The sequence below is a fragment of the Trachypithecus francoisi genome, unplaced genomic scaffold (genome assembly GCF_009764315.1).
Source record: "Trachypithecus francoisi isolate TF-2019V2 unplaced genomic scaffold, Tfra_2.0 Lachesis_group2, whole genome shotgun sequence".
Classification (NCBI taxonomy): domain Eukaryota; kingdom Metazoa; phylum Chordata; class Mammalia; order Primates; family Cercopithecidae; genus Trachypithecus; species Trachypithecus francoisi.
In genome coordinates, this window is record NW_022681465.1 from 40,602,048 (window position 1) to 41,546,221 (window position 944,174).

The 944,174-nt window shown below is 37.7% G+C and overlaps 3 protein-coding genes, 2 long non-coding RNA genes and 2 pseudogenes across 21 annotated transcripts; 3 read left to right on the top strand and 4 right to left on the bottom strand.

Annotated features, from left to right (window-relative positions):
• Window positions 1-6,095: 6,095 nt before the first annotated feature.
• Window positions 6,096-59,532, bottom strand: FAM81B (family with sequence similarity 81 member B). Of its 2 annotated transcripts, XM_033179101.1 has the most exons (11): window positions 59,362-59,532; window positions 57,980-58,083; window positions 54,774-54,838; window positions 35,967-36,210; window positions 29,741-29,859; window positions 21,915-22,044; window positions 20,768-20,833; window positions 19,411-19,517; window positions 9,825-9,960; window positions 8,077-8,272; window positions 6,096-6,388 (listed from the first exon to the last, which is right to left on the bottom strand). In XM_033179101.1, the coding sequence occupies exons 1-11, from the start codon at window positions 59,369-59,371 to the stop codon at window positions 6,255-6,257; spliced, it is 1,311 nt and encodes a 436-aa protein (XP_033034992.1). In that variant the 5' UTR covers window positions 59,372-59,532; the 3' UTR covers window positions 6,096-6,254. The 2 variants fall into 2 exon arrangements, with proteins under 2 accessions (XP_033034992.1, XP_033034993.1); XM_033179102.1 differs by lacking the exon at window positions 20,768-20,833.
• Window positions 59,533-59,647: 115 nt separating this feature from the next.
• On the top strand, window positions 59,648-101,881 carry LOC117064430. The gene is made up of 6 exons (XR_004429451.1): window positions 59,648-59,828; window positions 82,315-82,393; window positions 85,488-85,585; window positions 85,799-85,947; window positions 96,879-96,995; window positions 100,741-101,881. It is a non-coding gene; the product is annotated as an uncharacterized LOC117064430 (long non-coding RNA).
• A 62,320-nt stretch (window positions 101,882-164,201) lies between these two features.
• MCTP1 (multiple C2 and transmembrane domain containing 1) lies at window positions 164,202-776,923 on the top strand. Of its 11 annotated transcripts, none has more exons than XM_033179110.1 (24): window positions 164,202-164,951; window positions 452,743-452,857; window positions 526,931-527,073; window positions 536,453-536,532; window positions 539,547-539,658; window positions 548,077-548,115; window positions 551,377-551,541; window positions 555,737-555,796; window positions 561,759-561,836; window positions 567,287-567,457; window positions 571,045-571,175; window positions 586,524-586,710; window positions 592,381-592,474; window positions 608,512-608,614; window positions 610,358-610,460; window positions 610,818-610,919; window positions 611,300-611,374; window positions 613,357-613,476; window positions 683,050-683,169; window positions 702,736-702,789; window positions 767,638-767,747; window positions 771,556-771,665; window positions 773,895-773,992; window positions 774,938-776,923. In XM_033179110.1, the coding sequence occupies exons 1-24, from the start codon at window positions 164,232-164,234 to the stop codon at window positions 775,007-775,009; spliced, it is 3,162 nt and encodes a 1,053-aa protein (XP_033035001.1). In that variant the 5' UTR covers window positions 164,202-164,231; the 3' UTR covers window positions 775,010-776,923. The 11 variants fall into 11 exon arrangements, with proteins under 11 accessions (XP_033035001.1, XP_033035002.1, XP_033035003.1 ...); XM_033179118.1 differs by lacking the exon at window positions 164,202-164,951 and adding an exon at window positions 385,014-385,502; XM_033179111.1 differs by lacking the exon at window positions 551,377-551,541.
• LOC117064912 lies at window positions 654,964-655,944 on the top strand (annotated as a pseudogene).
• Window positions 767,891-781,486, bottom strand: LOC117064913. Its single transcript, XR_004429733.1, has 3 exons — window positions 780,818-781,486; window positions 774,206-774,272; window positions 767,891-767,931 (listed from the first exon to the last, which is right to left on the bottom strand). It is a non-coding gene; the product is annotated as an uncharacterized LOC117064913 (long non-coding RNA).
• Window positions 781,487-785,720: 4,234 nt separating this feature from the next.
• On the bottom strand, window positions 785,721-864,964 carry SLF1 (SMC5-SMC6 complex localization factor 1). 6 transcript variants are annotated; one of them, XM_033179107.1, is made up of 22 exons: window positions 864,847-864,944; window positions 856,289-856,436; window positions 854,279-854,392; window positions 854,036-854,111; window positions 852,439-852,679; window positions 839,666-839,828; window positions 833,194-833,337; window positions 831,244-831,390; window positions 829,667-829,816; window positions 828,390-828,512; window positions 821,100-821,153; window positions 819,315-819,473; window positions 816,906-817,069; window positions 812,803-812,931; window positions 812,074-812,239; window positions 803,804-803,951; window positions 796,131-796,204; window positions 793,937-794,100; window positions 793,004-793,137; window positions 790,953-791,045; window positions 790,358-790,540; window positions 785,721-787,765 (listed from the first exon to the last, which is right to left on the bottom strand). In XM_033179107.1, exons 2-22 carry the CDS (start codon window positions 856,292-856,294, stop codon window positions 787,284-787,286), a joined length of 3,114 nt encoding a protein of 1,037 aa, XP_033034998.1. In that variant the 5' UTR covers window positions 856,295-856,436; window positions 864,847-864,944; the 3' UTR covers window positions 785,721-787,283. The 6 variants fall into 6 exon arrangements, with proteins under 6 accessions (XP_033034998.1, XP_033034995.1, XP_033034996.1 ...); XM_033179104.1 differs by having other exon boundaries at window positions 796,131-796,276; XM_033179105.1 differs by lacking the exon at window positions 856,289-856,436 and having other exon boundaries at window positions 796,131-796,276; window positions 864,847-864,964.
• A 26,090-nt stretch (window positions 864,965-891,054) lies between these two features.
• LOC117066034 lies at window positions 891,055-893,244 on the bottom strand (annotated as a pseudogene).
• Between the last annotated feature and the right edge of the window lie 50,930 nt (window positions 893,245-944,174).

Genomic DNA, 944,174 nt, shown 5'->3' on the forward strand with positions numbered 1-944,174 from the left:
TGATAATATTCTATAGTTGTACTTCAGAGGTTAATAACTGAACTGAACTTTGATCTGGTATTTCCCAAATCTGTCTGAACATTATAATCATTCATACCTATGCAATCAGAATCTTTAAGGATGGGGACAGCCCTAGGACTCTGCATTTTAAAGGTATGCCAAAGAAATCCTAATGTTTATTCAGATTTTCAAACTACTATATCATTCCAATGATGATTCTTCCCTTTATTTTTTCAGCAAGTTTCAACACATGCCATTCTCTGCTCATTTCTTCCTTATCTTCATAACTGTCAATCTGATTCAGTGATTTTAACAACCTGGTCCACAGACTTAGCCACAGATGCACTTCAAAAGGCTGCCTGCGTAGCCCTTGTCTCCATGCTCGCATTTCCTCAGGAGAACACTTCAGCTTTTTCTTCCAGAATGAATTGGCTCCATCCACCTAAATGCTTTGTATTCAGTTCTTGCTCTCCATCTGTTTTCTGGAGTGTCACTTGCTTCACAAGATTACCCTTTGCTTCAGGACCATAATCAAAGGGTTTTTGACTTCCTTGCCAAATTCTGCCTTCCAGGGACCTCAAACACAGGTTTTTCTAGACTGGAGGGTTGGAAAAACACCTGAGTTGATACTGTCTCAGGTCATTCTTTTTTGCATTTATGTGCACACATTCTCTCTTAACTTTCGTTGCCTTCTTGTCAAATTACTGCCCAGTTACCGTGAGCCTCAGATCATTTCTACTTACATAATTTTTATAGAGCTTACTTTGTGCCAGAGCTAAGCTAAGTGTTCTTAACATTGTCATTTAATACTAATTAATAAAGGTGAATGGTGTTAAACAATATGCCTAAAGCAAAGGAAATTCAAGATGAATCAGTGTTATAAGATTCCAGAAACTCTAAAACAATGGCCAGAATTTCTTTTGGAAGTTTAAAGGTTTTTTTTTGTTTTTTTGTTTTATTTTATTATTATTATTTTTAAGACGGAGTTTCACTCCTGTTGCTCAGGCTGGAGTGCAATCACGCACTCTCGGCTCACCACAATCTCCGCCTCCTGGGTTCAAGTGATTCTCCTGCCTCAGCCTCCTGAGTAGCTAGGATTACAGCCACGCACCACCACACCCAGCTAATTTTTTTGTATTTTTAGTAGAGACGAGGTTTCTCCATGTTGGTCAGGCTGGTCACTCCCCAGTGAGATGACCCCAGTACCTCAGTTGAAAATGCAGAAATCACCGGTCTTCTGTGTCGCTCATGCTGGGAGTTGGAGACTGGAGCTGTTCCTATTCGGCCATCTTGCTCCGTCCCGACAGTACATTATTAAGTATGATCACCATGCTGTACATTAGATCTCCAGAATTTATTCATTTTAACTTTAGAGTTTGTATCCTGTGACTGAAATCTTCCATTTGCCTCAGCTCCCAGCCCCTGGCAACTACTGTTCTATTCTCTGTTTATTTCTGTGAGTTCTGGCAACTACTATTCTATTCTCCATTTATTCCACATGTAAGTGAGATTGTGTAGTATTTGGCTTTCTGTAACTAGTTTATTTCACTTAGAATAATACCCTCTAAATTCACTCATGTTGTCACAAATGGCAAGATTTCCTTCTTTTGTAAGCTTGAATATAGATACATAGATGACAGTTTCCTTTTCCATTCTTCTGTCAGTTAGGTGGTTTCCACATCTTGGCTATTTGAATAATGCTACAGTGAACATAGGGTGCAAATATCTCTTGGACATACTGTTTTCACTTTATTTTCCAGAAGTGGGATTGCAGGATCATGTGATAGTTTTATTTTTAGTTTTTTGAACAGCTTCCGTATTGTTTTCCCTAATGGCTGTAAGAATTTACAGTCCCGGGCCAGGCACAGTGGCTCACACCTGTAATCCCAACTTTGGGAGGCCGAGGCAGGCGGATCACGAGGTCAGGAGATCGAGTCCATCCTGGCTAACATGGTGAAACCCCATCTCCACTAAAAATACAAAAAATAAGCCAGGCTTGGTGGCGGGCACCTGTAGTCCCAGCTACTCAGGGAGGCTGAGGCAGGAGAATGGCGTGAACCCAGGAGGTGGAGCTTGCAGTGAGCCGAGATTGTTCCACTGCACTCCAGCCTGGGCAACAGAGTGAAACTCCGTCTCAAAAAAAAAAAAAAAAAAAAAGAATTTACACTCCCGCATACAGTGCACGAGGGTTCCCTTTTCTCTACAGCCTCACCAACACCTGTTGTCATTTGAGTTTTTATATATCTGTTGGCTATTTGTATATCTTCTTGGAAAAATGTCTATTCAGGTCCTTTGCCCATTTTTTAATCAGGTTATTTGTGCTTTTGGCTATTGAGTTGTTGAGTTCCTTATATGCTTTTGGATACTAGTTCCCCATCAGATATTCGGTTTGCAAATATTTTCTCCCATTTCATAGGTTCCTTCATTTTGCTGATTGTTTCCTTTGCTGTGCAGAAACTTTTTAATGTGATGTAATCCCACTTGTTTACTTTTGTTGCCTGTGCTTTTGGTGTTATATCCAAAAAGTCATTGTCAAAACTAATGTCAAGGGGCTTTTCCTCTATGTTTTCTAAGAGCAAGTGTTGATAATAGGAAGGAAACAACAGGAAATTTAAGGGCAGCAGAACCCTTAACTATCCAAGACTGTTTAAATTGTGTTTGTACTTAAAGTAAAAACTACCTGAGAATATTTTAACGTATGCCTCAAGTCTGTAGTGTGGATCTGGATTGCAGATTCTCCAGTGCTCAATCATCCTATATTTCTAGGAAAAGAAGTCTGACGTTTCTCAAAGGATTAAGTAATATTGTTTGATATGGAATAAAGTGCCATGTATATTGAGCTTCTTTAGGAGGATAGTTTTATTTATCTTTTTGGATTTCTGTCAAAATAAATGCAAGGGAAGGGAGGCCCAGTGCTCCACTGGTCCCTTGAATAGAGGTGAAACCCTTGAATATACTGTGAAACAATGGCCTTTAAGTTTCAGGGGCTCCTGCTTGCATTAGCCCTAGCCATGTATTTACAAGATCATTGTCAAATTTACAGAAGTAAGACATTTTAAACATAATTGATGAATACTGCTTATTAAGACCACTGCCTCTTTTCACTCCCACTTCCCTTGATGTCAGGTGGTGCTGGAGTGGCTGTGGACAAAGAGAAGTTGAGTTGGGGATACATTTGGATTGCAGGGATATATTCATGTTGTTCACAGTCACTTCTGTATGGAGTTACTACTGGCTGTCCTGATGTAGCAGGGGCTTCCAGGAATATTCTTATAGACTTGTGTGCTAACTCATCTGGCATCAAGACAGTACGTCAATAACAAACTGAAACATCATAAGCTTTAGACTCTGAGAACCCTGGGTCCACCTGCTCAATGAGCATAGTTCTTTGACTGTAGTCTGTGCAAACCTGTGAACACCTCAATTTGGCATCCCAAGTAGGAGAGTGGTGGTAGAGGATTCTTTGATCCTTTGATCTACTGCCCCACGTGTTACTGTCCTGGCCAATAACAATGAAAGGTCTATTCTGGGAAAACTTTTTGGCCTGATTTTACACTATTATATGAACTACAATCTAATTTAGAACATTTTAGAACATTAATTAATTAATTTAGAACATTTAGAACAAGGAGAAAATATATATACTTTTTTCAGTTGCTATGTGTCCTCTGCTTTTGTAGCCATGTCTGTAGAGCAAAAAGGGAGATGACTTGACTGTTAGTCTGTATTAATTCCTAATTTAACACTCCCTAAAATCATTTATTTAGTTCATTACAAAGACTCAGCCTATTATATTTGTTGTTTTTATAAAATATTTTTAGTAGAAACAAAAATATTATATAAAAATATAAAAGCTTTCATAAATCCTTAATGTAGACAACAGAAGTTTTTTTAAAAAATAGAATCCAGTAAGTTTGTTGTAAATTCTTACCTTTTTTGGCAGACAGTATATGCATATTATGTTTAACTTAGTTAAAACATTTTATGACAAAAGTGGATCATATCCATATTGCTTTTAAACTTGTCTTTTTCACATAACAGTGTATCTTGGACATCTTTCTGTGTTCTTTTTAAAGGGCTATCCAGCATTGTGTGGTGGAGGGAGTGGTCTGGTTAATACCATTTAGTCAATCAATTCCTTATATTTGGGTGTTTTCTGGTTTTAGTGTTTCTTTTCCTTTTTTTTTTTTTTCTAAACTGTAACAAATGATGCTGTAATGAGCCTTCTTGTTCATATATCTTTGCACACTTGGGGAGTATTTTTCCCCCTGTAATATAAATTTCTAGCCATGAATTGCAGGATCAAAAGATATTTACATTTAAAAATGTTAACAGATGTTTTCAAATTGCCATCTAAATCATTGTACCAATTTATAGACTCACCAATAATGTGTAAGAGTGCACTTTTTCTCCACCCTTGCCAGCCCAATATTATCAATCACTTTACTCTTTGCCAATCTTGAAAACAGTAGCTAAGGGTTTCTTTAATTTTTATTTATTTAACAGTAAAGTTGGACATCTTCTCATACCTTCATATTATCATATTCTTCTGTGGCTTGCCTGTTCATATCCTTTGCCCATTTTGAAAAAAAAAATTGATTATTTTCTTATTTATTTGTAAGAGTTATTTGGGATTACTTGGGATATTAGCCTTTTGTCTTAGCATGATACTTGGTTACAAAGGATACTTACTATTGCATTACTTTAATATTTCTTACTTTTTCATTGGATACCATATCATCACTAAACATACTGCATTTTAAGCTCTTAAGTGAAATTCTGCTATGAAAATCCCTTCAATTATAGACTCAATGATGCTGCATGTGGGTTATTAATAGCAATAAAAGGAGATGTTTCATACAGTAAAAAAATTATAGAAGTGACCATTAATCAAAAATTTACTTAGAAGGTAAACTTGTTCTGTATTAGGGGAGAAGTTGTCACTTTTCTTCCCTAAGCCAAGGAAGGAGCCTAAGTTGGAAGCAAAGGTCCTATTGCCAAGCTTACAAAAGTTCTGTGATTAGAAATTAGTCCTTGTTGTAGTAGAGTGCATATCATGAATAGTTCGTTTTTATTTTTCATAAATTTACTGCTCAATATTAGGCTCTACATTTAATATTTATATCTAGAAAAGTAAAACAATTTTTTTTTTGAGATGGAGTTTCACTCTTGTCGCCCAGGCTGGAGTGAAATGGCGTGATCTCAGCTCACTGCAACCTCTGGCTCCCGGGTTCAAGTGATTCTCCTGCCTCAGCCTCCCGAGTAGCTGGGATTACAGGCGCACGCAACCACACCTGGCTAATTTTTGTGTTATTAGTAGAGAAGGGGTTTCACCATGTTGGCCAAGCTGGTCTCAAACTCCTGACCTCAGGTGATCCACTCACCTCAGCCTCCCAAAATGCTGGGATTACAGGTGTGAGCCACCGCACCTGGCCGACAATTTTTAATTGTATAGGAAACTAGCATTTATGAAGTACTTCTGAATTTAGCGCCTAGGTCAAATTACGTTGGATATGTTTTCATGGAAGCTGTTGTATTCTCTTATTTTGCATGGTTTGGCTCTTAATTGCTTATAATTCTGGTACATAATGAGCACAAGGGAAATATATTTTAAATATGCATAAGTTAAACTTTCTACAAACATTGAGATTAGAAGTTGCAAACTGACCACTAGGTCATATCTGCTCCACAGGCATCTCACATAGTTTGAGAACTATTTTGAACTAGTTGCTAAAGCTTAAAAATAGAGGCATTTCTCTTGAAAAATGGAATTTTTGATAATAATGGATTATATATATATGTTAGTCATGAACATATTATATATATATGCTAGTCACCTGAACATACATAGTAGCTATTATTTTTAGACAGAGTAAGTGCTCTCCAACTTGCTAGAGTTCCTGTCATTCTTTAATATATTGCAACTGGCCTACTTCACTCATGTACCTTATGTAGATTCCTCTTTCGTTATTTGTAGATTTATATATATATACACACACATATATATACACACATACATATATATATATATAGAGAGAGAGAGAGGCAGATATATAAAGAAATTTCTTCACTTTTTCATTAATAAATGCAAGACATCCAAAGCTTCTGTGCTTTATTATTTTTCTGGTACATTCATCTCCTTAAAAGGAGACATTAGAAGCAGTAAACATCCCAGAGATAGTAACTTTCTTCTTCAGAACTTTTCCCAACAAATCACTCCATTGGCTGGTGAAAAAGAAGATGACTGAAAAGGTTTATACTTCCTGGAGTTCCACTATCTTACGCTGTAATTTCTTCAGGTCTTTCTGTACTTTACATTTCTCTAAATCCATCTTTGTTTTCTGTATTTGTTGGAGGGAGCTGAGACAGTCATGGATTGATTTAAATCCTGTAAGAGGGTAAAAGAATAGGTACACTTAAACAATGCATTAGAACATTTTTTTAAAATGTTGCTAATTGGCAGTCCTGCCATAATTGATTATCATTTAATTCAAAGGGCATTAAATTCTCTTAAGACCAGCCAAAAATTGTACATAATCTATTTCTTGTATGTCATGAAGATCCATTCACAATAGTGTTTCAACTTATATCTGGTTATCTGGTTTCATTGTGAAATTTAATTATTTTTCTCCTCCTCTCCCCAAATATATTGCATAATTCTATATTGCAAGAGAGAAATTTAAAATATTTTATTCTTTCCATATGCTTTGACAAGAGATTTGTGTGATTTTTTTTTCAGTCTTGTTACCAAATTGAAGGTAAAGATCTCAGATGAGATTTTAAAACTTCTCTGAAAGTAGCCTATTTGAGGGACCTCAGAGTGGCCCCCTGCTGCCCTCCTCCCTCCCAGCACTTTGTATCTCTCTTAAGTCTAGTCACTCATGACCACAGACCTATCAAACCTCAAGGTCTTAGGGCACAATCCATTTGTTATTCACTGGGGCCTTTCACATAGTCGTTTCTCAACACATTTTTATTAAAGGCATAAAGCAGCAAACCATTAATTTGAAGTTCCCACTTTCTAGAACTCCTCCTCGTTAGTAAAATGAAAGAACTTGCAGATGGTAAATTCCTTTTCAGTTCACTAATGGAATGAAGTTTTACTATTGGAATAAGTACAATTAAACCTCTGATAGTTAAACAGAAAGCAGGGCCTTTAAAAGAAGGGCAAGTTAAGTTTGGGACATGATTCCTGGCCAGATAATTCATTATTTTGATATGATGGTGGGAGGGGTGTATTGTGAGGGTTGAACCTCCAGGCAGCAAATTCTACTTATATGCCAGAAACATCTGGCAGATTGAGACCATCATGTCCTCCCAAAGCACCTCCAACGTATCTCTATACAGGACCAAATTTGGTAGAATTTACACATGAATTTTTCTGAGATCTAGAAGAAGAAAGAAAAAAAATTACTTGGGACTTTCTCTAGTAAAGAAACTCTTCTGAGCCCTGGTAATTCCCTCAGAATTATGACTCAAGGCAGATGGCTGCTCCACAGCACCTATCCCGTGTCCTTCCCTTTGACAAATTAGATGAGCCTTTCAAATTAATCCTCTTTGATGTTAGCTCAGCTTGACACTGCTGCCATTAGCCTCTTTAAAAGAAAAGCAGTCATTATACTGGACTCTACTAATTCATCCCTCTTTCTCACTTCTAAAGGTCAGGTCTCCAGTCTGACATCTGTCCAAGCTCATTACTTGTAGTTGAATGAGAAGGGCATTTGATTTAGGCTCTTAGTTTCATAACATACCCACAAGTCACGTCTTGGGTATCTCCGAGGATTTTCCAAGTCTGACAATTCCATGATTCTATGATCTTAGTTAAAAAAAAAAAAAAAAAATCTCACGCCAATGGCAGGCCTGTGACATTCCAAGTATGAGTGAAGAAAGTTAATTTATTTATATGCCTTCCAGTATAATACTCATATTCTATAGGATATTTAGAAAAGTGGATTAAATACATAAGGATGTCACTGATGACAAGATTGATCCCTGGCCATTAGCTCAAAGTGGAAGACTGAGGGATTGAACAGGAAAGGACAGATATTCTTTACTTAATAAAAGGTGTCTGCTCACCTGATTGATATTCATTCTGCATTGTCTCTAATTCACCCCAGATCTGCTTTTCCATTTGTTCCATCTTTTTGGACAATTTATTTTCCATAGGCTTTACTTTACTTAGTTGTGTTTCCTGTTTCGCCGTGTTAATGAAATTCTCTACTTTGCTTGAAAGCTGCAGCAGTTTTTCTTCCATTTTATTTTCAGACTTTTCCTGTCAAAGAGATTATGGGATAGAACTTCCGAAACATATATGGATTTATCCTTCAGCTTAGAGAAAATGTTTTTAACATTCATTTTTCCATGCTGAGCATGAAAATTCAAACCAAATTCCTTTGTATCTAAAACTGTGTTCATAAGTATAAGAGTTAATCCCTTTGGCCCTGTTCATTTGTAGTTTCTGGAATTCAACATGTTATGGAATAAAAGAAAAGGGCTGTAGCGTGGCCCAAGTTCCTTGAGAATTTGGCATTTTAGTCTAATATTCAAAGATATTTTAGATACTGCTTTTCCTGAGCTCCTTAGACATCCTCCTTCGAATTTTATACCTCCATGTGGACAGACTTCAGCTAGAATAGTGATTCGTCATTCCAGTCATTTATTAGAATCACCTGGACCATACCCCACCCCCAGAAATTCTGATTTAATTGGTCTGTGATGAAGCTCAAGAATGATAGGATTTAAGCACTCTCCAGGTGATTCTAATGTGCAACCAAGGTAGGGACTGCAGAGGCAGCCTTAGGATAATCAGCTGCTTTTCTCCTCACTTCTCCACAGGGAATCTGGGAGCAGGAGCTGGGCATAGCAGGTATGACTCCTTTGATTCTCCTCTCTTTGGCCCCATCTACCTCAGGAATAAGAGTTGGTGGATTCCAGTCTCTGTGTTCCTTATGGTGGGAAGTTGCTTCCTGCACGATGACCCCATGGTTACCTAGTGCCAACTATAACTGGTAAAGGAATCTGCCTAATTCAGGAGTGAAGAACTAGCAGCCCCACTTGGCAGCTGTGATCTCACCACACATACTTCAATAGCCTTACCAGTGATAAAGCTTTGTTTATCTCCAACTCTTGGACTCCTTTGTAACTCTATCAGCTATTTACAAACTCGGGTTGGAGCTGGGGACATTATTTCCTGAGCTGCCTCTGCCTAAAGTCTCTCTACCTAAGTTCTCAAAACATCTTTAGTCAACTGCAGGACTGGCAGCCATTGACCACAGTGATGGCACAGTGCTGCCCTTCCTGTTGGGAAAGATGTGATGGTTGCAGTGGAAGAGGAGACTCTTGAAATAAGTATATTTCTCATATACCTTGGTAGCCTCACCCCAAAGCTTGGGGCTGTCTTTACATGGTCTGATCTGAAAAAGGAGTTTTGGAAACCTTTAATCTACTAACAAATCTCCAGAAAAGTCAAATGCTTTGTCTGCACATCACCCGGGGAGTGTGCCTATAACCACTGTTTCCCAGGGGAGGCCCCTAGAGAGTCAGATTCCTTAGGGCTGGGGTGGCAATCTGTATTTTTTTTTTAAACCTCTTCAGATTCTTTTGGTACGGGTAGAGCACACTCAGAAAGACAGGTTTGCAGAGTTGGGGAGTAGCAAACAGGACCAGAAGACAGGCCTCTGGGCTTCTATTGTGGTGCTTTAAAAAAAAAGTGACTGAAGCAGTGAAGATTACCATGAATGTAGAAGTGCAACCTCCCAGACCTTTACTCCCTGCTAACAAGGACCATGCAGGTGTTTACTTCACAAAATAACAGAACTCCTCACCAGTTTTTCCTGTAGGACCTTCAGACATTCATTTATATGGCCCAGGTGGTCTTTTCTATATTTGAGAAATTGGTTTTCTGTCCATTTTTTATTATTCTCAACTTCTTCATACAGATTACTTGAAAGTGAATTAAATCTAAGGGAAAAAATGTTTTGTTTCATTTTAATAAGTGAATTTAAACATAAAAAATTAGTGTTGAAAAAGTCTGCAGTTTTTTGAGGTGATGAGACTCAATGTGCCTAGCAAGTATTTGTGGGGTGATATGGGAGGTGCAGAGGCAAGGTAAGTACACTGTGGATTCCTGTCTTGAGCTTGAGTTCAGTCCAGCTACTGTTAACACCTCTACGTACCCTAAAATACATACACACATGACAGGAGCACTGTCGGCTAGGAGCTAACCACAGCCACACTGAAATGTAGTGTTAACCATACAGAATTGCTCTCATGGCCTGGGGCTCACTGGTTGTATGTGGAGGAAATACTTTGATAAGTTCACTTGGGGTGGGGACTATTACTCATGCTAGGAGTTGTCTGTCAAAGGCCAGATAGTAAATATTTTAGGCATTGTGGGCCATATATTTTCTGTTGCAACCACTCAATGCTCCATTGCAGTGGGAAAGCAGCCACAGATAGTATGTAAAGAAATGAGTATGGTTACAGTCTAATCAAACTTTATGTAATATTCACATGTCATGAAATATAGTTCTTTAATTATTAGAATGCATAGAAACCATTCGTAGCTGTGGGTAGATGTGGCTAAGGGTGACAGTTTGCTGACTCCCGCTAAGTGCCAGTATGTGACTGGGAGAGGAGCAGGGGCAGAGAGGACCTGCATTGTCTAGCAGAGGAGAGAAAGGTCAGAGGCAGGAAAGTGGAGGGAGAAAGCCCCCAAAGAACCTGGGAAATGTGCCAAGGGGGACTTTATGTTGCCTTTGTCTCAGGCAAAATCTTCCATAAAGTCCCCATTGCTACCAGTGAGTCTGTGTGAGTGGATTTTTTAGAGGGGGCATTTAAAGACGCCCTGAATTACTCAGGTGGGGCAAAAACAGAAGTAATAGAAGTACAGGAAGGGATCTATGGGACCTGTCAAGATGCTGCACCATAGAAGTATTAAATAACAGAGAATGAAGGATTTTTAAAAATGGAAGTGGATAAAAGGGTTGGAATCATATATCATCAGTTGAAAAGTCACTGTAGAGTGGCTGCAGGTTTGAGGAGAGAGGGGTTTCCAATCTGAATTAAATCAGGTATGGGACTGGGAAGAGGTAGGATGAGGGATGGGGACTTGTGAGTGGTTTCTGTGTGTGTTTTCTGCATATGACTTGCTCGTGATAAGATGTCGGCTTCACATTCCCTTTTAGAATAGGTAAAACTTTTAGACTGGCAAGAACAATGTTTGTTATTGAAAGTAGTCAGACTGTTTTACAATGTATGGTACAGACTGTTAAATTAATAATTGCTCTGATGTTTTCAGACAAAATTATATGCATATAATTTAGTTTGTGATGTTTATCATTGGAAATTAATGATTAAATCATCCTGGACATACACTGCATGTACATGCCTCTCTTTCTCTTTGGAAAAATTGTTTGGGCTAATTATTAGAAAATACAAGTTCTGTGAAATCATTACTTTTAGGCTAATGGCTCTCAGCTGGAGGCAATTGCCCCCTCCCACCTTCTCGCCCCCAGGGAACATTTGGTAATGTCTGGAGACAATTTTGGTTGTCACAACTGAGAGATGTTACTGGCATCTAGTGGGTAGACACTAGGGATGCTGAGAAACATCTTAATGCATAGGAGAGGCCCACAACAAAGAATGATCCAGCCAAAATACCAATAGTGCCAAGGTTGAGAAAACCTGACTCAGATGATGAAACCGAGGAATGGGAAATGTAAGTTCATTTTCCAGTAGTTGTATTAGTTACAGTCTAACAGCTAAATTCTGATCTTCGTCCTCTGAATTCTCTCATTATTTTTGACACAGAGTGATATTTTTCACATAGATATGAGGCATATCTTGATTGACTGTTGAGTACCTCAACGCTGCAGACGACGGAGTTGGCTTCTATTTGTGTTCTTAGTCTACTCATGATTCCCAATCATCTGTGCTATTGGTTAACAGCTATTGGATCTCAGACAAATAAACCCATCTACTGAATATGTAGACTCCCTTATTTTAGCCAATTGTTTTCTCCATCTGGAATACTCTTCCTCAGAATATCTATTGGCTCCTGCCCTCATTTCATTCAGATTTACATTCATACACCACCTTAAAAAATAGAACTCTTTCTCCTTATTTGAAACTTCCTATTCTCTTACCCTACTTAATTTTTCTCCAAAATTCTCATCACCATCTGACATACACTAATTTGTGTTCTATCTCCTCCACTGAAACTTAAGCTCCATGAAAGCAAGAATTTTGCATTGTTTATGGCTGAGAACAATGCGTGGAATATAATGAGTATTCAATAAATAGTTGGCTAAATGAACAAATGAATCATTCTTTCTCATTAAGTATCCTTTATTAGCATTGCTGACAAATAACAAATCATAGATTTGTGAATTTATTTAGAAATCTAATCTGCTTTGGTTTTCATCTTCCTTTCCCTGCCTCTGGTGGAAGTATTAATTAATAGTCATAGTTTAGGGGGCCAGTAAATCCCCAGATAATCAAGAGATAGCTTTACAATTGAGAATCCAGCCTCAGTGCTCACCTTTACTGTATAACAAATAAATGAGAGCATTTACTCTTTTATCACGATACAATATTAACATCCCTCTGAAAACCAAGAAACCATTAAATATGCCCATGTAATATCTCTGGAAGGGCATATTAGTAATTAAAATTCTGAAATTAAAGCCATAAAGAATGAATTACTACTTATGATCCTTTTATTATGAGATTTGCTTGCAATTGACTATTAATTTTCCTGGTAACACTCAGAAGTTGGACTCTGTTGGTAGTTATTAAAATTTGAAAGCATTTTTGAAACAGCAATCTCCTTGAGAGATGAAAAGAATAAGTAAAATAAAGGTTTGTATAACTCTTTTTCTTTGCATAGGATTTTCCCAGACATAATGGACATGATTTGCCATAATCCATTAATTACAGAACTTACAATTAAAATCTCAACAGTATGAATCTATCTTAGATGACATTCACATTTTAGATCCCAAATCTTCTATTTCAATAGGTATAAGAGCATTTCTATTAAATGTAGATAGATAGGTGATTAGATAGAGCTTTTTCTTTCCTTTTCCTTAAAACACAAAAGTCAGACATTTAAATTATAGCTAGAGACCTCACTAGGATGATGAGGGCTATTGGTTGTTTTTATGTTTTTGTTTTTAAGTGTTTATGCTGATTTAATCAAATTAAAATATACACCAAGAGCAATTGCAAGGGAGAAAGTTGCAAAAGAGTGAAGGAAAGCTGAGTGAAGATCTACAGACACAAGGAAGAGGGCTGCAGTGAGGGATTAGTGGTGAAGGCAGCCAGGGTCTGCCTTCCTTGGTCATGGATGACGTACAGAAATGAGGATGTAGCTCTATCCTAGGCCAGTTTTGCCAGTGCACTTATGTCCCAAAACCAGTGTCTTGTGTTAAAAAAAAATCTATTGAATGAACTTTTCCAAGATTTTGAATTCTTGGAAACTATTACTGCTGGCAGCCTCTCAAGAACTTAGATAGGGCTTTGACCAAGTGTGAATGTAAAAAGAATTAGTGGCCTTTCATTTGCTGATAAACAGAAGATATTTTCAGTTTTTTGTAATCATATTTGAAAAAGAGCTTAAGACAGACCATATGCTATTTTATTTTAGAGATTGAGTCTAAGATTCTAAGTTTCACATCAGAAACCAAAAATTAGTTCCAAGAAATACTGTTTTTCTACTAATTTTACACCTACAGATAGAACTCTCAAACTAATTTCTTCTTAATGTTTTATGATTTCTAATTAGTGACACTAAAAATCAATTCTGCCTCTACTCTGATAGAAAGACTTTTGTTTCTTGGATATTCCAAATTGTTCAAATCCCAATAGGTTCATAGGCTGTTTCCCAGTCACCCAAGTCAATGTGGTCTTTCCATTTTTAAAATTTCTGTGGTAGAATTAGTTTTCAATAGACAGAATTGTGAGATGGAGACATCATGAATTGATCAAAACAATTTGAGCTTTAGAATCAGACACTTTCTAGCTGTGTGATTTTGGGCAAATTAATCTCCATGATTATAGATATCCTAATCTTTAAGATAGGGATAAATAAGACCTACCCTGCAGAGCTGGGTGCATCGAGTATCTTCAGCGCTAGTGGTTGGTAGGCATTCATAAATGACAATTACTATATTTATTATTTCTCCCTATTGATATATCATCTCATTTAACATTGTCTTAACTTTTACTTTTCCTATGTTTAGCTTTTCACTTACGTTTTTTCTTCCCAACTGTAAGTGGCAAGGATTATGTTTGGATATTCTAAAACACAATGTACATAATATAGGTGCTCAAAAATCATTCATTCATTCATTGGCTTCTACTTCTGTTTCAATGTGCTGGGTGCTAAAGATACAAAGGTGAATGTGACGTATCTCTGCACTGGGTAATTTTTAACTTTCTATTGTGGTAGTGTTTTCAAAGTTGGATGATATTATTTGAGTCTATGCATTTGCTTCGTTGACCAAATACTTTTTCTTTTCTTATAAATCACTGTCTACTAAACAAGCATCAGCATTAAGAGCTATCTAGGGAGTGACTGTTGAGTGCTGCCCCTGCCAAACCCTTGTTAAAAGACAGCTTTATTTCCTGATGGCCAAGACTCTTGCTATGTAAGCACTAAGTAGTTGGCTTAGGACATTACTTAGCAGAAGCTCTGAGGATAATCCTTCTGAGGAGGAGGAACAGTGGAGGGGTTCAATGTATGTCTTTGTCGGATCCAGTGATCAGTGCCCAAATCCCAGCAATTCACTAGAAAACCGTCAGAAAACATTGCAGCTTTTAAGTTCAATATAAGTTTAGTTGACCATTAAACTTGAATTTGTAAATGTTTCTAAATGGGAAGATTGCCTATCTAACCCCCTTTTTTAAAATTTGCAGACATAGTTTTATTATTTATTTATTTAGATACAGAGTCTCACTCTGTCGCAAGGCTGGAGTGCAGTGGCATGATCTCTGCTCACTGCAACCTCCACCTCCCAGGTTCAAATGATTCTCTGCCTCAGCTTCCTGAGTAGGTGAGACTACATCCGCGCGCCACCGCACCCGGCTAATTTTTGTATTTTTAGGAGAGGCGGGGCTTCACCATGTTGGCCAGGATGCTCTCCATCTCTTGACCTCATGATCTGCCCGCCTTGACCTCCCAAAGTGCTGGGATTACAGGCGTGAGCCATCAAGCCCGGCCGGATGCATAGTTTTAATTTTGAAAAATGCGCATGTCAAGTTTGAGGCGTCTCAGCTGCTGTTTCTTGTGCTTGGCCGCCAGGAATGGTGGCTATGGAAGCCGAGGCTCTTTGTATGTTTTGGCCACTGGTATCATTTTGACAACCTGCCTTAACACGTTTTAATTGTATCTTGGCAAGTGAGGTGACATGAAAGCCATCGTCTTGGATTTCAGTTTACTAATGAGGATGGTGGTGGAGATGGAATTACCTTGGCGTTTTGAAGGCATTTGCTCCTGGATTCCTTGCCAAGACACCTGCGAGTAGGTGTGGCACGGGGAAACCTTTTCAGTATTGCTCTTCTCTTCTTTCCCACCCTCAAGGTACCTGGGTCATTTTCCATGATTGACATCTGGTAACCACAGAGGTACCCTGAGTGAAGGTGGACCCGGCCTGCAGTAGCTCTGCTCTTTTTTTTCCTACTTTCCTAAACTTTATTAGAGAAAAAAGCACGAGAACATAGTCACTTTTCTGGGATTCCTCCCCCAAAAATGTGACGTTTGATTTCCAAACATGCCAGAAGTGTACATGGTTCCCAGTTGTACTAAATAGGTGAGAAGCTGAAGTCCTAAAGTGTTCATCTTCCAACTTCTCCCAATCTGTGGTCTGTCCTTGGATCAGCAATAATTGTCTGAACAGCTACTATGGCTTCATTAATTTTTGTCTGTAGCTCTCTGAGCTCTTCTATATGCAAGAATTGCAGAATTTGAGCAGCTGCATTAAGAACTGCATCTCCTGCATCAAAACCAATAATATTTTGGTTATTAGCAAATATTTGCAAATAATATTTGCCTGGTTAAAGCAACAGGCAAACCCTCTTTTGTTTGATTTGCCTTAGCAACTGCACCCTGTGTCAGGTGCTCCTGAGCCAAAATTCAAATTGCCTTAAGCATTACCAGGTAATCGTCATGCCATTGAATCTGAAGCAGGTTAGCCTTCACACCAGCCTTAACATCAGGATTATTTACGTCCAAATTGATCAACGGTTCTGCATTTTTAGTTGCGTTGTCAGCAGTTTTTACATAATCAGGTAGTAAGTCCTTGTATTTTTCAGCATTATCTCCATATTCAAGCCTAACAGCTAAAGAAGCCAGTCAATAGCTTCTTGTTGATCTTGAATCTTGAAAGGACAGTCAACATCTCTGAGACACTTTTCAAAGAACTTGGGCCAGTCACTGCTGTGGATGTTTCTTAAATTACCTGTCTTCAATCTTGTAGTGTCTAATTTTCTGGTCTTCAAGCCAAACAAAGGTTAACCTTAACCTTGCTAAAAGACTTTTTTAGAGACCGGGTCTTGCTCTGTCATCCAGACTGGCATGCAGTGGTGCAATGATAGCTCATCGTGACCCAAACTCCTGGGCTTAAGTGATCCTCCTTGCTTCAGCCTCCTGGGTAGCTGGGACTACAGGTGTGTGCCACCATGCCTGACTAAACTTAACCTTTAATGTTATTAAAACACTTTTAAAAAGTTAATCTCTTTATTCAGAGAAATTTATTTCTTAAAAAAAAAGCAAATCCTATACATTATCTACTTTATTTTTAAATTTATATGTACCTCAAAATCCTAACATTAGCAACAATTTACTTTTTTATTTAAGTAGTAGAACTACTTATTCTTATTTTTGTTCAAATTTAACCTTGTTAAAAACTAAATCCAATATACTAGATTGAAACAGAAGTCTTCTGGAAAAAAAAAACAAAAACAAAAAAACCCTGTCTTACTTTCTCTTTGAGCAAAATACATTTTCAATACATATCTCAGTCAAATGGTTAATATCTCTAATGTGAAAGAATCCTACACATTGATAAGAAAATGACAAAAATCCCAATACAAAATTTGATAAATAGTAATGGGCAATTCACAGAGAATTCAAATGGTAAAAGGGAATGCAAATTAAAACAGATGCTTTTTTCATCCTTTGGCCAGTATTAAAAAGAGAACACATTCATCATTGGTTAAAATGTAGAGAAAGGTCTTCTCATACATTGCTGGTGGAAGTGTAAAACCCTACAACATTTTTAAAAAGAAATTTATATCAAAAAAAAAAAAAAAGCTTGCTCTTTAACCGAGCAAGCTTGCCTATAGAAATAAAAGTGCCAGTATTTAAGGATATCTAAGGATATACACATAATACATTTTTTGTTTTTTGTGGTGATCATAAACTAAAAATAATCCATTCAGCACTAAGATAAATGGTTGAATTAATTATGGCACATTGTTAAGTTAAAAGATTGTACAGCTATAAAAATGTTAGAATATTTACTGATCTGGAGAGATATCCAGTATGTACTAGAGAAATCAAAGAATTGAGTAATATGTATAGAAATTATTTTTAAAACCCATGCTTCCTCTATACATATAATACATACATATCCTTTCTGTTATATATTTATATTAACAAGGAGGAAATTGAGGACAACTACATCCCTGGTATTAATATTAATTACAACAGAAGGCTGATATGCTGACCTCTTTTTTCACTGTTGTTGTTGTTGTTGTTACAATTAATGCATATTTTTAATTTTTAAAACTGGAGAAAATTTAAATATAAAAGTTAGTTGTGTAAAAATGAATTATTAGAATTATTTGCCTGAGGAAAAGCGTGCTTTATAGATTCACTGTCACCTACTGTAATACTACTGAAATGTTAAGACTTCATTACTTAAAGTCAGAAAAAGATTCAAGTTTACACTGTTATAAAAGTATCCAGATTCAGATTTAACTACTCAGATGACTTTCCATAAGCCAAATTCCCACAGTACCAAACAGAAAAAATAAGCATCAACAGTAATGAAGCAGTTAGCCCTGGATCTCAAACAGTTCATTTTTCTCTCTTTTCCACTTGTTAATATACCTCATCCCTTTAAGTCAGCCTCCCATTTCAGTTTATAAATCCCATCCCTTCCCTATACAATCAATTCTTAATCTGTATATCTAGAAACAGATTACTTTTCTACTTTTCCTTTGGACAGTTTTCTTTGTCTTAATTCCAAGCTAAAGGTATTAGATCTAGTATCACACAGCTATTCACTGAATACCCTCATTGTGCTAGAATTTAAGAAAGTAGAAATGCTTTCTTAGAATATGAAGAACATGGGTATTTTCTGTTTACTCGACAACTACTTCTCCAAGTTTTAGTGAGGACAATTGTTTTACATCAACTTGTAAGACACACATATGTCACATTTTAGCATCTCCAAAATCAAGAGATATCTTAAAATGATGATATGCTATGGTTTATTTGTTAGCTTCATGTCTTACAGGTACAAAATTATAATGGTGCATATTATATTCAATGGCACTTAGATTTAATAAAATATAGTAGAGATGGGAAAAAATGGAGAAAGTAGAGTATCATCAGGATACTGGATTTGACCAAGGCATTAAACCCAAATGACGTGAGACATAGAGGAAAAAGAATAAGAGCGTAAGGGACGGTAGATAGTATCCAAGTGACTAGAATTTCCTCTGCCTGCACTACGACCCTGGGAAATGATTTATTTATTTATTTATTTTAAAAAGAGAGATTTGATAATAAGGAAGCCAGTAATTTGAACATTTGTAGAGCCGTGTCTCCTTTACTGCTTTCTCCTTTGAGTGGAGGAAAAAATTCAGTTTAAGATGGGGTAGAGACCAGTCTTAAAAAGAAATAATGTAAAGGAGTAAATAGAGGATCTTAGAAAGAATCTTAAAGGAAAAGCTTGTGTATCAAAATCATTTTAAAAAATATTTGATAATCTTGAGGAATGAAATTATTTTCCATAGTGCTTTACTTTGAGATAGTGGCTCAAGCCTGTAATCCCAGCACTTTGGGAGGCCGAGACGGGCGGATCACGAGGTCAGGAGATCGAGATATTTTAATATAAAATCGATAATAAGTAAAAATTACAGGAAGGGCCAAAATGATTGTGTCAATTCAGTTGAGACATTGTACAATCAAAGTGAATGACAAGATTAATCTTCATAATTGTTTTATTATAAATAATGTATAAATTACTTTAGTGTAGAATATTCTCTGTGTTAGTTCACTGCTTATTTCTTGGCCAGGTTCAAATTCCTGGGATAGGTTTTTATTTCATGCCAATGCTTTCATTAGTCGAAACTCTTTGGAATGCACTTAACAGAATTAAAAATCTTTTATTCACTTACTTGAATTCCAAAAGGTTCATTTCGTGGCGATAATCCCCCTGGACCGTCTTTAACTTTGAGGTTTGCTCAGAGCTGGCAGTCTCTATCTTTCCTAAGAGCTGCATCACCTAGTCAAAGTACAAGAGGGTTTTTTGTGTGCATGTGAACAAAACCACCAGCATTCACATTAATATACTTTATTCCTTTCAGGAGCCGGGAAACAGATTTGAACGTAAAGCATGATTGCACTTGAAAATGCCTCGTGTTCAAATGAGTATTATAGTTACGTTATCTTCAAGGAAAGAATAATAGGGAGTGTTCCATTCTGTTGTGTAGAATATTCTTTTTGATCATAGGCCGTCTAATGATACAACAAAAACATGCTATTTCCATTAGTTTGTTTATTAATCTGTTAATTTGATTATATCTCTACTTCTCTATTGTCTCTCCAGTTACAACACAAGATATGGTATGCTACTGCCACCACATCCTCAGTGCACATTAGGTGATCAATGGTAAATGATCAACAAATACTTACTGAATAAATGTTTAAATACACAATCAGGCTCTGAGGAAAACACACATGACTGGCCCAAGATTTCCAGATAGTATTCTGATATGAACACAAGTGAATCCCAAGTGAAATGACTTAGGGCTTTTAAGGATAGGAAAAAAACAAATTCTAGTTTTAGAATTTAAGATTAGCGCACCTTCCAAATTGCCAGAAACATTGAGAAAGTTCCTTTACATAAAAGAACTGGATTAAAAAATAGATGCAGAATTGCAATCCATAATCATGCCTAAAGTAGTCACTTCTAAGGAGAATGAAACTACATGATTGGTTTTGGTCAAACAGAATTCAGCTGCTAATAAAGGTGGTCATATGGAGGAGGATGGGCATTTAATAAAATGAGTTCTTATGAAAGAAAGAGGGGAGTAATGGAAGGATTTGAATAGTTAAGTGTTGGGTGGGCAACCAACAGTCCTTGAGTGGCTATTTACAGGAGAAAGATACACTTAAAACAGGCTAAAGATAGAAATGTTTGAAATAAAATAATAGGCAATTTATTATAAAGAGAAATTATAGGTAAAGGCAAAGGAAAAGAAAGCAGCAGAGCAATATTAATTGTTAGGTAAAATACCACTTAAAGCAAAACACATTTAAAAATGGGACAAAGATGGTCATCTTTATAAATGAAGAGTAAAACTCATTGTGAAAATAGAGAGCTGTGAATATTTATATATTGAGCAAAAAAGTAACAATACATTAGTGATTTTAAATGACTTTTCTTGACTCTTTACTGGTCAAGTAAGTAAAATATAAATAACAATACAGGAAAATATAAAAACTATAAATGTATTTAATAGATTTATACACCAAACCATGTAACTTGGAAACAGCATTCTTTTTTTTTTCCAATATGTTGTTGATATGATTGAGTACCTTGAAAAACAAAGAGAGTTTAAAAATTATTGGGCCTAGTAAGATGGGTGAGTAAGAGGTAGATAAGGAAAGCCAGATGGCAGATGGGACTAGAGGAAACTATGTGCTCAGTAACACCTGCTCTGGACTAACTGGCTCCCACCAAAAAATAATCAAATGCCAAACTCTCATATTCCCAATTTCCAGAGGATTTCTACTTTGTTCTGCCTGGATGACTTCAGAGGAGAAGAGAAGTGATTGAGGTGGCGGGCGCCTGTAGTCCCAGCTACTCGGGAGGCTGAGGCAGGAGAATGGCGTAAACCCGGGAGGCGGAGCTTGCAGTGAGCTGAGATCTGGCCACTGCACTCCAGTCCGGGCGACAGAGCGAGACTCCGCCTCAAAAAAAAAAAAAAAAAGATATGTGACAAAGTGGAGCACAGAAAACTTGGCATTGGGCTCCACTTTAGTGAAACCATTGACTGGGAAGATGAAAAAGAGACACTTCAGGCAGAAAAGAGCATGAACTAGGGGATGATGTGTAATATCTTGGTGTGAGTGGGGACCTACCTACAGGGAGCTCAGCATCACTGGACATAAAGGGTGAGTTAAGGAGCACAGCCAGTCTAGAGATGGCCTTTAAAATCCAGACCAACCAAAGGACTTACATGTTATTTTGTAAGAGATACAACCCATTGCAGGGCTTTAAGCAGGGATGTAACATGAACAATTCACATTTATGTTGGACTTTTAATAATAATAGCTTCCATGGGAAATTCATTCATTTATATTCCTTGGTTCCATAGTCTTTGAGTAAAAATCATTTTACTACTTCCAGAGAGTAAAAAAATAACAGCAATGGTGGACTCAAGCAGTGTATGCTTAGAGTAGATGACTGTGTTGGAACACAGCAGACAATTCATTAAACATTTGTTAATTGAATTGACTGTTCCCACAGTGTACATGAGTGAGCTGTCAGAATTACACCCTTTGGAAGAAAAGAGTTCTCTTAAAAAATTACCACCTGATTGGGCATTTTGATAAGCTATAATGATCTTACTACTGGCAGTAACACATAATATGAGTCCCATCTATTTTCAGTTACCTTCATGTCCAAGTTCTTGGAAAGAGTTTCCAGGGCAGGCATGAATTCTTGAATGGCTTTCTCTATTTGCCGGTACTCTTGCCTGAAGAAGTGAATGTCTCCAGAAAGCTTCACGATGCTTGAATCACATCTAATGGCAAGATGGAAATTGGTGTGAGATCAATATCTTTATAACATTTTTAATACTAGAGTAGATACCTGCACATTCATTTGATGGCCAACGTTCTAAAGTCATTTGAAGAATGAGTTGGTAGATACGGGAGTGTATTCAGAATCTCTTCATTTTTCTCTTCTCTTTCTGATGAGAGAGAAACCCGGTTGAATGCATTGACTCAAACTAGAGCACCAACTTGAAACAGTTTAGATGGGGATATTGTGGTAAATTGAGGGAAATTTTACATTTTCAGCTTGATATTAACTTAGTCGTAGGGAGTTATAGCAAATTTTGATGTTTTGGAAATACAGGCTGCTGCCTATGGTTAGGCAAAATTAAAATTTGTTCCTCTTTTATATCATGTTCTAAATCCATTTTCCTCTCTTTATCTGCTTTTCTTGGCCCCCGGACTATCAATTCTCCTTTGGCAAGAAAAGGTGCCCCAGCAACCCAAAATCTTCCAATCCATCTTCTCCAATTTCTCACCCTTTTAGCCTCAAACAAAACTCCTGTTCCTTGAATGGTCTCAGTCAGGCATTGCCATGTTAAGACAAAACCAATTCACACTAACATATGAATGAAGCTTTGGTCCATAAAGTTGCATGTGATAATTTAGGGAAGGAATTCTGGTCAGAAGGAGCTAGTGAGGTGAGTTGAAGATTATCTTCCCAGTATATTAGGGAAGATAACACACAGAACCACACCCTCACAACCATTACCCTTGACTCTCTTGGGAGAGAGCAGGTTGCACAGTGTATTAATGGTCAGTTTCTGTATACTTTCACATATGCATGAAGGATAGGTTGAAGAGCACTGAATGACTTTATCTTTTGTATATCTGAGTTATCAGGGATTATTTTGATATTTGTCATTTTATAAAATAACTGTTTTGACTGTCATCAAATAATACTAATTAGGAAATACATTTTCATATTATTACGCTAAGTGATATAAATATGTTTGCTTTATGACTTCAACATTTTTAGGATCCCAGAATGAATCTTTTTTCCTTAAAGTTTTTGGTGCAAAAGATTTGAGGCAAAGGTGAGTTAAGACGGCAATTTTGCCTGAGCATTTCTTTAAAAAGATCCTAAAGGTATCCCTTTAGTATCACCCTTAAAGATGACTGTAGTGGAGGTGAAGAGGCTGCTGGGAGAAAAAACTAGGAATTAGTCTGATCAAGAATGGGAGCAGGATGGCAGGCACAACATTCCTGATCAAAAGATGTTTTACACCTTTGCATATACAAACTGTCATTGTCAGAATGGCACCTCTATTGTTGGTTAGTTAGAATGTCCTGATTTGAGTCCGTATTAAGAGCCCCAAAGACTACTCAGGAGTGGCTGCTGCTGCCACTACTTCCTGCCATCTCCCTTCCATCCTTCTCTTGTTTCCCACCTTCAGGGACAGCACGGTCTGTGCAGTGGAGGCCACTGGTTAAAAATGTGGTTTCTGGTGTCAGATACACCATGCTTCTGCTACTTCCTAGGTTTATGATCTGGGACAAGCTTCTTAATGCCTACAGGTTTCAGTTTTCCTCATCTGAAAACAGGGGGTAATGATGCCACGGTCACTGCATACAGTTGTACAACTTGTCTACCACACAACTCCGGGGGTGCCAGAAACACATGGTTGACAATGCAGATAGTGTCTCCTGGAGTGCTCAGCCTTCAAAACTGTAAGTGGCTGTCCTGAATAGTGTTACTTTGTAGGTTATTTAGGGATGGAAGGAGGCGATGCATGCAAAGCATGTAGCCAGTGCCTGACACAGGGGGAGCACCCACATAAGATTAGCAGCTAGGATTTATTTACTCATCTTGAGAGTTGCCGCCTATCCATTCTCACCTCCTCTAACCACCACCCACTAGCCTAATCCCACATGTTGAAGTCAAGGATTGATTCATGGCTTTTGAAAGCTGCACTCTATATTCCAAAAGGAGTTCCTCTGCCTCCTCCTTCTTTAGAGTGATTTTATTGTTTCTGTTAAAACAGTACATGACCATTACAAAAAATTTCATATCATGCCTAAAAAACAAAGGTTAACATCTTCCCAAATCCCACTTAAAAAGTAACATTATGAATATTTGATTATCATTCTGTTCATCATTATACATATATACTTAAAATATATGTGTCCTTATAGATATATATACACACATAGAGATAGGAAGGAAGAAACATAATTTAGAATACTGGGATTATATTACATGCATCAACTTTAAAATATTACATTTAATTTTACTTTAACCTAAGAAAAGGTAATTGTAGTGAGAAATGAAGAAACTGCTGAGTTTCAGATATGTATTTCTTCACTGTGAGAGAGATTTCTTATCTAAAAAAAGAAGCTATAAAAAGCTATCATAGATTGGAATTGTTATACTTGTCACAGCTACCATCTCAATACCAACTTTAGATATTACTAACTTTAGATATTATCATTGACCATATGCCAAAAAATGAGAAAATAAATAAATTTATATACTTGTGCCTTCAACATTAAAAAAAAACTTGCTAATTTAAAAATGTTAAATTTTATGACATTTGCACTGTGTTCTGTCACTAGAATGCCTATGGTTATTTAATGTTCACTTTATATGTAGATTAGACGTTCATTGATCATCCTTTCAAACCATGATTTCTTTTCTAAGATCCTTATTTTTGATTTATTCCATGGTTGGCCAGAGTTTGTCATCCAGATTTTAAAATCAGGGCTCAGGAGTGCTAGAATTCTCAAGTTCTTGAGTGCTTGAGAATGCCTGACTTCTCTTGTGATTGAAAGGTAACTTAGTTGAGATAACGTATTTTTCTTTCTTTCAGAACATGACAAACATCAATCCATTCTTTTCTAGCATTGGTTGAGGTGGAGAAGTCTGAGGTGATGACATTTCTTTCCTTTTTTCTGAGACTTGCTTTGTCTACCTGGATGCTCTGTGAGTCTTTATCCTTGCTGTTCAGCAACTTCAACCAGGATATCTTGGTTTCACTGTTCTTATATCATTTTTTCCATGGTCACAGTGTTTCCTTTTAATCTATAGATTCAAATCTGTATTTCAAGAATGCTTTCTTCTCTTAAATGCAGGATTTTTTTGAAGAATTTGTTCTGTTTCTTCTTTAGGACCTTCTATTAGTTCTATGTTGGATGAGTTTTCCTTGCCTGTCATATGACAATTTTTCTACAATAATTTTTATATTGAAAAGTATCTCTTTTCATTTAGTGTGGTTTACTCTGTTTTTACTTTTTATAACTCATTATTTTTGGTTGCATTTGTTCTATTTTAGGAGTTTCTAAGGTAGATTAATCTTCATAATATCTTGACTTTTTCTTTTACCTATCCTTGAGCAATCCAGTTTATCTATCTCCTTTTGTTATCTGATAGTCTCTTTTGGAGGGAAACCTTTTTATACCTTACTTTGAAAATTATTATCTATTTTATCAAAGTAAAAGATGCCTGTAATTTGAAAGTTAATAATAACAAGTTGGTAATAAACTACAGTGGTTTCTGACCCTTCCTCTCGCTGCCTCTCTCAGTTCCTCTCCCTAGTGGCAAGGGCCTGAAGCCCTTTGAGAATTCTGTTGCATAGAGTTAGGTTGTTCTCAGCTTATCCTACAACTTTAAAATTGGCCTTCATTCTGCTAAGGCAGTTTTCATGTTTCCATCTGCTTTCTAAGTTCCAAGACTTCTATGCTGATATCCCCAGTCCTTATGGGTTCATATTTTAAAGAGAAAATCTTTTTACTGTAGATTCAGTGGGGCTTTTGGAAGGGCCAAATTACATGTGACTGTTCACAAGTAACCTTTTTTTAAAAAAGTAAAATTCTTTTTCTTTTGTTCTTAATTTCTTTGAAACTGGGAGAACTTTTGATTTGAATTCTTCCTATACTTCTCTGGGTAATTCCTTCATGAAGTATATTCACTAGTCTTTTGCTTATGTTTTTATGTATCTATTATCTGTCTGTCTATCATGTATCTATCTGTCTTCTGTCTATCTGGGGATGATAGTGGAGGTGATTCATATGCATGACTGCATTCTAACAATCACTATTATGTCTTTGAATGTTTCTGCTACCTGCAGAGGATCAGTGAGTGTGTTTGGTGGCAGGTAGATGGCATCCTCTATTCAGGCTTGCAGTATCAAATCTCTCTCCTTCCTCAGCCTGTTGCACTTCAGCCAGTTTCTCTCAGGTATAAGTGGGCAAGGAGGGAGGTCCTAGATGATAGAAATGATAAAGAACATGGTTGCAACTTTGGCTATACCTCCCAGCTGTTCGGTGTTGCTGACCTGAATTTCTAAGGGGACATGTCGTCTTCCTCCGATGACCCACCCGAGCCTCTAAGTAATGCTGCTGATTCCATTTTGCCAACGTCTCTCAAAATTATGATTGTTGACTAGTGGGAAATCATTATGTTTAAAATCTGAGAAGGACTGTATCAGTCCAAATGTCACAATATTTGGTAAGTGTGTTCTGTTTGTGGTTACTAGCTACAGCAACTTCCATATTATATTAAAGATGGAGTTTTTGTTTTCCTCCTTTTTCATTTTCACTGGCATTGAGTTGTCTCAAGTAAGAGGAGTGGAATAAAAGGTCTTTATTCTGCCCTCTGTAACCAAGACTGTTTCCTCTTAAGTGGTCAAAAGTTGATAATATCCACACTATATGTTTCTTTAAAGAACATGATTTTGCATTTAATCACAAATCAACAAAATTTATCTTATTTTTCCCCCCACATGTAGGTTTGTTCTGGAGTCCTAAAGAGCCAAATGGGGCTAGAAAGTTGACCTCAGACTGCTGCTATGGATTGTAAGTCGTATGCATCCCTAGGGTGCCCTTCGCATGCTCGCCTTTTCCATTTTTGCACTTCATCTGAATCTCTAAGGGATATGTCCTCTCTCTGATGACACTCCCAAGCCTCTAGTCTATTAAATAAAGGACAGGGTGTCAAAAGCAGGCTGGCAACTTTGAGAACCTCGTCTCATTGGGAGGACTTACTTTTAAATGACAATGTATTGCCATGGGAAATAAAGTGTAAAATTCAAATCTCATTGTAGTTATTAAATATTGAGACTGATTTATGAAGCAGTAAAATGTTGGCTAGCAATTATGTTAAAACAACTAACTTAATTTTACTTATGCCAAAATGCTAATTGGAATAGAGGTCCCTCTATGTGGAAAGACAGTAATCAATCTGCCTTAGCTGGTCCATTAGTCATTTGCCTGGCAAAGGCACAGAAAAGGAACAGGAGAAGGAGGGTGAATTTAAGTCTCATGGCTCTTAGCCAAATTCTGTCTCAGATTGCCAAAGAGATTTTAGAAATTTTCCATAAAAGGGAGACATTTCAAGGAAAAATAAGACCTTGTCCTAAAATTACTGCTTATGATTGAAGGGGAAGGTAAGCAAAAAGCTAGCAGAGCAAAAAGAATTGCACATCTTGATGTAATTTCATTGATCTCTTAGTTTCTTTGAGATCCATTTGCTATTTTGTCTTGTAAATAGAACAGGGTTTACAAAAATAAAATAATTGGTTTGTAAGTGGTTTGCAGAAAGAAATAGTTGGTAGGAGCGTCATCAGCATACCACCAAATTTAACCAAATTATATTTCATTTTAAACATGTTTGAAATTAGCCAGTCATGGTGGCATGCATGTGTAATCCCAGGTACTCAGGAGGCTGAGGCATGATAATTGTTTGAACCTGGGAGGCAGAGGTTGCAGTGAGCCAAGACTGTGCCACTGGACTCCAGCCTGGGTGACAGAGCGAGACTCTGTCTCAAAAAAGAAACAAAGAAACCATGTTTGGTTTTATCTTCTTTGTAAAATCTTGGCACACCTAAATAGGGTTGCGGGTTTGCTGATATTTGTTATCTTGTTTTGTAACTTACCCAAATATTATAAAACTTCTTTGGTATTGATCAAATATTAAATAATGAAATAAATATTTCTATATATATATTATTTATATATTAATATACAATATAAATTCACCTCTTTATTCTGTGGACGGGCCAACAGTAATTTTTTTCTTTGATTAGAGGTTTTCAAACATACGTATTATTTCCTAGACAGCATCTTTTATTTTTAACAGGAATGAAGCCACACTCCAGAACTACAAAGTCTTTCCCAAAGCTACTAAGTCATTTATGTTGTGGGCCAATCAGACACCTGGGCATCCTTGACACCTCCTCCCTTCCTCCCCTTTGAGCTCCATGCCCGTTTCAGTTAATATCCTGATGGCGTCTCATACACAACATGGTGGAAACCAAACACTTTATTACTTCCTGTTTCTGTTTCCACTTCCTTGTTATAATTGCTCCTTATTTCATATTTCTTTCTCTGTGGAATAACAAGAGTATTCAACCAGTCTCCAAGCCCAGAAACTTTGGTTATTATCCTTGACCTCCCTCTGCTTAATTCATCCTCCATGTTTATTCATGCTCTAATCCTGTAGATTCTATTTCCCTAATGTCTGTGTTGTCTGTCCCCTGCTGTGGACTTTCATGGCTAGTTCGTTGGTTTAGCCTTGCCACTTCTCACCTGGATTGGTACAATAGCCTTCCTCTGATCTCCACGCCCTCTTTTGTATCCTACCAATTCAACTACAACTAGAATGTCACAAAACATGATATGCCACCCCCTACTTAAAATTCCCCCGTGGTCATTTATAACCTTCTACATAAAGTTCGAACTCTTTACCTTAGCCTACAAGACCCCTCATCTTCCAGGTCTGGACTGCTTCTCTGGCTTCATGTCCCAGCTTTCTCAAAATGCCATAACCAAAATGCCGTTCTCCCAGGTAGGCCCATGAACATGTCACAGGATCCTTCCCTCAGTTCTTTTGCACATATTATTCTTCCAGGTAAAGTGTCTTTCATTAGTTATTGATACAGCTTGTTTTCCCTGGTAGACTGTGAACAGCTATAGAAAGGAGAACATGTTGCTGAATTCTATCACACGGCCTGGCATAAGATGAGTGCTTAATACATTTTTGTTGAATTAAATGGGTAAATACTCTAGGAGAGCTTTGTCTTAGGTAGTAATTATCTAATTCCAAGAGGATTAACCAGACGGAGACAGGAGTGTTACATGAGAGAGGAATGAGGTACTGGCAAAAGATGTAGAGATGGAAAGGTGTCCACAGTCACCCATTCACAAGTCATCTTTGACGTGTCCACCAGAGTGGTCCTGCCATTCTCAATACCTACAACATATTTGCTGAACTGCATACCATCAATTCTTTTGATTTAGAAATCCTGTACAAAAGATGTTATTCAAAACTTTATCCATTTGGCAGTAAATCCCATCAGACTATTATAATTCTTGTATATTTTAAAAGTTTTACTCATTAGCATTTGACATATATGGGGATTTCATACATGGTTATGAAGGTGTGTCTATATATAGATGTTGGCATTTGGACAGTTGAGGCTGTAAAGACAGAACTCTGGTCACTTCCATTGGAACCAAACTATGTAAGGGGTCTTTACAGAAACTTTGCATCTCACAGGTAGCGTGAGGCATTCAAAGTTCTGTGGTACACTTTCTCAACTGCCATCTCATTAGTTTAGCTTAATGTGTAGACAATATCTTTTTTCTACAGCATGGAGCTTGTTTGGGAATGAGAATTCACTGGCCAAGAATTGACTGTTAAACATTAGTCAATATGCGTCTTCTCACCTGGCTACTCTTCCTCGAAGATCTCCAACTCCTTGTAGGTGTTTCATGTTTATCTCCTGTACTGCAAAGTTAGTTCCTGTGGCCGCCTGATCTCGAGCTCTTATTTGGTCTTCTAAAATCTGTAATTTTGAGTCAAATTTCCCATTAATTTCCCATCACACATGATAAGGAAACATCATTTAAAGCAGGGGTTACCTAATTGGATGTGTTTTGTAGTTAGGCTGATGGTGTAAATGAGTGAAAGAGTCCTAGCTCAGAAAGAATTGATCTCTGCTAATTTATCTGAGGGACAGCAGTGGTTTGATTCTAGCTGATTATTGCCAGGTGGGCAAGATATCTCAATAGTGTTTTAAAGAAAGCTAGAAATCCAGATTTTATATGAAATTGCTCAAATTAACAATATTGGCATATTATTCAAGATCTTTTATTAAACCATGTATGGACCAAACAGAACATATTTATTGTGTTGATATGGTCATGGGTTGCCATTGGCCATCACCAACATAAAAGCTTTTCACAAAAATGCGTTTCACAATTGGTGCCATTAGTTTGGAAAAGGATTTTTTTCAATATGGCATCAGGCAAGATTTTTTATGGATTGAACCAGAACCACAGTGAAGTTAACATAGTGCAAGCAAATCTGAATCAACCTGTTTAATACACAATGCAAAAGAGTTTATCTAGATTTCTTAGAGAATATGAGAGATTTCTAGCTCATTTGTGTCCAGATTTTGTCCATGAATATTGTTAGTCATGTCTTTATTGTGTTTTGGTGTTCTGGAAATAGAACTGACTTTCTTGTACCACCAGACTATTGGTCCCAAGAACCACAGTTTTTAATTTTTTGTACCCATTTATAAGCATTGATTTAAAAAAATAAAAAAAATTCTGCTTGTCCATAGAAAAAAATTGTATTATACTTGACATTCAAATAAATTCCAATGTAAAGTGAAGACATATAAGAAATTGGTATTTACTAAGGAAAAATGTGAGAGTTCTGTGTAGGCCTTTGGAAAACACAGATCTGTTACTTGGGGAGACATTTCGGTTTAAGTATTATATTTGACAAAGTCCTAAATTATGTTTAAACTATGGCTATGAATTTTACTAGGAAAGGAAGAATTTTTATAGCAAATAAATTATAGGAATTTCAAAGACCACAGACAGACTCTTGCTCATTTTTTAACTGTGATTGAGACAACCCAAGGGCAAATAAAGCCTTAATTGAAGATGTAAAAGTGTCAACAACACGAACCAGAGTTTGGTTTTTGTCTTTTTGCATGTATGCAGGTATTTTGTTTTCTGTTTGGTAAAGTTAGTGATGAAAGGAAACTTACTCTACTATATACTAAAATATTTTCTAAAATAAGGATAAGTAAATCAGTGTAGTAAAGGTACATAGCTACCTGTGATGTCATGAAGACCTTGGTAAGTGTAAGAAAGGAATATACTCTATATGCAACACACAGATCAATAGGGGAGTAATTTTACAAGTGGGTTGGGGTCTCTAATTACTCAGAAAATAATTAATTTAGATCCTTACTTCATGTCATATATCATTATAGATTTCAGAAAAAAAATGGATCTAAAATATTTTAAAAATTAAGCCATAAAAGTCACAGATAATAGAGGAGATTATTTTGGAACTTTCTAGTCTGAGAAGTGTAGTAGTCCCCTCTTATCCAAGGGGGATACGTTCTGAGACCCTCAGTGGATGCCCGAAACCTCAGATAGTACTGAACTCTATATATATTGTTTCTCCCTATACATACATACCTATGATAAAGTTATTTATCAGTAAGAGATTAACAATATCTAAAAATAGAACAATTATAGCAATGTACTATAACATCATACACACTGGGGCTGTAACTCTTGTAGCTTGAAGTGCGACAGCAAAACTAGCATGAATTTCTTTTTTCTTTGTCACAATTTCATGGATAGAAGATTTGTTCTTACCGTAGATTTTAGCAAACTCAGCATACAATTTTTTTTTCCTTATTAAGTTGAGAACTTCAACCTTCTCACTTAAAGAAAGCTCTTTACAGCTTCTCCTTGCTGTAGTGGAATTGCCAGCATCACTACTTTTGTGCTTTGGGGCATTATTAAGTAAAATAAGGGTTACCTGAACATGAGCACTGTGATACCTCATCTCAACAGTTGATCTGATAACCAACAGGCTACTGAGTGACTAATGGGCAGGGAGTGTTGACAGTGTGAATGTGCTGGACAAAGGGATGATTCACACCATGGGTGGGATGAAACAGGATGTGCAAGATTTCATCCCACTACTCAGAACAGCACACAGTTGAAAACTTATGAATTACTCGTTTCTGGAATCTTCCATTTAATATTTTTGGAAATTTTTGAAATCACAGAAAGTGAAACCACAGATGAAGGTGGGATGACTACAGTAATGAGAGAAATTACAAAGCTAAATATTTGAATATTTACCTTTGTGTAAAACTTGTAAAATCATTGTAAATACAATTAAGATAGAAAAAGCAAACTGAAAAAAATTTATATCATATACTATTGCCAATGGTTTCAGTGATATACTGCAAGCAGCCTGGATCTGTCTGTGAAGGTGGATTGTATACATCTCTTCTGATCTTTGTGTACAGTGTCATCTTGCTGGTTGTTTGAAATCACAGTAGGAGTATTTACACCATAGAAATAAGCAAATACTACAAACCAGGCTTTCTTTTATCCTAGAAAAGGACTGATTGCTGATTGTTAAACACTTACTATCATTTACCAGTTATTATTTCTAATATGTAAAATAAAAGAGCTCATCAAATCAACAAAAATTTAAAAGTACTAAAACCCAAAAGATAAATTTACAAAATACATAAATCATTAGCAGAATAAATGAAGCTGTAACTTTATTATTATTAATTTTGTTGTTGTTGTTGTTGTTGTAGAGACAGAGTCTGCTGTGTTGCCCAGGCTTGTCTCAAACTCTTGGCCTCAAGCAATCCTCCCAAGTCAGCCCTGCAAACCGCTGGGGTCACAGGTGTGAGCCACAGAACTCAGCCAAAATTGTTACTTTAAATAGTCACTTTAAAAAAGTGGATTCAACACTTTCACTAAGAAAAAAGTCTTATTTCTGTACTATGAAGTTAGCAAAAATTAAAGTAATAGATTTCAACTCTGGCATAGGTAAAGTGAAAAAAAGCACTCAAATAATGCTAATGGAAGTGTAAATTAGTATAAACTTTCTGGAAAACAATTTGGCAACATGTGTCAAGCGCTTTCACAGTATTCATACTTTAGTAATTCCACTTCTAAGAATAGATACTATGGAAATAATCCAAATGCAGATACATATTTATGCACAAAGGTATTTCTTTTTAGAATTATTTTTATTTTGAGACAGGGCCCAGACTGGAGTGCAGTGGCATGATCATGGCTCACTGCAACCTTCACCTCTTGGGCTCAGGTAATCCTCCCACCTCAGCCTCCCAAGGAGCTGTGTCTACAGGCGTGCACTACCCTACCTAGCTAATTATTTATTTTTTTCTTGTAAAGGCAGTGTGTCACTATGTTACCCAGACTGTTCTCAAACACCTGGGCTCAATTGGCCCTACTGCCTCAGCACCCTCAAAGTGATATTTCGACATCAGGAGAATAACTAAGAAAATCATGGTGTATGCACCATGCAAAGAGAGATTTTAATGAGATATAATAGAGTTTAGGATGAATGTTAGAATAAAAATCATGCTTACAAACATAGTCTTAGCCTCCTAAATGGAATACTTGGAAGGACTAGAGGGAGATTCATCTGGGTGTTTGTAGAGATCACCATTTGGTGGTAGAATTGTGAGATATTATTTCCCCAAGTTTAAAAATTTTTTTTCCTAAACTTTCAAAATAATTATGATGAACAAGTATAGCTTTTGTAAGTTGAGGAGAAAACCCACAATACAATAATGCTATATATAAAATTTTCTTTGAGTTAAAAATAAATTAATTCTAAAAATTGTATCAACTGCCTCCTTAAAAAAAGGAATCATTTGATTTTTAAAAAGAAACAAGCACTTTGATGCAATTGTGGTAGATTAAAAAAATTTTTTTTCATTTCATTTAAAGACCTGTGTCAAGCTTTAGCTCACACTTGAATTGATCTTGTTAGCCAACTTGCAAATGGGCTGACCTGGTTAATAGGTGAATTTCTTTTAAAATACTTGAATAACATCCATTTCTCTATAAAGTGCTTATAGTTATTTACTAAAGGTAGCCGAATAGTTTCTTCATAATGTTTTAACTATGTTATCTACAGCCTTTAAAATATTTTCTAGTCCAATTTTCCACAAACTCAGTCCAGTCCTTTTCATTTTCCTACATATGCCAAACCCTTAACAGGATCGTAGGTATTTTGAGGTTTTTGTCCTTGTCTTTTGGAAAATGTTTTGGATTTGTCTTTTTTTTTCAGAGAGCTAATCTAAGATAGTCAATTATCATAGGAAAATAAACTGTTAAGATTTCTAGAGATTTGAAAGAAAGACTTTCTCCTTGTTGCTAATAGCATTTTACTGGGGTATAATTAATATGTATTGAATGCACAAGTCAAAGTGTACATCTGGGTGGATCTTGACTCAATGTAATGTAATCAACCATGTAACAATCCAGATCAAAATATAGAATATTCTTAGAAACAGTTCGATGTTTCTAAGAATGTCGTTGGCTTTTTCAATTACCAAGAAGTTTTGACTCCTAAATTGGAATCTTATTTTAGCACTATGCTATACTTACTTGATTTTCTAGTCATTCAAAAGGCACAGGGCTGCTTGCCTCTTGTCACTTTCATGATACTTCATTATGCATGGAAATACCTTTAATCACGTTGAGACTGGCATTGACCTTTGAGGTTTTGAGGTCAATTCAAAATGTGCTAAATACCAATAAAGTGCCTTTTAAAAGTTCAGTGAGAGTTTTTAACTTTTCACAGTGACCCAGATATATTATGGGGTCTGCTAAACCCTGCAGATGAAAAATAAATTAATAAACATCCTTGCCCTTAAGTACAAATTCATAAAGAAGTAATTGCTGGGTCAATCCCATAATTTTAATAAAATCCAGTATTCTCTCTGATAGTAGAAAAGGACAAGTATCGTGAGAGTACATTGTTGTCAATTCTCATGATAACTCCACAAGTTTTGGGCCAGTTTCCTAAAGTGCATTCTCTTGCATGGAAGTTGTTAACCCAGATTCATCACGTACATTTGTACCCTAACAACTCTCAAAGACCTCTTATACAAGTATGTTTATCTTGATTTAGACAAATAATTTTCTTTTTTTGATAAGAAACTCTATTTTTACTTTAATGCCTTCAAATTCATTTATTTATTCACTCATCAATTTAAGGATTATTTAGAGTGCTGTCTACAACACCAGTGTTGTCTGGTATGGGATGTGGGATTTAGCATGAAGAAAACAAACTCTTTGCCTTTACAGAGATTATATCTTAGAAAGACCTAGAAAGAGAAAACAAACAGGAATCAAATATAGACCATGGTAGTTTGCAATGAGTGCTATGTGACAAAAAAATAAAGTAGGCTTTAAGGGAGATTGAAACCATGTGGGTAGAGGTGCTATTTTATAAAATGTCATGCAAATCCTCTCTTATGAGGTTATATTTGAACAGAGACCTGAAGGAATGAGGAACATTGCATAGAAATATCCAGGGGAAGATGATCCAGCCAGAGTGAATTATGAGTGCAAAGGCCCCGAGGCTAACAAGTGTTTGGAATGTCATAGGAACAGCTGGGAGGCCAGTGTGGCCAGAGTGAAGGAAAGAAGGGTAGAAGATGGGGCCAGAGAAATTGCTGGCATCAGATTGCAATGGCTATACAATGGAGCATTACTGATGTGCATTATGAAAACCTCTATTTGAAATTATTGCATTAATAGAATCTTGGAGATTTAGGCTAACATAAGCATCTTAGCACAATGTCTGACATAATGTCTTTATTGTTACAAAATAAATACACAGTAAATATTTTTTGAATCGAAATTCCTTCTACTTTTTGGCATAAATGAGCAGCTGAAAAATTGCACTGTTTCCCTCTTAGACCACTAAAATGTAATCATCTGAACTTAAGGAATAGTGATATATTTCTGCACTTGAAAAATGACACTGATGGTTGATAATCTTTATCAAGTAATGCTGCCAAAATACAAAACAAAAACAAAAACAAAATAAAAAAAAAAAAAAAAGAACTACCTCAATGTTTTGGCTGAGTTTTCTGACGATGCTGGTGATGGTCTGGATGTGGCTTTCCAGTAACTTCCTGGCGAGTGATTCCTCTTTTCGAAAGCCATGGGTCCCCTGCAGACAAGCAGAGATATCCTCCTTGATGCGGAAGGCTTGTTCAAGGAGGAAAGCTATGGTACGCTCCTGGTTATTCAGTCTGTCTTCTAGCTGACCTCTCTGGGTGTTTGGAATGATAGGGAGAAAAGGATGACTCCTGATCAGAAAAAGGAAAAGGAAACACCAGGGGCATTACAAGAATGAGCTGGAGGAGCCAGGAACCAGAACTAGAATCTTCACTTCTGATCCTTTATTTTTCACCCTGTGAGAAGTTTGATAGGATTTTAAGCACCTGCCATGGTTAGAGTTTGGTGACGGTCTCATCTAAGAAGCGGATCCACTTTTTCATGCTTCAAGCCAATTGGTGGTAGTTAGGAGTGGGTAGAGGGCTTCATGAAAGAAGATATTAGAAGCCTTCTTCCAAGACTGATGCCTTTATATACCCCTCATTAAAATTCTACTTTAATGTAGAAAAAATTAAGTTTTTATAACTATAAAGATGCAAAAGTGACTATGTTAGAGAGTTTTCCAAGGTGTGAGTCCTGGAATAGCAGTCAGGAGGATAGGCCACCACAAAAGAATTCTATGATCAAATATACTTAGAAAACCTCGCATATGATGTCTCTCCCTTAGAGATTCCCATTGTGCATTTTCATATTGTCTAACAGAATTATTCTAATTTCATAGATAGAGAAAATAGTTCATGAATGATACCAATCATAATCCCAAAAGGCATAATCCCAAACATTGAAATTCCTAAAGTTTAAAATGTCTTGACTGGATTAAGGGGTACCTAGAACCTGGTGAAGCAGTGTATCTGTGAGGGTGTTTTCAAAGGAGATTAGTGTGTGAGTCGGAGTGCACTACACGAGAAAGATGTATCCTCAATGTTTTGAATGTTTTGAAAATCACAGAAGTAAAAACAGGCGAAAAATACAACAAATTTCCCCTGCCAAATGATTCAATCATGTATGACTTCTGCCACTTCACACATAGTGCCATGTTTGCCTTCAAAAAACACTCTTCATCAGAGAATAAAAAGAATTCCACAAACCGAGCAACACTCTGAACCAAAGACGCTTGCTGATACAGAGGTTCCTCCAGTGATCTGAATTTCATCATTGAATGATGAAATATTCTTAGTTGGAGATTTGACTGTCAAAGAAGATAGACTTCCTAAATTTGCCACTAAATCTAACATAGACAAACTAGTGCATGCTTCACTTTGGCTGGAATGGCACTTTCAAAATCATCCCCATCTTTCTTATCAACTATATGCCATCATGCCCCAGTGGGATCCCAACATTCTTGAACTTACCTGCTTCTTTATATATTAATGACTGGAAAAAGTGAAGTACTTTATAAACATTTATTTGAAGATTTGATGGACTTTCCAGAAAAAAATGGATTTTAGTAGAATCCCCAAACCATGACAGATTTGGAATTAACTCCCATCAATTAATTCCCAAAAGTGAATCTCAAGGTGTCATCAATAAAATTTGTTTTTGTCATTCAGCCCAATGCATTTGGTGAAAAATCCAGACAAGTGGATTGACCACCCCATATGGTTTAAAAATATTTCATTTGTTTGCAGTGACATTCCTCCCAGCTAATGACATTTTAGGAAATTTTAATGAATTAAAGTCACATTTGCCTGAAGAGAAGCCAGCAAAGTTACCAACTGTTTCAAATACAATTATGCACACAGTAAGATAAGAAGACACACAATGTGTGACTATTTGATTATCAGTATTGCTTCTGCATATGAGTGCATGTGGAATGAATTTCTGTGTACCCAAAACAGCACAGAAAAATTATGTAAAGATGGAAATAGTTAATAGGGAGTGCTCATGTTGGTGTATGTTGAATCGTAGAATTTCAAAAAGAACAGTGCTATGTGGAAAATCAATGAAATGTGAACATATTCTCTGAGGAGAGCCATGTCTTAAAAGAAAAAGAAAGCAGCAATTCATTGCCATGCAAGACTTCAAAATATGATTGTGAAAGTTGGCCAGCTCTAATGGACTACCTCCATGCAACTGCCCATAATGTAGCCCTGGAATATACTTTTTCAAATGTTGAATTTTCTTTCTAGTTTTTTCCTACTATCTTAAATTGTCAGCATTGTTATTATTACTCTTCACAATTTGCTGTACTTTGTATTTCATCTTCACATCATTTGCAATACTGGAGTACAAATTGTATAAAGACTTGCAGGAAGTTCTAATTTGTTTTATGCATATTTTATAAATTTCTCCACAAAAGTGCATTATCACAACATTGACTTTGCGTGTAAGCATTGTGTATGTAAAGATGTTTAAACTTCCCCAGTAAATGAAGAGATGTCCCTTTTTGTACAACTGCATTTGTGAAAGATAAAATTTCTCCAAGATCTCAGCTCTTTGTGCAATTGCATATGCTGCAGTGACTCATTGAAGTTTTGGATCAATCTTATCAAAAGACTTAGGTTATCTGTCATGGTATTTCAGATGACTACAGTTATAAAGCTGGGTTGCACAAAACTACCATCCATAGTATTATGCATTTATACATTTTGAATTTTGACTTATTTATGAATATGGTTCATCCACTTATAACATTATACCCATATGACTGTTGTTAGTGTATCTATATGTTTATGCTTCTAAAAATGCACCGTACTATTGCCTATTTTATTATGTAAAGTGCCCTGTGAAATGCTCTGTCATGTTTTCATATGCTTCTAAAATAAATCTCCTTTTATAAATGTGAAGAAATGTCTTTTAAATTAGTTTTTCCAGAATTATATTTTGGGGATTTTGATCTTTTCGGGATGTCCACACTTGGTATTATGACGTTCAGGACTGTGTTTTTTGGGATTGCCAAACCCATTAATGGACTAGTTAACTGGTCCTCGGTAATCCAAAGCTCATGCACTAAAACACTCGGTTGTATAGTCCCCAAGTACAGGTTATTTCCAAAGCCCTTATGTGTACTGATTTCTGACCCTACACCAAGTCATATTTTTAATACATGAACATGACAACCATCCTTCAAATCTGTATAGCTGAGTTAGAAGTTTACGTTAAATTTGTCTTTAGTGCTATTAAATTTCTTGGGGATTTCTTATTATCCTATCACCCAGTAGAAGGGGCTGTGAGTTTTCTCTCTTTAATCTTACCTGCTTAGTACACTGAATTTCTGCACGAGTTTTTATTTGAAGAAATATTTCAATGTCCCAGAACTATTTATTTAGTAGGGCCAGGATTACCTCTCGGTCACCTGTAACCTAGCCTAGGATGTTTTCCATGTTGCCACCTCTGAATGGTAGCAAATTATGTTGTGAATGTCACTGGAAAGAGAAGTCAGCCTTAAGGAAAAGGGGATTTGGCCTTTGTTAGACCTGGGAATAAAATTATGAATAAGACAGATAAAGCCCCTGCCTTCTTGGAAAGATATATTTGTATCTATATACTTACATAGATGTATAGATATATAGCATATATATTTTTAAAATGACTATTATATGTGCTGGATCATAAAAAGCCAAGGCCAAATAATTCATGCTTATTCCATTGCATGAGCCAAAATAACTATTTGCTTTAGGCCAATAGTGACAATTTTCTTGGAAGTGAAAATGTCCTCAGGACAGCAGATTTTAGGGCCAGATTGTGAACATTAGCATTTTCTGGACTGCAAGTTTCAGCTGGGGTTGTGTTTAGCTGTGTTTTTGAAAAACCAAAGAGAGTGATTTAAGCAAGTAGGATTTATTTGGTTCATGTAACAAGAAGTGGAGAGGTAGAGCAGCTGACCGAGGAAGTCACCAGGTACCCAGCTCCTTCTGGCTTCCTTGCCCACTCATAGTGTGTGACCTTTACCCTCAGGTCTCAAGGTTGTTGTTCCACCTTGAAGTGTCCTGTCCCCATTCCAGATAGAAAAGACAGAAGGCAAAAACTAAGATAAAATGTGTGCATCTGTTGAGTTTGTCAACACCCGTCCTTTTTTAAATCGAGACAGCCTTTCGAAAAGACTCACCATGACACTTTTGTGTGTATTTCACTGACTGAAGCTATGGCATACAGCCACCTCTTACACTTTCTTTTGTTTTGTTTTTTTGAACTGGGTACATTGTAGCCTTAAACAAAACTGGGACTTTTATTAGCAAAGAGGAAGGAGAAAATGTCTCCTGGATTGACTACTGGTGGTATTTGCCATATGCAATTTTCTCCTTTTTACCTCTAATTTGACATCAAGTATCTCTGCCAAAGGAATTTAAAAAATAAGAAGTTTGTGTCTTCCCTGTTGGTTGTTTGCTGTCTTAGGATTAATCTGCAGCTGAATTTTTTTGGGCTGTGCCAGAAGCTGGCTAAATGTTGGCCACAGATATCATTATTATTACCCTAGTGATGGATGGTTGCTCACAAGGACCAATGTGGGCAGACGGCAAGGTTTCAACTGCCCAGTGAAGGTCAGCAGAAACTGGTTGGTTCATAAAGGAAGAAGAGGGACTCATGCTCTGCAGATAAAGAAAATATAGAAATATTACTTCTTTCTAATTTAGTAGCTCTGTAATTTCATCTTTATAAAACTGCTCAAAAGACATATAATGTAAACCTTATAGACAATTTTAAGCTTTCTAATAGCCACATTAAGAACAATTTTTTAAAAGCTGATGACAGGCCAGGCGTGGTGGCTCACACCTGTAATCCCAGCTCTTTGGGAGGCTGAGGTGGGCAGATTACTTGAGGTCAGGAATTCGAGACCAGCCTGGCCAACATGGTGAAACCCCATCTCTACTAAAAAATACAAAAGTTAGCTGGACGTGGTGGCGCACGCCTGTAGTCCTAGCCACTCAGGAGGCAGAGGCACAAGAATCGCTTGAACCTGCGAGGTAGAGGCTGTGGTGAGCCAAGATTGAGGTACTGTACTCCAGCCTGGGCGACAGAGCAGGACTCCATCTCAAAAAACAAAATAAAACAAAACAAAAACTGATGACATTAATTTTAACAATATATTTTATTTAACCCATTATATCTAAAATGTCATTGTAACATGTAATCAATGTGAACTTTTTAATGGAATATTTTACATTCTTTTTAAAAATAAATCTTTGAAGTCCAGTGTGTATTTTACACTTAGGGCACAACTCCTCAATTTGGACTAGCCACATTTCAAGTGCTCTACAGGCACATGTAGCCAGTGGCTACTGTTTGGGATAATTCTAGAACCTGAGAATCAGAAAGCGGGAGGAAAACATCACTGAGCAGTCAAAAGCATTACCACCATGTCCATACACTACTCCTGCATTTTATAAATAGTTACAGCTAATAGCTTTGAGCATTTAATATAAGCCAGACCTTGTGGCTAGCACTTTAAATTATTCTTCTATTGAATCTTCATGATAACACCATGAAGGATCTATTAATATTACCCCATTTTTAACGATAATGAAACTGAGGCTTAGAAAGATTGAATAACTTGTCCAACTTTATTCAGCTAACAATGGTGGACCAGTATTCAAGCTAAGCAGTCTGGAGTTCATACTACATTACATGCGGAGAAGAGGTCCCCTTCAAACTTTGCCTCCAAATCACCCCTGGAATGTGCTTCCTCCTCAATTTACCCACTATTCTAACAAACCAAGTTGGATGATTTCTGGATCCATATAAATGTAATACCTGATAATTCTATGCTGAGGAGAGGGTTGCCTAGTAATAGATGGAAGAAATCACAGATTAAAGGCAAAGATGAGCAAAAGAGTCAGAAGTTCAACGAAAAGTAAACAAAGTAAATGAGAAATGGGAAAAGACAAAGGCCAGGGCTCTTTCATGTACGAGCAAAGAAACTTAAAAATCCTGATAACCTCTCTTGGCATTAATCTATTACTCCTTCCCTTCACAGATCAGCTTCTTGAAGAAGCAAGCTAGTTTTGTTGCGCCTTTCAATATGTGTGGTTTACTCCTCACCCTATGATAATCAGATACCTCTCTCTCTTTCTCTCTCTCCCTCTCCACTTCCCTCCTTTCTCTCTCTCTCTCTACCTTCAGGCATTTTGGGGGAAGCCAACTGCCATATTGAATAGCCCTAGGGAGAGGGCCACCTGACGAGGAACTGAAAACTCCTGACAATAGCCAGCAAGGGTCTGGGGTGTCCTATCAAGAGCTATATAAGTGAACCATCCTAGAATTCCTGATCCTGAGAAACTGTGAGGTAAATATTTGCTGTTTTATGCCGCTGAGTTTTGGGATACTTTGCTACACAGCAATAGATAACTAACATGGACAGTAATCTACATGAAAAAATGAGGAAGGTCTGAGACTCAGATGGTGATCTTGGACATAAAGGAGGAGGATAGATGCTACAAATATTATAAACCTAGAAGCTGTAGAACTTTGAGATAGATTGGAAATGAGCCTGAAAGCGGGAGAGATTCTGATGTTTTGGATTTGAGCTTAATGTATGATGTCACTTTTCATCAAGACTGAAAATTCAAACAAAAAACAGTTAGGTTTAGGGGGAAGAAAACAAATTTGAGATTTTGTATATGGCATCTATATGGAGATGCCCCTTGAACAGTCTGAAATGTGTCTGAAGATAGAGATATCGATGTTACCAGAGAAGTAAATGGTGGCTGAAGACTTGGGTGAAGAAAATGAGATTGCCTGAGCTGGTAGGTGGGTGTGTGTGTGTGTGTGTGTGTGTGTGTGTGTGTTTAAAAGAGGACAGGCATTTTTGGAATCACTTAGGTAGCTTTCAAAAGGAGGAGTTGCACCATCACTGCTCGCCTTGGCTCCTACCCCATCCCACATACTGCAACTGTCTGGTGGGGTGGGGGTCTAGGACCTGAGAAATGATGGGGGGTTCTGTGGGACTCACAGAGCAGACTTTGGTCTCATGGAAAATATTGCCATCCCCCATGCCCAGGGGTCCTGTTGTCTCTGCAGAGCCAGCACACCTCTGCTCAGCTCTGGCTGAGTCTTCAGAAGACTCACTCAGCTTCAGCCTCCTGGGAAAATAAAGCTTTCAGCAAGCAATACAGAACTGAGGGTTAGCAAGAATATGGGAGCTAAAGTAAATCAGCCCCAGAGGGATGTGACAGCTCATGTGAGACAAAGTGCAGAAAGAAAGGAAATGAGTTACACAGTTATTCAGAGGTTAAAAAACTCCTGGACTGACTATGATTTTGACAAAAAGGTTGAATTAATGTGGCTTTCCATCCTCTCTCCCTCACAAAATCCTGAAGGACTTGGAGAAGGTGAAAAGCCCCTGGGGTAGTGGGGGCTATTTTAAACTGGTGCGTGTGTGGATGATGCTGTGGATGCCACGATGTGCCCCCCAGCTCCCTGTTCAGGAAGGAAGGACTTATACCCCTCAACTGTTGGGAGTGCTGCCAGCTGGCAGACCTCAGCTGTTAGCTTTCTCTGAGAACTGCCTTGTCAAGGTCATGCCCACTTTCTGGGGCAGCTTCATTCAGTGATTGGACAGTGTGTGGGTATAAAGGCCTGGCATGCTTGGTCTAACTCTGGACAACTTTGAAGGGCTGTCCCAGCTCCAGAGCTTCCTGTGAAGTTGGCTGCAGTCTTCTTTGGTTCAACTATTGGAGCCATGGTACCTAATGTATATAAAATCCATATATAACTAATTGAAGTTAGTTGGTTCAACTCACTTTATATAGTTCAACTATTCCTTCTGTTCAGTTCCATTCCTTTCCCTCCCCTTCCACAGGTGTTGATCCCAGTGTGGTCTATAATAAGCCTTCTATTCACCAGTCTCCATCTCAGAGTCTGTTCCCTGGGTAACCCAACCTGAGTCAGATGGCTGCATTGGCCTGGGACAGGGGACAGCTTGGGAGGGCTGTGGGAAGATAAAATGGGGCAAGGGAACAACGTAAGTCTGCTCTTCTTCTCTGTTGCCTTGGGACCAGTTGCTCTGACTCATGTGAAATGTCAAACTGTTCTAGGTGTCCTCTAAAGAAAGATTAGACAGGGCAGAGAGACTGTGTTGGTAAGGAGTTGGAGCAGTAACAATAACAACAAACTTGGGGAACAATTGACTTTGGGGAGTTGCTGCCACCTTGCTCCACTTCTAAATGTCCCCAGGGTGGGAAAGCAACTGCCCTCCTAAACCTGCTTCTTCCTGGGAGCAAAAGGTGAAGACCTGACAGGAGAAGTTATTCTGTGGAATAGGGAGTGGTTTTCTGGTGCCTGGGGCTCATCCACACCCCACCCCTGGACTCACTGGAGCTGACAAGGCTGCATTGGAGACCAGGATCTGGCTGAAATGCCCAGGGGAAGTGAGTTCAAAGGCCAAATTAACAGGATTTTTGAGGAGCACAGCCTTTTTAAAAGTAATTAACCTACAAATTAACAACCTACTAGATTACAGATTCCCACAAAAGAGAGATATTAAAATGTACACAATAAATTTTTAAAACGCTAATAAACATATTAAGAGAGAAGATAATAGAAAGTATTAATAAAATAAGAAAAACTAGAAAATGTAAAAAGTAAACAAGTAGAACCATTAGGTATGGAAAATACAATTGAAATAAAAAATAAAAGGTAGGATAAATATGACAGAAAAAATAGCTAAGGAATGAATTAGTGATTTGGAAGACCAGACTGAGGAAATTTACGAGGCAGAACAAGGAATGGTCCACAAGTTGGAGATGTCAGGGTCACGATATGAAAGTTATGGATTCCAAAATCAAATATTAACATTAACTCCCACATTTTCTCTTCATTCCAACAATAAGCAGGGGACCTTAATGCTACTCATGTGCCCTAATAGGGTAGCTGCAGAAATAACACCCAGAAGTATTCTTAGACTCCAAACCCAGTTTGTTTAGTTCTTTCTTCCTTTCTTGATCCTGGCTACCATTATCTTTTCCACTTTTCCTCCTAACAAATAACACATCCTCCATACGGCAGCTAGAGTGGTCTTTCTAAAGTGTAAATGGTAGCCCTCGACTACTTAAAACCTTCCTATAGCTTATCCATTCTTTCAGAATAAAATCCTATCTCTCCTTTCTAACCTCATCTCCTCCCATTCTTCCCTCCATTTATCTCATTCAACCAATAGGCCTTCTCTCATAATACCCCATTTTATCTTCTCCAAAGCATTTGTCATTACCTAAAATTATCTTATTTACTTGTTTCTGTTTATTGTCTATCCTCCATCACTAGAATGAGAGCTCCCTATGTGAGGCACTTTTCTAATGTGTTCTGCACGGTCCCCTAACATTGAGAAGAATGCATGGCACATAGTAGGCAGTCAATAAATATTTGTTGATTGACGGACTGATTTCTCTACCTGGACTGTTCCCTTAAGACTCAGTCGTTGAAAAACTAGACAAAAAAAAAAAAAAATGGTTCCATAAAGTCACAGTTTGTTGGAGCCTCAAGACATAGTTTATTCTCTTGAGCAATATAAAATAGTCTCAGCATAGGTGAGATTCTTCTTTTCTTTTTTTTCAAATTGAATATTTCATTAACATGGTAGTTGTTTTTGTAACACGTGTACACACACTTGCACACTCAGAGAGATTCTTCTTTTCTATCACCTGTAAATCTGAGGTGCAAAGAAAACTTTGCCAAGGGGTTTTGTGAGTCAGATTGCATTTACCACTCATTTGGTTCAAAAATGTTCTTTTGGAAAATCACCAAATGGTACCTACCATATATAAAATCCATTCCCCTAAAACCCCCACCATGCCGACAGTGCTACCCTGGATTGGATGTATGAGTCAGAGGCAGAAGGGAAGAAGATGCCAGGCTCTGCTGAAGGTGACACATAGCCTCGCGGTGGACTGCAGATTTGCTCATTATTTTCTTTGAACCAGTGTTGCTTTGTGGCCTCTAGACAATCTATAGCCCAGATTTGCCAGCAAAGGTACTTGATCTCCTGGTTTTCAGTCCTGTATAGACACTTATAAATTATGCTTCATTTCCCCCCAAATTTAGAAATTGTTTTCTCCTAGATGTTCTCAGTATGGCAGATACCATTGGTTACCCTCCCACCAGCCACCCCCACTTCTGCCTGACTTGATTCATCCTTCCTGTCCCCCATAGCCTTCTGGGGGGCAAACTAATCATAAGGATTCCATTCTTCTGGGTTGAGATGCAATTGATCATGATAAGAGCATGTGAAGCAATTCTGGCCCATGAGATGCAAAGAGAAACCTGCTATGGGGCTTCTGGGTAAAGTGTCTTTGCCTTCAAGAAGGAATACACAAGGAGAAACTTCCCTCTTCTTTGCTGAATGTTGTCCTGTCTGTGCATGATGCTTGGAACTACCAAAGCCATCTTGTGATCATGAGGAAAAAGGATATGGTGGAGAGAAAGGATAAAAAAACACCTGGCTGCTTAATGATGTTCTGAAGCTACTAAATTTACCAAACTCTGAATTTTTTTTTTTTTTTGTTATATGAGCTAAGCAGTATTCCTACATTTAAACCATTTTTGGCTAGTGCTTCTATTATGTGCAGCTGAAAGTATTGTGTGTGTATCTAGTCACTTACCAATAAAAAATGTCATTTCAAATAAAGATATATTAAGTACTTACTAAATATTTACTCTAGTTCATATACACTATTTACTCTAGTCCATACACACGTTTACTCTAGTCCATGCCTGTGATACTACATATTTAAATATAATTGCTCTGTTCCTCAAAGAACTTAGATTAATTCTGATTTCTCATACTTCAATTGGTATCACAGGGGAGGGTGAGGGAGGGAAGTTGTTAAAATATAGATTACTCCACTCCAACACAGACCTACTGAATCATAATTTTAGGGTAGGCAGGGAGAGTAAGAATATGCATTTTAAGCAAGTGCATAGGTGATTCTAAAGTATCCTAAAGACTACACACCACTCATTTGTTTAAGATTGGTCATGTGAATCAGCAAATAATATAAGGCAGGATATATAATGAAGTGCTAAAGTAGTGAACTGTGGAATATGAGCTCTCAAGTTCTGTAGACATCCAGAAGCAGCTTGGCAGGTTGGAAAGCAAGGTAGACTGAGGGTAGAATACAGGCTCCACCACTTACCAACCAAGTGTTCTAATTGCTTCATCTGTAAACAGGGTCAACAAGGCCTGTTTTGCTGTGTGGTTATAAGTTATGAGATAATAAGTGAGAAGCATGCAGTAGAGAGGGTGGTGAAACCAATGCCATACAGCTGTATGTCTGGGGTTAGGAGGGTCCCAGTGCCTCACTCTTGGGGGTGAGGTGCTGTTGGGTAATGTCAAGATTATATCCAGAAAGAGCAATGAAGGGGCAGACCCAAGCCAGCAGGTCTGTGGTCCTGTCTGTCAGGTCTGATTTCAATGCTGTGGCTATTTGGCCCATTGAAGGAAGCCTTTTAGGAGGGTATCACCTACTGCTATGCAAAGCTATTTGTCTGCAACCATGGAGACATTAAGTGGGATGCAAATGCTAGACTGTAGTTATTTCTTTTCCTTAATTTTTAAAGTTTATTTAAAAAATTTATTTTATGTTTAAGTGGAGAACTTTCCTTTTTGAAATTTCTTTTCAGGCCTGGGATTTACTATTAACTGCAGTCTTATTATTATTGATAATTCTTAAGGTTTAATGAAGCCCCAAATCATGGCTCTGTTTGGTTTTATTTACATGGTTCCTGCAAGATAATAGACAACTTATATTTTTTCCCTTTTTGCATTGCCACAAGGACAGAGAATATTGTTTTCCAATTGACCTTTCTAAATCAACCGTGGAAGAACAAACACATGAGTATGTCTCAATTTTCTAAGAGAGGTTCCTGACGAGGCCATTATTCAAATCATTATGTATTCCTAAAGATATAAACTGAGGGCTTTCCCTAGTAGTAAGATGTAAACTTAAGAACCTCACTGCTTTCTTAGTATGTTATGTATGTCAGTGGAACCTAGATCTAAATTTAACTATGAAAGGAAAGAAAGAACTGAATATTCCAGATGAGTGCAGATGGAGTCACCAGCCACAGGAGGAAAAATTCCTAGGGGGCCTTTTCAGAGAGATATTTGGGCTTCACATAGATCATTGATTATGTAGCTGACAACTGAATCCGAACAGATTTTCCACAAACTCTGAGTTCTATTTTTCTGTAATTCGGTGTGACTTGCACCAGCTGTGCTGTAGCTGGCAGATCAGCCGGTACATGGAGCCTCTCACTTCCCTGCCTGTTCTGTTCTTGTGAATAGAGTCCTAAATTTACTGAGGAGATTCTGATAACCATTTTGGCAACCTGTAATACTCAGAGAATCAAACTTGAAAATTTAACCTTTTTCTAGAACACAAAAAGGCATACTGAAGAAAGATTTCTACATTTTTATGAGATCTAATGTATGACTAGTTACGGTCTGAGTGCAGAGAGTCCTACAAAAAAAAAATCTAAAGTGAAATCTCAGGGAATATTTTGATGCCTCACAAAAATAATCTATGAGTGTGTATGTGGGGAGTGATGAAATAGAAAAAAACATTTTCTGTAGTTTCTGTGTTGCTTGTTTATAACCACCCTGGCAAGTGGATGTTTGTAGCTGGAGAAGCTTCCACTGCTGAGTTTTAGGTAGGGCTGAATGCTGTGGGGGCTGAGGCAGGCAATTTGAGTTCGGGTGGCCTCTGTCCAGGAGGAAGTACACCAGGCCAACAGGGCTAGGCCATCACAGAGCACCAGGAAGGGCCCAAAAAGGAGAACTCCATATAGTGGCACGGTCCAGAAGAGACTGGAGAGAGAACTGGTCATGATTCTTTTCCAGTGAAAAGTGATGCGCTCTATACGGCAGACTCCTCATGTTCAGTAGAATTTTTAATAAGATTGCAAAATGAGTGATGTGCCTGGTACAACTGGTTTTCCTTTATGTGGAGGCGTCAAGGTTGACAAAGGTTCCAAACAGAGTCCCTGTATCAGTGAGGACAGGGTGGATGTCTGGGTCATATTTACAGGTAAAGCATATGCAAACTGCAGTGCAAATTGTTTTGATGACGTTGGGAGTTCTTGTAGCATTTGTGGCCCTCTTGAGATACCATATTACCTTGCTCTTTGGGGGTAGGGGTGGGGGTGGGGGAGTGTTTAATGTGAGTCTCCAGGGGAAAGAACGCTGTACTTGGAGTCAGAAAACCTGGGTTCAAGTTCTATCTCTGTCACAAACTACCTTCAACCTCTCTGAGGTTGCCCAGAAGAGGGCTCCCTCTCTGTCCCGTGGAGAGAGGGACTCCTGACCCTCCCACTCGGCTGTTGAGATCAAGTTAAAGGATGTATACTTGAAATACTTTGCAATGTCTTGTAACCAAGTCTTGTACAATGTTGTATATATGTGTTCTAACAATTATTTATAATTATTAAATGGTGTTGTGGGTTGAATTGTGTCCCCCCAAAAGAAATGGTGAAATCTTAAGCTTAATACCTCAGTATGTGACCTTATTTGGAAATTGGGTCTTGCAGATATAAATAGTTAAGGTGAGGTCCTACTGGAGTAGAGTGGGCCCCTAATCCAGCATGGCTGGTGTCGATGTGAAGATGGCTGTATGTATGTATGTATGTATGTGAAGGTGGTTGTATGAAGACAGAAACACAGGGAGACACCATGTAAAGATGGAGGCAGAGATTGGAGTGACACATCTATAAGCCAAAGAGTACCAGGGATTCCCAAAAATCACCAAAAGCTAGGTGGGAGACAAGGAACAGATTCCCCTCAGAGCCCTCGGAAGGAACCAATCCTACTGGCACTTTGATTTTGGACTTCCAACCTCCAGAACTGTGAGGTAATAAATTTGTATTGTTTAAAGCCACCCAGTTTGTGGTAGGGAGTTCCCAGCCCAGGAGAAGTATAAGGAATTTATTATAACACTATCTTATTTCTATTTAGTGCTTATAGTCAATGTATCATTTTCATTGCATTCCCATCACTACCCTGTGGCATAAGTAAAATTTGTCTCTACTCAGGAGGAAACTGAGGCTTGGAGGCTGTGAGTCACTCAGCAGGGAAACATTCCAGTTAGCCTTTCCTCTTTCTCCTACATCACAGCAGCTTTGCTTGGGCCAGTTAGTGGCTCTTCCTGTTACATTCACACTTTTCTCAGAGGAGAAAGGTGTGTCTTTCTCTCTGCTTCTTAATATATAACTTGCTGCCAACATCATGTAATTTTTCACCAAGTCACCTTTCCTGTCTGGCTCACATCTCTCCTTGGAGTCCTAAGGGTCTTCTCAGAGACCCAGAGGTTGAAGGGGGCTCCCTCTCTGCTCTAGAGAACTGAGATCAGCATCAGCCTGACCTCAGTGGAGTTCTCACGCTTGAGCAGAAGGTCTTAAATGTGACAAGAATCCAGACAGCCTCCTGGGAGGGACTGAGCATCATTTGGGCAGCCCCTTCCCTTACTAATTGGGGGTCCCTATGGGTAATGTCCAGTCCCTGCAACTGTGCCCACTCTTAGCAGAGCCTTGCCCATCACAGGTGGCAGGAGGCATGAAAAGAAGAAAGAGAAAGAGCAAAAGACTGCACTGTGGCTGATAGCAGCACCATCCAACCTAATATCATCTATCCATAGAAAGTTCAACCAACAGAGTTTTGTCTTCCTTTCTCATGCATTGTAGTGTGAAATATCTGTGTGCATCATATAGTAACAAAAGCAATGCATCGCGGAATAATAGTGTCTGCCATAGTGCTAAGAAAAACCTTGAAAATGAATACTTTCAGACCCTGAACTCCATATTCCACTCATGAAGGGAAGTCATTAATCATTTATTATTTTGCCCATTTGACTTGCTGAAAGTTTTATGTATCCAGATTTTAAACATCATTCTTTGGTTGTCAGCCAGACCCTCATCTTCACAAAATGTACTCTTGAGAGAATGCCTGAGATACATGTTGGCTATAGCCCAGCCTGGAAAACTCCTCAGTATAAAACATCATTTCCTTGGCCTCCTTTTTGTTCAGGAAAGTTGGAACTTGCCTCATGGACAGCAGAAACCTGGGATTCATTCTCTCCAGAGACTACTAAATAGAATCCCAGATGCTATCATAGTTCCAATTTGTATTTCCCTCCTTTTCACCGCAGTCATCCTTGCCCACATTCTGTTGCTGCTACACCATAAGAATGTTCTTGCCTTAGAAACTTTGCTCTTTCCCCAGATGTCCACATGGCCAAATCCCTCACTTCCTGGTCTTTTCTCAAATGTCAACTTCTTAATGAGGCCTACCCCAGCCAGCTATCTAATAATTCGTTTCTCTGTTTCCTGCTAGAATGACTCCAAATGCATTATTAGATAGCTCCCTGAAGGAGCTTCTTGTCAAATTCTTATCACATTTGAAGGATTTTTGTCTGACTTGTTCACAGGTGTCTCTTCAAGTGCCTAGCATGTGCCTGGCACATAGCACATGCTTAATTAATAGATATTAAGTGAGTAAATGGTAACAACCAGTTTTTGAAGATCAAAGAATCGTAAGGATGAAAGAGACCTTAGAACGTATTTGATTCCACGGGGAAAAACTTCCCCCACCCCCAGGAGAGTCAGTTAAAGAAAAAAAGAGAAATTTATGGGCAGAATTGATTTTACATTAAAAATTAAATCCCATGGGAAAATAATATACATTCCTAAAGCTTAACCGCCTACTTTATTTCACAGGACAATGTTGATGAGAAATTGTGGGCAGAGTTGAGAAGTAGCAGGCACTCCTCACTGATCACTTGAAATCCCCACCCCATTTTATAGCATAGGCAGATATTGCTAGAGAAGAAATTTTCTTTTTCTCAGGGTCATATAGCTGATTAGAGGCAGATGCAAGAGTAGACCTGAGGTGTCCTGGCCTCCTTTTAGTGCTCTTTCCACCACCATCAGCAGCAGAAGAATCAGGAAAAAAAGGCTCTGGTACTTTTCTGCTCAGTTAAGCTTAAATGAGCATTGAATACACTATTGTAAAATTAGTGGATATCTGTTCATTGTGAATCAATGAACAAATGTGGAAATCCGAATTGTTACCTTTAATAGAATGTCACCATAATTGTTCTGTCAAAGATTGAAAGCATCCCTCCTTACCCTGCCCCATGGTTTCTTATGACCTAGCATTTATCAAGTACTAATAATGCTTGGATGCTGCTCCAACTGCCTGAGGCAGGAAGGGCTTTGTAAACACACCCCATCTGCCTGTCTCTTGAATGTGCATATGCCTGGCCCTAGAGATATTCCCTCATTGGCCGAGAATTACCCCTTTTGTCCCTGAATGTTTACTTTTTGAGTTGCTATTCTTTGCTGATAGTATTACCTGTAAATATACCCATATAGGTTTTAAGGTCAAACCTCTGAAGACCTGTAATAGATATTCAGGCCATTTAATGAGTTGATAATGACTTTTACTTAAGTACTCTGTTTGCCTGTCAAACCATTTGTTGTCACCCAACAAAAACTAGGAGTTGAAGGGTGAAGTCCGTCCTTCCTTCTTCCCTCCCTTCCTTCCTTCCTTCCTTCCTTCCTTGTATGTATGTATGTATGTATGTATGTATTATTTAGAGATGGAGTTTCAGTCTGTGACCCAGGCAGGAGTGCAGTGGTGCAATCTCTGTTCACTGCAACCTCCACCTCCCGAGTTCAAGCGATTCTCCTGCCTCAACCTCCCAAGTAACTGGGATTACAGGTGTGCACCACCATGCCTGGCTGATTTTTGTATATTTAGTGGAGATGGGGTTTCACCATGTTGGCTATGCTGGTGTCAAACTCCTGACCTCAGGTGATCCACTCACCTCCACCTCCCAAAGTGCTGGGATTATAGATGTGAGCCACTGTGCCTGGCCAGTGAAGTTATTTTAAAAACCATTGTTCTTTATTTCTATTTTTTTGGATTAAATATGTCAATTCAAAATGTCTGCACTGATTACTGAAATGCTCAAATGCTATTTTGCTTTTCCAGTTAATCAGCTGCTTTAAGCAGAGCTGTAACAATTTAATTGTTCTACTGTTACTTTCCATTTAATCTGTCAACTACTGTTTATCAAGTATATTCAGTGCACCATGATAGGCCACTGGAGGGGTATCAAAAATCATAAGGCCATAGAGTGCCTGCCTTTAGGGAGTTTGCAGCCCATTCTGAGAGATAAGAGAGAGACCAAAAGACAATTAACAATGTGAAGTCATAAATAGAAAGTTCTAGATATATGGTTTACATAGTAAGAGAAGGGATAAGGGAGAGATTAAGGTAGAAATAAATGTTGGAGTCAAGTAATCTTTATCATGCTTTTGCTTTGCATTATAGACAGTTTGTTCCTCTTTGTCTTCATTTTAATTTATCTGAAAGCCAGGAAATCCAAAAAGTTTATCTTGGACTGCTTAAGTTTGTTACCATTTTTCAGGAGTTTGTTTTCTCATCTCCTGAGATGTAGGTCACCAGCTTGAGCTAAGAAATCCACGCGGGTTCGTAATAGAATTTGACAGATCAGAAGAATGATTTTTATTTTCCATTTGTCATGTAGAGAGTCAGGTTGGGACAAGTTTCCCTTTTCTCCTTGGAAGATAAGCTAATATATTTATTTATAATAATTATTTTTGTGCATACTACATTCATTGTCCTTAACTCAGAAAAAAAGTCATCTATCCAAATATTGCATTTTTTAAACATTTAAAAATATTTTTCCCATGCTTGGTTTCATTTTGTTCTAAATCATAGACTTATAGTCAGATAAACAAATACAAGTTATGGGGAACATGAAAAAAGGGGCTAAAATACTGTGATTGAACTATTTGGAATGTATTAAATTTAACTGGCCAAAGGACAGGGGAATTTTTCTGAAAAAAACCGCAGTAAAAATTATGAAGAAATTTTATCATCTTAATTGTTCAAGATATTTTTTAAAAATCTAAGTTCAATGTGTATTTAGATTTTTCTCTTCACATGAACTCATTTCATTCATTTGGCCATTTTTTCTTCTGTGGTCATTATTATTAAAATCAGAATTATTTTAAAGCTGCAGTGAATTCTACGGAGTTTCTAGTCCAAACTGTTTGTTTTTCAGATGAAAAAACTAAAGCCCAGAGACATTATGGAACTGACTGATGTCACACAGCAAAGTAGTAGAAGGACTGAGACTAAATCCCCAGTGCCCTGAAAACATGAATGACAGCATTAGACCAAATCCTGCTTTGACATATGGAATAGAAAACAACTCAAATTAATATGCATTGTCTCTGCAATGCCACCTTCATCACTGGCATTCTCAGGTAACTTGGACAATGTGCATGTGTTAATAGTGTGTTACTCTGTTTCCAGGTGCCCAGAGTTGTCCCTCTGTGGTACACCTTTCCTGGGGGAGCTCCAGGTATGGCACTGTAAATAGCAGAAACAACAGTTTCTAGTGATTAGTGAAATATATTTCAAAATTTCCTGAGTTTTTATCATGAAATGTTAACAGATTTACTTGGTTTATTTTGAAGTCATGGTTAGCTATATCTGATATTGTCGCAATATGTAATATGTTGTGTTGCTTTTCACATAAATCTACGGGAACCTATGGAGGTCATTTAAAGAAAAGATAGTTAAATCTGCTTGTTCTGTCAATCAGAAAGGAACAGGATCAGGTTTGTCTTTCTGACATGATTTAGTGTCTCCTGAAGGCAGAGAGCTTAAGGTCTCATTCAGGCACATTCATTTCTGACTTAATAATTAAATACAGGATTTTTTCTTTCTTGCATGTGAGATTTGTCACAATAAATGCAGTTAATAGTTAAAACTAGTTGTAATTTACACACTTACTTGTCAACATATTCAACTAGATCTGTAGAATTCTTGGTTGACATTTTGGCTGGAGATAATCTTACCTAAAACAAAGGTTACAGATTCAGAATATATCATCTGCTTGTTTACAGATTACTTTTATGCAGTTTATCTTTAAAGTGTTTTAATTTTAAACAAAATATATACCATAGACCAGATAATCAGCCCAGTTAATCTTATACATGCCCCCTTTGTACTGCTAATGACTAAAAACAAAATTAAATTCTGTGGAGATACGAGAGAGCTGTATTTCATAGATTAGGTATCACAGTCAAGAAAACGTTTTTGGAAAAGTCAAAGCCATAGATTATTCTTAGATATTTTAAAAATGAAATATCTAATGATTATTGACTGAATTACTAAAGAAGTCTTTACAGAGTGAATGATTCCTGACATGCTGATTTCTAAGGAGAAACAGCTAATTTTCAAACACAACGCCCCGAACTAGAAAACTAGACTATCCAAGTACCTGGATGTCAGGTTATTATAGCCAGAGCACAGTCATATACATAATTTACTAACACTAAGTATAGCTGGCCATATGTACACTTAACTGGCAACTTCTAATTCAACAAAATGGTACTACTAGAAAGTTCTATTTTCATGAAAGTTGATAATTTGCAGCATTTTTATGACAGGAAAGAAGATGCCCAATGTACTCACTGTTTTTCATATCCCGAAAATGCCTTAAATTCTTTTAAGTTTAAAAAACAAGACAGATTTATCCTAATGTTAATAGCCTATTGCTGAACTGGATTCAATATGGAGAATATGAGTGGTATTCCACCTCAGTTAAAAACTTTAACAAAATATATTCCTAGGATATTTTTACTTGCTTTACGTTACTGTGTACTGTAATGGTGGGCAGAATATGTTAAGACTCACATACAGAAAGCATTCCTTTTTCAAATGCCCAAGGAATTACTACTTCTTAAGTTTTAAGAAACTTAATCGGATACCTCCCTCCTCTAAAAAACTTAAAGAAAAAAAATGTTAAGTCCATTATCAAGGATGCTAATAAAGAACGCATGACAAAGTCTCTCCTGACCCAGCCCTGTTGGTGGTGGGCGGGCAGAACAGGCTCAAGGCTGCTCATGAAGGAGCCCGTGAGCCCCCAGGAGAGAGCTTTTCCCCTCCCCGCATTGCTGAATGGGGTCTGCAATGGGTCTAATGCTGTTAAGCCATGTCTTCCCTTACAGAGTGTGGAAACTGTCCTAAGTCCCAGAGGACCTGGTACCTTTTAGCGTGGAGCGTGTTTTCATTCCTGTTTCCCACTGAAACAGTACTGAGTCCTGAGACTTCACCTACTTCATTGTCAGTTCTTTCCTCGTCACCTTTCCACCGCTCCGTCTGGTCTGTGGGGGGATCTATTTTTGGTATTTCCTCAGCAACCCATTGGTCCCTCCTTATGTGTTTGCAAACAGTAGTCCTCTCCCGTATTTGTAGAATGAAAGTGTACGATGAACACAGTGTCCAAGAGCACTAACTTCTCCTTTCTCCTTCTGAAGTGTAACAATTAGATCTATGTTTTATTTTTATTTTATTAATGTTTAAGCCTTAGTTGAAAGACCATAAGTAGTATCTTCTTAAAAACACACCTACAACACACACTTTTTTAGTGACAAATGTTAAGCACAACGATGGAGGAATATTTGGAAAAGTATAGAAAAGTTAAAATACAGAATAAAAATTCTCGCTTGTAATTTTGCTACCTAGAACAAAAGCCATTGATGTTGGCTTTTGGTGCAATTTTTTAAATGTAATTTTTAGGTATCTAAGACAGTATTTAAATTTTTTTTTTTTTTTTTTTGAGACGGCTCTGCCGCCCAGGCTGGAGTGCAGTGGCCGGATCTCAGCTCACTGCAAGCTCCGCCACCCGGGTTCACGCCATTCTCCTGTCTCAGCCTCCCGAGTAGCTGGGACTACAGGCGCCCGCCTCGTCGCCCGGCTAGTTTTTTGTATTTTTTAGTAGAGACGGGGTTTCACCATATTAGCCAGGATGGTCTCCATCTCCTGACCTCGTGATCCGCCCGTCTCGGCCTCCCAAAGTGCTGGGATTACAGGCTTGAGCCACTGCGCCCGGCCGACAGTATTTAAATTTTTATATCTTTGCTAATTGAACATAAGAGTCAGTTCTGTTTTATCCTCATTCCTATAAGCTAGGATGTTATTATATATAAAAATTGTCTCACAAACAACTTGATGGCTACTATGGGAATTTATCAGTTTTTATCCATTTCATAATGATACTTTAAAATATTATAGCTTTTTGGTTTTACGGGCTATGAAATACTTTCTTGTATGTGACATACTTTTATTTGACATGATGCCCTATAAAGTGGATATCATTACCTTTACATTAGTGTAAGGATGACATTAGTTACCTTATTATTAGAAACCCTTATTATGGAAAGAAATTAAGATGATTATTTTTATAGGTGAGGAGCTTCAGGATCAGAGAAGTACTAGACTTGCCCAAGATCATGTAGATGATGATGATAATCATACTATAGCCCTTCCTACTTGCTAAGCACTTACTTAGGTGACTCATTCAAACCCACAATAACTTTGTATGATAAGCCTAATTCACCCATTTTACAGAAGAAGAAACAGACAGGTTAAGTAATCATTTCACAGTCCCACAGCTAGTATGTGGTACAGCCAATATAATATATGCCAAAAATCAGTGTTTGATATTGTGCTAGTTCTTTATGTAACAAGTGACTGCATCTGCCTCTTGTTATGTAAATTACGAGGTGTTAAAGAAGTACAAAAAAAAAATCTAAAAACACTGCTTTAAAAAAATGTTATTTTTAACAGAGAAGATATGACAAGTTCTAATAAAGGAAACATTCTATTTAGCTATACTGTTTTTCATGTTAGAGATAAAGTCTGCACCTTGAGTTTATCATGGTTCCTTTTGAATCATCATAAAACATACATCATGATCAACTTAAAACAATATTAGCCCCATATATTAAAAATCAGTCTAATTAATAAAATTGTAAATCGAGGCCATTTTTCTTTTCAGCTTATGTTGTCAGCAGTCATTTTGCCAAGACAGAACAAACAGGAAATGTGGGAAAACTATTCTTCCAGGACTCTTAAACTCTCTAAGCACTCTAAGCTTTAAAAAAGCTGAGCAAAGTATTCTAATTTTAATGTAAATATTGAAAAGTACTTGCTTTCTTTTCTTGGTTATTGGCTGAGCCAGGAAGGGGGCCATCAGGTTCATCTGGCTGTTCCTCTGCAGTCGCAGTTGGAGAGGCACTTTTGTTTACATCCGTATCTAGGTAACCAGAATGCTGAATCAGGTGAGGAACTATGGCAAGTGAATTTTTGCAGTGTGGCTAATTTTTTTTTTTTTTAATTGAGGAAAATTTCTGTACATATAGCTTAGCTTAAAGGGAGGCTTTCAATTTGTTTTACATTTCCCCTTTCCTCACTTATCCCAATTCTCCCCCATACCCCTATAACATCTATAGTTAGCTAGAAGGGCATTTCTTTACAGATACTTCTATAAGACTTTTAGAAACTTTCTTAGGATCAGACAGCTCTAAAATAATCGGGAATATATTTTTTTAAAATTATACTTTAAGTTCTGGGATACACGTGCAGAACATGCAGGTTTGTTACGTAGGTATACACATGCCATGGTGGTTTGCTGCACCCATCAACCCATCATCTACATTAGGTATTTCTTCTAATACTATCCCTCCCCTAGCCCCCCAACCCCCAACCCCCAACAGGCCCCAGTGTGTGATGTTCCCCTCCCTGTGTCCATGTGTTCTCATTGTTCAGCTCCCACTTGTGAGTGAGAACATGCGGTGTTTGGTTTTCTGTTCCTGTGTTAGTTTGCTGAGAATGATGGTTTCCAACTTCATTCATGTCCCTACAAAGGACATGAACTCACCCTTTTTTATGGCTGCATAGTATTCCATGGAGTATATATGCCACATTTTCTTTATCCAGTCTATCATTGATGGGCATTTGGGTTGGTTCCAAGTCTTTACTATTGTGAACAGTGCTGTAATAAACATACATGTGAACGTGTCTTTATAGTAGAATGATTTATAATCCTTTGGGTATATACCCAGTAATGGGATTGCTGGGTCAAATGGTATTTCTAGTTCTAGAATCACCTCACTGTCTTCCACAATGGTTAAACTAATTTATACTCCCACCAACAGTGTCAAAGCATTCCTATTTCTCCATATCCTCTCCAGCATCTGTTGTTTCCTAACTTTTTAATGGTCACTATTCTAACTGGCGTGAGATGGTATCTCATTGTGGTTTTGATTTGCATTTCTCTAATGACAAGTGATGATGAGCTTTTTTTCATATGTTTGTTGGCTGCATAAATGTCTTCTTTTGGGAAGTGTCTGTTCATATCCTTTGCCCACTTTTTGATGGGGTTGTTTTTTTTCTTGTAAATTTGTTTAAGTTATTACCCTGCTGTGCCCAAGCCTTCTGAGGGTCTTCATTGGGATTCATTGGGATTCATCAAAAAGAAATATAAGATAGTGAAGTAGGAGAAATTTAGAGACCTCGAGTAGTCCATAAGTACCTGAACTCATGATGCTTGGATTTTCCAGCTTTATTTTTTGTTGATTTGATATTTTTGAAAAAAAATCTCCGGGATTTTTTTCTTTTTTCTCAGGACGCCAGAGTGCCAAGGAATTGTAATTGCATCCTAACTAAGGTCTTGCTGTTTCTGGGGCCTCTTCCCAAGGGTGACTTAGTAGCATTGTGACTGCAGGAAGGATCTGTGATGTCAATGTGGCTGGCCCTCACAATTGAAGTCAGGAAGTCCCTGGGATTTAGAAGCTTTTAGCGTTTTCTGTAGTGCTCATCGTCACACAAATCACTAAGCCCTTCACTTCTTTGTCTCATGGGGTAGGAAGTGGCTATTGTTAAACTGATATTTCACACTCTTCTCCTGATTTCATCTTCACAGTTTGAAAAGAGACCAGTTATCATCAAGTTGGACAAAGAGGAAATGAAATGCTGCGGTATTCCCAAATCTTTCTCCAAGTATGTTGGGGGGAAGCTAACTCTTCTAGGTTACAAGGAGACTTCACAGATAGTGCAGCAGTAACGAAACGTGACATGGGTCAGAGTTTTACAGAAATAAAAATATTGAACTTTGCCTTTGTAGGGGAAATTTTGTTCAGTTATTTAGCCAAAAAGGGGTGGATTGTTTTAGCTGTAAAATGTTTGTCCGAGTTTTAAAATTAGAATTTGCATGTTTGTTAATACTACTTGGCCTCCATATATGGAAATGATGCTTTGGCTAAGTTGTTATCCAAATTATGGTATCAGATTTGCCTTGTTTAAAGGCACACAATGTTCAGGATGCTGAGTGACAAACTTTGATCCCACAGATAAAGGACACCTATGATTTGGGCTTCCATACATATCCCCTAGTCCTAAGCTAAGCCCTTAAAACTCAAAGATGCAGTAGTTCATGGTTTGCAAGCAGTCCAAAAGGCTCATTATGCTACCCTAATCATCATTTTATGTAGTGCCAAGGGACACTGATGCACAGCAGTGATTAAGAGCAGGTGGCTATAGATTCCGAGAGAGTGTGTTGGAACCCTGACTCCTCAACCTACCAGTTATTTACTTTGGACAAAAGTACATCACCTCTTTAAGCCTCAGCTTTCTCCTCTGTGAAATGAGCTAATAATATTGATCCCATAAGGTGGTTGAGAGGGTTAAATGTAATAATATACTTACTGTGCTCAGCTGAGAGCGATGCCAGGAATCCACTAAAAGATAACTATTATTAGTGATTATTTTACAAGGTGCCAATTATCCAAGAAATAGACACAAGCAGAGTCTGTGTAAGAAAGAAAAACTAGATTTAACCTTGCTTAACGAGAAAAACTAGATTTAACCTTGCTTAACGACTTTTTGAGATTCTTTCTCTTCTTAAATTCAGCTTTTAATCCATGGTATTTGGTTAGAAAAATTGGCCCTACTAAATTGGACAACTTTAGTAGGTTTGTTCTCTAAACATAAATGGCTATTCAATTTTAACATAACAATGCACATAATATATATGTATATTATTCATGTCTGCCCTGCTTTGAATCTCTCCACCAAAATTCATGTTGAAATGCAATTGCCATTCTTTTTTTTTTTTTCTTTTCAAGACGGAGTCTCACACTGTCGCCCAGGCTGGAGTGCAGTAGCGTGATCTTGGCTCACTGAAAGCTCGGCCTCCCAGATTCACGCCATTCTCTTGCCTCAGCCTCCCAGGTAGCTGGGACTACAGGTGCCTGCCACCATGCCTGGCTAATTTTTGTATTTTTAGTAGAGATGGGGTTTCACCATGTTAGCCAGGATGGTCTCGATCTCCTGACCTCGTGATCTGCCCACCTCAGCCTCCCAAAGACTTGGATTACAGGTGTGAGCCACCGCGCCAGGCCTATTGCCATTCTAATAGTATTAGGAGGTAGAGGCTTTAAGAAGCGTTTAGGTCATAAGGGCTCTCTCCTCATGAATGAATTAAAGCCCTTATTGTGGAAATGAGTTAGTTATCATAGGAGTGGACTCCTGATAAAAAGGATGAGTTTGGCTTAGTTTCTCTTTCTCTGTCTTGCATGCTTATTTCTCTTCTTTTTATGTTATGATGTAATACAAAGATGTATCCTCTCTATCTTGGACTTCCCAGCCTCCGGAACCATGAGCCAAATAAATACCCAGACTTTGGTATTCTTTTTTTGGACAGAGTCTTGCTCTGTTACCCAGGCTGGAGTGCAGTGGTGCGATCTTGGCTCACTGCAACCTCTGCCTCCAAAGTTCAAGCAATTCTCATGCCTTAGCCTCCTGAGTAGCTGGAACTACAGGCGTGCACCATCACATCTGGCTAATTTTTGTATTTTTAGTAGAGACGGGGTTTTACCATGTTGGCCAGGCTGGTCTCAAACTCCTGACCTCAAGTAATCCCACCACCTCAGTCTCCCAAAGTGCTGGGATTACAGGTGTGAGCCACCATGCCAGGCCCCAGACTATGGTATTCTGTTATAGCAGAAGAAAATGGACTAAGACAGCTTCCCACTTGTCTAAAATGTGTATGCAAAATCCTTCCCAGAAGTCAGTAATCTTCGTATATCTTTCCTAATCTAGGGCTAATAAAAGCACAAAAATTAAAAATGTTCCATTTCAATCTTAAAAGTGGCCTTATACTATAACGTATTTAATATAGATCTAAAGACATAATCCTGACATGGTGGTCAGTGATGGGTGATAGTCAGTGCTGAGGGTCATCAGACAGAAACACTATGTGTTGTGCACTACACAACTCTCTGGAGCACTCATGGTAACACTGTAGATTTTCATATTTGTTACAATAATTTTTCAGGCATATATCATGAAAATATTTCATTTTAACAAAGAAAGAGGATAATTTTCCGACATGGAAGTAAAGGGTCTTGAGAAAGGGGCACCTATTTTTAACTTGCACAAGGAGTGTACAGTGAGGCACTGTCAATGACAGACTGCATATATGATGGTGGTCCCATAAGATTTTAGTGGAGGAGAAAAATTCCTATTACCTAGTGATGTTGTAGCCATCATAACATTGTAGTGCAATGCATTACTCATGTGTTTGTAGTGATACTGGTGTAAACAAACTTGCTGCACTGCCAGTTGTATAAAAGTATAGCACATGCAATTATGTACAGTACATAGTAGTTGCTAATGATAATAAACAACTATGTTACTGGTTTATGTATTTACTATGCTATACTTTTTATCTTTTTTATTTTTAGTTGACACATAACTGTACATATTTATGGGATACAGAATGATATTTAGATACATGTATACATTATGTATCGACCAAATTAGGGTAATTAGTATATCATCACCTCAATCATTTATCATTTTTTCGTGTTGTGAATATTTAAAATCCTCTCTTCCAGCTTTTTGAAAATACACAGTAAATTACAGTTAACCATTTTTACCCTGTAGTGCAGCAGAACATCAGAACTCATTTCTCCTATCTAGTTGTAATTTTGTTTTCATTAACATACTGCCTTCATTCTCTCCTCCCACTACCCTTCCCAGATTCACAATTCTATTTTTTATTTCCGTGAACTCAATTTGTTTTCTGCCGCATGTAAGTAACAACATGCAGTATTTATCTTTCTGTTCTTGGCTTATTTTGCTTGATGTAATGCCCTCCAGTCTCATCCACATTGCTGCAAATGACAGGATTTTATTTCTTTGTATAGCTAAATAGTATTCCATTGGTTATATAAACCACATTTTCTTTATCCATTCATCTATTGATGGACATTTAGGTTGAATCCGTTTCTTTGCTGTTGTGAATAGCACTGCAACAACCATGGGAATCCAGGTGTCCCTTTCATGTACTGATTTGCTTTCCAGTAGTGGGACTACTGGATCATATGTTAGTTCTATGTTTATTTTTTTCAGAAGCCTCTGCAGTGATTTCCATATTGCCTGTACTCGTTCACGTGCCCACCAACAGTGCATAAGTGCTCTCTTTTCTCTGCATCCTCAGCAGCATTTGTTAACTTTTGTCTTTTTGATAATAAGCATCCTAACTGGGGTGAGGTGGTATCTCATTGTGGTTTTAATTTGTATTTCCCTTATGATTAGTGGTGGTGAGCAGTTGAGCTTTTTTTCCACATTCCTATTGGCCATTTGTATGTCCTTTTTTGATAAATGTCTATTTAGAAAATTTGCCTTTTTTTTTTTTTTTTTTTTTTTGGCATGGAGTCTCATTCTGTTGCCTAGGCTGGAGTGCAGTGGTTCACTGTAACCTCTGCCTCCTGCGTTCAAGTGATTCTCCTGCCTCAGCCTCCCTAGTAGCTAGAGGTACAGGTGTGTACCACCACGCCTGGCTAGCTTTTGTATTTTTGATAGAGATGGGCTTTCACCATGTTGGCCAGGCTAGTCTTGAACTCTTGACCTCAGGTGATCTGCCTGCCTCGGCCTCCCAAAGTACTGAGATTACAGGTATGAGCCACTGCACCTGGCCCTTTGCCCACTTTTTAATCAGATGATTTGCTGCTGTTGAGCTGTTTGAGTTCCTTATATATTCTGGATGTTAATCCTGTGTCAGATGAATAGTTTGCCAATATATTTTCTCATTCTAATCGTTGTCTTTTAACCCTTTGATAGTTTTCTTAGCTGTGAAGAAGCTTTTGAGTTTAATATAATCCTGTTTGTCTCTTTTTGTTTTCATTGCCTGTGCTTTTGAAGTCTTTAAAATCTTTGCCTAATGTCCTAAAGTGTTTCCCCTATGTTTTCTTCTAGTAGTTTTATACTTTCAAGTCTTACATTTAAGTTCTTGATTCATTTTGAGTTGATTTTTTTAATATAGTGATGGATAGTATTCTAGTTTCATTCTTCTGCATATGGATATTCCATTTTCCCAGCACCATTTATTGAAGAGAGTACTCTTTTACCATTACATTGTTCTTGGCACCTTTGTCAATAATCAGTTGACTGTAAACATGTGAATTTATTTTTGTTCCATTGGCCTATGCATCTGTTTTTATACCAATACCATGTTATTTTAGCTATTATAGCTTTGTAGTATATTTTGAAGCCAGATAGCATAGTGTCTCCAGCTTTGTTCTTTTTGCTCAGGGTTGCTTTGGCTATTCAGAGTCGTTTGTGGTTCCAAATTTTAGGAGTTTTTTTTTTTTTTTTTTTTTCCTATTTCTGTGAAGAATGTCATTAGTAATTTGACAGAGAATGCATTGAATCTGTAGATTGCTTTGGGGAGTGTGGTCATTTTAAGAACATTAATTATTCCAAGCCATGAGCATTGGTCTTTTCATTTGTTTGTATCCTCTTCAATTTCTTTCATCAGTGTTTTATGGTTTTCAGTGTAGAGGTCTTTCACCTTTCTGGTTAAATTTATTCCTAGACATTTTATTTTGTTGTTAGTTATTTGATTTCTTTTTCAGCTAGTTCGTATATATATAAAATGCTATTGATTTTTGTATGTTAATTTTGTATTCTGCAAATTTACTGAATGTATTTATTAAGTCTAAGAGTTTTTTTGTGGAGTCTAGGTTTTTCTAAACATAAGATCATGTCATCCTCAAAGAGGGACAATTTGACTTCCTCTTTGCCAATTTGGATACACTTTAATTCTTTCTCTTGCCTAATTGCTGTGGCTAAAACTTTCAGTATTATGTTGAACAGGAGTAGTGGAAGTGGGCATCCTTGTCTTGTTCCAGTTCTTAGAAAACGACTTTCAACTTTACCCCATTTTTTCTAATTTTTAAACATTTCTGTTAAAAACTAAGACAAACACACACATTAGTCTAGGCCTACACAAGGCCAGTATCATCAATAGTACTGTCTTCCATCTCTTGTCCCACTGGAAGATCTTCAGGGGCAATAGCGTATAATGTTAGCTGTGAGTTTGTCATATGTGGTCTTTATAGTATGGAGGTACGTTCCTTCTATGCCTAGTTTGTTGACAGTTTCTATTATGAAGCAATGTTGAATTTTGTCAAAAGTTTTTTCGAATATATTGTGATGACCATATCATATTTTTCTGCATTCTTTTGATATGATGTATTACATGCATTGACTTGCATATGCTGAACCATCCGTATATCCCTAGGATACATCCCACTTGATCATGGCGTATGAGCTTTTTGACATGTCATTGTATTTGGCTGTTGTATGCCTGATGTGCATAGATGCAAAAATTCTCAACAAACTATTTTGGAACAAGAAATGGAAGACAGTATAGGCCTAGGCTAACATGTGTGTGTCTTAGCTTTTAACAAAAATGTTTAAAAATTAGAAAACATAAAGTTTTAAAAATAGAAAAAAGCTTATAAATAAGGATATAAAGAATGAACATTTTTTTGTACAGCTGTGTGATGTGTTTGTGTTTTAAGCTATGTGTTATTACAAAAGAGTTAAAAATTAAAATGTGAAGTAAAAAATTATAGTAAGCTAAGGTTAATTTATTAAAGAAAGCAAAGGTTTTAAATAAATACAGTATAGCCTAAGTGTACAGTGTTTATAAAGCCTACGGTAGTGTACAGTAAAGTCCTAGGCCTTCACATTCACTCATCATTCATGCACGGACTCACCCAGAGCAACTTCCAGTCCTGCAAGCTCCATTCATGGTATGTGCCCTACACAGGTGTGTCATTTTTTATCTTTTATACCATATTTTTACTCTACCTTTTCTATCTTTAGATACATACATACTTACCATTGTGTTGCAAGTGCCTTCAGTATTCAGTACTGTCACATGCTGTGCAGGTTTGTAGCCTAGGAGCAAGAGGCTATACCATCTAGCCTCGGTGTTTGGTAGACTACACCATGTAGGTTTGTGTAAGTGCACTCTATGACGTTCACACAATGATGAAATCGCTTGACACATTTCTCAGAACCTGTCCATTGTTTGATCATTGTAAAGCAATACATAACTGTACTTGGACTACTGACAGCCAGTATCCTGGGTATCCTCTGTTGTGCTGGCCTTAACTAGTCATGGGCCAAAGCAGCCAGTCATCATTGGCAGGCTGTGTCCTCCTTAACTCTCTTTCCTTCCTTCCTTCCTTCCTTCTTCCTTCCTTCCTTCCTTCCTTCCTTTCTTTCTTTCTTTCTTTCTTTTTCTTTCTTTCTTTCTTTTTTTCCCTCCCTCCCTCCCTTCCTTCCTTCCTTCCTTCCTTCCTTCCTTCCTTCCTTCCTTTTTTACTTTTGCCTTACCTCCTACCTGTTGTCTCAAGAGCTCTTAGGGTGTCCTTTGGGTCTGCCTTAGGGCTCCTCATCTTTCCTTGTGCTATTCTGATTTTATCTGCTCTGGCCTTCTAGTAATCTCTAATGTGTTTAGCACTTAATATTTAGGAGATATTCTTCATGTTTCACCTCATCATTTTTACAAGTGAGGCTGCACAGGTATGAATATCCTGATTTTACAGATAACATTTCAAGGAGGTTCAGAGAAGTCAAGTGACTCACTGAAGAAACTGGTGAAACTCTGACTGAGTAGACCTCAGGCCTGCTGACCCTTAGTCTTGTGTACCATTCCTCCCAGGATGCATCACACTGAATTCCACTCAAGTGTGGGGCTTTGACTTCCATTCTCTTCCATTCTGTGTTTAAACCCAGTGGAGAGACTAGGGTTGCTATTTCAGTGAATGGGGCATTTTTGAGGCAGGGTATATTTTCATTCCCCTCAAGCTGAGTGACTGACCTCTCTAGTCTTGAGGGAGATGACATGGATCATCTGGTAAAGTAGTTAGAAACATTTTTTCTGGCAACAGACTACCAAATTCAACTCTCCTCTCTGCTGCTTACCAGCTGGATAGTCTTGCAAAATGATATAATCCTGTTTTCCATCTATAGAATGGGATGATGATAATAGCACAATATTAATAATTCCATAACAGTGTAATATTATAGAAAGTAATCAGATGTATAAAGCTGTTAAAACATGGGCTAGAGCACAGTAAGCACTCAATACATCTTAGCTCATGTTCTCTTAGGTCTAACCATGTCTGTTTTATTGAATTTTCTAGGTGGGTTTCTTAGTAGGAACTCAATAGCTGTTAAACGAATAAATGTAAGACTGTACTTTAGCCATGAAAGACCCAGCCTGTGGAAGGAGCCAGAGGCCAGTTTCCATGCACTATTTCTGAATGGCCCCAGTCTCCCTCCTAGTGCGTGGATCTGACCCGTCTCCCATTACCACAAATCTCATTCTAGGAACCTCTACCACTGACTCAGCATCAAAGGAATTCTCTAAGATTTCTAGAACCATTTATTTAAGAACAACTCTCAGCACCTCCTAATTTAAGGAAACGATTGTTCTGGGAACATTAAGAAAATGTTGAAAGTCTCCTTTTCTCAAGGAGAGAGGGGTGAGCCCACAGCTGACTTGTAAATCAGGGCAGCCAGGGCTACTTTATATGGTCATACAGTTCCACCATCCTGGCTTCTCACGCTTCCTCAAACTTGCTTGGCTAAACCAAACCTAGGCGAAATCCATCTCTCTGCTCACTCTGCCTGTATTTTTGCAGCAGAACATGGCTGGGAGAAAACATGCAACTGTGTTGACTGGCCTCCAAATTTATGACTACAAACCTTAAGTGGGTCCTTAATGCTTCCTGGCAATTATAGTATCAGATTTCCTTAGTTCATCACTCTCCTACTCGCCTAGATGACTCTCATGCCTTTCCCTCTGACCTCAAACTACCATCAGCTCCCCTGTCACCTGCTGACCTTTCCATTTTACTTCCCCAAGAAAACAAATAATCAGAAGGAAAATTTGACAACCTCCACCCCCACCCCTATGTCTATCTGTGACCTACATGCACCCGTGTCCATATATTCTGCCTGCTCCTGTTTCAGCAGATGAACGATCTGTGCTCCTTGTTAGGGCCAATGCCCAGTGGTCCTCAGATCTCACTCTCTCTCAACTACTCAAGGACATTGCTCCAGGGATTTTCCCCTCTTCCCTCTTTATTGGATCATTTTCATTGGCATGCAAGCATACATTTATTTCTCCCACTGACCTTAAAATAAATAAACAACCTTCTCTTGATCCTATAATATATCCCCTTCCAGCTACCACTCAATTTGTTCCTTTTCTGCACAAGAACGTTCCCTGAAGTGTTGTTTATATTTTTCTCTTCATAGTTTCTCTCTTTGCTATGGCCTGAATTGTGTCCTGCCCCCTCTGATTCTTACGTGGAAGCCCTAACCACCAGTGTGGAGATAGAGTCTTTTGGAGGTAATTGCATGTAAATGAGGTCATGGGGTGGGGTCCCAGTCTGACAGAGTTGTGGCCTGAAGAGAAGGAGGAAGAGGAAGAGGTTGAGCATCGTGGCTCACCCTCATGCCTATAATCCTAGCACTTTAGGAGGCTGAGGCAGGAGGATCACTTGAGCCCAGGAGTTCAAGACCAGCCTGGACAACCTAGTGAGACCTCATCTCTACAAAAAAATTTAAGAAGTTAGCTGGGCATGGTGGCAGCGAGTGCCTATAGTCCCAGCTGAGACTGAGGCGGAAGGATTGCTTGAGCCTGGGAGGTCAAAGCTGCAGTGAGCTATGATTGTGCCACTACACTCTCTCCTAACAACAGAGCAAGACCCTGTCTCAAATATATAATAAAAATAAAAAAGAAGGAGGGAGAAAGAGAGATCACTATCCCTCTGCCATATGAAGACACAGGGTCTGCAAGCCAGGAAGAAGGCCTCACCAGGAAACAAATCTGCCAGTGCTTTGATTTTTGACTTCTAAGCCTCCAGAACTGTGAGAAAATTAATTTTTGTTGTTTGAGCCAGCCAGTTTGGTATTTTGTTAAGGTAACCCAAGTAGACAAAGATACTCTTGAACTTTCCCCAGCCATGTTCTACTGTACAGATATGGGCAGGAGTACACAGAGAGATGGATTTAATTAGGGTTTGGTTTAGTCAAGAAAGTCTGAGGAAGTGGAAGACGCACAGGATGATGACATGGTTTGACCATGTAATGTAGCCCTTGCTGCCTTGATTTCGAGTCAGCTGTGGGCTCACCCCCTCCCCCACAGAGAGATTAAGTTTCTTGACGACAGGGGCTTTTTTTTTTTCTTCCTTATATTTCTCCTTACATTTCTCAATGACCTCAACACAATGATGCCTTAAATTAAGAGGTGCTCGGAATACTTCTTAAAGAACTCCTAGAGAATCTCCTGATGCTGAGTCACTAGGTAGAGGATTTCTATCTATCCCTTATAACTTCTATTGATGCTGCTCTTGTCAAGGTCCCCAATGATCTGTTTATCAGTAAATCCAGTGGTTAATTCTCAGCCCTCATCTTACTTGCCCGCTTATCAGCATTTGACAGAGTTGACAGCTGTCTCCTCCCTGATACTTTTCCTTTACTTCTCTCCCACTTTTCTGCTACTCCTTTTCATGGATTTCTCATTCGTCTTCCTGACTTCTGAGTGGTTGATCCATCATCTCAGTTGCCTAGACCTTTCCTGAAAATCCTGCATCCTTGGAAACCCCTCCCCTACCTCTGAATGTTGACGTACCCTAGAGCTCGGTCCTTGGACTTCTGCACTCGCTGCCTTGATGATCTCCCCTAACCTAATGGCTGTAAGGTGATGTTGCCTCAAATCCCCTTCCCTGAAAATCTGCTCCCCTCATAGTGTTTTCCACTGCAGTAAATGGCAATAGCCTTTTTTCTAGTTTGCTCAAGCCCCAAACCGTGGAATCCTGCGTCACCCCTCTCCTTCTCTCATATCCTACTTATTTACCCCACCTTTAAAATATATTCAGAATTGGGAATTTTCTAGCTGCTTCCTCTGCTAGTCCAAGCCACCATTATGCTAGCCCAAGGCATCATTCTTTCTCCCCTGGATGATTGCAATGGCTTTCTAATGCATTTCTTACTGCAATGGATTTCTAAAACCAATCTTGCCCCCTCTCATAAGTTATTCTCAACAAAATAGTCAATGAGGTCAAAGTTAAGGCTGAACATGAAACTCTATTCAAAATCCTTCAAGATTTTCCATCTTGCTCAGAGTAAAGGACCAAACTTTTCTAAGATCTGCAAAACCTTCTGAGGCAATGTGACAGGGTCCTCCCATTGCTGCTGACCCCATCTCCTGCTACTCTTTCCCTTGCTTACTCTCCTCCAGCCATGGTGGCCCCCTTATGATTCTTTGAGCACACAGGCAGGCCCTTGCCTCAGGGCCTTTGACTTTGCTGTGGCCTCTATTTAAATGCAATTTCCCTAGATCTTCCCTCTTTACCCCCTTACTTGCTTCTCAACTTTACTCAAATGTCACTTTCTCAGACAATCCTTCCCTGACCATCTAAAACCACTGTTTCCTTTCATATGACACATACTTCCTGTTACTATTTACCTATCTAATATATGTAAGAGTTAAAGAAAGAGGAAAGAAACATGAAGAACAGTTCAACAGTCAAAGACAGGTTTATTTTGGAGGATAAACATAAGAGGGGCTTCTGGCCGATTTCAGTTAGGAGCACTCTCTCTTACAGACTAAGAGTGTTTAAGAGTTCAGGGTGGGAGAATTTATCACAGGCTTGGAATGTTTCTGTGTGAAGGAGAAGTTTATTGCAGGGTTGGAATGTCTCTGGTTGGAGGGGATGTTATCCTGGGGCTGACATCTCTCTGGTAGTAGGGGAGGTTATCTTGGGGCTAGCATGTTTCTGGTCAGGGAGGGGTTCATCTTAGGGTTGGAATGTTTCTGGTTGGAGATGTCATTTGTTGTTTATGGTTATGCGGACATTAGCCATTAGGCTGATGCCCTTTGGGTTGGATTTAGGCAGTTTTTGATCAATGGGAAATTTTAAAATTGCGGCACTTGTCCAAAATGGTGATGCTCTTGCTCTGTCAATATACATTTTAGTTTTCTTTTTAATTCTTTCCTCTGCTAGAATCTAAGCTCCATAAGAGCAAAAATTTTTGTCTTTTTATTTCACTGCTCTGCCTCAATGCCTAGAGTGGTGTCTGGCACATTGTACGTGCTCAATAAATATTTTAACAGACTGAATACATGAAAACCTTAAAAGGTATAGACAAATTATACAGGGGAGTTCAGAAGCACAGGTGACTTCTCTCTGAGGTCAGGTGGATGAATGTGGCATGAATTGTGGAGGATTTGGCATTTTACCTGGACTTTGAAAAACGTGCAGGCTGGAGATCTACAAAGTTTGAATGGCACTCATGGTTGCTTGACTCTTCCCTTCCCCCAAAATCAATCCTAAAGATACTTCCGGTAGCTCTTACTGCCTAGGACCCTCTACTGACACTTGGAGAGAGGCAAGCCCTCTCTCCTCACCACCAAAAATTCCTTGTCGTATTCTCTCTCCTGTCTGATTTTCAGCCAGCTGTCTATTAGAAAGAATCCGATAAATTCAGTATGGACTTTACACCTGGCAAGGGACATTACCTTCATCCAGGCATTTCAAACATTAGTGTACATAAAACTCACCTGGAGAACTGCTTACACAGTAGATTTGTAGGCTCCACCCCACGGGTTTCTAAACAAGCTCATGTTGATCCAGAGATCCAGGGATCATACACTGGAAAACTCAAAGAAAAGGATTTCTAAAATGGCATCCCTGAGGGCCTATAGAGAAGATAATTTTGGCCAGAGGGCATCTTTGATGTCCTTAAAATTGCTACTATATTCTTATAACTCTATCATTATCTATCTATCTCTTTGTCTGTTTATCCACCCATCCATCCGTCATCTGTTTCAGATTCTGTGTTTGAATGAATTGTTGTATAATGTAGCAATGCTGGAGATCTCTCCTTTCAACACAATTTCCCTGGTCTTGATTACCATCTGCATCTTTCCCAAGGCCAAACCACATCCTATGGGAAGTCCCACTCCTATGCCAACTAGCAATTTGCTTTCATTCCTTCTTTCTGTTTATACCTGGCTACTACCCCTTCTTCCAACTGTCAGTGAGGTACTCATTTTCATTTCTTTTGTTTCCTATTATCACTTCTGTTTTCCCAGCTCCTGAACAAAAAGCTTCTCCCCAGACACATAATCGTAGCTAAGATACTATGTTAAATCCCACCTCCCTTAGCTCTCATTTCATTTCCTGCCTTCAACTCCCATTGCCCTTTATCTGGCTTTGGCTAATAACAGCCAGATGAGTTGAATAACCAAATTAAGATGTGCATTGCATTAAGATACAGTGACCTTGATAATTTTCAGTGGAATAAAATGCAAGGGAAAAATATACTCTGGAGAAATGTATTTGTCTTTGGCACAGTCTGTCACACATATTCACATGTGCAGAGTAAAACAAACCAAAAATGACTAAAAAATAGACAAAATCTTATGTGATGGCAAATGCAGTACAAAGATAGGTAAGCTAACAATTCAAAGCTCCTGTAGCTGTTTATTTATTATGTTGCTACCAGGTATAGGACTAATAGGCCTTTGTGGGGCCAATAAAAGCTGTGCTCATTGTTAAATTAGTTTACAGAATCTATATGTAGCAGATCTATATGTAGTAGATCTATACATCTATACTATATGGCAGTAGGAATATTTATTCTAGCTGCAAAAATCTTTTTTCCTATGGAGAAGTTTCTTGTTCTGCCAGAGAGGCTCTGAGCAAGCCTTTGTGGACCCAGCAGTCTGCTCTGAAAAACCCTTAGTCAGCATCCCTGAGACATTAGCCCACCAGGACCAGGCTGGTGGTGGGCAGCCATCCTAGATTGCTGCTCTAATGATGAAGATCCTATTTTTGTTGTGGAGCAAGACTGGTGTCCCCAACTCTCCAGCCTGACAAAAGCAACCTGTGCTTCAAGGTGACCAGAAATATCAGTTTAAAATGCATATAAATAGATTCTAATTCCAAAATCAATGGATGTATTTTTGGCCCTAGACATCTACACACTTAAAATGGCTCTAGGACAGAAGTTAATATTGTATCTGTTTTGTCTCATCAATTTAAAGAATAATGAAAGCCATGAGAGAGAAGTTTTCACGTGTTCTGGGAATACCTTTTTATCCCACCATTAAAATAGATGATCCTATTCTGTACAAAACTTACTCCCGAGGAACCCTCTCTTCTGAAGAAAGGCCCATTTCAGTAGAGGCTACATACCCACATCTCCCTATGGCCACGATTACTTACCTTGTAAGAGTTTGGGCATCTTCCATTCATTATTGTTGCTGTCTAGCATGCCTTATCTTTTTAAAAATCAAAGTAAAAATAATTTATCTGATGCATTTCTTTCCCTAGAAATGTGTGATTGGTTTTCATAGGTATAGAAACACCTAGGCCAAATTGTAGAGTAAGGAGATAGGAGCAAGCCAAACATTTTACTGAATGCCTACTATGTGCAAGGCATTCTATGTGTATATTTTCAGGTATTTATAATTCAACCATTCTCATAACAACCCAATGAGTATATTATCCCGTTTTACAGGTGCAAGCTGAAGAACTTTCTCAAAATATGACAAATCCATGCTCTTCCCACCTTACCAAGCACCTTATCACTGAAGTCTCTCTGTATCTTCTTTGTCTTCTCCTGTCCCCTTCTTTCTGGCATCACTTCTGCCCTTTGCCAGGCACCTTGTGATTAGATACTCAAGTTCCCCACTGAAGACATCCAATCGTTCATTCTGTCATTCATTCAGGCATACGAGCATTCAAACACTTATTGGGTATCTTCTATGCACTTTTCTAGGTCTTGGAAATACACCAATACCAAACAAAAAACATTTCTGCCCTTGCCAACATTCTGGAAGGGAATGGTCAATAAGTACACAGACAGCTAAGAGGCAGTGTGGTGAGTGCAATTATAGAGGAAAGTCCTGTAGCTACAGGGGTGGAGAGGCAGAGCACAGAGAGGCCTGCAGGGGAGAGGGAGGGAAGAAGACTTCTTGGAGACTTTGACATGTGAGGGGAGTTGTGTGGCCCTGTGAGAATTAGCCTCATGCGGTGGACAAAGCATTTCTGCTCAGTGAATGCCCGTTCCCATAACAGGTAGTGCAGGGTGGCAGGACCAGAAGGTTGACAATCAGAGATGAGGCTGTACAACTGAGTAGAGGCAAGACTCTGAAAAGCCTTCTATCTTTGTAGGCATGATAAAGAGTTTGGAATCTATCCTGCTGGTGATGGGGAACTGAGTTGTCAAGTAGTGTTCACTGAGTCCTTGAGTCCTGTGGATGCCCTTACGTGCTAGAACAAAGCCTAAAAAGATGCGAATGAAATGCAAACATGGGCAAATATATGAACTCTGATTCTACTTTGGTGTAAAGGTAAACTTAAGACCTCACGTCAATAATGTGATATGTGATAAAAACGTAAGTCCTTGTGGAAAATTCTGTTGTACTTCTTCCTTGTGTCTAAAACTGCTGTTTTTTTTTTAACCCATTCAAACTATTTGGAAACTTGGGACCTTGAGGCCACATTACTGCTAAGGAGTTTCACAGTACTTTGTCAGAGAAATACCTATTAATCACAAAGCATTTTCATTTTTGTGACATGAAAAAATATACATATGAATTTGAAAAGACTCTGTGCAAAATAAAGAGACAAAAAAATAAACTTTGAAAAATTATTTCCCAGAATTGGGGTGTCTCTAATTATTTTTATGTTTTAAATGTTATATTCGGTTTTCACACATATATAATTTTACATAAAAGCATAAATGTCCTATAGCATAGAAATACCAGAAAGGAATAGTATTCTGAATATATAAAAAATATTCCAAAGTATACAGGAATGGACACCTGTAGTTATCCCCTTTGAAATAATCACTGTATATATTTTTATGTGTTTTTTTCTATTTCTATGAGATCTATTGAGATCATATTATATATAATTTTATATCTTGACCTTTTTCAGTTAACCTTAATGATAGGCTGTATTTTGACTTCTCACCTGTTATTACATATTTTTGAAAGTGTGATAAAGTATATTATATGGAAAATGTGATTTTGTGTATCTGCTTTTTTATTTCAGGGCCTTTGAATTGTGGTCTTTTTTTGTGGAAATAGTACTCCAATAATATTGTAAACAAAATCTTTTCATATATTTCTTATTGTTTTCTAAGGGAATAGTGGACTGATATGGTTTGGCTATGTCCCCACACAAATCTCATCTTGAATTGTAGTTCCTATAATCCCCACATGTGGGGAGAACCCAGTGGGAAGTTACTGAATCATGGGGATGATGGTTTTATAAGAGGCTTTTCTCTCTTTGCTCGGCTCTCACTCTCACTCCTGCCACCCTGTGACAGGTGCCTTCTGCCATGACTGTAAGATTCCTGAGACCTCCTCAGCCTTGTGGAAGTGTGAGTCAATTAAAATCTTTTCTTTATAAATCACCAGTCTTCACAGCAGCATGAGAATGGACTCATACATAGACCTAAGGGTAGAAATATTTGTGAGGATATTGATACATACTGCTAAATTGCTCCAAAAGAGATTATTATATTTTTTGCAAAGCAAATTAAAAATATGCAACAAGAAACAAATTTTCATCCCCAATTGCAGTAATTACAGGTCTGAAAATATGTCCTTGGGAAATAACCCAAAATACAGAAGAAGACATATATCAATGTGCTCATCACAGTGTTAAAATTCCGAAAAGTGGAATTTGCATAATTGAACACTAGGAAATCTGAAAAATATTACTTTTGTAGGACTTAATTATAATATGACAACCATGAAAAAATATTTATTAATAATTACTTATAGTAGGAAAATGTATATGTTATAATGCTAAGTGGAAACTCGGGATACAAAATATTATATACAGTTTATCGTATTTTTATTACTATGATTTTTTTAGATTTTAAAAAGTGACTAAATGACAACTCTTCCTTGATTGTACAATTATACTTTTTTATTCCAGTTTCCTTACCATTGTCACTTTTTGTGTAAAACTTCAGTCATCTTTTCTTTTTCTAATAGTGTACTCCAGTTTTTACATTTTGCTAAGTCATGATAGAAATCACAAGAACTTTCTAACTGCAGCCTGCCTTGAAGTAAACAAACAGCCTGAAGATTTCTACTAGTTCCAGAATGCTTTCACAGATTCTAGCTGATAGAGATAGATGTTTAGAATCAGGAATTCCGATTTGATTACTGACTTGCCCAGTCCTCTGCATCTATTAGAAAGCAGCAGCCGGGGAAGTTTTGTCTGGTCTATGATTGATCTGTGAAGCATGCAGGAAAGCACTTTCAGAAGAGAATGTTCAGCTTCAGACTGAGAAAGCACTTTTCACTCCAAATCTCAGCCTTGATTTTCATCAGTCAATAATATATTTTAGATTTCAGTTTGTTTTTATTTTTTAAGATGGAAGAGAAAATTATTTGATGTGGCATAAAACAAGAACTGTTTTGAAGGCTATTCAGCAGGAGAGCTCTAAAATTTTTGTAAGAATTGGGAGGTTGCTATAATTATTTTTATGTTTTAAATGTTACATTCAATTTCCATATATAAGCATATAATTTCACATAAATAGTTGAATGTGATTTTTTTTTAGTAGAGTCTTTTTTTCTCTTACTATTTTTACTTCCTTTATCTTCCAGCCCTCTTACCCATGTAGCCTTGGTAGGAGACCTTTCTAACTTCAGAACATGTCAAGTAGGTTAAAACACCCCTATTTGACTCAGATTGCACTTCAAATGTTAGCCAGGTTTGGAAGCTCTGTAGCAATGGATTGTCATTAGTAGCTAGTCTGCTAAATCTATACTTAGAGAAGTGTTATGTGATTTTACACAAAGAATTGAAGACCTAAAATTGCTGGCAGGTAAACAGGTTCTTTTTTTTTTTTTTTTTATGGTATTCCAGTTTAAAAATGCAGAAATAGGCCAGGTGCGGTGGCTCACACCCGTAATCCCAGCAGTTTGGGAGGCCAAGGTGGGTGGATCACCTGAGGTCAGGAGTCCGAGACCAACCTGACCAACACAGGGAAATTCTGTCTCTACTAAAAATACAAAAATTAGCTGGGCATAGTGGCACATGCCTGTAATCCCAGTTACTCAGGAGGCTGAAGCAGGAGAATTGCTTGAACCCAGGAGGCAGAGATTGCACTGAGCCGAGATTATACCATTGCACCCTAGACTGGTCAACAAGAGTGAAACTCTGTCTCAGAATGAATGAATGAATGAGTGAATGAATGAATGAATGAATGAATAAATAAGTAGAAAATAAAAATGCAGAAATAAACTTTATGTGACTTAAAAGATCATCCTGTGGGCATTGACAGGGAAGGGCACCAGGAGACTTTTTGGACTGACGGAGATGTTCTAGAGCTTGAACTAGTGGTGGATACCTGAGCATAGAGGATTTATCCAATCCGGCCCAACTATGTGCTTAAAATAGATGCAGTTTTTTGTAGGCAAATTATACACAAATGAAGTTTATGAGAGAAAAGCATTTCTATTCATTTACACTCTGGGTTTTAGAATTTGCCATAAATCCTTTCAAAATAGCTCCAGAGTCTTGATAATAATGTTAAGGATATACCTACGTATTTATTTGCACTACAGTCCTCATGCCTCCTCCACTGGTAGTAACATGTGAGTTTCAGATGATTTATTCTGTGGAGTCAGTTAAGGATTAGGAATGGAGGGTGTGGCAAAAAAAGTGGCTCTGCGGGTGACCAGGCGCTACTCAAGGAAATGTCAGCAGCTGTGTGCATTGCACCCTCATTCTGCTACAGAAGCGGCTTGGCTCTCTGTTCTTCCACAAACATCTCTCAGGTGGTAGCAAAACATGTAGAAGGAGGCAGTTCTTGATGTGGTATCGTGGATACAGAGTCCAATTCTCTTTCACTTTCTTTCTCTCTTTCTCTTCCATTACTATATCAAATATAGGTCAGGCGGAACAATTGGTACAAATTAATAAGACTTCATTGTTTCTGATGCAAGCCAATCTCCAACTGCTTGTTACCATTTTGCTTAAGGTGGTTTTGGGCTAAACTTAATTGTGCTTTTTGTTCTGTTGTTTACTTTAATCATGATAACCAATAAGTTATGATGATTCAAGGAATCAAGGAATGATTTCATAGTATGTCCACCCTAAAGTCCCCTTGGTTAGAAACAGTGAAATTTAGACCATAAAATGGGCAAAGCAGATAATGTCATTTCCCCTAACCTCCCAACATTTAGACTTTCATTAAACACTGTGCTCCCTGTATGTTATCAGGGAGACCCTGCCTTACATCTCAATTTTTGTTAAATCAACAATGTCTATGTTCATGTATGCTCTTCATTTGCTATTACTAAGTCCCAGAGAGGGTCCAGTAGTAATTCTGGCTTCAGCCAAAGCAAAGGAGCACACTAGAGTCAGGGAGATCTGGTAAGGCTGGAAAAATGCAGAAGGTGGAGTAAAGTGTGGCAGTGAGTGAATCCGATGGGGATCTGGGCTGGGAATTGTAAGAGAGGTGGGGGATCTGGGTGAGCATGTGGCTGGCATGGGAAAGCACATTGTCTACCCAAATGTCTCCACTGCCTCCGATGACACCTCTAAACCATGTTTCCCAATTACTTTTTAATATTCACAACTACAGTTCACAAATGTAAAGTTTGAAGATAATGCAAATTTGTAATCTAATATTGGATGTGTAACACTGAATCAATGATTTTTTTTATGCTCATAACACAGAGAAAAACTTAACTAGTTCAAATTGGTTGTGTAGAATCTGTGATAGTTTATGCAGTTTAGGCTGAAGTTTTTGACAGTATTGTCAACCCTTTTAAGAAAAGCTCTAGAATCGAGACCCTCCTGGCTAACACGGTGAAACCCCGTCTCTACTAAAAATACAAAAAACTAGCCGGGCGCGGTGGCGGGCGCCTGTAGTCCCAGCTACTCGGAGGCTGAGGCGGGAGAATGGCGGGAACCCGGGAGGCGGAGCTTGCAGTGAGCCGAGATCGCGCCACTGCACTCCAGCCTGGGCGACACAGCGAGACTCCGTCTCAAAAAAAAAGAAAAGCTCTAGAATCTTGATAATAATGTTAAGGATATAGACAAAACTGAAAAAAGATACTACAGATACTCATGAGGAAAATCTTCAGCTACTTTCAAGAAAGTCAGAAAAATGAATTTATGGGTATATGTCTGGTATGTATGTATTTTAAAATATCTCAACAAAGTCCCTGGGAATTCCATTGATCATTTATTAGCCTACTTTAAGTAATAAATAACAAAATTATATATTTAAGTAATGAAACTATTCAATAATGAAGTTTTCATTTTATCCAAATTGAGAGAAAGAGGCCAACAGACATTTACATTATAACACTTAATAGATACAATAATGGCACTGACCAAATGAAAGCTGTAGGAAGTCAATCAGTTGTCCATTAAGATTCTGTTCTTTAACATTTCTCCAGGTGGCATACCCACAGTAGGAAGGACCTGGAGCTGCTACCACACTTGGTGGGAGGGGTGGACCAGAGTGGAAAATATTGCCACTCTCTAGGCCTTTAATCCCTCAGGATATCTTCCTCATCAGATTGGATATGACTATGACTCAGATGAAGGTAACCACTTTTTAAAGGAAAATGCCAGGGAGTGCTGCCAACAAGAAGAGAAAATAAGACTTCCCACTCTTGCCCTCTTGCAAAAGCATCAATTTGAATAACTATCCATGCACGAAAATACCTCCACAAGAGTTAAGGGATCCAGGTGAGAGATTATAGCACCTGAGTGTGGCACAGAAATAAGAAGCTGTATTGAAGAGGGTAGGAAAGATAGTTTCACATTATCCTCGTCACCCTTCACCCAAGCTCACACAGTACAGTGCAAAAATACCATCTACGTGATTCAGTTTTGGGCAAAACTAAACTTCTGTCAGCTTTAGGATGACTTCAGTTTTACGATGACACAAAATGTGAGAGACACAGCAAAAGATGAAAATAATACAGGATCCTGGGTGACTTCAATGAGCTACTAAGTCAAATATTTCTTGTAAACTTTATTACTTTAGACTTTCAAGTTTTATAGAATATATAATCCCTTTATTGTATAAATCAGCTGGAATAGGATTGGACCTGTGGTGCTTAAGGGTATTAGGGTTTTCTAGAGGGACAGGACTAATAGGATAGACATATATATATATAAAGGGAAGTGTATTAAGGAGTATTGACTCACATGATCACAAGGTAAAGTCCTACAATAGGCTGTCTGCACACTGAGGAGCAAGGAGGCCAGTCCAAGTCCCAAAACCTCAAAAGTAGGGAAACTGACAGTGTAGCCTTCAGTCTGAGACAGAAGGCCCAAGAGCCCCTGGCAAATCCCTGGTGTAGATCCAAGAGTCCAAAATCTGAAGAACTTAAGAGTCTGATGTTCAAGGGCAGGAAGCATCCAGCACAGGAGAAAGATGTAGGCCAGAAGACTAACCAGTCTAATCCTTCCACGTTATTCTGCCTGCTTTTATTCTAGCTGCACTGGCAGCTGATTAGATGGTGCCCACCCAGAGTGGGGGCGGGTCTCCCTCTCCCAGTCCACTGACTCAAACGTTACTCTCCTTTGGAAATACCGTCACAGACACACCCAGGAACAATAGTTTGCATCCTTCATTCCAATCAAGTTGACAATAGTAACCATCAGCGATGTGGAACAATTTCTCCAAAGTACAAACTTAAGCTATTGTTCCTCCCTGTACCTTTTATAATAACTCAGGTTTTTCAAGTTTCAGGAATGAAAATATTTCAACTAACCCAAGAGTTATTAAGCTGAGAACATAGATAAAATCTTACTATTTCAAGTAGAGCAATTTAATCATAAACCACTTGAACATTAGCCAGGTTGTAATATTATTATATACGGCTGAAAGAGCATGCCACAAGTTGTCATGAAAGAAGAAGTTCAGAATATCAGTTCTTTTCATGTAAACTCATCTTTCTTGTCCCTTTGATGTTTTCACCTCCAAACAGGAGAAGCAGTCTTGGGAATCTGAGTCATTTCCCCTCCAGCAACTTTCATTAACCTTTGAGATTCTTTTTCTTGTTTACTGAAGAGCTGTGACTTGTCCTATTGAAATCTTGCTCTTGACTCAAGTCTCTGTTACTGCCCCTCGTCTGAGAGACTTGCTACAGCAAGAGAGAAAAAAGTGGATAGAGAGAAGTTGATATAGATGTGCATTGTGTTTTCTCTGCACAGTAAGCATCTGTTGATAGAACATAGCTAAGTATTTCTCTGTGTAAATGTGAAAGGGTGGGTTCAGGAAGCTGTGAGACAGCAAGACGATTCTGGAAGGAACTGTATCAGACCAGGAGGACTTGTTAGCCACATTGGTCACAAGCAATAACTAGATGGAAAGAGGACCCACAGGGGTTACTGTAAGAAGATGGATGTATCAACTATGGATGTATCACCCTAGGGAGCATCTGACTGTGCTGCCTTATGTCCCAACTGCAGGGAGATAAGGTCTTTAGGTGACTCTCCTCATTATAATGAGATACTAATAAGGCATAACGAAGGAAATAGTAAACCACAGTGGGATGTTGTGACCAAGACTTGGAGGGGCATAGAGATGGAAAGAGGAAGCTTTAGTGGGGAGCTTGGAGGTACTGACGGGGAGGAGGCAGGAAGGGGAGGAGCAAGACTCCTCACCATGTCACTGGAGTCTTTGTCAGGCTCCAGCTGGTTACTAGGACCGCTTGAGGCAAATGCTTTCAAGGGGGAATCACAGGAAAGGAGATTCTGCTACTCTGGGAATCACAGGAAAGGAGGTTCTGCTACCCTGTCTCTGTGCTTTTACTAGAAAGACTGCTGCCAAAGGCTATTTGGCTGAGAACAGGCAGACCAATCCCAGTTTGTATAGGACTTTCTCAGTTTTAGTACTAAAAATCTTGGGAAACTTTTCAGTGGTTGGCCACCCTAGAACCCTGTGAAGTTGGGACTGGTGTTTAGTGACCTTGCAGGAAGTGGTGCTCTCTTGGATGCCATATTACTGACCAACACATGTCAAAGGAGAATCAGTGGAAGAAATTTTCAAAAGTATAGTTTATATAGGAGATTTACTTTTCTCTGCATTTTAATTTGGATTCCAGGTGCCTTTGATCCAGGGAAAGAGGGACAGTCATTACTATTGACGTTCCAGATCATACTTCCAATCTTCCTCCAGGCTGGGTAAGGCATCAGTGATCAACAGACCTGGGTTCTAAGTTCAGGGGACAGAGAAAAGGTTTAGGACTATGAGGTGGAGGAGGGTGGGAGTAGATGCCTGGCTATGGAGTAGGTTTCTTCTTTCCCTCACCTCCTCCCCAGCAAGAAGCTGGCTATTCATTCAATTTTACTCTTTCTACTGATGGAAAACAAAGTGTATGCCACAGTTCTTATTGGAAGAAGCCATTATTATTTGAAAATATGGAAGAGGGAATCAAATTATAAAAAAAATCCACTGATTTCAACTAAAAATATGTTTGTGTGTGAGAAAAACTGCTGGGGGAAACATATAAGAAGATAAAATAGTGCCATGGAACAAAGAAGAGTCATATTAACCTGTAGCAGCAGCTACCTGTCCTTTGTAGAAATTAGAAAACAGAACAGTAACACTCTTTCACTCTAGAAAAGGCTGTCCAGCACGTGGATGAGCCCCTGCTGATGTGAATACATGATGGATACAGAGCTGAAGAGCCCTAGGGGGATGGAGTGGGACATAGAAGAATGGGTAATTTACCTTTGAAGCCTTTGAAGCTGCTTCAGTGGCTTCAAATTATTCATTGAGATATAATACTTTTTCTTTGATGGAAGACTTCATGGTCAAATAAGTTTGGAAAACACTTTTGCCTTAGCTGTCTTTTCAGTATGTACTTTAGCATGTCAAATTTGTTAGCTTACATTTGTTTAGCTATTTTCAAAAGTAACGTTATTTTATTTTAAATTGGGAAACAGTTATCATCTCAGAGATATAGTGACCTATAGAACACAGTTGCAGAAATACAGCCTCAGAAGGTTTGTTTCTAGAATAATACCAGTGAAAATCTTAGAAAGGAATGTCCTTGAAATTCTTTTAGAGGTCAATGGCATCTTCACTGGTAAATTTCCAAAATGGAACCTTCTTCTGCAGTCAGAGGTATAGGACCAGTGTCAATACCAACTACCCAGAAAATTCAGTCCTTCCACTTAAACCCAAGTTTGACACTGGAATACCTGAATTTTCAGGAAAGAATCATTATCTTATTTCATTGGAGCTCTGAATCATCGAATCTTTGTGAATTCTCTTGTTGAATAAATATTTTAAATCCAAGATCTAAAATGAGACATCTTTCAGTAATGTTGTAAACAAGGAAAGGGTTTAAAGGCAAATATGATAATTGAAGTGGCCATTTCAAGGTCCAAGTGATAATTTAAAAAGAAGCTTTATCACTTAAGACAATTGTTGTCTTAAGTGTCTAAAATCTAGATGGAAGAAAAAATAAAAATTATGTTGAATAAGGGCCCACTGGGAAAAGATTGCTATTTACTTGGGGAAATAGTTGAACTAGTTAAATATAAATATAATTTCCACTCAAACACTACCCTTACAATTGCAAATTTGTTGAAAGGGCAAAACATAGGAAAATTACTCTATAAATATTTTATAACTAGAGAACATTTTAGCTGAGCAGCCTAAACATAGCCTTTTAGGTTAGAGACAATGTACTCTCATTTTCATATGATGCAAATAGGTCATCCATCAGTATCTGAGATAATTCTTTTGCATTTAACTAAAAAAAATTGGCTTTGTTCTGATGAAACAGTAGGCACTGATTAATAATATTTAGAAACAAGATATATTATCTTTCAAGAATTCTTCTGAAGATCTGTCTTTATTAAGTTTTCCTAAGATGTATGAAGCTTTGTACAGATTTATTATACTTGACTAAAGTCTTCTTGAAAAGCAGTTTCTCTCTGAGAGTCATGAGACACAGGGAGAAGAGTAGATATGTGGGCCTTGGATGACCTTGTGTGTTCTTTCTGGAACTGTCATGTTCATACACTGAGCCATGCCTGGGAAAATTTGTGAATGGTGTTTTTCTTGGGGACTTCCACACCCTCCAAGAATATTTCCCCTCCCCATTTTATAAACTCCATGGGATCCAGCCCTTTAGTTCCCTGACTGCCCAGAGATCCTTCTTAGGTACTCCACCCTGGCCTGCTTAATAGTGCACCTTTTCTGTATGTCACTGAAACTTCAAATCTTACCCTCCTACCTTATCCACAAGAGCAAAACATTGGAAACAAATGTGAAATGGTAAGAAAATTTTAAAAATGGATTCTTATGAAATACTAATAAATAATTAAATGGATATTTTGATAACTAAAGAAATGTTAAGCAAAACAACTCAGACACATGAAGACAAACGCCACATGTTCTCACTTATAAGTGGGAGCTAAATAACATGTACACTTGGATGCAGACTGTGGAATGATAGACACTGGAGACTAGGAAGGTGGCGGGGGACAGAAGGTGGGTAGATGATGATAAATTACTTAACGGGTACAATGTGCATTGTTCTACAAGGGATACACTAAAAACTCCAACTCCACCACTATGCAATCTATACAGGTAACTAAATTACCTTTGTACCCCATAAATGTGTACAAAAATATTAAGGAAAAAACAAGATATAAATTCTGTGTATCATATAATCTATATATTAAAATTATTTTAATGTATTCTACATATGTGTGTGTATATGCACACAAAATATATAAATTCTATCTAAATACTCTCCCTATACACATATATCCATACATACATGCACACACACTGTTTATAGCACTTATCTCTTTAATTATGGTTGATTTTTATCTTCTTTGTATGTTTTATTAATTCCAATTTCCTACAATTAATGTGTATTACTTTCCTAGAAAGAAAAAATGAAAATGGTTAAAAATAATAGAACTATATTCTCTGCGGTTCATGTATTTGAATCCTTGGTTTTTGCTAGAAGAACTGAATTTATTTCTGTTCCTCCAGCAAACTGATGTTATGCTAACATCTATCATACAGACTTGAAATTTTGTGTCAAGAAAGCTGGAGAATAGACTTGGCTCTCTGCTGATTGACTCTGTGACTTTGGACAAATTCCCTGGCCTCTCTGAGCCTCAGTTTTTTCACCAATAGTAGAAAAGGTCTAGGAAGATCATGGTGGACAGGAGGCAGTACTAGATTGCAGCTCTCACTTGGACAGACAGAGTGGTGTGTGGAGGCTCACATCATGAACTTTTGCTCCAGAATGATTGCAGGAATAAATCAGGAAAGCCAAGAGAACCCACAGACCTTCTGAAGGAAGTGAATTTCTCCTGCAGGACCCAGGGGACACCCCAAATACTGTGAGTGCACCCCAAAAACTGTGGAAGTGGGAAAGAGGGATCATCCGTCCCTGAACACACACTCTCACTGGGGAACCTGAACGTCTAGATCATGGGAGAAGATTCTGACCTTACCTGGAGCTAAATCAATCTAGAGAGTCAAGCAAAATACAGGGGTAAAGCTCTGCGGGCTCACTGGGTCCCCTAGCAAGCCATTTCTGCCTTGCCTCACAGGGATCCTTGAGGAAAGCTGCCAGAGGCACTGGGAAAAGGCCACTGGAGAAGAAAACCTCCAGCTGAAGTTTGTAACAATTTGAACCAATAGAGAAGTCTCCTGGCCAGAACTCGGGGGAGGACATGAATCCAGTGTGCAGACTCCACAGGTGAGGGAAACACGAAAGCCCTATTTATTTTCACAACTGAGAGGCAGGTAGCCTGGGGCAAGTTCTCGGCCCTGCTCACCCACTGCCTGGAAATAGACTTGGTACTGTTAGGTGGGGCATGGTGGGAGTGAGATCGGCCCTTTGGGCTCCGTGGGAGCTGGGAAAGGCCTGTGACTGCTGGCTTTCCTTCACTTCCCTGACAACCTGCATGACACAGTAGAGGCAGTCATCATAATCCTCCTAGGAACACAGCTCCATTGACCTGGGAACCATACCCCCATCCCCAAGAGCAACTGCAGCAAGACCTGGCCAAGGAGAGTCTGAGCTCAGACATGACTAACCCTGCCCCCATCTGATGGTCCTTCCCTACCCACCCTGGTAGCTGAAACAAAGGGGCATATACTTGTGGGAGTTCTAGGGCCCTGCCCACTGCCCCATACTACCACATCTGATGCTCTCTTGAAAGCACCACCTCCTGGCAGGAGGCCAACCAGCACAAAAATAGTGCATTAAACAACCAAAGCTAAGGACCCTCACAGAATCCATTTCACTCCCCTGCCATTTCCACCAGAGCAGTGCTGGTACCCCAGCTGAGAAACCCACAGACAGTTCACATCACAGGACTCTGTGCAGACACCCCCCACTACTAACCCAGAGCTTGGTAGACTTGCTGGGTGGCTAGATCCAGAAGAGAGATAACAGTTACTACAGCTTTGCTCTTAGGAAGCCACATCCCTAGGAAAAAGGGAGAGTACTACATCAAGGGAACACCTTGTGGGACGAACGAATCTGGGCAACAGCCTTCAGCTCTAGACCTTCCCTCTGACAAAGCCTACCCAAATGAGAAGGAACCAGAAAACCAACTCTGGTAATAAACAAAGTTCTTTAACACCCCCAAAATCACACTAGCTCACCAGCAGTGGATCCAAACCAAGAAGAAATCCCTGATTTACCTGAAAAAGAATTCAGGTAAGTTAATAAGCTAATCAGAGAGGCACCAGAGAAAAGCAAAGCCCAATTTAAGGAAGTCAAAAATTGATACAAGAAATGAGGGAAGAAATTTTCAATGAAATAGATAGCATAAGTAAAAAAACAATCAAAACTTTAGGAAACAATGAGCACATTTATAGAAATGCAAAATGCTCTAGAAAGTCTAGCAATGAAATCAAACAATCAGAAGAAAGAACTTCAGAGCTTGAAGACAAGGTTTTCGAATTAATTCAATAAAGACAGAAAAAAGGATAAGAAAATACAAACAAGGTCTCAAAGAAGTCTGGAATTATGTTAAACAACCAAACCTAAGAATAATTGGCATTCCTGAGGAAGAAGAGAAATCTGAAAGTTTAGAAAATATATTTGGGGGAATAATTGAGGAAAACTTCCCCAGCCTTGCTAGAGACCTAGACATCCAAATATAAGAAGCTCAAAGAACACCTGGAAAATTCACTGCAAAAAGATCATCGCCTAGGCACATTGTCATTAGGTTATCCAAAGTTAAGACGAAGGAAAGAATCTTAACAACTGTGAGGCAAAAGCAACAGGTAACCTATAAAGGAAAACCTATCAGATTAACAGCAGATTTCTCAGCAGAAACCCTACAAGCTGGAAGGGCTTGGGTTCCTATCTTCAGCCCTTAAACAAAACAATTATCAGCCAAGAATTTTGTATTCAGCAAAATGAAGCCTCATAAATAAAGGAAAGATAGTCATTTTCAGACAAACAAATGCTGAGAGAATTCGCCACTACCAAGCCACCACTACAAGAACTGCTAAAAGGAGCTCTAAATCTTGAAACAAATCCTGGAAACATATCAATACAGAACCTCTTTAAAGCATAAATAAACAGGACCTATAAAATAAAATGCAATTCAAACGAAACAAAACAAAACAAAAAACAAGGTATACAGGCAACAAACAGCACGATGAATGGAATAATACCTCATACCTCAATACTAATGTTGAATGTAAATGGCCCAAATGCTCCACTTAAAAGATACAGAACGGCAGAATGGATAAGAATTCACCAATGAACCATCTGCTGCCTTCAAGAGACTCACCTAACACATAAGGACTCACATAAACTTAAGGTAGAGGGGTGAAAAAAGACATTCCATACAAATGCACACCAAAAGCAAGCAGGAGTAGCTATTCTTACATGAGACAAAACAAACTTTAAAGCAATGGCAGTTACAAAAGACAAAGAGGGACATTATATAATGATAAAATACCTTGCCGAATAGGAAAATATCACAATCCTAAATATATATGCACCTAACACTGGACCTCCCAAATTTATAAAGCAATTACTAATAGACCTAAGAGATAGACAGCAACACAGTAATAGTGAGGGACTTCAATACTTCACTGACAGCACTAATCAGGTCACCAAGACAGTCAACAAAGTAACAATGGATTTAAACTATACCCTGGAACAAATGAACTTAACAGATATTTACAGAACATTCTACTTAATAACTGCAGAATGTACATTTTATTCATCAGCACATGCAACTTTCTCCAACATAGATCATATGATAGGCCACAAAAACGAGCCTCAATAAATTTAAGAAAATTGAAATTATATCACGCACTCTCTCAGACTACAGTGGAATAAAACTGGAAATCAGCTCCAAAAGGAACCTTCAAAACCATGCAAATACATGGAAATTAATCTGCTCCTGAATGAGCGTTGGGTCTAAATGAAATCAAGGTTGAAATTAAAAAATTATTTAAACTGAATGACGGTAGTGACACAACCTATCAAAACCTCTGAGATACAGCAAAGGTGGTGCTAAGAGGAAAGTCCATAGCCCTAAATGCCTACATCAAAAAGTCTGAAAGAGCACAAACAGACCATCTAAGGTCATACCTCAAGAAACTAGAGAAACAAGAACAAACCAAACCCAAACCCAGCAGAAGAAAGGAAATGAGATCAGAGCGGAACTAAATGAAACTGAAACAAACAAACAAAAAATACAAAAGATAAATGAAACAAAAAGCTGGTTCTTTGAAAAGATAAATAAAATTGATAGACCATCAGCAAGCTTAACCAAGAAAAGAAGAGAGAAAATCCAAATAAGTTCAATTAGAAATGAAATGGGAGATATTACAAGTGACACCACAGAAATATAAAAGATTATTGAAGGCTACTATGAACACCTTTACATGCATAAACTAGAAAACCTAGACAAGGGGCATAAGTTCCCAGAAAAATACAGCCCTCCTAGCTTAAATCAGGAAGAATTAAATACCCTGAATAGACCAACAACAAGCAGTGAGATTGAAATGGTAATTAAAAAATTATCAACAAAAAAAGTCCAGGGTCAGACAGATTCATAGCAGAATTCTACCAGATATTGAAAGAAGAATTGGTACCAATCCTATTGACACCATTCCACAAGATAGAGAAAGAGGGATTCTTCCCTAAATCTTCTATGAAGCCAGTATCACCCGAATACCAAAACCAGGAAAGAACATAATCAAAAAAGAAGACTACAGACCATTATCTCTGCTGAACATAGATGCAAAAATCCTTAACAAAATACTAGCTAACCAACTCCAACAACATATCAAAAAGATAACCCACCATGATCAAGTGGGTTTCATACCAGGGACGCAGGGATAGTTTAACATATGCAAGTCAATAAATGTGATATACCACATAAACAGAATTAAAAACAAAAATCTCATGGTCATCTCAGTAGATGCAGAAAAAGCATTTGACAATATCCAGCATCCCTTTATGATTAAAACTCTCAGCAAAATCAGCATACAAGGGATATACCTTAATGTAATGAAAACCATCTATGACAAACCCACAACCAACATGCTGAATGGGGAAAAGTTGAAAGCATTCTCTCCGAAAACTGGAACAAGACAAGGGTGCCCACTCTCACTACTTCTCTTCAACATAGTCCTGGAAGTCCTGGCCAGAGCAATCAGACAAGAGAAGGAAATAAAGGGTATCCAAAACGGTAAAGAAAAAGTCAAACTGTCGCTGTTTGCTGATGATATGATTGTTTACCTAGAAAACCCTAAAGACTCCTCAAGAAAGCTTCTAGAACTGAGAAGATAATTCAGCAAAGTTTCTGGATACAAAAAGGTACACAAATCAGTGTAGCTATTCTATACCCCAACAGCAACCAAGCTAAGAATCAAATCAAGAACTCAATTACTTTTCAATAGCTGCAAAAAGATTAAAATACTTGGGAATATACATAACCAAGGAGGTGAAAGACCTCTACAAGGAAAACAACAAAACATTGTTGAAAGAAATCATAGATGACACAAACAAATGGAAACACATTCTATGCTCACTAATGGATAGAATCAATATTGTGAAAATGACCTTACTGCCAAAAGCAATCTACAAATTCAACACAATTCCCATTAAAATACTACCAAAATTCTTCACAGAACTTGAAAAAACAATCCTAAAATTCATATGGAAACAAAAAAGAGCCCACATAGCCAAAGCAAGACTAAGCAAAAAGAACAAATCTGGAGGCATCAGATTACCTGATTTCAAACTATACTACAAGGCAATAGTCACCAAAATAGCATGGTACTGGTATAAACACGGGCACATGTGGAACAGAATACAGAGCCTAGAAATAAATCCAAATACTTACAACCAGTTATCTTTGACAAAGCAAACAAAAACATAAAGTGGGGAAAGGACACCCTTTTCAACAAATGGTGCTGGGATTATCGGCAAGCCACATATGGGAGAATGAAACTGGATCCTCATCTCTCACCTTATATAAAAATCAACTCAAGATGGATCAAGGTCTTAATTCTAATACCTGAAACTATAAAAATTCTAGAAGATAGCATTGGAAAAGCCCTTTTAGACATTGGCTTAGGCAAGGATTTCATGATCAAGAACTGAAAAACAAATGCAGCAAAAACAAAGATAAATAGCTGGGACTTAATTAAACTAAGTAGTTTTTGCATGGCAAAAGGAACAGTCACAGAGTAAACAGACAACCCACAGACTGGAAGAAAACCTTCACAATCTATACATCTTATAAAGGACTAGTATCCAGAACCTACAACAAACTCAAACAAATTAGCAAGAAAAAGCAATCCCATCAAAAAGTGGGCTAAGGACATGAATAGACAATTCTCAAAAGAGGATATATAAATGGCCAACATACATATGAAAAAATGCTCAACATTGCTAATGATCAGGGAAATGCAAATCAAAACCACAATGCAATACCACCTTACTCCTGCAAGAATGGCTGTAATCAAAAAATAAATTATAGATGTTGTTGTGGATGAGGTGAACAGGGACCACTGCTACACTGCTGGTGGGAATGTGAACTAGCACGACCACTATGGAAAACAGTGTGGAGATTCCTTAAAGAACTAAAAACAAAACTACGGTTTGGTCCAGCAATCCCACTACTGGGTATCTACCCACAGGAAAAGAAGTCATTATATGAAAAAGATACTTGCACACACATGTTTATAGCAGCACAATTGCAAAAACATGGAACCAACCCAAATGCTCACCAATCAATGAGTGGATAAAGAAACCGTGATATATACACACACACACACACACACACACACACACACACACATACATATACACAAACACATATACACACATATACACACACATACGTACATACATATGTGTATATATATTATAGAATACTACTTAGCCATAAAAAGGAATGAATTAACAGCATTTGTAGTGAACTGGATGATATTAGAGACTATTATTCTCAGTGAAGTAACTCAGGAATGGAAAACCAAACATTGTATGTTCTTACTCATAAGTGGGAGCTAAGCTATGAGGATGCAAAGGCATAAGAATGACACAATGGATTTTGGGGACTCAGGGGTAAAAGGTGGGAAGGGGATGAGGGATAAAAGACTACAAATTGTGTGCAGTGTATACTGCTCCAGGTGATGGGTTCACCATAATCTTACAAATCACCATTAAATAACTTACTTGTGTAACCAAACACCACCTGTTCCCCAATAACCTATGGAAATAAAAGATGGAAAAAAAGAAGTTTGGAGGAGACAACCCTTAAGGTGCCTTCTAGGTCTGTGAGTCCGTGGCTATAACTCCCCTAGTAAGATATGGCTACTGAAGAGGCTTGTGCTTTGGTGCCAAGGAATAAATGTAAATGAATAAACATTTTTGTAACATAAATGGAAGTTTTTTTTTTTTTCCTGAGAAGTATTTGTGGCCATGTAGGCTGTCTGGGGCCCGTATTTATTACTTTAGGATAATAGTTCTCAAACATATGTGTTTATCAGAATCACCTGGAAGCTTCTTTGAATGCAGATGGCTGGGTTCTAACCCAAGAGTTTCTGGTTCCATGGGTCTGGGTGGGGCTGGAGCAACAGCATTTTTACAAGTTACCGGGTGATGTTGATGGTCTGGAAGAACCTACCTAAAGAGAATATCCTGCTTAGGGAAAGACATTTCTAAAATCTCCCTCTCCCCTCTCCCCTCTCCCCTTTCCCCTCTCCCCTCTTCCTCTTCCCTCTCCCTTCTCCCCTCTCCCCTCTCCCCTCTCCCCTCTCCCCTCTCCCCTCTCCCTCCCTTCCTTCCTAGAATTGTTAGAAAAGTGTTCTGAGAATTATTCAAGGATACCTTCAAGGACCTTTTTGTTTTAAAATAAATGTATTTGAAAACATTATTCCTCTGAGTGCTCTAAGTAGGAACAAAGGAAGGAATTAATGAGAGGCTGGGGTCTGAGGGTGGAATATGGAAGAGGAAGTTGTTGCAGTTGACTCCAGTCTACTGTAGGTAACTGTCACATAATTTCTTTGACTAAGGAATTAAACAAGAAAGTGAAATGGCTTTCTCAAAGGTGCATGTTTAAGCTAAACACCAGGATGGTTTCAAGATGTCACAGTTACTTGATCAGCACCTGGGTAATCCTTCATGCATATTTCCTCTTTCTTGTTATTTGACTTACAAAATCCATGGCAGTCTAGAGGTGTGTGCATCAGAGTCAGCAAACTCACACAGGGATGCTGACAAGGCAGCCTCCTTTGCCTATGGAACTAGTTCCCATTCCAGAAATAAATCATGTATTGTCACTTCCTATATTGTTGCACACACCACTCCCTTTTCCTGGAGTGCCTAAGACTAAGCAACTTCTTTTTCTTCATTTTGTTCTAACAGCTCTTTGTAAATCATTTTATTATAGTACTTACCATACCTTACTGCCATTGCTCAGTGATGAACTGCAAATATCATAAGTGCAGGGATGGTCTCTGTTTCTCCAGAACCTAATAGAGTATGTGGGAAACATTTGGTATTGAAAATAGGGCCGTGGATATTCATTCACAGACACAATTTTATCTATAATGTAAGTAAAATGATCAATAAACAAGACCATAACTCAAGAACGAGCAAAGTGTAAGAGATCAAATACCATTGTACTATCTTCCTGTTCAAATGAAGCATAACCACAAACTTCCTCTGGTCCCCAGGCACTCTCAGCTCTCAGCCTCTCACAGTCTGTCTCTGCTCTAGTATCTACCAGTGCTTTTGTGGAAATTGCAGGAATCTGCCTTGGCTTTCTCATCTAACTTTTCCCCAGACATCGCTGAAGGGGATTCCCTTTTTGGTTTTTTTCTTAGAGACAGAACAGAGCCCTGATATTTTAAATGAATGAAATGCAGTATAATGTAATTAATGCTCAGAAAGAAGCTTGGATGTATTTGATACTATTTTCAATTTTATTCTTGCTTTTAAAAGAAGGAGGTATTTCTCTCCATTTATCTATCTAGCTATTTAAACTAGCTATCTATCATATATTTGTTTGTATGGATAGAACCGTGTCCGAAATGACATTTTTCTCCTTTTAATCATGGATATTTTAGATGGTAGAATTCAAGTATTTATTTAAGATGCTGTTCTTTATCCTGGTCAGCATTGTACTTAATTAGTGAGCATGTATTATTTTTATAATTGCTATTCCAAAATAATTAAAGAACCTACTGCTTCTGTAAATATTTAGAAGACTCCATGCCTCATCTAATGTTGAACTATGGATTTATTTGCCCTATTATTTAGAGGGCCCCCAACACAAAGATGCATAGTCTTGAATTACCAAACTTCAGAGTGGAAAGATATCTTGTATTTATTTATAGCAGTTTTGACTTTTGAAATGCTGCTGAGCTGAACTTGGGTTCCTTTTTAATCTGCAGTACACATGGAGAATGAATCTGACACTGTTTACCAGATAGATTAAGGGGAGAGGTATGTCAGGCAGCCAAGGTGGTTTGTGTTTAAAATGAGTCAAAGCAATGGTGTTCATCAAGCTTTCTCCCCAAAAGATATGTAGCCTCAGAGACTAAAACATAGTGTACAAGGTGGTCATGAAGTGGTTGTTCTCCAGGTGAGATATTATGAAGGGTTGTTGTCTTAAATGTAGTTGGTAAAGGATCTTTTTTATCTTGCAGACTTTATGGGGTTTTGGTGCTGCTATAAGCTAGCTATTAGTTCTTACTGGGAACTGAAAGTTAAAATGGAAGTTTTGGCTGAATCCTCAGGTGATAAGTATCACATCAAAATATGAGCTGTGAGAGCATCCTATAGGAATTTCCAAGCAAATAACCCAAAAGTAGTTATATGTGTAGTTATATGATTCTAACACATCTCATTTACCTCAAGAATAAAGAAGGGTCAGTTGTTGAAGATCAGGGAGAATTTGTGAAAAGGATTTCATTGGACACCTAGTCCTCAAGGAGGAAAGGTTTATATGTGTGGGGGTACTTCCCTTGCAGGCTGAGCTGAGAGAGAGAGGCTTTGATGGGATCTCTTGGAGAAGATGACATGTGTCCCCTTAAGTTAGGAGGACACACTGAATTGGTGTCTGACTCCTTCATGGGAAATATTCAGGGTGAGAGATGGGCTGAGGACCTGCTGTGGCCTCATTGAGCCTGTAGGATGGAGAAAAAGACATATATTAGAATGACAGGGAATGAAGATGTTCCAGGGACAGAGCTCTTTGGCTCTCTTTGGGATAGTGGCAGAATGCACTGCAGAGAGTGAAGTCCCAGAGAAAATAAACTTTTGAGTTATGGCCCAGGGACAATAGCTACCCTTGTACTGAGATTCAATCTATGCAATGGCCAGCTCCAAAAGGATGACAGGTCAAAGGCGGGGTAAGAAAACATGTCAGTGGAGTCACTAGTTTATAAGCCATGTTAAGATAGACTTAGGATAGAAACCATAACAATCCTAGAAGAAAACCTAGGCAATGCCATTCAGGACATATGCATGGGCAAGGACTACATGACTAAAACACCAAAAGCAATGGCAACAAAAGCCAAAGTTGACAAATGGGATCTAATTAAACTAACAAGCTTGTACACAGCAAAAGAAACTACCATCAGAGTGAACAGGCAACCTACAGAGTGGGAGAAAATTTTTACAATCTACCCATCTGACAAAGGGCTAATATCCAGAATCTACAAAGAACTTAAATAAATCTACAAGAAAAAATCAAACAACCCCATCAAAAAGTGGCAAAGGATATGAACAGACACTTCTCAAAAGAAGACATTTATGCAGCCAACAGACACATGAAAAAATGCTCATCATCACTGGTCATCTGAGAAATGCAAATCAAAACCACAATGAGATACCATCTCACACCAGTTAGAATGGCAATCATTAAAAAGTCAGGAAACAACAGGTGCTGGAGAGGATGTGGAGAAATAGGAACACTTTTACACTGTTGGTGGGAGTGTAAACTAGTTCAACCATTATGGAAAACAGTATGGCGATTCCTCAAGGATCTAGAACTAGAAATACCATTTGACCCAGCAATCCCATTACTGGGTATATACCCAAAGGATTATAAATCATGAGGCTATAAAGACACATGCACGTGTATGTTTATTGCGGCACTATTCACAATAGCAAAAACTTGGAACCAACCCAAATGTCCATCAATGATAGACTGGATTAAGAAAATGTGGCACATATACACCATGGAATACTATGCAGCCATAAAAAGGATGAGTTCATGTCCTTTGTAGGGACATAGATGAAGCTGGAAATCATAATTCTGAGCAAGCTATCGCAAGGACAGAAAACCAAACACCGCATATTCTCACTCATAGGTGGGAATTGAACAATGAGAACACTTGGACACAGGGTGGGGAACATCACACACAGGGGCCTGTTGTGGGGTGGGAGGAGGGGGGAGGGATAGCATTAGGAGATATACCTAATGTAAATGACAAGTTAATGGGTGTAGCACACCAACATGGCACATGTACACATATGTAACAAACCTACATGTTGTGCACATGTACCCTAGAATTTAAAGTATAAAAAATAAAGAAATAAAGGAAATACTATGTGTGTTAGACTTGTTTAAAAGTAAGAATAAAACATTCTCAGCAACAATAAAAGTAAAGAATGACAAAAATATATATATTTGGGATAAGTCAGAATTATGGCATCAGTTACTTTGGGTTTCCATAGGCAACCTCTTTCATAATTCCTGAAAGATTAATTGGTCCCATACCTGCTGAAGAAATCAATACCCTCAAGTGTAAATTAACAACAATTACAACATGAAACCAAGCAACCAATAACCAAAAACCGCTTGCTGGTAGTTCACACATCACTAAATATTGAACAAATTTAAGGAGTATCAGTTAGAAAGGGCACCAGATGATTAGTTTGACCTGGGACGCCCACATGTCATGGTTTAGCCTTGTATTTGGGATTTGGGTGACTCATAGCTTGGTCCTAAGCTCATTCCTTCACTCTTTAGCACATGTCTTGCCCCTAACACCATATCCCACACTATCAGCTTCACAGAGAAAACACAAGATTGGGGTATTTTGAGTATAAACCTGTAAAATCAGAAAATTTTAAGCCTTATTTTATTTAAATCAACTTTAGTTAAAGAGTATAACTGAATTTCACAGATTATCAGTTCCAAACAGCAATTGTTCATAAAGAACCAGGAAAGAATGGGAGTCTGCTGACGCATGAAATTTGTGAGGATAAGTCTTGAATTGACCATTACACCTTAGATAAATAAGGTAAGGCAACAAATATTATCATAATGGTTACTATAAAATTATAGTTAAAGATAAACTTATTCTGTGTCTTGTCATCATAAAATCGAATATTTGTCTCTGTTTACTATGGAGGACATTCAGCTTTCTTAAAATATTGAGATGCTGATTTGAGTAATTTCAAGGAATGTTGACTTATAAGTTCCAGACTAGACTGTGATATGTATAGCAACCCAATTTATTAGAGTATTTGTTGCAGAAACCTATGTTTTTACTTAAATTTGTAAACTACGTTTTTCATGAGAGGTTGATTTACCATAGAAGGTTAAGTGTTGGTGATTATTAAATAATGGTATTACTAATGTAGCTCAGATTAACTCAATAAGAAAAAAAGGACTGTGGATTTTTTAAAATTAGGAGCATACCTAAATGCATAACTATAACTCTTCTTTGTGATATTTATTTACAATTAAAATGAAGAGTCTAACATATTAACTTGGAAACACAAGAGAATTTTGAGTTCTTTTCTGTGTCTTATAGTAAACTTTACCCCTGTCTAACCAACCAAGTCTACCTCCAGGGTAGAGGTTGTAACAAGATCTGATGCTGAAATCTAGACAATTTCCTTGACTAATTTTTGCCTGTCCACTTGTCTATTATTTAGAATTTTTGTTACAATTTTTCAATAATTTAACTCAAAATGATGACTCAAGCAAAAGAGCTTAATTCACACAACTGTAAAGTCTAGGCAATATGTTAGGTCCAGTATCACTGGGATTGGCTGTCTCAGTTCCGGCTCTGCTTCCTCATGTTGACTTTGTTCTCAGGCAACTTCTTTTTTTTCTCTATTATTATTATTATTATACTTTAAGTTCTAGGGTACATGTGCACAATGTGCAGGTTTGTTACATATGTATACATGTGTCATGTTGGTGTGCTGCACCCATTAACTCGTCGTTTACATTATACCTAATGTAGGTATATCTCCTAATGCTATCCTTCCCCCCCCCCACAATAGGCCCTAGTGTGTGATGTTCCCCTTCCTGTGTCCAAGTGTTCTTATTGTTCAGTTCCCACCTATGAGTGAGAACGTGCGGTGTTTAGTTTTCTGTTCTTGTGATAGTTTGCTGAGAATGATGGTTTCCAGCTGGGTCCATGTCCCTACAAAGGACACAAACTCATCCTTTTTTATGACTGCATAGTATTCCATGGTGTATATGTGCCACATTTTCTTAATCCAGTCTATCATTGATGGACATTTGGGTTGATTCCAAGTCTTTGCTATTGTGAATAGTGCTGCAGTAAACATACATGTGCATGTGTCTTTATAGCAGCATGATTTATAATCCTTTGATATATACCCAGTAAGGGATGGCTGGGTCAAATGGTATTTCTAGTTCTAGATCCTTGAGGAATCGCCACACTGTTTTCCACAATGGTTGAACTAGTTTACAGTCCCACCAACAGTGTAAAAGTGTTCCTATTTCTCCACATCCTCCCCAGCACCTGTTGTTTCCTGACTTTTTAATAATTGCCATTCTAACTGGTATGAGATGGTGTCTCATTTTGGTTTTGATTTGCATTTCTCTGATGGCAAGTGATGATGAGCATTTTTTCATGTGTCTGTTGGCTGTATGAATATCTTCTTTTGAGAAGTGTCTGTTCATATATTTGCCCACTTTTTGATGGGGTTGTCTTTTTCTTGTAAATTTGCTTGAGTTCTTTGTAGGTTCTGGATATTAGCCCTTTGTCAGATGAGTAGATTGCAAAAATTTTCTCCCATTCTGTAGGTTGCCTGTTCATGCTGATGGTAGTTTCTTTTGCTGTGCAGAAGCTCTTTAGTTTAATTAGATCCCATTTGTCAATTTTGGCTTTTGTTGCCGTTGCTTTTGGTGTTTTAGACTTGAAGTCCTTGCCCATGCCTATGTCCTGAAAGGTATTCCCTAGGTTTTCTTCTAGGGTTTTTATGGTTTTAGGTCTAACATTTAAGTCTCTAATCATCTTGAATTAATTTTCATATAAGGAGTAAGGAAAGGATCCAGTTTCAGCTTTCTACTTATGGCTAGTCAATTTTCCCAGCACCATTTATTAAATAGGGAATCCTTTCCCCATTTCTTGTTTCTCTCAGGTTTGTCAAAGATCAGATGGCTGTAGATGTGTGGTATTATTTCTGAGGGCTCTGTTCTATTCCATTGGTCTATGTCTCTGTTTTGGTACCAGTACCATGCTGTTTTGGTTACTGTAGCCTTGTAGTATAGTTTGAAGTCAGGTAGCGTGATGCCTCCAGCTTTGTTCTTTTGGCTTAGGATTGTCTTGACAATGCGGGTTCTTTTTTGGTTCCATATGAACTTTAAAGCCGTTTTTTCCAATTCTGTGAAGAAAGTCATTGGTAGCTTAATGGGGATGGCATTGAATCTATAAATTACCTTGGGCAGTATGGCCATTTTCACAATATTGATTCTTCCTATCCATGAGCATGGTATGTTCTTCCATTTGTTTGTGTCCTCTTTTATTTCACTGAGCAGTGGTTTGTAGTTCTCCTTGAAGAGGTCCTTTACATCCCTTGTAAGTTGGATTCCTAGGTATTTTATTCTCTTTGAAGCTATTGTGAATGGGAGTTCATTCATGATTTGGCTCTCTGTTACTGGTGTATAAGAATGCTTGTGATTTTTGCACATTGATTTTGCATCGTTCTCAGGCAACTTCTTCCCTCAGTATGGTCAGATGGCCACTAGCAGCTCGTGCTTCCATTTGAACAACTTAGTGGGAAAAGAACTTCTTTCTTAACACTTCCAATAAAAGCCCTGGAACTGATGGCTCTTGGTTCTGATTGGCCCAGTTTGGGTCCACCCCAAACCAATCACTATTTTAGAGAGATGCAGCACTCCAGTGGGCAAGATCAGGGTCACAACTCCCCTCCCTGTGAACAAGAGGAGGACCTACCTATTAGATAAACCCAGAGAGCAGTGTGAGGGGGATATTTTGAGTAAGAAACAGGTCTCTCTGGTTTATGTACAGCGTTATCAGGCCTGGTTCACTGTTCTTCCTTCTTTCCTGACAAACTGGTGGAGTTTGTCGTTGTGCATACACTGTACTCTCACACTATGCCTGGCCTCTATCTGCTCCATTTTTTCCTCATCTCTAAGCCCTCATTACCTCAGCCTCACATTAGAAGCTACATAGGATGCTTTAACTTTAAAAGATAATGGTACCCAAGCCCACCTGAGAGATTCTAATTCAACTAGTCTATGGTAGAGACCTCTTGGCTGGGTTTTGTAAAAACTTCCTAGGTGATTTTTATGAGCAGGATTGAGAACAGCTTCCTCAAGCTAAACTTGATGCTGGCAAGAACTTGTCCACCATTCACACAGAGGAAAGTAGTTGTCCTAGAAATTCAACCAGACCCAATCCTTCAGCTGAAGGAATGAAGCACTAATGGTGACTTTACAGTTATTTACTAGGACAGAGAAAGGATTTGGAGAAGTATGAGCCCTTCTTATTACTCTTGAAATGACACCAGAAGCTGTCCCTTATTTTGCCTTTGCATATAGCTTACCCACTCTATAACAATCTGGTCACAATGAGTTACCTAATAGATGTTCATTGATTTTTAGAACGAGAGACTTTTTAAAGTGCTGGCTTTGTGTGTATGTGTGTGTGTTTCCTTCACCAAAAAAAAAAAAAAAAAATTCACTTAAAGAGGAATAAATAATAAATCTAATGTATCCTTGTTTTTTTATACTGATTCTTTTTTCATTTCCCATCCCAGGATTGAATTGTCATTGCTTGGCTCTCAAGAACCACGTTGTATATTTTCTGCTGCATGAATCATTATAAACAACAGCTTTGGGAAGGCATTCTAGGGCCAGTAATTATACTGATGAAACAGAGAGACTGTATTCCAAGTGAGGTTAATTTTAGCAGAAGTCAGATAAAAATGTTGTCAACTAACAGCAAACATGCTGGCAATGGAGCCAAAAGCACTGGTAGCAGAATCTGCTTGTTTGGGCTGAGCAATTCCCAGGGTCACCAGAGAGAGCCAGACCGGACCTCCTGGCAGCCCCAAGTTGCTTAAAAGTTTGAAGTAGACATAATTAGCTGATTATGTCATAATCCTGAGAAATTACAAATGGAAAGTTTTCTGAATTAGAAATGTAACCAAGAGTATATAATGCTGACCATTTTAAATTATGGGTGTGAAGTGGGGTTGTGAGGGGGTGGCGAGGCTCATAGATCTCTAGTTGAGAACTGATCCAAACTTAAAACATTTATTTCTCCATGGAATAAGCTATTCTGTGAAGAAAATCCCTGAATAGAGAAAAAGAATGTTGCATCTTATTAGGAAAGACATTTAGAGGTCTTTTTTTAAACATCCATGCTTAAACTTTGTTCAAAATTATGTTTTCTGCAAGGAATACAGTTTCTTTAAGAAATCACACAGGCTTCTTGTAGCGAGTATCTATCTCAGTTCAGCTTACAGAAACGAGTTACTGGATAATTAAGCAAATGAGTCTTTCCAGAAAAGAAAAAATTAAGGCTAAAATTGCAAAGGCAATTGGTGAAGAAGTCTGCCACTGAAGAGAATTTTGGCATAAGGAGTTCAAAGCATGACTTTAAAAAAGCCTTCAGCAAACTCAGAGATTGCCTTTGGATGATAAAAGAATACCAACTCATTTTAAATATAATAAATACAGGGAAAGAATACAAGAAAGCATCTACCTTAATTTTCCTGTAAGAACTGTACCTGAGGGTAAGCAAGTACTAGATAAAGAGTAGTTCTTCTTAGAAAATGTTTTATCTAATGAAGAAGGAATTTTAGAATCAGAAGATCACCATTTTACAAGCCTCAGTGAATTAACGGATCTGTGAACTGACCATCAACAGCTCCTGACGTTACATCTAAAAAATGCAAACAGAAATCATGTGCCTCCTAATGGATGTATGCAGCACCACCAATCAAGTAGTCTTGCCAATAAAAAAAGAAAAATATATTTATCTATCTATCATCTGCATATTTATCTCTATCTATTTATCTATCCTATTGTCTATCTATCCATCCATCCATCCATCCATCCATCCATTCATCCATCCATCCTATCAATCTATTATTTAGCTAGCTAGCTAGCTATCAAACTTGAATGTGATCAAACCTCTAAATATTCCTATCAACTTATAGGAAACAAAAGAGACAGGGGAACATGTTCAAAGACACCTTGAGGATGCAAACAGCAGAAGTTAAACAGATGGAAACTCCATGAGACAAACAATTTGGCTTCTTCAGGAATAAAGTTGTAAGGAAAAAATATTAGATATAGGAGAAATCTGTTGATTATTAGAGGCATAAGAATCATGTTAACTAACTGTAATTATGTTCCTTGGTTAAATCCTAATTTTAGCAAAGAAAATACTTAAAAATATTTATAAGCCAATTGTAAAAATGTGAGCACAAAATGAATATGTGATAATATTAAATAATTATTGTTACTTATTAAAAGTAAAGTCTATATTTTAGATATATGGTGAAATATTTACAGATGAAATACTCGAATACTTAGGAGTTACCTCAAAGTAATCTGATGTGAGTGGGGAAGTGGTAAGGAGTTTAGAAGAAACAAAAAATTATATTAAAGCATTTGAAGCTTTGTGATGGTTACATGGGGGCTAATGACAGATTAAAGATACATTCATCTGCTTTAATATGTGTGATGAGGAATCCAATTTCATTTTTTGATATTTGACTGCTGAAAGCTTTTAAGCCTCACCTTTCCCTCATCCCCTTGGACCTCACATCTGGGCAAACTGATAAGAAAGCCTGGTATTCCCTTCCTTATCATAGGTGGGAGAGTCAAATCTTGCAGGCCCCTTCCCAAACAGGCAAACCCTCCTCCTCTCCCCACCCAGGCCAATCTCCTTTCCTGGCTTTGTCAAGCCATTTCAAACCTGCTTAAGAGACCTGCCCCACTCTCCCCAGAGAACTCAATTATGTAGCCAGTTGGTCAAACATGTGGGTGGCCAGGGCACCCCACTTGCAGCTGGTGTCTGAAGTAGGGGCAGTCTTGTTGGAGATGCTGCTCTTTAACTTGTGCGGTCTGCACTAAATCTGGGTGGCTAAGATCAGAGTTGTGCTGCAGTCCACAGTACACCAGTTGGTGTCAGATAACTCTTCATTTACTCCTCTCTCAGAAACATCTAGGAAGAAGTCATAAAACTCATCTTCTTTTCTAAATACACCTCACTGAGCCACTGGGATGTCTCCTTTATACAACAACAACAAAAATGAAGGTTTGGGTAGATTGAAACTCATAAAAGCAATTAAACGATTCTAGAAAGCAAGCTGTATCTGAGGAAACACGAAGCAATTTCTCAGCTAGGAGAGAATACCATTACACTGGTTCCACTCAAGCACAGATTACTCTTATTGGGCCCTGCTTTATTTCTGACAAGCCTAGAGTTATTTTTTGAACACACTAAAGACTTCAATATTAAAAATAACTTCAAGCTGAAGGCAGAGGAACATAAATTAATCCATTCATGCAACATATATATTTATTGAATGTCTACATATGCCAGGCATAGTTCTAGACTTTGGGCATCTATGGCCAAAGTAGATACAGTCTCTGCCCTTATAGAGCTTACAGTCTAAAAAGGGCTTGGATGGGGGAGATAGACTAGAAAAGTAAGCAAATAAATAAGTTAATTTTTAGAATTTTGATAAGTGCTTTAAAGAGAAATTTAAAAGTTAGCTGGAGGAGAATAGCTGGAAACAATGATCTCAGTGATGATGGGCAGCTATGTGAAAAGCAGAAATGAAAGGGGGTCTAGGTCTCTCAGGTGTAAAACCCAGGCATTGCACAGGGCCCTGTGCTTAGCAGGGTGTCATGCTTGCTGTAAAGCTCAACTGGCACCACCCTGAAATTCTTAATAATGAGAAAGAACATCCACATTTCAATTGTGCACTGAGACCTGCAAAGTATGTAGCTAGTTCTAGGGAAAAGCATTACGATTAGAAAGAATAGAATTTTCTCAGACTGAGACAAGGAAGAATTGGTTGTATGAGAAAAAATGAAAGACAACCAAGAAGTTTGAGGGGAAAGAGTGAGGAGCTGAGTGGCAGGAGATGAGGCCAGAGGGAGGCAGAAGCTCTGGCAGTTGTGGGAGTGTCCTCTCCATTGTGGCCATAGATTCAAGTAAGTTCAGTGACACCTTATTAGTCTATTTTCATGCTGCTGATAAAGACATACCTGAGACTGAGCAATCTACAAAAGAAAGAGGTTTAATTGGACTTACAATTCCATATGGCTGGAGAAGCCTCACAATCATGGCAGAAGGCAAGGAGGAGCAAGACACATCTTACATGGATGGCAGCAGGCAAAGGGAGAGCTTGTGCAGAGAAACTCCCATTTTTAAAACTGTCAGATGTGTGAGACTTACTCACTATCAGGACAACAGCACAGGAAAGACTTGCCCTCGTGATTCAGTTACCTCCCACCGGGTCCCTCCCACAACACATGGGAATTCAAGATGAGATTTTGGTGGGGACACAGTCAAACCATATCAGGCACAAAGACCATGCCCTCCTGGGGAGCCCTTTCTGACAATCCATCCCTAAACTGGGGCTGAAACCTTACATCACAGGCCCAAGAGGCAATAAGCGGCTGGAAGAGAGCCAGCTGACTGGAGGATTCCTGTTGGTGCTCTCACCTGGAGGCAGAGGGCAGTTGGATCTGGAGGTGGGGACCACTGAAGCCATTGCTGGGATGATGGGGCTTCTGTCAACCATCATCAGGGATCCAGGAAGGTAGAAGCGCCAAGGAGAGGAATCTTCAAATGCCTAGGAGTTATTTTTCTCTATATTCTCACTTTAAAGTAATATTTCAAATCCTGTATTCTTTCTTCAAAGAAAATCTGGCATTTTAAATAGAGTCTATTTTGATTTGATGAAACAAAGTCAATTTATAAATCTAGTCGGCTGTTACTAAGTTAGGAATAGCAAATAACGCCATCAAGTGGTGAGTAAAACTTAAATCATTTGTAAGTTTCAGGTATTTTCTGCTATGTGTAAGGTAGGACATTCTAGACTTTTTTATTGTGTGAGGAAAGCATCTATTTTTATTTCTCTCAAACCTTGAGATCACTAGATACTCAGGAGACAGGGGTTTAACAGAGCTATCTTCAAACTGATTGGAGACAGGAAATTGCTACCAGCTACTTTTCTCTCCCATCTGAAAATCCAGGAGACCTTCGGAGAGAAGGCATAGCACAGTACAAAGGTCATGTTGGAACTGTTATTTAAAGTATCTAAAGTGTCTACATCTTTTCCTCACCAGTGGGGGCCCTGAGGCCAACAGGTCCTCCTGACCAGGCCGTAGTCTTAGACAATGGTGCCAGGGTGGGATGTAGTGTCTGAACTGGTACAAGATGGCCTTGGTAGGTAGCTGATTTTATAGACCCTCAACACCCGCTATGTCTGTTTGGGGATGAGAAGATGCTTAAGAGGTAGACCTTCCTCTACTCACCTGAGAAATGGAGCTTATGAATTAGAATAAAGAAAGCGGTATCTACAGTTGTTGAACAGCTATGATGTGCCACACACTTTACGTGCATTCTCACCACAAATCAAATAAGTAGTTCTTCTACAGTTGCTAAAAGTGAAGCTTGAAGCAGTTATGTAAGTTACCTAAGGACTGGGGTCTTAATGCCCGTGAGTGGAACCCTGGAATTTGTGCTTAAAGTCTCCCTGAAGTCAAAGTCCATTCTCTCAATGTTTACCCCATTCCTCCCCAAGGAAGCCTCTTTGCCCACTTGCCACAGAACTGGAGCAGAGCTGGGTCTGCAGTCAGCACTGTGTCCATCTCAGACTGGCTGATTCCTGATTGGCCCAGTGCCTGCAAGAAACAGATGGAACAGACACTAGGATGCTGCTGTGCTCAAAAGAGACAATCAAGCCTTGCTCCATAAGACTTTTCTACATGACATTTTGTTAGATAGTTTGAAATGTTACTGAAATCAGGGCACTAAAAAGCAAACAGCACAGCTTGGTTCACTGGATGTATGCTGAGATTGGTTGTTATGTTAAAACAGATTCATTGTTATTATGTTTTTAAAATACTGTCCAGTTCAGCACAGTGGGTTTTGCTTTAAATACCAGATGGCTCCGAATATCCAGCCAGATTCTCTCAGGGTATAAGAAATTTCTTGGCAGTAAACTGGGCATTTGGGGAGATGTATTAACTCTTTCTGACTTGTAATATGTTGACTATTGAAGTGCATCTGTAGTGTTCTCAAAGTGTTAAAGAGACTCATTCGGAGAATTAAAAACTACCTAATGCATATGAAAAACCAGACATTATTAAAGAGAAATTACTACCAAGAAACTAAAAATGATGGATTAGATACAAGCAATACTGTCGCTAAATTGGGTTTAACTATGACCACCGAGATGAGTGAAAAGAATGATCTAGCCACACTGTCCTCCTTTCCCCCTGAATTGGTGAACCCTCTCCAGCCTTTGGACCTTTGCAAATGTGTTCCCTCTGCCTGGAGGGCTTTCCCAACCCAGCTCCATAATGTGGTTGTCTTTTTCTTATCTTCTTGGCCTCAGCTTAGACGTTACATCCTCAGAGAGCACTTCCTTAGCGGTTCTCTGTCACTTTGTACCCAGTTTATTCCTGTGGCAGCATTTCTCACAACGTGGCATTTTTTCGGTCGTCTATGTGTTTATTTCCTACCTCCTCCTCTGGAATATAATCTCCATGAGGGAAGGATCTAGCATATTTGCTTTAGTGATGTGTCACCAGCTCCGAGATCCCAATGCCTGGCACTTTCAGAGAATCAGTAAGTATTTGTTAAAAGAATTCATGATTAAGTATCCCTTGACATTTGACAATAATTTTGAACGCCAAATTTCTCTAGTAAAAACAAAATCTAAATTTTGTCTTTATAATTGATCTTCCTCTTAATAATTGTGAATACTTTATTCCCAAACAGAATACAGAAGTTGATACTCACGTAATATATTAGAAATAGGAAGATACTATGCATTTTTTTTTCTCTTTTTGAAGGAAAAAAAATGATAGTACACTGTTATGTGGAGATTCAGAGCAGAGATAGTCTTGAAGCAATCAAGATATTGACTGGCCTTCACGTTTGCCTGGGAGAGAAAAGTATGAGTGGAAAGATCAGAAACAAACTTAACCTATTACTATATTAAGAATTCATATTGAAGGAATTTTGACTGAATTAATAATAGCAGAGAGGAAAAAGAAAAATAGACTAACAAACATGATGAAGCAAAGAGTAATATTGTGGTTTTTATCTAAACTAGGTTTGAAAATTCTTCTTTGTCTAATTATTTCTGGAAGATGTATGCTGGGTTACATGTTATGAGACTTTAGCTAGATTGTTAGAAACAGTGAAGTAAATGTATCATTCTGGTATAATTAGAAAAAAAAGAGAAAAAAATGATGGCACAAGACTTTCAAAAGATTTGGAAAGATAGTATGTTCTATAGGACTTGGATTGAAAGCCTAAAATTTTGTACTAAGAGAGGTAAAGTAAAAGCAAATTTAATTACCTAAAAACCACCAGTTAAGAAGGAGGAAGGGCACTAATTTCATGAGGGAAAAAATGATGTGGCCTTGATAATACTAGATACTAGATGTTTTTATTGATAATACTAGTACTAGATGTCTTTATTTTAAGTCTTTTCTCACAGATGGAATGATACTAATAGCATATGAAAATATTATGATAGATGGAGAAACTGAGTTTTTAATTATCCCAAATTTATATCATTTGTTCTCATGCTCCTAATAAAAAACAAAGCTCGCATTTTAAATTAATAAGCCTGCCTAACCCCCAGAATTTGGCATCTGCATCTATCTTGGTATGGATGAGAACATATTTTATTTGCAATATGTTGCTTGTTTGATTATTATTCATTTTCCTTTTGACTGTCAAAGTGCTTCAGTGCAAACCAATTCCTCTCTCACACTTTTTAAATCCCACTGCAAGTCTGGGCAGAATCCTCGTTTAGGTCTTCTGCCGCATTATGGTGCCTAAGCTATGGCATTACCCTAGGCTACTACAATGTTCTCCACTACTCTGGCCTCATGGAGCGCATTCTCCTTTCTTTGGGTAACAGAACTCTCATATTTTCCTTGGGGACCCAGCTGTGACTGTGACTCCAACCTGCCCATATGGCACATCCTGCCCTCCTGGCTGCAGTGTTTGTTTGGGGGTAGGCACTTGACCCAAGCTGATCCAATCAGAACTGATCCTGGGACTTCTACAGGAGCCAAAGGAAGAAGGCTTTTCCTCCCCTGGACTTTCAGCTATGACTCTGTTAACCTGGAGAAAGGAAGCCTACCATAAGGATTGAGCTTGCTGGAAATAAAGCCATACAGAGGATGATGACATAGCCCTGAGATGGAGAGAGGCTCCTACCTGACAACCATTCTGAGCAGGTGGATTCAGCTTGTGACTTGCCCTCTGACTGGATGGAGAGTCATCTGTCCTAGAGGTTCATTGTCAGTTCGTGGGCCAGTGACTATCTATTATAAAGTTATCACTCATTCATGGTGAAAAGAGAAAAATCAGATTAAGGCCAAGAGTTTTCAAAGAAGTTAGCTTTTCAAGTTGAAGAACTGCTCCTGTTTCTAAGACTGTAGACCTTGTACATCTTTTAATGTTAAATAGTCCTTCATTTGTGATAGTAGATGATATTTTTTAATGTCTGTATTTGGAATATAGGTATGTGATGACACCTGCTGTAACCCCAGATATTAATAGATTAACTCAATAAATTAATGACTTCCTCAGGTAAAATCTGAATATAGGGACTATCCCCCATGTTCACTCAGGGACCCGAGTTGGCTTCCATATTTTGGGTCTGCCCTTACCTAGATTCCCCAAGGTCTCCTCTGTCCAGCTGGCAATGTAGGGAGAGAAGGAAGATTGCTAGAGGGAAATTTTTATTGGTCAAGCCTGGAAATGTGATATACAATTACTGCTATTCCTATTCCATTGCTAGAACTCACCATGTGGCCAAACCTAACAGCAAATACGGCTGGGATTTACAGTTTAGCTGTCCGCCCAGGAGGAAGAGGAAGCAGGATTAGTGACAACTTAGCCAATCCCTCCCACATTTGGCAAAATTAAGTTTCAAGCCTTCTGTTATATATCTTCTTTTGTTCTTTGAAAGCTTAGTAGTCTACAAAATCCAAAAAAACCTGGTAACAACTGATCTAACTTCAATTCCTTCATTCTATAAATGCAAAAACTTAATTCTGAAAGGTAAAATGACTTGCCTAAGATAGCATAGCTGTAAGATGACACATCTGTACTTAGATGAACTGAAGCCAGGGTGGACAGCTTCCGTTAAGCCAGGGTTACCCAAACTTCAGTCATTCAAGTCATTCCTTTGTTATCAGTTTAACTGCACCACCCCTACAAAAGAAATGTTAAAGTCCCCCAGTATTTCAGAAATGTGACCTTATGTGGAAACAGAGTTCTTACAAGAGTAATACAATTAAAATGAGGTCATTAAGGTGGGCTCTGATCCATTATGACTGGTGTCTTAATAAAAGGGGGGAATTCAGACACAGACCCACAAAGAGGAATATGACAAGACATAGACAGAACATTATTTACAAGCCAGGCATGTCTGAGGCTACCAGAAACTAGGAGACCTGGAACAGATTCTCCCTCACAGGCCTCAGAAGGAATCACCCTGCTGGCACCTTGATTTCAGGCTTACCAACTTCTGAAACTATGAGACAACAAATTTCTGTTGTCCAATCCACTTGGTTTGTGGCATTTCGTTACAGTGGACCTAAGCAATTAACATAACCTTAATGATTTTTGCCATATTTGTGAACCTCTTGTGGTTATAAATTTTGAGTAATAGGGTTTTGTTCTAAGATGACTCACCATTCAAATTTAAATAAATTTACTACCCTGAGTCCCTTGGCATACAGCTGGGCCTGTCCACATCTTCATACCCCCATGTCTTCTGCATGGGTTGAGAGCCCTCAGCTGGCCTCTTTCCAAGGCAGTGGGGTAGGAGCTGGGAGGGACCTCCAGTAATAAGAGAAATGCAGTACAGTGGTTGTTCTAATCGTGAGATGGTTTCGTTGCTGTACTCCATGAGAATGTCTTTGGTCTCTGAACTTACTTGGGTGCTGACAGCCCTACGTGCTGTCCGAGCTAGAGATCACCGCAGAAGGCAGGAGCTGGGGAACGGGATTCCTTATTCCTCCCTGTTTGAGATAAGTCTAGCCTAGCCTCTCCTTACCTGTGTGATTTTAGACTATTAAAATCTAAAATGATTGTCCTTGTATTAACTGAAATCATATTACATGGTCCACACTTTGGGAAATACTGCCCCAAGCTGACAGCTCTGGCTGCCTTTACTCATACTGACTCTTGTACCTGGGGTGTCCTCACCTCTTTATTCCATTACCCAAATATTTTAATGCCCAATAATATCTCTTCCTTCATGAAACCTTTTCAGGTCCCCATGATCAGAGTACTTCTTCCTCCTGTTGGCCCACAGCATCAATTTTTCTCTTCACTCATTGACTCTGACGCCTGGACTGCACTGCTTCACATGGAGTTGGATGGCCTTGTCTTGCATTATTATTTACTTTTTCATTGACCCTTGTCATATACATCTCTGTATCCTTATGAACGTTTTCATGATTAAACTTTATTGAGCAAGAGCATGATAGATATGGTAAATGAAGTCAAAAGAAAAAGAGCTATGATATTTCAACCTCAATCTATTTTTTTTTAAAGAAGCAACACTCATAAAGATGAAAGGTACTATGGAGGTAAGTACTCTAAGAACTGAAATAAGTAAATGCCAAATGGATCAAAACTATTCCAATATCTTAAGACTCTGAAAAGAATTCCAAAATGCTCCAAGAGACAGAGAAGTCAAAGATAGCTGGTAGTAGGTTAAGAAAGATTGCATTCATTGTATAGAAAAATTGGAATAAAATTAGAAATATAATAAAGTCAAATGATTCTGTTCATCTTCCCAAATGTGTGGATTATTCAGTTCGTAGCTTTGTTGGCCTCATCCTTTTTCTGGAGCACTTCCTTGCTCATTGGCAGCTCAATCAGGGAATTTATCTTTGTTTCTCAAAGGTGGCTCTAAAGGTCAGGTGGAGAGAGGAGGCTAAAGTGAAGCAATGACGTGGCTCAGGATCTGCAGGAAGACATTTCACCTTGTTCCCTTTCATGAGGTACAGAGGTGTCTCTGGCTTATTCTCTCATTACTAATGTCCTTTAGTTCACTTTGCTTTGAAATGGGTCATTTTTTTTTAGAACCAGAATCTGCTGAAAGATACAGTATTTTATTTCATCCCAATTGATGCCATTGGAAAATATGGATTTTTAAAAAACAGGCAGATTTACTGTTCATTTTATTTCATGTAAGGAACTGAATACTTAAAATGATTGGGAAAATTAGTAAAGGGTTAAAAGATCTATACATTTAGTTTTAAAAATAATTTAGGTGGGGGGGGTCAAGAAAGAGAGCTAAGCACTTTTGAGCACACATTTTATGCCAGATACTGTGATTTATGCATTTATTTTTCAAATAGGCAATACATTTGATAGTCCACAATTTGAAAGACACAGAATGGTACAGAGAGTTTCCCTCCCATCTTTTTTCTTCAGCACCCCCAATTTTCCTCTTCAGAGTTCACCAAAGTGAAATGATCCTTGTGAGTCCTTACAGATACATTTCATTCATATTGAACCTAGTATTTTCTTTAAAAAATGCACAAATTGTGGTATATTACATACTCTTTTTTTTTTTTTTTTTTTTTTTTGAGATGGAATCTCGCTCTGTTTCCAGGCTGGAAGGCAATGGCACGATCTTAGCTTACTGCAAACTCTGCCTCCTGGGTTCAAATGATTCTCCTGTCTCAGCCTCCTGAGTAGCTGGGATTACAGGCACATGCCACCATGCCCAGCTAATTTTTGTATTTTTAGTAGAGACGGGGTTTCACCATGTTGGTCAGGCTAGTCTCAAACTTCTGACCTCAGGTGATCCACCCGCCTTGGCCTCCCAAAGTGCTGGGATTACAGGCGTGAGCCACTGCACCCGCTTTACATACTCTGATTTTATACCTTGCTTTTTCACTGAACAATTTTGAAGATCATTCCATATAAGTATGCAAAGAATTCCTCATTTATTTTATAGCTTTATAGATTTTTGTTGTATAGATGTGAATTTTTTGAACCAGTTTCCTATTTTTGTTTATTTAAGGTTATTTCTAAGCCCCTGTAATTACAATCTTATAATGAAAAACCATGCACAGGTTATTTCTTGACTGTGTGAAACTGTACGTGTGATAAATTTTTTTGATGCGGAATTGCTTGTTCAAAATATATATCCTTTTTATGTGATAGGTGTTGCCACATATCCTTCCACAGATACTTACCAGTTTTAATTCCCACTAGCAGAGAGTTATTAGGACTGTAATAAAGTAATTTAATTAATCTTTCCACAACCCCATGAGCCTAGTATGATTATTCTGTTTTGCAGATGAAGAAACTGAGGTTCCAATGAATAAACATACTTGACAAAGATGGCCTAGCTAATAACAAGCAGTGCCAAGCTTTGAACCCAAGCTTATCTGAACACAGATGGATAAATCTACCTTCTTTCTGCCATGCCATCCTCTTTTACCTTATTATTTATATTGGATTATAGGCACAAATTTTTCTAGAAATATTTGTTTTCAAATTCACATGATTGTAACAAAAATGCTTACAGCAGTATGCATCTTTAGTATAGCACTTACCTTTTAAAAACGCTCTCATGTTTGTAAGTATATACCTATAAAAAGACTCGGGAAGGCAGGTTATATATGTGAGCATTCTGATACTGATAAATAAATGTTTCAAAAACCTGAACATTTAGTTACTTGCACAAGGTCACACAATGAGTGAGTGGTAAAAGAGGGTCTAGAAACTTGCCTTTCTACTATTTAGCACCATGTTATACACGAGGTATAACATGCCTCAAGGAAAAAAGGAAAAAGACAGGAAAACAGGCACGTGCACCCACCTCTCTCATTAGACAGTAATGATCCCTGGTTCTCTGAACCAGGATAGGCAATCAGATGTGAGTTCAAAATGCTCCTTCATCACTCCTTTCTTTTTTTAATTTAGGACTATATAGTTTGACATTTTTCCTAAAAAGAAGTGACAGACTTGTAAAAATGGAGGGGGTGGGAGAAAATGGTTACAGTGTGAGATACAAGAAATAGTGAAGTTCTAGAGACCACACAAGACTACAAGCTCAGTAAAGCAGAGATTGGTTGTTCTTTTATAAAATAAATATCTGATATACCAAAAAAAAATTTCCATCATAGTACATTATAAAGCATAACAATAGAACAATCACCTGGGGAAATATCACCCAACCCAGAACTCTGACACTACCCATAGCACTGGGGCCACCTGGATGTTCTTCACCCATCCTGTCTCCCTACTTCCTCCAAAGGTGGCACTATTCTGAATTTTGTGGGTTTTAAAATCAATTCTATCACAAGTGTATATAGTCCTAAATAATATATAATTTAGCTTTTGATAGAGTTTCATAAATCCTGGGACAAGAAAGAAAGAAAGAGAGAGAGAGAGAGAGAAGAAAGAAAGAGGAGAGAAAAAGAAAGAAAAGAAAAGAGAGAAAAGGGAAAGGAAAAGGAAAAGGAAAGAGAAAGAAGGAGAAAGAGAGAAGAAAGAAAAAGAAAGACAAATAAGGAAAGAAAGAAAAAGAGAAATGAAGGAAAGGAAGGAAGGGAGGGAAGGAAGGAAGGAAGGAAGGAAGGAAGGAAGGGAAAGAAAGAAAAAAGAAGAGAGAAAGAAAGGCAAATAAGGAAGCTTAGTCCATTGTGTTTCACCAGCCATTGAAACAAGCAAAGATGTGGTACATTACTAAAACCTCTTTTCCAAATAATGCTCTTTGGTATTTAATTATGTATATTGCTGTCAGTTATTATAAAAGAAATTCTTATTAATAACCATTAGGAGAGTGGGACTGTTCAGACTAATGCAAGACCAGCTCTTTTTCATACTTTGAGGCGTGAAGATGGATGCTATTTACATTTGTGATCTCCGAGAGGAGCCCAGAACCTATTAAAAATAAAGGAACTTTAGGCCAGGCGTGGTGGCTCACGCCTATAATCCCAGCACTTTGGGAGGCCGAGGCAGGCAAATCACAAGGTCAAGAGATCAAGACCATCCTGGCCAATATGGTGAAACCCCATCTCTACTAAAAATACAAAAATTGGCTGGGCATGGTGGCACGCACCTATAGTCCCAGCTACTTGGGAGGCTGAGGCAGGAGAATCACTTGAACCCAGGAGGCGGAAGTTGCTGTAAGCCAAGATCACACCACTGCACTCCAGCCTGGAGACAGAGTGAGACTCCATCTCAAAAAATAATAATGATAAAGATAATAACGATAATAATAAAATAAAAAGACTTATGTATGTTTTATGTATCTAACAAAAATCCTCTTTTGTGACACATTTTGGAAAAAGTAGATTATTTAGGTTAATTAAGTATTGCAACATCAGTACATTTCCCAAATAAAATAACTAGATGTCCTGCAAACATACTGAATATATCAAACACAATAAACTTCAAAAAGAATAAAAGTTTAGGAACTACCAAAATCTCTAATGAATATCAGGTCATTGCAAGTGTAGTTAATTTTATTCCATTACCATGGTGCACTCTTAAGCCAACAAGTTAATCAGAGAATGCTCTTTCATTCAGTTGTATCAAGAACTGAAATGACTGTGTTTATTTCAAGGTCTTGGTTTCAAATGCAAAGTCATCAACCAGTGGCACTATAATTAAGTCGTCAAGAAGTGAGACAGTTCTTTTGAAAAATGGTGTTAGCATGGCTTGTTCTAGCAAGTTAGAAACAAGATGAGTTCGCTGTTCAAGGCTAAAAACAAAGCATTCTAAGAAGGTACTCCAGGCAAGTCAAACTTTGACATCAAGGCTATTAAACATTTCATAGGCATTTTTCTTATGCTGTTTAAATGGAAAGGGAAAACATATATTTGAAGCATATTCTTAGGTAAAATCTGAAGACAAAATCAAAGAGGAATGTAAGTAAAGAACAGAAATGAAAAATAATGACATTTAACATTTGCTGAACACTTACTAGGTATCCGGCATTATTCTAAGTATTCTGTGTATTATGTCGTTCAATCCTCAAGAGGATAGTGTTGCTAGTCTCATTGTACGGATTAATACATAGGAATAAAAAAAGTTAAGTAACTTTCCCAAAGTCCCATGGGTAGTAAATGATGGTCAAGATTGGAACCATGTAGTCTGTGTTAGTTTTTGCTGCTACGACAAATGGCTACAAATTCAGTGGTATAAACGACATAATTTTTTTAATCTCACGTTTCTGTGTTCTGCAGGACACAAGTCTGACACAGGTTTCATTGAACTAAAATCAGGATTCATCAGGGCTGCATTCATTTCTGGAGGCTCTAGGAGAAAATCAGTTTTCTTTCCTTTTCCAGTTTCTAGAGCTGCCCACATTCTTTGGTTCATGGCCCCTTCCTCCATCTGTAGAGCCAACAAAGGAGAATTGAGTTCTTCTCCTGCTGCATTACTCTGACCTTCACTTTACCTCCCTTGCTTACTTTTAAGGACCCTTGTGATTACTATTAATGCATTGCCTACACATATCATCTAGAACAATCTCCTTATCTGAAGGGCAGCCAACTAGCAATCTTCATTCCATCTGCAACTTTAATCCCCCTTTGCCATATAAGTTAACACTTTCACTTTTAGGACATCTTTTAGAGGCCTGGGGGTTACAGTTCTGCATAACACACAGTCTTATTCCAAAGCCCATGCTTTTAATTTCACCTACTGGCACTGCAGAAATGTTAACATTTATTATTTTGAAAAACCTAGTTTGCAGATTTTTTGTTATGTATGATCCAAAGTGAATTAAGAAAAAAGCGTTTGACATAATGAATTTGGTAATGTTACCTCAATATTATTTTTTTCAGAAATGTTGATTTGTTGTAGGCATCTATGCATTAACTATTTTCTGAGGGTTGTTTATGAAGTATAGGGATGGAGCCCTCACCACTGGATAGAAAGCCTGGGGCAGCCAGGTTCTTCTGTGGGAGAGGGTCCTGTTTGTCCATCTGAGCAAAAGCAATTGTGTGCAACTGAGTTAGGGAGGATCTAACTCTATACCTCTCCTTGTTGGGCTGAACTGAACCCACCCTTGCCCTGTGGCCCCTTACTGCCCCCTGCTTTGGACTTTTCTTATATGGTAGATCCTGCTTACATGGTAGATTTACTCCTGCAGATTTGCCCTCTCCTTGACTCTTCAGTAACTTCTTGGCAATCACCCATCTTCACTTGTCAGTTTTGGCAACTAGACCCTATTTAAATAGGGATCTCCTTCCCCAGTACTCCCTGCTCCATTCCCATAGCCTTGAAACCATGGTGATGAGGTCCTTTTCACCTGGGTCAGTCTGTTACCTGGCTGAGCACTGAATATGGACATGACATGTGTAGACTATTCCCAGGAAGTATGAGTTTCACAAGGAAAGAATTAGGACAATAACTTGAAGCTAAAAGGAAAGGAATTGAAATGAATCTGTTTATCGGCTACAGAAAGGAGCCAGGGGAGAATGCCAGTGACTGAGGATACAGAAGATCAAAATCTCAAAAGAAGCAAAAAGGGATTAGATTAAGAAGGGTAATGCTAAGAAAGACCAGTGGGTCAACATAGCTATCTATATCACAGGGGAAGTTGAGGTTGACGCCAATGGAAAAAAATGCTGGAGGTTCGAGTTTCTCTGACGTAGGATACAAGATCACCTGCAAAGAGAGATAAGTAAAGAAATGGGAGAATAAGTTGAATAGTGCCAAGTAGAAAGTACTTTTGTTTCAGTCCTCTAGTGCTTCGTAACCAATCACCCAAAATTTTGTGGCTTAAAATTCAGCCACTATTATTCATGATTCTGCAATCTGGGCTAGATTCACCTGGGCAGTTCTTCTACAAATGGTGTCCACGGTGGTTCCTGCACTTACGTGTCTGGTGCCTCAGCAGGGATGTGTGGAACAACTTGGGCTCCCTCAGATCCTAATGGTCTCAGGATAGTTAGACTTCTTACATGGTGGCTGGATTCCAACAGGGAGGAAGCAGAAACTGTCTCAGGCCTAGAACTGGCATGATGTCACTTCCAAATCATTCCTTTGGTCGCAGCAAGTGATGAGGCCAACCCAGAGTTAAGAAGAAGGAAAATAGGTTCCACCTGTTAAAGGAAAGAGCAGCATGCACATAGAGGGAGGGAAGGATTGATAGGAGCCATCTTTGGAGTCGATCACCACAATCTGAATACTCCTCTGAGCCTGGAAAACGTCTAGTTTCCTATTGCTGCTGTAATGAATTACCACAATCTTAGTGCTCACAACAACACAAATGTATTATCTTACAGTTCTGAAGGATGGAAGTCTGAAATGACTTTTACAGGACTAAAATCAAGGTGTCGGCAGTGCTATGTTCTTTCTGGAGATCCAGGGAGAGAATTTGTTCCTTGCCTTTTCCAGCTTCTAGAGGCCATCTGCTTCACTTGACTCATGGCCCCTTCCTTCATCCTCAAACTACATCACTCCAAACTCTGCTTCTGTTGTGACTTTCTTTTTTCTCGTCTTGACCCTTTTGATTACATTGGACCCACCTGAATATGAGGATAATCTCCTCATTTAAGAGTGTTAACCTAATCACATCTACAAAGTCCCTTTTTCCATGTAAGGTCACGTATTCACAGATTCTGGGAATTAGGGTGTGGGTACATTTTGCAGGGCATTCTGTTTACGCAAACTTTAATTTGTGATACTGTCAATATATAAGGTTCTGAGAGTATCTCCAATGGTACTCAACTCCCAGCAGTAAGGGTAGAGAAAATAAATTACTGAATTAATCCAGGTTTAGGGGTTAGTAGAGTAGGATTAAGGTATAAAGGAAGAGAGGTAAGTAAATTAAGGAAGCTGAGAGAGGTCATTGAGTTGGTTGTCCCTAGGGCCGGGTAAGAACAGAAGAAAACTCAGGAGGTCCTGATAGCCTGTGAGAAGACTGAGGGTCAGTAGATCTTGGTGAAGTCCGTTAAGATTTTTTTGGACAAAGACAAAGGAGATGTAGAAGGATAAAAGAGTGGTAGTGACTCTTTCTCTTCATTTTGTACCTACCCACTTTCCTCTCTCCTTTCATTCCTTCCTTTTTTCCCCTCCCTCTCTTCCTCCCTGTCTTTATTCTTTCTTTCCTTCTTTCTTCTCTTCTTCCTTCAAAACAAATAAGGATATCTTAGTCTACTTTTAAGAAAATTCAACACCACTAAAAACAAAACTGTATTCGTCCATTTTCACACTGTTATAAAGATACTACCTGAGACTGGGTGATTTATAAAGGAAAGAGGTTTAACTGACTCACAGTTCAGCATGACTGGGGAGGCCTCAGAAAACTTACAATCACGGTGGAAGATGAAGGAGAAGCAAGTACCCTCTTCGCAAGGCAGCAGGAAAAAGAGCAAAGGGGGAACTATCAAACACTTTTTAAACCATCAGCTCTCATGAGAACTCATTCACTCTCATGAGAAGAGCATGGGGAAACTGTCCCCATGAACAAATCACCTTCCACCAGGTCCCTTCCTTGACACCTGGGGATTATAATCTGAGATGAGATTGGGTGGGGACACAGAGCCAAACCATATCAAATACTTTTAGACAGAAAGAACATTTTTTTTCTTTCTAAAATGTAAGCTAATGCATACCTTTGAGTAGGCAGCTCCAGTTGTGTCAGCAAACTGATCTGTAACATTGATACCACCAGACAAATGTTTCAATAGGAAACCTAATGAAAGAGATCAATGGGTCTAAAAATAATGGCATTACTGATTTGGCAATCAAAAAAAAAATGCCAAAATTTATTAGTATTGAGCAAACAGAACAGTTTATGACTAGATGAATGTATTTTTAGCAATATTCCATTTTGACAATATTTTGATTCCTTTTGATTTTCTAGAACTGTAGGTTTCAAGGATTTAAGGTGGGATCATCATCATCCCAGAATAGCATTTTAATCTACTGCTTTGATAGAGGCAGAGCTTCTACATTTACGATTTCAGAGAAGTAGTTCTGGGGGATGATCTGGGTAAGATGTGACCATGAGATTGGATAGCTGATGTAGATTGGAGTGGGGAGGTCATTGGAATGAAGGGGACCAAAGAGAGGGAGCCATTCACGTGGGACTCAGGAGGAGGCAGAAGCTCAGAAAGCAGCAGGCAGTGAGTGCAGGAGCCAAACCCTTACTGACTGTCGAGGTTGTTAGAAGGAAACAATGAGGGGAGACTGGGAATGGAACACTGCCTCAAACAGTAGTTTGGAGAGACTAATAAATGATAAATTTAAAAAAATGTTTTCTAAAAAAAACAAAAACAAGGGTTCTGTAGTCCAGTCCATTTGAAAACACTGAGGAAACCCATTTAAGTTGGCCTCTGCCACATGATCTCTCTGAGCCTTTGGTACAGTCATATGTATTCTGTACTCCAAGTTAGGGGAGTGGGGAACCCACCCACAGTCTTCAGAATTTATCAAAATGATTTGACAAAAGAACAGCTGCAGAATGTCTTGAGGAATTTGTGCTTCCTGGGAAAATGCTACTGTAGAAATTCTGGATGAATCCAGAGAGAAACACCATCTCTCTTCTGTGCTGGCCCACACACTGTGCTGTACCCATCTGCTGTGTATCTTCCCCATAATTTTTGGAAGATTCTTCTTCAACTTTTCTTCTTCTTTTTTTTTTCTTTGAGACTGGGTATCGCTCAATTGTTCAGGCTGGAGTGCAGTGGCATGATTGCGGCTCACTGTGGCCTCGACCTCCTGGGCTCAAGCAATCCTCCCACCTCAGCTTCCACTCCAGCCATGCGCCACCACTGCCCAGCTAATTTTTGGTTTTTGGTTTGCTTTTTTTTTTTGATAGAGACAGGATTTTACCATGTTGCCCAGGCTAGTCTTGAACTCCTGGGCTCAAGTGATCTGCCTGCTTTGGCCTCCCAAAGTACTGGGATAATCCCGACTGAGATTCTCAGCCACTGACTGAGCCCAACTCCTTCAACTTCTTCACTCTATTATATCTTTGATAAGACTTTTAAATTCATTAGTCTCCCACTTCGGAGAGTTGCTAAACTGCTGCAGTGAAAGGGCTTTGATTGCCATCATACAGTCTTTTCTTCTTTATTGGTATCTTAGATGGCTCTGGCTGCTACAACAAAATACCATGAACTAGGTAGCTTATAAACAACAGCAATGTATTTCTTATGGATCTGGAGGCAGGGAAATCTCCAGATCAAGGCATGAGCAGATTCAGTGCCTGGCGAGGGCCTGCATCCTGGTTCATAGATGGTGCTTTCTTGCTGTGTCCTCACATGGTGGAAGGGGTGAGTGGCCTCTATTGTAAAGGCACTAACCCCATTCACGTGACCCTCTTTTATAAAGGCACTAATTCCATTCGCAAGAGCTCCACCCTCATCACCTAATCACCTCCCAAAGGCTTCACCCCTGAAGACCATCTCATGGGTGATTAGGTTTCAGCATACAAAGTTCGGGGAGACACAAACTTTCAGACCATAGCAGTTGGTAACCGCTGCAAATCGTTGCACAGGTTATAGCAGGCTGTTTTTAAACTTTTGGGTAGTTTCTGTGGAAGACTGTCTAGGATGAGAGATTATATACTCTACCCAGCACAGATTTTACTGTGTCCTAAGAGGACTAATGACTATCAGACAGGGGAACATAAGCTATTTTGCTTGACATGATGTTAACTCTTTTCAGAAAGTTTTCCTGAAGTAAGTGTTTTTATTCCTCTTAGGAGGAACTCCAGTGAAGCCAGAACATTTTGACAGATGTATTACGAACCATAAAAGTTCAGTTTGCTGCCAGTTTCCAATAAATCTTGACTAAAGTGGCCCTTACTTTCCCCTCAGCTTGAATAGACTTCAGACAGGCTTCTTTCTGACTCTGGGCCCCAGACCTCCCTTCTCTTAGAGCATTTACTTTAGAAAACTTATCATTGCAAATCTTTCCTCAGCCCCTTTGAGATGTGAATTTTTTAAAAAGCCTCTTGCCAGTTTTATAACTCAGGAATGTCTTTTCAAGGACCAAGGAGCAAGCCATCCCCTTGAAATGTAATCATCAATCAAGGAAGACAGCGCCTCATCTCTCAGTGTCTGTGAGAGGGCTGGAGTCTAACTTTGGTGGGTTTCTTTTTCCAAGTTGTAAAATTACCTCCTTGCAGGAAGAAAGTTTATTTTCCTTTAGGGAAGGCAATTATCATACATGAGTGATCTGTAATCTGCTCACCCCAGCTCTTAGTAACTCTTCAGCCCTTTGTCTCTACGAGAGGGGTACAGTCTTGCCCTGTACTTTCTCCCTGATGACTGGCAATAGCATCAGAATAAAATCAACTTCTGTCTGCTCTTTTCTAATGGGAACATTTTCTTTAACAATCTGCAGAAATCCCAGGCACGGTGGCTCACGCCTGTAATCCCAGCACTTTGGGAGGCTGAGACGGGTGGATCACGAGGTCAGGAGTTCGAGACCAGCCCGGTCAACATAGTGACACTCCATGTCTACTAAAAGTACAAAAATTAGCTGGGTGTGATGGTGCATGGCTGTAGTCCCACCTATTCGGGAGGCTGAGGCAGGAGAATCGCTTGAACCCGGGAGGTGGAGGTTGCAGTGAGCCAAGATTATACTACTGCACTCCAGTTTGGGTGACAGAGACTTCATCTCAAAACAAACAAGCAAACAAAAAACAAAAACAATTTGCAGAGAAAGCTGATTCAACAACTGTAAGGGATGAGGGTATAAAGAGAGAAAATACAGAAGCTCTTTAGTTTAATTAGGTTGCATTTGTCAATATTTGTTTTTGTTGCATTTGCTTTTGGGGGTCTTCATCACAAAGTCTTTGCCTAACCCAATGTTCAAAAGAGTTTACCCTAGGTTTTCTTCTAGGACAAGCTTGTTCAACCCATAGCCCATGGGCGGCGTGAGGCCCAGGACAGCTTTGAATGCAGCCCAACACAAATTCATAAACTTTGCTAAAACAGTATGAGACTTTTTTTGCAATTTTAAAAAACTCATCAGCTATCATTAGTGTTAGTGTATTTTATGTGTGGCCCAAGACAATTCTTCTTTCAATGTGGCCCAGGGAAACCAAAAAGATTGGACACCCCTGTTCTAGGATTTTTTAGTTTCAGGTTTTACATTTACGTATTTGATGCATCTTGAGTTCATTTTTGTATATGGTGAGAACTAGGTGTCCAGTTTCATTCCTCTGCATGTGGCTAGCCAATTTTCCCAGCACCATCTATTGAATAGGATGTCCTTCCTCATTGTTTATTTTTGTCGACTTTGCCCAAGATCAGTAACTTAGTTGGATCTCTATGGAAAACAGCATGGACATTTCTCAAAGAGCTAAAAATAAAACTACTATTTCACCCAGCAATCCCTCTGCTGGGTATCTGCCCGAAAGAAAACAAATCATTATGTAAAAAAGAAACCTGTGCTCATATGTTCATGGCAGCACTATTCACACCAGCAGTCATAGAAACAACTTAAGTGTCCATCAGTGGTTGACTGGATAAAGAAAATATGGTACATATACACCATGGAATACTATGCAGCCATAAGAATGAGATTATGTCCTTTGCAGTAACATAGATGGAGCTGGAGGTCATTATCCTAAGTGAAATAACTTAGAAAATGAAATACTGCATGTTCTCATAAGTGGGAGCTCAACAATGGCGACCCATGGACATAAAGGGGAAAATAAAGGCATAGGGACTCCAAAAGGGGGTAGCGTGGAAGAGGGGTGAGGGTTGAAAAATTACCTAATGGATACAATGTTTATTATTTGGCTCATGGGAGCCCTAGAAGCCCAATCCCCACCAGTATGCAATACGCCCATGTAACAAACATGCATGTGCATCCTCTGAATCCAAAATAGAATATTTTTAAAATGGGAAAAAACATGTTCAAAAAATAAATAAATAGACCAAGTGGCTGGATGAGTTGTAAGTAGCAACTGGGCAAAGAAAGAGCTGTGATTTCTAATTCAAGTTGCAGACAACTGCACATTGATTTACTTTGCCCCTTAAAAGGGGAGGTGGAATATTGTGTAAATTGATGAGCATAGGCTTTGCTAGGGAGGGAGTAGCTATTTCGGGGGGATTTTTGAGAAGGGTGGATTTATTTAAAAGCATGGTAACACGGTTAGGACCTTGGTTGCCAGTGACAGAAACATGATTCCAAATATCTTAGCCATAAAAGGAAATTTACTGGTCTATGTAATTGGAAAGTCCAGGTATGATGTGTATCTGGGGATCAAATGATATGTTCAATAATATTTATCATGTGCCTCCTAGGTCTTAGACATTGTTATAGACACTGGTGATACAAATTTTTGCCAACCGAACTGATAGCCTTCTGTGCCCTCACAGAGCTTAAAGTCTAGTGTCGATGTCATCAGGACCTCATCTCTCTCCGTATCATTATGGCTTCATCCCTCTCCATTTGTTGAGTCAGTTCTGCTTCGTTTTCCTCTGTACTGTGGCTTTCACATCAGAACCCATGTGCTGGTAAGATGGCTACAAGAGTCTCAATCTCACATTACCATAGGTTCAAGTCTGGGCAAAAAGAGAGCAAGAAGCTTTGCCAATAGCCCCTGAAAAGTTTCTGAGAGTTGCTGTGATTGAACTAGCTTGGGTCATGAGTTTGTCCCTGAACCAATCACTGACCAATCACTGTATTTTGATGGACTAGGCCTGGGTTACTAGTTTACCTCCAGTTCTAGGATAGAACCCTACCTTAACCATCTGGACTGAGAGTAGGTAGAGGGTACAGGTCCCCCACATGAAAGTCTCGGCAGTGGTACTACCACCAGAGGGGATATGAATGTGTGAGAAGTAAAATACAAATAAGCCCTATAGGGGCAAAGTGGTTAAAAACACAGAACCTGAAATCAGACTGCCTGAGTTTGAATCCATCAGACATTAGTTACATATTCTGGGGTCAGTTACTTAACTTGTTTGTGTGGCAGTTAACTGATCTGTAAAATAATGCCAACCTTACTGGGTCTTTATGAGGACTAAATGAGTTAGAACAAGAGCAGTCAGTTCATAGTCTAAAAAGAAGGTGAGTAAAGATCTTCTCTCAAGAATTCTATTTAATAAATGGCAGAGAAGAATAGTGTATCCTGCCTTATTCGTGTGCTCATCCCTGTGGCTTGACTAGGGGAAGGGTTGTGTGTAATATTCTAGTTTGGCAGCCCTGATACATTTAGGTAGTGGGGAGAAGGGAGGATTAGTGCCACCTCAACACTGAAATGGGCTTGAGTTATCAGCAGAAGGAAGGAAGGGACTCTGGACAGGTAAAAACAGTAAATGCCTACTCTATTAGCAACTATGTCATGAACTTTAAAAAACTCATTGAATGGGGGACTGCATGGGGATGTATTGCAAATAGACTCGGACACCACACCTAAGTTCTGTCTACACCTGCCCCTCCACTAAACCTCTCTTGGTCGTGGTTTCCTTATGAATGAAATAATAAAGTCAGGCAAGGTGATATTTAAGGGAGCTTACTGCTCTAATATTCATTGAATATCCATATGCATTGTTTTAATTTTTAATTAAAATTTTAAAAATATTTTAGAAATCTAAGTTATGTGTGGATATAGTATAAGTGGTTAAAGAGTCCTACATAAATTGTTAGAAAAAATAGCCTCCTTCTTTCCACTTCCCATCATTTCTATTCACTAGCGGTAACCAATTTTAACACTTTTACCTAATTATTGTGGTATTTACCTCTATATTTCTAACTAAGCATGCTAATTTTGCTAATTTATGATATTATAGGTCTATTTGCTGTCCACTGATTTCCCACTATGGGAGATGAAGATTTATTCCTCTTTTAGCAATCCCCTCTTCTAAATCCCAAATTATATATGCTCAACCCACACATTATTGTTTCTGTTTTCCTGTCTTCCCAAGAGTTTATCATACTTTCAGTTAAATCAATATTCAGTGTTTATATTACTATGACTAAGTAAATTACATAGTATATTTTGTTTACTTGTCCTTTCTCAAACAACCTTTTGTTTTCTCTAGAATTAATTGTATTTTTTTGTGTTGTTTACTAGCTTAGTTTTCTACGTTCTTTATACTTATTCAAACCCAAACACTCCCCTAATTTTTAAAATATCCTCTTTTTTATGTTTTTGAGACAGGGTCTTGCTCTGTCACCCAGGCTAGAGTACAGTGGCACAATCATGGCTGACTGCAAGCCGGGGCCCAAGTGATCCTCCCACCTCAGCCTCCTGATAGCTGAGACTACAGGTGTGCAGCACCGTGCCCAGCTAAGGCACCTGGCTAATTTTTGTATTATTTGCAGAAATGGGATCTCCCTGTATTGCCCAAGCTTGTCTTGAACTCCTGGGCTCAAGCGATGCAACCACCTCGGCCTTCAAAGTGCGGTTGTAACAGGTTGTTACAGGCCATTGCGCCCGGCCTGAAATATCCTCTTCATGGCCAGATTCATTAGACATTTTCTCCTCACCGGTCTGAGTAGCTTGCTTTCTCAGCCTGGTTCAGGGCTAACATCCTGTACTTGTTTGCCTCCCTCTTGAGTTGAATTATCTTTTTCCTTTACTTGCAATTTTCCATTCTCTTGATTTACTCCCTAAGTTTGATGGAACACAACCTTAGCAACTTCCCGAGACAGGGTATATGAGAGGAAACTGTTTTAGATATTGCAGGCCTGAAAGTTTTACTTTGTTTTTTGTGTGTGATCTGCTTTTTATTTCTAGAACAAGAGTGCACAAACTTCTGTAAAGGGTGAGAGATGTATGTTTCAGGCTTTGGGGGCCACAGACTTTCCGTCAGGACTACCCAAATCAACTCGGCTGTTTTAGTGTGAAAAAAAGCCATCAGCAAGGCACAAACAAATGAGCATGACTGTGTTCCGATACAATGTTATTTACAAAAACAGATGGTGGGGGTGTGGCCCACTAACCATAGTTTACTGCCTCTAGCTCTAGAAGTATATAGGATTTTCTTTTGTGTCCATTGTCTGAGATGTCACTGAATATATCATAAGATGGGCATGTTGGGCTGGGCTTCAGTCGCCCCATCAGCCTAGTAAGTCATGCCCTTCAGTCCTGCAGAAATTTTTTTGAATTATTTCTTTGATAATTTATTTTTCTAACTTTCTTCCTCTGTAAATTTTATTATTCGGATGTTGGTTTCAGGACTATATTTTTTCTAATGTTCTTAGGTTTCTTTCTTCTATTTTCTATGTCTGTATCTATCTCTACTTTCTGAGACATTTCCTCAACTCGATCTTCTGCCTCCTCCATTGTACCTTCCATTTCTAAGGACTCTGTTTGTTCTCTAAATAGTTTCTTTGTATGTGTTTTAAATATCATCTTCTTGTTTAATGGATGCAACATTCTCTATTATCTCTCAGAGAATCTTAATAATAATTTAGTAATGATAGTTTAACAATAGCTTTTTTAAAACCTTTCTTTTTTAAAAATTTATTTTTATTTATTATTATTATTATTATTATGAGACAGAGTCTCACTCTGTTGTCCAGGTGCAGTGCAGTGGTGCAATCTTGGCTCACTGCAACCTCTGCCTCTCGAGTTCAAGCAATTCTCCTTTCTCAGCCTCCCATAGCTGGAATCACAGGCACATGCCACCATGACCAGCTAATTTTCATATTTTTAGTAGAGACAGGGTTTTGTCATGTTGGCCAGGCTGGTCTCGAACTCCTGACCTCAAGTGATCCACCTGCCTCGGCCTCCCTAAGTGCTGGGATGACAGGCATGAGCCACCGCACCCAGCCAGAAAACACCTTTCTTTACCTTTATGCCTTGGTTTCCTTCAAGCTGCTTCTTTTTTTCACTCTGGTTTCTACCTTTCACGTCAAAGGCTTCCCTCAGTTGTCTGTGTCTTTGGCTGTCTGCTCATATCTAGCACAAGAACACAAAAATCTAATTGGAACCCCTGGCAGTGCCACACTGTATGGTTCTGTTGCTGGGCTGTTACCTGGGAAAAATCCTAGCATCAGTAGTTCTTTCGTTTGGGCTGCTCAGAGTCCACAGAGAATTCTCTATGCTCCCAGCTGCCATTGTTCTGTGAGCGAAGTGGAAGAAGCCGGCTGGGGAGCTCCTGATGCCACTTCATTCATTCCCTGTTTGTTCAAATGTAGCCCTACTTTTACCTGTGCCTCTCTCTCCCAATCAAGAGACCTAGTTTTACCCTCTCTAGACAATTTGCTTCCAGCCGTCTGCTGGCATCAAGGAGAAGGGAAGCTGCACTGTGCAGAATGGGGAAGGAGAGGCTCAGGAGCCCCAACTTCCTAAACAGACTTTCAGGCAGTCTTTCTGTCATTAGGGCCCCCTTTGTCTGTTTCAGAGGTGCCTGGTGCATTTAATTCCTGAGACTTTGGGAGTCTCGGTGATGTATAGGTGTTTGCTGTTTGGCTTTCCTCACCGTCGGTTTAGGATTTGGCTTGATCCTGTTAGGTATGTTACCAATGACTCAGATGCTTTCCAGCTTCCAAAAGTTTGTGGCTCTTGTCACTTCCCCTTTTTTCCTTTGATTTTGTAGGCTTATGTGAAAAACACCCCCCTTTCTGTCATTTTAGTGGGGTCTCAGGAGGGAATGAAATAAAATGCATTTGATAAATTTATTACCGTAATCAGGATGACCACTGATTTATTTTAGTAAAATAAAATGTATGTATTGAACTGATAAAAATCAATAGCTGCTTACTGTAGAGAATATAGAAGGGTATGAAGAAAAAGAAAATGATCCCTCTTAGTCGCAGAAATGCCAAAGTTATCTGACCACTCACCTGTGAGCCTTAGGTTATTTTCAGTTTCTCATATTACTGACAACATGCATTGAACAGATTTATAGGGAAATCTTTGCAACATTCACAAATATTTCTTTAGAACCAATTTCTAGAAAAGAACCGCAGTGTAAAAGAGACTGCATAATTGTATTGCCTTTTATCCCTTTGCGGGAGAAAGATTGTACCACACATTAACTTCTAACGGTGGAATTTTCAAACCAACAGTGGATGGGGTAGCATCAAACAACATGTAAGATCAGTTTTTATTTTTGAACAGCTTTTATGAAACTTTTAATGTGGCTGGTATATTTAAAAATTATACTGAATAGTAAAGAGAAAATTTCAAATGATTATAATTAACTATAAGAAAGGAAAATATATATTTTAGTAGAAGCAGTTAAAATAGGAACATAAATGAATATTTCAGCGTTTCTATTTTAACTCTTTACTAATTATTCATATAGTATGAGTTAGGAACATTAAATGAATATGTTAGCTTTTTTTTTTTTTTTTTTTTTTTTTGAGATGGAGTCTCGCTCTGTCACCCAGGCTGGAGTGCAGTGGCGTGATCTCAGCTCACCACACATCTGCCTCCCAGGTTCAAGCCATTCTCCTGCTTCAGCCACCCAAGTATCTGGGATTACAGGTGCGTGCCACCATGCCCAGCTAATTTTTGTATTTTGAGTAGGGAAGAGGTTTCACCATGTTGGCCAGGCTGGTCTTGAACTCCTGACTTCGTGATCCAGCCGCTTTGGCCTCCCAAAGTGCTGGGATTACAGGCGTGAGCCACCGCACCCTGCCAGCTTTTATGTTTTAATTCTTTACTATTTAGTATTCATATAGTAAACTTTATCCTACTTTAGAAAGTTACCTTTTGTTTATTTGAGGAGCAAAACTTCTCAACCTAGACTAAGTACAGGATGGGTGGGATTTGTGCCCCTTGGTGGAATGTGAGTGTCATTTCTGAGAGAGCAGGGGCCGCAATGCTGCTTTCCTCATCAACCCCTCATTGTCATCATCACTACTTTCAGCATTGCCCCTTACCATTTACTTTCACAGTCACCATCACTTTTAATTTTCAGCACAACCTCATGACGGATTATTTTATAATTTCCATTTTATGAATGGGGACCAAGAGGGACAGAGGTTAAATGTTTCATTCTCCACCAAGAAAGAAACAGAGGAAAGGTTTTAATCTGAACCTTCCAGCTTCAAAACTCATTGCTATTTCTATTATACAGTGTGTGTTCTACTTTGTCTAGCACTGGGGCTTCAGATAATTATTTTAAATGAATACATTTGAAAGGTCCTATCGTCAGAACTGGTGTTCAAAAAGCAATAACCACCAGAAGACAAGTGAAAGAGGGCCAAACCATAAACTGTACAGTGCTTTTCCTGGCATCTCTGTTCCAATTGATTGTCTGTATTGGCTCCAGAAATCATATCATATTTCCTAATAAATGGCTAAAGCTGAAATTATTGCAAATTTTATGCAGAACACTATTCTTAATGGTGGGAGGAATGTATATTTTCTCTTTCAGTTACATTTGTCCTTTTAAATTGTCTGGAAGGAAAATCCATTTTTATAGAGACTAACTGCTGTATAGGAGTTAGTCTCTCCTATATTACCAGGTCTCTCCTAAATTACCAAGTGATTTTTCTAGTTGGTAACCAGTTACTAAAAAGTGAAAATATGCCAAGGATGCAATTCTCTTTGGGTTTGCACAGATTACAAAGGGTTTTTCATTCTTTACCACTGATTAATAGATTAATAGATTGGTGGCAAAGGATGAATATCTGAATTGCCACTGTTCACGGTAGGATTGGGTTCCACAATCAGTGTCATGAAGCTTCTCAAGGAACATAGATATTAATTGCCCATGTATTACCAGATGGCTGTTGTGCACATTATCAAATTAGTCAACATAGTGAACCGTTACTGCTTCAACAGGAATGCCACGCTGTCTTCAGTTTGGTAGAAATGTATGCAATTTGAAATATTTCAGACTGTGAGCAGTACCACACTGAAGACATGGTTAAGCAGGAGGACCTCTAGGGCTCCTTCCAACTCCAGAATTCTTTGAGTCTTAGTGGAAATCTTCCTTGAGCGGAGAGCCTCACACAGAAAGAAAGTATTTTGTGCTGAAAAACAAACAGACTTGATATAGGACAGACCTGAAATTGAATCCTGTCTATTCATTTACTGATTGTAGCCACACTCAAGTGCCTTCCTTTCTCTGAGCATCAGTTTTCTGTCTTTAAAATGGGTATAATATCCATCTCATTGTTTTGTTGGCAGAATAATTGAGATTATGCATGTAAAGTACATAGTACAGGGTCTGGCATTTGGTTGGTGCAGAGTATATGTACCTCAAAAACACGTAGGCCACCCCAATTTTCGGTGACTGCTTGGGTCATGGTTAGGGGAAGGTCTGAAAGACTAGGAGTGATCTTGGAACATCCAAAAAGGACACAGGACAGAAAAGAGAGAGAAAGAACAAGGGAGAAGGAGAAAGAGAGAAGAAGAGAGAAAAAGATGAGAGGAGAGGTGAGGGAAGAGAATAGGGAGGGGAGGGGAGGAAAAAGAAACCTTTGTCTAGAGATGCTTGGGTAGCTTTGATGAGAGGATACTTGGGAACATACTTGGGAATAGGCTGATGGGACTTGATTCAAGCTGACCTCCTAGTTTTTGCTTTAAAGTTGGCTCTTAGGAGATTTTTCATTAACATTAACTGATGTATCAGCTGAAATAATTTTCAGATGATCTGTAACCAACCTTTGTTTCACTGGGAAATAAAAATCCTTGTAAAACTGTGACTGCAGTTTATTCTCAGAGCAAATATATGATGGCAGGCAATGGATTAGAGAAGCGTGTGGCACATAGCTGGGCTCCTGTCCAGCTCTGTTCTCCTCCCTGAGAGAAAGAAGCAAACAACATAAGCGAGATAGAACACCATCCCTTACTGTTGGGGCGGGGGGAGGATATTTTCAGCTCTGGAATGTGAGAATTTGCCTAATATTTCTAACTATGTATTTGCCAGAAAACATGGCATCTAGGGAGATCAGGAAATGCAGTGACTGTGCCAGAATGTGGTGCCCTCAGCTTCAGTCTGGCATGTCAGCAACTGACTGTGGCTGTTGGCTAATACTACTCAGTGGTGCTCTTGTTAATTTCCCTTCCAGTAGAAATTCCTTGTGGTTAATATCAGCAGCTACCATGTAGGAAGCGTCATGCTGGCTTTTACATTTACTCTTCAAAACAACCATTGTGAGGTAGGTGAGGAAACCAGATAAATCCATTGGCTTGCAGACACATGGCTATTGTCATTGAAAAGATTAAATATTACTCAAAAGGATGACCACAGTCACTGCATTAACATTCCAAGACAGCAATATAAATCAATTTCATGAGAGGAAATCCTATTTTTGATTGTATAAAGGAACCAACAACCAGTCAAGGATGGAGTCTGAGAAACTAAATTGCTCTGCATAATAAAGTTAAAGCAATGTTTAGGTTGCCCGCTGGTGACTTGAGCAGAGGACAGGATTTCTGGAAGGCTGAGGAAGGAATAGAATGGAGAATCTTTTGCAGGCAGAGTAGGCTGGCCACCTGGTGGCAAGTCAGAGCCTGAGGAAGAAAAAGACCCTCCTTTGATTGCAAATGGTCTGTGTATTTCTAGGGACAGTGGAAGCAGTATTCAATTCAAAGCTGGTTTCTGCACTGTGTGGGATTACTCTTAGTTGTAGTCAAAACTTACAAACCTTGTTACATTTGAGAGTCTTTTGTTGTTAGCATTTGGTTGTGGCCCATGTTTGGGGTAAAGGGAAGAAGAGAAAGAACAGGAGTTACTTCAGAGAAGATACGAGTGGGGATTGAGCATCAATCTGGGAGCAAGAATTTAGAGAAAGGAGAAATGGGAAAATGTGTGTCCCTCCTCCTAGAATCCTCAGAAATATTGAGGAGGAGCTGGATTTCTCTCAGCACATGAGTCATTTCATTTAGATTATGAAAGAAAGGATAAGCCCAGAAACTGAGTGATATGGTTTGACTGTGTTCCCACCCAAATCTGATATTGAATTGTAGTTCCCATAATCCCCACATGTCATGGAAATGACCAGGTAGAGATAATTTAATCATGGGGGCAGGTTCCCCTATCCTGTTCTGGTGAGTGAGTTCTCAGGAGATCTGATGGTTTTATAAGAGGCTTTTCCCACTTTTGCCCCACACTTCTCTTTGCTGCTGCGATGTGAAGAAGCACATGTTTGCTTCCCTTTTAGCCACAATTGTAAGTTTCCTGAGGCCTCCCCAGTCCTGTGGAACTATGAGTTAATTAAACCTCTTTCCTTTATAAATTACCTAGTCTCTGGCCAGGCGTGGTGGCTCACACCTGTAATCTTAGCACTTTGGGAGGCTGAAGCAGGCAGGTTGCCTCAGCTCAGGAGTTTGAGACCAGCCTGGGCAACACAGTGAAACCCCATCTCTACTAAAAATACAAAACAATTAGCTGGTTGTGGTGATTCACGTCTGTAGTCCCAGGTACTTGGAAGGCTGGGGCATGAGAATTGCTTGAACCTGGGAGGCAGAGGTTGCAGTGAGCTGAGCTCGCACCACTGCACTCCAGCTTGGGCAACAGAGCAAGACTCTGTCTCAATAAATAAATAATAAAAATAAAAGAAAAACCAGTCTCAGGCATGTCCTTATAGCAGCCTGAGAACAGACTAATACAGTGAGAGTCTTGGGGCTTGCTGAGATTATTGAGTGACAGCGAAGATTTGGGGCCCAGATGTGCCTGAGTACAAAGCCCAGTTCCTTTTTGGTTGCTTACTGCTCTGTGCTGTGCTGACAGCACTAGCACTAGTTCAACTGCACTAGTCTCAGACACTCTGTGTTGATATGCCAGGCAGAGTGTACCCAACGGTGTGGCCTACCTTTTCCCTCTCAGCATATAAGCATTATTGGCCTTTTATCACCACTCCAGAGTCAGTTTTTATTAAAACAACTTCCTGTTGTCAAAGGAATTTTTAGTGGAGTGTCAGGAAAAACTGAAGAAATAGAGTCATAACTTAGTAGCCACAAACTTTTCAGATCATCTGAAAGTAGGTGTATTAGCCAAAAGTGCATTTATTGTCTGTAAGAAAAGCCCACTTTGCCATTGAGTTTGTTCCATCATATTTTTAGTAAAATCCCTACATCCCAGTCAAATATGAACTGACACTGTGCTGTATAAAGAGAATGGACCAAGAGGATGGCGATGACTTGACTGATGAGAGTATTGTGTGAATAACTAATAATTTCCCTAAGAGTAGGGTTGATAACAAATATGGGTTGGATACTATGAATTAATGTCACATCTTCATTTTCTTAATAAATAAATATCTCTTACATAGCAATGTTTCTAAGGCAATGTCATTATAACCCTTTCTTTAATTTTACAGATATATTTTAGAATACATGTTGTCCAAGTGACTATTATAGTTATCTCTCACTTATTTTACATTTATGTGGAAATAATACCTTTTACAGCCCAGTTGTGAGACAGAAAATAAATAAGCAAGGCATGTAAATAGTCAAAATAGATACAACTGAAGCTTTTTATTTATGTGACAGTTCAGAGGGAAACTCAAGTACATGTTGGTTGAATAAACAGATGAATGAGTGAATGAATAAGCTTACTTAAGAATTTATTTTAAAGATAATTCTAATAAGCTTGGATATTTATTTTTCCCAGTCAATAGGAAATTAGAAGAAACCCTTTACAAGGAATCAAAGAAATTAGTAAAGTAAGACTATTAGGGACAAATATACCGATAAATGGAGTGACAGGGTGGAGCAGTGAGCAGTTAGAATCCGATGGTCAAAAACTAGAAAACGCAACACAAGAACGAAGAAAGGTACAGCTATCTGTGATTACCGCTAAGTATAGTGCAGTGCTTCTCAAAGTGTGGTCCCTGGACCAGCAGTAGCAGCATCACTTCAGAATTTAGAAATACAGATACTCAGGCCCCATTCCATACCTACTGAATCAGGAACTCTGAGAGTGGGGCTCGTAAATCCATTTTAACAAGTCCTTCAGGTGATTCTGATGGCTACTACACTGTGAGGGCCACTGGTCCAGTGGTATAAAACCTTCTAGATCTGGGAGCATCACTGCATTTCAATAGGGTGAAATGAGTGTTCATGACTAGAATCAGAGTGGAAAAGTTACTTTGTATGGAACAGCCCATCTGAGAACACAGGAAAGTTACTGTCGAGTGACCAGACATTTTGTTTTCTGGGACAGTCCGGGTTTAGATACATTGCCCTGGCAATTATAAACAGCATCCCTTTTCTGTCTTGAAAGTGTTCCCTTTTGGTTGATAAATTATGTGGTCACTCTATTAGAAGTGTTAGAAAGATTATACTCAAAATTGTTAAAATCGTGAGATATATAGAAATTTGAATGAAATAGTTATTTGGTAAATTCCTACTCCTCACGCCTTGATAATGATAGAGCATGAGGTTTTAGTGTCTTCATACTTTTTTTGCCGAGAATTACAACCAATGTTGTTTAGCTAAAGGTGGATTTTCACCATTCTTCTACAAGCCAGGTTTTAGGCTATTCTTATCCTTTGCTGAACAGGACCTAGAAACCACCATGATACCCATGCTGTGTCCCAGTATTCAAACCTATTGTCAGCGATAGAGAAGGACTAATAATCAGAACATCTTGCCCATCTCAGTAAATTCCAGATCCCCACATAGGCATACTTTCTTGCAAATAAATACAGTCACTTAACTCTCTTGTCTTAGTTCTTCAATCTTTAATTTCCTTCTCAAATCTGATCAGATACATTCTTCCTAACATCAAAATAATAGATGGACTAGATTAAAATGGGGTTGTTTCACTTAGCTATTAAAAATTATTTATTTTAGTGCAATTTTTATAGATAGAAGGGTGGAAGTTTGCGAGGATCAAGTTCAATTCTTTCACTTTACAGATGTGGAAACTGAGGCATAGGAGGGTTAAGTGACTTGCCCATGGCCACACAGATGCTTATTTCAAGAAATGAGATAAGAACCCAGGTCTCCTGACAAGATTTCTTCTCTTACTGTTACCTGGATGCCCCAAAGGAGTGGGGGAGCAATGTTATGGTTACCTCAATTCTGGTTTAGAACATGAAATGGGGAGTAAAACGTTGAAAGTGGAGATTGAGGGACAGCTTTTATAGGTAAAGATATGGGAAGACTTTTCTGAAGCCTCTTTTGCAGTGATAAAAGTGCAAACACCATTATATAGAAACTTATTTTTAGTAAAAATTTTAAAAATCTGTGACTGTTTTAACAGAATATACTCTGTAGTGGAGTAGCCTTTCATATTCAAGTGAAACAAAAGAATAAATTTCTTTACACACATTTTTTACATCTCCCTTTATAGTAACAGGAATCCTATTTTAGTCAATTTTTTTTTTTTCATATGAATGAGCAGCTTTTCCCACTTCAGGTGAAAGGAAGGCTGCCCATTTCATAGTCAATGCTGCAAGGAGGCTCTGAGAAAGCAGGATGGTTTGGTACTTAACAATAGTGATGTCAAGTAGCAGAATTTCTGGGTTTTCTCTACCTGCTGCTGGGTCTGGGAGGAAGTGCAACTGTTCCTCAAGAGAGCTGTTACTTTGGGTATTTCTCTTCCCCAGAGGTAGGAATAGACAGTGCAAGGGCATCATTCTGCACTAATAGTAAACAAAGAACCAAGAGCAAGGATGAAGACAAACATATGGTTAAGGTGTGAAGTTCCTTTTTTAAAAGAATTCTTTTATTTTAGGATCAGGGGGTACATGTGCAGGTTTGTTACATGGGCATATTGGGTGATGCTGGGGTTTCGGCTTCCGGTGAACCTATCACACAAATGGTGAACATAGTACCCACTAGGAAGTTTGTCAATCCTTCCTCCACTTCCTCCCTCCCCTGCTTTTGGAGTCTCCAGTATCTATTTTTTCCATCTTTATGTCCATGAGTACTCATTGTTTAGCTCCCATTTATAAGTGAGAACATGTGGTATTTGGTTTTCTGTTTCTGCATTAATTCACTTAGGATAATGACCTCTAGCTGCATCCATGTTGCTGCAAAGGACACGATTTCATTCTTTTTTTGGTGGCTGTATAGTATTCCATGGTGTATATATATCACACTTCCTTATCTAGTCCACTGTTGATGGACACTTAGGTTGATTCCATGACTTTGCTATTATGAATAATGCTGTAATAAACATGTAAGTACAGATCTTTTTGATAAAATCATTTATTTTCCTTTGGATAGGTACCCAGTAGTAGGATTGCTAGGTTAATGTTAATTCTATTTTTAGGATTTATTTGTTCTAAAACTAGAATTAACATTCTATTTAACGTTAAATAGAGTGTTTAACATTCGTTCTTTGTGAAATCTCCATTCTGTTTTCCATAAGGGTTGAGCTAATTTCCATTCCCACTAACAGTCTATAAGCTTTCCCTTTTCTCCATGTCCTTGCCAACATCTGTTATTGTTTGGCTTTTTACTAATGGCCATTCTGACTGGTGTGAAATGGTATCTCTTTGTGGTTTTAATTTGCATTTCTCTGATAATTAATGATGTGTAAGTTTTTTTGTGTTTTTGGACACTTGTATGTCTTCTTTTGAGAAGTGCCTTTTCATGTTTCTTGCTCACTTTTTAATGGGGTTGAATTTTTTTCTTGTTGATTTGTTTAAGTTCCTTATGGATTTTAGATATTCATATTTTATCAGATGCATAGTTTGCAAATATTTCCTTAAAGTGTGGAGTTCTGTATAGCAACACTTTCTATTTAGTGATATGAGAAAATATAGGTGTTGGATTGAAATGTAATGTATTATAAAATTTATATCTCCATTAATGGATGAAAAGTATAATTATTAAAGTGCTAATACTTTATTAAGTCTTAAAACATCAACCACCTAACAAAGTATATTTAAATAATTATTTAATATTAAGAGAGAGAAATGTTTCTTTCAAGGAAGTACATTTTTCAACTGACTTTTTTCAATAGAGTGATCACCAGTTAAAGTGTATTCTGTTTTATTACTCTATGCTATTTTTATAACTTCTTATAAATACCACAGCAATATAATTGGTTATGTTTTTTTAGCATATGTTCAGTTGAAGACAAGTTTTGCATCTGCAAGGAAATTGAGAGTTCATTTATTCAACATCTTCTTACAGAAAACAAAACAATCACCAAGACACAAAAGGGTTGAGATTTACATGCCCAGTGTTGAAGAGATTAAGAGAGAACTGAGATACATCCTAAGTTTGTGGCATCCAAAGACATAAATGGAATTTTATTCCTAACCTGGATTGCTAGAGTTCCTTTTGTTCCTATTGTTTTCATTTCCAAAAATTAAGAATAAGAATTTATTTAACTATAATTTCTCTATTTAAAATACATTATAGAGAAGGATATGAAAACAAGAGTAATGACAAGAGGAAAGATAGTGAAAAGGCAGGAGAACCAAGAATTTCTCAGGATCTAGGTTACTGGCAACAATATAAACATTTCTTATTTCTCTCATAAAAATCTTTTAATTTTATCAAATATAGGGGAAAATAGTGAAGACTGGTTCTTGTAGTTACAAATGTTGAAGTAACTCAAAAAACATTTTTTAAAGATCAGCAAATAGTCAAAAAGAGGCCAGGATGGTACAAGCAGTAGGAGAAACAAATCAGTCCCTAATATCTAATCTGGTAAAGAAAAAGTCACAGGACAAGAAACTGTCTTTTCAAGGCATCACTTGCCATTGAAAGGTGAATAAACTTAAAAAGGAAAGGAAAGGAAAAGAAAAGAAAACCCTAAGATGTAATATGTATGGCTTTAATAATACACTAAAATGTGAATTTAATTTTACTCAAGATGAGAAAGGCAGTTTTTAGGAGAAATATTTGAAATAGTCCCAAAGTAATAGAAGATTACTCAAAATAATGATAACTTATGAATCAGTATCATGTGTATAAACTTTATCTTGGTGACATACCATATATTATGAAACTGTCATAAAAATAGCAAAATAGTAACCAAGGAAGAGTAGCCTATGTCAATGTTTTGTATTCTTCAGTTTGATGAAGATAAATGAACAGAGAGTTGAATTGTATATACCAAAAATCAATCTGAAGAAGACTTGGAAATATAATAAATCAATTAGTATGCTTTGAGATATATCTGCAATATCAACCACATTTATTTCCAACAAAGAAGATTGAATATCTGTTTTAAACCATTTAAAATACTTAGTGAATGGCTAATGTGTATTATTTATTATATATATTGGACATTTATGATGTATTTATCAAAGGCATTGTGATATATGTTTTGCATGGACTATCTCATTCAATCCTTCCAACAATTCTTTGAGACAGATAGTATTATCATTATTATCCCTATTTTGTTAATGAGGAAATTGAGCCCCAGAGAGCTTCCCTAACTTGTCCAAAGATGACACAACTCGTAGCAGTAAACCTGGAATTTCAACTAGGCAGGCTGACTCAAGAATCTAAATATTGAGCCATTGTTCTATCAACGTTTTGCTAAGTGATTCGTATACAGTGATGAATAAAACACACACGTGCCTTGGCCTCCTAAAGCTTAAAGTCTAATAGAATCTTTTTGAATTGTAAAGGTTAGAGCAGAAATATTGAATTAGATTTGCCCTTTAAGACAAAAGAGTAGAAATTAAAGCATGGCTCCCTTATAGGCATTTTTCGTATTAAGTAGAGTGGAGAGTATACCTCAAACTTCATGGAAAGGACAAGTATTAACCCTGATGTTAGTGGAAAAACAAAACCACCTGAAAAACAAGGAAAGAAAATCAATAGTCTACGATCTACAAAGTCCAGGGAACGCAAAGCAGCTATAAGTGGTCAACATGTTGGTATTCCAGGAGATGCCTGAGATTAATATCAGTGAATTACTTCTACTGTGGTGTACTGAACTGCGAGGGATGCTGACTGGAGATTACATTGTCAGGCAGGTACCCTAAGTGGGGCCAGTGGACCTCAGCTGAACTGGCTCAGACCTGCTGTGTGGAAAAAACCCAAACTTCTTTTCCTGTGCTCTTACACCACAGCAATCAACACAAAAGACATCTGTAACCAAATGTGTGTGGGTTTTCCCATACACACCAAGCAAGCAATTCTGCAGTAGACACCAGCTGAATGTCCTCCAACCCAGTTTAACTCAGTGACGCTATCTACCTGGAGCTGGTGTCAGATCCCATAGGTTGAGGGTTCAGTCCCATAAAACTATCCTCTCTGCACTTCCAATACCAATTGCAAGCCCAGGTTGTTTTACCTGTGCTTCTGACTGACCAGCTATAAATTGGGGTTCCTTCAATCCCTTTTGGGGTTCAATTAATTTGCTAGAATGGGTCATAGAACTCAGGAAAGCACTTATGTTTACCAGTTGGTTATAAAGGATACGACAAAGGATACAGGTGAAGAGATGCAGGGCAGAGCCTCCATGCCTTCCCTGGTTGTGCCAACATCCAGGAACTTCCAAGTGTTCAGCTATCTGGAAGCTCTCCTTACCTCATCCTCTTGGGCCTTTTCTGGAGACTTCATTGGATGGGCATGAGTGAAGTTTGGACGACCATGCAGCAATGTGACTGGACAAAAAGAGTCTGATCTAATCTAATAGGCTGAGTGGGGAAGCCCAGCAAGGGTCTGTTCAGATTCTTCTTGGCCTCTCTGTGTAGCATTCCTTTCTCCTGGGCACAGGGCAGGACCGTTTCCAGACTGGGAGTCTTATGAACTACTAACAGAAAAGAAAGGTTATGGCCAGCTCCAAGACAGAAAGGCAGGGGAAGATTCGACTGTATTTTTAGTGTCTGTGGCCTCCCTTGGGGAGAAAGGGAGCAGGCGAAAGGAGGACAGGAGAAGGTGAGAGAGTTTTGTTTTCTGAGGCTCGCTTCTGAGGCCTAATGCCCTCCAGCATTGTAACAAAAGACTGCCTCCCGCCTTTATCTCTGTGAAGCTGTTTTAAAGCTGCTTCAGGAACCAAGGACAGCAGGCTAAATACTTCAACAAAAGATATGCTTACTGTTTTAGTCACTGAGGAAATAACGAGGGCGATGGGAGTTATGAGGGGCCAGGAACTGTGGATGAAAACCAGTATACTGTAACTATGATAGTAGCGCACCTGCCCATCCTCTCTATCCTGCTGGGTTCCCTCTCTGAAGTCCCTGTCTTTACCTCCCAGGCACTGGCACTATCCTTTCTTTGTTGCCTTCCTGGTGTCAGAAAGACTTATTTGGAAGACGCTGAACTTTCTCATAGACCTTTGTCCTGTCTCCTCAGGCCTCCCACAAGCCAAACTGGCTTCTTAAAAGGAAAATGATACTAATTTATTAAAGGTAAGAAACAAACCTAAGGGAACTCAGTGATCTTGTAGACAGTCGAATATATTAGAAGCTTTGAGTCATTTTCTTCTCATACTTAATTTGACTAAAATGCAATTAGTGTGGAATAAATGCCAAGATTGTGGTGATATATATTTTAGCCTCACTTCTCTGAAGCACTTTCATTGGATTAAAATACTTTGCTGAAGTATTGAGAATCCTAGCTCTTAAGAGCTGGGAACATTTATTTTCTGTTAGTTGTTTTAGATTATCCAGATAAATTTAGCACTTAATGCTATTTGCTTGGGCAATTGTAACTTACCTCTAAATGTGCTGTGCTTTGTTGGAATCAGGAAAAGCAAAGGGGTGATAATTATCCTCAAAGTGTGAAGCAGACACTAATCATGATTAAGGACATTTTATTTTTAATTGAGAGGGAGATGGGGAACTGTGTCTTATATATAACGGGTTCTCATTTGTTGATTTAGATTGATGGAATTTACATGCCAAAAGAAGGGACTACAACTCAAAGAATTATGCTTACACCAATGCCCTTAAGTCTTCTGATATCCAATTAGTATGCCCCAGAAACATTGGTCTTATGAGCTCAGAGCACACCTTCAGTCTCAGAGAGACAATTTCCTTCATGAAGCTGTTTTGGCTGGTGATTTTCATGATCTATGGCTGGAAGATACCTTATTATCCATTCGCCTGTACAGAAACAACAATGAATATAAAACTTTATATTTTACTAAATTAACATGTGACCTTTATCAGCATCGATATAAATGTTTTACATAGCCGTCCTTGATTTCTTTTGGTTTTAAAATTTTTCCCTAATTTACATTATCTTGTTATGTGTTATATATCCTTCTGAAAAAAATGGCCAATTTATTTATATTATTTCGAGAAAGGGTCATGCTATGTTGCCCAGACTGGTCTCAAACTCCTGATCTCAAGTGATCCTCCTGCCTCAGTCTCCCAAGTAGCTGGGAATATAGGCACAAACTACCATGTCTAACTGAAGTAGTCAATATTTTTTTTGAGAAAATAGAGCTTAAATAAATTAATTACTAATTTTAAACAGCATGTACATTATATTTTGCAGTTCTTTTATGAACACCATTTTGTATACATATTGTCATTTACAATATTAGTATAGTTTACATATCTATCATTTTAATGAAAATGCTGTATTTGGCTGATTGATGTATTGTTACTTGTTTAACCATCTTCCTCCATCTCATGTTAAAGCACATCTGTGTTGTACAGATTTGGTGAAAAGAATGACCATCACCACTAAGAGTATTGTGTATCATATTTTATTTTGAATTATATACTTGAACATTTTCCCATTATGACCTAAAAAGTAGAGCCACTCTGTATAGATCTTTGGCAAGGGAAAATACAACGCTTCTATGTGCTCCTTTAGACAGGAAAGGTCCTGTTTCAAATTATAAAACATGGACATGAGTGGTATAATAGAATTGCAGACAAAAAGAAGTGAAGGATAAAAGTACAATAAAACTCCTGGGACTATTTCTCAAAAGGAAACCATCATAAACTTGTAAAATCACACTGGGGAACTTGAAGGTCTAAAAGTGAAAGTCTGTGGAATTTATACACTCCTGAGAGAAAGATATGGCGTATTTATCTTCTCTGAAATGCATTTGAAATTTCTTGATGATCTACGATAAGAAGAGAAAAGATCTCAAAGAAGATGAAAATTATTTGGAAATTTCTACCATTGAGAAATACTTCATTCAGTGCAAGCATGGACTTACATTTTAATTCCACATGGGTTTGTTGCATTGATTGTTTTTATTTTAGCACCCATCCACACTGTCTTTGTGTTGCTATATAGAACCAGAATATAGTTCCATTTTATATTAAGGGAAAAGTACTGTCCTGTGCTTAAATAAATGATATACCTCAGGGGCGGAAAGAAGATTTTTGCTGGTGAAAACAACAACTATTGCCAGGTCAGTTCTTAGCTGTGAAATCAACAAAGATGGTTGTCTCCCTTTGAACTGACATACTTACCGTGCTATCAATCAAAGGCTAAGATGTAATCAGAAGAAGACCCGGGAGAGAGATCTTTTTTATGCCCAGGAGAAAGGGAATATTTGCTTGTTCCCCATACCAACTGTTAGTTTTCATGCCTGGTCATTTTGGCATCAAGGACTGGGACAGGCTAACATTCTGATATAAAACAATACCATATTCCATTATATTAATTTGTTCATTAATGTTCAAAACCTCCTCCAATTTGAACTCATAAAATTATTTGGTATTAGTTACCCACTTTCTGACCAAACTCTTACTGTTAGAAAATAAATAAACAGCTTCTAGAACTTTCCTGTTTGGAGGAAAGACCATCCTTCTCCAGTAGGAGTTAAGAATGAGTGAGACCCAGGGGCCTTGAGGGCGAAGATGTTGGGGAGATGTTGGTCAAAGGACATAAAATTCCACTTATATAAGATGAATAAGTTCTGAAAACCCAATGTACGGCATGGTGACTGTAGTTAATAACAAAATATTGTATACTTGAAATTTGCTAAGAAGGTAGATCTTAAGTGTTTTCACCACATACACACAAAAAATAGCAACTGCAAAGGCGATAGAGGTGTTAATTAGCCTACCAGCCCCTGGTAAGTACCATTCTACCCTATTTCCATAAATTCAACTTTTAGGTTGACCCTGTCCTCCAGGGTCATCCATTTTGTTGCAAATGATGTGATTTCCTTCATTTTAAAGACTGAATAGTCTTTTCAACTGCAGTCATCATTTCACAATGCATGCATATATCAAAACATCAGTCTGTACCTGCTCAATATACATGATTTTCATTTATCCAGTATACCTGAAAAAATACAAGTGAGGCCTAGGGACTCAGAATAAGCCCATCCCTCCCCATACTTCCAGACCTCCATCTGCAGGAGTGAGGAAAAGACTCCATTTTCTTTTATCGCCTTTCTATGCTTATACTCTTGCAACACTCGCAGTCTCACCACTCTCTGCCTTATGACCTGTAGACTGCATGCAATAGAATCACCTTGGGGGGTTGTTCCAAACGGATGCCCAGGCCCTTCTCCAGACCACTGACAGAATTTCTGGGGAGGAGTCTCTGGCATCTACATTTTTACCGTGCTCCCCAGGTGATTCTTTGGCCCACTGTGGTTTCAGAACCATTATCCCAGAGCCTGAAACACAGATAATTTACAGTTTTCTCCTTGTAAGTGTATAGTACTTTACAGTTTGCAAACCACTTTTATACATCATCTCATTAGATCCCTAGGACCATCAAAGGAGATAAGGCAGGTATTGACATCTTTTAAAAGAATAAATGAGACAATGGGTATCTGGAATGCCTGATGCGCTGGTCAAGCCATAGCTGAAGGAAAGAACTAGGTTTTCTTAACACAGCATGCTGCCTCCAGATAATACTGACCCTAGAATGAAGAGATTTGTAGCTTATGCTTCTTACATTATTTCATTTATTCTCCCCAATAAGCCTGTGAGGTAGATAAGGCAAATGTTATTAAACCTATATCTGACAGAAGAGAAAACTGAGACTTAGGGAGTTGAAGTGCATTACCCAAAGTCATAAGCTAGAAAGTGGCAGAACCTGAAACTCCATGTTTTTCCAAGTACAGATGCTGCTGCCCTCTACATTTTACTGCTACTCAAGTGGCCAATAAATGAAGAATTTGCAATGAAGTATAAATATTTTAAGATTTTTTTATTGCTTAATATTTAATAAAGATTGCTTATATCATAAAATGTTTCTTATGCATGTTTGGCATTCTCACTTAGCAAATAAAATCTTTTCCTGAGTCCATCACACTATTTTTTTTACTAGGCATTGTAAAACTTTTTATGAGATAATTGCGTTAATAATTATTCTATTGAAGGTCATGGTAGCTTTTGAAATGTAATCACCAAATCTAGTTATCATTTCTCAGTTCTTATCCTCCTCTTTTCTTTACAGCATTTGACACTGTTGAATATCCCCTTTCTTCCTGAAAACCTTCCTTTCTGTGAAGTGGCATGCATGATTCTGAGCTCTCCAACAATCCTTTGCACCAACCTTTTTGATTTTCCTTCTACACCCAAGCTTTGTCTGTAGTTGCCTTCCTTGTGTCTTCATGGATTTCACCATGGCAGTACATACATATATATTCAGCTATTAGAATTATTCTGATGGCTTTCAAATATAACTTTAACTTTTCCTCCTAGCTCCAGATTGACTCAGAATCCTGAACATAACATACACTCATTAAATATTTCTTAAATTAAATTTCTAGCTGTTAAACATCTAATTTCTTCAGCAAATATTTATGGTGAATCTTCTATGTGCCAGGCAATGTTCTAGGAGCTTGGGGTACATCAGCTACCCAACAAAGTTACCACTCACATGAACCTTACTATTTATTTATTAATTTATACTTGATGAAAATTATATATATTTATTGTGTACATTGAGAGGTTTTGAAATATGTATATACATTATGAAATGGGAAATTGAGCTAACTGACATACGCTTTACCTCACATACTATTTTGTGTGGTGAGAACACTTAATATCTACTCTCTTAGTAATTTTCAGCAACACAATGTATTGCTATTAACTATAGTCACCATGTCGTACAATAGATCTCTTGAACTTAGTCCTCCTAATTGAAGTTTTGTATCCTTTGACCAATATCTCCCCAAACCCATGACCCTCCAGCCCCTACCAGCCCCTGGTAACTACCATTCTACTCTATTTCCATAAATTCAACTTTTAAGTTGACCCTGTCCTCCAGGGTCATCCATTTTGTTCCAAATGATGTGATTTCCTTCATTTTAAAGACTGAATAGTATTCTATTGTGTATATATGCTTCATTTTCTTCACCTATTAATCCATTGATGGACATATAGGCTGATTTCATATCTTGGCAATTGTGAATAATGCTGCAATGAACACGGGAGTGCAGATATCCCTTTGATACACTGATTTCATTTCCTTTGGATATATACCCAGACATGGGATTGCTGGAACTTACTTTTTAGTGGCAGAAGGCAGACAAGAAATCATAAACATAAAAAATGTAAGAATTACATTTTATGTGGGAAACAGTATGAAAAGGAAAAGGAACAGGATGAAGAAGATCAAGAGTGCAGTTAGCAGAGGTGGTGATGGGAGGGGAGTTCTAGTTGCTGTTTTTCATAGGGTAGTCATGGTTGGCCTTGCTGAGAAGAAAACACTTGTGAAAGTCTTAAAGGTTGTGAAGGAGTTGGGCCTGGAGATATCCTGAGGAAATGCATTTTAGATAGAGGAATGACCATCGCAAAGACCGTAAGGCACAGGTGTGCCTAGTGTATTCAAGGAATAGTGGTAAGGAAGAATCAGAGAAAAAAATGAGAGGTCAGATTATGTAGGTTCTTGTCAGCCCTTATAAGGACTTTGACTTTTACATTATGTGAAATAAGGAGCTATTGGGAGTTTTGGGCATAGGCATGACATGATGTATTTTACATCTGTAAAAGATCATTCTAGTTACTGTGCTGAGAATAGGCTCTAGGGTGATAAGAGTAGAACTGGAGAGAGCAATTCAAAAGCTATTGTAAGGCTGGCATGGTCAGTCACACCTGTAATCCCAGCACTTTGGGACGCTGATGCAGGAGGATTGCTTGAGCCCAGGAGTTCAAACCAGCTTGGGCAACATGATAAGACCCCCATCTCTACAAAACACTATTTTTTTCTAATTAGCCAGATGTGGTGACATGCACCTGTGGTCCCAGCTACCTGGGAGGCTGAGGTGGAAGGATCACATAGGCCCAGGAGTTGAAGGCTATCGTGAGCCATGATCACATCATTGCACTCCAGCACGGGTGAGCAGAATGAGACCACGTCTTTAAGAAACAAAGAAGGAAAAACCTATTGTAGTAATCTGGGCAAGACATAAGAGTGACTTGGACCAGAGTGGTAGTGATAGAGTTGATGAGAGTTGGGCAGGTTCTAAATATATTTTGAAGGTAGAGCTATTGTAATTTTCTTATGTATTAAATATGCTTAGTCTGAGAAACTAGAATGATGGAGTTGCCATCAACTGAGATTGGGAAAGCTGCAGATAAAAAGATCAGATGGGAAAGATCAGAAGGTCAGATTTGGACATGTTAAGAAGCAATTATTTTCCCTCTAGCCCTTAGAACATATATCATTTTTTAATTAAATACTTATTTATGCATGTGTCTTAGCTCCCTCTCTAGAATGTATACTCTGTGAGGGCAAATATCAGGTTTAATTCATGTCTATGTCTGCTTAGCCCCTAGGACAGTTCTCTGCATTTTGAAGCGCTCAGAATGTGTATGCTGAATTGAATTATTGGTTCTTTTTGTTGCATTTTTTTGCTTCAAAGTTGAAATTATTGCCTTAAAAGTCACTCTTTTTACTTTTGATCTTCTCAGTTGTTTGTTTACTTAGTTTGGATTATTCTTGTGATTTATTATTACAAGAGAGAACAAATCACAAGAATAATCCAAAAACTCTAAAACACAATGCCTTGGCTGAAATGAATGCAATCACTCTTTATCATGTCTACCACAGTAAAACAGAAGAGTCACCTCTAATTCAAGTTGACCACCTGGTTTCCAAACTGAAATGTTTTTCAGTCATTACATATACGAGTTATATTGATAGTTTTTTTCTGGACAAGGATCTGAAAGCACAGGCAAAAAGCAAAAATAGACAAATGGGATTTGATCAAACAAAAAGCTTCTGCACAGCAAAAAATAAAAAAACAAAAAACAGAGGAAATGGAAACCTACAGAACAGGAGAAAATATTTGCAAACAACACATCTCACAAGGAGTTATCCAGAATATATAAGGAACTCAACTCAATAGCAAAAAAAAAAAAAAAAATCTAATTTAAAAATGGGCCAAAGTCCTGAATGAATATCTCTCAAAAGAAGACATACAAATGGCCAACAGATATATGAAAAATACTCAGTATCATTAATCATTAGGGAGATGCCAATCAAAACCACAATAGCTATCACCTCACTCCAGTTAGAAAGGCTATCATCAAAAAGACAAAATATAACAAATGGTAGTGAGGATGAGGAGAAAGGGGAACTCTTATACACTGTTGGTGGGAATGCAAATTAGTACAATGACTATGGAAAACAGCATGAAGGTTTCTCAAAATATTAAAAAAATAACTATCATACGATCCAGTAATCCCACTACTGGGTATGTATACAAAAGGAACAAAATCAGTATGCCAAAGAGGTATCTGCCATCAACTCCCTTGTTTACTGCAGTACTGTTCACAGTAGCCAATCTATGGGATTAACCAAGTGTCTACCAACAGATGAATAGATAAAGAAAATGTGGACAATAGACAATGGAATACTATTCAGCCATAAAAAGAAGAAAATCCTGTCGTTAGCAGGAACATTGACGAAACTGGAGGACATTATGTCAAGTGAAGTGAGCCAGCCAGCCACAGAAAGACAAATACCACATGATTTCACTCATATGAAGAATCTTAAAAAGCTGATCTCATAGAAGTAGAGAGTAGAATAGAGATTACCGGAAACTGGGGAAGGCAGAGAGGAATAGGGATGGAGAAAGATTAGTTTAACAGGTACAGGGTCTAAGTTAGCTAGAAGGAACAAATTCTGTTGTGCTGCTGTGGAGAAGAATGATTATAGTTAATGAATGTCTGAGATGGTGGAAATACTAAATACTGTGATTTGGTCATTACACAAAGTATATATGTATGTAAACATCTCACTGTACCCCATTAATATGTACAATTATGATGTGTCAATTTAAAAGAGTTGTATTAATATAAAAGCAATTAACTTTACTGTTCTCAATGAGTTCAACATAAATATTAGCTGTTCTCTCTTCCCCTTTATATTCTTATTGATCTCTTTTCACTGTCAATTTAGTTGAGCAAGTCAATGAAAAATAGTTGCTTCAAAATCATTTGTAATCATATCATAAATAAAGATTGTTAGAATACATTTAAAATAAATATTTTAAAATCGAATCAGGTTAGTCAATATTTGAGCAAAATTATGGAATGCCAATTTTGTCATTTTGCATTTACAGATTCAAGCTGGGAATTTCAGGATGTGAGCCTGGCAAATAATGAGCAAATCCGATCACATCCCAAAAGCTTTCTTCTTGTGATGACATATGCCAATTTGACATATCAAAACTATCTTTTGTTCACCAGATCAGTGACAAATTCACTCAAATAAAGTAATATTTCTATCTTAGCTGACTCAAAACTGAGCAATATCCTCTTGGGAAATTAGTATATTAGTATTGGTATCTATCCATCATTTATTTTCAAACAAAAGTAGTTTTGTTATCTTTCAGTTTTCACCAAGAACCCAGACTAGTGAAGTCAACTGTGACTGTACATACTTCACATCCAGCAAATATATATTATATGCTTATGATATGCTGAGTAGTAGCTTGGTGCTTTCACACATGTTAACTCATTTGATTTTCACAATATTCTGGGAGGTGGTCGTTGCCATTTACATTTTTCAGATAGGGAAATTGCAGTCTAGATAGGTTAAGTGACATACTAGTAAATGGAATTGTGGGCTTCATGAGAGCAGTGTCTGTTCTGTCTCATTCACTGATAGAATTCCAGAGTTAGCATGGAGGTACTAGTGTCTCAGTAAATATGGATTTGATGAATGAAGGAGAGTAAGTAAGGGTAAAAGCTAAATTTGGACACAGCCCTTCTAATGCCAAGCCTGTGTTTATCCTGCTACATTATGCTGTACAATAAATTCATTCTATATATTAGCAATGTTAAAGCTTTTCCATATCATCTTAAAATACAAACAAAAAACCCCTCAGTTTTTAAGAGGTTTTTCTTATAAAGCTAACAAATGGCTATTATAAAAATCTGACAGCTCAATATAGTGTGATGTGAGAAGTCCTCTGTGCCCCATATCAGAGGAAGCCACTAACAAGCTGGTATGCTTTTTTCCAGATGCCTCAAAGACACACATGGGTTATGTATATATTTTATGTATGTATATAAATTTTATATTAGTGATGGTTTTCCAGAGAAATAGAGCCAGTGGTTTAAAAGTTTTTTAATTTTACAAATTTTAAAGTTTAAAACTTTTTGAAATTTTAAAAAGTTCCAAAAATTTCTAGCATTTTGATTGGAATCACATTGATTTAATAGATTCATTAAGTAGAAATGGCACTGATTCAATATGGGAATCTCCCCATCCAGGCATTTCTCATTTACTTGAATCTTTTTCCATGCCCTACAATAGAGTTTTAAACCTTTCCTCATAGAGCTCTTGGATTTATCTTAACCTTTTTCACTTGTTTTTTGTTTTTTGGTTATTTTTAATGGTTTTATTCTATTTTATTTTATAATCTTTTTTTTTTTGTAGGAAGGAAAACTGTTGATAAACTATTGATTGACGTTTGTAATTTTGTTGTTGACTCCCCTACTGGCTTTTCTTATTATATCTATATTTTTTTCTCTGGAGTTTTTCAAATACACATGATATCATCAATAAATCATGAAAAATTTGCCTCCTCTTTCCAACATTTATACATCTTACTTCATTTTCTTATGTAAATGCATTGGCTCACTCATGTAGACACTTTTAAGTAGCCATTTCCTTATTTGACATCTATGCCTTGTTCTTGACATGCACAGGATTGCTTCTGTTATTGCTTTGCTATGAAGGATATTACTGGCTTTGGGGCTTATGCATATATTATCATATCATGTTAAGGAATTATCCATCTCTATCTACAAAGATTTTTAAATTTTAAATTAGGAAATAATGTTGAATTTGTTCCATGTCTTCTGAGTATTACTGGATATAATTTGAGCAATTAATAGGGGACATTATTTTAATAAATTTCCTAATGTCAAACTATTATGCCACCATGGAGATGAATCTCAATATGTTCTGGTGTATTATTTTTTAAGGTACCAATAATTTCTAATTTGCAAATTTATGTATTTATTAATAACAATGGGCTATTACGATGTAAATATCAATTTGTAGCTTGCTTTTTTTGGCTCAACAATGTTTTAGTGAACATTTTTATATAAAAAATCAAACCGTCCCCTTCTTTTTGATTGCTACATAGAATTTTGTAAATAAATCTCAATTTATATCATTTCTGTCTTGAAGAGCATTCATAGTTCTCCCTTCACTTTTTTGTAATTATTCACCCTTGCTGCTATTTCTAACAATGCTGCAATAGAATCCTTATATATATATCTCCAGTGTTTGTGCAGTGTTACATGGAAAAGATAATCTAGAAGTAGAATTGCAGAGTCATAAATTATGTGCGTTTAAGGAGATGTTGCCAAATTGGCCTATTAAATGGTTGAACAACTCACACTTCCATAAGTAGTGACCGTGACATCCATTTCTCACCCCTATACCAACCCCGCTGATGTTAATCAAACTACTTTATATTTTGTTACTCCCTGTGAATAATTTTTTTAAACTATCTTTTAGTGGTGTTTAAATTCTCATTTTTTCTTTTTGCTAGTGAGATTTCACTTTTGCACATTTCTTGTTAATATCCTTTGCCTAATTTTCTATTGAGTTATTTGTCTTTTTCTTATCAATTTGAATAATTCTTTAGAATTTCTGTATTTAATCTGCCTGGTATATATTTTGCAAATATTTTTCACTGTTTTGTTTTTTACCTTTAACTTCATTTATGGTGCCCTTTGTTGTATATTATTTAAAATTTTGTGTAGTTACACTTACCAGTCTTTCATTTAATAGTTTTTTTCCTACATAATATTAGAAGTCTTCCCTATCTTTAAGGTAATAAACCTATTCTACCCTAGTAGCATCTTTTCTGAGTATCAATTTCTAATACAGTAAATATCAACAGATACAACAGACAGAAACAAAAGCACCCTGGAATCTTCGATAGTTTTTAAGTGTAAAAGGATTCTGTTGGAGAGAGGACATCTGCCAGGACAGACAGCTCTGAGACAAGGATGATCCTCTTTGGCAGATCCCAACCTGAAATTGGGGGGTAAGGGAGCTGTTGATAAGGTCCATGCAGGTCCCTCACCCCTGCCAAGCAGAGTCTGGACAAGGATGGGGAGTAAATCTTCCAGGGGCAGATGGAAGATACCTAAAGAGTCATCTTACCCCTAGTTGTAGCCATGTCTCTTAACTATTTGAAAAAACTCTATTTATGAACTAAGCCCTTTAGGCTCAGTTGTTGACATATTAAAGAGAAAATAAAAGCCTGTAAAATCTTCTTAAAATAAGTGGCCTGGCAAGCAAAACTATTTTTCTGGTATGTAATTCTGTTTTGCACATCAGCAGCTGAAAAGTAAACTGATCTTTTTCTTTCTATTTCTACTATAACAATTTCTAGTCTTCCCTGGCTCTCTAGGCAGTATAAAGAAAAATTTAAAATATTTATGTATTAATTCATTAGATATGTCAATAATAAAACCATTACATGTTAACATGAATACTATTTTTTTTTTTACAAAAACTCTATATTTCAAAACAAAAAAATAGAAGATTAGGATTGTTTTATAAGTTTACTTTACTGTCTGGCTTATAAAAGACAGCTAGGTTCTCATATCTGCTTCTGCATTCAATCTTTTGTGATATTACATGTGCTGTAGTCTCTGGAAAACTCCCCCGTACATTTATGAGAGACTAAAAATAAAAAACACAAATGACATCTTAGTATTATTATAAAAATGGTTTTCACCTTGCAGATCCCTGAAAGAGTCTCAGGTCGCCAGATGACATTCTGAGAGTTACTGCTCTAAACTTTGTCATACCCTTGAAAATATCGAATCTTCTTATTTCAATGTGTCTTGTATTTCCTGCTGTGGTCCTGACTGATAAACCCATCCTGTCTGGATACTAAGGCACAGTCTTAGGGGATGGAGGGAAGGCTAGGGATGGGGGATGGGGAATGAAGGGTGCACAGCATGGTGAGAGAGAGACACACACAGAGAGAGAGAGAGAGAGAGAGAGAGAGAGAGAGAGTGAGAGAGAGAGAACAAGGATTCCAATTATCTGTTCCACCAGAACAGAACACTTACAAATCAATTTAGGATGTAGCCACATGACCAAAAACTAGGTGGTGCTCTGTGGGTGACAGGAAGAGCCCCTGACATTGATTGTTTAGGTTTCCTGAGCCTACCTCATTTCTAGTGTTACGGATGCTGAACTGAGAGCCAGTAGGCCTGGGTGGCCTTGCAGCAGAGGTTCAGTTATAGGTAATTGTGGTGGGGGCAGGGGCAAAATAAGGCAAATGACAGATGTCTGGGGTGACAGACAGTTGGAGCCAAGGAAAGGTTGAAGCATCTGGAAGTCCCTGGGCTCTGATCAAGGTGAGAGACCAGATCATTCATAGGCAAGAGTGCAGACTTGCCTATGAATGTTACCAGTCAAACTGGGTGAGTGGACAAGGGACAAGGGACATCTCCTCTGGACCAGTAGAGGCAAATGGCATTGTCCTCCTCAGACTCAGGCTCTTTCTTGTTTCCATGAGCTTATGAAAGTCATGTCCTTTCTCCACCCACCCACATACCTTCTTAGAAAGGGAAAGCTATCTGAGAGACAAACGTTTTGTCCTGTAAACCAAAAGTATCTGAGATAGGTCTCAATCGACTTAAAAGTTTATTTTGCCAAGGTTAAGGACATGCCCATGACACAGCCTCAGCAGGTCCTGAAAACATATGCTCAAGGTGGTTGGGCCACAGCTTAGTTTTATATGTTTTAGGCAGACATAGACATCAATCAATACATATAACATGTATGTTGGTTTGGATTCTGGAAATGGGGACTTTCCAGGTCATAGGTGGATTCAAAGATTTTCTGATTGGCAATCGATTGAAAGAGTTTATCTAGAGAAGTGGAATCAATAGAAGGGAGTGTCTTGGTTAACATAAAGAGTTGTTGACCAGGCCCAGTGGCTGTCACCTATAATCCCAGCAATTTGGTGGGCAGGTGTATCACTTGAGGCCAGGAGTTCGAGACCAACCTGACCAACATAGTGAAACTCTGTCTCTAGTAAAAATACACAAATTAGCCAGGCGTGGTAGTGCACACCTGTGGTCCCGGCTACTCGGGAGGCTAAGGCACAAGAATTGCCTGAACCTGGGAGGCGGAGGTTGCAGTGAGCAGAGATGGTGCCACTGCACTCCAACCTGGGCAACAGAGTGAGACTCTGTCTCAAAAAAAAAAAAAAAGAAAAAAAAATATAAAGGGTCCTGGAGACCAAGGTTTTTATTATGCAGATGAAGCCTCTAGGTAACAGGCTTCAGAGAAATTAGATGGTCTTAAGGTCTCTGTTTCAATGTTAATGCTGGTCAATTGTGCCTGAATTACAACGGGAGGAGGGTATGATGAGGCATGTCTGACCACCCATTTCCATCATGGCCTGTACTTGTGCTTCAGGTTCACTTTGACATGCCCTAGCCAGTAAGAGGGATCCATTCAGTTGGTCGGGAAGCTTGGAATTTTATTTTTGGTTTACAGTCCCAAGAAGATACTAGGCGTTTCCTAAAGAGACTTTCTAAATGATTAAATCTTAATTGTTGTTAAAATTGGATTGGATATTTTGTTAATTTTCTCTGCTAACCTCTGGTTGAGTGGGGTTACTCTGAAGGAAAACCAGATTAGCAACAGAGAACCTAAAGGAGCTATATATTTTTTTGCACATCTGCACAAAAATTAGCAGGACTGATTTTTGATCCCAATACACTACTATTTCAATATGAAACTGTCCCCACAAGTCTTGCCATATATCCAGTATCATTAATGCTCAGAAGTCTTATTTATAGATAACAGTCCCCATAAACGGCAAGTATAATTTTGTTTGTTTATAGCAGCAACTTTATTGCCCAAAATTAGTTTCTTAACCAAAAGCGGAGAGAAAAGTGCAGAGCGCCCACATGCTCTGTCTAGCCAGAGCCAAGGATGTAAAACTCTAGACCTAATGTCTTTGGAGTTCAGGCTATCATCTGATGTAGCCTCACAGAGACTAGTAATTCTCTGTCTCGGAGTGTTTAAATCGCTGTTGGATCCAATCTGCCAAATTGTAGAACTGAATGGAAAACAGACCTGCAAACACTGAGAGTGGTGGGGACTAAGGATGGCTTAAGCCTAAGGTCCCCTAAAAGATGGTGCTACCTGTAAATACCTCACTGGTCCCACTACTAACTTCATATGGGCCAAGTCGCCTCATGTCTTGGTTTCCTAGTTGCTCTATCAATCAAAGGTGGAAAACAGTATCTGTAATGTCTACAAATCCTCATGGCCAAAATTTAGAGATTTAACTGTGGATGAAAGCAGAAGTTGAGATTGAGAATAAACCTGGGAGAGGGACTTACAGGCTAATCAGGATCCGAGAAAACTTTTTAGCCGATAACATTCTATCAAAGGTAATTTTCTGCAGAAAAGACATTTGCACTTCATTCTACTTTTCCAAGAATATTTGTACACATTCTGCTACTCTTTCTTTCATTTTCTCTTGTATTTTCTAGGCAAGTATTTTTAAAATAGGGTTTGCTAGAAGGCAGCTACATTTTTAGGCACTGGTTTGAAATCAATAACATATATATTTAAAATATGTATTTAACTAGTTTTATCCCTCTTAGAGAAAAAAATGTGTAAATTAGGGGATTGGATTTGAAATAAACAAAAAACCAATTGCAATCTGGACAGAAAGCATCAGGTTAGGAAAAAATGAAGGAGTAGCATGATTTTAAACAGTAAAATGGCCAGATTTTGCAAAATAACATAGCAAAGAAGAAAGGTCTCCCCCATTATTTGGGCCAGTTTCCCAGTGTCCTTATTATTTATTAATATTGGTCTGTACTAATTCTGTTACTGGCCACACTGAGCCAGTTCCTTTAAGTTCAATACCCCATTGTGAATGAGGCAACCTAGGCAGATATAGCCTTTCTCTTGGTCTCAATGAGAATGTGTTCTTCAGGATGTCTTGGGCTCTAAAAAACTTATGGTAAGCAGATTTCTAAAGCTGTCTCCTTAATATTCCTGTCCTCTAATTAATCAAATGCTAGTATAAAGAAAGCTGTGAAGGGACATTATGGATATAATTGTTTCCTAATCAACTGAACTCAGTGTAAAGACCCTGGCCTGGATTATTCAGGTGGGCCCAATATAATTCCATGAACCCCTAACTAGAAAAAGGCAGAAGAGCCAGTAAGAGAGAAGAGGCAGGTGGGGAGGCCTGAGAGATATGAATTGTGAGAAGGACTCCATCTGCAATTGCTGGCTTTGAAGATGAGGAAGCCATGAGCCAAGAAATGCGCGGGCAGTCTCTAGAAACGAAGTATGGAGCAAGGAAATACAGATTCAATCCTAAAAGGGCATAGAACAATTTGGCCAATAATCTGAACAAGCCTGGAAGTAGATTTGTCTCCAGAGCCTCCAGGAAGGAACACAGCCCTGCCAACACCTGGATTTCAGTCTTGTGAGACCTGAAGCCAAGGAACCAGCAGAGCCACACTGGGCCCAGACTTCTGACCTCTGACCCACAGACACTGTGAGAGAATACGTGTGTGTGTGTGTGTGTGTGTGTGTTTTAGTTGGATATTATATTTTAGAGCAGTTTTAGGTTCACAGCAAAATTAAGCAGAAGATACAGAGATTTCCTATATACCTCCTGCCTCCACACACGCATAGCCTCCCCAGTTAGCAACATTCCCAACCACAGTAGTACATTTGTTACAAATGATGAATCTATACTGACATATCACTATCACCCAGAGTCCCTAGTTTACATTGGGGTTTACTCTTTGTGTTGCACATTCTATGGGTTTAGACAAATGTATAATGACATGCATCCACCATTATAGTATCAAACAGAGTAGTTTCACTGCCTTGGGGGTTGTTTTAAGCAGCTAAATTTGTGACCATTTGTTTTAACAGCAATGGAAAACAAATATAAAGTCAACAGAAATTCACTAAAAAGCTAGATAAAGTAACTTTCTAATGAATAATTAATAAGTACATAATGGGATCTGAGTTCAGGAAAGCCTCAGGGTGGATTAATTCTGTAGCACAATGACATCGTCAAGAACTGCTATTGTTTTTATCTCTCTTCTCTGCCAACTGTGGTGTTTGCTTCATCCTCAGATTCCTAACAAGATGGCTGCAGTAGTTCGAGGCATTGCAGCAAACATGTAGATAAGGAAAAGAGATCATCTATTTTGTGCCTCTTCTTTATAAGTGAAGAACTCCCTCAAATGACTACTCTTCTGTGTCTGAGTTGATTCTTATCCCCCGATATTCCTCTTCCCTTTCTTCCTCAAAAACCCGCAATTCTTGGCTGGACGCATGACTGCCCAGGATAAAGATGTTGTTTCACTTAATTTTGAAATCATGGGTAGGCATGGCCATGTGTCTGAGTTCTAAGCCCTGAGACACAAGAAGACTTGCAGAGTAACTGTAAAGAAAGGGTCACTCTCTTATTCGCTTTTTCTTCCTTTTTGCTGGTTGGCTGGAGCTTCACTGATGATCTTGGAGCATGAGGTGACTTTGGGAATGTGTAGTGGGCCAACAAAACAGAAGGAATACTATATGAGGTCTGGGCAATGACCTTCAGACTTCTTTAACATGTTTAAGGTTTATGTGTTACTCACAGGGGGACCCAGTCCCAATTAATATACCCTCCAATTAATAGTTTCCTGATTGGTCACATGTCTGACAAAAAGGATGGAATGGCCATGATCAGTGGAGACTAACTTTCCAGGATATAATGGACGCTGAGGAGTCTACCCTATTGTCTATTCTAGGAAGTCAGTGGACTACATCAAGGAAGTAAATCATAGATTAATACTCTGGCTCTCAAGGGGCCTCACTTTTAGGGAATAGATTATAGGCTCAGATAAACTTTGTCTTTATAATGCCCTGTAAAGGCATTGTATGAGTCAAAGGACTCTTGCTGGAGAACACTACTTTTATCCTCATAGAGTGGTCAAGTTGGGAGCCTCACTAGCTAGGAATTAAAATGTCCATTTTAATATGTCTTAGTTTGGATTCCCCCAGAAGCTGACTTAGTGACAAGGACTCAAATGCCAAGCAATTTATTTGGGAATTGCAGAGACCAATTTTAGTGGAGTGGAGCAAGTGGGAGAGGGAAGGAAAGGAAGCTGATAGGGGGCATGTTACCAAGCCAGTGACCAGGAGGTGCTGGACTTGGGGGAAATACAGAATCCTTTCCTCTTTCTTATCACACCTGGTCCCCTCATTGGGCAGGCGGGAGCTAGAGATACCTCAGCTCTCATCAATGCCATCACTCATTGGTTGAAAGCTGTTCTAGACACTTGGGGGAAACGGTGCAGTTTGAAGCCAGCTCTGAGGAAGAAAAATGCAGATACTCACACTGGAGTGCTGGGGCCTGAGAGATAGGAGTAGAGGGTCCTGACGGCCTCCACCACATGGTATCATTCAAAGGGGATTATTACATGACCCTCTAGTGCTACTGGCCTTTTTGTACACTATTGAAAGTAGAAAATCAGAATAGTAATGAGTAGATGGATTTTATCACATATTGGAGAATTGTTTCAGAGGTTTACACAATTTTTAAGCTGAAAAAGACCTTAGAGGGTAACTAGTCATGTTTCTTTATTTTCCTAACAAGAAACTGAGGCCCCAAAAGCTTCTTGTAGATACAGAGCACTTGGGTGCAAAACCAAGGCAAACACCCATGCCTTCTGACTTTTCCAGCACAGAATTGTCATCAAGGCTTGGGTTGGAAGAAATTTTTGCTGTCTTCTGATCTTCACTTAACCCCTTTCTCTCTTTGACATGGACTATTGATTACAAAAAAAAGGTTTTTAAATGCAAATATAGTTTCAAGTCTCCTCCCTCTCTCCTTCTGGCCACATGAACACTCTTATGTCTCTCTTACATAGAAATAGAACTCTAGAATTTAAAAAAACACTTTGATTTAAAAGAAAATGTGGTATGGCTTAGGTTAAACAGAATAAATACAAATACCTCCTCTGAAGTTACTTAAACATTCAACTGAATTTGAGAGCTCTGCTGGGATATCTTTCAAGAAAGAAATGACAAAAACTAGTTTATAACCAGAACAGGAATTCATTCTCTTGAGTTAATCGTATAGCTGGCAGTCAACTCAATATGGTGAATTGTGATGACTGAGTTCTTGGTTTTGAATGGTTCAAAATGCTTCATTCCACACAGGCAGGATTTTTCCATGTACTGTGGAACAAATCAGTCTGGTAGGTTTTCTTGTTTTCGGTTACAAAGTGATGATAATGCCACTCTTTTGGACAGGTTTTACTCATTAAAAATGCTTTTTACATTTGTCTTTGAATTGGGTCTTTGTGAGATGGGTCAGGTGGACAGATATTATTATCCCATTTCAGAGACTGGGAGAGAACATGAGGGCCTGAAGATATCTGGCCTAGTGCTGGGAGCTGGGACAGCAGCCAGGACTGCACTGGCAATGGGGCTCCTAAAGTGCCATTTAATTGGCCTTTAACTCTGTTAGTTCCAGAAATGTTGTTTTTGTGCTTGCATTTACATCCTTGATCTCATTGAGTGGAAAGTTTGGTTCTGTCCAAGATCGTCTTATTGCTCATCTAAGGCAAGGGGATGGATCAGTTCATCTTTTGAGGCTTCTTTCCATTATTTATTCTATTTGTGCATATATTTTAAAATTAAAGAGGCCATGTGGCTTTGAAAGCCCATGGACCTGGCTTCTATTGTTGGATCTGCTAATTACTCAATGAGTGACCTTGCAAGGCACTTAATATGCCTCAGGGTTGGTTTCTTCATCTACGAAATGGGGTTGCAATGAGAACTGTGTATGATAAATAATGCAAACAGTTTAACATAATACTTGAGTACCCCATGTCCAAACTATGGTAAATCCTCTCAGCTCTATCTTTAATTTTATGTACTTATTTATTTCTGAGATGGGGTCTTGCTCTATCACCCCTGTGGAGTGCAATCACACAATCATAGGTCACTGCAGCCTCAAATTCCTGGGATCAAGTGATCATTCCTCCTCAGCCTCTCAAATAGCTGGGACTACAGGCAAGAGCCACCATACCCAGCTGTCAGTTCTATCTTCAAAATATCCTGTATCCACAATGTCACTATGGTCACCACTTCTCACCTACCACCTCAGTGCAAGCCACCGTTGTCCCTTTTGTATGACTCCTATCTAAACTCGGTTCCCAGAATGGGCTCCTATCTAAACTCTATTCTCATCCATGCCTCTCTACTCTATTGTCAACAAAGAGGCCAGAATGAGCCTTTTAAAATGCAATTTGATTATTAAAAAACTCTACTCAAATCACTCTAATGGCTTTCCATTTTACCCAAGTCCAAAGTCTTTACTGTCACCTACAGAATCCTGTATCATCTGGCCCTGAGCTTCCCTGCAATCTTTTCTCCTCTCCTTCCCCTCTTGCTCTCTTTCTTTCAGCTACTTTGCCCTCTTTGCCATTGTTGAAGCTGAGAATGTTCCTGCTCAGCCTCTTTGTGCTTCGTGTTTCCTGTTCCTGGAAAAATTTTTCCTCAGATTCACTATTTGGCTCCTTCTCTCACTTCCTTTGGGTTTCTGCTCAAATATTGACTTATACATCACTTCAACCTCTTGAATATCAATGTTTGAAGCATATTTAATATTGATCTAAGCAATAAATATCAATATTCGAGACAGTAAATTGTAATAATAAAAATAATAGCCAACATTTATATAAGTCTTGGTACATGGCATGAATTTTGCTCTTCCTTGCTGGTGGCAATCCATCTTCTTGTTATACCCTGCCACCTGCACAAGATCTTAGCTCAGATGCCTCCAACAAGAAGTCCTCCTTGATTAGTCAAACCAGAAGTAATTCTTCACTTCCTCAGTGATTAATTTGTACCATTCACTTTCCGCTTGTGTTGTAGAGTTTTTATAAGTATCTTCTCTTAAATATAAGAAGACATTTGACAGAAGAGACCTAATCTAGTGTAGCTTTATATGATATACAATCTTTGGACAGTCTCATTTTATAATCCACTTCAGAGATTTAGGAAAAGTTACATATGCTTTTTCAAGATATGTAAATGAATTCATATTGATGGATGTGTTATTTGGGATTATAGATTTCAGAACTCAAAATCTCAGAGTATTTTAAGACAGGTAGAAGAGAAAAATACTATTAAAAAGTCAATTAAATGCATTATTAAAGACTAAATGAATTTAAGGTTGAATTGTGTAGCATTATCTTCAGTCTACAATTATAACAGACTAGAAAAAATATTTTTCCTCTTGTTCTCTCTAGAGAATAAGATTTCTGGGTAGTGCGGTTTCTTTTTGTGCTTTCAGAGTAGCTTTATATTCAGGTAATTTTTTGTGGTCTTGGTGCTTTCAGTTTGATCGTCTGGTGTGGAAAAAACAGTTTGCCTTGGGCTTCTGATAATGATCTCCATATTGATTTAATAAGGGATTGATGCAGGTTTGGAGTGAAAGCCTCCGAAGACGGTTTGTAGCTTACTTTGTAAGACTAACACTACCTTGAATAGCCAAGTCCTTAATGAAGGTTTCTACTTATTTTGATGGAGATTTCCAGTTTTATAAAGCTCCCATATATAAAGCTCATAAATACTCTAGAGAGAGTTAACACTTAAGCCACCATCAGCTACACAGAGTTAGCTATGATAGTTATAATTCAGCTAAAGAGTTTTAACTGAAACTTTAAAAGGTTTACCTGAAACTTTTAAGTGAAAAGCAAGGACTAACTCACAGAAATAAAATACAGAGAAAGAAAACTGGAGTGAAGGGGAAGGAAAAGCCAGTGAAAAATGCTACCCTTTCTGGTTTAACTCAAGGGGAGGTACCTCCATAAATGCAAATGTGCTTGACTTTTCTTATTCTGTCTGGAGACAGCTTCACAGCCTCGGTGTTGACATTTGCAGTTGTGAGTTTGCCCTAATGTGGACTTGCCTCATCAGTCCTGGACTTTTCCTTCATTTGCTGGTGAGAACAGAGCTACAGAGAAAGGGTAGTCCATCGTAGATCTAAGACTGTTTAATTTTCGAACGATTAAGGTTCCAAAGGAAAACTTTCAGCAGCACACAATTTTTACAAAAATCATGCTTTATTATTACTGTTTTGCTTTTATTTATACTTTAAATTTTAAAATAATTATGGACTCACAGGAAGTTGCAAACATACTATATAGAGCTTCTGTGTGACTTCACCCTATTTCCCCCAATGATATTATCATACATAACTATAGTTCAATATTAAAACCCAGGAAATTGCCATTGGTACAACTCACTCACCTTATTCAGATGTCACTTTTTATGTGCATTCATGTACATATGTAGTTCTATGCAGTTTTATCCTGTGTATAACACAGATTCATGTAACCACCACCACAATCTAAATTTGTCTCATCATAACAAATAAACTTCTTTATTCTATTCCTTTATATTTGCCCCACCACTATCCCCTGGCAACCACTATCCATCTCTGTAATCTTGTCATTTCAATAGCGTTATTTAATTGAAGCCCAGTGTTTATCCACTCACGTTGCTCTTTTTCCAAAGCATAGTATTCGTACACTTGGGAAACACTGGGTCTGCTAAATAACAATAATATCAACTATATACAGGCACAGAACTAAGTCCTTTTTCCACTTAATCTTCGAAACAGCCCTGTGAGGCTATTTATTAATACCTGGCACTACTATTAGTAAATCACATCACATTACCCTCACAATTAAAAAAAAAACCTCTAATGTCTCCCCATTTCATTTAGAGGAACCATGAACTCTCACTCTGGCTATAGGACCCACTTCCTTAGCTGACCTTTTGTTTCACTGCATCTCTTACCAACCCCACCCACCTTGCTCTACTCTATTTGGAGTGGTATCCATCTGTCCTTGAACATGCTTAGCCAAGCTGCTTCCTGCTTCAGGACCTCTGTATCTGCTGTTCCTTCTACCTGACATTCTACAGTCAGATCCATCAAGAGCTGGTTCTCTGTCCTCATTAAGTCTTAACTCAAAATTTTATCTTCTCAGAGAGACTCTCCCTGTACACATAATGTAAAAAACCAAAAACATCTCCATATGGGGTTGCCAGATTTAGCAAACAAAAACACAAGACACCCAGCTAAATTTAAATTTCAGATAAATAACAGTATTTTAGTATAAGTATGTCCCATGCAATCAATATTTGGGACATACATATACTAATATTATTCATTGTTGATCTGAAAGTCAGTTTAATTGGGTGTCCTGCATTTTGTCTGGAAGCTCTTCCTCTATAGCCACTCTGTTATGTGGTACCCTGCTTAACTGTTTCCATGGGACTTTTCAATATTAGAAATTCTGTTTATCGTCTGACATGGCCTCCCAACCCTCCTCCTCACAATAAGCTCCATGTGGGTGGGACCCTGATGCCTTGTTCACAGCTGCATCCCCAGGGCCCATCACAGTGTCTGGTACATAGTAGGTGCTTAATAAATATTTGTTATAAAGGTAAGAAAAACAAAACAAAAAATTTAGGTTGATAACACCTCCAAAGCACACTGCTAGCCAGACAAGACTGTGCTGCTGCAGCTTAGGGAACTCTCCCGTTTTCCACATTGAGGAGGACGAAAGAGGCATCGTGTTGTTGGCTTTTCAGAAGTCTCTCCTAGTAGGATCAGAAGACCCTGACTGAGCAGCTTTGGGAGAAGGAAAGTCTGAATGAGCTAAAAAGCCTTTTCCATTTGCCTTGCAACAAGCAAATGAAGTAACCAAAGAAAAAATGCGCTTGAATGAAATGAACAAGATTCTCTGCGTGCCGAATCGGATGAAAGGCAGTGCGCATCACCCATCTTCGTCTACCGTAAACTCCCTGCAACTCAAGGGCTGGCTTTATCGTCAGACTCCGGAAATGCTAGATCCTGATCATAAGAGACCAGTGCAGAGGCAAATAAAGAGAAGGGAGGGGTGGATGGGGATGAAGTCAAGACAGAAGAAATTAAACTCTCTTCTTGGACCCAGGGCGCGCAACGGGGCGGGGGCAGACGTGTTCAGCCTTAGAACTCCGTCGGGTTCACAGCTCAGAGTGGACGTTCGGCACCCCCACGATACCCATCGAGGGCTCATAGTCTCCACTCCAGCTCGCTTCATCGGACCCAGACGATCGCCAGCGCGGCCAGCGGCCAGCGCACAGCGAGCTGCGTGGGCAACTGTGGCCCGATCCTAGGGAGCAAGCTGGCTTCGGGCCCTACCTAGCTCCACCCGGTTCCTACCGGCCCTCCCACCTAGGAGCTGGAGGATGGTCCCGGGGCGCCCCAGGGGGGCTGCTGGTCCCCGGAGTCTCCAGTCAGACGCGCCGTGTTGTTTGAGCCGCGTGCGCGCCCAGTTTGGAGGCAGCCGCCCTCGCCGCTGACAGGTGCTGCCCAGAGGGCGCCGGGTGCCGTCCCTGGCGCAGCTGGACGCGCACGCCCCGGTGCGTGCAGCTTCCCGAGCTCGGCCAGCGAGAAGAGGGAGCCAGGGCGCGGCCTGGGGGACGCCAGTGGACTGGAGCCGCGGAGCTTCCAGCGAGAAACTTTGCAGGCGCCGCGGCCGGGATTCGGTGACCGCTCCAGCCCACCCCAGCAGGTGCGGAAGGAAGAGGCGGCACCAGAGTCCCGAGGCCAGAAAGCCTCGGCGGCGGCGGTCGCTTCTTTCCCCCGAGCTGGCCTGAAGTCGCTGGGCACTCCCGGTTTCTGCTGCTGCGCCCGCCGCCGCCGCCACAACCGCCACCGCCGCGGGGACCCGGGAGGAGGCGCAGCCGGAGAGGGAGGAGGAAAAGCAGGAGGAGGAGGAGGAGGAGGAGGAGGGGAGAGGAGGAGCAGGGGGTGGAGGATGGAGCCCCGGGCTGCCGCGGCGGGCGAGCCGGAGCCGGCGGCGGCGTCCTCCTCCTTCCAGGCCCGGCTCTGGAAGAACCTGCAACTGGGGGTGGGCAGGAGCAAGGGCGGCGGGGGCGGGCGCGCGGGGGGTCCGGAGCGCCGCACTGCGGACACCCCTTCGCCCTCCCCGCCACCCCCGGTGGGCACACGGGACGCACCGGCCGGCGGGAGTGGTGCAGGCAGCAGGTGGAGCGGCTTCAAGAAGCGGAAGCAAGTGCTGGACCGAGTCTTCTCCTCCTCGCAGCCCAACCTGTGCTGCTCCTCGCCGGAGCCCCTAGAGCCCCGCGGCACCGGCAGAGCAGAGCAGGGGTCCACGCTACGCCGCCGGATCCGCGAGCATTTGCTCCCCGCCGGAAAGGGGCCCGCGGTGGCCACGGGAGCAGCTGGAGGGACGCCTCCTGGCGGACGCTCCCCAGACTCAGCTCCTTCCTCTTCCTCCGCCTCATCCTCCCTGTCCTCCTCGCCCCAGCCTCCCCCGAGGGGTGACCGCGCCCGAGATGAGGGTGAACGGCGTCAGGGCCCCGGGGCGCACTTGTGCCATCAGAAGAGCTCCTCTCTGCCGGGCACCGCCTGCCTGGAGCAGCTGCTGGAGCCGCCGCCTCCTTCCGCAGAGCCAGCGCGGAGTCCCGTGGAGTCTCGGGCCCCGGAGACGGGCGAGGAGCGCGGCAGCAGCCAGGTGAGTGCCAGTGGGCGCGGCCGGAGACAAGGTGCGCGGGGCCACGCCTCCAGCTTCAGGCGTTCCCCATCCGGGGAGCGGGGGGCGGGGGCCGGGAGGCGGGAGGGGAAATGCTGTTAATTCTAAGTACATGAAACAGTGGAAAGAAAACATCTCGCTGTAGTTTAGCAAAGATGAAAGAGTTCTGACTTGCACCCGGACTTTGCTTTTGATAGAAATGATACCTGTCACCAGAATCTTTCTGAGTAGTCAACGAAAAGTTAGATCTAAAGTGGGTACTCTTTAGAGGTCTCCTGGAAGGAGATGTCCAGCCAAGTCTCATCTTGGCAAAAGAAAAAAACTAACCCAATAACTTAAAAACAATTATAACCACGTGTGGTGGTGTGGAGGGGCACCATTTGAAGCAAATGGCTGGCAGGAAGAAGTAGAAACGTGGAGAGGTAAATTATGGCACTTGTGAGGTCCCTGTGCCAGGGAAAGCATCAGCGCAGGTCTGCTCATTTTCCGGCACCCCTTTCTTAAACCTTCCCGTGGCAAGTGGATCACTGCCTTTCAAGTGGACAGCGGGAGCGTCTCCTCCCAGTTAGTCAAATGCATATGTTCCTGTGAGCCTTCTGAAGTTTTAATAGTCACCTGAAGCACTTGCTTTTAAAGTATACTGCTTTATACATCATGGTGACTGCTCAGACAAGAGTCAAGGTTTTTTAAAGTGCTTTTACTAGAAATTTTATGTGTGGGGCCCACAACGTGTCCCACTGAATAGCTGTTTTTACTCCCTCAGTTTCAAAGAGGCACTGCTGTTTTTGTAAATGTCTATCAAATCATTTTAATTCTAGAAAACATTTTGGAAGTTTCACTCTGCCAGGCACCTAAAGAACATTTTTCTCCTAATACATCTTAGTTTATTTAAACTTTCTCATTGTTTTGACTCTGATTCATTATGTTAGATGAATGACACTTACATTAAAACTTTAGTTATTAGTAGATTAAAAGCTCAGCTACAAAGAACCATCAGGCTGTGTTTTGAAGGGTAAGATACAGGAATAGATAGGCTTTCCGTTGAAAGTTTTCATAGTTAATGGACTGATTTCTTAGTGTAGCTTCAGAAAATATACCAGAATATGAATATGTTTTGTTCCTTAATAAACAAAATTGCTTGCAGTAAGCAAACACCTGATGATCCAGAAAAAGATTTTATTCACAGAAGAGTAAGTAGAGATAATAGTGACAAAAAAGACTAAATACATTTACCTTTCCTGTCATCTTGAAAGTGTGAATAGAGCCCGTTTTTGGTTTTAAAAGTGAAGTGATCATTGTTTTTAGAAGAATGTTTTAAATTCAGTATAGATGAATACTATATGTTAAAGAAGTATTGATTTTTGAGTGTGTACATAACCCTAATGTATAAGAATTTCAGAGTTGGGGAACTTTATATTTTTTTCTTTCACTGTCAAGGATAATAGAACAACAAATAATAATTGAATTATTTTGGAAGGTATATATCATGTCACTGTGAATGTTAACTTATTAATCACATTGAAGTTCACTGACCCAAGACATTTTCAAAGCAAAAATAGATAACTGAATTTTTATGTTCCTTTTTGCAAAAAGTTTTCCAAAACTACCAATCTTTATTAAGAAAACACTACTATGTAAGTATGAATTTTGTATACAAAAGATATAAACTCATTCTGGAGAAGATACTAAACTAACACTATTATGTACACCTTCACCATATGCTGGGCATTTTATAGCCTGACATAGTTTAACGCCCACAGCAGACCTCTGTGATTGTCACTTTACAGATTAGTAAACCAATGCTCACATAGGTTAAATAAGCTTTCCAGGGTCACGTAGTTACTAGATGACAGAGAGAGGTTTTGTACTCAAGTCAGTCTCCAGAATCTTTTTCCGTTATGACAGCTACTTTTGACAACTTTTAGAACTTGTTCCATTTTTTAGACGATTTTGGTCTTACTGATGAAACTAGAGCCTTGCAAGTTTACGTGTATTCTGGAGATTTTTCCCCATCCCTATATACAATCAATTCTATGATGGATTACCTATCTTAATTTGTAATTTGTTCTGTGATGCATTGTTGCATATATATTTTGTCACATTTACAAATGAGATTATCTTGATCTGTAACTCTGAAAAAGCTTTTCATTACAGAGAATCAGCATTTTGGCATAGACATAAGAGAAATAAAAAAACTAAAATATCTTTCAGAAAATAAGAGAAAGAAGGGATATAGGCAGACAGAATGGTAAAACCTGAGGGACTTGCCTGATGCCAGACACGGTCCCAGAAAGAGATACCAGTTTTGGTCCCTAGTGTCTGCTGCTCATGGCGCCTTGTTCTCTGAGAAGTGGAGAGATTTCTCTGTAATAAGTCACAAATACGGCTTTCATCAGCACTCTATGACCAATGTAAAAGAGAGGACTTGGCTTACCTCTGAATGGGGAAGAGGAAGAAATGGAATTGGAACCTAGAACTGGAAGGGGACTCATTCAGCTGCCCAGAAGTCAGCTTAGCTTTGCAGCACTCTTCCAAGCTTCCTGAATATCTCAGAGATCTTTCCTTACTCTCTCAGCAGCTCATCTCCAAAGAGACCTGGGCATGGGGAAGGGGCATGTAGCACATACAGATATCAGCTTTATTCACAGTTCACAAGCACAGTACTCAAGAAAGAAACACAATAAAAGCATTTAATACATCTTTAGAGTGCCTAGATGAAAAGACTTTTCTTTCAAGGCAGAAATAAAATTTATTGCAAAAATAGGCAAATTGTTTAATTTTTTCTCTTGTTCTCTGCTTGATCCTGGCATAAGCCATGTTCTCCAACACACTCTTCACGTCTCCACCTCCCCAGCCCAGCACGAGGCCCCAACAACATATGTGCACGTACTCTGACAGTGGGTAGAGATGTTAAGCAAAAGCAAAGAAAACAAAATCGGTTTGGATGGCTGGGGAAAGAGATTTGGGAGTCACTGATATATATGAGTAAAAGTGAACAAACCAGGCTACTTTCCATGTGCCTGCTGGTCCTCTTGCTATTGTGTTTTCATTAGCCAAATATACGTTTGCAATATGTACTAACAGACTTAATAATGCCTTGCTGTTGGGGGATATGCATTATTTCAAATGTTCTGTTTTGAGAATAAGGAAAAAAAAAATCCCTTTTTCCCCACTGATTCTAGTTCACGTGTTGGGCCATATTGTCATACCAGATGCATTTCATTTTCTGCAACACAGTTGGAAAAGATGCTTTCTCAATTTGTGTGCATATCAAAAATATGCCAATTTTATGTATTCTGCCTTGACGAGTTACTAAAATTATGTTTTGCTAGGATCAGAAAGTCAGTATTTTAAGATAAAGAGTGAGGAATGAATACGTTGCATTTTTTTAGTATTTTAACAAAAGCATGTAGTGTTTATGAATGCTGAACTTTTAGTTTTTTCTCTTTAAATAAACTTTGTTAAAATTGCTTTCACAAAGGAGAAACTATTTTTGAAAAGAAGTAGGAAAATTATTCAGTGTATGTTAGATATGTTTTGAAACATAGCAAGAGGAATCTATTCATTGGGATAAGATTCCTAAAACATATCTGTAAGCTCTGATAAAAAGTGGAAAAAATATTTCCTACAATTAAGTCTATACATGAAGTATATCTTGCTTTATTATCTGAGCTTTTAAATAAAGCACATGTTTAACAAAATGATTCAAAAAAGTGACTTGGGTGGATTTTTGCAATTTTTCAGGTGTTTTTACGATATGACTTCAAAGAACACAACTCCATCTTAAAGAAGGCACAGATTTAAAAACATATTTTCTATTATAAATGACTAAAGTCACTGAAGAAAACTAGTATAAAAATCAAGCCCGTAAAACAATGTTTTTATCTTTATACTGGTCTAGCTTCAGAAATGACCCCTTTCAGATTGAAAGTGAGAGAGGGTGGATGAGACCTTAGGACATTTTGGAGCAGGGTGGAAAGTGGAGTTTGATGTGCGATAGCATTCATGGAAAGTGCTGCGATCATCAGCTTATTCCAAAGGAAGGGAGTAAAGAGGATGACATATTTCCCTTTAACCTTTACTTGCTATAATACATATCTGGCAAATTTGAGTTGAACTATGAATCTTGCATAAATGGAAGTGTTAACATGTAGATGTTATGAGAGATTGGCTTAAACTATAGCAAGTGTTCACTAAACATTAGCAATTGCTGTTGTGCTTGTTATTATTATTGGAGAGTATATTGAACTTTTGCAATTGCTGCTATTACAAATAAGTGTGTGGTTGAAAAAAATTAACAGGGTACTTTGCCAGTCCTTCTTATTTAATTTAGGATATGAACTATGTTACTTGCAGTGTTGGAAAAAGTAGCCCATGACTAATCAAGGTAGTAATGCTGATGTTACAATTTTATACAGCAATGAAAAAAAATCTTACATTATTTTTAGCAAGTATGTATGCATTATCATGAAGAATGAATATGTTATGTTGAGGGAAAAAAATGGGATTAGCAGATTCGTTTAAAAATAGAACATTCTTCTTCCTCTTTCTTTTACCTCACTGTTTGAAAATGATTTCACAAAATAAAGGTTAATAATATATTTTTGATACCTAAAGGAAACATGTAATATGATTTCTTTGATCATAATGCTTATTAAATCATTTACGAATCCTGGTTAATGGAGAGTGTAAATAATATGTCTGTATAACTTTATAAGTGTTGACAAAATCTGCAGTTTTAGAAGTTAGGTTATATATATTTTTTCTTTTTGGTCTATATCTATTTATAATATTGTAGCAGACATCTGCTTTAGGTAAGCAGAAAATATATATATATATATATATTTTTTTTTAGATGGAGTTTTGCTCTTATTGCCCAGGCTAGAGTGCAATGACGCAATCTTGGCTCACCATAACCTCTGCTTCTCAGGTTCAAGCAATTCTCCCGTCTCAGCCTGCCAAGTAGCTGGGATTACAGGCATGTGCCACCATGCCTGGCTAATTTTGTATTTTTAGTAGAGACGGGGTTTCTCCATGTTGGTCAGGCCGGTCTCGAACTCCCAACCTCAGGTGATTCACTCACCTTGGCCTCCCAAAGTGTTGAGATTACAGGCGTGAGCCACTGCGCCTGGCTTGAAAATAAGTTTTTGAAACATTTGCTTTAATTGCTTTTTGCTACTAGAAAACTTACTAAAAATCACATATTTCCCTGCCTCAGTAAGTCAAGCATCCTAAATAAGACCATTTCTTGGTAACTGAGGGTCATTATTTGCATACTGGGCTTTGCTTGTTTGTTTAATGTGAATGAGTAGATATTATCCTACAACTTCCTTTATATAAACATGCATGTTTTTATAAAACTAGAGTATAAACCATACCTGTTTATGACATGCTTACCTTTCTGTAAAGCTAATTATTGAATCAAAGAAGAGGCACCCTTTTCTCAAGTCATTTGTTCACTTAACAAATAGTCTTTACAGTTTTTGTAAATTTTGATTTGTTGGCACCACTGAAGATACAGCTTTTTTCTATATCATTAACTTTATGTGCCATTTTAATTTGCTTTTCACCATCAACCTTTTCTTCTAACTCATAGTGCTTTTTATGAATCAGAAGTGAGAAGTTTACTATCCCTAACAATTCAAGATTTTATCCAAATATATTTTCCCCTCTGATATGTAGCAGTTTGTTATCATTAGAAAGTTTTTTTTTTTTTTCTGGCAGAATATCAGGCCACAATGTCCCTAAAGTCTCCAAATATTTGTATTTAACTGAAGTATGGGTGCAGTATGGAAAACTATATTTGTAATATAATGAGATTTAAAAGTCCTGCCTAGTGTCTTCTTGAGAGAACAGTTTTCTTCTCTTCAGTGAAGTCTTTTCGAGATATTTTATACCAGCCTTATTTCCTGTTCTCTTGGGTGCTAGCCAGTTTGGAAAATTACAACAAATGTAGACAAGTGGACCTCTGGACAGCTTAGGATCTTTGTATCCTCCTAATCCCACTGGGTTCATTTAGAAAGGCCCCTTCAGCATTAACCATCAGAACCTATTTTGCTTAAGCCTGAACCACCTTCACTTGCCTTGCCAGCTCTGCTGGCATGGAATTTGGCAAGCTCTAGTACAACTGACCCAGTGAATCGGTATTGTAAAACAGTTCAGGGGAAGACTACTCAGTAAGTGGTGACAATGAATGAAGGGATGAATGGATGGGCTAGAACTGTTCAGAGATAAGGCCTCTGGAAAAGCTTCAAAATCGCTTTATGTTTGTGAAATGATATTATTGCCTTCTCGATTCCAAGTCCTTTTAAGCCTGGCAGATATATTTGATGTTCCCCTCTTCCCCCAGCTGGTAGCTTGGCTTTTGCCAGCCTAGACTTTAATTCTGATTCTTGGGCAGACAAGAACCAGAATTAAAGTCTGGTGAAGGGAGGATGTGGCACCTACTAAGTGACTGCCATATTGTGTTCCCACGGAGGATGGAAAATATCCTATTTCTGAGGTCTCCGGGTGAAGGATATAGTTCTTGGTATTGGACTCTGACTCTGGATATCCATTTTTTGCACCCAAGTCTCCCTTTCTGGCCTCTGACATTGCACCCACACATCTGGATTCCTGATTCCTGCCTACATATCCTCACTTAGCTATGCCTCTGAGTCTTGAATTCTGCCTGGATCTTGGCTCAAGATACCCTCCTTCCTTCTTCACTGCTACTTCTCCTTGACCCATCTCCTTGATCTGTTTTTTGTACCTACACTTCTCCTGCATCCCAAACCCATTATTTAAGAAAGTCTCTTATCTTCCCTTTACTCCCAGCCACGACTCAGATTAAAATCCCAATATTGGCTGGGCGTGGTGGCTCATGCCTGTAATCCCAGCACTTTGGGAGGCCGAGGCAGGTGGGTCACCTGAGGTCAGGAGTTCAAGATCAGCCTGGGCAACATGGTGAAACCCTGTCTCTACTAAAAATACTAAATTTAGCCGGGCGTGGTGGGAGGCACCTATAATCCCAGTTAGTCGGGAGGCTGAGATAGGAGACTCGCTTGAACCTGGGATGCAGAGGTTGCAGTGGGCTGAGATAGCGCCACTGCATTCCAGCCTAGGAGACAAAAGTGAAACTCTGTCAATAATAATAATAATAATAATAATATAATCCCAATATTGACCAAGAATCCTGTCCTCACTAGCCTGGTTCATTCTGCTGCCTCTTAAATACCAAGTGTGTGAAGTGGAGTTCAGACAGGTGGCCAGGTGATATTTACATTGACCCCTCCTATCTAATGCTGAGCCTAGTTAAAAAAACCCCAAATCCTCCCTCCAGAAAATTTGCATTGCCCATCAACTGCATTTGCTTATAAAGGGTGTTTTTCTCCCGTGGAGGACTAGACTAGAGCAGATTTTTCACTGAGCATGGTTCATTGTCTCTGTATCCTTGCCCCATCCCTTCTAATTTTAAACATCTCGCATGTCTACTCTTTAACATCCACACCCACTTTCTTAGTCCTTCCTGCCTGCTTTCTTCTTTCTCCTTAATATTGTTTCTCATCCTGACTTTCTCTGCCTGCAAGATCTGATTCTTGTAACTAACCATTTAGCATCCAGAGATGTGCTGTTCCATGTGACAACCGCTACCCACATTTTGCTATGGGACTCTGGAAGCATGGCTAGTTAGAATTGAGATGGGCTATAAGTGTAAAATGCATACATGCACACTGAATTTTGAAGACTTGTACAAAGAAAAGAATATGAAATATCCCATTATTAAACTTTTTATATTGATTGCATGTTGAGATAACATTTTGGATATATTAGGTTAAATTAAATAGATTAAAGCTCGTTTTACAAGTAAAATTACATATGTGTCTCATACTTGTATTTTTATGGGACGCAAATGATCTAAAGCAGGGATTTCAAACTCCAAACTTCAATGCCCACAGGGTTCACCAAAATAAAGACAAGAGGCCAAGAGGGTTTGGTGGGGCCATGGTGGACCAGGGATACCCTGCCTCCTTGAAGGAGCAGCTGCTTCTCAGCTGATTACTGGCACCCGGGGAAGAAACTGTATTGCCAGAGCTTCTAGATTCTTTAATAGAAGCCAAATCCCAGATTTTTGTGTGAAGTCTTTAGATTCCTGAATTTTTGTCAGATAAATCATATATTTTTAAAAGCGTCATAGGTTAAATAAAATATATCTCTGGCATGAATTTAGCTGTCAGTTTGAACTTCTGACTCAGAGAGGTCATATCGGGTTTCTCCCTTCCCCACTTCCCCTTCTCCCAAGTGCTGGGCAAGTGCTAAGCATGTGTTGTCTGGGGCAATACATGTAGGTACCAATACAACATGTAAGTGTCAATACATTTTACAAACTAATGGGATGAGTTCGCCAACCGGGAGAAATGAGTGGTGGGATGCAGGTAAGAATGCAGTGGGTTGGGGGGTATGTGGAAATTGTGGAGGTGGGGACAGGGAGAGTGGCCAAGCAGTTTGGCTCTATACAGACGATAAAAGAAAGCAGTAGTGGGAGAAGAAGAAAGTGTTAGAAACGGGCCATGGAAAGGTTTTTAAAAATGGAGATACCTTGAGTGAGTTGATGGAGCCTATGGAGAGGGAGAGGTCAAAGATAAAGGAGAAAGGGGGATAATTGATGGGATAAAGTTCCTAAGTACATGTGTTGGGGTGGGTCCCACAGGCCACGGGAGGAAGGTCTCCCTTAGCCTTCAGCCAGAAGAAGCACCCCTCTTTCATTGCAGATGGAAGGAGACAGTGTGGACATTGATACCGGGAGGTCTGTAGGCTTGGTGGCCACAGTTTGAGGGTGTTCTGTCTGGTGGCCACTTCCTAGTTTTGAAGTGTGATTAGGATTTGGGCATAGGGAGATGGTAAAAGACTGTTGACTAAGCACAAAGGCAAATAAGTGTCCTGTGTATGCAAAAAATAGGAAGTCAGTAGCGGGACTGAAATCTAGGGTGTGGGCATAGGGGTAATTCCAATAAAGATGAGAGTGAAGGGGTGGCCAGATATGAGGGCTGAGACATGTACTCTCCAACCCTAGAGGCAATTGAGCAGGGTAGTGAGCAACTGAGCAGGTAGTGGGTCAACCTGAGCCTTAGGAGGGAGATGCTGGCATGGAAACAGGAGACCATGCAGAGGCCACAGTAGTCTCAGTGAGAGCCTGCAGTTGGGCTGTGCTCTGACCTTGGTGACAGAAAGATGGAAAGATTTGTGGGATCAGGGGTTTGGCTGAATGTTCAGGGAAGGGGGAGTAGAAAGAGTTCATCACAGCATATTTTCCCCTTTCCTTATGTTTTTTTATTTTTCCTAGTTCTGTTCAGAGATGCTTTTGTTGAAACATTTTTTTTTCCCCCTGGGTGGGAGCTGAATTTTGGGTTTGCATTTCTGCAGAATGGCTGAGGGTGCCAGGCTCCTAAGTGTCAGATTGTCACCTGTTTACTGTAATAACTCCCATTCTTTAAGTTATTTTGAATTCTTCAGAATAAAATGGTTCTCTTTTTTGTACAGCATCAGGCACTGAAAGTAGTGAGTGTTAATAGAGCAAAAGAAAGGGTAAAACATGTTAATTTAAAAAATCAGGCAAAACAAGAACACCTCCTACATATACCTGTTAGCTGAATTTTTATGGTGCTTGATGCCAGAGTGGCTACATATTTGGAGAAAGAGTTATAATGAAGGAGGTTGGGATCCAAGGGCTCTGCTGGAAATTTTGATTCTTGATCAAGGTAGTGTGCTGCAAACATGTTAAAATGTGCATCCTCTCTCCTGTGCAAGGCTGATCTGTGCATGGCAAATGGTCCATTTCTGAAAACTGCCAAAAAATATTCTCTCAAAATAGAAATGATATTCTATCCATACCCTTAGGCCATATCTGATTCTTGTTCTTAAATTGAAATGTAAAGTTGATTTTGATATAAGAATAATTTAGCTATTTTTATAGTTGCTTTTGAATAGTATTTTCACCACACCACACTGGAACTCCAAGTGTTTTCCAAAATACCTTTTGGGATTGGAAGAGATTTTAGAGGCAAGCTCTGGGTCGCCACAGAACAGTTGCCTCCTGTGCCCTGCAGGGCCAAACCCCCAAATCAGCAGGGACCACATGTCTCTAGCTGAGAAGTAGACATGGGCTGCACCTTCTCTTTTCTTCTTTGCTTTCCTCTACTTTTACAGGGAGCTTCTGGTGAGGAACAGTAATGGGGTTTGGCTGTGATTGTGACTGCCTGGTCCTGTCTGGCCTTGCATATACACCAGTTGAACTCAACAGAGTTTCAAGTAAAAAAAAAAAATACTTGACCATTTGAGTCATCCCCTCAGCCTCTCTCTGCTCCCTTTGGCCCACTATGCAGCAAAATGTTCTACACTCAGGCTGATGCTTTTGTTATTTCCTTGCTTTCTCTGTGGGAATCAGCAGAATAAGACAGAAGGGAATAGTCAGAGATGGGAGGGAGACCTGCAGTTGGCAGAATTTCTCAGGCTGCATGCTCTCTGCCTGTGGGCTTTTCAAGGAAGACAAAGCATTTTGAAGTGTATTTATACCTATTATTTATCTGGCATTTTCACTTTCTTTGACTTCAAGTGTTTCCTACTGGGCATTTGCCAGGAATGAGGAAGAACTATATGCAATTTGCCATAAGAGAATCTTTGTATAACCTGGATGACTTGGATAACTTTGTATAACTTGGATGACTTGGATAACTTGGATGATTAGCCTATAGAACTGTGTTGTGGGACCATCCAGGCAGTATATTATTTAGGTCCTGGCTCTTCCTTCTGTGTCCTCTGGCTTACCTTTCAGCTATAATATCAGTTTTCTTTCTTTGCTTAGAAAATGAGCAGGGAAAATAAAGAAAGGACAGTCAGGCAATTTTTTTACTAGTAGCTTTTATAAAATATGTTTTTTATGGCAAAATTTTAATAATTGACTCCTTTGATGTTTGTGACATTTTGTGTTGCTTTGACATATGCCTTACACACATGTATGCACACACACAGAGAATACCTTTACCAGGCATGGTTTATGCATGTGCCTACTCTTTCATGCATATGATATTTTTCACTGGAGTCAAAGATAACCAGAAGAACACCAGTATTCTTCCACCTCTAAATTTAATCATCCACTTTAATAGTAATAAAGTAATAGATAGCGAGTGATCACTCGCCATCAGAGAAATGCAAATCAAAACCACAATGAGATACCATCTCACACCAGTTAGAATGGCAATCATTAAGAAGTCAGGAAACAATAGATGTTGGAGAGGATGTGGAGAAATAGGAACACTTTTACACTGTTGGTGGGATTGTAAACTAGTTCAACCATTATGGAAAACAGTATGGCGATTCCTCAAGGATCTAGAACTAGATGTACCATATGACCCAGCCATCCCACTACTGGGTATATACCCAAAGGATTATAAATTACTCTACTACAAAGACACATGCACACGTATGTTTATTGCGGCACTATTCACAATAGCAAAGACTTGGAATCAACCCAAATGTCCATCTGTGACAGACTGGATTAAGAAAATGTGGCACATATACACCATGGAATACTATGCAGCCATCAAAAAGGATGAGTTTGCGTCCTTTGTAGGGACATGGATGCAGCTGGAAACCATCATTCTTAGCAAACTATCACAAGAAGAGAAAACCAAACACCGCATGTTCTCACTCATAGGTGGGAACTGAACAATGAGATCACTTGGACTCGGGAAGGGGAACATCACACACTGGGGCCTATCATGGGGAGGGGGGAGGAGGGAGGGATTGCATTGGGGAGTTATACATGATATAAACGTTATGCACATGTACCCTAGAACTTAAAGTATAATAAAAAAAAAATAAAAAATAAAAAAAAAAAAAATAAAGTAATAGATAGTATTACATTTAAATGATGATATAATCTTTACAAATGGCTTTAGTTTATCTAGTCTGAATAGATGTACAAAAACTAGTTCAGCAAAAGAGAAAAAAAAATTGGAAGATGGCATTTGTGGTTAGTAAACCACTATCGTGTGTGTTCTACAAAGGAAATGAATAATCTTACTTTGAATTTAAAATATTATATATAAATATAAGGAGTGCCATACAAAAATATATATTATATAATGTTTTACATATAACATTATATATATAATATAATATATATTAAATCTATGATATATAAGGAATGCCTTTTCCTCAGTAGAATAGTCATTCTCCTGTAAGTGTATATCATATTTATAGCCACCATGGAGAGCACTCATTGAATTATTCCCTTAATCCTTTCAAACCCAGGTGTCACAATAACTAATATCAATCATTAGTGTTTTCAAGCATGGCCTGACTTAACTCACAAAATGATCCTTACAGGTAAAAAATAGGGAGGCATGTTGGTGAGTTTCTCTATTGATATAGTTCATTTTTTTTCTAATTTGAGGAAGGGAAATACTTTTACGATCATAAAAACATATTCCCATAATCACAAGAATCTCATTTTTTGAGATCACCTCAAAACGAGAGCTGGTAAATAACTGAATTAGGAACAAATCGATCTGAGACACCAGAGCCTTCCTGTGTGCTGGGTGGCTGCCTAGTGTAATGTCTTATTTTCTGTAAATGTTGCCATGCTAATGCCTCTCAGTGGCTCTATTTGAAAAACATTTCTTACACTATTTTATTACTTTCTTCATCCTCTTAATTATATCTGGATTATATCCTGAATGGTGTATTTACAAATGCCCATTTCATATTTTAAAATCTATTCTTTTTCTAGGAGTATATGCCTGATGTGAGTTTCAGACAATTTCATTTGTATTTGGTGCCAGAAATGTGTTGCGTGACTGCTTTTGCGTAAGCGTACATGAACATATTTATTGTGTTATCTATTGTGGTATGGCTTGCTTTTTACTACCCTGTCTTTGAATTAACTTTTGTTAAATCACAGTATGAATTTTTTTTTGAGAGAGAGAGTCTTGCTTTGTCACCCAGGCTGGAGTGCAGTGGTACAATCTTGGCTCACTGCAACCTTCACCTCCTGGGTTCAAGCGATTCTCCTGCCTCAGTCTCTGAAGTAGCTAGAATTACAGGCGCCTGCCATCACACCTGGCTAATTTTTGTATTTTTAGTAGAGATGGGGTTTCACCATGTTGGTCAGGTTGGTCTCGAACTCCTGACCTCAAGTGATCTGAGTGATCTGCCTGCCTCATCCTCCCAAAGTACTGGGATTACAGGCACGAGTCAATGCGCCCGGCCCGCAGTCCGTCTTCTAAAGCTGCATTAGGTGAGGTCTGACTTGCTGACGAGTTCCTCCCCAGTCCACCCTGAGCTGAGCTGTCTTTGCTCAGTTGTGCCATCTCACCTCTGGCCTGAGGCCAACCAATATGTGGAGCTTCTTACCCGGTGCTATTTTAAAATGACACTTCATAACTAATATTAATAATAGCTATACATATATAAAATTATGTATTAGGCATTATTCTAAGTATTGTATATATATTAACTGATTTATTTACTACAACACTTAGGTTGATGTATTCTTCATTTTCCAAATGAAGAAACTGAACCACAGGAGATTAACTGACTTGCCCAAGGTTATACATCTGTATGATGGACCCAGGTCTGTGTCATCAGAGTCTGTGCCTTTAAACACTACAGAATAGGCTGCCTAAAGTAGGTTGTGCCTGAGGAACCCAGTTTAGGAAAATATAATCCCAAGTAACTAGCAACTTTTAAATGACAGTTCTACTTTAAAAAAAAAAGTATTCCTTACCAGGCACCCCACTAAATCACCATCATTATTTTTGTTATTGATATTATTATTAGACATATGTTATACATTAAAAGTTCTATAATTTTTCATTTTCTATATTCTATAGCCTCATCTTGTTTCTATCATTCTACTTTCTTGTCCCCTGAAAGGCATGGTTTTAGGGGAAATAAATGAAATATATCTGTCTCTTAGGCATTCTATATACAGCATCTCAAAGAAACATTTATAGATTATGTACATTGTCTCACTTCACAGCAGTTTGGACAAATAGATATTGTTAGTTGCATTTTATGTATGGGAAATTCTTAGAGAGGCTAAGTAACTTTTTGGCAGTCCTGGTTTTGTCCATAGTTAGTAAGTGGCAAAGCTAGATATTGACAGACATCTGATTACTACCAATGCCATAATTTCCAGGCTACCCACTGCTTCACCATTGGTGAGGCCACATTGCCACACCAGTGCTAGATACATGCTTGGTACCCAAACCCGTGATTTGTGGTTGAGTCTGACTGTCCCTTAACACAAGCCTTGCTGGTAGGTCTCTCCACAGTTTTGGAGAGAAGGCTAGAGGAAGGTGCCACCATTAGTTGGAGAAAAGTTTCCAGTGAATGAGAATGGGTTAGTGTGTTTATTTTCTGGCTCAGTTCTGAGACCTCATAGTGAATATTTTCAGATCTTTCTTCTTGTGAGTTCTATACACGTATCATGACTTCAAATCATGTTGTTAAGCTCCTCTGAAAAATAATGCTGTATATTCTGTATTTAGTCTAGGAGTTATGATCTTTGGACAGGAAAACAAATTCTTTTCTGAACACCTAGTTGTTTTGTAAAGATGTCCATTTGGGGTATATTCCTTTAACAAGGAGAAAGCAAGATATGAGATAATGTCTTCTGAATTTGGCATAATTTCTAATGTTTCTTAATAATGGTAATACCAGCATGCAAATCTTAGTCTTATGCCAGTTGCTGTCTTAATTGATTTGCAGACATTACTTCATTTAATCTTTGTGACAACAGTAAAGCAGTGGGAATTCTTAGCCTCATTTTACAGATAAATCAGTGGAGGCTTAGAAAAAATGAGGACATTTCTCAAGGTCACACAGCTGGTAAACAGTAGAGCTCAGATTTTGTACCTAAGAACTGGCTCCAAAATTCATGAGTCTAACTGCTATGTTATAGATGGCTTTCTTCAACATTGAAAAGCTGCTAGGTCTGCTTGCTGGGTCTGACCTGCAGACCCTGACCCAGCGATGGATGAAAGACGTACACTGACACAGATATTTTGCCTGTCAGTGCAGCTAAGGGAATCTGCTGCCTGAGTCTGCAGGTTTGGCCCCAATAAGCTGGTGAAGTTCACATTTATTTAGTACAGATTAAATGACAAAGGTTTCCAGTAAACACTACCAGAGGGTGATTAACATCGCCGACCTCCCTAGTAGAGAGCAGTTATGTGTCCACAGATGATCAAAGGTTGGTCTTAGGACCACATGAGTAAACAAGCTATTTAAATAAACTCCTCTACATTCCTATGTATCTATGCCCTAAACTTTTAAGAGAATTCAGCTGCCTTCAGCCAAATCTTTTAATGAAGCTATGCAAACCTCCTGGACTTCCAAGAAGGTTTGTGACTATTTCCTATAACTTTATAATTTCTTCCACCACCTTGATTGATCCCCTAAATCTGCTCATGAGTGTTGTCTTGTAGCTGTTTTCCAGATGTCTTAGAATGGGAAGAATATTCAGTTAAAATGTTCTGTATAATAAACCAATCCCAGATATGTATGTGTAGCTGGAAGATCTCCTTCCAATTAAGTACCAATGATTTTAGTAACCATCTTTCTCTTTCTCCCTTCCTCAAATATTTATGAAATATCTATGTTGTGGTAGACGTAGTATCTTGTTAATACCTTGATAATAAGACAGTTCCTACTCACATAGAGCTTACGATCTTGTAGAAGAAACATCCATTACATTAAAATATATGCAAATTGTTATCAATTACAATTGTGATAACTGAATCAGAGAAGTACAGAGAATTATAGGAATGAATTGTATAATAAGTAGTCTCAACCCAATCTTGAGAGAGGGAGGATCAGATTGGGTTTCCCTGAAGAAGCATTTAGGATCAAATAAAAATAATGAATAGGAGTTAGTCAGATTTCTTCAGGGTGGAGGGAAGTCAGGGATGTGGCAGACAGTTCTGGGCAGAGGGAACCACAGCAGGAGGTACTTAGAGGAAGATTGCCTGGACAGTGGGGATTTGGTGATTAAGAGGGAAGGTGTGTGTGTGTTGGGGGAGATGGGTCTGGGATTAGTGGCAGGGGCCAGATTATGCAGAACCTTGCAGATCTTGGGGAGATTTTGGACTTTAGCAAGCACTGAAGCAATTTTGAGAGCCTGGATGCTCAGCCTTGAAAAGAGGAACCATCTTCAGGAGACTTCATGTCTTTGGTCTGGGAATAGCTTTCCTTTGCTTCTATGTGTGGAACCACATTGTACTCACAAAGTTGTCTTGTAAAGAGATAGGGAAGTAGGTTGGAGCTATGTTTTCCCTATTAGGATATGGTATTTTAAAAATGTTGACAAAAATAGAAATACCTAGAGGATGAAAGTATCTTTCCCCCTGGAAAAACATGCCATTTCATTCTTCCTATTGCTTTTTATTGAGTACTATTGGAAAGTAAATGAAGGCAAGAAATGCAATCTAATGTCTCATTATCAGTGCTCAGGGGAGAGATTTCTCCTAGACAGCACATTTCCGAGCCTAGGTAGAGATGAAAATTAGATAAAGCTCAGTGATCCAGATGTAACGACTGTAAATTATAAAAAATACATTTTCAGGAGCTTTCAACTTCTTACCTGAAGTTAGGGTGGGGAAAAAATGAAAAACTTTGGAAAGTGTTCTATAGGGAGTTGTACATTTAAAAATCTGTATTGTTTGTTAACATAAGCATAGGTTAATTAGGAAGACTTTCCGTTGAACAGATCTAAAGCATGGTAAAGTGGATTTAATTTGTTATGTATTTTCCTATATATTTTCTCAGATATAAAATCTAAATGTTATATTTCCATGTATAGCCAATATTCATATTTATGAAACAAATTTGCAGCAATGTTCTCAAGCAAGAAGGAAAAGTTAAAGTGTGTAAAAGCTCACCATTACATTTGTTATGCAATGTTATAGGAGGGAAAAGAAGGAAATGTCAAAATATTTCATGGAGACTGTAGTCTGTCACACAATCAAAATTGAAGTGGCAACATAAGTCAGCCTACTTGCTATTCTGTGAACGCTCAGGGTATAGATTCTAGCACATCTAGCAAATGTGAGTGATCAGAAATTGTACCAACCCCTGCCCGACTGAGGTTTGCCAGTCTCTGCATTGACCTCCCTAGCCAACTACTACAGTGACCAATATGAACATGGACTGCTTTAAGCACTCAAGCATTACTGCCATCTGGACTAGGAAATAGCATCTAGTAGAAATTTTCAATGACAGAAGTCATGCCAAAGTCAAAAGGGTATCAAGAACCTACATATTCTTTTATCTGCTATTATGGAAAAATGTGATGTAGTCTTTTTGTTGTTGTTCTTCATGTAGTATTTTACTGGAGTCATAACCAAGTAAACATTATGCTATTCAAAGAGTAAACAGATTTAAACAGTAATTCTAATTCTATTTTAGGTATCGTAAACCCTTTTCAGAAACTAACAAAGGTTGTGGTATTTTCCCCATAGAAATGTACACAAAACCAGAATTGTGCATTCTTCCTTAAGGAAGGAAACTCATGACTTTCAATCCATGGACTCCAGAACTCTCAGTTAATACTCTCGGGTAAAAGGAAGACTCAGTAACAATTCTTGTGAAAATTAGATGGCTTCATTAGCATTATAAAAGTTAAAACTTGAGTCTCTGAAATTTCAACCATGGCCTGCATATTTATTTATCCTAGAACCTTGCAGGACACTTGGACTGATTTTAGGAGGAAAAATCTGTAGACTGGCCTCATAAGAGTAGGTCTAGATGTATCCAGAAATAAAAAGGAAGCTGTAGCCTGCAGCATTTACCAAACAGACCAGGGTAAAAGGGGAACCCAAATTTGGAGTTTCTTGCTAATATGGGGTTCTGTTTCCTAGAATTTGATTCCTGTTTCCTCCTTATGTATTCTTATATGAGACTCTTCTTTGGGTCTGAGCCTTTGAGAAGCGAGATTCCTTTACCAGAGGTTGTGATATCTAATAGAAGCTCTCTCTGATTATCCTCCTCAGTGGTCAACATTTGCCGACTGCCACCTACACACGTAAGGAATTGAAAATCTGTTGTAGATTCTGGGAACCCAATACTCCTGCACTCCAGAGATTTTTTCTCTTAGATGGGGAGGTAGCATATATACGTAAAACATAAGTGTCACTATCAGTTAGCACAGACATTCCACTTTTAAGTAAATAAAACCATGGGGATCCCTGTGTCTTGGGAGATAAATACAGAGGCTTAATGACCTCATTTGTGACAACTACTTGAACAATTGGTCTGGTTTGCACCAGCAGTAGTGTACTCTCAGCTCTCTGTTTACTTCTTCTCATTGATTTCATGGCCATCTTATAAAAGTGCTGGAAAATGTAGAAGCCTGCAGTCTGAAATCACCATGAAGAAAGAGTTTTGTTAGAGGGCAGTTCTCAAACCTGACAGGTGGATGATTCACGGGGATATGGATCTGTGCTTGTACACTCTGGAGTTTGATAAATGGGTGCACAAATAATTGCTTCCTTTAAAATAAGCCAACCACAGGCCTAACTTATAGCTCCTTGCCTGGAAGCCCGATTCTCTGCTTGGGGCAGCAGCCTATGAAAAGGAAGCTGGGTAGAGCTGAGGGTGGAATGTGAGCACCTCTTGGACTGAAGCTTGGGCTTGGTGTAAGAAGGCCAAGGAGACTGAGCTGCTGCTGGGGCTGACTCCTCATGTCCTGCCATCTAGGCCATGCTTGGGAGCTAAAGAGGCACACAGTAGTTCCCCACATGATACTGGGAACATTTGGGGAGTGTTGGGTAGGAATGGAGATGTCTAATGGGATGGATGGAGCAGAGCCCAGGCATCAGGGATGGGCTGTTCACGAGCCTTTCATTGCAAGATATAGGAGCTCAACTCTTCCTTGATTAGGCTTCAAAGGAGAGTGTATTGGCCACAACTGAAAAGACCCAGGGCAGGCTGGATCCAGGCCTCAGTCATCAGGTCTCTGTCTTTACCCCACCACCCTCTGCCACTTTTCTTTCTTTCTTCTCCCAGAATTGCTTGGCTTTGGACATCTTCTCTCTTGGGCAGACTCTCTACTGGTGGCTCTCAGCATCTCTAGGCACACATCCTCCTCACAGCTGTGACCACCCATGGGAAAGACCATGCTTGGGAGTGAGTGACATTGGGAGTGATTTGGACCCTCACTGTGTCTACTGTGGCCAGGTGGTGCTTTGGGCAGGTTATGTGTGTATTTTGGAACCCAGAAGTGAGGGGCATTCAACCCAAACACTGTGGACTGAGAGTGGGAGAGAGGCAGGTCTTTAAAGGCAAATCAAATTGCTCTGGGCAGGCAGATATTTCCAGTGCCCACGTGGGGTCCAGTGCCCATGTGGGGTTTGGTCAATCAGCAGCAGTGGGGAAGATGAATAATCAGCCATCCAGAAAATCTATCTGTGAGCTACTGGACTCAGCTGCTGGTCTGAAGCACTGCCTTGGAGAGGGAGATGGTTTTTCTGTGTTTTCAATATAAAATGAGCATAGAGTATAGAATATTAAAGTGTATATCAACCAGATTTTTAATGCTTTTCTTCCTGAATGGGTTTTAGTATCTGAAAAGCCATACTAATGAGATGACTAGTTTTAAAGTTAGCTATGGTACAAATAACAGCACCTGAGTTAACCTAAAGGCTATCACATTGATGAAGGCCTAGAATTTTAGCAAAGAACTTAGAAAACATACTTTAGAGAGGTAAATACTGATGCTCAAGGGATAAATCCACTTACCATCCTCTTTTCCTCCTTTCAGAGCCTAGAATATAAGCAGTTCCTGATCCGCACTCCTCTTGCAAGCAGCTTCATTATACAAATATGCTTTAGTAGTGTTCACCCATTGCTGCCTCAGCTTCTTTTACTGTCCCTGTCATCACACTTTGCAAGAAGATGGTTTTTTAAGGGGATCTGTGGTTTCAATAAAAAGAAGAGAAGATAACAGTGCAAGAGAAGAATGGCTTAGGAGAGTTGCCTGCCCCTGGGTGGAGACCGGACTGGTTGACTTTGCCCATAGGGAAGAGAGGTGGAGGCAGACTGTCTTCCAGAACTCAAGTAAGTCTTAACCTCTCTAAACCTCACATTTCTTTTCTGTAAAACTGGGGGAATAACATACCAACCTGATGGTGCTGTTATGAGGGTACAATGTAAGTTCCTGGTACATAGCAATGCTCAATACACATTCTTTATTCTCCTCTACTCCATCACTTCTGATAGTCGTTCATCTCCACTTTTGAGGCAGCAGGTATCTTTAAACATTATACTGGTGTCTCTTGGAGCCTTCAGGAATGACCATTTATACTTTAGCATGAATTAACTCAGGTAGGTTCTTGTCTTCTAATTTCTGGATAGAACATTGTAAATTTTGAGCAGTGGGCGTGGGTGGGAGTGATTTAGCTCAATCTGTAGAATTTGTGGCGGCAACCTGGGCCTGGATGGGTGCCACAGGACTTAGTGTGGGGGAGGTGACAAGAGGCTGGAAACTAGTGGAGCTTTGAATGGAGGTGCATGGGAAGGGAGGCATGAGATGCTAACTACACACTTGCTTTGATCCATAGCTTAGCTGAAGAATGGCTCTGGGTCTGGCAAGGGAATGGGAAACTGCCATGTTCTCCTCTGCCACCCTCCTGTCCCTCATAATTTCTTGCTCCAAGAACTTGGGCTGGAGCCCAAGTTAAACAATAATTCTAATTCTATTTTAGGTATCGTAAACCCTTTTCAGAAACTAACAAAGGTTGTGGTATTTTCCCCATAGATGAGGAGATGAGGAGATCTCATCTGCAAACCAACTCCCATTAGTGACATTGCTTCTCTGGGCAAATGAAGACAGTAAACACAGCTTCCTAATGAACTCTGGACTTTCCCCAGTTCAGGAAGTCAGAGGCTGCTCGCACTGCATAGATAATGTTTTCATAAGGCTTAGCCTTCGTACACTTGCACAATTTTTCTGTCACATCTTAAAATGGAAGGTCTAAGCAGGAGTTACTTATAGTCACTTCCTTTGCTTTATATGCACTTTCCACATAGTAATGCCCCATAAATGTGAAATCAAATTGAATAATATATGATTTGTCTATTATTTGAAAAAAGCTTTTAATTTTTAGAGTAGTATACAGAATAATTAGGGATAGATGACATTGTTTGACATAAATGAACTTTATTTTTAATTTTTTTATATTTATTGAAGAGTTTTGATATTTTGTTAAAATAATGTCGCAAGGAGTTAATTAGCCACAATTTTTTGAGTTTTTAGGTTTTTAAATTAATCTACTTTTTAATCCTACTGAGAATTTCCCACATTGCTACAATTATGTTTACAGGGAATTTATTTTTCAAGGTTAAATAGAGATAATCACTATCTCAAATAGAGATATTCTAAACTGATTTCTAATCTTCTAAGCACACAGCTGTCCATGCAGTCCTGTCTCAGATTTTAGTTCTGAGAACCGATTTAGGCATCTTTATCTCATTATTGGTCCTTTTATATTATTTTTATGTCTGATTTCCTCTCATTTCCTAAAAATGGGTGTAATGTTTAAGAATAATGATACTTTTGGTATCCTTTTACAGTGTTTACAGAGTGTTTACCTTATGGGAGGTACTGTGCTTGGAGCTGTGAGGAGAAGGTGCTGGCTTGGTTAGCCATTTCACACTTGAAATGAACTGTGTGCTCTTAGAAATCACCTGTGATCCTGTGATCAAAAAATGTCTGTGGATTGTAGGATTGATTTTCAAGAGTTAGATTCCCTTAATTTCTGCTTGACTCATGAAGGTAAATGAATAGGCAAAGAGTTAGTGAAGGCTGACCTGTCTCTGCCCAGATCCCCTCATCTTGAGACGGGCCCATCCCCTGGCTGCTGGGGCATGGACTGTGATGGCTTCACAGCTGTGTCCCTACTAGGCATTGCCCTTGGCCTCAGGACACAGCCTCTCCCAAAGTTATGTCCCTCCAAGTGGCCAGTGGCTGGTTGATGAGGGGCTATAAAGGCCCAGCCCTCTTGCCTCTATTTGGGGCAACTCTGCAGTCCCAGCCCCAGAGCTCCCTGTAGGACCGAAGGAGGCCTCAGTTGAAACCACATTGTGGGTTACCTTCTCCTTCTGTCCAATCTTGATTCCTTGCTTCCTTATGGGTGTATCTCCCAGGGCAGTGCAACCCACCTTCAATAAATTGGCTAGATGTACATCTCCATTGCAGAGAACATTTACAAGGAACTCCATCTGACTGACATCATTGTTGAATTTCTTGAAGAGATCTGTAAGTTTTAGGAAGAAACAATCAGATGTCATAGAAACAGTGGCAACAAACTTTGAAGGGCTTGATGACAGATGAACATTTTGAAGCAATCAAGGGAAGTTTTTTTTTTTTTTGTGGTAGGGTTATACCCAGGCTTAAAATAACATTTATGGAAGGATGAAGAAATACAGATGTCCCAGAGAAGATGAGCGTTAGGTGGCACCAGAGTGCAACAAAATTAAATGGAGATTGCAAGTACTATGAAAAATCATTTATTACAGAAAAGAAATTAGATTTTTAAATAAGCATTTCAAAAAAATCACCAAATGCTAATGTGGGAGGAATCTTTTTTTTTTTTTCAGCTACAGAATCACACTGTAACTGGGAGATTCAAGTGCTGCAGAAAATTATTATAAAGCGCCCACTGCATACTATTCATATATGTATTGCTTCATTTCAAGGATCAGGAAATGGTCTTCAGCTGTGAAGACCATTTGGTGTTTATTATGGATCAGAGTACGAGGTCTCAAAGTGGTTAAATGGCTTTCCAACAGTACATTTGTCTAATGCATAGCAGCTACTCAGCTATTTATTGAATGGATACAGAAATCAATGAATAGGGCTGGGAACAAATTTAGGATATTTTCCTTACTACCTAGAGGAATGGAATTTACCTCGGAAAAGTTTCACAGTCTAATGGGACTTCAGCTTCTTTGGGTTAGCTACTGTGCATAATATGTGTTATTTTAACTTTTTAAAAAAGTCGAATGACTTCTAGGAATCTATTGCAAAGATGTAATCAAAGGATTGAACCAAAAATATATTTAGAATTGTTTATCGCTCTGTTAGTTTTAATAGAAAAATTGGAAATTGCTCACATTTCCAATAATAGAGGAATGCTTAAATAATTACAATAAACCCTCTGAGTTATTACCTGGTCATTTATTCTGTGCTGGAAATGTGCAAGGGGAGAAGAAAAGACACACACACAGTACCTTTAAGGGTAGACAGCCTTTATCCCAAGTATATGACAATACAGATATAATAAGCAAATGATATAAGCAAAAGCAAATTGCAATGGGAAGGAGAGAAGGGAAAAATACACACACACACACACACACACATACATATATTTATACACACACATATATATGTATATATATATTTACACTCACCAGACTATGGAGGATTCACCACCAGACCAGGAATCAACAGCCTGGGCTCCAGAGTCGGCCACTCATCCATGCACAGACAAGGAGAGGTCTCATGATGCTTTGGCGCGGTCTGGAACCCTCTTTTGTAACGAGTTCTTTGGCATGGGGCCCAGTCACGAGGGCCTTTTGTGACTGGGCTCAAGGAATACAAAAAGGTCAACTTGTTTTTGCGATTGTCTATTGTTTTTAATAACTAACATATAGGAATAGATTGAAATAGAGATTTCTCCGAAACATCGCCGGATGAACGCCTCAGGGGGCTCACACAACCTGTTCTGGGACTTGGTGATCATTGTTTGTGTCATGTTCAATTGAGTTCAGATTTAATATTTAACTTTTCCTCCAAACTTGGCCTCAATTTGATACTCAATTGTAGGAAAATACCCTTACAGATACGTGGGGAAGGCATAGTTGATATAGATTACAGATACAGGGTAAGCACAGGAGAATTAAAAGCACAATTAATAAAAACCACACCCACCATGGCTTTTCAAGGAGAGTAATAATGTGAGAATTGTCAGGGATAGGCACATAACATTCAGTATGAAGTCAGGCACAAACCCCTCCTTGGGCTGCAGTAAGCATATCTACTGCCATTCGATTTTGCAACACAACAGTACACAGCTGAGCAAATTCATCGGATAACAACGTAAGTCCAGTGCTACTGTCATTAAGAGCTTTTTCTACATGTCAGCTTAATATTTTAATTTGTTGCTGAAGCAGGATTGTACCAGTGGCAGAGGAGAATACTGTGATACGGTACCGCCACCAGGGAGTCCGGATTACTGGGAAGGGGAGTATTACCCCGGATGGTGAATGGAATTAATGGCCCCCTCAAAGTGCATCTCCCCATCCAATGTGGGGGCAGGTATTGCCACTCGTTGGATCTGCATACCCACAGGGTCCCCACCAGGGTACAGCCATGGTTTTGCTGTAATTATAGAGTATTAAGGTGTTATTAAAGTAGGAAAGAGATTGTGTTTCACTGGGGGCAATGTTGTTGATTTGGAGTATGTGTTGACAATTGTCTGGCAGGAGAAACCCCAGAGTAACATTAGAGGAGCCATTTAAGGCCGCCAGACAAAAGGGGGCTATATGGAATCTGGCCACTAGCACAGCAGTTTCCCAATATATACTGTTCCAGGCATATTGGGCAGGACACCAAAACTTTTGACACAAGGCGAGATTGGAGTTCACCTTTCGTCTCACTTGGGTAAAGATAGATTTCTTCCTTTGGTCAAAGGAAGTCCAGGCTGGGTTGCAAGTGTTGTTGTGTTGTTGTTGTGGCCCCATTGGCAGTGACACAGCCATTCAGAAATGTTGGCAGGGATGATTCTCCAAGGTAGTCTATTTCCTGTGGCCTCCGGCAACTCGATGCATAGTCAACATTGACTGCGGTTGGCTTCTTCTGCTGCGGTGGCTACCCAGTTGATGAATTTGTTCTTGGCCGCAGACACAAAGACACAGGTACTGATCATTAGTAGATAGATTATTCCCTGTAATAAAAAAAATGGAGGGGAGCATAATATTGTTTTGCATCTTTAGGAAATTGAACTATGCCTTCATTTTGTGCTCCCATAGCTACAAGGTCACCAGCCTTAGGGGTGGGATCTGGTGGACGCTGTACTCATATTTTGGCTCCAGGATTTAAGCTACCTGTACCAGTGGATCTGAATCCCCCAGTTCTGTATGTAGCCTCTGTTGGGACAGAGATTTCCTCAGGGGTTAATTGTTGACAAGGTACCACTACCAATTGAGCATCATTTTAAAATGTTTTTGAAATATTTTGATAAGCATTTTTAATGAACTTTTATATAGAACACTTTTATATTTAAAGAAAAATCGCAAATAGAGGTCAGAGAGTTCCCATGCACTTTGCACCCAGTTTCCCCTATTATTAATAACTTACATGGCTGTGGCATATTTATTACAATTAACCAACCAACATGGATTCATTATTATTAACTTAAAGTCCTTACTTTATTAAGATCCCTTAGTTTTTACCTAATGTTTCAGTATCCTATCTAAGATACTATATTACATTTAGTTATGTCTCCTTAAGCTCCTGTTGGCTGTGACAGTTTCTCAGACTTTTCTTGTTTTTGATGACCTTGATAGGTTTGATGAGTACTGGTCAGATGTTTTGTAGAATGTTTCTCAGTTGGGATTTATCTGATGTTTTTCTGATGATTAGACTGGAGTCATGGGTTTTTGAGAGGAAACCACAAAGGGAAAGTGCCATTCTCATCACATCACATCGAGGGTACCTACTATCAACATGACTTACCACTGTTAATGTTGACCTTGATGGCTTGGCTGAGGTAGCATTTGTCAGGTTTCTCCACTGTAAAGTTATTCAGCACTTTACCTGCCCTCACCCCACCCCCTTTTCCATACCGTAGTCTTTGGAGGGAAGTCACTTATGCACAGCTTATCCTTAAAAGGTGAGAAGTTAAGTCCCATCTCTTTGAAGGTTGAGTATTTACGTAAATTGTTTGTAATTCACCACAGACTTGTCTGTTCTCTCCCATTATTTATTCAATCATATATTTATATCAGTGTGGCCTAATGGATACTTATTTTATACTTTGGATTATAACGCAATATTACTTACTGTATTTCTTTGCTCAGATTGTGGCGCAGGCCATTCGGAACGCTTTCATTTTGCTCCAGTGCCCCTTTGATATACTCCCCTCTGTGTGTGTGTGTGTGTATGTGTTTTCTGGTGCACTTCCTTCCTTACTTCGTTATGGTCTCCATTAGACTGTGCAGGCTCTTTTTCTTCTTCTTTTTTTTTTTTTTTTGAGACAGAGTCTAGCTCAGTTGCCCAGGCTGGAGTGCAGTGGTGCGATATCAGCTCACTGCAAGCTCTGCCTCCTGGGTTCACGCCATTCTCCTGCCTCAGCCTCCTGAGTAGCTGGGACTACAGACGCCCGCCACTGCGCCCTGCTAATTTTTTTTTTTTTTTTGTATTTTGTATTAGAGATGGGGTTTCACCATGTTAGCCAGGATGGTCTCGATCTCCTGACCTCGTGATCCGCCTGCCTCTGCCTCCCAAAGTGCTGGGATTACAGGCGTGACCCACCGCACCCAGTCACAGGCTCTTCTTATATATTTCCTGCTCTAGTCCTAGAAATAGCCATGTTTTCAAGGATTCCTGTTTTCTTTTTTTTGAGAATAGTATTAGATGACAAGATCTGGGCACTAAGTGTGCTCATTGCTGTTAGAAGCATTTTTAATGGCATAGAACAATGTTCATTATAATCTGAAATTTTAAAAACACAAAATTGGACAAACCGTGATATGAATTGTATGTGTATGTAATCTATGAATATAAGTTCATCAAAAAATAAAAAAAATACCAATGTAAGCATTCATTTATCAAAGAGTTGTGGGATTTTTTAAAATAGTTTTCTGTTGTCTTCAAATTCTAGATCATGAATTATATATCTTATAATCAGAAAAAATAAATAGTAGCAAGTGGTTTTTTTAACATTAAAATTATTTTTTTAAAAGTAAAATGAGACAGATCTTGTTAATTTTACTCATTTCCTCTGACTACATTTTTAGTACTCATTAAGTGCCTATATCCCACAAGCTCTCATCATATACACGAGGAATTGAGCCAGAAACTGTTGTCAACATCTGTTTTGAGGAGAGTTTGAGGACAGTAATGTAATGATGGAAATTTCCTGGCAAACCACAGTATTGTTAAATGTCCTTACCAGTACTGAAATTATTTAAGAACATTATTATTTCTTATGCCAGGGTTTCCTAAATTCCAGCCATTCATAGTTTTGGCCACATGTATCCAACACCTGCACAAGATTTATTTAACAGTTTCTCTAAACTGACTTTAAAATTTTTATATATGTATTTCAGAAAAACTCTGTCACTACTCTAAGTAAAAATCCCATGTCATGAATAGAATGTAAACATAAAATACATTGGAACAAGACAGTGTCTTTAAAGTTAAAACAATAAAGTGAAGGGCATCCTGATGTAAAGTCAACATGTAAATGTGCCCTAAAATGTCCTGCTTGGGTTTGGATCCTACTTCACCACCTCGTCATGCTTTCTCTTACTCCCTGCAACTAACCCAGGTCTCTTTCCTCTCTCTCTGTCTTTTTAGCTGCATTTCTGAAAAGTTTATTAGGCAGAGTCTAGTCAGAAAAACATAATTCTGAATATTTAAAACAGAGAGAATATAATGTAGGGAATTGGTTACACAGCTGTGGAAGAGCTAAGAAGCCAAAAAGGGACTTCTAGGCAACCCAGTGTTTGGCAACAGCAGAACGTCACTATTACCCCTAGACTGGAGGGACAGAAGATACAATGTAGTTAGGAGTCCAGCTGTCAGGGTCACCCAATGAAGTAGGTACCAAGTACTCTGACTTCTCCCTTCCAGCTCTCTTCCCATTGCCGAGCCCAGTTGGATGCTTGCTGACAGCCAGCCAGCAGTCTGAGATGGGTAAGGAGAGGACAAGGATTGGATTTGCCAGCAGACATCTGCCAAGCAGCACAGGGATTGGGCCGTGCCCCGCTTCCAGGTGGGGGAAAACTTCCTTCCAGCACCTCTTCAGGATACTTTCTTAATACCTGCCAGAAAAGAAACCTTCATTTATTTTCTTTCCTTATTCTTCTTTCATTTTGTCCCTTCTTTCCTCCTTTGCTCTCATTCTTCTTTTCTTTCTTTCCCTAGAAATATCAAACAATAAATCAAGGAAGAAAGCAAAGGAGGAAATAATGTAAGATGCGTCAAGCTATGGTTCTCCCCATTTAAGTCCCACATGGCAGGACTTGGTGTGGATTTTTACCAACAGTTTCATGAAGTAAGATATTTAGCCCTTTATTTGAGAGCATTCAATGCTTCTGATTAGGCATGAATGCCCTGAGCTACAGAAGAACACCTTCTGTTGTGCTTGTTTATGATCGAACTTCTGCCTGGTGCAGTGCTGGGATGCACAGATTGCTTAGAGAGGGCAGTGACTTACTGATTTCTCTGGAAGAATCCCTGAGAAGTTCTGGGTCCCAATCCTTAAAGGCAGGATGTGCAGTTAGATGCTTGATTGGGGATTAGCTTAAGTCTTTAATTCCTGGTTCTCTGACACTCTGCTTCTCAAGTAATATCTGACTTTTGTTCTCTATATTCCTGTTTAAAATAGGAAATATGAATTACAATCTTCTAATTTTATATTTTCTAAGAAAATGGTTGACATCAGCCCTTCTCAGTTGTTCTCAGTGTATCTTTGCAGCTTCAGGTTTCAGGACCTGTAACCTTTGCGTGTTCACAGCAGTAGAGGTGGGATCAGTGCACCAGGGTACCATCCTGGCTCTGCAGTGCCCCTCAGTTTATTCTCTTCTTGTTCTAAGTAGAAAGCTTTTTATTTGGTTTCCTTCCCTGCTGTAGTATATGATTGGGAAATGAAAGAATGAATTCTAAAAACGCCTGCTACTCTCTTCTTTGAAGTATCCAAATTCTATCAATTATTTAAAATGTAGGTAAATTCTTATTTCTTAAACTATCTATTTCCATTTATCCATCATTTATTGAAAACTGGCTCTGTGTCAGGCACTGTGCTAGTGCTGGGGATACAAATATTAGTAAGGTAGGGTTGCTTCTCTTGAGGAGTTTGCATATAGAGAAAGATGTTTATTCATCTTTGGAAAGATCTTTACAGAAACAAGAGCTTCTAACCCATTATCTGCTGCAACTCTTATCAATTTGGAATAGAACAGTGACTTTCAGACTTTTATGACCATACTCAAATGTAGACATATATTTTATATCAGATTCTGTACACACATATACATACACCCATGTACAAGAAAACCCTGAAAGTTTTAAGAAACTGACTAAGATAACGATGGATATTTTCCATTCCATTAAAAAAAAAGTTGCTGGTTTTGACTCATTTTATTGATTTCTTGACTCACTAATGGGTTGTATCCCACAATTTGAAAAGAGCGATATCAATGGAATTTGTCATTGTTATACAAATTAATATAACAATGCTTCCAAAATCTAATTGTCTTGGCCAAATCACAGAACTGGTGAGTGGAAGTGTCAGGACAGGTTTTTACATCCGGAAGTTCTCTCTTCTGCCTCTAGTGTATCTATATAGTACATAGAGAGAATTAACTTGGCAATTAATATGTGTAGTAGTTTTTGAAATATTTATTTTATCATCTTAACCTTTTATTTTGAGCATCTTAACATAGTATCCATGTCTACATTTCATTATAGCCCCCACATGGCTCAACATAATGACATATAGAAGAGGGTCAATGTTAATTTTGAGATTAAGTACTGAAAGGCGTCATATGTAGATGATTAGAAAAGACAAAATGCCTTATTAACTGTTAAGCTTGTGGGTAAGATGTAGGTTCTGGAGCCAGGCTGCCTAGTCTAGAATTTTGCTTCATCACATTCTTGCTGTGTGACCTTAGTTAGATAGGGTATTTATCCACGGTGTTCCTGAGTTTTCTCATCTGGAAATGGGAGTAATTATACTAATTATCTCATTGGGTTACCGTGAGAATTAAACGCATGTAAAGACCTTAGAACCAGTGGTTGGTACATAGTGAACCCTCAAATGTTGGCCGTAACAAATGTTAGCTGTTTTAATTATCACTATCAATATAATCATTGTTTCTGGCTGACTTTTTAGGCAATTTATAGAAAAAAACATTGTCAGTGAAAAATTTCAGATCTTAAGTATAAGTTTGAAAGAAATACAAGAGGGAAGGGAAATATTTGAAGCTCTGTTAGTTCATTATGAATGAAATGCTTCTGTAGTTTGTGGTTTGGAAGACTAAGATATTGACATTTTTATTGACTAGATTTTTAGCAGTGGTAAAATTGCTTGACTTGAGTTTAAGAAATCTAGGAATTTATTGCTGGCTTAATAAAAAGTTAATATGATAATAGATATTTTGTGACCCAGGCTACAGTATATTCAGCAATCCTGAAAACTGCAAATATACAAGAGCAGTATACTGTCTGCTACTAGAATACTGGATTACGCTTTCAAAATTAGCAAACGCGCAGTCTCCTTTCCTCCCACACTCGTTCCCACCACTAGGATTCATATGTAATGAAATGAAACGTCTTATCAGAAACTTTAACAATCTAGTCTTTTTATACTAGTTTGGATTTGCATATTTATTGCTTTCTTACTTATATATGTACCTATACATTTTTTTATTCTAATGATGTGTTCTTTATTTATAAATGGTTATAAGTCAGTTTGGGCCTCTCTTTAGTAACTCTTTTCATACATTTTCATTGGGAAAGATCAAAGACAAAGATTCACTGTGGAAGTTTAATACAAGGGGGTACATAACATAGCTGTGTTTGCAGTACATTGTTTAATTGTGTCTTAATTTTCTATTAAATGTAAACTAATGTATGTCATGTGTTATACCTTCTTCTTGTTTTGAATGGAATTATTAAACTTCTTGTAATCAGAAATCAAATTATACCAGGTAAACGGTTGTCCCACCCCCTTGCAGTGTTCTTACAGAGTATGTGGATAAAAATTCTTGTATAGTTATGAATAAAAGGGATATTTTAGAAATGAAGTTTTGTTTCTAAAAAGAAATGGTAATTTTCACGCACATAAAACTAAGAAAATCCATCTTATGTGTTCTCACCTCCATCTTATCCTCTTACATATTCTGCTAGTGGCCATGTAAACTGCTGTAGTTATTTTATTAGTCGCTCATTTTCATTTTCCAACATACCAACTACTCTTCCCTTGAATGATTTATATGTCAGACAACATTGGCTTATGGCAACAGACAGTTTTAGAAAATCATCATCTGGAATGTATATAAAATGACCTTGTTTGTCAGTCTGCCTAGGTTGTTAATACCACATTAGATGGGCAGATTGCCAAGTTATTGTTAGAATTGAGCTATATTTGCTACAGTGCTTAATCCTTGGGAATTAAATCAGTTCCATTGACAGTATGCGGCCCAATATATATGATTTTAGCTTGCTCTGCCCCATCTAGTTACTTTTTTCTGCCAAAGCAAAGGCAGAAAAAATGAGAATTAAAAATGTGACTCTACACATTCTTAATAGGAAAAATAGGGGAAAATAAGGAAAATAGGAATGGAGTGCCTAAGAAATAGAAATGTTAAAGTATGAAAGTAGATCCTAGACCCAGACTGTGTAGGTTCAGATCTCAGCTCTGCTACTTATGTAAGGGCAAATGCAAATTAAAAATTGGAGGCTTAATTCTTCGTCTTAAAAATGAGGGAAAAGATTTCTACTCCTTCCCTTTTCTTAGAGCATTTACTTTAGAAAACTTGTAATTGCACATTCTTTATCTCTTTGAAATCTATATACATCTTTTTAAAAACTAAATAAGGCTCTTGTGAGTTCTATGACCCAGGAATGTCTTTCTCAAGGATCAGAGAACCAAGAACCATCTTTTTGAAATGCAATCAAGGAAGATAGTGTCCCTATCTTCCAGTTTTTGTGGGAGGGTAGCAGCCTAACTTCAGTGGGGGATTCTTAGTTCCTAAATTACCTTCTGTCACAGAGATAGGAGAAGTTAATTTTTAATTTTTCCTTTGGGTAAAGCCAGTTAGTAACACAGATGGTCACCCCAATACCACGCTAATTTAGGATGAACTGTGCATGAAAAATGGTGCTGTCGAGTCCCCTTCCTTGAGGACTAGTCATTGTTTATCTTAAGAACGTGTATGTATGGGTTGTATCTGCTTGGCTATATAAATATAAAAAGGGTACGATGTCTTTCTGTCTTTGTAATCTCTTAGCTGATTGCTTGTGATGTATGATATTCAGCTTTGATGCTTATTCAATAATAAAATTGTATTCTTTCTCTTCTACCTTTGTGGAGAAGTTTTCTGGGTTGGGAAGAGATGTTGTTTTTAATTATATGCACTCAACACTTACTAGATAGGTGATTTGGGGTAAGTTTCTGAATCTCTTTGCATCTCAGTTTCCTTATCTGTTAATTGTGGATAATAGTATCTATTATTACTGTTGTTTATTTCTATAAATAATATTGTGAAGATTGGATGACCAAATATATGTAAACTGCTTAGAACAGAGCCAAGTACTATAATAGTAAGCACCGTATATTACTATTATTACCATAAGAGAAATTTTGCTTGTTTTAAATTCCGGTTCCTTCTCAACTACAGTGTATTCCCAGAGATATTTCAAGAGCAAACATAAATAATATTAATATAGGGAATCCACCAGTAAGATAAGAAATCTCAACTTAAATTCCACCATCCACATGTATTTATGGAGTTAAATACTTTCCCTAAGTTTGAGAAATGTGTTTTAAAAAATTGCTCTTCTAGTGAGTAATTCTTTCTTAATTTCTTTCATTCTTTCATAATAACTCATGAGATCCAAATCCGTACCATGCTGTGAGTACCTGCATGATCTGGCCTCTGCCTACTTCTTCAACCTGAACCTCTTACCATTCTCCTCTCTCCCACCTTCTGTGAGAAGGTGGGCATACTGACATTCTTTAGGTTCCTCTAATGGTCAAGCTTGTTCTCACCTCGGGGTCTTTGCACTTGCTTTCCCTTCTGCTTGCAAAATGCTTCTTTCAGATATTTGCATTGCTGGCCCCTTTCTGTTGCCAGGTGGGAGGTAAAGTAAACCCTTCTCTTAGAAGCTTCTCCTAAACCTCACCAGCCAGCCATGCTCTTTCTTGCCTCTGCTGTTTTATAGCACTTGTCACTGTCTGAAGTCCTTGTCTGTGTTTGCTAAATCTGTGTTTACCAAAAGTAAGTTTCATGAGAGCCTGGGATTTCTTTGCTAAATCTCTGCTTCCTAGTTCGGTGCCTGGAGCATAATAATATGTCAATAAGGATTGCATGAATTAGTGAGTGAATAAAATAAGCTATTCTTATCAACTAGTCCTTGACTGATTTAGCAGGTATTTGTTGAGTAGCTCATACACTATATAGTGAGGAGATTCAGCATTTTCCATATAAGCCTACCTATTAGTGTTAAGACATATATATGAGCTTTAAAAATATAGTAATAAAACTATAAGGAAAAAGTAGAAAATGAAAATATCATTAAAGAGGAAAGCATTTTTGTGCTAAGTATTGTTCTAGGCATTTCACATAAATTATTTTGTTTAAATTGTACTCAAGAATGCTTCCATTTATATATCATTATATTCATTTTTATAGGAGGAAAAGAAACCCAAAAGTTAAATAACTGGCTTACAGTTGCCCAGTTAGGATGTGGATGGACCAAAATTCAAACTTACATCAGCCTGACTCTAAATCTTATTTTCTTTGCATTATACTAAAAATAAAAACCCTCTCCTCTCCTCTGTCAAAAACTGTGAAGGGTCTGGAATGTTATTATCCTTGCAAGCTAACCAGTTAGCCGCCACAGTTTCATGGATACTGACATGCAACACAAGGTGCCTGGATTAGAGACAAAGGACTTTATGAGTCATGACATAGCAATAACATGAGCTTCGCATTCATGTTCATTCCCTCAGCCCCCAAGTCCCATGGGGAGATGCAGAGTGGCTCAGGTAGTTGCTGTACACCTGAATTACACAGAAAACTTGAGCTTAGGGAACTCAACATTTCATAATAGGCTACAAATAAATGTGCTCTTTGCTTATCTTCATTACATTTGTTCTATCTTTTTTGTTATACTTTTAAGTTCTAGGGTACATGTGCACAATGTGCAGGTTTGTCACATAGGTAAACATGTGTCATGTTGGTTTGCTGCACCAATCAACTCATCATTTACATTAGGTATTTCTCTTAATGCTATCCTTCCCCCAGGTCCCCACTCCCCGACAGGCCCTGGTGTGTGACGTTCCCCGCCCTGTGTCCATGTGTTCTTGTTGTTCAACTCCCACATGTGAGTGAGAGCATGTGGTGTTTGTTTTTCTGTACTTGTGATAGTTTGCTTAGATTGATGGTTTCCAGCTTCATCCATTCCCCTGCAAAAGACATGAACTCATCCTTTTTTATGTATGGGAAAGAGTTGCTCTGTTTTTTGGAATTTTCAGCTTTTCTGCTCTGGTCTCCCCATCTTTGTGGTTTCATCTACCTTTGGTCTTTGATGCTGGTGACCTACAGATGGGGTTTTGGTGTGGATGTCCTTTTTGTTGATGTTGATGCTATTCCTTTCTGTTTGTTAGTTTTCCTTCTAACAGTTAGACCCCTCAGCTGTAGGTCTGTTGGAATTTGCTGGAGGTCCACTCTAGACCCTGTTTGCCTGGGTATCACCAGCAGAGGCTGCAGAACAGCAAATATTGCTGCCTGATCCTTCCTCTGGAAGCTTCATCCCAGAGGAGTACCCACCTGTTTATCAGCCCCTACTGGGAGGTGTTTCCCAGTCAGGCTACACAGCGGTCAGGGACCCACTTGAGGAGGCAGTCTGACTGTTCTCAGAGCTCAAATGCTGTGCTGAGAGAACCACTGCTCTCTTCAGAGCTGTCAGACAGGGACGTTTCTGCTATGCCCTGCCCCCAGAGGTGGAATCTATAGAGGCAGCAGGCCTTGCTGAGCTATGGTGTGCTCCACCCAGTTCATGCTTCCTGGCAGCTTGGTTTACAGTGTGAGCTACTCAAGCCTCAGCAATGGCGGATGCCCCTCCCCCTGTCAAGCTGCAGCATCGCAGGTTGATCTCAGACTGTTGCACTAGCAGTAAGCAAGGCTCCGTCGGCGTCGGATATGCTGAGTCAGGCACAGGAGGGTATCTCCTGGTCTGCTGGTTGCTAAGACCATGGGAAAAGTGCAGTATTTGGTCAGGAGTGTACCATTTCTCCAGGTACTGTCTGTCATGGCTTCCTTTGGCTGGGAAAGTGAAATCCCCCAACCCCTTGCACCTCTCGGGTGAGGTGATGCCCCGCCCTGCTTCAGCTCACCCTCCATGGGCTGCACTCACCGTCCAGCCAGTCCCAGTGAGATGAACCAGGTACCTCAGTTGGAAATGCAGAAATCACCCATCTTCTGTGTTGATCTTGCTGGGAGCTGCAGACCGAGGTACAGATGTACAGATACACTTCAGTTTGTTCATGCATTCACCTGTTAATGAACCTTTGGGCTGTTTCTACTTTTGTATTCCTATTCAGCCACCTTGGAAGTGACCCATTACGTTTAATAAAGGGAGGCATTATCTTTAGGAGACTGTACATTAAAAATATCTTCTCTCTACTCTGTAGGGATATACTCTTGTCTTTTAAGGTTGCACTGTATAAACATCCTAGAAATGATGTTCTAGAACACAGGCATCACAATCGTCCAATTAGTGCCAATATGCAGAAAGTCGAGGCACCAGTGGAGAATTGTCTTCTAATATTCTCTGTCTGTATTTCTGCTTACAGTAAATGGTATCACCATTGTCTTGTTGCCCAAGACAGAAAGCTAGTTATTTTGTTTAGTTCTCATTCTTTGTTCATTCATCTCTTTATTTAACTTAGTCTTAACTTTGCCTCCTTACCACTTCCAATGCATCACCAAATTCTTCCCATCTTACCTTTTGAGTACCTCTTGGACTCGTTCACATTTTTATCCAGCAGCAACCTTGGTTTTAAGTCCCTGTCATCTCTTGAGTGGATTACTAAATTGGTGTCTGTCTCTCCAGTTTTGTCTTATCTAACATGTTCTCCAACTACAGCCAGAATTTTCTTTTCTTCTGCTTTCTTAAAATGTCACTGATTCCTCATTGCTCTCAGGACAAAGTCTAAAGTCCCTATCATGACATATTAGAGTCTTTGTGGTCTGACTCCTACCTACCTCATTTCTCAACACTTCTTCCTCAGATTCTATGCTCCATTCCTACTGTGGTTTCCCAGGTTCCATGATGACTCTTTTCAGAGTGCTGAACGTCTCCCTCTGGGATGCACTTCCTCCTTTTCTTCATATGTCTACCTCTTTCTCCCCTTTAAGTCTTAGCGTAAATATCACCTCTTCTAACTGGACTCACCTCATTTGTTTTCCTTCTTTCTGAAACTACAGATGTATGCCATCTATTGTTCTGGGTCTGAAAACTTTTATATTTTTCCTATTTTATATTTCTCTCTTTTTTTCTATTTTAAATCAGTCTCATCTTTTCTTATCATTGTGACTTTTCTGTGAATTCTGCTTATCCATTACTTTCATAGTTTGTCATGATCACATCATCCATCAGAGATGAATGTCTAACAAAGCCAAATTTCCCTTGTATCACAGTCTTAAAAGGAAGTCATGGTCCTTATGTCTTGTCTCTGTGTCCCTCCTAGTGCTGGGATTCATCTTGCTTATGGATTCACGTGTCCTAAATAGTGGAAGTTCTCATTTTCACGGGACCTTTAGTGACTTTTTGTGGGGGTGGCATTTTATGAGCAGATAGTTTTTAAAAACAGGTTTATTGCAGCATAATTATCACACAATTTCACATATTAAAACTACACAGCTTGATAAATTGTGAAATGTGTACATCCATGTGAAATCATCACATCAAGATAACAAACATTTCAATGGCTCTAGAAAATTTCCTTGTGCTTCCCTTCATCCCTTTCCCTGTGCTACCACTGATCTGACTTATGTCACCTAGATTTAGGTTTCAATTTCTAGAATTTCATATAAGTAAGATGAAAAAGTATACATCTTTTTTATTAGGAAGTCTGGATTTTGGGCCGGGCGCGGTGGCTCAAGCCTGTAATCCCAGCACTTTGGGAGGCCGAGACGGGCGGATCACGAGGTCAGGAGATCGAGACCATCCTGGCTAACACAGTGAAACCCCGTCTCTACTAAAAATACAAAAACTAGCTGGGCGAGGTGGCGGGCGCCTGTAGTCCCAGCTACTCGGGAGGCTGAGGCAGGAGAATGGCGTAAACCCAGGAGGCGGAGCTTGCAGTGAGCTGAGATCTGGCCACTCACTGCACTCCAGTCCGGGCGACAGAGCGAGACTCCACCTCAAAAAAAAAAAAAAAAAAAAAAAAAAAAGGAAGTCTGGATTTTTATCACTCAGCGTAATAATTTTAAGATTTATTCATGGCATTTAATAGTTCATTATTTTTTCTTGCTGAGTAGTATTCCAGTGTAAAGATATACTTCAATTTGTTTATGCATTCATCTGTTAATTGACCTTTGGGCTGTTTCTACTTTTACATTATTACAAATAAGGCCAGAAATATGAAATTTATTATTACTTCCAATAGAACATTCTCTTGTTGCATCTCACAATTTTGTAATTGAGGGCTCTTATTCAAAAAGTGGTCTTTAAAAAGATGCCAACGATTAGAAAACTTTCAGAATCTCAATTAAATTTCCAAATGACTGAGTTCGGATAATAGTTTTCCTCTTTGTATTTTTACTTCCCTCTTTTTAGTAATGCCTCGCCAGAAATAAGTAGGAAACACAAAGGGGAAAAAAGGTAAAGAAAAACGTAACAAACTAGATACATCTAGTTTTTGTTGGTTAGAAGATAAATCTATTCATTTCTTAGTTAAAAATAGCTACAACGTTGTTAGTTTTAAATGAATAAGGAGGACTGCTTCATTTGAATGAAATGATGATAAGCATTTCTCTGAGGACTTTTTTTCTCACTAAGCCTTTGCATAGGCGTTTTGATTCATAAAGGTGTTGACGTTCATTAAACTTTATACTCATTTTATATTTTTATTTTCTTTGTCTATTTTCACTCCGTGAGAGACTGTGGTTCAGTGTTTCCTTTTTTGGATAGCATGTAACTTTCTAGCTTTTCAGACTATTTTGCTTTGCAGAGTTGTGCTTTAAATCTCCCCCAGAAGGGGAAGTGACTCATTTCTATACAGTAGCATGTAGGTGTTTGATGAATGTTGCTGCCAGGTAGAAATAGACTGTAATGCCAGTGTAAATGGAGTTTTACAGCTACTAAAATTTGAAGGATTTCAATTTTCTTAGGATTTTAATTGGGGAAAATTACTTGAGAAGTTTGCAGGAGCACTATGTTCTGAGGGAGAACTTTGAGCAAATAGAAATGTTGTATAAATGTTATGAAATTGCTAACAGCCTAATGGAAGAATAATGTGGTCTTTGAGATGCTTTCCTCCACTGAAATATTGGCTAAGCTGGAGCAGGATGAGGCTCCAGGTGTAGCCTGATATGTAAGATCACCTAGACCAATTTTTAAAACTTCTGGCCATTGTGAATTCAGAGGAACCTCCAAGTCTATGTGTTTTTCAGACTGCCGTAGTTTAAAGGAAATGAGTTGTACAGTTATCTTCCTATGCAGACAACTTAATGTTCTAAAAATAATGGCATTATCCTCATTTTAGAAACCATAAGTTGAGTTATAAATATCACATTGTCCTGCAAAGCAGCTGCCATACTGAGACATGAGAATGATCTTGACTTGTGTGGAAAGACTGATGTCAATGTTTTGGGTCACATATCCCACCTGGATAGGGTTTACTGAATATGAAGGATAATAATAGAGAAGATATTTGGCTAATTAAAAGTTTCTTTTCCTAATAAAGCTAGATTTCGATAGTTATATCAGTACCTAGAGCAGTACCTTATTATATAGTATGTACTTAATAAGGTTTCATAAAAATAAATGAATTTAAAACAAAGTACCCCCAAAATTAGAATATCTGGTTGGTTTAGAATAAAAGATGATAAATAATTTTATAGTATAAAATATCTTCATAGGATATTTTCTAATATGTAGTCTCTCTCAATTAAAATGAAGAAAGGAGGTAGGTAGAGAGAGAGAAAGAGAGAGACAGAGACAGAGACAGAGATGACAACAAAGAAGGAAATATGAGGATTTAACTAGTCAGAATTTAAGCTATAAGTACGAAAAGAATGTGGATGATAAAAAGAAGATGAGGGATTCTAAAGGTAGAGGAATGTTTAGATTAAGCCTAAAATGGCACACTGCTAAGACTTCAGTGTACATGACCAAGTTTTAAATCTGCCTGCCTATACACACCTAACAAAGATCTCACAAAAATAAGCCTGCACTGATTTGATAGATCTGTTTGCTGAATATTTTTCAAAGTCTGTTGAATATTCACTATTTGTCAAACACTATCCTAGACAAATAAGTAAAGCATCTACCCTCAAAAGGTCTATAGTGCAGTGAGTGGGACAGAAGCAGACCAGAAATTACTGTAGAGAGCTTAGTTCAGCCTTGGCCTCACTGTTCTGCCCAAACCTTAAGAAGTTCTCAGCCTTTGAAAGCTCAAGAGCAAATGCCCATCTTAACTTTGCTTCTGCCATCCCTGAACTTGTATGTGAACACCAGGTTAGCACCATACCTAATCTATACAACTATATCTCTTACGTGTGCAAGGCAGGATACTCAAACTTAAAGTTAGTATCTGAATGTCAAATTTTAAATGCAAGTACGCATTGTAGATATATCCTAAAATGAAAATAGGCTTATATTCTTTTTATGTTAAATGTTGAATTCTAAAAATTAAATAGAAATAGGCAAGTTGTACAAACACTAAGAGATACTGCTTTCACTAGATAACTTTATGAAGAACATTATATGTTTTCAATAAATATAGTTATAAAAATTATACAATTTGTATATAAATATATATGTTATAAAAGTTTAAATGCCAATACAAAGAATAATAATACAGATGAGATCATAGTATATTTCAAACCTTTGTAGAATTGTTAACCTATATAGAAAACTTTATGACTCAAAATTTCATGAGGAGGAAAAATTGCATAAAAATGTATAATACCATCTATAAGAAATCTTCTTCAATTTGACATAATAAAAACATATAAAATGTGAAGAAGAAAATGTTAGAAAAAGTGATAAGGAGAGAGATACAGTGGTGTAATAAAATGAAGAGCCTCATAGGAAGAGAGATCACCTGTCCTAACCCACCATTGAAAGCAAGTGACCTTCACCTCTTTCCACCCTCTCAAACCTTTAGAAATTAGAAAAGCAAAGAAGAGAATAGTAAACATGTAACCAGGAGTTTCTGTAACTTAATACAGGAAAACATCTATATCAAGAGAAAATAATTAGCAAAGTCATTGAACATCTTTAACCCAAGTCAGATAGTCTCTGAATTAAAACATGCAGTCTTCAATTACAGACCTCTAGGAATGACTCCTGTTTGTGTTTTGTTTGATTTTCACAAGTCTTATAATTCATCCCTAGAACTAGACTCATCAGATATGTCTGGTGGCAACATCTTTAATTAAATTCTTTATTAAAATCTACAGCTGTCAAAATAAACCTTAAAGTAGAGAAATAAACTGGAGAGGACTTTTCCATTAAGGCATTACCTGGAAGAGATTTTTCCAGAAAGCAGAGTGCTTGGACAATGGTCACTATCATAATTTGGACTAACTGTGGTCATAGAAAGTTTAGGAACTGGAAAACCCCCAAAGCCTAAACTGATTTAAGATTGTCTATTCCGTTTCTGTGCATCTTCAGGAGATTTCTCCAGGGTGCTTGGATGTGCATCATAACATTTTCATAATTTTGCCACTGGAGGGCTCAATGGCCTTTTTAATGTTTTTTTATGAGACACAGTGAGATTTGAGACCAAGTTTTTTCTCCCTTTTTTGAGAAAATCTGTTTTGGGGGGTACAGTTAGATGCATGATAGCCAAAAGCTTTTGTAAATGCCCTGAAAGATGGAAATCTGTCATAGCTACATGTATACTGAAATCAAAAAGGATGCCATTCATCTCTCCCCAGAGAATACGAGGGACTTGAGATTATACCGAGCAAGGCTTGTGCTGAGTTAGATCTGCTGCATATACGCGGTGTGCTTGTGTGTGTATTCTGGTGGCAGTATGGAAAGCAGTGGAATAGTGAGGGCTTAGGGGTCTGTAGTCATTCAGGAATTGTATGATTAATGTAGTTGGTATGGGAATGGGAATAATTTTAAGGACTAATTGGAAGAATATGAGGTGACTAGTATCAGGTGACTAGTGATCATGCAGTTGTTCCAGGATTCCTGCTGCACGTTCTGTTATACAGGTTGTGACAGCAGTTCTGCTTTTCCTGAATGTTCTATGTGTGCCTGTGGTCCAAACTCTGAGGCTGGTCCTAGAGCCTGGACTGAGCAAGTGAACTCTGATATGAGTGACACATTGATTTGGCATCTGCATAATTTTTTGTGATGTTTAGGAGTAACAATGAGGTGTTATGAAAAATGTTGAAAACAGTGTTAGCCCCCATGCAAAAGTAAAAAATCAACATAAAGCAGAGAGGTAGACGTATCAGAGTGCCTCTCCCAGAATGTAGCAGAAACCCAATTCTATGACATTTGGTTTATGATTAAGAGTTAACTATAAACTAACTGAAAGATTCACATATTTAATGATTAATAATAATATGCCAATCCGAGAGAGATGGTTGCTCAGACTGAAACCTCCTTACAGGTAGGGGAGAGTCAGAGAAAGATAACTGTGGAGATGCTGGCCTAAGAACTGCCCAAGGAGACTGGCATGGAAATGTCGATTCTTGTGACTTTCTCACATGGAGGTGGATGTTTGTTGCCTCTAAAATTTTGAATCACTAACACATTTCCCTTATTCTGATTTCGTGCTGCTTCTGCTACATTTGGTTTATGATTTGGCCTTACATAGATTTGCTACTGCAGAGATTTGCCTTACATTCTTTGCTACTGCAGAGAATGTACTGGTCATATCAAGGTGAATATTCAGATCCATATGTCAGTTATGGTTTTCAGACTGGCCCAGCATCTCGTGTGGCATGCTGAAGGAATCAGGCTCTGCCTTAGCAGAATCAAAAACAAGCCTCTAGATCATGGTGCATCACCCCAGGTGAATGCTATTTCTTAGGCTACTTGCAGCTTGCCAATTGCCCATTCCAAGCTCTACAAGTCCCACTAGATGTTTCGCAGAATAAAGCAAAAAAAAAAAAAAAAAAAAAGAGGCTGGGATCACGAAAATGAATTTTCAAAGGGAAATACCAAGTATTATACATTTTCTCATCATATTTTATTAATGAATCAAAGGGGTTAGTGAGCATTTATTTTCCTCTCTTGTGTTCCACTGCAATTTGCCAGGAAAATAAAACGGACTCTTTCTTTCCCTTTCAACTCTGGTTTTCTTGCTGTGAAAGAGCAGCCATAACTTCTAGCAAAGGCTCCTGAGGGAGGCAGCGAGTAGCCACCTAGGAACTTTATGATGGGGCTTCCTATCTCAGTTGTGCCTAGAGGAACTGAAGCAGTTCTTAACGCACTGGTTTGAGGTCTGTCTTACCAGAGTTCCAACCCATCCCATGTCCCTAGTGGTTTATTACTTACTCCATTACTTTTAATGGCAAAAACCACAGTTACTTTTGCACCAACCTGATATTTCACAGCCACTCTCCCGGATGTTTCTGGGGAACTTCAGTCTAGGCTCAGACATGGTGCCTGCTGGTTCTGGGAAAAGGTTAAGGGGCTGAGTGGTGGCAGACACGACTTCCTCCAGACTGTCTATGCCATGGCTATCTTTGGAAACCCTATAAATGGCAAATGGCCTGGCAGAGTCTCACCTTGCCAATCCTTAGAAGATTTTGGGGATTTCTGGCTTAGGAATAGGCTGAAAAGTGGGACTGGAGGTTACTGCCACATACCCGAGCATTCCTGGGAACTTTCTGGGAATGTTAACTGATATGAAAATGGCTTAGACTACAAGAATTATAGGGAAATATCAGAATACCCACCTAAGAATGGCTTACATAAGAGGCCATTTTAAAGCTTACTTCATGAGGAATTTTGAAATAGGCAGTTCCAGGGTCAGTTTGGCTGCTCGACAGAGTCTTCAAGGATCCAGGCACTCTTCATAAGTCTCTTCTGCCATCATCAGGATTCAGTGAAGTCTCCCTGTATGGTCACAGGATGACTCCAGCAGTTCTGATTATCCTGGGTTCCTGGATGTGTTATGTGCATCTTTATAAATGTTTTTGTGATTTTTCGGAGGGAGACAAATAGCAGACAACTCAGCCCATATCTAAAATTTGTGGAATGTTCCCATTATCACCCAACAGGCTTCATCTTAGGTATTTTTGGTCAGAACTAAATTGCATATTGACTTTTTATACAATAATCAGCAAAGACTATATATAACCTCTATCTAGACCAATCACAATTGACCTTCTGGGGATAAGCATATAGCTTCTAGATAGTCCTCACAAGAAATAAGGGAGAAGACATAAAGGAAGATGGCCAGCTATTAACTATGTTTTCCAAGATCTGAAAAGAAAACTGGGTTAAGTTACACTAAAGAATTTAGGATAGCTTTTCGGAAGAAAGTGCAAACAAGAAAGTGGTATTGTACACTGGATCACATTATTCAACTTGTACATAAATATATTCCCTATCTTCTAAAAACAGAATGAATAGATTTTGAGTAGGACATAATTCGGCCTTGCTTGGAGCTTGGAAGATGCAGTAAATTACCTTAAAGCATTTTCTTCATCATGTTGATAAGAGAATATCATCAGCAAGGAATTAATTAAGAATTGTATTAAAATTGTTGTAAAAATGGGCATGGCCTCTTCTTTGAAAGATCTTTAAGTTCAGAAGTCCCAATCTGTTCCATTTTTGTGACCATGTTCTCCCAGTTGAGTTAGTCTTAAACTTTACTGTGTTTAGAGTAAATTGGGAGCTTGTTAAACATACAGATTCTTGGGCACCACTTTCCATAAATGTTACTTCAGTAGGTGTATTAGTTTTCTGTATCTACATAATTAATTATTAAACTTAGTGGCATAAACAATACCTATTTATTATTTCACAGTACTGTCTGTAGTCAGAAGTAGTTCAGGGAGGCTCAACTAGGTTCTCTACTCCGGCTCTCACAAGGTTGACGTCAAGGCACCAGCTGCACTGACCTAGTAGCAATTTTGTAGATTTTCCACAACAATGACTATGTCATCTGTGAAGAGAGACAGTTTTACTTCTTCCTTTTTTGGTGAATAAGCAATAAGTATTTATTAAATGAGCAGATGAAAGAATTATCACAATGTGATACAGTTACACTTTCATTATTATTGCACAATACACTTTTAAAAAATTTCTAACTTTTAAGTTTAGGGGTACACATTCATGATATGCATTTTTCTGAAAGTTTAAGCCAGCATAGTAAGAAAAGAAAGAAAGTATTTCTTCTTCCTTTTTAAACTAGAGGCCTTTTATTTATTTTTCTTTCCTTACTCTTCTGGCTTAAACTTCCAGAAAAATACTCAATAGAAGTGATAAGAATGCACATCCTTTTCTTTTTGCTAATCTTAGGAAAAAAACATTTAGTTTTTCTTCATTATGATGTTAGCTGCTGGTTTTTATATTGCCCTTTATTAAATTGAGGGAGTTTCTTTTTATTATTTCTTTGGTGAGAGTTCTTATCAGGAATAAATGCTGATTTTTTTGTCAAGTGCTTTTTCTGCATCTATTGAAATTATTATGTGGATTTTATTTTTGAGTTTGTTAATATGGTGAATTACATTGATTTTTGAAATTAATGTTAAATCCACCTTGCTTTTCTGAGGGAAACACTGCCTGATATATTAATTTTTTGTATTGTTTATATATTGCTAAAATTTTGTTTTAAATTTTGAATCTATGCTCATGAGAGATATTGGTCTATAGTTTTCTTATAATGTGTTTATCAGGGAAATAATGGCTTCATAGAATTAGTTGGGATGTATTTCTTCCTCCTCAAATTTTTTGGAAGAGGTTGTGTAGAAATAATATATTTCACGTTTAATGTTTTGTAGAGTTTACTAATGAAGCTATTTGGGGCTTGAATTTTTTTGTGTGGGACAGTTTTTTGCCAGTTCAATTTATTTACTAGCTGTAAGGCTATTCAGGTTATCTATTTATTTTTGAAGTCAGTTTTGGGAGTTTGCATCTTTTAAGGAATTTGTCTATATCTTCTAAGTTGTCAATTTCGATTGAGAATGTCATTTGTATTCCCTTATTATCCTTTTAATATTTATAGAATGTATAATAATGTCACTGATAAGTTTTAAATATCTATGTTTATTCATGTTATTACAGAGGTAGACATGAGGTTTCAGGAGTAGGAATAGAATATTATTACTCACAGCAATAACTGTATTGGTTCCTGTTTCCTCAATCGTTCCCTCTTCTTGGAGGATGAGAGCCAGAAGTCACCCAACTTGTACTGGTATCTGAACTACAGGTGAGGAAGGATAAAAATTCGAATCAAGGGATTTATGTAAATCTTGACTATTCTACTCCTGAAAGAGAGAAATTTAAGCTTCTTAATGTAAACAAATTCACCCTGAGAGGAAAGGGAAAGATTACTGGGTTATTACCCTTTGGAATATAAAGAAATATCTCCAGGAGGAAGATAAGTCTTTGTGTTTACAACCTGTGAAATATCCCTATGGCTGTCTGTCTCAGCCCTCTTTGAAATGTAGACACATACCTTTGAAGAGGTAAATCTTTCTGGATGGTCTCTCATTATTGAATCACCCTTTAACTGCCAAGATTTGTTTGTTGACAAAAGTTTCAAATGTATTTGCTCAGAAAACCCTAACTGCAAAAATATAAAAATATTCTTTCCTTGGAAGTCATCTCTCTTACTCTGACATTAGAAATTTGTGTCTTCTCTCTTTTTTTTTTTTTTTTTTCCTGATCCGTCTGGTCTGGCTCGAGGTTTGTCAATTTTATTGATAGTCTCAAAAACCTAGCTTTTGGTTTCATTGATTTTCCCCGCTGTTTTTCAGTTTTCTGTTTTATTAATTTCCCATCTGTTCTTTGTTGTTTCCTTTTTTCTGCTTACTTTGGATTTAAGTTGCTCTTCTTTTTCAAATTTGCAATTCAAGCTGAGTGCATTTGAGATCCTTTTGCTTTTGTATTATAGACATTTAATGCTGTAAATTTCCCTCTAAACACTGCTTGAGTGGCATCTCTCAAATTTTTATATTTTCATTTTTATTCAGTTTAAAATCCTTCCTAATGCTGATTGTTTTATTCTTTGACATATGATTTATTTAGAAGTATGCCATAAAGGGCCAGGTGTGGTGGCTCATGCCTGTAATCCCAGCATTTCAGGAGGCCGAGGCGAGCAAATCACGAGGTCAGGAGATCGAGACCATCCTGGCTAATATGGTAAAACCCCGTCTCTACTAAAAATACAAAAAAATTAGCTGGGCGTGGTGGCGGGCACCTGTAGTCCCAGCTACTCAGGAGGCTGAGGCAGGAGAATGGTGTGAACCTGGGAGGCAGAGCTTGCAGTGAGCCGAGATCGTGTCACTGCACTCCAGCCTGGGTGACAGAGCGAGACTCCGTCTCAAAAAAAAAAAAAAAAGAAGTATGCTATTTAGTTTCTGAATATTCAGGATTTTCAAGAGATCTCTTTGTTCTTAATTTTTAATTTAGTTCTATTGTGATTAGACAGCATCTTTTGTACAATATGGATCCCTTTAAATATATTGACATTTGTTTTATGGCTCAGAGTATTGTCTGTTTTGGTAAATATTGTGTGTGCACTTGAAGTATTGGATATAATGTTCAACAAATGTCAGGTCAAGTGTGTTGTTTAAGCCTTCTATACTTTTACTGGATTTCTGTCTATTTATTCTACCAATTATTGGGAAAGAGTTGTTGAAATCTCTGGCTATAGTTGCGGTTTCTCTATTTCTCCTTACAATTCTATGAGGTTTGGCTTCATGTATGTTGAAGCTCTGTTATTAGGCTCATAATATTTAAGACTATAATGTCCTTTTGGTACATTGGCCACATTATTATTTTGAAATAACTTTCATTTTCCCTCATACTATTCACTATTCTGCAGTCTACTTTGTATAATATTAATATAGGCGCTTCAGCTTTCTTTTGATTAGTATTAGCGTGATGCATCTTTTTTTCATAATTTTATATTAACACATTATGTCTTTAGATTTAAATTTCTTGGGAGGCAGAGGTGGCTGGATCACAAGGTCAGGAGATTGAGACCATCCTGGTCAACATGGTGAAACCCCATCTCTACTAAAATACAAAAAAATTAGCTGGGTGTGGTGGCAAGTGCCTGTAGTCCCAGCTACTTGGGAGGCGGAGGCAGGGGAATCGCTTGAATCCAGGAGGCAGAGGTTGCAATGAGCCAAGATCGTGCCACTGCACTCCAGCCTGGTGACAGAGCAAGACTCTATCTAAAAAAAAAAAAATTTAAATTTCATTTTTTGTGGGCAACATATAATTGGAACCTTTTATTTTACCCAATCTGACAATTTCTACCTTTTAATTGAGAGTATTTAGGCCATTTATATTTAATGTAATTATTGATATGATTCAGTTAAAGTCTATTATCATTATTATCCTATTTGTTTCATTATGTTAGTCCTGTGTCTTCTTTCTTTCCCTTTTCCTTTGTATCTGCCTTCTTTTGAATTAATTTAGTATTTTTTTGATGGTATAATTATTTCATCTTTGTTTATCAGCTATGACTGTTTTTGTTTTTTTAGTGGTCACTTTAGTAATTCTTACCTAGGAGCAGTTTTATCCTCCAGTGATCATTTGGCAATGTCTGAGAACATTTTTAATTTTTGCAACTGGGGAGATGCTGCTGGCATCTAGTGAGTAGAGTCTAGGGATGCTACTAAAACTACAATGCACCAAGAGCAGAATAACAGCTCTCCATGACAAAGAATTATCTGGCTCAAAATGTCAAAAGAACTAAGGTCGAAAAACACTGCTTTAGGTTTTATACTCTACAGCTATCCTGTCAATATCCCTTCATGTGTAATATAAGAACCTTACAATAGTATATTTCCAATTTTCCCTTCTTGACATTTATAATACTGTTGTTATATACTTTATTTATGTCTCTGTTGTAAATTCCACAATATATTTTTATTTTTCTTAGACAACTATCTTTGAAAGATATATAAATAATAAGAAAATGATCTTACCTATTTACCAATATTGTTATCATTCTTGGTGCTCTTCATTCCTTTGTGGAGATCCATACTTCCATCTGGTATTACCACTGGCTCTGCTACAGCTAATCCACATTGTGCTGTGGTGTAGAATCACTCATGACAGTAAACTGAGTCAAATGTAGGGCCTACTTTGTATATTTCTTATTTTTTGGATATTACTGTCTTTTGTTGCCTGATGTCACTGCCTTAAAACTATAGATTCACGTCATAGATTTGGTCTGTTTTTGTTTTTGTGGCTGTTGTTGTTTCAAATGAGAAGGTAAATCTGATTCCTGTTACCCCAGTTTGTTGAGAAGCAAAAGTGTCTCTCTCTCTCTCTCTCTATATATATATCCTTATCTATCAGTTTCTTATGAGTGGATTTGGCTTCAAATTGCTATTAGTTACTTAGGCATTATACATAATATTCATGATCATTAAAATCATATTACTGTAAATGTCTGAAGATGTTATAAGTGTATAGAGCTGTTTATGCACTAAATGGCCCTATGTTACTCTACTTTTGAATTAGTTTTATTTAAAAATCTTCAGTCTTTGAGTGACATTTAGGAAATATTCCAGTGTTCGCTGTGTGCAAAGAGCAATTATATGATTACTGAACACAATATTGTCCCTTGCTATTGCTGAGACTTCTCTAACAGCAATGTCAATAGCCATTTCCATCTTCTACCTCTATTTGCATTCTCCATGAACGGTTTGAAATGTTCCTTCTGTTAAGAGCAACATTTCCAGATAAGATTAAAAATCTAAATGATGGGAAGTTTTTTTCAGTATGTGATAATAGGAAATTATGAACGAACTAAGTATAGAATTTCAGTTAAAAGAGAGGTGTGTGGGGATGTTCTTACAGCTGTCAGTGTCAATTGACATCAAATTCACTTCTTCATTGAAGTTTAAGTTTTTCAGAAAATGTATTTCTTTTGCATATACTGATTAAAACCCATATATGCCTAGGGTCCCATTATTGGAGTGCTAAACATGTAGGAGTTATTTATATCCTGCTGCTCAAGATCATTGCCAAGGTCTGATTGCAAAAATTCAAAAAATTGCAGCCTCAGGCAAACTGGGTTAAGAGTGAGATTTTGCTAGTCCTGTGGCCAGGGAGCCGGAGAGTCCCATATTGTGTCTTTCCATCTCCATTCCTTCCAGCCCTCCCACAGGGCTCACTAGAAGTCATGTTTTAAGGACCAAAAGCAGAATGGGAATAAAGATGCAGCACAAGGCAGTGTTTAAAAGTGGGGATTCTCGGACAGACTGCCTGGTTTCATCTCAGTCCTGAAACCTACATACCTTAGGCAAGTCACTTAACTTTCTATTGCCCCAGTTTCCTCATCTGTAAAATGGGGTTAATAGTAAGACCTATTTCACTGGGTTGTTATGAGGGTTAAATTATATATATAGTGTGTGTGTGTATATATAGATTTATACTATATATATAGATTTATACTATATACACACATATGTAGTATATATAGTAGTATATATAGTATAAATATATATAGTGTATAATATGAATATATATAGTATATATAGTATGTATATAGAGAGTATACATGTATATACACACACACACACGTGTATGTGTATATGTGTGTGTATTTGTGTGTGTTTCATTACCTGTCACATAGGGAATGGTTTATAAGAGTTTGTTAACTAAAGAAAGATACCTTCCTCTTTATTATATTCTGCAAGCCTACGAGAGCTTCTCTGTTAAGAGGAGCATGTGCCGTAGTTCTGGAAGCCTTCTTTTCTTCACTATTATACTAGGGGTATGGTGACTATTAAAGGGCTAGACAGAAATGAATAAAGGTGTGGGAGGAGAGCAGGAAGAAGATATGTGGGAGATCACTTTTCCAGTCCCCTCTTAAGAAAGGAAATCTTTCCCCAGGGACTTTTCTCATGAAGCTACTAAGTATGCAGACACAGGCTCTCAAACACTCTGACACATAATGTCTCTTAAGCATCAGTGGTCATCTCCCTCTTACTGTGTATCCAATATATATATATTTTTTTTTTTTTTGAGATGGACTCTCACTCTGTTGTCTGGGCTGGAGTGCAATGGCGCAATCTCAGCTCACTGCAACCTCCGCCTCCCAGGTTCAAGCGATTCTCCTGCCTCAGCCTCCCAAGTAGCTGGGATTACAGGCGCCCGCCACCGCGCCTGGCTAATTTTTGTATTTTTAGTAGAGATGGGGTTTCACCATGTTGGCCAGGCTGGTCTCAAACTCCGGACCTTGTGATCCACCCGCCTCGGCCTCCCAAAGTGCTGGGATTACAGGCGTAGTAACCAAACTTTTCTCTCATCAATGAGGCAGAATAAGACCCAAGGAAAGGAATGGTGGCAGTACTTGCAAATGCTTTGGGGTATCTCAGAGGAGAAATTGTAGCTATACTGTCCAAGATTTTAGTAGAAAACTGATCGAGTTGAGGTCACTATCTGGGATATACTTCATTCGTGTTTTAGGTCAACAGTTAGCCTGAAATTTTGTCAAGTCACCTCGTTGCTGAAAAATTTTCAGTGGCTCCACATTGCCTTTTGGATAAAACCTAGGTTCCTTAGTAAGAATCATGGATCTCTGCACCTCATCTAAATTGTATCCTTGAAAATATCTCTTGCCAGTGTCAGGTAAAGTTGCTTGTTCTGGCTTCAGTCAGCTATTGGTGTCCTCCAAACTTCCTGTGTTTTTTGGTTTTCGTTTTTTAAAGCACATCAGAGTGTGCTTTAAAAGCCCTCTTTTTCTTCTCTACTGTGACACCCTCTTTTTCTATGACACCCTCTTTTTCTTCTCCACTGTGTTAGTTCATTATTGCATTGCTACAAAGAAATACCTCAGACTGGGTAATTTATAAACAAAAGAGGTTTAATTGGCTCACAGTTCTTCACGCTGTACAGGAAGCATGAGGCTGGCATCTGCTCAGCTTTTGGGGAAGCCTCAGGAAACATAATCATAGCAGAAGGCGAAGGGGGAGCAGGAACTTCACATGGTGAAAGCAGGAGCAAGAGAGAGAGGTGCGAGGAGGTGCTACACACTTTTAACCAAGCAGATCTCACAAGGACTCGTTCACTATTGCGAGGACAATACCAAGGGGGATGGTGCTAAATCACTTACGAGAAATCTGCCCCATAATTTAATCACCTCCCACCAGGCCCTACCTCCAATGTTGGGGATTACAATCATGAGATTTGGTGAAGAAAGACACAGATCCAAATCATACTATCTACTAATTTGGGTTATCCTCACTCCTTCAGACTCAGCTAAAAAATTATATCTTTTGATGAACCTTCCCTGGTGACCCCATGGAACTGCCTCATTTCTTTCATTTCTCTCTCTCTCTCTTTCGGCTACATGGAAGGTTTTCTAAGGTTTTGGCCCAAACTCTCTTATCTTTCCCCTTGGATAACTCTTAGGTTTCTCTATCTCTTCCTCTATAAGATTGATTCTTAAATTACATCTCTAGTCCCATCTGGTATTGGCAGAATGTCCAGAACCTCATTTCAGAGTGTATAAAATTTAGCTTGTTACAAATGTCCTGGGCTGGACAAGCTGAACTACTTAATTCCTAAATATTCATTGTTTATTTTTGCTTTTGTTCTTGTTCTTTTGGATGTACCATTTCTTCAACTAAGGTCATATTCTCTTTGAATTCTCTTAAATCTTGCCTTTTCTTCAAAGTCTCAAACATCATTTTATTCCTGAGGTTATCTCTGATCAACTGATTGTAAATCTCTCCATTTTTTGGTGCCTTTTGTTTGAACTACTATAGTAGCATTTTTTATAAGCAAAAGTGCTTATCCTAGTGTCTGATATAGAGTATATTTTAAGTATTTTAATGTATAAAAACATGATCCCAACTTCTGTGCTCTTCAGGCATGCATTTTCTGAGCTATTTTAGTTTATGCACACTAAACTTTCCACCCAACTAGATAATAAGCTTTTCGAGGGTAGAGACATACTTTATACTTCTTTGTATTTTTTACAGTTTGATAAATGCTTTACATTCTATTTTTTAAAAGCAACAATTTGTTAATTCATAATGTTAATATAAGGGAGTGACCTAGTGCTAAAAAAGTAGTATGACGTGTATATTATAAAACATCCTTCCATTAAGCCCCCATCTTCAGAAAGCTATGTAGACACAGCCTGTCACTAGAAAGGAAATAATATTACTCTGAGACAATTGTACATGTGCCCTGATTCTAGAAGATGTTATAAACTATTTGTTATGATTACTATAAAGTTGCATTTTGTTAATACCAAGTCTGTCTCAGATGGAAATCTGATCTCTCTTTGACTACTCTCATTTCTCCCCTTTGTCTTTTCTGAATTCTGGAGGCTGTTTAGGTTCTGAGCTTTGTCTTGGGTTTAATCTTGAAGTGGGTGATGATTGATTCTATTAGGGCTAGAAAAATACTTTAAGCCTGCCATTTATACTGGAACAGAACATCTACACACATCCCAAGCTTTTCTTTCACTAATGTTAACCATGGTCTTTCAGAACATAACTTCAAGGTGTTGTGATTAAACAGTCAAGGTCTCTGTTCTGCATTATTTTGGGGGGATTGGGAATAAGGCAAAAAGGAAAGAGCTGAGAAGACACATGAAACATAGCCGAATCAAATCTTCTGAGCTTGAATTTACCAGTAGTAGCAGGATTTAAGGTGTCAGGTTCTTATTTTTTCTTAAAACTAAATCAATCAATCGAATTCTGCCTCAGTGGCCTCCAAGGCTTAATGGGCCTGCGTCTATTTGTCTAAGAGGCTTACAGAGGCTGGGAGAGGGGTCTGGAAGAGAGCTTTTCATCCAACAATCTCCTCTCCTCTCTCTAAGGGCATCTTCTCTTGAATTCTCTTAAATCTTGCCTTTTCTTCAAAGTCTCAAACATCATTTTATTCCTGAGGTTATCTCTGATTAACTGATTGGAAATCTCTCCATTTTTTGGTGCCTTTTGTTTGAACTACTATAATAGCATTTTTTATAAGCAAAAGTGCTTATCCTACTGTCTGATATGTAATATATTTTAAGTATTTTAATGTATAAAAACATGATCCTGACTTAAGGTGTCAGGTTCTTATTTTTTCTTAAAACTAAGTCAATCAATCGAATTCTGCCTCAGTGGCCTCCAAGGCTTAATGGGCCTGCGTCTATTTGTCTAAGAGGCTTACAGAGGCTGGGAGAGGGGTCTGGAAGAGAGCTTTTCATCCAACAATCTCCTCTCCTCTCTCTAAGGGCATCTTCTCTTTGAATTCTCTTAAATCTTGCCTTTTCTTCAAAGTCTCAAACATCATTTTATTCCTGAGGTTATCTCTGATTAACTGATTGGAAATCTCTCCATTTTTTGGTGCCTTTTGTTTGAACTACTATAATAGCATTTTTTATAAGCAAAAGTGCTTATCCTACTGTCTGATATGTAATATATTTTAAGTATTTTAATGTATAAAAACATGATCCTGACTTAAGGTGTCAGGTTCTTATTTTTTCTTTGAGTGGCCTAAAAATCTCATTGTATTTTGTAGTCTCCCCTTTGTCTGAAATTGCATAGCTGTTTTGTTAATCGGAAATGAAGGAAATGAAGGGTTCTTTCTTGACCTCTTGTGGAAAGTAACCTCAAATTAATTTTTTCTTTGCTTCACATCCATCTTGATATCAACATAGTTTAAAATGGGACTGTTCTTTTAATGCCAGTTATTAGATTTTGGTGAACATTTGGATTTTTTTCTTCAAAAAGTTGCATTTTTACTTAACAGTAAATATTTTCAAAAAGAGAAAAATCCCAAATCTATGAACTTAAATAAAATCCTCTCATAGAAAATAGAGAAAGGAGCCCTCCACAGTTGTCAAGTTAAAAAATAAAAAAAGGTGTTCTGAGAGAGCAGTAAATTGTGAGAGAGGGCTTAGTTGACTGGCAGAGGAATTGCAGAAAGCATTGGCAGTGGATGTGCGGTCACTTACCAAGATTGACTCCGAGGATGAAAAATCCTGCACCTGTCACATAGAGATTCTTCATACTATTTTTGCTCACTTAAATAGTTTTGCTCATTTAAATATTCTCTGGTATTGCTTAGTGGACTAGAATACATGTTCAAGGCACAGGGAGGTGAACTCAAAAGAGAAGAGGAGGTTCTCTTTCAATTAAATAATTAAAAAATTGGCATAGCTATGGTACTCTATTTAAATATATACGACATGCTTTCCCCAAAAGAACAAGAACAAACACATTAACAGTAAACATCCTTGGGCCCAGATTGTGACCAGATCAGAGAGGTGGGGTAAAGAAGGAGTGAAAATAGACTTTGGGGAAGGGTGGGAAGGGGGTGAGGGGTAATAAAAGGCTACAAATTGGGTTCAGTGTATACTGCTTGGGTGATGGGCACACCAAAATCTCACAAGTCACCACTGAAGAACTTACTTATGTAACCAAATATGACTTGTTCCCCCAAAACCTATGGAAATTAAAAAAAATAAAATTAGAGATGATATGCTTTCATCCATCTCTTAGGGAATAGGGTCACAAAAAAGACTCATGCATCAGAAAAAAATTAAGAGTAAATTATCTAATGATTCTGGGATCTCTGTCTCCTCATTTTAATGGAATACATATTTACATTAAAATCTCTTTTAAAGTCAAAAAAAAAAAGGAGGGGAGGGAGGAAGGGAGATGGAGAGAAGAGCGTATGGGGACAGACTCGGGGGAGGGAATGAAGAGGGGAATGCCCTTAGACACAAAGGAAAACCCAGAACGGAGCAAAAAGATGTAATGGAGAGAGATGAAACCCCGAGGAAAGATGGGAAGGCAGCAGCAAGCACTGTAACCTCTCAGTGGAATGTGAAGTGGAAGGGGAAGAGTAAAATGTTCTTTCCCACTGGAACTTGGGACATGGACCATTCTTGGAATCTTAAGGCCTAAATAATAGTATAGGACAATGGATATATATTCTTTATTTTCATTATTCATTTGCTTCTGGTTTGGGAAGAGTATGCATATTTGTTAGCATCTAATCTCTTTTGGAACTGGTATTGTAAAGTTCCTTGTATGTTCCCATAGCCTGGGTCAGAAGCCATTACTGTCTGGAGTTGGGAGATGTCCAATTTATTATGAAAATGTTAAGAGGGGAATCAGCTGAATTATTCTAACATCTCTAAGGCCTATACTGCTGACGCCTGTGTCAGTCAATGAATAAATGATTTTTTAACTGTCATGTTTTTAGAATATTCTTTTAAAATGGTAGCCAATAAGTGGGCTGTCAGGTATTATTAATAGTAGGCTGAGTCCATGGAGAATCCAGAGGAAACATTAACATGTAAGAGCTCATTATTCTACTGGTATGAGACACCTATGAGCTATTTTTGCATACTTATCTGAGAAATGATGAGAAATTTCTTCTTGTAAGATAAAAGAAAAAAAATCTCTGTAGTCGATTGGTTTAAATTTTAGGTTTTAGTTTATATTCTATTTCCAGCAAAAGCCTCTTGATATGTTCTTTACTACCCTTCAGGAACATGTTCTGGTGCATGTTGTCATTTACACATGGCAAAGAGGCTGAAAAAAGTAATTTATCAATTGACAAATTAAAGACTTGTACTTTGCTCTTTGAACATTTGAATTGAGTAGCTGTTCAGGAAGAAGACAAATGATTGGGGGTGTTAAAGAGGCAGTCTAGGCTGGGTACGGTGGCTTATGCTTGTAATCCCAGCACTTGGGGAGGCTGAAACAGGAAGATTGCTTTAGCCCAGGAGTTCAAGACCAGCCTGGGCAACATAGTGAAACCCCATTTCTACAAAAAAATAAAAAAATTAGCTGGGTGGTGCATTCCTATTCTTCCAGCTATTCAGGGGGCTGAGGTGGGAGGATCATTTGAGTCCTGGAAGTCAAGGCTTCAGTGAGCCGTGATCATATCGCTGCACTCTGATTCTTTGGGATGCTTTAGAGTACTATGTAATATTTGCTAATATTAAATATAAATATCCCCTTAGATATTGACAAGCCAAGAATGAATCTTGGAATTTCTTTTGGTTTTATCAGGCCCAACAGATGAAGGTGTGTGGAAGACTAATTCCCATGTCTAAGGGTGTATAAGAAGCTGCTGCATATCCTAGAAACCTTATTCCAGGCAGTGATGGCGTACCTCCCTTCAGGCCTGCCCAGTACCCAGTTATTCCAGGGCCCACTGTGATTGTGGAGTGAAATTCCGTAACATGCTCTTTATGGCAACTGGCACCACCAGAGCCATTGCATTTCCCATGTTGCTAGGGATTGGAGTTTCCCCTATTTGTATTGTATTTCCCAAAGTTGGCATGGGGTTTCCTGTTATTTAAGTACATTTCTTAGAAATGTTTTTCAAATAGCCTCATTGTTTACTATGAAAATAGTCTAGAAAAACAGAAAATGTTTCTGTTTGAGCTGATCATAAATGTTTTGTATCATCTTCTTTAAAAACATACAGATAAACAGTTTTAGGCATGATTCAGGTCACGGCTTAAAGACTTCAGAAATAACTTTTAGACTGAGGCTCAAGTTAACTGTGAAGAGGGAACCGTAATCCTCTTTGTTAGACCCGAGGAAAATCACTTCTGAATGTTACAGTGTTTGCTGTTCCTTCCCTTTGAGTCCTCTAGTTATTCTTTTTCTGAATTTAGATTTTCTAGTATTGCAATAATTTTTCCAGTTTCAAGAAATATTCAAAAGAGACTTGTGGAGTTATTGTTAGTAAGTAAATAATAATGATTAACACAATTAATTAATATTTAACAATTATAATGGCCGTGAGCCATTTGTTAAGCAAAACGTACCTGGTCCACTCCCCCTTAAAGAAGGGTGTGATGATTATTTTATTTTGTTTTATTTTTTTGAGACAGGGTCCCACTCTGATGCCCAGGCTAGACTGCAGAGGTGAGATCGTGGCTCACTGCAGCCTCAACTTCCCAGTTCCGGTGATTCTCCCTACTCAGCCTCCTGAGTAGCTGGGAATACAGGCATGCACCACCATGCCTGGCTAATTTTTGTATTTTTTGTAGAGACAGGGTTTTGCCTTGTTGCTCAGGCTAATCTCAAACTCCTGGGCTTAAGTGATCCACTCACCATGGCCTCCCAAAGTGTTGGGATTATAGGCGTGAGCCACCACACCCAGCCATGATTAATTTTACATGTCAGCTTGGAGGGTGTTTTGGGTTTTTGGATGAGATGAACATTTAAGTTGATGAACTGTAAGTAAATGGATTCTCCTCCGTAATGAGGGTGGGCCTCATCCAATCAGTTGAAGGACTGAATAGAACGAAAAGATGTCCTGAGCAAGAGAGAAATCTCCAAAGGACTCCCTTCAAACTTCATCCACACCATCGTCTCTCATGGGTCTCCAGCCTGCTGGTTCACACTGTAGACTCTGGACTTGCCAGCCTTTATGGTCAAGTGAGCCAATTCCTTACAATAAATTTCTTTCAATATATATGAAGCACAGTCTCTGTATATTAATTATGTACTTTTAAAATGTGAACAGATATACATAAAACTGTTTATATGACTAAAATGTTTAAAATATTCCTTACTAAAGTGATTATTTTAACTGGTCCTAAAATTCTATCTTTAAAAAAGTAAAGGTCCTGCATAGAAAAAGGGAAAGCCTTAAAGTTTACTTTTTATAATTTCATAAATGTTTTACATTTTGTGATAGCAGAAATGACATCCTTACAGGAAACAAACTGTAAAACCATGAAGCAGAATTCTTTAAAAGTTGAAGGAAAATTAGGAAATTTTGTTCAGATATCAAACTCAAGTAACTGTGTTGAACAAACAATTAAGTATCGATGTGTATTTTGTTAACCAAGGATAAATGCTGAAAGAATCTTTAAAATTAGCAAGCTTTGAATATTAAAATATGATTCTTAATTGAAGCAGAGACTGCTAATTGTCCTCCAGTATCTAGTCTCTCTTTTTAAATTCAGTATAGATATAAGAGAATCCCTAATTCTTACCTGGGCACATGGATTCCTAGAATAAAGACTTTGTTTTCTAGTTGGCTTGCCCCTAGACACAGCCATGTGATGAGGTTCTAGCCAATGGACTGCAGTGTGGCACAACAGAATGCAGGCAGCCATCTTGGACTGTTGGGTGGAGGCTGCGTGCTGAGGATAGCAAAACAACCAGGTAGATGGAACCTGAGTGCCTGACATCATGGAGTGCTAGCCCAGACCTGGGCTGATGACCTCCGGTCTTGTCCTTTGTTTGAAAGAGAAATAAATGATAATATTTAATCAGTTTATTTTCAGTTACTGGGTCTAGACCCATTTTTAAGGTCCAGGGTTACTCTGACAGATACATCAAAGTGTTTTTGATCACTTGTAAAGCAATTTTCTGTGTAAATAAATTCCTCAAGATAATAAAGTTTGATGGTATGTTCTCGGATCCACAATAGCATTGAAAGTCTGTTTTCCAGTAAGATTTCATTTGTTGGACTTCAGTGATTAGAGGATTTGGTTGGGTAAGAACAGGTGAGTACATATGTTTTGATATTAAAATGTTTTGATATTAAACATGAAGCTAAATTTTGCAAAAGGTACAGGTTAGAGCGTAAAAGAGAGAAGCATGGTAGTGGTGATGTCAATGTCTGCTTTATACTGTCACTACCATTACAGACTATATTTATAACCACATATCTCACATGTGCCCCATTTGTCACCATGGGAAGTAGAGGACAAACTCAAAGCCACTTGCAACCCCAAGCACAAGCCCTATAAGATGCCTTCTTTCTGTTTCGGTCCGTATGCTAAACCTGCCCAGACAGATGGCTCTGCCCAAGTGGGAGGCAAATTTAGGCTTAGGAAAATGCTTAGGATAAAACAGCTTCACTTGGAATACTCTTCCTAAATGGAACTCTGTTCTTTCGAAGTTACAGACATACCAATCAGAACTTTTCATTGGCACCTTTTAATGAAATTGCAGTGGTTTTTCTTTCCTATTTTTTATAAGTGTTATATTTATGTGACTCCCAATCCCTCTTCAGAGCACATTGGCATGTTAGTTGGTTTCAAAGAAATGAAAACAATTCTGGCTGGCATGTTTTTTACATGTTGGTTGTAGTATCTATGCTGGACAGCATATTTCAGACACTCTTTAAAAAAGTCATTTTCTTTTTCCCATAATGTTAGAAATGTTTTGTTCTTATTTTAAGCACTTTAGGTCCTTTTTGCATATTTTTTTCTGCCTTTACTGATGTTTGCAACACATCTCAATTTAGTACCATCTGCGATTCTATCAGCTTACTATTTACTGTGTTTTCTAAGTCATTAAGGGAGATGTTATGGCAATAATGCTTTATTTACATGTCACTTTACAGGAAGCTCAAAGTATATTTGTAGGAGTTTCTGTATTAAACAATGGCACCCATGTGAGGTAAAGAATTTTACAGTTAGCATTTCAACATTAGCGTGACTTACTTAAAATAGAAAAAAATATTGCCGTGACTCGAAGTTGAAGCATGTCTGTTATTAGGTATTCTTGTTGTTCTGAGCTATTAAGGAAGTTGTTGCAGTAGCTTCTGGTGGCTGTGTCATACATAATATGAGAGATGAGAGTTACTGAGTTAGACTGATGAATGAGTTTTACTTTTTGCCAGTTCCCACTTGGCCTCAACATCAAAGTCTTAATTATTGTGAATTGGCTAAAAGCCAACAAAATTAGAGGAAGAAGGAGAAACAAAAGATGCAGGTAAAGTGAATTATTAAGAATGAAAAAAAAGTTCTGTTAGCATCTCTCTTGCTTTTAAATTATGGTTATGTCAATGTTTGCACTTGCTTGTAGAGGCCAGTGGACTAAGGAATTCTTTGTTAAAAAAAAATAGAAGAAAATGAGGATCCTGGTTGATGACTTAATGTACAGATTTTATTTTATTATTTTATTTTTAAATATTGTACTATGAAAATCAAGTTGTGCTTGGTTAAACACACACAAGAAAACCTCTTGTGTACTTAATCAGTATTTTTAGTAACTCTTCAGTGACATAGGTTATTAGCAGCCACTTAAGGAACCTCAGCTCTATTTTAGCCCTTTTTTTATCTTGAGTTCTGAAGGTCAGAAATTAAATGTCATCTATTAGCAACTAATACTACCTTTGCAAGTTAGTTCAAGAACTTTGGGCTCCTAATTTGTATATTGCACGCTGTTGCTAAATTTAGTGTGAGATGTATCATTTGCCTATAACAGAATTAAAATTATCATCATCCAAAAGAATTTGTAGGACCTAACAGAACTTCTCATTGATTTTGGGTTTCTAAATTTATCATTTCTCTTACTTCCTACACCTATGAATTCATTACCCTAGTAGCTTAGTATTTATTTCTAAATTAGCTTAATAGTGGAGAGTCAGATGAAGGGAAGGTTACAGGCATCTTTCTTAAGAATATAAAATTGATGGCAGGTTTTGGAAAATGGAGTTTTTGCATTGGCATTTAAATTGCTCACCAGGATACTGAAGATTATGTTTACGTTTATTTGCCTGACTGTTGTCTCAGGTTGCTGTGTCTGCTGGGGATGGCTCCGTGCGGTCCACCCAAAGCTGAACAGCTGCTTTCGATCTTCATTGTTGGAGTAGCAGTGGAGACCTAAAGACCATAGGGAGTTCAAGGCGGTTAGAACACAGCTTGCCAAATTTAATTCATTTGAGTGTCATCATCTAATTAGTGCCATATATACACATGACTTTATTATTTACCTAATGTTTTTCTTTTAAGTCAACTGAATTTTGTGTTTTAAATAAATTATTTTAAAAGGATTTCTTTTTTTTTTTTGAGACTGAGTCTCGCTCTGTTGCCCAGGCTGGAGTGCAGTGGCGCGATCTCAGCTCACTGCAAGCTCCATCTCCCGGGTTCACACCATTCTCTTGCCTCAGCCTCCTGAGTAGCTGGGACTACAGGTGCGTGCCACCATGTCCGGCTAATTTTTTGTGTTTTTTAGTAGAGACGGGGTTTCACTGTGTTAGCCAGGATGGTCTTGACCTCATGATCCACCCTCCTCAGCCTCCAAAGTGCTGGGATTACAGGTGTGAGCCACTGTGCCTGGCCTTTAAAGGGAAATTTTTACATTAGTAGCCCAAATTAGAAAAATCATTTTTTCCTAAAATAGATGGTAACTATAAAAATGAATAGGATGAAAAAACAGTTGAAGTACAGTCATGCATTGCATAATGACATTTGGTTGGTGATGAAATGCATACACAATAGTGGTTCCAGAAGATTATAATACTGTGGTTTTACAGTACCTTTTCTATGTTTAGATATGTTTACATACACAAATGGTTACCATTGTGTTACATTTGCCTATAGTTTTCAGTATAGTAACATACTGTATAGATTTGTAGCCTCAAAGCAATAGGCTATACTATACAGCCTAGGTGTATAGTAAGATATACCATCTCAGTTTGTGTAAGTACATTCCATGAGGTTCATAGAACAACAAAATCACCCACAACACATTTCTCAGAATGTATCCTTATTGTTAAGTGACAAATGACTGTATATAGTTTTAGCTAAATAATGTTACCTAGAGCTCAATCCCTGAGAACATGTCTCCTGTTTAAACAAGAATAGAAAGATGTTAAAGGCCTACTAGTACCAAACTGAAACTTTTCTCCTTGATATTAGAAAATTAAAAGGGGAAAAACTTTGTCTCTACCTGATTTAGAGTATTTAATATACCATTACCACCTAAAATGATGTCCCACATTACCAACTGAAGCATTCCGCACATTGGGAAATACTAGATTAAAGAAACAAAGAAAAAGGATCAAATAGCCTCAGTCACTCTCCCATTCATTCATTTCTCTTGTTATGGGCCTGAACCTGGGTATGTAATGTTGAACAACACAAACCAAATTCCTGCCCCCATGGACTTAACACGGATCTTTTCCTGAACATTGAACACGGATCTTTTCTTCCTTGTAACCTGTTCTATCATGCATCTACTCTTACTCTGTCGAATTCTTTTCATCCCAGCTCTTATCTCATTGCTGTCCCAATATAGTGTAACTCATTTGGGGGACTACAAATTCCTTGGGGCTCTTGTTCTCCTCTGACATCAGACCAGTCCCTTTGTGTAAGGCCAAGCCTTGGAATGTGCCCGGAAGGCTCTGTCTCTGGTTCACAGGCTAAATCTCCAAGCCTCTAGCAAATTTGGACAATACATGTTTCTTATGTCTTTCCTGAAATTCCTGCTTGATCAGAGAAGTTGGGGAGGCAGTGGGGCATATCTAATAATAAGAGGTCCAGGATCATGATTATTCTTTCCTTTGTGCTACTATTTAGTGGCAAGTTAGCTTTTAATCCAAAAATATGCTCTGAGGCCTCAAGAACACAGTCAGGCTTCATCAGTTGTCTTAACATTGCCTGGTAGAATCCCTTAAATAAGGGGTGGTTAATACAAAAGATGTTTATTTTATTAATATTATTTGGTATATTAGTAAGTGCTTTTTTAGGTTTCCATATAAAATCTTGCCTCCAATGTTATTACCAAGCCTCAGAACTTCTTCAGAGTTAATGCCTGTGAACTCCTCATTTAATGCCCCATTATTCCCACAGAAATTAATCACAGCGAATGTTGTCTGACTTCATGGGAGTTTAATGACAGAGATTATGACCTCACATTCCATTTGCAGAAGGAAAGCAGGTGTGGCCAAGACCGGCTTTACTAAAAGCCTCCCACCACATCTTTATTCGAAGAAATATAGTTATCTGTAGTTAGAACACGGAACTCTTAAATTGTATTTGTTGTTCTGACTGAACTTTTGTCAAATTATATAAGTGCTTCGATAAGGAATTGTATCTCTCCTATTACCCTTCCAAATTTAGAAACGATGAATTTCGACATCCTCTAGGGGAAGAAAACTCTTGAAATCTCTGATAAAAGCAAATCCGTTAACAAATTTAAAAGGTAATGTCAATGTTAAATTCCAGGAAAGAAAGCTATTTACAGTATATGCTAGGAATATTTGAAAACAATACTAGGAAATATGAATGTGCATGATTAATAAGTACTTTTTAAAGTTTTCAAAGAGTATCAGTGATCATACATCTGTAATCTTACTTAGAAGTGAATCTGTCTTGTTGCTTTCTGAAATCTTTACTGTGCATTTTCAGTTGTGGATTCCACTAGTGCTGATATACACATTTGCTAGAGTGATATACCCTTTGGATAGTCAATAAAAATGCCAAGTGAAAAACATTGAAATCTTTTTATTTAGCAGTTTTCTTCCAGAGTTAGCGTCAGGAGAAATGATACTGGCTGCTCTCTTATACTTTAGTAATAATAGTAATTTAGAGATGAAGTATTTGAAAAGATTGGCATGTAAGTCAGGAGGGGACATTTGCATAGTTTAGATTGAAGAGAAAATAAGTATCTGTTTCCTTGTTGCCAGATTATCCATCAGCTTCATGCAACTGCCGTTTCTCACTTTGTATGACAATGCGTTTATAACAAGAGTTTATAATTTTGCCATTTCACTTCTCGGTTTGTGTGACCTTATGTCTCTTGTACATAGCTACTTCTTAAGAGTGTTGTGATATTGGATACCTTTGACGTCTGGTGGAATTTCCTCTGAACGTCTAAGGAGAAACTCATACCATTTCTGTAGAGCCATCCCAGCAGGTACCTTTCATGCTTGGGAGCTTGGGAAAACGCTAGTAGAACACAGTAGTAGAGGAATAAATGCCAAGAGAATATTCTTGCTATGGGTAGCTGTGGAAAATGGACAACCTACAGGATGGAGTAGTTTCTTAGTAATTCTCTGGAAACGTAGGGGATGACTTTTCCAGCTTTAGTTCCTTGGACCAAAGCCCAAGCTTCCTATGTATGTATCATAGCAAGAATTCCTGGCAATGTAACAGTGTCTCCAATTCTGCCAGCACAAGCTTGCTCACTGAGTTATCTATAAATAGGATGGTCATGACACAAGGGCATTTCCAAAGTCAGGATTGTTTTACGTAACATTTAGTGTATATTTTTATTCATTGGAAAAGGCAATGCTATTTATTATAGTCCCTCTTAGAGTACCATGAAGAATGGATATAACAAATGCCAAAGATAAGAGTTTATTTATTTATAATATATTTAACAAATATTTCAACATCAAAGAAAGTAAACTTTTAGTTTTTCAAATAAATATCTTAATTTCTGTTCACGGATGTTAAGCAAATATTGAATTGTTTCAAAATGTTATCCCTTTAGATAGAATAAAGGTTTTCTCATTTGTATATTTTTTGTTTTGAATTCTTTAGATACTAAAGGTGTGTACAGGCTAATGTTAGTCAAAGTGTCTGTGTTTAGAACTCCCTCCCACAAACTAGATATTTTATAAGTTTTGTTTACCTCCCTTAACTAGAGGTTGAGAGGTAGGTGGTTGCTGGCTCAAAGATTTCGGAGTTTAGTCCTTGCAATTTTTTTCCCCCTATTCTTTGTGGCCTTCTTATGATTACAAGATAGGTGCTCCATCTCTAACATTACATTCCTATTTCAGGCAGAAAAAAAGGAGAGAAAAAAGCAGAAAGGCTAAAAAGAAAAAATAGCAAGGCTAAAAGAGAAAAAATAGCATGGCTAACAAAGAAAAAAAAAGGAGGAAAAAAAAGCTGAGTTTGTTCCCTTTTTGAGTAATTGTTCAATCCACTTTTATGTCATTGGCCAGAATTGTATTGTTTGTCCTCTCCTCTCTGCCAGACAGGCTGTTTATTGTTTTTACATGATAACATGAAGATCTCCCAGCCCCTAAAATGACATTCTCTCATGAAAGAAGACAGAAAGGGAAGGAAGTCTATCACAAAAATTCATCTTTAATGCTACCTCTTAAATAATTTTCAAATCTATTCATATTTCTGTATTTTCATTTATATCATATTTTAACAAATGAGAAATAAATCAGTTGATTGAATTAATCAGGGAGGGTCTCAGGGAGGAGATGAGACTTGAAAATGGGTTTTGAGGTTTAGCTATTGCTTGGAGAAGAAGAGAAGGTAGGAATTCCAAGCAAAAGGGAAGAAGGGATAAAAGCTCCAAGATGGACGTGATCATGGTACATACATATGAGTGTAATTATGGTTATGGGCAGAGAGAAAATTAGGAGATTAGACTTCCTTGATCTGAGATGTTTGAGACAATCTTACAGCTATTTTTTTAAAAAGCAGAATGGGAGAGATGTTGAGCAAGATGGCCAGATAGAAGGCTCCACTGATTGTCTCCCCTGCAAGGACACCAATGTAACAACTATTTAAACAACAACAACAAAAAACATGTTCACGAGAACCAAAAATCAGGTGAGCACTCACAGTTCCTGGTTTTAACTTCATATCACCAAAAGAACCACTGAAAAGGGTAGGAGACAGTCTTGAATTGCTGATGCCACTCCTCCCACATCTCCTATGCCCCAAATGTGCAGCGTAGAGAGAGAATCTATATGCCTGGGAGAAGGAGAGCACAGCAATTGTGAGACATTGCATTGAATTCAGTGGTGCCCTATCACAACAGAAAGCTAAGCCAACTGAACTCAGTTGCCCCTGCACTCATGGAAGGAGTATTTTAACCAGTCCTAGCCAGAAGGGAATCACCCATCCCAGCTGTCAGAACTGAGTTCTGGCAAGCCTTGCCACCACAAGATAAAGTGCTTCTGAAACCCTGAATAAATTTATACTGTAACTCCTAGGCAAGTCCTAGCGCTGCACTGGGCTCAGAGCCAGTGGACTTGGGGGTCATATGACCTGCTGAGACACCAGCCAGGGAGGCTAAGGGAATCCTTGCACCACGCCTCTCCCCAATCCCAGGCTGAACAGCTCGCAGCTCCAAATGAGACCCCTTCCTTTCGCTTGAGGAGAGAGAAGATTAAAGAGGACTTTGTATTTCATCTAGGATACAGGCACAGCCGCAGTAGGAAAGGACACCAATCAGAGTCAGGAGGCCCCCTTTCCAGGCCCTAGCTCCTGAACAACATTTCTAGACACACCCTGGGCCGGAAGGGAACCCACTCCCTTGAAAGGAAGGGCCCAGTCCTGGCAGGCCTCATCCCCTGCTGACTAAAGAACACCTGAGCCCCGAATAACCAGCAGTGATATGAAGGTAGTATGCCACAGGCCTTGGGTGAGACCCTGAGACTTACTGGCTTCAAGTGAGATTCAGCATATTCCCAGCTCTGGTGGCTATGGGGAGAGACTCCTTCTTCTTGAGAAAAGCAGAGGGAAAAGTAAAGGGAACTTTGACTTGCACCTTGAAGAGCCCTTGGCCCTTAAGTGAACATCAGTGGGTACCAGTTTGGCCATGAGGGTACAGCACAAGTAGGCTCTTGGGGTTCCCAGTTCTAGGCCGTGGGCCTCGGATGGCGTTTCTGGACCTGCCCTGGGCCAGAGGGAAGTCCACTGCCCTGAAGGTGAGTCTCAGGGCAGTAGCATTCACCACAAGCTGACTGAAGAGCCCTTGGCCCGTCAGTGAACATCAGCGGTAGCCTAGCAGTACTCCCCATGGGTCTGTAATAGTGGCAATGGGGTGAGGCCCCTCTGCCTTTGGAGAAGGGAGGGAAGAATGGGAAGGACTGTGTTTTGTGGTTTGAGTGCCAGCTCAGCCAGAGTACAGTAGAACACTGAGTATACTTCTAAGGTTTTAAACTACAATCTCTGGCTCCTAGATGGTACCTGTGGACTTGCCTGGAGATTGGGGGAACTTGCCACCCTGAAGGGAAGGACACAAACCTGGCTGACTTTGCTATGTGCTGATTGTAGAGCCCCAGGTCCTTGAGCAAACATAGGCAGTAGCTAGCAGTGACCACTGGCCTTGGGTGAGACCCAGTGCTATGCTGGCTTCAGGTCTGACCCAGCACAGTCCGAGTTGTGGCCGCAGGGGTGCTTGTGTCACCCAATCCCTAGCTCTAGGCATCTCAGAACAGAGACAGACTCCATTTGTTTGGGAGAAAGAAAGGGATGAGAACAAGAGCATCTGTTGGTAATCCAGAGAATTCTTCTGGATCTTACCCAAGACCATCAAGGTGATACCTCTTTTAATTTGTAAGAACCATGGTATTACTGGACTTGGGGTGCCCCGTAATGCAGATAAGGCTTAGATCACAACACTCAAGCCCCTTCAAATACTGGAAAGCCTTCCCAAGAAAGATAGCTACAAACAAGCCCAGACTGTGAAGACAAAAATAAATATCTAATTCTTCAATGCCCAGGCACTGATGAACATCCACAGCATTGAGACCATCCAGGAAAACATGGTCTCACCAAAGGAACCGAATAAGGCAATAGAGACCAATCCTGGAGAAACAGAGATATGTAACCTTTCAGACAGATAATTCAAAATAGGTGTTTTGAGGAAACTCAGAGAATTTCAAGACAATACAGAGAAGGGATTCAGAATGCTGTTGGATTAACTGAACAAAGAGATTGACATGATTAGAAGGAATCAAGCAGGAATTCCAGAGTTGAAATGCAATTGACATACCAAAGAACGCATCAGAGTCTTTTAATGACAAAATTGATCAAACGGAAGAAAGAATAAGTGAGCTTGCAGACAAGCTATTTGAAAATACACAGAGGAGACAAAAGAAAAAATAATAAAAAACAACAAACCATGCCTACAGGATGTATAAAATAGCCTCAGAAGAGCAAATCAAAGAGATATTGGCATTAAAGAGGAGGTAGAGCAAGAGATAGAGGTAGAAAGTTTATTGAAAAGGATAATAACAGAGAAACTTCCCAAGCCCCAAGAAAGATATCAATATCCAAGTTCAAGAAGGTTATAGAACACCAAGCAGATTTAACTCAAAGAAGCCTACGTCAAGGCATTTAATAACCAAATTCCCCAAAGTCAAGGATAAAGAAAGGATCCTAAAAGCGACAAGAGAAAAAACAAACAAACAAATAACATACAATAGAGCACCAGTCCATCTGGCAGCAGACTTTTCAGTGGAAATCTTACAGGCCAGGAGAGAGTGGCATGACATATTTACAGCACTGAAAGAAAAAAAACCTTTTACCTTAGTAGTAGATCTGAAAAATATCCTTCAAACACAAAGGAGAAATAAGACTATCCCAGACAAACAAAGGCTGAAGGATTTCATCATCATCAGACCTATCCTACAAGAAGTGCTAAATGGAGTACTTCAATTTAAAAAAATAAAGGCTGTTAATGAGCAATAAGAAGTCATCTGAAGGTATAAAACTTACTGGTAATAGTAAGTATATAGAAAAACACAGAATATTATAATGCTGTAATGGTGATGTGTAATCTACTTCTATCCCAAGAAGAAAGACTAAATGAACCAATCAAAAATAACTACAACAGTTTTTCAAGACACAATCAGTACAATAAGATATAAATAGAAACAACAAGTTAAAAAGTGGAGGGATGCAGGACTTTGGGAGGCCAAGATGGGCAGATTACCTGAGGTCAGGAGTTCGAGACCAGCCTGGCCAACATGGTGAAACCCTGTCTCTACTAAAAATACAACATTTAGCCAGGTGTGGTGGCACAAGCCTATAATTCTGGCTACTCGGGAGGTTGAGGCAGGAGAATTGCTTGAGACTGGGAGACGGAGGTTGCGGTGAGTCGACATCATGCCACTGTACTTCAGTCTGGCTGTCAGAGCGAGACTCTGTCTCAAGTAATTAAATAAATAAATAAAAGTGGAGGGATGAAGTTAAGGTGTAGAATTTTTATCAGTTTTGGTTTTACTTTTTTATGCAAACAGTGTTAGGTTGTTATCAGCTTAAAATGATGGATTATAAGATAGTATTTGCAAGCCTTATGCTAACCTCAAATAAAAAAATACAATAGATATGCAAAACATAAGAATCAAGCAATTAAACCATATTACCAGAGAAAAATCACCTTCACTAAATAGAGGACAGGAAGAAAGGAAAAAAGGAACAGAAGACCACAAAACAACCAGAAAACAAATAACAAAATGGAAGGAGTAAGTCTTTATTTATCAATAATAACATTAATGCAAATGGACTAACCTCTCCAATCATAAGACACAGAGTGGCTGAATGGATTAAAAAAAACCAAGACCTAGTGATCTGTTACCTGCAATAAATGCACTTTTCTTGTAAAAATAAATATAGATTGAAACTAAGGGGATGGAAAAAGACATTCCATGCCAATGGAAACTGAAAAAGAGCAGGAGTAGCAATACTTACATCAGAAAAAATAGAATTCAAGACCAAACTTTAAGAAGAGACAAAGAAACTCACTGTATAATGATAAGGAGGTCAATTCAGCAGAAAGATATGAGTATTATAAATATATATGCACCCAACACTGGGGCACCCAGATATATAAAGCAAATATTATTAGAGCTAAAGAGAAATATAGATTCCAATACAATAATAGCTGGAGACTTCAACACCCCATGTTCAGCATTGGACAGATTTTCTAGAGAGAAAGTCAACCAAGAAACATTGGACTTAATCTGCACTATAGATCAAATGGATCTAACAGATCTTTACAGAACATTTCATCCAACAGCTACAGAAAACACATTCTTCAGTACATGGATCGTTCTCAAGGATGGATCATATGTTAGGTCACAAAACAAGCCTTAAAACATTCAAAAACTTGAAATAATATCAAACATCTTCTCTGACCACAATGGAATAAACTAGAAATCAATAACAAGAGGAATTTTGGAAACTATACAAACACATGGAAATTAAACAATATGCTCCAGTGGGCTAATGAAGAAATTAAGAAAGAAATTGAAAAATTTCTTTAAATAAATGATAATAGAAACACAACATACCAAAACCTATGGGATACAGTAAAAACAATACAAAGAGGGTAGTTGACAGCTCTAAGTCCCTACATCAAAAAAGAAGAAAAACTTCAAATAAATAACCTAATGGTGCATTTTAAGGAATTAGAAAAGCAAGAGCAAATTGAATCCAAAATTTGTGGAAGAAAAGCAATAATAAAAATCAAAGCAGAAATAAATAAATTTGAAATGAAGGAATTAATACAAAAGGTCAATGAAATAAAAGTTGGTTTTTTAAAAAAAGATGAAAACAGTTTGTAAAACTTTAGCCAGACTAGTAAGAAAAAAGAGAGAAGATCTGAACAGGTAAAATTAGAGTTGAAAAAGCAGACATTGCAACTGATACTGCAGAAATTGAAAGGATCATTAGTGGCTACTGTGAGCAACTATATGCCAGTAAATTGGAAAATCTAGAAGAAATTAGTAAATTCCTAGGTACATACAGTGTTCCAAGTTTGAAACATGAATAAATCCAAAATGTGAACAGACCAATTGAGGGATAACAAGTAGTGAGATCAAAGCTGTAATAAAAAGGCTGCCATCAACAATAAGCCCAGGACCTGAAGGCTTCACTGCTGAATCTACCAAATATATATATTTATTTTTTTTTATTTCCATAGGTTATTGGGGAACAGGTGGTGATTGGTTACATGAGTAAGTTGTTTAGTGGTGATTTGTGAGATTTTGGTGCACCCATCACCCGAGCAGTATTGAACTGGATTAAAGAATTTATATTGCTAAAATGTCCATATTATCTAAAGCAATAGACAAGTTTAATGCAATCTCTATCCAAATACCAAGTGTGCAAGTCTCATCCAGGTTGCTGTGAATGCCATTAATTCATTCCTTTCTATGGATGAGTAGTATTCCATTTTATATATATATATATATATATATATATATATATATATTTTTTTTTTTTATTTCCATAGGTTATTGGGGAACAGGTGGTGATTGGTTACATGAGTAAGTTGTTTAGTGGTGATTTGTGAGATTTTGGTGCACCCATCACCCGAGCAGTATTGAACTGGATTAAAGAATTTATATTGCTAAAATGTCCATATTATCTAAAGCAATAGACAAGTTTAATGCAATCTCTATCCAAATACCAAGTGTGCAAGTCTCATCCAGGTTGCTGTGAATGCCATTAATTCATTCCTTTCTATGGATGAGTAGTATTCCATTTTATATATATATATATATATTATATATATATATATATAATATTTTATATATTATATATAGCATTTTATATATAATAGTTTATATGTTATATATATTTTATATATTTTGTATACATAATATTTTATATGTTATATATAATTTATATATATCATTTTCTTTATCCACTCATTAAATGATGGGCTTTTGTTGGTTCCACATTTTTGCAGTTGAGAATTGTGGTGCTATAAGCATGCATGTGCAAGTATCTTTTTCGTATAATTACTTCTTTTACACTGCACTCAATTTGTAGTCTTTTATCCCTCACCCACTTTCCACCCTTTCCTCCTGAGTCCCCAAAGTCCATTGCATCATTCTTATGCCTTTGCATCCTCATAGCTTGGCTCCCACATATGAGTGAGAACATATGATGTTTGGTTTTCCATTCCTGAGTTACTTCACTTAGAATAATAGTCTCCAGTCTCATCCAGGTTGCTGTGAATGACATCAATTCATTCCTTTCTATGGATGAGTAGTATTCCATATATATATCCCAGAGGTGTGAAGATGGTTCTACATTCACACATCAGTCAATGTGATACATCAGAACAACAGAATGAAATACAAAAACCACCATATGATCATTTCAATGAATGCTGAAAAAGCATTTGATGAAACTCAACATCACTTCATGATAAAAACCCCAAAAAGTAACTGGGTATAGAAGGAACATACCTCAACAAAATCAAAGACGTGTATGACAGACCCATAGCTGGCATCATATTGAATGGGGAAAAGCTGAAAGCCTTTCCTCTAAGATCTTGAACATGACAAGGATGCCCTCTTTCACAACCGTTATTCAACATAGTACTGGAAGGCTTAGCTAGATAAATCAGATGAGTAAGAAATAAAGGCCATCCAAACTGGAAAGGAAGAAATCAAATTATCCTTGTTTGCAGATGATGTGATCTTATATTTCAAAAAACCTAAAGACTCTACCAAAAAAACTACTAGAACAGATAAGGAAATTCAGTAAAGTTGTAAGATACAAAATCAACATACAAAAATCAGTAGCATTTCCATGTGCCAATAGTGAACAATCTGAAAAAGAAATCAAGAAAGTAATCTTATTTACAGTAGTTACAAATAAAATAAAATATATTAGGAATTAAGCAAAGAAGTGAAAGATCTCTTTAATGAAAACTAAAAAATATTGATATAAGAAATTGAAGAGGACACACAAAAAATGGAAAGATATGCCATGTTCATAGATTGAAGAATTAATATTGCTAGAATGTCGATATTGCCTAAAGCAACAGACAAGTTTAATGCAATCCCTATCCAAATACCAACGACATTATTCACAGAAATAGAAAAAACAATTCTAAAATTTATATGAAACCACAAAATATCCTGAATAGGCAAAGCTATCCTGCGCAAAAAGAACAAAACTGGAAGAATCACATTACCTGACTTTAAACTACAAAGTTATAGTAACCAAAATGGCATGGTACTGGCATAAAAACAAGCACATAAATCAGTGGAACAGAATAGAGGACCCAGAGATAAATCCATACATATTCAGTGAAATTATTTTTGACAGAAGTGCCAGGAACATACATTGGGAAAAGGACCACCTCTTCAATAAACAGTGCTGGGAAAACTGGATATCCATATGCAAGAGAATGAAATTAGACCCTATCTCTCACCATACACAAAAATCAAATCAAAATGGATTAAAGACTTAAGTCTAAAACCTCAAATTATGAAACTATTAAGAGAACATTGGGGAAACTTTCTAGGACACTGGACCAGGTAAAGATTTCTTAAGTAATACCTCACAAACACAGGCAACCAAAGCAAAAATGGACAAACGGGATTACATCAAGTTAAAAAGCTTCTGAACAGCAAAGAAAACAATCAACAAAGTGAAGAGACAACCCACAGAATGGGAGAAAATATTTGCAAACTATCCATCTGGCAAGTGATTAATAACCAGAATATATAAGGAGCTCAAACTACTCTACAGGAAAAAGAATCTTATAACTTGAATTAAAAATAGACAAAAGATCTCAATAGACATTTCTCAAAAGAAGACATACAGATGGAAAACAGGTGCACAACATCATTGATCATCAGAGAAATGCAAATCAAAACTACAGTGAGATACTATCTCATGCCAGTTAGAGAGGCTTTTATCCCAAAGTCAGGCAATCACAAATGCTGGCAAGGATGTAGAGAAAAGGGAATTCTGGTACGCTGTTGATGGGAGCGTAAATTAGTAAAACCACTATGGAGAACAGTTTGGCGGTTCCTCATAAAAGTAAAAATAGACCTACCATATGCTCCAGCAATCCCACTGCTGGGTATGTACCCCCGCAAAAAGGAAAGCAGTATATTGAAGAGATGTGTGCACTTCCATGTTAATTGCAGCACTATTCAAAATAGCGAAGATTGGGAAGCAATCTAAGTGTCCATCAACAGACGAATGGATAAAGAAAATGTGGTACATACACAGAGTGGGGTACTAATCAACCATGAAAAAGAATGAGATCTTATCATTTGCAACACCATGAATGGAACTGGAGATCATTATGTTAAATGAAATAAACTGGACACAGAAGAACAAACTTCCTATCTTTTCACTTAATTGTGGGAGCTAAAAATGAAAATGATTGAACTCACAGGGAGTAGAAGGCTGGTTACCAGAGGCTGGAAAGGGTAGTTGGCGAGTGGGCAGGGCAGAAGTGGGGATGGTTAATGGGTACAAAAGATAGTTAGAAAGAATGAATAAGACCTGGTATTTGCTAGCACAACAGGGTGATTATAGTAAAATAATTTGTGTACATTTAAAAATAACTAAAAGAGTATAATTAGATTGTTTGTAACACAAAGGATAAATGGTTGAGGTGGTGGATGTTCTGTTTACCCAGATGTGATTATTATTCATTGCATGCTTATATCAAAATATTTTATGTAACCCGTAAATATAGACACCACTTTCTACCCACAAGTATTAACAATAAAATAATAAAATAAAGTAGAGCAGAACTAGCAGACAATGATTGAAGGCACAGATGGCAAAGGAGGAGCAGGGAAATGACTGTCTGCCTTCCTCCTATTTCTATTCCAGCTTCCCTGTTCCAGCTCTTGCCATCTTGTACCCAAATGACTCGTAGATCCCAGCACTGCATCCTTAGCTAATGGTTTGTTCCATTGTTTTCATATACACCAAAGCTCTGCTATATGACCTTCTTGTATTCTCAGCAGTCCAAAATGTTAGTGTCTTATTTAAAATTTAGAATAAATATCAGACTCAGTAGCTGTCCAAATATTCTAGAAGCAAATGAAAAAGATCTATACAAAAAAGATTTTTTTTTTTAAAAAAGTGGGGTGAATGGAGATAGCTATGTCAGATACTCAGATTTGCTTGTCATTATAGCACCACGGAGACACCTGAAACAATCTAAATCTGAGGAAAATTCTAATCCTTAAAGTCTGAAAAAGAGTAAAAATATCCCTTGTTCGAGGCCATCCTAGAATTTTCTAAGTTTTTAGGTGATTCATTGCCTTCCTGGAATAGGGGAAGTATTCATGTATTTGCAGAGTCAAATTCAATTGAATTTTTCCCACTTAGCAACACTATTGAGAATGGTGCCACCCCTTAGTGTTAGCTGAAAGGTCAGGCCTAAGCTGACACGTTGGTTTCTCCAGACATGTCTTTTTTCCCAAAGGAAAGCACATTCATAGCTGATGATCTGAGTCAAATACACGTTATCTTGAGAATTTAAGCTGATGGTTTCTGAGGGTCTTATTAATTTAGTTGTCAGGAACAAAAGGATCAGGTCAGGTGAAAATGGAGTCTCCGACAGCTAAAGCGATAGGCAGACCAAAGTGGTGAGGGGCAAGGGAGGCCATAATCCTGGAACAGTCAGAGGAAGCTGTATTGCATGGAGAAAAGGTGCAGGGAGGAGCAAATGGGAAGGCATCACTCTAGAGACATCAAAGTTTCCTGTTCTCGGAGGTTTGGCTTGACATCATCCTTCTTCCCAAGAAAATCTGCATTGTCCTTTCAGTAAATTTTCTTTTCTTAAACTGGTTTATATGGATTTCTGTTTCTTGCTATCAGACCTAATGAAAAGAGAAATGTATTTGAATAATATACCTATAATTCTTATCGGGAGGAATAAGATTACATTAAATGAGGGAGACACTATTGACATGTTATGGCTCTTTAAATGGCAATATAAAATCAGTGCAACCACATCCCAACTGTCTTATTCTTGCATTATTACTCATGTTTCAAAATAGAAAATTTGTAGGACTTATAGTAAAATATTTTTTAAAAAATAAAAGTCTGTATTATCTCTGAAGTTAGTACAAATTATCTTAAACTACTTTTATATACTTGCTAGTCCCATTACTCATCACAATTTTTCCAATCATGAAACCTCTAATAACATAATTAAGATAGGAAGGATATAAGTGGATTTTCTATATTTTTATCAGGAAAATCTGAATGTTCTATAGGGGTCCATCAGAAATGTGTTTGGTGAAAAGGCCCCAAAACTCTGATTATGTGACAGCTTCCTTGTTCTTATGAGCCTTTCAGGTTTACCACAGATACCATAATCACCTCCTTGATTTATTTGATGAAAATTACCTCATAAGCCAAACTCGACCTTAGATAGTTCATCAGAGTGGATCCAGGGATGCTGCAAAGTAAGAACTGATTACAAGAGAAGGTGTTGACACCACAGCTCAGGGTAAGCACTTGCCTGAGATGAAGAATGAAGGAGAGACCTCAATCAATGTGAAAAGAAATGCCATCATTAGGGTCATATAATTTTGTTTTGTTTGGTTTTGTATCATTAAAAAGTCCTCTCCATGATAGCAATAAGGATATTTAGAAGGAAAGGACTTGTATGGAACTCTGTGAGTTGACAGTGTCTTCCATGGGTTTGAGTCTTCCCTGTGCTGACCCACACCTCTATCTGAATCAGCGATCCTTGGAAAGGTGAGGTGGATAAGGTATAGGGTGAGTGGTACAAACCTCCAGTATCTTACCCCTTAAAATATTAGTGGAGCTTTATTTTGGGGAGAAGAGGGATTGAGACTGGATGATAGAAGTATCTAGGGCTACCCTTAGATTAGGAAAAGAATGTTTGGAGGTCACAGTTCACCAAGATGGGAATGTGTAGGGGCATGAGATGTATTGAGGAGATGGGAGTTGAAGGGACAAGAGAAATCCTCCTTTCTCATATAACCCTTCGTTCTCCCCTCCTCCTGCTCTCTTCTGCTTGTTTCACTAAATAACAATGAAGAATCATTGTTATCTCAGGCTCTGCTTTAGGCAATCATACCCAACTCCTGAGCAATTCACTCAACAGTCCTGAGAAGATTAGATGAGTCTGCCTGGAAAAATGGTCTAATTAGTGGGAACTTCCAGCATGTCAGTGAAAACCAGCCATGGTGATTGTGGGCTCAGAAAAAGAATATCCACTAGAAGGACTTAGAAATAACATATGGATAAGTTGTCATTTACCATGGCTGGGCACATATATTTTTTATAATTTATATTGAATTGATCATTTATTTTCCAAGTACTTTTTCGAAAGACAGGCAGAGATAGAATGAGTTTCTAAAAATCTGATTACTTGAAGAATTATTTCACTAATCCATACAAGCAAACATCAAATTTGGGAGCGTTACAAGAATCATCAATTATGTATTACAAGTGGTTCTCAGGGGCTGTAGTTCCAGCATGTTCTACATGAATCCAATTTGTTTTCTGCATTCTAGAGTGCTGTACTGTTGATAATTACTTTTATGTTAACTTTTCACCAAAAGATATATGTGGTATTCCTTTGCATATAGTACAAATACATTATTTGACTATAGGAGTTAGTTATCAATTCAGTCTATTTGCTTTGAGAAGAGGAGATTGTTATCTTTTCTTAAGAGGGATCAACTTTTGCCTCTATAGTATTACAAATTGTTTCTCTTGGATACATCTGGTATATTGAATTACTCAATTTGTTTTAAGATGTGCTTTTAGAACTTGAAAGAATTTTATTGGAGAGTTCTAGGTTTTTTATTAAAATTAAAATGTATTGTAACTTATTAGGCATAAATTACTGTGTGATAATTATTTCCTCTGTAAGTAATATACAAAATGAAATATTCCCAATGTTAGCTCATTATTTACACTCTGGTTTGTGGTTTTTATTTTCTTTAGTTTTATTTATTGTTCTGAAATAATCCTAGAGAAATTAATGTGCTTTGTTGAGAGAATTACACACCCAATAAAATTTACTTTTATGTTAGAGAACAGATATTCTAGTTGTTTATTTAGTGTTGAGATAAATTGATGAATGATGAGGTTAAATATGCTTGGATTTTTTTGAATAAGAAAATAAGATTAGTATTCCACACAAAGCCTTAAAATTTATTACACATAGAGAAAATTATTGTATAACAATGTGGTTTGCTATTTTATGGATTATATGTTATTTGGAAAGTGGACAGATAGATTAACATTATTAACAATAAATTTTTTATTTTTTATTAACAATAAAAAATTATTTATTTATTCACAATAAATAATATTATTTCTGTGTCAAAAATACTAAAACTAAAGATATTCACAAACGAATTAACTCTATGTAATTCAAAGGGAATTGCTGTGAAATTTACAATAGATATCCTAACTTGAATTGCTTCTTTGGGGAACAAATTTCCCCTCCCTCTGGTTGTGAGTTATGAGTAAATATAATTCAAATGATCACTGACTCAAAAAAATTTATAAAATTTATGTCAGTGATGTCTTGATATTCATAAATGTATATTTATTGATGAGAAAATTAACACACTTAAATAATTTTTTATTTTATATGGTATACTTTTAAACATTTTTTGATATAGCAGAGGGTTTTGATTTTTCCAAATGGCCTCAAATTAAGGGCAATTAGTGCTTATGATTAGCCTTTCCCCCATTTAGGTTGGTAAAGCTAAATTTATTACATTTGAAAGTCAAGCATTATAGAACAGGATGTTCTTGTTTAATATTTAGTATTCTTTTATTTTTATGTACTGTTGGGAAACTTTCTTGTGCTTTCTTTTTTTTTTTTTTTTTTTTTTTTTTGAGGCGGAGTCTCGCTCTGTCGCCGGACTGGAGTGCAGTGGCCAGATCTCAGCTCACTGCAAGCTCCGCCTCCCAGGTTTACGCCATTCTCCTGCCTCAGCCTCCCGAGTAGCTGGGACTACAGGCGCCCGCCACCTCGCCCGGCTAGTTTTTGTATTTTTAGTAGAGACGGGGTTTCACCGTGTTAACCAGGATGGTCTCGATCTCCTGACCTCGTGATCCGCCCGTCTCGGCCTCCCAAAGTGCTGGGATTACAGGCTTGAGCCACCGTGCCCGGCCTCTTGTGCTTTCTTGACAAAAGGAAGTTAGTTTGGCCAACTGTTTTTTTTTTCCGATCTCATTTTATTCTTTAAAAAATGCTTAGTGTTTTTGTAGCATCAAAGTGACAAAAACAGAATTTCAATTCATATTTATAGGGTCTGTGGCAGGTCTAGAAAACAACCCTAGCACACAAGTCAGAAACTGTAGGTCATTTAGGGAAATGGTGTTGAGGAAGTCAGGCTTCAAGGTCATTATACTGGTTGTATCTGAGAGTCAAAGCTAGGAATTTTATAGAGAGCATCATAGCTGATCTTCTTTTATACCCCTTCAAACCTCTGTATTTATAACAAACTCATTCTGATTATATGAGGATCTACAAGTAGAATACAAATAGTTACAACTTTTTTGTACTGTAATTAAAACTGAAAGCAATTAAACAATTTTGTTTGCTTTATTAACTACAAATTAGTGTTCAGAATTTTTATTAAGATATGCGTACTTCCTTATAACTTCTACCACACTAGACATTTTATCTAGAAATAAAGGTAAAAAGTACACTTTTCTTTTTTTTGCCAGAAGTCAATCTGATGTTGTAAAATGTCATGTTACCTGTCAGTATAGTGATTTTTATGTTTTAATTCAAATGCTTTTCAGCTGATGATGCCAAAGTTCAGTAAGAATTTGCACAGCATTTATATGCCAAGAACTGTATGGAATTAAAAAATGAGAGATTGTAATCTGGTGGGGAGATACCCATATATGTTGACTGTAGGATAAGTATGGGCGAAACAAGTAAGAGAGGTAAAACAAATTAGAACAATTAAGAAACGTAGCATTCGTTTTGACTGAGTCTTTGGAGTAGAGGCAGTATTCAAAAGAGCTTCTTAGAGTAATGTTCAAACAAGACCTTGAAAGATAATTGGGACCAGTGTGGGAACATTCCAGGAACAGGTATGTGATGGAGTGGCCTAACATGAATTAAAGTTTAGCCACTGGTGAGCCCCAGATATATTCAGAAACATCAAATAATCCAGTTTTAGGGGAAATGGACTTTTAGGGGAAATTACTCTTTACTAAAAGAGTAAATTAAGACCAGATCATGGATAGCATTGAAGGTTGTGCTATGGAATCTGGACTTCATTCTGTGGATTATGGGGATTCTCTGCAAGTTTTTGAGTACAGGAATTATCATTTTAAGAACAATAACTCTGCTAACAGTAGAAAAACTGTAGGTGTGACAAAAGGAGGGAGGGAGGAAAAGAGGGACCAGGCAAATGGAAATGTTTCTTAGGAAAATACAAGTAGTTCAGAGACCATGGACTAAGTTGAGGCTATTGATAAGAAAGAATTTCTGAGTGATGTAACTGGTATCTCATGGCTGATTGTCCAGGGAAGGGGAAAAGAGGAAAAGAGGAGGCGGCAAAACTTTCTCCCCTCAATGTTTTGACTTAGTTACTGGAAGGATAGTGATGCTATTAGCCAAAGTCAAGAATGTTGGAAGGCAATTGGGGATGATACAATTCTCTTTTGGTCATGTTATATGAGAATTAGTGGGATGTTCTTGTGGGGAAATCAAGCTCAAGAGTTGTGGTGGGGCCGGGCGCGGTGGCTCACGCCTGTAATCCCAGCACTTTGGGAGGCCGAGACTGGTGGATCACGAGGTCAGGAGATCGAGACCATCCTGGCGAACACGGTGAAACCCCGTCTCTACTAAAAATGCAAAAACTAGCCGGGTGCGGTGGCGGGCGCCTGTAGTCCCAGCTACTCGGGAGGCTGAGGCGGGAGAATGGCGTGAACCCGGGAGGCGGAGCTTGCAGTGAGCCGAGATTGCGCCACTGCATTCCAGCCTGGGCGACAGAGCGAGACTCCGTCTCAAAAAAAAAAAAAAAGAAAGAAAAGAAAAGAAAAGAGTTGTGGTGGAAGTAAGAGTGATAAAGGTCTATATATGTTGTGTCTTCATACATTTGAAGGAAACACATATGTGGAGCAATTGCAGGAGAAGAAAGGCAAAGAGATGACAGAACAGGGTCATGAGAAGAAACAGATTAAAGAAGGAAGGAATGGTAAACAGTGTTGGATGATATAGATTAGAGAAGTGGATTGAAAATTGAGAATTCTTTGGCTTTGCTGATTAGTGGATCATTGGTGACTTTCAAGAAAGTGATTTCTAGATAAGCAAGAATAGTCAATTGAAATAGCATCAAAACTAAGGATAATACATATGTGCTAGAACTCCCTTTTTTTTTCCTGAAAGGGTTGAAGATGAATAGGTTTGTCTTTTTTGTCCTACACTGTGGTTCTTGATTCCTAACACCCATTGTAGAGGCGTGGGTTCAGGGCTGGTTGAAGTTCCAGCTCCTCTACTTGTATGTTCCTGCTCATGTTATTTAAACCCTCAAAACCAAATTTTCTTCATCTGATAAATAAAAATAATATATTTACCTCTTAGACTGTCAGGAATTAGCTAAAACATGGGAAAATATTTCATAAATATAAAGTACTTCTGTACAGTGTTGCTGTTACAATATATGTATTGACATTTGATGAAGTGGTAAATATAGAATTATAAAAAATGGCAGTTGGCTGGGTATGATGGCTCCCGCCTGTAATCCCAGCTCTTTGGGTGGCTGAGGTGGATGGATTGCCTGAGGTCAGGAGTTCAAGACCAGCCTTGCCAACATAGTGAAACCCTACCTCTACTAAAAATACAAAAAATTAGCTGGACATGGTGGCAGGCACCTGTAATCCCAGCTACTAGAGAGGCTGAGGCAGGAGAATCTCTTGAACTCGGGAGGTGGAGGTTGAATTGAGCCGAGATCGCACCATTGCACTCCAGCCTGGGCAACAGGAGCAAAACTCCGTCTCAAACAAACAAACAAACAAAAAACCCGTAATCTGTTTCTTGTTATTGCTTCACTGAGTGACTCTCTCTCTCTCTTTCTCTCTCTCTCTCTCTCTCTCTCTCTCTCTCTCTCTCTCTCTCGCTTGCTCTCGCTCGCCTGCTCATTCTTTTTGTCATTTTGGATTTGTTACAAAGTGACTCCTGGTGGTGTGCTTCTTGTCCCTTCTTTCTCCCTAGGTCTCCTCATTTTTAATTTCTGTCCTTCATCTTTTAAACTTTCATTCCTATTTTCTCCTTCAGCTTCTGTCTCTTAATCACATTTTTATTCATATTCAGTAAATATTGAGAACCTACTATGTGCTAGGAACTCTTGGGATGTGGGGATATGCTAGTCTGTAGCCTTTGTATTTATGTGTGTTTACCAAGACAATTTTATGAGAGTTCGCACTTACCTCTCTGGATTAATGTATCTCACTCTGATAACACTCATTATGCATATTCTGGACCTCAATGTAATTCAGTTTTACTCTCCTCTGACCCACTTCATTTTGTCCAAACTCTGATCAATTTAATTAGAATTAGCAGAGCTATTTAAAAAACATTTTGAAGAGTATGCAGAAACTTTTGAATAGTTTGCATAGTGATTTTCACTGGATTGGGGTAAACACAGCTCCCTGTATGTGTTTTTCAGCATTTGAGGGGAGAAAATTTTTCCAAAATACATATATATTTCAACTTGCAGGTTATCAAACATTCATGTTCCTCCACTGTCCCAGAGATATGCCCCCTACTCACCACCCCTGCTGCTCTATATTGAAAGATGTTCTATATTTAAGATCATATCTCAATAGGAACTTGCCAGATTCTTCTATTAACATGTCATCTTCATTTCACTGGACTAGATAACTCATCGTCTCTTCTTTATTGCCAGGATACTCAATATTTATCATTTAATTCTGGTCATGTTCACAAAACATTTTTTCCTTTCACACCCTTAAGTGTGTTGGGATTAGTAAAAACAACAACAATAACAAAATCCCTAAAAATCATTGATCTCTTGGATGAATATAAAAGGACATACGTATGTCAGTGGGTATAAATATATCATCTGACTTCTATAATGAACACATTCCTGAAATCGTGTATATCAACATTTAATAAATGTTAAATTATAAGTGTAGTCTTCAAATTTTGTGACCTAATGCACCCATTAATATTTTTTAAAGTACCTTTAAAAAATATGTATAAAAAGGCAAGGCATGGTGGTGCTCACGCCTGTAATCCCAGCACTTTGGAAGGCCGAGGTGGGTGGATCACGAGGTCAAGAGATGGAGAACATCCTGGCCAACATGGTGAAACCCTGTCTGTACTGAAAATACAAAAATTAGCTGGGTGTGGTGGCACGCGACTGTAGTCCCAGCTACTCGGGAGGTTGACGCAGGAGAATTGCTTGAACCTGGGAGGCGGAGGTTGCAGTGAGCCGAGATCACACCACTGCACTCCAGCCTGGCGACAGAGTGAGTCTCCATTTCAAAAAACCAAACAAAATCTATAAAATGAGAGATAGAAATGTCCTTTCTCTAAAATTTCATGATTCTCAGTCTCCAGAGATTATTAATTTTTTTCTTGTAACAGCTTCATTGAGATATAATTCACATACTATACATTCACTCATAACCCCCAAAAGAAACCCTGTACCCATTACCACTCAGTCTCTATTATCTCTAGTCCCCTGAACCCTAGGCAACCACGAATCTATGTTCTGTCACTACTGTTTTTCTTTTATTGTGAATATTTAATATAAATGGAATTATACAATATGTAATCTTATGTGTCTGACTTTGTTAACTTAGCATAATGTTTTCAGGGTTCATCTATGTTATAACAAGTATTAGTACTTCATTAATTTTTATTGCCAAATAATATCCCTTATATGAATATACTGTTTTATTTATTCACTCATTGATTTATGAGCATTTGAATTGTTGTTACTTTTATGAATTATAGTATTGCTATGAACATTTGTGTTCATTTGTACATATATTTTTATTTCTCTTTTTTATGTCCATTTTTATATGGACATATAACCAGGAGTGGAATTGCTGGATCATATGGAAACTCTATGTTTAGTTTTTTAAATAACTTCCAGCCTATTTTCCAAAGTGGATATACTATTTTATATTCCCACCAGCAGTATATGAGTATCTCAGTTTTTCCACATCCTTGTTAACGCTTGTTATTTTCCGTTTTCTTGATTGTAGTCATGTTAGTGAGTGTGAAATATTATTTCATTGTGGTCTTGATTTGCATTTCCCCAGTGGATAATGATGTGGATCTTCTTTTCATGTGCTTATTGGCCATGTGTTTATCTTCTTTGGAGAAATGTCTGTTCATATCCTTTGCCCATTTTTAAATTGGCTCATTAGTTTTTACATTATTTAGCTTTTATTATTGAATTGTAAAAGTTCCTTGTATATTGTAGATACAAGTCCCTTGTCAAACATGATTTGCAAATAGTTTTTCCCATTCTGTGGGGTGCCTTTTCACTTTCTTGTTGGTATCCTTTGAAATGCAAATTATTTCACATACATTTTGATGAAGTACCATTATTTTTTCTTTTCTTGCTGTGCTTTCTGTGTCAGAAACCATTGTCTAATTCAAGTTCCTGGAGAATTACACCTGTGTTTTCTTCTAAGAGTTTTATAGCTTTAGCTTTTACCTTTAGTTCTTTGATGTATTTTGAGTTAATTTTTTATATAATGTGTGGTAGGAATCCAACTTTATTCTTGTTTATGAAGATATACAATTTTCCCAGGTGTCCCAACCATATGTTGAAAGACTATTTTTTCCTCATTTTATTTTCTTGGCACCTTTGTCAAAAATAAATTGACCATAAGTGTTAGGGTTTACTTATGGACTCAGTTCTATTCCATTTATCTGTATTTCTATTCTCAAGACAATACTACATTATCTTGTTTACTTAGCATTGTAGCAAGTTTTTATTAATAAATTATGAAGTGTGAGTACTTCAACATTGTTCTTTCTCAAAATTGTTTTTGGCTATTCTGGTTCCTTTGAATTTCCATGTGAATTTTAGGAATAGCTTGTCCATTTTTACCAAGAAGCTAACTGGGATTCTGATAGTGTTAAATCTGGGGAGCATTGCCATCTTAATGATACTAAATCTTCTGATCCATGAATATGGGATGTTTTTCTATTTATTTACATCTTAATAATTTCTTTCAAAATGTTATATGGTTTTCAGAGTGTAAATTTTGCTTATTTTAAAAAATTTATTTACAAGCAATTTATTGTTTTTCAAGCTATTGTAAATGAATTGTTTTTTTATTTGTTTTAAATTTCCTTATTGGTTCTAAATAGAAATTAATTTATATATTATTATTATTTTTTTTTTTTTTTGTATTTTTTTTTGTAGAGAGAGGGTTTTGCCATGTTGCCTAGGCTGGTCTTGAACTCCTGGGCTCAAGTGGTCTTCTTGCCTCAGCCTCTCAAAGTTCTGGGATTACAAGCATGAGCTACCATGCGTGGCCTTATGTATTTCTTTCTTTTTTTTTTTTTTTTTTTTGAGATGGAGTCTTGTCCTGTCACCCAGGCTGGAGTGCAATGGCATGATCTTGGCTCACTGCAACCTCCATCTGCCAGGTTCAAGCGATTCTCCTTCCTCAGCCTCACAAGTAGCTGGGATTACAGGTAGGTGCCACCACACCTGGCTAATTTTTGCATTTTTTATTTTTTTTATTTTTATTTTTATTTTTATTTTATTTTTTTTATTAATTTTTTTTTTTTTTTTTTTTTATTTTTTATTATACTTTAAGTTCTAGGGTACATGTGCATAACGTTTATATCATGTATAACTCCCCAATGCAATCCCTCCCTCCTCCCCCCTCCCCATGATAGGCCCCAGTGTGTGATGTTCCCCTTCCCGAGTCCAAGTGATCTCATTGTTCAGTTCCCACCTATGAGTGAGAACATGCGGTGTTTGGTTTTCTCTTCTTGTGATAGTTTGCTAAGAATGATGGTTTCCAGCTGCATCCATGTCCCTACAAAGGACGCAAACTCATCCTTTTTGATGGCTGCATAGTATTCCATGGTGTATATGTGCCACATTTTCTTAATCCAGTCTCTCACAGATGGACATTTGTGTTGATCCCAAGTCTTTGCTATTGTGAATAGTGCCGCAATAAACATACGTGTGCATGTGTCTTTGTAGTAGAGTAATTTATAATCCTTTGGGTATATACCCAGTAGTGGGATGGCTGGGTCATATGGTACATCTAGTTCTAGATCCTTGAGAATCGCCATACTGTTTTCCATAATGGTTGAACTAGTTTACAATCCCACCAACAGTGTAAAAGTGTTCCTATTTCTCCACATCCTCTCCAACATCTATTGTTTCCTGACTTCTTAATGATTGCCATTCTAACTGGTGTGAGATGGTATCTCATTGTGGTTTTGATTTGCATTTCTCTGATGGCGAGTGATGACGAGCATTTTTTCATGTGTCTGTTGGCTGTATGGATGTCTTCTTTTGAGAAATGTCTGTTCATATCCTTTCCCCACTTTTTGATGGGGTTGTTTGTTTTTTTCTTGTATATTTGTTTGAGTTCTTTGTAGATTCTGGATATTAGCCCTTTGTCAGATGAGTAGGTTGCAAAAATTTTCTCCCATTCTGTAGGTTGCCTGTTCACTCTGATGGTAGTTTCTTTTGCTGTGCAAAAGCTCTTTAGTTTAATGAGATCCCATTTGTCAATTTTGGCTTTTGCTGCCGTTGCTTTTGGTGTTTTAGACATGAAGTCCTTGCCCATGCCTATGTCCTGAATGGTACTACCTAGATTTTCTTCTAGGGTTTTTATGGTATTAGGTCTAACATTTAAGTCTCTAATCCATCTTGAATTAATTTTCGTATAAGGGGTAAGGAAAGGATCCAGTTTCAGCTTTCTACTTGTGGCTAGCCAATTTTCCCAGCACCATTTATTAAATAGGGAATCCTTTCCCCATTTCTTGTTTTTGTCAGGTTTGTCAAAGATCAGATGGCTGTAGATGTGTGGTATTATTTCTGAGGACTCTGTTCTGTTCCACTGGTCTATTTCTCTGTTGTGGTACCAGTACCATGCTGTTTTGGTTACTGTAGCCTTGTAGTATAGTTTGAAGTCAGGTAGCGTGACGCCTCCAGCTTTGTCCTTTTGACCTAGGATTGTCTTGGCAATGCGGGCTCTTTTTTGGTTCCATATGAACTTTAAAGCAGTTTTTTCCAATTCTGTGAAGAAACTCATTGGTAGCTTGATGGGGATGGCATTGAATCTATAAATAACCTTGGGCAGTATGGCCATTTTCACGATATTGATTCTTCCTATCCATGAGCATGGTATGTTCTTCCATTTGTTTGTGTCCTCTTTGATTTCACTGAGCAGTGGTTTGTAGTTCTCCTTGAAGAGGTCCTTTACATCCCTTGTAAGCTGGATTCCTAGGTATTTTATTCTCTTTGAAGCAATTGTGAATGGAAGTTCATTCCTGACTTGGCTCTCTGCTTGTCTGTTACTGGTGTATAAGAATGCTTGTGATTTTTGCACATTAATTTTGTATCCTGAGACTTTGCTGAAGTTGCTTATCAGCTTAAGGAGATTTTGGGCTGAGACGATGGGTTTTTCTAAATATACAATCATGTCATCTGCAAACAGGGACAATTTGACTTCTTCTTTTCCTAACTGGATACCCTTGATTTCTTTCTCTTGCCTGATTGCCCTAGCCAGAACTTCCAACACTATGTTGAATAGGAGTGGTGAGAGAGGGCATCCCTGTCTTGTGCCAGTTTTCAAAGGGAATTTTTCCAGTTTTTGCCCATTCAGTATGATATTAGCTGTGGGTTTGTCGTAAATAGCTCTTATTATTTTGAGGTACGTTCCATCAATACCGAATTTATTGAGCGTTTTTAGCATAAAGGGCTGTTGAATTTTGTCAAAAGCCTTTTCTGCATCTATTGAGATAATCATGTGGTTCTTGTCTTTGGTTCTGTTTATATGCTGGATTACGTTTATTGATTTGCGAATGTTGAACCAGCCTTGCATCCCAGGGATGAAGCCCACTTGATCATGGTGGATAAGCTTTTTGATGTGCTGCTGAATCCGGTTTGCCAGTATTTTATTGAGAATTTTTGCATCGATGTTCATCAGGGATATTGGTCTAAAATTCTCTTTTTTTGTTGTGTCTCTGCCAGGCTTTGGTATCAGGATGATGTTGGCCTCATAAAATGAGTTAGGGAGGATTCCCTCTTTTTCTATTGATTGGAATAATTTCAGAAGGAATGGTACCAGCTCCTCCTTGTACCTCTGGTAGAATTCAGCTGTGAATCCATCTGGTCCTGGACTTTTTTTCGTGGGTAGGCTATTAATTGTTGCCTCAATTTCAGAGCCTGTTATTGGTCTATTCAGGGATTCAACTTCTTCCTGGTTCAGTCTTGGGAGAGTGTAAGTGTCCAGGAAATTATCCATTTCTTCTAGATTTTCTAGTCGATTTGCGTAGAGGCATTTATAGTATTCTCTGATGGTTGTTTGTATTTCTGTGGGGTCGGTGGTGATATCCCCTTTATCATTTTTTATTGCGTCTATTTGATTCCTCTCTCTTTTCTTCTTTATTAGTCTTGCTAGCGGTCTGTCAATTTTGTTGATCTTTTCAAAAAACCAACTCCTGGATTCATTGATTTTTTGGAGGGTTTTTTGTGACTCTATCTCCTTCAGTTCTGCTCTGATCTTAGTTATTTCTTGCCTTCTGCTAGCTTTTGAATGTGTTTGCTCTTGCCTCTCTAGTTCTTTTAATTGTGATGTTAAAGTGTCAATTTTAGATCTTTCCTGCTTTCTCTTGTGGGCATTTAGTGCTATAAATTTCCCTCTACACACTGCTTTAAATGTGTCCCAGAGATTCTGGTATGTTGTATCTTTGTTCTCATTGGTTTCAAAGAACATCTTTATTTCTGCTTTCATTTCGTTATGTACCCAGTAGTCATTCAGGAGCAGGTTATTCAGTTTCCATGTAGTTGAGCGGTTTTGATTGAGTTTCTTAGTCCTGAGTTCTAGTTTGATTGCACTGTGGTCTGAGAGACAGTTTGTTATAATTTCTGTTCTTGTACATTTGCTGAGGAGTGCTTTACTTCCAATTATGTGGTCAATTTTGGAATAAGTGCGATGTGGTGCTGAGAAGAATGTATATTCTGTTGATTTGGGGTGGAGAGTTCTATAGATGTCTATTAGGTCCGCTTGGTGCAGAGATGAGTTCAATTCCTGGATATCCTTGTTAACTTTCTGTCTCGTTGATCTGTCTAATGTTGACAGTGGAGTGTTGAAATCTCCCATTATTATTGTATGGGAGTCTAAGTCTCTTTGTAGGTCTCTAAGGACTTGCTTTATGAATCTGGGTGCTCCTGTATTGGGTGCATATATGTTTAGGAGAGTTAGCTCTTCCTGTTGAATTGATCCCTTTACCATTATGTAATGGCCTTCTTTGTCTCTTTTGATCTTTGATGGTTTAAAGTCTGTTTTATCAGAGACTAGGATTGCAACCCCTGCTTTTTTTTGTTCTCCATTTGCTTGGTAGATCTTTCTCCATCCCTTTATTTTGAGCCTATGTATGTCTCTGCATGTGAGATGGGTCTCCTGAATACAGCAGACTGATGGGTCTTGACTCTTTATCCAGTTTGCCAGTCTGTGTCTTTTAATTGGAGCATTTAGTCCATTTACATTTAAGGTTAATATTGTTATGTGTGAACTTGATCCTGTCATTATGATATTAACTGGTTATTTTGCTCATTAGTTGATGCAGTTTCTTCCTAGCCTCGATGGTCTTTACATTTTGGCATGTTTTTGCAATGGCTGGTACCGGTTGTTCCTTTCCATGTTTAGGGCTTCCTTCAGGGTCTCTTGTAAGGCAGGCCTGGTGGTGACAAAATCTCTAAGCATTTGCTTATCTGTAAAGGATTTTATTTCTCCTTCACTGATGAAACTTAGTTTGGCTGGATATGAAATTCTGGGTTGAAAATTCTTTTCTTTAAGAACGTTGAATATTGGCCCCCACTCTCTTCTGGCTTGTAGAGTTTCTGCCGAGAGATCTGCTGTTAGTCTGATGGCTTCCCTTTGTGGGTAACCCGACCTTTCTCTCTGGCTGCCCTTAAGATTTTTTTCTTCATTTCAACTTTGGTGAATCTGGCAATTATGTGTCTTGGAGTTGCTCTTCTGGAGGAGTATCTTTGTGGCGTTCTCTGTATTTCCTGAATTTGAATGTTGGCCTGCCCTACTAGGTTGGGGAAGTTCTCCTGGATGATATCCTGAAGAGTGTTTTCCAACTTGGTTCCATTTTCCCCCTCACTTTCAGGCACCCCAATCAGACGTAGATTTGGTCTTTTTACATAATCCCATACTTCTTGCAGGCTTTGTTCATTTCTTTTTCTTCTTTTTTCTTTTGGTTTCTCTTCTCGCTTCATTTCATTCATTTGATCCTCAATCGCTGATACTCTTTCTTCCAGTTGATCGAGTCGGTTACTGAAGCTTGTGCATTTGTCACGTATTTCTCGTGTCATGGTTTTCATCTCTGTCATTTCGTTTATGATCTTCTCTGCATTAATTAGTCTAGCTGTCAATTCTTCCACTTTTTTTTCAAGATTTTTAGTTTCTTTGCGCTGGGTACGTAATTCCTCCTTTAGCTCTGAGAAGTTTGATGGACTGAAGCCTTCTTCTCTCATCTCATCAAAGTCATTCTCTGACCAGCTTTGATCCGTTGCTGGCGATGGGCTGCGCTCCTTTGCAGGGGGAGATGCGCTCTTATTTTTTGAATTTCCAGCTTTTCTGCCCTGCTTTTTCCCCATCTTTGTGGTTTTATCTGTCTCTGGTCTTTGATGATGGTGACGTACTGATGGGGTTTTGGTATAGGTGTCCTTCCTGTTTGATAGTTTTCCGTCTGACAGTCAGAAGGACTGTCTGTTGGTCTGTTGGAGATTGCTTGAGGTCCACTCCAGACCCTGTTTGCCTGGGTATCAGCAGCAGAGGTTGCCAAAGATAGAATATTGCTGAGCAGCGAGTGTACCTGTCTGATTCTTCCTTTGGAAGTTTCCTCTCAGGGATGACTCCACCCTGTGAGGTGTGGGGTGTCAGACTGCCCCTAGTGGGGGATGTCTCCCAGCTAGGCTACTCAGCGGTCAGGGACCCACCTGAGCAGGCAGTCTGTCCGTTCTCGGATCTCAACCTCTGCGTTGGGAGATCCACGGCTCTCCCCAAAGCTGTCAGACAGAGTCGTTCGCCTCTGCACCGCCCCCGCTGCTTTCCCTATTGGACCTCAGCTGTGGGCTGTCCCCAGAGGTGGAGTCTACAGAGACAGGCAGGTTTCCTTGAGCTGCTGTGAGCTCCACCCAGTTCGAGCTTCCCAGCGGCTTTGTTTACCTACTTAAGCCTCAGCAATGGCGGGCGCCCCTCCCCCAGCCTCGCTGCTGCCTTGCGGATAGATCGCCGCAGACGGCTGTGTTAGCAGTGAGGGAGGCTCCGTGGGCGTGGGACCCTCCCGGCCAGGTGTGGGATATATTCTCCTGGTGTGCCTGTTTCCTTAAAGCGCAGTATTGGGGTGGGAGTTACGCGATTTTCCAGGTGTTATGTGTCTCAGTTCCCCTGGCTAGGAAAACGGATTTCCTTCCCCCTTGCGCTTCCAGGTGAGGCGATGCCTCGCCCTGCTTCAGCTCACGCTGGTCAGGCTGCAGCAGCTGACCAGCACCGATTGTCCGGCACTCCCTAGAGAGATGACCCCAGTACCTCAGTTGAAAATGCAGAAATCACCGGTCTTCTGTGTTACTCGCGCTGGGAGTTGGAGACTGGAGCTGTTCCTATTCGGCCATCTTGCTCCGCCCCTCTAATTTATATATTAATCTTGTCCTGCAGTCCTGTAGAACTTATTAGTTTTAGTAGTTTTGTAGTGGATTCCTTAGGATTTTCTATATTCAAGACCATGTCATTAGCAAATAGAGATAAATTTATTTCTTCCTTTCCAATCTAGATGACTTTTATATTATTCTCTCGGTAATTGTCCTGGCAAGAATCCCTAGTGCAGTGTTGAATAGATGTGAAGAGAGCAAACATCCTTGTTTGTTCCTGATCTTAGGGTCAGGGGGAAGTATTCATCCTTCACCATTAAGTATGATGCTGGGTAGCTATGAGTTTTTATGAATGCCCTTTACCATGAGGAGGATGATCCCTTTTAATCTTAATTTGCTGGATGCGTCTTTGCTTCCTTTGCCTAGAATGCCCTTTGTCCTTTCTTCTACCTGGTGGATTCCCTCTTATTCCCTAAGACCAGCTTAAATGTCTCCACTTAATAAAGCTGATCCTCTCCTCTTTTCTGCTACGACTTGTAGGGTTAAAAGTTGTACAGGAATGAAATAAATTGACTTTGAGTCACTTTTTAAAAGCCTTTCTCAATTTGGAAAATGTCCAGTTTTGAAATTAAGACATTAAGATTATAGAGCCCCCACAGATTATTCCATTCAACTTGTTCTAGTTGATTTTCAAGCACAAAAACTCAGTGAATTTATACAAGCACAAATGCATTCGCCAAGTACAAATTGATACACATCTCTTTGCACAGTTAGTAATCTACACATTTGCAAAAATCTAATAGAAATGTTTCCTGAAGATGACTAGATCTAAAATGATAAATATTGAATATCCTGGCAATAAGGAAGAGAATGTGAGTTATCTGATCCAGTGAAATGAAATTTTGCATTAAGAGGCATGTTAATTGAAAGCTGAAGATTAATGATTTTTGCTCACATACATATTAAGTTACAATTCACTTCCGCCACTTTTCAAACAGCAAAAGTATTAGGTTTTTCCTTCACTTTGGCAGTTTAGCTTTTAACTTTGTTTTACTGACTTGCTTTCACTCACTCATGTACTTACTAACTTATGAATTCATTCATCTGATTAATTTTTATATGTGCATTTATGCTAATTTCTATAGGAGATATAAGTGAAGAAAGAAATCCCTATTCTGGAGGAATTTATAATTTATTAGAGAAGTTAAAATAATATAATATGAAACAGTAGATACAGACTTCTAGTTCAAGATGGCAGTCTGAGTAACCATGTCAGCTTCCCTTTGCCCAGCATAGACACACTCATACAGATGTGCACACATGTGCAAAAAGGAGAGTCAAGCTGAGAAGACAGACGTATATAAACTTACAAGAAATTTAAGTCTGTTGGCCTGGTGCGGTGGCTCACGCCTGTATTCCCAGCACTTTGGGAGGCCGAGACAGGCAGATAACGAGGTCAGGAGATCGACACCATCCTGGCTAACACGGTGAAACCCCGTCTGTACTAAAAACACAAAAAAATTAGCCGGGCATAGTGGTGGGTGCCTGTAGTCCCAGCTACTCGGGAGGCTGAGGCAGGATAATGGCATGAACCCAGGAGACAGAGTTTGCAGTGAGCCGAGATCATGCCACTGCACTCCAGCCTGGGCAACTGAGCGAGACTCTGTCTCAGAAAAAAAAAAAAAGAAATTTAAGCCTGTTATAGTAACTAACATAGTCTATGATTCATAAACATAAATGGGCTCAAAATAGAACCATATACTTGAGAAAAACTGGCAACATGAAAGACGAATCAGTAGACATAATTCCAGACCAAAAAGATAATTGTAGAAGCCACATATAAATTTATAATTTTTAATTAATATTTTCAGAAAGATTCTAAAGTTTATTGTAACCATATAATAAGATAAACATGATATGACCAAATATACCATCAAGAAAATAACCTGGGAAGTTAAATATACAGTTGCTGCAATAAAATTTTGAATGGGTCGAATTGCAAGATGTTTATATTTGGAATTAAGGTAAGAATCTAAAAGACAAAGCCAAGGAAAGTGTATTAATTTCCTAGGGCTACCATAACAAATTACCACAAAGTTGGTGGCTTAAAACAACATAATATTATTCTCTTACAGTTCTGGAGGCCAAAAGTATGAGTTCAAGGTGTCAATACAGCTGGTTCCTTTTGGAGGCTGAAGGGAGAATCCATTCCTTGCCCCTCTCTTAGCTTCAGGGGTCTGCTGGCAATCCTTTGTGTTCCTTGACTTGTAGACATGTCACTACAACCTCTGTATCAACCTTCACGTGGCCTTCCTCTATGTGTCTGGATACCTGTGTCTCTTCTTTTAAAAGGACTTTTCATTTAATATAGGGCTCAACCTAATTCATGAGGGTCTCATCTCAAGATGCTTACCTTAATTATATTTTCAAAGGCCTATTCCAAATAAGGTCACTCTGAGGTTCTGGATAGACATATCTTTTGGGGTCAACAATTCAATCCATTATAGAAACATAGCACAGAAATGGAAAACATGAGAGCAAAAGTGTTTAAGGACCCAAAGCATAAATCCAGTTGGAAGTAACATTCAAAGTATTTAGCTACTTGTATGACATAGGCACAGACTGATTAAAATGGAAGCCATCCAGTCAGAATTATTGTTCAGTCAGGTGAACGTTAGTTTAATATTCTAAAGCAGAGAATAGAAGTGGTGCAGCAGAGGAAATAATCAAAGAAAGAGTAGATGAAAATTTTTACAGGCTTAAGAAAGATTAATTCTTGGTCAGGAGTGGTGGCTCACGCCTGTAATCCCAGCACTTTGGGAGCCTGAGGTGGGTGGATCACCCGAGGTCAGGAGTTCAAGACCAGCCTGGCCAACATGGTAAAACCCTGTCTGTACTAAAAATACAAAAAATTCGCCAGGCCTGGTGGCACTCACTAGTCCCAGCCACTCAGGAGGCTGAGGCAGGAGAATCTCTTGAACCCAGGAGGCGGAGGTGGCAGTGAGCTGAGATCACACTCCTGCACTCCAGCCTGGGCAACAGAGCAAGGCTCTGTCTCAAAAAAAAAAAAAAAGAAAAGAAAAGAAAGATTAATTGTTGATTTTTAAAGAATTCAGTAAGTGCCAAGCAAGATAAATGAAAAAGACAAAACTTAGGATAAATTAATTTGGATACTTTGTAGGGGAAATTTCATCACTCCAAGAATAAGAGAAAATCTGAAAAGCTTACAGTAAAAAGAATATTGTTTACTTACAAGAAATTGTACTAGTCAGGGTTCTCCAAAGAGACAGAACCAATAGGAGACAGATCAATGAATCAATCAATGATAGATAAGGAGGATTTGTTAGGGAAATTGGTTCACATGATTTTGGAGGCTGGGAAGTCCCATGACAGACCACCTGCAAACTAGAGAACCAGGTAAGCCAGTAGTGTGGCACAGTTTAAGTCCAAAGGCCTTAGAACCAAGGAAGCTGATGGTGTGTAACTCTCAGCCCAAGGCCAAAGCCAGAGAACTTAAGGGGCAGCTTGTTTAAGTCTTACAGTTCAAAGGTCAGACAGCCTGGAGTTCTGATGTCCAACAATAGGGAAGAAGAGTGTTCCAGTGTTCAAGCTCTAGAAGAAAGAAGAAATGGCCTCTTCTGCCTTTTTTGTTCTACCTGAGCCCCCAGCCAGTTGGATGGTGCTACCCACATCGAGAGTGGTCTTCCCCACTCAGGCCACTGACCCATATACCAGTCTCCTCTGGAACCACCTTCACAGACAAACATATAAATAATGCTTTACCAGTTCTCCAGTTATTGTTAAATTCAGTCAAGTGGACACCTGAAGTTAATCATCACAGAAATGTTTGAAATGTGAATCAGATTTCTCATCCCCATACCAGATGTTAGAACACAGAGTATCAATATCTTTAACTATCAAGAAAACTAAAGAAAAATAAATAAGAAGAAACTTCCTATTTATGGTTTCTGAAGAGTGAAACTGAGATAGGTGGTGGAGAAAAAAAGTTTTGGCCAGGTGCAGTGGCTCACGCCTGTAATCCCAGCACTTTGGGAGGCCGAGGCAGGTGGATCCCTTGAGGTCAGGAGTTTGGGACCAGCCTGGCCAACATGGTGAAACCCCATCTCTACTAAAAATACAAAAATTAGCCAGGCATGATGGTGGGTGCCTATAATCCCAGCTACTCAGGAGACTGAGGCAGGAGAATTGCCTGAACCCGAGAGGCAGAGGCTGTAGTGAGCCAAGATAGCGCCAATGCACTCCAGCCTGGGCAACAAAGCGAAACTCTGTCTCAAAAAAAAAAAAAGAAAAAAAAAATTCCTTTACATTTTATCCCTTTTGTACTTAAAAAATGCACTCATTTTCCCTATAATTTTAAAATTTAAATAACAAAAGAGTAGTATATTGTATTATCATAATGCTTTTCAAACTTTAATATGCCTCTGAATCAGTGAAGGCTGTTGTTAAAATACATATTCTGATTCAGTGTTGAGTGTTATCTGAGACTGCATTTCTATTTTTTTTGAGACAGGAGTCTTGCTCTGTCGCCCAGGCTGGAGTGCGGTGATGCGATCTCGGCTCACTGCAAGCTCCGCCTCCTGGGTTCATGCCATTCTGCTGCCTCAGCCTCCCCAGCAGCTGGAACTACAGGCGCCAGCCACTACCCCCGGTTAATTTTCTTTGTATTTTTTATAGAGACGAGGTTTCACCATGTTAGCCAGGATGGTCTGGATCTCCTGACCTTGTGATCTGCCCACCTCGGCATCCCAAAGGGCTGGGATTACAGGTGTGAGCCACCGCGCCCGGCCCTGAGACTGCATTTCTAACAAGCTCCTAAGATATGCAGATGTTGCTTGTCCTAGGACCACAGTTTGAGTAGCAAAGGTGTACAAGTTCAAGGAAGGGTGCAGCATTCTGTCTCAGCAGTCCTAAAGTTTGGTGTGTAAAAAGATTCACCAGTGGAGTGTGTTAAAATACAATTTCCTCAGTCCCAGTGCAGGAGATTCCAATTCAGTAGACTTGGAATAAAGTTATAGCATCCACATTTTCAATGAACTCTACTCTTAATTCTTCTACATGCTTACATTTACATTATGTTATGCTGACAAATTTTTCATAGATAAAATTTTGGAGGATGTTGTTTATCTCGAATTGACAAAAATTTTATATGTTTATCATGTACAACATGATGTTTTGAAATATGTATAAATTGTGGAATGGCTAAATTGAGCTAATTAACATATGCATTACCTCACATATCCATCAGTTTTTGTGGTGAGAACACTTAAAATCTATCTTAGCAATTTTCTTTATTTTATTTTATTTTTTTAATTATACTTTAAGTTCTAGGGTACATGTGCATAACGTGCAGGTTTGTTACATATGTATACTTATGCCATGTTGGTGTGCTGCACCCATCAACTCGTCAGCACCCATCAATTCATCATTTATATCATGTATAACTCCCCAGTGCAATCCCTCCCTCCTCCCCCCTCCCCATGATAGGCCCCAGTGTGTGATGTTCCCCTTCCCGAGTCCAAGTGATCTCATTTTTCAGTTCCCACCTATGAGTGAGAACATGCGGTGTTTGGTTTTCTCTTCTTGTGATAGTTTGCTAAGAATGATGGTTTCCAGCTGCATCCATGTCCCTACAAAGGATGCAAACTCATCCTTTTTGATGGCTGCATAGTATTCCATGGTGTATATGTGCCACATTTTCTTAATCCAGTCTCTCACAGATGGACATTTGTGTTGATCCCAAGTCTTTGCTATTGTGAATAGTGCCGCAATAAACATACGTGTGCATGTGTCTTTGTAGTAGAGTAATTTATAATCCTTTGGGTATATACCCAGTAGTGGGATGGCTGGGTCATATGGTACATCTAGTTCTAGATCCTTGAGGAATCGCCATACTGTTTTCCATAATGGTTGAACTAGTTTACAATCCCACCAACAGTGTAAAAGTGTTCCTATTTCTCCACATCCTCTCCAACACCTGTTGTTTCCTGACTTCTTAATGATTGCCATTCTAACTGGTGTGAGATGGTATCTCATTGTGGTTTTGATTTGCATTTCTCTGATGGCGAGTGATGATGAGCATTTTTTCATGTGTCTGTTGGCTGTATGGATGTCTTCTTTTGAGAAATGTCTGTTCATATCCTTTCCCCACTTTTTGATGGGGTTGTTTGTTTTTTTCTTGTATATTTGTTTGAGTTCTTTGTAGATTCTGGATATTAGCCCTTTGTCAGATGAGTAGGTTGCAAAAATTTTCTCCCATTCTGTAGGTTGCCTGTTCACTCTGATGGTAGTTTCTTTTGCTGTGCAAAAGCTCTTTAGTTTAATGAGATCGCATTTGTCAATTTTGGCTTTTGCTGTCGTTGCTTTTGGTGTTTTAGACATGAAGTCCTTGCCCATGCCTATGTCCTGAATGGTACTACCTAGATTTTCTTCTAGGGTTTTTATGGTATTAGGTCTAACATTTAAGTCTCTAATCCATCTTGAATTAATCTTCGTATAAGGGGTAAGGAAAGGATCCAGTTTCAGCTTTCTACTTATGGCTAGCCAATTTTCCCAGCACCATTTATTAAATAGGGAATCCTTTCCCCATTTCTTGTTTCTCTCAGGTTTGTCAAAGATCAGATGGCTGTAGATGTGTGGTATTATTTCTGAGGACTCTGTTCTGTTCCATTGGTCTATATCTCTGTTGTGGTACCAGCAATTTTCAAAATACAATACATTGTTATTAACTATAGCCACCATGTTGTATAATAGATCCCTTAAACTTATTACCCTTATCTAACTGAAATTTTATATCCTTTGACCAACATCTCCCTAATCCATGAGTCCAACGTTTTAAGATTCCACATGTAAGTGAGATCATGTGGTATTTGTCTTTCTGTATCTGACTTATTTCACTTAATACAGTATTCTCCAACTTCATCCATGTTGTTGCAGCTAACACAAGTGTCCTTCATTTTTAAAGCTGAATAGTATTCCATTGTGTATTTATACCACATTTTCTTTATCCATTCATCTGTTGAAGGACACTTAGCTTGATTTCATGTCTTGTGTATTTTGAAAACTGTTGCAAGGGACATGAGAGTGTAGATATCTCTGCCATACACTGATTTTATTCCCTTTGAATATATACCCAGTATTGGGATTGCTGGATCATATGGCAGTTCTATTTTTAATGTTTTGAGGAATTCCCATACTGGTTTTCAAAATGGCTGCACTAATTTGCATTCCTACCAATAGTGCACAAGTGTTCCCTTTTCTTCACATCCTTGTCAATATTTGTTATTTTTTGTCTTTTTGTCTTTTTCTTTTTTTCTTTTCTTTTCTTTTCTTTTTTTTTTCTTTTTTTTGGAGATAGAGTCTCACTCTGTTTCCCAGGCTGGAGTGCACTGGCATGATCTCGGCTCACCACAATTTCCGCCTCCCAGGTTCAAGTGATTCTCCTGCCTCAGCCTCCCAAGTATCTGGGATTGCAGGCACGTGCCACCACCCTTGGATAATTTTTGTATTTTCAGTAGAGATGAGGTTTCACCATGTTGGCCAGGCTGATTTTGAAATCCCAACCTCAGGTGATCCACCTGCCTCAGCCTCCCAAAGTGCTGGTGCTGGGGTTAGAGTCATGAGACCCTGCGCCCGGCCTTCTTTTTTTTTTTTTTTTTAAGACAGAGTCCCTTGCTCTGTCGCCCAGACTGGAGTGCAGTGGCACTATCTTGGCTCACTGCAACCTCCACCTCCTGGGTTCATGCAATTCTCTTGTCCCAGCCTCCTGAGCTGGGATTACAGACGTGTGCCACTATGCCCGGCTAAGTTTTTGTATTTTTAGTAGAGATGGGATTTCACCATGTTGGCCAGGCTGGCTGGTCTCGACCTCCTAATCTCAAGTGATCCACCCACCTCAGCCTCCCAAAGTGCTGGGATCACAGGTGTGAGCCACTGTGCCCAACAGTCTTTCATTTTTTTGATAATAGCCATTCTAACAGGTATGCAGTGAAATCTCATTGTGGTATTAATTTGCTTTTTTCTGCTGATTGGTGATATTGAGCATTTTTTGTATACCGTTGGTCATTTGTATATATTCTTATTAGAAATGTCTATTCAGACCCTCTGCCTATTTTTTAATTGGGTTGTTTTCTTGCTATTGAGTTCGTTTATATATTTTGGATGTTAAGCCTTTATCAAATGTATTCTGGGGATGTTGTTTAATCTATACTCCCCTGTTAACTAATTAACTTTTATTAAAAATGTTGTAGAGTTTTTGGATTGCATTAAAATTAGGTAGATACCAAATCGAAATGCAGTTTGTGACTTTTAGCAAAATACTAAAATAAAGCATTTAATAATTGAAAGAATTAAAATGAAATGGCGGTTACATTTTAAAATTTGTATTTATGTTTAATGGCTAACGACAGCTTAGGAAGCTGCCCCTAAAATGCCACATTATGTTAATTATGTATTACCTATGTTCAAAAACTATAACAGAAAAATTAACAAATTAATGTCCTGGGCTAGAGAAGAAAATCTTAATATATACATCTTAATTTGCTTTTAGAGATTCAGTCCTTAGCACCATTGACAAATCAATACAGCATGTTGCCCAGAATAAAAGAGAGTGATTTTAGTTTTCACTTTGAATATCCTCTAATGTCTCCCTACAAATTGCCAGGCTTCAAACCTCAACCAATGCTGAGAAAGTAAGTATAATGTTTACTGAGACTGTCATTTATTCATTGGTTGGTTCATTCATTTTTTAATAGTTATTAAACACACGTTTTGTGGTACTCTGTAAAGTGTGTGTCCTGCTCCCACTGAGTTCTCAGCCATGTTTGGAGACCCATGAAATTAATTTGCATCAAAATGCAAAACATTGGTCTTTCTTTTAAAAGTGGGAAAAAAACGCTAAAAACTATAGGCTAATAAACATTAATTATTGGTTAAAAATGGAATGTAGTAGATTAGTTTCTAAATTGAAGGTGTTTTTTAAAATTTAAATTTAGGAAACTATTTTATTTTTAGTTATACAGATTCTCCTTGACATACAATGGGATTCTGACCTGATAAATCCTGATAAGCTGAAAATGCATTTAATCCACCTAACCTACTAAATGCCATAGCTTAACCTAGTCTACCTTAAACATGCTTAGAACACTTACATTAGTCTATAATTGGTCAAAATCATCTAACACAAAGCCTACTTTATAATAAAGTATGGAACATCTCATGTAATTTATTTAATTCTGTACTAAAAGTGAAAAACAGGATGGTTGTGTGGATACTTGCAGTATGGTTTCTACTGAATGTGTATCACTTTTACATCATTTTAAAGTCAAAAAATTGTAAATTAAAGCATTGTAAATTGGAGACCATCTGTATAAGTAATATAGAAATTCATTATTTTTACAGCAATAAAGTAATGAGAACAAAGAAAGTTTCCTTAAATGCTATCCTCAATCCCAATCTCTATGCATTTACATATATATTTATGTGTGTGTGCATATATGTATAGATACACACACACATATTATATGTATATAGGTATGTAAGTCAGCCCTCTGTATCCAAGGATTCCGCATCTGTGAATTCAAAGAGTCTTGGATCAAAAATACTCTTAAAAAACCTTGTGTCTGTGCTAAACACGTACAGACATATTTTTCTTGTCATTATTCTGGAAACAATAGAGTATAACAACTATTTACGTGTGTTTACATTATATTAGGTATTATATGTAATCTCGAGATGATTTCAAGTATGTAGGAGGACATACACAGATTATATGCAAATACTACACTGTTTTATATCAGGCACTTGAGCATCTGTAGATTTTGGTATCTGTGGGAGGTACTGGAACCAATCCCACATGGATACCAAGGGACAACTCTATATGCATGCATATATGGATAAAGAGAGCTATGTACATAATATAATATAGAGAGATATCTACAAAAACTTGTGTATATATGTATGTATCTCTCTTTTATATGTATGTGTGTATATATATGTGATTTGATGTGAGTGATGTTTCTACACAGTTGATGTTTTATCATACATTTTTAGCAATTTGATTTTTTTTCATTAATATGCCTTAGAGATCTTACTGTGTTAGTTCATACAGGTTGACCTCATTGTCAGTTCGTAGGCTAAGCAGGATACCTATTTAACTGTTGCTTAATTGATGATCATCTATGTTGCTTCCAGCGTTTGCTCTTACAACAATACTGCATTGAACATCCTTGTATGTGCTTCATTGTGCCCACCTAAGTGGATATTTCTATAGAATAAACACTGAATTGTCAGATTATTATGGGTTATACATGTTTAGGTTTTCTTAGATACTTCTAAACTGCTAAATTAATTTGTTTAGGTAGATAAAATCTTATCAGTATTACAGAGTATTAAATCTTAACAAGTGGGCTTTGTGAAAAATAACTTGTTCTTACTCAGTTTAATTTCCTCAGTGACAAACTGTAGCCCTGGAGAGAAGGAAGAAGAAAGAAGGGCAATATATTTGAAATGAAGCTTTGGATTTGAATTATAGAAGTTTCTTGCTAATGAACCTGGGAAAACTGCTTTGAAATATACGATGATCAGATACCCAATTAGCTAGAGTGCTAAAAACAAAAGCCAGTAATCAATAACTTAACATCAATCTGAGGGTCTTTATTGAAGCTCTTCTGGTTTAATACTCTTAATTTTTTTAAAAAATCAATCCATTGAATGTATTAAACAGCTGGCTTAATAAAATCTGAAGATAGCTTAAGAGTAATGAGAAACTTGGGCTTATTTTGAAAAGTGACCATTAAAACTAGAGTCTTCCTTATCGGTGATTCTATTCAGTGATTCAATCCACTGATGTTTAGAATAGATTCAATCAGCTGGTAAAAGGCACTCCTTCGGAATGGACACTTTCCCCCTGCAGCTATCCTCAGCCCTCATGCCAACCAAACTGCTCCTTTTAAGGCCCCGTGCAAATACTGACCCTCAGTGTTTATACTCAGGCTGTTAGTTGCTAGTCTGCATATACTTACAGGAGTTCTTCATACTCTTATGGATTATATCCACTCTTTCTCCTCTCTCTCTTTATTCCCATGTGGACTCCTGGAAGACTGAACTATGACTTATTCATTATTGTATTCCCAGCTGACAGCACTGTGCTTAGGAGTCTAGTGGTTAAGATATTAGCTTCAAGCAGATCTGCATTTAACCTTATGTCTGCCACTTTCCAGCTTCATGTATTCTTGAGGAAGTTGTTCCAATATGTAGGCCTCAGTTTCCTTTTCTGTAAATTGGGACCACCTACCTTAAAGGATCATTTGGAGAGGATTAATTTTAATATCTGCATGCTTAGTATAGTATAAACAGTGAAATGATACCTGCTTGTTAATGTTACCAATATAAGGAATGTATATGTATCTTTACTTTATTTTCTCCAGTATAAGCCATATCTCTGCATTTATTCAGCACAGACTTGGGGAGCTCAGCATAAAATATAGTCAGGTTTTCAAGATATTTGTCTGCTTAGACACTTAAAAATTTGGTGGAAGACACAGCATTTGCTCCTAGTAGCAATGAACATATCCAGGAATGAGCTGGCATACTAAGCTCAGTGGTCTCCTATTTGGCCCAGTGTAGAGAGTTTAGAAAGGTGAGGGTCCACATATAAAGAAAATAATTGAGCATCTTCAGAATGCAATCTAAAACCTAGCTTTATCACCTACCCAGGAATGTGTGCTTAATAAAATAAGTCTTGGAGAACATTTACACACTGCTACTATATTAGAGGAAGGTCTTTAATCCCTCTTTGGGAATTAACACACATATTATTTTTACTTCTATACATATAAAATATTTATTCTTCCCACCAAGAGCTATACTGCTGCTGTTGAAATCTGGGTCTAGGAATTATTGCTTACATCTCAGCTCAATCACTTTATACCCCTCTCTGCTGTGTTTATGTTGAAGATTCTAAGCTGCCTCAGTGCTCTATCAACTGGGCATTTGGATCCAAACCCATATCTTTTATAGTGTCTGGCTGTCAGATTGGTACTCAGTGTACTCTCTGCTCCTGAAAGCTTTTCAGCCTCCCCACTTTATTCTCTGATTTTATGTGTCCTTTAATTTCCTCTTCTGGAAAAATACAGGCCACCAATGGCAGTTCTTTCTGTGATCATGCTGCTTAGGGAGCTCCATTTCCTGTGCTACCCACCATTGCTGAACATCTCCTTCTCTGTCACAGTACCTGTGGTCTTCTCAGAAACAGACATGAAACACTATCTCACTCTTTTTGAACAGTGAGCTTTTACTTTCCCATCCCCTCTGAGCTTCTCTGGGTGGTATAAAATAGAAAGCAGATATGGCATATCAAAATTGTCTCCTTCAGTCAAGTTGCCACGGGGGAAAAACTCAAGATTCTGTGAGGCCACTTTGTCCCAGGTCTTTCCTGGAACCATCATAAGCAAAAGCCCATTCTCCATCATCCATCATTCTGAATCTCTGGAGCATATTCTAGGATGTGCTGTGTATGAGGACTCTCCTGGTGCCACCTTCTGCATTTGGTTTCCTACAATCTCCTGTCTCAGGATTCAAGGCCTCATAGACCTGGCTAGACTCCACACCATATTCCTCCTGGTGGTGCCAAATTAACCAACCTGCCTTTCTATTTCAAACCTTCTCTGTTTGAAAACTTCTAGCAGTTTCTTATTGCCAAGGTCTCTGCTCCCAATTTTAAAGCCTTGAAGGCTCGCCTTTTCTCTGTCATCCCTCTAACCTTGTGTGATCAATGACCACACCGGTGTCCAGGGCTCTGTTTTATTCTGTGGGTGCTATTCTGTGTGTTTGGAAGGTTCCATTGTATGTCATCCACTTCCTACCTGGTCCTCAGCCCACATTTGAAGCCAGCTATTTTGGTTTCCTTATTCTGTCAGTAAGGTTCAGGTCTGGGCACTGCCCTGGACGTGGGGTTTTATTTTCTTTCACGTGGGTGTCATGAGAGTCATTGTAATCCCCGTATATTAGTTGAAAACAAAGGTGTTACTGTACATATACATGAATACTGCATCAAATAGGGAATTTTGGTAAATAGATCCTATAAAGGAAACTCCTCATGGTGGAGAGTCAGTGAGATGAATATTTTTAAGTTATTTTACTTGTTTTTCCCTCAAATCATTTCTCGCAGGTACCACCTGATCATAATATAAGCTCTGCTCACCTCTTTCAGACGGTTTCAATTTCCTGTTCGCCATGGCAGGTAACTTTTCCGCGCAGTAGAGTGAGGGCAGGGTTAAGTTGTAGGGAGCCAAACTGCCTGGGTTTGAATCCCCCTTTGGGCACTTATTAGGTGTGTGATCTTGAGTGATGTTTACCCGTCCTTTCCCTTCCCTTCCCTCCCCTCCCCTCCCCTCTTTATTTTCTTGTCAGACAGTGTCTCACTCTTACTCTGTTGCCCAGGCACAATCAGCTCACTGCAGCCTCAAACTCCTGGGCTCAAGCTATCCTCCCACCTCAATCTCCAGAGGAGTTAGGACTGCAGGTGCAACTACCATGCTCGGCTAATTTTTTATGTTATTTTTTGTGGAGACAGGGTCTTGCTTTGTTGCCCAGGCTGGTCTTAAGCTCCTGATCTCAAGTGATCTACCCACCTCAGCCTCCTAAAGTGTTGAGGTTACAAGTGTGAAACACCATGCCTGGCTTTCAGTAATGTTTCTTAATCTTTGTTCCTCAGTTTCCCCAGGCATAAAATAGTTCTTACCTCACAGGGGGTTCTTGTAGGAATTACATAAGTTAAAATATTATTATCTTGAAATAAAAAAGTGATCAATTTTATCTACCTATCACCACTCCTATGATATCCATATGCATATTATTCTTATGCATCTGGACTTTGATAAAAGACTTTTTTTTGCTACTATTATGTACATTAATCTTGCTTTTATTCTCTACTTGTATGCACCTTGTATGTTTGTCCATGTTAATGGTTTGTAGTTTATCCCAGAGAACAGTGCTGTATACAAATGTTACCTAATAAAAGCTTTTCAGTGAGCTTGATGACAAATGACATTATCCTAGCTTTGCACAGCCTTCAAAATATTTAAATTCTGTATCTTAGTCAGGCTGTTTTAACTCTATTTGTTTATTTAGTTCATTTGTTAACCTCATCCCATGCTTTTTAATGTGATTATAATCTGTTTTCTCAGAATGATGAAGCTTGAATGAGATAATCTATAAATGAAAGTGTGTTGTAAATAGAAAAGTGCAATGCAAATGTAAAATATATTAGTAATAAATAACCTTACGGAGTCACAAAACAGTGTGTTATCTTTGGGTGAAAATAAGGCAGCTGTGATTCGATTTGTGCAGTAGAGAAAGCCTTGAAGTGGATGTAAATTGTATGAGAGGTGTGCTTCTAATTTGATGACTACAATTACTTATTTGCTTTCAATCTCTTTAGATGTTTATTAAACTTCTATCGTGCTTCAAAATTATTTTTTAAAAATTATTCAGTTTATTAAAGCATAATTTTGTTGCATACCAAAATGTGTCCTTATTAGGACACAACTTTACGTGATTTTGAGGAAAAGCAATGACCATTCGAGGTAAACCAACTATATGGCAGGTGCAATGTTACAAGCTTTACATTTGATAAGATTTTACTCTCTAGTTCCTCACCTGGGATCCTGCTTCGCCTACCTGTACTGTCAGAGATCTGATCAGCAAGTAGCAATCTATTCCCTCAAGAAATGTTCCTGCTGATATGGAAAAATAGGAAGGAAATGTCACTGGAACCATAATAGGCCTTTGTAAATCTTGGCGTAATATTGACACAGTCATCCTGCTGTTAAATCCTCTGATACTCTTTAATTAAAGCCTTTTCAGAGCCCTGAAAATTACCAATAGGTAAGATAAATAAAATCTATTTTATTTGATGAAATGTGGCTTTAAGTACTTTTTCAAGACATATAAAAGTATTTGTCAATTTCTGTTAATTTTTACTAAAATAAAAACACCTCCTTGATCTTAAATAAATATGTCTGCACTTTTGTTGTATTCTACCTGTTATCTAAAAGAGACTTGAAAAAGGTTATGATGTGTAACATATGTACCATAAAACTAATGAATTACTACTAGACAGTACTCTAGAAGTTGGCACAGAAAATAAAACAAATTTGTTCAAAAAGAGACTAATATAGTTACATAATGAGCAGCTGGTTTGTTTGACTCTCAGCTTTCTGGCAGCCAGGGGAAAAATGGAAATAGGCTAAATTATATATTCTCAGTATCATAAAGGAAAAAACATGTCAAATTCTTAATGTACTGTATTATGTACAGTATAACCATATTCATAAATACGGTTATACATACATGCCTCACCACATGTTGGAAAAATCTTACTCAAAAACATGTCTGTTTTACTAAATTTATATTTTTAATTACTTTGCTTAAGTTAAGTGAAAAACTTTTTTTATCCCTTGGGAATACTCTTTCTGTGCACACAATTTTAGGTAGCAGCAGGGTATGGATGATAAGGAAAATTTTGCCATAGAGAAGAAAGTAAAAATTGTGAATGTATCTAATTTAAAAAATATTGGCTATATAGTTAGGATTCTGACAAATTCCATAATGACTAGCTTTGTCAACAATTGTGAAGTAAGGAAGAACAAAAATAAATGCTTTCAAAATGTAGAATTTGTCAAAAGAATGAAGACCTCTATCTTCAGCATACCTACTTAGAGTTTGATTTCCAAAGCTCAAGTTTCTTTAAAAACTTAGCCTAGAAAAATATTTGTGTGCAATAGAAGAGGAAGGCAGATTGGTTACTGAACTACAATAATTCACTTGTAACAGGAGTGGGAGTCAGCTCAGGAAACATATATTCTTCATAGTTGAAATTCATTTGTTAGTAACATACTATTGACCACTTGAGAAAGAATAGTAGAGGAAATATTTTCAAGCAAACCAATATACTTAGTTTCACCTTTCTAGAAATTTTTGGAGAAATGAAACAAAGGAAAGTGACTCACTGGGACTTACAACTGAGAGTCATGAGAAGGATAAGAAGTTATAGTGATAGAAAATAAAAACAAATTGCTTCTTTGGGTGAAACTGTGAGGTCTGTGGCAGATGGTTTCTAAATCAATAACCTTTTCTTCAGATTCACATGTGGTAGAAGATAGTGTAACTATAGATTGTAATATACTGTTGTACTTTATTAGCATTACTAAACCTTTCTGTTTGAAACCTAGGGGCACTTCGAAGAAGTTTCTTTTTAAAAAATTTATTCTGCTTAAATTAAATTGTCTAAATACAAATGGGTATAAATATATAGTTAGATCAAAGGAATAGGATTTGATAGCACAGCAGGATGACTATAGTAAACACATATTTTTCATGTAAGCCCTTTGTACAGATACTTGAATAGAGTTCCCTGGCCTATTTTTATATATGATGGTGGGTAGATTTTATGTTTTCATTATTAAATTGGACAAAATAGAGAATAGTTAACAATTTATATTTGTTTTTATATATTATGTGCTTTGATCTTCAGCATCAAATAACTTTTAATAAGGTTGTAAGAATTCATAAACTAGCTTAAAATTATTCCATTGTACAAGTCTTTGTGTTTGACTGACTGGTTTCACATTATTATCATATTGCTTAAAACCAGACATATAGGTTAATTTTCAACTCTATTGGAATTTTGCAGATTTAAGATTTTAGTTCTATAGAATAGTTTTATTTTGGGTTGTTCATGTTGTTAAAAGTTAGTTTTTAAGCTGTATCGAATATCTGTATTGTAAATCTCTTCTATCAAGTGTCTTCTCAAATGTACATCAAATAGCTCTTATATAATGCATGAAATATACTTTATGTTTTAGGTGAATTCTTTATTTGCAAATAGCCTTGTCAGGAAGATACAAAAGGAATTATTTTTATTCCTGTTTTATTTTCTTAAGGAAACTTGGAAGCAGGTAGCTACTAAACGACATGGAATCCTGGTTTCAAAAACTCAGCTCTTTCCTGGGTTCAGACTGGTAGTTGACAATGAATTTGCTCCCAAGTTTGCATGGGAGGGACCTCAAAAAGCAATAGCTCTAGAATATAAATATCTAAAAAGAAGAGAGGTTTAGCAGAAAAAAAATTCATAAAGATATTGGTGCATTGTTTTTGATAGTGAAGAATTTATTATTTAGATAACTGACTCAGAATAATTAAATGCTGTCTTTATATTCAGCATCTCAGGCATCTTTTCCTCATGTTTTAATTTCTTTTTATTTCAAAATTAAAATGATGGTGCAATTTCCAAGAATTGGCTTCTCTGCAAGCTAGTTGGATATTCCCAGTGTCAGGACATCAGAATTCAATGGCAGTTCCACAAGGCATAGATAGTAGAGAGCTGTTTGTATCCTTACCAGATTTCCCTTTCAGGCTGTAATATGCTGCTGGAGTATTTGTGTTAGAAACACATTATTTTGCTTTAAAAACAGGGCAAGCTTGAGGCAGCTGAAGGCCATTAATAAAGAAGTTGGTAGCTTCATCTGCTAAGCTTTTCCCTGGAACATGCTTCAATCTCTTTGCATATATATGTGTCTCTTGCACCAAGTATGGATATTAAGCCCACTAATTAATATTTTCCATATCATTTAATCTCCTGCTGTATTTGTTAATTCTCTGGAAATGTTCAGTAATCAAAAGTGCATAGTCAAGGGAGGATATGATAAGTCAAGTGTGTTCTTGAACCAACAGACCCCTTTTGTTTACCTAGTAAATCTTGAAGATAACACTAATTAAGCACATCAAAAATATGCAAATTATAGCCTGTACAAATTATAAGTCATCATTAACAGTATCTCACTGAAATATAGACCTAAGGATTCTCATTCCCCACATGCTCTGTGGTGTAAAGAGGTGTTGTAATGGAGAAAAGAGGCTTTACTGCTCCCAGATTTCCTGGATTCCTATTTAATGTGCCCTATTTCCTTGACTGGTATACCCTTCCCTTGAAGGCCATCTGAGCAGGATCAAAGATGCCTGCACTAGAAACTCCCCAGACACTTCCTTGCCTCCGTCCTCAATATCCTAGACTCCTCTCTGTCTTACAACCACGCCGACACTTAAAAATAACTTGTTGAGGTATAATTTGCATCTACAATAAAAAGTACAGATTTAAAGGATACGCTTTGATAAGTTTTGATAAATGTGTGTCGTATGTAACCACCACTTCAATCAAGATGTCTTTATATTTCCATCATCCTAGAAAGGCCTGCAGATTCTTTTGCAGTCACTTCACTCCTCCCTTTCACCAACTCTAATTTTTTTCATCACCATTGATTAGTTGTATTTGTTCTAGAACTTCATATAAATGAAATACTGTCTTCTTTCATTCAGTATTGTCTGGGAAATTAACTATGGTGTTGCATGTATGAACAATTTGTTCATTTCTAATTCTGAGTAGGAAAATCTGCTTCTCCATTCACCGGTTGATGGACATTTGGGTTATTTCTGGTCTAGGACCGTTATGAAAATGCTGCTATGAGATTGTATTCAAATCTTTTTGTTTTAATACACCTTTTTATTTTGAGATATTTTTAGATTCACGTGTGGCTTTAAGACATAACACGGAGAGATTCCGTGTACCCTTTATTCAGTTTTCTCCAGTGGTAACATCTTACAGAATTATAGTACAGTATCATGACCAGGAATTGATGTTGATATCATCTACTGATGTTATTTAGATTTCCCAGTTTTACATGTACTCGTGTGTGTGTGTATATTTAGTTCTAGGCAATTTTATTTCATGCGTAGCTTTGCATATTCACCACCCCTGTCAGAACAGTGTTGTCACCACAAAGATCTCCTGCATTGCCCTTTAATAACCACATACATCGCCTCTATCCCCAACCCCTGGAAATGAGTAATATATTCTCCATCTCTATAATCTTGTTACTTCAAGAATGCTATATAAATGGAATCATATAATATGCAACTTTTAAGATTGACATTTTTCACTCAGCATCCTTCCCTTAAGAGTTATCTAAGTGATATGTTTATCAATGGGTTTTCCTTCCCATTGAAGGTTGTTTCTATAGTTTTTGGCTCTTACTAATAAAGCTGCTATGAACATTAGTGTACGTGTTTTTGTGTAAAGATAAGTTTTCATTGCTCTGGCATAAATGCCCAAGAGCACAATTGCTGAGTCATATGGTGATAGTATGTTTAGTGTTATATAAAACTGTTGAGCTGTTTTCCAGAATAACAGTACCATTTTACATTTCCAGCGTCATTGCTCCAGTGAGCCAGCTTCTCAGCATCATCAGCATTTGATGTTGTCCCTATATTTTATCTGAGCTATTCTTACAGGTGTGCAGTGATCTCTCACTGTAGTTTTCATTTGTTTCTTTAATGGTTAATGGTGTTGAACATCTTTTCGTGTACTCATTTGCCATCTATAGATCTGTCTTGGTAAAATATCTCTTCCATGTCTTTTGTCCATTTTCTGTTTGAATTGTCTTTCTTTACTGTTATGAGAATTCTTTTTAAAAATTTTTAATAATTTTTAATTTTGTGGGTACATAGTAGGTGTATATGTTTATGGGGTACATGAGATGTTTTGATACAGGCAGGCAATGTGTAATAATCACATCATGGAGAATGGGCTATCTGTCCTCTCAAGCATTTATCCTTTATGTTAGAAGCAATCCAGTTACACTCTTTTAGTTATTTTTAAATGTACTATTAAGTTAGTATTGACTATAGTCACCCTGTTGTGCTATCAAATAGTAGGTCTTATTCATTGTTTCTTTTTGTACCCATTAACTATCCTCACCTGCTTCTTACCCTGACCCCCAACCCCCACCCCTTACCAACTAACCTTCCCAGCCTCTGATAACCATCCTTTATGAGTTCAATTAGTTTGATTTGATTGTCAGGCGTAGTGGCTCACGCCTGTAATCCCAGCACTTTGGGAGACCAAGGTGGGTGGATCACGAGGTCAGGAGATCACGACCATCCTGACTAACACGGTGAAACCCCGTCTGTGCTAAATATACAAAAAAAAAAAATAGCTGGGCATGGTGGTGGGCACCTATAGTCCCAGCTACTTGGGAGGTTGAGGCAGGAGAATCGCTTGAACCCGGGAGGTGGAGGTTGCAGTGAGCTGAGATCGCACCACTGCACTCCAGTCTGGGTGACAGAGCAAGACTCGATCTCAAAAAAAAAAAAAAAAAAATATTTTTTTTTTAAATTTGAGCCCACAGATAAGTGAGAACGTGTGATGTTTGTCTTTCTGTGTCTGGCTTATTTCACTTAACATAATGATTTCCTTTTCCAAGCATGTTGTTGCAAATGACAGGATCTCATTCTTTTTATGGCTGAATAGTATTCCATTTTGTATATGTACCACATTTCCTTTATCCATTCACCTGTTGATGGACACTTATGTTGCTTCCAAATCTTAGCTATTGTGAACAGTGCAGCAATAAAGATGGGAGTGCAGATATATCTTTGATTTACTGCTTTCCTTTCTTTTGGGTGTATACCCAGCAGTGGGATTGCTGGATCATATGCTAACTTTATTTTTAGTTTTTTAAGCAACCTCCAAACTGTAATCCATGTGGTTGTACTCATTTGCATCCCCACCAACCGTGTACGAGGGTTCCCTTTTCTCCACATTCTTGCCAGCATTTATTGTTGCCTGTCTTTTGGCTATAAGCCATTTTATCTTTCATTGGCATCTTATTAAAAGCCACTGGGTGTATTTTGTGGGTCTATTTCTGGGTTCTGGGTTCTCTTCTGTGGATCTCTCTGGATGGATCTAGGAATAGATCTAGAGTCTGTTCCTAAAACACTACCATACTGTCTTGTAACAAACCTGCATGTTCTGCACATGTATCCCAGATCTTAAAGTATAATAATAATAATAATAATAATAATAATAATAAAGGAGTTTGGCACTTTTAAAATGACGTTTAACATCTGCTGACCCAAAGGTACAGAATCTCCAACTTCTGGATCTTTGTCCAAAAGGAAATATGTGTCCACAAAAAGGATTACACATTCAAATAAGAGTAAAGAAATTGAATTCATAATCAAAAAGTTCTCCAAAGAAAAATATTCAGGCCCAGATAGTTTCACTGGAGAACTCTACCAAACATTTAAAAGATTAACACTAATTTTGAAACCACCTTTACAAATTATAACTGAGGAAACTATGACAGTGAAATAAATCAGACCTAACCAACTCCATCTTGCTTCTAACATTTAAGCTGTCCTTGTTCATTCCTGGGTGTAGGCCAAACTAATTTTGGGAAGGATTTAGTTCACGATTTGACTCTGAAACAAAACTGGTAACAGCCCTTTCCTGAAAAGAGCCCCTTCTTGCCTGGGGACCAGTCTGCCTTTGCAGGACTAAAAAATTAGCTACATGTGTAGAACGTGCAGGTTTGTTACACAGGTATACACGTGCCATGGTGGTTTGCTGCACCCACCAACCCATCATCCACATTAGGTATTTCTTCTAATGCTATCCCTCCCCTAACCCCTCACCCCCAACAGGCCTCGGTGTGTGATGTTCCCCTCCCTGAGTCCATGTGTTCTCATTGTTCAACTCCCAATTATGAGTGAGAACATGTGGTGTTTGCCAAACTCTTTTTCAAAGTGGTTGTACCATATTATACTCCAAAGAACACTGTAAGCAAGTTTCACTTGCTCCTCACCCTTCTTTGGTATTGTCAGTCTGATTAATTTTAGCCATTCCAATAGGTCTGAAATAGTATCTAATTGTGATTTTTATTTTTATTTCCTTCATTAATGAAGGTGGACATCCTTTTATGTACTTATTTACAATTCTCTTACTTTTTTTGGTGAATATCTGTTCAGTCTTTGCCCAATTATTTTGGTTGTTTGCATGTTTATTTTTAATCAGTAGTTTGTCTTTTCCTTGAGTTGTAAGATCTCATTATATATTTTGGATACACAATTTGTCAGATACATGTATTTCAAATGTATGCTCCAAATTTCTGACTTTCCTTTGCATTTTCTTGATATCCTTTGAAAAGTAAAAGTTTTAATTTTGATCAATTGCAGTGTGTTGTTTTTCCTTCTATGTTTGTGCTTTCATGTTCTCATTAATAAATTTTTAATTCTAATACATATAAATTATATTTATTTTAAATTAATAAATGAACCTACTCCATGGCTGTAAAATTTTTCTCCTATGTTTTATTCTAGAAGTTTTAAGGTTTATGCTTAGATTTATGTTTTAGGCTATGATTCATTCTTTGTATGGTGCGAGGTTGAGAAATAAATTCTTTGTATGGTGTGAGGTTGAGGTTTATTATTTTTCATAAAGATGTCCAGTTGATTCAGCATAATTTTTTGAGACCGCTGTCCATTTCTCTTTGAATTACCTTGGCCCATTTGACAAATATCAATTAACCACATATGTATGGATCTATTTCTGGACTCTATTCTGGTCCACTGATATATTCATCTATCCTTTTACTGGTGCTACCCTGATTTGATTTTTGTAGCTTTATAATATTATTATTATTATTATTTTGAGATGGAATCTCACTCTATCACCCAGGCTGGAGTGCAATGGTGTAATCTCAACCCACTGCAACCTCTGTCTCTCAGGTTCAAGCAATTCTCCTGCCTCAGTCTCCCGAGTAGCTGGGATTACAGGCACCCGCCACCATGCCTGGCTAATTTTGTGTGTGTGTGTGTGTGTGTGTGTGTGTGTGTGTGTTTAGTAGAGATGGGGTTTTACCATGTTAGCCAGGATGGTCTTGATCTCCTGACTTTGTGATCCACCCACCTCGGCCTTGCAGCTTTGTAATATGCTTTAAATCAGTTAACATGAGTCCCCTCAATTTTTCATTCTTTTTAAAAATGATTCTCATTATTGTAGTTATTTTTATTTCTTTATACAATGTTTGCTTTCCACAGTAGTGTGGGACTGTAATAATGGCCATGCAAGCTGAAATGCAAAATGATTGTAAAAATCAATGAAAATGCTACTCTTGTTCCATAACCTATAAAACATTTTGATATTTAAAAATCTCTGACTACTTAAAGTTATGAATCTATAGGAAATTGAAAAAATAGTACAACTAATGGTAATTTAACATACTATAGTTTCAAACATTAGAAACATTCAAACTTAAAGTATTTTATATCCTGGGAAAAAAGTATCAGGAGTAGTTTGAACAGTGCTTGCCTTCTTGTCGTATAACCTACCATACAGAGTGAGTGCCTTCTCAATATCTGGTCAAATCGCCATACTCTTTTCTGAGTTTGAAGCACCTTCCAATGTTTTCTCCTTTGTGCCTTCAATATCACGATGTATCTTTGAGAATTCCTTTAAGGGGAAGTTTTTTTGGCAAGCATGACTTCTGGCACATCTTCATCCTTTTCATCACACCCACTTTTCCTCATGTGTGTTGATAGCTGTGCCTCACTGAGTTCCTTTGGTTATATATCTATAGTTTCTCAAATGATGCCAGTATTAATATTCCCATGGTCAGATATTTCTTTTGTAACTCTATTTACGTTTTATTTCTGTTTTATTTTGTGTTATCATTTGTTGTTTCTTTGCTGCTTTTTCATCTTTGTTGTCTAATTCTCTCTTTCAGTGACTCATTTTCATAAAACATCACATGGGTTTATCAGTGGGAGACAAAGAAGCATCCAAAGTCCATGCTTTGCTGTCTGTGATGAACTGAATAACAGAAACACAGTGAGCAATCACTAACGGATGTTGAAAGGAGTGATGCAGTCAGTTACTGATCATTATGCACATCTCTGTTTTTACATAGTGATTTGTGGACTGAAGGGTTGGTGGCAAATTTTGTACCTTATGGAATTCCTTACTATTAATCTATCATGAGAACTGAAATTTGAACCATATTGTTGAGGGACTAGTGTTTTTATTTAAAATGTTGTAACTGAACCCCATGCATATCAAAAGTGTGCTGAGGATTGCCTCTCTCTCTCTCTCTCGCTCACGCTCGCTCTCGCCTTTGCCCTGTGTATGTATGTGTGTGTGTATTTATAATGGAATGTCAAGAGGTATGATAATTTTTATGAAGTAAAATGAAGATGGAACAGGCATGTGAACAGGAAGTGCTCCTTTATATAAAGTCATCATGGAAGACATCCTGCTGAGCTGACCTTTAAGTAAATAAATAAATAAATAAATAAATAAAGCACTGCTAAGATTGAAGGAGGTAGGGAATATTATGTGGAAGGAATAGCAAATGCAAATCCTCCAAAACAGGAATGAGCTTGTAGTATAAAAAGAGCACAATGTAGACAGTGTAGCTAGAGTGAGCCAGAGGTAGAGAATTAGAAGATGAGTTTGAAGAAGCGTGGAGAGGACAGATCACAGAAGCCCTTGTAGATTGTGGTAAAGAGTTTGGATTTTATACTTGGTGTGATGAGAAGCCACCAGAAGGTTTTAATCAGAAAAGTGATGTGATTCCATTTGCCTTTTTAGAGGATCATTCTGGAAACTGAGCTAAAAGTTGACTATGGAATAGCTGTAGTAGAAACAAGAAAACCAGTTGGGAGGTTTTTGCAGCAGTTCAGGTGAGGAATAATGATGGTTTGGACCAGGGTTTTAGCAATGGAGTTTAAGAAGACGTCAGCCTCAGGATATATCCTGAAGACCAAACTGAGCAAACTGACTGATAGATTAGGTATGGGCTGTGAGGGAAAGAAAAGAATTAAAGATCATTCCTAAGATTTTGGCTAGGGCAAGTAAGGGTATAATGGTATCATATATAAAGATGGAGAAGATGGGAAGCAACAGCTGGGAAGCGAAAATTAAAAGTTTTCCTTTAGATATGATAAGTTGAAAGGAATATTATTACCTATTCTAAAGCTCAGGGAAGAGAGGGTGGCTAGTGATACAAATTTAGGAGTCATTGATATATAGATGCTATTTAAAACCTCAAACTGGTTGACAATCATAGAGGAAGTTACTAGATATAGAACAGTAAGAGGTTAAGGACTATACCTGGTAGTGCCCCAAACTGTAGACGTGAGATAGACAGGGAAAGTTTAGCAAAAGAGAAAGAGCAACCAGAGAGGTGGTGGAAAAGCCAAGAAAGCACAGTGCCCAGAAACCAAAGTTTAGTAGCATGTGAAGAAGGAGGAAGCTCTCAGATTTGGTCAAAATGCTCCTAAGAGGTCAAGTAGTGTGGACTAATTAACCGTTGAAACTGGCATATTAAGATCAATCTGGACCTAGACAGGGTTGTTTTAGTGGAGTAACAGGGCCTAATGCCCAGCTGGAATGTTTGGAGACAGACAGGGAGGTGGGAATGGAAAGGGAAAATAGTGACTGCCCCCTACATTGTTTCTTTGTTGACTTTCTGTCTTGATGAACTGTCTAGTGCTGACAGTGGAGTATTAAAGTCCCCCACTATTATTGTGTTGCCATCTATCTCATTTCTTAGGTCTAGTAGTAATTGTTTTATAAATTTGGGAGCTCCAGTGTTAGGTGCATATATATATTTAGGATTGTGATATTTTCCTGTTGGACTTGTCCTTTTATCGTTGTATAATGTCCCTCTTTGTCTTTCTTAACTGCTGTTGCTTTAAAGTTTGTTTTTTCTGATATAGGAATAGCTACTCCTGCTTGCTTTTGGTTTTTATTTGAATGGAATATCCTTTTCCACCCCTTTACCTTAAGCTTATATGAATTCTTATGTGTTAGGTGAGTCTCCTGAAGACAGCAGAAACTTGGTTGGTGAATTCTTATCCATTTGCCATTCTGTGTTTGTATTAAGATATGTGGTACTATTCTATTTATTGTGCTATTTGTTGCCTGAATACCTTGATTATTTTTTATTGTGTTATTGTTATATAGGTCCTGTGAGATTTATGCTTTAAGGAGGTTCTATTTTGGTGTGTTTTGAGGATTTGTTTCAAGATTTAGAGCTCCTTTTAGCAGTTCTTGTAGTGCCAGATTGGCAGTGTTGAATTCTCTCAGCATTTGTTATGTCTGGAAAAGACTGTATCTTTCCTAGTTTCTCTGGATAAAAAATTCTCGGTTGATAATTGTTTTGTTTAAGGAGGCTAAAATAGGACCCCAATTCCTCTAGCTTGTAGGGTTTCTGCTAAGAAATCTGTTAATCTGATAGGCTTTCCTTTATAGGTTACCTGATGCTTTTGCCTCACAGATTTTAGATTCTTTCCTTCATCTTGACTTTAGATAACATGAAGATGATGTGCCTAGATGATGATCTTTTTGTGATGAATTTCCCACATCTTCTTTGAGCTACTCGTATTTGGATATCTAGATCTCTTGCAAGGCCAGGGGAGATTTCCTTGATTATTCTCTCAAACATGTTTTCCAAACATTTAGATTTCTCTTCTTCCTCAGGAACACCAGTTAGTCTCAGGTTTGGATGCCTAACAGTCCCAAACTTCTTGGAGACTTTGTTCATTTTTAAAGTTTTTTTTCTTGTCTTTGTCAGATTGGGTTAATTCAAAAGCTTTGTCTTTGAGCTCTGAAGTTCTTTCTTTGGATCGTTTTATTCTACTGCTGAGACTTCGCAATGCATTTTGCATTTCTCTAAGTGTATCCTTGATTTCCAGAAGTTCTGATTGTTTTTTATTTATTCTATGTCACTGAAGATTTTTCCTCTCATATTGCGTATCATGTTTTTGATTTCTTTAAGCTGGAGTTCACCTTTCTCTAGTGCCTCCTTGATTAACTTAATAATCGACCTTCTGAATTCTTTTTCTGGTAATTCAGAGATTTTATCTTGGTTTGGATCCATTACTGGTGAGCTGGTGTGGTCTTCTGGGGGTATTAAAGAAACTTGTTTTGTTGTAATACCAGAATTATTTTTCTGGTTCCTTCTCATTTGGATAGACTATGTCTGAGGGAAGATCTGGAACTCAAGTGCTGCTGTTCAGATTCTTTTGCCCCATGGGGTGTTCCCTTGATGTGGTGTTCTCCCCCTTCCCCTAGGGATGGGGCTTCCTGAGAGGCAAACTGCAGTGATTGTTTTTGCTCTTTTGGGTCTAGTCACCCAGCAGAGCCTACCAGCCTCTGAACTGGTACAGGGGAATGTCTGCAAAGTGAAATAGACTCTGTGTGGGACCTTGCTTGTATTTTTCTTTAGTGTGCTGGTTTTGTGTTGATTGGCCTCCAGCCAGGAAATGGCATTTCCCAGAGTGTATCAGCTGCAGCTGTATAAGTAGGATCAGGCAGTGGGTGAGGCTATAGAGCTCCCAAGAGATTATGTCCTTTGTCTTCAGCAGCTGGGACAGGTAGAGAAAGACTACTAGGTGGAGATAAGGATAGGCCTATCTGATCTCAGAGTCTCCTTGGGTGGGCCTTGGTGCAGCTGCTGTGGGGGATGGGGGTGTGGTTCTCAGCCCAATGGAGGTATGTTCACAGAGGGATTATGGCTGCCTCTGCTGAGTCACACAGGTCACCAGGGAAGTGGGGCAAAGACGGTGGTCGCAGGCCTCACCCAGCTCCCACGCAGCCTGCAGTCCACTTAGGAGCATTCTGACCAAAGTCGAGAGTTTACTCATTCTCAAAACACTACAGAAATTTGATTTCTAGGCACTACATTTTCTTGCTTTCCCACCACCTCACTGGCTGCTTTATCATAATCTCTTTTACTAAATTTTTCCTATTTTACCTCTACAATTTGGGATCCCACCTGGTATAGTCCTTAACTTCCTCTTGTTTTCTATCTAGTAATTCCTTATATGATCTCAACCGGTTTGGATTTTAAATAGACACAAGCAAAATTTCAATTTTGGTTACCAGTGTACATCAGCTGTGGTAATTGCAATAAAGCACAGTTGCTACCTCTTCAGTCCACAAATCACTATGCAAATAACAAATATGCAACTTGATCAGTGACCAATCACATTACTCCTTTCACTGCATGTCTGTTATTCAGCTCATGCACAGATGGTAAAGCATGTAGTTATGTTTCTTGTCTCTCAGTGATATAACTGGATAATAGAGCTTTTAAGATACTACTCTATTGTTTTAATACTCCAGATCACCCTGATTCTCTTGGAGACTTAAATGAAAATGTGAACATTTGCTTTCCACCATTAAACATAGCTTCATTAATCCAGCCAATGGATCATAGAATTATTTCAACTTCTAAGTCTTAGATGGACTTTCAGACAGAGTATTGAACCGGAGATCATACAATTTATCTGAATTTTGTAAAAGCACATTGCCTTGGGAATCTTCCTTGCAGCTCTGCCTAGGGCCCAACTCATCAGATTTTAGACTCATAAAATCTCCACAATCACATAAGCCAATTCCTTAAAATAAATCTCTTTCTCTTTGTGTGTATGTGTGTACATATAAATATAAATATAGATATAAAAATAAATACATATTTCTGTGTATACATATCCTAATTCTGTTTCTCTGGATGACCCTAATATATACTATGTGTATGTATTATGTATATGTATTTCATCTCTGTGTGTGTGTGTGTATATATATATGTATTTTTTAATTTTTTTTTTAATTTTTGAGACAGAGTCTCACTCTGTTGCCCAATCTTGGCTTACTGCAGCCTCGACCTCCCAGGCTCAGGTGATTCTGCCCACCTCAGCCTCCTGAGTAGCTGGGACTACAGGCATTACAGGCATGTACCACCATTCCCAGCTAATTTTTTGTATTTTTAGTAGAGACAGGGTTTTGACATGTTGGCCAGGCAGTCTCAAACTCCTAGACTCACACAATCTGCCCTCCTTAGCCTCCCAAAGTATGTATATGTATTTTTAAATGAAAGCTGCTTGGAGAAAAAGACTTTATATTAATACTGCTGGTTTTTGTTGTTGTTATTGTTGTTGTTTAAAACAGAGTCTCACTCTGTTTCCCAGGCTGGAGTGCAGTAGCACAATCTCGGCTCACTCCAACCTCCAACTCCTGGGTTCAAGTGATTGTCTCGCCTCAGCCTCCTCAGTAGCTAGGATTACAGGTGTGCACCACCACACTTGGCTAATTTTTGTATTCTTTGTAGAGATGGGGCTTTACCATGGTGGCCAGGCCGGTCTCAAACTCCTGGCCTCAGATGATCTGCCCATCTTGGCCTCCCAAAGTTCTGGGATTACAGGCATGAGCCACCACTTCCAGCCTACTACTGCTCATTCTTATGTGCCCCAGACCTAGAATAGTGCTGGGCATACTAAACAAATATTTGTTAAAAAAAATAAATTTTATCAATTAAAATAACAAAGATAGTTTTTAAGTCCTTTCACATCAAGTAGCTCATCTGATTTTCTCAAGGAGGCAAGAAGGCCTATAAATAGGAATTGCCACTATTTTATAGGGAAGAAATGCGGACTCAGAACACTGGCATGAAGTTTTGGTGTTAGAGCCAGATTTCTTGCCTTTCAGCCTGCTTTTTGTCCATCTTATCCTGAGGTTCTGCTAGCACTCCTGGAAAACAAAAGGGTAATAGAAATGTTAGTTTTTTCTGTTTTGGTTTTGTTTGATTTTGAGAAAACCTTATTTAATTTTTCTTTCTTTTGGAGTGAACTAAATTTGCTGGGGGAAGCGTGTGCTGGAGGCCAGCAACATCCTGGCAGGTATGAGTGGGTGGGCCTCTGAGGGCCTTGCTGAGGACACCTTGTTTACATAGAGGAAACAGGGCTGCAGAAAGGCACTTCCCCTTACACTTAAAATCCAATTGTACTGAAAATCTGGACCTACCCGGAAGGTATTTCAAGCAGTCTTTACCAAAGCCATCCTTTAGAATGCTTTAGAATTTGATTTGAAAGTGGATTTTTCTGTTACGGGAGTCAGGGTTTATTGTGTGGTAGGAGGAGAATTTACCTTGGCTATTCTTTTAATTCCTTCCATGTGCCCCAAATGTTTTTCTAATTGTTCCTCAGCTGAGAAGATAGCTTCACGAAGGAATAGAGGGGAAGGGTACCAATGTTTGTTGAAGCAGGTGCCAGTCAGCCAGACTGAGTGAAAACCAAACTGAGTCTAGGAATGCGAGGAAAGCTTCTTGTGCCATTTCCTGCGTGTTTGCGTGCTAAAGGGCAGTGAGTGTTCAAAGCTATCCCTCTCAGTTGAAAACTCATCTGACAGTAATGAAGCATGTCAGCTCAGAAAGGCATTAGGAACTGGAGACATAGCCAGCTGCTTGTATTCAACATTGATTAATGAATTGGTTCTAATCTCAGAGGATAATTTTCACTTATAATTTTTAACTCAAAAAATTGATTTAAAAGTCTAACATGAGTTTAATTCTATTTTTCCCCACTGTGTCTGGAGACAAGTTTTTTTTCTTGCATTTTTTCCCTCAGTTTACTTAAGCATAGATTTTATGTCATTCTCTCATCACGTACCAGAAAACTCAGCAGTTGTGCTAATATAATAAATGTTGAAGTAAGAAAGACAGGGAGACAAATGGGGAAAAAAGAGAATACAAAAAGTATGGCTGACATTATGTATAAAGAAAAATACAAATGGCTTTCTAGTAACCAAATAAGATGTACACATGAACTTCATAAATATCCTATTGATTTGTAGAGACTTTCTTTTTATTTTACAATAATTAAAAACAGTAATTAACAATTTATTGAGTACTTACTTTATACCAGGCTCTGTTCTCAGGACTAATCATGCAATAACTCACAGAATCCATACAGCAACCTTATGAAGGAGGTCTGAGGGGAGTCGCCATTTTAAACGTGAATTACACGGTGAGGCAAGGAAGCTGAAGTAGTTTGCCAAAGGTCACACACCTAGTAAGTAGGGGAACAGAGTCAAACAAGAATGAGACAGACATTTTCTGTTATTTTTCACATGCAAAAATGTCTCTATTCTACCCCGCCATTTGATTAATAATTCTGGGCTAAGAAATAATTTCTCTTAGACTTTGAAGGCTTGTTCTTATAACTTTTAACTTCTAGGATTTCTTTGAGAAATCTAAGCCATTTTGATTTCTCATTCTTTGTATATGGCTAGTTTTTGTTCTTGGGTTTAGTATCTTTTCGTTTTCTCTGATTTTGAAATTTTATGGTAATGAGCATTAATAATTAATACGGGTTTTAAAAAAAATGTGCTGGAGAGTTGATGGGCCATTTTATCTGATACATGGTCTTCATTTTCGGGAAGGTTTATTTTCTTCTTCTTTTGGTCCCATCATTCTCTCTCTGTTTTCTCTTTGGAGTATTCATTTATTCATTCAACATAGTTATTATGCCCCTCCCCTAGCAAGGTATTGGAATTCTGTGCTAGAGGTAATAGCAGTGAACAAAACATTGCCCTCATAGAGCCAGTTTGATATTGGGCCTTCTTGATTGAGCCTTTAATTAGCTTATTTTTCCTGTAGTCCATCCTTTCAACTACTTTATATTATTTTCTGAAATATTTCCTTGGCTTTCTCTTCCATTTCTGTAACTGATTTAGTTTTAACTTCAGTTCTTTCATTTTTAATTTCCAATTACTCTTTCTTTTTCTCTGATTGTTTCTTATCTCTCTCTGAGAAAATTAATAGTTGCTTTTGTTTTTTTTTTAAGTATTCTCGTTCCCTTCATAGTCTCTATTAACTCCAGATTCCTCTGTGGTTGCTTATTTGGGTCTCTTTCATGTTGATGGCTTTCCCTGAATGTCTGATGATTCTGGTCTCTGAGCTCATACTTAAGAGTTAAGCACTAAAATACTGATTGAATTTGCTGCCTGCATGTGTGAATTTATACTCTGGTAAATTGCTCTAAAGGTCAATTATGTGGCCAGGAGGTAAAAGGAGGAGAAAGTGGAATTGAGACTGAATGTAATTGTTAGGATCAGAGTGTAGCATGCCTTGCCTACCAAGGTAAGCAGTTTAACCTTTACTTTATAAATACTGAGGAGCTGGATGATGGCTGTACTTGAGGTGAGTTATTAGGAGTCTCTCCCTGTAGTCCTAGGATGCAAATTTTCTATCTTTGTTTCATTCTCTCATAATTTTTTTTCTGATTATGATTATATTTTACTTGTAGTGACTAAATATTGTTTAGTCACTAAACAATATTTTAGTGTTTAGTTGCCATATGCATTCCCAATATAATTTAGTTCTTGCAATTTGAATAGAGGCATGAAGTAGTAACTCTAGTCAGATATTCTCCTGCTGCCTAGGGAATCACTGAATTATAATAGATTGAAATTGCTTGTAGCCTCATTGGTTCTAACATGAGTCAGTCAATAATGTGTATTTTCAAAGCATATGTTTTAGTAACTACTCTTTTGGTAAAGTAACATTGTGAGTCTTCAATCTCCATACAACAAAATAACCTTTATTTGTTCTAAATAATTCCAAGTAAATACATGGCTGTGTTCAGTTCAACAGAATATACAAAAAACATCAAAACACAATTTCTTTTCCTAAAAAAATGGCTAAAATTAATATGGTCTATAATCTCTGAAAATTATTATGTGTAAATGAAGAGGGACTATGTTCGTATTCAATGAATGCATATACTTATTGTTAAGCTCTAGGGTGTTTATTGTGTTCTCCCAGAGCCCTTTGCACTCCTAAGCTCTTGGAGATTTGCCCTATGGTAATACTGCCCCTAACATAAGCAATGGGGTAATTGGCTTTAAAGTAAGGAAATGGCACACAACAGAACAAGAGATACCAAAGTTCTCTCACTTACTTCCTTGATTTTTTCAGCAAATATGTATTGTGCATATATTATGAACCAGACACCACTGATAAAAGGCAAAATTCACATCTTGGTAGATCTCTGCAGTGCCTCATGTAGTGCTAGACATCATACAGGCACCAAAAACAAAGTTCGATATGAAGAAAATGATATTTCATCTATGCCTAAAAAGAAGTCCTGGGAGGACTTTTTAGCACTCTGATGGTTAAGCAGAGTGGAATTCTTAGCACAGAAATTACAGAAAGGAATCTTAAAAGTAATACAAATTATGGAGTGACTTTTGACAAGAAGGTAGGAATCTAGCTAAGTGACAGTGAGATGTTGCAAGAATCTTCTATCTCTTAAGTGTTTTCATGAAAGATACACTTACCTGCATTTTTATGACATTGCTATTGGAGAGGAATGTTTTGATGTGAAGCACTACATGCTTATAGACCAGGCTCCCCTGATTGGAGAATTCAAAGCTTTTAGGACAGAAGAAAAATGAGAAATTCCTTTGAGTGGTATAAAAGGAAACACACTAAGTTCATTGTGTCCATAGGTGAGAAAGTGCAAAAAACCAGGTCTCGAGCAGTTTTCACCTATACAACACTGGAACTCACTGTTGGTGGAATGGGAGCAAGAGATAACCTTCTATAATTTTGAAGAGGTCAGGAGAATGCATTTATAAAGACAATTTAGGCAATGCAGCTTATCAATAGTGGCCACAGATTTAATATCAAGTGCCCATGGAGACTGAAGCTGGTGAGAAATACGGTAATGGGGGGTTATGGAGACCTTGATCAGGAGCCCAGCCACAAAGAGAAGGAGCGTTACTGTGGTTATGACAAGCCCTGAAGGGGAGGCATATCAAACAGCAGGTCAGTGCAAAAGTCTGGACCAACTGGGAAGGTCAGAGTCAGTGGCTAGAGATCCAAGAAGGACAAGAACATAGGAAACAGCTAGGCAGAATCAGAATGTACTAAAGACATGACTAAGCAAGTAAGAAACCAAGTGCCTCTCAGAGTTGGAAAGACAGACTCGCAGATTAGGATAATGTACATTATTGTTGATCCTTCTGGTTAAGTTTCAAGCAGCCGTCAGGGCTCAGTGTTATACCCCAGATTGAGGGAGAATGTGGCTGCTGGTGGTCATTGTAGCAGACAGCTATATCCTCTGAGGAGTCCTCAGTTGTAACATGTGTTTTGATTTTATTAATGCAAGGCATTTGAATTCCCCAAAGCAATTCACACCTATTAACTTGTTGATTCTCATGATCTTTCACATAGATTGATATAGATGCATAATCACAGTTTTTCAGTATCAGGAAAAGAATTCCACACAAAACCATCAAACTAGGTCAGCTTGATTTCTACTGCATACTAAATACCACAGATTGTACACTGCTAATAAAATGAGGGGAGGGTCCCAAATAATTTCGGTGGTTTATCTCTCCAAAGTATTAGGTGGGCACGAAAGTAATTGCAGTTTTTGCCATTACTTTTGCTTCATCCTAATACAAAATGAAATTGTGTCAGATGCTTATTGTATTTATTTTCTTTGGTTCCATGCTGAGGCATAGACTTTTTACCAAAATGTTATTCCTCTTTTCCATTATTTAAAGGTGTCTCTGGGAAGTCACTACTCAGCAAGTGATTAAATTTCTCAGTTCCTGTTGAATCTAGGTGGGGCCATGTGACTACTTCTCACCAATGACTTGTGAGTGGAAATGGTGTCATTTCTGGGTTGACACAGTTAAGAAGTTGGTGTACCCTATTCCCCCTCCCTCCTTCTGTCTGCTGGATGCAGACTCCTTCCAAAGCCTATGGGATGATACAGCCAGAAAATGAGAGGAGTTTGGGTTCTTGAATGACCACTTAGAGAAAAACTGTCTTCCACTAGTAAGACTCACATTAGAAAATGAGAAACAGATTTCTTGTATTAGGTCACTTGGAGTTTACATTACCCAGCTAGCATCACTGTAATTCCTTCTATAAATAGAAATATTAAAAAGTCATCAAATTTAGCAAATAAAAATACAGTATACCCAGTTAAGTTTGAATTTCAGATGAATAGCAAATAATTTTTAACATGTATGTTATCATTTAGTATAAGAATATATTTTAGTATAAATCTGTTCCAAATATTGCTTACATTATTATACTAAAACATATTTATTGTGTATCTGAAATCCAAATATAACTGGTAAAATTTGGTTATTTTGTCTTATAACCTAAGAATTATAGTAAGCAAATTTAAAATTTGGTGACATAATTGTGTTTAGGTAATTAATTTGCTGTATGAAGCATTTTTTGGGGGGAGAGATTTGTTTCTGACCAAATGTTTTCTTTAATCTTGCCCTGTATGGTAAATTGCAGAGTTTAAGATTCCAAACCATTTATTGTTGCAGACATTCTAAAGCCAAAATTTGCTAAAGAACTGCTTGTAAACCTTTTTTGATGTGAATAAGAAAGGAAAGTGATTCACAGAAGAAATTAAAAATCAGTTAAGTGGTTTACATTAATGGATCATTTTCTTAACTAAGGCAAATAATGCTATCACTTCAATTTCACACTCTTTTGATGAAGATAAAGCAAAAAACTTCAATCTATTTTCAAAGAAAATTATGCAGAACCTAGGAACACCATCAGTGGATACCAGGACTGGTTCCCTTTCTGCCTAGCTATAAAGTAATGGAAAATAGAATATATGAACTCAGATGCAGAAGTAATAAATCATAGGTACAAAGAATTTCAAATAATTACCAATTAGAGAAAATAAAAGTTGATTGACATTACAGTATATTAATTAAAACCTCTTACCATAAACTAGGCTATAAAAGAAATACCTTTCTAAAATAAAAGCATGAGATAATTAATGAACTAGACTTAAAAGAAAATCAGTGATTTTCTACAATCATTTAAATTTTTTCTTTTACAGAAAGAGAACTGAGGCTCAGAAAAGTTATAAATATGTCCGGAGACCACACAGCTGATTAGTGTTACAGAGAATTCCTATATTGGAAGCTGAGTTACTAACTTCTTTCACTATTAGGAAAACAATACCTATATTTAGTTGCCTTGAAGAAAAAAGTAGAACCTTCCAGTGATATGACACATCTTTCTGATAGAGTAGCAAATCATAAAAATTTTTGAGACATTTAAAAATCGTATATACTATTGAATATGCACGGCTACCCAACACCTGTTAGGCAGTCTTACTGCTCTCTATATAGTAATGTCTTACAGGTTAATATGCATTTTCCCCCCTTTCATTTGAAACAGGGAGGGATTTTCTCAGCAAGAACGAACCAAAACAACATTTGGAATGCTTTCATAATAACGGCTGGATTTTTAATGTCAAGCTAATGCCAACCAGGAAACACCAATACATGGCAACTCTTATATTGGGACTATACAGAGCATTTAAAAAACATTATCTACCTAACCCAAAAGGTCACAGTATATATCTGTCACCTTGGGAACTGAGGCCTTGTCTGTTCAACAGTTATTGATCTCCTGCTGGGAGGCAGGCATTATGTCAAGCCCTGGCATAAACCCGGGCTTTTCTGACACCTTTCTTTCACTGTACTAGATCTTTAACTCCTAACTCCAAATAACAACAAGGCAAGATATTTTGGGTACGTTAATAATCAAAAGCATGTATTTTGGATAAGTTCATATACAAAGAAGACAAATTTTGATGTGTAATTTTTTATTTTTTAAGTTAATATTAATAAAATTATAATGTTGAAGGTCTGCATCACACAGACTTATTCAAAGAGTAAGGATGATATTTCCAATATTGCTTTCCAATTTAGGCTATCCTTTAGATGTGACAGAGTATTTAATCCTAGTTCCTGCCAGTATTGTGTCTTTGCTGAGAAGAGCCAGGAAATAGTGCCAAGAGCTGCTGTAAAGTTTATATGTAAATCCTGAGGGAAGAGCCCAAAGTTAAGTAGTGTTCATGGTTGACAGATTAATGGTGTTGGTGACATGGAATCTCATTGTTACAGAAGGAAGCAGGCTATTATTGAAGCTGGGAGGAATGAAAGTAATCTAACATTTTCCTTGCCATCAAAATGATACATGTGTAGCTTTTGCAGTTTCACATTGGATCATGGTATTCTGTTGATATTTTGGCTGAAATGTCTGATGGCAATATAATGAGTCTTTTTGGAATAATCCTTTTTAGAATGTCATTTGACGAAGTTGTGCAGACATGATATATTTTGTAGATTTAGCTACAGGTCTGGTAACTTGACTGTTTGCCTCACAGCCTGTAAATAGTCTAAAAGAGGAAGTCACATGGCTTTTTTCCATTTAACAATCTCCTTCCTTTCTATGGGTTTCCTCTCCTACAAGTTAAGGCCAACAAAGAAGTGAAAAATCTGGTCAGGTAATTGCTTCATTACTTTTTCAAAAATACAACTTTTGTTGTCTTCTGATAAGTGAAGAAGCACCCTTGTCTCTCAAAGAAGTGAAATTCTTTTTGTAATAAAATAGATGTAGATGTAGATGAGTAGATATAAATCTCTATGTAAACATAACAGTACATTATAAACATTCTGGGTTTGTCTCCGTCTAAAATATTATCAATGCCATTCTTAGCCTACTTATCATCTCAGTGCAGAAGTTCTTCCTGGTATCTTTTTCATACCAGCAGTGGCAAACTACCTACATACTAATGTTTTCCAATTCTAAATGCTTGGAGCAGACCATTCTCCTGAACTCTAGATCCACTTTCTTCACTGCCCACTGGATACTTTGACAGGCATCTCAAAGGTAACATCTCCCCAATTGATAAGAGTGTTTTTCTTACAAAGCTGACTCTGATTCCTGAAGTCCTCTAGGCTTCTCTGTATTTCTCTTTAAATAGAAGTATAGGAGAGTGATTAGCAGAGCACAGGCTGTGCAACCAGACAGCCTGGGTTCAAATCCTGACTTCTTTTGTCATTTTCTAATTGGTGAACTTGGACAAATTACTCACCCTTTCTGTGCCTCAGGTTCCTAGCCTTTTTTAAAATTTTCTTTTTAATTGTCAAATAATAATTGTTTATTTTTATGGGGTACAAAGTGATGTTTACATATATGTTTACAAAGTGGAATGATTGAATCAGACTGATTAACAAATTATTACCTCACATATTTTTTGTGGTGAAAACATTTAAAATCTCTTTTAGCAATTTTGAACTATACAATGCATTTTATTAATTATAGTCACCATTTTGTGCATTAGATCACTGAAGCTGATTTCTCCTAACCGAAACTTTATACCCTTTGATCAACATCTCCGCTTTCCCCCATAACCCCCTTCCCGCAGCCTCTGGTAACTACCATTCTATTCTCTATTTCTGTGAGTTCAACTTTTTAAAATTCTACGTATGAGTGAGATATGCAGTATCTGTCTCTCTATGGCTGGCTTATTTCACTTAACATAATGTCCTCCAGGTTCAGCCATGTTGTTGCAAATGATAGGATTTCCCCTCTTTATGAGGCTGAATACTATTCCATTGTGCATATAAGCCACATTTCCTTATCTGTGCATCTGATGATGAACACCTAGGTTGTTTCCATATCTTAGCTATTGTGAAGAATGGTGCAATGAACATGGAAGTACAGGTATCTCTTCAGCATACTGATTTCAGTCCCTTTGGATATATATCCAGAAGGAGGATTGCTGGATCATATGGTAATTCTATTTTTAGTTTTCTGAGGAATGTCCATACTGTTTTCCATAATGGCTGTGTTAGTTTATCATCCCACCAGCAGTGCACAAGAGTTCCCTTTTCTCCACACCCTTACTAACACTTGCTATCCTTCGTCTTTTTGATAATAGCCATATTAACAGGTGTGAGGTAATATTGCTTTAATTTGCATTACTCTGATTGTTAGTGATAGGCATTTTTTCATATAACTGTTGGCTATTGTATGTCTTCTTTTGAGAATTGTCTATTTAGGTTCTTTGCCCATTATTTGATTAGGTTATTTGTTTTCTTGATATTGAGTTATGTGAGTTACTTATGTATTTTGGGTATTAGCCCCTTATTAGACATATGGTTTGCAAACATTTTCTCCCACTCCGTGGATTGTCTCTTCACTCTGTTAAGTGTTTCCTTTGCTGTACAGAAGCCTTTTAGTTTAATGCAATTCCATTTGTTTATTTTTGCTTTTGTTGCTATACTTTTGGGGTTATATCCAAGAAATATTTGCCAGACCAATGTCTCAAAAAATAATAAATAAAAATTAAAAGAAATAAAATGCAACGCGCCTGTCTCTTCTTATGTAATGAGGATTGAGTGAATAAAGCTCCGAAATCAGTGCCTAGAACATATCTATTAATGTTAGCTATTGTTACTCTTTCCAGTAAATGCATAATATAGTTATTCCTCAAATTAGAAATTAGTAATTCTACTTCTTCTCTCTTTGTAAGCTGTTTATCACCTGGACAAGTCAACTTTACTCCCTAAAGATCTGTTTTATCTGCCTTTTCTTTCCTAACACCAGTATTTTTGTTCAAGTCTTCATTTCTCACCCAGGATAACGTATCTCCCTGCTGCCATCTGATTCTCCTTCACTATTTGCAATTTGTCTAATCATATCATTCCTTTGATTACAAAACTTTAGTAACATTCTATGGCTCACAAGAGGGTATCGAAATTTCTGTTGTTGTATACAAAGCACTTCATGATCTGGCTTCTTCTGCCTACCTTTCCAACTTCTTCTAGACTTTCTGCATCTGTGCCCCTCATCCTTACCTAGCTACTTGTAGTTCCCCAAACACAGCATGCTGTTCTCATGCCTTCATTTATTTTCAGGTGCATTGTCTCTTTTGCATATGGTTTACCTTTGCCTGCTTATCTGCTTGGTAAATTTCTTATCTGTTAAAACTCAGCTTCAAGGCTAACCTTTTTAGAGAAGATCTCTATGATCGCTCTAGGTAGAACTTGATGCTTTCCTCTTTGTGTTTCTGTTTTATTCATGCTACTTGCCTTATCTCTACACTGTATGGTATATCTTCCAGAGAAACGACTCTCAAACTTCAGTGTGCTTCAGAATCACAAGTGGAACTTGAAAAAAAAATCAAAGTTATACCTCAGAAATTCTGATACAATAGGTATGGATGGTGCCTAAGCTTCTATATAGTTATAAAATCCTAAGATATATCTGGTACATACTCACATTTTAGAACCATCGTTCTGTCTTAGTAATCTCTTTATCTTTACAACTTAATATATAGTACATGCATTATGGGCACTTCACAAATGATTTTTGAAAACAGAATATGACATTCTTTTGCTGGTGAACTGTATACATAGTGATAGTATAACTGATCTACTTGGCACACAGTAGTTATCAGAAAGTGTGTAATGTTTGGATGTAAGAATAAATGAATGAAAAGAGCTTAGGGAACCCAGAGAAACCAACTATTAACATAGCCTCTTGAATCTCTCAAATACTGCAAATTCCATATATGTTATCTGAGTTTTGGGTAATTAGGATTTGAAGTCAATCACTGATGTCTCCAAAAGCATATTTGCAGACATGATATTGTGGTTTGGAATTTTTATACTAAGTGAGTAGACACAGTCTTATAGATACAGTTGACAACCTTTTATAAAAATCAGATACTTTGACTTTAATTCTTTTGTAGACATGATGTCATTTTAATTCCACATGGTTGTAGTCTGGTATGACCACCTAAAGTCAACATCAAATAGTTTTTCAAAAACTAATTTTCTCAACATTACGGGTACATACTCAACAGAAACTAAAAAATTATGCACCATAAAGAAATAAATAAATTATATTAAATAAATTTGCTTTTTATTATTTTGAGACAAGGTCTGGGTCTGTCACCCAGGCTGGAGTACAGTGGCATGATCTCAGCTCACTGCAACCTCTGCCTCCCGGCTCAAGCCATCCTCCCATCTCAGCCTCCTGAATAGCTGGGACCATAGGCATGCACCACCATGCGTGGCTAATTTTTTTTTTTTTGTATTTTTTGTAGAGACAGGGTTTCACCATGCTGCCCAGGCTGGTCATGAACTTCTAAGGTCAAGTGATCCTCCTGCCTTAGCCTCCCAAAGTGCTGGAATTATAGGCATGAGCCATCGCACATGGCCCTAAATTTGCTTTTGAGTTTAACTATTTATCTAAAATTACAGATGCTATTTAAGTGAATTAAATGCCTTCTGGAAAATGTTGGGAATAGGCTTGATATTCCTTGTTGTTATTTTTAAAATCTGGCTTCCTAACAGCAGCATCCTTCTTCAAAAGTACTAGATTTACTATTTATTGCAATACATATCCTATAATTTAAAAAGCTATCACAGCCTTTTGTATTTCCATTTTTGTATTTTCCATCTCAGCCAGGCTTTCTAGTTAATTTGTACCCAGATGATTGTATAATTTTTGCAAAGCTGCAATGCACAAAGGCCTATAGAAAAGTGCAGTCCATCAAAAAATGTTTTGTGACTAAAATCTCGAGATTTGCAATAAATGAATTATATGTGATGATGAAAAATACCAGTGGAATGTGTTTACCATTTTAAGAATGTTTACAAAAAGAGCAAGATATTGTCACAGTCCATATTGTGTGGGCCTGTGTTTGTGGAATTGACTGCCAGGCTCAATATATAACATTTTGGTTGTATCCACTTAATATCAATCGTATTTATTTATTTAACTAACCAAGGGCTTTCTTTAGTGAGGTCATGTATGATTTGTTCTAGGTATTATAGGTATAATAGATGTAGACTTGGACTAAACACTGATTTTTAATGAACTAGAACAGAGGTTGGCAGATATTTTCTGTAAAGAACCAGTAAATATTTTAGCCTTTGTGGGTCATGCTGTTTCTGTCATGACAACTCAACATTGCCAGTATAATGGGAAAACAGCCATAAACAATAAATGAAGGAAAGGGTGTGATTGTGTTTCAATAAAACTTTATGTATAAAAACAGGCACCTGGCTGACTTGGCCCATGAGCCACAGTTTGCTAAACCCTGCTCCATGTAATCATATTTTAATTTCAAAATTGAGAAGCTCTTTTAGGTCATGATTGCATGGTGGCTTTGTTTGTACATTACTTTTCCATAAGGAGAAATCTTAAAATTTTTTCCTAGTATTTTTAATGATGTATTTAGTTTCTTATCCCTTGATTTGAGAAGAAGATTAAATATAAATCTCTTGCCTTCATCTATAGCCTTATTTATACCACCAACCATGGACAAGTTGCTAAAGTTTTGTTTCCTGGTTTTCTATATGGGTCTACAGGGCAGTCAAATTCATTTGATAGAATAATATAAACTAGAAAGCTAGCTTTCAATATCTTATCTGTATCTAGGGTCAGTGCAAGTGAATCCATAAAGTATTTGGTTTATCTTTAGGGTGCCCTGGGTTCCAGGCCCTTTATTCTGTCTCTTAGCTTTTCAGGGCCTTCTATAGCAGTACCCTCTTCCATCAAAGCTTGGCTATTCCATGTCCCATTCCCAAAGAAACCTTTTGCTGGCCAACTAGTTGATATATTCTAAGACCTAACAACTACTTTATAATATATTTGGATTTTCATAGTCTTTCTGAAGACTATTTTAACCCAAATGAGTTAATTTTCACTAATTTACATATATATTTGATTTTACCCATTTATAATTTTCATATAACTACTTCAAAAAAGTATTAGGGCCACAGAGTAAATTATAATGATAGGAATACCAGGCACCTTATTAAGATGATGTGAGCTTTGGGTTTAAGCTTGTAGTCCTACTCCTCAAATCACACTTCTCAGCAAGCTTGACTCTCTCTCTACTCATAAGACCAGCCATGAATGCATGAGAAAGTATGAATTAATAAAGTTTCATCAATATATCAGATGTTGAGGAGATTATATTTTACTGCCAAGTCTGTTTGCTGAAATATTTAGTTTTAAAATTGGTTTGTAACTTTAGCTGATCAGTGACAGGAATGCGAAAATACTTCCATGTTTTGTACAAATATTTATAATTAATTACAAGAGGAACCAAAAACACTTACAATAAATGTTCAGACTTTGACATAAGCCCAGTTTTCTTAAGTTGGCACCTGATTTGAAATGTGTTCTTCAGTGAGTCATTTCATCTACTTCTGTTGTTCTCTGTCTTCAGCATCATTATTGGGGTGGCTGTGAAGAAAGCAGATGAGAGCTTTTTAAAAACTACCATATATTCTGGCACTGGAAGGTTCTGCCTAGCTCTGGGCCTCACTGTGGTGGGCCCAGCACTGGGATCCAAGCTTTTTCCTTGTGAGAGATACCCGTTGCTACCCAGAACTCTATGATTGGAAAGCTTTAAATCTATCAAAAATCATTGGATGGGGGGGCGGAGCAAGATGGCCGAATAGGAACAGCTCCAGTCTCCACTCCCAGCGCGAGCGACACAGAAGACCGGTGATTTCTGCATTTTCAACTGAGGTACTGGGGTCATCTCACTAGGGAGTGCCAGACAATCGGTGCTGGTCAGCTGCTACAGCCTGACCAGCGAGAACTGAAGCAGGGCGAGGCATCGCCTCACCTGGGAAGCGCAAGGGGGAAGGGAATCCGTTTTCCTAGCCAGGGGAACTGAGACACACAACACCTGGAAAATTGGGTAACTCCCACCCCAATACTGCGCTTTAAGCAAACGGGCACACCAGGAGAATATATCCCACACCTGGCCAGGAGGGTCCCACGCCCACGGAGCCTCCCTCATTGCTAACACAGCAGTCTGTGGCGATCTAACCGCAAGGCAGCAGCGAGGCTTGGGGAGGGGCGCCCGCCATTGCTGAGGCTTAAGTAGGTAAACAAAGCCGCTGGGAAGCTCGAACTGGGTGGAGCTCACAGCAGCTCAAGGAAACCTGCCTGTCTCTGTAGACTCCACCTCTGGGGACAGGGCACAGCTAAAAAACAACAGGGGAAGCAGCAGAGGCCTGTGCAGACGCAAACGACTCTGTCTGACAGCTTTGAAGAGAGTAGTGGATCTCCCAACACGGAGGTTTAGATCTGAGAACGGACAGACTGCCTGCTAAAATGGGTCCCTGACCCCTGAGTAGCCTAACTGGGAGACATCCCCCACTAGGGGCAGTCTGACACCCCACACCTCACAGGGTGGAGTACACCCCTGAGAGGAAGCTTCCAAAGTAAGAATCAGACAGGTACACTCGCTGTTCAGCAATATTCTATCTTCTGCAACCTCTGCTGCTGATACCCAGGCAAACAAGGTCTGGAGTGGACCTCAAGCAATCTCCAACAGACCTATACCTGAGGGTCCTGACTGTCAGAAGGAAAACTATCAAACAGGAAGAACACCTATACCAAAACCCCATCAGTACATCACCATTATCAAAGACCAGAGACAGATAAAATCACAAAGATGGGGAAAAAGCAGGCAGAAAAGCTGGAAATTCAAAAAATAAGAGCACATCTCCCCTGCAAAGGAGCGCAGCCCATCTTCAGCAACGGATCAAAGCTGGTCAGAGAATGACTTTGACGAGATGAGAGAAGAAGGCGTCAGTCCATCAAACTTCTCAGAGCTAAGGGAGGAATTATGTACCCAGCGCAAAGAAACTAAAAATCTTGAAAAAAGAGTGGAAGAATTGACAGCTAGACTAATTAATGCAGAGAAGGTCATAAACGAAATGACAGAGATGAAAACCATGACACGAGAAATACGTGACAAACGCACAAGCTTCAGTAAATGACTCGATCAACTGGAAGAAAGAGTATCAGCGATTGAGGATCAAATGAATGAAAGGAAGCGAGAAGAGAAACCAAAAGAAAAAAGAAGAAAAAGAAATGAACAAAGCCTGCAAGAAGTATGGGATTATGTAAAAAGACCAAATCTACGTCTGATTGGGGTGCCTGAAAGTGAGGGGGAAAATGGAACCAAGTTGGAAAATACTCTTCAGGATATCATCCAGGAGAACTTCCCCAACCTAGTAGGGCAGGCCAACATTCAAATTCAGGAAATACAGAGAACGCCCAAAGATACTCCTCCAGAAGAACAACTCCAAGACACATAATTGCCAGATTCACCAAAGTTGAAATGAAGGAAAAATCTTAAGGGCAGCCAGAGAGAAAGGTCGGGTTACCCACAAAGGGAAGCCCGTCAGACTAACAGCAGATCTCTCGGCAGAAACTCTACAAGTCAGAAGAGAGTGGGGGCCGATATTCAACGTTCTTAAAGAAAAGAATTTTAAACCCAGAATTTCATATCCAGCCAAACTAAGTTTCATAAGTGAAGGAGAAATAAAATCCTTTACAGATAAGCAAATGCTTAGAGATTTTGTCACCACCAGGCCTGCCTTACAAGAGACCTTGAAGGAAGCCCTAAACATGGAAAGGAACAACCGGTACCAGCCATTGCAAAAACATGCCAAAATGTAAAGACCATCGAGGCTAGGAAGAAACTGCATCAACTAACGAGCAAAATAACCAGTTAATATCATAATGGCAGGATCAAGTTCACACATAACCATATTAACCTTAAATGTAAATGGACTAAATGCTCCAATTAAAAGACACAGACTGGCAACCTGGATAAAGAGTCAAGACCCATCAGTCTGCTGTATTCAGGAGACCCATCTCACATGCAGAGACATACATAGGCTCAAAATAAAGGGATGGAGGAAGATCTACCAAGCAAATGGAGAACAAAAAAAAGCAGGGGTTGCAATCCTAGTCTCTGATAAAACAGACTTTAAGCCATCAAAGATCAAAAGAGACAAAGAAGGCCATTACGTAATAGTAAAGGGATCAATTCAACAGGAAGAGCTAACTATCCTAAATATATATGCACCAATACAGGAGCACCCAGATTCATAAAGCAAGTCCTTAGAGACTTACAAAGAGACTTAGACTCCCATACAATAATAATGGGAGACTTCAACACTCCACTGTCAACATTAGACAGATCAACGAGACAGAAAGTTAACAAGGGTATCCAGGAATTGAACTCATCTCTGCACCAAGCGGACCTAATAGACATCTATAGAACTCTTGACCCCAAATCAACAGAATATACATTCTTCTCAGCACCACATCGCACTTATTCCAAAATTGACCACATAATTGGAAGTAAAGCACTCCTCAGCAATGTACAAGGACAGAAATTATAACAAACTGTCTCTCAGACCACAGTGCAATCAAACTAGAACTCAGGACTAAGAAACTCAATCAAAACCGCTCAACTACATGGAAACTGAACAACCTGCTCCTGAGAGACTACTGAGTACATAACGAAATGAAAGCAGAAATAAAGATGTTCTTTGAAACCAATGAGAACAAAGATACAACATACCAGAATCTCTGGACACATTTAAAGCAGTGTGTAGAGGGAAATTTATAGCACTAAATGCCCACAAGAGAAAGCAGGAGAGATCTAAAATTGACACTCTAACATCACAATTAAAAGAACTAGAGAGGCAAGAGCAAACACATTCAAAAGCTAGCAGAAGGCAAGAAATAACTAAGATCAGAGCAGAACTGAAGGAGATAGAGACACAAAAAACCCTCCAAAAAATCAATGAATCCAGGAGTTGGTTTTTGAAAAGATCAACAAAATTGACAGACGCTAGCAAGACTAATAAAGAAGAAAAGAGAGAGGAATCAAATAGACGCAATAAAAAATGATAAAGGGGATATCACCACCGACCCCACAGAAATACAAACTACCATCAGAGAATACTATAAACACTTCTACGCAAATCAACTAGAAAATCTAGAAGAAATGGATAATTTCCTGGACACTTACACTCTCCCAGGACTAAACCAGGAAGAAATTGAATCCCTGAATAGACCAATAGCAGGCTCTGAAATTGAGACAACAATTAATAGCCTACCAACCAAAAAAAGTCCAGGACCAGATGGATTCACAGCTGAATTCTACCAGAGGTACAAGGAGTAGCTGGTACCATTCCTTCTGAAACTATTCCAATCAATAGAAAAAGAGGGAATCCTCCCTAACTCATTTTATGAGGCCAACATCATCCTGATACGAAAGCCTGGCAGAGACACAACAAAAAAAGAGAATTTTAGACCAATATCCCTGATGAACATCGATGCAAAAATCCTCAATAAAATACTGGCAAACGGATTCAGCAGCACATCAAAAAACTTATCCACCATGATCAAGTGGGCTTCATCCCTAGGATGCAAGGCTGGTTTAACATTCGCAAATCAAGAAATGTAATCCAGCATATAAACAGAACCAAAGACAAGAACCACATGATTATCTCAATAGATGCAGAAAAGGCTTTTGACAAAATTCAACAGCCCTTCATGCTAAAAACGCTCAATAAATTCGGTAATGATGGAACGTACCTCAAAATAATAAGAGCTATTTATGACAAACCCACAGCCAATATCATACTGAATGGGCAAAAACTGGAAAAATTCCCTTTGAAAACTCGCACAAGACAGGGATGCCCTCTCTCACCACTCCTATTCAACATAGTGTTGGAAGTTCTGGCTAGGGCAATCAGGCAAGAGAAAGAAATCAAGGGTATTCAGTTAGGAAAAGAAGAAGTTAAATTGTCCCTGTTTGCAGATGACATGATTGTATATTTAGAAAACCCAATCGTCTCAGCCCAAAATCTCCTTAAGCTGATAAGCAACTTCAGCAAAGTCTCAGGATACAAAATTAATGTGCAAAAATCACAAGCATTCTTATACACCAGTAACAGACAAGCAGAGAGCCAAATCATGAATGAACTTCCATTCACAATTGCTTCAAAGAGAATAAAATACCTAGGAATCCAACTTACAAGGGATGTCAAGGACCTCTTCAAGGAGAACTGCAAACCACTGCTCAGTGAAATCAAAGAGGACACAAACAAATGGAAGAACATACCATGCTCATGGATAGGAAGAATCAATATCGTGAAAATGGCTATACTGCCCAAGGTTATTTATAGATTCAATGCCATCCCCATCAAGCTACCAATGAGTTTCTTCACAGAATTGGAAAAAACTGCTTTAAAGTTCATATGGAACCAAAAAAGAGCCCGCATTGCCAAGACAATCCTAAGTCAAAAGGACAAAGCTGGAGGCGTCACGCTACCTGGCTTCAAACTATACTACAAGGCTATAGTAACTAAAACAGCATGATACTGCTACCAAACCAGAGATATAGACCAGTGGAACAGAACAGAGTCCTCAGAAATAATACCACACATCTACAGCCATCTGATCTTTGACAAACCTGAGAGAAACAAGAAATGGGGAAAGGATTCCCTATTTAATAAATGGTGCTGGGAAAATTGGCTAGCCATAAGTAGAAAGCTGAAACTGGATCCTTTCCTTACTCCTTATACGAAGATTAATTCAAGATGGATTAGAGACTTAAATGTTAGACCTAATACCATAAAAACTCTAGAAGAAAATCTAGGTAGTACCATTCAGGACATAGGCATGGGCAAGGACTTCATGTCTAAAACACCAAAAGCAATGGCAGCAAAAGCCAAAATTGACAAATGGGATCTAATTAAACTAAAGAGCTTCTGCACAGCAAAAGAAACTACCATCAGAGTGAACAGGCAACCTACAGAATGGGAGAAAATTTTTGCAATCTACTCATCTGACAAAGGGCTAATATCCAGAACCTACAAAGAACTCAAACAAATATACAAGAAAAAAACAAACAACCCCATCAAAAAGTGGGGAAAGGATATGAACAGACATTTCTCAAAAGAAGACATTCATACAGCCAACAGACACATGAAAAAATGCTCATCATCACTCGCCATCAGAGAAATGCAAATCAAAACCACAATGAGATACCATCTCACACCAGTTAGAACGGCAATCATTAAAAAATCAGGAAACAACAGGTGTTGGAGAGGATGTGGAGAAATAGGAACACTTTTACACTGTTGGTGGGATTGTAAACTAGTTCAACCATTATGGAAAACAGTATGGCAATTCCTCAAGGATCTAGAACTACATGTACCATATGACCCAGCCATCCCATTACTCGGTATATACCCAAAGGATTATAAATTATTCTACTACAAAGACACATGCACACGTATGTTTATTGCGGCACTATTCACAATAGCAAAGACTTGGAATCAACCCAAATGTCCATCTGTGAGAGACTGGATTAAGAAAATGTGGCACATATACACCGTGGAATACTATGCAGCCATCAAAAAGGATGAGTTTGCGTCCTTTGTAGGGACATGGATGCAGCTGGAAACCATCATTCTTAGCAAACTCTCACAAGAAGAGAAAACCAAACACTGCATGTTCTCACTCATAGGTGGGAACTGAACAATGAGATCACTTGGACTCGGGAAGGGGAACATCACACACTGGGGCCTATCATGGGGAGGGGGGAGGAGGGAGGGATTGCATTGGGGAGTTATACATGTTATAAATGATGAATTGATGGGTGCTGACGAGTTGATGGGTGCAGCACACCAACATGGCAGAAGTATACATATGTAACAAACCTGCACGTTATAGACATGTACCCTAGAACTTAAAGTATAATAAAAATAAATAAATAAATAAATAAATAAATAAATAAACTACCATAGAACACATGTTAGGGAAGTAGTGCCTGTGAACAAGAATGATTTGAGTTAAGGTAACTAGAGAATGGGGATCACTGCTTAAACTGAAACTCACTTATCCAGGCAAGTCTGTAATTCATATTCAGTATAATTAAAACCTAAAGAGTTCCAAAATGGTTTGGGTATTGGATTCAGAATATCTTTAATTCACTTTGCAGTTCAGATCATGTGCCTAAGAATGTGTTTGTTGACCATTAAATGTATCATCCACAGATAAGTGCTGGTCATTAGTCTTCTCTTCCAGTGTAACAAATTATCACTTAGCAACTTAACACAAATTTCTTATCTCAGTTTCCGTAGGTCTGGAATCAGGCCTCCTTTTGTCTGAATCCTTTGTTTGGAATCTCCCCAGGCTGTTATCAAAGTGTCCACCACACTGCAGTTCTCATCTGGAGTTCAGGGTCCTCTTCCAAGCTCATTTAGGTCATTGGCAGGAATCAGGTCTTTGTGTTCCTAGTTCCTAGAAACTGAAGTCCCTTGTTTCTTGCTGACTGTTGGCCGGGGATTGCTCTCAGCTCCTAGAGGCCACCTCAGGTCCTAGCCATGTGGACACCTTACAGCCTTACAGTATGGGGGCTTATGTCTTCATAGCCAGTGGAAAAAACTCTCTCCAGGGTGCAGATCATGTAATGGAATCAAATGAGTGACCAACCCATCACCTTTGTCATTCAGTAGAACCTAACCAAGGAAATGACTCTATCATATTCACATCTCTCCCACACTTGGGAGAAAGCGGATATCAAGAGTGTGAACACTCTTGGGGAGGAATCCTAGGGGCCCTCTTAGAATTCTGACAACCACAGCTATTGTGCAGTTCAGGTACTTGAGGTCCGTGCAGTTTAATGGCTTCTAGCCATCTTGTGTATAGGTTACTATCTTGGAATACAATTAAAATCCTAAACTGGATTGTAACTCTTTACTTTTTTTTGTTACAGACTTCATTTTGGGGCTCAGAATGGAACATTTTTAAGGATTAGGTGGCAGGGTGTAAAAAATAACTTTTTTCACCCACCTTAGGGTTTCCTTTTTTATTAGCCATTATAAAGCAAAACAATCATGCATATACTAATTGTTGTCAAATGTTTAATGTATATTTGAAGGAATTTTAAACTCAAATAAATTAGGTAAGAGTCCAACAATCTTGCCTAAATCCTTTAATAGAATAAGGAATGTACCCAACCTGATGTCCATTAATTGTATACTTGATGTTTCCTGCCTCTCCTTCCTCATAATATCTACCTCTACTATATGCCTGTAACTTTCATTCAATATCTCCTCTCCTGTGTCTTTATATTTCTAGTCATGCAATTCTCCTTTATTTGCCTAATCATTCTTCTACATATATTGCATGATCTGAGTAGAGCTCTAAATAGCTAATATTTTTTTCTGTAAAGCAAAGGCTAAAAAGGCAAATTTGATTTCACTAATAATTATTGATGTGTTTATATTCTTAATGCCATCTATTTTGTTTTTGTTCATATTCATTATAAAATTATACAGGCTTATACTTAGCTACCAGCATAGTGTCTAAACCATGATCTTCATCATAAATTCAGTTCATCATATTTACTCCTTAATCAATTTTTCCTTATATATTGAAAAAACTCTAAATAGAATATCCATCAAGGCTAACCTTAAGAAATCATGAGGATGACAAAATTATCACAAAATTTATCCACCATTGTCTCAATTTTTATTTTATAAAAAAACTATTCTAATATTTAATATTTGAAAGTTATAAAAATATTTTTGATAGTCTAGTTGTTTTATTGGCTTTCTTCATTGTTTCACTTATTTTAAAAATCACTTCATGTAGGCATTTAGGCAATCTTCACACAATTTCAGTTATAAGATTGAAGAACTTGTTTGCCATAATTACACAAAGCCTCAGTTTTCTTGGTTTGCAGTTAGGATCCTGTATAATTTCAAAAGGAAGTTAACTTATTTAAGCTAAAAAATTCCTAATTAGTATGTAAATGTGGAGGCAGCTCTCTTGCTCATTATGTTGTATGTTAGAATTTTTATAGCTGAAATAAGCCTTATAGTTCATCTCATTCTATTCCTCTATTTCACAAATGAGGAAAGCAATACCAAGGGATTTAACATATAGTAGAAATATGTTCAAAGGTTAAGAATGGTTCCTTGGCCTCAGGTTTCTGTTGGCTTAGAGACTTCATATTGCTACATGAGCAAGCTGCATTTTTGATTGTGTTACTCATAACCCTACAGGCCTTCTATGAATGAGAAACAGCTAAGCCCCAGATATGTGCCTAGTTCACCATTGAGGGAGGAAACAGTGTGTCAAATATCTGTTCCTGGACAAGTGATACAGTGTGACAGGATGAGCACAAACACATCAATACAGCAAAACAACAGCATCACACCCACCACCAACTCAAAGGCTTCCTACTTATTGTTATACTATCAGATTGTAAGTAGATAAAATGGTAAAATGTATTTTGTCATAAAGGAATATTTCTTTCATTATTAAAATTTTTAAGCATTTCTTTCAGGCACAACTTTCAGAGAAGTGAGATAAAAATATAATTTTTACATTGTTTTAGAAATGCAATAAAGACCTTTGGTTTTAGAAAGACAAACACAGATCATTCAAAGGCCTCTAATTACTCATTCTCTTTGGAAAGAAGAAATAACCTTAAAAACAACGACTGCTCCTAATGAGGCTTCAGAATTCTGCAGACATTCCTGGCAAAGGAGCACTCCATTTCCTCTTAATGGGAAAGCATTCTGGCTCAGTACTTCTTGATCACTCCTCGGAGACAGCACCACAAAACAGATTTAAGGACATATTTTTCACTACTTTTAAGCTTTGTATATCTGTTGCTATTGTGCTGAGCTTTTTAAACTTCTATGCAAACTTTAATGTCTGGAAGCATTTTCTCTTTCTGTAATTTCATTCTCCACCTTTGTCAACACATGCAGATTTGAGGATCAGATGGAAAAATGTCAGGACCACGTTCTTTAAAGCTGCTTTCCTGGGCACAGTTTATTGTGTGTTTGGCCTGCGGGGCCCGCTAGTTGAACTGGTAAGGATTCAGTTTCGTTCATTGAACTTGTATGTATATAATTTATTAGTCCATTTTTACACTGTTACGAAGAACTGCCCAAGACTGAGTAATTTATAAAGGAAAGAGGTTTAATTGGGTCACAGTTTCACATGGCTTGGGAGGCCTCAGGAAACTTACAATCATGGAGGAGGGTGAAAGGGAAGCAACGCATATCTTACATGGTGGCAGGAGAGGTAGGAGGGAATGCCAAACATTTTTAAACCATCAGATCTTGTGAGAACTCACTATCATGAGAACAGCCTGGGGGAACCACCCCCATGATCCACTGACCTCCCAATAGGTCCCTCCCTCAATACATGGGGATCACAATTTGAGATGACATTCGGGTGGGGACACAAAGCCAAACCATATCAATAATGATTACTATAATGGCGTATTGTTGGCTAAGGAAATTAGCTGTGTTTTCTTTTCTCCCTGGTCAATGGAAGTGATGGTTTTACAGGACCACATGCCCATATCCTTACTCTGTACCCATCTCCCGTTTATGAGATGACTGGACAGAAATAGGGAAGTGTACATTCTGTCTGGAAGGGAAAGGAGAATGAGAGTCCCTGGGGAATCATTTGGGACCAAGTTTCTGCCTTTGGGATCCTTAGAAGGTATATTAAGCAGCTAAGCCAAGCAGACACAAAGCATATGCTGATGTTTGTTCCTGTATCTGATTAGTTACATGAATTTCTTTCCCTTCAGCAAACTCCACGCAAAGATAGGAATGTAAATAAAGAGTGAAACCAAAAGTTATTTTTCCTCCACTTCCCTGCCCTGCAGGAATATGTGCCAAAAGAACAAAACAAAGGAATCAAATTTAACGATAATCCTCACTAATGAAGCTAAACTGGTCTAGACTCACTTTCTGGGTCCAAACTTATCCAGTTTCTAGAATTAATTTTTTTCTCCATATCTGGTAACATTTTCTAGTTTCTAAATGGGAGAATTGCCCTGGATATTATATCCATATATCTGGTGATGAACCTGCAAAAAGAATAGCTGAGAATTAGGGCTCAGAATATAAGAAAGATATTGTCCCCTACACATGGAATGCATTTATTTGGCTATTGATTTTCAGTCTGACGTGCCTAAGGCTTCCTGCCCAAGCTCGTTTCCATTGCATGCCTAATTTGAAAATGCAAAAATAGTGGAAGAGAATCTGGAATGATCCTGGTGTTTTGATCAGATTTAAAGTAGGAATAAATCCAAATCATTTTCTCTCTCATTTCTGAATTTTCATTGAAACTTAATAGGGTGGTGGAGAGCAAGTGACATTATTTATGGGCTTTAGTTCATTTTCTTAAAGTTACTGTTTTGACTATATTAAATGACTTTAGATTTTAAACACTGGTTTTAATCGGACTCATAATCCAAAACTTTTTTTCCTTACTGTTTAGCTAGTTAAAAGGAAAGATAGATGGCAAAGTATTATCTTTGGCTATAACCTGGAATATTCATCAGTAAAGCTTTCAACAATGTTGCCATTTACCATTTCTGAGTGTTAAGGGGAGAGCCATACAGATGTTGCTAGGAGGAGTGTATGTGTGGAAGGGAGTGTGGTCAGGGACTGTTTTGGGAGTGCCGGCTTCTTTGACCAGGGGCAGTTAGTTAAAGGATGAAACAGAGAGGAAATGCCAAAGTAAGAGACCACTATTGGCCTGTGGAAAGAAGAATTTTGTTTCGAGTGAAAGCAAGTGGTAAGTGGTAGGATCTCCTAATCCTAATAGCCGAGTCAGAGAGGAATTCAGGTAAGTGGACAAATTAGTTGAAATGGAGATATAGCATTGCAGAGAGTCCAGCGTGGTAGGGGACTATAGTGGAATGTTTTAACTCTTAAGTCCTCCTTGGCCAAGCCATTTTTAATAATGGCCGTTCAGAAGCTATCACATAATAATAAGCTTACTGCAATATTTTAAAATACACAGTTGACCCTTGAAAACGGGTTTGAATTACATGGGTCCACTTATACATGGATTTTCTTCTGCCTCTGAAACTCTTGAGACAGCAAGACCAATCCCTCCTTTACCTCCTCCTTCTCAACCTACTCAACATGAAGATGATGAGGATGAAAACCTTTATGATGATCCACTTCTACTTAATGAATAGTAAATACATTCTCTTCCTTATGATTTTCTGGCCGGGTGTGGTGGCTCATGCCTGTAATCCTAGCACTTTGGAAGGCCAAGACCGGCAGATTGTCTGAGCTCAGGAGTTTGAGACCAGCCTGGGCAACATGGCGAAACCCCATCTCTACTAAAAATACAAAATGGTGATGTATACTATACCTGTAGCCCCAGCTACTTGCGAGGCTGAGCACAAGAATATCTTGAACTAGGGAGGTGGAGGTTGCAGTGAGCCATTGTACCATGTACAATGTATTGTACAATACATTACAATGTACAATATATTACAACATATGCGTTTATTGACTGTTTATGGATAAGGCTTCTAGTCAACAGTAGGCTACTAGTAATTAAGTTTTTGGGGTGTCAAAAGTTATGTGTGGATTTTCAACTGTGGACTTTGGTGCCTCTAACACTGTGTTGTTCAAGGGTCAACTGTATATTCTTTCTATGGTAACATTTTTAGATGTTAGAGCCTTTAGACATTAGAAATGGAAATTTAGTTGAACTTGAATGTTCTTTTCACTTTCTTTGAAAGAATGTCACATAATACTAATTCTAATACCTTTGTGGTATTAGAAAATGATATGATAACCACATTTCCTAGTAGAAAGATATGAAATTTATTCATAAATTGGATTTTTTGTTGTTAATTTTAACTTTTTTCATCCAAAAGTAACCAGATAAGACTGCTAATGAGAAAACCTCCCAGCTACAGCCGAAGTTTTTACTCCTACATCTCATATGTAGTTCATTGACTCTTACTTGGGATACCATACTATAAAATTTAACTATCTTTTTCCAAAATTATCAGAACCACTGGCTTAGAAAGAGATTTGTCCTGCTAAAGGTTGGCTCCATAACAGCAAAAGTTATAGTCCAATGTCAAGAGAGAAGGAAAGAAGGCAGCAGAGACATAATTATAGCATTCGTGAATAAAGTAAAGATGCTCATGATAGTCCAGCCATCAACAGAGGTTCAAATTATCATTATTAGGTTATGCAATTAAAACAAATATGGGGAAGAGATGCTGCACTTTGGAAAGCTTTCATCAAAAATCATTGAAAAATATAAAAACAAATGGGTTCAAGATGACTGACTAGAAGGGGCTGGTGTGTACCACCCTCATGGAAAGGAAACAAAGTGATGAGTAACAACTGACTGTCCAAGTGGATTGTCTACGAAACCATGTCAGGACTCATCAAGGCAGCAAAGAGATGCATGGAGAACAAAGAAGAGTAAAGCTGGGTAGCTGCCCACCCAGGACCAATGTGAAACCAGGAAAAGCTCCCTAACATGAGCAAAGGGTGAGAGAGTGAAGAGCCCTGGGGAATGCACACTTCCTACAGGGACCTGCACGATCCTGGGAATAGGACAACCCCATGAGTTTCCTGGACTTCTAGACTGATACAGAGAACCTCTGGGAGTTTTTGCAGTGGTACTGCTTAAGGCCACAGGAAGCCCCACAGTCCTTGGATCCCTGAGCAGCCCAGCAGTAGCTGCTGTAGCCCCAATGGAGGCCACAGTCATGGTGCTGGAGAACAGTCAGACTGTACCGCTTCTTGCCAGGCAAAGCTCAGTTTCTGCTTCCAGCACAGTGACCCTGTCCCTGTTTGAACTCTGTGGGTGGGCACAGCTCTGTGTTCCCCCAGGAAGCACCCATATGGCAGACTCCACCCAGCCCCACTGCTCCTAACCAGGCAAGACTTTCAAGGTTGGGCTCCCAGCACAGTGGCTCTGTCCTTACCTGAACTCTGTGGGTGGGCACAGCTCCGTGTTTTCCCAGGAAACACTCGAACAACAGACTATGTGTCCCCTTCTCCCTGCTGCTCCTAGCCAGACAAGACTCACCACCTTAGATGGTACCCAAGCAGGAGAGGAACCCCTACTCTTGTAATACTGAGAGGGGTGAGACGCCCAAGTTCATTGGTTGGTGGAGGAGCTGATCATGCTTCCTTCTACAGAGTCAGTCTGGGAAGGGTATGGCCTATCTGCCAGCTGTGGCCTCTGCCTGTGGGAGTCCTACAGCCTATAACACCTAACAAAGGAAATGCAGACAGGGTGCCAGTGATCAGAAGGGGCTCCTCCAGGACACAGGAGTGGACTTGGTGAGGGAGTCATCTCTCTCGTTCCAACCACAGAGCACTACAGCAAACACACTGAAATACAAAAGACCTGCATAGCTGAGTGAGAGCCCATCTGCTGGCCATTGCTGTTAAGTGTCATCTACTGGATCATAGTCCAAATTACAGCACCAAAAATATTTTGCCAGTATACAGTGCCTGTGAAAATTAAGGCAAAAATTCAGCCACAAATAAAGATCCTGAACAGATCTTTGGCCCCCTGAAAGCACCCAGAAATGAAGCCAACTCATTATACTCATCTTACATCACAGTTAAAGGATCACCAGCCCTCTCAGATGAGAAAGAATTGATGTAAGAATTCTGGAAATTAAAAAAACAGAGTCCCCTTATCTCCAAAGTAACATACTAGCCTCTCAGAAATGTTTTTAACCACATTATAGTTATAGAATTTAGAATCTGGATGGCATGGAAGCTCATTGAGATCCAAGAAAAAGTTGAAACCCAATCCAAGAAATCCAGTAAAATGATCCAAGAGCTGAAAAATGAAATAGCCATACCCTAGAGCATAAAGTACACTTACTAAATAAATAAATAAATAAAAAGAAAGAACCAAATTGAACTTCTGGAATTGGAGAATTCACTACAAGAATTTCACAATATAGTCAGAAGCATTAACAGAAGAGACCAAGCTGAAGAAAGAATGTCAGAGCTTGAAGACTGCTTTGATTCAAATCAGTCAGACAAAAATAAAGAAAAAATGTTTGAAGAACAAAACCTCCAATAAATATGGAATTATATAAAGAGACCAAATCTATGACTCATTGGCATTCCTGAGAAAGAAAGAGAGAGAGTAAGCAACTTGGAAAACATATTTGAGGATATAGTCCATGAAAATTACCCCAATCTTGCCAGAGAGGTGGACATGGACATGCAAATTCAGGGAATACAGAGACCCCTTATGCGATACTAATGAAGGCAATCATCCCCAAACACATAGTCATCAGGTTCACCAATGTCAGCACAAAACAAAAAATCTTAAAGGCAGCTAGAGAGAAAATCAGGCCACTTACAAAAGGAACTCCAACAGGCTAGCAGCAGACCTCTCAGCAAAAACCTTACAAGCTAGAAGAGATAGGGGACCTATTTTCAGTATCCTTGATGAAAAGAAATTCAACCAAGAATCTCATATCCCACCAAACTAAGCTTCATAAGCAAAGGAGAAATAAAATTCTTCTCAGACAAGCAAACACTATGGGAAGTTATTACCACCAGATCAACCTTACAAGAGGTCCTAAAGGGAGTGCTAAACACGGAAATGAAAGATTGGTACTTGCTGCCACAAAAACACACTTAAGCACATAGTTCATAGACAGTATAAGGTAATTAGACAATCAAGTCTACAAAACAACCAGTTAACAACACAATGAGAGGTTCAAAATCTTACATATCAACACTAACCATGAATATAAATGATCTAAGCCCCCCCACTTAAAAAGCATACAGTGGCAAACTGGTTAAAGAGATAAGACCCAACTGTCTGCTGTCTTTGAGAGACCCATCTTGCATGTAGCGACACCCACAAGCTGAAAGTAATGAGGTGGAAAAAGATCTATCTGCAAAAGGAAAACAAAAAAGAGCAGGTGTCACTATTCTTGTATCAGATAAGACAGATTTTTAAACCAACAACCATCAGGAAGGACAAAGAAAGGCATTACATAATGGTAAAGGGTTCAACTCAACAAGAAGATGTAACTATCATAAATAAATAAGCACCCAATGGCCAGAAGCAGTGGCTCACGCCTGTAATCCCAGCACTTTGGGAGGCTGAGGTGGGTGGATCACAAGGTCAGGAGATTGAGACCATCCTGGCTAGCACAGCGAAACCCTGTCTCTACTAAAAATGCAAAAAATCAACCAGGCGTGGTGGTAGGCGCCTGTAGTCCCAGCTGCTTGGAAGGCTGAGGAAGGAGAGTGGTGTGAACCTGGGAGGCGGAGCTGGCAGTGAGCCGAGATCGCTCCACTGCACTCCAGCCTGGGTGACAGAGCGAGACTCTGTCTCAAAAAATAAATAAAAATAAATAAATAAATAAATAAAATAAGCACCTAACATTGTAGCACTCAGATTCATAAAACAAGATCTTCTTGACCTATGAAAAGACTCAGACAGCCACACAATACTAGTGGGGGACTTCAATACCCCATTGACAGCGTTAGATCATTTAGGCATAAAACTAACAAAGAAATTCTGGACTTAAACTTGACATTTGACCAATTGGACTTAATAGATTTCTACAGAATATTGCACCCACCAACCACAGAATATACACCTTTTTTATCCAAACATGAAACATATTCTAAAGTAGTCCACAAGCCCAGCTATAAAACAAGTCTCAACAAGTTAAAAAAAAATAATAAGAAACACTCTCTTGGACAACAGTGCAATAAAAATAGAAATCAATACCAAGAACATCTCTCAAAACTACACAAAAACATGGAAATTAAAGTTGCTCTGGAGTAACTCTTGGGTGAACAACAAAATTAAGGCAAAAATAAAAAAATCTTTAAAATTAATGAAAATAGAGATACAACTTACCAAAATTTTGGGGATGCAGCTAAAGCGTATTGAGAAGAAAGTTTATAGTGCTAAATACTTTCATCAAGAAGTTAGAAAGATCTCAAATTAATTACCTACCATAGTACTTAGAGGAAGTAGAGGAGAAAAGAACAAACCAACTCAAAACTTAGCAAAAGAAAAGAAACAACTAAAATCTGAAAAGATCTGAATGAAATTGAGATGGAAAAGTTATCACAAAATGTCAATGAAAGCAAGAGCTAGTTCTTGGAAAGAATAAACAAGATTGATAGAACACTAGCTAGATTAACAAAGGAAAAAAAGATCCAAATAAGCACAATCAGAAATGACAAAGGTGGCATTACAACTGATCCTACAGAAATACAAAAGATCCAGAGACTATTATGAACACCTCTGTGCACACAAATTTTGAAAATCTTGAGGAAATAGATACATTTTTGGAAACACATAATCTCCCAAGATTCAAACAGGAAGAAAATGAAAATCTGAACAGATCAATAACAACCTCTGGAATTGAATCAGTAATAATAATAATAATAATAATAGTAATAATAAGCCATGGACCAGATGGATTAACAGCAGAGTTCTAACAGACATACAAAGAACTGGAACCACTCTTACTGAAACCATACCAGAAAATGAAACAGGAGAGGCTCCTCCCTAACTGATTTTATGAAGCTAGTATCATCCTGATATCAAAATCTGGCAGAGACACATGAAAAAAGAAAACTTCAGGAAAATATCCCCGATGAACATAGACACAAAAATTCCCAACAAAATACTAGCAAACTGAATTCAGCAGCACATCAAAAGTTAATTACTCATGATCAAGTATACTTTGTTCCCAGGATGCAAGGTTGGTTCAACATATGCAAATCAATAAACGTGATTCACCACATAAACAGAATCAAAAACAAAACCCATATGATTATCTCAATAGATGTGGAAAAAGTGTTTGATAAAGTCAAATATCCCCTCATGCTCAAAACCCTCAACAGGCTATGTATTGAAGGAACATTCCTCAAAATGATAAGTGCCATTCATGACAAACCCACAGTCAACATCATACTGAATAGGCAAAAGTTGGAATCATTCCTCTTGGGAACTGGAACAAGATAAGGATGCCCACTTTCACCACTCCTATTCAACATAGTATTGGAAGTCCTGGCCAGTGCAATCAGGCAAGAGAAAGAAATAAATAGACATCCAAATAGGAAAAGAAGTCAAAGTATCTCCCTTTGCTGAATATATAATTCTATACCTAGAAAACCCCCAAAGACTGCACCAAAAGGTTCTTGGAGCTGATAAATGACTTCAGTAAACTTTCAGTATACAAAATCAAGTACAAAAATCAGTAGCATTTCTATACACCAATAACATCCTATCTCTGAGCCAAATCAAAAACACAATCCCATTTAAAATAGCTACAAAAAAATTGAAGTACCTAAGAATGCATCTAAACAAGGAGATGATAGATCTCTATAAGGAGAACTACAAAACTGCTGAAAGAAATCATAGATGGCACAAATAAATGGAAAAGTATTCCATGCTCATGGATTAGAAGATGCAATATCATTAAAATGGCCATGCTTCCCAAAGCAATTTACAGATTCAATGCTGTCTCTATCAAAATATCAACATCATTTTTTTCCACAGAAGTAGGAAAATAACTATTCTAAAATTCATATGGAACCAAAATATCCAAAATAACCCTAAGTAAAAAGAACAATGTCAGAGGCATTATATTACCTAACTTCCCACTATACCACAAGGCTATAGTAACTAAAACAGCATGGGACTCTTATAAAAACAGATACACAGACCAATGGAACAGAGTAGAGAACGCAGAAATAAAGTCGCAGAGCTACAACCATCTGATCATTGATAAAGTTGACAAAAATAAGCAATGGTGAAATGATGCCCTATTTAATAAATGGTGTTGGGATAACTGGTTAGCCCTATGCAGAAGGATGAAACTAGATTCATAAAACCTCTACATTCCACCATATACAGTAACTAACTCAAGATGGATTAAACATTTAAATGTAAGACCTCACACTGTAAAAAGACAAAGCCAGAAATACTCTTCTCAACACTGCCTTTGGAAAATAATTGATGACTAAGTCTCCAAAAGCAACTGCAACAAAAACAAAAATTGACAAGTGGAAACTAAACAAACTAAAGAGCATTTGCACACCCAAAGAAATTATCAACAGAGTACGCAGACAGCCTATGGAATGGAAGAAAATACTCATAAACTATGTATCTGACAAAGATCTGATATCCAGAGTCTACAAGGAATTTAAATCCACAAACAAAAAACGAATAATTCAGTTAAAAAATGGGCAAAGGACATGAACAGATACTTTTCAAAAGAAGACATACGAGTGGCCAACAAATATATGAGAAAGTGCTTAACATTACTATCATTAGAGAAATGCAAGTCAAAATCACAGTGAGATACCAACTCACACCAGTCAGAATGACACTTATTAAAAAGTCAAAAAATAATAGATGCTGGTTAGGCTGCAGAGAAAAGGGAACTCTTAGACACTGTTCATAGGAATGCAAATTAGTTCAGCCACTGTGGAATGCAGTTTGGAGATTTCTCAAAGAACTTCAATCAGAACTGCCATTTGACCCAGCAATCCCATTACTAAATATATACCCAAAGAAAAATAAATTGTTCTACCAAAAAGACACATGCACTTGTATGTTCATCACTGTGCTAGTCACAAAAACAAAGACATGGAATCAACCTATGTGCCTAGCAACAGTGGACTGGATAAAGAAAATATGGTGCATACACTCCATGGAATAATATGCAGCCACAAAAAAAGAACAAGATCATGTCCTTTGCAGCAACATGGATGCAGCTGGAGGCCATTATTCTAAGTGAATTGATGTAGGAACAGAAAACCAAATGCCACATGCACTCACATGTAAGTGGGAGCTAAACATTGAATACAAATTGACATAAAGATGGGAATGGTAGAAACTGGGGACTACTAGAGGAGGAAGGGAGGGAGGGGAAGATGGGCTGAAAAACTACCTATTGGGTATTATGATCACTACCATCTGTAGCCCAAACCATAGAATCACACAATATACCCAGGTAAAAAACCTGCACATGTACTCTCTGAGTCAAAAAAATAAACTATTTAAACACTCCTTGCATCAGCTGAGGAGTTAAATTTCTGGCTCCTAAAATTTTATTTATGAATGTGAAACAGTATATTTTACAACTTTACAGCAAGATGTGTTGTTTGTAGCAAATTGGGTTAATTTGTGACCTGAAGAGTGGGAAAAATTTTTGTTAAAACCTATGAACCTAGTGGTGAGAATGAAGCCTGTTTCCCACAAATAATTCAATAAAGGTAAACTGAGCTGCATGTCATTCTTCTGTATTCTGCTACCAAGGATGAGCAGGGCTTCATGGTGGGCTGGTGTACTGTGGAAGGAGGAATGCCTGTGATATGTGGTAACTATCCTTAGTATAGTGAAAGGGGATGCTTCTTAGTAACCCATATTCTTGTTACTTTTTGGCCATTCTGTCTTTCCTTTTAGAATTTTAATTTTCATGTTACAAAAAAATACTATATTTTATTTGCACAGTGGTGTTTATAGTTTATAATTATCTTGCATGTCCATCATATTTAAAGCACTAGCTGTTTGTTCACCGGCTTGAGTTGCTCCAAGACTTTAGCTACATAGTTTATCTCCTACCATACCCTTACTCTGTTTCTTTTAAAAATATTATTGTATTTATTAATGGATAATCAAGGTTTCGTGCTATCTACCCTGTGTTGGAGGCAAAAGATCCAGGGCAATTGTTGGTCAGAGGCCAGTGAGCTCTTTTCATTCCCATTGATTCTTTACCCATAGATGATGAATTTTGACTTGGAAACCAGTTTTTATTAAGTGTTTTAAAATTCATTCAACAGGTTTAATTTAAAGGTTAGCTTTTCTTGACTTTTTTTATTCAAGTCCCTGCTTGTGTTGTATTTCCTTTCTTTATCCACAGTGACTATAATGATGGAAAAGACAATTGTGATTTTTGGTTTTATGGGAACTGAAGACTTTGATCACTTATGTCTGCAGGGAAATGTGACATAGGGCCTAAACTGAAAAGAAATTTCCAACCATGCTGGGGAGTTGTTCCTTATATAGAAATCTCATGTTTTATAATTATAATCTCATGTTCTATTGTAAAAAGTTGTTTCCTGTTAGCTTTATTTCTTGGCAGACAGCTCAAATTAGTAAAAACAATAGAGACACATCATAAACCACACTTCTTATGTGGATACTTGGCAGTTTGGAGAATTACATCGTGTTTTTTTCTGCAGACAATGGCCAAGCTAAAATCTGTGTTGTTAAAATCCCTAATAACTGAAGTTAACTTTACATACAGCCTTCATGAGACCTGCATTAGAAACATTGGACAATTCTATAATAAAAATAATTAATGGAGAAAATTCTTATGTCAAGTTTATCTGAGTCAATGATGAAGAAATAATTTTTAAATGTAATTTGAAAGAAATGAAGTTTTATTTCCTTTCATTCGTAGTAGCTCTTCTCCAAAAAACATTTTTAAGCATATAGTAGATGACTATTGTCATTGTTGAAAGTGGAAACTGGTAGTAAGTAAAGGCTTATTGTACTTATTCAGATCGTTTTTATTAAAGTCTTTACCAATAACTTTTCTAAGAAAATGATCAGCATGAAGTTTATTGCCTTTTTGCCTAACACAGATGTCTGAACTACATTAATAAAAACTCTGGTCTAAATATATTTTATATATTTTTATATGAAAACCAGCACTGGCACATCACAAAAAAAGAAAGAAAAATAGGATAGAGGAAAGGAAGAAAGGGAGGGAGGGAGAGAGAAAGATGGGGGAGGGAGAGAGAAAGATGGGGGAGGGAGAGAGAAAGAGAAAGAGAAATGAAATCAAGAAGACGATGAAGATGAGCAGAACAGTGATTATCAGATCTGGGACATGAAGGCATTCTTTTGACACTTTGTTATCAGGTAACAAGAAATAAAACACAATGAAACTATCTAGTCCTTTGCTTTCAAAAAATTGCCAGACTCTCATGTTGTTGCACACGTACAACAGTGACCTAAATTTAGCCAGAGTCAGAGAATTCCCCAGCTGTGTTCATAAGGGCTAGATGCTGAGAGGCAGATATTCCAGATATAATCTGCATAGTAACGGGAGGTATTTAGTGGATTACTAAAGTATTTTTAAAACAAACTGTGGTCTTGAGTAACCAGCATATGCCCGAGGCAGTAATTTTACACATTTTATTTGTTTCATCAAATTCTTTTAAATGTCTGTAACTAAAGCAAAGGTTAACTTTTGATAAGAGATTCCAAATTTATACAATCCAAATTAGTGAGGTTTTACTTGAATGTCAAAAGTTATGTATCTTACTCTTAGTTAATAAGCCTGAGTAAGCTGAAGTGAAAAAAGTTGCAAATCAGTACAACCCCGTCTTTTCGGTTTTCAGGAAAGAGAGATGGCATAGGTAAACTCTACTGTGAAGGTGAGCTGATGATATTCTTGATAAGGATAGATACACCAAGTTTCTTGGATTTGTGTTATGCCTCCTCCATTAGAAACCACCTCATTCTGAAACTGTGATCATAGAAGGGATGCACAATCTTTTCCAGTACATTCTCGTTAGTTTTTTGTTTGTTTGTTTGTTTGTTTTTTGAGACGGAGTCTCGCTCTGTCGCCCAGGCTGGAGTGCAGTGGCGCGATCTCGGCTCACTGCAAGCTCCGCCTCCCGAGTTCACGGCATTCTCCTGCCTCAGCCTCCCGAGTAGCTGGAACTACAGGCGCCCACCGCCACTCCCGGCTAATTTTGTCTTTTTGTATTTTTTAATAGAGACAGGGTTTCACCATGTTAGCCAGCATGGTCTCGATCTCCTGACCTCGAGATCCGCTCTCCTCTATCTCCCAAAGTGCTGAGATTACAGGCGTAACCCCAGCACCCGGCCATTAAATGGTTCTTAAAGCAAAAAAATAGCCCAAAAGTTTTTGTGACAGCCATTTTTCAGAGACTGAAAATGATATGCTTTTACCCTTTTAAAATTTCAAATCTTCAAAATACCAGTCTGTTTTCAAAGTTTCTGCTTAGAATAATTTGCTCTTTGATGAAAATGCCTTCTGTCCTCCTAAGATCTCTTCTGGACCATAGAGAAGTAACAAAAGTACCAGTTGTGTGCATTTTTTCCCCTGTTACTAATTGCCTTGAACACCTTCAATATCCTGCTGCAAAGTTTCGGGTTGCAGATGAGGACATGAATGATAGCTGGCACTGTGGAAAACAGGACCGGAATCAATGAAACAGATGGCAAAAAACACATTTTTGCAAATATAACTTTTTTTGAGGAGAGAGTGAATGATTACTCTCCTGGAGGCAAAAACCTATCCATCCTCTAGAAATGAGACACTTTTTCTGCAATTCCACATCTTGTCTGCATTGGGAGCATGAGTGTCATTGGAAGGTAGAAGATCAAGCTGAGATGAAAGTGGATTTAGCTTTGGATAAGGGGATTCCAGCATGGAAGAGCAGCTCAGGGAGACCATCAAGTTCTCTTTAAGCTACACTTTCTTTTTTTTTTTTTTTTGAGACGGAGTCTCGCTGTGTTGCCCAGGCTGGAGTGCAGTGGCGCGATCTCGGCTCACTACAAGCTGCGGCTCACTGCAAGCTCCGCCTCCCGGGTTCACGCCATTCTCCTGCCTCAGCCTCCCGAGTAGCTGGAACTACAGGCGCCTGTCACCGTGCCTGGCTAATTTTTTGTATTTTTAGTAGAGATGGGGTTTCACCGTGTTAGCCAGGATGGTCTCGATCTCCTGACCTCGTGGTCGGCCCGTCTCGGCCTCCCAAAGTGCTGGGATTACAGGCGTGAGCCACTGCACCCGGCCTAAGCTACACTTTTAAATTTAATGATTTTCCATTTTTTTCTGTTTCTTCTCTGGATCTTTTTTTTTTTTAAAGCAAAGCTTATAGATATTAAAGTTGATTACCATTCCCTTATTCATTTATTATTCAACGATTTATTAAGCCCCATGCATCAGGCTGTGTGCTAGATAATAAGACAAAAATTAAGGAAATTTTTCACTTTCAAGGAGCTCTCAGTTTAGTGGCAAATGGGGCCAATACCACTTAACATTGTTCATAAGGAAACAGCTTCTGTGGCTCTGCAGTTGTTTAGAGTTAGATGTGTTCTCGGATACGTAACTAAAAATAGAAATCTTTGATCTAGAAATTAACCTTTTGTGAGTAGCAAGAATTTATCTTTTCTAGTTTCAGGTTCAAACTATCTTTTAAAATTAACTTTTTAAAATAAGGTTGATTTTGAGACTCCTTTTAAAAATTCCTTTGGCTAAAATAGCTTTGGAATAAAAGGGGAAAAATGTAAAAAAAAAAAAAGAAGCTCTCTTGTTCCCTAAGTGAGAGCAAAGATATTGCAACAGGCAAATCTTTCTCTCACCTGCACTCATTTTCATTTGACATGGTGCAATTTTTAGATCTTATTATTTCCTTAAGAAATTCGCATTTGCCAGAAAGAAAAGCATGCAAATATCTGTAAATCTCTAACCCTGTTTCCTCAGGTTGGGTATATTCTCACAAAGCCTTCTAGATTACAAAGACATTAAGAATAATATAATTTAGTTCTATTTTCTTTGTTTTGAGCAGCAAATGTTTCTGGCAATTAGCATGCATCCATTAATGTTCTGTGCTTGGAATTTTTATTTTGGGCTTTAACATGAAGATCTAACTTTTTTGATGGATGTATTAAATCATAATTATGTTTCTTAGCTGATGTTAAACTAATACGACTATTTGAAAGAAAAAAACCCTAAATGTTTTATACAAGTTCTAAATATTTAAATATTTTGAACATATAAACTCTAATTTTAAGATCACACTGTCAACCTTATAAATAATGTGTGTGTATGTGTGTATAATACACAGATAGAGAAACAGACCTAAATGAAGACTGTGACAAATTCAACACATCAGAAAAAGAATTAATTGAAAATAACTGATAATGGGATTGTCCCCATACATTACAACTAGTTAAAAATTGCCTATCCAGCTAACGGGCAGGGTGTACTTTGCACACTAGAGGCAGTGACAACACCCTAAATGCACAAAGAAAAGATAAAAAAGATAATACTACATAGTGATAAGGAATCCAAAGAGGGATGTGAGAGGGAGCAGCCGGTGGAGTGAGGGCAGCTGGAGGGACAGCGGCTCACAGCGGCAGTCAGTGGTGGTCTCTGTGAGGGGGTCATTCCTTTGGTTAGCAGACTTATTCCTGGACTCTTGAGAGGCCCTTCCAGACCAATAATGCTAGTTCCAGGAAACCCGTCTTTAAATAGTTTGCTGTTTGTATAATAAGGCATTTTAGAAAGGAAACTGAAACGGAAAGAACAGATGATTCTTTGTGTATGCGACTAATTTAGTTTCTATCATTATGACACTTACTCTTCTAGAAAGTTACAGGAGAAGATAGCGAGAAAAACCTGGATGGAGATTGACAAGGCTGTGTTCTTATTCAGCTCCACTGCTGCCATCTTCATAAGCTCTCTGGGCCTCGTTTTCTCATCTAAAAAGTGGCACAGCTAGTCTCAATGTTCACACATTCCCGTCGAGCTCCAAAACACATTATTTTAATGTGGGGGGTTGCATCTAACAGGAAAGTCTATGAATGCTTCTTGGTACACAATCATGATGAGTTAACTAGCAGACATAGCGCAGTCCTTCTCCTGGGAGAATGAGAAAAGAGCATGACTTGAAATTACTGTAAAAGATGACCAGAAAAACACAAGGGGGAGAAAAAACACTCCCCATTGAAAAATAAATTTGAAGTAATCTGGAAACACACTTGCATGATTGTTATCTAGAACTGGAATTTCAGTGTTTTCTGTAGAACTTTCATTAAGTATCATATTTCCTGTAATTCAATATTCATGTATTCAGTAAATGTTTTCTAAGAACATGTTGCTTGCAAATCATCAAGTTTGGTTTTGGGGGGAATCAATATGTTCCCCACATTAGGGGAACAGCCTTTTCTGGTGATTGAGCAGACATAAAAAAACAAAATTATTAATTCATGTATGATGTTTGCTTTATTCCACAAATATTTGAAGTTGCTTACAATAATGTATATCCTAATACAAATAGACAATCAGAATAGGGAAAATATAGATGAAATGGAAAGCAATGTTAGACTAGAGATCCACAAGCAATAGAATTCCGAAAATGTGCCAAAGCTGAGGTGAAATTTTGTCTTTGATCTTAGCAGTGGCCAAAGCTAAAAGGGAAGTTGAATGTCCATGCAAATAAGAAGAGGTCAACTCTTTAAGAGAGGCAAAGTCTTTGCTAGAATCTAGACCTGAAAGATATTGCATGCAACTTTAGTTTTGGGGGATACTGTTTGATGATGATATGTATTGAGCACTTACTATGTGCTAGGCATGGTACAAAGTGTTTTACAAGTATTCTCTCATTAATCTTAACAGCAACTCTGTGAGCCAGGGACTATCATGTTATTGATGACAATGCTGAGGCTTGGAGAACCCAATAAACTTTACATAATACATAGTAACAACTGGAAGCAGTACTTGAACAATTGGGGAGTCTATCGTCTTCATCACTAGATTATACTCCTTCTGGAGCAAGCTTCCTGCCTCTTCTAGTGAGGCTGTAGGTCCTAAGCTACAAGCCAGCAACAAATACAGCACAAGATTTCATAAGGCTGTTGCTTATAACATCTCTGAAGGTAAGCAGGGGGCATCACACTGAAGGAATTCAGGAAAGAATTTCTGCTGTAAGCTGAAAATGAGTAAGTCAAATACTTACCTTAGTAATTCTTTTCATTGTTGAGGTTTTAAACCTGGGCTGCCTAGATGAGTGGGTGGGATATACTTCACAAATAACCTTTACAAAATATATTTTTTCTCCATTGTGGTCTTGATGAAATTGATCAGAAAATAGTTCCAGGCAAGGGTCTGAAGTTACTCTTTGTTGACTGAAAGGCAGATCAATGTGAGGCAGGAAGATGTAGTGACTATTGCTCTGCCTTGAAGGCATCTAGACCTCTGTTAGTGCTCTTGCTGTGCCTCTTCCTAATTGTGAGATTCTGGACCAGGTACACAAATCTCCTTGTCTCAGTTTCTTCATCTGTAAAATAGGGATACTAATAGTATTTACATATAAAATATTGTAAAGATTTAAAAAGATAACATAGAGTCGGACACATTGTAAACTCTATTGTGAGCTAGAGCCTCTTCTCTCACTCTTCTCTCTTCTTGACTTCCTTCCTCAAAGATTTCCTCCCTTCCCCATTTCCCTCCCCCTTGATTTTTCCCTGTCCTCAACTTTTTTCCTCGCCACTTCATCTCTGTCTCCAGCTTCCAATTTTTCATCTTCCTTCTCATCTCCCTCTTCATCCCAATTCGTCTTTTACGAAGTTGAGCAGATAGCTTAACTTAACATCTCATCACAAATCAGAGGTACCAAACCCGAACCCTTCCTGAATGGATAGAGCCACTTGCTTAAGATATCAGCCCAAAGGATAACAAGAATTGTCTGGGAAGACAAAGGAAGTAAAATGTTGTGGGCGAATACACAGGAGCAAGTTATTTCTTCTTGTGGATGTTAGGGAAGGATTCACAGAGGAGTGATATTTCATTGAGTCTTCAGAAATAAAACCAGTGGATAAGGTTGAGGAGAGGGAGAAGGGATACCAAGGCTTAGAAATAATGATTACCAAGACATGTACATGAGGAGGAAGCAAGTGCTTAAATGTTCTTGGAAGGTAGAAGACTGATGCTATGCAGGAGATGAGGATAATAGAGTAGTTCAGGGACAGATTTTAAAACTTACTTCAATTATATTGAAATCCACTCTAATTGTAAGCTTCCAAGTGGATGCCAGTTAGCTCTCAATACATTTACTTGTGATTCTCTGAAATGCGTAATGTTTAATGAAGTGATTTGAAACAATAAATTGGTTTTTACTATAGTTGTTTTCAGTTTATTGAACCAAAATACCATTATGCTTGCTGTATTAGTCAGGGTTCCCTAGAGCGACAGAACTAATAGGATAGATGCGTATATATAAAGGAGAGTGTATTAAGTGTTAACTTACACAAACACAATGTCCCACAGTAGGTTGTCTGCAAGCTTGAGGAGCATGGCGAGCCAGTCTGAGTCTCAAAACTGAAGAACTTGGAGTCTGATGTTTGAGGGGAGGAAGCATCGAGCGTGGGAGAAAGATGTAGGCTGGGAGGCTAGGCCAGTCTTGCTTTTTCACGTTTTTTCTGCCTGCTTTATATTCACCGGCAGCTGATTAGATTGTGCCCACCAGATAAAGGGTGGGTCTCCCTCCCCCAGCCCACTGACTCAAATGTTAATCTCCTTTGGCAATACCCTCACAGAAACATCTGGAAACAATACTTTGTATCCTTCAATCCAATCAAGTTGACACTCGGTATTAACCATCACACTAAAGCTAATGATATTTCATTCAACTTGAAAACTTGTTTATTTTATAGGGCTTTTTGGATTCAGGTTATAAATAATAAGTCATAGTTATTAATATTCTCAGTTCACCACCGTAGTGTATATTTTTCATTCTTTCTTTGTGATTTGTTGATATTTATGGTCCCTGACTGAAAAGTTGAGAATATGTATTCTTATTATCTACTATGTTTTTCCAGAGTTATAGAAACTGTCTCCATATTTGTTTTGCAAACATAATTTCTTTTCTTTCAGATTTGTTTCTTTATACTGGTATTGGAACTGTGCCTGATCTAGTGAAATACTGATTTTCACATACCTAAGTATCTGAATCTGACCTTTTTTTTTCTGATCTGGAGAAAGGAATTCTCTTTTTTTGTTTTTTGGCCATCAGTCAACAGTGAATCGAGATCCTTGAAGAGCAATGGAACTTAGAGGTTGTAATAAACCACAGTTGCTTTCCAGAGACTATTATTCGGTCAAAAGCAGTACCTTCAATTGTATTTTGAAAACTGAAAAGAAAGATTATTTTAATTAATTTATTATCCTCTGTAGTAAATTATTACAGTAATAGCTTCCAATTAATCAAACCTACCTGTATCATTGACCCACTCTGACTCTGAGCTTGGCCATGTGATTTCCTTTGACCAATAGGATATTAGCAAAGTGTTGCAAGCAGAGCCTTCAAGGGCACTTTAGCACAGGAGCTCTGTTTCTCTTGCTGCTTTTGGAACCCAGCTTTTGTGCAAAGAAGCTCTGGCTAGCCTGCTGGAGACCTGCTGCCAAGATGATAACCAGCACCAACATAAAGGAGTGAGGCCTTCCTAGGCCGTCCTGCCCCACCTGAAAAGCCAAAGGACTGCAGCTGCATGAGTGAGTGAATCAGCAGAAGAACTGACTGGCTGAATCCATCCCATAATGCCAACCCACTGAATTCTTGAGTTAAGAAGGTGATTGTTGTTTTAAACCGCTAAGCTGGAATGGTTACAGCAGTACTGATACATTGTATGCCATTCTTTTATATGTAATCTTGCCTCTATTGTGCGAACATTTGTATATATATCAGAATTTGGGCCAGATAAAATATTCAAATGCTTTTAGTGGAATCATATTTAATAACTCAATATATCATGAAAAATACAGTTTCAAAAAGCATAAACTGGCTGGGCGTGGTGGCTCATGGCTGTAATCCCAGCACTTTGGGAGGCCGAAGTGGGTGGATCACGAGGTCAGGCGATCAAGGCCATCCTGGCTAACACAATGAAACCCGGTCTCTACTAAAATACAAAAAATTAGCCGGGTGTGGTGACAGGTGCCTGTAGTCTACTTGGGAGGCTGAAGCAGGAGAATGGCATGAACCTGGGAGGCAGAGCTTGCAGTGAACCGAGATTGCACCACTGCACTCCAGCCTCAGCCTGGGTGACGGAGCAAGACTCCATCTCAAAACAAAAACAAAAACAAAAACAAAAACAAGCAAACAAACAAAAAAGCATAAACTTACTACACTGATTAAAACACAACACTGGAAAAATAATGATCTGATAAATATTTACTCATTGTTTCCAATCTCACCTATTTATAGAGTAGATTTGAAGCATCCTATGCTATTAAAACATGAAGATCCAAGGTAATTAAAAGTAGAACAAGAATCAGTTCAGAAGATCAGACACACAGATGAAAAGTACATGCCAAGGATACACTAATTATTAGGATAAAGAGGTCAATTTTGTCCAACCTTCTTGATAGCCAAGAAAAAGTGAAAATTTGGGGTTTTTACAGTTCTTATTCAAGTAGGAAGCAGAAAAGTTCTGCTGAAGAACAAACCTTTTTTCTTTCCATAGAAGAAACTTACTACATGGACCTTAATTCCGGACAATAGCTTTTTTATGACAGTGGTCCCTGCTTCTCTGTAGCTTCACTTTCCAGTTTCAGTCACCCATGCTTAACCAGAGTTTAAAAATACGTGAGTACAGTACAGTAAGATATTTTAGGAGAGACTACATTCACGTAATGTTTATTACAGTATATGGTTTTATTTATTTTTATTTATTTATTTTTTGAGATGGAGTCTTGCTCTGTTACCCAGGCTGGAGTGCAATGGCACGATCTCGTCTCACTGCAACCTCTGCCTCCTGGGTTCAAGAGATTCTTCTGCCTCAGCCTCCCGAGTAGCTGGGACTACAGGCACCTGCCACCACACCCAGCTAATTTTTTGTATTTTTAGTAGAGATGGGGTTTCACCATGTTGGCCAGGCTGGTCTCGAACTCCTGACCTCATGATCCGCCCACCTCTGCCTCCCATAGTGCTGGGATTACAGGCGTGAGCCACTGTGCCCGGCTTTATTACAGTTTATTGTTATAGCTCCATTTTATTAGTTACTGTTGATTTCTTAATTTATAAATTAAAGTTTATGATAGATATCTTTATATAAGAAAGAACATAATATATGTAGCATTCAGTGCGATCCATGGTTTCAGGCATCCAGTGGGGGTCTTGAAACATATCCCATGTAGATAAAGAGGAGCTACTATATGGTTTTACAAAAATTATACCAATATTTTTCTAATGGACATTTTTTATATTGTCTCCCGTAAAAAGCTTAAGAATGAACATACTTATGATCAAATCTTAAATCACCTTAGGGCTTTCTTAAAGGGACCAGGTACCTAGGTATGATGATTTTTGATGAGTTCTTCAGGTTAATGAAAGAGCTTGGTCAGAATCTAGCTCCTAACCTGGTTCTAACAAGTGATTAGCACTTGAGACATGAGTGCAGAATGGAGGAATGTACTTATTGAGCAAGGGGTCAGCATGAGGAACTTGAGGCACTATGGTGACCAAAACATCCATGATCCCTGCCCTCATTTTACATAGATTAGTAAAGAGACACGTATGAATGAAGTAGTCACCCAATATATAACCACCCACTGTGATACATACTACAAAGCCAAAACTCATGAAACTTCTTCCCAACAGTGAGAGAAGGCTCTCCCGAGGAAACGATGTAAACTGGGATCTCCTTGGTGAGATAGTGCTACCAGGTAAAAGGAGGGACAGTGTGGGGACAGCACACCTGGCAGAGGATAGAGCGATTTGCCAAAGTGCTGAGGTCGCAGGACTGCAGAGCCGACCAGTCAGGGATCTGTAAGAAGGCGACTGTGCCTGAGATGAAGCTGCAGCCATCTGGCCTTCCACACACTCATTTCTGCATATGGGAATTCTATCAGAATACTTCTCTGTTGTTTTATGCATTTTCCAGGTTTTCTCCATTTAGCACTTAATATTTCTGTATTGGGAAAAATATAGTTGTTTGTAAAAGATAGCCCTATGAAATACGAAGAAGTGTCACTTTGTTGATTTTTCATGGCTTTGCCTCCTGTTGTGCTGAGTGTCCTAACTATACCAGTGGCACTTCATTTTAAAAATTAATTAAATCAGCAAGTGCTGGCAAAACAAAACACCATCAAATGTGATTATCCAAATTCCTCTTGAGAAGCAAGAGATATTATAGCATGTTACTGGGGCTCCCTTCAATTCCGGTGACTGTGTAATGAGAGATTTTTGCTGTTGTTAATTCTCTACGGAATCGTCATAAATCTTCATCCTTTCAGGATAGGTTTGACTTGAGAGAACTAAAAGGACAAATTTCAATAAAGAAAACAGATAATCACATTGAAAAATGATGGTTATCATGAAAAGTAAACTATATAAGGTAATAAGACTAATTTCTTGTGTGGCTCATAAACTGGGGCTTTAAAGAGTCTAAATATTTTTGAGTAATAGCATCATTGGAATAAGCATAGAGTCCCCAAGGTGACAATTTCAAGGGACAACACACTTAAGTAATTAGAATTTTGGAATGCATGTTTTAAAAAATCAGTTTGCTTGATTTAATGAGATATATTTATTCATTAATTCAACCAGCCTTTATTCAATGACTTCTCTGGGACCAGTTCTATTTTAAGTGATTGGGATAGATCAAGGAATGAAACAGACAGAGATCCCTGTCCTAGAGGAATTTACATTTTAGTATGGTGTAGAAAGATAAAGAGTAAATGAAATAAGTAAAGAAATCATAAATTATGTTAGAAGTATAACTACAATGGTCTAGGCATGGTGGCTCACGCCTGTAATCCCAGCACTGTGGGAGGCTGAGGCAGGTGGATCATGAGGTCAGGAGATCGAGACCACGGTGAAACCCCGTCTCTACCAAAAATACAAAAAATTAGCCGGGCGCGGTGGTGGGTGCCTATAGTCCTAGCTACTTGGGAGGCTGAGGCAGGAGAATGGCGTGAACCCGGGAGGCAGAACTTGCAGTGAGCCGAGATTGGGCCACTGCACTCCAGCCTGGGCAACAGAGCAAGACTCCATCTCAAAAAAAAAAAAAAAAGAGTATAACTACAATGACAAAAAAGAAAAAAAACAATAGATCAGAGTAAAGATGATAAGGTATGTACCAGACTTATACACCTAACATCATGAAACCAAAACCTGGCCCCTCTTTTTCATTCATGATCACAGCCTTGTACACTAAATAGTTTTAACTCTTGAGTTATATTATTAACTCTCACAATCTTTTGATCCAGTGAGTAAAAGAAAAGTCCTCAGCAACAAAATCTAGCCACATGAACAGAATCAGGTCTATTAAAATCAAGCCCAGTCTCCTCGCTTTGCATTTTCAGAGGCTCAGCCTGGCTTTATTAACAATTGTGTTTCTCCCATGCTCAACCTTGATGTTTCTCTCTTGCTCCTGCTTGCAGTGCCTCAGAGTTGAGAGTTATGCACAAGTAGTGCAAGAAAGGCAAAGGTTTCCTTCCTTGTTGGCAAAGGCAACTCTGACAACATTGAGATCTGGAAAAGCACTCTATTTGTTCCTGTGTTACCATCAAAGAGCCTGAGAGTATCTCAGTGGGGCAAAGGGAAATGATTGACAGCAACATTGGCCACCAGCAGTTCTCAGAATGGATTGAATATTGTGAACCACCTAATTTTTAAGCATGGTTAGATTAACTTTGTTAAAACAAAACAACACTAAAACATGTCCTGGAATTTTCCTCAAACAAACGTAAAGACAGTAAAATAATTTATTGATTGACTAATTCTTACCCTGAAATTCTAATTCCTTGCACCTAGCCAATTGTGTCCCCATTCCTAAAAATTCATATGTTGAAGTCCTAACCCCCAACACTTCAGAATGTGACTATTTGAAAATAAGACCTTTAAAAGGGTAATTAAACTGAAATGAAGTCATTAGGGTGGGTGATAATCCCATATGACTGGGATCCTTCTAAGAGGAGGAAATTGGGCCACAGACACACAGAGGGGCACAGGGAGAAGACAGCCATCAACAAGCCAAGGAGAGAGGCCTCAGAAGAAGCCAACTCTGCCAACACTTTGATCTTGGACTTCTAGCTTCCAGGATTGTGAGAAAATGCATCTCTGTTTAAGCCACCCATGCTGTGACATTTTGTTACAGCAGCCTTAGCAAACCAATACACTGAAAACTAAGCTGGGTCTGGGATCCATATCTTACTGGTTGTTAGCTACCAAAATAATTTAAAACTTTCCCCCAGCATACATACAAGCCAGTTGTTGTTGCTACCTGTCTCTCTCACTCCCCATTTTGTGTCTCTTCTCAGTGCAAATGAAGCACTAGTGCTTTGCTTATGAACTTACCATCAGAACCCCATCCCACTTCATTTACCCCAAAGATTCCAGGAGGTGGGAGATCGGAGACACATTTTTCTTACTGTATTAACCAGGTTTCTTCAACAGAATCAATAGGATTTACATAGATATATAAGAGGAGTTTATTATGGGAATTGGTTCCTCATTATGGAAGCTGAGAAGTCCTGTGATCTGTTGTCTGCAAGCCAGAGAGCCAGGAAAGTCAGTAGTATAATTCAGTCCTAGTTCTAATGTCCGAGAAGCTGGGGGTCACGGGGGTGGTACTGGTGTAAATCTGGAGTTCAAAGGTCTGAAAAGCAGAAGTACTGACGTCCAAGGACAGGAGAAGATGGATGTTCCAATTCAAGGAGAGAGACAGAAAATCTCCCCATCCTCTGGCTGGGCCGGGTGGCTCACACCTGTAATCCCAGTACATTGGGAGGCTGAGGCAGGTGGATCACCTGCGGTCAGGAGTTTGAGACCAGCCTGGCCAACATGGTGAAACCCCACCTCTACTAAAAATACATAAATTAGCCAGGTGTGGTGGCAGGTGCCTGTAATCCCAGCTACTCGGGAAGCTGAGGCAGAGAGAATCGCTTGAACCCAGGAGCTGGAGGTTGTAGTGAGCCTAGATCGTGCCACTGTACTCTAGCCTGGGTGACAGAGCTAGACTGTCTCAAAAAAAGAAAAAAAAAAAGAAAGAAAGAAAAGGAAAGAAAGAAAATGTGCCCATCCTCTGCCTTTTTGTTGTCTCTGAGCCCTCAAGGATTGAATAAATCTGTCTACGCTGATCTTCTGTACTCAGTTTACTGATTTAAATCCTAATCTCTTCTAGAAATATACCCACAGACATACTCAGGAGTAATGTTTTACCATCTGTTAGGGCCTCCCTTAGCCCTGTCAAGTTGACACGGGAAATTAACCAACACACTCACAAAAATACTGTGGAGCCCTGCTCTGCTATGTGCCCTTTATTTCACAGGTTAGGTAACTACTCTTGACAGAGGCTAAATGAAGACCAAGTATGATGAACCATCTAGGAGAACGCACTTCAGTCAGATCGTTTTTTGAGTTACATTTATCCGGTGCACTTGATAAAATTGATAAAACTTGCTTCAGATAAAGAAGCACTGGAAAATAAAAATCCAATAACTTGATTTTTGCCCCCACTGCTATCCCTCTCCTGTGAGATGTTCTTGAGCTAGTATTTACTTTAACCTTGCATGAAGTTTAGTAAAGAGTCTTTCTTTGATCTTTTGAAGAAACTGGATACTTGGGTTTCCTTACTATTTCATAAGTATGGATATAATTTCATTTTCCCAATAAAACCTGAGACACTGTATATTTAGGCATCTTTTGCTCCCTTAGCTCTCTTCATTCCCAAACTTTTCCCGTTATTTTTCTCCTTTGTCTCTTTTGGGGCGTTTCTTATTCCTCTTGCTGCTTAAATGTTGGTATTCCCCAGGTTGCCACTGTAGGGCCACTTTACATTGTTGTTGTTTTTGTTTTTGTTGAAAGGGCTCTCATACACACGTCTTTGTAAACAGCTTTGTCAAGATATAATTCACATACTGTACAATTCACTCATTGGAAGGATATAATTCATTGCCTTTTGGTATATTCACAGAGTTGAGCATCGGTCACACAGTCCACATTAGAATGTTTTCATTCACCCGAAATAAATCCTGTGCCCCTTAGTTATCACTCCCCAATCTCTCCATCCTTCCTCCCCTCCCTCAGTCATAAGCAACCACTAATCCACTTTCTATCTCCATAGATTTGCCTGTTCTGAATATTTCATACAAATGAATTCATATAATACGTGGCCCTTTGTGACTGGCTTGTTTCACTTAGCACCATATTTTTAAGGTTCATTTATGTTGCAGCATGTATCAGTACTTCATTTCCTTTATGACTAAATATTCCCATGTACATGTATACCACATTCTGCTTACCCATTCATCAGTTGGTGGACATTTGAGTTGATACACTTTTTGACTGTTACACATAATGCTAAAGTGAATGTTCATGTACAGTTTTGTGTGTACATATTTTTTTATTTCTCTTGCGCATATACTTTAGAGTAAAATTGCTGGGCCATATGGTAATTCTACATCTAGTCATTGACAGAGACTTTGAAGAGCTGCTAGATTATTTTCCAAAGTTCTCATCTCTTCTTGTGGTTTGGGCCACCATAACTAGCTTTGATCATGGTCATGGACCTTGCCATGGAGCTGTAGAGAAGTGCAGTGTATTCACTACTGATTATACTTCCTCCTGTTTAGCCTTCCAGCCTTCACCATTTTGCTCCTCAAGCCAACCCCTGCATAGAAGCCAAAGTGAACTGTTGAAAATACTTATCTAGGCATGTCATTTTCCTGTTTTAAGCACTCCTATGGCTTTCTAGTATAACTTGTTGGAGCCCAAGCCCTCTGTAACAAGGTGCAGAAGAGCACCTACTGTCCGGTCACTGCCCAGCTCTCCAGCCTTGTCTTTCTCTCCTCCCTGCCTCCCATTCAGATTTCACCACTTTATAGCTCCAGTCCCCCTCAGACATTATGCCTCAATCTTTGCAGTTAAATCATACACATCTGCTTGTACGCCCAGTCTGGGTTATTTTCAATTTGAGGTTTTTGGAGATCGCTTTTGACTTTAAAGGTAAAAAGTTGAAGGATATTTACAGTAGCGGTTGGAGTCATCTGCTGACCACTCACTCTCATTGGATGTTTTAGGAGCTTCCTTCCGTGGTTCTTTTACCTGGACACTGACCCCTGCATTCACAAGCCCGCAGTCTGGGGTCAGTACACCTCCTCTGTGCTCCTTAATGACTCGATGGGTTGTTAGAATGTTGAAGTACTTCCTCACTCCTCAGCAAATAGATGCTCTTCCAAGTTGCCCAAGACTGCACCACCACCTCCACTGCCCTGAACCTACCCAGGGCTCCCCAGATTTCCTCATGCTCCAGCAGCAGAAGGACTAAATAACCTCCAGAATCTGCCCTGGCACTGTTGCAGGTCTGCCCTGTGTCAGTGTCCCTGTGCCTTAGTTGTAGAATGTCAACCCTGAGTATCCCACTGAAGAGCACTTTCTGCTTGTGATTCAATAGATACCCCCAAAATACTGGTGGAATGAACAGATGAATGAGTAAAAATCTTTTTTCTTTTCATTTGATGGGCTAGATATCTTTTCATTTGATGGCTAGATATCAAAGTAAAACCACTTTTTAGATCTAATACTAGTTTATCTGGTCACAGACCCTTCAAGAATATTTTATTCACCATCCAAATGGCATTAATATTTATTGAAGGCTAGATGAGGAATTTCCCTGCTATATTTCTAAAATCATCAAAAAGGATGATGTTCTTACTTGCGTTGCTCTCTGATGAAAAATCACTCCTAAAAAGGTAGCTCAACCTGCTGCTTTGACTTCCTTCAGTAACATGGAGAGCTCAAGGGAATCGTTAAAGAAAAATCATACATAATGAAACATGATTATTTTAAAATTTGTGGTTTCTACTGATTTATAAAGTAGAGAAAATAGATTTGCTTTTATATTACATATTTTTTCTCACTAGAGGTGTTTTCAAAAATTAAATGAGGTGGGCACATTGAATTTGTTAAAAGGATTTGCCATTTATTGAGAAAAAAAGCCCTTAGATGCTTCGCATACTGTATATTAACCAAAAGTGTAAACAGTCACCTCTATATATGAAAATGTACCTTGCAGATGTAGTATAGCATAATCCCAGAACTTACCGGCTTCAGCTTGTCGAAGTGCAATAAAACAATGACACACCAATATCAAAATTTAGAAGTTCTAGAGTATCAAGTCTGTCATTAAGTATAAGAAGATGCATATGTGTGCACGCAGAGGGTGTTTATACGTCTAAAAAACTGATTTTGGAAATTATATTTGGGAATGTTTGTGGACCTACGTTTTTCATTGAGGTAGAGTTTTCCTTTAAACAGACCATTAGGTACATGAAAGTTAAAAATAAATGCAGGTATGGTTTTCTGAATGTTCTTTAACTTCACCGTGGCTTTTATTTATGACTTGCCTTCATTTCTTTAATATGAACCAAGTTAAACACAAGTAGCTCTCAGATATAACTATTGTACCTTCATCATTATTGATACTAGTCAATAAGTGGGAGGAACACAGAAATTGTCTGCAGCTGAGGTCTTCAGCTTGCCTCTGATGTCATTAAACATAGAGGTAACTGATTTCTCTGTTGACCCTCTTATTCAACTGTGCAGGCCTGGTGGTGAGAGATTCTGTTAGTTTCATCTGAGTATCTTCTCACTCCCTTTTCTCCCCCGCTAGCTCTAGCATGTAGTAGAAATTTAAAGCAAAACAAAAAACCAATTTATTGCATAGATCAGCTCTGTTCTTTATGAAATTATGTTTTTAAAAAAAGGCACAAAAGAAAGTTTAATATGATGTTATCTTTCTGCATAGCTTTGTGTTAGATTTTTTATAAGGATTTTTTGTAGAATAACTCTGCATACAATGCTTGCAGTTTTGGAGTAATTTAAAGAGAAGTTGAAGAAGATTTTGTTGGATAATTAAACATTTGATATGTACAAATTAAGTCAATGAAAAACGAGTGAATTGAATTGGCTTTTTCAGACCTGATAAGTTGTATTTCAAAACATATAGTTTATGTATATGATTTCATTCATTTATTCCCTGATTGTGCATTTACTATGTTCCAAATGCCATTTCAAACACTTGGGATACACCAGTCAATAAGGCACAATTTCTGTACTCATAAGGTTTTCATTTCCTTAAAAAGAATACAACAAATAAATAAAATGAAAAAGAATCAGGTAGTAAAGAGTGTTAGGAGTAAAACAAGACACTTATTTCATAGAGTGTCTTTGTGTGGAGATGGAGAATACTTAGATTGGCCAGAGAAAGTTGCTAAATTGGCAACATTTGAGCTGACGTCTCAGCAACAAGGAGACTGCCAGGTGAAGGTTGGGGCTAGCAGATTCCAGGCAGAAGAGTCATCAGGAGAAAAGGCATGGAGATTCAGGTGGCACCTAAGGTCAATTAGCTAACAGCCGACATTAGATTGTGATCATATTATTGCTCTGTCCTCATTATAATAGATAATATGTTTAAAATTGTTCCACCAAAACTCAAACCAGACAAATGATCCACTTGGAAGTTAACAAATATATACTTGAATCACTTAAGCACCTTAAAAATGTAACTAACATCAATTAAACAAATGATTAGGTTGGGAGATACAACAGTCCAGAGTTGCACAATGGACTTTCTAATAATTGATGGGTATTACTCCTTTTCCTTCTGCACAAAACATAACACATCCAAATTTTTAGTGTGTGTAATATCAGTATTGAAAAAATCCTTGACCCTTAAAATGTTTTGCCGTTTAAGAATAAAAGTTAATTGCACTTTATTCTTGATCTCTGATCACTACTGAAGGATATTCGAAGAGAGATGTTGTGATTTAGCTATAACCTGTTCTAGGTGAAGTGATAGCTTTGATGTCCAGATAAAAGTACTTTTCAATTCTAACAAAACAAAATAAAAAGATGTGCAGGAGATGAAAGTCCTCAGGTAATATAAGAAGAGAAGGAAAATATTGAGATAAATATCTTTGAGGTCTCCAACCACTTTTTATATTCCTAGTGAATAATTTGGACTAAGTGGTTTAGCCATGACAAAACCCTACAGAGTGGGATCATATATTAGAGGGAAATAATATAGAGTATAAGTTCTACAAACATAGGAATTATGCTTTTGCTTTCCTGTAAAGGCTAGGATAGGACTTTACCCCCAGTATATGCTTCATAAATGCCAGTGATGAAAAGGAGAAGGACTACTGTACTTCAGGGTCATTTTAATGAGATAACAGATCAGAATGGAGTTCTGGAATCTTACTCGTATTCAAACAAGCAAGTACTACATTTCAGAACCTAACATCTAACAGACATCTGTATTAGTCAAGGTTCTCCAGAGAAACAAAACCAGTAGGAGATTTATATGTTTAATCCATATACTTTTTGAGCCAGATTTTCTCATTTATAAAGTGCCTTTTTCCATTTTATAAAGATAGTCTGACAGATAGCATGTGCTTTCCCACACAAATCTGTCAGCTCGCTCATCTTTATCCACCACACCCACCTATAGTTCAAATCTGAAAACTTTCCAAAGTAGAGTATGCCAGTCAGCTAGAGGCAGTTGGATGAAAATTGAGAAGTAAAAATTCATCTTAAACCTTCGTTTATCTAAGATCTAAGCTTCACCACGGTAGGTAACTGCTGGATGGATAAAGGTCTTAGTCCGCTGGGGCCTTTGTGGCATCTCTCAGGCTCCAGGTTGGGTATACAAATAGGATATTACTCTTAAATGTGTATATGTTACCCTTAAGAACCACTTCTTTATGCATTTAGACATCCAAGAATGTCTAAGAAAACCCTTATTTGTACATTGATACATGGGCTTGTTTTAAAAAATCAGAGCTTGTTACAATCCAAATACTTTCTTGGAAACCCAAAGTATATATCTTGTGCTGAATGATAAATTCTACCTCTCCTGTAGAAGCCCAGTAATATCTTCAGTGAAAGGAGGTGACAAACATTTCACATGGAAAGAGGTGGATGTTTTTCTTGGAAAACTCAGGGTGCATGTCATTTCTTAAAAGAAAAATATTTTCTTTTCTGAAGTACACATTATGGATCCTCAGCGACATTTATTTAAGGAAAGGCCTACAATGAGTCTAAGCTCATAAACCTTGTTTACTGTTCTTTTCCTAATCCAGTGGATAAGAAAAATCAGACTCTTTACATGTTATATTCTGTTCCCCCATTGTTTTTAGTTGTGCTAGCCAGATTTTATTTTTAATATTTGTGGGTACATAGTAGATATACATATTTATGGGTTACAAGAGATGTTTTGATACAGGCATGTAATGTGTATTAATCAGATCAGGGTAAATGGGGTATTCATCTCCTCAAGCATTTATCCTTTGTGTTAAAAACAATTTAATTATACTCCTTGAGTTATTTAAAAATGTACAACTAAAAATGTACTGTAGTCACCCTGTTGTGCTATCAAATACTAGGTTTTATGCTAACTGTATTTTTGAACCCATTAACCATCTGCACTTTCTTCTCATCTCCCCACTAACTTTCCCAGCCTCTGGTAACCATCCTTCTACTTATTTTAATTTTTAGTGCCCACAAATAAATGAGGACATGTGAAGTTTGTCTTTCTGTGCCTGGCTTATTTCACTTAACACAGTGACCTCCAGTTCCATTTATGTTGTTGCAAATCACAAGAACTCATTATTTTATAGCTGAATAGTACTCTATGTGTACATGTATCACATTTTCTTTATTCATCTGTTGATGGACACTTAGATTGATTCCAAAACTTGGCTATTGTGAATAGTGCTATAATCCACATGGAAAGACATATCTCTTCAATATACTGAATTCCGTTCTTTTGGGTGTATACCTAGGAGTGGAATTGTTGGATACTATGGTAGCTCCATTTCCAGTGTATCGAGGAACCTCCAGACTATTCTCCATAGTGGTTGTACTAATTTGCATTCCCGCCCAGAATGTGCGAGGGTTTCCTTTTCTCTATATCCTTGCCAGTATTTGTTATTGCCTGTCTTTTGGATATAAGCCATTTTAATTGGGATGAGATGATATCTCATTGTTTTGATTTGCATTTCTCTGATGATCAGTGATGTTGAGCACCATTTCATATACCTGTTTTCCATCTTTATGTCTTCTTTTGAGACATGTTTATTCAGATCTTTTGCCTATTTTCAATTCAGATCATAAGTTTTTTTCCTATAGAGTCATTTGAGCTCCTTATATATTCTGGTTATTAACCACTCGTCAGATGGATAGTTTACAAATGTTTTTTCCCATTTTGTGGGTTGTCTTTTCACTTTGTTGATTGCTTACTTTGCTGTTCAGAAGCTTTTCAGTTTGATGTGATCCAGTTTGTCCATTTATGGTTTGATTGCCTGAACTTGTAGGGTATTACTCAAGAAATCTTTGCGCAGTCCAGTGTCCTGGAGAGTTTTCTCAATGTTTTCTCTTAGTAATTTCGTATCTTGAGGACTTAGATTTAATTTTTAATTCATTTTGATTTTATTTTTATGTATGGTGAGAGATAGGAGTACAGTTTCTTTTCTTTTCTTTTTTTTGCATATGGATATCCAGTTTGACCCACACCATTTATTGAAGAGGCTGTCCTTTCTCCAGAATATCTTCTTGGCACCTTTGTCAAAAATGAATTCACTATAGATGTATGGATTAATCTCTGCGTTCTCTATTCTCTTTCACTGATCCATGTGTCTCTTTTTATGCCAGTACCATGTTACTGTAGTTCTGTAACATAAAGTCAGGTAACATGATTCTTCCAGTTTCGTTCTTTTTGTTTAGGATAACTTTGACTATTCTGGGTCTTTTCTGGTTCTATTTAAATTTTAGGATTTTTTTTCTATTTCTATGAAGAATGTCATTGATATTTTGATAAGGATTACATTAAATGTATAGATTGCTTTGGTTAGTATGGACATTTTAACAATATTAATTCTTCCAATCCATGACCATGGGATATCTTTCTCTTTTTCGTGTCTTCTTTTCTCTCTTGCATTCTATGCTTTATAGTTTTCACTGTAGAGATCTTTCACTGCTTCAAGTTAATTCCTAGGTATTTCATTTTACTTGTGGTTATTGTAAATGGAATTACATTCTTGATTTGTTTTTCAGATGTTTGCTTTTGGCATACAGAAATGCTACTGGTTTTTGTTTGTTGATTTTGTCTCCCGCAACTTTACCGAATTTGTTTATCAGTTCTAATAGTTTTTGGGGGAAGTCTTTAGGTTTTTCCAGATTTAAGATCATATCATCTGCAAACAGGGATAATTTCACTTCTTCCTTTCCAATTTGGATGCCCTTGTTTCTTTCTCTGGTCTGACTGCTCCAGCTAGGACTTCTAGTACTGTGTTGAATAACAGTGGTGAAAATGAGCATCCTTGTCATGTTCCCAATCTTAGAGAAGAGGCTTTCAGTTTTTCCCCATTCAGTATTATACTATTTATAGACCTGTTGTATATGGCTTTTATTATGTTGAGGTATGTTTCTTCTATATCCATTTTTTTGAGAGTTTTTGTGATGAAGGGATATTGAATTTTATCAAATGTTTTTTCAACATCAGTTGAAATGATTATATGGTTTTTGTTCTTCATTCTGTTGGTATGATGCATCCCATTGATTGATTTGCATATATAGTACCCTCCTTGCATCCATGGGATAAATCCCACTTGGTCATGATGAATGATCATCATAATGTACTGTTGAATTCAGTTTGCTGGTATTTTGTTGATAATTTCTGGATCAATATTTATAAGTGATATTGGCCTGTCGTTTTCTTCTTTTTTATGTGTCTTTGTCTGATTTTGGTATCAGGGTAATACTGGCCTTGCAGAATGACTTTGGAAGTATTCCCTCTACCTTTATTTTTCTGAATCATTTCAGTAGGATTGATATTTGTTCTTCTTTAAATGTTTAATGAAATTCAGCAGTGAAGCCACTGAGTCCTGGACTTTTCTTAGCTGGGAGATATTTTATTATGGCTTTCATCTCCTTACTTGTTGTTGGATTATTCAGATTTTGAATTTCTTCATGGTTCAGTCTTAATAGGTTTTATGCATGTAGGAATTTATCCATTTCTTCTGGATTTTCCAATTTATTGCAGATAGTTGCTTATAGTAGCCACTAATGATTCTTTGAATTTCTGCAGTATTAGTTATAATGTGTCCCTTTTCATTGTTGATTTCATTTATTTGAGTCTTCTCTATTTTTTTCTCAGTCTGGCTAAAAGTTTGTCCATTTTCTTTATCTTTTCAGAAAACAACTTTGCACTTTTTTTTTTTTTTTTTGAGACAGAGTCTCGCTCTGTCACCCAGGCTGGAGTGCAGTGGCGCGATCTCGACTTACTGCAAACTCCGTCTCCCGGGTTTATGCCATTCTCCTGCCTCAGCCTCCCGAGTAGCTGGGACTACAGGCGCCTGCCACCTTGCCCGGCTAGTTTTTTGTATTTTTTTTTTTTTTAGTAGAGACGGGGTTTCACCGTGTTCGCCAGGATGGTCTCCATCTCCTGACCTCGTGATCCGCCCGTCTCGGCCTCCCAAAGTGCTGGGATTACAGGCTTGAGCCACCGCGCCCGACCAGAAAACCAACTTTGCACTTTTTGATCTTTTGTTTTGTTTTCTTTGTTTCAAATTTATTTATTTATGCTCTGAACTTTATTATTTCTTTTCTTCTACTAATTTTGGGTTTGGTTTGCTCTTGCTTTTCTAACTTTTAAAGATGCATTGTTAGCTGGCTTAAAGTTTTTATTCTTTTTTGATGTAGCCACATATAACTATAAGCTTTCTTCTTAGTACTACTTTTGCTGTATCCCATAGGTTTTGGTAGGTTGCATTTCTATTATCATTTGTCTCAATATATTTTTCCATTTTATTTCTAATGTCTTCATTGACTCACTGATTATTCAGGAGTATATTTTTAAATTTCCATATGTCTGTATAGTTCCCCAAATCCCTCTTGTTATTGATTTCTAGTTTGATTCCATTGTGGTCCGGAAAGCTGCTTGATGTTATTTCAATTTTCTTGAATGTTTTAAGACTTGTTTTGTGACCTAACATATGGTCTGTCTTTGCAAATGATTCATGTGCTGTGGAAAAGAATGTGTATTCTTCAGCTGTTGGATAAAATGTTCTCCAAATACCTAGTAGGTCCATGTGTTCTGTAGTGCAGATTAAGTTCAATGTGTCTTTGTTGATTTTCTGTCTGGAAGATCTGTCCAATGACAAAAGTGGGATGTTGAAATCTCCAGCTATTATTTTATTGGAGTCTATGTCTGTCTTTCGTTCTAATAGCATTTGCTTTATATATCAGGATGCTGCACTGTTTGGTGCATGCGTATTTACAATTGTTATATCTTACAGTGAAGTGACCCTTTTATCATTATCTAGTGATTTTCTTTGTCTCTCCTTATGGTTTTTGTCTTGAAATCTACTTTGTCTGATATAGGTATAGCCACTTGTTCCCATTGGTATGGAATATCTTTCTCCATCCCTTTACTTTCAGTCTTTGTATAGGTGAAATGTGTTTCTTATAGGCAACAGATCATTAGGTCTTGTTTTTTAAAATCCATTCAGCCACTCTATGTCTTTTGATTGGAGAGTTTTGTCCATTTATATTCAATGTTATTATTAATAAGTAAGGACTTACTCCTGTCATTTTGTTACTTGTTTTCTGTTTGTTTTATGGTCTTCTCTTTCTTCTTTTCTTTCTGTATTCCTTTCAGTGAAGGTGATTTTTTTCTGGTGATTTGATTTAATTTTATACTTTTCGTTTTTGTGTATCCATTCTATGTTTTTTTATTTGAGGTTACCATAAGCCTGGCAAATACTGTCTTATAACCTTTTATTTTAAGCTGATAAGAACTTAATACTGCTTGCGTAAACAAACAAACAAGCAAAAAGAAAACTAATAAAAACTCTACACTTTAACCTCTTTATTTTTAAAATTTATTTTGTTATTTTAAGTTCTTGGACATACGTGCAGGATATACAGGTTTGTTACATAGGTAAATTGTGCAGGATATGCAGGTTTGTTACATAGGTAAATGTGTGCCACGGTGGTTTGGTGCATCTATCAATGCATCACCTAGTTATTAAGCCCAACATGCATTAGCTATTTTTCCTAATGCCCTCCCTCCCTCCACCCCACCCCCAACAGGCCCCTGTGTGTATTGTTCCCCTTTCTTCTCCCTGTGTCTATGTGTCATCATTGTTCAGCTCCCATTTATACATGAGAACATGTGGTGTTTGGTTTTCTACTCCTGTGTTAGTTTGCTAAGGATAATGGATTCCAGCTCCATCAATGTCTGTGCAAAAAACATGGTCTCATTCCTTTTTATGGCTGCATAGTATTGCATGATGTATAGGTACCACATTTTCTTTATCCAGTCTATCACTGATGGGCATTTGGGTTTATTCCATGTCTTTTCTATTGTGAATAGTGCTGCAATGAACATGTGTGTACATGTATCTTTATAATAGAATGATTTATATTCATTTGGGTATATACTCAGTAATGGGATTGCTGGGTCAATGGTATTTCTGGAGGAATTGCCACATGGTCTTCTACAATGGTTGAACTAATTTACATTCCCACCAACAATGTGAAAGCATTCCTATTTCTCTGCAACTTTGCCAACATGTTGTTTCGTGACTTTTTAATAATCACCATTCTGACTGGCATGAAATGGTATCTCATTGTGGTTTTGATTTGCATTTCTTTAATGATCAGTGATGTTGAGCCTTTTTTTTTTCCATATGTTTGTTGGCTGCGTGAATGTCTTCTTTTGAAAAATGGCTGTTCCTGTCTTTTGCCCACCTTTTAATAGGGTTGTTTGTTTTATCTTCTAAATTTGATTAAGTTTATTGTAGAATCTGAATATTAGACATTTGTCAGGTGGACAGATTGGAAAATTTTTCTCCATACTTTATCTAGAAAACACCATCATCTAAGCCCAAAAGATTATTAAGTTGATAAGTAACTTCAACACTTCAGTTGATAAGTAACTTCAACAACTTCAATTGATTTCACGGAGGATGGTGATCAAGGGACACCTAACTGACAAGAATATCCGTATTGGCGAGAATTGAATTGGGTATGCTCGACTGTAATGTGCTATGTCCGATCAATAGTGAAATGTACTATGTACGTTAATGGAGGCATTGGATCAGTCGATATTCCGGGGGGTGGAACTAGTGTTTTGGAGGTTTAGATGATATGTGTTACAGCTGAATTGTTCAGAGAAATATCCCTGCTTGTAAGCATGTTGGCGAGAATTGTTAGTAAATATGTAAATTTATGTTCTATGGACGGTTAAGCATTTATAGTACTATATAATATTCATGTGGACTAGCAGTAATGCACGAATTACATAACTTCAGTATACAAAATCAATGTGCAGAAATCACAAGCATTTGTATACAGCAACAACAGGCAACCAAGTTATGAATGAACTCCGATTCACAATTGTCACAATGAGAATAAAATTCCTAGAAGTACAGCTAACAAGGGAAGAGAATGACCTCTTCAAGGAGAACTACAAACCACTGCTCAAAAAAACCTGAGAGGACACAAACAAATGGAAAAACATTCCATGCTCATGGATAGGAAGAATCAATATTGTGAAAAAGACCATACCTGCCCAAAGTAATTTGTAGATTTAATGCTATTCCCATTAAACTACCATTGGCATTCTTCACAGAATTAAAAACTATTTTAAAACTTATATGAAACCAAAAAAGAGCTCGAATAGCCAAAGTAATCCTAAGCAAAAAGAACAAAAGTGGAGGCATCATGCTACCCAGTTTTAAACTATACCACAAGACTACAGTAACCAGAACAGTATGGTACTGGTTCCTCCAACTCTTAACCTTTTGTTGTTTCTCTGTATATCTTATTGTATTGTCTATCTCTTGAAAAGTTGTCATAGCTATTATTTTTGATTGGTTCATCATTTCATCTTTCTACTTCAGATAATTAGTTTACACACCACTGTTACAGTGTTATAATATTCTGTGTTTTTCAGTGCAATTACTGTTACCAATGAGTTTTATACCTTCAGATGATTTCTTACTGCTTTTTATTATCTTTTTCTTTCTGACTGAAGTACTCCCTTTAGCATTTTTTTTTTTTTTTTTTTTTTTGTAGGATAGATCTGGTGTGATGAAATCTCTCAGCTTATATTTGTCTGGGAAAGTGTTTATTTCTTCTTCATGTTCAAAGGACATTTTTCTAGAGCAGAAGTTTTTTACTCTAAACATATTCCTCTAGAGTAAAAGTTTTTTACTCTAGACATATTCTAGACTAAAAGTTTTTTTTTTTCCTTCAGCATTTTAAATATGTCATGCCACTATCTTCTGGTCTGTGAGGTTTGCACTGAAAAGTCTGATGCCAGATGTATTACAGCTCCATTTTATTTTATTTGTTTCTTTACTCTTGCTACTTTTAGAATCTTTACCCATGATCTTTGGGAGTTTGCTTATTAAATACCTTGAGATAGTATTCTTAAGGTTAAATGTGCTTGGTATTCTAAAATCTTGTACTCAGATATTATCTTTCTCTAACTTTGGGGATTTCTCTTATTATCTCTTTGAATAAACTTTCTACCTCTATCTCTTTCTCGACCTCATCTTTAAGGTCAATAACTCTTAGATTTGCCTTTTTGATGCCATTTTCTAGAAACTGTAGGCATGCTTTATTGTTTTTTATTCTTTTATCTTTTGTCTCCTCTGACTATTTTCAAATAGCCTGTCGGCACACTCATTTATTCTTTCTTCTGCTTGATGAATTCTGCTATTAAAAGACTCTGATGCATTCTTCAGTATGCCAATTGCATTTTTCAACTCCAGAAATTCTGCTTGATTCTTTTTAATTATTTTAATCTCTTTGTTCAGTTTATCTGATGGAATTCTGAATTCCTTCTTTGTATTATCTTGAAAAGCTTTGAGTTTCCTCAAGACACCTATTTTTAATTCTCTGTCTGAAAGGTCATATATCTCTGTTTCTCCAGGATTGGTCCCTGGTGCTGTATTTAGTTCATTTGGTGAGATTATGTTTTCCTGAATGGTCTTGATGCCTGTGAATGTTTACCTGTGTCTGGGCACTGAACAGTTAAGTATTTACTATAGTTTTCACAGTCTAGGCTTGTTTATACTCATGCTTCTTGGGAGGGCTTTTCAGTTATTTGAAAGGACTTGGGTGTTGTGATCTAAGCCATAGTTGCATAAGTGGGCACCCCAAGTCCAGTAATTCTGTGGTTCCTGAAGACTTGCAGAAATACCTCCTTGATGGTCTTGGATAAGATCCAGAAGTATTCTCGGGATTACCAGGCAAAGACTCTTGTTCTTTTTCCTTACTTTCTCCAAACAGTTTCTCCGTTCTGGGCCATTTGGAGCTGGGAGTGGGGTGACACAAGCACCCCTGTGGCCACCACCACTATGTCTGTGCTGGATCAGTCCTGAAGCCAGCACAGCACTTGATCTTGCCTAAAGCCCACTGTAATTACTACCTGGCTGCCACCTATGTTCGTGCAAGGCCCTGGGGCTCTACAATCAGGAGCTGGCAAAGCCAGCTAGGCTTGTGTTCTAGCAAGTACCCCCAGGCCTTGGACAGGTGCAGGAGCCAGGGACTAGAGTCAAAAACCTTAGATGTCTACAAGGTGTTCTATTGTACCGTGGTTGAGCTCACTCCTCATACTCAAACCACAACATGCAGTCCCTTCTGCTCTTCCCTCCCCTTTCCATAAACAGAGGAGCCTCACCTGCTGGCCACCACTACCACAGGCCCACATGGAGTATTGCCAGGTTACTGCCATGCTCTTTTAAGGCCTGAGGGCTCTTAAGTCAGCTTGTAGCTAATGCTACCTGGCCTGGTACTCACCCTTCAGGGCAGTGGTCTTCCCTCTGTGTCAAGGGCAGGTCCAAGGATGCCATCCAAGAGCCAAGGCCTGTAATTGGTGACCCCAATAGCCTGCTTGGTGCTCTGTTTCTATATGGCTGAACGAATACCTAAAGTGCAAGACGAAGTTCTCTTTAGACAAAGTGCTCTTTACTTTTCTTTCTGCTTTTCTCAGGCAGAAATTCTCCTCATAACACCATAGCTGAGAATGTGCTTACTCTCACCTGAACACAGCTAATAACGGAGTCTTACTCAAGGCCCATAGTGTACTTTCTGGGCATCATTATTGGTTATTCAGGACCCAAGGGCTCTTTATTTAGCCGTTGATGATCTTGCCGGGACTGGGTCCTTCCCTTCAAGGCTGTAGGTTCTCTTCTGGCCCAGGGTATGTCTAGAAATGTCATCCACAAGTAGGGCCTGGAAAGTGGGCCTCACAACTCTCACCGGTGCCCTATCCTGCTGTGACTGAGCTGGTATCCAGGTGAAAGACAAAGTCCTTTTTACTCTTCCCTCTTCTCTACTCAGGTAGAAGGAGGAAGTCTCTTTCGGAGTCATGATCTATGCAGCCTGGGGTTGCTGGAGAGGTGGAACAAGCACTCCCTTAGCCACCCTGGCTGGTGTCTCAGGAGGTCCTGTGCCCTTTAAGTCTACTGACTTAGAGCCTGATTCAGCACTTGGACTCAACTAGGAGTTATAGTTCTTGTGGCCTAGAACGCCTTTCAAGTTTATTTAGAGTCCCAGAGTACTTTAGCCTGTGATGGTAAGGCTTGCAGGAACTCAAATCCAACCACTGGGAGGGCAATTCCTTTCTGGCTAGGGCTGGTTTAAATACTCCGTGTGGGTGCGCATCAGCTGAGCTCAGTCCGGTTTTGCTTTCTACTGTGACCAGGCAGCACTGAGTTCAATATGCATTGTCTCACAATTCCTGTGTGCTCCCACTTCCAAGTGCACAGATTCTCTACCCATACCATGCAGCCACTGCTTGGGGATGGGGAAGGGGTGGTGTCAGCAATTCAAGACTGCTTTTCCTACCTCTCCCATGCCTCTTTTAGTAACATGAAGTTAAAACATGGTACTATAAGTGCTCACCTGGTTTTTGGTTCTTATGAAGGTGCTTTTTTGTTTAGAGACAGTTGTTATCTTGGTGTTCTTCCTGGGTGGGTGGATGATCGGTGGAGCCTTCTATTCGTCTTGCTTCATCCCCTCCTCCCCTAATTTTTTAGTTATAGAGGCTGCTTTAATGTTTTTTTTCAAAGCATTTGCATAATTAATGCATGTGCATGGTACTCAGTTCAAAAGGTACTAAATGACACAGTAAAAATTCCATTTCTTATGCTGTATTCCATTTCCTAGTTATCTCTCTGGAGGGAGCCAGGGTTACCAGCTGCTAGGCATATAAAATACTGTATTATTTCAACCATTAGGTTTACATAATAGTCAGTGTAAATTACTAAAAGTCTGAATATGCTTTATACTTTAAAAATTATATAACTATATAAGCAATTGATATCGAGACCAATAAGTGGATATCATAAATCTTCTGCTTTAGAATTTCTTTCATTTTCATTGTGTTACATTTCCGTAATATATTTGTTGCATGTTCCATGTTCTCTGTCAAGTAATTAATTTCATTGACTCTAAGATGAACTTTTTATTTCACATTTTTAACATTTCAAAAATTAAAATACTTCTTAAAATTTTTGGCATCTTACAATTTATTGGCAATGTTTTTATGTCTTAATGGTGTAATAAGTAATGGTGTGACATGAAATAATTGTGTTCTTAGATTAGACAAAATCTGATATTTTGTCCTCAAATTATTTCTTAAATGATGTTAGAAGTATAGTGAATTAAATAAATGAGGAAGAAGTTGCTAGATCTGTACCTAGACTTCAAATGGAAGTTAAAAACATTTTAAAGTTTGTTCCCAATCATTTATTTCTTTTAGATTTTAGGCTACAGTGTGATAGAAATAGCTAACATTAAAAAATATATAATATTCTGGCTTTCAAATGTCACTGCATGATGTAGATGAAGAAATACCGTGGAAAGGTTTAGTATTTAATAAAGTGATTAAATCCGTGTGCTTCTAAAATACTAGTGTTTGGGCATTTGTTCTAGATACAGTTCTGCTGAAGCTGACTTGAGAGCTGTCCTCTGGCATCACTCAAAGAAGAATTTAGTTATTGGGAAAGTATCCAGGAGCACTTCCATTGTAGCTACTTTGTTATACATGGTACAGAAATGGTATCCTCTTCTGTATTATCATCTAGACATGAACTTCTTTTCTGTAAGACATTACACATATGAGTCCAGTGGATAGTTGTATAGAGTGTGTACATGTCTTTTAAAATATTTGTTGTGTTCTTTCTATATTCATGGCACTGTATTATATACTGGAGTACAGGAAATAACAAGATAAGTTAAATGTGTATGTTTGCTCAGATTTTGGGCCTGTTAACATACATCGACAAGACATGAATAGAAAAACCAGCTAGAGAGTAATCAGTGCTATGAAACATACACAGACAAAGGGAGAGACATTACGTACATCAGAGGAAAATAAGGAAAGCTTCATAAAGAAAATATTCCTACAAAACTGATGAAAACTTAACTGCAGAAGAAACTGATTAGTTATTTTGTCTCAATATTTGGAAAAAATCTATTTCACTGACTTGTCATGTTCAATTCAGTTGAAATAGACCCTTCCCCAATATAATAATTGTATGTTTTGCATGCGTGGTTTCCAGTGAAAAGTTCTGTCTATACCAAAAATCTTTCTGGTTAATCTGACCCTGATATTTGATGAGCATCATGCAAATTTAAAAGGTGAAATTCCTTTTGGGTTTGAGAATGTGAGCTATGTAAACAACACTTGAGGTCAACCATAGGCTAATCTGGAAATAGATTTTTGGATTAAAAACGAGGGTCTAAACTTGGTCATTCCATCCACCAGAAGCTGTGATAAAAGCTTTGTGAAACTGTACTTATTCATTTCAAGTCTTTGTTCTTTAGTATACCACCACAGGGAACACACTTTGATGATGTCATTTCCCCCAATTTAGTCCTGAATCAACAACTAGCTCATTTATGCTTCTACTTGTTTTCTTTGGAGAAAGCACTGTCATCACTAGTTACGATAAACTACAAACAGATGCAACACACAATGAACATTTCCAATAGAAATTAACTCATCATTTAAAGATGTATTAGTCATGGGAGATTTATAACTTTTGCATTACTAACTTAAAAAGGAGGGACAACTTTATTGTTAGTCAGAACTTTAGACATCCGAACATGTTTCAGGATCTTGTGTATTGCAGATTGTGAAGTGTCTCCACATGAATCCTTCACATTATTAGTACCAGGAATTGACGCTTTCTTTTTCCCCCTTACAAAATAATAAGTCCTCTCACGTGGAGCCTAATACTGGGAAAGAGAGGTTGTTTTGCTGACATGATAACAAGTCCCAGGGAATTATCCTTGAATTTCATAGACTTACAGAGATGTAATGTACAGTAGAAATTTGAAGTCAGGTACAATTGCAGTAAACTTTATCATCCACAATATCGGTAGACTCAAAAGTCCTTTAGCATGCTTAGCTTGGCCATAAGAACTTCCAAATTTTAGCTGCAGTTGGTGTAGCCTAACCAGTGACTGGGATCTTGGGAACATGATAGAGGAAAAATGTAACAGTAAAATTGGTATACTCGATGCCACATTTATTAGTGGCTACTATCATCTGGATGGTACTACTTTGTCCATGGATATATCTAGCAAAAATCAATGTGCTAGTTAGGATTTTGCTAATGCCTATAAAAAATAAACCCAAAAATTACAAGAGCTTAACACAATAAAAGTTTATTTGTAATTCACATAACATCCAATCTAGATATTTTTGAGCTTTCCTGGAACCCAGGTTCCTTCCATATTGGAACTGTGCTACTTGCTAGAAGTCTTGGAGTCTTCAATGTTCAGGCAGAAAGAGAAAGACAGAATAGAGAACACAGTCTCCTCTTATCCACCTTTGCTGGCAAGTGACACACATCTCTAATACTTACACTCCACTGATGAGAACCAGTCACATGGCCCCACCTGGATCCAAGAGGAAGTGTCACTGGCTGGGCGGCTGCTTTCTAGCAAAAGACAAAAAAAAGAGTGGGTAAGTTGGTTGGATTTACATTATCTATATTATGGCAGAGAGTCCATAAATCTTGTTAGAGAGTAAGCTGTTTCTGCACAAAGTTGATCACACCAGATCAGAGAATGCGCTGTGAAAAATCTCATTGTAATTTGTTTTGCAAGGGTGTGTTGCTTTGGGGAAAATATTTTATGCCCACAAACTGGGTATTTATAAATTTCTTGAGATAACTATGAGATATTGGTAATAAACACTCACCAGTCTACCCCACACTAATTAGTTATTTTCTTGTTATAGGCATAGTCTAGGAATTGTTCTGTTGGGTAATTCCGTGAGTCCAGCAAATTACGCATTCTTTTTTTTTGAGATGGAGTCTCGCTCTGTCGCCAGGCTGGAGTGCAGTGGCGCGATCTTGGCTCACTGCAGCCTCCACCTCCTGGGTTCAAGCCATTCTCCTGCCTCCGCCTCCTGAGTAGCTGGGACTACAGGCCAGCGCCACCACGCCCAGCTAATTTTTGTACTTTTAGTAGAGACGGGGTTTCACCATGTTGGCCAGAATAGTCTCCATCTCTTGACCTCGTGATCTGTCCACCTCGGCCTCCCAAAGTGCTGGGATTACAGGCATGAGCCACCGCACCCGGCCTTACGCATTCTCTAAAAAAAAGTTTTGCATATCCCTTCTAAAAGGAAATGGGAATTTATGCAAAAGCACGTATGATTTGTTTTGCTTGTTTGCAAACATTTGAACTGATGAAGTATTGATATAAAGAAATTACCTCCTGACAAAGATATAACCTACAGCAGAATGTAATAACTAAGAACTGTTGGACTCAGAGACATAAGGTGGGTGTCTAAAAAATAGTTCCCTCATGAAAGGCAATAGATTTGTCTTCTATATTATTTTCTGCCTCTGTGTAACACCAAGCAAATCCTCATCATTCTTCATTATAAAATTAGACTTGAACTTGATGATCCAGCTCTGCCTCTTTCTGGTACTAAATTTTTTTTTCAATTTCTGGTTGGAAAACTCTGTAATCTAAAGGGACAGAAGTCATATTCTAAAGAGCTCAATATATAAGGAGTAGCCTGAAGGGTAGAGAGAAAATCGCCAGCATATCAAGCATTTCCTTGGTGAGCAACAAGTTTTCATCTTCTGAATTTAGATTCAGAGAAAGGATATTTAAAATCTAAATAAATCTGAGACTAGAACTTTTAGGATTGTATTGTGTGTCTCAGCATTTATATTCACTAGTGTGTACTGTTCTTATTTTTACATTGATGCTCTACCTTGCTTTTGCTTAAACGGTGCATCCTCCTGCAATGGGAAATATAGGAGGCTTTTTTTTGGTGTAAGGGAAAGATCTAAATGATCAAGTCTGTGTTGAATGTGAAATGCCTCAACTCCAGAAGGTCAATGGGAGCAATCAAACCTCCTGAAGGAAAAATGTCATTGACCTCAGCCTAACTGCATGATTAGTCCAGACTCTTGGTAAACTTGTAAAGGCAGGAATATGCCCTTATCAGGTAACCTTCATGTGCCAGGCATCTATCAGTCTTACAATGAAAACAATTTTACTTCTATTTAATACTACTTTTGTGATTTCTTTGAATGGCATAGTAAGCATTATTTTAATTTGAAAATGTAACATCTGGTATACAGTAGATACTGAAAAATAAGTAGCTACCTATTGTTACTACTTATTAATATTTTCCCTAGACCTTCATCCTTTTAAGGCTGTGTGGATTCTTTTGGATTTCTTTCAGCCCATTCTAAGACCTCTTTACAAATATTTATCAGCATCCACTAGGTATGATGCACCTTATTATGTGTGTTGGTGGATATTATGACACATAAGTGACAGTATCAGATGTTGCAAAAGGCAAAAGTGTCTAGCTAAGGGTGACTTACCAATTGTTAGCAAAGCCAGCTTTCCTTTATAATGGGTGGAATAAATGTTATGAAGTTGATTTGACTTGAAGGGTGCAGGGGTGCCTTATTGGTCTAACGACTTTGAGAGCTGCCTAGGTCTAACATTCCATTGGAATTTCCATCCCCTCGGCTTTGTAGTTACCGCTTTTAAAATATATCACTGGCTTGTGTTTGAGCCTGCAACACATTAAGCTGGTTATTAATCACTGACATCTTGCTGTTCATTACTTTGTGAGGTTGCTCTGTGACAGTGAGTAAGATGTGTCAAGGCCTAAGACCCAGCAGGAAGGAGCTGCCCTGACACAGCAAAAGTTCTTGGTTTCCATCTAGTCCTCCTCATGGGCTAGCCACTCTCGTAACTGCACCTGGAATGAAGAGCACTTGAAGGGAGAGTGACAAAATCCCTTTCCTTTAGGGCAGCTGAGGTAAGGCTTGGTCTCTTAGAGAAACTATTACTAGGAGAATGGGGAAACAGGAAAATAAACTCCAGTGTATGGAGGTAAAGAAGAATGCCGAGCACAGATTTTTAATCTTTCTTAACTGTAATCCATACTAAAATTGGCTTGACTGCTTCCTGCACCTTGATGTAACCACATATTGGAAACTAAACTCCAAGTTCACTTTTGATACAGCCATGTTGTAGTGCTTCAGAATGGTGAGACTGCTGGGCTTCATACCTAGGTAATGGGTTGATAGGTGCAGCAAACCACCATGGCACATGTTTACCTATGTAACAAACCTGCACATCCTGCACATGTATCCTGGAACTTAAAATAAAAAAATAAAAAGAAATCCAAACTTGAAAAACAATTGAAGTTTTCATAGCTTTATCCCACCTAAAGGAAATAGCTTTTCCCCTACACACCAGCGTATCATTCCACTCTGCTTCATGAGTATGAATGGCCAATACTTGGACAAAAAGAGAGGAATACTTCTAGAATTTGTAGAACTTTCTAGATTAATATTTGTGGACACATGGCACCTGAGGAATGGTATTTAAAAACTGAGAGACTCAGAAAAGTGGAGGCTGAGGCAGAACTTTATTTACTTTTTAGCTTTACTTAAGTTTGCTGTACCTCTTAACCTTGGCATTACTGTCAGATTTATTTCAGTAAGAGGTATATGCTAATTATTATTTTATCTTTGTAGTATGACCTGCTTTAAAAAAACTTTTATAATAAAGTGTTACTTTATTTATAAATGATGAATAATAATGATATGAAATCTTTGGGAAGTATCTCTTTTTTGACTCATCTAGTTTTATGAAGGGTGTTGCCATGCAACTTTTCATTTATTAAAAGCAAATGCCCTGAAGCATTTCAGTACTATGTCCCCCAGAGTACCTGATTCATTACATGAACTAAGTACATATATTTCCATTTGGAAAGGCAATCTGTTTCCTCGTATATTCTCGGATTGAAAATGAGTAGTGATTAATGGCATCAAAGTAAATTATTTAAAATACAAAACTATCTAAATGAACTCCTAAATTATTGTGTACCCAAGTTTCATGCTCTCTCTGGATTCATTTGTTCATGCCTATCATAATTAACACTCAACTAAATTTAGTATGAGTTTATTTTTCTACATTGTTATTTTCAGTACAGTAGGCTTTGAATTAAGCATTTATTATTGTGTTCTAGAATACTAATTTTAGAGAAGAAAGATTGTGATTCTTATTGAATAGCTTCTCAAAGATAATTTTATTCTTTTCACTTATTAGCTTGTAAAAATATACTTCCAGTTTTGTATGTTCTCTAAGCATGTTTACCAATTGGGTATTATTCCATTTCCTTGCCCTTTAAAATGACTGTTCTGGATCAGTTAGATGGAGTCAATGCAGACATCTGTGAGCCATGCTTTCAAAACAGCACATGGCCTGCTAACCTTTAGAGATCCTCTAAATTGCAGGTTTACTCCCAGGAGGTCAGCAACTATGCATTATTCATACATGCAGCCTCAGAACCTAGTGCAGTGCCTGGCGCTCAGTAGGTCTTCAATCCATGTTTGTTGAATTGAAGTGAATGGAAATACAGGCAAATCAGTCAGGATTATTTGGTTTTCAAGTGATAGAATGACCAGTACAAACCAGTCTGAACAAAACTGGAATTTATTGACTCAAGTATCTGAGATATTCCAGAGATAAACGTGGCTACAGACTCAACAGGATCCAAGGGTCTCCCCGGTGTCATCAGAACATTGTACTTCTCCTTTTCTCTTTCTGCCCTGGGGTCTGCTCTCCTCTGAGTTAGTGGGCACTCTGCATATGCCACCAAAGAAGACCATCAGCAGCTCCAGACTTCTGTTGTACAGGATATCATGGTAATGACCTTGGCCTCAATGGTAGTGAAGCACATGATGTTGTGGTTAAGAGCACAGACTCTGGAGCTAGACTGACTGGGTTCAATCCCAGCTCTACAATTTACTAACCGGCTCAGAGCTGCTGAAGTAGCTTTCCCTCATTGGTACTATCCTGAGTATGAGAATTACACAAAATATATACAGCATGCCATGGATTGTTATAGGTTTACTTTTAGGAAACTTTTCAGCACCTCTTGGAGTAGCATTAAATGAGGCACACAAACATGTAGAAATAAATAAGTTTTTACAGAATAGATAATGATAAAGGAGGAGCTTAGGGAATTTCAGTCATCCGAAGAAACATTATTTTATATCGATCTCACCTGCACATTTAAATGTGCAGTTGAGGGGAAAGGCTTTACAAACGTAAGGAAGGGTCACTCAGTGTTGAAGATGATGGCTTAGTAGTTCCCAGCCGAGTAAGAAATGTGATAAGTGCTGAAAACTGTCTTTTGTTATGAGAAATTTCATAATATTATTTAGTATCTATTAATATATGTTCTTGTAGTAGACTTTGGTATTGTAGCTAAATTTAAAACAGTAAAAATAATAACAATGCACATTGTGCTGTAGAAAAACACAAATATAAAGCTTTAAAATATGGATTCACAAGCAAGGGTCCCTGGCAAGAAGGGTCCTATGTGCCACCATCTATCGTTATTGCTTATGCCTGTTGGATTGGAGAGGTGGCCAGTAATCATACCTGCTAAACTAGGTATAGTAACCCATAAAGTAACAAAAGCATTACTTAGATATTTTTCATGTTGGCTTTTGCTTTTTTCAAATTTTCACTGTGGATTTCCATTTTTCCAAAAATTCAAATTTTATGGGGTAAATCATAACATAGTTTCTAATGTATGACCTGACATTGCATAAAACCTCAAACTTAGGAACATGAAAGCCACAAAGGTTCAAAATAACCAACTTAGATGATTACTGAGCTGTGTAGTTGGTTAACTGCATTTAGACAGCTATTTTAAGTTGAGGTCCCATTAGCAATACAGAAAAGTTGCTAAATTTCACTTCTGAAACTTGGGAATGGGGTAAGTCTAAATATGCAGTGCTTATGATTTAATTCTGTTGGGCTCAGGTTATATAAATTATAAGTAATTGTATTATTCCTTTCATAATTGATATGTAAGGCATTGCTATTGGCAATCACAGGCTGTAGATGCAGGGATAGTAATGGTATTGTGATATGATGGAGAGTTGTGAGAATGAGTAAGAGAGAGAGAAACTGGAAATCACCGGAATGGACAGGCACTGGGGTCATATTTTGTTCAGTACTTCCCCAAATCTTACCCATTTAACCTTTGTCCCCAACTTCCCTGCTTCTCCCCGTCTGCCACAATTTGAACGTCCAAGCCATTGTGCTCATAGAACTTCATTCTTTTCCCTGTTACAGTGTAGCATATTGAGTTGTTGCAATTTGCTTTCAAGGCCCATTTACCCACCAGCATGGAAACTGAGAGCACCTGGATTTTATTACTTGGAATCCCCTGCACTGGAGAAGTACTGATCTATAGAAGGCATTCGAAAATTGTTGAATAAAGTGCAATAGGTGAAATGATGTCATCTCACCCCTACTTAAAAAGCAACTGTATACTTTGATTGCTTTCCAAGAAAATTGCTACATACATTAATTCCAAATGAGAGGTAGCAATGGCTCCTCACTGACGTTTAGATAAACTCCAAACTCTTCGCTTGATGTCTGAGGTCCTTTATGACCTGGCTCTGCTGTTTTCTCTGCCTCATCTATCGCAGTCCTATCCCTTGCACGTTATATTTTGGTCAGAGTTGGCATTTGCAGTACCCCATATATGCCATACAGTTGTTCACTACCCTATCTTTATACTTGCTGTTTCTACCTGGAAACCTTTTTCTCCACTTTAAAAAATATATATAATTTCATTTATTACAGAAACACAGAATATAAAAATTCAGGTAAAGAATTTACATCTTTCTAAAGCTTATCTATATATTTGTGATTTGTGTTCATTGATTTCTGATTAGGCTTTATCTTCTACTTTGTTGAAATGCTTTTAAATTCAAATACATATGTGCTTATGGTAACAAGACAATACTAACAATAATACAATAATAAATATTAATAAAACAACAGTGTCTTTGTTAAATATATATTAAATGATGGCATTATGCTAACACTTTACATAGATTATTTTATTTATTCCTCAGAGCAACTCTCTGAGTTGAGTACTATTCCCATCCTATTTTGCTAAGGAAACAGACTTAGAGAAGTGATTTGCTGAGGTTTGCATAGCTGGTGAGTAGAGCAACCACTAAAATTAATCATCTTCCCCTCTCTTACTCCAGTCCCATTTTTCCCAAGCAGTTTGTTTGAAGTACACACTTACCTACACATTGCCACTTCATCTAGTTACTTTTGCCCATTTTTAAGAAGTCTTAGCTAATGTATCACCTCCTCAAGGGGCTTTCTCTGATCCCTACCCTTAATCTGGGTCCTGGGTATCCCCCACATTACTCTGAACGTACTGCAATCATGGATTGTTACGATACCTTATATAAATACCACCTAATTGTCTCTTCTGCTAGTCCCTGGGTTCTTTGATATCTCTGGATCCTAGTATTGAGCACAGAACTGGCCCACATTTGGGCATTATATGAGATGGGTTAGTTTATTCCTCAATATATTTATTCAACTTCCGATGTGCAATGTCTAAATGCCTGGTACTGTGGTAATCACTAGGGATAATGGTGTGTCTGTTAGCTTTTGCTGCATAACAAACTACCCTTCAACTTTGTGGTTTAAAACAACAGCCATTGATGTAGCTCATAATCCTGCAGGTTGGCATTGTGTCTGGAGTGAGCTAGGTTTTTCTTCTGGTGTTGGCTTGGCTCATTCATGCAGCTGCAGTAAGCTTTGGGTCAGCTGAGACTGACTGGACCAGAATGGCCTCAGCTGCTTGTCCTGATTGAAGTGACTTACCATCCTCCAGCTGGCTTGCTCGGCTGGTTCACATAGGCAAGTTTTCAAGAGCATGAACGGCCTCTTGAGGCCTCTGCTTGGAATTGGAACAGTATTACTTTTGATGAGTCCTGTCTTTCAAGGCAAGCCACAAGCCCAGCCTCCATTCAAGGGTAGGGAAAGTAAATTCCACCTCTTAATGGGAGGAGCTGCAAAGACACATTGCTTTATATGTAATACAAAAAATTAATGATAAATTGTGGCTACATTCACAATTTACCACAAGTGGTGAGAAAAAAAACACAGACCTTGCCCTAGGAGAGCTTCTGATCTAGTGGATAAAATACAATATTACTTGTAAGGTTACAAAGAACAGCTATGTTTTTCATCAATCACCTCGATATTGGAAAGCACTGAAGCTATTTATTTTGTCTTTGAAAGGATTTTCCTTAGTTTAACTCTTTAGCCTGTTTGTGAATAATTCAAGTTCTTCATTTCATCCTCTCCATTGAATCCGTGACCAGCAGAAGGCATTCCCCACAGGAACCCTGGAAACTGCAGAAAGAGTGGGATCACTAACTAATGCAGCTTCTGAGTGACTCTCTAGGTTCTTTCTCTCTGCCAGGTGAACATATGCCTGCAGCCCGCTTTGCCCTGGGCACACATACTGCCTGCCACACAGCGCCAGTCCCCACCTGACTGATTGACTGGAATTCTGGTGGGGCAGGCAGTGAATCACTCACACTTCTGGCTCTGCTTCAGAATCCACATTAGGTTGATTGCACCAACCACCAAAAGTAAATACATGAAAATTTTTACTTTGGCTAAGGGTAGAGGCTCTATGTACACACTCTGTATTGTTCTTCACTCAATGGACCCAACAAGAAACAAGATGTTTTCTTCTCTGTATGTTATTCTGTATCTCGACAGGAAATACCTATTTTGAAAAAAAGATGCTTTTGTTTCAGGATGTACAAATTTTGAGTTCTTTTCTGTTTATACAACTTTATTGGGTGGGAATCTTTTGTTTATATTTTAATTTTTCAAAAATGTGAATTCTGTCATTCCCTCTGTGCTTATTAGCTGAAATTCTTTTGCAAAAAAGAACTTTCCTGTAACTCCCCTTCTCTTATTCCATCAAACAGCAATATAGACTCATAGTTTTTTGTTTTTTTGTTTTTTTAAACTTTCTTACTAATTAGAACCTGCTAAGGCTGGATCTTATATTCTTACAGCATGACCTACTAAGTCATGACATTGTCACTGGCATAAAACATTCAAACTTGTCTTGTTTTTTCCCTGCGACAGACCTGGAGTCAGACATTTATTTAGGAATCCCTGGTTCCTTTTGGGGGAAATAATTGGGATAAATATTTTCTCTGTGTGAACTATTTGATAAACTGTTAGTTTGTTTTGTTTCAATTTGTATTCAATTTTAGTCCTCGGTCTTCTTATTACTTAGTTGGTTTTGTTGCTTTCACTCCTACTGAGTGGATTTGATGTTTTGAATTGACTTGATGATTTCATTTCTGGAATATGTAGCAATCAAATGACAACATCACTAGTTAAGGGGTGGCCTCTCAGGGATGTCAGCTGTGAAGATCCTGAGACAGAGCACTCAAAAACAAACGTGTCAGGGATAATGCAGTTATTCCTGAGTTTGGGGATTTTTAAAAAGATATACAGTATTCTTTATACAAATTCTTATATAGATGACTTATAAATATTTTCTTGTGGTTTGTGACTTGTATTTTCATTCCTTTAACAGTTAACTGTTTTTTTTATTGATTTTTGAGATTTTTAAAAATAATGCAGCTATAAGAAGAGGACCAAGTCTCTAGGATCCAAGCCCATGGAAACCTCGTTTTCTGAATGACTGATTTACTCTCAAATGAGTTGAAAAAGTACATGTAGGTAAATATTTAGCTGATATAGCACTAAAAGCACAACAAAATATTATGAAGGAAATATTGATAAGTTGTGTAAAAATTAAATACTTTATGTATATCAGAAAACACTAAAACAAAATGAAAGACAAATGATAAATCAAGATTGCATACAGATTAAGGGTTAATATTCTTTCTTTAAAAAGAAGTTTGTTTAAATCAATGGAAAAAACAGCTCACCCCTACCCCACAACATACACGCACTAAAAAATAGGCAAAGTATCCAACTCACCTGTAACAAGAGAAGAAATGAAGGTGACTAATATGTGTAAATATGGTTCAGTCTCAGGATCTAGGGTTGCTTGGTTGGAAATATATTTATCTTTATTTATAATATGTAACCTTATATTATTTTAAAAGTAAACTTACCATTGATATATGAAACAAGAACTTAAGTAAACAAAAACACGTTGAAAGATCAGAAATCTTTCTGGAGTTGGATGGAGAAAAATATGTCAGAAACCTCTGGTACTAATTATTATTATTCAAAGCTAATTGTGTCTCTGAGGTCCTTAGTAGCTAACCAAAAATGGAAAACATTTTAATAATGAATTCCTTATTGTGTGAAAAAAGGAACTTTAGGTATGACGTTTCATTACTCAGTAAATACAACTACCATGACCCCAATTGTTAGACCAAAAACGTAAGAATCATACTGGATTCTTTTTCTTTTCTTCATACTTTGATCTATCTATTAGTAGATCACCTTTACCCAAAATACATCCAGAATCTTACCACACCTTCATCCAGGCTACCTGGATTCCCGTAACAAGCTCTTGACAGGTGAACTCACATTCACTCTTCTCTCTGGTGATTTAAGCTGTATATGGAAGTTCTTCCTAGAAGAGATGAGAAACTTCCCACAATGGAAACCAACAAAATGAAATCCAAATTCTTTGCTATTGCAGTGCATTGAAGATGTGTTCACGACCCTAGGTGATTAAGCTCCTGCCCACCTCTCCGGCCTCCTTTCTCAGTGCTCTGGCCACACTGGCCTTCTTTCTGTCTCTTCTGTACCAGGTGTTTCCTATCCCAAGGCCCTTGCATGTGTTAGTTTATGTTCCTGAAGCAATTTTACAATCTTCCCCTGGTTCTCGCCACATCCGCTTCTTTCTCATCAATCAGGACACCTTGCGAAAGTGACCCGCTCTTCTATGCTAGCCCAAGCTATTCACTGTCCTCATGTGTCACTCCCTCATTATCACATTAACCTATTTTATTTTTTTCATAGTATTTTTAGTGCTTAATATTATTTATTTGTTTATAGGTTTGTTTTTGCTCATAAATATTTAAGAACATAAATACATTAACATTGGTTATTTTTAGAATTGATATCATAGGCAATATTATTTTCTTATCTATATTTTTTAAAATTTAATATATACAAATAGACATTGCTGATATAATCAGGGGAAAAAGTTATAAAAAATAATGATTCACTTTCATGGTAGAATACCATATCTCTGTGTTTGAACAATTATAGTGAGTAATGTTTTTAAACATCGTGAAAATGCAAAGACATATGGAATCACACAAAATTGTGTAGCTAGGGCTCCCATCTAAGCTATTTAGAACAATATGATATATAATATGTATTTCAGAATGATAGAATATTCATTGATGGTTTGGGAGCTATTTTGAAAATTTAACTTATTTCCTCTCTTGGCCCCATTTAATATTCATGAGAAAACTTCTCAGTTAAAATCCTGCCCTTTCAGGCATAAAAGGCATTTGAGGCCTTTTATGGTAGTTTTTGTTCATGAGGTTCAGCTCCCATTTATTTCATGTAGCTCTGTAAGATGCTAAAAGCTTTTGTGCTTTAAGAATACTGCACGAATTAGAGCTTCTTCCATTTATGGGACATCTTTTTAAACAGACCCATTTTCTCAAACAAATTTTGAAGCGACTCTTTGCTTTCCCCTTTTTCTTGCTTTTCTCTCTTGCTTAACATGCACTCCATCCTTTCCTTTTTTTTTCCGTACTTGTAAGACTCAGCCAAGTAGAAGGTAGGTAGCCCACAGTCACTCTTCCTTAGAGACTCTAAGGAAGTCTCTCTGTCCTTACCCACTGAAGCTATATTGGTTATAAGAGGTTTATTCCTTTTGTGAATATGTCAATGTTTGAAACTGAACAAACAATTAAAAACGGTTTTGTCTGCCTGAGGATGAAGTGGTTATGTAGAGTTTTGTGCACCAAATATAATGGGGTCATTAATATCCTCTTAAGGAAACTGTTGAAGTGCTTTTTATCTACCACCATCAAAAATTTCTCTCAAGAAGTCAGTCTCCACAATGGATATATTGAGCACTCTTATATAGCACAGATGGAATTGATGTGTGCTTTTCAAATATTGTTTGGCTGAATTTGGCATTTTTGAATGAGTCTATGCCTACAAAATTAGTTATGTGATTAGTATCACATTTTTTCATTGTCATTACATTAGCTTAGTTCTAACTCTGAGTCTCCATTCGGAGTGTCAAACTTTCACCTCCCTAATAATAGCATGCCAGCCATCTCCTTGGAGGTCTCATCACCCTTCAGGGCCAGGAAACCACTGGTCTTTCTTCACTGCCTTCTGGGCCTCCCCTCATTTCAAATACACGGTCACTCCCTGCTCCTTCACAGTACGTATCAATTCATTTCTTTGATGGGTTTAGACGTAGCGAAGGTCAAATTGAGTCATTTACTTCAGGCTGCTTCAGGCATTCACTTTGCCCAAATTCAACATAAGTACAAAGAGCAGGGACTACTATTCAATTTTTAATCAGTTATCTTGACACAAATATAAGTGACTGAAAGAATCAGTGTAGCCTGGAACCAGGGTTCCTGAAATCAACTTAAAAATGAAAAAACCAGGACACCTTCTTTTCCTAAAGGTAGCACCATAAACTTGAGTGTGGTTTTGATGCAGTTATTTTTGTAATCTCCTGAGTTCTTGCTGCTCTACAAATAAACCAGCCCCTATTGACTTCTGACCCTGCTGCTCAGTTCCTTACTCTGTGATCTCTTCCTTCCAACTTCGTTGTTGTTCTTCTTTGCTATTGCAGTGCATTGCAGATGTTCATTAAAGCAAACCACAAAAAATACCCTCTGTTTACTAAGCACCTTAAACTCCTTGGAGGAAATAGGTGTTATAAAAATCTAACATAACTAATAAAAAAAAAATAGCTTGCCTTGGGCAGAAGTAATCCACTTGGAAACAAAACAAAAAATGTCCAAATATCATGAATTTATTATAGGGGGCATTTAGGAGTGGTTGTGTACTACAGAGAGAATAAAGGAATATTCAGAAAAAAATCTGGTGTATTGTATTAACAGAAAATCTTGAAATTCTCAGAAATTATAAGAGCTGATAGTATACTCAGGATACATGAGAATTGCTTGTTATTTTATGCTTTCATGTGATAAAGCAGAACTATGTTTTTATTTATAGTTTGGTATTTGTCAAAATCAGATTATTAAAGTTTAGGCAAGATAGTATGTTATCTGCTTATGAAGAAATGTGTGGTGATTTTCACACCATATTTCCTTAGTCAAAGGTGTTCTCTTCAAGGACATCTCTCAATTTGTAAGTAAAAAAAAAAAAAAAAACCTTTTTAACATTTGAAAATTAATGAATTCTTTAAAATATTTTTCTCTTAGATTCCTAAAGGGAAAAAAGCAGTATTGTTAATTTGGTTATTCATTTTCACAGAATTTACATCTTATGAGTCAAGATTCCATTACAGATCCTATTACAGTTCCAGGAACAAAAAAGCAGTTGATTTATTCAATAAATTTTTAATGCTACTAAAATGTTTAGAAATCATTCATGACCTCAAGGTGCTTACAATTTAGTAATAGAGATCCAAATGGGAAAAAAGACAGATTTTTGGACATGACTTGATCAGTTTTATCTTCTAAAAAATTCAGAGGGAATGAGGAGAAATAGAAGATGGAAATAGAAGAAGGAAAGCATTAAAAAGGTACTCTAGTTATCTGTTGCTGCATAACATACTATCCAAAGCTTAGTGTCTTAAGTCACATCAGTCATTTATTTTGTTCCTCAATCTGCAGGTCAGGCAGGGCTTGGCAAGGGCAGCTAATCTCTGTTCCACACAGCATCACTCAATTGGGTGCATGAGTATCCATGCTCAAGATTTGTTCAAAAGCTTGAAAAGTGGTGATGGCCATTGGCCTGGAGCTCAGCTGGGCTGTAGCCTGGGGGCCTAGATTTTTCTCCACATGGATCTCTCCATGAGCTTGCTTGGGTTTCCTTGTGGTATGGCGGCTGGATTCTAAGTGCAAGCCCTCAAGGGAATGAGAGAAATGCTGTGCCAGCTTTTGTGACCTAGTCGCAGAAATCACATAGCCTCACTTTTGCTAAAGTCACAATCCTGTCTAGATTCAGAGGGAAGGCACTTAGTCCTCACCTGTTGATGGGAGGAATGTCACATTGTGAGAAGAGCATGTGGAACGAAAGAGATTTTGAGGGCCCCCTTTCTTTGGAAAAATGCAATCTTTTGTGAATTATCATGCAGCTATAACTCAAATTCTTCTCACATGCAAGATATATTTGTGCTCTCCCCCAAGACCCTCAAATCTAAACATCTGCTGGAAACATAGTATCATATAAGGTCCAAATGAAGTTTAGACTCCTCAAATGCAGTAATTTGGGTACAGCTCCTTAATCTGAGGAAGTGAAGTAAAGAAACAAGTTATCTGCTCCCTCGCCCCACATACCTAACTTTCAATGGCACAACAGGCAAACATAAACTGCTGTAGACCCACTTACTTAAAACGGGGAAAACAGGAGGCACCCAGCGATCACTGGCCCTTAGCAGTCATGAAATGCAAGAAGTTCATGTTGCCAGTTTCTTCATTCGGGTGTAACCCTACTGCTGGGAATTGTCATTTTTCAGCTCTTGATTCCATGCTCAGTGATTGGCTCTTTACTTTTGAGTCAGCCTTTGTTTTCCATTAAAAAACAACAATAATAACTAAAAAACGACCTTTGCAACCAAATAGCCTCATCAGCCTTTTTACTGCCCATAGAATGCTGTGTGTCCAAAGTCCACTTTTAATTTTGTAGTGTTCCTGTCAATTTTACTCCAAATTGGTGTTTCTTATAGCAAAACAGTTCTGTCAAATAGTTTGTGGGTTTTCTATGAATCCAAACCACAGATATTCTCAAGGTAAGCGCTTCTTTACTTTCAGCTCCCTATGAGGTGTCTTAATATAACATCCTGGGTGGCGGGGGTGCATGCCCAAGATGGCGGAATAGGAACCGCTCCAGCCTCCAGCTTCCAGTGTGAGTGACACAGAAGATGGGTGATTTCTGCATTTTCAACTGAGGTGCAGACCAACACCTCACACCTCACACGGCAGAGTACACCCCTGAGACGAAGCTTCCAGAGCAAGTATCAGACAGCAACACTTGCTATTCAGCAATATTCTATCTTCTGCAGCCTCCGCTGCTGATACTCAGGCGAACAGGGTCTGGAGTGGACCTCAAGCAAACTCCAACAGACCTGCAGCTGAGGGTCCTGACTGTTAGAAGTAAAACTAACAAGCAGAAAGGGCACCCACACCAAAACCCCATCAGTGCGTCACCATCATCAAAGACCAAAGTCAGATAAAACCCACAAAGATGGGGAAAAAGCAGTGCAGAAAAGCTGGAAATTCAAAAAATCAGAGCGCATCTTCCCCTCCAAAGGAACGCAGCTCATTGCCAGCAATGGAACAAAGCTGGATGGAGAATGACTTTGACGATTTGAGAGAAGAAGGCTTCAGTCGATCAAACTTCTCAGAGCTAAAGGAGGAACTATGTAACCAGCTCAAGGAAACTAAAAACCTTGAAAAAAGAATGGATGAATGGATAACTAGAATAATCAATGCAGAGAAGACCTTAAAAGAACTGATAGAGATGAAAACCATAATAAGAGAAATATGTTACAAATGCACAAGATTTAGTAATTGACTCAATCAACTGGAAGAAAGAGTATCAGTAATTGAAGATCAAAGGAATGAAATGAAGCGAGAAGAGAAGTGTGGAGAAAAAAGAGTAAAAAGAAATGAACAAAGCCTCCAAGAAGTATGGGATTATGTGAAAACACCAAATGTATGTCTGATTGTTGTGCCTGAAAGTGACGGGGAAAATGGAACCAAGTTGGAAAACACTCTGCAGGATATCATCCAGGAGAATTTCCCCAACCTAGTAAGGCAGGCCAACATTCAAATTCAGGAAATACAGAGAACAGCACAAAGATACTCCTTGAGAAGAGCAACTCCAAGACACATAATTGTCAGATTCACCAAAGTTGAAATGAAGGAAAAAATGGTAAGGGCAGCCAGAGAGAAAGGTCGGGTTACCCACAAAGGGAAGCCCATCAGACTAACAGCAGATCTCTCAGCAGAAACTCTCCAAGCCAGAAGAGAGTGGGGGCCAATATTCAACATTCTTAAAGAAAAGAATTTTCAACCCAGAATTTCATATCCAGCCAAACTAAGTTTCATAAGTGAAGGAGAAATAAAATCCTTTACAGACAAGCAAATGCTTAGAGATTTTGTCACCACCAGGCCTGCCCTACAAGAGATCCTGAAGGAAGCACTAAACATGGAAAGGAGCAACAGGTACCAGCCATTGCAAAAACATGTCAAAATGTAAAGTCCATCGATGCTAGGAAGAAACTGCATCAACTAGCGAGCAAAATAACCAGCTAATATAATAATGACAGGATGAAGTTCACACATAACAATATTAACCTTAAATGTAAATGGACTAAATGGTTCAATTAAAAGACACAGACTGGCAAATTGGATAAAGAGTCAAGACCCATCAGTTTGCTGTATTCAGGAGACCCATCTCACATGCAGAGACACACACAGGCTCAAAATAAAGGGATAAAGAAAGATCTACCAAGCAAATAGAAGACAAAAAAAGAGCAGGGGTTGCAATCCTAGTCTCTGATAAAACAGACTTTAAACCATCAAAGATCAAAAGAGACAAAGAAGGCCATTACATAGTGGTAAAGGGATCAATTAATCAGGAAGAGCTAACTATCCTAAATATATATGCACCCAATACAGGAGCACCCAGATTCATAAAGCAAGTCCTTAGAGACTTACAAAGAGACTTAGACTCCCATACAATAATAATGGGAGACTTTAACACCCCACTGTCAACATTAGACAGATCAACGAGACAGAAAGTTAACAAGAATATCCAGGAATTGAACTCAACTCTGCACCAAGTGGACCTAATAGACATCTACAGAACTCTCCACCCCAAATCAACAGAATATACATTCTTCTCAGCACCACATCGCACTTATTCCAAATTGACCACATTGTTAGAAGTAAAGCACTCTTCAGCAAATGTAAAAGAACAGAAATTATAACAAACTGTCTCTCAGACCACAGTGCAATCAAACTAGAACTCAGGACTAAGAAACTCAATCAAAACCACTCAACTACATGGAAACTGAACAACCTACTCCTGAATGACTACTGGGTACATAACAAAATGAAGGCAGAAATAAAGATGTTCTTTGAAACGAATGAGCAAAGATACAACATACCAGAATCTCTGGGACACATTTAAAGCAGTGTGTAGAGGGAAATTTGTAGCACTAGATGCCCACAAGAGAAAGCAGGAAAGATCTAAAATTGACACCCTAGCTTCACAAGTAAAAGAACTAGAGAAGCAAGAGCAAACACATTCAAAAGCTAGCAGAAGGCAAGAAATAACTAAGATCAGAGCAGAACTGAAGAAGATAGAGACACAAAAAACCCTCCAAAAAATCAATGAATCCAGGAGTTGGTTTTTTGAAATGATCAACAAAATTGATAGACCGCTAGCAAAGAAGAAAAGAGAGAAGAATCAAATAGATGCAATAAAAAAATGATAAAGGGGATATCACCACTGACCCCACAGAAATGCAAACTACCATCAGAGTATAAACACTTCTACGCAAATAAACTAGAAAACATAGAAGAAATGCATAATTTCCTGGACACTTACACTCTCCCAAGACTAAACCAGGAAGAAGTTGAATCCCTGAATAGACCAATAGCAGGCTCTGAAATTGAGGCAATTAATAGCCTACCAACCAAAATGTCCAGGACCAGACGGATTCACAGCCGAATTCTACCAGAGGTACAAGGAGGAGTTGGTACCATTCCTTCTGAAACTATTCCAATCAATAGAAAAAGAGGGAATCCTCCTTAACTCATTTTATGAGGCCAACATCGTCCTGATACCAAAGCCTGACAGAGATACAACCAAAAAAGAGAATTTTAGACCAATATCCCTGATGAACATCTATACCAAAATCCTCAACAAAATACTGGCAAAGTGAATCCAGCAGCACATCAAAAAGCTTATCCACCATGATCAAGTGGGCTTCATCCCTGGGATGCAAGGCTGGTTCAACATACGCAAATCAATAAACGTAATCCAGCATATAAACAGAACCAAAGACAAAAACCACATGATTATCTCAATAGAGGCAGAAAAGGCCTTTGACAAAATTCAACAGCCCTTCATGTTAAAAACTCTCAATAAATTTGGTATTGATGGAAGACATCTCAAAATAATAAGAGCTATTTATGACAAACCCACAGACAATATCATACTGAATGGGCAAAAACTGGAAGCATTCATTTTGAAAACCAGCACAAGACAGGGATGCCCTCTCTCACCACTCCTATTCAACATAGTGTTGGAAGTTTTGGCTAGGGTAATCAGGCAAGAGAAAGAAATCAAGGGTATTCAGTTAGGAAAAGAAGAAGTCAAATTGTCCCTGTTTGCAGATGACATCATTGTATATTTAGAAAACCCCACTGTCTCATCCCAAAATCTCCTTCAGCTGATAAGCTACTTCAGCAGTCTCAGGACACAAAATCAATGTGCAAATATCACAAGCATTCTTATACACTAGTAACAGAAAAAGAGAGAGCCAAATCATGAATGAACTCCCATTCACAATACCTTCAAAGAGAATAAAATACCTAGGAATCCAACTTACAAGGGATGCAAAGGACCTCTTCGAGGAGAACTACAAACCACTGCTCAGTGAAATAAAAGAGGACACAAACAAATGGAAGAACATACCATGCTCATGGATAGGAAGAATCAATATTGTGAAAATGGCCATAATCCTCAAAGTAATTTATAGATTCAATGCCATCCCCATTAAGCTACCAATGACTTTCTTCACAGAATTGGGAAAAACTGCTTTAAAGTTCATATGGAACCAAAAAAGAGCCCGCATTGCCAAGACAATCCTAAGCCAAAAGAAGAAAGCTGGAGGCATCACGCTACCTGACTTCAAACTATACTACAAGGCTACAGTAACCAAAACAGCATGGTACTGATACCAAAACAGAGATATAGACCAATGGAACAGAACAGAGCCCTTAGAAATAATACCACACATCTACAGCCATCTGATCTTTGACAAACCTGACAAAAAGAAGAAATGGGGAAAGGATTCCCTATTTAATAAATGGTGCTGGGAAAATTGACTAGCCATAAGTAGAAAGCTGAAACTGGATCCTTTCCTTACTCCTTATACGAAAATTAATTCAAGATGGATTCGAGACTTAAATGTTAGACCTAAAACCATAAAAACCCTAGAAGAAAACCTATGGAATACCATTCAGGACATAGGCATGGGCAAGGACTTCATGTCTCAAACACCAAAAGCAACGGCAACAAAAGCCATAATTGACAAATGGGATCTAATTAAACTAAAGAGCTTCTGCACAGCCAAAAAAAAAAAAAAAAAAAAAAAAAAACTACCATCAGAGTGAACAGGCAACCTACAGAATGGGAGAAAATTTTTGCAATCTTCTCATCTGACAAAGGGCTAATATCCAGAACCTATAAAGATCTCAATCAAATTTACAAGAAAAAAAAACCCCATAAAAAAGTGAGCAAAGGATATGAATAGACACTTATCAAAAGAAGACATTCATACAGCCAACAGACACATGAAAAAATGCTCATCATCACTCACCATCAGAGAAATGCAAATCAAAACCACAATGTGATACCATCTCACACCAGTTAGAATGGCAATTATTAAAAAGTCAAGAAACAACAGGTGCTGGAGAGGATGTGGAGAAATAGGAACACTTTTACACTGTTGGTGGGACTGTAAACTAGTTCAACCATTGTGCAAAACAGTGTGGCAATTCCTCAAGCATCTAGAACTAGAAATACCATTTGACCCAGCCATCCCATTACTGGGGATATACCCAAAGGATTATAAGTGATGCTGCTATAAAGACACATGCACACGTATGTTTATTGCGACACTATTCACAATAGCAAAGACTTGGAATCAACCCAGATGTCCATCAGTGACAGACTGGATTAAGAAAATGTGGCACATATACACCATGGAATATTATGCAGCCATAAAAAAGGATGAGTTCATGTCCTTTGTAGGGACATGGATGCAGCTAGAAACCATCATTCTCAGCAAACTATCACAAGAACAGAAAACCAAACACCACATGTTCTCACTCATAGGTGGGAATTGAACAATGAGATCACTTGGACACAGGAAGGGGGGCATCACACACCAGGTCCTATTGTGGGGAGGGATAGCATTAGGAATTATACCTAATGTAAATGATGAGTTAATGGGTGCAGCACACCAACATGGCACATGTATATATATGTAACAAACCTGCACATTGTGCACATGTACCCTAGAACTTAAAGTATAAAAATAAATTAAATAAATAAATAAATAAATAACATCCTTAAGATACCTGGAAGACCAATTGTCTTCCAGGTAATGGAGAGAATTTGTGAAGCATACTCCTAAGATTCTTGGGCCATTGTCTACCTCAAAAAGTTTGAGGAGCCACTGCCTTAGATCTTTCTGAAACTTTAATAAAGGATATTACTCAACCTGGATTGTTCTTTGGCCTAAAGCCTTTCTTTTTATTTATTATCTTTGAAAATGGTATATTCACAGTGTTCTTTCTTTCACCTTTTCTTTTTCTTTTTTCTTTTTGCTTTCATTATTAATTTTAATTGACTCATAATGATTGTATATATTTTTGGGGTACAGTGTGAGATTTTGATACATCTATACAATGTGTATTGATCAAATCAGGGCAATTAACATATACATCACCTCAAACATTAATCATTTCTTTGTGTCGGGAGCATTCAAAATCCATGCTTCTTGCTATTTGAAAATATACAATAAATTGTTGCTAATTTTAGTCACCCTATAGTACTACAGAATACTAGAACTTATTCCTCCTATCTAGCTGGACTTTGGTATCCGTTAACCAGCCTCTGGCTATATCCCAGAGTGTTTTCTTAAGTTGAGAATTACTTGCTGTTCAGAGAGGCTGAGAATAAGAAACAGTTTCTTTTAGTAGTTGTTTTTTAACGCAGCAAGTTCTAACTTATTTATATTTAACAGTTTTTTTCTTTAGCTCATCTCTTTCCTCTTGCATTTTATTATAGGCAACTAAACAAAACAAAACTAAAACAACAACAAAAAAACACAAAACCACGTATCTCTTTAGCTAGATCATCAAATTCATTAGGTATATTTCTAATTTCCACTTTATCCCAAATGATAGTTTTGCAAAATGTTCGTCTTCTACATAATAAGAGACCCCTTTCTTTTAACTTCCAGCACATTTTTCTCACTTCCCTTTGAGCCTTTGCTGACAGCTTCCTGGAAGCCTTTAACTAACTTCTACCAACTTCCTCATAAGACTTTCCTTGTGGGCCTTTCAACCTCCACTTACTGCCTGTCTCAGTCTTAATGAGGAGAGGTGACAATGTGCTAGCAGCCCTCACTCTCAGTGCCTGCTCAGCCTGGGAGCCCAGCGTGGGGCACTTGAGGAGTCCTTCAGCCCACCAGGCACCATGGGAGCCCCTCTCTGGGCTGGCTGAGGCTGGAGCTGCCTCCCTCTGCTTGCGGGGAGGTGTGGAGGGAGAGGCGCGCGTGGGAATGGGGGCTGCCTTGGCAGGCCAGTGTGAGTTCTGGCGGGCTCGGGAGCTGTCTTGGCAGGCCCGCACACGGAGTGGCAGGCGGTGCGGCCCAGGGCAGTGAGGGGCTTAGCACCCAGGGCAGCAGCTGCTGAGGTTGCGCTGGGTCCCCCAGCAGTGCCAGCCCGCAGGTGCACTCAAATTCTCGCGGGGCCTTAGCTGCGTCCCTGCGGAGCAGGGCTCGGGACCTGCAGCCCGCCATGTCTGAGCTCCTCCCCCTGTGGTGGGCTCCTGCACGGCATGAGGCTCCCCCATGGGTGCCACCCCCTGCTCCGTGGCGCCTGGTCCCCTTGGCAGCCCAAGGGCTGAGGAGTGCAGGCAAGGCTTGGGACTGGCAGGCAGCTCCACCTGTAGCCCTGGTGCAGGATCCACTGGGTGAAGCCAGCTGGGCTCCTGAACTGGATGGGGACTTGGAGAACTTTTATATCTAGCTGGAGGATCCTATGTGCACCAATCAGCCCTCTGTATCTAGCTAACCTAGTGGGGACTTGGAGAACTTTTCCCTCTAGCTCTCTGTGTCTAGCTCAAGGATTGTAAAAGCACCAATCAGCACTCTGTGGTCTAGCTCAGGGTTTGTAAATACACCAAACAGTACTCTTTGTCTAGCTCAAGGTTTGTAAATACACCAATTGGTACTCTGTATCTAGCTAACTTTGTATCTAGCTAACTAGCACTCTGTGACTCTGTGTCTAGCTCAAGGATTGTAAACCCACCAATCAGCACTCTGTCAACAAGGACCAATCAGCTCTCTGTAAAATGGACCAATCAGCTCTCTGTAAAATGGACCAATCAGCAGGATGTGGGTGGAGCCAGATAAGGGAATGAAAGCAGGCTGCTCCAACCAGCCAGTGGCAACCTGCTGGGGTCCCCTTCCGAAGTGTGGAAGCTTTGTTCTTTTGTTCTTTGCAATAAGTCTTGCTGCTGCCGGCTCTTTGGGTCCATGCATTATGAGCTCTAACACTCACGGGGAAAGTCTGCAGCTTCACTCCTGAAGCCAGCGAGACCACGAACGCCCCCCGCTCCCCCCCCCAACAAACAACTCCAGATGCTCTGCCTTTAAGAGCTGTAACACTCACCAGGAGGGTCTGAAGCTTCACTTCTGACAGCCAGACCATGAACCCACCAGAAGGAAGAAGCTCCAGACACATCTGAACGTCTGAAGGAACAAACTCCAGACACATCATCTTTAAGAACTGTAACACTCACTGCAAGGGTCCACGGCTTCATTCTTAAAGTCAGTGAGACCAAGAACCCACCAATTCTGGACACAATGACACACATTTTAGATTTGTGTTATGGTAAACCCCATTTCTGTATTGGCTACTATTGTTTTGTAACAAATTAGCTAAAACCTAGCAGCTTAAAACTATCATTTTATTTTATTCAAAATCTTGAGTCAGGAATGTGTGAAAGATTTGCCTGGAAGATTCTAGTCAATGTCCTTCATGTTGTTGCAGTGAGATAGATGCTAGAGTTGAAACAGTTGTGGGACAAACTGTGAAAGCTCAGGACTGTCTAGACTCCTCCCTCTCTTCTTGTGGTGTCAGGGCTAGTTGGGCTTCCTCACAGTAAGGCAGCCTCCAGATAGGGCATCTAAAGGCTTCAAGAGAGACTCTTCCACTGAGCAAGGGGGTAACTGTACAACCTTTTATGTTCTAGCCTCAGAAGTCACATGGCATCACCTCTGTCATACTTTTTTGGTCAAAACAATCACAAAAGCCATGTGAGTTTCAAGGGGAGAGAAGACATAGACCCCTCCTCTTGAGGAAAGGAATGTCATAAAAATTTCAAATATGTTTCAAAAATTGCCACAAAAGGTAATTGCAGTAGTTCCTACAAGGAATTATGAGTAGAGAAGTGTTATGAAGGATGGAAAGTCATGCCTGGGAATGAGAGGTGGACAGGGCATTGAAGGGGAAGGCCTCGGGGAGCAATTAGCTCTTAGCAGTAAGAGAGGGATTCTGGATGAATTTCCTGTCTCTGGTTTGGGCAACAGCCTTCCATAGAAATAAGGAAGGGGACACCAGGGTGAGTAGGTTTGGGGTTGGGGGAAAGGTGTGGAGTGGGATGGCAGTGTTAGTTTGAGGTGCCAGGAGCATCTCCGGTGGAGGTGTCTAGGAAGTAATTTGATTGATAGACTGTAAACCCCTTGTGGGCAGGGGCTGCATTTGTATTAGGTTGGTGCAAAAATAATTGCGGTTTTTGCTGTCACTTTTACACCAACGTAATATATCAGTCATCTTTGGTGTCCCAGTGCCTTGTGCAGAGGCCTCCCTGACTTTGTCAATATGTACAGGTGAGATCTCAGATCTGAGCTAAAGACAGAGATGTGGGAGCACTCTGACTAGGGATAGTGATGAGTGCCATGGACCTGGATAACATTACTTTGTGAGAATATAAAGCAGATGTCATCCTAGGTTGGGTTTTTCAGGTTGAATCTGGACAGCCAAAGCATTATGGCAATATTTTTTAAACTGTGTTTTACATGGTCTTGAAAATTAGAAAATCTGGTCCTACAATCCCACATAGCAGCGATGAGTAGAGTGGAGCCACGTCAGTGCCCTTCGAATGGGCATGTGATTGCCTGTGTGCCACACAACTCTGTGTGTGTCTGTGCACTGCGTACCTGGTCTGCCTCGTGAAGTCTGGGACCTCTGCTGTCTAGCAAAAAAACCAAGGGCCGAGGAGTGATTCCTCTGGAGCAGCAGCATTTAAGGAGTAGGAGAAGAAAATAAAGAAGATTGAGAAGGAACAGCCCACAGATATTCAAGAGTGTGCATAAAATATAATAGCTAATTGATTTGCTGACTGTATTAGCACCTATTTTTTTAATTGAAATATTGGCCAAAAAGAAAGCTAACTAATTTGTATTTACGAATTTTAAAAACTATTTCTCACCTCGACGTTAAGTGATTCAAAATTAAACATATAATGTTGATGGTAATAACACACACAGTAGGTAACTGGCAGAGACATAATTTATGCCTAGGTAGTCCGATTTTAAAACATACTCTCTTAACTGCCATGCAATATTGCCTCAGACATTTGCTTAAAAATCCCTAAAATTGTTTCATGATGTGGAGAGGAATGAAAGGAGCAGCAGGAAAGAATGAGAAGAGACCTGAAGATGGGACTAGATGGGGCCCTGGGGAGAGGCCTGAGTGTGGGGCTGTGTCGAGAATTCGATCAGCCATGAGACCAGGAAAGTCGCATCGCTAGAGGACTAAGCTACATTTTGATAACCAGACTATATAAATTGTGTTGAGCAAAAGCGATTGGACTGTTTGTGGAGAAGAGAGGCTGAAAGAAGGGAAGTATTATAGGTATTATTTCTTTTTCATGGTGACAGTTTATGAGCTGCAACATGCTGTATCTCTCAGGATGGCAGTTTCTGGAAAGAGTTCATGAACTACATTAAACAGGATGGGAACAAAACAGCAGATTAAGGACTTAAAGAGAGAGACCTTCTGGATTCAGGTTTAAGTTAATTTTTTAGACCCTGGCTGGAAGGGTCTACACTGGATTGTTTAAGTGGTATAGGAACCACTGAGGCCTTTCCTCACTATTTAAATAGAAAGCTTTCCTCCACATTTAAAATATGAGTCAGAAGGTGTTATTTTTACCCAATCAATTCCAAAGTATTATTCTTAATAAAAGTTGACAATTTATGGATCCAAAAGTTCCATTTTAACTGAAAGTTTGGTTCAAAGTAGGAGATATCCACATCTACTTCTTTATATTCAGTGCATTTTGATTCTGAAATTAAACTTGCTTTTTTTCTAGGAGAAAATGACTTTCAAATTAAACTCTGGAATATGTGCTTGACTTTAGATTTCTCAAAAGTATTCCAATGTTTACCTCCTAGGATTTATAAATGCAGAAACAAAAAATTCTCTTTTCATTTTCCCTGCAACAGTGAGGGGAAAAAAAGATGCAACCTAAAATTTGTTACCCTCCTCAGATGTATCGCCTAAGAATAACTATATCCAGGTTTATAGTATTTTATGGTGGTTACTTGCTCTGTAGTTCTTAAATTCTGAAGAATTGCAGTTTTTCTAATTGGTATATAATAAAGAGGAATGATATGACATAAATGATTTCTTTTCCTTGGTTTGCCATCCATCCTCCTGAAAAATTTTGCCTACAATAGCACTGAAATTATTTAAATTGCAATCTTTACCAGTTCTTCCTAGGGAACATTGTGTGGAGTTTCACGGGGACTGAGAATGAGTACTCTGGAGCCCAAATGATGGGGTTTGAATCCTGACTGTGTCCCCTCCTGGCTGTATAATCCTGGGCAAGTTGTTTAACCTTTCTTTGCCTCAGTTTCCTTATCAGAATGGGGTAAATTTTAGTGTTATTTCATAGGCTTATTATGAGGAATACATGGGTTAATGTTGGTAAAGTAGTTAGAACAGTATCTAGCAAATAGTAAATGCAAAATGCATGTTTGGTGTACAAATAGTGAAATAAAATACCATGTACAGAAAACAAGTTATAGTGTTTGAGGATGCAGGTTCTAATCCCAGCTCCGCTACTTGTTAGCTGTGTACATGTGGTCAAATTACTTCACCTCCATAAGCATCAGTCTGTAAGACAGAATAATTGCTCTGAGTAGTACCTGCTTCACAGAGTTTCTTTGAGGATTAAGTGGGATGGTCTATGGCAAGCACATAGCAGAGTGCCGGCTCCATGGTGCCAATGATTACAAACACATATTTTTTAGTTGCTGTGAGTTCTCTGCCCTTTTCATTAAGGCGTATCTTCAATTCTTAACTTCACATTTCAAATTCATTTCTGGACATCTAGAGACTCAGATAAGGATGCTTTGAAATGAATGGCCACGGGGTTAGAATGAGAGTAAGTGAGAAGTTAGATCAATTACTTAAGATCCCAACGGGCCTTGTAGGGTGGCGTTGTGTTAGGGAATTTCCCACTGTCTATGGTCTGGTCCAAAGCCCCACGAGCCCAGAAACCACACTTGTCAGCAGCTTCAGAACCCATCTGTCCTCCAAAACTGGACTCATATTAATGAAGCTCATACGACTAATGTGTGAAATCAGAATGCCAATGTTTCCATTTACAATGAGAAGTGAAACAGCTGAAGATGGGCGGCTCATCTTCCCACCCAGCGCATTTTGCTCCTGTAGGCAGACCACATGGGGAGCAAATCGCTAACCCGGCTGTCAGTTTATTAATTTATAAGGAGAGACCTAGCTGCTGAGTTGCTCCTCAATTCCCTCAAGTTTTAAACAAGGTCTCCCTAAAGACATGCCAGATAGGCTCCCATATTTGTATCAGAAAGCAGCTTGGTGAGCATGGAATCAGAAGGGCGACTGTTCTCAGACCCATAGGTGTAATGGAATGAGAGAGGCAGAGCCACAATAGGGAGGGGCATGCCTCTGGAACCCTACCCCAGTGTTTCCGTGGCGACTGCCTATGCTTACTTCCAAGGCTGCTTTTTGCCTACTTGCTGGTCTGAGACGGACTGTCCATGGGACACATCTGGCCTTTAAAAGCTTTTGTTTGTCTCAATCAGGAATATTCATGTAACAACCCAGAGCTGTAGCCTTTCTTGAAAAAATCAGAGAGCTAGCCCCTTCCCACATCTGGTCAACCATCTGGAGCTGAGCAGAGACTGTCTTCTTTAAAGGAAATTTGAGTGCTGCCTTCATTCAGTTCACCGTGGTCTCTGCCAGGTCCAAGACATTGATCTGCATTACCTACTGGTAATGTGTGTGCCTTCAGGCATTTGAGTTTGCATCCTTCTGACAACTGAAGTTGCCTTTATTTATCTATGTGCTGACCTGCTATATATTTATTTCAAAGTTTAATTCTTAGATGGCAGTCTTATTTTCTCATTTTCAAATTTACTGTCACCCCTAAGCAGGGGAACACATCTTAGTTTGCAAGTCCTAGAGGGTTACAGTGATATGAAGCCTGAAGTGTAAACTTCATAGCCTCAAGGAAGTGGGATACCCCTAATCTGCCTCAGGAAATCTGTGACATTGCTGGCCATGCTTCTCTATTTCTAGATGAAGAGCCCTTTCTTCCTCCTGGCTGAAGAATATTAAGCCCTCTCACTTTCTGAACTTTTTGTAGAGCTACAGATATAAACTTCGGTGAGAGAAACATCATGTGAACATCTCTATTTACAAAAGAGATACATTTGGATGCATTGTTTGCAAATGTACTTACCATGGGATTTCTTTAAGGAACAAGAGTTTATTTTAACTTTGATGTTATAAATTAATAATCAGATACAGGAAGATATATGCACCATTTGTTAGGATTCCTAAGAACTATAGGCTTTTAAATTTTCACCATCTCTAATAAATGGAAAAAATTTCATTATGTGATTGGATTACTGATTATAAAAAATGAACTTGTCTCTCAAGAAAGCATTTTTTTCTTCAAATGAATAACTTGTTCCCACTTTAATTCTTACCAATTTTCTAAATAAATGACAGTTAATCTCTGAGTTATTGGTTTGGGAAAATAGATTGACTTGAGAAGATAGAAATGTCATTTCAAGGTCTTACTATATCTCACAGGTTCATACTACCTCAAATTTGACCACTTTATATCTTGAATGATCTTTAGGATGCAAGGTTATAACATATTCTCTTGTCTCTGTATCCACAGCATCTTATTTGTATTTTTTTTTTTTTTTTTTTTGAGACGGAGTCTCACTCTGTCGCCCAGGCTGGAGTGCAGTGGCCAGATCTCAGCTCACTGCAAGCTCCGCCTCCCGGGTTTATGCCATTCTCCTGCCTCAGCCTCCTGAGTAGCTGGGACTACAGGTGCCTGCCGCCTCGCCCGTCTAGTTTTTTGTATTTTTTAATAGAGACGGGGTTTCACCGTGTATTTGTATTTCTTACACTAAAATTTACTCCATCTTATTTACACTACTGTAAAATTAAATAATGCATCAGCACAACCTCTGGCACATGGTTACTTCTCCATTTCATTATCATCATCATCATCATCATCATCAATCTGCCTGCAAGTCTTTTTCTTCAAGTAGTCTATAAATGTATGTATTGATTCTATGGTCTGCTTCATGTTTGAAACCTCTAATACTGTACGAGTTACATAGCAGGTACCCTGTAAGGATTAATTGAACTACTCAGAAGAAATAGAAATTTTTCTCAGTTCCCCTTTAGATACGCAATCTAATATTATTGTTGGTAATGCTTCATGAATAATGACCAAAGAACATTTAATTTTTATATTTTTGACTCAAGAATTATAGGTAAATAACTGAGAAAAAATAATATTTTTAATTAAACCACAAATTTAAAAACAACAGCAAAGGACATTATAAGCAATGGTAAAAAAAATACACAGAAGGGTGATATCTATAACTCATATAATTGACAAAGGAATAGAACTGTAATATTTAAAATATTACAAAGACCTCCTAAATATTTGTCAGGAAAAGGCAAATAACTCAATAGAAAAAAAGGCCAATAATAAGGTAAAATACTCAACTTTGGTAGTAATCGGGGAAATCCAAATTAAAACATTGAGACTTGATACCAATCTAAAACAAAAAACAGAAATATCAAGACCCTTGGTATTTCAGCATCTTGGATCATCAGTACTATGGAGATCGTTTACAAGAGTTTGGTGTGACAAAAATTCTTATACACTGTTGGTTGAATTGTAAACAGGCCTAGTTATGTTGGGATGCAGTTTGGAAATATCTAGTAAAGGTGAAGGTGTGCATATCGTATGACCCCACAATTCCATTTCTAGATATTCACCTTTAAACAAATACGTGCACATGTACAAGCGTTATAATAGTTTTATAACAGTAATAAATTAGAACCAACTTAAATGTCTATTAATAGGAGAATGGATACATAAATTGGAATGCTGTACACCAGTTAAAATGAATAAACTAAGCAGAACCACATGTAAATCTTAAGAAGATAATGCTAAGCAAAAAAAAAAAGAAGATTTAAACTATCTATACACTATTATATTTGTATAAAGAATAAAACATGCAAAATAATATCTTGTTTATGGATATACACATATCTAATAAAAAGTATTACAAAAGACATACAGTATTATAATAAAAAGTATTATAAAAGATATACAGTAATGATACAAGCAAACCCAGGAGGGCGTTTACTTTTGGAGAGAGAAGAAAGGATGAGATAGGTAAAGATACATGGAGGTTTTAGATGTGTCTAATAGTATAATGGTTTACTTCTTCCAGAAAATCGGAAGCAAATTTGGCATAATTTTAAGTAGAGGCAAGGAGAATGGAAGGAGGGTGTCAACAGACCATGTAGGAGGTTTAAGTTACTAGGCTTAGAGAATAAAATAGAGCCAAACAGGCATCAGTTTGTCAACACTGTATAAATTCAGATCCTCATTAGTCATACTAAAAGTCAAACAGCCCTTACTCTTGCTTCAGACTCTAAGCACCTTCAGCTGTGTCATTTTTAAAAAGGGGTTGAAACTGTGGAAATCTAAGGGAATACAAAAGCAGGAGATGTGATGAGCATGCCTAAGATAATGTGAAGATTTAAGACTAGAGCAAGCCAGAAAAAACAACAAAAGGTTTAGATTTTGAGTTAATTAGGAAAGCAACTGTTATACCCAATTCAGAAGCCTGAAATGTTTCAGTGAGCTGTTAATAAAAAAGTTTGTTTACTCTGATCCAAGACTAAATTAATATAAAGCATATTATTATAAACATTGGACTGTTGATATGTTTGCAGTTGAATAAATCCAAGCTGTATTTTATAAAGCCAATAAAATTGCTTGCAGGTGGCCAACAGGAGAAAACAAAAAAACAAAACAAAAAAAACACCCGAAGACCTTGGCCAGTTTTAGAAGGTACATTGGAGATTCTAATGCAGCTTCCTGTCTCTGTCTCTCTCTGCCCTTTCTTTTTCTCTTTTCTGTCTTTGGCATTCACTTTAACCAGACTGAAAAATTAGAGTATTCATAAATTGGGGCTGGTAAAGAATGGAGAGTGGGACAGAAAAGAGCACCATCATTTCTATTACATTGTTTTAAAAAATAGTAAAGGAGAGTAGTCCACTTAGAGTGAGTACAATGTACCAAAATATGGAAATAAAAAATATTGAAAATTTTTTAAAATGTAACATGTTCTTTTCAAATTACCTAAGGAATACATTAATTCATTTTTATTTTACAAGATTTACGCAGGAGGTAATAAACTGAGCAAAACGTTGGATCTCTCTTTGTCCCCCATCACTTCCTTACTTCAAATCTCTTTCCCAGACCTAACCACGTGTCCACAGTTGGTGTGCAGTTTTCTGGGCCCTTTTCTGTGAATATGCATATAAAAATATATATACTCATAACTGGGATAATATATTTTTCTACAATATATTATTTCTGCTTAAGATCTTTTAGGGAGCTATGCATCTCAGTGCATCTAGATAACCTGATTCTTTAAAAGAAAATAACTATGTAGTATTCCTTAGTATGATTAACCCATTATTTATTTAACTCTTCCACTGTTTAGGGCTCCTTACATGGTTTCCTGTTTTGACTACTGTAATTCTCCAGTGAACATTCCAGTATATTCATCATTGCAGTAAAGGGCAAATGTGACTTAATGCATAAGAATATCTGGTAATTACAGTAGTATTATCAGGAATCTGCCTTTCATGTATTTGGCTTTGTTTTTCTCTACATCAGCCTCATTTTTAGACAATGTGGTAACAGATACAATAACCAACAGTTCTACTCTTAATGTTCTACAAACTTAATCTCTTTCTCAGTGTTAGCAAAAGTGGAGAGGTTGGCATGCTTACTAGACCAGCGTGGGTCACATGCCCATCCTTGACCCCTGCGTTGTAGCTCTGTGCATAGTATGCAATGATTTTACATTTTTGTAAATAGGAGATAAATAGACATCCTAATGGTGTCCAGATTTACATCATTGGGATTAAAGTGTTCTAAGTATTTGCTAGAGTAATGAAACAAGTATGTTGTTTCATAGCATTGCATATGATAATGAAACATGTTATACATAGAAGATCATTAATATTCTAAAAAGGGGACAATTTCTCAATTCAAGAAAGTGTTGCTCAGTGTATTTGCTGAAAATTCAGTGATATGAGGAACGCATTTCTTAATTTTATATTATTTGCCAAAACATAGCAAAAAATCCATATTTTATTCATTTATTAAATAATTTTTTGATTAAATTCTGCTATGTATTGATGACTATGTCAATAGCCTATTGAAACAAAATTCCTGCCCTCAGGTTTCTTACATTCTTGTTAGGGACCACAGACTATAAGTAGGTAAACAAATGAATAAAGAAGGACATTTCAAACTGTGATGTACTATAAAGGAAATAAAAAAGATCATCTGATAGAAAGTAATTGGAAAAGGTTACTTCAGGGAAGGTAGTCAGGGAAGACCTTCCTAAATGTTCTGGAAAGAGAATATTTGAACCACCACCTGAAGACTGAAAATGAACCTTGAACCCCAGGCCTATGCTATTATGGTAGCCACTAGCCGTGTGTGGCTATTGAACACTTGCATATGGCTACCTCCAGTGGAAATGTAACACGAGTGTAAAATATACACCGGATCTCCAACACTAGTACAAAAATGATAAAACATTTAATAATTTTATAATTATTACATGTTGACATGATGATGTTTTAGACATACTAGGGTAACCATTATTAAAATTAATGTTTCTTTTTTAATGTGACTACTAAAATACTTTAAATTACATGTATGCTTCACTGTATATGTCTAACAGCCATGTTCTAGTTAGTTTCAGCCTACTTACTGTTATTAACATGGACTTTTTCAGCTTTTTCTCCTTGAAGAGGCTGATGGCAAGTGAATTTATGTAGTAGACTTTTCTCCAAGCATCTATGTCTGTAATATTTATTGACCGAGATATCCAAATATAATAACTCAATATTGATCAAACTTAATACAACTCAGGGTTAAGGGATAACATGTGCTGGAGAAAGCATGTAAAATTGCCACATTTACTAGAGGAGTTGTATCATTAGTCATGTTCCTTTAGAAGGGTTCACAAAACAAATAAAAAGGGACTCTGAGTTGGTGAGGTAGGCAGAGCTAGCAGCACAAGGTAATGACAGCATAGGAAAGGATTTCTCTGGGAAACAGCAACAGCAAAGCATGAAGATCTATTTCCATTCTCTACTTACTGAAGGAGATTCTATTGTGTTAGTAAAGCATGCCACTTCTTGCATGTTAAAATAGAATTTTCTTCTATAATTGTTTTCATACTGATGGGAATGTTAGTGACTTTAGTGTTCCTTTTTTTTTTTTACATATCTTTCTGGGAGATGTTGGCAAGTTCTCACACCCTTAATAACATTAAATTAATTCACTGCAGAGAACAAGCAGAATAGTTTTCTTTGTGCAGTGTTTTTATTCTCGTTTCCTGTTGTGGCTTTTGCCATGGGGAAGAGGTTGACTACTAAAACTGCACATTTGATTTAGCAGGTGAAGTTTTTAATATTTAATGTGAGTATTTTAGGACCCCAGATATGATGTTTGTTATGTAATCTGTACTAACAGTTTTGCAATGGGAAACTCTTCCCCTACTGGTTTGAGAGTTGAGTCATATCCTGTGAATCTAAAGCTACGTTATTTAAACATCACGGGTTCTTCTTACTTTCATTCCAAGTCGCTGCTGTGCAGAGCAGCAAGTGCTCCGTGCAGGGCTGTTGCTATCACTTGGAGGTGAACAGCCTCTTTTGCCAGTATTCAGTGAAGAAAGGCAAGTCTAAATATGCAGTTCTCTCACTGGAGTGAAAGATGTTTTGTTCATTTCTAATCAACTATGCTAGACAGCTGCAAGCTGAAAAGTGCGTGCAATTTGCCATTTATTTGTAATAAGGTAAGTAACATATTTTGGTTTACTCATTGGATTGTGGCAGCCTTAACGTGGCAGTTTAGGTATATGATTGTACCTTAGAAAAATGCCTTCTCACGGGGTATTGAAGGTTGCATTGGGATTCTAATACAGATAATTTTTAATTTACGGTATAATCTACTTGTGAGATACATAGTATAATACATTGATATTCCTTTTATGATCATTTTTAATGAAAAATATGGTGCCTGAGAAATGGAAACATTGTAGTAGCTTTATATTGGTTTAGTTTTTTTTTTTTTTTTTTAAGGATTCAGTAGTTGTCAGGTTCTTATTTTCTTATATTTCTTTTGCTACCCTATGATCTCAGTTAAAGGTGAAACATATATCAGATTTATATGATTATCTTTGAATAATTATAGCTCAATGATTCTATTTTTCTATTGAAAGAAAAAGTGGTCTTAGTAATTATTAGAAAGTTTAAAGTGGAAAATTAGTGAAAGCCTCTGGATCTTTCACATTTGGCTTTCCATTTAAGTGAAAGACAAGCATACTGAGAAACTTCTGATTATTCTGTTTGTTTCAAAATTGTATGAGCTTGTTTATCACTGCCTACTTTCTCAATTGCTGTTGGAGGCAGTCATACGAATTGTGTGGCTAGAGAAATCTGTGGATAGAGAATGAATGAGAGGTTTATTTTTCAAATTGTTTAAGCTTGCTTTTAAAGCTAATTCAAAGATTGGGGTGACACAGGAATATTGTCTTGGCTTTATATTGGTTGAAGAAATAACATCAAATCAGTGTTTAAAGTGGTATTTGGTATCCACATAACTTTGCATACTCATATTTAAGGCCTTTAAATTCCTTTCGGCTAGAAAAGGTGAATTTGGTTTCGAGAGCTATAACTGAATTAGCAAGATATTAATGACTTGAGGTTTTCAAAAATATGTCTGCTAATAGCTGGCATTATGAATACTTTGGTACTTCTTAATTGACTTACTATCATGCTTGGAGATTGTTTCATTTCTATTCAAAATTATAACCACTGCAAAGTTGCTAGCTTCTAACTAAAACATGGAAATTACTTTTCATTAGATATGTATTCAATAATTCATGTTTTTGCAAAGGTCAAGGGGTTAATGAGCTGATGGGAGGTATGTCATGATTCTCCACTTCTTTGGAGTGGAAATTGAAATTATTTCAACTTCCAAACATATTTGAAGGCAGTATTTTAAATTGGAGAATACAGTATTCCAAATTGGAGAATACTGCTTCCTTTGCAGGTTTTGCCTGCTAAGGATTCTCTGTTTGGTCTAGTTTGATGGAGCATGGATTTGTAGAATGATTATCAAAATGTAACATCTGACTTTTGCGATTTCTTAGCTATTGCCACAGTACAAGTGTCCAAATCCTTACTCTGGGAATTGAGCCATAAAAGTACAAATGCTTAAAGGACAGCGGTAGATTTTGTATCTTTCAAAACTGGAGGTGGTATGGTAGATTGTTTTGATACAATGTATTTGTTGAAAGTGATTAGCAAAAAGAGATTTCTCCAAAGCTTACCTTTGAAAAAGAGAAAAGAAAAATGTAAACAACCAATGAACTTCCAACCTTTCTGTTAGAATTGAACTGCTATTTTATATTTATATAACTCTATTCTTTTTCAGAGCTATGAGAAGAGAAAAAGATGACTTTTCACAATTAGAGAAGTTAATGACATATGTTCTGCTATACCAGTGAACATGATAGATTTGAAAATAAAACCTCGCTTTAAAATCTCTTAACTCTTAAGATTTAGAAGACAATTGAAAGTTTTCTTGTGTTGGTAATATTAGCAAAAGTTATTCTTTATGCCTAAAAATTCATAACATGATCACCATTTATTTTAATAAAAATATAACTCGTATGAAAAGTGTATGCTGTCTTCATATCCTGTGCTGCAATGTATAGTTTCAAGAGATAAGTGGAATTTATCATCATGCTATGTTATGAATAAATCCTAGCTCTGCTTTGTAATGAAGTTCATGTTTGCTTTGATTCCAAGAACTATAGAAATCTACTACATGACCATTAGGAGATGAAGGTAAACAGATGGAATTAATAGGCATGTATCTTTTACAATCTTTGCTAAATATAAATGCAATGAGAGAGCATGTGATCTATGTGACAAAACCCCGGGCTATAAGGAGTGCAGTGGGAAGAATCAACACTTCTTTGTAATATCAGAGAAAACCTCTAGTTTTGGAAGTGACAATGAAGCCCTTGTCTTCTTTTGATTTTGTTTTTCTATCTACAGAGTAAGGAAACACTGTAATGCTAGATGACAGTCCCATACTTCCCATATGTGCTTAGTAAATATTAGTGATACTGGGAACATCAAGGTAGATGAAGCATTTTGAACTCACCAGGAGAGTCTGTTGTTATAAGTGCTGAGATTTGTAATGCATATCCCCCTGAGATAAACCCAAGTAGGAAAGATATGGATATGGTTTGTTGGGCTTTAATTCCATCTTAATTTAGTTGAGATACTCAAATTAGTCACTTAGTCTCCCTTTGCTTGAGTCATTTCACTAGTGGGATAGGATTAGTAATATTTATTCACGGCAACTTACAGCATACTGAAATATACCAAATCAAGTTCCAAATCTCACTCCACAGGGATTTCTCTCCAAAATGAAAATAATAGTAATGCCTAGCATTTAAGTCAGACTATATAATAACTATTTATGAAGTATCTGTTTTACAGCAACTTTATGAGGTATAGGTTCTATTATTATTATTATTATTTCCTTTTTATGATGGAAAAACTGAAGTACAGGGAAATTAAGTGACTTATTCCTAACATCACACAATTAGTAGTAGAATAACCAGAATTGAACCTAGGTAGTCAGGATTCAGAGCCAAGATACTTAACTACATTCTATGCCACCTTCTGTTAGAATCCCTTGTTCTTAGTAATTTGAAATGACTGCTGTAATGTACTACAGAGAGGAAAATACATCTTTTTTTTTTTTTTTTTTGAGACGGAGTCTCCCTCTATCGCCCAGGCTGGAGTGCAGTGGCCGGATCTCAGCTCACTGCAAGCTCCGCCTCCCGGGTTTACGCCATTCTCCTGCCTCAGCCTCCCGAGGAGCTGGGACTACAGGCGCCCGCCACCTCGCCCGGCTAGTTTTTTGTATTTTTTAGTAGAGACAGGGTTTCACCGTGTTAGCCAGGATGGTCTCGATCTCCTGACCTCGTGATCCGCCCGTCTCGGCCTCCCAAAGTGCTGGGATTACAGGCTTGAGCCACCGCGCCCGGCCGAAAATACATCTTTTTAATGTTACTACATTTAATCATTTTAATGACTGCAACATTCTTATTCTTATTGAAACCCAGGCCTTTATGAGCCAGAAATATACTGAAGTTATTTGGAATTTACGTAAGATAGGGGCTTTTATTAACACAAATGTGTCTGGAATGAGCATACATAACTGAGAGCTCTCCTAGGTGATCATAGTCTGTGATGATACAAAAGATTTCCCTTTTTTGTTGTTGTTTTTGATGTGCAGGTGGGGCAGAAACAGTTTTCAGTCTATATTTAGTTATCTGATACAGTCCCAGGAAAGCTTTAGGGAATTTTGTGTTTTGATAGAAGATTAATGTCACGTCTGTCTTTTTTCTGTTCATTCCCTAAACATTTCCTGGTGAAAGTCATTATTTGGGAAGGAGCACACTAAACAAACTGTAGAATGGAGAAGTTTAGGTCTGTTATACAACTAGGTCCATTTTGATTTGCTTTCCCTAGAGACTCCACAAATTATCTTTGAAATTCTTCGGTGGCTTTCAAACCTTCATGTTTCCTCAGGTCTTGCAAACAAGATGGAGGGATGGATGTATTCATGGATGGATGGATGGATGGATGGATGGATGGATGGATGGATGGACAGATTCATGGATGGATAGATGGATAGACAGATGGATGCATGGATGGATGGATGGATGGATGGATTGTAGGGATAAATGAAGGTGTTCCCATATCTGTTCTGAGTCATGACTCATGTACCTGATACTGGATTGGGATGAGACTAGAAAATGTGGGCCCAGAGGAATGATGTATGAGATATGAAAGAGTTTTCCTTAGTTCATCTCATATTTTGTTGTCTGATAGTTTTCAATGTGGAATGAACATAGCTATAAGCCATTTCTTGCCACAAGCCTTTCTTCTATTTCATATTAGTTTTTAAAATTATATATAATGAACCATAATTGATTTACTTCATGGATTCAAAAGCTAAATGTATGCAGATATATACATATATATTTATACACATTATTCATATGCAGAGGAAAAGAGAGACAAATAGAGGTGCGATAAAATTAAAAGGTCAAAATAAACTTGAACACCTAAGTTAATGAGAATTGTTAAACTTTGACTATTTTATAATTAATTTATTATGAAGAAAATAACCAAGATGCAGAAGAAACAATTATGGCAAAATATCAAAAAAGAAAGGTATTTTTAAGATCATTTTTCAATGCTTGTTTACAAAAGTGCATAGTATTTCTTTCTATTTTAGAATGGCAGCTTTTTTCCCCACAATATTTTATCAGATAACTCAAATAAGAAGTCTGGGAATCAAAATTTATTTGGCACAATTAGTCAATTGTGAGTGATCATTTCCAAAATAAGGAAGGTGACTAAAGGCTTGAGTTAGTAAATTCTGCAAGTTTCAGAGATGGTATTAAGATGTTATTGTTTCAAGTTTACAAGGCGGGGAGGGAATACAGAGAATATTTTCCTGTAAAAATACTTGATCAAGCACAACTAAATAGGGTCAAAAGCTTTAGACAATGGAAACAACTCTACTGGGAAAATTATACATTTGGCTTTGACCCAAAGGAGTCATTAAAAACAAAAAGAAAAAAGAAAAAAACCCAATTATCATATAGATTTTCCCCCACTCCTAAATAAAATAGCATATTTTCACAGTTTGAGGACGTTCTATTCCTTTATATACAGAGGCCTTGTGTTATTTGAAATAGATTTGATTCCTGTGGCTCACTGTTTTCTGATGGTGATTTCCCTCACTTAGAAGTAGCATGTTCCAAGTCAACAATCAGTGGACAGCATTACCCTGGCCCACTGGAAACCTTAACTCCACATAACTACAGTCTGAGACTCAGGTTTAACATTCGACAGTGAAGGACTCATTCTCTAACCCCTCTCATATTTCCCAACAGTCTATGAACTATTTCAATATAGGAATTCCTTTCCTCTTTTTTCGTTTTTCAACTCAATGGTTCCTGTGAATCTTGAAATCAATTCTGAAACAATTACTTCTAAATTTAATCCACCTGGAAAATTTTCACTAAACTCATGTCTGGAGTTTGAAAAATGTTATGCTTAACGTAAACGAATGAATGTTTCATGGCAAGTGTGTACAGTACTCATTGCCCCTTTATCTGCAGTTTTGCTTTTCAAGGTTTCAGTTACCCATAGTACTGTATGATATTTTGAGAGACAGAGACAGAGGCCATATTCATATAACTTTTATTATAATATAACATTATAATTTTTCTATTTTATTATTGTTACTGTTATCTCTTACTGGGCCTAATTTATAAGTTAAACTTTATCATAGGTATATATGTATAGAACGAAATAGCATATATAGGATTCAGTACAATTCTCTGTTTCAGGCATCCACTGGGGGTGTTCTAACATATTTCCTGAAGATAAGGGGACCACTGTACTTTAAATGTGTAAATAGCTGCAAAGAATCATTAACACAACAGACAGAAGAAGTCTCTGTAGCCTTATTACTGGTTTTAAATTATTGAAAAATCACACAGCATATGAACATTCAAGAGTTTCTGAAAGTCATGCAACAATCCAAAAGTATCCACATTACCACTAGGAAGCCACTGATAATGGCAATAGTCACTTTTGACAGAAAGTGTTAAGAAAGTTATTGTTCAAAGTTTTCTAAGGGGAAGAAACAAAGATAAAATTTTTACATGAAATTATCTCATCAAATCTAACTAAATAAGGTAAAAATATACGCAGGTTTTAGACCACATGGCAGGAGCTTTAAAACAAAGGGCAGCGTCTCCATTTGGGTGTTTTTTTATATATCAGATATTAATTTTTTCAGAAATTAAGACTGAAAACTATATTTGCCACATTAAAATATTCTTCCCATTATATTGTTACCTCTTTCTCAGTGTATCTATTATTTGTGCAAGTTTTCATGAGAGATTATTTTTACATTTTACAATTTTAATTGAAGTTTTACAAACCAAAATTAAGGAGAAGGTTAACTAAAAACCAAACATCACTTTGATTTTAAAAGTTCAGTTCAATGAGTCAAAGCAGTCCAAAGTGTTGTACCAGCTGTAAAATGTCTATGATCTCTTTCTTTACCCTGAATAGTGTATAATTCATATGAATAATGTTTAATTGAATATGAATAGTGTATGAATATGAAATATTCATATGAATATTAATAATATTCATGCATCCATCCATCCATCCATCCATGTATCTGTCTATCCATCGATCCATCCATCCATCCATCCAGCAGCAAAGAGAAGTTGAGTCATTATCAATATGGGCTCATATAAAATATGAATAGTGTATAATTCATATTTACAAAATGTTGATAGTACAAGGTGCCTTAGAAATCAACTAACTCAGCCCTCTCATTTTGCAAATAAAAAATATTCTGCCACAGGCAAATTAAATGACTTGTCTAAAATTATATAGCCAGCTCCTGACAGAGCCAAACTGGGTGTGGGGTTGCTGTCATGTACCTCTGCAATCTTTTTAGAGCATCAGTCAACATGAGTATCCCTATCTAAATTTAGTATTTAAATTCTGCATTCATTTTTCCTGCTTATGAAAATGTTAATTGTGCACAGTATAAATCGATCTAAGCTTGACCTAATTTCCTTTTGGCCACGAACATTTTTTTAAGCCCTATTTTTTGGAAGGACATATTTTATGCCCTAGGTAGAACCACAGATTCTACCTAGAAGCTTTTCCTCATATCTGAAAGTTTGCCTTCATTTTTATTCACTTGGCACTGCAGATATACCTGTAATCACACAGATAGGTCCACATTTAACCGCTTGTGCGCATCTAAGATTGGTTATACCTCTCCACCTGCTCCAACTTTCCAGATCCTAAAAACAAACACATGTTCAAACTTCATAAATACAATTCATTGTATTACTAAAAATGTATACACCTATCCAAATCAGTTAGCAAAATAAATGGCAATCGATTACTAAACAGTATATTAATTATACCTTTGTCATCAAAGTAGTAATGCCCTAGGAGTTGCCAGCCCTCTCTCGGTAGCCCCTCCAGAAGTTGGGTGGCCACACCAAGCAGCAGCACTTCAAAGTGCTCAGTCCTCTACACCTTCAAGTGGACAGTGCTAAGGGGCTTGGTCTTCACCTTACAGGAGAGCGATTCTTCAGCTGCATGGTGAAGCAGATTCACCAGGGAATCTTGCTCAAACTACATGTACCCAGGCCTACGCCTGAGAGATTCTCAATCATTAGGTCATGGGTAGAGCCCAAAAATGTAATTTTATTTCTCTCTTTTTATTTTACTTTTTTAAGATGGAGTTTCACTCTGTCCCCAAGCTCCACCTCCCAGGTTCAAGCGATTCTCCTGCCTCAGCCTCCTCAGTAGCTGGGATTTCAGGCACCTGCCACCATGCCCGACTAATTTTTTTTTTTTTTTGTATTTTTAGTAGAGACGGGGTTTCACTATGTTGGCCAGCCTGGTCTTGAACTCCTGACCTCGTGATCCACCCGCCTCAGCCTCCCAAAGTACTGGGATAACAGGCGTGAGCAAGAATGTAAATTTTAAGAAAAGCCCAGGTAATTCTAACGCACACTTCAAGTTAAGAAAACCTGGGACAACAAGAAAAGACTTCAAGGAGAGGGTCTGATGATGCCAACAACCAGGGCATCAACGAGAAAACACTGAAGGGAGGCACCTGAGCTCCTGCGTGTTCCATATTCCTGCCATTCCCTTTCAACTTTACCTTTTTGTAGCATATCTAGTGTGCTCCCACATTCTAGCACTGTCTTCTTCTTCCATATCTTGGGGAAACCTTTTGAGTATGGGCATAACCACTTGGAAAGACATAGGTGAACTCACAGAACACCCTATGCTGGGAGTCTAGTCAGGGTGCAATCAGTCACTTCCCCACTCCACACTCAGTAAGGTTGAGGAGATGGTGGGGAACGGTGTGAAGGGAGAACAGTCACAAAATGCAGCAATGAATGGGTACCCTTAGTCCTAAGCCAGAGGCTTCCAGCCAAACCTCAGCAGCAAAGAGAAGTTGAACTTTGAGTCTGGATGAGAGAAGTCTAATGAGGTGAGGAAGCTGAGATTCTGCTAACCAAAGAATAGCTTTGGCAAGTGCCACATTGTGGACATGGTCCCACCTATGCCCGAGACTGAAAGAAAATTAAGACTAACTCCCTAAAAAAAGAGAACAATCAGCTGTACAGGATAGCTGGGCTGCTGAAAGAAGGCCCTGCAAGCTTCGTTGTGACCATGGGCTAGTGTGATGAGCTGTAACAAGGAGCAAAGTGGACCATGTGGCACAGGGCTTGAGAAAAACGTCCTCCATACGTCCTGTGAAAATAGTTGCTAAGCGCGCTTTGGAAGGCCAAGGCGGGCGGATCACGAGGTCAGGAGATCAAGACCATCCTGGCTAACACGGTGAAACCCCGTCTCTACTAAAAATGCAAAAAATTAGCCGGGCATGATGGCAGGTGACTGTAGTCCCAGCTAATCGGGAGGTTGAGGCAGGAGAATGGCATGAACCGGGAGGCGGAGCTTGCAGTGAGCCGAGATCGTGCCACTGCACTCCAGCCTGGCCAACAGAGTGAGACTCCATCTCAAAAAAAAAGAAAAAAAAAGAAGGTTGCTAAGCAGAGTCCAAATTTGGAGCTGGAACAGTTGAGGTTGAATCTAGCTTCAAACACATATTTTGACTTTGAGAATATTATTTGACCTCTGTGGGCTTTAGTTTCCTCCTCCTAAAATGAGAATGAAAACATCTTCTTTGGAACTAGTAACCATAGGTCTAGATGCAGAGTATAATATTGGCCCCTTTGTGCTGCCAATATTTTCACATGATCAATGCACAAGGCTTTTTCACATGATCATAATTCAAGCCAGCACTAGTCTAATGGTCTGTAGAACCATCAATGCATGTGAGACAGTCTTGGGCAAAAATTGAAAAAGCTTGTACTGTGTAGGGTGAATGTGACTAGTAGAGTGATTTATTGGAATCTTTACAAGCTCTTGTTTGCTCTTGTTTATATTCCCCCAGCCTTATGTAATTTTTTTTGTTTAGTGTTTATCCAATTAGGGTTAAGAGGATAGGACTTACCAGAGCCAATAGAATGCTTCTTGATCCTGGTTTTACTGAAACACAGATGCAACTTGTCAAACTCTCTAGATAGGAGATGGGGTACATTGGTTCTTCCAGAACCAAAGCCAAATATGCTTTAGCATCAATTTGCCAACAAACTCCCAACCACCCACCCACACACACACACAGGAAAATTGACATTGTTTCATATTAGAGTCTGAGAAATCTAATAGTTAAGAATCCTGTATATCAGTTAAACTTGTTTACTCTAAAGGAAAATTTATTTTTCTCATGCATCTATTAAAATTCCTCTAGATGGACTTTTACATGTATATATTTCTACCTATTTTTTTTCTTGGAAGCCTAGCAGAGAAGTAAAATATATCACTTATCCCTAGCGTGTGATTGCCAGATTTTAACAAAAATCTAGTCAGTGTTAAGTTGTATTTAAGACAGTCTCATTTACGTGAGTATGAATGCCATTCTGGTTCTTAGATACATTAGTCTGTGCAGTGGCCATAGTTTCACAGAGTGAAACTTTCAGTCTACAAGATCTCTGTGCTTACATGCAATGCACTAGTTATTTCAGATACAGAAATATTTTTAAGAGCTTGTGCCCCCAGAAACTATGGAGGAGAAATGGACCCAGTGTTTGTTAACAAATCATCATGAATATCACTCATGATATATCAAATTATAAGCTGTACTGAGGGACATCAGCAAAAGTAGAAAATGATATAGAGAATAAAAGGGGAAGTTAACTTATAGGCTCAGAGATGTCCTCTCTGAGAAAGTGACTTTTAAGCTGAGACCAAGGATATGTAGAGTTACTTTTGGTTTCCCTGCTGTTTGAAAGTTTGTGAGGATTAGAGAAAATGTATGTAAAGTACCCAGCACAGCATCTGGCAGCACCAAAAGTCTCCAGGAGATTCTGATCCAGCTTGTCTCCTAATCAACGACTACCAAGCCAGCTGGTACCTCAGACAGCAGTTCGTGGGCTGCACGTGCTGCCTCAAGCTCCATATCTGGTGTGGTAGGTATGCCCAGGTTAGCTGAGGATCCCCGTGGCCACGGCCTTCCTGGTTAGCCTTCACGAGTATGCTCTGTATGTGAATTGCTGCTCAGATCTGCTTTATTCAACATTTCTCTCCAGGGATAAGCACACTTCCTCTCGCTTCCCCTTTGTTCCAGTCCATTTGGCTTGGCTCTGATTTCCTGCTTCCTCATCTTGGGAATAGGTTCATCCCATGGTACCCTAATCCCACAGGACTTCCCTCGAACCAATACATTGCCACCTCCCCACTGAGAGGTGCCAGCCTCTTCTCCCAACTCTCCCAACCACCTTAACAAAGTCAGCCCCTCCCATATAGTCCCTAGTTAAGATCAGAATGAGCTTTATCTGCCTCTTAAACTTTGTGTTTCCTACTTCTGCATTCCCTCTTAGGGAATGGAACTACTTCGGGATGAATTCACCAAGCCGCAGCTGGCCCTGCCTTTGTAATCCTCTCTCTAGATAGTCTGCCCCAATCTCACATATGGTCAAAGCCTGGTAGGTAGTTGGTGAGTTCCTGAGTATTGCTCTCTGGGCCAAGGCAGTTCAGGGCAACTTCCCAAGGCAGAGGAGAAAGGAGTTGTGCTTGGATTTGGATCAGACCACACCGGGCTTTGCTGAGAGGAACCGGACCAGCATCCAGAATGGTTTTAAATGGACTGGGTTTGCAACAGTTCTCAGAGTGTTGAGAACAATTATGAAGGAATCACAGTGGCTGTGGTTGCTGAGAGGTTTGGAGCGCCCTAAAGGTATCCCCCAATCTGTACTGCAGAATTGGAACCCCATTGACAAAGAAGAAGAGAACTAGAGTAGGCTGGAGCAGGTGTAGCACTCAAGTTGCCACAGGGCCAGCCGTGCTGAGGCTGCAGAAAGCAGGGACACTGCCAGCAGCAACACTCCAGCTCCTGCTCCTTCCTCAGAGGGTGAGAGGCAATCTGGGCTCAGGGTAGCCTGACAGCAGATGTGGCCTGGGACTGTGGCCTGGTAGACCTTCCATGGACCTGGTGCTGGTAGATGGGTAAGAAGAGAACCTAGGTAACAACTGAGTGCCTTGACAAGGGCGTGAAAAAGCCAGACTCCACCACAGAGAACAGGCAGATAGTTCTTGCCCTATTATGGTTTCTAAAGTTTGTGATTTCCAAGCTGCTGTTAGCACCTACAGAAAGGGAGGGTCGGCCGGTCGCGATGATTGACGCCTGTAATCCCAGCACTTTGGGAGGCCGAGGCGGGCGGATCACGAGGTCAGGAGAGCGAGACCATCCTGGCTAACACAGTGAAACCCCGTCTCTACTAAAAATACAAAAAAAGAATTAGCCAGGCGAGGTGGCGGGCGCCTGTAGTCTCACGTACTCGGGAGGCTGAGGCAGGAGAATGGCGTGAACCCGGGAGGCGGAGCTTGCAGTGAGCCGAGATCGCGCCACTGCACTCCAGCCTGGGCGACAGAGTGAGACTCTGTCTCAAAAAAAAAAAAAAAAAAAGAAAGAAAGAAAAGAAAAAGAAAAAAAAAAGAAAGGGAGGGTCATTTGTTTTTGTGTCTGAAGCACTCCTACTTGACATCCCTGGGAGTCTAAGGACGAAAAGCTCAAAGAAGAGCGTACTCTGAGAAAGGGTGCCTTCGTTATACTTGTATGCTTTCTATTTTCACACACATACATCAACAAGCATATAAGACAGATTCTGTGCCCTTGCAGGTAAGTCACCTGGCCTGTGTCATCAAAATGTAGCATATTTCTGTACACTGTATGTTATTCTGCCAAAAAAACTATGCTCCCAAAGGCTGGGTTGACTAAGGAAATGTGCTTGTAAGCAATTACTTTATTATGTTTGATGTGCTAAACTTGGCTTCTATCATGAAAGACCCCAATGAAAAGTGTCATCTGCAAAGTTAGGAGTACATACAAATGTTTATGCTATGTAGACTTTAAAGTTAGTTGATGGTCAATTTCTCTCATCACTGTTTCCACTCCCCTACCTACCAATAATTTGACAGTCCTTGCAGCTGCATTGTAACTCACCATCACCCCACCCTTTGTTTCTGAGTAGTCATGGTGGGTGAGGAGAAAAATAGGGCAAATTTGAGAGAAAATATGTGACTATACAAAAGTCAAGCACATTTCTTTGGCTGTCAAAATTAGGTCTGAAAATTAAGATTGAGAACATCTGTTTTAATTATGTATGCAGCACAGGCTGTTCTGTTGTTTCACAGCTTCTCTCAGGAAAAAAAAAAAAAAATGATACCTGCTCACAATCTTCCCCTGGAGCTAAGCCTAATTTGCTTTTAGCTGTAAAAAACTACTATTGATATTAAATAATGTCCCTAGGTACAATATTATGTAAAATTTTTATAATTTCTTTGGCAGATCCTGTATGGTAAGATTGGAAAGGACAGACTAAATGCAGTAAACATAAATTTCAAAGTGGGAATGACTGACAAAGTGTGTTAGCTCGGTGTTTAATCAGGCATAAAAGCTTTATTTTTTGACCCAATCGTGAAAACCATAGTAATGCAAACCGACTTGGAGAAAGCTGCTGGGCACAGCAAAGGAAATGGAAGTGAACTAAGTAGAAAACAGATCCCGGCCAATCAGGTCCTTGACGGCTTGAAACATTTACTGTTCTCCAAGTGTCCCAGAGTGTTAGACACTATAGGAAATTAACCCATAAAGCTGCAAGGTATCTTCACATCTGTCATCTGCCTCTGAGGAAGTTGACGTATTAGACTAGACTGTCCCTGGGTTGTTGTTTTTGTTTTTTCATTTCCTTTTAAAACATAATTGTTATCAGATTCCTATATTTACTGTCTGTTGGAATTAAGTATTTTACTCTTTTATTAACATACCTTCATACCCCGCCATCTCTGTCTCTCTTTCTCTGTCTCCTGTCTTCTCTCTCTCTCTCTCTTCTCTTCTGTGAATCAGATCTATGTTCTCTCATTGGATATTTCTCAGAGAAAACCCTACCCAAGACATTATCTTGCCCTTGAGAAATTTGGAGTCAAATGTGCCTTGGTTCATTTTCTATTCTTGCCGAATATAGTATTAATTTTAACTTGATTTAAATAGGATAATGATAAATTTAATGGAATTGAATAATTGCCTCTTTTTCTCTATCAAAACAGAAAGCCCTTGTTGAAAGATCAAGTTAATTTAATGATTTATTTTTCAAATTTAGTTTAAGAAATAGACTATTTGACAGAAAGTAGAAAAGTGGTTACCAGAGACTGGGAGGAGGGTGCCAGAGGGATGAGGAAAGGGTCGATGTTGATGAAAAATACGAATTTTCAGTTAGGAGGAATAAGTTGTAGTGATCTATTGGACTGCACAGTGAGATTAATAATTATTGTATATTTCAAAATTGCCAAAGGCATAAATTTTTAATATTCTCACCACAAAAAAAGATAAGTTAGTAAGGTGATTGAAAGGTTAGTTTGACTGAATCTTTCCACAGTGTATATATAGATCAAAACTTCACAGTGTATCCCGTAAATATCCACAATTATTATTCATCAATTAAAATAAACTAATTTTAAAAACATTGAAGTATGTTCTAACAAAATTATATTTAAAATATTTAAAAATATATGTAAGCATATTTTATAGGTTAATAGTAAATGTATCTTAGTTTATTTCTGTTTAGAAATTGTATCTTTCAGTTAGTTATTCTTATATTAGTTGTAAATCCCTTTGGATTTTCTATAGAGACAATCTATGAATAATGCCAGTTTTTTTCCTTTCTAAATCATTTATTTTCATGTTGTATTATATTTTTGACACAATCGTTACACACATTTATGTGATACAATGTGAGGTTTCAATACATGTATACATTGTATAATAATCAAATCAGGGTAGATTAGCTAATGCATAACCCTAAACATTTATCACTTTTTTGTGGTGAGAGCATTCAAAATCCCCTCCTTTCGATATTTTGAAATATATGATACATTGTTAACTATACTCACCCTACTGTGCAATAGAATGCCAGAACTTATTCTGGCTGTTGATAACTTTGTACCCATTGACCAACCTCTTCCGATCCGCCCACTCCCACCCCTCCTCAGCGTGTGGTAACCACTGTTCTACTCTCTACTTCAAGGGTCCCCAGCCTTGGACTGGTACCGGTCCATGGTCTCTCACAAATGGGGCAGCACAGCAAGAGGTGAGTGGTGAATGAGCGAGCATTACCCCCTAAGCTCCACCTGCTGTCAGATCAGCAGTGGCATTAGATTCTCAAAGAAGTGCAAACCCTATTGTGAACTGTGCATGTGAGGGATCTAAGTTGCACACTATTTATGAGCATCTAATGCCTAATGAGCTGAGGTAGAACACTTTCATTTCAAAACCATCCCCGCCCCGCCCCTGGTCCTCCTTGCACTTTCTATGGGATCAACTTTTTAGATTCCACACATAAGTGAGATCACGCAATATTTGTTTTTCTGTGTCTAACTTATTTTACTTAATATAATGCCCTCCAGGTTTGTCCATCTTGTCACAAATGACAGGATTTCATTCTTTTTTATGACTGAAAAATATTCCATTATGTATGTATGTATAGTAAATTTTCTTTATCAATTCATCTGTTGATGACACTCAGGTTGATTTCCTGTCTTGGCGATTGTGAATAGTACTGCAATACACAGCTATCTCTCTGACACACTGATTTCATTTCCTTTGGATATATACCCAGTAGTGGATTGCTGGATCATATAATAGTTCTGTTTTTAATTTTTTGAGGAACCTCTGTACTGTTTTCTCTAATGGCTGTGCTAATTTACATTCCCATCAACAGCGTGTATGGGTTCTCATTTCTTGACATCCTTGCCAACACTGGTTATCTCTTCTTTTTTTGGTAATAGCCATTCTAACTGAAGTGAGGTGATCTTATTGTAGTTTTGATTTGCGTTCCTTTGATGTTTAGTGATGTTAAGCATTTTTTTCATATACTTGTTTATCATTTCTATGTCTTTCCAGGAAGATCTATTCAGGTCTTTTGTCATTTTTAAGTTTGATTATTTGTTTTTGGTTTTTTTGTTGTTGTTGTTACTAGGCTGTTTGAGTTCCTTCTACATTCTAGATATTAATCTCTTGTTAGTTATACACTTTGTAAATATTTTCTCCCATTCAGTAGATTATCTATTCACTCTGTTGATGTTTGCTTTGTTGTGCAGAACTTTTTAGTTTGATGTAATCCCATTTCTTTATTTTTGCTTTTATTGCTTGTACTTTTGAGGTCTTATCCCCAAAACACTTGCCCACACCAATATCAACAAACATTTTTCTTATGTTGTCTTCTAGTAGCTTGGAGTTTCCGGTCTTACATTTAAGACTTTAATTCATTTTCAGTTGATTTTTGTATATGGTGAGAAATTGGGGTCTAGTTTCGTTCTTCTGCATGTGGATACTCAATTTCCCAGCATCATTTATTGGAACATATATTTTATATTTTATTCTTACTCTGGTTAAAACCTCTAGAAAAATACTAAATTGATGATAGTAGGTATCCTGTTCTTTTCTCAATCTCAAAGGAAAAGCTTTTAATGCTTTACCATAAAATACAAATATTTGTTAATTTCTTTTATCAGATTAAGAGAGTTCTCGTCTATCCCTGGCTTGCTATAGTTTTTTAAAAAAATTAATGGGTATTGAATTCTATCAAATGTTTTCCCTATCTCTTTTGAGATAATCATATGAATTTTGCCCTTAATCTACTAATTGGTAAGTTACATTAATTGATTTTCTAATGGTAACCCATATTTAAATACATGGAATAAACCCATGTTGGTCATACTGTTTTATCATTTATGTATGTTTCTGGATTTAGTTTGCTACCATTTTGTTTGGAATATTTACATATATATTTGTGATTGATATTTGCCTGTTTTTTTTTTCTTTTCTTGCAATTGTCATGTCAAATTTTGGTATTCAATTATTGGATTTAAAGAATTAATGATAAATTTTTATGCTACATAATAATTTGTATAATTTTGAAATGATTTCTTATGTGTAGGGAGATTTTAACTACTGATAACAGTTCTTAATACTTTTAGTAATGTTCAAGTTTTCTAATTCTTCTTGAAATAGTTTTAATAGATATTATTTTCAGATGTATATTCACTTACATAAATTTTAAATGAATTGGCAAAATTTATCATCTTTTGTAGAAAATGCAGAAGCATTGAATTTTTAGCAGAAAAATGATACAATGTTCAGGGATGTTACACAGGATCAGCTGGATCAGGGTTGAAAAAATACAACTCTTCAAAGGTCAGCTATTTAAATGGTACCTTCCAAGTCATTTTTGAAGTGGTTATATGTGGCTTCATCAACATCTGAATCCATTTAGAAAATTATTAAATACTTTAACTCTATTAACCCTGTAAAATATCATCTTCTTCCAAGTGGTCTGTTGGTTTGGTTAATGGTCAATTCCACTTTAGAACTTCTATCGATCATCCATATCCCATTCTTACATGTTATACTAGTGCACCTATGGGCCTTTATCAGTGAGTGTACCCCAGAATTTCTCTGAATAGAGTCCACTGCACCTCTGGTGGACCTCAAATATCCTCCTCATGGACTGAGAACTCATCCAAAATACTGTTCGATTATTGTTGTCCTTAGAGCCAAATAACTTGTAACTATACAGACATTTCATTTTTATGTCTACAAATGGGATATTTACTATTAATAGTATCCTAACTGAGTTATTAAGGGTTACTAAAATTGGATATTTGTAAATAAAGTTAACATGTCACCAGATTGTGAGTATACAAAATCAGTAGAATCCCAAGAAGTCCAGCTGTCACACCACAACTGGCAGCACTGCATAGCTCCTACTATATACATGAGCACACAGAGAAAGCCAGAGTCTCCAAGGATTTCTGGATTGAGGGTTGGTTATTGGTGTATCATTAGTGTCCATTTTAACTTTTTGTTTGGTTTAGATTGTAGTTGTCAGTTGCAGCTATTCTTACATAAAGTTTTGCCATTAGTTGTGCTTGATTATCAATTTGTTTCTCGTGGACTGTCTGTCAACCCTAAAGCATGTACTTGTATAAACTTCTTGGGAGCCTATAATTTTCCAATAGCTAGACCTTAACACACAAATTATAGTTTGAATATGAACTATTCATGCATTTAGTGAAAAAGCAGGTGTTTACATAATTTGATCCCGCAGTAAGGTTGCATTGTTATCACACAGTCTTCCTTCTAATTCTCTCTCCCTGCCTCCCACTGGGAGATGAGGATGAGGAGAATAGGGTGGGTGTGGAGTTATTTGACTTGTTATAATTGGGCTGAGGTAACAACTTTTGTGGATTACACTTTAGAGGACTCTAGGGTAAACATTCTATAATAAAAAATGACCAGCCTAGGCAATGTGGCAAAACATTATCTCTACAAAAAAATACAAAAATTAGCCAGGTGTGGTGTTGCATGCCTGTAGTCCCAGCTATTCAGGTGACTGAGGCAGAAGGATCTCTCACATCCAGGGAGGTTGAAGCTGCAGTGAGCCGAGAATGCACCACTGCACTCCAGCCTACATGACAGAATAAGACCCTGTCTGAATAAAGAGTGTGCTGGAGTGAACATCCTGCATCAAACAATCCTTTTCTATCTTCTTTTTTAAAATGCAGATTAAATGAATGTTTCCTTGTGAGCTATCTCAAAAAGTAAGGCTAAACCTGGAATTAGCTTCTGTGTTAATGTGTAACATTTTGACTTTGGCAAAGAAGATGAGAATTCTGCAGCTTACATGTTCTTTAAGAAAATGAATGGTCACATCACCACCACCGATTTGTTTACTGTAATAGAAACATTTCACAGGACAGACATATAGTACAATGAAGGGGAACTAGCAATTAAAATGGAAAGAGCCCTAAGTTCTGGTGTTTGAGGTTGGAAGGTTTGGCTTTCCCCGGTGCAGTCACATCCCACAGGATCACCATGTAAACATGCCTTCTTTTTTCATCCATAGGAGAGCTCATTTCTCTATCGATGTTGGGGAAATTTATTTTAAAAATTACTCAGAGAAAGTTTAATTTTAAAAGATCAATTCCTGCCTGAGCGCAGTGGCTCACATCTGTATCCCCAGCACTTTGGGAGGCCAAGGCGGGAGAATCACTTGAACACAGGAGTTCCAGACCAGCCTGGGCAACATAGGGAGACCCTGTCTCTACAAAAAATAAAAAATTAGCCAGGTGTGATGGCACACGCTTGAAGTCTCAGCTACTCGGGTGGCTGAGGTGGGAGGATCTCTTGAGCCCAGGGAGGTAGAAGCTTCAGTGAGCTATGATCATGCCACTACAGTCCAGCCTGAGCCACAGAGCAAAACTGTATTTCAAAAAAAACCCAAAACAACAACAAAAAACAAAAAACAGAAAACCAGAGATCAGTTCCTGGACCCAGCAATCATAAGAAAACATTGTCTGGATAATTGCCATAATTTGCAGTATACCTTGGAACGTATTTCTGTGTGATTATTGAATGTGAATGATTTTTCTGGCTTGGAGGGTCGTGATCACTGAAATTAAATAATGCAGATACCAGAAGGATATGTGGGGACTGTTCAGTTCCTTCGCCCCCATCCCATTCATACTGAGGGGACTCGGGAATACATTCAAAATACCATCCTCTTAATCTTATTGTGCTGCCTGATTTTCACATCTATAAAGGAAGCTGAAGCTTAATGCAGGGAGGGAATTATAAAGCTCCTTTCCTTATAGCCTCAACTGGACTGCATACTGCTTGAACCAAAAAAAAAAAAAAAAAAAATGCAGATACAACCAACCAAGAATTGAGGGTTAGAATAAAGTTTGGGGTGAAATAAGCCATAATACATCAAGGCATTAAATGTGATGGGTTTTCCCAGCATCTAATTCTTTTTTTACCAAAATATATATCCTTCAATAGAAAAATATAAAGGATGCACATAGATTCTCTTAAATCTTGCCTGAGTAAAGTTTTGATTCTGTAAAGACATCAGAGGCTGAAAAAACTCAGCTATTGTAAAGAACTAAATAATATTGAATCAACACTATGACCAAATCCCATTCATTGATCAAATTCATGGAAATAATAATTCTTGAATTCAAATTTCATATCTACCGATTGCTTTGCTTTCCATTTTTAAGTTTGAAGTTGCTAACTACTAGCTTCGATAAGAATCATTACCTGTCTGAATCTCAAGTTCTTCCTCAAAAAACAGGATGAGTACAGTGAGGAAGTACACAGGCTCCAGTGTCAGCCTGTAATCAAAGCCCAGGCCTCAGAAAACAGGATGAGTACAGTGAGGAAGTACACAGGCTCTAGAGTCAGCCTGTAATCAAAGCCTGGGCCCCAACCCTTCACCTGTAGTTCTTTAACCTGAGGCATATTTGCCTGTGACTCAGTGTCCTCATGTACTGAGCAGTGATCACCATAAAACTGCATTGTGGTACTGTCATGAGTTTCAGATGAGTCAGTGAATGTGAAGCACTTAACACAGTGCCTTCCACAAAGAAATAGTAAATATTAGTTATTAAAAACAACCCTTAAGGGATTTGTGAAAATTGATATGAAAGTACATTGAAAACAAAAAAAAAGTATGTCTTTTTACCAATATGAGTCTGAAAACTTACTCCATTTTTAATAATTCCTTTTTCAATTATTATGTTTTTCCCTTATTTATCTCTTTCGCTAGTAGTTATTCCCTCTGTGTGTTTATTTGGTTCCTTAAGTCTTTTCTTTGTCTGTATTTGGCATAAAAGGGAAAAAGAAAGATGTCATAGAGTCAATTGGTTATACTTATGTCAACCCATCTCCCATGACCAGCATGTCCCCATCACAGCCACATGGCATTGTCAGATGCTGAGAAGGACCAACAAAGGCCTAATGGCTTCATGCTGGGAATTAAGAATGCAGAAAAACAAATGTACATTTGAGGACAGATTCTCTTTTTTTTTTTTTTTTTTTTGGTGGAATGGCACGATCTCTGCTCACTACAACCTCTGCCTCCCAGGTTGAAGCGATTTTCTCCTGCCTCAGCCTCCTGAGTAGCTGGGATTATAGGTGCACGCCATCACACTTGACTAATTTTTATATTTTTAGTAGGGACAGGGCTTTGCTGTATTGGCCGGGCTGCTCTCGAACTCCTGACCTCAGGTGATCCACCCACTTCAGCCTCCCAAAGTGCTAGGATGACAGGTGTGAGCCACTGTGCCTGGCCAGATTCTTCTTTAAATTCTGTTTTAACATGTCATCTAAAATTCTGAGTGGAACAAAGTCGATTTAAATAGATTCATAAACTGCCAACAAACGATGATAATGTTTTAGTTATTACGGAAAGGAAAAAGATTCATATTACTCCTTTCTTTGGTATACCTGAGAAGTGGCCTTTTTTAAAAAAAAAAAAAAAAAACTTTTTTCATCTTCTCAATGAGTAAATTATGCTCTGCAAGGTGTTTACTAGAAGTTGGGGTGCATCTTCCAAAAGGAATAATTTTATGAATGATGGCCAGCTTCCTAGGGAAGCCCATATCCTGTTTAACTCACTGATTTTCAAAAGTGTGCTGGGTTCTAACAGCTGTACCGAAGCTGGTCACCCAGAATGCCAGAACAGCCCTGCTAACACAGAGCCAGGTGCTTCCTTTCTTCACTTCCCCTGTAGCACAGATTATGTACTCCTCTAGCTCCAGGTACCTGGAGTAGCTGTCCCAAAGAAGCAGAGATCTCATCTCGAGGTGAGAAGAGTGTGCTCATGGCTCTAGAGACTGCCATAATAAAGAGACCAGGGAGTTAGAGGGCAGGTGAAGTATAAGCAAAGAATAGCCCCAGGCTTAGGATCTGTGACCTGTGAAAAACACTTATTTCCAAAATGACTCCTTGATTGTCTCTTTTCTGTCCCCCCAAAGACCCTTGGGGCTGAGCTGCCTACTTTCCCATTCCATTACCTTAATTTCTTGCTTCTGATGGGGTTTCTCTCCATTTTGGGTTTATGGACTAGAACAACATCTCAAGTTCCCTTTTCCCTTGTCTTAGAAAACATAGTCCCTCTTGAGAAAGTGTGAGGGGCTTTACTCAGTGATGAAAGAAAGCTGCCTAGAGATAGAAAATATCCTACTTATGTTTCTCCTTCCCTCACCCATCCCATGACCACTGTCACCACCCTGCACTTCTGCTGTTTCCTCTCCTCTCCTCTCCTCTCCACTCTTCTCCTTTTATTTATCATCTTGGGAAGATAAGGTTTCTAAGGTATAACTAAGGGTATGAAACTGACTCAACTGAGATTTCTACATACATTTCAGAGGATAGTCTTTTTTTTTTTTTGTATTTGACCTGTTTTCCCTTATTTTTTTTTTTCAACTTTCATATTAGATTCAGGGGTGCATGTGCAGGTTTGTTACCTGGGTATATTGCATAATGCTGAGATTTGAGTACAAATGATCACATTACCTAGGTAGTGCGCATAATATCCAATAGTTGGTTTTTCAACCTTTGTTCTCCTTCCTCTCTCCCCACTCTAGTAGTCCGCTGTTTCTATTGCTGCTACCATCTTTATGTCACTGAGTACTCACAGTTTAGTTCCCATTTATAAATGACAACATGCAGTACTTGGTTTTCAGTTCCTTGATTAATTCACTTAGGATAATGGCCACCAACTGCATCCATGTTGCTGCAAAGGACATGATTACATTCTGTTTTATAGTATATATATGCCACATTTTCCTTATCCAATCCACTGTTGATAGGCACCTAGATTGAGTCCGTGTCTTTGCTATTGTGAATAGCACTATGATGGACATACAAGTGCATATATCATTTTGGTAGAAAGATTTGTTTTCTTTTGGGGAATATACCCAGGAATGGGATTACTGGGTTGAATGGTGGTTAAGAGGATAGTCTTAACTCAATTCTTACATGCATATGCTTGTCACCAGAATGGCAACAGCTTCTAAGTCCCTGGGCCTAGGTGAAGAGGGTGGTCCTGGACACAGGATCTGAGATGGGAGCTGGAGGTATTGTTGAGTAGACCCAGCTCTGGGGTCAAGGAATTGTGGATCTTTAAAAAGAGAATGTCAAACCCTAGAGCATATCACTCTTTTTGTCCCCTGAAAACCCTGTTTGGAATTATCCCTCAAGTGAGGTAAAAGGAAAAAATTGTCCTGTGTAGCAGGAAGATCTACAATAATGAAAGGCACAGGAAGGGAAGAGAAAATTCTCACAATTTTCCTCTCCATGGACACCTTTATCCATACCTCTTCCATTTATTTTTTCATTTAAATCTATGTTGAAGTGGCATAGTTTAAGTCTGTAGAAGGCTTAACAATTTCCAAAATGATTTCCCATACAGCGTTTCATTTGAACCCCATAACAGTTCTGGAAAATAGGCAATGGAGGTCTTAGAAGCCTTGTTTTTGATTTTGTTTTTTGTTTTTTGTTTGAGACGGAGTCTCGCTCTGGTGCCCAGGCTGGAGTGCAGTGGCGCGATCTCAGCTCACTGCAAGCTCCACCTCCCGGGTTCATGCCATTCTCCTGCCTCAGCCTCCCAAGTAGCTGGGACTTCAGGCGCCCATCACCACGCTCAGCTAATTTTTTGTATTTTTAGTAGAGACGAAGTTTCACCGTATTAGCCAGGATGGTCTCGATCTCCTGACCTCGTGATCCACCCGCCTCTGCCTCCCAAAGTGCTGAGATTACAGGCGTGAGCCACCGCGCCCGGCCTAGAAGCCTTGTTTTATTGACGAAGAAGGAAAAGTCCAGAAAGATTGAGTTGGCAAAGGTCGTAGAGTGTGTGGTACAGACCCAGGACTGGAATTCACTTATTTCTTCACTCTTTCTCCTTCATATTAGAATTCTTCCTCATAATTCTGATTTTGACTCATGGGATTAGCAGAAGTGCAATAATGTGAATACATTTAAGTGTTTTATGTTTTAAAAATCTATGCAACAGTTTACACAAAAGCAGGAATGTGTTTTTCTTCAGTATTTCTTTAACATTGTAATATCACACTAAATTCTAGCTTTGTTCCAAGAATCAATCATAAATAATTTATGCATTTGAATTATTGGGAAGGGTGTTAATAGACTAAGGGCAAAGAGCCGAAGCATCAGCTAATTTATCCAGTTAGAATATGAATAGCAAATTTAAGGCTGTAAAAATTCCTGAGTTGAAAGGGATTTCAGTCAGAACACTGATTATCTTGAGAAGCCTGGTTGGGTTTTTGTTGTTGTTGTTGTTGTTGTAATTTAATTTAAAAGGCCCAATTAATGGAAATAAAGTTAGTCTTTTATCATAAAGGCTTCAGTTGTTGGAATACGTTCTATGAAATGGAGATGGAGAGTAAATGTTGTTCAGAGGATGCTTATCTAGGTCTCATCATCTCCACCATTAACCCCCATTCTTCCAGTTTGACATTTTGTGGATCATTGGTGTTCCACCGAGGTTAAAAAGAGGAAATATATGAAACAGAGCTCAGAGAGCTGCATTTGTCACTGCATTGACTGTTGTAGGAAAAATCTGGGTGTGAAATGCGGTCTAAAGGTATTTACCAAGATAAAGCTAGGGGGTGAGCTTATAAAGGGAGACTATTCCTGTCCCAAATTATCAGGAAGTTTGGAAGCTATTTGCTGAATAAAACAGAATTATTGTCTTCTAAGAGGCAATCTTAATCACTAAATATTTTTAAATAATTTTAAGAGATGAATAAATTTCAGCTGAATGACTTTCTTATTTGCTGAGTGGCTTGTGTGGACTATAATCAGATGTTAAATTTTTTAGTAAATTATATCTAATATGGAAAGTAAAGTATATCTAATACTTATTCATAAAAACAAAAAATTATACTTACCGTCCTTTATGATTCCAAATGACTCATTTCCCCACTGCATTACACTGCAGGAAAAATAAGAATTTTGAAAATAAAAAGAACTTTATTTCTCAAAATGGCTTGTACTGGTCATTTAAAGGTTTCTACATCCAGTCATTTCTATGACATAATTTTGCTACTTTAGATGGTAGTTTATGTTAATATTTTTATGATTTTTTTAAAGTACAGAAAACATAAAGATTAACATATACCTCTATTTCTGTTCTCTATAATTAATGTTACTATTTTATGATATTTGCTTCTAGTCATATTTTTCCCCTGAAAATAGAATATAGATAAAATTAAAGACTCTATGGCTGAGACACTGGCATTTTTCAATCCCCTTTTAATCTTATATAAATATGCATATATCTATAAGCAAAATATAGTATGTTTTTATTTATATAAATGAAATCATACTACATATTTCTCTAACTTTCTTTTCATACTCCTTATTTGAGAGATCAGTTCTTGGAAATATTTATGTATTTATGTATTTATGTGTGTTTGTATTTATGTGTGTTTGTGTGCATGTATATTGGGATGAAGGAGTTCATTCTTTTTCAGGGAAACCCTGGAGCAAGACTATGGGGGAATTTAGAAAGTGGTACTTCCCCCAGAGAACTGACAAGAGTAAGATCACTAAGATAGAAATTATTACCGTCAAAGCAGGACACAAAGATGGACCGCATTGCTGGGACTGGAATACTCAGTGAGTCCACTATTCCATACACAATGCAGAAGTACATTTAGTAGAGACTCAGAGAGCAAAAGATCAGTTTCTGCACATCCCACTCACTATTATTAATAGCCTAAATGTTAAGATAAGGTGAAAATCACATCTATAGTATGAATTAATCATTGATAATTCATTTAAGACAGAACATCATTGTATTTTTTTTTTATATTTTAAAATTTCATTCAGATAGTATACATTTTACCTAGATTATATACTTGTTAATCTTAGGTAGATAAGCAGCCTGTGAAATATAATTTCAAAACCAATAAAAGCTTAACTACCATGATCTGATTACCCAACACCTGTTTCTTAAGCATATTTCTACCCACCCTGTCTATATAAAGTTTTATGTTAGCAAGATATGCCTACAATAGGAGAATTGTGAAAGGTGTATTAATGATATTTTAAGTATAAGCACTCTTCAAGTGCATGTATTAAGAGCTAATAATTTCCTCTAGCTAGAATATTAAATGTGTGGAAAATCAAGCCAACAAAGAACTCACTACATTCACAATTTTATATAATATTCCAAGTCATGTAAAATTTACTTCTACTCTTTTATTGCATAATACTTTCATACTTTGATTGCTGTCAAATACGTACTCTGAATTACATAGTGTGCATGTGTGGACAAATACTCACATAGAAGTTTCTTATTTTTATCTTGCATAATTTATATTGCATTAAAAGTACATGTATAGCATACTAGCCTTAAGTCAAGACAAAATATTGATTTTTATTATAGACAATCATAGTAGCTAATGTTTATTCATTGCTTATAAGCCTGGTATTGTTTTAGTTTTTTTTTTTTCACACATTGCTTCTAATTATCTCCAAAACCCTGCCCAGTAGATATTATTGATCCTACTTTACAGGTGAGGAAACTGAGACCTAATGATATTAAGCCTGTACCCAAGGGGATACAGCTAGTGTGCAACACAGGTAAGATCTGAATCTACATCCATTAGACTCCAAAGATAGCCCTTTCTTTCACACCATATTGCTTCTTAGGAGCATGCAAAAGCTTAATAGACTACTACTAGTAGAGGAATGCACTTTTAGTTGGATTGTCTGAGCTGAAGCACAAACTTACTAATTACACGGGCTTGGACATGTTGCTTAACCTCTCCTTGTCTCAGTCTCTTTCTAGAGCTGTTTGTAAAGATTAAATCAGTTTAGTGTTTTTTTTTTTTTTTTGAGACAGAGTCTCGCTCTGTCGCCCAGACTGGAGTGCAGTGGCGCAATCTCAGCTCACTGCAAGCTCCACCGCCCGGGTTCACGCCATTCTCCTGCCTCAGCCTCCTGAGTAGCTGGAACTACAGGCGCCCGCCACCGTGCCCGGCTAATCTTTTGTATTTTTAGTAAAGACGAGGTTTCACCGTGATCTCAATCTCCTGACCTTGTGATCTGCCCACCTCGGCCTCCCAAAGGGCTGGGATTACAGGCATGAGATACCACACCCGGCCATATTTTTTAAATGCTTAGAAAAGTGCCTGGCACATAGTAAGTATTCAACAGATGTCAATTATTAGTATTACTATTAAATATTTTTCTCAATCTTCCGTATTCTTAGTCATCAAGAATGTTTTAGGTTGCTGAATGTGTAAAGAATAAATAAATGCCTATATATATTCCATAGAAAATAAGGATTGATAATAATCTTGATTAGCTCAGAAGAGGTACTACAAAAAGGGAAAATCCAGTAAATACAGTTACAAAGATCTACAAAATAGGAAACATTCCATTGGAAAAATTAATTTTCAAAACCAATAGCAAAGAATCCGTCTGAGCAACCATGATTACTTTATTGGTGGTGAATTACGCATTAACATACACCAAAATAAATATTATAGCTCCAGCTTGTGTATTATAAAAGGCAATAAAAATGTGCTGTTTCCCAACACTTTGGGAAGCTGAGGCAGGTGATCACTTGAGGCCAGGAGTTTGAGACCAGCGTGGCCAACATAGCAAAACCATGTATTTTTCTACTAAAAATACAAAAATTTGCCAGGTATGGTGGCATGCGCCTGTGGTCCCAGCTACTAGGGAGGCTGAGGCAGGAGAATCGCTTGATCTTGGGAGGTGGAGGTTGCAGTGAGCTGAGATCCTGAGATGGCACCACTGCACTCCAGCCTGGGCAACAGAGCAAGACTGTTTCAAAAAACAAACAAACAATAACAACAAGACAACACTGTGGATTCATATTGTTCCCTTTGTGTCTGTTAAGCCCAAGTAGATGGCCAGCTTTCTGATGGTCTATAACTTCTCTTTATTTGTTCACATTAATACCCAGTATGTTATTTTCACATGGTGGGGATTCGGTTTCTAGTTACTGACTGGTGTGTGTTGCCTGGTGTAGGGGGGAGGGGACCTCTGTTCCAATAAAGCATGAGATATCAAAAATGAGTCTGATACAGGAATCATTTTGTAAGGGGTGGAAGGGGAACCACTGTGGGTTCTGGAATCTTGATTGTATTTGTCAAGTGGGTGATACTCAGTCCTCAGACATCTCAAAACTGCAGAGATTTTTAATTCGTCCATTTTTATGTCTTCTGCAGGTCCTAATACAATGCCTTGCACAGAATAGCTAATAATTGCTAAATTGAATCGTAATTTGTCCCTTTAAAAATTTTGAAGAAAGTAATCTTCCTGATTCCTGTTCTCTGCTTCAGAATGATTCTATTTACTTTTATAGACATGATGTATTGCATGTGACCTCTAGAGAAATGAAACTAGTCTTGGCTCCACTATTACAGTAACTGGGAATCTTGGACAGGTCTCTTGGGCTGTGGGCCCTCACCATTCTCTTCTATTCTATTGTGTTGTATTCCTTGGGCATATTGGAACAGAATAAGGTCACTTTAAGCTTTAAACATTTGAGGCCGGGCACGGTGGCTCAAGCCTGTAATCCCAGCACTTTGGGAGGCCGAGACGGGCGGATCATGAGGTCAGGAGATCGAGACCATCCTGGCTAATACGGTGAAACCCCGTCTCTACTAAAAAAAAAAAATACAAAAAACTAGCCGGGCGTCGAGGCGGGCGCCTGTAGTCCCAGCTACTCGGGAGGCTGAGGCAGGAGAATGGTGTAAAACCCGGGAGGCGGAGCTTGCAGTGAGCTGAGATCCGGCCACTGCACTTCAGCCTGGGCGGCAGAGCAAGACTCCGTCTCAGAAAAAAAAAAAAAAAACATTTGAAATCCCTGAAAGCAAAACAGAATAAAAACCCAGTATTTTCTGAAGTCATAGATTAGAAGAATTATGTGAATCACCTGGGTTCACTGAGCAGCTCAGTGTGAAACCTGGATACTTTTTTACCAAATGCACCAGGTTAATCTTATGATAGGGCAAGTTTGGGACATTTAATCCTGGATGTAGAAGACACCTGATTTGCATCCACTGCCTAATTGCCTTTTTAGTCTTAAATTCAATCTTATTACATAATACATTCCTTCTATCTTCCCTTCAAGGTTCTGCTTTCCAGCTTCCAATATTTCGTGAATTCTTGACTGTCTTCTGAGTTGTGGAGGCCACACTTGGCCACAACATCACTTTTAAAGGATTGTGTTGTAATTTTTGAGTCAGAGCCCCTCACGTACTGCTTGGTACCTGGTAGGTCAGGAAAGGAAACGAGAAAGCATTGCTTTCCTTCTTTTTGAGTTTCCTTTGGTTTCTCCTTTCCTCATTTTCTTTCTAACACAAATAATATAGATTGGAGCTTTGCTTCTCAAATTGCAGTCTGCGAATAGCCTGCAGTCATGGTCTCTCAATAGTCATGGAAACTCAATCTGTAGTTTAACTGGGTCTCCAGATAATTTCTGTGCATATTAAGCTTGAACTAGCAGCAATTAGAGGCTACTCTCATAATTAGAGGAGTGCTCACATGCCTCACTGCTATCCAAAAAGAACCCCGAAGCTCATGACCTATGTTTAGCCATAGTTTTATATTCACATGTGAACAGCACATTCATAAACCCCATAATACCTTGAGTTATGTCTACTTTGGAGTGCACGATTTTACAGGACTGAGCAGCTTGTCATTCTGATTTAAGTGGAGGTGGAGACATGCTTATTTAAACCCATGAAAAGAGCTCATGCTTCATATGCTCTTGGTAATATCTGGAGATAATTGTCACTTAAAGCTTCAGTCTGTACTTCTCCAAAGTATGTTTTATTTCCTTGATCTACATGTGAAAATATGGAACATTTACAAGTGTATCATTTTGTGCCTAAAATAGATTAATTGCTTTTTGAATAACAAACAGACTTATTTTAGTATTGACAGTATTTCTTTGCCACATTTTACTTGGCTGTAGTAACTTTCCAAGGTAAAGAGCTATAAAATGCTTTTCCCTGTTGAGATATTAATTTATTTTCATTTAAATGTTGAATGGCCAGAATTGAGCAAAAGCTCCAGGATTTTCTTCTAGTACTAAAATTCAGGTTTAACTGGACAGCTACCCCAGTCTTCTTTTATGAAACAAGCTTAATGAAATTTTATATGTTTAGAATGCATACATTAAAATTATAGCCCAGAATCATACATTTAACCAGGAGCCCTTAAGCAAACATGTTGAAAGCTTCCTTTGTTCATTACTAATTTTATACCAGGATACCACCTCCCTCCAGGGCCACAGTCCTTCACTCTGTCACTCACTCCTCTGCTGCAACTAGAGGCACGGGGCCCTTTGAAAGGCTATAGGATGGCACTTTAAATTTTAACATCGGAGCTATTGGGAAATCAGAAAACTTGTCAAAATGTAGAAAGGGAGTGGCAGGAGAATACTTGGAGTTTTAGCCTTCCATCCCTAGGAAATAAAGATTGCCAGATAAAATACAGGAATTCCAGTTAAATTGCTCCTAAAAGACTTTAAATTATATCAATTCTCAGTACAATATGCATAAAAATCCCTCTGAGCAAATTCCTGGGTCTTATCCCCCAAGAGTCTGAATGATTCACTAGCTCTAAAGTGGATCCCAGGGCATTGCCATGGTAACAGGCTGATGAAGATGGTTTAGTGGACCACATTTTGAGAAATACCTGTTTAAATTGTTTAGAATTAATCTAACTCTGTATTAAGACTTACCCAGAAACTGGTGAATCCTATTTCAAAACTTCATAAGACTCACTTAGAAAATAAACTACTCACTTGCCCAAAATTTCAGGTAAAACTTATCTTAATATGATAAGCAATTGTTTTGCTTTTAGGATACCCTCTTCCAGCTCGTTTCTTGTTTTGTTTTGTTTTTTTTTTTTTAACTTTTAGGTACAGGTGTACATGGGCAGGTTTACCATATAGACGAATTGTGTGTCATAGGGCTTTGGTGTATAGATTATTTTGTCACCCCACTAATAAGCATAGTACTGGATAGGTAGTTTTTCCATCTTTTCCCTCCTCCACCCTCCACCTTCAAGTAGGCCCTGGTGTCTGCTGTTCCCTTCGAGTCCTGTGTACTCAATGTTTAGCTCCCACATATAAGTGAGAACATGGCGTATTTGTTTTTTTGTTCCTGTATTAGTTTACTTAGAATAATGGCCTCCAGCTCCATCTATGTTGCTGCAAAGAACATGATCTCATCATTTCTCATTCTTTCAATTTGTACTTTTAAAATAATGTGCAGTGGCATAATATATCTCAAATATATATTTTATTTATTTCTACTTAAAGTGCAAGACACTTGGTCAAGTATAAGAGAGGGCAGAGAACAAGAGCTCAGAGACCCTTCGTAGAAAGAACAGAAAGTTGGAGAGGTCAAATTTCCTATAACCTAAGGAGGAAGTATTGGTAATTGAAGGAACGCCAGTGGAGTTCCCCATCTCAGCAGGTAGATAGAATCACTGTCACAGATTTGGGTGACCACTGGGGATCCACTCTGGGTATTTGGATTTATGAGCTAGTCTGTAGTCTCTTAATGATTGGGAGTTCTTTTGGACTTCATTCTTTGGGCATATGGAATACTGAGTAGGTAGAGAGCTTCAGGCCTGGGATGGAATTGGCTAAGACTGGGGAACAAGGCAAACTTTGGCCAAAATAATTAGCCGAGAGCCCAGTTCTTATAATAAGAATAAAAGTTTCAATAAATAACTTTTAAGAATAAAGGCAATGCTGGCTTGTTGTGTGTATCAGTTTTCTCAGGCTGCCCCAACAGCATACCATGAACTGAGTGGTTTAAACAGCAGAAATTTATTGGCTCACAGTTTGGAAGCTGGAAGTCTGAGCTCAAAGTGTCTGCAGGGCTATGCTGCTTCTGAAGGCACCAAGGAAGGATGGGTCCCGGGCTTCTCTCCTAGCTTCTGGTAGTCCCTTGGCTTGTGGCAGTGTAACTCCAACCTACACGTGGTACTTTCCCTGTGTGTATGTTTGTCTCCGTGTCCAAGTTTTCCCTTCTTCTTAGGATACTAGTCATGTTGAATTAGGGGCCCACCCTACTCTAGCATGACCTCATCTTAACTAATTATGTATACAATAATGCTGTTTCCAAAAACATCACATGCTACAGTACTAGGAGTTAGAACTTTCACACTGGTTTTTTGTGAGACGTAATTTAACTCATATCAAAGCATCTCTGCCAAGGTGTTAGGCCCAAAGGTCAAATATTAGCAGGCATGAATTTGGCAACTTTATGGGAAGATCCTGGTTCGTTGTGCTCTCAAAAGCAAGCATGGCTTGGACCAGAGTAATGAGAGGCTATGGTACCGGGGTTAAAATTGCGTTATACACCCAGGCTGTTGCTCCCAGAAGTGAATTTAGCGGTGCCCTCAACAAGCAAGTGTGAAACATCTGAATGTGACTGGTGACGTCCGATGGCTTCATTTCTGCTCTCATCCCCACAGCCTCATCCAGGCAGGTAAAGATGAAAGGAAGATTTTTTTCAGATTGTCAGATAAAAATACAGGAACCTCAGCTAAGTTATAATTTCAAATAAACAACAAATATTCTTTTTAGTATACATGTTTTCCATGTATTATCAGGAAATGCTTACACTAAAACATTTTATTCATGGATTTGTATTTTATTTATCTGAAATTCAACAATTCAAATTTCACTGGATATTCTGTGGGTTTTCTATTTTCTGAATCTGTAGCACCTACCTTGATATCATGTCACTTATGTCTCCAGCTGTAAAAGAAGAATTTAACTCTTGTTAACCCTAAGCTATGGGACATGTTTCCAAGATGTTTCTTTCGTGGTGTGAGGACTGCCACATTATCCAGGTGGTTGCCTAACAGGGGTAGAGGTCACCTAACACATCAGCCGGGGCCCTACCTGCCCATCAATCTCCCTGAGGGCCTAAAGAGATAACAGTGAAGGTGTTAGTCAAATATTAATTTTGATCTTGAATTTTTTATAAAGTATTTAATTGGGTTTTGATCTGTGTGACTTAAGAGAGAAGACAGGTGACAGAGAGCTTTTTTTAGTCTGGCAGCCATGGCTAAGCTATGTTGCCCATTTTCAGGTGAGATAAGGGAAGTAGATTATTTTTGGTTCTTTTATTCTACCTGGTCCTAGCACGACAGTGTTGGTTTGATGAATTTGAAAATACTACGTCTGTGCATCATGATAAAGGGTGTGATCATTAGACAATTATTAACAAATCATCAAACTGTATAGAGGGCTAAGGGAGAGAATGATTTCTTTTTACCAGCGTAAACTATTTAAATATGCAATCGATGATCACTTTCCTGGGAGTCAGGTCCTTTCGTTATGATTATTTTGCATTTTAGACTTTTTTAGTTTGTAGACATTTTAGTTTCAGTGCCTCAGGATGTGATTTTGTTCTTTCACTTTCCAAATAATAAGTGGTACTTCACTTATTTCAACTATTTTAGTATCATGTTTTAGCCTTTATGATGTTCTGAATTTTGATTTGTTCATGTGAGGCATCTGCCTGAAGAAACTTTGCCCTTAATGGTGGGTGGTAATTCAAGCCTCCTCAAAAGACTTTTGGCACCAGACTAGGAAGTTGTTTTCCTTGAATAAGAGTGTTATTCCTTGGGAGGCAAATGTTATAAAATTTAATGGGAAGTGCGAAACCCAGAAGTGCCTTGCTGGCATTTTTTGTTTTGCTGACAAAGAAGATAATGTTTAGAGTCAGCATAGTGGGCTCCTCACACTTGGGTTTGGTGAGGAAAGTAAGACTCTGGGGAATTCAAAAGCATAATTCTTCTTTAATTAAAGATGATGCCATTAAATAAAGTAGAAGCATGAGATCGAAATAATGCCAGAAAGTGGGAAGCTTTACTGCCAATGCCTTTTAGAATTCAATAACTCTCAATATACACACAAGTTTTCCATTAATACAACTTTTTGACTCTTTTCTAATGGCTAGAATGGGGTTCTTTGGAAGTAAATTGAAGCACTCAAGCATCAAGAGCTCTTTGCTATAAAATTTGACTTCCCCTTTGTTTTCTACAAGGAGGAAGATGGTAGCATTGATCTTTTGTCACTCCCTTCCTCTCTCCAAATCCCCTGCCCCTGGCTGATGATGAATCAATTTCTAGAACTCGGTTAGTTATTCTAACTTGTTTTAATAAATACTCTTTTCATCCGAGGAAACTCAGAATCGAATCCTCCAGGCATTTAACAAACAGCCGTGGAACACCCATGTGCTTCAAGTCTACAGATCAGCAAATCTAGTACTTGGGCTTCTTATTCCTAAGTATTTCTTTGGTGTCCTTCAGTTGTTTAATAAGTGGGAAATTAGAATGTGTTTTGGACAAGGGTGAACTGTTACCTTCTGACAAAATTTATACATTTTAGTAGCTTCTCATCTTTCCTCAGGGGAGATAAGTAACATTTTAACTAGGTTCTGTGACAACATTTCATGATTATTTCATATTCTTAGCAGGACGACAGTGGGCATAAATTATTTATGAAATTAATCCCAGTGACAAATTGACATTATAATCCTCTGTGTCTCTCCTTCCATGGGGTGCAAGTTTTGGTAAATATTGAGTCAGTCAAAAATATACTTTTCTTGTAACAATTTTGTATACACCATATGTTATACTTTTTCCTTGCCATTTTTATATTATGGCAACAGTTTCAACTAATGGTAACAAAGATTAAAAAGATATCGGTAAATTACTCACATTCTGACTCCTAATCTAATTTTTAAAAAAGCAACAAATTATATTCCTTTGCCTGATGTATTAGAGAGTAAAAGCAATTATGCTGCAGTTATATCAGTCAGTTTGTGTTATTCAAACACAAGTATGTCTAGCTCCATGTATTTAACATATCTTAAATACAATCACTATCAAACGATTCCTTTGGATATATTATCTGATTTAATAGCTTTTCTAGTTAATACCTTATTACATTGCATGAAACAATGTATGTACCAAATTTATGAGTTAGCTAGTGGGTAGGAGCCATCTCTTAATCCATGTTTGAATATCTATTCCCTAGCCCAGTATAAGGATCGCTATAGAAACTCTAATGGTGAGTGGGTGGGTGTGTAGATGGATGGAAAAGAGAGAGATAGAGGATGGGAGAAAGGGGAAGAAGAGATGAATGGGTGGGCTGTGTGGTACTCAAAATTCATTTTCCATAGTAATAATGAAATAAATACCTTAGCTAGGTGTTAGACTACTAAAATGCCACTATTTTTTAACTTCATAGGATTTAACTGTGAATGTTGTTCATATGATAGGAGGACATGATAATAATGGCCTTTCATCTTCTTTATTATTTAAAAGTAGTTTTAAATTATTGAGTCAAACAGAACCACTAATTTTTATTAAAAGAGCAATATTATTAAAGTTCATTATTTTTATTAGTGCACTGACATAATTCAGTAGTGGTCAGGCAGTCACGACACACCATGTATTACCAATTAAGGTCTTAGAGAGCAAAAATCTCTTCCCAGGACTTGACTTTCAAAGAATAAATTGGCCGTGAGAAACATTCAGCCAGGGAGCAGCATGAGTCTGTGCCATGGTGCCTGATCATTGCTCTGTGGCCCACTTAACCAGGATGGTGTAAGACACTAGGATGAACAGATGTCACCAAGGCCATAGTGGTAGAGGCTCAGGGGTCATTTTGCACCCACATGCAGCATCTTTTATGTAGAATGAAACTATCTCTCTGATTGGTACCAGTTGATAATAATATTTAATGTTCTCTCTACTTTACACAATTAATATGACAGTAAAAGTATTAAAGAGTCCTCACCGGCCAGGCATGGTGGCTCATACCTATAATCCCAATACTTTGGGAGGCCAACGTGGGTGGATCACTTGAGGTCAGGAGTTCGAGACTAGCCTGACCAACACGGTGAAACCCCCGTCTCTACTAAAAATACAAAATGAACCGGATGTGGTGGCGGGCGCCTGTAATCCTAGCTATCTGGGAGGCTGAGGCAGGAGAAATCCTTGAACCCAGGGGTCGGAGGTTGCAGTGAGCCAAAATCGCACCACTTCACTACAGCCTAGGCAAAAGAGTGAGGCTCTGTCTAAAAAAAAAAAAGGTCCTCACCAAAAGGGACATGATGTTAATGATGTTACAAATTAATCTCTGCTCTAAACAAGCAAATGCTGAGTACTACACAGAGAGGAGAATGCAACCTGTGCCCCCATACAACTGCAAAGACAGCATTCATAGGGGCACTGGTTCCAAGCTGGTGCTTACATGTTCTTCAGGCCTTGGAAATCCAACCCAGTCTTTGGAACTGTAAATAAACCAAGTGCTGTGTAAATTAAATCACAACAGGACTGAAACACTTTGTAAATTTGAATTCTTATAACCTAAATAGGCTTATTTCAGGCTGGAACTGTAGTCATGTTTGTAGACACTGTACAAAGTAGAGACTAGAGTACATGGGAAAGCAAATGGTCTTCAAGGACATCATCTACTTTCATATGCTTGTTGCAACCTCTGATTCATCCTCAGGCCTGTTATGATACAGGAACTGTAAATAGCACTTTAGGTTATAAGATATCCTCTATTCACTCAATATTTATAGAGTGCTCACCATGTCAGACATTGTTCTAGATACATAGAGGAGTGAACCAAACAGTTAAAAATCATTGCTTTCAAAGAGCTTACCTTCCAATAGGAATGCTGTTTGGAAGACTACATTAGATGCCAAATATTTAACATGAACGTAGTCTTTCATGAACTACAAATCAATTTGATAGAGCCTCATCAGGGTATCAGCAAAGATGGGTCCGTCATGGCCCTGGCCTCTAGGAATTCACAGTCTAATAGGGTAAACAGATACGTGCAGTCAAGAGTTAAAATACAGTCAGACAAGTATAGAGGTGGGTATCAATATGGTACGGAGTAGAGTGTAACTGCAGGGAGAGGAAGGATCAGGATGAGCGATTATTAGGCTAATGATGGTCAGGAAGGCTTCTCCTAGTGACTCTGTCTGGTGAACTCTTAATTATTCTGTAAAACACTGAGAATTTTGTTGAAAGGTGAAAATGGTGAGGTGGAAGTAATACTTATGCTGGTGCTCATATTCATTTCATTTTTAGTTTTTGAATATTTTACCAGTTATCTTTTTTCAGTCTTGACAAAAATGAAGAATAGAGTTGATCAATAGGGAGACTATTAGCATAATGAAGTAACATCCAAGAAAAAAGTTAATAGAAACATTTATTTCTAAGAGCTCTATCTCTAGAGGTATTGCAAGGCAGTCAAATTGTGAAATTAGCTGTTAGAGCTGATACAGATTTTACATTCGTTTAGTGGACCATAGCTTTGTTCAACGTTTCTGTGTATTTTCTAAAGGCTTGTATGTGTGGCTAATTAGCCTCTCAAGTGAATTCTTTTAAGGTAATAATAGCAATGAAATTATGGCATTTCTGTCTGTACAGATTTTCATGAGTTCCCTCATGTGGTTGGATCCATGGAGTACTGGATTGCTGGGAAGCATGTTCTCAGAGTTCATCTGCTCACAGTGCAAACTTTCCTGGCATTTCTGGAAATATGGCACTCTTAGCTAACATTTCTATAGTGTTATACTAAGTCCTTGACACTGTTATAAGCACTTTCAGTTATTAACTCATTAAATTCTCAGAGCCCAATGAAGCATGACCCATTGTTATCTCCATTTCACAGAAGGGAAAGCTGAGGTATGAAGAGGTTCAGCCACTTTCCCACTTTCTAGCCATAGCTAGAAAATACCAGAGCCAGGATTCAAACTCAAGCAGTCTGGCTACAGAGTGGTATTCTTATCTACTGTAGTAAACTATTTCTGAAATACAGAAGGAGCACTCTTATCTTGAGGTTATTTTGAGAACTTTAAATATCAGAAATTACGACGTAACCATATGTCACATGGTTGGTATATGTTTGCATACTAAGTACAAATTCCACATCCAATGATAAGGTCACCATAGCTTTTGACTCCCTTTTGGCTTACACATAACCACTGACCCCAGACCCCTTTCACTGATGATATTGGCTGACATGATTCAAGTTCACTAAATTCTGAGACCCTTCGCCAATTGCCTAGGCTTTTGTTCCCTTCTTAAACTATGTTTTTGTCTTTCTAAACCCTAGCCCTCTAGCTTTCACCGACTCTAGGAACTGTTCTTCATTCATTTATTCAGCAAGTCAGTCAGCAAATGTTTATTGACTATCTTTGTGCCAAGCACTACTCTAAAAGCAGAAGTTACCAGGTTGTACCACAAGACATAAAATTCATTAAAACCAAGTCAACTTATAAATATGATATTTCCAAATTGTGATAAGGAAACAGCAGGTTACTGTGTTAAAGAATAAACTAATGAAGAACTCTTTAGATGGGCATCAGGGAAGGCTTCTTGGAAAAGGTAACATGAGCTGAGAGCTCCAGGATGAGAAGGAGCTAGTTATGCCAATAGCCTAGGTAAGAAGCTTCCAGATAAAAGTATAAAGTTCCTAGTACACAAGAGCTTAGCACATTCAAGAAACTCACACAAGGCTGATGTGGCTAGTGTCGTGAGGGGGAAGGTAGCTGGAGGTGAAATTGGAGAAGTCGGTGATACAGATTGTATTGGGCTTTGTGAGCTATAATAAGGAGTTTCAGTGCCTGGAAGTTCACTAAAAAGTTTTAGGCAGGAGACTGACGTAGTCATTTTGATGCTTGATGATCACTTCAGCTGCTTGTGGGAGACTGAATATAAGAGGAATAAGAGCAAAAGGAGGATCATCACTTAGAAGTATGCTGCTCTGATTCATGTTAGGGATGACGGGGGCTTGGACTAGGGGGTCTAGGGATGGGTATGGGAAAAAGAGGACAGAGTGAAGACATGTTTTGCAAGTATAGTTGAGAGGTACATTTCTGATGGGTCTCATGAGAAGGTTGACGGGGAAAGGAAGAGGAAGACGGTGCTGGGCAACTGAATGGCTGGGGAATGCTTTGCCTGGGTTAAAGGATAGAGGGAGGTCAAAGTGGAAACAGATGTTGGGGCAAAAGCAAGAGATTCGATCTGGATATGTTGAATTTAAGTTGCCTCTGAGACATCCAAGTAGAAAGGTCAAGTAAGCAGAAGTGTCCCAGACCTAGAGAACAGGTGCTACCTAAAGCTCTGGAAATTGATCTACTCACACAGGGGCTGAGTGTGAAGATAAATGAGCAAAAGGGCTGAAGATCACATTGTGGGAAATGGGCAACATTTAGAGAGAAAAGTCAGTGTTCTCTGTTCTGTTGAGCAGAACTGCTCTTCCTCTGCTGCCTGCCAGAAAGGGAGAAAAAGCCAGGACACTTGTCCTGCTTTTTTCCTGTGGCAGCACATGGCAGAATGCCAGCTGGATTTTAGAGGTGGAAAGAAATTCGTTTCATTGCTTCTTCCATTCTCCTCTCTCTAGAGTCCTTTTCTCTGGACTTAACTTCGGAGCAGGTCCTCCTAGAACTTCATTCCATGATATACACCCTCAACAAGGAAACAGAGTACTTGGATGGGTTATGTTTTCCCTGTAGGGCCCAGAATCATCTCACCCATATGCAGAAAAGGATAGGAAGTCCATCCTCCTACACCACCACATTCGTCTATATTTTGAGAACACTAAATTTTATTGCACAGAAAAAAATCTAGTTAATTTGCTCCTGCAAAAAGACATTCCATGAAAAGCTGATGTGTGAGCATACAGTGCTTAGCAGGCAGAGCTGGAAACGGCAAGAATGCCTGTCAGAAACATGCTAAAGGTGTTCTCCCTGGTTCCTGCTCCATCCCCGTAAGCCAGGCCCTTTAGAATGTGGCCTGTACTAATCCCATTAATTTACAAAGAGCACGTACTAATCACTTCAAAATTGCTTAACATAAAATAGAAATGAGTTGAGAATATGCCCAGGTGCTTCACGGGAAATACAGATTAATGACAAATAGACAGGAAAGGCAGTCTCAGTAGTAATTAAGGTGTCTGTTTTATTCCATCAAAATGGCAAATGTTTTAAAATTTATATGGAAAGCAAATCAAGAATGTTAAAGGTATGAGTTTTCATGACTCCTCTCCCTGCATTTGCAGTATTTTCATGCTCCATTTCTCCCTCTTCTCTACAACTGCAGCAGAAGAGAGAAGGAAGAAAGGCTAAGCAGAATGATATAATCAGGGAATTGGGAGTCAGGGTGGGGTTAGGGAGGAAGTCACATGGGTCTCAAGAAAGAGGAAACCTTGCCGGCTGAGCTGGAGGAGAGCCCTGGTCTTAGTGGAAAGTACTACTTAGTAAGGGTTAACATATGAGAGGATCAGTGCAAAGGAGTTTTGGAGGGGGAGAAAGGCAATTTTGAGAAGTGTTAATGCCAGATTATAAATTGGACTTAATTCTAAAATGTTTTAGAAATGCAAATAATAAAATTTCTTGTTTAGATTTTGAGCTATGCATTGTTAAATGCGACCCTCTGCAGAAGACTTATTACAAATATCTGATAATATGTTCTTGGAAGCTATGTAGGAAACTCACTCACTGTCCATAGGAATGTAAGCTAGTGGGATATTTTTGGAAGGTTGGTGATTTGACAAGATCTCTCAAAATTGAAAACATAGAATGCTTTGACCTAGCAATTTTGGTGATTAGAATTTACTCTTTAGATACAGAAATGTACACCAAGATCTATATAAGATGAAATTCCTTGCCACATTGTTTATAATAGTATAAAAGGGGTGAGGGGACTAGAAATCTAAGTGTTATGAAAATCAGATTAAACTATGGTAGATGTATATATTCAATAGAATACTAAGTGTTCGTTAGACAGTTTGAGGTAGAGCTGAATGTATTGACATCAAAAGATCACCGAAGTGTTACTAAATGAGAAAGGCAAGGTGCTTGGCAGTGTACACCATATGTTCATACCTATAGCTGTACATTCAGAAAAAGGGTATGTGCCTGTTAATGGTGGTTACCTTTGGAGACAAGCACTGGCGTTTGAATGCAAGACTGAAGAATCTTACTTTTCACTTTTACTTTTGTGTATTGTTTAGAGTATGCAGCGAGTGCATGTATTTCAAAGAAATGACACGATGATATAAACATTACTGGGAATTCTGCATGGAAAATCTTACTTTTCACTTTTACTTTTGTGTATTGTTTAGAGTATGCAGCCAGTGCATGTATTTCAAAGAAATGACATGATGATATAAACATTACTGGGAATTCTGCACGTGACATTCCCAATTATATGCGTAAGCACTGGTTTGTTTTTTAACAAGAGGATGGCGTATCAGGCTATTGGTTTGTTAACGCCATTGTTTTGCCTGCTTATCACTATCCATAAACCATGACAAAAAGACAATAACTTTCTGCATCTTCCACTGTTTTCTGGTAGCATGTTTATTGTTCAGTCCTGATAGTTTTATATAGAGCAGTTTAAACTGCCAAGTGTTTGCACCCTCTTTAAAGTGTATACTTCACACTCACTCCACTGTAACCTCATGCATTCATTTGCCCAGTAAATATGCCTAATACTATTTGCTTTGGTTGTATAAACAAACACTTCCTTACTGGCACTGAAAAACAGGCCACTGGTTATTAAAATGTGTGTGAGTGTGCCAATTATACATAACTGGGGACTTCTCAAACGACTACACTGAACCAACAAAAGCAGCTGGTCTAACATTTCAGTGATGAAGCAGTAAGTGTGAGAAAACAAGATCCAAAGTCTTTAGACTTTTGCATTTTGAACTTGAATTTCTGTAGAAAGTGAGATGCTGAGCTCACAGGTAGAGTTCTGTCTTCTCAACTCACACTTAGAAACAAGGGACAGATTCAGTTGAAGGATGTGGACTTGGAAACAAGCTTCAAAAAAAAAGAAATGAATAATATTTTTCTGTAAAATGGAGTATATGTTAATCTTTGGAATAATAAAACATTTTTTACAATTAAAATATACTACTTCCTTAGGGAATATTTTTCCTACAACTTCTGGGATGGAGAAAGCTATTTCCATACTACATGAACTGATATAAAGGCAGTATATATGATTATATTCTATTTACTAATTATAAACCCCCAATTTTTATATACATTGAACAAGGCCTGTATCCTAAAATACTATCCAGCTAATTAGTTTTAGTTAATTACACCAAAGACATTTGATTAGAAGCAAAAAAATGCCCGCCAAATTACTTCAAGTAAGTAATAGAACACAAGGAAACATCTTTCTCATGAGAAAGGTTCTAGATTGATGATTTAAAAACTTTTGATATTAAACATTTAAAGTACTTTTTCCTTGACTACAACCAACTCTTTCTTTTTGATATGAACTTATAGCTAAGTGAAATTATATAACTAGGGCTGACAAGTTAAAATTACCATATAGTTTCAGGTATCTAATTGACTTTCTCGCTTGCTTGCTTGCTTGCTTTTCTTTCTTTTAGAGCATGGGTTTTTGGCATTAGACAGAATAGTTTGAATCTCATTTCACTATTTCCCAGCTGAAGGAAGTTATACAACCTCTCTAATCTTCAGTTTCCACATCTGTAAAAGTGGTATGATAAGCATAATTATTTCTTAGGTTTGCTGTGTAAAACAAATCAGACAAAATTTGTGTTCCATCAATGTTAGCTAATTCATAATTGGGATGCTTTGGATTGCAAGTAACAAAAAAAAAAAAACTCAAACTGACTTAAATTATAAAGGAAATCAATTGGCTCTTATAACCAGAAAATCCAGAGGTTAACTCAATGGTTCAACCAAAAGTCACAAGAATCTAGTGTACTTATGTCTCTCCACCCAGCCTCCATCATTATTAGCCTTCTAAATTACCCCGTTCTTAAACCCAAGATGGCTGCCAGCTCCCACAGCTACCTACATGTTTTCTCATTCTCAACCAGGAAGAAAGATTGAGCCCTTGTGTTCCAGCATTCTCAACCAAGTCCCAAGATTTACCCTGATTGAAAGAGCTTAGGTCACATACCCAACCCTGAATCAGTCACTGTGGTCAGAGGGTTAGATTGGCTTGATCTTTGTGCTATTTTCTACCCCTTGAGCTAAGGGGCAAGCCAGCTTCCCCACAACCACATCAGTTATGAAGAGGAGACTGGGGGCTGTTTGGACATGGAAAGACAGAAACACATGATAGGAAAGTAACCAGTACATGTCACCACCTTGTTCATTTTACCCAGGCACTGTCAAGAGGGCTGTTTACTTCCCAGGCAGTTATCTGGAAGTTATCTGTGTCCTTGGGTGGGCTCAGGGAGCACTGTGTCCTTGGGTGGGCTCAGGGAGCCCAAAAACTCGTCTTTAACATTTCTTTTTTTTTTTTTTCCTGAGACAGAGTCATACTATGTCTCCAAGGCTGGAGTGCAATGGCACAATCTCAGCTCGCTGCAATGTTCTGCTCCCAGATTCGAGTGATTCTGGTGTCTTAGCCTCTCAGGTATCTGGAATTACAAGTGTGAACCACCATGCCTGGCTAATTTTTTCATATATTTAGTAGAGACAGGGTTTCACCATGATGGCCAGGCTTGTCTGGAACTCCTGACCTCAGGTGATCTGCCCACCATGGCCTCCCAAAGTGCTGGGATTACAGGCATGAGCCATCTTGCCCAGCCTTCTTTAAAATTTCTGTTAGAAGCAGAACAATTTCAGCAGGTAGGGGGGGACCTCACATGCCAAGATGAATTGTATATTTTTCTATAATTAATTAGATGAAGCTCCCACAGTGAATACTGGTTACTAAGAAACATTTGACAATCTTACAGTAGCTGTTTAATGCTGTTATGAAGAAGTTTTAAAAAATTAGCAGTGACACCTAATGTTATCTACTCGTGTGATAGTCCTCAAGTTCTGGCAGTTTAGATCGTTTTTTTTCTGTTTCTTTCTTTCTTTCTTTTTTTTGCAAGCAGTACTGAGAAGACTCATAAACTCCTGTTCATTTTGTTCTAGCGATGTCTTTGGAATACTTAATATCAGTTAACTGAATAAGCTAAGCATTTATTTGCATTATATTTGCTTAGCTTCTACAGTCAACTTTTGATAATTTCTGGGACTTACATTTTATCTATAGCAGATCCTGCTTTCACATTTATTAATTCAATAGATGTTTTTTATGTATGGAAAACCCTCGTGAAACACCTTTCTCTATCACAGACTTGTTGACTGAGTAAATCAAATTAATACTCGTCCTGTGGTACTGATATTTTAGAATTTTAAATCTCAGAAACAAGCATAAAAGCATATTTCAAAAGGAGTTACAAATGTATTTTTGATTTGTTGGCCTTCTTTAATCATTGTTATTTATGCCTCAGTCCACAACCCCCTTTCCCCACCGTAAGTATGAATAATTAATGACATGCTTTTCTCACACAATTGCACTCAGGTGAGAGCATTTCAATTAATGGGTGAAGAGTTCTAAAGAGCTGCGAATATGAAGAAATCTCAATATTTATCCCTGAAAACCACTTTCAACAACTGTCCAGAACTTTTCTCCTTTAAAGCACTTCCTTTATGAATGTGTCTTAAAGTCTCAATTAGATACTAATCTGTCTTTCAAACCATCAAATTTAGGTTCTTATCTATAATTAGACTGCCATTTTGAAAGTACAAAGGCAAGGTCTAAATATGTCATTTTTACCATAGGATACTAAGTGTTTCACACGTATTATTCTGTTTAATCTTCACAAAAATTCTGTTAGGTATGTGCTATTTTTATCTCCATTTTAAGGGTGAGAACCCAAGCTACTGAGTGATGGATTTGAAGAGAAAAAATAATAATAATCTACCAGAGCCTGCTTTCTTTTCTTTTGAAAGAAAGAAGGAAATGTGGAAGTATTATAGATTAGCCTTCTTTACTACAGATGAGGAATTGAGGCTCGAAGTGGGTAAGTTATTTGCTTAGGCAGTAAAGTTAGTTTTATGAAGGTGTTGAAAGAAAATCTCAAGCCTTTTGACTTACAGCCTAATGTGTGGTCACTGGTGACCACATCTTTCTCAAAGCTACCTGGAGTTAAAAAGGTTTTATCAGCAGTACTAGAGAATTATTTTGGTTAAATGTAAACACTGTTTACATGTGTCCCTTAAATACATCACCTTCAGTTTTTTCATCTGTGAAATGGGGAAGGGAAAAGGGATGGTGAAGAGAGTTAGGCTCATTTATCACTAATACACCTTCCATGACGTAATTTGTCAGGTTTTTCTGGTTATTCTTTTCCTCTCTATCCACTGAACCCTGTGGAAGGAAATCATTACACACAGCCCACACTTGAGGATGGGGAATGGTGCTCTCTCTCCTTGAGGAGGAGCATCTACACCAATTATTTTGAATTCTTCTGCACCATAGATTTGTTTGTTATTCCCCATTTACTTATTTATGTATTCAAATAATTTGTTTATATTGGTATAGTATCATAGATATATATTTTATTCTTTGGGTTGTAATCCAATGCTATGTTATTTATTTTGTTTCTTGGAAACTTTGTAATAACTTCTCCAACCAGAATTTACAAAAATGGTAAATAATGAAAACAAATCACAATATTCACTGACGGATACTTTGTGCCAGGCTCCATGATTAATTCCATGTTCATGCTTTAGTTATACCTGGAAGGAATAACTTGCTATTTGCGCAATTGAGTGTATGAGATCCTACTCCATCCACAGCTGTGCACCTGTGACCATGAGATTGTTCGAATGTTTGAGGAATAAAATACACGTGAGTTTTGTTTTAAACTCATATGTAAATGAGAATGGCACATTGGCATGCTATGCCCCATATGATGGTATTTGTAGAATCAAAGCAAGTTTCTGAAACTCTATTCATAGTATCTTTAATATGGTCATCAAAGGATGGAAACAGCAGAGAATAACTAGGTTGTTGTTGTTGTTGTTTGGCTTTTGCTTTTGTTTTTGTGTTTTGAGACACTTTCACTCTTGTTGCCCAGGCTGGAGTGCAATGGCGCAAACTCGGCTCACTGTAACCTCCGCCTCCTGGGTTCAAGCGATTCTCCCTCAGCCTCAGCCTCCCAGGTAGCTGAGATTGTAGGCACCTGCCACTATGCCCAGCTAATTTTCTGTATTTTTAGTAGAGACGGGGTTTCACTGTGTTTGCCAGGCTGGTCTCGAACTCCTGACCTCAGGTGATCCACCTGTCTTGGCCTCCCAAAGTGCTGGGATTATAGGCGTTAGCCACCGCACCTGGCCATTGTTATTTTTTGTTTTAAAGTCTTAACATTATTAGAACAATATATACTACACATCTACAGAAAATTGGAAAATTTCTAAAAAGTATGAAGAAAATAAAATTGCCCTTGATTTCATTGTTATGTAATAGCTCTTGTTAACATGTTGTTATATTTCCTTCATGTCTTTTTGGCAATGCATAGGTAGATTTAACGTGGTTAATATTATGTATGCGGTTTTGCATGCTACTTTTCACCTCATTGCTTTTTCCTAAGCATTTGCCCACATCATTCAAAATGCTCCATAAGAACCATTTTAAATGTCTCAGTGAACAGTTAAAGAAACATTTCCAGAATAGAATTGACAGGACTTGATGGCTACACCGTGGGGGTCCAGGTGTAATTGATGTTGGGCTTTCTAGTCTAGGTGTATGATCATTCCAAAAGACGCTTCAAACCCAAATTCAGAACAAAAAGAAGAGGCAGGTTGAAGGAGGTGAGGACTTCTCATTTACTACCATAAAACTCCTGTTGTCATGTTTTTCCATGTTGGCATTTAAACTTCACATGCAAAACTGTTTCTATGATAGTCTTTGAAGGCAAAGAGTATATCCAAACATCTTTCTGTGTTTTCTATAATATTAATTTGTGCTAGGTATCCAATATGGGATTCAAAAATGAGTGAGTGAATGAGTGAAATAATGAAATGCTGGATGAGGGCAGGATAACCTTGAATATGGGAAGGAGTGTGTGAGGTTGGAAATTGATTTCTAAGATTTGCTAATTTTCTGTTCAGAAAACCTATAATCCCCATGGTTTTTTTGAAGAAAATCAAGTGTTGGAATAAAAGAAGTAGTACATTCATTCTATCTAGATATTTTTGACATTTTTTGAAAGATACCTAATTAATTTTATGGGTAGGATTGATAGGACATTTATATAAAGTTGATATGTGATAGAAACACTAAAATATTCCTTTGGTTCGTTGGTTTTTCCTGAAGTTACCTTAGAAATAAAGATTAGGGTTCTGACGAGGAAACTCAGATACAAAGCAATTTGTAATCCACAGGGAAAAGGGGAACACTATAGAGTTATTCCAAAAGAAGTAGAGATATGTGGTTAAGTCTAATAAGGAGGCTTCTTTGTTTTGGTTTCATAAGAGCTGATGAGGATCTGTGGTTGCCAGTTTTGTAGACATAAATCCGTAGAAGCAGAAGAAGGATTCTTCAGCAAAATCCCAAATGTTTAGCATCAAGCAAAGCATCTGCTACACAAGCTTCCCTCTTTGAGATTATTATAATCTCAAAAATTCAAGTATTAAATAAAATATTTTTCCATATATATTGACCAAATTTTGGAAATAGAACTGGTCTTAATCTACTGAAACATTTGTTAACAGAAGCATTTACGGCAAGGGAGGTAACAGCAATTAACAAGTTAGTGCAGTATGCCTATTTCTGACAAGTCTATCCCTCTCAGAGTTGCTTTACTCACTGGTAGCTATGCACTTTTTCATGACATTTGAATTTCTTTGGGGAGAAACAGTATGTTTGGGAACTCACAAAAAGACAAAAGGTCAGATGAGTTAATACAAATAAAATCTATCTTGTTCTCAGGTCTAATAAATATTATTTTGGTAAAACAGGAAAGATAACAGTCATTAAGCAATACAAGAGTACTAAAAGCCTAAGAGTTAACCCAAGCATAATCTGTTATCTTCTTTCTAATATCTGATTAACCATTAATGAACATTAGCAGTACTATATGCATAATATATGATTTGAAAAAAAGCAGGAAGAACCTACTTTGTAAATCACTTAACTCTTTTGTAAACACTTTCAATTATGTTATTTCTTTACGTTTTCACAAGTATATATATATTTAAAAATTATACATTCAAGAGATACATGTGCAGGTTTATTACATGATTGTATTGTATAATACTGGTGTTTGGGCTTCTAGTGAACCTATCATCCAAATAGTGAACATAGTACCCAATAGGTAGATTTTCAGCCCTCACTCCCCTTTCTTCCTATATATTTTTGGAGTTCCTGTTATCTAGTGTTCCCATCTACATGACCATGTGTAGCTATTATATCGCTCCCACTTATAAGTGAGAACATGTGGTATGTGGTTTTCTGTTTCTTCATTAGTTCACTTAAGATAATTGCCTCTAGTTGCATCCATGTTGCTGCAAAGAACATGGTTTCATTCTTTTTAAGAGTGCATAGTATCCTGTGGAGTATATGTACACATTTTCCTTATCCAGATCACTGTTTATGGACACTTAGGTTGATTCCATGCCTTTGCTATTGTAAACAGTGCTGTGATAAACATAGGAATGCAGGGTTTTTTTTAATGTATAATTTTTTCCTTTGGGTAGATGGCCAGTAGTAAGATTGTTAGGTCAAATGGAAGCTTTATTTTTCGTTCTTTGAGAAATTTGTATACTGTTTTCCATAGAGATTGTACTAATTTATATTCCCACCAACAGTGTGTGAGTGTTCCCTTTTCTCCATGTCTTTGCCGACATCTGTTATTTTTTGACCTTTTAATAATATTCTGACTGGTGTGAGATGGCATCTCATTGTGATTTTAATTTGCATCTTTGATGATTAGTGATGTTGAGCATTTTTCAAATGGTTATTGGTCATTTGTATATCTTCCTTTGAGAAGTATCTGTTCATGTATTTTGCCCACTTTTTAAAGGAGTTATTTATATTGTTCTTGTTGACTTTTTAAAGTTCCTCATAGAGTCTGGATATTAGTCTTTTGTTGGATGCATAAATTGCAAATATTTTCTCCCATTCCATAGGTTGTCTGCCTACTCTGTTGACTGTTTACTTTGCTGTACAGAAGCTCTTTAGCTTAAGTCCCATTTGTCTATTTTTTGTTCCTGTTGCATTTGCTTTTGAAGTCTTCACCTTAAATTCTTTGCATAAGTCAATATCCAGAAGAGATTTTCCTAGGGTTTCTTCTAGGATTTTTCTAGTTTGAGGTTTTCCATTTTAGCCTTTAATCCATCTTAAATAAATTTTTATATATGATGAGAGATAAGGATCTAGTTTCATTCTTCTGCATGTGGCTAGCCAGTTTTCCCAGCACTATTTATCAAATAGAGTGTTCTTTCCCCATCGTTTATTTTTGTTGAAGTTTTTGAAGATCAGTTGGTTGTGGGTGTGTGGCTTTATTTCTGGGGTTCTCTATTCTGTTACATTGATCTATGTGTCTATTTTTGCAGCAGTGCCATGCTACTTTGGTTATTACAGCCTCGTAGTGTAGATGGAAGTCATATAATGTGATACTTCCAGCTTTGTTCTTTTTACTTAGGATTGCTTTGGATATTCAGGCTCTTTTTGGTTCCATTTACATTTTAGAATTTTTTTTCTAATTCCGTGAAAAATGACATTGGTAATTTGATAGGAATTGTGTTGAATCTATAGATTGCTTTGGGCAGCATGGTCATTTTAATGATATTGATTCTTCCAAGTCATGAGCATGGAATGTTTTTCCGTTCATTTATATCATCTATGAATTCTTTCAACAGTGTTTTGTAGTTCTCCTTGTAGGGATCTTTTACCTCTTTGGTTAAATGTATTCCTAGGTATTTTAGTTTTTTGTGTGTGGTTATTGTAAATGGGATTGAATTCTTAATTGAGTTCCCAGCTTGAATATTATTAATGTATAGAAATGCTACTGACTTGTGTACATTGATCTTCTATCCTGAAACTTTACTAGATTAATTTATCAGGTATAGGAACCTTCTGCCAGAATCTTTAGGACTTTCTAGCTATAGGATCACATTGTCAGTGAATAGAGATAATTTGGCTTCCTTTTTTTCCTACTTGGGTACTTTTTATTTCTTTCTGTTGCCTGATTGCTCTGGCTAGGACTCCTATGTTGAATAGGAGTGGTAAGAGTGGACATCCATCTTGTTGCAGTTTGTAGGGGAGATGCTTCTAACTGTGCCCATTCAGTGTGATGTTAGCTATGGGTTTGTCGTAAATTTATTATTTTGAGGTATGTCTCTTCAATGCCTAGTTTGTTGAGAGTTTTTATCATGAAAAAAATGTTGGATTGTATCACGTGCTTTTTCTCCATCTACTGAGATAATCATATGGTTTTTGGTTCTTATTGTTTATGTAATGAATCACATTTATTGATTCGTGTATGTAGAAACCATCTTTGCATCCCATAAATAAAACCCAAATGGATTGTGATGAATTACCTTTTGTGGTGGTGCTGGATTTGGCTTGCTAGTATTTTATTGACAGTGCTGTGTCTATGTTCATTAGGGATATCGACCTGTAGTTTTTTGTTGTTGTTGTGTCCCTGCCACATTTTGGTATCAGGATGATACTGGTTTTATAGAATGAATTAGATAGAAATCCCTTCTAGTCAGTTTTTTGGAATGGTCTTAGTAAAACTAGTATCAGCTCTGCTTTGAGCATCTGGTAGAATTCGTCTGGTTCAGGACTTTTATTTGGTTGGTAGATTTTTTATTCCTGATTCTATTTTGTTACTCATTGTTTTGTAAGGGATTTCAATATCTTCCTGGTTCAATCTTGGAAGGTTGTGTGTTTCCAGGAAATTATCCATTTCCTCTACATTTTCTAATTTGTGTACGTGGAAATGTTCATAATAGTCTCTGAGGAACTTTTGTATTCCTTTTGATCTTTTGTAGTCTCAGTTGTAATGTCACCTGGGTCATTTGATATTGTGCTTATTTGAACTTTCTCTCTTTTTTTCTTGGTTACTCTAGCTACTGGTCTATCAATTCTGTTTATCCTTTTGAAGAACCAACTGTTCATTTTGTTGATCCTTTGCATAATTTTTTGGTCTAAATTTCATTTAGTTCTGCTCTAACCTTTGTTATTTCTTTTCTTCTGCTAACTTTAGGTTTGGTTTGTTCTTGTTTTGCTTGTTTTGGGTGTCATATATTAAGTTGTTAATTGAAGACCTTTGTATCTTTCTGATGTAGGCATTTAGCACTACGAACTTACCTCTTACCACTGCTTTTGCTGTATTCCAGAGGTTCGGGTATGTTTTCTCTCTATTTTAATTTGTTTCAAAAAAATTTATTTCCATCTTAACTTCGTTGTTTACCCAAAAGTTCTTCAGAAACAAGACTTTTTAGTTTCCATGTACTTGTGTGGTTTTGAGAGTTCCTCTTGATATTGATTTCTAATTTAATGCCACTGTGGTCCCAGAAGATGCTTGATATGATTTCAACTATATCGAATTTATTGAGACTTGCTTTATGACCAAGCATGTGGTCAATTTTTAAAATGTTCCATGCATAGAGAGAATGTATATCCTGTGGTTGTTGGGTAGATTATTCTGTAGATGTCTGGTGGATCCATTTGGTCAAAAGTTCAATTTAAGTCCAGAGTTTCTTTGTTAGTTTTCTGCCTCAATGATCTGTCTAGTGCTGTCAGTAGAGAGTTGAAGCCCCCTACTATTATTGTATGGCTGGCTATCTCTTTTCTTAGGTCTAGCAGTATTTGTTTTATAAATCTGGGTGCTCCGACATTGAGTGCATATATATTCGGGATAGTTAAGTCTTCCTGTTGGAGGAATCTTTTGTCATTATATAATGCCCTTATTTGTCCTTTTTACTGTTGTTGATTTAAAGTGTTTTATCTGATACAAGAATAGCAACCACAATTCTTTACGGTTTTCCATTTGTGTGCTAGATCCTTCATTTTCCCTTTACTTTGAGCCTGTGGATGTCATTCCCCGTAAGATGTGCTCTTAAAAGCAACAAAAGATTGGATGTTTGTTGCTGTTGTCCCGTTGGCCACTCTATGTCTGTTTAGTGAAGCATTTAGGCTGTTTATGTTCAAGGTTAATGTTAACATATGAGATTTTGTTCCTGTCATAGTATTGTTAGCTGAGCTTTGTGCTTAAGTGTGTTTTTATGATAGCATGTATCATTCTTTCTTTCCATGTTTAGAACTCCTTGACCATTTCTTGTAGGACTGGTCTTGTGGTGATGAATTCCCTTAGTGTTTGCTCATCTGAAAAAGACTTTATTTCTCCTTTGTTTAGGAAACTTAATTTATTTAGCAGGACATGAAATTCTTGGCTGGCATTTTTCTCTTAATCAAAGCTAAAAGCATGCCTCCAATCTCTTCTGGCTTGTAAGGTTTCTACTGAGAAGTCCACTGTTAATTTGATGGGATTTCCTTTGCAGGTAATTTGGCTCTTTTCTCTTGCTTCCTTTAAGATTTTTTCTTTCATGTTGACCTTGGAAAATCAGGCAACTCTATGTCTTGGGGGTGGTTATCTTGTATAGTGTCTCACAGGTGTTCTCTGAATTTCCTGTATCTGGATGTTGACCTCTCTAGCAAGATTAGGAGAATTTTCTTGAACTAGTCCCTTAAATAAGTTTTCTGAGTTCCTAGTTTTTTTCTTTTTTCTTTTTCTTTCTTTCTTTTCTTTTCTTTTTTTTTTTTTTTGAGACAGAGTCTTGCTTTGTCACCCAGGCTGGAGTGCAGTGGTGCAATCTCGGCTCACTGCAAATTCCGCCTCCCAGGTTCATGCCATTCTCCTGCCTCAGCCTCCTAAGTAGCTGGGACTATAGGTGCCCACCCCCATGCCTGGCTAATTTTTTTGTATTTTTAGTAGAAATGAGGTTTCACCGTGTTAGCCAGGATGGTCTCAATCTCCTGAGCTCGTGATCCGCCCGCTTCGCTTCCCAAAGTGCTGGGATTACAGGCATGAGCCACTGCGCCCGGCCATGAGTTCCTACATTTTTTCTCTCAGACTGCCATTAAATCATAGATTTGTTTTCTTTACATAATCTCGTATTTCTTGAAAGCTTTGTTCATTAAAAAACCTTTTTTAAATTTTTGTCTGACTCAGATAATTTGAAAGACTGATCTTCAAACTCTGAAATTCATTATTTGCTTGGTTAGTCTATTGTTAAAGCATGTCTTTAATGAATTTTTATATTCTAGAGTTCTATTTTTTTTTTAATGTAGCTATCTTGTTTTTCATATCCTGAATTGTTTTTCTGGCTTCTTTGTGTTGGACTTCTACTTTCTATAGGATATCACTGAGTTTCCTTGCAACCTATATTTTGAGTTCTTTATCTGTTTTTTCAAAGTATTTAATTTGGTTAGGATCCATTGCTAGAGAATGAGAGTAATCCTTTAGAAGTATCAAGACTTTCTGGCTTTTTGTACTGCCGGAGTGTTTGTGCTAATTCCTTCTCATTTGCTTCTTACTTTTGAATTCGCCATCACTTGTATGAGACTTTTAAAATATCATTTTTCCCTTGAGGGTTTGACTGTGGTGTATGTTGCATATGATCAGTTGACTTCTTTTCTGGATACTTGCAGAGAGCTAAGGCTCTGTATGTGTCTCTTTGTTGTGTATAGCTTCTGTGCTGTGGCTTTTCAGGTGCTGCTTGTTGTACTGGTATATTATATGCATGAGTCAACATATGACCTTCTGTGGGGCTGAGAGTGTGGAGTTTCAGGAAGTTTATCTCATAGACTAGTACTAAGCTCTCTGGTAGCAGGTTTTGTGTTTGGTGGTGCAGTTCAGGCTTCAGTCCAGTATATAGCAGTTAAGAGTAGGAGCTGACTTGATGTTAGGTAGGCTGATGTTGAGTGGAAACACCCACCCTGAAGGGGTATTGGCAGGAAGAGATTGTGTTGTGGTGCACTGAAGTCTTGGGGAAAGGTAGTGGAGCATGCATCAGCTCCTCATCTTGAGCCAACAGGAATGTGATCTGCTTCCCTATCCCTTCCCTGTTGCAGGGTTCATGACTTCCAGTTCACAGAGACTTTGTCCTTTGGTTCCCCACTGCAGTGCAGGTGCAGGCCATGGATATACGCCTCTGAGGGCTACCACCAAAATGGGCTCAGGTGAGAACCTCTTCCCCAGGCCAGATCAGGCAACTCTGCAACTTATCTGTCCTCCGTTGCTAGAACGCTGCCTCTCTGTGTAGGGAGTGGGAGTTGGACCCTGCTCTTCATGTAAGCTGTGCTTGCCAATGTCAGAGCAGGTTGTGGTGTATATTTGTGGAGGATTCGGTGGTGGAGTAACTCAAGGGCAGAGAAACCACGTGCAAGGCAGTGGCACCACAAGTGCACAATCAGTATGGCACCTGATATCTAAGTTCAAAGCTGAGGGGAGTGCAAGCATTCTTGTGCAAACTGGCCACCAAGTTCTCTGTCTCCAGGAGGTTCCCAAATCACCACAGATAGCATTGCCCTGAGTCACAAGGTCAGAGGGGTTCCCCAACAGTCTGGCTGTCAGGAGATTGTCAGAGAGGTGAGAGGAGCAGAGAAGCACTCTCCCCAAGCCTTTCCATGGGGTCTGAGTTCCTTGGGAGTCAATCTGTGCCAGATTCTTGTTGCTTTCCTTGTTTGTGCCCCAGCTTCTTCCCATGGGTTCTCCAAGAGGTCCTGGCTCCCTTCCCTCACTTTCCCATTTGGAACTTGTCCATTCACAGTCACTTTGGTCTTTCTTTCTGAGGAGAACTAGTATCCAATGTCTCTGGTCAGCCATCTTGAGAAAAGAAAATTCACAAGGATTTTTTTTAAAAGAAACGGAAAACGAGACTTCTAGAGCTCAAAAATGTTTCCCTATGTCTCACAGCAATTTAATACCATAACTAGGCTTTGTGTCCATGTTTTTGTGCTCTGAGTCCTGTAATATTTCCTCTATCTTATAATAGATCTCCTCATCACCTGCCTCTAAATAACCACTTATATTTGAACAATTTCTTACAGTTACAAAACACTTTTACATGTTTTATTTATTTATTTATTTTTGAGATGGAGTCTTGCTCTGTTGCCCAGGCCGCAGTGCAGTGGCATGATCTGTGCTCACTACAACCTCCGCCTCCAGGATCAAGCAATTCTCCTGCCTCAGCCTCCTGAATACCTGGGATAACAGGTGCGTGCCACCACACCTGGCTAATTTTTGTATTTTTAGTAGAGACGGGGTTTCACCGTGTTGGTCAGGCTGGTTTCAAACTCCTGACCTCATGATCTGCCCAGCTTGGTCTCCCAAAATGCTGGGATTACAGGCATGAGCCACTGTGCCCAGCCTACATATTTTATGTCGTAATCACAACAGTGTTTATGAGATATCTATTACCTATTTTAAAGATTAGAAAACAAATACCAGAGAGGATAGTATTTTTGGCTGAAGTTAAATAATTGCTATCTCACCTGTGCTTTCTTCAACAAAATTTGTATCTTGCAACACAAAGTCTGCTTACATGGTCTAATTTAAGAAGAGAGTGGTCCATCTACATAAGACTTAAGAAAAGAGAATTTTAATTGCTTTGGCTCAGGTTATTTTATATACTGTATGTGTAGGCAGAAACGTTATTAGTGATAATGAAGCAATGCCACACAGAGCAGTCAGTTTAGCAGACAATCCACGGGTGATTAATCAGTGTTGTGGGAGTCCCAGAAAAGACATTCTGGGAGCACTGAATTTCATACTTTTTTAAACAGCAGTAAATGTTGCCATTTATTGGGTCTGAGTATTTATTGGCCCATTTTGTTTAGTTTGGGCCACTGGGAAACCAAAACCCCAGAATTAAACCTAGGGTTGTAATTCAGTTCAAAAACAAAGTATAGTAAAGCTTTGATATGACCAGGGGATTAGACTTTTCTGCTTTCTGGTAAGCTGAGGGCTGACTTACCACTATAACCATGCATTCTAGTTTACCTGGGACAGTTTTGTTTCTACCTGTTTACACCATATCATTATTAATGGCACTCTTTTTCACTCTCCAAAGTATCCCATTTTGAATGATCAGTTACATGGTCACCCTAATGTAGACTTTCTCCCAATTCTTGTTGAAATATTCATTTAAAAAAACATGAAGTTTTTCCTCACTTAGTAGCTGCAGAGCATTAACCTTATTTGGCCTTTGAGTGATGAGCTAGTCCCTCACGGGTGCTGTACATGAACATCACACAGAACTGTGGAGGAAGAAGGTGGATGAAGTGATTTCTGTCTGCAGCCTCTCTCTGCAGCTCACTTTCTCTATGTTACTGTATTCTGACACTTGTGGATTTCCTGTGTTAACTGGCTGCTCTCTTGATCCTTGGCTTCTTTTGCTCGGTCTCGTTCTTTTCTTATTCTATTCTGTTGTAAGGGCCAAGGACTCACTGAAGCTGTCTCAAAGAAGGCCAGATGAGGTAAGAAGGTCAACAGGAACCACAGAGACATCCAAGAGTACGGAGCAGTGGACCCTCAGCTCCCAGACGTACTTCAGGCTTTCAGCAGTGAAAGCTCATAGATCTTCACTCTCCTGTCCAATATTGTCATTACTGTGCTTTGGTTGCTTGGTCTGTTACAATGTCACACTCCACCCTCTACTGCATGTAGTTTTCTACCCATACTTCTGCTTAATTATAGCATCTGTTTCCTGATATGAGGTTACGCGTGGCCTTATGACCTCTCCAACTTCTTTATTATGACTCTTCAGCTTAGCAGCCATTGTTAACATTTTCTTCTCTCTGAAATTCATTCAAATCATCTTTGCCTACTAATACTCTCTGCTAAATAACAACCTAGCACCAGCCAGCCTGTTCACTGTCTGCCCTTAGTTTAGACACCTAGCTCATGTCTAATCAGCTATGAGCAAGGGGCAAGGGAGTTGCATTTACTTGGAACCAAGCATAAGCTTTTCTTTCTGTTGGGGCTGTAAATTAGACACCATGGCTGACATACGTAGTGGGGTGTGCCCATTATTTGCCATAACTTTTCCTATTCTGTGTGAGGTCTTTAAAGTCACTTAATCAGTTGACTTCCAGCGAATCATAGTGTTTCCTTGACAAATAGACACTTGAGCATCATTGAACTTTGAATATCTCTGTGGCTTTTGAGTTCTGTTTTTAAAAATTAGGTTTTAAAAAACTTTGATTTCCACTTAATGGAGATTTCACTGTACACGTTTTCAGTATCATAGCAAGTAGGAGAGATGACTACGTAGAAACTGATCATGACTAAGTAGAAATCTTCAATGATATCTTTGACAACATTGCTAAATTTTAGAAGTCAAAAATTTAATATCTGTCATGAAGTTTTAACTTTAAGTGGGCTTTATTGACAGACAAAGTTAGATCTGCAGTGATCATGGCCTCAGTGTATAAAACATTTTTGGAATAATGTAACCAATCTACAATCCACTTGGCATGGTAATACTAAGAGCACACCAGGAAATTTCCTGGAAGCCAGGCATACTCCTCCCCCACTGTACAGTGCTACAATAACCCTCCTGCTTTTTATTGATAATAAGAATGAGATTCTGTTTTATGATATAAATAAGAAAAGTCTGGAAAATCTTTGTGCATAGTTTTCACAAAGACTTGCTTCTATAATTGGCACAAGGATCAAGCTACGTATTGAAATTGAATTTCATATTCAATTTCAGGCTGCATATTGAAATTACTTGAGGGACTGTTGGGAAAAAAAAAAAATTGATACCAGGTTGGGTCCTACCCTCAGAGTTCCTGAAGTCCATCCGGAGCTGGACTCAACAAAATGGAGGGAACTGGAGATCATTTTGTTACGTGAAATAACTTTGGCACAGAAAGATAAACTTTGCATGTTCCACTTATTTATGGGAGCTAAAAATTAAAACAATGGAGATAGACAGTAGGATGGTTACCAGAGAGTGGGAAGGGTAGTTGGGGATTGAGGGGAAGAAGGGAGGGTTAATGGGTACAAAAAGTAGTTAGAAAGAATGAATAAGACTAGAATTTGCTAGCACAACAGGGTGACTGCAGTAAAAAATAATTTAATTGTACATTGTAAAGTAACTAAAGCTATGTAATTAATTGGATTGTTTGTAACACAAAGAGTAAATGCTTGAGGTGATTAATATCCCATTTAACCTGATGAAATTATAATGCATTGCATGTTTGTATCTAAATATCTCATGAAACTCATAAATATATACACCTACTATGTACCCACAAAAATTAAAAATTAAAATTAAAAGTTTAAAGAATCAACCATGCCAGCTAACAGAGTAACTCCTTTATTTTTTCCTGTAATGAAAATCTAAAAAGGTAGGGAGGCATTCCCAACTTTCATTTTACCAGCACCTTTATATCTTCTGGTGGAAGCTCTCTTTATTTACGTAGAAAGACCTCCCAAGCAGCAGAGCCTAAAGTCACTGGGACTCTTCTGTTGATTCCCATACATATTACCCAGATGTTTCATGATATAAATAAGAAAAGTCTGGAAAATCTTTGTGCATAGTTTTCACGAAGACTTGCTTCTATAATTGACACAAGGATTAAGCTAGTCTGCATATTGAAATTACTTGAGGGGCTGTTGGGGAAAAAAAAAAAATTGATACCAGGCTGGGTCCTGCCCTCAGAGTTCCTGAAGTCCAGCCGGAGCCACCAGTCTATCTAAAATGAGGGAAACAGCATAAGGAAATTTGGCATCACCATGTATGGTAATGACAATGACTCCAGTTCAAGCAAGACAGGAAGGCCTTCTGCAAAAATGGTGGCTTGCTCAGATAGAAGATGTGAATGCTGTGGTCATTAACTACTCTTCCATGATTTTTTCTGACTTTCCCATTAGTGACCTGCTAAGGCTGTGAATTTATCCTGTGTTATAATCTACAACTTAAAACTTCACACTTTGCATCTGATTTTGGGTTTTCGCCCTCAAACTTTTGATTATTACCATAGATACTTCTTAGTCTTCAAACTATACCTAGAACTCTGAATTTTAAAATTTGAGCCTTTTTCCTTTGTCTACAGGTGGATATATAGTTTTTCCAACACCATTTATTGAAGAGACTGTACTTTCTCCATTGTGTATTCTTGACACCTCTATCAAAACTCAATTGATCATAAATGTATGGGTTTATTTCTGGGCTCTCTGTTTTATTTCATTTGTTAATATGTCTATTTTTATGTCAGTACCTTGCTGTACTGATTACTATCACTTTGTAATCGATTTTGAAATATGACAGTGTGATGCCTTCAGCTTTGTTCTTTTCACTGAAGATGGCTTTGGTCCTTCAGGGTTGTCTATGGCTTCATACAAATTTTAGATTATTTATTCTATTTCTGTGAATAACGTCATTGGAATTTTGATAGAGATTGCATTGAATCTGTAGATCCCATTGATTAGTATGGACATTTTAACAATACTAATTCTCCTAATCCATGAATATGAACGATCCTTCCTTTCTTGTGTGTCATCTCCAGTATCTTTCATCAATGTTCTATAGTTTTCAATATACAGATCTTTCAGCTTCTTGATTAATCTACTCCTAAGTATTTTTTATGATATTGTAAATGGGATGTTTTCTTAATTTCTTTTTCAGATAGTTTGTTGTTGGCACATAGAAATACCACTGGTTTTTGTAAGTTGATTTTGTCTCCTGCAACTTTAATGAATTCCATTATCAATTCTAACAGTTTGGGGTGGCTTTTAGGGGTGTGTGTGTCTGTGTGTGTGTGTGTGTGTGTGTGTGTATTTGAATGCCATTCATTCCTTTCTCTTGCCTAATTGCCTTGGCTAGGACTTCTAGTACTATGTAGAATAGGAGTGTTGAAAGTGGGTATCCTTGTCTTGTTTCTGATCTTAGAGGAAAAGCCTTCAACTTTTCAATGTTGAGCATGATGTAAGCTATGGACTTGTCATATATGATGTTTACTGGGTTGAGAAACAATCCTTATGTAGCTAATTTGTTGAGAGCTTTTATCATAAAAGAATGTTGAATTTTATCAAATGCTTTTCATGTATCCATTGAGATTATAAGGTGGTTTTTAGCCTTGATTCTGTGAATATGGTGAGCCACATTTATTGATACGCCATATCCTTTTTAGACTCTTATTTCACTCTTTATACAAGAATCAACTCAAAATGGATTAAAGACTTAAGCATAAGACCTGAAGTTGTAAAACTACCAGGAGAAAAAATTCAAGGAAAGCTCTGTGACATTGGTCTTGGAAGTGATTTATTTGATAAGACCCCAAAAGCACAGGCAACAAAAGCAAAAATAGACAAATGGGATTGCATCAAATTGAAAAGCTTCTACACAACAAAGAAAACAACTAACAGGGAAAAGACCATCCATAGATTAGGACAAAATATTTGCAAACCATACATCCAATAAGGGACTAGTGTCCAACGTAGACGAAGAATTCAAACTACTCAATAACATGAAAAAAAAAACCCTACTAAAAAAAAGGGGGGCCGGGCGCGGTGGCTCAAGCCTGTAATCCCAGCACTTTGGGAGGCCGAGACGGGTGGATCGCGAGGTCAGGAGATCGAGACCATCCTGGCTAACACAGCGAAACCCCGTCTCTACTAAAAAATAGAAAAAACTAGCCGGGCGAGTTGGCGGGCGCCTATAGTCCCAGCTACTCGGGAGGCTGAGGCAGGAGAATGGCGTAAACCCGGGAGGCGGAGCTTGCAGTGAGCTGAGATCCGGCCACTGCACTCCAGCCTGGGCGACTGCGAGACTCCGTCTCAAAAAAAAAAAAAAAAAAAAAAAAAAAAAAAGGGGGCAAAGGACCTGAATAGACATTTATCAAAAGAAGATATGCAAATAGCAACAGATATATGAAAAAAAAACCCTCAATATGTGTAGCCATCAGTGAAGTGCAAATATAAACCACAATAAGATATCACCTAATACCTGTTAGGTTGGCTACTATGAAAAATATGAAAGTTAAGTGTCAACAAGGATGTGAGTAAAAGAGAAACCTTGTATACTGCCATATTATAAATTAGCATAGCCACTTTGCAAAACCGTATGGCATTTCCTCAGAAAACTAAAAATAGAATTACCACATAATCCAGCAATCCCACATCTGGATATGTAGCCAATGGAATTGAAACCAGTATCTGAAAGAGATGACTACATTCCCATGTTCATTGCAGCATTATTCACAGAAACCAAGATATGAAAATGCCCAAAATACTCATTAACAGATGAATGGATTAAAATGTGGAATATATACACAATGAAATACTATTCATCCTTTAAAAAGCAGGAAATTCTGTCATTTGCAACAATGTGGATGAACCTGGAGGACACTATACTAAGAGCAGCCGTCCTCAACCTTTTTGGCACCAGGGACCAGTTTCATAGAAGACAATTTTTCCACAGACCAGGGAGTGGGGAGGTTGTTTGGGACCATTCAAGTGCCTTACATTTATTGTGCACTTTATTTTGATTATTATTACATTATAATATATAATGAAATAATTAAACAACTCACCACAATGTGGAATCAGTGGGAGCCCTGAGCTTGTTTTCCCGCAACTAGATGGTCCCACCTGGGGACATCAGGCATTAGATTCTCATAAGGAGCACACAACCTAGATCCCTCACATGCACAGTTCACAATAGGGTTTGTGCTCCTATGAGAATCTAATGCCACTGCTGATCTGACAGGAGGCGGGGCTCAGGGAGTGATGTGAGTGATGCTGTAAATTACTGATGAAGCTTCTCTGACTTGTCTACTGCTCACCTCCTGCTGTGTGGCCTGGGGGTTGGGAACCCAGGCTAAGTGGAATAAGCCAGACACAGAGTGACAAATACATGATCTCCTCATATGTGGAATATAGAAAACTTAAACTCATAGAAGTAGAGAATAGAATCGTGGTTACCAGAGGTTGCAGGGGTGGGAAGAAGGAGAGATAGATGTGGAAACAGGAGATGTTGACCAAAGGATACAAAGTTTCAGTTAGACAGGAGGAATACATTCTGGTGATCTATTCCACAGCATGATGACGATAGCTAATAATAATGCATTGTGATTTTCAAAATATTTCAAAATGAGAGAATTTTAAATATTTCCACCAAAACAAATGATAAATATTGGAGGTAATGGATGTGTTAATTAGCCTGATTTTCTCATTCTGAAATGTATACATGTAACAAAACATCCAAATGTATCCATATATATATATACAGTTGTTGTCAATTCAAAATAAAATACATATAATTTTGAGTTTATCATTTATTCCTCTTTTAAATTTAGGGCTGTTAGAAAAAGGCAGCCCTCCCCATTGCCTATACCCTTCATAATGTTCTGTCAAAGCAATCACTGGATTCATCAAAGACTTGACTTTAAAATGGCTGTTTATTGGTAGGAGACTAAGTAGCTGTTTCACCATCTCATGACATTTTAGTGTCTCTCATCCTCTGATGTTAATCTGATAAACCAGGCCAGATGACCACTTCCCTCGTTGTCTCTTGCCTGCAACCACTCCTACTATCAATCATTGATTCAAGGAGGGTTTTTAGTGGCAGAACACAGAATCCACACCAGATGATGTAAATGGAAAGGCAGGGCCAGAAGACCAGGATTAGTTATTGAAATACTGTTGGGGAAAATGCCAATCACATTAAAGTAGCAATGCCTTTGTCACTGCTGCCTGTTGTGTGGCATTCATGATACCAAGAACAGGATACTAAATTTCACCATAGCTTCCCTAGAAGAACCTATACCACACTACCAGAAAATTAGTTCTCCTTGCATGCCACTTCTTTTTCATAATGTTCACCTCTATCTGCATTTGTCATAGTATATAAGTGCATTTTCTTAGCAGAACCTACACCACATGGGACGATCCTAGCTGTAAAGACAACAAGGAAATGTAGTTTTTACCTTTTCAGCCTCTTTACTACACAGAATCTAATGGTTGAAGAGATTTGAAGTACACATTGGTTTACCCAGTCTGTATTTTCTGCAACAGATATTCAAAAGTAGAATACTAGGAAATAGCTAAATTACAGCAATTAAAGAAGAGAGATTAATTCCAGAGAGCACCTGGTGTTCCCTCCAGTTTATGTCTTGAATATCTAAATGTTTATATGATGCATCATTTGGCTTTAAGAAATGCAGTCTAGAGAAGCAGGAAAAGAAAAGAATGGGCTAGTAAAGAGAGGTTAACTTTTATTTGAGTAGTATAAAAGACTTCATTAGGGAGGTAGCATTTAAACCTACAAAATTTTAAAGTTTCGTGTTCTAGACCTCTTATCAAAGGTGTCTGGTATTTAAAGGTCTGGCATAATAAACCACATTGAAATAATAAATGAAGAATAAGGAGAGGTTAAACATAAAGGACTCCCTGAATGCCCAATTGGCCTTCCTGCCCATAATTCCTCCCACCTAGGATTCCTCCATTTGATAATCATTTCTTTCATTGCTACTCTTTCTCTAATTGACCTCTGAAAATGCAAACGCTCCTGGGAAGAGTTTTAAAAATTAAGCTCTTATCAGTTATTAATGTCTTAGCTCATTCATTTAAAAACATGTACTGAGCACCTACTCCTTGCCAGGAACTCTGCTAAGTGCCAGGGATTTGGAGGGATACACCTGTGAACAAAACAAGCACGGCCTCTGCCTATATGGAGCTTACAGGTTAGCAGGAAGACGGGCCCTAAAAATAGCTGCACAGATCATTAACTTCTTACAGCTGTTCAATTCTGTGAAAGTACCATTTTCTTGGTTATAAAAAGCAGACCACGAGAGCAGACAACTTAGATATATCATTCAGGATATTTAAAATCTCAGAGGTGAAAAAAGTTTGTTTTAGAGATTTTAATATATGTGAGCCTAGCACTTCAGATACATATTTCCTAAGATAGCTTTATGTTTGGAAGCTTCATGAACACTTTTTAAAAGATATTTTACAATAAAAAATACACATTTGTTTCTAGCATCCCTCCATAATCAGCCTGCTGATTTTCTTCTTGGAACCATTATAGTGAGCCTGAGAGGAGATGTCTCTCTAGATCCTCTAAAGTTCTTGATGTTCTTTGATGGAGTTGGGTGATCCCTGGAGCTGACACAGTGGTGGCCTGGAGTTGCTTCTCCTCTCATTTCTGCTGTCTACTATGGGTGTTACCATCCTCCCAGGAGCACAGCTCAAACTTCTGTGTGACTCGCCCACTGGTTCCCACATCTCCCACATCTTGTCAGTTGGCAAATTCAGTTGATCGAATCTCCTCAATCTCTCAAATCCATCTTTTGTTTTTGTTACCACTGGTCAGATCAGGCTCTTAAACTGAACAGTTTAAGACTTAAACTGACTTAAAATGACTTAAACTGAACAGTTGTAAATCCTTTTAAATAATTTCTAGATCCACAGGATTTCTCTACTCTCATCCCTCTTACAAAGGGAAAAGGCCAGAGTTTTTTGTTCATCCCTAAAATCTAAGCATTTGGCCCACAGCATAAAACATGTAAGGCAGTAAGTGTGTGTTCCCTGGAGCCTGGTTCTATTGTTTCTGTCTTCAGAAGCCTGTGATGGTTTGACGTTGCCTACAGACTGAAACCTCCTTAGCTGGGCCTCACTGTACATCAGTCTTCCTTTCCACCTTATTTCTCATGCAATCTAGTGATGCGCTTTTTGGTGACTGCTTACCATTGGGCTCATGTTGATTTTTCCTGATGCTCCCTCCTTCCAAATTTTCACTTGTCAAAGTCCTACACATATTTTCAGACCCTGCTCCATGGTTATCTTTATAAGGCCTCCTGAGAGTCTTCTCCCATCATAATTGATCCACTGTCCTTCTCTCCCAATGACTTCATACCTCCAGTATATTACAGTCAGTCTTTTATTACAGCTCCTGAGTGGACAGGGTTGATTTTAAGTGCTAATTTTTATCAATTGGTAATGGCTGCCTGGAGCACTGTATTGAGAAGGATTCTAAGGCTATACCTGGGTTCCTCAAGCAGGGTGCCAAAGCAAACTGGATGCATTACATGAGTGTAGGAGAAGAGAGAGAACAAACTGCCCATGGATTCGCCAACTTTATTTAGATCCCCACTGATGTTTCTACTCAGCTGGATCAGGTGCTGGTAAAGACATCTTTCTATCCTTGTAGCCTCCAGCATAATTCATTTTCAATTTGAAGCTTAAATACTCCATTCCCTGATTTTAAAGGTTTATAATTTAAAATGACAAATATGACATTTGAGATAGAATGTGGTAATGGAAAAGAAAGATATAAAGTGCTAGTGAAATGGTCCTTGAAGACTGGGTAGGAAGACAAGGGAGACAAGAAGGGAAGGCAGCCCTGGTCGAGAGTAAAGAATGAAGATACAAGTTTTAAAGTGTAAATTCTATTCCGTTAAGTAAAAATGGTCCAGAATTTGTTGAAGAGAAGTGAAGGCTCAGTTTATAATGATAGGCTTGAGTTAGGTTGGTGCAAAAGTAATTGCATTGAAAGTAATGGCAGAAACCACAATTGCTTTTGCACCGACCTAATATATCATGGGAGCTATGAATGCCTTCCTGAGAAGTACAGATATACTCAAGTATGCTGACGTATGATAGATAGTTTTGAACATAATCATGATTGCTCATTAGAGTGAACCAATTCACAGGGCCAAGTAGAGTCTACTCCGGAAATATGCAGATGATTGAATGTTAGAAAAATCTATCAACACAAATTCTGTATGATCTTATGAACGTATGCTGAAAATCTATTGATAAAATTCAACTGTGCTTTTTTTTAAGCCCAAATAAATTAAGAGTAGAAAAAGCCTAAGCTTCATAAATGTCATGTTAAATTGTGAAATATTAAAAGGCATGCACATTATAATCAAATCTAATTCTGAAATGTTCATGGCTTTCACCATTTTTTAACAGTCTTTGGAAGATAACATAATAAGATCTAAAAATAAGCAATTGAAATATTAGAAAATAAGAGTCAAAAAGGCATTATATACAGACAATATGATTTCTATACACACACAACCCAAAATATGACTTGAAAAGTGACAGAATATAAAGTCACTTTACAAAATAATGTTTGTCCATTATACTAGAAATAACCTTACCAAAATGGAAATGGCAAAGAATGGTTAAGAATACTGAATTGTATACCTGAAATTCGCTTCAATGTCTTCACCACAAAACAAAACAAAACAAAAGGGTAAACAAGTGAAGTGAGAGATGTTAACTAACTTGATTGTGGTAATCACGGCCCAAAACATATGTATATTGAATCATCATGTTGTATATCAGAAAATCATATAATTTTGTCAACTGTGGCTCAATAAAGCTAGAACATTTTAAAGGGAAAGGTATATGTATATGTATTGACTAGAAAAGTACCCATGATGTTTTTCTAGAAGTTGTTCATAATAGACAAAATACAATACTCTCTTTGTTTAAAACTAGGGAAAACTGAAAGCCCAACCACAAAAAAAAAGCTGTATGTATGTGTATATGTTTTCATAAGACTTTCAAAAGTGTGAAAAATATTTCCCAAATTGTTGTCACTGGTGGCCACAATCAGATGGGTAAGGGAAGAGCAAGACAATCATTTTACTTTTTACTCCTTTGTTGTTCAAAGGCCTGATCCAAATGAGTGGTAATAGGAATTAAAAGAAAAAGACAATTGGGAGATGTCTTACAGAAACGGAGTGGGGGGATTTGACAACTATTTGGATGTGGGTGGGAATCAAATGAAGAAGTCAAAGATGACTCAGCGATTTATAGGCTGAGTGACTGAGGGATCATTTATAGAAACAAGGATATCATGAGAAGGTGAAGTGAATTATTTTTTATTGTTACCAGAGGAGAGACAATGAGTTCAGGTTATCAATCAAAGCTGTGCTGCCTCTTGTTTTAAATAATAATTGCTCCAACAGCAAAGCTATTTGCCTTGATCTTAAAACCTCAAAAAAAATGCTACTTTAATGAGCAAATGTCGGGTATGTGAATTATATACCTTAAAGATTGTTTAAATGCTGCTTTATTGTTTCATTTTATGTGAATTATGGAATTAAAAGACTGCTGTCTGTTATTTTACCTCATCCATGCGTGTTCTAAGACAAAAGGACATTTCCTTTTGAATCAGAAAAAAAAAAAATTATAAGAATTTAAATGAATCCCAAACACACAAAGAAAAGCTTTCCTATTGTATACAGAATGACAGAGACTAAAAATATGACCTGAAGAATTTTTACTACATGTTTCATTTGTGTTGTTTTCATATAGTTATTCCTCTTGTAATTCAATGCCTAGTAAATTATTAAGAGTATATTGTTGCTAAAAATAAATTCTATAGAGGCAGCCTCATAAACATTTTTAGATCTAGGAATGGCTTAGGCACTTTTATTCCGTAGAAAGCAGCACTAGAAATTTAGCCCCATTGAGAATATATTTCTTGCAAATATTGCCAAAATACTAGGTGAATTTATTTCTATATAATTATATTTTACGTTGGGGCTGAAGCAAAAGTGCTTAATTCATAGGTATGAGCTTTTCTGCTCAGATAAATGAGTCAACTGTCACCTGAATAAATCATTTTAATTTTAATTTCCGGTTAGGTAGAAGTCAACTGCTCTTGTTCTTATTCTCCACTCATCATTGATTATGTTTTCACTTCAGACAGTATTTCTATGTTCATATTTCTTAGTTGAATTGTGTGGAGACTTCCATGGGAAACGTTTTTATATTCCATTTGTTATCTGTAATTTGAGTTAAAACAGGACACTTCTGTAACTGCCATGTTTTTATTTTGAGTCTAGAGAATTTCATAAATTTCAAAACCTTCAGAGAACTGGGTGATTATGAGACTGTATGAAATCAGAAGATTATTTATTTTATTGACTAATTCTTATAATTTGGGTTAAGCTACATATGGTCCCCCTTTGGAAAAAATAGAACAGATATAATAAATTTAATATTTTTTATATTTCGTGTTTTCCAGAAAATAAACACTGCTGGAACCAGTAATGCAGAAGTCCCCTTGGCTGATCCCGGAATGTACCAGCTGGACATTACATTAAGAAGGGGTCAAAGTTTAGCTGCTCGAGATCGAGGAGGTAAGAGCGTAAGAGCAATATCACCTAGAAGCTTTTTTATGTGTTTATGACAAACTTTGTTTTCCATGTGATTGCTTGAGTTATAAAAAATTAACTAGAATATAATTTTTAGAAGCTTGAATTCAAAGACACAGTTTGACGCATTACTTGACTCCCATGACCGTGGTGGAAGACGTTTTGATGCAAGTTCCAAAACTCTGACTTATTCCTAACCCAGACAGCAAAGTCCCTATCAAACTGCTGATAAATTAGACTCTACATCATGTGTAATTACTGACATAATTGGTTACATAAGTGAGGCATACATTTGAAGCCACGTCAGAACTTACCTTTTGGTAGACCTGAAATTCTTTTTGCTACATACATTTGTTCAGTTGAATCTGTTCACATTGCAGGACCCAGGACTAATATCTCTCCAAAACTTCAGAGATTCCTAACAAGGGATCTTTTGAGGCCTGGTCAGATCTGGCAGTAGTCTCATGGTGGGTTAAACACATTTTGTAGGTCATGATGAAGGATAAAACAAGGCATAAAACAAGGCAAATGCTCTTAAGTTCCCGGATTCCAAATCTCAAAGCAATCTCCTGATGAACTAAGATAGGCCACATGAGGGATTCCTTGAACCCAGGATAGAGGCAGGACCAAGGATAGACCCCAGATAGGCTGTGTAGCATCCTTTGCACATTTTGAATGTGAGCACTGCAGGAGGTGGATATGTTGAGGGCCGTGAGAGCCCTCAGTTCCAAAGGAGGCTGAGTTTGGGATGACTCCTCCTGCCAGGAGGAAGGAGAGTCCCCAGGCCTTGCTAACTCATTGTCGGACAACCCTGAGAGTGCTTCTGGCACCATATGATCCTATTTTATTCCTCCTACCCTATTTGACATCATATGTAGGGAATAGAAGGAACCAGATTAGGGCTGCAGTTTTAATTTGTCTCCTATATCTAAAGGAATAAAACAGAGAAAAATAATTTAATATAATACTAGAGTGTTTTATGACTAGGAACTGTACAAATAATAGGTTCAATTGTTAAGTAAAAACTAGTAAATATCAAACATTCTTGTCTGGGTGTGTTGGCTCACACCTGTAATCCCAGCACTTTGGGAAGCCGACATGGGAGGATTACTTGAGGCCAGGAATTTGAGACCAGCCTGGACAACACAGTAAGACCTTGTCTCTACAAAACATTTTAAAAAGTTTAAAAAGACATTCTTAGTGAGGGAATATGTGATTGATGATATTAGAATTTAAAAAGATAGGAGAAGTTTTCAAAATAACCGTCTGGTTTAGTAGCTAAGGACAAGTGTTTATTGATTTGAACTGCCTGTTTCCAAAGAAGATACAATTAAATTAGATAAAGGAAATAATGCAAATAACGAAGTATTATTTTGCTATATTTACTGTATACAACTTTTTTTTTTTTAGTTTTCCAAGTGCTCTCAGTTATATCATTCGATCTAAAACAGAATTGGACTTGGCAACAGAAAATCAAAATTTTAGTCCTACATAGGCCCCCAACAATTTGAAATGCATATATGTATAATAATTTGTTGTAGCATTGTTTATAATTATAAAATATTGGCAATAATCTAAATACCCATAAATAGAGGAGTGGTTGAATAAACTATGGCATATCTACATGGTGGAATACTATGGAGCTGTAAAAATAAATAATGAAAATATCTAGAAATTGATATGAAAAAATGTACAGGATATATTGTGAAGTTCAAGTAAGCAAAGTACAAAAGAGTATCAACAATATGCAACATTCTGTGTAAGAATTTGTGTGTTGTCTTCTCATTTGTACCAAAACAAATACAGAAATCAAAAGCTAGAAACTAATGAAATTGGTAACATACAGAATGTAGGTAAATAACAGATGGCTAGAATGGGAGATGGGAATGGGGTAAAAGGGATGAAGAGGAAATGATATTTATGAGTCAATTTTCTTAATTAATTTGAAGTCTTTATGACAATATTTTAGCACCCCAAAATAGATAAATAATTAAAATCAACCAGGATGTGGGAGGAACCCATAACAATAATCTCATCTCAAAGGGATAAGAAATAAAACCACTAACCTAAGTAGCTATGTAAAACAGTATTTGAATTATACATACAGACCTACTTTGGAGCTATTGCAGGTTCGGTTCCACCACAATAAAGCAAATATCACAACAAAGCAAGTCACACAAATTTTTTGATTTCCCAGTACATATAAAAGTTATATATATATATACCATACTGTGGTCTATTAAGTGTGAATAGCATTATTCACAAAAAAAAGTATGTCTAAAAATGTATGTACCTTAATTTTAAAAATACTGTATTGCTAAAAAAAAAATGCTAACAATCATCTGAGCCTTCTGTGAATGATAATCTTTTTGCTGGTGGAGGGTCTTGCCTCGATGTTGATGGCTGCTGATTGATTAGGGTGGTGGTTGCTGAAGGTTGGAGTGGCTGTGGCAATTTCATAAAATACGAAAACAATGAAGTTTGCCACATTGATTTACTCTTCCTTTCACAAAAGATTTATCTGTAGCATGAGATGCTGTTTGATAGTACTTTACTCACAGTAGAGTGTCTTTCAGAATTGGAGTCAGTCATCTCAAACCCTGCTGTTGCTTTATCAACTAAGTCAGTGAACTATTATAAATCTTTCGTTGTCATTTCAACAGTGTTCACAGCATCTTTACCGTGAATAGATTCCTTCTCAAGAAACTACTTTCTCTGCTTGCATAAGAAACAACTTCTTCATTTGTTCACATTTTATCATGAGATTGCAGCAATTCAATCATTATCATCAGGCTCCACTTCTAATTGTAGTTCTCTTGGTATTTTCACCACATCTACAGTTACTTCCTCCACTGAAGTCTTGAACCCCTCAAACCCTTAAGTCATCCATAAGGGTTAAAAGCAACTTCTTCCAAACCCGTGTTAATGTTGAAATTTTGACCTCCTCTCATAAATCATGAATTTTTTGTTATTGTTGTTTTAGAGACATGGTATTACTCTGTTGCCTAGGCTTGAGTGCAGTGGCGCAAACATGCTGTAACCTCCAACTCCTGTATTCAGGCACCCTCTCGCCTCAGCCAGCTGATTAGCTAGGAGGACTACAAGTGTATGTCGCCATGCCCGGCTATTTTTTTTCTTTTTTTTTCTTTTTTTTTTTGGTAGAGATGTGGGCTCAGTATGTTGCCCAGGCTGGTCTTGAACTTCTGGATTCAAGTGATCTTCCCCCTTTGGACTCCCAAGTTGCTGAGGATACAAGCATGAGACACTGCGCCCAGCTAAGAAATGTTCTTTATGGCATCTAGAATGGTGAATCCTTTCCAGAAGGTTTGCAATTTGCTTTGTCCAGATTCATCAGAGGACCAACTATATATAGCAGCTATAGCCTTACAGAATGTATTCTTAAATAATAAGCCTTGAAAGTAGACATTACTGCTTGATCGATGGGCTGCAGAATGGATGTTGTGTTAACAGGCCTGAAAACAACACTTGTGTCCCTGTATATCTTCATCAGAACTCTCCGGTGACTAGATGCATTGCCAATAAGCAGTAATATTTTAAAAGGATTCTTTTTTTTTTTCTGAGCCGTAGGTCACAACACTGGGCCTACTAAATATTTAGTAAACCATGTTATAAATAGATATGCTGTCATCCAGGCTTTTTGGCTTCATTTATAGTGTACAGGCAGAGTAGATTTAGCACAGTTCTTAAGGGCCCTAGGATTTTCAAAATGGTATATGAACATTGGCTTCAACTTCAAGTCATCAGCTGCATTAGCCCTTAACATGAGAGTCAGCCTGTTCTTTGAAGCTTTGAAGCCAGGCATTGACTTCTCTTTAGCTATGAAAGTTATTGATGTCATTTTCTTCCAACAGAAGGCAGTTTCATTGAAAATCTGTTGTTTAGTGTAGCAACCTTCATCAATTATCTTGCTATATTTTCTGAATAACTTATGGCAGCTCCTTGCACTTTCATGTCATAGAGATGGCTTCTTTCCTTAAACCTCAGGAACCAATCTCTGCTAGCTTCCAGCTGTTCTTCTGCAGCAACCTCATGTCTTTTCATAGAATTGAAGCGAGTTAGGGACTTTGTTCTGGATTAGGCTTCAGTTTAAGGGAATGTTGTGGCTAGTTTGATCTTCTATCCAGACCACTCACTTTCTCTGTATCAGCAACGAGGCTGGGTGTCTTTCTTATTCATGTGTTTACTGGAGTAGTGTTTTAAATGCCCTTCTAGATCTTTTCCTTTGCATTCACAACTTGGCTACCTGTTTGGAGCAAGAGGCCTAGTTTTCAGTCTGTCTCTCCTTTTGACATGCCATTCTCACTGAAGTTTAATCATTTCTAGCTTTTGATTTAAAGTGAAAGACGTGACTCTTCCTTTCACTTGTATACGTAGAGTCCATTGTAGGGTTATTGATGGGACTAATTTCGGTAATGTTGTGTCTCAGTTAATAGGGAGGCCTGAGGAGGAGGAGAGAGATGGACTAACAGCTGGTCAGTGGAGCAGTCAGAACACACACAACATTCACTGATTAATTTTTCAATCTTCTATGAGCGCAGTTCATGGGGCCTCCCTCAAAACAATTACAATAGTAATGTCAAAGATCACTGATCACAGATCATCATACAGATATAATAATAATGAAAAAGTTTGAAATGTTGCAGAAATTACCAAAAGGTGACAGAGACATGAAGTGAGCATACGTAGTTTGAAAACCGATGCTGATAGACTTGCTCGAGGCAGTGTTGCCATAAACCTTCGATTTGAAAACAAAAACAAGAAACAAAAACTCTTGGAAGCACAATCAAACAAAGTGCAATGAAATGAGGTATGCCTATACTATAAAACTCCAGATAAAAAGAACTATACATAAATGTATGTACTCCAGACCATGATTATTGATTCTGAAACTACTTAATGTATATAGCAGGAACAAGCAAATTAGTAAATATATTATAGACAATGACAGTCATGATTCTCATTGTTGGAGATAGTTACCAAAATAGAAAGTAGGCAGTCTAGAATGAACCCTGTGGTGCTGGACAGGTGTCAGTATGATCTAATGATTTTTGTTAATATTTATACAGATATATAGAAATAAAAGTGTATGGAGATATGTGTGTGTGTATATTTCCTAATCTGTCTGCTGAGAGGGCCTAGAAGCAATGACAAAGGTATAATGACAAAGTAGCAGTGAATACATTTGGCCAGGTCTTGGTTTTTCGATACAATTTCCCCAATAAAAATAATCAAGGGGCCAGGTGCGGTGGCTCACGCCTATAATCCCAGCACTTTAGGAGGCCGAGGCAGGTGGATCACAAGGTCAGGAGATCGAGACCATCCTGGCTAACACAGTGAAACCCCGTCTCTACTAAAAATACAAAAAATTAGCCAGGCATGGTGGCAGGTGCCTATAGTCCCAGCTACTTGGGAGGCTGAGGCAGGAGAAAGGCATGAACCCGGGAGGCAGAGCTTACAGTGAGCTGAGATTGCGCCACTGCACTGCAGCCTGGGTGACAGAGCAAGACTCCGTCTCAAAAAAATAAAGAATAAAAAAATAGTAATCAAGGCTCCTGGAGAAATAGTTGATTTCAGACAGACCTGGGGCAGGGAAAGTATAATATGAGCCTGGATCATTTTGCATTGCTAGAAAGTAAGGGAGTGCTCAGAAATTGATGGCAAAATGTCAAAGTCACATAGGAGCCAACGTAAAGGAACATCTAATGACCAAAGCTGGGACAATTTCAGCAAAAAATTAATAATGGTTGTATTAGTCCATTCTCACACTGTTATAAACAACTACCTGAGACTGGGTAATTTAGGAAGAAAAGAGGTTTAATTAACTTATAGTTCCACAGGCTTAACAGGAAGCATGACTGGAAGGCCTCAGGAAACTTACAACCATGGCAGAAAGTGAAGGGGAATCAAGCACCTTTTACATGTCCTGGCCAGAAGGAAAGAGAGTGAGGGGAAAAGTGCCAGACACTTTTAAACCATCAGATCTGGTGAGAATTCACTCGTTATCATGAGAACAGCATGGAGGAAAGTGCCCCCATGATCCAGTCACCTCCCACCAGGTCCCTCCCCCAACATTAGGATTACAATTCAACATGAGATTTGGGTGGGGACACAGAGCCAAAGCATATCAATGGTAATAATGGAGTAAAACCCATAGAATAAAATAAATATCTTTGTGCTGATAAGTAATTGAATAAATAAGTGGAGGAGAAGGTATAAGCATTTCTTATGGTAGAATTCCAATAAACAAATGTAGAAGGGAAAATTGAAATAGAAAGTCACCTTTGAACAAACACCCCAGTAGCAATAGTAGGCAAAACCATCATCAATAGATGCTAAAATTATATGTGTACAGTTACAATGTGAAACAGAATTTTGCAGCATTTCCAAGTATTTCTCCACAAGCTATGTAAGAATTACCAAGGGAAAATATAACTTCACAATGGGGAAACGTGGAAGACACCGACTTAACCAGGTGGTCAAAGTCAGAACTGAGAAGACATGCAGACATCACGAACCCCCGGACAGGGTACAGTGAAAACAGCACGTCATTTCTGTGGCATTCTTGTCGAAGTGCAGAGCCTCAGTGTAATCATGAGACAACATCAGGCAAACTCTGGCAACGTATGACATCTGTTATCTGAGCTGAGTAGCCCCTACCTTTTGGACAGTGTGTGTTTAATCTTGTTTCACCATTCCCTGTGCCTCCACAATTTTGAGTCTGGGTCTCACTGTGTATGTGCCATTGATTTTCTTATAGTAGCAAATTATTCTCTGCCAAAAATTACAAAAACAACTTTCAGTGGAATGAGAGAGCCATGTACTTAAAAAAAATGGGAGAGAAAATATTACTTTGTGGAAATGAAGAACATCCTGAAGTGCTTAAAATGCCAACTCCAATCCAGCTTCATTAGTTTACTTACCTGCCTGGCATTAGTGAAATTTTTATTGGATGAAGATAAAAATAAGAAGAGAAATTTAAATGGATAAAACAACCTGAGTTAAGGATTGATTAAATATTTATCCTTGAACCATCTCTGAATAACAGATGTGTTAAACATTTGATTGGATAGATAGTATTAGGTCACTTGAGATTTGCAAATTTATATACATATAATTGGTAGGTTAATTAGATGGAGATGGATAGCTTGAAATGAGAAGACAGGCTAGGAAGCACTGCAGCCATGTGGAATATAATGTTGAGGGCTTGAACTGGAAGTATGGATGTGGAAATAGAGAACGAAAGTAATATATGATAGATGGTTCAGAGGAATGTCTGATAGGACTTGGGATCAATTGGATGAAGGGACTCAAAAAAAAATTAACTATTAAGGTTTAAAGCCTGATGATGCCTGGAAACCGTGTGGTGGTTGGAAAAAGATAAATGTAGAGAAAACACTTATATAACTATTATAATTAATGAAAATTGAACTCATCACTGTATGACAAGGATGCCCTCACCTGCTACCCAGCAAAATCAAAATGGTTATGCCCCCTATGTCTCATATCACCCTTGCACAGAACAGTGGAAGGGAAAAACTAATTTCTACCACTGCCACCATCACTAGAATATGGTTTGGACTTCTTCAGAATCTCCTTTCTACATAACAGGCACTGAAGTGGACTCAGCAGGCAGAACTGCCCAACATTCTTCCATTTCTACACCTATTTTCCAGAAACAACAACCAGATGGCTTCTTGAAATGCTACTGCCTTTTCCTGAGTTTTATTGTCTTTTCTTTAAGCAGCATGATGAATTAGAAAATACATGATCTTGGGTAGTCTGACAACGTAAGTTCCAAGTCAGGTTTCACATTTTGCTAGCTATGTGACTTTGAGTGAGACATGCAGTTTCCCTGCTGCAATTCTAAAGTTCCAGATTTAGCAAATAAAACTACATGATGCCTAGTTAAATTTAAATTTCAGATAAATAATGTATTATCTTTTATATATATCTGTTATATATATTCATATATATGAATATGTATCATATAATATCTGGGGCATACATATAGTAAATTTTTTATCATTTATTTGAAATTTAATTTAGTGTCATTTTATCTGGTAGCCCTATAAAATTGTGATGTACAGTTATTATTTTAAAAATCATTTATATTTTCATTAGGTTGGGTTTTTAGGAACTATACCTTTTGGCAGAGACATCTACATTATAATCTATCAAATTTTGAATGTAATGTTTTGACATGGCTATCTGTATTCTTAAAAAATATAAGAGCAATCTGTAAATATATCTGGTAATAGCCATTTTCTGTCATTTGAAATTTGGGTCTTGAAATTTGGGTCATGGAGGATATAGTAGTTTCCTTGAGCTGCCTTAGCAAATTATTCCAAACTTGGAGGCTTAAAACAACAAAAATTTATTATCTCAAACCAGGACTCCAAAAATCAAGATGTGGTAAGGCAGCATTCCCTCCCAGTGCTTCTCTCTCTCTCTCTCTCTCTCTTTCTCTTTCTCTTTCTCTTTCTCTTTCTCCCCCTCTCTCTCTTTCTTCCTCTCTCACTCTCACCCTCACCCTCACTCTTAGAGACAGGGTCTCTCTGTCACCGAGGCTGGAGCGCAGTGATGTGATCGTAGTTCGTTGCAGCCTCGAACTTCTGGGCTCATGGAATTCTCCCACCAAGCCTTCCCAGTAGCTAAGGCTACAAGTGTGAGCCACTGTGCCCATCTGGGAGAATTCTTGACACTTTCAGCTTCTGGTGGCTGCAGGCATTTCTTGGCTTATAGATTCATCACTACAATCTCTGATTCCATCTTTGTATGGCCTTCCCCTGTGTGTCTCTATGCCTTATATCACCCTTTCCTTTCTTTTATAGGGACAACAGTCATTAGATTTAGGCCCCACTCTAAATCCAGGATGATCTCATCAAGATCTTTAACTTAATTACATCTTCAAAGACCCTATTTCCAAATAAGGTTATGTTCACAGCGACTAGGGGTTAGGATTTGGACATATGTTTGGGGAGGACCCAAGTTAACACATTACAGGAAACAATTCATTTTCTTCATGTACTAGTAACTAGTTTAAATAATCAAAAAAAGGAATGACAAAGCCAGTCTCCCAAAAGATGGGGTATTTCTCTGCCCCCTGTGATGAAATCAATACATAAAACTGGAAGCGAGTGTCAAGCAGTGCAGTCTTTATTCAGTGACCATGAAATTGAGAAGTGAGAGCATAGCCCACAAATTGATTTCTCAATTAGTGAGGGATGAGGGGGTTAAAATATGCAGTTTCTCTAATGAAGGGGTTGGACATTAAAAGCAAGGGGAGGAATAGTCATGTCTTTTCCAGAAATGGGCTGCCTTCTTTTTTTTGTCATTTTATGGCTTCTTCTGGTCATTGTCATGGTGATTGTCAACTGTCATTGTGCTGATGGGAGCATTATTTAGTATGGAAATGAGGTTATAATGAAGCTTGAGGTCTTTTTGAAGTTGTTCAATGGCTATCTTGGTTCTAACTAGTCTCAGCTTGCTTAGTTAAAAAGGCGACTTTTTATCACAGGCGTTCTGTTTCTTACAGATAAGCAAAGTTTAGACAGGGTAGGAATTCAGGCTATGTCATGTAGGCATTATACTAGGTAACAATATGAACCTGTTTATTGTGATTCTATTTATAATAGTGTTTTAAAAAAATCCTGTGTTGAGTAGATTTAGAGAATCTCATTCGCTCCACTCTGAAACTCTTCAAGTCTACTCTGTGAGTCTGGTGTATCATTGCTGAAGAAAAGTTTGCCAGTGTTGTGAGAACAATATTTTCAAGGTAGAGTAAGAATTTAAAAGCCTGGGGAATGGGAAAGGTTTTAGAACTTTACCCCCAGTGAAGTTTCACTTTTTTCACAGTATACTGAAGTCTCACTAATTGAGAACTTCTACCAGGTATAAGGCAGACAGATCTGAGAAAAATAAATTTTCGGACATTTTTAAAAATCAATTCAAGGCTGGGCGTGGTGGCTCAAGCCTGTAATCCCAGCACTTTGGGAGGCCGAGACGGGTGGATCACGAGGTCAGGAGATCGAGACCATCCTGGCTACCATGGTGAAACCCCGTCTCTACTAAAAAATACAAAAAAATAGCCAGGCGAGGTGGCGGGCACCTGTAGTTCCAGCTACTCAGGAGGCTGAGGCAGGAGAATGGCGTAAACCTGGGAGGTGGAGCTTGCAGTGAGCTGAGATCCGGCCACTGCACTCCAGCCTGGGTGACAGAGTGAGACTCCATCTCAAAAAAAAAAAAAAAAAAGCAATTCAATTTAATAAAACTGAACATATTCTCTATTTTAAGTGTAAACAAAGTCTTTTTCAAGTTAGAGGGCTTGTCAGCAATTTTATCATTAGAATGTAATTTATGAAAGCTCAGAGAGAGTTATTCTCTGATTGAGGAAGGCATAGTAATATTTCTAGTATGTAATATGCAGCAGGCATGATGGTTGGCATTTGCATATATATTCTCTGATCCTAACAAAATTGGTCATATGAGCAGCTGCCACCTTATCATATGTGCTTATGGTTTGGTATTCAGGATCCTCTTTGTTTTCGATCCTTGGGAATTTTCTTTAGGATGGGATGGCTAGTGATATGGTTTGGCTGTGTCTCCACCCAAATCTCATCTTGAATTGTAGTTCCCATAATCCCCACATGTCATGGGAGGGACCCAGTGGGAGGTAATTGAATTGCTGGGGTGGTTACCCTCATGCTGTTCTCATGATAGTGAGTTTACATGAGATCTGATGGTTATATAAGGGGTTTTTTCTCCCTTTTTCTCATTCTTCTCTTCCTGCCACCATGTGAAGAAGGAGGTGTTTTCTTCCCCTTCCACCATGATTGTAAGTTTCCAGCCATGCAAAACTATTAGTCAATTACACTTCTTTCCTTTATAAATTACCTAGTCTCAGGCGTGTCTTTATTAGCAGCATGAGAACAGACTAATACAGCCATATATCCCAGTTTTTCCGGAGGCAGTTGTGTTTTTTACCTGGTGACTGACATAATTGTTAATACCACCCCATTTTACTCTCAAAAGGGCTCCAGTTTCAGAGACATGGAATATACTGATGCTTCCTAGAATAAATCTCATTAAAGTTCATCAGAAAATTAAGCATTATGGTTGATCCTTTTTTACCAGGAGGAGAATGCAACTTGTATCCTCAGAGAAAGTTTTCTCTCTAAGCAGGTTTCAGAAAGTTTTGTTGGCAGTCCCTTCTTTAGATTTATGCAGCCTTTAATGAGCTATCTTGATCAAGAAAAGGCCTGTCATGTTGTGTTTTTGTGCTAAAATCATGAATTGAACATGTTGCTAGTCAATCACTTTTTGCATTTCCTACAGTTGGTGGGAATCAGGTATAGCCTTGTTTTACCCAGTACAGACACAATTATTTCTATGCATTCTAATGTTATTTCTTTAACCAGTGTTTTGCCATTGGGAAATTTTTTTTAAATAATGTATAGTAACTTAGGTTTAATGATAGTTATTTCATATAGTCTATGATTTTAAGCTTCTAATACACATATATATGCACAGACACCCATACCCCTACATACAGACATATACATATATGTATATGTGTGTGTATATATATACATACATATATATATAAGCTTCTGAATAATACATATATAGCAGGTCCTCAAATAACATCATTTTGTTCACCTGTGTTTTGTTATTACACTGATGAGAAAAAAAATAATCTATTCCCAGCCAGGCCACTGTCTGTGTGGAGATTGCACATTCTCCCCATGTCTCCCTGGGTTTTCTCTCTGGGTGCTATGGTTTCCTCCCACATCCCAAAGATGTGCATGTTAAATGAAAATTGTCTTAGTCTTCGTGAGTGTGGGGGTGTGTGAGCACACCCTGCAATGAGATGGTGTCTTGCCCGGGGCTGGTTCCTGCCTTGCACCCTGAGCTGCAGGGATGGGCTCCAGCCTCCTGAACTGGAATAATTGGGTAAATAATTATCTCACTTGTTTTGTTAATCTGCCTTAAATGTATGTTGTATTAATATGTTCCCACACTGCTATAAAGAACTACCTGAGATTTGGTTAAAAAAAGAAAAGAAAGGAGGTTTCATTTCATTGGCTCATGGTTCTGCAGGCTATATAGGCTTCTCTTTCTGGGGAGGCCTCAGGAAATTCACAATCATGGCAGAAGGTGAAGGGGAAACAGGCACATATTCACGTGCCCAGGAAGAGAGCAAGAGAATTGGGGAAGGTGCTACACCCTTTCAAACAACCAGATCTCATAAGTACTCTATCATGAGAACAGCAAAGGGAAAGTCTGCCCCATGATTCAGTCACCACCCACCAGCTCCCTCCTTCAACACTGGGAATTACAACTGGACATGAGGTTTGGGTGGGGACACAAAGCCAAACCATAATATTCCACCCCTGGCCCCTCCCAAATCTCATGTCCTTCTCACATTTTAAAACACAATCATCCCTTCCCAACGGTACCCCGAAGTCTTAACTGATTACAGCATTAACTCAAAAGTCCAAGTCCAAAGTCTCATCTGAAACAAGGCAAGTCCCTTCTGCCTATGAGCCTGTAAAAGAAAAAAAAAAAAAAAAAAAGTTAGTTACTTCCAAGATACAATAGATTTACAAGCAATGGGTAAATGCTCCCATTAAAAAAGGTAGAAATTGGCCAAATAAAGGCGCTACAGGCCCCATGAAATTCTGAAACCCAGCAGGGCAGTCATTAAATCTTAAAGCTCTGAAATGATCTCCTTTGACACCATGTTTCACATCCAGGGAAGACTGATGCAAGGGATGGGCTCCCAAGACCTTGGACAGCTCTGCCCCTGTGGCTCCTCAGGGTACAGACCCTGCAGTGGTTTTCACCAGTTGGTGTTGAGTGCCTGCAGCTTTTCCAGAAACATGGTGCGAGCTGTTGATAGGTCTACCATTCTGGAATCTGGTTACCCTCTCCTCACAGCTCCATTCGGCAGTGCCCCAGTGGGAACTCTGTATGGGGGCTCCAACCTCATATTTTCTCTCTGCACTGCCCTAGTAGAGGTTCTCCATGGGGACTCTGCTTTTGCTGTGGACTTCTGCCTGGACATCCAGATGTTTCCATACATCCTCTGAAATCTAGGCAGAGGCTCCCAAGCCTCAACTGTTGCCCTCTGTGCACCTGGACATTTAACATCACATGAAAGCTGCCAAGGTTTTTGGTTTGAACCCTCTGCAGCAGCAGCCTGAGACATATCTGGGGCCTTTTAGCATAGCTGGAGCTGAAGCAGTAGGATGCAGTGTGTCATGTCCTGAGGTGGCACAGAGAAGCAGAGCCCTGGGTCTGGCGTACTAAACCATTTTTCTCTCCTAGGCCTCCAGGCCTGGCTGCCACAAAGACGTCTGAAATGCCTTGGAGGTATTTTCTTCCATTGTCAGCAATCAACATTCAGCTCCTCTTATGCAAATTTCTTCAGCAGGCTTGAATTCTTCCCCAGAAAATGGATTTTTCTTTTCTACCAGATGGCTAGGCTGCAAATTTTCTAAACTTGTATGCCCTGCTTCCCTTTTAAATATAAGTTTCAGTTTCAGATAATCTCTTTGCACATGCATGTGAGTGTACACTCTTAGAAGCAGCCAGGCCACAACTTGAATGCTTTGCTACTTAAAAATTTCTTTAGCCAGATACCCTACATTATCTCTCTCAAGTTCAGAATTCCACAGATCTGTGGAGCAGAAGCACAATGCCACCAGTTTCTTTGCTAAAGCACAGCAAGAGTGACTTTTACCCCAGTTCCAAATAAGTTTCTCACCTTCATCTGAGACCTTCTCAACCTGGACTTCACTGTCCTTATCACTATCAGCATTTGGTCACAATTTTATAAGTCTCTAGGAAGTTCCAAACTTTCCTTCATCTTCCTTTCTTCTTCTGAGCCCTCAAAACTGTTCCAGCCTGTGCTGCTGCCACATTTTCAGGTATTGTTATAGCAATGCCCCACTTCTCTGGTACCAATTTTCTGGATTAGTCCACTCTCACACTGCTCTAAAGACATACCTGAGACTGGGTAATTTATAAATAAAAGAGGTTTAATCATCTCATGGTTCTGCAGCCTGTACATGCTTCTACTTCTGGGGAAGCCTCAGGAAACTCAGTCAAGGCAGAAGGTAAAGGGGAAGCAAGCATGTCTTCACATGATGTTGAGTGAGGAGGTACTGTATTTTCTTCTTTTACTGTTTTATTTACATAGATGCAAAACAGTATCACTCACTGACACACAAAGATTTCCTGTTGCATGTTCATAAAACTAAAGCCATAAGTTGTAGTCATGCATTGCTTAATGACAGGGATACATTATGAGAAATGTGTTAATAGGTGATTTTATTGTTGGGTGAACATCATAAAGTGTACTTTATGATAAAGTGTAAAGTACACAAACTGAAATGATATAGCTTACCACCAAGGCTATATGCTGTAGCCCATTGCTCTTAGGCTACTAACTGTACAGCATGTGACTGCAGTTAATACTGTAGGCAGTTGTAACACAATGATATTTGTATATCTAAACCTATTCCAACATAGAAAAGGTACAGTAGAAATATGATATAAAAGATAAAAAATGGTACATCTGTGTATAGTCCATTCTCATGTTGCTATAAGAAATACCCAAGACTGGGTAGTTTGTAAAGAAAAGAGGTTTAATTAACTCACAGTTCTGCATGGCTGGGAAAGCCTCAGGAAACTTACAATTATGACAGAAGGTACCTCTTCACAGGATGGCAGGAGAGAAAATGAGTGCCAGCAGGGGAAATGTCAGATGCTTATAAAACCATCAGATGTCATAAGAACTCACTATCACGAGAACAGCATGGGGAAACTGCCCCCATGATTCAATTACCTTCCACCAGATCCCTCCCATGACATGTGAGAATTATGGGATTACAGTTCAAGATGAGATTTGGCTGGGGACACAAAGCCAAACCATATTATTCCACCCCTGGCCCCTCCCAAATCTCATGTCCTCACATTTCAAAACATAATCATTCCCTTCCAACAATCTCCCAAAGTCTTAACTCATTCCAGCAGTAACCCAAAAGTCCAAGTCCAAAGTCTCATCTGAGACAAGACAAGTCCCTTCTGCCTATGAGCCTGTAAAATCAAAAGCAAGTAGTTAATTCTTAGATACAATGGGGTTACAGGCATTAGGTAAAATACAACCATTTCAAATGGGAGAAATTGGCCAAAATGAAGGGGCTACAGGCCCCATACAAGTCCAAAGTCCAACAGGGCAGTCATTAAATCTTAATGTTCCCAAATGATCTCCTTTGACTCCATGTCTCACATCTGAGTCACGTTGATGCAAGAGGTAGGCTCCCACAGCCTTGGGCAGCTCTGGCCCTGTGGCTTTTCAGGGTGCTACCCCCTTCCTGGTTGCTTTCACAGGCTGGCATTGAGTGTCTGTGGCTTTTCCAGGCATACAGTGCAAGCTGTGGGTGGATCTACCATTCTGGGGTCTGGAGGACAATGACCCTCTTCTCATAGCTCCACTAGGCAGTGTCCTAGTGAGGACTCTGTGTTGAGGCTCCAACCCCACATTTCCCTTCCACACTGCCCTAGCAGAGGTTCTCCATGAAGACTCCACCCCTGCAGCAAACTGCTGCCTGGACATCCAGGTATTTCTGTACATCCTCTGAAATCTAGGCGGAGGTTCCCAAATGTCAGTTCTTGACTTCTGTGCATCCACAGGCTCAACACCATAAATGGAAGCTTGGGACTTGCCCCCTCTGAAGCAATGGCCCAAACTGTACCTTGGCCCCTTATAGCCACAGCTGGCACTTAAGCAGCTGGGACGCAGGGTACCATGTCCCAAGGCTGCATAGAGCAGGTAAGCCCTGGGTCCAGCCCATGAAATAATTTTTGCCTCCTAGGCCTCTGAGCCTGTGGTGGGAGGGGCTGTCATGAAAGTTTCTGACATGCCCTGTAGACATTTCCCCATTGTCTTGGTGATTAACATTTGGTTCCTCATTACTTATGCAGATTTCTGCAGCAGGCTTGAATTTCTTCCCCCCCTCCAAAAATGTATTTTTCTCTTCTATGGCATTGTCAGGCTGCAAATTTTCTTTTTTTTTTTTTTTTTTTTTTGAGACGGAGTCTCGCTCTGTCGCCCAGGCTGGAGTGCAGTGGCCAGATCTCAGCTCACTGCAAGCTCCGCCTCCCGGGTTTACGCCATTCTCCTGCCTCAGCCTCCCGAGTAGCTGGGACTACAGGCGCCCGCCACCTTGCCCGGCTAGTTTTTGTATTTTTAGTAGAGATGGGGTTTCACCGTGTTAGCCAGGATGGTCTCGATCTCCTGACCTCGTGATCCGCCCGTCTCGGCCTCCCAAAGTGCTGGGATTACAGGCTTGAGCCACCGCGCCCGGCCCAGGCTGCAAATTTTCTAAATTTTTATGCTCTGCTTTCTCTTGAACACTTTGCCACTTAGAAATTTCTTCTGCCAGATACCCTAAATCATCTCTCTCAAGTTCAAAATTCCACAGATCTCTAGGGCAGGGGCAAAATACTGCCAGTCTCTTTGCTAAAGCATAGCAAGAGTCACCTTTATGCTAGTTCCCAGAAAGCTCATCTCCATCTGAGACCGTCATTGTCCATATTACTATCAGCTTTTTGGTCAAAGCCATTCAGGAAGTCTCTGGGAAGTTCCAAACGTTTCCTCATCTTCCTGTCTTCTTAGCCCTCCAAGTCTCCAGGTGGTTCTAAACTTTCCCACATTTTCCCCTGTTCTTCTGAGCCCTCCAAGCTGTTCCAGCCTCTGCCAATTACCAAGTTCCAAAGTCACTTCCACATTTTTTTGGTATCTTTACAGCAGCACTCCACTCCTCCTGGTACCAATTTACTGTATTAGTCTGTTTTCATGCTGCTATGAAGAAATACCCGACACTGGGTAATTTATAAAGAAAAAAGGTTTAATTGAATCACAGTTCCACATGGGTGGGGAGGCCTCAGGAAACGTACAATCATGGCAGAAGGTACCTCTTTGCTTGGTGGCAGGAGAGAAAACGAGTGCCAGCAGGAGAAATGCCGGATGTGTATAAAACCATCAGATGTGGTGAGAACTCATTCACTATCATGAGAACAGCATGGAGGAAACTGGCCCCATGATTCAGTTATCTCTCACTCTTCCATGATTTGTAGGGATTATGGGATTACAACTGAAGGTGAGATTTCAGTGGACACAAAAATCCAAACAATATCAACCTATATAGGGCATTTACCGTGAATGGTGCTTGCAGGACTGGAAGTTGCTCTGGGTGAGTCAGTGAGTAGATGTGGAGAACTAGGACTTTACTGTTGATGATACACACTGTACACTTAGGCTACACTAAATTTATTTTAAACATTTTTTTCTGTCTTTTAATAATAAACCTTTGCTCATTGTAATCTTTTTTAATTTATAAAATATTTAATTCTGAGAACTTTTTGACTCTTGTCATAACAGCTGAAAATACAAACATATACAGCTATATAAAAAGTATTTTCTCTTTATATCCTTATTCCATAAACTTTTTCCCTTTTTAAATATTTTTAACATTTGAAACTTTTTTGTTAAAAGCAAAGACACAAGCATACACATTAGCCAAGGCCTACAAGATCAGGATCATCAATAACAAAGTCTTTGACCTCCACATCTTATTCCATTGGAAGGTTTTCAGAAGCAGTAACATGTATAGAGATGTCATCTCCTATGATAATAATGCCTTCTTCTGGAATACCTCCTGAAGGACCTGCCTGAGACTGTTTTGCAGTTAACTTTTTTTTTTAATAAGTAGAAGGAATACACTCTAAAATAACAATAAATAGTATAGTATCATAAATACAAAAACCAGTAACACAGTTATCATTTTCAAGTATTATGTTTTGTACATAACTGTATGTGCTAGACTTTTATGTAACTGGCAGCACAGCTTTACAGCAGTATTGCCACAAATATGTGTATAATGCATTGCACTATGACATTAGGATACTGCAACATCACTAAGCGATAAGAATTTTTCAGGACCATGATAATCTTGTGGGACTACCGTCATATATGCCGTCCATCAGTGACCAAAATGTCATTATGTGGTGCATGATCGTACTAAATCCTGAGAGTTAATTTCTACCTGGAGACTTTGTAAATGAGTCCAAGACTGCATCACTGTCCCAGAAAGCTTTGTATATGGTCTTCATAGTTTATTCTGAACCAGAGCAAAGGGTCCAGTGGCTCTTCTCCAGTGCTTATCTGTAACACTATGTATGTGGGGGGATTCCTTTCTTCAAGATTCCCCAAATTTACCAGGAGGTGATACTTTACCAAATGTTAATTTGGGACTCCTTAAGCCATAGACCTGGTGCTGCTCCAGTTTCTTAAAGAGATTCTGAGAATGATGTTTCCACATATGAAATAGAGTCACATCACACCTAAGCAATATTACTTTTAGAAGTGTTATTTCTTCCATTATTATGATGACAAATTTTCTTTGTCTAATTATACTGAAGTAGGAAAGAGGATCAATTTTAATTGAGCCTTTGCAAATAACTGTGTTGTCATGAAAAATAAAAAGGCCCACAAAAGGTCTGTCTATAATATCTGACACTGTTCTCAGCAGTTAATAGATAAGGCCAATGAATACATATCCCATTTTCTTCATCATGTGCATAGACTTTGCCAATGTTATTTTTTTAAAATAAGATTTGATTATAGATGAATTTGATTTAAACTAAGTAAAATTTAATTTAGCATCTATTAACAAAGGACAGTTTTATGCTTAACCCATTTTAAAAGTGTATCTCTCAGTTGCATTTATTAGAGACATTGTCCTTAAATTTACCTGACATTAGTTAGCTTGCATTCATGGTTTTCCATATTAAGACTTCTTCAAGGATATGTTCCTTCATGAAATAAGCATAAAGGAAATTTTATGTGTTCCTGGATTTTGATGTATTTTACCTATAGGAAGAAATATTCTTAGGGATTTAGTTACCTATTGCCTGAAATTGGATCATATAAAGCGTACAAATTATGTATTAGCCAAAGTAACAATACTTTATAGCAACTATAATGGAGGTTGTTAACAAATGACTGTGAGATCCCTGGAGGAAGGAAGAGGGAGAAAACTTTAACTTTCTAACTAACAACCTGCAGATGAGAGAAATGTGGCTTCTAGGAAAACTGAAAGCGAACGCTCTGCCGAAGGGAAGGAAACAGTGGCATTCAAGCCTTCCTGTCTTATGTGCATATTCATCAGGTTTGGGCAATGTCTATGAATATTTATGGAGAAAGTCAAGTACACAGTGAGTTAACATGTATGTAGCATACATTCCATGATCACTTTCGGGAGGGGTTTTAACATTAAAATGCAGTGGAATTTGGCCCTGTATGTCAAAAAGTAAACTATAGGGCACAAAGACATTTTGTGCACAGTCTCTGCAATCTGACTAGAACCAGCTTAGGGTCTCTAGCTACTTATCAGCAAAGAATGTTTGTAAGGCCAGTCTCCTGCCCAGTCAGTGCTGTTGGCAAGACTCCCAGCGTCTTCACACTTTGGGGAAGAGCCACTGGACTGTTTGCTGTGGCTCAGAATAAAGTGTGAAGAGGATATAAAAAGGGATATTGTGGTTGGCTGTGGTCAGGCAGTCTACCAGAATCAGCTGGGCTATGTTTCCTAGAATGGGTTTCTGCCTAAGTGCAGGAAGAAAACCTTATGCCATGTAACAGACCTTACAGTAGTTAACAATGATGCAGGAGTCCATGACCAAACCCTTTTCCCTGCTGTGGCTACTCTCTTGAGAGTCTTACCTTAGCCATAGATAGCACATCTCCTCTGTTAGCCAGGGATACAATGTTGACAAGGTTAAACAATAAATAGTTTAGCAATGTTAGTTTGTCTCAACATATCAAACCCTTATTATTCTGTTTGCTTATTTTTAAAAATAATTGACCATGGTCATAAAATATCCAAAATCAACATAAAATACCAACACAAAGCATAAAAATAGACCCTTTTAAGAATATATTTTCAGTTTGGATAAGACAAAACCTTTCTCATCTATGCAGAAAGCAAATAAAATTTTTACTGCCTTGCATTGAGAAGAAACTCCATACTCAGTGACCATTTTTCTACTAACTACCAGTCATTTATAATACATAAGCTTCTTTAAAAAATAATTTAAAATTATCTCAGTATGTATGTATTTTAAATATACATACATGTATATGAAATAATGATAGATGATAAATGTTAGATTAAATATAATTAATTTTAAGAAGCATGAGATAGTTTCTACTGCATTGATTTTACCATTGTATTTTGAATGCTGTTTATCTGGTAAACACATTTATGTATTGAAAAAATGCATAAATAAAAACTGCCCAGTTATCTCTACTGTAAACTATGCACTTTGGTTGATAATGATGTATCAGCGTAGGTTCATTGATTATAACAAATGTACCATTTGATGAGGGATGTTGATAGGTAGTACAGAGGCAGAAAGAGGGTGATCCCTCCTTTCCCCATTATAAAGAGTCATGACTGACATACCCAAAACAATAAAAACAGGTCAACAAGGGAAAAGCATAACACATTTACTACATGCACATGTGTACACATGAGTTGTACAGAATATGAACTCAAAGAGAGGCCAGATGTTTGAGATTTAAATGCCCTCTTCCTAGGGGAGAGGAAAAATGGGGGAATGAATAGGCCCAATGTTCAGACAATGGTTAGTAAATGATTCTCTTTGGAAGCTGGATGGGCAGAATTGCACAGGAACAAAGGTTGTTATATGACACAGCTAAATTTCCCCTGGTAATCTCCCTGAGCTGTCCTCAGAAGAATAAATGAAAAGTTAGTCTGGCCATAGTGATAACTCCCAGTCCCTCCTCTTTTTCCGTGGTTAAGCTTTCATGGTTATCTGATGTTCCTAGGAAAGGGGTTTAAGAAAAATTGCATTTCTTTTGGAAGAAATTTTTGTCAGTAATATAAAGAATTCCAGAGAGAGCCCTTTCCTATACTTGTCAAGAGAAATAAGACAAAGTGAGAGGGATTTTGATTCTGAGGCAGTTTTAAAGGTCTCTCAGCAAGTTGAAGCACGAGCTTTTGGGGTATCAACACTAGGGAGGCTGTGCATGTGTGGGGGCAGGAAGTACATGGAACTTTCTGTACTGCCCATTCAATGTTGCTATAAACCTAAAATTGGCATAAAAAACAAACTGCTCTGTGGTGATCGAGTACCTTAGCTCATCGCCATTTGAAGTATTCCTTCAAGTCTCAAGGTTAATTATGGATCATGGAATTGTAATTTATATTGGTATGACAAAGCAATACAACTACTGTTGATATTAAAACTCATCAGAGAAACATGCAGTCGACCCTCCCACATCCGTGGATTCAACCAACCTTGGATTGAAAATATTCAGAATAAAATATGGTTGGTTGCATCTCTATTGAACATGTACAGTTTTTCTTGCCATTATACCATAAACAATACAGTATAATAATGATTTACATAGCAGTTACATTGTATTGGATATTATAAGTAATCCAAAGAGGATTCAAAGTATAAGAGGATGCGTGTAGGATATATGCAAATACAACACCGTTTTCTATCAGGGACTTGGGCATCCATGTATTTTGGGGCATCCTAGAACCAATCCCCCATGGATAATGGGAAATGGCTATAGTATCCTAAAGTTTTCCTCAAGGAATCCTAATGAAATAGCATGCAGCATTGCCTGAAGTTTAAAATAACCTTATTTTTAAAAACAAAGGCATGACTTATTCTAATTCAATTTAGTTACATTCAAGTTTACATCCACAGTCTTTAATTTTTAGTGTAATTAGGATCATTTTTAGTGTAATCACGTATATGGTCTATAAGACATGTATAAAAATGTTTCAGTTAATTAGGCCTCCTATCAGAAAATAAATTTGATTTACATGAAGTAAATGTTTGCATTAAATATTATATCCTACTCAGTCATATAGGCAGAGAAAACATTTAACTGTCTTTTAAGCCAATTTAACAAAACAATTTAAGTTGTTCAAGTGTTTTCTGTGATCAGAAATATTGAATACTTAATTAAGTGAACCAAAAAGAATAATTTTATAATTATTTAACATTTATTTGCCAAGTAATATTAACACCTTTAAGCTTGATTTAAAGTCTTGAGACAAAAAGATTCCTTAAGGGCAGACTGTTAACATATCTTTTGTTCTTCACCTTATCTTAGTAACTGAGACACCTATTAACTAGAACGCTATCATTCCCTTTTGAGCATTTTTTACTTCCATTTATGTGGGGGTGGGGAGCTTTTGAAAGTCCTTATTCTAAATTTTTATGCACCTATTACTCTCAAAAACCAATCAAAATATGAGCTCTATTCAATTTGAGAGACTATACAATCTTGCTGATTTCCCTCAGGACGAAAGCAAAGGTAATTTGTTAAAAAGAAAATTCTGTCTTAGCATTATTTAGGTATAACTCTTTCCCCAGAAAAGAAAGTCATTTTGCTCAATTGTTTGTTCTGCCTTTTTAGAATTACAGCTATGTCTTCAATTCACTCTGCAGGGAGAGTCTCACTTTCTCTTCAAGTTCTTGGTGAAATTAGCAATCAGATTCTTTCCTCTCCTTTTATTTTTAAAGTGGACTTACTCACTTAACACAACGTTCTTATCACATGCATAGTCACTCTTAATTTTTAGAAAAGCTCTAAGAAAAGGGGTAGTTGTAGATATAGAGAAGTGATTCTCAAAGTTTGGTACCCACACTTGTGAATTCTTGGGCCCCATCCCAGACCTACTGAATCATAAACTCTGGAAATGAAACCCACGAATCTGTGTTTTAAGAAACTTCTATGTGATTCTGATGCATGTTAAAGTTTGAGAACCACGGATGTAAAAGATATCTAAAGAATCTCACTGCCCCCTGTCTTAGTCAGGGTTCTCTAGAGGGACAGAACTAATAGGATAGATGTATATGTGAAGGGGAGTTTCTTAAGAGAATTGACTCACACAATCACAAGGTGAAGTCCCACAATAGACCATCTGCAAGCTGAGGAGCAAGGAAGCCATTCCGAGTCCCAAAACCTCAAAAGTGGGAAAGCCAATAGTGCAGCCTTCAGTCTATGGCCAAAGGCCCAAGAGGCCCTGGCAAAACACTGGTGTAAGTCCAAGAGTCTAAAAGCTGAAGAATTTGGAGTCTGTTGTTCCAGGTCAGAAAGCATCCAGCATGGGAGAAAGATGTAGGTCAGAAGACTTATCCAGTCCAGCCCTTCCACATTCTTCTGCCTGCTTTTATTCTGGCCGTGCTGGCAGCTGATTAGATTGTGCCCACCCAGACGGAGGGTGGGTCTGCCCTTCGCAGTCCACTGACTCAAATGTTCATCTCCTTTGGCAACGCCCTCACAGAAACACTCAGGAACAATACTTTGCATCCTTCAATCAAATCAAGTCGACACTCAGTATTAACCATCACACCCCCAACATACACACACTACAAATAATCACTTGCAGTCACAGGCAGACAAACAGAAAACTGCCACACCAATTACTAGATACAGTTTTAACTCATAGGTAAATAAATGAAACTACGACCACAAACTGTATATTAAAAAAACCTTCCCAGGGCAAACCACAAATGTAGCCAAAAGACCTCAGTAAAGGATTATTTGCTCACCGTAGGCTATTTTCCTAGGAGTTTTGATCACACTCTTTAGTAGCACAGCTATGTGGAATTCCTCAAATACAAAACACAGACCACAGAATTCCTCAGATCTAAGACACTCTCTAGAAACCCATGAAACTCTCTGGCTCTTCTTCCTGGAGCTCCTGATGTCCTTCGTATACTAAATTGTCCCTCCAGCCTCACTCAAGCCCTCACGCCAATTTCATTTCTCTAAGGCCTAGGGTTAGATGACAAGATACCATAAACCACAGAATAAGAGTCCCTTCAAATGGCCATAGATGTTGACATAGGGAGCCCTGAACCTTAGCTCAAATTGCCATGTCTTTGAAAAGTCTGGTAGTTTGTTGCTTATAGCTGCTCTTAGAAGGACAAAATCTTGCGTGTTCTTGGGTTGTTCCTTAATCGAAGGTTTGACATCTGCTTGACTTTGGTAGTTCCTATGAAGCAGAGAATTCCTATGGATCTTCCCAGAAGTGTGGGGAAAAAACCATTTAGTCATTTAGTTATTGAGCATGACTCCTAAGAACATTTTATTGATAAGTTTTTAATATCTACATTTCTTTATCTCATCCTAAAAGCAAATGCAAAGTTTCTAGATCAGAGGCCAGACGTTATTTACAGTATCAGTTCCCCATCTGTATTCTCCCCCTGTGGAGGGATGCAATGAGAACAGATGGCAGCTGCATTTACAGTGGGTTGTATTGCTGGAGAGGAGCCCCAAAACTATGCCATTTAGAGTTTCTGTAAAAACTGTTGCACAGCAGCCCCTCGTCCCATCTTGAGAGAGAAAAAAAGATTTAGTTTTTCTAATATAAACAAATAATCTCTTGGGAAAATAAGGGAATGTTCCTAGGTCTTTGCAACCCTTTGAAATGTAAAGTCATGGCTCTGTGAAGAGAAAACAGTCCTGGGAAAAAAGAGACATTATCTTTACAGCATGTAGTTCATCATTTATTATGTTCCAGCTGTTGTTTTATACTTCTGTATTGCATAGATTGTGTCCATTATGAATATGTGTGGATGCTCTCTAATTATGACCTGAAGTGACATTTTCTTCATAGTTGAAAAATGATCAATTTATCCCTCTAAACATTTTTAAAGTGTAGACTGCCAAGTTGTTTAATATTTTAAAGGATTCTAGTTTTATGTCAAAATGTACTCAAAGGCAGTGACTACAAAAGTTTTATGTTTAACTTTTTGTAAAATTTCTAGTGTTTTGAGAACTTATTACCTATTGAAAAAAGTTATCTGAAAATAAATCCTAGTTAAATTGGAAAAGAATGAACAAAGCTTTGTTCTTTATTAAAGAAATTCTGTGAGTATAAGTTATAAGAATAACTAAAATAGCCGGGCGCGGTGGCTCAAGCCTGTAATCCCAGCACTTTGGGAGGCCGAGACGGGCGGATCACGAGGTCAGGAGATCGAGACCATCCTGGCTAATACGGTGAAACCCCGTCTCTACTAAAAATACAAAAACTAGCCGGGCGAGGTGGCGGGCGCCTGTAGTCCCAGCTACTTGGGAGGCTGAGGCAGGAGAATGGCGGAAACCCAGGAGGCGGAGCTTGCAGTGAGCTGAGATCTGGCCACTGCACTCCAGTCCGGGCGACAGAGCGAGACTCCGCCTCAAAAAAAAAAAAAAAAAAAAGAATAACTAAAATAAATGGCTTTTCCCAACGCATAATCAAGTTTAAAAATTCTCAAACTTCAGTTAATTTATTTTAAATGATATTTTATTAGCAGCCTGTCATAGATGAAAATACCACGTTTTTAAGTTGAGTTCTTCAGAAGCAGACTCTGAGACAGGAATTCGTCTTTATTTGGGAGACAGTTCCAGAAAGCATTGCTAAGGCAGATAAAAGGAAGGTTGAGATAGGGAAGGGATGGGGGACAACAAAGGGTGAATGAAGAGGGCCTCTGAGACCTCTGGGACAAGTGTAGAGCTCTCAGCAAGTCCCAGTGAGGAACCAAAAAGATGGGTTATTTATTTAGCAATTCCCATTTTCCATGTGTTAAGCCCTGCTTCCAAAGACATTGTACCTGTGGCCTGGCCTATGCATGGGCCAAGCACACTCCTGTGGCTGCATAAAGTCATGGGTGCTTGAGACTGGAATTGGAGATACTGTGCAGGAAAACTGAGAGTGCAGACAGGATATGGCTGGCTACCCACAGTATCTGCTACAGGACAGGTCTGGTGTCAGACCAGAACTAAGTCACTGAATAACTAAGCTTCAAAATGGGGATAACAAAAGCATCCGCCTCCTACACTTGTTCTAAAGAGTAAATGGGATTCTACACATAAGGTTTTAGAAAAGGGTATAAAGTAAGTCCTGTGATTATCTGTTTTCCTCATCATCATCATCATCAACATTATTATGCTTAGCATCATATTAACTAAAACATTATTGATGAAATTAGTGAATATTCCCAAATGAGTGCTGCAAGGATTTGTTTTCTTTTCCTTTATTTTTAGTGAGTATTATATATTCCATCAGGCCCTGGCATGCAGCATTGGAGTTTTGTCTTTTAAGAATTTCTCTGGCTGTGTGCTACAGTGATGCACCACAGTTTTTGTCCTACCAAGTGACTGCTGTTAACAGCCTACTCATTGTATGCCTTTGTATCACTCCAACACAACAGCCCATCTGCCTCATAAGGGAAAAATAGTAGGATTTTGTTGAGAGTTTTAAAAAGCAACTGTTTTTCTGATATTGAGGATATTTCCCATGTATTCATTCATTTATTTGTTTGTTTGTTTTGAGATGGAGTTTCACTCTTGTTGCCCAGGCTGGAGTGCAATGGTACTATCTCGGCTCACTGCAACTTCCACCTCCTGGGTTCAAGTGATTCTCCTGCCTCAGCCTCCTGAGTAGCTGGGATTACAGGCACCCACTACCATGCCTGGCTAATTTTTTTTTTTGTATTTTTAGTAGAGACGAGGTTTCACCATGATGGCCAGGCTGGTCTCAAACTCCTGATTTCAGGTGATCCACCCGCCTCGGCCTCCCAAAGTGCTGGGATTACAGGCATAAACTCTTTAAAGCGTGAAGCTGCTGTTTTCTTCTTAAATGTCACACTAATCTTCTGTTAATCATTTCAGAATTGTACTCTGAGATCATTGAAATAAAATTCCAAACAGAAATCATTATCGGTTTTCAAGAGGGCAGGAAAAAGCTAGAGAAAACAATTAGTATTTCAGAGTATTTAAAAATATTGGAAATTAATTTTTACTGATTTCAGTTTCACTGCTCTGATTCAATCATGTTGGAAAGCAAAAATATTTTCTTTAATGTTATGAATAATGTCATAGCAGAAGTCAATAGACATCCCTTTTTACTCTATCACATGCACCAAAAAATCAATATGGTGAGAAGCCAGAACATCTCAAATAGAACATCATTGCTCCTGAAATACATTAATGTACAGTATCAGAAAATTGAACAAGATCATATTTTAACTTTTCACAAGAAAATAAGGAATTATCTTTAAAATGTTATTAGGAAAGACAAAAGTATTTTAGATTTACCATTGCTCAATGGTACAAACACTGATGATTTATAGATTTAAATTTGTGAGGCAATTTTTCTCCTATGCTTCTGATCTACAAGTAGATATTGTGCTTTTAGGTGAATGGCAGGGCCTTGTGAAGAGAAAGCATTGCATACCTCTTTTAATAAGTCCAGCATAACTGTAAGAGATCTAGTAGAAAAAGTGATATAGGAAGTCTCTGTGGAAAGAGGGCTGGCCTTGCCAAGGAGGGCCTCAGAGTTTCTGTGATTTATCTGTGCCTTGGACCTCTGACTGGAGAACCTGTGTTGAGATCTGGAAAATAGGATGTAATAATTCAGCTAAATAAAGCTGGATTTAAGACTTGTGTAATAAGAGAATTCTAAAATGACCTCTAATGATCCATGTCTTTGTATAATTCCCTCCCCTTTAGAGTAGACAGAATCTGTGATATAATGGAATATCACCCTTGTGATTGTGCTATTTTTGCAAATGTAATAAATGTTCTTAATCAACTTTGAGTTAATCAAAAGGGAGACTTCTAAAGATCCACGTCTTTGTATAATTCCCTCCCCTTTAGAGTGGATAGAATCTGTGATGTAATAGAGTATCACTCTTGTGATTGTGCTATTTTTGCAAATGTGATAAATGTTCTTAATCAATCGATTTTGAGTTAATCAAAAGGGAGATGGTCTTTGGTGGTCCTGACTTAATCAAGTGAGCTCTTTAAAACGGACTGGAGCCCTCCTTGAGCTAGAGGGACCCTCTCACTAGCCTTGAAGAGGCAAACATCAAGGCTGTGAATTGCCAACGGAGAAGAATGGCCTCTAGAAGCTAAAGGCCTCAGTTCTACAACTATAAAGAACTGAATTCTGCCAATAACCTGAATGAGCCTGGAACAAGATCCCAGGGTCCAGGTGAGAACTCAGTCTAGCTGATGGCTTGATTGCAGCTAAATGGAAAACTTTTTCTATACATACAGCACTTCTGACACCAAATGTGTGGGATTTCCACACCAAGTGATTCTCCAATTCACTGTGAACACCATCTGTGTGTCCAGTGATTAAATTCAATTTCAACACTAATTACCCAGTGTTAACAGCCCACGGTGGAGGGCTCAGCTCCACAAGTTTGCCCCCACTTCAGATGCCAATCCCAAGTCTAGGACACCCATACTTTTGACCAACCAGCTATAAATCAGGAGATTGTACTATCTCTTTTTTGGGTTCAGTAATTTTCTAGAATATTTCACAGAACTCAGAAAAACAGTTTACATACTATTACTGGTTTATTATAAAGGATACAACTCAGAAACAGCCAAATAGAAGTGAGCACAGAACAAAGGGACATGGAGCATCCATACCTTCTCTGGCTGTTCTACCCGCCAGCACATCAGTGTGTTCACCAACCCAGAAGCTCTCCAAACTCTGTTGTTTAGGTTCTCTATGGAGGTTTCATTATGTAGGCATGGTTGATTAAGCCACTGGCTATTGGTGATTAATCTCAATATGGATCCCCTCACCCTTCCCCAGAGGTCAAGGGATGGGGTTGGAAGTTCTAACCCCATTTAATCACCTGTTTGATTCCTCTAGCAACCAGCCTCATCCTGAAGCTGTCTAGAGACTCCAGCCACCAGTCATTTCATTCACACGCAAAAAGAGACACTTACCACTCCAGAGATTCCGAAGGTCTTAGAAGCTTTTGTGTCAGACTGGGGAGTAAAACTAGATATTGTAACAAAAGATGCTTCTATCGCTCAAGAAATTACAAGGATTTTAAAAGCTCTGTGCCAGGAACTAGGAACAAAGACCAAATATACATTTCTTATTTTGTCTCTTCTTGTGTGACTGAGCATTTAAGCCAAGCCTGACCTATGGAAACTGTGAGACAATGAATGAATGTTGTTTAAGCCACTACATTTGTAGTAATCTGTCACATCACAATAGCAACTATTGTAGGGTCTAAGTTAAAGACAAAAGGGACCTTCTTTGCCTTTTCTTCCAGATTGTCCAGCTGTTACAGTTCCTCTAGAAAATACTCTCAGAAGAAGGGCACGATAGCTCACACCTGTAATCCCAGCACTTTGGGAAGGTGAGGTGGGAGGATTGCTTGAGGCCAGAAATTAGAGACCAGCCTGGGCAACATAGGAAGATCCCATCTCTACAAATTAAAAATAATTTTGGTTTTTTTTAAAATGGAAATACTCTTTGGTATGGTTTGGCTGTGTCCCCACCCAAATCTCCTCTTGAATTATAGTTCCCATAATCCCCATGTGTCATGGGAGGGAGCAGGTGGAGATAATTGAATCATAGGGGTGGCTTCCCCCATCCTGTTCTCATGGTAGTGAGTCAGTTCTCACGAGATCTGATGGTTTTAGAAGGGGCTTCCCCCTTTGCTGGACTCTCATTCTCTCTCTTCTGCCACCCTGTGAAGAGGTGCCTTCTGCCATGATTGTAAGTTATCTGAGACCTCCCCAGCCATGTGGAACTGTGAGTCAATTAAACCTTGTTTCTGTATAAATTCCCCAGTCTTGAGTATGTGTTTAATAGCAGCATGAGAACAGACTAATACACTCTTAGAAGACACTCTTTGAGCCATTGGACCTAACCAAATCTTAAACAGCTTCCCTTAATAAGGCTAGAAGGTGAAGTACAAAAACAAAACAAAACAAAAAACCCAGGGAATTATTAAATGCCAAGTTGTTTTTGAAAACCTACTTCAAAAAATCACTGTTATAGCATCCAATGAACAGAATGCTGAAGAACACTTTCATTTCACTAAAACATTAGCATTTGAAAAATATATTCATTAATTCCTGAGGTAGCAGTCTTTGAATACAATAGGATCGATTGTCGCATTTCTAAATGGAAATGAAGATATTAGGGAAGACTGAAATGACTCAGAAAAAACACACTGCTATTCTGTGAAGCTTTGTAAATCAGCTCAGAATGAAAGGCCTAAATATCTGTTAACATAAAGGTATTTTTTAAAGACATTTCTCTTCCTAAAGAATAAATATTAATATAAACCCTAAGTGCTTTTAGTATAGCATTCATGAAGAGTAAATATGCTTTAGCTTGGAAAAGACTGCTTTAATAAATTTATAGTGAAACAATGTTAAAGTAGGTAAATAGAAATATAGAAATAAAAACATATCACTAGCCGTGGAAGACATCATTGCTGAAATTTGAATGTGGTCATTCTGCTTCCATAGAACCTATTCACAATGCATGGAGTGACTGTGGCAAGAGGATCCATTTCTCTGATGGTCACAGAGAAAAAATAAGTTTATTTCAGCTTTCTAATTTTCATAGACTTTCACAATGAGATGTAATTACGTGTGAAAGTCCAAGGCAAACAGAATAAACCCACAAACTCTTTGTGTAAAACCACACTGAATATTAAAAAGCTCTCCAAATGATAATTTATGTAACACTAGAGGATTCACTTATCAAGTTTTCATCAAATCATGAATTTTACTTATTAAAGGTAGTACACTGCCCACACTGCCCCCTAAAAAAGTGATGAAGTGAAGATATTATTTTCTATGCACATATATACCATTGTATGTTCAGGTCATGCCAGTGGTGCTGGTGACTATCTTGAGGAAGTCTCAAGGTGAAGCCTAAATTACTCCATCCTTAAAAGTCCTCTTTTGTACTCTTTTACCCATGAAATATTTTTTCTTGTGCCAACCGAAGCTGTCTTCTACTTTTGATTTGTACTCCCTTTTAAATATTAATTTAATTATATAATATAATATCCCTATAAATATTGCTTTTCCCGGAGTTGATATTCAACAGAGGTCATGAAAACTTTGCAGAACATCAGGAATATAAGAAGGAACACAGAAAGGCATAACAAGTAAAAATGTTAGATAATCAATTCCACGAGCATTTGCTTAGCATCTAGTCTGTGCAACATCCAGCACATTGCTGATTCTAGGAAGCACCCTGCACACCTAGAGTTCTGTACCACAGTACCCTACAAAGCCCCATGCTTACAATAATAAAGGTAGCAATCGTTAATAATGATTATAACTATCAAATATAGTATAAAATAATAAAATAGTATAAAATTATTATGAAGGCTTAGTGAGTTAAGACATGCAAAATGGTACAAACAATGCCTACTATATAGTAAGCATGCAACACAGTTAGCCTTTCCATCTGCAATTCTATAGCCGAGGATTCAACCAACTGGGGATTGAAAATATTTGAAAAAAAAGTAGATAACAATACAATAAAAATAATACAAATAAAAAACACAAGGTAACAAATATTCACATAGCCTTTACATTGTATTAGGCATTGTAAGAGTAATCTAGAGATGATTTTAAGTATACAGAGGATGCGTGTAGGTTGTATGCAAATACTACACCATTTTATATCATGGCCTTGAGCATCCAAGGGTGTGCATGTGGGGCCTGAAACCAGTCCCTTGAGGATACCAAGGGAGGACTGGACATGTTAACTATTTTAATAAAACTAATAATCATAAATGGACCTAGGCCTGATACGGTGACTCACACCTGTAATCCCAGCACTTTGGGAGGCCGAGGCTGTTGGATCACTTGAGATCAGGAGTTCGAGACCAGCCTGGCCAAAATGGGGAAACCCTATCTCTACTAAAAATACAAAAATTATCCAGGCATGGTGGCACACGCCTGTAGTCCTAGCTACTTGGGAGGCTGAGGCAGGAGAATCTCTTGAACCCAGGAGGTAGAAGTTGCGGTGAGCCAAGATTGTGCCATTGAACTCCAGCCTGGGTGACAGAGTGAGACTCCATCTCAAAACAAAAAACACAAAAACAAATGGACCTAAGCACAGGGATAGGGTGTTTTGAAGTTTGAACTACTGGTTGTTTGAGAAAAAAAGTCCTTGTAGTACATTCTTAGTAAAACAGGTTATGAAGAGAGGACTGAAGTTTAACAGAGGTCCGGGATGACCCAAACCAATGCGTGTACATTGCTTTGACATACAGAAAACAGGAGAGAAATAATTAGCCAAAGGTTGAAGAAATAAAGGACAGAATATCCTTCCAGCAGCATGAGGAAAAACAGAAACACATAATAACAATGATAGTTACCTCCTGCATTTATTTATTTATTTACTTTTGCAACCGTTTTCATGATTTTTATTAGAGGTTGACAGACCTTTACAATACAATTAGGAATAACTTGGGAAACAATGCTTTTCAAATGCTTTCAATAGCAAAGCATTTTTTAGATAAATGGATGATTGCCTTTCCTTAGAGTTTTGGTATTTTCATATTTTTTCTACTTTATTACATCCATGTCCATGCATCAATCACAAACAACTATAATGGCGTGAAGAGGGGTGCATTCCTACTTAAATAATTTTCAAAGTAAGAAAAGCTCACTTTAAAAGGAATAAAACTTTTCTACCAACCGTAAGTGAACCGAAACAATCAACTCAATGTCAGATTATACAGACAAGCCATTTACACCATCTTTATGCATTCCTTCCATAGCTGTTTAATAATTAAACAGTGTAATATACTGTGAGCTCTTCAGAATGGCAGCAACTATATTTTTCATTTAGTCTCTATGTTTTGAACCTCCTGCATTTCTGCAGCATTTTTACTTTTCAGACTTCTAAAATTTTATTCTGGCCAAAAGGCTAAGTATATATAAGACAGGTCCACTTAACATATTTTAAGAGTTAAGTAAATAGAATGTATGAAGTAACTTTATCATAATCACAAATTGTTGAAAAATTAGAGAGTAGGACTTGGGTTTGGAATCTGTTTTTTAAGTAAAAAGCTTTAGAACTGGCAGTATTTATAGATCTGTGATAATTTAATGGTGGCCATGTTGTTACCAATTCTTTCGACAAGGTCTTTGATCTCTATACTGCACTTCCAAATAGACATTATAGGTGTAAAAATTTAAACAGAAGAGAAAATAAAAAATAGATCTTATTTCAAGCAAAATGAAAATTTAAATAATGAATGACCGGGGCTTCAAATCATTTGTCCCAATTAATGTAGCATTTGTATTCAATTATTAACAACACTGAGTGATTTTAATATAACATATTAACAATTAAATGATCTTACTGGCCTGTCTCCAAAGAAAGTGCTTGAGGGCACTTATCACTCATGAACTTTTCTGGTGCCTGTTATCACAGGTTCTCACCAATTCTGAAGATGATGGCTTTTGTAAAATCACCATTGTCAAAATCTTTTCTCAAGCACTTGCTCCCTGGTGCTGGAAGGATTTGGAGATTTATAAGTAGAGAATAGTGCTACCACTGAGAGATTTTAATTAGTTTTATCACACATTTGCATACTTTTTTACAGTACTTAAAATGCCATGGATATTTTATTTACATCAGAACTCATATTAAATTGGATGTAAAAGGGCATTGATGTATGATTTAATCATCTCCTATAAAGTTTATTAGCAAGTGCTCTCTTTTTGGGTAGAGAAAATGTCAGTGTTAGGATAGCATTTAATATTTTAAAATATGTTATACTTAATATTCATATTATTTTGTTTAATACTTATCTAATGTGTTCTTAGGTGATTTACCTTTATATTAAATATAAAATGTATTCATACTTAAAGTTTTGTATATCATGACAATATGTTTGTACTTAAGGCTATAACCTTATGAGAGAAGAAAAGCCATCTGTCAGCTTTAAAAGATGATTATTTTCTAAGGTCATGTGTCCATTGTTTTACTTTGTTTGTCATCCGTACTTAAAAGAAGGTATTTGTAGTTTAAATTGTAGATTTCAACTCACCACCTACACTGCTTCCTTTTTATGTTATTATTATAACATCAAATTTCATCAGTCTGGCATTCAAGACTCTCTGTTAACTGAGTTCATATGCACTATTTAAATAGTTTTATCTCTCATTAATCCCTAAAACAAATTTTCCACTTCAGCCAGTGTGGTTTTCATAGATTTCCTAAAAGTATACCATGTTCATTTGTTCCTGCAGACAGAAACTGATTCAGTTCTTTGCCTTAAATATTCCTTTGTTCTCTTTGCCAACTCAAATTCCTAGCCAAGAGCCTTTCACTGAGGAGTATGTTCTTGATAATGGCCGTATTTTTAAAAATGTCTTAACAAGCAAAAATTAGTCCAGAGCATTTAAGGTAGTGAGGGATGGTTAACAGAGAAGAATGGGAGACAGATGGGAGAGTAATAAGTCTGGAAACTTATGGAGGATACTGACATCTGATTCAAATATTTAGAAGATTGCTTCATAGAAGAGAAATTACTCATTTTTGCTCTAGATCTAGAGTCTAAAAATAGATTTAGGACTAATCTGGGGGAGTGTTGATGAAGCAGGTATTTGACTCACTTCCATGGAATAAAGTCATAACAATTTGAGCGATTCAATATCCATAATGCAGTACAAAAATGTCCTGAGCACTGCTGGATTGTTAGAGACTGCCAGTTGTCCAAAAATATCCATTTGCTCCTTCTTCCATCATAGAGCTCTCATGTTTTAGATGGCCACAAGGTTGCTCAGCTACAGCTGACATTTGTCAGCCATCCTTGCAAGGGCTGTAGGTCAGAAGGCATAAATTGAAAAGCATGTAACTGTTCTAGTCCATCAGGATACCCAGCCATGTATGGTTTTGCAAGAAAGAAATGAATTACTCTCTAGTTGAGACCGATAGATAGATAGAGAGATAGGTAGGTAGATAGATAGATAGATAGATAGATAGATAGATAGATAGATAAAGATAGGATCTCACTGTGTCACCCAGGCTGGTTGTGAACTTCTAAGCTCAAGAGATCCTCTTGCCTTGGTCTCCCAAAGTGTTAGGATTACAGGCATGAGCTACCATGCCTGACCAAGCCACTATATTTTTTGAATCTCTTTGTTATGGCAGCTTAGGCCTCTAGCCAATACACTGATACTATTTATAAGAAAGAAAACTTAGTTACGCCTAATATAAGACTTTCAGCTTCTTTTTTATTCCTCTAACTACACCATAAATATAGTCTTCAAGGTAAGTTATTAGTTTTCTATTGCTTCGTAACTAATTTCCACAAGCTTAAAACAACATCCATTTAATAGCTCACAGTTTAGGTGGGTGAGAAATCTGCGCACAGTATAGTTAGGTTCTCTGCTTAGGTATTACAAGACCAAAATTAAGGTGTCAGCTAGGCTGAGCTCTCACCTGGAGCTCAGAGTACTTGTCCAAGCACATTCCTGGTATTGGCAGAATTCAATTTCTTGTGGCTATGAGTCTGTTTTCTTGCTGTCTGCCAGCCAGGAGCTTCTTTCACCATCTAGGGGACAGTCCAAGGTCCTTTACATATGTCCTCCTTCATCTTCAAGATAGCAGTAGCGTGTTAAATCCCCCTTATTCTTCAAATCTGACTTTCCTTTATGCTATCAAGTAGAGAAAACTCTCTGCCCTTAAAGGAAATGGGATAAAATTAGGTCCACCCTGACAATCTGTTTTTTTTTTTGGATGAAGTTGCGCTCTGTCCCCCAGGTAGAATATAGTGGCACAATCTTGGCTTACTGCAGCCTCTTCCTCCCAGGTTCATGCGATTCTCCCGCCTCAGCCTCCTGAGTAGCTGGGACTACAGGCATGCACCACCATGCCTGGCTAATTTTTTTATTTTTAGTAAATACGGAGTTTTGCCGTGTTGGCCAGGCTGGTCTTGAACTCCTGACTTCAGGTGATCTGCCCACCTTGGCCTCCCAAAGTGCTGAGATTACAGGCACGTGACCATCTTTCTTTTGATGAACTCAAAGTCAACTTATTAGTAACCTTAATTACATCAGCAAAATCCCGTTTGCCTTATAAGTACCATAACCATAGACATGAATGAAATTTCATCATATTCAGTCAGTATAAGAAATCTTGGAGGTACATTTTAGAATTCTGCCTACGACAGCAGGAAAGACATTTACCACCAGCTTATTATCTCATTATGTGCTTGATACACCATAAGCCTTAAATATATTTTAGTGCTGAATGTTGTCAAATTTCATTTGATGTTATTATATCAGTACCAAGATAAATAAGATAACATTGACATCGACAGGAGTCAGAATAGATTCTGGAAATATTTTATATTTGATTATATTGTATATAACTTAAAATCTAAATTTTAAAGGATATAATGTAGACATAAAGATGAGAAATGTAAAAATCCATGCTCATTTTGTATGTATCATTAACCTTTAGGTTAGATTTGTCAAAATATTTCAGCCAGCTAGTTTTAAAACTTAGTAATTACTTTGAGTAACTTAAGAAAACAAAGTGCTTGCCCTTTGAGTACATTCTGTTTTTCAGTTATAGGTATATTCCCTAACCAAAGAATGATAACTTGACATCAGACAAGGCAATCTTAAAACATTTTTTCCTGATTATTCATTTGCTTTCTTATTTTAATTTACTTGAAGAAAAATCTCAAACCCTTTCTAAGGGCCTACAGAGCCCCACATGATCTGTTGCCCCACTCAGCTCTGATTTCATCTCCTTTCGCTCACTTTCTAGGCCACTAGCTCCAGCAACGTTAAGAATTCTTCAGGGCCTTTGCACTTGCTGCTTTCTCTGCCTGCAAAGCTCCTTCATTGCTTCAAGTCCCTTTTCAAATGTGTCCTTATAGGTGAGGCTTTCTCTCCACACCTCATCCCAAATAGCAAGCCCTCTGACCACCACACCTTTACCCAACTTTCTGTCATTCCATGCTCTGATCACCACACAACACACTGTACATTCATTTATTGGCTCACTGCCTGTCTTCCTCCACTAGAATGGAGGGAGACTCCTTGGGAGTAGAGACGTTGTTTTATGCACTGCCGAATCCTCAGCACCTAACCCATATTGACATCCAGTAAATATTGGTGAATGCATGAGTGTATTTCAGGAAAAGAAAATTATACTTGCAGGAGAATTCATTCACTCTGCAAACTAGCACAAATCTTGTAATATGCAAGAGCCCTGTCTCCCTTAACAGAGTAATAGGATGTTAATGGCACTGGAAAAGTAGCAAGTTTAACAGAAAAGACAGAATGTACGAAAGAGTATGTCCCTTGGGAAATGTATAACTTAGATTGGTTCTACATCTTTTATTAAACTTACCGGTGGAAACCTCGGACTTTTCCCACACCCTGCCAGAGAGTTGAAGGGAATACTGTGTTGAAGATAAGAACAGGGACCCACACCACCTACCACTATACTATATCTGCCGTCTTTGCCTCTATCAGTGACGCCATGCTTTAGCAGGATAATTGCAAGTTTTGAAGTCACTTGTCACATTAAACACTTATTAACTGTTTTTAGCATAAGGGTGAAGGTTTTTTTTCATTGTTCCTCAAGTATTTTAGTTACATGGTAGGTGTTAACATTTTGCTTTGCTTATCTTTTTTACTTATAAAACTTATATAACCATTGACTATATCGAATAATATGATAATTGAAGAAAAGCCTTTAATTAATAATCAGGGAGATGGTGGCAACTGTAATCATTTCCTTTAAACCTCTATTTTAAAACAAAAAAAAAACTTTTAGTTCCTTATCTGCAGAAGCTTATCCTTTAAAACTTCACTCATTGAAGAACATGGATAAGAAGATCAGCTTATTGTATCTTTTCCTTAATGACTTCCAATTTGGAATCATGCCAGTGACAATGTCTTTAGGACTACAGATGCTTGGAAAGGGTGTCTATGAAATAAGGACTAGCCATTTCTTTAAAGCTCTAAAGATTCAGGTGAGGCAGATTAGCTCTTCAAACATACATTTATGACATACCTGTCCAAAATCAAAATATACCATATCACATAACATATATGTTCAAGAAATACTGAATTTCCTTTTGAAATTCAGTGAATTGGCCGGGCGCGGTGGCTCAAGCCTGTAATCCCAGCACTTTGGGAGGCCGAGACGGGCGGATCACGAGGTCAGGAGATCGAGACCATCCTGGCTAACACGGTGAAACCCCGTCTCTACTAAAAAATACAAAAAACTAGCCGGGCGAGGTGGCGGGCGCCTGTAGTCCCAGCTACTCAGGAGGCTGAGGCAGGAGAATGGCGTAAACCTGGGAGGCGGAGCTTGCAGTGAGCTGACATCCGGCCACTGCACTCCAGCCTGGGCGACAGAGCGAGACTCCTTCTCAAAAAAAAAAAAAAAAAAAAAAAAAAAAAAAAAAAAAGAAATTCAGTGAATTTCAGTGCTGTGCTGGAAGCATTCAAGCTGCCTCTATATTCCATCTATGTGATCATTTGTCATATGTTACTGGGTTTTGTAACTAGAATTTTTGTATTAATGAAAGACTGGACGAAGTCTCTTCCAATGCTAAGACTTTTTGTTTCTATAAGATTATTCATTCATCACTTAGTTGTGAAGGGAAGGCATCAGCAAGTGGGAAGATGAATCATTTGCCTAATATGACTTTGTTTAGCTTTGCTGCTGTTGTTAAAGTAGGAAAAACAATTAAAATAATATAAATGATTTATCTAAAATATATCTAGGAATACTATTTTAAATGTCACTAAATTCCAATAAAATGCTAAGAGTAATTTTATTAAAAGTTCCTAAAACTATATATTTAGTATTCTTATGAAGCATCATTATTGGAGTAAACTGTTGATCATTTGATATTTCACAAATTGAATTTTTAAGGTATTTTTTAAAACTAAATATCAGTGAAGTCCTTTCTTTAAGGGCCTTAAATCTTACATTTTCCTTATTATTAGCACCAAACGCTATAATCATAATTTGTTTTGGTTTAAGTTTTGTATTTGTTAAGACATATAACTAAACAGATAAACCCGATATATCAATGATTTAACATAAGAAAAGCTGTTTTTCTTGCTCTTACCATGGTTTAATATGTGTCCGTGTTGGAGGGTGGGGCTCTAGTTCTGCTCCACACAGTCATCATGGGCCCCTAGTGGTTTTTTCTGTCTAGTGTTACTATCTCCCTCTTGGTCCTCAAAGCCTGTGGTTGAGAGAGTAGAGTAAGAGTCCCACATGGGAGGATTTTTATAGGCCAGGCTTAAAATTGGCACACATTATCTTTTGCACTATATTCAATTGACCAGAATGCAGCCAGTTGACCACTCCTAATTTTAAGGGAGGCTGGAAGCCATGGCTCGTATTGCCAAACAGTAGCATTCTTGGCTACCCTCTACCTCTGGTCACCGAATATCTGTTTCACTCTTCCTGCATATAGAAGACATTCACCAAGGAAAACAACCAAAGTCCCATCTGATCACCATATACAGCTTTAAGTTTGGAATCTCTGAATAGAAGGATATTCTCTGTCAGGTCTGAATGTGGTTCCTTGTAGCCCTGAGAACTAAGAATCTACCTACAGTCTCCCTATACACATCCAACATATAATGGTAGAAATCATGGGGGACACATTCATATTTGTCAATATAAATTCTGAAATCCCCATGTGCATAAAGAGGCCTGAGGAAGGCTCTTAACATGGAGAGTAGGAAAATTGTTTGATTAGAACTTTTCTATCTGGGAAGAATCCTCTTGTTTGTTGTTCTCTGTGGCAACTGGCCCCTTACCTTGGGGATCTATTTCTTATTCATTGTCCCCTATGGCCATGTCTGAAATGGGTGTGAAGGAGTTTGCCCTCCTTGGGGATTGTACATCTTTCATATCCTGCTTCCTACTGCAGTAAGGTCAGGGATCTTAAACAGCTAAGTTCTTTCTCTCAAAAACTCAATAGGCAGTAGGCTTCTGTGTGCCAACGATCACACCCAATGCTCTTGATTTTTTAAAAAATTTTATTTTATTGTGGTAAGAACAGTTAACATGAGATCTACACTCTTAACCAATTTTTAGGCATATAAGACAATATTGTTTAATATAGGAACAATGTTATACAGCAGATCTCAAAAACTTATTCATCTTGTATAATTTAGACTTTATGCCCACTGACTGGAAACACCCCATTTCCCACCCATACCACCAGTGCTTGGCATCCACCATTCTACTTTCTGATTCAATTAGTTTGACTATTTTAGATATCTTACGTAAGTGAAATCATGCAGCATTTGTCCTTCTGTGACTGGTGTACAGCATATTGTCTTAACAAGTTTCATCCATATTGTCACACACTGCAGGATTTCCTTCTTTTTTCCATCTGAATAATATTCCGTTATATGTATATACCACATCTTTTTTTTATGCTTGCATTCATTGATGAACATTTAGGTTGCTTCTGTGTCTTGGTTATTGTGAATAGTGTTGCAATGAATATGGGAGTGCTAATTTCTCTTTAAGATCCTGCTTTCAGTTCTTTTAGATGAATACCAAAAACTCAGATTGCTGGATCATATGGTAGGTCTATTTTTAATTTTTTGAGAAATCTCCATATTGTTTTCCACAGTAACTGCACCATTTTGTATTCCCATTAACAGTGTATGAGGGTTCAAATTTCTTCACATCCTCACCAACATGTGTTGACAGTTTTTCTACCAAGTGTCATTGTGTTTTTGATTTTCATTCCCCTGATGTTTAGTAGCAACATCTTTTCATATACCTGTTGGACATTTGTATATCTTCTTTGGAGAAATGTCTATTCCAGACTTAGTCCAGTTTTAAAATCAGATTATTAGTTGTTTTTTTTTTTTTTTTGCTCTTGTGTTGTAAAAATTCCTTATATATTGGAAACTAACCCCTTATCCGAGATATGATTTGCAGATATTTCCTCTATTCCCATTTACCTGGTTTTGCTTTTGTTTCCTGTGCTGTTGATGTCATACTTATGCAATCATTGACAAAACTAATGTCATGAAGCTTTTTCCCTGTTTTTGTCTAGGAGTTTTATAGTTTCATGACTTATGTTTAAGTTTTTAATCCATTTGTATTGATTTGTGTATATGGGGTAAGATAAGAGTCCAGTTTCATTATTCTGCATGTGAATATACAGTTTTCAAAACTCTATGCTGAAAACTATCCATTCCCTATTTTGTATTCCTGGCACCCTTGCTGAAGGTCATTTTACCATACATGCATGGATTGATTTTCATTCTGTTCCCTTGGACTGTATGTCTGTCTTTTTCACAGTGCCATACTGTTTTAATTACTGTAGCTTCATAATATACTTTGAATCAGGAACTGTGATGCCTTCAGCTTTGTTTTTCTTTCTCAAGATTTTTTTGACTATTCAGGATCATCTGTGGTTCCATATGAATTTTAGTGTTTTTTTTCTATTTCTATAAAAATTATCATTGGAATTTGATAGAGATTTCATTGAATCTGTAGATTGCTTTGGGTAGTATGGACATTTTAACAATATTCCATTTTTCAATTCATGAACACAAGATGTCTTTTCATTTGTGTCTTCTTTCTTTCATTAACATTTTATAATTTTCAGTGTACAAGTCTTTATCTTCTTAGTTGAGCTTATTTCTAAGTATTTTAATATTATCTCAAAATTTTAAATGTAGATAATGTAGATACAATTTTTTTCTTCATTTCCTTTTCAGATAGTCCATTGTTAGTGTATAGAAATGCCATTGATTTTGTATGTTGATTTTGTATCCTGCAATGTTACGTGACTTGCTTATTAATTCTAACAGTTTTTTGTGGAATCTTCTGTTTTTTATATATAAGATGACATCATCTGCAAACAGGGCCAATTTTACTTCTCCTTTTCAGATTTGGATAGCTTTTATTTCCTTTTCTTGTCCAGTTCCTCTGGTTAGGACTTCTAGTCCTATGTTGAATTGAAGTGGTGAGAGTGGGGATCCTGTTCCTTATCTTAGAGAAAAGTCTTTCAGTTTTTCACCATTGAGTATGATATTAGTTATAGGGATTTTCTTATTTGGCCTTTATTATGAGGTACTTTTCTTCTCTTTCTAGTTTGTTAGAGAAAATGCAGTTGTGCAACATGCCCAGGAAGAAGAGGAAACACATATCAGTGAGGGGTAGCAATTTCAACCATAACTTCTCTATACACATAAGAAAGCCCTTCCTTCTAAGTATATTGTGAAAAATTAGGAATGTTTTTACTGTATGTTTACTATATCTATTTATTAGGCATTGAGAGATATGTCACAAGTATATCCAAATACTTTTATTCTGGTCTGGCTTCTAGTTGGTTGCTCTGAAGAAATTCAAATCAATCCATCAATCAAATAAAAAACTCTAAGCAGATTGCTGCTAAAATTAGATTGTCTAAAAGTACTCTTTATTTTTTATTTCATTTATTATTTATTTATTTATTGAGATGAAGTCTTGCTCTGTTGCCCAGACTGGAGTGCATTGGCATAATCTTGGCTCAGTGCAACTTCCACCTCCCTGATTCAAGCAATTATTCTGCCTCAGCCTCGGAGTAGCTAGGATTACAGGCACCCACCACTACACTCAGATAATTTTTGTATTTTTAGTAGAGATGGGGTTTTGCCATGTTGGCTAAAACAAAGACAGGTTGACCATTTTTAGGAATTACATTGAATGCCAATTACCATAGCCTGGGGAAGTGGAAATGGCAAATGCTTACGGTTGTAGAAGTGGTAGCACAGTACTTTTGTGATATTAAGCTTTACATATTTCAGATTAAGTACTTAGTATCATAGTGGATAAGTGTGGGAATAAGGGAGTGGGACATAAAGGGTGTGCAACTTAAGTACTGGTTACTTCATTAGGTTGTATTGTTATTACGTGCAGGGGCCATTGAAAATAATATGCTAAGAATAGATAAGGCTCAAGGACAGTATCTCTAGCTAGTTGCACTTTCAATGAACTCCAGTAGTCAAGACAGTATCTCTAGTTGAACTTTTAATGAACTCTAGTAGGCGCCAAGAAGGCAGACAAAATAAGAAAGAACTTAGAGACAAGGAACTAAGCAGAAGGTTATATCTGGGTGCAGAAAGTTTGTTTTGCATTGTGTTATTTTTGCTGACGTGGGATTTATGGAGTATAAATAAAGTGAGGCGGAGGCTCTAGGCGCAGCCGCCATGTTCTCTGTTTGTCTTTGTCTCTTGTGTCTGTTCATTCTCCACCACCCCCGGCACGGGCCCCAATAAGTGGCGCAGCGAGCAGGGTGCACAGGGTGAGTAGTGGGGAACAAGAAGGGGAACCCCCTAGGAGCAGGTAAAACCCGGGAATTGTTAAGGGGAACCTTCTTAAGCTTTCATTATGGGGAATTCCAGTTCCTTGGCCTCAGAATATTTAAGATTATTACAAGGGCTTTTACTTTCGATTGGGGTTGATGCAAAAGAGAGAACTTTGCGGAAATTGTTTGCTCATGTGGAACAACATTGCTCTTGGTTTCAGTATCAAACTGAAGTACAATTAAATAAGCGAGAGTGGAAACAGGTTGTTAAGACCCTTCGTCAAGCGCATCAGCGTGGAGATGTAATGTCAGCACCTTTGTGGGCCCTTTGTGCCTCTATTACTCAGGCTTTGGAGCTCTTAGAGACAGACTCTGAAAAGGGGGAAGGCGGGGATGAGGAGTCTTTGAAGTCTCCGATAGCCATTTCCCCTCCTTTAGATAATTCTGTAACTGAAGGAGAAGGACCTTTGTGTGATAATGTGTCTCATGAAAAGGAATCAGAAATTCAAAAGGATCTTCAGCCGGTTGTTCAACTGTTACAACAAATTTTACAATTGCAGTTATCTCCCCCTCAACCTTCTCCTCCACCCACTCCTGTTTTTACTTTTCCCGTGGTTCATCCACCCCCATCAGTACCTAAGGCAGAGGAGGAGGATAGTTTTCCGCCACCACCACCGCCGGTGGAAATGCTGCCTCGTTCAGGCACGGTTTTTGCTGTTCCCGCTTCTACTGCTAAAGCTGTAATTAAGGTATTGGATTCTCAAGAGGATGAGGATCCTCTACAATTGTTCCCCATTATTAGGCAACCTTTTGGTCCTAATGACCAATTTCCTCAAGGGGGTATAAGTGTGCAGTATAATGTTCTTCAATTTAAATTTCTTAAAGAAATGAAGGCAGCTGTTGCTAATTATGGCCCTCAATTTCCTTTTGTCATGGAGCTTCTAGATTCTTTCTCCTCTGAGAATTTGTTTTTGCCTCTTGATTGGGAGACTTTGGGGAAGGCTGTTTTGGACCGCTCTCAGTGGCTTCAGCTACACAGTTGGTGGCTGGAAGATGCCAAAGAACAGGCCCACCACAATGCCGCTAGAAATCCTCCAGGACCAACAGAGGAGCAATTAACAGGCACTGGTCAGTTTGCTACCATAGCGGCTCAATCTGGACTTGAGGACGTGGCATTATCATAAGTTAAAGCACTTTTTTTAAAGGCTTGGTGTAAAGTAGAATCATCAGGAAAAACTGCCTTGTCTTTTGTTAAGATTTTGCAGGGCGCAAACGAACCTTATCCTGACTTTGTGGCTCGGCTCCAAGATGCTGTAATAAAGACTGTGGGTAGTGGGGCTGCAGGCCAAATCCTGGTAACCACACTAGCTTTTGAGAATGCTAATCAGGAATGTCAGAGGTTGTGGCGTCCTCTAAAGGCTGCTGGAAACTTACAAATAGAAGATTTTATTAGAGCCTGTGCAGGAGTGGGAGGGGCTGCCTACAACGCTCAGTTGTTTGCTGGAGCTTTATCTAAGGCATTCATGGGAAAAAAGGGAGTTTGCGCCGGGCGCGGTGGCTCAAGCCTGTAATCCCAGCACTTTGGGAGGCCAAGACGGGCGGAACACGAGGTCAGGAGATCGAGACCATCCTGGCTAACACAGTGAAACCCTGTCTCTACTAAAAATACAAAAACTAGCCGGGCGAGGTGGCGGGCGCCTGTAGTCCCAGCTACTCGGGAGGCCGAGGCAGGAGAATGGCATAAACCCGGGAGGCGGAGCTTGCAGTGAGCTGAGATCTGGCCACTACACTCCAGCCCGGGCGACAGAGCGAGACTCCGCCTCAAAAAAAAAAAAAAAAAAGGAGTTTGCTTCCAACGTGGAAAGACCGGTCATTTTAAAAAGGAATGCCATAAGTTATCTAATAGGAGTGACTCCTCCAAAGTAGAATTTAAAAAGCTTCCTACTGAGCCCTGTCGTCGTTGCGGCAAAGGACGACACTGGACTAATGAATGTCACTCTAAAGTGGACAAAAATGGTAATTCTCTCACCTCTGGATCGGGAAACTTGCAGAGGGGCCCTTCAGCTTGGGGCCCCAATAACAATACAAGCCCTCTTCATTTGCAATTTCCAGTCAGCTCAGGGGTCCAGCATCAGCAGGCCAGTCAGCCAATGTTAACCCCCAATTTTCATTAGCTCAGCTTTTCTCTGCTACTTCCGGTAGCGCTGCTGCTGATGTGGCGATTTTACAGGCTATTGAACTCACCCCAGAAATGGGAGTTGTTAAATTGGCTACAGGTGTTTTTGGGCCATTACCTCCACATACTGTTGGATTGCTTATAGGACGCAGTAGTAGCATTTTACAGGGTTTGCAAGTTCATTTGGGTGTTATAGATTCTGATTATAAAGGGGAAATTCAAATTATGGCTCAGGCTCATAAACCTATATCCCTGACAGAGGGGCAGCGAATTGCACAACTCCTTGTACTACCCTATTTTCAGTTTCCTTCACGGAGGCAAGAAAGAACCGGAGGTTTTGGAAGCACGGGTAAACATATTTTTTGGGAAACTTTAGAAACTCAACAAAAACCCTTGTTTCCCCTCGAAGTAGAGGGACAAATTTTTCAGGGCGTGGTCGACACTGGAGCTGACGTTTCCATTATTGCCTCTGATCAATGGCCTTTGCAGTGGCCTAAACAGCCTGTTGCTGTTTCTCTTACAGGATTAGGTTCCACCTCTGAGGTGTAACAAAGTTCTCAATCCTTAAATTGTCGAGGGCTGGATGGTCAAATGGCCCAAGTTCAGTTTTATATTGTTCCTATTGCCCTAAATTTATGGGGGCGAGATTTATTGCAACAATTTGGAGCTTTTGTTTCTATTCCTCATGTCTCTAATTCTGCCAAGAATATGATGTTCCGCATGAGCTACAATCCCCTTGAAAAATCTTTAAACATGTAGCCACTGTTCAGCAGCCTCAAGCCCTTCCCTTGACATGGAAAACTAATATTCCTGTATGGGTTGAACAGTGGCCTTTAAGACGTGAGAAGCTTGAGGCCTTGGAAAACTTAGTTCAGGAACAATTATCCCTGGGTCATATAGAACCTAGTACTTCTCCATGGAATTCCCGTCTTTGTGATTAAGAAAAAAAAAACGGTAAATGGAGACTATTGACAGATCTTCGTGCTATTAATGCATGTATTCAGCCCATGGGATCCTTACAACCTGGCCTTCCTAACCCTTCTATGATTCCTCAAGATTGGTTACTTATGGTTATTGATTTAAAAGATTGTTTTTTTTTTTCTATTCCTTTGGATCAAAAGGATTGTGAGCGTTTTGCCTTCTCTGTCCCTGTTTTTAATAATTCTCAGCCACTTTCTCGATATCAGTGGAAGGTTTTACCTCAAGGTATGTTAAACAGCCCTACCTTGTGTCAAGAATTTGTCCATCGAGCTCTGAATCCTGTTCAAAAATGTCATCCTTCTGTTCTTTTATATCATTATATGGATGACATTCTTCTTGCCGCACCCACCAAAAAAGAGCAGCAAGATGCTTTTACATCCTTACAAATGCAGCTCTCTTTATACTCACTTAATATTGCCCCAGAAAAAATTCAAATAGATTTTCCTATTCAATATTTAGGTTATACCTTGGGAGCGCGAAATATTCGACCCCAAAAGATTCAAATTCGACACGATCATTTAAAAACATTAAATGACTTTCAAAAGCTTTTAGGAGATATTAATTGGATGCGTCCTGTTTTAGGAATACCAACATATCAGTTACAACATCTTTTTTCTATTCTAGAAGGAGACAGTCACTTGGACAGCTCACGTCATTTAACTCCTTTGGCTTTACAGGAACTCCAGCTTGTAGAAGAACAACTTCAAAAGGCCCATCTACATTATATCCTTCCCGACGTTCCCCTTTCCTTTTGTTTATTTCATACTTTACATTCTCCTACAGGTATGATTCATCAAACAAATCAGCCATTAGAATTGATTTTTTTTATCCAACAAAACATCTAAACGCTTGAGTACTTATATCGATCGTTTAGCTGAATTGATCATCAAAGGACGGCATCACTGTCAACAACCCTGGGGAGGAGATCCTTCCTTCATTATCTCTCAATTCACTCATAGTCAGATTACTTATCTTCTTGCCACTTCTGATTCTTGGCAAGTTGCTTGTGCCTCATTTGTCGGACAATTTTCTACCCAATATCCTAAGTCTCTGATCTTTTCATTTTTTAGACAGCATTCTGTGTTGCCTTTCTCACCAATATCTTTATTTCCTGTTCAAGGCCCTACCTTTTTTACTGATGTTAGTAGCAATGGTAAAGCTGGATATTGGAGTGTTCATCAATCTCGAGTTACAGTTTATCCTTATCCCTCGGTGCAACAGGGAGAACTGTTTGCTATTCTCATGGTCTTACTTGATTTCCCTTCCACCAGTTGTAACATTGTTAGTGATTCTCAATACGCCGTGTATGTTACTTCTTATATTTCTCAAGCCACTCTACCTCTTTGTGCTACTTCTTCTCTTCAAAAACTCTTTTCTTTGTTGTCTTCTACTTTGAGCCATCGTCGAGCTCCTTTATTCATCACTCATCTTCGTTCTCATTCTCAACTTCCTGGACCATTAGTTCATGGTAATGCTCAGATTGATTCGCTTTTAATTGGCCACCTACAGGCTGCAGAACAAGAACGTGCTCTACATCACACTAATAGTTCTGGCCTTCAACGACGATTTCATTTAACTCGTAAACAAGCTCGTTCTCTTATTCGAGCTTGTCCTTCTTGTGCTCCTTTGAGCATTCCATCTTTCCATCCTGGGGTTAATCCGCGAGGTACTCAAGTTAATCAGATTTGGCAAATGGACATCACACACGTCCCTTCTTTTGGACAATTAAAGTATGTTCATCATACCGTTGATACTTTCTCTCATTTTCAATGGGTAACTCCTTTGCCATCTGAAAAAGCTGATTCTGTTATTACTCATTTCTTAGCTTGTTTTGCCATCATGGGCATTCCTCTAATACTTAAAACTGATAATGCCCCTGCCTATGTTTCTCATAAGTTACAAGTTTTCTTACAGCAATACAATATTCAACATCTCACCGGTATCCCGGGCAACAGTCAAGGTCAAGCCATCATTGAGCGCGCAAATTTAACCTTAAAAACTCAACTGCTAAAACAAAAAGGGGGAAATGAGTCCCCCAGAAATCAGATTTTAAAGGTTTTGTTTACCTTAAATTTTTTGAATCAATGGAGACAATTGCAGGACTCCACTGCCGTAACTCATCTTTCCTCACCTCCCTTGGTGATAGTCCCCGCCGACAGTTTAAAGGTTTGGTATCCTAGTGAAGAAGGTAAGTATGCTCAGGGGCAAGTTCTAAAACAGGGACGGGGCTATGCTCTTGTCCTTACAGGGAGCGGACCTGAGTGGTTTCCTACAAGGCGATTGAAACCCTGTTGAAAAGAAAACTGGACTCAGCATGCATCTCTTCCTTTGTTGGATGTGCCTCAGCGGGGGACTTATTTCCCTTAGTGAGGCTTTGTATGAATATTGGACTTATATTCCCTTTCCACCCTTGTATCAGGGAGTCGCCTGGGGGGAGGCGGAAGTTAAGGTTTTCACCAATGACACTACTTGGATGCCATCCCCCTATATGGACAAGGACAACAGAGAACGGGAAACGGGAATAATAAACAGCACATACCAATTTGGAGTGGAAGGACTTCCGATTTGCATGGGAAATAGTCCTCATTGTCTCTGGAAATCGCATGAAGCTTGGGCTGTTTGCTATAATCATAGCCATGTGGCTGCCAATACTGTTATTATTGTAACTAGAAGTTTTCATTATAATCATACTGTATATATTAATGAGACTATTCCTAGTTCCTTACCTTTTTGTCCTATTCCAGAGGTTTCCCCTAATATTGAGGTATTGGAGTGGCAACATTGTTGGGGAACTAAGCCCCGGATTTTATTAGAATATAATGGGCTGCAAGTAATTGACTGGAGTGTGCACGGTGATTTTCAAACAAAATTTAGTCACATACCTTTGAAATGGCACCAGGTAAATAAAAGTATTGCTGCTGATGGTAATGAAACTTTGGTATGGCGTGAAGGAGGCTTGTCGCCACCTATGCCTCATCTTAGATACTCTTTACAAGTACAAAGTCATCTTTGGAAGTTATTAGCTGCAGGTGATGCCATTAGTACTTTTGTGGGGAATATGTCCCTTAATCTTTCTAACCCGAATAACACCTTTCATATTCAATTACATCGGAATATCTCCCGATATATTATTGCTTGTGTCCGAAAGCCTTACCTATTGTTAGTGGGGAATTTAACATGGGATAATGATATGGGAATTGTTAATTGTACAGATACATGTACATTTTTGTCTTGCCTCAATCATTCCTGGTGGCACAACTTTACTGGGGATATTTATATCCTCAGGGCTCGTAAGGAAATTTGGCTACCTGTCAACCTTACGCGACTGTGGGGGGCATCACCTCTTGAAACTTATATTTGGACTTCCCTCCAGCGGACCCATCGTGCCCTTGGACTTATAGTCGCCTTGGTAATGGGCCTTGTCACCATCGCCTCCACTGCAGCCGTGGCAGGACTCGCTCTACATCAAAGCATACAAAATGCTGAATTTGTGCAGCAATGGCATGAGCAATCTCATCGGTTGTGGCTTCAACAACGGAACATTGACTCTCAACTCGCTGAAAGATTGGACAACGTGGAGCAAGCCTTAACATGGCTTGGAGATCAGCTCACTGTCCTCAGTACTCGAATAACATTGCAATGTGATTGGAACTCCACTCAATTTTGCGTAACACCTGTGCCTTTTAATGTTTCTCAGAATTGGACCGAAATCCAAAGATTATTAATGGGCCATAAAAATATTAGTTTGGACATCCAAGAACTCACTCAAAACATTTCCGAAGCATTTCGACAACAATTCCATGTATTGTCCGGGGCCGCTACCTTGCAGGAGCTGGGTCAAAGTTTTGCTGCCCTTAACCCATGGACCCAGACGAAAACATGGATTTCTACCATCTCTGGAAGTATCTTGCTTTGGGCGCTCGGATTGGGTTTACTTCTCATGGTGATCCGATGCTCCCTCCGTCACATCCAAAAACAAAGGAAAACACAGGAACAAGTGTGGGCTACCTTTCTAGGATTGAGGCAAAACAAAAAGGGGGAAATGCAGGGGCCATTGAAAATAATATGCTAAGAATAGATAAGGCTCAAGGACAGTATCTCTAGCTAGTTGCACTTTCAATGAACTCCAGTAGTCAAGGACAGTATCTCTAGTTGAACTTTTAATGAACTCTAGTAGGTGCCAAGAAGGCAGACAAAATAAGAAAGAACTTAGAGACAAGGAACTAAGCAGAAGGTTATATCTGGGTGCAGAAAGTTTGTTTTGCATTGTGTTATTTTTGCTGACGTGGGATTTATGGAGTATAAATAAAGTGAGGTGGAGGCTCTAGGCGCGGCCGCCATGTTCTCTGTTTGTCTTTGTCTCTTGTGTCTGTTCATTCTCCACCACCCCCGGCACGGGCCCCAATAATTACGAGATGATACATATTCCTTCCTTCAGTTATACATGTGTTTTCAGTCAACAAAGATTTCTTAATGACCCAGGAGTTGTGCTCGATATCAGGGATCAGAAATAAACAGCAAGGCCTCAATGTGACAAATGCTATGGCAAAGAATGTTTGGGAGTATAAGGAAAGTGCCTAATAATGCCTGTGAATGGATCAGGGAAGGTGTCCAAGCAGCAGTGAAGCTTTAATAAATACTGAAAGAAGACTGGCCATGGTGAGTAGGACACTCAAGACAGAAGGAAAGGGGTGAAGAGGGGCATAGGCATTGGAGAGAGGCTGTGACTTTGAGATGGTGCAAATATTCTATAGATGGGATGTCTATTGAGAGATGAGTCTGCAGAAATTAGCAAAGAAAATTTTGTATGATATACCATCTTAGCTTGGGCTGTTATAACGAAATACTGTAGACTGGGTGGCTTAAACAATAGACATTTATTTCTCACAGTTCCAAAGCCTGGGAAGTCCAAGGTCAAGGTGCCAGCAGATTGGGTTCCTGGTGAGAACCTGCTTCCTGGCTTATAGACAGCCACATTCCTACTGTGTGCTCACAGGGCCTTTCCTCAGTGCATGAAGAAAGAGAGAGCTCCTGTGCCTCTTTGTCTTATAAGGGCACTAATCCCATCAGGAGGGCACAACCCTCATGACCTTATCCAAACCTAATTGCCTCCTAAAGTCCTTACTTCCAAATGCCATCACATTGAAGGCTAGGGTTTCAGCATACGAATTTGGCAGGGGGTTGTGAGGGTATAAACATTCAGTCCATAACACATGCTAAAGAGTTTGAACTTTATTCTAAAATCAGTGAGAAAGAAATGAAGACTTAAAAGCAAGGGAAAAACAGAAAAACAAGCCTAAGATTTTGGAGAATGAATTGAAATAAGGAACAGTAGAAGCATGGAGACAAATAGACCACTGACTTATCTTTTTTCTCAAATTGAATATATGAATAGTCTAAGAAATGTATTATTTCATTACCATGGCCATTTGTGATGTATTTTAATCACATTATAATATAATTGCTTGAAATTATTCCAGTTAATGATAGTAATTAATCTACAAAAGTCATACAGCTATTTGTATTGTTATTACTTAGGTTTTAGTTGATAAGGGGATTTTTTTGTTTTGTTTTTTTTTAGGGTCATAATCATTTTTTTCATGTGTATATTCTATGGGATCCAGTTATTTTAATGGTACTTTTTTTGATACTTTCTTATACTTAAGTTTATTTATATAATATTTGTAATTAATTATAGGCTTTTTCCCTTGATTTAACAAAGCCAATAAATCCCCTGAAAATAATAATTACTACTTTTTGCTATATACTTATGTATTATTATTTTTTTAGGGGTAGGGTCTTGCTCTGTTGCCTAGGCTGGAGTGCAGTGGCACAATGAGAGCTCACTGCAGCCACCAACTCCTAGACTCAAACAGTCCTCCTGTCTCAGCCTCCCAAGTAACTGGGACAACATACAGGTACACCACCATGCCCAGTTAATTTTTAAAAGAAATTTTTTGTAGATACAGGGTTTTACTGGTGTTGTCCAGGCTGGTTTCAAACTCCTGGCCTGAAGAATTTTTCTCGCCGTGGCCTCCCAAAGCATTGGATTACAGGTGGGAGACACTCTGCTTGTCCTATTTATGTATTCTTAAATGATTAGGAAAAACAGATAATTAGTAACTGTTATCTCAGTTGAAATAAATCATTCCACATATGAAATCAGAGATTTGATACCCATTTTAATATGTTTGTAGTTCATTTAAATTTAATTATATTGAGTCAAGTTTTCAGATTGTTAAGTAATTGCATTACTTTGTCTCCATGTTGACTAAGATGAAAAAAAATTGCTAATAGTTATTGAATGTTTATTTTATGGGAGGAACTGTGCTAAGTACTTGATATATATTATGTAATTAAACCCTCACAATGACCTTAAGGAGATTCTATACTCGTCTCCATTTCAATCTATGTGCATCTTCTACTTGTGCAAGTCCACACAGCTAGTAAGTGCAGGAGCAAAGATTGGAACCCAGGCTTTCTAACTCGGAGGCTGAGCTCTGAACTGCCCTGTACCACACTAAATCACCTCTATTACAGATGGAGTGAGGGGGATGAGCCTTCATCCCCCTCAAAAATATAGTAAACAATATCATACTATTTAATTATATTTTTCTATAGAGCACCATTAAGCAATTTTATTTGTTGCAGAAAGAAACCCAGTTTTAGGCTTCCGAATAAGTGCCCAGCTTAGCAAAGGTAATATATTAATAGTAATGTATGTCATTCATACAAGCCAACAAATATTTATTGAACACTTGAGTTCCTGCTTTGTGGCAGGTTCTGGGATGCAAAAATGGTCTCTGTCTTCACATTATTTTTGGTCTAATGAAGACAAAAGACACTACATAACTCATTTTCCCTGTCAAATTCACTGAGCGGGTATAACCAATATTCTGCTATGCTAATGGTACAGAATTAATAACTGCCAAATTGATTGAGATCCATGGCTTCCTTAGTACAGAATCTTGTCTCTCATGGGGGAACCAGAAGATAGATTATGGAAGGGCTGAGCCCAAAAATAATAGTTTGAGGTAGATGGGACAAGTCGGTTGCTTGGAAAAGATTATGATGGTTAGGCATCACAGTGTAATTAAGAAAATTTGGAATCTAGAATCAAATAGCTCTTGTAATGGATTCTAGAGCTGCCACTGCTTACAAGTTAGGTAACGAGGTCAAGCAGCCTAATCTTTCTGAACAAGTTTACTCATCTGTAAAATACTGAGAATACTAATTTATACTTTTGCTTGACAAACAGTTATTAGATGCTTCCCATGTGCTAGTTTAACCCAACCTGTAGTGCTATAGTTATAACTAAATAAAATATTGTATTAAAAGCCCAAGGCACATAGTACATATTTAAGAAAGTTCTCTCCCTCCTCAACCCAATGTTTTGTGTGTATGTGTTTTTTGTTGTTGTTGTTGTTGGTTTGTTTGTTTTCATTTACTGGACTTTGTCCTTCTGTTCTGTAAATGAGAAACCCCCTTGCCCAGGAATGGCCAGGCTATGGGAAAAGCTGGTTCATCTCCCATAGTCTTATTAAACTGAATTGAATGGGAATCACACACTCTATGAAGTCATATGAATCATTCTAATAAGAAACATGCTTTTCTAAAAGGAAAATCTATTTGAAAAGTTGCTTTAGTTAGGGTGCAAGCTAAGCTTCTGGTAACCAGAGACCCAACTTTTATGATAATTTTTAAAGTTATATTTTCTTCCACATGAAGCCCAGAAAGATCTAGAGCTGATGAAATGGTTTTGCTGTCATCACTGTGTGGTTTCCGTCTCTTGTCTAAAGCAACTGCTCCATTTTCACCAGAAGACTCAGAAGTTGCATAGGTCACTTATTCTCATATCCTACCAGGAAGGATGTGGTTACATGGCCACACCTGTTGCTTGGAGGATAAGATATTCTCTGATGGGAGGACCAGGCATTCTGCTAAAACTCAGAGGCTCTATTCAGCGATAATGAAGGGAAAGGGGGAAGATGTCTGTTGAGGGTTCAACCTGCCACAGAAGAAAAATTAGGATCCATAGTCTCCATGGTAAGAGTGTAAGATGATAAAAATATACTCACATTTGTACAAAATCTCCTGAACAAGGAGAAGCTTTGAATACCAGCACTGAGCCAGGGTTCTCGGGCCTGTGTTCCCCACAGCTTGTGGGTGCAGAATATGGAGTGAAATGTAGTCCAAGAGGAAAAAAGTGGCCTGATTTTTATACGATGGAGAGAATCCCATCAGGACTTAGGAGATGGGTTTGAAGGAAGGCAGCAAGACCAAGCAGAAGGCTCTAAATAATCTAGATAAGGAATGGTGGGGCAGTGGTGACACAGATCATTTCAAGAGATATTTTACCAATTGAACAAAGGTCTTAAGAACAGATGTCAGGTGGGCTAGGCTAAACTGTTGTAGCAAATGGAATTTTAATAATTAGAATCCACAGGACTTAGGAATTTGTTAATGTAGAATGAACTGTGATTATAAATGGACCTCAAAATATTTAATGACTCAAAGGTAATAGTTTATTTTTAACCTACATAAGCATCCAAGGCAGGTGCTTCTGATTGGTGGATGGCTCTCGGTACAGTGGTTTTGGAACTCAGTCTCCTTCGACCTCACATCACTTTTAACTTGTTTTATTTTAAGAACTACATTTTGTTCCTTGTCTTATTTAGCAATGGAAATAATACCATTATTGAATTTATAACAACTCTGAATTGAAAGGTATAAAGCAAAAGAAGTGCTTATGTAGAATAAACAGATTATAGAAACATCCTTTAGTGGGAAATGTCTATGTGATTTAAAAAAAAAAGAAATATCTTGACCTTTACCAATATTCAGATTGGAGTTTCAGAAATTTAAACACTTCTCCTCAAGTTTCACTAGTTTTCTACAGATGTAACATTATCTTGCTAGAACCTTGATAATAATTTCCCAGACACACTTAACAAATGATGCTCTGCCCCATTTTTTAAAAATTGCATTCATTGGCTGGGCGCGGTGGCTCAAGCCTGTAATCCCAGCACTTTGGGAGGCCGAGACGGGCGGATCACGAGGTCAGGAGATCAAGACCATCCTGGCTAACATGGTGAAACCCCGTCTCTACTAAAAAACACAAAAAACTAGCCGGGCGAGGTGGCGGGTGCCTGTAGTCCCAGCTACTCGGGAGGCTGAGACAGGAGAATGGCGTTAACCTGGGAGGCGGAGCTTGCAGTGAGCTGAGATCCGGCCACTGCACTCCAGCCCGGGCGACAGAGCAAAACTCCGTCTCAAAAAAAAAAAAAAAAAAAAATTGCATTCATTATTTACCTGAAAGGATAAAAATGTAATAAATTTTAGAAATGGTTCCTTCAAGTGTATTAGTAAAACAGGTTTTGGTGTTCTATGTGGTAGTTTTTAGTTTCCTGGAAAATTCATTTATGTGGAATGGCTTATTCTCTGTCAAAGACATGCAAGAGAGGTCTTATCAGAGACCCTCAGAGAAATTTGGGAAATCCCCTCATTTTAAGGATACAAAACTGCATACCACAGAGCCTAAGTGACTTTTCTAAGATCACAGTGCTTGTAGACATGTAAACAATAGGCAAAACTAACTCTTTGGCTATAGGAGTACTGGGACTACAGAATCCAAATAAGAAGAAAAACCCAGAGTCAGTGCAGTTAATAATACCCAGTGTGACCCACAGATGAAAAGGACTGAAAATGAAGAAAAGCCCATTGAAACTGATGAATTTTCAAAAGTTATTGCTGACACTCAAGGAAACAATTTCAGAAAAGTATTGGGATAGCCAAGAAAAATTTTAAAAAAGGATTGAAGAGGGCATAATACTTTAGGGTCTATTTTTTTAAATATTCTAATTTTTTAAATAGGAAAGTTAAAGTTCCTTTAAAAAATAATTTTTAATTTTTTAGATTTGATTTTTTGTTAGGATGGCTATATAAACATGGTAGCATATTTCAGCAGAATTCCCAGGAAAAATAGTTTCCTTTGGGTAAAAAAAATTAATAGGACTCTATATTTTATCTACAGAGTCATTGCATCAATTACCAGTCATCGAGCGAATTCCTGGAGGAGATGGGAGTAAGGCCCTTTGGAAAAAATGACATCTAGGACAGTTGTTGTAGTTGCTCAATGTCACCAATTAATATACAACTTACATTCAAAATTAAAGCAATCCATATTTTAGTTTACCTAAACTTCCAGAAGTTATCAGAAAATTGCATTTAGATACCACTTGCTGTTTATGTCAGATATGAAAGGGAATTTGAATAAGTTATATGTATCTGAAATACATCCATACATAATTATTCAGATTTTATTCCCAAATTATTCATGTTGTACTTGGGATACAACAAGAATAATTTCTTCTTGCATGTCTTCAACTCTGCATTTGGGAGAGAAAACTAAGCCTAAAGGTTACCTGAACTGCCTTCTACTACTCTTCAGGAAATAAATTTACCTAATACCATCCTATGCTACATTTTACCATAGTATTATTTTAAATGAATCTTTGTTTTGTATCATGGTAACCTCATTAACCAGAAATTTTTAATTCATTGGAATATTCATGTTCATTATGGAAAAAATGTTGGTTTACTTTTATTACATGAAGCCACCTGTGATTATAAACCTCATGCATTTAAATTTTAATATATTTAATTATTTAGCACTATGAAATATTTCCATCCTAAGGCATAACAAGTCTCCAACAAAAAAAAATGAGGGAATAGGATAGCTTATGGAAATTATTCTAACACAACTATAAGGTACCCTTTTTGAAGATTTTTAAATCATCAATGTTTTGAATGTCACTGTTTTTACAGCCTCTCAAATGTGAAGGAACTTATTCTACAAAGATACCCTCAGTTACAATTGGACAGCAAAGGTAGTTAGCTTTAAATATTTGTAGGAAGATCAGTTATCTTCAGAAGGATCCAGCTTAAATTTTAACAGTCCCCACAATATTTATGTTCACTGCTTTCTTTCTTTTGTCTTTTTTCTTGTTCCTCCTCCTCCTCCTTGTGATACTGAGTTGCAATTTGGCATTGTTTTTGATGAAGACTTAGCATTATTGAGTAGTTGTCGATTTCCCAAAACATGGGTAGTTGTTTCTGTTTCATTAAGTACTAGGTTTGGAATAACATTGATGTAAACTTGTTAACGAGGAGACTTATTTATTCTGAGAATGAAAAGCAAGAGTATCATTCATTGACAGCTGTTTACATCTTAAATAGCTTTAATACTAGTTTAAGGGAAGATAGGCTGCCATCTTGTGTATGCTGTGTTTATTGCTGCATAAAAATGGACACATCCAGACCAGGTTTAGTTGTGTTGTCTTAACTAACATTAAAGGCTTAAAAAATCACACAAAATGTTGAAGTGTCCATCAGTATCCTGCCTTCTGAAAAATAAATAAATATAGCATAGCATTAAGAACATGTACTCCTTTGCTACACGAGAAAACATTATAGAAACTGTCTAATTCCTCTTTTTAAAGGAATTTTATCAGCATTTAGAAACAATTGATATTCCCTAGGTTTAGGATACTCTAGAACTTTTAGACCATGGACTTTATAATTACAAAATAATGTTTTTAAAAACAAATTCTGAAGTTAAGGCTATCTGACAAAATGAATATGTGAAAGGTTGCTTTTGAATATGACATTAATAACAATAAAATCTGAATTTTACTGTAGAGCGAATACTTTCTAGATTCATCTTTCATACTTTTTGATTTGTTTTCATTTCATTTATCATCATAAAAAGTATTTCAATGAAAGTAATGGTCCAGGTAATAACAACAAAGCACACGCTGCCAGAAAATGCATGGGAACTTCCAAGTCTGCCCTAAAGGCGCCCTAACCTTTGGTTTCAGTAGCAGAACCACAGGCCTCTCTATAATTTGATAATAGCTATTGCCATCTTGTGGTTTTCTGCAATATTGCAACAAAACAGCACTAGCATATGAAGTTACTGATTTTTTTTTTAGTATTTTGAACCAACAAACTAAATCTTTTTTGTATAGCATGTTTATTAAAGATTAACCACATACCACATATTAGTGGCTTGGATTTCCTGGGAGTTTTATTACAATAAAATTACTTAAATCCACTGTAAAGTCAATAATAATATAATCTCAAAAAGTGAAATTTCCCTATAATGAAATATAAGAAATTAGCATTTCCCAAAGAGGGGTCCCAGGATTGTTGATCCTCAAAGATGTACTCAAGAAAAGTAGGCTTCATAGTCATAAAAACCTGGTAAGTGATGCCTGTCAAGCCTCCTTCTTGGAAAGTCATAGTGAACATTCATTTATTTAAGGCTTAGAGAAAATGAATCTATTTAATTTTCTTCTAAACCAGTATTTTCCAAATATACTTGACCATAGAACTCCTTTTAAAAACAAATAATAGCTATTAATGTCATCAAATAATATCTTTCTAAAATATACTTGATAAAAACACTTTCAAACATAGATTAGTGCATTAGCTACAAATCTTTCACTGAACCTAAATTAAAAGAACAATGTCTCCAGTTACCCATGTTAGAATCACAACAAGCTGAGGACCTTGAACTATTAAGGACTCTCAATCACTAAAAGTCCCCTAAGTTAAGAATTTGAAAATGATTAGAAATGTCTTTTTAAGACTTGGCTATTAAAATTATGAAATTGTAATAACAGCACCTAAAAGTCACTAAGTGATGGTTGGAAAGGGAAATGTAGCAAATTTTATCCTATGAAGTCAAAACAAAGCAGAGAAAATTAGATGACTAACTGCCATGAGTTGTTCGCCTGGGTCTGTTTTTCCTGAGCTAATGAAATTTGCTGACATATTTACCACCTTTAAACTAGGTCACCTTGTGACCAAGACCACACATTTATAAAATATTGTACCATCGTAATATGTTTTCAGAAATCCTAACAAGCAGCCTCTGTCTCTCCCTGACACCAATCTCAAACATCTTTGTGTCTACTGCAGACTAAAAAATATGTCCTTGTATTTTAACTTAACTCTTCAATCTACTCTTGTTAGCTGACAGTTTACTTCTTCAAGCCATTGGATATTTACTGCCTCAAATGTCATCATGGATATGACACCCAGCATGAGAAGTGTGTTTGGAGACAGCCTAGTGTAGCAGTTAAGTTCAGGTTCCAGCAGCCTAGTTATATAACTTTAGGGAATTTACTCACCTGTTTCTTGCTGCAGTTTCTTCAGTTGTGAACTCAAGATAACAATAGAACTCATTGCACTGGCTTGTTAAGTAGTGTGTGATAGCGGATATAATAAGTGTTCAATGAATCTTAGCTGTAGTAATCTAAGTTCCCTTTTATAATGGAAGTGATACCATCAAGACCCAGCAGACCACCCAGCAGGATTCTAGGAACCATCTCTACCCGACCTTCAGGAGGTTTTGACACTTAACCTACACAGTCGTTGAGAAAAATGTTTCTGGAAGGGAGCAAGAAGCAAAATGCTTCTCAAAAAGATTAACATCTGAGTTTACAGACCTCTGTGCTAAATTATTAAAAGTTGTATCAGTATTTTTACATAATAGCTAAACTAAATGAAGTAGAAATTGTATACTACCAATAACTGCAGAGAAACTCAATAAGGCCAGATTTTGTGCGATTGCATTTTTGTAAAAGGATTATTTCTAGTTTTAAGGGGAGCAAAGAAATAGATCATTGTAACATTGTAACAACACTTTGAAATGGGAGAATGCTTTGTGATCATGTGCAAGAAAAAGCACTAGCTGAACTGGCCCTCAGATTTGAGATTGAGTCTGGACCCTGCCACATCCTTATTAACTGAATGATTTGGAGCAAGTTATTAACCTTTATTGGTTTTCTCATCTATAAAATGGAGGCAATAGTAGACTCTCTGAGATAGTGGTGATTAAACAAAAGTATGAGAGTTTTATAGAACAGAATAAATACTTGCCAATATTGGTATTATATGTAGTATTGAAACAATTGCTTAATACTTTTACACAGTAGTTATATGCCACTGTTTTAAAGAAAAATGTGTATGTCTGGGTTTCCTAAATTGCTGAATAGAAGAAACATTGGACTTGGAGTCTGAAAGTCTAAATTTGCCCTCCATTCTTGTCACTTATTAGCTTACCTGTTATGATATTTTGGGCAAGTCACATAAAACCCAGATTGTTCCTCACCTGCAATATAGATTGATATTAATAACATATGCTTTTTCCAATTCAAAGTCAGTATAAGGATTGTTTAATCTGTTTGTACTGGTATAACAAAATACTTGAGACTGAGTAATCTATAAATACACAGTTATAGATTTCTCATAGTTCTGGAAGCTAGAAGTCCAAGATCAAAGCACCAGCAGGTTCGGTGTCCAGTGAGGGCCTGGTCTCTGCTTCAAAGATATTGTCCTGTTTCTGGGTCCTCTGGAAAGGAAAAACATTGTGTACTCATGTGGCGGAAGAGACAGAAGGGAAAACATCCCCTCAAATCCTTTTATACGGCATTATTCTATTCATGATAGAGTCCTCATGGCCTGATCATTTCCAAATCACCACCTCTTAATACTGTTACATTGGGGATTTAGTTTCAACATGAATTTTGGAAGGCAAACAAGTGTGCATGAATTTATTGAATAGCAAGGATATATTTGATAGTACTCTGTACACAGATTCACTTATTCATTTACTTGTTTAACAAATACTTATTGAGACTAAGAAGGGTAATATCAGCAAGATGGCAGAATAGGAGGTTATACCCCATGTCCAGTCACAGAAACACTGATAAAAACAACCATCCACACGCACAAATACCTGAGCTCTGCATTCCAGGTGAAAGGTTACACCACACTAGTGTAGTACAGAATTGGTAAAAGGCACAGTAAAGGGCTGGAAGGACAGTTTCACTCAAACTGAATCATTTTCCAAGCCAGAACAGTATGAGGACTGGAGAGATCTCCTCTGCTCAGAGCTCTCCTGTAGGGAAAAGAGAGTGAAGTGGACATCTGACTTCCCCACAGACCTAGGCTCCAGGCCCACACTAGCACCAGCTAGTTCCAGGAGAAAGAAAAAAGTGGCATCCAAGAATACTTTACCCAGAAAGTCTTTCCTTCTGAAATGGAGAGATACAGACTTTCTCAGACAAACAAAAGCTGAGCAAGTTCATCACCTAAGCCTGGATTACAAGAAGTGATCGACAGAGTTATTCAAGCAGGAATGAAAGGATGCTTATTAGCCAAACATATGAGAGCATAAAACTCACTAGTAAAGATAAGAATACAGTCAAATCCAGAATTTGACTAATACTTATTATTCTAATACTATAATAGTGGTGCATAATCATTTTAAAATTTATTATAAAAGTTCAAAGACAAAATTATTAAAAATAACTATAGCAAAGGATTTACAAAACAACTAGGAAACAATTAATAAAATAACAATAATAAGGTTTTACCTGCCAAGACCAGCTAGGTCGTGGAGACCCTAACCCGGTGGTGCTAGAGGAATTAAAGACACACACACAGAAATACAGAGTGCGGAGTGGGAATCAGGGGGCTGACAGCTTTCAGAGCGGAGAGCTACTAACAGAGTTTTACCACGTATTTATTGACAGCAATAAACCCACAACCTTCAGTGTGGGCATCATGGCCATCACAAGCATGTCACAGTGCTGCAGAGATTTTGTTTATGGCCAGTTTTGGGGCCTGTTTATGGCCAGATTTGGGGGCCTGTTCCCAACACTTACCTATCAATAATTACCTTTAACATAAATGGATTAAATTATCCAATCAAAAGACAGAGTGGCTGAATGGATTAAAAGAGAAAGACCCAACTATATACCACCTACAAGAGACTTACTTCACCTTTAAGGACACATATAGATTGAAAGCAATGGGATAAAAAGAAAAGACATTCTATTTAAATGGAAACCAAAAGAGAGCAAGGATATCTGTACTTACATGAGATAAGATAAACTTTAAGTAAAACTGTAAAAGAAATAAAGATGATCATTATATAATGATAAAGGGGTCAGTTCATTGAGAGGACATAACAATTGTAAATATATATGTACCCAACGTTGGAGCACCTACAAATATAAAGCAAATATTAATAGATCTGAAGGGAGAGGTGGCCTGTAATATAATAAAAGTAGGGGACTTCAGTACCCTACTCTCAGCAATGAACAGATCATCTAGACAGAAAATCAGTAAGGAAACATCAATCTTAAATTACACTCTAGACCCAATGGACCTAAGAGTCATGGAATATTCTGTTCAGCAGCACATCATTCTCAAGTACACACAAAATATCCTCCAGTTAGAGCGTATGTTAGGCCACAAAACAAATTTTAAGAAGTATAGGAAGATTAAAAGCATATCAAGTATCTTTTTTGATCACAGTGATGTGAAGCTAAAAATCAAAAACAACAGTATAACCAGTATGGTGCTAGCATAAAAGCAGACACACAGGCCAACAGAGCAGAATACAGAGCCCAGAAATAAATCCATCATATGTAGTCAACAAATTTTTGACAAAGATGCCAACAACATACAATGAGGAAAAGAAAGTCTCTTCAATGAATAGTGCAGAGGAATGAAATTTGACCCTTATCTCATACCATATAAAAATATCAATTCAAAATAGATTAAAGACTCAAATGTAAGACCTGAAAAGGAAAAACTACCAGAAGGAAAGATACAGAAAATGCTCCTTGACATTGATCTTGGCAGTGATTTTTGGGAGATGATGCCAAAAGCACAGGCAATGAAAACAAAGATAGGTACATGGCAATACATCAGACTGAACTCTTGTACAGCAAAGGAAACAATCAACTAAATAAAAAAAAGCAATCTATGGAAGGGGGAAATATTTGCAAACATACATCTAATAAGGAGCTAATATCTAAACTATGTAAGGAACTACTATAACTCAGTAACAGAAAAACAAATAATTACCAAAAAAGTGGCAAAGGACCAAAATAGAGATTTTTCCAAAGGATACATACAAATAGCCAAGAAACGTAAGAAAAGGTTCTCAACATCAGTAATCATCAGGGAAATGCAAATTAAAACCACACTGAGACATCAAATCACACCTGTTAGGATGGCTATTATTTAAAAAAGAAGAAAACAAGTGTTGGACAGTATCTGGAGAAAATATGACCCTTGTTCACTGTTAATGGGGATCTAAATTGGTACAGCCATTAAGGAAAACAATATGGAGTTTTCTCAAAAAAAAAAAAAAATAGAACTACAATATTACCTTGCAATCCCATTTCTGGGTATTTATCCCAATAAAAATGAAATCAGGATCTAGTAGAGATATCTGCACTCCCATGTTCATTGCAGCATTATTCACAATAGCCAAGATATGGAAACAATCTAAATGTCCATCAATGAATGGATAGTGCTATCGTTTGACTGTATGTATTCCTCCTCATCAAAATTCATATGTTACAACCTAAGACCCAGTGTGATAGTTTTAAGAGGTAGATCCTTTAGAAGATCTTTAAGTCACAAGCATTCTGCCCTCATGAAGGGGATTAGCACCATTATAAAAGGGCTCGCGGACCTAGTAGCTAGGCCTTTTTGTCCTTTCACGTTTTACCATGTGTGGACACAGCAGCAAGGTGCCATCTTGGAAGTAGAGAGCTAGCTTTCACCAGTTTTCAGGGCCCACCTCACATTTTTCTTTATTTTTTTTTTCAAATTTAAAGATGTATTACACACACATGTATATGTATATATATGTACACATATGTATATGTGTATGTGTATATATATATATTTCTTTTTTATTTCCATAGGTTTTTGGGGAACAAGTGGTATTTGGTTACTTAAGTTATTTAGTGATGATCTGTGAGATTTTTTTTATTTTTTTTTTGAGACGGAGTCTCACCCTGTCGCCCAGACTGGAGTGCAGTGGCGCGATCTCGGCTCACTGCAAGCTCCGCCTCCTGGTTCACGCCATTCTCCTGCCTCAGCCTCCAGAGTAGCTGGGACTATAGGCACCCGCCACCTCACACAGCTAATTTTTTGTATTTTTAGTAGGGACGGGTTTCACCGCGTTAGCCAGGATGGTCTTGATCTCCTGACCTCGTGATCCACCCGCCTCTGCCTCCCAAACTGCTGGGATTACAGGAATGAACCATCGGGCCCGGCTGATTTGTGAGATTTTGATGCAACTGTCGTCCAAACAGTTCACACTGTACCCAATGTATAGTCTTTTATCCTTCACCCCCTTCCCACCTTTTCCCCCTGAGTCTCCAAAGTTCACTGTGTCATTCTTATGCCTTTGCATCCTCATAGCTTAGCTCCCACTTATGAGTGAGAACATACAATGTTTGGTTTTCCATTCCTGAGTTACTTCACTTAGAATAATGGTCTCCAGTCCCATCCAGGTTGCTGCGAATGCCATTAATTCATTCCTTTTTATGGCTGAGTAGTATTCCATTGTGTGTGCGTGTGTATACATATATACACACACACACCTCATACATATATATACACACACACACACATACATATATATACACACACACACACACCTCAACTTCTTTATGCACTTGTTGATTGATGGGCGTTTGGATTGGTTCCACATTTCTGCAATAGCAAATTGTGGTGCCATAAACATGTGTGTGCAAGTATCTTTTTTGTATAATGACATCTTTTCCTCTGGGTGTATACCCAGTAGTGGGATTTTTGGATTAAATGGTAGTTCTACTTTTAGTTCTTTAAGGAATCTCCACACCATTTTCCACAGTGGTTGTACTAGTTTACGTTCCCACCGGCAGTATAGAAGTATTCCCTTTTTACCACATCCACACCAACATCTTTTTTTTTTTTAATTTTAACCATTCAGGCAGGAGTAAGGTGGTATTGCATTGTGGTTTTCATTTGCATTTCCCTGATTTTTAGTGACATTGACCAGTTTTTCATATGTTTGTTGGTAATTTGTATATCTCTTTTGGGAATTGTCAACCCACAGAGTGGGAGAAAATCTTCACAATTTAGACATCTAACAAAGGACTAATATCCAGAATCTACAAGGAACACAAACAAATTAGCAAGAAAAAAAATCACATAAAAAAGTGGGCTAAGGAGGTGAATAGACAATTCTCACATTTTTCTTTAAATCATATAGACTATAGTTATTAATTGTAGCTTCAATGTAGACAAAAGAAGAAGAATGCAGTCAAACTTTTCATAAAGGAGTCAGGCCTTTCATAAAGAATTATTTTCTTATGGTGAAGATTGTTACACACTGGAATGATAACATCACTAAGGTAACATCACTAAGTTACCTTCTCCAGGAATCTTTAACAGCTTCAGAGACTCACTAGGTCAAGATTGGTCTCATTCATCAGCTTCACACAAAGATGAGAAATGATATATATGTACGTATGTGAGGGCTCTTCCTTTTTGTAGGTGTAGTAGAAATAGTGCAGGCATTAGAATCAAATAGCCTTGGTTGGAATCCTAACTCCATCTCTTGCTAGCTTTGTATCCATGAACAACTTACTTGGCAACTCTGATTTTCTTTCTTTTTTTTTTTAAATTATACTTTATATTCTCGGATACATGTGCAGAACGTGCAGATTTGTTACATAGGTATAAATGTGCCATGGTGGTTTGCTGCACCCATCAACTCGTCATCTACATTAGGTATTTCTCCTAATGCTATCCCTCCCCCTTGTCCCCCACACCCCAACAGCCCCCAGTGTATGGTGTTCCCCTCGCTGTGCCCATATGTTCTCATTGTTCAACTCCCACTTATGAGTGAGAACATGCGCTGTTTGGTTTTCCATTCCTGTGTTAGTTTGCTGAGAATGATGGTTTCCAGCTTCACACATGTCTCTGCAAAGGACATGAACTCATTCTTTTTTATGACTGCATAGTATTTCATGGTGTATATGGGCAATATTTTCTTTATCCAGTCTATCATTGATGGACATTTGGGTTGGTTCCAAATCTTTGCTATTGTGAATAGTGCCACAGTAAACATATGTGTGCATGTGTCTTTATAGTAGAATGATTTATAATCCTTGGAGTATATACCCAGTAATGGGATTGCTGGATCAAATGGTATTTCTAGTTCTAGATTGTTGAGGAATCACCACACTGTCTTCCCCACAATGGTTGAACTAATTTACAATCCCACCACCAGTGTAAATACATTCCTATTTCTCCACATCCTCTCCAGCATCTGTTGTTTCCTGACTTTTTAATGATTGCCATTCTAACGGTCATGAGATGGTATCTCGGGGTTTTGATTTGCATTTCTCTAATGACCAGTGATGATGAACATTTTTTCATATGTTTGTTGGCCACATAAATGTCTTCTTTTGAAAAGTGTTCATATCCTTTGCCCACTTTTTGATGGGGTTGTTTGTTTTTTCTCTTACATTTGTTTAAGTTCCTTGTAGAGTCTGAACATTAGTCCTTTGTCAGATGGATAGATTACAAAAATTTTCTCCCATTCTGTAGGTTGCCTGTTTACTCTGATGATAGTTTCTTTTGCTGTGCAGAGGCTCCTTAACTTAATTAGATCCCATTTGTCAATTTTGGCTTTTGTTGCCATTGCTTTTGGTGTTTTAGTCATGAAGCCTTTGCCCATGCGTATGTCCTGAATGGTATTGCTTAGGCTTTCTTCTAGGGTTTTTATAGTTTTTGGTCTTACATTTACATCTTTAATCCATCTTGAGTTAATTTTTGTATAAGGTGTAAGGAAGGGGTCCAGTTTCAATTTTCTGCATATAGCTAGTCAGTTTTCCCAACACCATTTATTAAATAGGGAATCCTTTCCCCACAGCTTGTTTTTGTCAGGTTTGTCAAGGATCAGATGGTTGTAGATATGTGGTGTTATTTCAGAGGCCTCTGTCCTGTTTCAGTGGTCTATATATGTTTTGGTATCAGTACCATGCTGTTTTGATTACTGTAGCCTTGTGGTATAGTTTGAAGTCTGGTAGCATGTTGCCTCCAGTTTTGTTCTTTTTGCTTAGGATTGTTTTGGCTACACCAGCTCTTTTTTGGTTCCATATAAAATTTAAAGTCGTTTTTTCTAATTCTCTGAAGAAAGTCAATGGTAGCTTGATGGGAACAGCATTGAATCTGTAAATTACGTTGGGCAGTATGGCCATTTTCATGATATTGATTCTTCCTATTCATGAACATGGAATGTTTTTCCATTTGTTTGTGACCTCTCTTATTTCCTTGACCAGTGGTTTGTAGTTCTCTTTGAAGATGCCCTTCACGTCCCTTGTAAGTTATATTCCTAGGTATTGTATTCTCTTTGTAGCTATTGTTAATGGGAATTCACTCATAATTTGGTGCTCTGTTTGTTTATTATTGGTGTATAGGAATGCTTGTGATTTTTGCACGTTGATTTTGTATGCTGAGACTTTGCTGAAGTTGCGTATCAACTTAGGGAATTTTGGGCTGAGACAACGGGGTTTTCTTTTTTTTTTTTTTTTTTTTAAGACGGAGTCTCGCTCTGTCACCCAAGCTGGAGTGCACTGGCCAGATCTCAGCTCACTGCAAGCTCCGCCTCCCGGGTTCACGCCATTCTCCTGCCTCAGCCTCCCGAGTAGCTGGGACTACAGGCGCCCGCCACCTCGCCTGGCTAGTTTTTTGTATTTTTTAGTAGAGACGGGGTTTCACCGTGTTAGCCAGGATGGTCTCAATCTCCTGACCTTGTGATCCGCCCGCCTCGGCCTCCCAAAGTGCTGGGATTACAGGCTTGAGCCACCGCGCCTGGCCTGACAACGGGGCTTGCTAAATATACAGTCGTGTCATCTGCAAACAGATCATTTGATTTCATCTCTTCCTATTTGAATACCTTTATTTCTCTCTCTTGCCTAATTGCCCTGGCCAGAACTTTCAGTACTGTATTGAATAGGAGTGGTGGGAGAGGGCATCCTTGTCTTGTGCCAGTTTTCAAATGGAATGCTTCCGGCTTTTGCCCATTCAGTATGATATTGGTTGTGGGTTTCTCATAAGTAGCTCTTATTTTGAAATACATTCCATCAATACCTAGTTTATTGAGTGTTTTTAGCATGAGGGGGTGTTAGATTTTATTGAAGGCCTTTTCTGCATCTATTGAGATAATCATGTAGTGTTTTTTCATTGGTTCTGTTTATGTGATGGATTATGTTTATTGATTTGTGTCTGTTGAACCAGCCTTGCATCCCAGGGATGAAGCCAACTTGATCATGGTGGATAAGCTTTTTAATGTGCTGCTGGATTTGGTTTGCCAGCAGTTTACTGAGGATTTTCACATCGATGTTCATCAGGGAGATTGGCCCGAAATTTCCCTTTTTTGTTGTGTCTCTGCCAGGTTTTGGTATCAGGATGATGCTGGCCTCATAAAATGAGTTAGGGAGGATTCCCTCTTTTTCTGTTGTTTGGAATCGTTTCAGAAGGAATGGTACCAGCTCCTCTTTGTACCTCTGGTAGAATTCGGCTGTGAATCCATCTGGTCCTGGACTTTCTTTCTTTGGTAGGCTATTAATTACTGCCTCAATTTCAGAACTTGTTATTGGTCTATTCAGGGATTCAATTTCTTCTTGGTTTAGTCCTGCGAGGGCATATGTGTCCAGGAATTTATCCATTTCTTCTAGATTTTCTAATTTATTTGCATAGAGATGTTTATAGTGTTCTCTGATGGTAGTTTGTATTTCTGTGGGATATCAGTGGTGATATTGCTTTTATCATTTTTTATTGCATCTATTTGATTCTTCTCTCTTTTCTTCTTTATTAGCCTGGCTAGCGGTCTGTTTTGTTAATCTGTTCAAAGACCAGATCCTGGATTCATTGATTTTTTTTATGTCTCTATCTCCTTCAATTCTGCTCTGGTCTTAGTTATTTCCTGTCTTCTGCTAGCTTTTGAATTTGTTTGCTCTTGCCTCTCTAGCTCTTTTAATTGTGATGTTAGGGTGTCAATTTTAGATCTTTCCAGCTTTCTCCTGTGGGCATTTAGTACTATAAATTTCCCCCTAAACACTGCTTTAGCTGCGTCCCAGATATTCTGTTATATTATGTCTTTGTTCTCATTGTTTCAAAGAACTTATTTATTTCTGCCCTAATTTTGTTATTTACCCGGTAGTCATTCAGGAGCAAGTTGTTCAGTTTCCATGTAGTTGTGCAGTTTTGAGTGAGTTTCTGAATCCTGAGTTCTAATTTGATTGCACTGTGGTCTAAGAGACTGTTTGTTATGATTTCTGTTCTTTTGCGTTTGCTGAGGAGTGTTTTACTTCCAATTATGTGGTTGATTTCAGAAGAAATGCTATGTGGTGCTGAGAATGATGTATATTCTGATGATTTGAGGTGGAGAGTTCTGTAGATGTCTATTAGGTCTGCTTGGTCTAGAGCTGAGTTCAAGTCCTGAATATCCTTGTTAATTTTCTGTCTTGTTGATCTGTCTAATATTGACAGTGGAGTATAAAAGTCTGCCACTATTATTGTGTGGGAGTCTAAGTCTCTTTGTATGTCTCTAAGAACTTGCTTTATGAATCTGGGTGCTCCTGTATTGGGTGCATATATATTGAGGATAGTTAGCTTTTCTTGTTGCATTGATCTGTTTACCATTGTGTAATGCCCTTCTTTCTCTTTTTTTTTAATCTTCATTGGTTTAAAATCTGTTTTATCAGAGATTAGGATTGCAACCCCTGCTTTTTTTTCCCCCATTTTCTTTGTAAATCTTCTTCCATCTCTTTATTTTGAGCCTGTGTGTGTCTTTGCACATAAGATGCATCTCCTGAATACACCAATGGGTCTTGACTCTTTATCCAATTTGTTAGTCTGTGCCTTTTAATTGGGGCATTTAGCCTATTTACATTTCAGGTTAATATTATTATGTGTGAATTTGATCCTGTCATTATGATGCTAGCTGGTTATTTCATCCATTAGTTGATGCAGTTTCTTCATAGTGTCAATAGTCTTTACATCTCGGTTTGTTTTTGCGGAGGCTGATACCGGTTTTTCCTTTCCGTATTTAGTGCTTCTTATTCTGGGTTGAAAATTATTTTCTTTAAGAATGTTGAATATTGGCCCCCAGTCTCTTCTGGCTTGTAGGATTTCTGCAGGGAGATCCACTGTTAGTCTGATGGGTTTCCCTTTGTAGGCCGCCTGACCTTTCTCTCTGGTTGCCCTTAACATTTTTTCTTTCATTTCAACCTTGGTGAATCTGATGATTATGTGTCTTGGGGTTGCTCTTCTCGAGGAGTATCTTTGCAGTGTTCTCTGTATTTCCTGAATTTGAATGTTGGCCTGTCTTGCTAGGTTGGGGAAGTTCTCCTGGATAATATCCTGAAGTGTGTTTTCCAACTTGGCTCCATTCTCCCTGTCACTTTCAGGTACACCAATCAAACATAGGTTTAGTCTCTTCACAGAGTCCCATATTTCTTAGAGGCTTTGTTCATTCCTTTTCATTCTTTTTTCTGTAATCTTGTCTTCACTCTTTATTTCATTAAGTTGATCTTCAATCTCTGATATCCTTTCTTCTGCTTGATCAGTTTGGCTATTGATATTTGTATATGTTTCATGAAGTTCTCATGCTGTGTTTTTTAGCTCCATCAGGTCATTTATGTTCTTCTCTGAACTGGTTATTCTGTTTAGTAGTTCCTCTAACCTTTTATAAAGGTTCCTAGCTTCCTTGCATTGGGTTCCCACATGCAACTTTAGCTCAGAGGAGTTTGTTATTACCCAGCTTTTGAAGCCTACTTCTCTCAATTCGTCAAACTCATTCTCCATCTAGTTTTGTTCCCTTGCTGGCAAGGAGTTGTGATCCTTTGGAGGAGAAGAGACATTCTGGTTTTTTGGAATTTTCAGTCTTTTTGCGGTTTTTTTTTTTTTTTTTTCCTCATCTTTGTGGATTTATCTACCTTTGGTCTTTGCTGTTGATGACCTTTGGATGGAATTTTCCATGGTCGTCCTTTTTGTTGACGTTGATGCTATTCATTTCTGTTTGTTTGTTTTCTTCTAAAATAGTCAGGCCCCTCTTCTGCAATTCAACTGGAGTTTCCTGGGGAATCCACTCCAGACTCTGTTTGCCTGGGTATCATCAGCAGAGGCTGCAGAACAGCAAAGATTGCTGCCTGCTCCTTCCTTTGGAAGCTTCATCCCAGAGGGGCACCCGCCAGATACCAGCCAGAGCTCTCCTGTATGAGGTGTCTGTTGACCCCTGCTGGGAGGTGTCTCCCTGTCAGGAAGCACGGGGCTCAGGGACCCACTTGACAGGGCAGACTGTCCCTTAGGATAGCTTGAGCTCTGTGCTGGGAGATTTGCTGCTCTCTTCAGAGCCAGCAGGTAGGAACGTTTACATCTGCTGAAGCTGCACCCATAGCCGCCCCTTCCCACAGGTGCTCTGTCCCAGGGAGATGGGAGTTTTATCTCTAAACCCCTGATTGAGGCTGATGCCTTTCTTTTAGAGATGCCCCACACAGAGAGGAGGAATGTAGAGAGGCAGTCTGGCTACAGTGGCTCTGCTGAGCTGCAGTTGGCTCTGCCCAGTCCGAACTTTCTGCATCTTTGTTTACACTGTGAGGGGACAACGGCTTACCCAAGCCTCAGTAATGGCGGACGCCCCTCCCCCCACCAAGCTGTGCCTCCCAGGTTGACTTCAGACTGCTGTGCTAGCAGTGAGAATTTCAAGGCAGTAGATCTTAGCTCTCTGGGCTCCAGAGGGGTGGGATCCACTGAGCAAGACCACTTGGCAACCTGGCTTTAGCCCCCTTACCAGGGGAGTGAACAGTCTTGCTGGCATGCCAGGTGCCACTGGGGTATGGATAAAAAAACTCCTGCAGCTAGCTCGGTGTCTTCCCAAATGGCTGCCCGGTTTTGTGCTTGAAACCCGAGGCCTTGTGGCATAGGCAACTGAGGGAATTTCCTGCTCTGTGGTTATGAAGACCATGGGAAAAGCATAGTACCTGGGCCAGACAGCACAGTCCCTCATGGCATGGTCCCTCATGGCATTCCAGGGCTATGGGAAGCAGTTCCCTGAACCCTTGAGCTTCCTGGGTGAGGCGATGATGCCCCACCCTGCTTCTGCTCACCCTCTGTGGGCTGCACCCACTGTCTAATCAGTCCCACTGAGATGTACCAGGTACCTCACTTGGAAATGCAGAAATCACCTGCCTTCTGAATTGGTCTCACTGGGAGCTGCAGACTGGAGCTGTTCCTATTTGGCTATCTTGCCTGGGAATCAACACTGATTTTCTTTATCATTATAGGGAGTTTAGAAGGTGTCAAAGGATAATACAAAGAATCCAGTTTACTGATTAAACATGTGTTCCCCTTTCTCCTGATGTCTTTCTCTGAGACCTCCGCCCCTTCCTAACATTCTAAAATTGAAAATTCTGAGTAAGAAAAAATATGGGACCAAGGATGAAGTGAAGCCCACTTTAAGACGCATCTTTCTCTAAGCCCATTAGACTAGTATAAACTTTTAGCAGCATATATATGTTTTTAAAACTATTTAAATCAGCGAAGATTATTAAACATCTTTTTATAGTTGACCAGATGATATCAAGAGAAATATCAATCTCTATGATTTATAACTTTAATTACATTTACACATTCAGCATGCAATAGAGTGTGACTTTAAAAAATAGATTTTGGGAGACAAGTGCAGTTGTGTTACATGGATGTACTGCATAGTGGTAAAGTCTGGGCTTTTAGAATACCCATCACTCAAGTCATATACATTGTACCAAATAGGTGGTATTTCATCCTTCATCCCTCTCCCATCCTCCTACCTTTTGGAATCTCCAATGTCTATTTTTCCATTATTTGTCTTCATGTGTACCAATTGTTTAGCTCCCACTTGTAAAAGAGAACATGCAGTTTTTGACTTTCTTTCTCTGAGTCATTTCACTTAGAGTAATGGTCTCCAGTTCCATCCATGTTGCTGCTAAAGACATGATTTCTTTCTCATGGCTGAGTAGTATTCCATGGCATGCATATATATATATATATATCAGATTTTAACCCGATGGTCTGTTGATTCCATGACTTTGCTATTGTGAAAAGTGCTCTGATAAACATCTGAGTCAGCTGTCTTTTTGATAAAATGATTTCTTTTCCTTTGGGTACATGCCCACTAGTGGGATTGCTGGAATAGACTGTTTTTTTTTTTGTTTTTTTTTTTTTTTTTGAGGCGGAGTCTCGCTCTGTTGCCCGGACTGGAGTGCAGTGGCCGGATCTCAGCTCACTGCAAGCTCCGCTCCCGGGTTTACGCCATTCTCCTGCCTCAGCCTCCCGAGTAGCTGGGACTACAGGCGCCCGCCATCTCGCCCGGCTAGTTTTTGTATTTTTTTTAGTAGAGACGGGGTTTCACCGTGTTAGCAGGATGGTCTCGATCTCCTGACCTCGTGATCCGCCTGTCTTGGCCTCCCAAAGTGCTGGGATTACAGGCGGAATAGACTGTTTTTAACTACCAGGACAAGGTTACAGGATTAAGATCAGAAGATAAAATAACAATAATAATAATTATTATTATTATTTATCACTTCAATATATAATAAAAAATTCATAAGAAAACACTTAACTCTTATTTTTCCATAGATAATTTTCATTTAACTGTTCTCCCTTTAAATACTTTTTTGTTGTTTCATTGAGTGGTTCTCTTGCTTCCAAACCAAGGCATGATTAACATGGATCAATCTGTATCTATTTAACAGGGACGAGTGATCCATATGTGAAGTTTAAAATTGGAGGAAAAGAAGTTTTTAGAAGTAAGATAATACACAAGAACCTCAACCCTGTGTGGGAAGAAAAAGCTTGCATTCTGGTTGATCATCTTAGGGAGCCATTGTATATAAAGGTGAGACATTTATTTGTTTTTCTTCTGATAGAAACTGATGTGGAAATCCCTATTTACTGGGTTTTATCATGTTTCTTTGTCTGATGAGAGTTTTCACCAGAGATGTGTTCTGCTATTCACCACTCTAATCTATTGATAATATGATAGAAGTGAGATAGAGGGAAGGAGGAGCTAGCAGGGGCATTTTTCCCCAGGACAGTTCTCTTGCCAGTCGTTTAGAAAGATTATGAAGTATATCCCTTGTGCTTGGTATTGCCAACTGATTTAGTGCACTTTGGGAGCATATGAAAATAAGTTTCCATATAAGCTAACAGAAAGGAGAGCTTACACAGAACCCAGTCTCTCTGTTTACAAATTGTATTATTTAAGATCTGCCATTTCTGGTTGCAAGCAAAATGCTTTACTTGGAACATGAGAAGGGTGAAGGTGATGGGGGAGAAAAATTCCTATCTCTATTAGATTACCAAAAATGGGGGGTGGGGGTAGGGAGACTTTCCTCTCATTTGTTGTGATTAAAAGAAAGAGAAGAACTTGAGGAATTGCAGCCTAGTTCCTATTCTGAGCCCTATTCCTTATTTTATTTTCATGCCCAGCTTTTCTTTAGTTCGTATCTCTAGGTGCTTACATTCTTTTTTGCTCCTAGGCTCTGACTGTTCATTCAGTGACCAGACCTTTTTCTACTTTTACCATAACAGCACATATCCCACCCTTTTCCCTAAGTTGTCACTACTGGCACATGAGCCAGAAATCTCATCTTTCAGCAATCACTAGGCATACTTCTTCCCCTCACATCATCATTGTATTACCTCTAGCTGTTTCTTTCCTCCACAGCAAGGAACAAGAAATAATCAAGTTGTTACTGAAATTATGAGAGGATAGTGTATAAGAAGGTTGGAAAGAGAATCTCCTAAGTACACAGTTAATAATTTTCTATAAGTCATTAGAGGGAAAATAGACACATACTTGCATAATACATTGTCTCCATTGGACATTGGCTAAAGAAAATCTATTAAATAGCTTTTTTTTTTTTTTTTTTTTTTTTTTTTTGAGAGAGAGAGTCTCACTGTCACCCAGGCTGGAGTACAGTGGCACAATCTTGGCTCACTGCAACCTCCATCTCCTGGGTTCAAGCCATTCCCTTGCCTCAGCCTCCTCAGTAGCTGGGATTACAGGTACTCACCACCGTGCCTAGTTTTTGTAATTTTAGTCGAGACAGCATTTCACCATGCTGGCCAGGCTGGTCTTGAACTCCTGACCTCAAGTGATCTGCATGCCTTAGCCTCCCAAAGTGCTGGGATTACAGGCATGAGCCACCGTGCCCGGCCATAAATAGTATTATTGAACTGTCTTTAACTACATAATATGGGATGACACCATAATGTTAATATGAGAGTGTGCATAGCCAACCCTTCTCCCACAAAAGGGAAGACCTTTACGGTCAGAGATGTTTCTTCGCTGCTCCTCACTTCTAGAGAGAAAGAAATATCCACATGAGAAAAAAAGGAGTTATCTTTGTAATAAAGAGCTGAGATAGGCAATGAAAAAGGAATAAGGAAAAGACAAGTGACCCATGAAGGAAGTATTATTTCTTGGGTGGGGATGTGGGGGATCAGGAGACACGAGTTAGAGCAATGGCAGTTATGAAGAAAATGGTCAGGAAAGAAAGCAGGTGTTAATAAGGACAGCAACAGGCTGTTTGGATCTCATTAATGTTGCTGAAGTGCAAAATCATGAAAAGAAAGAAGTTTATTTTTAATTACTTCTACTTTGGATCTATCTTTCATTAGTGGGATATTACTCTATGAAAGAACCATGTGGCTGTCCTGTCTTTGAAAGGGTTACATATGAACTTCCCCAAATTATGGTAGATACTGGTCAGGTGCTTTTGTTATTCTCTTGTGCTCAAGAATAAGTATTCATCTATGTAGAAATCCAAATGTCAAAATGCATTTTTCAAAAGAAATGTCTTACTAGGCTCAAAAAGAAATAAACAAAAAACTGAAGTATACAAAAAAAGAATGGTGGTGTTCTGACTTATAAGTGGGAGCTACATAATGTGCACACATGGACATAGACAGTGGAATGGTAAACAGTGGACTTGGAAGGATGAGGGGGTAGCAAGGGGCTAGATGATGAAAAATTCCTTAATGGGTACAGTGTATGTTACTCAGATGATGGATATCCTGAAAATCCTGACTTGACTGCTATGCACAGTCTACACATGGAACACAACTACACTTGCACCCCATAAATTTATACTTTTTTTTTTTTTTTTGACAGAGTCTCGCTCTGTCGCCCAGGCTGGAGTGCAGTGGCACAATCTTGGCTCACTGCAAGCTCCATCTCCTGGGTTCACGCCATTCTCCTGCCTCAGCCTCCTGAGTAGCTGGAACTACAGGCACCTGCCACCATGCCTGGCTATTTTTTTGTATTTTTTAGTAGAGAAGGAGTTTCACTGTGTTAGCCAGGATGATCTTGATCTCCTGACCTCGTGATCCGCCCACCTTGGCCTCCCAAAGTGCTGGGATTACAGGCGCGAGCCACTGCACCAGGCCAAAATTGTGTAAATTGTGGCAGAAATGGTCTTGACTTGAGAACAAGAATATACACGTCTGTATTTATATGTATAAATATACAGTATAGGTGTATATATGCATGTATCTATACATATACTGTATATATATATAGTCTACATATATACAGTACACATACATATACTATAAATGTACATATGCTGTAAATGAAGACAGCAACACTGTATGCAGGTCAGAAGGCTTGGCTAATGACACAGTATGAGTAAAGAAGCTAAGAAAGAAAGCCCAAAGGTTGTTGAACTTTTTTTCAAATCACTTTGAGCTTTCAATATATAAGATTATGTAGCCACAATTTAACTTCTACCATACAGAAGAGAATACACAGTCATTTTAAAATATTTTAATACTTTTACTTACATTTCTACATTGTTATTTTTTACATTTCTATATAAGAAAGACAAGTTAAATAGGAAACATACAAGTCTCTGAGACACTAGTACACATATAAAATGATGTTACTTTATTATATGCAATACTTTATAATATTTTAAAAGTATTAAATATACTTTTTAAATGCTTTCCTATTTTTTTCAGTTGATTTTCATTTTCTGTAAAATGGCTACGGCTTTTCTTGGAAGAAAATCTCTAACTTTTTGCTTTATTTTTTCCATTATTTGTGTTCCATTTTTTGCCTAATCTTGAAGGAAGAATCAAATAAGGTACCTTGGTGGAAATAATATTTGAAGTCATTAGAATTTCATAAAAATTGCATCATTTTTATTGTCTCTGTGCAGGCCTGTGTGTTTGACCGAGTTCTGATATGATGCCCACATCCTCCACAACAGATTATTACTTACTTGCCCAAAAGATTTTTTAGGGACTAATCAATGCTGTAGTGACTGAGAGTATGAAATGCATCTGTGAACTAGATAATTAGAACACATTAAGTATACAACCCTCCTATCTATAGTTAGAGGAAAAAGAAGAGTCCATCAGTAGCCTGTAATCTGATTTCTATCAATGTAAAAATTGCCAAGGAAAACAAAATTCAATTCTGAGCCAAAGTTATAAAAGTGCATTCAAGTTGAAGTGCTTGTATCTTTTCTAGTAAAAACATTGTATTTTTTAAAATCTTGGAACTGTCATTTAAAAAAAAAAAACTACACAAAATAAAAATATTCTTTGCAATTGGTTGGAATTTATGTAACTTTTAATTTGAATGAAAAGAACATATTCTGTGCAGGTGAGAACAAGGCTTGGAGAAATAGCTATACAATCTATATATAATAAGGTAAGAATAGAAGCTTGGAGTTAAAATGCAGTGCTTTTAATTGAGACAGGAGCCACTTTAGTCTGCCCTGTATTCACAGTGATGCTCTAACACACATCTAATAGGATAAATTTGACACCCATTTCAGTTGAATTCAAATTCTCCATTGTTATTTCATTGACATTATTATCCCAGGTTCACAGTGAACACCAGAATTACAGTAGAAGAGATAAAAGTAACATAAAGGGGAATCTATTTATGTAAATTGTTGTTTGTCTGGCCTAATCATGAGTTGGAGATTGGAGTATTAATTGGGAGCACTCTTCTAAAAAATAGAAACATTTTGATAGATTAGAAAATAATTGTATGGGACCACATAACTGTGTCTAAGATGGTCATTTTAACAAATTGGACATTTCCTTAAATAATTCATTTCTTTTTTTTATTATTATACTTTATGTTCTAGGGTACATGTGCACAATGTGCAGTTTTGTTATATATGTATACATGTGCCATGTTGATGTGCTGCACCCATTAACTCGTCATTTACATTAGGTATATCTCCTAATGCTATCCCTCCCCCCTCCCTCCACCCCACAACAGGCCCCGGTGTGTGATGTTCCCCTTACTGTGTCCAAGTGTTCTCATTGTTCAATTCCCACCTATGCGAGAGAACATGCAGTGTTTGGTTTTCTGTTCTTGGCGATAGTTTGCTGAGAATGATGGTTTCCAGCTGCATCCATGTCCCTACAAAGGACACGAACTCATCCTTTTTTATGGCTGTATAGTATTCCATGGTGTATATGTGCCACATTTTCTTAATCCAGTCTGTCATTGATGGACATTTGAGTTGATTCCAAGTCTTTGCCATTGTGAATAGTGCTGCAATAAACATACATGTGCATGTGTCTTTATAGCAGCATGACTTATAATCCTTTGGGTATATACCCAGTAATGGGATGGCTGGGTCAAATGGTATTTCTAGTTCTAGATCCTTGAGGAATCACCACACTGTCTTCCACAATGGTTGAACTAGTTTACAGTCCCACCAACAGTGTAAAAGTGTTCCTATTTCTCCACATCCTCTCCAGCACCTGTTGTTTTCTGACTTTTTAATGATTCATTTCTATCCAAGCTTAAGAGTTAAAGTTGAAAATGTTACTCTAAGCTCTGTTTAAGTTAAGGACCACATTACTGTCCTGTCCAAAATTATTTGTCAGTAGCTTATAAGGGCACTTTAAAAATGTCATATACCAATGATTCTCATCCCTGGTTGTACACCAGAGTTATTCATAAAGGTTTAAAGAATCTAGAGGTACAAGTTTCACTCGCTAAGACTCTGATTCAGGACCTCCAAAGTAGAGTCCAAGCTTCTGTATTTTTAAAACACCTCAATAGGTTATTCTGAGGCACAGGTAGGGAGCCACTTTTCTGGACATTTAAATGGAAACAACTGTCAGGAGGTCCAGAGTGGCATGCTTCTTTATTCAAGCCTAGTGGGGAAGTGTGAGCTGCTTTGTCCCAACATTCCCAGCAAAGTACTGAATCCATTCCAGATGGGCCAGCTCATATCACATGCCTATTTACTGGCCAAAGATATGGAAGTGGCTTAATGGCTAGCAAAGGTTGCCTTTATTTTTAAAGGCAATGGTGAAGTCAGTGTCTATTGAACCATATGGATCTTCAAAGAGAAAAATTGGGAGCCCATAGAAAAGGTAAAAAGGGATATATGTTGGGAAAATCCTCAACTAATATCCCTAACAGAGAACCCAAACTAGGGTTCATTAGGATCCTAGGGGAGCCATTGAGGCAGTAATGATGAGGAAGCTCTGATGAGAACTGGAGAGGCAGAAATAGGATTAGGCTATATCATTTACCTTTGATATAGTTAGCTACTTCCTCTATCTTCACATTCTTTCTTCAGTTTGTTTTCAGGATACCACTCTCCTGGTCTTCCTGCTCCCTCAGTAGCTGTTGCCTCTCAGTCTCCTCTCTGGATCCTTCTCCCAGACTTTAAAATATGTTAGTAGGCTCCATGGCCTAAGCCTGAACTAATGTTCCAGTACTCTTCTCTTGCTTACTACTTTCAGCCTCACTGACCCCTGGCCAGTTTCCTCAGTGCCTTTCTATTTCCTATTCCCTCCTTGTGGAAGACACTTTCCTCTTCACGGAATGCACTTTCCTATTTCCTCATTATGAAACACACTTTTCCCATCATGGGGAAATACCTTCCACTCTGATTGTCTTTTCTGAGCATCATGTATAAATAGTAGTTCCCATCACTCTAGTACTCTGAAATAATTTTCTCCTTAGCACTTATCACTATTACTTGGCATATGGATTCATTGCCTATCTCTCACCACCCCATATGTAAGCTCCAAGAAATCAAAGACTCACTGTTTTGATCACTGCTATATTTCAAATGCCTAGAACAGTACCTGGAACATTGTGGGTGCTCACTAAATATTTTTCAAATAAATATATTAATAAATGCATGAATCATTTTGAACTGCCAAATTAAAACTTCCCAGAAGCCATAATTACCTATAGACATTTCCTCAGTCATTTGAGCTAGAAATTGAAGCCAGTTGAGTTTTCTATTAAAAACAAAAGCAAAAGCATTTTAACTGGTACACTTCCCAATGGATTTTCCATAAACAGTAAGGTGAATTTGTTGTTTAAAATTAAATATTTATTGTTCTAAACTCACTTGAGAATGCAGAAGATGTTACCAAGTCCCAAGCAACTTCTACCTGCTATCTAATGTTTCCAACTAATGGTGTGAAGGCTCCATGAAAGAAAGAATCTCATCTAATTCATTCATGTTTTAATTCTCAGTGCTTCTCTTAGAGTGAGTGCCTAAGATATATTTGTGAAATTTAAACACACTCTGTTTATGATACTTGATACAACAAGATTTGAATATTGTGTCTTACTAACCCTAGGATTTGGGGAGAAAACAACATGTGCTTTTTCAGCGTTGGATTCATTATCTGAAAAATAGAAACAACAATACCTTGGTAACTGGGTTGTGCCTAGTAAATATTGAATAAACATTAATAAGCATTAACTGTGCTTGTTGTTAGTGCAGTGGGAGTACCTTTTCCTATTTTATATCTCTCCTATGCTCTGTATTTCTGAAGCTCACCTAGAGCAATGCTCCCTCTGACAAATAAATAGTATGTAGAACTTGGAACCAAGTAGCATAGCTAATAATTTCATTAATGCATGGATTCTAGTGTTTCCTTTTCTTCCCATGTTTATGCCTTTGCAGATTAATAGGAATTGAGAGCTAAAGTACACATCTAGTAGTCGGATAATAGGAAAGACTCTCACTATGAGAGTGAAAAGACGTTGGATGTTCAATCGCCCAGTTGGGCTGTCTGCACTAATAAATTCACTGGATTCACAGCTCTCCACCTCCTATGTGTGGGTGAACCTCAGGTGATCTCACTGATTATATGCCACCCATTTTCTCTCCCAAGACTTTAAGCCTAAGGGTGATATGATTAGATAAGATTCCACAAGAGAAATTTCTCCAGTGTTTTGGTGTAAATTGTGTGTTGTAAAATACACTGCTGCAGCCACTTGCAAATACAGAGATGTCAGTTGCCTAAGATGTGCAATACATGCATGTGCTATGCCACTGAGCAGATGACTAATGCTCAGAAGTGTAATTGATCAAGGAGAATATTTATTGCAGGAGTGCTGAGCTTTCTACAATAAATGCACTCTTGAAAGGTTGTATGTAAATCAAATGACTGCAAATTGAATAATTTAAAAGGCATTAGGGGAGCTTATTACTTAAATAAATCCCCATGTGACTCTTCAAATCTAAGAATCCTTTTGTAATGCAAAGTATTTATCTTTTTATTTAAGTATCAATTTTTTACATATTAAGTTTTCTCAAATTGAATTACACCTGTAATACGGAAGAAACAGCAACAACAACAGCAACAAAAACCCAGCAACTGATTCAGGGCTGCTCTGCTTTGAGCTTCCTCACTGCTGTGCCAAGAATTGAGCATCGGAGTGCAGGGCTATCGATTCAGCTTCATGGATTCTCACATTCTGGAGCAGCCAAAGGCCTGGGTCATCCATTCAAGAGCAGATTTATCTGGTTATGCTCAATTACTCCAGTGTTCAATACAAATGTTTTCTGTCTGAAAAGGTCAAGAAGTGACAGCTCTACATTTCATCTGGTAGCATTTTTTTTTTTTCATTGTGAAGGGTTTCCCTGATCTTCCTTCCTTACTTCCTCACTTTCTTTTCATTCTCTCTTCTTTTCCTTAAAGCACTTATCAGAATTTGTAACTGTGTATCACCCATGCACTTCCTTGTTTAATGTCTGTCTCCCTCACTAAACTGTAAGCATTGAGAATGGCAGTTATGCTTACCACTGTTTACTCAGTTGCTAGCATATTGCCTGGCACATAATAAGTACTTAGTATTGGCTGAGGGAATGAACGAGTGACAAAATTAATAGATGAATGGAAGTTAGCCAGTTCCCATTCACTTAGCATCCTTTGGAAATGGCCCTAACTTATCTAGCTCTGAACTATCCCTCCAGCATCCTTCCATTCTCTGTCTCTCTCCATTTACTTCAACCCCACTCGTTTCTTGCTGATCACAACTGATGTGTGAAATACGTCAGTCCCTCTCCTGGGCTTGCCATTTCCTTCAGCTGGAGGGCTCTTGCTCATACTAGCATAGCATACTCCTTCCCATTATTTGGGTGTCTACACAAATATCCTTCCTCAGAGAGGAGTTTCTGGTCTCCTCATCTAAAATAGCAGCTCCCCACACACCTCTTAGACATTTATTTGCTCCATGGCACTTATAACTGAACTGTATTTAGGTGTTTATAGGCCGTCTCAGACCCTCCATGTAGAATCCAAGAGGTCAGAGACATTGTCTGTCTGTCTTACCACAGAGTGAATAAGAACCACACAAGACATAGAGAAGATACTGGATAGAGAGTATTGACAAAAGGAAGAAGTGCATTATCTCTTTCTTTTCCTTTCATTTTAGTTTTTTTGTTGTTAGTCATATTCGTATTATCCCCCAGTAATTGTTTGTGACAATAAAACTTTATTTTAACTTAACCTTAGTAAAACTTTATAAAGTACATTAATCGTAGTGTCTTTTACTTATTTGTATGTTTAAAGTGGCATTGTCCTATATCACAAAATGTATCTTCAATGGCCTAAAAATATGAAGATATTGGAATCATATTCTCATCAATCATAGCCCAATATGAAAGACATACTTGTTGAATTATATGCTTCTTCCCACATTTTTGAAGATTTACTATATTTTATTTGATTGTTACATCTACCTTAAAGTTCTATTTGATATAATCAATCAGTGATATTAAGTAAAAAATAAAATGTAATTTTCTTTAAGTATTTTGTGAGATTCTAATATTCCAAAGTACAAAAACAATTATTTTAAAAAATAAATATTAGTATGCTTTTGGTGACACAGACAACCAACATTTTATGACCAAGACATTATCACATAAAGCTTATATTGGACATATTTATAACAAGGCTTTTTCTCTTTGGCTTCTCAGGTATTTGACTATGATTTTGGACTACAAGATGACTTTATGGGCTCAGCCTTTCTGGATCTGACACAATTGGAGTTAAACAGGTAACTTTTGAACTGTTGTAATATCACCACCCCTTGTCAGGCAGTGGGCTTGTGTAACAGAAAATGTCAGCTGATCTGGGGTCTAGTTCTGTCATTTACAGTGGTGAGCCTTCATGCTAGTCAGCCTTTCTCAAATCCATCTTCCTCACTTACTCAGTGGAAATAATGGCATCTTCCCTGACTGCCTCATTCAACAACTTTTCAACCAAAAACTTCTTGGATGCCTACCTGCTGTGTTTCCCAGTGTCATGAGCATCCATGTGAAGAGACCACCAAACAGACTTTGTGTGAGCAGTAAAGCTTTTTAATCACCTGGGTGCAGGCAGGCTGAGTCCGAAAAGAGAGTCAGCCAAGGGAAATAGGGGTGGGGCTGTTTTACAGGATTTGGGTAGGTAAAGGAAAATTACAGTCAAAGGGGGTGGTTCTCTGGCAGGCAGGGGTGGGGCGTCACAAGGTGCTCAGTGGGGGAGCTTTTGAGCCAGGATGAGCCAGGAAAAGGAATTTCACAAGGTAATGTTATCAGTTAAGGCAGGAACAGGCCATTTTCACTTCTTTTGTGGTGGAATGTCATCAGTTAAGGCAGGAAGGAGCCATCTGGGTGTGTACATGCAGGTCACAGGGGATATGATGGCTTAGCTTTGGCTCGGAGGCCTGACACCCAGTACTGTGCTAAGCACCAGGAATCGAGAGATAAAAGACATATTCCTTCCTTTCATGTTGCCCATATGGTTTTAATGGGGCATAAAAAAAATGCATGTTAGTCATAATTATTAAGAATTGGACTACTATATATAAAATACAGTGTGTGCACTTTGCTTCAGAAACAGCAACTCTCTTGTCACTTGAGCCATGGTAGAATCTCATTTTGCCATTGCCAGATTACCAAGGAGTGCTCCTAAGGTGGAGGCAGGTTATTTGTATTTGCTCAGTTACATATCATTGCTTCCCTAGTTGCAAAGTTGCTATTGTTACTAGTATTAATCATCCCTTACACCTAATAATGGGCTTATATTTTTCAAAGTGAATTTCAACATAGGAACTAAGAATTGATTTGTACTATAGAATAAAAAAATACCGTTAGAAAAGATCATGCATGCTGAAATAGGCTGCAAAGGAAGCTGTGAAACCTTCTTTGATTTTTTTTTTTTTGTTTTTCTTTTTTGAGACATTGTCTCGCTCAGTCGCCCAGGCTGGAGTGCGGTGGCGCGATCTCGGCTCACCGCAAGCTCCGCCTTCCGGGTTCACGCCAGTCTCCTGCCTCAGCCTCCCAAGTAGCTGGGACTACAGGCGCCCACTGCCACGCCCGGCTAACTTTTTGCTTTTTTTTTTTTTTTTTTTTTTTTTTTTAGACAGAGTCTCACTCTATAGCCCAGGCTGGAGTGCAGTGGCCGGATCTCAGCTCTCTGCAAGCTGCGCTTCCCGGGTTTAGGCCATTCTCCTGCCTCAGCCTCCCGAGAAGCTGGGACTACAGGCGCCCACCACCTCGCCCGGCTAGTTTTTTTTTTTTTTTTTTTTTTGTATTTTTTAGTAGAGACGGAGTTTCACCATGTTAGCCAGGATGAAATCTTTGATGATTTTAAGGAGAAGGAATTCATGGCTGTTTTGGATGATCATGTTACATCGTGCAGCAGGGATGGTGGAAAACAGGAAAGCAGAATAATGAGCCAGATCACTACTTTCTATTTCTGTAAATGTAGATGACTAGAGAAATGTGAAGTGTAGAACTCCCTTACGCATTACAGTCAACTTAGTTTTACCACAATGGCTGATTGGTCTTCCAATAGTCATTGTTGCCTCAGACTGGACAAAAGAGCAGCCTTTCCTATACTTTTTCTTTAAGTTCTTCATTCCAGCCCATAGCCTAGCACAGGCTCACACCTCCCTGCCACTGTAGAAAGTGCCCTAAGTAGTGTTGCATGGGGTCTATTATCATGAAAACTGAGCTCAATCTAGAATAGACTGTGCTGTTCTTCTGTAAAGTTCACAGGTACTTTCTCTTAGATCTCTGCATAAGGATATGCAAGTGACTAGACTTAATCCCAAAGTGTAAATTTATCTTGTTTCCTATTAAAGATAAATCACTGGTGAAAAATAATTTTAAATGGTGACAATTTGGAATAATTTCAAAAATTAAAAGATTATTTATACATGAGCATGTGGTGTGTATTTTGCCACATAACATATTTTATGTATTTCACTAGCAATTCCCTCTCCTCAAAACCACATAAACATCTAATTACTACTTTTTAAAATAACATATTTGTGTATGCTGTTTTATTCTAAATGTAAATCAGTAGTCTCTGGGTATAGAAAAAGTGATAATAATTGTAGTCATATAAATGTTTATGTTATTATACTATGTAATACATTGAGGTATCTCTGAAAGAATAATACATCATAAGACAGTTGTAAATGTTCATATATCTTTATCATGTAATTATTTAAAAATATAATGAAGTTTTTCTATTAATTTTTGTATGTAATCATTACATGAAAATGAACTAAATCAGACTGTAACCCCATATGTGTATTTAGTGTATATGTGTGTATGTGTATATATATGTATATATATTCACATGTGTGTATCTACATGTGCATGTATATATGTGTATATATTCACATGTGTGTATCTACCTGTGCATGTATATATGTGTATATATATTCACTTGTGTGTATGTATATGTATATGTATGGTGCTTGTGTTCTCTGTGGGTTTAGAGAGCATAGAAAGGAGACTGATGGGCTTCTTAATAGGGTTGTAGTTTCTTGGCCTTTTCAACCACTTTCTGGAACTTTCATGGGTTTAGAAAGCAGAAATTCATCTGGTGAATTCAGATCTACTCCCAGTTTATTGGATAACTTAATACGCTGATAATATTTTAATAACAAAAATTGTCCCAAGAAAGTAAAGGAAGACAAAATTGCTTTTTATCTTAAAAGAATAAGTATTATTGAAAATATATTTGGCTTATTCATTTAATGACTGTTCAAAATCTAAATATTTTCTATCACAGGCCCACAGATGTGACCCTTACTCTGAAAGATCCTCATTATCCTGACCATGATCTTGGAATCATTTTGCTCTCAGTCATCCTTACCCCTAAAGAAGGAGAGTCCAGGGATGTGGTAAGTTCCCCCACAGCCTAGTAGGAGCTCTTTCTTGCTCTCTCTTGTTCGAATGTTGTGAGCCTTTCTTTGGACCCAGAGGTAGTAATGAAGAAAAGCTGCCTATGAAAACATGCTCTGTTCTTTATTTCTGTGAGTACCTAGGTATTGCTCATTCATGCTTATTGTATCTTTTCAACTCTAATTTCCTGTTCCACCCTCCAGATCAGAACCTCTTGTTGTAAATAAGAAACAGATTTGAATTTTTATTTTAATTTTATTTCTCAATTTCAGACATGCTATATTACAGGCAAATATTAGTATTCATTTGGGGAATACATTTATTAGTGAATTGAATACTCGGAATTCCACGTTAAGGTATCCAGACCCTGCTGTTTTGACTGCATTGTCAGGTGTACCACAACAGAGAAAATGAGGTGAAATTATAACAGAGTTTCTGCTTTCTGGTATTTGTTTACTGAATGATAAGTGAGTACTTTTCATCTTCTTGATGGGCTTCCATATTGATATTACCCATTTTTCAGCACTAGCTGTCTGTACGTCCTTGCACACCATGCTGCTATGAGAAACTGACAAGGGACACAGAGGAGCCAATTACTCCCCCACAGTTGAAGTGACATTAAAAAATATCAGGCTGGACCCACATCAGTATGCTTGCTAGTGTACTTTCCGCCACAACTTGCCAGAGATAATTTATTAGACTCAATGTGCTTTCATGTGCCTGGGAACTACTCTAACTAGCTCTGACTATAACACATTTTAGTAGTAGACATAATTTTTTTAGGCAAGTCGAAATACTCTATTTCAGCAATGTATGTATTTCTGTCCTGAAATAATGCATGATTAAAGTTGGTTATAGATTGTCTGCTGGAAAGGTATTGTTGGCATTTTCCACTAGACTGTAGGTAAATATTGTGAATTACAACTTCAAATTTGGAAATACTTTAAACTCACTGAAAAATTCACCCTTTCAAGAATTATTTCTCTCCATCCTTTTTAGAAATGTAATGATGACACATATGTTTATATATAATATTTGCTAAATTGGGTTAAGTATCTATACTTCATTCACTGAGGAAGAAATTTCTCTTTTTAAATAAGAATTACCAGATAGTAATACCTAGTGTGAGAACTTAGCTTGGTAAAATTATGTATGTATGTATGCACATGCATCCTTGTGCAGAGGGGTGGGTGAGAAACAATTTTTACAAAAAGTATTTAGAAATGAAAGCCCGTCATCTTAGAAGTCACTACTTCAGAAGATATCATTTCACCCAGCACAAGCCAAGAAGTATAACCTAGCTGGCTAATCCATACATAGGAATCAATTGTAAATGTTCATTTTGAGTTTTATTCAAATGATTCAATGATTCTAGTATTCACCAAGAACCTACTTTAAGCCAGTTCCTGTGCTGGACACTTAGGATACAATAGAACTTAGACTCAGTGGAGAACCCAGGAATCAATTAGTCACTGATAGGAACAACTGTTTTAAATGCTGTGAAAAAGAGGTACGACTGCTGAAAGAGCAAATATAGGAAAATTTTTACTAGCCAGGGGTTAAGGATTCTCTAAGGAAGTCAAATAAGACCTGAAATATGAAGTGTAAAACAGGCCTTAATAAAGCAAAAACAAGAAAGAGAGGTGGTATTTAAAGCAGAGGAGACAACACACACAAAGGCCATGTGACAAGAGGAACCATGTTGCATTTCAAGAATTGAAAAACCACTGGAGTTTAGAGAAGGTGAAAGCAAAGACAGCGTGGGTGATCAGAGTGCATAATGGCACAGGGGTGGAAGGACAATGCCCAGACTGTGTAGAACTAATTGACCATGTTAAGGTTTGGGTCTTTCCCCAAAAAACTGTGGGGAGCCATTGAAAGATCTGTGAATTGAAAGCAGTGGAATCGTATTTGCCTTTTGAAAATATCTCTGTGGCTGCATTGTAGAAAACATATTGAAGGGGTAAGAATGGATACCTGGAGACCAATTAGGAGGCCATGGCGAAAATCCAGATGAAAGATGATGGAACTTTGGATTAGGACTGTCAGAGGTAGAGATGGAGGGAAATTGGCAGGTTTACCTATAGGAGGTAAAAATCAACAAGACTTGATGATAGAATATTCTTGTGCTGGGGTTCTTTGTTATTTTAATGAAGGACAACACTTCATAAATCAAGATACCTAAGTGTCTGAGATCCTGTGTATTACCAGACCATCTAAACTTGCAATATTCCTGGAGATTGGAATGATATAGCAGCGATTGTGGTGATTTGGGTGATGTGATAATGTATAGTCAGCTGAATTTTTACATTAAAGGGATGTTTATTAAACACTCTAACGTCAAACTGAGGGTTTGAGGGAGCAAGTTAATATCAGGAGACCTTACGATGAAACTGCTGAGTTGTTCTAAATTACACAGAAATATATGTCAGCACAGGCAAAGTAGTTTCCAACATTATTTTTTCTTCAACAATCCTTCAAAAATCCCTCAATCTCCATGGTTGCTCAAATTTATTTTTTAAATGTAAAAATTATTTAAAAATATTACAGTGCCTGGGAGCTGATCATCAGTAAGTTATCAAACACAAATAAAGAAGAAAATAGGTGGGTTACATGAAAGTAGTTATACATCACAAATAAGGTTTTCTTCATCTTCTTTTCCTCCTTTTCCTTTCTCTTCATCATATCTCTTCAGCCACATTCACCCTTAACACAAAAAGTTCCTCCTGAAATCCTCATGCTATTTTCTTGGCTCAAATCCATTTGACTACCCCAGATTTTTTGGAAGAAATCTTTCCAAAGGTATTTTTCATCTCAAAAAGTGTTTTTACATTCATTGCCTTACTTCATGCCCTCTTCTTTCAAAGTTCCAGAGAGCACTGCATTCACTCTGCTGCATTAAGAGAGAAATGGTGTCTTCTCTCCTTCTATCCTGTTATTGACTCTCTTATGGCTTCTTTCTTCATCAGAGAAGCAAGTGGCTCAATCAGGGCTTAGAAAAGACACAGTGATCAAGTCTGTTCAGAGCCAGCCTCTGGCTGGTGAACATCCCTGTACTTTCCGTCATGACCTCAGTCACCCCTGAGGAGCCAGAGAGAACGGTAACCAGTGTGGTTATCCTGGCTCATCCTCATGGGTACAATCAATAGCTGAGGCATGGACTTGGTTGTATAGAAGCAAGCAGGGCCAGAGGAGAGGGGAGAAAGGAGGGAGGGGAGAAAGATTCCCCAACTGGAGATTCTACTGGGATTCAGTATCCTGGCTATTGGGATGTCCTAAATTTGAACCTGGTTTCTAAATATATGCTCTATGTTATGAAAATGCCACAAAATACATATAAATTGGCTTTTCTTTTGTGTTTGTCCCACATTGCAGTTCTATAACTATTTTATTAAGCTCTCTAAAACTGATTCTTATATTTAGCAATACTGGTTATTAGGTTTTGAAACTCTAAATAAGAACCATTTGTAGGCATCTGTATAAAACAAAATACTTATTGATCATCTACTAAGCATTATAGTAGGCTTTATAACTCTCTCCTTCTTCTTCTTCTAAGTTTTCAGTGACTTGTGGCTATTTCTCTAATTAAATTAAAACTTCTGGTGAGAAATTTTAAGTGTCTCCAACAAGCAATGTATGTTCCCTCACTGTAACTTCTGTCCCAGCCATACAAATTCCTTCATGGTTCACCTTCTCTCAAGTCCAGGCTTTCTTCAGCGTTACCTGTGTACCTAAAATATGCCTATGTATAGTTCACCTTGCCTCCATCCTACATCCTATCACTCATACGAGGGGAATTATATATATATAATACATAAAGTCTTCCTTATGATGACTTCAAAAGACCAAGTGAGAGTATATGTTTTTTTCTTACCTCAATATTCAAATCCCTGGGGTTGTCACAAACAATATCAACTCATGATTAAATAATGATTTAATTTTCTTTTGTAAGTTCTTAAAATTAGTATATTAATGATAATCTGCTTGAAATCAAGCCTTATTGCTCTTCCTACAGAATTCTAATGATTGACAATAAATTATAAACCCATCACTGTATTTTCTTCATTCTGTAACATGTCAAATATCAGCTTAATAATTTTTCTGGGCTACATTTGAAGTTTCTTGGTTAAAACTCAGAGATCCAATATATCTTCTAGTTAAATTTTTAGATATCTCAAAGATATAACATACTGCAGCTATAAAAATGGCATGCTGAACTTTCACCAATTATTCAGAAACAAATTCTATTTAGAGAAATTTAAGCTAAAAATGCAACAAACCAGAAATCAGTTACTGTATGCTTCACAATCCCCAGAAAATGAGAATTATGTAAGAAAGGAATAAAGGCAAATTTTGCATTGACCCTCACCGAGAAAAATTACAAGAGTTCTGTTCTCTTTGATTACTAGCTCAGAAATAATTTATTTCAGGCTTTTAGCACTGAAGATGTTAGTTCAAAAACCACGTTTATTCGTATGCCTGTATTGATAAAACTTTGCTAAATATTTTATATGTATTAAAAATGGAGAATGAAAGAGATGTGTTTCAAGAGCCTTTTACAGATAAATCCGAACAATCAAATAGGAAATAGAACATTAATGTTAATAAAATGCTATGCCAAGGTAGGAAGAAATGAATAACTGGAAGTACAGAGTCCTTAGCATTACAAAGTGGTAAGATTTCTAAAACAGTCATCTTGTGAGTTTTTTATGCACTGTTAATAGTAACAATACGTTCCATGAATTATGCAGTTGGGATGATTTCTCCTTGTGTGGATTGCCAGCTCTAGAAATCATAAAAGTGAAGAACGAGTTGAAAATCCTATCAGCCTACTGAATCTACTAAAGCCTCTAAAATATTCAATGTCTAATTGCAGCAATTTGTATTTCATAGGTGCCATATCAAAATCTTCTTCATTGAGGTCATGATTGAGTCTTTTAAAAAAATTCCCAGATGTGAACAGATATATATGTATATACATTTTAAGTCTCCAGCATTGTGTGTACAAGAAACCAAAACCTCCTTGGGGGGCATGCTGATGAGTTGCATGGCACAATTGTCATTTCTGTTTTGATTGCATGTCCTATTTTTGAACCTGTAAAAGTGTGTAGTGCATATCTGTGTGTCCTATATATGGCAATTTGTCTGATAGTGTGTTTGAGTTCTTTCTGGCTCTTTTTCTAGCAGAGTTCAATCCACAGCTTTCTTCATTGGAGAATTTGTGAAATAAAAGTGAGTTAATTTGTGTTACACACTCTCTTAAATAACCTAGACCTAAAATTGCTTGCCTAAGGCTAAAAAATAGAAAATTCAAAGAAACATATGAATGACCTTAGTTGGCCTTTGATGAGTGAAAAAAAAAACTTCTTTATCTTGAATTAGTTTTGATATTCTTCAGAATTATTACACAGCCAACATTTGAAGAAATATCTACCTACAAAAAGTTGAATATATGTATGCTTTATAAGATGTACGTTACTATTGTATCTAATTATTCTGTGATTTTTTATATGTACAGTAGTTATACAGTTGCCTAAAAAGTCACTTCAACAAAAGATAAAAATTAAAAAATGGATTGAGATTGTGGAGTCTTTTAAAAACAGTTACTTCTGCAGCTCTATCACAAGCCATATTTTTGTGCTACTTCATTCCTTTTACTGGCTTCAAGGAAGTTGAGCTGCTAATGAAGAATTTGAATTGTGCTATAATCATATCAGGTAATAATCCTTTCAAAAATTAATTCATATGTTTCTCAGCTGAAGTTAAGATCATAGAGCAAAAAATAAATCTTATTTTTCTATAATTTGCTTCATCTTCTATTTTTTGCAATCCCCAATCTTCCTTCTCTAACATGTCTCACAGATAGCAAAGAAAACATTATTAATAGTTTATCTATTAAATTAATTTTCTTTTTAACTTTTCTACTGTTTTATTGAACTGACCTTAACCCAACTACTTAAAAGAAAAAGGGACTTAGAAGTGAGATACTTAAACCCATTGCTTTGCTAGTACATTTGGCTCAAGAGGCAGAAATGTTATAAAATGTAGGGTCATTTTGAGAGTCACTGGGTATAGTGATAGAACTTTAGGTACTGAATTAGGAAAATAATGAATGGGTTCTCATAACTGCTAAATCTTTCCTATTTATACTTAGGGTAATCACTGACTTTTTCTTGTATCAGTTTCTCAATCTGAAAAAGAAAACCTTGCAGGCAGCCTGCTTATAAAGCTGATTTTGAGAGACAGGACAAATACTGGCCCTATATTTTGTTTTACTATAGAAGGTTAATTTTATGTGGTGCTTGTGAGTCAGGGGATGTGACTTTGTGGAATCCTTGTAATATTGACTAGTGTTGCCATGAGATTTCACTCTTTCTAACGTTCTATGGCCCTTTTACATAGCATAACATTTCTTATATAATGGAATTTTATATGATAAAATTCTCAGATGCTAGATAATGATGATAAATGACCATGAATTAGTAGATTGTACTTTTTATATATCTTCATTGTTCTTGATTGATTTGACTCAAAATATTGTCTCTAGGAGATACCATTCTTTGTCCATTGAAACTCTGCTTGGTGAGAAAGTTGAGCATTTATTATCCAACTCTTACGGGTCAGTTTTTGTAAATATAACGTACCACTTAAGTATTTGGTTTCCAGCTGCCTTTTGGTGATGATGGAGGAAGTGGTGGTGGTGGTGATGATGATGATGATGATACTGATGATAATAAATCATTTAACATCAAAAATAAAGATTTATTACATGTCCCCCTAGATGGCCACCTCTATAACCCAATGCTGGGATCTGTTGCTTCAAAATGAATTGGACATTTAGTACTTTGAAAACATGAATTATTTCTATAATAGTATTTGATAACAGTGCTTTGCAGTTTCCTGACTTAAAAAAAAAAAAAGGAGGGGTGATGAGGAATCATTGTAACCTTAGGAAATCTATTATTATTTTATGTTTTGGTCAACATTTAACGAAGACTGTATGTAGAGAAAATATGCCCTATACGACCACTCCCTACAGAAAAGAGGAACGTATAATTATCTTTGAAAATGTTATGCTAGTCTTAGTTTTTACCCTAGAATGTACACATTCATTCTTGTGGTTTAGGTTAAAGGTTGCCCTCATCTTATATTAAAATCTTTCCATTTTTGTGTTATTCTAATCCATGAGTAGTTTCTGACATGGTTCTTTTTTACGGTGAATCCTCCTGAAAGAGATACAGTTCTTAAAGTTGCATTTCCCTGATATACAAATATGGCACAAGCACTTTACGCTATATTCCTTGCCCTGAATATTTCCTATTCTCCACTTCATCTGCCTTAAAGATAATAGTAAAGCAAAGAGAGGGGAAAGAGGTTAATCAGGAAGGTTAATACTTCAGTGTTCATTGAGAAATTTTTTAAAGTGAAGAGAGGAAACAAAAAAAATCATTAGCTTTTATGATTTAGTTTATTCAAGAGATTAGTGATCTTGGGGATGCATTACAAAGCTCTAGAACCTTAATTAAAACTTTTGGCCATACATATTTCTTAGTATGACACAAACTAAGTAGTTTAAAGATATGCTTTCACTAAACATTTCTTTTTTTTTTTTTTTGAGACGGAATCTTGCTGTGTTGCCCAGGCTGGAGTGCAGTGGCACTATCTCGGCTCACTGCAAGCTCCGCCTCCCAGGTTCACGCCATTCTGCCTCAGCCTCCCGAGTAACTGGGACTACAGGCGCCCGCTACCACACTCCGCTAATTTTTTTGTATTTAAAGTAGAGACGGGGTTTCATTGTCTTAGCCAGGGTGGTCTGGATCTCCTGACCTCGTGATCCGCCCGCCTTGGCCTCCCACAGTGCTGGGATTACAGGCGTGAGCCACTGCACCAGGCCTCACTAAACATTTAGCAGGAAAATGCACTAGTAGCCATCACAGTATGCAGCATTTGTTTTCAATTGAAAGCATCTGTAGACCCTGATGTAGTTAAAGATGAACTGGAAGCAGAGACAATTCTACAATGCCACCAAAGCAAAAGATTTTGAATGTGTTTGAAGAGAAAAGTTATTATATACCTGATCAAGTCATGTACACCCTCAACCTCCACCACCAAAAGGAGCCATTGGAAATTATGAGACTCCATGTGTTTTTTTCAGTCAGTAAAGGCATCCCAGTACTGGTCTCATTTTTTTTTTTTTTAACAAAGGAATAAATCAAATGAACTCTCACCAGAAAGACTGCTGGAATGTTAAAGTTGTTTCTCTAGTCGTGTGTGCGTGGAAAACAAGTTTTGTGTTGTACAATTGCTGCAGGCACTGTTTGCTGTTTCAAGGGCTAATGTTTCCGCTATAAAACAACTGGCTGCCCTCTTCTGTACTTGAGTGAAAAGATAATGAAAATGCTTTATTTTATTTACAGACAATGCTAATGAGGAAGAGTTGGAAAAGATCAAGTAAGGTAATTCTTAGCTTGTGATCTTTCAGCTTTTCTTGTTGAGAAGAATTATCATCTGCTTTCCCAGATCTCTCTCATCTCTTCAAAGTGTGCTACCAGATTTCATACTATTCGATTGTTACTTTTCCCCATAAATTTAAGCAAACCATGTGATGTTTTTTTAAATAGAAATCACACTGATCAATAGCTTCAAATCATTCTTTCACTATTTTTCTGGTCACTTCTCAACATCATTCTCAGCATCTGGTCTCAACTATATATGCAACAGGGTCTAGAAAATTGCTTCGCGCCAGGAATAAAATGATGAGGCTAGGGGAGGGACAACTCCAGACAGAAGAAAGATTTGCACAATTTATTTTATTTTGGGGGGTCACAGAAAATTGAGTATGAGGCTTTCTAAACTCATAAATTCCTGTATCATTACATCTTTACAGTATACAATAAGAACCATTTTTCCCCATTGTCTCTTCTCACGTTAAGAAATCAAGTGAGAGGAGTTTATGGTTCCTGTAATTTACTAAGCCCCAGCTCTTTTGCAACTTGTAAGATATGCAAAATATAAACTAAGCGTTTAATTTGTTCAGTGGTGCTGCCACTCTTGACACAGGTATCAAGATGAAACAACTTTTATATGAATATACCTTGAAATAAATAAAAAAGATTTTACTTGGAAAAATCTTGTCTCCTCAAATTTCTACTTAGAGTCAGTATTCCTTTTTAATAGTGACTAATTTTTTTAGACCCTGGAACATGACAATCTTTTTCCTTCCATTCTGATTGAATCATGCTTTTACCTAAGCTTTTCTTTAATTTTGTCATTTTTATTACTGTGAATTAATATATATATCAAAATGTTTTTATATTTATGGTAATGACAATCTATTTGAACAAGTGTCTCTTACTGTACATTTTCTCCCTAATTCCTATGGCATTAATGATCAAAGAATAATTTGGCTCACAAAAAAGTCAGGACTCCCATTAAAATGGGAATAAAAATAAAAATAAAACTTTATTATTTTAATAAAATGAAAAACGCTTATTAAGGAAGGTTGCTGAATATTTCTAACTTAATGTTCACTGTGATTTTCACTAATCAAAATAAAGTTTCAAGATGTTTTGAAGAAATATTTGCACTGTTCATGTTTGTATTACTCTTTTTCCTTTGTAATTATAAAGTTATTGTTATATTAAAAGTGTATATTTTTTTAAATTTGTATAATTGGATATATTTGTGTAAAAAACATGACAACCCATCAATATGTAACAATATTCTTTCAGATATATTTAACATGCTAGAGCAAGATATTATATAATATTTAGTATTAATTAATGGGAATAATCCATTTATTGTATAAAAGGAAGAACAGAAATGAAGATTCTGCCAGGCACAGTGGCTCACACCTGTAATCCCAGCACTTTGGGAGGCCGAAGTAGGTGGATTACTTGAGGTCAGGAGTTCAAGACCAGCCTGGCCAACATGGTGAAACCCCGTCTCTACTAAGAATACAAAAATTAGCCAGGCATGGTGGCATACGCCTGTAATCCCAGCTTCTAGGGAGGCTGAGGCAGGAGATGGCTTAAACCCTGGAGGCAGAGGTTGCAGTGAGCAGAGATCATGCCATTTCACTCCAGTCTGGGCAACAAAGTGAGGCTCTGTCTCAAAAAAAAAAAAAAAAAAAAAATTCTTCTTTAAAAATTATATTAAATGTACATTTAAATGTAAATATAATTTTAAACATAAATTAAGTAAAAGTGTATCACATACTTTTGTTCCATATATAGAAAATTTAAAATGAATAATAAACATCTATCGTCTACTGTTTTTATATCTAAAATTCTTGGAGTTTATATTTATTATTAGCAATCCATTTATGTATTCAAATGGATACATTTTTCAAGCTTCCAACTGAAGATACAGAATTCCTATGTCTAACAGCACTCGTTTGAGTACTTGGCAGATTATATTTAGTACAGTGTTAACATAAGCTTTTGGGTTTTAGCCTAAGGGATTTTCAACTTTGAAAATTTTAATGGGGATATTGAATACTAAGTGAAGTAAAATTGGTTAACTCATTTGATTTTTTTTTTTTCTGTGAGAACATACTGAACACCTGCTAATTCATTCAGATTTTTTACTGTGCCCTAAAACATTTGCCATATTCATCCATATTAGTGTTACAAGAGCACAATGTTAAATTCAAAATGGGGGGAAAGTTTGACATTTCAATTACTAGCTAGTCCACCTTCCTTCACACACTCTGCTACGTTGAAACTGCTCCCTGAATCTTTTCGTCCAGTAAATTGTGCTTCCTGGGAAACTAAGGGGTAAGGGACTATACTGTGTAGTTTTAAAGGTTTTACTATGTTACTGTTTTATGAAAATGCATCATTTTCTAAATATTTCAATCTTCTTGTAAATTCTCGTCTGAGTACAGATTTTTCGTTTTTTATTTTTGGAAATAGGGTGTAATTTTATTTGCATTACATTTAAATATGGGTATTTCATATATAACTATGTTCAAATTCAAAGGTAAATTTTTCATAAAAACATAGATCATTTTCTTCCTCGGAATCTTGATTTACAGAATGAGGTCTCCCGCATCTTCATGGAAGGGCTTTGGCATGCAGCCTGTCTTTGAGTGTCAGTGGTGAATAGATAATCTAAGAAGTGTAAATTTTGTAGCAAAGACTTAAAGATAGCCAGTGTTGTTAGAGATTCTCTCCAGTATGGAGTTTTTCTTCCTTTGCTTAGTTTCTTTCAGAAGTGATGTAACTACAGAGGAAGAAGGGCTAAATTGACACAGTTGTTGTTCTTTTAAATACGCCTGTCTCCCCACTATACAATGTGAATCAGCTCATGGAATTTCCCATTCCTTAAGCATCTACTCGTCATTTTCATCATCTTGGCTTTCTGTAATGAAATTTCTTTGCCTATTTTTGTAACCATACTTCTGCTAATAATAGGCTCTTTCAATGGAAATCTTATTATTTGTGGCACTCACATAATGTGGGGTCGTATTTAACTATTGAAATCAAAAGAAGAATCTCCAGCTTGAGGACAGGGAGATCCTAACTGCTGTTCGGACTAACTTATTATTTTTTGGGGGTGGGTGGGTGGGTAATTGTATTACCACTTAGCAATACATAGGAAAAAATGCATCTAAACTTACATCCGAAAAACAAGAATGTATAAAGTATGCATTATATTTGAATGGCATATAAACAAGTATATAGATATAAATTCTATAATATTTCCTCTTCTAGGGACAGAATCATCCTTTAAAAGACTCATTCTGGTTTTCCACAAGCACACTTTCTATTATGCACATTTTGAATTCTGCCCCACACTCAGCTGTTATAGAATTATGTTATTTTAAGAAGAAAGGGACTGATGTCTCCTTAAACTTGGGCAACAGAAGAATTATCCAGGTGAAAGAGTTACTCTTATGTTACAAAAATGTGTTTTAGCAGAGAAATGGTAGTGCTTTGGATTATTGCAATATTTTATTCTTTAGGAGAAACTTATCACTGATAATTTATTCTAAGGTTAAATTATTCATGAAGAAAGTTTCATGAACTCAAAAGAGATGATTTATATGTATTTTGTGAATACATTTTGTGGGGTGAAGCCAAAAATGGAAAAATGTAATGAAATAATTGGCTCTATCAAACAGTAAGCAATTATGATTTTACATTACATTGTGTATGTGTGTGTGTGTGTGTGTGTATGTGTGTGCTTTAACCTAGAATAATGAATTTACCAATGGGTAAAGGTGAGATAATAATAAACTTATTATTTATTTCAATAAATTACCTCAATTATATGAGAAATATTATTGTGATGATATAAAAACATACACATTGCAATTCATATTCTTGACAATAACAGTTTAGAATTGTTTTTCTTTCAGAAAAGTTCATCCTTTGAATAATATAATACAGACTACTGTGACAGTGTCTGATTATCATATCTTCTGTTACTTGACAGCTTATATCTTTTTTAAATAATACATCTTTTTATAAAGATTTTATTATAACCACTTAGCATAATTTTAATGAACTATAAAACACTTTATTCATTGGTTGAATGAAGCAATTTTTAATAAGACTTTTGGCAAGGAGATCATTAATTTAAACTAGAGAACACTTTCAACTCCATAAGTCTGCAGGGCGTAGTAGTTAAACCTGACACCTTGGATGACACATTAAAAATGCATCAGCGAAAACTCTAAGTGTTTTAATTTAACTAACGGTGGAGAAATAGATTAACACATCTTTAAGTATCTCACACAGTCAGCTAGACATGATGAAAAAAAGTCATTATTTAGCAACTATCAAGTTCTTTCCACAAAAACTTTATATCCTGATAATAAATACACAATTTTTTTAAAGCGGCAAAAATGAAAACTCTTGGTCATAGACTTTCTCAACTATGAGTGACCAAAATGGTTTTTCTTGGGTGCCATATTTCTAGTCACTATGCATATGTCTTTGAAAAAAAAGAATATGCTCGGTGTTTTTGAAGTAAACATAAAATTATTTTAAAAGATTTTTACTTTGCCATTGTTTGTACTCCAAAATCTGTATTATTTGGAAATGCTATAAAATCAACCTCATAAGCAAGACTTCTGAGATTCCAAATTGCAGCAATGAACAACTGGTAAATAGCAGTGAGTATTTCTATTATCAGAGAATACCTTTTGACCCCACCTGGTAACCAAGTCCTTAAATTTATAGTAAGTTTACTTAAAACAGAGATAATATAATGTCAGTAGATACTTCATTAGTCCCACAAAATACATGGAGCTATAATTAAATTTTATGTTGAGATGGTTTTTCCTTGCTATTTTGACAATATTTCCCCAAAGGCATAAAATAAATTTTTTTATATCTTGTAATTCGTAGCTACAGGGATTTGCTGTGACAATGGCATTACATTTATTTGACTGCTCTTGTTGGCTTAATGTTGTGGATTCTTCTGGAGCACATATGGATGAGTTGGTACAAAGTGAAAGGACAAAATGTAATCTCAGTGAAAGGGTGAATTCCACAGTGCTTGTGTTTCAGGTTTAGGATGTTTATTGTGTGGTCGCTGGGTGGCCTTCACATTGGTGGCATGTGTTACCAAGTGAGTCGGCCAGTTTCTTAAGATCCTTCCTGGACCGATTAAAAGGGGAGAACTAATATAACTGGGTTCCAGGATAACAGAACTAAGGGCTGCTGTACAGATTACATGGCCTTTTAATTTAACAAGATAGATAGATGGAAGGATGAATGAACGGATGGATGGATAGACAGATGGACAGTTATTAAATTGAGTGAAACTGGGAGAGATTTGTTGGTCTTAAGGGACCCTAAATGTATACAGTGAAACGATTTATAATTTTGTCAGGATCCTGGCTCCAAAGCCCTGGTTAACATAACAGTTGATAAGCTTAGTCAATATCGTGAGGCATCCTTATTGTTAGGATGGAAGCATCCAAGAGCCATGGCTTTGATGAACAGTGATTGCAATCTGACCAGGAAAGTTTATATAAATGATTTGTTTGTGTATTTATTTTTTAATCTCTTAAGTGGCCAAAATAGTATTGATAAAAGGAAATTGAGTTCCTATGAAAGCATGCTTTTGTAATCAGGAATGCTAGCTGACTTGACTCTTACATTTGAATATCAGGCTTCACAATTTCAAATCAATTGTGAAGGTTTTGAGTTTTGAAGAATTGCCAAATTATAATAGTATGTGTTGTGTTTAAAGCTCTGTATGTTAAGACTAATTTTAAAATATCACTTTTTATAAAAACTTGTTGACTAATCCTTATTCCAGCTGATAAAAAAGACTTTAAAGATTTCTGTGATTTATGAAGGCTGAAAAAAATCACATTATATGCATTTATTAGAAAAAATAAGCCATCCTTTAGTTTTATTTCCCTGTGGAAAAAAATTTATTTTCTATATTTTTTAGTCTAAAAGTTGGTTAATATTTAGATTCATAATTAGATTTTTTATCTTTTAGGAGAAATTTTCTTAGTGTATGTTAGATTTTTAGAGGCAAAAACAGAAATAAATAAGATATTCCCAATGCATCTTACTACTTTTATAAATTAGAAATCTTAGTAGAAACAGTTTAACAATTCATCTTTCAGAATAACTTCAATAATTTCCCATTATCAATTGATATTTCTGTTTTTTGTTCTGTTTCCCTTTGCTGGTACTTTATACTTTTAGCAATTTTAAAAAGTCACTTTGCCTCACTTAGTCTCTTATCTTGGTGAAGACTGAAGCGTAACTAAATATCTACAATTATGCTTTAAGATAAGTTTTCTCTGGAATTCATGAATAGTTTGTGCTATTTTTCTTGTTCTCTATAATACAATCACCACTTCTGTTTACGACTCATTTTGTAATGCCAGGTGTCTTATTATTGTTGTTGTAGTTGTTGTTATTGTTATTATTATTAGACTCTAGTGAAAGGAAGGCTTTGGCTGGTCTGTTGTAAATGGCACAGGGGTCCACAAGAAAATTAAATTGCTTCCTCTGAAATAAAGGCCTAAATTTACATGAGAACATGGATTGTAAAATGAAATATAAATTTTAGCTGATGAATGACAGAAGTAATTAAACATGGCATGAAAAGCACAGCCTGGGGACTTCAGTGGATCTAAATGTGGCTAATATTTTTGTTTCTCAAATTTTAAAAGAGAAGCCTAAGTCCTAAATCTTGATCATCATAAATCCCACCTCACCTCCAAAATCTTAATTGCTAACACAAAATCATAGAACAATCAAGGAAGCTGCAAAAGTGCTTCCTCTTTATCACAGTGTCAACTATTGATACTTTCCCATAACTGTCATCAGCTTACTGAAACTTTATCATAACTGACACCCAGAGACAGAATGCAAAGTTTTAATGTTTATGGGAAGCATGTAATTTAGATATTCTATTTAAAAATGGATAGCTATTTTTTTATCTCCCAAAGTTGAATTGGTTTCCTTTATAAAAGTCTGAGGATTAAGTAATAAACTATTCTACTTGAATCCACTGTATTACTTTTAGTCCAATAGCCAACTCTCTCAGTATTCATTTCTTTTTAAAATTATGGTCAGGGAACTTCAGTTAACTAAGTCACTTATTATATTTGTTAATTGTATTATAAAATTTGGATTTTTTTTGTAAAAATTTAAACCAAATTTGACTAGGTGCGTGTTTATATATAAGATTTCTGCAGTCATTCTTTAAAAATGCTCTGAAGTTCTATGGTTAACACAATTGTTTTGTTAAAAGGAATAAATACCTGCTTTACTTTAGAATCTTAAAATATGCTTAAACAGTTAACTTTCTATAATAAACCATCAGACTCTAAAATATATTAATGAATAATTAAGAATAAAAAGGTAAGTGGACTCTTAAAAAATTACAGAAATAATCCTCTCTAAACTTTACTCACAAAAATTTTAACTTATTCAAGGGAAGAAAACTTACAGTTTTTAAATATCCCAAGTATCTTTAGGATATATAATTTTTGGTTTTTTAATTTGCTTTGATTTTATTTGTTTGGATTTATAATACTAATTAAGTATTCTCAAAAACGTCTCAAAATGTAGCTAAATATTTGTTTGTTTTTAGGAACTTTCAGAAAATGAAGTGGTTGGATCTTATTTCTCTGTGAAGTCTCTCTTTTGGAGGGTAATGTCTAAATCTTTTTTGTTAATATTCTTGATTTTTGGTTTTGGATAGCAATTTTGAAAGTTAAATGGCAATTAAGAGTTTCACTTTTTAAGATAGGCTTCCAGATAGATGTATTCATTTGCCTCCTTTATTATCTTCTAAGTCATCTAGGTAACTAACACTTTTATTTCTATACTTGTAAAAATTAAGAGCTTCATAAATTGAACGTATTTCTTTGAAGTCATTTTATGAAATTAAGTTTATTCCAAATTCTGAGAAGCTAGAGTCTCAGGGACTCTCTGGGAATATAATGGTGCCATCTAGAAGGTCCATGAGGGCTCTTTCTTTCCTCTCTTGTAAAATGAGATTAGAATTTTCTGCTCCGTTTCCATTTGAGAAAAATATTTACTTCTGTTACAGTGATCTGTACTAGAATTCTGTCCTAGATATATACTAATCAGTTCTCTTTCTTTGAAAAGAAATCCTATAATTTAGAAAACAGCAACTCTTTTGATTTAAATAAAGACAAAATGATGACTCACAGATTACTTGTTTTAAATGTCATTTCAATTTAACTTACTCTTTGATGTTTAAGGCATAACAGCCTCATAATGACCATCCATTTCTTTCTCTGTTCTAATTCTGCATTATGCACAGCACGATTTATTACTAATGCACTTACTGCTTTCCTTTAAGAATGTTCCTCTTTCTTTGAAAATTCACACTTGGTATATGCTTAATGTAACAATAGATATTGCAGTGAAAATGCTACACTCTTAGGGCCTGGCCATTTTCCTTTCTTGGCTCTCAAACTGTTCATGATTGAAAACTACGTTTGTTTTCTTTAGAACTTTAGTATTTGCTGTAGGGTCTCTTAAGTAGACTGGCAGGTACCAGATTAAGTCATGTGTTGGTCAGTGAGCAAGTATAAGCTACATTTATTCATCCTTACCAGCTTGAATGCACGCACACTTTTTTTTTTTTTTTGCAGCTTTTTATTGTTGTGAGTTTATTTTAGTAATTATACCCTCTTCATTTACACTGTATGGCTGCCTTCATTGAAGTTACTCTGTACTTTGCTGAAATAATAATTCCTCTTATATGTTCATGCATTGTCCCGGAACACACAGAATTAGTGCTTTTAAATTGTTCCATGACTTTAAATGACGGCTTTATCCAAAAACTATTTCACTGGCCGGGCCCGGTGGCTTATACCTGTAAATCCCAGCACTTTGGGAGGCTGAGGCGGGTGGATCAACTGAGGTCAGGAGTTTGAGACCAGCCTGACCAACAGGGCAAAACCCCGTCTCTACTAAATACAAAAAATTAGCCAGGCATGGTGGCGCATGCATGTAATCCCAGCTACTCGGGAGGCTGAGGCAGGAGAATTGCTTGAACCCAGGAGGAGGAGGTTGTAGTGAGCTAAGATTGTGCCATTGCACGCCAGCCCAGGCAACAAGAGCAAACCTCTGTTTCAAAAAAAAAAGGAAATGGCACACTTCTTCAGAGTAGCATTTGGGGGTGCTCTGGGTTGAACTTGTTCTATGTGCAGCAAATGTGCACGCTGGTCATTGTGAATGAAGATTTGTCACCAGGACCAACTTCATAATTAATAGTTTTTCAAGTGTTTCCCTTTCAAGTGGCGCTCTCAAGATCTTCTTTGCTACTTCCAAGTTTTCCACTTACCAGTACTTTCCATTTGGTTGTTTTCATCCTCAAATATTCTTTAATAACCTTTCTCAATCTCTTGAACTCTTTGATCCTAGAATAACAAATGTGCAACTTTAAAAATAAGCAAGCTTTCTTGTATCCAAGGCCTGGTGGTAATGTCTTCTCTCGGCCTATGACAATGAACAGTTGACAAATGACTTGGGTCATATAGGCAGAACCTTTAGGGGTCATCTGTTTTACCAATGAGGAAAGTAAGGCCCATCAAACTGATGTCATTGCCTTGAGATACCCAGATGGCATGATCAGAAACAATATTTCTCTCTCTCTCTGAATGCCATACAAATAAATATTTTGAAGAACTTTGAAGAGCAGTAGAGTCCCTCTTTGAGTTTATGATGAATAAAGATACTTCGTATAAATAAAGCCGTTCCTTAACCTGTTATTTTTGATTGACACCCTTTCAAATTCTTCTTGCATTATTTGACCCTTTTCTTCAGCAGCTGTGTTAGCCACCAATGGATGGATGTGTTTAAGAGCCATGAGACTGCTGTGTCTGATATGCCATTTACAAAATCAGAAAATCAGTGACCAAGCCTACTTTGTTTGAGTATTGTCTTCCATAGTCACATTCAAAGGTCACTCTGGTAATGAATTGACCCCACTGCTCTTTACCCAAGCAATATTGTTATTCTGATGAACTTTTAGAGGAGATGTATATGAAAGGAGGTTACCCAGGGACATTTTCAGATATGCAAAATATCTAAATAACTCAGATAAAATCTTGCATGAAGAGTATACATGTGCTTTGTGGGTTAAGCAGGATGTGATTTAAAATAAATTCCTATCAGGATTTATACAGATCAATACATGTGTCCAAGAGATAGCAACTGATTTACACTGAGTGAAACTACATCCTAGTAAAAACTTGCTCATCTGGAACATCAGGGCTACTTGCTATATCTTAATTTTCCTGAGAGCAAAATAATGGAAAGAAAAGACTGTGTACAGGGATAGTCTAATTGTCCGAAAGCATAACATTTGTTATTCATCAAAACACTATCTTAGGATAAAAAATATTAAGCGGTGGATATGACAATTACCATGTTTCTCATGAAAACAATAAAAATTATGAGAATCAAGTTAAGTAAAAATTGTATTAAAGACTAACTTCTCACTTAAAGGTGGTAACTTAGTGCAGTGTTTTCAAATATTTAGCATGCTTACGTTTCTTTTTAGTTATCGCCTTTGAGTGGACTTACAGACTCTGGTAAAAGAATTAATTGAACAAACCACCTTACAAGAACATTGCAGGCCGGGCGCGGTGGCTCAAGCCTGTAATCCCAGCACTTTGGGAGGCCGAGACGGGTGGATCACGAGGTCAGGAGATAGAGACCATCCTGGCTAACACGGTGAAACCCCGTCTCTACTAAAAAATACAAAAAATTAGCCGGGCGAGGTGGCGGGCGCCTGTAGTCCCAGCTACTCGGGAGGCTGAGACAGGAGAATGGCGTGAACCCGGGAGGCGGAGCTTGCAGTGAGCTGAGATCCGGCCACAGCACTCCAGCCTGGGCGGCAGAGCAAGACTCTGTCTCAAAAAAAAAAAAAAAAAAGAACATTGCAGTGAATCAAAGAGAAATTTAAATATATTTTAAGTGGAAAAGCCTGGAACATGCCAAGATACTTCATATAAAAATCAAGAAAAAGGTCACAATGGGCAAAGAAGAGTACATAGAAAAATACAAAGCAATTTAGAAGTTATGTCAGAGTACTGCCTTCTGGTCAGGTCAAGCAAAAGTGTGTGTGAAGGAAGATTGAAGGCTAAGGAGAAGAGTTACTGACTTTTTAAAACAAGAATGGAATCCTGTACTGAAGCACTTACATGCTGAACAACTCAACCATAGATAACATCCACCCAAGATGAGTTCAGGAATTATCTCCATTTTTAAGTATGATGTATTTATACTCAAAAATATGTGTAACTTTTAATTAACAGTCTCGAAAACAAAAAAAAAACAGGTCTCTGTAAGGCAAGCCCAAGACTATTATTCCTTTCCCATATTATTGCTAGAAATTTGTAGATTATTTCAGCAAGCCCAAAAGATTACAATATATATGATGATTTTCTATTTGTATGTATTTTCAAACAAATGTAGTAAAAGCTTTAAAACTTTTCTTTGGCCACGATTAAAGTTAGAGAGGATAGTTAAAACATCTTAAGTAAACATAAAGAACTTCCTGGCACCATAAATTGTATCAAGAAGCAATGGAAATATAAAAGAAAGTTTAAGGATTAAAAACCAGCAGAATTTCGCTAAGGATTATGGTGCCAGTAAATCATCTTCCAAGAAAAAAAGGATCAAAGCTTTATTATAAGATGAGACACTTCAGACTGGGCTGGACAAAGCACCGAGAGGGTTTTCTGTAAAAGCAATCCTACCTTGAGAGGATGGATGGATGGCAGAACAAATGCACTTGTTGGACTTCATCATCCAGGTGCAATTCACTCGAATAAACTCAGCAGGAAAAGGAAAAGATAGAACAGGCCTGTGCCTGGGATTGAGCTAATTGCTCCACACTCGTCTTTGCAGCACAAAACAGTCATTCTAAGCTGTCATTATCTCTTCTTTGTAGTGTCTCGGGGATCATTTGATTAAATAAAAGCACATGCACCCTGTGCTGAAAATAGAAGAAAGAGCTGATTCCACACATGGCTTATTGTAAACACATAAGCAATGTCTTTCACTCCCTGTTTCAGTGTCTGGGTCTCATTTGGAAGGATTAGGTTGTACACAGGTAATAAAATCCAGGATAACAAAAGCCAAGGATTATGTGTACATATCAAGGAAGGGGATTGGTTTAACTGTGTTCCCTTAGTCGCATATTAAGTCTAAACAGATTGTTTTTATTTTGATCTATTTTTAAATCAAGATCTAGAAAAATAAAATATCTCATTGTTAGTGATCCATCTTTTCAAGGAATAGAATTACTAAACCTTTTAACTAGAACTGGAATATAGAAATGCTCCCAATTTAGATGCTAGATTCTATGACTTCACCACCTTACTAGCAGACATTAAACTATAATTTGTTAAAAAGTGAATAACATATGCTGGGGTTATTACCACCCGCCTACTCTTACTTCCTCTAATCCCTCGATTAGCCTTTGTTGATCATCTATAACCAAGGATACATTTCACCTAAGTGACAGGCAAAGTATTTTGAAAACTTCTGTACCAATTAATTTCTTTTGTTGTACCATGAATTTCTTAGTCTCTATCAAAAAAAGGGAAATATAGGTGGGTGGGGGTGGAAATCATGGATTAGGTCTCAGCAACTCTAGATTCAAATCTCAGCCTTGCCAATCTCTAGTCATTTGGCTTTGAGTGGGGTACTTACCTTCTCTATACCTCAGTTTATTTACCTTAAAATAAGATTCCTGTCATGAAAAACACTGGAGTGTGAAAACAGCAGCATGTAATTGCTGCACAACAAATGTTCCTTTCTTTCTGTGTGATTTAATCCACCTTTCCGACTGCCCTAATCCAGTCTTCTCTGTTGATATTATTAAGGCTGACGACTCTAATCTCATCATAATACTGTTGTTAAGAAACTTTCTTTAACTGCTCCAGAAGACCTGTAATATAAACTTTCAGTCCCACCATGATAACTTCCCCTGAGGAGTTCCTGTTCAGCTGTATCTGTCTTAATCCATCCCTTGCTACTCTTGGTCTTGGTAGTGAAGGGATCTTTGGGTTACTTTTTCATAGCAAAGGCAGGAAAGGGAGGTGTCACGTGGAACAAAATTTCCCTATTAGTTTAGAGATACTTCTTTAATCATTACAAAAGATTTGCATGTGGGATGCAGGGTTAATATGATCTTATTTATTGCCTATTCATATCACATTTATTTTTTTGAAAGCGTATCACTATTCCGACATTTTGAAGCAGCAGACTTGGAAACAATTATTCTTTTCATGATTTCTCTTGCTATAGTTATTTTCTCTGATACACCTATTAACAAAAACCTGAAATCACTTAATTAGGCTCTATTACTATATAATCTCTGGGCTTCATTTCCTTGACCACTGCAGCATCATTCTACTAAAGAAATTAGTGGCTGGAAATTTAGAGTTGCGTTGACATTTATCTTCATTGTGCTATAAGACATTTTCTGACAGTGACTTGAGAGGCAAATACAAATTTTCTCAACTAATGTTTTCTGAAGAGTAATTCAAACTGCTGATCAAAATGAGGGGTTGAGAATGGTACAAACCTTCCCCGTACAGCTCTGATCATTCATTTCCATCCAGACGTGCAGCAGGCCAGCTCTTCCTGTCCTGGGCTTCTGCAAAGCAGAGCTGCAGAGTCCTTATTGCAAAAATGCACAAGTAAGTTCAACCATTCAGTTCATTTATTTTTTTTCTGAGCTTGCATGAGCTGTGATTTCTTTTTTTTTTTTTTTTTTTTTGAGACGGAGTCTTGCTCTGCTGCCCAGGCTGGAGTGCAGTGGCCAGCTCTCAGCTCACTGCAAGCTCCGCCTCCCGGGTTCACGCCATTCTCCTGTCTCAGCCTCCCGAGTAGCTGGGACTACAGGCGCCCGCCTCGTCGCCCGGCTAGTTTTTTGTATTTTTTAGTAGAGACGGGGTTTCACCGTATTAGCCAGGATGGTCTCGATCTCCTGACCTCGTGATCCGCCCGTCTCGGCCTCCCAAAGTGCTGGGATTACAGGCTTGAGCCACCGCGCCCGGCGAGCTGTGATTTCTGAGAGCCAACTTACTGTACTGAAAACCTATTCCTTATACTAACCTATTTTGTACATAGGCAAAGGAATTGTAATCTTAATTTTTTTCAAGGAATAATATAACTAACACTTTCTTTAAATTGCCAGCTCATTTGTTCTAAAATCTTACTAAAGATACCTGTTATGGACTAATTGCTTCATGCTTTGAAATCTGTATTGCTAACTGGTGTCTTGATATTCTTTATTAATTATGAACTTGGATGAATATTCCTTATGAAAGTGGATCCTAAACTTTGGATGGATGAGAATCACATGGGGCACATGCTGAAATACAGACTCGGCTCTACTCCATAAGAACTGAGTCACATCTCAGAGAATCATGCAATTCCAGCAAATTGACTGCTAGAATTTGAGAACAACTACCCTACAAGTTCAAGGATTGTTCTTTCCTTTTAAGGGCTTTGTTTTTGTTCTTTGCTTTGAAGAACTAGGTTGGTTTTTTTCTTTTTAGTCTTCTTGCCTTTTTTCTTGTCCCCCTCAACAAGACTTCTAATTCAACAAGGACCTAGTTGAGATCATTACCTTAGAAAACTAAGTACCAGCTGCAATATGCAAATCTTATTGAATGATATTTTGGATTTGTTTAATACTCTTTGCCCTTTAGGTGCTTTAAGTGATTTTGGTGGACTATCAACACTTCAATAAATATGTGTTATTTAGATATATTTATGAGAAAAATAATAAAGGAAGAAAAGAAGCACAACTTTTCATAATTGTTCAGTAGGGTCCTGCTTCTCTTTTTAAATACCCCAGATATCTAGACCAATATGTCTCCTAATCAGAACTAAAAAGTGACTTTAAATAGTATAAATAATATTAATGTTAATTTTTACAATTGTATTAATAGTTATTAGAACATAGAGAAGCCAGTGTGCATGCTCCACATAACTTTCAAAGCAAGGATTCTCACACTTGAGTGTGTATCAGAATCACCTGGCAGGCTGGTTAAACCAGAATACCCGGCTCCACTCCCAGAGTTTCTGATGCTGTTAGTCTGGATGGGGTCAGAGGATTCTAGTTTCTAAAAAGTTCCCAGGTGACATCAATGCCACTGGTCTGTGGACCACATATTTGAGAGATTTACTGTACAGAGGAAGGAAACTTTTTAAACAGAGCAGCAAGTGACTCAGAAGATACCTTGGAGAGCATCAGAATTCCATGGTTTGCAAAGTTTCTTTTTGCTGTGGTATTCTGCCCATCCTCACGCCTTCAATGAGCTCCCCAGAACTTTGATTTTAAAAATAAGTAAGAGTAATAAATGACTATCTTGAGCAAGCTAAATCTTCATTGTTGATGGAGTGTACTTCTTTCTCTGTAGGCCCCTGAACACACAACCTCCCTCCACCCGTAGGTACACACAGAAAAGGGTTGTTAGTACACTTAGGGCCCTGAAGTACAGCCTTGACAAATCAAAGATAAGAAAATTGAGTCCCAGAGAGAGAGAAACATGCCCAAGTTATATAGCCAGAAATTGCTAGGAAGATGTGAGTGAACATTTATGTTCCATGCTTATCTCTTCTGCTTTTGATTGCCTATGTTTATATCTTTTACCTTAACCTGTGATTTTATTTCAAGTCTCACTTCTTCACGCATAGACTAAATATTTAACAGTTTCATGACTATGCAGTTGCTCAATAAAATCTACAGTTGAATTATGGAGTTTCTTTGTAGAGAAGTACCATTTTGAACAAAAATTATTGAAGAAGAAAATATCACTTAAAAAATATCTGATTAGAATATCTTTGAAACTTTTTTATTTCTTCTTCTTAGCCTTATGCACAGGTCCCCATAATTACCATACCCATTAGCCCTGTTTTTATGAAGAAATGTTCTCCTTCTTCCTCCCACTTAGCTCCCCAAGTTGTTTTGGAAATGTTCTTCTGGGTTATAGAACAGCATTTCACAGCAACTAATGGCAGTAGGTAAAGTCTCTATTATGTTCATTTTATTTCTGTGAAAGCATAAAGGACCCCATGGAAAATGGAATCTTTTCTCCTCCTGTGAGCTTTACATGAGAATATGAACTTGACTTACAGAGTGAAAATGGCTTTTCTCCCCCTCACTCTGTAAGTCAATTTCATGTTCTCATGTTAAAAAATAATAATACGGTGAAACCCTGTCTCTACTAAAAAATACAAAAAACTAGCCGGGCGAGGTGGCGGGCGCCCGTAGTCCCAGCTACTCGGGAGGCTGAGGCAGGAGAATGGCCTAAACCCGGGAGGCGGAGCTTGCAGTGAGCTGAGATCCGGCCACTGCACTCCAGCCTGGGCAACAGAGCGAGACTCTGTCTCAAAAATAATAATAATAATAATAAATAAATAAATACCAGAAAACAAAATGAAAGGAGGAGCAAGCAAGGAAAGCACTATTTTAGACATGGCACTATTAAAGAAACTTACTTCACCTTGCTAATTGAAGACACTGTGTAACCTAGCTTGTACCCAACTACTATTTGACTGCTTCCAGAGAGCACATAGAAAAATGGCATTAAGTATATTCTTCAACAAGCTGAAATATTATAAATATAAACACATGTGGTCATATAATAGAAAAGTAAAAGGTAGTTTCGTAAATTAGCCATGTGCTCGCCACTTAACTGGAGAGTATCCTTTGGAAACATTTTGTTTAAATCATGATTACCTTTTAACCTATGAGAGAATCTCCAACCTAAACACTTGTATTGGGGAAGCTCAGGAATAAAGATGAGAAATATTGGGGTTCTAGTCACATATCTACCATTTATGAGCACAACCACTCTGAGTTCCATCAGTAAAATGGGGCTAAGAAGCCTTGCCTTCTGACCTCATGGGGTTTTCGTGGGAACCAAACGTTGTAATGTAGACATGTACACTTTTAAATTCTAAAGCTCTGTATTAGTTGGCAGCTATTAACTCCTTGATCTTTTCTAAAATAATTACTTCTTCTTGCTTGCTACATTTGTTTTCTTTGGTTCTTTCTTTGCTACTCATATTCCTTAAAAAAGTTTCCAATCCAAAGTTTAAAACCCAATTCCCTAGAGTCTGCTGTTAGAGGCAGTCTCAACAGCAGCAGAAGTGGTCAAACCAAGCAGTCATACACCAAAATCTACGGCTGGATTATATAATAATAAGTTGCATGAAACCTTAGAACTAAAACAAAGACCTTAGCCATAACTGGGTGCAACAAATTCTAAACAATTACTTTCATCTGAGAAATCCTCTGTTCAACAAAATCCAATGTGGAAATTCAATATATAGAACAGACAGGAGCAGTGGGGCTCCAGCTGAAGGGGGCATGGAGTTCTGCAGAACTTGCAGGTTCTCCATGAATTCTCCTTTACACTTCAGAACACATTTAAATGCTGCTTTTGAAGCTCACAGGGATGAAGAGTGTGTAGACAAAGGTCTGTATTGATATTCATAGGGCAGAGCCACCAGGCAAGGTTCAAAATGTGCTGTGTTCAACAAGGCAGGAAAATATGCAATGTGATTTTCAAAGATTTTCATTGAAATGTTCAAGTATTAGAAGTATTATCTTTTGGAGAATGTAGTTTTCATTTTCCTAATAGAAGCACTGTGAAATGATGACGATAAAAATATCGATGGTGTTGCTCTGGTATGGAAAAAGGTAGGAAGTCAAAGTGGGAGGGAGAGTTATACAAAATAGACTGTAACTTTGTAACATTAACGTATACAGGATTAGGTAGAAAGTAGTGCTAATCCATAATTTAGAAGTGTACTTTGAGGTTGAGAGGAATGTCGAATTTCTTCATGAAATGACTATAAGAAGAAAAAACATGTTTGATAATATGAAATAAACAATTTTTATAGTACTGCTTGATGTTGAATCCAGATTGAAAATGTTTTCACATTTAGTTACTTTCTATGGCTTGTTTTATGTCCTTTTTAGTTTAAAGAGATTATATGGCCATTTTTAGTAGACTTGCCAATTTTAATAAAAGTCTAAGCCAGGTGTGGTGGCTCATGCCTGTAATCCCAGCACTTTGGGAGTCTGAGGCAGGAGGATCACTTGGAGCTAGGAGTTCAAAGCTGCGGTGAGCTATGATCACGCCACTGCACTCCAGCCTGGTCAAGCAAGCAAGACCCTTTCTCTAAAAACAAAACCAAACAAAAGAAATGAAAATAAAAAATAAAAATTAGCTGGGTGCAGTGGTGCATGCCTGAGGCTGCTACTTGGGAGGCTGAGATAGGAGGATCACTTGAGCCCGAGAGTTTGAGGTTATAGTCAGCTATGACCACACCCCTGCACTCCAGCCAGACTGACAGAGCAAGACTGTTTCTAAACAAACAAACAAACAAAAAGAATATTAAAAGTTATTAAAGAAAATGTTCAGATACTAAAATGTAAAATAAATCCAGAAACATACTTGCCAATATAAATCACATGTGTAACTTTAAACATTTTAAATATTTGTGATGAAAGTTTTAGTATAAGCAAGACATCTTAGATGGGCGTATTGATTTTGTTTTCTATTTTGTGGTAACTTAAATTGTCCTTTAGTAATCTGATGCTCAATAATCTCCAAATGTGGCAAGAAAGAAGTTTTTAAACTACCTGAATAGAACTTGCAACTAATCTTACAATTAAAAACCACCCCTAAAATATGTTTATAACATAAATAAAGAGATCTTCAAAAACCTTAAATAGTTCAAAAATTAAATACCACAGTATGAATGAGGCCTTTGATATTTCTAACATTTATTGTATATATATTTTGGTATAAGCCTATTTGGCACACATGCAAATATTTTCTGATATTCTTGAAGTATCTACATCATGTAATCTTAAGAATTGAAAAGCTAGGCTGTATTTTGAACACTCAACTCTTTTACATTACAAATTTATCATGAGATGATAATTTCATAATTTATTAATTTTATAATTAACAAACAATAATTCATAATTATTTTAGTTTTAAAAAATTATAATTATCTATCCTTTATTTTTTGAAGAATCGTAACAGGAGAAAAGGTAATGCCAAAATGAGGTATTTGGGTTTAAAACACAATAACCTAACTCAATTTCATTTGCCAAAAGTTTCAGACCCAAAGTTTACGCCTATCAGACCTACACAGAAAATCACATCTTTGGAGAGGAATAGTCAGCATCACCTTGATTGAAGGGAGAGACCTCAAGGCCATGGATTCCAATGGGTTGAGCGACCCCTACGTGAAGTTCCGGCTTGGGCATCAGAAGTACAAGAGCAAGGTAACCATATCTCTATTGTGTTCCTGTCAATATTTGGAAGGCGTTGGTTGGTTAATAGCCCTGGTTTAGGAGATGAAACCACTAGATAATTTTTTAAATGCTTAACAAACTTTTTTTAACAACCTATCAGAAAACAAGACCAATAATTGTATAGCATTTTTTCATTCAGGTACTAGGTGACCTCACGTAAACTACTTGTCTATGTCCCAATTTCTTCATCTACAACATAGGAATAATAGTTGGAACTATCTCCTGGCATAGCTCTGAGGATTAAAACAATAACAGCCACCCAGAAAACACAGAGTTCATGCCTGGCACATAAAGTACTCAGAGTGTGGCTTTTTTTTTTTTTTTTTTTTGATGGAATCTCGCTCTGTCACCAGACTGGAGTGTGGAGTGCAGTGGCACGATCTTGGCTCACTGCGACTTCCGCCTACTGGGTTCAAGCAATTCTTCTGTCTTAGCCTCCCAAGTAGCTGGGACTGCAGGTGTGCACCACCACGCCCAGCTAATTTTTGTATTCTTAGTAGAGACGGCATTTCACTATGTTGCCCAGGATGGTCTCGATCTCCTGACCTCGTGATCCACCTGCCTCGGCCTCCCAAGATTGTAGCTTTTAACATTATTACAACTAGTGCTAATATCAGTATTACAAATAGCATTATTTTACATGCCATAAAAATCTTCATACGTTACTCTTAGACACTTTATCCAACCTGAATTGTACCAATGCAAATAGCAAATTTTAAAATTTATTAGAACAAATTACTTTGTCTCTCCATATCTTAGTTTTCCCATCTGTAAAAATGAGAGTTAAAATAATGCCTACCTAACAGAGTTACTGAGATTAAATGAATATATATTAGTTATGCATTTAAAGGGCTTAGAATACTTCCTTGTCCATAATGACTCAGCAAATGAAAATAGCAGAAGAGGAAGAATAACAATAGTAGTAAGAATATATCATATAGTATCGATTATATTAGTAGTAATAATATATTAAAAAATAATATTAGTGATATAAGTAATAATGAATAAGGGTCTAGTATTCATAGCTATATTTTTGGCACATGTCTTATGTTTTAGTTCATTCTCACACGTCTATAAAGAACTACCTGAGACTGGGTAACTTATGAAGAAAAGAGGTTTAACTGACTCACAGTTCTGCAAGCTGTACAGGAAGCATGGCTGGGAGGCCTCAGGAAACTTACAATCATGGCAGAAGGCAAAGTGGAATCAAGCATGTCTTTCTATGGCAGAGCGAGAGAGAGTGAAAAGGGAAGCGCCACACACTTTTAAACAACCAGATGTTGTGAGAATGCATTCACTATCGTGAGAACAGCAAGGGGGAATCCAGCCCCATGATTCAGTCATCTCCCACTAGGCCCCTCCTCCAACATGTGGGGATTGCAATACAACATGAGATTTTGGTTGATACACAGAACCAAACCATATCGTCTTATCTCTGTTGTAATGAACTATGTCCTCTTTAGTGGTCAGTTTTTACAGCTGTTATTCATAGACAGCTTAGGACAACTGATCATATCCATCTTGTATTAAAGATCACATTCCATTCCGATGGGCATTTATTCACCTTAGTGTCATAATTTCTATAGATTTTTGATAAACAGCCTGCTTAGGTCCCTTCCAGCCCAGGAAGTTTTCACTAGTACTTACGGTCGTTTAGAAATATCACAGAGCCCATCATTAGCAGGCAGTGAGTACTGCTAGCAGACTGGCTGGAGTGCCCACATGGAAAGGGAAGGCATTATATCCGACCTGAAGGAAATCATATAGGGAAGGCAGTCCTAAAAGAGAAAAATGGAAATTTAGTCTGTTTAAGGCCAGATAAGTAAAGACAGACCACACCCCAAAATACCATAGGAGTTCATCTGAGCCTGATTGTAAGACATTTAAATTATCATAGCCTTCATTTAGTGCCATTTTTTTTTCTGCCATGGGGCATAATAACATATATTAAAGTAGCTACTGATTCCAAAGATAGATACCTATGACCACTTCTGTCTTGTCCTTTCTTAGTTAGCACCATTTCCGTGTTCTACTCGGCTTCAAACATTACTTATTTTTATAGTTCTGCTCTTTAGGTATGAAATATGAAACCCAGCAATGGACATGTGTCTCTCTTTGCTCTTTCTTTCCTTGATCTATTGCGGATTAATTTCAGATTATGAACTTTAAAAATTGTGATTCATTTGCATTACCTTTGCATATAACATACTTCATTGCTTTCAAACTTTACATCTGAAGATTTGTCTGCCATACATTAAAAAGAGAAAAGGCCACTGCATGCCTTCCTGCTAAAAAGAAAGAACAAGGAAACAAATATGACTGTTGTTTAACCCAGTGGTAAATGGAATTTTAAAATGCCATTTCTATCAATATAGGTTACTTTGTTCATTGACTCTACTGTATAAAATGACTTATCTGAATACTTGAAGTTACAGAATTACATTTCAGATATTTTTCTTGTATATGCAACACAAAGAGTATATCCACATATATGTATGCATACATACATATGTGTACACATACATATATACTCATATATATTCATTTATTATTTCACAAACATTTTTGGCATATGGTTTTGGGGGAAGAGTCCTGAAGCTTTTTTTTTTTTGAGACAGAGTCTCGCTCTGTCGCCAAGCTGGAGTGCAGTGGCACAATCTCGGCTCACTGCAACCTCCACCTCCCAGGTTCAAGCAATTCTCCTGCCTCAGCCTCCCCAGTAGCTGGGACTACAGGCAAGCGCCATCATGCCCAGCTAATTTTTGTACTTTTAGTAGAGACGGGGCTGCACCATGTTGGCCAGAATGGTCTCGATCTCTTGACCTTGTGATCTGCCCACCTTGGCCTCACAAAGTGCTGGGATTACAGGCGTGAGTCACCTCACCTGACCGAGTTCTGAAGCTTTAATCGAAGACTTTGAGTTAGTGTCTAAATGCTAAAACATACTGACCTTAGATGTGTCACTTAAACTCTAGGTCTCAACTTATCCATCTATAACATGAGATACTACATCAGTGCTATAAGTCTAAGATAAAAATTTGACCACCCAAAAGCTACTTGCTTTTTTCTCCTGCTCTCACAGAAATTCATTGTGTGTTTTTCATGTACTCAAGTCAGGATTCCAATGTGTATGGCAAGTAAGAGAAAAAAAAACTCTGAAAATCCTCGTCCTCCTTTATTATGAGATGACGACTATGAGTTATATTTTAATGTATTAACTATGATTATGTAAAATATTGCTAGTATCTGAGTGAACTATTTCTTTCATAGATTATTACCTCTTATGCATAGTTTATATATCTTATCTGCTACTTAAGATAATCAAAGGATATCTTTTGATTTTCAGTACACATCCATTAAGGTCCATTCAGGTACTACTCAGTAAAGATGCTGGAGATTGAATGAGTCATCTCCATTATTTCTGTAATCTTTTTTTCAAATAGCACACAGCATGCGTTTCTAGATACTATAGTACCAAAAGTTTGATTTAGTGTCTCAGGTTGAAGTTTTTTTTTAAAAGCTGCTAGCAATATGACAATAATGATTTTTTTTTCCAGATTATGCCAAAAACATTGAATCCTCAGTGGAGGGAACAATTTGATTTTCACCTTTATGAAGAAAGAGGAGGAATCATTGATATCACTGCATGGGACAAAGATGCTGGGAAAAGGGATGATTTTATTGGCAGGTTTGTGCAATTTGTAACTTTTGGTTCATCCCTAGAGCATTTTTATTAAAAGAATATTTGCTGTAAGCCTGTTATTGTAAATGATCTTTACTGTTTTGAAGAAAGGGACTTTACCATGGTAAGGCAATGCTTGGATGAACTGAAAAATAGATTCAAAAATTGACCAGTAGGTGGCGGTTTTGACCAGTTGATGGACACAGGCTATCTGAATTTTGATATCCATTAATTTTCTCCAGATGTCAAAGTTATGGGAGTTGAAAAAGAGGAATTTCATCTGATATAAGATACATAAAGGAACAAAGAGCATATTCATAGTCTGTAAAGTGATTTAAGATAATATTTATTTTCATAAAGCATACTATCACCATAAAATACATTATTTTCTACAGCTCCCTACAAAGTAGACAATACTTGTAATCTCCTTGGAGTTCATAAATCGTAAAGAGTTCCCAAGTTTTAGTGTAGGAAGCATGTAAGTGAGGCAGATCCATGTTAATCTGATAACACAGTAAAGAAAGGAGTATTTTGAGGCTTAAATGACATTTTTCCACAAAGTCAGGGTTATTTTGAGTGACCACTTGAATCATATGAATCGTTTTCTTATTTTAAAGCCTATGTTTATATTTTTTGATAGTTATATATGTGTCTTTGTAGCAAAACACATTGAAACATGCCAATATTGAAATAAAGTGTAGTGTACCGAAAAATTGGTTAATTTTTTTAAATTAAAAAAATTCTTTCCTCATTGTAGCTTACATGAAACTCCAAGTCTTTAAGCATACAGCCTGAAGAAAATGTATACATCCTAAGAGTAAAATAAATTATACTCTGGAAAAGTAAGAACAAGAATCCAATCCAACATATTTATCTCTTGATTTTTTTATGATGCAGTTATATATATATCGTCGTCTTCATACGATTATATAGTGAGCGGTCAAAAATGAGCTTCAGGCAGCCTTTACTATTTTACTTGTAAAGTGAACCTGGAAAACACCACCATAATCTAATCCTACATTACATTTCAAGCCTTTTTAAAGCACAGGCCTTTATTGCACATGTTTTTCCCTTAATTAAAACACTATTTTCAGAGTTTTCTTAAAGTTTTATCTTGTTCTCTTTGGGATATACCACATCTGTTAATACATTAAATGCATTTTATTATAATTATATACCTAAGATTCTGTCTCCCTCAATAAGCCATGAGCTCTTTCGAGAAGGTACTATGTAGCTATTCCTCGAATGATGAGTTCATTTTCTTTGGTTATAATAATATTAGTTATATTTGGTGACCACAAGATAATCAGAATGATGGGCGTGTGTAACTTGCTACCTCCACCTTATTTCTTTGTATTCAAACTTTCTTATCTTGGTAAAATGATGAAGATTATGCTGCAAATATGCTGTCTTCCTGTATTTCTAGGTATATATTACATTCCTTCATATCCCTTCTTCTCTCTATTTTTTTTTTTTTTGTATGATGACAGATGTTCTTTTATATATTTTTTCCTTTGGTAAGAATTTTCCAATTTAAAAACTGAAAATTTCTAAGGCCAATTGGGACTGATCATTTTCTTTTCCTCTCTTAATAACATTATGAGTTCTTCAAGAGCAGACATGGTTGACACAGAGGTGGACCTAACTATCTCACTTCACCTTGTTCCTAAAGATTTTTCATATTTTGGCTAATTTTTGAGAAAACAGTGACAAATTTCTGGATGGAAGATCAGAAGGATTGTTCCAGATACCTGTGGAAGCTTGAAAAAGAGAAGTCTATTTTCGGTCATATACCAAACTTAATTGCCTATGAAAGCAATTTAAGCCCAAAAGGTTAGAGTGAAATGAGCACAGGTGTAGACAAGACAGCTCTGGAGTAATGGTTTATACTGGTTTACACAATGAAAGGAATCAGTGTTGAATTTTGAGATACTGAAAGGTGGACAATAGAAACATGTTGCACACTCCTAAATTAGCAAGGTTGCCTTTTGCAGAAATAACTGTGATGCATCATCATTTCAAATCTTTTTGATATCCAGATAGCACTGAAAACTCTAGATCTCTAAATTGATGCTTGTTAAGCTGCTGAAAAGCAACATATTATTATACCTAAGTATCAGGCAACTGTGTTTATTTATTTGAAACTTGCATGGAAACAGTGGAGATAATACAGATTATAATAGAATTACTTAATTCCTAGAATAGTTTCAAAGAATTGACTTACTTTCCAATTAAATTTGAGTACTCCGGGTAAAGTAACAGTCATACAACTGTCATCATAATCTTCTGTCCTCTTTTGCAAGCTCTCACTGCAACATTCTGTGTCTGTGTTAATTTTGAAAGTAGAGACTATTCTAGGAATTTGCTGGAGGCTTGTGAGTAAGTTTAAAGTTGGCCATAGAGGGTGATACTATTCCTTTGATGGCTAGTAACATTTTTTAAGGGTACTGTCTAAACTGAGTCCCAAATCTGAGAACACTTGTATGGATTACATTATCTATATAAATGAGTTTATTATGCTATGGTTTATAATTGTCTATTTCATTTTCCATTTTTGGTCATATATAATGATTTTTTATAATACATTTTGTAAATGCAAACTCAATAACAGACTTTGTTTCATAATATTTAATAAGAACAAGAGTGGCTATGAATGAAAGAGCCACTTGCAAATCTGGAGTGTCAAGGAGTTAAAACTATTTTAGTACTGAACTTTACCCACTTCCATTCTTTAGTTTTTGTTTTTGTTTTTGAGACAGGGTCTGGATCTGTCACCCAGGCTGGAGTGCAGTGGTGTGATCTCGGCTCACTGCAACCTCCACCTCCTGGGCTCAAGCAATCCTCCCACCTCAGCCTCCCGAGTAGCTGGGACCACAGGCATGCACCACCATGCCTGGCTAATATTTGTATTTTTGGTAGAGGCAGCATTTTGTCATGCTGCCAAGGCTGGTCTCAAACACCTGAACTCAAACAATCCACTGGCGTCGGCCTCCCAAAGTGCTGGGATTAACAGGTGTGAGCCATTGCGCCCAGCCCCAACTTGCATTCTTACTTGAACTAATATAGTCAGGCATTTGCCCCTAGCAATCCACCAAAACTGCTCCTGTCAATGTCACCCAAGCCCACCACGTTGTTCAATTCAATGACCAGTTTTCAACCTTCGTCTAACCTGCCCCAGCAGCAGTGCTGGATTTAGCTGACCCCTTCCTTACTTTGAAACACATTTTTCACTTGCCTCCCAGGACAACATATACTCCTTGTTTTTTTCTTACCTCACTGCATGCTCCTTCTTGTCTCCTTTGCAGGTGTTTCCTCATCCCCTCATATAGTTCTGGAAGGCCTCAGAGCTCACTCTTTGGGCATCTTCTTCATCTGTACTGGCTCCCATGGTTCATCCATTCACCCAGCTCCACTCCATAACTCTTCTCTGCATTCCAGATTCCTGTATTGCACTGCCTGCTTGATATCACTATGTGAAAGTCTAATAGGTTTCTCCAGTTTAGAATGTGCAAAGCTAAGGCCGGGGGCGGTGGCTCAAGCCTGTAATCCCAGCACTTTGGGAGGCCGAGACGGGCGGATCACGAGGTCAGGAGATCGAGACCATCCTGGCTAACACGGTGAAACCCCGTCTCTACTAAAAACACAAAAAACTAGCCGGGCGAGGTGACGGCGCCTGTAGTCCCAGCTACTCGGGAGGCTGAGGCAGGAGAATGGCGTAAACCCGGGAGGCGGAGCTTGCAGTGAGCTGAGATCCGGCCACTGCACTCCAGCCTGGGCGACAGAGCGAGACTCCGTCTCAGAAAAAAAAAAAAAAAAAAAAAAAGAATGTGCAAAGCTAAACTTCTAACCTCCAGTCCCACACCTCCTTCTGGCTTCTGCTCTTCCTTCAGGCTTCTCTTGTTTGTCGCTAACACCAAAAATCATGGAACCATGTTTGATTCCTTTCTTTCTCTCACTCTCATCAAATCAATCAGCAACCTGATAATTTTTCTTCAAAACATATTGAGGATTCTCGGCCTCTCATCATCTGTATCATTATTATTGTGGTCGAAGCCAGCATCAAATTTCATATGGACAATAGCAACAGCCTCCTGTTCTTCCTTCCACACTTCCCCACCCACAACAGTCTGTTTCCAATTAGCAGCCAGAGTAATATTTCTAAAACAAAAATAAAGTAACTTAACTCCTCTGTTCCGAACCCTTTAATTGTTTTGCATTGTAATCTAGGGAAAACCAAAGTCCCTTCAGTGGCCTATAAGACTTTGCACAATCTGGCGTTGTTGCTTGTCTACCATGAACTTCTGCTATTCTGCCTCTCCCAGTCCTTCACTCACTTTCAGCCAACTGGCCTTTCTGCTATTCCTCAAGGCATACCAGACACCCTCCCACCTCAGGACCTTTCCCTCTATCTAACTGTCTTCAGAGATCCACTCACCTGCCTTGCTTCTTCATCTTGTTTAGCTCTGTGTACCAATGTCTCATCAGGGAGGCATCCATACCAAGCCTATTTAAAATTGAACCTTATTTTCTTGGCATCCCATTCGGCTATTCTGCTCTGTTTTTCTCCATTAAAGCAGCCAGCATATGGCAAACTATGCATCTCATTTATATTATCATTTATTTTCCCTCATTAGAATGTAAGCTCCACAAGGGCAGGGATTTTTTGAGTCTTTTGTTCACTGCAACATACTCCATACCTAAACAAGTATCTGGCACGAAGCACGCAGTAAATATTTCCTGGGTTTGAATAGAAATCCCTGAAGCTTGATTTAAGACTGGAAATTATGGCTCTTTGTCAGACAAATGCTGATCTGATACCAGGCATTAATTGAAAGGCAATTAGAACAACATGACTTAGTTGAAGGTAAGAAAGTTTCAGTGTAATTGTGGAAAGATGATTGAATATAATGCAAAAGAGAATAATGAATTAGTTAAAGTATAAAAGTGTCTGAACAATCTTTATACTTCAGTAATAATAAATGGCCATGTCTGGGGAAAAAGTAGGCTGTACATTTACCAAGACACTTACTATAACTTTTTATCATCATTATATCTACAGAGCTATCTGGTTGTAAAACTTTACACAAAAGTAAATTTACCATAAATGGAAAGAAACAATAATAATAATGCTTTACAACCTACAGGGCCCTATTATACACGTTAGCTCAACACTCTGGGGTAGCAGGGATGGTTCATATTATACCAGTTTTGCAGATGCAAATAGTGAGGCTGAGGGCAGTTAAGAGGTTGCTCAGCCAGTGGGGTGATTGATCTGAGGCTCAAATCCAGAGTTTCCTTACTCTAAAGCCCATGCTTATTTCACCACACTCTTGTATTCAGCTTGCTGTCCCGGAGCCATGGGGTGCTCAGTAAAATGCCAAGTACTCGGTAAACCAACTTAGGTGATGCACACCATATTGCAAGTTTGAACAACAAATTTTACCTGTCACTGAACTACAGATTTCAAGTGAAGGTGAAATAATGTTAATCTGCATATAATTATTTAACTTTCTGATCACCTGCATTTTGGCAGGCAAGACGGACTGCCCCCTTTACGATAATCAGCTAATAAATCCCCATGATTGTTACACTTTTATGCAGAGCAGTAATCTGAACAAATTGACTGCTGACAGCTGCGGTAAATTGCCAAGAATGAGTGCTGTCAGAGAACAAGTTGTTTTTATGAACGTGCAGAATAAGTAAATCCCGTGTCATGCAATTTTATTCAGTTGGAGTTATTTGCAATCCAATATAGCAAGATTTACAGCATTATTTATTAGTGTGCAAAATGCTTGTTTATCTTTAAAGTGGTGTTGATTTGGGGTACATATATTTTAGGTTGGTGAATTGCTACTGACTTTGTTGCATTGTTCTAAGGGCCTAGGCATTTGGTGCTACCTGTGACAACCAAATGCTACCAATGTAAACTTGAGTCAAGGGCTTAAGTTTAACAAAATTCTTATTAATGGTATATGATAAGAAAAATGTGTTCTGCACTGGTAAGTTCTGGGGGAAGAACAAATGCTTTCAAAATCTACGGCCATAAAAATAAATCTATGGCTCTCTCTACTGCTGAGGAGAAGAGAATGTGAGCTATTTAGATGCACACGAATGTGCGTTCAAGTTCAGTGTGGCGAATGAGGAAAATAGCCTTTGACTTTGGATAAAAACCAAACTAGTGTTTTCTTGAGGTTGAAAGTCAATGCATTTGAGCATTTGACACTCCATAGATTCTGATTTGGAACGTTTTTCATTTGTGACACCAAAACGATAATGCTTCTTTTTTTTTTTTTTTTGAGACGGAGTCTTGCTCTGCCGCCCAGGCTGGAGTGCAGTGGCCGGATCTCAGCTCACTGCAAGCTCCGCCTCCCGGGTTTACGCCATTCTCCTGCCTCAGCCTCCCGAGTAGCTGGGACTACAGGCGCCGTCACCTCGCCCGGCTAGTTTTTTGTATTTTTTAGTAGAGACGGGGTTTCACCGTATTAGCCAGGACGGTCTCGATCTCCTGACCTCGTGATCCGCCCGTCTCGGCCTCCCAAAGTGCTGGGATTACAGGCTTGAGCCACCGCGCCCGGCATGCTTCTTTTACTTTCTACATAAATAAGAGCAGGAGAAATCCTACTGCATTATTAATCTGAAAGCACAAGGACAGCTAGCCAGAAAATTCTAAACGGAAGAGAAGATTTTTTAAAAAAATAAAATCATTGTATTTTACTATTTTTTTTTTTTTTAATGATTGAGTGAAAATAGCTCATTAGGGACACAAGCAATATTTAAATAAAGAATGGAGTTTGTCATTGATTTTTGTATTGTTTTTTCATAAACTCAACCTAAACAAAATATATTAGGATTTTAATCCCTTTTCTTTAATGAGTTACTGTTTGTTCATCTGAAGATTTTCTCAGAAAGGCTGTACTCATTGTAGTATTTTTAAAATAATTGGCAAAGTTCTCAAAGACAGTTTCCATACACTGCTGTAGGTACAGTGTGTAGTTTACCTTCATGTCAGTGAATAGGGAATTATAGAAGTTTGCAGAAGTATACCCAGGTAAAGCAATCTCCCCAGAGACAGTTGAACAGTGACAACTTCTAACAACAGAAAGGCAATAACAGCATTTAGCGTTTTGTAATGTCAGAGATAGAGTAAAAACTTCTGGGGAGTCATGGAACTTGAAAACACTTCAGCAGCTACATATGGAATCTTTTTAATGCAAACATTTCAAAGAGTCATATATTAATTTATAACATGTTACGTTATGCAAATGTAAAGTAGTTCTCATATATTAAGAAATCTCAAAAAGCTTCATACATGTATTATTCAATTTGATAAAAATTAAGTAAAATTGTGCTTTTTAAAATCCCCCCCTCATAGAGGCATGTCTTCCCATTCTGAGTGTTTTATGTTTAAATGTTTTGCTAGTCATGATGGCTTCAAAATCTCTTTAGTTAGTACTTTAAGGCATAATATATACTTACATGTTCATTGTTGAAGAGAGCTGATGGAAATTTCCTCTTGATAATTTTGGATTGTTTTGACGGATCACTTGACGGATCTGATTCTAGCACCATTGCTTTGTGAGCCATAGCGGGGCTGACATAGAGCTCAAGTGGAGTAGAAGTGTCGGCTCGGCAGATTCTTGTTTATCATTGCTGTTCACTTGTGCTTGCTCAATTAGCGTTATCTTCTATCCACAGTTCCTTTGGTGGGATCTTTTAAAGCCAATTGTCCGTTTTGTGAGGATTAGTTTAGTTAAAATTAGATTATATAATCTCTAAATCCACTTAATAGTTCATGTATGAACTGCAATTCAGGAAAGGCGAGTGAGCCCCAAAGGGTGCCACCGTCGACCCCTTCATGTTAGCCATGCAACTCCTATGCCTCCCTCAAAATACTTGAGGCCTGTGTGACTTAGCTGATGTATGTGCCACTTGTATTCATGTGAGTATTAGATATTGATGAGGCTTGATTTCTGTCTTACTTTTAAGGTAAAAAATAATTGCAAATGGTTCTAACATGTACTTTCTATACCCCAGGGAACTCATACGAACACACCCAGGGTGCTAATCACAAGACTGTTTCATCTGGGAAGGAATGTTGTGGGTCACTGGTTCGGAGAGAGCAGATGGAAAGGCAGGGGAGAAAAATGGTGATCAGAACGCTGAGATTTTTCTCCTTGAACTTTTAGAGAATAACATCACCATATAAAGATGATGACTATTCCTTTCACGTGCTTACATAGTTCAACTGTATATAGTTTATTTTTTTAATGCAGAGAACTTCAAGCTCTGATATGGAAGTCAGAAAACATGGTTTAAGTTCTTGTTATCACTTAATTTTTCTAAGTCTTAGTTTTTCCTCTCTCTGAGGTACCATCCCTGACAGTGGGAGTGAGAAAGAAAGAACATGAGGCAGGGACTACGAGGAAGCATTTGTAGAATGAGGGAAAGTAGCTCTACAATTGACATGGTTTGGCTGTGTGTGTCCACCCAAATCTCATCTTGAATTGTGGCTCCCATAATTCCCATTGTTGTGGGAGGGACCCAGTGGAAGGTAATTGAATCATGGGGGTGGGTCTTTGCCATGCTGTCCTTGTGATAGTGAATTAGTCTCATGAGATCTGATGGTTTTATAAAGGGGAGTTCCCCTGAACATACCCTCTTGCCTGCCACCATATAAGACACAACTTTGCTCCTCATTCACCTTCCACCGTGATTGTGAGGCCTCCCCAGCCATGTGGAACTGTGAGTCAATTAAACCTGTTTCCTTTATAAATTACCCAGTGTTGGGTATGTTTTTATTAGCAGCATGAGAGCAGACTAATACAAAAATCTCTTTTAGATTTGAGTCTGTTCTGGTTATTCTGTTGATTCATTAACTGATGAGTTGAATTTGATACAGATCGCTTGAATTTTCAAATACGAAACTAAGGCAAACGTGATAGTATAACTAGATAATACATTTACATAGCACTTTCAACTTTTCAAAGTACTTTTTCATCCATGATTCCTGTGTTCTTACAATTCTTTGCAAAGAGAAGGCATGTTTTTTTAAAAAAATTTCCGTTCAATAAATGAGGAAAGCTGAAGTACGAAGAGTTTAAGTGACTTGCTTAATATCACAATACTAATGAATAATTGGGATTTATTAAAATTTCAGTTTTCTGAACCCCCAGCCATGGACTCTGAAGTCAAATAACTTTCTTCAGAGTAACACAGAATCTATGCTCATTCTGAAGTAAGGATCTGAGAAACCTGAAGGTTTAGAAGGGGCTGAATCTCCAAATTCTAAGTGGACCTAAGACATTAACCCTTAATGAATAGTTAATGAATGAATTAATTAGTGAGTGAAATAAGTATTGGGGAGAAGTCAAACCACTTTCTAGGAAGACAATATAGAAGTGGTAGAATGAGCACATTACACACTAGCACTGGCTCTGCCACTGTCAAGCATTGTCACCAAGGGTAAATTATTGGCCTCTCTGAGCCTCCATTTCCTTGTCCATAGTACTTTAATACTTACAGTGCCCCAGCTATATTCCAGTTGCTGTGCCATATGCTGAGAATAAGATATTGTTCCTGCCCTCGAAGCATTTCAGGTTATTGAGAAAGACAGCTGCAAGTTATTTCAATGAGAATTGGTAAAAATTAGACATGCAAAGATGAGATACATCGTCTCAGGCTGAGGGCATGCCTTGTCCAAACATAAAGAAACAGGTGCATTCTAGCATGGATGTTGGGAGGATTATAAGGCTTCTGGAATGATAAGTTGTAAGAGAAAGTGCATTAGCAAGTGACACATAAGCTGATGGTAAGTCATGGAGGGTACTGTTGACTGGCTAAGGATATATTGTAAATAGTACAAAGCCAGGGAGGGACATGGTCAAGTTTATGTTGTAGACATCCATACAGAGAGGGTTGGACTGTAGCAATGGTTTTTGCCTTAGGCCAGTTTCTAGAGAAAAATGGAGCATGAGGCAGTGATTGAGTGTTGGTACTTTATTAGGAGGTACCATCCCAGACAGTGAGAGTGAGAAAGAAATTCCTAGGGAATACTAGGAAGCAATGAAAGGAAATATGTTCATGGGTTGGTCACTGTTTCTGGTATTTCAGAGATATAGCTGGCTGCTTAGCAGGTGCATCCATATGGCCACATGTGCACAGGCCATATGGAGAATTACATTTTGGCACAGTTTGTGAAAGGGAAGAGGAGTGGGACATTGTCTTCCCATCTCCTATTACGTTGATCGCAGTTCACCCTACAAGGAGATAACTTCTGCACTGTTTCATGCAGCTTCCTTGGCAGTTGATCTGGGAGCCAGATACAATCTTCAGAGTGCAGAAGTGCAGAAATGGCTTTAGAAGTGGCTTTAGAAGTGCAGAAGTGGCTTTGGAAGTCAGAAATTCAAAGTATATGGCAGCTAGGCCTGAATGCACCTTGGCAGAAAAGGGGAATGCCTAACTCATTTGGGATAGTGAAAGATCAGCCAGCCCTAGGTGGGAGACCCATGAGGACCCAAGCATGGGTTTGGGATGAAGAGCAGCCCTTTGGGGAGGCACAGCCATAGGAGCAGCTGAGGCAAAGTGAACAGCTGAGGACTTAGGAGACCATGGCTCCAGGAGAGCCTAGGGAGCTATATAAGCTGTGTCAGGTAAGTTTTCAAACCACAGATACCAACCCTTAATATAAAACAGATGTCAGGGGAGCTGCTCTGTGAACCAAGGAGGATAGTCTACACCCCTTTTTCCCACACTGCCACCCATAATGGCCTCTGAGGCACACCCTACTGCTCTTTGCAATACAGTCTGAAATTAGATGAGACAGGATGAGATGCCTTCTTACACCAACATTCAGAAGCTTTTTTAGCAATACATCTGAGGAATAATATTTCACTGCCTATAAGATAATTTTGTTTTCTTAGCTTTTTGATTTGTGGAATTGCAAAGAAAGGAAGAGGCAGCAAATGTAAACATAGAGTTACAACAAATTGTGGAATTTGAGGGTTTGAGAATTTAAAGTTCATCTGCACATGAGAAAACTGAAATTCAAGAAGATAAGTTATCTTGAAAGAGGTCACATGAGTAATTAATGTAAGACTGAGGTCTAGAACCAAGGGAATCTGACTCTCAAACCCGAGATCTTTTCTCTATGTACGTATCTGTGAACGTATGTTGGGAGTTCATAAATTTGTTTTGATGCTTTTTAGATTTTGTGTTTTTATCTTGATAACATTATAAAACCGTTACTGTATGCCTCTCCTGAACCATCTGGATGGCCACTTACTACTTCTATATTCAAACGGTAGTGAAATCTCCCTTTGTTCAGGACATAACAGTACCAGTGAGCCAAATACAGAAGAATCTACCCCATAAAAATTAGTACTGTATTCACATTGCACTAGACTATGTTGTAAGAGTTCCATCCTTGAATATATTTGTTCAAAAGTTATGTGGGAATAGCAAATGCTTTTTCCCCACCCAATTCCAGCAACAATTTGATTTGATACCCATCAGTGAAGCTTTAAGTTTATCCTCAAGCTAACAAGAAAACTTTGCTTAGTTCTAGGTGATACTTCATTTAAAATGGCATCTTACTCTCGAGTAGAATATTTAGATAAATAAGAGATCCGAATAACCTTAACTAGCACAAAGAACCTTAAAGACATTAAATACTCTCTTGTCTGATATATTTATGAAACGGACATTCTCTACATTGGAATTATTAAAGTCAAAATTCTGAAACACTGAATATAGCACAGGACCTGAGATAAACTATTTCTTTTTTTTTTTTTTTTTTTTTTTTTTGAGGCGGAGTCTCGCTCTGCCGCCCAGGCTGGAGTGCAGTGGCCGGATCTCTGCTCACTGCAAGCTCCGCCTCCGGGGTTTACGCCATTCTCCTGCCTCAGCCTCCCAAGTAGCTGGGACTACAGGCGCCCACCACCTCACCCGGCTAGTTTTTTGTATTTTTAAGTAGAGACGGGGTTTCACTGTGTTCGCCAGGATGGTCTCGATCTCCTGACCTTGTGATCCTATTTCTATGAGTACCCCCAATACTGAAATTTTAGTTGTTACAGAAAAGCATAATATTCCCTATAAATTTATATTGTTAATTTAAATTTATTAGTTTCATAGTTTCAAAATTCAATTTATAAATTTTTCTTAATCATCATATAAAAACAATAACTTATAGCCTTCTTCTCTTGTTTATATAGATTTTTAAAGCATAAAAATAACATATTTTCATACTTGGAAACTGAGATAATTCTTTGTTAAAAATAAGTCCAGACACAAAGAGGGGAACAACAGACACTGAGGTCTCCTTGAGGGCAGAGTTTGGGAGGAGGGAGAAGATCAGAAAAAGTAACTATTGAGTACTAGGCTTAGTACCTGGGTGACAAAATAATCTGTACAACAAGATCCTGTGACAGGAGAGTTTACCTATATTACAAACCTGTACATGTGCCCACCAAAACCTAAAATAAAAGTTTGAGGGAAAAAAGTCAGCTGAGTGCGGTGGCTCATGCCTGTAATCCCAGCACTTTGGGAGGCCAAGGTGGGTGGATCATTTGAGGTCAGGAGTTTGACACTAGCCTGGTCAACATGGTGAAACCCTAGCTCTACTAAAAATACAAAAAAAAAAAAAAAAAAAATCAGTAAGCCTGATAGTGGGCACCTGTAATCCCAGTTATTTGGGAGGCTGAGACATGAGAATCGCTTGAACCCAGGAGACAGAGGTTACAGTGAATTGAGATCATGCCACTGCACTCCAGCCTGGGCGACAGTATAAGACTCTGTCTCAAAAAGTCCAGGGCTGGGTGTGGTGGCTCGTTCAGCACTTTAGAATGCTGAATCGGGTGGATTGCTTGAGCCCAGGAGTTCGAGAGCAGCCTAGGCAACATGACAAAACTCCATCTCTACAAAAAATACCAAAAAAAAAAAAAAAAAATCAGCCAGGCCTGGTGGCACGCACCTGTAGTCCCAGCTACCTGGAGGCTGAGGTGGGAAGAATCACCCGAGCTCGGGAGGTCAATGTTGCAGTGGGCCATGGTCATGATCGCACCACTGCACTCCAACCTAGGCAACAGAGTAAGACCTGGTCTCAAAAAAATTAAAATAAAAATAAAAAAGCCTAGATATTACCCAGTTTGAGAAGCACTGTTAACGGTGCTTCTTCCTGGCATGCATGATTACTTAGAGTGGTGGAGAAAAGCCTAGATCTTGGATTCCAGAGTCCTAGGTTCAAGTGGACTCCGCTAATAACTAACCATATGTCTCACCTCCGTCATGTACCCTCCCTGGCCCTCAGTTTTCTCATTGGTAAATTAGGGAGACTGCAAGAATCACGAATCCTTCTGCCTACTGGAGCAAGGTAGAATAATTAAGTGAAATAGGCCAGTATGGGGAACAGTAACTAATTCAGAGGACATTTACCTTGTATTTAAAAATATTTATATTCAAAACTTTTTTAGCACAAGTAAAACAACAAATCTATGGATCAGATTCCATCTGAAAACTGCCAGTTTGCAAAGCCTAACTTATATAATCTTGAGAGCAGCTTCCCCACCTGTAAAGCATTAAATGCAATGACTAATATAAATTAAGAGAAACCAACATCTATATGATCAGTACAAAGTGGTGGTGGCCATAGAAGAAAATCCTTCAGAAGACATCAATGCGTTTTAGTATTTTAAGAGTGCTGCAGCATCATATAAAAAAGGAAGGGACCAGGAAATGCATGATCAAAGTGAGTGGAAAAAAAAGAAACAACAAAGTAAGTGAAAGACTTTTCTTGGTTCCAACTGTATCCAACCAAAAATATTGTCTGAATTATAGTCTCTCGTCAATTCTCTAGTATTATACTCTCTATCCAAGTCAGAGTTACAAACTATGGGCCCAGCAGTGTGTCAGGTGCTGGAAAGATCTCTAAAGATAATACCTTTTTTTTATTAGAGAATGTGTTTGAATGGTTGTTTTCCATTGTAAAAAATTTTAACCTCAATTTGTTCCAGGTGTCATTGATAAGAACTTAATTCCAATTAAAATTAAAATATGAGATAAGGGATGTGATATGTTTTTTCACCCTTCAGAGTTTGAGGAGACAGCACGAGAGTACCTTGGAATGGGTATTATGATAGCAGAAACAGTGCAGTTATTTGACATACATTCTACCTTCAGGAAGATGTTTCCAGACTTGTACAGACTCTAATCTCTCAATTTCTCAATAGTTAGCATTTAGTACACACGGACTTTCTGCCACTGACCAGGGCATTGCTTATTGTTTTCCCTTCTTACATCAATATTCCTCTTCCTCCCATTTGTGTCTAGTCCCAGACATCCCTCATATTAACCAATAGGCAAAAATAAAAGGCCTATTGAAATATTGGACTTCAGTTCAATATCTGCGATCACTCTTGCTAAAGAGATGTTTGAACTCAACTATAAGCTTTGAAACACTGTCCATAGGAGTTTAGTTTAAAAGCAAAACCATAAATACCAAATAGAGTGAGGAATAAGAAACAGCAAGAGTTTAATCTGTCTCTGACCACTCAGTTTATGGTAGGTTACCACATTTATTCTTATAATTGGCTATTTCCTGTTTTAAATGCCTTTTACTCATGCCTGCCACCTTTCTCTCAGTTTATTAGCCTTGTGGTCACCACATTACCTTTCTCTTCAAAATCAATTGACATTTTAATGAAAAGCGTTTTCAAGGTATTAGCTCTGAGAGAGTGGCACACAGAGCATGCACTGCCACATTAGAAAGTCACTCAGCACAACTCAGGTGCATAACACTTGAGATATTATGTTTTAAGGAGATTTATGTGTTTTTATTTAGATTTATATAGTGTACTGTGAATACATTGGCATGGTTTTAAAAAATGTAAAACGTATGGCATCACAATGATACATATTCTGTTCACCGCTTAATAACATTTATGAATGAGGGGGAAACATCCATTTATTAAAAGTAACACAAAAATTCAGAATTTTGGTAGTTAGTCTCTCTAGATAGCTCACATCATTTTTTCTATAAGCAAAGCCCAGTGACCTAATTCCTTAGGCCACCTAGAGATAGGAAGTCCTTACCACTTTATGAATACCGTGATAGTGAGTAATAATAGAATTTCAGATTAGCATAGTTTGTGTATCTTACAGGAAATAAACAATTACAGACCCTATGATAATCAGGGTCTGAATTTTGTTAAGAAAGTCAGCTGACTTCAAAGATGTTTTCTTCCAGTGGTCCAAATAATATTTCTATTGATTTATTTTTCATAGAGCTCTGAACAGCTGTTTGATATGGCAAAAAAAAAAAAAAAAAAAAGCCACTTGCTGATTCAAAACATTTGTCTCTAGGTGCCAGGTCGACCTGTCAGCCCTCAGTAGGGAACAGACGCACAAGCTGGAGTTGCAGCTGGAAGAGGGTGAGGGACACCTGGTGCTGCTGGTCACTCTGACAGCATCAGCCACAGTCAGCATCTCTGACCTCTCCATCAACTCCCTGGAGGACCAGAAGGAACGAGAGGAGATATTAAAGAGATATGTACGTATGTAACCCTCCTCCTTCTAGAGTCACATGTGACTAGAAGAGGTTGTAAACAATTTACCTGGAGGGACAGAAGTACTTCTGAAAAGCTGTCTGTTGGAAGAATTGGCACAAGTAAAAAGCAGAGTGAAAACAAATGCCACCCAGACCTTTGCAGAAGCACTTGCATTACCCACCCATGTCTAGAGACTTGATCTTCTCTAGAATCTCTTCCAGAGGAAATTCTGGATTCTGAGATTCTACTCAATGATTTTATCATGCAGGGATGCTGCCCATAAAGGAAGGCCAGGTTTACATAACATGACTTTAAAATTAATTTATTGATTCTTTGTAGCTGCAATTAAAATTTCTTTGTCTTTCCAAGTTTGAGATGGAGTTAATGGTACTTACGTTAATTAGTACCTTGGTAACTAAAGAGTATTCACAGGAGTGATTTTTATTTTCAGCTGCTCAGGAAAGCCTCACTTCATTCCTTTAATTTTTTTAATTGAATATGAAATCGAATTAAAGGAAGCCTCCTTCTTTTTGATCGAATGTGGAACGATAGTATGGAATAGTGAATCACTAAAATGACTACCCTCCTCAAATTTTACCAAACTGAAATATTCACAACTAAATCTTACTATTTCCCAGCATCCTCCCACTGGACATTTCCCACCATGTAGTTTTCTTGAATCAACAGAGAGGGGAGCTCTTACTCCACCATTCTCTCTCAATGGAGGTTTGAAAAAGTAAATGCCTTAGTACCCATGAAGCTGGGAAAAAAGCTTTTCCACTTAAAATGACAAAGCTTGTATTGTACAGTGCCGCCAGGTGTTTAGAAGGCTCCTCTAGACACTCAGCCATGAAACCAAGCTCCAACTAACAAAGAACCACTTTTTTTTGGACTTTAAAATATTCCTATTTGCTGACTGACATCCTTTCAATAACTGAATTTAATAAAGATGTACCTTATCAGGCTGTGCAGATAACATGAAGTGCTGGTACTAATGCTCTACAATATTCTTCAAACAGATTAGCAGGATGTGCGCTTCAGTAAATTTATTCTGGCTATCTCCACTGAATCAGCTGTCTGCTAATGCTTGTTCAACTCATCCACCAATGGTGTTATCATAAACAATTTAATAGAGGTGACTTAGCAAGGCTAAATAGTATATATTTTTAAACTACCTAAGAGCCTAAGATATTGTGTGACATCTTCTAATATATAATTGCAATTATGAAGATTATTTTACATTGTGGTATCCACCAAAACATATTCTTCTGTTACCAGAAGTGAGCCTCATGAATTACAACAATTTTAATGGAGTTAATCAGTATATTAATATAAAAATTATTCTAGGCATTATAATACTCTAGTTGATGGATTAATATTTTGATATTATCCCATATATTAGGGGATATTGCTGCCTAGGTAATTAGAAGTAATCCACCTATTATTAATTTTTTTTCTTTTTACTGGATGACTGAATGGCAATTGGCCATTTCCATTCAGAATTTGAGTATTTGTTTCCATGTCTTTTTTCAATAAAATGTAAAATATTATGCAGATGTTTGACTTAATTCTCACATTGTATTCTGCTCAATATATTAAAAAATGAACCATGTTTAAACATACTTTTTTTCAGCCTTGAATTTCAGGCAGAGGCTTATACCTCCCTCTAGAGAAATGCCTGCTACTAAGCTGCTATAGGTAACATAGCACATCTGTTATATTTACTCATAGCCACGAAAGGACAAAGACCTATGGATTAGGCTTCAGTGTGTTTCCTTTTTATTATAAGGATCATGAAATGAATGAATGAATGCCATATCACATCTGAAATATCATTTGTTTTGGAGAAACATATAATGGAGGTTGTTTGGAGAATTATTTCTATATTTTCCTGCAAGAACATGTGTCTTTTTAAAAGTTGAGGTCAAACTTAGGAGTTTGACACTGGTCACTGTCAGGGGAGCAGATGAATTGCCCCCACTCTGGTATGAAGCAGCCCTAAACAAAGCCCTCCATTGCTGCTGTTTAGCTGTTCATTGCTGAGGATTGAAGCCCCATAAAGTAAACAAACATTACTCTATCAGCCATTTTTTGATCACCACATTCTGAGAAGATGGCTAATTCTCTTTTTCTTTTTCTCCTCTTTTGGGAGGAGGAAATGAGGGAAGGTCAATAGGGGGCGGGTAGTAATGGGTAGTAGACCAAGAGCAATTGTATGACCTTTTCAGAACGGGTATGCTGAACCCTTGCTCCCCCTTGTCACAGTTTAAAAACCAGAGGAGCTAGTTTAGAGAAGAAGTTGTTAGCATTCCATTTTTATTATGACATTTCACAGTCATCTGATTTAATGTCCCTTGACCGGATTGTCCACCGTGAGACGATGGGCTTGAAATGTTATTTAGAGCATTGATAAAAGGTGAGCGGTTCTAAGATGACAGCGAGTCATAAGGCTGGTGGTGTGACATTAATTTTCTCCATAACAGAGATGGAATAAGACGTCACGGTGACAAGCTGTCAATCAGCTCTGGCCCCTCAGAGCATCTCGATGCCATAGGATGGGGTATTGCCTCTCCCGTAATAGAGCTGAACTGAGATGCTCTCCCTGACAGCTGCTGCAGTCATAGAGAAAATATATTATACAGCCTTTCATTAAAAAAATAAAGAGGACTCCTCTCCAGAGCATTTCAATCTTTTCCCATCTATTGAGGGCTGAAAGGATTCACAGCAAATCATAGATTCCTCTGCTATGGAAATTTCTGGCTTCTGAAGCCATCCGGGTTTTTAGGCCTTCTAAAATAACCATAAATAGCAAGGCAAGAATACCTCTTGATGAAGTTACATTTTTAAACCAATGTATTTATTTATTACTTATTATAATCGATGTGTCACTGGCCTTAACCATTGAAATTTGTAATAAATTATGGAGTGTCAGCTGACTTGGGGAAATGAAACCTTCAAACGATAATTACCACTCCAAATGGGAAGCAGAGGATCAGAGCCGAAGCACCTGAAGACAATATGTCTGTGGAATGAGGCTACCAATGCGAAATGATTCTCAGACACAAGGACTGATTATATTTGTTTTAGTCAAAATAGAACTTGATTTAAATTGCCTCTGAAAATTAAAGTACAGAAACCTTTTTTTTTTTTTTTTTTTTTGATAAACCTGTTCCCCATCATTAGGGTCAGAGACTTATCTGATTTACAACATTGTGTAAGCTCTGAGATAAGAAACTTTCCAAACTTGCTGTTACCGTAGGAACACAACATGCCTACAAACCTCTGATTATACTCTGTTGTCTAATGCCCCCACGGTGAAACCCTTCAGTTACAGGAATTTAAATGGAGAGAGAAGTGCATTTTTACTGAACCTGGTCACCTGGGTATTTTAAATAGATTTGTGGTGATAAACAACTGTTTAAAAACAATAAAAGATTAACAGTTAATCCTCATGCTAAACATTCTTATAAAAAGTTAGGCTATGAGATTACTTATATATCCACATTTCCTCCTCTCAATATACCAAGGTCATAGTCTCAGTGTAAACAATGACTGGTCATACGGGACTGATAAAGTTCCTATCACAGTAAGCTTTTGCTTGTCAGTATTCTCACATTAGTAATATGGTGATGGGAGTGCTTTTTACTCTAGTAACATTTTAATAGCTAACTTTATTATGCAAAAGTACGTTATGTTCTCTGATTATGAAACATTTTATAGATTATGAAAAAGAAGTACCTTTGATTTACTGAGAAGTGCTGATCGCGTCATAAGAAAAATGCTACGAAGTGTAAATAAACAAATGCATATTAGCATTCTGTTGGTTCATTTTACTCTCAAAGTATTTGTGCCCATTAATTAGACTTCTGAATTATTGTATTGGTTTCCCTCTTTTAATTCCTTCAAGTGCTACACTTATAAAATACCACTGCTATTAATTTATGAAGTGAAATAGATTTTATCATTTGGATCCATTTTTTCTGTTGAAGTTTCCATACTTCTGTACATACTAAAATAGCAAATAAAACTATAAATTTAAGAAAAATTTTTATTTTTAGTCATCAATTCATTTTTGAATTTATTTTTAGTCATCACTTTGATTGACTGTAGAGGATTGTGTCTGTCTTTCACTTATGTAGAACTACAGTAGTCTTTTGAAATAAATACTAGAAAATAGTCTTTAGGTAATTTAATCCTCATCTAGCCCATGCAATTTCCAAAACTCACCAAGAGGAAAATAGTAGAAAAAAATAATTAACTTAGTTGGCCTTCTTACCCCCAAAGTCTGAAGAGTGTTACATATCCAACAACATGAGATTTAATATTTAGGCTGAGAGTGGTGGTTCATGCCTGTAATCCCAACACTTTGGGAGTTAAGGCTGGAGGATCACTTGAGGCCAGGAATCGGAGACTATCCTGGGTAACATAGCAAGACTTTTTCTATAGAACTTAAAATGTTTTAAAAAACAGATTAACCAAGTATGGTTGCATCAAAATAACCAAATATGCCAGTAGTTCCAGCCACTCAGGAGGCTGAGGTGGAAGGAATGCTTGAGCCCAGGATTTGGAAGTTATAGTGAGCTATTATCACGCCACTGCACTCCAACCTGAGTTAGACCTTGTCTCTAAAAAAATAAAAATAAAAAAATTTAAAAAACCCCACTAATCTCCAAACCATTATATCTATAGATGAAAATATTTCTTGGAGTGGTTTGCTTGCTAGAGGAGGTTGAAAAAAGGAAACAGACATATCTATTCCATAATTTATTGTTCACCATTTATTGATAATTATTTATGGGAGTAAATGTGTGTTTTTTTTTTAATTCTTTCAGAAAATCTAGTTATATAGTAACAATTATCCACATCGGGGTGTATGTGTGTGTGTGGTATAGATTCATGATGGTGGAAGGGTAATTTATACTGAAGAAACACAAATGACACCTTGACCCCCTTATGCAGCATCAAAGTTTCCATTCTATACATACTAAAATGGCAAATAAAACTACAAATTTAAGAAAAATTACTCACTATTTTGAATTTATTTTATTTTTTTGAGTTGGAGTTTTGCCCTGTCGTCCAGGCTGGAGTGCAATGGCATGATCTTGGCTCACTGCAACCTCTGCCTCCTGGGTTCAAGCAATTCTCTGCCTCAGCCTCCCGAGTAGCTGGGATTACAGGTGCCCTCCACCATGCCTGGCTAATTTTGTTTTTGTATTTTTAGTAGAGATGGGGTTTTACCATCTTGGCCAAGCTGGTCTTGAACTCCTGACTTTGTGATCCATCAGCCTCAGCTTCCCAAAGTGCTGGAATTACAGGCGTGAGCCACCGCTCCCAGCCTGAATTTATTTTTAGTCATCAACTTGATTTATTTTAAAAGATTATGTATGTATTTTACTTATGTAGAACTACTTAAGTTCTTATGTAGAATTGCATAAGTCTTTTGAAATAAATCCTAGAAAACAGTCTTTATGTAATTTAATCCTCAGCTTGTGCATGCAATTTCCAAAACTCACCAAGAGGAAAATAGTAAAAAAAAATAATTAATTAGTTTAATGTTGATCTTCTTACTCCCAAAGCCTGAAGATAAACTAAAAAATGTAATGTTTTCTCAGCACACTCTTTAAGGCTCCTTGGGACCTCCCTTTTCTAATACTGATGTTGCGGTCTTTCAGAGCCCATTGAGGATATTTCACAACCTGAAAGATGTGGGATTTCTCCAGGTGAAAGTCATCAGAGCGGAAGGGTTAATGGCTGCTGATGTCACTGGTAAGAGATGATGCAACTCTCCTATTGCTTAGATCAAGCAGCACACGAGGTCTACACCATTTAATAATTCAACTTTGCATTTCACCTGATGGATCATCAAAGTAAATAATTTAAAGATTCAGGGTTGATCTTAGAAATATTTGCCAATCCCCTTATTTTTATAGTAACTCGGCTTTTTAAAGGCAGGGTAATGTATTAAAAATAAGTACTAAAAAGCAAAATGATTTTTGAATTGTTGCCTTCTTCAAAGTTTAATCAATGTAGTAGGAATACTTCTTCCAGGTATTGTTATTTCCAGGTATTGAACCAATGCTATACAGAATCAGCTTCCCTCATAGCATCAACACCTATAATTCAAACACGCATGAAATCTGTTGGATATTTCACTGAAAAGTTTAGATGCATAATATTCAATAATTTGGTATGAACTCTTGATATTTGGGTTGCTGATCCAACTTATTAGTCGTCCAAATTCCCTGGCACATTCCAGAGATAATTTTGGATCTAAACTAAGCCTTCTAGATTGTTTGAAATTTCTTAAAGTAGGAAACAAGGCTATACAAATGTCCACATTAGTTTTGTCTCTTAAAGCTTCCTGATTTGCATAATGCTATTTCTGTAACACATTAACAAGTGGGCTGATGGCAATTATTTCATCCATATCCAGAATTAAATCATTATTTTGAATTTATAACAATGTGACCATTCATTTATGATTTAATTTCATAAGGATTTGGGGGATGTTTATACTGTTCCTTAAATTATCCATCTCGAGTTAGACAATAAATAGGACTGGCTTGACCAATTTGTGCAAATTTCACTGTTTCTGAAGAAAATATCAATTTGTCATTCTGGAAATACGCTTACCATTGTGAACATTCAGCCACATCATCCTAAAGAGGTAACAAACTTATTTCACGGGAAGAAATGTACTTTTTCTACCATCCAAGGATCTGAAATCACTGTGCACTTCTTTAATTCATTCAACAGAATCAAAAACAAAAGATAACATGTCTTCAAATGAAAATAGCAGATGTTTGTTCCAAAACTGCAATATTTTTATATTTTAATATTTGCCTATTAAGTGACCATGTGTGAGAAAATTTAAAATATTGGTTTACAGTTCCTTTAAAAAGGTAATTATCAACTCATTTGTAATCAAGAAGATGATAACAGTTGTCACATATTTTTTCAAAACAGGCATACCTGAAAATGGGAGAGTAGGTTGTTTGTAATATTTGCATATATGCTAATTGGGCTCCTTGTACAAAACAATTAATGTAAAATGTATACATTTTCCTATTTATGAAATTTCTTTCTAGTATGATTATAATCAAATTAATCTGGCACAATCATTTCTTTTAGAAAAATGCATGTACCATTTACTTCAAAAGCTTACATACCTGCCCATTATACAATTGGATAGAATTGTAGAAGTTTGTCTTCTCTTGAAGAGAAGCTGTCATTGATTTTCAAACTTCATGAATATGCAAACTAGATTAACCCAGTTGGCCTGTATGCCACTATGGAAGTTAAAATACATGTTCTCTCAAAGCTGGAAAAAATAGAGATATTTCTCTCCTAATGGTTCTATGTAAATTGATGTGAATAACAATAGCCTTTCCCCTGGGGATTCAATGAGACATAATTTTAATTTGATAAAATGAACATTAATTTGGGGAATATTAAATAACAGAGTCTCCATTTTTTCCTTCACTTTTAGAGATGTAAATCTAATGATTCCCCATTTCATGCTGACCTTATAATCTAATGTGCTCTGAATTGAACAAGAGAGATGTTGAACTATTCAGGGGCAAAAAGATAATTCAGTCTTTGACCTTGATCACTCTTGGACCTTCTGTGGTCTTTACGACATTTGTGATGGTGGCAAAAATTGAAGACTATATATTTGAGTCAGAAATGTCTGAATATACTACCAATTTTAAAAATTATTTTTACTTTTGAAAAGAATACTTTATATATACACATATATATAAAAATACACACACACACATACACACACACACACACACATATATATGTGTGTATCCTGATGCTTCCTTGTCTTTGTCATTAAATTTGGGACACAAGAAAGTTCTTTGTCTGCTTTCTCTCTTACTTGTTGAAAGAACTTTAAAGATATGATGCGCGTCTCAGTGGATAATAACAGTCAGGCTCTACAAGTTGTTAGGCAATAGTTTGAAAAGAGGCAATTGACTAGCACTGTCTTCAAATCCTCAAGTTAGCATCCATTTAGGAATTTTGTCAATGTAGAGGGGAGATTTTTAATCACTGGTAACTGTCTGTGCTAAGGCAAGAATATTTTCTGACATGGTACAAATGAGCCTGTTACTTATAAGATACACGGTTGGTTTCAGAACACTTTTTCTAAATAAGTCTAACAAGACAAATTTATATTTGACCAACTTGGCTCTATTTTTTAGATATTTTTAATGATCTGAACATAAAGCTAAACTCCCATTGTTTCAGCAAAATATGTTAAATTATAATATTCCATCATTAGACATGAGCACAGGAAAGAAAGAGTCTATAGTCTTTTAAGTAGCCATCAATCTTACTACGGTTACAAAGAATTTTTCCCTTTCAAAATGTAGAATTTTTCTTTTGTTACAACACATTCATTGAGAAACATTGTGATACTGTATTAACTCTGTGTGAATAAAGAGCAATTGAGACTCTCTTTGAATGAGTGAGTATAAAGCACAAATTACTTTTTAATGAAACCCTCAATTCTTTCCCTTTCCACAAAAAGCCTATAGCCTTGTTCAGCTGAACACTACTACAGTAGGTCACTTCAGTTAAGCCCCTAATAAACTGTTGATGGTCGAGGGTAGTTTTTTCTTTGGTCTCAATAGCCCAGTGTTGGACAGTGCACTTCAAATCATTAAGGTTAATACAGATTTAAAAAAGAGATTAACTCTGGTGGTTAAGGCCTCCATTTACAACTCCCACACATACACATGCATTGAGCAAGGCACAAGAGTGGATTGAGATTTCAGTCAAATTGTGGGCATCTTTTCACAGCCTGAGAAAGTGGCACTCTGGTTTGAAAAGTCGGTCAGCTAAATTCTTCATAAGGGAAAAAGTTTGAGTCACTGAAAAATACTTCTCAGTACAACTTACTTACCTTTCAACTAACCAGTGAAAAGGTTAATGTCTCTCCGCACCATCAAAGCAAGACCTAGAGACTGTCTGGCCCTGCGTTCACTGGGGAAGATCTCTCTGCAGCTAGATCAAGTTTTCCTTAAAATTCTACAAATTGTGAGGAAAGGCCAGTGGGGGTGGGGGGTGAGGGGGCCGGGGCGGCGAAGAAATATTTTTTCTTTGGGTGGTAGGAAATAGTTCGTGTTATCATTTGTCTTTTTAAGCTTCTGATTATTCTTTTCCTTGAGCAGGGCCTAATTTCTGCCTCAACAGAACATTCCAAGTCTCCTATATTGAGTGAGGCTTTCTTTGCAGAGTATTTAGACCTGGCCTATTGGTTCTTTCAAGTTCTAAGAGGAGAAGGAGAAAAGAGTTCTCCTCCGCCCCTCCCCTTCATTTCATTTTCCCCTGGGTTCTCTCTCTCTCTTTCTCTCTCTCTCTCTTTTTTTTTTTTTTCTGAGCTCCTAAGGAAGAGGTCGTAGCTTCCCCAGGGAGACCAGCCACTCAGTTTCAGAAACAGCGATATGGGAGAACTCTGAAACCCTTCAAAAGGTGTCCTACCTTTTCACTGTACTAAAAGGTACACTAATATAAAACTCCACACCAGGTGAATTGATCTCGCAAATTAATGCACCATCTCCTTCAGGAAACAATAGAGGGAGAGGAAGAGAAAAAGGGTAGGGGAGAGAGAGAGAGAGAGAGAGAGAGAGAATTTTACCATTTACAGAATGTGTCACTGAAATAGTCCCTTTAAATGAGCGGATCTTTTTCTAAAACAAGGCTATGCATAAAGACTTGCGACTTGCCAGCCCCGTAGTCTAGAAACCTACTAGTTATTAAGAGAGATGTTTACTACCCCTTTATTTGCATAGACTTTTCCCATGTTTTTCTTTTGGAAAACTGTCTTCATTGTTGGAAAATATTTAAGTAACAAAACAGCAGAAAAAGACATGCTACAGTTTTTTTATCAGCTTCCGTGAGAGTCTTATTATCTTAAGAAATAACAGTTAGCAGCTCAGATTCATTAGCAGAGCTAAATTTAAGCCCCATTTGACAGGCTGCCTAGAAAACATTTTGTTTTGCTGTCTGTGGGCTTTAATTAAGATGTGTTCAATTTCAGTCCTCTTCAGTCTAGCTCCCGCCCCCCCCAACCCCCACCCCCAACTTGCTGTGTCACAGACCGGCGATCAGACACTTTTAGATGGTCCGGCCCATGACTTTGACCTTCTGCGCAGTCCGGCGTTCCCTGGGGAACCGTTCAACTCATGAGGTCTGATTTCACACTTCCAGGATGCCTCAGCTCTCTTAACAATGACAGGGAGACAAAGCCCTTTAGAGCAGGCCGCATGGGGACTTGTTTAAATTGGAAACCAGAGAGGAGTCAAGGAACAAGGTTATGGGCTACAGAATAGTGCTTTTAATAAAGAGCTCACAGCTCTGGCTCAGCTCAAAGAGGTCTACCTCTGTACAATTAATTGAGCCATTTATCTGGAGCATCTTAGGCCTCTACTTTCTCACAGAATTGCGTGGTAAATATCAGCTAAGAAGCAAATGAGATATGCATGAAATGAATTTTAACACTTTGATTACTGTGCCTCCAGTCTTCATTAAAAGTAAATTTATTTGTATTTCTGACCTCATTATCAGGAGGCTGCCTGCATTTTTATTGGTTCCTGTGATTTCCAGCTTGAGTGTGTCATGAAGGTATATTTTATACAAAGATTTAGATTTATTATTCTTGATATTTTCCCTGAACATTATGGGTCTATTCAGAGAAAGAAAATGAAAAGGCAGCTGTACAGAAAAATTCAAGTGTGATCTTTGAAAGTTTTATATACAGTTGGAGAAATACCAAGCACATATACGTGACATAGACAAGATATTGTCCTTTTAAAAAATTAACTTTTGGTGGGTTACTCTAGCAAATAGCTTAAGACATATGCAATTGTTACTTCAAGTGGCTGTAGGATACAATTGCTCAATTGGAAGAAGTTGCTAAGTTGCTTTTTTAAAATAGAATTTTAGCAGTTTGAATTAATAGCTTGTGCCTTTAATTGTCATCATCATTAATAAAATTGACAATGTCTGATAAATGTAGCCTTAGATATTACAATCATTCTTTAAAATTTATGTTGGAAGAAAATAAAATATAAATCCTTTAAGTTCTACATAATTTCATTCGAAGAACTATATAAAATATAGTGGAAGTCCTTCATCTTGGTATATTATCAAGGATAAAATAATCTACCAAATACAAGAGAGGGTGTGCAAATAGTTGTAGTTTCTTAACTTTACTATCTTAACATCTGAAAATTATATTGCTTGAAACAAAAACCTTAAGTTTTAACACAGAATATATAGGACATTTCTCAAGCAAAGTATGCTTTATTTCCATTACATAAGCTAATGTTCCATTTGCTTTTTAATAATTATGCTCATAGAAGACTTTTAAGCAGATAATATACCATGAGAAGACAGACATTTTATCCAATTTATAATGCATCAAAAATGTACAACACCTGGTATTCTTATCACGGTACTATACCTGGTTTAAAAAACAATATTATACACATATACATGATAAATGTATTAATACTATATAAATCTTTTCCCTAAGAATGAGCCTAAACAAATAAAAATATTACAGGGAAAGAAAGCAAATCATTGTTCTTCCTTCTTTTATGTCACCACATCTTACATAGAAATTAAAGCTACTTTCTTTAGTAATTGCATTTTTAAAATGTAGCCAAATTCTAAATATAGAAAAAGTGTTCTTCTAAAACCAAACAGTTGTTATCAAATATCTCCAAAAAGAGGGATGAAAATGATAATTTAGCACAAGGGCTGATGAGGCCTGAATCTGAGCCAGTGTTTTAAAGAGAATTACAGAAATCATGTGTGATTCATACGCAGGTCACATGGTTAGAAGATACTGCCCTGGAAGAATAGGTGGGATGACAAAAGAGATTGATAATTGGGTTTGATATGCGCTAGAGGTGAAGGACTATGGCTTGAGAAAGTGGTGGTCCCACTATCAATGGGAAATGAGGGAAAGAGAAATACTGTCAAATAATTAATCGGGTTCTGTAGAACAAAGATTACAAAATGATCCTTTGAGTAAAGAAATAGCGAATTGCTGATTTGGCTCAGAGGGCTATCTCTAGGATTTCAATCAGTGCTTGAAGAAATATTTTCATGATGCTAGAATCATTGTTTAAAATTAGACTTTTAAAAAATATTTTGTTACAGTGCAACATGATTGTGCAAATAAGCGATGTATTTTCTAGAACAATGGATCAAGGAAATGCTACAAATAGAGAGGATCTAGATTTAACTAGGTTTTTGAAAAAAAATAAAACTTACTACAGAGATACTTGGGTTAAATGATAGTATAGTTGGACTCGTGAGTGACTGAATAGTCAAGCCTAAAGACTAATTATTAAAGGATTGATGTCACTGGGGATGCCAAGTGGGTTATAGGGCTCTGTCCTTGGTCTAAGCTGTTCAATGTGTTTACCAATTACTTTGAGGAGGTAATTGACTGCTTCCTTACCAAAGTTGCTAGGAGGGCTACTTAATTCATTTTATGTGAGACCAGTATATGTATACAATCCTGTACTGCAGACAAAAAATAGGCTTAATTCAACAAGATGAACATTAAAAAATGTAAATCCAAAGTCTTTCCTGGGTATTAAACTGTGATATCTTGCTTTAACCATAGAAAATAAAGAAAAGACTTTAGGATTTGAGTTTAAACTCCATGAGAGTAAATTATACATACATCAATTCTCTTACATTGAATAAAGGTGAAATGTTGAGAGTGATACTCTATTGGGGACTCATCAGATATGCTGGGGTATGAATCCAGTTTGCGAATACTCTTTAAAGAAGGACATTGACTAACCAGAATATATTTTCTTTTTTTTTTTTTTTTTTTTTTTTTTTTTTTTTTTTTTTTTTTTGAGACGGAGTTTCGCTCTGTCGCCCAGGCTGGAGTGCAGTGGCCGGATCTCAGCTCACGGCAAGCTCCGCCTCCCGGGTTTATGCCATTCTCCTGCCTCAGCCTCCCGAGTAGCTGGGACTACAGGCGCCCGCCACCTCGCCCGGCTAGTTTTCTGTATTTTTTAGTAGAGACGGGGTTTCACCGTGTTAGCCAGGATGGTCTCGATCTCCTGACCTCGTGATCCGCCCGTCTCGGCCTCCCAAAGTGCTGGGATTACAGGCTTGAGCCACCGCGCCCGGCCCCAGAATATATTTTCAACTGGTATATCTGCTGTTTTAAAATCAAGTCAATTGAGAATAGTGCTAGAATGACAATAATAACAATAATAATGACAACTAACGTTGATTGAGTCCTGATCACATGTCAGACACCAACCTGAGCTTGGTGCAAGAATTATCATATATAACTAATCTCACAATACCCTTAGTAGGGACTACTGTTATTCCCATTTTATAAGTTGGAAAACTGAAGAGTCACGGAGAGGCTAGGTAACTCTTCGATGATCAACACACACACACACACCAGCTTGTAAATGGCAGGGCAGGCATACTGATCTAGATCTTTCCACAAAAGCTACCAACATATTTGTATTGGAGGAAAGAAGAACTTGAAGGCATATGATTTCTTTTATCAATTATTCAAAGGCCTGTCATGAGGATAGTGTAGATAAGAGCTAGCAAGGCAGGTAAATGGCCAAGGTTTAGGTCCAAAGAGCCAACTTCCTTCTAGAAAATTTAATCAGAAGGGGATTTATAATAAAGTATTAAATAAATCACAGAATCTTTGCGGGGCAGGAAGGGCCTAAGAAAGGAGACTCTAAGTTCAGTCTCTAGAGGTTAGTACTAAAGCCACATGGCAGAACCAAGGAGTTGTTGACATTAACAAGTTGGGAAGACATTGTGATGACTGATACATGACCCCTGCTTGCAGTTTGCAGAAGTAAAATTGACTCGTTGTGCTCTCACTTAATTGAATTCTAATATCAAGTCTTAGGCAAGAACATCTGATTCATGCAACCTAAATCACATCTACATCTCTAGCTGCAAGGGAATCTAGAAATGTCACTTTAGGCTTAATGTCCTCTGTAGATCAGGAAGAGACACTAGCAGGTAGTTAGAATGGATGCTCAGCAAGCCATCCACAGTGTCCAGCAGAGGATGGCAGGTAACGAACATTGATCACATATTCTCTACATGATGGATGCTGTACTCTCCCTTCACGCCTATCATTTCATTAAGATTTTCTAATTACTACAGAAGGCAAATTATAGAATAGATAAAAAGCTACAGAGACATGATTTTATAGACGATGTGAAGAAACATTTTCCACAAGTTACTATTGCCAACAAAAAATAGATCCAAAATTCTTGTAGAGGTAATGATTTCCACATTACTAAAACTTTTGAAGCAGAGCCTGAAGGACCACCTGGTTGCAGAGATAATGCAAGCCCTGGATGAGGTTTTGAACTTGACCTCTTAAGATTTATTTTCAAGCCTTCAGATTCTAAGATATTGTAGTAGGTACCAAGATAAATAACAGATTCATGGATGAGATATTTTGTAAAAGAGAAATAAAGAGACAAAGACATTATTCTAAAGGCAAAGACTTAACAGATGACAATTTTCAGTTATTGTCTTTAGTTTTAAAAAATATATTTAAAATGTTTAATCACCTAATAGAGTACTTAATTTTTTTAAGCATAAAAAAGTTTATTTCACTGCAAAAGATCTCACCAGCTAATTAATTTACTTATAGGAAAGATTATCCGAAACCTCATGCTTTTCTGCAGGGAGGTCTGAGTATATATTTACTATAAGTCCTAAAGTGTCTAACAAGCCTTGCAAAAACAAAGGAGCTTCTAATGTATTTTTATGCTCATTTTAGACCAAACAACTTTTGTGTTTCTAAGCTTGTAACGAATCACTTGCATATAGTTTCTATATTAAATATGAATTGAAAATGAAGTATTTAAATGTTTTTACCATAATTTATCTAAACTGTTAAAAACTTAGGCATAATTTTCTCACGGCCTCTTCTCATTTGATAGATCCCATAGTCTCCTTCCTCTTTGTTTTCCAGTTTCTCATCTGTCTCCTTTCACTTCTTATTCTTCTGTCATTAATTTTGAGCTTCCCAACATTTATCAATATGGTTCAATTCCAAGACTCAAAAATGCATCCAGTTACACACAATTCTGTAAATATTATTTTGCAGATAGTTCTAGATCCCAGGGGAATTAAATTTATGTTTACATTGAGCTTTCTCTATTTCCATTAGCTTTGGGTCTCAGGGTGTGGTTCAGGAACCTCTGGGGATCCTCAAGACCCATTCAGAGATCTCTGAAGCCAAAACTATCTTCATAATAATACTAAGATATTATTTGCCTTTTTTATTCTCATTCTTTCATGAGTGTACAATGGAGTTTTCCAAGGGCTACATAATCTTTGATTATTCCAGTGTTAACAGGTCATGGATTCATTATTTCTAGTGAAATAATAAATATTTTTAATGTTCTCATTTGTAACATGGTGAATTTTGATAGATATAGCCCACATAAAAACTCTTTGAGATCCTTAATAATTTTTAAGAGTTCCTAAGATCAAAATGTTTAAGAATTACTGCTGTTAGACAATGATTATCAATTAGGAGGAGGGTAGTATTGCCCCAATGGATGGTTTGAAGATATTTGAGGGAATTTTAGTTGCCATAATGACTGGGGAGCATACTGGTGTTTGGTAACTGGGGTTGGGGATGCTACATGTCCTACGTGATGTAAATTTACATAATGAAAATTTAATCCTGTATTTAAATATAGATATTGATATACATTTAAAATCTGTTTCATGATTGTCTAAACCTAAATTGCATCCTGAAATACATAGTATTATTGATTCAAGCCTTGCAAATGGCTGCCATTTCACACAGTATACACCAAAGACCTTAATTTAAGATGGTGTCCAAGGCACTTAATTACCTTATTCCCCATTACTTCTCTGACGTCTTCTACTCACCTTCCCATTGCACATCCTGCCCCAATATCAGAGGCCTCAAGCACACCAGGCTTTTGGTCTAGCTCTTTCTCTACCTGCATCACTTTTCTCCAGAAGTGTTTCTCCACTTTTCTACTTGGCTGCTTTACCTCCTTCAGTTCTTTGCTCAGACCTCACCTTCTTAATGAGGCCAATTCCGACCACCCCAATTAAATCTATCAGCAGTGCCCCTCATCTACCCTCTCCAAACCCCTTTTCCTACTCTATTTTTTTCTTTTTTCTTTTTTTTTTTATTAACACATATCACTCTCTAATATACCATATATCTATAACTATGTTCGGTATTTATTCTCTTTCTCCCCCATTCCCACTGTAAGTAAATTCGAAGACAGTGGACACATTTCCCTTTTCTGTTTGTATGGCCTGGCACATAATAGGCACTCAATAAATATTTGTTGAATAAATCAAGGTATGATTTTATTGTAAACAACTTTCTATTTAGTCCTCCTTTATAATACAGTTCTGGTATTATATTAAAATTTGAAATTGTGTGTCAGTCAGTTTTATTCCAGGATAGTAAAGAGGACATTACAAAATCTTCAATATGAAAAAAAGTATTAGATCTAGTAGGTTGAAAGCCACAACTCTAGGGTGTCAATTTTCTTGCCATAATGAAATCTGCTTCATGACTCAGTGAGAAAAGAGAAGGCTTATTATTATTACTCAGTCCCAGAATCAGACCCAGTGGGGACCTAGTTAAGAGTGTGAGTTAATGTAATTCTACCAATCAGATGTTTAAAATATGTTTAGGTCAGTTGATGGAAAAGGATAAGGTCAAAGCCCCATCTCCAGTGATAAAAGGAGGATGGAAGATGTCTTCAACATATGCTGCTTTCTGTTCTGATGGACCCTATGGAATTCCCTCAACTATAACATTATTATATGTTATGATTGAAATTCCAGTTTCTATAAGGGATAGATGGCAACCTTGATTATATTTTTTAAAAGATGAAAATATAGTCATTTCAAACTGTGGCAACAGTTTGAGAAAATTAAGTGAAAGAACTTAATTTGTGCAAGGTAGGTGCAAAATCAAAGGCCCCCATGGGTATGAATTGCTTTCCATGCTATTGAAAGCCTTCTGTGTTTTCAGACATGGCAACAAAGAGGTGGTCACTGGGTCCTCATACACACACATTTTTATAACACATCACATCCAGCAAACTGTGCTCCTTGTCAGCAGCAAAATGACCCTGGACAAAGCCCACCACCGATGGATCAGGATTAACTCTCTATTGCGGGAGCAAGAATATCATTCAGTATCTTTTGAGTCACTTTAATGCTCAAACCAGTAGTTTGCACAAACTGAAGTCATCCACTTGCCCACAAAACAGGTAGCAAGTGAGCAGGGGCGGTACAGACTTTCCCACATTCTTTATCAATATGTCAGTGTTGTGACCTCAAAGAGCAAGGACTAAGAGTGAGAGAGAATTAGCCAGTCAGTGCACCCCATTTAATCCTTGGTGCCGTTTTGAAGACTGCCAGAACAGACGCCCATTGGAGACAATTCTGATGTTTGTTTTATTGTTGTAGGAATGGCTTTTCACCTCTAAAAAAGGATTGGGACAATAGAATATATGCTTTAAATTCTGTTACAGATTCTGTTTTATGAGTTAGGGTAAAAGAGTCTCTCAAGTGTTAATTCTCCTGGGAGATTTTTTAAAAAAATAAAGCTCCGTAGGAAAAAATAGCCCTTAGTATTTAACTAGATTATGGATAAAAGTATGAGTCTTAATGTAATATTTTTATGTATCTAGTTATAGTAGTTAGGTAACACATATCTAGGTTTTTGTATTATAGAGACTATTAAAAGAATATACAAATACATTTAAGCGAAAAATTCCTCATCATAAAATGTCAGCCTACTTTTTATGTCATTGTCCTTCGCTTTTAAAAGCACTGTGATAGAGCTGTACAATCACCATAGATCACCAGAGTCATAGCCGCTGGAAAACTCTTTGCTTCCTTTCCCTCTTTATGTTCTAGAGTTATAGAATGGCATGCCTCCTTCTCATTGCTCCTGTTGCACCCTTCACTTACCTTTATTATGGCCCTTACAACTCTGCATCATAATTGTGTATTTACATGTCTATCGTGTCCTCTAAACTGTGCATGCCTTGAGAGCTGGACTATGTCTTAATCATACTTATAATTCTGGGGTGAGCAGAGCAACCACTCAATAAGTAATGAATGCTTCAAAAAGCATTCCTATTTCTCTCTAGAAAATTGTCAACATGGAAAATTGCCATGTCCTCAAGGAACGCTGATTTCCTTCCTAGCTTTCATGGCTATTAAAGCAATCAATCCCACAGCCCCTGCCCTCAACCAGCACTGTCACCATTTCTATTTTCTATCTGAACCAAATTCTCCAGTTTCTAGCATTGCTAAGGAGAGGGATTGACTCTTTTTAGCCAAAATAATGGGGCTTCAAGAAGAGCCAGTTGATACCCACAGGTCTGCTTTAGTCTTGTGACAAAAATGAGTGAGAGGGAGACAACAGATTATATAATCTGTGTTCTCATATATTTAGGCTCTCAGAAATTATCAGAAACAAAATATTCTTCAACTTTGGATGCTGCCTTCATTCTTTGTCCTTCTAGCCACATGGTATTGAATAAAAACATTACAGAGGACTGCTTCGTATCACTGTCTGGAACTTTGCAGAATATAGTGCACTTTAGAGACATCAGCTTCATCCTAGAGTCAACCCCACAACCCAGGTACTCTCAGCAAGCAGAGCAGCCTATCAGAGGGCCTAAATGGAATGATAAAAGGATGAAAGGAAGGAATAATTAAGGAGGTAATTAATGGTTAGGTCCATTACTAGTATTTCTCTGATTGGTTTTGTTTGTTTAAGTGGCAGATAATCAAGGCTGTAAAATTTAGGTCTGAAAAACCAGTCATTTAAAGGATTCTTTAGCAAACCAGATAAGCATACTAACTATATGTAGTCACTTTTTAAAAATACAACTGTAGTCCATGCTTTTTAGTGGTAAGTTTACAGAATTTGATGTTGTACATTTACTATTATTTTGGTTGAAATTGCTGTTAATTTTTAATTGCCCTTGAATCATGCAGTGACAGAAGGATACTTCCTAAATAAGTCAAACATAACATAGTGTGGAAAGACCTGATGCTGGCATCCATTACTGATAACTGTAAAAAGATAACCTTTTAAAAGGAAAAGAATAGAAAGTAAACATAAAATTGCCTGCTCTCTCCTTAACCTAAACTTTCCTCTTTATCAGATTCTAGAAATATCTAATCTGAGCACCTTGTTGAATGCTTATTCTCCTTGGAAAAAAAAAAAAAAAAAAAACTGGCTTGGCTAACCTCAATGAATTGTTTTTCAGCATCAAATAATAATATGAGGGTATATTAGATGATTAAATATTGACATCTGCAAATCCTGTTGATTCTCCCTTCAAAATACATCCAGAATCTAACCACATTCCACCACCTAGATTATTTCAATTGCCTCCTAACTCTTCTTCCTACCCCTCCATTGTCCTTTCTCTACCTTATTTTCCAAATAGCTGCTATCAGACCATGTCACTGCTCATATCAAACCCCTCAAAACCTCCCCACTAAAGAGAGTTAAAGCCAGGTTTTTTCAGAGACCTGCCGCTGCCACTCTCTCCGGACCGCTCTGTGTCACCTACTACTGCCCTTCCAACCCCCTGCCTGCCTGATCTCCCCAAAATATTCCCCCAGCCACACTGGCTTCCTGTATATTCCTGGAAATGCCTGGCCCAGCCACTTCTCTGGTCTTTCCAGTCGGTTCCTCTGGGTCACCCAAGGCTCACCTCCTTCATTTCTTTGCCTGCATGTCACTGTCTTAGCGCGACTTTCTCTGCAGCCTTTTAAAAAATTGCACATACATACCAACACTCCCTATTACCTTTCCCATCTTTATTTTTCCCCATAGTATTTATCACCTTCTAAAACACTATACAATGTATTTATTGTCTGTCTTGTTCTTCAATGTAAACTCCATGAAGCCAGGGATTTTTTAAAAAATTGTTTAATTCACTGCTGTTTCCCCAACAAATAGAACACTGCCTGCTACATGGTAAGTAATAAATATTTGTTAGTTGATTGAACCGACAGTCAAAACATTACCCAGCTTTTCCTATGCGTGTGACCTACTAACTACCTAAGATGTGGCACAGTTATTTTGAAAGGTGTTGCCTAGTATCTTACATTTAACTGTATTTGGAAAACTGTTTGAATCTGCCTGTTTATGCTTATGTCTGAATTCTATGGGAGAAAATAAAGTTGTTGATGTGCCAAATAAAACCTATTGCAGTGTGTTTTAATGAACAAAGTATTCTTTTTTGAACACTATCTTCCATGGAGTGTGTGAGTTGAAAGTGAGAGTGGTAACTTGTAGGCAAGAGGATAAAGACGATTGGAGGAAAAAAGATAATACAGATCCCAAGCCAGAAGTGCCATTTTCACCAGACCTTTAAGACTTCCAGTTCTCTATTCTTTATTTAAAATTATTCCCAAGACCCAAAATTGAGAAGACTACCATGATGTTAAATTATGCAATTATCCTGGGATATATGAGGCCACTGAACTAACACACACATATTAAATCTCTTTTTTAATATAAAGTTAATAAATTAAAGGTGAGTCAAAGTTTGTACAGCTCATTTTAAGAATTGCAATATGGAAAGTAAATACACTGCTGTATGGGAATACATAGCTTATCTGTCACTGATAGCTAATGAATTCCTTCCCATTAAAATTTAATTGAAAATCTTCAATGATATTTAAGCTTTTGCAGAAGTGTAAACTACTGTGACTACAATTCACAATGCATTTAAAACAATTATTCTTTATCATTAAAGTTAATAATATGCACATTAACCTCTTATGTAGTCTAAATCAATATTGTAGTTTAAAAGATATGACCTCTGGACAGCTTTGTCTAAATATTGATTTCATTGTCATTTGTATAAGGTATCAAACAAATTACATGTTGCACTAATATCATTAATGCTTCCCCCATAGAGCCTCTGACTTTATGGGTTCTTATAATACAGGGTATAACATTACAAAAATATTGAGAACTTCACAAAATATAATTGCCGAAAGGATGAGATTTGAGTATGGCAGGACAGAGTTGTTATAAAAAGATGATAACTTCCAAATCCTTTATTTTCAGTGAACAGAAAAAAAAGAAACACTGCTCTTTAACATGCATATTGATTGTTGATGTTTAGTTTCAAATGGTAGATTTTTTTTCTGCCTCAGAGGGTCTAATTTACCTTCTTGTGATGTCATAGATATCTCAGAAGAAAGTAACTCAATCTTAGTCCAATTAAAATATTATAATTTTGCAATATAGTAGTTTTTCCAAAATAAACTTGATTAGAAACTCCTGTTAATAGTGAATCAGATGAGTTGAAAAAATATATGCCTTAGAGTAAAGGGGCTGAAATTTTCAAATGGCTTTTACAGATTTCTATAAAAACTGATTTGGGGATGGACATGCATCACATTCTCCATCATAATTGCCAGTTATAGAATTATTTTTGCTTTTAAAAATTGCAAATTGAAGTGCCAGCTATATAATTTTGTCTCTTTTACTTTTTTCAGGCTCTAAATTGCTATGAATCATAACAATTGCTAACATCAACCAGTTACATCTAATTCTATTTTGATGGTGGTTTCTTTTTTTAATTTTTAAAATTGTACTTCACTTTTTTATTTACTATAAAACTTTTTGCAAAAGAGAGATGCTGTGATCTTGACACTGTGAACTGTGGGTGCTACCTACACTAAAAATATTTACCAAAAATCTCTTGTAGGAAAAAGCGACCCATTTTGTGTGGTAGAACTGAACAATGATAGACTGCTAACACATACTGTCTACAAAAATCTCAGTCCTGAGTGGAACAAAGTCTTCACATTGTAAGTAGGCATTTCTTTGGGTTCTGAATCCAAAATTGTGTTAAATTTGATTTATTTTTGAGGGTTTAAAAAAAATGTGTGTGTTTATTCTTAACCGATTCACAACTCAATGCATCTGGCCTGCCTTTGCTAACAACAATGAATTTTCCTCCTACCTTCCTGAAAGTGAAACCTGGGGGAAAGGGTATGGCATTTTTCTTTGTTTTCATAGACATTTTTTAAAACTGTGCTTTTTGTATGATTTGGCTAAGGATTTTGCTTCCATTAACTGAATCACCATACCGCTTCTTCCTTTTATACTTTCTATTGAAATTCTTCCCAATTGCATTGACACCAAGGAAGACAAAGCTCTATTTGTTCCATTGCTGAAATCAGCAAACAATCCAGTCTTGAATTCGGCAGATGCTTTAGTTTTGGTTCTTTTCATTTTAGCACAATGAGAATATTAAGTATTGTCCTGGATACCAAAATATCCTTTGAGTTAATTTTCCTTTTGTTTTAGGAAGTTTGTAAACCTTTTCAGTCATACACTGTAAAAGCTGCCAATGCTACACTTATAGTAACTCCTAAGTTCGGTTTTTTAAACGGAGCTTTTGAAATGAACTCTGAACAAAGGAAAATTCTTCAAACAGAAGTACTTCTTTAAAGTTTTCTAACATAATTCTATTTTTTTGTATATGAAAAACTGTGAAATTCTTCATCAATTTATTATGTCTCTGCTTAAGAGCCAGTAACCAATAAGCTTTAACTCTCTGACCAATTTATTTTTAAGGAATTCCACATTTTTACAAGAGATAAAAGCCTGGTCAGGAGACTTGTACTCCTAAGAAGATTGCGGAGAGTGTTTTTCTCCAGAATGCACAATTGAATGAATAGGTTTGATTATTATCAAAGCCATTAATTGATTGTGCTCTGATAAAGCCTCTCCTCACATATGGTTGCAATTTTTCAGTAATTAATATATTCACTTTATTGTTTTCTCTTAATTTATGTTTTCTTGGTAAACAGTTTGATCAAAGAATAAATGCTGTCAACAATTTGCACTTGTTTTCCAGAAACAAAAATATGAAGAGAAGAGCTCACGCAGTCATTTATTAACATATGTTGTCTTTGGAACATAATAGAACACTGCTTAATTTCTAAATTCCAGGGTGGTACAATAACTATATGTTACATTTTTTCCATTCTGTTTTCTGTGCTTCTTAATTTTTACTATAAATCTAACAGAAACTAAGTCAGTGATTTGGTGAGGGCTATAAACAAATAAACAAATAATAGGAGATGTCCTATTATTATAAAAAAGAATAATTACATAAAATATACTGTAACCCTTGCTGATATCAAACCTAGTGGTGTTTTATGTAGGGTTAATGGGAAGGTATGAATTGTGATAATTAGAAGAAAGAAAAGTCTAAAAACTACCAGTGCTACTTCTTGATTTTTTAAATAACTTATTCTGTGCCCAGTGCCCATTCAGATGGGAAATTTTATTTCATTAAAAAATGATAAGTTGAAATTACAATGGTGTTTAAAGTTACAGATAATAGAACCATCACTGTAGTTGACTTAGGTGCATTATGGGAAATTCTGTCAGATACCAAGCTACCTTGTGTGTGTCTGTATGCAAATAGCATGCTTACAAACACACATAAAATCAGCTGGAGCTATCTAAATTTTCAAAACTATTCTTGTTCTTGCTCCCACTGATGAAATCTTTTTTTCTTACATATATTTATTATGCAGCAACATTAAAGATATCCATTCAGTTCTTGAAGTGACAGTTTATGATGAAGATCGGGATCGAAGTGCTGACTTTCTGGGCAAAGTTGCTATACCATTGCTGTCTGTAAGTTTTATTCACCTGACACACTGTTCTGTGTTGCTTTTGCTCACGGCAAAAAAAAAAAAAAAAGAAAAAGAAAAAGAAAAGAAAACTCTCAGCTCTGTGTCTGTCATTTCTCAACCAAGGTCTGTAATAAGAACACTAAAAATTTTAACATACTCAATTCACGGCCATGTTGAATCCCATGATAGTTAATTTTTCCTGACAGACTTGATCCTGGTAATGAACAGGTACTTGTCAGAATTGCCACAGTTGTTTTGGGTTCTCTGTCAGTTTCAGCAGCTGGGGGTCAAAGGTCACTGAGGGAGTGTATTCAGTGGAGACCGCGAGACAGACGGCTGTCATGTCCTTTTCCCGCAGATTCAAAATGGTGAACAGAAAGCCTACGTCTTGAAAAACAAGCAGCTGACAGGGCCAACAAAGGGGGTCATCTATCTTGAAATAGATGTGATTTTTAATGCTGTAAGTCTTAACTTTGGCTTTTTTGTACTGCTAAAGAGTTCAGTTTCATGAAAGCTTTTGTTCCTGATTTGTAGAGAATTTCTGTCATTCCTCATTTTCTCTAAACCTTGATGTATCCTGGAGAATACGCTTCTGCCACTGCCTGGCACACCCACACTTTCTGTTATAGTTGGCGAATGCTGCTGCGGTTGTGTTCTGGCCGCTGTCTGCCGGCATAAGAAAGGGAAGCGCATGCATGTGCAACTGTATACATTTATATTTTATGAGCACAGCAGCCAGGACTTTGAAACTTTAGAAATTATTGCAAATTGAACTGCGTGAAAAACTTGTAAACATTTGTAATATATTAATCCATAACAGACACATATGTTGATGTATAGGTGAAAGCCAGCTTACGAACATTAATACCCAAAGAACAGAAGTACATTGAAGAGGAAAACAGACTCTCTAAACAGGTAAAAAGCAAGAAAAGATTAATCCCTCTGGGAAGACCTGATTATATCTGTAAAACATCTAAGTAAATTCAAATAAACTTTAAAGGTATGGAGGGGGGAAGACTGGAATTTTTGATCATCTACTTATAGAAAATGGTGCTTTTTTTCATTCTTTCTGATTCTTTCTTCCTTCCTTTCTTTAAAAGATCAAACAAGGACAATACCAAACTAATAAATTGGATGGGGGTGGTCATAAAGGAAAGGGGATACTGTAGGTGATGCATTTAATGGATATGTATTCATGCGTTAGCAAAAGAATGATCATTTTGAACATCAAATGCAATTTGATTGCCATGGAATGTGTAAATGAGAACACCAAAAGCTGAGGTTCAAATATATGTCCAGACCACCCACAGGTATGATGCAGGTGTGTGTAAAGCGAGCCCAGCATAAGCTCTTCCCTCTAATCCAGATGCGAGGAGGCTCCATCTTCTAAGGGAAACCTTCCTACTAATTAGATTTTAACTATGATCTTTCAGAAGTAAACTTTTATTGTTTTTAGCTAAGAAAGTTAGATTTAGGAAATCTGATTTTTCTATCATGAAGGGAATTTAAATTGAGCTTGATATCTATTGCTTATAATTTTAAATTAGACTTAATATCAAGTTTTTAAAAAGTGCTAAACCACCCCTTTTAAAAACGTTTACATCTGATTCAAGGGCTAAACTAAAATGTATTTGTTACAGCTAAAAAGTTTGCTGAACATATTTGTGCCTTGAAATATTTAATAATTTTTGTAATATTAGAAGCGTAAATATATTTTTACTTTTAATCTAATAAATTCAGCAAAACAATGGAGTATTTGGTTGTTTAAAGGAAGTATGTGAGTTACAAATGCAATGTCTAAGTAGAAATGTAAATAACATTTTACCGCAATTATACATAAAAGTAATAAAAGTAGTTCTTAATGTAAGGTGATAGGGGCAAAGAAGGAAAACTAATAGATAGACTCTACTTTGCCAGCAAGGCATTTCAATTTTAGCAACTTGTTAAAACTGGCATGCACATACATGTATCTATATTTACACATTTTTTTGTATATAACCTCAGTAAACTTTACATAGCTACTTCTTTAAAATAGTAGATCAGCGTTGAAGTATATTGGGAAGTAGCAAAATGTTAACTTGCAGATGTATAATTATTCTAATTATTAATATAGCTGTGGTAATTTTTTGAACCATCAAATTATACATGGGCTATTCTTTTTTACAGTTGTAGTCATGCCTTAATTTTAAATTTTAATTTCTAATTATATCAATTTTCATATGCTTGTTTTAATAAGAAATTTTATAAAGCACTTAGTTACCATACATTTTTCCCTACTTGCAAAATTATGAAAAAATAATGAGAAAACATAGGTTAAATTTTTTGTGGGAGAGTTACAGATATAGATAGAAGATAGATAGATAGATAGATAGATAGATAGATAGATAGATAGACAATATGATAGTAAGAATGGGAGGAGTTCTACTAAAATGGTGAAAACATTTTGTTGTCTATAAGAAAGCAATTCTGGATAGGTTTTTCTATAAGACCCTAAATAAAAACATTCCAACTTCACTTTGAAATATCTTGAAATTAAACCATTTGATGAATCTTAAAACCACAATAAGATTTAAGAGTTTAAAATTAACAAAGGTGCATAGTATGTAAGTAGCAAAAAGAAATTTTAGTCTGTTACAATTTTTTTTTTCTTGTGAGCCAAGGTAGTCCAACCTACATGTTAACATTATTTTAAAAATTGTGTTTAGTTAAGAAGGCAGTTCTTTTCACTTTCTCAGAAATAAATTCTTTAACTTGCGAGTCAAATTGTTTGGTATGTTCTTGTAACTTTATTAACTTTCTGAATCCTTTTTAAGTCACAATAAGCTTGAAGAATTTTGCAGTATATCTGATGGTTTTTAGTCTTGCAAATTATAATAATATTTTCATTTTCCTTACAGCTGCTACTGAGAAACTTTATCAGAATGAAACGTTGTGTCATGGTGCTGGTAAATGCTGCATACTACGTTAATAGTTGCTTTGATTGGGATTCACCCCCAAGGAGTCTCGCTGCTTTTGTGGTATGATCATACTGTATTACTTACATTGTTATTCATTAAATTCAGTAATCAGAGCTGCATGTTTCTGTGGCTATAGTAACAGTTATGTTGATGTGGCCATTTTAAAACTCCTATTTTAAGACTTGACTGGACAGATTTGCCGTGGGCAGGAACCTGATGGATTGTACAAGGTCTGAGTCTAAGAATACATTTTCCCCCCTCAGATTTCCGGAACGCAAGACATCTCAGCCAATGTATCATTTTCTCTGTGACAGTTAAAAAGTAAAATTTTACATATTGCATAATTCCAAACCCCAATAGGACAGCCAAGGAAAGTCCTCCATGTGAAAAATAATAATAGTAATAATCTCGACCATTCTCAATTTGATTTTATTTGTTCTATAGTTATTTTTTTCAAGATATGAAAATCATTGGTAGTAGAATGCTACCAGTGCTACTTGGTAATGCTTTAACATGCGATTCAATTGGAAGTGGATGTGACCTATTTAAGAGATGTTTTATTATTTCTGAGATTTCTAGCTTTTAAAAAGTCACAAGTGAGAATTCGATAGATCCAAAGAGTCCTTTAATATGTTCATCTTGTGGCCTTTTACTTTGATTATTTAAAAACTGCTGATGAGACCAACTGGCAGAGCTAGAATATCCAAAAGAATACTTTGCTCTGAGCTTTAGCTGGGATTTTCTTCTCTCACATTATTTTGGTTTATTCAGGATTTCAGTTTGAAGTTTAAGTAGAGTGGTTCTTTTGAAATCCTTTATTTTTTTTTCATGTTTGTTCGAATATGAGTACCTTATGCTTCCTTATAGTTGCCAGTTTAGCAGAATACGACTTTATTATGGGGGCTTGCAAGAAGAGCCATAATTATAGTAACAAATCAACATTTTAGTATTACCATTCAAATGAGTGTATGCACATCTGTTTAGTACTTTGAGCTCTGTCTTCCTCTCAGGCCTTGTATGAGACTTTCATTAATGTCTGAGCACATGGAACAAAGAGTGTGTATGTCCTTTTGTGTTGTAAGTTACCAGAAAGTTGGGCAGCCTGCTTCCCATAGACGTGTTGTTGTCTCCCTAAAGAAAGAGATTGTCATTGTCGTTAAGTTTTAGAAAAAAAAAATCTCTCTCTCTCTGTCTCTCTCAATATTCTTTTTGCAGCTCTTTCTCATAATAAATATATTATGGTACTATTAAGCAAACTTTATTCTGATTTTTCCCTAGCCAGGAGGTACTTTGACATTGATGAGAAAAAATGATATTGAGTTTCTATGTCTGTTTTGGACTATTACTTCCAGGTCCTATGGGGTCATATAACAGATGCAAAAAAAAAATTCTCCTATAAAGATCGTGCTGCCATTTTTGATTCACTCCTTCCAAAATCATTCCTCACAGCTGTTTGTAAAATTTGAAAACATAGAAATGTAGATAATTGTATTATTTGTTCAGCAACATTCATTTTGAACACTTTAGCATTACAGTGTATTGTGTAAGTCTTCATAAACTTCTGACTTATGGAGGTCACTTGAGTAAAATGAAATTCAAGATGGCAGCCATTTTTTTTTTGCAATTTCCTTTTGATTCTAAAAAAAAACACCCCAAGCACTGGAATTCTGACCAATTTATGTACATTTACATGATATTACTTGAGTGATTTGACTGTAAGGGGGTCAAATTTCACTGGAGAAGAAATGTAATAGTATTTGTCTTAGCTGGTAGTCAGTGTCTGACGGATTCAGTCCTATGAAACACAAGCTGAATGCAAGAGGTTTGCAAAAAAAAAAAAAAAAAAAAAAAAAGAGGGAATCAGGCATAGTAAAGGTGGGAAAGGGCCTGCTGACACAGATGGTGAAAAAAGAGAATGCAAACTACTATGTGAACATACAGTAAGAGTACTTTGGAGAAGAACCCATAATATTACCTGTATTTCACTGGAAAAAAAGAAGCTCTGAATCACATTCTATTGAATGTGATTAAAACAACTAATAACAAAACCAAATGTCATTTATTAGACCTGCACTGGGAGTTCTATGAGAATGGGAACCCTGCCTTTTTAGCCTAGTACTCCAGCATCACCTGCACAGTATCCAGCACTTAGTAAGCTCTCAGTATAAATAGCTGACAAAATCAGTTGACCAATCTATGAACCAATCAGTTAAGCTGAAATATTTTCTTATATGGAAAGCTCATTCTTCAGTGATGCCAGATAAATAAGGTTTTGCTCTAATGAAGCTAGATTAAATCATGATAAACATAGCTTAGTACTATTGTAGCACATTTTCCTGGAGTTTCCATTTATATTCTAAACTACTTCATAATTCCTTATCAATCATTTATTCTAACCTCTGATTAAGTTCTAATATAAAAATATCCTTCCACAATAATGACAAAAACAACCACTAATATTTGTTAAGTACTTATTATGTGTCAAGGAACTGTGCTACATGCTTTAGTGAATTTAATATTCCCAACAACCTTATGACGTAGATAGTGTTAGTTTTCCAATATACAGAAGGAAGAAACTGAGGCACAGAAAGGTTAAGTAGCTTGCCCAGGGCCACACAGCAGATATTATTTCCTTTCTAAAAGAGTTTTTAAAATATATATACCTTGTAATTTTAATATCACAGCAGTTCTGAACAAAAACTACTTGGGATATTCATTCATCTTATAGATATTGTTATATATTTAAAATTAGGCCAGTTTGTTGAAAAGAACAGCTTTCCATTAGGAGAAGGGTATGAACAGCACCCCATTGTTACAAACACGTTGTTTCCATCATGCCCTGTTGATAGATCATGGGTCTATTATCATAATACCAGTTCTACTTGGCCCACTTTTTTTATAAATGCCACCGCCTCACAGAGCACAGGCATTTCTATCATTATGTGGCTTGGTTTTAGGCCCAAGTTAGTAAACTTTATAATGTTTAAGTGCCTTTTTTCTATTCTATTTTAACTTTTTTCTAATTTATTGTCCAAAAATAAATGTAGAATAATGAAATAAAAGTAAAAAACAATTTTTTTTCTTTTAATCACTATGTCAATTAAAGTAGAGAGAATAAGAAATGTAGGCTTAGGACAGTTCCAGCTTCTATAATACTACTTCTGTGCCATAGGGAAGAGTCAAAGCCAGCTGATGGTATTAGAGACAGGCATTGGTCTGGAAGGTGATGGATAAAATATAAGCAGACATGTTTCTGGGCGTGAGCTTATTTTGTGTGCAATGCGTTTGGTTTTACAATTTTACTGTGAATATTGTCTGCCTAAGAATGAACACAGACATGTGTGGTGCAGAAGGCACTGCTCGTCTTTGGGAATCATCTATTGTAGACATGGAAATGTCTCATAAATTGGGCCTAATTTTCATCAGGCTCTTGACCAGACATTTGTGTTCTTGTGGATGTCAGTGGGTGCAATATGGGGGAAGAAAGAGTGCACGTTTTCTCTTTCTTTCTAGTACTGTCATTTCTCACTGTAATGAGCACAAAAATAATTGGACAACTGAGCTATCAGTAAAAGGACACACTTCAGTGTGCGTCAAAGAATTATTTTACAGGACAAACTTTAATCTTTAAATGTGATTGTAGATAATTTGTGGTACCATCTGTCCATTTGGAATTGTTTTAGCCTTTTCTGTCGTTATACAGTAAGTGCTGCTGTGTTTAACATTAACATTTGATATTTTACACATTTAATTTCTGTTCTGCTGTGTGGTCCTTGGGGAACGGAGTGCTAGTGCTACATGAGAGAGACAAAGTATTGATCAGTTAACATTTCAGCTACATTTATGTATGTCGCAAAATTAATGAAAATGCCAGACAAAAATGTCAGAGTGCACAAAAAGGTAGAATTTAAATTTGGTACTTTAATGAAAAGTCTTAAGATGTGCATTATCAAAAATGTCCTCTTGCCTTTAAAGTACAATTCCTAACAGCATAACTAAAGGGAGACACATATTTTACTTAGAGGAACAATGAACATGAATTATGAAGGGATGTCAACTCTTCAAAGTACCTTGTGTTCGAAAAACGGCATGTTTGAATGTTTAACTGTTAGTCATAAAATACATTTCTTTCTGTTCATATCTGGAGAGCTACTGACTTCAGCCCTCTGTCCTGAGCAGCCTACGAGGCAGGTTTCCTACTGAGATTCTCTCCCTAGGTTTTCCTTGGTATTCATGTGTTGCTTTTGTGTCAAAACCAAGAATTCCCTCTACAGCAATTTATTGAAACCACTCTGATTCATTATTTGTTTTTTTTTTTCTGGATCCTTTTCAAATGCCTAGTTTTCCTTTGCTTCCAGATAATTTGTGCTCCACCTTTATTCAATCCCCATTTTAGTAAAGGATCATATTTGGGACAACAGCTACTCCCAGAAAGCTGGGCCATTATGCGGAAGAGAGAAAAAACAAAGATGATGTATGCAAAGAATGACATGAGGCAGCTCTGTATAGCCAAATGATTTCTTTTAAAAAATAGAGGAAGCACAGCAAAGGAGGAGGAACTGGATTTGCAGAGGCAATGGGAATATACTACAATGACCAAAGACAATAGGCTCCTACAGACACCTTATCATGTACTTCCTTCCCATGCAGAAAGTCTGCTGCTATTAAACAACATATGGATTTTTAAAAAGTTATTACAAACCCTAAGGACATCTAAAGTGGCTTTCATGATCAAGGATCAAAATGGGAGAATTGCTTAAGAAGAAGTATCAATGTGAAAACAAAGGCATGTCTTCATCACCTGTAGTTTAAGTCTTAATATTCACATTAAGGCACAATGAAATGTAGGATAATTACATTGAACATACTGAAGGTCACTTTAAGTTTACAACAGAAATGTCTATTCTGAAAATTTAAGAGATAATAGTACTACTACACCAACAAAATTATGCTTCAAGTCTATGACAATTTTCAAATGATTTTTATAGAAGAGTTTTTGTTGTTATTGCTACAATTTTTTTTAGCACTAGCAGAGAAGTTGGAAATGTACTAGATGTAACTTTTGTTACTTTCCCCACAATAGCAAAAGAGAAGTACTCCTGAAAACCAAAGAAACAAGTACAAAGGCAAAATGATCTACAATTGATGGTCTTACTGTCATACTCATGAATTTCCCTAAAATTTTGTAATTATCAACTCTTAAGCCTTTTTGCCCATCTTACTTTATGTATGTTTCCCCTGACATACACACTTACTAAACAATACTTCCAATTTAATCTATACAAATTTAGAAGCTACGTTAAACATTTTCTCACAGATGTGCAAGTAAGGGAAGAAGAAAACCTATATAAAATTTCACTGATTTAAAAGATTATATATTTTTAAGGTTGCCCGAAATTCCTTTTGCAGAGTCAAGAAGTATTGACACTTAGAAGTTTCTCGTGCCACAATTTTCTTTACAGTAAATAGATTGTGCACCCAATTCATCTGGACATGCTAGTACATCAAATTGCTACTCAAAACGTACATTTTCCCCAGATTTATCTCAACTCCAGAGAAGAAATTTTTTACAAACATTGTCCAGAATTACATGAAAAATTGTAAATTAGGTTTTCCTAAGTGTTGCCTTTCACAGTGCATTACATATAAATTCCTGAAATGATATAAAAGGCCCCCAAACAGTATAAGGTACGAATGAGCTAGGTTTCAGATTTGGTCACTATTGGCTAAAATCAACCCTGAATCTTAGGAAATATAGCAAACCAGATAATAATAGAACAAAACGTTTTCTCTAATCCTTCCTGAGGAGTGAGGCTCTAGTTCAGTTTGTGGGCCTGTTTAATTGTGAAGTTATTTTTGTTTTGTTTTTGTATCTGCTAAATCTACAGTGCAACAATTGGCTCAAATCAGTGCTTCGTTCTCTTTAAATGATGCCAAGGTCCTTTTATGTTTATTTTAATAGATGTCAGCAAAAGGGCTTTCTGCTCTTTGGAGGGAGATAATCACATAAGCCACAGGGTCTTCTACTCTCTGAAAGGCGTATTTCTCCTAGATTTTATTTCATATTTACAAGAAGAAGAATTTAATCCCTGTAGCAGGTCATACTCATGTTTTCTATGATCCTTGCTCTTCTGCCTTTGTCCTCTAACATGGAAAGTAGTAGAATGCCGTAATTTTGAAAACTTTTCTTCTGTGAGTGATTTGAGGAAAAGAAAACGATTTTATTTTTTCTCAGGTATAGTGCTATTGTTCTATGTTATAGTCAAAAAATTAACAAATATCACAGCATAATTATGATACCATATTGAATCTCAGAATTAGCTTTCGCATGTGCCTCAATGATGCTATCAATAAAAGCTGGAGTGGTGGAGACACCAAAGCCTTGGTGTGTTTTTTCTGGCTATATGGCTGCTGCCCCACTTCACTTCAGACTTCCTCCTTGCATTACTTCTCTGGTCGTTTCAGCCCCCAGACCTTTATAAGACCCTTTAAAAATTGTTACATGGTCAATATTTTACAACTGAGTTGACTAACAACCAAAAAATTATGAAATAATGAATCAGAGATGTCTCACTACCTGTCCCCAGATTCCTAAACCAATGTTCTTGTCTTCTGAAGGATTTTCTACTTTGCAATTTTGATTTTAATTGTAAGAGACAGGCATGCTGAGCAAATTAGCAAGCCATATTCCATTGCAACATATTATGAAATAAAGTACTTTGCAAGGGAAAAAAGTTTAAATAAATGATCTAATTATAGAATTTATGTTAGTAAAATGTAAAGTAGGAATAATAACTCTTCTGTAGGGTTGTAAATTATAACAGAGATCCAGTCATTAATATGCTTTAGTCATTAAGTTCACTCTCCATGTGTTTTCATTCCCCTTTCTATCAGGTAAAAATTAACAAATAGAGGCAGAATGCTTTCTGTTGTCCAATTTTCCTATGTTGACTAGATGTGCAGATATTCATTACAATTATGAATGTGTTCGTTAATTTACCAAGCAAGAAGCTAACCTGAAATGTTAAGGAAGTTCCCATTTTACTTTGCCTTTTCTCTTGCCATCATTTATCACATTTTAAATTGTAGTAAGAACTGGGAATAGACACAACAGGCTTGGCCACAGGTGGGTCTGTGAGTGAAGACTCTGTGGTGTGTCTTGTACTTTGCTGTGATGACAGAGGTCCAACACTCAGCAAGTGGTAACACTGAGAGATCAATAACAGAGTAGTCATCAGTTATTGGTTCAAATAGCTGAAATAATGAAGAGAAACTCAGAGAAAAACTAAGAGGCAAGGAAAGACAGAAAGCATATCAAAGTGCAAATAGATATTTGGATTTGAGAAATCAAAGTCAGCTCTCATTTTAAGGACAGGAATAAAATATTTTAGATACAAAGTGTGGCCTTTATTTGATCTTAAACCAGTGTTTCTCCATTTTTCTTTTCCTATTCACTGCCCTAAGGTGAACAATTTCACTTGAGAGAAATTAAATACTAAGGGATAAGATTTTTGTCAGGGAATATTCAGCTTTAGAGGGCCACAAATCATTATAATATCTCAGATTTCTGTTGCTTCCCCCCACCTCCACCTCAAGAACCAGTTTTTACCCCCTTGGGTGTCACATTGACCCCATTGTGAACGCATACTCCAAATGAGGGTTAATACAAGTTCAACTACATTTACGTTTATACTCCTGGTGGTAAAGTTTAGTTTGGATTTTCTGTAGTTTGCATATCATATAAATTATTCCCATAAAGAACTAGTCTGGAGACAGAGCATTTGTGATCTCCATACAAAATTATTAACTATATTAGAGTCCAATTAAAGGATAGGTGTTTGTTTGGCTTTATAGAGATCGAAGAATTTGATCTTCCCTCTTACGCAAACCCATGTGAGGGTTTTCTTCTCTGTCCTAATTCCAAACATGCACTGTTGGAGAAGTCCAGAAGCCCACATGAATTTGGACTAAGTAAGATGACTTCTCTCATTATGAGGGTATGATGGGTTTTGTCCATACATTGCACTGTATTTATAACTAATAGTTACTCTTTATATTTTTAATGAATATTATGTCAGACATATAAACATATATTTCCTTAGGTTTAGTTACCTATTAGATCTTCATTGGAAGTGTTGGGGAAGGGGGAAAGGATTTATAATAGGAGAGTGATTTAAAACAGCAAGGATAATTGTTCTGCTGGCTGTTTTGCATGGCAAGTTACCCAGTTCACCATAGGTCAAAAAAATTTTACTATTGTAATTTACCAGTAATATGTAAATATATGATGTTTTATATCCCATGTTCCTATATATAAGTAATCTTCATGGATTTTCCGTAGTTAAGGCATTCTGTACAGTTCCTGCCAAGCATATTTCAGGCAATTCTTAAATGTTTGAAACAAGAGTTTTTCATCCAGTGTTGTCATAAAATGTCAGCAAATTAAACAATACTTCCCTTAGTCAATTAATCTTTTGGATTGAACTTAAAATAATAGATCACCAAGGTTAAAAGGAATGCATTAATTACCACAAATTAATATACTGGTTGTATAAGAGAGGTGTTATATTTTGAAGTGATATTAGTAGAGTAATGGCTAGCACTCAGAAAAGTAATTCATAAATGTAGAAGTTCAGATAGCTACATTTTCTTTTTCTAGTTAGGCAGCAACATTGAAAACTTAAAGAGGGTCAGTATATATCTGGTTTCATTTAAATTCTTTTTGTTTTGCTTTCATTTTGTTTAATTAACGCAAAATAATTGTACATATTTATGGGGTATAGTGTGGTATTTCCATACATGTATACAATGTGTAATGATCAAATCAGAGTAATTAGCATAAGCAGCACCTCGAACATTTATAATTTCTTTGTGTTGGGAGCATTCAAAATCTTCTAGCTATTTGAAAATATACAATAAATTGTTGTTAATTATAGTCTCCATACGCGGGTGTTGAACACTAGAACATATTCTTCCTACTAGCTATACTTTCGTATATGTTAACCTCTGGCTCTACCCTTTCCCTCACTGCCCTTCCCAGCTAAATTTTTTTAAATAGAGTTTTGTTCTTCTATGGCAAGAGCCTATTGCACACCTCAGCCAGGAGGCTGGTATTTTAAGAGAGCCCTTTAACCTAGGTTCTACTGGCTTGACTGAGTGTGCACTTTTTCCTTCATTTTTTAATTCTCAGACTATCAGACTTCTATCACAGTTCTATTTCTGTCTTAAATCTTGGCTGATATGTAGTTAAAATGGAATGTTTACCATATAGACTCCAAACCTCCAAACAAAATGTAGAGGTCTGTTTTGTAAGACAGTTGCTTAGACCTCGGAACACATTTCTCTACAGTGGAAATGTCATAGATCATGACGTAAAATCGCTTAACAAAGCCTACTGATCCCTTCATAGAGTTCTAGCTGTAGAATGGAAACATCACATGGAGAAAGTAGATTCAGTGGAATTCTGTCTTGATGTTTGGAATGCCAGAACCCATCTAACCCAAACCCAGCTTCATGATAGTGCACCTTCCTAATGCAAGGATACGGAGCCTAAAAGTTGGAGATTGTGTGGGCTTTTAATGGTGCAGATGAAGTCATAGAATGGTACAACTGGAAGGGAGGTTAAAGATTGTTTTACAGGTCAGGAAACTGAAGTGTTAAGAGGCAAAATGACTTACTAACATAGTAACTCTCGTTTTCCCCCAATAACTAGTAATGGAAGCTTCGAAGACAGCAACGATGAGAAGAAAGGTGAAGTTTGTAAGTTAAATTGTCCTTAGTTAAGGGAAGCCAGGTGTCTGCCATTGTCCTGTAGCATTCTAAGTGTAAAATTGGACTCCTGGTCCTTGGTATTTCCTGTTAAGGAATGTGTTGATCTGGGAGGGCTAGAATTGCCGACTTGATATAATACGTCTGTATGCAACGTGCTTAGGGTTATTCCTGCAATGTAAGTAATAAATGTGTGCCTTATGTTTTGATGAACTTTTCTGTTAGCAGAAATCACATCACACTATAGCTCCACAAAGCACTGCAGAGATGTGTGTATAGTAATCACAAACTCTTAAAGAGTTCACTGTGTGTTTAAGTAAGGCATATTTTAGACAAGAAATATCATATGGCCTCCAAGTAGTATAAATGATGCTTTCCCCAAAAGTAAATGTCGACTCATTAAGAATATATTTCCCAGGTTTCAAATATATATTTTCACTGAGTTGCTTAAACAGCTTAAACTACCTATATTGATCTATATTGATTAAATGGTAGCTAAGATGAACCTGTCCGTGGCCTAAATTTTCATTAGACTAAATAAATGCCAGGAAAAAGTGTGTGTATTTGAATTACTTAGAAAAACTGGTGACCCAGCTTCATTGTGTTGCTGTCTTTCTAAATTTCCTTTACAATTATATGGATCCAAATTATTCCAGCATAAAATTCAACGACATAATGGAATAGCATATTCCTTTACAAAGTAGTGGCAGTACTGAAATAATACTTTGGGCATATTTTGAGATATTATTTGAATTTGGAAGGTGTTGCCCACTTTGTTATTTAAGTTATGTGAGGTATAGTTTGCTATACATTTGGTGCACAAATTTATTGCTATTGGAGATACTGGAGTGAAGAAAGAGAAATCATCTGTATGAAATGCTTTGACATCCTTAAGTAGAAGGACCTGTGGATAATTTAGACTTGAATAATATTTGGCCACAACAACATAGATTTTTGTTTCTGAGAACTATGTAGTCCTTCAACGTTTGTATCAGTATGAAAAAGTATTTAACTTAAAATTATTGTTAGATAATATTCTAGACTGGATTTAAGAATAGGAGGTAATTCACAAGAAAAAATGTTCCATCAGCGTTTGTCACAAATGCCTGGCTCTCCAAAAATGTACTGAAGACTTATTTAATAAGACTTGGGTTCTATTTCTAATTGGCTGGAATGTTTAACCTAAGTTTAAGCAACTAGAAAATACAACAGATTATAAACTGAAAAATGTCGTTTGTCAGTATTTTTAATCCATTACCAGAGCCAGTGACAGGAAATAAACTCAGGCTGTTCTGCTCAAGATGCATTTCACTTGCCATTAAGAGATCTTCCCTCGTTTTCATGCACACTCAATAAAGCTGTGTTGAGTGGCTGACACAGATGACTTCAGCCGCAAAACTTGAAGTTAAAGCTATAATATTGTAAGAGAAACCCCCAACAGTGGTATCAGATGAAGCTGAGAATAAATGTGGTGTATCAGGCATCATAAAAGGGTGAATGGGGGATACATTTATGTCCTCTTCTATCTGCTGTGAGATCCATACATAAGATTCACACTCATTATTCTCGTCATCTTAATGAGATCAGTGTGGGAACATTTCTCTCCTTTCTCTCTTGACTGTCAGAAATGGGTTACTCCATTATTTTTCCTTCCTCTCTCTGCTTTTAAGGGACTAGTTATATTTTCTTGAAAGGCCAGAAATGTTAACTGGTTGCAGCAGGCAGCCCCAGAGTGTCGCGTATAAAGGCTTCAGGCTTTTGGTAGAGGCCACAACATCAGTCTCTTTCTTGCTCTCACTTTCTTTTTCTCTCACACATGCTTTTATTTCCTTTTAGACTTTTGTTATTTGCCGTATTTCCCAAGGTGTTTCCCTAGAAAATAAAAGATAATTTATCCATCTTTCCTGTATAAAGTACCTGAGTATTACCTCTGATTGCTATCCCCCTTCTCATTGGGTTTGCTGCTGTAATTATTTTTTTACACAGTCTTCCTAAACCAAGTCTGAATGCAATTAGTTCAAGTGTCCATGCCATGCACAAGCCCAGCCTTGAACTCAAAGAGGTAAAATTGGCAAGGGACCAACTTCTAATGCATTTTATCCTCAAATAAATTTCCAGGTATGTCAAGAAACAGTCAATGTTTACAATTAAAGCTGCTAGGAGATATTTTTTATTGTGTTTGTAGATGGCGAATTTCCTTAATCCTTAAGGGCAATAACCAGAAATTATGGAAATATGATTTAAGTGATCTAGGTCTATTGATGATTATATTGTAACCACATTGTTTTTGGAAAAGCTTTCCTTTATAGAAGAGGAATGTTAGAGGATTCCCTTTGACATGATTGAAAAATTTTAGAGTAGGCATTTTTAATATTTGCTGCCCTCTTAATTATTACTTGTTTAATGTCCCACTGTTAGCACAGGGATTATGAGTTAATAAAAATGTCATAGTATTAGTGTATAAAACACTATATAATTTTCCCCAGGTAACGATTAACAGCATAAGGCTATATTAACAATATTCTTAGTGTACAGTTCCTAAATGTATTTGATTCTCATCTTTTAAAAAGTAATTTTATACTGAAATTCAGTAATAAAATATTTGAGAGATTTAGTTAAGCTAGCTCGTGGAACCTTCTTAGGTATATGAATTTTTTCCAGTGGTTTATATTATATTGTTATATAAAATATCATTCTATTTTAAAATTAATCTGAGAGTTTTAAATGTTGTCTTAACATTCATCAGAGAAACCTTATTGAGATTCGCAAAGAGCTTGTTTATCTCATCACAGTGTTTGTTAAAACAGTTCAAAAATAAAATTAATAAGCCATTAAGTCATGATTACGTAATGGTTTTGTTCACATAGATAACAGGTTCCCTTTTCCCTCTTTCTTCTTAAATAATGTCTTTCTGGCTTTGTTCTGTGGCTACAGCAGGCTGTTAGTATGTATCTTTATACCATCAGAATGAATGAGATATATCTGTATAAATTATTGATTCACTTGAGCCTACCTCAGTAATTCAGAGCTGAAAACTCTGGCAGCTTATCTAATAGAATGATATAACTAACAGACTGAAGTTACCTACCACAGCAACAATTGCCAGTTGGGGGGTCAAATGCCCTTTGACCTTTATACCTGAACACCTGCAAATTGAGCTGTATCCCATTCAGAATTTTAAGAACAGGTTCATTGTCACAGGAAGTAGAGTTTGTTTCTTGGAGAAAATTATGCCAGTTCTAGTTCTGAATGAAAGACAAGGCCTTTATTACTCAAGGGATATTAGGGCTGACTGCTTTTTTGAGAAAACAAATTTGCTGTAACTTTATCTGTAATTTAGTCCTGAATGGGTGCAAATAGACTGCACATTGTATGGAGCAGAAAGAAGAAAACAGGGGTTTGTTAAAGCCATGCAAGGGCTATGTAACCATTATATTTCCGGGGGAAGTCTTATCAGAGTTACGGGTTATAAGAGGGAATATTTTGGTTACATCCTTAGTATCAAACACCGTTTAGAATTTTAGTTTAGAATGACATTGGAAAATAACATTTTTTTTTTGTCTGAAATTGTGGATGATGAAACCCATCTCCTGAAAGTTACTAGGTAGGCTTTGACATGGAGACTGCTCCATCCAGAAACCACAGAAATGATTCAAGTCTCTACATGAGATTGAATGCTAGGCTTAGACCTAGTCGGACTATGTTGATTTGTTTCACTTTTATAGAAAATCAGATTCATAACTTTGTATACTATTTCCAATTAAAAAACAAATCCTATGAAATATTATTTGCATAAGAATTTGATTTAAGCTTTGTCAATGCTGAAAGTAAGATGAATGTTTTGAGTAAGGGACAAGAAAAAGCATACTTCCCCTGATGAGCCTCCAGATCACACAATATGGGGACTAATGGATCATATATCTTTATTTATTATTGGAGAAACTCATCCCTCAAGTTGGTCACCCACTCCTTAGTCTGGAAGCTCAGTAATTGTCATAGAAACACTCATTTTTACAGTGTTATAGTTGATCACTGACATGGAACCAGACTAGGTAATCAAACATCTTAGCCATATGCTTGTTCTAAGTTCCAACCTAGTCAATTAGCACATTTTCTATTAAAAACTTGGTTGTAATAGGTCTTCATTAGCCAGCAGTTGCCATAATTGAATAGTTACTCAATTATTCCATTCCCCAACCTCATTTTCACTTCTTTTCAGACTCTAAGTAGGAATATTTCCAAGAACATTCATGATCCCCACCTCAAGCAAAATTCATGACCCCTACCTCAAACAAGCTGTTAGAGGTTGATCCAGGTTTTTAACATTTAATTTTTCTTACTGTGTTTTGGCATATGTAACTAAGCCCTGGGGCTCTCCTTTCTTTTGTTTATTTCATAATGTCTGGTGTTTCTTTACTGAGTAAGGAGGGAGAAATCATCTATGGTAAAGCCCCATAGATGAAGTGTCTCTAGAATATGACTACTTTTCTACCCTTAAACCCATCCCATCTTCACCTTCCTCCAGTCCACCTCCCAGACACCTGTCTGGGCATGTCATTATTCTGATACTACCTCCACTATCTACATGACAGTCCCTGCCACCATCTGCCTGTGTCTACCACATTTCACGTCACTGAAACTCACCTGTCCCTTAAGACTTGTTCCCTGCAACTTTCAGGATGTCAGCTAATCTGATGATCATATCTGTTATCCAGAGGTGGGAATAGGGCCACGCCTAAATAGCATGTGCACGTTTTATCACCGGCCTTGTGGACAGAGTATTTCTCATTTCCTTAGGCATCCAAGTTCTTACGTACAAGCAGGTGTAAAAGGTTGTAATTGAGAGATCAGAGAGCAAGTAGAGCAGTAGAGTAGCCCTCAGATAACACCAGGTAGGAAATTTCTGTTCTAGCCACTCACAGGGATGTCCTTCTTGATGAAAATTGTACCTCTTCTTTCATTATAAGATGATAAATATGAAACAACCTGGATGAGAATTTGTCATAAGGGTTTTCTGAGCTGGGTAACCTCATTGCGGTTTTCTCTATGCAATACAAAGTAAGCAAAAGCAGCTACCTGCCTAAGAAGTGTAACAAGCCACACTTGGCTTAAAAACACACAGTTGAACCTTCTCTGCATAATGAAACATCATAGCTGCAAATTGTCAGCCATCAGAATAGCACGTGAAAAGAAAGGCTAAAATCAAAGCCATACTAACATTCCTGCTATTATCTATTCTCTGGAACACAGGAGAGTCCTTTCTAATGCATCCATCCTCACTGACCAAGTCTTTGTGATTTAGATTTGTAGGCTGAATTCAATGTAAGAATATAAATTGTTTCAAGGATGACAGATTACAACTGGTTTCTCTCCCCCGCCCCACCTACCCACAACCCTCGTGTTCACCTTTATAACAATTTTTTTTTTCAAAAAGTAATGTGGTTTAAAAATCATTTTAAGTTGCCCAACATAAATGATAAAATCAAATATTGGATTCACAAACAATAGCCTTTATTGGTTTGTGACAAGTGATCCATCTTTTTACATTAGTGCAGCTTTCTGAACCAGATTATTTTTCATAACTGATCATTTGTGAGTCATATATTTGTTATCTGTTCTTTTATGGCTTTGAAAATAGTGAACAATGCCAAAGATCACGAAGCTTTTATAAAGAAAATTATTTTAGTGAAGTTTATAGGCTGGCATTTTCTGAAAGTATGTTCCCAATAAGTTTTGCAGAGACTGTAACAAAGATAAAAGTAACATCCCTTGCTAGAAAGAGACCTAACAGGTCTAGAATTCATACTGATAATAGGAATTTAGTTTTAGGAATTGTTCATATTTAGCATGAGAACAACAAAAATAGATACATTTTTAAAATGTTAAATACAGTCTGCAAGCTAAGAAAAATAGTTGTGTTACATATATGGGCAATTTTCCCAAAACCTTGCTATGAGCATTAAAATTACACCAACAGAATAATGACACTATTTCTTTCAATCAATAATTTTCATTGATTTTGATAGATAGCCTTAGGATAAGTATCCTTCAACTCTAACACAATTTTTGTCTTATTCAGTTTTATATTTTGTTCCTAAAACATCTAAAATGCAGTAGGAAAATTCTTACCCCTTATTATGGTTTATGATTATGTTATGGGGAGAATTGGGGGCTCTCCACATGGATTTATTTGCCCCAGGTAAATAATAATAAGGTCTTTAAAATCTCTGTTGCCTAAGAGGGCAATATAAAAACCTTTTTACCCTTAATTAATAATTCTCTCATACACTCTAAACATTTTCACTAATTCTGTTCACAGTTGTACTGACTGAACAAAATATGAATCCATTGGAAAAGTAACAATATAATTTACTCAGAACTATATGGGAAGAAAAATATTTTTAGATGAATTAAATACTAATTTGACAGAAAACGTGTATGAATCTGCTTTTACAAATTATGTTGTTCTTTCTTCAATGTTTATTGAAATTTTGGCTGAACAATTTAATTATAGAGAACTATTTCTATGAAAAAGATCACCTACTTAATTAAAATAAAATTGAGATCATTAATCATTACATAATTATATTATGATTATGTACAATTAAATACCATATATAAAACATTTACTCTTCATGAGACTGCAATAGTAGGGAAAGAAAACACCTGTAGGTTAATACCGCCACCACTTCTACTTATAAACATATGGATTCTATTACACACGTTTATTACATCACCTAATTGCTTAAAATTCATACTTTTGTTGAGGGACATGCTGAACAATGTCCAGTTGTCTATAAATCAGAATAAACTTGCATATGTATTTCTCATAAGTGCCTTTTCTTTGATGATTTTGTTATATGTGACCTCTTTAATTGAATTTCACCTACGTTTCTTCTAAATATTTCAAAAATATAATTAAAATGTTTATTATTCAAAACCAAAATCAAGTAAAAGAATAGTGTTCTTTCCTTATGCAATCTGAACATGTGCTAAATTGTGTTTAAAATTAAGGATGTGTGGAACATCTTTATCAGATAGGCAAACAGAATGTTTAAACTGTATAAGTAGCAATATTAAAGATGGGTAAAGTTCCTCTATGCATATCTTTAAAAATGTTGCCAGTGCTATTTAGCATCTCTAACACTGTGAAGAAGAATTTGCTCTACCTTTTCAGATGTTGTGTTGGCCTCATTTGTGGCATGTGCAGTGATAGTGGGATATGTTTATTTGTGCATATGGAGTGACAGATTGTTGATGTGTTTTAACCATAATATATTATTCAGTTTTGAAACCTACTCTCTTTAGAGTTGGAATTTCTTTATAATTGAAGGGAAAATGCATTTCTAATAACTTGCCTTATAGTTTTAAAGATTTTCATTTTTAAAGTGACTCAGCATATTGCATAAAATGTGGACTGTTTTATAGATTAGTGAGAATTCAGTGTTAATTTGATATATTTTTGCCACTGAAAATCAAATTCCTTTCTTGTAAGATGGACTAGTATCTGTGCTTCCTAACCAAAGTATTCAATATTTTCTTAAAGAATAAATAGTTTAAAAATATATTATCTCTAAATTACTCTAAATATTGCATGTAGATAGTTCTGAACAAATACATTTTGAAAGCTATGTGGAGTCAGGGATTATGTAGTATACACTGTACCCTTCCCCCACAACTGCTGCCTCACGAGGTTTGTTCAAACCATGGAAACTAATTCCAAATTTTGTGATTGATCACTCTACCAAAAACAATTAAAATTATCAATATTAATTCTATGTAGGATTTACATGGAGAATCTACAGAGATTTAGAGGTATTATAATACATTATTGAGAGAAAAACGTTTCCCCTTCAGAAAAGCAATGTACATTATTCAGAAAGAAAAGAAACCTCCAAAAGAGAAAAAGGGAAATTATGCAAAACTCTAAAACTAGATGGTAGTTTTAAAACAAAAACTGTCAATCCATATCCTAGTGTGTAGTATGCAGTCTTTACATGTTCCTGGGCTTAGCAACTTGTCCGTAAATAACTTACATGCCATTATATAAAATTGTTTACCTATTTTCCTCCTCCATGCTAATTGTCTTGTATGTCATTCTGCAGTTTAGCCTGTAGGTAGCAATCTTGCACCACAAAATCTCTCCATTTACTCACTTGCACTGGAAAAGCTTGCACCATTACAGATCCGTTAAATGTAAGCAGCGTTATTTGCATAAATTCCAGACTTTGATGATGGTCTGTGATCTTTGTAGCCTACCGATTACTTATGCAGTTGTTGGGCCTTAAAGTTCACAATTTTGCTCAGAGGTGACTTTACTTTGCATTGTGACCCTATATAGATGGGAGACCGCAGAATGGTTGGGTGCCTACCCTGGAATCTTGAAAATCATGAGGCCTCTTTCTGAAATGTAATGCTTTGTTTTTCATACAGCCCTTCAGATTTATTTTTTAATCCACAAATCTTCTAAAATAGAGAATAACATTTTAGTACTTATGTAGCAAAGATTACAAAAGCGTGCTTCTGAAGTCAGTTACCCTCTCACATGCAATGAGGTCATGCTGTTACCATCTCAGAGCCTTTACCAGCTTAGACCTATTTAATCTTCTGTGAAGAATAATTAAAAGCCAAAAGAACCAGCATTGTTATTGTGACTAGTTATATTCAAATAATTGCTGCAAAGTGCCATTGGTTGTGTATTTTTTAAATGGCAAAGAATTTCCTTCTTTTCTTTGCAGCAGTTTTTTAGAATTATTGACAGCATTGTATTAAACAATTGCAGAGCCTATGCTCCATATCAAAAAGTACCTTTATTTCTGTTTCATGGGTTGAAAATAGTACATGATGTTTTTAGGATTATAACTTTTGATGTATTTCAGAAAGCTGGTCCTCTTTTTGTTAACATGGCTATCTGTCTAGTTTTGATCCACTTTGGTTCCTTCATTCCTTCCTTTAACCCTTCGACTGTGTACCTACTCAGCTGCCAGGCTCTGCTCTAGATTGGAACTCCAAATTGCTTACTACCTGATCCCTGTGAGACAGAGATGGAAGCAGGCTACAGAGAGGAGATATTTGAGCTGGGCCCTAGAGGATGAATAGGAGTTAGATGGTAAATAATGGTAAAAAAAAAAAAAAAAAAAAACATTTTTGGCAGAAGAAATTAGCAGCACATATTTATTCGTTAGTCCTACTAGAAAAGGTTTAATTAGCACCCAAATAATAATCACTTCCAGAATAAAGTATTTGTTTTGTTCTATTAACATGTTATTATTACTATTGAAATACCAATTAATAAAGTACCTATGAAAAAGTTTATATTTTATTATAATCATATGTTACTAAGGAAGGAAATAAGTTTTAATTACACTAAAATCCTATCAATATATTTTAATTCACACCGATGAGTGTCTAGTTCTAGTATATTTTTGTGGAGTTCAAAAAAATTATAAACTCCCATTCCTGCATATATTCCTTTGCTACCAAAGAACCCATTGGATTTTTAGAAAATTGAGCCTCATTTATTTCAGGAATCCTTTGAACAAATTGTTTCTGAATGATTGTATTTCTTAATATGGAAGATCATAGTTAAATTATAGTGATAAGAGGGAATAGAACTAACCTTTTATCAAAACTATATCAGCATATTTCAAATTGTTAGTATTTTAAGTTTCAGGTGTTGACATACAATTTCTTGAACAGTGAAATAATTTCTGCAAAATAAGATGCACTGTATTGCTGATTTATTGACAAATTATTTATTGGCAATAAATAAAAATTCAGACAAATCATTTAATTATAAAATAGTTTTATGTATTGCCAATAAATTAGCAATACAATGCATCTTATTTTGCAGAAATTATCCCACAGTTCAAGAAATTGTATGTCATCAGCAACCACCTTTGTTAATAAAACTTCAACTACTTACTTTTCTGAAATTTGAAATTAATTCAATCATCATAAGAAACTTATGTCTGTTATTGCATTTGGAACCCGTCATGCCTACTTCTTATAATACCTGTGAAAGTTACAGAGTGCAATGTCAGGAACAAGAAGAGCTTATTGTTTGTGAAGAGTAAGTAGGCTTTGATTCCATGGATCAGTAGTTACTAAAGCTGCAGCTGGTTCACAACAAATATTCACATCTTAAGTGGTTAGATAGAGAAGGCATTTTCTCCGAGGTTGACCCCCAAGGCTGTAGGGTGAGGGGAAAGCTCAGAAATAAGTAACTTGAGTGACTTGGAGGTTTTGAAGAGTCTGGCAGACACTGTGACAAGAAAGCTAACTTTAATGGGGAAAGAGGCTTCTTTATTTCTTAATGTTACATGTTTGATTTTAGATATTTATTTTTACAAGACATTCTGATGATAAAACTTAATGACATATTCCTTTATTAAGTGTAGCTGATTTACATGTTGGTTATAATCAGATTCAGGACTAGTTTTAAATTATTATTTTTTTAGTTTGCTCTTTTCAACTCTGAAAATGTTCTTTCTATTAGCTACAAATGTAGATCATCTGTCAGCCCTCCTCTCCACCTGCTCACCACCCCCTCCCCAAACCAAGGCTTAGGATGATACCAAGCAGGTGAAGGACCTGCAGTCTCAAGAGATCAGTCTTATCTGAGCTAAATGAGGCTGAAGTTGCAGATAAAAACAGAAGAGTGGAAAACAGGTGCTTGAGCAGGTGGGTTTGTGATCTTTTGCCATTATACTGGTTCTCATAGTTTTAGATCATCATAAGAAGTAACAGAATTTCCTCTGTTACAGAAACATCTGGGGCATCCTCACAACAGGAATTTACCCTGAGGGGTGATGAACTTGATTTGGTAGGGATATTTCCCTCTCTAATTTATACCCCCAACATATATACACACACACACACACACACACACACAACTTCGCACATTGCTGCTTCTTAATTTGATCAATAAAGATTTTTACCCGTCCCCACCATCTCTCCAGATCCATTCTTTTGTATGGGAGACAGGCAAAAGGCAAAGAATCCATCTTTGTTCTCTGTCAAGCCTCAGAGATCCCATTTCCAGAGGACTGAGATAGATACATCTCAGAGCTAAGTAAAATATCAGAAATTTGACCTTTTATTTTTCATTTTCTCAGAAGATGTAGAAAACCCTTAGAACAGAAACAGAAGTATAGAAAAAGACTTAGAGCAGGTACTACACAGGAAGATCAACTTTGTTTCTTTTTTAACAGCTGAAAGAATAAATGGGTTCCACTATTGAGAAATGAATAATTGTTGCATTGATTAGTCAGAACATAAGAGCCAGCTGCTTGGCAGAGTGCATGGAACGCTGAATAAGTTCTTAGAAGAGCACTTCTCAGCCTTTGATGTACATACATATCACCTGGGGATCCTGTTAAAAGGCAGAGTGTAATTCAGTAGTCGAAGGGTAGAGTTTCTAGGTTATGCTGATGCTGTTTTATTAGAAAACAAAATATCGGAGGTCTAGCACAAAGGTTTGCAAATTTTAGCATGATTCAGAATCACCTGGAATGCTCTTAGGAGCACAGAAATCTGGGCCCTGCTCCCAAGTTTTCTGATGCTGTAGGGTGGGAATGGGGCTCAAGAATTTGCATTTCTAACAAGCTTTCAGGTGATGCTGCTGATGCTGGTCCACCAAACATATTTTGAGAACCACTGGTTACTCCACTGGATGCTTATTAGAATTACCAAGGGTGCTTTAGAAGACCACACACACACACACACGTACAGAAACACACACATGCCAGAGACACACACAGAGAGTGCAGTGTCTGCCCTTCAATGATTCTGGTTTAATTGGTCTTGGATAGGGCAGAGGCATGGTGACTCAAATCCAACTCTCTTCAGGTTATTCTTTTTAAAAAAAACTTTTATGTTTAGGGTGACATGTGTAGGTTTGTTATTATAGGTAAACTGCCTGTCACAGGGTTTTGGTATACAGATAATTCCATTACCCAGGTAGTAAGCATAGCACCTGATAGGTATTTTTTCTGATCCTTTCCCTCCTCCTATTCTCCATTCTCACATAGGCCCCAATGTGTGTTGTTTTCCTCCCTGGGTCCATGTGTTCTTGTTGTTCAGCTCCCACTTATAAGTGAGAACATGTGGTGCTTGGTTTTTTTGTTCTTTTGTTAGTTTGCTGAGGATAATGGCCTCCGGCTCCATCCATGTTGCTTCAGAGGACCTGATCTCATTCTTTTTATGGATGCGTAGTATTCCATGCTGTGTATGTATCACATTTTCTTTATCCAGTCTACTGTTGATGGATATTTAGGTTAATTCCATGTCTTTGCTATTGTAAATAGTGCTGCAGTGAGCATACATGTGCATGTGTCTCTATGATAGAATGATTTATATTCCTTTGGGTATATACCCAATAGTAGGATTACTGGGCTGACTAGCAATTCTGTTTTAAGTTCTTTGAGGTATTGCCACACTGCTTTCCATTATGGCTGAACTAATTTACACTCCCACCAGCAGTGTGTAAGCAATCCCTTTTCCTCCACAACCTAACCAGCATCTGTTATTTTTTGACTTTGCGTTAATAGCCATTCTGACTGGTGTGAGATGGTATCTCATTGTGGTTTTGATTTGCGTTTCTCTAATGATCAGTGATGTTGAGCATTTTTTCATATGCTTGTTGCCCACATGCTTTTAAAAAGTGTCTGTTTACAGCTGGGTGCGGTGTTCACGCCTGTAATCCCAGCACTTTGGAATGACAAGGAGGGTTGATCACCTGAGCCCAGGAGTTTGAGATCAGCCTGGGCAACATAGCAAAACCCTGTCTCTACAAAAAAAAAAAAATACAAAAATACAAAAATTAGCTGGGCATGCTGGTGCGTAACTGTAATCTCAGCTACTCAGGAGGCTGAGGTGGGAGAATTGCTTGAGCCCAGGAAGGGGAGGTTGCAGTGAGCTGAGATCATGCCATTGTACTTCCAGCCTGGGTGACAGAGTGAGACCCTGTCTAAAAAAAAAAAATGTTCATGTCCTTTGCCCACTTTTTAATCTGGTTGTGATATGGTTTGGCTGTGTCCCCACTCAAATCTCATCTTAAATTGTAGCTCTCATAATTCCCACCTGTCTTGGAAGAGAGACGGTGGGAGGTAATTGAATCACGGGAGCTGGTTTTCCCATGGTGTCCTCGTGATAGTGAATAAGTGTCACAAGATCTGACAGTTTTATAAAGGGCAGTTTCTCGGCACACGCTCTTTTGCCTGCTGCCACGTAAGACGTGACATTGCTCTTCCTTCGCCTTCCACCATGATTGTGAGGCCTCCCTAGCCATGTGGAACTGTGAGTCCATTAAACCTCTTTTTCTTCATAAACTGCCCAGTCTTGGGTGTATCTTCATAGCAGTATGAAAATGGACTAAAACAGGTTGCTTTTTGCTTCTACATGTAAGTTCCTTATAGATTCTGGATATTGGATCTTTTTCAGATACATAGTTTACAAATATTTCCTACTATTCTGTACATTGTCTGTTTATTCTGTTGATAGTTTGTTTTGTTGTGCAGAAGCTCTTTAGTTTAATCAGGTTCCATTTGTCAATTTTTGTTTATGTGCCCTCAGGTTATTCTAATGTGAAGTCAAACTAGAGGGCCTACTGGGTTTCTTCCAGGAAAGGATGTATAGTAAATTGGAAAAGGAAAAACTGAATAAAGAGAGAGAAGAAAAAGAAAAAAAGAGAGAGAAGGAGACCATCTCAAAAGATGGAAAAAAGAAACCACAAATTGGTGTGGGAGGAAGGGAAAGAAATAGTAAAGATCTATTTTTAGAAAATCATCAATATAAAGTAAAACTTGTGAGTGCAGGAGGTTCAGATAAGTGTTCCTACAGCCAGCAGTTGGGGAGCTGCTGGGATTCCATTGAGGCTGACATCCTGATGCGCTTCATTCCTTCTTACCCTTTCATTGCCTCCTTCATGATTCTCTACCTCCACAAGCCCAGAAGGAAAAGCAGGCTCCTAAAGGAGCACCCACAGGTTTTATTACTCCTAGAGTGGATGAGTGTAGCTGTAGAAGTAAATTAATAAAATGAATACAAATGAAATGTCCATGTTTGTTGAAAAAAATGTAAATTTCCTTAACTCTCCAACTCCTTCTTTTAAAGAATGACAATGGAAAGCCTTGTCAGTTCCCAACACTGATGGCAGCATTAATGAGGGAACATTCAAGAAGCAGAATGAAATAAAATATAAGAGGACGGTGGCCTTTCTTTTTTCTTTTAGACAGAGTCTCACTCTGTCGCCCAGGCTGGAGTGCAATGGCGTGATCTTGGCTCACTGCAACCTCTGCCTCTGCCTTCAAACAGTTCTCTTGCCTCAGCCTCCCAAGCAACTAGGATTACAGGCACCCGCCACTACGCCCTGCTAATTTTGGTATTTTTAGTAGAGACGGGATTTCACCATGTTAGTCAGGCTAGTCTTGAACTCCTAACCTTAGGTGATCCACCTGCCTTGGCCTCCCAAAGTGTTGGGATTACAGGCATGAGCCACCACACCCAGCCAAGGGTGTCCTTTCACGGTCCTTTTTGGTACTTATTGTCTCTTCTACAGCCTGAGCAGCTGCTTCCAGCTAATCTACTAGAACGTTTAGAGGCATAGCAAAAACAAAACAAAAAACCACATTACTTTTGCAAAAACACAACCTTTCTCTCTACCTAATAAATCAGTCCATTTGCCTTATTCAGATGCGCTGGTCCCAAATTGCAAATTCCCGGAACCCATGAACTCTTCTCTCCTATTGTGTCCAGTTCAAAGCAATCTCTTACTTGCATTTATGTGACACTTCTAAACTTTTATATCTTTAGCTTTAATATTGACTGTTTTGTTAGTGCTCTTCTTTTCTACATAAAGCACTCTAAAATTCATATAAAGAGACACAACTAATGGCCTCCCAAACATTGTTAACAAATCATTGTTTTTTTTTTTTTTTGAAAGATGTTTAAAATAAAACCTCACTAATTAGCCTTGAGGGAAAGACTATTATCTAACCCCAACCTAACTTCCTAACCTTGTGTCTTACATACAGTCCTTTCTTATCCCACCCATGTATTCCATCTTCTAGACCAGAGTTAGCAGACAAATCACCTACATCCCGTCACCTCTGATGCCCTTTCTCGTGGCAGACACTGTAAACTGATCACAACACACATGCTTTTACACATACACGCATGATTGTAATCCTCAAAAAAACACTCTATGTAGCCATTACCAGTTGTTCGGAGTTGATTCTCAAGCTGTACCTGTTTGCCATTCCCTCATTCTTTGTGTACGTGTCTGTCTTCCCTTCTGAGTTTGAGCCTTAAAAGGATGGAGAACAGGTTGCATTTGTTAATTCTACTCAGGATGTGGTAGAGGGCTTTGTACATAGCAAATTGTCAATGTCAATGAATTTTTGTTAAATTTTATCTTGTAGGCCAGTCTAGACTGATAAAAAATATATTTCATAGAATTTTTTACATAAAAGTTTTATCTTTCATCCAATGGAAAGCAAAATATAGCCAAGTGGAATTACTGGATATCAAGAATGTTTTCTCATTGTTTGTAATATTAATGGTATCTTTAAAATAAGAGAGTTCTCACATCTAAAACAAATACTCTCTCCCCTGAAATCCTTTTTATGTTATTATAATTTTCTTTAGCAAACCCTTTTATCAGGGCAAAAAATCAATTGCAGCCTCTCTAAATTTTTACAAAGCCTGATTTAATAAAGTTTTCACTAACGGTCTTTTCTATATTATTTCTATCATGTTTCAGTAATAAAAAGCAGGTTGCTAAAATCACTTTATATACTCAGTGGTGATATTCTACTGTCATCATTAGTAGATATATTGTTTATTCATAAGACAGCATGCATAGCATTCACTTTGAGGAAGAACATTCTGAAAGAGTTGGATTTGCTCTATCTTTATCATATTGCAAAGATAAGAAGAAGGAATTGCTTGTGGCCTTTTATTCCTTGATGATTTTTCCCCAAACATATTACTAATTAATAACTTTGCTGAAAATCTAAATAAATCAGAAAGATGAAATAAAATGAGACATAGACAAGAAAAGATTGTTGTTGTTTTTTAGTTGACACAATCCATATGTTAGCATTTAATGAAGAGCTTGTTTGCTTATGAAGTGAAACATGCTTTTTTTCATAGTCACAATCTATAGACCCAGTATGTGTGTATGTATAATTTTGATGTGGAAGGAAACATAAAATCAAGTAAGAAGCTTTCTTTGCTGGAATACTAATAGTCTCTCAATAAGTTTCCCTAATGTCTACAGGGGGAAAAAAAGACCTTAGCACCTTTTAATTTTGCAGCTGTTTTTACACTTTTATTTCCTCTTCTTTCCTCCCACATTTACACAAAAACCTTCTCAAGTCTCTTTTAAGCACCGCAGCAACTAAATCAATCCTAAGTGGCAACCACTTCTAACAGCGTTGCGTATGACTGTGTGTTAATTAGCTCCAGTAGATTATCCCCTGGTGTGTGGTGGGGTGTTGGTGGGAACTTTTCAATGTGCAGAGAGTGCTAAGGGTTTCATGTTTATTTTCATGTACCGAGGCAAATTCTCAGGATGTCTTCAAATTATCTCCTTGGGGGTGTTTTTCCTGAGCTAATCCTGACAGAATCTTTCTATCAGATATGCCCATCATCAAGAACAGTAGAACGGTGCACATACAGGAACCTCTGTGCTCGGGGCTGTATGCAAATTTAATGCCCAGCTCATTTCTGTTTCTCTTACATGGATGACAGACATTTTAACAATGTGTTCCACATTCCCCTCTGGGAATCTAGTTGGATTCCTGAATGTATATGAGCATATATATACATCCATTCGGAATGTATTTTTGAATACAATGTAGGGAACATATATGCATAAAAATGTGTGTATATATGTATATATAAGCACATTTATTATGAGTAATGTGGATATTGGAATGCATATGTGAAGATGGGAGTCAAGCTGCTCTTGATCAGAGATGTGTCTACATCCCAGGGAGACTAATCAGCTGCTGAAAAATGGATAGGGCAGAAGAACTGATAAACAAATCTATTCTGAATATAATTCCACAGTGTTTGGGGTGGGAGTTGTGCCACTGTGAAATGGTAAGTAGCAACAGCATAGAAAATCAGCTTTGTTTTTCAGCTATTTTTAATGGAAAAATTTATATCCTAAGAGCTTTTCCAATCGAAATGCCAATCTTCATGATTGACCATAAATTTGTGACTGAAGTGACCTTTGCCATCATTGTACCTGAGATCGTCAACGTAAGTACTTCCTTGGCAACACCATTGTTTTATTTTCAGTGGCACCTATCTGTCCTGGGGATATGCCTTTCAATTCCTGTTTCCATTCCCTGGGTGGACTGGGCTGGCAACCCTAGAAGTATAAGGGAAGGGCGCATCTTCTCGTCACTGTTAAGCCTCGGTCGCATGCCAAGCAGCCAGCTCTATGCTTTCCTGTCTCCTTTGGCACCCCAGTGTCAAGGATGCTTCCCACATTGAGCACTTTGTGCCAAGTATTTAGCTGTTCTATATGAAGTGGCCAAATGGCCACTAAGGGTGGTACGCTCCATCAACAATTTCCCTTCCTCATTTTCCCCCCACCCCCAAATCCACCTCAAATAAACCTAGCTGCTCAGCAAAAACAGCTTGCTTTGTATCCAGATGCAACTTCAAAACAAATCTCTTATATTCCAGATAGCAATACCACCTTTGTAGAAATTAGGAGATATTGTTCTCTAGACTATATTGCAAATATTATATGATTTCATTCTTACAAGAGTACTTGTGTCTCATGGTGGAACTCCATTTGAGGAGTGAAAACTAAGTCCAGTGAGATTAAATCACTTGCCCAGTAACACATAGGTGGTAAGCCCTGATAGATCCAGCTCTTTGACTACTGAGTGTGATGATCTTTTCCTCTCCCAACCCAAAATTAGATATAAAGAAAAAACACTGGTGTTACATGAAAAGGATGAGAACCTTGAAACATCTAGAGCAGCAGAGGAGAGTAAAAGTCCCAATCAAGCCATCCCAATAGTGGTTAAAATCTCTTCTCACATTCTAAACTCTTCTCTTGGAAGATATAAACAAAGCCTTCTCACACCCATCTTCCCAGACCCCTACTATTGCAACTAAGGAGGGAGAAAAGAGAGAAGGAGAAGCTATTTGTTGTCTCTCTGTTCCTCTCTCTGTATATCCCAGTCTTCTCAGTTTTGTCCTGTTTCTCCTATGAATACAGTGTTGCATTCCTAAAGAAGGTCCTCTCTTTACTGTTTCTTCCATTGTCAGACTTCCTTAGATGGCTCCAAGAATCCCCCTGAGAGTTTGGGGAAAGGAGGATTTTTTTTTCCAGCTACACTGAGTTTAAGATGAGTGTCACTTTGAACCCAGCCCAGTTTTAACATATGGGATTCATTGATGGTGATTCCAGGTTAATTCAAAGGACAGGGCTCTGTATCCTCTGTGGTGTCACATGCAACTTTATTTCCAGTGCTTTGCCTGAGGTCATTGCTCTAGATCACTAATTATCACCAGAGGACATAATTAAAATACTGAACTGAGGGTATCGAAAGTCCTAGAATTTGATTTGTGAATTAGTTTCTTTCAATTAAGGTGAATGAATATTTATTGAGCATATATTATGTGCTAGGCAGTGTGCAAATGTCATCATGTGATCTTTATAGTCATCTTTTAAAGAAGGTGCTGTTATTTTAGTGTTTCATGGAAGAGAAAAATCAAAGATCTAAAAGAAAATTTGCCTGAGATCACAGTTAGGAAATGCCAGAGCCAGGCTTCAAATCCATCGTTTGGGTTTGCTTTGCAATGCTTCCCAGATACTTCATCATCACTAGAAGAGAGAATGTGCATCCCAGGGAGGTTTGGGTGGGCCCAGCCTGAGAGGGACCATGGTGGGCAAGAATTATTTTTGAAGTCTCTTATATTATTTTTAAATATATATGACTTAGACACTCTATTCAGAGCCATTTTCGTGTTTATTTTACATCTTTTTAAAATTACTACCAAGAAAAAAAAAAGTTCTATTTTATTGACCGTTTTCTCTGCATACCCTCAGCAGACTGCTGTGTGAAACGCGGAATTTTTTAGTATTCCAGTGTGAAAACTGGACTGCAGGGAAAACACTATGTATTGACTTAATGACCTCCTACTCTGGGTGAGTAGGTAAAGCAGAATCTGGGAGTAATGTGATGTATACGTAAGCACATGACTACAATTGATTATAAAATTTTGTGGATATTCATTCAGTGGAGATAGCTTCAACTTGGCGGTAATAGAAAAGTACCAGTGTTGGAAAAAACTGAAACATGTTTCTGAAGGTGAATTTTCAGCTTTTGCACTTCTCTCTGAGCTTACTGACCATAGGGATGGTATCTGAGGGGAGTATTTATCTCTGTATTCTAGCTCATGCCTGGTTGATCAGTTCATTCATTGGTTAGTTGGTTAATGAGCAAAAAAAGCATAGATATTCACAATATTCTGGCTTAGACAATTTCAGAGACATTAAATATTCTGGGACTAATAGTGGGAAAAATTATAATGGAATGTGGTCTTTAATCGCACTATACTACTTAGAGAATTTTAACACCAAGACCTCTGAGGATCCCTTCAGTCCAATCAGTCCACATCTGGCCCTGACTACCCGATTATCATCCTCCTTGCCCAGCATCATCTTGTTACCTTTTCTATGCCCAAATCCCTCACATCTACTCAAAATATATACTCTAAAACTCTCTGAATGTTATGCTTGCAACAGGACAACCATGAATTTAATACATTTATTTGTCCACTCAACATTTATCTATGGAGCACTTCCTATGTATCTGGCTGGATAGTGCTGGATGCTAAGAAGCGATTTACTAATATGATAGAGAATTTCAAGTTCAAACGGGTAAAGACTTAAGGTATGTACTGAGGTTCCCTCTCTGCCCAGACTTTTCCAGTGCATTGTATGGGAGTTTCTGGAAATAACATTCCAGTATTGCTCTCTGACTCTAGTGCAGTGAGCCTAATAACTTAGTTGCATCTTCTCAGAGATCCAAGAGGAAGGTATTGGTTCTACATGTCTCTCACCTGTCCTTCATATCATAGGAATTTGCAGTTGAGACATTTTCAGTTATAAGAATACTATCATGAAACTTTAAATTGACTTCAAGTAACTCATATATCAATTCACTATGAAGCAGAGCTAAACTGAAACAGCAGTTAAATGACTGTCCTTTTGGAATTAGGGTTAACACCTCTGTCTTAATGAAACTTTTATAACTTACATAATATTCTGGCAGGAAAGATGCTGGGTAAGTGTAAAGTACGATGATGGCTGTTACTGTTGCTTCTGTGACATTTGGACAACTTAAACCATATGGCCTAAATGTAACTCTAGATAAATGTATAATTTTAGGTTGATTTTGTTTCAGAGCACTTGGAGTTCTGTTTGAATTAAGAGCCAAATCAAATCTAAGAAACAGGTGTTATTTCCAAAAAATGGAAAGGATGTGCATTACCGATGACCCAGTCAACAGATCACTGCTTTAAATCAAATAGTGGTATGTGAAGAAATGTCTAAATATCATTGCCACAAGTTCTGTGCAAGAGCAATTCCTCAGAATGTCTGCTTTTCTGACTCCTGACAAGTGTACAGTTAAATATATAAATTAATACTTTAGCCTTATGTGAGCATGAAGAATAATCTGACCTGGGAGCCTTAGTAGGGCTCATTCTACATTAAGAGATGACTGGTCAATTAACCAGTGCCCCTGTCTCTCATCTCCACCCTGAAACCCAAGTGCTTCAGATTTTAGATATTTGCATTTTTATCCCTCTGACATGAAAGAGGCTTAAAGAAAACTAGCTCCAGATATGTGCAAGCAAGCTCAACTCTTTTAACCCAAGTTGGGCTTATAGCGTGTACCAGGCTTTGTTCTAAGGATTCTAGAAATAGTAACTCGTTTAGCTCTAATACCAGTCTCATATGGTAGTTGCTCTATTATCTTCACTTTACTGATGAAGAGGCCAAGGAGCAGAGGAGTAATTTGTCCAGGGATACATAACTCCGAAGTAGTGAATCTCAAATTCTTACCCAAACATGCTAGCTCCCTGTGTCATTTTTGTTTTGTTTTGTTCTGTTTTGTTTTGTTTGTTTGAGACAGGGTCTCGCACTGTTGCCCAGACTGGAGTGCAGTGGCATGATCATGACTCACTGCAGCTTCAGTCTCCTGGGCTCAAGTGATCCTCCTACCTCAGCTTCCCGAACTGGGAACCTGGGACTACAGGTGTGCCCTGGCTAATGTTTTTTATTTTTAGTAGAGATGAGGTCTTGCTATGTTTCCCAGGCTGGTCTGGAACTCTTGTTCTCAAGTGATCCTCCCACCTTGGCCTCCCAAAGTGCTGGGATTACAGGTGTGAGTCACTGCACAGGCCTCCCTGTGTTCTTAACCACTGTGCTCTACTACTTGCCCTACCTGAGAGAGTGACTCATTTTTGCTTCTGTCAAACCCATAGAATCTTCCTGGAAAGAGATTAAAAGTCAGATATTTCAGCAAGATTTGCTTTTAGGGAAGGGAAAAAAACAAACAACACTCTAAGATTGGCGTTACTAATGGTCCTCTATATAACAGAACGTATTCCCAATTAAAACCTCTTTGCTTTCCTGGGACACATATGGCCCCATAATTTTTAAGTCCATGATTTTTAAACTGCAGAGCAGGATCTAATCATTACCTTGCTTATCTTGCCCTTTTGTCTAAGAAAAGCGAAGATGTTATAAATAGGAAATTGCAAATTTTATCAGCTGCAGTTTATACAAGACAGTAAGGTTCTGCTTAGGACAAAACTATGAACAATCAGGTGGGTCTTTCAAATCTGTTCGCAAGAGGAAGGCTCAGACTGTGAAATCATGCAATCACTAGGGAAAGGGAATTTCATAGTAAAAATCTTCCAGCATTAAATCTCAAACCCAAGTATCTTTATAAAGAATCTGAGTTGATTTCAGCCACCATGGTAACTAGAAAAGCACAAGAGACTGAAGAAGGTGAAGAAATATAGCAATAAAAACTCCTCAACTCCTCAAGTGCTGTCTTTACTATTCATTCTGTCGCTTAACAATATGGTATCATGTTTTATGTATTAAATTGGCCCTATGTGTGCGTTTTCTCCCCCCAGCTGTGTAGTAGGCTCTGGAGGACTGGTTAGCATTTTGTATAGCATTGGCACCTCTCAGTGACACAGTGCAGACCTACAGATGGGGTTATCCTTTCACACTCACTTCTTTCCACAATCCAGTTTAAAGAACTGTTTTTTTTTTTTTTTTTTCTTTTTTTGAGACAAAGTCTTGTTCTGTCGCCCAGGCCGGAGTGCAGTGGCATGATCTTGGCTCACTGCAACCTCCGCCTCCCGGGTTCAAGCGATTTTTCTGCCTCAGCCTCCCGAGTAGCTGGGACTACAGGCATGTGTCACCATGCCTGGCTAATTTTTTTGTTTTGTTTTGTTTTGTTTTGAGATGGAGTCTCGCTCTGTCACCCAGGCTGGAGTGCAGTGCATCGATCTCGGCTCACTGCAAGCTTCGCCTCCCGGGTTCACGCCATTCTTCTGCCTCAGCCTCCCGAGTAGCTGGGACTACAGGCTCCCGCCACCACGCCCCGCTAAATTTTTGTATTTTTAGTAGAGACAGGGTTTCACCGTGTTAGCCAGGATGGTCTCAGTCTCCTGACCTCGTGATCTGCCCGCCTCAACTTCCCAAAGTGCTGGGATTACAGGTGTGATTAACCACGCCCGGCCTGAAGGATTCTCTTAAGGAGAAGGCAAGAGCTTTGAAGTAAGACAGGCCTGGATATAAATGACTCTGCTAAGGAAGATGTGGTTATGAGAAGTCATGGGGATATAGCACTGGCAGAAGCAACCCTTTTAGTGGGTATGTATTATGAATCAGCCACTATTGAGTTGCTGTACGTAGCATCTCTACTCTTGACAAACAACAGTCTTCTAGATGAGGACAACAAAGCCCAGAGACGTTAAGTCAATTGCCACTGTCTGTCTCGGAGCCAGATCACACCCTGGCTATTGTAACTCACTCCTTTCTGTTATATTTCTCACTTTGGACAAGTTATCCCACCTTGACCTTCAGTTACCTCCTTTTTTAGAATGCTGAAACTCATATCTACCTTGCAGGCTTTTGTGAGAATAAAGTAAGAAAATGCAAGAAAAGGTTTATAACTGAGCTACTCTTAGAAGATGCTTCATAAAAATCTGGTAATTATCATCATAGTAGTATCAGTTAATAATTAAAATCACCTTCCCTTTCAAAATCCCTTTCCCAATGCTCAAACCCTTAAATCTAAGCATTCGTCAACTGCTAACTAAACTAAGAATGAGAATGCATTATAGGGCCAGGCATAGTGGCTCCTGCGTGTAATCCCAGCACTTTGGGAGGCCGAAGCAGGTAGATCACTTGAGGTTAGGAAAGACCAGCCTGATAAACATGGTGAAACCCCGTCTCTACTAAAAATACAAAACTAGCTGGGCATGGTGGTGCACACTTGTAATCCCAGCTACTGGGAAGGCTGAGCCAGGAGAATTGCTGAACCTGGGAGGCGGAGGTTGCAGTTGCAGTGAGCAGGGATGGCACCATTGCACTCCAGCCTGGGTAACAAGAGTAAAACTCCGTTTCAAAAAAAAAAAAAGAGAGAGAGAGAGAGTGTGTTATAATGGCACATTATCTTTAAATTCAGTTACCAGGTCTCCTAATGAAGTTTTGTTTTCAGATAGGTTATTGGGGGTTAGATCCTCCACACTCTGTCCAGATTGCCACTCATGCAACCTGAGATCTCTGACTGGAATCGGCGGCCTCTGAATTGCCCTATGATGTCTCTTCCTCATAATGGCCTGCCACTGCCTACTGTTCCTGGTCATTTCCTCCTTGTCTGAAAATTAATTCCTTGCAGCTTTGAAATTTCATAACCAGAAAAATCCTAAAAGTCTTAGTATCTTGAAGCCTTTATAAACCTCATAGATAAGGTTTACAGTGATAAAACACAGTAGTAGCTTGTGCCTTGGAAATCAGATGCACAGTGGCTTGTATCTTTCTGCACATTGTAAAAAATATATGTGTCTTGAAATTCTAGAATATGTTTGAATATTCAAAAAGGACAACTAGTTATGGAGAGTGTTATATGGATAATGTTAAATATCTTTCTTCCCCTACCATAAGTGGTTAACTACCTATTTCTTTGCGATTGCGCTGTGTGGTTCCTTCAGTGCAGACTGGGCAGACAAAATAATACACACTTGGGAAAGCTTCCTCTGTTTTGCAGTGGTGACATTTCACTGCCTTAAAGCCTGCATTTCTTACTTTTACAAACTTGTCACAAACTTTCACCATAATGTCCAAGTCTCCCCTGAAGATTGTGCAAAGCGAAATCAAAATTCTTGCACAGCTTTAATGATGACATCAGTGGTGAGAAAAAGATTATGCACGCACATACACAAATCCAGCTGGTACATGAGCATAAATAACAGTTTGGTGACAGCAGAAAAGTATTGATGCCTTTCAAATTTGATGTCTTTCCCTGAAGAAATTTGCTGATTTGCTGTGTTGAATTTAGGCTAGTTCTCTCTTTTCTTGATAAATCTATTTTTTTTCTCACTTTCTTAAGTTATTATGCATTCGTAAACTACATCTTGAAAGATCATAGTTGTCATCACCCACCCCAATTTTTCTTCTGCAGATAATCTAGGGAACTTTTTTAACCTTTATTTTGGCACTTGATGAACAGCAAGATATTAATACATTTAACAGAAATGGGAAAAATAACTTGAATAGCCAATATCTGTGCTTCAGAGAGAAAAGTTTTGATAGCACAAAGTAATAATACTGGCAATAATTTAGGAACATGCATATATTAGTATGCCTCTAATTTAAGAGCTAATTATCTTTGTTTTCATTCTTAAAAACAAATTTGTTTTTTCCATTAAATATAAAAATGGTTCCACCTTCTAGCAACCCCTTCATTAAAACTATACAAATAATTAAAACAAAGAAATTACCACATAATTGGGCCATATTACGCATAATTTATTATGCCTTTTCAGTCTTTAAATAATAGTTTATTTGTATAAATAATTTTTATAGTACTTCGGTATATGTAGGGAGGATACAGTGTCCAGAATGAAAGAAGCAATGTGATTAGTTGATGAGGTGTTGACATTGCCTTTATTTTATTATAGCTACACAGGTTGATTAGCATCATAACATTAGAATAAATCTGCATACACTTAAAATAAAACATAATGCCAAAAAAAGCAAACAGAACTTATTGGCCTGATTCGATAAGTTCTGGTATAGCTGACATTTTGCTTTAAAAAATTGTCCACCAGTGTTCTTCTGCTTATTTTTTTTGGATGTGTTTTCTTTGACTGTTTTTCTTTACCTTTCTGAAAGATATTTATAACTCTCCAGGGTGCACCATCCTACTGAGATAACTGTGTTCTTAGATGCTTGAAGACAAAGATGAACAGCTCACTTGTGGTGTGTGGTTATCTCATTATCTCTACCCACCCTGTTGTAGGGTATTGCTTGAGCTACAGTGAACTGTTTGCCCTGCTGGCAAACAAGCCCCTTGCAGTTCCTGATACGTGTTTTAACCGTTATTTAGGCGCACTCTTCGCAGTGAGCCTGAATATGCCCTGAGGCTCCCAATGAAAGGGAGCTTAATGATGTGTCAAAAATTGCACTACAAGGGCCCACAATAAATTCAGACTTTGTAAGTACAGGAGCCAACAGGGCAGCTGGAATTTAAGGTAGTGCTCACAACCAGACCAGTTGTCATGAAGTCATACTGAAGGGGAGTAGGGGAGTGTGTGTGTGTGTGTGTGTGTGTGTGTGTTCAGCTAGCCCAAAGCAAGAGAAGAGAACCTGTGTCAAAAATGACTGAGAGAAGAAGTCAAAGGATAAGCTGGAAACCATGAGTTAAAGAAGCCAAAGACATGTTTTTGAAACAATTCATAGAGGGAGATATAAATGTTCACATTGTCGATCAAAGAAATCACAGACATATTTTCCCAGCAAAAATAACCTTAGGTAGAAATGAAGCTTTGAAAACTTGGGTCTTCTAGGGGAACGTGTGGTGATTACTTGGGAACTTTCTTTTCTTACATTGAAGAAAGTACAGGTAAAACTGGATAACTTTTCTAATCCCCTTGGCAATGGAAGTAGCTTCTCATTGTATTTCCTCTTAATCTAGTTTAGAACAAATGGCTTATGCAAGGAGGGAATGCATTATAAAATAACTCTCAAACATTTGTGTAAAGAGATGCAGACCTTTTATTTTCCTAAAGCAGCTGTTGAATAATGAACTCAAAGTGGAATTAATTAAGGATACCACAGAAACTGTAGAGCCCTTGGGATTGCCCCATTTTTCAAAAATCTTTTAATACCCTAATCAAGCATCAGCAGGTTCATTAAAGAAGCTTGTCCTAGGTTGCTACTTGATCAGTAAAGGATTCCATAGAAGTGTTTCTTCTTTTGAATTTATCTTTTTCCCTTCTCTCTAGCCTGAATATTATTAGCATTAACAGATTTCACCTCATCTTTTTTATTGTTATTGAAAGAACCAAATACCTAAATATTTGCCACCAGAAGATGTGTATGCCTAGAATTAGTGATCCTTAAAAACGTAAGAGCCTAAAATAGTATATTTGCCTCAGAAATATGTATATATTGTGTTCCCATAACATTGTGAACATTTATATTCTTAAACATGTTAACCTGAATTTAATTTGTAAAGAGCTTTTAAAATAAAACTCCTTAAAGCTTAGTGAATTTCATTACACAAAGGATTCTTATTTAAGCACCTTTGACTCCTAAAAATGGACCCTGGAGACAAGATGGGACACTGTGCTCAATGGCTAAAATGTCAGGTGTCTATCAGCTGTAAGAAGAAAATTTTCAGTGTGTCCTTAAAGCACATTCAAAAATTATTTCTGGCATTTACATTTGGGAGTTTAAAAACTGCACAAGGATCTTATAAAAATCTTTTGCAAACATATTTTTATTTGTGTATGGTTCCAAAAGACAAAACAAATGTTTTCTAATTTGTTGCAAATTGGAAACATATAGCAGTGGTTTGAACGTTCCTGTTGGAGACCTAGTGACAGACGATTGGATAAACCAGAACATAATCTATAGGCCCATTTTGACCTTTTCAGAAATAGCCTTGACTTGATGTCATCAACTTGGAACTACTTTATTCTGTAGTCATAGAGCAGTCTGAGCATCTAGACATTTTCTCGGCATTTCTGCTTATCAACTTAACTCTCAGTCTCCAATCTTTTGGTAATGCTGAATGTTTTACTAATATTGGTGTTGAGTTCTTGATGTGACCCTGTACTTCAGTAGCCTACACTTTAAAGACATCTATAGCATAATGTCTTCTGATAATCTAACAGCAGAGTCTTTTATATCTAGACATGGACTACAATCTGGATCTAATTATCTTTAATTTGTTAATGTTTTACCATTTACAAGTCATGTGCACATTTGTTACCTTCAAAACAATCCTCCATGATTGGTTGGGCCCTTAGTTCACCCAAAGTGCCCCAATTAATGGGTGGTAGATTTGGGGCTAAACCTATGACTATACTCAGTGTTTATTCACCATTGCATATTTCCTCTCAGTTTAAGAAGAGTCAGTGACATTTAAGAAATGACCCATCTTGTCTGTGTTTAGAAATCTCTCTGTCAAGAGGAAGACTGAGAAGAGTGTGACCATGAGGTAGCACCCCCATGTGGAAACATGAGTAATGTTCACCCTCAAATATATATTTCTTCGAACTAACTTAATCAGATATATAAATTCTCATATTGGGGATGCTGGAATTAAATAGGACTTAAAGAAACCCACAGTTACATAGCATAATTCCCTCAAAGACCATCAGTATGACAGATATGAGATCTCAGAGCTATTTCCAGCTGGTAAATTGATAGACACCTCAGTGGTCCCAATGTGAACTTTTAAAACCTGTGTCATCTCGCTATAGAAGATCCTAACATTCCATGAGATAACAAATGTTAATTTTAAAAAATAATTACTAAATTTGGAAGCAAAAGCGGGAAGTTGTCTTGTAATACTGCAAGGGCTACTTTTAATATTTTTGGCTACTTAATTATAAATACAAATGTCAGAGATAGCTTACTGTGATGTATACAAGCCCATGTAAATAGTTGTACTTCTTGAGAGTGAGTTTCTAACGTTTACCTTTGTCCTACCTCTGGAAAGATACTAAAAGGTGATGTTTTCCTGGTCTGTGGCCAGAAAAATAAAGGAGTTTGGTTTTGGTTTTGTTTGTTTTAATCGTTTACCTCTGTGGATGGTAACAGAGAAGAATATATTTGAAATGAAAAAAATACTAGACTCTTTCCTGGGAATTAACATGAAACATCCTGAATGCTGCCTCTGCTGAGTTGGATACTATAAAGAGTGTGGCTGCATTTTCCATGAGGTGGTAAGAGCTGCTCACAAAGCAGGATGAATAGCGAGACAGCACAGCATATACTCATGCAAAGGAGTGGATGATACAACAAGAGAGATAGAAGTTTATAGTGAAAAGTTGGCAGTTGTGTGTTGCTAATACTTAGGGCTGAACCTTCAAGAAAAAAACTCATTCTGAGAGTTCAAAAGATTATACACTTCTGAGGCAGAACTGTGAACACATTCCATCTCTGTCCCATATCCTTTGTTTTCTCTGTTACCTTTCTTTACTCTGCCTTACTTTTCTCTCGTCTATTTTTACATGCTCCCTTTCTTCCCTTTAGGACATCTTTTCCCCATGTTTTATTTTTCCTTTCCCCCATGTCTCCTTCTATTCCCATCCTGTTGTGTTCCTCTGTCCCCGTTAACTGACCATGACATGGAGCTGAAGAGAAACACACATAGTGATTAACAGCCAAGGTTCTGGAGTCAGCCAGAAAACTGGCTCTGCTATGTGACCCTGAGCATCTTATTAGGTTGGTGCAAAAGTAATTACGGTTTTGCCATTTAAAAATTTTTAAATGGATTTCTGGGCAAGATGGCCAAATAAGAACAGCTGCGGTCTGCAGCTCCCAGCAAGACCAATGCAGAAGGCGGGTGATTTCTACATTTTCAAATAAGGTACCCAGTTCATCTCACTGGGACTTGTTAGACAGTGGGTGCAGCCCACGGAGGGTGAGCTGAAGCAGGGTGGGACATCGCCTCACCCAGGGAGCACAACGGGTTGGGGAACTCCCTCCCCTAGTCAAGGGAAGCCATGAGGGACTGTGCCATGAGGAACAGTGCATTCCAGCCCAGATACTATGCTTTTCCCATGGTCTTCACAACCCACAGATCAGGAGATTCCCTCAGGGCCTTGGATTTCAAGCAAAAACGAGGTGGCTATTTGGGCAGACCCTGTACTAACTGCAGAAGTTGTTTTCTTCCTTCCTTCCTTCTTCCTTCCTTCCTTCCTCTTTCTTTTCTTTTCTTTCTTTCTTTCTCTCTCTCTCTCTTTCTTTCTTTCCTTTCTTTCTTTCTTTCTTTTCTTTTCTTTTCTTTTCTTTTCTTTTCTTTTCTTTCTTTCTTCCTTTCATTCCTTTCTTTCCTTTCTTTTTTCCATACCCCATTGGCTCCTGGAACACCAGAAAGACAGAACCATTCACTCCCCTAGAAAGGGTGCTGAAGCCAGGGAGCCAAATTGTCTTGCTCAGTGGATCCCACGGAGACCAGCAAGCTAAGATCCACTGGCTTGAAATTCTTGCTGCCAGCACAGCAGTCTGAAATCGATCTGGGACCCTCCAGCTTGGTGGTGGGGAGGGGCACCTGCCATTTCTGAGGCTTGAGTAGGTAGTTTTCCCCTCACAGTGTAAACAAAGCCACTGGGAATTTCGGACTGGGTAGAGCCCACCACAGCTCAGCAAAGCTGCTGTAGCCAGACTACCTCTCTAGATTCCTCCCCTCTGGGCGAGGCATCTCTGAAAGAAAGGCACCAGCCCTAGTCAGGGGCTTATAGATAAAACTGCCATCTCCCCGGGACAGAGCACCTGGGGGAAGGGGCGACTGTGGAAGCAGCTTAAGCAGAATTAAATGTTCTTGCCTGCCAGCTCTGAAGAGACCAGGGGATCTCCCAGCACTGCACTCAAGCTCTGCCAAGGGACAGTCTGCTTCCTTAAGTGGGTCCTTGACCCCCATGCCTCCTGACTGGGAGACACCTCCCAGCAGGGTCAACAGACACCTCATACAGAAGAGCTCTGGCTGGCATCTGGCAGGTGCCCCTCTGGGACAAAGCTTCCAGAGGAAGGAACAGGCAGCAATCTTTGCTGTTCTGCAGCCTCCACTGGTGACACCGAGGCAAACAGGGTGGACCTCCAGCAAACTCCAGCAGACTTGCAGAAGAGGAGCCTGACTATTAGAAGAAAACTAACAAACAGAAAGCAATAACTTCAACATCAACGGAAAAGATGACCATGCAAAAACTCCATCCGAAGGTCACCAACAGCAAAGACCGAAGGTAGATAAGTCCATGAAGATGAGGAAAAATCAATGCAAAAAGGCTGAAAATTCCAAAAACCAGAATGCCTCCTCGCCTCCAAAGGATCACAACTCCTTGCCAGCAAGGGAACAAACTGAACAGAAAAAGAGTTTGATGAATTGACAGAAGTAGGCTTCAGAAGATGGGTAATAACAAACTCCTCTGAGCTAAAGGAGAATGTTCTAACCCAATGCAAGGAGGCTAAGAACTTTGATAAAAGGTTAGAGGAATTGTTAACTAGAATAACCAGTTTAGAGAAGAACGTAATTGTCCTGATGGAGCTGAAAAACACACCACAAGAACTTTGTGAAGCATACACAAGTGTCAATCCCAAAATCAATCAAGCAGAAGAAAGGATATCCGTGAAAACAAGATTAGAGAAAAAAGAATGAAAAGGAATGAACAAAGCCTCCAAGAAATATGGGACTATGTGAAAAGACCAAATCTACGTTTAATTGGTGTACCTGAAGGTGACAGGGAAAATGCAACCAAGTTGGAAAACACACTTCAGGATATTATCCAGGAGAACTTCCCCAACCTAGCAAGACAGGCCAACATTCAAATTCAGGAAATACAGGGAACACTGCAAAGACACTCCTCGAGAAGAGCAACCCCAAGACACATAATCGTCAGATTCACCAAGGTTGAAATGAAGGAAAAAATGTTAAGGGCAGCCAGAGAGAAAGGTCAGGCTACCCACAAGGGAAGCCCATCAGACTAACAGCAGATCTCTCTGCAGAAACCCTACAAGCCAGAAGAGAGTGGGGGCCAATATATTCAACATTCTTAACTAAAAGAATTTTCAACCCAGAATTTCATATCCAGCCAAACTTAGCTACATAAGTGAAGGAGAAATAAAATCCTTTATAGACAAGCAAATGCTGAGGGATTTTGTCAACACCAGGCCTGCCTTATATGAGCTGCTGAAAGAAGCACTAAATATGGAAAGGAAAAACCTGAACCAGCCACTACAAAAACAAACCAAAATGTAAAGCCCATCGACACTATAAGGAAACTGCATCAGCTAGTAGGCAAAATAACCAGCTAGCATCATAATGACAGGATCAAATTCACACATAACAATATTAGCCTTAAATGTAATGTGCTAAATGCCCCAATTAAAAGACACAGATTGGCAAATTGGATAAATATTCAAGACCCATCAGTGTGCTGTATTCAGGAGATCTATCTCACAAGCAAAGACACACACAGGCTCAAAATAAAGGGATGGAGGAAGATTTACCAAGCACATGTAAAGCAAAAAAAAAAAAAAAAAAAAAGCAGGGGTCACAATCCTACTCTCTGATACAACAGACTTTAAGTGTATGTGTCAACTTCCTCTTTTTCCAGCTATAACCATGGAGGGTACAGAAGAGAAGAAGATTCCTGCTGTGCCAGAAACCCTCAAGAAAAAGTGAAGGAATTTCGCAGAGCTGAAGATCAAGTGCCTAAGAAAGAAGTTTGCCCAAAAGATGCTTTGAAAGGGAAGGAGGAAGCTTATCTATGAAAAAGTGAAGCACTATCACAAGGAATATAGGCAAATGTACAGAACTGAAATTCAAATGGCGAAGATGGCAAGAAAAACTGGCCACTTCTGTGTTCCTGAAGAACCCAGATCGGCATTTGTCATCAAGATCAGAGGTATCAATGGTGTGAGCCAAAAGGTCTGAAAGGTGTTGCAGCTTCTTCGCCTTCGTCAAATCATCAGTGGAACCTTTGTAAAGCTCAACAAGGCTTCAGTTAACATGCTGAGGATTGTAGAGCCATATATTGCATGGGGGTACCCAAATCTAAAGTTAGTAAATGAACTAATGTACAAGCATGGTTATAGCAAAATCAATAAGAAGTGAATTGCTTCAACAGATAATGCTTTGATTGCTCAATCTCTTGGTAAATATGGCATCATCTGCATGGAGGATCTGATTCATGGGATCTATACTGTTGGAGAATGCTTCAAAGAAGCAAATAACTTCCTATGAGCCTTCAAATTATCTTATCCATGAGGCAGAATGAAGTAAAAGACCACCCATTTTGTAGAAGGTGGAGATGCTGGCAACAGGGAGGACAAGATCAACAGGCTTATTAGAAGAATGAACTAAGTTGTCTACCATGATTATTTTTCTAAGCTGGTCAGTTAATAAACACTACCTGCTCTCAAATTGGAAAAAATAAACAAACAAGCGTTAAACCAACAAAGATTAAAAAAAAAAAAAGTAGGGCATTACATAATGGTAAAGGGATCAATGCAACAAGAAGAGCTAACTGTCCTAAATATATATGCACCCAATACAGGAGCACCCAGATTCATAAAGCAAGTTCTTAGAGACCTACAAAGAGACTTAGACTCCCACACAATAATAGTGGGAGACTTTAACACCCCACTGTCAATATTAGATCAACAAGACAGAGAATTATCAAGGATATTCAGGACTTGAACTCAGCTCTCTACCAAGTGGACCTATTAGACATCTATAGAACTCTCCACCCCAGATCATCAGAATATATATTCTTCTCAGCACCACATAGCACTTATTCTAAAATCGACCATATAATTGAAAGTAAAACACTCCTCAGCAAATGCAAAAGAGCAGAAATTGTTCAGACCACAATGCAATCAAATTAGAACTCAGGATTAAGAAACTCACTCAAAACTGCAAAACTACATGGAAACTAAACTACCTGCTCTTGTGAATGACTACTGAGTAAATAACAAAATTAAGGCGGAAATAAATAAGTTCTTTGAAACCAATGAAAACAAAGACACAACATACCAGAATCTTTGGGACACAGCTAAAGCAGTGTTTAGAGGGAAATTTATGGCACTAAATGCCCACAGGACAAAGTGGGAAATAACCAAAATTGACACTGTAACATCACAATTAAAAGAACTAGAGAAGCAAGAGCCAACAAATTCAAAAGTTAGCAGAAGACAAGAAATAACTAAGATCAGAGCAGAACTGAAGGAGACAGAGACATGAAAAACCCTTAAAAAAAAAAAAACCAGTGAATCCAGGGGCTGGTTTTTTGAAAAGATTAACAAAATAGATGGACTGCTAGCCAGACTAATGTAGAAGAAAAGGAGAAGAATCAGATGGACAAAATAAAAATGATGAAGGGAATATCACCAGTGATCCCACAGAAATACAAACTACCATCAGAGAATACTATAAACACCTTTATGCAAATAAACTAGAAAATCTAGAAGAAATGGATAAATGCCTGGACACATATACCCTCCCAAGACTAAACCAGGAAGTAATTGAATCCCTGAATAGATGAATAACAAGTTCTGAAATTGAGGCAGTAATTAATAGCCTACAAACCAAAAAAAGCCCATGACCAGATGGATTCACAGCCGAATTCTACCAGAGGTACAAAGAGGAGCTGGTAACCATTCCTTCTGAAAGTATTCTAAACAATAGAAAAAGAGGGACTCCTTCCAAACTCATTTTATGAGGCCAGCATCATCCTGATACCAAAACCTGGCAGAGACACAACAAAAAAATAAAATTTCAGGCTAATATTCCTAATGAACATCAGTGTGAAAATCCTCAATAAAATACTGGCAAAACAAATCAAGCAGCACATTAAAAAGCTTATCCACCACTACCAAGTCAGCTTCATCTCTGGGATGCAAGGCTAGTTCAACATATGCAAATCAATAAACGTAATCCATCACATAAACAGAACCAATGACAAAAACCACGATTATCTCAATAGATGCAGAAAGGCCTTCAATAAAATTCAACATCACTTCATACTAAAAACACTGAATAAACTGGTATTGATAGAACATATCTCAAAATAATAAGAACTATCTATGAGAAACCCACAGCCAATATCATACTGAATGGGCAAAAGCTGGAAGAATTCCCTTTGAAAACTGGCAGAAGACAAGGATGCCCTCTCTCACCACTCCTATTCAACATAGTATTAGAAATTCTGGCCAGGGCAGTCAGGCAAGAGAAAGAAATAAAGGATATTCAAATAGGAAGAGAGGAAGTCAAAAAGTATTTCTGTTTGCAGATGACATGACTGTATATTTAGAAAACCCCATTGTCTTTGCCCCAAAACTCCTTAAGCTGATAAGCAACTTCAGCAAAGATACAAAATCAGTGTGCAAAAATCACAAGCATTCCTATACACCAATAATAGAGAGCCAAATCGTGAGCAAACTCCCATTCACAATTGCTACAAAGAGAAAAAAACAGGAATACAACTTACAAGGGATGTGAAGGACCTCTTCAAGGAGAACCACAAACCACTGCTCAAGGAAATAGAGAGTACACAAACAAATGGAAAAGCATTCCATGCTCATGGATAGGAAGAATCAATATTGTGAAAGTGACCATACTGCCCAAAGTAATTTATAGATTCAATGTTATTCCCATCAAGTTACCATTGACTTTCTTCACAGAATTAGAAAAAACTACTTTAAATTTCATATGAAATCAAAAAAGAGCCCGTATAGCCAAAACAATCCTAAGCGAAAAGAACAAAGCTGGATGCATCACACTACCTGACTTCAAACTATACTACAAACCTACAGTAACCAAATTGATGTGGTACTGGTACCAAAACATATGTATAGACCAATGGAACAGAACACAGGCCTCAGAAATAACACCACACATCTACAACCATCTGATCTTTGGCAAACCTGACAAAAGCAGTGGGGAAAGAATTCCCTATTTAATAAACGGTGTTGGGAAAACTGGCTGGCCATATACAGAAAACTGAAACTGGACCCCTTCCTTACACCTAATATAAAAATTAACTCGAGATGGATTAAAAACTGAAACGTAAGACCTAAAACCATAAAAACTCTAGAATAAAACCTAGGCAATACCATTCAGGACATAGGCATGGGAAAAGACTTCATGGCTAAAACACCAAAAGCAATGTCAACAAAAGCAAAAATTAACAAATGGAATCTAATTAAACCAAAGAGCTTCTGCACAGCAAAAGAAACTATGTGAACAGGCAACCTACAGAGTGGGAGAAAATGTTTGCAAAGTATCCATCTGACAAAGGGCTAATATCCAGAATCTACAAGGAACTTAAACAAATTTAAGAGAAAAAACCCCATTAAAAAGTGGGTGAAGGATATGAAGAGATACTTTTCAAAAGAAGACATTTATGTGGCCAACAAACATATGAACAAAAGCTCATCGTCACTGGTCATTAGAGAAATGCAAATCAAAACCACAATGAGATACCATCTCATGCAAGTTAGAATGGTGATCATTAAAAAGTCAGGAAACAACAGATGCTGGAGAGGATGTGGAGAAATAAGAACTTTTACACTGTTGTTGGGAGTGTAAATTAGTTCAACCATTGTGGAAGACTGTGGTGATTCCTCAAGGATCTAGATCTGGAAATACCATTTGACCCAGCAATACCATTACTGTGTATATACCCTAAGGATTATAAATCATTCTACTGCAAAAATACATGCACATGTATGTTTATTGCAGCACTATTCACAATGGCAAAGACTTAGAACCAACCCAAATGCCCATCAACTGGATAAAGAAAATGTAGCACATATACACCATGGAATATTAGGCAGCCATAAAAAGGAATGAGTTCATGTCCTTTGCAGGGACATGGATGAAATTGGAAACCATTATTGTCAGCAAACTAACACAGGAATAGAAAACCAAACACACTGGCCGGGCGCAGTGGCTCAAGCCTGTAATCCCAGCACTTTGGGAGGCCGAGACGGGCGGATCACAAGGTCAGGAGATCGAGACCATCCTGGCGAACACAGTGAAACCCCGTCTCTACTAAAAATACAAAAAACTAGCCGGGCGAGGTGGCGGGTGCCTGTAGTCCCAGCTACTTGGGAGGCTGAGGCAGGAGAATGGCGTAAACCCGGGAGGCGGAGCTTGCAGTGAGCTGAAATCCGGCCACTGCACTCCAGCCTGGGCGACAGAGCAAGACTCCGCCTCAAAAAAAAAAAAAAAAGAAAAGAAAACCAAACACCACATGTTCTCACTCATAAATGAGAGTTGAACAATGAGAACATATGGGCACAGGGAGGGAACATTACACAGCAGGGCCTGTTTGGGGGTGGGCGACAAGCATTAGGAGAAATACCTAATGTAGATGATGGGTTGATGGGTGGAGCAAACCACTATGGCACATGTATACCTATGTAACAAACCTGCATGTTCTGCACATGTATCCCAGAACTTAAAGTATAATTAATTAATTATTTCAACAGATATTAAAACCATGCAAAAAATTTAAATGGCAAAACTGCAATTACTTTTGCAGCAACCTAATATTGAAACCCCTTTGAGCCACGTGTTACTCATCTGTAAAATGGGGCTAATGATATAACATAATTCACAGTTACTAAAAAGAAAATGCAGCTGACTCTCAAACAACGTTAAGTTTGAACTGCAAGGGTTCACTTATATATGGATTTTTTTTCAACCAAATGCAGATAGAAAATACAGTATCCGGGGGATGTGAATGAAGCCCACATATAGGGTGGGCCAACTTTTTATATACTCGGTTTCCTCGGAGCCGATTGCAGGACTTGAGTATGTATAGGTTTTTGTATCAGAGGGTGGTCCTGAAACCAATCCCTGGTGTGTACCAAGGGACAGTTGTATAGTATAATGCCATTTAGCACAGTTCCTGAAACATAGGAAATGCTTAATAAGTGTAGGCTTTTTATTTGTACTGGGAAAATATGGAAATAATGGAAATATATTACAAATATACATACAATATGACAAGTTGCATATCTAAATAAAGGAATCACACCGATGGTTAGAGAAAAGGAGGAAAAAATACGACAATTCTAGTGCTGGAGGTGGCACGTAAAATGCAGAGCTCAAGTACTAGACAGGGGAAGGTCAAAATGTAGGATCTGTGTTTCCCAGAAGGTCGATGGAGGGAAACCCTATCAGATACACGATTCACAATTTTCTTGATGTTTCTGTATTAAGCCTATTAGTTGCTCAGTGGAAGCCCAACTGTTTCCAGTACTAAGACCTCAAAAGTTCTTATTCAAGAGCCTTTATAAAGTTGACACTGTATAATGTGAACAAAATCTCCAGAGTTAAATACAATGTTGTGTTTTGTAGAATTCTTTCTTTTAACTTCCCTCAGTAGAGGCTGCTGCTGCAACACCAAAATGCAGTTCCGTCAAAGCAACTCTAGCACTATATACAGACGATGAAATTTGGAGCCAGACAGACTTGGTTTGAATTGTGTAAAATGCCATTTACTTGCTGGGTGGCCTTGAGCAAGCTATTTGACAGTGCTGGGAGTGTTTCCTGATCTGGAACAGAGATATTAACCCCTACCTTGCATAGTTATTTTAAAGATTATTACTCAAGTATGAAAAGCGCCTATCTCAGTGCTAGGCACAGGGACACAATAACTATTGAGGTAACATAGCTATGGGGTTTAAGTATGTTACTCTCAAATGGTTTGGCTAAATCCAAAAATACAATTTAGAAGATCTAAAAAGGAATGTATGTCCTTCAGGCAACCTTCCATAAATACAATTTCTCACAACTGATTTTTGATAGGCACTGGGCAGCAAGCGTTCAGCGTTATCCTCTTTTGACAAGTACTTGGAGTGCAAATATTCTGTTGCCAATTAGGGACAGACCATGCTTTAAGCCTCAGCTGAGATGGGAATATAGTTGACAACTCTTTTAAAAGTTGAGAAGTCTAACCAAAACATAAATCTGTAAAATGCCACCTCGCCTCCACATGGACATGGGCTGAGAATGGGACAAGATTTTTTCTCACAAACCTCAAAATTCTATGCCAAAGAGCATGACTGTGATTATTTTAGCACGCAAAAAATGTTAAAGAAGGTGTTATGAAACTCCCACTACCATAGGCATAAAGAAGGTCCCATTAGAGCAACCATTGAACAGTTAACCTTATAACTTCCTGTGAGTCCTCTGCCAGAACTTGCAATGCTTTGGTGATAACATCCTGTTCAGAGTGGTTGACTGTAACTAACTTGAGTGCTTCATAACATCTGCCAAAAATAATTATTTGGGTTTTAGAATGATTAATCTTGAGCTAATTTTTAATACTGATTAAATAGTCAGATATTTGTTTTTAAGCTCACGCCTATTTTGTGACAATAAAGCCATGACATTAATATGTTAGGAAACACTTTTTCTGTTGTTTCCTTTTGCTTTGCATCCAGTCAGTCAAAAGTGACAAGTCAAGGTACAAGTTAAAAAGAAGTTGCCACATGGTGTAAAAGAGGGTAGAACACATCCTGTTTCATCTCAGTGAAAATTCTTATCCATCAAGACAACTTTTCCACAAAACCCAACTCAGGATAACACAAAAGGACAGGTTCTATAGGATCATTAATCATTGGTGCCCAGAGGACTTCATGCAGCTTGTCTATAATGAATTTCTGTCCATGTTGAAAAGTTCCAGAATGAACTATCTGAAAATATATTGTTTGTGGCCAATTTTCCTAAAAGCTGCAGGATTCACTGTTAAAATATTGTGCCTAGAATCCTCCTGCTGTTAGGTAAAATTTTGGCCTGAGAAGGTTGACTGGTGAATTATCATGGAGAAGACTCACTCAGAATGTCTAGTGATATAAAAAGGCCGATAGTTTTGGAGAATAAATAATCACCTCTTTTTAAAGGGATGGCCACATTGGACTTATTGTCTACTGTTAAAATTGACATAGATGAACACTTCTGCAAAGAAACCACCCTTAAGCAGATGTGAAGGCAGGAAATCTATGAAGATTGTGTTTATCTCAACCTTTCTGAACAACTGCACGCTGAAGAGTGCTAAGGGAAGCCAATCAGAGACAAGGAGTATAAATGTGAAGTAATTAGGCCAGGCGTGGTGGCTCACGCCTGTAATCCCAGCACTTTGAGAGGCTGAGGTGGATGGATCACCTGAGGTCAAGAGTTTGAGACCAGCCTGGCCAACATGGCGAAACTCCATCTCTACTAAAAATGCAAAAAATTAGTCAGGTGTGGTGGCACATGCCTGTAATCCCAGCTCCTCAGGGGAACTGAGGCAGAAGAACGGCTGGAACCCAGGAGGCAGAGGTTGTGGTGAGCCAAGATGGTGCCATTGTATTACAGCCTGGATGACAGTGCGAGACTCCATCTCAAATAAACAAATTAATTAATTAATTAATTAGAAGTAGTTTATCTTGTTTTATGTAACTGGGGAAAGAAACCAACCAAGTCAACTGAGATTTGGAAATCTACACCCTCACTCACTGCATTTACACCCTAGGAAATTATGACACTAAAATAACCCCTTGTTCTAAATTCTAAGACCTAACAAACAAATTCAGTTCCTTCCATGTAGGTTATCTGAATTTTCTAAGACAATGAGAAAAATTGGATTTGGTAAGATCTTGGGTGTTCTCTTTCAAATTAAATTTTATCCAGTCATTCCGTCTGACCAGTCCTAGTCAAACAGGTAGCAGGAAGGTAAGTCTCACCTTTTCCAGAACACGGATTGGATTAGAGACAGTTTTAATTTACCAGGATGCCATTGAGAAGAAGAAAGAAGACCTTCCTTCATTAAAGTTTCTACCACATAATTGCAATCTCTTCTCTTTCCTGACTGTAGGAGAGAAAGGGTAGTGCCATCATAGCTATCAGAAGGAGAGTAATTGTAGCCCTTAACCTACTTTATCTATTTTATAGTCTACTCTCTAGGAAGCCTCTAGTGCAGTATGTAAACTCCACATGGCCTGTTGATGGTGTTTGAGAAGAGTGAGAATTTTTAGTCAATACTCATAATAGGTCTCTAAATTAGCTGATCACCTAAAACACTCAGGGAATAACTAAAAATGCAGATTCCAGGGCCCTACTGCCAGAGATTCTAATTAAATCTAATAGGGGCCAGATGTGATGGATGAATTTAAGATTTTTCAAAATCTGTAAGAATTACACCAAGATGTTTAAATGGTCTTTTTAACTTACTTTTGTATGTGTACCTGTGGAAGGCCAAATCATACTTTCAGACATGTCTGCTTCAGGGGCTAAAATAATTCAATCAGAACTTAGTTTCTTGTCATTTCTTGGTTTGGTTTTCCTCTGCATTAGCATTGATCTTAGACAGGATTTCCTGTAAGTGGCAATAAATATCTTCAGGTTTACATTCTTCTAGCTTTTGGTCAGGGGAAAAAAGATTCTCTTTTTCTGTAATTCCAAAGACCCACAGTCGAGTCTCACTATTCTGATTGGCCCATCCTTGAACCGATTACTGTAACTGGGAGCAGCTGATACTCTTGTTGACCAGGTCTGGGTCAAATGTCCATACACATGGAGCCAGGGGTGGAACTGGCACCACCAGAAACCATCAACTAAAAGTGGGGGAGGGTTTCCCCACAGAAAATCAGAGTGCTGAACAGAAGAACAAGAGAGTTCAATCGTAGAGAGATGGTGGATCGGCCAACAGTTCCCAATAAGGGCCATAATCATATATCTGAACCAACAATGTTTCAGATGAGAAGAGGAAATATGTATAAATACAAATCGATACACTGATCTTTGGTGAAACATGCTGCCTTCCCCATACTAACTTACTTATATTGCAGATTAAGTCTGATTAGTACAACTAGAATATACCTAGAACCTCAATTCTGACAAAAGAAACAATAAAATGATAGTAAAAATCCCTCAGAAACCAGCACTGTACTTTTATAGTAATCAGTGCTTCAGGGGACTGAGACCCTTGTAATTGTTAAAAAGATGGTAGAGTTTAAAGGTTAAGAGGTAGCAAGTTTCAACTCCTTCTGTATAGTAAGCCAGACACAGTTTTGTTTGTTTGTTTGTTTGTTTGTTTTGAGACACAGTCTCGCTCTGTCGCCCAGGCTGGAGTGCAGTGGCACAATTTCAGCTCACTGCAACCTCTACCTCATGGGTTCAAGCAATTCTCATGCCTCAGTCTCCCAAGTGGCTGGGATTATAGACATGCGGCATGCCACCACACCCAGATAATTTTTTTCTTTTTTTGTTTTTTCGAGACAGAGTCTCACTCTGTCGCCCAGGCTGGAGTGCAGTGGCGTAATCTTGGCTCACTGCAAACTCTGCCTCTCAGGTTCACGCCATTCTCCTGCCTCAGCCTCCCAAGTAGCTGGGACTACAGGCACCCGCCACCATGCCCAGCTAATTTTTTGTATTTTTGGTAGAGATGGGGTTTCACCATGTTGGATGGTCTCGATCTCCTGACCTTGTGATCTGCCTGCCTCGGTCTCCCAAAGTGCTGGGATTACAGGCGTGAGTCACCACGCCCAGCCCAGACACAGTTTAGCTGTGCCAAAGCCCTGGGTGAGTCTTAAAGGTTTGAGATGATAAGAGATTTTCAACAAGATATAGGGCTTCTCTGTTACAGGTTTTCAGTACGTGTTATCAAGAGCATTTCTTAGCTTTGACACCTTTTATCTTTAACACAGTCTTTAAAATGGATCTTAAAATGGAGAGGAAGAAAGAAGAAAAAAACATTATTTAATGGACAAGGAGAAATTTTTAGAGTACATTAATAAAATACCCTTAAATAAGTATACTAATTTATATTCAATAATCTTTAAATATATATTTAGAATTTTTTCATACAATCTTGAAGAGAGGCTACAAAAATTGTTTAAAATCCTGTCAAATTTTACCACCTTATTTTTGGAAATAAGATTGTGAAGTATCATTAAAAATCATTAAAAATGATTGCCATTGCACGTGATAGAAAATGTTTGCCTTACCCAAAACTCAGTTTTTCTATCTGCAATATGGGAATACGAATAAAAACATATAATTGAAATTGATAAAGGAGAAAGAAGTTAAATGATCCTCTGGGGCATAGAAATGCTTAGTTATAATTATTCTTTCATGGTAATAATTTTATTTAATTAAATTATTTAAATCCAGCTTCATATTTAATTCCTATTTAGGTTTCAAAATAATAAAAATCCTTAAATATATTAACAGTACCATGTTAATTCATGTAAAAATATTTCTTAGAAGTGAGATAAACAGTAACAGCATTTAATGAATTTTCATAGTATAGTTGAATTGATATATTAATTTTACAGTTGAGGAAGAGGGGCCCACACATAATTACTTAATATTTATGGATACATACTTCCCATGGGATGAATAAATAAAAGTACAGATAAATATACATATGATATAAATTTGTATACACATATCTTATGTTGTATCCATATACACAAAGATGTTATATTCATGTACACACTTGGCAAACATGTTTATACATACCTATTTTACCTTGAACACTAAAACGTTTCAGCTGATTTAGGGCTCTCATTATCCATAAAATGTCTCAATTAAAAAGAGCTTACTTGTTTTATGGGAGAAGTCTTAGCATTATTCAGCCCTTTTTACTTTACCTTTTCGTGTTTTCCTTTTTAGACTTTTCCTCCCCATCTGTATGCCAGTTACCCTCCGTTTTGCATAAACTAGACATAAAAGAGAGGAAAACAAAGCTATGCAGACAACCCAGAGCATTTCGTGATAGATGGTATGATATGTGTTTTGCTTTTAAGTAGCATATTGCCCTCTCTTTGACACTAACTCCATTCCATTTACCGTCGCTCTAATTGGCAATGAGACCAAGACCAAGACAGTCTTGAACCAGTGTTCTTTTCTAACTGGTATTTAAAGGCTGTACACTATTCCATGCCTCCTCAAGACTGATGTAAAGCTAGAAAAGAGGAAACACATTGCTGTCTCTTTATTACACTAGTAAACCCTGAATCCAGAGTTGCCACTGAGTGGATGTCTTTATTAGAGCAAGAAATGTGGTGGACACTGCTGGACAGGAGTGTGGTCAAACATATCTGAAAGGCAAAGACATAAATGAAAGAAGTGCAATGTTGCCGTAACAGTGAACTAGTGAAAGGGGAGCTGGATTCTGCCCAGTGTCATGCACTTAGAAAACAAAGCCACACCTGTCTCCCTGGGAGATAGAATAGCTCCAGAAAAGCTGACAGCAGAACAGGGAGGCAGTTTAGATTGCAGCAATTGATAGAAAAATTGGCTGTAGAAACAACGGGAAATCTGCCAGGGCCCACCTGCTTTTCCGTGCTTGATATTATATAACTTAGCTTACAAACACATGTATTAAGCTTTATCATGAAAAATATTAAGAAATGTTTTGTAGCAGTATAGGAAGATACAGGATTATCCTAGAATTTTAGAAGTGCTGGCATAAAAACAGTAGAAGCGGTTTTCAGGTGTATTTCACTTGTCCTGCTGCGTTTAGCAGTTTTCATTTCTGTTTTTTTGATGTAATATATTGAGAAAAACAAACCCAACCAACCTAAGGGAGGCACTGACTGTTGCTGACCGGAAAAATAAAACAAATCCCTCCTAACATGTGTTCCTGCTGTATTTCCCGTAGATGAATGTGGGGATAAGAAGTTTTATTTCCTGATATAGGTGGTACCATAGGTAACTTGGCAACAGAGACCACAGAGGAATGCAAATGAAAACCTAAGACTCTAGGCCCAAATTAAAAGTGTTCCTCACCCAAGATTACGAAATAGAAAACATTGTCATATTTATCCAGTAGTGCTTTCTTCGGGGCAGAGAAGATGACTTTGAATACACTATCCTCGTTCTCCTGTGCCAAGGTTTGTTTTTATTTTAACTTTTTTTTTCTTTCTATGTGTCGAGCTAAGCTGTCCTTCTTTCCTTTTCTATTTCTTTCCATGTTTTCTCTCACTGAGTTTTCCTCAGCATTTTTTTTTTCATATTCTCAGCCATTTCTTATTTAGAAAGTAAGGCGTTCAAAAAAATTTTTTTTAACTGATTATATTTTTCATAGGAATTTATAACTGTTATAGTTGCATGACAGTCTCACCGTATGGTGGTAGCATTATATTGCCACTTTCCATCACCTGCCTCTAGGACCCTGCTTTTCCAATTATAATTAGCAAAGATTGATGTTGATATTTGCTTTAGCTATTTTATAGTGGCTTTAGTGAAACTTCTCCGAACTCAAATGAGGACCAACTGTCCAAAGAATCATCATGTGGATAGTGTCATTGACTAACATTTAAAAATATTTTGGAAGTGTTGGCAAGATATACCCAAGATTCCTTACCATTAATTTTCTCGGCCTAGTTTCTCTCAGTTATTTGTATTGGAATTTACCTCCACAAAAGTTTAGCACTTTTAATTTTATTTATTTATTTGTGTATTGTGTATTTACTTTTAGCACTTTTTCTTTTAAATGAAATATAAAGAATAGGTGAAATTTTATTTTACTGAAATACAATTTATATGTCATAACATTCACCCATTTTAAGTATAGAATTCACTGGTTTTTAGTAAATTTCCAGAGTTGTACAACCATCACCTCAGAGGATCCTTCATGACTGATACAGTCCTCCCCATTCCCATCTCCAGCTCCTGGAAACCACTAATGTGTTTTCTGTCCCTAGGGATTTGCCTTTTTTGACCTTTTCATATAAATGAAATCATATACTTTGTCCTTTATATCTGACTTTTTTCACTTACTGTGGTGATTTTGAGTTCATGATGTAGAATGTGTCAGTAGTGTCTTCTTTTATTTTTATTTTTTTGAGACAGGATCTTGCTCTGTTGCCCAGGCTGGAATGCAGTGATGTAATTATGGCTCACTGCGGACTTGAACTCCAAGCTCAGGTGACTAGCTGGGACTACAGGTGTGTGCCACCACTCCCAGCTAATTTTTAAAATTGTTTTGTAGAGACAAGGTCTCACTATGTTGCCCAGGCTGGTCTTGAACTCCTGGACTCAAGTGATCCACTTTCCAAAGTACTGGGATTACAGGTATCTTCTTTTTATTGCTGAATGGTATTCCTTGGATATAGCACATTATGATTATCGATTTACCAGATGATAAACATTTGGATTGTTTCTATTTAGGGAATAGCATGAATAATGCTGCAATGCACATTCATGTATGTATCTTTATGTAGGCATATGTTTTCATTTTTCTTTGATAGGAATAGAATAATTGGTTAATGTAGTAAATGTATGTTTACATTTTTAAGAAACTAACAATCTGTTTTCCAAAGTAGCCGTACCGTTTTACTTTCCTACCAACGATATATAAGGGTTCTAGTTTCTCTGTATCTTCACCAACATTTAGTACTTTCTGTCCCGATTACAGCCGCTCTAGTGGGTGTGAAGTGGTATCCCATTGTGGTTTAATTTATGTTTCCCTAGTAACTAATGATTTTGAACATCTTTTCATGTGCTTATTTGACATTCAGCTGTTTTGTTTGGTCAAATGTCTATTTAAATCTTTCTCCCATTGTTTAAATGGGGTTTTTGTCTTTGTATTAAGTTTTAAATACCCTATATACTCTGAATACAAGTCCTTAATCAGATATATGATTTGCAATTATTTTCTCTCGATGTGTGGCTTATCTTTTCATTTTCTTAATGGTGTCTCTTGGACCACAAATGTTTTTAACTTTAATATGGCCAAATTTTTTAAATATACTGTGTGTGTGCATATATATAGATATAGATATAGATATAGACACACACAGACATTTATACACACACACAGAGAGAGAATGCTTTTGGTGTTGTATCTGTGAATAAATACCTTGCCTACCCCAAGGCCACAAATACTTTCTTCTAGAGGTTTTGTGGTTTTAGTTCTATGATCCATTTTGTATCATCTTTTTTTTTTTTTTTTTTTTTTTTTTTTAAGAGGCAAGGTCTCATTCTGTTGCTCAGGCCGGAGTGCAAGGGCTATTTGCAAGCTCAATCACAGTGCACTGCAGTTTTGAACTCCTGGGCTCAAGCGATCACCTACCTCACCCTCCTAAGTAGCTAACACTACAGGTGTACACCTGAATTTTCTGTATATAGTAATTTTATTACCTTTAAATATAGTTTAATTTTACATTATTGTGCTCATTCCCACAAATACACCTGAATTTATCTTTGGAAAATTTCAGAAGACATGTAGAAAGGTTTTTTTGTTTTTGTTTTTGTTTTTGTTTTTTGTATCCTTGACCTAATCACAAACAGCACCATCTTTTGGTCTGTATTTACATTTGCTTTTTACAATAGCCATCTACTAATAGCTCACATTTTTCCTTGAGAGGACATTAAATTTCAGAGAGATCTAAAACCTTTCTGAAGCTTGTGAATAATTTAAAAGATTGAGCAGAATAGTCTTTAGAGTCGCTGTCCCAACAATGAATATCCAAGTAAATTGTCAACAAGAAACTGAGGATCATCCCGTGAGAGTGTGACATCACATCTGAACCTATGATTAATGCCTGCTTAATATCCCCTTTTGTTTAAATAGGATGCAATATTCAATTATTCTGGAAAATTGATCACAGTAAATCATTGATTTTAAAAACTTCAGGAAATTTGGTTTAAAACAGTACTCAGAGAAGTATAAATGTTTCTTGAGAATTGTACATCAGTGCCGTGTGGCTCAACAAAATATGTCCACTCCTGACAGGTCATTTTTAGAAACGAGGCTTTATGGGCAATCAGCTACAATGAGAAAAATGCCTGAAAGATAATACATCTCAGCATCTCCATGTCAATGAAGTGAAAGCTTTTCTGAAAATGAAATGGCCTTCTTTTAGAACTCTGGAATCCTAAACTACAGACATTTCAGGAACTATTTTGGCTGAAAATGATAGGAGAGATTTTTCTTTTTCATAATTTTTATTACAGTGGAATTGGTTTTTGTATTTCTAACAGTTTGACAAGAGCTAATTACAATGCGCTCATCTGTTTTGTGGACTAATTTGAGCCATCGGGCATCAACACCATAGACATGCAGCAGCATTGCAAATGATACGCATGCTTCCCTTGCTCCAAGAATTTGTACTTGCTATAAAAGAAAACAGATTTGGACAGCCCTGAAAAAGTCGGGTTTGGTTTGAAGAAAACATTTCAGAATTACATTAGAGCTGGCCTACAAGTGAACTAAAAATACCTGCTCATCTCAGTGGTCTTGGCCCAGGGCCTTTCCTTTTACTGTAAAAGTCAGGCTGTTTGAACAGTTGGAGTTCGGCTTGCTTGCTGTCTAAACTAGTGTTCTCTGATAACTTCTGTTACCATTGAAACACAAGCCCCATTGCATTTAAGAGAATGTTTAGAGGTGTGGAAAATAGCCAAGAGAAATGTATACTTAGTGCTCAAACCTTTAGGCTTCCCGTGCAGTAACTAGACCACTTAGAGCTGTTAAGAAATAAATGGGAGAAAGACATTCATCAGTAAACATTACGCAGCAAGGGTAAAAGATGGAATGGAGTAAAGAAGGCTGTTAAAATCAGCCTAAGATGATTATTTGAATTGCAAAGAGAACTGTTCAGACATAGCTAGAGCTGCTAAACATAACTCTTGAAGTTTTTCCAGAACAGAGGGATTGGGGGAATGAGACCAGTGAAGGAGAAAATTAGAAAATTATAAGACGGAATGGGAGATGAAGTTTCAAAAGCTGGTAAACGATAGCTGAAATATACAATATTATTAGGTCTTAAATCTATTTATGAGGGCAAAAATTTAAAAACACACTTTCTGACTTTGGCTCTGTGATTTTCAGATTTAAACGAAGATATTAAATCCGGACAAAGAATAATCAACAATAACTGCAAGGTTATATCATGAAGGATAAAAAAGAAAGATCAGAAATCAGTAGCCCAGGGAAGAGAGTTATGATAAGCTGGATAAGTCTGAGTGAAATAATTTGAGTGGAAAAAAGTCAGAGTGCTACCAGATATCCCAAAAGTTGGCAGAATTCAACACTCTGCACATCAGCTACTATAAAAAAGGAATTACCATAATTGATCATCTGCTTTTTTAAAGACATTCCTGTTCAGTGAGTTAGAGCTGGAGGTGTAAAGACTGAAGGACTAATTTTTAAAGTAACTTGTATCACAGACTTTACTAACATGTGTTTGGCTTGTTAGATAGCTGGGTATCCTATTTTCTGGCACAGTATAGAGAACAGAGGGAGGTTCCCCCCATGAGCAACTGAAGTGCCAGCTGTTGCCCTAAATATTGTACCTGTTCATGATGGAGATAGCTTTAAAGCCAGATTTCAAGCTTAGGGAAAATTTTACATTTTGTACATCAGCAAACATTGGTATAAGATTTGTGTGTCTAGATACAGCATTTGTATACACAAAGGGAACTGATCAAAAATTGATTTCAAAAATAGGAGTGGTAATATTCATTTCTTTAAAAGTTTAAAAGGAAACTGCATTTAATAAGCTTTAATAAATGTTTACCTCACTTCTAATGCCTTAGAAAATATATAGAAATTGTCAATTTCTATAAAATACACTTAAATAAAAGATCACAGTGAATGTAGCAATTTTTTTAAACAATAATTTGAAAACTTGAAAGGCAGGAAGGAATATCAGCACATCATGTAATGATTAGAGTATCATGAAAAAGGTATCTTTTTCATTGGAGGCATAAGAAGGAGAAAAGCTAAAATACCCTGAGATCCAACATTAAAACCCTTTTTTGTCTTCCTTAGAAAATAATTAAAGCATGGACTGTGAGTTCCCTAGCACTGGTGAGATAGTTGTGGGTCTTTCGAGAAAAAGTTGGATCCTGGGAAAACAGGGCACTAGAGAAAGGCAAGCTTCAATGAGCTTAACAGCCTTAACTCATTCTTAAATGTTTCTTTGATGTAGTCCTTGAGCATTTTTTAGAGTGATTGTTACTTGATTCCAGCAACTTCCTCACAGGCCACATAATATCAATTCCTTTAATTGGTCATTTAAAATAATAAATATGTGCTGATCTGTAGTCTGCAAAAATGACTCTGCTTGCAGCCTGATTTTGAATGAGCTGAACTTCTGTGAATTATAAAGCTGTTAAAATTAAAACATCAACTGTGTTTGATACCATAGTAGGCGTTACAAGCTATAAAGGTAACGGACTCATTTCTAATGAAAGGGACCTCAGAGAATCAACATTCTCCAGGCATCTATAAGCATTTGTCACTTTCATTCTACATCCAAACTTTTACTAACACTAAATTCACAACATTGCAGGGATTTCTTATCAGTTATTCATGTGTGGTTATGTGATGCTCAAGTTGGACATACTCTGGGCTTTACATTTTGGAGTTGTCAGTGTTCTCAAAGCAAAGCCAGAGCCTTTCATCTCTGACTTTGATAAAAATGACACAAATTATCAGTACAACTTGTAAGCGGAAAAAAAATTTAAATAAATAAATAACTTTCCAAGCCTTCTGTCTGGCAGGTTCTATTGATATAATATCTCCATCAAGGAAAGTAGTGTGCATTATGCTATGATTAGTTGATAGCTCCATCTTTGAGGTTGTTTGGGTCCATTTTGTTGTGGAGATTCTTCACTGGGTGCTTTCGTGGCTTGTATATAGCATATCTTCAAATGAGTCCTATCTAGTTGTCACACTTGCTTCTTTAACAGATAGAGTCAAGCTATGTTTTTCAAAAAAGCATTGATGTACTGAGATTGTAGACTTTAGGTTTCAGATAGCAACTTCAAAAACCCAGCATACATTTTCACAATATAAAGAATTGGAACTTTTGATGTATATTTGTTCATCCTAGTAAACCCGAAGAAACAATGTTTTTTCAACACCATCAATAAATAAAGTTTCAGTATATGTATTCAAGTCACAGCTTGCCAATAAATCAACCAATTTCTCACTTTTTTTTCTGCTCCTTCCCATATACCTCATCCTGTTACCAGAACAGAGATAGATAGTTCTTTTGACACATTTTGCCTACTCAATATAAAGGCATTTGGTAGATAGTGCACTTTTATTTTTTTTCTCTACACATAAGAAACACACACACACAACAAAACACAACAGATCAAGTCTTGTCACTTTGGTATCTGGCTGAAACTAGTCAAAAAGAAAGCAGTTTTCATTCTAATTAAGAGAGAGAAGAGATGCCACTGTGCATGAGGCTCTTTTGGGCATATTAACGCTCCCTGTATCATTGTGGCACGATCACAGGAAATAGCAAAATAAGTTGGAAAGTTTCAGTGGGTCTAAGGCAGCCATCAATTCCCTGCTACCGCGTATTTTAGAAAATTGTCCAAAGAAAGCAAAGCCTCTCTTCAAAAGAGCAACACATCATACTTTAAAACCACCTTGAAAAGGTTATCGTTATGCTAGGAATTAATTAGGTTCACTTTGCCTATCTCCTCTCCCTTGTTGAATGGAGGTGGTACAAAAGCCTTTAGTGGAACCAACCAGAAATAAAGACCTTTGAACAGGTGGTGGTGCCATCTGGCTATTTAAATCAAGGCAAAACCACCCCCTCCCCAGAAGACTAGGTTCTGAAGACTCTGATGATGTGGTGGAGCCTGACTTAATTTGAGTGAGTGTAAATGGACATAAGGGGTTCACCTCCAGTACTTTAGGCATGTTTTTAAGGAATGTTAAACATTAATAGGAGAATCTACTGCGAATGCTTATAAGGACAATTTTTTTTCTCTGCTACTGACTTACTCTAAATCATAATTCATGCCATCACATAGGAAATAATACCTAGCTTTTTTTTTCTGTATACACTTGTGTATATACATATAGTTTCTTCTTTTCTAAGTTAATTATAGAATATTCTATTATCTATGTGAGAAACAGACAACTTTTCTCAAAGAGGAGTGCTTTCAGCATTTGGGGCAGGAAAATTCTTCATTGGGTATGACTGTCACACATATTTCAGAGTGATTCACGTTGGCTTCACCCGCCAAATGCCAGTATTTCCCTTCTCCCACCCTAGTCATTGTGACAACTAAAAACATCCCTGCATATTTCCAAATGTGCCCTAGGGAGAAAAGTGGCAGCTCAGCACCGAAATGTTTGAAAGTTGATCCTCCTTCTTTTTATATTCCCTTTCTTGTGCCAAAAAGGATTTAAGGAGACAATTGGTGGGGTTAATTCACAAACAGTGCTTTCATTGGCTTCTGACTATCCTTCTCTTCAATCAAGTTTGCAATTGAGAAATTTTACCTCTTTGCCAACTCTGATGATGGCTTTTTCAAAAAGAAAAGCAATGTATTTTAGGTCTCACTTTACCCAGCTCTCTTCTTTGAGGCCAATCTTATTGGTAGAGCTAAAATAATTGCCTTTTAAGTATTCATTACTATAACCAGTTTTTATATATGGATAAACACCTTGAATTTTCCCCCCAATCATTGCCTAGTTCCTCAAAAGGCATATCCTGTGTATTTGTTATCTTTCTAATTTGAGGTCTCTCTCACATCAAGAAACATTCTCATACCAAATGTTCTGTGTTAGGACCCAAAAAAGTCCTTCCAGATTAACTCTTCTAAGCATATATGCACTTTTGGCACATTTCTTCATTCTGTTTTTTCTGAAATAGATATTGTCGAATGATGAAATATACAGGAAAACATTAGGGGGTGAAGGTTGGGTAAAAAATGGGTTAATACTGTGAAGGTCTGAGTGTAAATGTATGTTAAGTTTAAGAAAAAAATGAATTCAAATTAGGAAGGAAAAGGATTTTCTAAAAGGACTGTGAAATAATTAATTGTTTTGTAGGAGATGGCCTTTCCATGTAGTCAGAAAATTTTTTCTTCACTTCTTTCTGAAGAGACAGTCAAATAGAGAATCTCATCTCTTAATTAGAAAGAAAAATACTCATCAAACACATCTCATCACTGGAGAGCTAATGATCCACAGCTGTTAGTCTGAAAGGGCAGGCTTTTTTCCTGAACAGTAGGAAGTGTTAATCATTTTGGATGAGATTTCTTTTTAAAATATACTGTAGTTTGCAAAAGAATAGGATATTCAATATTCCAACTTAAATGCTTTTTTTGAAGTGGGCTCCCCCAGGGACACTGTCATGTGTCATACTGAATGATCGTTGAATGCAGGCATCTTCCACTGCACTCCAACGAGAGCATCAACTGATGGGATGATGTGAATGGCCCAGTCCTGCCTGAGACTCATAAAACCCCAGCCTCAAAGAAATCAAAAACATGCATGTCTTGCACCTCCTCAGAAATGGTGTTGCTATAAAAATCTTAAAATTTGGAATTGCTCACTCTACTTTGTATAGTATGCCTTGTTTAATGTGACTGAAAAGCCTTGCCCCACCTTCACGTAACTTCTCAGCACAACAGATTTTTGTTGTTGTTGCTTAATCTTTATTTGAAAAAGTAGGGCTTTTTTTCTGTACAAATGTAATTGGCTCATTCAGTTTCCAATCTTTGCCTTTACAGCCACCTTGCTAACCTCTTCTAAACATTTTGTACAGAAGAAAACCCCACTTAATAGAAACCTTATGAATGGCCAACTTTTGATTATTCAGAGTCATGTAAGATAGTGGGAAAAAGGAGGAATAAAATTGGCTCCACAAACCTCATTTCTGCCATTAGTTTTTGGCCTCTTTGCCATACCAAACCTTTACCAGAACACCTAAGTGGCATTCCATTTCATTGTACTGATGCAAAAGTAGTTATCCTAGAGGAAGGGGGAAGAGAAGAAAAACATATGGAAAATCTATGAATTGGATAATCAGTACCTAAATAATTGATACCTTCAAAGCATCAACATTCAATCTAAGACCCTTTACCTTAGAGTCAGTGGAGCTTCGTGGGAACAGCATACTGGATTAGGAAGCAGAAGACTTGGCTCTGCCACTCAGACTTGCTTCAGACAAGTCTCAAACTCCTAAGCCTCAGTTTCCTCCTTTGTAAAAGGAAGGTAATAGTCCCTGCCTTCCCAGCCTGCCTCTCAGGACATTTTCCTTAAAGTTCAGTCTATGCAATATGTGATAAGATATTTGTTAGGAGAAATTATGTTATATATATATTTTTGAGACAGTCTTGCTCTGTTGCCCAAGCTGGAGTACAGTGGTACAATCACGGCTCACTACAGCCTCAACCTCCTGAGCTCAAGAGTTCCTCCTGCCTCAACCTCCTGAGTAGCTCATAGGGATCATAGGCATATGCCACCATGCCCAGCTACATTTTATTTTTATTTTTATTTTTAGTAGAGACAAAGTCTCACTAGGTTACCTAGGCTGGTCTCGAATTCCTGGCCTCAAGCAATCCTCCTGCGCTAGCCTCCCAAAGTGTTGGGATTACAGGCATGATCCACCGTGCCTGGCCTATTTACCTTGTGGTAAATTAAAACTTTTCAAGAAAAACCTCATTCTGAATATTTATGGTTAAAATTTAGAATGTTTTTAAAGCCTGACCCAAATAGATACTTCAAAATTGCATATTGTGGTGTTGCTACTAATATCATAGTCAAGATAATACTGATTTAGATAAAAGATTTTTGAATTTAAAAATGAACAAAGACTGTGAACAAGAATTAGAATTCATGAAACTGCTAGTTCCGAACAAGCTGTTTTTCATATATAGGGGCATAATAAGATTGTTAAGAAATTGTTAACATTTTAATACTGAATTGTTTTAACTTGAGTTCACAAAATCTTTAATGTTTCAGCCATTTGCTAGTAATAATGAATTTTTGTAAAGATCTAGATTTTTTGTTTCAATTATTAGTAACACTTTTAACTGCAACCCTTCTGTTTAACTCTTAGGATTTCCCACCAAAAAATTCTCCATTCCTCACCAAATACAGTTCACCCTAAAGAATACCACCCGTCTCAAAGAGCAATGATCATATTGACTTATTAAGTTTATAAAGTCTATGTAATTTTCTTAATAATAATTTATAATATGAAAAGCATAGGCCAGACGCGGTGGCTCACACCTGTAATCCCAGCACTTTGGGAGGCCAAGGTGGACAGATCACGAGGTTAGGAGATTGAGACCATCCTGGCTAACACGGTGAAACCCCATCTCTACTAAAAATACAAAAAATTAGCCAGGCATGGTGGTGGGCGCCTGTAGTCCCAGCTACTTGGGAGGCTGAGGCAGGAGAATGGCATGAACCCAGGAGGCAGAGCTAGCAGTGAGCCGAGATTGCACCACTGTGCTCCAGCCTGGGCAGCAGAGCAAGACTCCATCTCAAAAAAAAAAAAAAAGAAGAAGAAGAAAAAGAAAAGCATTATATTAATAATATAGTACTTTTTGATGAAACATCTTCACATATATCACTTGCTTTTCCACAGCCAACTTGTGAAATAGTCTGGTGTAACCATCTCCATTTTATAGGTAAGAGACTAAAGGAAAAGAGAATAATTGACTTGCACAGGGTCCTGCGATGATCAGATAGCAGAAATTGAACTGAAATCACTTCTTTGGGCTTCTGGTCAAAACTGTATTTTATCCTACCACACTGTCTCCTTGGAGACAGAATAATATGTATTAGTGAGCCTTTGCTGTATAACAAACCGCTCCACAATTAGTAGCTTAAAGCAACTATCATTTATTTAGTGATGATTTTGTTAGCAGTTTGGACTAGGCTTAGCTGGGCTCACTCTTGTGTCTTTGGTTGGCTTCTGGTCTATTAGGTGGCTTTGCTTTGGATGCTGTCTGGCTTTCTACTGGGGTGATGGAGCAACTATGCCCCATGTTTTTTTAAGCCTCTGTTTTCATCATATTTGCTACTCTATCATTGACCAAAATAAGTTATATGCCTAATCTCAGTCATTGTGGGTGGCTATTATAAAAGTCATGGATACAGGGAAACATGGAAAAATTGGGGTCATTACTGCACTCAGTCACCACAAATTAAATATGAAAAACGGAAAGTGGCACTCATTTCATCATCTCTTTCTATTTAGTTGGCATGACTTCTTTAGCATAGCTCTTATTCTTGAAACAATCATTAGTTATGGATTCTAGGGTAGTATATGAAAAGTGATAAGCCACTGGAAGGGCCAAAAAATTATATGTAGTGTAAGCCAATCAATTCCTGCTTGTCATAACACATAATGCTTGTTGAGCATTTTATAGGTATCAAGCATCAGCTTAATTGCTTCTCAAATCTGCCAAGTAAATAGTATCATTTTCTCTTTTCAGATGACAAAACTAAGAGAAATCTAGTAACTTTCCCAAGGTCCCAAAGCTAGTGACTAGAGAGCTTGGATGCCCTAGGCCTGATTCAAATACTCTTCTCTCTACTGTACCACACTGCAGCAGCTCCTTGAGGGATCCCACAGTCGTGGCTAACAGCCCAAGGCCAGTTGACAGAGACCTTCTAACATGCAGGATAATGAGTAAAACTCTCAATGTTCTCTTTCTAATGAAGGGGGTTGTGTGTACTTATTACCATTTGGCTAATGCCCCCTGAAGATTTTCTGGTATTGAATTCTACTTGTAAATTACAACAGCCATCTAATGATTAAAAAAGAAAGCCACCAAATTCTTGGAATAGTTCTAGTCTCTAATGAACATGGACAACTAATGTAGGGGTAGATGTTTTGTTTGGAATTGGGTATGTATTCCATGAGAGTAAAATATAGACAGCCTAAGTTTCCTTATTAAAAGGAGAGATGGGGGAGACGTGACGAGATTATGTGACAGAGAGGAAAAAATACAGAAAGGGTGCTGTAGTGAAGGAGGTGAAGGAGTTCAACACTGTGTAGACATTTGTGAGTGTCCTCATCACTACACTGTAACACCAAAAATTTCTAAAATCTGCAGGTCCTCGTTCCATGACACACAGAGGCAAAAAGCAGTCTGGAAATGCAGATCTGGACAAATTCTAGACATTTTATGGTTTATTTTTGTATTCTGTGAATACATTAAACATTTTTAAAATTGTTTCTTGATTTCTTTTTCCATCCCATTTTAATGCATTATTATATCTCTTGTTTCCCCCATACCTCTGAAAATGTATAATCAGGACCATGGACAGATCCTTCATTGTCTTGGCCTTCCTTGGGTTTCTCCCAGCTGCCTTATTTCTCTTACTACTCTAGTGGGACACTAAAGGCCAGGTCTTTTGTGTTATCTCAGTTTTTTTATAGGAAAGAGGAGAAGATTGATCTCTTTCCGAAGAGAGAGGAGAGAAGAGGCTTCAGTGTGGAGTGAATGAGCTAAAAAGCTCCTTTCTTCCTTTGAGGGCTCTCTTTATTAGAGGATCCTCACCAGCTAACAGGAAGTAGAATCATCACTAATATTATATTGAATAAATGATTGGCTGTTCTACTTTCAAACATCTAATATTTCATAACGTATTTGTTCAATAAATACATTTTTATTGTTAATCTGTGTTCATGTTCTTTAACCTTTTGAAATCTTCATTTCGGTGGTGAAAAAGAAAAATAAATGCTTTTGAATTTACAATTTATTCAAAGCCCTCATGTTTTAAAAATATATATTTTCAACAGTAGACGCTCCTCACTCAATTACCCAAATGTTAAGATTATTAAAACCACAATAGAAAAGGAGATGGTTTTTCCATTGCCAGAGTTCCTAAAATGAACATAATTTCTTCCTTTGTCTCTCACTCTCCTCTGTCTTTCCCCAATCCATGTTCTGGTGCCCATGTTATTAGGGCATATAAAAATACCATAGGCATTTATGAGAAGTGTGTGTCAGTTCTGAGTGCTAAAGTTTTTGATGTGTTGATTTGGATATGGTAAGAGGAAGATGACTACAATGGGGAAGTGCCTAGAAACCATAATGTGTAACTGATGTTTGAAGTAAGTGGTGATGTTAAACCTAGAGAAGAAGAAGGCATGAGAGATGTCTTGATTGCTTGCAGGATTGTCATCTAGGAAGTTTTTTCTGTGGATGACAGGCCTGCAGCTAACACCAATACATGGACATTACAAGGAAATTCATTCTGAATAAGACGAGGAACCTAACACCAATGAATGGACATTAGAAGGGAAAATATATCTGCTCAATAGGTTACAAAGATTACAATTGGTCATATTTAGCAATGGGATAATCTGAGTCCCATCCATGAGGCCAGAACACACTAAGTCAAATGAGTGCCCTCAGAAAAGGCAAACATAAAGTAAGGTCCAAGAGCAAAGACCATAATATCCAAAATAGTTCATGACTGCATAGCCAAATGGAAAGAAAATCTTGTCTAGAAGTACTAAGGTAGACTTTTTTGTCAGAGGGAGAAATTTGTTAGTAGTATCCCAGGTTGTAACTCTGAATGCATTTTCCTGAAGTCACTTGGTTTTATGTAGTAGATCTATAGAACTTTTGCTAATACAAATAATTAAATAGAATTCTGTTGAATGATTGGGGAACCCAGTGTCCATTTATCCATTAATTCAGTAAATATTTACTTATCGAGCACTTGCCATGCCCCAAGTAGGGGCATGTTCCAGGCTCTAGGGATAAAACAGTGAATGAAAACAAAAAGTCTACCTTTACAGGAGCTTATATTCTAGTGACTGCCTAAATGTTGCAATTAAATAATAAAGAATATGGACTCTAGCCAAAAATGATTTTCCCTTTTACATGTATTGATGTCTGTCAGATTTACCTTAATTCACTTCTAAAAAAAGAACTATCTTTATAAAAATATATTTTAATAATCATAACCATCAATTATTTATATCATCTTTGTATAATTGGTATAAATTTCAAAAATTGAATGGAAATATTTTCTTTTTCTGGAAATTTCCTACTTTTTCTCATAAAATAAAAGATATGGCTCATGCTTCATGTATTACAATATTTGGAACTTTTCTTATGCAGGAACTTGAATCTATAGTTACTATATAATTCTGTCCAAAATCATTTATTGGCTTACTTAACTATTATTTGTGCTATTTGGTGCCCTCTTGGTTATGAATATAAAAGAATTCAGTAAAATATATAGTTTTCAAAATTTAATGTCACATTGAAAAAACAGATGGTACAGTAATGTCATGAAGTCATTTTAAATATTAGAGAAATATTCAAGACAATTAGATTTATAGACCTCTGTCAAGATACGAGAACACTAAGGCAAAGTGACTTTCTAAAGCTCAGAACCTTGGTCTTCTGGCCCTGAGGCCAGGAGTCTCCCTACCATTTCACACTGTTTAATTTTCTCTGCTATTTAAATAGGCTGCAGGCTTCACTGAGATTTATTAAGAAGACTGCAAATGGTCCATGCTGCTGTGCCTGACACGGGTGTCCTTACGGCACTGCCCCTAACTCTCCTGACCTATCAAATGCAAGATGTTTGTGTTATTCCAACCAGCTGGCTGAAAGTCCCAGTTATGCTATGTTCAGCTAAATCTTAGCAGGCAGAGGGCTTTCTAGCTTCCAGTATTATAATCTGTATTACTTGAGGACCTTAATCCATAATTAGTTGACTTTCTGTGTTTTGTAAGGTATTAATAACATGTACACAATAATGGTTTGGGTTTTTGTTTTTGCAAAATTACTGTGCACCAAGCAGTGGGTTTAATTCTCACAACCCTGAGGTGGATAATCCTATTATCCCCATTTTACTAGGGAAGAAACGAAAGAGGGGATATATATGTTGCTGAAAAGTTATATGGCTAGTTAGCATTAGTGTCAGGAGTGGAATCTAGTTTTTAAATGCCTCCTGCCTTAACATTACCTTAATTTGACAGCAAAAGCCATAGACCCAGAGAATTTAGATGATCTGTCCAGGATTACAAGTCTGGTGTGGGTTGGGGGTGAGTCATACTTTATATCCAACTTTGTGTTGTTTTATAATGTAAGTGTTCTTAGAATGACTCCATCTGCCACGCTGAGTTCTTAATCTAACATTTATCTTACAATGAAAAAGTTTATATACTTAGAGAAGTAGGTAGTGTTAAAAAAGAATAATACAAATAGGCATTTTAAAATTTGTTTTGACAAAATTTCCTTGTAATAGCTGTTTGATTTCTATGGTAATGCTAAATGTTAAGCCAACCATTTTGTACACTTGTCGGTAGCAGTGCTTTTTTTCATGTTCTGAAATCTTTGGGGCTCTCTGATGTAGACTTGGTATTTTCATCTGCCTATTAATCTTGTTATGTTGTATTATCCAAGTAAGATTTTTTAGAAGTCCCTGATATTAAATAGTGATTCATTTTTTATCATTAAGGCAGATAGACCAGGCTATTTCTGACAGTGTAGTGGAGTTCATTTTGCTGCTTTTTAAAAATTGTGTTCAACTTAACAATAATTTCACTGGAGGAGAAAAACTCAAATTTCCTCTTTGACCATGTAATGATATCAACTTTTCCTTAATAGAAATTAAACAGATTGGAAATCTTACCAGTGACTTTTCAAGGGTCAGTTATATTTTTAGAAAAATGCCTAAAAGTTTCCAAGGCTTTGTTTTCAAGATAAATCTTCCTGTTTTGAAGCATTCGGTTTTGTGTTTTTGAAGTAGAGTATAAATAAGAGTCCACTTAATGAAATTCAGTGTTGACTCATCCCTTCTTCTCTCTTCTCTCTCCTCCAGCTCTTTCTCTTTGTTGTCTGGAACTTTGAGCTCTACATGATACCACTGGTTTTGTTGTTACTATTGACATGGAACTACTTCTTGATAATATCAGGGAAAGATAACAGGCAACGTGATACAGTAAGTCTCTACTCTCTTACTTGTATGTGTTTTTGTTCTTGTTCTAGTCCCTCTGACAAGATCAACGTTGAATTTGGCTTTACAAACCAGAAATTCTGTCTATAAATACTCAAGTTTAGAGGAAAATTTAATCAGATCAAAACTAATGACTCTTTGGTCCTAACACAATAGAAAGTATTCACTTATTTCTAACATTACTCCTATTGGTAGAAACTAAAACAGGGAGCAACACCAAAGAATGAGCTATGATTTTCAATCATAAATGGGTGCTACTTCAAATAATTGCTTTATTCTCCTTATTTGTTATATCTTAATGAATCCTGATTTAACATACAATGTCACAAAATTATTAGTGATCAAACTAAGTGAATGTATTTTACTTAAGACAGATAGATTCTTTGTTCTCTGTCATTGGAAGAAATGAAGAATTGATGGTTGTTGGCCCGGAAACGTGTATTAAGTACCTTAGTCCAATGCAGGTTCACTGGACAACAGTAAATATCCTTCTCTGTGTCAGAGGTGTATTGAGATATCAAGCTTAAGGATGAAGAGCTTTCATTTAACCTAGGGAAAGTTATACTAAATCTACGTGTCCTCTTTGGCATTTTTGAAAGCAGAATGTATGAGACAACCCTCTCTTTCTAGAAGAGTTTTAGACTAAGTAGCAGAAGCTGCCCACACTATAATCACATATGTTCTGCCAAGCTTTGTTCCCCTTGGATTTTCTATCACTATGCCCCTAGCAACCTAACTTCAAAAAGCTTTCCCACCTGTAAATAAATGAGGGGAGTGTCTTCTCCAAATACGACATTTACAATTTGATAACTCAATAGACTGCTGTTGAGAAGAATTTAAAGGTTGGCAAACACGAGAATCTACTTGGTCCTTAGCAAGTAGGACTACTTTTCTTGCCATTAAGGATCTCTATTTGATTTATGATCTGTAGATTATAATAGATCATAAATCGATTTTTTGCCAACTACTGTGCCCATAATGATGCAGAATTATTTGATCATCAGCTTAAAAGTAGTGTATAATATTTAATAGTAACCATCTTAATGGTTGCGTACATACCTTCAATGTAAAAGAACTTCCGTTTTAAATAACACAAGTAAAATACACTTCAAATAGCAATGTAAGCAAAATATAAAATTCTTCAAAACAATTTCCTTTAGTATGTGACAAAATTGCCAGCAAGATACCATGTTTACTTCTCTATTATATTTCTGTCTTTCTTACTAGATTATAAATTTGAGGGACGAGAACTTTGTTCATCTTTGTATTTGTCACTGTCTGTAGTACCTGCTTTGCAAATTAGACATGTTCAAAACCTTCTTTGTAAAGTATATCAAACCAAACATGAGATTGCTAATAGAGATTTTAATGTTTAGTCAGCATCAATAGACAAGAAGTTATTAGTATTATTGGCAAGGATTTTATGGATATATATTTAAATTGCACACTGAGAGACAAGCCCTAAATGCTATAAGCATTGGTGTCATGGGGACTAATAGGTACTTTCATCAATTAATTCAGGATGTTTTCTTTAAGAAAATAGGACTCTTTCAGACAATTGCTTTTTTGTCCCATTTACTTCATGGAGATTGTCGAGAGAGAAGAATATCTACTTTTCGTTCTGTTGCCTTGAGACAAATTTGCAAATAAGATTATTTCCAAATAGGAAAAACTGGTAATTTAGTTTTAGCTTCTTAATTCTATGAGGGGGGCTTATCTTCAATATTTAGTCACTGGTTTTGGTATTCTTAGTGAAAAATTCTGACACTGTAGACTTTGCTTGTTATCTTCTCCAGAATATACCTGGCTTGGCTGGAAACATCCACTTTTAGAGGAAAAATAATATATAATGTATCCTTTTGTACTTAAAATTCTCTAAGACATTTTATAGCCTATTGAAAAAATGCATATCATATAATTGTTGCAAAATATAGCTTCAAAATAGTATTTACCAAATCTTTTCCTTTTAGTACATCTCCTCTAACAGGCTCCTCTTTTAGCCATGGACATTTTTCTTCCCCAGCACAACCCACTGTGAAACATTCTATAGTCTAACTCTCATGGAATGCCAACTACACTCCATAACTCCCAGTAATTGCCTTTTATTTGCCCAAAACACACAGATCCACATATTCTGTTCTTTCTAGGCACCAGAGCAGCAATCACAACGTTTCATTCAGCTTCTTATTCACTGGCTCAGTTAAGACCTTACGTAACTCTTAAATCCAATTTGTCTAATTATGTGTTTGCTGGCATATCCAGCTGTGCATTTGAACCGGTTGCTCCTTTTGAAAAGAAACCTGGATTATACTTTGCTGGTTACAGAATGCATATATATATATGTATATATATATACACACACACACACGCACACACACACACATATATACACACATACATATACACACATATATACGAATTTAGGGAAAGTGTGTGTAGGGGTTGCCATGCTGTGACGAATTGACTCTCCTGCATAGTGCATAGCACTGGGAGGATGGTATTTTCCTGTAAGTCCATATTGATATCCCAAAGACACTGCAGACTCTTTCAGCATAAGTGAAAACTTTACAGGATCTCCGAGGTGCGTTGATCACACCATTGGCTGATTCCAAACCAGGAAACTTTCTGTTTTAGGAAAGAGAGACAGAGAAAGAGAAAGAATTTTCTGCCACCAAAAATCAGCCAAACCAAAACAAAAATCTATACATTCAGCTGACAAAATTTAATTAGGGTGAAAACTATAAAAGAAAAATCAAAATGACCTTCAGGTCATAGAAAAGAAAGAAAAGGAAACAAAATTTCCATGACATAAGAAGTTGAAGAAGAAAATAAAAGAAACACTGTGAAAGATGAAAAATGCATAGATGGGTAAAATTCTGTCTTCAATGTATTGGCTAATATTTGAGATTAATACCAAACAGGAAAGTGTTTCTTTATGTGTTTATTGTTTAAGGAGAGTCTTTCCTTTCTTGGAGACCCTTAAGATTACAGGCACTGAACCCTCATACCTTTTCCCCACCATGGTGCCTATTCTAGTTTAATGAGCAAAAGCAGATGTAATCCTTGCTGAATAAGTTTTGCAGCGTTTAATGAGCTGAACCTGTTAAGGACAGAATAAGTAAACAGCCATTCCTGAGGTTAAAACTGTAGACACAGAGGGTGCCCATGTGAAAGAGGCATGGTTAAAAATATTTCACCTCTGCTATTTCCTAGTTGGACTTGTTAAAAATAAGCAGTCTTAGGTCTGAATATACCTAGACTGGGACTATGACATTAAAATTTCTAGCATGAGAATTGTTAGGCTTTTCCAGAGAAAACCGTTGAAGACATGCTCCATTCAGAAATGTCCCTGGCATGAAAGGGATATAAAGATAGGAATGTCATCCTTCTCTTGGTTTGAGCTGTCACTTCAAAACCTGGGAAAAGTTCTCACCAGCATTGCCTATTAGGCTTGTACCAACTATCCAAATTACAGTGACTGTAGAGAGACATTTTGAAAGTGGAAGAGTAGATGCCAGGAAATGGCTTTTACTTTGATCTAAAAACTGCTGAAACATCATTACACCCTGGGCTCTGTGTGAAGTACTTTATATTCACCATGTGATTTAGTCCTCCTCCAAGAGAGAAGCTGATTGTGTTAGCCCAGCCAATGGGTTGGATCCTCCTAAGTCAAGTGACCTGCTGCCCCGCCCGCCGCCAGGTCCCTTCATCAGTTGTAAGCAAAGGAACATGCTCATGTAGACAAGCATGGCTACAAGAGCTCTTCCTTGAGAAAAGAGAATCAAGTCACAGAGAATGAAGGAAATAGGTTAGCCAAGCAAACCAGGGGTCTATTGCACACCCTGTAAGTATCATTTCTACTGCACATACAGGGAAACAGGGCCAGAAAGTTTAAATAACTTATCCAAAAACACACAGAAAGTGCCAGAACCGGTATTAGAACACAGAGCAGTCTGCCTGAAGTTTATACTACGAACCACCAGTCAATCACATTTTCTGCTGGGGGTATATCCCACCTCTCCCTGGGCACTGTTACAGCAAGTTTCTCCCACAAATTACAGAAAAGCCAGTAACACTAACTACACCTTTAAGCCGACATATTAATAGAAAGTAGTAATTTTCCCACACCCCTCATCCCATGTCTTCCATATTTCTCATTGAGGGAAACAGAAAGGATATTTATCAAGCAATTTCTATGTATCAGGCATCCTGCTAAGCCTTTTAGAGACATCACCTCCTTTTTTCCTTTACAATAATTATATCAAGTAAATAATTCTAAATAGTTTTATCCCCATTTTACAAATCAGAAAATTCAGTATCAAGGATGATAAGTAAGCAACTCCCCAGTGCAAGTGTGATGTGAACCCAATTGTGCCCTCTTGTAAAGTCCCAGGCTGTATCTATGGTACACGCATGGGCATTCCTTTCCCAAAGGACTGCTTTCTTAGTGTCCAGGGCCTTGCATGGAATCCCCGTTGTCTCCAGATTCCTTCCTATGAGGTACCCAGTAACCTCACATGAATGGGTGCTAGTCATCTGTTCTATCCCACATGCCACCATTAATTTCCAAAGCATTCATGACCAGGAGGGCTACCTTCCATTCACCAAGGTGACCATGGGAGGAGCCCATCAAAGCTGACTTCTTCATATATGTGAATAAATTTTTTTGTGTCAAAGCAATTTTTGAATATCTTTGACACAAAAAATTCTTCAAGCTGTGTTTTTTAATTACACTTTAAAAGAACATTCATTTTTACTGTCATGATATTCCTCCCACACAACAATCTCAGTTATCTAATCAATGGTGGCATTAAAAGACTGAAGAGTGGGGCAGATCAATGAAATCATTCTCTGACTCATGATATGACTGTGACACAAATTGAGACAGAGTCTGCCTTGCTAAAATACTTTAGGAAATACTGAAATGTTTAGTTAGCTCCTTCTCATGACAAAGCATTTATTTCTCCATTTCCCTTTCAGAATAGTACTGAATATTGTCTCCCATTAGGTCTGTTCCAATGAGACCCAGAGCACTTATCTCTACAAATAAAGCTCCTAAGAGCAGCACTCTTTGCCATAAGTGCTGTTGATTGAACAGTTTGGAATGGTCCACCACAGAAACATCTGATTGACTTGAGCTCCTATAAATCAAGCACATTTATTATTTTGTCAGCCAGTGTTCTCCATTCCAAAGAAGTCTGTGGTGGAATATATGGAATACTGAATAAGTCAAGTATTCCTAACAGGATCTAAAGAGGCTGGCCAAAGCCAAGCTGACAGAGTAGAGGACGTCATATGCAAAGCACTCTGAATGTACAGTTAGACTCTCTCTACTTCAGTAAGAGTTTTATCATTCACTGAAAGCAGCATAGACCACAAGTTTCCTGTGTTTGCCTCTCAGTACCAAAAAAGACCACATATTCAGTGCTCTTAGCAGAAGCAACACTGAGTCATACAGCCTGTAAACACATCTAAAAATGGATGATCACTCTTTTCTTCTTCGTGCTTATTTCAACAGCAATTTTCTCAATTTTTTTCAGAAGGTCATGAGCTTGAAAAAAATCTGAGGAGGACCATGAAAAGAACCAGACCTTTAGTTTTCCAACACGATCACTAGGATAAATCAGTAGAATCAACAGCCAATCAGATGTTGGTAGAAAGCTTATCCCCTGTGACCCCTCTCAAAGCTGTTCACCAACTGTTTAGCCTTGTTAGATAATCACTTGCTGTACGTAGTGCAACCCAATATGTTAATAACCATCGTCATCAGGCTTTGGATTTGCACCAACAAGATCTCCACATTTTCTTCACTCATCCCAAGTCCCCCCACCACTGTCCCCTCCCTCTCAGTAGATGACCAGGGCTTCTACTTTGCAAATTTCCCTCAAATTGCAGCCCTGAAGCCCTATGAATTTGTACCCAATTTAGGGTTGTCAGATTTAGCAAATAAAAACACAGATGCCAAATTCAATGGAAATTTCAGATAACAACAGGACATACTTACACTTATATGTTTTTATAACATTCTTAATTTATCTGAAATTCCAGTTTAAGTGGATGTTCTATATTTATCTGGCAACTCTATCTCAGTTGTACCTTTCATTCTTACCTCCAGACCTGTAGGGAGGTGACAGTTCTGAAATAAAAGTATTCCCCGACATCTTCAAGTATAGAAGACCCGTCAGGAGCAGGCCCCACCTAAACCATAGTTTCAGCTTCATCCCCCTCAGTATTCCAATAGGATTGTTTATGTGTGTGGTGTTGTTGTTGTTGTTGTTGTTTTGCTTTTGTTTGTTTTGGAGTATGCAATGTTTATTGAGCAAAAGGTGGGAGTAGTGGCTTAAGGGTGAGAAAACAGAAATGAACCAGACCATGGCCATACTCTTTTGTTGTCACTTTCTTCTGGACAATTGCTTGCCACTTGGGAGAGCAGGAAACCAAGCCACTTGCAAAGGCTAGCACAGCACAGCTGGATGGGAAGGTAGTTCCAGCTGACTCGCAGGCCTGTGTTCCCTGCTTTACCTCCTATTCATCCAGTACACAGGCTCAGGGAAGGCAATCCTTTTGTCTTCACGACACAACTAGAAAAGAGAAAAAAAGAGTGATGCTTCTCCCTTTGGACATATGAGGAAACTCAGGCCCAGAATAAGGCAGTAACGTCTGCAAAGCCAGTACTCACAGAGCGTGGGGGGGAGTGGTGCAGCATGGGACAGACGTGGTGGCTGGAGAAAGGCAGTGCAGGCAGGGTCTGGAACTTAGCAGAGGCCTGGAAGTCACATGAGCAGTGAGGACAGATGTGCAACATGGTGGAAGAGCTTGAAATCCTTGCCCGAGGTGCCGCACATGAAGAGTTTGAGGTCCGAGTGTGATGCATGGTGGCTCTGCAGCCGCAGAGGGCTGGCAAAGACACAAGTGCACTGCGGGTGGCTGTAGCCCCTGCAAGACTGTACTTTTATGGGGTGCATCATCCTGGGATGGTCTTCGGGGCTCCTCCACTGGCACAGCAGGCTTGTAGGCAACACGGTTGGCGTTGATGAGGAGGTGGCTGTCCAGCCATGAAGGCTATGACCCACCTAAGACAGGGGTTGGAAGAGGGGCCTTTCACCCTGGGAAAAGAAGATCTTCCAAGGTAGTGGGTCTGAAAAGGAGGAGGACCAGGGTGGGATAGCCCCAGCGGTCGCAGGAGTATCTGGAGCAGAGTATACTTGTAGTTTCCCAAATATTCTATACACTGTTTCTATGCCTTCTCCTGTTTTCTTAAAAATATACTTACAAATGTAAATGTATATTTCTTATCACACATGTTTTGTTTTTTATAAAAATTGAGTCACATTTAACCCATTTTAGCTCACCTGCTTTTTATATTCTGCAACATATCTGGAAATATCCCTCATATTCCTGGAGAACAGTCTACTATAAGTTTTAATTTCTATACAATTTTCACTATATGAGTGTGTGTCTGTATTTTAGAGACAGGGTCTCCCTCTGCTGCCCAGACTGGAGTGCAGTGGTGCCATCATAGCTCACTGCAGCCTTGAACTCCTAGACTCAATCAGTTTTCTCACCTCAGCCTCCTGCCTAGCTGGGACTACAGGTGTGAGCCACTGTACCAGTCTTCTTAATTAGACAGTTTTTAGAAATATTTCCTTCAATTTTTTTTTTTTTTTTTTGAGTCAGAGTCTCACTCTGTCACCCAGGTGGGAGTGCAGTGGTGTGATCTCGACTCACTGCAACCCCCACCTGCTGGGTTCAAGCGATTCTCCTGCCTCAGCCTTCCCAGTAGCTGGGATTATAGGCACCTGCCACCACGCCCGGCTGATTTTTGTATTTTTTTTTTTTTTTTTTTTGTAGCAGAGACAGGATTTTGCCATGTTGGCCAGGCTGGTGTGGAACTCCTGACCTCAAGTGATCCGCCTACTTCGGCCTCCCAAAGTGCTGGGATCACAGGCGTGAGCCACCGTGCCTGGCCCACTTCAAATATTTTGCTTTCTCAATACTATGAAGAAAACCCTAAAGAAATCTTTGGGTCCCTTTCTGGTAATATGCTTTGGAAAGTCCTTGAAGAATTTCTGGGTGAGAGTATATGCATTTTGAAGGTTTTTGGTAGTTAATATTAATTTGCAACCCATTAAGCATTTAACATTTTATACAGCTGTGCCTGGGTAACCACTAATTATCATTATTCTTTCTTTCGGAGAGCCATCCCTGACACCCCCTACTACCAGTCTGACCCTACCAACTCATACTCTAAGAGGTTAAATGAGCCCATACCTCTGAGTTCCCACATCTGTCATAAATTTGTTTCATATAGTTGCTGCTTAGGCATCCATTTTAAGGCCTGACGTGAGTTATTTGAAACCTAGCAGTACCCGTCCCCTTTGGCTAGTTAAAGCTTACCTTCTCTGTGTGGTTGTTTATGCTGTAGCCCACTTGCTTCTCATCCCATTGACCCAACACACCCCACAGCTGCTGACCATGATGAAACCTAATGGTTAGCACTGGAGCCAAGTCAGCATTTCCCCTCGTGCTCTCTTTAAACCAGCCACGGGATAACACCCATGGACCTTAATAAAGGCATAGTCTGACGGCTCCTCTTTTTCTCTTGCGTGTCCCACCCACTGGTTGAGCTCTCTGCCGCCTCCAGCCTTCCGTTGGTCTCCCATTGGCATCCCTAACCTCTCTGGGACCAGTAAGTACTAAATTTCTTGTTTTATGCACTTTGGGTTCACCTCCTCAATATGTCTCGTCTGACTGACACACCTGAGTCTTACTTTCCTCTCATCAGAGCACTCTAGAAAATGGCTCTCTTGGCTCATGGTCACTCTCAAGAGACAGACTTCATGACCAAATTAGAAAGTAATCATAACAATAAAAATCACAACACGCTCATTATATTGTCATAACTGGCTCACTGTGGGTCCTCCTCAGATTGTTCTAATTGAATCTTCCATTTGTGTGTCTAATCTCAACACAGCAAAATGGCTCGGACCATGTTGCTCTGAGTTACTAAAAAGAGTTTGAAAATATTTTAGTCTGATCTTTCCTTCGAAATCAAAAATTATCTAATTTTTCTGCATAATTACTTTCATTCAACAAATATTATTGAACATTTATAGGCACTAATAATACTGTGGTTCAAAGATGATGAAGATACATGGCTTGCCCAGGACAGTTTGTGGTCTAGTGAGAGAAACAACTGAATAGAATATACGAATATAATAGGTGCAATGATAGAGGTCTGTACACAGCATGCAGAATGTTCAGTCAAAAGACATGTAGATACTCCTGCGTATATGTGTGTGAGTGATGCATATATAATGAAACAGGGCGTTAAATAGCTACCTGTGGCCACTGTTCTTCACGCCTCAGTCTGTTGTTTTCACTTAGTAACTCCATGTTTGGTTTTAATACTTCTTGAGTTTATTGGCTATCCTTTTTACTCAATTCTCAAACTGTAGTCAAACCAAAAATTGAAAAGATAAAAATGGTAGAATGGTGGAAGATGAGTATTACCAGTACGTGACCTGTCAGTTCAAATAGAGAAAGATGTAAAAGAAACCCTTCTATTTTTAAAAGTCAATTTGCTAAAGATTCTCCTCACTGGAATGCACACTTCCTGCTTTAGCTCTAGTAGGACTCAGAAGAGAGACTTCCAATTTAAAGTTAGTGGTAGTTGCCCTAGAGGCTGTTCCCAGTTACTCTCATATTTTAGCCTCCACCATCTTCCTGAATTCTTCCCACCTTGCTCAGTTCTCCAGAGATGCATATAAGAATATAATGAGGCAAAGAGGTACTCTTAGTTCTTAGAGAGGATTTCTTCCCCAACTCCTTTTCTACCAAATGAATTGTTTTTGGCAACTCTGAAGGAAATCTGAAATTCTTGCTCCCATAAATGGTTGATTTTCACTTATTTGAGCCACAGTTGAACCCTGGAGCCCCAGAGAGTCACTGAAAAACCAGCTTCCTAAACCCCTCAAATCCTCTCATGGATCCAAAGAATTCACCATCTTGATGGTTCTCCAAAGTGTCCACCCATATATCTGCCAAAGGGTCTTAGCATTTCTGTTCTTCCAAATATCTGCCCTCAGGACTTTGTCATTTCTGTAATTGAGATGTAAGACTGGGGAGGAAAATAAGGATACCCCCAATTCTGGTTTGAGGGTGGATGTGTTATCCTACCGATTTCCAGTGATTATTTCCTGATTGTTCTTTCTAAATGACTTTGCACTCTCCTCTTGGCAGAGAGCCAAACTATTCTAAACCTGGGGAGGGAGGAAAAGGGGCCAACAGAAGTACCTTCTGCCTGACTCATGACCTTAGAACTAGTTTGCATTTCTAGTCTTGATCATTGTTCTGTGTGGTGGTGGTGGGGGAAGGGTGGTGCTGGCGGAGAGTTTCATGTATTTGTGGAGAACTATTGTCCTTGGTTTAGAAAGGTGACAAGAAATTCTAAGACCCCAATTAACAAACTAAAAGTGGAAACCAAATTATATGTCTTTATCTGCTTGTGGAAAGTGTTTATAAATCAGAACTATTAGGAAGTCCAATAACGCTGACAGTTTTGTGTTCATTTTTTAAAGCATTGTATGAGACACCTTTGTCAAGAGCATACGACTTTCAGGCCTTTCTATGCTTATGTACACAGAACTGAAACAGTATGTTTCAGTGACCAAACTAAAATACACCTTCCAGGACATTTTTTTTGTCATGTATTACTTACTGAATTTACTTCATTATACAAAAAAAGAAAACTAGTATACACTATCAGTTCTTTAGAAACTAACTGAATGTTCTGATAGCATTGCTTAAACAGGAGACAGTCAGTTTACCTAAATAAAGTTTTCAAATGGGTTATACTCCCATAGGCAACAGCAAAAACACCTTTAAGATAAGCATTACCACTATATCTTTCCAGTGGCTTGAGGTTAAAAGCCCCAACTTTGAAATTCGGAAGATCTGGGATTAAATTCCAAACCTTCTACTTGTTAGCTATACAAGTTATTCATTCTGCTATGCCTCAATTTCCTCACCAATAAAATGGGAACAATAGGTACCTTGTTAGAGTCTTCTAAGAATTTAAGAGACAACACATGTTAAGCATAGAGTAAGTGCTCAATAGATGACACCTGGGAACCTTGCCATGTGTAAAACAGCAAGCAAGTGGGAGCTTAGACATTATATGTCACCATTTCTCTTGAGTTCCCTTGTAAGTCCGTTGAAGAGAATGGTTTTTCATGGCCATGAGTCATTTTTCTTGGTTTTAAGCCTGTAGACAGATAATAGCATTGCCACAGTAAGATTTCCTGTATCCATAGTCCTCTTGCAATGTATACAGAAGTCCCACAAAAAATAAAAACTATATTTTTATCAATAAAAGCATAGGAAGAAATTTGAGCAAAGCAGTCTTCAACAATGTAAAGCACCTTAGTAACTGAATTTTACAGAAATACCATAAGCATATGCCATTTTACAGGTCATATCCATAGATACTTGAAAGAAACATTTTTCTTGATTATTGTAATACAAATCTCCACTGTGCACAGTGCATGAAGACAAAGGCAGGCAGTACCATGAGTGAAGAACAGGGCGTTTCACTGAAATTATCATTGAGTCCAAAAGCAAAATCCTCCTTTCTAACAGCCTCGCTCAGGATGTCGGGTAAGAGGAGGGGAAAGGTAAACCTACACCAGCATACCAGGCCTGGAGATAGAGACTAATTTTAATAAATCAGAATGGAACATGAAAATGTCAACTTAATCAAGCATTTAAATTTTATTAATCAAGCCTAATTTTTATGAGTGCAAATAATCACTGAAGCTGGACAAATTTGTTCTCGATTGCATCAGAAACATAATTTTAATATTTAATGGACTGATGAATTTAAATGGAGAATTATCTTTATGAAACATGCTCTTCATAATTTGCCATTAAATGAGAAATAAAAAAATCAACATAAATCTTACATAAAGGTTATTTAACTAAATGTTGGTACTATAAATATTATAAATGCATTATATACTAATTTAGCAATCACACAGTACACTACATAAAGCAGGAATGATAAGTAGACCAGGCAGGCTTTTCCTGGGATATAGAGCTCTGTGTTATATTGTGGGAAGCTCATGATATAACGGTTTGGAGGTTTTGTGTGAAGTTGCATGAACATTCTTTTCATTCAGGCTTTTATGCTACAATTCACCATTCACCACAGACGTTCTTTTCAGTCCAAATGTAGGTCTAAACCCACTAGGACTTTCTTTTGTGAGGTGATTATTCTTTATATAAAAAAGATAAAAAATATTATTTATAGAAAAGGATATAAGAAAAGAACTGAAGTTTTCTGACTATGATTTTTTTGACATACAAAACATGCTCCATTTTTAAATTTTCTGACATAATGTCCTCAGGCCTCAAAATATTCTAGATGGAAAAGAAGAGAAAAAGAAAAATAAAATTAGTATCAGAATATTCTCTGCAAATATACACCCATTCCACTCACTCTCTTTACGACCCACAACACATTGCTTAAAATAGGGTTGCTATAAATTTTTTTAAAGTGAATCAAACCTAACAGATCAGTATGGTCCAAAAGTTTGCTGACATTAATCTCCAAGATACATTTTTGTGTTGTTTTCTAAGTATATTCTTTAAAGATCCCTAATGTTCCCAAAGTGTAGTATTTTCCATGCTATTCCATATATGGAATCGTATATGGAAATATATTCCAATATTTCCATAGTATTTTGCATATTTGTGCTAAACTGTGCATTTACCTGAAAACTAACTTGCCTATTGCAGCTCCCAAAATTATTGATGGAGTTGGAACAAAGGATATTTGGAAGATTGCAGGACATGCTACTCTTTAAAATGTCACAGCAGCTCCCTTTTCTTGCTTTACAGAAAATTTTAAAAATGTGGACCTTTTATTAGACACTTAAAAAAATTCTAAGATTGTTTTCAAAGTTTGAAACATTTAAAATTGTGCCTTTTTTTTTTTTTTTTTTTTTTTTACAAAGTTGAGGTTCTGGAATGGAAATTTGGCTCTAAATATAGAGGCTTAAGTACATACTTTTCTTTATTTGTACTCTGTTTATTAATGTATGAAAATATTTTGTAAACATTAAATTTTATAAAGTAGATTCATGGTGAGTAGAGTTAGCTTTTAATTTTACTTGCAAAGCACATTAAACAACTCAATTTTTTGGCCTTTGGTATATACTTTTTTCCCTTGACAAATAATATAGTTTCATTAAAGCATTATTATTTAAAAAGCACATTCCAGGTTAATAGTTGACCTATTTTTTCCTACTCAATTGAATTAATATGCAATATCCTAAAGACACCAAGATTAGAATTTTCCTGCAAGCAAAAAAAATCCAATACATTGTAAAGCCTTTAGATGGAGACAGAGTTCAAATAAACTCTAGAATTCTGTTCAGTGCTTTGTGTAAGAATAGAATGAACACTTAAGAATACTGAAAAGGAAATATGAAAAGAAATTTAAGAGGCTTATACTGATTATAGAATTTATGTTATTGTTTCACCTTTCTTAATGGAAGAGTTTTTCTGCATATTAAGCTGACACTTAAAAATAAAAGGTAACATACTTTCGGTCAGTGAAGTAAATTTACTGTCTTTGCACCTTATAGCAAACCAGATTATACAACAAATACTGCTGTTGATGATGCAGAAGGCGTGCTGTACATAATCACTGGCATGCATCAAAAGTCATCTGATAGCCACATTAAAGCCACATTCCTTATTAAGAATCAGACTAAATTACAACATGGCACTTCCCAGAATGAGCCAAGGAAATGCATTTTGCAAGAATAATAATTGTTTTTGAGTGTCTCTGTAAAAATCAGGAAGTCTTTTAGCAGTAAGTACTAATGCTCTTCTTTTTTTTTTTTTTGTTTTTTTTTTTAAGCCTGCCTTCTTTTGTATTGCAATATATTCAGCCTCCCAGGCAACCCTATCACACTAATTATTATTACATCTAGTGGTTCAGTTATCTTGATGACTACTGTAGCTGAAATCCTCCAAGGTCAAATCCTTAATAGCGTGAATCAAACTAAGCAGCCATCATATATGCAGTTGCTTTTGAGATGTACTGGATGAAACAGTATATCCCAGACTTGATTGAGTCGTATTATTCTTATAAACATGGAGTGAATTATGTATACAGTTTAATTATACCATTTTGCAAAAGTTTGTTTCTTCTCAAAAATCTTGTGAGAAGGTGTCCTGTTGTAAAAATGTCTGCACTAGCACACCTATAAAGATCTTACCACAAAAGTCTTCAACCTGACCTTTGGTACTTTCAAGTGATTTGAAATCATTTGAGTGATTATATGCGTCTTCTCCATCAATAGACAATTCCATCATCTCATATCATACTTACATGTGTAATAAATCCATTGGCACACAAATGCATGTTCTGCATGGTTTACACACACACACACAATGATATAAATGAACTCTAGACCATGCTGAAGAATACTACTCTCCCCAAATTCTTCCATATCTCTAGGGTAGAAATAGGCATTTAGTTTGTAATGTATCCAAATATAAGCATCTGTACAAGTTTGGATCATCTATGAATATGAAACTAAATATGAAACTTCTTTCTTTTGTGTCAGTTTTCTTTAATATTTTAACATGGTTGCACATCTGGACAACAGCAATTTCTTCTTTAAATGTGTAAATGTGTTGCATTTTTATAGACCATATTTGAGTAAAGCAATTTGAGTTGTGCAACTATTCATTTTGAACATAGTAAAGCATCCATTTAATTCCAAGGAAAAGGAGCAAACACAAAAGAAACTGGTTTGTATCAGCACTGGCTTTTGAAAGGTTTGGTTGCAGAGTACTCAATCCTTCCAAGGTTAACATAACCAAGATTTTTTTTGATTCCTTTTTGTTCGAAGGGATTTAAATAAGTGGAATAATTTACTTATGGAAAAATTATAATATGAAGTGTTTAAAAAATAATTCATGGGCCTTTTAACCCTCTCGTCATTAGTTTTAAACATGCATCTTAAATTGGTGTTAAAAAGCAATAACGAGTAGTCACTGTCCCATAATGATTTTAATAATGAAGTTTACCTGAACCCACTTTCCCTCATCCTTTCCTCATTGGTCTTTTTGTTACTGCATCCTTCTGGTCACCTCCCTTATACATTTTTGTTCTGGTACAATAATACCAAACATGTCACGTTTTTATTCAGATTATCAACATCACTATTAACATTTCCAGTCAAATAACATTTTCCTTGCAAATCATAAAGTGTTTTGTTGTGTTGGATTACAATTAAAAGTCTTGTAATAGTACAAGAGCTCCTCTAAAACCACAAAATATATGGTCTATAGATACAATTTTAACTTTGGAAATGTATTTTTTAAATGTATAGTCACATATTATATTTTATGTTAACGACGAATGTTCAGCAAATATTGAATATGGAGAAAGAAATATGCTTTTAAAATAATGTTATTTATTCTCTGGCTGCAATGTAGCAGGCATGCTGCATTTGGGGTTGTCTGTGTGTTTTTTTAAATGTCATCTTTATTAGTATTACATTCAAGGAATAGTACCAAGAATCAGTTTCTTTCAAGACCTTCCTCGAGTGTGTGGCATATAAGTCTGTGACGAGCGACATTACAGAAGGTCATGTCACTTTTAACTGCTTGCATTACATCTTTCTGATTTCCCTAGTGCCCTTCCTTTGTTTGATTAATACTACTTGCTTTCAAGCAAGGTATCAGAAAGCATAATTTGGAAAGAGAATTCTAGAGCCGATCTGAGATAATTCCCCCTTAAGAAAAAAGGGAAAAAACTGAACTTTGTAAATATATCTTTTCTACTACATGATTTTTCGTCACTCTTCATTTTTTCCCCTTCAAGGAAATCCTGCGAATAGTATATGTTGTTATTTAAATTATTGCTGACAAGTGTTTGGGCAACTGGACTTTGTATACTTGAAAACAAAACGATGTAGTGCTTATTTGGTTTTATTTGAAGAGGAAAGAGCTAGAATTTGATACCAGGACTCCTTTCTTTTGTTTTCCTTAGTTAAGTGTTAAACTCCAGCACTCTCATCCTAAATAGCAGGTGTTATTTGATTTCTCTGGGAAGGGCTGCAATTTTGTGCAGTCATTAAATGCACTTCAGTGATATATACAGTTTGTTTTTAAAAGCTCAGTTTGCAGTTTCAATGTTCATTGCATTTGGCTAGAGCTCTTGTCTTAAAGCACAGCTCAGCTTCTGAGACATTCTTGTCCTCAAAGTCATCCGTTTCACTGGACCATTAAAGCCTGAAAATTAGTTGTGAAAGCATCATCATTTTAATTTGGAATCTTTATCCACACTTCTACCTGTACCCCTCTGTGTTTCTTACAGTCAGTGAAAACATGAATCAGAATTTTGTGTGTCATTAAGAGCACAGAATATTTTGTCCCGGAAAAAATATTTAATTTCCGAAAATTAATGTTTAAAATATTAACTTGATGCAATTTTATTTTTATTAATAGCTAACATTTTTGAATACTTCCTTTGATACAGGAACTGTATTAAGCACTTTTATGCATTATCTCATTGGATCCTTAACACTGTGAGATAGGTGCCATTATCATCTCCATTTTCTAAGGCACCTTCAGCTTTACCCGAGCAAAATGTAATGGTGGGCTATGTTCTGAAGCAGCTTAAAGACATCAATAGGAAACCATCTGTATTATAAATCCTCACTTGTAGATGTTTATGATGTAACTTTAAAAACGCACTGGAGGAGGGGAAAGGCCCTCACTAGAGCGCTAAAACACAGCAAAAAGGCCTCTCACTAACACAACACTTTTCTGCCAAATGTAAAAGCAAATGGTTGTATTGGGTGGTTCTGGCTGCACATTTGTGGAGCAATTGTGCGTAGCCAATTACCCACTTGTGCAGGGTAAGAACAGTTTGGGTTTTGCAAATGAAGAGCCTGATTCTGTAGACCTCTTTGAGTCATACTTGAACAGAAGATCCACAGCTGATTTGTAAAATGTGTAAATTAAGCTACTGGCTTGTTTATGGCTTAATCTTATCTTGAATTTTTGAAAATTAATTTGAAGATAGTGGAGATTCTCCAACCTTAATGGTTAAATATTCATGGGTTCTATTCTCAGGCAAATGTTTGAAAGCATTTTGAATATTTGCTTTTATAAATCTGCATCATTGATTAGGTATAAGTCCTTCCAGGTGAACTAAGTCAGTTCTGTGAGATACATGATAGGCACTTTACCCAAAGTGTGTTAAATGATATGAAGAATAGATGATGCATTCACTATTCACTCAATCTAAAAAATATTTTGTGAACACCTATTATGTACCTGACAATCTGCTAGGCACAGCCCGCCACCATTCTGCCTTCATAGCACCTGAAATATGATAGTAAGTACTGCAGAGAAGAGGCATATTATACATTCTTAATTATAAGTAGCTATAATAATGAGTTTATTCACAGCAGTAAAGGTATAGTGTTCACCTCATTTTCCTTGATTTATTTGATATGAATCTGCATGGGTAATTTCAGCAAAACAAAAAATTGCTTTATTTAAATCTGAAAGATAATTTTATCAGAGGTACGAAATATTCATCATTTCAGAAAATCTTACAAGGGTTAGGTGAATTCTTCTGAAGCAACACAATGTACCAATGTAGCTTCTTTTCCATCTTAAACCCCTCACAAATAGCATTTGGAATAGCCTAGCATATATCACTTCAACTATATACTGCCACTATTGTGTTTATATTTGTGATGCAAATACTTTAAATGTAAGGAAATGAAAGGTTAACATGAAAGCTTATCTGATCAACCCTGTTTAAATTTTACTGGATAATAAGCCATTTGAGGGCTGGTAGGAGTAAAGAGGAAGTTTTGTGGGTTATCTGTGTATTCCCACATTACCTAGCACTATGTGCCTTGGACAAAGGGGTTTATAATGAATGCTATGGAGTAGCCGGATATAGTTAGAGAGACTGTCAAGAGTCCATCTTTCTTGTTGAATCTTCATTGCTTTATATGTCTCCGAAGTAAGTGTAAGCTCTCATCAGATATGCAAAACTGCATATTGCACTACTGTGATTCTTTTGAAATGCTGAATGTCCAAATGAAAGACCTCAAAATTCTACCAATTAACAGAAGATTGAAAGCACGACATTAAATTAGGAACAGTCTCACAGGTTGTCAGATGCTTTCATTATATATTCGTTCATGAGACCTGGAGGTTTGTGTTTGTGTTATGCTTTTAAGTCAGTTAATGCTTTTAGAATATTTGAGAAAAATTATTAGGAATAACAGAGTTCTGATATATTATCTCAGTTTATGTAACTCTTTTCATAATACAGTCTTGGTTATTAAAGTGTTCACCCATAGAATATTCCTGTTGGTATTAACACATACACACACACACACACACACACACACACACACACAGGAAAGGAGGGTTAGGTGTCTCTGTCCTCTAAAGTTATGAGCTTTGGGAGAAAAGTTTTAAAGTATTTGATAACCATGCTTCTGTTGAGTCTATTCAGAGATATAGGATCAGGAAAAAAAGGAATTTAAAAACCATATCAAATATCATAAACACAGTAAGTTGGGTCTTACTTGAATAACAACACTTCTCCCAAGGTTTTTTAAACTGTAGGTTTCTGTGGCGTGTATATGTGTATGTTTGTGAAGTGTGGAAAACCATTTTAAAAAGCCTGAAATGGAGTGAAGTCTCATTCTGAATGGTTATATGTTGATCAAGGCAAAGGGAAGTTATTTGGGAAATCCAAAATGACTATTCCGTTCTGCTGAGGTAGGCTAAATAGCCATTTAAAAATACATATATGCATATCCAGCTACATGGGTTATACACACACTATACACATGTAATTATATATTTTAATTTTCATTTTATAATATGCATTCTCATAATCTTGTGTAAAATCACAGAGAATTAAAATGAGAGTTTTGGGTAATCCACAAAATCAAAAAGTAAGAGAGGCAAGACTTGACATTTATACATAAGAATTAAAATTTGAGCCATAAAATATATTGTTAGTTTTATGCCATAGACCACCAGCATGAATCAATTAACAGACGTGGTTTTTTAATCTTAGAATTTGGCGAAAAGTAAATTAGAAATAGCAGAGCTGTTTCATGCCTAGTTATCTAGTTCTAAATTTCAAGTACCTGATTAATACAGACAACAGAATCGGTAGAAGGGAAATTTCCTGATTTAAAGCATCCCCCCAAATTAATGTTGGTTTACCTTATGCATATTTCAAATTCTTGAGGTTGTCACAAAACATTTCACATGAATCCAGTTCCCCTAACTGGGATTCGGTTCCCTGGTTTTAATCAATGAAACGCAGAGCATTTTCCTAATCACTATCTCTAGGTCAAATATCCCTTCTCAGTGTGCCTGTTTCAAATGTTAATAAAGTTTTCATTTCCAAAAGGTTCAAAATGACAGAACAAAATTCTCTCCTTTAAGAGCACAAAAAATGACTTCTGTTTCTGTCTGCAGGTAGTGGAGGACATGCTAGAGGACGAGGAAGAAGAAGATGACAAAGATGACAAGGTAATTATCTTTCCCAGCACTTGGGTACCTGGGGATGGGGAAATGTAGACATGACACTGTTTTCACAGACAGTTAAAAAAGGAGTTGAAGTGTTTGAGTCCAGAAAATTGGACAGTGCTGTTTATCATCCTAACAATGCCACTGCATGTTGCAAAGAGGGAGAGAAGGCTATAAATCCTCTTCGCTTTTGTCCAGAGCTGGGTCAAATATTTTTCTGCCAGGAACAAAAAAAATAATTCAGCTTGTCTGGAACTTGATAGCTCTCATGAAGATAACAGCAGTGACGACTGTTGTTGAAGGGCAAAAATTTGTCCTATCTTGAGTATTACAAATCGGGCCATGCTTTGGGGGAACAGGGTAGTGAAAACATAGCCTGCATGAGTTGAACATGGATATTGTCATCTGTAATTTTTGAACAATTGCTCAGCAAACGGACACGAATGTGCAGAGTGCTCCAGGGGACACTTAAATAACCCCAGTGCTCACTGCACTTGCTGAGGTTTGGAATGGCCACGTGGTTTCTCCATCAGGAAAGCCCATTCAGCGAGGCTTATATTCGATCGCTAGTTGATTTGGGAATGGTGACCACAGTAAATAACAGCCAGTTTCTGGGACTGCTTGGATTGGTTGTCCCCTAGGGAGAGGGGACAACAAGAGGTAGGAATTAGGATGATCTTGCACCACTGCAGCAGTGGCTGGGGTTGGAACTACCGCTTTCTATGGCAAGGAGGATAGTGATGCTGTTACATCATCATCTCTGGGCATTTCCAGACCTAAAATCTAAAAAGTCCTGGGTTGAGATCCAGAGGCAGAGGACAAAAAATCGTTCGTTATTTCCACATTGTTTGGCATGTAAAACCAGATTTTTGACCTTCACCAGAATCTGATTTATGTTGTGGTAAAGCAGTGAATTTTTTTTTTGAAGAAAGGAGGAAAACAGTATATTTTAATTTATGCCCTTGACCTTTGATTCCAGTACAGATGTACAGTTATATCCCAATGTAAGAATTTGTGTGCCACTGAAGTCCGTGTCTCCAAAAAATAAAATAATTTGCGTGTTGGAAGCATGTATGAGAAATGTCAAAATTCAGTGATTAGTTAACTCTCTACATGATTTTTTTCCTAATATTCAATGCTTGAAGGAAAACACACACACACACACACACACACACACACACACACACTCTTTCTCCCTTCTAACACTATTTCAAACATTTTTAAATCGACAGAGTTTTTATGTGAAATTTTTCTTCTGTACATCCTTTAGTCATTAGCAACATCATCAAACATAAAGTAACAAAATCTCCTTCCTGCAAAAACACATATGTGCTTGTTTTTAATGTTAAATAACATGAGCATACACTTCTGGCAGTAAATGATATGATTTATTGCTAAGGTCAGTTGTAGAGCTGTAGAGTGCTTGTATTTTAACTCAACATGCCAGCTCTGAATCATCATTTCTCTGCTGATAAACACTGAGCTGCCATCCATTTATGGCCATTTTCTCTTGCTTGTTGCTGCTTTATTATTAAAGCCACCATAAAGATCCGTCCCAGCAGCAGGCGTTTCCCCAGAAATGTTAATAAATGAAAACCCTTAGTGAAGTCTAGTACTTAATGTCCCTGCTTGAAGTCAACCTATATTTTTAGTCAGTTTGTTGATATTCTGTACTTCTAATCTCTCCCCTTTTTATGGCCATTTTTAATGGAGAGGATGTTAAGTATGGGAAGTAGACACACCTGGTTAACCAGCTCACCAAAACATAGATGTCAAGTGGAACATGCCCCGGGGAAACAACGCCAAATCTCTGGAGTAACATCTATTGTAATCTAGTGTTTGGTAGTCTGAAATTGACACCCTGCTTCTAACACATTTTCAGATCTAGTTACCAAAGTTGATTGAAAGTGAGTGCTTAAATTACAGTGTGAATTCAACTGTATTCTTCTGTACAGGATGCCGACAAGCAGTGTGTTTTCCATGAGAAAGGACTGTGAGCTGATTTTCATAAATCCAACCCTTTTATTCGAGCAATAAAGGAGGTTTTTCTTTTTTACTCATAATGCAATTGATAGCATAAAAATCATATCTGAATAAAATCTCAAATGTAATAATTTACAATAGACTTTTAAGTGCTTGAATACTAGAGGGAAGAATCTTGTGGACGTCTTGAAATATAGTGTTTCCTATAAGAAATGGAAATATGAAAGGATCCTGCAAGGTTCCATCTTCCATCTCGACTGGCTGTCACAGCGGTAAATGTTAAGTCTTGGCTATCAGCGCGTCTGAGTGGAAGAAGGGTAATTTCCTACTTTGAAAAATTCGTTGGTTCCTTTATTTAAAGTTTGTGTATAGAGTCATGGGTAATGGAATTTCATGAGAAAACAATTGTGTTCTTTGCCATACGAGCAGGTACTGACCTCTAGCTCTCATTATTTCTGTTTTCTCATATGGTATAATAGTAGGGTCAGGTCAGTGGGTCCTCTTATAGGATAAAAGTAAAAAAGATTAATAAATGTGCCAAAGCCTCACTTTAATTGAACCTGAAGCATAGGTTGGAAGTATGTAAAATATGTCCCAGATGTTTCACCAGGGCCAGTGTCTTGGCTTTCCCTGATTACCACAAGGCAGCTATTAGTCCTATAACCTTTGGACTTGGGGGTAAATGGGGTATTACGTGGCACAGAATGAGAGCACCTGTTTTCCATTCCGACCAGACCCCTGGCAGGCTTTCCCTAAGCCTGTCCACATGTTTTCACTTAGCAGATTGTTGGGCGATTACGAAAAGTGTCTTTCTTTAGAGCCAGCATTGATATTAGTCACTCACAATGAAAGGGCAAGTCATTGGCTACTTGACAAGGTCCGTGTGGGCATAAACTGAAATCTTTTATTTCATTTGAGCTGAGGGTGTTTTCCGTCTGCATAATTATATACATGACAAAGACACAGGTATACGAAGCTGAAGCAGACAAAATTGTAATTAACATAATAGCTTTGTAATAACTTTTTAGTACTGACTATAGCACCAGGGAAGACTTTGGTTAAAGTTGGTAAAAGCTAAATCATGCTTTACCTGGATTCCCAGATGTTGAAGTTCTTCCAGATTATAGCTTTAAAATATATATATAATGTTGTTTCTTATTAAAAGAGCTAATCATTATTCAGGTGAGGGTTTGTGATCCACAGACTTACCCTTCATTCTCAAACCCATTGCTCACATTTGCTTAAATCTAAAATTAGGTGGCTTCTCTTTTAATCTAATTCCATGGTTTTCACAAAGGCAGAGAATACGGGTTTTACATGGTGAGCTTAGTAATGAATCATTGACTTGTTAATATTTTCACTTATCTGCATTATGTAGTAGCACTCTGTTAAGCCGTGCTGGAGATGACATTTTTCCTGAATTAAATGTTAGACATCATACTGCGTTCTCAATTCCCTTTGTTGTAGAGCATTCTCTGAACCATCAACCACAAAGTCACAGTTTGATCTGATTTTTTGACCTGACACCAAATCCTGCCTTTGTGGTTAATAGAATATCTTAGCAAATAAGGCTTAGCTAAATTACCTAGGTGGAGCTATCAACAAGCCATATAATAGTGTTTTTCACCATGTTATAGATAATAATACAGTGGTCAGTGTGTATAATCTAGACATCTAATTAATGAAGATCAGCTTTCCTTTTGTAGTTTAAAAAGTTTAGGCATGCTTCCCATGGTGCATCCTACCCTTGTAATAAGATCCAGCTGCGATATCAGGAAGCAGAAGATAAAATGCAGGTTTTCCTCAGAAAAAGCATGGATTCACATGCATGGCATTCTAGTAATGTTTACTGATAAAAGATATTAAAATATTCAGCCATTTATGCTTACATTGCTTCTTTTTCTTCAGCCATTATGTCAAGGTTACTGTGTTTCAAGAGAACTAAATGTAACAAATAAAACATATCTGAGTTAGTTCAAAATAAACAGATTCTTTGCTTTAATTCGTGAAATCTGTGTTTTCTGGTTCGATTCTCCAGCCCTAAAACATGTATATAACATACCCAAGATTTGGGCATCTCTGGCATCTCAAATGAACTATGAGGGGTTAGGGGAATGATACGTGATGTGATATGAGAGAAGATTTTAATCCAACAAAATGGCATTTTCTAGTTATATTCAATGAAATAACGGCACAGTGGGGAAAAAGATTAAGGCTTTGGAGAAAGGCAAGAAGAAAGGAGGCACAAGGAAAACACTTCTTTTTTTTTTTTTTTTGGGACGGAGTCTTGCTCTGTCACCCAGGCTGGAATGCAGTGGCCGGATCTCAGCTCACTGCAAGCTCCGCCTCCCGGGTTTACGCCATTCTCCTGCCTCAGCCTCCCGAGTAGCTGGGACTACAGGCGCCCGCCACCTCGCCCGGCTAGTTTTTTGTATTTTTTAGTAGAGACGGGGTTTCACCGTGTTAGCCAGGATGGTCTCGATCTCCTGACCTCGTGATCCGCCCGTCTCGGCCTCCCAAAGTGCTGGGATTACAGGCTTGAGCCACCGCGCCCGGCCAGGAAAACACTTCTTTTAAAATTTTCAAGCCACATTTAACTGGAATAGCATTGTTTTCATCTATTTGTTTGCTATTGCTGCATAACAAATTGCCACCCATGTAGAGGCTCAAAACAACACTCACTTTTTAGCTCTTGGTTCAGTAGATCAGAAGTCCAGCACAGCTCAGTTGGGTTCTCTGCTCAGGGTGTCATGTTCAAGGTATCAATCAGACTGAGTTTTCACCTGAAGGCTTTGGAGAAGAATTCATGTCCAAACTCATTCAGGGTATTGATAGAATTCAGTTTTTTATAGTTGGAGAACTGAGGTCCTTGTTTTCTTGCTGGCTATCTGATACTAGTTGCCATATTCCATGGCTTCCTCCACCTTTAAATCTATCAATGGAGAATCTGTTGGGTTGAGTCTCTCCATACTTCAAATCTCTTCAGGAAGAGATGAGTTCCTTTTAAGGCTTACCTGATTAGGCCAGGCCCATCAAAAATAATCTCTTTTTCTTAAAGGCAATTGTGCCATAGAATGTAACCTAGTCACGGAACCACATATTTCATCTGATATGATTTGGCTGTGTCCCTACACAAATAATATCTTGAATTGTAGCTCCCATATTTCCCATGTGTCATGGGAGGGACCTGGTGGAAGGTAATTGAGTCGTGGGGTGGATCTTTCCTGTGCTATTCTCATGATAGTGAATAAATCTCATGAGATCTGATAGTTTATAAGGGGATGTTCCCCTGCACACACTCGCTCTTGCCTGCCACCATGTAAGATGTGACTTTACTCCTCCTTGCCTTCCACCATGATTGTGAGTCCTCCCCAGCCATGTGGAATTGTGAGTCAATTAAACCTCTTTCCTTTATAAATTACCCAGTCTTGGATATGTCTTTAGTAGCAGCATGAGAACAGACTAATACACCATCATATTACAAAACCCACTCCCGCACTCAAGGGGAGGGAGACAATCATGATATATCTACTGGAAGGTATGAATCTTGGTAGCCATCTTAGAATTGTGCCTATCAAAACCACATAGACCCACCCATGGTCTAGAGCAAAATTGGAACAATCCTTGTGTTCCTTGGATGTATTTATTGCAAGACTGGAACCCACCTATGCTACAGTAAACTAATGAGGAAAACTAGCCTCCCAAATCATATTCTTTCAAAGATTATAGGAACATTTCATACCAGGGGTATAAACTGAGGTATATTTTACAGTCACAGTATAATATATCCCATTTGCTTATCTATTCTGATCTGGGGTGCGGGATGGCTGGACAGGCAAGGGAGAAGAGCAAATAACAAGATTAAAAATCAGGGAAGGATCCATTTCTCCTTTGGGAACCTATTGGTGCTTAAACACCCATTGAGCTGATAGTCCACTCACCTTGAGTCCGCAGAAACACTATCTACGTCATCTAGAATCATAGCAACATTACAACTGGAGGGTACCCAAGAAATAATCTAGTTTAACCCCCTTAATTTAAAGTGAGGAGACTGTGGTTCAGCCAAACTTAAGTGAATTGCTAAAGGATATAGACAAGTGGAAAAGCCAGACCTAACACTCAACTTTTATGAGTCCAAATTTGGCATCCTTACCCTTCCTTATGACTAGGTTTTCTGGGAGAAGGGGGATTGTCAAAGTACAGATGCAAGTTACCTCAGACATGATCTTTAAGTCTTTAGGATAATTCAGTAAGGGAATATACCTTTCACCCCAGCTAGAGACTGTTTATTTCTAGGTTTCTACTTCTCTTCACTATTTTCCTACACATCCAATCCTTTCCTACAGTTTCAACTAAGGGAGTGTGTAGTAGGCAGAATAACATAAAAAATGCCCATGACTTAATCCCTGGAACCTGTGGAGATGTCATGTTACATGACAAAGAGGAATTAAGGCAGCAGATAGGATGAAGGGTGCTAATCATCCTACTTTAAAATAGGGAGATTGTCCTGGTTTGTCTGATTGGGCCTAATGTAATCGCAAGTGGAGAGGCCATCAGAGCAGATGGCAGCTGGCAGCTGCATGTGAAGCCATGGCCAAGATCAAGCCTCAGGACCTTCATGGCGAGAAGGAAGAGCTTCTGAGACAGCTGGACCACCTAAAGGTAGAGCTCTCCCAGCTGCACGTTGACAGTGTGACAGGTGGTACAGGGTCCTCAATCCACCCCCCTTGTTCTCACTGTCATTAACCAGACTCAGAGAACCACAGGATGGTCTACAAGGGCAAGAAGTACAAGCTGTTAGATCTGCAGCCCAAGAAAGCGTGTACCTGAACCCCGCAGGCTCATCAAGTATGAGAAGGACCTAAAGACCAAGAAATAACCAAGAATGAACAGCTGGTAACCACTGGGAAAGTACAGGGTGCACAGTATCAGTAAAACACAAACTAACTGGTAGGGGGTGGGAACTGCTGTTGCTGGCTTTGAAGATGGAGGAAGGCAGAAGCCAAGAAAATGTCTCTAGAAGCTAGAAATGGCAAGGAAAATGATTCTCCCCTAGAGCCTTGAATAAGAAATGCAGCCCTGTCCACATCTTGACTTTTAGCCCAGTGAGTCTCATTTCAGACTTCTGACCTATCATTTGTGATTTCTAAGCACCTAGGTTTACAGTAACACGTTACAGCAGCAATAGGAAACTAATACAGGTAACTTCCACCTGCATTTCCTATACTTCTCCAAACAATACTATATTTCAGAGCACTAGATCTGAGTTCCTCTTTTGTCCTTATTCATCCCACTGGTCTATATAAATACAGCTACACATTTTTTCATATAATATGAAAACTGAAAACAGTATCTAACAAAGCAAATACTTTTATCCAAATTTCTTAATTTTGATTTTAGAAAAGTTTGTTCAAAAATGAGAGTGGGTTATTGCCCATTTGTAATGCAGTTGTGTACTTTCTGGTTTAGAAGTCTATGTTAATTGGTGAATAGAGAAGCAATTTATGGTTTACTTCATTTTTCAGATGAAGAATTTTACTTCTTCTCAACATTCATTTCATTCCTTAAAATGTTTTACCCCTGAAAGGACAGTGAATTTAAGTCTTATTTAAATCACAGACTCTGAGAATCTGAAGATTTATACTTTCTCCCCCAGAAGAGGACACAAAACACACACACACACACACACACACACACACACATATACACAAACAAACTTTTTCATGTGCTTTTTTTTTTTTTTTGCCATGGAAATGGAATTATTTTACAGAGACTATAAAGTATCTTTATAAAGTCATCTTTGTTGCCCTCACCACCGTGCTCTTGAACTTAATGCCTGTTCCTCAAACACCTGAGATAAATACAAATTTTACAAGTAAAAAATAATGTTTCATTCAATTCCAAAGCAAGCTTCTACAAGAAGGGTGGTGTTTGACTTGATTGTGATATTATGGAGTAGTTCTGATGCAGCAATGGGCTTGTTATCTTTGATATCCATTTGACTATGACTTTTCAGTTTTATGGCAATAAGTGCTAGAAACAGACTTGGCCAAAGAAAACAGTAACAAAATGGGAGCTGCTGTGGCTTTATTAGATGAGGATTAGGCACAGTGAGGAATCCTGGAGTTCTTCAAAATCCTTGTCGAATTCATGTTGTGTTGCGATCATCTTTTGAAAACTCTCCATCATTAATGCTTCATCATATTTTTAATAAATAATTACGTACTCATGCCTCTATGTTAAAGTCATTGGAAACAGAATTAGCTTTCAAAGAGTTATCTAGTGATTCCAGCTGGTGGTGGGTTTCTACCTGTCAAGCTTTGTTACACCTTGTTCCACTTTGCAGAAGCACTTCTTCAGTCTTGGAATGTTTAGGTAGATATCTGTCTCCGACATTCCCTCCAGAGTGGCAGTTGGGCTAAAATAATTTAAATGAAAAGATTTACATAGATAATTTGGTAAGAATGTCCATCAAGTAAAGCAAACTATGAATGGACTCTTTCCTGTTGGGTTATTCTGATAGTTGGATTTTCTTTTCCTCAAAAAAGAACTTTCATTTGAAAGTCAATCAAATGTTTCAAGACAAGTCCTCTGGAAAGCTAGTTAACTTCTGTATTGCAGCAGTGAATTTCCTCTTCTATTCCCCTTTCTTGACAAAAACTCTCGAAATAGCAGTGTGTCAGCCCTGGCTCTCGGGAGGTTGACAACATTCGTAGAAATAGACACGATTTTTTCAGGATCGCTGGCAGAGTCGTTGACACGGCTGACACCACTGCATGTTGAGATGAGAAGCATGTTTCTTCACCAAAGCAGCAGAACCAGATGTGTTGCCAAGCATCACAGATGCTCCATCTGAACCCAGGGTGCCAAGATTTTTATTCCGCCTGAAACTTTGTTTGGCAAAGAAATTCTTCACCATTTTAAAGACATTGACTCTGCAGATTCTAAAAGAAATTCACGAAGTAGGAATTCTTTGATTTTAAGAACTTGCCAACAGGAGTTGGCTACACAAATAGAGGTACCTACTTTCATTAAGTTATATACAAAAATGTAAATATTAAAGAAATGTCAGAAAATCTGTAGAGTTGACATCATTTGATGTCAGTGAGGGCACAACTTCAAGAAATGTGTGGCTTCACTGAACTATATCCAGTGGCATCTGAGTTATCTTTCTTGGTGATACAGTTCATTTATTTTAAAAGTTTCAATACAAGTCTTTTTTTTCTTGGGGCAAATCCAAAATCAAGTAAGTCCCAGAGTTTAAAAATTGACCTGTTTTTATATAAAGAAAAAGATTCACAAAATCTAATAAATTTTCAGAATAGGCAGTCTGAGGTATTCCTTCAATTTTATTGGTTCTATGCTTCTATTGGTTAGAATCTTGCCACACAAGAGTTCTATAATTTTTGTAGTCTATCATACTCCACAATTAATATGAAGCTAATAGACATGAAAACCTCATGGGGCTACTGTTTTTTTCAGTTTTTTATTGACATATAATAATTGTACCTATTTATGGATTATAAGTGATATTTTAATGTATGATCAAATCAGGGTATTTGAGATATAATCATCTTAAAAATTATCACTTCTTTGAGTGTTGAATATTTCAAATCTTCTAGTTATTTTGAAATATACATTCTTAACTATAGTCACCCTACTGTGCTATTGAACACTAGGACTTAGTCCTTCTATCTAACTGTATGTTTGTTTCCATTAATCAATCTCTCTTCACCCCACCCTCTTCCCAGCCTCTAGTTACTATTATTGTACTCTTCACTTCCATGAGATCAAAATTTTTAGCTCCCACAGATGAGCGAGAATATGTGATATTTTTCTTTCTGTGTCTGGCTTATTTCATTTAACATAAGGACCTCAAGTCCCACCCACGTTGCTTTTTATGGCCAAATAGCATTCCATTGGGTATATGTACCACATTTGCTTTATTCATTAAAATGTTGATGGATACTTAGATTGATCCTATTATCCTGTCTATTGTGAATAGTTCTCCAATGACTATGGGGATTCAGAAATCCCTTTAATATACTGATTTCCTTTCCTTTGGCTAAATATTCAGTAATGGGATTGCTGGGTCATATGCTAGTTCTATTTTAAGTTTTTTGAGAAACCTCCACATTGATTTCCATAATGGCTCTACTAATTCACATTCCCACCAATTATGCACAAGAGTTCCCTTTTTTCTGCATCTTTGACTACATCCATTATTTTTTGTCTTTTTGATAATGGCCATGTTAACTGGGTGGAATGGTATTTCATTGTAGTTTTGTTTGCATTTCTCCAGTATTAGTGATATTGAGCAATTTTTTTCATATGTCTGTCAGCTATTTGTATGTCTTATTTTGAGAAATGTCTATTCATATCCTTAGCCCACTTTTTAATTATTTGTGTTTTTTTAGTTGTTTATTTGTATATTCTGATTATGAGTCTCTTCTTGGATAAATAGTTGCAAAAGACAGCTGTTTCTTCATTCTTATTGTTTCCTTTGCCGTGCAGAAGCTATTTAGTTTAATATGGTCCCGTTTGTCAATTTTTGTTTCTGCTGCTTGTGCTTTTGAAGTATTAGCCATAGAACTTTGCCTAGACCAATATCCTCATGTATTTCTCCTATGTTTTCTTCTAGTAGTTTTATAGTTTTACATCTTAACATTTAAGTCTTTAATCCATTTTGAGTTGATTTTTGTGTATGGTGAGATATAGGCATCTAGTTTTATTCTCCCGCATATGGATATCCAGTTTTCCCACCCCCATTTATTGAAGAGTGTCCTTTCCCCAATTTATGCTCTTCATAACTTTGTTGAAAATCAGTAGGTTGTAAAAATGTGGATATATTTCTGGGCTCTCTATTCTGGCCTGTTAGTTGATATGTCTGTTTTAATACCAATACCATGTTGCTTTTGTTATTAAAGCTTTATAGCATATTTTGAAGTCAAAGATTGTGATGTCTTCAGCTTTGTTCTTTTTGCACCGGGTTGCTTTGGCTATTAGGGTCTTTTATAGTTCCATACAAATTTTAGGATTGTTTTTTCTATTTCTCAGAAGAATGTTATTGGTATTTTGATAGAGATTGCATTGAATCTGTAGGCTGCTTTGTGTAGTATAGTCATTTTAACAATATTCTTCCAATCCATGGGCATGGGATCCCTTACCATTTGTGTCCTCTTCAATTTCTTTCATTTATATTTTTTAGTTTTCCTTGTAGAGGTCCTTTACATCCTTGGTTAAATTTATTCCTAGGTATTTTTTTTTTTTTTTTTTTTTTTTTTTTTTTTTTTTTTTGGGTAGCTAGTGTAAATGGAATCGCTGTCTTGATTTCTATTTCAGCTAGTTCATTACTGGTGTATAAAAATGCCACTGATTTTTGTATGTTGATTTTGCATCCTACAATTATATTGAATTTGTTTATCTTCTAAGCGTTTTTTTGTGGTGTCTTTAGGTTTTTCTATATATAAGATCATGTCATCTGCAAAGAGGGATAATTTGACTTCCTTTTTTTTTTTTTTTTTTCCCCAATTTAGATGCCTTTTCTTTCTTTCTCTTGCATGATTGCTCTAGCTAGGACTTTCAGTACTACGTTGAAAAAGAGTGGTGAACAGGGGCATCACTGTCTTGTTCCAGTTCTTAGAGGAAAGGCTTTCAGGTTTTCTCCATTCCATGTATTAGCTATGGGTTTGCCATATAGAGCCTTTATTACCATGAGATATGTTCCTTCCACACCTAATTTGTTGAGAGTTTGTATCATAAAGGGATGTTGAATTTTATCAACTGCTCGTTCTGTGTCTATTGAGATTATGATATGATTTTGTCCATTCTGTTAATGTGATGTATCGCATTTATTGATTTGCCTATGTTGAACAATCCTTGCATCTCTCAGATAAATCCGACTTGATCATGGTGTATTATCTTTTTGATGTACTGTTGGATTTACTTGGCTAGTATTTTTGTTGAGGATTTTTGCATGTATGTTCATCAGGGATATTGGCATGTAATTTTGTTTTTTTATTGTGTCCTTGTCTGGTTTGGGTATCTGGGTAATGGTAGCCTCATAGAATGAGTTAGGAAGAATTCCGTCCTCTTTAATTGTTTGAAACAGTTTGAAAGAAGTGTTCTTCATAAATTGCCATAATTAACCAGTAAAGCCATCCAGTTTGGGGTCTTCTTTGTTTGGAGACATTTTATTACTGACTCTATCTCACTATTTCTCATTGGCCTATTCAGGTTTTCTATTTCTTCCGGGTTCAATCTTGGTAGGTTGTATGTATCCAGGAATTTTCCTCTAGGTTTGCCTTTTTTTTTTCTTTTTTCTTTTTCCTTTTTTTTTTTGAGATGGAATTTCGCTCTTCTCGCCCATGCTAGAGTGCAGCAGCATGATCTCATCTCACTGCAACCTCCACATCCTGAGTTCAAGCGATTCTCCTGTCTCAGCTTCCTGAATTGCTGGGATTACAGATGCCTGCCACCAAGCCCAGATAATTTTTTTGTATTTTTATTACAAACGGGATTTTGCCATATTGGCCGGGCTGATCTTGAACTCCTGACCTCAGGCGATCTGCCCTCCTCGGCCTGTCAAAGTGCTGGGATTATAAGCATGAGCCACCGCACCAGGCCTCTTCTAGGTTTTCTAATTTGTTAGTATATACTTGTTTATAGTAGTTTCTAATAATCCTTTGTATTTCTGTGGTATCGATTATAATGTCTTTTTTCAATTCTGATTTATTTGAGTCTTTTTTTCCCCCTTGGCTAGTCTTGTTGACTTGATTTTATCTTTTCCAAAAAAAAGTGTTTTATTTTGTTTATCCTTTGTAATTTTTTAGTCTCTATTTTGTTTCGTTCTTTTATCTTCTTTTTTGAGATGGAGTTTCCCTCTTCTTGCCCAGGCTGGAGTGCAGTGGTGTGATCTCAGCTCACAGCAACCTCCACCTCCTTGCGTTCAAGTGATTCTTCTGCTTCAGCTTCCCGAGTAGTAGGATTACAGGCACACGCCACCACACCTGGCTAATTTTTATATTTTTTAGTAGAGACATAGTTTCACCATGTTAGCCAGGCTGGTCTCAAACTCCTGACCTCAGGTGATCCACCCACCTCGCCCTCCCAAAATGCTGAGATTACAGGTGTGAGCCACCACATCAGTCTATTTTGTTTAGTTCTGCTCTGTTCTTTATTACTTCTTTCCTTCTACTAATTTTGGGTTTGGTTTGTTTTTGCTGTTCTAGTTCCTTAAGGTACATCATTAAATTAGTTATTTGAAATCTTTCTACTTTTTGGATATTGGCATTTATTTCTATAAATGTCCCTGTTAGCACTGCTTTTGCTGTATTCCATAGGTTTTGGCATGTTGTGTTTCTGTTTTTATCTGTTATAAGAAATCTTTTATTTTCTTTTTAATGACTTCATTGACCCAATGGTTGTTTAGGGGGCATGTTGTTTCATTTCCGTATATTTATACAGTTCCCAAAGTCCTCTTCTTATTGATTTCTAGTTTTATTTCATTGTGGCCTGAGAAGATACTTCATTTGGTTTCAAATCTTTTGAAATTTGTTGAGAGTTGTTTTGTGGCCTAACATATGGTCTATCATGAAGAATGTCCCATGTGCTGATGAGAAGAATGTGTATTCTGCAGCTGTTGGATTAAATGTTCTATAAAGGTCTGTTAGGTCCATTTGGTCTAAAGTTAGTTTAAATCCAATGTCTGTTTGATATTTTTTGTGTTGGGGGTGGGGGTCCAGGTCATCTATCCAGTGCTGACAGTAGGCTATTGAAGTCCCCAATTATTTTTGTGTTGGAGTCTCTATCTCCTTTTAGATCTAATATTTTATTTGTCTTGGTACTACAGTGTTATGTGCATATATATTTATAGTTGTTGATCTTGCTGAATTGATCCCTTTATCATTATATAATGACTTTCTTTGTCTCCTTTTACAGTTTTTGACTTAAAGTCTGTTTTATCAGATGTAAGTATAGCTACTCCAGCTCAATCTTAGTTTCTATTTGTGTGGAATATCTTTTTTCATCCCTTCACTTTCAGTCTATATGTGTCTTTATAGGTGAAATGACTTTCTTTTGGTGGTACTATTGTTTTTTCTTTGAAAATTTCCAACTTAATCTAGATTCATAATAAACAAGGATGCATGGATTATAGTCATGTTAGCAGGGTGGGCTCTTATCAATTAGGTTGTTATCAATGTGTAACTATTATAGAGTTGTTAACATGGTGACAATGTCACCTGCCTTTTTACCTTTGATGGCATCTGTGCAGACTGCATTATGGATATACATCCCTGCATACTGATATCAGACTTGTCCATGTGACTTGCTTTGGGTGACACAGGCCACATCCAAGCAAAAGGTTTAAGAGTCATCCTTGGCTCTGCCATCTCTTTTTTGCTTCTGCAACAAGGCTGGCACTATCCACAGAGAAGCTACTCCTTTAGCCTGAGTCCTGGAATGAAGGTGACATGGAACCAACCCATATAGACACGTAGTGTGAACAAAAAAAACAAATCTTGATTATAAGGCTCTATGATTTGGGAGGTCTTTGTGACTGCAACCATAATCTAGGCTGATAAATACAGCATCTTATTTCATATCCCTCCGTGTAAATCGATGTCTTAATAGTATAATTTGACATAAAACATGAATTTTGTATAGCAGTAATCAAAGTCTCAAAGTTTTAAAATACTTTTTTCTAAGTTCACAGTGCTACCCTTCCTTACTTAAAGCTCAGCCTCAGATAAAGGTTGAACTGTTTTGCTATTATGTCCTTCTCATTGAAAAATGATACTTTTGTTCCATAAACATATATTGGGAGACAAGTCACTGGGTAGACAGAGATGAATATGACACAGTATGAGCCTTCCAGGAGTCATTGTGTGATGGGATCCTTGGTTAGGTAAGCCAATAATTATAATACAATGGGAAAATGTTATAATAAAGTAATGAATAGTTTTGGTGAGAAAACAGGAAGGCAGCCAGCTTCAAAGAATTGTCAGTGAATGTTCCACAAAGGAACTGACATTTAATTTGGGTCTTGAAGGATAAATGAGAATGTACCTGAAAGTTTAGTGTATAAAATCAAGGAGTATGTAGTATCATAGGAGCATAATGTGCAGGAGGGAGAGTCGAGGGAAATGACACTAGAAATCTACATTTAAGATTGTGAAGGCTTTGGACATCATCTAAGGAGTCTGAATTATATTCTTCAAGTAATGAGGAATCATAGACAATTTTAAAGGAGAGAATTGTGATGATTAAATGTTTGCTTTAAGAAGAGAACTTTGGCAACTGGACACAGAATGGAATAAGAGGGAAATGAGACTTGTAAAGAAATATGTTAGGATGTTCTACAGTAGCTGTGGCAAGAAATAAAGGCATCTTTAACTTAACAGTAAAAATGATAATACAAAAACAAATTTGAGAGATTTTAAAATAGTAAATCTAATAGATTATTGAAAGAATTTATGTTGAAGAGAGTAAAGGAGGTTTTAATGTTGTGAATGACCATGATGTGTCTAGCTGAGATATATTTGTGTAGCACTTTACATATTTCAAAGTACTTTCCCTTCTTACCTTATTTAGTATTCACAATAACTCTATATATTGGCACATGAAATATCATTCCCATGCTCCAGTATCAGGAAGATTAACCTGGCTAGTGGAGAAGTAGCTAAGACTGAAAATCAGATAATCGGGAAGTAGTTGAGACTAGAAAGTGTCACAGAGAAAGAAGCTAAGACTAGGAATTAGTAGCTTGTCTGGTGGTGAAGAAACTGAGATCAGAAAACAAATCCTCTTAATTTTTCTTCCCAGAGATATTTTAGCAAAGCCTGTTGACCCATGTAGAGATGACACTTAGGCCACTTGGAATACAACTTGTGTACTCAGCCCATTTTGCTCAGAATGGACAGAGAAAATGTCCCATATGCCTGCCTGGCAGTCTTTTCCCTAGGCACTGAGTCTTGACAGCATTTGGAAAAATGATGGCCACAGGTCCATATAGAGTATCTTTTACCCATTCAGTATGCTTTCATAAGTAAGCACAGATCCAATGTGGAAACAAGAAAGATAAATGTAAATGGTTAAATATTTTCAGTGCCTCAAGTTGGTTCAGAGGAAAAGGCATATAGCAACCATGCTTATTCTGGCTTTGATCAACCAATCGTTAGGACAATATGATGCTAGAAGAACTTGCATCAGTTGAGAAGCCGCTACTACTCTCACTGTTTTATAGATGAAAAGACTAGAAACCTCTGAGGCATAAGTCACTCATTAAAAGTCATTAAAGAGTGAAACAACCAGACTTTAAACTTTAGTCTGTCTGCCTCCAAAGCCCACCATTTTTGGCATAACAAACTCCTCAAAACTTAGTGATCTGAAGTAATACTTTAACATTCTCTGTCATTATTGTGTTGACTGGGCTCACCGGGGCACTTCTTTCCTGAATGTCTCGTATGGTTCTAGTCAGATGCCTGGGACTGCAGCCATCTAAAAGGCTCAACTTGGCTGCATGTTCAAGGTGGCTTGGTCTGATGGTTGTTGCTGGCTTCTCATACCATGGCAGCTGGGTTTGGAAGGGGAGAATCCTAAAGCAAGTATTTCAAAAGATCCAGTGGAAGCTGCAAGACTTCTGATGACCTAGCCTTGGAAGTCCCAGAATGTCACGTTTGCCACATTGTCTTAGTAGTCAAGCAAGATATTAGACCAGCCCAGATTTAAGGAATGGGTAATTTAGTTCTGTCTCTTGATAGGGATTACAAAGGTCATAGTGCATAAGAATCTATGGGATCAGAGATACTGTGTGGCCATCTGCAGAAAATAAAATTGACCACAATTTCCCAAGACCAAAAGCTTCTAATAGTTGTCATGTAGCATTAAGAAATATGGATCCTATTGCCTCCCAAGAGTCTCTCTTTATCCAAGATTTATCAACACATAGTACTGGATTAAGTTATCTCAAAATTTATGCAAACAAGGTGCCTTCATATTGTCAGGTAGATTCAAATTTCATTAACCTGTGCATATTTATTTTTGTTTTTGATTTACAAGATAAATTATCATCTTCTATGTCTCCACTAAAATATGAGAGGACTACCTAATTATTCTTTTAACTTGCTTGTAGGTAAGAATTCCATCCAAAAATTTTACCTTCTAGCTAAGCTCTCCCTCAAAGCTAGTTGGGAGGCAGGAAGGAGTTGCAAAGAATCCTGTAGGAAATTCCAATCTAAATTGTAATGGACATTCACTGCCCTCCTTTGATAAAGGAGATCCAAATGCCAACAGTCTGTGTTCTGGAAGCCAGACTTGACCTACTGGGACTGTCTGCCAAATACAAAAAGTCAAGTGATAAAAGAAGGTTGCAAAACATTTCCTTCTTAAAACATAATAGTTTCTACATTTTGAAAATGCAATTTAAAATTGCCAACAGTTCATATTTGGTATTTTATTGATTTGTTCAAGGACATTTATCATAGGATTTAGAAGATCATTAATATCTCTAAACTTTTGTTGTAGGGCTGGGCATAGTGACTCACATCTGTAATCCCAGCACTTTGGGAGGCTGAGGCGAGATAATTGCCTCAGCCCAGGAGTTGGAGACCAGCCTGGGTGACATTAGTGGGACCCTGTCTCTATAGAAAATATAAAAATTAGTCTGGCATGATAGCACATGCCTATAGTCCCAGCTTTTGGGAGGCTGAGGCAGGAGGATCACTTGAGCCTGGGGAGGTCAGGGCTGAAGTGAGCCATGATTGTGCCACTGCACTCAGCCTGGGTGACAGAGTGATACTGCCTCAAAAAAACAAAACAATTTTGTTGTAGAGACTGTAGGTAGCTCAGTGAAGAGCCATTTCCTATATCCCTGGAGCTAATGTTTCTCTGCTGTACCTAGGTAGCATATGTGGGTGTTAAAATCAATGTTTGGCATGTTATGTGCATAAATGCTATTTCTTTGTTCTGGAGTCTTGGCCAAGTATCCTGATCAGCAATGCTTTGGGAAGGGGACAGCATCTGTATTCTCTTCGTGATTCCACACTTAAATATTTTGGAGACATAGAAGGCAATATGATAAATACATATACAGCTGTGGCAGTCTGATAATGTAAGATTTTTATTGATTATCCAACAGAATAGCTACCCTGGGTAGTTTGCTTGTCACAACCTTCAGTTCCTGGAGTAGTCAAACAAGTTCTTTTTTTCCCATTGAGCTAACCTCAAAGTCATATAGTTTCTGAATCAAAGTCCTCAGATTTCATACTTTGGCAATTTCTTCCCTTTCTAATGGGGTATATTAGAGAAAATGTGTCACCTTTTGCACCATGTAATATCAAATCAGATCAGAATTCATGCACAATTATGTCAGTGGAAATCTAATACTAAAGGCTGGCTTATCTCTAGATAACACATGGAAAAATAAACTTCCACAACTGACAGATTTACTTGATTTTTTTTCCAGATAAGTTATTTGTAAGCAATTGAGCTAGAGAATGTAACTGGATTATTTTTTGTACAAAAAAAAAAAAAAACCCTCAACAGTAAAATTGTTGCTAAGTATTCAAGCTCTGTCACTCTGCTTTTCTTTTTCTCTTTGAAAAAGTTCCTGGATAATGAATGCAAAGAAAGAACAAAAAAAGACATTTTGCATTAGGTGTATTTATTAGGAGAACTAATGACTTCAGGAAAATAAAATTTACATAAAACACTTATGTGAAAATAACTTTCATTGATAATGGCATTTAAGTAACAGAGGTTATGTGGTAGTCTACCTGGGAATGATATTAGGCTGCATAAAAAGCATTCATCTGTGTTACTCTTTCATAATCAGAAAAAGTCAAAGCCCATCACTAATCTGAAGTCTTCTTGAAACCAATTAAAATAATTTAAGTTGTACTGCAAATGTGCTTTTTAAGTGTTTTAGACTTAGGATGTCGTAGGGATGTTGTAACCCCTTTTAATGTTACTATTTATATATAACTACCATATGTATAGTATTACATTTTTAATGCACTCTATTAGCTGTCACTTGAAATTAAGTGCAGACGTGTTCTCTTTTGGCCTTCAGTTTCTCCTACATTAAACGTTTAAATAATGATACCAGTAGTAAAAGGGTAGGTAGCATTCCCAGTGGAAACTAGCTTCTGCATCTGGTGGGATTGTGTTCAGATTTCCACATGAAAGATATCATAATATCAGAATCTCTTCATGTTTACACACCTGGTATCCAGAACTCTACCTGATGTCTTTTCTCGGGGAATTAATGGAATCAAAGCTTATGGTAGGCATGTTTGATAGATATGCCTTGTCTGTAGAGATCTGGTGATAATTCCATCAAAAGTTGTCCCTAGTTGATCATATATCTATGCATTTTTATGTCTTTGTGGTTTTCTTCGCCAACTCTGTGCTTGCATCAGTGCCTTCATTAGAAGGTCAGGTTTTGAGAATTTAATAATTCACCTTGAAAATGTACTATAAGTTGAATGTATCAAGCATAGGTTTTCTCCACTCAGCATGAATTTCATAGCATTAAAAAAAAGGCAAATCCATAGCTAAAATATTTTCTTAATATCTCTTTTAATGTATATCAGGAAAACTAAATAGATGCTTACTGATTTCAGATGCTTTTTCCTATTCTGCAAGTCATGTTTGTTTTTCTATATAATAATTATATTGTACAGACTTTTCTCCATGATGACAAAATTGTGCATTTTCCAAACATAGAAAACAGTTTTAATAAAAAATTATCCAGGTGGGAGTCACTTGGAGAGGTTGGAGCTTATACTAAAACAGTTGATATGAAAAATTATAATTTCTTATTTATTCATAAATATTCACCTTCCTACAATCTAAATCACAGTTGTATAGCTTCCGTAACCACAGGTAATAGAATAATATGGTAAAAAGAAATCTGTTTTTGTCTTATAAGAGTTTATTGACTTTGTTACCTACAGGTGCTTTTGCATCTATTTACATACCCATAGCCCAGAAATGAAGGTGGAATTTTCTTTATTTTTATTTTTTCTCTCTCTTCTTTTTAAGAGATGGGGTCTCGCCCTGTCCCCCAGGCTGGAGTGCAGTGGTTCTATCATAGCTCACTGCAGCCTTGAACCCTTGGGTTTAAGTGATCCTTCCAAGTAGCTAGGACTACAGGCATGTGCCACCACATCCAGTGAGGGATTTTCTAATTAAGAAACAAGAAGTCGAGATGTAGTACTTTTCTCATATCAAATATGAATTATTCATTCAATTCATTCATTTATTCACATATGCATACGTGCACTTAATATTTGAGTACCTATGACAAATGTCTAGTCTGTGTATCATATAGTGACACATTTTTAGAAAAGATTGTAGTGCGTTTTCTTTTCCTTCAGTCACCATTAATCTCAGACATACATCTGTTGCCTCCACTTCTGTTCGATCTCATTTTTTTCTTTTGAGGCCTCCATCTATAACACCTTACTAAACTTGTTTCCTGAAGACATTAATAACTTCACTTGATCCCCCTCCTTGGCAGTGCCTGTTTCCCAAGACTCCCTTGACCACCATTTGATATCCCCTTCTGTTTCCCTGTGCGCTCATGTTGTTGTTTTACTCTAACACTTCAGTTTTCTTGTGTCTCTAATGTTTGGGTACCTCTCTGTTTTGTTCTTCCTTGGATACTAATCTATGTCCACAGTTTTAACTATCTCCTCTGTGGAGAGAACTCCAAAATCTTTACTTTTATTCACTTATTCATCCATCCATGCAACAAGCATTGTGCATGTGGAATGTCCAAAGCACTATGCTAGCCACTCTGAGGGATTTAAAGAGAAATGAGACCTAACTCCTCAAGGAGCTAGAAATCTCCATTTCTGCCTTTCGTCCCAAGTCTCTTGTCTCTTTCCACCCTCTTGGACATTTAAAAGTGTCCCATCACAACCTATATATTTCACTCCAAACCTATATTCTTCCTCTAAAACTAACTTCCTTTCATGGCTAATGGATTTCTACCAGTAGCACAATTATTTTAATCATGAAGACACAAAAACTCAAATCATCTTTGACGATTCTCTCTGTAATTTGTAATCAAAATTCTACTGACTTTGCTGTTGTGATTTTTCTTATTTTGCACCTTCCTTGTAGCCTCTGTTGAGGTCTGCCTTGGTATCTATATGAAATGTTTTTTCCGTTTATCTAAGACCCATCCATTATTAAGACTCAGCTGAAATCTGCCTCCTGCCACCCAATACACTCTTCAGCCAATAGGAACTCCCCTTCAGAACATAGATTAATACTCAGTTGTGTGTGTGTGTGTGCCCATGTGTGTGGAATTATTTCCCCGGCACTGTGCTGAGGACTTGATGTGCATTATCTCATTTCTTCTTCATGACAACTCTATTAGGTAGGTTCTGTCACTCACATTTTACAGATGAGGACAAAGCAACTTGTCCAAAGTCACAAAGGCCGAAATTAGAACCCGGTTCTATATAGACTCCAAAGCCCATACTTTAAAACAGCATGCCATATTGCCCTATGACATTGAGGTATTATTTATTCATGATCTTATTTAGCTTTCACATACCTTATTTCCACAAAAAATGTTATAAATTCTAGTAATCAGAACTGAGTATTTTAATACATAACATGCACAATCTTATACAGAAAGTAAACATTTGATTGACTATTGAAAGAATAGAAGGATACATATGAATAAAATATAGCAATTCAGGCATCAGAGTCTCATAATCACTCCAAGTAGCCATAGTTGTGTGCTGACTATTCTTTAGCAAAAGAAAACTGGCTGTCAAAGGATCTCATTTTGCCAACATCTTTGTCATCTCCCCTCTGATATTTATACCTCCCATAAGTAACCAGAGTTGCTAGAATGGTAGAAAAAGGGAGTTTCTGCTTTCTCTGTGTGTAATTCATTCTTATTCCCCATTCACCAGCCCCTGAGACCCAGCCAGTGCCCATAATGTTATAGATGACACCTCACTGAGTGCAGTTCCTGTCCTCATAGAGCTCCAGTGTCTCCTGTTAGTCACTCTCCTTTCCATTCCCATAACCATCGCCTAACTCCAAATCCCCCAGACCTCAAATTAGCCACCTTCTAGCTACTGTCAGCTATAACACGTCTTACAATTGCTGCCAACAATCACTGAAGATTTCTCGAGGTAATAGAGCATAGTGGTTATGAGTATGGATTCTGGAACCAGGCTGCTATGTGATGTTGGGCAAGAAATCTTACCTCTATCCCTCAGTTTCCACATCTGTAAAGTGGGGTTAATAATTGTTGCTACCTCATAGGGTTGTAGGGATTAAATGACTATATATTTAGTGAAGCTTAGAACAAGGTCTGGCTGTTGTCAGAATTTCTTAAGTCTAATAGGAGTAATAATATTGTTATTGTTCTAATCATTAGCAGCATCAGTGTCAGCCATGGGTGCCCAGCAAAATTGTCATGTTGTTAAATGGAACAGAAGGTCTGAGTAAGGATAGATTTTAGAGGGGAAAAAACTTACTTCTGGTTCAAACATGTTGAGTTTGAAATGTCACCAGGACATCAAATGAGGTATTCTAGTAGATGGTAGAAATAGAAATCTGGAGTTCAAAGAAGAGGTTATAGCAGAGACTTTTAAATTTGAGTTACCATTAGCGATACAAAGTAATTAGAGAAGCAGAGGAAGTTGAGTGTGAGGGGAAGAGGGCTGAGGACAGTTCTGTGGAGAATGCATATATTTAAAGGGCAATGAGAGGATGAAGAACAGAACATATGCTGAAAAGGAGTCTTCAGAGTGATAGGGGAATCTGAAGGATCCCGAGCATGGAAACCACATGTTTTAAGAAACACATTGCTAGAATGAAGTATGTCAAATGGTCATGGACGATGAACACTAAAGAAAACAGTCATGAACATTGCTGATTAGATGAGTAGTGGTCTTGGTCCTCAGAGTTTCCCTAGTGTGGTGAGAGCAGAACACAGAAGACAAACCAGAAGCAGCTGATATGAACTCGGGTTTGTTAGCTGGTTTGATTCTGAAGAGGGGGAAAGAGAGGAAATGGGAACTTAAGGAGTTAGCAGGACCGTGGGGCTCATTTTAGTATTAATACTAGAGAGCTCACTCACTATTTTAGAAGGAATCGGTGGGGAAGGAGGAATCCAGAGCTGGAAGAGGGGAGGATCACTCAGAAGTGATGGCAGTAGCAGAAGGAAGGGGTCAGGGAAGAAGCTCCCTGGGGATGCTCCGGGTGAGGAGCATAGGTGTTGAAGAAGCACATGTGGCCTCAGCTCTCAGGAAAGACGAAGAAATGGTCACCTGCTATGAGTATGAATGTTAGGATGGGAGGCTCTGGAGAAAGTGGGAGGACTGTGACAGCCAGTCAGCATGAGCCAAATGGACAAATGCCCAAGTCACTGTGAAGGCCCACCTGGGACTGCGTGACACACCAGGAATGTGTGGTCGCCAAAACAGGCAGTCCACAGCTCGGCAGCCCAGAATAAGTTGTATAAACACAGGATAATACAGAAAGAACATAAAGACAGGTACAGCAACATCCCTGTAGGTTGCAAGGGAAGGAGACAAGTGAAGCCAGAACCGAATGGATGGGCTGGGAGAACGGTGAGATGGTAGGCAAGGGAAAGGTCAAAATCAGTGGGATGGGGAAAGGTGTAAATGGCAGGGCTAGGTAATTGTGTTACTATAGACCTTCACATCTGTCTGTCTTGTTTGTTTATAACAGAAATTTCTACCTGGATAATAAAAGGATATGCTTTTAAAGTTAAACGTACTTTGGCACTTCTGAAAGGATTGATCGAACCTTTTAGTAAAAAAAGCTGAATTTTGATCCTCCGTCGTCTTTAACTTTTTACCTATGGCTTTGGATGAAGTCTGCTTTAAAAGAAGAAGAAAAAGAAGATGTCAAGGAGTTGTAAATTGCAGAATGACATCTACCATGTGGTTCTTCTGCCACTCTCACTAATATTGCTTAGCATTCTGAGTTTTAAAAATAACGTGGTTATTGAGATTTAAAACTCTGAGGATGCAGAATACATTTTTGAAAATAAGACTTTTTACTATGCATAGCCAATTATAGTCCACTGAGGAAATGATGTATTTTTCCAATACATTTTTATTATGTACTTAACTGACGGACCTTCCCAGCTTCTTCACAGACATTCCACTCCATCAGCCACTGTTCATAATGTGCTTCTTAGGAATCTACTTAAATTTGTATTTACCTGTGAGGCTGGATTGGCTCCAGAGGACACAGTCCTTTTTTCCTTGAGTAAATTATACATATTTTAGAAAACTATCTAAAAACATATTTATCTCATATGGAATTCTGGCCTCAAGGGTAATTAAGACCCGTTTTTAAAAAGCATAGCCAATACACTTTAACTCTCCCAGGTAAATAAGATATATTTTATAATCATCTAAGAGCGATTTCTCTCTTCCTTTCCTTCTCTTTCCCTTCTCCTGTAACTATCACCATGCCTCTTTTATACACATATTTTGTAATTATTTCAATGTATCCTCAGATACTGCTTTTCTCCTGGGGGCCAGTGCACCAATTCTGCTCTCCTTCCACCCCGTGCACTGGCAACTGTACACAGAAGGGGCACAGTCTACCTGAAGTATAATTTCTAGAAGTTACTTTCTGAAGATCCAGGCACTTCTGCATACGCACGTTCATTGGTCCTCCCATTTTAAAAAGGTAGTTTCAATACTGGGCAGTTCAGAGCTCAGAGTAGAGTTTGTTTGCTAAGAGAGGCATAATTGAATGAACACTATATTTTGAGATTAATTTTAAAATGAAAGTGATACCTGAAAGTAAATGTGCAATAGCATCACTGTAATTATTTACAGAAGCAACTACACACCACAATGATTATTACAACAAAGGAAATAAATGAAATTTCCTAGCAATAACATGATTTCTCATTTAGCTATTTTGCACTTCTAAAACAACCTTTACACGATGAATGTTTTGCATCCAATGAATAATGAAAATGCACAACCCATTCTTCCTTTTCCTTATAAGAATACAGCAGTATTCCCCAGAGGGGAAGGCAATAGGAAACTATATGGCCTAATTTTTAGGGGGTTTGTGCAACCTGCATGACTATAGAACTAAAACCTTGGGAGAAAAGGTGTTTCCTAGAAATTGCAAGATAAATGTAGGGAGTAGAATAATGCCTGGTTTGTTTCTCCTCTCTCTATCTCTGAGGACCAATCCTTTACCTTTCATAAGACCGACTTCTGAAGTTGCTGTGGATAAATGTCACTGCCGTATGCACTCCTTCACTGTGTGGTCAAAGTTTCTACTGGTCTCTTCTCAGTCAGGGTAATTAGGACCTGAGAGTTCATCCTGCTCTACTCCAAGCCACAGTGAACCCCTGAACAAGATCCTCTGGGTTTATGGTTTATATAAGCCTCATCATCAAAATATTTGCACCTCTTGCTAAGCTTCAAGACTTGGATGAGGGCTTTCTGGTGGGTTAGTGGCATAAATCCCAAACAGTTTTCCTGCCCAGATTAGTCTTAGAATTCAGATGACCGTAAGTCCCAGTTACAGAGTACAGTCCCTGTTTACACCTGTTATCCTGCTATAATCAGTAGCTCCCTATTTCCCTTTCAGAGGTGTCCCTGTTTGAATGATAAGTACTGTGTGATCTCTACTTACATGAGGTCTTTGGACTGAATTTTGTTTCCTTGGGTGTTTTTGTGCTTGTGCTTTTTATGTCTAAGAAGGGTTACATTTTCTTTTTTTGTACTCAGGTAAGTTTGAGTAGATTTTTTTAAAAACACCCTAGTTTTCAAACTAACCTAGGAACCAAGTTAAAACACAGATCCTTTAGCCCCACTTCAAGAGATTTTGATTCAATAAGGCAGAACCTAGGAATTGTTTTAACTAGGTGGTCCTTAGGCACCAGACTTTGAGAATTTTAGCTTCAAGCACTTGCAAACTGAACCTGGCTATTTGACCCTTAACATCTGAACTTAGGTATATATAAGGGGCATACTTATTTCAGAATACTCTGGTGAACATTTGGTCAAACTGATCAGCTGCAGTCTGGCTGGGCAATACTGAAAGGGTTGAACAACTAGTATTTCCCACGCTAGCTCAGAGGGCTCATCCTCACTACTTTGTCATGGTTAGAACTCAGGTTTAACCACTTTGGATAAAATCCAATCACAAGTGCTCTTCCCTGACTCTCCTCCCAAACACACAGACACTGTTTCCGCCGGGTGAGATAATTCACCTACCTGAAGAAGCTATTTTGAATATTTTGTAAAGCGAATGGTAAGTATGGATCAAGAATCGTGGCTTATTTCACCTGGAACGTTGATCCTAGAACAAAAGACTGTCATTCAGTGATTCAGCTCCCCCTTCTCCGTTCCTTCATGCGGCATTGTGCGCCATCAAGGACACATGCCATTCAACAACGGCTCCGCTTTGCTGACACTCTCAAAGTCATTCTTTCACAGCTGTCAGGGCTCTGTACACTTTACGCATTCCTTCTGGGCACTTGATCCTCACGTTCCACCAGGCAGGAGAAGCAAGCACCTGAACAAAAGGAAGCAAGGACTCAGCTTCCCAGAGGTCAGGGCTACAGCCCTCGCACATATTAATAAACTGCCATTTACATCCTCCAGGTCACTTTTGTTAGTCTTTCAAGGTCACCTGCATTTGAGAAGTCTTAGAATTTTTTTTTTTTCATGCTCACCCTCACTCTCTCTCTCCACCCCACCTTGCCCCTTCTGTCATACACTATCTCATATGCCTGGGCTCTACAGAAGGAAATTAAACTGTGATTTGGTATGCTAAATTACCTGAACTAAAAACTATAATTTGCAATATTATTAAGTCATCACTGTCATGGATTTCAGTTTCTTTCTGTTTAAACCCCTAACTCACAGCATCGTCTTTTCTATTTCTAAAGGAGAAAAGGAGAGAAAGGCCTTTGGTCGCTCTACTGACTTATCACATCTGTCAGGAAAGTTATATTATGCTTCTGAGTGATTCCTTCAGCCTGGCCAGTATTTAGTTAAAACCCCCATCTTGCATTCAAGGTGTGCGTGTTCTTGTTTAAGGGTATATGGGAGAGATACAGGGATTTCTGGGTGCTCCTGACTGTTGGGTCAGTTGCAGGGATTAGAAATTCCACAATTCTCTTTCCAAAGGAATCCTGCCCAGGTTTCAGTTCTGCGTGATGGGGACATTTCCTTTTTGTATGCTACTCCCAGTCCTTTTGGAAAGACTTGGATATTTGCTGCTAGCCGGCAGCACTGATGGCCTTTACAATCACCAGATGCTTAATCCCCTTTTGCCATATTCTCTGTATTGCTGATTTGAATTAGGCATCAGTATTTTCTGTAAGAATAGACTGGTCACGATGACTAGGTTTTGCTGCAGCAATAACTGCAAGTCTTGGGGGCTTAAGACCACAATGCTTTTTTCTTGCTTATACTACGTGTCGATCTGGGATGGGCAGGGGACTTCATGCCACATCTTTGTTGTCACCTTCACGTTAAGCCCTAAGCTCAAATGTTTTGCTGTTTGAAATACTACCAGTCACCAAGTTGGAAAGAGAAGTGCTGGCTCTTAAAGCTTCCTCCTAGAAGAGACATAGACCATTTCTGTTTGCCTTTCATTGGTCAGAACAAGTCACGTTTAGCAGATAAGGAAGTGCAATTATACTATGAGCCCAAAAAGAGCCAGAATATTTGTATATGACCTTAATGATTACCACAATTGTCTAGTAGGTTTATGATTCTAAAATAATGAAAGAGAATGAGAATAAAAACCAAGTTTTATTTGCCCCCAGATGTGTAACTTGAACCATTAAGAAAATAATGCTTCCCCATGTACACCCATAACATGACAAAAGCAAGGTGCAGACTTTGGTAATTATGGGGGAATAGCAATGATGAGATCTGATCACAGGTTCTTGTGGCTGGTAGCTCCTTCTGTGACTGCCTAGGCATAAACAATAACAGAAGGTGGGATATACTCTCATATGACAGCACTGATCTAGGGAAAGGGAACAAGGGACTGGAATATGCTATTTTCTGTCTTTTTCTCGTTCAGCAAGTTCTTCTCTCTCATTCAGCAAGTTTTCTACTAAAGGATGTAGATTTTACCAAGTGATTGTACAGACTAAAGTAATAGTTTTTCAGGCTCTGGAGTCAGACTTCTTTAGTTTAGATCCCAGCTTCAATTAGTAGCTAAGTGATCCCGGATAAATTGCTTAACCTCTCTGTAGCCTCATTGCTTCCATGTGTAGAATGGATATAGTAATAGTACTTACCTCACAGCATTGATAAAATGTATTTATAGCTCTTGGCCCAAGGCTTTATAGATGTTATCTCTAGCAGGAGAATCACTAAATTTTATTATTTACTTTAATACCAATAACTATAGATTCTGAAATTTGGGAAAAGTAACTCTTTATCCACTACCTTGATAATTTTTTTTTCTTTTTTTTTTTTTTTTGAGATGAAGTCTTCCTCTGTCACCCAGGCTGGAATGCAGTGGCACGATGTTGGCTTACTGCAACCTCCACCTCCCGGGTTCAAGCGATGTTCCTGCCTAAGCCTCCTGAGTAGCTGGGATTACAGGCACATGCCAGCATGCCCGGCTAATTTTTTCATTTTTAGTAGAGATGGGGTTTCACCATGTTGGCCAGGCTGGTTTTGAACTCCTGACCTGAGGTGATCCATCTACCTCGGCCTCCCAAAGTGCTGGGATTATAGGCGTGAGCCACCGCGGCTGGCCAATAAGATGTTTTAAATATTTCTTTCATTCTTCAAAAGCAGGTTTCAGGGCACAGAGTTGCATATATCTTAAGTGCCAGGAGATACCACCTAATAAGACACTGTTGCAGGTGTTTTTTGCTCAGTCATCCACAGCAGAGAGTACATCTGTCTGTGCAGAGAAAATACTTTTTTTTCTGTAGTCTCCTTCATGATAGATTGGCCTAGCAAAAATTTTACAGGCTGATGAGGATCCTGACCTTCTTTCAAGGTTTGTCTAGGTATTTAAATATGATGCATATAACCTAATAAGGCATAGATGCTCAGAATCAAAACATAACCTCAGATCATCACATAAGTCAAGGACAAGAATGCTCTGGGGCCACAATTAGGGCAGAAGCATGAAAAAAAAAAAAACGATTTCTTGACCTTCTAGTGTCAGCTCATCTCCCAGCCTTCTAATTGCATTGAGCACTATTGCAGACGGTGACCAGTCTGTGTAGTTAGTCCACCGTGTCCAGTCAAGGTAATATCCTCTTGGATAGTAAAATGTATGAGGTTCAGTTTGCTCTCTTTTTCCACTTTGAAGACTCAACAGAGAGTTGGAAATGTAGTGTTACAGTGCTTCTGGCTCAAAGTCTTTTTAGAATCCATTAGTATCATCAGTGTCCTGAGACAAGAAACTTGGAGTGCTGGTAACTGTGCTCAAAAAGTAAATGTGCAATGGAATGTTAACTATATTTTTCATTGCATTCCAAGTCTATTAATAGAAAGAACAAAGATCAGAGAATAAAAACTTGCCCCACAGAAATTTTGTCTCCAGTCAAAGATTTGAATCAATAATGCAGAACTAAATTTTTTAGAGCATAGGACTAAAGAGATCAGGCGATCATGGATGGGTTTTGTCCTGTAGCCACAAAGGATGTATGTCAAAATGTCCCCTGGTAAACTAGGGGGCCAGGTTAGAAAGTTGGCAGGGAGCCATGTACTCAGAACTACTCTGAAAAGCCTTAAGGGACTGCTGTCCCGACAATGTTTCAGTAGTTCCACAGTCGTCACCAAACGCTGTGCTCTTTAGCAAGCTCTGAGTCCTAACTGTACATGCAACAATGGCATGTGTTTATCTAGTCTAGAAAATGCTTTCCTATGAAAGATAAAGAAACTGAGTTTAAAAGTCCACATATCTTTGGAAGACACAGAAGATGGAATAAAACCCATATCAAATTACAGAAACCTAATCATCTTGGTCAAACGGTATAATTTGTCAATAGTATCAGAGCTTCCTTATAGTTTTTCTTTTTTGTGACAGAGTTTCACTCTTGTTACCCAGTCTGGAGTGCAATGGTGCAATCTCAGCTCACTGCAACCTCTAACTCCTGAGTTCAAGCAATTCTTTTGCCTCAGCCTCCCAAGTACCTGGGATTACAGGTGTGCGCCACTATGTCAAACAAGTTTTTATACTTTTAGTAGAGACGGGATTTCACTACGTTGGCCAGGCTGGTCTCAAACTCCTGACCTCAGGTGATCCACCCATCTTGGCCTCCCATGCCTGCTGGAATTACAGGCGTGAGCCACCGTGCCTGACCTCCTTATAATTTCAGAAGCTCAATTTATTACAGAATAATGACCCCCATCCAGTTAGTATAACAGGTAAAGACCACTAACCCACCAATCAGAAGACCTGGATTCTAGATCTGCCTCTGTTGCAATCTGGACTTTACCTCTCTTGGCTTTATATATGAAAAAAATTATTTGGGCTAGAACAGAAGTCAGTAGACTACAGTCTATAGGCCAAATTCGGCCAACCGTAAATAAAGTTTTATTGGCATACAACTACACCCATTTGTTTTCTTACTGTCTATGGCTGCTTTCATGCTTTCAGTGTAGGGTTGAATAGCGACAACACAGATCGTGTGGCCTGAAACTCCTAAAATATTTACTAATTAGCCCTTTACAGAAAAAAAAAAATACTTCTGAATTAGAAGCTATCCAAGAGATAGTTCCTCTGTTTCCTCATCTGCAAAATGGAAATAAAAATAATACTTGCCTCATACGATTATGAGGATTTAGATGATAGTTCTTAATACAGTTTCTATGTAGGAAATGATAGGTAACATATAATTATATAACTTAATTAAAAATGGTGAGCATGATCATTATCAGAATTGTAGCAGTTTTCCATTACAGAAAAAATACTTGCTGCTGTCATGCTCTGCTAAGATATTGCATGGAACAGAAAAGATGGCAGTTGACACAGAGAACTCTTGGACAACTGAAATAACAAAATCCAGCATAGGCAGAAGATATGGATAAAGGCAAACGGTATCTCTAGTCTAAAAAAAAAAATTCTGGAAACCCACATTATCTAATTATCAACCTGATACTTGAGCTAGCCTTTGAAGGCTAAGTCAGATTCAAACAAGTGGAAAGAGGAACTTAAAGGTATTCAAGGTCAAGGGGAAGTGGAATTCCCAAGAGACCTTGAGAAGGCAGTTTGTAGAAGAATTTGGCCACAGCAAAATATACTGATGCAAGAGTTGCGAGTGACAGGGTAAGAATGGTTGGTTGGGATGAGGTTGTGGAGTTTTGAGCACTGGAGCAAGGAACGTAGAAAGTTTCTTATGTGCATTGAGATCCACTGAAGTTTTCTGAACCTGAAAAATATTAGTATTTCTAGAATAATTTACCTACTTTTATGGTACAGAATGCATGAGAGGACAAAGAAACAGGAAATTAACGTCATTTTAGAGAGATGAATTTCAGTTTTGTCTGCACTATTACATTATAAAATTATCTTATATTCGTTGCTTATATTTGTTCTTATTCCCCTTTCTGAAATTTCACTTAAGCCTACTTTACCTACTGTGTTTAAAATGGAGTAGTAGCTAATGCACAAATGTACAAATGAATTCATGGTTTTTATTCTTTCTGTAACTACTTAAAAAGCATCATTTTACATATATCTCAAAACATTCATAATATTAGCACTTATTAGGGGTTTACTGTGTAAAAGATAGGAGAAAATGAGTCAAACATGAGTAATGCCTTCAATCTGGGAGGGGAAACAAATGACATAAAAGAATTAATAGAGGGCTGTGAGTCATTTGAGTTTTCAGAAGGAGAGTAGGAGGCAGAAAGGGCTCCAGAAGTGTGGCTGATATTGTCTACCCAGTGTTTATTTCCCCATTTTCCCTTGCTCGTGGAAGACGGACTTCATACATAATGACAAAGATTCCGCCTAAATCCTCAGTTTTCTAAGGTTTCATTGTATCTATGAATGACTCTTTAATATAGTTCTGGCCAAAGAGCTGGAAAAGGATGTTTTCTGGGGATTTCTGGGAAAGTTGTTTACTTTCTTGATAACATAGGACAGATATTGCTGACTCCATCCTTCCCCCTCTCATCTACCTTTGAATGTGAATGCAATGCTTACAGCTGGGGCAGCCATATCAACACCATGAGGCAATAAGCAAAAGGATGAAGAAATGGAAAGATAGAAAGTTCTTAGGGCCCAAATGAGCTCTTTGAACATCTGGAACAATATCAATAACCTGACTTCTGAACTTCCTATTGCATGAGGAAAAATTAACTCTATTACCTAATCTACTACTAGAATATTCTGTTGCTTGCAGCTGAGCACCTTGTGCTTATTCTCTTCTGTAAATATGTATTTCTTCAATGAATATTTCTTCAACACATTTTTCTTCAAGTTTCTATTAAGCACCTATGTGTCAGGCTCAGTGTTAGGCACTAGAAATACAAATATAATGATGCCACCCTTAATTTTTCTCTGTGAGAATACCTGATGATTTTGAAGATACTCAAATAGAGAACAACAGAAGGACTCTTTCCTCTCCACCTTTCTTTCACATCACCTTAACTGCCCTCTATCCCTACCAGCTCATCTGCAAAATGGGACTAGGAGACAAAAAGAGACAAAGTGAAAATGAATCTAAAAGAAGTCTAATATATAGATTACACATGCCTCCTCCCCATTCTCCCAGAAGAAATGGAAACAAATGGACACTCTGTAAGAGACCAGGAAAGCCAGTGCAGCTCCTTTATCCCTCCTCACACCTTGCACCAAAGAGCACACTGTCTGAGCTGTGGAGCAGCTGTAGAATCTCCACCCAGAACATTATAACTGACCCATTTGGGGAAAAGATTTGCCCACTTGTGGGCATACTGGTTATAGATAGAAAGGTGTCATTAAGCAAGTCCTCAAACCTGAGGCCCTAAACTTCCCCTTAGACCTTGCTGCACTCAGGAGGCATATCCAGTAAGAAAACCATGGTCATGAGAAGTGACCCGGAAGCATTCTTACTCTACGTGGGTGGGAGCATGTCATAGGAATACTCTGGAGTCTTCCTTCTCTTGTTTCCACCATCTTAAAAGCAATGGTTATCTGACAAATGCTGTGTTAAGGCTCTGCCCTTGGACTTGTCCAAGTTTGCACAGCAAAGGCAGGGCAGGATTTGAACCCAATGTTAAAACCCCTTAGTATTTTGGGAAATGAGCTGAACACAGTTTTAGTCTTGGTATCAAATCTCAGGATGTAATCCAGTCAAGAACTACCTTTTGGTGGCTGGGCGCCGTGGCTCACGCCTGTGATCCCAGCACTTTGAGAGGCCAAGACAGGCAGATCACCCGAGGTTGGGAGTTCAAGACCAGCCTGACCAACATGGAGAAGCCCCATCTCTATTAAAAATACAAAATACAAAATACAAAAATTACCCCAGCGTGGTGGTGCATGCCTGTAATCCCAGCTGCTCAGAAGGCTGAGGCATGAGAATCCCTTGAACCTGGGAGACAGAGGTTGCAGTGAGCCGAGATGGCACCACTACACTCCAGACTGGGTGACAGAGCGAGACTCTGTCTCAAAAAAAAAGGTTAGTGAAACCAAAAGTGAGATTCATTTTTCAGGACTTGACCAAGTTTGCACAACACTGGCAGGGCAGGATTTGAATCCAGTGCTAAAGCCCCTGTCCTGCATCTAATTAGCCCATTATCATTGCTTCTTGCTCCCTGTGCATTTCAGAAGTACAGAGGCTGCTAACAGGCAGCTAAGGGGCTGAATTCTAAATTTTTAAATTTAGTGGATTTTAAAACAGTCTTCAAAAATCAGGAGAAGCTGAGCTCAATGGCTTACGCCTATAATCCCAGCACTTTGGGAGGCCAAGGTGGGTGGATCACTTTGGATCAGCCCAGGAGTTAGAGACCAGCCTGAACAACATGGCAAAAAAAAAAAGAAAGAAAAGTATTAGTTGGGTGTGGTGGCGTGCATCTGAAGTCCCAGCTACTCCAGAAGCTGAGGTGGAAGGATCACTTGAGCCTGGGAAGCAGAGGTTGCAGTGAGCTGTGATGGTGCAAGTACACTCCACCTTGGGTGATGGAGCCAGATCCTGTCTCAGCAAAAGCAAAAGATCAGGAGCTCTCATAGAAAAATGTGGATTTTGAGTTTCTCTTGAAAGATGGAAAGTTCTGGCAACATTGGGCCTGGATTCCAACATGGCCATGATTGCTGGGGTGCCCTCTCCATGGGCCCTATGCTCTCACCCAGCCTGGCCTGTGCAGGCTTTTCCATTTGTGTTGGATAGCTCCTTGTTGGCACCTGTCATAAAGCATTTTTCACTTTCTCTCTTATCTCACCTTCCTGAGGCTGCAAACTTCCTTTCTTATTTCTGTCTTCTCTGCTGTGTTTTTCCTCTCTCTAGCATGGAGTCAGTGCTTGGCATATCATAGACTCTCAATTATTATTTTATTGAATAGAAATATAAGCTTGCAGATTTGCTAATAAGTTCAACATTTAATACTGCTTCAAATACAGCTTTTAGGTTAATTTTAGTATAACCAATTCTTTCTTCATCCTATTTATAGAAAAATAGTGGGAGTGAGAAGCCAGTGAATAATCCCCCAGATTTTTTTTTTTTTTTACATTGGATTACATCAGTGTTTTCATTAGATTCTCATTAGATGTTTGTTCTTGATTGCCCTGTTTTAGTAGATGAGGAAATGACATTTTATTTTCCCTATGAAGTCTTCCATGCTTCTAGGTTAGTCATCTCCCCACCTTTCTTATGCCTCTATTGTAGAATGTATCAGATAGTACCCTAAGGATTTGTTTGCTAACCTGTTCCCTTATAGGCAGGCACTGTACATTATTCATTTTCATATCTCTCCCAGCCTAGCAGATAATAGGTGTTCAATACTGAATTATTGCCCGAAGTAGGTACACAATACATAGAAGATCTATATTGAAATTTCTTTAGTCTGACATGAAGGAACATAGATTCTACTTCCTCAAGTTAATCAGTGGTATCGATGGTTTAATATAGTACTTCTCTTTGATTTTTTTTTTTCAGTTAAAAATGTAACGTTAATCCTTAAACAGCAAAGAGATACTCTGTCAAAAAAAATTTCTTTTTTAAAAAGAGGCTTTAGAAGTTTCTATGCATTCTTCTTTGGTGTTGGTTTTAACAGGCAGTAATGGGATCATTAGCTCATGATTCTCTTTCCAAGGCAAGCTGTAAGACCCAGGGAGCACTTGTGGGTTCGACCTAAGGCTGTTAGGCAGCCACAGTTCCTGTCTCAGCTGACTTTGTTGACCAAAACAAATGATAGCCATGGTACTTCATTGACTTAGTATCAGTAAGCCCAAGATGGAAAAATCTGTAGACAGACTTAAAACTGATAAAAAGACAAACATTCTTGGCCAGGCATGGCACTGCACCCCTGTAATCCCAGCACTTTGGGAGACTGAGGCAGGAGGATCACTTGTAGCCAGGAGTTTGAGACCAGCCTGGGCAACATGGCAAAACCCCATCTTTGTAAGAAAAACAATAATAGAAAATTAAAAAAAATTTTAAAACATACATTCTTTTTCACTTTCTGCTGTTGGGCTATAGTAGATGTGTTAGAGCATCATTTCTTCCTATAGTCTTCCACTTTCCAGCAGTTTTACCCTAATATTTTCTTGCCTTAATGACACTCAAGATTTTGCCTTACACTTCATGGCTTATACAGTGTCATTCAAACACTCTAGAAATAAAGTAGGGACTAACATTTATGGAACATTGCTATGAGCCAAGCACTGGGTTAAGCATTTTAACTGGATCGTTACATTTGATCCGTCTAACAACCATAAGAAGTAGGTAGCACTGTTAACCCCAATCTTACATCTGAGGAAACTGAGGTTTAGGGAGGTTAAGGAATTCATGCAAAGTCACAAGCAGTAAATCACAGAGTGGAATTCTAATTCAACGCATGCCAGCATTTGCCCCTCTGCTATCCCAGAATTCTGCTCTTATAGGCTGTTTGGCAGAAATTCCTCATCCAAAAAGTACTAGTGACTTTTGTTAGATGAGGTTCTTACTTTGGTGGCATGGGCTGCTATTAATTATTATTAAAGCATCTGAGAGGAAGCTGAGCACAAGTTAATTTTAAAATCATGCTCTTAGCAGCATTAGCAGAGCCTCCCAAAGTAGCTGCCAGGTCTGAGTCCTCGAGAATGCCTGTTTCCTCTTTTGTCATCCAAGATTGACTTTGTATTGGACTCTATCTTGAATTCAACACCATAATAACTGGCACAAAAAGAGAAGTCATTTTATTTACCAAAAGCAGATATAAATGTTTGAATGGTAGAAACCAGAGTGTCTCTTAATGTTTTCTCTCATATTTTAGTCTAAGAAGGAAAGTGTAGCTTGAAATTCATAAACCAGTGTTCCATTTTTATGCTTCTTATTGTGAGCAATCATCATTTCCTTTTTTTAACTTGAGATTTTAATTTACAGGGGTCACTATGTGAGAGTGTTTCCAGAAGCCAAGTATTTTCGATGACATATCTGTGAAATTATAAGTTTTGACAACAGAGTTATAAATAAGACTCTAATTAATTTACTTCTCAAGGTCCTCTCACATTACACACAGTTTGCAGATGAATAGTGAACATTTCACACTCCAGGGAGGACGGAGATGCTACCAAGATGGCTGAGCAGGTGACCTTGGTCATCAAGGCTCTTGACAGCTTCCCCACCAGCTTTCTCTAACTTCATTCTCCTTGCTATGGATTCTTGGCTTTAATCCAGCGCTTTGATTTCTCATCTTCATGCAATCATTTGTGTGTTTCTGCATCCTGTGTTCTCACCTTCTCCAGGAAGTCTTCTTTGATTAGTCTCACCTTCCCAATTAATCATTCCTTTGTTGAAGGTCTTCCCAAAGTTAATAGAGTCAGGATTCTCAAGTATTTGGAAATATTTTCATCTAGGGTCTGTTCAACTCAAGAGCATAAAAGTCCAGTATCTCTTCAAAAGCCTGGCCTGCTATGGCACTCAGAAATATGGACTGACTGACCAAATAAACAGAAGCAGAGCTTCTCTCACAACGAAGCTCTATGTACTTTGCATACAGATTGCTAAGGTATTGGGAATAATGTCTCTATTCATATTTAAATTATGAAATCCGACAGCCTGGGTTTCTGCCACTTAGAACCACACCAAATTTACTCCAAGTAGCAGCTTGTTCACTGGGAAAACCTGACTCAGCAGGTTTGAATTATTCCTTTTGAACCACTTAACTTCTAAATTTCCCCCATTCAGTGGCTTAAACTTGACTTTAATACTGCATGCACTAAAAAATTTGCATTTAATTACAGCAGTAGTATGTTTTCCTGTTGCCATCTGAAACATATTCATTATCAGTGTCAGGCTTGCATTGAGAGAGTTTGGTTATTTATATCTAAAAAATCAAATTCAACAAAGATAACTGAAGGCATGTAAGGAGGTTTTCCTGCTTTTTTATTGTAAGAGTATGCAGCCTGTAGAGACACAAATTCAAAATCTTGGCAAATCATATTTTCAATGACTGTTTGTCTAAAGATAAATGGATATGTGTAGAGAAAGTTATTTTAAGAATGATAAGTCAACATGAATTTTATTTTTGAAATGTACATATACATATATTTCCAATACGTGTATGATTCAAGAAAATATTGTGTCTGGCAAGTAATTACTGTAGCACTTCATGTGATGAAGAGACTTGAGCCTTAACAAAATTTTATTTAAAACTACCTTAAACAGGCCAGACACAGTGGCTCATGCCTGTAATCCCAGCACTTTGGGAGACTGAGGTGGGCGGATCACCTGAGGTCAGGAGTTCGAGATCAGCCTGGCCAACATGGCAAAACCCCATCTCTACTAAAAACACAAAAATTAGTTGGGCATGGTGGCACATATCCGTAATCCCAGTTACTCGGGAGGGTGAGGCAGGAGAATCGCTTGAACCTGGGAGGCGGAGCTTGCAGTGAGCTGAGATCATGCCACTGTACTCCAGCCTGGGTGACAGAGTAAGACTCTGTCTCAAACAACAAAAAACAAACAAAACTACCTTAAACCTTATTCCAAATCAAGGAACATTAAGATCTCATTGTACACTTATAATTACAGGGTTAAAATTGAGAAGTGAGATGCCAAAAGTCTGGGTTTGGGCACTCCTTGGATTATCCATTTTATTAAGATCAACTCATCTTCCTATTTGAATGCCATGCCATTGAGGCCTTGTGTGGGGAAGTTCAATACGTTTTGTAATTCCATGGTATATTTAAATTGATTTAAGAACAAAGTGTCCCCCTAGATCCACAAGTTGTTGCAGTGGTGTTAATCAGAACCAGAAGCATTCCTGCTGCCCCAGGTGATGTCATATGAATAAATGTTGATTTCATGAATCCTATGCCCTGTTGATCAAACCACATTCTTGTCTAATGTGCTTGTGAAACAGTAAAGTTTCTTCCTTCAAAGGTGGAAGGTTGCCTACTTAGAATTGATGTATTTCGAAGACTGATAGTGACCTTTGAAAGGTATTCATAAATCACAACCAACCTGCAAATACAAAGTGAAATGAATAAATGAGACAAATCCTTGCCAAATTTTAAACACAATTTTCACCATAAATACTCAGGTAATCAAAGAACTGCTCTCTTGGCCTAAATTACTGGGAAACATTATGCCAATTTTCTTCCTCACCGAATATGCAGATATATTGACATGAAGTTGCCGCTGCTGTTGAAAAGATCACATGTGTTTTAACTAGTAAAAGATGACAAGGTGATCAGAAGCCACACCTGGGAGACATCTGCAGCCTAAAAGATCAGAATAATGAAATGCTGTATTGGTGGACACAACCTAAGTATTTAGGGAGCTTTGTGTTCTTTACTGAGGTGGGTACAGTGGAGAAGGGGATGTTTTAAAACACACACCAATCACTGTCCTCAAGGAGTTTTTCACATTACAGAAGCCATCTGCTAGCCCACAGATATAATGGACAATAATGAGATGGCAGCAGAAACAGATCAGGAGTATATCTCAGGCTAGAGACAATCGTCATTCTCAGAATTCAGAACAAGGAGAGATGAATCAACTGTAGTAGTCAAGGAGGGCTTCTTGTAGGCAATGGGCTTTGAGTTAAGTCTTAAAGAATGAGTAGGAATTCCCAAGGCAGAGGTGAGGCAGACAGGATGCTGCTTCAGGTAGAATGTTCAGTATTGCGGGAACAGTCTGGGGAGTGTGATGTGGCCACATCAGATGAGGCTACATCTGACCCTCTTGCTAGAATTCAGCTTGTTGAGGAAGTTCAGAATTGGACTCTTTGCATTGGGACAAGGTGCTTCTACTGAATGTATTGCAAACAAATGTGTTTCATTTTTCTCAAGCAGGGGAATGATATACATTGCAATTTTTTTTTTTTTTTTTGAGACGGAGTCTTGCTTCGCCCAGGCTGGAGTGCAGTGGCCTGATCTCTGCTCACTGCAAGCTCCGCCTCCTGGGCTCACACCATTCTCCTGACTCAGCCTCACAAGTAGCTGGGACTACAGGCTCCTGCCACCATGCCCAGTTAATTCTTTGTATTTTTAGTAGAGACGGGATTTCACCGAGTTAGCCAGGATGGTCTCGATCTCCTGACCTCGTGATCCACCCGCCTCGGCCTCCCAAAGTGCTGGGATTACAGGCGTGAGCCTCCGCACCCGGCCTATATGGCAATTCTTAAGAGACAATGGAGAATCCAATCAGGAGCATGATAAGGCAAGGGTGGTCCGATCTAGATAGTGCAATGGGGATTGAAAAGGAATTTCAAAAGATATTATTATGCCAAATTTCTGGGGGCTAAAACTTCGTAAATTAACTAGAAGATGAGGGTTATCCGTAAAGCTTCTGAATGTTACCCATGAATTAAATTAGCAGAACATACTGTTTTAAGTATAATGTACCTGCAGTTTGCCACAAGTGCCACTAGGTGGTGAGCACGCATTATTCGTGGTTTGAGATTCGCTGTCTCACTTCTGATGAACGGCATTTAGCTAATTTTACGAATTCAAATTCTGGCCGGGTACGGTGGCTCACGCCTGTAATCCCAGCACTTTGGGAGGCCGAGGCAGGTGGATCGCCTGAGTTCAGGAGTTTGAGACCACCAAGGGCAATGTGGTGAAACCCTGTCTCTACTAAAAATACAAAAATAAATAAATAAATAAAAGTGTAAAAATACAAAAAAAAAAAAAAAAAATTAACCAGGTGTGGGTGGCACACACCTCTAGTCCCAGCTATTTGGAAGGCTGAGGCAGGACACGAATCACTTGAGCCCCAGGGGCAAAGATTGCAGTGAGCCAAGATCGCACCACTGCACAGCACTCCAGCTTCCACTAGAGTGAGACTGTCTCAAAACAAACAAAAAGTCTCATTGAATCAAATTAGATTTTCTTTTAGTAAAGAGTTAATAACTTACGTAACTGGTTATTTATAGAGGAAATGGAACTATTCCTCAGTACAGGTTATTGCAAATATTTAAGAACCTGTATAAATTGGAATTATTGAAACAAAACTACAGGACTCTCTGTTTTATCTTAATTTTTCTATTCAGTACTTACTCAGGAAACATCCCTATTTAGTATTCAAACAGTGACAAGAATTTTTGGTAATAAATGACATCAAACTGTTTGGGTGCTTAGAATTTGAAATTATGCTTTAATCTAATATCTAAGCTTACTGCTCTGGGTTAGAGCCTATCTCTGCTACTTAGATGTGTGCCCCAATATGTTAGATACTACCATTATCTGGCAGTGTTCTGCTACAACCAGGAAGCCCAGCAAAAGCATATTACTTGCACTGTTTTCCTCCCTCCCTCCCTCCTTCCCTCCCGGAGATACACGTATTTTACCTCAGCCTGGAAAACATAGTGAGACCTTTTCTCTAAAAATTTTTAAAAATTAGCTGGATGTGGTGGTACACGCCTGTGGTCCCAGGTGCTCTGGAGACTAAGGCAGGAGGTTCACTTCAGCCCAGGAGGTCAGGGCTGTAGTGAGTCATGATCATGCCACGGCATTGGAACCTGAGTTACAGAGCAAGATCCTGTCTCCAAAGAAAAGAAAAATTTCACCTGACTATAAGCATCATGAAGTCAGGGTCTCCATGTCTGTTGGGATTAGCCCTCTATATACTAGTGCCTGGCATGGTACCAAGTACAGAGTAGACTCTCAACGAGTTAATGAACTCTTTCTTTTTTTTTTTTTTTTCTGAGATGGAGTCTTGCTCTATCGCCCAGGCTGGAGTGCAGTGGCTGGATCTCAGCTCACTGCAAGCTCCGCCTCCCAGGTTCACGCCATTCTCCTGCCTCAGCCTCCCGAGTAGCTGGGACTACAGGCACCCACCACCTCGCCCGGCTAGTTTTTTGAATTTTTTAGTAGAGACGGGATTTCACCATGTTAGCCAGGATGGTCTCGATCTCCTGACCTCGTGATCCACCCGTCTCGGCCTCCCAAAGTGCTGGGATTACAGGCTTGAGCCACCGCGCCGGGCCTAATGAACTCTTTCTGCAAGTTAAAAAATAATGCAGTGTCCTGTCTATGTTATCTCAGTAAACCAAATACAACTAGATAGTGTATTTTTTCCAGCTGATTACCTCTATTACCTCCTGAAAATGACTCAGAAGGAGTTCACACAGAGATCTTCATGGACTCTGTGTTTCTTGCAGTCTCTCACTTAAAATATGCATGCAAGGGTGTGTGTGTGTGTGTGTGTGAAAGAGGCTGGCATTTTGCTACTAATCTTTCAAGGTTAATTCAAGATTGTGATTTTGGTTATGCTAAGTTCTCAGGGTTAATCAATATTTACATTGCCTTTATCTACATAAACATGGGAATGCATATTACAAAAGGATCCAATTTCTTTTTTCTTTTTCTTTCTTTCTTTCTTTCTTTCTCTTTTTTTTTTTTTTTGAGACAGGGTCTTGCTCTGTCACCCAGGCTGGAGTGCAGTGGCACAATTTCGCCTCATTGCAGCCTCGACTTCCCAGGCTCAAGTGATTCCTCCACTTCAGCCTCCCAAGTGGTTGGGACCACAGGCATGTACCCCAAGTCCAGCTAGTTTTTTTTTTTTTTTTTCATACAGACAGGTTCTCACTATGTTGTCCAGGCTGGTCTCAAATTCCTAAGCTTAAGCAATTCTCCTGCCTCAGCTTCCCAAAGTGCTGGGATTACAGGCATGAGCCAATGCACCCGGCAGATCAAATATTTGAATTTGGGACTGTGCTACCATAGCACTATTGTAAGTGACAGTGGTGGTTGAGGTGGCCATTTATTGTATATAATTTAATCTTTCCAATAACCAAGTACTACTAATCATGTTTTAGAGATAAGCTGAAGTTTGGACGGAATAAGTAAGGTACACGTGGACATGATGGTTAGCAAGGTCCAAAACCAGGGGTAGGGGGTTGAAAGCAAGGTCTGTCCAAACCCAAGGCGATTGCCTCTATAGCCTGTGTACTTTACCCAGTTGCTGTGCTGCCTTTCTCTACTACTGTGTTGACTTCCCTGTTTTGATAACCCATTCACAGCAATAAAATAGAACCATTTATTCAAACATACTATCAAGTTAGATACCTTAGATATAATGCACAAATAATATTTTAAAGTCTCTTTTAGTGTAGCAATTTTGGTGGAAATTGGCACAAAAGAAAAATTCTTAGTCTATCAGTAGTTTAGAGATTATTCATGACCTTCCTATACTGTAAAGTACTCAACTGGTTTGGCCATTTATATAGTCAGAGTAAAACTATTCTCTTATCTAATGTATATTATGTACTCAATCCTGTAAATCAAAATGCATATCACTTAATTTGAAACATAATGCAGGCCTAGTGCAGTGGCTCATGCCTATAATCCCAGCACTCTGGGAGGCTGAGATGGGAGGATCTCTTGAGCCTGGAAATTCAAGACCAGCCTAGGCATCATGGCAAGACCCTGTCTCTATTGAAAAAATAATAATAATAATAAGGCATGGCGGTGCACGCCTGTGGTCTCAGCTACTTGGGAGGCTGAGGTGGGAGGATTGCTTAAGCCAGGAGGTTGAAACTATTTTGAGACCCTGTCTCCAAAACAAAAACCAAAAAACTTAGACAAATATGTGATTAAAAGTGTAAAAAGTGACGCTATGGAGCCCCCACAGCAACTGGTCTGGGTCTCCAAATAGTCTTGAAAATACATGGAAAAGAGAAGGCATGTCTGTGACATAGTCTGGCAAGGAAATGGGTAACTCCGTGTCCTCCTGGTGGGAGTGGAAATTGTACAATCTCTTTTGGAAGGTGATTTGGCAGTAAGTACCAGAATTACAAAAACACAAATCCTTTGGCCAAACAGTTCCACTTCTAGAAGTTTATACTACAAATATACTCACACAGGTCAATTATCTCACAGACAAGGTGTTCTTTGCTTTTTTTTTTTTTTTTTTTCCTGGCAGCAAAAAAAAAAAAAACTGATAAAGAACCTAAACATCTATTAAGAGAAAACGGATTAAATAAATAATGGTACATCAATACCATAGGCCATGATGCAGCTAGAAGAATGAGGAAGCTTTTCAACACTCATATGGAGCAATCTCTAAGAAACATGGTTAAGTAAGAAAAAAGAGCATGGAAATATTTATCATATGCTAAATGGGCATGATCCCTCACTCATGTCTGTAATCCCAGCAGTTTGGGAGGCCAAGGTGGAAGGATTGCTTTAGGCCAGGAGTCCAAGACCTACCTGAACAAAATAGTGAGATCCTATCTCTCCAAAATATACAAAAATTAGCCAGATGTGGTGGCACATGCCTATAGTCCCAGCTACTTGGGAGGCTGAGGTGGGAGGATTGTTTAAGCCCAATAAATGTATATTTTCAATATAATAGATTCCAGATCAGGTCTGTCTTCTTCATTGAATCCCATCATCTGACACAGTGTTTGACACATGGCAACCACATGATTAATAATTACACAAAGATTAATAAGTAGAAAAGATACTAGAAAGATATACCCTAAAATGTTAATAATGTTTACCAGAGATATTTTTTACTCTTTCTATGTTTGTGTTTATTTTCCAAATTTTCCACAATAGAGTTATTACTTTATGACTGGAAAGAAGTACAATACATGTTATAAGACTGCATCCTAAAATATTAATGCTTTTCATGCCATGTCTGTCTACAGAGGAATGAACAACTATTTTAATGAGTACCAGTGAGTGTTTGCATTTGATCAGCAGTGCTCACAGAAATTCTGGAAAGGATGGTGGTGGATGTATGTAAGTGGCAGCTGGTACATTTAGTGCGCATTGGAGGTACATGAAGGGATAATTTGAATGTTAATTACAATATCACTCTACATGTTTGAGAGATCACAGAACTAGGATTGGGGTTATTTGATTGAACAGAGTTGTATAAGCATTGAGGTATTTTCTGTAACATTAGATGTGATTTTTGTTTTTTCCAAGTTTGTGACTACAGACGTATCTAGGTTCTAGTCCTCACTCAGCCACTTACGTACTCCGTGACCTTTCTAAGATTATGTTTCTTCATTTGCAAAATGAGGTAATAGCATAGTTGTTGCAGGGTTGTTTGTATACTGTGTGTCTAAGGCAAGTGAGAAGGTTAGCACAGTGCCTGGTCTATCAAAGGCTCTCAGGATGCCTCTGTCAACTTTCTCTTTCTCCCACATTCATCACTGAGTCCTGGGTGTGAATGAAGAACTAAACGCTGGTTTACAAATAGGGAAGGGACTTCTTTTCTAATCAGATATTTTCCTTAATCCTAGTAATGTTCCTTTAAGATACAGATTTTTCCATTTTATTGATTTGAGAAGGAAATACTACTTGTGACCATCCTAAGACCCCAGCGATTAGAACCTATGCTCTGCTGATACAAAATACACACAGACCCACTTTGTGACCTCTAGAATTTTGTTCTAAGGAAAGATGATGGAAATCCTGTATTTATTGTATTGCTGTGTTTGAGGACACTAGATAACTTATTACATTAGCATGGGTTTTGGGTATTTGCCTAAAGTCACAAACCTTTTGATGTCCACCTTCTAGCCCTGAGAAATACCTCATCACTCATATAATTCCTGCAGGTAAGACAAAGCAGGACATCTAATGGAAAATTCTTTGCTCTCCCTGTTCTCTGACTTCAGTTGCATTAAAATTTTTTTGAAATAGTAACTTTCAAAATGATTTTCCAACATGTGTTCCAAATAATTTTTAACACTCTAACTACAACTAGCTTACTTAAATAATAAAGTAGATGAGAATGATAAAATTTGCCATATTTGGAATAGATAAAATTACTCTAAATAATTATGCAAACTTCAACTTTAAATTTAAACACTATAGGCATAAAAATATATAAAAATAATTTTGTAAACCATACCTGAATGATTTGAATAATTTTTTAAGTGTCTTAGTCTGTTCAGGCTGTTGTAACAGAATGTCATAGACTGAGTGGCTTATAAATAGCAAAAACTTATTTCTCACACTTCTGGAGGCTAAAAAGTCCAAGATCGAGGCTCTGGCAGATCCAGTGTCTGATGAGAGCCTGTTTCCTGGTTCCATAGACAGCTGCCTTTCAGCTGTGTCCTTGCATGGCAGAATACAGCAGAAGAACTCTCTGGGGTTTGTTTTATAAGGGCACTAATCCCATTCATAAGAGTTCCACCCTCATGATGTAGTCACCTCCCAAAGGCCCCACCTCCAAATATCACAACATTGGAGATTAGTTTTCAACATATGAATTTGGTGGGGGTGGGGCAGGACAATAAACATTCAGTCTATAGCACCAGGATGATTTGACTAATGTTTTAAGCAGCTAAAAAGTTGATTAAATTTGTTAAGCAAATAGAGTGTTAAGAAGAAATACACAAACCTTTAGAATCAGGGGTGTCCAATCTTTTGGCTTCCCTGGGCCACACTGGAAGAAGAAAAATTGTCTTGGGCCACATATAAAATACACTAACACTAACAACAGCTGATGAGCTAAGAAAAAAAAAAATCACAAAAAAAGTCTCATAATGTTTTAAGAAAGCTTACAAAGTTGTGTTGGGCCACATTCAAAGTCATCCTTGGCTGCATGCAGGCCAGGGATTGGACAAGCTTGCTTTAGATGGATGAACACTGTATCCTAGCAGAATAAAATCATAGCAGTCTGCACTGTTAACACTGCCTGTCAGTGAATCCTTTGTGGAATGAAACAATACTGTCTTTTAATAGTTCTTAAAACCATGTTCAAATGTAGTTGCTAAAAACTAACTTTTCCCCTAACTGATGAAACTCACAGGATGTTTGCCACTAGGTAGCTTTCTATAAAATGACCTTACAGGAGTAATGCTACCTGGTATCACTGATTTTACATTTTTAATTGAATATTGCCCATTAGCTCTGCTAAGGTAAAACAATAGATGCCCATTTACTAAAGAAGAGTATCTAAATGATTCTCAGAAATAGAAAAACAAGAATGTAAAAATTAGGAGAGTTTTGACATTCAGATTAATAGAGTGAATAATAAATTTTTTAATGTTAATTTATAACATTGTCTTTGTTTTCCCCAGCTATCTGTCTGTCTGCAGAATGGTATTTCTATTTGTATTTCTGCATAGCAGCAGTTTGGCTCAGATAAATCATCTAATTCATAATACTGGTAGATGTGCCAAAAAGTCACACAAACCAGAAGGTTCAAAATAATTTCTATCAACTCTGCACAGTATGTTTGAGGAAGAGCAGATTGTTGTAACTTTCATGCTTACAATCAGGGAGCATTCATAAACAGAGGCATTTAAACGTTTGTGTATATCTGACGTCACAGAAACATCAAGAATCAGGTAGGAAAAGTCAATATTTATTGCAATCTATCTTTCAGCACTCACAGATAATTATAGTAACAAATAATAGTAATAAAATGGTAATAAGTAACATTTTTGAGAACTTACTACATACTAGGCAGTAGTCTAAACACTTAAAAAAATTCAGGACTAATTGATTAAATTTATTAAGCAAATAGAATACTAAGAAGAAATACACCAACTGTTAGAATTGAGGTGTCCAATCTTTTGACTTCCCTGGGTCACAATGGAAGAAGAATTGTCTTGGGCCACATTATCAAAACAATCCTAAATTCCCCCGATTAGACTCAAAACAATCCTAAATTAAACTCAAAACAATCCTAAATTCCCCCAAGTATGTAGAGATTTATTAAGCTCTATAAGAAACTATACCACAAAATTTCTTTTCTTTGTCCTCCTGGAATGTTATATTCAAAGAAAAGAAGTAAAGGTAAGATCACCCTCCCTTGCAGTGGCAGTATTTCCCAGTTCCTTCCTAGTGAAGGTCTTCTTACATTTTTAACAGAGGTACTTGATTTTATATTGGTCAAGTTCTTCTGCAGTGTGCGTGTGTGTGGAGTGTGTCTGTTTCTTTGGCTGGAGATGCTAACAACTATGATCCAGAACTCAAGAGTATTTATGATTGCATTTTATTATAGAGGTTCCCAAATGGTGACAAGTATCTACTTCACATTTCTTTCTGAAATATCTGGGAATAGGGTGCTACCAAGGAAGAACAGGCCTTGAAGAATGGATAAAGGGCAAGTTACAGATAGCTGCCTGGGGCACTTTCATGAGATGTCCAATAGCTCCTCCTTCTATAAGGCATGGCTTTAAAACCTGTCTCTGTGTTGCCATTTCTTGCTGGTTTCCAATGAGAACATTTCTTCCTCCTTACTTGATGCAGGAATCTTTGGCACAAACAAGACTGAGGTAAAAGGTCGACTGGGAACATAGATTTGAGGGATGCTAATTTGAAGAGCCAGGACAAGGATAACACACTTGACTAAACTTAAGCAGCTTACTGTGGGACAATAGTAACTTTTTTTTCCCTCTTTAAATGTGACCAGTTGGATGTCTATAGTTCTAGAAATCAACACAGACCCTTCATGGGAGCAGGAAATACATTCCCAGACAGACAATGTAAATCTGGTGGGGCTGTTCACCTACTTTAGAGACTTATTTTTCCACCACCATGCCAGCATAATGAAACATTTAAATTACCTGTGTCCTGGTCGAGTTCTAGATTGTTTATCCAGTTACTTAAGCAAGAACTGTCATTTATCCAGTTACTTAAGCAAGAACTGTCATTGATCTTTTAGAAATCAAAAGAGCCAGAAATAAAAAGTAGGAATTGGTCAGAAAGGAAAAACAAGAGTCGTATTTTTTTGTTCTTCTATGATGACTGCTGGGTTTTGGTCCTGCTGCAGGCTGGATCACCCCAGCTGTGCTGGGACAGAGCCTGGAACGGTAGAGTTTTCATCCAAAAGAAGGGTCTTTTCTCTCAAGATAGACTGTTGAACACAACACTAGTTTAGATATTTTAATAGTAAGCTGTGGGACATCTTCTAAAACTTTATAAAGGGAGAGTTACATAAAAGATTGAATAGGCAAGATGGATAAAATTCCAAATAAGGCAGTGAAAGAGATGAAATGCAAAATCAGCAGTGACTAGGAATATATAGTACTCATATTCATCACCCTACAGGGTCTGTGAACAGCCCTGAGAAGGAAAATGTCGTTTCCCAGTGAAAGCAGTCTCACACCTGATGCTGCCTCCACCAGCCTCTTCCACCAGCCACTACTCCTGCTCACTCTCAGCTAATGGTTTTGTCTTCCACATCACTGAGAAAAACGGAAGCTATTAGGAACTTCTACATCTTCACATCTTTCTGTCACCAAAGCTAAGACCTGTTTCATCTGCACTACTCTCTTCCCCATCCTCTGGTCCCTGGGAAAGAGGTATCCTTGCGTCCCCCCTCTACTTGGGCTCTGTCTTCCCAAACACATTGCTCCTATAGTTAGTCTCCATTTTCTGCAACGTCCTTTCTCCTCCATACTAGGTCATGCTAAGAGCCAGTAAATATGCTGTAGTGTTGCCCTTCACAAACTGTAATGTACATACATGTCACCTGGAGATCTTGTTAAAAATCACAACTGGAGTTATTGGTCTCTAGTATTTATCTTTTAAAATAAAATCCCTTCTCTTGACCCCATACATGTACTCTCCAGTACCTTCTCCATTTTTCAGCAACCCTTCACAGCAAAACTTGAAAGGTTTTTTTCAGTGAATGCATCTACTTTTCACTAACATTCTCTGTTCAGTCTATCCAAAGCTTCCATCACCATCACTGAACTGAATGCTCTTGTCAAGGTTACAATAAATTCCATTTTCCAAATCCATCAGCACTTTACTACTATCTTTCTTGACCTCTCAGCAGTTTCAGAGAGGTTACTCCTCCTTCCTGAAATTCTTTCTTTCAACTTCTCTGATGCCTCTTCCTAGTTTTTGTCCTACCTCAGTCTTTTTCAGTCATCTTTGCTGGATCCTCCCCATGTGCTCAACAGCTAAGTTTTGTTGTGCCTCAGGGCTCTGTTCCGGTCCTTTGTCCATATTCTTTCCCTGGAAGACTCCTCCTATTCCCGGGACATTAAGATCTCTGGCCCTGACTCAGATATCCATCTACGGATTGATCTCACCTCCTGAATCTCCAACAGGCACCTCATACTTTTTCACAGCCCAAACACAACTCTTCATCTGCCCTTTTCGCAAACTTGCTCCTGCTCCACTCTTCCCTAGGGCAGTAAAATCAGCCTTAGCCAGAAATCAGCCTTAGCCAGGTGTGATGGCTCATGCCTGTAATCTCAGCACCTTGGGAGGCCAAGGCAGGAGGATCGCTTGAGTTTGAGACCAGGGGCAACATGGCAAGACCCCGTATCTACAAAAATAAAAAATTAGCTGGGTGTAGTGTCATGTGCCTGTGGTCCCAGCTATTCAGGAGGCTGAGGTTGGGTTGAGCGCAGGAAGTTGAGGCTGCAGTGAGCCACATTTGCATCACTGTACTGCAGCCTGGGCAACAGAGTGAGACCTTGTCTCAAAAAACTGTCAGTCTCATTTACGCAGTTGCTCAAGCCAAACATGTAAGCAATTCTCTGATTTCTGTTTTTCTTGGCTTCCACATTCAATCTAGTAATATGTCTATGGTGTCTTTACTTTCAAAACATCCCAAATATGTCCACCCTGGTCTAAGCTATCTTCCTTTTGTGGGCTACTGTAGTAGCCCCCTAACTATCTTGTTTCTCCCCCACAGTGTATTCTATATAAGTGGTCTTTTAAAAATGTAAATTATTCTGTGTAAGAGCTAGTAACAAGACAAATAAAATGTAATGTTCTGCCTCTGGCTAAAACATTCCAATGGGCTTCCCATGATGCTTGGAATAAAATCTCTACTTCTCATTATGGTTACAAGTCTCCCTCTGTGGCACTGCCTGTTTCTCTGTTATCCTGTGCTCCCTCTTCACTGGCTACGATGTTCAGGCATCCTTTGTTTCCTCAAGCAAGTTGAGCTTGTTTTTGCCTCAGCACATTTGTACTACATGCACTTCTGGTTAATTCCTTCCATCATTCTGATCTTGTGCTGGTTCTTGCTTGTAATACTTCCAGGTGACCATCACTCACTCTTCTCTTGCAAATCACATTCTTTTGGGGATTTTGCCAATGGGAGATACTGGAAGGAGACTGGGAAAAGGGAAGAAGTAAATAAAACAGAACAATTCTCTCTCTTCTCTCATTCTCCCTCATCCCCCTTGATATGTCTCCCTGGTTTCGGGGGCATTATCCAGCAGTGACTAGGTGACTGGGTTTCCTCTGTGGTTCAGCTCTCCACCAGACAGATCCCTCCATAATCCCAAGTATTGTACTGCCAAGCACCTGCTCCACGGTGCACTCCTGCCACACAGTTGATCCATGTGGTCATCATCTGGGCTCCAGGAACCTCCCTCTGCTAGTGGCTTTCTGCATTGCTCATGTCTGCCACACTCTATTTGATGGTCAATTCTTCCATCACCTGTGTAGCTACTTCCCTGTGTTCAATTCCTTTTGTTTGAAATACTTAGTTTCTGTTTTCCTGACCAAAACTGTTCTCAACTACAGTGTTTCATCATCAGAGCAGCCCTCATTGACCACTGGGTCACTGTCCAGCACATGTACCCATTTCAGGTCTCTTCATTGCACTTTGTATTCTTTGTTGTTTGTCTTGTTTGTTTATCCATATATTTGCTTGGTGCTATCTTGCTTATCATTGTATCCCCAGAGCCCAGTATCCTCAGAGCCTAGAATAGTGTCTGGTATGTAGTTGGTGTTGAATAAATATTTATTGAGTAAATGAATAGAAGAAATGAATTGAGATTTGGCTAAAAAAAAAATACTACCCAAATGAAGAGATGACATGAATGAAGTGAATGATAAGCAGGCCCCTAAATACAAACTCTAGCCAGTGGCGGGGAGGAAAATGAAAGAGAAATCAGGCAGAAAAAATGAGAATATTACCTTTTGGGAAGAGAGAGAGTCGGTGAGAAGAAAACTAGTATTTATATAATATCTATCAGCATGCCAGTTGCTTTACACACATGATTTCATTCTGTTCCCACATCAGCTCTATCAGGTGGATATGATCTCTGTCTTACTGAAGAGAAAACCAAGTATCTGAGAGGTCACATGGCTCGTAAAATGCACGACAGGATTTAAGCCTACAACATCCCCCGGCTTGATTAGGACGGGCCTAGGAAAGTACATCATAGCCTCAATCCATGCCCATCCCACTTTTATTGTAAATGCAGAATTTTAAAATGCAGATACATAAACTACCATTTCTAAAGAACTTGTTTTATCCTATTAAACCAATAGCCATCTTAAACTAGGGAGTTTAAGAATTTGAGACACTTTTGAAATTGATTCTCATCTTTTTCTTGCCCTTTCTCCCTCAAATAAATTGCAAGGCACCATATGATCCACACCACTAAGTAACCAACTTTATCATAAGCTAAATAAAGTAGGCCTTTGGAATTTTCTTCCAGGTTGACCTCAGAATGAGCCTGTTGTAGTGATTTACTCTGCAGTAAGGAAGGGGTTTAGGGGATAGGCCTACCCCATATATCAGCAGCATCCCATAGAACACTAAGTTGTTATTCAGGTATGTGCTACATATGGCATCAATAGAGAAAGATGGCCTAGTTCCCCTCAAATTTGCCAGGCCCTTTATTTATACAGACATCTGCTATGTTTTGTTGAATTTTACTGAAGAACCCTGTTATCTTAAGGAGGACAATTGAATTCTCAGTCCTGTTCTGGGTTTCCTGCATTATGCCAAGGTCTGAAAATGGTGGATGATGTTACTGTTTTGCTGCTTATAAGGAAATTGAGAAATAAAAGCCCAAAATGGTGGAGCAAATCATTTTTTCCTAATGCTAATTTCTCGTTTGGTGGATTCAAGTCAGGCCTTTAACATGACTTTGACATTGCTTTTATCCTCATTTGTTCTTAAGACTGTTCCCTATCCCCAAACGTCATGCTCGCAGACACTGAAGATGTACAGCAAACAAACAAATCATGGAAATTAAATAGCAATAAAACTGTTGTTAACTTCATATAAAAATGTTATCCAGTATTTAAATGGCGATTATTTCCAGAAACTTGGCAATTGTAACCATACAAATGATTAAATTGATTCCAGTCACAGTCCATATTTGTTTGGAAAGGAAATACCAGTAGTGTTTGAAAATTGGGTTATTAAAGACCTTGGTTTGCTGAAGGTGGCTCATATCTTCTGTTTGCTAATACAGCATCTTGTTGGGGAAAAAAATAATAAGTGCAGCTTTTCCCTATCCCAGATTATTTTCACTACGGATCTTTAGAGCAGGAAATAAAAAACAGCTAATGGTCACGGGGCATGTGGAATTAGTTTAAGCAAAGCCAAACCCTGGTCCTGCTGACCACCACCTCTTTCCTGTGCTGTTTTGTCTATGCTAGCCTTAGAATATGTCAACAAATCTCTTTTAAGCTCAGATGGGGAGAAGAGATGGTGATTCTCTCTTTCTGCAAGGGAGTAATTTACAACAGATGTGCCTCTTTAGAAAGGTACAAGTTTGTCTTGTAAAATATTTGTAGAGAAAAATAGCCTCTGGATTTCACAAAGTAGTCCTTACTTGGTTGTGGAGATGTCACAAAGAGCATTGTTTTTCTAATACTAATATTATGATTCTTTTCTCTCACAATTTGATTATAACTCAAGGTTAGTTTTGGGGAAGACCCAAGTTTAAATATCTAAAACAATGTACCGAAAAAATACCATATGGGACTCGACAACTTTTTGACAGTGACCTGAAAGGAGCCCAATTTCAACCATGAGACATGGGTTATAGTCCCAGGAACTCTTTTTAACTAGTAATGAAATCTTAGCTTCTCCAAGCCTCAGTTTCCCTATCTGTAAAATGGAGGAACCATATAACCCTGCCATCTCAAGTGGAAAGATAAATTAAAAATGCTTTATAAGCCATAAAGTCCTATAAACGATGTGATTAGTTTCATAACAAATCTATTTAAGAAAAAAACTTTGAGGGCCCCATACCTTATATATATGACTTTTTGTAACTTATACAAAAGACATAATCATAATAAAATAATCGGAATCTTTCTTTGGTTAAGAACTGTACTAGTAAGTATATTAGCAACAGAACTTGTGCTATTTAAGATTAAATAACTCTGGCGCTGATTCAGCCACAAGGCTTATTGAAGAACAGCTCACTGATTCTAATAGTTTTAACTGAATAAGCATTAACAAATAAAATCACATGATAAAAGGCATGCATCTTATGAGTATAACCAGTGGCCTTCAGAGGACATACAACTTCCAGTGGATGAGGAATACTGTAAACAGATGAACTTTCTGCTCAGGTGCCATTTTTCAAGTCCCATATCTCAGATAAGAACACATACAACTGGAGGCACCCAAAGAGAGTGAGCATGAATTGAGGCAGAAGTGTGAGGTGGATCTTTAGGCAACCGATCTTTAGTTTCTTCAAGCTGGGAATGAGAATAATATCCATCACCCTCGTGTGATGGTTGTAAGGATCATATATGATGATACATATGACAAAGAAGTTTTACAAGCATGAAATAATATTCCTGAGATACAAGGGAGAAAATTCTGTCATCTTTATTAAGATTTAATACAATTTAACTTTTAAAAGTGTTGTAGGATTTCCTTTTTCAGTCTCTTCAAATTGTTAATATTAATGACTGATGTTTACCGAGTACTTCCTATGTTCCAGATATTTGTGGATTTTATGGCTTTAATGGATTAATTTAATTTTATAACCATCGCAAAGGTAGGTTGAGTTATTATCCTCATTTTACAGATGAATAATTTAATAAATTGCTCAAAATCACCTAGCTAAGAAAATGATGGAAGCAGCATTTGAACCATACTTAGCAAGAGAGCCAGTTACTACGAAATCCACTCATCATCTAAATGTGGTCATCTAGAATTATAGAGTGCCCGCCACCTTCTCTAACCTCTCAACTGCCTTCTCAGTTCTGCATTTGAATTTTCAACCATGTTTAAACATATATTTGAAATGAAATAAACAATTTCGAAAGAAGATTTTTAAAAAACAAACATACATCTACAACTTTTTCTTTAGAAGTTGAGATTTAAGAAACAAACAAACAAAAAACCTAGCCCAGCATTTGTTATCTGGATTCAGGAACGAGCTCGGTGTTTGAGCTCACTCAAGCTTTGGTATTCTCACTCAAGCTTTAACTACTGACCTTGTAGAAAGAGCAGGAGAAATTCCACCCACCAACAGTATTCTCAAATAAGCTTTCAACGGACTCTGCAGGGCGGAGACTATTCAGTCCTTTTTATATTATCTGTAAAGTGAGTAAACCTAACCAGGAGGGGTTTTAGGAAACATCTTATTTCACCTTCAAATGAGGTCTAAGGACAGGCAGTGACCTGTAATCCTGACGGTGCTTCCACATTTTCTTGTGCTTTATTTTCAGCATAATTCACAGGCTCACATGCTTTCACATTTCAAAACCTTTCCACAATTTGTTCATTTTGATTTTACAGAAAACCCTGTGAGGCATACAAATTCTTATCTCAAAATTTGTGTTATCTTGGTTGAAAGTAGCCTTTGTTACTTATTTTTCAGAATCTCTGGATACTTGGGAGCCTGAGCGTCATAGCGTCTGTTGTGGCTTCTATCAGAATTAGCCTAGAACTAGTCCTCCTTGGCCCTTTCACTTGGAGTCCATCTGAAAGCAGAACTTCTGGGACAAGAGCCTGAGATGGGATAATCTATAAGGCCCCGTTTTCCTGGCTGTTAGCCAGGCAATTAAGTCAAAGGTTTTGATATTGATATTGATAAGGTTCTTTTAAGACCTTTCAAATATAGGTCCCTGGGTGTCCTTAAGAGATCTGTTCCAGAACCTCCCATGGATACCAAAATCATATCCAAAATCTGTGAATGCTCAAGTCTCTGATATAACTGCCCATTGGTAGACTCGATGGATGCAAACCCACTGTGTGGAGGGCTGACTATATTTGCAGGACAGTTAAAAAGGCTTTTCTTGGCTGGGGTGTGGTGGTTCACACCTGTAATCCTAGCACTTTGGGAGACCAAGGTGGGATGATTGCTTGAACCCAGGAATTTGAGATAGCCTGGGCAACACAGCAAGACCCTCTCTCCACACACACACACACACACACACACACACACACACACACACAAAGCCAGATGTGGCGGTACACACCTGTGGTCCCAGCTACTTGAGAGGCTGAAGTGAGAGGATTGCTTGAGCCTAGGAGGTTGAAGCTGTAATAAGCTGTGATGGAGTCACTGCATTCCAGCCTGGGTGACAAAGCAAGACTTCATCTCAAAGCAAAAGTTGGGGGGTTCTTCAGTTTTTGGCTCCAGGGAACTCTCCCTCCTGACAACAGGTCCATCTGCATTGCTGAATGCTTGCTGTAAGGTTTATTTACATTTAATAAAAACTATTTTATGTACAGCCTTTTACAAATAATTTTTGTTGAATTAGAAGTTAACATGGTTAGCAAGTTTTGTTTCTGTCTTGACTTTATGTCATTTGTGCTCCTGACTGGAGACATTTTCCTTCCTCATAGTCAATTTCTCAGTCTTCTCATCTTCCTTCTGTCTGTGAGAGTTTCTCTTTTCCGTGTTTTCCTCTCCCTCTTCTCCTTTGTCTCTTCCTCTTTTTTTTTTCCTTCTTTCTCATTCATCACTTTTTCTTTTTTTTTTTTTCCATTCTTTCCTTCCTGGCTTTTTTATTATAACTCTTAGAGTGCCAGCTGCCACTTAAAAATGCCTGTTGTTTGCATTGTCTAGCCTAGGGTATATTTCTCTCCAAATTATTTTCACATTACAATCACCTTTAAAGTTGCATGCAAATTACATGTATAAGATTAAGCCAACAAGGTAAAGCACAGTTAAATGCCATTACAAATTATGTAGTTAGAAATGAGCTCTGAAAAGCATAAGGCTACTTTGCAAAAGGGGAAGCAAATATTAAAACCAGGTAAAGACTCATTCTGCAAAAAAGCAAAAACAAACAAAAAATAAACCTCTGCCAAGTCAGCAGAAGGGGAAAAAAAATCTCAGTGTAACAGTATAAAGAATTTACCATCATTTTCTAAAATAGACTCTGACAAGTTAACACTGAGTCATCTGGTACAAAACTAAACATGCATAAAAGGTTTCATATAGTTAAGAATTCCCTCTAATATTTCAAAATTTTATTTTTAACATAAGCCAAAATGTTTGAGAACTGTTTTAAGATAAAAATATACTATCTTGTTAAAAGGTGTCCATTTATCCTGTTAACTTTAAATAACTCTGAGTACCTCAGTGTCTCAATAGAGTGTTTCTATTTTTCAAGGCTAATATCAGGAAGAGAGGCAAGGCACCAAGGAAACTGCACAAGATTTGATACAGTAAGAACTGAATAAGACACTTAGATAAGATTCAGTAGCCAAGGGACTCTGAATTGCTGAACTGCTCTCTGGGAATTTCAGTATTCCAGATTTCAGGTTGAAACATGGTTTTTGAATATCTGAAAAAGAGGAAAGATTGGCACAGAGAAAACATTTGATCACTTCTTTTTGTGCCTTTATCCACTCCATACTTCCCATCTAATGTATTTTCCATAGGTTGGAAGTATAGATCTGAGAAGTCTATTTTGCATGGCACCTAAGTGAACTAGAGAAAGTAGTGGACCAAAACCATCTTTAGCATCCAGCACGGGAAACATAAACATGTTCCAAACATAATTTCAGACGTCATGCTATGTGAGTCTATACTTGTCCAAAGAAGAGCTCCAATCAATGGTAAACTATAATAAATAATTATGTCTCATAGCAAATATCAGCCTTACCATTCACCTTTTGCCAAAGGTTATGTAAGCAAGACTTTAAAGGACAAGCAAAATTATGATAAAGATTAATTAGCTCTTTGGGATAGAAGGTATCTCAAATCTGAATACTTCCTCCAGGAAATAATAAGGTGACCATATGCCCTGGTATAGTTCCATTTTATGTTCATTATTGTAGCATAAGATTTAATAGCTCTCCCTTTCTCCTAAGACACTCTCTCACCTTAGAAAGTGAAATAACATTGATTTTATAATAGCAACATTTGTAGCAAATATATTCTGCATACCTGCTAATTCTGATTAATACAGCACAGGTGTTCAACAGATAACTTCTCAACATGGTTGACAATGACCACTATGGCAGGGTTCCTAAATGTATTAATGACTAAGCTAGGATGCAGCTCGGCAGGAAAAACCAGTCCCAGAATATTCACCCCCTGATGTCTATCACTTTGGCTTCATGTTCCCATTTAGAACGGACTCAATGAAGGGGAGAATCTGTCATTTTGGCTTGAAAGTCAATGAATAGGATTCTTCAGATATGTAAGGTATGCCTATTGATTATTTAGGTCTTTAGATTTTCTTAAATATCTCAAAACTAGGTGGTAGTTACTCTGGAAGAATCTAGTTAACTTTCTGTTGTGATATGTCATAGTAAAGTAGGCATATATTAATCACTGTACTTCAACTTTTATAGTTAGTGATGTTTTAGGGACTATTTAAAACCTAATAAGAGAGCTTTTAGAAATATTGTATAGAATCATTAGAAATAGTTGTGCAATATAAATCTCACATACTCTCAGATTCATGGTTATAGCTATTGTAGGTATTTTTTTTTTTTTGCATCTTCAAAAGAAACATTAATAATGCATTAAAAAAAAAAAAAGTGTCACTACCAAGACTGGGTGATTAACTACTCTGTGATATTTCTTTCATCCAAGCTGCTTTATAAAGGAAAGCAAAAACAACAATAAAGGAATGTACCAATTTATTCTCTACAATAAAGTATTGAACATTATTGAAAAAAGTATGAAATATTGGAATGCAACATAGCAATTCCATTACACATTCCAGGTTTGGGTCCTATACTGTATATAAAGAGTAATTACTACATTGGTTGGAGACCACAATGAAAGAATATAGAATTTGATGACAGATTTTAAAATGAAAATTTTATCCCAAAGCATTTGCTTTTCAAAACTGCGCCAACATTACAGACCATCTTATTTTGTCTTTTAGTAGTTGAGGGTAAGGGAGTGGCAGTGGGCTGGGAGTGCAGCAGTAACAAAGCAAATGAAGATTGAGCGAATATTTAAAAATCCTTAGCCAATAATCATACATCAGCACTTGGATTTTAAAATGGCTATTAAAAATTTTCTTCACAGATGCCTCAAGTGACATATCTTATTAATGAAGGTCCTGCACTTAATATTTGCTTACCTTATTGACATTAAATCTGGTGGTTTCTAACACATCTTTCACTTTCTACCTTCAAGTTTCTGGATTTCATTCTCTTGCTCAAGATTTTAGCTCTGTGATGATTCTCAAGGCTAGATTATGGTGTCTGCATTTTCGAAACATTTTCAAATCATTTTTCTTTATCTCAAAGGAATTATTGGTAGGAACGGAAACCTTCCTGGATAGAATAGGAAGGTCATATGGTTATTATATAGATGCTGGAGTTAGCCAGGCATTGTCCCAACCCAAGTTCTGTAGTTTTCTCTGAGCCTCAGTTTTCTCTTCTGAAGAGTGGAGAAAAATAACTACATTGTAGGATGGTTGTGAGTATTGGATGAGTTATGAGAAAAGCACTTTACACTACTTAATGAGTGTGTTTATATTCCATTTCTTTCCAAAAATAAGATAGCTTATAAAAATATAAAAAATAGACAAGCCAAGTACCAGTTCATTTATTTCTTCTAACCATATTCCTTTAGTAATATTAAGACAATTGGGGAAATATTCTGATTATAAAAGTAAAATATTAATTGCAAACAATTTGAATATTACAGGAAGGTATGAAGAAGATAAATTTCCATTACTGGAATATTTTGATGCATCTCCTTCATCCTTTTTTTTCCCCCCAACATAGACATTTTAAACATAAATTAGGATTACACTATATATATTAGATCATAAGCATTTTTGTTGTCATTATATATTCTAAATATTTTCTGATTTCATAACCTATCAATTGTATGTACTATAATTAATCTCATCCAACATACTATTAGTCTTTTTGTTATAAACAAAAATGCAATGAAAACATTTTCAGATGTTTATTATTTTGGAAATATCATCCCATCATGGGTAGCATTTGTTGATTTTTTTTCCCACTTAGCCTTTTAAATTTATGACTTTTGACATTTTAAATTTTATGTAACCATTGCTATAAATTATTTTCCTTTGTAATTTATTTTACTTTTTGTACGTTTAGAAAGTTCTTTCCTATTCCAAGGTCAGTAAATAACTTCCCTGTATTGTCTTTGCATAATTCATTTTTGCTTTTAACTTTTTTAAAAAAATTTAATTATATTTTAAGTTCCAGGACACATGTGCAGGACATGCAGGTTTGTTACATAGGTAAACATGTGCCATGGTGGTTTGCTGCAGCCATCAACCCATCACCTAGGTATTAAGTCTTGTATGCATTATCTATTTATCCTGATGCCCTCCCTCCCCACATCGCTGCCCCCGCCCCCGCCACCACCACCTGCAGATCCCAGTGTTTGCTGTTCCCCCCTCTTTGTCTATCTGTTCTCATTGTTTAGCTCCCACTTATAAGTGAGGACATGTGGTGTTTGGTTTTCTGTTCCTGCATTAGTTTGCTGAGGATAATGGCTTCCAACTCCATCCGTGTACCTGCAAAGGACATGATCTAGTTCCTTTTTTATGTCTGCATAGTATCCCACGGTATACATGTACCACATTTTCTTTATCCAGTCTATCACTTAAGCACTGATGGGCATTTGGGTTGATTCCATATCTTTGCTTTTGTGAATAGTCTGCAATTAACATACATGTGCATGTATCTTTATAATAAAATAATGTATATTCCTTTGGGTATATACCCAGTAATGGGATTGCTGGGTCAAATGGTATTTCTGGTTGTAGGTCTTTGCGGAATCACCACACTGTCTTCCACAATGGTTGAACTAGTTTACAGTCCCACCAACAGTGTAAAAGTATTCCTATTTCTCCATAGCCTCGCCAGCATATGTTGTTTCTTGACTTTTTAATAATAGCCATTCTGACTGGCACGATATGGTATCTCATTGTGGTTTTGATTTTCATTTCTCTAATGATCACTGATGTTGAGGTTTTTTTCATAAGTTTGTTGACTGCATAAATGTCTTTTGGGCTGGGCACAGTGGCTCACGCCTGTAATCCCAGGACTTTGGAAGGCCAAGGTGAGTGGATCACCCGAGGTCAGGAGTTCGAGACCAGCCTGGCGACCATGGTGAAACCCCATCTCTACTAAAAATACAAAACGTTAGCCAGGTGTGGTGGCACATGCCTGTAATACCAGCTACTTGGGAGGCTGAGGCAGGAGAATTGCTTGAACCTGGGAGGCAGAGGTTGCAGTGAGCTGAGATCCCACCATCACACTGCAGCCTGGGCAACAAGAGAGAAACTTCATGTCGAAAATAATAGTAAGTCTTCTTTTGTGAAGTGTCTGTTCATGTCCTTTGCCTACTTTTTAATGGATTTTTCTTGTAAATTTAAGTTCCTTGTAGATTCTGGATATTAGACCTTTGTCAGAGTGATTGAAAAAATTTTCTGCCATTCTATAAGTTGTCTGTTTGCTCTGATTTCTTTTGCTATGCAGAAGCTCTTTAGTTTAATTAGATCTCATTTGTTGATTTTTGCTTTGGTTTCACTGCAACCAAAACGTTGGTTGCAGTGCAAAGCAAAATGTTCGCTTTAGACGTTTTTGTCATGAAGTCTTTGCCTGTGCGTATGCCTGTGGTATTGTCTAGATTTTCTTCTAGGGTTTTTATAGTTTTGTTTTACATCTAAGTCTGTAGTCCATCTTGAGTTAATTTTTGTATAAAGTATAAGAAAGGGGTCCAGTTTCAGTTTTCTGCAATGGCTAGCCAGTTTTTCCAGCACTGTTAATTATATAAGGAATCCTTTCCTCATTGCTTGTTTTTGTTAACTTTGTCAAAGATCAGATGGTTGTAGATGTGCAGTCTTATTTCTGAGATCTCTTTTCTATTCTGTTGGTGTATGTGTCTGTTTTTGTACCAGTACCATGCTGTTTTGGTTACTGTAGCCTTGTAATATAGTTTGAAGTCAGGTGGCATGATGCCTCCAGCTTTGTTCTTTTTGCTTAGGATTGTCTTAGCTATACGGGCTCTTTTTTGGTTCCATATTAATTTTAAAGAAGTTTTTTTCTAATTCTGTGAAGAATGTCAGTGGTAGTTTGATGGGAATAGCATTGAATCTATAAATTACTTTGGGTAGTATGGCCATTTTCACAATAATGATTCTTCCTATCCATGAGCATGAAATATTTTCCCATTTGTTTGTGTCCTCTGATTTCCTTGAGCAGTGGTTTGTAGTTCTCTTTGAAGAGGTCCTTCCCTTCCCTTGTTAGCTATATTCCTAGGTATTTTATTCTCTTTGTAGCAATTGTGAATGGGAGTTGATTCATGATTTGGCTCTCGACTTGTCTACTGTTGGTGTATAGGAATACTAGCAATTCTGCACATTGATTTTTATATCCTGAGACTTTGCTGAAGTTGCCTATCAGCTTAAGAAACTAGGATTGAGACAATAGGGTTTTCTAGATACAGGATCACGTCATCTGCAAACAGAGACAGTTTAACTTCCTATGTTCCTATGTGAATACCCTTTATTTCTCTCTTGCCTGATTGTCCTGACCAGAACTTCCAATACTATGTTGAATAGGAGTGGTGAGAGAGGGCATCCTTATCTTGTGCCAGATTTCAAGGGGAATGCTTCCAGCTTTTGCCCATTCAGTATGATATTGGCTGTGGGTTTGTCATACATGGTCCTTATTATTTTGAGGTATGTTCCATCAATACCTAGTTTATTAAGTTTTTAACTTGAAGGGATGTTGAATTTTATCAAAGGCCTTTTTTGCATCTATTGAGATAATCATGTGGTTTTTGTTTTTAGTTCTGTTTATGTGATGAATTTATTCATTTGTGCATGTTGAATCAGCCTTGCATCCCAGGGATGAAGCCAACTTCATTATGGTAGATACTGTTTTTAAAAAAACTTCTTAACATTAATATGGAATGTATTGGGGGCTATTTGAGGCAGATATTAAGATAGATTTTGGCTATCTCAGCTGTGAATGTCTATTTTAGGTAGGATGTAACATAACTTTCCCCAGTTAAATGCCCAATAACAATACTTACTTCCTTTGTGCATGGCACCTTATCATATACCAGTCTTTTGATGCCCATATCTCATTTTAATAGCGGATACACTGAATGCCTTCTCATGATTTCTCTTTTGTAAAATTTCTTAGCTAGTTACCTATTTATTTGTCCAACAAACTTTAAAAACACTATTAAGTTCTCCCCGTTTTCTCCACTCTAAACATTAGGATTTGCTTGAAATTTCATTAAGCCTATATATTTAACTGAAAAAAAAACTTTATATATTTTGTACATTTCCTGCTGAGGTTTTACCTAGGTATTTCATATATTTTGTTTCTGTGAAATATTTTTTCACATAATTTTGAGGTGAAAGACATTCTCAATGGACTTCCATTGTACAACCAGCATGCTTCAACTCCAGTTGGACTTATTCCGTATGTGGATAAATATTTATGAGTACTTTGCTTCACAGACATAAATGAACTTAGCTGGTGCTTGAGAATACTAAGGGACACACAGTTGGGGCAGACCAACTTTCTAGTTTTGAAAGGAACAGGAAAAAGCCACTGGTTACTCATTTTACTCTAACGTGCACAATTGTATAGGTGAAACTAACTTTTTTTCCCTAACTTTTTTTTTTCTTTTTTTTTTACTGGAGAGTGTGAAAGATAAATTGATTGACCAACGTCTGTCATGACAAGTGAATGGTGACTTCTGCAGACAGTAGGGGAACCCAGAGTAGCTAACTGTTCCCAATACTGTTTAAGCTTTATGCATCTTGTCTACCTAACTGACAATCCATTTTGGCATAAGCAAGATGAATAATAGACACATTTCTCCCATGTGAATTAAATTAAGACTCTAAGTAACTGGTATCTATACCAAAGATCATTATAAAACTGGCCTCCATGTCCTTGGTACCAGTGTACCCTGTTGTCCTTGGAGGAGGCACACACATCTGTCATTCACTTGCCTGCAGTTTCTGAGGTGGCGGGATGCCAGCCCTGGCCAAGTGTTCACAGTGTAGAGTGCTTTAGATTCTTCTGAAATGAAAGTCAGTATGTAAATGTGCAACATGACATTATTATTCTAGCTTCCTGGCTGCTTTCAGCAAGCACTGACTGCCACATGAGGTCTCAAGTGTTCTGGCATAGTGTGCAAGTGTTCAAAAGAAGTTAAAGTAATGAAATTGGATCTACATTTCCATAGATATTCAAGCTGGCATGGAGGAATGGAGTCATAGAATCAGGGTTGGATGGTCTCCACCAAACAGCCTAGGCAAGTGCCTGTGATGCCAGGCTACTAAGCAGAATTTTCAATTGTGAAAGGCCACCACTGTTTCTTCCTTTGGCTCTTAAACTGCAAAATATGCACATTTCTCCTAAGGTCACACCACTCTCTAGGTGCTTAAATTTAATGCTCAATCTCCACCCATCCATTACCTGGAGCACACCAGCTTTGCTTAAATTCAGTGTTTTAAAATGAACTAAGCACCAAAAAGGGGAAAAAATGTTTAGTTAGAACCTAATACAGCATATATTACTGTATAAAATATATGACTATTATTTTTAAGAAAGTGGTCAGGCTTAGTTTGTATATGATCTAAGCAGTATCCACATAGTAGATTCCAGGTTTTGGTGGTTTTTTTCTTTTTCTTTTTTTTTTTTTTTTTTGCAGTTTTCATTGCTCACAAATCTCAAGTGCATCCAGCATTCTCTGCTGCTGAAATATCTAGAGCCACAACAAAAGTTAGGTTTATGGACGGTGGGGTCAAGAAACTAGGTCCGCTAAGTATGTCTCGGTGAATCCAGAAGCACTGTAGAATCTGGGTTTGGTAATTCTGGGACCTCCCCTCTCTCTTATACCTTCCTCCCCCAAATGTATGTTCTGCTCATCAGAGCAAGTGCAAAGGAACCCGAGGCTCTTGCTTTGCAGCCATCTTTATAAGCACAAATCCATGACGCTGGGTCCCCTTTCTCCTCATGTTCCTTAAAATCCTGATATTTTCATGGGTTCCAATTATCCATTTATATACACACAAAAATGAAGTTGATTTAAGTTTAAAAATGCAAGAGAGGGACAACACAAATAATTCAAGCAATGAAGAATACCTTTACTCATACAGAATTTCTTTTTTATTGCATTTTAGGACAGTGAAAAAAAGGGATTTATAAATAAAATCTATGCCATCCAGGAGGTTTGTGTCAGTGTCCAGAACATCCTAGATGAAGTGGCTTCCTTTGGCGAAAGGATAAAGAAGTGAGTGACGGTGACATGTGAGCCCCGGTCTTCTGTGGGACAGGGTGTCCATTTGTTTCTCGAAGGGTGAAATGCCACATTCTTTTTGGCAGGGGACACTCCTTCTGGGTGCTCCATTGCTCAGTTTCATCATTATTTATTTCTGCCAGTCTTTGGCTTTATGAAAGTTCTGTCAATTTCCTTCCTGAAATTTAGAACATATTGGTTGGAAAGAAGTCATACTTGTAGCTTTGAAGAAATAACACCGTCCTAAATTTTAGCACATTTTTCACTGTGAAAGACTTTGTTCTTAAACGGAATATGAAATTGTGATAGGAAAAAAATAAACCAAGCTATATAAGGACTTCAGGTAATTAAGATACACCTGCATTTTATTATTGGTCTATTTATATTTTCATCAAGTGACACTAAATTTTTTTCAAAATTGTATTTATGGTACCCTGCAAAAGTATTTTTTTCAAGTTTGTATTTAAATAGCTGAGATCCATAATTATCAATAAACTAATGCTCTTTCATTTAGAAAATGCACACAATTTTTAAAATTATAAAAACAGCATCCCTTTTCCTTGACTTTTTAAAATTAGGGAATAGAGCTTCACTGAGCTCTAATGCAAAATTAAGAAACTTACATTCTTAATCTTATATACTTATGTTTTATCTAAAACAATGTTATATTTTTTAAAAAGTGTATTGACAACAATTATCAGTTAAAAGATATACTAAGACCCTCATACTTCTAAATTATGTAAAAATTGGCCTACATAATGATTGCTAATGGTCTATTCAAGAAGGGGTGCCAGATTCTGGAGAAACCTTCATTTTCTTAGTTTAATGTATCTATTCATTGTTTGTTATTCATAACCAAAAGTTTTCTACAGATCTGAATCCTTGGGCATACACAATATTTGAAAGGAGTAAATTATTTAAACTAAAGGTGTGAGTCATTCATCTGGTGCCTGTCATGTTGCAAGGGATAATGCATTTTATTTTGTATAATTTTTTGTTTAATATATTTCCGCATGTGTAGGTGCTGAGTTTCTACTTTCTTACACTATATTAGACAGAACAGCCCCCCTCTCACTCCCAGATGTGCCTTTAGGAAACATTCATTCCCGTATCTTTTCTCTCTCCTTCTTCCTCTCATCTCCAAGAATGTTACCTGTCCTCTACACGCTATCCACTGAAACAGTGTGAAGCCCTGAATTTGGGGCATTTCCCCATTGAGTGTTGTCTTTTATCTGGGGTACACAGTGTGCTGATACCCGACAAAAACATCTGATTTATACCAAAATACCATGGATCAGGCAGTGAACGCCTGAGAGGAAGAAGCTCCTTTGTAACTCTAGGTGGTAGAAGGCCTCAGAACAGATGCTTGGCTGGAAAACATGACTAGCTGAGGGATACGACCCCCAGATCTTGGCAGTGGTTCAGACTTAGGGAAACCTGGGTTTTGCAGAACTTCCTATGCTAAGTACAGGAAGATGGCACAGGAGCCAGTGAGTCTTGGAGGAGCCATCTCTCCCGCAAAATGATCTTTTGGATGCTAAAAAAGAGAAATTCTCCTGGGGTCACATGGAATTAAACATCTATCCAGAAAGCAGATTCAGAAGCAATCTTTAAGCACAAAATGAAAGGGCTCTATAATTACCATATCTTGTTACTAATCATCCCAGAACTTTCTTGAATTGCATCCCTTTTGGGGGAAGATCATATTCTAGATTTAGATTCCATAATGCAGAGTGTAGAAATAGAAAAGGGCAGTTTTATTTTATTTTATTTTTCTAACAGCTACACTGGTGGGGATTCTTTGCCATTTATCCTTCCAGTAGGATTAAGGAGAACACAGGGAGTTCTTCAGTGGGGCTGCCCAGAAGGAAGGTTTTCTGAGTGAAGAGCCAGTGCCCTCACACATGGAGTTGTGTGATGGATGACTCTGAGCTGAGCCACATGAAAACAAGCAGATCCCTTAGCCTTCTGTTCTCTCCACAAGCAAGCAGAAGCAAGGGAGGCACAGGTGTCCATCAGGAAGGGAAGGCATGATCCTTTACCTGGTGAGTTACAGATGCTCACTCTTGACCATAAGAGGAAGAAGACAAAGATAGAAAAGCCAGACCCCAAGGATTACTGAAAATAGGATAACCAGATTGACCCAACATTGGCTCTTTTAGTAGAAAAATATTTCAGGAAATGATTTTGACCTAGAGAGAGACAAAAACCAAGCTACATGCTACAAAGCTAAGGAACAACTAATTCCTAAGTATTATGTTGAGGCATTGTATGGAAGAAAATCTTTTAGCAATCATCCTTTATTGGGTCAAAATTGCCCTGAAAATAAAGTCACCTCAAGTAAGTACAATATACAATATCAGGAAATTAGAAGAAATAAAAAAACACTAACATTTATCTACATGAACAATATGTTTTGCTGAAGTGTCTTAGGGGTCTTCTCACTGTCTCCTAAGAAAAAAGTGCCATAAATGAGATTCCTTGAGTTGATTAGTTCTAATAATTTCACCTTGATTCACATAAGCATGTTACCACCACAACCCGTCTTCCTTGACAGAATAAACTATCCCCATTGTATAAATGGGGAAAGGGTTTTGACTCAGCTAAATCCACATAACAGAATCTAGGCTTTGAATACAGCTCTGCTAACTTCTTGGCTCTCATGCTAAAGGGTCAGACGACATGATATGTTAGTTCCCCTTTAGTGGATGAACACTTAGGAGAAATTTCAAAGAATGCAATGGTATGCCTGTAAATGGTGATATATTTATATGCCCAACCCTGAAGGATCTACACAGTGTTTCTATTTTCTTTATAATTTTGGCACACTCTTAAGAAGTACCAGACTGGCTTCCACCAAAAAGCCTTAAGTGATTATAATCTTCCCATGTTCCATTTCCTTGATTTTTCTACTCTTTTAAAAACATTTTTACATCATAGTTTTTGCTTTTGTCTTCATTTTTTTTTTTGTCTCAGTAAATTCCTTCCCATCTCCTCAGTACTTTTTTTTTGGAACTTCTTCTGTTCATTGGTCTCATTTCCATTTGTTATCATGTCTTGTCAATACTGAGTCTTGCAGCCTTCTCTGACCCAGCTGTCTATGTTACCAATTACTTTTGCCAGAATGCTGTCCTTTACAAGAAGTACGTGAGAGATAGTAGTAAGCAATGCTGATTTTATTAATTATATATGTATTTCTGGGAAGAAGGGCAATGATAAGTGAAGTTTTGCAAGGCTAACTGTTCTGTTCCTCTTTCCTGATTTCCAGTTCTATTTGAAACATAGCTGAGGTAGGACAAGTGAGTATTCCTTAAGGAATTTTAACATTCAGAGGATTTTTTTACACAACCATGTAAAATTTACATCTACCAAGAGTTGCTGGCAACAATTTATTCCCAATGTGGGGAATACCGAGAGTTGACAGAAGGAAGAATGGTGGGTCCAGAGGCATTCCCCTCTGAAAAGCCAGAGAAAACAAGGATGGGTACTAGTCTTAGCAGTAGAAAAATAAAGATCTTCTTTCATGTGGGGAGTCACCCAAGTAGCACAACGGCTTTAGACTCTGAAGTCACCTGGAACAATCTGGAGGAGTTGGCAGCAAGACTCTTTACCTGGGCCCAGTTCCTCATGGAACTGAGCAGATTATGGTTAGCCTGTGTCCTCTGATAACCTATTACAATTGGAATCTATTCCAGAGAGAAATGCAGACTAACTAGGTCCCAAGTAAGAATCATTATGTATTTTAATATTTGAAAAAAGTATGAAAGTACTCAGATTGCTGATGTGTTAATTTTCAATTCAGCACTTTCAACTGGACCGTCCCATTCTTAAGCTGGCTGGCCATTATAGCTCTCTGTGTGTTCACAGTCATCCTGTACTGCATTCCGCTGAGATACATTGTCCTTGTCTGGGGTAAGTAAAGCCTCCCCCACTCCCCCAAACTGTCTTAGCTGCTAGGAACAAACTATGTTTAAAAGATGAGTTATACTGTCAGCAGTTCCCTGTATTTATGGTCATGAAACTACTCCATGATGAAAGGAGACAGGTCAGTTAAAAATCACAACAGTATAAAGATTTAGGTCTACCTGCAAAATGCATTTTTCTTATCTGGCACACTAGGCTTCATCATACTATAAACATGTTAGCTGTGCAGATTCTTCATATATCAAAGTGTAGCTTTGTCTAGATATCCCTCTGATTTATTTTCACCATTGATATACAAACAGAGGCATTTCAATCCTTTCAATCCATATGGTGCATTTAGGAAAATATGCTTTTCTTGCTGTTGTATTTTATCTTGTGGAGTATATGTAAACATGGTACTATACATGGCTGCCTGTTTAAGAGGTCACCTTTAGCATTAGGGAAAAGGGTCCTCAGTACTTGTAGGTTCTTTAGGAACAAAAAGATCCTTTTATGTGTACTAAACAAGAATGTTTCTATAAAGACCTACGTTAAAGGTGATTTTTTTCAGTCCTAATTTTTAATGCAACTATGCTGCATGCCAACAATTCTTATGCATCTGGGCTCCATTTAGGAGACTGTCAGTTGCAGCATTCTTCTTTTTTTATTCTTTCCTGACAAAATTCTTGGTTTGGAAAACAATTTTCAGTCTCTAGGATCTACTATAACATTCATAATATATAAACAAGACTGGGTAGAAGAATTCTCTACTTACCCCTCACCCACTTACACATACACCTACCCCTCACCCACTTACACATACACCTAAGATTGCTAAAACAAATCAAATACAAAATTCAGAGAACCAAAATGAGTCTTAGCTTCGGAAAGCATGTGCTTACACTGAAAGCAAAATTCTTTTCTTTTCAAAGCTTTTGAAGAAATATATTGGAATAAAGTGAGTTCAAGTCTGATGACTCCAAGCCCTCCACTTTTGAAGATTACTATTTCCAGTAATAGTCTTTTTGGCCCAACTTGCCATATATTGAGGAAGCCCTCTTACCCCTTATTATCACTATAATTACCCTTACAGTCTGGGTGAGAGGTGGGGGAAATGGTAATTATTTTTTCCTTTCCTAATTTCTATAATTCAAATTCAATTTGGCCAGCACTTTCATTATATAAGGGAACAATAATTTCTACTACATTCTTGCTTCCTATTGTATGTTCATCTTTTTTTTTTCCTGTTAAAACAGATGCTGCTTTACAGAAAAAAATAGGGTAGAATGTCATGTGTCGCGGTTTATTAACTCGAATCTACCTTGCCTTGGCTTGTGGAGTCATCCCTGTTGCAGCAGGTGGTGGTGAATGCCCTGTTCCCCCAGGTTTGCAGAAACTGGAGCCCAGGGCAGACCTCTAGCTGTGTAACCTGCAGTGCCCTCACTGACTAGTTGTCTTAAAAGTAATTTTGCAGAATGTGTTTGGGCCTCTTGTTTCATCAAACAAAATAAAACAAGAACAGTATTCCTTTAGTGGTAGGTGATTGCTGAAATATTAGCCAGAAATTTAAGACATAGGTCTTACATGAGGAGATGGACCAAAATCAAGATTCCAGAAGTTTATTCTGCATGAACTCCCTGAAGAGGAGGCAGGATGCTCTAGTTTATGGCTCACTTTTTATCAATTTGTTGATTTCATGTAAAGGTGTTTGTTTCTTTTTTTTACAAAGTTGGGGGCAAATCTTTTCATTTCAGGTTTGAAAAAAATAAACATCATGTGTCTTCTAAACATTTAGCTGGCATAACAGCAGCACACACCCCCACCTCCAAAAAGGTGCATCTTTTGGAAAAGGGGAAACCAAATAAATTAGACATCTTGCCTTAACAATCTTAACCCAAAAAGTAGGAAAGCAAGTTTCATCATAAATGAAACACTCAAGCAAGGCTTCTCAGTAGACTGTAACACGGGGGGGGGGGGAAGCCAGATATTGCTAATTACCCCCAGGGCACCTCCTTTATTTCCCACATGGAAAGCCTTTCCTGCTTGGAAGAAGCTACTGAAATACAAAGTGAAAAAGCAGCAGCTGAGCTGGGAAGGAGGAAGAAATGAAGGAGAAAAAAGAGAGGGAAAAAATTGGGTGTACTGGTTCACTGAGTCATTGGCATACAAGTTAGATCTTCAAATTACTACAACACTTTTGACAGAAATGTGCTTTGTTTAACTCCAACTTTGTTTCAGGCATCAATAAATTTACAAAAAAGCTTCGGAGTCCATATGCAATTGATAACAATGAATTACTTGACTTCCTTTCCAGAGTCCCTTCAGATGTACAAGTGGTATGTAGGTTTCGTTATTATTGCTATTTTACTGTAGTGTGGTACTGGGTTTTAGCTTTTATATCCTTCTAATTTCAAAGGCTTTAGAAGAGCTGAGTAAAATTAATAAAGCCTGTGTAGCAGATTTTACCAGTCAGAAGTTTAGCCTACTTGGGGTGTTATCCAAGAAGAACTTAGACAATGGGAGAGAAAGCAGCTGCATAAAGAACCTACCAGAGCTGTTAGGGAAGATCCTCCTGTCCAAGTTAGTTCAGCTGGAGTTTGTGACGGGGTGTATGACCTGAGGGGAGGAAACAGGAATATTAGACGATGAAAGCAAAATATGCCAGTGGACATTTAAGAAAAAAAATATTTCCAGAATTTGCAAGAATTACAAGTTAGTTTTAAAGAAGTATATTTTGGAGATCAGTGAGGAGAAGAAAGCTGACTGCTTATCTCAAAAATCCTTTGTAATCCTTTGAGGTTAATGCCCATTAACCATCAGCTGTTTTCAAAATAAAAGAAGGCTTGCTTGTTTTTAAATTAAAATCCTGAAGCTGGGTTACAGTGATACCTTTTTCATTTGCTATGACATGATAGTGGCCTGGATGGAGATTAAGACTGTATTAAACACATGATAAATTATAAATACATGATAAATTGTAAAAAACCATTATCGAGCCCTTTAAAATCGATGTAGATGGTTTTGCTTTTAATGTAATGTGTTACAGACAGTGACGACCATTACTAAAGTTCACATCAGGGCTCCATGTAGTTTCCAACAGGATTTCCCTTATTCTTGCTCTGTCATTCTACTGCTTTCTGCATCTCAGCTGCAGGTCCCATACAGCTTCTAGAATGAGCACTTTCTTCCCCCCAGCACAGTCTCTCATTCCTTTGCTTTTTTCCTTTCTTTGCCAGAAAGTGGCCACCTGACCAGTCTTCCTCTGAACTCTGTTTAAACAGGTGCAATACCAAGAACTGAAACCAGATCCTTCTCATAGCCCATATAAAAGAAAGAAAAACAATCTTGGCTAGCCAGCTTCCAGCACTGAGGAGACCAGCATCTGTTTGGGAAGATAAAAGAAAAAGCCCTCAGCCTGAGCAGCATTTCCTTTCTTTCAGATTTTTATTTATTTTGCCTTTTTATCATGATCGAGAGAATTTGTAAATAGTGTACAAAGGCATATGTCTTTGAAAATATACTTCTATTGTACAGACTCAACTTGATAAAGGTTTTGCTACTGCTGTGTGAAAGCCTTGTTAGCTGTGGAAAATAACACACTGAAAGAACAAATATAAGAATGATAACACTGGAAGATATATTCTTATCTAATTACAAGTAGATTACTCACCTGTGCTCTGATTAAGTCTACATCAATTGTAAATGTCAATTTGATTTTAAAGTTTTTTTTTTTAATGTGACTATTTTTTTATCTGAAAAGTAATCCATTACAGTTTTCTATGTTTTATACATTTCAAAAGGGAGGGAACTACCAAAGCCTAAATAATGGAATGGATGCATTTCAATTTAACATATATTCTGGCTTTAGATCCCGACATTCACTCCTGTGCAAATTACTTAGGTATGACTAGCCTGATTTTAAGCTAATAAGTGAAGGTACATTCACTCCCTCAAGAGAATCAATACTCAGAAGGTTAGAAAGTTTTCTTTATAGAATTTCAATCATTCCATCTAAAACCTTAAAATCCCTACAGGACTACACAACATAAATACTGCCAGTTTATAAACGATTGCCTATCTGAATTTTTATACCTACTACTACTTTAATTTATACATAGTTAGCAAATTAGCAACCAAGTAAGTACAGTTATCAAAAATACTAGCAAACTACATTCATATCGCTTTTGGTGTCAGATTGTATCTGTGCATCTAAAAATATTTTAATACTCAAGTGCTCTCACAGAAAAAAAAAAACTGCTTTCTCATTAGATTACTGAAATGCTTTAATTCATACTATGATTTTGTTATTAGTGTGAATTTTAATGTAGAGAATTCAGTGTGCTAAGTGATATGCCAGTGCTTCACTACATTCATTTATTAAAAAAATCATTCTTGATTATGCATGAAAACCTGTTTTGTAAAATAAACTGCTTGGGGGTGGTGGTTGCCTTTATCAATGTTTCACTATTATCATAGAATCTATACTTAAAAATTGCATTCCCAAGACTCTTAAAGTAGTTTTTGTATCTCACTCCCTGGTATACTGAGGGAGCATAACTGTGGAGAAAAAATAACTTGGTTGGTTGAGAATGTATTACTTCCCTGACTTGGTAGGGGATTACACTCAGTTGAAATTGCAGCAGACAATGCTTTGCACTACTTTATTACTAATAAACTTGGATGGGGTAAAAGTGAGGGTTATACTGGAAAAATTATAGAAAAGCTAAAAGAATGTATATTTCACTGTAAAGGAAGATTCTTTAACAATAAGTGTAATCTCATTGAAGCTGATTTTTAAAGTATTTTTATTTTAGAGATAAGTTGTTAAATACTATTTCTTATAATAGAACTATTTTGATCTGTTTATATACTATGCTTGAATGTCAATTAAATTCCCTTTCTACAGAAAGGCTTTGACCTCAACATGCTTTATTTAATGTATCATGTTTAAAATGACATGCTTCAGTCTGCATACCATCACTGTTTGTTGCTAAAAACATAATGTTCCATGAACATGGTGTTACTACCCAAAGTTTATTGATAACTGTTCAATTATACCTTATGTGAGACTTTTATGTTCTGTGCTGACAATGTGTACTCAAATGTCTGCAAGCCTGATATTCTACAACCTCAGATGTATCTAGTGGATAGTAACCATTAACAGATGACTAATTTGTTTCACTGTATCAAATTTCAGATGTTTAGTTCAATGGTAATGTTGACTACACATTCACTGCATTAAATACAAAAGACAATAATCTTTCCCATGCATAATCAGCACTTTTTTTTTTTTTCAGAGATTGATGGGGGATTGTGTGCATATTCTTAAAAATTATATTTCACTTGGAGAAATACAGATTTGGTTTAAACAAACAAAGCTTTTTCCTGAAACTCTGACTCTTATCTGACTCTCATATAAAAATACCTCTGGAGGGGTGAGCATCCAATGAAATTAGAGGAATAAGAACTAGCTTGAGGCACAAAAGTGATATTCAGGGAAATCTTCATTGCTTTTAGAAACTACTACATTCACAGGCTGAAAACAGAATATGTATAGTTAAAATCTTAACTATTTCTTTCCCCTTCTCACATAAGGAACAATTCTGTCTTGAGAGCTGCCTGACTTGCCTTCATTTTGAGAGATTTGTGATGTAAATATTTCAAGTTATCTGACGAGACTGAATGTCACTCTAACATCTACTTGGACTGCTAACATTGTAGATATTGTGAACTATTATATTCCTTTATCTATCTTTTAGAAATTCACTGAGTCATTATTCATATTCTAAACTATTACTGCCATTAGTTGTGATAATTCATAAATGCATATTTGTGCTTTTTAATTTTTTTCTCCACTTATCAAAAATAACATAATAGTACTTCTCATTCATTCTGGTACTGTTCCAGACTCAAACTGATTGACAGGTTCTGTAGGAATTCCAATTTTTGAACATTCTATATGCACTAGGATAATCTGAGTTGGGAGATTCTTTAAAGGACTCTGTGATATATCTATTGAATACCAACTGTATGACCCTGTTATAGACAATGGTCAAAGCAATGATTGTATATTAAAATCAAATCTGGAGTTGAAGTACAGTGAGAGCCAAATTTAATTGATACATTTCTAAAAATTATCTTTTATAAATTTTTTTTTTTTTTTTGAGGCAGAGTCTCGCTCTGTCGCCCGGACTGGAGTGCAGTGGCCGGATCTCAGCTCACTGCAAGCTCCGCCTCCCGGGTTTACGCCATTCTCCTGCCTCAAGCCTCCCGAGTAGCTGGGACTACAGGCGCCCACCACCTCGCCCGGCTAGTTTTTGTATTTTTAGTAGAGACAGGGTTTCACCGTGTTAGCCAGGATGGTCTCGATCTCCTGACCTCGTGAACCACCTGTCTCGGCCTCCCAAAGTGCTGGGATTACAGGCTTGAGCCACCAAGCCCGGCCTATAAAATTTTTATGCTGCATTTACAAGTGAAGAAAAACTCAGAAGTAAACTCTTACCTAGGGACCACAGGAGATTTTTTTCCACTTTCATCTCATATCTAAGGTCTCCTATGCTGAAAGTAGTCAACATTTGTATTAATGTTATTCAAAGGCAGTCATTTCAGTGAATAAACTTGTTAAATGGACCCAAGTGTTTTATAATGTTGACTTAGCATTAAGAACAAACAAAAAGGTATAAGGCAGTTATACCTTTTTGCTCCAGAAATACAAGACAGCTACCATTATACTTCTTGAAAAACATCTCAGGTATTATTAAATTAATACTCGCTTAAATCCTGGGGCTTTAAATGAATAGTGTGATCTCACACACGCGTGTGAGTGTGTGTACAGATGGCTATTCATTGGTTTGATTAGGGTATCTAGAATCGGCCTTTTCTAATTGCTCGGTCAAGTAGGAATTTAAACCAGATAGAAAATAATGTAGTAAATTCTTTCTTAAAATAGTAAATTCTTTCCATTATAATTCTTTTTCCTGGGATGATTGGTGTAACTGAAAGAAAACAAAACATTATTTTTTTCTTTTTTTTTTTGGTGAAAATGTTACCCCCTGGCACCTCAGTTTCTTTCATATAGTGGCAATTTGTATAGAGGCAGTCACATCAGATGTATTTCAGCTGAATGGCTAAAGTTTGAGAAATACTATTGAAAAATCTCATTAAAAAAGAATAGTAGGCAAATAAAAACTATCAAATGTCCAAAGCAATCACACAATGTAGAAACTAACAGCACCATGAAAGGTTTGCTGGAACTTAATGATTCTGTGCTTTTCAAAGGAGGGATCTGGGTTAAGAATCAAAAAATAAAAACAATCAAATATTATAAATGATCTCAAATGAGTTTCAATTTATTGGGCTCTTCCCTGACATTCTAAGCTTAAAAACAAAACAAAAACCCCAAAACCAAACGGTTTTTAAATTTATATGATTATCTGTACCTCCAAATGTCACTGAAAAATTATTACTCCATTTTTAAAAAAGTAAAATACACTGCTGTTCTGCTTTAGTCAATTAAGTGTTACTATATTAGGTGGAAAGAGTTCTTTCAAGGAAAGTGGAAATGGTTTAGGTAAGTAGCCGTGCCTAAGTTTTTTCAGTATGTAGCAAAATTACAATTGCAGTGCAATTATCCCATACTACAGAGTCTTCAATATTCCTTCCAAAGAAAAAAGGAGTGGCCAACTTGAGCCAATGAGTGAACCTGAAAACTACCTTTTTTTCTCTGGAGGAATACATTTAAGGAGATCCTGAGGCCTGGCTGAGTGGAACTGTTGCTCCCACTAGTGAAGAAAGATGATAATATGTGTTCAGTTTCACTTTCTAGTCGAAGACAAGCTCAAAATGGCTTGAGTCCATTTGAGGGATTTTATTTTGCCAGAATTCAAATGGTGACAGGTTTGGAGGAAATGCTAAATTCATAGAAAAAGCACACCTGGCCCTCACTACTCATACTCGTCTTTTGCATTATTGGAGACACCTGAGAATAGTCGAGCATTGTTACAGAGACAGCTGGACCACAGAAGAGAGAGGAGGGGAAGCAAATGACAATATTTGTCCCAAGCTCAAAGAACCCTTTTTAATAAAGCTATCAGAGAACTGAAACCTTATAACGATATGCCCCACAAAACATTCTTTTCTAGAGTAGTAATTATGAAAAGTCAAAATCTCTGTGTATCTTGTAACACTGCAACCATGGAAAACAATTTATCGGTGTCAAGAACTAATAAGTTCTTAGAAAAATTTTACAAAGATAGAAGTGTCTATTTGCTATTATACAAGGTGGAGTATGTAATTTTGTCATCTTTGTTTTACAATAGAGGAAGTAGCTAACAATTTCTGAGCAAAAAAACACAATGGTATACCTACCTCTTAACGTTTGGCCTAAAACTCTTACAAACTTTTTTCCATTAACAGAGAACATAGCAAAGAGTAAGAAGGTCTTTGAAGCAAATGAGAAGCCATCCAGAAAACACTATATGTATCTGACAAAGGAGTTCTTAAACAGATTATTGTGATGTTCATTATTTGTGTGAAACTGCTTGACATCACTTTTAAAAACATTCATTTTCAGAAGAGAAAAACATTTTTTTAAAAATCGAAACATACAGCACTTGGTAATTTAAGCAAGAACAAAATACTCTGACTTATGGGTTGGGGTACCAAGTATTCACCATCCAATCTTGCACACTGTGATGCTATGTACTTGATACATAGTACATTTAATGCATATTTACTTGATTTCCCTCCCATGACTGTGACAATAGCCCTGACCGGTAGGTAAGAAATCTTCCCCCAAAAAACAGATGGGTACTATCAGGTGGTACTATAGTTACCATGTAGGTATCCAGGATATTTATACAGAACAATGGCAAAAAGATTGTTCTGAGTTGTACTACTTAAAAGAGTACCTTACAAGAAGCTATTCTGCTGGCCTTCACAGAAGAGGTGCAAAACAGTATGCTCCGGAGAGCTGTGGTAAGATACTCTCAGAATTCTCTCAACAGAGGGTTGTTTGTATCTGCATTAATGTTGCAAATAAGTTATAAAGTGGATACTTTTTCAGATTGATGATAGAAGAAAATATTCCTAATACAGTAGTATCCTTTCAAAGCCATTTAAGGTACAATCTTTGAATAAATGTAGCTATCACTTAATCTTACCAGTTTCTCCCTGCTTTTGTGTCGAATCTGAAAAGTCTCACCAGAGAACAAGTAATTCTTCAGGTCCCATAAATACTAAAATCAGAAAGTAAAGATATGTTACATGTTATGACTCTACATGGTATCCACATGAGCAAGTTTAATCTTTACCAATTTAAGAGTACCACAAGAGTAAAGTCCCCCCAGTTCCCACTTCAACATACTTGGGGCTCCATTTTGAAGTGTCTTAAAGCAAAGACTAGAGAAGCGTATCAGTAAAGTGGTAAGTCAGATTCACTTTCAAAAAAGGAGCACATATATAGTGTATTTTTTGAGATGTGTGTTAGATAATACTAATTATACTTTTAATTATATCCAACTTTAAATAGTATATTAAAACTGTAGTTTACCTTTTAAAAATCCAGTAAGTGCCAGTTTAAATAAGGCAACTTTAGAAAAATTTCAAGGATTAATTCTTACTTAATTCAGGAGCATTACTTTCAAAATAAATTGGTTGCTGGTATTATAAACAAATATAAATCATTACAAAGAAATCTGGAGAAAAGGAAATATCCAAAACTTTTCCATATAATCACTATAAGCAATTTTTTTACTTACAATCTTTTTCCTTATGTAATTTAGATAATATATTTACGTTACTTTTTTTTTTTAAAAGAGAGTCTTGCTGTGTTGCTCAGGTTGGCCTTGGACTCCTGGGCTCAAGTGATCATCCTGCCTCAGCCTCTCAAGCAGCTGGGACTATAGGCATATGCTACCATGTCTGGCTGAGAAAATCATTTTAAATAACATTTAGCTTCAATTTTAAAAATATTAGTATTAGCAAAAAATGGTATTTAGGTAGAAGGTCCAACCATTTTTAATAAGTAGCTTTCAACTCTGAGTCCATTTCCTCTAGTAACATGGGTAAGTATGAACTTAACAGTATTTTGGGGAGTGTAAAAGAACTGAAATGACAGGAAAATAAGAAATGAGATGCCAAGATTTGCCTGTGAGAAAGAACTGAGTATTACTATTCAAAACAGCCATTTTCTCACAGGAAGACAAATACCACGTGATCTCACTTATATGTGGAATCTAGGAGAGTTGATCTCATAGCAGTAGACAGTAGAATGGTGGTTACCAGAGGCTGGGAAGGGAAACGGTGGGGAGGCAAAGATGGGGAGAGGATGGTCTCAAGGGATACAAAGTTAGTTAGATGAACTAAGTGCTGATGTTCTATTACATAGTGGGGCGACTACAGATAATAACAATGTATTATATTTGAAGATAATTTCAAAAGTGGGCCTTGAATGTTATCACCACAAAGAAATCGTAAAGATTTGAGATAAAGGACATGTTAGCTACCATGATTTTATCATTATACAATGTACACATGTATTGAAGCATCACACTGTACCCTAATAAACATATACAATTATTATGTGTCAATTGTTTTTTAAAAAATGGTCAAAAAAAATCTAGCTTGTTTCTGATACCATTAGAATTGGAATTTTATTATTCTTTATTTTTTATTAAATTGAATTTCAACCAAAAGAACCTTCTATAAAACAATTATCTGGACCTTTGGTTTAGTTTATCAAATATTATTCAAAATTTTCAAAGACCCAGTTTATTTCCGAGATTAGTCTACATACTTTTTGTCTGATTTTATACCTTCACTAACTTCCATCAATATAATAAACAGTACCTAGAAATCTTTACCCTTTGGATTTCTTTAAGTAGAATGACTCAACCATTTTTCCCCTCATCCCCTTGACCAGTTTTCACCTTTACAATTCTGCTTTTAAGTTTTCATGGAAAATTTCATGGAAAAAACACATTTTAATTTTACCAGATTTTACTTAATGCTCTGTAATTTTATCTCTAATGTAAAAAGGAAAGAATGCAAAGTAGAAAAATGCATCTTTAGGATGAAGCCAGGAAACAAAGATATATATTCCTTTAAACAAAAACAAAAACACTATCATAAATCAAACTATTCTGGTCATTAGAAAAATTTACTAAGAGTCATGACATAAACATTGTTGACCTAACCTTTAGGTTGAGAAATCACTGACAACAAACTAAGTTATTTTCATCTGTCAACACTTTAAGATTAATGATTTTTCAGTATTACTATTTATTTCACTTTGAGACAGAATAGAGAAGCAGTGGTAATTTTAGTTCATCTACTATCAAGATAAATGACAGTATGATAGGTATAAATTCAAACCTGGATTCCAGATTTTCAGTTCAGAGCAACTTACTTTCTGGAAGTGCTAAACCTTTTGTTTTGTTTTGTTTTGTTTTGTTTTTTGTTTAAACTTCCACTCTTTGGTAGAATGAAATTGTATGTCCCAAACTAGTAAACCATTCTCTATTAATGTTTAACATCCATAATCGCTTGATCCAACTCAGATACTTTGGCAAGGAAGAGGATTAGAGTTCCAAAATCTGGGTTCTACATCTAAAAAGATTTGGGGCCATGATATAAAAATCACTAATTTGGAAGTATATGTTTTAATTCTAATTGGGAATAACTATTTATAAATACCTGAATAAGGGTTTTTGGGATCTATATTTGTTAAAGGCAATATGATATTATATATTACATATATAACAATACTACATATTTTGTTAGGAATACTGTTTAATACATAGTCACTTTGCTGATATAACATTGTTGATCTTTAATTCCGCAAGTAGTTTAAAAACCCAGAACAGAGTTCATTACACTTCTGTTTTAAAAAGGGGGTGGGAGGGATTATCGATATGTCTCTTGAAAAACAAAAAGGGTAACATTCTAAAAAAAAAAGTCACTTGTATCTAGTACACTAAGGATTGTATTTCAAGCTTTTTAAAAAACATAGTTTAAGTGTATTTATAATCGAAACCATACACTTACACTAAAAAAAGACACTAACAAATTCAAATATAAAAAGTATTAGGAACAGCTTGTACATATTTGAGATGTTCTGTAAGATTAGTATTTAAGAAGACAAACTCTTTTTAAACATCTAATAATCAATGATGTTAAAAATGTTTTATTTCTTTTGAAAAGGTCTTTGATTAGGATTTGCATTACCTTGAAAATGTATGCTCAGAACCAAGTAAAACAACACTTCAACCTTATCTAATTAATTTATAGCCTATAATTTCAAAATATATACCACAGCAAATAACTACCGAAGTATATTCTCCAACTACAGTTCATTTTTACCTACAAGGTGAATTTTCCGATAACACAATTTGATTTACAAGGAACAGTTAACTATTCTATGTTTCCTGTTTTGACAACACCAGGCATAGCCTAATTCCAATAATGCTATCACTGACCTTTCTAACTCAGTCCACATTTGTTATAAAAACAATTATCATTCCTAGTTTTGCAAGCTCCACGTCAGCAGGAGGTGCAATTGGCGTGAAAGCTACCTGATAAATGCCTCAGGGAGAGAGTGCCTCATGTCACTCAAAGATGACCCTTTCCTACTGATTAAGGAGCAACACTGACAGGCTCTCATCAAGTTTACCGCTTAACTGGAAAGGTGTATAAAGGCATAAGGATTGCACATTCCACCAATTTTCTTTTTCATGTGAAGGTATTCATTTAATTTAACTTTCTATAACAGCATAAACAAAAATGGCAGATATTTTCTGGAGGTTATATACAGTATCTTAGTGTTAATGCATTTGTACTTGCTTAAAAATACTAAGACTGCAAAAGCACACCCTACATCCTATCCATGCTGAAATAAAATTGCTAAAATAATACTCATCAAAGGATTAAAGTAGTGGACACTTGAATATTCACATTTATAAACTAAAACAGAACACCAATTATTACTGAAAATTTCAGAAACCTACAAAACTGAAATTAATTTTTTACCAGATGTAGAAGAAAATAAAATTCACAATACTTAAGCCTTATTTACCTTCCCAGACTGTAGGCCTTTCCTCTTTTTTTGTAGTTAGCCCTTGTCAAGCACACCACCTGGTTCAGAGTAGGTGTTCAAGAAATGCTGAATTCAAAAGAATTAATTTCACATTTGACTTTTATGAGGATAAATGTTTTTCTAGTCATCTTGGAATGAGGAAAATGACAGAATATGTATATACTTGGACGATTTTAATCTGCAAAGTGAAATTAAAAATTAACAACCTAGAAAACTCTAACTTCAAAGAAATTTAAGAAACTGCCAGTAAACACTGCATGGGGAAAAGCTGAATCTTAACTGCTCAGAAATCTCCTCTCCAATTTTATTTACACTATAATAAGGTCTCTTATAGAAATTTTTAAAAATATGATTCCATAGAACTATGATATCACATCTGGCAAAATACAATGAAGAATAGCATTTCTCAACCTTGTCTTCATATGGAACTTTGAAAAGTCTGCAATTGAAAATCTAGGACTAAGACAATGAATTATACTTATTGAGAATTTCTTCTTCCTATACCTCCAAGATAGATTTGGGCAATTATTATTATGTTTTCTAAAATAAAGTATAAAAAGTAATTCTGGAAATGAAGTCTTTTATTGAAAATTTAAATTCATACTCATATACTGGTATTGTTAGCCAGGGCACAGAACACAGTAACCTGTGTTTGCCATGTTGGACTTCCGAAGAAGTGTAAAACTTCCTGAAGGCAGAGACCTCAATGACATCTGTTTCACACTTCGTGTCATCACTGCTTGTAGAAGTTGGCAGACAGAACAGTCAATTACGAAATATTAATGCTAATTGCAGCTAAACAAATACATCTTATGAACATCTAATTTGGAAAACTACTTTGTCTTAACAGTATAAAACCCTAACTCATGATGTTGATTACTTAATTACCTTAGAATTACTACCAACTTAAACAATTACTATCTTGTGTTTTGTCTAAATGACTCATTATAATCAAAAGAGGAGGTAAGAACTAGAAAGGAAACGATATTTATTAAGTGTCATATGATGTGATAGGCTTCTATCATGACAAAGCTACCTGGTGTGATTTCTATTTGACATGTAGGAAAACCAAGCTCAGAAAAGAATTTGCCTTGCAATTTAGTTATTAAGGAACTAGACAAGGATTTGAAAATGTGTATGATGTCAAAGCCTATGTTTACATTAGTTTACCAAGCAAACACTGTCCCAGACACCATTATAAAGAGGAACTCCTTGGAATAAAAAACATTCTTATTCATCATCTGGAGAAGCACTTTACTCTCTAAAAGTATTTAAACTTTTCTTAGTCTTCACTATATAATTTTTTCTCTGATACTTTGGGAGATTAATAATAAAGAGATTTGCATGATGCCAAATTTGAAGGCTAAATAGAAACTAGTATTTCTTGAGTATGTATGAAAAATTATTTAAAATATTTTTTCATACTGATGTAGCAGTTTTCAATTTAGATTACAAACCCAGTAATATGATACTGAGCATTTGTATCTTGTTAAAATATCTATTTGCAAAATAAAACTGAAGTGTGTTGCTTTAGCAGATTAACTGCTGTAAAGTCATCACTTGAGTTACATAAAAGCTAAATGGAAGTGTTTATTTTCCACCTGTACCATAATGTAACTTACTCCCAGTAGTGAAGAAACTCCAATTTCAAAAGTGGTTATTATCTATACCCTTTCTTTTAGTTTTACTACAAACTGCTATTAGGAAAAACTGCAAAATAAAACATTACTACTCGTAAATTTACATTATATATTAAGATCTTAAATAATCTCAAATGTATTACTTAGATGCCACTCATAATCTTAATATTAAACTCATAAACTTATGCAGCAGAATATTTTCAGGTACAGAATATTGGTTACATAGGGCAGCGACATACATTTTATATATGAATTGCTAAAATAAAACAGATCAAAGAATTGAACTGTCAGACTCTGCGTATTTGCTGCATTTAAAAACCAAAAGAATACTAATTATTACTGTAAATTTTAGAAATGTTTATTTTAGAAACACGCAAAGCTAAAATGCATATTTCAATCCAACAACTTAGAGAGAAAAAATAGGGAGCTACATGTTTTTTGTTTAGTCTTGTTTTTTCCTCAAAATCCATCCATAAGAGTCAGGAGCTACAAGTTTATAGGTACACATTTGTATGAATATCCTTGCCATATTCTACGACCTAGAACATCTAGAATACAGGACATTACATTTTGATTTGAAAAAATATTTAAATTAATTTTACACGTACAATATATCACTTTCAGAACAAAAAAATTAAAGATTAATGAAAGTAGGATATACTAAAACGAAATTATTTTTACTTTTGAGTCAAATTCTACACCATGGAAAAAGTCAGAAGCCCATACTAGAGTTTTGCAGAAGTTTTTTAAAAAATGCTTTTAAAATTTAGCAAGGCTGCAAAGTCTGTCAATAAATAAATCAAATTACTATCTGTCAGTAAGCTATGAAGTCCACAGTAAGTGCCAATGCAAACTGAACAGATTTAGAAAGTCAATCCATCCTTTCTAGCATCATCATGAAAACTCTGTGACTGACCGACACATCATTTCCAATGTTACCATCAAGGCCTCAGTGTGTACTCCAGGACACACTTTTAAATTCTCGGGCAGTTCCTTAAGAATATGTGGGAGTTTCTGCAACGTCTTTATATTTCTAGCATAAAGATCCAATAACCAGTCAGTATGAACACTGGTGGTTTCTTTATGACTTTTACAAGCCACAAGCAGTTCACTTAGATGAGTTAACCCTTTGGAAGCTGAAATGAACTCTGAAGATAAATCAAAAATTGAACAAAAATTTAGCAACATCCTACTAAGTAAAAATGAGCCAAATTCAAGTTGCTGGTAATGAAAATGTTTCTCTGCTTGTGCATGAAAGTTCTCCACTGTATCTTCTACTTTTGTAATAGCAAACAGTTCTTCTTTGATTTGAGGTGAAACCACATAGTCCAAGGGCAATTCTCCCTTAGCATTCCTCTGTTGTAAAAGCACTGGGCCTGTGAAAAGAAAATGCAAAATGTTACATGTAAAACACTTCTATTTTGGCAGCTTAACAGCTGTTTTCTCTTTTCTCCCAAAGCATCCAGGGCTTTCTTTACAATCATATTTTGTATTAATTCAGGTTGACACAATTAACTGGCTATATAGACTAATAAAGGTACATTAAAAAAATTCTAGTCAATTACCTAATAAGGTTTCCCCAAACGTGCGTGCTTTAGTTAAATAAATAATAAATACAACTACAAATATATTTTAAAAAAAACTTTTATAAAACTTTATCAATTATCATCTTAAGAATTTCAGTGTTCCCAGAAGAAATTTTAAAAATGTACTCATCTTATACATTCTGTATAAGAGTCTCAGGGGTATCTCAAAATATCACCAAGAGGAAAAAGTAGTGCTCCTTTCATTGCTAATAAACAATTCTAGCAGTGCAAAGACTGCAAAATCTTGCACAGATAGAGAACACAGTTTTCATATTACCCTTGCTTGTGTTCAATGTTTAGTACAGGTAAATGATTCACACAAATTACATATTAATTAATTCTAGATCAAACTCAGATCTCATCCATCTATACAAGGTAAACTCATTTAACTACCTACTCAGAAAGTACTAAAGAGTTTATCCCCTAGGTACTAAAGGATGATGTGGAGGAGGCAAAACATAACTCAGTATTTAGTTACATAGCAAAGTATAGGAGTACTTTGTGCCTTCATCAGTCAAGTCTTATAATTATTTATGCACTTGGCCATAAAAACGTTACAGGGGATATAAAAGTTTTAGTACTAGCAGACATAATCACAAGGTCCTACCATTATAACATAGATCATATTGTCAGAAAGAGAGAACTGATTATAACAGCTAAAATTCTTAATGATGATTCTGATCAGACATATATAATAGCATAGATATAAAATGTACTTAATATAAAAGATCAACCAGTGATAATATGATTAATGCATAACTTATGGAAAGAAGATAATTCTAAAACAAAATTAGGCTCCTTTTCACTGTGCCAACATCTCAAAAAAATTGTTTCAAGTTACTTCTGTTTAAAAAAAAAAAAAAAAGAAGAAGAAGAGACAAAATTACGGACACAGGACACCAAAAGTAAACAAAGGTTTTAGAGACATAAATAAATTCTTGAAATTATTGCTCTCGAGGCTGAGTGACTCACAATGAATAGATAATGCAGTTACTTCAATATAAGTGTCAAACCACTTGACAGGTCCAAACCCAGAATATGACTAAGGCAGAAACAAGTCTGTACGATTGCCAAAGGACCTTGATAAAAACAAATACAATTAGATTTCCTCTTCTAGGATGAGAAACTCATCTCTTTACTATTCTCCACTAAGGGCCCTAGAAAAATTCACATTGGTTGGTATAATGCCATACTCTACTGAAGAGCTGGACCTAATAGAATAATGGCTCCTAACAAATATTGGCCTGAATGCCAGACACATGGTTGAGTAGAAAAATAAAACACCGAGGAGGTGAACTTACGGTTTAGTAAACACAGAATACTAAAAAAAAACAAGGTAGAAGAACTGAAAAATACATTGACTATGAAATGATATCAGTAAAAGAGACACACTAAGGCCTTTAGGGGGCAGGAGAAGACTATATATAACCAAATGTCTTAAACTACCATGCTATACGGCCTTCCTTAGATGCATATATACTAAAAAGACATCTTAAGAAAATATGTTTTTTGTCTTTATGCACAAATATTTTAATTACAGGATAAGATAATGTTAAATTTAAATGTAAAATTAATACAAATAAAAGCGACAAGTAATTTCTACAAATCTTTGTTTCCATATTCTAAGCTGGTCATCAGTTTTCTTTTTTCTTTAAAAACACCAATCCGTTTTGAACATTTTGTTGTAAAATTTACATTATTCAGTTTAGATATAAGAAGAATGACACTGAAATAATGTGGGGCCTTGCTGAAAGCAAAGATGAAAAATCAGCAGGAAAAACACAGATGAATATTCAGTTCAAGCTACCCTCCTTCACAAAACCCCTGCATAACAGTTATCACCATTTGAAAATCCTCCTGCTTTAACTTAATTGGCTGCAAAATGTGAATGATGAAAAATATTCTAGGATATCATTTTTTACGGTCTGTACAGAAATGACTCATTAAAAATAAGATTGAGTTTGTAGTTATATACAGGAAATGAAAAAAGAATGAAAAAATCCAGGCAATCACAATTGAACATTTGTATTTCTTTATCAATAAGCTTTCAGAAATGACTGGCTCACAAAGACGTTACGCACCTGAAGGAAAACGACAAATATTTAAAACCAGCAAACTCAATTCAAAAATAAACTCTCATACACGAACCTAAATAGGCTTAATACATACATACATAAACAAATACATAGTATGAAAAGGCTTTTATCTCTACTAATAAAGGGTGCTTACATTTTAGGAGACTTTTTATCCTTACTTTTTCATTAATATGAAATAAAGGCATCTTTCCTTACAGATTTTAAACATAAAATGTTATCTACCTCTGCAGGATTCATCAAAAAACTGGATAATTTATCAAAACCCATTTAGCATAAACACACTCACCCCCATGCTGTAGTAGCAGCTTGCCAATTTCTACATGTCCGTTTGACAGTGCATCATGCAAAGGAGTCACCCCGTCCACTTGAGTGAGCAGATCTACCTCTGGACAACGTTGCAAAATTTCCTGGACACACACTGTGTTGCCATAGTTACAGGCTTCATGCAAAGGCGTCCAGCCAGCATTGTCTAAATTAGAAATCAAGGCAAGTTTTAAAACGGCAGAAGTAGGACTTTTGGTAGGAAAGTACTGATGTTCTACTTTTCTCATCAGTGTGACTTTCTAGGTGCTTCATATACAAAAAGAACGCTGTGATAAAAATGTCTAGGGTGTAATCATATTTCTACCTTAAAAATTTAAAATAAAAACAATTTTAAAATATTAATATTGGGTATTATCAAAATATGAACACAAAAAATGTTTTTATACTACTAGTTATACATCAATGTATGATAAATTTCTTGGCTTTGCTAAGAAATTTTTCTTATACTTTTAAGGTATCTTAGGTAAATTTACTTAATTTTTCTTAATGTGATATAAAACTGTTTAATATCACAAATATTAAGACACTGGACTAGACCACAAAGATTTAAAACTTACCTTTAACATTGATGTCTATTCCTGGCAAAGAGAGAAGAAGAATCAATTTCTCCACTTGGTTACTTATGCAAGCTCTATGCAGGGCTGTTTCTCCTGTCATAAAAAATTAATAGATTATTCCAGAGAAGACAAGATATCAACTAAAGAAAATAATCAAAGGGCATGAACTAGGAGATCTGGCCCCATGCCAGAAAATTATTTATTGAGTTTTCCTTTTGACTGGTTTAAACATCTCCTGCATTAAAAAAGGGGGGAGAAGGGGAAGGACCCCCACCAATCCATACTGCTTCTGTTCTATCAGCAATTCAGCAATGAAATTCTACCGCAAAAGGTTTAACACAGGCATTGTCTCCCCTAGTTCAAGGTTTAAAGCTTCAATCCTGCTATAAAACCCCTAAATGATCAGAGAACACCGAAAATACTGGGTTTTGCAGCAATAAAAGTTTAGAGTGCAATTGCCCTCTCTTAAATTTATTCATGAACCTACGTTAAATGTATGGCTCTTTTTTATACAGCATTTATAGCTTAATTCAAATGAATGTTTCTGGCTAAGCATGAGTGCCTCTACACACTCAAGTATAATTCAGAACTTCAAATCCATTAACAGATGGTTTGCTGCTTCTCAATAGGCTGTCTGGCTTGGCTACAACAGCACAGAGAGGGAGAAATGGAGGAATCTTAATATAAACACACCACACACACACACACCACACACACACACACACACACACACACACACACGGACGTAAAAAAAAAATCCCTAGTACCATTTAAAGCTGAACAAGAGTAACAAATAGAAAGACAAGGTTTTTTCTAGGAGAGATGCAATTACTGCCTTCTGGCTAAAATTGTCTATATCCATCACTGTTATAACCAAGGCTAATAAGATATAAGTGATTATTTAAGGGGAATTTTAAAAAATTACTATAAATGACTGCTCAGGAAACAAAATGAAATACTGAATCAAATTTGTTATTGCCATAAAATACTAAGCACATTTTTACAGTGTTCAGTTTTACAGATTATCTCTGTAACTTCTACAAAAACATTTTTTACATGCATAAAAAGCTTTTGAAGTTTTTCTCTACTATATCTCAATTCTCTTCCTCTCTCCCAGTTCCTTCTGCTGTTCTGCCTAAAATCATTCATATTCATTTTACTTTTTGAAACAATAAAACAAAGAAAAAGAATGCTGATTTGTGAAATTAATATCTGAGTTCTCATCTAATACAATTTTCATATTCCAAGCCAAATGGACAGTTATTCTGAATCTATAATATGCAATTATGAACTTATATCATGTTGAAATATAAGCACTTCACTGTCACTATTTCCATGGGTGTCATAATGTTAATATTTGTATTAAAAACAAGATATAACTCATAAATAACAACAACAACAAAAAAGACTCAGCAATTTACTTTGGCCAGGTAAAGACTTCCGGAATATTCATTTGCAAGTTAAGAGGTGTCTAAGTAAAAGATGTGCCAAAGTGAATTATTACGCTATTCTTGTTATTTCATCCTTTAGGTACTTAGGTTCCAGTATAGTTAGAACCAAAAGCCAAACACATTTCATAGTCTGGGCTCAATGCCTGGAAGAAAAGAGCCCATATGCTTAACACAGCTATGTAACATAGCCTACTCTTCATTCTTTGTTCACAAAATGTCTAGGACTGAAAGAGATGAAGACTGAATTATACTTTCAAATCAGAAGACACTGATCCTAAGCAGCACAGGTTGAGATGGAGTAGAAAAGTAAGGCGGGCAAGTCTGGAATGAGCTCAATGAATGCTACACTGTGTTTCATATCTGTAACGGCAGGGAGAGGGAAAAAAGGAAGGAATACTCTATTATACTGGGTATTAAACAATCACTTTCTTTGCATAAATGACAGTTGAAGAAAATAATACGTTATCCAAGAAGGTACTTCCTGGACCTAGTCCAATATTTAAGTTCAAGTATTTATCAGGGCAAATGTGTGAAACCTGCAAGTACTGACTCTAACCACGAAAAGTTCTTAGCATAAATTAATTTAGATACTTGGAATACCTTTTAGATTAGTCTTGTGAAAATTCATCTTTTTAACTACAGAGGGGCAATTCTCCTTGGAACAGGACAATTCTCCTTCTGACTTCTTTTTCAATTTTTTTAATGATGAGGAACATTTAGCAAGGTTCAAGTCTCTGAAAGGAAAAGTAAGAAATAAGGAAAGCTTGTTTTTCAGCAAGGCGTGCCAGCATACACTAGATGGTATTTTTTAAAAGTCTAGCCTCCTTTTAATTTAAACCCCTTTGCTCATTCAATCTTTACTGCTTTCTAATTTTAAAATTTATTTCAACTGTGTAGAAACAAATTTCAGTGCACTAATTTTCTTTTATTAGTCTTACCCCCCCAACTGCTCACTAAATTTATAAATATAAAATGTTAAATAAAGAGCAAAAGACCAGTTAAACCATATATTGGCATAGAGAATAAAGCAGAAAGCTAAGATCAAGCAGGCCTCTGCTCCCCATTCTTACTTTCATATTCTGATTCTATTCTCTTCTTCCTCTCACAGAACTTTACTGAGTTTTACACGACATACACTTGTATACACCCTGTACTTTTAGAGGAGGTTTCTCATTTTGGGAAAACTACTATTACGATATAGGATATCTCATATGACCATGCACTCTGAAATCCCATCTATATTATGGCAAAGTGGTAATTCAAATCATAGAGCAAAAATTGTGTGAAACTGTATTTCATCAACAATTCATCAATAATTTGATGAGCAGTTTTATTTCTTTTGGGAAGCAGAAAGAAAGCATGTACCTTGAATTACAGAAACAGAAAGTGTTGATCAAATAGATCTAAAATTGAGTTTTGATCTAATCAATATAATTCAGACAGTATCACAGATAACCATAAAGTTCAAGAAATGCATCAGAAAGAGAGCTGTACTCCAAAACAAAGCACAGCTGGGATATCAGCATCACTTACGGTAACTCCGGCAGCCCTTCGACTTGTTTTTGTTTAGTACCATTCAACATTAGTAAGGCTCTCTGAGAGTCAAAACAAGGCCGCTGTCCTATTTTCTTTGATATCTGAATCTTTCCAGACCCAAGCACACCAGTTTTCCCCAAGGCTGGTAAATAGGAATATACCTGTTGAAAAATAATATTGCATTATTTTCTCAACTACAAAAACAGCAGTAAAGAGCAATTATTTGATTCATTTCATTATTACATTTGGTTATATTTTCCTGGTTGCATCACTATGGTTGCCACTCTATCTTGGTTGAACATAATAAAATATTAAGAAAGCTAGCTTTGTGTCATAGTCAATATCATGTGAACAAACAGAAAAATACCTTCTTAAAAATAATTTTTTTCTAATTCAATTTTGATCCTCATTTAAGAAAGCTCTTTTGATTAGTCTTATGCCCAATGTGTATGATTCATCTGCATATTTTATATGTATGATTTACATACAACTGGTATTTCTTTTTTTTTTTTTTGAGACGGAGTCTCGCTCTGTCACCCAGGCTGGAGTGCAGTGGCCGGATCTCAGCTCACTGCAAGCTCCGCCTCCCAGGTTTACGCCATTCTCCTGCCTCAGCCTCCCGAGTAGCTGGGAGGGACTACAGGCGCCCGCCACCTCGCCTGGCTAGTTTTTTGTATGTTTCAGTAGAGACGGGGTTTCACCATGTTAGCCAGGATGGTCTCGATCTCCTGACCTCGTGATCCGCCCGTCTCGGCCTCCCAAAGTGCTGGGATTACAGGCTTGAGCCACCGCGCCCGGCCACAACTGGTATTTCTTAATTTCCATTTTGATAATGCCTTTTTTCAGCAGAAAACAAGTCTTTCTTCAATAGAAAACAAAATAAGGAATAAAAACATCCTTAAAGGCAAGGATTGTTGCAAAACAGAATTTGCCTAATCTGACCAGTATACGCATTTCTCATTTAATTAAAAAATTGCTAGAGCTACTGGATATTAATATCTAAAGACAGCCAAAATAAAACTGGAAAACTTTAAATCTATTGTAGCTTATATGCATACTATTTTGCTTTTTAAATGCCATTTTGCTGGATCTAGTTCTTTCCAAAATAATAATCTCACATACGAATTTTATTAGAGAACAAGGATTTTTTTACTTTTCTATGATCAACCCTTGGCTATGCTCAAAAGAAATTAAAGTTTTTCTTTTTGTTGTTGTTGTTGAGACAGGGTCTTAGTATGTCACCTAGGCTAGAGTACAATGGTTATTACAGGTCACTGCTGCCTCGACCTCCTGGGATTAAGGATCCTCCCACCTCAGCCTCCCAAGTAGCTGGGACCACAGGCATGTGCCACCATGCCCAGCCAATTTAACTTTTTTTAGAGACAGAGTCTTGCTATGTTGCCCAGGCTGGTTTCGAACTCCTGGGCTCAAGGGATACTCCTGCCTCAGCTTCCAAAAGTGTTAGAATTATAGGAAGGGGCCATCATGCTCCACCTTAAAATTTCTATTTGGTGATTACCGTCCCCAAACTGCCCCTGGAGAAGGGGTCTCACAATGTTGTCCAGGATGGAATGCAGTGGCTACACACAGGTGCAATCATAATGCACTATAGCTTCGAATTCTGGGGCTCAAGCAATCCTCCCGCCTCAGTCTCCTAAGCAGCTGGAACTATAGGCACTACAGCCACTGCCGCTGGCTTTCACTACTCTATTTTGAGATAGAAATATACTAGCTTTTATACAGAATTGAAAGATTTATGAATTAATATATTCTGCCTACTTACTTGAAATAACCAAGAATATTTTAAAATTCAGTTTGTGGGCAAGGCACAGTGGCTCACGCCTATAATCCCAGCACTTTGGGAGGCTGAGGCGGGCAGATCACAAGGTCAGGAGATCAAGACCACCCTGGCTAACATGGTGAAATGCTGTCTCTACTAAAAATACAAAAAAATTAGCTGGGTGTGGTGGCCGGTGCCTGTAGTCCCAGCTACTAGGGAGGCTGAGGCAGGAGAATGGCATGAACCTGGGAGGCGGAGCTTACAGTGAGCCGAGATTGCACCACTGCATTCCAGCCTGGACAACAGAGCAGGACTCCGTCTCAAAATAAACAAACAAACACACAAACAAACAAACAAATAAATAAATAAAATTGAGTTTGTGAACTCACTTCAGAATAGAGAGGTGCTTACCATTTTCTGGAGAGAGAGTGGCTCAGAAGAAACACTACCAGAGCTCTGTAGACACAACTTTTTAAAGACTGCCTCTGCAACAAACATTTGAAGCCAGGAGGAGGAAAAGGAGCAAATGAAAATCTCTAATTCCTGTGAAGAAAAGTCTGGAGAACATAAGGTAAGTCGATATAGTTACTGCTGTATCCTATATACTTTTTTCCATAGGCTATTTCCTTAGTGAAGTTTATTCCATCAAATGAGAGTTCTTATACCTGTAAGATTCATCCACATGATTTTAACCCACAAAAAATAGGTAATATCCCTATTCCTTGACTTTTAAGAGAAAATATTTAATGGCACATGTTCTCACATTTGAAAAAACAATCATTAGGTTTGATTATTTCAGATACAAGTTTTGAAATTATATATATACAGATTAGGTAACATATGAATATATAGAAGGGATTTCATTTATGTCTATACTTTCCAACTACCATTAAAGATCTCTTCCCACAATAGGGATGCTCCTTTGGAAAACCAGTAATTAGTTTTTAAATGAACATACTAGTATTTAATTTGCAATGATCAGTACCGAGTTGATAGGAAGAAAGTAGACTGCTTCCTATGACAACACCAATGAACCTTACCACTGCAGAAAAGGAGGAAAGGCACAAGGTAAAGAAGAAAAACATGAAACAGGAGCATGTATAAAGAAGAAAAACATGAAACAGGAGCATGTATAAAGAAGAAAAACATGAAACAAGAGCATGTATAAAGAAGAAAAACATGAAACAGGAGCATGTATAAAGACTTCCTCAGAAGTTTGCACCCACTCTACTATGGGGGATGGTGGATAAATTTTTTTTTCTTTTTTTTTTTTTTTTAAGATGGAGTCTTGCTCTGTCGCAAGGCTGGAGTGCAGTGGTGCGATCTCGGCTCACTGCAACCTCCGCCTCCCAGGTTCAAGCGATTCTCCTGCCTCAGCCTCCTAAGTAGCTGGGACTATAGGTGCACGCAAGATGGTGGATAATTTTAAATGATGAAACAAAAAACAAGAAAACACCAAGAGCCTCAAATCTCTTATACAAAACCTCAAGTACTTCAATAAGATGAAAACGCATAAATATACCCATGAATTGAAAGTGATAAAAGAATGACTATTCCCCATGTGATCTATTTAATATTATAAACTGTCTATTAATATTATCTATGTAACGTGATGAAAATACAACAAAATAAGAAAAGAATAAATAAGACCAACTAAGAGGATATCAAAAGAAGCTAAAATTACAAACAACATAAAAAAGTTGTGATATTATACAATAAGGCAGATTAACTATAAATACTGGAAGAATAAAGAATAAGTCAATACAATTAGCAAAATAAACATAATAAACAGAAGAGAAGAATTAAAATTGTAAGCATTAAGTTAAAATATAGTTTCAGAATCAGACAATGATAAACTTAATAGCAGTATAAGGCATAAAAGCTGGCCTCTCTATTCGGGGTGGAATTCTTTCAGGGTGAAGAGAATGCAGACACTCTGTCAATGTCCTGCTCAGATGCCTTCAAAAAAGGCTGGGGATCTAGTGTCTTGTAGTCCTTGACCCTTGACTCCGATTTTTAAGAGTGGATGGGAGGAGTAAGGGAGGATTTGCTCTCGGGTAACATTTGTTAATTTCTGGTTGCCACATTGGGGAAGGGGATGCTATTGGCATCTAGTGGGCAAAGGCCCAGGATGCTACAATACATAGGACAGCCTACAATACACAGGACAGCCCCAACAACAAATAATTATCCAGCCCAAAACATAATCAGTCCGCAGGCTGAGAAACTTGCCTTGACTAAAGAGATCTGATGCCCTTGCCTTGTGGCAGCTTGTCATAAGGAGTGTTTAAACCTTTGGGCAAATGGCTTCAGGTCTGATGTTAACCAGATACAACTAACCCCAAACAGATAATATTATCATTGAATTAGATAATCCCTTCTAATATGGCCTCTACAGAGATACAATTTTTTTTTTTTTTTTTTTTTTGAGACAGAGTCTTGCTGTATCGTCCAGGCTGGAGTGCAGACGTGCGGTCTCGGCTCACTGCAACCTCCACCTCCCGGGTTCACGCCATTCTCCTGCCTGAGTCTCCCAAGTAGCTAGGACTACAGGCACCTGCCACCACACCCGGCTATGTTTTTGTATTTTTAGTAGAGACAGGTTTCATCGTGTTAACCAGGGTGGTCTCAATCTCCTGACCTTGTGATCCGTCCACCTTGGTCTCCCAAAGTGCTAGGATTATAGGCGTGAGCCACTGTGCCCCGCCAAGATACAATTTTTTTGTGTTGGAAAGGAGAAAAGAATTACTTACAACCAGTTTTCTTGCTACTACTGAGGCTCTGTTAATATTATCTAAAAATGTACGAGCAGTAAACTGAAGGATAAGAATCAAAAGATAATATGAACATTTAATCTCTAATTATATACATTAAAAAGCCTACTTCTTTTTTTAGTGTACTGCAACCAATTGATCTCTTAACATAAGAACTCTAGACAGAGGCAAAAGCAAAGCAGAAATAACTTGGGGAGTTCAAAAGAGTTGGTCTCACACTGAAATTTACAAATGGGGTTATTTATCTAATAAGGATCACATCTGATAGGCTTACAGATATAAGGAATACAAAGTAATAATATGACAGATCCATATATTACCAGGTCAAAAAGTCAAGGGGAATAAAAAAAAAAACATGAACAGGAGAACACAAGAAAATTAGCTCGTGGACTGTAAGAACTTTAAGGGAAGGGTCATACTTGTAGCCCTTACAGTATATAGGTCATTAATCTGTACAGAGTAAACATTTAGTATTTGACAGATGAATGAATGAACAGTTAGCAGATACCAATAACTCATAATAGAGAGCCAAGCCAGGACCATCTTTTTAAATCAAGGTAATGAGATCACGCTACTCCCTTGTTTCAATAGCTTCTAACTCCTTAACAAGACTTACAAATCCCTACACAAACTCCCTTAACCCTTCTTTGGCCTTATTCTGGCCTCTCTTCCCATCAGCCAGGCACCAGAAGGTCTCAAACAGGCCTTCTTTCCTACTTAGAGCTTTGGTAAATGTTACCTTCTGACTAAAAACACTCTGTCCTGTCAAACTTCTACTTATTCTTCACGTTCTGCATTCCATGGTCATACAGTATAAAAGTAAGTTCACCAATCTCAACACCTAGTTTTTCCTGTTCAGAGCACTTATTTTAAATGACATATTTATATTAACTTTACAGTTTATCTCTCTTAAAGTTAAAAAAAAACCCACAAGGACCATGTTTTGTTTCCCTCTTCCACTGCATAGAAAAGCGTTTAGCTCAATGCCTGGTAGAATGCCAGTAAAATTTTGCTGAATAAACGGAGAGAACAGAAACATTTTGGCTGAGAATTAGTAATGACACATAAACATTTATATTTTGAGGTCTAAAGCATGGAAAGAAATTAAGAGATAAAGCAAAAGTGAATAAAGGTTTGGAAAAAGTATTTATCAGGAAATGATGTAATCTGAGAAAAGGAAGTTTTATTAAAGTTCTACAAAGATATGAAAACAATATAGTAAATTTTGATGATATCTTCTTTCCCACTGAAACAACTGGAGGAGAAATATGTTTAAGTCAGGATGGGCAAACTGTGGTGTGCTGCCTGTTTTTACGAATAAAGTTTTACTGGAACACAGTCATGCTGTCTATGTATTGTGTATGGTTGCTTTCTTACTAAAAACTGCAAAGTTGAGTGGCCTGAAGAGGCTGTAAGGCCTAAAAAGCCAGTAATATTTATTGTCTGGTACTTAACATTGAACAGTTTGTTAATCTGTAGTTTAAGCCACTACATAAGGAATTTCAAGTAGGCATAAAAAAGAAATTTCAGATAACTTGACCTTAAAATACAGGTAAGAAAATTTCTGTCCAAAGTGTTCAGAAACAACAAAGAGTGGCATCTATATGGAACTGATGAAAATGAGATCTGATGGAAAAAATTTTATTTATCTTCTAAAATATCTGTTGCCTTAATTTTTGACAAAACAATTATAAACTAAAAATTACACTAAACTGAAATGAATTTGATAGATGTGAATCTGAGTAGTGTCACAGTATGAATTTTGTACTTCTAAACTAGGAAAAATCAGAACATCCAGTTTACCATAATTGAGAAAGATGGATCGATATTTTCAACTGGAAGTTACATAACAGTGAAATTATAACATCTTTACTAATGACTTGTGAAAAGCAAAAGATAGTAACTGAGTAGAAGAATAATGCAAAATAAATGATTTTTTTAAAAAAGGAAAGGAATATCAGCATAGAAAAGAAACGAGGAAAAAAAAAGAGGTGGCAGACAATGAATTTTAAAACTCTTCATCAAAACATGAACAAAACGGACATTATTACAACACCCCAGAATTTTGATTGTGTGTGTGACTAACATGAGCTTAAACTCAACCTTAGAGTTACTAATTTTGTCAACGGATTATTTTGCTCCCAAATATTTATTAATATATTTGATCACTAACATTCAAAACTTTAGATGAGATTTAAATTGTCACTAATGAAAAGTATTTTTAAGCTTTTTTCTTTACCTTTCTCCAAGTGTACACACGTGCACACACACACACGTGTGTACACACACGCACAGTTGGTTGCTTAGGCTTCAAATTTGGTTACAGCTAGGCAATTTAAAAGTTTTAAACATTATTTTTTGTTGTTGTTGAGAAGAGTCTCACTCTGTCCCTCAGGGTGGAGGCTACTGGTTTATGATAAAATGTTCACTTGATTTCTGTCTCTTGACAAAGGTTAAACATCAACCTGCACTAACAGAAAAGAAAAAAACTAGACAGAAAATAGAAAAATACTAATTTGAATGATTTTTTTGAAATACATGTTTAAAACTTTTGGCTGGGCGCAGTGGTTCATACCTGTAATCCCAGCACCTGGGAAGCCGAGGTGGGCAGATCACCTGAGGTCTGGAGTTTGAGATCAGCCTGGCAAACATGGTGAAACCCCCATCTCTACTAAAAATACAAAAAGTTAGCCAGGCATGGTGGTACACTCCTGTAATCCCAGCTACTTGGGAGGCTGAGGCACAAGAATCACTTGAACCGGGGAGGCAGAGATTGCAGCGAGCCAAGATCATGCCACTGTACTCCAGCTTGGGGGACAGAGTAAGACTATGTCTCAAAAAAAAGAAAAAAGAGCTCAAGCCTGTAATCCCAGCACTTTGGGAGGCCAAGACGGGTGGATCACGAGGTCAGGAGATCGAGACCATCCTGGCTAACACGGTGAAACCCCATCTCTACTAAAAAAAATACAAAAAACTAGCCGGGTGAGATGGCGGGCACCTGTGGTCCCAGCTACTCGGGAGGCTGAGGCAGGAGAATGGCCTGAACCCGGGAGGCGGAGCTTGCAGTGAGCTGGGATCCGGCCCTGTACTCCAGCCTGGGTGACAGAGCGAGACTCTGTCTCAAAAAAAAAAAAAAAGAAAAAAGAAAAAAGAAATAATGTTTAAAACTTTTAAATTGCTTACCTATAACCGAATTTGAAGCCTAAGCAACCAACTGCGTGTGTGCACATGTGCACTCGCACACGTGTACATTTTGAGAAAGGCTTAAAAATACTTTTCAATAGTGACAATTTAAATCTCATCTAAAGTTCTGAATGTTAGTGATCAAATATATTAATAGGTCTTCCGGAGCAAAATAATCTGTTGACAGGATCATAATAGTAACACTAAGATTCAGTTTAAGTTCATGTTACTCACAGAATCAAAGTTCTGGGTTTTACACTTGTCACGTAAAAACTGAAAATAACATTGGATAACAATGCCCTGCTTTAAAGTGAAGGGAAACTCAGAATATTAGTGAAGAAAGCACTGAAGCAAATGTATAACAGGTAATAGAATCTTTTTAATACAAGGCTTATTATATTTCATGCATTTGGCTAAACTATAAGATAAATTATAATTCCTTAAGGGCAATTACTATGTATTGGAAACAAGACATATAACTATACTGATAATCTCTAAAGCCACTGCTAATCCTCTACTAGGTCTCCAAACTCAAATTTCATTAAGGAATGAAAACAGGAAATTCCGTTAGTCAAATGCTTAGTTCCCATTCTAGCAAATAATGCCCGAATTCTGTTTTTTGAAAAGGATAAAAACCACTAAACTACCTCGTAGGAATGGTGGGAAAGAAATGTAAGAGAGGGTTCTGCAGGAAGATTGAATGTTAGCTAACAAATGTTAAAGTCATGCAACAAAGGACAGCTAGTCCACAAAGGGAACTGTAATCACCTCCTCAGCTCAATGAAAAAGAAAGAAAAAAAGATTTATCTAAAATGCTTCAGATAAAAATCTTCTTCGGTAGTATAAAAAGAGAACTCTCTCTGCAGAGGCATCATCGAATAAATCCTGAACCCAGATATAACCTGGATTCCTATTCTGAAGTCTCTCTTCAAAGTATTAAAGTGATTGACAGCACACTGAAGAATGTTTTCTTTATATAAAATCAAGATACACTGAAACACATGTGTAGCAGAGTACTTATTTGGCAGTTTAAAATATCAAGTATATAAAAGTACATAAAAGTCATCTTTTATAGCTAAGAATCACAAAAAACTTACTTGGTTTAAAATGCATTCATTTCAGGAATTAAGGACTACAGAAATAAAGAAATAAAGAAAAAAAAAGGGAAGGATAGACAAAGACTCTTCCTAAACTGGCTATGGAGTTTGGGAATCTACATGAGGTCTTTACGGAAGCCTCCTTCAGTCTAGACGCCCAAAGAATTGGGTAGAACTTTTCAACTTGTGAAATGAGTTCTGCCATCATTTTCTTAAATAACACTCCTTTCCCCCTTTATTTTAGGGGAGACATTAAAGTAGGTAATGGGGAAAAGGAAGAGTGAAAAAAATTATCCATATAAATTACTTCTGTTTGCTTCACCCATGTTCATTTCTTGTTAGAGCACCAGACTCAAAGGGGAAAAATAGTAGCAAGTTTTTGTATTTTTTTTAAAGAGACAGGGTCTTGCTCTGTCATCCAGGCTAGAGTGTAGTGGCACAATCATGGCTCCCTGCAGCCCTGGACTCCTAGGCTCCAGGGATCCTCCCACTTCAGCCTCCAGAGTAGCTGTGACTACTGGCATATGCCACCATGCCCAGCAATTTTTAAAATTTTTTTTAAAAGACAGAGTCTTGCTATGTTCCACAGGCTGGTCTCAAACTCCTGGGCTCAAGAGATCCTCCCACCTCGGCTTCCCAAAGTAGGCTGGGATTATAGGCGTGAGCCACTGCACCAAGCAAAATAATTATATTTGAATAATAAATGTATGTGGGGGGAAGTCTCCTGTAACGTTTAGAGGAAAATAAGAATGCAAAATTACATATACAGTATGAATTCAACTATACAAAAATGCTTAGAAATACCAGAAAGACATTAAAAAGTTAACAGCAGTTATCTGTGTAGGAACAATAAGGGTACTTTAAGTCTTTCTCTTTATATTGTCTGTTTGTATCTATCTGTGCATGTATCCATAACAATTTCAAGGAAAGCTTCAAACGAGCGTATGTTAAAGCTTACAGACTGCTTAAAAGAAAATCAAAACTAATTTCCAGAATGAGTCTGAAAAAAACAGAAGATAGACAAACTTACCATCACACGAAAGAGAAATATAACTTCCTAAGTCATCAGACATGTGTCGCATCACATTTCTACCCATCTTAAGACCAAGGAAAATCCAATAATCTATTGCTGCTCCAAGAATTCCAGTCAATAAGTAAGCTAGTTCACGTTTGAAGACCTGACATTAAGATACAAAAAAATTACCAATATATATTACAATATTGAATTTCTATTAGTATTTATTTTGAGTATGTTTTGAGGGGCCAAACATAGCTATCTAAAAATACAGGGTATGTAATGATAAAAGGTATTCTTAAGAACCCTAGCTAACTAATTCTCTCCCCTCTCTCTCTCCACATGACAAAAGAGTTAATAAAGCAAATTTTCCAAGGACCTACAACTTAACAGTTCAGAATAAACTTTAATTTCATCCAACCTATCAAGTTTGTCAGGCAATAATTCCATTAAAATAATGAGAAAATACCTGGTTTTTGTAGATTTTTATAAATAGGAGAGATATGACTATAAAAGAAGATAGATTTATCTACCCCCACTGTTTATATATAGAATTATTCTTTACATTTCTCTATATGACATTTTCCAGAAAGACCTGAGAAACCCGATGAATAAAAGCTCTAGTAAACAAGATTATTCATTTGCTATAATATACTGATTCAAATTTTTATTTAATTATATATCAAATACTAATTACCTGACTTAGAGATGTAGAAATCAGTTTTAAAAGTATATCACTGGCTGGGTGTAGTGGCTCATGCCTGTAATCCCAGCACTTTGGGAGGTCAAGGTGGGCGGATCATGAGGTCAGGAGATCAAGACCATCCTGGCTAACACGGTGAAACCCCGTTTCTACTAAAAATACAAAAAGTTAGCCGGGCGTGGCGGCGGGCACCTGTAGTCCCAGCTACTCAGGAGGCTGAGGCAGGAGAATGGCGTGAACCCCGGAGGCGGAGCTTGCAGTGAGAGGAGATTGCTCCACTGCACTCCAGCCTGGGCGACAGAGCGAGACTCCGTCTCAAAAAAAAAAAAAAAAAGGATATCATTTTATATGATTACTTTCATAATAAATATCATTAAATTCTTATAAGAAATGTAACAAGGCATACAAGCCTTCTAAGTGTGCTTTACCCTAGTGTTTGAAAGTATTTTTCTAATCTCTAAAATTCAATAGAAACTATGAAGATGAAGAAGTGTGAAAATAAAATTTTAAAAACACCTCTGATTGAAATACAAATGCTTTTTCAAAGCATTAAAACCAGCTGAAATTCTTATGTTCTTGTTATTTGTTGTCTAGACATGTTGGATATGTAGAAAAAAAATCACTAATAGTTGGGTAAAAGGCATATGACATTTTAACAAATGCTACAGTAACAGATTATAACTATGTTCGCCCATCTAATTTCTTTCTCATTAATCCCATATTATACATATATTATGCTGAAATAACATAAGTATAACATAATATATAACATAACTTGCTGTTCATGTGTAATAGTTAAGATTACAGTATAAAACGATCTAAGAACCTGATCTATAACGAATAGATCTAACATTACTAATAAGCTAATCTATTATCACAATATTTATTAAAACCTTTTCACATGCCTTTTACTCAACTGCTTAGTGATTTTTTCACATATCCAACAAGCCTAGATGACAAATAACAGGAATATAAGAATTTCAGCCGGTTTAATGTTTTGAAAAAGTGTTTATATTTAAATCAAAGGTGTTTTTAAAATATTATTTTCACACTTTGTCTTCACAGTTTACATGGAATTTTATGGATTAGAATAGTAAGTTTTTATATAAAAGACACTTCCAAATCAGGTTCTTGGATCCTTCTATACTATAATCTAAACTAACACACTCATAAATAGTACATTATATTATGTTATATTACAGAATTATGTGTATTTCAGTGTATTAGCTATATATTACACACCAAACTAGCAATATATTATGCCTAATATGGGATTAGTGAGAAAGAAATCCCCAGCACTCTGAACCCTCAGTGACTACTGGATTTGTTTCTCCTGCCCTCAGCAAACAAATTTCGTGTATGCATATTCAATATTTCATTGGGATATCATTCCATATCTACTAGCTCTAGCTAGCAGATAAATGATTTCAAAACCAAAGTTCAATTTCTGGTTTATTGTGCAAACACAAGCAAATGGTCCAGCAGCACACACAACCAGCTTGCCAGAACAGTGTTTATGGAAGGAAAACACATAGTCAGGACCAGTAGCATGTGTGCAGGTCCTCTTTGGTCCTATCACATCAGGGGCAGCATACTGCATTCGTGTAGGGCTAGACATCAGAATCTAGGAGAGAGACCCTCAAGTGTGGAGCTGAGGAGATTTTTAAAAGCTGCATGATTAAGAAAGCGGTGCTCTTCTTCTGACATGATCAGGGGCCAAGACAGCCAGCCAGATTCTAGCAGGTGAGGCTTCATAGGTGGCTGTCAATCCCACCCAGTCTCCTGCCTTGATAAGAGAGCTGAGTTTAAGCCTTGCAGTTGTGGCTATATGGCATGGGAAACTAGTAGCAGCTCTGGTCACATCAGTAGCACCAACACCTCCCCTGGTGTGATTGGCAGGACTAGGGTCTACTGCTAGTCTCCAGAAAACACTGCAGGAAATCAACTCCATTCTTTGTAAAGTCAGTGTCTTGCTTGATCACTCTGAGCAAGTTAGTTAATCCTTACTTCTCACTGTTATCAAGAGAATATAAAACAGAACAGTGAAAATATATATTTAAACTACTAAATTGATTATGTCCATAGGCACATATGCATCCACAAAATGTTCCTTCCAATATAACATGTATCTGAATATCAGCAATGACAGTACTCAGGAAAGAAGCAAGAGGTTGGTAAATTTTGATTTCTGAAAGTATTCTCCATCTCAAGGGTATAGTAAATCAAGATCACTTTAGACCACCCAGGCTCTAAGACCCTGGGCAGGAAAGAAGAATGTTAGCCCACAGAGTGAAGCCTTATATAAAAACACAATCCAGCTTTCTATCAATCAAAAACAACGCTAAAAAAAAAAAAAAAAAAGAAAAAAAAAAAAATCAACCAGTTGGGACTTTCCCTCTTTCCTTACATAAATATGTCGTACATACAGTTAAAATCACAATAGAATATTAATATATTGCTTAATATTAAATTTACCTTGATATTAATGTTATTAAACAGAGAGAGGGAAGAGGTCTTGCAGTGATTTCGAGGAATAACTATAGCTTTTTTACTATAATAAAAAAGATCCTGCCAAAGTTATTCTTGTTTTCATGTTATTAGCTAAACATGCACACTACTACACAGCCATAATAGCAAGTTTTTATATGAAAAGACACTTTCAAGTCAAGTTCTTAGATCCTTTCATACCATAATCTTAACTATCACACTCATAACAATAATAGGGCCAAGACAGTGTGCTATGGATTATACTCACTGCCACTTTAACAATATATCAACAATGCTATTCCTTCCAGTATAGTGGACATATAAGCTTTAGAAATAGATTACTAAGAAAATAGTAAATAAATCATCAAAGGAAAGCAGTTTTCTTGGAATACTGAAATATTTGTTAAAGCTGACAGAAGAGAACATGAATACCCTAAGAATTAACAAAGAAATAAAAGGTAGACAAGATTTTGCATATGTGATATATATCTACCTTAGAATTCCTTTCTAATATGTTACTCTATTGCCAGACATTCTGTCAATACGGTTTTATATCATCTGCCAGTAGAGGTAACTTCTAGTTTATAAAATTGGCAATCTTCTAAAACTTGACTAATCTATAATGTAGAACAAACTAGCATCTTGGCCTTCTGACTCCCAGATTAGGGATTTCCATGATATCCCACTGTAATACATGACAAACTACTCTGTTGGAAAGATGCAAACATAAAGCACACACTGTGCCTCTTCCTGTTTTAAACACTGGCATTTGAAACATGAGAAAGTGTGGTGCGGTGGAGACTTGGCCTCTAGTCAAGGCTTTGCTCTAACAAGCTGTGACACCTTGAATAAGTTATTCAAACTCTTTATCAACTTTCTTATCTATTAATGTAAACTAGCTTACATTTCTACCTATATTGTAGAATTATCAACAGCACTTAGGAACATCTCGAAGAAAAGTGGGACTAGTAAAAATTGTACCTCCTCTATAACCTTCACACAGCCCACCTCTGCTCTTTGCCAAGGAAAGCCCAACGCTTTCTCAGATTAATGACAATGAAATTCACTGCCATTGTGTCACTCTGCAATACTTGCTGATTGACATTATGACAAAACAATATTAGCATAAACCGAGGACTTCTGTTTAGCTAATGACTTAAATTGAATACTTCAACTCAGCAAATCAAGAAACAAATGCTTTACAGTACAGAAAATGATGTCTGTGAACATGCATGGAATTCTTGAAACTGCAAACTGCCAAAAAGATTTAATTAAGTACAAGAATGAATTCTAGGCCGGGCGCGGTGGCTCAAGCCTGTAATCCCAGCACTTTGGGAGGCCGAGACGGGCGGATCACGAGGTCAGAAGATCGAGACCATCCTGGCTAACACGGGGAAACCCCGTCTCTACTAAAAAATACAAAAAAAAAAAAAAACTAGCCGGGCGAGGTGGCAGGCGCCTGTAGTCCCAGCTACTCGGGAGGCTGAGGCAGGAGAATGGCATAGACCCGGGAGGTGGAGCTTGCAGTGAGCTGAGATCTGGCCACTACACTCCAGCCTGGGCGACAGAGCGAGACTCCGTCTCAAAAAAAAAAAAAAAAAAATGAATTCTAGCAGAAAGGTAATACAATTTTTAAAAAGCAGTTTTATATCAATTTAAGCAATTGAAATGTTAAATATTAATTTGCAAAATTTAAAACCAGTTCTCATATTACAATGCTACAATTTATTGCAGACTGCTTCACAAATGTTGCTTTTATTTATAAGTTTGAACAAAAATCTTGAAGTTAAATATGTATAAATCTGTTACTGTTTACATCAGAGCTTAAGTAATTTCTTATCTGTGATAGTCCTTTGAAGACTTAGTAAAATTGTGAAAACATCAGTTTTTTTATTGTTTTCAATTATAAATGAGCAATTTCATTTATGTAATCAAATGAATGAAAAAAAGAAATGTTCTATAATGAAGACATTTTCTATCCTTAATGATTGCATTGTATAAAAAGTAAATAAAAAGACAGATGGTAATTTATAAAGACGCTATCAGCTTTAGCTTAAAAGTGCTATACTCAATTGGCAATGAGGTGTAAGTAGTAGTCCTATTTCAGCTGAGTATTTTTAATTGCTGTAATTTGCAAAATCATACTTCCTTTTAAATCAGATACATGCATGAGACAGTGCCTACTCACCTGGTTATTGTTAAATAGGATTACTTGATCACAAAGAAATCTAGCTACACTCACGAGCAATCTTCCCGTTTTAATGCTGATTTAGAAAAAACAAAATTAGTACCTCAAAAAGAACTTCTATTTTCCTGTCTCAGACAACTGAAAAGAATTTTTTAAAAAATCAGCAAGAACTTCTATTTCTAATGAAGGCCTAGGTAATTCAGATGAATCTTTTTTTTTTTTTTTTAGAGACAAGGTCTCACTCTGTCACCCAGGCTGGAATGCAGTGGCGCAACCATAGCTCACTGTAGCCTCCAACTCCTGGGCTCAAGCAATCCTCCCACGGCAGCCTCTCAAGTAGTTAAAACTAACAACATGTGCACACCACCACACCTGGGTTTTTTTTTTTTTTTTTTTTTTTGGTAGAGATGGGGGTCTCACTATGTTGCTCAGACTGCTCTTGAGCTCCTGGACTCAAGCAATCCTTCCACTTCAGTTTATCAAAGTGATGGGATTACAGGCGGGAAACACTGCACCTGGCCTCAGTTGAACCCACTTAGAGAAGAACACTAAAACTAAAAATGTTAAATGAAATATGCAAAACATTTCAGAAAAAAAAGACAATAAATTATGAGGAATTGCTACGCCAAGATCTAGTGAGGTACCTATGTGAGCCACTCAAAGATACCTGACTTTGCCCTGAGGACCTTCACTGATTTTAAGGAAGAATCTAGAATAAGAACTGTGGTTTCTGGAGCACAGGGGAAAAAAAGATTAAAAAGAAAAGTCATGGCCAAAACCTAATCGGTCATAGGATGAAAAAGTGAAGGGCTTCATCCTCATGGTAAGAATGAATCAGAAGCAAAACTAAATGTATATGGAGCCTTTTACTTCATTTGAACCATCTAGAGTCCCCCAAACATAGACATTGGATTAGAATAGTCCTTAACTAGTGGTGCACCCAGGCACTTGGCAGAAGTTCAACAGAAATTCTTTCTGAGTGAAGATATTCTGGTGTTTATCATATATTGTTTCTATAAATAACTTTTCAAATGCAATTTAAAAGTATATAGTGAATAACAAGCTTGCAAGAGAAAATAAAAAAGCACAAGATAAGGAAACAGTAAAAAACAACAACAGAAACAGACCTATAAAGACTTCAGATATGGAATAATTAAGCATAGATAATAAATGTCATTGCCATGTTACAGACGAAAGAAAACCTTGAAACCCATAAAAACAAGTCATAGCGGTTTGGAACAGTTAAAAAGTCTATTACCTGGAAAAAATACAAAAAATTTAAATGAAATGGTCATGTTTAACAATATATTGGACACAGCTGAAGAAAGAACTAATGAACTGAAAACTGGATGAAAATACTATCCAGAATGCGGCAAGTATAGAAAAAAATGTATCTATATGGGAGTGGGGGAGGGAGGGAGAGAGAGGAGAGGGGAAATGGTAGAGGGAGAGAGAGAGGGGGAGAGAGAGAGAGAGAGAAAGGGAGAGGTAGATATAAGGTGAACAACAGAGAATATGAAGAAAAGGTATAATGTAAGTTTAACGGTAATTTAAAAAGTAGAGAAGAGAAAATGGATCTGAGGAAGTATTTGACTAGAAACTACATAAGCAGTTTTGTTAAGACAGAATAGACTTCATGGTAGTTTGATAACTGAGCTCTCCACCCTAACTACTATGCTTACGATCCCTGAAAAAGATATTACCTAACTAGCAGTTATAGGATCATAACTAGTAGTCATGATATATCAGTTATGAATAAGGTGATATTAGCATATATAAAATAGAAACTTAAAAATAAATAGATTAGCAAATCAACAAAGTCGACTCAGAAGGATTGATTAAAACAATTATCAAGTTTGATCCAACCCAACAGAAAAAAAAATTCTGGTTCTTAGTCTTATATGGAGCCAAAAAGAGAACTTCAGTAAACTTCAGAAAGCAGAAATTGCATAAGGTGCATTCTTGAACTATAATTCACTACTAGAAACTAACCAAAAAAAAAGCACAGCTGAACAAACAAAACCCATCTATTTAGAAATCTTAAAACACCTTTTAAAAATATCTCTTGGATCAAAGAGGGAAATCAAAATTAACAATAGAAAATACTTTGAAAAAAACAGAGCACTCTAAGGTAAAGTATCAAACTATGAAATGAATGTCAAGTTGTACTCAATAGGTAATTTATATTAAGTGCATGTATTAGAAATGAAGACTAAAAATAAAAAAAGATTCAAGAAGATAGAAGAGAAAGTAAAAAAAAAAAAAATTAAAAGAGCAGAAATGAATCACACAAAAAAGTAGACAATATATTTCCAAAGGGAGATCATTCTGAAAAGGAAAAAGGTGACTAATATTTGTTATGTAACCAAAATGTGCCACAGTTATGTTGCTATACACTGTTATCCATGAGATGGATAATACACTAAAATCACTATATGTTAAATTTCTAATGACAGGCAAAATCGACTTATAAAGAAATATTTCAGAAAATAACTCAGCATCAAAAAAGGTAGTTTTAAAATAATACTAATAATACTAATACATATTAGTATTTATTAGTACCCCCCAAAAACTGTATGGATTGACTCATTTATTTTTAAATCTTAAGTTCTTCATGAATCAAATTGTACAAAAGTAAAAAATCTAGAAAGGTTAGTAACTAGAGATTTCTTAGCAGTAACTATCAAATAACTCACTAGCTACTACATGCAAATGTGAGATGATGAAGGAACCAGTCTCCAAGGGCCTTTTACCTTAAAACTAGATAAGTTAAATAGAAAACAATGATATATTTGGGTACATTTTAATTGTTTTCAAGTGATCCAAAGAAAAAAGGGGAGAGGAAAAGGTAAATAATTCAAAGTGCTTTTTCCATAGACTATTCATCTATAAATTAATCCTACTTACATCATTAGACTTGCATTTTTCCTTGTGAGAATATATAGTCCATTCCAAAAGCATATTTACTGGTTTGGTCAAAAGCCCAGAGGTTTCACTTCCTGACCAAAAAATTTCAAGAAGCATTGCCTTTCCTGTTATTTTCAGATTCTGAGAATCTGACCAGTCATACAACCTAATTAAAATATAAACAAAAAGTGTACCTTTAAGCCAATTTGATCATGACAATTACTTGAAATCTCTCCTGTCAAAAAAAAATGCTAGCAATTCTTGAACACAGATCATAAAATACAAAGATTATAAAAATTATAATAAAGGACAAAATATAAAAAATGGCCTCAGTTCAATAAAGTCATTGACAATGTATATATACACAGTAATCTACCTGCAAGTTTTAGAGCAGGAGTAAAACTTATCATTGTAGGCTCAGTGTTTAAAATTGGTGTAGTTTTTTACTTAGCATTCAATTACTAAAGAATTTTTTTTAAATCCTAAAAAATGAAAACACTCTTATATCCATCCAAATTAACAGTGGAAGTGAACTGAGGAAATTTTTTAAAGGGGCATATAAACCTTCACTCCCACTGAAAGTATCTGGAAATATGTTTTAAAAACAAATCTACTTTAAAATATAAAACAAGGTGACTTTTTAGAAATATATTTTTAATAATTGTAAAAAAATGGTGCATAAAAACAACAGAAATTTAGAAAAGTGTGATTTTTGCAATTAAAACTTACTTTTGACTCAGATATTGTACTTCACTTTCAATTAAATTAAAGAAAAATTTGAGCAGCGTCAGGTGGAGCACCTTGGAGCCAATATTTTCTGAAATTTGATGACAAAAGCTTTCATTGAAAAGGCAAGACCTGAAAAACATGAACCCAACAATCAATAACATACAAGCAATTCCCTAAGTAATCTGTGAACAAAATATTTCTCCTTCTAGAGTATTGCTGGAATACTAGCCAGAACCCTTCTCTTTCTTACCCAGGATTACTTTCTTTTTCATTAGTTAGTAAATGAAGATTATTTAGGGCTACTTTTTTTAGAGTTTTTAAAATTCATTATTTTATTTTCTTTCTGTCTTCTAGAGCAGTCCTCTCCAACTGAACTTTCTGTGATGATGTATATGTTCTACTAGACACTTGAAATGTGGCTTGTATACCCAATAACCCAAATTTTTAATTACTTAGTCTGAATAAAATTTAAATATAAATAGATATGGCTAGTGGCTACTGGGTCAGACAGCACACTTCTATAATACATTTTTAAACAGAATAGAAAATTACTCAGAACTTTTAAGATTTATGAAATAGTGCCTAGGTAACAATATTTATTACAATCTCCCACCTTTCTTATTGATTATATCAACAATGCACCAACAACTTTCTACCTCTGTCTCCACTTTCCCTGTCTTCTTTTTTAATACAACATTCTCAGGAGAGTCCTTAGTAGCTTTAGATTTAACAATTTATTTAATATTCAACCTGTCTATAAGATTCTTCATTGCCTATAGTTAATCAGTCTTTCTGAAAACTATCAGACATAGAGAACTTACGTTTCTCTATGTATTATGGAATATTTCGAATATATACAAAAGTAGAGAGACCAGTATCCCTTAGCTCATCTACATTCCTACCACTTCGCTAAGCACCTCCCCAGCACCCAATTATTTTGAAATGAAATCTGGATATTTTTGTTTAAAAGTCTGTTTTTAAGCTGCCCAAAATCTATTGCCTGTAGCATCAATAAATTCATCCAAACATTTATTAAGCACTTATATTCCAGGCATTATATTAGATATTAAGGATGGAGATATTTAAGACTGAACACCTTCTGTAAGAGGGAAGTTTAAAGAAAGAAAAACAAGACTGAGCAACTATCCTTAATAAAGTCATAGGACTGATGTGAGTGACAAACTTAAAAGAAAGGGCAAGAGTAAGAAAGTGGCAGCAGACTTGCATTTTAAGGGAAAACTATGGCTGAGCATGGTAGCCCATTCCTGTAATCCCAGCACTTTGGGAGGCCAAGGTAGGAGGACTGCTTGAGCCCAAGAATTGGAAACCAGCCTGGGCAACACAGGGAGACTGTACCTCTACAAAAATTTAAAAAATTAGTCAGGTAGGTCTGGTGCAGTAGCTCATGCCTGTAATCTCAGCACTTTGGGAAGCGAAGGTGGGTCAGGAGTTCGAGACCAGCCTGACCAACACAGTGAAACCCCATCTCTACTAAATACAAAAAAAAAAAAAAGTAGCAAGGCATGGTGGCGCATGCCTGTAATCCCAGCTACTTGGGAGGCTGAGGCAGGAGAATAGCTTGATCCCGGGAGGCGGAGGTTGCAGTGAGCCAAGATTGTGCCACTGCACTCCAGCCTGGGCAACAGAGCAAAACAGCTCCTCAAAAAACAAACAAGCAAACTACAACCACAACAACAACAAAAATATTAGCCAGGTATGGTGGTGGGCATCTGTAGTCTCAGGTACTCAGGAGGCTGAGGCAGGAGGATGGCCTGAACCCAGGAGTTCAAGATTGAAGTGAGCTATGATCCTGCCACTGCACTCTGTCCTTGGTGACAGTGAGATTCAAAAAGGAAAAGGAAAGGAAAGAAGAGAAAAGAAAAGGGAAAAAGGAAAGGAACAAAAGTGAAGAGAAAAAAAGAGAAGAGAAAGAGGAGAGAGGAGGGGGGCAAGGGAGAAGGGGGGAAGGCAGAGGGGAGGGGAGAAAAGAGGAGAGGGGACAGGGGAGGGGAGGGAAGAGGAGAGAGGATGGGGGAGGGGAGCGGAGGGGAGAGGGGAGGGGAGGGATGGGGAGGAGAGAGGGGTGGGGAGGGGAGAGAAGAGAGAGGAGACAGGAGAGAGGACAGAGGGGAGAAGAGAAGCGAAGTGAAGCAGTCAGGCATGGTGGCTCATGCCTTTAATCCTGGCACTTTGGGAGGCTGAGGTGGGCAGAAAGCTTGAGCTCAAGTGTTGGAGACCAGCCTGGGAAACATGGTAAGACCTTATTTCTACAAAAAATACAAAACCAGCCAGGCGTGGGGATCACCTCAGCCTGGGAGTTTCAGGCTGCAGTGAGTCGTAATTGTGCCATTGCACTTCGGTCTGGGAAACAGAGTGTCTTAAAAAAAAAAAAAAAAAAAAACTAGGAAATTCGGGAAACATAAGAGCAAAAGACAGGATACGGAAAATAATGAATGGACACACTCAGTAAGGTGGTGAAGATGAGAACTGAGACATATATCAGGGCTAACTCATGAAGGGTCTTATGTATTTCGCTAAGAAATTTGAACCATCTTCTATAGGTAGTTCAATGTATGTGAGTCAGTGAAGGACTTTAACGTGGGAAATGACAAGATCACTTTGGAAAGAGCATACTGTGGGGTACTTTGGAAGAAAAAAGGAAAAAAGTAGACCCAAGATCAATAAAGCAGCTACTGCAATAGTTCACATAAGAAGCAATGGGAACTTTAAAATAAAGACAATTGACAGTGAAGAAAGGAACAGATTTGGAAATTATGAAGGATGTCAGTCACATAAACTATTTCCTCACATCATATACTTATGCTGGGCTCATACTGTTGGGCTAGTACTTTTGTGCTGGTATTGTGTTTACATCTCAGTCACTTTTAAAGTGCAGGAACTGTTATTTAAATCATCTTTTTAATCCCTAAAATGTAGTACAGTGTCTGGCTCTCCATAAGTACTCAAGAATTTGTTAAAAGAATGAATAAATGCATGCAGGTTAACTGATTAGCTCACTATAAATATATCACAACCAAGATGGTATGTGAATCTTTATGATCTCAAAGAGCTAACCAGAGGTCTAGCCTTTGCATGGCTGGTCAGGTGTCCTTTCTCTACTATGAACCTCCTGAAACTGGACATTTAGATTTAAAAAAAAAAAGATCTTCCCGGTCAGGCGTGGTGGTCCACTCCTGTAATCCCGGCACTTTGGGAGGCCAAGTCAGGCAGATCACTTGAGGCCAGCAATTAGAGACCAGACTGACCAACATGGTAAAAGCCCATCTCTACTAAAAATAAAAAAACACAAAAATTAGCTGGACGTGGTGGCACATGCCTGTAATTCCAGCTACTTGGAAGGCTAAGGCATAAGAATTGCTTGAACCTGAGAGGCAGAGGTTACAGTGAGCCAATATCAGGCCACTGCACTCCAGCCTGGGCGACAGAGGAAGACTCTTGTCTCAGAAAAAGAAAAGATCTTCCCAGAAGAATAAGGGCTATCAAATACAGTTATTTGAATAGCAAGGGAAAACATTTTCTGTTAGAGAGAAAGAAGGTGAAACAGAATTTCTGGAGACAATAACATCTGAAAGACAGACGAAGGTCTAGGCAGTGACAGCATGTGCAGAAGCATGAAAGAGATGACATATTTAGGAAATATTAAGTTCTGTTTTAAAATTCAAATTTCTAGCTGAAAAAAAAAAATAACTGAAGCCCTAAAATAGATACTATAGTTACAAATGTCTATACTTTTGGTGACAAAAACTGATGATATGCATATTCCATAAATTAATTTTCTTCATTTAAAAAACAATACGCAGATTTATATTTTGTTAAAAATAATAATAATTTGGCTTTCTAGTGAGTCCATTTCATGCATTCACTTTTTATTTTTTTAGGAAACAGACTGAAAAACATGACCAATACAGACTTGCCTTTTCGTAAGTTTTGCAATAAATATAATACATATTTGTATTTGCAAAATACACTACACACACTTTTCCAAAAGTAGAAAGATGCTTCTTTCATCAGTATCTTAAAAAAATACTTAGCATAACAACTATTCAATCAAATGTAGCATCGTCAAATGTGAAATTCCTTACCTGATAAGGACTTCTACTAAAGACCATGCTCCTTTCATACAAGTTGGACACTGAAACAACTCTAAATAATATCTTGACATGGCTGGAGACTTCCAAGGAGGATGCAGGTGAAGAAGAGCTGACAATATATGAAAGTATCGACCAGAAAATGTATCTATGTTATCCTATTATTCAAAAATAAACAAACAAATAAAACACTATAGCTAAAAGTAGTTTCACTCGCTAATTCAGTCTAAAACCAAAACAGTAACCCTGGCCTAACTTCCGTTTTTGAGAAGGAGTCTGGCTCTGTCACTCAGACTGGAGTGCAGTAGCACAATCTTGGCTAACCGCAACCTGCGCCTCCCGGGTTCAAGCAATTTTCCTGCCTCAGTCTCCCGAGTAGCTGGGACTACAGGTGCCCACCAACATGCCGGGCTAATTTTTGTATTTTTAGTAGAGATGGGGTTTCACTATGTTGGCCAGACTAGTCTCGAACTCCTGACCTTGTGATCTGCCCACCTCAGTGTACCAAAGTGCTACGATTACAGGTGTAAGCCACTACGCCTGGCCTAACCCTGGCCTAAGTTTCTTGCCAAATATATGTGTTTAGACAAATGAAAGCAGATAGAAGTATGATGTTTAGCTAATTAAATAAAGCAACTGAGAGGTATACTCTACGTACAGCTGATACCTGAATAACAGGTTTTAACTGCATGAGTCTACTTACACACGAATTTTTTCCAATAAATGTAGCCTACCCTTCACATCCATAGGTTCCACATCTGCAACTAAATACAGTATTCTGTATTTGGGAGGCCTTGGCCTCTCAAAGTGCTGGGATTACAGGCATGAGCCACAGCACTTGGCCTAGTAAGAAGTTTTAATTTCCTCATCTGTAAAATAAAGATAATTCCTGCCCTTGCTGCTAAATGAGATTATGCAGCTCAAAGAGGATGATATGTATGAATGCATCTTATTAGTTATTGTATTAATTATTTTCTATTGCCTTCAGTAGTAAAGGAAAAATTTTTCCCCAGTAGTAAGGGAAAATTTTACAATTACCTCTAAAAGAAAACCTTTAAAAATACAGTATTCACAGGATGTAAAATCTTCGTATGAGGAGGGCTGACTTTTCCTATAAGTGCAGGTTCTGAAGAACCAACTGCAGGACTTATGCGCAGATTTCAGTATCCACAAAGGTCCTGAAACCAATATCCTGTGACAGCAAGGGATGACTCTATCTGTACACTGGGTAATCCCTTCTATTAACACTACCTTAGATGAAATATTCGTTTTCCTCTTCACAATTATAATGAGATTTAAGAGGTCTCAAATGTTACCTGAAAGGAACTAAAGGTAAGAAACTATTCATGCAACATGCTTACTTATCACCAACATAACATACCTGAAAAAGCTTATGCCTGTTATATTATCAAATTAGCACCTTGGTGAAGGGCATGATTAGAAAGCTATCTGTGGCCGGGCGCGGTGGCTCAAGCCTGTAATCCCAGTACTTTAGGAGGCCGAGACGGGCGGATCACGAGGTCAGGAGATCAAGACTATCCTTGCTAACACGGTGAAACCCCGTCTCTACTAAAAAATACAAAAAACTAGCCGGGAGAGGTGGCGGGCGCCTGTAGTCCCAGCTACTCGGGAGGCTGAGGCAGGAGAACGACGTGAACCCGGGAGGCGGAGCTTGCAGTGAGCTGAGGTCCGGCCACTGCACTCTAGCCTGGGCCACAGAGCGAGACTCCGTCTCAAAAAAAAAAAGAAAGCTATCTGTGAATATTTGCTCCTATTGGTTTACACAGTTTGAATATGTTTCCAGCATGGGCAACACAGCAAGACTCCATCTCTACAAAAAATTTAAAAATTAGCCGGGCATGGTGGCATGCGCCTATAGTGCCAGCTACCTGGGAGACTGAAGCAGGGGGACTACTTGAGCCTAGGAGGTTGAGGCCACAGTGAGCCATGATCACACCACTGCAGTCCAGCCTGGGCGACAGAGAGGGACCTTGTCTCTTTTTCTTTTTAAACAAAGAGTATGTTCATTACGTATACTATAAATAAAAACTATAATCATCAATGTACTAATGGAGTAATTTACCAAATGTAATTCTAGATCACTGCAATCTAAGTTTTATATTTGATACTTTACTGCCGTGAGAAAAATTAGATAATCTTTTTCCCCAAAACAAAATTATCTTAGAAATCCTGAGAAAATAATTAGCTAAAGCACTAAGAGTAGTATCTAGTATATAGCTGGAAAACAGAAGAGTGGTAATAAATGGGTACTGCATTAGTAAAATGAAGAAAAAAAGAACACTGAACAGAGAAAATAAACTATAAACATACAAAAAATGGGAAAATGTTCACATTTTAACATTCTTTGAAAAAAAGATTATAAATCCTTAAGGCTGCTCTTACCTGTAGAACGTTCTCTAGAAGGGCATGAAGAATGCATACAGGAGGGATATAATGTGCCTGCAAAGTGGAAAGTTCCTCAATTGCTTCTTTAAAAAACTGTCCTTCTATGAGGCTTTCAATTAAATTTAATACACCTCTGGGAAATTCAGTATTTTTAACCTAAGAAAGGAAAGATTCTATGATTCAGAGAAAAGAACGATAAAATTTTGCAATCAAATCTTGAATTAGTAAGAAGTTATTTATTTATTTATTTATTTATTTATTTGAGACGGAGCCTCACTCTGTTACCCAGGCTGGAATGCAGTGGTGTGATCTCGGCTCACTGCAACCTCCAACTCTCAGGTTCAAGTGATTCTCCTGCCTCAGCCTCCTGAATAGCTGGGGCCTACAGATGCGTGCCACCATGCCCAGCTAGTTTTTGTATTCTTAGTAGAGACGGGGTTACACCATATTGGCCAAGCTGGTCTCGAACTCCTGACCTCAGGTGATCCGTTTGCCTCGGCCTCCCTAAGTGCTGGGATTACAGGCGTAAGCCACTGCGCCCGGCCTAGTAACAAATTTTAATTTCCTCATCTGTGAAATGAAGATAATTCCTGGCCTTGCTGCTGGATGAGATTATGCAGTGCAAAGAGGATGATATGTATGAATGTGTTTTATTACTTGTTATATTAATTATTTTCTGTTGCCTTCAGTAGTAAGGGAAAATACTGCCTCTAAAATATAAACCTTTAATAGGAATTTGCAGAGTATGGTTTATAAAAAAGAGAAAGAGCTACAACGACATAGTTCTTTAGGTGAAAAATTATTTTTTGGTTTTCTTTTAAACTTAAAAATGAACCCTATTAAAATATCTTTTAAATGTTAAGATATCATCAAGCACAAGCAACATTTGTAAAAAGCGAAAACTGATTGGGAGAATCATAAAATCACTCTGAGGATGTGTATTTATATAACTCTAAGAGCTTCACAAAACACATTCCTGTTGGTCAAACTATTCTTTTTTTTTTTTTTTTTTTTTTTGAGACGGAGTCTTGCTCTGTCACCCAGGCTGGAGTACAGTGGCCGGATCTCAGCTCACTGCAAGCTCCGCCTCCCGGGTTTACGCCATTCTCCTGCCTCAGCCTCCCGAGTAGCTGGGACTACAGGCGCCTGCCACCTCGCCCGGCTAGTTTTTTTTTTGTATTTTTTAGTAGAGACAGGGTTTCACTAAACTATTCTTAATAATAAAAGTAACTACTTTGAATAATTTGAGTCAAAAATACTCTAAAAAGACTACATGGAATTAAAATATCCAGTTTAGAAGAATAAATAAGGAAACAAGGGCCTCAAGCCCCATTCCCTCCCTAATTTAACAATGGACTGGATATATGTATTGTGGGTTTATTTTGTTCTGAAATGAAAGTATGTAAAATAAAGGTATCATTTTCTTTAAATAACAAAATAAATACACTTTTGTAAATACCATACCAAAAAATTTTAATCTAAAAGTAGTCATTATGAAAGTTATGAAACATGAGAACAGGAATGTATATTTCACCTGTCATAAGCACGAGGTGTACTGTTAATATTTGTGATCATTTTTTACTATTATATGGAAAATTTGGAGTTTTGACAGAATATTTTTATCATTTCTGATTAGAGAAACTGTATTTCTTTATTTGTGCATACAACACATTACTTCTAATTGTGCATATAACACATTACTTTTATTCAAAATAACTAACAATAACAAAACACAAAACTTCTTCTTTGCCGCCATCACCAATGCTGTTCCAAGTCCCTTACCTCTACATTGTACACTGGTTGTTTATCTATTCTAACGCAGTTGTATCTGACAGCCTACAAAAGAGCAACCATATAATTAATACAACATTTTAAGACTGAAAAATACATTTCAGCTTCCCCAAACCTTGGAAAAACATATAAAACAGATCCAGGAACACATTAATAGCTATAGTTAATATGATGCTCATATTTACTCAAACCAGCAACTTTTATTATTTTAGGGAACTCTCACAACTATGAACATTTCTCTATTTTCTCCTTCTAAATTACAATAATTAAGTCATTTCACTTTGAAGATCTGAAGAGGTCCATTGTCCTTAGTGTAGGAATTATTAGAAATATAAATGGGGAGAGCATTTTCTACAAGGGTACATAGGAGAGAAAAAGTCAGTTATGTTTGCTATATAACCATACGTCAAATCTTGTTTTAAAATACCTATAATTGCATATTTAAAAGATTATCCTGGAAAAATATCTGCAACAAATATAATAAAGAGATAATACCCTGAGGCTGGGCGCTGTGGCTCACAACCTGTAATACCAGTACTCTGGAAGGCCAAGCTGGACAGATCACCTGAGGTCAGGAGTTTGAGACTAGCCTGGACAACATGGCAAAACCCCATCTCTAGTAAATATACAAAAATTAGCTAGGCGTGGTGCAGGCGCCTGTAATCCCAGCTACTCTAGAGAGGTTAAGGCAGGAGAATTGCTTGAACATGGAAAGCGCAGGTTTCAGTGAGCTGAGATTGTGCCACTGCACTCCAGCTTGGGCAACAGAGCAAGAACCTGTCTCAAAAAAAAAAAAAAAAAACCTGGAAGAAGGGGGCTTCAAAAAGGCCGACTTCGAGGTGCTTGGCACTCAACTCTTCCACAAAGGACTAAAACAGTGAGCAGATAATCACATATCGAATAGGGCATATAAGAGAGAACATTACAATTCAAAAGTGAGAGGGAATCTCTGAGGCAAGCAAAGACAGAGAAGCAAAGCAGCTGGCTCAAATGGAACTGGCTGGGAGCCTGGAAAAACTACCCACTACGAATGGGAAAAACAAAAGAGAGATCTACACAGATTCACATTCCCACCATGAATTCCTGCAATCCTAGCCACAGGAGAGCCCCTTAGTCCTCACAGGCCCAGAGACTAGTTTAGAAAGCTGCCTGGAGTCCACTCAATGGCATTATTCCAAAGACAGAGTACACACTGAGTACCACATAATCCGCTGGCACCCAAGAGGCTGCAGCACGGTGCCATTTTGAGAGCCCAGACACTACCAGACTACATCCTGCTCTGGGGCCCAACAGTCCCTGGATATCCAAAGCCAGGAGCCCCACTGATATTCCTGTCCACCCAGAGGGCTGAAGTGTCATGATGCCAGCTGGAGTCAACAATGCAACTAGGTGGCCAGCACTCTTACCTACACAGTGTCCTACATCCTGAGGAGTAGGAGGTGGAGTGCACCAGGGAGCCCACCCTGGGGACGAAAGGAACCAAAGAAGGAGCTCCTCAGATCCTGACAGCCACCTGTCTGGGGCCTCTGTCACTGCCAGAAACCCTGTCCCACAGAGTTTCTGTGTGTTTCAGACCATGTCCAGCAGCAGCATCGTCATACACTTGCATGTGGCTTCAGGAGGCCTGAGGACTTGTCCACTGGGGGTTGTCCCAGGGCTTAAAGATAGATCCACTCTGCCTGCCACTGGTGCCCACAAGCACCATCTGGAAGCCTGAAGACAGGCCTATCCCACCCGCCACCACTGTGTAAATGCACAATACGAGAACGTGGGGATCAGACCACCTTGTCTGCTGCAGCCAGGGCCTGCAGGAACTATTAGGGGGCCTGAGAAGAGGCCTACCCCACTCCAACTACTAGCAATGCCACCAGAGCCCAAGTGCACTGCCAGGGAGAATGGGTATCAACCCATCCCTGTCCAACACTCCTGCTGCCTGTGCACACCATCGAGAGGCCTGATAACAGGACTACCTGGCCCACTGCAACAGGCACTTGAGCACGCTGATATGATGCCTGTGAACAGACCTGCCTCACTCACCATAGCTGGCACCCACACCCATCATCAGGGGCCTAGGAACAGGTCAGCCCTGCATGCAGTCTCTGGCAATGCCACCTACACTTGTCATCCAGGAACATTGGGATCAACCCACCCATTCACCAACCGAGTACCCAAATACACCATCTGGGGGCCTAGGACAACCCACTCTGCCAACTGCCACTGCTGATGGGGCCCCAGCACATCATCTGAGAACCTGTGGATCGACCCATCACACCAGCTACCAGGAGCACCTATGCAAACAACTAGGGGGATCAAAGAATGAGCATGTCGAGCTGCCGTTGCTGGTAACCACCCACATGTGCCACCTGGCCTGCTCAGCCTATTTCCACCACTGCTGGCACCCATAGTTGCTACTTGGGGGCCCGAGGATTGGCCCACAACCAGTACTGCCATTGCCAACACCATGCACACCACCCAGAGACCTGAGGACCCACTCACCCCACTACTGTCACTGCTGGCACCCAAGCAAGCCACCAGGAGGCACAGGAATTGGCCTACCCAGACCTGCGATAACTGGTGTCCATGTATATTGCCCAGGGACTCAAGAACCAGCATGCACAGCCTGCTGCCACCACCACTGCTGCCCAAGGACCACCCGCCTGTGTCCACATCCCCAGCAATGCTTCATTACAGCCTCCAATAACAAATGCAGCCTAAGCCACTGACAAACTCAAAGACAACACTGTGGATGACTACAGATGAAGAAATCATATGGAGACTACACCAATGTGCTCACATCTGGCAAAACTAAAGCACCAGATCCAAACTACACTATAGATACAACTATAGAAAAAAGTCTTTCCCTATGAAAACCAATTCACAAAATTTGAAGTGACTGTTACACAAGATACACAGAGAGCAACATAACTACAAAGAAAGGTGAAAAAGCAAGAAAACATGGCACCTGTAAAGGAACACAGTAATTTTCCAGCAACAGATTCCACCAAAAGGGAAACCAATAAAATTCCTGAAAAAAAATTAAAATGATGATATTAAAAAAACTCAGTGAGATACAAAAGAACACAGATGAACAATACAAAGTAAGCAGGAAGATAATTCATGATCTCAATGAGAAATTCAACGAAGAGATAATCATAGAAAAGAACCAAATAGAAATCATGGAACTGAAGAATTCAATGAATGAAATAAAAAATATAACAGAGAACTTCAGCAATAGACTAGATAAAGCAAAAGAAACTATTTCTAAACATGAAGACAGGTCTTTTGAAATAACAGACAAAAAGAAAAAAAGCCTAAATGACATATGGGAAACCATAAAGTAAAGAAATATTCCAATTTTGAGAGTTCCAGATGGAGAAGTGATGGGCAAAGGCATAGAAAACCTATTTTAAAAACAATAGCGGAAAATGTCCCAAGTGTTGTAAGAGCTATTTCCAAATAGATTCAATCCTCAAAGGTCTCCAAGGCACATTACAGTCAAACTATCAAAAGTCAAAGACAAAGAAAGAATCCTAAAAACATCAAGAGAAAAAGCATAAAGTCACATATAAGGAAATCCCAATCAGGGTGACAACAGATTTCTCAGTAGAAGCCTTATAAGCCAGGAAAGAATAAGATGACACGTTCACAGTATTGAAACCAAAAACAACAACAACAAACCCAACTCAACAGGCAAGAATATTATACCCAGAAAACCTATCCTTCAAAAATAATGGAGAAATAAAGTCTTTCCTGGACAAGCAAAACAGAGAATTCATTACTAACAGACCAACCACACAAGAAATGTTTAAACAAGTTCTACAATTGGAAGCAAACAGATGCTATCTACCATCATGAAAACACAAGAAAGTATGAAACTCACTGTAAAGCAAAAATACAAATAAGAGCCAAATGTTACCAATACAAAAAAACCACCCAAATGCAATGATAAACAATAAAAGAAGAAATGAAAAGAGGATTTACAAAACAATCACAAAACAATTAATAAAATAACAGGAGTAAGTCCTCACCCACAGTAACCTTGAATGTAGATGGATTAAAATCTCCACATAGAAGATATAGACTGGCTGACTGGCGACATGCATTAAAAAAGCAGTGTGTTGCCTATAAGAAACTCTCTCCACCTGTTAAAACACATAAAGACTGAAAGTGAAGAAGAATGGAAAAAGATATTCCACAAGAATGGAAACCAACGCGAGCAGGAGTAGCTATACTTACATTAGAAAAAACGTTCTAAGTTAAAAACTGTAAAAAGAGATAAAGAAGGTCATTTCATACTGATAAAAAGATCAATTCCGCAAGAGGACATAACACTTCTAAATATCTATGCACCCAACTTGGAGCACCCAGATATATAAGGCAAATATTACTAGATCTAGAAGGAGACAGAGACTTCAACACAGTAACAGCTGGGGACTCTACTACCCCATTCTAAGCATTGGATAGATTATTGAAACAGAAAATCAAAAAACAAACATTGGATTTAAACTGCACTTTAGAACAAATGAACCTAACAGACTAAAGAACATTTTATCCAACAGCTGTGGAATACACATTCTTCTCATTAGTATACGGGACATTCTTCAGGGTAAACATTAGGCCACAGAACAAGTCTCAAAACATTTGAAAAGATCTGAAGTCATATCAAGTGTCTTTCTCAGGCAACAATGGAATAAAACTAAAAATCAGTAAGAGAAACTTTGGAAACTGTACAAATACATGTAAATAAAATCACATGTTCCTAAACGACCATTGGGTCAATGAAGTAATTGAGAAGGAAATAAAACATTTCTTATAATAAATAAAAATGGAAACACAACATACCAAAACCTATAGAATACAGCAAAAGCAGTGCTAAAAGGGACATTTACAGAAAAAATGCCTGTATCTAAAAAGTAGAAAGATTTCAAATAATCAACCTAACAACGCACCTCAAGGAACAAGAACAGCAAGAACAAACCAAACCCCAAATTAGCAGAAGGAAATAATAAAGATCTATTATTATTTAGAGTAATTATAAATTAACAAATATTAAAGATATATAACAATAAATTTTAATAAATAATAAAGAGTAGAATGAAACAGACTTAAAAATACAAAGGATCAATGAAACAAGTTAATTTTTTGAAAAGATAAACAATATCAATAAGCTATTAGTAAGACTAACAAAGAAAAAAAAGAAAAAACCCCAAATAAATAAAATCAGAAATGAAAAAAGACACATTACAATTGATATCAAAGAAGCACAAAAGAATACTAGAGACTATTATGAACCATACACTAACAAATCAGAAAACTTAGGGGAAATAGATAAATTCTTGGACACATAAAACCTACCAAGATTGAATCAGGAAGAAACAGAAAACCTGAACAGACCAATGAGTAATGAGATTTAATCAGTAATAAAACTCTCCCAACAACAACAACAACAAAAGCCCAGGACCAAAAGACTTTATTGCTGAATTCAACCAAATGTACAAAGAACTATCAACAGAAATTTTCAAACTGTTTCAGAAAATTGAAGGGTAGAGAATTCTTCCTAACTTATTCTACAAGGACACCATTACCCTGATACCAAAACCAGACGAAGACACAACACAAAAAGGAAACTACAGGGCAATATCTCAGAGAAACGCAGATGCAAAAATCCTTAACAAAATACTAGCAAAGGAAATTCAACAACACAGCAAAAAGACAATACACTATAATCAAGTGGTATTTATCCCAAGGATGCAAGGATGGTTCAATGTATACAAATAAGTAAATTAATAAAAACAAAATGAAGGACAAAAACTGTTCGATCATTTCAATATATGCAAAAAAGCATTTAATAAAATTTCTTCAACATCCCTTCATGATGAAAACTCTCAACCAACTAGGCACAGAAGTACTTCAATGTAACAAAGATCATACCTGACAAACCCATAGCTACCTTATGTGAAATGGGAAAAACATGAAAGCCATTCCCCTAAGAACTGAAACTAGAAAAGAATGCCTACTTTTACCACTTTTCTTCAACATAATAACTGAAAGTCATCCTCACCAAAGCAATCAGGCAAGGAAAAGAAAGAAAAGGCATCCAAACTGAAAAAGAAGTAAAATTGTCCCTCTCCGGAGACGACATGATCTTATACGTAGAAAAACATGAAGACTTGAGAAAAAAAATCATTTAAAACTGATAAATGAATTCAGTAAAGCTGTGAGATAAAAAGTTAACATTCAAAAATCAGTAGCATTTCTTTATGCCAATAATGAATTAGGTATAAGTCAATCACGAAAGCAATCCCATTTAGAGCTCATTTACAAGAGCTCTAAAAATTATACAATACCTAGGAATATATTTAACCAAGGAGGTGAAAGATCCCTATAAGGAAAAAACTACAAAACACTGATGAAAGAAATTGACATGGACATAAACAAATGGAAAGACATTTCATGTTCATGAGTTTGAAGAATTAATATGGTTAAAATAACCACACTGCTCAAAGTAATCTACAAATTTAATGCAAACCCTATCAAAATATCAACGACATTCTTCTGTGAAACAGGAAAAACAATCCTAAAATTTGTGAACAACCACAAAAGACCCTAAATACCCAAAGCAATGCTGAGCAAGAAGGACCCTAAATATCCAAAGCAATGCTGAGCTGGAGGCACACACTACCTGACTTCAAAGTATACCACAAAGCTATAGTAACCCAAACAGCATGGTACTGGTATAAAAACGGACATATAGACCAGTGAAGAACAAAGAATCCAAAAATAAATCCACATATTTAAAGTAAACTGATTTTGGACAAGGTGCCAAGAACATGCACAGGGGAAAGGACAGTCTTCAATAAATGATGTTGGGAAAATTGGATCATCATAAGCAGAATGAAAACTAGACTGTTATCTTTTCACCATATACAAAAATCAACTCAAAATGAATTAAAGACTTCCAGGTAAAACCTGAAACCACAAATGTACTAGAAGAAAACATAGGGGAAACACTTCAGGGCATTGGTCTAGGCAAAGATTTTACAGCCAAGACTTCAAACATATGACTTATCTGTGACATTATTGAGGTATAAATAATAGCACATAATTCAGCCTGTTTACTAAATGCCCAAATACATTACTGTATAATAGACTAGTAAACTAAGAAAATCATTTTAAGACATATTAAACATACTAATGAATCATATGTATATATGTATATATTTTGAATACACTACAGTAGGACAGGATATTATACAAAATTTTTCATGTGCCAAGTTTTACCTGAGCTCTATATATGTGCTTCCTTAAGGCATTTTTTACTTCAACAACATCCACATCTGTCTTGATAGCCATGGCTTTTGATTCTTTGGCACATTCAGCAAAAATAGAATTCTTCATTTCTTTCTGCATACAGCAAAGTAAAATGACTTTAGAAAATGTACTAAAGACAGTGTCAACATAGATATCACAAAGGACAATATAAGAGGAAAACATTCATACCTTGTTAACAACAACAAAGATCCTCACAATCATATATCAAGATTACACAATGAAAGAAAAAGCTCAAAAAGCAAATATTTCAATTTGTAAAGAATTCACTGATATTTACATATGTACTTTCTTAAGGTACTTTTCACTTTATCCTGTTCCAAATTGTTCCTGGAACTGCTTTTTTGTTGTTGCCATGGTCATACAAAATAAAATTCATTACTTATTTAACTTCATCATTTTCCTGAAATTCTTCTGAATATATGCATATATACATTATGTGGCATTTATTTATGTATTTAGGTATTTATTTTTGAGATGGGGTCTTACTCTTGTCACCCAGGCTGGAGTGCAGTGATGCAATCTTGGCTCACTGCAACCTCTGACTCCGAGGCTCAAGTGATCCTCCCACCTCACCCTCCCAAGGAGCTGGGACCACAGGCACCCACTACCATGCCAGCTAATTTTTTGTATTTTTGGTAGAGATGGGGTTTCACCATGTTGCCCAGTCTGGTCTCAAACTCCAGAGCTCAAACAGTCTGCCCCGCTGGCCTCCCAGAGTGCTAGGATTACAGGTGTGAGCCACCGCATCCAGCCCAGGGTATGGTTTAGATTGTTAAAAAAAGTCATACTCTAGAGAAAATTTACCCAAGATGTATTCAATTTTAAAAACAAGATATCTCATTAAAAATGGTCTGTATTATACAAAAGAAAGAGCAAAACAAAAAATAAAATTTACATTGGAAAGTATTACCCAAATATACATACATGTTGTTTTAAAGATTTTTTCATTTTAAGAAATAGTCATCTCCAGTTTCTTTTTCTTATTCATTACATTCAGGCAAAACAAAATTCACTGAATACCTTGATTATTAACTCAAATTTCTTTGTATATGCATGTACAAATACATTTACTGTGGACCAAAGTTAACTGGGATATTAACTATGAATATTACATCAGACTGACTGAAGATTTTTTCTTAAAACATGTAGTATTATGTATCTCGATTATATTAGAGAACAGCCAAAAAATAAAAAAGAAAGCTATAGCTTAGCTTACAAAGTTTTACCTGATCTCTATTATATATGTGCCTTCTTAAGGTACTTTTAATTTTTTCATGTTCAATGTCTTTCTTGCAATTGCTTTCTTTTTCTTTCTTGCGTTTTCTCCTCAAAGTATAACTCCTTTGAATATCTTCATCTTTTTTCTTAATTTCCTTCTACATGTATTTAGACCACAATTAAATCTCAACATCAATGACATATGTTACAAAATCCAAATAAACTGATGAGTGACTTTCACACAAGTATACCACATTAAAAAATAAAGAAGTACGGCCGGGCACGGTGGCTCACGCCTGTAATCCCAGCACTTTGGGAAGTCAAGGTGGGCGGATCACCTGAGGTCGGGAGTTAGAGACCAGCCTGACCAACATGGAGAAACCCCGTTTCTACTAAAAATACAAAATTAGCCAAGGGTGGTGGCACATGCCTGTAATCCCAGCTACTCGGAAGGCCGAGGCAGGAGAATCACTTGAACCTGGAAGGTGCGGGTTGTGGTAAGCTGAGATTGCACCATTGCACTCCAGCCTGAGCAACTAGAGTGAAACTCCATCTCAAAAAAATAAAAATAAAAATAAAGAAGTATGTACAACAGAATCTCATCCATTGACGGAGTAGGTGTACATTAGTAAAATATTTTGAAAAAAGTTGGACACTGCCCAGTACAGTTGAACATGCACAGTCTTTATGACCCAGCAACTCTATTCCTAAGAATATACCAACTAAGCTAGAGAAATTACTAAACATGTATCCCAAGAGGTATACAAAATAGTGTTCACGTTATTCATAGCAGAATTGTTCATAATTGCAAAAACTTAACAATCACACACACAAACCAATAAAAAGAAGCCCAAAGGCTTATCAACAGTAAAATGGATAAAAGATATAATTGTGGCATAGTCAAACAATAAAATTTCATATACACCAGCAAAAGAAGTCTATAATAACAAACTACAAAATGTTCATGAATAGACAAAGCTAAAACATATAGAGTTAGAGATACACACACAGCTGTTAAAATTATAATGAAAAATAAGAAAAGAATTAACACAAATTCTAAGACAAGGATTACTTCCAGGTAAGAGGAAGAAAGGGGATGGACTAGAAAACGATACAGCAGGTTGGGTGCAGTGGCTCACGCCTGTAATCCAAGCATTTTGGGAGGCCAAGGCAGGCGGATTACAAGGTCAAGAGATCAAGACCATCCTGGCCAACATGGTGAAACTCCGTTTCTACTAAAAAAATTACAAAAATTAGCTAGGTGTGGGGGCGTGTGCCTGTAGTCCCAGCTACGCAGGAGGCTGAGGCAGGAGAACTGCTTGAACCCATGAGGCAGAGGTTGCAGTGAGCTGAGACTGTGCCACTGCACTCCAGCCTGGTGCCAGAGCAAGACTCCATCTCAAAAAAAGAAAAAAGAAAATGATATAGCAGGTCTTAGAAAACTGATAATGCTCTATTTCTTAATCTAGCTATTAGATACATAATAACTCATTTTTATATATTTTTTAAAAGCTGAAGAAAACTGTTCTATAAACACTATATATATTAAAAATAAATAAATTATTTTTAATTTAGAAAGTTGTACCTGATTTTCATATGTATGACTTCCAAAGGTATTTCCCATTTTAACAAATTTCAAATCTTTACTGGAACCACTGAATTTTTCTTTTTTGTGATGTTCACTCGAAATAGAACCAACATTAACATCTTCATCATGATTTTGCATTTCTTTCTGCATGTTTGTAAAAGCAATTTAGTTAAGACTGTGGATTAAATATAGCCTTAACACAATCAACACAAGTCACAAAAGAAAAACCCATCCAGGAAAGTAGGTTTTGTAAAATATACATACAAGGTTAAATATAGTAAAGAGCCCTCTGAATTATGTAAGATAAAGCAGAACATAATTGTTTTCAGTTCATAAAGCTTTATAGTACTTTAACATATATGCTGTAGTTTACCTATGTGCTTAACTCAGATTAAGGAGTATTAAAAATCATGTTGTTTAATCAGTATACCAAATAGGTATTTTTAAAAAAGGATATTTCTACTTGAATTTCACATACATAATTTGAGTCCTAAAAAAAACTCAAGAAGACATATATACAGTCATGCACTGCTTAACGACGGGGATATGTTTTGAGAAGTACATCGTTAGGTTATTTCATCACTGTGTGAATATCAGAGTCTACCTACACAAACCTAGATGGTATAGTCTACTACACACCTGGTCTATACGGTATGGCCTATTGCTCTTAAGTTATAAATCTTTACGACATGTTACAGTATTAAATGCTATAGGCAATTGCAACACAATGTTGAGTATTAGTGTATCTAAACATAGAAACGGTAAGTAAAAATATGGTATTATAATCTTATGGGACCACTGTCATATATGGGGTCCGTTGTTGACCAAAACATCACTATGTGTACATGACTGTAGATGTATTTTAACAATTTCCATTTATCTTAAATGTCTATTTTATTTTTTTGCCATGTTTATTCAAAACTAAATTTATTTTAATAACTTCATCATCATTTTACATTCCTCTCTATATGTAAAAATGCTATATGCTGTGGTTTACAATGCATATTTCACAACAGGCACATCAACTCAAAAAAGCTTCTCATTAAAACATGTACATATAGTAAATTACAAAAAGTAGTTAGAAGTCACATAAATATCAATATACACTGGAAAAGTCAGAAAAAATGCAAAAATATTTTAAGTTTGGAAAGTTTTAGCAAATCTTGCCATATACAATTTCTTAAGGAACTATGCAGTTTTAAAAGTTCCAAATTATTCCTAGAATTACCTTTCAAAACTACTTGACAGATATGGTAAAAACAATTTATTTTGAATTTCTTCCTAGTTATACATAAAACTTCTAGTTTAGACTAATAATTATCAAGTTAATAATTTGATAACCAAATAGACTGCTTCATAAAACACAATATGAAACAGAACATAACTGAACATTAGCTCTTCTAGAGTAGAACTAATAATGTCCTTTTTGTGGTTGCTACTGCGTTTTGAAAAGTTGTACTTGACAGCCACCATATATGCTTTCTTGAGGTACTTTTCATTGCTCCAAGTTCAAAGTCCTTCCTGTTTTACTGTTTTACAAGTTAATCAAACTAGAATTCATTTGTGTATTTTTAAATTTTATTCTATATAAATACTTGAATTTACATGAATTATAAATATATATTGTGCTCTCAGGTAAGAAAAATGCTTTATAAGACACACGTTACCTAAACATACAGTTTTTAAGTAATTACCATGTGTTGAGAACACACTACATATAAGGAACTCTGTATATTTCTAGATGCATATAAACATTACTTCATCAACAAGAGTTCCAAAGCAGAGACATAGGACAATTTCCTAACATGTTCAAGTCATGGACTATCAACACGTGGTTCAAACACCAGCCTTCTGATTCCAAAATCTGTTTTTTCCACCATACTTTGCCTCTCAAACAATTCTGTAAGACACATCAGAAATGTATGTTTCCCAGCCTATAAAGTTTACCTGGGTTCTATACATGGTCTCTTTTAAGGCACCTTTCATTTCAAGAAATCCTGCATCTTTCCTGAAATCTTTGTTTTTTTCTTCATTGCTATGTTCAGTCCAAACAGAATTGGTTTGGGAATCTTCATCATTCTGAATTTCTTTCTGTATGTATGTAAAAATGGTTTAGGCAATCATCTAACTGTATTTTCAATACTGTGTACATTTTATGGTATTCAGCCTTAACTATAATTAGATAATACTTTGTTAGTCAAACAAGTAGGTAAAATGCACCCTCTTAAATCAAAGGATATTAAACATTGATAAAAATATTTCAGGGAAAAAATTCTTAGAGCAAAGGTCCTGAATAATAGAGTGATTTCTGCATCTCACAAGAAAAGGTAATGCTTTGTTGATCTACTAACAAGTCATTTTTATGAACAACCAAGAACAAAATTATTTTATCTAGTCCCTGTTCAAGCTAAAGTTACAATCTAGATTTTACAAATCATCAATTATAGATAGACTTTTTCTTGGATTATTTTTCAGTTTTTTACTGGTAAGACTTCTCACTTGCAAGTATACCTCACACAGAGAGGAAAAGGTTATACAATACTTTTACTTGAACAGCAATGAACAACAATTATCTTAACGTAGCTCTATCTCAAACAACTAAATTTCTCTTGTCAAGGAACCCAAATTGAATTCATAAATTAACTTCTAATTATTACTTTAAAATTTATTGCATATATACTTATACATATAATTCTGTAAATTTAGTAATATAAACAGCTGGGAGTAAAAGTGAGTTCATGACAGTTCCCAAAATGTACTTATGAGAGGCTGTTCAGGCTGGGCGCGGTGGCTCATGCCTGTAATCCCAGCACTTTGGGAGGCTGAGGCGGACGGGTCACGAGGTCAGAAGACCAAGACCATCCTGCCCAACATGGTGAAACCCTGTCCCTACTAAAAATAGAACAATTAGCTGGCCGTGGTGGCGCGCGCCTGTAGTCCCAGATACTAGGGAGGCTGAGGCAGGAGAATAGCTTGAACCTGGGAGGTGGAGGCTGCAGTGAGCCGAGATCACACCACTGTACTCCAGCCTGGGTGACAGAGTGAGACTGCGTCTAAAAAAAAAAAGAAAGGCTGTTTTCAGAGATTCACAATCTCTACCCAAAGAGACTGAAGAATCACAGTCTTCCTAGGGAACAATTATAAAAAACCAAAAATGTGTTAAGATCTATAATGTGATCTTTAGTTCCCTCTCACTCACACTTGGCTTCCTATGTTAAAATGAGGGCTGCCCTTTTAGCAGGCTGCAATCTTGAAATCAAAGAAAAATCCCTGCGAATAGCTGATTGAATTTCTTTTTCAGTAACTCAGAAAGGTGAAATTGAAAAGTAAGAAAATAAAGACTTTTCTCCCTTCCTATTCCTGGGACCAAAGAATGTATCAACAACGATTTCTGTTAAGGGCAGCTTGCAGGTGGGGGGAAATGAGTTTCTGGCTTTAAATTTTACATGGTTGGCAACGGGAGGATAAATCCATAGGCTTAGGTCCTCAAAAAATGTCCAGAATACAGGATGAATTAATCCCATATACATTCTTGTTACGGAGAATGCAAGGGAACATACCACTATCATCAGCAACAAGGCAAGAAATAAACTGTTTCTAAATCCTGAATAGATGTACTTATGTGTCCATTTCAGATGCTACATATGAATCTGTAAATTAGGATGTGTGATACTAGTACCCTATGTAAGTATTTAAAAATCACAACCTGATACAGAAGGTATAACATTTGAAAGTTTTGAAATTAAATAATCTATTTTCTATACAGCTAAACAAATGATCCACATATATTTTTCTCTAAGCCACTAATACTTTGTCTAACTGGTGACTCTTATGAAATATAAAGAAATTATTTAACTATAAATATTCATTTTTATTCCTTATAAGTGTCTTAGTGTCAACTTATGTACTAGGCATTGGGTTAGTTGTTTGCCTCCTTTTATAATCTAGGAAAGCCAGTCCAAGACTAGTATATTTTATACAGTATAGTGCTTTTGCATTAAAGAATAACTAAAAGCCTGCTTAATCAGCTACTTATTCTATCATCTAGGAGTAGGGCAACACAGTTGTGGCAGTGAGAGTTGGCTTTTGATTCTGATATTTGACTTAGTTTCTTATCTTTGGCTGGGTATAATTGATATGCTCTGGTCTCCAGGTCTTATTACAATATTCAGCCAAAGCATCAGTCACAAAACTTGAATGAACTGATTAGAGCAGATGCATAAGAAGAGACAGATAAATCAAGAAAGGGAGTCCTTTGAGTGCTACTTGGTTCTTAACTTGTACTTACACCCTGATGCTTAAATAGCATTTCATAATCCTATGACTAGCTATTCGTTTATGGTATCGATCACAGCATTTATTATTTCTTAACTACCTACAAAGAGACAGGAAATCCAATAATACTCAAAATGGGGAGACGAAAAGGATCTAGGAAAGGAGGATTTGAGGAAAGCAGCCTTAAAATTGATTGAGTGGTTGGCTTTAAGTTTCTGCTCTGATACATGACGGCTGTGGGATCTTGGGCAACTTACTTACCCTCATTTTACCTCGAAATTTATCCCGAACAGTAAATGGAGTCATAATACATACCACACATGAACATGAGGTTTAAATATGACTAAGCATGTAAAATGCTTAACATACTGCCTGACCCATAATAATCACTCAGTAACTATTACTCAAAGCAGTAATAGTAATAATTCTCACAACCACCAAAGCAATGCAGTATTAGCTTCTATACACAAAGGGAGAAACTAATACATGACTTTCCTATGGTCACAGTACTACATGATAAACCTGGATCACAGATTAGTTGATCTGGCTCAAAAAGTCTATGCTGTTTCTGTTATTCCTAATATATTCCCATAAGACTGCTGTAGTTCATTTTTCTTTCTTAAGCAGTCAAGGTAAGTTTTCAGTATTCCTAGGTAGCCTCTCATTTTTATGAAACCATCCTTGGGCCAAACAATTGAGATATGTTAGTCATTTGTTCCTCTGTATTCCTGTAGCTTGCATAGTTTTACAAATGTGTGCTTCATATGAATTGCAAGTAACAGTGTCCACGCTCTTCCTCCATCACTAAATAGTAAGCACCTCAAAGTGCGATATATGGTCTTATTCATTTTCATATCCCTTAGTGCATTGCATAATGCCTGGTACAGCTATGGTCTTCAATAAATATCTATAAAGCTGAAATAAATAGATTTCTAATTCTGGTACTAAGGAGCTTTTCAAAAAGTATAAGAGGGTTAAACAAAACTTTTTTAAAAAAATATTACTTTAAAAAAAGGCGGGGGAGGCTGGGCGCGGTGGCTCAAGCCTGTAATCCCAGCACTTTGGGAGGCTAGGCGGGCGGATCACGAGGTCAGGAAATCGAGACCATCCTGGCTAACACGGTGAAACCCCATCTCTACTAAAAATACAAAAAACTAGCCGGGCGAGGTGGTGGGTGCCTGTAGTCCCAGCTACTCGGGAAGCGGAGGCAGGAGAATGGCGTAAACCCGGGAGGCGGAGCTTGCAGTGAGCCGAGATCACGCCACTGCACTCTAGCCTGGGTGACAGAGACAGAGCAAGACTCCGTCTCAGAAAAAAAAAAAAAAAAAAAAAAGTGGGGGGGTGGGGGACAAGGTCTCACTCTGTTGCTCAGGCTGGAGGGCAGTGACACAATCATAGTGCTAACTGCAGCTTCAACATCCTGGACTAAAGCAATCCTGCCTCAGCTTCAGAGTAGCTAGAACTATAGGTGTGTGCCACCACATCCAGCAGATTTTTAAAATTTTTTGCAGACATGGAGTCTTGATACGTTACAAACTCCTAACCTCAAGTGATCCTCCTGCCTCAGCCTCCCAAAGTGCCGGGATTACAGAACCACCACACCTGGCTTGTTACTATTAACTCACTCATTTTACATGGCAGCTCTTCTTGGAAGACACTTCAAAATCCATCTAATGAGGATTGTAATATGATCTATATTGAAGAAATGAAAGACACTGAAATAAAGTTAACTTTCTAATTTCTCTTATTCTGCGATCAGAAGTGATCACAATATGTCTTTCTTATTTGGACTGGTTATGAACTCTCAGCTGTTCGATTCAGAACTTACAAAACAATGTATTCTAAAACCAAATATAAGTTTGAGATTATCTGCTATTTTGGTTGATATACTATTGCTGTCCCCCACTATTTCAGCAGCCAGATATGACTGTTGTTAGAATACTGCAAAATAAGATTGTAGATAATGCACAGTATATGTTGCACTTTAAGCATTATTTTCCAAGTAAAAAAGAAAATTAATATACCTTTACTAATCTAGTTAAGAACAACTTTCGTACTGTTCATAGTTAATACTACATGTAACCTACTCAGAGAAGTCTATCAGATAGTGTACTTTTGGTTGCAAATAATAGAAAACCAACCCAAACTAACTTAAACAACATGGAAATGAATTACCATGCAGAAGAGCAATGTGGTCTAATGGTAAAACAGTTTTCAGTGCCGTTTAATCCAGCAACTTAAGTAGCGCCAGGGTCTAGATTCTGTCTCTACATTCTGCTAACTACAGGGCTGGTTTCACCATAAGGCTAGTTCTTTTCACGGTTAACCAGTAGTATTTCAGGCTACATTCTTCTGTGTTCATATCTAGCAGGAGTCAGCCCATCAGTGGCTTTCTTCTCATTATGAGAAAGCAACTTCCTAGAAGCTCTTACATACCTCTTTTCCTTACCCATTGATCAGAATTGGTTCACATGCTCATTCCTAACTAATGACTGTCAAGGACAATGAGATTATCCATAGTCCAAGCAGACCCATTCCTTGAACTAAGGTCAAATTTCCAATATACATTGCTGCTACTCATTAGGGAAAGGCAACTACATAATGATATATTGCACGTATTTTTGGAAGACTCAAACATCTTTCACAAATTGTCTATTAACAAATATTGAATGAGAACCCATGTGCCAGGCTCTTTGCGAGGTGATCAGAATATAAAAATGGAAAAGACAGACATGACGCCTGATGACAAGGAGCTTTTGGTCTACATGGGGAAACAGACATTAACCAAATAATCAGTCAATTACTTAGCTGTAATTGTAGGGAGTACCAAGCTAAATAATGCTATGAGAACACATAGGTGAACTTCACTGAGTAAGGGGATCAAGGAGGCTTCCCTGTAGAGTAACGCTGTAACAGGAACCTGAAACATGAGCAGAAGGCAGGAAGACCCAGAGAGTGAAGGTGTAGTGGAGAATAACTTTTCAGGAGGAGAAAATATCTTTCGAGAAGACACTGAGTTAGGAGTAGCTTAGCTTATTTAAGAAACTGGGAGAAGGAGTTTTCATATAGCATAGTGAGCATAGATAAGAGTGAAGCAGGATACAATTGAAAAGAGAAATGACAGGAATCCTGTGGGAACTTGTAAGCCATATTAGAGATTCAGCACTTTGTCCTAAGAGCAGTGGAAAGCCACTGAAGGGCTTTACATAGATGAATGACAGGATAAACATTGTTTCAGAAACAGCATTTTGATTGCTCTTTCTGAATGAACTAGAATACACTAAAGGAAAAGGAAAGAGTAACTAGGAAATCAGAGTAAAAAGGCAGAGTTACAGGAAGAATAATCATAAGCCTATTCCAGGAGTACTGAGGAAAGATGATAAACTCAGTATGATGTTAGTACAGAAGTGCAGAGGAAACATGGTAAATTCAGTATGATGTTAGTACAGAAGGAGAGAAGTAGCTTGATTCAAGAAACATGTGCGATAAAATCAGTAAGACTTAGTAAGTTGACAGATGTGAGGAGTAAGGGAAAGAAAGATTTTAAGGGTAATTCCCAGATCTCTGACATAAAGTATTAGATAAAACATAATGGTATCTACAAGATGGGAAACAATGAAGATGATTTTTCCTATATCAAGGTCGTTTTTGGACATACTAAGGGTTCTCTTCTACCCTGAGTGCTCTTAAAATTCTTGTTTGCATATCTCCTGGACAGTTTCTTCTAGGGTTTGATGTCCATTCAAACAACTTGAGGAGCATTATCCAGACCAAGGAGGAGGAGGTAGGGGAATAGGACAGGACAGTTATTTATAAACCCTTAGAAATAGCTCTCTCTTTTCCAAAGGAAAAATAACCCCCAAATTCTCATACAATACTATATAATACTATATATTCTACTATTTTATTTATACTGACATTAAAATACTTAAAGTTAAACAAGTAAGCTTCTTTCAAATCTATAGGAAGTATGCATGAATATTTAAGTAATTGAGAGCCATTGACTTTAAAAAGTATCATTTAAATTACTATCAATATATTTTCAAAATTTAGAACACAACTTTAATATATATTTTACTATATTGGTATTTTATAAAATGAATGCATGAAACAAAATAAAATGCTTACTGTTTATTTTACTTACCTCTAAAAGAAAATCCCCTAGATACTGAATTGGATAAAATGGAGCCTTAAAGTTATCTTTTTCTTTCTCAGCTTTAATTCTTGCATTACTGGCAATCACATGAGTTATTCCACTTGGTGAACTTTTTGGTAAAATAACATTTGCCTTTCCAGCCTCCAAAACTCTAAATAAAAATGTAAATGGTATAAAAGTATTAGAAAATTTGAGTTTATTTCGTCAAATTATCTAAATTAATAATTTCTTAGGAGTATGAATGGACTTTTCTAATAGGGACTAATTTTCTTTGGGCAACTGAGGATCACAGAGAATACTGCAGTAATTTCTTAAATTATAAATTGTTCAGAGCAGATATTCAAGAAGTCATAGTAGTCTTTCTACCCATCCATTTCTTGATAAAGGAAAGGCTTTTAGGATCAAGAATATTAAAGTATTCCCTAAAGAAAAGTCATGTCAATAAACCAAAAGAATAATGAAAGAAGTCTAAGAAAGCGGCTATCCTCAAAGGTAATGTACTCCCAAGAAAGTAATTCCGGACCACAAAATATGGAATCAGTTGCAAACACTCCTAAAAAGTTAGCTTTCAAAAAATTTTAGCCTTGAACTACTTAAAAAAAAATTAGCCTTGATCTATGTTAAGAAATACATTTTATAAAATAAAAAAAACAAAATTAGAAAAAAACAAATTAAAAAATACATTTTACATTTAGACTAAGAGGACACACACAAGGAGAGACATACATCACAAAAGTTTCATGAAGTTCTGCTTCTGCTTAGGCTTTAGAAAGCCACAAGAGAGGCTACCACTTAACAATAAGAAAAAGCCAAATAATCTACAAAATCCTAACTTTTATTGACCCCATCAGAAAACCAAGGTAACAAGTCAACCTAGTAAGGTGATTTCTGAAGAGGGATAAGCTCTTTTATGAAGAGACTGGACACCCAAACTATTTCACTTTTGGCAGATCAAAGGAGCAACACATCTCCCATAAAAACATGTAAAAATTAAGTAGTTTACAAAATTTAGGGGCAACTATAGCTAGCATCACAGTTTAGAAAACTGAAAGTCCGTGACATAAGGGAAACCTGTCCTCGCTAGCAAGCTCTTTGCCACATGACTCCATTAAATGCTCATGAAAAAGACTAAGGGCAGGTGAGAAATGCAGGGAGCTCTCCTTGACAGCATAAGTGGGCCAGTGGTGACTGGCTGCTATTAACGGATAGATATAAAACCAGGTCCACTTCTCCAGACAGTTCTTTCATATAAAGCAAAAGCCTTAAGTCATCTGGGTAAGAAAAGACAGTCTTGCCCTCAGACCTAGGAAAAGATGCACTTCTTCTCTTGGAGGGGTAGAAATAAAACTTACCTGCCCTTAGGGAAGGGTTAGGAAAATCTGCTGCTGCCCAGTCGGGGAAAAATACCCAGTTTCTGGATGAGGGGTAGAAGCAAAAAACATCTTCCCTGAAGGAGCAGCAGTAATGTCACTTAGGTCCCAGATCTTGTATCAATACACAGCAGAGATCTAATACTGGAGGAGAGGCTGGAAACACTCTTGCCCAGGCCACTGCCTATATGTACACGGCAGAATTTAGCTGCCATGGAAGGCTGATACACAAACGCTGAGAAAGACCCAAACCCAGGGACCAATAGTATAGAAAATGCTTAAGGGTGAAATCTGTCTAGCAAAACTGGGAATATATCTATCTACCCACACCCTCGACCTGAAGCTAAGTAACAACAGAGAGACAAAGAGTATGAAAAGAGACATCTTCTATGACCTAGTAGTTCAAGGATTGCTGAAAGCTAGGGCAGAGCAGGAATAGTGATGAGAAACCCTCCAGCATTCCAGTCCAGTCCCCATGATAAGCACAAAGAAACTGGAGCCCACTGCTGTAAGCTGAAGTGATGCATTGATGGTGATTATAGAAGTAACAATACTCAAATTCAGCTGTCTTTTCATTTTCTGCTGCTATAACAGAATACTGAAGACTTGGCAATTTCTAAGAAAAATAAGTTTTTATTCTTGGACTTTCAGAAACTCCAAGAGCATCTGACGAGGACTTTCCTGCTGCATCATCCCATGGAGATAAGCAGAAGAGCAAGAGAGACCATGTAAGAGCTTACTTTTATAACCAAGCCAGTGCCATGATAATGACATTAATCCCTTATTAAAAGGCACCATCTTCCAATACTGTCACAATGGCAATTAAATTTCAACACAAGTTTTGGTGGGGCAGAGAGGGGGGAAGGGAACAACATTCACCATAGCACTAGCTCAATAACTGACAAGATTAACTCAATCACCCATACTAACCACCTTACAGAAGAGGTAGGTCTACTTTTTGGATGTAAATATTATTCACATCAGCCTCTATCAATATTCTTGTACATATGATATCTGGCATGCAATAAAAAATACTCAACATACAAAACAGGCAAGAAGAAAACCAAACCACTGTCAAGAGAAAGGAATCAACAATATACACTGAAAAATGACCCACATGTTGAAATTATCAGAAAACATCTTTAACATAACTATGACTGATGTGTTAAAGGAACTAATGGAAAAAGTGGACAACATACTTGAAGAAATGAGGAATTCATTGGAGAGTTCAATGGAAACAGTAGAAATAAAAGGCATTATATCAAAGAATTTCTTTGACAAGCTCATCTGCAGACTGAATACAACTGAAAAAGGAATCACTGAATTTTAAGATTGGTCAATAGAATTATCCCAACTAAAACTTTTTTTAAAAAAAGGAATAAATCATGCAATAGTTATTGAAAATAATCAAACAGTTTAAAAAGCATGCAATGGAGTTCCAGAAGAACAACATGAAGGAAGAAATATATAAAAAGATAATGGCTGGAGAGTATCATATTTAATAAAAAAACAAAAAACTCCACATACACAAGCTCAGAGATCCTCAAGAAAAATAAATCAATAAAATACACAAACATAAGCACTGTACTACACATCATAATCAAACTAGTAAAAACCAATGGCTAGGAGAAAATCTTGAAGAAAAGCAGGGAAGATGAAATGAAACCAAGAGAAGAAAAGAATGACAGCTGACTTCTCATTAGAACTATGTAAGCCAGAAGAAAATGGAACAGAATCTTTATAATTATGAATTAAAATGAAAAAATTGTTGACCCATAATTCTATATGCAGTGAAAATATCTTCCAAAATTAAACACCTTTTCAATTAAAAAATGAGATAAATCATTCCCAGCACACTTACATTATAAGAACTGTTAAAAGGAGTTCTTTAGGCAAAAAAAGTGTGATACCAGAGGAAAATCTGGAGCTGCACAAAGAAACTAATAATGCCAGGAAACGGTAAAAATGAAGTCAAATATTGAACATATATTTCATTAAAATCATCTTAAAAGTAAATGACTAGCAAAAGTAAAATATTACCAATGTATTTGGAAGTTTATAATACAAAAAGGTCAATAATAGAAAAAAGGATAAAAAGAACAAATGGAAATACAGTTGACCCGTGAACAACACAGGTCCACAAAAGTTACACACCAAGTGTGTCTGCCTCTCCTGCCTCCCCAACTCTTTTGCCTCTGATACCCTTGAGACAGGAAAACCAACCCTTCCTACTACTCAGCCTACTCAGCATGAAGGCAACAAGGATGAAGACATTTATGATGATCTACTTTCACTTAATGAATAGTAAATATATTTTCTCTTCCTTATGATTTTTTTATACATATAACAAAATTTATGTTAACTGTTTATGTTATCAGTAAGGCTTCCAGTCAACAGTAGGCTATTAGTAGTTACGTTTTTGGAGAGTCAAGTTATACATGAATTTTCAACTGCACAGGGGGTCAGCACTCTAATCCCACATTGTTCAACTGTATATTGTTTTAAGGTTTCTGCACTACATGCAAAAAGATACTATTTGACATTTGACTATGAACAGTTAAAGATGGACACTGTAGGCCGGGCGCGGTGGCTCAAGCCTGTAATCCCAGCACTTTGGGAGGCCGAGACGGGCGGATCACGAGGTCAGGAGATTGAGACCATCCTGGCTAACACGGTGAAACCCCGTCTCTACTAAAAAATACAAAAAACTAGCCGGGTGAGGTGGCGGGCGCCTGTCCCAGCTACTCGGGAGGTGAGGCAGGAGAATGGCGTAAACCCAGGAGACGGAGCTTGCAGTGAGCTGAGATCCGGCCACTGCACTCCAGCCCGGGCGACAGAGTGAGACTCCGTCTCAAAAAAAAAAAAAAAAAAAAAAGATGGACACTGTATATACTAGAGCAACCATTAAATAAAGAGATCTAATACAGACATTAAAGGAAACTATTAAAAACACTCAACTAGTGGAAAAGAAGTCAAGGAAAAAGGGAAAGCAGAATAAAGAAATGATGGGATGGCTGGGTGCAGGGGCCCACGCCTGTAATCCCAGCACTTTGGGAGGCCAAGGCCGCCAAATCACCTGAGGTCAGAAGTTCGAGACCAGCCTGGCCAACATGGTGAAACCCTGTCTCTAATAAAAATACAAAAATTAGTCGGGCATGGTGATGTGCACCTGTTATCCCAGTTATTTGGGAGGCTGAGGCAGGAGAATCATTTGAACTCGGGAGGTAGAGGTTGCAGTGAGCCAAGATGGAGCCACTGCATTCCAGCCTGAGCAACAGAGTCAAACTCCATCCAAAAAAAAAAAAAGAAGAAGAAGAAGAAGAAAATAAGGTGAGATGAGAAGAAAATAACCAGCAAGGTACTAGATTTAATTCAATTTGTCAACAATTAAATGTACATGTCCTCAACAATGCAATTAAAGGCAGAAATCGTCAAATTACATTTTTAAGACACAACTCTAGAATGTCTACAAGAAACCCATTTTAAGTAAAAGAATATAAAATGATGTACATGCTGATGTTTCTTAAAGGAGCACTAAAGTGGCTATATTAGTATTAGACAAACCCAATTAATATCAAGCCTGGGATACCTGCATAAATCACAGAACTTCATAAAAACTGTGAGAGGGCAAAAACAAATGGTCTCACTTTGACCCATCACACCTTTCCCTTACCCAAGTTGGCACAGTGCCACAGAGAAAGGATTCTCCAGGGCTCACGGTTACTACTGTCGGCAAAGAGAACTGGAGGTGGGCATCGCGCTTTTATAGAATTCTGAGATACATCTCAGGAAGTCCACTCGGGTGTCACTTCAAAGGGAGGACAAGGGGTAATGGCACAGCTAGACAACCTGGGGTCAGATAGAAACAAAGCAAGGAGGTGGAGCTCACAAAAACCAGTGCACAAATCTTGGTGGTGGCGTAACACAACTGCCACTAATGGCACCAAATCAGAAGTATCAGTCAACAGCATAGCACCTGCAAAGCTATTGTGGGATGTTCTACCTGGCGCGAATTCCTAGACGGGCAGCCTCCACGCCCAGCCTCAAACCCTACCCTATGGTCTCACCCAGGGCATGAGACACTCACCACACCACCAATATAAGAAACCAGGGGCTAGTTATGCCACAACTGGGAATTTCAACAGCACTTTGTGCAGCCTCAACATTCATGCCAAGATTCTTCTTAGTAAGAGAAAGGACCATGACACTGCATTTTGGCAGAGTGGGGACTAGTTCTGCCATATGTGGGAGTTTAAACAGCATTCAGTACAGCCTTAAAACACATCCAAAGACTCCATTCAGGGAAGGAGATGCCAACCACGGTGTATTTCAGTTAAGTACAGAGGCTAGTTCTGCCACACTCAGAACTCTGAACAGTGCTCAGCTCAGCTTCAAAGCCCACCTCAAGACCCCACCAAGTCTGTGAGGCAAACCCCAGTTGTAATTTGTACTAAGCATAGCGGTTAGGCCCATCCATCTTAAGCAGCAATTCTACTTAATCTTGGAGTACAATCTGCAACCTTGTCCAACTGCAGATCTCAAATATTGGTATACCTAGCCAGGGAATACACCCTGACCCTGGCCCAACTGAAGGCAATTGCAGTGCCTGGCCTGCAGCTCTGCCTGATTGCAGAGCTCAGCAAGTGGTTTTTTCTAACAGCAGAGCCCAGCCAGCACAGTCCCCTCTCCAAAACCAATGCAAAGGTAGCAGCCCAGCCATACAGAGTACCAGAAAGCAAGTTCTACCTGCTTGGAGTCATCACCAGCCCATACAGAATCACAAGCAGTGATCTCCCAGTGATCACTAAACAGTGAAATTATATCCCTGCCAAGGAACACCTGTAAAAGCTGGATGAGGTGGCTGTCTCCACAAATGAAGAGACCAATGCAAAAACTCAAAGATTACAAAGAATCAGGGCACCTCCAAAGAAATTAACAAAGCTCCAACAATGGACCCTAAAGGAATGGAGAGCTATAGATCTATAGAAAGAAAGACAAAGAATAATCCCTTTAAAGAAGTTCAGGCCAAGCATAGTGGCCTATGCCTGTAATCCCAGCACTTTGGGAGGCCAAGGCAGGTGGATCCCTTAAGGTCAGCAGTTTAAGACCAACCTGGCCAACACAGCAGAACTCCATCTTTGCTAAAATACAAAAAAAATTAGCCAGGCGTGGTGGCCAGTGCCTGTAATCCCAGCTACTCAGGAGGCTGAGGCAGGAGATTTGCTTGAACCCAGGAGAAGGCTGCAGGGAGCCAAGATTGTGCCACTGCACTCCCACCTGGGTGACAGGGTGAGGTTCCATCTCAAAAAAAAAAAAATCAGTAAAATACAAGACCATACAGACTAAAAAATAAAATATGGAAAACAATACATGAACAAAACAAGAAGTCTGACAAAGAAATAAAAAGAACAAAAACAAAACAGAAATTCTGGAGATGAAGAATATAATTACTAAAGCGAAAAATGCAACAGAAGGCTTCAACAACAGCAGGCTTAATCAAACAGAGGAAATAATCAGTGAGTTCAAAGAATTTTCCAGTCAGCAAAGCAAAAAAACCCAAAAAGATGAAGTCAATGGGAATTATGAGACCTAATAACTGCATAAAATTAGGTCAGCAGAAGACAGACGAAAGGAACCAGAAAGCATATTTATGGAAATAAGGCTGAAAACTTCTGAAATCTGGGGAAAGATGGCTACATCCAGGGACAAGAAGCATAGTGGTTTCTAATCAAATTTAACCCGAAGGAGTATACCAAGGTACATAATAATCAAATTATCAAAAATCAAAGACAAAAAAAAATTATGAAAGCAGTAGGAGATAAGAAACATATCACATACAAGAGTCTGAACATAATTACCAGTGGATGTGAAAGCAGAAACACTTCAAGTCAGGAAAGAGTCCTATGATATACTCAAAGTAATAAAGGAAAAAAACTGCCAATACCTTACTTACCTGGCTAAACTGTTCTTCGGAAATAACGGAGAAATTAAAAACTTCCCAAACAAAAACTAAAGTAGTTTATCATGACAAGGCCTGACTGATATGAATTATGAAAGAAAGTTCTTTAAGTTATATCAAAAGGCCACGAATCAATAACATAAAACATACAAAAGTGTAAAACTTAATAATCTAAGTAATGTAGAATCATATTCACAATATTCTGAACTAAAATGGTGGTGTGGGAAGCAATTTTATCTCTAGTGCAGAGGTTAATAGACAAATCTATCAAAACAACCATAGCTACAATTGTCAGGGGATACAAATTAGAAAATAATATAAATTCTGACATCAAAACACAAAATGGGGGAGAGTAAATGTGTAGAATTATTATATGTTACCAAAGTTATCAGTTTTAACATAGTGTGTTATAAGAATAAAATGTTTTATATAACTACATGGTAACCACAAAGGAAAATATCTACTAGATACACAAAACATAAGCAGAAGGGAATCAATGCAAACCACTACAGAAAACCATCAAACCAAAATGGAAGACAGTAACATAGGAAGAAACACAGTATATACAAATAAACTGGAAAACAAACTATAAAATGGCAGTAGTAAGTCCTTACCCACCGATAATTACCCCAAACATAAATGGATTAAATTCTCCAAACAAAAGATACAGAGAGGTTGAATAGATTGAAAAAGCAAAAAAAGAAAAAAAAAAAAAAGCCAACTATGTGCTGCCTACAGGAGACTAACTTCACCTCTAAGGACACACAGAGTGAAAATGAAGAGATGGAAAAGGATACTCCATGTAAATGAAAACCAAGAGAGCAGGACTAGCTACACTCCTATGAGACAAAATAGAATTTACATTGAAAAACTGTAAACACTGGCCGGGTGCGGTGGCTCAAGCCTGTAATCCCAGCACTTTGGGAGGCCGAGACGGGCGGATCACGAGGTCAGGAGATTGAGACCATCCTGGCTAACACAGTGAAACCCCGTCTCTACTAAAAAATACAAAAAACTAGCCGGGCGAGGTGGCGGGTGCCTGTAGTCCCAGCTACTCGGGAGGCTGAGGCAGGAGAATGTCGTAAACCCGGGAGGCAGAGCTTGCAGTGAGCTGATATCTGGCCACTGCACTCCAGCCTGGGCGACTGAGCAAGACTCCATCTCAAAAAAAAAAAAAAGAAGAAAAAAAAAAAGAAAAACTGTAAACATTATACCTGAAACTACAAAACTATTAGAAAAAAACACAGGGGATAAACTATAGGACGTTGGTCTGGGCAATAATTTTTGGATTTGACTCCAAAAGTTCAGCCAACAAAAACGAAAACAGAAAAGTGAGGTACATAAAATTAAAAAGCTTCTGCACAGCAAAGGAAACATTTAACAGAATGAAGAGGCAACCTGTGGAATGGGAGATAATATTTTCAAGCCATACATGTAAAACAGGGTTAATATCCAAATACAAGGAACTCAACTCAATAACAAGAAAACAACCCGATTAAAAATGGGCAAAGGATCTAAATAGACACTTCTCATAACAAGATAAACAAATGGCCAACAGATAAAATTTTTAAATGCTCTATATCACTAATCATTAGGAAAATGAAAATTACATCTCAGTTCTCTCAGAATGATTATCAAAAAGATGATTATTAGTGAAGATATCGAGAAAAGGGAGCCCTGGTATTCCCTAGTTGTTGGGAATGGAAATTAATACAGCCATTATGGAAAACAGCATAAATGATCCTCAAAAAACTAAAAACAGAGTTACCATATAATCCAGCAATCCTACATTTGTGTATATACCAAAAGGATCTGAAACCAGTATGTTAAAGAGCTATCTGCACTCCCATATTTACTGCAGCATTACTCACGACAGTCAAGTTATAAAACCAACCTAAAGTGTATATCAATGGATGAATAAAACATATAGTATACACAATAGAATACTATACAGACTTTAGAAAGAGAGAAATTATGTCATTTGCAACAACATGGATGAACTGGAGGACATTATGCTAAGTGAACAATCCCAGCACAGAAAAATACAATTTTTAACTTATATGTGAAAGTCTAAAAAAAATTAGATTTATAGAACCTAAAAAAGTTGAACACATAGGTGCAGAGAGCAGAATGGTGGTTACCAAAGGCTGGAGGTGGGGGAATGGGAAATGTTGGTCAAAGGACACAATGACAAGTATTTGAGGTAATAGAAAATATAAATAAAAATTACAAAATCAGGGCCATTGACAAAATACATATGCAACTGATAACAGGACTTCAATATACGTAAAACAAAAGCTGATAGGACTGACAGAAGTAATGACTAATCCAAAATTACAGTTAGAAAATTAAGTTATTTTATCAGTAATTGGGAATTAAATAATAAACTTGTAAGTAATCAATGGGTCAAAGAAGAAACAAAAAAGAAAATTTAAAAATACTCTGAACTTAATAAAAAAGCAAACACGATTAATACAAATTTGTGTGATGTAGATAAAGCAATGTTTGGGGGCAACTAACAGAAAAATAGCTCTAAAATCAGTGATCCAAGTTTTTACCTCAAAAACAAACAAAAAAACAACCAAAGCAAATTAAGCCTAAAGCAAGGATGAAAATAATAAAACCAAGGACAGAAATCAACGAAATAACAGACAAACAATAGAGAAAATTAATAAAACCAAAATGAGTATTGAAATTTCAACTTCCAATTGTTCTTTGCTAGTATATAAGAATGCAATTAAATTTTTTACAGTGATCTGCTGTCTTTTGATCTCGCTAAATTCACTAGTTCTAGTATCTTGGTTAAATTTTTTAGTATACAACCATGTCTTTGGAAATAAAGACAATTATTTTTGTTTCCTTGCAATTTTATGCCTCCTTTCTTTTTCTGGCTTATTGTAATGGCTAGAACATCTAGTAAAGTCTAAACAGAAATTGTAAGAGTCAGCATCCTTGCCTTGTTATCAATCATAGGGGAAAACATCTTTCACCATTAAACATGACATTAAGTTTAGATATTTACATAGATTTCATTTATCACGTTTAGGATACAAAAATCATTTTTAAAAACTTGCAGATAGAATCAGCAAACCATTAAAAATGAACTAGAAAAAAATACACCATGATGAAGTAGTTTATCTCAAGAATGCAAGTTTGGTTTAGCATTTAAGAATCAATCAAGTGGCCGGGCACAGTGACTCACGCCTGCAATCCCAGCACTTTGGGAGGCAGAGGTGGGTAGATCAAGAGGTCAGGAAATCGAGACCATCCTGGCTAACACCGTGAAACCCCATTTCTACTAAAAAATACAAAAAAATTAGCCAGGCGTGGTGGCGGGCACCTGTAGTCCCAGCTACCCAGGACGCTGAGGCAGAAGAATGGCCCAGGAGGTGGAGTTTGCAGTGAGCTGAGATTGCATCACTGCACTCCAGCCTGGGCGACACAGCGAGATTCCGTCTCAAAATAAATAAATAAATAAATAAATACACAAATAAGAATCAATCAAGTATAATTCAACATATTAAGAAAATAAAGAAGAAAAGCAAATTATCTCGAAAGACACAGATAAAAAGTTTAAGAGCAATCTATAATAGCACCCCAAAACACAAATACCTAGGAATAAATTTAATAAAATATGTGCAAGATTTATATAATGAGAACTATAAGACATTAAAGAATAAGTAGAGAGATACATAGTTCACTAATAGGAACACTCAATATTTTTAAGATTTGACCTATAAAATACAATCTCAATCAAAATATCAGTTTGTATTTTCACAGAAATTGACAGTGATTCTAAAATGTCTATGAAACACAAAGAATCCAGATTCACTAAAACAACTTTTAAAAAGATTAAGAAACTCATAGTACCTAATTTCAAGACTCACTATAAAGATACAGTAATCAAAACAGTGTAGTGTTGGTATAAGTTAGATATAGAGATCACTGGAACCAAACAGGAAGTCCAGAAATAGACCACACATACATAGTCAACTGATTTTCAGTAATAGTGCCAAAATAACTGCAGAGCAACTGGAACTCTCATACACCACTGCTGGGAATATAAAATGGTACTACTCTGAAAAACAGTTCATAGCTCTGTGCGGCCTCCAACTCTTGGGCTCTAGGCTATCTTCCCACCTCAGCCTCCCAAGTGGCTAGGACTAGGACACGCATCACCAAGCCTGGCTAATTTGCCAAAAAAAAAAAAAAAAGAAAAAAAAATTTTTTGTAGAGACAGTGTCTCGCCATGTTGCCCAGGCTGATCTAAGACTCTGGGGTCAAGTAATCTCCTCTTGCCTTGGCCTCCCAAAGTGCTAGGATTACAGACCTGAGTCACTATGCCTGGCCAGTTTGGCATTTTCTTATAATGTTACACACACGATTGCCATCTTCAATAGTATAAATTCATTCTGAGATATTTCCCAAAAGAACTGAAAACATGTCTACATGAATACTTGTACCCAAATGTTCATAGCAGCTCAATTTATATTAGTAAAGACAAAAAAATCCCAAAATGTCTACCAATATGTGAATAAACAGACTGTAACATATTCATGGAGTAGAATACTACTCAGCAACAAAAAGGAATGAACTGCTGGCATACACAAAATGGATGAACCTTAATAATACTGTGCTAGGCAAATGAAGCTGTATCAAAGCAGTATTTAAGTATGATCCCCTTCATAAGGACCTCTTAAAAAGGACAAATCTAGTCTATAGTGATAAAAAGGAAATCAGTGGTTGCCCGGTGTTGGTGGCACAGAACTAAATGTTCAAGGACACAAGAGAACATTATAGGATAATGTACATGGAACAGATCTTGATTATAGTGAGGGTAACATGGGTGCATCAATTTGTCCAAACTCATCAAAATATACCCTTAATTTGTGTGCATTTTATTGATTATACATTACATTTAAGTAACGGAGACAAAACACTCCCCACCCTCTTGCCATAAAAAAAGTAACAGCAGTCTTACAATACAGTTTACCCAATAAAAAAGCTTTTAAAAATAGGCCAAGGACAAAATGAAATAAAATTATGATGAAATCCGTATGAACAATGAAGACAGCACTACATAAACCCAGAATGATGCTTTTGTGATAATAGCAAGTCTAAAAGTGCTTCAAAACTAGAAACAAAAACCTCCCAATTAGTTTTCCTTTTTTGTTTTGCTTGAGTTAGCCGAAAGGAATAACATGGAAAGTAAAATAGAGATATCCAGAATAATCTTAAACAATATTGTAAAGTAGATTTTGTTCTATGAAAGACACATAAGTCTAAATGAGCATAATGGCTTACCTAGGAGATTGGAGTAAATCACCATGGCTCATTTGGGCTAATAATTGCCAAAAAATACAGAAAGTACTCATACAAATCAAAATTATTTTCTCACGAATTGCTTTAGCTTTTATGTAATCACATCCTACCTTATAAGAGAATCACTTCGCTTATCAGTTCTAACAAGGAGGACAACTTTCCATCTGTGGAAGGCTCCTGGAGCACCAGTGCGTTTCAATTCTTCACGCCACCTTTTAGGTGCAGATTGCATTTGAGGTGAATAACAGGAATCTTTTTCAATTTTATATCCCCATTCATAAGTTGTTTCATCAAGCCATCTGCCACTTTTGGCACTATGAATTATATAGTCCTTGGTTAGTATCCACTTTCCTAGAAAGCAAATGAGCTATCAGTCACAAAGGAATTTTGGTTCTGATAAATGATAAACAACAAAGATCAAATATAAAATAAAAGTCAATCTTTTTCAAGATAAGACTCTAAAGCGACACTGCTAACATTATCTTTGAACTATGCATTTTGAGGAAATTTTTTGATAGTGAGAGGCTTACAATATCACTGAACACTGTATGTAATCTTTTCCATGACAAATAATTATAATTCTAAATATAATTCCATAGTTATAACTTAGTTATAATTATAGTTTCATTTAAATATAATTCTAAATTATAATTCTATAATTCTAAACATAAATCTAAAGCTTTAAAATCCAAAATAAAATGTGGTATTACTTGAATTATTATTACAATCATTATTCACTATTTTGGGTTAGATTTATATTCTTCCTCCTATGCTAACAGCTTTTCCAATATTGTTCACAGCATTACTACTCTGTAAAACAAATTCATCGAGTTAAACAATTTTTCAGGTCATTTTATAACTTTTTTTTTTTTAAGAGATGAGATCTCGCTACGTTGCCCAGGCTGGTCTTAAACTCCTGGGCACAAGTGATCCTTTTGCCTTGGCCTCCCAAAGTGCTAGGATTACAGGCATGAGCCTCCACACCCAACCAACAGTTTCTTTATCTGGGCATCAATGATCTTTTTGAACACTATGGACAATGTATGTTTTCATTTGTAAAGTTAAAAAAGAATGCAAGTATTTTCCTTGTAAGTTAATCTAAAAAAGGACAAATTCACCCAAGTTACATATACTTTTTTTTTTTTGCAATCAGTAGACTAATGATATGTTAGATCAATCACAATAGAGAAAGCTATAAAAATAGAGAAAGCTATAAATTACAAAACGATAGAGAAGACTAAGTCTTAATTTGGATCTATAGAATTTAATATCTTAGAAAAATAAAATAGTATGACCATTGTTTCATAATATGGATAGGAGAAGCAGCAGAGAGAGAACAAAAGCACTGACTGTATCAAATGACAGATGAAAGAAAACTTGACTGAAAACAGCTGAGACTTTAACAAAAGCTTAAGATTTTGACATTTTGTGCCAGTCTTTTAGTTAATGTGATTTTTTTTTGTCTTAAATAAAACACACTAAATCCTTGTTAAGGTAAATATTTTTGTCAATTTAATATATTTTTCATGTGTTACAGAATTTTACTCAGAAGAAGAATAAGCAAAAAAAAAATTAAATATTTTCAAAAAATATCAGGAAAACACATTGAGGTTTGATATATAAATATGCTATCTCTCCACAGAATAAAATACTTTTTCTTTAACATGAAGATTGTTTTCAAAAGTTGCGGGAAGACAGTTAACTTACCTGCTGCACAAGCTGCTAAAAATTTTTCACTCTTACATAGGCGTTCAGCTATAAGATGTGTACAATTTTTGTATTTCTGGAGGGAAGAATTCACATCAAGAAATGTTACTAAAGTAAGACTGCCTTTATAACACATTCTTCTTATTGTTACAATATCAAGAAGGCATTTTATCATTGTTAGGCCAGCATTTTAATTCTAGTTATTTTTCAAATATACCTTGAACATTTTGCTAAGTTTCTTACCTCACTCTTAATAAAAGTGCAATCTAGTTTTAAAAGTAATTTAACTAGCGCTTCTTTTTCTTCCATCTTAAATCCTGTCATTTGGATGATATGCTTTGGGGCACCATCTTCCATCTAGCAAATACAAACGTACAGAAGATAACATGTTAAAGATATTATTCACAGAGTTGACATCATTATTTTTTCTTAACTATGAGTACTAAAAATAAACTATTAAACATATAATGAATTAAAGACGTTAGGCATAACTCTTAAAACTACGTTAAAATTACTTACATACGATAGAAACTAGTTTTAAAAGTTATCTTCTCAAAATGTGGCCTTAAAAAAGTGAGGGTTTTTTCTTCTTTCTGATTTGAACATTGAAAGTCTGGATTAATACATTACTTGACACTAAAACACACTGATGAATAAATATTCTTCCTCAGAAAATGACAGAATGTTATACAAATATTGGCATAATAATGTTATACAAGCTTCATTTAAAAAGTATTGTTGGGCCGGGCGCAGTGGCTCGCACCTGTAATCCCAGCACTTTCGGAGACCAAGGCAGGTGGATCATGAGGTCAGGAATTCTAGACCAGCCTGGCCAACATGATGAAACCCCACCTCTACTAAAAATATAAAAATTAGCCAGGTGTGGTGGCAGGTACCTGTAATCCCTGCTACTCAGGAGGCTGAGGCAGGAGAATCGATTGAACCTGGGACGCAGTGGTTGCAATGAGACGAGATCACACAACTGCATTCCAGCCTGGGCGACACAGTGAGACTCCATCTCAAAAATAAATAAATAAACAAACAAAGTATTGTTGGCCGGGAGCGGTGGCTCATGTCTATAATCCTAGCACTTTCTTTGGGAGGCCAAGGCGGGCAGATCACCTGAGGTCAGGAGTTTGAGACTAGCCTGCCAACATGGTGAAACCCCATGTCCATTAAAAATACAAAATTAGCCTGGCGTGGTGGCACATGCCTGTAATCCCAGCTACTCGGGAGGGTGAGGTAGGAGAATTTCTTGAACCCAGGAGGCAGAGGTAGCGGTGAGCTGAGATCGCACCATTGTACTACACAGCCTGGGCAACAAGAGCGAAACTCCGTCTCAAAAAAACAAAAAAAAACTACTGTTGTTCGCTAAGAGCTTTTGAAACTTACAGACAATGAAACAATCAGATTTTATACTCCATAAAGACTTTAAAGCCTCTGTGGACAGATATTAAATACGTACACATTACCGGAGAAGTGAATAGAACTCATGGTCCCACAGCATTTATATCCAATAATTTAGTAAAGTGGGTACACATAATAATCCTGGATCCTATTTGCAATCTGTATTTCTTAACTTTGCTATATATATGTTAATTTCATCATTTACAAGGTAAACTGAAAAATCACTTTTTTAAAAATCTAAGTTTATTTTCATAGGGACCTGAATCCATATTTTAATGTAGTTCACAAAAAGTACTTTGTGTTTAGGGAGTACATAACTCACAGAATTTCTCATCAGAATACAATTTTGTTTGTTTACATGAGGTTGAACTGGAGATCTAGATAGCATCTTAGAGAAAAATCTCAATCTTTTCACAGACAAGGAAAGCAGGGACTAGAGAAATCAGGGCAATTTTTCATTTCCCTAACAATTTGGTCACCATAGCTATGGATTATTAATACTTAACTAATGTCATAGCTAGAATAACAACAGTAGCTGTTTTCAACAACCAAAGAAACAATGACTTCTTTCAATACAATTACAAGTAAACTTCAAAAACTGTAACGATTTGAGCCCAGAACACAACTGGTGAAGTGAGAGACATTCTTTACAAAAGTCTATTTTTAAAGACGTATAAATACAATATATATAAAGGTTGAGATTCATTTAAGAGTAAAAATTGAAAGAAAGTCTCAATAAAAACAATTTAAAGCATTACTCAGAAGTGAACTTTTATTTCCTTGCTTAGAGTTTTGAAGAGGAGGAAGTTCAGCTAGGGTAACTGCACTCTTAAGTTTTTCTCTAACCTTCATCACTCCCCATTTCGTTGGAGAAGCTCCTTGAGACAACTAAATGGATATGCTTTGCTCAGCCTATCTGCATATTTGCAAAGAAGGTCCATATCGATGCTTTCTGACGCATCCTAAGGAGCTGCCAGTAGTAGTCCTGCACTGCCTGTGTGGGTAAGTCAATTCAGAGGTTATGTATTAAGAAGCACACTATGGTTCCGTATCAAAACCACCGCCTTCTTGCAGAAGGAGGGAAAAACAAAACAAACACCATCATCTTCAAAACAATGTTTACTCAATAAAAAAGCTGATATTTCAACCTCAATTTATCTGATTTTTGCATTTCTCAACTGGCTGCAAAAGGGGCAAAGAGGTACAATGTATTTTAACCCTCTAAAATTCAGATACCAGAACATAAGAAAGTGCCTTAAAGATAAGGCTCTCCAATGAAATAAATGTTTTTATTAAAAAGTTACAGAGATTTGGTCTAGTCAGTATGAAATTTTTACGTGCACATACTAGGGATTGGTCTCTTATGAAAAATTAATCATATACATGAAACAGTTTCACCAGTAAATAAATTAAGCTTCTTGTATAAGGAACCCCTTACTGTATTAATCATTCAATTTTTTTTTTTTTTTTGAGATAGAGTCTCACTCTGTCGCCCAGGCTGGAGTGCAATGGCACAATCTCGGCTCAGTGCAAGTTCACGCCATTCTCCTGCCTCAGCCTCCCAAGTAGCTGGGACTACAGGCGTCCGCCACCACGCCTGGCTTTTTTTTGTTTTGTTTTGTTTTTGAGACAGAGTCTCATTCTGTCGCCCAGGCTGGAGTGCAGTGGCGCTGTCTCAGCTCACTGCAACCTCTGCCTCCTGGGTTCAAGCAATTCTCTGCCTCAGCCTCCCAAGTAGCTGGGATTACAGGCACCCGCCACCATGCTTGGCTAATTTTTGTATTTTTAGTAGAGACGGGGTTTCACTGTGTTACCCACGATGGTCTCAACCTCCTGACCTCGTGATCCGCCCGCCTCAGCCTCCCAAAGTGCTGGGATTACAGGCGTGAGCCACTATGCCTGACCTAATCAAACAATTTTTTTAAAACCATTTACATGGGTTAATTAATGTAGCTCTGCAGTGTTAATAACCATTAACATATGGACCAGCAATACATAAAAACTATGAAGAATACGCTCTGTTGCTAGAAATAATAATGATTTAGTCTGATGCAGAACACATATGAACACACACACAGAAGTCACATTTGGATTACAAAACATATGTCCATAACTAGGGAGAAATGCTTTCATTATTTGTAGGGAATTATTTTTTTAAATCCTTTAAGCAAATTTCCTTTAGAAAATAATAGGTCTTGGCCAGGCACAGTGGCTCACGCCTGTAATCCCAACACTTTGGGAGGCCAAAGTGGGCAGATCACGAGGTCAGGCCAGTCTGGCCAACATGGTGAAATCCTGTCTCTACTAAAAATACAAAAATTAGCCAGGCATGGTGGCAGAGGCCTGTAATCCCAGCTACTTGGGAGGCTGAGGCAGAAGAATTGCTTGAACCCAGGAGATGGAGGTTGCAGTGAGACGAGACCACACCATTGCACTCCAGCCTGGGCAACAGAGCAAGACTCTGTCTCAAAAAAAAATAAAAATAAATACAATTTAAAAATAAAAAGAAAATGATAGGTCTTTTCAGAAATGCTGGACAAGTAAAATTCAACATATCTGTGAATATCATCTTGGTATTCAATCAATACTTGTCTTTATCCAATTGGTTTTATCAAAAACCACTGTTATCAGAGGAATATAAGACTTTTTAAATTTTTTTTTTTTGAGACGGAGTCTCACTGTGTCGCCCAGGCTGGAGTGCAGTGGCGCAATCTCAGCTCACTGCAAGCTCCGCCTCCCAGGTTCAAGCCATTCTCCTGCCTCAGCCTCCTGAGTAGCTGGGACTACAGGTGCCCACCACTACGCCCAGCTAATGTTGGTTTTTTTTTTTTTGTATTTTTAGAAGAGATGGGATTTCACTGTGTTATCCAGGATGGTCTCGATCTGACCTTGTGATCTGCCTGCCTCGGCCTCCCAAAGTGCTGGGATTACAGGCGTAAGCCCGTAAGCCACCCCACCCAGCTGAGGAATACAAGAGTTGTAAACACATATGCTTTTCCTACTACTTGTATAGTTTTAATGTATTTTAGAGTTTCAAGGGCTATTTAATGGCTATTTCAGGAATATTGCCAAAGAAGTTTGAGTGGTTTTAAAAAACCTAAAATCTTGCCTGATTATTCTAAAAACTGACATATAAAAACTAATGTTAAATAATCAGAATATACAAAAAATAATAAAAAAATTGTTATAACACTGTTACCCAAGAAAGTTTTATTTAAAGCTTGTCCTTTAAATTTTATTATTCTGCTTTCTCAGAATTAAGTAAGTTATACAGAAATAAAGGAAACATATCCTACGTTGCTGTTTCCAGATCATGTTAACAGCTATTTTACAATTTGAATATTATTAACAACGTAACATTTTAATGTATTCTGGTTTCATGTATAAATTATTAAATTATTTGGATTTACTGGAGTTAGTGTGTAAAGCAAAGTTTTCATCTTAAACCATATGGTCTTTATAATAAAATAAATACGATGGAAATAACCCACTTTGTATATTTAACAGCATTTTCTGTCAAAACAAGAGCCTATAGTAAAATGAAAATAGGACTAACTGTATAATAGCAGAAATCAGGAAACCCCTTTAAAGCAATTTATTTTCTCTGAAAATGATTAAATATGAAACTGAAATTAAACATGCAGAGGAAAGGGAAGTAGGAAACAAAGATGAAAAAACAATTTCCTGATTCAAACATTATCCATAAACTATGGATATGTTTAAGAACAAATCAGAATACAGAATATTCTAGTCACAAGTTTATCAAAAAAACTGAGCTATTAGCTAAACTTTAACAGAATCAGGAATCCCAGTGATGGCCCAAAATAACTAGCACAGTTTTATAACAGTTTTCTACAATAAAATTATCTACTTGAAACAAGAGAGTTTATAATACATTTAGCAACGCTTTTTTACAGCACATGATATGACAAGTGAATGACCTGGATTATAGGATCTAATTCATGCAGTTACATAGACTGTATATGTAGGAATAGATATAAACATGTATAGATACATTGACTGATTTATTTATAAAATTCATGGTTTGATGGTTCTTTCTGACCCTGCAGGATTAAGAATACAATAAACCTGATATGTCAATGAAGCCAAAAAGAGCACTGTAATTGATTTAATATATATCAATAACCCAGATAATTAAAAATCCTTTAAAGTACAGTCAAGTTTAGTACAAGTGATATGTCTGGGGTAGGGAGGATCAAGAGCTAACTTCTAGAAGTCTTCCAGCACAAGAAGGAAAGTCAATATACCATAATTCTACCAGTGGTTATTTCTAGAAAAACTATAGATCTTTATAGAACTAATAGGGAGTGTCCCTTGGAGCATTCATACAGAAGATACTGTCCTAACACCAAAAAATGGAGGGAAAAAAAAAAGCAAAAAAGACAGCATGACTTTTGAAAGTTAAAAGTTTTATCTTTACTGTCAAAAAAGTTAAAATTATATGACATTCTTAGTTATGAGAAAATGTCCTTCTGTAGTAATTATTAACATCTTATAGTAATTAACAAAAATTACTTACCTTGAACAATAAAATACAACTAAGGAGACAATGACTGTAAATAGAGTTGGCCTTTACGCATAGCAAGCAACTGTCTCTGTGGTATGGACTTTCCCAAAATATCTCCCACATGGGCCTATTCTTGATGCCTGAAATTCCTTTGTAGTTGGTGCCAGTCCAAAATGCAAAGAAAACCTATAGAACTCTTCATCTTAATTAAGAACACTATTTATTATAAACTAGCCTTTTAGGTCCTTTGAATTCTTTATAGTGTAACACATAGCTAGACCATGTTTGAAGAACATGTTGAAAACTGAGCTCGAGACAAGGAAGGACAGGAATACAGATATGAATACAAAAGTGGTTTGAGAGGCAAGATGAAAGAGCAGGGTACAACCCTTGGGAAAAAGTGGAAGGTGCTACAAAAATGAGAGGCAGGGATGCTTAAATAGAGTTTTATAAGGAAAATAAGGATAAACCTTTCCCTACTCTACATTACATAGGGCTGGTTATAAAAGAAACCAGCCCTACTTATAAAAGAGAAGTAATATTAGAAATAAATTGTATGGTATCATTAGCTAAAATAAATATTTAAGACAATAAAAAACTTTGATTTATATATTTAAGAACTAGTTTTCCCCCCAAAATAACCTTACAGATCTTTCAATTTTAACATTCGCTTATAGAAAATTTGAAAAATACTACAAAGTATATAGAAAGATTAAAATCATCTCTAATTCCTTCAGCCTGTAATACCATTGTTAACACTGGGGAGGGATGTTGACTTTTAGGTTTTATCTGAGTGTGAAAATATATATATAACAAAATTTGGATATTACATTGTTTCATATCTTCATTTTTATGTAATATTATATCGTGATCATTTTTCCCTGCCACTTAATATTCTTCACGGTTTTAAGGTCATATGATGAAAACTAGTGGTTTCTTAGTGTTTGTTATTTTGCTGAATTCTTTTGATTTTAAACCTACTTCTACAGCAAACTAAGGAGAATTACTTGACACTCCCCTCATCTGAAAAGCATATACCAAGCACTGAATGCAGTCAAGATTTTTGCTCTGAATTAAAGAGTCTGAAAAATTTTCGTGATTTCTCTTATTCAAAACATTTAACTGGGAAAGTAAACAAATAACTGTTAAAACTGAAAAGGGTCCAAGTGTTGGATCTCTGTTTGAACCAATATTGCAAAACGCAGACACATGTCACAGTACTTACACTGTGTGTGTAAAATACTGTTTGGCTTTTAACTACAAGTGATGTTCAGAAATTCTGGCCCCTTTAGGCCTAGGACCCAATTTAGGTCCTTGGTTTAATATCATTCAGCTGGCCTTCGGACTTTTTTTTTTTTTTTTAAGACACAGTGTCTATTTCCTGCCCCATCCTTCAGAGACATGAGAGATGCACACACGTGTGTGTGTATAAATATTATTTGACAGAAGTATCCAGTGATGAGACTTGAGGGCTCTTCTTACTTCCATGGCATTATTTGGGAAAGAAGCAGGAATTAGTCCCTCTGATGACAAATTTAGCACTAGAAGGAAGAAACAGAACAAGCAGCAAAGTGAATATGGTGAGAAAGAAATGAGAAGCTTAGGGGAACATATGGAGGTGTCCAATCTATCCAATACTGTACAAGGCACAGGCTGGGCAGATGTTAATTTAGGGATGAAGGAGTCCTTAAGGAAGCAAGCTGGTCAAGAGATGAAAGGTTCATAAAAAGAATAGATGGACAGTAGATATTGGTTAGCCATAGATGATAGAAGTCAAATGTGCCTTGGTATCCTAGGAAATTTGGTTTACTTAGGAGGAAGAGCATACATCTAAGGTTGAACAAGCAGGATTTAATTTTTATGAGGACCTACTCTGGTTTATATACTTCATATATGTTAGCTCATTTCCTTCTTCACAACATAAGCGCTACTTATTTTTCTTGTGCAGACGAGGATACTGGGAAATCTGAGTGATTAAGAAACTACTTCAAGGGTACACAGCTAGTAAATGGTAAAAACAAGATGCACAGATAAGTCTTTCTGCAAAACTTATATGCCTTTTCTACAATACCAAGCTGAATTGAACTTCAGAACTTAGTCTAATACTTTTAACAACATTATAATTTCATAAAGCAATCTACTTTCAGCTAACACAAAAGAAAGATACATTACACGAAACGAACAGTACAAGGGTGGGAAGACATTTAGAACAGCAATATCACTGAAAAAATTTAAACATAATTATAAATTATTTTCAGTAAAATAAGTGTCTAAAATTTCAAAGCGTCTCTAGAAACAATCTAAAGAGTGCTCTTTTTGTCTAATGAGAAACAAAGTTTTCATTATTTTCCCCTCAAAAATGATTTGGTATCAATCAATCATTAGAGTAATTCATACAACAAAGCCTTTCTTCCTCCTCAAAAATAACCAGTGTATTTTAAATTTCAAAGTAATTTTGATAGAAAGTATGAATTAAGTGAACTTAAAAGTTCCGAGTTATTTTACTTTTAAGCAGTAACATGCCCTTATAAGGGGAGAAATAGTACACAGTACATTATACAGATGTATTTTCTATTAGCATATTCAAAGGGTCAACTACAAGAGTAACAGATGATGTTTCATTTTAGTTACATTTTTGAGAGAGTTCGTTTTGTTTAGGGTTTATTATTCAAAGCCAACACAGAATTTTTTATTTTACTTTTTAAAAATGTTTAAATGGTGAAAACCCTACTTTAGGGTAATATAATCAAGATACATATAATAAGGAAAATACCAATAAATAAAAGCTATACTACTGGTTTCCCAAAACGCAATGTTTGTGAACATCAGTGGAAATTGTGGATGCTTACTATGAAATCTTAAGAGTTCTGAATTTTCATTATGAAAAGTAACCACATTTGATCATCTTTTCAATGACTTTCACGTGATACACGCTTTATGCTTTAGGGAAGCAAGAAAATGTCAGGTCATATAATTCAATTTTACTTAATGCATAATAAAATCTAGATTTAGAAAACAGAATGGGGTTTATTTGCAGTATTGAAGGTTAGCCGTCTTTACAATAAAATTGACTTAAACATTCAAGTATCTGAACATCCTAGTTCCTTTAAATTAAGGATACTCAAGAGTTACCCGGTGGCTCACGCCTGTAATCCCAGCACTTTGGGAGGCCGAGGCGGGCGGATCACTTGAGGTCAGGAGTTTAAGACCAGCCTGGACAACATAGTGAAATCCTGTCTCTATTAAAAATGCAAAAAATGCCGGGCGCGGTGGCTCAAGCCTGTAATCCCAGCACTTTGGGAGGCCGAGACGGGCGGATCACGAGGTCAGGAGATCGAGACCATCCTGGCTAACATGGTGAAACCCCGTCTCTACTAAAAAATACAAAAAACTAGCCGGGCGACGTGGCGGGCGCCTGTAGTCCCAGCTGCTTGGGAGGCTGAGGCAGGACAATGGCGTAAACCCAGGAGGCGGAGCTTGCAGTGAGCTGAGACCCGGCCACTGCACTCCAGCCTGGGCGGCAGAGCGAGACTCCGTCTCAAAAAAAAAAAAAAAAAAATTGCAAAAAATTAGTCGGGCGTGGTGTCGCGCACCTGTAAGCCCAGCTACCGAGATAGGAGAATCCCAGGCTGAGATAGGAAAATTGCTTGAACCTGGGAGCCGGAGGTTTAGCCAGTTGATATGGCGCCACTGCGCTCCAGGCTGGGCAACAGAGCGAGGCTCTGTCAAAGCAAGCAAGCAAGCAAAGGAAAGAAACAGTACAGGACAGGACAGGACAAGAAAATAAAGAAATTTACTCTCTTATATAAATCCACCTCATACTAGCAACTTATGTATTGAACACCTGCAATAGACGTAATCAAACTTTCCAATAATGAGAACATCCTGCACATCCACAGATATTTTCAGGAATTGAGGCACAACGGAATAACATAAACCAAAAAATCCACAAGGTGCATTGTCCGTCACACATAAATTGTAAATTCAGTTCAAATATTCATTCCCAATATTTCAACAACAACGATTTTTTTAATAAGAAAGTCATTCGTCAAAAAAGAGGCTGGTGCCTCCAAAACAAAGCTCCATCTAACTCCTGAGTCAAATAATGATATGAAGTACCCGAGACGGACCAATTTTTCTTTCTTTTTTTTTTTTTTGGTCAATATTTAAACTGAGGTTTTGGAAGTGGAAGAAATCTTAAAATAGCCACTTAGTCTTGTTTCCAGCGTTCAGGCAGCTGAAATGTAATTCCCAGGAACAGAGACCCTCCCTTCAGGGAAACGTGTATGTGTGTATGTTTGTGTTTAAAGGCCTACAGCAGTCAGAGATAGGATCACTGCCGTTTTAGTATGTTTTTTTAAAAAAATTCTACTAGAGAGGAAAGAATGACATAATTTTCTTCGTCACAGGAAGGTGGGCCTGGGGGATCCCAGCCACCTCCGCAGACGCTAAGTTATGGAAAGCAGCCAAAACTCTGTATCAGGATGAGGCGTCCCCATGGGTTCTATGGAAACGAGAAACGCGGGGGGCCTAGTGCCTTCCAGGCTGCGGGCCGAGCTGCAGAGCTGCGCAAGCAGGAGCAGAGGAAGCGGCTCAGCCCAGTACTGCAGACAGGCGCTCGGTGGCAGTCCCCGCAGCGGCACGGGCGAGGCGTCGCGGGGTCTGCAGCCGCAGCCCACCAACTCCGGCGCCTAGAGCGAAGTCGGGAGAACTGCGGCTGGAGAAAGCGCGAGAGCCGGACACCGCTGCCGCTCACCCCAGCCGCTCCCTTCCTAGCCTCGCAGCCGGTAGGCAGAAACTTCGGAGGTACAGCCCGGGGAAGAAACAACCCCATAGAGACAGAATACACTGTGTCTTCCTAGCTGAGCCCCTTTACCTTCCCGGCCGAAGTGTCTTGGATGCTTCCTTCGGTGGCGGCGGCGGCAGGGGCGACGACTACCGCTGCAGCACTCAACTGCTTCACTAATCCGGGCTCTGGGAAATAATTTCCCGCCGCGCGCTAGGCAGCCCCGGAAGCGATAGTAACATTTCCGGGTGGTTGTCAGTGACGCTCTGGAGCGGTCGCCAGGGTGGTAATATCTGTTGCGGAGCTTGAGTCTGGCCAGCGAGTCAGGCTCCTGCTAGATCAGCACCGGAGGGGGAAGACTGGTAAGTGATTTTACTGGGTTTTCTGCTGGGTCTGATATTAATGGCTGGCCGGGACTCTGTGCAGCATTTTGGCCAGCCCGAGAAGTGAGTGGGCTAGGGTTGAACGAGAAGGAGTCCCCATCCAACCCCGTGTCGCTTGACACCCAGTGCAGCTGGAGAAGGCCCTGGGATCCCGGCTTACCGTCTCATCCACTCGCAAAATCTGTCTCCGACTTGGAACTCGACCTCGGGTCACCAAGTGTCCCTGGACGAGGCCGAAGACACCGTGTACCGTGACTCGGCGTTGTGCCGAGTTTCTCTGCCCATGATCAACGAGTGTCCTATCTCCCATTAGCAGTGTTTGGCCACTCTCGATTCCTGAGTACTGTTTCCGTAGTTCTGGGGTGCCATGCCTGGAAGGCAGGAAGTTGGCTGAAGAAGACATCTTTTACAAACATTTGGGAAGTGAGATGGGGAGGCTCCTTCCTGATTTAGAATTAATTGAAGGTTCCCCCCGCCATTTGAATTGGGTGAGAAGAACGGTCTTTGTTTTCCTGGCTGAGACGTGAGAGAACAAGCTTGTAATTTCATGCTTGGGCATTAGATGCATTTTTGGAAAACAGTGATCTGTAAGTAGGTGTGCTTTCAGAAAGGAATGCTTGAGCTCTGCCCCAGGCTTTGTCGATAATGAAGGATTCAGGAGAATTGTGGATGGAGGTCTGAGGTAGCCAGAATAGTTGTAAAGAGAAATCGCTTCCGACAAAGGGATAATGTGAGGAAAGGTGCTCATTTAAAATTTGAAAGATGTGATGTAGTGAACCTTGGCGACTTCTCTTAAGTAATGCAATTTCTTAGGTAAGTAGTTTTCACTTGCCACCTTGTATTTAAATAATTACCTCCCCACCAACGCCCCGTACGAGGCAGCTATTATTTTTTCAAAACAGTCAGTTCCCAAAAGAGTTGTAGGTACTATTGCATTTTTCTTTATGTATTGCATAAAAACATTTTCTTTATCGGAGCATACTCATAAAGAAAAATGCAGTATGTTCAATTCAAGGCCCCTGTTACACCAGGCCAGTGCCTTCTTACCTTTTGAGAATAATGCAGCCAAACCATATTTAGGATAGCACATTGATTTTCTAACCTTGTTGGTTAATAATTCAACAAACATATAATCTCCCCATTAATCCCAATTTTGACATTTTGTTGAATCTTGTATTTTTTGTTTATTTCTCCAGTTGAAGGTATTATAAATTACTTCAGGGATACTGTATATTTTATCTGTACAGCAACTAGTTTTTAGGGGCAGTGATTTATCTCTATTAATTGTTCTTGAATGTAGCCAATCATTAATACCCAGAGTAGATACTGTCTGCCAGGCACTTTACATGTATTGTTTTATTTAATGCTTAATAAAAAAAATCACAAAAATTGTATTATTTCTATTTTGCAACACATTTTATACTGAGACTCAAAGAGGTTGTGCTTTTCCATAAGTTATACAATTAAATGGCACAATTAAAATTTGAATCCAGTCTACCTGACTCTAAATTTTGGCTCTAAACTGTGCTCTATACCTTTATAAGTAAACATAATAGTATCATTATTTTCACTCCCAGGTAAAAATGGATAGATAGTATGTCACATTCAGAAATCAAGTGGATAGCAAAACTTGAGGATAAAAGGGACTTCAGGGATGTGTTCATCACCATAAGGTAATTTTGACATGTAAATAATGCAGTTTCTTTACTGCCTTTATCCTTGGCCAGTTTTATTATCCTAATTCAAACAAATGCTTATATTGTACATTGGCATAACACGTGGGGCAAATACAGAAGATCTGGAGACCATCAGCAAGCATATTGGTGACTCTGAGTCCACAGTATCAGCTAACTATCTCTTTAGGCAGCTTTTCACACACACATTTGTATACATGTGTATTTTTGTGTGTGTGTGTGTGTGTAGGGAGAGAAAATGAGTAAATGAGCACAAATTCATAAAACTGAGCTCTAATGATTTATAAGGAATTATTAGCAAAACTGTGCTGTTCCACTCACACAACCCTCAAACAGATGGGGATTATCACATAGTTTCAGGGAATATGCTTAATTAAACCTGCCCATCCCAATACCCTATTCTATTTAGAGAAACAGAAATAGCCTATTTTTCAGAGAATTTACAAAAATTTAGTTGAAATGACCAATACTAGAAATGACATAGAACTTAATTCTAAAGAATATCCTGTTTTACAACTATATAGGTATAGCTAGCCTCAAATACTAATGTGTATTTGATTACATTGCATTGACTTGTAGGCGGATCTTTGCATTGACTTGTAGACAGATCCCATAGGAAGATCTCAGGGATATTTTGCTATCAAATTTCAGTGCTTATGAAGGTTGAGATTATGTCTGTTTTATTCATCATCTCATACCCAGCATCTAGCACTGTGCCTGGCGTGTAATAGAAGCTCAATAAATAAGTCAGGAACCGTGACTCATGACTGTAATCCCAATACTTTGGGAGGCTAAGACATGAGGATTTGAATCCAGGTCCTCTAAATTTTGGCTCTTTTTACTGTGTTCTATACTTCCTCTAATAAATAAACATAGGTTACAGTGAACTATGATCACACTACTGCACTCTAATCTACACAACAGAGTAAGACCCTGTTTCTAAAAAATAAAAAATGAACATTTATTGAATGAATGATTCCTTTTAAAAATGTTATTTATCCACTGAGAAGTATTTGTACATTTTTTTAAAGGATTTACCACATAAATAAATATTTATTGTTACTCACCTTGACCCTGAAATACAGTGTCCACTCCACACTCATTCATAAAAGGCAATGTGCTATTCTGTATAGACGACTGGACTGTGAGACAGGAGATGAGAGAATATCTAATATTTTTTCTGTGCTTATTCTCTGCTATTCAGTGTTAAATTACTCCTCACAGCACAATAGGTAAGTATTATCCTCCTTTTACAGATACTAAAACTGAGGCAAAGATAAGCTTTGTAAATTGTCCTAGGTTACACATAGTCATTAAACACAGCTATGATTTGAATGAAGGCCTGTGACCCCAAAAGTGATCATCTTAACCACTTTGCTATACAGCCTCCAGTTGAATTTTTAATCCTGGGTCAGCTGCTAAATGTGTACAAAAGCAAATTTATTTCTCTGGGTATCTTGTTTCTCATCTATAACATATAGGAGTTTGATGGATTAGATTATCTGTAAGGTCCCTCCTACCTCAAAAATCCTCTGACTTTAGTTGACTCCCAAGTATTTTCTGAATATAGCAGTTCTAGTGTGCCAGAAAACCCTCATCAATTTTGGTGTGTTTCATGTGAGCTTTTTATGTGTTCACGTCTTCCACAATGGTGGACACAGAATGATGTTTTTGCAATAGGAAAAATAGAGTTAAAAAAATCACAGTCATGCTTTTTTTTTTTTTTTTTTTTTTACCAGCTATGACACTAATAAGTCACTGAACCTTTGTGAGCTTATATTTTCATATGTAAAATGGATCCATAGGATTGCTGTGAGGGTTAAGTGGGTTGACATATAAAGCCTCAAACATGTCTGATACACAACTGCTATGAAATAAATGTTGATTCTTTTTCTTGCTCAGTCTTGCAAGGATAAAAGATTAGTGGATATAAAAATGCTTTATAAATTAGACAAAGGTGAAGAATTTTTTCACTTAGAGTCTACTAGGAGAGATAAAGTTATATACAAAAATAATTATATGTGGGGCAATTTACATACATCATTGAACACAAAACATGATGGGAATGCAAAGAAAAGAGATTTTTTTTTCCAGGAGGGCAGATGAGGAAAGACCTCATAAAAAAGGTAATATTGAGTTTGTGCCCTATAGGATGGTAAGGATTTTGGCAGGGGAACAAGAGGGAGAAGTGTTCTACTGGAAGATGCAAAGGTGTCAGAAAACAGAAATAGTACCTAGGTCACTTTGGATATGTAAGATGGATGAAGGCTGGTAATAAAGCTAAGGTAAAAAAGCTGAGCTTAGGACAAGCTGTAGATAACTGTGGGCAAGTTAAAGATGTTAGGCATTTAACAATAAGCAATAATCTGTGTGTATAACTAGGATGGGGTGGAGGATGGAGTTGGCATTTGTTTTCTTTGTTATGGAAAGATGCCCATTTGTTACAGAAGTATTAGAGTGTTACAAATATGCCAAAAAGGAAAGAGAAAGGAAGAGTGGCCCATGATCCCACCACTCAGAAATAACTTATGATTTTTCTCTGTATTATTACAGATTTGCATATATGTGCTTTTAAAATAAAAATGAAATAATACTATCTGTATTGTCTTGTGACCTGCTTTTTTCAATGTGCTACACCATGAATTTTCCCATGTCAATAAATTTGCTTCTATAAAATAATATTTAGGGCCTGCATGCTATTCAATTTTATGAATATGTAATAACTTTTAAACTGACTTCTTTCTGTTAAGTAATAGTACAATAAAGGTTTTTATAGTAAAATATTTAGACATATTTGTATCTATTTTCTTATTACAAATTGTAGAAGGAGAAATGGTGACCCACAGGTTATGAACACATATAATACTACATGTATTGCCATATCAATCAAATTTTTAATTTAAACTTGGTGCAAAATTCCTGAGGTATGAAAGGGTGTATAATGAGGCATTAGCCTCCCTCTCACCTTGTTGTCCTCCGGACTCACAGCTAGCCCTTATAGCGCCTTGTGTGGTTAGAAAAGGGCACCCCCTTCTGGAGGATCCGCAACTCTTGGATATACAGTGTGTAACTGATGGTACTTTTTTTAATTTTGATTATTATACTTTAAGTTCTAGGATACCTGTGCACAATGTGCAGGTTTGTTACATATGTATACATGTGCCATGTTGGTGTGCTGTACCCATTAACTCATTTACATTAGGTATATCTCCTAATGCTATCCCTCCCTGCTCCCCTGACCCCACAACAGGCCCTGGTGTATGATGTTCCCCTTCCTATATCCAAGTGTTCTCATTGTTCAGTGCCCACCTATGAGTGAGAACAGGAGGTGTTTGGTTTTTTGTCCTTGCGATAGTTTGCTGAGAATGATGGTTTCCAGCTTCATCCATGTCCCTACAAAGGACAAAATTGATAGACCGCTAGCAAGACTAATAAGAAAAAAAGAGAGAAGAATCAAATAGACCCAATAAAAAATGATAAAGGGGATAATTGATGGTACTTTTGTAAGGATTGGAAAAAGGCATCCTTTTCTCTGTGGCAACAGCCCTGCAAGGACACATGGCTGGGCCACCAAAGTATGGGCTGGATTCAGCCCCTACTCACCTCCCTAGATTGAGTACTTTTGTGACAGGTACTGCACCTGGCCTTTTTGACTATTTACTTTCTAAAAGCCAACACTAAGGCCAAATGGAGACTTTGTTAAAATACAGAAGACAAGGTTGGCCGGCACAGTGGCTCATGCCTGTAACCCTGGCACTTTGGGAGGCCAATGCGGGCGGATCTCTTGAGACAAGGAGTCCGAGACCAGCCTGATCTGCATGGTAAAACACCATCTCTACCAAAAAAATACGAAAATTAGCTGGGTGTGGTGGTGGGCACCGGTAATCCCAGCTACTCCTGGAGTCCGAGGCAAGAGAATCACTTGAACCCAGGAGACAGATGTTGCAGCGAACTGAGATCATGTCACTGCACTCCAACTTGGGTGACAGAGTGAAAGATTCTCTCAAAAAAGTTACAGAGGACAAGGTCAAACTTTAGTGCATCCCTTGAAATACATACATTCCATATAAAAAGTTTTAACAAATATAAAAGCTCAAAATGACACAATGTCATTTTGACTAATTAGGCAATGCAGTATAATATAAACAACTGAATTCAGAGAGGACCTGGAGTTGAGCTTAAACTAATGAACATATAATGATAGCCTTGAAGAAGTTACTTAAATTCTCTGAGCCACAGTTTCTTCATCTGTAAAGTGGTAATACTGTCAACTTTATGGGTTTACTAAGATTAAATGTAATGTGTGTAAGTACACAGGCATCAGAAAAAAATTATCAAGGGTCTGTAGTATTGTTTTTTGTTTTTAATAAACTCACTGTTTTAAAATAAGGTCTGTGGCTTCAACTATGAAGTCAAACAGACTTGGATTCGTATCCCAACTCTGTCACTAGTTGTATGACAGAAAGTTACTTTTCTACTGTTTCATTATTTGTAAAATGGGAATAATGATGTCTTCATAGGCCTTTTGTGAAGATTAAATAAAACAATGCATGCATAGAGTTTAATATTGGTGCCTGGTGTAGTAAGGCACTTTATTTGTTCAAATTCCCAAAGAAACAGATGCCAAGAGGAGATTAAATGTACAAGATGTTTATTGGGGAAACTGCTTGTGAAGAATAAAAGAGAGGAAGCGGGAGTAGGAAAGAAATGCCTTTAGGCCTCAATGCACGTCTGACAGCCTAAAAAGAAGAGAAGGAAGGAAGAAAGAAAGAAGAGTTGAGTAAGAATACAAAGTGCTGCACTGTTCTAACAAAGCTTCAACTAGGCCAGTGCACAGTTCAAAAGACGAAGTTGTGTATTAGAGGAATCCCATGTTGCCACGGTATTCAATGTTAGGTATTAGTAAAAACGATCAATAGTTGTCATATGCTAAAACTTACAAATATATTTGAATTCCAAATTTTGAATTTCACTGCCTGTTCCACCCCCTCCTGCCCTCAAGAAAAGTATAATCCCTACTGCCAGACATTGATACTAACATTTGAGTCATATGTGCTTACACTATCTTCTTATATTTTAGAATACAGTTTTGTTAGCCAGAACAGTTAGGAATCAAAACATCTGTTCCCAATAACAGTTTAGAAATGCAAACATTAGCTAAGCAACTGATTTTTGGCATCACGTGGTTAAACACACACTGTTGTCTAAATTTCTAAATTCAGGTAGCCAATTAAATATAATGTAAATTTTTTTTTTTTTTTTTCCTGAGACAGGGTCTCACTCTGTCACCCAGCCTGGAATACAGTGGTACATCACAGCTCACTGCAACCTTGAATTCCTGGGCCCAAGGGATCCTCCCACCTTGGCCTCCCAAGTAGCTGAGGCTACAGGTGTGCGCTACTATGTAAAAAAATTTTTTTTTGTGGAGAGAGTTTCTCACTGTGTTGCCCAACCTGGTCTCGAACTCTTGTACTGAAGTAGTCCCCCTGCCTTGGCCTCCCAAAGTGCTGGGATTATAGGCATGAGGCACCACACCCGGCCTCATGCTTGTAATCCCCGTACTTTGGGATCCATGGTTAGAATATTAGCCTAACACTTAAATGTCTATTTGCCTCTTTACCAAAGATACCTCTGTAGCCACAAAGGTAAAAATATAGTTTCATAGGATCCTTCCCCCCAACCTCCACCACCTTTTTGTTGTTTTTAATAAGTAAACGTAGATAATTTCCATAATTTCAATAGTTCTCAAATGGTAGGTTATAAGCCATCAATTTGGTGAGTCATAGCCTGTATTTTTGTTTCAGATACATGTGGTTTCAGGATTGGGGATATAAAATGTATTTGTTACTGGGAAACACAGCTGAATTAGAAAACAACTAATTTAGATTAACTATCATACACGAGGAAATGGAGATTAAAGAGGCGATTTAACGTAATGGATAACTCAGGAAACATGTGACTTGAACCAGAGGCTAGGTCTTAAGAATCTAAATTTAGGGCTTTTTCTTTTTATCATGCTTCCTGGAAAAGTCTTCTTGTTTGCTCTACTTAGTAGGGCATACAGTTATTCCAGTTGAGTAATATGGTAGTGCTTTTCTGTCACTTTTGTTATGTGTTTGCTAAGATTTACCCAAAAGATCACTTCCCTGACCCTAGCCATGGGGTATCAGGGAGGTTGTACAGCTGCAGTTGTTTCTAGCGGCTAGCAGTTATGCCACACTACCAGTTTACTGTCCATTTTCCTTCCAGGGAGCACAGTTAATTCAACACTTTAGAGTTTAAACTGAGCAGTGATAGGAACTCATTTTGAAGAGCATTATACTGAGGAGGTCTGAATTTTTGTATTACAGCTGAATATTTTGTGCTTCATTGTGTCATAACTTTTTTTTAATCTTTTTTATTTTTTATTTTTTTGGAGATGGATTCTCACTCTGTCGCCCAGACTGGAGTGCAGTGGAACTATCTCGGCTCACTGCAACCTCCGCCTCCCAGGTTCAAGCAATTCTTCTGTCTCAGCCTCCCGGATAGCTAGGACTACAGGCACACACTGCCATGCCCAGCTAAATTTTTTTTTTATTTTAGTAGAGATGGGGTTTCACCATGTTGCCCAGGCTGGTCTTGAACACTGAGCTCAGGCAATCCACCTTCCTCAACCTCCCAAAGTGCTAGGATTACAGGTGTGAGCCCCTGCACCTAGCCCTATGTCACGACTTTTTTTTTTTTTTTTTTTTGAGACAGTCTTGCTCTGTCACCCAGGCTGGAAGGTTGGAGTGCAGTGGCGCAATCTTGGCTCACTGCAACCTTCGCCTCCCAGGTTCAAGCAATTCTCGAGTCTCAGCCTCCCGAGTAGCTGGGATTGCAGGCATGCGCCACCATGCCCAGCTAATTTTTGTATTTTTAGTAGAGACGGGGTTTCACCATATTGGCCAGGCTGGTCTGGAACTCCTGACCTCAAGTGATCCACTTGCCTTGGCCTCCCAAAGTGCTGAGACTGCAGGTGTGAGCCACCACGCCCAGCCATTGTGACATTTCTTTACCCATCTTCCTTGCCTTTTTAAACTTCAGCTCATCAAATATTTTTCATTTAAAAAATGCAAGTTTTGTGTACAATCACCTAACAATTTATTCCTTTAAATTTTTTCAGATATATCATTCTTTCCTTCTCTAGCATATATTCATTCTAGCCATCAGAAATGCTCATGGCAGTTCAGTTCTTCCAAGGTGATCCAGTCTGTCCTCCGCTGTTAAGAGCTTTCACTGGGAAGGAATTTAGGAGTGCAGCTGGTTGTAAATGCGGACCTTCTAGGCTCTGTTTCTGTGTTGCTTTCTTTTACTTTTTTTTTCTTTTTTGAGATGGAGTCTGGCTCTGTTGCCCAGGCTGGAGTACAGTGGTGCAATCTTGGCTGACTGCAATCTCCTCCTCCCAGGTTCAAGCGATTCTCCTGCCTCGGCCTCCCACTTCTGCCTCGGGCCCCCACTCCTGCCTCAGCCTCCCATAGGCTCTGTTTCTATATTGCTTTCTGTACTCTGGTATCCTTTAGTGCTGCCAGTGCTTATTCTTTTGATTAACTTTACTTGGTAATTACCTTTCTAAGGCTTTCTCATTTGTCTAACTCAGCAGTTCTCAAACTTTTGGTCTCGGTAGTCTTTTGTACTCTTAAAAATTGCTGAAGACCTCAGAGAGTTTTTATTTATGTAATTATATCTACTTATATTTTTTGTATTATAAATTAAAATGAAATATTTTTGAAAATATTTATTTAAACAAACCACTACATATTAACATAAACAGCTTTAAAAAAAAGCTATATTTTTCAAAACATTTTAGTGGAAGAGTGGTATTGTTTTATATTTTGCAATGTCTCTTCAATGTCTGGCTTAATAAAAGAGAGCTGAATTTCAGATCTGCTTCTGCATTCAGTCTTTGGTGAAATATTGTTTTGGTTGAAGAATAAACAAAACCTAACCTTACACATGTATGTAGTCGGAAAAGAAGGGAGTTATTTAAATGGCCTTTTCAGATAATTGTGAATATTCTTCTTTGATCACCAAAATTTAACAAGTAGAATTTTATTAAAATTTAGTTGCAATATAGAATCTGAAATCATGTCAGTTTATTTTGGGCACACTATTACATTAAAATCTCTTGGTCTATTTTGTACTTTGAATAAATCTTTTACAAATAGATGATTCTGTTACATAATGTACCAGCCTTTTGGAAAATATTGATTCATTGAGGTATGCTGATTTTCTAAATCTTAATAAATTTCATTATACAATGTTAAAAATTCCCATTAGTTAATATCACCAGTAGTCTCATCAGAAGAATCTTGTAGTATTGGAAAACTGACCATCTGACAGTATACAAATTTTCTAAAATTTGTAATTTTTGCTTGGAAAGCTCAAATTTTATCATTGACAACAAATATGGTCTGGTGTTTTCATTGAAGTTCCACCCAATTTGATTAATTTTGAGAAAATATATAGTGTATACAAAGGTTAATGAAAGTATTAATAGTAATTTTTGGCCCAGTACACTGGCTCAGGCCTGTAATCTCAGCACTTTGGGAGGCAGAGGTGGGTAGATCACTTGAGGTCAAGAGTTCAAGACCAGCCTAGCCAACATGGCGAAGCCCCATCGCTACAAAAAAAAAAATTTATATATATATATATATACACACACACACACACACACACACACACACACAAATTAGCCAGGTGTGGTGGCATGCACCTGTAATCCCAGTTACTTGGGAGGCTGAGGCATGAGAATTACTTGAACTTGGGAGGTAGAGGTTGCAGTGAGCCTCTAGAGATTGCAACACTGCACTCCCTCCTGGGCAACAGAGTGAGACTCTGTCTCAATAAATAAATAAATAAATAAATAAGTAGTAATTTTTACTTCCTATCAAAGACATAAGCAAACCTGGCACTATTCTGAGTGTGTAACGGTGAAAAAATACAATGAGTACTGTGGTAGGCAGGATAACGGCCTCCATGAGATACCTACATCCTAATCTATAGAACCTGGGACTATGTTATGTTACATGGCCAAGGGGAATTAAGGTTACAAGTGGAATGAAGGTTGCTAATCAGTTTACCTTAATATAGTGAGATTATCATGGATTATCCAAGTGGTCTCAATGTAATTACAAGGGTTCTCAAAAGTGGAAGAGGAAGGTGAAAAAGAATTCTGAATAATGCAGTGGGAAAAAGACAACCCACTTAGCTAGCTAGAAAATGGAGGAAGTGGGCCACAAGTCAAGGAATGAGGGCAGCCTCTAAAGCTGGAACATGCAAAAGAAACAATGATTTATCCCCAGAATCTCCAAAAAGGAATGAAGCTCCGCTCACCACTTGATCTTAGCTTTGTGAGACCTGTTTCAGATTTCTGACTTAGAAAACTGTAAGATAACAATTTTGTGTTTTTATGCCAATACATTTGTGGTGATTTATTATAGCAGCAATGGAAAACTAATATAACTTCTTGTTTTTTGTTTTTTGTTTTGGAGGCGGATGCTCGCTCTGTCGCCCAGGGTAGAAGGCAGTGACATGATCTTGGCTCACTACAACCTCTGTCTCCTGGGTTCAAGCTATTCTCCTGCCTCCGCCTCCTGAGTAACTGGGATTATAGGCGCCTGCCACCATGCCCAGCTAATTTTTGTATTTTTAGTACAGGTGAGGTTTCACCATGTTGGCTAGGCTGGTCTCGAAATCCTGACCTCAGGTGATCCACCCACTTCAGCCTCCCAAAGTGCTGGGATTACAGGCGTGAGCCACCACACCCAGCCTGATTTCCTAAAGTGTCAAAGATTTTGCACTTTTAGTACAAATGTCAATATAGCAAAAATGACATATAATGTTTTATTGTTATGAAAATAGTTTTGACGTTGCACACCACCTGAAAGAATATCAGGACTCCCTCAGAAGTTTGTAGATTATACTTTGGGATCTCGTCAATAACTTCATAATTTCTCTGTGCCAGCCACTAGCCTGGGAAATGGGATACAAAAGTTAAGAAGATATAGGCTTGTTTTAAGAAGATTATGTAGTCTGGTGGTTGAGAAAGTGATATGGTTTGGACATTTGTCCCCTCCCTCCAAATCTCATATTGAAATATGATCCCCAGTGTTGGAGGTGGGGAATGTTGGGAGGTGTTTGGATCATGGTGGTGGATCCCTCATGAATGGCTTGGTGCCGTCCATGTGGTAATGAATTCACTTGAAGAGCTGGTTGTTTAAAAGAACCTGGTATCTCCTCCCCCTCTCTTGCATGTGATACACAGGCTCCTGCTTTGCCCTCTGCCATGACTAAGCCTCCTGAGGCCTCACCAGAAACTGAACAGATGCTGGCACTGTGCTTGTACAGCCTGCAGGACCATGAGCCCCCATTTTAATGGGGTTGTTTGTTTTTCTCTGGTAAATTTCTTTGAGCTCCTTTAGATGCTGAATATTAGATCTTTGTCAGATGCATGGTTTCCAAATATTTTCTCCCATTCTGTAGGTTGTCTATTTACTCTATTGATAGTTTCTTTGTCAAAAATCACATGCTTGTAGATACGCGACCTTATTTCTGATATGGGCTCTCTATTCTGTTCCATTCATCTATGTGCCTATTTTTGTACCAATACCAAGCTGTTTTGGTCACTGTTGCCTGTAGTGTAGTTTGAAGTTAGGTAACACAATTCCTCCAGCTTTGTTCTTTTTGTTTAGGATTACCTTGGTTATTCAGGCTCTTTTTTAGTTCCATATACATTTTAAAATAATTTGTTCTATTTCTGTGAAGAATGTCTTGGTGGTTTGATAGGAATAGCATCGAATCTATAAATTACTTTGGGCAGTGTAGCCATTTTAATGATATAGACTCTTTCTATCCATGAGCATGGGATGTTTTTCCATTTGTTTGTGTTTTCTCTGATTTCTTTGAGGACTGTTTTGTAATTCTCATTGTAGAGATCTTTCACCTCCTTGGTTAGCTGTATTTTTAGGTATTTTATTTTTGTGGCACTTGTGAATGGGATGGCCTTTCTAATTTGGCTCTCGGTTTGGTTGTTGTTGGTATACAGGAATGCTGATGATTTTTGTACTTTGATTTTGTATCCTGAAACTTTGCTGAAGTTGTTTATCAGCTGAAGGAGCCTTTGGGCTAAGACTGTGGGGTTTTCTAGATATAAAATCATGTCATCTGCAGACAGATAGTTTGACTTCCTCTCTTCCTATTTGGATGTCCTTTGTTTATTTCTGTTCTCTGATTGCTCTGGCTAGGACTTTTGATACTATGTTGAATGGAAGTGGCAAGAGAGGGCATCCTGGTGCTAGTTTTCAAGGGGAAACTGCTTCCAGCTTTTGCCTATTCAATATAATGTAGGCTATGGGTTTGCCATAGATGGCTCTTATTATTTTGAAATATGTTCCTTCAGTACCTTGTTTATTGAGAGTTTTTAACATGAAGAGATGGTGCATGTTATCAAAAGCCTTTTATGTGTCTATTGAGATAATTATGGGGCTTTTGTCTTTAGATCTGTTTATTTGATGAGTCACATTTATTGATTTGAGTATGTTGAATCAACCTTGCATCCTGGGAATGAAGCCTACTTTATCATGTTTCATAAGCTTTTTGATGTGCTGCTAGATTCAGTTTGCAAGTATTTTTTTGAGGATTTTTGCACTGATGTTCATCTAGAATATTGGCCTGAAGTTTTTTGTTTGTTTGTTTGTTTGTTTTTTTTTTTTTGCTTTGTCTCTGTCAGGTTTTGGTATCAGGATGATGCTGGCCTCATAGAATGAGTTAGGAAGAAGTACCTCCTTTTCAATTTTTTGAAATAGTTTTAGTAGAAATGGTACCAGGTCCTGTTTGTACATCTGGTAGAATACAGCTGTGAATCCATCATCTGCTTCTGGGCTTTTTTTGGTTGGTCAGCTATTTATTGCTGGTTCAATTTCAGAGCTTCTTCTTATTCTGTTCAGGGATTTAATTTTTTCCTGGTTCAGTCATGAGAGGATGTATGTGTCCAGGAATGTATCCATCTCTTCTAGATTTTCTAGTTCATGTACATAGAAGTGTTTATAATATTCTCTGATAGTTGTTTTTATTTCTATGTAGTCAGTGGTAATATCCCCCTTATTATTCCTGATTGTGTTATTATTTCTGATTGTGTTTATTATTTCTGATTGTGTTTATTATTTCTGATTGTGTTTATAACTTTTCCTCTTCTTCTTCATTAATCTGACTAGCAATCTATCAATTTTTTCAAATTTTTTTGAAATCCAGCTCCTGGATTTATTGATCTTTTAAATGGCTTTTCTTGTCTCTGTCTCATTCAGTTCAGCCCTTATTTTGGTTATTTCTTGTCTTCTACTAGCTTTGGATTTGTTTGCTTTTGGTTCTCTAGTTCTTTAATTGTAATGTTAGCTTGTTAACTTGAGATCTTTCTAACTTTTTGATGTAGGCATTTGGTGCTATAAATTTCCCTCTTAACACTGTCTTAGTTGTGTTCCAGAGATTCTAGTACATTGTATCTTTGTTTTTAGTTTCAAAAAACATTTTGATTTCTGCCTTTATTTCATTATTTACCCAAAAGTCATTCAGGAGCATGTTATTCAATTTCCATGTAATTGTATCATTTTGAGTGTTTTTTGTTTGTTTGTTTGTTTGTTTGTTTTTGCTTTGTCTCTGTCAGGTTTTGGTATCAGGATGATGCTGGCCTCATAGAATGAGTTAGGAAGAAGTACCTCCTTTTCAATTTTTTGAAATAGTTTTAGTAGAAATGGTACCAGCTCCTGTTTGTACATCTGGTAGAATACAGCTGTGAATCCATCATCTGCTTCTGGGCTTTTTTTGGTTGGTCAGCTATTTATTGCTGGTTCAATTTCAGAGCTTCTTCTTATTCTGTTCAGGGATTTAATTTTTTCCTGGTTCAGTCATGAGAGGATGTATGTGTCCAGGAATGTATCCATCTCTTCTAGATTTTCTAGTTCATGTACATAGAAGTGTTTATAATATTCTCTGATAGTTGTTTTTATTTCTATGTAGTCAGTGGTAATATCCCCCTTATTATTCCTGATTGTGTTTATTATTTCTGATTGTGTTTATTATTTCTGATTGTGTTTATTATTTCTGATTGTGTTTATAACTTTTCCTCTTCTTCTTCATTAATCTGACTAGCAATCTATCAATTTTTTCAAATTTTTTTGAAATCCAGCTCCTGGATTTATTGATCTTTTAAATGGCTTTTCTTGTCTCTGTCTCATTCAGTTCAGCCCTTATTTTGGTTATTTCTTGTCTTCTACTAGCTTTGGATTTGTTTGCTTTTGGTTCTCTAGTTCTTTAATTGTAATGTTAGCTTGTTAACTTGAGATCTTTCTAACTTTTTGATGTAGGCATTTGGTGCTATAAATTCCCTCTTAACACTGTCTTAGTTGTGTTCCAGAGATTCTAGTACATTGTATCTTTGTTTTTAGTTTCAAAAAACATTTTGATTTCTGCCTTTATTTCATTATTTACCCAAAAGTCATTCAGGAGCATGTTATTCAATTTCCATGTAATTGTATCATTTTGAGTGTTTTTTGTTTGTTTGTTTTTGACATGGAGCCTCATTCTGTCTCCCAGACTGGAGTGCAATGGTGCAATCTCAGCTCACTGTAACCTCCACTTCCTGGGTTCAAGTGATTCTCCTGCCTTAGCTTCCCAAGTTGCTGGAATTACAGGCATGTGCCACCACACCTGGCTAACGTTTTGAATTTTTAGTAGAGACAGGGTTTCACCATGTTGGCCAGGCTGGTCTTGAACTCCTGACCTCAGGTGATCCACCCACCTCAGCCTCCCAAAGTGCTGGGATTACAGGCATGAACCACCATGAGTGAATTTTTTAGTCTTGACTTCTAATTTGATTGTGCTGTGGTTTGAGAGACTGTTATGATTTCAATTTTTTTTTTTTTTTTTGCATTTGCTGAGGAGTATTTTACTTCTGATTATGTGATCAATTTTAGAGTAAGTGCTATGTGGCAATGAGAAGAATTTATGATTCTGTTGTGTTTGAATAGAGAGTTCTGTAGATATCTATCAGGTTTATTTGATCCAGAGCTGAGTTCATGTCCTGAATATCAGAAATAGTAATTTTCTGTCTTGATCATCTATCTAACATTGTCAGTGGGGATATTAAAGTCTTCCGCTATTATTGTGTAAGAGTCTAAGTCTCTTTGAAGGTCTCAAATAACTTGCTTTATGAATCTGGGTGCTCCTTTATTGGGTACATATATATTTAGGGTAGTTAGGTCTTCTTATTGAATTGAACCCTTTACCATTATGTAATGTCTTTCTTTGTCTTTTTTTAATCTTTGTTGGTTTGAAGTCTCTTTTGTCAGAAACTAGGATTGTAACACCTGCTTTTTTCTATTTTCCATTTACTTGGCAAATTTCTCTCCATCCCTTTATTTTGACCCTATGTGTGTCATTGCATGTGAGATGGGTCTCTTGAAGACAGCATACAACTGGGTCTTGGTTCTTTATTCAGCTTGCTACTCTGTGTCTTTTAATTGTGGCATTTATCCCATTTACATTTAAGGTTGATTTTGTTATGTGTGAATTTGATCCTGTCATCTTGATGCTAGCTGGTTATTTTGCACACTTCTTATGTGGTTGTTTCGTAGTGTCATTTGTCTGTGTATGTTAGTGTGTTTTTGTAATGTCTGGTAGTGTTTTTTCCTTTTTATATTTAGTGCTTCCTTCAGGAGCTCTTGTAAGGCAGGTATGGTGGTAACAAATTTCCTCAGCATTTGCTTGTCTGAGAGTGATCTTTTTTCTCCTTCACTTAGGAAACTTAGTTTGGCTGGATACAAAATTCTGGGTTGGAATTGCTTTTCTTTAAGAATGCTAAATATTGGCCCCCAATATCTTCTGGCTTGCAGGGTTTCTTCTAAGAGGTTCACTATTAGTTTCATGGGCTTCCCTTTGTAAGTGACTTTTGTCTCCTGCTGCCTGTATTGGTCAGTTCTCACGCTGCTATAAGGACATACCTGAGGCCAGATGCAGTGGCTCACACCTGTAATCCCAGCACTTTGGGAAGCCGAGGCAGGTAGATCACGAGGTCAGGAGTTCAAGACCAGCCTGGCCAAGATGATGAAACCCCATCTCTACTAAAAATACAAAAGTTAGCCTGATGCAATGGCAAGCGCCTGTAATCCCAGCTACTTGGGAGGCTGAGGCAGGAGAATCGCTTGAACCCGGGTGGCAGAGGTTGCAGCAAGCCGAGATCACGCCACTGCACTACAGCCTAGGTGACAGAGTGAGACTCTGTCTCAAAAAAAAAAAAAAAAAAAAAAAGGCATACCGGAGACTGGGCAATTTATAAAGGAAAGAGGTTTAATTGACTCACAGTTCCTCGGGAAACTTGCACTCATGGCAGAAGGCAAAGCAAACACTTCCATCTTCACAAGGCAGCAGAGAGAGAAGAATGAGAGCCAAGTGAAGAGGGAAGCCCCTTATAAAACCATCAGATCTCGTGAGAACTCACTCACTATCATGAGAACAGCATGAGGGTAAGCACTCTCTTGATTCAATTACTTCCCAGAGGGCTCCTCTCACAACATGTTGAGATTATGAGAACTACAATTCAAGATGAGATTTGGATGGGGAAACAACCAAACTATATCACTGCCCTTAACAATTTTTCTTCCATTTCCACCTTGAAGAACCTGATGATTATGTGTCTTGTGGATGATCTTCTCATGGAATATCTTTTTTTTTTTTTTCTTTGAGACATAGTCTCACTCTGTTGCCCAGGCTGGAGTGCAGTGGCACAATCTCAGCTCACTGCAAGCTCCGCCTCCCAGGTTCATGCCATTCTCCTGCCTCAGCCTCCCGAGTACCTGGGACTACAGGTGCCTGCTACCACACCCAGCTAATATTTTTTGTATTTTTAGTAGAGATGGGGTTTCACCATGTTAGCCAGGATAGTCTCAATCTCCTGACCTCGTGATCCACCTGCCTCAGCCTCCCAAGTGCTGGGATTATAGGCCTGAGCCACCGTGCCCGGCCTTCTCATGGAATATCTTACTGGAGTTTTCTGCATTTCCTGAATTTGAATATTGGCATATCTAGCAAGGTTGTAGAAGTTCTTGTGGATAATATCCTGAAATATGTTTTCCAAATTGGTTCCATTCTCCTCAGTTCTTTCAGGTACACCAATCAGTCATAGATTTGTTCTTTTTATATAACCCCATATTTCTTGGAGATTTTGTTCATTCTTGTTTTATTCTTCTTCCTCTATTCTTGTCTATCTGTCCTTTTTCAGAAAGACAGTTTTCAAGATCTGAGATTCTTTCCTCCTCTTGGAGTATTCTGCTATTAATACTTGCGATTGCATTATGAAATTCTTGTATTGTGTTTTTCGGCTCTCTCCAGTTAGTTATATCCTCTATCCTGGATATTTTGTCAGCTCCTGCAATGTTTTATTGTGATTTTTAGCTTTCTTGCATTGATTTAGGATGTGCTCCTTTAGCTCAATGGTTTGTTTTAATCCACATTCTGATGTCTACTTCTGTTATTCAGCCACATCAGTTTCAGCCCCTTTCTGAAACCTTGCTGGAAAGGTGAGGTGGTCATTTGAAGGAGAGAATGCACTCTGGCTTTTTCGAGTTTTCGGCATTCTTGCACTGATTCTCATCTTTGTGGGCTTTATCTACCTTTAATCTTTAAGGTTGCTGACCTTTGGATGGGGTTTGGGGTTTTTTTTGTTGTTGTTTTCTTTTTTAACAGTCTGGCCACTTTTCCACAGGGCTGCTGCAGTTAGCTGGGCATCTGCTCCAGTCCCTAGTTGCCTCAGATTTTTCCAGTATCTGGAGGTATCACCAGTGAAGGCTGTGAAACAGTAAAGATGGCAACCTGCCCCTACCTCTGGGAGCTTTGTCCCAAGGGGTACAGACCTGTTACCAGCCCAAATGCACATGTAGGAGGTAATTGGAGACCCCAGTTGGGAGATGTCATCCAGCCAGGAGGAACAGGATCATGGGGATCTGCTTGAAGAAGCAGCCTAGCTCCACTTTAGTAGAGCAGCCATGCTGTGCTGGGGTACTCTTTCTGCCCCCGCATCAGGTTGGGCTTTCCAAAGCCTAGAGGCTGGAATAGCTAAGTGGCTGGAACACCTAAGTTGCTGAAACAGCAAAGATGGCGGCCCACCCCTCCTTCTAGGAACTCTTTCCCAGGAAGTTTTCAAACCTCTGTGGGCTAGAGAATGTCAGTGTGAGTGGTTGGAGGCTCCCAGTTGGGAAGTCCTACCCAGTGAGGAGGAACAGGTTGGGGACCCACTTAAGGAAGCAATCTGGTCATGCTTTTGTAGAGTAGCTATGCCGTGCTGTGGTACTACTTCCACTCCCAGGTGGTTTGGACTCTTCTAAGCCCACAGACTGGAATGGCTGAGTTGTCCAAATAACCTCAAGTATTGCTTTATAGAAATGTAAGCAGACAGGCCAGGCATGGTAGCTCACGCCTGTAATCCCAGCACTTTGGGAGACTGAGGTGGTCGGATCACGAGGTCAGGAGTTCGAGACCAGCCTGGTCAACATGGTGAAACCCCATCTCTACTAAAAATACAAAAAATTAGCCAGGCATGGTGGTGTGTGCCTGTCGTCCCAGCCACTTGGGAGGCTGAGGCAGAAGAATCGCTTGAACCCAGGAGGCAGAGGTTGCAGTGAGCCAAGATCAAGCCACTGCACTCCAGCCTGGGCAACAGAGCTAGACTTCGTCTCAAAAAAAAAGAAATGTAAGCAGACTAACACAGAGATAAGCAAATCAGTGATGGCAGACAGCACAGAGTGACCAGTGCTGTAACAGAGGCATAATCAAGTTATGGTGGTAATACTAAATATATATTGGAAAGAGAAAGAGACATAATCCTTCTCTTTATGTGTTTTCAGTTTAGTGAAAGAGAGGACAAAAATGATTATAAAATACATTAAGGTATTAAGGAAATATAAGAAATATATATAGGAAATATATAAGGAAATATAAAGAATATAATATATATAAGGAAATATAAATATAATAAGGAAATATAAGGAATATATATAAAGAACTATTTAGGAAATATCCCCACTGATGGGGTAGGGAAGAAACATTTATAATTCCATCAGCTGTGTATGAGGGTTTCAATTTCTCCACATTCTCCCATCACTTGTTATTTTTGTCTTTTGATTATAGACATTCCAGTGAGCTGTGAAGTGGCAATACTTCCCCACATTAATATACAGATTTAATATAATTCCTATTAAAAAAACCAGCTGATATCTCATGTGGTCTCAATTTGCATTTCTGTAATGATGTTAAACATTATTTCATGTACTTATTGGCCATTTGTATGTCTTCTTTGGAGAAACATGCGTTCAATTCTTGGCCATTTTAAAATTGAGTTATTTATCTTTGTATTGTTGAGTTGTATTAGTTCCCCCCTTTTTTGGTGGCGGGGGGAGACAATACATGACAGTATTGATCTTAATTTAGAGTTTCATGGTAAACTTGCTAAAACCTAAATCGGATTACATTCCTCTGAGCTCCAAAACCTCTGTGGCATTCCATTGCCTCCTGCAGTCTTACTGGGATGGAGAATACTGTGAAGATTTTGTACTAGTTCTTTATGTATTCTGGTATACATGATTTGCATATATTTTCTCCCATTCCATAGGTTGTCTTTTCACTTTATGGATGATCTTTGAAAAACAGCAGTTTTGAATTTTAATGCAGTCCAATTTTTGTTGATTCTGCTTTTGGTATTACGTTAAGAAACCATTGCCTACTCCAGTGTCAAGATTTCCACCTATGATATGTTCTAAGAATTTTTTAATTTTAGTTCTTACAGTTAAGTTTTCTATCAATTTTGAGTTAATTTTTTTTATATCTTGTGAGGAAAGGGTCCAAGTATAATTCTTTTATGTTGATATTTAGTGTCTCAGCAACATTTTTTTAGAAGACTAATATTTTCCCCGTTAACTTTTCATGGAACCCTCATCAAAAATGAGATGAAATACAAGAAACTCCACAGCAAAAAAAGAAAAAAAGAAACTCAGATTTTAAAATAGGCAGAGGATCTGAATAGGCATTTCTCAAAAGAAGTCATACAAATGCCCAATAAATATATGAAAACATGCTCAACACCACTAGTCATCAGGGAAATGCAAATCAAAATCACAATGAGGTATCTTCTAATTCCAGTTAGAATGGCTATTATTAAAAAGACAAAAAATGCCAAATGCTATCAAGGATGCACAGAAAAGGGAACCCTTACATGCTGTTGGTGGGAATATAAATTAGTATAATCATGATATAAAACAGTATTCAGCTTTCTAAAAAGTAAAACTGAAAATAGAACTACCATATGATCCAGCTGTCCCACTACTGAGTATTCATCTAAAGGAAAAGAAATCAGTATATTGATGAAATATCTTTACCCTCATGTTTATTGCAGCACTATTCACAATAGCCAAGATATGAAATAAACCTAAACATCTGTCAGCAAATGAATAAAGACATGGTATACATGGTATACAGTCATGTACTGCATAACGACATTTTGGTCAACTAAAGACAACAAATATGATAGTGGTCCCATATGATTATAATGGATCTGAAAAATTCCTTTTGCCCAGTAATGTTATAGCTGTCATATGTAGTGTAATTCATTACTCATGTTTGTGATGATGCTGGTGTACACAAACCTACCAGTTTTATAAAAATATAACATAATTATGTACAATGCATATAATGCATAATAGTTGATAATGATAATAAATGACTGTTACTGGTTTATGTATTTACTATATATTTCATTATTATTTTAGCATATTCTTCTACTAATAAAAAAACTGTTAACTATAAAACAGTTAACAGCTTCACTGTAAAACAGCTTCAAGCAAGTCCTTCAGGTAATATTCCAGAAAAAAGCATTGTTATAGGATATTCCAGAGAAAAGCATTGTTATACTGCTCTATGCTTGTAGTTATACTACATTGTTATACTGCTCTGTGCTTGCCCATGAAAACCTTCCAGGGAGACAAAATGTGGAAGTGGAAGTCCGTGATATTGATCATCCTACCCTGTGTGGGCCTAGGCTAATGTGTGTGTTTGTTTCTTATTTTTAAACTAAAATAGTTTAAAATATTTTAAAAAGTCTTAAAATATTTTTAAAAACTTATAGAATAAGGATATAAAGGTAAATATTGTGTACAATGTGTTTTATGCTAAGTGTTATTACACAAAAGTAAAACAATAAGTTTATAGAGTAAAAAAGTTATAGTAAGCTAAGGTTAATTTATTATTGACAAAAGAAAAATACTTTTTACAAATATAGTGTAGCCTAAGTGTATGGTGTTTAATAAAGTCTACAGTAGTGTTCAGTAATGTCCTAGGCCTTCACATTCACTCAGCATTCACTGACTCACCCAAAGCAGCTTCCAGTCCTGTAAGCTCCATGAATGATAAGTGCCATATACCGGTGTACCGTATTTTTTTGTTTTTTATACTATATTTTTACCATACCTTTTCTATATTTAGATACACAGATATTTACCATTGTGTTACAATTGCCTGCAATATTTAGTACAGTCACATGCTGTACCAGTTTGTAGCCCAGGAGCTATAAGCAATAGCATATAGCCTAGGTATATAGTAGGCTATACCATCAAGGTTTGTGTAAGTACACTGTAATGTTCACACAATGAAAAAATTGCCTAATGATGTACTTCTCAGAATGTATCACCATCTTTAAGTGACACATGACTGTATACAGAATGGGATGGGTTTGTCTTGGATATCGGGGTAATACTGTCATTATAGAATGTGTTGGAAAGGTTTCTTTCATTTGTTTCCTGAAAGAGCTATTAATTACTTTCAAACACTTTTATGCATCATATGAAATGTGTAATATTCTGTTTTTTCTTTCGTTCAGTAAAATATTTTCTAATGTTGCTGTCACTTTTTTGGTGCATTGGTTATTTAGGAGTGTGTTCTTTTTTTTTTTTTTTTTTTTTTGAGATGGAGTCTCACTCTGTCGCCGGGGCTGGAGTGCAGTGGCCGGATCTCAGCTCACTGCAAGCTCCGCCTCCCGGGTTCCCGCCATTCTCCTGCCTCAGCCTCCCGAGTAGCTGGGACTACAGGCGCCCGCCACCTCGCCAGGCTAGTTTTTTGTATTTTTTAGTAGAGACGGGGTTTCACAGTGTTAGACAGGATGGTCTCGATCTCCTGATCTCGTGATCCGTCCGTCTCGGCCTCCCAAAGTGCTGGGATTACAGGCTTGAGCCACCGCGCCCAGCTGAGTGTGTTCTTTAACTTCCAAATATTGAGGGTATTCCCAGATTTCTTTCTGCTATTGATTTCTAATTTAATTCAATTGTGCTCATAAAACATGTCTTATGATTTTATTCCTTTAAAATTTATTGAGATTTGTGTATGACCTAGGTCCGTGGTCTATTTTGGATAATGTTCTTGATGTTTGCCAAAAAATGTGTATTCTCAGCCTACATCATACTGAATGGCCAAGAGCTGGGAGCATTCCCCTTAAAAACTGTCACAAGGCCGGGTGCGGTGGCTCAAGCCTGTAATCCCAGCACTTTGGGAGGCCGAGACGGGCGGATCACGAGGTCAGGAGATCGAGACCATCCTGGCTAACACAGTGAAACCCCGTCTCTACTAAAAAAATACAAAAAACTAGCCGGGCGTGGTGGCGGGCGCCTGTAGTCCCAGCTACTCAGGAGGCTGAGGCAGGAGAATGGCGTGAACCCGGGAGGCGGAGCTTGCAGTGAGCTGAGATCCGGCCACTGCACTCCAGCCTGGGTGACAGAGCGAGACTCTGTCTCAAAAAAAAAAAAAAAACTGTCACAAGAAAAGGATGCCCTCTCTCACCACTCCTGTTCAACATAGTATTGGAAGTCCTGGTCAGAGCAATAAGGCAAGTGAAAGAAAGAAACAGCATCCAAATAGGAAGAGAGGAAGTCTTACTATCCCTGTTTGCAGATGACATGATTTTATATGTAGAAAACCACATAGTCTCAGCCTAAATGCTCCTTTAGATGACAAAAAAAATTTCAGCAAAGTTTCAGGATACAAAATCAACATATAAAAATTACTGGTATTCCTATACACAACAACAACCAAGCATGGTGCCAAATCAGGAACAAAATCCCATTCACAATTGCCACAAAAAGAATAAAATACCTAGGAATACAACTAACCGGAAAGGTGAAAGATCTCTACAATGACAATTACAAAACACTGATGAAAGAAATCAGAGACGACACAAACAAATGGAAAAACATTCCATGCTCATGGATTGATAGACTCAATATCATTAAAATGGCCATACTGCCCAAAGCAATTTACAGATTTAATGCTGTTCCTATAAACTACCAATGACATTCTTCGGAGACTAGAGAAAAACTATTTTAAAATTGCTATGGAACAAAAGAAGCCCAAATAGCCAAGGCAGTCCTTAGCAGAAATAACAAAGCCAGAGGCATCAAGTTAGTTCATTTTAAACAACTACAGGGCTACAGTAACCAAAACATGTTACAGTATAAAAACAGACACAAAGACCAATGGAAAAGGATAGAGAGCCCAGAAATAAGGTCACACACCTACAACCATCTGATCTTTGTCAAAGTTGACAAAAATAAGCAATGGGGAAATGACCCCTATTCAATAAATGGTGCTGCGATAACTGGCTAGCCACATGCAGAAGTTTGAAGATGGACCCCTTACTTAGATAATGTACAAAAATCAACTAAAATGGATTAAAGACTTAAATATAAAACCCAAAACTATAAAATCCTTGGGAGACAACCTAGAAAATACAGTTCTGGCCATAGGAACTGGCAAAGATTTTGTGACAACCAAAAGCAATTGCAAAAGAAAAGCAAAAATTGACAAATAGTACCTAATTAAACTTAAGAGCTTCTGCACAGCAAAAGAAAACATCAACAAAGTAAAAAGACAATCTACAGAGTGGGAAAAAATATTTGCAAACTATACATCTGACAATAAAGTCCAGGCTGAGGTGGTCTCAGATTGAGATGAGGAACTTGTTGGGAACTAGAGCAAAGATAACTCTTGTTAAAGTTTAGCAAAGAGATTGGTGGCATTTTGCCCCTGCCCTGGAGATTTGTTGAACTTTGAACTTGAGAGAGATGATTTAGAGCATCTAGTAGAAGAAATTTCTAGGTAGCAAAGCATTCAGGATGTGACCTGGATGCCCTTAAAAGCATTCAGTTTTATATAGTCACAAAAAGATGGTTTGGAATTGGAACTTATTTTTTAAAAGGGAAGCAGAGTATGACAGTTTGGTAACTTTGTAGCCTGATGATGCAATAGAAAAGAAAAACCCATTTTCTAAGGAGAAATTCAAGCAGCTGCAGAAATTTGCATAAGTACAAAGGAGCCAAATGTTAATCAACAAGATAATGGGGAAAATGTCTCCAGGGCATGTGAAAGGTCTTCACAGCAGCCCCTCCCATCATAATCAGGGAAGCCTAGGAGAAATAAATGGTTTTGTGTGCTTGGCCCAGGGCTTTGCTGCCGTGTGCAGTATAGAGACTTGGTGCCCTGTGTGCTTGCTGTGGTTAAAAGGGGGCAACATACAGCTCAGGCCATTGCTTCAGAGGGTGCAAGCCCCAAGTCTTGACAGCTGACACATGGTTTTGGGCCTGTGGGTGCACAAAAGTAAAGAACTGAGCTTTGAGAACCTTTGCCTAGAATTCAGAGGATACATGGAAATGCATGGATGTCCAGGCAGAGGTGTGCTGCAGGGGCGGAACCCTCATGGAGAACCTCTGCCGAGGCAGTGCAGAAGGGAAATGTGCAGTGGGAGCCCCCACACAGAGTCCTCACTAGGAGACTCCCTAGTGGAACTGTGAGAAGAGAGCCACCGTTCTCCAGACCCCAGAATGGTAGATCCACCAACAGCTTGCACCTTGCATCTGAAAAAGCCACAGACACTCAATGCCAGCCTCTGAAAGCAGCCAGGAGGGGGACTATATCCTGAAAAGCCACAGAGATGGAGCTGCCCAAGACTGTGGGAGCCCACCTCTTACATCAGCATGCCCTGAATGTGAGATATGGAGCCAAAGAAGATTATTTTGGAGCTTTTTTTTTTGTACCTATTATTTTTTGAGTCAGGCCACTTAATTAAAATAAGTCCAAATGTGACACATGATAACACTCATTTTAAATAAAAACTATAATCATGATTTGACTTCTCCAAATGCATGTTCTCTCAGGTAGTCCCTCCAAGCATCCTTTGTTGACAGTGCCATAGAGTTCCATTCAAACTGAGAAATCTGAATTACATGATAGCCCAAAATTTCCAAATGTTGTTTTTTCATATCAGATTTTCCTTTTATGTGAGGGATATTTCTACAAAATGCTTTTGAATCCAAAAATACCAAAGCAATCCTTTCAGCTCCTGGTGGCAGCCTTGATTCAACTATTTCAGTATTTGATTCCCAAGCCATTTCTGGTAGTTGTCCCAATGTTATATTATGGCTTCCATAAGGAAGAGATTTTTTTCTTTTATCCAAGATACACTCAAAATCTACTGTGTGGTAATAAGGCGTAAGAACCGAGACTTCTCCACAATTGATTCCTCCTAGTACCTCTGCTAACATTTTACAAATCTGCTGTTGTGCTACATTCATGCCACCAATACTTTTATTATGTTGCTGACAGAAGCGGTCATGAAACCATGGAATCTGAAACTCAGGGCATTCCAAGCAGACTGATCTATTTAACTCCATAAGACGAAACTGGACTCTTGCACTTATAGATGAAGATAAAATTTCAAGTTGAGAATCCAGTCTAGTTAAGAATCTGATGTTAAAATTACCTTTATCAGATCTTCAGGAAAATATTCAAGTGTGGCCAAAGAGAAACCAAGAAACACTAACCTAAGAGGATCCAGTATACCTAAGTAAGAATTAAGATGTTGCATGCAAGTTCCAAAAAATTCATTCCTTTGAGGTGGATCATAGTTAAAAATGCTGAATGGAAGAGTAATATTAAGGATTCTAAAAGGATAGATTTATTTAGGTCACACTGTGGTAAAACTGCTTCAATTTGGGATATTTCCACTTCATCCCAGTGAGAAGAAGGAAGCAGGGAAATAGCAGAGACCAGAATGGACATCTCAGTTGGTACGAAACTAATTTTCAAATAATTAAGCAGTAATTCTCCAAGTTTCACAAAAAAACTCCTTACTTTGGAAATGCAGAAAAGTCAGTGCTTGAGTTATCTTCAACAACTCTAGTGGTTTATAGTTATCCAAATGTTTGTGCCAAACTGAAGCAACTCTTTTAATCAGACATAAATTTCTGCTTTCCATATCTTCCATTGCTCCCAACACTACCAGGGCTTGCTTGCTGGTTGGCTCCTCTGACATCAATAACATAGTTGATTGAAGTTGTTTCTTTTCTTCAGAAGTTCCTGCAATGGGTCCCAATGCTACAAACAATTTTACAAAGCTTTCTAATAGTGGTTGATAATGGTATCTAACGTTTTGAAGAAACTGTACCATTCTTTTTGCAACGTTGACCTCAGAAGAATCTGTGGTGTCAAAAACAAGTTCTGTTTTGTTCACCAATTGTTCTTGAAAATGTTGTGATATGAAAGAAGATATGTTGACCATCAAGACAGACAAGGAACTTAAGTCCTATGTGGTTTCCAAGTTCCTATGAACAATATCAGTTGTTTTTCCCATTAATGGACTAAAATACAAACACCGATCTGCTAGGCAAGAGGAAAATTCTAACAGCAGTTTAGTATCAAACCGTTCTAGCCTTCTCCATGATTCTGTAACTAGTGCTTCAATTAGCGGATCATGGGCTTCACCAGCAAATTGTTGTGTGATGTATAACACATTCACCAGTGTATTGTCATTCACTAATTTGAATTTATTTGTAGCTAAATTATGAAGAGTAAGAAATTGAGGATGGTCTCTGACATACTTAACATTTTTTAATGGCTGATCTGCTTTTGAAGCTTCCAAAGTATATTAAATGCACATCCTACTTGTTTTTCTGAAAGTATGACTTTTCTGAAAGTATTATTTGATTCAATAAAATCAAATATTTGCTCCTCGTCTATACACTTATTCAGCTGAATCATGAGTGGTTCACAACTGATGGGTGGAAACTGAAACACTGTCCAGGTTACAAATAGCTCTTAGACGAAGCATATTTGTAACCAATGAGTCTAGGAAAACAGATGCTTTTTCGTTTACATCGCAAGTTTTCTTAGGTAAACAAAATCATCTGCAACTAGTTGTCAGGTGCAATAAGCAGGGATGCAAAGAACTGTTTTTCCTCCCTGTATTTTGCTTCCATTACGATGACTGTAAACCCATTCCAATGTACAGCTTCAGCAAGATTTTCCCTCATCACGCTGCAACTTTTCTGGAGGATCCTGGGGTTATGAGAGCTCAGAAGTCAGGGTTATTCCTGGTCCCAACATGGAAGGCAGCAGTCTTGGTTGTTTCACTCAACTCTCATATCCCAGGATTTATAGCCTTTCCTCGAGAGACATCACCTTTCCCATGATAGAGCTTGCCCCCAGACGAGGAAAAAATGCCCAGCGAGAGCAGCATGCACTGCGGAAATCACCTATTTTGGAGCTTTAAGATCTGCCTGCCCTGCTGGATTTTGGACTTGCGTGAGGCCTGTAACCCCTTTGTTTTGGCCAATTTCTCCCATTTGGAATGGGTGTATTTACCCAATGCCTGTACCCCTACTGTATCTAGAAAGTAACTAACTTGCTTTTGATTTTATAGACTCAAAGGTGGAAGGGATTTGTCTTATCTCAGATGAAACTTTGGACTGTATATTTTTGAGTTAATGCTGAAATGAGTTAAGACTTTGAGGCCGAGACGGGCGGATCACGAGGTCAGGAGATCGAGACCATCCTGGCTAACACGGTGAAACCCCGTCTCTACTAAAAATACAAAAACTAGCCGAGCGATGTGGCGGGCGCCTGTAGTCCCAGCTACTTGGGAGGCTGAGGCAGGAGAATGGCGTAAACCCGTGAGGCGGAGCTTGCAGTGAGCTGAGATCTGGCCACTGCACTCCAGTCCGGCGACAGAGCGAGACTCCGCCTCAAAAAAAAAAAAAAAAAAAAAAAGACTTTGGGGGACTGTTGAAAGGCCTGATTGGTTTTGAAATGTGAAGACATGAGATTTGGCAGGGGCTGGGGCAGAATGATATGTCTTGGCTGTGTCCCCACCCAAATCTCATCTTGAATTATAGCTGCCATAATTCCCACGTGTCATGGAAGGGACCCAGTGGGAGGTAATGGAATCAAGGAGGTGGGGTGGGTCTTTTCCATGCTGTTCTCATGATGCTAAATAAGTCTCATGAGATCTGATGGTTTTATAAATGGGAGTTTCATTGCACAAGCTCTCTTGCCTACCACCGTGTAAAACATGCCTTTGCTCCTCCACCTTCCGCCATGGTTGTGAGGTCTTCCCAGCCATGTGAAACTGTGAGTCCATTAAACCTATTTTTCTTTTTTTTTTTTTTTTGAGATGGAGTCTCGCTCTGTGGCCCAGGCTGGAGTGCGGTGGCCGGATCTCAGCTCACTGCAAGCTCCGCCCCCTGGGTTCACGCCATTCTCCTGCCTCAGCCTCCCCTGTAGCTGGGACTACAGGCGCCCGCCGCCACGCCCGGCTAATTTTTTTTTAATATTTTTAGTAGAGATGAGGTATCACCGTGTTAGCCAGGATGGTTTCGATCTGCTGACCTTGTGATCCACCCGTCTCGGCCTCCCAAAGTGCTGGGATTACAGGCGTGAGCCACCGCGCCCGGCCACTAAACCTATTTTTCTTTTTTTTTTTTTTTTTTTTTTTTTTTTTTGAGACGGAGTCTCGCTCTGCCGCTCAGGCTGGAGTGCTGTGGCCAGATCTCAGCTCACTGCAAGCTCCGCCTCCCGGGTTCACGCCATTCTCCTGCCTCAGCCTCCCGAGTAGCTGGGACTACAGGCGCCCGCCACCTCGCCCGGCTAATTTTTTTGTATTTTTTAGTAGAGACGGGGTTTCACCGTGTTAGCCAGGATGGTCTCGATCTCCTGACCTCGTGATCCGCCCGTCTCGGCCTCCCAAAGTGCTGGGATTACAGGCTTGAGCCACCGCGCCCGGCCACCTATTTTTCTTTATAAATTACCCAGTCTCAAGTATTTCTTCATAGCAGTGTGAAAATGCACTAATACAGTCTCTAATGTGAAAAACCATTTTTTCTTCTAATGTCAAGTAGTCCACTATGCATTCATATTAGAAAAAAGAAAATATAAAACTACGTAGAATTTATTTGGATAACACTGATTTTACTGCTATACTTTGCTTTAGAATGAATAGATTGGGAATGATCAGTATGCTAAAGGCCAGAATGAGGCAAGCTTTTTGGGGGAGTACCCATGCCCATGCTTACTTTCAGAGTTTTGTGGACATTTAATTCGTGTCTTGAAGCACATCACTTCTTTCATTTATTTCCCTTTACCCACAGTCGGATCTTTAATTAAAGACAAAGAAAATACAAAGTGGTGGCTTACACTAAAAGGTAAGGAAGGGAGATTCATTGTTTCTTGAGCAAACCTTCAATTGATTGTGTTTTTTAGTCTCACTTTTTACTCCACACTCTGCCATGGATATCAGGTCATTCTTTTAATTACAGCCCTCTTTGCACATATTTTAGAGTTTGGCTTTTTCTATTCTATTTCTTCTGTGAATTCTCTTTCATCTGTCTTGTGTTTTATAAATTTGTGGTGATGACTCTCTTCTTCATTTTTGTGGGTTTATATTTCTCCTCTCCATAATATAACTTCATTACCTTTTTAAGAGATGTCTGAAGGGACAGAAGGAAAATGTATGCTGCTTGAGCTTCCTAACCAGAAATTTTGTTCACATAATTTTAAATAGTTTTAATGTAATGTGTACTTGCTTTTTAGTCCTGTTTTCGTCTCCTTTTAAACATTTTCTACATTACTGTTTTTCATAATTGCTGTTTGCAGTAGATTATGGAAATGTTTTTTAAAGAAACTTTTTATTTATTATTATTATTTTTAGTTATTATTATTTTAGTTACTACTTTTTTCTCTTTATGCATTCCTTTATCCCACCATCACACACATTTGCCTTTCCTTAGATAACCAATGTTACCAACATTGACAATGTGTGGAATAGTAAGTCTAATTGCTTCCTTTGTCAAATAATTGACTGAAAGCCATGAAGAAGCACAGTTTGCTCTAAAGCAGGCTGACATTGTCATCAAGAAAGCAATTTCAGTTATGTATTGATTTTACAAGAAACCTTGTGATTTCAGCTATGGGGTATAGTTGATTTGCAGTATCTCAGTAATGGCTTCCTCACATTGGCATCCTCACCTTAGTTCTTAGATTGAACGGAACCATTTTCCTCATTATAATGCCACTGTTTCATTTTGTTTTTCAATTACCTCTCAGTGTGGCAGTTGTCCATGAGTGTTTATGTCTGTTTCTAATTAAATATCAACTAGAATTTGACTTGGGATAATGGATGTTAGTAATATTTAAGGACTTGTATACCAGACACCAGAGAAAGGCAATATGAGGACAATTAATAAATGCTATAAGAAACCATTGGAGGCTGGGTGATGTGTCTCACACCTGTAATCCCAGCACTTTGGAAGGCTGAGACGGGCAGATCACTTGAGGTCGGGAGTTCAAGACCAGCCTGGCCAACACTGCGAAACCCGTCTCTATTAAAAATACAAAAATTAGCCCGGTGTGGTGGTGCATGCCTGTAGTCCCAGCTACTCTACTGGGGAGGCTAAAGCAGGAGAATTGCTTGAACCTGGGAGGCAGAGGTTGCAGTGAGCCAAGATCACACCACTCCACTCCAACCTGGGTGACAGAGTGAGACTGTCTCAAAAACACCAAAAAAGACACCATTGGAGTCCACCTCATATCCATTTCCTAGACAATCTAACCTAACCGAGAGATCATGTTGGCTGATCATAGATAACAAAATAGTCATCTATTTCTATTATTTCATGCATTTGCTGTTTGACCTTTTTTGCTTTTCTTTTTTATAGTGAGACAAGATAAGTATAGATTTTGGAAATAAAGAAATAAAACTCATTATTTGTGCATTATGTAAAACTACAGGAAAAAATAAGAGTTATCAAATATCCTGGATGAACACATCAACCTACCAAAATTACACACATAATACATATATACAAAAAAGGGAAAAGTTTTTGCAAAGAGATATAATCAAAATATGGAGTGCCAGGAAATAAATATAACAAGAGATGTACAAAACTCCCATGGGGAAAATAATAGAGCATTATTTTGTAATATTAGGACCTCAGTAAGTGAAATTATACACAATACACATGACTTAGAAAACTCAGTGCTATACACTTGCCCAACTTTGATAAAGATTCAAAGCATTCATTCTCTATCAAATTCCTAACTGTCTTTGTTTTGGTGAGGAGGGTCAAACACTTGAAAAAAGATTCTAAAATTATATGGAAAGGCAAAATGTCAATAGCCAAGAATAACAATAGTAAACTCTGGTGCAGGAAAAGACAGATTAGTGAAAGCTTATTAGTAAAAGGGTGGTCCATGGACCCACACCATTAGTGGCTTTACCTGGGACCTTGTTAGAAATGCAAAATTTCAGGCCCCAACCCCAAATCAACTTAATCAGAACCCATGTGTAACAAGATTCCCAGAATCTGTTTTTTTGTTGTTGTTTGTTTTAGTTATACTTCAAGTTCTAGGGTACGTGTGCACAATGTGCAGGTTTGTTACATAGGTATACATGTGCCATGTTGGTTTGCTGTACTCACCAACTCGTCCTTTACATTAGGTATTTCTCCTAACTCTATCCCTCTCCCAGCCCTCCACCCCCAAACAGGCCCTGGTGTGTGAAGTTCCCCTTCCTGTGTCCATGTGTTCTCATTGTTCAACTCCCGCTTATGAGTCACAATATGCAGTGTTTGGTTTTCTGTCTTTTTGACAGTTTGCTGAGAATGATGGTTTCCAGCTTCATTCATGTCCCTACAAAGGACATAAACTCATCCTTTTTATGGCTGTATATGTGCCACATTTTCTTTATCCAGTCTATTATTGATGGACATATGGATTGGTTCCAAGTCTTTGATATTGTGAATAATGCCACAATAAACATAGTGTGCATGTGTCTCTATAGTACCATGATTTATAATCCTTTGGGTATATACTGAGTAATGGGTTTACTGTGTCAAATGATATTTCTGGTAAGAAATTCTTAAGGAATCACTACACTGTCTTCCACGATGGTTGAACTAATTCACACTCCCACCAACAATGTAAAAGCATTCTTATTTCTCCACATCCTCTCCAGTATCTGCTGTTTCCTCACTTTTTAATGATCGTCATTCTAACTGGCGTGAGATGGTATCTCATTGTGGTTTTGATATGCATTTCTCTGATGACCAGTGATGATGAACGTTTTTTCATATGTCTGTGGCTGCATAAATGTCTTCTTTTGAGAAGTGTCTGTTCATATCCTTTGCCTGCTTTTTGATGCAGATGTTTGTTTGTTTGTTTGTAAATTTGTTTAAGTTCTTTGTAGATTCTGAATATTAGCCCTTTGTCAGATGGATAGATTGCAAATAATTTCTCCCATTCTATAGGTTGCCTGTTCACTCTGATGATAGTTTCTTTTGCTGCACAGAAGCTCTTTAGTTTAATTAGATCTCATTTGTCAATTTTGGCTTTTGTTGCCATTGCTTTTGGTGTTTTAGTCAGGAAGTCTTTGCCCATGCCTATATCGGGAATGGTATTGCCTAGGTTTTCTTCTGCGGTTCTTATGGTTTTAGGTCTTACATTTAAGTCTTTAATCCATCTTAAATTAATTTTTGTGTCAGGTGTAAGGAAAGGATCCAGTGTCAGTTTTCTGCATATGGCTAGCCATTTTTCCCAGCACCATTAATAGGGAATCCTTTCCCCATTGCTTGTTTTTGTGAGGTTTGTCAAAGATCAGATGGTTGTAGATGTGTGGTGTTACTTCTGAGTCCTCTGTTCTGTTCCATTGATCTATATATCTGTTTTGGTACCAGTAGCATGCTGTTTTGGTTACTGTAGCCTTGTAGTAGTCAGGTAGCCTGATGCCTCCAGCTTTGTTCTTTTTTCTTAGGATTGTCTTGGCTATGCAGGCTCTTTTTTGATTCCATATGAACTTTAAAGTACTTTTTTCTAATTCTGTGAAGAAAGTCATTGGTAGCTTGATGGGGATAGCATTGAATCTATAAATTACCTTAGGCAGTAAGGCCATTTTCACAAACGATTCTTCCTATCCATGAGCATGGAATGTTCTTCCATTTGTTTGTGTCGTCTTTTATTTTGTTGAGCAGTGGTTTGTTGTTCTCCCTGAAGAAGTCCTTCACATCCCTTGTAACTTGGATTCCTGGGTATTTTATTCTCTTTGTAGTAATTGTGAATGGGATTTCACTCGTGATTTGGCTCTCTGTTTTTCTGTTCTTGCTGTATAGGAATACTTGTGATTTTTGCACATTGATTTTATATCCTGAGACTTTGCTGAAGTTGCTTATCAGCTTAAGGAGATTTTGGGCTGAGACAGTGGGGTTTTCTAAGTATATAGTCATGTTATCTGCAAACAGGGACAATTTGACTTCCTCTTTTCCTACTTGAATTCTCTTTATTTCTTTCTCTTGCCTGGCTGCCCAGGCCAGAACTTCCAATACAATATTGAATAGGAGTGGTGAGAGAGGACATCCTTGTCTTGTGCTGGTTTTCAAAAGGAATGCTTCCAGTTTTTGCCCATTCAGTATGATATTGGCTGTGGGTTTGTCATAAATAGCTCTTATTATTTTCAGATACATTCCATCAAATCCTAGTTTATTGAGAATTTTTAGCATGAAAGGCTGTTGAATTTTTTTGAAGGCCTTTTCTGCATCTATTGAGATAATCATGTGGTTTTTGTTGTTGGTTCTGTTTATGTGATGGATTACATTTATTGATTTGCGTATGTTGAACCAGCCTTGCATTCCGGGATGAAGGTGACTTGATGATGGTGGATAAGCTTTTTGATGTGCTGTTGGATTCAATTTGCTGGTTTTTTATTGAGGATTTTAGCACTGATGTTCATCAGGGATATTGGCCTAAAATTCTCTTTTATTGTTATGTCTGCCAGGCTTTGCTATCAGGATGATGCTGGCTTCATAAAAAAGAATTAGGGAGGATTTCCTCTTTTTCTATTGATTGGAATAGTCTCCAAAGGAATGGTACCAGCTCCTCTTTGTACCTCTGGTAGAATTCGGCTGTGAATCTGTCTGGTCCTGGAGTTTTTTTGGTTGGTAGCCTATTAATTATTGCCTCAATTTCAGAACCTGTTTGTTATTGGTCTATTCAGAGATTCGGCTTCTTCCTGGTTGAGTCTTGAGCGGGTGTATGTGTCCAGGAATTTATCCATTTCTTCTGGATTTTCTAGTTTATATGTGTAGAGGTGTTTATAGCATTCTCTGATGGTAGTTTATATTTCTGTGGTATTGGTGGTGATATCCCTTTTATCATTTTTTATTGCATCTATTTGATTCTTCTCTCTTTTCTTCTTTATTAGTCTGGCTAGTGGTCTATCTATTTTGTTGATCTTTCAAAAAAACCAGCTCCCGGATTCGTTGATTTTTTTTGAAGGGTTTTTTGTGTCTCTATCTCCTTCAGTTCTGCTCTGATCTTAGTTATTTCTTGTCTTCTGCTAGCTTTCGAATTTATTTGCTCTTGCTTCTTTAGTTCTTTTAATTGTGATGTTAGGGTGTCAATTTTAGATCTTTCCTGCTTTCTCTTGTGGGCATTTAGTGCTGTAAATTTCCCACTACACACTGCTTTAAATGTGTCCCTGGGATTCGGGTACATTATGACTTTTTTCTCATTGGTTTCAAAGAACATCTTTATTTCTGCCTTCATTTCGTTATTTACCCAGTACTCATTCAGGAGCAGGTTGTTCAGTTTCCATGTAGTTTTGTGGTTTTCTTAATCCTGAGTTCTAATTTGATTACACTGTGGTATGAGAGATAGTTTGTTGTGATTTCTGTTTACATTTGCTGAGGTGTGTTTTACTTCCAATTATGTGATCAATTTTAGAGTAAATGTGATGTGGTGCTGAGAAGAATGTATATTCTGTTGATTTGGGGTGGATATCTATTAGGCCTACTTGGTCCAGAGCTGAATTCAAGTCCTGAATATCCTTGTTAATTTTCTGTCTCATTGATCTGTCTGATATTGACAGCAGAGTGTTAAAGTCTGCCATTATTATTGTGTGGGAGTCTACGTCTTTTTGTAGGTCTCTAAGAACTTGTTTTATGAATCTGGGTGCTCCTGTGTTGGGTGCATATATATATAGGATAGTTAGCTCTTCTTGTTGAATTGATCCCTTTACCATTATGTAATGGCCTTCTTTGTCTCTTTTGATCTTTGTTTTGGTTTAAAGTCTGTTCTATCAAAGACCAGGATTGCAATCCCTGCTTTTTTTTTTTTTTTTTTTTTTTTTGGCTTTCCATTTGCTTGGTAGATCTTCCTCCATTCCTTTATTTTGAGCTTATATGTGTCTTTGCACATGAAATGAATCTCCTGAATACAGCACACCAATGAGTCTTGACTCTTTATCCAATTTGCCAGTCTGAGTCTTTTAATTGCAGCATGTAGCACATTTACATTTAAGTTTTATATTGTTATGTTTGAATTTGATCCTGTCATTATGATGCTAGCTGGTTATTTTGCCCATTAATTGATGCAGTTTCTTCACAGCATTGATGGTCTTTACAATTTGGCATGTTTTTGCAGTGGCTGGTACTGGTTGTTCCTTTCCATGTTTAGTGGTTCCTTCAGGAGCTCTTGTAACGCAGGCCTGGTGGTGACAAAAATCTCTCAATATTTGCTTGTCTGTAAAGGATTTTATTTCTCCTTCCCTTATGAAGCTTAGTTTGGCTGGATATGAAATTCTAGGTTGAAAATTATTTTCTTTAAGCATGTTGAATATTGGCCCCCATTCTCTTCTGGCTTGTAGGGTTTCTGCAGAGAGATCTGTTGTTAGTCTCACAGGCTTCCCTTTATGGGTAACCTGAGCTTTCTCTCTAGCTGTCCTTAACATTTTTTCCTTCATTTCAAACTTGGTGAATCTAACGATTATGTGTCTTGGGGTTGCTCTTCTCGAGAAATATCTATGTGGTGTTCTCTTTGTTTCCTGAATTTGAATGTTGTCCTGCCTTGCTAGGTTGGGGAAGTTCTCCTGGATAATATCCCAAAGAGTGTTTTCTAATTTGTTTCCATTCTCCTGGTCACTTTCAGGTACACCAATCAAATGTAGATTTGGTCTTTTCACATAGACCCATATTTCTTGGAGGCTTTGTTCATTTCTTTTCACTCTTTTTTCTCTAATCTTGTCTTCTCACTTTATTTCATTAACTTGGTCTCCAATCACTGATAACCTTTCTTGCACTTGATCAAATCGGCTATTGAAGCTTGTGTATGCTTCATGAAGTTCTCATACTGTGGTTTTCAACTCCGTCAGGTCATTTAAGCTCTTCTCTGCACTGGTTATTCTAGCTAGCCATTCGTCTAACCTTTTTTCAGGGTTTTTATCTTCCCTGTGATAGAACATGCTCCTTTAGCTCAGAGAAATTTGTTATTACCAACCTTCTGAAGCCTGCTTCTGTCAACTCGTCAAACTCATTCTCCCTCTAGTTTTGTTTCCTTGCTGGTAAGGAGTTGTGTTTCTTTGGAGGAGAAGAGGCGTTCTGGCTTTTGGAATTTGCAGCCTTTCTTCTCTGATTTTTCCCCATCTTTGTGGTTTTATCAACCTTTGGTCTTTGATGTTGGTGACCTACGGATAAGGTTTTGGTGTGGATGTCCTTTTTGTTGATGTTGATGGTATTCTTTTCTGTTTGTTAGTTTTCCTTCTAACAAACAGGTCCCTCAGCTGCAGATCTGTTGGAGTTTGCTGGAGGTCCACTCCAGGCCCTGTTTGCCTGTGTATCACCAGTGGAGGCTGCAGAACAGCAAATATTGCTGCCTGATCCTTCCTCTGGAAGCTTCATCCCAGATGGGCACCTGCCTGTGTGAGGTGTCTGTCAGCCCCTACTGGGAGGTGTCTCCCAGTCAGGCTACACGGGGGTCAGGGACCCACTTGAGGAGGCAGTCTTTCCATTATTGGAGCTCGAACGCCATGCTGGGAGAACCACTGTTCTCTTCAGAGCTGTGAGGCAGGGACGTTTAAGTTTGCAGAAGCTGTCTGTTGCCTTTTGTTCAGATATTCCCTGCCCCCAGATGTGGAATCTAGAGAGGCAGTAGGCCTTGCTTAGCTATGGTGGACTCCACGCAGTTCGAGCTTCTGGGCCGCTTTGTTCACACTGTGAGCACAGAACCACCTACTGAAGCCTCAACAATGGCCGACATCGCTCCCACTGCCAAGCTGTAGCATCCCAGGTCGATCTCAGACTGCTGCGCTAGCAGCAAGCAAGGCTTCTTGGTTGTGGGACCCACCCAGCCAGGCACAGAAGGGAATCTCCTGGTCTGCCAGTTGCGAAGACCATGGGAAAAGCACAGTATTTGGACATGAGTGTACCATTCCTTCAGGTACAGACACTCATGGCTTCCCTTGGCTAGGAAAGGGAAATACCCTGACCCCTTGCACTTCCTGGGTGAGGTGACACCCCACCCTGCTTTGACTCACTCTCCATGGGCTGCACCCACTGTCCAACCAATCCCAATGAAGTGAACCAGGTACCTCAGTTGGAAATGCCGAAATCACCTGTCTTATGCGTCAATCTCACTGGGAGCTGTAGACCAGAGCTGTTCCTATTTGGCCGTCTTGGAAGCGCCTCCCCAAGGAATCTGTTTTTAACAGGATCATCCAGAAGAGTGGGGAAAAGATGGTTTTAATAAATAATTTGGAGCAAATAGTAACTAAACAAGAAAAAAAGTATTTGGATTGAATAACATTGCTTGTTTTAGGTGGTGCAACTGCATGTTACTCTCTTCATGATACATTTCTTTAGGAGTGATAAATTTTTAATGAAAATAGAAGGAATGTTTTAAATATGCATTTTCCAAGGTGCCCCTATTACCTGTGTTGCTACAATCTATGGACTCTCTTATTAATAAGCTTTTCTTAGGTATGTAATCTTCAGGATGTCTTTGTGTATTTCCAACATTTCTTCTTCCTGACTCAAGTCCATATGTCATGATTTAATGATAGTACTGTAACTAGTAATCTGGGCAACTAATGTGAATATGCCCTCCATCCCATTGTGGCAGTGATAAAGCTTTGTCCAATCATTTTTCAGGTACGTTTTACATACTTTGGGAAAAAAAAAACAAAAAAACTTTGCTGAAGGTACTAGAGAAGAGACAGTTCTGCTGACAACTCTTGAGAAAATAATTTTCTACCTCCTTGGGATTAGAAGACCAGTTCATTCTTAGTGTCTTCTGAAATAAAATTAGGTAAGAAATGTTTTTCTTCTTCTTTTGCGTAATTTGTACTGTGCCTACTCAGTTTCCTTGAAAGCTTCTATAATTCTCTTCCTTTGGCCCCTAAGAGAATACAGTTAGAATTCTCCTTTAGGAAGTCAGTGTGTCAGCCAGCTGTCAGCTTTATGATTTACCTGATCTCCAATGTTAGGGAAAGCACAATTCGATTTTTAACCCAGTCTTCTACACAACACTGCAGCAGGGCCACCAGCATCTCTCTTTATGTTCCTTTCTTTAAAATTCCCCATTTTATGCAAACAGTATACTTTTATTTTTAAATTCTTCATGTGAGATGAAACCACCACTAACTGACTTTACTTGTCTTTAGTTCAAAATCAATGAATTGAATGAAATAATTAGTATTTTTGTTACTCTTTCTTATTTCTAGGAAATAAAATACCACTGCTTGTTTAACTTGTGACTTTTCTAAACATGTTGAAAGCATTGACTATAAGGCATAACACTCAGACTCTGAAAGGAACTGTGACAAGTTCAGTCAAAAGGGAAAAGAGGAATAATTTATAAAAGGCGCTGCAGATAATGATGCCAGCCAGTTATTTTAAAATGCATCCATCTCACCTTTTAATGAATTAGATTTGTCAACAGCAAATGTTTTATGCACTACTTCTAATAAAAGTGGCATGCTAGGAATGCAGTGCTTTGAGGTTGGCTTCTTCAAAGCTTTAGAGTATCTTCAATCCAAAGATATTTTTTAAATAATAGATATTAAAAAGTATATTTAAATATTATTAAGGTTGTGACACAAACACCAAATGACAAAATTCAGGAGTTTCAAAGCAGAGGCTGACATGCTATCACAATTTCACATTAGAACTGTTTTTTAAATTAGGAGTATAACAGACTGATTTGGGGATTGTGTGTCAGTTTAACTTTAAATTCTCTGGTTGTTTTGGTTGGTGTCACAACCTTAATGTCAACTTTTCAAATAGGTTTCTACATTTCCTTTGGTTCGGGGTCATTAAAAAATGCATGTGATAAATCCAAGAGGCATAAATAGGTCATACAGAAGTGGAATTCCTTGCTCCTCTGGAGGTGAGAGACAGCTAATTTATAAATGGAAAACAGTTAGCTTAGGCATTTTCATTCAATTTAAGTTTTTCAGTATTTGATTAAGAAAAATGTAAACCCAAATAACAAGACATGATGTTGGTTTATTTCTGTTGAAATTCTATTCCTCTTGTACCTCTAATCCTAATGATTTGATCTTGTTGGTGTTATCACCTCAGATACAAAGAACCTCATATTTCACTATTGATATTTTTTTCACTAAGAGCACATGTTTAATTTCATTTTGTGAATGCTTATTTGATATAATTGAGTATAGGTAAGCCCTGTCTTGGAAACTACATCTGGCAGTCATTTATATAAAGCATTGTTATACAGAGTTTTTGGTAAAATCTTACTATTTTAAAATAACACTTGTCATAGAAAGTAAAATGAGAGTAAAATCTGATGTGTTGTGTGTTTTTTAAAAAACCTAGTACCACAGCAGACAAAGGAGCAGCCAGGAACACCAATCAGTAGGGAAAGAAAAAGGGCAGAGAGGAAAGAATAATCCACTCACCCAGATCCCTCCCTTTTCCTTGATTCTTATCTGTCATGATTTTACTTGGCAGGTCTGTATTGCCTGTGTTGAATCTAGTTTTGATTTAGAAAAATAAATGTAATAGAATTTGTACCACAGTTGTTTTTTTAATCATCTATGTTGGAAAAATAAAAGATAAAGGGGTAGGCAAATTATTTATTGACCTTTTCTTGCTGACTCTTAAAGATAGCCACCAACCAAAAACACTTTCTAGCTCTCATCATCTTCTTGATTGAAACACCTGGCTCTGGTTTTAATCAATGACTGGGTAAACATTAGTTTTTCTTTTCTAATGTACTCCATTCCTTCTATGTCTTTATTTTTCAACAGTGTTGGAATACATTTCTTAGAGTTTTCATTTGGGAAGTTACTATGAAATGTTATCTTCATTTCTGGTGCTAACTCTACTTTTCCTACACATTGGCTTCTCTGATTTGGGATTATTATTCAATCACCACATTTTTGATAAATAATATTCTTTTAAGTCTCAGTTCTCAAAGGCAGGGAGTAATTGTGCTGCATTGTATTATAGTTTGAATATGTGTACAGTTGTCTATGAAGGCATTGATTAAATCCTCTGAATTTATTTAAACTGTAGCAGTGTTCTTCCTTGAACAAATATTTTAAATCATTGTTATTGTTGATATTAATACTAGTACTGACATGTATTTCATTGAAATAAAATTTTTTAAACTAAAATGGCTTTTTTGAAGTTCAGAGGAAGCTATTCAAATAAATGAATTGGAACTCAGTGTGTACCTGCAATATAGAAAAGTTTTCTGGCATAGAAACAAAATATGCTCTTTAAATATCATAGACCAAACCAGCTGTGTGCAAATTCATTTAGAGCACTTTCAGATTTATGTATTTAATAAAGCTGGATAGTGGTTCTAACTTACATATTTAATGTCCTTCATTGTACAGTGATGTTCTTGTGACTGCCTGGAAAAGAATGATGACATTTTATTTAGTGTTTCTGCTAGATCAATCAATTCTATAAATGGCTTTCTAATGGGATACAATATATGCTTTTAATATTTTTCAATAATACTGAGAGATAACCTTTATTGAGTTCTTTCTATGTGCTAAGACTCTTCTATGTACTATCTATGGGTTATCCCATGTAATCCTGGTAACAACTCTTTAATGCTCTCACTCTTTTACGGATATAGTAGAGGTATATGAGGAGAAGGTTATACAGCTAGTAAGTAATGGAGCTGGTAGTGAAACATAAGCAGTGTGTTGCCAGGCATGGTGGCTCACGCCTGTAATCCCAGCACTTTCGGAGGCCAAAGCGGACGGATCACAAGGTCAGGAGTTCAAGACAAGCCTGGCCAACATAGTGAAACCCTGTCTCTACTAAAAATACAAAAATTGGCCGGGTATGATGGCACATGCCTGTAGTCCCAGCTACTGGGGAGGCTGAGGCAGGAGAATCGCTTGAACCCAGGAGGCAGAGGTTGCAGTGAGCTGGGACCATTCCATTTTACTCCAGCCTGGGTGACAGAATGAGACTCCTTCTCAAAAAAGAAGAAAAGAAACATAAGCAGTGTGACTCCAGAGTTTGAACTCTGAACCTTTCCTACTCAAAATATGATCTTCAGGCCAGTGGTGTTACCATCACCCAGGAACTTGCTACAAATGCAGAATCTCAGAGCTGCTGAAAATCTGCATTTTTAACAATGTACTTAGGTGACCAGCACATGAAAAATTGAGAAGCACAGCTGTAAACCACTATACTATTCTGCCCTTAAATTCAGAATTAAGTATCTTTTAAAACACATTTTTATTTTTCTGTATGATGCTGAATTCCTATTTGATGCTAATTTTGGAATTCCTGTCATATTTCAAGTCCTTTATAATGAGATCTAGCAACTGAACATAAACAGGGATGTAAGGTAGTCACAATTTATCTTAAAATCAATTGTATAAAGAACAGGAAAAAAAAAAAAAACACCCCAAAACATAAACAGAAAGCATTTATATAGAGGCAGGTAATTGTTCCAATATCTAAGACTTTCTTAAAATCCTAGTGTAGCCCACTGTCTTTGAATGTAGATTCTGGAGACAGGCTGCCTGGTTTTGAATCTCACCTCCTATTTCTAGCTGTGGAATCTCAGGAAAATTATGTAATTCTGTACCTCAGCATCCTCATCTGGGAAATAAGGTCTAAAGCCACAGTCTACAGAATTGTTGTAAGGATTAAATTAGTTAATGCATATAAAGGATTTAGAAGGAAATCTCTAATGAGATAAGTGAATAAATATTAACTACTGTTGTTCTTAGCTATTATTTCCATCTTTGAATTGAATAGATTCATATCTCATACTTCTTGGCTATCTATTGGCAAGAAGTTGACAAATACTTTCTGTTAGCAGAGCTCACCACATAAAGGGATATCTTTGTTTGTGGTTTGAGTCCAAACCACAAACCTCAGTTTTTGTATTTTCTGAAAACTGTCTTCCTGTGGCATTTTCTATGTTCATGAGTTCTGCTAAGTGCCACTTGATTACGATACTTAACCAGTTAAGTTTAGTGTAATTAGTTCAAAGTGTTCAAAGTCAAAATGGAATGTGTTAACAGTATATTATAATTTTAAATATACATACTTCTAAACTAAGTAAAAATAATGAGTATGCGAGTCCATTTGGTCAACCTCTTAGGTAAGTAATACAGAAAAATTAGATAAAGAATGTTTGTTTAAAGGTTGAATGGTCTCAAATCTGGTTTGTTTCTTTCTGGATGAACATGATTCTGAAATGATCATGATAGTCTTTAGGGGAATGATGGTTTGGTGTACAAGTACACACGTAACAACTTTTCAGAAATATACCTATGAGTGAAGTGAGCTGGCATGTTTTTGGAAAGTACCACTTTGAAAGCTGATTTGTAAAATGCATTGAGATAAAAATGCTTAATTAAAAGGATGCCCTGGGAAACTTTTCAATTGCCAAAGAGAGTTTAATTCACTAGGTCTGGGATGGGTCACAGGTATCTGAATTTTTAACAAGTATCCCTGGTATTTTGGCTTACATTAGTTTTGGACTACACTTTGAAATGCGCTGCAGTGAAGGTAAAGATATATATTGCAGTAAGCTTTTGTTGACTTCACATTCATGTTTGCAGTGTTGTCCTCTTTGGTACTGTTTTTGTCCATCCTGTGACCCGACTTTATCTATCCTTTGTCTCTTTTCCCATTCTCTGTTAGTAGATCCCAACCCTTCATTTTCTGCTTTTTTTTCTTTTTTACCGTTTTCTTAAATATATCTCTTCTGGATTTTTCAATCATAGCTTTACAGATGGTTCTATAAAATGATCATAAATGTCTCCTTTTAATCTAAAAATCTCTAAGCCAAACTACAGATGCTGAAATCAACTTAGAAGATATAGGCAGCATTAAAAAGAAAAAAAAATGAAAAAACGAAAAGGAATAGAATAGAAAATATAAGAGCAAGTGTTTAGGGTAAGTGAAGCTTTCTTTTAAGATATGTGTGTACACACGTACATTAAATTGCTGTGCATCTTTTAAACCAGTGGGTCATTATCCAGCAAATTCAACAAAACAATTTTTTAAGAAGAGTTAAGTTTTTTCTTTTAATTATAACTAAAATCTTGGTCACCTCATTTATTAGCTCTGTAACTTACATATTTAAGGAGATGTTAGTAGACAACTATTATAATTTATAAATGTAAGGTGCCGTTATTGAGTAAATGGATTCTTCCGTGAGTAGATGTGTCTCTTCTCTCACCAAGTGATGAAGCAGCAATATAAGTTAGTTTAATTTTATTACTGTATGTGTACTAGTCTACTTGTTGTTGCTCTTAATGGAATACCTAAAACTGGACAATTTATAAAGAAAAGGAGTGTATTTCTTGCAGTTCTGGAACTGAGAAGTCCAGGATCAAGAGGCCACATCTGGTGAGAGCCTTCTCATTTGTGGGGACTCTCTACAGAGAGTCCAGAGGTGATGCAGGGTATCACATGGTGAGGGGGCTGAGCATGCTTGTTCAAATCTCTCGTTCTCTTATAAAGCCACCATCCCACTCCCATTAATCTATTAACCCATTAATCTAGTAATCCATAATTCATGCATGGATTACTCCATTCATCACCTCTTTAAGGCCTCACCTCTCAATACTGCCACATTGAGGATTAAATTTCAACATCAGTGTTGGAGGGGACAAATATTCAAACCATAGCAACATGATACACTGCTATAAATGCTAATTCTCTTATTCACGTTGTGTTTATTTTGTGTATATGTTAAGGCTTTTTTAAAGATAAAAAATAATACTTTGTTATGATTGGCTACATCTTAGTCTTATGAACTACACTGTGACATCCTGAGCACTACCTTTTCTCATGCACTTCTCTCACATACCACCTTCCTCTGTATTCTGAACATTTCCACTTATATGGCCTACTCAAAATCATTATCTATAACACTAATTTGCTATGCCTTCTTACCAGTATTTTCCTCCTAAGTTGTTAAAAATCTATTCATAAGCTACCATTCTGTCATTCAGATTAAACATCAATAATTTTCTTTGTAACAGTTTATCCCCTGCTGCATAAACTTCTTATAGTCTCATCTTTCTATTCTGGTCTATCCTGGGGCCCTGGCCTGCAAAAATCCATATGGGCAAACATAGTAGTCACTCACTCCTCAGCCAAAGGCAGGCATGTGTATGCAATGTATGGTGTCTATGGCTGCCTTTAGCAAGACCATAAAAGCCTTTGATATCAAATATGCATTGCATGGAAAATGTCCACCTCTTTATTTTAGTCACCACTGTTATAATTGGTCTTCTTCCACACTGATTTTTATTGCTCAGGGAGAACCATACTTTGGCTTTACCATTGCTAGTTTCTAATTATGTAATCCACAATCTTTTTGCCTCTTAACATGATTTTGTAATTTTCACATGTGCCCTGTTTAGTTCCTCTGGTGATTTGGGCCTAAAGCCCAAACGTTTTTGTGCCTGAACATGTAACAGCGGCCTGGTTTTCTCTGAGCTGTAATCGTCTGCCTCACTCAGTGGCCCTAAGCTATCTATCATATCCTGGACAGTCATTTCAGATCTATCTTTGTTTTTTTTTTTTTCCTCATGGCCACATCCTCTTCCTATTTATCATCACCTTTATATCTACTGATTAACTGTCTTCCTAATTGGTTTTGTTCTCTCTGTTCTCTCAACCCACACCAAACCATCTTAACACCTTGTTTTTTAAATATTTATAAAACACTAGTCATGCACTGCCTAAGTAAAAAAAAATTATGACGCCCTGTTATCTATAGGATAAAGTCCAAATATTTTCCTCCTGGAGAGAAAAAACAAGGGCCTTAAAATATCTGGCCATAGCATACTTCTTCAATTTTGTCTTTCACTATTTTCATCCATGAATTTTCTGCTCTGGTTCTCCAAAACAGTTCCATTTATGCTCCAGGGATGTTCTCATCATTTTAATTACAAGGGCCCCCAGTTGATGGTAGTCCCTGAAACTGGAGCAGGTAGCTGTGAATGGGGTTTAGGAGTGGGATCCCAGTACACAGAAATTTCAAGATGAGAACCAGAGCTGGGTACAGTAGCTCATACTTGTAATTCTAGCTATTTGTGAAGCTGAGGCAGGATGATTGCTTGAGTTTAAAAAGTTCAAGGCTGCAGTGAGCTTATAGTGGCACCACTGAACTCCAACCAGGGTGACAAAGTGAGACCTTGTCTCTAAAAAGACAAACTAACAAAAATTAATTTTAAAAAATGAAGACCTAATTATATATTGGCAATAATCAAGTTAGTAAGAGGTGAGGTTGTGGAACAGCAGGGAGATAAGCAGAGTGACTCATTATCTACTTCTCAAGTTAATGTCTGGGGCTTCTTATGTCCTTTTTTTTTTTTTTTTTGAGATGGAGTCTCACACTGTCACCTTGGCTGGAGTGCAATGGCATGATCTTGGATCATTGCAACCTCTGCCTCCTGGGTTCATGCGACGCTCCTGCCTCAGCCTCCCGAGTACCTGGGATTACAGTAACACACCACCACACCCGACTGATTTTTTGTATTTTTAGTAGAGATGGGGTTTCACTATGTTGGCCGGACTGGTCTCAAACTCCTGACTTCGTGATCCACCCGCCTCAGCCTCCCAAAGTGCTGGGATTACAGGCGTGAGCCACGAAGCCCGGCCATCCTTTCTTTATTAGTTGTGGATCATTCCTCAAGTTGGAGAGGGCTTGAACCTATGTATAGTGGGAGATTAAAATGTCTCCAACTGTGGGGCCTGTGAGGCTATGGATTTTGGAAGATCACTGGCTCCCACCTTTAGGAGATCCTTTGCCTTCCTTTTTCTTGGGGCTTGCCTTTCCTATTTCCATCTGCCCATAGGGAGCTCCCTGCTGCAAGACTCCTAGATCATTTGATACTTGTATCATTCAGTTGATACACCATTAGCTAATGCCTTGTTATATTTATGAGAACTAAGGTCTGATTTTTTTTTAAATCTTGCCCAAATTTCTAAGGGGTCTGGGGAGTCATGCCCTACAAACCATAAATTCTCATCAGATGGGTTTTATTTAACTGTATATATCGTGACTTTCCAGTCTGACTCTGCATATCGTTACGAGAAAAGGAAGAAAAGCAAAATATTTTACCCCAAAATATGTTTCCCTGCCATATTTTGAAATGGCCCTGCAAAGCCTTTCTTTGTGGGGGAATATCTGCATCTATAAAGAATCTCTATTAATATAGCTATATCTTTTTCTTCCTGGCCCTCCCAATCCTGAAGAGATTAATTAAAAGTCTAGTACCTTTTAAAGATCTAAATAGGAAACATTTGTCATCTGTTGACTCTAACAGCCACCACTTTAAAACTTCAAAAGAGGCTGGGCCTGGTGGCTAACACCTGTAACCTCAACACTTTGGGAGGCCTCCGCGGGTGGATCACTTGAGGTCAGGAGTTTGAGACCAGCCAGGCCAACATGGTGAAACTCTGTCTCTACTAAAAATACAAAAAATTAGCCAGGCATGGTGGCACATGCCTGTAGTCCCAGCTACTAGGGAGGCTGAAACAGGAGAATTGCTTGAACCTGGTAGGTGAAGGTTGCAGTGAGCTGAGATTGTGCCACTGTACTCCAGCCTGGGTGACAGAGCGAGACTCCCTCTCAAAAAAAAAAAAAAAGAAAGACTTAAAAAGAACCTTGGTCTCCACAATCTTTTATCTTAACCTGAACATTTCCTTTCTATCAATCCCAGGTCTTTAGACAAACTCAACCAATCATCACCAGAAAATGTATAAATTTACCTATAGCCTGGAACAACACCCCCCAACCCCCCCACGCTTTGAGTTGCCCCGCCTTTCTGAACCAAACCAATGTATTTCATAAATGTATTTGATTGATGTCTCATTTCTCCCTAAAATACATGAAACCAAGCTGTACCCTGACCAACTCGGGCACATGTTCTCAGCACCTCCTGAGAGCTGTGTTATGGGCCATAGTCACTCATATTTGGCTCAGAATAAATCTCTTCAAATGTTTTAGAGTTTGATTCTTTTCATCAACATTTATTATATTGTTCTTACTCATTTTTTACTTCTCAGATGTCAAAAGTGAAACACTCATTATCATATCAAAAAAATAGATTATAAAGAATTAACATTCCCTTCCAGCTGTCCCTTTTTAATTCTATCACCCGCAGATAAGCACTGCTAATAGATTAGTGTGTATTCTTTATTATTTTATGGGATAGTTTGTTTTTTCAAAAATATCCTGTATTATGCTGTATATATAGTTCTATAATTTTTTAAATTAAATAATATAATATTCTGGAAGTCTTTCCATGTCATGCCATAGAAAGGTAGATTATAATTTTTAATGAATTGCAGATTTTTCATTTTTGAGTGAAGCATTATTTAACAGTTATATATAAATTAACCAGAATAGGTTTAGATAGACCTATACTGTGTACTTCTAAATTGTGACATGGTCTCATATGTGAGACACCAGTGTAATGAATGAAGCTCACACTTTAACATGTGGCTAAATTGCTAATAGCCCATTTTTCTTTTTTAGATCCTTTCCAGAAGAATTGTAAAGTAAAACATCTTTTTCAAGAATGGCAGGAAGGGTGCTTACTGATAAAGTGAGTACACTCAGACATGAGCAGTTAGGTACAGCTAACTCCTTCAGGTTTGGGTAATAGTGGTAGCAGAAGTACTTAATGCTGCCAGCCCTACTGGCCACTTGATGTGCCCGTGCCCTGGTCAGTTGATTGCACATTTCCCAGTATTTATTTAGTCTTGTCATAGAGTGAGTATTGTCCAAACTTGGTTTTTTTGTGGGGCTTTTTTTTTTTTAAGAGATAGAGTCTCACTATGTTGCCCAGGCTAGGATGCAGCAGCTTTTCACAGGCACAATACTAGCACACTACAGGCATGAACTCTTGGGCTCAAGCAATGCTCCCACCTCAGTCTCATAGTAGCTGGAACTACAGGCACAAGCCTTTGTGCGTGGCCACTAAAAAGGTTTTGTTTATCATGTACCATATGGCATAAAACTACAACTACTTATTTATATTATTATTGGATAATGTATTTTTATTTTATAATAATCATTTTTAGCAACAGTGATAACAAAACAAAATATCAGTGCACATTTATCAGACAGGAATAATACTGAATTTCCTTGATTTGCTGGAAATAATTAATGTGTAACTCACATAAAATATTTGTTGACATTTACCATTCACCATGATGACTCTATAATGGTATAACTGACCACATGAAAACAAGACTTAAATATGTGAAAGAGGCATCAACATCTAATGCATAGTTTTATTTTAAGACCATATTTAAAAACACTACCTTTTAATACTTAGCCACAGAAGGTACATTTGTATACCACTCTGTCAGGCATGACTTTTTATTTAGATCAAGTGACTGTTCTGAATTAATTTCCTTTGTTTTTAGTTTCAAGTTTTCTTGTGCATGTATGAAAAGTGAAACAATAGTTGTTAATGTATTCTCTCCATTAGAAGAATGTCAATCATTAAATTATGCCAGTAGTACATTGGTATTATTGGATAATTCTAATTGTAGAAAATCAATTAATTCCAATATTTATGGTTCAAGTTTCTTATCTAATTCATTAAATCAAAGTAAAGCATTTGAAAGTTCATTCTGTTGAAGTTGAAACACTTGACAGTATTGTGAATATTATTGCAAATTAAGTTACAAACTGCAACATCAATGATAAAATTATTTTCTCAGCCAGACGCGGTGGCTCAAGCCTGTAATCTCAGCACTTTGGGAGGCCGAGACGGGAGGATCACGAGGTCAGGAGATTGAGACCATCCTGGCTAACATGATGAAACCCCGTCTCTACTAAAAAATACAAAAAATTAGCCGTTCGAGGTGGCGGGCACCTGTAGTCCCAGCTACTCGGGAGGCTGAGGCAGGAGAATGGCGTGAACCCGGGAGGTGGAGCTTGCAGTGAGCTGAGATCCGGCCACTGCACTCCAGCCTGGGCGACAGAGCGAGACTCTGTCTCAAAAAAAAAAAAAAAAAAAAAAAATTATTTTCTCTTGGTACTATTAAAAATATATTGTTGTGGAACACAACATCGTATAAATGCCTTCTTTTAGCAAATTTAGAACTTGTGGGGAAAACTATACTTGAAATATTTTGTAATGCACACAGTAATTCATAGTTATATCCCCCAAATCTGCAATATTCTACCAATCCAAATGGAACATGTAGTTGTCAAGTACAAATATGATTATACATATACAAGGTAAACAGTCTATAAATGTTCATGATTAGACTGAAGTTGAATAAAACAAAAGTATGACACTATGCACTTTCTTTATGGATCAGAAATGTCTGAGACTTTGAATAATTACTTTGTAAATCAACTTAAGTGTCCCATCATAGTATTAAACATTTTTGTAAAAATGTCCTCTAAATTTTGGCCACAGTTTCTTCAGAATCCATTAGAAATATTTAATCAAAGCGTTCAACAAATGGAAGGCAAAATATTCAGCTTATGTTAAGCTTTTACGGAATTGCAATTACTGAAAACAAAGCTTGCAAATGGGAGGATATTGAAATGTATCCCCATGAAATCAAAGGAAGAATTGAACAAATTAAATGATAAGCACTCAAACTGCATGCAGAATATAATTGTGAAATTCCCAATTATGCATTGAAATACCCAAGACTTATGGGGAAAATCTTGATAGAGATGAAATTTTCTATTGGATACATTTACATTCTGATACAAAATGATGTTAAACTGAGAAATGTTATGGTTTTTCAGCACTTACAGTTTAGCAAACTGTTCAAAATAATCATTAACATTTATTTTATGAGTTTTGTCTTTTTAAATTTTTGGTCAAAGAAATGCAACCTGCATGGAGGCAAAAAAAAAAAAAAAATAGTACCTGTAAAAATATTTGAGCTAAAATATTTATGTATTTCATTACTAAAAATTAAAACTGAGAATGTAATTCATCTAGCAAAATTTGCTCTGAACTCAGTAATTTACTAGGTAGTCTATCACCCGAGAGAGAGTATTTTCTCAATTAAAAATATTATAATCTACATAGAAGAGTCTATTCACGGTGTGAACAATTTTAAATTTGCTAACTATAAAATGAAACTAGGAAAAATATAAAAAGCATACAATCATATTTTTAAATGCATTTTTCAAGAAATATCTGTGGATGACAGATAAAGCTAAGAAACGCATTAAAGTATGCAAAAATAAATCAAGAATCATCTATTTATTTATTTTTCAAGCAATATAAAGATATTTTTACTTTTGAAAGCAAAGATACAAATTTTTTTGAAAGAATATTATTTTTAAAAATAATGTTTCAATGTAATTAGTTTATACGTCGGCAATTATAATAAAACTACTTAATTGGTTAGTAATATGTGTTTCAAAAATTATATAATTTTAATAATTTTTGGTACCTGCTTTTTAATCTCAAAAAAGTCCTGATTTAGATGGTAATTTATATGGGCATTTTGTGTAAATATGCTTCATTCCCTCCTTCTCATTCAATTTCCCCTTTTCTAAGTGCTTGCTAGATATATTTCGAAGTCATTATTCTAAAATTGAACATACCACCCCAGTGTCCATTAGCAGATTAATGGATTAAGAAAATATGGTATATATACATAGTGGAATACTATTCAGCCTCGGAAAAGGAAATTCTGTCATTTGCAACAATATGGATGAAACTGGAGGACATTACACTAAGTGAAATAAGCCAGGAACAGAAAGATAGATATGGCATGTTATCACTTATATGTGGAATCTAAAACAATTGAACTTATAAAAGCAGACAGTAGAACAATGGTTACAAGAGCCTGGGGAGTGAGGAGAATGGAGAGATGTGGGTCAAAGGGTAAAGTTTCATTTAGACAGGAGGAATAAATAGTAAGTATTGAAGGCGATAGATATGTTAATTAGCTTGATTAAATCTTTCCACACTGTATATGTATGTCATAAAATCACTTTGTAGCCCATAAATATATTCAATTATAATTTATCAATTAAAAATAATTTAAAAAATAAAATGAACACACCGTTTCCACACTACAACCTACCTTTTCCTAATTTTCTCTTAAGAGTCTAACTTTATTCCCAGTCACTTAGAGTTAATTTTGCAGCCAGTTGCGGTGGCCCAGGCATGTAATCCCAGCAGTTTGGGAGGCTGGGGGAGGTGGATCACTTGAGGTCAGGAGTTTGAGACCAGCCTGGCCAACATGGTGAAACCCCATCTCTACTAAAAATAAAAAATTAGCCAGGTGTGGTGGTGGACGCCTGTAATCCCAGCTACTCAGGAGGCTGAGGCAGGAAAATTGCTTGAATGTGAGAGGCAGAGGTTGTGAGATAGAAAGCCCCTAAGGGAAAAATTCTAAACATACATGCATGTGACCACCCCCCGGGCTTACACAAACAACTTATCTAGAAAACCCCTAGCCGTTTGAGGTTGCAACATACGTGCATGTGACCACCCCCCGGGCTTACACAAACAACTTATTTGGAAAACCCCCAGCCGTTTGAGGTTGCGAAAAAGGCGGGAACCAACCAGAAACTTCCGAATGTTCAACTTTAAATGTTAACCAATAATAAGCTTGTAACTACTGTTTCTCTGTGACTTGTTTGTACCTCGCTATAAAAGAAACCCTAAAACAGCAGCCGGGGCCTCTCTCTTTACCTGCCATTGTATAAAGCGGAGAGGTCCGGGTTCGAACTCGTAATAAAGCGACCCCGGCTATTTGGCTTTGACTCTGGACTCTGGTGATCACTTACTGGGGTCTCGCGACTTCAGGCACAACAGTTGTAGTGAGCTGAAATTACACCACTGCACCCAACCTGGGTGACAAAGGGAGATTCTATCTCAAAAAATAAAATAAAAAGGAATTAAAATCTTGCTATAAACATGGATTTTTTTTTTCCTATGTTTTACAAAGATCATTCTGGCAGCAGATGGAGAATGAGTTAGAAGATGATGATGCAAAAAAACAGGGGGAGAGCAGCCATGGTGGTTCACACCTGTAATCCCAAACTCCTGAGTTTGAGACGAGCTTGGGTAACAGTGTGAGACCTCATCTCTACCAAAAAAAAAAAAAAAAAAAAGGAAAGAGAGAAAAGAAGAAAGAAAGAAGGAAAGAGAAAGAGAAGGAAGGAAGGAAGGAAGAATTAGAAAACTGCTGCATTAATCCAGATGATGGGGTTTGTTTAACCTAAAGGGATAAGTTTAACCTAAAGCTGCCTTCTTACATATTTTAAATTCAGTTTCTTCATATATAGTGAACCATAACCTAACTGGATATGTAAAAAGACTCTAACCTACTCTTGTAACAAGTAGCCTAGCCCAGGAGCAGTTGCTCGTGCTTGTAATCCAAGCATTTTGGGAGGCTGAAACAAGAGGATCACTTGAAGCCAGAAGTTAGAGACCAGTCTGGGCAACGTAGGGATACCTCATCTCCAGCACACACACACACACACTCAAAAATTAGGCATGGTGGCTCATGCTGGTAGTTGTAGCTACTTGGGAGTCTGAGGTGGGAGGATCCCTTGAGCCCAGGAGGTCAAGGCTGCAGTAGGCTTTGACCATGCCACTACATTCCGGCCTGGGTGACAGAATGAGATCTTGTCTGCAAAAAAAAAAAGGGAGGGGGGAATAGAAAGAAAAGGAGCTGGTAAAGGAACCTGAGTTATGGTAGTCAAGATAGAAGTGGTAGAAAAACAGTGCTCTGAGAGCCAGTGGATTAGCCTTTGGGGAATAAAGAAAGCTGGAATTAGTGTCAAGTGTAGCAGGTTGGAGGGAAGACTGACATCAGACAATTCTGAGGTTCTGATAACTTTAGGAGGAACTCAGGCCTAGCTTAAAAAGGGAATGGTCAGGGTGGGCACTGTGGCTCACACCTGTAATCCTAGCACTTTGGGAGGCTGAGGCAGTGGGTCACTTGAGGTGAGGGGTTCGAGATCAGCCTTGCCAACACGGTGAAACCCCATCTCTACTAAAAATGCAAAAATTAGCCAGGCGTGGTAGAAGGCTCCTATAATCCCAGCTACTCAGGAGGCAGAGGCAGGAGAATTGCTTGAATTTGGGAGGTGGAGGTTGTAGTGAGCCGAGATCGCACCATTGCACCCCAGCCTGTGCGAAAGAGTGAAACTCCGTCTCAAAAATAAATACATTAATTAATTTAAAAAGGCAATGCTCACAGAAATGTTTTACAGTTGGAAAGTTTTAGATTTAACTTTAATCAATTAAACTTCAAAGATATAATTGTCATTGTTATAGTTTTACACTGTAACTGTTATTCTAGTATTTCTCTACAACTTATTATTTAATTTTACTGTGAACTTTTTTTAGTTTTACATTGTATGTACAAGGGCATATTGATTTGTATTGAGTATACTTTGATAACTTGTCAAGGACATCAGTTTCACTATAATTGACATATAGAACTTTTCTAGAAATCTGACTTTGAAGTTGAGTGATTCCAAAACACCTTTTTTTTTTTTTTTTTTGAGGTGGAGTTTCACTCTTGTTGCCCAGGCTAGAGTGCAATGGAGCAATCTCAGCTCATTGCAACCTCCGCCTCCTGGGTTTAAGCATTTCTCCTGCCTCAGCCTCTCAAATGGCTGGGATTACAGGCTCCCACCACCATGCCCGGCTAATTTTTTTATTTTTAGTAGAGACGGGGTTTCGTCATGTTGGCCAGGCTGGTCTCAAACTCCTGACGTCAGTTGATTCACCCGCCTCAGCCTCCCAAAGTGCTGGGATTACAGGCGTGAACCACCGTGCCCGGCTCAAAACACCTTTTAAAATCTCTTTAGATTTCATTTCAGAACCTGTTTCTCAATAGTGTCTATGGGTAAAATTTTAACTGTTTTATGATTTGACTTATTAGCTGTTAACTTTTCAGAATTACATCAAGAATGTGTTCTAGATATTTAAAATTTATTTAGTAGTTAAAGCACTTAAGTAGTTTCTCCCCTGCAGTCTATACCTACATACTATCTCTTACATGTTCATTTTGATGCCTCAGCTTTGGTATGTGATTCATCTCTTAGTAGATAAATGCTAGATTCTTTCGTCTCAATTACAGTCATTGGTCTGATAATCCTGTGAGTCAGTCTGCACAAAACAAGGAGCTCATATCAAACTCCTGGCAGGTTTAGTTAAAATTAAAATGCATGCTTAACTGTAGAGATTGTCAAGTGTGGAAATAATATTTGTCCAGCTGGACAGCTTTCTTTTGTAGTTGCTAAATGAAAGTTGAGATTCTGTCTGCTCCTTGAAAGCTTCTGTGTCATGAAGGTAATTTGGACTGTTTGTGGTTTGACAGGGATTATTAAAATCAGATGAAGTGAAGGGAAGCAAGTGTGAGAAAGCAAAATTGACACTGACACTCTCTATTATTTGCAGCTTGGATCATGATGACTATGTTGATATGATAGATTCACTGTTGAGATAAGTAAAGCAGCAAATAAAATAAAAAGTAAGTATGGTGATGTATTTTTAGATTTAACTTGAAGAAATCCAAAATTTACTTTCATTGATTGTTTTTTAAATAGATTTTCAGGTTATTTCATATGAATTTGTCTTAACCACCGACAAATTATACTTCTATTGAACTATGGAATTAAAATGTATACTACAAAGGCTGTATGACAGAAGATTAAATATTAAAGAAGTAGATCACACCATTAAATCATAGAATTTTAAAACTAGAGAGTCCTTAAAAATCATTTTTATCTAACATCCTTTTTTTGTAAGTGGAAACTGAAAGACGTTTTAAGGTATCACATTTAAATTTTAATTGATAGCTTCCTACCTTTTCACAATTTTTAAAAAATGACTTAAATAGTTTAAAAGCCATTTAAAAATTATTTAAGCCACATTCATAGGTAACTTTTTTCTGTTTAATAATACTCAAGTTACGTTATTATAGTTATATATAGCCTTTAAATAGTATTATCTACATTGGTGAAATAAATGCCTTTCATAAATATGATTTTCTACTGAGAACATTATTAGTGTAGAGGAAGTTATGACTAGAAGGCTGTTTCAAGCTATCAATCAAGAAGGGCTGTAGTAGAAAAGTAGAATTATTTAATTGGAAGAGAAATTGTCATGCGCGTCCGTGTGAAGAGACCACCAAACAGGCTTTGTGTGAGCAATAAAGCTTTTTGATCACCTGGGTGCAGGCGGGCTGAGTCCAAAAAGAGAGTCAGCGAAGGGAGATAAGGGTGGAGCCGTTTTATAGGATTTGGGTAGATAAAGGAAAATTACAGTCAAAGGCATTTGTTCTGTGGCGGGCAGGAGTGGGGGTCGCAAAGTGCTCAGTGGGGGAGATTTTTGAGCCAGGATGAGCCAGGAAAAGGACTTTCACAAGGTAATGTCATCTCTTAAGGCAAGGACTGACCATTTTAACTTCTTTTGTGGTGGAATGTCATCAGTTAAGGCAAGGACCGGCCATTTTCACGTCTTTTGTGGTAGTATGTCATCAGTTAAGGCGAGGCAGGGCATTTTCACTTCTTTTGTGATTCTTCAGTTACTTCAGGCCATCTGGGTGTATATGTGCAAGTCACAGGGGATGCGATGGCTTAGCTTGGGCTCAGAGGCCTGACAGAAATTAGGTTAAATATGAAGAACTATATGTATGTAAAACAAGATGAGTTTTAATATGCATTGTGGAAAATTCTGTGTTTATTTAAGCAGGGTAGTGAAATGATCAGATCAGATTTATAAAATGAGAAGCCTAGAGTCCATGTGCAAGACAGACACCAACTGGGTGTCCTACCATTCAATTCGAATTCAATTCTGACACTACCAGGACCCTGTAAGTTAAGAGCTCAGACTCATAAGACTGTCCTCACTTCACCTGCCAGCTGCAGGTGGGTTTCCCAGATGACCCACACTTCTGCCACAAGACTACAAATTTGGGGGTTGCCACAGTTCGATGATTCATTGGAATGATGCACAGAACTCACGGAAGCAGTATACATACAGTTTTATTAGAAAGCATGCAAGGTAGGAACAGCCAAATGGGAGAGATGCATAAGACAAAGTAAGGAAGAGGATTATGGCACAGAACTTCCTCTCTGGGTGTGCCATCCTCCCAAGACATGGATGTGCTCACCAATTTGGAAACTTCCTGACCCTCCTTGTTTAAGAATTTTTATTGAAATCCAAATCCATTGTGTAGACACGATTGATTCAATCACTGGTCATAGGTGAATGGTCTCAATCCCAAGTCCCTTTCCTGTCTCTAGAGGTTAGAGTTAGAGGGAGTGGAACTGAAAGTTAACAATGCAGTAATCAAATGGTTGGTTTTTTTTTTTTTTTTTTTTTTTTTTTTTTTTTTTTTTTTTGAGACGGAGTCTCACTCTGTCGCCGGGGCTGGAGTGCAGTGGCCGGATCTCAGCTCACTGCACGCTCCGCCTCCCGGGTTCACGCCATTCTCCTGCCTCAGCCTCCGAGTAGCTGGGACTACAGGCGCCCGCCACCTCGCCCGGCTAGTTTTTTTGTATTTTTAGTAGAGACGGGGTTTCACAGTGTTAGCCAGGATGGTCTCGATCTCTTGACCTCGTGATCCACCCGTCTCGGCCTCCCAAAGTGCTGGGATTACAGGCTTGAGCCACCGCGCCCGGCCAATGGTTGGTTTTTTTTAGACCAGCTCCCATCCTGAAGCTCTCTAGGGGCCCTCCTGAGTAACCTCATAAACATGAAATCACCTGTGAATAACAAGAGACATTTCAATCACTCAGGAAATTCCAAAAGTTTTTGGAGCTCTGTGCCAAGAAGGGGGAAAGGAGTTAAAACCAAATGTGTGTGTGTGTGTGTGTGCACACGCACACAAGTATATATAATTATACCACAAGATGTGAGTCTTAGAAGTCAGATGGGAGGTTTTTCAGCAAGAAATAATGTCCAAATCTGTGACACTGGTAGCAGACGGAGGTAAATGTCATCTTTGAGAGCATTTGGTGACCATTTAAGATTTTAGGGAGAAAAGTATCTGAGAACTTGGTGATCATTTAAAACAGGGGCCAGCAAACATTTTCTATTATGACTGAAATAACCAAAAGGCCAGATAGTAAATATTTTAGGATTTGTGGACACATATGGCCTCTGTAGCATATTTTTTTTGTTTTTTACTTTTACAACTTATTAGATATGTAAAAACTATCTTTTCAGGCCATAGAAAACAAGCATGTCATAGTTTGCTGATACCTGATTTAAGATGTTAGGGCAAGAAACAGGGAGATTAGGTAAATGGTTGTCCTGTTAGGCAGGAAGAGAAGCCAGTTTAAGGAAAGACTCTGAATTAAATTTTGGACATACTGAGTTTTCATTGGCCCTCTGAAGGTTTGCTGAAAATAATTACTGGCATGAGGCAGATGAGTGGGAGAAAAGACATATGAATTTATTTTTGTGTATATATACAGGAGCCTTCAGAACGAAGATCCAATCCCTACCCCTCCCAATAAGAGCTTATATACTATCTTGAAGTTACAGAAAGAACAAGGGCTCAGGGAATGGCCAAGAATGGGTTATGATGATAAATTAAGTTATAGGAGGGAGAGAAGAGGCTTGACTAGCCAAGGTGGTCTTGTTATGTTGATGAAACCTCACAGGAAGCAGCCCTCAGAGAAAAAATGGTAAATGTTTCTTTTCAGACTTTTAGAAGTGTCAGGCTCTCAGTTAATCTTTCCTAGATCCAGACAAGAGAAGGCCTGGCTGCATTAATGCAGTTTCTTTATGGATTCATGTTTTCCTCACAAAAGACAGCTTTGCAGGGCATTTCTGTTTCCGGGCCTCCTGACAGCCACCTCACAATATGAAATACATTTTGTGGTAAAATATTTTGATCCCCATCATGAGTTTGTGTGAATCAGTGATGTGGAATTGTCTAGTAAGTACTTGGAAATATGTATTGGAGTTTTGGAGGAAGGACTAGAATTAGAAGTAGAGACTTTGAATTTTCATCATAGAAATGATGGTATCAAGCTGAAATGACCAAAAGGATCAGAATCCAGTTTTAAAGAGTTTATTCAAGTGAAAAACTGGGAGTAGCCATTCCAAGAAACAGAGACTCCAGGGAAATGGGGTCAGTTAAAGTCTTGCTTAGATAGGTAGAAAACAAAATAAATTCAGTAAGATTGTTCCATTTTCTATACAAGGCTGGTTTATGAGTTACAACAATTTAATTAGTTACAGTTTGTTTTCATTTCCAAACAGCTTGTTTTCGTTTTGTTTCCTATTTAAAAGAGAGTATTTAACATTCCATCTTAGTGTGATAGTCATAAAGTCTTTGCATAGAAAACGTAAGAGGGAAGTTAATCTATAGTAAAGATAAACAGTTAAGAGAGAAGGGATCTTCCCTGGCACCCTATAGTCCTTCACAACATTTTCCAAAACAATATAAATTGTTTTATAGAAAACATAAAAGTACTCTTGAAAAATTACATGAAATGCAGTTGATTTGCTTGAAGAAAGCTCAGTAAAGGTATTTAAAAGAATATAGGTGTAGGGAAGAAAAAGTAATATCCTTTCTTCCCATCTTAGGTTCATGGCTGAGGATCCTGTAAGTGGAAGACAGATTAACAAGAGAAAAGCATACAAATGTGTTTGATATAAATTTTACATGACATGGGAGTATTCAGAAATGAAGACCTAAGGAAACAGAACAACTTATGTATTTTTATGGACAGTCATGCAGAAGTATGATAGATGACAAAAGGCTGTGATCTAATAATAAATTGGTGGAATTTAGCAAGATCTGTTTGTTCTCATCCTTCTCTGTATGTCTTTGTCTTCAGAGATAAGGATATTGCTTTCTTCCGGGTATAGGGAATGTACCTGTGGAATGAAGGTCTTATGACCTATTTCAGTGGGAGGCGGAGAATTCTTTTACAATCTGCTTCAGAGAAGAAGCACAGGAAGAAAGTCAGAGAGACTTTCCTGTTTCTGCTGTTTTCTCAAGTGCCAAAGTACTCCAAACTTTGGATAACATGTCTTAAACCTCATTACAGGTCTAGAGAGAAGCCTGTGTGGTGAATATTGGTGTTTAATGGCAGATATGGGAAAGAAGCTTATCAAGATATTTATTAATTTAACACAAAAAACTACTGTGGTTAATTTAAGGGGAAAAAATGTGAGCATTGGGCAGTGAAGCATGGAGAGGATTTATTGTGTGTATCTCACATAACCAAAAGAAAACTTTGTGAGTAATCAGGGAAGAGCAAAAACTGCACTTCTAGTGGCCTCAGCCAAAAAAATTCATACACATGCTTTTGGGAGGCTGGAATTAACTTGATTGGTTTACCACCAGTGATGTCTTATCCCTGCCTCCATTCCAAATTTCAAAACTCATTTAGTATATATCTAAATGTTAAAGGGCGGTGGGGGGGAGGTGGTGGTCCTTGCTCCCAGAGCTCCCAAGATGATGGCAAGCCTTATGTTCTCTGACCTCAGGTTCTTGGCTTTATAGATTCCAAGGAATGGAATCTGGGGCCATGTGGTGAGTGTTATAGCTCTATTAGAAGCCATGGGTCACGGAAGAGAACCGTGGAACCCAACCCAGTTACTAGTGTAAAGCTCAGTTAGGATGAACCCAGACACTTAGCTGGGCAGGAACAATGGCAAGCCTTTAGCCTGGTCGGGAGCATCAGTGGGCTCCTCCTGGGCACTTAGCTGTGCAGGAACAATGGCAGGCCTTTAGCCTGATCAGAAGTGGCAATGGGCACCTCGCTGGATCAGGACTCACAGCAGACACCCTGCTGGATCCAGAGGGATGGAAGTCAGCAGTGGTTCTGCGATGGCAGCAAATAGCAATGGTGGACGGTGGACAAAAGCTCAGCTTGAGCCATAAAAAACAGGGACCAGAAGAGTGTGCAGCTACAAGATTTAATAGAGTGAAAACAGAGCTCCCATACAAAGGGAGGGGACCCAAAGAGGGTAACCGTTGCCGGCCCGAATGCCTGGGTTTATATCCCGATCATTGTCCCTCCTGCTGTGCTCTCAGGCAAGAGATGATTGGCTATTTCTTTACCTCCTGTTTTTGCCTAATTAGCATTTCAGTGAGCTCTCTTTACTACCTGATTGGTTAGGTGTGAGCTAAGTTGCAAGCCCATGTTTAAAGGTGGATGCAGCCACCTTCCCAGCTAGGCTTAGGGATTCTTAGTCGGCCTAGGAAATCCAGCTAGTCCTGTCTCTCATAATGGTCTAACCCTAAATCCATTATGACTAGGGTTAGGTCCTATCACACAGAAATGGACCCTCATTGTATGTCTGTATGTTGTATATTTGATTTTTAAAAAAGAAGAAATGAGCCTTGCATGGTGGCTCATGCCCGTAAGCCCAGTACCTTAAAGTCTGAGTCATGTGGATTGCTTGAGCCCAAGAGTTTAAAAGCAGCCTGGGCAACATGGCAAAACCCAGTCTCTACAAAAATTAGCCAGGTGTGGTAGCACGTGCCTGTAGTCCCAGTTACAAGGGGGCTGAGGTGGGAGGATCACTTGGCCCAGGAGGTCAAGGCTGCAGTGAACTGTGATCGTCCCACTGCACTTAGGCCTGGACAACAGAGCCAGAACCTATCTCAAAATTAATTAATTAATTAATTTAAAAAGACATGTGATCTGGCCAGCTACCCAAAATGATGTTTCCTACCAGGAGCCTGGTAAACAAATAAATGGTGTGAGAGACAAGATGCAAAACTAGGAAGATTGTCAAGAGAGGAGACAATTTCAAGGAAGGAGTAGCTATCAGCACTGAATAGTGCAAAGAGATTAAGTGTGATAGGAACTGAAAAATATTTTGTCAATTTTAGTGTAAGGTTCAAGGCAGAAATTATTACTCTGGATTGAGGAGTAAATGAGAGGTGAGAACACAGGAAATGTAGACTGCTATTTTGAGAAGCTGGGATATGAAAGGAAGGGTTACTAGGGTAGGTTTGCTGGTTTCTAAAAAGTAAGAGGCTTGGACATGTTTATAGTCTGCTGAAAGGGATATTAATGACACAAGACTGGTGATAATTCATGGAACAAAGCTCTGGATGGCATAAAAGTATATTGTAATGGGTAGATTTTTTAAATCAAATTAAAGTTAAGCTAAATAATAATGTCACCAACATTTTAGGAAAATAGTACTACGTTAATATGACTAGCTAATTAATATTATTAACATTTTAGGAGAAATTTTTAAACTCTTGGAACATAATTTAAGAACCTTAAATCCTTTAGAAGAAAGCATTTTGATACAAAGTGCATGCTAAATTCAAATCATTGTTACTAAATTATTAAAAGAGAGTTTTCTTTAAAATGTAATTGACATCTGGCCGGGCATGTGGCTCACGCCTATAATCCCAGATTAACCTGGCCAACATGGCAAAACCCATCTCTATGAAACATACAAAAAAAAAAAACCCCAAGACTAGTCAGGCGTGGTGGCACACACCTGTAATCCCAGCTACTCGGGAGGCTGAGGCAGGAGAATCTCTTGAACCCTGGGGTGGAGGTTGCAGTGAGCCGAGATTGCGCCACTGCACTCCAGTCTGGGCAACAGAGCTAGACTCTGTCTCAAAATAAATAAATAAATAAATAAATAAATAAAAGTAATTGATATCTCATAAACTATATTTATTATTCCCAGTTGATACATAATACAAAACTGCCTTTTTAAAAGTGCTCCATAACTTAAATTTTCTACTAATGCAGATCTTCAAATTAATAAACTTTTACTATACTTGAAAATTCATTAGTTAATATCATTAATCTCATGATCTGTGACATTATCTCGGTCTAATCTCAAAAGATACAGTAATTTTATAACTTTGAAATCATGTGAAATGTATGAGTACCAGTTACAAAAGAATGCTAAAATTAAAATTTATATTATCTTGGTTTCACCTTCCATTAAAGCAAGAGATGGCTAGGATTGCATATTGAAAATTATAAAGAGTTATTAAAAGGAGAATATTTTATAGAAAGAGAACTGCATTGAAAAATAAAGAAAGCAATGTCAGAATTGGTGAGTAAATCATATGACAATTAATTCTTTTTGCTTGTCAAGCTACAATAGTATATTCTGACTGATCCTGTCAATTTCTACTTCATACACACACATATATAAATAATTAATAGGAGTTACAGTGGAGTATCTTATATTTTAAATGGAGGAATTTTAATAGTCATAGCATATTAATATGAGTACTTACCAGATATATATTGACAATCTAGTTTGCATAATTATAGTAGTCAGAACTTCCACAGTTATTAGCAGAAAGCATAGCAGTCTATATAAGAAAACCTAATGTATAGATAAGAGTTGAGAACATAAATTGAATGGAATAACAAGTTCTTTGTTTCCTAATATGACTTCAATATATAAGGGGTTTAAATGACTATCAACAAATTGAGATCCACTGGAGTGTTCATGTCGTCACTGGGGGAAGGCTAAAACATTCAAATCTCAACTCCCAGTAATTAATGAGAAGAAAGAAATTTCAGGCAACCTTAAAATATTACAAGTAAGCTCTGGCCTTTAAAAAGTTGATAGTGTTGTTTTTTATGTTTTGTTTTTTGTTTTTGTTTTTGCAATTATGTAGACTTCAAAATGAAGGACATTTATAATAGTTCTAGGGAAAACTGTCAAATGTATATGGCAGAAAATAAATCAACATATATAAGAGGTAAAATATTAATTTTTTATAAAAGTTGAAGTCTATACAGAGAGGCAGTTTATAGCATTGTGATTCAGGACAGCCCTTGAAGCAATAGGAATCCCAGCTTTGCCACTTCATATCTAAGTGACCTTGGACAAGTCATGAACCTTTCTGTGCCTCAGTTTCCATATCTTTAATAAGATTATAGTAGTATCTATCTTATATGTTTATGTTAAGAATTAAATGAATTCATATATATATATATATATATATATATATATTACACAGAACAATGCCTGGTTCATGTAAGTGCTACATAAGAGTCGGCTGTTACCATGACCATTATTATTTAGCCATTATAGCTTTAATCCAGGTCTCAATGAATGAAATCACTTAATTACATACAATTTCCAAGATTTATTAAAAGTCAAATATTGAATTTTTTAATCTTGGCAGGACTTTGTAAATGACGTAGGAATATGACTTTCTGACTAAATATGAATGGCAAAATAAAAACGAGCCAGGCCAGAAGAAAAGGGTGATGCATGTTTAAGAATGGTGACCTGGTCAATTTATTTTCACTTTGCTTTATTACCAAACTAGCAACACAAACCAAACCAGCAGTACAAAGAATAACACAAATAAATTATAGAATGTAAGGAATAATAGACCAAGGATACATGATGGCCTATGAAGGTATGATTCCCTAATGTTACCTCTTTTCCATGTGGTGGCATGCCATAATGATGTCTGAGTTGGTCTCAGACATCTTTTGTTGAGTAAGGAGTCTGCCAAGTCAGGGGAACCTGGGAACATGAGATTACTGCCTCATAGAATATTTTATGGAGCTTAGTGTTTCAGGGGTTGTGCAGGGGATCTCTTCGATCACCATAGAAGAATATCTTGCTGCCGCACATTTTATTTTTTCACAAATTATTTCTTGCTAAGCTGTAGATTCTACTTCAGCTTTCTCTGTAGTGTGCCTAGGGAAGGGAAATGGGAAAAGTCAAAAGTGGCTCTGACAGTCCAAGGGACAAGAAAAATGGTAGTATTGATGAACAAAATAGTCAAGTCCATTGAAGAACTGATTTGGGTTCAGAAATATGTCCTTCTTCCGCTGGTTCTTAGAGAACATCATGATTTTATAGCTGGAAGAAATCTGAGAGCCTAATCTATCGTCCTCATTTTTAAATTTCTTTTCTTTTTTTTGTTTTTGCTTTTTGTTTTTTGAGACTGAGTTTCGCTCTTGTTGCCCAGGCAGGAGTGCAGTGGCGCGATCTCGGTTCACTGCAGTCTCCGCCTCCCAGGTTCAAACAATTCTCCTGCCTCAGCCTCCTGAGTAGCTGGAATTATAGGCGTCCGCCACCACACCCGGCTAATTTTTTGTATTTTTAGTAGAGACGGGGTTTCACCGTGTTGACCAGGCTGATCTCAAACTCCTGGCCTCAGGTGATCCACCCGCCTTGGCCTCCCCAAATTGCTGGGATTACGGGCATGAGCCACTGCACCCAGCCTTAAATTTTTTCTACTTTTTTTTTTTTTTTTTTTTGGAGATGGTATTTTGCTCTTGTCGCCTGGTCTGGAGTGCAAGGGCGCCATCTCGCCTCACTGCAACCTCTGCCTCCTGGGTTCAAGCGATTCTACTGCCTCAGCCTCCCAAGTAGCTGGGATTACAAGCGCCCGCCATATGCCCTGCTAATTTTTTGTATTTTTAGTAGAGAAGGGGTTTCACCATGTTGGTCAGGCTGGTCTTGAAATCCTGACCTCAGGCGATCTGCCCACCTCTGCCTCCCAAAGTGCTGGGATTACAGGCGTGAGTCACTGCACCCAGCCTTTACTTATGTTTTTATTTACATTTAATAGTTGTACATGGGTACATAGTGATGTTTCAGTAAATACAACATATAGTATTCAGATCACAGTAATTAGTCGATCCATCATCCCAAACATTTACATTTCTTTGTGTTGGGAACATTCCATATCTTCTCTTCTAGCTATTTGAAAATATATAGTATATTATTAACTATGGGAATTCTACAATGCTATAGAAGACTCAAACTTATTCCTCCTATCTAGCTGTAATTTTGTATCCTTTAACAAATCACTTCCTTTCTTTCTTTACCCCTTACCTTTCTCAGTTTCTACTAACCTCTCTTCTACTCTTCACTTCTGTGAAGTCAGCTTTTTTAGCTATCACATGTAAGTGTTAACATGCAGTGTTTAACTTTCTGTTCCTGGTTTGTTTCATTTAACATAGTGTCCTCCAGACTATGTTTCAACCAGACATATGTTGCTATGTTTCATTTGTTTCAAGAAACTTAAATTTTCTTCATTATATCTTTCTTCACCCATTGGTCATTCAGGAACATATTGTTTTATTTCTATACGTTTGTACACATTCCAAAGTTCCTCTTGTTGTTTTGATTTCTAGTTTTATTCCATTGTGATAAGAAAAAGAACTTGATAAGATTTCAATTATTTAAAATATTTTGAGATTTGTTTTGTGTCCTAACATATGGTCAGTCCTGAAGAATATTCCATGTGCTGATGAAAAGAATGTGTACTCTGCAACTGTTGGGTGGAATTTTCTGTACATGTCTATTAGGTCTATTTGGTCTATTTAAATCCAATGTTTGTTGATTTTCTGTCTAGATGATCTTTCCAGTGCTGAGAACAGGATGTTGAAGCCCCCAACTATTATTGCATTGCAGTCTGTGTCTCCCTTTACATCTCGTATTTGCCTTTTATATCTGGTTACTCAGATGTTGGGGGTATATATATTTAGAATTGTTATATACTTTTGCTAAACTGATCCCTTTATTATTGTATGATGTCATTCCTTTTCTCTTTTTAGAGTTCTGACTTTAAGTGTTTTTATCTGATATAACGATGGCTATTTCTACTTGCTTTTGGTTTCTCTTTGTGTGGAATAGCTTTTTCCATCTCTTCACTTTCAGTCTGTGTGTCTACAGATGAGGGTAGTTTTTTTGTGGGCAGTAAGAGTTGGGTCTTGTTCTTTGATCCATTTCTATTTGTTTTAATTCAGGAATTGAATCCATTTTCATTCAAGGTTATTATTGATAAGTGAGGACTTAACTCCTGTTATTGTATTGTTTTCTTGTTGATTTGTATATCTTTTTTCCCTTAATTTCTCTCTCTTTATTTTTGCAGTTTGGTGGTTTTCTGTCGTGATAAGTTTGATTCCTTTTTCTTTCTCCTTTTCTACCAGTGAGTTCTATAATTTTGTGTATTTTCATGGTGGTAGTTACCATCTTTTCACATTCAGATGTAGGACTCCCTTAAGTATTTACTATAGGGCCAATATATGTCCATGAGTTTCCTTTGTTATTTCTTGCTGGGAAAGACTATTTCTCCATTTCTGAAGGATAGGTTTGCTAGGTGTATTATTGTTGTCTGGCAGTTTTTTGCTTTCAATATTTTTAATATATTATCCCATTCTCTCCAGGCTTATAAGATTTCTGCTGAGAAATCTGCTCTTAGTCTAATGGAGATTGCATTAAATATGACTTACTGCTTTTCTCTTGCTGTTTTTAGAATTATTTTTTGTCTTTGACTTTTGACAATTTCACTACTATATGCCTCAGGGAGGATCTGTTTGAACGGAAACTTTTTAGGGATATTTGAGCTTCCTGGATCTGGATGTTCATGTCTCTCCCAGAACTTGGCAAATTTTCAGTTATTATTTTATTAAATAAGGTTTGTACACCTTTGTCCTTCTCTTTTCCTTCTGGAACTCCCATAATGTGAAAATTAGTGCATTTAATGGTGTCCCATAAACCCGGTAGGCTTTCTGCATTCTTTTTTTCTTCCTGTATTATTTCAAAAGCCTGTCTTTAAGTTCAGGTATTCTTTCTTCTGCTTGGTCTAGTGTGTTGTTAAAGCTCTATATTATATTTTTTTATTTTAGGTCTGGAATTCTTCAGCTCTAAGATTTCTGTTTGGCTCATATTTATGATACCTATCACTTTGTTGAATTTTTCATTCCAATCACAAAGTATTATCCTGATTTTCTTGAATTGTCTGTCTGTATTCTCTTATATATCAGTGAGTTTTATTATTTTGAATACTTTTTCTGGCATTTTATGTAGTTCCTTGTGATTAGTGTCTACTACTGGAGAATTATTGTGTTTCTTCAAATGTATCATGTTTCCTTTATTTATGTTTGATATGTCCCTATGCTGATTTCTTCACATCTGGTATAATAGTTGCCTCTTCCAATTTAATGGAGTAGCTTTCATAGAGAAAGATTTATTCCTATAGATGGGTCTTGCGGTGTCAGTTGGGTGGGGTGCTTTGACTTTGGTTATAGGTTCGCATAGTAGTGTAATCTATGTTCAGTGTGGGGGACTTTCCAGCTTGGATGAAGATGTGCAGTGGTTTGGCCAGTACAAAGGTGGGTTTACCCTGGGCACGTCCACCAAATTGTTTCTCTGGCTAAAAATGCAGGTGGCACAGATTGATTGGTTTCCCTGCTGTGCAGGACCAGAGTTTTAATTTTTAGCTTCCACAGATGAGTGAGCACATTTGATGTTTGTCTTTCTGTGCCTGGCTTTTTTCATTTAACATAATGACCTCCAGTTTCATCCATGTTGTTGCAAATGACAGAATCTCATTCTTTTTTATGGCTGAAGAGTACTCCATTGTGTATATGTACCACATTCTCTTTATCCAGTCCTCTGTTGATGTCCGTTTTGTCTTTTCAAAAAGCCAACTTTTTGTTTCATTGATCTTTTCTATTGTTTTCTTTGTTTCAGTTTCATTTATTTCCACTCTGATGTTTACTATTTCTTTTTTTCTACTAATTTTGAGTCTAGTTTGCTCTTGCTATTCTAGTTCTTGATGCATCATTTGGTTATTTGAAGTTTTTATTCTTTTTTGATGTAAGCACTTAAAGCTATGAATTTCTCTCTTAGTACTGCTTTCATTATATTCCATATTCTTTGTTTTTGTTTTTGTTTTGAGATGGATGGAGTCTCACTCACTCTGTGACCCAGGCTGGCTGGAGTGCAGTGGCTTCATCTCGGCGCACTGCAACCTCTGCCTCCTGGGTTCAAGCAATTCTCCTGCCTCAGCCTCCCAAGTAGCTGGAATTACACGCACCCGCCACTACAGCCGGCTAATTTTTGTATTTTTTTTAGTAGAGATGGGGTTTCACCATGTTAGCCAGGCTGGTCTTGAGCTCCTGACCTCAGGGGATCTGCCTGCCTCAGCCTCTCAAAGTGCTGGGATTATAAGCGTGAGCTACTGCGCCGGCTCCCATAGGTTTTGGTATGTTGTATTTCCATTATCGTTTGTTTCAAGAAATTTTTAAATTTGCTTCATAATTTCATTGACCCACTGGTCATTCAGGAGCATATTATTTAATATCTGTGTGTGTACAATTTCAAAATTCCTGTTATTATTAATTACTAGTTTTATTCCATTGTGGCCAGAGAAGATGCTTGATATTATTTCATTTTTTTGAATCTTTTAAGCCTTGTTTTGTGACCTACCATATGGTCTTTCCTTAAGAATGATCTATGTGCTGAGGAGCAAAATACACCGGAAAAATGTATTCTTCAGCCACTGAATGAAGGAATTCTATAAATATCTATTAGGACCATTGGTTCTATAGTGCAGATTAAGTTCAATGTTTCTTTGCTGATTTTCTCTTTGGAAGATCTGTCCTGTACTGAAAGTAGGGTGTTGAAGTCTCCAGCTATTATTGTATTGAGGTCTATCTCTCTCTTTAGCTCTAATAATATTTGTTTATTATAATAATATCTGGATGGTCCAGTGTTGGGTGCATATATGTTTATAATTGGTGTATCATCTTGGTGAATTGACCCCTTTATCATAATATAATGACCTTCTTTGTCTCTTCTTACAGTTTTTGTCTTGAAATCTATTTTGTCTGATACAAGTATAGCTATTGCCACTTTTGTTTGTTTGTTTGTTTCCTTTGGCATGGAATATCTTTCTCCATCCCTCGGTTTTCAGTCTTTGTGTATCTTTATAGATGGAAGTGTATTTCTTGTAGGCAGGACACCATTGGGTCTTGGTTTTTTATCCATTTAGCCACTCTGTGTCTTTTGATTGGAGAGTTTAGTCCATTTACTTTCAGTGTTGTTATTGATAGGTAAGGACTTACTCCTGCTGTTTTATTATTTGTTTTCTGGTTGTTTTGTGGTTATCTCTTCATTCTTTACTTTTTTTTTTTTTTTTTTTTTTTTTTTTTAGTAGAGATGGGGTTTCACCGTGTTAGCCAGGATGGTCTCGATCTCCTGACCTCGTGATCCGCCCGTCTCGGCCTCCCAAAGTGCTGGGATTACAGGCTTGAGCCACCGCGCCCGGCCCATTCTTTCCTTCCTTCCTGTCTTGCTTTTAGTTAAGGTGATTTTCTATGGGGATCTGATTTAATTTCTTGCATTTTATTTTTTGTGTATTCACTCTACATTTTTTACATTTGAGGTTACTGTGAGGTTTGCAAATACTATCTTATAACCCATTAGTTTAGACTAATGACAACTAAACACTGATTGCATAAACAATAAAGCAAAAAGAAAACTAGTAAAAACTCTATTAGCTCACCAGCTTTTTAACCTTTTGTTGTTTCTCCTTATGTCTTATTGTACTGTCTACATCTTGAAAAGTTGTTTTAATTATTATTCAATTCATTCATCATTAGTCTATTTAAGATATGAGTAGTTTACATACCACAATTACATTGTTATAATATTCTGTGTTTTCTTTGTTCTTACAATTACCAGTAAGTTTTATATCTTCAGATGATTTCTTCTTGATCATAAACATCTTTTTCTTTTAGCTTGAAGAACTCCCTTTATCATTTTTTGTAGGACAGGTCTTCAGTTAATGAACTCTGTCAGCTTTTGTCTGGGAAATCTTCATTTTTTCCACATGCTTGAATGATATTTTTGCAGGATATACTATTATAGGGTAAAAGTTTTGTTTGTTTTTTTTTTTCCTTCAGCACATTAGGTATATTCTGACACTGTCTCCTGGCCTGTAAGGTTTCCACTGAAAAGTCTGCTGCCAGACATATTGGAGCTCCATTGTATGTTATTTGTTTATTTTCTGTTGCTGCTTTTAGGATTCTTTTTTTTTTTTTTTTCTTGAAATGGAGTCTCACCCTGTCGTGCAGGCTAGAGTGCACTGGCACAATCTTGGCTCACTGCAGTCTCCACCTCCTGGGTTCAAGTGATTCTCCTGCATCAGCCTCCTGAATAGCTGGGATTACAGGCTCACACCACCACACCTGGCCAATTTTTTGTATCTTTAGTAGAGACAGGGTTTCACCATGTTGGCCAGGCTGGTCTCGAACCCCTGACCGGGCAATCCACCTGCATTGGCCTCCCAAAATGCTGGGATTACAGGCATGAGCCACCATACTCAACCAGATTCCTTTTTTTTTTTTTTTTTAATCTATGACTTTTGGGAGTTTGATTATTAAATGCCTCGAGGTAGTCTTCTTTGGGTTAAATCTGCTTGGTGTTCTATAACCTTCTTGAACTTGAATGTTGATATACCTCTCTACATTTGAGGTGCCATTTTTTTTTTATCATTTCTTTCAATAAACTTTCTGCCCCTTTCTTTCTCTCTTTCAGGCCAATAACTCTTAGATTTGCCCTTTTCAGGCTATTTTCTAGATTTTCTGGCCTACTTCATTATTTTTTATTCTTTTTTCTTTTGTCTCCTCTGATTGTGTATTTTCAAATAGCCTATCTTTGAGCTCACTAATTCTTTCTTCTGCTTGGTCAATACTGCTATTAAGAGACTCCGATGCACTCTTCAGTATGTCAATTACATTTTTCAATTCCAGAATTTCTGCTTGATTCTTTTTATTTCAATCTCTTTGTTAAATTTATCTGATAAAATTCTGAATTCCTTCTCTGTGTTATCTTGAATTTCTTTGAATTTCCTCAACACAGCTATTTTAAATTATCTGAAATATCACATATAGGTGTTTCTCTAGGATTGGTCTCTGGTGCCTTATTTAGTTAATTGGGTGAGGTCATGTTTTCCTGGATGGTCTTGATGCTTGTGGGTTTTTTTGTTTGTTTGTTTTGTGCCTACACATAGAAGAATTAGGTATTTATTGTGGTCTTTACAGCCTGGGCTTGTTTGTGCCTGTCTTTCTTGGGAATGCTTTCCAGGTATTTGAAGGGACTTGGGCCCCATGCCCAATTAGACTATGGTTCTTGCAATCTTACGGAGGTATCACCTCGGTAATCTTTGATATGATCCAGAAGAATTCACTGGATTATCAAACAGAGACTCATGTTCTCCTCCCTTACTTTCTCCTAAACAATCTGAGTCTCTCTCTCTCTCTCTCTCTCTCTCTCTCTCTCTCTGTGCTGAGCCACCTGGAGCTGGGGGTGGGGTAATATAAGCACCCCTGTGGCCACCCCTGCTAGAACTTCCTTGGGTCAGACCTGAAGCCAGCACAGCACTGGGTCTTGCCTGATGGCTGCTGTAACCACTGACTGGTTACCACCTATGTTCACTCAAGGCCCTAGCAATCTCTATACAGCAGGTGGGAAAGCTAGCCAGGTTTGTAGCCTCCCTTCAGGGCAGTTAGTTCCCCCATGCCATAGGTGGGTTCATAGATACTATCTTGGAGCCAGAGATTGGAGTCAAAACCCTTAGAAATCTATCTGGTGTTCTGTTCTACTGTGGTTAAGCTGGCCCTCAAACCACAAGACAAAGTCCTTCCCACTGTTCCTTCCCCTTTTCACAGGCAGAAGAGCCTAACTCTGTGGACGCCATCACCACAGGCCCAAATGGAGTATTGCCAGACTACAACCAATGTTCCCATAGGGCCCTAGGGCTCTTCAGTCAGTCAGCTTGTCGTGAATGTTGCCAGGCATGAGACTCACCCTTCAGGATAGTGGACTCCCATCTGGCCCAGGGCAGGGCCAGAAATGCCATCCAAGAGCCTAGGCCTGGACTTGGGGACCTCAAGAGCCCACTTAGTGCTCTACCCCACTGTGGCTGAGCTGGTACCTAAAGTGCAAGACTAAGTCCCTTTTACTTTTGCCCTGTTTTTCTCAAGCAGAAGGAGTCTTTCACCATAGTCATCACAGCTGGGAATATGCTAGGTTTCACCTAAAGTCAATGTATCTAAGAATCTCACCTGAGGTCCACAGTATACAACCTGGATAGCGTTGTTAGTTATCCAGGGACCAAGAGCTCTCTAGTCAGCAGGCAACGAATCCTGTCAGGACTGGGTCCTTCTCATCAAGGCAGCTGGTTTCTTTCTGGTCCAGGATTTGTCTAGAAATGTCATCTAGGAACTAGGGCCTGGAATAGGGACCTCACAAGTCTGCCTGGTACCCTGTACTATTGTTGCTGAGCTGATATCCAAGATGCAAGAGAAAGTCCTCTTTACTCTTCACTCTCCTCTCCTCAAGCAGAAGGAACGAGTATCTTTTGCAGCTGTGAACTGTGCTCCCTGGGATTGGGGGAGGGGTGGCACAAATACTCCCTAGCAGCCCCAGCTGGTGTCTCCCTAGGTCATATACTGCCCTTGTCCACTGGTTCTAAGCCCAGCACAGCACAAGGGCTTGCCTAGGAATAGCCATCCTTGTATACTAGACTCCCTTTCAAGTTTACCTATGACCCCAGAGCACTGCAGCCTGTGGTGGTGAAGATTGCAGAGAAACTCAAGTTCTGATCTCTGGGATGGGAGATTCCCTTCTGGCCATGGCTGTTTAAAATGTTCGCTCCATGGGTGGGTGCCAGCTGGGCCCAGCACAGCTTTGCTCTCCACTGTGACAAGGCAGTACTGAGTTCAATGCCAACCCCCCACCCCACCCCAGTCACTGTGTTCTCCCTCTCCTAAGTGCGTAGATTATCTTTCCACACTATGTGGTTGCTGCCAAGGGATGAGGGAGGGTGACATCAGCAATGTGTTTTCTATCCTCTCAGTTCCTCTTTCAGTGATAGGAAGTTAAAACCAGGTAACTTTACCTGATTTCTGGCTCTTAATGACACTGCTTTTTTGTGTGTACTTAGTTGTTAAAATTCGGTGTTCCTGCACGGAGAAACCTTGGTGACATCTTCTATTCAGCCTTCTTACTCTGCCTTCCTGACACTCTGTACATCAAGTTTCAGATGTTCAAAAGTCCCATAATTTTTTGCATATTTGCCTTAGTATGAGACATTAAAAGGTAGAAAATTCTGAAGATAGAGGACTAAGCACATGTATTTACTTTTCTTCCCTCCTGAAATCCTATTGAAATGTCAGTAAAGACATGTAGTAAAGCAAACTTGAAAGAAATATGAGGTGCCATTGGGATATTTCTGGAAGATAGAAAGTAAAGAGGCTCAGACCAATAAAGAAACTGGAGGCATGGAAACAACCCTCTACAACATGCAAAAGAGGAAGTTGCTATGGTAGTAAGAGCCATTCCCTGGAGTAATGCCACCTTCAAAGACAAAAATAACAGAATGAAGTAGGCTACAGGGTAGTCATCAAGGAGGGAAGGTGCTGAAGAAATGTTTATGAGCAGCTAAACAGGTTAGCCCCTTCCTCTCATTATGCAATAGCATTTGCTTCTTTGAAATGTTTTCTCAACAAGTTGAAAATCTAGGTGGTTAGCACATATAGCTATGAGTGTTGACCACAATGTGAGAAGCAGAACAGATTCTAGGTTACTTCCGGGTCTCTACCAAGGCCTGAGAGAGAACAGAGAAGCAGAACTAATCTACAGTGAGAAAAATAAATTATTCCATTACAGGAAAGAGGTCCCTATCCAGACCCCAAGAGAGGGTTCTTGGATCTTGCAGAAGAAAGAATTCAGGGTGAGTCCATAGAATAAAGTGAAAGCAAGTTTATTAAGAAAGTAGAGGAATAAAAGAATGGCTATTCCATAGACAGAGCAGCCCCGTGGGCTGCTAGTTGCCCATTTTTATGGTTATTTCTTGATGATATGCTAAACAAGGGGTGGATTATTCATGCCTTCTCTTTCCAGACCATCTAGGGTAACTTCCTGATGTTGCCATGGCATTTGTAAACTGTCATGGTGCTGATGGGAGTGTAGCAGTGAGGATGATCGGAGGTAACTCTCGTGGCCATCTTGGTTTTGATAGGTTTTGACTGGCTTCTTTACTGTAAACTGTTTTATCCCTTAGCCCTTAATCATAAACTTAATCCTACTGAAAGCTATTTTAACCCTTGGCCCTTAATCCTAAGGGTTGCAGAGGGAGGAAGATCCATCTTCCATAACTTCTTCAGGCTGAGTAGGGGTGATGATATTCCTGCCTAACTATTAGGGTCTCTTGTGTTCAGGGTAGAGAGGAGCTCAGTCAGAAAGCATCAGTAGGAATCAGTAAAGAATCTCAAGACTTTTTAATTTTATTTTCTCAAGCATCAGTGAGGAATCTCCAGACTTTTTTATTTTATTTTAATGTATTTTTATTTTTATTTATTTACTTATTTATTGAGACAGAGTCTCACTCTGTCATCCAGGCTATAGTACAGTGGCATGATCTCAGCTCACTGCAACCTCTGCCTCCTGGGCTCAAGCAATTCTCCTGCCTTAGTCTCCCGAGTAGCTGGGATTACAGGCATGTGCCAACACACTCAGCTAATTTTTATATTTTTAGTAGAGACAGGTTTTCGCCATGTTGGCAGGCTGGTCTCAAACTCCCAACTGCAGGAGATCCTCCCATCTCGGCCTCCCAGAATGCTGGGATTACCGGCATGAGCCACTGCACCTGACCTCAAGACTTTTTTAAAGCCAACCCAAGTCATGGGCTTGTACCCTCAAATACCTATGAGTTGAGTAAATTTCTCTCCTTTTAAGGTCCCAAGATAACTTGGAACAAGATAACTTAGAACACCTGGATCTGTTAGAAAGTGACATTCTTTACTTACCACTGTACAGAAATACTCTACACAGGGACTGTGTAGGCAGGGTATGAGGCCAGTTCTCCAAAAGGCTTTTACTGACTTTACAAGCCAAGTTTGATTCCTTAAAGTAAAGCACACCATTCCAGTGAAAGCCTTGGTAAAATAACCAGAAACTGGTTATTGTGTCCTGTTGTGTCCTGTTACAAATGAAAAGATTCTTTTTTTTTTTTTTTGAGAGGGAATCTTGCTCTGTCACCCAGGCTGGAGTGCAATGGCATGATCTTGGCTCACTGCAACCTCTGCCTCCCCGGTTCAAGCGATTCTCCTGCCTCAACCTCCTGAGTAGCTGGGATTACAGGTGCCCACCACCATGCCTGGCTAATTTTTGCATTTTTAGTAGAGATGGGGTTTCACCATGTTGACCAGGCTGGTCTCAAACTCCTGACCTCAGGTGGTCCCTCTGCCTCGGCCTCCCAAAGTGCTGGGATTACGGGCATGAGCCACTGTGCCCGGCCAAAAACAGATTCTTATTACACTTATGCAAATAACTATATTGCCATAAATTAAGAACATTCACAAATAGTTTCCAAATTCTGGAGAAATCACATGGAGAGAAACAAATATGCCCCAAATTTTGTTCACAGGAGTATACTTTACTCAATTGTTTAAAGCTGTAAATAACTCAAAATAAAAGTTTTCTTGACTCTGAAAAACAAAACAAGGATCGGCAACATTTTAAGCAAAACGTTAAAAAGATCATTGTAGACTTCTATTAGTTTAGTCAATGCAGTTAACTCCTGTTTGTTAGTCATGAACATTTCAGCTCTCCATGAGAGTCCTGAAAGTTTTTTCCTCTATTCTGATGTCACAGTTTCCAAAGTTATCAGAAAATCTGCATTCAAGAACATCTGCTAGAGTTCTATAGTTGATTATAAATCACCTTCTAAAGAGGACCAAAACAAGACAACAATTATCTGTGGATGACAAAACGTCTTAGGAGAGCCACAGTTGAAAACATAATTTACAAAGAAATTTGGCTACCTCTGTAGCATACAATAATTTTATGTAATGATTATAATTATTTAAAAAAAATACACTAAGTCATTTTAGAATTATAAGTTTCCCATAATTTTGGAACATATACCAATAACATATTTATACAAATATAGCCCAAAGAAAACAAAACACCATTTTACATTTGATAATCCTTCCTGTATGACTATACTAAATAAGCTAAATGTCACTGTTTGCATTAGTGCATTGTTGGTGTCAAACCAAATTCTTAATAAAATCTTACAATAAATGTATTCAATCTTAATCAGTTTGACCATAAGGTAAGATTCTCATAAACCTTTTATAGCCCTTTACAATTTTTGTTAAAGAGCAGAATAAAAGCAGGTTTTTGCTCTAAGGAAAACCTGTTGTGCTTTTATTCCAATATATGGAAACGCTGAATAATACCCCTTTAACTTTAGCCAATATGTTCACACACAGAATTTTTTTTACAAGATTAATTTTTCACAAACCGTTCACAACTTGTTTAAGCCTTCAGCCTTATTTTATCTAACTTAAAACAATCCTTTAGCCAAAAAGTAAATAAATCCACATTCCCATGACTTCTTATAATCTTTTACCAAAAGTATATTCTACTTTCCTTGCAGGCCTTGTGTGTAGACTGTTTTTCAGTAGTCTCAATTACATGTTAAGTGTTAATTCTTAGCAACTTTTACTTTTGGTAAAAACCTTGGTAAGTATGGGATTTTAATTATGTACTAGGTGTGGAGCCTGGGACCCGGACAGAAGTGCAGATAATGTCTGACTCTTTCCAGAGTCTAACTCCACATGTACCAGGCCTTACCTAGCTGTAAAACAGGCAAGTTGTACAGTTAAGAGTCATAGTGGCATTTTATGAAGCCTTTAGGAGGCCTAATCACCTTTAAATTGTACATTTCTTGCATAAATTCCCTTTCATAAATTATTTCACAACTTACACAGACAATCTTCGACATACTTGCACTTTCCCACTTGTCCTAAACATCTCTCTTTTTAAACAACCAGTTATTTTACTTTAGGACAACAATTTACATACAAGAGCATTTCTTACATAAAATTTCTTTTATTTATAACCTTCTTTGCCTAGCTAGGGGTCATGGTTAATTTCACATATCTCCAGGCCTTATCTAGACTCTAATGCTCCAAAACAAATTGAATAATTTTTAAAAGTTAAGCAGTTTATGATCTTAAAGTATTTAGCAAACTTAATATCTGACCACATAATTTAAACCCAATGTTTACATTTTTGAAGATATTTTTATTTATCTATAATGTTTAAAACTGTCTTTATTTCCCAAATATTACTTAAGTCACGTGAACTATATGAAAGGCATTGAACATTACTTTTCTGACAAAGTCTTTGATTTCAGGTCTTATTATTAAACCAGTTAATCAAAGCTCTTTCACATATAAACATCACACACACAACACAAATAAATACACAGAGAGAAGATAGAGGACTCATTTCCTAAGGCAGGAATTGAACCCTGAACCCAGGCCACCATTGTGATGGCAGAGACCAAGAGAAAGTACTGCCACGTGGTTACAAGGTCAAGCTCCCAAGGACACACAAGAGGGAAACCTTATCCAGTTTTTTTTGGGGACCTGCAACAAAGTTTGTAACTGACAGTTTGCTGGGCCATCTTGAAAAGCAGGCTTACAGGTGTCCTAAGCCCATGTTCTATCCTAAGGTACTTCTGCTCATGACACAACAATACAGAAAGACACACAAAGTACACCAGATTTGCTACAGCTTAAGACTAGCTTCACAATTCCTTTTTCCCATAATCAAAACTTTGTAGGAGATAAACACTAATTTTTACCATTCATTCAACTGGTTTGCAGAGAGAGAAAAAGAAAAGAATTACCTCAGGCAGGGTGGGGAAGGCAAAGAGTTCAGGGAGACCAGAGAAAGACCTACCCGTTGTTCAAAAGTTCAGGTGGCCACTTGTTGGTCACAAAGGGATCTTTTCCAGCAGTTCCATCAGCTCTCAAGGTTTTCCCATTTTGGGGAGGAAAAAGCTCCCCATGTCATATGATCCTGTACATGCCTAATCCTGTCACCCATAGCCATCAGCAAAGAGTATAA

What these genes read in the sequence shown, in the direction of transcription:
- FAM81B (XM_033179101.1), bottom strand. An exon ending in AACTCAGCCAAAACATTGAG is followed by an intron (nt 29,860 to 35,966) that starts GTAGTTCTTTTT and finishes TCAAAATTACAG; the next exon opens with ATTTTAGAAGACCAAATAAG. An exon ending in AGGTCCTACAGGAAAAACTG is followed by an intron (nt 8,273 to 9,824) that starts GTGAGGAGTTCT and finishes TCTCTTTGACAG; the next exon opens with GAAAAGTCTGAAAATAAAAT.
- MCTP1 (XM_033179110.1), top strand. Translation starts at nt 164,232, where the DNA reads ATGGAGCCCCGGGCTGCCGCGGCGGGCGAGCCGGAGCCGGCGGCGGCG. An exon ending in ACACAATTGGAGTTAAACAG is followed by an intron (nt 536,533 to 539,546) that starts GTAACTTTTGAA and finishes TTTCTATCACAG; the next exon opens with GCCCACAGATGTGACCCTTA. An exon ending in TGAAGTCTCTCTTTTGGAGG is followed by an intron (nt 555,797 to 561,758) that starts GTAATGTCTAAA and finishes ATTTCCATCCAG; the next exon opens with ACGTGCAGCAGGCCAGCTCT.
- SLF1 (XM_033179104.1), bottom strand. An exon ending in AACCAGTGTACAATGTAGAG is followed by an intron (nt 819,474 to 821,099) that starts GTAAGGGACTTG and finishes TTCCTTTCTTAG; the next exon opens with GTTAAAAATACTGAATTTCC. An exon ending in TTAGTAGAAGTCCTTATCAG is followed by an intron (nt 812,932 to 816,905) that starts GTAAGGAATTTC and finishes CATGTTTTTCAG; the next exon opens with GTCTTGCCTTTTCAATGAAA.